The 1110535-nt window shown below is 42.1% G+C and overlaps 102 protein-coding genes, 18 long non-coding RNA genes and 1 other non-coding gene across 250 annotated transcripts in view; 68 read left to right on the top strand and 53 right to left on the bottom strand.

Annotated features, from left to right (window-relative positions):
• The window catches only part of smox (spermine oxidase), an 8487-nt gene extending 8065 nt beyond the window's left edge, over window positions 1–422 (bottom strand). For both annotated transcript variants that reach the window (XM_088372429.1, XM_088372430.1), the window contains exon 1: window positions 276–422. The gene's annotated coding sequence lies outside the window, so the exon portion shown is untranslated. The remainder of the gene's footprint in view (window positions 1–275) is intronic.
• Window positions 1–9640, top strand: part of LOC148399573 (uncharacterized) — a 17987-nt gene extending 8347 nt beyond the window's left edge. The window contains exons 4-5 of one of the 2 annotated variants that reach the window (XR_015857832.1): window positions 1–2620; window positions 5076–9640. The exon at window positions 1–2620 is cut by the window's left edge and continues 1051 nt beyond it. This is a non-coding gene — a long non-coding RNA (uncharacterized LOC148399573). The remainder of the gene's footprint in view (window positions 2621–5075) is intronic. The other variant, XR_015857833.1, reaches the window with a different exon arrangement.
• LOC148399572 (hemicentin-1-like) lies at window positions 5779–9652 on the bottom strand. The gene is made up of 5 exons (XM_088372432.1): window positions 9482–9652; window positions 7387–7671; window positions 6822–7082; window positions 6473–6727; window positions 5779–6247 (listed from the first exon to the last, which is right to left on the bottom strand). The coding sequence occupies exons 1-5, from the start codon at window positions 9537–9539 to the stop codon at window positions 6111–6113; spliced, it is 996 nt and encodes a 331-aa protein (XP_088228558.1). The 5' UTR covers window positions 9540–9652; the 3' UTR covers window positions 5779–6110.
• A 960-nt stretch (window positions 9653–10612) lies between these two features.
• LOC148399570 (uncharacterized) lies at window positions 10613–14355 on the top strand. The gene is made up of 4 exons (XR_015857831.1): window positions 10613–10755; window positions 11611–11726; window positions 11913–11972; window positions 12051–14355. It is a non-coding gene; the product is annotated as an uncharacterized LOC148399570 (long non-coding RNA).
• LOC148399571 (uncharacterized) lies at window positions 11409–13779 on the bottom strand. Its single transcript, XR_015857835.1, has 2 exons — window positions 12520–13779; window positions 11409–12410 (listed from the first exon to the last, which is right to left on the bottom strand). It is a non-coding gene; the product is annotated as an uncharacterized LOC148399571 (long non-coding RNA).
• Window positions 13783–16539, bottom strand: LOC148399569 (uncharacterized). The gene is made up of 3 exons (XR_015857834.1): window positions 16378–16539; window positions 16010–16116; window positions 13783–14086 (listed from the first exon to the last, which is right to left on the bottom strand). It is a non-coding gene; the product is annotated as an uncharacterized LOC148399569 (long non-coding RNA).
• On the top strand, window positions 14607–25545 carry rnf24 (ring finger protein 24). Of its 5 annotated transcripts, XM_088372436.1 has the most exons (8): window positions 14607–15182; window positions 15944–15990; window positions 16069–16138; window positions 20078–20227; window positions 21648–21690; window positions 22036–22077; window positions 22412–22491; window positions 23205–25545. In XM_088372436.1, exons 4-8 carry the CDS (start codon window positions 20085–20087, stop codon window positions 23344–23346), a joined length of 450 nt encoding a protein of 149 aa, XP_088228562.1. In that variant the 5' UTR covers window positions 14607–15182; window positions 15944–15990; window positions 16069–16138; window positions 20078–20084; the 3' UTR covers window positions 23347–25545. The 5 variants fall into 5 exon arrangements, with proteins under 5 accessions (XP_088228562.1, XP_088228563.1, XP_088228561.1 ...); XM_088372437.1 differs by lacking the exon at window positions 15944–15990; XM_088372435.1 differs by lacking the exons at window positions 15944–15990; window positions 16069–16138 and having other exon boundaries at window positions 14608–15182.
• Window positions 25546–25890: 345 nt separating this feature from the next.
• Window positions 25891–28173, bottom strand: LOC148399567 (uncharacterized). The gene is made up of 3 exons (XM_088372431.1): window positions 28015–28173; window positions 27381–27452; window positions 25891–27300 (listed from the first exon to the last, which is right to left on the bottom strand). The coding sequence occupies exons 2-3, from the start codon at window positions 27415–27417 to the stop codon at window positions 26198–26200; spliced, it is 1140 nt and encodes a 379-aa protein (XP_088228557.1). The 5' UTR covers window positions 27418–27452; window positions 28015–28173; the 3' UTR covers window positions 25891–26197.
• Window positions 28174–29666: 1493 nt separating this feature from the next.
• Window positions 29667–31562, bottom strand: ccdc86 (coiled-coil domain containing 86). The gene is made up of 4 exons (XM_088372884.1): window positions 30676–31562; window positions 30373–30502; window positions 30228–30302; window positions 29667–30066 (listed from the first exon to the last, which is right to left on the bottom strand). Exons 1-4 carry the CDS (start codon window positions 31419–31421, stop codon window positions 29890–29892), a joined length of 1128 nt encoding a protein of 375 aa, XP_088229010.1. The 5' UTR covers window positions 31422–31562; the 3' UTR covers window positions 29667–29889.
• A 100-nt stretch (window positions 31563–31662) lies between these two features.
• Window positions 31663–36914, top strand: glb1 (galactosidase, beta 1). The gene is made up of 16 exons (XM_088372881.1): window positions 31663–31909; window positions 32592–32761; window positions 32901–33051; window positions 33338–33398; window positions 33481–33575; window positions 33736–33916; window positions 33988–34046; window positions 34253–34374; window positions 34586–34626; window positions 34702–34814; window positions 34890–34964; window positions 35258–35347; window positions 35489–35602; window positions 35699–35830; window positions 36030–36269; window positions 36361–36914. The coding sequence occupies exons 1-16, from the start codon at window positions 31856–31858 to the stop codon at window positions 36610–36612; spliced, it is 1950 nt and encodes a 649-aa protein (XP_088229007.1). The 5' UTR covers window positions 31663–31855; the 3' UTR covers window positions 36613–36914.
• Window positions 36915–37117: 203 nt separating this feature from the next.
• LOC148399564 (claudin domain-containing protein 1-like) lies at window positions 37118–40668 on the top strand. 2 transcript variants are annotated; one of them, XM_088372889.1, is made up of 5 exons: window positions 37118–37271; window positions 37782–38099; window positions 38255–38362; window positions 38750–38887; window positions 39855–40668. In XM_088372889.1, the coding sequence occupies exons 2-5, from the start codon at window positions 37814–37816 to the stop codon at window positions 40073–40075; spliced, it is 753 nt and encodes a 250-aa protein (XP_088229015.1). In that variant the 5' UTR covers window positions 37118–37271; window positions 37782–37813; the 3' UTR covers window positions 40076–40668. The 2 variants fall into 2 exon arrangements, with proteins under 2 accessions (XP_088229015.1, XP_088229013.1); XM_088372887.1 differs by having other exon boundaries at window positions 37133–37271; window positions 37773–38099.
• A 69-nt stretch (window positions 40669–40737) lies between these two features.
• On the bottom strand, window positions 40738–44425 carry LOC148399563 (N-acyl-aromatic-L-amino acid amidohydrolase (carboxylate-forming) B-like). The gene is made up of 7 exons (XM_088372885.1): window positions 44229–44425; window positions 42937–43163; window positions 42674–42866; window positions 41975–42068; window positions 41713–41820; window positions 41272–41384; window positions 40738–41178 (listed from the first exon to the last, which is right to left on the bottom strand). Exons 2-7 carry the CDS (start codon window positions 43161–43163, stop codon window positions 40984–40986), a joined length of 930 nt encoding a protein of 309 aa, XP_088229011.1. The 5' UTR covers window positions 44229–44425; the 3' UTR covers window positions 40738–40983.
• LOC148399561 (neuromedin-K receptor-like) lies at window positions 40815–51788 on the top strand. Of its 3 annotated transcripts, XR_015857901.1 has the most exons (6): window positions 40815–46316; window positions 46855–47043; window positions 47123–47273; window positions 47954–48150; window positions 48221–50173; window positions 51305–51788. XR_015857901.1 is itself a non-coding variant. In XM_088372882.1 (5 exons), the coding sequence occupies exons 1-5, from the start codon at window positions 45898–45900 to the stop codon at window positions 48271–48273; spliced, it is 1005 nt and encodes a 334-aa protein (XP_088229008.1). In that variant the 5' UTR covers window positions 40815–45897; the 3' UTR covers window positions 48274–48412. The 3 variants fall into 3 exon arrangements, 2 of the variants coding, with proteins under 2 accessions (XP_088229008.1, XP_088229009.1); XM_088372882.1 differs by lacking the exon at window positions 51305–51788 and having other exon boundaries at window positions 47954–48146; window positions 48221–48412; XM_088372883.1 differs by lacking the exons at window positions 48221–50173; window positions 51305–51788 and having other exon boundaries at window positions 47954–48154.
• On the bottom strand, window positions 48608–51057 carry LOC148399562 (T-cell ecto-ADP-ribosyltransferase 2). Its single transcript, XM_088372886.1, has 5 exons — window positions 50912–51057; window positions 50477–50634; window positions 50272–50341; window positions 49492–50165; window positions 48608–49316 (listed from the first exon to the last, which is right to left on the bottom strand). Exons 3-5 carry the CDS (start codon window positions 50320–50322, stop codon window positions 49238–49240), a joined length of 804 nt encoding a protein of 267 aa, XP_088229012.1. The 5' UTR covers window positions 50323–50341; window positions 50477–50634; window positions 50912–51057; the 3' UTR covers window positions 48608–49237.
• Window positions 51789–60218: 8430 nt separating the features above from the next.
• Window positions 60219–64885, top strand: primpol (primase and polymerase (DNA-directed)). Of its 2 annotated transcripts, none has more exons than XM_088373537.1 (13): window positions 60219–61196; window positions 61284–61378; window positions 61552–61690; window positions 61802–61949; window positions 62029–62083; window positions 62167–62291; window positions 62362–62524; window positions 62707–62804; window positions 62885–62971; window positions 63042–63150; window positions 63231–63307; window positions 63381–63427; window positions 63719–64885. In XM_088373537.1, exons 1-13 carry the CDS (start codon window positions 61023–61025, stop codon window positions 63935–63937), a joined length of 1536 nt encoding a protein of 511 aa, XP_088229663.1. In that variant the 5' UTR covers window positions 60219–61022; the 3' UTR covers window positions 63938–64885. The 2 variants fall into 2 exon arrangements, with proteins under 2 accessions (XP_088229663.1, XP_088229661.1); XM_088373535.1 differs by having other exon boundaries at window positions 60222–61196; window positions 62164–62291.
• On the bottom strand, window positions 63962–72310 carry acsl1a (acyl-CoA synthetase long chain family member 1a). 2 transcript variants are annotated; one of them, XM_088373533.1, is made up of 22 exons: window positions 72180–72224; window positions 69628–69726; window positions 68966–69172; window positions 68732–68846; window positions 68607–68671; window positions 68434–68535; window positions 68228–68327; window positions 67986–68161; window positions 67717–67749; window positions 67591–67642; window positions 67443–67516; window positions 67093–67170; window positions 66467–66601; window positions 66233–66367; window positions 65787–65882; window positions 65644–65716; window positions 65476–65564; window positions 65238–65354; window positions 65033–65176; window positions 64855–64956; window positions 64690–64761; window positions 63962–64604 (listed from the first exon to the last, which is right to left on the bottom strand). In XM_088373533.1, exons 3-22 carry the CDS (start codon window positions 69158–69160, stop codon window positions 64464–64466), a joined length of 2094 nt encoding a protein of 697 aa, XP_088229659.1. In that variant the 5' UTR covers window positions 69161–69172; window positions 69628–69726; window positions 72180–72224; the 3' UTR covers window positions 63962–64463. The 2 variants fall into 2 exon arrangements, with proteins under 2 accessions (XP_088229659.1, XP_088229660.1); XM_088373534.1 differs by lacking the exon at window positions 69628–69726 and having other exon boundaries at window positions 72180–72310.
• Window positions 72311–72407: 97 nt separating this feature from the next.
• Window positions 72408–87295, bottom strand: LOC148399557 (uncharacterized). The gene is made up of 4 exons (XR_015858076.1): window positions 86994–87295; window positions 86624–86679; window positions 77551–77671; window positions 72408–74829 (listed from the first exon to the last, which is right to left on the bottom strand). It is a non-coding gene; the product is annotated as an uncharacterized LOC148399557 (long non-coding RNA).
• helt (helt bHLH transcription factor) lies at window positions 75369–77430 on the top strand. Its single transcript, XM_088374092.1, has 4 exons — window positions 75369–75581; window positions 75957–76061; window positions 76155–76251; window positions 76922–77430. The coding sequence occupies exons 1-4, from the start codon at window positions 75369–75371 to the stop codon at window positions 77428–77430; spliced, it is 924 nt and encodes a 307-aa protein (XP_088230218.1).
• Window positions 87296–88314: 1019 nt separating the features above from the next.
• slc25a4 (solute carrier family 25 member 4) lies at window positions 88315–90600 on the top strand. The gene is made up of 4 exons (XM_088373381.1): window positions 88315–88505; window positions 89406–89892; window positions 89954–90094; window positions 90199–90600. The coding sequence occupies exons 1-4, from the start codon at window positions 88395–88397 to the stop codon at window positions 90354–90356; spliced, it is 897 nt and encodes a 298-aa protein (XP_088229507.1). The 5' UTR covers window positions 88315–88394; the 3' UTR covers window positions 90357–90600.
• Window positions 90601–90635: 35 nt separating this feature from the next.
• cfap97 (cilia and flagella associated protein 97) lies at window positions 90636–93302 on the bottom strand. Its single transcript, XM_088373379.1, has 4 exons — window positions 92646–93302; window positions 92135–92406; window positions 91232–91376; window positions 90636–91101 (listed from the first exon to the last, which is right to left on the bottom strand). Exons 1-4 carry the CDS (start codon window positions 93151–93153, stop codon window positions 90977–90979), a joined length of 1050 nt encoding a protein of 349 aa, XP_088229505.1. The 5' UTR covers window positions 93154–93302; the 3' UTR covers window positions 90636–90976.
• Window positions 92652–97538, top strand: LOC148399554 (uncharacterized). The gene is made up of 2 exons (XR_015857968.1): window positions 92652–93758; window positions 93866–97538. It is a non-coding gene; the product is annotated as an uncharacterized LOC148399554 (long non-coding RNA).
• LOC148399553 (uncharacterized) lies at window positions 94364–98025 on the bottom strand. The gene is made up of 5 exons (XM_088373378.1): window positions 97784–98025; window positions 96119–96391; window positions 95572–95820; window positions 95081–95344; window positions 94364–94859 (listed from the first exon to the last, which is right to left on the bottom strand). Exons 1-5 carry the CDS (start codon window positions 98001–98003, stop codon window positions 94708–94710), a joined length of 1158 nt encoding a protein of 385 aa, XP_088229504.1. The 5' UTR covers window positions 98004–98025; the 3' UTR covers window positions 94364–94707.
• Window positions 98026–98943: 918 nt separating this feature from the next.
• On the bottom strand, window positions 98944–102044 carry ufsp2 (ufm1-specific peptidase 2). Of its 2 annotated transcripts, none has more exons than XM_088373376.1 (12): window positions 101924–102044; window positions 101678–101765; window positions 101394–101577; window positions 101259–101325; window positions 100873–101027; window positions 100584–100776; window positions 100312–100458; window positions 100085–100249; window positions 99628–99752; window positions 99476–99552; window positions 99227–99351; window positions 98944–99148 (listed from the first exon to the last, which is right to left on the bottom strand). In XM_088373376.1, exons 1-12 carry the CDS (start codon window positions 101924–101926, stop codon window positions 99062–99064), a joined length of 1416 nt encoding a protein of 471 aa, XP_088229502.1. In that variant the 5' UTR covers window positions 101927–102044; the 3' UTR covers window positions 98944–99061. The 2 variants fall into 2 exon arrangements, with proteins under 2 accessions (XP_088229502.1, XP_088229503.1); XM_088373377.1 differs by having other exon boundaries at window positions 101394–101594; window positions 101924–101972.
• A 1965-nt stretch (window positions 102045–104009) lies between these two features.
• gucy1a1 (guanylate cyclase 1 soluble subunit alpha 1) lies at window positions 104010–112040 on the top strand. Its single transcript, XM_088372680.1, has 8 exons — window positions 104010–104409; window positions 104539–104594; window positions 105227–105306; window positions 105861–106573; window positions 108651–109136; window positions 109930–110073; window positions 110156–110310; window positions 110466–112040. Exons 1-8 carry the CDS (start codon window positions 104179–104181, stop codon window positions 110602–110604), a joined length of 2004 nt encoding a protein of 667 aa, XP_088228806.1. The 5' UTR covers window positions 104010–104178; the 3' UTR covers window positions 110605–112040.
• Window positions 112041–112434: 394 nt separating this feature from the next.
• On the top strand, window positions 112435–120286 carry gucy1b1 (guanylate cyclase 1 soluble subunit beta 1). Its single transcript, XM_088372681.1, has 13 exons — window positions 112435–112573; window positions 112761–112834; window positions 113815–113915; window positions 114020–114138; window positions 114385–114582; window positions 115238–115468; window positions 115602–115718; window positions 116068–116201; window positions 116685–116882; window positions 117015–117252; window positions 118159–118299; window positions 119008–119162; window positions 119374–120286. The coding sequence occupies exons 1-13, from the start codon at window positions 112571–112573 to the stop codon at window positions 119495–119497; spliced, it is 1833 nt and encodes a 610-aa protein (XP_088228807.1). The 5' UTR covers window positions 112435–112570; the 3' UTR covers window positions 119498–120286.
• A 1248-nt stretch (window positions 120287–121534) lies between these two features.
• fabp2 (fatty acid binding protein 2, intestinal) lies at window positions 121535–122930 on the top strand. The gene is made up of 4 exons (XM_088372688.1): window positions 121535–121664; window positions 121965–122137; window positions 122484–122591; window positions 122653–122930. Exons 1-4 carry the CDS (start codon window positions 121598–121600, stop codon window positions 122701–122703), a joined length of 399 nt encoding a protein of 132 aa, XP_088228814.1. The 5' UTR covers window positions 121535–121597; the 3' UTR covers window positions 122704–122930.
• A 104-nt stretch (window positions 122931–123034) lies between these two features.
• Window positions 123035–136352, bottom strand: usp53b (ubiquitin specific peptidase 53b). The gene is made up of 17 exons (XM_088372677.1): window positions 136114–136352; window positions 134630–134811; window positions 134175–134338; window positions 133136–133228; window positions 132919–133053; window positions 132580–132693; window positions 132431–132513; window positions 132110–132215; window positions 131602–131748; window positions 131219–131368; window positions 130978–131146; window positions 129569–129691; window positions 128761–129436; window positions 128298–128359; window positions 127550–127628; window positions 126575–127359; window positions 123035–126051 (listed from the first exon to the last, which is right to left on the bottom strand). The coding sequence occupies exons 2-17, from the start codon at window positions 134712–134714 to the stop codon at window positions 125975–125977; spliced, it is 3048 nt and encodes a 1015-aa protein (XP_088228803.1). The 5' UTR covers window positions 134715–134811; window positions 136114–136352; the 3' UTR covers window positions 123035–125974.
• On the top strand, window positions 134040–152480 carry LOC148399545 (solute carrier family 22 member 7-like). Of its 4 annotated transcripts, XM_088372686.1 has the most exons (12): window positions 134040–134123; window positions 134213–134369; window positions 149522–149670; window positions 149829–149932; window positions 150013–150167; window positions 150237–150405; window positions 150477–150600; window positions 150669–150778; window positions 151142–151356; window positions 151439–151547; window positions 151634–151840; window positions 152336–152480. In XM_088372686.1, exons 3-12 carry the CDS (start codon window positions 149548–149550, stop codon window positions 152364–152366), a joined length of 1347 nt encoding a protein of 448 aa, XP_088228812.1. In that variant the 5' UTR covers window positions 134040–134123; window positions 134213–134369; window positions 149522–149547; the 3' UTR covers window positions 152367–152480. The 4 variants fall into 4 exon arrangements, with proteins under 4 accessions (XP_088228812.1, XP_088228810.1, XP_088228808.1 ...); XM_088372684.1 differs by lacking the exon at window positions 134040–134123 and having other exon boundaries at window positions 134146–134369; XM_088372682.1 differs by lacking the exons at window positions 134040–134123; window positions 134213–134369 and having other exon boundaries at window positions 147518–149670.
• On the bottom strand, window positions 137772–142069 carry myoz2b (myozenin 2b). 2 transcript variants are annotated; one of them, XM_088373522.1, is made up of 6 exons: window positions 141894–142069; window positions 140991–141115; window positions 139961–140127; window positions 139700–139793; window positions 138319–138481; window positions 137772–138257 (listed from the first exon to the last, which is right to left on the bottom strand). In XM_088373522.1, exons 1-6 carry the CDS (start codon window positions 142067–142069, stop codon window positions 138032–138034), a joined length of 951 nt encoding a protein of 316 aa, XP_088229648.1. In that variant the 3' UTR covers window positions 137772–138031. The 2 variants fall into 2 exon arrangements, with proteins under 2 accessions (XP_088229648.1, XP_088229649.1); XM_088373523.1 differs by lacking the exon at window positions 140991–141115 and having other exon boundaries at window positions 139961–140134; window positions 141901–142017.
• synpo2b (synaptopodin 2b) lies at window positions 142493–147660 on the bottom strand. Of its 2 annotated transcripts, XM_088372678.1 has the most exons (3): window positions 146979–147236; window positions 144537–146434; window positions 142493–143245 (listed from the first exon to the last, which is right to left on the bottom strand). In XM_088372678.1, the coding sequence occupies exons 1-3, from the start codon at window positions 147193–147195 to the stop codon at window positions 142880–142882; spliced, it is 2481 nt and encodes an 826-aa protein (XP_088228804.1). In that variant the 5' UTR covers window positions 147196–147236; the 3' UTR covers window positions 142493–142879. The 2 variants fall into 2 exon arrangements, with proteins under 2 accessions (XP_088228804.1, XP_088228805.1); XM_088372679.1 differs by lacking the exon at window positions 142493–143245 and having other exon boundaries at window positions 143619–146434; window positions 146979–147660.
• Window positions 152481–152585: 105 nt separating the features above from the next.
• Window positions 152586–155755, top strand: LOC148399544 (solute carrier family 22 member 7-like). The gene is made up of 9 exons (XM_088372687.1): window positions 152586–153343; window positions 153414–153517; window positions 153608–153762; window positions 153868–154036; window positions 154122–154245; window positions 154326–154435; window positions 154513–154727; window positions 154805–154913; window positions 155284–155755. Exons 1-9 carry the CDS (start codon window positions 152966–152968, stop codon window positions 155492–155494), a joined length of 1575 nt encoding a protein of 524 aa, XP_088228813.1. The 5' UTR covers window positions 152586–152965; the 3' UTR covers window positions 155495–155755.
• A 215-nt stretch (window positions 155756–155970) lies between these two features.
• On the top strand, window positions 155971–158536 carry LOC148399543 (solute carrier family 22 member 7-like). The gene is made up of 9 exons (XM_088373838.1): window positions 155971–156348; window positions 156430–156533; window positions 156731–156885; window positions 156964–157132; window positions 157272–157395; window positions 157468–157577; window positions 157808–158022; window positions 158091–158199; window positions 158326–158536. The coding sequence occupies exons 1-9, from the start codon at window positions 155971–155973 to the stop codon at window positions 158534–158536; spliced, it is 1575 nt and encodes a 524-aa protein (XP_088229964.1).
• A 699-nt stretch (window positions 158537–159235) lies between these two features.
• LOC148399542 (myosin-10) lies at window positions 159236–182549 on the top strand. Of its 3 annotated transcripts, none has more exons than XM_088373019.1 (44): window positions 159236–159392; window positions 161204–161589; window positions 162169–162325; window positions 165970–165997; window positions 167039–167141; window positions 167304–167333; window positions 167813–167830; window positions 169979–170071; window positions 170174–170237; window positions 170328–170426; window positions 170506–170649; window positions 170857–170952; window positions 171277–171395; window positions 171495–171647; window positions 171754–171927; window positions 172002–172175; window positions 172658–172772; window positions 174109–174302; window positions 174374–174495; window positions 174573–174642; window positions 174706–174866; window positions 174949–175057; window positions 175133–175264; window positions 175347–175553; window positions 175622–175759; window positions 175887–176010; window positions 176105–176276; window positions 176816–177028; window positions 177100–177244; window positions 177316–177522; window positions 177597–177701; window positions 177782–177934; window positions 178012–178260; window positions 178331–178543; window positions 178613–178825; window positions 178902–179063; window positions 179152–179280; window positions 179377–179465; window positions 179541–179664; window positions 179751–179840; window positions 179915–180033; window positions 180094–180202; window positions 180369–180541; window positions 180615–182549. In XM_088373019.1, the coding sequence occupies exons 2-44, from the start codon at window positions 161245–161247 to the stop codon at window positions 180754–180756; spliced, it is 5976 nt and encodes a 1991-aa protein (XP_088229145.1). In that variant the 5' UTR covers window positions 159236–159392; window positions 161204–161244; the 3' UTR covers window positions 180757–182549. The 3 variants fall into 3 exon arrangements, with proteins under 3 accessions (XP_088229145.1, XP_088229146.1, XP_088229148.1); XM_088373020.1 differs by lacking the exon at window positions 167813–167830 and adding an exon at window positions 167484–167498; XM_088373022.1 differs by lacking the exon at window positions 167813–167830.
• Window positions 182550–184448: 1899 nt separating this feature from the next.
• On the bottom strand, window positions 184449–194043 carry ubn2a (ubinuclein 2a). The gene is made up of 17 exons (XM_088373913.1): window positions 193433–194043; window positions 192481–192597; window positions 191733–191831; window positions 191401–191511; window positions 191224–191315; window positions 190072–190633; window positions 189748–189818; window positions 189395–189581; window positions 188727–188833; window positions 188482–188592; window positions 188195–188338; window positions 188061–188111; window positions 187935–187977; window positions 186436–187728; window positions 186116–186323; window positions 185934–186002; window positions 184449–185860 (listed from the first exon to the last, which is right to left on the bottom strand). The coding sequence occupies exons 1-17, from the start codon at window positions 193748–193750 to the stop codon at window positions 185814–185816; spliced, it is 3630 nt and encodes a 1209-aa protein (XP_088230039.1). The 5' UTR covers window positions 193751–194043; the 3' UTR covers window positions 184449–185813.
• Window positions 194044–195196: 1153 nt separating this feature from the next.
• Window positions 195197–199893, bottom strand: ift56 (intraflagellar transport 56). Its single transcript, XM_088373915.1, has 20 exons — window positions 199812–199893; window positions 199583–199613; window positions 199181–199218; window positions 198959–199102; window positions 198706–198798; window positions 198516–198630; window positions 198278–198327; window positions 198045–198190; window positions 197738–197909; window positions 197507–197581; window positions 197326–197428; window positions 197184–197239; window positions 197042–197095; window positions 196905–196968; window positions 196729–196817; window positions 196376–196459; window positions 196240–196309; window positions 195960–196066; window positions 195646–195779; window positions 195197–195433 (listed from the first exon to the last, which is right to left on the bottom strand). The coding sequence occupies exons 3-20, from the start codon at window positions 199181–199183 to the stop codon at window positions 195319–195321; spliced, it is 1674 nt and encodes a 557-aa protein (XP_088230041.1). The 5' UTR covers window positions 199184–199218; window positions 199583–199613; window positions 199812–199893; the 3' UTR covers window positions 195197–195318.
• Window positions 199894–200067: 174 nt separating this feature from the next.
• Window positions 200068–200140, top strand: trnar-ccu (transfer RNA arginine (anticodon CCU)). The gene has a single exon. It is a non-coding gene; the product is annotated as a tRNA-Arg (tRNA).
• A 209-nt stretch (window positions 200141–200349) lies between these two features.
• On the bottom strand, window positions 200350–204739 carry LOC148399538 (mitochondrial glycine transporter B-like). Of its 2 annotated transcripts, XM_088373000.1 has the most exons (9): window positions 204433–204739; window positions 204182–204283; window positions 203171–203245; window positions 202644–202768; window positions 202462–202546; window positions 202206–202385; window positions 201963–202131; window positions 201725–201888; window positions 200350–201433 (listed from the first exon to the last, which is right to left on the bottom strand). In XM_088373000.1, the coding sequence occupies exons 2-9, from the start codon at window positions 204194–204196 to the stop codon at window positions 201311–201313; spliced, it is 936 nt and encodes a 311-aa protein (XP_088229126.1). In that variant the 5' UTR covers window positions 204197–204283; window positions 204433–204739; the 3' UTR covers window positions 200350–201310. The 2 variants fall into 2 exon arrangements, with proteins under 2 accessions (XP_088229126.1, XP_088229127.1); XM_088373001.1 differs by lacking the exon at window positions 203171–203245 and having other exon boundaries at window positions 204433–204737.
• A 290-nt stretch (window positions 204740–205029) lies between these two features.
• Window positions 205030–217427, bottom strand: LOC148399537 (myosin-9-like). The gene is made up of 43 exons (XM_088372999.1): window positions 217222–217427; window positions 215228–215418; window positions 215027–215167; window positions 214791–214947; window positions 214699–214726; window positions 214518–214611; window positions 214398–214418; window positions 214143–214235; window positions 214001–214064; window positions 213541–213639; window positions 213325–213468; window positions 213090–213185; window positions 212929–213005; window positions 212650–212844; window positions 212411–212584; window positions 211978–212151; window positions 211789–211903; window positions 211474–211664; window positions 211279–211400; window positions 211135–211204; window positions 210909–211069; window positions 210721–210829; window positions 210505–210636; window positions 210208–210414; window positions 209997–210134; window positions 209787–209910; window positions 209491–209662; window positions 209213–209425; window positions 209010–209154; window positions 208735–208941; window positions 208557–208661; window positions 208286–208438; window positions 207964–208212; window positions 207651–207863; window positions 207360–207572; window positions 207113–207274; window positions 206894–207022; window positions 206693–206781; window positions 206485–206608; window positions 206211–206419; window positions 206025–206133; window positions 205713–205885; window positions 205030–205645 (listed from the first exon to the last, which is right to left on the bottom strand). The coding sequence occupies exons 2-43, from the start codon at window positions 215411–215413 to the stop codon at window positions 205537–205539; spliced, it is 5886 nt and encodes a 1961-aa protein (XP_088229125.1). The 5' UTR covers window positions 215414–215418; window positions 217222–217427; the 3' UTR covers window positions 205030–205536.
• A 2602-nt stretch (window positions 217428–220029) lies between these two features.
• On the bottom strand, window positions 220030–230986 carry map2k7 (mitogen-activated protein kinase kinase 7). 4 transcript variants are annotated; one of them, XM_088372421.1, is made up of 13 exons: window positions 230822–230984; window positions 229694–229741; window positions 227836–227977; window positions 227430–227496; window positions 227247–227360; window positions 226939–227058; window positions 226674–226781; window positions 226316–226495; window positions 226128–226208; window positions 225773–225915; window positions 225648–225693; window positions 225438–225580; window positions 220030–222676 (listed from the first exon to the last, which is right to left on the bottom strand). In XM_088372421.1, exons 1-13 carry the CDS (start codon window positions 230943–230945, stop codon window positions 222640–222642), a joined length of 1353 nt encoding a protein of 450 aa, XP_088228547.1. In that variant the 5' UTR covers window positions 230946–230984; the 3' UTR covers window positions 220030–222639. The 4 variants fall into 4 exon arrangements, with proteins under 4 accessions (XP_088228547.1, XP_088228545.1, XP_088228544.1 ...); XM_088372419.1 differs by lacking the exon at window positions 229694–229741 and having other exon boundaries at window positions 230822–230986; XM_088372418.1 differs by having other exon boundaries at window positions 220030–225580.
• A 152-nt stretch (window positions 230987–231138) lies between these two features.
• On the bottom strand, window positions 231139–247568 carry pkn1a (protein kinase N1a). Of its 2 annotated transcripts, XM_088372417.1 has the most exons (24): window positions 247343–247568; window positions 246823–246976; window positions 238186–238380; window positions 237789–237894; window positions 237566–237714; window positions 237325–237445; window positions 236188–236333; window positions 235886–236099; window positions 235615–235809; window positions 235288–235397; window positions 234974–235117; window positions 234827–234902; window positions 234379–234514; window positions 234096–234180; window positions 233605–233684; window positions 233447–233522; window positions 233291–233382; window positions 233030–233206; window positions 232890–232952; window positions 232747–232823; window positions 232524–232666; window positions 232285–232392; window positions 232134–232214; window positions 231139–231980 (listed from the first exon to the last, which is right to left on the bottom strand). In XM_088372417.1, the coding sequence occupies exons 2-24, from the start codon at window positions 246841–246843 to the stop codon at window positions 231777–231779; spliced, it is 2799 nt and encodes a 932-aa protein (XP_088228543.1). In that variant the 5' UTR covers window positions 246844–246976; window positions 247343–247568; the 3' UTR covers window positions 231139–231776. The 2 variants fall into 2 exon arrangements, with proteins under 2 accessions (XP_088228543.1, XP_088228542.1); XM_088372416.1 differs by lacking the exons at window positions 246823–246976; window positions 247343–247568 and adding an exon at window positions 239020–239174.
• On the top strand, window positions 247492–250769 carry LOC148399534 (UPF0575 protein C19orf67 homolog). Of its 3 annotated transcripts, none has more exons than XM_088372424.1 (8): window positions 247492–247510; window positions 248243–248351; window positions 248676–248934; window positions 249005–249128; window positions 249237–249349; window positions 249446–249619; window positions 249689–249826; window positions 250284–250769. In XM_088372424.1, the coding sequence occupies exons 2-8, from the start codon at window positions 248267–248269 to the stop codon at window positions 250510–250512; spliced, it is 1122 nt and encodes a 373-aa protein (XP_088228550.1). In that variant the 5' UTR covers window positions 247492–247510; window positions 248243–248266; the 3' UTR covers window positions 250513–250769. The 3 variants fall into 3 exon arrangements, with proteins under 3 accessions (XP_088228550.1, XP_088228549.1, XP_088228548.1); XM_088372423.1 differs by lacking the exon at window positions 247492–247510 and adding an exon at window positions 247525–247736; XM_088372422.1 differs by lacking the exon at window positions 247492–247510 and adding an exon at window positions 247754–248027.
• Window positions 250770–251120: 351 nt separating this feature from the next.
• Window positions 251121–253831, top strand: LOC148399533 (UPF0575 protein C19orf67 homolog). Of its 3 annotated transcripts, none has more exons than XM_088372428.1 (7): window positions 251121–251265; window positions 251674–251777; window positions 251904–252011; window positions 252664–252743; window positions 252926–253111; window positions 253180–253320; window positions 253433–253831. In XM_088372428.1, exons 2-7 carry the CDS (start codon window positions 251691–251693, stop codon window positions 253566–253568), a joined length of 738 nt encoding a protein of 245 aa, XP_088228554.1. In that variant the 5' UTR covers window positions 251121–251265; window positions 251674–251690; the 3' UTR covers window positions 253569–253831. The 3 variants fall into 3 exon arrangements, with proteins under 3 accessions (XP_088228554.1, XP_088228551.1, XP_088228553.1); XM_088372425.1 differs by having other exon boundaries at window positions 251122–251265; window positions 252634–252743; XM_088372427.1 differs by having other exon boundaries at window positions 251158–251244; window positions 252634–252743.
• A 137-nt stretch (window positions 253832–253968) lies between these two features.
• prr36a (proline rich 36a) lies at window positions 253969–266571 on the bottom strand. The gene is made up of 6 exons (XM_088372415.1): window positions 266329–266571; window positions 261342–261874; window positions 261178–261268; window positions 260151–260407; window positions 257718–260075; window positions 253969–255977 (listed from the first exon to the last, which is right to left on the bottom strand). The coding sequence occupies exons 2-6, from the start codon at window positions 261832–261834 to the stop codon at window positions 255037–255039; spliced, it is 4140 nt and encodes a 1379-aa protein (XP_088228541.1). The 5' UTR covers window positions 261835–261874; window positions 266329–266571; the 3' UTR covers window positions 253969–255036.
• A 1207-nt stretch (window positions 266572–267778) lies between these two features.
• Window positions 267779–275406, bottom strand: mcoln1a (mucolipin TRP cation channel 1a). 2 transcript variants are annotated; one of them, XM_088374330.1, is made up of 14 exons: window positions 275244–275406; window positions 272833–273113; window positions 272601–272768; window positions 272342–272498; window positions 272183–272264; window positions 271888–271984; window positions 271325–271424; window positions 271055–271161; window positions 270826–270975; window positions 270656–270757; window positions 270456–270578; window positions 270142–270348; window positions 269412–269542; window positions 267779–269349 (listed from the first exon to the last, which is right to left on the bottom strand). In XM_088374330.1, exons 1-14 carry the CDS (start codon window positions 275272–275274, stop codon window positions 269313–269315), a joined length of 1773 nt encoding a protein of 590 aa, XP_088230456.1. In that variant the 5' UTR covers window positions 275275–275406; the 3' UTR covers window positions 267779–269312. The 2 variants fall into 2 exon arrangements, with proteins under 2 accessions (XP_088230456.1, XP_088230457.1); XM_088374331.1 differs by having other exon boundaries at window positions 272833–273110.
• A 538-nt stretch (window positions 275407–275944) lies between these two features.
• On the top strand, window positions 275945–278897 carry pglyrp2 (peptidoglycan recognition protein 2). Its single transcript, XM_088373901.1, has 4 exons — window positions 275945–276184; window positions 276452–277312; window positions 278008–278218; window positions 278446–278897. The coding sequence occupies exons 1-4, from the start codon at window positions 276115–276117 to the stop codon at window positions 278747–278749; spliced, it is 1446 nt and encodes a 481-aa protein (XP_088230027.1). The 5' UTR covers window positions 275945–276114; the 3' UTR covers window positions 278750–278897.
• LOC148399529 (uncharacterized) lies at window positions 277680–281325 on the bottom strand. The gene is made up of 6 exons (XM_088373902.1): window positions 280886–281325; window positions 280043–280236; window positions 279802–279944; window positions 279629–279721; window positions 279336–279504; window positions 277680–279246 (listed from the first exon to the last, which is right to left on the bottom strand). Exons 1-6 carry the CDS (start codon window positions 280981–280983, stop codon window positions 279077–279079), a joined length of 867 nt encoding a protein of 288 aa, XP_088230028.1. The 5' UTR covers window positions 280984–281325; the 3' UTR covers window positions 277680–279076.
• A 989-nt stretch (window positions 281326–282314) lies between these two features.
• On the bottom strand, window positions 282315–295179 carry evi5l (ecotropic viral integration site 5 like). 4 transcript variants are annotated; one of them, XM_088373684.1, is made up of 20 exons: window positions 294820–295179; window positions 290001–290386; window positions 289727–289916; window positions 289093–289317; window positions 288643–288717; window positions 288421–288546; window positions 288176–288319; window positions 288002–288091; window positions 287806–287903; window positions 287664–287724; window positions 287468–287521; window positions 287240–287272; window positions 286266–286406; window positions 285984–286100; window positions 285738–285878; window positions 285465–285641; window positions 285173–285319; window positions 284966–285061; window positions 284746–284841; window positions 282315–283891 (listed from the first exon to the last, which is right to left on the bottom strand). In XM_088373684.1, the coding sequence occupies exons 2-20, from the start codon at window positions 290240–290242 to the stop codon at window positions 283583–283585; spliced, it is 2562 nt and encodes an 853-aa protein (XP_088229810.1). In that variant the 5' UTR covers window positions 290243–290386; window positions 294820–295179; the 3' UTR covers window positions 282315–283582. The 4 variants fall into 4 exon arrangements, with proteins under 4 accessions (XP_088229810.1, XP_088229809.1, XP_088229812.1 ...); XM_088373683.1 differs by having other exon boundaries at window positions 285465–285644; window positions 294820–295178; XM_088373686.1 differs by lacking the exon at window positions 287240–287272 and having other exon boundaries at window positions 294820–295178.
• Window positions 295180–295921: 742 nt separating this feature from the next.
• On the top strand, window positions 295922–299098 carry LOC148399527 (ATP-dependent RNA helicase DDX39A-like). Its single transcript, XM_088373687.1, has 10 exons — window positions 295922–296076; window positions 296687–296894; window positions 296974–297101; window positions 297274–297550; window positions 297656–297774; window positions 297862–297993; window positions 298059–298168; window positions 298341–298485; window positions 298570–298717; window positions 298887–299098. Exons 2-10 carry the CDS (start codon window positions 296687–296689, stop codon window positions 298901–298903), a joined length of 1284 nt encoding a protein of 427 aa, XP_088229813.1. The 5' UTR covers window positions 295922–296076; the 3' UTR covers window positions 298904–299098.
• Window positions 299099–299792: 694 nt separating this feature from the next.
• LOC148399526 (CCN family member 1-like) lies at window positions 299793–304334 on the bottom strand. The gene is made up of 6 exons (XM_088374454.1): window positions 304148–304334; window positions 303522–303735; window positions 302779–303032; window positions 302488–302617; window positions 302119–302297; window positions 299793–301299 (listed from the first exon to the last, which is right to left on the bottom strand). Exons 1-6 carry the CDS (start codon window positions 304196–304198, stop codon window positions 300985–300987), a joined length of 1143 nt encoding a protein of 380 aa, XP_088230580.1. The 5' UTR covers window positions 304199–304334; the 3' UTR covers window positions 299793–300984.
• A 1062-nt stretch (window positions 304335–305396) lies between these two features.
• Window positions 305397–314182, bottom strand: LOC148399525 (uncharacterized). The gene is made up of 4 exons (XR_015858029.1): window positions 313394–314182; window positions 310120–311948; window positions 308312–308452; window positions 305397–306508 (listed from the first exon to the last, which is right to left on the bottom strand). It is a non-coding gene; the product is annotated as an uncharacterized LOC148399525 (long non-coding RNA).
• A 2871-nt stretch (window positions 314183–317053) lies between these two features.
• LOC148399524 (alpha-1,6-mannosylglycoprotein 6-beta-N-acetylglucosaminyltransferase B-like) lies at window positions 317054–355029 on the bottom strand. 2 transcript variants are annotated; one of them, XM_088373835.1, is made up of 18 exons: window positions 354802–355029; window positions 354572–354730; window positions 351952–352064; window positions 341277–341427; window positions 336238–336347; window positions 335034–335110; window positions 334535–334717; window positions 333207–333371; window positions 331494–331663; window positions 325432–325563; window positions 323317–323450; window positions 322098–322228; window positions 320669–320824; window positions 320449–320595; window positions 320052–320168; window positions 319125–319199; window positions 318039–318313; window positions 317054–317924 (listed from the first exon to the last, which is right to left on the bottom strand). In XM_088373835.1, exons 2-18 carry the CDS (start codon window positions 354634–354636, stop codon window positions 317726–317728), a joined length of 2400 nt encoding a protein of 799 aa, XP_088229961.1. In that variant the 5' UTR covers window positions 354637–354730; window positions 354802–355029; the 3' UTR covers window positions 317054–317725. The 2 variants fall into 2 exon arrangements, with proteins under 2 accessions (XP_088229961.1, XP_088229962.1); XM_088373836.1 differs by lacking the exons at window positions 351952–352064; window positions 354802–355029 and having other exon boundaries at window positions 354572–354721.
• A 6358-nt stretch (window positions 355030–361387) lies between these two features.
• LOC148399523 (uncharacterized) lies at window positions 361388–367420 on the top strand. 2 transcript variants are annotated; one of them, XM_088374211.1, is made up of 4 exons: window positions 361388–361570; window positions 365922–365985; window positions 366334–366660; window positions 366801–367419. In XM_088374211.1, exons 2-4 carry the CDS (start codon window positions 365934–365936, stop codon window positions 367193–367195), a joined length of 774 nt encoding a protein of 257 aa, XP_088230337.1. In that variant the 5' UTR covers window positions 361388–361570; window positions 365922–365933; the 3' UTR covers window positions 367196–367419. The 2 variants fall into 2 exon arrangements, with proteins under 2 accessions (XP_088230337.1, XP_088230338.1); XM_088374212.1 differs by lacking the exon at window positions 361388–361570 and adding an exon at window positions 365741–365806 and having other exon boundaries at window positions 366801–367420.
• A 13579-nt stretch (window positions 367421–380999) lies between these two features.
• Window positions 381000–382232, top strand: rasd4 (rasd family member 4). The gene has a single exon (XM_088374214.1). It carries the CDS (start codon window positions 381113–381115, stop codon window positions 381737–381739), a length of 627 nt encoding a protein of 208 aa, XP_088230340.1. The 5' UTR covers window positions 381000–381112; the 3' UTR covers window positions 381740–382232.
• Window positions 382233–385092: 2860 nt separating this feature from the next.
• On the bottom strand, window positions 385093–389848 carry LOC148399520 (phosphoribosyl pyrophosphate synthase-associated protein 1-like). Of its 2 annotated transcripts, XM_088374580.1 has the most exons (11): window positions 389333–389848; window positions 388475–388527; window positions 388341–388407; window positions 388027–388199; window positions 387847–387962; window positions 387353–387408; window positions 387128–387273; window positions 386877–386921; window positions 386145–386215; window positions 385693–385839; window positions 385093–385399 (listed from the first exon to the last, which is right to left on the bottom strand). In XM_088374580.1, the coding sequence occupies exons 1-11, from the start codon at window positions 389494–389496 to the stop codon at window positions 385241–385243; spliced, it is 1197 nt and encodes a 398-aa protein (XP_088230706.1). In that variant the 5' UTR covers window positions 389497–389848; the 3' UTR covers window positions 385093–385240. The 2 variants fall into 2 exon arrangements, with proteins under 2 accessions (XP_088230706.1, XP_088230707.1); XM_088374581.1 differs by lacking the exon at window positions 386877–386921 and having other exon boundaries at window positions 389333–389847.
• LOC148399521 (uncharacterized) lies at window positions 387793–389029 on the top strand. The gene is made up of 3 exons (XR_015858173.1): window positions 387793–388221; window positions 388304–388595; window positions 388661–389029. It is a non-coding gene; the product is annotated as an uncharacterized LOC148399521 (long non-coding RNA).
• A 63-nt stretch (window positions 389849–389911) lies between the features above and the next one.
• LOC148399519 (uncharacterized) lies at window positions 389912–392786 on the bottom strand. Of its 3 annotated transcripts, none has more exons than XR_015858171.1 (3): window positions 391954–392786; window positions 390817–391137; window positions 389912–390746 (listed from the first exon to the last, which is right to left on the bottom strand). It is a non-coding gene; the product is annotated as an uncharacterized LOC148399519 (long non-coding RNA). The 3 variants fall into 3 exon arrangements; XR_015858172.1 differs by having other exon boundaries at window positions 390825–391137; window positions 391430–392785; XR_015858170.1 differs by having other exon boundaries at window positions 390825–391137; window positions 391954–392783.
• LOC148399518 (uncharacterized) lies at window positions 392525–396351 on the top strand. The gene is made up of 5 exons (XM_088374583.1): window positions 392525–392711; window positions 394260–394535; window positions 394834–395082; window positions 395310–395573; window positions 395808–396351. The coding sequence occupies exons 1-5, from the start codon at window positions 392654–392656 to the stop codon at window positions 396023–396025; spliced, it is 1065 nt and encodes a 354-aa protein (XP_088230709.1). The 5' UTR covers window positions 392525–392653; the 3' UTR covers window positions 396026–396351.
• Window positions 396352–398261: 1910 nt separating this feature from the next.
• pik3r6 (phosphoinositide-3-kinase regulatory subunit 6) lies at window positions 398262–409467 on the bottom strand. Of its 5 annotated transcripts, XM_088374574.1 has the most exons (23): window positions 409335–409422; window positions 408969–409016; window positions 406092–406161; window positions 405597–405674; window positions 405229–405333; window positions 404961–405052; window positions 404366–404434; window positions 404134–404266; window positions 403955–404081; window positions 403711–403891; window positions 403150–403291; window positions 402212–402298; window positions 401620–401863; window positions 401035–401298; window positions 400714–400813; window positions 400496–400615; window positions 400081–400188; window positions 399821–399923; window positions 399688–399749; window positions 399499–399589; window positions 399354–399415; window positions 399166–399275; window positions 398262–398752 (listed from the first exon to the last, which is right to left on the bottom strand). In XM_088374574.1, exons 4-23 carry the CDS (start codon window positions 405652–405654, stop codon window positions 398596–398598), a joined length of 2415 nt encoding a protein of 804 aa, XP_088230700.1. In that variant the 5' UTR covers window positions 405655–405674; window positions 406092–406161; window positions 408969–409016; window positions 409335–409422; the 3' UTR covers window positions 398262–398595. The 5 variants fall into 5 exon arrangements, with proteins under 5 accessions (XP_088230700.1, XP_088230699.1, XP_088230702.1 ...); XM_088374573.1 differs by lacking the exon at window positions 408969–409016 and having other exon boundaries at window positions 409335–409467; XM_088374576.1 differs by lacking the exon at window positions 408969–409016 and having other exon boundaries at window positions 403955–404024; window positions 409335–409467.
• A 73-nt stretch (window positions 409468–409540) lies between these two features.
• On the bottom strand, window positions 409541–418850 carry pik3r5 (phosphoinositide-3-kinase, regulatory subunit 5). 3 transcript variants are annotated; one of them, XM_088374572.1, is made up of 19 exons: window positions 418673–418850; window positions 417018–417194; window positions 415243–415355; window positions 414479–414594; window positions 414338–414406; window positions 414100–414238; window positions 413945–414014; window positions 413695–413869; window positions 413425–413593; window positions 413291–413359; window positions 412251–412933; window positions 412047–412175; window positions 411845–411976; window positions 411643–411736; window positions 411087–411163; window positions 410760–410853; window positions 410592–410674; window positions 410410–410525; window positions 409541–410302 (listed from the first exon to the last, which is right to left on the bottom strand). In XM_088374572.1, exons 3-19 carry the CDS (start codon window positions 415340–415342, stop codon window positions 410152–410154), a joined length of 2466 nt encoding a protein of 821 aa, XP_088230698.1. In that variant the 5' UTR covers window positions 415343–415355; window positions 417018–417194; window positions 418673–418850; the 3' UTR covers window positions 409541–410151. The 3 variants fall into 3 exon arrangements, with proteins under 3 accessions (XP_088230698.1, XP_088230696.1, XP_088230697.1); XM_088374570.1 differs by lacking the exon at window positions 417018–417194; XM_088374571.1 differs by lacking the exons at window positions 417018–417194; window positions 418673–418850 and adding an exon at window positions 415443–415584.
• Window positions 418851–419284: 434 nt separating this feature from the next.
• Window positions 419285–422985, bottom strand: LOC148399515 (hemicentin-1-like). Its single transcript, XM_088374582.1, has 5 exons — window positions 422788–422985; window positions 420957–421244; window positions 420395–420658; window positions 420044–420313; window positions 419285–419813 (listed from the first exon to the last, which is right to left on the bottom strand). The coding sequence occupies exons 1-5, from the start codon at window positions 422843–422845 to the stop codon at window positions 419611–419613; spliced, it is 1083 nt and encodes a 360-aa protein (XP_088230708.1). The 5' UTR covers window positions 422846–422985; the 3' UTR covers window positions 419285–419610.
• A 2061-nt stretch (window positions 422986–425046) lies between these two features.
• On the top strand, window positions 425047–445933 carry ntn1a (netrin 1a). Of its 2 annotated transcripts, XM_088374578.1 has the most exons (6): window positions 425052–426167; window positions 437343–437531; window positions 439999–440148; window positions 440889–440942; window positions 444785–444859; window positions 445556–445933. In XM_088374578.1, the coding sequence occupies exons 1-6, from the start codon at window positions 425135–425137 to the stop codon at window positions 445885–445887; spliced, it is 1833 nt and encodes a 610-aa protein (XP_088230704.1). In that variant the 5' UTR covers window positions 425052–425134; the 3' UTR covers window positions 445888–445933. The 2 variants fall into 2 exon arrangements, with proteins under 2 accessions (XP_088230705.1, XP_088230704.1); XM_088374579.1 differs by lacking the exon at window positions 439999–440148 and having other exon boundaries at window positions 425047–426167.
• On the bottom strand, window positions 439979–463734 carry stx8 (syntaxin 8). 3 transcript variants are annotated; one of them, XR_015858168.1, is made up of 10 exons: window positions 463626–463734; window positions 463107–463206; window positions 462925–463019; window positions 462525–462635; window positions 460078–460211; window positions 459234–459326; window positions 451480–451581; window positions 447981–448101; window positions 446419–446549; window positions 439979–440035 (listed from the first exon to the last, which is right to left on the bottom strand). XR_015858168.1 is itself a non-coding variant. In XM_088374584.1 (8 exons), exons 1-8 carry the CDS (start codon window positions 463640–463642, stop codon window positions 448037–448039), a joined length of 717 nt encoding a protein of 238 aa, XP_088230710.1. In that variant the 5' UTR covers window positions 463643–463694; the 3' UTR covers window positions 447514–448036. The 3 variants fall into 3 exon arrangements, 1 of the variants encoding a protein (XP_088230710.1); XR_015858169.1 differs by lacking the exons at window positions 439979–440035; window positions 446419–446549 and adding an exon at window positions 447071–447220; XM_088374584.1 differs by lacking the exons at window positions 439979–440035; window positions 446419–446549 and having other exon boundaries at window positions 447514–448101; window positions 463626–463694.
• Window positions 463735–464840: 1106 nt separating this feature from the next.
• Window positions 464841–468423, top strand: LOC148399512 (TBC1 domain family member 24-like). The gene is made up of 11 exons (XM_088374694.1): window positions 464841–465088; window positions 465239–465411; window positions 465478–465739; window positions 465840–465953; window positions 466046–466462; window positions 466531–466770; window positions 466836–466991; window positions 467203–467266; window positions 467350–467448; window positions 467524–467788; window positions 467901–468423. Exons 1-11 carry the CDS (start codon window positions 464976–464978, stop codon window positions 468083–468085), a joined length of 2088 nt encoding a protein of 695 aa, XP_088230820.1. The 5' UTR covers window positions 464841–464975; the 3' UTR covers window positions 468086–468423.
• A 413-nt stretch (window positions 468424–468836) lies between these two features.
• LOC148399511 (uncharacterized) lies at window positions 468837–472816 on the top strand. The gene is made up of 3 exons (XM_088374513.1): window positions 468837–468948; window positions 469444–469498; window positions 469639–472816. The coding sequence occupies exons 2-3, from the start codon at window positions 469453–469455 to the stop codon at window positions 470751–470753; spliced, it is 1161 nt and encodes a 386-aa protein (XP_088230639.1). The 5' UTR covers window positions 468837–468948; window positions 469444–469452; the 3' UTR covers window positions 470754–472816.
• Window positions 472817–473045: 229 nt separating this feature from the next.
• cfap52 (cilia and flagella associated protein 52) lies at window positions 473046–481414 on the top strand. 2 transcript variants are annotated; one of them, XM_088372458.1, is made up of 15 exons: window positions 473046–473196; window positions 473725–473789; window positions 474153–474352; window positions 474586–474722; window positions 474908–475036; window positions 475235–475331; window positions 475581–475697; window positions 475768–475868; window positions 475976–476146; window positions 476861–477009; window positions 477101–477246; window positions 477443–477594; window positions 478021–478126; window positions 480288–480399; window positions 481107–481414. In XM_088372458.1, exons 2-15 carry the CDS (start codon window positions 473729–473731, stop codon window positions 481289–481291), a joined length of 1863 nt encoding a protein of 620 aa, XP_088228584.1. In that variant the 5' UTR covers window positions 473046–473196; window positions 473725–473728; the 3' UTR covers window positions 481292–481414. The 2 variants fall into 2 exon arrangements, with proteins under 2 accessions (XP_088228584.1, XP_088228585.1); XM_088372459.1 differs by lacking the exon at window positions 473046–473196 and adding an exon at window positions 473294–473341.
• Window positions 481415–482887: 1473 nt separating this feature from the next.
• On the top strand, window positions 482888–512174 carry usp43a (ubiquitin specific peptidase 43a). Its single transcript, XM_088372453.1, has 16 exons — window positions 482888–483731; window positions 488757–488918; window positions 494676–494764; window positions 496756–496848; window positions 498175–498310; window positions 498409–498553; window positions 500514–500670; window positions 501304–501415; window positions 503780–503883; window positions 505480–505557; window positions 505669–505798; window positions 507397–507516; window positions 507638–507881; window positions 508701–508859; window positions 509686–509847; window positions 510156–512174. Exons 1-16 carry the CDS (start codon window positions 483138–483140, stop codon window positions 511205–511207), a joined length of 3537 nt encoding a protein of 1178 aa, XP_088228579.1. The 5' UTR covers window positions 482888–483137; the 3' UTR covers window positions 511208–512174.
• On the bottom strand, window positions 511848–528057 carry mchr1a (melanin-concentrating hormone receptor 1a). Of its 5 annotated transcripts, XM_088372461.1 has the most exons (4): window positions 527115–528057; window positions 526344–526994; window positions 514483–514580; window positions 511848–513559 (listed from the first exon to the last, which is right to left on the bottom strand). In XM_088372461.1, the coding sequence occupies exons 3-4, from the start codon at window positions 514529–514531 to the stop codon at window positions 512541–512543; spliced, it is 1068 nt and encodes a 355-aa protein (XP_088228587.1). In that variant the 5' UTR covers window positions 514532–514580; window positions 526344–526994; window positions 527115–528057; the 3' UTR covers window positions 511848–512540. The 5 variants fall into 5 exon arrangements, 4 of the variants coding, with proteins under 4 accessions (XP_088228587.1, XP_088228589.1, XP_088228588.1 ...); XM_088372463.1 differs by lacking the exon at window positions 514483–514580 and having other exon boundaries at window positions 527115–528054; XM_088372462.1 differs by lacking the exon at window positions 527115–528057 and having other exon boundaries at window positions 526344–527008.
• On the top strand, window positions 516207–522501 carry gga3a (golgi associated, gamma adaptin ear containing, ARF binding protein 3a). 3 transcript variants are annotated; one of them, XM_088372456.1, is made up of 17 exons: window positions 516207–516309; window positions 516954–517038; window positions 517145–517220; window positions 517420–517518; window positions 517583–517706; window positions 517779–517885; window positions 517955–518035; window positions 518106–518243; window positions 518326–518407; window positions 519083–519196; window positions 519561–519773; window positions 520134–520204; window positions 520282–520472; window positions 520965–521194; window positions 521417–521565; window positions 521705–521815; window positions 521908–522501. In XM_088372456.1, exons 1-17 carry the CDS (start codon window positions 516273–516275, stop codon window positions 522010–522012), a joined length of 2013 nt encoding a protein of 670 aa, XP_088228582.1. In that variant the 5' UTR covers window positions 516207–516272; the 3' UTR covers window positions 522013–522501. The 3 variants fall into 3 exon arrangements, with proteins under 3 accessions (XP_088228582.1, XP_088228581.1, XP_088228583.1); XM_088372455.1 differs by having other exon boundaries at window positions 521396–521565; XM_088372457.1 differs by lacking the exon at window positions 519561–519773 and having other exon boundaries at window positions 521396–521565.
• sumo2a (small ubiquitin like modifier 2a) lies at window positions 522665–524498 on the top strand. Its single transcript, XM_088372465.1, has 4 exons — window positions 522665–522801; window positions 523153–523281; window positions 523795–523866; window positions 524150–524498. Exons 1-4 carry the CDS (start codon window positions 522781–522783, stop codon window positions 524213–524215), a joined length of 288 nt encoding a protein of 95 aa, XP_088228591.1. The 5' UTR covers window positions 522665–522780; the 3' UTR covers window positions 524216–524498.
• Window positions 525147–528727, top strand: jpt1a (Jupiter microtubule associated homolog 1a). The gene is made up of 5 exons (XM_088372464.1): window positions 525147–525359; window positions 526370–526512; window positions 526894–526979; window positions 527490–527517; window positions 527669–528727. Exons 1-5 carry the CDS (start codon window positions 525304–525306, stop codon window positions 527800–527802), a joined length of 447 nt encoding a protein of 148 aa, XP_088228590.1. The 5' UTR covers window positions 525147–525303; the 3' UTR covers window positions 527803–528727.
• A 575-nt stretch (window positions 528728–529302) lies between these two features.
• Window positions 529303–534906, top strand: LOC148399504 (uncharacterized). The gene is made up of 8 exons (XM_088374428.1): window positions 529303–529464; window positions 530948–531027; window positions 531138–531464; window positions 531696–532007; window positions 532892–533020; window positions 533548–533586; window positions 533666–533722; window positions 533802–534906. Exons 2-7 carry the CDS (start codon window positions 530952–530954, stop codon window positions 533719–533721), a joined length of 939 nt encoding a protein of 312 aa, XP_088230554.1. The 5' UTR covers window positions 529303–529464; window positions 530948–530951; the 3' UTR covers window position 533722; window positions 533802–534906.
• A 1309-nt stretch (window positions 534907–536215) lies between these two features.
• LOC148399503 (neuronal-specific septin-3-like) lies at window positions 536216–573552 on the top strand. Of its 4 annotated transcripts, none has more exons than XM_088372845.1 (11): window positions 536216–536371; window positions 553511–554185; window positions 567256–567453; window positions 568554–568682; window positions 568785–568866; window positions 569060–569197; window positions 570162–570279; window positions 570370–570465; window positions 570538–570634; window positions 571505–571556; window positions 571635–573552. In XM_088372845.1, exons 1-11 carry the CDS (start codon window positions 536350–536352, stop codon window positions 571852–571854), a joined length of 1827 nt encoding a protein of 608 aa, XP_088228971.1. In that variant the 5' UTR covers window positions 536216–536349; the 3' UTR covers window positions 571855–573552. The 4 variants fall into 4 exon arrangements, with proteins under 4 accessions (XP_088228971.1, XP_088228972.1, XP_088228970.1 ...); XM_088372846.1 differs by lacking the exon at window positions 536216–536371 and adding an exon at window positions 539592–539678; XM_088372844.1 differs by lacking the exon at window positions 536216–536371 and adding an exon at window positions 545885–546011.
• A 2044-nt stretch (window positions 573553–575596) lies between these two features.
• LOC148399502 (uncharacterized) lies at window positions 575597–579536 on the top strand. Of its 2 annotated transcripts, none has more exons than XM_088372852.1 (5): window positions 575597–575909; window positions 577433–577711; window positions 578036–578296; window positions 578524–578784; window positions 579006–579536. In XM_088372852.1, exons 1-5 carry the CDS (start codon window positions 575852–575854, stop codon window positions 579206–579208), a joined length of 1062 nt encoding a protein of 353 aa, XP_088228978.1. In that variant the 5' UTR covers window positions 575597–575851; the 3' UTR covers window positions 579209–579536. The 2 variants fall into 2 exon arrangements, with proteins under 2 accessions (XP_088228978.1, XP_088228979.1); XM_088372853.1 differs by having other exon boundaries at window positions 575621–575909; window positions 579015–579536.
• A 1806-nt stretch (window positions 579537–581342) lies between these two features.
• Window positions 581343–583171, top strand: LOC148399501 (uncharacterized). The gene is made up of 2 exons (XR_015857900.1): window positions 581343–581522; window positions 581640–583171. It is a non-coding gene; the product is annotated as an uncharacterized LOC148399501 (long non-coding RNA).
• A 2035-nt stretch (window positions 583172–585206) lies between these two features.
• LOC148399500 (uncharacterized) lies at window positions 585207–589158 on the top strand. Of its 2 annotated transcripts, none has more exons than XM_088372849.1 (5): window positions 585207–585531; window positions 587055–587333; window positions 587658–587918; window positions 588146–588406; window positions 588628–589158. In XM_088372849.1, exons 1-5 carry the CDS (start codon window positions 585474–585476, stop codon window positions 588828–588830), a joined length of 1062 nt encoding a protein of 353 aa, XP_088228975.1. In that variant the 5' UTR covers window positions 585207–585473; the 3' UTR covers window positions 588831–589158. The 2 variants fall into 2 exon arrangements, with proteins under 2 accessions (XP_088228975.1, XP_088228977.1); XM_088372851.1 differs by having other exon boundaries at window positions 585228–585531; window positions 588637–589158.
• A 1802-nt stretch (window positions 589159–590960) lies between these two features.
• LOC148399499 (uncharacterized) lies at window positions 590961–592787 on the top strand. Its single transcript, XR_015857899.1, has 2 exons — window positions 590961–591140; window positions 591258–592787. It is a non-coding gene; the product is annotated as an uncharacterized LOC148399499 (long non-coding RNA).
• A 2106-nt stretch (window positions 592788–594893) lies between these two features.
• LOC148399498 (uncharacterized) lies at window positions 594894–598778 on the top strand. The gene is made up of 5 exons (XM_088372847.1): window positions 594894–595149; window positions 596683–596961; window positions 597259–597507; window positions 597735–597998; window positions 598233–598778. The coding sequence occupies exons 1-5, from the start codon at window positions 595092–595094 to the stop codon at window positions 598448–598450; spliced, it is 1068 nt and encodes a 355-aa protein (XP_088228973.1). The 5' UTR covers window positions 594894–595091; the 3' UTR covers window positions 598451–598778.
• A 1804-nt stretch (window positions 598779–600582) lies between these two features.
• LOC148399497 (uncharacterized) lies at window positions 600583–602409 on the top strand. Its single transcript, XR_015857898.1, has 2 exons — window positions 600583–600762; window positions 600880–602409. It is a non-coding gene; the product is annotated as an uncharacterized LOC148399497 (long non-coding RNA).
• Window positions 602410–604514: 2105 nt separating this feature from the next.
• LOC148399496 (uncharacterized) lies at window positions 604515–608400 on the top strand. Its single transcript, XM_088372848.1, has 5 exons — window positions 604515–604771; window positions 606305–606583; window positions 606881–607129; window positions 607357–607620; window positions 607855–608400. The coding sequence occupies exons 1-5, from the start codon at window positions 604714–604716 to the stop codon at window positions 608070–608072; spliced, it is 1068 nt and encodes a 355-aa protein (XP_088228974.1). The 5' UTR covers window positions 604515–604713; the 3' UTR covers window positions 608073–608400.
• A 1806-nt stretch (window positions 608401–610206) lies between these two features.
• Window positions 610207–612033, top strand: LOC148399495 (uncharacterized). The gene is made up of 2 exons (XR_015857897.1): window positions 610207–610386; window positions 610504–612033. It is a non-coding gene; the product is annotated as an uncharacterized LOC148399495 (long non-coding RNA).
• Window positions 612034–614213: 2180 nt separating this feature from the next.
• Window positions 614214–618036, top strand: LOC148399494 (uncharacterized). Its single transcript, XM_088372856.1, has 5 exons — window positions 614214–614397; window positions 615955–616218; window positions 616517–616765; window positions 616993–617256; window positions 617491–618036. The coding sequence occupies exons 1-5, from the start codon at window positions 614340–614342 to the stop codon at window positions 617706–617708; spliced, it is 1053 nt and encodes a 350-aa protein (XP_088228982.1). The 5' UTR covers window positions 614214–614339; the 3' UTR covers window positions 617709–618036.
• Window positions 618037–619842: 1806 nt separating this feature from the next.
• LOC148399489 (uncharacterized) lies at window positions 619843–718064 on the top strand. Its single transcript, XR_015857894.1, has 4 exons — window positions 619843–620022; window positions 623226–623326; window positions 713501–713586; window positions 714484–718064. It is a non-coding gene; the product is annotated as an uncharacterized LOC148399489 (long non-coding RNA).
• Window positions 623520–627653, top strand: LOC148399493 (uncharacterized). 2 transcript variants are annotated; one of them, XM_088372854.1, is made up of 5 exons: window positions 623520–624031; window positions 625555–625833; window positions 626158–626412; window positions 626640–626906; window positions 627128–627653. In XM_088372854.1, the coding sequence occupies exons 1-5, from the start codon at window positions 623974–623976 to the stop codon at window positions 627328–627330; spliced, it is 1062 nt and encodes a 353-aa protein (XP_088228980.1). In that variant the 5' UTR covers window positions 623520–623973; the 3' UTR covers window positions 627331–627653. The 2 variants fall into 2 exon arrangements, with proteins under 2 accessions (XP_088228980.1, XP_088228981.1); XM_088372855.1 differs by having other exon boundaries at window positions 623723–624031; window positions 627137–627653.
• LOC148399492 (uncharacterized) lies at window positions 627860–665744 on the top strand. 2 transcript variants are annotated; one of them, XR_015857895.1, is made up of 8 exons: window positions 627860–628429; window positions 629433–629637; window positions 631958–632174; window positions 634940–635090; window positions 636022–636097; window positions 648523–648588; window positions 657876–657980; window positions 665626–665744. It is a non-coding gene; the product is annotated as an uncharacterized LOC148399492 (long non-coding RNA). The 2 variants fall into 2 exon arrangements; XR_015857896.1 differs by lacking the exons at window positions 657876–657980; window positions 665626–665744 and adding an exon at window positions 655451–655585.
• tnrc6c2 (trinucleotide repeat containing adaptor 6C2) lies at window positions 680516–713244 on the top strand. 2 transcript variants are annotated; one of them, XM_088372842.1, is made up of 23 exons: window positions 680516–681259; window positions 688460–688560; window positions 688793–688814; window positions 694651–695028; window positions 699375–701801; window positions 702354–702557; window positions 702801–702967; window positions 703056–703133; window positions 703246–703303; window positions 703382–703524; window positions 703615–703761; window positions 703866–704012; window positions 704175–704294; window positions 704413–704496; window positions 704717–704846; window positions 704916–705002; window positions 705341–705505; window positions 705576–705767; window positions 705845–705994; window positions 706334–706549; window positions 706901–706974; window positions 707129–707268; window positions 707352–713244. In XM_088372842.1, exons 2-23 carry the CDS (start codon window positions 688498–688500, stop codon window positions 707719–707721), a joined length of 5562 nt encoding a protein of 1853 aa, XP_088228968.1. In that variant the 5' UTR covers window positions 680516–681259; window positions 688460–688497; the 3' UTR covers window positions 707722–713244. The 2 variants fall into 2 exon arrangements, with proteins under 2 accessions (XP_088228968.1, XP_088228966.1); XM_088372840.1 differs by having other exon boundaries at window positions 704717–705002.
• Window positions 713877–717093, bottom strand: cd7al (cd7 antigen-like). The gene is made up of 5 exons (XM_088372857.1): window positions 716932–717093; window positions 716142–716492; window positions 715539–715892; window positions 714844–714944; window positions 713877–714400 (listed from the first exon to the last, which is right to left on the bottom strand). The coding sequence occupies exons 1-5, from the start codon at window positions 716981–716983 to the stop codon at window positions 714221–714223; spliced, it is 1038 nt and encodes a 345-aa protein (XP_088228983.1). The 5' UTR covers window positions 716984–717093; the 3' UTR covers window positions 713877–714220.
• A 2878-nt stretch (window positions 718065–720942) lies between the features above and the next one.
• znf207b (zinc finger protein 207, b) lies at window positions 720943–732277 on the bottom strand. Of its 11 annotated transcripts, XR_015857991.1 has the most exons (14): window positions 732111–732274; window positions 731508–731634; window positions 731291–731429; window positions 731039–731215; window positions 730868–730940; window positions 730699–730760; window positions 730191–730330; window positions 728489–728740; window positions 728067–728223; window positions 727220–727669; window positions 726264–726327; window positions 725164–725305; window positions 724471–724591; window positions 720943–723592 (listed from the first exon to the last, which is right to left on the bottom strand). XR_015857991.1 is itself a non-coding variant. In XM_088373530.1 (11 exons), exons 1-11 carry the CDS (start codon window positions 732149–732151, stop codon window positions 727518–727520), a joined length of 1425 nt encoding a protein of 474 aa, XP_088229656.1. In that variant the 5' UTR covers window positions 732152–732277; the 3' UTR covers window positions 726930–727517. The 11 variants fall into 11 exon arrangements, 5 of the variants coding, with proteins under 5 accessions (XP_088229656.1, XP_088229654.1, XP_088229653.1 ...); XR_015857990.1 differs by lacking the exon at window positions 725164–725305; XR_015857989.1 differs by lacking the exons at window positions 720943–723592; window positions 724471–724591; window positions 725164–725305 and adding an exon at window positions 725755–726179.
• nuf2 (UF2 component of NDC80 kinetochore complex) lies at window positions 721827–725632 on the top strand. Its single transcript, XM_088373524.1, has 13 exons — window positions 721827–722172; window positions 722501–722575; window positions 722837–722913; window positions 723139–723200; window positions 723274–723371; window positions 723551–723624; window positions 723928–724021; window positions 724100–724162; window positions 724242–724379; window positions 724493–724633; window positions 724843–725018; window positions 725198–725333; window positions 725405–725632. The coding sequence occupies exons 1-13, from the start codon at window positions 722050–722052 to the stop codon at window positions 725513–725515; spliced, it is 1368 nt and encodes a 455-aa protein (XP_088229650.1). The 5' UTR covers window positions 721827–722049; the 3' UTR covers window positions 725516–725632.
• Window positions 732278–733208: 931 nt separating the features above from the next.
• rhbdl3 (rhomboid, veinlet-like 3 (Drosophila)) lies at window positions 733209–750827 on the bottom strand. The gene is made up of 10 exons (XM_088374403.1): window positions 750640–750827; window positions 750044–750503; window positions 749020–749043; window positions 739198–739356; window positions 737709–737933; window positions 737406–737554; window positions 736625–736737; window positions 734882–734982; window positions 734591–734651; window positions 733209–734503 (listed from the first exon to the last, which is right to left on the bottom strand). The coding sequence occupies exons 2-10, from the start codon at window positions 750161–750163 to the stop codon at window positions 734232–734234; spliced, it is 1224 nt and encodes a 407-aa protein (XP_088230529.1). The 5' UTR covers window positions 750164–750503; window positions 750640–750827; the 3' UTR covers window positions 733209–734231.
• Window positions 750828–751428: 601 nt separating this feature from the next.
• On the bottom strand, window positions 751429–760214 carry rhot1b (ras homolog family member T1). Of its 4 annotated transcripts, none has more exons than XM_088374398.1 (21): window positions 760083–760214; window positions 759027–759178; window positions 758556–758614; window positions 758362–758443; window positions 757726–757769; window positions 757587–757640; window positions 757253–757305; window positions 756902–757010; window positions 756291–756392; window positions 755873–755971; window positions 755691–755799; window positions 755473–755593; window positions 755310–755394; window positions 754943–755088; window positions 754627–754727; window positions 754349–754479; window positions 754127–754210; window positions 753901–754023; window positions 753624–753826; window positions 752644–752766; window positions 751429–752237 (listed from the first exon to the last, which is right to left on the bottom strand). In XM_088374398.1, exons 2-21 carry the CDS (start codon window positions 759061–759063, stop codon window positions 752120–752122), a joined length of 1983 nt encoding a protein of 660 aa, XP_088230524.1. In that variant the 5' UTR covers window positions 759064–759178; window positions 760083–760214; the 3' UTR covers window positions 751429–752119. The 4 variants fall into 4 exon arrangements, with proteins under 4 accessions (XP_088230524.1, XP_088230525.1, XP_088230523.1 ...); XM_088374399.1 differs by having other exon boundaries at window positions 759027–759084; window positions 760083–760142; XM_088374397.1 differs by lacking the exon at window positions 760083–760214 and having other exon boundaries at window positions 759027–759576.
• tefm (transcription elongation factor, mitochondrial) lies at window positions 759779–762600 on the top strand. 2 transcript variants are annotated; one of them, XM_088374405.1, is made up of 5 exons: window positions 759779–759935; window positions 760433–760866; window positions 761045–761194; window positions 761284–761462; window positions 761538–762600. In XM_088374405.1, the coding sequence occupies exons 1-5, from the start codon at window positions 759893–759895 to the stop codon at window positions 761803–761805; spliced, it is 1074 nt and encodes a 357-aa protein (XP_088230531.1). In that variant the 5' UTR covers window positions 759779–759892; the 3' UTR covers window positions 761806–762600. The 2 variants fall into 2 exon arrangements, with proteins under 2 accessions (XP_088230531.1, XP_088230530.1); XM_088374404.1 differs by having other exon boundaries at window positions 760433–760923.
• A 140-nt stretch (window positions 762601–762740) lies between these two features.
• On the bottom strand, window positions 762741–766577 carry igldcp (Ig-like domain-containing protein). Its single transcript, XM_088374407.1, has 5 exons — window positions 766361–766577; window positions 764525–764800; window positions 763934–764200; window positions 763443–763706; window positions 762741–763221 (listed from the first exon to the last, which is right to left on the bottom strand). Exons 1-5 carry the CDS (start codon window positions 766416–766418, stop codon window positions 763064–763066), a joined length of 1023 nt encoding a protein of 340 aa, XP_088230533.1. The 5' UTR covers window positions 766419–766577; the 3' UTR covers window positions 762741–763063.
• A 1849-nt stretch (window positions 766578–768426) lies between these two features.
• Window positions 768427–774615, bottom strand: suz12b (SUZ12 polycomb repressive complex 2 subunit b). 3 transcript variants are annotated; one of them, XM_088374396.1, is made up of 18 exons: window positions 774275–774615; window positions 773910–774054; window positions 773341–773387; window positions 773203–773267; window positions 773035–773103; window positions 772901–772950; window positions 772489–772574; window positions 772385–772418; window positions 772187–772318; window positions 771999–772104; window positions 771822–771927; window positions 771557–771734; window positions 771094–771182; window positions 770815–770958; window positions 770522–770679; window positions 770192–770390; window positions 769978–770057; window positions 768427–769863 (listed from the first exon to the last, which is right to left on the bottom strand). In XM_088374396.1, exons 1-18 carry the CDS (start codon window positions 774287–774289, stop codon window positions 769548–769550), a joined length of 2019 nt encoding a protein of 672 aa, XP_088230522.1. In that variant the 5' UTR covers window positions 774290–774615; the 3' UTR covers window positions 768427–769547. The 3 variants fall into 3 exon arrangements, with proteins under 3 accessions (XP_088230522.1, XP_088230520.1, XP_088230521.1); XM_088374394.1 differs by having other exon boundaries at window positions 772187–772418; XM_088374395.1 differs by having other exon boundaries at window positions 771094–771179; window positions 772187–772418.
• A 446-nt stretch (window positions 774616–775061) lies between these two features.
• Window positions 775062–780290, top strand: utp6 (UTP6 small subunit processome component). The gene is made up of 19 exons (XM_088374401.1): window positions 775062–775306; window positions 775536–775620; window positions 775708–775749; window positions 775847–775939; window positions 776268–776315; window positions 776388–776451; window positions 776519–776637; window positions 776719–776796; window positions 776907–776988; window positions 777072–777153; window positions 777226–777404; window positions 777474–777553; window positions 777643–777720; window positions 777779–777958; window positions 778310–778390; window positions 778479–778588; window positions 778656–778722; window positions 779184–779256; window positions 779855–780290. Exons 1-19 carry the CDS (start codon window positions 775215–775217, stop codon window positions 780043–780045), a joined length of 1824 nt encoding a protein of 607 aa, XP_088230527.1. The 5' UTR covers window positions 775062–775214; the 3' UTR covers window positions 780046–780290.
• LOC148399479 (uncharacterized) lies at window positions 778533–810133 on the bottom strand. 6 transcript variants are annotated; one of them, XM_088374411.1, is made up of 8 exons: window positions 809293–809384; window positions 809042–809095; window positions 787462–787532; window positions 785508–785700; window positions 781002–781309; window positions 780763–780828; window positions 779839–779943; window positions 778533–778558 (listed from the first exon to the last, which is right to left on the bottom strand). In XM_088374411.1, exons 3-5 carry the CDS (start codon window positions 787474–787476, stop codon window positions 781041–781043), a joined length of 477 nt encoding a protein of 158 aa, XP_088230537.1. In that variant the 5' UTR covers window positions 787477–787532; window positions 809042–809095; window positions 809293–809384; the 3' UTR covers window positions 778533–778558; window positions 779839–779943; window positions 780763–780828; window positions 781002–781040. The 6 variants fall into 6 exon arrangements, with proteins under 6 accessions (XP_088230537.1, XP_088230535.1, XP_088230538.1 ...); XM_088374409.1 differs by having other exon boundaries at window positions 781047–781309; XM_088374412.1 differs by having other exon boundaries at window positions 778536–778558; window positions 780758–780828.
• Window positions 782619–794073, top strand: LOC148399480 (uncharacterized). Its single transcript, XR_015858116.1, has 2 exons — window positions 782619–783197; window positions 791345–794073. It is a non-coding gene; the product is annotated as an uncharacterized LOC148399480 (long non-coding RNA).
• Window positions 810134–810435: 302 nt separating the features above from the next.
• On the bottom strand, window positions 810436–823022 carry rab11fip4b (RAB11 family interacting protein 4 (class II) b). Its single transcript, XM_088374402.1, has 13 exons — window positions 822653–823022; window positions 817350–817582; window positions 817090–817275; window positions 815468–815602; window positions 815090–815125; window positions 814243–814342; window positions 814068–814171; window positions 813826–813966; window positions 813658–813739; window positions 813427–813564; window positions 813194–813352; window positions 812330–812473; window positions 810436–811948 (listed from the first exon to the last, which is right to left on the bottom strand). Exons 1-13 carry the CDS (start codon window positions 822716–822718, stop codon window positions 811832–811834), a joined length of 1641 nt encoding a protein of 546 aa, XP_088230528.1. The 5' UTR covers window positions 822719–823022; the 3' UTR covers window positions 810436–811831.
• LOC148399478 (uncharacterized) lies at window positions 819858–821817 on the top strand. The gene is made up of 3 exons (XR_015858030.1): window positions 819858–820686; window positions 820829–821542; window positions 821652–821817. It is a non-coding gene; the product is annotated as an uncharacterized LOC148399478 (long non-coding RNA).
• A 4714-nt stretch (window positions 823023–827736) lies between the features above and the next one.
• Window positions 827737–831593, bottom strand: LOC148399476 (uncharacterized). 2 transcript variants are annotated; one of them, XM_088374355.1, is made up of 5 exons: window positions 831402–831593; window positions 829566–829841; window positions 828975–829241; window positions 828481–828747; window positions 827737–828259 (listed from the first exon to the last, which is right to left on the bottom strand). In XM_088374355.1, exons 1-5 carry the CDS (start codon window positions 831457–831459, stop codon window positions 828057–828059), a joined length of 1071 nt encoding a protein of 356 aa, XP_088230481.1. In that variant the 5' UTR covers window positions 831460–831593; the 3' UTR covers window positions 827737–828056. The 2 variants fall into 2 exon arrangements, with proteins under 2 accessions (XP_088230481.1, XP_088230482.1); XM_088374356.1 differs by having other exon boundaries at window positions 827737–828250; window positions 831402–831592.
• Window positions 831594–834414: 2821 nt separating this feature from the next.
• LOC148399475 (uncharacterized) lies at window positions 834415–837704 on the top strand. 3 transcript variants are annotated; one of them, XM_088374847.1, is made up of 11 exons: window positions 834416–834590; window positions 834724–834872; window positions 834954–835107; window positions 835686–836042; window positions 836116–836397; window positions 836480–836503; window positions 836564–836665; window positions 836737–836767; window positions 836840–836889; window positions 836981–837015; window positions 837406–837704. In XM_088374847.1, exons 1-11 carry the CDS (start codon window positions 834416–834418, stop codon window positions 837481–837483), a joined length of 1437 nt encoding a protein of 478 aa, XP_088230973.1. In that variant the 3' UTR covers window positions 837484–837704. The 3 variants fall into 3 exon arrangements, with proteins under 3 accessions (XP_088230972.1, XP_088230973.1, XP_088230975.1); XM_088374846.1 differs by having other exon boundaries at window positions 834415–834590; window positions 836480–836665; XM_088374849.1 differs by lacking the exon at window positions 836480–836503.
• A 1095-nt stretch (window positions 837705–838799) lies between these two features.
• On the bottom strand, window positions 838800–842854 carry misp3 (MISP family member 3). Its single transcript, XM_088374845.1, has 3 exons — window positions 841075–842854; window positions 840190–840257; window positions 838800–839386 (listed from the first exon to the last, which is right to left on the bottom strand). The coding sequence occupies exons 1-3, from the start codon at window positions 842837–842839 to the stop codon at window positions 839291–839293; spliced, it is 1929 nt and encodes a 642-aa protein (XP_088230971.1). The 5' UTR covers window positions 842840–842854; the 3' UTR covers window positions 838800–839290.
• Window positions 842855–845671: 2817 nt separating this feature from the next.
• Window positions 845672–846317, bottom strand: LOC148399473 (uncharacterized). The gene has a single exon (XM_088374872.1). The coding sequence runs from the start codon at window positions 846292–846294 to the stop codon at window positions 845689–845691; it is 606 nt and encodes a 201-aa protein (XP_088230998.1). The 5' UTR covers window positions 846295–846317; the 3' UTR covers window positions 845672–845688.
• Window positions 846318–848231: 1914 nt separating this feature from the next.
• On the bottom strand, window positions 848232–863300 carry palm3 (paralemmin 3). 3 transcript variants are annotated; one of them, XM_088374851.1, is made up of 7 exons: window positions 863222–863300; window positions 854426–854478; window positions 853843–853923; window positions 852405–852520; window positions 851821–851887; window positions 850894–850924; window positions 848232–850228 (listed from the first exon to the last, which is right to left on the bottom strand). In XM_088374851.1, exons 2-7 carry the CDS (start codon window positions 854468–854470, stop codon window positions 849396–849398), a joined length of 1173 nt encoding a protein of 390 aa, XP_088230977.1. In that variant the 5' UTR covers window positions 854471–854478; window positions 863222–863300; the 3' UTR covers window positions 848232–849395. The 3 variants fall into 3 exon arrangements, with proteins under 3 accessions (XP_088230977.1, XP_088230976.1, XP_088230978.1); XM_088374850.1 differs by lacking the exon at window positions 863222–863300 and adding an exon at window positions 862912–863207; XM_088374852.1 differs by lacking the exon at window positions 863222–863300 and adding an exon at window positions 861943–861963.
• On the top strand, window positions 854331–888134 carry plppr2b (phospholipid phosphatase related 2b). 18 transcript variants are annotated; one of them, XM_088374859.1, is made up of 12 exons: window positions 854331–863372; window positions 865110–865418; window positions 866812–866852; window positions 867106–867221; window positions 867865–867888; window positions 868308–868415; window positions 875604–875792; window positions 883961–884081; window positions 884475–884725; window positions 885044–885220; window positions 885296–885432; window positions 885682–888134. In XM_088374859.1, the coding sequence occupies exons 6-12, from the start codon at window positions 868308–868310 to the stop codon at window positions 885782–885784; spliced, it is 1086 nt and encodes a 361-aa protein (XP_088230985.1). In that variant the 5' UTR covers window positions 854331–863372; window positions 865110–865418; window positions 866812–866852; window positions 867106–867221; window positions 867865–867888; the 3' UTR covers window positions 885785–888134. The 18 variants fall into 18 exon arrangements, with proteins under 18 accessions (XP_088230985.1, XP_088230994.1, XP_088230992.1 ...); XM_088374868.1 differs by lacking the exons at window positions 866812–866852; window positions 867865–867888 and having other exon boundaries at window positions 865110–865242; window positions 865326–865418; XM_088374866.1 differs by lacking the exons at window positions 866812–866852; window positions 867865–867888 and having other exon boundaries at window positions 865110–865242; window positions 865321–865418.
• A 3854-nt stretch (window positions 888135–891988) lies between these two features.
• On the top strand, window positions 891989–896825 carry LOC148399470 (uncharacterized). The gene is made up of 3 exons (XR_015858079.1): window positions 891989–892284; window positions 895662–895861; window positions 895952–896825. It is a non-coding gene; the product is annotated as an uncharacterized LOC148399470 (long non-coding RNA).
• Window positions 896826–898246: 1421 nt separating this feature from the next.
• Window positions 898247–900351, bottom strand: LOC148399469 (transcription elongation factor 1 homolog). Of its 2 annotated transcripts, none has more exons than XM_088373446.1 (4): window positions 900192–900351; window positions 899849–899984; window positions 899706–899776; window positions 898247–898839 (listed from the first exon to the last, which is right to left on the bottom strand). In XM_088373446.1, the coding sequence occupies exons 2-4, from the start codon at window positions 899962–899964 to the stop codon at window positions 898775–898777; spliced, it is 252 nt and encodes an 83-aa protein (XP_088229572.1). In that variant the 5' UTR covers window positions 899965–899984; window positions 900192–900351; the 3' UTR covers window positions 898247–898774. The 2 variants fall into 2 exon arrangements, with proteins under 2 accessions (XP_088229572.1, XP_088229573.1); XM_088373447.1 differs by having other exon boundaries at window positions 900181–900311.
• pld6 (phospholipase D family, member 6) lies at window positions 900239–904498 on the top strand. 7 transcript variants are annotated; one of them, XM_088373438.1, is made up of 4 exons: window positions 900239–900356; window positions 900916–901099; window positions 901332–901561; window positions 903639–904498. In XM_088373438.1, exons 1-4 carry the CDS (start codon window positions 900338–900340, stop codon window positions 903878–903880), a joined length of 675 nt encoding a protein of 224 aa, XP_088229564.1. In that variant the 5' UTR covers window positions 900239–900337; the 3' UTR covers window positions 903881–904498. The 7 variants fall into 7 exon arrangements, with proteins under 7 accessions (XP_088229564.1, XP_088229565.1, XP_088229568.1 ...); XM_088373439.1 differs by having other exon boundaries at window positions 900298–900356; window positions 900919–901099; XM_088373442.1 differs by having other exon boundaries at window positions 900298–900387.
• Window positions 904499–905131: 633 nt separating this feature from the next.
• LOC148399467 (ras-related protein Rab-3D-like) lies at window positions 905132–911602 on the top strand. The gene is made up of 5 exons (XM_088373437.1): window positions 905132–905291; window positions 907250–907483; window positions 910219–910337; window positions 910410–910534; window positions 910977–911602. Exons 1-5 carry the CDS (start codon window positions 905226–905228, stop codon window positions 911162–911164), a joined length of 732 nt encoding a protein of 243 aa, XP_088229563.1. The 5' UTR covers window positions 905132–905225; the 3' UTR covers window positions 911165–911602.
• On the top strand, window positions 911268–915376 carry LOC148399466 (tetraspanin-1-like). The gene is made up of 9 exons (XM_088373436.1): window positions 911268–911417; window positions 912005–912077; window positions 913908–913983; window positions 914090–914305; window positions 914490–914564; window positions 914624–914731; window positions 914809–914961; window positions 915035–915127; window positions 915235–915376. The coding sequence occupies exons 3-9, from the start codon at window positions 913927–913929 to the stop codon at window positions 915289–915291; spliced, it is 759 nt and encodes a 252-aa protein (XP_088229562.1). The 5' UTR covers window positions 911268–911417; window positions 912005–912077; window positions 913908–913926; the 3' UTR covers window positions 915292–915376.
• Window positions 915377–917540: 2164 nt separating this feature from the next.
• Window positions 917541–919127, top strand: dand5 (DAN domain family, member 5). Its single transcript, XM_088374342.1, has 3 exons — window positions 917541–917621; window positions 917817–918266; window positions 918692–919127. The coding sequence occupies exons 2-3, from the start codon at window positions 917817–917819 to the stop codon at window positions 918971–918973; spliced, it is 732 nt and encodes a 243-aa protein (XP_088230468.1). The 5' UTR covers window positions 917541–917621; the 3' UTR covers window positions 918974–919127.
• Window positions 919128–922012: 2885 nt separating this feature from the next.
• LOC148399464 (nuclear factor 1 X-type-like) lies at window positions 922013–1042723 on the top strand. Of its 14 annotated transcripts, none has more exons than XM_088374305.1 (14): window positions 922013–922502; window positions 953346–953429; window positions 976741–977272; window positions 1019168–1019230; window positions 1019678–1019752; window positions 1020026–1020149; window positions 1021301–1021336; window positions 1021512–1021639; window positions 1022632–1022706; window positions 1026766–1026891; window positions 1030168–1030337; window positions 1031679–1031826; window positions 1033795–1033883; window positions 1037640–1042723. In XM_088374305.1, the coding sequence occupies exons 3-14, from the start codon at window positions 976855–976857 to the stop codon at window positions 1037652–1037654; spliced, it is 1467 nt and encodes a 488-aa protein (XP_088230431.1). In that variant the 5' UTR covers window positions 922013–922502; window positions 953346–953429; window positions 976741–976854; the 3' UTR covers window positions 1037655–1042723. The 14 variants fall into 14 exon arrangements, with proteins under 14 accessions (XP_088230431.1, XP_088230429.1, XP_088230432.1 ...); XM_088374296.1 differs by lacking the exon at window positions 922013–922502 and adding an exon at window positions 945403–945903; XM_088374303.1 differs by lacking the exons at window positions 922013–922502; window positions 1026766–1026891 and adding an exon at window positions 945398–945903.
• Window positions 1042724–1043092: 369 nt separating this feature from the next.
• Window positions 1043093–1045459, top strand: rnf11a (ring finger protein 11a). Of its 2 annotated transcripts, XM_088374320.1 has the most exons (4): window positions 1043093–1043193; window positions 1043519–1043701; window positions 1044402–1044574; window positions 1044711–1045459. In XM_088374320.1, the coding sequence occupies exons 2-4, from the start codon at window positions 1043603–1043605 to the stop codon at window positions 1044880–1044882; spliced, it is 444 nt and encodes a 147-aa protein (XP_088230446.1). In that variant the 5' UTR covers window positions 1043093–1043193; window positions 1043519–1043602; the 3' UTR covers window positions 1044883–1045459. The 2 variants fall into 2 exon arrangements, with proteins under 2 accessions (XP_088230446.1, XP_088230445.1); XM_088374319.1 differs by lacking the exon at window positions 1043093–1043193 and having other exon boundaries at window positions 1043332–1043701.
• Window positions 1045460–1045628: 169 nt separating this feature from the next.
• hmgxb4b (HMG box domain containing 4b) lies at window positions 1045629–1047425 on the top strand. Of its 4 annotated transcripts, none has more exons than XM_088374316.1 (5): window positions 1045629–1045819; window positions 1046119–1046192; window positions 1046605–1046910; window positions 1047078–1047200; window positions 1047270–1047425. In XM_088374316.1, the coding sequence occupies exons 3-5, from the start codon at window positions 1046623–1046625 to the stop codon at window positions 1047312–1047314; spliced, it is 456 nt and encodes a 151-aa protein (XP_088230442.1). In that variant the 5' UTR covers window positions 1045629–1045819; window positions 1046119–1046192; window positions 1046605–1046622; the 3' UTR covers window positions 1047315–1047425. The 4 variants fall into 4 exon arrangements, with proteins under 4 accessions (XP_088230442.1, XP_088230444.1, XP_088230440.1 ...); XM_088374317.1 differs by lacking the exon at window positions 1045629–1045819 and adding an exon at window positions 1045905–1045986; XM_088374318.1 differs by lacking the exon at window positions 1045629–1045819 and having other exon boundaries at window positions 1045878–1046234.
• Window positions 1047426–1047705: 280 nt separating this feature from the next.
• Window positions 1047706–1053095, top strand: LOC148399461 (uncharacterized). The gene is made up of 7 exons (XM_088374294.1): window positions 1047706–1047913; window positions 1048592–1048920; window positions 1048989–1049099; window positions 1049252–1049374; window positions 1049994–1050345; window positions 1050585–1050868; window positions 1051119–1053095. The coding sequence occupies exons 2-7, from the start codon at window positions 1048594–1048596 to the stop codon at window positions 1052613–1052615; spliced, it is 2694 nt and encodes an 897-aa protein (XP_088230420.1). The 5' UTR covers window positions 1047706–1047913; window positions 1048592–1048593; the 3' UTR covers window positions 1052616–1053095.
• lyl1 (LYL1 basic helix-loop-helix family member) lies at window positions 1050859–1059321 on the bottom strand. The gene is made up of 4 exons (XM_088374313.1): window positions 1058945–1059321; window positions 1056260–1057615; window positions 1055292–1055389; window positions 1050859–1055172 (listed from the first exon to the last, which is right to left on the bottom strand). Exons 2-4 carry the CDS (start codon window positions 1056802–1056804, stop codon window positions 1054631–1054633), a joined length of 1185 nt encoding a protein of 394 aa, XP_088230439.1. The 5' UTR covers window positions 1056805–1057615; window positions 1058945–1059321; the 3' UTR covers window positions 1050859–1054630.
• A 4557-nt stretch (window positions 1059322–1063878) lies between these two features.
• s1pr5b (sphingosine-1-phosphate receptor 5b) lies at window positions 1063879–1097782 on the top strand. The gene is made up of 5 exons (XM_088374312.1): window positions 1063879–1064027; window positions 1064237–1064305; window positions 1091407–1091535; window positions 1094224–1094309; window positions 1095260–1097782. The coding sequence occupies exon 5, from the start codon at window positions 1095455–1095457 to the stop codon at window positions 1096685–1096687; it is 1233 nt and encodes a 410-aa protein (XP_088230438.1). The 5' UTR covers window positions 1063879–1064027; window positions 1064237–1064305; window positions 1091407–1091535; window positions 1094224–1094309; window positions 1095260–1095454; the 3' UTR covers window positions 1096688–1097782.
• Window positions 1064835–1065796, bottom strand: LOC148399459 (forkhead box protein D5-B-like). Its single transcript, XM_088374073.1, has one exon. It carries the CDS (start codon window positions 1065755–1065757, stop codon window positions 1064978–1064980), a length of 780 nt encoding a protein of 259 aa, XP_088230199.1. The 5' UTR covers window positions 1065758–1065796; the 3' UTR covers window positions 1064835–1064977.
• zglp1 (zinc finger GATA like protein 1) lies at window positions 1066772–1070655 on the bottom strand. 2 transcript variants are annotated; one of them, XM_088374310.1, is made up of 5 exons: window positions 1070502–1070655; window positions 1068718–1069768; window positions 1068550–1068626; window positions 1067664–1067757; window positions 1066772–1067523 (listed from the first exon to the last, which is right to left on the bottom strand). In XM_088374310.1, the coding sequence occupies exons 2-5, from the start codon at window positions 1069764–1069766 to the stop codon at window positions 1067391–1067393; spliced, it is 1353 nt and encodes a 450-aa protein (XP_088230436.1). In that variant the 5' UTR covers window positions 1069767–1069768; window positions 1070502–1070655; the 3' UTR covers window positions 1066772–1067390. The 2 variants fall into 2 exon arrangements, with proteins under 2 accessions (XP_088230436.1, XP_088230437.1); XM_088374311.1 differs by having other exon boundaries at window positions 1067349–1067523; window positions 1068510–1068626.
• fdx2 (ferredoxin 2) lies at window positions 1071158–1073907 on the bottom strand. The gene is made up of 5 exons (XM_088374750.1): window positions 1073655–1073907; window positions 1073337–1073388; window positions 1072893–1072999; window positions 1072517–1072604; window positions 1071158–1072419 (listed from the first exon to the last, which is right to left on the bottom strand). Exons 1-5 carry the CDS (start codon window positions 1073830–1073832, stop codon window positions 1072263–1072265), a joined length of 582 nt encoding a protein of 193 aa, XP_088230876.1. The 5' UTR covers window positions 1073833–1073907; the 3' UTR covers window positions 1071158–1072262.
• A 1545-nt stretch (window positions 1097783–1099327) lies between the features above and the next one.
• keap1b (kelch-like ECH-associated protein 1b) lies at window positions 1099328–1105837 on the top strand. The gene is made up of 7 exons (XM_088373468.1): window positions 1099328–1099412; window positions 1102187–1103183; window positions 1103671–1103916; window positions 1104061–1104737; window positions 1104822–1105027; window positions 1105095–1105271; window positions 1105480–1105837. The coding sequence occupies exons 2-7, from the start codon at window positions 1102878–1102880 to the stop codon at window positions 1105686–1105688; spliced, it is 1821 nt and encodes a 606-aa protein (XP_088229594.1). The 5' UTR covers window positions 1099328–1099412; window positions 1102187–1102877; the 3' UTR covers window positions 1105689–1105837.
• Window positions 1105838–1108287: 2450 nt separating this feature from the next.
• LOC148399454 (volume-regulated anion channel subunit LRRC8C) overlaps window positions 1108288–1110535 on the top strand; it is a 4527-nt gene continuing 2279 nt past the window's right edge. The window contains exons 1-3 of the mRNA XM_088373467.1: window positions 1108288–1108435; window positions 1109158–1109316; window positions 1110116–1110535. The exon at window positions 1110116–1110535 is cut by the window's right edge and continues 2279 nt beyond it. Coding sequence (XP_088229593.1) covers window positions 1109176–1109316; window positions 1110116–1110535 — 561 coding nt within the window. The 5' untranslated portion in view covers window positions 1108288–1108435; window positions 1109158–1109175. The remainder of the gene's footprint in view (window positions 1108436–1109157; window positions 1109317–1110115) is intronic.

The raw sequence follows: 1110535 nt of genomic DNA, 5'->3' as shown, positions 1-1110535 counted from the left end.
GTTAAAAAAAAAAAAACTGACAACAAGAGAAACACTGCGCGTGCACGCCGATCCAAACAGTTAAACAACTTATTATTTTAAAGTAAAAACACGAGTGTCATCAATTTTCTACTCAAAAATCTTTTTGTGTGTGACACTGTTGTTAAAGTGCAGACGGACGATAAACAAAACGAGCGGTTTTGTTGGGTTTTTTTTTTTTCTGTCAAGTGACACGCTGGTCGCGGGGGGGGAAATATGACGAGCGCTCGTGTAGTGTTTCAAGCCGGCGGACTTACCCCGAGTGTCTCGTCGTCTTGACGCCGCTAAAACGTCGGGCTGTGGCACCGCCGGCTCGCCTTTGTGCCAATGCTTTGCCTCTTCACCGGCTCCGCTAATATATGTATGCGTGCAAACCAGAAGCAACCAGTTTTGTGCAGAGTCGCTGCTCCCTCATTGGTTGTAAACAAGTGCGCGGTGACGTCACGACCCGCCCACCGCGCGCACACTCATTTGCGTGCAGCAAACACAAACAAAACCCCTGCCTCAGGACTTTCAAATAGATGACATGGAACATATCAAGGAGAACTAATAACAATTTTACTGAAAAACAAAAATAACTGGTTTTGTTTTGCATATTAAGTTACAGCTGTAGATTACATAGAGAGGACCCCTGTGGGATACAGGTCAGGTCAGGTCAGGTCACGGATACCAGACAGAGGAGCAAATGTTTTACTGGCCTTTGGATACTGAAATCAATGTAGTGCTATATCCTTAATGCCAACCTACCATCCAAGATGACCCAATAGTGTACTATAGTTTTGTCAAAAGTTTCAACTGGACCAGAACTGCATTATAACCTCAAGGAGACCTATAGACTGTCTCAAATGCTTGACAATGTCCCAGAGTTCAATGCCAACCGTTGCTTGAAAACGACCGAAATTACCTGTGGCAATGAGAAAATTGTTGTTTTAATATAATTTTCTCAACTAGAACAAATCAAAATCTGTACAATCACTACAGGTAACAGTTCAACTTTGTTAAGGAGCAAATTGTACGGTTAAAAGTCCTCAGAATTTGTTTGAGCTCAGATGTTTGGCTGTATTTTAGTGTTAGCACATGTTAACATAGCTGTCTTTTACAACCGAAAAATTATTCATTCTAAACTCCTTGGAATTTCAGCATCACGGCAACTGGGTTTGGCCCTTGCTCAACCGTATGCAAAACATGTTCACGGACTACCAACATTTCAGCATAAACCACATTTTAACAAAGCTTTTCTGTCTAATACATCGTTTGATAATAGATCGATGATAGTTCCATGCAGTGTCATTTTGCGTGGTTAAGATAGAAACCCTCCAGGAAGTAGACCGTTGTTTTTTTTGGGTAATCCTAAATTGCTTTGGCTAAACAGGTTGAGTCATTTATCAGCAACGAGTCATGATTGCATCGTTCCACATCTAAGTTGTTACCAGACTTGATCTGGGTGTGACTATTGAGTTACTATTGAATTTTATCTCGCTTGGTTGCCTCCCATCCTGTCATGGGAATAGTTTGGTCTGGCCTTTTGTTCCAAGGACAGTCGTCCAGAATATCAAAGGCTTTGTTTGTAAACCCTTCAGGTAAAACCAATTGTCTTTTGGGATGATTGTATTAGGCTATTTATTTTTGTATCATCAGTGTGCAGACCTAATGCAAATCAGTTTAGTAAGGACAGTAAATATACAGCGCATATTATGCCCGTGTACCTCCTCGCTAGCTAGCCAGCTAGCTTGTTTGATTAGTAGCATTTTTGGCTAAAGCCAAACAGTAGCAGCGGTTTTACTTTCTGAACCTAGTTAGCGTGCTAGTTTGATTCCAACCATCGGTGACTAAAGCCAAACAGTGGCAGGGATTTTACTTTCTGGACTTGATTTTGACATTTCTGGTCAAACATCACAGAAAAAGTTGCTTAATTTTTGTTATTTTTATCTTGTATAACTGTTCACTTAATATTCATAGTTGACAGTCTGTTCCTCTGTCATTTCATATTCTCGCATGAGTGGAGTAGCACAATGTTATGTTTTGATCTTCCATACTATTAAGCAGAATACCGCTGGTGGTAAGGAGCACACTTAATGTTTACAGTTTCCCAAACCTCGAGGCTGCATTCGAAAGGTCGAGTAAGGTCATTTTACTGTTCAAGATACTCAGCGATTCTTTAAAGACAGAATTATGTAATCCCAACACTGTGTAGTCCCTGTTTTTAGGGGGATGATCACATGCTTCTTTGTTGTCTCCATTACGTCGCATCCAATGTGATGTGGGCCGGCACGTGAATTTGCATGTGTTCCCCGCATAATTGGAGTGGAGAGAAATGCAATTGCCTGATTGGTGCAAATCTTGGATCATGAGAAAGGCTTCACAGAGAGTTCACATTGTGAGTCTGCCCAGCGTTGGCTGACTGTATTGTCCACACTTTCCCCCACCTCGCTGTCGCACTACACAGCGGCGAGGGAGAAAGTAGCTTTTCATTGACGTTTTCAGAAGCGGGGAAGTCAGTCAGCTGGCTCAAAGTGCCAGTCATGACCTCCAGCTATTCCCCGGCAACCAGAAACTTGCATGGAAGGTCTAGAGCGGATCACTAACTACACCGCCATAATGGGTAAACAATTAGACATTTTTCTTCCGGTTGAGGTTTTTATTCTTGTGAGATTCTGTTTGCCGTCGTGTTAAGGTATTCGAAGACAGTGACTGTATTTTCCGAACCCTCTTAAATGTGATGCCCAACTTCCACCCATCCATTTTCTACTGCTTATTCAGTGTTTATAGACCAAGCTTTTATTTACCCTATTGAAAAAAAACAGAAGCTTTCATTTGAATCTGTAAGGCAAGACGAGTTGATTTATATGGCCATTAATGACACATTTTTAATGGCTTCCAGGATCGCGGTTCACAAAAATCAACATCCCCTATCAAGGATTTTTCTTTCCTTAAGAGAAAATGGTGGGTAGAAACCTTGAGAAGGAATCACAGGTAGAGAGCCACTTCCGGGCTGCAATAGACGACGGCCAAGTGACAATTTTGATAACATACGATACCGTAAATTAAAATAAACAGTATAGGATGTTATAATGTATCTTGAAAAATGTTCATCCACTTTTGCATTTCAAGGCAAATTGTGGTTTTATTTTGGTGTAGTTTTCTACACAATTTTCCTGTGCTGTCTCTCTCTCTCTGTGCAACCTTTAGTATACATTTTGAATATTTAATCTTGGTGTAATTTTCTACAGCAGTTTCCTGTACTGTCTGTCTCTGTCTGTGCAACCTTGAAGACAACCTCTCTAAACTAGAATGTCACTTCCCTTCCTGAGGAAAAAGAAATGAGCTCACCAGCAGCTGCAACACTGTGCCAAGGACATTACACACGCCTCAGCATATCTGGAACAAAATCAACTTCTCATTGGAGCGCAAGCATACAGTACATAATGCAGAGATGTTATCATGCATTTGTGTCGTCGCCCTATTTGACTCATTCTCCTTCTGCAAACCCAAGTCATGCTCAACGATTGCGCAACATATCTCCGAGTTCTGAGATCAGTTGTGGTTTCTCAACAAGGAATTCTATCTTATTTATCCATCTTAGATCTGTCTCTCTTTTCCCAAACACGTGCAAAAGTCTCTTTCATCTGAAATCCCATTTGACTGCGCTTTTAAAAAAAAAAAAAAAAGAAAGAGGAAAAAAAAAGGCACTCGCTGCAAAAGAGCACAAAACATGTTTATTTTGAAAGCCTGCAGTAGCTTAACGATTGAGTTGGGATGGAGCAAACGGAAGCAACATAGTGGACGTGGTGTATTCAATAGGTCGCAGGCAGACAGAGATAGACATGAAAAAGGAGGATGCAATAATAAATATAGCTTCCTGTCTTAACTTTGGCCTCAAAAGAGCAGCAACAAAATAACACAATATGTCCTGGCCCACTGTATGGTATCATCCGGTAGTGCGACAGTGGAGATGTGGGGGGGGGGACATCGGCGCCTGCTGCGTGCGTACACGTAGACTATTTTCGAAGTGCAGGAAAGGGATGAGTGGCCACCACCCTGGTGCTGTTATTGTGAGCGGCGCAGACAATGCAAGCCATGATTGAATACTCAGAATAGATGAATCTGGATCAACTGTTAACAATTTTCAAGATAATAAAAATACACAACTGACTGACAAATATATGTTACATTCAGATGTGTTAAACAAATCTGGACAGAGCACCTGTTGTTTGAAACCACCCATTTTAAAAAGGAGCATAAGTATAAAAATTAGCATGACGAAATGAACCTCAAGTGAATGATGTTTCATATTTGAAAACACTACCGAAAAAGATGTCGCAAACCCTGACAAGGGCTCAACCGATTTGAATTTTGAAAAACAATTGAAAGGGGGAAAAAAATGGTGACCGATTCATCCGCAAAAGTTTTTTTTTTTTAATTAAATACACGCACTATATTATTTATTTATTTATTTAATTTTATTTCTTGTAGGTAGATCTTTATGACTTGGTCATTTTAAAAGTAGCTCGGAAGCTGAAAAAGTTTGAGCACCCCTGGTCTAGACAATATCAATATACAGTAGCGTACTAGGCATAAGTGTTCATTAAAAACCATGACACTTTATTCCTCCAATAATACCTGTGGCACTCTGATCGGTCTTGGTACTACGACATGCAATTATAGCTGGAGAAAGTATGCTGTGCACCACATGCTAAAAGGAAATAAGAACAAAGACACACACACTTAGGCATCGACTCCACGTTTCAGTTCGCCCGCGCTTTGTCACTTTGTCCTGTCAAATGGTGCAAGTATGTACACTAAGTACTCACACTTGCGTGGGGCGGGAAAAGCCAGGCTTGCGCAGGTGCTTCAAAGACTTACAGTTCAATAAGTCAGCCATTTTGGTTTAGGGAACTGGCAATGGCATTTTGTAGCGGCACTAAAAAATACACATTTTTTTCCCCCACACAATCAATAAAAAACAATCAGGCTTGAAAATCTGATGGAAGAACAAAATCGTATTGAATCCCCACTCCAATATTGTTCTATAAAATCTGTTTTTTTTCTTTTTGCAGGATTTGCTTCCAAATGATGGCCTAGGCATTGCTTACACGATTGTGTCCAAACGATTTCGGGCTTAAGATGTCCACATCTCACGAAAGAAAAACAAGCCGTGCCGCCAATGGTACACAACTGAGGCTCAATAGAGGCTCAGAGGTATTTCAGTGATGCGCCAGTCGTTGATGGGTGTGTGTGTGTGTGCGTGTCCACAATCGTGGTCATTGTGATTTTTCTAGTCATTTTTTAATTAGGTTGGATGTCTTTTTGTTAGCATAGATTTCTCCGACAAAATATAAATATTAGATGGATTATGTAATCGTTTACCGAAACAATTAATCACTTTATCACTTTAAGCCCAGTACTACATACAAATTGTTGCCATCTATGTTATCTTGTCAGTTTTCATTCTTAAAAAGTGGTATTTGGTCTGTATGTATTTACTCCAAATATTAGCAAAAGTAAGCTCCAATAATTAGTAAGGCTCTTTATCCTTTCCATATAATTTTTCTTTTCATTTAATTTTGTTTTTTCAACTTGGGTCACTATGAAGCATGTACTTTTGGCAAAGAGAAAAACACGCGCACAATTTCATCCTTGGTGGATGCAGCAAGTTTGTTCACTCACGCAATGATTAATCAATCAAACATATTGTGTGTGTGTGTCATTCAAGCCCTAAATGTAGCCGCCGTTTGTGAATGAGCTCATTCAAAACAAAACAAAGATCGACGACTTTATTGAAGATAGGGAAAAAAACAATCGAGCAGCAAATCAAAGGAAAAGCAAATCTAACTCCATGCATGAGCTTAATCCATGACTAAATGCGCCAAAACTTACCAACTAACTAAATGCGCCTACAGTGGCAGCAAATGTAAGCTTAATCAACGACTAAATGCGCCTATGGTGGCAATTCAATGGCAAAATGTACAGTGGCAAATCAATGGTCGGAGAATGCATGCAGAGACCAATCAATGGCTGGCTGGTGGGTGGGCGGGCTGCCTGGCGCTGGCTTTTTCTGCCTCCACCTTCAGCGTGCTGTGCTGTGCTGTCTTCTAGGCGGCCAGCTGAAGCAGCAGATGCACCAGGGTGACCGTCACCAGCAGAGCAGGTGAGTAGGACAGGCCGCCGCCGCCGCTGAGCGTAGTTGGCGCCTTTTTGGTGGTGGTGCTCCTACCGGCTCCTTTCGGATCTGAATGGGAGAATGGCAATTGGAAAAGGTCAGCTGGCAACGTTTGAACTTGCCGCACACTTTTGCGCGCAGCACCGCGAGTGCGCTTTGTAAAGGAAAAAGTGCCGCTGAATGGGCTAGCTTCTTGGTTAGCTTCCACTGCCAATGAAATGCAAAATGGTTCCGGCTCAATCAAAGCTTTTCGGCTCTCGTACCACCGAGTGGATTGTGCAACATCAAACTCACCCGGAATGCTGACAGTGAAGGGCACAGTCGTCGGCCCGTATTCGGCCGTGTAGGTTCCCGCGTCGGTTGGTACCAGGTTTGGGATCCTTAGCTCCACTTCGTTTGTTCCGCTTTTGACGTATCTCTGATCGGTAAGCGGAGTGCCGTCCTTCTCCCAGGTGACCTTCGAGTCAACTGTGCCTTCGACTTTCAATACGAGGTCTCTGCTCAGCTTGCCCACGCAAGTGGTATCGGTGCTCAGGCAGACTGGCGCCACTGCCAGCACAAGAAAAGCACAAGTGATCAAATGAGAAAGAAATGGTGCACAAAAAGCTTTCGTGTGGCGAGCGGCTTTCCTGCAACATCAAACCTTGGACGGAAAAATGTTCTTCGTCGCCGTCGGCGCCGCCCGTGAACTTTGCCTCGTCGTCGTCGGCCAGGTTGTTGATCGTCAGGGTAGCCCCGGTGACTCCACCTGGGTACTTGGAGTTGTCGGCCAAAATCGTGTCCTTCCCCTTCTTCCACTTGATTGACTCGACAGTTCCTTTTTTGAGCCCCAATTTGATGCTGCCATCCTTTTTGCCCTTGCACAGCCCGGGTGTGGTGCTGGTGCCACCTAAGCAGTCCACCACTGCCAGCACAAGAAAAGCAGAATCACTCACTCTGGTCTGTGCGCAAAGTACATTGGAGCAAAGACTGTGGCGCTAAGTGGACCCTTTGAAAAGGACGCCGAGATGTATTTTGGTCAAATTTTGGACATTTTTCTCCAACTTTTCTCCTGAGCATAAGAGAGTTTCCCTGTGTGGAGTGTGTGCGTGTTGTCCCTGTGGGCGTGCCTCCCCCCCCCACACACACACACACATTCCTAAAACATGCGAAGGAAACGGTGCACAAGAAGCTTTCGTGCGGCCAGCGGCTGTCCTGCAACATCTAACCTTTGACCTGGAACTTTTCCACTGGTGTTGTGTTTTTGGCCGTGTACTCTCCCTCGTCCGGTACATCCAGGCTCAGGATCTCCAGGTTTATATTTTTAACACCATCAATCTTGTACTTAGCGTTGTCACTTTGAAGTGCGGCATCCTTCTCCCACTGGACATCCGGGTCAGCGCTAGCAATTGTCTTTTTGACTTTCAATTTGAGCGCTCCGCCCTTCTTGCCGTTGCACGGCACAGTCTTGCCATCAGTCTTGCCCTCGCATTCTGGTGTCCCCTCCACCAGCACTACAAAAGCAGAAGAGGGCAAAGTATCACCCACTCTGGTCTGGTCTGTGTGCAAAGTACACATTTGAGGAAAGAATGGCTATTTGCCATGTTCATTTCTGAATATGAATTTTGCCATTGTAAATTGTTGTCTTTGTTATTTACGTGACACCACTGGATCCGAATTGTAATCCGCCCTGCGTAAGACCAAATTGAATGTGTCGGTCTTGTCTTCTTTTCGAGGAGTGTTGTTTCAAACAAAAACAAAGGGAACATATTTGGATGACCTCTACTCCTCCCTCCCTACCAAGTTGTGTTTGTAAAAGCAAAATGTGATTCCCTTGGTTTCTGAATCTATTATTTTGTACAAAAAACGTCATGTTCTGTTTGAAAATGCAAAATGTGATTATTGGTCTTTTTTTGGTGGTAAAACAAACCAAATCTATTCGAAATAGTGTATACTGACTGCAATGAAAGCGGTTCGAAATGTTTTGTCATGAAAGCGGTTAGAAATGTTTTGTTTTATAGGTTTTCTGTGAAACCAAATTAACATTTGGATTAGAGAAAAAAAAAGCATGTGCTGTTTGAAAAATTAAAAAAAAAATCTGAATTGATTCTTTATAGTGTAGACCGTTTGCAATTAGTGGTTTTAAATATTCTTATATATTTATAAGATACTATATTGAAGTATTCTTTTAAATAGGGGTTCTTTGGTAACATTTTGATTATTGAACATGCAAAATGTGATTTCCTTTATTTGTTTAAAAAAAATCTGAATTTAGTCTTAAAGACATTTGAATGTTTTTTTTAAAGGCTTTCTTTAAAATCATGTCTTTTAATTGTTTGAAAAAAGGTCTGAATTCAGTCTTAACAGTGTTTGCAATGATAGTTTCCACGAGTGGTTTGGAATGTTTTCGTTTTTGTTTTTTGTTTTTTTAGAATTTCTTTGAAATCAAGGTAACACATTTTAATGATCTATATTCAAAAAACGCCATGTTTGGTTGGAAAATGTATAATGTGATTTTTTTTTAGAATTTCTTTGAAATCAAGGTAACACATTTTAATGATCTATATTCAAAAAACGCCATGTTTGGTTGGAAAATGTACAATGTGACTCCCTTTAAACAAAAATCGGAATTCATTCCTAATAGTTTGCTATTAAAGTTTCCACGAGTGGTTTTGATTTTTTTTTTTTTTTAAATATAGGCTTTCTTTGAAATCAAGGTAACATGTTATCTAGATTAAAAAAACGCCATGTTTGCTTGGAAAATGTATAATGTGACTCCCTTGAATTGTGTAAAACAAAAATCAGAATTCATTCCTAATAGTTTGCTTTTAAAGTTTCCATGAGTGGTTTTGATTATTTTTATTTTAAAATATAGGCTTTCTTTGAAATCAAGGGAACATGTTATCTAGATTAAAAAAAAAACGCCATGTTTGGTTGGGAAATGTAAAATGTGACTCCCTTTAATTGTTTAAAACAAAAATCAGAATTAATTCCTAATAGTTTGCTATTAAAGTTTCCACGAGTGGTTTCGATTTTTTTTTTTTAAATATAGGCTTTGTTTGAAATCAAGGGAACATGTTATCTAGATTTAAAAAAAACGCCATGTTCTGTTTGAAAATGAAAAAGTATTTCAAAAAGTATTTCAATTTGTTAACAAAAATCCGAATTTAGTCTTTATAGTGTATAAGTGATGTGGCAGAGAAAAAGCAAGGCACACACACACACACAACACAGTCCTAAGTCTCCTAAATCCAGTTTTATTCATGCGCCTAAAAGCTTGCGCAAAATGGTTAGCAACATAGGAATTGAATTCAACGCCCTTACCTTGACCAAGTTGCTGGCTGTACACGAGCACCAAGCATAGCAGCTTGGAGAAGTTCATCTTCTTTCGAGGACGACCAGGAAAGAAAGGAGGGAGCGTTCGGCGCTGGAGCTGGATCTGGATCTGGAGGTGCGAGCAGGCCAATCCACTGAATCAAACAACCCGAAAGAGCTCAGCGAGCGAGCCTCTATAAAGCGCTCAATCGCCGTCATCTTCAATGGCGCTTCGAAAGTTTGCACATTTGTTGCTCGTTGATTGGCTGCATTTGGGAACTTTATGACGAGTGCGCGCGTGCTACACGTACGCAAAAGCGGCCGCGTAACCTTATATAACCCCCTTTGTCTGACGCCATACAGCTGCTTGCTCGTCTCCTTAAAGTCTTTACGGAATGTCATAACTGTTGCGCTTCCGAGTCACGGCGAGCGGCACGTTTTGTCCTTTCAGAAGTCTTTTCGATTCTTTTCCAAATCCACTCAACGGATACAGAGCCATCTCCTCGACATTCGGGTGCCCCTTATCCCGGTGGTGCCTTTAGTGGCAGTAGTAGAAATCGTCGCGATCAGAAAGACATCCAACCTAATTAAGAAATAACTAAAAAATATATTCATATATCACAATGACGACGATTGTGGACACACGCAAAGACCATAAAGGAATGCAACGTCACTGAAATAGCCTCTATGATTTCACTTGCGTACCATTGGTGCCATGGCTTGTTTTTCTTTTGTGAGATGTGGACATCTTAAGCCCGAAATTGTTTGGACACGATTATGTAAGCAATGCACAGGGCATCATTCGGAAACAAATCCTGCAAAAAAACAACAAAAAAAATATTTTATTGTAACAATATTGGAGTGGGGATTCATTACAATTTTGTTCATCCCACTGATATTCATGCCGGATTGTTTTTTATTGTTTGTGTGTATAAAAAAACAAAAAAGTATATTTTTTTAGTGCCGCTACAGAATGCCATTGCCGGTTACCTAAAAAAAAAAAAAAAAAAAAAGACTTAACTTTTTGAACTCTTAACTATTTGTAGCACCTGCGTGAGCCTGGCTTTTACCGCCCCACGCAAGTGTGTATGTAGTCTACGTACTTGCACCGTTTGACAGAACAAAGAGACAAAGCGCAGGCGAACTCAAATGTGTAGTAGATGGGGGGGCTGAGGATGGGGTGCTTGGTGAGGTCATCGCTGCAAATGAAGAGGCGTTCACGGCACTCCTTTATTTACGCCACTTCTGGTGCATAATGACGCTCCCTTGTCCATCGTCACAAGGCAAGAGGTTTTCCCTGCATGCTTTGTTGGCTTTCAAGTAATTATATAAATGAATGTTCGTATGTTTTTTGTTTTTTTCATTAAACGTGCATTCATAAATACAGTACGTGACAAGAATGGCTTCGATCGTAATGAAATACAAACAGTAATCATTATACAATACCAAATGAAAAACAAAAAAGATTATGAAACTGCAACCAATATAGAATTAAAAATAAAATATGCTAGAGCTTTTCACGTAACATGCAACTGCCAGTTACACCGAAAAGATGAATGCAATTTGTTTTGTAAATCTACGGGTCTTCAAAAGGGAAACAAACTCTTCATGAAAATAGAAGACATTTGGTTTCAAGTTCCAAACTTTATAATTGTGAGGAAACGTTTCACTTTCAAAACTTATATAAATGAATGTAATTTCTTTTAAATTGAAGGTCCGTATCAAAAATTCAGTACATGGCTTCGACCATAATGAAATAGATACAGTAACCATTATGCAATAGAAAATAAAAAGCAATTAAAGAAATGTTCATAAAAATACAATCAAAAAAGAATCTAAGGGTCTTCAAAAAGGAAACAAACTCGTCAAGAAAATAGAAGAAATGTCGTTCATGTTCAAAACTTTATATTTGTGAGAAAATGGAAGACACCTCGTGTCACTTTCGAAACTTTATATTTTGTTTAAAAAAACAAACAAAAAAACGTTCAAGGACAACAACTGTTACCCAAAAAGTTCAAAGTTCATTCAAATCCTTCCCAAAATATACTAGATGCCGACAGGCACGGACAGATACATAGTTTTAAAATGCACTTCTTTGCAATAGGGAAGACCTGGAATAGAATGCTTTTCTTTTTCAGGACATGATGGTACGTTCTTTTGTTCTTCCGTTCTACACCAAGTCAGCCCAGGTGAACTCCACTCCAACTCCAAGCTGGGCCTCTTCACGTCTTCAGTTGTGTACCTCTGCGTCATGGTGCGTTTGACTCACAAGATAGTTAGATACCCTCGTCCATGGCATCCTCTGGAACGAGGTGCTGGTGTCCTCGTTCCCCCTCTCCTCACTGATGGAGGTTGGTGGGCAGGCTGCAGCAGGTGTTCCGGGCCAGTGGCAGTTCCTTTGGCCTGGACAGCTTTTGACACCTGGTTGTACCTCCCTTAGGAGAGACTCACTTTGCTTCCAGTGAGCCTGGGACTGAGCCTCTGCAAGATCTGGTTGCAGGTTTGTGGGTGAGGGCAGCACATCATACATGGTGGCTCAAAGTAGGAAGCTGACCCTGCCTGCCTCCATTTCCCACAGGTCTTTCCAGCTGACCTTCCTCTTTTCCAAGGTCTCATCCACTACTCTTGACACAGCTTCCTGTCGTCGGACAGCGAGGACTACCAGCTTTCGCTGCTCTTTGTTGCAGAGAGGGTCTGTCCCGACCTAGACCCAGACCTCCTCTTCCCTGCCGATTACTGGGACCTGCTGTTTTGGCGTGCTGGAGTGCTGATTTAGCTCTGCGCACTGCGTCACTTGGTGTCCATTTGCGTCCCAATGTCAATGCTGGCCTGACTCTTCTCATGGCTGCGTCCCGGGATATCAGGGAAGAAAATCGGCAGAACGCCGCCATGACGGTCAACTTAGACTGTGCGATTCAACTCGGAGGAAATAGGTGGGCTAAAGAAGAGAGCGGTGGAGTTCAAGAATGACAATATCAGTGTGCTGAACGAAAAGAAAGAATTGAAAGGCAAACTGTTTGAACAACAACAATGCTATTTATACACACCTAGCAAGCACGCGGTTGTCTCTTTGAGGTATTAAGGAAACGACTGTGCCTCAAATAGCAGGATTGGTCCGGAGCTCGTAGTGAAAATGGACCTCGCAGTAGATGTTGTTTTGATGTTGATTTGCAAATCGGAAGGCATACGTACACCTTGTTGGAGGAGCGAAAAGGACAGTGGCTGCTGGTGGAGCCAGCAAGAAGAGCTGGGGGCTACTTTGGAGGCCCCTACGCTTACACGTAGAAGGAGGCCGTGTTGGAGAAGATCAAATATGAAACTTTAATGGTGGAGGGCATTCGAGCAGTTTAAGAGTTAAGGTTAAAAGTTCTTTTTATTCCAGGTAGAAGTGAATTTCTAACTGTTTTTTTTCCCGAGAAACTCGCAGTCCAATAGAACGGGGGTATGGATACATATTTTCTCATGGTCGAATAGCAACACTGCCCTCTACTGGCCACTTTATTATTAACTTATGGACTATATGGCCTACCATAGTGTATTGCACATTTGCATTCGGATACATACACACGTGTGCGGATATGTTAACACTCTAAATTGTCCGTAAGTGTGAACAAACTGAAATGCATCCTAAAAGAAAAGCAGATACAGTTAATGGGTTCATGAACAAATCTGAACGTGTATTATTATTATTATTATTAACCACTAGATGGAAGCAAACAGACATAGGTCTGGGGCGCAAGTGGGGCCGCATTTCATTGCGACCACACTTAAGCTAATGTAAAAACAAAATTTGCCCAAAAGAATACTGCGGCAAATCCCCATAAATGGAAATAGGCATTTACGTTCATTCGACTAGAAAGATCCAACAGAGAATACACAAATTCTGGCCAGTCAGTAACTGGAATTCAAACCCAGAATCTCAGAGCCAGATGCTTTAACCACCATTTTGCACTTTGAATGGAATGGTTGAGTCTAACCAATAATTCATGTCTCCACTATATTACAATGAAATTGTTTTTGTGTTTACCAAAGGAAGTTCAAATTCACTACAGGCGTAAGTGCTGAGTGTCAATATTAGCTGTAAGTCAATTGAGGTGATAAGAAGAAAAGTTGTCATTTGACAGGCAGCATCTCAGCAAATGGAAGTGTAACATGGTGATAATAGTGATCTTCTCTCCAATTCTTTCCAAAGAATCCTTCCTTTGAGTAGGTACCAAGCAGCAGCCTCCTCCATGGAGGGGAAGGAAGACCAGAATCCGTCTGCACTCCTTCAATGGGGCTTTGTGGAGGCTGCCATCCCCCCCCCCCCCCCCCCCCCTCCCTTGGCCAACCCTTGGCAACCTATTCAAGAGTGTCACATGGGACATCTCACAAAGCGTCCCTGTCACTTGCACCCTCATTGACATGCGCTTGCAGTGACAACATTGGCCAATGGGCGTGCTCCTCCACTCGATTCAAAGGGAATGAAGTGCCGGACTGGGTGGCCAAAGTGTGGCTTCCTGGATACCGTGTTCATTTTTCTGTAGGAGGAAGTTGTGAGTTGGCAAAGGGTGCTCGACACCTTCAACTGTAGGTTCATGTGACGCACGCTCCGGAAAGACTATTGTAGTCGCACTGAAAATAAAATAAAAGCGCTAGATTAGAGCGTCTCAAAGTATGGTACACATACTTCTCATTATGGTACAGGAAAGAATTGGTTTGGACATTCATCCATTCATTATCTAACTCCTCAGTTTAGTTGTATTCAACTTTTTCAATTTTGCATAAAGTCATAGTAACTTTAAAATAATGTTGAACCTACTTTGTAAGAATAAACCCATTCTCATTTTTGATGAACACTTGGGCCTATTACACTACTGTATTTTATTTTCGGTCATGATTGCGATACTTGGAGCGCGACGATGAGCCTTCATAAACGATTGTCGCTGTCTCTTCAGGAGTTGGGTATAATGATTTTCAGATGGATTAATTGCCCTTCAGTGATTTTACATCAGTCACAGTAGACCACTAGTATAATTAGTATCATCTAACATCATCCATCTGTCACATTTAAAGCAGATTTTCTTCTTCCACAAAAATTTGAACGCAGCATTGGTTCGAAACTACTAGCGCGCCCCCTTCTGGTTGATAGTCGCCACTCTCTTTGGCTTGTTTCAACACCAGCGTTGGCATCATTACTCGCAGACACGCCGCGCTCAAAACAAGCCAGCAGCTCTACGCGCTCAGCTCTTTTCCTTGTCAGCTGGCCTGAGTGAGAGAAGGACGTGTGGATTGAGTCACTCGTGGAAGCTCTGTTTAAAAAAAAAAAACGCACACGTTTACGTGCGGAACGTGCTGCTCGTCTACCGTTCTCTTCCTCTAGCGGATTTGAGGAAAACCCCCCTTGTGAGAGGAGACAGACGTAAACCAGGACGACGCATCCTTCAATTCCACGCGTTTCTCCATCCTTTTTTTTAAATATAGAGACTAACATTCCTGACCCCAGATTTTTGCAAATTATTTTATTAGTTGTAGTAGTCACAGTTAGTAGCACCGCCACAGGCGGACGTACGTAATGAAGTCCCCCCAAGCCGCGGCATTGGGCGACGTCAATTTCAATTGAGGATTTTTTACAGTTTATTTATTTACCTCCGCGTTCTACTTGAACTTGCAGACTAAAAGAGAAACTGAAAAAGAAGACAACAGCGACGTTTTGGAACGTGCCTATTTGGTGAGTGAGTGGACATTTCTTCACGACCTCTTTCACTGACATAATTACTACTAGCTAGCTAACGTCACTTGGCAACGAGCACCGATGCTACCAAGCTGTTGAAAAAAAAAAAGGGCACTTAAACGTCATCAAAACGCTCAACGATTCATGGATGACTTGTTTTTGTTGATGTGGACTGAACCTACGCTTTTGCTTTTACAATGTGCTGATTCCCAGGGGGCTTATTGAGCTAGCAAGCGAGCCTACGCCCCTACGTCCTTTTCCACAAGATTTGGTCACACTCGGCTGCTAATTAAAAATGCCAACTTGCATTGACGGACGACCTTGCGTGTAAAATTCCTCCTTGGGCTATTTGTCCTAGCGGTCAAATGTCAAACGGTGTTGTTTCCATTCTTGTCAACGTGACTTAAGCTCATTGTCATCATCATGTCACAGTGACCCACACAATATTGGGTACACATGATGGTGAAGTAAGCATATGAGTTGTATTAACCATTATTTGCTTTCGGTGTTATTGGTGGCCGACATATTAAAGCAACACTAAGAGTGATTTAAAAATCTGCCCCACAGTTCTGATGGTTGGGGTTTCAAACGTGACTTTCATGTGGAGTTCTGAGTCTTCATCTGAACGCTTTGTGTGTGTGTGTGTGTGTGTGTGTGTGTGTGTGTGTGTGTGTGTGTGTGTGTGTGTGTGTGTGTGTGTGTGTGTGTGTGTGTGTGTGTGTGTGTGTGTGTGTGTGTGTGTGCGTGTGTGTTTCCAGGCATGCAAACTCCATTTGACATTTGAACCCGCAAAGCCTTTTATACGGTGAAGCAAACACACTAACCTCTGCTCCACTGTGTATTTTATCGATCCTTTTATTTTTATACCACTTGTCCTTATTAGGGTCGTAGGTGAGCCGGAGCCAAACCCTGCTGAGAGATCCAGACCACCCTGGACGGGTCCAAAGTCAATTGTAGGTTTCATATAGCCAAACGACAGTCTTTATCGAACATAAAATGCATGAAAATGCATATTTGTTTTTTTTTTTTAGATATATTTATTATTAGCTCGTCAGTAAAACATTACAACCAGTCAAACAAAATCACATAGATGCATTCAAATACAAGCGTGTGCTCGTGCTAAACATGAGACTCAATGTTAGCGCACCACAAATGACTTGTTAGGCAGATTTAGTACCAAGAACAAACTCACCAATTGCTGTTTTGAAGTAGCTCGAGAAGGTACGTTCAGTACCACAGTACTTTTTTTTTTTTCATTTCATATTTATGACATTTTGGATACACCCTTGACCTATAACACTGCTTCAGTTTGTCTCACTTCTGCATTTGAGTATTTGTGTTAGTACTTTAGGGCTGCTAACCCTTGTGAACTCTGCGGATGGAGGGAGACAGAAAATTACATAACCTGACATCTCACAGCTGCTGATGGGTGTAACATCGCACATAAGACATGAATTTAACAATATGAACTTACTTGCATAATATTCTAACCTTGTGTTCCTGGAGATGAATTACAGCTTTGAAACAACCATTGTATCATTTTTTTAATAAAGCAGCAGATGATTGATCATTTTTGGACTCGGATTGCTCGTCACAGGTTTAACAAATGAAGTCATTCATCTAGTACCTTTGCGGCATTGGAGCAGTTTTGGGAAGGAATCATGTAGGTGCCACTTAGTGTCTCAGTAAGGTGCCGCTGTTGTTTGAGCACGCTCCGTTTCTAGCAGACTCCTGCAAATGTTGCTCCGGTATGTTGAGGGTTCCTGTAAAGCGTCTGGTGCTACAGAAATAACATCGGCATTTTTTTTCTTCTTTTGGAACAACTCCAAAATTAATTCCTCGTCTCCATCCGTTTTCTGTGGAGCCTATTAATATAATCATCAGTCTGCTCTTGTAGAGGACCACAAGGTTGAAAGGTTGAAATTCTGAAGATTCGGCCACGGAGTTTAACAAGTTCCTCTCGGTTATGTTTATACGATCAGGTCTGCTTCTGCAATCACGCCAGTGGGAGGCTTTTATATTGTCTCTGATTCCTTAATGTTCCGGATTGATCTTAGCTTGCCGTTATTGCTGGCTCCAGTAAATGTGTCATAAGTTATACGAGACCTTCCTAGAGTGCTTTCCCAGCTTGCTATCTCATCTAAGGTCATTCTCATTCACACCATTGATTTTTAAAAGATCGGCTTTGTTACCGACATACCAGAAATGATATACTACGTAAAGCTAAGTGTTTGTTAGCCAACGTGGTTTGATCCGACATTACACAGCTCAGGAAATACAGTAAGCTATGTTGCCCAACCTTACACTTGACACGTAACCTACATGCTTGGACATATACGACATATTGTATAATCGGTTTCACCCTATTTTTGAAATAGCTGTTATGCAGGAAGGAACATGTATGCTGATCAATACTCGACCTTATCGTGACATTTGCTTACTATGTACTGTAGTTCCTTGAAAGGTTTCTTCACCAATAGTGATGATTTTTATTTTATTTTTTCCGACTACAGTTTAAAGTAGGCCCATTGCGCAATTGGCCAAATTTGTAAATTTGTTCTCCCTTCACATTAGCTGATAACCGCAGAACTGTTAGAACGGACAAATCTAACTTTGCGCAAGCGTGACCTTGCGTTCATGACTCGAGAGGGAATGTAGTACTTCGTCAGCCACGCAGCTTGCTGTAAAACATTAGTCCATCTGCATAATTGAGTAACTTGATTTGTGTAGAAGGGTGAAAAGTTTCAAAAAAAATACTGGGGGACAGCTGTGTGTGTCAGTTCCTCTTGTTTGTGGCAGCTTGTGTTACTTTCAGAGAGGCCAAGCTGGAATGGTGGGCTTTGCTTTTGAAAAGGGGGGGATGGGGGAGCAGAAGAGCAAATTTAGAAAAGGTCATGACTTCTTTTTTAGCGCTGTTCAGAGCATTATTACTTCTCATACCCAATCTCCCTAACATCTATTTAACAAACACAGATTAGGTGTCCATTGCGCAGTAGCAATGCTTCTTTATAAGCGATAAAAATAATCAATAACTGTTCCCATCGCAAACTGCGATTTACTATGAATTAACAAACGCACTTAAAACTTTTATTGGCATTCAGTCAGGCTTAACTGTTCAATTTAGCAATTGTGTTGCCTTCTGCTCCAAGCCACATCTTAATGTGGACATGTCAAATAAACATTGGGACCTGCTGCATATTTCCTTGTTCTGCCTCTGAGGCACCGGTCTTTGGTCCAACCCTTAAGCATATTGGGTTTCAGATTTGCATGCTGCTCGTGGCTGCTAGTGGAAATTTCCACTTCTCCTTGGAGCTACTACTCCTGAACGAAATGCCTTGGAGGTAGGTGGAAATGACCTGATGTGGATTTTTTTTTTTCTGCGGGGGGGGGGGGGTATCCCAACAAATCTATATTAAGGGTTTTGGAAAATGACCAATGTTTTGGTAGCTGTGAGTCACACGAGGGTTCCTCTTGAGTGACAGCCTGGCATCATTATTAAGTTTGATACAATTCAGTAATTCAATCCCGTGTTGCTATATTGAGACAGTGGAAACGACTGAGTATTTGATGACAATAAAACCTCGGCAGAGTTGCCTTAGCGTCATTGACGATGGCTGCAAAGAGTTTGTGTGCCTTAATGAATGTGATGCAAAAGTGTGTATGTTATAATATGAAACTTTTCTACCTTGGAGGGAATGTCAGAGCTTCTTTGTAAGGCATTTATAACAATTTGTTACTATATTGCCAATCTACCTACTTCAGGACCAAATAAATAAGCAAAAGGCATCCGGTGACTTCCTGTTGAGTTGCCTAGCCAAAGTTTGAACTTTGCCCTCTGAGGCGACCAACCTGGTTTTCAAGTCTTGACTCAGACTATTTATCTCGGCTTCTGATTCAAGTCATTTGACCATCGCCACGGTGTTGCATGTCTAGAATGTTGCTGATTTCTCCGTGTTTACATTTCCCGTCCGCTCGGTGGAGACGGGAATCGTCTCCATTAGTGATGGCATTTTTTTTTTTCTCCTGAGAGCAATACTGGTAAACATTAAATTATTGCTGTCAAAATTGTCTTTATACAGGGATATAATGAAGTTGCACTCAGATGGGACAGATTTAAAACCTCGTGTAAATATATCTTCTTATCCCACCGCAATGGGTGCAGTTGAAATCCGCTGCATCATTTGGAGGTCAACGCACAACGTGGGCTCACATTTCGTGGCTTTCACAAAAACTCCCTCTGTCAGGATGTTTGCAAATGGGGGGAGGATCTTTAGTCACTTTCACAAGGAGTGAATGTTTATTCCTGGGCTGTGCTCCTCCTTGCAAGGGGGAAGAGACTTGTCCAGTCATGTCCTTTTTCTTAGATTCTGGACGAGCCCCTTGACTACCTTTGTTGATACCTTCAGTCTTTATGGATTATGGCTTTGCATGTTTATTTGCGGGAAGCAGCCTCAGTTAACACCCTTGATAAAATATTTGTATAACATGTTATGTCATTTGTTAATTATTCATGTTATGTTGAAGTAATTGTATTCATTCGCTTTCCTGTCTGTTGACAGACACAGTTAGCTGTGTTGTTTCATTTTTTTATGAAGGACTTAGTTTACTGAACATATCGATTTAGTGGAATTGTGGTGAGCACGTTTGCCCTTGCGGTCAGGAATCACTGAACTCTTTATTGGATTTTAAATGGTTGTTTGTCAATAGGACTGGGGAATAATCCAACTATTAGCAATATTACATGTATTCCAATCTCAAAAGTCATATTGAAAGTGAAATTCACTTGAATAGCCTTTCAGTTTCGCGTTTTGTTTTGACTAGTTGTTTCTTTGCTGCCCAGCGTGTCCACGTATATTGGGATTTGTCTGATTGTGGACTCTTTTGCTTTACAGAACATCCATGAGCTCGGATTTTTCACACTACACTTTCAGGATGCCAAATATCGGGTTCCAGAACCTGCCCCTTAATATCTACATTGTTGTGTTTGGGACAGCCATCTTTGTCTTCATCCTCAGCCTCCTCTTCTGCTGCTACCTCATAAGGTAAACACTTTTTTAGCTTGGTCATCCGAATTGGACATTGTGGAGTGTATGCGCCATCATCTCATTCCTATGCACAATGGAATAGACAAAAACAAATATTGTAAAGCAGTCAACCTTAGCAACCCGCAAGGTCAGCTACCTTTACAAATATTGCAACATGTAGCACGGCAGTGTTGGTTTTTCTTGGAGGGATCGAGTGTGATCAAGGTTCCACTGGCCTTTAGAGTTAAATAGAAATCACACTAAGTTTAGTGCAAAATGCCGTTTTTGTTTTGTTTTTGGCGTTGTGAGCGTGAACACAGCCAAGTTGTGTCCTGGCCAATGGCAGCGGCTCCACTCATTGCTTTTAGATTTAATGCAGGAAAGTTTGATTCAATTTGTATTTCCCATTTAGTCATATATCATTGTTAGCCAATCGAGAGTAATTTCACCCTTTTGGCTAGTTCAGATGTCATTTCATATCGTATTTATTTTAAAAGCCTTATTTATCTGTGGTCGGGGTTGGTGGAAAAAAAATAACTCCAAACTGAACAAAATAGATATATTATGGTTTGTTGAAATCAATATTTTGGAAGTGGTATTATAAAATGTGCATCTAGAGAGCCGTGATAGTGTCACCCTGAAGCCTGTCTCCGACTTTTAGGATGCTGACTTCTTCTTTTTTTTTTTTTTTTTTAAATATAAATTAAGAAATGTCAGTTTTTCTCCGAGACTGTGCTGCTTGTTTTACAGATCCCTCTCACTCTGCAGCGAGAGGTTAAGGTTACTTGTAATGGAGGTAAATCTTACAAACCTACAAATTTCTCTTATACCTCTCGCTCATCCTTCCCCCTTGTCCTCCATGTTTATCGTCACTCTTGTAGCCTAGATGTTCCTTTTTAAGTGCTGTACCTATTCTCTCCTTATTCCGATGATTTTATTTAGCAGTTTTTTTGAGGATCTATGGCGAGAGTTTCAAGCAAAACCGGGCCCTGCCTCTTAGCATTCATTAGGATTTTGTTTTTAAATTTATTTCTTAGAAATGTAATTCTGCTCGTAAGGTGTTTTCTGAGCACAAACCAGTTAGGTTTTTACTCAACCTGTAATTGGTTAATCCATTGCCAGTGATTCTCATGACCGCAAATCCAATCATGTCGAACAAAAGCAACACAAACAACCTCCTCAACCGCCTTCTCGTAGTTGTGCCATCCCGAGCGAAATGTAGCACCTTTTCGATTTTGCTATCACCTGCTATCCATGTAGCATATCTTCAAATTGATGTCATGAGGCAAGTATTTGACAAGGAGAGGGCATTCAAGTTTCTATTTTTCTGTTCTTCCCCCCACCCCGCACCCCCAGGATCTTTGAATTCTCTGTGTCGAAATGACGTGGGAGGCAACTGGCTAATCGGAAGGATGTTTTTGTCTTTTCGTCTCCCCAGGTTACGGCACCAGGCGCACAAAGAGCTCTATGCATACAAACAAGTAAGCTCTTTGAGAACACTACACACTGAAATCAGTTTTTATTTATTTTTTAATTTTCTGTACACTCAACTTAACCTGGTGTAAAAGGGGAGGACAGCTGTTGTCTTTATTTACTTGCATTTTCTGACTGTGATGTCATCATAGTTACTTAAGCTCCCTTTTTAGTTGATTAATAGTGACATCAAACCTAAAAGATGAGATAAACACAGCTCCACTGTTTATATTCTAAGATGGATGGTTGAAGTTGTGACAAACCTTCACATTCAAGTTATTGCTTCCTAAAATTTCAAACATTCTCTTTTCTCACTGTGACTAATGTTTTTCTTCTGCCGATATTTCTTTCAGGTCATTCAGAAGGAAAAGGTGAAAGAGTTAAATTTGCATGAGGTGAGTTGTCATCTTTCTTATTCATGGTCAAATAATTGAATAATGACACTAGGGAAGAAACTGCAGTTATTTAAAATAGGAGGTCATTATTTGTGTGAATACAACCTTGAATGCATTTGTTGTTCATCTGCACTTGGGCATTGTGGATTTTTTTTTTTTCTGCCTTGTTGTGTCTAACTGTCAAAACAAACATTGGGAGTTTCTTGTTTATGTTTATTTCCATTTATTATTTTCATCCAACCAAATGGGAAGGTGCGAAGGTGTTAGATGTCCTCTTAAGAAATAAAAAAAAAGAAATCAATGCAAAAATAAAACCTCGCTCGCTCTCTTGCAGATATGCGCGGTGTGCTTGGAGGAGTTCAAGCAAAAAGACGAGCTGGGGATATGTCCGTGCAAACACGCGTTTCATCGGAAGTAAGTGCAAAGTTTTTTTTTTTTTCTCATGTAGACACATGAGGAGCTATCCAGTTCTGGAATAAAATTCAACGAGTCAAATTCCTCATAATTTAATGTTTATGTTAGCTTCTCCTTCAAATTGGAACTATCATAATGAATGTGAAAGGGAACACTGCAAAGCAGGTGACCACTTCAGCAAGTTAACTTTGCCCCACATACTCGCGCACAAACACACACACACACACACACACACACGCAGCCCGCGCCCTTTCACCTCGGTTGTTTATACCAGTACGACACCTCTCTTGGCCTTGAATGACTGCCACTAAATTTGAGCATGTGTGTGAGTGTGTGCGCATTCCTTGTTCATTTTCCGTCATTTTAGTTTAAGCATAACCAATAAGACATTTAATTATAATAAACCTGTAAACACAGGGGGAGGAGACTTTGAAAAATACGCGCATATTAATTTGAAATCACAATAGTGAAGGGAGAAAAACAAAAATCTCAATTGAATTGTTTTTCCAAATCATCCAGCCTTAATACAAATAATTGTTTTGTCGATACATTTCCCGGGATTGACTCCACTCACCTGCAACAGTTAGCGAAGGGCTGTTAGAAGCTCCATACACCCAAGTCAGGAATTTTTGGCATGGCTTTGTATCTTCCACTTGCTGATCCCGACAGTTGAAACCAAGTCTGCATGGCCTCCTCTTCTCCCTATGTGTCAGGTGCCTCATCAAGTGGCTGGAGGTGAGGAAAGTGTGCCCGCTGTGCAACATGCCCGTCTTACAGCTTGCCCAGCAGGCCGGCACTACGGAACCGCCCGTGCCGAGCCAACAGCCTCTGCCCGGTGTTGAAAACCTGGTCTAGTAGACCTGAAACCGACATAATGGTGACACTATTTATACACACACAAATATAACAGTCGGCTGTATAGGTCCAATTTGTTGTGACTCTGTGGACCCTTCTGGTGAAAAAAGACACTTGGACTTACTTCACGTTGACTCCTAAAAAAATATTTTTCACTTATCGCTTGGATTGCTCATCAACTGGATTAACCTTTTCTCTTTCTTCATGGACACGGAAAGAACATTGATAGGGTTCATAACCAAAGCACTTTTTTTTTTTTTTTTCTGTGGACACCAGCTGAAGAGCAGGACGACAACAAACACAGCAGCCGAGATCTACAATATATAATCTCTTTTTTGTATTTTATTTGATTATTATTTAATTTAACAAGCACTTTACAAGAAGTCAAAACTTAATTGCTTGCCATTGTGGCAGCAAGGGTATGTTTTATAGCTAACTTTAGACCATTACTTCCATGTTTAGCGTAAAGCCTCACGGGTTTTCATTTTTTAATGTTTGCACGTTTTCATTGCTCTTTTGACGGTTTTGTATTCTGTCCGGTCTAGAAGTGTGTTCCACTAAATAACCAAAATTACCATATTCCCCCCTCTTATAGTGGCTGTGCGGCGAAGGTGAGAGCACTAATTTACTAAACTCCAGAGAGTAAGATTAACGGTAAGACTTACAAGACTAAGCATGTGGCTTTTATTTTGTCATTCATCGATTAATGTGTGGTGTTAATCAGAGGCAAGGTCATTCATTATCCGAGGAAAGATGGTACATTTGGATTTTGTCGTGCAATGTCTAAATGTGAGACATTGTGAAGAAAAATCGACAAAATTCCTTCAATGCCAAAAACTCGACTTCACATGATGTGAATATTTTTAAAGCAGTATTAGCATGAATGGAGCTAATTGTCGTTTGTTCACCTAAATACGTTTCATTGTATTTCATTTATCGTTCTGAGGGAGTTACCCTCTGCCCGAGTCAGCGCTCACTGGATGTAATGAAGCAGCATTTCCATTCACTCACTCACACACACACATACACACACACACAGAGGATGCATCCTTCTCGAGCTTTCGCTTCTCGCTCCCTTTCTATACAGTTTCATTTTGTTTTGTTTGGACGACTGAGCCCTGCTTTTTTTGTGTAGGGTTTTTTGTGTCCCTGGTTGTGAGCTGCTCTCACTAAAAGTGCTGATCATAAAAAAATGTATATATAAAGGCACCATCAGTAACATCCCAAAAATTGAAACGCAATTTAAAGTTACATAGATGCAACTTTAAGTCAAATATCTAACAAAATTGGGAACAAGAACTTCTCTACATTAACCTTTCTGGGAACAAAAACGATATCCGTTGCTTCCTTCACTGTTGCTTTAGACACAGTTTTCCCATATGAACAAGATTCAAAGAGCCAAGCTCTTGTTTGCTTTTGATTTATTCTGACTCTTGGTCAACAACTTTGGTCACCGACCTACACTTTGAAATCTTGATTTGAGAGAACAAAACGGCAAGATTGAACAAACAGTTAGCAGTTTTTATTCTGTATTTTTCCATCACCACTGTAACGTTTGCATTGCTAGTGTATTGATACCACAAGATCATTTTTAAACGGGGTGCACCAACCCCCACTCACCCACTACTCGCATAACTAGAGTTTTGGACATCACTTTAAACTATCATTTCCTTCCATCAATAAGTCTTGCGTCTTATAATGTAAACATCCTGATTCTAGTCAAAGTACTAATGCAATGAAAAGGCAGGATATTTTTGCATTATTGAACAAATGTTGTGTAAGAGAGCAAAGGGAATGTTATGCTCAGAATACAAATTGAGAGTTTCATTTGAATATTTGTGGATGCTTTAAGGTCAAGCACACGTTATTTATTCCTCTGTAGCTTTGTTGTGCCCCTCCCACACACAAAAAAAACCCCACTAACAATAATAATATAAAATATAGCAACCTTGACTTACACAAATGTTCTGTTTGTGGACGTTCACAGACATTGTTTGTAAAACTAAGAATTCTGCAGCAGAATATTTTTGGAGACAATAATACCTGTACAGTATTTGTAAGCTCTATTTTTGTATCTTACTATTTTGAGAGGAAAATACTTTCCTCTTTTTATTTGGCTAATTTCATGGTTATTTGTTTTAAAAAGAAAGCAACTGCATGTGACACACTTGAACTGTAATAAACGTTTCCAAGATTTGAGTCCTTTTCAGCGTTTGACTGACAAATCTGATGTCTTTATTTAGTATTTATGAGACTGAAATTCAAAATAAACGTGCAGTTCCATCGCCATCGTGTGGCCGTATAGCGTTACTGCAACTGAAAACACGGCTGACTGAACGTCTGCGTGCATTGCAGTTTTCTGCTTGGGTAAGTACACGACTGATTGATTTCATGTTTCAGTATTAATGTTAATTTGGCCGTTCCACCTTTCCTCCTCAAGCAGGTACTTGGTTTTGCATTTGAAATTGTCAACCCATATCGTTAACTGATATAATGCAAATGATCAACTGGTTTTGACCCAAAAAAAAGTCATATAAATCAGCACACCTTTGCACAAGTTTATTATTCATTTTCCTCAATGAATACCATTTAAATAAGTTACAATAGCTGTACAATATTACATTTCCATATTTTCAGTCACACGTACATATTTATAAATGGCAGTAGAAACTACGGGGAAAAAATATTTGAACACGGTACAATAATCGACATATGTTAAATAAAGTATTGGTTAAAAATATTTTACTCTTTTCAATGACAACAATAAAACACGCCATCATCCGGATCTTTGTTTCGACCAGTCAACGTGCATTTGGTGACATTTTAAATTAAATCAACAAAACCAGTGTATTTAAATTGTGTAGAGTTTAAGGAGTGCCACGCAGAGGTGACTTAGGAGAACCCAGTTCACGCGGGTTGACATGACAGCGGCGCTTGTCGTCGTTGAGTTGTTGGCATTTGTTGTTGCTCCAGTGTTTGCACTCCCAGTTGTGGTGGTGCCAGTTGCTACGTTTCCAGCTGTGGTTGTGGCATTCCCAGCTCCAGCATTGCCAGACGTTGTTGCGGCATTGCCGGTCGCGGCGTTACCAGTTGTGGTTACAGCATTGCCGGTCGCAGCGTTACCAGCTGTGGTTGCAGCGTTACCAGCTGTGGTTGCAGCGTTACCAGTTGTGGTTGCAGCATTGCCAGTTGCAGCGTTACCAGCTGTGGTTGCAGCGTTAGCAGCTGTGGTTGCAGCGTTACCAGTTGTGGTTGCAGCATTGCCGGTCGCAGCGTTACCAACTGTGGTTGCAGCGTTAGCAGTTGTGGTTGCAGCATTGCCAGTTACTGCGTTTCCAGCTGTGGTTGCGGCATTGCCAGATGTTGTTGCGGCATTGCCGGTCGCAGCGTTACCAGCTGTGGTTGCAGCGTTACCAGCTGTGGTTGCAGCGTTACCAGCTGTAGTTGCAGCGTTAGCAGTTGTGGTTGCAGCATTGCCGGTCGCAGCGTTACCAGCTGTGGTTGCAGCGTTAGCAGTTGTGGTTGCAGCATTGCCAGTTACTGCGTTTCCAGCTGTGGTTGCGGCATTGCCAGATGTTGTTGCGGCATTGCCGGTCGCAGCGTTACCAGCTGTGGTTGCAGCGTTACCAGCTGTGGTTGCAGCGTTACCAGCTGTGGTTGCAGCGTTACCAGCTGTGGTTGCAGCGTTGCCAGTTGTGGTTGCAGCATTGCCAGTTGCAGCGTTACCAGCTGTGGTTGCAGCGTTAGCAGCTGTGGTTGCAGCGTTACCAGTTGTGGTTGCAGCATTGCCGGTCGCAGCGTTACCAGCTGTGGTTGCAGCGTTAGCAGCTGTGGTTGCAGCGTTACCAGTTGTGGTTGCAGCATTGCCAGTTGCTACGTTTCCAGCTGTGGTCACGGCATTGCTGGTCACAGCATTGGGCGTAGTGAGGGCAGGTGTCTGAGCATTTATGGATGCTGTGAAATACAACAAAATAATCAGACATGAGTTTGTTTATCATCCTCAATAGATGTGAAGTGAAGGAATAAAAGCTTACCGATGAGCAGGAGTTGGAGCAGGATTAACAAGTGCATTTTTTTTCAGCAAATGAAATCTCACAAGTATGTACCTAAAAACAAAAAAGGAAGAATGATGTTAATTTTAAAATTTGCGCAAGAAAAATTAAAAGAAAATTATCAGGGTTAAAAGCAAGTTCTGTATATAGAACGTAACTTGTAATACAAAAGTAAAGTAAATACTTTTTTTTTAGTAAAGTCCAAACATTACACACAAATACACATTTTCATGAGGAATAAAATGGTGCATGGGAGAAGTCTTTCTTCAAATGACAATGAAATTGAAATGGTAGTAGAAGAAATGAAAAACTAAACGAATGAAGCTTTAACACTACGAGGGGAAAAAAGACAAAGCTATTGGATTTAACAGGAGAGCAACTCAGAAATATGTGGCAGTATTGAGGAAAAATATGTAGTAATTAAAAAATGTCATACACTTGAAAAATAGCATTTTTACAAAAAAAACATGAGGAAAAAAATCTCAAATGTTTGCATATAAAACAAAAAAAATCTATGTCTAGTCATTAGTATCATTAATAATAATAAAACATGTCTTTCTTTTCTGCAGAAATATGAAAACATGGTAACAGTAGAAAAAAAAAGAAATATACTTACACAGTGTTGACTTGAGTTTCTGTGTCTTGGATGACTTGAAGCCTGGTGTGTCTGATTGTGTGTGACTTTTACCTCTTTATAGGCCTGGTGACAGCCACCAAAAGATGTATGGTGATCATTCCTTCCACCTTGCTCACCTTTGTCCTTTTCTTTTAGGGCTCATCGCATCATTGTGGCGTGGCCCCCTTGCAAAGCAAACAAGTGTGTACAAAGACGCACTTGTACGCCAGCACCGTGCTGACAATGCCGTCATCGCAGATCCCAGGACGTTTGTCCACAGAAGACATTTGCGGAATGAGCAAAAAAAGGTGGGGACGCCTTTGTCCGCACCTGTCATGCATGATATCACATGTCCGTCCATCCATCCATTCATTCATTCACACCTCTTGATGTGTTTACGCACGTCATTGTGTTGCTGGTCACAGGTTGGAGCGAAACTTGTCACTATGGTAACTGGCATTACAAATTATTGATAATTCCAGAGATTCTGGTGTTTAGAAATGCTGTTTGCAAGTTCTAAATGGGTTGAGTTAGATAAGATAAGATAAGGAAGGGAGTTTTCTAAATTTAAGCCCAGTTACGTATGTTAACAAGTAAAACAATAAACAATACAGTGACATTTGATCTTAATGTATCCCAGAAAAAAAAGTTAGATTCTTAAAAAAAGTTACTTTTTATAAGAAAAAATAGCACTATGTAATATTTCAGTTTTTGAAAAGAGACACAATTAAGTAATCCCAAAATACAAGTGCAAATATTTATTTTGTGACAATTTCAGCCTCTATTGAAGAAAAGTAAAGAGGAGAAAATTCACTAAAACTGAGTTTTTATTTTTTTTTTGAAAAGGGTTACAAGCAATTTGAGAGACTCATACAAAATGTTCAATATAAAACATAAATTATACTTAACCAAAATGACTGAATTTGTCAAATAGCTTGCGGATAATAAAGCCATGAAAATAAAAACAGTTTGGTAAAATTGAGAATCAGAAACTTTTAATTGTATTGGTCTGCAAATATTTTCAAGATGACTAATTGGTTCTAATGACGACAACAAACATATTTTTTATGGTACTAACCCACCAACAATATCACTGCCCAAAATTGCATTCGTGATTAGACATCAAATAACTATAATAATAAAAGGTTTAACTCTGATAAGCTGATAACAATCACATATGGTGACGCAAGAGTCTGAGTCCCGTTGAAAAGAACGTACGCAGGGTGGATTCTGACTAAGCTGAAGTTTAATGTAACATAACATGGGTTGTGCGGGCACTGAGAACTTGTGCAACTTTATCTTTAGGATCAAGTAGACAGTTCAAATAGACATAATAGGGAGAAGAAAAAACAAGTAGACATGATAAGACACTTCATTACGTTATTGTGACCATATTTTTTTCTAACCCATTGTGTTACATTTGTTAAACATAGATCAGTTATATTTGACTTCCAAGCTAAATATATAATGCACGTTTTAAAACATAATTTTACAAGTATGCTAAATGATGTTACTGTGGCTTTGTGGTAGTGACCAAGTATTGTTTGACGCGGTACAATGTTAAAAAAAAAACAACAACTTCATATTCACCTGTTATTGCTAAACTGTGAATTATGGATGTATGCTGGCAAATGGAAAAAAGAGTCATGCACTTCAGGGAATACTTTATTTAATAGAAAGGTCTGCAAGTAGAAAAATTACTGGGCGAAACCAAACTTGAGGGACCTGTACAGCAGCAATTGCATTATTTGTGCAGAATATTTTCAACGTTTTGCTTCCCACTGTTAAAAAGAAAGCTTTAAAGCTCTTGTGTACATAGGTCCTCTGTCCAAAAAAATAGCAGGGGGGAGAAAAAAAATGGAGACAAAGAAGTCTTTAAATCTGATTTTCGCTTTTGTTTTTTTTTGCTCGCTTAGTTTTGTTGTTGTTTTTTTGGTTCTGGTTCTTCTTCTCGCTGTTGTTGGACTTTTCCAGCAGTGCAAGCGTGTCGCGCTTCTCGATCTTCCTCAACTGCTTCTTCCTCATCCTCTTGAGCTTTGCCGTGTTTCGGATCTAACAACAAAAAAGCAAATTATTTGAAATATCATGCTGCAAACACTTTAGTTGTGTTTTGTAGTACTGCAAGAATTTAATGACTGTTCATATTGATTATACGAGTTGAATTCCTGTCTAAATATTGTGACATTCAGCACAGGGGTTAAGCGAGTACGTACCACTTCCACGACCTCCGCTTTGCGTTCGTTCTCCTCGCGCCGCTTCAAGTTCTCCTCTCGCCGTTTTCGCTTTTCCTGTGGAGGCAGCGGGTCACAGTGAAGTGAATAAGATTAGAAGATATTGGAGGTTTTTTTTAGTACATACCTCTTTCGCTTGGGCTTTCTGCTCTTTTAGTTGCGACGAGTACTTCTGCACCAGTTGCTTCTCTCGCTTGGCCTGCATCTTTTTCTCCCAGGAGGTGCACAGCGCCGCATCTCGTACTAACGCAGAGAACCTACACAAACACAATTAATAAAAAAAAAATACAAAATAACTGATTGGCAAAACATGTTCAGACACAAATTGACAAATGACTGGATAGCGTGCGTTATTTTGTTTTATTTTAAAGAAGCGTCCAACACAAATATGTAAATGCTAATGCATAATAATAATGTTATAAAACGTCACCTCTGTTTGTTGCGGTTCTTCCACACTCGTCCTGATTTTGGCTTCCCCAGAGGAATCACTACAGTCTCTTTCACATTAGTTCCCCGGCGAGGCTTCTTCTTAGGGGGTTGCGACTCCGTCTTAGGGGGTTGCGACTCCGTCTTAGGGGGTTGCGACTTCGTCTTTGGGGGTCGCGACTCCGTCTGAGGAGGTTGCGACTCCGTCTGAGGAGGTTGCGACTCCGTCTGTGGAGGTTGCGACTCCGTCTGAGGAGGTTGCGACTCCGTCTGAGGAGGTTGCGACTCCGTCTGTGGAGGTTGCGACTCCGTCTGAAGAGGTTGCGACTCTGTCTGAGGGCTCGCTGGTGCTCTTTCTACTGGAGCGGTTGTGGGTACTGTGTCAACCTCTGCTGCAGCGTCTATACGAGGCTCAGGCTCCGGTTCGACACCTACGGCGGGCTTTTCCACCGTCTCCGATTCACCACACACTGCGGGCTTCTCCTGTACCGTTTCTTGGACGACACTCACAGTAGGATTCTCCTCAACCGGCTTCGGTGCCTGTTCCTCCAGCTCATTCTGTTCTGTTATGACGGACTTTCTGGTCCTCCTACTGGGAGTCCTTACCGGAGTTTCAGAGCTTTGGAGTGCGTAGGGGCGACGCACCACTCGGCCGCTTCGGGTCCGCGTGGTCATGGGCGGTAGGTCCTGGCCGTCTTCCACTACGTTCCCCGGTTTAGAAGCGTTGCTCACATCATTGCTTTTCGACATGTTTTCCTACGCCGCTCTTAATTCTCTCTTTCCACGTGTGAGCCACTGAAGTTGACTCGGTAGTGGTTGCGGTGCCTACTTCCGTGTTATTGTAAACAACGTCTCTTTTCGCTACCGCCACCTTCTGGTTGGAAGACGAACTACAAAAACATATCTGCATAACAAAAAAAAACAGCTTGTGTTTCTTCGTCGCTTTCAAACGCTGCCCCATTTAAGTAGTCAATGCAATGCTGCCGTCTTTTGGCCGAAAAGCGTCATTACAACATGAAATATGGCATCACATGATTAGAACTTCCGCACCACAAGATGCCGTAGAACGACTTCGTATCTCTGCTTGCACATGTAAGAAAACCCAATTTGAGTATCGTAACAGGAAACAAACGCTTTCATGTAGTTCAAGAAGAACCTGGAAAGGTTATTGGTGAGGAATAGTCATGTCGCTGCTGGGTCTCACAAGATTCCTCCTACTGCTCCTCGTCGGACTGTCGGTAAGAATCTTTTTTTTTTTTTAATATACTCTCCACTTTTTCCTGTCAAGAATAGCACACATGCTTTTTCCAACTAAAAAGAATTTGTTTAAATTCACGCAAAAGGATCACGATTTCAAGGTGTTTTCTTTTCTGCACACAAGCGTGGCAGCGCCTCTGTTTACGACGGCTGCGGCGTAACCCGAATCTGCACGTAACCTGGAACCAGTGTAGATTATCACTAACCTGCGCTCACATCGTAATTACAAAATTGACTATAAAAAATGCTAAAAATTCAAATCCCATACCATGATTTATAATTAACAAAACCTATAATCAGTCTGTTTAGTAGATTTTCAAGATAATGTATGTAGCAATGGTGAACCGACGCCTTTCCTAGTATGCTTGTGAAAGTCCCGTTGTATATAATGGTATGATTTAAAAAAAAAAAAAAAAAAATCACAATGCCTGGCATTTAAAACGGATGGATTCCTTCTTAAAATGTCTTTTTCCCCATTTGTCACATTTGAATATAGTCATGACTACCTAACTCAGCTGACACTTTAAAAGTCTTGAGTCATATTCAAGTCAACTGACACGCTATTAAAAGAATGAACGTCAAGCAAATGAGTTATCTTTCGCTGAGGGAGCACGTGCTTGACAATAAAGAATCCATAAAAAAATGTTTTTTATGTGTTCACAGGCAGCCGCTCCTCCGTCCTTCCAAATTGACTACCAGAACGACTGCTTCCGCAAAGATGGAGAGAAGTTCCGCTACATCTCGGGCAGCATCCACTATAGCAGGATCCCAAGAGCCTACTGGAAGGACCGGCTGCTCAAGATGTACATGGCTGGCCTGAATGCCATCCAGACGTACGTGACCATGTTGTTGAATCATGTGCCGAAGTTGCCGGATTGTGTCAATAGAAATAGCTCCATGTTATTTTTAAACCACAAAAAACATTCTCTGATATTTTTTAAATGATCCAACCGCAATATTTTCCCATTACAGGTATATTCCATGGAACTTCCACGAGGACTCCCCAGGCATTTACGACTTCAGCGGCGATCGAGATTTGGAACATTTCCTTCAGCTGGCTCAGGATGTCGGCCTGCTGGTCATCCTTCGACCAGGGCCTTATATTTGCGCCGAGTGGGACATGGTGAGAGAAACTCCATCTATTCCAGCCAAACACAACAGGACATATCAACCCGCATAAAAAAAAGTCCAACTAAACGCGACAACAACAAACATATTCCACCAGATAGCGCCAAAGTAACACTTTAATTGCCCTGAAAACAAAAAATAATTACACACCTTTGACAGCAACAAATTGATTTAAAAGCAAATATATTTTTATTGAATGTATTAAGGTAATGCTCTATCTTATGCTGGATTCAGTGGCTAAAACAATAATAACATAAAAATATACAATATGTGTCCACCAGGGAGGACTACCTGCCTGGCTTCTCCAAAAGAAAGACATTGTGCTGCGCTCTTCAGATCCAGGTGAAAATCCTAGCGTAGCAGTCATGTGTATGTGTGTGTGTTTTGAAGAACACAGCATTAACCACACTATCAACTGTTTCAGATTACATAGCAGCAGTGGATCGCTGGATGGGCAGGTTGCTTCCGATGATGAAGCCGTTCCTCTATCAGAATGGCGGCCCCATCATCAGTGTGCAGGTAGTTTAGTGTCTTGTCTGTTTCCATGAAAACGTTCAGTAGGGATGGGCTTGATATTAGTAATTGAATTTATGGCACTGATTTATAATTGTGTTGAAAAACGGATTCACACTACAGTTCCACATATTGATGACAGGATTTTTAACACCTTGCTGTTCAGGTGGAGAATGAATACGGCAGCTATTTCACTTGTGACTACAACTACATGCGTCACCTCTACAAGCTGATGCGGTCCTATCTGGGCCAGGACGTGGTGCTGTTTACTACCGACGGCGCCTCCATTGGTTTTCTCAAATGCGGCGCCATCCAAGGCGTTTACGCCACAGTCGATTTTGGGCCAGGTTGGTCAGCGGCCGGATAACTTTAGGCCAGACTAAAAACTTGATTGTTTTTTTTTTTCCCTTAATTTCAGGTTCCAACGTGTCAGCAGCGTTTGCTACGCAACGATTTGCAGAACCTAGTGGACCTTTGGCAAGCATTTATTTTGTTTCTTTTTCTTAGTCTACACTTTGGTTCTTTATATTCTGCTCTAATGAAGGTATTACTGTGTGAAATATTTGTGATAAGAGTGATTTGAGTTATGAGTATGAGATCAATTAAAAGCACCAGTAATTCAAGCCCTTTTTTCTTTTCTTTTTTTTAAAGAAAGTTTTTCCCTCTTTCTTCTGCCCCTCCAGGTGAATTCTGAGTACTACACTGGCTGGCTGGATCACTGGGGGTCGCCTCACTCCACTGTCTCTGCCAAAAACGTGGCTGTGACCCTCAACGAGATCCTGGCAATGGGTGCCAACGTCAACCTGTGAGTCCTTTTTTTTTTTTTTTTAATCTAGTAGTAAATTTGTGTATATGAAGATGTATCAGGACAACTAAGTAATACATGAGTTTAAAGTAACAAGTGCAGTATCAATAGGTCAAGAAATTAATAAAGTCATCATAAAAAATAAATACTGACGTATAAATGCAGATTGTAACGTCTTTATAGTCTTGGAAATCATTTTGTCTCCTGACAGATACATGTTTATTGGCGGGACCAATTTTGGATACTGGAATGGTCAGTACATATATGTTTATAAAAGTTATTAATAACACCGCTTTGATGGCGTCTGATCACGTTCGAATCCCCCAGGTGCCAATTTGCCCTACGCCGCTCAACCGACCAGTTACGACTACAATGCTCCGCTCACTGAGGCCGGCGACCTCACCGAGAAATACTTTGCAATCCGGGAGGTGATCAAAATGGTACGTCAATGGGAATTACATTGCACTATTGTTGGTGTGACATGTAAAGCAACTCACATATTTCCTTTTAAACAGTACCGCAAAATACCCGAAGGGCTCGTCCCCCCATCAAGTCCAAAGTTTGCATATGATGCCGTTAAAATGCAGCAGGTAGGCACACAATCTCATGATAATACGTTGCAATAGCTGTTTGGCAGATAGTTAATTAATCAAAAAGAGGCTTCAAACTGTTTTAAGTCATTCTCACTTGAATCAATTTAATCTTAAAGCAAAAACGTAACAAAAAAAATCACCATAAATCGAGCCTGCTAGCTTAATGCTAACATAAATTGGAAAATGCCATCGACATGCTAATATAGTTAGGATCGATAGTCATAGATTTAGAACTGGTCGAGCAGCATATGTTTGAAAACAAGTGGTATAACTCGCTTCTATCACGACAGCTCCAGACGGTGTCTGAAGCTTTAGATACCATCTCCTTCTCTGGTCCAGTGGAGAGCATGTTCCCTCAGACGTTCATTGACCTCAACCAGGTATCTCCTCATGCATTACTAGTTGTTTAAAAAAAATCTTTCTGTATTAAAAATCTCCAAGCAAGACCAAAGGACGGCTAGATGTATGTACGGGTGGCTATTTGTCTTCTTGCTTAAAATGGCTTCTGTGCTGTCCTGTAGGTGTTTGGCTATGTGCTCTACAGGACTGAGCTGCCAATGAACTGCAGCACTCCCACGCCGCTATCATCGCCCCTGAACGGGGTCCATGATCGAGCATATGTGTCTATAGATGGAGTAAGTTAGCAGTGAACCTCCACCGTTAGCGATAGGAATCAAATCGTGGCGTAAATCTGAATGATTGACACTGATTCACACTGACTTTATTTCAAGGTTGCTTCTGGGATTCTGGAGAGGAACAAAGTTTTAAGCATTAACGTGACAGGCAAAGCTGGCAGTCAACTTGATGTTTTGGTGGAGAATATGGGCCGGATCAACTATGGAAAAGGCATCAATGATTTCAAGGTTTTTAATTGTTTATAAAAATTCCATGCATGAGCTTTTTCAATTTTATTTCATTCAATGTTTGTGAGCAACCAGAGTTTGTTAGATCTGGAGCTTTTTTTTCTTTATAGGACTGAGGAGGCATCTACAGTATTTGAGCAAATGTGGTAATCTGAAAGTAGGAAATGACACAATTATTTCATGTGCTGATTTTGCGCAGGGCCTCGTGAGCAACCTGACGTTGAACAACGTCGTGCTCAAAGGGTGGACCATGTACAGCCTCAGTATCGACCAAGCGGTCGCCCAGGGCCTCTTATGGGAAACAAAGCCCACGTCGGCCAGCCCACTTCCTCCCGCTGCCCTGTCACTTCCGGCCTTCTACGGAGGAACTTTCTTCATTCCCAGTGGCATCCCAGATCTACCTCAAGACACCTTCATCAGCATGCCCAAATGGCGAAAGGCACGCTACGCTTAAACTGCCATCTGTCATTGATTCTCAGTGTAGTATGTGGGCTCCTAACCGTCAGTCCATATTCTGTTGTTCTCCTCAGGGGCAGGTTTGGATCAACGGTTTCAATTTGGGACGCTATTGGTCGGCGCAAGGCCCCCAGTTGACTCTTTTCGTCCCGGCAAGTATCCTCAGCACTGATTTTCCCAACAATGTGACAATCCTGGAGCTGGAGGTGAGCCCGTGCCTTTTAGGACCATGCACGGTGGAGTTCACAACCATGCCCATCCTGAACGCAACGGTGCACAGCGACCACAGGCAACGCTGGCCGATGTTTAGAAAGGATTTGCTTTAACAAAAAAGGGAGAATGTGGTATCTTACTGAACCCACCATGTGATTTGTGACTGATTGTAGTCTTTTTATGATTTGTGACTGACCTTTAATGTGTCAAAGTGTCTGAAATGCTTGATCACACCTTGGTATTTTAAGGTTTTTATCGGTGTTTTGCCAAAATAAGAGTTTTTAATGCCAAAAACACAACAGTGAAAAACACTTTTACACTGGCCAATGTTTTTTTTTAAAATTAGATTTAATTTAATTTAGATTTTTTTAAATCTATGCACTGCCTCTTAATAAAAATGAAGGACATTTCACAATGCTTTTCTTTTTTCTTTTTTTTGTCAGTGTACTCAACGACTGATACTTCATCATAAACAATAACAATATTCCCAAATTATGCTTACTTTAGAATATACAATGTTCTGATGCTCTGTAGTTTATGCTCTTTAGTTTATATTCAACAGGAGAGATGTCTCTGTTTTTTAATTTTATTATCACCTTTTCCTTGCTTGTTAATAACCCGTCTCTGGCATTATCCAATTTTCTCCGTTAGGTGGCAGTGTTATCTTTCACATCTGTTGCGAATAGGCGAAGAAGAAGAAACCACAGAAGAAGAAAGGTGTGCCCGATCAACTTCCGGAACAGAAGAAACCGCCCTTTTGTTCAGAAATGAGGTAATAGATACAAATTATAAATGATGTAAATTTTTTGTCACGTCATGAAATGTCTTCTTTTTTTTAAAAAAAGATTCAAAGCAGATTGAAATGAGATAACGAATCACGTTTGGAGGATTCTTCGATAACCATTCGCTATACCTCAGGCTAAGTTGCTAACAAGCGACTTTCGAGCCTTTTTTCGTTATTCAGTTTTAAACTCAAATACCTTTGTCCTTGTTAGTAAGAGCATTTAACGCACGAGCACACGTAAGTAAGAAAACGACGAGTGAGCCAAAGCCGCAGTATTTGGCATTACCAGTACTAGTCGTGATGTTGACGTCACTAGCATTTGTTGTCACACACAAGTTCTCAGCTGGCATACAGTTTTGCCTCGCGATAATATAGTTCATTTAAATGCGGTCATAACAGACTTATCTTGCTGATAGCACATTGTTTTAAATCTGCCTTGTCATATGTGAAATTTCTTGTTTCCTTATCCCATTATGTACTTCTCTCTCGTGTTTACAGCCAGGAAGCACTTTGACTAGTGACCAGATACCATGGTGGATAACCGCTATGCCACAGCCCTGGTCATCGGCGCCGTGCTGAGCCTGCTGGCTGCTGTGTATCTCTCAGTGGCCGTGGGAACGCAGCATTGGTACCAGTACAGCAGCCCACCGGGCTCACATGACGGAAGCAACACCTCATTGTTGGGAGATGACTCTGTTGACGGCGACTTTGACGAGAAGACGTCAAGCGAGACCTTGTATCGCCTCAACGGCACCATGGGACTGTGGTGGTGGTGCATCCTGGTGCCCAGCCAGTCTCACTGGTTCAAGGAGCCAGGTAGAAGTTATTAGAAATGGGTTTTAGTATTTATACTTGGTCACCCGTGTTAGGGTTAAAATGATGTATAGGAGATTTAGCAAGAAATAGGAGATAATATCTGGTAGTGATTTTATGTCTTGACAGTTTTTTTTCTTCTTTTTTTTTTTTTTTAGATCCCAAGTTTAAAAGGCAGTGTGAGCGCTTCACTCTTCCCCAGCAGTTCTTGCCAAAATATAAACACCCTGGAAACCACAATCGTGACGAGGACCTGCTAAGGACATGTACGTACTCCATGTTCCAATGTCCAATACAAAGTTTGTTAAATATTTGTGATCCAGTTTCTACCATTAAAAGCTAACTGGTAATTAAATTATTTGACTGTAGATTCTGGAATTTGTGGAACAGAGAAATGCAAAATGCAAACCTTCTCTGCCTCTTCTTGTTAATTCTACTACATCTTTTCCAGTTGACCTCGGTGCTGCCTGGCATGTGGCAGCACAATGTCGTACTACGCTGAAGGCGTCCAGCTCAAAATTTTATTTTGCCTGTCGAGAACTGTATGACATGAAAAGGATAGCTTAAAGATCTGCAGTATAGTGGGGGCTCACTGTTATAGCCAACAATGCAATTGTCATTTAAGGGTCCTAATGTTTTAAATGTTGTTGCAGACTTGTGGAGGTGCCAGTTTCTCTTGCCTCTGGTATCACTGGCCTTGGTGTTCCTGAGCGGCCTCATCGGCGTCTGCGCTTGCCTGTGCCGCAGCTTCACGCCCACCCTGGCTGTGGGAGTGCTTCATCTTCTCGCAGGTAAGAACACCGCTGGTAGCACCTCCACAAGGGTAAGTCACTGAAAGTCGCGCAAATTGCCAAAAAGTATTTATTGATTAATTTAAATGGACTTGTCGTCCCTGCTGACATGAACTACTTACACCAAAAACGTGGCTGTGAATCGAAAGGAGCTAGTTTGCTAAGTGCCTAATGTCATTTAGACCTGGTTACCTGATGTAATGTGCCTTATTTCTCTTTGGTCTATTTGATAAACACAATACCATCCAAGTTTTAGTCAGCAGATTTGACCTTAAAGCTTTGCTTCTAGACATAAAATTACAGTTCACAATGATAATATAATAATAAAAAAACGTTTGTTGTCATATTTGTATTATTTGATAAAACCCTGGCTTCAGGTCCCAGGGATTAACGTGCCAAAATAACTAAGAGTAAGGAAAAATAACATATACTATATATAAGATAATGTGTATGTATGTATATACTACGTGTATATACGTGTATATACGCGTGTGTGTGTGTATACATATATAGACTGATTTGAGGATTATTAATAGTTATTATTAATCCTCAAATCAAGTCACTGAGTCATGAAATTATTCCACAAAGATTAAAAGTGTTGCAGTATAAAGCGTAAGGATTACAGTTCTTGACCTGCCCAATATGTGGAGTGCCTTGAGAACTTGAGAGCCCTTCACAGATGTCAACTAATGGAAGGGAGTAGCAAGGACAAAACATTACGATCGCGTTAGTAGTGCGCTAGATCGTCTTACCAGTGAATACGAAAGAGAATACGAGTGCATGCACCTTAAGATGGATCTCGTGGATCTCAAAATACCTGCTCAAACGGCTTTCCATAACACGGAACCGGGCAGCACGGCTTCACAAAAGGAAGAGCAAAGAACAGCTTTTGAGCTTTCACCTCCAAGAGATGGACAGTCAATGCGGCGGCGTCCCCACGGCTGACATCCCTCCTCTTCCCCGTCAGCTTTGTGCTCTCTGGGCAGCGTGTGCTGCTTCCTGGCCGGCGTGGATCTCCTCCACCAGTACGTCAGGCGGCCTGACGGGGTGGAGTCATCGCTGGGCTGGTCCCTCTACCTCGCCCTCATCTCCTTCCCGCTGCAGATGATGGCGTCTGCCTTGTTCCTCTGGGCAGCTCGCAGCCACCGCAAAAACTACACGCGCATGATCGCCTACAGGGTGGCCTAAAATGGCGGCTCAGAGCAATCCAAATCGTAAGGCGGACGGAGGATGTTTGTAGCCAATCATCGGAAGTGCTGACGCTTGCACAACATCCATTTGTGGTAATCGCTTCTTGACTTAATTGCATCTATGTAGCCTTTCCTCTAAGAGTGCATGCTGTATTATTTATGAAGTTGTGGTGTCGCTGTGGAGATTGCCTTCTTTTAGTTGTCATCAGTTTCACTGCTGCTCTTCACCTTGCCATTAACTTTTTGTAAACATCATCAAAGTTTCTTTCACTCCAGCCTTGCGTGTGTCGTGTTGACAAAATGTCACTCACTTGAATTGTAACCACTTTTATCGCGCTTAATGTTTATTATTGTTGTTAATCTCAGTCAAGTGATTCACGTTTGATAAGCCGCTTGAAATGTCGAGCGGTCACAACTGTCGTCAATTCTGGTGTCTTTAAGTCTTTTAAAGGAGGCTCAGATTTTGCGGATGGCAAAAAAATGTGACTTGGGGTCCAAAATAATTGTTGTTAAATAGGTCAGTGTTTTATGAAACTGTTTTCAAGCACACCACTTGTGTTCAAATAAAGTGGATTTCTGACAAATAAACAATTGTCACAGAAATCATTCACATAACTAATTTTGGAATTGTTTTAGGATAAAAGAGAAGCGCAGAAATAATAATTTTGCATCCCTGACTCTTTGGCGGACTTTAATCAGTATCAATAACGTCATACACCACGGTGTGTCTTTAAAAGCTCGTTGGTGAGTTGAACATTTTCAGACAATTGTTCAGGACGACTTGTCAATCTTAAAACCGAAAAGTAGTAGCCCTTTTGTGTGTTTGATCCACAGTTAAAAGGAAAAAAAAAAGAATGATATGGCACCTTCATGAAAATAACATTTTCTTCTGGTAATTACAATCAGTCAGTCCTTTTTCACACAGACGGACGGGAGGCAAATACTAATCTTGCGAGCTAATTGAAAGGCGATCCTCTTCTCGTAGTAGGCGCATTCGTTCACAAAGAACGGGTAGGCCTCCTCGCCCTCGTACTTAACCGTCTCACCATTGAAGGACTGGAAAATGGGATCCCCGGCATGGAGAAGCTTGAAGTCGTTGTCCTGCAAAATGACAGAGGACAGTACTTAGAAAAATTAGCATAGATCTCCAGAATTACCAAGATGGTGATCATTTGGAGGCAAGTTGTGATGTACCTGTAGCTGAGGATGAATAGCAGCGATGATCTCGTCGGTGGTGGGATCTCTTGGGTAGTCGAGGACGCCGGTTTGACAGTAGGCCTCTACTTCACCACCCTCGAACGTACTTCCTGTTGGATTGACAACAGCCTCAGCGTTTTCCACTTTTGGTTGTTTAATCTTTGCAGATTCCCATGAACGAGGTGACTGAGAATATACACAGACACACAAAATATATATTTTTAATATTCCCTTTATCACACAATTTTTAAACTTTACATTTTGGGTCAGTCCGATTTTTAACCCAAGTGTTTTATGGGTGTCATACTTTTACATCATTGAGATCTTTTTTCCTTCTGATTTTTGTGTCTTGAAAATTTCAAATTGAATTCAACTGAAAATAATTTAAATGTTTTTTTTTCATTATTATTTTTTTCCCTAATTAAATTGTGAGCTCACCAGAATTAAATTTTTCAAGCCAATCCATGATGAGATCCAGCGTTTCCGTCACCATGTTGTAAATGTCTGCTCTGACCACTCCGGTGGGTTGAGGTCCAACCTCCAAAGCTGTACATGATGAGGAACTGTTGTGTTATAAGGCAGGAATTGAAATCCATACAATCCAAATGTTCAGTTCTAGAAAAATAAGGCGATACTCAGAAATTTTCAACACCCCTAAAATTGTTAAAACAATTGAACATGTTAAAGCGTACGCACTTACTTAAACCGTGTTTAGCTACCGATTCAAGTGAGTAGGCCTCTGGAAGTGTCGTGTCAAACTGGATTGCTCTCACAGGCCCAAATGTTGTTTTACTCTGAGAGAAAACAAATATTAACTTTTTGAATAATGCAAAATGTTTGTTATTATTTGGGTTGTTGATCACATGATATTCATTGTACTAGTAAGAAAATAGCATTTGTATCAGACGACAGTATCAATAACACACAAATATTTTAATGTTATCTGGCCAAGTTAGTCATTTATTCCTCTTGCCATAATTTATTATATTAATATAATAATAAATATTATTGTGCGCCAATATTTAATTTATTATAGTAATAATAATAATTATATTTAGTAATTTATTCCACCCAGATTTTTGTTATGTCATTCCCTAAGATCAATATTAATATATATTTTTTGCCATTAATGTGGCCTATGACATGTTAAACTGATATTTTTTGTTGCACAAGTCTGCACACCCTCAGGTGGCTATGTTATAAGCAAACATTTACTCATGTATAAAGAGAATCAGCTTACCCACGGCACCATTTAAAGTGCCTCTCATTGATCCAGGATAAAGTTCAGATGTTCTCTTAGTTCTTTCCTGACATTCAGTCACATCTTGCTGCCCGAGAATGTGGCTATTAGACCGGACAAGCGTACAAAACGGCTCGCTTAGTGTGTGATTGACCTAACCTTCACGTATTTAAAAAGGTGCAGGGCGATCCGGTCGAATCCGTTAAAGATGAAGCACATGCCCATGTTGGCCGTCGTGTTGTGGATGTCGCACAGGAAGTCCATGGCCTGCGGGTTTCCTTTAGGCCCGAGCAGAGCGTTGAGCTCGTGAGCTCGCTTCATCTCGTACGGCGAGGAGGCCGATAAAGGTGCGCTGAAAGCCCCAAGTGTTTATTTTAGCTGAGTCAAAAAGTTAACATTGTTGTTTTCCTGTTAGAACGTACCTCAGCAAAGTATCCGTGAAGCAACGATTGAGATCTTTATCAATGTACCGTCTGCACACTTTAACAGCCTCCGGATTTGAAAGGACCGTCGTTACGGACACAGAGCCGACCTTGTCGTTTTTCTTTTTCCTCATCTCTTGTATCACGTATACCCCCGTCATCTCATTGCCGTGCGTACCGCCGCAAATGGCGACACGGGACATCGGTGAAAAGGAGAGGTCCTCCATCTGTGGAGAGGGAAAGTCAAACTAACATGCTTTTTTTTGGAATGTGGGTGGTAACTATATAATCTGGAGATAATCCAGAGTGCAAAAGTCTTGTCGGCACTTTAATGAGTGACACTTTAAACTCCAGACTGTGATCTTTGTCCACTATTCAATGTGAAGAAAGAGATCCTTCACTTTGGTGCACGTTTTGCTCCAAGCGAAAAAACTTTCAAGACACTTTTAAACGTGTTCTTCTAGTCCCATTATTGAGTGATTCATGGCAATGTCTTTAAAATTTACACATTTTTTGACTTCCAAAATAAACAGTGCAGCCCTCTTTTTTTAAAATTTGCACTGCCTTGCACCTTGATATATATGTGATGTTTACCAAAGTGGAGACCAGTACATCACTCTTTACATAAATTACATATGTAACGTGATTATTCCCAAAACATGAAAACTAAATATTTTCAGAAAAAAATGGGCTTTAATACTCGTGGAAGCCAACATCTATTTTTTGTGTAAATATTGAATTAATTCTTCATTCTTTAACTAATGCATTTTCAATTAGATTTAATTATAATTACATTTTGATTAAACTCGGATTTTTACTGTTAATTGCCACATAAAAAAATAAACTCCCAAAAGCTCCTGTATAAAGTTAATTTAATTTTATGAGATTTTAATAAATGAATCAAAACTTTCTATAATGGCAGAAAACAGTTTTGCTTGAAAATGAAGAACGAAAGGCATATTGAACTGCTCTTTCTCTGACAAACTGCTGTTGTGAAAGTTAAACTACTCGCTGTTCCAAAATCAACAGTGCACACCAAAAGGGGGGCAACTATACAGCTGCTCTTGCGTAATCTCAGTATAGGAAGAAATACACACCCTCTCCTCCTATACTACATCTTGCACATCAATTCAAATATTCTAATACAGCACTGCAGTCAGTCTGTCTAACTTGTTGGGAGTGTTTTGAACTGGACCACATGTAAGAGTGCCAGCTATTGTGCAGAATCCAGTACACCTTCTGCTAATGATATATTTCTTCCTGCCACAATATACTGCAGTACGTTTGCTTACCTGTCTGCCAACAACCAGCTTCGTAATCAATGGCAGTGTTTTGGTGACCCCTTAAATCTTCTGTGGAAAGTTCTCTGCCAACTCACGTCTCTCGGGAGCATTAAGAAGTATTTGGTGTTGGCTGGGTGGTAAAAAAAGCAAGCGGAGATTCAGCCCTAGTCACAGCTCTCGTCTTGTTTGTTAGTTATGAAGGCCCTCCTCTTGCAGATCACATTTCACTTTGTGATGTAACAGGAAGTACATACTCACTGTCTCCCATTAAAACTAAGGGAGCCGCGATGGGTGTTCCCTGCAGTGACTATGCAAAAGTCTTCTGATTCTAATATATGCTTCCATTAATAAATTAGAGACTTGACTTGGCAAGGGGGAAACAAAATTCTTTTCGAGCAAGCAATAAGTGCAACAAAGTTATGTTCCTCAGGCTTTGTCACTGTGAATTAGATTTAGGGAGTTGTTTCTTAAACACATTTGTCATATGGAGAGCAATATGTTAAGAACATCAGAAAGGGACAAAAAGACTGGCTCAGTTACTGCTCAGTAAATATTATATTGTAGTTATAGCTCTAAAATACCCATACAAATATTTACTGACTATGACTTTCATTCTAAATTAATAGTGGTATTTATTGACTAATGCAAAACTTCAGATAACTGGTAAACATTGCAAACGCAGCTAAGTCTGCCATCTACTGGTGAATGGTGGTAGTTCAATTTAAAATTATTAATTGGACTTGAACTTTTCGCCAGAGTATTGGGCGGTGCTGGTGAAGTTAGGATGTTTTACTTAGGGGTGGACATGAGGGGGGGCAAGGATATATAAAAACTTTTTTTTTTACAACCTCCAAAAGTTGTTCCGAAAACACTCATAATTCATTGCTAAATGGACGCGAGAATAAAAAAAAAATCTGTGTATACTTGACACCAGTTGAGATTCCAACCTACAATATGCATTTTCCTTGACACACACACTCACACACACGCACATACACACACACAATCTGACCAGGAGATGGCACCACAAACATTCTAAAAGAGTTTGCCTTTACCAAAAGATATGATTGACACCAAATAAAATGTATTTGTTCATTTTGAGGGTTGTAGAACTACTATAACTCCTAACCCCCCCCCCAAAGTATTACAAGTAGGTCTCAGCACCATTCAAATTTCCTCCCTCCGCGCCCCCTCTTGAGATTAAACGACACCTGACTTATTCATGTGACAAAGAGGAAGAATTAGGAATGTCATGAATGAACTTCAGAGACTAACCTTTTTAGCTATGGGTGCAGGGAGGGAAACGGAACAACTGACATTTGGAGTGGGGAGTGGCCCAAAAGAGGTAATGAGGTCTTGCTGCGAGGAAAGCACACTTTTTCACTTCTTTTTTTTTTTTTTTTTTGCAGTTTTTTTCCCACCCAGTGTGAACAGTGTCTAGGCTGTAGGTGTTGTGTGACGTCAACATTCAGGACATCGACGTCATCTAGTTATATATGAACGACATTACATTTTGGAGGTGACACTGCTCATGAGCAATTAAGCACAAGTATTTTTCGTGAAAATATTTACAGTAGTGATGAATTACGTCTCCCCCTGTACGACAATTTGTGCCCCCACTCCACCCCATTCCCAAGGGAGGGGTTGAAGTGTGCGTAATTTAAGTGGCCGCATCAGGATGCCATGCACCAGATGCGTATTTTTGTCTTTGGACACCGAGACGGGAATGTCTACCCCCCCTAACACCTCCGTATCCAGCCGAAGCCCGCCGGCTCACCAGTTTGTGCAGCCGGCATGGCGAGTAGTTCTGTGGGCTCTGGTTTACTGCGCCGTCCTCGGCGTGGCTCTGCTGGGCAACGCGGTGGTCATCTGGATCATTTTGGCGCACAAGCGGATGAGGACAGTCACCAACTATTTTCTGCTCAATTTGGCGGTGTGCGACGCGTCCACGGCCGCTTTCAACACGCTGGTCAACTTCATCTACGCGGCCCACGGAGAGTGGTACTTCGGGGCGCTCTACTGCACCTTCCACAACTTGATCCCGGTCACGACGGTGTTCGCCAGTATTTACACCATGACCGCGATTGCTATTGACAGGTACTGCACATAGACGGTGCCGTATTTATTTTTTTTTTTTACAGTACTATTGTTATTAGTTTATTAATTTAAACTTTTAAATATTGGGGGACTCCGCCGGTGGCTAAACTATGGCTCGCGGGCCATATACGCTCTAGTGTTTAATTAGGCCCAAACTGCACAGTCTGTCAGTATTTATATTTTCGAATTTTTCCTCTCATAATGGTTTCTTAAAATCGTTTTATTCATTAAGCTAAATAAACATTAGTTTCCGCTAAATAATTATATTAGTGTTATGTACATTATTTTTTTATTAAATAATTGATTAGTTTTGAATATTAAGATATGTTACGTTATTGTCTTAATGTAATATAACCTTTGAACAAAATGGTTGATAAACTTCTGTGCACTATTTAATGTCTGAGTTTTCCCAATTGTACCTATCAGCAGTTTCTATTTAGGAAAAAAAAATCAATTTAATTATTTTGTGTGTGAGTGAGTGTAACCTTTATGCGCAACTGTTGCTGAATGTCTTCACCCCCCCTGCTTACAAATGTAGGTACATGGCCATCATCCATCCCCTAAAGCCTCGTCTATCAGCCAAAGCCACTCTGGCCGTGATTGTGACCATCTGGAGTCTGGCCCTCGTCCTGGCTTTCCCCCTCGGCTATTTCTCCACAACTCGAGCCTTGCCTCGTAGGACTCTGTGCTACGTGGCCTGGCCCCGCATGGCTGACGACCCCTTCATGTGAGCTAAAGAACACTTCCTGCAACATTCCATCACTGACAAGACACATTTGAGATTGTATTTGTGTCTGCATCTGCAGGTACCACATCATCCTGACTGTCCTGGTGTATGTGGTGCCTTTAGTGGTGATGGCCATCACTTATTCCATCATTGGTGTGACCCTGTGGGGAGGGGAGATCCCCGGAGACTCATCGGATAACTACCATGGACAGCTACGGTCAAAAAGGAAGGTATGAATTTTAAGCCAATTTGATCAATGTAACAAAATGCAATTTATGAATTCCCATACCTATATTATTACACATTTTTCCTTAATTTAATGAATTAATGCACAAATATGAGTTGACTCATGTGTTTGACATCCTCCGTGGAAGAGCACTGAATGAGTCTGATATAAGGATTAAGGGCAATAACAGGTACCCGTGATGTAAGACTCCATCTAGACAGCAGCAGGATTAACGCCAGAACAGAACATTTTATTGATGAATAATGAAAAATGTTGCAACTTAACCCGACAAGCAGTTTAGCTGCAGAAACATTTCCTGGCAGACAAATACATTTTCTTCCGTTTATTTGAAGTCCGTTCCTTTTAGTAGGAACGTACTAAGAATCAGATGTGTTCAATCGATGCCGACAAATAGAGACGGAGACAGGTGCAATAGTTTAAAGCTCATCGCTAACAACAAACACCATCAAAAGGCGCAATTAGCTAGCGAAATTGAGCCGATGCAGATAAAAGCGTTTTGATACATGTCGGGAAAACAAAGCTGGTGTCTTGAATCACATCTGTCATCTCCATGGCTCATCCATGCCTTGTCAAGTGCTTCATTGATGACCCGTTTTCTTGTGTTAATGTGGCTATTGACAAAGAGAGACATATGCTGATGACATCATCTTCCCCCTTCTGCAGATTGTGAAGATGATGATGGTCGTGGTGGTGACCTTTGCCTTCTGCTGGCTGCCCTATCACATGTACTTCATAGTGACGGGCCTCAACAGACATCTGAGCAAGTGGAAGTCTATCCAGCAGGTCTACCTGGCAGTGCTGTGGCTGGCCATGAGCTCCACCATGTACAACCCTATCATCTACTGCTGCCTCAATAGCAAGTGAGTGCCCCCCCCCACACACACATTAGGAAAACATCTCATCCGGATTGCGGTGTGGCCTTTGGATCAGGTTTCGAGCTGGCTTCAAGCGTGTTTTCCGCTGCTGTCCATTTATCCGAGTGACCAGCTACGATGAGCTGGAGCTCCAGAACAGACGCCGCCGCCCGGGTCCCCAGAGCAGCATGTGCACTCTGTCGCGCGTCGACACTAGCATCCTCAGCAAGGACAAGAGCGTGCGCTCGCATGGTAATACACGAAGGTCCAAGTGTAAATTGCAGTCTGATAATGACTAGTTGAATGTTTGAGCCATTCTAAAAGTCAATATAAAATATACCTATTCACAAAAAAATTTTTAGGATCCAAAATAGGTGATTTGGGTAAAACTAGCCCCTTTTTGTGTTTTGATGACTTCGGTGCTTAAAAGGTACAGTCCACATGTTTCATGAAACTCGAAAAGTTGAAGTGATTAAGCCACAAATTTATTTGCATTATTGTTATAATGACACTTGTTTGGTAAAATGTTGCAAAGTTGTCGTAGTGAACATTTAACAGACTTCAGGTTGGTAAGTTAACAACTCTGAGTGAAGTAGATACTGTAAATAAAGTGTCTCTCAGATTAATGTTTTATTTGCCTTTAATTTAACATGAGCCTACCATGAAAGTAAAATAAGTATAATATTTTTTATTGTATCACAGATTTAATCATTTATTATTTGTGCTCGTTAAAATAAAATACATAGGAAGAGGAGAAAAAACATTCATCCCTTCATGAAAACCAATAAGCATTTTAGCAAATATTTCTGATCGTAGCAATCAAACCTGAACAATATTACAATTGCAAAAGTCAGTTGATGTTGCTGAAATCCTTTAAAAACAATATTAGCGATCAACACCTTTATTCTGCGCTCTTGTCAGTTGCATTTACATATACACGTCTTAAGAGCAAGCATACATTTTAGATTATGAAAATGAGGGAATTACAAACATACTAGTGCTATTCATTCTCAAATGTAAACAGCGATTCGACTATATCAACGATTGCATTTGCCAAACCTCAATAAATGCGCTGCTTTCATAAGCTAAGACGCTAATGGTTGAGTGTCTCAAATAGAACGAAGGACACAAGTGCCATCACCGGCCACTGGGAGGCGCTCTCTTCCGGGGCCCTGTAGGTACAAAAGATTGTTCACTATCATTTATTCATGGTTCCATTGGTCACTCTAGATAGAGCAACATTAAAAACATAATTAATTTACCAAACATTAATCAGGTAGCTCTTGGTGTCAAAAACATTGACGACCTCTGACCTCTGATACCATGTAGGATTTTTCCCAGCCTTACCGTGATTTGTAACAGTCGTCAGTAGCCTTCAGTTTGGAGTGTTTCAGGATGACCTCGGTGTAGTCGCCATCGTCTCCCGGCTTGACGTCCTCCACCGTGAACTCCTCAGCGGGGGAAAAAATGGCGATGTCCTCGGCGAGGCCGCAGAAGCCCTCCAGGTTGATATAGAAGCACGTGGTGATGTTGAAATAGACTCCGCCCTCCACGTCCTCCTTCATCGACAGGTCTGACTGAACCGTAGTGAATCGTCCGAATCTCACTCGGGCACCCTTTTCAACTTCGTATTGCGTTTGGGAAATTCGGTATACATTCTTACACGTCTTCTGCGTCACCAGTCTCATAGCATCCGTGAGCAGGAAGTGTAGGGACTTATAATGAAAGTGCTCCTCATAAGTGCTGGCGTTGACGCCCATGGTCTCAACCGCGTCGTTGAAGGCTTTCTTGAACGCAGGGTTGCCGTTTACGAAGGCTAAGAGAGCGGAGGTGTGTTCCTTCGTGCCTCCTGGGAGCAGCGTGGAACACTTGTTGCTCCAGGCTGCCATGAAGCCAACATCCTGGCTCAGCTCTTGTTGTAGCACATCAGAGCGGATCAATTTCTCCATGGTGTCGTCGCGACAGCCCTCGTACAATAGGTCCACGGCGTTGGGGGCCATGTCCAACTTAACTGCACTCACCTGGCAAGGTAAGGAAAAACAAGCAGGATCCACTTCACTTTTCTGAGAATGAGTATGCTGTGCAATTTGAAATGAAAGTGAATGAAGGTCCTCTTTTGTAGCTTACCGTGTACAACATCACGTAGACCACCAGGAATTTTTTTTTCATATCTCTCATCTTCTCTTCTTTTTAGTATCTGCACCAAAGAAGTATTTTTTGGAAAGTGTCATTGTCCGCTCAATTTGGTTCAAATTCTTTCAAAGTGAGCTCAGGCAACTCTTATCTCTTGAGCATCACCCATGATTGATCACCTCAGCTCGGATAGACTTACCACAGAGATGGGTAGAGATGTGCAACCTTAGTGAGAGTGCAAAATCACAAATTTAAGTCCATGTAAGTAGTACAAGAGGGCTGGGGGGGCACACAGTGTAAAAACTTTGTAGGGAGTGAAAAAAATATTATCACCCGAGGCAACTCCTATTTCCTTTCCTGTGGAAGGAAATAACATGCCATTAGGAGCCGTTTTGTCTCTTGCTGCAGCTACTGGCTTATGTGAACAATGTCAAGCTGCACTGTAGTTGAAAATAATATGTTCCACATTTCTGTCACCTTCCCAGATATATCTTACACTTCATTTTATTTTTAGCGCTGAATGATTACACTGGCCTGTCTCCCCTCTTCCAGCAGCAACATTGCACCAACTGACCATAAATGGTTAGAAGTCAACGCGAAAAAAATACATTTAAATAGTTGATTTTGCACTCACCTGATGAGATTGTACTTTTTAACCTGTCAACGAGACGATTCGTTCTTTTGAAAGCTCTCTTCTCTTGACCGCCAATAAACTTCCTCCCTTTGTGGCTACTGCAGCACAGTGCAGGCCTGCTGAGCTTCACATTTTGTGCACTTTGACGGCCAACCTTTCATTGCGTGTGGGAGGAGCGGGGTCACTGACATCCCATCTCCACATGCAAGCACACTATAGAAAATGTTCACTAATTTTGAATCAAGTTACGATTCACACAGTACAGTTTTTGCATAACGGCGCATCTCTTCATGCAATCAAGTTAGCTTGGAGAAAATGTGCATAAAAGAAATGGTGTTTCACTGACTGCTTCTTTCCTTGGCAATTCGTAAATCGACATTCTGGCTGACATAGTTCACGCCAGGAGGAAGACGCAACACCTTCACTGACTGATCCGTTGAGGCACGGGAAGGAAGGCTGTTCACCCTAGTGTTGGCTCGTGAGTGAATGATTCATTCAAAAGAACGAATCTTTTCAGTGAACGAGAGTGAATCTTGCTTTTATAAATTAAAATGATCGCGAGCAGCGGCGGAGCCCCATTTCAACCCCTTACACTGAGTGCCAAGCAGGGAAGAAATGAGTACCATTTTTAAAGTCTCCGGTATGACCCGGCCGGGGTTTGAACCCACGACCTCCCAATCTCAGGGCGGGCACTCTAACACAAGGCCACTGAGCTGGTGAACAGTGCACAATTCAATGTAACACTTATAGTAGTTTTTAAATAACGTGTATGCATATATACGCCTATTCTTATCTACTGCAATTTCACATTAGATTGATGGTTTGAAATTTGATATAAATATTATTATTAATAATAATTTATGTTAAAACTTGTCTGGTCTTTTATTCCTTGTTTTTATATTCGCCAATTAAAACATAAAAATCTGATTGATATGACAATATCTGTACGTATAGCTACTGCAATTTCACATTAGATTGCTGCTTTGAAATTTACTTGTATTATTATTATTATTGTTTTGATAAACATTTAAAACTTGTCTGGTGTTCTATTCCTTGTTTTTATTTTTTGGGGCATGAAAACAAAAATTTGACATTTGGTTAACTGACACAATGGATATGTGTTTTACGTTGTGTAATATGTGTTGGTGTCCCCCAAACTAAAGAGCAAGTAGTCAAATACACATTCTTGACAAGTACAAAAAAATGCATAAAGTTATTAGTTATATATATATATATATATATATATATCATTGAGAATTATTCTCAATCTTATCCCTACATCTTAAGCTCCCAAGAGAGCAAGGAAAAACTAAAAAAAAACAACCGACTAAAACAAAAAAATAGTCGTATGATTTTATTTCATCGTATTTATATATTTATTATGAATGTAACTGTCCGCGAAAATATTTCTGACGCGTGACCGGTCCCCGGCGCAAAAAAGGTTGGGGACCACTGATCTATTCCCTTGTGAGCTACTCCATGAAAGCATATCTATTCCACTCACTAAGAGCGATACTTCCATAGTGTTGTGGTTAGTGCTCAGAGCTCTCACCCCAGCGACATGAGTTCGAATCCCAGTGGCGCCTAAAACTTTAATCTTGGAAAATTTGCAACACAGTTGCTCGTGTGCCTATAGAACCATACACCTCCCTAAAGCTAAGGGTAAGGTTTAGAGTTTGTGCTAGGATTAGAGCTAGTTTTAGCACTAGAGTGAGGGTTAGAGCTAGGCTTAGGGTTAGAGTTAGAGCTAGGGTTAGGCTTAGAGCTAGGATAAGAGCTAGGGTTAGGGTTACAGCTGGCAATAGAGTTAGACCTAGGGTTAGGGCAGGGTTAGGGCTAGGGTTAGACTAGGGTTAGGGCTAGGCTTAGATCTAGTACTAGGATTAGGGCTAGGGTTAGAGCTGGAGCTAGGGTTAGGGTAAGAGCTAGGGTTAGCGTTACGGTTAGCTTTAGGGTTAGAACTAGGGTTAGGTTAGAGATAGAGCTAGGATTGGGGTTAGAGCTAGGGTTAGGGCTAAGGTTAAAGCTAGGGTTAGGGTTAGCATTAGGGTTGGGGTTGAGGTTAGTATTAGGGTTAGAGCTTTGGTTAGGGTTAGACTAGGGTTAAGGTTAGAGCTAGGGTTAGGGTAGGGCTAGGGTTAGAGCAGGGATAGGGCTAGGGTTAGAGCAGGGATAGGGTAAGAGCTAGGGTTAGGGTTAGCGTTAGGGTTAGAGCTAGGTTTAGAGTAGAGATAGAGCTAGGGTTAGGGTTAGAGCTATGGTTAGGGTTAGACTAAGGTTAAGGTTAGAGGTAAGGTTAGGGTAGGGCTAGGGTTACAGCTAGGGTTAGAGCTAGGGTTAGAGCAGGGTTAGGGTAAGGGTTAGAGCTAGGGTTAGAGCAGGGTTAGACTAGGGTTAGAGCTAGGGTTAGAGCTAGTACTAGGATTAGGGTTAGGTTAGCATTACGGTTGGGGTTGAGGTTAGTATTAGGGTTAGAGCTTTGGTTAGGGTTAGACTAGGGTTAAGGTTAGAGCTAGGGTTAGAGCAGGGATAGGGCTAGGGTTAGAGCAGGGATAGGGTAAGAGCTAGGGTTAGCGTTAGGGTTAGAGCTAGGTTTAGGTTAGAGATAGAGCTAGGGTTAGGGTTAGAGCTATGGTTAGGGTTAGACTAAGGTTAAGGTTAGAGCTAGGGTTAGGGTAGGGCTAGGGTTACAGCTAGGGTTAGAGCTAGGGTTAGAGCAGGGTTAGGGCAAGGGTTAGAGCTAGGGTTAGAGCAGGGTTAGACTAGGGTTAGAGCTAGTGTTAGAGCTAGTACTAGGATTAGGGCTAGGGTTAGGGTTAGCGAGCTCTAACCCTAGCGCTAACCCTAGCACTAGGGTTAGAGCTAGGGTTAAGGCAGGGTTAGGGCTGGGGTTAGACTAGGGTTAGAGCTAGGGTTAGGGTAAGAGCTAGGGTTAGCGTTAGGGTTAGAGCTAGGGTTAGATCAGAGATAGAGCAAGGATTAGGGTTAGAGCAAAGGTTAAAGATAGGGTTAGGGTTAGCATTAGGGTTGGGGTTAGGGTTAAGGTTAGTATTAGGGTTAGAGCTATGGTTAGGGTTAGACTAGGGTTAGGGTTAGCTAGCTCTAACCCTAGCCCTAATCCTAGTACTAGCTCTAACCCTAACCCTGCTAGGGTAAGTGCTAGGGTTAGAGCTAGGGTTAGCGTTAGGGTTAGAGCTAAGGTCAGAGCAGGGTTAGGGCTAGGGTTAGAGCAGGGTTAGGGCTAGGGTTAGACTAGGGTTAGACCTAGGGTTAGAGCTAGTACTGGGATTAGGGTTAGCTAGCTCTAACCCTAGCTCTAGGGTTAGCGCTAGGGTTAGAGCAGGGTTAGGGCTAGGGTTAGAGCTGGAGCTAGGGTTAGAGCTAGGGTTAGGGTAGGGCTAGGGTTACAGCTAGGGTTAGGGTTAGGTTAGGGATAGAGCAAGGATTAGGGTTAGAGCTAAGGTTAAAGCTAGGGTTAGGGTTAGCATTAGGGTTGGGGTTAGGGTTAAAGTAAGTATTAGGGTTAGACTAGGGTTAGGGTTAGCTAGCTCTAACCCTAGCCCTAATCCTAGTACTAGCTCTAACCCTAGCCCTAACCCTAGTCTAACCCTAGTCCTAACCCTGCTAGGGTAAGAGCTAGGGTTAGAGCTAGCTAGGGTTTGTGTTAGGCTTAGGCTTGCTTTTGCTGTGCTGAGGCTTAGGGTTAGGCTTGCTCTTGCTGTGGTTAGGGTTAGGGTTAGGGTTTGTGTTAGGCTTAGGCTTGCTTTTGCTGTGCTGAGGCTTAGGGTTAGGCTTGCTCTTGCTGTGGTTAGGGTTAGGGTTAGGGTTTGTGTTAGGCTTGCTTTTGCTGTGCTGAGGCTTAGGGTTAGGCTTGCTCTTGCTGTGGTTAGGGTTAGGGTTAGGGTTTGTGTTAGGCTTAGGCTTGCTTTTGCTGTGCTGAGGCTTAGGGTTAGGCTTGCTCTTGCTGTGGTTAGGGTTAGGGTTAGGGTTTGTGTTAGGCTTAGGCTTGCTTTTGCTGTGCTGAGGCTTAGGGTTAGGCTTGCTCTTGCTGTGGTTAGGGTTAGGGTTAGGGTTTGTGTTAGGCTTGCTTTTGCTGTGCTGAGGCTTAGGGTTAGGCTTGCTCTTGCTGTGGTTAGGGTTAGGGTTTGTGTTAGGCTTAGGCTTGCTTTTGCTGTGCTGAGGCTTAGGGTTAGGCTTGCTCTTGCTGTGGTTAGGGTTAGGGTTAGGGTTTGTGTTAGGCTTAGGCTTGCTTTTGCTGTGCTGAGGCTTAGGGTTAGGCTTGCTCTTGCTGTGGTTAGGGTTAGGGTTAGGGTTTGTGTTAGGCTTGCTTTTGCTGTGCTGAGGCTTAGGGTTAGGCTTGCTCTTGCTGTGGTTAGGGTTAGGGTTAGGGTTTGTGTTAGGCTTAGGCTTGCTTTTGCTGTGCTGAGGCTTAGGGTTAGGCTTGCTCTTGCTGTGGTTAGGGTTAGGGTTAGGGTTTGTGTTAGGCTTAGGCTTGCTTTTGCTGTGCTGAGGCTTAGGGTTAGGCTTGCTCTTGCTGTGGTTAGGGTTAGGGTTAGGGTTTGTGTTAGGCTTGCTTTTGCTGTGCTGAGGCTTAGGGTTAGGCTTGCTCTTGCTGTGGTTAGGGTTAGGGTTAGGGTTTGTGTTAGGCTTAGGCTTGCTTTTGCTGTGCTGAGGCTTAGGGTTAGGCTTGCTCTTGCTGTGGTTAGGGTTAGGGTTTGTGTTAGGCTTAGGCTTGCTTTTGCTGTGCTGAGGCTTAGGGTTAGGCTTGCTCTTGCTGTGGTTAGGGTTAGGGTTAGGGTTTGTGTTAGGCTTGCTTTTGCTGTGCTGAGGCTTAGGGTTAGGCTTGCTCTTGCTGTGGTTAGGGTTAGGGTTAGGGTTTGTGTTAGGCTTAGGCTTGCTTTTGCTGTGCTGAGGCTTAGGGTTAGGCAAGAGCAAGCCTAACCCTAAGCCTCAGCACAGCAAAAGCAAGCCTAACACAAACCCTAACCCTAACCCTAACCACAGCAAGAGCAAGCCTAACCCTAAGCCTCAGCACAGCAAAAGCAAGCCTAAGCCTAACACAAACCCTAACCCTAACCCTAACCACAGCAAGAGCAAGCCTAACCCTAAGCCTCAGCACAGCAAAAGCAAGCCTAACACAAACCCTAACCCTAACCCTAACCACAGCAAGAGCAAGCCTAACCCTAAGCCTCAGCACAGCAAAAGCAAGCCTAAGCCTAACACAAACCCTAACCCTAACCCTAACCACAGCAAGAGCAAGCCTAACCCTAAGCCTCAGCACAGCAAAAGCAAGCCTAACACAAACCCTAACCCTAACCCTAACCACAGCAAGAGCAAGCCTAACCCTAAGCCTCAGCACAGCAAAAGCAAGCCTAACACAAACCCTAACCCTAACCCTAACCCTAACCACAGCAAGAGCAAGCCTAACCCTAAGCCTCAGCACAGCAAAAGCAAGCCTAAGCCTAACACAAACCCTAACCCTAACCCTAACCACAGCAAGAGCAAGCCTAACCCTAAGCCTCAGCACAGCAAAAGCAAGCCTAACACAAACCCTAACCCTAACCCTAACCACAGCAAGAGCAAGCCTAACCCTAAGCCTCAGCACAGCAAAAGCAAGCCTAAGCCTAACACAAACCCTAACCCTAACCCTAACCACAGCAAGAGCAAGCCTAACCCTAAGCCTCAGCACAGCAAAAGCAAGCCTAAGCCTAACACAAACCCTAACCCTAACCCTAACCACAGCAAGAGCAAGCCTAACCCTAAGCCTCAGCACAGCAAAAGCAAGCCTAACACAAACCCTAACCCTAACCCTAACCACAGCAAGAGCAAGCCTAACCCTAAGCCTCAGCACAGCAAAAGCAAGCCTAAGCCTAACACAAACCCTAACCCTAACCCTAACCACAGCAAGAGCAAGCCTAACCCTAAGCCTCAGCACAGCAAAAGCAAGCCTAAGCCTAACACAAACCCTAGCTAGCTCTAACCCTAGCTCTTACCCTAGCAGGGTTAGGACTAGGGTTAGACTAGGGTTAGGGCTAGGGTTAGAGCTAGTACTAGGATTAGGGCTAGGGTTAGAGCTAGCTAACCCTAACCCTAGTCTAACCCTAATACTTACTTTAACCCTAACCCCAACCCTAATGCTAACCCTAACCCTAGCTTTAACCTTAGCTCTAACCCTAATCCTTGCTCTATCCCTAACCTAACCCTAACCCTAGCTGTAACCCTAGCCCTACCCTAACCCTAGCTCTAACCCTAGCTCCAGCTCTAACCCTAGCCCTAACCCTGCTCTAACCCTAGCGCTAACCCTAGAGCTAGGGTTAGAGCTAGCTAACCCTAATCCCAGTACTAGCTCTAACCCTAGGTCTAACCCTAGTCTAACCCTAGCCCTAACCCTGCTCTAACCCTAGCCCTAACCCTGCTCTGACCTTAGCTCTAACCCTAACGCTAACCCTAGCTCTAACCCTAGCACTTACCCTAGCAGGGTTAGGGTTAGAGCTAGTACTAGGATTAGGGCTAGGGTTAGAGCTAGCTAACCCTAACCCTAGTCTAACCCTAACCATAGCTCTAACCCTAATACTAACCTTAACCCTAACCCCAACCCTAATGCTAACCCTAACCCTATCTTTAACCTTTGCTCTAACCCTAATCCTTGCGCTATCTCTGATCTAACCCTAGCTCTAACCCTAACGCTAACCCTAGCTCTTACCCTAACCCTAGCTCTAACCCTAGTCTAACCCCAGCCCTAACCCTGCCTTAACCCTAGCTCTAACCCTAGTGCTAGGGTTAGCGCTAGGGTTAGAGCTCGCTAACCCTAACCCTAGCCCTAATCCTAGTACTAGCTCTAACACTAGCTCTAACCCTAGTCTAACCCTGCTCTAACCCTAGCTCTAACCCTTGCCCTAACCCTGCTCTAACCCTAGCTCTAACCCTAGCTGTAACCCTAGCCCTACCCTAACCCTAGCTCTAACCTTAACCTTAGTCTAACCCTAACCATAGCTCTAACCCTAACCCTAGCTCTATCTCTAACCTAAACCTAGCTCTAACCCTAACGCTAACCCTAGCTCTTACCCTATCCCTGCTCTAACCCTAGCCCTATCCCTGCTCTAACCCTAGCTCTAACCTTAACCCTAGTCTAACCCTAACCAAAGCTCTAACCCTAATACTAACCTCAACCCCAACCGTAATGCTAACCTAACCCTAATCCTAGTACTAGCTCTAACCCTAGCTCTAACCCTAGTCTAACCCTGCTCTAACCCTAGCTCTAACCCTTACCCTAACCCTGCTCTAACCCTAGCTCTAACCCTAGCTGTAACCCTAGCCCTACCCTAACCTTACCTCTAACCTTAACCTTAGTCTAACCCTAACCATAGCTCTAACCCTAACCCTAGCTCTATCTCTACTCTAAACCTAGCTCTAACCCTAACGCTAACCCTAACCCTAGCTCTTACCCTATCCCTGCTCTAACCCTAGCCCTATCCCTGCTCTAACCCTAGCCCTACCCTAACCCTAGCTCTAACCTTAACCCTAGTCTAACCCTAACCAAAGCTCTAACCCTAATACTAACCTCAACCCCAACCCTAATGCTAACCCTAACCCTAGCTTTAACCTTAGCCCTAACCCTAGCTCTAACCCCAATCCTAGCTCTATCTCTAACCTAACCCTAGTTCTAACCCTAAAGCTAACCGTAACGCTAACCCTAGCTCTTACCCTAACCCTAGCTCCAGCTCTAACCCTAGCCCTAATCCTAGTACTAGATCTAAGCCTAGCCCTAACCCTAGTCTAACCCTAGCCCTAACCCTGCCCTAACCCTAGGTCTAACTCTATTGCCAGCTGTAACCCTAACCCTAGCTCTTATCCTAGCTCTAAGCCTAACCCTAGCTCTAACTCTAACCCTAAGCCTAGCTCTAACCCTCACTCTAGTGCTAAAACTAGCTCTAATCCTAGCACAAACTCTAAACCTTACCCTTAGCTTTAGGGAGGTGTATGGTTCTATAGGCACACGAGCAACTGTGTTGCAAATTTTCCAAGATTAAAGTTTTAGGCGCCACTGGGATTCGAACTCATGTCGCTGGGGTGAGAGCTCTGAGCACTAACCACAACACTATGGAAGTATCGCTCTTAGTGAGTGGAATAGATATGCTTTCATGGAGTAGCTCACAAGGGAATAGATCAGTGGTCCCCAACCTTTTTTGCGTCGGGGACCGGTCACGCGTCAGAAATATTTTCGCGGACCGTTACATTTATAATAAATATATAAATACGATGAAATAAAATCATAAGACTATTTTTTTGTTTTAGTCGGTTGTTTTTTTTAGTTTTTCCTTGCTCTCTTGGGAGCTTAAGATGTAGGGATAAGATTGAGAATAATTCTCAATGATATATATATATATATATATCAATATATATATTACAATATATATATATATATATATATATATATATATATATATATATATATATATATATATATATATATATATAGTAATGCCATTGAACCTGGTGCCACCTCGCCGTAAAACAAAACGAAGAAAATGATGTCACTTCCCGTTCACGAACGAGTCCTGAAAACACTACATTAGGTACACTACCATTTTCAGGTGTACCTAATAACTTTATGCATTTTTTTGTACTTGTCAAGAATGTGTATTTGACTACTTGCTCTTTAGTTTGGGGGACACCAACACATATTACACAACGTAAAACACATATCCATTGTGTCAGTTAACCAAATGTCAAATTTTTGTTTTCATGCCCCAAAAAATAAAAACAAGGAATAAAACACCAGACAAGTTTTAACAAGTTTTTAATGTTTATTAAAACAATAATAATAATAATAATACAAGTAAATTTCAAAGCAGCAATCTAATGTGAAATTGCAGTAGCTATACATACAGATATTGTCATATAAAGCAGTTAACCAAATGTCTGATTTTTATGTTTTAATTGGCGAATATAAAAACAAGGAATAAAAGACAAGTTTTAACATAAAATATTATTAATAATAATATTAAAAGCAAATTTCAAACCATCAATCTAATGTGAAATTGCAGTAGATAAGAATATTTAGGCATATATATGCATACACGTTATTTAAAAAGTACTATAAGTGTTACATTGTATTGTATATTGTTCACCAGCTCAGTGGCCTTGTGTTAGAGTGCCCGCCCTGAGATTGGGAGGTCGTGGTTTCAAACCCCGGCCGGGTCATACCGGTGACCTTAAAATTGGTACTCATTTCTTCCCTGCTTGGCACTCAGTGTAAGGGGTTGAAATGGGGCTCCGCCGCTGCTCGCGATCATTTTAATTTATAAAAGCAAGATTACCCAAAGAAAAGCAAAATCTCCCCATTTTTGCATCACGGCGCAATGCAATCAATCCCTTCATGCAATCAAGTTAGCCGTTAGCTTGGAGAAAACGTGTTGCAGTGAGTGGTTCTCTCTTGCCATGGCAAATCGTCAATCGACATTCTGGCTTACATCGTTCACGCCAGGAAGGAGACGCCACACCTTCACTGACTGATCCGTTGATGCACGAGAAGGAAGGCAGTTCACTCGTTGACTCGTTCGCGAACGGGAAAGTCCGGATTCGTTCCCTCACTGATCTGTTCTTGCGATGAACTGTTAATGCGAATATCTCACTCACAGATTCGTTCCCTCACAGATCCATTCAGTTGTCGAACGGGAAATGCAATTCACGACTCGTTCGTGAACGGGAAGTGACGGCATTTTCTTCTTTGTTCTGTTTTACGGCGAGGTGGCACCAGCTTCAATGCGCATTACCGACACCTACTGGTTGAAGTTATATGAACTGAAAAAAGAACGAATCACTGTAGGAAGTAATTCGATCACTCTCGTTCGCTGAAAAAAAAATCGTTGTTTTTAACGAATCGTTCACTCACGAGCCAATACTATTTCCGGTTTCAGCCGCGCCAAAGTCTGAAACAAAAATGGCCGGTGTTTGTTGACATTTCTCTGACGTTAACCTTTTCTTCCCCTTTGCGCTCGAAAACTCACGTCACACCGTAAATAAGTGTCAGGATTTAGGGTTACCGCTTAAAGGCTGGGAAGAAGTGTCGCTTGTCGTCACCCAGACAGCGATATATACAACAGCGAGGATGAAAAAATGGGGCGAGCGTCTCAAGAAGGTGGAGCAGCTGGCCGAGACCTTCCATCATAATCCAGTGATTCCGCGCTACAAGCCTCGACTTTGGCCTTGCCAGCCTTCCTCCGTCTGGAAACTGTTTCATCGCCAAAGTGTGGCCATTGCTTTTGCTCAGAGCTGCAAGGAGGTAGTTTAGAATCAGCCTGTTGTTCTCCAGCAAACAGTAAGTTTCCATCTTGTCTTGTAACATCGATGTTCTTGATTTGCTCCCCAGCCTGTGCATGTCTTTGCATTGGAAAAAGAGAAGGCTTCCCGGGGTCAAAGGATATTCCTGGTGACCACTTATGGTGAACTGTGGCACTACTACAGGTAAAGATCTCTGCACTGCATGTACAGAACACGTGTACCTCAAATACGGACATAGTGTGAAGGTGTATTATTTATTATTAATAATAAATTGTATGACGTATGGGCTATTTGAATTGTGCTATTCAACTGTACTGAGACATGGTCAATTTTTTATTTTTACATTTCCTGCACAGGACTTACACACAATCCTTGATGCACTGCTACGAAGTGATCCCAGAGGGCGCTGTTTGCAAACTGTACTTTGACTTGGAGTTCCACAAGCCTTCAAACAGAGAAGCTGATGGCAAAAAGATGGTGGCCCTGTTGATCCAGGTTGGCTAGTTTTGAACATATGTTAATTTATTATTTATCTTATATGCAAAAGCGTGTATTACTAATTTATAAATTTTTATATAAATAGTGTATGTTTTTCTTTGTTGACAGTATGTTTGTCAAAAGCTGAAGGACATTTATGGGGTCGAATGTTGCTCATCAAACATCCTCAATCTGGACTCCAGCACAGATGATAAATTCAGTCGACATCTCATCTTCAATCTCCCAAATGCCGTTTTCAAGGACAACATTCATGTCGGTACGTTTGTCGCAGTACACTAGTCACGGGCTGGATGCAATATACGTACCACACAAAGTCATGTTATTGTCGCTTTTAGGTGCCTTCATTCATTCCATACTTCAACCTGTGCTGGATGAATGCAATGTGGATGGGTTTGTATTTCAGTTTGATGAAATAATTTACGTAGGTCATTGTTGTTGTTTTTTTAGAAACCACTACACTTTATTTCTAGCAGCGGAACACACGGCGAGCTGACAAGTGAAAGTACACAAACCAAAAGACTGAAAACTGACGAAACTGACCTCAGCTTCCTCCACGTGAAAAACAAAGATGGCCACCATGCTAAGTTTGTTGATCTCGGTAAGATGCACAAAATGCGTTTTTGCCTCGGTACCCCCACGTGTGACTTTCTTTCAACGACACTCAACAGGGGTCTACACCAAGAACAGAAATTTCCGTCTTTACAAGTCATCTAAGGTCGGGAAGAACGCTGCCTTCTCCTTAGCGGATGACAATAAGTTCATCTCCAAACCTACCAAGGGCATTTCAACAGAGGAAAGTGTGTTCTTGGCATCTTTAGTGTGCAACGTGAGGTATGTTGAAATGAAACCAACTCAAGCTCAACATTCGGCAGTCATTGCTATTCCTATTTAATTAAAGTTTATGAACTCGGTCATATTTTGAATCAATGTGAACTGATTTCATTTATGAACTAAACAAGTTAATTTTAAAATTTGATCAATCAACTTTCCCAACATTGCTGTTACGCAATCAGCTTTACAGGCCAGAGAATTCTAACGTGGGATGTCACAGACACCCGAGCGTGTCGGACCACGAGGCTTCACAGCCAGACGGATTTACCATGTGACCCAAGTAAGACCACAGGAGTCGAGCTATATCGTCACACCGTTTTCGTTTTATGTACTAGAAGTTGTCCACTTTTCTTTTGACAGGCTCACTCTCAGGCTACCTAATGTCGCCTCACAGAGAAGTGGACGACTTCGTTTTGACAGTGGTTAGGAGGGACAACATACAAGGAAGTAAGTGTTGTGATAGGAAAAGACAATTAAACATTTTCATTTTCCAATTTTTCTCCCTATGCATTCACAGGCATCAGACGGTGGCACTACTTTGCAGCCGAGCAGCTTCTGGTCTACGACATTGCCAAGTACCGTTGGTGTGACAACGTGGGCCGCTTTCACAAAAGCAACAACATCATGTACGTGAAGTCGGTAACATTCACGATAACTGTCCACCTGTGAGCCACCGCTTTGATTTGAGTCCGTTCTTTGTTTGCAGGATCGTGGTGGATCTCAAAGAGGAGGTTTGGTACCAGAAGTGTCACGACCCCGAGTGCAGGAACTTTAGATCCTCAAGTAGGTTATTTCATGCATCGATCACAAATATAGTAGTAATTTAGTTCAGAATAATACTTTTTTTTGGTTACAGGTTACCCACTGCCGCAGGAGATCTGCATCAGTTACATCATGATGCTGGTTGGTAAATTTGTGACTTTTGCCAGATTTGATTTTGATTGATTTTTATTATTGAGTTAGCGCAATATCGGGTCTAAACTTGACTTCCCCTTTAATTCTTTACATTCTATTAAGTTGTTACGACTTAAGTCAAATATGATCGAGGGTTTATATTCCTGATTGTTTTGAGTTACGCTCGTCAACAAGTTGACACAGAATGAATGAAACTTGTGTGTCAAGACTGTATTTTATCAAAATCTTCCGATTGCTTTTTTTCATTATTCAGATTTTGTCCTGTTTTGGTCCTGATAGGACGACGAGGATCAAGACTACATAATGGACGATGCAGGCAACATTGAAGCCACCCAGACACCAAAACAAGCGGCTGAGTATCAAGAACCCGCCGACATGTGGGGAGGAAGTGCTGAGGACGACCAGGAATTCTCTGATTGTCTCAACGACTTTGAGCTGACAAGCAGCGAAATCTCAGATGAGCTGCTGCTCAACTGCGTGCAAGGTTTCCATTCATAGAGAATGACGTTAATCCACGGCAACTTACTTTTGCACTTTATTGAACTTTGTTTTACTCACAATTCAAGCACGAACCTGCAAAAAATATATATATATTTTATACATTATTTTACAAGCACAATATGTTTTGAATTGGCAGGTTTCAATTCCAATAAGTCACCTTTTAAAACAAGTAGTGTGACAAAGACAGGTTTAAAATTGTTGCTATTCTGTGCCCCCCCAAATGAAACAATCATAAAAACAAACTGAACCCTTTGAGAAATGGGAGAATGCAAATATATTCAAAGCTCAGAATATCATTCTTTGTTAGGTATAATTCAAATATTATGTACCTGTAATGACTTCATTAAATATCCACTCACATGCCACAAACTTTAAAACCTCCTGTTTAAACTTCTGCAAGATTCATACTAGGATAAATAAAACTCACTTGATTTGGTGCTCTGTTGAGGAAAGCTTAGACCAAAAAAAAAGTGTCATTGGGAAACATGTTCCCATTGAGTTGTAACCTTCCAGTCCGATCCGCTTAGACCTTAAGGCCCGCATAAAGTTCATCTATCTGCACTCTGAAGTGATTCCGAATATCTGCTCTTTTAGCCTTGAGCGTTGGTGTCAGCAGGCCGTTTTGCACAGAGAACATCTCCGAATGTAATGCAATGTCTCTCACCTGAGGAGGAGAGGGGGGGGGGGGGGGGGGGGGGGGCAGAGATTATATATTAGAGTTGTAAACCTATTGACAATAACAAATTCACCTGTTCAAAAGACTTGAGTCCAGCTTCTTTGCCCAGCCTCTGAATGTCCTCCAAAATGGCATTCTTAACATCCTGCCAGAAAATCACAAATTGTGGAGGAATGTTTTGGGAATTTTGTTGACAAAATAAAAGTTGGCTTGAATTCTGTTGTCAAAATAAACTCACATTGTTCTTGCACAACTCCAAGTAGGAGCCAGTAATGCCTCGTTTCTTGATCCAAATGGGTAAAAAGTCAGGATCGGGCACCACGATCGCCACCAAGCATGCCTTTCCACGTAGAACGACATCAAGTCAATAAACACATCGCGTTTGGAATGTTGCGCAAGACTGACAAAGCACTCGCCTGTAAGCTGTCACCGTGCACGAATATCTGCGCCACCGGGTCGCTGCGGTTGTAAATGTTCTCGATTTTCTCCGGGGCGATGTATTCTCCTTGAGCCAGCTTGAAGATGTGCTTCTTCCTGTCGATGATCTTCAGAGTGCCGTTCTGCAAAAGATGGAGTCAGACGCTATGAAAGCCAACCAATCCTCCAAGTCAGATTCCTTACTGAAAGCCATTTGCCAACGTCCCCCGTGTGTAGCCATCCGTCTTTATCGATGGCCTCCGCCGTTTTCTCGGGGTCCCCCAAGTATCCCAGGAAGACATTTGGTCCTTTGACACAAACCTGACGAATCAGAGCAGGACGCCGTTTAACTCAAGAGTCACAACATTTTTAGCCACTTAAAAATGGATTGTATTCAACTTCTAAAAGTGATGCTAGGAAAGGATTTGGAAACCCAACAGACCTCTCCTTCGTTGTTGGCTGCAAAATAATTCATGTCTTCCACATCGACCAATTTGATGCCATTGCAGGGCAGAGGAGGCCCGACGTGACCTAAAAAAAAAAACAATATACGCCTCAATGATTTGCTTCCAGAACTGATTAGAATTATTTTGTAAAGTGCTATTATTACCAGCTGTCCAGTCACCAGGCATCGACATGGAGCATCCTGCTGTGCATTCTGTCTGACCGTAGCCTTCGTAAAACTGACAAAACGGAGCGTGCTTAGAGTGTCGCTGATGAAAAAACAAGTGGTGGTGTTGTTATGCGTCTCACCTGACATCCCAATGCAACTCTTAGGAAAGTGAGCACGGGGGGCGACACGGGCGCCGCTCCTGTAAGCATCAGCCTCACACGTCCACCCAAGCTCGCCTGTCAAAGGAATTAAAAAGAAGAAACACGACTGAAGCCATGTTGACGACATACTTGAGCCAGGCTGAAAATGTGGTTGTAGTCCATCACAGGTTCCATGTTTGTGGTTGTTTTTTTTTTCAAGTTAATATTAACACTTGCTTGTTTGGTGTAATTCTACTGTTGACCACAAGAGGGCAGCACACTTTGAGAGAATGAATTTGAAAGAGCAACAAAACAAGTATTTCAGTTTGTAAGTTTAGAAAAAAAAATGATGGGATATATTTGTATTGTTCTTTCTCTCAGCATATTGTGTTTGTAATAATAATAATAATAACAATTAAAAGAAATGACTGTATTTGGCCATTTACCTGTACTTTTTTGAAGATAAGCTTATCCCAGATACTGTCCCTCCTGACCACACCGCTATTCAGCTCCGAAAGTTTCCTTTGGAATGCCAAATCAAGCATCCATCTTTTTAGCCGCGTGTTGGCTTGGCTAAATATCTGCAGAGGGCAAGACAGTTTTGCGTAAGAGCTTCGACTGCAAGTGTCCAGTCATTCAAAAAAAAACAAAAGATGAGAGAATCGTGAATGCGGAATGACCTTATCAAACATGCGGTTTAGAAGACGTGGCACCACAGGGAAGAACGTCGGCCGCAGTTCTTTGAGGTCGTCCATCAAAAGTCGAATGTCACCTTGGAAGAATCCGATACGAGCGCCTTGGGTGAGGATGACGCCCTGGTGGAGCAAGTTTCAACCATTTCATGTTCTGTCCAGGCAGATGTTCACAGCTGCTTTTGCATAATGGGCTTTGATTAAATATAAGGAAAACAAAAGCAGCAAACAACAATTGTAAAGATTCTTGGCTTGTAATACGCATTGGCGGAACAAAGACTTTTCCAAGGGAGTCTGTAAAACATTTTTTCAACAAATCCCCCAAATTCTTTCGAATACAGCGATAATATGTTCTCGTCGAGGGATGGGTGCAAATGTGGGGGCAAAAACTCCCAGAAAAACCCTACCCCCCCTTGCTCCACCACTGGTAGTGTGAACTTCAGAAGTTCCAGTAGATGAGTTTAAAAGCTCAAAAATCCAAACCAGTGAATATTAGTGTGCATCGCAAGGAGGCTATTGTGAACCTGCCGGCATCCAGCCTCTTACGAGACCTCGAAAGCAACTTGAAATTTTGTTTTGGTGAAGAAATAAAAAAAAAAACTTCAGTGGCATACCTGAACAACTCTCTCAAACATATGAGCTAAAGGTAGATAGGATATGAGAACATCACGGCAGCTCAGCATGCAGTGCACCTGTGAAGGACACACACAAAACACATGCACACGTCGTGGTTAGTGAAGGGGCATACCTGCACAACTCTCTCTAACATATGGGCCAAAGGGAGGAAGGAGATGTGCACATCTTTGGAAGAGGCCTGCATTTTGCCCTAATGCCATATATACACAAGAGTGAAAATGAAGAGGGGGGGACATTTCTTATAGATCATGAAGGTGAAGGAAACCAGATCCCATCTTGGTCCCATTTGTAGCTTTCCACCCTTATCATAGCAATCAAACACATTTACCTCAGTTATTTTAAGAAAAGCTGCAGTGTTTGCGATGACATTTCCATGGGTGAGAATTGCGCCCTTTGGGTTGCCTGACAAAATACAGACAATATATCAATATTTAAAAAAAAAAAATAATAATGTTAGAATACTTGTCCTTAGTTACCTGTAGTTCCAGATGTGAAGCAGATAAGCGCAAGGTCGTCTGGTTTCGGTGGCTGTAATCATGTTACACAGGATAAAAACCAAAATAATCATTTTGTCGATTTTTCACTTATGTGCTTCTACTCACCATGGGGTCATGGTGGTAAGTTTTACCCAAGTCCTGCAAAAAAATAAAATTTACACAATGTCAACAACGCTAAAGATTCCCAGTTGACCAGTTTATATTGGCCAAATTGAACTAAGTGACTTCTGGTTGATTGAATTAAGGATTTGACAAACTAAGAACTCCCATTGTCTTAATAAATCAAAAGACTAATGACAAAAAAAAAATCAAATTGTAAACAAACTAATGTCCAAATGACACATTATGCACAAAAAGAGGTTAAATATTCAAACCTCAAAGTCCTTCAGGCTCATAACCTCGACTCCGAACGTTTGTCCTCGGGCCACCAGCTCGGCGTCAAACGACTCTATCACCACAATCGTCTTCACCGTTCGCTTTTTTTCGTTGAAACAGTCGAGGATCATCCGAGCTTTTTCGGTCACGTCGCAGATCACCGTGCTGATGGTGGCTGGAAAACGCGCGGCAAAGAAACCATTGTCGTCATCACTCCGAGTCACGCAGCGATATCGAGTACCTTTATCGATGATGAAGCCGATGGCCTCTGCGCCCAGAGTGTCGTACAGCGGGACGGCTACGAGGGAGTACGTGTAACAAGCCAGCTCGGAAATGGTCCACTAAAAGACGGACATGATCACAAAAAAAACAAATGTGGATCATGTTTTGCCTTTTGCTAACCAAAGCTAACTAACCAAAGCAAAAAAATAACAAGACTCGTATTACCTCTGGTCTGTTCTGTGCAAAGATCCCAATAAATTTGTCTCCCGACTGAGAGTGACCCTTGTGAAGCAAGGCAGAGCCCACGTTCTCGGCCCGGTCTGCAACCTGCGGCGCCCCAAAGCAAAGTTCTCTCATTGCTGTCGGCTGGGACTGGTTCAGACGACGGAGAAGCTCACCTCTCTGTACGACTGCCACTCGTACGGCTGGTTTGGTTTTCTCGCTCCTAAACACGGTCCGTTATCTAGGAGAAGAAGCAGCGCTTAGCTTCACGGAGCGGTGCCGAGCTGATGAGATAACTCACTTGACACTCGAAGCCCTCGTAGAAAGCCCTCGTACATCGTCTTTGTGTCGCTGTGGTAGTACGCCATGTGTTCGTCGCTGTTGTTGAGCACCGACCTTCTCGCGTTTTCCTCACTCTGACGGAAAGAAAACACACAACCGTTGCCAAATGTGTCATTTGTGTGGTGGCAAGGAAAATCATCCATTTCAGACATTTCATTTTGACACCTCGATTGCGAGTAAAGAGCCAACATACCTGCATGTTTACCGACTGCATGGTGAGGTCGCATGGCGGCAGGAGGGCTCGTGGTCTGGTGCAGAGCCAGTAGGTGGTTAAGGTGGCCACGGCGCCCATGCCCAGCAGCGTGTTGGTGGGAAGTCCACGTATGTACTGGCGCAGGTCATCCAGCTCTGGAAGCCGCAACTGTCTCAGGACTTCCTGAGCCTGCATGGCTGTTTTGTACTACGGTTACAGATAGCAAAGACCATTTGCATTTTATTTAACTACTGTTATAAAATGTAATTTCATGTGATCTTAACTGCCAAAATGCACTTTTTCTTAAAACTTAAGAACATTTCCAAATAAGCCAAACTTTTCAATGCTAACAAATGTTGTTCCAGATGCTAACACGCTAACGAACAACAGCCACAGTTGAAACAATTGACTTCTCACCTACTTCTATAATTAAGCATCAAAATTGTAAACAATGGGGAGAAGATGATTTTATCATTTTTGTTGTTGTGATCATTCTTCCACTCAGACCACAATCAGAAATAAATTACCAAATAATCTCCATTAGTCACCACTTAACTAAGTATTCTATTCAGGCGAATCCATAAACAAAAATCACAATGACAAGAGTCAGGTCACAGCTATAAGTGCTAATTGTAGCACCAAAACCAAATAGCCATACTCACAGTTCTTAGAGACTGAGAAGTAGAAACTCTTTGCAGAAGTGCACTGGTTTCTATGAGGAAGGACTCGATGACTTCTAATAGACCTCTGAGGTTCTCACACTATGAATAGCACAAATACGCCCATCAGTCCCCTCCCAAACAGAAACACACACACGCGACCAACGGCACTGCCCAACCTTCCAAAGAAGATTTTTCTTTCTAGACAGCCGGTGTATATTTCACAAGAGCAACAAAGCTAACAGAGAAGCTGAAGGGGGGTGTGCGCCGGAGTACATTTGTAAAGTGTATCCACGTGGACATTTTAAAAAAAGATACATATAATTATGTCGTTCAAAGAATTTTAGTTGAAGGTCAGTGTGACTGTGTCCTGACCTCCACTTCCCAACCTCCCCGTCATACTTGGCTGAGCGTTATTGGAGGCAAAAGGTACTTTGCAATCCGCCAACACCTCCACTCTCCATACTTGGCCCGGGAGGATGGCGAACCAATGACAGATCGTTTTGCGGGTCACCCCATACACCCCCCCTCCTTCCCCCACGCCACCCTCACCCACACAGGCTGGAGTAGAAAGTGGGAGAGAGGGCAAAGCGGATCAGCAGGGTCATCGGAAACAACGCAACATCAAGACGGGCTCAGCTCGTGTGCAAATACGCATCTCAAACACAGACGGGACGTTTCAACATATGAGAAGTGAGTGGGGGGGGGGAAAAGTGGTATCACCGTGACAGTCCTCACCAGCTCATCTTGACCTCCTATGAAATTGTACACCTCCAGTCACATGGTTAAGGGAGAAAAGAAGAGCCCGCACTTGGCAAACGGGCCGGAGGGGGAGGACGAGATTTGTTAACTGGGCCAAAGGGCGTGCACTCGTCATTTGCTACCAACACAGCATCAGTGCGGACGACCCGTGGAGGTCACAGACACAACTCTGGCGTCACATTGCAGTGGAAAATGCCTCAAAACCGCTCGAAGCATTCCTGGAAATGTTTCGTTGAGTGCAACTTGAGAGTCTGGGATATGAAGATTAGGCAAGCCCTATGTAAATGTATGAGAGAGTATGAAGAAAAGATTATATTAGTCATTATGAAAACGAAAATACACTACTAAGTCAATTCTTGGATTTCCCAGTCTTTCATTTTCCAGGTAATTTAATAGTGAAATTATACACATTTTTTTTCCTCCCAACTACAATCAAACCTTGCAAGGTCCTTTTTATTATCAAATTTGGACTTTCAAAGACTTTCATGTAAAAATTACTTCAGTCTCAAAAAATGTGCAATTTATGTTGCAAGGTCAACCGCTTTGGCGGTTTCGTTTTTTTCCTTCACTCTAATACTCCTTTGTACACACAAGAAATGTCATCTGGAAATATCCCTGTCCACATAAATCCACTTCAAACATTCATAATCCATGCAAATGACAGCCAAAACAGGCGTAAACACACAGAATGATAGACAAAGTCGGCATTCAAAATAAGAACTGAATCACTTATGTGCACTGCTAACCAAGTTAAGTTTATGCGGTTTTATTTAATAGTGTGAATAAAGGGAAACAAAATGGCCCTATAGTGTAAAACTGCTTGAGGCGAGCAGCATGACTTCTTTCTCCATGCAGCCACCACTCTTCAGTAAAACATTGTCACATGATTCCTTTAAATTCGATTCAGGGTACTTTCCTGAGTCCAGGCTGGATTCTTTCTGCCGCTAAGCCAACCCACCGTGCAACTACATTGACCTGTGATCAGAACATGTGCCACTTGAGAAAGGACCACAAAGTATCCTTCTCTTTTACTTTAATTTTAGGCAATATCTGCAATACCACAGAAAAATAATTCTATTTACTCAACTATGTTAGGCCCTCACAATGTCGCTGTAGTGGTGCTTTGCAGGGAGCCATTCATTTGGATACAATTTGAATAATTGTAACAAAACAGAATGAAGTGACAAGAGTCAGCTAGCATTAAGAATGATGACCTGTTAAAATTTGGAGAGGCATGGTATTCTCCACAATTATTTGGGTTTTATTTATTTCTGCCACCTCAAAATACTCTTTAGATAAAGAACATACTTAAGCGTTTCCATCACAAGTGACCCCGCCCACCTGACCTGCTGCCCTCTATCGGCCACATCTGGACCAGAACAAACAAAACTGCTTTTTAACATTGCACTGAATACACAAGAAGCCCAGCACGCACTATATTATTGCTAAATTTGCTTTGCACGCTCAACATCTTTCCATTACGACCATGTCCCTCCACGTTTACCAGAGGGTGGAAGGTTGTAATTCAAATTCTGCAGGCATCTAACGGTTCCTCGACGAGATAGAATTCCAGACGGTGTTTAATGAGCCGTAACGCAGACGGCACCACCAGAGTTTTTACCAAAAACAAACAGAACGCCATTTCATGTGAAGAAAGAAAACCCCCCGAAATGAAAACAGACTTTTGACTATCTCATTGAGAGTCATAAGCTTAAACAGCGTAACAGAACATTAAACTTTCGGTACAAATGGCAACGTAGAACCGAGTCATATATGTAAAACATCGCACTTACCGTGAGAAAAGTTTGTATAGACACAGTTGTAAGTGACACTTCCGTAAGAGGACAAAACGTGGTTAAAATAACACAATTGAAAACAGGCCAATCAGAAGACAGCTTACTTCATGGGTTTCCGCAAATGTTAGGAGGAGAGCTGCTATTGGTTCACTTGTTGACCCCGTCATGTGGCGTCCCATTTCATTAGTCACTTATCTAATCAACGTTTAATTAATCGGTTTTGATAAACATGCTCATAAATTGAACAAAGCATACAAACATTTTTTAATTTTTTGTGCAACTTTAACTTTATTTTAATGTATTATTAAACTCTGATTACATTGTTTCTTTAGTCTCTGTAATTTGTATGAATTTTAGTGAGAATAAAAATTGCTATTTTTTGTACACTTGGCTGCATTCTATTCATCATGAATGAGTTGTGAGGCATTTAAAATTCTTTACTCCTTGTATGGGCTGTGCTCAAAGGGGGCTGTGTGAAGTGGCTGTCTTTAGGCTGTAGGTGGCGCACTCAGCTAAATAATGGAGTGTGAGCGTGTATGTGAAGGGGGGCTTAGGGGTCACCACGGGTCACGGATCAGCGCCAGACAACACACAGACACTGCTCTGTTAGTCTGTCACACATCAGCCTGCATGAGGATTTACAATGAAATTCGCCTGTAAGCGTTTTTATCCTGTATGAATGTGATAACAGACGAACTAATTCAACACATTGCGCAATCATTTTTGTGTCTTCAATATACAAAGTACAGACAAGATGCTGCTTTATATAATCAAGCAATAAAAGTTTGAGTATGGTGCAAATGGTAGAAAAAGTGTTGCTTTGTATGCAAAATATTGTACAACATTCACATTAAATATAAAGTCTGCTTTGTTTCATAGTTCAGACATCATCATCTGCAATTGCACGTTTAAAACTGGGGGTCGAAAACAACCCAAGTTTGGTCATAAATTGGACCGACCTGGGTCAATTTGATGCAATTTTCTAGGTAGCTTTGAACAAAACAACTAAATTTCTATACCAACAGGAAGTTAAGACAATTTGACTGGTTGCTGTTTTGCACAAAACAAGCCCAAAATGACCCAACTTTAATTTTTTAACCCAGCAATTTTAAGAGTGCATCATTCGTGTGGACAGGAGTGCTGTATTTTGACTAGAACATATAGCAAAGCAAAAATAATTATTTTTTGCAATACAACTAAGTAAAGTTTTTGTCATATGTTGTTTTGCTTTTATTCCAATTTTACACTTTGAGAAATTATTTCATGCATTTATGAAAAATTAGGTCTATGGTACATTGCCATATGACAAAAACATTAAAATAATTTCAGATTAACCTAATTTACCAGTTACATTGTAAGAATTAAATATACATATATACATTTATATTTATTTTTAAATTAATTTCAATTAAAAATGATGGATAAACATTCTACATGGACTAATATTGTTTGTATGACTATGTGGTAGTCCCAAAGTTCCAAGTTGTCCTTAAAATAAAATATAGTCTGGGGAAATGACTATATTTGTATACTAATTTACTACATCTTTGTCAAAGTGTTGCCACACATTAACTTTACAGTGCGTTATTTTTGCGGAGCCCAAAGCGAGCAAGCAGTTGTGCGTCACACACACGAGTGCAACAAGTGCACATTTAAAAGTACAAATACATAAAAAGAAAAGGAAAAAAGTGTTTTAAACAAGTGCACAATCAAGTAATTGGATTTTATGCCCTCTTCGCGCTCGCTCGCGCCTTTCTCTCCATGGTGCTCCCCGAAAAGAAGCTCTCTCCAAAACTCTTCTGACGTCTGCTGAGGCTTTTCTTTCACAACCTCCCCATGCTCTTTTTCCAATCTTTTTTTATTTTAATTCTTTGACATCGCTCGCAGGATCAAATATAGGCAAGCCGCTCGGCGGGTGAATTTTTTTTTTTTTTTTTTGCATGAAAAGCTCCGTGAAAAGGCGAGACTGCATGCGAGCCGCCTTGTTTTGGCGCATGAGAGCCGTCCGGGTGCACGCACACAATAAACCTGTTGTTAACCTTACTGCTTCAAATATGTTTGAAGCAAACAGCCAATTGTTGTACGAAATGTATTCAAGTATAAAATAATGCCTTTTGTTTGGAGAGGGGAAAACTTTGAGGGCCTTCAGCAGCAGCCTTTGTGCACTTTGCGCTTTGGCGTCCCCGCGTTGGCGCATTCCCCGGGCGCCTTGAAACGCGATTGTTTCCCGCTTTCTAATGACATTTACCGGATCAAAACACGCTGTTAATTCGATCAGAAGGCCTCACCCCTCGCAACAATGGCAGTATAATTTCTCCCAAAGTTTGTTAAGTTGACCGAAATTAGGCAAATGAATAGGGGTCTCCAGGCTATCCATCTCGCAGGTGACGGCGGATAATGCGCGCTCGCACCAGCTGCATTCTTCTTTATTTCTCCCTTTCTTCGCAGAGCATTATTAAAATTTAGGCCAATGAAACTATTCATGGCACTGAATAGACATTTTCTTATAGGATAATAGGATACAAATTGAGCCCCCTCCAAAAAGGGGTCTCCAGTGGCGGCTCCTCGCGTGCGCCTTGACGCGGACCACGCTCGTGTGCCAGCAGGCCCCCGCAAGGCACGCATGCATGCACCTGCCCTCGTCGTGCTAGAAAGAAAAGAACAAGCATACAAATAAAAGAAGAACGTCTCAAAAACAAAACTAAAAAAAACAAACAAAGCACGAGAGTAAATCGTGTGACGCTAAGGGGGTGCCCAAAAAAAGGTTTCTCCTAAACTTGGCGGAACAGCCTATTAAAAGCTTACTTAATTAATCTAATGGCAGTGAGGGAGTGTGTGTGCCATGTGTGTATGTGTGTGTTTGAAAGCCACGAAAGACGACTAAACAGGGCGTCGTGTGAGGAAAAAAACGGACGACTTCTTTTCTGTCTTTCTTTTTTGTTTGGTTGTTTTGGGCCGTGCGCTCATGTGCGCCAAAAGCCACTCACTCGCGCCGTTTTCCGCGTCATTCATGATACAATACAAATATATGATCCCACGACGAATCACGTGGTTTTCAAGCAGCCACGTGGGTTAACAAAGCCAGGTTAGCCCCCCTGACAACCCACCTCTTCGCTTTATTTTTTTTTCTCCACCCCCCCTAAACTGTTTCTGATCCTATACGGACATTTAGCGCAGCGTGCACGCATGGTCCCCAGTTTAATCCCTGCGTGGAATAATTTACATTTTGGCGTGAATCCCCCCTGGATGAGCCCCTTTATAAGGGCTTGCCTTGTTTTCCACTGCTTACATTTCGTTTTACTTTCCACGGCATCGCGTCTCTCTGCAAATTGCAACATCTTGGAAGACTTGGGGGAAAAGATTTTCTCCTTTATGGCATCCAGAATGAAGGAACGAAAGGTATAAATAAGCATGCAGCTCCCGTTTGTCTTTTTTGATATGAAGTTGTAACCTAATAGAGCTTATTTGTATTTCTTGAACTTTGTCTCCACGTGTTTATGCGCATGGAACGCCATTACGTCATTATATAACAACACGCGCTTATATATTTACAGATTGAATCACTATATTCAGCTACAGTACCAAAAATTGGCTAAATGTACTTCATTAAAAGTCTCACTAGAGCATATTTCGGTTTTAATGGTGCAACTGAGGCAGAAAAGCTGGCAGAAGCTGTGCGTAACGCTGCCTGACGCGCACCGGTGCGCTGCGCTGCGCACTCCGCTTAGAAAAAGTTCAGCTTTCACTAAAGATGATGCTGTTGTCTGTTTGCAGAGAACGCCAATTTCTCACAAAGTGATCGAGAAACGAAGACGAGATCGTATCAATCGCTGCTTGAACGAGCTGGGGAAAACAGTACCGATGGCGCTGGCCAAGCAGGTATTGAAGTCTTTACACGTCATCACATCGCGATGTAAATTGATATTGTGGTTACAATCTATGCATTTTATGTCAATTCCTTCCCACTAAAAGAACTCCGGGAAGCTGGAGAAAGCTGAAATATTGGAGATGACAGTTCAGTATTTGAGAGCTCTCCACTCTGCAGATTTTCCAAGAGGCAGAGAAAAGGGTGAGTATATAGGCAACTCGACAGGGGCGTATGATATTCAAAATGAGAAAAAAAAAGTCTTTTTTTTTTAAATATTTGTGTGCATGGACACAAAAAAATAGTAGTGGCTCCATACTGAGAAGAAATCTCAACTAGAAACAATGTTAAGATACATACGCTCTAAAAATCCGATTTTTAAGATCAAATTTTCTTTCTGTATTTTCTCACATGTGCGGGTGTACCTAATGAAGTGGCCCAGGCTGGCCGACAATTAAAAAGTATAGAAATTAAGAAAATCAAGACAGGGATTTTTTTTATATTTTTTTAAATGTGCTTGACAGTCTGCACAAAAAGTAGTCAAAAAATTGCAGCGTGTACCCGATCCAAACTTGAGAAAACAGTTATAGACCTAATATCATTGGATAACAATATGTGTTTTTATGTAACGCCTTTCAATTGACAAGTATTTTTTATATTTTTTATTTTACGCATTCACCAAATTATTAGTCATCTTAGCCAATGCAGTCCACAAAAAAAATAAAATAAGACAATGGCAATAAATGTGAAGTCAAAAGTGTAAATGAAACATCAGAGTGACATTTGTCTTTTAAATTTGGGGGTTCTACGCTATCGGTCCACTTCTACAAATCAGAATATCAAACGTGATCTATTTTTTTGTGTGTCACTTCAGGCGAGTTACTGACCGAGTTTGCCAACTACTTCCACTACGGCTACCACGAGTGCATGAAGAACCTAGTCCACTATCTGACCACGGAAGACCGAGCCGAGACCAAAGACATTAAGTACGCGCGTATCCTCGCCTTCCTGCAGTCCAAATCACGCGCAATCACCGAGCCCGTGTTCGGTTCCGCCGGGCCCGATGCGTCGGACTACCTGGGCCACCAGCTGCACTCGTCTCCGGAGCATCAGAGCTTGCACAGCCCCACAGAGATGTACCAACATCACCACCAGCAGCAGCAGCAACAGCAGAGCCCGCCGCGACACTTGGCCTGGCACGGCTCGGCCCGCGGCCCGGCCATCTCGTACCCACCCGCTGTGGCTTTGAGTGCAGCGCACGCGCAGCAGCACGGTGGATACTTATCACCGGTGCAGGGACTCGAACATCATCACTACTTCAACTTGCTTGGCCACGCGCACCACAACACCTTCACTCTGCACAGTGCACAACACGCCATGTAACATAAATTGTTGTCGTTTTATTTATTTTCATGCAGAGGATGAGATGGAACTTGTACATGATGTAATTAAATGTTTCAATAAAAAATATACAGCTATTTTTGCATTTTTTATACACATTACCTTGATAGATCATGGAAATCAGGGATGAGCTTGACAGCATTTTCAAAAGGGCATTTTGCGCCGTAGTGGGTGTGAACACTGGATCTGTACGAAGCCTCCTCCTCTCCCACCATATCCACAGCTAGAAAGATGTTTCATAATAAATAATCATGATGGCAATATTGATTGACAATATTGACAAAACTAAATTCTGCAATCATTCAGGGTTATATACAAATGGTATCATATTCACTCTGAATTAAATAAATCGTGGCAAATAACAATAGCATGATTTGGGTTACAGTTATTTTAAAAATAACCCAATGCGAGTTAAAATACAATTTGGGTTGAAAATAACCAAATATTTTGAAAATATGTTAAAAATAACGCTATATGTTAGAAAAAAAATTTAAAATAAGAAATTATTTTGAACCCTTATTGGATTATTTTGCCCTCTTCAGTATTAATTGTATAAAAAGATCAAAGTGTTAAACACCAACCACTCCAAATACACTAATAAAAGAATCCAGTGAAGTCTCCAAATTAGTTGGTACGGAAACAGTCCTAAAAGGAGAAATAACACATTTCTTCTCAACTCTTCTAACAAAGTTGTATGTGTTCAAAAGGGGGATCTTAAACAGCTAAAAGAAGCCGCGTCATTGTGAGCGAAGACTGAAAGGCAAACAATCACGCTTCATCCTTGAGCGATTGCGAAGAAACGTCATCAACACCATGAAATCAAAGTTTCGCTCTTAAGGAAACCACAAGAAAATACTTTTTCTTGTACCCCCCCCTGTTTTTTTTCAAAACATGAAACAATCCACATCTCCCCATGTGGCATCTCAAGACACATTCAACATCAATAAAAGACATAAAAAGAGATCATTGTGTACACAAGCTGATATGTGTACACAAGAATGATTTCAGGGTGGCTGGCTCAGTGATGGATGCATGTGAATAAAACGGCATCATTCGCCTGGATGCTTGAATAAAACACGTTAAGCGGCATTAAGCAGGCCCCCCTTAACCCGAAAAGAAGACAGTGGCCATGCATGCGGATGAATGGTGACCGCTAACACAAAGTAAAGCCGACAGGGGGACACGAAAAAAGCCTCACACACATCGCATGAATAATAATAATATGAGCACGGCTAAAAAGAAATTGCATTTATTGTCATGTAAACCGAGCCGCTGTCTTTGGTGTTAATACTACAAACGGTTCGAGTCGTTTAAATTAGACTTTTTGAAAAGTACAGTGGTATCTTGATTAACCAATTTCAGTGGCTTGTCGCTATGTCAAATTGATATTCTCCATTCAAACTAATTCACATGTTGCTAACGAGTTTCTGTCTGTTTTTTGATAAAGATATTTGGATTTCAGATCAAAAGATAACTTTTATTCCATGTGGAATATTAAACATTATTCAGTTGAACTCATCTGTTCCAATACTTTTGCTCATTTTAAAACTAACTTTAAATAAAAGGTGCCCTGACTTATTTAACACATTATAGATGTAAATACCATGAAATACAGAAAGAAAACAGGAATATGCCGTCCCAATACTTTTGGCAGAGGGCCATATATGAAATCCCACTTCCACCCGATAATACTCGTATCCAGTGTGGTGCCAGTGAACATTCCCGCAGTACAATGATGTTTTTGTTTGGACGTATGCAAGCTGCGAGAAGACCAACAGTTAATCGGAGTGCGGCATCGGCACGGCATTGGCCGCCTTTACGCACCTCACAATCTGATCTGAGGCTTAACACGGGGGAGCTAAAGGGGTGGCTTGGGGGTTGAGGAGGGTGGGGGGATAGAGGATAGAAATCATTCCCACACTAGATAGCCCTATCTATCACACCTCCCCCGCCCGAGACCCCCCCACACCGAATGCCACCCCCCCTTCCTGGGCTATTAATGCCAAAACTTGGCAGGCACATGAGCAACAGTTTTCCCATCAGAAGAAGAGAAGCCATACTTGGCACCGTGTTCACTGTAAGTGAATGAATGAGGCCCAGTTGCAACAACACTTGTCACCTCACTGTATGTTGACAAAAACATTACAACTGGACCAAGTAGAGCATTAAAATATATATATATAAATATATACGCCAGGAGTCCACATTACATCACCTATTTTGGCAAGCGCTCGGCAATCCCACCGCCATCCCATCAGATTATGCAAATTGCTCCCAGTTGCCCCCGATTCAACACTACCTCTATTTAGGAGCAACTTATCGGAGGCAGAAGTGAATGGGGCGCTGTTTTACAGGAGTGTGTGTTGGGGGGGGGGGGGGGGGGGTCAAAGGCATCTTCTGGTATCAATGAAAACATGTTGAATACTGTACCAAATGTCCCACTGTGGACTCACGTCTCTGTCACGCCCTCGCATTTATTTCTCTTTCTTGTTTGTATGGGAACAAGGAGATGCGATTCCAAGTGGCTCTTGCCAAATTTTTTAAGCTGCGCACCCCCTACGGCATCCCCACGGAGCTGGCGCCCCCAACACACACACACTACTTAAAAAAAAGTCAAAATGTTTTGTTTGAATGTTGGGAGGGGAGAAATTTATTTACTGAAGCATCACATCATAGCTTTACTATGTTTAGAAATTTGAGAGCACTAGAATTAAATTTTTGTAGTTTTCACTTATGTTTATTACTGTACGTAAGGGAAGTTCTGTTTACGTCGATTCCCTTTAAAAAATAACATCACGCTTGAGTGGCGGGAAGAGCATATGAAGTGTGACAGCGTCAATCAGGAGAAAGCAACTTGAAAGTCTTTCGTGCATTGAATGGCCGTGCGTATTATTTGTGTGATGCCACCTGACATATTCCAAGCAGCGGCCGATTGGGCCGAAGTGAAAATAAAACCTCGGGGTCCTAATATGCTCCCCGTGCGCTTGGCTGGATTTACCAGGGGCCAAAAGTGCCACGGCCGCCTCTTTTGTGCGGCCGGTTGACGGCTGCTCCGGCGTATTTATCCGCGTCCAGAGGGCGCCCCCGGGGGCTTGGCGGGTCGCCCCCTGAGGTCACCCAGTGAGTAAGCGGTCCGGAGGGGAGACAAGTAAGATTGGCAGTCAAGTGACTGAATGAACCTCAGTGAAAGATGCAGCTTATAAATGTTTCTGTGTGACTGATGCTAGTGTGACGCTTTGATTGAGGGGGAGGATTCCAAACCATCAATGGACAGAAGCAAAAAAAAGAGCTGTCATTGAGCAGCAGAAAAATTTTAAAAATGAAAAATTACGTGCAAGGTCAAGTGTTTTGGGGCTGTGGTGGTGGAAGATGGAGGGGGGCGGTCAAAGCCCCCCGCTGACCTTAGTTGCGGCCCTCTCAGCGGGGAGCCCGTGTCGGACATGACAGCATGTTGCTGAGCGGAAGTCACACATCGCTCGGGCAATGAAAAGGGGCGGAAACCCATGTTGCGCAATAGCCATATTGGAGTTTTATTTTTATTTTTAATTATATCTTTTCCTACACAAAACGGAAGAAATGTCACTTTGCTACCATTCAAGTAGCCAGGGGAGCTAGCATTAGCTAGCAACAAAAGTATTTATCTTGTTTTTGGTGGGAATTTTTACTCGTGGGTGAGCCTCAAGAAACCTTCTCAGCTGCTCCATCCAATCCAAAGAAACAACAAATCAGGAGCAACATCAAAACAATTTAACAAATCAAAAGCGATCTTCTACTGGAGCGACGTAAACAAACAATGACATCATCCCAAGTTTCCAAATAACCTTTTCCAGGGATTTTGTAAATTGGAGAGTCCGAATTTTACAATCCAGCTGCGGCTGGGGGACCCGGAGTCGGATTATAACCCCCCCCCGTTTGTGTGGTGAAGACACCCACAGATAACTTGGTGAATGGTTGCTAACTCCTTTTCTCTCTCCATCTTCACATGGTGGAGACAAGTAAAAAAAAAAAAAAAAAGCACTAACAAGATGCACATTTTTACATTGAAAACTGTTATTGTTCGCCCTCCTAATCTGGCCCACCATCTGAGAAGAGAGCTGGGGATCCGCGAGGGGAGGTGGGGGGGGTCAAGGAGAGAGGTAGTGGGGGTGGTGGTTGGCATTAGGAAGAATGAGGGATCAGTTGGGAAGTGTCGAATGGATGTTTCTCTTTCCTCTATGGGAGGAACTTTGTATTTGAGTCTTGTTTGTGCGTGTCTTTGAGCGCCTCGCATGGACATGGAGATGACGCCGCGTCGACCGTGTGACGCCCGGCGACGGCGCCTCGCGCTTTCCTACAGCTGCGGCTCAGCGGATTAAGCGTCGTCCGCAAAGGCAACATTACACAAGTGGCCTTTGAACAAAAGTCATGGCTGCTATTAATGATATGGTAATCCCTAATGGAGCTACCTCCCAGTAGTGATTATACTGACATGGGAAGAATGTCCGAAAGTCCGGGATTGCAAGTCGCCAAACAACACTGCGGCTATTGTTGCGAGGGCTCGCACCTACTACATCCACACACTGCTTTTTGGACACCCTTGCCTCCACCCTATGAATAAAAATGAAACCAAGCTCCCACCCCCTCGAAAAATGGAAACATAGTAGGAGAGAAGGGATGGGATCACAAGGGAGGGGAAAAACCAAGTTCCTTGCCGAGGATTTCTCCCTACGTGGTTCCCACACACTGCCACGCTGAGATGCTCTCCTGGTCTCTCCCCATCCTTCCTTCCTTCCGTAGCAGGACCACACAAACACTCACTCGCTCATCCCGTGATTAATCTGCACTCGCTGCTCGCCTTTTCACCGCCACTGGGGGACACGAAGGGGGGGTGGCAAAAAGGGGTCTGATGTTTGACTGAGTAAATGTTGGAGCGACTAGGGCACAGCAGGGCCCATTTAACCCACGTTAACTCAGTTAACACACAATTATCATTTGAGTAACCCAAATTGTGTGAAATGGAGAGGGAGATGATCCAAAAAGGGTTTAAAAACCCATTTAATTGGTAGCTGTGTTTTTGGGCAACCTTGCCAAGTTTCTTCTTCTTGTGGAATTCTTGTTCATAAAACCAAATGTAGCCATCTTTCACGAAGGTTAGAGGAATGATTGAAGCTGAGGTTGTGTTTCAACAAGTCCCCTTAATGGCAAAATGCTGGCAAAGCACATTTTAATGTCACTTTTTCATCATTAGACCGTGTGTGGTTTGTCTTGCGTATTGTAGGGCGGCTTGACTGATATGTCAAAGTTGAAGACGGGGCGGAAAAAGGCGAGAAAGGAAATACCACACAGGCGCTGACACAGGGATCAACCCCATTGGCGTCATTTTAGCATTTGGAGCTTTTGAATAAAAATGAGCGCGCTAGACGGTGGAGCGGTTTGATTAGTGCCATGCAAAAGCCTCCGGGCCTCCTTTCTCTGCTCCTTCAGCGGCTCAAGAAAAGTCTTCTTTTTCTCCCCTTTCACACGTTCCTTCCTCGCTTGCCCACTGTTGGTATTACAAAATCCCCTTTCACTCGCACCCTTGTCACCTGTCAGCTAAGCCAGGCCCGTTTGCAAGGTCTTTATCCTCCCTATACACATACACACACATATACACACACACAGATACATAGACACAAATCCCAAACGCACACACGCCCACCCACTCGCCCCCTTGCTCGCACACTGAAACCGCATGTCTGAGAGCTGTTACTCTTGCAGTTTAAAATTCATTACCCCCCTTTTCACGTTAACCATCTACGCTGGCATAGGAGGGAGGAAGGGAGGCAAGGAAGGAAGGAAGGAAGGAAGGGAGGGGATGTGGACTATCTGGTGTGTGTTGACCTCACTTCTTAATGCAGGAAGGCCGTGTTGCAATTGATAAAAGTCTAAAACAGTATTTACCAGCTCAGTGACCTAGTGGTTGAGTGTCCGCCCAGCGACTGGGAGGTTGTGGGTTAAAACCCCGGCTGGGGGGTTCATACCAAAGACTACAAAAATGGTACCCATTTCTGCTCTGCTTGGCACTCGGCATAAGGATTTGAAATGGGGCCTTCGATCACCAAATGATTAACTTATTGAAACTGTAATGATATCAGTGTTATAGTTGCCATAATGTTTAATCATAGTGATGTATGCCGAACAGCTACCCGAGACGAGTAAAATGTTATACTGAGTTGAGCAAATTTTAACAAGAGAATACAATTACGGATTTATTTGGAGTCCAATTAATTTGAGAGATTTTTTATTTATTTATATATGTTGATTTTCTTCTGTAACCTTTTGGTATGGGTTAAATTTTTATGTCAATGATACGTAATATGTGAATGAATACTAAATATATTTTATTTCATTTCTGTATGTGTGTTAAATATTTTTTTTATTGATACTATAGCATCTGAACTATTTGGTATTCATCAGAGGTGCTTTAAATGGTGGACTCGCATTTAGTTGAGTGGGTGTGCACACTTACGCAATCATATTACTCCAATCACAGCAGTAGTGGAGAAGGTTTTGAAGTGACGCTCCATCTTGGTATTATTTGTTGACATCACAAAAACCTGGCATTTGAATAGGGGTGTGTAGACTTTTTCTGGGATTCTTTTTCAAGGACATTTTGGTAAAAGCTTGTGCAGCAGCTGTCCAAATGAGGACGGGCACGGCAACGTCCGTAGCGAGGCCACGGGGTCAGAGTGGAGGCCGTGTCACTTAGCCCAGGCCCGGCGCATCCCCAGCCGGCGCTTATTAACCCACCGACGGGAGCGCTGGACATAAACACACACCCGAGGTCAAGGGGTCAATCGGGGCTTCTCTCCGGCCATCAAGACAAGATGGACGCACAAATGGCGACTGATCCCTCAATCAAAGGGTCAGCGATGTATTGTCCAGGGACACAAATTGATTTATCAGGCCTCTTGGTGCTAATGGACTATGAAGGTTTTCATGGCATATTTTAATCAATACATATGAGGCTTTCCCTATGAGCTTTGGCATACATGACATTTATTGATCAGGGTCAAATTTGTCATGGCACAGAATAGCAACACAACAGATATGCGTGTTACTATTTACTATTTAATTATGTATTTAGTATTTTATATACTACTTTAAGCAACACCAAAAGTCATACATACTCTCCAGTATGTTGCTTATGTGACAGTTTTGAAACCTTCCCTTTAATCGAGTTCCTTTAATAAAATGCTTGTTGGTTGCCACTTGCAACATCGTAGAAAAGAGAAAAAAACTCCACCATGCATCTTGAGTGGTCCCAAGAATGTCTTTAATGATGGGCCCATTGCGTTAAGGGTGTTGGAAATATACGTGCACTTCACCAGATTAACCGCCGGAATTCTTCTAGTTAAGTGTGCGAGGTGCTCGAGTGAAAAGAAAATTGCTGTGGGCGCTCAAGGTGAAGAGGAGGGAAATGTCAGAGGGTGAGGATTTTGTTTGGGAGGGGGGAGGAGGTGAGCAACTTTCTAATGCAGCCGCTAATGTTGCTAATCACATGCAAATGGATACTTGGTACAAGACTTACATCATAAAAGAAGCGAGTTATTTGTCACTCATAACAATGCTTTCATTTTATTTTTCCGAAGAAAGAAATTAACGCAAGGTAGACCTTTGCAAACTCAAGAGCAGGTAGCAAGAAAAAAAAAATGGAAAAAAATAATAATGCTAGTGCAACTCATTCTGTTGTGAAAGTGTACCTAATAAAGTGTTTGGATTTACAAGGTGCTGGAGTCTTACAGGCTCCACTTTTCACTCCAGTTAGAACTAATCTTGTTATCTTGAAGATGGACTGTGAGCAACGTTGACTTTGTCTAATTGATCCAATTTGGTGACATTGTTGTGTATACGTCTGATTACACAATGTCACAGAGCTGCTGTGTAAAGAGAGACTCCCGAGTCCTGACAAACTGCTAAATTGTACCACAAAAGGAACTGGAAGACTATTTTCTTCTAATTGATGTCCCCTTTGGAAAAGTTCAACTTTTGAATTTGAACAGGGGCGTGTAGACTACTTAAAAAATATATATATATAATAGATGAGTGTGGCTCTTGACAGGCTTAATGTGTAAAATGCCTCTAAAATAATTGGCGCTATATAAATAAAATTGAAAGATGATTTGTTGGTGCTCAAGTGCAGCCTCTAGTGGCTAGAAAGTGTCAGGGTTACTACATTCTTAAATATAATATAATATTTATCCCAAAAAATATCAGTAAATTTAGGGGTGGTTTTAAGGTTACTCTGGGGTTAAGACTGGGATTATGGACCCTCACCTAAATCGTAACCGCATCCTAAACCCAAACCCATCGCCCAAATCAAAACCCTCAAATCAAGAGTTGGTCTCTCAGCTATCATTTCTAAAATAAAAAAAGATTTCCCTTGGACCAGTCTTCTTTTCATCCTGGTTTCTCATTAACTTCATATTTCACTCTCCCCCACTGTACGTGTCATCAATCTGTCCCCCACTGATTGTATGTCTCCAGCTCTTCCTGATTGGTCATGGGGATTTTTTTCCGTGTGTGTGTTGCGTGTGCATGTAGGCACCTTAGCTGCTCTGACCGTGGCACCGCCTTCAAATGGTGCAGGTTTTAAACTTGTGTCAAAGGTACACACGCCTTGCCTACGCAACGCCTTCTTTAGCATTACATGGAAAGAGGCCAAGAGAAGAGAAATGATCAAATACGTAATCTCCTTTCCACTGAGCTCCAGTTCCAGTCAGCCTCCCCGCCTGCCCTTTGGATTTAGGGCCACAGGCTGGTCTTCAAAGACCCGTGGGATTGAGCATCGGTGAGGACGAAACAAGCCCAATAGTGTTCAAAATATAATATACAATTAACTATATGAGCATCAAAGAAAAACACCAAATAAAATGATTAACTTTTAATTCTCCACATTAACCACAGGCAAATGCAAAACGTAATTTTGCAGAGTAAGTGAACGGACACTAGTGGCTGTGCAGTGAATTTTGATGAGGGTCGAACTGTCTGACACCTGCAGCTCTTCATACTCAAAATGCAAATCCCCACCATGATCCCCTCCCTCAAACTGACAGATCTTATCAAGCAACATTTTTTTTTTTTTGCCTAACCCAAAAACTTTATTACGCACACACCCTGTGACCACCGTGATACTACTGTGTGTGTATTTACATACCTGTCAAGTTCTGGGTGTATTCCTTGACCACAACTCAGTCCAAACTTGAAAACAGCCTGATGAATTCGAATTATACCAAAAAAAATTGACATCAAATACAGTTCAATGAACCTTTTTTCCGCCCACAATCTTGAAAAATATAAAGAATACTGCCAATACAATTTTACTTGATTCACAGGTTTTATAAAACAAACGTGCTAGTATTTTTACAGAAGTAATCAATATAAATTATTCTATTCTCAAACAATTTAATTAACTATTATTATTATTATTCAAATGAAAAATGTCCACAATTTAAATTAGCATGTAGTTCATATAATCAATCATAAAGACATTAGAAATATAGCAACACTCAACTTTGTTTTCCTACCTCTTGCATTTTCAGATTCATCTGAAGTTTTGTTAGTGCCTTGTTTTAAAGAGCAGTTGAGGAGATTTGTTGGGCTACTTACAAACATTTTACACTTTGCTTTTCCTAGAGGGGCACAGGTGAATGTTGTGGTCACCTTTTACGACGCTTTCTGAGCTCTTTGGTTCCGCTAGCTGTATTTGTGTGATCGCCCTCTGCAGGTTTGGAGTGGATTCTGAACGTTCTCAATTAATTGTAATTTGGTACGTGCTCGCCCTCTGCTGGTCTGGAGACTACGTGAATGCAACTTGTAGATGTTTGCTTACACATCCGTTAAGATCAGAACATTGAAAAAAGTAGAGATTTGGCAACTTTAAAAAGTTTGTATTTTGATTGGTTTGATGTGGTGAATAAATGAGGAAGAAATGGGTTAAAAAAAATTGGAGCAAAAATCAATTTAGGAATAAGCTGCAAGAAGAAGCAGGTGCAAGCAAGTCCGCTGCTAGGCCGGCTGCATGAAGAGCTCACGTGAGAGGGACGCTCAATCCCCAGCAAACCTTCTGTGTCTGCCAGCTGAGCTTCAACTCTGACCTCAAAAGGAGGGGTGAGGGGGCGACTCCACTCAGGGAGTGGGCTTCTCACTCCACGGTAATGCCGAATAAAGTGCTGTGTTATTTCTATTAATGTGTCGCCCAGTAAAAGTGGCTGTTTGAGTTGCCACTAAGCTCTTCAGTGCCATCAACTGGCTGGTGTGTGAAGTTCAAGAACTGGTAAACAGCACCGCCTTGTGGTTATCCAGTGAAATGCATTTAGGATTAATCATTGAAGTGAAGCCTCCATTTTAATCACTTGGATCATATTCTGGGAACACTTTTGTTTAATCGTGTCCATGTAAATAATGTATAGGATTATTTAGTGAATGTGCAGGTTGGGTTTTTTAAATAAAACTTTAATAATTGACTACACTGTTTAATTAGTATATTTATGAATATGGGTTATATATATATCTCATAAAAAGTCTCGAAAAAACTCACACAGAAACACACCAAATAAGGTAAATTTAAAACTGGATCATTTTTAAGAAGATAGAAAATGCAGTGTTGACTGTTTTCGAGAAAATCTTGCACGTAGAAGATTATTTGCACATATTAAGTGACCGTATCGTTTCTACTCTCTCGTGTCCTTTAAACGTCCCCTCGATGTGTGTGTGCGCACATCATTAAACTTCCTCGTGAACTTCAACCTCGGATATTAATTCAGCCTCGTGAGCGGGTTCGACGAGGAGTAGATCCATCAGCTCTTAATTCTCGCGATACACCAGCTCCCCTCATATATTAGGACACGCGTGGGTGGCGCATCGTCCACTTGGACCTGCCACATTGGGTATCCTGCAGGAGCTGCGTGTGTGTGAAGCGTGCAGCCATGTCGGACGCGGTGACCAGTTTCCTGAAAGACTTCTTGGCCGGTGGTGTGGCCGCTGCAATCTCCAAAACAGCCGTGGCACCCATCGAAAGAGTCAAACTCTTACTGCAGGTAATGAAAAATATTGAAATGAGCGCGCAATATTGAAATAAGTGCGCAACACAGTGGTGCGCAAGAGCAAAATGCGTTCGACTTGTGCGTCTAAATGTGCGTTAGTCTGGAGCAACCAACCAAATTTGGGTGCGTAATCTATGCGTAAAAGTATCGAGTAAGTACAAAGTAAGAGCAAGCGTGAGAACGCCTTATTCCCGTGCGTAAAAGTTGGTGACGTAAGCTTGTATGGGCGTCATGCGCGTCAATGAGCGTGTCGTCAAAATGATCTCCTGAAATAATGCGTAATGCGTGCGGTAACGTTAAAGAAAAAAGTGATAACTGCTGAAATGAGTCAATCTTGTCATGCGTAATAGTTAGTGGGTGGAGCAAGAACAGCTCCTGATACGGATCAACCAACGTTCGTGTGCGTAAAAGTTGGTGACTCATTATCACCGGACGAAATAAGTCAGGCAAGGTTGGTAAATCGAATCGCTGTCAGAGTCCAATCTTGATTTGTGCGTAAAACCTGATCTACGTCTAACTGTGCGTCATACGTGTAAATATGTGACTTTGTTTTTTAAATTCACAACATTGTTGGCGCTCACGGTTATGAATGCGTCACCATTGAAAGTCCGCCTTGCGCCATCAGTGAGCCAAAATTTACTACTTGAATTCAGAGTCCGACTTAAGCATAAGCAGTGAAAGTGAAGCGCTAAATTTAACTCGGGAACTGTAACTTCATACTCAGACCGTTCTCGAGTGACAGTGGGGAAGACGCTACGTGGACAAAAATATTGGGACACCCGGTTGCGTAGACAGAAGGTTACAAATAGAGGTCAGTGATGTTGTCAATCTATACTTGTTATCAATTTACTTGTCAATTTAAATATCAAGACTTGTACTACTGTTTTTGTGCAGGTCCAGCATGCCAGTAAGCAGATCACAGCTGAGATGCAGTACAAGGGCATCATGGACTGCGTGGTGCGGATCCCAAAGGAACAAGGCTTTCTGTCCTTCTGGAGGGGCAACCTGGCCAACGTGATCCGATACTTCCCCACCCAGGCCCTCAACTTCGCCTTCAAAGACAAGTACAAGAAGATCTTCCTCGGTGGCGTGGACCAGAAAACACAATTCTGGCGCTACTTTGCCGGCAACCTGGCGTCGGGCGGCGCGGCCGGCGCCACCTCGCTGTGCTTCGTCTATCCACTGGACTTCGCCAGGACGCGATTGGCCGCCGACATTGGCAAGGGCACGGCCGAGAGGGAGTTCACTGGCCTGGGGAATTGTATCACGAAGATCTTCAAGGCGGACGGCCTCAAGGGGCTCTACCTGGGCTTCAACGTGTCCGTGCAGGGCATCATCATCTACAGGGCCGCCTACTTCGGCTGCTTTGACACAGCTAAAGGCAAGGCAAAATGTAGTTAAATAAATCTCCAAGATTCACATTTATCCTCCGACGCCAACAGGAATGCTTCCCGATCCCAAGAACACACACATCGTGGTCAGCTGGATGATCGCCCAGACGGTGACGGCCGCGGCTGGCCTTGTGTCGTACCCCTTCGACACCGTCAGACGTCGTATGATGATGCAGTCCGGACGCAGAGGAGGTGAGCTTGTCACAAAACCTGTCTATTCCCATCCAAGTCTAAGAAAAACATGGCTGGAATATTTTGCTGTATCAATTTTGCCGTTTTCAAATGACTCCTTGCAGCTGACATCATGTACAAGGGCACAATCGATTGCTGGAGGAAGATCCTCAAGGATGAAGGTTCCAAAGCTTTCTTCAAGGGCGCTTGGTCCAATGTGATCAGAGGGATGGGCGGAGCTTTTGTGCTGGTGCTATACGACGAGATCAAGAAGTACACATAGGCCATCGCCGTGCGTCGCCATGGATACCCTTCAGGATGCTTGCTAGTCTTAAGTCAGCTCTTTACATGTGTGGGAGCAACTCAAAAAAAATAAAAATCTGCAACCACAACATTAGGTACACCTGCACAATGCAATGCTTGAGATTGAATTGTGGAGGTGTTCCTAATTAAGTGGCCAGGGAGTGCCAAGTTAAGGCCAAGTGTAACCAACGTCTGACATAATAAAGATTTACAGTTTCTCACCATGTGGTGCCATAACACACTGCTGTCAAACAAATAGTGTCATTTACATGTTTTTAATCACATTTTAATCACACATTTTTCAGACAATTTTAGTTTTGAAAATATGACATCACTTAACTGTCGAATGAAAAAGTGGTATTTACATTTTAAATTCAAATGTTATATTATAATTTCACATTTGATTTAATTCACCAAGCATTACAATTCGGACATGTAATTTAATTAGACTTTTAATACGGCATCATTTACGTTTAGCTTCCTATCAAATTTCAAAAGTGTTTTTTTTTTTCAATTTTAAATCTCTAATCAAAATGTCATTTGAATGTTTTATTTCTTTAAAAAAAAAATCTACTTATGCACACTGTACAGCATATAAGACTAACAACAAAAAGGTGGGCGGGCCGCGAGGAGGGCTTTAGACCTGGCTGTGTTGGAGCTTGCCGAGGTGACTCGCGTTCCAATCTGGGAGGTGCTGCCCCGTATCGAGGCCAAGCCGGCGGCCACTGTGGACGAAGACAAAATTGAATTTTTACATTCAAACATGTGTCTCCGCTTAACTATTCTGCTTGTTGCTGCTACCATACAAAAGCTTCATGAAACATTTGGCGGACATTTTGGTGTGTTAGGTCATACCGCTGGATGGAAGTATGTTGGTGGCGGCGTCGCACACTTCGCATGGAGTTGCCTGGAATCGAACTTGACGCTGGTAGTCAGACAGCAGGTTGGCACGTTTGAGTGCCGGCGTGGGTTTGACGTACTCCAACCTCTTCAGGAGAGCCTGCAGAGAAAGCAAAGCCACTGTGAGTGAACATGTGATCACATATTCAATTACTACACTCCAGGAATAGACAGTGACAAAGATGTGAAAGAGTGGGCATACTCAAAAAGACGAATCATCAAACATGGAGACACAGTATTGAGATGAAGCATAAAGCAGCTCAAAATAGTGAGAATGTATTTATAATTATTTACCGCAATACACAGTATGAACAATCAAAATGGCGGCTGGCTCATCTTTTTGATTGGAGGCTGTCAACAAAAGGCTTACCTTCATTTAACTTTTAACACTCACCCTTTATGGCCGTGGTTAGAATAAGCCAACAAAACCATTGGCCAATGGGGCAGTTATGATCGAGCCCGACAAACTCTGCCCGGCAACAAGCGATTCAGTGAGCGTTAGCTTACCACAAAAGGACACTGTTTTTTCAGCTATATGGAGCAAAGAGCAAAACATATTAAGAATATGTACGATATAGTGTGGGAAGAGGCAAAAGAACTGCAGCGGTTGGATTTTCCGATAATGTCACAGTGAGTTCTGCTGTGGTGCGCCACCACCCTCCCCAGCTGCTACCATCCGTCCACGTCTGTCCAAAGTGTCTTCTTTCAATGAACCCACTCTCCAAGAACTCAGCTGAGCAACCACCACTAAATCTTACAAGTCATCAGTGGACTTATTTGAGCATCGTACCCAGAAATATACCATTCAGCTACATCCGCAAAGCCATCACTTTCGGGGGAAAGCAAAGCTGAACTCACTTGGTTGTCCTTCTCGATGCGTTTCTGCTCACGCAGGCGGTTGACAGAGCTGTGAGGGATGAGCGGGGTGGTGTTCTTGCGGGTGAACTGGTTTACGATGGCACCGGGCGCTAAGGAGATGCGGGAGAGCACCCGCAGGAGTCGCTGATTCTCGTGGTCGATGCGTTGCACCTCGTTGTTGTTGAAGGTGAAGTTCTTCCTGCATGGCCGTCCTCTGCAGTGAAGGATGAGGTTGTCCTCTATGAGACTTCCACTGGCAAAGGAGTCCGTGTCTGAAACATAATTATACATCCTCGTCAAATGAGGTCACTCGGTTATCTTTTATATCATTTTCTTTCATTACATTTCTGTGCTTTGTCATTTACGCTGTACAGCTATTTATTTGGTGCTTTTTCAATATATTTGCTGAAGAACTTTGTCACCCTGGCCAGTGTGCACCCCACTGAAAATATTTAGCTACGCCCCTGTAACGATGTACTAGTCAGCTGTCACATCGACAGTTGCACTCCACCTGCATTCAAGGTTCCCTCTGGACGGAGGATGCTGCTGGCTCGGGTCGGCGTCACACTCTCTCGCCGCTTCCCCTTGGCGCTGCTATCCCTGAAAGGTGAGGAGGCCGGGCTGCCCCTCTGCGTGTAGTCCGACCCTTCAGCCCGGGACAACCTGTTGGACGCCCTGCTGGGGACGCCAGCGGACGGTGCTCGGCCACTCCTCCTCGAGGCTCCCGGCGAGCTGTAGCGGCTCGAGAGGTTGTAAGAACTCGGCAGTGTTCTGGCTCGGGAGGACCGCTCGCTGGTTACTTCCGATGCCGAGCGCGAGCCCACGGGTGCGCGACGGGTGCCTTCCGTGCTGCAGTCGCTGTCCCCGTCCTCTAAGGCATCGAAGGAACCACTGGGAACGCTCTCTTCCGCGCCATTGTCTTCGCTCCTGCCTCGTCTACCCCGGTCTCTGTCATCGTCGGGATCGCTGTCAAAAAAGGAGTGGTCGACGTCACCCTCCAAGTCACTTGGATTGTACATGGCCGTACGGGTGAGACTGGAGCGCGGCGTTTAAAATCAGGAAGAAGAGCGACAAAAGTACGCTGGCTGACGTCACTTCCTGGCAACGGTTGTCATGGGTCGCGGTTGCCAGATTTGTGCCTCTTGGATACACATTTCAAACTCCGAGCTAGGCCTAAGCAGCCTCGAAGGGAGCTCGATCTCTGATTTAATCATCGCGTCATCGCTCTTACGAATGTGATAAAGAAGTGACACAACTGGTTCAATCAAAGCCGCATACTGATGACAGCTCGCTATGACACCGTTCAAAGACCTTACGTGTTGATGTCCAGCGGATTTAAAGGTTTATGTCAGCCCATGACGGAGATGACGTATTTATGCAATTCAACATTTTGTCCACTAGATGTCACGAGCGACTGGCGTCATCGTTTCGCGATCGAGTTGGTACATGAACATCGTAGAAACGGGCCGTGGTCTACATTTTTTTAGGTGTAATATATCAGCTCCTTTCCGCAAAAATATCAGCCAATACATGTAAACATTCCTCAAAAATGTTCGCCTAAAGCCACCCACAAACCTTCCCCTGGAATCCTTCCATTCAAAAGAGTGGCCCAAGGAGAAGAAAGGTAACGGACCAACATGTCTCGGCTCTATCCTAATTGCCACAACAAACATTACTCCAGACTATGATGCACTAGCAATTATTATTTTTTTAATCGTCGTTTTCTACCAGGTTCAGGAGCTCCAGTGCGATGTCCTTGGCACCAGTACTTAGTGTTGTCACTAGTAAGTTTGGAAGGTCATTATCCTTATGCCGCGCGACATCCGGATCAGGGTCAGAAACTGTGCCTTGGACTTTCAATTTGACCGCTCCGCCCTTCTTGCCCCTGCATGGCACACTTGCATTCTGGTGTCGTGTCCGCCAGCAGAAGAGGGCAAAGTATCACCCAGTACACATTTGAGGAAAGACGGTTACGTGCTATTTGCCCTCTTCATTTCTGAATATTCATTCAGCCATTGTCAATTGTTTTCTTGGTTATTACGTTAGTTTTGTGAGAGAAAACTGCACTGGCCCCAAACAGTAACAGGACTTGCAAGAGAAAACCACCACCAGCACCATTTCATCGTTGGTGGATGGAGCAAGTGTGTTCAACACTCAGCTGACGCATTGATCGTCATTCAAGCCCTAAATGTAGCCGCCGTTTGTGAATGAGCTCATTCAAAACAAAACAAAGATTGACGACTTTATTGAAGATAGGGGAAAAAGAACAATCGAGCAGCAAAAAGCAGCAAATTAAAGGAAAAGCAAATCTAACTCCATGCATGAGCTTAATCCATGACTAAATGCGCCAAAACTTACCAACTAACTAAATGCGCCTACAGTGGCAGCAATTGTAAGCTTAATCAACGACTAAATGCGCCTATGGTGGCAATTCAATGGCAAAATGTACAGTGGCAAATCAATGGTCGGAGAATGCATGCAGAGACCAATCAATGGCTGGCTGGTGGGTGGGCGGGCTGCCTGGCGCTGGCTTTTTCTGCCTCCACCTTCAGCGTGCTGTGCTGTGCTGTCTTCTAGGCGGCCAGCTGAAGCAGCAGATGCACCAGGGTGACCGTCACCAGCAGAGCAGGTGAGTAGGACAGGCCGCCGCCGCCGCCGCCGCCGCCGAGAGCGCGCGTAGTTGCCACCTTTTTGGTGGTGGTGCTCCCAACGGCTCCTTTCGGATCTGAATGGGAGAATGGCAATTGGAAAAGGTCAGCTGGCAACGTTTGAACTTGCCGCACACTTTTGCGCGCAGCACCGCGAGTGCGCTTTGTAAAGGAAAAAGTGCCGCTGAATGGGCTAGCTTCTTGGTTAGCTTCCACTGCCAATGAAACGCAAAATGTTTTCGGGTCAAAGCTTTTCGGGTCTCGTACCACCGAGTGGATTGTGCAACATCAAACTCACCCGGAAAGCTGACAGTGAAGGACACAGTCTTGCTGTCGTAGGTGGCCTTGTAGGTTCCCGCATCGGCTGGTTCCAGGGTGTCGAGTATCAGACCTTCATTCTTGGTTCCTTTTTTCACGTTCCCCTCGGGGAGTGTGCCGCCCTCTTTCTCCCAGGTGACAGTACTAGTAGTAACTGATCCTGAGATTCTCAATTTGAGGGGTTTCCCCAGCTTGCCCTCGCACTTCACGGTAGATCCCGCTTCTCCTCCAAAGCAGTCGGCCACTGCCAGCACAAGAAAAGCAGATGTACATTCCGGTAACACGGGATGGATTGTGAGTGTACATTTAGCAAAATGTTTGGTAATCATTTGGCTAAGGTGCTGTCATGTGCACCTTCTAGTTTTTCTCACTCAAGCCTGCAAATGTGTGTGCGTGCGTGATTGTGCCTATATCAAGAAATGGTGCACAAAAAGCTTTCGTGTGGCGAGCGGCTTTCCTGCAACATCAAACCTTGGACGACAATCCCTTTGTCATTGTTGGTGCCTTTGTACTCTCCCTCGTCGTCGTCGTCCAGTTTCATGATCGTCAGGGCCTTCGCTTTGAGTCCACTGTACTTATCCGCAGCTTCTGTAATTGGGCCGTTGTCCTTCTTCCAGTCGTATGGGCCGGTGCCGTCATCCGACTTCAATTCGAGCTCTCCACCCGGCTTGCCCTTGCATGTCACCTTTCCAGACTGGCTGCCGGCGCAGACTGGTACCACTGCCAGCACAAGAAAAGCAGAATCACTCACTCTGAGCAAAGACGGTGGCACTAACTAAGTGGAAAAAGGCGCCGAGATGTTTTGCTATTTTGGTCAAACTTTGGACAAATCAGTTTTTTTCTCCAACTTTTCTCCTGAGCATAAGAGAATTTTGCAAACGCAGTTTCCCTGTGTGGAGTGTGTGCGTGTTGTCCCTGTGCGCGCGCACATTCTAAAAACATGTGTGTGCCCTGTGCGAAGGAAATGGTGCGCAAGAAGCTTTTTTGTGTGGCCAGCGGCTTTCCTGCAACATCTAACCTTGGACCTGGAACTTTTCCTCTGGTGTTGTGCCGGCCGTGTACTCTCCCTCGTCGCCTTCTGCCAGCTTCAGGATCGTCAGTGTTTTCACGTCAGCACTAATAATACGCTTATCAGCTTCGTTCGTAATTTTAATAGTTCCTTTCATCCATTTGGTATTAGTAGCTCCGGTTGAGATTGTCAATATGACTTTTTCGCCCGCCTTGCGCTTGCACGGCACAGTTGAGCCAGCGGTGCCCGTGCAAGTTTCCTCTGTCTGCACCGCTGTCAGCACTAGAAAAGCAGAAGAGGGCAAAGTGTATCATCACTCACTCTGGTCTGGTCTGGTCTGTGTGCAAAGTACACATTTGAGGAAAGACTGTTAAGACGCTATTTGCCGTTTTCATTTCTGAATATTCATTTAGCCATTGTCAATTGTTCTTTACTTTTTTGTTTGCGAGAGAAAAAGATGAAACTGCACTGGCCCCAAACTGTAATCCGCTATTAAGACCAAATTCAATTCGCCCTTCTTGTTTGCTTCCATGAGTGGTTTGAAATGTTTTGTTTTAAACAAGTTTTCTTTTGAAACAAAGGTTAACATTGTGATCCTCCCACCCCCCTCCGCCCGCACAACGCCATGTCCCGTTTGTAAATGCTAAATATTCCCTTTGTTATTTGAATTTGAGAACGAAAATCTGAATTTATTCTTTATAGTGTATACCGTTTGCAATGAAAGTTTCTATGAGTGGTTTTAAATGTTTTGCTTGAAATAAGCTTTCTTTGAAACAAAGGTGATGTGTTTTATTATATTGAAAAACGTCATATTCTGTTTGAAAATGCAACATGTGATGATTCCGTTTAAAAAAAATCCAAATTTATTCTTTATAATGTACACAGTTTGCAGTGAAAGTGGTTTTAAATGTTTTGTTCTACATAGGCTCTCTTTGAAACCAAGATAACATTTTGTTCATATTCAGAAAATGCCATGTTTTGTTTGAAAAGGCAAAATCTGATCCCCTTTGTTGAAAAAAATCGGAATTTTTTTCTTAACAGTGTATACGGTTGGCAATGAAAGTGGTTTTAAATGTTTTTTTTTTTTTTTTTAAATAGGCTTTCTTTGAAAACAAGCTAACATTTTAAACAACGTCATGATCGGGTTGAAAATGGAAACTGATTCCCTTTATTGTTTAAAAAATGTAGACGGCCTGTTTGCAATGAAAGTGGTTTTAAATCTTTTGTTTGAAAATGGACTTTCTTTGAAGCCAAGGCAACACTTACTGATTAGCTATAGTCCCATGTTCCGTTTGAAAATGCAAAATGTGATTCCCTTTGTTTAAAAAAAAAAATCTGAATTTATTCGTAAGAGTGGATACCGTTTGCAATGAAAGTTTCCATGAGTGGTTTTGAATTTTTTTTTTTTAAAGGCTTTCTTTGAAATCAAGGTAACGTGTTATCTCTATTCAAAAAGCGCCACGTTCTATTTAAGAATACAACATTGATTTCAATTTGTTGAAGATCCGAATTTATTCTTTAAATAAACCTAAATCAAGTGATGTGGCAGAGAAAAAGCAAGGCACACACACACACACAACAAAGTCCTAAGTCTCCTAAATCCAGTTTTATTCATGCGCCTAAAAGCTTGCGCAAAATGGTTAGCAACATAGTAATTGAATTCAACGCCCTTACCTTGCCCAAATAGCTGGCTGTACACGAGCACCAAGCACAGCAGCTTGGAGAATTTCATCTTCTTTCTAGGATGACTAGGAAAGAAAGGAGGGAGCGTTCGGACCTGCCGGAGCTGGGGCTGGAGCTGAGTGAAGAGGTGCGAGCAGGCGAATCCACCGAACCAAACGAGCCGAAAGAACTTTGCGAGCGAGCTTCCTATAAAGCGCTCAATTGGCGTCATCTTCAATGGCGCTTGGAAAGTTTGCACATTTGTTGCTTGTTCATTGGCTGCATTTGGGAACTTTATGACGAGTGCGTGCGCGCGCGCGTGCGCGATACACGTACGCAAAAGCTGCTGCGCAGCCTTACATAACCCTCTTTGTCTTACGCCATACAGCTCCTTTAAGTCTTTACGAAATGTCATAACTGTTGCCGATCCGAGTAACGACGAGCGGCACTTTTTGTCCTTTCACAAGTCTTTTCGATTCTTTTCCAAATCCACTGAACATACGGGGCCGTCTCCTCGACATTCACGTGCCCCTTTCGAAATACTTATCGCGGTGGTGCCTTTAAAGGCAGTAGGAAAAATCGCCAGCTAACAAAAAGACATCCAACCGAGTTAAGAAATGACTAGAAAAATCACAAGGACGACGACTATGGGCACACAAAGCCCACATGGAACATCACTGAAATATCTGTGAGCCCCTGTCGATAATTTCAGTGGCATACCATTGAAGCAAGCAATGCACAGGCCATCATGCGCAAGCAAATCCCGCCAAAAAACAAAAAGTTTATCGGAACAACCTTGGGGTGGGGATTCAATTTTGTTCTTCCCACTGCTTTTCAAGCATTATTATTTCATTTTATGTGTAGTAAAAAAAAAAAAAAAAAAACTTCATTTTTTTTGTACCGCTACAAAATGCCATTGCCGGTTACCTAAAAAAAAAAGACTTAACTTTTTGAACTCTTAACTATTTGAAGCACCTGCATGAGCCTGGCTTCCCACCCCGCGCAAGTGTGTACTTAGTGTACGTACTCGCACCGTTTGACAGAACAAAGTGACAAAGCGCGCAGGTTAACTGAAATGTGTAGATGGGCACTGGCGGCTCTGAGTAATTTGGTGCCCTAGGCAAGATTTTCCCTGGAGCCCCCTGGTCGTGGAGTGTCATTGCCTAACATAGTTCACCAAATGAGATGCTGATTTATTGGACAAACGTTCACACACAGACTTGTGCCTGGCGGTGGCAGTCATAGGATTTACATGACAAAGCACTGGTAGTGAGTCGACATGGCCGTACATTAGATTGCTTTGGGCCTCTGGGGGAGACACATATTATAATATGCCGTTTGATCCCAAAACTCAGGTCCTTTCCAGCCACACCAACCCTGGGGGAGAGACGAGAGAGACGAAACAAAAGTTCTGAAAGTCCGTCATGAAGACGCGGAGCCAATTTTGAGGTCCACCTTCTCTGTGATGACCTGCAAGTCCTCTGCGCCTGTATAATGAGGATCCAGGATGAGGAAGCGAATCTGCCCAGTGGTCTCGCTCCAAGCGACGCCTAGAATGGTGTGAGCCAAGACCCCCCCACCTGCAAAAGACAGAATTTTTACCATCCCGCATCTTTTTTTTCTTTTCTTTTATGCCTAACCCTACTTGAATAAGCCGGCACTATCAAAGCTCATGAAGTAGTACTTTTTAAACGTCAAACTTACCAATCATCACTGGAGTTCCCTCAGAGAGAAAATGATTTGCCAGCTCTCTGCCTTTGGAAGCCATATCAGATCCCTGGCTGAAATAACAAGTGTTCATCGTTCCATAAATCTATAAACATGAAACTATCAGACAGGGAGCAAAGCAGACAAACCTCACGAATAAAATCTTGGATGTAACCCCGAGTAGTTGGCTGAGGACAGCGTGAACCTCGAAAGATCCAATCCACTGACGAGACCCGACAAAGGACCCTTGTTTGTCACCGACATCCACCAACGCCTAAAAGTAACATGTACAGAAATGGAGGTTGATGATGGTTTGATACCATTTTAATTGCAGCTAGAGTCGTGCCGAATTTAAGCCCGTGACGAGTGTACGAGTCGTATTGCAATACAGTCCCAAAATGGCGGCAAATGATCCTGAAATTGCATCGAGCCAAACAAACCCGTGCGACTGAAACAAAAAAAAAGATAACAGCCCAAAAAGCTGCCTTGACGTAGACATGACTGCAACGATGTAGTTGCACAAGTGTACACACCCTCAAAAACTGGCGCTGTAGCTTAGCCAATAACCTGATGATAAGGAAAAATGGTCCCATTCGTGCCAACTACCTGTTGGATTTCCTTGTGAGTGGGGACAGTCCGCTCTACGTAGCCTTGCTGCTGGAACCAGGAGCAGATGGTCTGCAGAGAGCGATAAGCGCAGCCCCAGCCGTTGTCGTCCATGCGGTCCTGCATGTAGTGGTGGTAACTGTACAGGCCTTGCACCAAGTATGCCTGAAACACGCATAAATCATCAAAACTCCCATTCCAGAACGCATCGGAGCAAATAGCTTTACCTTTCCATCGTCCAAGGTGGGATGCGTGAGAGCCAGGTGAGGGTTTCGGAGGTAACCATCTTTGTAGGGTTCGTTGGGGAAGTGATAAGCGTTGGCTCTTCTAAAATAGGGTTTGTCCTCTGGCAGCTTAAAGCGCGCATGCAGCTCCTGTAAAATTGAGAACAAAAAAAAAGTTTAGACTAAAAGATGGCGTGATTGATGATACACAAAACTAAATTCCAAAAGGTAACCTGGATATCGTGGCACTGCGCCGCTGTCATTTACGTACGTACCTTACGCTGGTTCTCGAGTTGACTGTCAGGCACCCCAGCAGGATAGATTGTTGTCACCAGTCCTTTGGGTTCTGGAAGCAGAAAGTGGAAAGGCTCTGGGACCAATAGCTTTGTTCCCTTCATGTGGCGCAGCATCTCTCGCTTCATCTCATCCAGCTGATGTATTAGCGCCTCCAGCAGGCGCTCACAGGCACTGCACAATGAGATGACGGAGAGTTTCCAATCAAAGTTTCAGCCTTAGCTGGAACAAAAAAACAAATGTATATATCATTTTAATTGTGACGGTTACTCTTTGATGGTGTCGGTGGAGCATATGTGGACAACGCAGTCCATTGGAAGAGTTGTAGACAGGAAGTGGGACTTCTGGATGGTTTTGCGGAGAACAGGTGCCGGGAGGGGACCTGGCTTTGTCACTTCCATCATGAGGTTTAGGCTGATCACTCTCTAAATACCAAAGTGATTATGTGATGAAAATATACACATGTATGGGTATATTCTGTAAAGTTTTTTCTCTCTATTTAATTAGGGCTTACGCACTTCTGGTTCAATGCAATCTTTACTTTTTTTTCTTGTAATTGTGAGGTATAAAAAAGGTTGAATGTCATGTAATCTATGTATTCATCTTTCTAATATAACAGGGGGAAAAAAATGACAAAATACAAAATGTTCACATACGGCTGCCGAGCTCTTTTTGCCCTTCTTCTTTGCTGACCTTTTGCCAACCAACTCTTGTTCATCGATGCTGAAATGCAAGTCAAATCAAATGAAAACAAATGGAACAGGTGTAAAAGAAGAAGAAAAATAACTTACTGTATCCATTTATGTAGATCGTCACACGGTGTGTTTGCAGTTATTTCTTTCGGGGTCACGTGAACGTGCTTGTTTGGCCAGATTATAACTGGGCTATCCTGGACTCGAAGGATGCAAGATTCTGACTTCACCTGAGAGCGTAAGTTCTCAAATGTTCTTGAGATGCATTTATGCATGAGCGTCACTGAAAAAAGAAATGAACTTTACAGAAACTCGCGTATTAATTCAGAGGAGAATGCACCCGAAGAGATATTGACCCTATGTTTAAAAACATTTCATTATACCATCAGTGCTGTCCAGGAGACATTTGAGCTCCAGATGTCCTCTCGCACGGAGAAATTCTCCTGGCTCGACATTAATTGGATCTTCAATCTGAAATAGTACAAAATAAATGAGCAGCTGGCAGGGAAGTTTTATATTCACCATATGTGGACAACTAGCGACAACGTGGTATGCAATTGACAACGTGACAAACCTAGACTAATATTAATACAGTTACAAATGTGCTTTTAAATCGTTGTCATACCCACCATGGTGCTTTTTTATGGTAGAAAAAAAATCTGGATAGTTATTCACACGAGGCTGCCATGTCTGTTTTACAATTTTTGACGTGTATCTTTCCGCAACAGCTGATTGGCCCACAATATCCCCTCCCACTGCTGTTGCATTCAGTGTAACTCGTAATTTTGTGAAACAACATAAGACTTTTAAAAATAAATGTAAATATCGTCGACATAAATTACACGTTTTACAAAAAATACAACACCGGAACAAAACGGGATTGCATACATTTTATTTGTTACATAATGCTAAAGAGCGATACTGAAGTATGAATTTCTCCCAAGCTGTCATATATTATACAGCGTAATCAAATGTAACTAACATCTACGCATGCGTGGTTCTACTGGTGGGTCATGGAGTGAGGCGCACGATAATTATTCCAGCATCAGTGCCCATTCTGCCCTTCATATGCAACATGGGAAAACATCGTCTTTTTTTTTTTTTTGCGTTGACATTAATCAATTTGCAATGGAACACCAATGCAATGACGTTTTTCACTGTAACAAAAAAGCTTGAATGTGTTTCTTCGTGCTTTGCCTGGGGCGACAGCATGGCAATGCCTGCATGCAAGAGCTGGCAGATTGAGTGGGCACTGCATGTACAAATGGGAGCTCACAGCAAAAACTTCTCATTTCATTTACATTTATACGGAATAAACACACCATCATTAAATAGACAGACATTTTTATTTAGTACAAGTTTGTATTAAAACGTAACAAAATAAGGGCTTTTCACAAATTGCATCAAGTGTACCCACTTTGACCACCTGGGGGCAGTTTAAGACAGATATATATATGGCTCGTCTCATCTTGCAGAGTATAAGATTAAATATGACTGAAATACACCTGTATAGCTGTGATTTCTGTCATTCATTTGTTGCTGCGCCTTTTGTGTTTAAATAGCTTCTCTTTTGCTGAAACCGAGGATTATATACTTCATGTATAAGCAGACGGATATATGTGGTGTTAGCATTAGTAATTAGCTAGTGGGATAGAAGATAAACTTTGTTCTTTAAAAAAATTTAAAACTGCTATGCAGTGCGCAACATAAATTGTTGTCTTGAGGGAAAAAAATGACATATCTATTTCGAGTATTGCATTTATTTCTTCAAGTGGACATATTTCATTGATGTGAAGGCTATTATATTTAGTAATATTTAGTTTGACAACATTTGCCTCATGTCATACAAAGTCTCAAAATAACACCGAGTAGCATTTATTAAAAATATGTCTTGAGAAGCAACCCATAAGAATATCACAATCTATTTGGAACGAGTTTTCCTTGGCATTGACCCCATGCAGCTCAAGCAGTAATCTATTGCTGTTTATCTCTGGTAAAATCTCACCATGTCGACCTTGATTTGCAACAGGGCCGTTGCTATCTTTGCTGCGTTTTGTAAACAGGATCTGTGCACTGTATATGGCTCACGTTGTGTGCTGGAAACGAAAGGCACACGTACACATCTAGCGAGAAGATATGAAGTATAAGCATCGCATATATCTTTTTGCTTGTGTGTGATGACTCTTGGCCAGATGAATGTATACATTGTGAACATGTCGAGAAGTATTTGCGTCATTTTTCAGCTTGAGAATTCCTGATAGATGGATGTTAAATTAATATTTGACTAATGATACCACAGGGAGAAAAGAATGAACTAGCAACAACTTCTCAAGTCAAGCTGTGTCAAAATGTTTAAGCCCAGAAACAAACCACACAAGCATGGGGAGAACATGCAAACTCCACACATGGAGCTGAGAATTCCAACCAGGATATTAGTACAGTGAGGCGGGCATGCCACCCACTCGTCTACCATGCAGCCAAATACATATAAAGTGAAGAGAGAAAAAAAATCTATTGCATGTGAGAAGTCGTCTGGAAATAACGTCTCCTTGCTGATAGGTCGCTCAGCTCCATCAGCCGTGCTTGAGCATGGATTGGCCTGCAGCTCTCTGGCAACCCCCCCCCCCCTTCTCCTTACCCCCCCCCCCCCCCCTCCCCCCCTACCCCTCCCCTCCCAGGCGCTTATCGCTCTGTTCCACCATCAGTCCAAAGAAGCTGAGTGCAGAAGAACATCGCATCACGTCTTGGTTGAAGATTTAGCGATGAAAAGGATGCAAACACCAAAATAAGATGCGCGCACCAGAAGATGGCATTCTGGCGCGTCTGTTTGCATGCACAATGAGCTCAGTGCCTGTGTGGTGAGGACATCATAGCACCAGTGAAGATGTTCTGCGCCAGGCTGAAGGAGCTGAAGATAACCGGAGAGTGTCCTTTCTCCAAAAGCGACCAGCATCAACAGCAGGAGAAGGAAGAAGAGCAGCAGCGTGGAGATGCCGGGGAGAGCTCGGCAGCGCGCGGCAGGAGGAGCGCGCACGAACCAGCACAGAGGGGCACCAGAGCCAAAGTGAACCTGCATACCCTCGGAGAGAGCATTCGCAAACTGGCGTGTCCTCAGGTGAGTGCGAGCGTGCGCGCAATAGAAGATTTTTTTTTTTTAAGAAATAAAAAATTGGCTGCCATTTTAGGATTTTATCCGCCCCTCACCCCCTCCTAATTAAAGACGTCTCTCACTTTAACTTTGCAGTTCCAGAGGCTGCACGCTGCCCTCCAAAGTATGATGAAACAAAGAGAATCGGAAAGGTAATATTTTATATTAGGCAGAACTTCCACCAAGGTATTGGCTATAGTTGTCATTTCAATGAGAGCTACTCAGACACTTAAGGGTGGGGAACATCAGGAGCCAGTTCAGTTTCATAAAATCCATATGTAATTAATAATAATCATTAATCATCATCAACAACAAAAAACAATATTCCTTTTTTTTAAAGCATGGGTTTAATTTCTCAGTCAGCCATATTGATTTTTTTTATAGATTTAATTGATTCAAACAAGTACTTACATTATTGTGTGATTAATATGTTAAACTAAAATTCATTCATTAGGCCTATTTTTATGAACAGCCTAGTTTTTGAATTCATCCTCAAATTTGACATCTTGCTTTTTTCACCTACAAAAGAAACAGCTGTGGATTCATTTTATAATGTACTATGTCTTTGAATAATGTATACAGTAGAGATAGAAAAATTAGTTGTTTAGAAAAAGCAGGATTTGTTTACTGTCAATAAGATCCTATACTGTTCATACAATATTTTTGTCTTACCCCTCTCATGATAATATTGTCTTGAAATGCATTTGTATAACAGTTCTTAGCAGCTCTACGTGTGAACTCTGAGTTGTAGTCCTTTGTTGTAACCTAATCTTTGTGTTTGCAGCATTGCAGTTTGTTGCACGGACTGCAGAGAAGAACCGGAACATTTAATGAAGATGATGAACACTTACTCAACCAAAACAGGTAACCGCAAATTGGACACTCATAACGCACGCTACCTGTCAATTGTGAAACCGTTTCCTGGTTTGTACATGTTAGCTATGGCATTCCAATTAAATACTAACGTAATACTATATTATAGTACTGTGTGATCTGGAGAAAACCATCTATCCTGATATGGGTCATTTTTATACCCCATGCCATTTAATAAAGTTCACAAAATGAAAACAAATATGTCAAGTATGTCTGCAGTTTAATTAGTAAAAGAGACAATAAATGAATTGTTTTAGAGGAACATAGATTTGTCATCTTGTTCTAAATTCAAGCTCTGGCTCATTTGACTGTGGTGTCTCAGTCTGAACACTAGGGGCGCCTGAGTACAAGTGCTGTTTGTTGTTATTTTGAGGGAATAGTAAATCTAGATTGTGATTTGACAAGCTGTATACCCCGTACATTGAGGCAAAGTGTTGTCCTATGAAATGATATGATCATATATTTACAAAAACAAATGTGAGAGATCTACTCACTTTTGTACGGTATATTTACAACTTCTCATAGTCCCTGCTTGTATCCTGCAGCCATTCCGATTGAAGCCTTGAGAGTGTCCCTCGGCGAGGAGCTCTTCCAAATGTGCTACGAGGAGGACGGTCACATTTTACGGGTGGTGGGGGGCGCGCTTCACGACTTCCTCAACAGCTTCAACGTGCTCCTGAAGCAAAGCAGCGTGCACCGGGTTGATGGAGGGGATTGTTTAAATCAAGCATCCGTGCTGTGCATAGACAAAGATCCGGGTCTGCTTACTGTCTACTTCTTCAACCCTCACCCCACTACCGAGCTCTTCTTCCCTGGGGTCATCAAGGCAGCCGCCCGTTTGCTCTATCACACCACCGTGGATGTGCTGATGGACCCGCCCAGCGCCAAAGACAGCATCCTTCAATCCAACCCGCAGCACAGTCTTCTATACACTGTGGTGGTCAAGGGGGATAAAAACCTGAGCCCCAGTCCTCTGCGGGCGAGCTCAGCTGGGACCCTTCCTACCTCTCTGTTTTCCACTATCTTCCCCTTCCATCTTATCCTGGACCAAGACCTGGTTCTGGTTCAAATCGGACACGGGCTCAGGAAGAGACTGAGCAGGAAGGACAGTCTCAGGCGGACTTTGACTTTCCAAGAACACTTCTCCATCGTGTGCCCTCAAATCAAATGTACCTTTCAAGGCATCCTGACCATGCTCAACACCCAGTTTGTCCTTCGGATCAAGCAAGGGGTCTCCGGAGCGGACAACACAGTAAAGGTATGTCCAGGCTCAGAACTGTGTCAGTCGGTTGGTTGGTTGGTTTCAGGCGAGGTTATTAATGGCACCATTCGGCCCAAGGTGGAGATCAACATCCTCCCACCAGCCGAGATCACAAGCAAATGTCATCCTCCTTTTCTCCATCAAAGGCTCAGTGAGCCTGGTGCTATTTATGGACGGGTGCAACTGGTCGCCATGACAAGAACCAAGTCGTCAATACATTAATGCTTCACTATTCACAGAGGCTAGACTCCCCTTACAGCGAGAAAAAACAAGAACAACTGAATCCCCTCCCAATATTAATTGTCTATATTCATTTTTCAAAGTCCGGTAGAAAAGTAGTCCATTGGTCTGCGGCAAAAAAGGAAATAAAAGAACAATTGACAGCTGGTGACTTTGTTTCTATAGGTGAGGGGAGTAGTTTACAATTTTGTCATATTTGGCGCCATCTTGTGGAATCTATAGGCAGTTCTAACCCTCTTGGTATCTGAGGGTTCATTACTTGTTAATTATTTGTATTTATTTGCTAATCGGGTATATAAAAGCATGTCATTCCAAACGGTTATACTCAGGCTTGTTAACACGGTGTAAACATCACTGCTCTGATACTTTCGTGCATCCATTGACCTTTACTCCTAAATCTGTTTACATCACGGGTGATGACCAGCATTTGTACGTCTTTCCACCAGAGAGTTACGGTATGAGTCTTAATCACAGCTCTGTTTTGGCTCTAACATTTTCCCATGTATTTACGTCGAAAACAAATTATGTTGAAGATCGTCTACAAACACCTGTTTGACTTTTAAAATTATTTGATGTCATCTGTCCGCCATAAGTCAAACGGAAAAAGCTGATACTAAATATAAGTAAGAATAGCGATTTTTTTTTAACACGCCATTATTCTAACCCTTGACTTTGAGCTGCAATGAGAGGTCCATCATGTTCCATCGTATCTTACGTTGAATCTGTTCCAGCGTGAGAACTAAAGCACCCAGGCAAAGTTCAGCCTTAATCCATCGTTTGATTCCTGTCAACGTTTTACAACTTCAGTTCGGTTCAGTATGTACTTTCGTGTCCCAAAAGGACGGGAATAAAAGAAAATGAAGACAGTTTAGAAATAGTCAAAACAACAAAGTCATAACTTTTTAAGGATAGATTGATCGTAGAGACAAGACACACGAGCTAATGTGCCGATTATAGTAGAGCTATTTGTAGCATTGTGGCAAATTTAGCATTTTTATTACAGTCTTTTGGTCTTATTTGTCCCACGCGAGGGCTTTAATTTCCCCGATGAAAAGACCTCAAAGCAAGAAGAAGATGTCCTTTTCAGTCCAGTCTGGCTTTTGCCTTTTTTGAAGACTTGCTTTTTAAATTTAGCCATCAAAGGAGCCTGTAGGATATTTTTTATTGCTAGCTAGCCACCTCCACAATTCTTGGAATGACAGTAAAACTAAAAACAGACTGGATACAAGTCTCGGTTCCAAATATTAATGTCTTGGTTGAAGCAAGAGAGTTTTAAATGATTTTTGAACCAAGATGATCAAGGTGTCAGCTATCTACCAGCCACCATTTTAAACATTTTCAACAGGTAGCTAAGGTCAGTTTAGCGGATGCTAGCATTTACTTTCCCACTTGTTGAAAAGTTTCCCCTTCAATTTATATAGTAAGAACATCAGTGATTAATGAATACAATGAAAAGCAGTCTGTCCATTTCACACTGTTTAATTTGGCCTTTTTTTAAAAACGTTTTTAAGCTAACCTGTGTGTATTGCACTGACGATACGAGAAATTCAAGTCAAAGCCAAAGCGGACTTTGGTTGGATGGCATTTGTCATGTTTAGAAATAGCATTCCGCTGCAATATAAATAAATAATCTACTCTGGCATGGCTGACGCAGTTGCACACTGTAGAGTTGCCAATACTTTGTGTTCTTAGTCATACAGTGTGTCCTAATATAGTTTATTGATTTGTGAGTGATGTTGTCCAAAGGACATTGGAATGAAAAATCAGTCTTTCTTAAAGTAAACTAAATACACTACCAATCCTTACTGGAGAACTTAAAGATCTGTCTTTGCAGCTCATGGACCTCAAGGGCCAAATGATCTACGTTTCCGAGTCCAACGTGATCTTGTTCCTGGGTTCGCCGTGTGTGGATAAGCTGGAGGAGCTAACGGGGCGCGGGCTCTACCTGTCCGACATCCCCATTCACAACGCACTACGTGACGTGGTTCTGGTCGGAGAGCAAGCCAAAGCGCAGGACGGCTTGAAGAAACGTCTCGGGAAAGCCAAAGCGGCATTGGAGCAGGCCCACCGGGCGCTTGAGGAAGAGAAGAAAAAAACAGTGGACCTTCTTTTCTCCATCTTTCCTGGTACCGTAGCTCAGCAATTGTGGCAAGGCCAGACGGTCCAAGCTAAGAATTTTGAGCGGGTCACCCTGCTGTTTTCCGACTTGGTGGGCTTCACGGCTGTTTGCTCGCTGTGCACGCCGATGCAAGTGATCACCATGCTCAACGAGCTGTACACCAGGTTCGACCATCATTGCGGGGAGCTTGATGTTTACAAGGTAAGTAAACTTCAGTTCAGATTTACCTGAATACCTGAAGACTGACGCTGTGTGTGTGTTTCGGGCATCGGCGAGGCCTGGCCAAAAGCTGGTTCCTATAAACAACATGTCAACGAAGCCTTAACAGAAGATATAGCCGCATGTTTGACAAATACATCGTAAAGATGCGAGGAAGCTCCTTCAGGACTCTGTTCCATTCCACGTTCGTGTCTAAAAATAGTTCCACTTTGTCTGTGTCACATAGTTGTCGAGTGCTCTCTAGTTACATGAAAGAAGACGACGACTTTAAGACGGCAAAGGATGAAGTAGAATTGAAATTTTATGGCTGCCGGCTTTCGGTACTCAGACAGACTGCCTTCCACTTCATCGCACTTGTCGTTTTGTTGATCATTTCTTTTGGATTAATGACACTATTGCATATTATCAATTCTTTCATGACATTTACATAGAGACGCTGATGAGTAAAAGACTGAGGTGTCCAGGTGTTGCCACATTTCAGGTACTTTTAACGGCAATATTTAAAAAATATTCTAAATAAGTAAAATATAAATAAATAAATAGAAATACTTTAAATTATTTTCAAAATATTAATATTTTTTTCTTTTATTAAGAAAATGTCAAATGTCTCGCATCAAAAAAATGACTGAATATTTAGGAAAGACCTAAGGGCAGTTAATGACGAGGATGCAGAAGATAGGCGTAGATGTTTTTTTTGTTGAGAGGGGGGTTCAACCCAAGTGATAGATGGACGTGTCAGAAGACTCCTAATGCTATCTTACTGTGCTACGTCCAGGTGGAGACCATTGGGGATGCTTATTGTGTTGCTGGTGGCCTACATAAGGAGAGTGACAACCATGCGGCCCAGATTGCATTGATGGCCTTAAAGATGATGGAGCTTTCTGATGAAGTCAAGACTCCAACTGGAGAACAAATACAGGTAACAAAGCAGATGGATATAGTTCAAAAGTGGGAATAAAAATCGAGTAGACACATTTCGGATATATGTCATTGTTTTTCAGATGCGTATCGGGCTGCACACCGGATCAATGCTAGCCGGTGTAGTCGGAGTAAAAATGCCCCGTTATTGTCTTTTTGGAAATAACGTCACCCTGGCCAACAAGTTTGAATCGTGCAGCCAACCTCGCAAAATCAACATCAGTCCGACGACGCACAGGTGACAGGTTTTTATGACAATGTCCAATTTCATCCTTTCCCCAACGGAAAGAACACATGTACTAGGCAGGAAACTGAAAATTAAGAGGAGCACTGTGTTTCCTCGAATGTCCAGCCACATTGATTCATGTTTTATTTGTGTACACTTCATCCTAGGTTGCTGAAGGAGCGTCCAGAGTTTGTTTTCATTCCCAGGAGCAGGCAGGAGCTTCCGGCCAACTTCCCAGAGGACATTCCTGGTGTTTGTTACTTTTTAGAAGCTTCCTTCAAAACTTCACAAGTGACTCGGAAATGAAGTCCAGCTGCTGCAGAGAAGCTCCTGAAGCTCCACCTCAGTGCTTCTATATTAGAGTTGTCCAGATATTGATGTCGCTAAGTGTTTGTCTCGCTTGCGGTCATTTCAAAATACAGCTGATGGCTAATTCCCACAAATGATTGACGGTCCCACCGAGTACGTACATCACAGTTCCCATTTGAGAGTTATAAATCCACCCCAACCATCAATTCACTCCCAACTTCACAGAGACAATTTAAAATATTATACACTGTGGAATTCTCAATGTTTGACATCATCTGCGCCGTGACCGTGACACTGGTTTACTTCCAAGTTGTTGTCATTGGAAAACTAATTTTCCCATGGTGAATAATGTCAAGTCAACTCATTCCAGGTTCACACTGTTGACACCATAAAATTGTTATTTACTGTATTACGCAGGCAATGTTTTAATGAACATCAAAGTTAACCATTGACACATAAAACTAAAACTTATGGAGTGTAACATCACACGTGATATTTGCAACTTTAGGTTTTGGTTATCTTTCAAGGAATAGATTGTTTTTCAGTGTGTGTGTGTAATCTAGTTTAAATTGTACCAAGTTTTGGCATTTCAATTTAAGAGGTTCCACATTACAAGCGATGTTGTGTAAAGGTCATAGTAGCAATTTCACACAACCCCAACAATGCAATAAGTAGCTCGATATTGCTAGATGGTCCTATTATCCATCTGTACAAACACTCACAGCAGGATTAATCAGTTCTAAAACTGTTAATAATTATTCAAACCCAAATTTAAGGCACTTTTATTATGATTATTCCTTAAATATTTCAATACACAAATGAATGCTGCCAAATAGGATTAGTGACATCGTTTGATAACATAGATTCCAAATGCTTTTTGGGTTAGAATGATCAAATATTTTGTTAGGATGAGAAAGAAATTCTATAGATATTTTTCCAGTGAATATGTAAGCGACATTTTCCCCCTTTTGTAATTTTCTGTCTTCCTGCTTGCACCTTGAACTGGGCAGGAAAATTCAAAAAGAACACTAAACTGCAAATCTGCAAAGAGAGATTTTTACATGTTTCCACTATCTAGAATCAAGTTTCACAGAGCAGACTTAGGTGCCTTATGAAAGCAGGATAGCACATTTTGTTGTTAATAAAGTGGATCACTTTTGTTTCTTCCAATATGAATGCAAGCCACAAATTCTTCCATCAAAGTATATATTTGAAATACATTCATTATACATTCCAGTACTGCAGTTTCCTAGTAAAGTATTTTTACTGTTTTCACTGTACACATGTTTATACTCTATTTATTACATTGTTTCATAGCACAAAGAGCATACAAAAACAAAAATACAATGAATGTCCTTCGATCACTCATAAGGATGTGCTTTAATTGTTACTGTAGTGCAAACAAGAGTGCAATAAATATAAGATCAAATGAACCTGGGTGTCCAAAGCGTATATTTTGCACCATAAACACCAATACGCTTACTTGAATCATTTAAATTCTTGCAGTCTGGTTGATTTAATATCAAATTAAATTTGAACGCTTCGTTCTGAACTCAGCCAAATGATCAGTTATTAAAGGTATTTTTGAAAGCATTTTGATTGAGTTGTACAGGTTATATTTCTTGGTCTATTTTTTGTTATTTTACAAAATATGAATAGGTGTGTGGAGATTTTATATAACCACTGTATATGTTGAGAAATAGCACAGTTCAAACTGTGCTGGCGTTCATAGCATCATCAGTCGAATCAAAGCTGCGTTCTCATTGGCCTGCTGCCACGTTACGTAAGAGACGTTCTGACGCCCCATTGGATGAGCGTGTTGCCAATCACAAACTGATGGAGCGAGGAGGTTTGGACACAGCGACGACTATCAGCATCTGTAACCGAACGATGACGTTTCTGTCCGAAGCGAGGCTTTTTGTATAAAATAAAAAAAGGAACGAAAGAAAGATCAGCTGGCAGTATGGTACGTCTTTTATATGTTTCATGTTTTAATCCCGGAAAGACGTTACGTAGTGCCCGGTTGTTAGGATATTAACAGGTGAATACAATCCGATGGTTCCCTTTAACTATGTCCTCGTTGCGGGTGTTCAAAAAATCGTGCGTCAAGAAAGCGTTCGAATCTCCTGTCATTGCTTGTCATGTATTTACAGTATGGCTTTGTGAATCACGCCTTGGAGCTTCTCGTTTTGAGGAATTACGGACCGGAAGTGTGGGAAGACATCAAGTGAGTGTGTACTGTTATGCTGTATTTTATGAATGCTATGCTTATTATTTGCTCGTGTTGGCATATTCAAATGTTTGGCTGGAAGCTGGCGGTGTTTTGTATGAATAACCAACAAGATCAAACCATAGGATCACACCAGGAAAAATGATATTTATCTATTTATATTTATTTATACTTATCCTAGCTTGCTTCTAATAGTGTCAGATATTTGTTAAAAATAGACAACAGTATTATATAAATAGTCTGATAGTTTGGTGAAATAGTTTTGGACATAAGGATGTAAATTAACCCTGAGTAAAAACTCTGGATAAAAATGATTACATTACATACTGCCATTGAATAATAAAAATTAAATTTCAAACAAAAAATTGAAACTTCAGTTGAACTGGTAACTATTTCAATTTAGGGAACGTACAAGGGCATCAACTCTGAAAATCCTCAATTTTTTTTATTTTGGGTCAAGTTACTTTAAAAGAAAAAGCTGTGGGAAAACCCCGAGGGTTGCTGCTAAGAATGTGCTACAAGTGGCATTTCAATGTGTTGCTCTTGAGCGCCTCCTTTTCTGTCGCTGTATAATGTCAACATGACATTTTTTTTTTAGCACACTCCCTCCATTGCGCCCTGACCCTGCCGTGACCCTAACAGAAAAAAAAGTAAAATCAAAAGTTAAGAGCAGCAGCTGTCTTGTGTAAATGTTTCCAAAGTTGTTATTCTTCTCGGTGGAGACATCTCACCGATATCTCGAGTACAACTTATCACCTTCTTCTTCTCTTGTTTTTCAACTTGGATCAGCAATTGATAAATTAATCCAGATTTTTCCCCCAAAATCTTTTTATGGTCTGTTTTTTTTACCTACTAACTGGACAATATTTCCCATAAAGTATGTTTATTTTCTCAGCCTATAAGCAGAACTAATTAGAACATGTTTTTTTTTTTCTTCTGTTATACAACGAATGAATACATGTGGATTTCATTTCCAGGAGGGAAGCCCAACTGGACATCGAGGGCCAGTTCCTCGTTCGAATCATTTACGATGACACCAAAACATACGATCTTGTTGCCGCGGCCAGCAAAGTTCTCAGTAAGTTCTCACTTTGATGTGAATCAAATTGATCAGCCAAAATCCGACTACATCGCAGGCGACCGCTCTCCGAAGGTCTTAATCCTTTTTTTTTTGCATTCCAGAGATCGATGCAGGAGACATCCTGCAGATGTTCGGGAAGATGTTCTTTGAGTTTTGCCAGGAGTCGGGGTATGACACCATCTTGCGGGTGCTGGGCTCAAACGTTCGTGAATTCCTTCAGGTAAAAGTTTTCTGAATTGTGAGAGAGCACAATTTACAAGTAGACATTTGATTGCTGTTTGAGGCGGAAAAGAAACATTGTTACTTTGTTTTTGTTACTTTTTGGTTGCAAGAATATTTTTTTAGCTATCCCAGCAGAAGTGGGATTGACCCAAACGAGTATGCAGACAAGCAGAATAATAATTAATCGCTAAATGGCTTAAATATTTTAGTCCCATTAATTGTTTATGGGGGTTTTTTTCCTCAGAATTTGGATGCCCTCCATGACCACCTGGGCACCATCTATCCCGGCATGAGGGCTCCCTCGTTCCGTTGCACCGATGCGGAGAAGGGCAACAACCTAATCCTCCACTACTACTCAGAGCGAGAAGGCCTGCAGGACATCGTGATTGGCATCATTAAAACGGTCGCGCAGCAGATCCATGGCACGGAGATAGAGATGAAGGTCTGCCTTGCACAAATTTTCCTTTTGCTGCATCCCCGTCTAATTGACAAGTGCAGAGGAGGGAGTATGAGGACGAGATAGTTTTGGGAAAAGATCTGTGACAAGGGGAATATTTTTACATCGAAGAAACAGTCTGTCCCTGGGTATTTTCAAGATGATTTCATTTAATAGAACTATTTTCATCCATCATTTTTTTACCCATATATATGCTAATAAGCCAACAATCATGACATGATGGGAACATTCTTTGCCACCGTGCTCCTCAATTGCTACCCCTAAAGGGTTTTATACAGACGGGGATCATATATTTTTCAGTATTGTGTGCATGTGTGTAATGAAAGCACGGAAAGGAGAAAAAAAAAAAAAAACGGCAGACGCTCCTAATGTGAGACCCAATCTGGGGAAATATTAGCCATGGTTGCTGTGGAAACAGGGCGCAGAGACGGCAGCCTGACGTCAGCGTGCCTTATGCCAACACTGATTAATGTCATCGTCCACACTCCTAATTCTGTCATAATACACTCGAGACTATCGGACTCATATTGTTGTTTTTAATCAGGTGTGTCAATCTGTGGTCGGCGGGCTGAATTCGGCCCATAGTGTCATTACATTTGGCCCGCCAAGACTTTTCTTTTGAAACTTTTTCAACCTTCAGATGATCCAACCCAAAAGCGAAGAGTGCGACCACATCAAGTTCCTGATTGAGGAAAAGGACTCGGAGGAAGAGGCCTTCTACGAAGACCTGGACGGCTTCGATGAGAACGGCACGCAGGAGACGCGCATCAGCCCGTACACCTTTTGCAAGGCCTTCCCCTTCCACCTGATGTTTGACAAAGACCTGATGCTCACGCAGTGCGGCAACGCCATTTACCGAGTGCTGCCTCAGGTCCGCTCGCCGTTAAGCGACAATAATTTGTCATGAGCAGGCGTTATGAAGCTGGCCTGGAATCTATATGCTTCGTCGTTTGTAATCTGGAGTGTCTGAATTATGTATATTTTAATTTCCCCTTGCCTTTCAGCTCCAACCTGGTGCCTGCATCCTCCCGTCAGTTTTCTCCCTGGTCCGCCCACACATTGACTTCAGCTACCATGGCATTCTGTCCCACATCAACACGGTTTTCGTCCTGCGAAGCAAGGTAGAGTCATGTCTTTTATTGTTGCAATAACAATACCAGGTTAATCAAATGATTCAAATCATTCAATTACAAATAAAGGTCAAAACCTTTCCACATAGACTGATAACATGAAATAAAATGGCGGCAAGATGAAGTCTGTAGAAGTCTTGGAATGTCCAAAATTATGAATCATTTCACACTTGAGGTCCATCTTAAGAGGGACAAATAAAAAAATTGATCTCAATCTTTCCTGTGCATTGAAAAGATTTTTGAATTTAAAATTAAAGTGCGAGGTGAAATTGCGGCCCCATATTTCGGCTTGGAGGGAACATTCAATGAAATATTCATAAAGGTGGTGTAACCCTGGCAGGAGGGTCTGCTAAATGTGGAGACGGTGGAGAACGAGGACGAGCTGACTGGGGTGGAAATCAGCTGTCTGCGGTTAAAAGGACAGATGATTTATTTGCCCGAAGCCGAGAACATCCTCTTTCTTTGCTCGCCCAGGTAAGTTGACACCGTACCTCGATGTTCACCCCCCCCAATTTCTCTCTCATCTGTGTGTCATTGATTTTTTTTTTTTCCAAACAATCCAAACATGTGCAAGCACACGACCACGTACGAGCGATGAAATTACTGATCATGTTGTCACCTCCATTAGCCTCGCTGGCCCGTGTCTAAGTATTTTTTATTCGAAATATTGGAAAGAGGAGAGCAGAGTTCAAGAGACCTCGTCCTCAAAAATCGAAGACATTTTCACAGCAGAAAACAAAAACATCCTCTGGAAAACGGCCTTATTTTGAGCCTGATAAATTATACCATAGCTAAAAACCGGTTCCTAGTTCAACAAATGAACATTTAATGAGCAGTAGATTGGGTCCAGACAGGATCCGCTTATGAAGCCTAATTGAATTCCCCACTGACACAAATACAACTGGATGAAACACCAAGCTAGCAACCATCTCCACATTCTGCGCTTGCTTCAAAAAGTGTAATGAACTTGGACGACCTGACACGACGAGGCCTGTACCTGAGCGACATCCCGCTGCACGACGCCACGCGAGACCTGGTGCTGCTAGGAGAGCAGTTTCGTGAGGAGTACAAGCTGACCCAGGAGCTGGAGATACTCACCGACCGGCTGCAGCACACACTTCGGGCGCTGGAAGACGAGAAGAAGAAAACGGACAGGTTGGATAATTAATTCCTTTTGAATCGATCCACGTTAAAATGACAGATTGGACGGACTTTGGAGGCTCTGCTGTATAGATTTTTTTTTTTCTGAAAGCTTTGAAGGAGCCACCTTTTTGGTTTGTTTATCAGGTTGCTGTACTCCGTCCTCCCGCCGTCCGTCGCCAACGAACTGAGACACAAGCGGCCCGTCCCGGCTAAGCGGTACGACAACGTGACCATTCTTTTCAGCGGCATCGTGGGTTTCAACGCCTTCTGCAGCAAGCACGCCTCCGCCGAGGGAGCCATCAAGATCGTCAACCTGCTCAACGACGTTTACACCCGATTCGACATCTTGACCGACTCGCGGAAGAACCCTTACGTCTACAAGGTTGGGAATTCGCTTGTAGGAATATGGTTTTGTGTTTTTTATTATTCACTTGTTTTTAAAAAAAAATAAGACTCCAACAATCCAACAATAGTCAATATTTTATCCTTTCAGATATTGATTTTTTTTATTCTTGCACTAGTCCAATTTTACACAGGTTAAATTGAAAATTTATACTTCTTAGTGGGAATAATCATTTATTTTCTTAGTTTTTTTTTAATAAAATAAAATAAAATACAACTTCATCCTAATACATGTATGACTTGTGTGTATGACATCTTAGTGTTTTTCAAAAAACCCACATTGTTTTAATTTGATTTCAACTTCTTCAAAAAGAAATTCAAATTTGCAAAAGATTGCGACTTTTTTCTCATGGTTACATTTTTATTTTTTGTCTCTTCAGTATGGCCCTAACGTGTTTGCTCTTATTATCTTTACATGCTGCAGTGACCCCCTCGTTCAAAAACGTGACGTAACAACCCGGATTGCGTGCTGGCAAACGACTATTTATAGTGTTCGGCTTGAGTTTTTCGCCAGTGGAACAGTAGTACGTATTTCTAAACAACACGGAGCAGCTTTCGAGAGAGAGCGCAGTGCTTTATGGGCCTCTCCTGGCAGATTTACACTGCAGGCTTTCAGACAAGAATGCACTTGAAGGAGTCAAACAGACCCCAGCCACTCGCAACTAAGCCTCGATTGGCTTCAGGCACCGGGTCACCAAAAGAAGTAATATTTACTCTACGAGCTGAATGGCTCGGTGGTCCCGCCGCTTGAGCTCGCTCACCCCTATCGCATTGTTTCAAAGCTGATGTGTTTATTTTGCGTTGCGTATTTAAAAACATAACAAATCCTTCAGTGGGATCACACGATGCATTATTCAAATAAAGCAATTATTTTTTTTCTATTCAGGTGGAGACGGTGGGCGACAAGTACATGACGGTGAGCGGCTTGCCTGAGCCGTGCACGCACCACGCCAAGTCCATCTGCCACCTCGCGCTCGACATGTTGGAGATCGCCGGACAAGTCAAAGTGGACGATGAACCTGTGCAGGTAGGATTTTGGATCATTGACGTCAAAGTGGCCCTGGGTGAGAATTGCCAACATCACGCCTCACCGGCTCTCTGGCTTTAGTCGGAAGACGTCATGTGACTTTGCAGAATTATTTGCAATCTCAAAACCCGAAATGGCTACCACACCCTGGATGGGATGCAGCAGCCATTTTGGACTATTTGTATTCTTAGTGAACATAAACAGTATGTGAAAAGCCTCAGTGTGAGTAGAATGTGTGTTTTCACTCATTAGTAAGTTGTACAAAATTTATTTTGAACCATAATTCAAACTGCGTTAAAGCATGAGGCTTAAATTTTACTATAACAAAAGGAAAAACCGTTTTAGCTCTTCTTTACACAATACAAATAGATTCATTCATCATATTTGTATTGATTTGTATTTGTTCTAAACAGCACCAGGGACGTTCTGTGTTCACATGTTAACTGCGGAAGAAGCCTGCTTGAAAGAAAGCTTGTTTATTTTGGCCACACACTGAAGAGGAGTGTCGTTTCACAGCAAAAACACACTCAAATCATCTCAGTCTCCCTGAGTTAAAAATAGATTCTCATTCAGCTCACACACAAAAGTGCCTTCACGCTCTGAAGACCACCACAGTGCCAATTGCTTGACAGGGAAATAGTCTGTAGATTGCTTACAAGTGCCTCTCCTGGAGCTGTTATGGAAACACTGTTGTATTTTTTTTTGTAGATTACCATCGGGATTCATACGGGAGAGGTGGTGACCGGTGTGATTGGCCAGAGGATGCCCCGGTACTGCCTTTTTGGTAACACGGTCAACCTCACCAGCCGCACGGAAACCACCGGTGAAAAGGGAAAAATCAATGTTTCAGAATATACTTATAGGTGAGAAAAGGTCTGGTCACTTTTATTTCTATTCTGTATTGAAAAATACTTCATAACGCATCATACGATAACTGCTCAGGGTAATCTTTTAGTCATCTGACAATCGGGCCTTGCTAATTTATTCGTAAGAGAGAGTGGCGGCAAGGCACTACTTTTCTATCAATTATTTTGAAGGCACGGGTATAAGTAAAAGCCTCTGCTGTTGTTGTAGATGCTTGCAGTCCGCCGAGAACGCCGACCCTCAGTTCCACCTGGCGTACCGAGGTCCCGTCACCATGAAGGGCAAGAAGGAGCCCATGAAGGTGTGGTTCTTGTCCAGACAGGAAGTCCACTGATACGTCTTTGAGTCTTAATTCATAAAATGGAGTGAGTAGCATTAAATAACACGGTTTTGATATGACACAAAGGTTGTTTATATAAAATGGTGCCATTGTGCTTTGCCACACTATAACATACAGAACAGTATTTACGCCATCTTTATTTTAGCGTGCACAAATTGATTAGTTTGAGTCGTAGTAGCTCAGGCCAAACACACCCACAGTGGAATCTTTATGAACTATGTATTAAAAAAAAAAAAAAGTGCACTCTATTTAGGCTATATCAACAAGTTGGTGGATAATGTGTTTTTTTCCCATAGGTTATTGTGAAATATTAATATATTTCCTTTCTTCTTCATTCTAAGTGGACATTTTTTTATCCTTTTAACTGTAAAATATGATCTATTAGCACTTGTTTAAGCACTTCTACTATGGACACTATTTGAGTTGAATGTGCTCACTTGCTCAATTTTAAGCACATGTTTTCCAATTGGTTAGAATAATTATCATGTTCAATTTAGTTCATTGAAGACTCTAAAATAGCCATGGGTCTGAATGATATTGTTTGACGAGATCACAGATGGGATAAACTTCAGCTCATATGCGACAAAAAAAAAGGACAAGTATAGAAATGGAGAAATGGATAATGTCAGTGTGTTGTAAAAAATGGCACGCAACTTTACTTCTTACTACTGCAGTGTTAATTCAAACCTTTTAGAAACACATATTTCTTGTTTTTATGACTTATTTCGCTGTATTATTGTATATCCCTTCTGGAAAATTCCCCAAATAAATATTTTAACTCATCTCTCACGAGTACAAAATGTATCATTAAAAAAAAGGGATGATTAAAACCTCAGCAGTCTATCAGTAACCTAAATGCAGTATCTGTATGATTCGACTGATTCCTCCCGCGCATGCGCACATTTGTAGTCGTGAAACGTCGTATGTCGAGGCGTCTTGTTCTTCTTGTTTCTTCAGGTTAAACGGGAACAGCGACTGTAGTAATGTGTTACGAGCGCCCTCTGGTGTTTGAAAAAAGACCACAACCCTGTGGAAAATTCCTCAACTCGAGTCTCAAGGAAGACACGAATATATTTGGAGGTATCTAAGGTCAAAGGTGACATCAATAGAAAGTCACAAGTCAGCATTATTTTGATTTTTAGCTGCTCGGATGATCGTAGTGACAAGATACCATAAATCGCCTGTTATCTTAGGCCTGATAGCGTCTTCTGATTGGAGCAGTGTTTGCACTATAGACACACTTAACACTGTGATAAAAGACACTTTATTGACCGCACATAGCAATCAAAGTGAGTGAGGTGAACAATACAAACGTGATAGATACACACAAAACAAAAATTATGATGTAACTTATTTTGTTTGCGTTCATTTTGCAGGTGTACCTAATAAAGTGTCCAATGGTGTTTGTTGTTCTGAGACTAAGCTAAAGCGTAATGTAAAGCTAATACGGAGTTTATCTTTTGCAAAATGTCGTTATTATTGTGCGAGTGTGTGTGTCGGGAAGAGAGATATCAAAGGTCTCTTGTATGAGCAAATGAAGGTCAAAGGTATCAGTGGAGTGTTATCACTATGACAGAAGTTACAGGTCATCATGTCATCATATAAATATAGATTGATAAGTGGCACTGCCCCACCATTGATTATGTTCCATATAAATTTTAGAAAACGTGGTTCACATTAGGACACTTGCCTCAAATGAACTACTGAAAACTCGAGTGGGCGAACACATATGGTTATGTAGGATAGGATAAAGAATATAGGCCAATGTGTAATGTCTATATTTGTGGCTGCACAGATTGAGAATTCATTTCAAATCAGGAATTCTACCGTAATTGCAAATTCTAGCGTCAACATGAAGTTTGAACTATTTTTTTCCTGCTAAGAAATGGTGTCCAATGAGAATTGGCCGTGGGGTGGTACTTACCTGAGAAAGTGTGAGCTTTACACAGCCACATCATCGCTGAGATCGAAGAGCAGATAAGCGTGCTTGAAAAGGAGGCACGCTGACGACACTCCCTTGCTTTGCTGCAGAGTCACAACCCCCTAAGCCACTTTCGCTCACCACCTGTTTTCACCCTCATCGCCACCAGCACCATGACTTTCAACGGCAACTGGAAAGTGGACCGCAATGACAACTATGACAAGTTTATGGAACAAATGGGTAGGTAAGCACACTGAAGGATATACTGGAAATGTCCTAATTCCTTTATTATGATGAACACTTAGGCCTACTACACTACTGTATTTTAAGTTTGAATAATATGGTGGCACTTTGGAGAGCAAAATACATTTTTGAGTTGTACTTTGTGTAAAATGTTTGCTTAATCTCAAATCACATCGACGTGAATATGAATGCTAGAGTAAATATTTGTGCAAGAATGCAAAGTCAACTCACCTGCAACAGTCCGGCATGTTCAAAAAAAAAAATCACGTCACTAACACCTGGTGCACGAATTGTCAGGTATCAATATGGTGAAGAGGAAGCTGGCCTCCCACGACAATCTAAAAATAACCATCGAGCAGAATGGAGACAAGTTCCACGTGAAGGAGAGCAGCAATTTCCGTACCCTGGAACTTGACTTTACCCTGGGGGTCAACTTCGATTACAGCCTGGCTGACGGCACTGAAGTATCTGTGAGTAAACAAACGGAGCATCAAATGCTCCAGAGGACGTCTACGTTGCTGCTCCAAAGTGATCATTTCGGACTTTGAACTTTGGAGGCTGCAAGATTTAAGTTGTTTGCAGAACAATGTAAACTCCAACACAAAGCAAGGAGCTTTATTTTAAGACATAGATGCCTTAATTGTCAATCATTGACACTAGTTGAAAAAAGTTTCCAGGACATTCCCAAGAAAGATCCACAAGAACTTTGGAGGACTTTTTTTAAAAAAAATATTTTACAATAATTGGTTAATTGTAATTGATGGAATAAAAATGATAAGGAAAAAAGTTTCCGACTGTAAAAATAATTGTTTTCAGGGCTCGTGGGTACTGGAGGGTGAAACGCTGAAGGGCACCTTCACCAGGAAAGACAACGGCAAGCCGCTGATAACCACAAGAATTGTGCAAGGAGATGAGCTCATACAGGTGAGGAACTTTAAACACACACACGCACACACTATATATTATTTTTGTCTTCTGCCCACAGAGCTACAGCTATGACGGCGTTGATGCTAGAAGGATTTTCAAGAGGGCTTAGGTTTGAGCAATCTTCCGAGGAGGTTACAGACAATATTATATGACTTACTGTCAACCTGCAAAAAAAAGTGCACTGTTTGTCATCCCTCCTCCTGAAAATGTTTTAATTGCACTGAATTCTGACTTTGCTGTAATAATTACATCCTTATTTTTGGTGTTTAATTTTAAAGGTAACTCAAAATGTCTCAGACTGTTTTTTATTGAGCCATAAAAGAATTTAAGCTCTTATTTTTGCAGTCTATTCTTTATGTTAAGGTGATATGTAAAGATTTGAAAGAAAATACTTTTGGTCTTGGTTTTCCAAAATTGATCAAGAAAGACACGGAAAAAAATTTCAGAGTGATACAATAATTTATTCAACAGTAATAAATAAAAAATAAATATATATTATCTACAAAAATATAAAGTGCAGACAGATTCTGGACGTTGTTTTCCCAAAACGGCGATGCTACTCGCACAAAGATGTGATCCACATGTACTACACCCATCCATCACAAGGCAGCATCGGCCGCTACTACAAAGAACCACGACCGCACAAATATAATACACAATTTTTGTGTATAGGGATGAAAAATGAACGTGTGTAAATCACCTCCAAACGTTTTCAATAAAATCGGATGTACCGTATCTCCCCAAATAGTGGTTGTTAGAGCCGAATCGTTTGATAAATCAGAGGAATGTTGAGTAGTGATTTAGTTTTTAATTTGTTTGTATAGTTTGTTGATTAGTTATGATTTAACTACGTTGATTTGATTGGTTTGTGGATTTATATTAGAATAAAAGACGCCCCCGGAAGTGCACGGACAAAAAGTTTTTAGACCTTGTGAAATCGACGGTGTTTGATCAAGTCAATTCACCGTGAGCCTCCTCACGAGTTGTATCAAAATGACACTCGGAAAGCAAACGATTCTGAAACGCAAGAACCATAAAGTCCGTCAAACTTTAGGAGGAAAGCCAACCACGACGCGCATGAAAACCCGATCGTGGAAAGAGATTATCAGAGGCGTTCAAGAATGAAAGAAAACTCAACTGGTCTGTGAGTACTGCGAAGTCATGACGGGAATGCATTGGATAAGGATACGAGTCAGAAAATCTAAGGCTGCCCGCAAAAAGAATTGGTTTAATTAATGAAATTTTGCTACTACAGTGGTCTTTGCTCAAATAAATGGCGTGTCCCAATTTGTTGCTTCCTCAAAATAAATAATAATTTAAAAAAAAACTAGTAAAGAAGAATATCATTTTTTTCTTTATCACAATAAGGCTGGAAATATTCTTGAAAAATAGATTTCATGCAGTGGTCTTTGCTCAAATAAATGCTGTGTCCCAAGTTGTTGCTTCCTTAAAATAAATTAAAGAAAAATAAAACTAGTAAAGAAGAATATAGATTTTTTTTATCACAATAAGGCTGGAAATATTCTTGAAAAAGAGGTTTCATGCTGCTAGAACAATCAGATGGCTTCAACTGGTATGGGACAATAGATACACGCGCTAACAATTAGCATCTTTGCAATTTAGTAATGGCTCTCTGAACACAATCTGTCAAGATGCAAGAGTTTGAGTGATTTATTTTGAGTTGTTTTGAGATGCTTCCTTTAAAAAAAAAAAAAAAAGGCCACTAGTTGAGGAAATACGGTAATGATGCGGCAATGATGTCATGTGGATGCTGTGAAATAACAACGTCTTAAAATATCTCCGCTTCGCCCCGATGTGATTGGCTAGGAAGGACAAGCGCTCTAGAAAACATACGGCTGGATAAATAATTTTCACCATTATCCCAGCCGTACGTTTTTGCACTACGTAATGGGGGAAGAAAACTTCTGACATCACATCCCGCGTCACCACTTCACACCAACAAACATGGTGTCACTCGTAAAAATGTCAAGGCACTCGTGATGCAACGGAAGACACGCTTAGTGTAAAATACAAGAAAGTGTAATCCAATTCTGTACACAAAGGAGGAAAAAACGTCATGAAGGTGCTACATCATCATCGGTGTGTCTAACAATGGCTCTAATAATCCACTAAAACAGCACGAAGGGAACAATCAACCCATTAGTAGAAGCACACCAGCACAATCGGCTCGTATGTCAAGTGTCTTGCCCAAGGACACAAGCGCACACGACTTGAACAGACTTAGAATCCGACCCAAGTGTACCTAATGATTCGTTCGATGAGTGTACATATTATTTTTACATATATTCTGGGAGGCTACAGATGTAACAAAATCTTTACAAATGTCAAAATAACCTTATCAGCTTAATGCATAGTATAATTCCGGAAAAGTCCATTATTTGCTTCATACGGTCATATTTACAATAGATGCATTCGTATAAACGAGACTAAGAACATTCAAGTGATTTAAAAAAAAAATAATTGAAATTACAAACAGCAATCGGATTAGTACGTTTGAATAAATATTAGATAGTTTATGTTGTTTTGGACTATTTTCATGCGCATGCTTCTGCTGTAACAGGCAAAATAGTAAGACTTGGTAAAGGCCACATGCACATTTGGAGAATTTGGGGACACTTTGGGATTTTTATCTCCCCGCATGACATCGGATTGGCGTATGAATTTCATTGGTATTATTCAGCAAACGTCTTCACACCAAAAAAGAAGTATAATTGAGGATCAGGAGAACAATGAAAAAAAAAAAGTTGCATCGTTTGTTGGCTGCTGGCATGCAACTTATTTGTACATAGCCCCAACATGGAGGCTTTGAAATCTATTTTTAATCGCTAAAATGACACATCGGCATGATCGTCCGTCACTCATTAACGCAGGCAGGTCATTAAAAGAAGCGATAAAGTGGCGCCATTTTGGACGAAGCGATAAGGGGGAGTGACACAATGTGACCAGTCGATGTCGTAAAAACCGCGATAGTGTAGACTTTGCGATTGACCGCCGGATCCGAGATAACATTAAACCTGACAACGTATCTCACGATGGATTGATTTATTTTTAGCATTCTCAACTGTTAAATGTGAGTCCCTCCCCGTATATAACGGGGAAAAGTGTGTGCTTACTGCTCTTTGCTGACCTTGTTGTGTGTGTGTCCCACTTAAGCCAACTTGTTGCCAAGTCCAATATCGTGACACCTTCTGACGCTTTAGAGCAGCACATTTTCATTCCCTGCAGGTGTGACAACATGGTGTCCCGACACTTTTGTCCACATAGTTTATATCCACTCCTGTAAACTCTTTGGCATTCATTTTCAATCTCATATGACTGCACAGTAAAAGCATGTAAACAAAAAAAAGATATAGTTCGACTTATAAAAAGCCTCGTTCATCCAAACCTTTGGTTGACACTGGGTTCCATTTCGCGGTGGGTTTATTGCTCGTATTGCCTAAAAACAACATAAATGAAGGCACGTCAACCATCACACTCATTTGGAGGATTGCAGTGATGCCTTGAAGTTACAAAAGTTTAATCATTTGGGAGTCCACTGATTCTAGAAAATGAAATCACACAAAAGTTCCGCCGCAAAAGACTACCAGAAATTTATAATTGTGAGTACTGTGATAGTGATTGTCTAAATGTGTTGCTTCACCACTTGTGTTCTAATACAGTTTCCAGTGTGTGTTGTCATTAGCATTAAGCTAGCCGACTGAAGGCTACACTATTTGTGTGTTTTATGTTTAGTTTGAAAGTTACTTGAACTAGGAGTGGCATTAAACTGCTTTTTTGAGAGAAGACCTGTGATTGGCCAGACTGGTTCCAGTTTCCCCATGAGGACAAATGCTCTAGCAAATGGATGGAAGGGAAATTTTATTTTGAAAAGTAATGGAATGTACGTTTAGATGTCCAAAGTGGATCGCGGTGGAACTTCAAGGTACCACTGTAGGATGCGAGTGTCGGAAAGGACTTACTTGATTCAGGTTTGGCTTTGGACGCATCTTGTGTGTCAGTCGAGAGGCTGTGCGAGGCGTCCCTGCGCTCAGACGGGCCCGCGGCTCGCGGCACGGTGGCCGACAGCAGCAGAGGCCTCTGGTTGTGGTACTTGAGGCGGTACGTTTCCGTCATGCAGTTGTCCACGTTGAAGTAGGTGGTGAGAGAAACCTCCTGAGTGCTGGAGGCCCGCTCCGCTCGGCACCCCGCCATGGGTCTGTCATCGCTCTCGCACGACGACGGCGTGCTCCTCTCCGGGTCGGAGCCTGACTTGGAACTGGCGTCCGAGAAGGTCCGCAGGCCGGAGATATCGGGCTTCCTGTGACGAGGGCTTGCCTGGAAGGGTTCTTGAAGCGTCCTGGGCCGGAAAGCGGCGTCGCTCGGTTCGTCCTGATGAGGCGAGAGCCGCTGGCCGGGTCGAAGGTGAGGCGAGGCCGAACCCGGCGCTCCGAGCTGCCGCTGGGGGTCGTTGCCGGGAGAGTGGCGATACGCCGGGGGGACGTGAGGACACTGCGGGTCGGACGCGGCGGCGGCGTCGCCGGAGCGGCAAGAGTCTCTGTCCTCGGGCTCGGAGAGGGCGAGGTCGTCTGAGCTGTTCCACTCGGAGCTGCTGGTCTTGGTGATGTGCCTCGAGGCCGAGCACTCCCCCGCGTGGCCTCGACTGCTTGTCAGCTCCTGCTGCTCACTCTGCCTGTTATCTGCAGCCAGGCACTCCCGCTCGCAAGGTTTTCTGCAAGTACTGGACGACGTGTACTTGCATTTACGCCTGCACAACAGTCACAAACAATGACATCATTGTATCAATTAAGAGAGAATGGCATGAGAACTCACACACCACTGGGCCCCTTTTCAGTTCTCTTGTTTGAAAAAAGGGAATGCTAAGTTCATGCAATCTTTATAACGACCTGGATGATAAACAATATACAAAGTTTAGGAGAAATTTGCTAAAGAAATACCTTGAACCCGGGCTGCATTTAAGATGTGAATGTGAAACCTGGTCGTGATTCTTTCCCTGAGATTTAGCCTGATGTTTGCCTGGAACAGAGGAGAGACAATGCATCATATTTCCATCCATCCATAAAAAGATAGATTGGATAGATGGGGAAAGATGAATAGCTCGAAAGTCATTCCTAACACAAGACTGACACAAGGTGGCAGCATCAGCAAGGTGTCAGTCTCACGACACTGGCTGGATGCTAACGTCAGAACCGAGCATGCATGGCGGCGAATTCCAAGCCCTTTTTAAAAAAAAAAAAATACATGTGTTATTTATTTATTTTTTTCCCCCTGGCAGTTGCCCCGCAGGATAAAAGCTATTGCTCGGCGTCACCGAAAGATATTTGTGACGGAGCCAGCGGCCGCGTCCAGCTGTGCTTTCTGCATGAGCTCGGTGGGATTATCATCAGATTAAAGGATGCTGGGTGAGGAGGTTAGAGAAAGACAGTCCAAGATGAGATGCCAACCTCATTTCATTTACAGAGACTGAACGTCATTGGAAGCGCAAGATATCACCTCACCACTTTGTTGCTGCAGATAATCCATCCATTACCTGAGCATTTTATCCTAGTGAAAAAAAAATCCCTCAGACTACAAGACTGCTGACTGAACACACGTGCGCATTTATTCCAACTTTATGGGCACTAAAGAATTTTATGGTGCCAGGAAAAGATGAGGAGGCCTTGGAATGAAATACTTGGAACATACCATTGTGTGACGGTGAGGACGGCACGCTGGATTTTGCATCGCCTGCCTTTGGGTGAAGATGGCTGAAAGCAAAAAGAACAATTCATGGAGACATTGAGGCCAAATACTTCAAAAGTTCAACATGAGATTGAAACATTGTTTCCTTTTGAGTGACCTTGAATCTACGTCCTCATAAGTGAGGAAAACAATGCTATTTTTGGCTCATGCTGAGATCAATTACGCTTCTAAAAAGAAGACTTCAATGTGATATAAAAAGAAAACAGTTTTCTCCACCCAATCAAATTTCTAGTTCGGGGCTGACAAACAACAACGAAGCCAGCAAATAGAAACCGAAAGATTTTAAGTAGGCTACCAGTAACACACTAAAATATCAAATTGTATGATTTGTTTTGAATCCATCCATCATTATAAAATTATTCCATATTTGTCAATGATCAATATTTGCTTCAAACAATTTTCTTACCTTTGGAACTGTGTTTCCGTGGCCGACCTCTGCTCTTTAACCGCAAATCCGTCGACGCCCGGCGAGTCCGGATTGGTGGATCCGCTGCTGAGCCGGTCGCTGCTCTCGTATCCCGATTCGGTTCTCTGTATGGTCCAGGTGTCGCTCCGCAGCAGCGTCTTGGCGCCCCCCGTCAACCTACCGCCCCTCTGCTGCGTGGCCCTGCTGTCCGACTCCACCGAGCTGTGGCTCTCCGTCTCGTGACGCTGCTCGTCCTCGTAAATGGTCATCAGACACTTCTGCTTGCGATCCTCCCTGGTTCGCGCGTACTCCCGACTTTGTTCCGTCTTGGCACGTCGAGGGCTGTCGTGTTGCTGTTGACGACGTTGCTCCAGCTCGTTGAGTACAGTGTCCACGTTTAGCACCTCGCGGACGGGTCTCCAAATAGATTTGCACTTATTCCGGCTTCCTCCGCTCCCGCCGTTTTCCCATTGATCCCGGGAGCTGTCCTGATCGGAGCGACTGGGCGAGAGATGGCTCTTCCTGCCGGCTTGCGTGGATCGGAACTGCCCGCGAGCTTCCTGGGAGGGTCTGCCCGAATAACTGGCTGACTTGTCCATGCGGGGGTAGTAGCTTTTATATTTTTGCTCCCTCGGGCCATTCTCAGGAGGAGACGAGGATCTTGTGTGGGTCATGTCTACGGAACACATTTTAAGCATCAGTGGTATTTTTAATTAGCCCAACTTTTGATTTTCTGGGAGGTGAATAGGTTGCTCTGAGACGAAGCTAATGAAACTCTATTTTTCCATGATATGTCATCATGCTTTACCTTTAGGTTGGGAAGCATCTATTCTTGTGTGCCCTCGGTCCTTCTTTGTGGTTTCACCGACTCTCTGAAAATTTTCCATAAAAGCTTCCTGGAATCTGCTTGGACTGCCAAGGGGATTTTTCACTAAAAAGAAAAAAAGAGGCAGATGAGTGGCGGCACAACGGTCCACTTCATGATATTAATATTACTCGACCCAAAGTATATTTTTGTTACCCTACTTAGCGTGATACTTTGACTTATAAATTCAGCGTTGGTGCTTATCGAACTATGATTATGAACACATTTATTTGCTGCCAAACAATAAAGCAGGATGACATCGGTGAGCATCTGGTGCATGTGGAAATAGATCAAGCGAGTCGAAAAAAGGGCCTTAAAAAAAAAAACATCATATCTCTAAATGAGAGCAGCACACAATACAACACACTCACCTCCTTCCTTTGTGCTGCGCGGAATGATTGCATAATGCAGGAGCCTCATTAGCAAAGTGAAAAATGCAAGAGCATCATTAACTCTGCTAAATGTACTGACAAGTTCACCAACGTGCCTGTGGTGTTTTTTGTCTCCCCGGCGCAGCATGAACAACAACAGTTATATAAACTTCAAGTGCTAATGTTTTATCCCTCTCATATAGTCTGATGCTAACTAGAAAAAGATTATTGGGCAGGTATACTTCAAAATGTCCCATGCCAGTCAAAGCGTCAAAAAAGCAAAACAATCCACGGGAACTGGCACGACTCCATTGTCAAAACAAACGAGCGGTGAAATGAAGCTTGGCCGAACGTGAAATGTCCACGCAGCGGGCTAAGACTAGTGAAAGCGCATGAGGAGTCCGCCACAGGAGCAAGGATTAGGCAGGAAGGCGTGGGTGGTAATCTGCGTGCGACAGAGGCATCATCCTCATGTCAAGTTCAAACCGGCACACATTAACCCAAATCCTGAATACAGCCACAACTCCCTGTTTGGAAGGTCCCATCAGAATTTTCTTCAGTGATGCTTTCAAATCATGATATGGATTTAATTCATTAGAATTGCTCTCTCACTGTTGTCAAGATAAACAGAATATTTTTTTTTTTTTTTTTTAAATCGGCATGCATTAGGACTGGGCGATTATGGAAGGGAAAAAATAAGAATATGTGCGTTTGAATATTGTAATATTACCTCTGTGTTTGTACACTATTTATGTGTGGATATTCATTATTTGAAGGAATAAAACTCCTGGAAGCTAATGCTAATGTTTCATTAGCATATTGATAGGATTTTTTATTGCTTTAGCATTAGAACAGATTTTTTTTTAGCTAACCATGTTTGGTATTTACACAATCTTTATTTAGCTAACCTTAATTTGTATTTACACAACCTAAAATAACATTGAATAGGATAATTTGACAATTATTTATTATTTATCTTACCTGACGTCTCACCGTTGACTTGACCTTTGTATCGAGGACACATGGTGGTCTGCCTCGGCGCATCCTCATTAGATACCGGCGTCCCCTCAGGATTAGTGTAAAACAGAAGAAGTGGTTGAAAATGTCCCCTGACGCATTTAGAAGTCACATCTTTCCATTTAGAACCAATCTGGGAATAAGAACACTTGGCTTTAAGAGCAATTAACTCACTCTAGCTAAAACACACAGCACCGGCTCTCACCTCTTTTACAGTGGCGTCATCAAAAAACATCCATTTGGAAGATTTGGTGTGATAGGCAAAGGCTGAGTAGTGTTTGCTTGAGAAACAAATCATTCCCACCAAATGGAGCTCGCTCCGTTTGGCGTTTTCATCCGTGACGCGGTTGAAAAGCTAAATAAAGACAAACATTTAAAGTATTTGAAAAATACCGTAATTTCCGCACTATAAGGCGCACCCAAAAACCTCAAATTTTCTCAAAAGCCGACAGTGCGCCTTATAATCAGGTGCACCTTATAATCTGGTGCGCCTTACAGTGCGGAAAATACGGTACTTATGCTAAACATAGTAGCATCTTTCTCTTTTCCCTTCAGTCAGTTTGCCGGCATACTTTCGAAACAACTTACTCCACACAAATTCAATCGTGGGCCAAGCGAGCGGATGACATCGTCCGTCAAATCGGATTGCTCTGCGTCCCAAACGAATCCGATGGTGACAATCTCCGGACAGTTCATGAGTACCCGACGGATCTTGATGCTTTGACCGCAGTCTCTCTGAAAGTGATGGTCACAAGAAGTGTGAGAGGAATATTAAAATCCTACAAAACAAAGTCAACAGCCAGAACATTAATAGCAGTTCCAAAGGGGCGGGGCATCTTTCCCCAGTAAAACAATGCAAGACGAAAGAAGCAGCAACAAATACAGATGAGAGAGAAAACAAAGGCTAAGCCCTGACTGCTATTTATATCCTAACACCAGGACTGGCACAATTTCCTTTAACTGTACAGAGAGGAGCATTCGTTCTTAAAAGTTCACTCATTCACCATAGCGTGAAATGTGATAAAAGGAGGAAGTGAAGAAGCGGTTGTAACTGGCGCCATTTTGTTGCAGAAGAAATTGTAGTAAAATAACATACAGGGCAGCTACGTAGGTCGCCTGTGTTGTTTGCCGCCTGCAGCAATTCTCCAAACATGTCCGACCTGAGACGCTCGGTCTTCGCCATTGTGCGATCCATCTGTTGGCTGTGCAAAAAAATAAGTGTACATTACAGGTAGAAGATTAATAACAATGAAATGTGTCATAATAATAAAAACAATATGAGATTAATCTCTTCTTTTACTGGGTTTAAGAAGATAAACCACAAAAAGCGTTGGATTGATGGAGAGAAAAATTGATAATAAACATGAAAAATTTGTCAGTGTTGGGTGTCATTGGCTATAATAAATCAAGTACCCACCATAGAGCAGTCGTTGAAACGTAGTGTACCAACTCTGTGAAAGGGTGGGGGTCCGACGACGCCCCGCAGCACCGACACACAAACTGAAAAGGAAAATAAATACTTACAGTAAAACATTTTGAGAGCAATCAGGGCAATGGGTTACGTACCTGCTCGTAAAGCATCATGGCAAATTTCTGGTGGGTGATGCAAGATTTGGACGAGCAAGAGTCGGTGGCCGTGTCTGAGACGATGTGCAGATGAATTCGCTCGAGGATATTCTCCTAAAGTATCAAATTAGATCAAATTTAGCTTTTTCTTTCCTACTCATGATAGGATTCTTCAAAGGCATGGAAATGTAATCTGATAGCGACAATGTTTAATTATCATTTAAGTGCAGCGAAATAAAGCACAGAGGTTGTTATGGGATAAAATCTACTTCCTGTTAAGTGATTGGTCGCCTGTCTGTTGACTTTGTTCCATATTTGAGAATTTAATTGTCAACATACAAAGCACTCGGCAGCGTCGTCCATGAGGCCGAGTTGGAAGCGTTGCTCGTCTTTGAAGGTTTCGGCGAGGGCGTTACGCAAACTGTCTGAGGGTAGCACGCGCTCACGACTTTGCTGGAACTGGCTGAATATGCTCTGGGAAACAAAAAATAAATTCAGTCCGATTTAAAAAAAAAAAAAAAAAAAATCTTCAAAATGCAAAGTAATGGTGACGAACCTTTAATGCACAGAAAATGCAGGAATCACCCAGACAAAAGTGCCCTGAGAGGTGCCTCAGACTTCTTCTGAAAATGTCGAGCTGCCAAAGCACCTGGAAAGCGTGAACAAGTCCTCACATTCACCTTTAATTGTAAATATCACAGGAGTTTGGTTTCAAATGTTAATAAACATTGTCAGAGCCCACCAAAAAATAAAATTATTTAAGATTTACAGGCAATCTGATTCGACATCTAAGTAGCATGTTGTTGAGCTGCCACTTTGCCTATGGACATACTTTTCCAAAAGTCAAATATTATTTTTATTTTTTTATTTTAATTATTCATTTCATTCTAAGCAACAACATTTTACCATTGTCAAATCGTATGCCTTTGAATTTGTTGGCACATTCTTCTTGTCCTTAAATTTAAACAACTAATAAAAAATGTTTTAAATGTAATGTTACATTACACTTATCAGTGATAAGTAATCTAGAACACACACTCACAGCACAAACTCCCCTCCATGAAAAATGGGTCAGACAGGATGATGAATAAATTAATGTGAATGCATTATTTGGACTGATGATGTGGTGCAATGTTTACCTGAAATCAAATTAATTTTAGTCCTTATATATTTTCCTTTTCTCAGAATCTTGAATGATCATTTTATATGTATTGATTATTATACGTGACCATTATATTTGATAAATAATTGAATATATATCTATATATTCTGAATAAAAGAAAACAATTCCAAACCAATCACAGGCAAGGTGTAGAACGACAGGCATGTACACCAGCCAATCAATGAATCAGACGCTTAAACATTTGACCAATGACGATACAGTATGGTTGTACATGAAGGCAGGAGCTTTTGAAAAGTTATAAATGAGACACATGAGAAGAAAGGAAAGAAAAATTAGATGAAGTAGGAAAAAAAGAGCTCAAAATAAACAACTAGCTACAGCCAGCAAAGTAGCTAGTTTAAAACCAGCTAAGCTAAAGCCAGTAAGTTGTTGCTTTTCCTAGGAGCAAAAAATAAATAAAAAGTGAGCTTACCTGAACAGCACTGTTCAAGAAGCAGCTATTTTGCCCAGGTTCATTCAGGAGGCCTTTGGTGAGCGCCAGAGATAACATGCTGCCTGGCTGGTAGGACTTCTTTAGGCCTCCTCCGCCAGGCTTCTTAAACATCTTCACCCATGCCATAGAGTTAGATCCTGCAGCTGAAAACACACAACCAGGCCTCTTATAAAGGTAAGAAACAACAACCAAATTATTTCTCTGCTGTTTGAAACCAAGATGGCCGCCGAATGTATTTTTCACCATAGCAGTCCGTATTGTGCGAGTGAACACACATAGCACACTCAGAAGGATTATTATTATCATGACTGCACGGCACCATAAGTAGAAGTGGATATACTTTGTATTTCATGTTGGACACTGTTTACTTCATGAAATCACTAATCCAAATGACTGAATTGGACACGTGCCACGTGAATCATCACATCCGCTACCTTCTCCCGACTGCGGGGGGGACTTGCTGCCGTTGGACATGCTGGGATGTGGGAGCTGGTTGGTCTTTGGCTCCATCCATCTCATCGCCACGCTCCCGTCGAGCGTTTGCTTGAAAGCATTCTCGGCCTCAGCCGCAGGGCATCTTCATACGTGTGCCCCTTCACATTGAAAGGCCATGGGTCTGTAAGGTATGGCAACCGTTAGACCCCAAGACATAATCGGACGAATCAGTGCGGGTAGAGACGAGCCCTGCCGCAAATGAGTGAGGAAAAAAAGATGAAACAGTATTATCTTGGCAACGTGGAAGCTTTGTAGTACTTTGCAGTGGTGTACAACTGCACTGCATCACTCTGACCCCGGCAGAGTTGTTGATACAGCACTTATACGGGATCCCATTAGACTGTGTCCATTGTGCCAGTAAATGTGGCGTGTATACTTTAAACAGTAGCATGTATAGCCTGAAATAATATTATTCTTTATATTGCCAGATGTTCACAAACTAAGGGTTGGGTTTATATACAGTGTTTTACTGCAAGATGTTAATATTTTGGACCCGAGTTAGGAAAGTTGAGCATTATTGCTGTATTCTGTGGTCATGCTAATAGGTAGAAACAAGTAGTACTAAAGAGGTTGGAAATGTTTCTTTTTTTTATTATTTTAATTTTTAAGATTAAAAATTTGAACTGGATCGTTCATTTACAATCCTGTGAGAGCACCTTTAAAAAATTTCAAAAAGCTTTGCACATAATTTTCTTTTATGGACAATGAATTATCACTTAGATGGGATGAGGAATGGGAGCTCCCGTCGATAATAGAGAGCAGTTCTAAATGACACTTTTGACTTCTGACACCATGTGATAGAATGAATGCAAATATAATTAATGAATAAAATATGAATAAAAAATCTAATGAAAATAAAGAATTTAAACAATAAAAATCTAAAAGTAAAATTAAAACAAAAGATAAAATAAAGGTTAAATTTAAATATAAACAAAGACATAACCTAAATATATATTTTTTTAAAGTGTCACGATTTTAACTTTGGCATGCAAATTGAACCCATAATTAACATACTGATTCCACTCATTACTGTCCCTGCAAGTCTACAAAAAGGAATAATCACCGTCCATAATTTAAGTCACCCCGGAGCGCTAGTGGCCCCACATGTTTTTGTGCCGTGCACTCTGTGACACCATGTGATGCCGTTAAAGAAAAATAGGAAAGGGGGGTGAGGGGGGGGGGGGGGGGTAATATCTACACAAGTATGACATAACAACATTTGTATTGCCTTCTCTGTGCTGAATTTGCATCAAAAATAACATGCATCTCCATCATGTGTGTATTCAAAACAAGCTGCAGTTTTGCACGAGCGTGCACCCAGCATGGCAAAACAAACACACACACACAAAAAAAAAAAAAACGTGTCGCAACTTGCATGGCAAGCTCCTCGTAGCAAAACAAGAGACGTGCGGTGCGGACTTACCTTTGAAACAAAACCTCCAAGATGCGATACCATGCAAGAATCCAATCGGCTATTTTCTTTTTTATTTTCTATTTATTTTATTTTATTGCGCCAAATCCTGCGAATCCAACACGGGGCTAGTACGAGGGGCGCCTACTGCAGATACGCGCAGCACTATCTGTCATAGTGCACCATTGGCAATCCCTCCGACACGCAGGGCTGCAGCCTCAACCCTCTGCTTGGTGCCCGGGACACTTTAATTTCGCTTAAAATTCCCCCCCACCCATCCCTTCTCTCTCTCCCCCACCCTCAGTGTGTGAGTGATAAACGAGGCCAGTGATGGTTTGTGGCCAGAGTGTCCGACGCGGATTAGTGATGTTTGGAGACTTGGGAGGTCAAACTCCGCCCCTAGTGTAGCCTCAAGTGCACTGCTGTTATGTGCACCCCCCCCCCCCCCCCTCCTTGCGTGCGTGAGCGCGCGTGAGGAGGAGCAGGAGGAAGAGGAGGAAGGTCAGACTTGCAACTTGTCATGATGATGATGAGAGAAGACATCACATGACTGCGCCCGTTTCATAATCATGCAGCAGTGTGGGGACGGAGCCCTCTCCACATGCCTGTGCTTTGTCAAGGCGCAAATGCCAGGTAACGTGATGCTATATTTAGAATATTGCAAGTCAAATAACACGTGCGAGTCCTTTTTTTTTTACGTTCAACATCACGCAGCTGCTCTCTATACAACATCTGAATGGATCCATCCATTTTCTATATCGCTTGTTCTCATCAGGGTTTGGGGGGGCACACTTTGGAATGGTCGTCGGCTAATCGGATGGAGAATGTAATATACAATCACAAAGTATTTTAAATTCTAATTGTGCTACTAGGGTCATTTGTGGTATTCTGGCTCCCTCTAGTGGTCCTTTAAAGAATCACTGCCCAAGTACAGTTCAGTTATATTTAACTTGGAACAATCAGCCTTTAAAATTTCTATTTTGTATACATATATAAATTTATTTAGTTTGTTAGTTCGTTAGTTAGTTATTTTTATATATTTAATTTCCTGTTTTTGAACACAAGGATGGAAATTAAAACATCCGATTCATTGATTAATCTTCAAAATAATTGACTGAGTAATCATTTATTAAAATAGTCAAGTTGCAGTAACTATTAGTATTCCTACGTAGCTTTGTTAACATCTTGCAGCATCTAAAGACGTTTCAGAAAGACCACAAAAATGGACAATTTTTTGTGGGGAGTTTTTCAGTGAATAGCTGTGAATGAGCGCCACAAAAAATGTGAAAAGGTGAAGCTCTAGTCACAGTCTAGTCTTTGCGAGTAGATCAGTGTCACGTACAGTCAGTCCAATTAAAGTGGAACGTGTGTGTCTGTTTATAGCACGCTCTCTCGTCATACGTCCCCACAGATGCACAAGGCCTTCTTCCTCTGCTCTTATTAGTTTAATTGCCGCTCAGCTAGTCGGGGACGTCCTCTCTTGTGACGAGCCCGCGCCAACTTTGTAATGTCCCTCCATCTGTCCCCTCTCGGCGCTATAAAGAAATGTGACGCACATGAGCGTGCACTTGTCTATATTGTTTCCATTTATATCACCAGAATTAGAAGCATGACATCAGCACTTGCGCAAATTATTCTACTTGTTTCCGTTACTGAATCAAGTCCAAAGATAAGAGTGGGCAAACTTTCTTTTAATTCTTATTTATTATGACTTTTAAAATGCATAGATGGGTCTGATCAATTTTCTTTATTTACATCACATGTTCATAACCACTGGAAACGCTCATGGGACCATTTGCAACATTCTCTATTTACATGCCTTTTTTTTTTCCACCCCAGTGCAAACACACTAATCATCTGAGAGATAGACATTCCGTCGTCCGTTGTGTGGGGAGAACCCAAAATGGCAGCCGCGTGACCCGAGATCTCCTTACAGGTCTTCCGACTCGGGGACCAGGATGGACTCTAGGGTGATTGTGGGCAGGATGAGATGAGTGCCCTCAGATATCCATCCCTGGGCGCTTCTATTGAAAGTGGGTCTCTTCATTCCTGGCTCTTGGAGCTCCGGATACTTCGGAGGGTTCAGGTCCAACTCTGGAAGTTTAAATGTGATTCCACGCGGCGCTTTGTCAAAGCCGCCGTAAGGGGTCGCGACCCTGTAATGTAAACCACATTGATAAATCAGTTCCCACCAATTCAGATGCGAAATTTGCTTACCGGTTAAAGCTTTTGTATTCGGGAAGTTCTGGTCGAGGGTCCATTTCGGGCATGGTCAGTTTGAAAGTTTCAGCGAGGCCTGGATCACTGCTAATGGCCTCCTCCCAGGGTGAGTGGTAGGGTTTGGGCATCGAGGTGGCATTTAATTTCTCAGCGTTTGTATCTGTTAAAGAAACACAATTGTAGCTAGACTTGAGGGGCAGAAGTGGCAGTGCCCCACAATGTTGTTGGTTTTTTTTTTTATAAATTTGAAGAACACTGTGGTGTTGTTTCCAGAGTAACTCAAGTAAAATAGATATGAGGAGGGCAATGTATGACCCCGAAGGATGTAAAAAATATGGTATGAATAGCAGAAAAAATTGTTTTGTACATGTTGAGCATCATAAACAATTGGAAAAATACCTTAATAAATCCAAGTGAAGGGAAAACTGGAATTTAAAAATAGAATATTTTTGTATAAAAATGCCATTGATCAAGACGAGATTGTTTTGGATCGTAACAATCTGAACAATTCATTTTACTGTAAAACAGCGACGAGAAGAGAGCGTGCTCAGAGAGCTTTTAGCCTTGGCAGACTGACTTGTCCATCATTGTGATCTTCGGTCTTAAAATAGCGCATACTTAAAGTGCACACTCATCATGTAACATGTCCGCATGGGATGGCACCCCTTCAGGACTTATCTCGTTGGCTTTTGATGGATCACATGAGATGAAACCAGGCAATTAATCATTCTTTTTTGAAAAAGTAAAGTCGCTATTGTAGAATGGAATTCTCTAATCGCTTCGAGCCAAGCCCCTCGCTCTTCTGACTATACAGCGTGTTGTCGCTTTTTAGGTTGTTTTTTTTTTTTTTTTATGACAACATTACATAATCGCAAGCTCATGCTTGACTGTTTGGCAGTCGCTCTTATTTTTAGCGCCCGGTGGAGCGGTGGCAGTAGGGGGGAAATATGGATGACAAAAAAAAAAAGACATTCATCATAATAAATGATGAGGGAAGACATTTAAATCCTTACTAATGCTCAAAATCACATTTCTCCACACTGGACTCACATTTCAAAAGCCTGAGACGGTTGAAAAAGATTGAGTTATTTGCCGAGGACGGGAGGACTGAAACGTTGGATGTTTGAAAGCTTGTTGCTGTAGAGTTTGGACATATTTAAACATACGTAAACAATCAATTTTGATTTTGATTACTGGTTTGGTTCATTAATTATATTTTATTTATTTAGTTATTTAGTTAGTTAGTTAGTTATCCATTTATTTATTTTTATTTTTGGGGATATTTTTATTTATTGTTTGTTTGTTTGTTATGTATGTTAGCGCTCACGGCTGATGAATTGCTAAGTCAATACTTTTTATCCTGAGTAAATGTTATTACCTGGCACGGTTTCCTCAGGAAGAGGAGTATCTTCATTGGCTGGCGCATCCACTTTTATTTCAATCATGTGTGCAGCCTGGGCCAAAATATCATTCTGGAAAACACAGTTAAGGTAAAGTTGAGGTCACCCTGTAGCCTTGACCTCTATGCACTTTGACATCCCTTATCAGATGAATGTCCGAGGAGCCTCTTGCAGAAAGCTCTGATTTCACTTATCAACATGGTGTTGTTACAACACGACATTTGTTCGGGCAAACTCACGTTAAGCTGCGCGTTGGCCTCGTTTTGTATGCTTTCAAAGGTGTACTTTTCCGAGCGTCTCTGACGCATCTTGAACAGGCGAGAGCCTCTGTTGGACAGCAGCGACAGCTCCTCCAGCATGATGTCTTTGGGGGTGCTGTGCTTCTTTCCAAGATCCATCACGTCACCTGAGATCTCAAGCAAATTCCACTCAAAACATTTGTATCTCAAATGATCCTTTTCTGCTGAAGTGATTCAAAACCCCAATGACAAAAAAAATGTATCACTTCAACTTGTTTAATGAACTTATGTAGACATCATATATAATTAACTCATTCACTACCATTGATGACTATAGACGTCAAACATCTATTTTAACTGACACTGAATGAGTTCAATAAAATAAATGTACGTTCACAGGAACTGTAATTAACCTAGTCCCAGAATAAGCAACAATGCTCAATTGTTATTAAATCTATTATCTACTATTAAATCAGAATCAGTTTTTCATTACTGGAACTATTTAAAGACTCTCACAGCCACAATAAAATAGAAGTCAAGTCAAGTCAAGTCAAGTTTATTTGTATAGCCCTAAATCACAAGCAGTCTCAAATAGAACTATCCTGCAACATAATAAAAAAGCAATTTGTAAAAGGGCATGAGTCAATACCATGTTTCATCCAAATTACAGTTAAGACAGTTTAAATTTTAGATATCATGGCGACTTATTTTTAAGTCTTGGTACGTCTTAACTGTAAGCTGTCGCTGTTTCGTCATGCTTCATTCACAAAAGTTACATGTCATGGAAAATGAGTTGGGCCTTCAATGTGACAGAATGGCGGCCAGCTGTCACAGCGCTTCACGTTATTCTAACACAAGTTCCTGCCCGTGCCCCACCCTCGACCCACCTAGAAATAGAGCTCTGAAAAGGGCAAAGACAAAGCACAGGCTTCTATGGGTGCTAAATCAACCGCTTAGCTTATTTATGGCGCGATGGACATTTTGCATCCCTTGGAGAGATGTTGTATTCTTGCCACAGTGTCGCGTTTACCGTTTGTACTGTGGACCTCTCGACAAATAGCAGCCGCATGCTTTTTCTTCTCTCCAGTTGGCATTGTACAGAATTGTGACATTGTGGGGGCTGGCAAGGTTGTTGCTGAGTGCGGTGAGGCAATACTGGAAACACATACAAGACACTCAGTGAGCTTGTTTGCACTTTTGAGCGGGGGCCATTTTCATAATGAGCGAACGACGTCAAAGCCTGGGTCAAGGGTCATGATGACGACAAAGATTGGGTTACAATACTGTGATGGATTTAATTCAGTCATAAACATGTAACTTCATATATATATGTATGTTATACCATTAAAATTATTTATTTAATATATATTATTTAATATAATTATTTTTAATATATATTAACATTTGTGTATTTATTTGACTAGATATTTAATACAGTAAAAATAATATACAATACTTTTTCCTACAAAATATGGGTTATTTGCAACCTAAATCTACTCAATTGAATTTCATGCTACTCATGCTAATTTTATTTGCTTCATTAAAATCGCACCATCGTTTTTTTTTTATAGATTTCATAATCACTTACACTTCTTCATCATATGCAAGCATTTCATGTTAATGATAATTTTACTGGAAAAATATTACAATTTGTTTTTCCTCACTAATTGTTCCTATACTTTTTTTGTTGTTGTTTATAAACAGGCCACAATATTCAAATTCATGGATTTACACATAAGCCATATTGAAGCGATTAAAAATAAATAAATGCACAGATAAAACGGAAGTTGACTAAAATTAAGAACATTTACAAGTTCTGTTAAAACCTCAAACAGGAGAGACACAATGCATACTGGAAATTCAACAATTAGAGAATAACTATGTTTATAATATTAATGAATATAAAAAAAAGCCCGTCCGGTGTTTTGCGTACCTGTGACTGTGTCCCGGGAGTGCGAAGTGAATCCTTGAGGGAGAAAAAGCGGGCCAGGCTTCAGAGGTCAGCCTGCACTCGCCGGTTTGATCTTCGCTGAGCTTCACACTCGCGGACACTAAAGCCACACTGCCAGTGTGTCTGTGTGTCTGTTGTGCATGGAATGCGGCTTGCATCAATAGGCTAAATATAACCTGACAAACACTCCAAAGCACACTCAAACACCATCGGCTAACAGTAGAGGATGGAACGAGACAAGTCCTCCTTTGAGAACTTCTTCCTCCTCCAGAGATAAAACCGTCTCGTGTCGGAGCAGTTACAGTCAACATGTCTGTGTTAGTTTAAAAAAATGTATGTATATAATGATAATATTGCAAATTGCAACCACCTAAAACTAAACAGAACCACTTTGGGTGATTCTACATTAGTGACTGGTGATGATTTTCCTCTCAAATGTATTGTTAGGTGTTAGAAAGAACAATAAGTCCACTTTTTTCTCAAGTTTTTAATGCTGTGTGCAAAAGGTGCAAACAAAATGTTTCATTTTCACCAAATGGTTGAGTAGGCATGCAACACGCACACACACACACACACACACACACACACACACACACACACACACAAACACACACTTTTTAAGTTCACTTTACATGCTAACATGAATTAGTACATTTTCACACTCTGATATGAAATATACTTAAATTGTGGAAAATTATGTTTTGTGTCCCAAAAGATGCATCATTGATCAAAAATAGAATTTTGTGAAATGTGTCACAAACAACACGTGAGTGGGGGAACTATTTTTTTCATATCGAAGTGAGTGCACATGTTTTGTATGCAGAAATATCCATCCATACAGTTTACATTGCACTTGTCTTCGTTTGGGTCAAGGGTTAGCTGGCCCTTACCCTTGACTGGTTGCCAGCCATGCACGAGCAACCATTTGAATCTGTGAGAAAAATTCAGTTAACACAATATGCATGTTTTTAAAATGTGGGAGGAAAAAGTAAAGCTGTCGGTTTGCCCCCTGCACATTTCATCCTCATGGGTGCTGAGGTCAAATAAGTCGGGGTCGTGCGACAGTAACCCTCACTCGCAAGCGACACTCTGCGCTTCCATTCCTCCGGAGGCTCGGGCAGGGCCCCTCGGGTCGCCGCGATGTTGACATGTGAGGCGACCAGTGACGAGGCGCTGTGGATTGAGAAGGCGTCGTCCACTGAACCGAAAGGGCTTCTGGACGCAGCCTCCCAGGGTGTGAGTGGCTTGTAGAATGCTCGCCGAGGATGCTGTGGCATAGGCCCAGCGGAACGGGAGGGCCTCGGCAGGCTAAGGGAGCGCCTTGTGCCTTGTCCCTGACAAAAAATACACTGTCAAAATTCTGTAGTGTGTGTGTGCGTGCATATATATATTTTTTTTATTTTTTTTTTATTCATATATATATATATATTTATTTATATTTATATAATATATATATATTATATAAATATATATATTATATATATATATTTATATATATATTTATATGTATATATATATATATATATATATATGCATATATGTGTGTGTGTGTGTGTGTCATTTCTAAGATTGCAAAGTTGTGTTATTCTGACTTTGAGTTCATATGACAAATAATATTTTCGTGTATCTGATCATAGGGACAGAAAGACAGAGGGAAATGTACACGTACAAGAAAAGTAGCTGGACACAGGAAGTGCACAACACAAGAATGAGAAAAGAGAATTTTAATTGTGCTTAAAATAAGAGGTGCATGAAACAGTTCCATATCAGAAACAGAGACACAAGGAGATCGGACTTTTTTTTTTTTTGGAGTCACAAACGGTAAATTGGCGTTCATAATACATTAAACTTCTTTGGCATAAAATGCAAAATGTCTGATGACTTTGGAATGAGATTGAAGGAATTCAAAATTAGATCTAAGAAGTGCATGCAGGTGTCTTCAAAACATGCCAAAAAATGAAATATATTTTATCAAAACATCCATGTGTTACTTTTTCCTCAAAGAATTCAAAATTCATGAAAATGTACTGACACCCTTCTACTGTTTGTCATCATTTATAGGTGATATTTAAATATTTATGCTTGTTAAAATAAATAATTGGTGAGCTACAGTAAGCCATTCTTAAGAATCATTCATTATTCTCTGACTTCTGTTTGCACAACTTTCAGGAAGATGAGCTAGCAAATCTTGAGGTTTATATTCTGCAGAAGCATGCTCAAGCTCATATTTTGACAAGTCAAGCATTTTATGGGGGGGGGGGCTGCTTTATCCCCCCCAACAACTGTCATCTTAATTGCATCGCCCCGGCACGGCTATTTCTGGAGCTAATTTAGCATCGCAACAGGCCTCCACTGTTTAGTTGTCGCCACCGACTTCTTCGCCGAAAATTTGGGCCGAGGTGCCAATTGAAACGCGCCTCGAGCAATTACAAATGTCGGATTGAAAGATGAAGCTAAGCCGCTATCCCTAGATGGCCGCTGGAGAAGCGTGCTAGCAGCTTGAACGCTAGGTGCCTGCTTGGCGCTTGGCTGACGGCCAGCGTGTTTTTCATCCAAGTGAGCGTCAACTGCGAGAAGCTCAGCCCATTTGGTGTTTTGCCGAGCAGAGGAGTTTGATGAACTTACCGGTCCTGAGGACTTAGCTGAGGATTTAGCCGAGGCCTCTGACTTGCTTTCAAAATCAGGCTCGGAGATATTAGGAGAATCAGAGTGGGCAGATCTTTGTTTGAGTTTCTTGGTAATGTCAAACTTTGATGGAGGTGCTGGTTTGGCGTTGGGGCTTTTAGCAACTGGAAGTATGTGATGGTGAAAGAGTGATGGGTCCAAATGATGTGGCTGATGTTTCATGATATTGAAAGTGTTGATTTGCTTTGGGACTGATTTGGGTGACGCTGCGGAGATTTTTTTCGGATTATAAAACGGGGAGTCAAGTGGATTGTAAGATAATGGAGGTGGTGCACGGACATTGGATGAATATCTCCAGGAGTGGGGTAAGGACATCGTTGGAGAAGGGCATCGTATTTCCGTTGCTGCTGGACCGGCGATAATAAACTTCTCCATTCGGGACTGTCTTTTGGAAAATAACTCTGCGCCTTTTCCTGTCATGGCGTGATCACCATGAGGGTCACCCTGTCTGAAGACTTGACCTTTTGGAGGAGCCGGTGAGATTTTGGATGTGATTGGTTTCATCGGTTTTGGTGGACAAGAGGCAACGGAACTCGGTGCGCTGTCTTGCTTGCTCCTGGTCGTTAACTGTGGGGTGAAAGTTGGACGGTACCCTTGTATACTCACGACCGATCTTGGCAGAGGTTTGTTCCAGCGATTTGTGGTCAGCTGAAGACCAGGCTGAGAAGAGGAGCCGACCGACGCCCTGCCAACAGCAGGTGTTTGAATCGTTGCCTGGGCTCGATCCGCTTCCCAGGAGTTGGGCAACTTTTGAGCTTCAGAGATGTAATGGTGCTGTCTCTGGGGTTCTGCGAGATACTTCGTTTGGGAAACTGAACTTCTTGGAGGGATACACGGTTCACTCGGAGGACTTTTTAACCAAGGTGGACATTTTGGATTAATGACAGGCTTTGGTGCTACCGGAGGTGGATTCGGGAGTTTAATGGCTCTGGGTTGCATGAAGTTACAAGCTTCAGCACCGAGGCTGAAGCAGTCTTCCTCCGGCTCCATATAAGCTCTGCTTTCCCGACCATCTGAGACTTGTTTGGATATTTGTTGCTGTTTGTTAGAGCTTTTACGTCTCATCCCTGGAAAACTGCAGGTCTTGATTGCTGGCACAGATATTCGCTCATCTCTGGAGGCTATGATATCTCCGGTAGGAGACCAAGCTTGTTGGTTTGAGACGATAGCAACGGGCACCTTGAACTCCGGTTTTCTCATTGGAACAGGACCAGCAGGCTTGCTCTGGTCAGCCGGCCCAACTCGAACTCCTGAAAAGGGTTTTGCTGTCCTGTTTGACACCGAAGATCTTTGCTGGTCCATCTGATGAATATGTCTGTTCATGAAGTTGCCCTGTTCGGAGTGATCAGATATTTTCCTCATGTTGTACCAATTATTTGTGAATCCAGGTTCTGACGGTGCTTTGGAGTATAATCCTTTCTTATGGAGCTCTTGCGCCGCGACAACTTCATCCATACGTTTACGACGATGCGCAAACATCAAAACTCCCTTTCCTTTTGTCCCAGGAAGAACTTCCATCTCTCGAATACTTTCCCAGTTCACACTTAAATCATGCTGCCGGAGATATACGGAGTATTCTTCTCCAGACTCGGACTCGCTGGATGTGACTAACCCGCTCTCTTGGATTTCTTCCAATCGGTCTTCACTGTTAAACTTACTCTTACCAGTCCCGTAACTTACTAGTGTGTACTTCTTCACCCTCTGCCGGCGTTTTTGGAATAGGAGAGCTCCTTTATTTTGAGGGTTGGGTGCATCAGTCAGAAGGTGAGCAATTTGTTGACATTTAAACTTGGTCTCCTTAACTTGCTTTTGCGATTGGTTTTCATCTTGATCAAGTCCTTAAGCAAAGACAGAGAAAGAGGATAAACATGTCAATGGAAATGAAGTTGTGACTAACTCTTTCGTTACATTTACATTTCGTTTTTTTGTTTTCACGTTGACGCCATCCTGCTACTTTTATATGAAGTCAGCTACTGACAGCTCTTCCATTGCAAAAGCAAGCGCTCTAATAAAAGCATCATATTCACTTACAGTGAACTTAGGGAGGTGTGTCAGGCAAGCAACGGAAGGACCTCACTTTGGACGAAAGGTCGGATGACACCACTGGCCTGACACATGCTGGTGTCCGTCAAATTAGCTTCTGCTGGCCTTACCGTCATATTTTATTCTTGTCCCACCATGGCTTGTAAGGCTCTGCATTACCATATCAAAATAACCATCACTCAGATCGAAGTTACTCTTTGAAAAGCGTTTTTTACTTCGACATTTTAAATATATATTTTTTAAATGTTCTCATTTTAAAGTTGCATAAAAGCAACCAATACCTGGACAGTTTGTATTATCAATGCAACCTATTGAGTAGAAGGTCCATATTGTACTTACGTGTACACCTCGCCCCGTGGTTGTCCCGCAGATCTGTGTCAGACTCGGACTTCCACGTCTCTGCCTGCTCAGCACTCTCATCTGAGATTCCAAAGGAGACTGCAACAGGAGGTGCCTCACTGCTCCCTCCTTCTTCTAAAGATTCAACCCCCCTGTTCTCAGTCCCTTGGCCCTGCCTATAACTGGCCTCTTGGGGCTCATCAGTGGCCAGGGTCATTTGAGGATCAGATCCAAGGGAGGAGGAAGATGAACGTGGCCTTGGCAGGTGTCCACTGTGAAGTTCGTGGCACTCTGAATTTGAAAACAGTGATATTGGAGAGGTTTCAATAGTGGTTATCTTTCTCGGTTCGTACATTTCCTCTTCCTCCTCAACCCCGCTCTCGTCATAGTGTTGCTCAAGAATCGATTTTGAGTGCCGTGATTCTAAAAATCTCAGGCGCTCTTCATCAGACTCATCTTCATCAGATTCAGGGAGACCACATCCTTGGAAATCATCCAACCGAAAGGCCGAGGCATCCGTGTTTTCGGAGTCCTCAGCTTCTGGTTCCATTTCCGATTCACTTGCAAAGTCCTCAGCGTCTCCAGTGATACCTTGGTTGGAAGACAAACACCTCTTTAAATTCCCTAGATATTCAAATTCATATTGTTGCATCACACGTCTTACAGAGAGTGCCACTTTGCTTTTTGCACTTTGATTCGAGCTGTAAATGGAATGGTATGTAATATCATGAGGGAAACAGCCTTCACCTTCCAAGTGAACAAGAATTAGATGGATGCACTCCAAGTTCTCTTGTTTATAAAGGGAGGGTTGCTGTCACCTTAACAAGTGTGGCAGCAGCAACATTTCCATTTATGACTGTTTCATATATTGAGGAAATGAGCCAACAGCTTTTGAGGTTATAAAATGCCAATATATTTTTAAGTGAATAAAAAAAATGTCACCACAGACATTGGTTTATTAGAAAAGCAATTCTTCAAGACAATCTCGTCATGACGTTGTCATGCCGTCACCACAAGGTGGTATCATAGTTGTGGTTATTTTGGGTGGGGGGGCCTAATTCAACAGAAGATATACAGACTCTTCTGCAGAACTCTCATTTGGTTCCACTTCATGTTACCACCTTTGGTGCAGCAAGAATTTCTGCTTCCAAGTAAGGCATTAATTTTGCTACCATGGACTGTCTCCATGACAACAGGAAGTCCACATCTTTGAAAGAATTACTTGGTCCGAGGCATGACCCCCTTCAGGACTGACCTCGAGCTGATTAGATGTTTCCATTGTGTTGCCTCATCCAAGGAGTTGATGTGATGTATGTCTTGTATGGATTTGTTTGGAGTTGGGAGGTACTTATAGAGTAGCCTTGTCTAGGTAAACTTATTTTGTCTTCCCCTAGTTAAGCTCTTGTGTCATTGAAGCACAATTGAACACAATTAACACTGTCTTTAGATAAATAGCAGCTTGCTTTTTTTAGTAAATAAGCAGAATCTTTACTGACTATAATTACATGTATGTGTCTGTATATACAAAAGAAACCACCAGATACATGCTTACTAAAATATTTTAGGTAGACAAAATGGATTAAGTCAATGGCTACTTACATAGTTCATAATCCCTTTTTTCATCCATGAAATGAGTCCTTTTCTTCTATTCATTGAGATCCAGCTTTGTACTTTTTATTTCCTTTTTTTTTCCAGGTCCCAAGATGAAAAATTAGAATCCAAGCAGAGAAGAGACAAATTAGAGTGAATTATAGGTGTTTGGGTCGAGCACCAACTGTCTGGAATGCCGCTTTGCTCCTTCTCTACTCTATTTAAAGAAGAGGTGTCCATGCTCTCTTGGACACAGTTGACTTAGCATCTCACATGGTTGGAGTAAGGAAAGATCATGCCCTCGACAATAGCTTAGATAGATTTAAAAGATATTGACATTGATTTGAAAAGAGATTTTAACCTTTATGTAACAATGGTCCTAAATCATCAATTTGATGAAAACAATAATTGTATTGCTTCGTCTTCTGTTGTAAAGCATGCAGGAAGCCTCATTATCTTGTGGCGTTCCACAGGGGTCAACTTTGGGGCAACTGATGTTTAAGTGTATTCTGGGTTTCATCTTTAGAAGGCATATTTTCCTTTCTGGATGAGTTGAGGGTGTGTCACACATCAGTTAAGATGGCCTGCACTAACCACACATCGCTAGAATCCAGAACAGTTAAAGTAATTATTAACATCACAATGATGCATTTTACCTTGCACAGAGCAGGGCACTCTTCACTTCTGCTTTGGAAGTTCATCTCGGTGACTCTGGAAGTTATCCAAAATGAAATTCGACAATATACTTTCAGAAATAGGTGGCGTTGGAAAATTTCAAATTAAATTAATCTTGATCCAGGTCCTATCTCGAATCACGGTACCTTGTCACTTCCTGCTCAATAACTTCATGGCCGGGGTTCCCGTTCATCACTGCGATATCAGCACTCTGGATAACTTAAACATCTCCTCGAATTTAACTTTGGAACAGAAGCTGACCGTTAGTATTCCGACAGAGACAGACGGGACTCTGAGCTCCTGTATGATGTTTTCCAAGCCTCGATATCCAAACTTGTTGAACAGCAGTGAGGAGTCGTCGGTTGTTCAGTGTCAAAACGGATGGGTATACGACAAAACCTATTTTGAATCGACAATAGCAACAGAGGTAAGTTTTTTTTTTTTATTTGATCGGAAAAAGGAAAGTGAGCCTACAAATATTAGTGATTATTTTAGAATTAATTCTGCTATAGTAATTAGCTGTCTTAATGGCATTCCTCCACTAATTAAATCACAGTATAGCAAAGTATTTTTATTTCTTCACAGTGGGATCTTGTCTGCAGCAGGAAAGGTATGAACAAAGCAACAGCCACCATCTTCTTCATTGGTGTTATGTTAGGAGCGCCTTTGTTTGGATTTCTTAGTGACAGGTAGCTGGAATTAAATTCTTGTATCATAGAAACAAACCTGTTGTCTTGCAGTAAATAAAGAGGTTTTTTTTTCTAACCAGATTTGGCCGCCGCCGGCTTCTCTTGGTGTCCTACCTGACAACTATGACATTTGCCGTTCTAAGTGCCCTCTCCCCATCCTATGCAATGTTTGGAGTTATGCGTTTTTTCACTGGGATGTCCATTGCTGGAATAAGTATCATCTCGATTGTTCTAAGTATGTAAAGTCACTTTTTTTTTCCAAGGTGAAATATTGCACCACGTTGGCTGAGATGTATTTTCCCAGATTTAGAGTGGTTGGGTGTAGAACAGAGGACACTCTATGGTATCATCGTCAGCCTTGATTGGACACTTGGAAGCTGCATTTTGGTCGGAATGGCATATTTTGTAAATGAGTGGAGGTTGCTCATTCTGGCTGTGACCTCACCCTTGATATTGGCTCTGGTTGCTTGGAGGTATTCAAGGGTCAGATTGTCCTAATGTGTGCCGAGATACTTTGGAGGTGACGCCGTATTTTTATGTCCAGGTGGCTTCCAGAGTCTGGAAGGTGGCTTGTGGCTAAAGGGAAGATCGATGATGCCCATTATTACATCAATCAATGTGCAGAAATGAACAACAGATGCAAGTGCATGGCCAATATCACGCCTGGGGTTTGTTCGTTTTTGCTTCGGTTCAGTCAGGTGACCGTGATGGAATTGTTTGTGTATTTGCTTTACAGGCATTATTGGAATCGGTCGAAACCCGCACCGATGACAGGAAGTACACTTTTATTGATCTTTTCAAAACGGCGAGTTTAAGGAAACTCGGCATATGCCTTGGGATTGTATGGTAAGGTTTAAAAGAACGGGTGATGATTCTGTACTTTACTTTGTCGCTAAGTAATTCTTTGATCTTGCAGGTAAATCGAAAACTAATTACATAGCAGGAGCTCAAAGGTTGCACCTTTGTTGAAATATTAAAACTGTTAGTTTAACATTTGTAGAAGCACAAATTAAATAGTGTTAAATAGTGAGCGTTAAAGGAGAGGTTATGTAGATTTCTGAACTTTGGCCAGACTCCGGCTAATCAATGTCTGGCTTACCGCATAAATGTCATTTTGTTATTGATTGTATAAAAAAAGCTAAACTTTGGAAAGCTAAGGAACTTTAGGGTGGAGTTTCTATTTTTGAATTGGTCTGTTTCTTCTTTCAGGTTTGGCGTTGCGTTTACTTACTATGGAATAAGTCTCAACATCACTGGGTTTGGATTAAACCTGTACCTCACTCACTTGGCATTTTTATCAATTGAAGTACCATTGAAGATTGCCGTTTATTTCTTATTGGAAAAAATTGGGAGAAGCCCATCTCAGAGCGGGACACTGCTGTCAACTGGTTTCTTCCTTTTCATCAACATGTTTGTCTCAAAAGGTTTCTGCTTCTTACATTGTGGATTAACGGAGGAACTTATACACAAATGTATCTTCTGACAAAATGTTTAAACATCCTTCAGATAAGTGGATCATTCGTACGATTATTGGAGTTCTAGGAAAAGCCGTGTCGGAAGCATCGTTCACAATCGTATACTTCTACACGATTGAGCTCTATCCCACAGTTATACGGTTAGTCAGTAACAAGCTTAGTCAGCCATTTTTACTGGTCCGATCTGGTGTTGCCTGACATGAACCTTTTTTTTTCTATCATCCAGACAGAACGGTCTTGGCTATGCTTCCTTCGTAGCCCGACTAGCTGTGTCCATATCTCCACTGATCATGCTTCTTGAAGATTTGTGGCCTCTCCTACCACCTATCACTTATTGCGCAACGGCGGTTGTACCCGGTTTAGTGGCCTTATTCCTGCCTGAAACTAATAATACCAGAATGCCTGAGTTCATAGAGGACCTCGACAAACCAAGGTAAAGTGGAAAACAAGCATTGTCGCTGATTTTTCACGGTTAGCTTGGCTCAGCTTGACTCACTAGCAAAATTTTTCTTTTAGTATGGCAAGGCACTTTTATTTAGCTACTGGTCATTCTAGCATGCTAAGGTGATAACACACAGGTCTACCACGTCGTTGTAATGTTTAATAATAATAATAATAATAATAATAATAATAAATTTGATTTGTAAAGCACTTTTCATAAAAGAATCTCAAAGTGCTACAGAAATAAGACTAGCAATAAAAACACACAAGAAACCAGAATAAAGGAAAAATAATGAAAATAGACAGCTAGAAATGACGACAAAATAAACAAACATGCTCACGTTAGCATCCTTGTGTTGTTCAAGACACTGTTGTACTACCCAAGTCATGTGTTATACTGGTTTGCATTTTTTGTTCATTTGAATACTTATTTGAAAATAGTTTTTCCTGGATTAAATGACTAATCTGACATTTTTATACATTACAGGGAAAAACTAACAAGGGGGAAGACAATCTAATGAAGAAAAGAATAAACTGATGTATCCTGGCCATACTCTACTCAGCCTAAAGGAAAAGGCAAAGAATTGTGGAGCCGCAAAAGTATTTGGCAATAAAGTTTGAAGACAAAATAATTCAGCTGTTTGTATCACTGGCATTAGGGGCGTTAAGATAGACTGAAGATAAATTTGGCTGTTATATTTTTCAATTCATCGAACAAACTACAGCACAATACAAGCACATTCAATGATGACCTTCTAATGACCTCACACCAAACCTTTAGCTAATTGATAGCCATCCAAGTATACAGTATCATTTGCTGATTTTCATGTCACTCACCAAACTATGTAAATCAACTGTGACTCGTGACGGATTCAACTTCTTGGTGAATAATAACAGATGAAAGCTTCTCTCTCAAGTAAATTATTACATTTTTGGTTCAAAGCACAAGTAGGTTAACGAGAGCGCAAACTAGCGTGTTCTCGTAATGTATAATTTCAGACCGCTCTCAATATCTCACTATGCTGTCACAGATCGGTAAAATATCCATTAACTTGGGCGACAAGACTTTTCCCGTTTTCTCTGTGCCTCGCTCCGCATTACCAGTCGAACTTTCGCGATGAAGTTTGATGACGTTTTAGCAGAAGCGAAAGGCTTCGGGCCGTTTCAGTACAGACTAATGCTAGCGTTGACGATTCCTCGTCTGGTTATGCCTTTTCATTTTCTACTGAATAATTTCATTGCGTATATTCCTTTTCACCACTGCAACACCAGTGCTTTAGATGATGATGTTTTTAGAAATCTCTCCAACGAGGAAAGGCTCACAGTGAGTATTCCGGTCGAGGATGACGGAAGTTTGAGCTCTTGTCAGATGTTTGCACAGCCTCAATATCATCTGCTACTGAATTCCTCCGACACGGCAGTTTTGCCGACAGTACTTTGTCAGAATGGATGGGTGTATGATACCTCCACCATGAAGTCTACTCTGGCCACAGAGGTGAGTTGATCCTCAATATCTCTATAAATCATCAGATAAATGTTTAATTTTGAATCGATTGGATCTTCAGTGGGATCTGGTTTGTGAGCGAAAGAGAGTGAACAAATCTACAGCCAGTATTTTCTTCTTGGGCGTCATGTTTGGAGCAGCAATCTTTGGCTATCTCAGTGACAGGTCCTTATATTTATTTATATTTTTTTGCACTTTTTTTTGCTTGAGCTCTTGTTTTAGTCTCTCTTTTAATTCCATGTTTTTTTCCGGCAGATTTGGCAGGAAAAATATGCTGTTGCTCTCCTTTGTGACGACTATGATATTCGGATTTGGAAGTGCTCTATCGACTAATTTCGGCATGTTTGCAGTCATGAGATTCTTTACTGGCTTTGGAGCTTCTGGAGTCAGCATAGTTAGCGTGGTTTTGTGTGAGTTATATTTTACATGCAACTAGTAAATCCAACAAGCAACTGAACTTGATTTAACAACAACCTAGAAATTAGTCCTGAACAATTGATGATCTCTCCTCATAGGTATCGAATGGGCCGATATCAAGCATCGGTCTTTCTTGCTCATTTTATTAAGCTTGGACTGGAGTTTGGGAAGTTCGCTGCTTGGTGCCCTCGCCTATTTCGTGAATGATTGGAGGTACCTGATAGCGGCGGCAACCAGCCCGCTCCTGCCGGGCATCATTTATTGGTGGTAAGAAAAAAGTATCAATTTATTCCTGAAAGTTATGATGATGGTTGCGAATATTGTGACTGATAATTAATTTCTGTGTGTACAGGTGGCTTCCAGAGTCCGCCAGATGGCTGGTGAGCCAAGGAAAGTGTAACCCCGCCTATTTTTATCTAACCAAGTGTGCAATAGTAAACGACAGAAAGCAGTTTATAGATGACCTAAAACCTGAGGTGCCAAACTCTTATTGGTGAATTAGTCGGAACTTTTTTTTTATGTCTCGTAATCAATTGAGCTCTCCTATCTGCTGCAGGATTTGTTAAAAAGAGTTGTGCTTGAAAATGAAAAAGGGAAATATTCAATGTTGGATCTTGTGAGGACTCCAATGTTGAGGAGACTGACTCTAATTGCCGGCAGTGTGTGGTATGACTCAATTTGACAAGATCAGACAGTATTGGAAAAATTTCACATTGCAAATCAATCTCTTCTCCCATTGATAGGTTCGGAGTAGCCTGCAGTTACTACGGCATCAGTTTGAATGTCTCTGCATTCGGCATAAACATTTTCGTCACGCAGTTGATCTACGGCGTCAGTGAAATACCTGCCAAAATTTTCTGCCTCTTCTCAATTAACAAATTCGGCCGAAAGTTGAATCAGAGTGGTGGACTTCTTCTGACTGGATTGTGTTTGTTTTGCAACATACTTATCCCGCCTGGTAAGTGACGAGAGTGCGAGAAGTTGGAAGATCTGCTCACCGGGCTGAGAAACGTTTCTCGGAAATCTTTGTTTCAGATATGGCAGTGTGTCGGACAGCATTGGGGGCACTGGGCAAGATGTTTTCCGAAGGAGCTTTTACAGTTTTGTATTTGTACACAACAGAACTCTATCCGACTGTATTGAGGTCAGTAAAACACAATGAGCAAAGATTTATACGTGCCAACACTTTTTGGTACCGTATTTTCCGCACTATAAGGCGCACCGGATTATAAGGCGTACCTTCAATGAATGGCCCATTGTAAAACTTTGTCCTTATATAAGGTGCACCTTCAATGAATGGCCCATTTTAAAACTTTGTCCATATATAAGATATATACATTTGGCCCATGGGCTGGACTTTGGACACGCCTGCTGTAGTGGCTCAATATTGGTCCATATATAAGGCGCACTGTCAGCTTTTGAGAATATTGGAGGTTTTTAGGTGCGCCTTATAGTGCGGAAAATACGGTACACAAAGCAAATGACACTACGGGTTCTTATTTGTTCTGCGACAGACAAAATGGTTTCGGCTGCTGTTCTTTCCTCGCCCGTCTCGGTGTGGCAGTTTCGCCCTTGGTGGCTCTTCTTGAGGAAGTGTGGGTCAGTTTACCCAGATTGGTGTTTGCCGTGATGGCTTCAGGTGTTGGGTTGTTAACCCTCCTCCTTCCCGAGACAAATAACGCCCGGCTCCCAGAGACAATCGACGATGTGGAGCTGAGGAAGTAATTGGACATATCACTCAAGATCGTAGATGGAATTTAGTAAATGACAATACAGGGTCCTTTACGTTTCAGATCAGATTTCACAAGGATAACAAGAATATGCCAGCTTAGTTTTTACAATTGCTATGAAACACCTAACAAAACTCCTAAGCCAAGAATTCTCTTTGAGATCTGTAGATCACGCAACACAATGTATTGTATGATTTAATAAAGATTCTCAAAAAAAATCAGTTTGTACGGTTCTACATGTGGCTGAAAAATTTAACTATGTTAGCACCTAGCAGATTTTTGCTGAGCTTGAACTTTCTGACATTGTTACTGTTCTTCAGCTAAAGATGTGCATCCATAACACAGTAAGCTATGGATTCAAAGTTTAACTTGTCACTAAATATTAACTACCCAACAACCAGGACAAAAAAATTAAAAGCTCTTCCAAAGTCAGAAGGGGGATGATCATTTTTGTAGACAGGAACTTTCGAGATGAAGTTTGACGACTTGTTAAGACAACTGAACGGTTTAGGGAAATTTCAATTCCGGCTTATTTTATTAGTAGTTATTCCTCGCGCCACTTTGCCGTTTCATTTTCTGTTGAATAACTTCATCGGGTTCATTCCTTCTCATCACTGCAACATCAGCGGTTTAGATGACGGAGGTGTTTTTGGGAATCTTTCCGATGAGCAAAGACTAACTATCAGTGTTCCAGTTCAGGATGATGGGACTCCAAGTTCCTGTCTGATGTTTACTGAGCCTCAGTATCATCTTTTGATGAACTCCTCCAACACAACTGGGCTACCTGTAGTTTGTCAGAATGGATGGGTTTTCGATACGTCCGTCGTCAAGTCTACTGTGGCATCAGAGGTGAGTTGGATCTACGGATGGAGCTTTTAAAAATGTATCAACTGGCTCCACCATATTTTACTGGCTGTCTTCACACATCAGTGGAATTTGGTTTGTGAGAGACGGAGACTAAACAGAGCCACCACCACCATCTTTTTCGGGGGGGTCATGCTTGGAGCTGCAGTGCTTGGCACACTTAGTGACAGGTCGGTATGACTTCCATGATGTTCTGGTCCTAAAGTTTTAAAAATAATTACTGTACATGTGTATTTAAAACAACTACAGTTGTGCCTTTGTAATGTCTAATTTGCTTAATGCTAAGAAACTATGCAAAGTTTCATTGACATGCTCTTAGTTTACGAAGCAAATTATCTTCTGTTTCCAACAATATATCGTTTTGCAGGCTTGGCAGAAAAACAGCGCTCTTGGTGTCCTACGTGACAACGGTAGTTTTCGGATTGGCAAGTGCCCTGGCTTCTAATTTCCCCATGTTTGCAGTTATGAGGTTCTTTACCGGATTTGGGTCTTCTGGGGTTATTATGATCACCATGGTCCTGTGTAAGTGTCAAGATGGTATTATAAGCAATGTCAGTAGACTTTTGGGCTGCTCATGAGTTTTTTTTTTTTAAATTGTAGGTTTAGAATGGACGGATAATAGGCACAGATGGACAGTGGCTATTTTCTTAGGCTTGGATTGGTGTTTGAATACGATGACGTTCGCTGCCGTGGCTTATTTTGTGACTGAGTGGAGGTACCTGACCGCTGTAGGAAACATCCCAGTCTTCTTAGCAATCATTTCTTGGTGGTAAGGAAAAATGTAATCCTCAGTAAGCAAATAAGCATAAAACACAAAAGTGGAAGTACAATGAATGAAGGTACTGAAAAAAGACAATGATAAATAAATGTTCTGTGTTGTTCATAAGATCTTTTTTTTTTTGCCACAGGTGGCTCCCAGAATCAGCTCGATGGCTTTTATCCCATGGAAAGGTCAACCGCACTTATTTTTACTTAAAGAAGTGTGCTCAGGTCAACTGCAGAGAGCAATTCCTAGAACACCTCAATCCTGAGGTGCAGACCCAATATTTGCTTGGTTCCTTGCAAATAAATGAGCAGTGAATGTCGTAAATGTCTTTTTTGCAGACTTTGTCCAAAGTGATAGTGGTGGAAAATGAAAACAAGAAATATTCTGCTTTGGATTTGGTGAGGACCCCCCGGATGAGGAGAACAGCTATGCTTACTGGCATTGCGTGGTACAGTCGACAAAACTTTGTATCCTTATATAATGATAGCCAGCTGTAGCTGCGGGGAAAGTATTACCAAAAAACAATGAGCAATGTTCTCTGCGCCCCCTGCTAGTCTACACACAGTGTGTTTGTGAAATAGGAATTCATCCACCCATTTTTATCCACCTCAGGGGGCGGCCATTTTGCCATTTGCTGTTTACTGAGTTAAAGATTGTTCACCGATGCTGTCGTTACAGGTTCGGCATGTCCTGCTGTTACTACGGAATCAGCTTCAACGTGTCTGGATTTGGCGTGAACATGTACCTGACGCAATTTATCCACGGCGCCATTGAACTGCCCGCCAAATTCCTCGTCTTTTTTACTCTAAACAAAGTAGGGCGACGCTTGGGTCAAGGCGGAGCAATTTTTATCAGCGGGCTGTGTCTGTTGCTCACCCTGTTCATCCCGCTCGGTAGGCTTTGTGCAAAAGGGTTTTTCAGAACAACTGAGCTCTGAGGGACCATTCTATCTTCTTTTCAGATAAAGGCGCCTATGTGACAGCTGTGGCCGCATTGGGCAAGATGTTTGCCCAAGCAGCTTTTACTGTTGGCTTTCTGTATGTGACAGAACTCTATCCTACAGTCATGAGGTCAGTGAGGTCCACCTTGGAGTCGTTTCCAACTATTTCTAGGAAACAGCCATTCTCTCCGATGAATTAACGTGTTAAGGTAAAACTGTGTTTTTGTTTTGGTCAAATGTTTTTATGTTAACTCAGGCAAAACGGGATGGGCCTCTGCAACTTCATGGCCCGTTTGGGTGCAGGCCTAAGCCCACTAATCTATTTCCTCGAAGACGTGTGGGTCGGCTTGCCGAATGTCGTCTTTTGTGTCTCGGCTTTAACCGCCGGGTTGTCTACTTGTTTACTTAAAGAGACCGCAAATACACACCTACCGGAAACCATCGAGGACGTGGAACAATCGAGGTGATGAACTTCAAGTTTTAAATGCGTCACTCAAGGTCACCATCAGTTATTCAATGTAGACTTTGTTTGTGTTTTAGAACATGGCAAACAGAAACGGCAAACAGGGACAAACTAACAGGATAACAGGAACTAACAGGACGGATTAAAACGTGCAGCAACTAACAAAAAGCAATAGTTGCTTCACTGGAGTGCATGTTCATTTATCAAGTATAAAATTAAACAACCAAATGAAAATGTGTCTAGAAGCAAGCCCGTCTGAATTTTTACCACTGTTATGGAATAACTGCCCCTTTCCTTCCTTTCTGTCTTTCCTTCACTATCACATGCAATATCCTTGTTACCCACTAGAGAGCGCCATTTGATTTATCACTAAAACCTCTGAATGGGTTTAAGGCTGAAAAGACTATCAAGTGAAATAACATAAAAGACCAATACAGCCCGTGCATGTTCCAAAGCAGCCTATATCAAGAAGTTATATATAAAAATGCTAAAAATAAAATATACAATTAAAAAAGACTGCAGCATTGACAGCACTAGGATGCGGTAAGCTATTAACAGCAGGAGCATCCACCGCAGTGCTGCTGTTTGAGGAGATGGAAATTGCTTCCATCCAATCACAGTCCGGTTTTAGACTTCTGTGAGCCAATCACATTGTGGATTTGCCTTCTGGGCGTTCCCAATGTGCATAGCCTCCTTTGGGGCGGGCCAGTGTTCGGTTGAGAGGCGCGCGCACACCGGCTGGTGGAGTACCACGGATGAGAGAGCGGGCAATAAAGAAGGGATTCTTTTAGCTCGCATTGTACTTCCACGCGGATACTGGTAAACTCCACAGGAGGATTTTTTTTCACCTGCTGCGTGTGGTACGTGTTACACGATAAGCCCAAATGTCTTTTTTCATCGTTTTCTCGCGTGGCTAGCAACGCTCAGCGTTCACTGTGGCTAGCGGATTATTGTGCTGTGACTTTTCAATGATGGAGGACCTATCATGCTAGCCGGCGTCGCTACATTTAAACAATACGGTTTAGAGTCATCTTTCCCTCCATTAAGTTATATGGAATTAAGTCATTTGTTTGTTTGCAGCTTGAGTTTGTAGCGGTTCGGTCATTATCCGCCTTGCGTTTTATTTTATCTCCACCCATACGTCTCTTGAGCCGCCCACACCCATGATGAGATTCGTTCACAAGAGTCAAAAAAAAAAAAGAGTCACAAGTTTTTGGTCGTGACGTTGGTTCAGCTTTTGGAGCACTGCAAATGAAAGCTAGCAAGCTGTATTTTACAAATATAATCGACTACCCTGCAAGTAACGGAAATTGTTACCCTCAAATTGTAAAAAAAAAAAAAAGAGGCGTTCTGATCCAGATGATTGCTAAACAGTAGTGAAATATGTTGAGTTAGTAATTAAAATGTAGTCATTTTTTCCCCTTTGCATTCTATTCCTCTACAATGTTCTGTACATTTATTTGTGTAACCCTAAACCAATTTAAAGAAATTAACTGTCCCACTGAATCTGACTCATGATGTCACCAACTAGGCCACACCCCTTAAAGGCACACATCAACACAATCACCTCTTAATTTTATTTTTGGTGTTGCCGCGGGACATACAAAGTAGTGCTAAGGAGATGCAGTGCAGCCACACTGAGCCCCCTCCCCACTATTATTCTGTGACCTGACCCACATTCGTGTCCCACAGGCGCCAGCTGGGTTCAAGCATGGGACCTGCTTGTGGGTTCAACATCTCCCAGTGTTCGTCAGTAAATCTTGTCCCTCATGACAAGCAGCCTTGCTTGCCCGCAGAGGTTCTTTCTCATCAAAGCAGTCCGATTGCATCATATACTGAGCCCTTTTCCACAATCAATGGCGAATATATTAAGTAACTCTTCTGTTTGACTCCTTAAAGCTAACAATAGCAAGTTATTCTGCTAAATTTGGATACACCAAAAAAAACCAGGGCAAATTTGAGCAGTTTTCCTCCCAAGAAGTCAGCAAAGGTCCGATTATCTGATGTATCTAAAAGATTAACCTTAGTGATTAATTAGTGTGAGATGTGCCAACATTATAGTTATCAAATAACACTGGTTATTTTAAAAAAAGATCAGTTACTGAAACTACATTTTACATTTATAGAAAATCCTAGAAAATCACAATGTCCCGTCACTAGTAAGCTATGGTGAGCATTAGCAGGGCTGCAGGCCATTCGTATGGTCCTTGAGGACTCCTTGGCACGCAGGGGCAGTATAATGCTAGGTTAAATTATTATTAGATTTGTTTTTTAATCCGGTTAATTGAAAAAAATAATTGACAGATTAATGGGTTCTTAAAATAATTGTTACTTGCAGCCTTAATCTCCAATTATTTTTACACTGCAGTGGAGGTTTCCATGGGTGATGATTTCAAATGTGCATGTGGGCTGGTTATGTGCAGGGATGGAGGTGGAAGGTTTTCGATGTCTGTGTGGGCATCAATACGTCCACGCAGACTTAAATATGGATGAGAGATACTTGAAGTGAAGGAGAAGCAATGCATTTGTGTCATTTCTTCAGAAATAAATATGAAAACTCTTTAATGAGAGCATGTGACTTAGAACTTTCCCCCTCAGGGCTGTTGGTTCATTTTAGTAGCCCGAATAACCTCCACAAAACTTAAATAACCTATTTTGTGTTCTGCTGCAGGTGGCCAAGCGAGGGAGTTCTGCTTCTGGTAGCTGCCGGCAATGTCGCAGAGGAGCGGGCAGGATGACCCGGAGCGGTACCTTTTTGTGGACCGCGCTGTGGTCTACAACCCGGCATCGCAGGCCGACTGGACGGCCAAGAGGCTGGTATGGATCCCTTCGGAGCGCCACGGCTTTGAGGCGGCCAGCGTGCGCGAGGAGCGTGGCGACGAAGTCATCGTGGAGCTGGCGGAGAACGGGAAAAAGGCGTCGGTCAACAAAGACGACATCCAGAAGATGAACCCGCCCAAGTTCAGCAAGGTGGAAGACATGGCAGAGCTCACCTGCCTCAACGAAGCCTCCGTACTACACAACCTCAAGGATCGCTATTATTCGGGCCTCATTTACGTGAGTAATTTTGACATCTAGTTATGTTTGAATGGAGCCACGGCAGGAATGCTCATTTCACCATCATGAATAAAAAAAATGGATACTTTACTGACTAGTGTCTGGGCAGCCAAGCCTTTTGCCCTCAGGCCTGCTAATCCCACAAATACCCCCTGGGCTCCACTGTCAAGGGCAGCCAGCTGAGTCATTCCCGTCTCCCCACTGCTCGCGGCCCATGCTGGGTTGGTGGCAGTGATCCGTCTGTCTGGCTCTGTGCCCACTCTAGGGGGTCCATGAGGGGGTTAGTGTGGCACACGATATTACAAACAAGTTAGTCTATGCCAGATAGATGGGTTTGAATATTAGCATGATTTTTTTCTTTTTGGTCTGCTTATATTATGCATATCTGAACTATGGATTTAACACTTGACTTGATTTTATAGCAGCAGATGTTAACTGATTCACCGCCAGCCAACTTAAAATAGATATTTGACGTCTATAGCCATCAACGGGAGTGAATGAGTTAACATAAAAGCAATCGCCAAACTGAACTGACCTCTGCAATTGTATTCAGATTGTCTTTGTTTCTTGTTTTAATAGACATATTCTGGTCTCTTCTGCGTGGTCATAAATCCCTACAAAAACCTCCCCATCTACTCTGAGAACATCGTGGAAATGTACCGGGGCAAAAAGAGGCACGAGATGCCCCCTCACATCTACGCCATCTCAGAGTCTGCTTACAGATGCATGCTGCAAGGTAAGTCGGCTGCTCTCCTCCATTGCACGATACGTTTTGAATCCAAAACACCATCCGCTCCCGATATTTGATATCCCCCGCTTTGGATGTGATCGTAACTTCAGATGATGTCACGGTCATTGTGCGAAGATGAGTTCATTGGTTTCATGAGGAACGGATGGTTCAGCCTCGAGACTTTGTCATGATTAACGATTGCTGGTTTTCATTTTGGCGGGTGTATCGTTCACAGACAGCAAGCTTCCTTTTGTGTGTTAACCGCTCAGCCTTTGTAAATTGTTGATCATCTTGCGCGGTGCTTTCAAGTGGTTAGGGCTAATCGATCTTATTTTTCATTCTAAGCACCTTTAAAAAAAAGGCTTTATCGATTCAGCCCAAAACTCGTGACTGAAGTCCTTTGCACTGGATTGCATCTCCAAGCATCCTTGTTGGCAAAGCTCCCAACTTTCTGAGTGAACACTGACCAACTGGGCTCTGACCATCAAGAACACAGAGGGTGACCCCATTGTCCTCGACAATAAGACCTCTGTGCCATGGAGATGCCCTCCGACTGAGGGTGGTGACAAACTGGACAGCCCCTGTCACTCCTTTCAGCCTTTGCAAAACAACACAGCATCATCTATTTTCATACTTTTTGCCTCTTCTTTAAAATTACGAATGGTAAATGATTCACTGATAATCAGCAGTTGTAATGTATTGAACGAATAAGACAGCTGGGGTGTCTCCTCCGCCTCCAAAACTGTTCTCCAGCTGCTCTACAATGTCGGAAGTTGCAGCAATTGTGGTGGCATTACGTCAGCATATTGAATGTAAAACCAAACAAGCATCACAATTGTGGCATTTTTACCAATGAAGCTCGCTTTTGTGCTCCGGAAGCTTCCGGTTTCTTCATCTTACTTGTGTCTGCGGAATCTTGGATTAGGATTTTATATTAGTGATGTCACAAATGTTTCTTCCAGGCTCAGATCTTAATACCCGATTTTTCAACAAGCATGTGTCTTATCAATATTCAAACGCAAGAGACATAAATGGGAGGAACCCCTCGAACGCAGCACCATTCTAACTCTTCCCCGTTAATGGCGTCGTGCTTTGAAAAAGAGGTTTGTAGGTTGGAGATTAGCGGGTGCCAGCTGCTCGGGTCGGCGGCCCCGAGCATCTCAACAACCTGATTAATATTAGCGATCATCCAGTCGGATAGTAAAACACAAGTTGATGAAGATGGACGGAAATCTGTCGTGTCTAATTTGTTTCCATTTTTGATTGGCATCCTCGGCTTGTCAGAGAACTTACAGAAGTCGTAGAACCAAATTTGTACGATTGTTTAGATCGCAGAATGCTTGGCAACGATGCATAACATTTGGAGCTGCTAGCAAACGACGGGATCCTGTTATTGGCTAACGGGTGTCTGAGTCTCGCAGGCATCCGATAATGACCTCTGCATAGCCAAGCAACGCTCTGATGCCTTGTTTAACGGGGTGTTAGCTAACACAAATAAGCAGACTAGTAAAGTTAATGAACATCTGTTGTTGATCAGTGTCCTTGTTTACTGCTGATATGATATCACTATACTCTGAGTCATTATGCTCGCTAAAAGTGCTTTAGGAATAATAAAAAGCATGATGAGATATGTCATACCAGCACTCCCAGCACCCCATGAAGGCTCCTGAGATGGGGCAGCACCACCACCGACTCTGAACCTGAAGTTGATGTTTATCAACCTCCATCTTAGATTAGTTAGATAGCGAGCGTGAAGTGATTTACACAGCCAAGAATGTCGGATCAAACGTTTGGGAATGTTTATAATAAGAATGTACACAAAGAGAAGGCTTTGCCTCCACCTGGTAGCAATTCTAGCTCAGTCATGACCCTTTGAAGCAAGAACCTAAAACCTTCGCTACACGATGCCACACACGATTCTGAGATTCGACACATTGCTAAAAGGTACAGCAGTGGTTTTCGCTATAGTTCTGTTACTCCTGTATGGATAAATATTCTCAAATTTCATGGTAACATTGCTTGCTAGTGAAGTTATTTCTCTCAAAGGCGAAGGTGCTTCTTTATTTTTGGCCCTTTTGCTGTCAAGTCTGCTGAGAGTGGCAAGGAAGCATTGGACCAGTAGAACCAAAATACGTCTTCATGTTCAACTCATCCATCACATCTTTTTTTCCATTTTCTCTTCTCCAGTCAGTTCTTGGCTACCTTTCTGCCTGTCAAATATGATTTGTTGTAGAACTGATATATTTATAAAGTAGAGAGCCTTCTCTTGAAATTAGAAATATTACTGGAGGAGTGTCTCTAGATTTGATTCCATAGCCGGCTCAAAAATGTTCCACATCGGAAAGCAAACATTGAGGATCTTTACGGCATATGTTTCCATTTTTAAAAGTGCAGCTGAAACACATCAACCCGACCTCTACTGACACCGGTGCTCTTTGTCATTTTGCTCTTTAAATAAATTGTTATAATCGATTCACCACTCTTAACTTTCGCAACACTAGATATCCGTGGCCCGGTCAGTTCTTTCCACCAGAAAGTGTTTCCTGATATGTGGAATATGGATGGCAATAATTTGGTTCATGACATTTAAACTTTCAGTAGAACTTATTGCACACACGTATTTAATAAACATTACGAAACAAACAGCAGTTATTTTGTTAAGCTTTTTTTTTTTTTAAACACTTTTAAGTACTTATAATTCAGCAAAATTATCAAAATTATATCCTGCATTGAAATCTTTCTCTGTTTTTACTTTCTGTTACTCTTGGCTTGAAAATGGAGTAATGTCAACACTCGCAGAGTCATGTGAAACTGTCACAACCTCCTCTAGTCATGTGCAGCCACACGCTCCTCTTACGCCTATCAAGTAAGATTATAGGAAAATTCTAAATGGATGTTTGTTTTATTTCCTCTTTTGCAAGGATACCCAGATTGTCTGCGGTCTTGTGCTGGTGCAGATGTTAACATATGGAAGGGAAGAGAGAGGATTCTATTTTTTCACCGTGCCTGGATTTAGACTGATAAACAGGAGCTATGTGAGCGGTGTTGGCGTGTTGCTTCAGATAGCAACACGAATGAAGAGGCTTGTTGAAACGGTTCACTTTGCTTTTTATCAGGCTTAGACTCCATTCTCAAAATCTGTCTACTTATTTTTCCCATACGTCCTTCTCGGATTAAGTATGATACTACCTGAACCTCCATTTTCGGTCACTGCCATTTGTACTGAACAGACATTTTCTCCATTTATTTTATTTTTTAAAGAGCCACTATTTTTTTTTTTAAAGATCTACTGAGATCTATTTTCTTGCTAACTGACAATGTGGAAAAGGCCAAAGAGGTGTTTGTGTGTGGCCACGCCCCCATGTCACAGAATTTAACTGCAGGAAGTTCCCGCGGGGTCAATGCCAGGAAATCCAGATTGCCCCTGATGAATCCTCCAGCTGTGTCCTCATTCAAATACTTTTTTTTTATTTCCACTTTCCACATCGTCAGCACTTACCTGTCAGTAACTCCACTTATGTTGACATACACAAAACAGTTGCTCAAAGTGTTTTTCAAAAGATTCCCCATGAAGATAAATCAATGCCACGATTCTTTTGCTTCCAACAATCTGTGACTTATTGTTGTCTTTCTTTTTTGTTTCCCCACAGATCGAGAGGACCAGTCCATTCTGTGCACGTGAGTCTACAGACTACAATTTATATTGCGGAATTACAATTACACATTGGATGGATTTGAAAGTAACAGGCGTATAATTAAGTGGCTCTGAGTAAAGCAGCCGACGTCGCAAGGTCAAGTGTTGCTCCAAGTCCTTGTGACGCTGACCAGACTGTTGCTACTTGTAAGAAAAACATTTTTGACATTTTTGTCACATCTGGTTTTTCGACTCACAAGAGTGTGCCGATGACAGGAATGGAAAAAATTCCAAACTTATCAAGACGCCAATCGTGCCCACAGCCTTGCTCTCCGGAGGTCAGCGTCTTATTTTGTACTTCCATTTTTACATTGGCCACAAATACCAAAACTGTAGTTGCTCTTTTACCAACTGTGATTTTTTTTTTCTTGCTAACATTTGTACTGCAACATTTTCATCGGGTGATAAAGTATAATGATTTGTGTTTTTCCATTTGGGTATTTATTTGACGCAACATGTTTAAGGTTGCATGTACCTACGAATATTAAAGATTATTTTTGGAGTAAAAAGACGTGATAACGTGGAATGTCACACCCAGCACTTTAATCTTTGTGATGGATTGGTATAAATCCCTCCACCATTACCTGTGCTTTACTCATATTTACATTGAGCCACACTCACTCACCCGTAAGACTCCAACACTATTTTGTGCATTCTTGGCATGTGTAAATTTGTACTTTGGGTAAAACCCCAGACGTGCTTTAAATCGCAAGTGCTACGAGACTTTAAGGATTTTGTCTTTCGGTCTTTGGAGGTTTTTTTTTTGTTCGCAACACCACAGAGGGAGCTGCAAAAAGCAAACTCGACATTTACAAAACCACAATTTTCTAAGCTAAGCTAAGCTGCATGCCGGTCCTGAGCAGCCGTTTGTGTTTTCCTGAGAGCAGTTTAGCGTCTGCAATTGTCTACAGCTGTCTCTTCTCTACTGATGTTTTTTTTTTAATGACAGAGATAAAGATGGGATGGATTCGTAGTTCATTCCGGGGCACTTTTCGCAAAGCTTGATGTTCTTTTGTCTTTCCCAGTGGTGAGTCTGGAGCTGGCAAAACAGAGAACACAAAGAAGGTCATCCAGTACCTGGCACATGTTGCCTCCTCCCACAAAGGAAGGAAAGACCACAACATTCCTGTGAGTATTATCTCAACATTAGTTTCCGTCAAAGAAACTGATCAGTTTAACTGACGTATCCATGTCTGCATAAAAAAAAAAAATGGCCGCCGTTCTGGGGTTGGCTGACAATAACTTGCATATCGAGTAACACTTTGCAATTTGTTCCTTTGTAACAAACAGCCAGAATCTCCCAAACCCATGAAGCTCCAGGCAAGTCTATTTTTCATTCTACACTTCATCAATCATTCACAAATGTTTGGTTAACAACACTTAGTAGAAAATGACAAAATCCAAACAAACATTGAACACAATTTTTGACGACATAAAATTGACCGTGCTTGCTTTGTTTTTTATTGTCAGACACAAAATGCAGTTGTAAGTACTTTTTTTTGTAAGATGGCATGTCCTTGTAAACGTCCATGATTGTCTTTCACAAACATATACGTTGTCTATGTAAATGTGCCATTATGTAAAGTTATATACACACATAAGTAACATAAGTATTTGATTGATTCATTGTCCAAGTGTCCAAACATTTACCCAAGCGTCAAAAACAATAGTAACACTGAGTATAGAGAAGATAGACCAATAAGAAAGTATTTTATTGTTGGCGGCGTCACTAAAAATTGCATTGATGTCATGATTGACTTGTTATAATAACGCTTGAATCCCCCCCTCATGTCCTACAGAGTGGAGTCCTCTTTTATGTGAGTAGAAAGTAGCTTTTCACCTGACTGGCTTTACTTGCAATACAAAAGGGGCGGGGCTCTACTTACTTTGCTTCCATCCACACTTTGAAAGACTCTCAATGCTTTCAGACTTTCATACGGTTTTTACAGCAACACACATTCATATTACATTGGCAAATGTGTTGAAATTTTGATTTTTCCTCTGCTCAAAGCTCAACAAATTGGAGGCCTTCTTGGAATTTTCACTAAATTTTGGGAGACTTATATGCGACGCCATCTGATTTAATGGTGCCTTATTTACAAATTTATTTTTATTTTTTTCCTGACCATGCTTGTTACTCAAAACAATCTCAAATCTTCTTTGCCCATTGAAATGAATTAAAATGCCATTTTCCCCATACCTCATTCTTGTGTGATCTTTGGACACCAAGGAAAACTAAGAATAAGGAAAAAGGAAAGTAAAATTAAAACTGAGGACTCCCCCAGAACTTGAAGTCAGAAAATGGCTTAAGCGCCTTTGTTTTCAGATGACTTCCCCACATCAACTTGGCCTTGACCCGATTTAAGTACTTTGTACCGATTCCAAGGAGTGACCGTTTATGTGCTCTTTAGATAAGTCAACATTTTTTTTTGTGTGTGTGACCTACAGAGCAGATGTTTCACCACTGAGTGCACATCCTGAACTGAAAAGATTTAGTGGTGCAGTTTGACTGATCCTCTTTGACTCTTCTCAATCTGTCCAGCCTTCTACACCGCCCGCCAAAAATGCCTGTGTTGCGGGGAGACACAAACTTGTAGCTAAGGCAGCGAAATAGCCAAAACGATGGAATAATTAAAGGCCTTCAGAAAGACTCGCAGTAACAGCTGCGCAACAATCGGAGTCACTTGTGGCGGCTGGCCAGAGTCAGACACACCACTAACTCTCATTGCATCAGAAATGTGGGTCAGCTAATGTGGACCCCCTCTGGGCTTTATAATCGGCTTGTATTTTTGGGTCTTTTTCTTTGTGAGCCAAAGAAGAAGAAAAAAATATTTGTGGTTTGCAATCCACAATCCCAATTTGCTACTCAAAGACTCAATTAAAAAGCATGAACTTTCTTTCCAAGTCTGACATCACTTGCTTCAGCGCTGATCCCACTTTTGTGGAAAACATGCCCCCCCCCCTTTGAGCTTCTGTAGCTATTCTTGAATTTTGGCAAAAATATTCCCCAGAAAAAAAAAAAAAAAAGCCTTTCCCTCAGCATTTTTGGATTCTCTGGTTAGGATTTAGCTCACCGTGTGGCTTTAGATGGAAAAAGTAAATGGGCCAGATGTTTAAACAGCTGCATAAATAGTATATTTATTTATTTTGCTTCTCAAAAGTGTCCAGTTTGACTGCCTGTTCATGGAATAATTCACTTTTGTGTCCAGAAAAAACATTTCCCAAGATAGCCTCTTGCCAATTATCTCATATTTGCTGCATACGAGTTGAAATCTCATAAGAACAAAAAATTCTTTTAAAAAGGCCAAAATTCCCCCACCCAGCATTTTTATGCTCAGTGACAACAAAAATTGCATTTATGTAGAAAGCGACACAGTACAAGTAGTCACTATAAGAAGTTTTTACATTTTTAAAAATAATATACCGAGTTAAATCATCTTGACTAATTGTTAAATATTGAAGACTGTTGTTTTTTCAAGCTTTATATTTTGTAACAAAATATATTTGAGAAATAAGCACTTGCTAAGAAATATAATTTTGCCTTGAACAATATTACCCAAAATTACAATAATCATAAATCTTTTACTGTTAGTTTTATAAATATTGATTTTATTTTTTAAACGGTTATTTTAAATTGTATTCTGGGTTATTTTTATTTTTAATTCAGTCTCATTAGCTTGCATTTTTTTGTATGCAGAATTTCAAATCTGAATAGACGTGATGTGTGTGTAATTTCTGTCCCCCTTTTTTTTTTCTCTTACTGCGGTCATGATCTATCCATCCTTATTTTGTCTACTTAACACATTGTCAGTTCGTCTGTCTTGTCTTGAAACACATGACCGCCAGATGTTGCTTTCTGCGTGCATGGATCTTTTTTTTTTCTTTTTTTTTTAATTGCACAATTACTTTCTTATTTATACATGTTGTCAAAGGATGGCTGTAACACTGCTTTTTTTTCCTCACAGGGTGAACTGGAACGTCAGCTCTTACAAGCCAACCCTATCCTGGAATCATTTGGGAACGCGAAGACGGTGAAAAACGACAACTCGTCGCGTTTTGTAAGTGCAAGATGCGTTCATTCTTATCTTTTAAAACTCTAATCTAAATGTCTACAGTATGTCATCACCTCGTTTTCCTGAAGCATTTATTTTCTATTGCAGGGGAAATTCATCCGCATCAACTTTGACGTCACCGGATATATTGTTGGGGCCAACATTGAAACATGTATCTTTTTTTTTTTTTATTGACTCTTAGCGGGAAATTGAATGTCAAGTATTTAAAGAACAATTCCTTGACCTATTTATTGTCTGTCAGATTTATTGGAGAAATCCAGAGCTATCCGCCAAGCCAAAGATGAACGCACCTTCCATATTTTTTACCAGCTGTTGGCAGGAGCCGGAGAACACCTTAAATGTGTGTATGCAACATATATGCTCCTCTTTTTATGTATATATATATTTTATGGTTTATAATCGTATTCCTACCTCTGTAGCTGATCTGCTTTTGGAGGGATTCAACAACTACCGGTTCCTGTCTAATGGCAACCTCCCAATCCCGGGCCAGCAGGATAAAGACAATTTTCAGGAGACTATGGAGGCCATGCACATTATGAGCTTCTCTCACGAGGAGATTGTGGGTATGTTTCCATTGATGCGACCGATTGGGCAGCACCTCGGCCTCGCAGGTCACACGTGACCCCAATAAAGACAAGCCACATTGAAAATGGGTGGATTTTGAAATACTGTCTGAAACGCTAAGTTCTTTTAGCAACCATAGTGGCGTCATTAATGTAAAGCATATTTTCTCAGTTTTGTTTATTTCTCCTGGTTTCTCATTTTCCTAGCCATGTTGAAAGTGGTGTCCTCGGTTCTTCAATTTGGGAACATTATCTTTAAGAAAGAAAGGAACACCGACCAGGCCTCCATGCCTGATAATACAGGTAAAAATTGTAAACAAATATCGAAGGTTAAATGTAGATTTCTTACACTGGTTTCATATCTGCATTCAATCCAGTTCAGACTGTTATTGACTAGAATGTGACTATTTCTAGAAGAGGCTGGACAGCTTCTTCTTTTTTTTTTTTTTTTCCTCGAGCTCCAGACTGTTCCATTATATTTTAGGCAACTGGTGTAATCTGTCATACAATTTTAGGAAAACCTCCAAGGTCGAACTCTTAGTTTTAATCCGTTTTGGAAATGTTGTTGTATATCAGAGTAGCCAAAAGTTCTGCACTGGATTGATCCAACTGATTTCAATTTTCTAGCCGCTCAGAAGTTGTGTCACCTGTTGGGAATGAGTGTCATGGAATTTACCAGAGCCATCCTCTCTCCAAGGATCAAAGTGGGAAGAGACTATGTCCAGAAAGCCCAAACCAAAGAGCAGGTTGGTCTTCTGTAGATCTACTCCCACACTTCTAACAATACACATAATCATAATACCATATTTGAAGAATATTTGTGAACACTCTGGTTCTTGCACCAGGCTGACTTTGCTGTGGAGGCCTTGGCCAAAGCCACGTATGAGCGTCTCTTTCGCTGGCTGGTCCATCGCATTAACAAAGCTCTGGACAGGACCAAAAGACAGGGGGCCTCCTTTATCGGGATCCTGGATATTGCCGGTTTTGAGATCTTCCAGGTTTGACTCCTTCCATCGTTGCATTATTCATTTTGAGACGTTATTAAAGATATTATCCCAATAGTGCTTTTTGAAATCCTAAATTTTTCTCCCTCTTTCGTAACAGCTGAACTCCTTTGAGCAACTGTGCATCAACTACACCAATGAGAAGCTGCAGCAGCTCTTCAACCACACCATGTTCATCCTTGAGCAAGAAGAATACCAGCGGGAGGGAATCGAATGGAGCTTCATCGACTTCGGCCTCGACCTGCAGCCCTGCATCGACCTCATTGAGAGGCCGGTCGGTAGTGAAATAAAATTGTCATGTCAAGGATTTTATCGTGAGCACTTGAAGTTTTCCTTCTGTTCCTCTAGGCAAACCCTCCGGGGGTGTTAGCTCTACTGGATGAGGAGTGCTGGTTCCCCAAGGCCACAGACAAGACCTTTGTGGACAAGCTGATCCAGGAACAAGGAACACACACCAAGTTCCAGAAACCGCGCCAGCTCAAAGACAAAGCCGACTTCTGTATCATCCACTATGCTGGAAGGGTACGTTCACTACATCCATTGTGACATTTTAATCAATAATTGCTACAGACTAGCCTCGCTTAAGTGATACCGTGCAGTATTTCTCCTCCTCCGCAATCATCTACAAGTGGAAAGAAACAACTGATCCGATATCAGCTTCTCCTGTGGTAGAAATTGGGGTGGCGTTACACAACAGTGCAGAGCGAGACCTGCCGAGGAGGACATCTGCTTAGCATTATAACGACCGTCTTGCACAACTATCATTGAAAACCGCAAAGATTTGCAATTTTTGTGCGGTGGTTGGAAAGAATGTTGAAGAGCAAAGACACACCGCCAAATGTTTAATATTAGGTATGCGTACAACAAATGATCTGGTGTGAACTGAAGAGTTGATCTGTCTACGACGGCCATCTAAAATCTTTGTACATCAATTTGAATTCCCTGAAGGATTTTTTAAATAACTCGACATCTTTTATTTCATCTTTTATGGTGTCCTTCCTCAGGTGGACTACAAAGCCGACGAGTGGTTAATGAAGAACATGGACCCCCTCAATGACAACGTGGCCACACTTCTGCATCAATCCACTGACAAATTTGTGGCCGAGTTGTGGAAAGACGGTGAGTCGTTTCTCTAGCTGTCGTAACAATTCACCTAAAGAAGCTTTTGACCTAACGGCTGGCTCTGCCCGGACAACTTCTTTAACAAGCCTCCTCCCCTCTCTGTCTGTGTTTATAGAGATTCAGACAATTCAAAGGGCTTCATTCTATGACACTGTCACTAGTCTGGATGAGCCAGCAGGTGAATAGTAGCGTCATAGCAGACCTGGGCCAAAATAGTCGTGACATTTTGATCCCAACATGCTCAAATGACAAACAAAAGGGCCTGCCAGCACATTTTAGCCCAGATCTGATGGATCTATGTGTCATTGCTTCAGACAGTGTCGCCATTTGCTTCCAGGCTGCATGGCTCCATGTCTTGGCCATAAGCAAGTAGCACCAAGCCTTGAGCTAGCTGCCTTTAGTCGTACTAGTGCTCTATGTGTGCTGATATGGGTCTCGTGATTGTTATATTCTTAAACAAGCTTTCGGGTGTGGTGTTAGGATGTGTCCCCGCTTGTGTCGTGAGATAACGTGAAATGAGTTGAATCAAGGTCTGCGCTGAGGTTTAACGACATCGATTTCCCCGCCTTTCCCCTTCGTAGCGGCCAATTGAAACCAGATGCCGCTTGCGGTGTTTGTGTTGGCCATGAGCTGAGTGTTGGAGGGTTCACACAGCCGCCACTCGTTGCGTTGCTACAGTCTGCCACTCATTAAAGTCTTGTGACCGTAATTCACCCAATGTTAGGTTACTACTTGGGAAGCTTTTTTTTTTTTTTTTTTACAGTTTGTCTGCCATGTCGACTTTGCAGACTGTAAATAGACTAGACAGGTGATATCTGTTGTCATGTGTTAGAGGCAAAACACTCCTAATGCCTTCTTGGCCTGAATTTTTTGTTATTCTAAGTTTAAAGGAATGCTTTTTGGGACGAGTTCTAATACTGTACTTCACATGGACAAAAAATTATATATATATATATAGAGCCACAATATGTTTATAATTATATTTTTTTAAGCCATATGAATGTTTTTAGCCCTGAATCAATGTGTTCATTGACATGTAATTTATCACTCAATTTTTATTTATTTATTTATTTTATTTTTTAGCCCTGAATCAATGTGTTCAATTTATTATTCAATGTATAGTTTCAAGCTACAAGTGAATGTTAAGAAATAGTGCACAAGTCAGCCAGTTTGTGTGCCTGCTGCTATCTTCCGGTCATTTGCAGTGTTCCTCTCATCCGTCTCCATCGGGCCTTGCTGTAATTCCATCACCACATCAGACAATTTTGCTTCTTTCACTTTGTCAAAATGACTCGGTTCTAACCGGTTCTCCCCGTCCGTCTCCGCTCACCAGTGGATCGTATAGTGGGTCTGGACCAGGTGGCGGGCATGAACGAGACGGCGTTTGGCGCCACCTACAAAACCAAGAAAGGCATGTTTAGGACGGTGGGGCAGCTCTACAAGGAGTCACTCACCAAGCTCATGGCCACGCTGAGGAACACCAACCCCAACTTTGTCCGCTGTATCATCCCCAACCACGAAAAACGAGTAAATGCATACTTTAGATACAAATCGCCGTAAGTGCGCTTGGAGGTTGTTGATTATTTTCACTCTTCCAGGCAGGGAAACTGGAGCCTCACCTAGTTCTGGACCAGTTGAGGTGCAATGGCGTCCTTGAGGGCATCCGTATCTGCAGACAGGGCTTCCCCAACCGTATTGTCTTCCAGGAGTTCAGACAGAGGTGACATTTTTCTTATTGTTCTCACACTACCCCGGTGATGTCATCATTTGTTGACTTGTGTTCTCTTCTGCTGACAGATATGAAATCCTCACTCCCAACGCTATCCCCAAGGGCTTCATGGATGGGAAACAAGCTTGTGAGAGAATGGTAATGCGTGTTTACTAGCTGTAATGGTTAGTTATTGGACCATGACAATATTTCTTTCCCCAGATTCAAGCACTTGAGTTGGATCCCAACCTGTTTCGCATCGGGCAGAGTAAGATCTTCTTTCGAACTGGCGTATTGGCTCACTTGGAGGAGGAGCGGGATCTGAAGATCACTGACATCATCATTTACTTCCAGTCTGTGTGTCGTGGATATCTGGCACGCAAGTGAGTATAAGTGATTTCTTTTTTAAAGATTATCCTCGCTAGGTAGCAGCATGAATACATCTAACTTGACCCCGCTTCATAGGGCCTTTGCTAAGAAACAGCAACAGCTAAGTGCCTTGAAGGTTCTCCAGAGAAACTGTGCGGCTTACCTGAAGCTGCGACACTGGCAGTGGTGGAGACTTTTTACTAAGGTGAGAAAAGCCATACCCGATTCTTCTAGCTACAGCGGAACATTACATTTACACCAACTTCTTTTATCCTGTCAGGTGAAGCCGCTTTTGCAAGTCACAAGGCAGGAGGAAGAGATGCAAGCCAAAGATGAGGAGCTGGTCAAGGTGAAGGAGAGACAGCAGATGGTGGAGAATGAGCTTGTGGAGATGGAGAGGAAACACCAACAGGTTGACATGTTTGCTTTAAACAAAAGCTTTTTTCTTTTTTTTTTCTAAATAGCATTAAATTCAACAAATTTCCCCTGAGCAGCTCGCGGAGGAGAAGAGCATTTTAGCAGAGCAGCTCCAGGCCGAAACGGAGCTCTTTGCAGAGGCCGAAGAGATGAGAGCTCGTCTGGCCTCCAGGAAACAAGAGCTCGAGGAGATCCTCCATGACTTGGAGTCTCGCGTGGAGGAGGAAGAGGAGAGGAACCAAAGTCTGCAGAATGAAAAGAAAAAGATGCAGTCGCACATTCAGGTTTGTCTTTTTTTTGTGACGGATCAGCGTTGAAATCATCTCATCTCTCTGTTTGGTCTTCTACACAGGACCTCGAGGAGCAGCTTGATGAGGAGGAAGCCGCACGGCAGAAGCTTCAGCTCGACAAAGTGACAGCCGAGGCAAAGATAAAAAAATTAGAAGAAGACATTGTGCTGCTCGAGGATCAAAATACCAAGTTCCACAAGGTGAGCAGTGCTGGAGACAACTTATGAATCATCTAAACTTGCATTCTCATCAAATTTCTATTTATTTTTTCAACATAAAATAAGTCAAATTACAAAAGGCCCAGTCCAAATATTTTTTATCTGACAGGAGAAGAAGCTGCTAGAGGACCGGATCAACGAAGCTACCGCCATGCTAACAGAGGAGGAGGAGAAAGCGAAGAACCTTGGCAAGCTCAAGAACAAGCAAGAAATGATGATGGTGGATCTGGAGGGTACGAGAGGCCGCTCACATGCATGATCAGTTTGCTCAATATGTTTTTTTCCATAAAAAAACATTCCGTGTATCCCATGTATGTGTTACCACAGAGCGCCTGAAGAAGGAGGAGAAAACACGTCAAGAGCTGGAGAAGGCAAAACGCAAACTGGACGCCGAGACAACAGACCTGCAAGACCAGATTGCCGAGCTGCAGTTGCAGATTGAGGAATTGAAAATCCAGTTGGCCAAAAAAGAAGAGGAGCTTCAGGCATCTTTGGCCAGGTTAGATTGCAACTGCTCTTGTTTGGCTCTTGGCTGAACATTGCGCTTTGCTTTTTTTCTTCTTAATGTGGTCAACCAATAAGACTAACCCAAAAACACACCCCTAAATTGGATTTACAGCAGCAGGTCAAACATGTGGCACACCTCGCTGTTTGATGACTTTCCATGTTGTATGACCACACTTACCCTCTTCCCTGCCTGTGTGTAATCCATCTCCATGGCAACCACACTTGCAGAGGACTGAGCCACAAGCAATACCTCAAATAGACATGACAACAAAGACAGTGGTGAGATAACACTGCGCCTGTCAACTGAGCGCATGCTGCTCTTTATCAGCCAGGTCACACTGGATAACACACACACACAAACTCACACACTCGGGGTGCAATGGTACAGATAAGCCGAGGTGCGGTCTGTACGGTTTTTGGTACGGCTAACTCCAAGGTTTTTTTTTTTTTTTAATATTCAGTAAGGCTTTTTTTTTTTTTTTTTTAAAAAGACTGTTTATAGTAAGGCTTCTTTCCTTACGCTTCTTTCAGGACTGACGAGGAGATAGCGCAGAAGAACAATGCCCTCAAGCAGATCCGGGAGTTGCAGGCCCAACTGGCTGAGCTCCAGGAGGACCTGGAGTCTGAGAAAATGTGCAGAAGTAAAGCGGAAAAACTGAAGAGGGACCTCAGCGAGGAGCTTGAGGCACTGAAGACCGAGTTGGAAGACACGTTGGACACCACTGCCGCCCAGCAGGAACTCAGGTGTGTGGATGTAAGCAAAAAAAAAATCCCGTCTCTCTTTCTAATGTACAATTTTTTTATTGTGACACAAGGACCAAGCGAGAGCAAGAAGTAGCTGAGCTGAAGAAAGCGATTGATGAGGAGGGCAAAAACCATGAGGCCCAGATCCAAGAAATGAGGCAGAGGCACGCCATTGCGCTGGAGGAACTTTCTGAGCAACTAGATCAGGCTAAGAGGGTGAGTCTTCAACAGTGGTCAAGAAGATTCTCAGTCAGAACACGGCTCATAATTCCATCACTTTTCTGCAGTTCAAGTCCAATTTGGAAAAGAACAAGCAGTGTCTGGAAAACGACAACAAAGAGTTAGTCTGCGAGGTGAAGATTCTGCAGCAGACCAAGACAGAGTCCGAGCACAAGCGGAAGAAGCTGGAGTCCATGATGCAGGAGTTTACGGCCAGAACCACCGAGATGGAACGAGCCAAGGGGGAGATGGCCGACCGATCCCACAAACTCCAGGTAGACTTCAACAACATTCATATCCAACTGCTGCTCGACTTATTTTGTTGACGTCATTTTATGTCCTCATCTAGTTGGAATTGGACAATGTGTCAACTTTGCTGGAGGAGACGGAGAAGAAGGGCATCAAACTGACCAAGGATGTTGACAACTTGGGGAGCCAGCTGCAGGATGCACACGTATGAAATCCCGCAACGTCAAACTGCACACAAATCTTTGCTCAGTGCAATCCGCAAACGGGGTGTTTTTGTGGCTGCAGGAGTTACTACAGGAGGAGACTCGTCAGAAGCTGAACCTCGGCAGCCGGGTGCGTCAGCTGGAGGACGAGAAGAACACCTTGCAGGAGCAGCAGGAGGAGGAAGAGGAAGCCCGACGCAACTTGGAGAAACAGCTGCAGACGGTTCAAGCTCAGGTATGAGGTGGCGCTTGGATGCAAAGAGAACTCTTCCTCCATCATGTGATCATCAGAATATTTCTCACTCCCTGTAGCTGCTTGAGACCAAGAAGAAGCTGGAGGAGGATGTGGGAGCCATGGAGTGTCTGGAAGAGGTGAAAAGAAAACTCCAGAAAGATGTGGAGTTGACCAGCCAGCGTCTGGAGGAGAAAGCCATGGCCATGGACAAGATGGAGAAGACCAAAAACAGACTGCAGCAGGAGCTAGATGATCTGGTGGTGGACTTGGACCACCAAAGGCAGATAGTCTCCAACCTGGAAAAGAAGCAGAAGAAATTTGACCAGGTTAGCTTTAGAATTTTGGATTTGTCAAAGCCTCTGAATATGACGGTCATGTCTCGCTTGCATGCGACAGATGCTAGCTGAGGAGAAGACTGTTTCAGCCCGCTACGCCGAGGAGCGTGACCGCGCGGAGGCTGAGGCCAGGGAGAAAGAGACCAAGGCCTTGTCCATGGCCAGAGCTCTGGAGGAAGCTCTGGAGGCCAAGGAGGAGCTGGAGAGGTTCAACAAGCAGCTCCGTGCAGAAATGGAAGACCTGATGAGCTCAAAGGATGATGTGGGGAAGAATGTAAGTGACACCACTTATCCATAAAAGTAGGACACTGAAAAGTGCTCTGAAAAGTGCTGCTCCTCACAGGTCCACGAGCTAGAGAAGTCCAAGCGTACACTGGAGCAACAGGTGGAGGAGATGCGGACTCAGCTGGAAGAGCTGGAGGACGAGCTGCAGGCCACTGAGGATGCCAAATTGCGTCTCGAGGTCAACATGCAGGCCATGAAAGCCCAATTTGATCGAGACTTGCTGGCCAGGGATGAGCAAGGCGACGAGAAGAAGAGGGCGCTGGTCAAACAGGTTGCTCTTTATAACGTTGACATTTGTCAGAAGACCAAGATATGAGCTGAACCGAGACGTGTCGCGATGCGAGCAGGTGCGCGAAATGGAGGCAGAGTTGGAAGACGAGAGGAAGCAGAGGACGCTCGCCGTGGCCTCCAAGAAGAAGCTGGAGATGGATCTCAGCGAGCTGGAGGGACAAATAGAAGCCGCCAACAAAGCCAGGGATGAGGCCATGAAGCAACTGAAGAAACTACAGGTCCACACAAGTTCATTTCACCATCTCGGTCCTCACCGCAGAGTGTTCCTCGTTTATATATACGTATATATATATATTTTTTTATCAGACTCAGATGAAAGACTATCAGAGGGAGCTGGAGGAGGCGCGGGCCTCCAGGGACGAGATCTTCACACAGTCCAAAGAGAACGAGAAGAAACTCAAAAGCCTCGAAGCTGAAATTTTACAACTACAAGAGGTGAGTGAGCAATTGTAAAGCCAATGGTCAGCGTCATGCTCGTTACCATGACAACCAGGAACATAGTCATCATTACTTTCAAATCACGTGTCGTAGGACCACGCGGCATCCGAGAGAGCCCGCCGGCACGCCGAACAGGAGCGGGATGAACTGGCCGACGAAATCTCCAACAGCACTTCCGGAAAGTTAGTCTGCGCCCGTCCGTCTCTTTTGGAAGTGTTGACAAAAGCGGAGTTTGTTGACGTCGGTGCTTTTGTCAGGTCCTTGCTGCTGGATGAGAAGAGGAGGCTGGAAGCTCAAATTGCCCAGCTGGAGGAGGAACTCGAGGAGGAGCAGGGCAACACAGAGCTGCTTAACGAGCGCTTCAGAAAGAGCACTTTGCAGGTACACAGACATTCGCATCACTGAAAGGGTGATTAGATTTAGGCAAGTTAGCATTTATACTTAAAATAAGTATACGATTTCTCCAGGTGGAGACTCTAAGCACGGAGCTGGCCGCAGAGCGCGGCGCCTCCCAAAAGAGCGAGAACGCTCGGCAACAGATGGAGCGTCAGAACAAGGTCCTACCAATGTCCGCAGACGGCCTTGAACACGGGCAGGCCTCACGAGTAAAAACCCCATTTGTCCCACACAGGAGCTGAAGGCCAAGCTAGCAGAACTGGAAGGCTCAGTCAAGTCCAAATTCAAAGCTTCCATCACGGCATTGGAAGCAAAAATCCTCCAGCTGGAGGAGCAGCTGGAACAAGAAGCAAAGTAGGTGCTAATGTTCTCAATAGGCACCGCCTGAAGTGAACCATTTGATTTTTTCTTCAGAGAGAGAGCGGCGGCCAACAAGATAGTCCGACGCACAGAGAAGAAGCTGAAGGAGGTGATGATGCAGGTGGAGGACGAGCGGCGTCATGCTGACCAGTACAAGGAACAGGTGAGCCGCTTCACGTTTTCTCTTTGTCCTTCATTGCCACATTAATAGTGCAAAAATCGATGGCATCCGATTCCCTGGAAAAAGTCGTTTTTTTCTGTATTGAGTGTTGAATCCTTTATTTGCTCTGGTCTTCTTCTCTCTATTCAACGTGACTGTGGCGGTCTAGATGGAGAAAGGCAACTCGCGTATGAAACAACTGAAGCGTCAGCTGGAGGAGGCGGAGGAGGAGGCCACCAAGGCCAACGCGTCTCGCAGGAAGCTGCAGAGGGAGCTGGATGACGCCAGCGAGGCCAGCGAAGGTCTCAGTCGTGAGATCAGCAGCCTTAAGAGCAGACTCAGGTAAAAGGTTGAGCTCCGTGCCCACGCAATTTGTTCATCCTGGAAGTTGGGCATTTTGTTTTATTGCACTCAGGCGAGGCGGTCCCGTCAGCTTCTCGTCCTCCGGCCGCTCGGGTCACCACAACCTGAACGTGGACGGCGCCTCCGCGGACCGCTCCGACGACGACGCCGATAGTCGCACCAGCGACTTCAACGACATCGGCAATGTGGAGTGAACACATTACGCTCGCGCGCCGACCCGGACTTAAAACCATGCGGCACATGTTCTCACCAGTACCACACCACAGCGGTACCTTGACATACAAGTGACCCAAGTTTTTCCACAGTTAACAACTGAGCAAAGATCTGTAATTGACGCTCACCCATTCCAAAATAGAAGTTGTAATTGTGTATAGAGGCTGCAAGGCAGTGGCAAAGAACTTAAAATAGAGAGTATTAATAATACACACCCTTCAATAACATGCTAGCACAAACAAATACGTGCACTAGCACTTTACACTAACTGTATTAAGTTGCTAAAGTCACATGAACACAAAAAAATTGTTGCGCAACTCCAGGGCTATTAGTAGCTTTCAAGGACAGCCAACTAAAAAGAACATCTCAATTGTGTTTTATCGCTAAAAATAAAATTGATAAAAATATACTGAACGAGATAGAAATTATACCATGAAAGTTTCTTTTTTTTGTTTTAGTTTAGGTTTTTTTTTTGTGGCAGTATTCAGGCAAATTTCTTCACATTCTATTTTATAATGTTCTAACTGTACAATGCTGTATAGTGCTATTTTTTCTTAAGATATGAGCAACTTGAGTTATCGGGTGGTCAAGTAACGGTTCAAACTTTTAAGTCATGGTACCGCTGTATCTCTAATCTGCCAAGCAACACTTCCTCCCTCTTTCCTTAGAAGCGAGGCACCGAGTCCACAAGAGGCAAATGGACATGCTGCCTTTTATACTCCAGTGTCCATCACGTCCATCAAACTTCTCAAATATGTCACAACAGAAAAAGCCAATCAATGCATCTCCAAGGAACTGAATTCAAAGTGGATGACAACACTGTGATGAAAAGACACTGGACATGGCAAATGGCGACGGAACGGACTGCTGAGAGCTGCACAGTGGCGTTAAAGTGGAAGAACACGTCACGCACATTTTTCTTCTCTTTGCTACTCATACAAAAAAAGACTGGAAGAAAAAAAACATATTTAGTCTGAGGAGAGTTGGTTGAACATTTATTCCATATCCTTCATTTCCATTCCCAAGACCATTCAGTGCACTAGTTGAATGAAAAAAAAATCTCCACTTCAGTGTCAAAATTGTCCTCCTGTTGTGTTTTGTATAGTTAGTCACTAGTAACTTGTAGTTGACCTACTAGTTGCTAGTGAGGGCAAAGAGCGTACTAGTACATGGACCTTAAACCGGTGGTTTAAACTGTAAACACAAGTCAGTATGTCCCAAATATGATTGCAATAATAATGCAAACAAAACTTTATCTGATGGAGACTTCATCTCAAGGAAATTGAATAAATGTTCAACTGGCTTTCCATCATCTCATAAAGTGCACGTCATCTCCTTTGTGTACAATGACAAAGATTCAACGTATGTTTCTTTGAACGTGCCTTAGACACTAAATAAGAACATAAACGGCTGAGGATTTTTGCTCCAAAAGCTAACCAGAAATGATCCAACCACTTGTTTTTGTTTTGTTGCTGTGCTTCATATCATGGTACAAGACACGATGATGCTTTTACCATCACTCATTCTGGTTCTGAATTACATTTAGAAGTCTCAATTATTGTACTGGATCATTTTCATTTGGTTGGAAGCTTTAATAGGCTCAAGTAGTTGACACCAAGTTACTATAAATATGATGGTGATGATTGTCATTATTATTATTCAGCAGGCATTCCACTACAAATATTCCCACAGTTGTTTCTCGTATAACTGGATTTCTAGACAGTATTTTTTTTTTTTTTTTTTAAATAAGAAAAATAAAGCATATTCATTGTAACTGTCTCTCTTCTTTCATCACAAATATCGTTTGGGTAAAATATTAATGTCTAGTTCTACCAAAAATGGAGTGTCCCTGTGACGTCACAGGTCAAACAGCCAATCAGAAAGAGACCCTCGTTAACCGCACCTGCGTGAAAAGTTTTAGCCACTTTCACGTTCAAAAAGAGCTAAAACTTTTCACGCACCTGCACTTAACGAGGGAAGCACACAGACACTCCATTAGGTACGCCGCCATTTTCAAGTGTACCTAATAACAGGCCACTTTATTAGGGAAATATCATGGTCAAAGGTCACAGGTGTCAAGCTCTAGTCCTCAGGGCCGCGTTCCAATATGTTTTCCAAGTGACCCTCGTTAAGCGCACCTGCGTGAAAAGTTTTAGCCACTTTCACGTTCAAAAAGAGCTAAAACTTTTCACGCACCTGCACTTAACGAGGGAACCAAACGGACACTCCATTAGGTACGCCGCCATTTTCAAGTGTACCTAATAACAGGCCACTTTATTAGGGAAATATCATGGTCAAAGGTCACAGGTGTCAAGCTCTAGTCCTCAGGGCCGCGTTCCAATATGTTTTCCAAGTGACCCTCGTTAAGCGCACCTGCGTGAAAAGTTTTAGCCACTTTCACGTTCAAAAAGAGCTAAAACTTTTCACGCACCTGCACTTAACGAGGGAACCAAACGGACACTCCATTAGGTACACTGCCATTTTCAAGTGTACCTAATAACAGGCCACTTCAGATTTAGAATCTTCACTTTAGAATCTTGGAAAAAATGTTGGAATGCGGCCCCAAGCTTGACACTTGACCTTTGACCATGATATTTCCCTAATAAAGTGGCCTATTATTAGGTACACTTGAAAATGGCGGTGTACCTAATAGAGTGTCCGTGGGATTCCCTCGTTAAGTGCAGGTGCGTGAAAAGTTTTAGCTCCTTTTGAACGTGAAAGTGGCTAAAACTTTTCACGCAGGTGCGCTTAACGAGGGTCACTTGGAAAACATATTGGAACGCGGCCCTGAGGACTAGAGCTTCACACCTGTGACCTTTGACCATGATATTTCCCTAATAAAGTGGCCTGTTATTAGGTACACTTGAAAATGGCGGTGTACCTAATGGAGTGTCCGTTTGGTTCCCTCGTTAAGTGCAGGTGCGTGAAAAGTTTTAGCTCTTTTTGAACGTGAAAGTGGCTAAAACTTTTCACGCAGGTGCGCTTAACGAGGGTCACTTGGAAAACATATTGGAACGCGGCCCTGAGGACTAGAGCTTGACACCTGTGACCTTTGACCATGATATTTCCCTAATAAAGTGGCCTGTTTTTAGGTACACTTGAAAATGGCGGTGTACCTAATGGAGTGTCCGTTTGGTTCCCTCGTTAAGTGCAGGTGCGTGAAAAGTTTTAGCTCTTTTTGAACGTGAAAGTGGCTAAAACTTTTCACGCAGGTGCGCTTAACGAGGGTCACTTGGAAAACATATTGGAACGCGGCCCTGAGGACTGGAGCTTGACACCTGTGACCTTTGACCATGATATTTCCCTAATAAAGTGGCCTGTTATTAGGTACACTTGAAAATGGCGGCGTACCTAATGGAGTGTCCGTTTGGTTCCCTCGTTAAGTGCAGGTGCGTGAAAAGTTTTAGCTCTTTTTGAACGTGAAAGTGGCTAAAACTTTTCACGCAGGTGCGCTTAACGAGGGTCACTTGGAAAACATATTGGAACGCGGCCCCTCGAGGACTGGAGCTTGACAGCTGTGACCTTTGACCATGAAGTGGCCTGTTATTAGGTACACCTAAAAATGGACATGTGCAGTGTGCAGAAATGACATCTTTTGAATGTAAAATGAATGTCTTGCATCAAAAAGGCTGGGCAACCTTTAGCTTCTAATAAAGAAAAATCTGAGACATCATGGAAACCACTTGTTTTTAATTCCATATTTGACACACGGAAGAGAAAGAAAATCTATTTAAAATAAAATATAATCAAATGAAGCCATCGATTCACAGAGAAATGTTATTGTTCACACTTTACCACACTACCCTTCAGGCAGGAGGCCTCACCCTCACCCCCCCCTTCACCCAAACCAAGGGTCATCACCGCTGTGGGTCACATGACTAGACGACACACACACACACACGCACGCACACGCGCGCACACGCGCGCACGCGCGCACGCACGCACGCACGCACGCACACACACACACACACACACACACACACACACACACACACACACACACACACACACACACACACACACACACACACACAGTCTCAAGGAGAGCTACAATAACAATCTTTGGCTTCATGCTCGGTGCAACCATGTCAATCTAAAACACACAGAGGAAGGACAGGGTCAGGAAGAACAGTTACTGGAGGTACTCAATCAGTTGAGGGAGGGTGGGCGAGGGCAAGTGTATGTGTCTTTTGCACATTTATCCTGCATAGAACATTTTTCTACCGGCGTCCAAACTAAGGCGCGTGTTACGTTGGAGAAATGACAATACAAAACAAATTAATAGAAGACAAAATTCATTCAAGTAGGCTACAATCTTTTCTCACGTCTTCCTGCTGAATTCTCATTTCAAGTCTTTATCGCACCACACACACACAAAAAAACGTCCAGTGTGATAAAACAGCACCAAAAAAAAAAGAAAGAAATAAAACGTCCTGTGCAACGCTCACTCCGTATTGTCGAGAGAATGTGGAATTAATTAACAGTATATTATTTCTCTACACATACATATTCTTCTCCTTCCAACACACGCACGCGAACAAACAGCATCACATGTCCCTGTGTAAATTACAAATAATTTATCAATATTTATAATTTAAGCTACTACTTAACAGTCATTAGTGGGAGCGAGAAAGATGAGGAAGTGAAGCGACAATAAAAACTCTAAAAAAGGGACACAAAGGGAAAAAATAAGCATCAGATTTCTTTCATTTTCTGTTTTTTGTTTTGTCAAGAACTCTGCTCCACCGCTTAAATAGAAATCCTCATGTCCTCTCCTTCCACAGTGATCAAGGTCGCTTGATGTAAACATGTTGACAAAAAAATAAAATTAAAATAAGTCTTCTCTTCACCCACTGTCTTCTAGAAAGTTCATTTGTGTGCTAAAGTCCACCAGGTCCATTTTTAATTATTTAAAAAAACTAAACAAAATAAAACTAAACCCAAAAAAAAAAAAAAGCAAGACAAAAAGCTCTATGGCATCCCATTGGCCCAAAAGTCAGTCACTTAAACGTCCAATGCTGTTGCAATGAAGCGGATCTCAGTGGCTTGGCTTCCGCTTGTCTCCGCCCTGACTTTGGTTGGTGTCTGATGGAAAGACACCAGCAGCAAATATTCATTATTAAATTCAAATGTGACACGGGGAAAGACTCGATTTTACCTGAGAAAGCGAGCTGCAAGTGAGGAGGTAGAGCGGCCTGCGACCCGGACTGGAGACTTTTGTACAGCTCTGACGACATACAAAATGGAGGGTGAGGGAAAACATCTCCATTTATCTAATAAAGGTCAATCCCACGCCAGCCTTGACAATAATATAATTGTCAAATGTTGGCACGTACTCACCCAACAGGTCACTCTGTGCTAGGGGGTATCCTGAGTTGGAGCCAGGGGCCGAGCTCATGCCAGCAGGGCCCGGGGCTCCGGGGGGACTGAAGTTGAGCAGCGGGGGGAACTGGAAGGGCAGCGAGACGGGCACCAGGCCGCCAAGCATGCCGAAGCCCAGGGGCAACGTGGAGGGGTTGCCCAGCAGGGGCCCGCCCGCTGCAGATACCTGAAGGCACGCCAGAGGAGACGTTGAGAAACAACACAGACACTACTCGGACAAGAAGCCTACACGAAAAAAAAAAAATCAGCAAAATCTTCAAATGCATTCCTTAAGTTACCTGTGAGAGGTGTGATGTCGTGGAGGGTGTGGCCAAAGCCCCTGACGTCGCCCAGCCATTTCCCGCCTTTAAATTCTGTCCTGCCGAGCCCACCAGCCTCTGCCGCTGGGCGTGATTAGCTGAGGGCGACGGCGGCGGCGGCGTTTTGTTTGCGTGACCGGCGGACGAGGAGCTTTTGTTGCCAGCAGAGTTGTGGGTTGGGGGTTTGGGCCCCCCCGTAAAAGCGCCCGACGTCTGCTTGGCTGAAGTCCCTTGAACGCTACCCGTTATTCCAAAAGGCGGTCGGAAAGTTTTGGGAGAGTATTGATGTTTCGGCCCAGATGGGTGCGAGGGAGAGGAGGATGGTGAGGGGGATGAAGAGGACGAGGAGGAGGGCGGAGGGGTGGGTGGCGGCGGGCGAGGGGTCAGCTTGATGATGGGAGACGAGTTGGTACTGTGGGAGGGCTTGGTGAGCGTGGCCTGCATGGGCGTGATGAAGTTTGACTGGGGCTGCTGGGGGCGGGCTTTGACTTGGGAGGAGGGGGCAGTCTGGCACACCGGCGTCGGTGACGACGTGGGGCAGAAGGACGGCACGGTGGGGTGAGGCGCGGAGACGGCACGGGATTGGAGTGAGGACGACGGCGCCATGCCACCATTATTGCTGACGCCACCCAACTTGGGCCCGCCCTTGAGCACGCTTTGAGGGAGCCCCAAGCTACCCACCGTGGCGCCGGCCAAGCCTTTTTGATGATGGGGGGGCATCAGAGGGGACGCCGTGGGCGGGGGGCGCTGCTTCGGCGGTGAAGGGGCGGGGTGCGGATGCGTCTTGCCGACCATGATGGCGCTGGGCCTGTTGTTGCCGGACGCCGTGGTTACTTGTCTCTGGCTGGGGGCGACTGTCGCCTTAACCAGACTGTAGGTGGAGTCAGCGGGCCTGCAGTTCACCCTGGAAGAGGTAGAAGAAGCCGTCGCTGTGCTCACCAGCTTAGCAGGGGCGGCGCATGTGACCTGCGAGGGGTAGTGAGGGGCGACGGGGGGCGGGGAGGAAGTGGGAATCCGCGGCGGAGGAGGCGACAGAGGACTGTCGGCGCTGCCCAGGCCCTTGGAGGCGTTTGTGAGGAGGGCGAGCGCATGCGAGATGGAGTCCAAAGACGGGGCACTCAGATCCTCATCCAGAGAGTCCGACAGACAGATGAGCTCCGACGGCGACGGCAGGGGCGGCGGGCGAGTGGAGATGACGGAGGAAGCGGATGAGGTGGGCGCGCACAGAGCGTGAGGCATGGACAGCGGCGGCTTGCGGATCCACACGCCTTCCTGAACACACAAAACAAGACGACGAGTCAGATAGGCCAGTGAAGACTCGGCTTGAACATTTTCATTCCAACCTTGAATTTGTCTTCAATCATTTAATTCAGTAGTTTTGCTCCACCTTTCTAAAATACAACTGAACAAAACTGTACGAGTGCAGTTTCAAATATCCGACATTGGAGTGTACCTAATATTGTGTCTATGTTACAGACCTTAGCTTTGGCCTTGGGCCCGGGCACCACCCTCCTCTTGGCCCTGTGCGGAAGAATAATACAACACATAATTATTTTGACATGTGCTGAGTGCTCACGTTCAGTCGACAGGGGAGAACGACTCACATGGTTCCAGTCAGGTGAATGTGAACTGACACACTCTCCTTGAACAGAATCCTTGAAAGACAAAACGTACAGGTTGGTCAATCTCAAAAGAGTATCCAGCAAAGTGACGCACAAATGCGTGCATACAAACAGACCTGGCCTGCATCCAGCCTTTAGGCCAGAGTGGTTTGACCTCATTCTCCAGAAAGGCCTTGAGGTAGTCCTCCACGGACAGAGAACATTGGCTTTCCATGTCGTAGCAGCTCAGCTTCACTCGCACCAGTGTACAAAGCAGACTCCTGCGTGCACACAAAATCAGAACTAAATATTAATTGCTGTGACAGAAAGAAAAGTGACACCGTCGTGGAGAGTCATTACGTGAATACAATCTGCGTCTTGGATTGAGAAAGAAGCCAGTAGGGAAAAAAAGTCCAGTCCATACCTGAGTTTGTCATCCCAGACAAACTTTTTGCGTGGACCCATCACCCTTTTCCCGGGTTTTTCCTCATCCTCCTCCTCTGATCCGTTCCTCTCCCCCTCCTCTGATTGCTGCCTGCAAAAGGACAAGAGCAAAGCAGATGAGAAAAAAAAAAGAGCGAGAAACACAACCATGTTGTCATTCCATAAGCAGCATGAAATTTGCATCATGCCAACAAATACAAATATAAAAATGCCACCTCAACTTACTTTGCCACCTTGGCCATGCAGTCCATGTTGTACCTGGCGATCTGCTCGGGCATCACATTGCACACAGCCAGCTTCAGCTCCAGGAGCGGCATCCGCATCTTATCATCCTGAGGGAGGGAAGAAGGAGAGAGGCTGCAGTTAGATCAGTGGAAGCTTTGATTCCTGTGTTTCGTCAACAAGGTTTGACTGGTTTTCTGTGGCAGCCATTATTCCAGTCAGCCACCTACGCCGAGCACATTTGGGATTAGAAAAGGGCTGACAAGGCAGAAACAAAGTGGGCAAAGCTCCTCAATGTGACAGCTCGAGACCTTGACTGATGTCACTGCAACACTGCGGTTCAAACATTCGCAGAGCAATTCGAGTGATCAGCAGTAAATATGTGCGGTTGGTGTTAACAAAAATGGCCAAAATGAAAACAAATTAACAGTCCATCCTTCTTTCCATTTTGAATTGCGCTTGTCCTTACAAGTATGTGTTTAGGAGAGAAAAAGAAATCATCAGCAAGTGGCAAAATGGCTGCCCCCTGAGATTTTGCTACTTAATTCCACAAACGCAATATTAAACAGAACACGGGGCCACGTACAATTGTCAACTAATAAATGCGAACCATCATCTGTGCAGACAAATACACCAAAAAGACGGACACAGAAGTAAAATGTGACAAGCACCTTGCTGTGGGGGGTCGGCGTCGGCGTGGGCCCGTTGTCGCAGTGATCCGCCCTCACCTGGATCTTGAGGCTGAGCTTCTTGAGCCGCTTGAGGAGCGCCTCCTTGTTGCACGGCACAAAGGCCTCCAAGTGCGCGTAGACGCCCGAGCGCACGTCGGGAGGCTGCTTTTGCACCTGTAGCTCGATGCTAACGGGAGATACACAACTCAAGGTTAGCCTTGAACAACGCACGCACGCAGGCCTCACGGGGTCAATTAAACAGAGATGGATGGATAGCGTGAAGGGCGCCAGACAAAAAAAGCCTCGCGATGCCCGCGCCGGCAGGCCAGAGGAGCTGCACTTGTCGTACTCACTCTAGCAGGATGTTATTCATGTCCAGGGTGAAAAATTTCTTCCTGCCCTCCTGATCAAACTGACGAGAAGCCTGCAAGGGGGAAGGGAGGGGGGAGAGAGGGACAGCTGAGTCAGCAAACAGCACCCCGAAAGGAGCACGCTGCCTCACCTCCATTTGACTCAATTTGGTAATGCTTTGTTTACACATCTTCTTGAGGCATTTATCAAAACTGTAGAGCAACTTTGTTTCAATCAGTAAACTCCAAATGCAAATGGCGCAGTTTTGACGACTTATTTGCGAGCTTGGTATATGAGAAGATGGACGCTCTGTTTGCATGACTCACCGCCCGCAGGTCCTCAATGCGTTTGACGAGAGGAGGCGGCAGCCCCGCAGGCAGCGGTGGAGGAGAGAACATTCCACTGGAAGACCCTGGACCTCGCCCTTGAGAGCCCCCGCCTGTTCCTCCTTTTTGGCCCGGCGTGCCGACTCCCAGGATGCCGTTCTCCCTGACTGTGGAGGAAACTTGCTGTTCGCCGTCCAACAAGCCAAAGTCTAGGTCACCGAGGAGGTCCTGAAGCTCCTTTTCATTGGCCGAGCCTAACAGTGACATCACGGCGGGGTCGGCGCTCAGGTCCGCCAGCAAGAGGTCGCTGTTGCCGGCGGCGTTGGTGTCGAGCGACGGCTGGGCTGAGTCGGACGCCAGCAGGTGCTTGGCTGCGTCGGCGGCTCGCGGCTTGTTGGCCACGCCTCCCGCTAGGCCGGCGGGAGCCACGCTGAGGTTATTCTTGCGCATCTGCTCCTTCTCCATGCTGAAGCGGCGCAGCATGGCCGCCAAATACAACGAGTCCTTCATCAGCTTCTTACGCTTCTTCTTCTCAGGCCGATGGAGGCTGACGGCGGTCACTCTGTTGGGAAATTTATTTGATCATTTTTCTCATTTTGCATAGATCGACACATCTTCTAAATAAAACAGTTGTCGCAAAATCCAGAATCAACACAATTAATTGGCACAGCGGATTTTCGATTCAATAAGAAGTGACGGCACACTAAAAGACGTGTGCGGCGTGTGCAAAAGGTCGGCGTAACCTGCAGTGTGAAGGAGCCGTCCACCGCATCCAGCCAGCATCATCCGCCCTCGTGAAGACACAATGGCTGCCGCTGTTATTTTTAGCTCTTGTTTTCATGTTTGACTATTTGGCCTATGTGAGCGTGGATAATGGAGCGCTTTTCTCCGAGGTGGCTCCAGAAGTGACAGCCAGTCAGCATGCCCGCTGCCTCAAGATGCACGACATGGTCTTGTCGCACAGGCTTCATTAGCATGCTAAAGGTGGACCGACCTTTCATGTCATTTTATCGCATTTTATGCTTTTGTGTATTCCAAATCCAAAAGTATTATAATCCTGCAGAAAATTGTTGTAAATTGTATTAAAAAAAAAAGCTTAATATGTCTGCTTAAGTTGATGCATTCACGAGAGGCACTTATTCACCCACTCACCCTTGTTTCGGTTCATTGCTCTTCTTCTCCTCCAGGTTGGTCAGCTCCTTCATCTTCCTCATCTTGGCTTGTTCACTGTCGTCATTCGTATTCTGATAAGAGAGGACAAAGACGTCATTCGGCTCGGCAAATGTTGTAGTTAAGATGCGCAAACAGCGGCCGGCGAGGCCAGCTCACCTTGTCGTCCTCGCCCTCAGAGTCGGACGCCGCTCGGAACTGCAGCGTTCCGGTGTTGATGTAAAATCCGCCCAGCTTTGTGGTCAAAGAGGCGGGTACCAGCTCGTCATACTGACGCACAAACAGAAAAATGCCATCGTTCATCGGGTTCTCGCGGTTGAACAACATAAAACAAACTAAAAGAGTGGAGCGCAGACCTCCGACATGGCTGAACAACTCAAATCATCAGTGAATTAATTGAGTATGATCAATCAGTTGAATCGGCAACAGTAATGGGGATTTGATAAGCTCAGTATCATCAGATAGAGAATTTCTTGGTGTGTGGAACTCACAGCCTCGGAGTTGTCAATGAAGGGGTCTGTCTCGTCGTAACCAAAGCCAATATCAATCAAATCTTGCATTCTGTCCTTCCTCTTTTTTGTCACGTTTCCCTGCAACAAATGAACATCACTCATTTTTAATGAGCAAAACACAAGAATGGATCCTACTTACAGCTAAAGTGATGACATAACATTTCAAGCAAGGAAATGCAAAATATGCAATTTAGTAAGTGAAGTCTTGGCAGCCAGTTTGGTATTTGCGAGATCACTACTTTTGGGGAAATCCGCGCTCTGAAAAACTCACTTATTTGCTGTTTTTGTGCTCAGGGCAAACACCAAAATGAAAAGTTTCCCAGTAAAATTTTAATTAAGCCAATGCACAAAAGTTTAATGAAAAAAAAATACTCCAAACACGTATACAAGTATAAAAATGATTATTTAATGCATCGGCATTCAATATTTAATTTCCAATAAAACGTAGTGAGTAGTTTATTTTATAAGGCTTGATAGTCAAACCATCTAGTTGTTTGTGAATACTAGGAAAAAAAGTTTACTTTGATGAATTTTTGCACTTATTACTTTTAAAAACATTAATTCAAAATGACAATTTTTTCCTATTAGGCAAATGTATGGACATTGTATGGAACAGGTTCCTATAAAAATTAGAAATCATAGCGTCTCTTTTTTTCTTCTTTTAAATCAAAGTGTATGCAGTTGTATATTTTCAAGCAAAGATACATAAATAAATTCGAGTACTCACATATTTACTCTCAAACTTCTTCGCCAGAGCTTCCACCTGTCGTCGCTCTTTCTCGTCATCATCGAATAGGTCGTTGGGGTTGGGGGCCAGAGTCACACTTGGAGCTTTGTTCTTTGGCTGGAACAAAAGTTTAGCAATTTGACGTTAATAACTTGCAAACAGCAACATTTTGATCAACACACTATTGCACTTTTGGTAGCTTTTCAATGCAAGAGAAAATCATCAACTGATTGATCATCATTGATTGCAACAATTTGAGAAGCCCAAAATCCTTGATGGTGATCAAATTGCTGAAATCAATAACAATCAATCGATAATAACGTTCTGCCACCACATCATCCCACCCACCCAAAGTATATTTCTAAAGATTTAACTTTTGAGATGAGTCGACTAAATACTTGTAGCTTCACCTTTTTTTCCATCTTTTCCCCACCACAAGTATCAGTCCTTCTACTTAAGTAGAGTGGGGACACTTTTGCCAGCTTGAAGTGGTGTCAACAAAGCAATCCATGGTGGGGCCCCAGATGGAGTATGTGACATGCTACGTCCTGCTGCTCATCTCTCAGCTGCAGCCAGAGGGCCAGCGAGCAAGCCGGAGGAGGCTGCTGCATGTGGCATGTGGACGCCACTAATGGCTGGCTGTGTGACTGTTGCTGGGCAAGCAAGAGGCGACGGCACAGGTAGCAGCAGCATGTCATAATGAGCCCGGTCGGAACAGACAGCCACTCTAAATGGTGTTAAACGAGCGAGTTGGGAGTTGAACAAGAAGCCCCCCCCCCCCTTTGATGGCTTTCTGCTTTGGTCATCCACGGAAGGACAAGGTGCACTTCCCCCCTCCTCCTCCACCTCGTCTTGTCGTCTTATCCAAGCCATGACAAGTCCACATAAACACGACAAAGTGCAATAAAATCCCGAGTCCGGTTCAGTAAAGTGAGGGGGGCTCCCCACGTACCTGAAGGTTGTGGAGGAGTTCGCCGTAATTGAACTCGGCAGAGGCGCGGTCGTCAGGCTCGCTAAGGGGCAGGTTGAGCCGCACCGTCACCCTCTTCTCGGCTCCAGCCTTGTCCCTCTCAACGGCTTTGGCGAGGCGGCTAGCGGCGCCTCCTGCCCCGGTTTCCGTCAAGCCTTCCGCCGCCGCCGTTACAATCTCGTCGTCTTCGCTTAAGTTACAGTCGACCTCGTCCTCCAACCGGCGTTTCCTCGACTCCGAGGCGGCCCCGGCAGCGAAGGCCGACAGGGTGACAAACTGCACTTTTCTCGGTTCGGCCATTTGGTTGAGCCGCCTTCCCGCACCTCTCTCCGGACACACGGCGAAGAGGAGACCAAGATACTTGGCCAAACTATTCCAAATAGGTGCCTTGAAGACGGTTCCGCGAAGCCCCAACGGCTGCTCAGCGGCTACGCGGAGGTGGAGGCCTCCTTCGAACCATACGAAACGGACTCCAGGGGATGCGACGGTCGGGGGAAAGTTGTTTTTCCGGCAGCTACTCGCATCCTCTATTTGCTATGGGACCGACACATTCACAGGAGCCATCTTGGTTTTGGGAGTAAATAAAATATCGGAGGGGGAAGAGGGGTCACTACGCATGCGCGCAGGCACGGACCGGAAACGCCGTGACACTCATAGAGATGTCAATCTGTCCAATCAGGGGCTGCCCCGACCTTAGACCCGCCCCCTTCCACAACAGGCAATTATAACAGCATTACTACTACAGTACTTTAATGACCTTTTGAAAGAGTCTCGCGGAAGGACACACCGGTCAAAAGAAGCGCACACGTTGCACCGTGACGTCTCATACACGAATGGCAAATAATTTATTATTTAACGTATCCGGCGAAGAAAATGCTGAGTGCAGCAATTATTTCCTCAACAATGGCAGTTGAATGGCAGCAGTGATCATCTCAATGCTTGTTTTCACATGACAACGGGAACATATGTTGACTCATCAGTGTGTGCGTACATGGCACGATTTAAAACATGATAGTGATACCATAGGCTGGATTAGGATAGGATGGGTGGGGGGCTCAGAACAAAGCCAATACTGAATAGAACCCCCACTGTGGCAGGTAATACGCTGCGTCGATTACACGCACACGAACATGCAAAGGGGGGGCATAGGGGTGCTTGGACACGTGCTTTTTTTTTTTTTTGCTTTAAGTCCAAAGGGACCGTTTGACTAAAGAAAAAAATTTTTTTGCATGCTTGTTTGGGAGTGTCTGTGGCTTTATAGTGGTAACTGTTACGTAATTCAGCCCCCATAAAACGATGTGGAGAAAACTACTTTAGATTAAATTCTAAGCGTTTGAGTATTTGGATGGCAGAAAGGGCGAGAGAACTCATTTGGGGGTTGTTTTAGGCTTATTAATAGCTTGCATTGTGTTGTAAGGTTTTTGAGAAGCTTATTTCCAGCCTGAAGGAAAAATTTAACTATGTCCATTGTTTTTATCATACCATTTCCATAAAAGCTCTTGATTTGCTTACCCAGCAGTTCAATAAAAAAAAAAAAATGTATTTGTCTACTATTCCTTTACATACGTTTCATTTCTGACACACTGCAGATATGTTTTTTTGTCATTAGGTTGGTATATATTAATAAAACAGTAATGGTCAATTTAATTACTTTTCATCCCTGCAAACTTGTTATTTTTTTGCTTTTTCATTATTTGAATCTACTGATTAAAGTCACTCAGAGATGGAAAACAATACACTCAGTGCTCCTTATTAAACTGCATATATATATATTTGGTAAAAACACAAGTCTATTTGGTACAAAACTAAACAGCTTTACCAGATACAAGTTTGGTGTGCGTGGTGTTCACACACAAATTAGGAATCGGTCACGAGAGGAAGACTCTGTTGTCTTTGGCCCACTTCCTCATGGCTCGGATGATGTATTCCACCTGCGGGTTTCCGGAATTGTGCAGCAGGAGCACCACCTCCTTAAGTGTCTCCCTGGCACACCAATGACACACAAGAGGCCATCCATCACTCATTTTTATTGACCCAATTTCTATTTAATGGTGACTTGGGGGGAAGTTAATTTACTCAACATTTTGTTGGCATGCAGGAATTCTAATGACAAAAAGATATTACAATGAGTCTTGATCTGAAAATAACAGGTGGTGTAAGTTGGGAAAAATAAAAAGTATTATAAATGAACTCACTTGGACTCTTTGTTGGCTAAAATGAGCTGAAAGATGCCAACACATGCCCCTCTTTTGCCCTCCCAGTAGTTGGAGCCTGGGTCCAATTTCTCGAGTGCATCAAATGCTTTGGCTGCATAGTAGAACTGGCCCATCTAAAACATAAATACAGATGTTTACCAAACAATATATATACTCATGGAAAAGTAGTACTTTGCCGCCATCATTTGTGCCACGTGAGTTATGAATGCAAGAATTTCCATAGCCCAGTTTAATAGAAAAGCAGTGCTTTGGTGCTATTTCATCCAGTATTTACGACTATCACACATCTCTACCTTGTAGCTGTCATTGGCGATGAGCTGAAGCAGACTGAAGGAATCCGAGGAAGTGCCCATCTTCAAGTAAAGCTCCCAGGCGAGACGACCCTTCTGGTTCATGATGTCTGATAAGGGAGAGTTTACACACAAAAATGCCTCGGAGTAGATTTTCAGTCAAGTGGAGGAAAGGATTTGTAAAATCTAAGCGTATCGAAATATCAATGTGTTGAGTATACTTGACATGTATTTAGTTGCATTTTTGGATTTATTGTCATTGAGAAAACAAAAAAATACATACAGCAGCGGGCCAGCCAGCTGAGGTATACATAGTCACTCTTGATCTTCTCACTTTGAATTAGAAGAAATATCTGGAAAGAAAACATATTAATGAGTAGTGGAAAGAATATAAAGCAGTTGTGCAGGCGCAGGGGTACCTCTTCTGCTTCTTTGAAATTCCCAGTGGCTGCCTTGGCCTGAGCATAGTTGAAGTTAAATGTGTCGTCGTTATAGAAGTAAGTCTAAAATAAAAATAAAAGTTAATGTCATGAGCTGTTATCTTTAATTATGAGCTTTTTATCTATGGTATTCTATATTTTTTCATATAGCGGTCTGGGATGCTTATTTACTCAACTCAAAAAGCGCATTATGAAGAGATTAATAATGTTGTATTGGTAAATATGAGAAATTTCTACCTACGATTAAAATAAGATTCAATAGTTTTCTCGATACATCTCGTGTGAAATGCATTTTTTACAGCGTGACATAATACACTGAGTTCGAGATGTACCTTAACTGAGTTGAGGTATGTGAGCACATCATCAAACTTCCTCAAGAGGAAGAAGCAGGAAGCCATGCACTGTCTGCCGGGAATAGTGTCTGAAAGACACCAAACAAAAATAAACACACGCTCTGCTTGCCCACACAGCTCCGGCACCAAAACGTTCACATTTCTTCTCAGCGTACCGCACTCGCTGGCCGAGCCTCCGACCAACTGGAAGAACTGCTGGGCCACTTTTAAGTGATCCCTCTTAGAAAATAGACACAGAGTTAGTACAAACAAATAGAAAACGTTACACGTAGTTTCAAAAACAAACACTCACCGTTCCAAGCTGTTGTCCCAACGCAGCGTTGACCACCCCTTTTAAAACATACTCCTGGCGAAAATGATCGAGTATTAAGACTTGGCATATTTTTGCTATCTCCAATTTGTACCTTATCATAGTTATCGAGTCGGGACCTCACCTGAGGTGTCGCAGGCACTAAGTCTTGTATGAGGTTGTAAGCTTCTTGGACATCATCTAGAAATGTAATATTTGATGATAATTATGCTAAATGGAAATGACCAAATTTAGTATGTAAATTACGCCAAGAATCAAAGGGTCACCTTGTCTCAGGTAGTAAATGACAAGATTGAGTCTAGCTTCGGGGATGACGTCGATCAGCGGGGGCAGCACCTGCAACGCCCCCTCGCCACCGCGGAAGACCACCTACGGAAGGATTTTAAAAATATAATAAAGGAAGGATGCACTTAAGGCTTCTAGTTTACACTCAGGGTGAGCGCTTACCAGATTGTGTCTGATAAGCTCCTTGGCAAACTCAAAGGAGCAGGAGGAGATGTTGATAAGGTTCTTCAGCTCGGCCTGAGTGAGACGAGGGAAGTAAACAAAAGCGCACACATGTCAATTGCACAAAAAAAGCTGTTTGTGTGGCAAAGGGAGAGCAAATTAAAAAGTTTGTCTAATCCGGAATGACCAAATTCTGTCACCGGTTAGAATTCAGGAAGAAATGGCGCACACCTCGGCTGCTTTGCCGTTGTAGAGATTGAAGTGGTTGCAGGCTTTGAGGTTGAGGGCGATGGTTGAGTCGGGGATGTTCTGAAGGTACGCCGTCAGAACCTCCTGCGACACGTCATAGTAGCCAAGCTTGTAGTAACAGAGAGCCACGTACACCTTCATCGCTAGGAAGCTTCTGGAGGAGCAAAAAAAAAACATTTTGTTGGGTGAAAAATGGAATCGAATGGTCAAGGATGCTCAGTAAGCTCAAGTCACGGTTGTTCTTTTTCGCCTACATTATGAGTTAGGGAGTGTGAGAGCGAAGACTCACATGTTATGCCTGAGGAGATGTTTGTAGATTTCAATGGCCTCCTGGTAGTGCGAGCGCATGTAGTGAATGGAGGCCAAGCTCAGCTGGTCCTCTGTCACGTCTTCCAGGTTTTGGTGGAAGTCCATTAGCTTCTTCTCATCGTTGAACTGAGATAGCAAATCATTCAACTTGAACGTGGTTACAAGGCTTTGAGAAGGTAAGGAAAAAGTAGATATAGAGATTCCAAATTTTACCTTATTAGCCAAATGGAAGAGGAGTCGGTTTTGGAGGAGGGACTTGGGAGCTATAAAAACAACCAAGATGATGACAACAATAGCATGTTTTTTTACTTTTTTATTACTTAATCAAAAAGTTTTTTTTCAATTATTTTCCAAGTTTGGGTACAAGAGAGTCTGAAAATGGCTGACACGAGTTTTAAAATTTGAAGTTGATGTCTCTAAACGAAGAGCTCATTTTGAGTTATTTGCTTACCTTTCAATGCAGCCTCCTCAGCCTCTTTATAGAGGCCCAGAAAAAACATGGCACAACCCAGATAGACCCAAACATCTGGAGGACAGTCAGGCTTTGCAGTCAGTGCCTTGTACTCCTGTTACAAAGTCATCATGTGTCATAAATTAAAAATTTAAACTACACCACGGACAAAACTAATATGGAAAAGTACCTCCATAGCTCTTTTGTAATCCCCCAAGTGAAAGGCGCAGAAGCAAATCCAAAGGTCTGCATTCTCCTCTTGTTCTCCAATACTTCTCTGGAACTATGATGAGCCAAAGTAATCAGAAAGACAGAGCAGGAATATAACTTAATTTTGGAGAGCAACTTTTGAATTGTAAACACAATACCTAATCTGTAGGAGATCAAACTTTAAAGGGCAGATAAATAGATGGATAAATATGATAGTGTGGTGATGAGGGCACCTCCAAAAGAGTTAGTGCTCCAAGGTAGTCTCTTTGCTGCAGATATTCTTCCAAAGTGGGAATCTTGCTTTTGTTTTTCTTCTTCTTCTCGCTAACGCTGGTGGCCGTCTCTCCCCCCACGGCGGGCTTAAGGCGAGACAGGATCTGCAACAAAAAGTACATTTTTATTAAAAGAATACTGAATATTAAGAAGTTAGGATGATGTTTTGAATGTCCACTCACCATGTTGGCAACTTGAGACGACAGCTAGGAGACAATACCTGTAATTAAGCTAACGCTTTAGCATCATGTTAAAAACTGCATGAATACATGTTTAGCACTTTTTTTTTGAAGAACCACAACAATAGCACCTAGTGACGTCATAATAGGGTATGAGTCTTTTTTTCAGTCACCTAGCAACAAACAACGCCCTCTCTTATCAACAACTCCGTTTGAAATATATTTAAAATCCATTTAAAAAGCAAGTGCTCTTCCTTTCAAGCGTATGGGTGTTTTCTTAAGTTGCCACACAAGACAAATAAAACATGTCTCCCAAAGTACCCCGGCAAACCAAACACGTTGACATGTTTAGCAGTTAGGTGACAAAAAAAGTTAGACAATTAAATGTGGTATTAAATAACTCACCTTTGATGCCGGTCTCCCTTTTTCAGAATATCTGTAAAACAAAATTCTCATTTATTTTCCCATGACAAGAGTACGACAAAATGCTTCTCGAACATCGCCATCTTGTTTTTTGTTTAGGTCTGACGTCACATATTCTCGACACATGAGTCTTTCAGTTAGATGATTTAAGAGAATATAAAACGTTATTCGAAAAATATACACCTATTTGTCATTAAATATTTAAGTCAACCTGATGTTCGAGGGCGCGTCGGTTGCAGCATAAAAGAGAAGACACGACTCGGCTTTTGCGCCAGTGGCGCCTCATCGTTGCCTAGCAACAGTAACATTATTACTTCTGTTTTTTCCAGGTTATATTAATGGAATATGTATATCTTTTTCGTAGGTTACTGTGTGAAGAAATTCTCATACTTTAGATCTCTGCAGAATCGCTGGTAAAACTTATACGACTTTTATATATCTGATTGAGAGAGGCGCATAATACAACAGCCCCAGTGGCCTAATGGATAAGGCACTGGCCTCCTAAGCCAGGGATTGTGGGTTCGAGTCCCATCTGGGGTGAAATGCATTTTGTTGCCTGAGTCAAACGAAAGAATTGCTCATAATTTGAAAATAATATATATCAATTTACGGGCAATAGCAACATTACTTTTGGTCATTTTTCAGGTTGGCATGTGAAATGTTTCTGAAACAATATGAAACGGTAAAGGGATGAAACACTCAATGTCATCAAGGGACATTTTTACATGAATTAAAATGCTTTGAATACATTTGTTGAAAAGGTATATTTATTGACAATAAAAACTGACAATGTCCGAGGCAGCAGTGCACAGACCAAATATACAATAATGATCAAATATTCACCACACAGATTGGAGTGCAGAATGCAAGACAAAGAAAACTTAAGACACTTTTGTCAGCCTCCGTGTAGCTACCAGAGGATTTTATAATCAGTAACTATAGAAACAATGAAACATGTAACATCAACACACATTTATGGCAGTGTTGGACACGTCAAAATACCAAAATATCACCTTTCCAAAGAAATATCTACACCAAAGTGCATTCAGTTGTTTCTAACCAGTAACTGGCTACAAGTTTGTTTATGATCCGCTTCAGAAGGATTAAAACTAGAGCACTAAGTTGCTGTTAGTAAAGACGTTACCGGATATCCATGTGTGAACAATAAAGTTTTTTTTTTCTTTACCCCAGTCGTCTACTTCAACCTTGAGTGAACAAAACATGCCTTCTTAAATTAACTTCTTAGTTCATGAAACACTGTTTAGATAATACTGAACAGCTAAAATAAAAAAAAGAAATTTCAGTTTAACTCTAGTCGAATAGAAAATATTTGACTAAGGATTAGTTTTAGTAACCCTTTAATCAAGCAGAGATTTGAGCAATACAGCGATAAGCCATTGTTTCTTTGTACGTGTGAGTACTTGTGATTGTCTGAGCCTAAAACGAAACCCGTTTTCTTATTGGTGGAGATTTATGGGCGAGTAAGAAACCCTGCTTGATCGTATGCAAGAAATCGGACAAAAATCAGTGCAGCTCTCAACCTGTCCGTGTTGCTACTTCGCTCGGTTCGAAATCTCACACCCACACATAGTAAATACATTTTCACAAAATAGTTCTAATAATTTAGAATGAAAAACACACTCACTCACACTCTTTTGCTCTCACGCTACAAGCTGGATGACATTTTATAATGCCTCGCCGCCGTCGTCTTCACGATTTGAGGCCCATCCGAGCCATCAGCTGTTCGTAGACAGTCCAGGCCATGGCGGCCATCAGAGTGCGGCGGAGGGACCGAGGTACAGCACCACGGAAAAACCCGCCGAGGCCGTGTTTCTGACAAAACAACAGAAAAAGGCGCCAGGGGGTTAACGTCCATAACGGTCATACAAGTGTCCGACATTTTGTGAATATTATCAAGTTGGCACAGCAGAGCTGTTGCTAGAAGATGCTCAGTTACAGTTTAGCTTTCTGCCACTAGGTGGTGTTAAGGCGTCCATCAGTTATTTACATGTACGCCACACAATAAACTGAGGAGACCCAACTGTGGAAATTATGGATCAGCATTCAAAGAGAAAAATAGAAATATTTTAAATAAAAATAAATGAAGGCCGGCTAAACACCAACCTTGTAGATGTAGCGAATAGCGTCTGCTGTGCTCCAGTGCGACGGGCTGACTTGAATGTGCGTCTTCACCACATCTGCTGGCTGCGTGGCTAGCGACGCCATGACACCCGCTACCACACCGCAGCTGAAGTTGACCAGGGGCATATAGACTGATGACGTCACCTCTGATAATCCCCATTTAAAAAAAACAACATTAGAGACGTGATGGCATTTTCTTAGGGGGTTCTTTGGTGCAGACCTGGAGGCAATGTCTTCTTGGTCTGGCTGTAGAACATGACATAGATCCCAGAGAAGGGGGCGTCGCGTAGCAGCGTGGCGGTGAGCCCGGAGAACAACGCTCTCACTCCTTCCGTCTGGTACATGCTCCTCAGAGCCCCGGCCACGCTCACATAGTTATAGAAGCCACTCTAGGTCAAAGAAGCCATAGTTCATGACTTGTGGAACATTAGCTACTTAATCCTTCCGGCGTCTGGCTTTTTACCTCAAAACGCGTTTTGATGACGGTGAACGGCAGCATGCAGACGCCGGCCACCGCTCGGGCGCCGGCGCCCAACAGCACGGCCTCGCCGGCGTTGGGCGCCCGCTCAAGGAAGAAATGCTGCTTCAGGGAGTAGAAGGTGCTGAAGTAGATGCCCACACCGGGGATGCAACGGACAAAAGACTGCCAGGGAGAAATTGACGACATCATGATTTTTTATTTTTTTTTTGGTAATAAACGACTTCATTTAGTTACTCACAGGGGACACTCCTTTCCACAGACTGAAGACATTTTCTGTCCTTATCACGTTGATGAAAACACTCAACATCCCCACTTTTGGTGAACTGCAAGATGGAATACAAAGAGCACATCAGCTCATCTACATCAACGTTTGTGTCCTTGGTGACAAGCGTGCGTGTCCTTGCCAGCTAACAAACACACCCTGGCTTGGCGTTGTGCTGCAAGGTCTGCAGCCGTGTCTTCACCAGGTCCAAAGGCTGGAAGAGCAGAGTGGAGCATGTGCCGCTGAGGGAGCCACACATGAAGGCTTTGAGCGCTGGATGAGCCTGAGGATGCAAAAGGACGGATGGAGAGAGGAAAAGAGGGAACACAGAGGCGGGGAAAAAAAGAAACATGATGACAACAGTATTGCAAAGACATGACTGTTTGCTGACCTAATTAAATCTGTGCAAATAAATGTGAGTGAGTCACGGCTCCGTTTGGTTTAGTCCTGATGATTAAAGGGTTAGGGTTGACAAGAATGCATCAACAATAATGGTGAGATGTTCAGTATGTGCTGCACAATGATTGAAAGACAACACACAAATTTATAGAATTGAGATATTCAACAGCATTCGATGAGGAGACGAAAATGTAAAGAGGCAGAAATAAACAGGTTATTGTGCTCACGATAAAGAGCGACACATAGCCCGCAAAAAAAGTTCACGCATGATCCTTCTGCATCCTACCTTCCCCATCAAGCTGCTTGGCCCTGGGCTGGAAGGTTGGTGTTTTTCCTGCATGTTGCCCTGGTTCACCTCAGCCTATCAAGTGACGACGCCGGCGCAAAGTGCATGTCAGCGCATGAAGCGTCGCTGGCTGCCACAAACGCAGGAAAGCCTCACAAAAGAAAATGGCTCTTTTAAGGCTGGGGCTCATTGTCCGCCCTCCCCTAGTTTGGCCGCCAAAGCGGAGGTTTATAATCCGGGAGACGCTTTCCACGGGCTTCTATCTTTATCTCGTGGAGACACACTTCCACATCTGCCCAGCCCCCCTGCTGCTACGCCACATCTTTGTCAAATGGCATGAGTCATGGCATGCTGCTCTGTGTGTTGTGTGGACTTAAAATTTATGTGTGGAGCCATTCCCAGCCACTATGTCGCAGCACAAATATGCCTTAATTAATTAATTAATTTTCTACTGGGCTGGGCAGTTTTAGGCTACAAAAATACTGAATATTTTTTTACTGTATTGGTTGTTTTAAGGCCACAAAAAAAGCATTTAATAATAATAATTTTTAAAAAAGCAGCCATATTGTCCCTCCTGCCACTGCCAATTTTCTTTAATTGTGTTTATGACACACTTGGGCCCTGAACAAACGATTCCAAGGTGTCCCTGAACCACAGGAGCTTATTTTAAAGAGGGTCTAAGTTTATATTGACTCTGGTTTCTTCCTAATTAAAAGTGAACGGGACTGTATGATTGTGTGTGTGCAGTCAACCCTTGCCGATATTTGAAATTGACTGTCTTCTACAGAACATAAAATCACAAAGAACTGAAATTATTTGCTGGAAATACAGCAGATAAGTGACCGACTGATCATGCAGAATTTTCATTATTCGCGGCCGGCCAGGTCCCTTTCCTCAGCGAATAGCGGGGGTCCACTGCAATTATACGCATTTTCAGAGAGTCTACCATTCGCGTATTTACGCCATTCGCGGGGGATATTGCTAAAACCCCGCGAGTAGCAGCGCACTCACCGCAGCGAACTCCATCCTCACGCCGCTCGAGCTGGAGGCTGAGCCGGAAGGATCTTTCTCGCTGACCGCACCCGTTTTGAAGGCGCTTAGGGTCAGATGTCACTGAGAACGGGAGAAACAACGCAACCATGAACGGACGGGGGTCGCCGGTAGCGAGCTAGCACCGGCTAATGCTAGTAGCCGGTGAGGGAAGGTGAAGGACAAACTAGCGCCGTGGTCAGGCGAATTAAGTTAAAATAACCAGCACTCACCTCCAGGAGAGTTAGGGAGCCACAAAGACGGCGTTCACCCCAAATATCTTCAAAAACGCCATGTTGTTTGGGGACGTTCACACGGAAGATCACATTCGAGCGCTAAGACAACTTCCAAGTCTGGTGTCAGTTCAACCTACGACGACTTTTACAAGTTTAACCACAAGCTACATCTAACTGTGGCAAGAAGTTAAGATTTTATTTTAAATATAGAGTCGCCAAAAGTTCTTGCTTGTCTTCAAGTAGCTAGTTGACAGCGGCAGCGAGCCTATCAAATCATGCGCACGCGCTTCCGCTTTTAAGGTGTGTACAGTTCTATGCACTTCAAAATAAAAGATAATTTGAATGTGGGTTTTCAAAATAAAAGTACAACCATAACGTGCTGTTTAACTACGTATTTTTACATTTGTCAAGGTTGATTGTCGTGTAATTATTTCATATTTATGGTATTGAAATTTTTTATACTGATTGTGCATTTTAATAATATACAGAAGTTCCTAATCCCTTTGAATTTCTGATTGTTGTCTGATTTAGCAGATTTTAAATTTACAACAGGGAAAAGCTTGTTTCTTGACTGACACTCAAAAACACAGATGCTTTTATCATAGATATCCATTTATTCATTGTATTAAGGCATTTTATAAAAGGTAGAAACATCCATAAAAACGTGACAAGGTGCTCTTTTAGGCAAACTATTAGAATTTGTGCTTAACTCTACATTTAGTGACATTTAGTGATACGTCTATTGCTGTTAAATGGTAAACCCACCACCAGTCGAGTTGAGGTAACACCTTAAAGGGAAAATACACTTATTCTGATGTCCAACATGAAGCCCCAGCACCAATATTTGTGTGCAAAAAAAAACAAAACAAAAATGTGAGCCGTTCAAAAACAATGATACACAATCAAGCCCTGAATGGAAAAAAGATTCAGTCGCTGAGATGAACATTTGGCCATGTATCAATATAGCTGCAAAAGCTCAATAAGGCATAATAATAATAAAGGAATGGAACGTCGGATACTTAGAGACTAGCATGGCTTTGATTTCAGCTATCATTTCAATACAACTGTAATCATAATATTCTCCTCTGCTTGTGCCAGCACTCACTCAGCCGCCTGTTCGGGCACCTCATTGGACATTTCCAACTCCTCGTCACTATCCAATCCCGTGCGAGCTATGGTGCGGCGGATGTTGAAATGCACGTCTCCGCGCCTTGGCAACAAAACAAACATGGGTCGGTAAAATTGTGATTTAGCTAATTGTTGTAATGCGCACTTACCTGAGCTTGCTCTTCAGAGTGCTGACTTCGCGATTCATCGCATCTGCCGACTCGGTGGCGTCTTCCAGCTCCCTCTGCAGCTTCCTACGGTAGGCGTTGGATCTCGTCGCCTCTTCCTCGGCCTCCTCCAACTGGCGCTTCAACTGACGCATGCGGATGTTGGTCTTGTCGGCCTGCAGAGACAGTTTGCGGATACAAAAAGTCGCTGTAACATTACAACGCCACATTAGAAACCTCTGGTCATGTGCAATTCTAATTGGAAAGTAACAACAGTGCCCTCTGGTGGCAAGCTACAAGATCTGAGAGGTTCACCTGGTCCTTGTACTGCTCCGCTGTGCGATGCTCGTCGTCAACCTGCAACATGAGCTCCTTCACTTTCTTCTCCGTCCTCCTGACCAATCGGGACGCTTGTTGACGCTCTCTGAATTAAAATCAAAAAATAAAAACTTGAATGTGGGACATTTATGAAACAGGAGGTTTTCTTTCGACTAGACTGACTTGGACTCAATGTCAAGCTGGTCCTCCAGTTGGGCGATCTTGGCCTCCAGGGAAGCGATGGAGGACTTGTACTTGGACTTAATGGTGTTCTCAAGCTCCTGCAGCTTCAACTTCAACTCTTTGTTCTGGCGATCCAGCTGCGAACGAGCGCCCTCCAGCCGCTGGACGCTGCTGTGCTCGGTGCTCAGCTCTGTGGTCAGCTGCTCCATCTAGAAAGCGGCGTGCAAATGTTTTGCACGTATACTTTCAAAAACAAAAATAAAAAAAATCATACCTGCAGCGTGGTTCTCTTCAGACGCTCGTTGACCATCTCTGTGTTGAGTTGCTCCTCCTCCAAATCTTCCTCCAACTGAGTCATGCGAGCCTCCAGCCTCCTCTTCTCTTCAGTCAGCAGAGAACTGAATCATAAATTGAAGGGCGAGAGTCGAATAGGGTTGCAAAATTACACCTGGCTCAACTTTTTTTTTTCTTTTAAATCCCACTTTTTAGTATTGCCGTTGTTAATCTCATCCTGCAACTCATCTCTCTCTGCCTGGATTTGTCTCTTAAGTCTCTCAGCGTTGGCAAGATCCTGCGGGAAGCAGACAACAGTCCAGTTACGCAATTAAGTAAAGCTAATTCTTTCTAACACAGAAAATGTTCAAAGTGTGCTAAAGAATATATATAAAAAAAACTTTTACTACCTCCTGGAAGTGCAGGGCATCTGCCTCCAAGACCTTCAGCTTCTTCTCCGTCTCTTTGGCCGCGTTGACTGCTTCATCGCGGGACATGCGCAGGTCCTCGAGTTCCCTGACTTGCTCTTTCATTTGGACCTTTTGCGTGGGATGAGAACCTCATCAGGCCATGAAACACCTGTGGCACAACTTTGACATCATATATCTTTTTTAAAAATAACGTTTTACCTGCAGCCTCTTGAGCTGTTTGATGGCCTCATCCCGGGCCTTGTTTGCGAGATCGATCTGGGCTTCGAGCTCTCCCAAGTCCAGCTCCAACTTCTTCTTGGCGGACAGAGCCTGAGAGCGCTGCCTGCGCTCGTCCTCCAGCTCCACTTCCATGGCACAAACCTGAAAAAAATAAAACAAAAATGTACTGAAGCTCTAATGAGTTCACCCCATCATGAAGTTGTTCTTGTTTGTAAATGTTCCTCGCCTGTTTGACCAGCTGCTTCCTCCTGTCCTCGCCCTGTTCATCTCTGCCCTGCAGGTCTCGCTCAAACTGGGTCTTCATGGCCTGCATGTTGACCTCCAGACGCAGTTTGGCATCCTCGGTGGCCTGCAGCTCATCCTCCAGCTCCTCCAGCTGAACCTTCATCTCCTCCAGTTGTTGCTCCATGGCGCGCTTGGAGCGCTCCAGCTCATGAACCTGCGGAAGATGACGGATTTGGAAGTGAACGATGGAGAAGACTTTCTTCTCCAACATCTCTGTTGTGTTTTCTCTTACACTCTTGCCCACGTCATCCTTGGAGGAAACCAAGTCGTCCATCTCTGCTTTGAGCAGTTTGTTGGTCCGATCCACCTCGTCTTTCATGTCCGTCATGTTCTCAAGCTCGCGGGCCAGCATCAGCGCCCGGGTGTCCTTCTCCCTGGCGTCGGCTTCAGCCTTGTCACGCTCCTCGGCGTACCGAGTGGAGATGGTCTTCTCCTCAGCCAGCATCTAAGCAGACAGCAACCAATTAGGGATTTTGCCCATCACTTAACAATTCCAAAATGAACATCTCAATCAAACTTTGGTTTACTGTAAGTGTTTGCGATACCTGGTCGAACTTCTTCTGTTTCCTGTCCAGGCTGGAGACCACCTGCCTCAGGTTGTCCTGGTCCACCAGGAGGTCATCCAGCTCCTGCTGCAAACGGGTTTTGGTCTTTTCCAATTTGTCGTAGGCGGCCGACTTCTCTTCCAGCCGCTGCTGCAACGATTCGGCGTCGCGTTGGACGCGCTTGCGAGCCTCCTCCGCGCCCTCCAGGTTGACCGCCTCCTGATCCAACTTCTTCTTCATATCAGCCAGCTGAGGAGCGCCAAGGTCAAGAATGAAACATGGCCGAGGGACGAGACGGCGGGAAGAACAAAATGAAGCTAACCTGGGTTTGAAGCGAGGCAATTTGCTTGTCTACGTTCCTCTTGCTCTCCTCCTCTTCATCCAGCATCTCCCGCAGATTGTTCTGCTCATCCTCCTGCTGCCGCAAGCGAGTGGAGATGTTCAGCTTCTGACGAGTCTCCTCTTCGAGCAGCTCCTGCAATTGAAGAGGAAAAAAATGCTTGAGGAAACATTCTTGGAAGAATCTTCCAATTTTTATTATTTTTTTTAAAACACATTTTTGAACTGGCTAGCGATTCCAAAGCATTCAGTACCTGCGTATCCTGGAGCTGTGACTGTACTGAAGAAAGGTCCTTGCTGATCTTGATGTTTTGGCCTTCAGCGTCACTCAGAAGGCCGTTGACATTATCCAGCTCAGACTAAACACGTGGAGAGCGACAGGGTGAAAACAAATCTCTTCTTCTTAGGAGATTGTTTTCGCTTTCAACGAACCTGCATTTTGGCCATTTTGTCGGCCATCTCCTGCCTCTGCCGTTCGCTCTCTCCAAATTTGACCTGAAGCTCCTGAACTTGAGACTCTGCCTTCTTGCGGCGGTGCTCAGAGTCGGTTTTGCCTTGCGTCAGTGTCTTGAGTTCGATCTGCACCTCGTTCCATTCGCTCTCCAGGGCCTGCTTGGATTTCTCCACCGACATCTTGTTCTGCGTGCACACGGCCAAGGCTCAACACCTTTCATGGTGTCGTTTGTAAGCAAGACAACGCTCAATACCCGCTTGGCCTGCTCCAGCTGATCATTAAGCTCGTCAAAGGCCTGGTTGTGTTTCTGTCTCATGTCGGCCATTAGCTGCTCGTGGGCCTTGGCCTCGTCCTCCAGACTTTTCTTGAGATGGGCAACCTCCGTCTCGCGTTTGGACCTGCAAGGACGGAGAATGAGATTCTACGTCCATGAAATGGACCGAGCCACCACGTTACCTCAGCTCCTGTTGCGCTGCAGTCGAGTCCAAAGTGTCCTCCAACTCAGTCTTGAGAGCTTCCAGTTCCTCTCCAAGATCCCTGCGCAGCTTCTCAGCTTTGTTGCGAGCGTTTCGCTCCAGCTCCAGATCCTCCTGCAGCTCGGAGATCTGAGCCTCCAGCTCCCGGATCTTCTTCTGGGCTGTATTCTTGGCTGCGGCCTCCTCCTCAATCCTGCGGTCAACAGTGGATGAGCGTGGAGATAGACTAAAAAGGACGCAGGTGAAAACGACACCAACTTTGCCAGTGCAGCCAGGAGCTCCTCCTCTTTTTTGGCCAACTGAGCTTCCAGTTCAACGATGCGGGCCTGAAGTTCGGAAATCTGGTCACTGAGGTCTGTTGAGTCGCCCTCGAGTTTACGGCGGTTCTTCTCCAGCTCCTGACGCAGTTTCTCCTCCTTTCTTAGACGATCTGAAAATTCAGACACGTGCACGACGACGGGAATAAAATTACACTGTCTTAAATTAATAATTGTCATTATTAGTAGTAATTTACACTTTGTTAAAAAAGATTAGACAGCAACAAAAATACTCGCCCTCCAAATCTGTAATCATGGCCTCATGTTTATTCTTCAGTTTCTGCAAGCTTTTAGACTTCTCCTCCTCCTCAGCCAAGTTGGTTGTAATTTCGGAGATCCTCTCGTCTAAAAGTTTCTTCTCCTAAAGTTGAAAAAGAAAAATGTTGGCACACGTGCACGGTGGCAGCCATGGCGAGCGGAGAGAAGTGCCGTGGGGCCGCTTCTGACCTTGTTGAGCTTGTTATTCTGGTCATCCAGCACCATCATGTCCTCCTCGATTTTTTTTATTTTGGCGTCTGCGGTGACCTTCTCCAGCTGGAGCTTCTGTCTGGCTCCTTCTTCCTCATCCAGCTGCTGTTCGAGTTCCTACGAGAACAAAAAAAATAAAAATGACATCTGACAGCTTGAGTACAGTTTGTGTGCGATCCAGATTACTAACGGTAATGTTCTGGATCAGGTTTTTTCTCTCATTGTGCAACTGGCCCACGCGGTCCTCCTCTTCTTCCAGGCGAGCCTCATAGTCGTGAAGGAGGTCCTCCAGCTCTTGCTTCTTGTTAGCCAGGCGAACTCGCATCTCCTCAGCCTCGGCACACAACTCTGTCTCAGCCTGAAGCTGCTCCTGGAGGGCCAGCTTCTCTGCGTTCAGCTGGGGGAAAAAAAAAAAAAAAAAAGATTGCAAGGCTTTCTGCTGACTAAACAGTTTTCAGATTTTTTTTGTGTATAGTGACACCGGTACCTGCTGTTGCTTGCTCTCGTATTCTTTGAGCTGCTCCTGGGCCTGCAACTGCCTCTCCTTGACTTTCTGCAGCTCCTCATCCTTGGCGACCATCTCCTCCTCTTGCCGGGTCACTTGGAGGAGCGGCTTCACCTTCACCACAACAAAAGATTTTAGTCAGGCAATGTGAGGGACAGCATATTTAAAAAAGAAAAAAAAAAAAAAATCATGTCATACCTTGGTAAAAAGTCTCCACCACTGCCAGTTCCTGAGTTTGAGGTAAGCAACACAGTTCCTCTGGATAACCTTCATAGCCATCAACTGCTGCTGTCTCTTGGCAAAGGCTCTTTAGTTGGAAACAAAAGTCTGTCAGCTTTATCGGAGAAACATCTCATCTGTCAATCGTCTCCTGAGTGTTTCCTGACTTGCGTGCCACGTATCCCCGGCACCAGGCCTGGAAACTGATGATGACGTCAGTGATCTTCATGTCCCTCTCCTCCTCCAGGTGTGCCAGGACGCCGGCTCTGAAGAACACTTTACTCTGACCGATGCGGTACAGGTTGGGATCCAACTCCAGTGCCTTGATCTAAAACAGGAGCTCGATTAAGTCATTACTTTCTTTTTTTTATTTTTCTGATTTGTGCTTCATACCATGAGCACACAGGCTTGCTTGCCATCCATAAAGCCCTTTGGGATGGCATTCGGAGTGAGGATTTCATACCTGGGAAGACGGTCAAATGACATTTTATTTTACTTACTTGTCCCACAACAGACCCAAAAGTGTGTGTACTTTACCTCTGTCTGAACTCCTGGAAGACAATACGGTTGGGGAAGCCCTGTCTGCAGATACGGATCCCCTCAAGGACACCATTACACCTCAACTGGTCCAGAACCAGGTGAGGCTCCAGTTTCCCTGCCTAAAACAAATTGTAGAAGATTGGCTTTAACAAGGTGGACTCTTGAATACAAGTTAAAAAAAAGAAAAATCACCTTTTTCTCATGGTTGGGGATGATGCAGCGGACAAAGTTGGGGTTGGTGTTTCTGAGCGTGGCCATGAGGTTCCCCAGCTGCTCCTTGTAGAGTTGGCCCACGGTGCGGAACATGCCTTTACGGCTTTTGAACGCACCATGCATGGAGTCTGACATTCCCGCTACTTTATCCAGGCCCACAATACGGTCGACTGTGACGACACAGAGAAGAATGTTACGACTGTGAAATGAAGGTTTCCTTCATATGACGGGACAATTGGAGTGAACTTGAACTGCGACATATCTAGAAAAGTCCTTGATGCTAATTGCACCCACCATCTCTCCACAGGTCACATGTAAACTTGTCGGTGGACTGGTTGAGCAACGTGGCTACACACTCATTCAGAGGATCCATGTTTTTCATCAGCCATGCGTCCGCTTTGTAGTCCACCTGTAAGATTGCGCAATATCGCTCGACTCAAACCCCTCCAACATCTACTTTTATCAGTCTGAGGCATCAATTACCTTCCCAGCATAGTGAATGATGCAGAAGTCAACGTCATCCTTGAGTTTCTTAGGTTTCTGAAACTTGGGGTGTGTTCCCTGCTCCTGGACCACCTTGTCCACAAAGGTCTTGTCTGTGGCCTTGGGGAACCAGCACTCTTCATCCAGCAGAGACAAGATGCCAGGAGGTCCAGACTGCAAAGTTAAAGGGTGTTAAGACTTGAATTGCTGAAGCTTGAGTGTGAGGTGGGATGCAATTGGAAACATATAGACACACATAAAAAATGGGTTTAAAGTGTTATTTGGTCCACAGATAAGGAGACGTTTGCGGAATGTCACCAACTCGGAAAACAGGTTAGCAGATCAGCCGCATCGCGAGTATCTTTAAGGTGTCATCCGTCAGTATGTTGTCAGTGCAGCTTGACAGGTGTGAAGCGTGCCACGGCTCACATACGTGTTTCTCAATGAGGTCGATGCAAGGCTGCAGGTCCAGGCCGAAGTCGATGAAGCTCCAGTCGATGCCTTCCCTCTGGTACTCTTCCTGCTCCAGGACGAACATGGTGTGGTTGAAGAGCTGCTGCAGCTTCTCGTTGGTGTAGTTGATGCACAGCTGCTCAAAGGAGTTCAGCTGCAGGGAGAAGAAGCGCACAATGAGCGTCTCAAATCATCATGTCAATCAAGCCGACACCTCACCTCAAAGATCTCAAAGCCGGCAATGTCGAGGATGCCGATGAAGGAGGCTCCTTGCCTCTTGGTTTTGTCCAGAGCTTTGTTAATCCTCATGACCAACCAACGGAACATCCTTTCATATGATGCCTTGGCCAAGGCCTCCACGGCAAATTCGGCCTGCTCCTGGGTCTGAGCCTTCTGGACATAGTCGCGGCCCACCTAGAAAGCATCAAAACACTTTGGTAGCTGCAAATGTCCATACATTTGTCATATTTAAACATGTTAGCATGTTAATTTAGCAACCTTGATACGTGGAGATAAGATGGCTCGAGTGAAGTCCGTCACGTTGATGCCAAGCAGGTGAGACACTTTCTGGGCGGCTATGCAGTGAGCAAGACAGATATTAATAATTATATTGAGCAGGTGATTTATTAAATCTTTTTTTTTTTTTTTTTTAAATGTACCGGTGTCATCCGGCATGGATGCCTGGTCGGAGTGACGCTCTTTTTTGAAGGTCATGTTTCCCAACTGCAGCACGGCAGACACTACCTTCAACAGGCCTGAGGAGGAACACACAGATTACATATTAATTTGTGTTATAGATTACATATTTATTTACATCTTCCAGCAACGAGACAAAGTGCCTTCACTTCATCTGCTCCACTATTTTGGTGACCATTTTTGCAATGACACACATACCATTTCTTTCTTCTTCTGGGATGCTCATGATGTGGAAGGCCTCCATGGTCTCCGAGAACATGTCCTTGTCCTGCTGGCCCGGAATGGTCACGTTGCCGTTTGACAGGAAGCGATACTTGCTGTAGTCTTCCAGACACAACTCAGCTGCACAGAGAGAATGGACATTAATTTTACATGTGATTGAAGCGGACATAATTGGGGTGACTGAGTGCTCACAGCGCAGCTTGTCTCCTGCTCCACTCAGCATGTAGTAGAAAATGTGGAAGCTTCTCTCCTCTTTGGCTTGTCTGATGGCACGAGACTTCTCCAGCAGGTCTGGTAACACTTTTAGTCAAGGATGAACCACCCAAAATATACCCAAATTGCAAATCTAGATACATTTATACAGACTTCCGGGAGAAAATCTGGATTTTCAATTAAATACTATGGACAGGAACTTTCAAATTCAAGTGCCCTAGCAGAAAATGCGCGACTTCCCTACCCGAGCTATTCAGTTACGAGGTGTCTTCGAGTAGTTTTTTCCATTAAAATATTTTTTTATACAATTAATTAAATGCATTAATTAAAATACATTTAAAATATTTTTTACAATTAATTAAATTCATTAATTAAACTAAATTTAACTTTTTTTTTTTTTTTTTTAAATAACAAAAGGCAGTTTGTGGCAAAAGGATGCAAGTTTCAATGTTGGCTCCAACGATGTATCCATTCACATCAAAGTTGATCCTGATAAATTTACCCTAGAAGCAAGCAAATAAATATAGACCTAGTAAAATAAAATACATTTCAGGGAGAAGATGTACGCGAGCCATCCTTACAAATCGAGAGGAGTTGTCGTTCTTGACAGTCTTGGCGTTCCCAAAGGCCTCCAGGATAGGGTTGGCCTGCAGAAGCTGTTTCTCCAGCTCCCCCTGATGCACGTAAACAAAAATTGGAGGTGGGCTTTTCAAAATCAGTCCAGCCTTGACGCAAGTCTGTGCTCGAGTACAAAAAGAATCCTCGAGACAATGTTATTTGTATTTATAAAGGCTAGGATAAGCTCTTGACATGCATGCGGAGATTGATTAACTCACATGTGACAGGACTGTGCTACCCTGCAATGACAAGGGAAGGAGGGGAGCACTTTAAGAATAAATTCAACCATTCAAGATTGTGGACGTGCAAGTTTTTCGACAAATGAATGCAGACCGTACCTGATCCTTCTTGGACTTGAACGATGAGGCGACAAAAGCCAGATACTGAATGACCTTCTTGGTATTTTCGGTTTTTCCTGCTCCAGACTCGCCACTGGAAAAGTAAGCACGGGATTACATAGAGAAAACATCCAACCTGGTTTTGGACATTAATATTGCAAAAAAAAAAAACATGACTTACGTGCAAAGGATGGATTGATCCTCTCGATCTGGACACAAGACAAACAAAGATGAAGTTGTCTACATCCAAGATGGAGTGTGTGAAACGCATACCCTGCATCATGCTCCTGTAGGCTGTGTCGGTGATGGCGTAGATGTGGGGAGGCATCTCGTGCCTCTTCTTGCCCTTGTACATGTTGACAATTTCCTCCGAGTAGATGGGTAGAAATTTGTATGGGTTGACCACCACGCAGAAGAGTCCCGAGTAAGTCTTGATATCGCGGGGGAATATAAAAAGTCAGAATTAAACGGCCCTCATGGTGGCGCTAAGGGGAGGTGGCCAAACTCACGTAGATTAATCCGGAATAGTAGCGTTCTTTGAGGTTGTGCAGCACCGACGCTTCGTTGAGGCAGGTGAGCTCGGCCATGTCCTCCACCTTGTTAAACTTGGGCGGGTTCATCTTCTGGATGTCATCCTTGTTGACCTTCACCTAAAATTCCCCCCAATTGTGTCAGAAAAGCTTCTCCAAGAGTCTCCATTTTAATTTTACCTTTTTGCCCGAGTCGCTGAGCTCCACCATGCACTCCTCGCCCAGCTCCTCTTTGACGGAGCCGGCCTCGAAGCCCAGTTTTTCCGAGGGGACCCATACTTGCTTCTTACTGGCCCAGTCGGCCTGAGCCAGCGGGTCGGTTATCCCGCCGCGGTCCCCGTATAGGTACTTGTCTGCGTCACTCATGGTAGCTGAAAAGCAAAAATATTTCACATAAAAAAAAGGAAGCTAGTTATGATTATATTGCATCATTTGAAAAATAAAAAAAATAAAAAAGCAAGATGTGGTTCCAATAATAAGATCAGCGATAAAGTCTACCTCTGTTTCACTTCACCACAGATTTTCACAAAAAATTATGGGAGTTTTTTTTTGTTACGCAATCACATAGACGAACAGAATGACGGGAAGCGACAAGTGAGCCGTAATACGATGACTGCCATTGCCTTTGAAGGCTTGCCAAATTTGTGGTGAAGATGTCATCACCGGCCTGATGCCGAGCGCTTCAACATGTTCTGTTTATCCAAAGGCAGGAGGGCCGCTGATGTTTTTTTTTTTTAAACATTTCAACAGTAAAACAAAATTCCAAGGTAGAAAGATTTCACAAATGACCAACGCCATTACTCATTAACCCGCTTCCAGTTGTTGCCCTCATATCTTCTCTGGTAATAAAGAAGAAAAAAAAACATCTTTCCCTCATCCTGATGAAGGTGGATGGAGAGAGGCTTTGTCATCAGGAATGTCGGGAAGGAACAGGCCCGGGCAAGGAGAGAAATGTCATTACACTCTCCTGGGCCACACCTAACCTTGATGTTTTGGTTTAACTTAACACACTGTGTAATTTCAGAACATGGACATATATTAGATGTGCAGCAATCAGGAGCAAAAGTTGAGAGTGTCTGGTAGCTATGGATAAAAAGATCAGGTCAGCGGTCATCTGTCTCCCACCAAACATGAACAATCAGTGGAGGAGGCAGGGGAGGCAAAGGAGAAGAGGCGGCGGCCATGTTTTAGGCAGATCGTGCCTCACAAAGTCCAGGAATTCCTCAGAAAAATGAACAAAAAAATAGGAACTTTAACGTGGCACCTCCTCCGCTTAACTTCCACTTCTTGGCTCAAGCTCAGCTTTGCAGCCTACTGGAGTGACAACTGCAAGGGTCCATCCAATGTTATGGATCTTTACGGTGGATTTGATATACTAAAGGAGGTCTTATCTGTAACCCTTGGACTGTCAAAATGTCATCAAAACATTTGTTTAAAACAAATCACTCTTGTGTTTTGTCTCCAAGGAGATAAACTAAGCATTTTCATTTCAAAACAATTACAAAAGGAGAATGTGAGGCACATTTAACATTTATGCTGTGTTTTTATTTATTTAATTGGTTGTCACATGTTAAAACATAACCATTGCTGCTGATTTTTTTAGGTAAATTTTCTTGTGTGGACACGCGTATCCTCAAGGCACACACACATGCACGCGCACAACGGGCGTGCACGCGCGCACAAGTGGGTGTGTGCTGCTTACTTGATTAAATCAATAATACACTTTTAGAAAAAGAATAAAATCTATCCCTATAAAAAACAACTGTCAACATATCTTTAATGCAAATATACATTTTGCTACAGAAGGTCGACTTGTTTTTTTTGACAGTTTATAGTGATGATTTGAATGTTAAATAACAATTAGGCCTGCCAGCCTGACAACAAAGAGACGTTCTCACTTGTTTCCTTTTAATGACATCACAAAAAAATAAAGGGCAAACTCTTTCATGTACGGGGATGTAAGTTTTAGCATCGCAGCGCAAACTTTTTAAGAGTTTTAACGGGCAAAAATCGACCTCGTCTCCTGATGAACAACACCTGCGTCGCAATTTATGATTTTAGTTATTGTTTTACGTAACATGACTTTTTTTTATACAATATTGAGTGTGTAACGAGTGGGGAAAGTGGATTAAAGAAAGAAAAAGACACACAAAAAACAAAAAACGCAGCCATACCAGCTTTTTGAGCCACAGGAGGAGGAGGAGGCACTGGAGGTGACAGCGGCTCGGCGTTTTTGTAGTGTCCGTGTTCAAGGCAACCAAAGTTGGGCTGGTGACGGATGTGGTTCCGCTCGTTGGAAAGGTGGACTCCCTTTATCCTCTCGGTTCTCCTGCTTCGTGGAGGACCGACTCTCTACCGCTACTCAGCTGCGACACTTTTATTTTTTTCCAGCAGGTGATTTGAAAGCGACGCCCTCTTTTTTTCCACTTGTGCAACGTTGAGGAGCTGCTCGTAAAACGAGAATGTAGTGTCGCAACCTCTCAATAACACGTAGAAAGTTGTCTTTTTTGTTTTTTTAGTTTAAAAAAAAACATCAACAAATAAGATGAATATATTCTATATGTGTTTTAAAGTGTCGCAAAAGTTTTCAGGGGTTGTTTTGGCCGAGCAGTTTTATTTTTTTGCAGGTGACTTGAACGCCTTGGCCTGCATTAGGCTATACTTTGTAAAATCTGACAGGAAAGAAGCAACTGTTCAAAAGCCGAATTTTCCAAAACATATTAAAATCAAATATGCAGCAATTTGTAACTCGTGTCTCGAAATATATTGAGGATTTCTCAGCCACAGGCAAGTCACATTTTCACTGCTACCAACTCCGCTTTAGGCAGTTGCGTTCAGGAACTGTTCGTAAAATCGCAATGCTTTTGAAGCGCACAAAAACAGTCTAACAAGTTCGCCCAAATCATTGATGACAATCAACAAATTCACAGTTACATTTCTATGTAAAATGTTTCAAATAAACAAATATACACGTATGTATGTCAGATGTTGTCTACGTAGATGTTAATAGCTTTTTCCTAATTGCATTGCGGACCGCATATGGCCCGCACGCTGCAGATTTCCTGCCCCTGATCCAGGGAGGCGAAGGGATGGGGGGTGAGGTGTCGGAATGCAGACTCGTCCTTACCTGCAACTAGAGCAGGGTACGTGCAACTATGTACACAAATAGGTTAGAGAGGAACACACACTCAAGAGGTTGACATAGCAAATTGTATCAAAATTAATAGCGTGTTTTGATTTGATCCAACCGTGGGAAACGTTTGAGAGCCATATTAACACATCACTGACAATTATATGAAAAAAGTTTCTGGTCTTAATATTTTTGTTCTAATAGTTGCAATGTGCAAATAAAATGAGTTACTTTACTGATATTTCTTGTGTATAATAAGTTAATTGATCTTTTTTATTATAATAAGTAAATTATATGTGTGGTTGTGAATCTCCCCTTTATTTACAATAAATACATTTACGAATTGCCATAAGTGCATTTTAGCACCAAGTGTGAATAGCGACCTAAAAAGAAGGTGAAAATAAGGCATAGGAATTTTTGCTTGCACCTCATATTCAGTACCTATGTCAAACCAGGTGAAGCGACTACCTTCACTCCACCAATCAGCTTTGGCCTTAATTCCTAAACCATATATGGCCAGACCTGCTTTAAAATAGAGAAGAGAGTAAGTAACAGAAGGTGGGGTCTATTGTTCTTTTTTTTCCTGCTGCTTCTCGGGTGCAAAATCTTTTCATTAACTGCACCAACCAAAGAAGGTGGAAGTAGACGGAGTTGGTGGCGTGTTGCAACACGACAGGAAGACGCCAAACACATTTTTATGCACATACTGTATGTGTGTGCATAATAGCTGTACAGGCACTGTTTTAAGTACTATTTAAGTCTGCGTTAAAGGGGTAGGGGAAAGTAAAATCAAAGTTTTCTTTGGAATATGTTCTATGACATCATAAAAAATACAACAGTGTTTGAACTAGACTTGAACTTTGAATTGAAAACAAAATTTAACTTGACCTCCACTTTATGAATTTGTAAAACTCCCAATTTAATTGAATAATTTTACTTAATTGAAGGAGGTAGTCAAAATTAAATGCGGGTGCCATTTGCAAGGCGAAGCGTCAGATGGAGTGTGTCAGCCGTCATCCTGTTAGTACATTTCACGCAGCCGCAGGGCAACAGTTTTCTTGTTGCGCCACTTCGCATAGCATTTCCTGCTTTGCGGCACAATGGCATGTCGGTGCAGTGTTACAAGACGAAAATGATGCAGACAATCTGGGTTTGTATAGTGCATTAAAGCACACGGAGCAATGCAATGCCGGACACCTACAAAAGAAAACAAGTAATATAATCAGTGTTATGTAATCTTCCATTTGTGAGGAGCATGTGCAGTCATGTCCTGCAGGTCACCTTCAAGTTCCTGAGAATTACAGTCTCCTAAGATAGAAGCAGTTGGCAAATATCAACTCCATCCTCAGAAAAAAAAATAGCTTCTTCCCTCTTACCATCAAGAACTTCAACAATTGATTTACACCTTAATAAATTTATCCCGAAGTGACGTTTGTCTGCAGTGATTTACGTTTGCTTTGAAAAGTGCTCCCTCTTGTGGACAAGGTAGACAGTACAATGCGTTTAGTTTAGAATAGCAGCCATAAATATGTGGACGCCAACAAATGTTTTTTAAAACACCCAGTTCTCAGGGTAAACGTTATTATAACTTTATATTAGCCTACATACACAATTACTGTTTAAATAAATAAATAAATAAATAAAAGCAATACAATAAATATGAACGCGTTTTTTTAAACTTGGTAGATAAATAGAAAATAGGGGAAATATTAAAATGACTTTACATGCCTGAAAATAAAATGTGTACAACTTAATTTCAAAAATGAACTACTGTCATAACACAGAATTCATAATTGCATTGTCAAAAAGTTTTTAAATGTGAAGGCTAGAATAAAAAAAAACCTACAACAAATCAGATTTTTATGTTTTTATTTATTTATTTGATTTTTTGGTGTTTTATTGTTGTTTTTCTCGTCAAAAGAATCCTGAGGTATTCACAATATAATGGCATTTATTCTTTTTTTGAAATGAGACCAAGGGATATGGGGGAGGCAAAATACAGCAAGAAAATAAAAATAATGAGGGGCAGTAAAGCTGTGAGACTTGATACATGCATCTTTGTGGTGCCAATAAAAAAAAAAAAAAAAAAAAAGAGTGAGTGGGGACTCTTGTCTTTACAGTGCAAGCTGCTAAAGTCAAACTAAAGCCAAACATAAATTAAATCTGAATTTCAAACACTTGGCATAAGCAGGGAATAGCCATTAAAATAAAATGGGGAATTGGACAAAATTCCAAATATAGTGACAATTTGTTTGTTGTTGGGGTACATAGTAAATAAAACATAATTAAATGGAGGAGTCTAATGTTTATATTTCGGGACATTTCGGTATATTATTATAATAATGATATAATTTTTACTGCTCGTTTCTCAAGTCAAGTTTGAAATAAAAAAAGATAAAAATCAAGACACACATCAATAATAAATATATATGAGTGAAGAAAATAAATTGTTGAATGTTGCTCTTGCCGTGTCACAGATAAATAAAAAAAAAATGGTTGTGACACTTTAAAAAAATAAGGGTGACAGTTTGCAATGCAAGACACAAAAAATAACAATAATAATAAAAACCCATTACAAGTGCAACATCAGTCATGACAGCTTTTGGAAAACAAAAGAAAAGCTCTCGTATTTGACCAATCGGTTCACTTACTACAGCATCAAACCAGGAATACAAAAATAATCAATAAAACACAACAATAACTCAAAAAGCAGGGCAAGAGTGTGTTTGTGGAAGCGGGAAGAAAGCAACAGCACACAATTTATAACCCATATTGGGGCAATGAGTCATAAAGTCACCAAAATATCTGATCAATCCGCAACAATAAATCTTAACAATACTATTAGAGTTGAGTTTAAGTGTCGGCTACAATCAAGCGGACATCAGTTACAGCTAGAGACCAACATCCAATGAAACCTCCAAAGTTGAATCTGTGATGCTGGTTGACCTTAAAGTTGTTCCAAATTTAAAAAAAAAAAATCCTCTTATAGGATGTCAAATAAAATATCATTAACTGTACTGTACATGCATTAAATAAATCCTTAATGGTCATAAAAGTCTTAAAAACAAGTTAACCGCTGTACAATCAAACTAAAGCAAAAATACTCATATCATAAAACTTAATTTGTGTACGTCATTGATCATAATTATTGCTGTAATTGTACTGAGCAGAATAAATTCAATTTCTGGATATAGGGTTATAAACATGCACACTTCTTCAACTTGGGAGGTTCCACGGTGCATTTATGATCTATTTGTTCAATTTGGTGTCATTTTTGCCCTGAATAGTATCCATAAACTCATAATAAAATAATCTTAAAACCATAAATCATCTGAACCGTGACATAAGAATGATCATAAAAAAGCAAAACAAAATTACAATAATCATCACCATCAATACAGACTTTTGGTAGACACGCATACAGCTAGGTGAAAAGAAGAAAATAAAAGGGAGCTTAAAGTGGGATTGAGAGCTTGTCAAAAATAATACAACATTCCTGGCAAAATAAAACAACAAATAAATCATGTGCATCTCCAACTCCTAAACAATAACGGAAGAACCAGCTCTGACAATGGCGTGCACTTGGGAGACTTGGCCGGCAGGGGGAGGAACCTTTTTACATTGATGTAGTGAATAAACACATTTTTACATATTATTAGGATGAAATTACAAGTCCTGTTGATATTTTTTACAATTGCATGAAAGGCCAGCCAGATAATATACTTGCATGATCCCCTTCTAAATGTTTAAATTTGCCCACATTTTATTTCCCTGGGACAGTGTGGAACGGATTAATGGCAACTCCATTCATTTGAATGGCAAAGGAGGATTTCAATTACGAATGTGGTGACGGGATGAATCAAATTGTCACATGCAATTTATGTGTATTATTTATACTTCTTTGTGAGCAAACTTAAGATTTTATCAAGGGATCGAATCCATATCTCCCCAACTGTATATAGCCGGTCTGTAGGTTCCCCTCCCCTGCTTTACAGCAATGAGCCAACTCCACAGAAAGCGAAAAAAAAGAAAAAAAAAAAAAGCAAAATCCCTACCCACCCTGATACAATCCTTAAATGTGTAGTCTGCTCATTAAAACTCGGAGGGAGGGAGTCTCGTTATAAAGTACCGCTCGTAGCAAGCCGACATGGTTTAGCATGACTGCATAGTGACGATGATATTTGGTTTACTTACAGATGGGATTTAAAACACATAAATACAGAGAGAGAGGGAGGGAGGGAAGAGAGAGAGAGAGAGAGAGAGAGAGAGAGAGAGAGAGAAAGCTGCTGGACGCCAAGGCACAGCTCAGGTAGGCGCTAGCAGCTAGCTTCACCGTTTATATACACAGCCGGCGAGCTAATATACACATCAAGCCAGGGTGGGATCACTTTAAATATTTGGTGTCTCTACAACAGAGTTGGAGGAGCTTTCCTAGCTTTTCCAAAGTTCTCCAGGAGTCCTACTAGATCAGATGGGTCCGTACTGGGCCCACTCCTGTTCTACAATCCAAGTAGCACATAGAGCATGTGTCGGTACACATCAGCTTATAAACAAAAACAAAATTAGACAGTGGGAGACTGGGGACACACACACACACACATCCGGCCATTCATGACTGGATGCCAAGCACCGGAATGATTCTTTTTGTACATATCAGCTCTGTGGATGTAAACCGTGGCTTTAAAGTCAAGTCGATATTCTGGAGAGTCGACAAAAGGGGCGAGCCGAACGACACCGCTGGATCGCATCGTGTCATTGCATCGATGGCCTTTTTGCTTCACTCAACTTTTCCTGTACATCGTGTCGAGTCGTTCGGCTCGACCCCCTCGTCGTGTGATACTGTAAATGTGCCAGTCTCCCTCTGTACAGTAAAACAGAGCACACAAAAGGGGAGGGGGGATTGGGGGCTGCTACACCACAGCACCCCCTATAGCCACTCCAACACACAATTATATTATTTTTTATATGTATATAAATAGATATATATGTATAATAGCTGAGAGCAATTCATAACAGGTGTTACTGACAATGTTGGGTTGTGGACACCTTTGGTGTGCAGTTGTCAAGATCGCAGTGGATGGACATGACTGAAAGCATCTGGACAGACAGACAGATAGATAGACAGCCACCCTCTTAATCCGCCTATGGTGTAATGACTTGTATTAGTTGTGTGGTGTCATGGATTAGTATTTTACTCTCACTTGGTTTTCACCTTCCTCAAAACGTGCTCTTCTAATCGGTATTTGGTAAAAACAACGTGCGGTCTTTTGCATTGGAGTTCACGTATTTGGCAAAAACAGTATTTTGTCCTTTGGGGAAAAAGAAGTGACGGCAGCGTCTAAAGCAATTAACACAATTAAAATACAAAATGAAAAAAAATATATAGTAGCAGCAGGAAATAAATATGTTGAAACGGAACAATATAAATCAACTAGCTCGCTGGCTAATTCAAGAAAAATAAAAAGTTGGCGTAACGCCATGAAAGCTTTGTACAATGGCGGATATCTTCTCGTCAGTCCTTCTTTCTTTTAAGCACGTACTTCAGTTCCTTTTGTCTACTTGAACTTTTCTCAACAACTTCCATTTCCGGTCATCTCTACTACCATCATCTCATCTCTCGCTGGCTTTCTGACACTTCCTGGCTCGTTCAGTACCACTCATCACGTCTGCATCTCTCTGATTTACTTTGGTGCCTAGTCAGTCAAGTCTTCACTATACTAATTAAACTAGCCTTAAATGTGGAAAAACATTCACGTTTCCACTATTGAAGCGAAATAATTCTCACGTGAATTTAGTAGGATATCACACTTAGTTTAAGCATTAAAATAAGTAATCAATTTGGGGGTTAGAGCAAAATAAGTTTAAAAAAAACAACCAAATTGTGGTTAAAATATTACTAATTATTAGTTACTAATTATAAGGATTTAAATCTAAACGCTTGAACGATAAAATTAATGCTTTGTTTTAGATATATTGGGCTACAATTATTTTTATTTTAAAGACATTTACAACAACAGTGACTAAACTATGGTTTGATAATAATAAAAAAAACTTAGCTGTGATTTAGTGTTTTCATATCCACAAAAAAGTGGCAAATTATCTTATGGCCTATATATTCGTGAGAGAAAAGTAGCACTACTTTAATTTTTGAACATACGCCTCTTCGTTTGAACAATAAAGTAAATATTGTTAGCGCACCCGAAGGTGTCTCCTCATAACCGCAATCACCTTTGGTCTGGAAAACACTAAACAGCAGAGGCAGACAGAGAGGACGAGGTAGATAAGCAAAGTGGAGTCGGCAAGATGGTGACGACACCTATCCACCTCCTTTTCTATTTCTTTGTACAAGTCCAACGTCTGCGTCTCCTCACGGAAAAAGCAATAGCCACCAGTATGACTTTTCCAAGCCACCAGTTTCCTTCCATCTCCTCTCCATTAAAGACCAACAACTAAAAAAGGTTAGAACACGACACTAATTTTCTTTCCCATAGTTTTCGCTTCCAATTGTGTAGCCGATACAAAGATTGGAGCTCGTTCACTCGAAAACTGATCGGTATTAGAAATAAGTGTTGGACTAAAATACCTAATTAGGGTGTATAGTGTGTCAAGTAGATTTGATTTCAGTAGTTCAACTGAAAAAACAAAAGATTGAATCATTAAACACCAAATCAAGTACCAAATCAGTTCATTCCAAATATTAGGAAATATTTGATCGTTCGTAAAATTCTAATGTTTTTCTATCAACTGTACAGTAGGATGTAATAATCCAAATTGCGTATAAAAACAATAAAAATCTCATCCTTCTGTGTATAGTGAATCCGTACACGAGTATAAGTCTTTTTTAATTGAACTAGTTAAATAAATGCGGTTTTCTCCAGTGTTCAAATTTATTGTGACTACTCGTGACTGTGTTCATATGCGGATACTCGGATCGCTCGGATGACACCCGCTGCTGAGCCGCAACTAAAAAAGTGACAACACATTTACGAGTGCGATGATAACAATGGTAGCAGCGCACAAATGAAGCTAACTAACTACAGCGCACCTCCCTCCCATGTCTGCCTGTCCAGATTGAACATGCAATCCAATCCATCGAATCCACCATCCCGAAAAAATCCGCCGCCGTCGTCGTTTTGCTCGTTGAGGGCTTCTCCGGTGAACAGAGTCTAAGGCTAGGCTTAGCGTCTTGAGGCTGAGGCTAGACTACATTTGAGAGGACAGCTGAGATAACAGCGGGGCGAAAGGGGCTCTGCGGGCTACCTGCTAAAGAGCGAGCAGTGGAGCTGGTGCTGATGGCTGTAACACTGACTGCTGCGTGGAGACTCGGTGCGATCCATCACCGTCTGGAACCAACCGGCCACGTCCACCTCCAGCACCTCGTAACGTCGGATGAAGCTGTGCTCCTACAAAGATTGATTAGGCCATCATGCCATTTGCTGTTGCCAAAAATGGAGATATTTCAAGTCTTACCAGCAACTGGTGGTATTTTGGCCGTTTTCTGTGATCCTTAGTGAGGCTGTGGAAAAGCAACAAGAATTCCTGTCAATATTTTGTATGGAGTTTAGGAGTGTTTATTTTGGGTTTGCGCAGCTCACCAATCTTTGACGAAGGACTGGAAGTCGAGGGAGAATCCCATGCTGAGAGGCAGCAGAGGGGGGTCTTCCTGCAGCACTTTGGTCAGGACCTCAAAGTCTGTCTTGCAGTTCTTGTAAGGAAACTGTCCGGTAGCCAACTCCACCTAGTGCAGTATCGACAGTCAGCGAGTCATTTCACAATCAGGTGCATGACTTTCATTTTTCAAAAGTTCCATCTGTGTCAAGCTGTTTTCACAAGTAGGTACACATTCAACTCAGTTGTTCAAAAAAAAAAAAAAGCTACAGTAAATCTAGATGAAGGTGCAACTTGAGGAATTTTGTTCTATTAAAGATGAGGGTGACTTGAGAGTCTGACCAGAGAGATGCCAAGGCTCCACACGTCCGCTCGGATATCGTAGTCGGGTTTGGTGGGATCGGGAGGGTCTATTCTCTCGGGCTGCAAGGATAAATACAAACATTAAACAAAGTGTCTGGACAAACTTTCTGCTAGATAGTTTCATTATGTTAACAAATAAAAAAAAAGGGTGATTTCTGACCACTTACCGCCATGTACGCAGCACAGCCAGCGCTGCGGGTCTTTGCCTTTGAGTCGACGAGGCGTCCGCTGATGCCAAAGTCGCAGAGTTTGATCTGACCTTTTGCGTCCAGGAGGATGTTGGAGGGTTTAACGTCACGGTGGATGACGCCATGTTTCTCTTTCAAATACAGCAAAGCTTTCACTATCTGGAGCACAATCACAAAGTGGTGATGAAATCACAAAATGAAGGCAGCAATATATTTTCTTGCATCTATTGAATATTTGACTTGAGTAATCAGATAAAAAGTGATTTTGCATTATTAAACAGGCAATGATTTTTGTAATCCAGTTACTGAAGTTACTAAAATAAGATGTCTCGCTTACCGCAACAGTCATCTTTCCTAAGATTTGTTCTGGGATGGGGCCTTGGATTCTCTTCTTGAGCTTCTCAGCGCACGTTCCCATCAGCTCCATGGCAATAAATACATCGGTCTGGAATGACAAGCCCGTACAAAATTGTATTAATGTCCTCAATATTGTTGGATAATAGAGTGGAGCCTCCAAATTAAAACAGAATTATAATCTGGATTATAACAAAACCCAAAAAATCTTTGATAGTTCCACTGTTAAGTATTTAAAGGACACCCACATTGGTAACTATGGCACCGTAGCACTGAATGATATAAGGGCAGTCGTGACTTTTCAGCACCACGTCCAGGTCCATCAGGATCCTCTTGTTCTCGTCCTTGTTTCCTGTTCGGCGCATTTGCTAAAGACACATACACAAATTTGGATTTAATAATAGAAAGATGACAATTCAACTGAACTATCATAGTATAGAAGAGTGGCAATTAATATTCTAAAAAGGCCATTTTAGAAATCTGTTGTTGTGGGATGTTCCAATGCTAAAAAAAGCAGTTGGGTGGGGGGGCAGGTAGAAATACAGCGAAGTCTTACTTTAACTGCAATGACGTGACCAGTCTTCTTGAATCGCACTTTAAAGACCTGCCCACAGGTCCCGCTGCCGATCTCGCCCTCATTGATCAAATCCGTCACCTCAGCCGGATACCTCTGGAGAATAACAGATGCGAACCAGCGTTGAATTTACTGTATTGTTCAACCAAGATCAAGTCATCTCACCTGTCCATCAATTTTTAGATAACCCGTTTGTTTCATGATTTCTTGCAATTTCTGGTCAATCTCTGCACTGTGGCGACAAAAACAAAACATTTTCCGCATTAATGCAACGTAAGATTCAAAAGTGTCAATGCATTGTGCGATGATGCAAGTTGGGCCCGACCGATTAATAGGGCAGTGTTAGCAGTTGCAAAAAAAAGGCAAAATAAAATCTTCTAATTTTTCCCCAATTATTTTTGTTTTCTTATCAGCTTACACAATACAACATTAAGACAGTGATAATGAGATTCAAATCACCCAGGGGAAAAAACAAACAAACAGGTGATCTGAATTTAATACTGCCAAATATAGAAAGAAAATTGTATCGGTCGGGCCCCAGCCAAGAGTGTACATTTTCGATCTCACATACTTCTCTAGACTCTTCTGTAGGCCATATTGTGGGGTGGGGAGGGTGAGCATGTGTCTGGGGCGACAAGGGTGGTGGTGCTGAGGCGAACTCTCTGAAGATGATGAGCGGCTTCCTGCATCGTTGGCTAGAGGCAGCTGAAGGGCTGGTGCGGAAGAGAAATGATAACTAATCGTGAGTGCATTGCATACCACAGGCCTGCATGTCAAACAGCACTGAAAAACCTTTGTTAGCGATTCCAAGCCGCCATTGTGCCTCATTCCACAGGTGAGGAAATAAATATTATATAGAAATACACCTTCTGTTGCAGGACCCAAGATCACGGTCTCGTTCTTCTGTAAATTTTCATGGGGGGGTTAATAATAATTTTGTTCGAAAACGTCCGTTTATTTTTCGTGTGCTTTTACTGCGGACCACTAGATGGCAGCACAGTTTGAGAGAAATAGTTATCTATTTTTATATGATCCGGTTATGCTTTTACTCGCGTTTCTGCCAATTCTAAAATGCCATCTTCATGTCTGAGTTTTGCGGTTGTCATTTCAGGATCGCTTTATAGCTGTAATAGCAATTTTCTTTGGTAGCGATGGCTTCTTCCATGCCCAAGAAGCAGTGGGTGTTCATATCCTGGAGCCTGTTGAGGGGAAAACCGCTTAGTGAGGAGAGGGAAAAGGGGTTAGTAAAAGTGCATCTCCAATTTGGCCGGCTCCAATTTTGCTGGCATAGACTAGACAGACACACGGAGCCAGAAGAGAGAAGATGCAAACCAAGACACAAGGTTGCAGGTGCCGCCCCCTGCAGGTGAGGAGGAACATGGGGGCCATAGTGCAGCTGGAAGTTAGAGGACTTTCAGTTCCAGGCAAACAAACACGAGAGAGGAAAACGAGTGTTCACCGCACGCCAGGGATGCGGAATTAGACACTGTCAAAACACAAACACTACCCCCCCCAAAAAAAAACACAACAAAATGCGCCGTGCAGAAAAGCTGCATGCACTGTGCGATCCTCCGCCTCCAGCAAAATTTGAGGTTAATTGTCGGACAGCCGCATATCTCTCTCTCTCTCACACACACACACACGCCAACGCTGTCCTGCCACTCACTGACGCACAGACAAGAGGAGATGGGAAGGAAAGATAGAAAGAGGGTGTGATTTGAGGGGGAGGTGTCAATGGGCTGAAGGGGAATAGCAGGGATGATTTATGAATCATAGAATAAAAATATCTAGGAAATGAGTTGCCAAACCTAATAATCATTTATTGTGTCTGTCTAAAATTCAAAAATGATACATTGGAATCTCTGAAATCATCCTAATTCTGGGCCAAAATAAATATCAACAAATATTAACTTTTGATTACCTTTGTGTAACAAGAATTTGAAAAATCTCTATAAATATATGACACGATTGAAGACGATGCACATGAACTACGATTTCAAAATGGAACGTCTCCATTCAGATTGATTCTGCACGATTCATATGGTACGGCTCAGTTTGAGAGGGTATGATGCAATGAGACTTCTTAGTTTACATATTTATGAATGAACTTTTCATTACTGTGAATAGGGCATTTCCTTCAAATATATCTGCCTCAAACAAAAGACCGATCAATTCAATTACATCCCCGATAAGGATTTTTTTTCCCAAATCAGACAGGAAAAAACACACAAGTCGAAGGACCGCTGTAAACTGGCTCTATGTAGTACCAATAAATCGAAAGAGAGGAAGCGAGACTCAGATGAGGTGATGACGCAATGTGAAAAAGAATGGAAGGGAAATCGGGGTGGTCAGAAATGGCATGGCGTACAAGACGGGTGGGGTGGCAGGTTGTTGTGCGGTGGCAGAGAGAGCGATGGATTGAATGATACCTGCACGTTGGGAAGGAGCTGGAGCAGGACTGAGCTGGATCACGATGACTAGACGGAGGGAAGAAAATACAACACACACACGCACATTACTCCTCTGGAACTACTCACACACACATTCCCTCTCAAACTACACATATATTCTCACATAAGACAAATACAGCAAATAAAGAACAGTAAAACACAGCTTGTAAGGATAAACGGAGTCCTATATCTTTGAATATTTGGCAAGGAGGTAAATTCCAAATATTTCAGAACAGCTACATGGTAAGAGAACGTTTTGAATTCCATGTTCTGAAAAAATCTGAACATTGTTTTCTTTAGATATGCAAACCCTTCAGAAGCAGAAATACAATTGCAGACCATATGGAAGAAGAAGAAATCCACAAATACACTAAGAGGAGGAAGAAAATTTGAGAAAACAGTTTTGTAGAGGAAAAAGAAGACTGGAATATTTTGTATTTATGACTATAAATAAAATCACTTGCTTGTGTATTCACCAACAATTTTAAGTCTGACTTACACAACAGACAAAACTCAATGAAAGATATGTTAAAAGTAATTTATCTTTTATGGGATTACATTTATTTGGTGAGTTTAAAATCTGTTAGCCGCTGTCTCGTCAAGGATGGAAAATGGCAGTAACATTGCATTTTGCGGCAGGTTTGATCACCACGAAACACCATTATTGTGGAAAAACACAACATAGACAGGCGCAACTCCACGAAATAATACAAAAATACAACATTTGATGGTTTATGTCGGGCCTGCCGCTGACTATCGCTCAGTCTGCTAGCTCGTTAGCTTAGCATGTTTGACAGCACAGTAGCTCAACACATTCTCGAGGTGACTATCGGCTAATTACTTCATGACAGCAACTCGGACTTTCAAATATCAATTTACACACCCACCGGGACTCATTTCCAACACAAAACAAGCGCAAAAGAGTGAAACAACATTGCGTAGAACGTGCGTCGGTGTTTGTTTATGTAGCTAGCAGGTTAGCACGCAGTGGCTAACGGGAAACATAACAGCGCCTCTCCTTCACTTCCACCCTCCGTCTCTTTCGAGCTTTTTCCTCCTCAACATAGTTATTCTAGCCCTTTTACGGACAGCCCGGTGGACACTCACTTGGTCTTGCGTGGGATCTATGCGGACTCATATCAATCTTGAGGTCCATACTCCGCCGAGCCTCTTCGTTTTCCTGCTTTAGTTTCTCCTCGATCCGCGAAAGCCTCTGTTCCAGCGACGACATCTTGAAAAATTGAGCTTCCCACGAAGCCGAGCTCGATACTGCCCTCTTTGGCAGGATGGAAGAAGACTGCAAACATGCACCTGTTAATAAAATTTGAAAAACTTTTTGGCTCTGTTAAATACACAATGTGTCATTTATACATCAAGGCACCACTGTATATTTTTTAATGACAGCCACAGAAATGCTACACTGATATTTGTGGCATGTGCGTACTGCACTTGCTGTTTTATTGCAATTAACATACCCCGAACGAATCCGAATCGAAAAACAACGTATGTGCAGGGTATTTGCAATATTGCAGTTGTCCAAAGTCCATTTGCACCAAACACAGCTGTAGAGTGGTCACGTGAAAAATCCGTACAGCATAAATAAGAAAACGTCGGCGGCGTTGACGTGAAGACAGTGGTCCGTTTACCCTGTTTTCAACTTCCTGTCACATCTGAATGCGTCAATTCGTCGTCAGTGGATTCACACTTTTAACAGGTCATGTTTTCTTGAGTCTTAAAAAAAACAAAACAAAACAGTGAAAAGTATGCACGCAGATCATTGCGTCACTCTTCCCGGTGCTCTATACAAAGCCTTGACAACATAAAAACTGGTCCGCGTGTCTGATAAGAGTACAAATGTAAGGCATCGGTAACAAGAGGCAGCTGGGCGACTCCTACGTATTTCATCCCGCCAATAATTTACCCAATTTCCTTCAGCCTGAGCCTATAAAAGCCCACAGATGTGGAAAACCTAACTTCAGTGCTACCCACATTCATTCACAGTGTTTTAACGAAACAATCATACAGGAGGTCGAGCGGGCGGCAGAACGATATCCCCGCTCCACTAGCAGATGTCCGAGACGTAGTCGAAGTCCAGAAAGCTGTCCTGGTCCTTTCGCGTAAGAACGCGAGGCTCTCGGGGAGGCGTCAGGGCCGGCTGTTCTGTCGTAAACTCCTCGTCGAAGTTGCTGACATCTTCCTTGTCACCGATGGATGGGACGAAGGGAGGAGGCACTTTCCTCTGCAGCAGGGCTTCCCAGTCCATGTTCTGAAAATGAAAAGGTAAAAAAAAAAATAAAAGCGATGTGTTCGTTTATTTTTTGTTTACAGGTTTATAACACTGAGCGGTTTTTCATTAATTCTTAGTGCCTGTTTGTTAGTTTTTTTATCTCATCAAGAATTTAGAGGTGAAATTCCTCACCCTGAAGAAAGGCTGCTTCTTCACTTCCTCTGCATCTTTCTCACCGGAGCCCAGTCGCCTTTCCGGGTTCCTCCTTAGCAGCTGTTAATGTTCACAGATGCACAAAGTGGGTACATGTGTCACTAGCGTGTGTCACATTTGTCATTCTCACCCGTCTCATGATAGCGATGGCTTCGGTTGAGAGAAAGCGCGGGTAGCGGACTTCGTCGTTGACGATGCTGTCAAACACCTCTTCTTCATCATCACCTGGAAATGGCGACTACAAAAAAACCCACAATGAAGTGGAAATGAGCAGGGTCGTATTGTGACGCCATTTGCGACATCGATTTGAAATTGACATTTAATCACGACACGATGAAGTTTATTCATCTATTTGTGTGTACTTCTCACCTCTCCCACCAACATCTCATAGATGAGGACCCCCAGGCCCCACCAATCCACTGCCCTGGTGTAGGATGTATCAGTCAGGACTTCGGGGGCCAAAAACTCTGGCGTCCCGCAGAAAGTGCTGGTGCGGTCCCCGTAACCCATGCCTACGTGAGAGAAAGAAATTGTCCCCGATCGATCGCATGACCCTCATCCAACATGCCATCCAATGGTAATCAATATTTACCTTCTTTACACAGGCCAAAGTCGGCGATCTTCACATAGCCATCTGTGTCGAGCAGCAGGTTATCCAGCTTTAAGTCTCTATAACGGGACATGCGTGGTCAATTTTAATTTTTTATTTTAATATTTTCTAAGTCTTCGACTCACCTGTACACAATCTTATGGTCATGCAAAAACTGCAGTCCAAGAACCACACAGGCAGCATAAAACCTGAAATTCAACACATGAGCGCCATGAGAAATATATTTTCCATTAAGAACATCCAGCAAATCGTTTTAGTTCCATACACGGCTCGTGGCTCGGTAAAGACGTCGGTGTGGATGTGCATCATCAAGTCGCCTCCCGCCGTGTACTCCATGACAAAACACACATGTTCTGGAGTCTGGAAGCATGCAAAGAGGTTGACCAGGAAGGGATGTTGCGAAATATTGACCGTCTCGAAGATGCGCTTCTCACACATCAGACTGAAGGGGGGGAAAAAAAAAAAGGATTAAAGTCTGGCAGCACATTCTATTAATTGTCCGATACAAGGAACTACTCAAACCCACCTTTCGACTTCATCGCGTGCTATAATATCACCTTTCTTCAAAGCTTTGATGGCAAACATGGTGCCCGTCTTTTTGTACTCGGCCAACAGCACCTGCAGACGGACGTGTACGTTATTTCATTGAAGCTACACTTGAGATTAAAATCCGCTGGCATACCTTCCCAAAATGTCCTCGCCCCAACACGGCTATCAGCCTGAAGTCTTGGAGGGACAGAGGGCCTTTCTTCCGCTTACTGGAGACGCAATGGAAAGTTTGACCAGACACTTATGGCACGTGGCATATTGTGTAACGCGTTCCGGCATGCAAATGCATACCTGCTGACAGATGGGATTCGGACAGGGTGCTCAGGAGTGAGGTCTGGGAGGGTAAAGGGCTCGATGATTGGCGGGCGGTCCTGGCAGGGAAGGCGAAAGGAATGAAGGAGGGGAGAAGACACGAGCGGACATAAAAAGACAGGGAAACACAATGTTGAGATGTGCGTCACACACACTGAGGCAGTAACAAGCCTCATTATAAGAGCCTTTGTAGTATTTGTGGGTATCTGCCAACAATTATTTCATCAAATTCATATTGTGAAATAAGCAAAAATGCTAAAAAAATCCTTAAAACAGAGAAGATATTCACTACAATATTCCATATAAATAACTGCTGTTGCTAATTCTGTCCACTGGAGGTCGCATTGGTGCAAAATAATAACAGTAGAAATACTCGTCAAAGTCACTGAATATGGCAAAATGACAAACGCACTCATAGCTCCCTCTTGCCCCCCCCCCCGTCTGTCTGTCTGTCTGTCTGTCTGTCTCACCGGTGTGTGCACTTCCGCATCTCGTTTGTAGTCGCCTCTTATCGGCGAGTCGTTATCCAGACTTAGCTTCTCCACGGAGATCTCCCTGAAAGCGCCCAACGAGACAGCGGCGAGAGCGACACGGGGCACGGCGGCAGCAGAGGACGCACAAATGAACAGAGAGAAGACAAACAAGAGGAAGGTTAGACGTGGGGGGTGGAGGCTTCCAACAAAAAGGGGAAAAAAGGTTGGAGGGTTGCTGATGGGTCCATGTCGACGAGTGGCGGCCACATGTGCGTCTCACCCGGAATTGAGCGCCAGGTTGTGTGCGCTGGGACTGTACGTTCCCGAGTTGTTGGCGGTGGGAATGGCGTTTCGGAGAAGCCTCACCCACGTTCCGATGTCCACGTTCATTTGGCGAGCTCGAAGGAATGCCTTGCCTGGAATTATAAACAAACACAAGGTGATTAAATACACTGTGCGAGTGCTCGCTCCTAAGGGACGTTCTGATCTCTTTCATTAAAAAATAAAAGTATTACTTTATTATAATATAATATAATTTGCAGTGGACCTCTTTAGATCATGCAAGTGTACCTAATGAAGTGTCCACTGATTGAGTGGCACATGAAACTGTCAGTCCCTCAAATAAATACTGTAAATAAAAATTGTTGACCACTAGAGGTTGCTATTAGCTAAATTAAATTGACTGATGACTGAATCTAGTATTCAAATTAGACAAAAGATGTTCTCACCTTGCTGCTTGGAGAAGATCTTTTTCTGTCTTTGTAGGCGAGGGACTCTCTCAATAACCGGATTGAAGAATGTCACCTGGAAATCAAGCAAAATTATTAAAATCGCTGCGTGTAACTTAGTTCCGTTCCAAGGGCTTAAAGCTCTACCTCAGCTAACAGCAGGCCCTGGGGTTCCAGCTCCAGCTGAACCGTGTGCTTCTGGTTGTCCAGGAACTCTTCCAGCTTCAAGTACTTCACAGCGCACAGTGAGCGGTAGTCTTTCCAGTACACCGCAATCTCCATCTCCCTCGACTACAACATGCAGGTCGATTATATATATTTTTTTCCAAAACGTGACAACAAAAGCAGCACGATAACATCAGCAGATTGTATCTTAATTAAATACAAAGTTTTGCAAAACTGGCTGTCATTCATACTCATATTTTTTTAAGTTGGAATTAATTTAAAAAAAAGTGACTGACCCTCTCCAGCTCCACCGTGAAGGTCTGGTTCCACGCCTGCTCCCCGACAGTCTTCCAAGCTGTCTGACCCACCACTGTGTTATCCAGCTTGAGTACGGCGCTCACCTCGGCTGCACAAACACATCCAGCATACTTAGTATAAAAATATGCATTAGCACTTTTAACATAGTCAGCATTTTTTTAGATGATTTGGTGTTGAGGTATTGCGTAACCTCTGATGCAGCCCAATGTGAGGATTTCCTGTCTCACAATCAGAGAGCGGAAATGACAATTGCCCGGCTGCAACATCTGATATTAGCCTCGCATCAACGATGATGTCATCCTTACACGAGAGTTCCTCTGTCTTGCTCGGCGTCTTCCCGCTGACTGAACCGCTCCGGCCGTAGAGTGTCTTGTTGCCCCTCATGAAGGAGCGCGTATCCCCGGGGCTGTAACAAGGCAACATAACAGCAGTCCCCTTGTTGCGTCCTGGTACCAACTCCAGCAACCCCACGCAGCCCAGTAGCTGGACCTGCAAGGTACCTGAGCACACGGTGGAACCAGTTTTAGAGTAAGCTCTCGCCTCAGGTAGGATTAAGTCTCGTTTCCGGCCTCATACCAGTGAGAGGCGAGGGCTTGTTGAGGGTGCTGTACTGGTTGTGTACGTAGGGGGCGCCATGGCGAGAACTGAAGGCCGGTGAGGAGGACAGCACCATCTCTTCTTTAATCACATTGGCCTTGGGGTGGTCTTCAGGAAGCTCGGCAAGACGGTGGTCCAGAGAATCCCTTAGCAGGTCCAAGCGCTGAGAGGCTTCGCTCAGTCGAGATTGCGCCTGTGCACGGAGGAGAAGCAGCTTCAAGCTTTGTGGATGTTCACACATATTCGGGAAATGATCTTTGTCCTCAGTTACCTAAGCTTACCTCCGAAATGGCTTTCTTGTCCTGAACCTTGCTGGCCCCCAGAAGCCTAAGCACGTTTTTGGCTCCCTCAGCAACAGCATGTTCGACCCTGTAGTGATGCCTCAGCTCCTCGATGCGCAGCTCCACCCCACACATGTCGTGGTTACCTGTGAGAAGACATCGCGTCACAATCGATCGTCACTACGCAGTCTTTGGTCATCCTGGAGGACGACATCTGAGTGGCCTCACTTAGACGTGGTCTCTCAAGAAGGGCCAATGTGCTCCCATGGAGCAGATAAGGCACAAGGGGAGGAGGAGGAGGTGGAAGATGATCAAATGCACAAAGAGCAGATAAGCACAACCTTTGGCCAGCTGTTGAACGTGGTGGGTAAAAATACTACAGTATTAAAAATGTCCAAGATTTGTGAGTTGTTTAAAATTTAGTATGAGGGATAAGCTCGAGGAATTGAGGGGGGGTTAATATGAGCGGTGGGAGTGGAGGTGGATTATGGGTGCTTGTATCTCCTAATAAGGTGTTGTGCCTTGAGAGCATGGACTCCGCGAGATGACCCCTTCAGGGGGTGTGGCGCCTGGAGACCGTCTGTGTACACGAGACCCACAACCTACTCCCCTGTGTGTACTTGTGTGTGTGTGCGCGCGCTTCAAATGAACCAGAATAACTCCAGGCTGTCAATGTGGGAGCACAGCACGGAATAAAAAAAAAAAATGGGAGAGTTGACGACGTCAGTAGCTGAAGGGTCATAATTCTGGATCAAGCGAGAAAATCTGTTCGGTTTAAGAGACATGAATGGAAAAAATTCAGATTTTCTGTGTGATGGAAAGGAGAGTGTGATAAATTGAATCAAGCAATAATCGATTGAAATCATGAAATTATTTTAACGCTATGCTGACTTGTTAGAAGGCAAAAAGCATGTCTGGATTCCCTTCCTGACACGCCTATAGGGGGAGCACTGGAGCAAAAAAAAAAAAAAGAACCATAAGGACAAAATTATTGGGTCATAAAAAGTAATCTTAATATTTGGAGGCCATGGCTCGGTTATCCGGTAAGTGGAGGGTCAACTGATTGATTCCCGCTTTGCCCGAGTGTCCTTGAGCAAGACAGTGCGAATGCCCGAGCGGAAGCTAACTTGCACATACCTTGCCCGTCGTCGTTGTGCTCGGTGGCCTGCACGGCTTTGCGGATTTGCATGCGGATGATGTCGATTTTGGTTTTACTGTCCTGCAGCATTTGCTGGGCCGTCTGCAGCATTTTTTTATCCTGATGGCACAAGCAGGAAGAAGCAAACATTAGAAGACGATGTTAGATTGAAATAACGATTCCAGATTGCGAGAGTGGCGTTCATATTTGTTTGCGACTGAGTCTTGGTAAATAAAGTACCTTGGTGGAGCCATTGGCGTAGATTGGGATCATGTTCTCAACTCCTTGCTTGACCTTGAGCTCAATGTTGAGCTGTCTCTCCAGGGCAGCGATGCGCTCCTTGTGGGCTGATGTTCTGCTCTCCGTCCCAGGGGACTGAGGGCATTCATCTGGAACAGCAAGAGAAAAGGTTGGAGTTGAACCAAGATTGACATCATGCAGAGAATTGCTACGGCCAATTTACCTTTATTCTCATCTCCTCCTTTCACCACAATGTGAGCATCCAGTTCTTGGAGCTGGGCGTGAAGGTTATCTAGCTTCCGATTGGAGCACCTGAGCTGGGTTTCCACCTGAAGGATTCAACCGAGAGTTTAGAGAGCTTCGGTTGTGACTTGACAACTCTCTTGGGAGAAATGTCGGGCTTTACAGGGCGGGAATCTGTCTCGCTATCTGGACTACAACCATTTATCATTCCAGTGGTGGTAATTAACATATTTCCTCAGTGTGTGTCCCTCAAATAGACTCGGTCTCACAAATAGAATGTGAGTCATTCTCTAAATTTGTTTCCTGCTTGCACCGCCGATCTGCACATTGATTTGTGAATGAATTTTCATGGTGACAACTTTTAGGCTCAAACGGACCTGCTGAGCGTTCCTCTTGTCCGTGGTGGCTCTGCGCAGGTTCTCGGCTCCTTCTTTAATCTTCAACTCCTTGCGGATTTCCCGGCGAATCCTCTCACGCTGCTCATCCAGGATCTGCTGCACGCTTGAGTCGGAGAAATCCGAGTTCTGGTCCAGACCCAGTTGCTCTAGTAGCGACAGCCCGTCCGGGTCACTCTGGAGAGAAGAAAAGCGGAGATGTCATTGAGGAAGCGATCGTAAAATATAACAACACATCGGGGGCTCCCAGTTTGGAAAGGTGTTGATGGCGAGTATGCCGGAAGAGGAAAAAAAAAACTGGGTCAGGACTGAGCGATGTCTAATGGGAGGAAGGAGGTAGGAAGGGACAGATGGGGGATTTTTGAGGAGGAACTCAGTCTGTGTTTTAAAATCATAAAGATTAAATGTTACTCCTGGACACACCTAAAAGTGTATTTGAACTGTTGTGGTAAGATTTTTTTCCCCCCTGATAAGGACTGAGTAACATAATAAATATTTTTGCTAACCAGTTAGCCAACAATAGCAATGCTAGCTCCGACCGTACCAACAGGTACTTGGAGTTGTGTCGATAACCATAATCGGAGGAAACATGACACGGTAAAAACTAACATCATGTAGATAAAAAAAAAAAAAAATGTCTGTTGAGTTTGTTCTAGTGCGACCACAATGGTTTTGTGAAAAATGTCACAAAGCAACATTCCAACTGAACCCAAACACTCCATCAGGAACACCCCGAGCGTTAATCACAGCCGGTCCTAGCGCCACTTGCCTTTACAGGAACACACAAAGCAAACAAACAAGCCGACAAAACGTCACCTCCGAGCTGTCCTCATCCTCCTCGTCGCCATGCCAACACATAGTTTGCTCAGGTTTGATGATCCGAAAACCAAGAGGAACGCGACACCTTCCTTCGAAGCCCTCCTGAGCCCGAATGTGGACAATATGCGGTTGCTTTGGAGGTGGGGAAACCCGATAAAAGGAGATAAAGAGAGTTAAGTGAGAGGGGAGGGGTCACGGCTCCTGAAGAGGATATCCGTCCTGAGTTCCAACACCAAGCGACTCAGGCCTTTCCTGTTTCCTCTGCAAACTTCACCACCGTTGTCAGCAGAGAAAGAGAGAGCGAGCGAGAGAAAAGGGCGACAGACGCTCCATACATCAACATTTCCGTCCTGTTCAAGGTTTCATAAATCATTGTGGGGAATCCATCGCGCTCAGGTCGTGTCAAGTCAACGCTTGAGTTTGAAATCAGCGCATAACGGCATCCTTTTTTTCTTCTTGAGGGTGGAAACGAGGGAAGGATGTGTTTCGAAGTATTGGACGAAAGCCAGAGCGTAAAGTTGGGAGGAGGAAACGGTAGAAAACAATATTCAAAGAGAAAGTTCACTCCATAGTTTTGACATGTTCAAATAAAAATTCTTAATCGCTCAAATAAAAAAAAAAAGATGGAAGGGAAAGCAGCTTCCAGAAATGGAATAACGAGATTATTTGACCAAAAATATAAACAACAAGGTCCAATTTTGAACTCACACAGCAAATGGAAGAAAAGATGTCAACTCTTTCACCCTCAGGTTGGCGACCCGGCGTTACCTCACCAAAACGGCGACATCTCGCGGCACAGATGACTCAGCCTGAGCTAATTTAATTCGACAGCGCTAGCGGCACGAAGTTGGACCGAAAAGTGAAGTTAGATGTGTGTGAAATGGTATGGCACGATAAGGCCTGTTACTTATGAGTGACGATAAATATTCCGGTTAAAAGATGCTTCCGTTTTTTTATTTTATTTTAGTGCCACGTAAGACATTTCGAAGCAATCTGTGGGGGATAAACAAACCTGCAAAGAATGTCAAGCTGAATGACCGCAAGGCATAGATGCATCAAGAGAGAGTTTGAGTCCACCCAAAATAAATAAAACGAGGAGGACATGGGAATGGATGATCATTTGACTACATTTCCCGAAAAAAAAAAACCCACACGCAAATAGTTGGTTGGGTGTCGGAAGGAGAATTTTTGCGGCCACCGGGAAGCTGCAGTTCGTCCAGCTAGACGAGTACAACTAGCGAGAGAGGCAGCGTGTGTCAAACAAAGGGAGAGCATGAAGGGGACAGGAAGAGAGGGAGGAGAGATGGATGAGGCCCCGCCGAGAGGGTCATGGGGTAGAAGCACACACCAGACAAATAAGCACCAGGGGAGGAAGAGATAGAAACGGGTGTCTAGAACTGAAATCAATCACCGGTCCGGTCTTGTCGATACTAACGTAATAGCATGTTGTTGTTTTTTTTGCTTCCCTTGTAAGCTAGACAACTTGGCTACAAAATGGCAAACTTGTTGTTTTTGTGGACATAGTGTCACGGGGTGTGGCTCGTGACAGGATTATTTTTACGAAACATTGGTTTTGACTGTGCTGTAGATAAAAAACACTTTGGGGTTAGTCTTGTGACATTTGGTGTAGCGGGTCGTGAATCCGTGCAGGGTAAATGAAAACTCAAGTCAGTCGAGCATTGGTGAAGATTGCCCAGACTGTCAGAAAAATTGGAACAGTGCTTTGTGAGGTGAGCAGACATCTTGTAGCTCTGAGGACTGATTGACAGCTGTCAATCATACACCGGCGAGTGCATTGAGCTACTTTGTCGATAAGGATGACAAAAGTTCTGAAATTGTGTTTACAGCGAGTCCAGATTGGAATTTAAACACACGTCGGCCTCGGTGTGGAATGTTTTGCTCAACCAAGGCTCTATTTTCGTGAGGGCTTTGGCAAATTCTTACCTTGGATTTATGCGAAGGACACTGTGTGATTGCGGATTTCTGCTACTCGTGCATCAGGGAGAATTAAACTGCCTGATAAGACCCTAAACCAGTCGAGATAAGGAGCGAGATAGCGCTAGTTGCAATTAGCGGACTGATGAGAAATAGACGAGAGGAAAAACGATGACTAGGACGTTCTTTTTTTTCTGGTAATGTTACAAGAGGACATCAGTGAGAGCGGCTTGACTGGTGATTGCTACGACAGGTCTCGATGATTTGCCCGGAGACAAGCTAGATGGTGAGAGGCGGCATTATTAACGTAAAGAGCTGGAAACGGGTCAGCACAACTGATTAGCCTGTAGTAGCACTGATATGATGTCAGCTCAGCTTTGCGTCACTCCCCTCTGTGGAAAGAAGATTGGAGTCACCGCGAGAGACTTCTACCTTGAGCCCAAACGATTGCCGTGGTGTGCAAACGGTGACTGATCGCTTTTGCATGTTTATGCAACGTCACACCGAGGAAACATCTGCGAGCATTCCTAAGACGTTTGACCAGTGATGCTAGGTGAAGTGTTTTCTTTCAAGCAAACAATTCCCTAGCTCCTGCAGAACAGAAACGGTGAGGAGCACATGGGCGAAGAAGACCCCGTGAGAGGACAAAAGAGCAGCCTGGGAGAAAAGACAGGTGGTGGTAGAAAAGATCGAGGGGGAAGGAGAGAAGCAGGAAAGGGGGGTGTCAGCGCCAGAGGCCGCTGACTGATAAAAGGCCCCCGTGAGAGGCCGCTGGCAGTGGAGACAAACATCAGACAGGCGGGATGAGGACCAAACAGACCTCAGGAAAAGATGATTCAAGGCTATACATGACAACAATGTCAGGTTTCCCATCAGGCTGCCATTACGCCGCCGAGGAACCTTTCACGGCTAGCTTCCTTTCCATACGACTCGCCATCGTACATCACAATCGTAGCATTGTTCTATAATGGGGAAAAAAATGAACTTGTGGCCTCGGCCTTCAGATATGTCGCTCGACTTGTTGGGGTCCGCGTGACGGATGGCGGTGAGAGTGGTAAGGATGAGACCTGAGGAGCTACTCAAGCACGGAAGATGAGATATTGGAAATGAAACATAATCCCAATCTCAATTTTCAACACATGGCATAAAACAAACAAAGTGTAGAGGCGGCCATTTTGCTACTTGCCACTGAAACTCGGCTTCGGATATTTGGTGAGCTGTCCATACTCGATTTGTTATCGTCATTGAAGCCAACACTGAATCGTTCAGAAATGATCTGGGACCTTCTGGAATCAGTGAATAATTTGACACCCTTCTTTTCACTTTTTATGTGTAATATTTTTTATTCTTGATTTCAATATTAAAATATCCAAGTCATACTAAATATTCTGTGACAGTCCACCGATAAAGACATTGCTCACATTGAGTGTAGCCCGAGTTATGTAACGATTTAACAAAACCTCCTTGGCAAGCGTTTTCACTCGGGCTCGTTTCTCTTGCTAAACCGGTCATGCATGTGTGTCATAGTTAATAAAACTGTGTGACTCTTCTTCTTTTTGCCAAATACAATTCATCACTCGCACATAATCGGAACCTGCTCGAGTTTCTAAATTCTGTAACTCTAACAGAGCTGATCAAAACTGAACCCGAGGTGGGTAAGAAGATCCTCGAGGGATTCAAAACATGCCTGTGTTTGTCTATGTGGTTTTGTTTTAGGTGTGTCAACAGCTGTAAAGACCAGCGGAGCAGGCTTGTGTAGCGCATGTGTGTGTTTTACAACACAATGCCACGTTGAGGGCACCAAATAACGCCATGTCACTAACTGGTGTCAAAAAATGGCAGCAAAAATACCACGAGTGAAGGTTTATAATTTGATGGGTTGTCCTCAAGGCTGTGTAAATCATTTAGAGTTGATTGAGTACCCGCCGCTTAGCGGAAGCGACGATTTAATTTGATAAAAAGGGAGGGGGGGAGCGTTTTTAGTCTATTACCTAAAAGCCAGATATTGTTGGACAGCAAACGCTCTGTTAATTGTCCCATGAGAGTGAATACAATAGGATGGGAAATAAACTGCTCTAGCAAATTTTGGCACATTTTGTAGCATATTTGCTACGACTGTGCTAAACTAGACTTCTTAAAAACAGTGCGTAGGAATAAATTATTTCATTTTAGCCAAACACTACATCCTTTTTTCTCTTCGTGTCTTCTGTTATGGCTCAAGTGACTATTTTTGAGTAACAGAGGCTGTCATTTCTTACTTGGGATAAGAAACAATGCAATTATTTCAATGTGTCATTCCAAAGTCTTTACTCGTGTGTAATTCAATGTAACTTGATCCGCTCACACACTGTTGAGACGAGGGAATGTTTGTGGGGATTTCTCCTTCGCCCAATTATATAAGTCACACACAAACATTCACAACTCATTATTTAAATATATATTCAGAGAGATTGGAAGACAGAGATATTTTTACAATATGAGTCAAAGGTTACTTAAGCAATACCAATGATGAATTTTGTTTTTCAGGTTTTTGATACTCCCGACAAGCATTTTCCTTCTAATTATCCCCCAGCAGACGATGATAGCTCTTGAGGTTCAACTCAAATGGGAAAACAAAGCGTTGGCTTTAGCGGGAGGGAAGGCAACAGCTGTACTTTAGAGAGAAGGGAGGAGAATGAGTCAAGGAAAACAGGGTGGGGGGGTACGCTAACCCGAGAGCAACATTGTACAAAACTCAAAACGAGCCATCCGCACTCCAGTTCGGTCGAGGTTATCACTGGGAAAGACAAACTAAAATGGCTGAATATTGATTGCGAGTCTTTCAAACAAGTGTTACAATTTTTACTACTTTTAAGATGATTTTGATCGGCTCGGCATTGTGGCGTGACGAGGCTAGTTTTCGCTAAGATACACGTGCGCTCGCAGCAGCTGAGCTTTTGTGTTTGTCGAGTCAGCTCTAGGCAAGCGTGCCTCGCTTATCCTGTTAAGGCGGCCCATTGTTTTGTGCAAATTTTTTTTAACAGCAGTCCCCCTTTTGGAGGGGGGGGGGGTCAATGGTATAAGCAAGAGGATGAACGAGTTACTAAGTCAAAAGATGTTCACTGTTTCTATTCCAGCATCCTGGCAAAAAAAGAGTCAACGTTTAAACAGCACGACAGCAACGGCACTGCGAACGATGCATGTGGCCCTGGGCAGGGAAGGTCAAGGGTCAAGGTACGTCAAGGCTGCTGGTGTTGACATATCAGGCCTGGCCCTGCATGAGAATGTATGAACACTAAATGAAAGCCTTGAGCAGACATAGGGGGACATTTTCACCTGCATGGATGCCTTTAGGAGAGCACTAAAAAAATACTAGTGGATGAATGAGCTACTTCTATCAGATTAATATTGCCTCACACAATAGGGAGCATTTTGGAAAGATTAGACCTTCTTCAGCATCTGGCAGAAAAGAGTCAATCTGTTTTTTGGCCTCCATTAAATAGTTTAACTGAGAATATACTCTCTTACTGTTGGAATACGATTGACCAAGACTTTAAAGGTCACTCAGGGTCTTTGAAAAGTTATGAAATGTTTTCATTGGGTGGACAAAAGGAATGTAAATACCAACCCGGATGCACAAACCTCGTTTAACGAGAGCTTACGGTCATGACAGTGACTGACGCAGCATTGGGTTTGGTTGGTCGACTGGTGAGGGCGTGGTCGCCAACCGCCTCAGTCAAAGGATGTGGGGAAATGAACTGGCAGTGAACTGAATGCGAACTAGGTTGTGGCTGTCAGACAATAGCTGCTATTGTACTGCCATGGCGGCACAGCGCTGTCGGCATCGGCATAATGCCCTTTAGACCCTCTGCCCTCGGGGGGCCGAGGCCATGTGAGCCTCGGAGGACAACCGCATCAAACTAATACTCTACGTGTGCGTTCGTTTGAATCATTTGCATTTATTCCGAAAGGAAAATGTATGAAGGAGAATTTGAGCCGTCGTCAGGTGCTGAAGCTTTGCTGAGGATTGCGCATGCATGTCTGCCAGCAGGGCAGTGACGTCAGAGGCAAAACACGACTGTGTGCATATCTGTCTACTTATGTCATGGCATAGCCTTGTAAGGAGTACTCCAGTGCATTCCCCCAGAGGACTCTATATCTGTGAACACAGACCACGCGAAAACATTACGCGAGAGACAAAATGACCGCACATCTATCAATGTGATGTACTCGCCTCACCTTGTATATTTTACGAGCAAGTCTGACATGGGGGGGTGTTTAATAGTGCCTTCCTGTGAGGCAGACAAATAACACGTCTGGGGAAGAGTGTAGATTTTGTATTTTTTTGGGGGGAGGAAGGGAGGGACCATTATTGTGAATTTTTCGGGAATTATTTTCTTCTGATGAATTAAAATGGCCATACAATTAATGTTGTAGTTGCAATGCTATGCTAAGCTATGCTATTTATTCAAGTTTACAAACACTTTTTTGTCTTAAGAGGGATTAAAAACCCTACAAAAAGAAGTTGGGTGGTTTCCAGTATAATAGAATATAGAAACAAAGAAATATTTATTGATATTTACAAATCATACTTTACTGTGGTTATCTTCCTGGAAGTATGACCCAAAAAAAAAAAGAGGAACTTGTCTTCCATTTAAGTCCTGCAATGTTTTTAAATAATTTACCTCGGTCTTATACTGGTTAGAAGGCCAAAATGGCGAGACACATGTATCCGTTCGGCACATTTTCCAACACCGGTTGTTTTTCGTAGAGCATGCAAATGTAATGGAACAACTCCATCCATGCCGGAACTCTTCTGCCTGACCCAGAAACACCACGGTGTCAAAGCAAAGCGTTAGGACCGCTTCAAATGGAAAAGTCACCCAATGTGAAGCTTTTAAAAGCAGTCTGATAAACGCCAAGCACGTCAGCAGTATAATTAAAATCAGACCGTCTCATTTTTACTACAACCCATGTGATCCGGATGCAAATAAAAACAAAGAAAGCCTTCATTAGCTCCTTCAACAGCTCCACAACCTAAGTTGCAAACGAATCTCTCGACAAATTGTGAAATGATACAACCTGGATTTAGTTTCATAGTGCAGGATCAGTCTATTCTTTGGTCATCACAAGTGTAATCCTGCCTTAGTGACCCTAAATTGACTAGGTCCTACTACTAGAATGCAACATTGTTATTTCACCCCCTAAAAGAATAACATACAACTTCCCCTCATTGCATCAAGAACGCAAACTTGCTGAAAAAAAACAGATGAACTTGTTGCGCAGTCTGCTGTGTGACATTTTTAGCGATGCTTAATTACGTGTTGCAACCCCACTCTTAAAACATCAACACATCCATTTCTAAAATGTCATTGTGACATGGAGAGAAACTCCGTGGAATGAAAGACGATAATTCCGCATTCTAAACCCTCCTGCTAGAGGATTTGCTATAAATGTCAAGAGGTCTTTTTGTTTTTAGTCAAAACAGTAAAGTATGTATATAATTTACACTCAACACTATGTGGGCTCTGCGGCCAGGTCGCAAACACTGAGGTGTCCTACAGTCAATTATTAATCAGAAACAAACTATCCATTTCCATGACAGACAATTGAAATAGTGAACTATTATTTTCACAAAACACAAAAAGTTGAATCAAATACTGAATATATTATATGTAGTATAATATCAGCATTTCATTGCAGGGGTAGAATTGATTGATGTGTTTAGTAGAGGTGGTTTTAAGAGATCTTTAAAGCAAAAATATATTCTTTTTTTTGTCAAAATATGAAGGTTCAGAACGTGAAAAATATATATACTTGAGTTAACAGCACATAACCTGGAGGGATTTAGGCAGGGCAATTAAAAGCGAACGTTGATCAACTTACTTGGACTGAGTCGTTGGCCATCGCGGTGCCTGTCGCCGTGTCGCTGCCGGACAACCTGTGCTCATGTGGGGCTTATCCTCCCCAGCCCTCGCCAATCAGCTCCGAGACAATGGCACAACAATGATGGATGTTGTCTCAACTTTGTCCAAACAGCCTGTTGACAAAAAGGCGGTCAGGAGGTAATCCTCGCCTGGGTGTGGACCCACCCTGTTGTTTTGCCGAGCTTCTCCACTCACGTACTTTTATTTTATTTTATCAAATATAGTTATACAAACATATATACAGTTAAAAAACGTGGTCGCTGCCTTTCCGTCTCACAGTAAATCATCCAATCCGAATGGGGGGGGGTCATCCACAATGGCAGCGTACAACAATGAACCCCACGAAAAAAATTCAAAGCAGCCTACACGGCGGCGTTTCCGTTTCGCGCTGCCGCAAAAAAAAGTCACATCCACGGCTACTTGTGAGTGAAAAATAGCGACAGAAACAGGAGCTTGTTCTTCCTCGAGAGCTCGCTCACCGGTGACATCCGTGAAGCCTCACACACGCTTCGTTCGCTGCCTCGCTCGTTACCTCGCTCTCCTCTCTGGATCACGTGACACTCAGGACGCCGCCTGTCAGAACGTGCGTGCGCGCGCCCGCGAACACCCGCCGCGTTTTAAAACAAGAACAGGCGGGGCATGAACACGTAAGGCGCTTGCATCACGACGAAACACTCGTTTTGGATGGCGGGCAGCGTTTCTTTCACTTGAACAACTATAACTCTTGGTGTTGCGTGGCCGCGCGCGATCCCGACACTACCCGGTCATTCATCAAGGCGCGCGCAGCGGGAGCGCGCCCAGATGCGTCACGTGACCGGCGGGCTGCGTGGTTGTCAAGGCAACCATATATCAGTCATCTTTTAGGATAAAAACGTAATTTTATTATGCCTAAATGCATTTCTTCGTTGTACGCAGAGCTTCTACCTAGATGATAAAGTACTTTTTCACAAAAAAATTATTTTATTTTTAATATTGTCACAACTTGACAGTTATGGTTATTAGGGAAACGAATGATGCCAAAAGTTACCTGTCTGTAGGGAAGCAATTGTTTAAATTTTAACAAAAATACTTTAGTGAACACACCATACAAAGTTACGTACCTCCGTCGCTAATTGCAGCAAGAATCACCGTCTTCGTGTAGAAATAGCACCAGGGGCATTTAAGGTAATTTTAGTTTTGTTGTACGACCATGAACATAAAAAGAGGTTACGCATCTAATTGCTAATTATTAGATTAGTTTTTCCTATTTTTGTCTCGTCTTCTGACGGTAGTTTCGGCTATCACTGACCGCCATTAGTGGTTAGCTTAGCTATTACGATTAGCATCGCGAGCTGCTTCGTTGCTCATTCCTTCCGTTAATAATATTAATTTTCAATCAGGCGACTTGTAACAGCGTGACGACTATGTCAACGAACATCACAGATTCCGAAGCTAAAGAGGAGGAAACTCTGCCAGGAAAGTCGGAGCAAATACGGCAGGAGGTCTGCGGTGAGTGGGCGATCACCTCGGTTCGCAATTGTCATCCAGCGCAATCAGCAATCAACTCTTTCTTTTCTCTTCACACTTTCTGCTAGTATTGTACACAATGCATACAAAATGATGAATGTATACCATCAAAAACTTGTCATTTTAATTAGTGTAAGTGTGTGAAAGTTATGGGTATTGTTTATTCCTTGACAATCCTGTCGAGTTATGTGGTTAAATCCCACTCGCATCTTTTCAATCAAAAATAAATTTTCGATAAAAATAATATGTACAAAAGTGAACAAATAAGCTACAGGGACATACATAGTAATACAATCTTCTTTTTAGAGGCTTCACCATCCCTTAGTGGCCATCCATTGACAAGCTCCTACATGCCAGAAAGGAGGCTAAAATGGAACCTGAGGTCCATGAAGCCGCAGATCCAGGTTTCCATCAGCAAAGCAGATCCAGCGCTCCTCAGTGGCCATCCATCGTCAAGTTCCTTGACGCCACGAAAGAGGATGAAACGAAACCTGTTGTCTATACCGCCGCAGAACCAGGTTAGCGTCTCCAAAGCAGATAACCTGCACAACAAACTCGTCAAAGGGTAAGAGGTTATGTTTGGATAAAATATACAAAACATAAAGAAAATACAATCCGTCCGTGCTGTATTGCAGTGAGGCGAAAAAAGACAACGGACTTCAGGCTGCAGCTCTGAGAAGTTTCATTCACATATGTCAACCTTACTTTAACTTCCTTGAAACCACAGCCAGAACTTCGAGGTTGTCCACTGACACTAAGGTACACACACAGACTAGTTTCTAAGTTTGATGAAGGGTAGTTCCCTTCCTACAGCGAAAGATGAACTTGTCATATATTAAATATACAGTTCTGCATGTGTGTTTGTAGCATGCACAGAAGTTGTTGGAGTTCTCTCAGGAACTGTGCGATGTATTGGAAAATCTGGTGCAGACCTACGCCAGCCGCAAACTTGTCACTTTGGACGAGACAGATCCTGACAAGTACAATTCTTTTTCACATTGGTCAACTTCACTCATGTTTGGCTTCATGTGTGGTAGACAAGGTTGATCTATTGCTACTCTTCTCTTGTCCCTCAGTCTGTCTCATTTCTGCATCGGCCACATAGAGATGACTAAATTGAGACTAAGCGTGACAGCGTTCCGCTACTGTCAGCCCATGCCATACCTGGTAAAGGATAACACCGGCCTGTTCAAGCACATGCGCTGGAACGTGGAGAGACTCGATGGAGCAAATGGACAAGTGACCAAGTAGTAAGTCTTATTTTCTTATTCTTCCCTTACCCATCCACATGATTTTTTTAACATTTTTTTTTCCCCCAGCTACTACCTGTGCTATGAGGATATTCCTAATAGGCACGCAGATGGTGGCAAATTGGATTCCAAAGCGGTGCGGATGTGGTCCATTGGTCAGTGGGTTCAGGTGAAGCCTGATCCCTCCACAGAAAACATCTTTGACTGGTAAATTAGAAAGAATTTCTTTTTGTTATTGTCACTAAACTTCAGTCATGTGTGCACGGTGTTTATTCTCCCAAAGACTTAAAGATTAAGTCAACCCCATAATTTTCTTTCCTAAAAGTTGTATGTACTCCCACTAGTCTAAATATAGCATTCTGATTTGGTAAAATATGATTTAAGCAGCAAAACTTACCTGTTTTAATCCATCTGAGGGGGCAGCCATTTTGTTTTGACATCATATTTGACAGCTCATGTCACAACCAATCACGACTCAGCTTCAGAAAACCGGTGCGCCCTGATTGGTTGTGACCTAAAACAGGCACCTGTGATGTCATTTTCAGTCGACAGCAAGTGGCAAAATGGCTGCCTCCTGAGTTAAATACAAACAGGTAGATTGTGGCTGTTTAATTCATATTTCACAAGCAAAACAAACATCGGAGGAGCACTGTGTTTGCTTCAGGGTGCTGTGTGATGTTCCGGAAGGCGCCTTTGAGAAGCTGCTGTCTGTGGGCAAACAAGAGCCGTCCAGCCGCACAGCCAACGACCAGATGCTGCAGTTGATCGAGTCTCTGGAGAACATTAACTTTCTGTTAGACTTGAGAATCAGTCAAGATACTTCAGGAGAATATTACTCTGGTGTAAACTACAATAGTTTTGGACCAGGGGCATATGCAGGATGTCAGTTTTGAGGAAAGCCAAAATAGGATCTCTCCATAAGCAGAACTTGTTTAGTTAGACTGGCCGTTTTACATTGTTTGCAAAATTTATCCACAATACTTTGTCTAGAAATAATTAACACTATGCATGTTTGTGGGGCTCAGTCTTTGATATTTTGGTCATTGTGAAAATAAGAGTTTGTAAAAGTTTTGGACATTTTAAAATTTACCTTTGGTATTGTTCTTGTAAAATAATGTTGCAGAGTTCTTATTAAAACATCTTCATTATACTTTGCTTTGGAATATTATTTGTAAACAAGCATTCAGCTCAGTGCACTTCACCTGAAACATTCCTCGCACATATTTGTCGGTCATTCAGATTTCATAACAAAAGCATTACGTCATAATCAGGATTCAAATGTCGTTGTACAACTAATTTGTAAAATGACAATGAAGGGCATTCTATTCTATTATAGTATATTGCTTCTTAAAAACCAAGTGACAAAAAATCAGCCTGTTAACCTGTAACCTGAACAATCTGTAGGCTATGGGGGGAAAAGAAAATGTCGAAACGGGGTTAAATAAATCAATTTAAACCAAAACACAGAAAGGATAAAGCACATACTACAATTTGGAACTCAGGGTGGTGTCTATGATGTCATCTGTCTTTGATAATGTGTGACAAAGAATAAAATAATTTATTATCCTTCAATATCGACTGTCAAGTATAAAATAAGAATATCAGTTCCACAGAAGACTGCAAAGGTAATTTGAGAGACGCTACGGGTATGTAATAATAACATATTTGTCGGGTATATAGTAGTGATGCTGTCAAATGTGTCAAGTTCTGCTGCCCATGAAATACTTTTTAAAAAAACGGCTCCCAACATCAACCAGGACATGTGAAAAAGGATCATTGCCTGAAACTGATCAGCCAATCAGCACTTTTAAGTTAAAGCAGCCATTTTGTCAAAATTCATAATCTGTCTTTGTCCAATGTTTATGTAATAGCACTTGTAATAAAATAAACCAGAGATGCTAATAAACCGGCCTGTATATGTCCTGATCCAGATGAAGGCTCTGGGCAGAAGATGAAATTTGAATTTGTAAATAAAAATCAATTGAACTACAGCCGTGACACAAACAAGTAATATTTGCTGAGAGGCGTATATTTTAATGCATTTTAATTTATAGACACTTTCTAAAAGAGAATGTCACCAAATGACGTTGAAGCGAAGATGGTCAACAATTTGCCCAGGCATTCAGTGCAAGTGCGCCATAGGATCAGGAGGTCAACGGTGAGTGGGCGTCTTAGTTCCAAGACCACCTGCATGTCAGGATGTTTACGTTTGTCATAAAGGCTGTTTCTCCAATTGCATGGGGTTATTATTCTCTGTACTGTGTCAAAATGACTTCATTCCCAGCAATCGGGACTCGAAGCTGCCATGGTGAGGAGTTTCACCGATGCCTGCCAGCCATACTTTAATTTCCTGGAATGGGCAACCCGCACCATCCAGCTGCCCCCTGACATGGTACAAACTTTAATATTTGTACTTCAGCAATGATAAAAACTCGACAGAGGTTTTGGAAAGTTAGAGCTACTTGTTGGTTACAGATTATTGCCAAGGTGTACTAGTAATAGTTATTGAATTTACATTTAATAATAAAGATAATCATCAATGTAGTCATCAAAAAGTTTGCATTTTATGTTTTTATAAGTTCATTTCTCGCATAATAAAATACAATTCATGGGTTATGTTTAGAATAGACAAGCTGCGAAAATGGTTATTGTAAGAACAATTGGGTTAAAAAAAAAAAAAAAATCCCTAATTAGGTCCAAAAAAGGACAACCCAACTTTTGGGGTTATTCATTAAACCCAAAATGTTGACGAACCAATTAATCAACCCCAAAACTTGGGCTATATGTGACCTCACCCTCAAACAACAATAACAAAAATAGTTTGTTCATTTGATTAAACATTTTGGGTTAGCTCAAACGTTGGGTCAGTCCCTGGGTTATTTTTTACCCTACTGGAAATAAGTAACAGTACTAAATAATGATGCATTGATCACAACTGTAGGAACACTAACTTTACAAAAACGTGAAAAATAAATAAAATGTGTGAGTGTGTGTGCGTGTGAGTGTGTGTGCAGTTCGTACAGCTCAGAGAATTCTCTGAACAGATGTGTGACATATTGGAACATCTGTTGCTAACCTTGGCAAGCAGCAATCTCATCACTTTGGACGAGTCCGAGCCTGACAAGTACGCCTGTGAACACACAAACACACAATTACATTTATGTATATAAACAAATACAACTTCCTATTTTTCCAGACAGAAATTCACCTGAACTGGCTCACCTGACTAATAAACATCATACAAATAAATCAGTGTCGATTTGTGGCAAAGATTCAATTGCCAATTCTGGTTTCCTTCGTTCCCAGCATATCTCACTTCTGCATGGGCCGCATCGTGCTGGAGCAACTGAGGCTGAGCGTAACGACATTCCGCTACTGTGAGCCCACGCCGTACCTGGCCAGAGTCAACACCGGACTCTTCAAGCGCATGCGCTGGAATGTGAATCGACTCAATTGTCCAAAAGATGGCGAGAGCAAACCTGAGACAGAATAGTGAGTCTTTTCCTCTTTGCTTACTTTTTTGATTATATTTTGAAACAAAATATTTTTTTTCTGCTCAGCTACTACCTGTGCTACGAGGAGAGTATTCCCAACTTGCACGCAGATGGTGACAATCCGGATTCCAAAGTGGTGCGGATGTGGTCCATTGGTCAGTGGATTCAGGTCCAGCCTGACCCCTGCACAGAGACCATCTTTGACTGGTAAAAGAATGAAAATTAATTAATTATATTCAGTCATACTCATAGGCTGTCATACAATTTGTAATTTTGAAGTACTCAAATGTATCATGTGACAGGCATTTATTTTGTTCAGGGTGCTTTGTGAAGTCCCCGAGGGCGCCTTTGAGAAGCTCCTCTTCATGGGCAGCCAAGAACCAACAAGTTGCACAGCCACAGAACACTTGCTGCAGCTACTTATGTCATCCATGAACTCGGCAGCGCTTTTGTAAATGTGCAATAAGTTGAATCGGGGATTTTAATTCATTACAAGTAGATTTCAGGATTTTTGCCAGGATGTTTTCTAATTAACATAGAAAATTGAGTTTTTGTAGCAATTGGGATTAAATGCTGAAATTTAATTTAAAATATCAAGAGTTATTATTGGACTTTTGAATGTGGACTGGGTTGAATCAGCCAATTAATGTGGATGGAGGATGAAAACATGTCAAATGTTCTTTTGGTAAATATTAAATGTCACAAGCACGTTATGTAAGGGAAGAGTCAAATGCGTTTTAAAAATATTGGTTCAAATGATAATTTCAAGGTGGTCAAGGTGATTTTTAAAACTGAGTCACATTTTGTATCACTGTTAAACAAAAAAAAAACGACATTCTGGAATTCTTGAATATATATATTATATATAAAAAACATTTATTTACATTAAACCTCGCCTTGTAATAATTATACACAATCACAGATTTATGGCCTTGGGAAACAAAGGAATAACAAACATGCAGCTGAATTAAAACATTTCATTTAAAACTTACGACATTATCCTTGCTTCAGTCAATAAATTAAAAACACATGATGGGTTCATTATTTAGCAATTGGGTGCAAATAAAATCCAGTGGGATAAACCTCGTAATCACAAAAAAAAAGCGAATTAAATTCAGCAACAAGTGTGATGACCCTTCCTAAAAAGAAAACAGTCTGCAATATTTTATAGGTAAGATTAAAAAAAAACCTCAATGTGCCAAGAATAAAAGTCAAGAAGACCTTTTAAAAATATCTGTGTCAAAATACAACGTATTTATAGGGACACAAAAAAAAATTAATTACCTTCATTAGATTTCATTCACAATCACATAAGACACTTCTAGAAGAAAAACTACAAGGACTCTTCCCTTCATGAAAATGAGTGCAACAGCTCTGACATGATTCTAATCGTAAAATAGCTAAAACTAAGTCATTTGCACCAACGAGTGACTTCTGCGACCACATTAATTAATTAACCATTGGATGAAACTACAATTTCTTTCCTAGCGTGTTTTTTGTTTGTCAATTATTTTAGTGACTATTAAGTCCACAAGTGTTGCGAGTTGTGGACTATTTTCAAGTAAGACAGCCATTCAAATAGTGCACTGAATTGTACGTAAAACCATATGGACCTTCAGACCAAAAAAAAAAAAAGTCATTTAAGAGAGTCATTTCCAGTGTATTTGTATACTCATAACCAAAAAAAAAAAAAAGTACATCCATGGCTCAGACATTCAGCATAAAGGGATATCCAGTATAAACTTAAAATTTGTTTACGTTCAGTAGTCATGACATGAGCTACACAATCACAACATCTCCTTGATGGATGTTCAGCCAAGGCGAGAAAGGTACGCCAGAAGTCAAGTAAGCTCGCTAGCTCCAGTGATCTCCTACAAATTCCACACAAACAGTTTCGTGGAACAACTGACCCGTATTTGAATATTAGTGATGGGTCTCCAGCTCTACGACTGTCCATTCCCCCTGAGGGGAGCTTCCGGTGGGCTCCGGGGAGAAGCTGCTCACAGAGGTGACGGTGGCCGAGGGAGGGCTGATGGGAGGCAGGAGGCTAGGCCACAAGCTGCTCTCCAGGGGGCTCAAGGTGCCACCCGCCCCTCCCGGAAGAAGCAGCAGAGAGGAACAGCCGTCTCTGTTGAGTAGCAATGTCTGATTGATGAGCTGCTGCACCATGTCCACTTTGGCGCCCCAGTCCAAGTCCAAGGGAGCCGGGCGCTCAGGGGAGGCATGGTCCTCATTGGGACCCTTCAATTCCACCGGTACAGTCCTTTTGCGATCGGGACGGCGGATTCCGTCCAGCTCTTCGTCGCTGCTCTCCAGAGCTTCGTAGATGGTACACAGTCCTGACGAGGGGGACAGGACCACGGTTCGGCCGGGAGGCTGCTGCTCCTCCAGTTCTTGCTGCCACTCCAGGATCTGCTGCCTCTGCTTCAATTCCGACTGTTGCTGCAGAAGCTGCAATTGCAGCTCGTGCCTCTGAGCCTCCTCTTCGGCGGACATTTTACCTTCTCCATTGACAAGGTTGACTTCCCCAGAGAGCATTTTGCCGACCTGGTCAGCCATTTTGTCATCCTCAGCTTGTTCCCGCTCATTCCTCTTGATTTCCTCCTCCGCCTCGTCCTTCTTCTTCTTCTGTTCCTCCTCCTCTGTCCTCTTCCTCTCTTGCTCGACGCCTTCCAGGGGTCTGCTCTGCTGCTCTCGTCGCTGCTGCATCTCCATCAGCTGCTTCTGGTGCTGCTCCAGCCGTTGCAACTGGGGGCTGAGCACCTGCTGCCCGACCTTCCGGGGCGGCAGGTCGGCGCAGGTCAGACGGGGCCCCGCGCAGTGAGGGTCCCCCTGGTGGCGGCCTTGATATTGCGAGGTGAGGCCTGTGTGGGGAAAAATAATTAATGTAAGCAGAATGAACCATTGACCAGTCAAAAGAAGAAAAAAAGGAAAAAAAAAAAGCAGTGTGTCAGCCAACGCAACCAAACAAGCAAAACTGCTTCCGCTAAAATATATTTGCAATGTGGGCAGAAATAGTTGAGTTAAAAATAAGATGGTGAGTAAAATTGTGAAAACAGTGCAGAAATTCTGGAACAAGAGCAAAAAAATGTGCAAACCATTTTTTTCCCCCTCATAAACACCTAGAAAACACAAGTGGGTGTGAATAACAACAAAAAAAGAAAAAGGCAGCCAAGTTCCTGTATATGCAACCAGCCGAGATCACCCGTGAATTCAAATGACATGCAGAAGCTCCTCATGCAGTCGTGTTCATAAAAAAAGCGTCGCGACTTAATAATAGCTTGGCTTTAGACTGTCAATAGAATAAAACTGGGGAACCTTTTTAGGTTTTATTCCATCCTCTTTGGTTCCCCACCCCTGCAATAGAGCAACCTAATCGGAGAGCAACCATAAATTATTAAAAAAAAAAAAAAAAAAAAGGGACAAATCTGTGTTTATTCCACACATTAAAGTCCTACAGCCAAGCTATTCAGCAAACCTGAAAAAACATGATGGAAATCAAAGTCAGTACGCAACAGTGACATGCTAAGTTGAAAACTTAGGGTGACTTAGAAGAGTGCAGTAGATTTTTTTTTTTTTTCTTTAAGTAGTCAGTGGGCGGCAACACACCTAGAGTGATGTGGGGATGACTCCTCTTTTTTGGGGGGGCAGGGGGGGGGGGGGCAAAGAGTTCAAACGTTTACCAAGGTCTTTGCAGCTCGGAGGGCTGCTGTTGGATCCGTGGCATCCCGAGGCTGGTCGAGTCTAGGCAAACTCGGGAAAGGACTTACAAATTAAACCTAGAGCTGACTTTGTACAGAGATTTTGCAAAGTTGAGATATCGCGACGTAATTTAGATTACTATCTATATGAAATTAAACACCAAGTGGAAAATCATCATTGAGTGAAATAGAAAGAAGAAATTAAATACATTTTTTTGGTGTTATAATTGCTGCCAAAACATCACATTCAAAATAAAAAGAAAAATTGATGGCCAGAACTAATAGGACAAACGTGTGTCTTTGTTAAAGTATGAAAATGAATAAAAAATGGAATTTCTGTATTTATTAATCAATTGATCAATCCTCAAAAGTCGTTAGGTGAACTGGGGCCGTATCGTAGCTGACTATGGGGCTTAAATAGGTCGAACTCCAGTTGAGCCAATCCGGAATACCCCTTTTTAAACAAAACTATGCAATGAGTATGAAATCGTTATAAAAGGTATCTTTATTTTAAGTTTCATCGCTCAAAGACTGATAAACAAGGGTACAATAATATACTACATGTTAAAGTGCAAGACAGACACGGAATGGGGTGAGGGGGGGGCGGCGAAGGAAGAATTCCTACATTGACCCCAAAAAACAAAGAAAAAACACAAACACCAGTGCACGAATGAGTCATAAATAGGTCTCGGGATTGTTATCAATTTGATCCAATTCCATCTGAACAAAATCAATGGCGCCTGTTGAGGGCATTGATAAGCGCCAAACGGAAATTGCTATTGCACATACAGGAATGTCAGCCACATGTCGTCAATAGGAAAGCTGTCGTTGTCCCGTTTTCCGATTCGTCCCTAGACATTTGAAAGAGCGGAACACAGAGACGGACAATTTACTGTACGTTACCTCCAAAAGAGTTGTCAGTCTTTTCACAGATGGTCAAATAGTACGGCGGCTTGGCGTCTTCTGGCTTTTCTTGCGTGGTCTGCAAAGCGCTCACAGCCTGCGCTTCCGACCTTTGCCCTTCTTCCGTGCAACGGCACTCCACGTATTGCCGCTCGGCGAGGTCGCACCGGGCTTGCTGACAGAGCTCCTTGGATTCCTCGGGAAGCTCCTCCAGAGAGAAGATGCCCGGGCTCTTGACGCAGCCCTCGCCCGCCGAATGGGCGTTGGAGGCCGTGGTTGCCGAGTCGAAGCCGTAGGACGCCAGAGAGGTCGCGGAAGGCGGGGTGGCGTCGTCGGTCAAAGCCGTCGTCTCGGACTCCTCCACTTCTTCCACGGTGGAGAGGCAGCGTTGTCCGGGGGGCTGGACCTCAAAGGTCATGTTCGCCTTGCTCTCGGTCTCCAAAGACTCTTCCAGCAGAGCTTCGCCCTCCGTGTCGCTGGCTTCGTCTTCGGTCACGGAAGATGACGAAGGGTTGGAAGCGAGAGCGTTTACGACGTCTCTCAAAAGCTCGTCTGCTGACGTGGACTGGGCCTTGACCTCCTGGTCACCACCGCTGGCCATATGAAAAGCTGCATCAGGTTGGGGAGAGGTGAGCGGGACTTCTTGAATTCGGGGGCTCACGACGTCAAGTTCCTCTGGACTTAGAGGGAATGGAGTCGGACGTAGCGCCGCAGTGCACTGTTCCGTGCGCACCTTGACCCCATCCTCAAGCTTGGAAGACAAAGAAACCTCTTGGTTTTGAGGATCTGAGGTGATTTCGAGGTGGGCCTGAGCAGGGGATTGAGATGGAGTCTCTGAGTCTGCTTGCAGGGGGTCCATTAGTGGGCTCACTGGAGCTTCCACCAGCTTGAGTTGGGAGACCAGTTCAGTGAGCTGCTCCAGTTGAGAAGGTTGAGCTTGATCTTCCCAGGGCTGAGCAAACGGGTCGGGTCGGTGCCACGGAGCACCCGGCGCCGACAGGAGCCGAGGAGGCGGAGAAAGCTGGACCAACCTGTTCAAGTTGTCCAGTCTTTCATCTTCGGCAAAGTCGTCCTCGTCGGCGTTCCCGTAGCTCTCCAGTCCGCTCTCGGTTACTGCCTCGCTGGCCATCTCCACGTCGTCGTCCTCTTCGTCGTCATCGGCGGCGTTGTCGTGCCTGCGCCTCTGCAGCTCGTCCGTCTTTTCAGAGCCCACGTCCATATCGCACACTCTATCTTCATCGTCGTCATCATCATCATCTTCCTCCTCCTCGTAGTCGTTAAAGGGGATATCGGGAACCTTTTGAAAGTCCGGCGAGCCGGCCGAAGCCCCTTCCATGTCCATGGCTCCTTTGAGGCTGCCCTCTCCGAGATCGTCCATGCTCTCGGTGCCCTCCAGGACGCCGGGGGCACTCAACTCCGACGCCCCCTGCTGGCTCCCGCTAAGTGAGTCCAGCTCAGCCGGGAAGGCGCCACCAGCCCTCCAAGCGGAGCCGCCGACCGGTCCGGCCGACCCGGGACGCGACTCCTCGGTGGGTTGTGAAATCCCGCTCATTTCAGAAACTGAAACCAACTGACTTGGCTCCCTTTCCTCTTCATCTTCCTCATCATTGAGATTACTGGGTGGAGCTACCTGAGTGATGGACTTTGCAGCAGTCTGCTCTGAGGACACGTTAGCAGACTGACTGGGTATCTCCGGCAGAGAGGCCACCTTGGCCGACGGAAGCTCAGCGGAGGTTGACGCCTGCTCTTGTTGAACCGAAGGAGCATGGTTCTCACTCTCCTGCTGCGGTGGAGGTATTTTCGATGAAGCTGTCGTGACCGGGCTTCGTGGAGGAGAGGACGCCGCCGAATGGCTCTGAGCGCTCACTTGAGGTACCGCTTCTGTTGGTGGATCCTGAGTGGAGGCTTGGAGTGGGACCACTTCTGCAAGAGTAGCTGTTTCTTGGGGTACTTCTGCCACCGGGGTTGCCCTTGTTACAACAGCACCCCCTCGTGTCCCTACAGAGGGGTTGCATTTAGAAGCTTTGGTCTTCTTGACGCCGGCGCTGAAAGGTAACACCGCTTGAATAGGTTTGCTATCCTGCTTGGTCAGCGGCGTGCTGCCGTTTATGGATTTGTTAGCTGGAGATGAATGCGGGGTTCTTCGCAGGGGTGCTTTGCTTGCCGCCGGTGGCTTGGGAGAAGCCGCACTGGAAGGCTTTGCAGGACCTGGTTGTTGCGTTTTACTTTGTGCGGCCCATTTGGAGGTAGAAGGTTGCTTTCCTCCGGCTGTAGGTTTTGAAGGTTCGGGCTTTTTTGCGGCAGCTGATGGTGCTACGGTCCTTTTTGCAACTGCAGCAGAAGGTGCCCGATGGACATCTGGTGTCAACACAGAAAACAGATTGAGATCTTGGTTCAGCAGACATTGAAATATTTTAAGATCTCCCCTCTTACCTTTCCTCACTGTGACAGCAGAAGAAGGAGGCTGCATCGCTGTGATCCTGCCAGTAGAGGGCAGCGTGGTGGCTCTGGACGCAGCGGCTCTGCTACTTGCAGTGCTAGGCGGCCTGGACGAAACATTATTGCCCGCCCTGGATGTGGATGGCGCCGATCGAGATCCTGAAGTAGCAGCCGCTGCACTAGTGGGTGCTCTGGTTGCTACGCTGCTACCGGTCCCGGGCGCAGATGCCGATTGAGGAGCTGAGGTAGGCCTGGAAAATAAAAATGACATAGAAAGAGGCTTTGGTGTACAATCTAAAATAGAGAAAAAAGCCTTTGTCTAAAAAAAACTTCTGTAGTAGACCAAAAATAGCACACAAGTGTTTTTTTTATATGGACATATTTAAATATTAAGTATTTCCAGAGACATTAAGAAATCAAAAAAGTGTTTTTTGTGACCTGTTTCAGAAAAAATATGCACTGGATTTTTCATTTGTACACACCCAATCCCTCCGTACAGCTTTATGGAAATAGGTTAAGCAGTTTTTGCATAATCCTGCCAACTCTGAGAAAAAAAAAAAAAACATGAATGTGATGAGAGAAATATTTGAATCATCTAAAATGTGATCCATTTATAAATTAAACTTTTTTTTCTATATCAATTCATTTGAAATAATCTAATGGTGGCACCAAAAACCCTTTAGTAAATGTAGTTAAGATCCTTTTTTCTTCCAAACGTCCATCCACACACCATCCACTAATGGTGAAAGGGGGTGGGAGGGTGCGGGGCTGCTCTGTTGCTGGTGTATTACATTTCCTGGCAGTCGGGTTGAAATCAATACAAAAATCACAGTCCAATAGAATTTTAATGACAACACACCAAGGTCCTTTTGAGGTGAAAGTTTAGCACGGGGATGACGAGATACGTCATGTAATTGTCACCCGGATCAAAATAATCCAAGGCTTTCAAGAAAATACCTCACTAAGACAAAACTTTTTTTCTCCTTTCCCTCATCCGACAAAATGAGGTCTGTGTGCATACCTGCTGGTTTTTGGAATGGCACCGCTGTCAACTTTGGCAGCAACATACAAGTACCTCTGGCTGGTGGATGCGGTTGATCTGCTCGTAGCCACTAGCCGGAGAAATAAAATAAATAGTTGGCATAAAACGTAAAAATAAATTGCTGAAATGATGACGCCACTCACCGGAGTTTTTGGCTCGAGCTGCGTCAACATTTTCAGCAGCCGTGCTCCGATTGCGACTTCCGCCGAGGGTTACGGGCCTGGTACCATTTGTCGTTGCCGCAGCGGCACTCGAGTTGTTTCTCATGGGCCTCCGTTGAGCCCCTTTGTTTGGGGTCTTGACGGTGGGCACGACAGTTGCAACACTCACCGATTTTTTGGGTACAGCCCCCGCCGCACATGATTTTGCTGTGGTTTTATCAGTCGAGTTGGTGTGCTTGGACTGAGACTTAGATCTCGGGGAATGTTGCGTTTTGGCGGCAGCCTGCTTTTTGGAGGAATCAGCTTCTGGTTTGACTTGAGGGTCCGGTTCCCCGTTCGTCTTGGAAGCCTCTTGGGGCGAGCCATCGTTTTGGGCCTGCTCCATTCCGTGGTCCGGCGACACTGAGGACTGTTCGGCTTCCGCGGCTTCCCCGTCAGGCTCTGTGGTATCCATGGGAACCCCATCCGGTTTCATCTCCCGACGCTGAGGTTGCTGCTGTGTCCTGCTAAAGCTTCTGCAAACAAAAAGAAGAATTCATTTCAATGATCCACCCTTCGTACAGTTAAAGGAAAGCCCATTTATGGTGAAGGGCCTCTGTGGAATTTAGGAAGAGTCTGGAAAAACAGGAAGTGAATAAACGGAGAAGCCAATAAATCTCCTCACTCGACAATTAAATGATATTCCCTCAAAAAGCCAAACATTGTAAGGGATAATAAACATTAACACTGATTGCTGAAAACAAAAACTTAATTACTTTTGAAACTACTCCAACAGATTGTTTTGGGTTTTTTGCTTACAACCACGCACGAGTGCTGAGAAGGAATTTGTGTCGAGAGAACAACCAGCAAAACCACATTTGGCTGGCTCTTTTGTTTTGATAGTTGGTTAGCGCAATGTGTCGACATTCGTGCTAAGCGGTGCCAACAAGTGTGTCAGACATTCTGGAGGACACAGCAAAAAGGGGAAAACGCATCCGGCAGTGTAGGCGGCAACTGATTTTATGGATTTCACAGGTGGAAAACCTCATCTGTGATACAAATCAGATAAAAAGCCCTTTAAGGAGTTTTGTGAGCTGATCTAGACCAGGGGTGTCAAACTCATTTGTCACGGGTCGCATCGTAATCATCGTTTCCTTCGATGGGTTATTATGCCCGTCAACGCCATACATCATATGCAGTATAGGCTACACAACAAACCGATGAAGAACTAGTCTTGAAATAAGAGTAAAAACTGTTCCAATATTTTGAAAAAATGAACGGTAATAAAAAACGGCGAGCAATACTTCTATTTTGTGAAATTAATTTTAATACACACGAGGGATCGATGCACATTTTTGATGCGGGCCGCATAAAATGATGTCATGGGCCGTATCTGGGCCCCCAGGCCTCGAGTTTGACACCATGATTTAACCGTAAAACTGTATTAATATTTACATCTGGTTACTTCAATAAATCTCAAGGTGGACTTTTTTTTTTTAGGCAGTTTAATGATATTGCTCTGCCCAGACATTTCAAGCGGTGCGTGACAAAATGGGTCACTCTTAATATGGTGTCTACTACAAGCTAAAAGGGATTTTGTAGCGTTTCAGCGTAGCGGGGATTTTGGAATGCATTGTCCAGGCTGCAGCAGGAGAGGGGGGGGCGTTTATACTTTTTATCTCTTTATTTCATCCACACCACGATCACAAAAAGACCATGGCCAACGGATGATGCATTAGTTGCCATGCCGATTGTTTCCTTGTGGTGAAGAATTTGTACTGTCGAGACGCTGAAAGACTGCATGCGCTCCACAATGATTAACGGCAAAAAAGTGACAGTTGAGCTGGCAGGGTGTCAAGTGCAAACCGCACCCACTCACATTCCAACATTAGCGATTTACTCCAGCCTCCCGAGTGGCAGGTGTTGCTTTCGTGCGTCAAGAAGGTCGGAGAAGGAGTTGCAGGTCAATAGGCATATCTAAAGAATGTGCTTGTTTGATGGCAAAATATGATTTGCAAAGAGAGGAAACAAATGACACGCCGCTGACAAATACCCGCAGAGCCAAACAGTCAGGTTTACATGGAGCCTTGGATAAATCAAGCTGGCTTAGCAATATTAAACATTAACAGAATGTGATAAGAGGCCACACTAGCAGGCTGATCATTAACTTCCATCAGTGTGTCATGCAGCCATACTATAATAATACTAGTCAAAATCAAACATGTCTCATTTCCAAGAAGTAGGAAGACGTTGGTGTGTGTAATAACTTACACTAAGTGCAAATTGAGCAGAATTTACTGGAATAACAACAACAACTGTCAGGAGACACTGAGCACATGCATTCTGGAACATGCAGTTCCTTTGAGGGAATTTCAGGAAAAAAAGATTGAAAATGTCCTCTACCCAGAAGTAATGTGATATTAATGAACTCACTTTTCTTTACAAACAAAAGTATGCCCTGTGCAAACAAAAAAAAAGTTGATATTTAGTCCATGCTGCAGGCACCACAATATTTTGTTGTACTCGTGGCTAAAGAACACCAAAACGCTGACTAACTGCATCGTTGTATCATGTGGACAGATGATCAATAGTTATATTAGCAATTTTGATCATATTTACAAAAAATATTGTAACTGTTCAAAAGTAACATCAAGCTCAAAAAGCAAGATGGTTCTGGACAAACCATGTCCCTGATACCAAGTGTTAATAAAAACAACTGAAACATTTATTGTGGCTGTAAATTATTGTTAGTTTCACTTTCATTTCAGCATATCAGTGTCTGTGCAATCATCATAAATTTTGTTTAGAAAAAAACTACGTCCGGTTGAAACTAAAACAGTACCAAATTTTGCCACCCCGGGAAGATGAGGTAAGCGAGAAAACAAAAAGGCTTTGTCAGCATCAGCGTGCATTAGGCCAACATTAAGAAACTATAAGGGGGGGGGGGCTTTTTGTCTCTACACCATCAACACTAAGGCGTGGCAGTGGAGGAAGGTGGAGGGGGTGGGCTTTTGTTTTTTTTGACTGGATTAACTGGTGCAACTGGATGGAGAGGCAGCTGGCGAAGCTTGTCAGTCAAATGCCCCGAGGGATATAAAAAAATAGACTGATGAGACCGAAATCAATGCGGTTGATAATACGCACAACCCAAAAAATTAGACACTCTCGGCAAACAAGAGTACACACAAATAGTCAATATGAGCTTGGCGAGCCTGAGAGTCTGATCGGATTACGGAAAAAGGTGAACCGAGGACAATCTCTGTCCGACACACCCATAATACTGAGTGCTCAATTTTGGAAAGTATTGCAAAGTCCAGCGTTCCAAAAGAGACCACCAAATTGCTAACTTAGCTTTATCAATAATTATCTGGGCCAAGTCTTGCAGACTGAGAGCCCTTAAAAAAAAAAAAAAAGTGCAGTGTCAGCACTCACTGCTTAATTCTAACGGGCAGGGAAGTGCTCGCTCCAAAAGAAGCGTTGAGAATCTCAAGTTCTCGTTAAGACAAGCAAAGCGGGATGAAAAATGATAAACAGATGAAGCAGATCAGAGAATTGGAATATTTTCTCGCCAAAAGGAAGACGGGATGACTGTTCCTTATTATACTGCATTGTTCCAAAGAGCCTGCAGGTGTTTCCTTTGTTATGTGCTTTTTTCTTTTTTTTCCTCCAACCACAGCAGATAAATGGAAGCGTTGGCAAATTACTCTGTGTAGAGCAGATTCGGTCGCTCTCATTGCATTCGATTGTACATCGGGGAAAATTATGAACATACCATTAGATAGATTAATACCTCTGAAATAAAAAGGTCAAACAGTTGCCCAATCCAAAAATTCAAGGGCTGCTTTAGCATTCCTGAACTTTAACACACCATAATTGTTCCATCAGGCTATTATACTTTTGCATAGCTTTTAGTTCAAGGCAAACAGATTTGGGACTTTTCATGATTTTGGAGTGATCCCTTTGCAGATCTCCGTAACACCAAACTATGGCAATTCTACACACAAGTTTCATTTCATCTTGAGTGACTGGAAAAATTATAACAAAATATGGTTTGGCGACTCATTGCCAAGTACTGATGCGTCAAAATAATTTGCACGTAAAAGATTTCGCCATGGTAAGCCATCGAGGAAACATTGGCATCGACAAGGCTTAAGTGACCCTCATAATGGGACACACAAGTGTGGCCAAGCAATTGAAAATGGGCCAACGGGGGGGCGGGGGGGATTGGTGAAAGTCCTCCTGAGTCATTCACACATGGTTTCACATCCCCAGGCCAAGTCAACTCACACCTCTTGGTGAATCAGGCAGTACCAAAATACAAACAGGATGTAGCCCAAGAAGCCACATGACTTGACTCCGATTCTGACAGCCGTCAAAGGCTGCTTGTGTTTTTGTTTTTTTTTAGGCTAAGTTTGGTCATGTGTGGTTCCAGTCAATTGATCTTCCAATAAGTGAGGAAGCGACCTGCTCCATGTCTAAAGTACCTTGACAATTTTCCTGACATCCGAGAATCGGATCTAGTCAAGTCCCTTGATGCACATTATTTATCGGGATGCATTTGTTTAATCTAAATTGTTTGGCCTCAAACGGGATTTTAATACCACCATTTGTCGTTTAGTGGACCTGAAGGCCCTATTGAAGCCTTCAGAACGCAATTATTTAGAGCATCGTTATTGCCTTCTGTTGTGGTTTTAATAACGCGTATGCTAAATCATGCAACAAATCATCCGACGCCACCTGCCAAACGAAAGGATAAGAGATGAACCAAGACTTGCAACTGCAAGAAATGCCGCCCCATGACGCACGGTGACAAGCTAGCGTGTCACATCATTACACTCCAGCCTTTAAAAGCGCCCCGATGTACCGTTTTACAAGCTCTCCGCAAGCCACAAACTCGAGCAGAAGCGGCTTAACTCGTAGCCATAGTGCTTATTGAAGCTTAATTGACGAAAAGCAGGATAAGAGAGCAGACGTGGTTAATTGCGCTTACCTTTCGGCCGGCGGCTCGTGAAGAAACACGCAGTCGCTTCTTTGGCGGGCAAGACCACACAATAAATGACGAAGGAGCGGTCAGTTTATCAGCCACGGCGTAACAATAGAGACGCCGTTGGTCCCTCCACGTTTAGGCGGCGGCAGGCTAGCCCAACCTCGCTCATAAAAGATGCGGCCGGAGCGAGAGAAGGGGGGACGAGGGGGAGGAGCAGTTGTCTGAAAAGGGGAAGCGTGGTGGCCTGTACAAATTAAATCCCCCCCGCGGACCAATCAGCGAACGAAACCGGTGTTTATGCAAAGAAGCCATGACGTCAGGAGTACAGATCTCGCGGGATTTCATGTGATGTTGATCTTCTATCCACTTCCAAGGGGAACGTGATATTTTGAATATTTTTAGTAATAGTAAATTTCAACCCCAAATTATAGATGCATAACAATAATTTAATATATAATAACAAATAAAAAACAGTCAAAAAACATTTTTAATCATTTAATCAAATCCTTTCAAACTTGCCTGTTTTAAAATCATCTCTAAAAACATTACAAAAGGTTTTTTTTTTTTTTTTTTGCAAGGGTCCACTTCCCAATGGTACAAGGCCCACAAATGCTGCTGCTGGGTGAATGACTTGTTGTGTGAATGCATTTCTTCAGCTAAGCTGCAGCTGCTGCCTGCACAATGGACATCAATGAATGGCCACGCACAAAGAGCGGTGCAACAACACACTGGGATAAAAAAGAATAGAATGGTATAAGACTTAAGTTATATTGGGGAAAAACTCTTCGAGGTGGTTGGGCTGAAAGAATGCAGCCGTTTGGGAAAGTGTGTGCACCTTTTAAGAGTCTGGCAGTGGTTTCATCAGCTTCTCAACAATGGGCCGGGGTGACAGAACCAGGGGAAAACCCATAAACTCACATTTGTCCCCTCAAGATTTATAGTTGAAATGTTCCTCTTTGTCCGTGTGTGTAGAGAGAGACATACTCCGCTCTTTCGATAAAACGCAAATTCTGATTTGCAAGCCAGGCAGGAAGCGGGAAAGGATCTCCAGAGCTGTACATAATGCATGATTTTAAGTGGTGGTAAGAAAATTTTAATGCGCTACATTATCAATAAGCAGGAAATGACATCATCGTATTTGACAGCGTAATGAAATTACACTCCTCCCAAGTGCAGCACTGAAAACATTAGACGGCATCATGGCAGGCATTTGCAATGCAAACCTTTGACTGCTGCAAATGTCTCAATTGTCAGCTTTTAAAAGGTGACTCACTAGCGCTCTCTTCTGAACGTTAACAGGATTTGGTTTTGTAACTGGAGCTGATTGTGTGTTGTGATGTAATATTCCAAATGAAACACTGAAGGAATTCTTAAAATTATACAATATTTCAGTTTGCATAAGTGGTTTGGATGGATTTCATATTTCTCACAACTTAAAAATATTGAACACGCATATGATCCATGGCACTTTAATCAGCAACATGTGTACAAGACATGTTTCTAGTAGTTAACAATTTGTAGAATATTTGTACCGTATGTGTATAAAAGAACGTCTCTGTGGTTAGGGCACATATGGAAAATATCTTATAAACAGATAATATAACAATATATTATATAGACTCGTATAATATATTATTTAAGGCTAAATTTCAAACAGTGTTACACTTAAACAAGTCATTGGTTGTTTTAGTATATGATTGAATAAACGTCATGAAAACGGGAGTCTCCTTTGACAATTGTGCGTTTCATGCAATACAAAACATCATATGGTAGATAAAAATAAAAAAAAATACAAGAGAACCACATAATAAATTGGTATACATAAGTTGTTGACCTGTTTCGCTGCTTCAAGTTGGGTTTTCTAAGAGCTCCAGAATTATTTCTTTAAGAAATCTTGTATCAAAATTAAGAACAGTTTTGTTAGTTTTGTTATAACGACCGAAAAGCAAGTGCTGTATTAGACTGTGAGTACATAATGCAAAATCTATGATAGCAACCAATATCGAAAAATGATGCTGGTGCAGCATAAGGGAAGTGCTACCTGAGATTCTCAATTAACAGAGTAGAAACGTATTTAAAAACTATATATATATTTGTGGCTTTGAAATTTTTATATAGCAGCTGCATCTCAAATCTATTTTAGCAGTTCAATTAAAAAAGTTTAAAAACTCAAATACACTAAACAGAATCATCAAATAAATCAGAAAATCCTTTCAGCATCAAAAATGTCTTGAGTATTTTTTTTATAATTATCAAATGTTGGGGCTCTTCCACTTTGTGAATCCAACAAATAATATGAGTTTCACTATTGGACATTTTCAGGTGAAATTTAGAATTTTGAAACTGGATTTATTAAGTGCAACTTTGATTTGGTTTTATTTGCAACTCCATTTCTTGTTCTGAAACGTGCTTATGTATTTAAAATCGTTTTTTTTTTTTAAAAAAAGAATTACATATTCTCTAAAGCTATTTTTTCAAAAATAAATATGGCTGTAGTCTGCATTGCACTAGTGCTTATTAAAAGTGTTTTGATGATTAAATGCTTCAAATAGTAAGTGACTCCTTTTTCATTAATACAAATTTTAAAAGACTAGGGACAAAAAGTCTCAAACGAGGATTCTGGTTCCCCAAAATATAAAAACACTAAACAGGCATACCATGTCAAGTGGCCATCCCCTCCGAGGCTGCAGTCAAACTGGATCCGCCCCAAAGCTTTGTGCGTGTTGATGGGCCTGAGGCTGAAATCTGCTAAAAAACTAGCAGGTTAAAAAAAAAAAAAAAAAAAAATCAACAACACTGAGTTGGCCTGACATCGGGCCATGAAATACTACGAGTGCTTTCATCCTGCACAAAGCGGCTTGTTCCTGAAGAATTCACGACCAGTTCATTCCTCATCGGAAATGCTAGTCCAACTGATTGAATTCTCCTCCTTCAGTCAAGTGCTGGAGAGGAAAAAAAAAAAAAAAAAAAAAGGGGGGGGCTTGTCCTCAATTCACCAGCAGGACGTCCTCGTAAGTTGTCATTCTGGCGGAAATGCAACATAGTTAGTATTTTGATCATCAACAACAAGAAAAGCGTGTGCTTACCGGTCACAGCAGCAGAAAAAGGAGCACGGCGACGTTTCTATTCCCCTGAACTTGCCGGAGCTTGGCGCGTCGGTGCACTCGGCGATGAAGGCGTGCAAGTCTGTTATGTGGATGGGCTCCTGGGTTTGATGCTGTACAACAACATACAGGAAACATTTACATTTCCACTTAAAGTTCCCGGAATGTTTACTTTTTGCTAGCTCCTGATACAAACAAAGTTTGCAATCGAATCTCACGTTGTATGTGACAAAATTATCATTGAACACATAGGAAAGTACTTCCTAGCATACTTCTATATAAAAAATAATTTTTGAATGAATCAAATGTCAGAGTATTCAGTTTCTTGAGATAATAAATTTTGAGTTTGCTGGAAGACACCAAAATGATTATTATATACAAAAAAATATTTCACTCTGTTTGGTGAATCTATACAAGTTGCACCTTTTGAACTGAACTACAGAAATAAATTCAAAATAATCTAATTGATACAGAAATTATACAGTAATTCTGTGCTCCTCTTCCAAAAATAAAATGAATGATTTTCTGCTCGACTAAACTTACCCTATCTTGTAAGAATAGAAAATATTTGCAGGAATATAACTTTTATACTTCACTATTCTATAAATACAAGCCCCTACATACATATTTGTATATACGAAAGTTGTTGGAACAGAGTAGAGGCGAAATATATAACTTTAAAATAACAACAAAAATGACTTTTCTGGTCTACCTTAATGGCCTCGTAGGCGCCGGTGATGAGCGCGATGAAAAGCGACAGCACCATGTAGATGAAGAGCGAGATGAAGGTGTACAGGTACACCTGGCTGAAGAGCCACACCAGCGTGCTGCTCTCCTGCATTCCCGAGAAGGTCACGAACATGTCGTCGCCGTTGATGAGGGAGAAGAGGCATTCGGACACCATGGACAGCGAACGAAACTGCCATGCAAAACGCTCCAATAAGACGCTTGACCTTACAACCTCAGGACAGCCCTGTTTCCCCAATTAGCGAGGCAAATTAAAAAGCTGACTTGTTGGTGCGGTACCTTCACATGATACGGTCCCAGCACGATCCAGCCACAGAAGCAGTAGCCTAAATATATGACGGCCACACAGCAGCAGAAGCGGATTACGTTGGGGAAGGCTGCTCGAAGAGTCACAATCAGGATCTGAACGATGACATCATAACGTTTTTTCACTCGGTGCAAATCACGTGACAAAGCCGACTAGCGGATGCGCAGCTTACGTTGTATTTCTGGAAGAAGGTGAGGTAGCGAATGACTCCCACCCATACCAAGAGGGTGGAGGTACCCAAGAGGATCCCGCATAGATCATAAGAAGACATATTCTGTCGAGTGAGAGGAGGGAAAAATTAACTCCGTGACTCCCAACGTAACATTTGACATTTTCGCTCACCTTGGACTCGATGCCAATCTTGATGACGCTTCCAGTGATGGTGAGAATATCGCTGACGATAAGGAGGATGTACCAGCCGTTGATGAACTCCAGACGGTCTGCCCAGCACACGTTGTGATTTAGGTTCTCCTTAAAGAACTGCACAAACTCCTGATCAACACAAATAAGCAGTAAGCAAATCGTTTTTGAGGGGTATTTTCAAAAAAATTTTTTGTAACGCAGTGGCGACCTGTTGCAGAATGATGCCTCGCAGTATGGAGCGCCCGCATAAAACCAGCGACAGCGTGCACACAAGAGCCACGGCGACATCGAACGCCACACGGGTGTAGTTCTCAGCTGGGGATTCAAATATATATAAAAAAAGAAAGGTGGAGGGGTTGGTTGGATTTGAATTGGTAAACTTAAATAAAAGTTTGTGCAGAAAATAAAATGATTTGGATCTAAATATATGTTCTGAGTGGTTACAAAGTGTATTTAAAAAAAAGGATCTCGTGCTCACCCTGTCCGGACACGCTGGGGTCTTTGCACTCCTTTATGGAGGCTTGATTCTCCAATCGTATTTTCACTTTGCCGCTGTGAGCCTTGTTGTCCAGCACGATCTACTCGACACATAGCAACAGTCACGTCCACGACTAGTTCCGAAACCGAGCGGGACAAAATGAATGCCGAGTTGCTTCAGACTTGAATTTTTTTTTTTCCCCTTTCAAATTATCTACAGTAGTTAGTGGCTGTCTAAAAAAAAAGAAGCAAACATTTGTTTTAATCACGTTGCTAATTAAAGGCGCCTTAATGATAAACAAAATTTTATATATAAGTGAACTTATATGTCAAAATATATAAAAGAAAATCACTTCATTAAATTGTATGATGTCAAACATGCTTAATGTAAAAGAACAAATTACATAGTTTATAAAAATGAATTGAACTCTATTTTGTTTTATTCCTTTAAAATCAGAGTGGGGAACAAATGAAATATTTTATTCAATATATTGAACTTTATTTAGTTTTATTCTTTTAAAATCAGTGTGCAGAACGGAATCAACACACAAGTACTTTTCTCACCTTTATGTAAAACGTGTAACAGTCAGGGATCTCATTATTGATGATGGTCTGCACATTGATGGCCTTCAGCTGAAACTCGATGGTGACGTTAATAAACCTTAAGAACACAGGGACACGTTGATTCGCCCAAACAAAACAAACAAAAACAAAAAGAAACAACCCGAAAACACGCAATCCACACGAGCCGGAGCGTGCTGATAATAAACGTGTCGAACGCCGCCACGAGATACCATCTTTGCCGTGACGGAGGAGACTGACGGAATCGTCGAAAGCCATGTGAAAAATGAAGCCTTACTTGTGGAACTTGAGTGTAAAGTTCTTGTAGGAGCTGGTGAGCGGGGCGGGGGGCACAGACAGAGGGTTGACTCCGACGCAGTCTGGGCAAAGTGAAGTCAATATATTAGATCAATTGCGTGTGTGTGTGTGGGGGGGGGGGGGCGGCTTTGCGTTGTACCTGTGATGATGTGCGGGTCGATGCTGAAGGTGTCATTGGCGGGGTCGATGCGGCCCCTCTTGTAATATTGCTGACAGAGGGACAGCGCGCTGCCGTTGACGCCCACGCCGTAGACGTAAGCGTAGCGGCCTACTGTGGTCTCCGGCAGGGCCAGATACTGCGACGACATTAGCAGTGATTCAAATTCCCTGACCCAGGGTCAGACTTTTTGTCCATTGCAGGACTACACCCCCCCCGTATATTCAGTACATGGAGTTACCTGGTCCACAGCGTAGAAGATGTGCTCGTAGACGTCCTGTTGTGTGTAGACGGCAAAAGAGCTGTCCGACGACTCGTCAAAGTCTTTGAGGAAGAGATACTTGAACGTCATGGTGTTCTCCTCTTTGAAGGTCACCACCACTTGGTTGCTGAGGCCAAACAGCACCAACTGGAGTAATAAAAGGGGGACAGGTGTGATGGCGGATGACAGAAGAGAATCGATAGTTTGGTACCTGAGCGGTGACAATGATGATCTTGAGCAGCTGCAGGATCAGCTTGTAAGGTTTACGACCTTTAGCGTGGTATTTGTCACAGGGGCTCATGAAGAAGTACTTCAACTTCCTGCGAATGGCTTCCTCGTCATACTCGGCGCTCACCCAGTGGCCCGCCGTGGTGCCGGTGAAATGGTGGTTGGCGTGGTTATCGCAGCGGTTGCTATCCAGAGGCTCGTGGTGTTCCCCGCTGTCACCTGTGGAGCCGTAGCAGCTCAATGAGGCGGGGTGGCTCTCGTCTTCTGGCAAAAAAAAAAAAGAAACAAACATCTCGGTAATGCAGACCTCCACCAAGGCCTAAACAAGAAAATGTGGAAACGGAGATCCAGAATTTTTCTAAACACAGTAAGTTCTTATTACGTGAGGACAACGAGTGTTCTGGGTCACCTCCGGACAAAAGCCAGAGACGCAAATTCAGCAGTATTCTTTTTTGAGGTGCAATGACCTCTCCATTGGAGCAAGTATGCCAAACCTCCAGAAAGATAATATTTAGGTAGTTAAATGAATAATTTTGTAAATTTCTAAAAAGCAAGGTTACAAAATGAATCAAACTCAATGGCAGCATATTGTTAAAACACACACACAACAATAAAGCACAACTTTTTAAAATAGTAATGCTGCGAGTTAAACTGATTACAACTTTTGTTTGAATTCCTGCCCACAAAGAAGGCCAGTCATGTATTATCCATGTCACATGGTTTAAATCATGAGACTCACAGGGCCATCCAGCACCATCTGGCCGAGCAAAAAAAAAAAAAAAAAACCATCTGAGCCAACAACACACAATTGCACAACACACACAACGTGCATCATTTTTAATTTAGGGTGTTATAAAGACTGTTGATTCAACTTCCTGGATGAAAATGAGAAGTGTGCCATTGAGTGTGATACGCCGCAAACTGCAACTGACTTTCCTGATATACTCTAGAAGAGAAAAAAAAAAAAGTCAGAGGACAAAAAGAACTAATCCATGGCTGGTCAGTTATCACAAATGTTCAATTGAGGTTCTACAGAGTAAATAAAAATGACTCTCAATACGAGAAGTGTGCTGTGTGGAGGTAGTGACAGCCTTTGCGTGCCAGCGGCACAGACAAGAATCCAAACACTTACAATTTCCTGCAGACAAAAGAGAAGGAGGTAGAGTCGATGGATATCTGCCATCAGGGGAGCGTGCCGATCGTCACGCTCCATGAAGATTGGACAAAACAAAACCTGACCGCGCGCCATGCCTTGACACACACCGAGTGTAATCCGCAGAAATATCTGGCTCTTCGGGTTCACGACCGTCTGCGGAGCGAGGTCGGAAACAGCGACCGAGCGGCCTGCCTGTCAATCAAATGGTCTACAACCGATTATCGGTGCTTAACATCTCGTCTGGTGACGCCAGAAGCCAAACACTAGCTTGCAAAAAAAGGGAATGCACAACTAGAAAAGTGGAACATTCTCTTTCTTATGAATTCTGGGTCATGCGTACAATGATCGTTTAGAAAGTTAGAGTAAAAATCTCAATTTTAAATGCATAATGAACAAACAGCAAATTTTGTGCTCCCTCCCAATCAACAGTGTTTGAAGGTTTTGTTTTATTGGTACACATTGGAAGAATTCTCAAAGTGATGCAACGCAGTCATGAAACAAGACAACATCCATTCATTCTTTGCACCAAACAAAACTTTTGAATGACAAACTTGATGGGACAAGCCAAAAATCACATCGGGATTTACCACCATATGAGGTGAGAACTAATTAATAAAGAAAATCAATCTACAGTTGCCCACATGCTTCAGGGAAAAATCATGTTCTTTTGTTGTAGATTAAATTTAAATACGTAAAATAGCATTTGGTAATGTCAATGAAATGTAAAAAGAATAAATGATGCAATGTTAGAAAAAAATTGTCATTCTACACGATCGCATGCATCATTTCGATCTCCAAATAAATCATTGCACTCATCACTATAAAATAACGTGTCTCATTGGAAGAACTGAAGAGGTTGGAACGAATTTTAACATAAATGCATAAATCACTTTTAACACAAGCACCACGTCAGTTCAGAACAACTTTCAGCATCAACGTAAACCACTGAAACAAAAAATGTAAAAAGGAAATGAAAATAAATCCAATGTATCATCTTGGATAACGAGACGGTCTCAGTAATACCGAATCGGTTTTGCCAAAACAATTGATCCAGAACGAGAAAGCTAAATAAGAGCAGATTATATCATTGTTGATGACCGAAAAAAAAACCCACAACAAAACGTCACAATATATAATGATACAAAAAAAATCAAAAATAAAACACGAGATCGGTACAGTCATACATTGACAAAATAACGCAAAAGTATGTCACGAGGAGAAGGTCGGTATTACATTACCTGTGCCGTCATGCTGTTCCATCGCCGACATGTTTATGTTTTAAAATATAGACATAGATATATTTAAATCCGGCGACAAGTTGTTTACTCTTCGTACTGTAAAGTTGTGGAAAGAGTCTGATGATAGGCTGTCTGCATCCGGACTCGTTTCCGGTCTCGGATCACGTGGCTAGGCACCACGTGACCAAACGGAAGTTTCCGCTAAAAAAAACAAACAGACCGCATTATTAAATTAATAACCAGTGTAACATGAGCTTATTGGTTGTTTTTACTGTGTAAATTTGTATGATTTCTTTTTGTTGTTCTAATTATTTGCCTTGAATATGATTTAAATAAATACACAAAAAATTGCATTTGTATGATTTCTTTCTGTTGTTCTAATTATTTTCCTTGAATATGATTTAAATAAATACACAAATTATATTACATTTGTATGATTTCCTTTTGTTGTTCTAATTATTTGCCTTGAATAGGATTTAAATAAATACACAAATAATATTACATTGTATTGTTTGAATAGTCATTTTTTGACTGTGTTATACTTTCCTTCATTAAATTGTTATACATTATTGTAGAATATAACATGTGCATGCCCTTACGTGCTTTGGGGTCAAATGTGTAAGCGATCCCCCTCCCTTCTCTTGGAGGGATATTGTGACCTTTGTAATTTGTTTGGGGGCAGTCGCTGTTGAGCATTGATGCATCTTTCTGTTGGCCGAATCGATATTTGTAGTCACGTACTTGTCCTAAAGGGCGTAAGTGCATACACCCACACAACCAACTGTGCCTGGAAACATTATAAACTCCGAAAGCAATCGCATGCTTTTACTTTTCTCTTTTTTGGGGATATCTTTTATTCATCTAAGCCAAGATGGCGTTTTTTCAAGTCTTCCTGTTGGCGTCATTCTACTACTTCACTTTAATATCATGCAGGCCGGCAGGTATGTTTTGGCTATTTACTCTTTTATTTTGAGTTTTTCCAAATTTGAAACATATTATTAGTATCACTGCCACACAGCAAAGAGGTTGTGGGTTCAAATCACGCAAATCGACACTTAATCAGGTAGTAGGACTCCTCCAACCGAATGATTACGCAACGGCCTAATCAATAGGTTTTTGGCCATGTTTGTTTTCCTTTGCAAAAAATGTCATGTTGAAATAAAAAGAAATATTCAGACGGAATGTACGATCCGATTCTACGCCGCCAGGTGTCCACCTGCGGAGCATGGACAACTTCATCGATGCGGTGCGACAGGTGGAAGAATCCAACCCGGGTCTGTCCCCACTGGCGCTCGTAAGAGCCTTACGCAGGACCGCCGGCCATGACGACGCCATGACGATCCACTTCCTGGGGGCTTGGAATAACCTCACAGATGCGGAAGGTCTAGAGACAGCCATCCTCAACGCCTCGTCCTTTAGCTTCTTCGACAAGGCAGTCCACCACATCGTAACGGACAGCGGCGAAGAGCGAGGGGTGACGCTTACCCAGGACGGCACCACGGTCGCCCTGGCACCTTTGCTGCTGGGGATCGAATCCGGACTCAAAGCCAAGTTGGAGTCGACCTCAGCCGTTGGACTCTTTCCTCTCACCTTGGGAAGGACACTTGGGTTAACCTTTCTCAGCCTCCAGGACATCCCAGTGTCCAATCGCCTGGGGCCTGATGGGTGCTGGGACAGTGTGGAGCGCCCCAAAGTGTTCAAACTCTCTTGGCCTGCCACCCTGGCCACAGACGCAGTTATAAGTGGGGGCATGGATGGAGTAATACTGGGCACGGACATCAGCCGAGTCCCCGAATCTGAAAAGCCACGTGCGCTGAGTGAGACCCTCAAAGAATACTACAGTTTTACCCTGAACGCAAGCCAGGGTCTTGATACCTTGCCCAGCCATGTTAGTCCACGGCGTAGGGAGATCTCTCGATCCATTCTGGAGCCCCTTGACCTTCAGAAGGAGCTGATGGACACGCTTGAACTAGTCTGGAAGTTGGAGAAGACAGAGTGGGTGGCTTTGGACACAGGAGTCAACGAGGCGGTGAAGAAGGGACTAGAAGCATTTGTGCACAAGTACTGGGGTAAGTAAGAATAGCACGGTTTGATTTCCAAACTAACGCCTCACCTTTACCTTGGATCGAACATTTTCATTGTCCTCGCTAAAACACGTGTATGCCTCGTCCAAGCGAGACAGCAAGCTAAACTTTTAATTGATAACGCAAGACGTCCTTTAGTAGCTTTCATAGAAAATATTTCCGCTAATAATTTTGAGTGAAACAAAGGGAAAAAAAAAAAGTGTCAGCCATGTAGTTCCTTATTAAATTATTTTAAGCAAGTATAAACAAAAAGTTATATTAGCCGCTAATTCAATATAAACTTAGCCACACGATGTCAACTTTAAAGAAACTATGAGATGGAAAATACATACAAAACAGGATAAAGCATCGGTTTCAAAATAAGAGTGTGAATAGTGAACAAATGAACTAAAACACGGCTGAAAGTTTCAAAGTTATCTTAACCCCAACAACAATTCCTACCCTTCAAATTCCACATGTGAATAAATTAGAATGCCTTTAAGATTGGAGTTACCCAACAGTGCGAAATAAAGCAATAACTAGGAAAAAATAAAGTATAAAACAAAGTAATCCTAGGCCCCAACATAAATAAGCCCAAAGAGAACGGGTTCCGGACTTCCATTTCAGCCAAAGCCAAATGGGTGAGCATTAACGTCTGGACCTCACAGAGGAGTGGCATCCAAAATGAGCTTTTGCCGCAGATTGTCCTCAAATCATCTCTCGCTGCCAGTGGAGGGCAAAGGCTCACAAGGGAACCCCCATACCACTGTCTTTACCCCTTGGCTTTCTCTACATTCACCACACCTATGAGCCCTCGCAGCCGTGCCTGTCCTTCTCGGAGTGTTCCCGGGACATGAGAGCCATGCAGCGTTTCCACCAGGAGGTCCGAAACTGGAGTGACATTGGATACAGGTAACACCCCTTTTCACCATTGACTAAATATCTCCTTTGGCTTTCAATACAATTCACACTGGCCAATCATTTGGCTTTTAATGCAATTTACATCCAATTGTGGCTTCGAATTTGGGCAAAGACTTGGAATTTCGGACAAAATGTTTTGGGTGGGTGAGAGAGCGAGAGAGAGAGAGAGAAAAAAAAAACCCAACTGTTGTTTGCATTTCCACATTCTGTCGTGTCAGCTTCGTGGTTGGCTCGGACGGTTACGTCTACGAAGGCCGGGGCTGGAACATCCTCGGCACGCACACGCGAGGACACAACAGTCTCGGATTCGGCGTATCGATCATCGGCAACTACACGTCAACTCTTCCGTCCCGTCACTCCCTTGACCTTGTACGCCGCCGCTTGACGAGCTGTGCGGTGGGCGGGGGGAAGCTCGTGGCCAATTACACCATCCACGGCCACAGGCAGACGGTCAACTACACGTCTTGCCCCGGAGATGCGTTCTTTAATGAAATTACACAATGGGATCATTTCAGACATTGATTACCATTGGCATGTTGAAACCCGAGAAGGCGTGCTGACCATCGTTGAGAGTTTCCTGCGCTGCGTGTGAATTGGATTTTGGTATCTGTGTCAAAGTCTGCAAAGCGTGCATGTGTATATAGTTCCAAATAAAGTGATTTATAAAGTGGCTCGGTCATCGTGGGATAAAAAATCTTTTCACTTGGGCTCATATTTCTATGTATTTTTTTTCTCTCCAATCTTAGGACAAAAGGGGTTCAAATAATGTCCCCTTAATATTCACGTTTTTCCCAAATAAAAACATTCTAATTATATTAGTACAACTTGAATTTAAAAAAAATGGCTGTGTCAGCGGCGGGCACAGTGATGCTGCCACAGGTCCACAGGCTCCTGGAAGCTGAAGAGGCAGCGAGGGCAGCGGTGGGGCCAGTCGCCTCGGTGCTTGCGGCTGTGTGTGATGAGGTTGGAGCTCTGGCTGAAGCATTTGCCACATATGTGACACACGTGGGGCTTCTCACCTGACACACAAAGCATCAACATCATAAAATCCACTTATGGCTTGGTATCCAACTTAAACGAGATCTCAAGACAATTAGGAGACCCAAACCCGTGTGTATGAACGTGTGCTTCTTCATGTCCGACTTCTGGTGGAAGCGCTTGTTGCAGTACTGGCAGGCGTAGGGTCGCGTGTCAGAATGGATGAGAAGGTGCGTGGACAGCGTGGACGAGCGCTTGAACACTTTTCCACAAACGCTGCAGCCGAATGCTCTGACGTCCTGATACACCCAAACACAACATTTTATGTTGTTTGGTCACTCGACTGCTTTTAAATCCCGCGAGCACCCTCCGACAAACTCTACTCGGCATTCCCGAAGATAGTTCGACATAAAAGATTCTTACCTTGCCCTTGCACGATTCAAGATCTGTTGCGTAGGATGTGATTCCATGACAATTGTATACGTGCCTCTTAAAAGTGCACAAGTGGGTAAATAGCTGGAAAAAAACAAAAACACATTGGGATGAAAATGTTTCCCAGTGGAACGTTTTTGTAGAATAATAGAATGACATCCAACTTTTCCACATAGTGGACACTCTTGACTGGCACAAATCATCTTGGAGGAGTCACAATTGTTCCGAGGCAAGAAGTCCAGCCCTGATGATTTTTGTCTATCGGAACATCTGGGCCACTTTTCAACTTTGGGAACAGCAGGAACGTCTACGAGGACACCATTTACACACCATGTTGAGTGTAAAAAAATATATTATTTGAACATCCAGAATTTTGATAATGAACTTTGAATAGGTGCCGATTACCTTCACAGTGTTGGTCGCCACAAACAGGCTGAAGCGAATCAACGGTAACCGTATCGAGGTGCTGTGGAGCAGATGTGGTGTGCCCCAGGGATGACTCCTGGGGCCGCGTTTCTTTTTGGCCAATGCTCATTCTCTGTTCTGAGCGAAAGGGTTGGAGGCCTCCTCGCTTTACCAAGAAGGAACGAGGCATCACACTGAGGAAGGACCACCAATATTGCAGGATTATTGATTAATGAGAGGGAATTCTGCAGCAAACACAATCAGCTGCAGTCATGTTGTGATCGTAATCAATTTTCTTCACACTATGTGAAAACACCAATTGGTCTAGTTTAATATAGCATAAATACAGAAACGCGCACTACTTGACTTGGACACTAGATGGCAGCAGAAAATCCATTTGCACTAAGTCTTGTCGACACCACAGACACACATTCAGAGTAAAATTATGAGCAAACAGAAAAGGGAGCAAAATTACAGTATTGCAATAATATAGTACTGTACAGAGTCAAAGATGACAATTTGTCCATTTCAAAGCATTTGCCAATGGGGAATCTTCATCATTAATAATACTGTTAAAATTGTAACAATAAAGCAAATCCGATCAATGTCACACTAATGTTTATAGTGGGAGAAATACACATAAATATCAACCTACATGTCATTTTAAAATAATTGTGAATAAACTCGGGCAAAAAAGCGGTAATAAAGATGAACATAGTCAATATACTCTTCAATGTGGTATTAAAATGTTATTAAGAATGGAATGAATACCATCAATCATTAAAGCGCTGATAGCAGTGTGTAAAATGTCAATGTGGGCAAATAGTTGCTGTGAAAACTTACCAGAAATGAAGTTTAACGCTGAGCAATCGAGCACAAAATGATACAAGAAGCAGGTAAATGAAGCTGAAGTGAGGTGTGAAGGATTCTAAAGCCCTCATGAGAAGGAAGCGCTTTCATCTGTGACGTGACAACCACACCGCTTCCTCACACCAACACCGCATTGTGCACAATCCTGTCAAAGCAGAAATCTGCTTTTTTACAAACCACTGAGTTCAAATTCAAGGTTTACAGCGGGGTACACACATCCCAACAATCGGGACAAACTTGAGTATTTCTACCTCACTTCAAAGTCACAAAGCCCGATTAGTGTTTCAAAGATTATTCTGAGCGATTATCCTGTGATATGTCGTGTGGGTTTTGTTTTCTCTCCGATACGCTTGTATAACAATCGGGGCCGGCAATCGTAAATATTGAACCTGATCAAAACTTTTTAGACTCAGATTGTCGAGCAAAAAAAAAAAAAAACCTTAATTTATCCTCTCTCCAGGCGATCTAATTGTTCTCTTGCACCATGCTGACACCCACAGGTCAACTGTGGTATTACAAAAGACAGACCTATTGTTCAGATGAGGAGATTCAAATCATTCCCAGACAAAATAAATGTAAATGCTGTTATTGTGTTCAAGCATCTCCAAAATTAATTGGGGAAGAAATATCATTCATGCATAAAGAATGTGCTGCTCGTTCAGATACGCAAAATATGGCCGACAGAGGGCAGTATTAAACAGACATGTCAGTAAACTGTAGGAATAATACTGTTAGCTATTCTTTGCATAGGATAAATATAACCCTGTAAGTAATATTATATATACGGTATTGTCATTAAAGGTGTTTTCAGTAGACCAATTTCAAATACATTATAATCGTGAAGATTATTTTGGTTGTTCAAAAATGCTCAAGATGGTAAATTTTCTTGAACAGTAAATTATTGACCATCAAAACAAACAAATAAAAAACATCTGACGTATTTAACACATCAAATTAATTTCATTTTTTTGAACTGAACTACTGGAATAAATACATTTTTTGCTCAAACATTTTAAGGTCAAATAAGACAAAGCAAATCTTGGCAAAATTGCAATTTCAAAGTTTTATTTAGTATTGTCCTTATGATACAGGACATGACATGTCTTTCATTGTACTAGACTTTATAGAAGCTTTAGCTGTATTAAACGTCTGCGACAAGCACATTAGTTCAAATGCAAGAGGGCAAGGGAATATGGTGACAAAAATGTTTGACACTCCATGGATAACACTGTGCCGTCAGATTGTTGCCTTAATCACCAAAGTTTTGCTGGATAAGGTTCAAATGCGACAAGGTATGGAGAGTATGGCACGTGACTGATATATGATCAATATGGGGAGACCCATGGATGGCAGTAGGCGAATTGTATTGATAAAGCAATTATCGGCCAGTATTGAATTAGACTTTGCGTTTGCCCACAACAGGGCAAAAATCTCAGTCTGGTTAAGCTTTAGAAAGAGAAGGAAGTTTTGCAACATCACAGATTCCAGGGTAGAGAAAGAGGCCTTGTGACATACAAGGCGGTTACTTGCAACAGTGCACTTGGCAATACGTCCTCTTTAACCCTTTTGATGTCCATACATGAAATTACAATTCCACTTTTTTCGTGGACGGATGATCACGGGAAAGAAAAAAAAGCGAATGAATCAATCATGTCAATTTTTCAGTGCTCAAAAACCCAAACTTATGAAAGCCTGTTTCTTTTGGGTCTTGTCATTTTAAATCTTAGTGACATACCAAAGGGTTGTTTTGATATTTAATTTGATATGCAAAACATGCTAATGTCCATTATCACATAATGTAGCTAGTTGCAGCAAACGAAGAATGAGACAGATTTTAATGAGGGGCGGGTGAAATCTCATTAAACGGAAATAAAACATGATAGCAGCTCATGGAGCATCTCACCTTGCATCACAGCACACAGACAGGCAACAATTGTGGTGGCACGAGGTTGGCACACGCTCGTACAGGAAGGAAGGAGGGACCTCTGCCGTCACCCTCAGACATACGGTTCGATATTTGATAGTAAAAATCATATCAAAATAAATTACATAACATATAAGTTACTTTAAAATACAAAAAGAAAAACAATTTGGCAATGTTGAGTTTCCTCCTTTTTTTTGTGTGTGTCTTCCCTTTGCATTTTGAACATCCAGTGCATGTTGAGGATGTTGAAATGGTTAGGGATGAGTGCATGAACGTTATTTCATCACATTGCCGCTCATTGGGCCCTCTTTCGATGAAGCCAGCGAAGAACGGTTAGCCAAAAACGTATTTTCCGACATTTTAACTGGATATAGGCTGCTGGCACATCTCACATCATCAATTAATTTCAGAGCAATGGTTTTGCAGGTCCATGTCAGTCTGTTTGGGATATGTACTGGAGTAGAGGACATTTTTTTTTTTTTTATGTGCAAGGCCTCACACAGGTACAATATCTCACAAAAGAGGTGTATCTCTCCAACTTCTGAAATAATTATAGGACGAGACTGAAACTTGTAGTGTACACTTGCACAAAGTAATTAGTGGATTGCTTACAGAACACTTTGAATTTACTCTTCCTTCAAAATAAGTCTAACCTGCCGTTCTGTGAAAGGATAAAGTAGGAGGGATGCACTCACTCCGGAGAGATACTGTCCATCAGCGTTGCCATAGTAACCGACCAGTGCTCATCAGTTCTCCATGGCCTCTGCACACATCATACTACCGAACAGCTGCGGGGGGTCCGGGTGTGTCCGCTCTTCCGCCTCGCTGTCCGTGCTGCCTTCGCTGTCCAGCCGGGCCGAGGGGTGACACGGGCCCGGTATGGCCGGGTAAAGGGCGCTTGGAGGCAGCGGGCTATGGAGGATGTCCTCGTCCGAACTCAGGTAGTCGCCCTCAGCTGAGGCGGGGCTGGTCAGACACAGATCCTGGTAGTCGGCGCCCATGGCGGTGAGCCTGGAACCCGGAGCCCGAGCCTTCTGACCTCGAAGTAGCCTGATCTGGAAACGCAAACAGGAGGTCACATTTGAGAACACAACTTTTTATGTGCATTACTCCTGTAACTTCCTTGGCATCATATTTTCTTTATAGCGACACAATGGCTTTTTTTTAATTGGTAAATTTATCATTTCTTTAGTACTCGTTCCAGTTGATGAAAACCAACGATTTATTTCTCACCGCATCAGAGCTCTACATATGACTCAACTGTATAAACACTGAGATTTTTCATCTGTATGCGAGTTTCACTCGCCTTCGTAAAGCCACAGCTTTGGTGAAAAACTGGTGGTGGGGGAGTTTCAGCAGAAGAGCGAGAATCGCTAAAGTCTCATCTCACACCTTCGGTTGAGAATCAGCACGCACGCACGCACTGACTCGCTCTTATAATGTCAAAATGGAACGTTATTATTTTGATACAATAATGAATGTCACTGAATATCTTTCAATTATTATTGCAACTTTAGGAAAGTAAAGAAGAATATATATATATATATATATATATATATATATATATATATATATATAATAATTATAAATATAAATATATATAATATATAATAAATATAAATAAATATATATATGAAAAGGTATAAAAAGATATATAATATCATATACAGCAATTAAACTTAAAAAGTTACAATCTATTGTCGAGATTTTGATTGAGAGCCATTCGGAAAACAGTGACATTTGTTGCCGAATCAATTACAGACAGAAGAGACATGCAATGGCTTCCTGTTTGCCACCTACATACTCCAGAAATGACTTTAAGCTACATTTACATTGGCATTTTCAAAAGAGAATTTCTTCCCACTACAGTAAAAGTGGAAACTTGTGTCGATTCGTGTGAGTGAGTGACCTCATTTTTGAGCTCAGTGATCTGGTCCCGAAGCCGGTTGATGTACTGCCTGGAGTCGGAGTGGTTGAGCTGGCCCTGGATCAGCCCTTCTTCTTTCTGAAAGACATACGCATGGGTGTAAGGTCAAAGTCTCCAGGAGCTTTACTGGAGATGCTTGAGGACTAGAAATATTTTATGATCATTCATCAGTTCAATGTTTTCAACCCTCATCCGGCCTCACCTGTATTTCGAGCTCGGCTATCTTTTGCCTGAGCTCGGCCATGGCGGCCATACTGTCGGCTTCCCTCAGTCGTACGGCCATCACCTCCTCTTTGCTCTGTGTGGGAGGAGTTAATTCCCGGTTAGGCCCTTGTGGTTCATCCTCGCAACTACATGTCAGGTTTTTTTTTTTTTTTGTAATCGGGGCTGGTTCCTGCTCTTATCGCACCTTGCAGTCCCATTCGGCCTGCTTCCGTTTCATCTCGTTGAGTTGGGCCTGAAGAGCTTTGTTCTGATTGGATGACATCTGGAGGCGATCCTGAAGAGCGGAACGCTCCTGCTCATGGCGTCCAATCAATTTACTATGGATGGTATTCTGGAACAGAAGTGAAAGCCAGCAAATGACTTTTTAGTAGGTTGATCCTATTGATTGAACACTGGAATTTTATACTAGCTGTTGCATGAAATAATTCAAGTAAGCTTGTTAGACAAGCAGTTATATCTGGATGGACGTGTCCGACCTGGCTCTCCAGCTGCACAGCCTTCAGTTTGACCTCTCGTAGCTCAGCCTGGGCTTGCGCCTCTCTTAGACGGACAGTCATCAGCTTATCTTGCAACTCATTCATGGCGTTCTTCTTTGGTGATTCCTTCCAGTGGCTGCCGCCGCCGCCTGTGCTGCCACTGCGGGACATGTGATGCTGCTGAGACATGCATGACAAGATGGGGGGGAAAAAGAAAAAAAAAAACACACCATAAGACAAAACAATTGCGGCTTTTATGTGTTGTGGATTTACCTGCCAGCGCTGGTTGAGCTCAGTAACCGAGTCTTGCATCTCTCGGAATGATCGGAGTGTCTCCAGCTCCCTCAGCTTCATTTGCTTCACCTCCTCCTGCAGAGCTGCCATGTTGTTTTCATCAGGCAAACAGCTGCTCTTCTGGATGGAGATGGGGAGAACTCTTCGTACAATATCTCTAATCTGACTGAACTACATAATTCGGCTGCTGAAGTAAATACGGTGAAGTCCTGTCAGGTGACTCACCTTCTCCAGATCAAGCACCTTGTCTTGTAGTTCCTTCATAGCTCCCAGCAGCTCGGCCTCGCGCAGCTTAGACTGCTCCAGCTCTGTCTGCAGACTGCTCACACACTGCTCCGCGTACTGAAAGGAGCATGGTGGCGTGTTTACAGTCAATAAGTAATGCTATTGTAAAAATTATCATAAATTGGTACCTCGGCGCGATTCGAAGTAATAATAATTTAACAGAAGCAAAGAAGAATGAAATGAAATTCTCTTGGTCCTCTCCATTTTTGTTCCTGAGGTTACCTTTTGTTGCTGCAGCTCTCGTATGATGTCCTGCGCCTTCTCGAGACCCTCGCTAGCTACGTTGCACTGCTGCCTCACTACGGCGAGCTCACGTTTGATCACGTAGTTTTCCTCCGCTTCCTGCGCCCTGGTCACCTGACCCTGGAACGGCACACCAGAACAGCATTTGACATTTCTAAAATACAAATTAGTAGATCCCAATTGAGGGCAAAGGGGTTAACGATAGTGTCGTGCATTTTTTGTTAAGCTTTGCAGGAATGGTTATATTTGGGGATAAAACGTATTTGCTTTCTTTAAGAGAGCTAGCTGGGTGGTACATGTCGTTGAGAGTCAATTGCTTTTGACGTTTACTATTACGTGCGTAAATTTATGTTACACAAATGAGGTTAGTGAGTGATCGGTACTCATGACGGAAGGCGATACACATCGGTGTGGCGGTTTTACCGTCACGAAATAGAAAATAAAAATTTCATCCATTTTTTTATATTGGAATATCTTGCTTTTTCTTTAACATAATTTGTTTTTTGCTTTTAAATTATATGTATCAAAAATACTAATGTATCGGTACTTGGTATCGGTACTCTCGGACAACTCAAGAATTGATGCTGGTATGGATTAAAAAATAACGTTTTTTTTACTTTCCTCCATATAATGTACTCCTTTGCCTAAATAAGAATGCAAAGTTCTTATAAAGAAAGCAAACAAGTAATTAGTGTAAATCCAAATATTTGCATCACAAAATAGTGCTTACAAGCCACATGCAGGAGTTGCACAGTTTCATCATGGAATTGTCATTGCGTACAATTTTATAAACAATTAATCATACAATAAATGAACATGCACATAACAGAAATATTATATTCACAAAAAAAAAAAGTCTTTTACATGCGGATTTGTTAAAAGCGGCAAAAACCGAGTTTGTTGTTGAGGAGAAGTCTGAGGCGAGCAGGGAAGCGGTTCATTCAGTACTCTACCTGGATGAGTCTATCTGCCAGAGCGGCACTCTCCTACAGCGTAATGAAGGGACGCAACAAGATGTTGAAACGAGAGGCCACAACCAAAGCCCAGAGTAGAACAGGAAAGGAAGAGAAACCGAAAAGATGAGGAAAACAGAGGCAGCATGGAGATCAGTCAGAAAATAGTTTTTTTTTTGAAGAGGAGGGAAAAGAATACAGAATAAAGGCGGAAAGTTCGTCTCTGACCTTCTCTAGGGTTTCAATCCGCTGTTTTAGTAGTCGATTTTCTGTGCGGAGCCTCTGAAAACAAGAGCAGATTCATCGTTAAGAATTCTGTCGATTGTGTGTGTTAACCGGAGCCTCGCTGGGTTCCCTAATAAATTGAAAAAGAATTCTTAGATTGGAAGTGATGTCGTGAAAAACATCCAGCAAACGAACACACCTTAATCTCAATTTGCTCTTCCATTTCTTTGTTCTTGATGGTGGTATATTCTTTCTCCAGCCTGATTGAATAAGAGGAATTTTCAAATTCAGATTTAAATATTTGGTTCTTGGGGGTCACGAGGTTAACAAGGGACGCTCACTTCTTCATTCTCTTAGTGTTGTATTTGATCTGATATGCCCTGAGGATCAGCTTGTCTGGGCAGCTGTCAAACTGGTGAGGGATCACCTTCTGAAAATGCTGGAAGACAAATTTGCAGCAAAATATTCCATCGTGACACAAACTAAATCGATTCATTTCATGGTGACACCCTTGAGAACATCATTTAAGTTCAGCACCTGTGACATGCCCTCCATGTCCAGCTGAATGAGGTCCGTCTGGTTGTACTGCAGAATGGCCATGCCCACACGGAAGATGATCTCCAGGCCCTCGGGGGAAAGGTCTCACAATTTAGTTTTATAAGCCGACTCAATACAAACAAATGTTTCCATCGATGAAGTAAATCCTCCTACCTCGTACATAAAAATATCAAATATGCGCGTGGCGACGGGCAAAGGGAGAAAGGTGAGGAACAGCGTGAGGAACCAAGATGAGGCGTACATGGACGTATGAAAACTCTGGGACCGGAAATGGACGTTAAGATCTGGAAGTTGTTCCTGATACGACAATAAAATAGCATTGTTATTGAGAATCAGACAAAAAAATAATAGCTTTGCTGCCCTCTAGTGGATGTAACCTTCTCCTGCTTGCTTTTTACCTGTAGAAGATACTCAAACTGGTAGATGCAAAGTCCCAGTTCGGCCATGCTGGGTTTGAAGAGCTCTCGAAGACGGTACTCCTGCATCAGACGCACAAACACGCAAAAAGCCTCCTCTTCGGGCATCTGGCAGAAAATTGTCAGTAGAGAATTCCATCGTTAGCAATCACAGATGGCTGTTTTAATTTTTTTTTTTTTTTTTTTTTAAACAACACACATTACCTGCATGAGTAGCAGGCCAACAATGAACGCACTACCTTGGCAATAACCAACCTCCCGATCCACAAGGGAGTAAGCCTGAAAAAAAAAGTAAATATTTAAACATTTAGTAAAAACATCTGGGTGAAAAAAAAATCAAAGTTGCCGAAAATGGGCTCTCGTTTTCTGAATAGCTGACCTTGGTTCATTTTACAGCAGTTTGCAAAACCGTATGGAAGCGATTTATTTTGAACGGTGAGTATATTTAAACATAATCAAAAATGCAAAATAATCTAAATATTTTGCATTAGCTGGCAAACAAGTGTGACGTAAACATAAGTCAGGAAAACAGATAATAATAATAATAATAACAATAATAATAATAAAGCAAACAATGCTATGGCTTTATCATTTCAAATTTGAATGCTTTATGAAAAAAAAAAAGATAACGTAATTCAAAAAATGTGTTTTTACCTTCATGACATTAAAGAGGACTTCCTGGCCCAGGCTGTCTTGACCTTTAAAGAACTCATGCTCGGGGTAGGTACGAGCGATGTCTCTGCGGATCAGCTTCTCGCACGGGGATGACATCTTCAGCAGCTCCGAGTACTGATTCTTCACCGGCATGTCCGTGGCATTGCCCAGCAGCTGCCACACGATGGCCCGGAAGTGATGAGGAATGCCCTTCCGGATTAACTCCTGGAGGACACGGCCATCAATTAATCGTCAGTCATAAAACTACACAACTATTGATTTAACAACATATTTTTTAGGATCCGTGTTGTTGTGGCGCCGTTACATCACAGTTATGTTTTGTCCAAATGTCTCCTAGCTTGTTTGTTCCATCCTGACTCACTCAGCTGTCCCTCCTCTCATCCATTTTGCCGTCTTGGAGGTTTTGCAGATGCACACAAAGGCGCGTGTCTCCTCAAGATGATGCTGATTGTGTTGCCATGGTAATGCAAATCATTTCATTTTTGCGTCAATCACTGCAAGAGGCATCATTTGTCTGGCGGTATACTTGGAAACTAGATGAGATTTCCAAGAAAAATGTCTCGACTCAACGGGGAACAGGCGGTCAGCAGGAATAACATCAACATGAACTGACCTTGAGAAGCTTGTCCTTCTTGCGTCTCCATTCCTCCCATTCGTTGACGATGCGGCCCCAGAGGATCCAGGTGTCCTCCTCTAGGTGGGACAGATTGGAGGAAGCCGAGGAACTCGAAACCAGCGAAGAGCCGCTGTTGCGTCGCGAGCCCGTCATGGAGCGCAGGGACTTGGAGTCGGCCTCCAGTAATCTTGCAGGCACAGGTACGAGTCATGAAGATACAGTTTGTATATTTATATTTATAACGATAAATAATTCAAGCAATATTTCTCACCTGTTCTGTTCCTCCAGTTTGGCCAGCAGCTCCAGTTCATCTGGACTGAGGTTCTCCGAGTCCGCCGGGGAAACTGCGGGCGCTGACAGCGCGGCATCATGGGACGAGGAGTCTGGGCTGAGGACCGGACTTCCCGTCGACAGTGGATCGGGATCCAAAGCGGGAGGGGACGAAGGGCAGTCGAGGTGTGTCGGAACCTGGCCTGAGCCTTCTCGCTCGGGGCTGCCGCTAGGTATTGACATGTCGCTTATTGCGGTGTGGGGAAGCTGCGCAAGTGGAAACTCTCCTCGCCTCGCCTCGCCTCACTCTGGTCTCTCCTTTGTCAGGATGTCAGCTGACTGTCACCTGCCAGGCTGAAGAGCCAATAGGATCAGAGGTCTTCAAACCTGATGAAGAGGAAAGGAGAAACTTTCTTTCACGGACTACTTGACTTATTCATCATTTTATGAATAAGTTCATTTTACGTCTAGAACCCATGTGTCACTTTCCATTAGGCCACTGACTAATAATGATATCACAGGTGCTCACCTGTTTTCACCAATGTCAAAATGAATCGATTAAATCGACAACAAACCGATTAGCAAATTAATCGCCTTGCATTTTACAAATCAAGTCAGTGTTTAGAGTCATTTTTTAAATCTTCTCACTTCAAACTCTTCTACGAAATAATTCTCTAGTCCAAAATAAAAACGGACAAAGCTATTTTTTGTGTTTAATCAAAATAAAAAACATTTGCAAACATCTGCTTTTAATTTGGAAAAAGATGACCATTAATCCTTCTTGTATGATATTAATGAACAGTTTAGTTCTTTTTATTCACTAATTAATACCCAATAATTGGTAGAATAATCAATTCTAAAAATATTCAATAACGACTGCTGTTATTTGGTCATGTGACATTTGCAAACAGAGCCGTGATTGGCTCAACGCAAAATTAACTACGAAGCAGACACACCGGTAGAGATGCCCAACAACGACTTCTCCAAAAATGAAGTAACGCCAATGATGTCATAGTGACTCAGAACACACACGGACATTTTCTTGAGTCATTACGCCGCAGTCAAAACAACCTTGTCGGAAATTAGCCTGAATAACTCCAGAAAAGAAAAGCTGCTAAAATGGGAGATGAGAGAGTTTAAAACAGAAAACATTCGTCAAGTTACTCATGGAAACCCATTTCATAAACAAACCACTTGAAGCTCATGGAACTGTTTGATGACATCATTGTTTCCATGGGTTGTTTAATGAGTCTGTACACGCTCCGCTGTTAGTTATTCAATCATTCGGGCTATTTAAAGCACTTATGTCTTGAGCACAACCTTGCCCATGTTAAGCAAGTTTAGCACAATAAATAAATCGATTGTGTTCAATTTGAAAGAAAATTCCCCGCATTACAATGTTTGAAATAAACACCATAACTTGACTTTTCAAGGAATGGCAATTCTCGTTACTTTTTCAGCCATGATAACTCCTAGCGTACAAAGACAATTTTTATATTGGCAAATCAACACAGCATGAAAATGTTATTGAGAGCACCGCTTCAAATTAAGAGTATAAAAACCAGTTTTTGGCCACAAAACAAATGTAAACACAGAAAACAGTGCTTGGGATAAAACAAAGGATGCATTCATGTGCAGCAACCAGCCCGATCAAAAGAGCCATTAACAAGCCCAATCACTTTTGCGGAAAGAAAAGTAGTCGCTCGCTATAGCTTTATACTCAGGAGCGACAAAATGGATTCACTGAGGCAGAACTCAACGGATGTCGCCATTGACACAAACCTGATCTGAACTAGAAGCCATTCAAAAATATCTTCAAACATGACCCAAGCATTGGGAATACAGTCTGCTTTGTCTGAGAAACGACCGTGACCCTTCAGAGACGTCTCAGTGACGAGACAAGGACTGTTCAGTGTCGGGGGTCAGAGTGTGAAATGTGTAAATCACGCATGACTACCAGTAGAGCGACGGATGATGCACTTCATTATTGAAAGGATAGTGTGAAGGCCTCTGACAAGGCGAGGGAGCCTAGATGTTCTGAGCACGACTACGAATGACTGGATTATGACTCAAAAGTAAAACCCGCCCAGATGGTTTGTGTTGCTGTCGTTTTGATATGAATTAAATGGTTGAGTCATATATAATGATTGGGCGGTCCATATATTGTTAGGTGTGGCTTCGTGTGCTCATACATTTCTTTAAAATGCTGCTTCGTATTGTACGTCAAAGTTGAACGTTCTCCCTGAGCAGCAAATCATTTTCCTCAAGGGCGCTCCACCAGCCTTGCCTCCCAGGGCGACCTTCTCGGTAATGTGTGGCTGGCTGTTTGATACATGGGATGTTTAAAGTTCTTGTCAACCGTGAAACTGTCAAGATGTTCGAGACTTATTTTGTGATAAATTAACTACACAAATTGGATGGATGGATGGATGGATGGATGGATGGATGGATGGATGGATGGATGGATGGATGGATGGATGGATGGATGGATGGATCAACATGTTGACCCCCACGCAACCCATTCGCTCCCATTGATGGATATAGATGTCAAAATTCAGTTTTAACTGTGATTGAATTAACAGAATCAGATTATGTTCTTCAACGCTGCATCTGACAACTCCAGTGATTGTGTTAGCCAGTAAGACTCATGATTCCATACACTGGAATCGGCTACCGATTAACCCAGCTCGTCACAAACGTGTAAATGATTTAGGTTTAATGGCTGAACCCACTTCTCTATTTAGAGAAAAAATAAAACCTGGGAAGGGTTTCTCCATTTTAGTGCCTTACATACTGTTCATGTTTATCATGACAAAAGCTTTCCTGTGCTGAATTGAGTTAATAGCATCACTCTCCAGATAATAGGTTCCCTTGAGTGCTGCTGTGAGCGGAAATGGTCTGGAAACAGCCGTGCAAACCCATCAATTACTTTACAGTTGTTGTTTGGACTGTTTAAGTGCTAATACTGACATGTTTATTTATCAATTGAAACATTCATTGATCACACAATGACACGGGAAGCATGAAGGACTTATTGGCAGCTCCAAACTGGATGACAACACAATTAGCCAAGCTGTAATGTATACTGCACTTAATATAATATTTGTTTACATCGGTACCGGTCCAGTATTTCATACATCATCAATACACATATTAATCAATAATATTTACAGATTTAAATTGTCTCAGTCACACAAATATACAATATTCCGATTGTTTATCCCAATGCCATTCTAACATAGCTGTTGTTTGAGGTCAGAGTAGACTCTGAATAAGCTAAAGGGGTGAGTCACAAGTGCCTTTAGCTCAGCGCCCATGAGATCAGATCAAGACTTAAAATACCCAAAACAAAAAACAAACAGCATCACCAGGAAGTGAGAAAAAGATTTCTTTCCCCTTGGGACAAAAACGTGTGATTTGCCTTTTGCAAGCCGGAAGGATTTCACAGGAAGGCCTGAGAATCATTTCATTATCTTCATCTTTTCTTCTTAGGTTCGACACAAGATTACAACCAAAAAGACAATGATCAGCTTGGTCAGCAAAGCCTTGGAATTGGAATAGAGTTATTTTAAGTAGATGTGTCAGTTGGATGAATCATTACCAAAGTTTTCCTAGTTATGAAACGCACCAGTAACTCCCCTGCAGGGGGCCCTGATGTTCTAATATACATACAGAGGACATGCGTAGTACCGTATTTTCCGGACTATAAGGTGCACCTAAAAACCTAAAATTTTCACAAAAGTGCGCCTTACAGTCGGGTGCGCCTTATATATGGACCAAATTCCTAAATTTAACCTGGCCCGAAGCATTGTGTCATGAAATCAATCATAAGTGGCCTGCTGAAGACTATGAATCATGAATCAAAAAGACTATGGATCATTATTTTGTGATCATATAGTAAGTTGTTGCGTCTGAAGTTGAAATAAAGATAAAATACAGAATGATTTGGATTATAAATCTGACATGATGCATTAATGGTGCGCCTTATATAAGGACAAAGTTTTAAAATGGGCCTTATAGTCCGGTGCGGTGCAATCCGGTATAATTTTCTGAACCGCTTAATCCTCACAAGAATCGCAGGGCACATATAAACAAACAAACATCCATAAAGTTTGGGAAGGTCAATCAGCCTGCATGATTTTGGAATGTGTGAGGAAAACCGTGCAGGCACGGGGAGAACATGCAAACTCCACACAGGAAGGCCAGAGTCTAAAATGGAGTAACCACTTTTGGCTCGTATTTCAAATAGCAGCATGACCTCCACAAATGCTTCAGCATTGTCCATAATTAACAAGTCTCTGTCGCCAACATGACAGCTCATCTTCCGTACTAAGCGGGCCTGCCTTGTAACTAGGAGACCCGAACAGGCCAGCCCGCTGTGTGCAGTCAATCCACGTTTGAGGCGGAATTAACATCTGTGGTCTTAAATGACATCTCCTCCCGGGAGGGAGTGCATATACCACCGGCTTCCCACGACAGCAACATGGTTGTGTAACAGTGTAAAACGAGAGCAGGACAACACAACATGGCCATGCGACATCATTTTCCCCCCCCCCAACAAATAAGAATGCAGATACTGGGTATGCTAGTGAACATGAATGTCGGTGTCTTGGTTGACAGGACATGCGACGGAATGCAGCACGGAAAACGAGCACACGTTAAAACGAGGAGGAGAGGAACATTTAGACATTGATGTCGACATCCATCGATGGGCCTGTGTTGTAGTTTAGCTGTGCAATTTGACACGAGCAGCCAAGGTGGTCTCGCAACAACATTGTCACCGAGCTAAATGAATGCAAATAGAAAACATGAAGGCTTACCAAACGCGTTTTCCCATTCCGCGCCAGCGCAGTTAGAGTCTCCCGGAATAAATATCAACACCGATCTTGGTATCGGCTAATTAATTTAATCCTAATTTAATGGACCGTCGAAGACGACACACACCCGGGTAGCGTCCAACGCAGTGCCATCCCTCCCGGCGCTGCCAGCCCCGACTGCTATGCTCGATCCGAATTTAAGCCGACAGGAATAGGTTAACATGTATATATTTTTAGTTTGGAATCAGCTGTTATAAACATGACAACAAGAAACGTGGCGTTGCCGAAGACTCAACATTGGGATCGGCAGTATCAATCTCGACAGGGAAATCATTTAAGAATTAGGATGGCAGGCAGACTTCGGAAGAAGGAACGAGCCAATCAGCGTGGGGAGTTAGAACTGATTGACAACTCACCAGCCAATCGCCTGCTGAAACTGCAGGTCGTTGCGTGGAAGAACAACCAATCACCGTCGATATTTATTCTGATGAAAGGCGGGGTTTGCAGGTGTTGGGCAGAGGTGCTCTCATAAATAGGGGCGGCGCAGTGGAGCATAATGCAGAGGTTTCTGGTTTGACCCCGGCTCGTGGAGTCAACATGTTCTCCCTGTGTATGCGTGGGTTTTCTCCGGATACTCCAGTTTCCCCTCAAATTCCAAAAACATGCATGACAGGCCGATTGAGCGCAACAAATTGGGTGCGAATTGACAGGCGGAATGATACAGACAAACAGATAGCATGCATGCACACATAATTGGTAAATTGTAATTTCTGATGGGGTTACAGCTTCTCTCGCCCCGGTGTAGCGCCATCCCTGTTTATCATCTTCTCCGTTTTAGATGCTTTGCCACCATCTTGTGGAACCAGTAACACGCGGCTGCTCACTGAACAACAGCTGGAGGCCCACGGATGATTACTTCAGGATTATCCGTACATTTTGAAACTGCCTATATTCCGTTTTGTTATGATGGATTAATTATACCAAACAATCAATAATCAACCCTAGATTATCCAATCAAGTCGTTGCAACAAAGCTGTATTCAATAAAATGTATGTAAAAGTGAAATGTTGAATTAGTTGTAGTCCTACATTTGTTACGTTTCTTATAACGCAGTAACAAGCTCACGCGAGAATGCCGATGTCGGTGGGTACTTGAATGCAACGCGGATGTGTGCGGCTCACTGTGCCGTGAATACTTGCTAGCGTGCAGAGTCATTTCTTCGACGTCGCTGGGGCAAACAAAGAATAAAGCTTTTTGAAGGTAATTTAAGCGCGTTTAAAATGGTCACACATACAAGTTACCATATAAGCATAGACATGCGCAACATCTGCTTCCTTTTACTCGTTGCTATTGTTATTGTTGTGCAATTGTAAAGTAGGCCCCAGTTGATGCTTGCGCGCTAGCTAACAGGCTAACCTAGACAAGCTAACCGCGCTAACGCGCGGTCGATTTTCTCGACAGAAATCCTCTTTTATTTTACCGCTGACTCTGAGCTGTTTGTTAATTAAAAAAAATAAATACAAATCACGATTGCTAAGCAACGTCACTGTGTCGTTCCATGAACTATTGTTGAATTTAAATCGTGCTCCGCATTTAGGTGCTAGCTTGCTAGCGAGCCGCGATGAACGAAGGGTAAAGCGGCTCCATTGAGCACGCTGTGCGTCGTTTTACGGCTAAGTGATCACGCTTATTAAACATTTCTTATTAATAAAGAGATATGGTATTCACTTGGTTCGAAAACTTCACGTCTCTGTTTGATGCGGCCTGTCTGGATTTGGAGTATTTTGCGAATTTTCTAGGCTGTAATATATTGGCGCGAGTAATGTTAACGCAGAGAAGATCCTGACTGACATGTCAAACTCCCCCACAGATGTCTGAACATGATGTTGATCATGAACTTTTGGACTACGAAGAAGAAGAGGAGCCCCAAGGAACCCTGGAGAGTACGACCCCGGCAAACAAAAAGGCCGTGAAGGGGTCGTACGTATCCATCCACAGCTCCGGGTTCCGAGATTTCCTTCTGAAGCCTGAGCTCCTCCGTGCCATCATTGACTGTGGTTTTGAGCATCCATCTGAAGGTGAATGTCAGCGATGCATGTGATATCTGTCATGTCCTGTTGTTCCAGACTCTTACCAAGTATTATGTTGTCTTCTCAGTCCAGCACGAGTGCATCCCTCAAGCCATCCTGGGCATGGACATTCTCTGTCAAGCCAAGTCTGGTATGGGAAAGACGGCTGTGTTTGTGCTTGCCACCCTGCAGCAGATTGAACCTGTGGATGGTCAAGTAAGTTCTCCTTTGGTTGCACATCCCAACACTAAAACAGATTTAAAAGGAGCTGTTAATGTGTATCATGAAATGCTAAACAGATGATGGCAAAGTTTTGTTGAACGTAATGAGACAGCTCTTCAATACGAACTGTGACTATTTGAAGGCTAATGTGTTTCCTTCATCCCAGGTGTCCGTCCTGGTCATGTGCCACACCCGAGAGCTGGCTTTCCAGATCAGCAAAGAGTACGAGCGCTTCTCCAAGTACATGTCCAACGTCAAAGTGTCTGTCTTCTTTGGCGGCATGGCCATCAAGAAGGACGAGGATGTTCTCCGGCAGAGATGCCCGCACATCGTGGTGGGCACACCCGGACGCACCCTGGCCCTCATCCGCAACAAGACCCTCAGCGTGAAGAACATCAAGCACTTTGTGCTCGACGAGTGCGACAAGTTGCTGGAGCAGCTTGGTGGGTGATGGGGAGCGTTGGCTGAGACCACAGAGCGTATTAGTTGAAAGCCTGTGATGGAAGAGGAAAGCTATTTAAAAAATAATCTTTTTATATGTGACACAGACATGAGACATGACATCCAGGAGATCTTCCGGCTGACGCCCCACGAGAAGCAAGTCATGATGTTCAGCGCTACGCTCAGCAAGGAGATCCGCCCGGTTTGCCGCAAGTTCATGCAGGATGTAAGTTGTCTCAAGTGTGTTTGTCTCTTAGTTTGTTGTCACCAATCATGTATGTTTCGAGAGACTAATGTAATTTTTGCGGTGTAGCCAATGGAGGTGTTCGTGGACGACGAGACCAAGTTGACCCTTCACGGTCTGCAGCAGTACTACTGCAAGCTGAAAGACAGCGAGAAGAACCGAAAGCTCTTTGACCTGCTGGATGTGCTCGAGTTTAACCAGGTATGGAGAAGCCTGGACAATGAGATGGATATGATTTTTTTTACTAATCCTATTGGTCCCGCAAGGTGGTGATATTTGTGAAGTCGGTGCATCGCTGCGTGGCCCTGTCCCAGCTGCTGGTGGAGCAGAACTTCCCAGCCATCGCCATTCATGGCGGCATGGGTCAGGAACAGAGGTAAGAGCCTGTTATCTCTTTGCTTATTTTAGAAAAGGGGAATATGACGTTGGCATTAGGGCTGGGGGGGGTGTCCACTTTTGAAAATGAGCCTTTCCTGCCATCATATACAAAGGATCCAAGAACTCACCTTGAAAAGGAAATGATCTTTTCCTCGCATCCGCTATTGCAGGTTATCCCGATACCAGCAGTTTAAAGACTTTCAGCGGCGGATCCTGGTGGCCACCAACCTGTTCGGCCGAGGCATGGACATCGAGCGAGTCAACATCGTCTTCAACTACGACATGCCAGAGGATTCTGACTCGTACCTGCACAGAGTAAGTTGAGCATTAGTAACCTCTAACCGTATGACTTGGTGCCTGAAATCCCGCTTACCTTTTTCTTCATCATCTACTTTCCAGGTGGCCCGCGCCGGCAGGTTCGGTACCAAAGGCCTGGCCATCAGTTTTGTCTCCGACGAGACTGACGCCAAGACCCTGAACGAGGTCCAAGATCGCTTTGAGGTCAATGTGGCCGAGTTGCCAGAGGAGATTGATATCTCCACTTACAGTGAGTTCTCTGTTTTGATAGCATCATCCATTTTCTCTGCACCGAGGAGGTTGACTAATTCTGTACTCGTGTAACACAAATCATTTTTAGGCGCTGAAAAACTAATGATTGTTTTTTTTGTGGTGATTAATTTTTTGCTCTGCCTCTTTTTCCTTTTTTTTTTCTGCAGTTGAACAGTCCAGATGAATCTGAAGTTTCCAGTGATGTGTCCCTCAAGTGTTTTTTTTTTGGGGTTAAGGAAATCAAGAAGCAGTGTCTCACTGCCACTACATGTTGGCAAGTTTAATATTTTTTTTTAATTTTAACATGTTGTTGCTTGTTTTAGTGTTTTTCTTTTTAAGCCATGTTGCTTGGTTGAGGAAATAAACATTTTATACCTTATTTTGTTAGTGAAGTCTCATTTATTTTCAGTGTATTTGGCTGAGCACACATTTAAAAACAAACCTTAGGAAATGTTATTACCGTTCAAAACAATTAACCAACAAATGCCAATAAAATATTTGCTCAAATGTTTTTTTCCTATTAATGTAATTGTTCTTACGACTTTACAGAAACTAAAATATGGGGTCATGCAAATCCTTTTGAGTTGGGTTTCTGTAGTAATTAGTTCTCTCCAACAGAGGGCGGTGTTTCATCAAGAGCTTTGCTTCCAAAAAGCGTTCAAAAAGTTTAACCTTACTATACATGGTCATTATATTATTTCTTTCTTTACAAAAAAACTTATTATACTAGGTCATTTTATTTTTAATTATATTAGTTAGAATTATAATTGAATTTAATTAAAACATGCAGGACACAGGCCCTTTTTTATGGGGGGGACTTTACTATACATGTGCTTTTTTTTTTTTTTTTTTACTACCACAGGGCCAAGGGTTATACGTGGTCATTAAAAAAAAAAAGCAATACTACACATGCTTTTTATTCTATATATTAAAAAAATAGCCTTACATGGTCATTTTATTACTCCCAAAAAAGCCTTAGCCTTACTATACAATTTGAGATTGTAAAGAGATAGCTGTACCTGGAGACTAGTGTAAAAAAAATGGGTGAAAACAATGAGAACATGACAATATGCTGAGGGTAACAGCTCATAGCAACGTTTTTATTTTTTTGAATGGGGGAAGAAAATAACTTCATTTTTTAAACAATGTATTTAATTTATAAAATCTCAATTATGCAGAATTAACTGAACAAGTTAATTTTTAAATTTGTGTACTGAACTTTGAACTAGTTCATGTAGAAAACGAACTTTCCCAATACTGACACTAATAATTAAATAATGATGATAAAGAGTAAATAAAGTATTGCTACGTAGCCTGTCCAAACGTTGCTAAACATTTCTTTTCATTTCTGAAATGGTTAAATCACCTCAAAATAGATGTTAGCATGAAGCTCGCACTCAAAGCCTCTATTTGGAGGAATTGTTTATTAGTTCTCAAACTGCTGCTTACTTTTTTTTTACTTCCATCATAGAGCGACACTCGAATCTGTCTCTTTTGCTCTCTTATTTTTTCTTTAATGATAACTTTTCCTGTATGGCTGCTACAGGTCATGCAGGAAGGAGGATTTGTATCCATATTATTGTGGAATATTTTTTCTGTGCAACACTGTAGTTTCATATACTGCCACCAGGGCCGTTTATGAATATTGATTGAAACTTCGGCCAGAACGAGGGCCACTCACATCGCAAGTCACCGCTGTACAGCGAACTTCGACTTTTCGCTGGTCTCGGGACCGAGTCGTGCTACGACAATCCGCAAGTAGTTGACGGTGACACCCAGCAAAACTGCTTCGAGAGATCACAAGAAGGCAAAGGAGCAATTTTGTGTCAACTCCCTTCAGCAAATTTCAGTTTTTCCTGTAAATAACAAAAAAGCAAAAAAAATTTGAAAAAGCCAAATTGTGATTGAGCACAGGTACACACAGAAAACAGCTGCGTGAACCCCACTTAACACAATGTCCTTTTTTTTTTTTTTTTTTTTTTTTTAAATTGCTGCTTACATTTGAAGTCAGTTTTTCAAAGTGCCTTACAAAGCGTTTCCTCTTGCGGGCAGTCGGGAGGGTCTCAAAATATCCAAGTCGGAATAAGCAAGCTTATCCCTCGTGAGGCAGGGAGGTCCAGGGCTGCATCAGGGCTCTAATTTAGCACCCACGTCTGAACAAGGACACCCTGGGACACACACATTACAACCGGGGGGGAGAGGGAGGGGCCTCCTCCTATATAAAACCCGGCTCGTCGTCTCATTTCGAGTCAAACCTCTGAGAAATCACTGCTTGTCTAAGAAGTTATGCGTGTCTCCATGCATCCAACGCTGCGGCGGCATGGCCACGTCGTTCAGGTGGCCGCAGGCCTCCTCGCTGCATTTGCACGACTGGATGAACATGGCAGACCTCCGTAGGCGCTGGCCGTCCGGGCAGACCAGGTCGATTGGCAGGGTGCGGGTGCGTCGCGGCGAGCAGCAGCGTCCGTCCGAACAATGGCCGCAGAAGTTTGGCCGGTAGAAGCGCACGCTCAGGCATTCGCCAAAGGACAGGCGGAGCGGCGATGGGGATTTTTGCATGGCGGAGCACTTCTTGCCTCTCTGTAGTTGGAAAAATAACACAAAAAGTATGTTACACACAATACATAACACATTTGTGCCTTGGATCTCATTGAAAAGAATGAAAATCCGTTTTTTGTTTTCCTAACAAGCTTGCGCAATACAGATTTTACTATGCATTGTAATTAATAGCTATGATGTTTCAGAAAAAAAAAAAATCTGAATAAGCTGAATGCAAAATTTCAGTGCAGACACTTAAAGCTAAGCAAGCATGGCAAAGAGCTCCTGGTGTATTTCCAACACAGAGAATGAATACAGACAAGCCAACACACGGGAGCTTAGTTATGGACAGTTGCTTGGCAGGAATGGCCTGGCTGTGTGGAGGGAGGGAGGGAGCCTATATACACACTAAAATTAACTCAAACTCACTGGCAGAGCAAATAAACTCTGTGCAGTATAATAGCATGAACATGGTGAAAGCTTCTAAAACCAGAAATGCAAAACAGTAAAATTGATTTTTGTCAAAGGAAATCGTGGTGCATTCATCTCAACAGTTTTTTTTTTTTTTTTTGGAGAGGTGTAAATATATACCAGAAATATAATAGTTCTGAAATTTCATTGTAGTTTATGTACGTATGTATTTGATTGTTTTTATTTTACTTTGTAGAGAAAGTAAAACTAGAAAGTAGGTTTATGAAATCAAACAAGGTCAGATAAGAGATTGTACGATTTTCTGCGGTCAGATGTTATCTTAAGGTGTGGAGGTTATTTGATAAGCGGCAATAGGCTATAATATGGAGAGAGAGAGAGAGAGAGAGAGAGAGACTACACACATACACACAAAATATTCCTCAAAGTCACCTTGCTCGGAAAAGGTAGTACGGCGCTGCAAGGCCGCACCATACAGAGTCTGGTCTCTCTTTCCAGCTTGCACCCGGGGTTCTTGTTGGTAAGGCGGGAGGAGATGCCCGTCCCGCAGCTACGCGAACACTGGGACCAATCGGTGGTGAGGATAGGGCATTTCTCCTGGTGGCCCCACACTGAAAAGAATTACCGAAAAACACATTTACAATGGTATAGTGGTGCCTCTGCGTCATCTTCAAGTTATAATGTGATTTTCACATTTGTGTATTATACATTGAAAAGTTTTATTTGACTTTTGACACTAAAAATGAATCTTTCTTTTTTCAAAGCGTATTTACAGTAGTCAGCCAGATATTGTCATCTCACCTGGCAGGTGTTTGTAGCCACGTTCAGCCTCCCAGCCACTCGCCTTAACGGGCGCAATCTCATTGGTCAGCGGCAGATCGTTTTCATCCAGCCGAGGGGCGGGACGGCGCTCCGGTTTGTGTTGCCGTCTCTTTGGAATAAACCACAAGAACAATTTGCTGGAATCTTTTGGAATGGATATCAACGATTGGTATCATGTCGATTCAGCGGAATTGTGAGGCTAACTTTAATCCAGACGTGCTAACCATCAGGGAATTTGTGCCATTTTTGTAATCAATTTGCAAAACAAACCTTCGGATTATCTTTGTTTGGAAGGTGCCATGTGTTTTTGTGGCAGTCCACAGTGAAGCAGCACTGTCCGGGTATCCTGATCAGTTGTGGGAAGGGGCACGATGGCGAGGTCGGGGGCAGCTTGTGGTCGCAAAGTGGTGCGCAGCCCACCGCCCCATCCATGCAGGTACACTGGTGCTTACAACCCACGCGGAAGTTCTCGCCATTCTGGTAGATCCTGCCGCTGTAGTCACACGTACGTCCTTCCGATTTGGCTGGGGAAATGATGATTAGCATTTGTGTTGCGGTACTTTGACGGATACTGACTAATATTAGTGCTGTACTGATGAGCTGAATATGCAGACAATTCAAATTTGTGTTGAATAATTTAACTTTTTAAGTAATTCTTCATTCCTTTACGCATTTTGAGGAACAAATGGCATCAACGTGACTGCTGCACTTCTGAAATGTGTCTCCGGTAACACACAACACAATAACTTTCCATGGCAACAACAGTTTCGACTGAAAGGTCAATGGAACTGAGGAGACAGGAATTGTCAGACTACTTGTCTCCAATGCAAGAAGGAGCTGCTATTCATAGTTTGTACAGCAGCTCTGGCATGACGCTTATTTTTATCTCCATTACTTTTGCCCCCCCCATCAAACATCTCGGTCACAAGCTGTTGTGTGTAACGGTAGCTCAAACACACACTTTCGAAAGCCTTTTTTAGCATCACAAGAGAGGGAATGCCCCAACTTCTTACCTCGGCACACCCCCCAGGTCTCCGTGACGTCGTTGCCGTAATTGCACTCCAACCCTTTGTGATGGTCACAAGGCTTCACGGGACTGCAGTCTTGGTTGAGTTGTGCAGCACACACCTTACAGCACCCGCATCCATCTGGGATGGTGCTAACCCCCGGAGGGCACACCGGGTAGCCCGCGGGACACTCACAAGTCATCGGACAGATAGCCATTACCTGGATCAAACACATGAGCAGATAAGAGACAGAAATATCAAGAACAAGTTCATATAATATTCCTTACGTTACAATTCTAACCAGGAATGCTAACATGCTAAGAGTTGTTATGCTATGATATAATAACATAGCAACCTGAGCAAAAAAGCATTTTAGGCAAATAGGTATTATTTCTGGGGAAAAAAAGTGATGGTAAATGAAGATGAAACAATTTTTCTTTGCGGGTTACCGAAAATAATCTGGTGGGCCATATCTGGCCCCCATGCCTTACATTTAACACCAGTTATTTAGGCAGATGAGGGTTTTATATCTTGCCTTGTTGTCAGGTACCATTTTATAACCAACATTCCTCCAAGTGTGTCCAACACATGAACGATTTGATAGCCTGGAAAGTGAGGAAATAATATCCTACCTGTGAGACGAAGGCTGTCGTCAGCAAAAAAAGACACATTAAACATTCCATGTTAATTAAATAAGGTTATGCATATATTATTTCAAGCTCAGCTCCACTGAAGGATGGTCAGTTCTAAATGTCTCAGACCCTTTTCGGGTCTTGGTCCAAGTGTTCCCCACGGGGACAAGCAGCCTAAACACCTATTTATACCACCTGACAGGCTCCGCCCCTCTCCTCACTGTCAGCCAATAGGTGTGCAGGGATTGAGCCAGACATTCCAAATGGGTATGACTTTACCACAGAAGTAATTTTCTATTGGGAATGAATGGAGCCATTCATATAAAAGCAGGGCCACTCTGTGTGTTTATTTTATGGGTTAAAAATTAAAATGTAACAGGCCCTTTCAAGTCACATTCCTGCCTTTGTGGCCAGCACTCTGCAAGAGCTGTGTAAATATATTCAGCTGGTAACATTCAGGAGACCTCCACTTTTGGAAAAAAAAGTGGGGAGGGACGGAATTCCCTGTTGTTCCTGACCACGACAGAAAAAAGTCATCTGAAATGAATAAAGTATAACACGGATTGATGGATGGATGCTTTGAGATTTAACTATTCCGAAACTCCATTTACTCCAATGATGGATGTTTTATTTTATCTCCAGCTAGTCAGCCCAAAACACAGCTATTTTCAATATTTGTTCTTTTTGTCAAAACCTCTGGTTACTTTACTTTATAATATGAGGTCAATCAAAACAATGTTGATGCAAGAGCATTCCTTGGAAAAGAATGGATGAGGGCGTGTGTTCTGTGGAAGCCGGATTATTATTTTAAGGGCAGCTCCTATGAGCTTTGGCCTCAAATTGGTTGGCTTTCTTCCTCTTTCAACCACACACATGCAGCCACACCTGCTTCCACAGAACTCGATTTCCTCAAGTTGACAATTTTGGGAACTAGGGTATTTATTTATTTTAAATGACTATATTACTAATTGTCAGATACGTTATACGTGTTGTTGGCAAATGTACACAAAAAATGACATTTGTTCCCAGCAACAAATATTTTGTGTTTAAAAGCATCGTTTATTCCATTTTGGCTGCAAACTTTTTTTTAAGAAATATATAAATATATATAAATTGACAAAACAATTAAGACAAACAAAAGCAGTTTTAAAATGAAAAAAATACTCAACAGATCAGTGGATTTAAAAAATCATCAATCATTGCAAAAACTTTTTGGACATATCTTTTATTTATTACCCTGCTTTTAAGTGTTAATTCTGTTTGTGTTTTACTTCTATTTGTAGCTAATGTTGGAGCTAATGTTATTATCTGACCCCGAACACCCTATAACTAAAATCACTTTTTTGTTCAAACACATTTATTTGCTTATTGTTTTTTTTTGTTTTTTATTAAAGTTGTGTTAAGTTGAAGTGCACTGCAGAACAGGCTGGAAATATTTGGACAGTGCTAGCTTGTGTTAGCGAGGCCTAACGTGAGCTATCTGGTTTCATTTCCTCTTACCATGGAAAGCAAACCTGGTCTAAAATAAGAATGGCTCCTGAAATATATAAACGTATTCTAGGACTTTTGTATGAGGTGTACAGAAAAAGAGAGAAACGTGTCCTATTGGCAGTCAAATTGCTTTTCAAGGTTCATTCCTGTTCTTGAGCTTACTTTGCTGTGAAAAGCACTTAAGAAGTGTGAGCGAGCGGTCACAAGTCACTTGAAAAAGAAAAGCGCCTCGGGAAGCTGTCAATCACAGCTCTTAATGGTGCGACCGGGGAAACGTCTATTTTAATCCTTCCAACCTCGCACGAAAACACACAAGGGTTCTTCACCTGAGTAAAGACTCAAGTTCATTCTTCAAAAGTGTTTATCTGTTTCCTAATTATTGTGAGGACGCTAGATTGTGCAAATGGACTATTCCATCACAGGGCACGGGAAAAACAAAATGTTTTGATGGCATGGATGATATGCGTGCAAAAAGTAAAGCCAGATGTGAGATTTCAGGACCCTGACAGGTGTTTCACAGGGTGATGGTTTGTTTTTGAAAATGGAGGAGTACTGTGCTCCACTCCAATGTGATTCTGGCTTTCAAACAAAAACACAGCACTACACTTTGAAGGTCACGTCAACACAATTATACCATGTCAAGGTCACATACTGAAAAAGCTGAGAGCGGTAGAGAAATGGACGTTACATAATTTCCTTCCGATGTTATTTAAATGCGGTGAATGGAATCGTGCTGAGGGAATTGTCTACAAAATGTGGTGACCAAGTGAAAAAGTGGAAATAATTAGTATGTGTTGTGCACGAGGTGACAGAAAGGACACTTACCTTATTGCTCAATGGTCAAAGGTCACCCTCATGTGCATTCAAAAACTGTGGAGGACAATGCAGAAGTTAAAACAGTTAGTTGCAGCCATGAGGTTATGTCGCCCTCTAGCGGAAATGAAATGACTTACAACAGAAAGTGCATCAAAACTTGTACTTTATGCAAGCAAGGAGGGTTTACCAAGCTCTGGGGTTTTAGACTGGTCAAATGGGTTAAAACAAAAAGATTTTTTAAAACTCCAACACCAATTTTTAGAGGCTTGGTTGGTATAAAGAACCAGCCAAACCTTTCTTACCCACAATCCCCAAAAGGTGGCGCCACACACTAAATTATATGTGACAAAAGTACCCCCCCCCCCTTCCCCAGCATATATATGGAGTATTTGAATGATAACAGGTCCAACCATGAACATTTGAAATGTATCAAATGCCACCTCCATTGCTGACAGGTGTGTGTGTGGAGATGGTTTGTGGCATTTCCCAGTGAAGGGGAGAAAAAAGCATGAGCTGAATATTTTGCTTGCCTGAAAGGCAGAATTAGCCTTTGGCCAGTAGCAGGAACCGATTCCCCACTTGGGACTGTCGGCTTTTCGAGCACAAATACGAGAATCTGTTCTGGTGTAGCAGTAGATGTATAATGCATGTAGGATTTCTATCCCTTTTGAGCAGAGACGGATAGAGATACACTAAAAAACAAACAGCAAACTAGCCCACAAGCTACTAACGACGCTGAAATGTCCATTCAATTCCCTTAGCAACCTTAACGCTATGATTAGCAAACCTGCCTCCGGTTTGTACAGTGCATAAGCAAGCATCGATGGTTCAGTACAGGGCGGTGAGAAGAAACACGTTTAAATAAATACCCTTTTGAAAAATGTGAATTTACTTTTAGAACATATACACACATAAAAAACAGTTCTTATACAAATTCTGACCTCATCGGTTGCTGTAGCACGAGTTGTAAATTGTGTACTGCCATCTAGGGGTTAAGAGTGGAATCGCACATCAAATAGAATAGAGTCAAAAATACTGTTAGCCGCAGAAAAATAAACTAAAATTTGGAACCCGCAATGGAGGATTACGGTAATCCACCCACAACTGCCATTTTGACAATGTAGCGCCCTCTACTGTCAACTGAAATTGACATCAAAGTGCCCCACGGGCTCCTAATGCGATGGTCACAGCTCACTGGGTCATGAGAAGTTTGCAGTCTGGGCCAAAATCTGAACATTCTCCTTAAAGGCATTTTTGGAGCTCACAAAAAAATCTGCTGTAGTTTGTTGTGTCGAATATTGTCGCTATTAAGAGTGTGGAGTAAGTCTTGACAATAGCGCCATCTTACCTTGCGTAGCAGCAGCTATATCAGTCTGTATTAACAGATAACCCACATCCTTCTTTATCTGCCCCCTCCCACCTCCACGGAAAGAGGGTCTTATGAAGATAAATGACAGCGCTCTGCTTGCCGTGGCGGCTTTTTTTCATCTGCTTCCTTCACAGCGTGGCGAGGAATTCCCGCTCAATGCCTTGGAGCGCCGCCGCCGACAGCATCATTACGGCTGGCCGAGGCGACTGATAGAATTAGGAAGGCGACTCTGAAGCATGACGCTCATCAAATTCTAATCAAGGAGGAAATTAATTAGAAATCTAAAGGGGCTCTTCTTCCGTAATCAACATTATGGAATGTTGTCTTTCAGGCCCTCCGACTTGACATGATGTGTCAATCCAGCTTTAATTACCGACAATGTGGAATTCACAAATGCACATTTGTATTTTTTTTTTTTAACCCATCTAAATGATTTTTTTCCCAATTTACATGCAGATGGAGTATGTACATGTCATATCTCCACATACCTTTCTCCTATTTGGAGGAGGGAGGGGGTCCGACATCGTTAGGCACCATGTTGACAGCGTGTTGGGTCCGCAGGGAGGGTAATTACTAATCCATAAAAAAGGTCGCGCGGCGCTTGCCATTCCAAAGTCTCTCTTGAGGTTCTGGAAAAGCCAAATCTCATTAAAAGTAAATCACACACACAGCCACACACACACACACGGGACAGGGCCAACCTCACATGCAAAAGGCTTAAGGCCCAATTAAAGCAGGTGATTAACCTCTATTAATGGCCATTGATACACAGATAAACCATTGTGGCCTACGTCTTGAAATTGTGTACAATCTCAAATGCCAAACAGCCAAGAAGGAAATCTATTGAGATCAATAAATGGGAAATGGTCAACTGGAAAAATATGTACGCTGCATTGCTCCGCCCACTTTAGGCAGTTTGGGCAAAAATATAACACAATACTCATAAAAACTACATTGGACTTTTTGTGTGATATTTCAGAGTGAACCTGAAGGCAGATTTAAAGCTGGACTATGCCGTTAGAAAGATTTTACATTTACATTTTCTTTGAATAAATTGTATTAGAATAGGGAATCATCTAGTAAGATGGTCTCTTTTGACCTTTTGACACTTTCAATAAATTTCACTCAAAAGCTAAGAGAAGAAGAATTTCCAAGTGAGAGGTCAACAAGGTGTTGGTGGTAAAACCAAGCTGGAGGGATTTATTTATTTTTTTGTATAAGAAATGAAGTGAAAAATTGTTGCTAAGCAGCTGTTGCCATGAAGCCTCCATCCAACCCAGTTCTGCTCTGCTGGCCTTGATCCCACTCAATTCCCGAGTATCTGACAGCGCAGCCTCTTGATTCTTGTCTATCTCCTTGCACTTGCGAGTAACACCCACCTCCTCCGCTGGATAACGCGCCGCATTGAACATGAAGTCATATTTTTGGCTAAAGTTGTAGCACGTACTTTCTTTCTCACTCCCTAAAAGTCATAAAGTTCACTAAGGCTTGACTTTCCTGCAAGATGGATGGATGGATGAAAATTCCACCTCGTAGGCATCTTAGTATCCTTCAAATAAATCACAATCGCAATATTTTCATTCACTAGAATAGAAATGACTCGGTGAAAAGTATAGCTACCATATAAGCTAACAGTTAGCTTAGCTTCTTCTAATAATTCGTGTACTATATTGTTGCCCATGAATGGGATTGCCGTGAATCGCAAAAATCAAAAATTGACGCCATTTAAAATGTTACTTATACATAGCGCAAGAAGACAGCCAAGCACTACTTTTATCTAAAAGAATTTAAAAAAGCAAAGCACATCTGCAGCAACACAAAGAGTAAACGTCGTGAAATCAAAACAGACGACGTGAAGTCATGATAAACTGATGGACTTCATAAAAATGACACAATGTTTACGCTTCAGGCTCTTCATTTGTCCTTTTGTCACTCGAACCTACCCGCCATCCCATGGCAGCTTGACAGGGTGACCTTAGGTGTTACTTGTTCCACCCTCACCATCTCCTCCTCCTTCTTTCTCAAGGACAAGCAAATACTGCTGTCACACACACACATAACTTTGTCAGCCTCGGATGAAGAGCATAATCACGTAAAACCCATTATCGCCGGCAGATAATTATATTTATCGGCTTAATTATTGATATCTCACTGCAAAGCAACTTTGGAGAGGTGCTGGAAGTAAACAAGCTGAGGAATGTTACACTAATGCCAAAAGCAATTAGGAGTGTGCCGTTAGTCCCCGGGCTCCATCATTGCTGGTATATTTCACAAAGATGCTCGCTCGCTCGCTCACCTTCATCTTCTCTCTCCTCGATGCCCTCCATTCGTCTACTCCTGTTAATCACTACGTACAGTGAAGAGGCCAGGAAAAGGCAAGTAATGATGCTCCATCACGTCACCCCCGCAAGACGACCTTGGACGGGGCGGCCCGCTGGAGACCGAACATGAGGAGCTTGTCTGTTTTGCCTACGTGGAAGAGGAGAAAAAGTTAGAAATACACAGATACACCAAAATACAGCGCCAAGCAGATATGGAATGAAGTAGGCTGTCATGACAAGGAAATATGTGAGGGAATGTTTTTTTTTTTTTCCGAGGAGGGTGTTTTGGCAGTCAAGGTTAAAACGGAGGGCAACGGTTAATCTACCTCGGAAGAAATCCGAGATATCGTCACCGTCTTTCTGTCCAGAATGACTTTGTGAGTCGTTTAAATTCTCCCAACCTGGTTTACTGTTGGGGTTTAATGGGTCTATATTTATCGTGCTCTATCGAAAAGTGCCGGCCAAAGGCTGTGGATGTGTTTCATTTTTAAGACTGCTGTGGTCTTAATGTGGAAGGAAAAAAAAAAACATCATCAATCTCCAGCCTTCTGAAACGTCATCTAAAAGTGCCTTTGGGTGTGTCTTGTAAAGAAATACGATTCACCTTTACTATTAACAGGTCACTGAGCCTCTTCTCTAGCTTTACAATGTTGTTCTTTTTCGTGCGTACTGTATAATTTTATTTGTGTCCATTTTGTTGCTTAAATAGTTTTGTCCTCACAATACACAACAAAGATGCTATTTGGCTTCAGCATTAATCTATCTGAATTTAAGGCTAAAATATATGGTTGCTTGAAATGTTCAAGTTATAATTCTCTAGGCTTTGTTTAGTTTGACAGTATTAAACACTTTTAAGCCTCTTTATAAAGAATTTACTATTTATTGTCAAGTGAATTGAGTTTATTGTCGACTTGGCAAGTAAAAAAAACTGTCAAGGGGCCACTGTACTACTATTTATTAATAACTTAGCCAAAAAATGTGTTTTAGCCAGACCTTGGAATCGATTCATAGTATTTCAATTCATTTCAATACGAAAAATTGATTTTATTTATGAGTGGATTAATTAGCAAGCTTAAACTCAGGAGCAATGTCCACAGTCGCACATGCCTTTAAAAAGCCTACACTGGAATTTTAGAATCTGTTGAAAGACCTTGTGGTGACTAAAATGACTGCACTTGTTTTTTAAGTGGATACCAAATAACACAGTCTATATGGTTGGAAAAAAAAAAAAAGAGCTCAAATATCAAAAGCCCAAAGGTTTTAAAAATAAAAAATTTACGTTCTCCGTGTGTCCTCACAGTTTACGTTGTTGCCTTTTAAACTTTTAGGAGCATTTCTTCCGTTGTTTTTATTGATGGCCGTTTGTGGCCTCGCAGTTGGCCCATTTTAAAGCTGTGAAATTTGCAATGCAGTCATGTTTGCAAGTCATCAGAGGATCATCTTCTCCCTAACACCACCGTGGAGAGCAATAGTGGGCCTCTGCCAATCTGTGCGTGTGAGATGAAAAGTGTCCAACCCGTGTGGAGGTGCTGACTCAATCACAGGGCTGTCTGGCAGCGGGTCTCACATCAGAGTCGGTCGCCGTGGCGATCTGTCACCATGGGGACAGCTTCTCGACTCGGGGCTCCAGTAATAAAATGAATGCCTACCTCCGCCCGGCTCTGTTCCTTCTCTCGCTTCTTCCTCCTCTGGACTTCTGTAATGAAACAAATCTCTCACTCTCTTGCACATGCACTCTTACCTCCCATCGGGAGCAGGCTGCTCTATCACTGTCACGCCGGGCCCAGATTGGGTGCCAAAGCCACTAATAAAGACAAGAAGCACATTTCACCGCCTTTGAATGGCCTCTACTTTGTCTGCCATTGCTCCATGGGGTCGTGTTCTCATGCACATTCAGCTAATTGAGTGGCCGGCTTACTATATTTAGCGAGGGGCCCGTCCATCCATCCATTTTTAAAACGATGAATGGCTAAAAGAAAAAAAAAAAATAGGCGGAGGGGTGTGTTTGTGTGTGTGTGGGTTGGCCGGGGGGGAGGGGTGTGGGGCAGTCACAATGTCTTCTTGTGGTTGTTTGTCATCAATATGCAAAATTCAAACACTGCCAATCAGATGGAACAGTTGTTTTGAAGTCCTCTAATTAAAGTTTGTGAGAGTGTTTTAGATAAGTGCTGATAAGTGTGTGTGTTTGTGTGTGTGTAGGTCTTTTGTCTCCATGGCTGCAGTCTAACTTATTATCATCCATTGTTTTAGTTTCTACATTAATTTTATATTGCCTCAATGAAATCAACCAGCTGTCACAAAGCTTTTTATTTGTTTTTTTTCCCCGAACAGTTAGTAAATGCTGAAAGTGACGATAATAAAAGTGTGAAAAGTTTTCTAATACGTTTATAATTTTGCAGTGATGTCCACCTGCACTGCAGCTTTTCATTTGACAATAAATACAATACAGTAAAATTGCATCATCATGTCTTGCGGTACTATATTGACATACTGGCATGAAATATTAATATTGTGTTGCCTTTAGACAAAAATATGTGTTCTTTTGTTCGTGAGTGTAGACTTAAAATGTGAGCGTTGTTCGGCGGCAAATGACTCATTTCACAAGTAGCAGCATTTTGGCAGATGGCTGACTAAATACTCTTCAAAAAAAGGCCCTGCTATTAAATACTTGTCTGAAATCCCACTAAATTCTCATGAGAATATCTTTCTGTAAAGTTATGAAATGAAATAAGTACAACATAACAGTTGTGGGATGTTTTAAGAGGCGTTTAACCTGCTTTCCGATGCAGTAGCCCGCTTTAAAAAGACGACAATAAAAGATATCACGAGCGTGTCTTGTGTCTACATTTGCATCCTCCTACATTTTTCTTGTAAAGGCGCTGTTCCAAGAATATCTTTGTTGACTGCCGTCTGTGTGTGTGTGTGTTCCATTTTAAAATGTGGGCCACACTTGGAAAGTGCTAGAAGTGTGAATCGTTCCATTTAATGTACAATATGAAGAAGACATGTTTTAGAGATAACGTGTGTCCCCAGTTGCAGTACAAACTATAAGATGGAACGACATCTGTTGCATTATGTACCGCGTCTAATCGCTGCTTTTGTGTATGCAGCCGCAATTAGAATTTAAAATCAATCACTTAACACTTCTTACACGATATGACAGAAGGAGACAAACAAATGTAAATAACTGTGAGAAATACAAATTGCGTCGTGGTTCTGGTTAGCAGAGGAAAAAGATTTTGAACTAACAAGACAACCTGGATCCAAATCCCCCCGAGACAGTGTGCCATCCTCTTTTTTCTGTCATTCATTTGGGTTTACGGTGTCCCCGGTGGCTTTTTGTTGCCTCTGAGCCGTTTTCCTAGCATGCGCGATGTGTGCAGTCATGCAGAGCGTTTCTATTTGTGTCCCGTGCTGTCGACACGACGTTCAAAGTCCGTCAGCAGTCCCCCGAGGCCTAGGTAACGGCGCTTCTGGTTTGCAATTGAGGTTTTTTATTGTTAGAACATGTTTGTACTTTTATGTCAATCTAAAGCAATCTTTTATCCTGGCTTGGTAGAAAAGTCCTTCGTGGATATATTACATCTATATGAAAGATTTGCCGTGCTGTAGTACTACTTTCCATTTCTTCTCAAGTGTTTACAATTTTATCACTTGACTGGTCTCTACTAATTAATAGGCATACAAAGAAAGGCACTTAAGATGTAAAAGCTACATCGTTGGCTTACTTTAACCGTTATTATGTTGAACTTTTTCAATCCGAAATGTTTATTTAGCATTTAGACAAGTGAGTGTTCGTTCTCCCAATTTAGATGCCTGAGAAATGATTTGAGTGATTTGTTTCTAATTAATTTGGAATATAAGTCGTGTAACATGAGGTAAGACTAAGACGCTTGATTTTTACAAGGTCCCCATTGTATAAATTGTGACCTGGCTACTGATCCGCTTGCTATTATGCTAGCTTGCTAACCTGCCATGTTTTGTTGCTAAAACTGAGTGAGGGCAAAACAGGAAAATGAGGAACGGAGAATGAGGAACAAGCTAGCTAAAGATCACTCAATTTTGTGAGGAACAGAGAATGAGGAACAATTTAGCCCAAGCTAACAAGCTCATTGAATTTTGTGTTTACCAAACACAATGATACTTGACTATTTGAAATTTGGCACCCAGGTTAACGACACTCTTTTCTGTGGCGTGTCAAATTTATGAGACATTTTTATGTTCACATTATAGGGTTCCCTTGAAGGATGGTTGTGTTTTACAAGGTTGTGGTTCTGCTTCAAGCGTTACCTCACCAATGCTAAGTGGCACGGCACAATGAAATCTTTAAGGCTAAAATGCTATTTTTAGGGATACGATTTTATCAGACTGATCTTCAGCAACAATTGTAATAAAACAAAGACCTAGCGCATCATTAAGAGACTGGTTTACGGCACTCCCTCAACTCCCATAATTTCATTTTCCTTCAGTTATAGGTCAAACAAATATTTACCGTTGAAGCGGTTTACCGTTTAAGATTGTTGGCCCAATGATTCATTTTGGATCACAGGAGAGGACCAATCCTGAAATGTGGCTCGATTGTTGGTATGCATGTACCTCGTCTTGCTTTACAGCGATTGATGAACCGCACACTGGAGCTCCCTGAAGGATGGTTATCAGTTTCTGCAGACATTCAGTAAAGTCATGACAAGACGCACATAACACAAGAAGAAGAATTGGACAGACCGCTGCTCACCTGGGGAAATCGATCATCGATTTACTTCTTTTTAAACGTCAGATGGGTTGTTTTATTTACCCATAAACTGATTTATTCAGAGTCTTGTTGGGCTCAGGAGGAGCCGACCAATTAGACATGAATTATTAAAGAGGACCTCTCGCTATCTTTTCTCCATTCCCATCTGTTCTCATTGAACGTGGACTCCTTCCCTTCTTTGTTACTCTTGACCAGAAAACTGGGCTCAATATTTACTCTCGCCTGATGGCTTCATGCTGATTCTTCCAAGAGCCTCTTTTCTGTTTTCTCCATCTCCACTCCATTTGTTTTTGGCAAGTCTTTTCCTCAATAAAGTCTACAAATGCTTAGCAATAAGAATGAGAAGTAAGGGGGAATGAATTACTGATGTTTTTTTTTACACACTATAATAATGCTTTTGGATGAGGTTAAACTTGGGGTCCGTTTGTCTCCATCTGAACCCTACGCCCAATTTGACAATCTTGTCTTCATCAAAAGCCATGCACCAGCAAGTACATTTAAAATCTTTGTGAACACAATACCCAGAATACACACACATACACGCACACTGATAGGAAGGATGGATGCACTTGTACACAAAGAAGCTGATGGTGGCTGTCATTTTGTATTGTGTGTGCCTGAAAGTAAAAATCTGCATAAAAGTAATTAAAAAGGCATGGAGCATCTGAACTGTGCTAACAGCAAGTGTGGGTTGCCAAAGTTTGGCAGGCAAATTGGACCTCGGAGAAGAAGAAGCTATAAAGTAGAAGCACATCAACAGAAGAGCATCTAAAGGAGGTGTAGTGAACCAAATTGATGACAAACATGCACGATTATTTTCCATCCGTTGATCGGTGTACCCCCTTGCGTCTGTAAAATCAATAGCTCCCTTGTTTGAACACAATGCACAAATCCTTGAAAGTCTGCAAAAATAAACAATGAGTAGATCTTTGTTACCATGGCAATCTTGTGTTATCTTTTAAGCAACATGAATAAGGTGTGTCTGCAGCGGAGGTGTCAAGTAACAAGTGGAACACTTATGTTAGTGTTTTTCAGCCTATTTCTAGCAAGTTGGAGGTTGTGTTTACTGCTAATTGAGATGTCGCAACTCTTTTCAGCTCATCAGTACGACACTAATATTTACTGTACTGTCCGTTTTTCAGGCCAAATGTATTGAATGGACGACAAGCGGTCAATCTTGATTGAGGAGTACCCAGTGATGGTGACCAAAGAGGGTAATCAATATCCTGAAGACAGTAAGATTATTGATTGATTTCCTGGTTATTGATCCTGTGATTGTTCAGGATATCATTTTCTACCACCCACCCCTTTCTGTCTTATTGAGTATTTAACGCTGTTATTGCCTCCTCACTCGTCCTGATGTGTACACCAATTTGTTCCTGAGCTGATTAATTTTTGTTTGAACAGCATAAACATTGTGTTCAGACGTGCTTCTCATTCGCAATAGCGTAGAAGCTGTCATACCAAACGAGAGTGATAACAAGCCAATTAGGCGCTGGCACCAATAAAGTTGTCAATGCAGGCTGGAGGGGGAAAAAATGTCACCTGGGATTCTCACAATTAGCTGATTTGCATTATTTCATTATAAATATATATAATCTGTAATAAATTAGAACATAATGAATAATAATGAAAATATAATAACATTTTGACATTAGTGAATTTTAAGCCTAATGAAGAGGGAAAATTTGTCAGCCTCACGTGTCAAAGTCATCTTGATGAAGACAACTCCTTTATGTCCTCAAATTATTATCCGGTTGTGGTCGATGAAAGCCTTTCTGCTCCCTCCTGCTTGCTCGCTCACTCTGGTAGTCACACGCACTTAATATTGTGCATGGCGAGATTCAACTTATTATTCGGCAATCACATCCAAAGTCCTGCCGAAACTGAATTGTACATTTATTAGACAATTGATTACTCACCAATGTTCGAACATGATGGTTTCTCCACTTGAATACGCAGCCCCACTGAAAGCACTAGAAATGCAGTGCTACGATGCAACTCGTCCTAAATACAAGTTAGCCGGCTATAAAATTGAGGCAAAGCATGTTTGAATAAGGATGCTGCTGAAATGAGAGGGGGAAAAAAAATCATTCATTGTCAAAAGTTGAAAGTGATCGTAGAAACGAGCACAAAGACAGAAGACAGCGCGAAGCTTTGATCCATGATGATCTTTTTATTTGATGACCTCACCTCCATCAGGCAGCCCCCGAGGACTCCACTTGAACGTATTCAGTGAAAAATAATTTTGTCGCCTTTATTTGTGCTCCTCTCCGCTGCTTTTCCTGCCTTTTGTGACCACAGATGATTACACTGAGCGATGTTGCCTCCGACTCACGGCCCCGGTCTGATAAATGACTCTGCCAATCGACAACGGAAGAGGAAAGAGTGGGTACGGGAGGGGGAGATGTGTGGGGGGGGCTATAACCCCCGCTTGTCCGTCTCCCTTTTGTGCGTGCGCTGAGATTGGATATTGAACTGCGCTCGCTTTCTCGTTGGAGTCCACGCGTGCGAAGAAACGACACAGCGGCCTTCTCTGCCTCCGAAAGTGACGACTAAGTGATTCCAAAATGAACGGATGAGTTCCTCAAGTTCCCCAGGGAGAGGCAGGCTACACTCCGGTCTGCTTTCCAAACGGTCCAAATGAGTAACTCGGCCACATAGGAAGCTCCATCATATTGTAACCTGGTGCCCGTTGTCGCATTTCAAATTCATGCATAGCGCCTCCTTGCTTCCTTCCGAAGCGGAGGCCGCCTCCCTGCACTGTCAGGAAAGCGCTCATTACCTGCCTCGCCGCCAATTCTTCCAATTCCGAGCTAGTCCTACGATCAGAGGCAGTCCCTGCACAGCGCCACCTGTCCCCGCCGGAAGTCCCTGCAGGGGCACAGGCGTCTGTATTTAGGCGAGTGGCCAGCGCAGCTGAAGAGCAGAGGCTCCCGCTGAAGTCCGCACTCGCGTCGTAACACGGAGAAGGCCGGGAGGACGTGGTTCATCTCCGAGTCTAGCACCTCGCACTGCACGTCCAACCTTTGAGGGTCACACAAACAATAGGTTGGGAAAAAAATTCTGAGATTACATTGGGCTCAGCTACAACTTTATACTTTATTTGTAAAGTCAGGGTGGCTGTGCGCCCCGTGTTACCTGCGCAGAGCCTCCTTGTTGTTGATGAAGCGAAAGTGAGCGGGCTCGCAGATGAAGCCGTGGCTCCGGCAAGCCTCCACGCACGACTCCCCCTCTTGCGATACGATCAGCCGCAGGGAGCTGAGAGGAGGCCAGGCGGTGGCGGGGGAGGCCACGTCGGGCGCCCAGCCCAGGGCAGTGGAGTTGGCCAAGGCCACGAAGAGAGGCCTTGCGAGGTTGCCGCCTTGCCTGGACACGTTGGCGGGGATGAAGTCTGGCTCCGAGGCACAAAAGTCCTAAGAAGGAAAAGCACAAGAATCAGTGGCAAATAATTGACTGGCATTCCTAGCCTTGCTTTACGAGGACGGAGGTTCTTGAAATATAATTCTATATGAATTTGAACGCAAAGGCTAACAGTACGCTAACCTATGCTAATGCGGTAGTCATGCTGATGAGACTATATAGGCAGATAGAATTACTAATTACATTTTCATTTTTCAGAGTCAAATTTTAGTAAGAGGGACAAACTAAGGAGAAGAAAAAATATATATCTTCAAATTTGTGATGGTGAATTTTTCATTGGCAGCAAACTCTAATCAATAAAATGCGTGAAAAAGTATACGTGAAGTGGCTCAAAAATCGAATTGTAGCTTTAAAAAAAAAAAACAAAAAACAATCACAATGATTTGACTGCACATTTGCAGTGATATGGAGGCCGTGCTAGCCGGCCAGCGAAGCAAAGCCACTAAAACGCCTACTAAACAGTCTTTAGTCATGACTGCCACCTGTGCTGTAAATAATGAAAACGACTTTCAAAATACAAATCATGATCTGCTTGCCGTCCCGGCTTACAGATACATACATCACCCCTGGCGCATCCCTTCTTGCATGACTCGTCCTTATTTCATCAATGTCATTAGATGTACTGCTTTGGACCCGGAGGGAGGGCTAAGATTTGTGAGAGTGTTGAGAGGAACTGACACGAGGCTGGAAGATCTTCAGGAGGTGTAGTGAACTGCAGTTTTATGTACTACAGCATTTTAAACAATTTGACAAACCTCAACAAACACGAGTTCACCGATATGAATGAAGCACGTGGTGTCTCACCTGCTGCTGTATGTAGGCGTGCACTCGCTCCAACATGCCCTCGCACGTGTACTCGTAAGGCAGGTACGGTTCAACCTGCCACACGCAAACATGATTATGTTGCATATTTAATACAATGTCTGCTTGCATCATTTTAGCACGTCCCCGAGAGACTGTGTAGATGACGGATGGATGGCATGAGAGTGCCTGCTGTGTGGCGCGAGCTTCAAATTCTTTATTTTCCGGATTAGCTGCAGGAGAACTGCCAGAGTGATCTATAACTGTAGAAATAACAGAAAAAAGTAATCAGATTGTTGGCAAAAGCTGCCTTCGAATCGGGCCACGCTGCAAGATGATGACGGCAGAGGAGCGGATCGACTTCAATAAAACTTGCTTTTTTTTTTTTTTATTATAAATCCTAAAAAAACTATCAAGAGCTATGTGATGAGAAGACAGACTGAACAAAAAGATAGATTGGAGCACGATGGCTCGTCATGCAGCAAGAGATTGCTTTGCCCTGCATGACTGAACGGAATGTGTGTGTGTGTTTGTGTAGTTTGAAGATAATGGCCATAATGTGGAGGTAGAGTTTGGCGGGCTGATATGGCAGATACAAGGAATTTCATCATCTCCAGGCTATTCACAATCCTATTGTGTGTGTGTGTGCATGGCGAAGTCCCGGGAGAAAAGCATAGTGTGTATTTTGCATGAACGTTTGATGAAATGTTTGCCTGAATGACAGCTGAACGAAAGCCACAAGAAAATAGCAATGTTTATATATAGTACACATAAACATTTTTTTTTTGCCAATATAAATTATACATTCATACATATTTATACATACATATTAACATATTATATATATATAATATATAATATATATATATATCAATATATATTAATATCTATATATATAATATATAATATATATATTTTTTGGAACACTACCTTGGTTCTCATAATCTCTCTGATGGCAGTGTCAAATTCCACAGAGTTGTTGTAATCCACGGTGATGACGTGAGGCCTGCCGATGTATTGCTCCGCGTAGGGATGCTGCGACGACACCTGCACAACATTGACTTTTTATATTGGATATTTATAAAAAAATATATTGCACCATCCATGGTCAAGATTTTCTACTGCCCAGAGATTGAATTGCCTGGGTTAAAGTGGGATGGTATACTGAGGATAAATTGAGATGGTACAGATATATAAAAGGAAGTGGGTATACAATACACTCCGTGATGTAAGACCAAATCCTGAGAGACATTTTGGAATGTTTCATGAAATGGTGGCCTCGCATCAAATAGTCTCTCAATAAATCATCAGGTGGTGGAGAACTTACTTCTCTTGATGTGGGCTTTCCTTTGAAGAACTCGTGATTGAGCGAGCTGTGAGGCGGTTTAAATTTTGGCTGCAGGAAAACGCAGCCGTTGGCGATCGCTTCCAACGGGGCGGGGCCTTCATATGGGAAACCAAAGCCGATGAAGAGCTGCAAACAGACAAAGAGGCTCAGGTGCTTTTTCCTTTAATTGTACAAAACACGAGCAATGTGTGTTGTTTACTTTTGCTTTGCGCAGCAGCTGCTGCAGCTCGTGCTGGGGGAGCAGGCCGTGGTTCTTGACAAAGGCCGGAACCTCTGGAGGTCTCTGCGTCTCGTAGTACACCGTGCCGTGGACCTCCATGTATTTGTGGAGAATCTGCAGGAAACCTTCTTTGCCCTGATGGGGGAGCAGAAGGCAGACAAAAGGTGAGCTGGCTTGCGTCGCATACTGCCAGCGGATCTTGTCGTTATTGCGCAATTGTCATTTGAGTCGATGCGAGGAACGCAACTGTAATATGGCGCTATAAATTTTTCTTCAATCATCTGTAAAAGTGAGAAAAAAAAAACTGACCCCACATTTGAATTCTCGCCAGGCTGTTTTGCGCTTCCTGTTATTTTTATTTTTTTAATTGCAATTAGCGTGATGACTAGCAGCACACCACAAAGGCGATTTCACAAAATCGGGCCATAGATCTGCTCCAGTGTACTCACTATATCCCTCCACCTGCACTCTGACCCCCCTCGCCCAGTTAATCCTCCAGCTGCAACCGAAGGCAGAAGCGATCGATCAGTTTCTCCGCTGGGATTTTCCCCAGCCAGAGAGCGAGAGAGACTTGGACAACTAACAGCAACAATACAAATCATTGGAAGGTGGAACGGATGCGTCTTAAATCCTCCTTTGCTAAGCATTAAAATTTTTTTTTTTGCAAGGCAATTTAGCGGGATATGTTACAGGAGTCAAGCCCCGTATTTTGTTAGACTGGGAAAATCCGTCCATCCATCCCAAAAGAATAATTGAAATGTGAAAAATTTCAGATATTTGACATTTATAATTGCTAAGGGTGAGTTTTAAGGATTTCTAAGCTAAGGTAACACTCATTAACACTTTTCCAACCTCGAGGACTGCTTTTGACAGCTTTGCTAAGTGTGTGATTGGAAAATGCTGCCTGGAACCGCTCAGATTTCATTTGAAATCCATAAAGATAGAGCCTTCAAATGGAAGCGACGAACACATTTTAAAAACACAAATTCAAATTCAGTGTGACATATAGTATGCTAAACCACAAGTGGGTCTGCAAATGAAAGCCTTTCAAACCCAAAAAGGCTGTGAGATGGAATTTCCAGAAATATAATTCAAAAAGAACAACTTACCTGAAGCTTGTATCCCAGCAAACGGATGCAATGTGAGAAAGGAACAAAATAGCATTAGCATATCATATACGGTAAAAATATGCATTGCTAATTTGCCAACAAAATAGAATTAGCATATCATATACGGCAAATATGCATTGGTAATTTGCTAGACATCAAATATCCCAATGCATTTGAGCAGAATATTTTTAACTAAACTCGAAAAAATAGCACGAGTTATCTCCCGGGCCAACTTTAGTTTGTATTTTGCTGCCAAAGGGAAGCTTTCGTGCGGCATCAAGCCTGCCCCCCCTTTGTACCTTCCACATGCTGGCCTCCTTCCCGTACACCACCGCCATGCTGTTGACTTTATTTTCCCGGATGCTCCTCTTTTCCGTGTCGTTCAGCTCCTCCGACACGAAGCCCATAAAGGAGTTGTCTGGCGTGTGAGCTAAATTTGGGCAAAGGGGTGAACGTTGTCGCACGTTGAGACAAAAGGAGCAAAACAAAGACAATCGTGCTGCGAGTGAGATACAGAAAAAAAACCAAAGCATCCCGGCTTGTTTTTTTCCACTGCTAATTGAGGACTGCAGCTGCATGGCTAAGTATTATAAATAGTTGTTGTCCATGAGCCAGCTGCTGTTAGCCATGGATACATGCTCCACAAGCGTGTGGGTTTAGTCTCAGAAGGCCGCTAGTCAAAGTGAAACATGGGCACCAACAGAAAGACGATAATGGCGCCGCTACAGACGACTGGTTTACAAGTGAATGTGAGAAAAGCACCAAGTTATGTTGCCAATAATTCAGCCAGTCACGCTAAGGAGGCAGAGAACAATAACAAAAAAATCCCATCACGCATTTGTTTACGCTGCCGAGGAACATAGGAACTGTCACGGCGTTGAATAAAGCCAAAAGCACAAAACATCAGTCACCTGTCAGATGAATGAGTCAGTGGCCACCGTTTAAGACTGCTATAGCGCTTTCGTTTTTATGCTCTGACGTTTTTGAAAGAACAAATAAAACATGGCTTAGCAGTTAAAAGGAGAGGTGGGAGGAAAGACGGCAGTAAATTTTTGGAAGATGTAGATTTTCTTCTGGAGCCAGAAAGTAACGCTGATCTATAGCACATTAGAAAATATGCTAAATGGAATTAATTTAGACAAATTTATCAATCCAGCTTTGCTACATGTGTACACATTTGCTGAACTCACAATTTTAATTGTGACTTTTCGCATTATTCATTGCTCCCATTTTGACCAAATTATAATGAGCATATCAAGCATACAATATAGAATATATAATTTAAATAAAAAAACCTAAATATGTCAAATTGATATCCAGTGGAAGAATTCCCTGGAGTTTCGATTTCACATGTATTTAAAATATCTAAAAAAGCGAAGCATGGGGAGTCCCTGCCACCAAAATTTCTTCCCATTATTTTATCAAACAATCCATTTCTTCCTTTCAAAGTGTGCCATATTGTTTGTTGACGTTTCCTACGTGCAAACGAGGTCAACAAAAGCACAGTGAGCGTCTTACGGAACATGGTCATGTACTGCCTGGCGTTCAGGTTCCAATATCCCCAGTTGGTCCGGTATCCATGTAGAGTGGCGTACTCCTCGTGGTTGTAAGCTGGCTCCGTGCCGAACGTGTCAATCACTCGGATGTGACATCTGGAATGACACAACATATCCACTTTGGAAAACGGACTCGGGAGAACGAAAGCGGGGCTCCTTCAATATCCTCTTGATATGTGATCCAGACACGGAAAATGACTATGAGTCACAATTTGTCTCACGAGGCCAGGTGATGTATCGGCACATCGAGCACACACACCTAACACAAATCCACGTTCCGCCACGATTTGATGCTCTATTGAAGCGGTTCATATACAGACATTGGTGTCATCGCCCCCGCTTCTGTCATGGCATTTTTCGAGGATTAAATAGAGCAACACAGAGGTGGAAAAAAATTGGTATCTGGGCACTTACCTCAGCAAATGAGGGATGAAATGTACCATGCACGTCACGTGTCAGCTGTGATATTGTATGAACATCTGATGTGAAGTATTTGACATGTCTGCATTTCAAACTGTTAGTTAGACTTTTGTTTGACCACAAAAGAATAATTATGGCCAACACACAAGTTGCTGTTTTCAAATGACTCGGATGGGTTTTGCAATGCCAGATTGGGATGGGGCTTTTTTAAATATTCCAAGCTCCATCTGTGTCTCCAGTCTGGAGCTTCTACAAATTGATCAATTGGCTACGCTCATGCATGAGTTAAGAGTGGGAGTAGTTTATTTACTTTCACACCTGAAAATAAGCCACAATTTTATTTTGACTTTTTTCTTTGGATTGAAAACCTAAAAATGAGAATAAATAAACAGACCAAAAATTTTTTTTATATTTATCAATATTTGTAATTTAATTTGGTAAAAATTTGACAGAAAAAAAAAGTACTTTGCCAAAACAACCTTCTTACAAATCTGGCTTTATATAGAAAGGCAACCAGTCTACATCATCTTGTCATTCTTTTGTAATTCTATGGACCTTCTCTTCCAAACGAACTGTCAGAAGGTGTTTGAGAAAGCACAAATCAGGACTCCAAACACTAACGCGGGACTGCTGTCCTCAGCAAGCAATTAGACTCGGACTGCCGCTGTGCGCTGACATATATAGTCTAGGGGAAAATGTGCTATTTTCTTTGTGTGGCTGTGTGTGTGTACGAAACACGCGTACTCAAACGTTGCGCGTAAAACAGAAACAGCAAAATGGGTTCTGTTCTGGGGAGGGGGGAGGAAGCTTCCTCTGTAATGCTTATAATTGGATTTTAAAAATACATGTCATGGCTTTCATGGCTCTGTGTTGTTTGCTACCAGCATTGTTTTTCTGAAGGGGGGGGGGCTCTACGGGGATGTTTTTTGCTTTCTTTGCTCAACTGTCACATCCCCACCTTTACTTTGATTCGCATATTTGTTTATGTAGACATATCTCTGTTCTATTTGTGGCATTTGGCCCGTGGTCACATATCGCGCTGTCTCGTCAATGTCTTCAATTTGTCGGGCGTGCAAACCACGGAAAAAAAATAATGACAATTGCTCCGATCATCATAAAAAAACATGGTGAAGACTGTATTGCTGAAAGGATTTTGTTCCCTTAGTCTCGTGGCTGTCGTGGCCTACTTTCCAAGATGGTCCACCTCTGTGGGGATGCCAAAAGCTGTTAGGCACATTCTGAGATGCGCCAGCATTCCACACAGGCGTGCGTGCACAAACACACACACAGTACTTACAGGTCTTTGTAAATTTTTTTTTTTTTTACACATCATGTCCTCTTCAAACTTCCCTTAGAAGACTCGAAGAACATTCAAACAACCGAACTGGAGCTAAGAATAGCTAATATGACAAATGAGTCTTGATTTACGACAACCCAAATAGAGTGCTGAATTACGTGTTACATTTTTAACACGTTTTTGCAACATAAAATTTAGTTGTCAACTCACATTTTAAATTGAAAAATGACCAATGGTAGTCTCAGACAAGTGGGACAAAGGCCGTGGTTGTCGCACACTAATTTACCGCTAGTCTTTTCATGACACATAAACGACCAGTAACCAGAAAAAAAAAAAAAAAAAAAAAGGATCGGGACTAACTTGTGTCTCTTTAGCGAGAGCCCCATGTGCTGCTTCATCTGCTGCATGCCGTGGTAGTCTGTGTAGATGAGGTCAAATGGCAGCGGGCCAGTCAGTGGGCAACTGCCTCTGCCGGGGGGCACACCCAGGAAGCTGCAACACAAAATAGATTTTTTTTTTTTACTACGACTGAAGATAAAATATGAATACAGGCATGTGTAGCCTTGCCCCGAAATGCTGACACCGGCAAAAATTCCTTACACGGGGACGACTGTTTTTTGCTGTGTTCGGCAGCATTTCGGGTGGACGAAGCACAATTGCGGCATGAGAACAACTGAGCGTTAGCACGAGTGTTTTTTTTGACTGACAGTCGGGGCCGAATATCTTGCCATCAACCCAGAATTCCTGTCTTATGCAGATTTACTAAAGCAAACTGATGGAATGCTTGACAGGGTAGGTGAAAAAAGGCTAATTGCCTTCATGTTACAGGCCGGCTGATTGGCTACTGCTGAGGAGACGGCAAATGTCAAGCCGCCGTTTCGTTTGACAGCGGTCACGCTCCTTTTCCCCAAACCATTTTCCTGGGCTTTGCTTTTTTTGCTGTCTTTCATTTCGAAGCCATTTGCTGTTTAGATTTGTACCCAAGTTGACAAGCTCGATATTGCCGTTGGAAAGTTGTAAATCCAGCAAATGAATGACATTTGTCAGCTATAAATATAAAACCTTGTGTCATGACTTGCTCTTACACAATCGAGTTTCATAACCTTCCAAAACCGACGACCCCGTGTATAAAGGTCACACAGGAACGATAATTTGCTCTTCAGATATCATGCCCAACGGCTCTGTGAAATTTGCACAGTTTCAAACTCCCAAGCAGCCAGAAAAATTATAATGAACTGAAAGCGTGTTTTCCCATGAGGCAGCATCGCAAGCATTGCACTTTTTGGTTCAATCAAAGCAAAGTCGTGAGGGCGCCGGCCTTTGGCAAAACATAACACAAACAAACAAGATGAAAAGCGTATTGATGAGGACCTGGCTCGGGTGCTACCTTGCAGCGGGCAGATGGTCAACGGACGGCGGAGGAATGCTGCCCGTGCACGTGTCATGGCTGATCTGTGTGTATTTATTCATACAAACGCAACTGCTGCTGACACGTCTGTTATAAAACACGGCATCAACGCCACATCAATTCGCACTTGCTAGATCGAGTAAACAAACAGTTGCGGCTCACTCGTGTGACATCTCATTATTACGTTCGAAAAGGAAGAATACAAAAAAAACTTCTTTCTTGCTTGCTTTTTCTTGTTCCTTCTATTGTGGGCGAGCAATGAAAGACTCCGCGGCTAATGAAAGCACATTGAATACCCGTCTGAAGAGGAGTAGTGAGCAAAATAAACCACAGCTCCTTTTCCATTAGCTCTTTGGAAGAAGCTTGGCGGAGAGTAAACAAGCATCTCGCACTTTGGTTAAGGACAATGAATGATGTCAAAATATATTTCCACAAGTTGACATTTTAATGTTAGCTTTTCACATGATTACAGCCATGTAAGTGTTTTAACTATTTTTTTTTTCGTTTTAAATTGCGGAAAATTATGTCTCCTTTGAAACACCAGATCAACGGAATTGCGACCATCTTCATTTAGAGCAGTGAGTTTTTGTTTTTATGCTAGCAGCTACAATCAAATAATTCCAGATACAAAAAAATATTTTTTGTCTAAAAATGATGCTCAAAAAATAGCCTTGAGCCACAAGAAGGAATATTTTAACATGGCAGAAAAGCTTCTTGTCACTTTTGAATTTCCACACGAGAAAAAACAATAAAAAAAAACCTGCATGCAATTTTTTTCAGTTTTTACAAGTGAATGATAAAACGATAGACTGCCATTATGCATATCGGCCATCTTTAAGTGTGCAAATTTTGCCTCTCCCTGAGATTTGCCAAACACATCCACTCAGGATGGCATTTCTGGCAGGCTCAAGTCGAGCTGCATGCTGAGCCACACAGGAGGCCAATTATCGGGTTCTCCTGGTCTCCGGGCTGTCGTGGTCAACAAGCACTCAGAGAGCAGTAATTGACAGGCAAACAAACCGGTCGTCATCGTGGCTACAGGAGCGTGAACTCTTCTCGTTTTTGGCAAAAGTAGCACATCTATATGCAGAAAGATCCATTTATTGTGCTTTTACAGCATAAATATTACACGACTCACAAGAAGTTAGTAGGTAAAGTTATCGTGACCCACAACGATTAACTTCATTTGACCTTTTCTAAACCTAGGGATGCACATGTCCATCCGTTTAATGTTTCAGTACTTTTGAAGTGATGTGTGTGTGGCTGAAAAAAGGAAATGTTTAATCGACAAGCTCCTCTTACGACACTGAATCAGTGATAGTCACAAAACACACACACGAACATAATCATATACATGCGAGTAATCATCCATTCCCACATGCACCTCTGATTGCAGTGATTACAACAAAGGGATCGCAATTTGCATGCATGGCAAGGTTTCTTTTTAATTGAAACACGCACAAACACACAAGGACAGACAGACAGAGAGAGACAGACAGACAGAGCACCCCTGCTAGCAGCGAGGCTCCAGTTATGAATCGAGGCAGGTAGCCATGGACCAGGCAGCCGCGAGGCATCATAAAAAACAATTCAGAGAAGAGTGAGCGAGGGAGAGCAGCAGTGGAGGGGGATGAATCTGAGATGAAAGGTGGAAGAGCAGCGGGGGGTTGGGGGGGAAGGTAGGAAATGAAATAAAATAAACACTCCTGTCAGAGATAATAAAATTGTCAGATGGAGAGCTACGATGCAGAGGGGGTGAAGCAAATGCGAGGGCGGGATGAAAAGGGAAACTTGGAAGGTCAAGGGAGGGCAGAAGAAAATAAGAGGAGAAGAAAATGAGGACTGAATAAAATTTGTTCATGCAATACTAACAGAGCAAAAGAGGAGAGAGTGGAGTAAACAGAAATTGAATCGATGGAAAATCATCCACTGGCTAAAAGTAATGAAAGTTTACCTAGTGGCACTTCTGTATTTTTGTTTTTCCAAAGGGGGGAAATATCCAAATCAATTTATGTTAATATTTGGAGTGACGCCACCCAGAGGAGACCGTTTTGTCACCTTGGAAGCCGTCGACTGTCATCATGAGATTTGCAGGCAAACTTTTCTGGATGATACGGCGGCTGGCTCTCTCCCCAGATAATCGAGAACAGACTGTGGAAGAGTTCTAATATTCAACAACTACCTCCAGAATTTGGGATTGGAGAGGTGGCATGTATGTGAGAGCAGGAAACTTTTTTTTTTTTTTTTAAATCTAGCTTGAGGGAAAGGTAATTGGATTTGGAGCGACCTAGTTGGAATACCTGATATCCCTTCAGAGTAAAAATGATTATTTTTTTAATTTGAACGGAGGTCTTTGTGGCGCCACAATTTTCTTGAGGAAACAGTTATTTTGGGCGGAGTGTATTTATTTATTTATATCTGAGCGGAAACCATCATTTGCAAACATAGCAATAGTAAAGCTAATTATGGACACCTTTTCGAGCTATGGATTCTGGCTAGTTTAGCATATATCAGTCTGACATTAAGTACGATACGAATCCATTCTACAAGCTGCTGCAGACTCTCAAATAGATGAAATCTGTTGTATGTTTTTAATAATCTCCGAGGAACATCTCACGACAAATCAAATCCAGCTAAAACACGGAAAAGGAGGCTGATGAATGGATAATGGCGGTTTTATTGCCGCTGACTTAAATGTGTCCTTCGACCGTGAGGCCTTTCCCACACTTGTTGGCCACTGCTATTTATCCTTCAGGGAAAAAAAACAAAAAAAGACTGAAAGGGAATGATGAGAAATCTAATCTTATAGGCCTGCGGTACAGAGTCTTCTTCTCATTGTGGCGGTCTATGGGGCTTTCCTTTATATTCGCTTTTAAGTAAATCAATTTTGGCTGTGTGGCTGAGGAATGCCAATCTCTCTGAGCCGCTCATATGTGGAACGGCCAAAGGAGAAACTAAATCCGCGGCGTTCTAATTTCAGCCAATTTAATTTCTTTTCATGTACAAACTGCTATTGTTGCTTAATTGACGCATTAAAAGAGGCTGTGCACGAGATATTCCGACGACACGGCAGTTGTATGAGCTGAAATAATAACACTGCACCAGCCAAAAAAATTCTGTCATCAAATGGAGCTTGAAAGTTGAAATAAGGCGCACGCACACACAATAAACTAAATAATTTCTGTGCTCCACTGAGGTGCAAGCAGTCTAAGAAAATGTTTCAAGCAAGACTGGAGACGATGAAAAGCTTCTTAATAAGCACATTGATTTAAGAGGGGGAAAAATATGTCAAACAAGCTCCAAAGAAATGAGGAAACAAAGGAGCATGCGATCCAGAACTGTCAGACGTGGAAAAAAAAATGATTTCATCAAGTAGAGAAAATATGGCAGCTCCAAAATAATATGGTTTGATAAGCTTATTGGAATTGCACTGAATGAATGGAAAAAAAAATATTTTGTCAGCCGCAGTATGATGTAGAGCAAGGTGTAGCTTGGTCTACCCTTGCGTTTGCACTAATCCATCTAGGGTGCCTTTGAAATCTAATTTGCAGAAGCTCCATTTCCATCACGCTACTCTCTGAGAGCCCACATTGTTAGGAACGCATATTCAGCATAAAAAAGGTGACAACGCCCCTCCCCTCAAAAAAAAAATCATGTGATGTCCACGCTTGTTAAAGTGCATTCATCCCCCGGAGCATAACGAAAGAGAAAATGCATAACAGAGGTAGCAGTGATTGTCAAACACAAGGACAGAGTCTTTGCGCATTTTAGATACCAAGGGTGCCGACTCAGCACCTTGTCCCATCTAGATTTGCACGGGTGCACATTTTCTTCTCAACACCGCCACTCTTACAATAACGAGGCCGATCCGAAAACCGAAACAACCGAGTCGAGAAAAAGCCCGTAACGGAAGCAAAGGATAGTCGAGGGAAGCGTATGGCGAGATCTCACGTGGTGTGAAGCAGAGTAAAGTGTAGCAGATGTCGACGTGCGCTGTCGGTGCATAATGTATAAGATACAGCCACCTGATCGCCCTACGGGCTGGGGCACGAACTCGCTAATCACCTCCTTAGTGGCCAATTACTCGTGTACTGTATTCTGCTACACCAGTGCATCAATACTAAAAAAAAACACAAAAGTTGGTGTTACACACAAACTGGAAGTAAATATCAGCACTGCACTAAATAAAAAGATAATACTTCTGGATCTCAGGCGGGCAGTGAGACAAACTTTCACAACACGCACAAAAAGATGTGTGAATTCAAGCATTGCATCTATGTCGTGTGTGTGTTTGTGCGTTCCCCACAGATGTCGTTATATTGATCCGATGCCGTTGTGAGAATCGATAGTGGCAGGGAGACAAAGACGACGGGAGCCAAACAAAGGATGCCAAAGCACAAAGCGTGACTCGCGCTCTTTTCCGCTTGCTTGAAATTACAAATGGGGAATGGAACCGCTGCACATCCGTCAGCCGTCATCAGGATGCGAGCGGCTCGACGAGCCGGGTGATCGATGACATTTAAGGCAGGAAAAGAGATTTTGAACAAAACGTACAAAGCCAAGCCACAGGGATCCCCCCCCACCCCCCTTCCTCTCTTCAACAAGGTATATTTACATCCATCCGTCAACCTTTGTGCACGTTGGCACAAAAAGTTGTCAATGTCAGCAGAAATGCGGAAGCGTGCTGACGCAGGGGCACACAAAAAGACGCAGCGCTGGCTGTCGGCATGGCGCTGACAACACGCCGCCGACGTCTATCCGGATCAATATTGTGACAAATAAATCAACAAGAGGATAGCATTGACTAATCTTTGCCTAAAGTGGAGATGGTTGCGATTAGAGCGTGCGCAGTACACAGAGTTGAGTCTGTAAGAGAACGCCGATGACAGGAGGATTGGAGAACATCATTGATGGCCTGTCACGGCCGTCAGTTACGCAGCTCCACTAAGTGAAATCCAAGATCTTCGCTCAGATCCATCACAATAAAATGATAGTCAAACAATCCTGTACATACCTCTGGAGCTCCTTGACAGACATTGAGATCTTCAGGTTGTGTCCCAGAACGTGGAGCGTGGTGAGGATATCGGCCCATTGGACCATTTCGCCCAGAGGACCCCCTTTCAGCACCTTGGGGCTGAAAACGTCGCCAGACTCCTCGGTTAGAAACCCGACGTGGATTAGGATCTGTAAAAGGGAAACACATTAGCATGTAAATATAATATAATAATATATTATAATATATTATAATATAATAATAATATAATATATAATATTAATTCTATATAAAATAAAAACTACAATAAATAAAATAAACAAATACATTTAAAAAATATGTATTTTAAATAATATTATATTTTATATATATTTTATTTATACATATATATAACAAAAATGACAAACACTGCAAAATCACAAGTTGAAAAAAATAAAGTATGCATGTGTGTGTGTGCATAAGTAACAATTATCAAGCTCCAGCTGGTGTGAAAAAAAAAAAAATCCCCAGAATTAATAAGCCGCCTATATTAGCTCATGCTTCATAAAAAAAAAAAAAGGATAAGTGAAATTTAATTACAGTCATGGTGGCAGATGGCAAGAGTGACAACCCGTGGCAGCAGCGCCATTATTTTTCACACTCGGCCGCAATGACGGCACGAAAGTGTCAAAGTCGTTCCTCTCAAGAAAAAAACCGACATGTTACCTCTTCAACTTGCAAAGGTGTTACCCGGGGCCATGCGAGTCGTTTTAATATGCAGCATCCAAGCAGCAAATAGATTTGATAGAAAGCCCGCAGGATCAAACCTTGGAGCTACTAGCGAGCGCCGTCGCACCCCGCCGCCTCCAATCACAAACACATTTCCACTTGCGATGACTGTGACGAAACGCCTCCGACGGCACGGCGCAAACGCGGCGACATCTGCTTGCGAGATAGCGCTGGCTCATTGTGAGCCATTTAGGCTCTTTGGAGCAGCCATGATGGGGGGGGGGAGCAACAAAGCCCCTCAGTGCAGCGCCAGAAAGGCAAACATCAATCACAGTGAGAGCTGACGTTGGCTACACTTGTTGAGGAACTTTAGGAACGAGATTGCGCTGTAGGGAAATGCGAGATGTGGGCTTGTTCATTCATCTTCATTTTCTGGACCAAAACCTCATCAATCCGAAGTGAGGCATTCAATCTAATGTTTTCAAAAAGTTTTTTTTTTCCTCAACTTGACTTTTGTATCAAGTCAGCCTTCAAATGACACCGACAAAGTGTCATCATGGCTTAAGTAGTTTTTAATGAAGGCAGCAACCCCACCCCCCCCTCCCCTCTTTATTCGCTCCATTCAGTCATCCTTAATCCATTTTCTACTTTGCCTTCCCTACGACCTTCTCTTGTCCTCTTTTTTTCCCTCCTCTGGCACCACTACAGCTTGGTGCCTTCCCTCATAATCGCAATCACCATCAATATCATCGCCGTCGTCATCCTTCGTGACCTCCTTTGGTTTCATTGCTCATCTATCTTGGAGTCCTTTTTGCTCTGTCTCATCTTCACAATGGGCCTCTGGCATGTGATATGTACGAGAGCCAAAATTAGATCATTTTAACACTTGGGTGCTTTTTTTTGACTAATCCGCTTGAAAACAAAATCCGATTTTAGCCGACATGCCGATCTTGCAAGAAGTCAGAAAGGTGTGAAGTGACAACCTAATATTGTTTTTTTTTTTTAGTGATCCATCTTCCTTGCTACCTTTTTTTGGTCCCTCCAGCGATGCTCCAGCTTAGCGTTGAGGCGGTTGGCAGCCGTCGTCCACTGCGGCGCGAGACGTCGGATTCTACGCTTCATGAAGCTCAAAGACTCTTTTCCCGCGCCAATCTGGTCGAGTAACATGGACAGATCTGTGCGGAAGGCAGCCTGGTAACAAGGAAGGATGGAGGAAAAAAATATAGTGGAATCAACACGAGGTGGAAAATACATTCTGCCAAGTGGAACAAAAAACACCGAGCTCAACAAGTATCTTGACCTAATTAATTGTTATCACTGCAACACCACTATTTGCATGATGATCAAAGAATCAACTATGGTTTTATTAGCTAACTAATTGCCTGGTGTAAATTTAACAAGCTATGAATTCATTTTTTTCTCCGGTCCCACTTCATTCGTAAAGCTTTTTCAGCCAAACTGATCTGGGCACTGTATAAGTACATACTTCTGATCATTGCGCAATAAGCGGGGGAAATGACAGAGGGGGTGAACAGCGACCCCTGAGTCAGCAATAAGGAAAAATAGAGCGGATGATGGATGGATGAAGCGTGTGTAATTAGTAGGCGTTGAATAGGGTCAGATGAAAGTGAACTACTGTGAAGTAATGGGGACAGAGCGCTCAGACTCTCCTGAGCATAAGCTTCAGTATACGTTTGCCCTCTTTTTGTTTAGAGTTAGCGTGATGGATGACTTTCACTCCCTGCCGCCTGGTTAAGGAGGTGTTACGACCATAGCAAGGTTACCAAACACACGACAGGGCTATTTAACATATTTTGATGGACACGATAGCCAATACCAGTGGAAAACACAACGGCGCTATTTTTCATGATAGATAACATTTGGGCCGGCAGCTCTGGCGGGATTATCACCAAGACAAAAAAACTTGAAGGTATGCATGCAAGAGCGAATATCGAAGATAGCCAAATGTTTTATTCATGTATGGACTTTTTTTTTTTCTTCTTTCGTTATAACTTCTATACTTCACTTGCTACTTGACTGTAATTGGAATTTACAGTCAAATGGATTTCACAGATGACGTCGTCATGAACTCAAAACAGTATTTTAAGTCGTTCTTGCATAAAATTAAACGGGAGTGTGGCGAAGTGTGAGCTGAGATACAAATGCTACAATCAGATAGCGTCTAGTGCCTTTCATGCTTTTTTCCGAAGGCATTGTTGCCATGTTTAATTTAGTTAGCTGTGCCGTTCAACGAGTTTTTCAAGGCTTTAGAGCGTGTTGAACAGGCTTAAACATCTCAATTTTTTTTGGGAGCCAGAACAAAAAAAAAAAAAGGGTGTGGTTTACATACTCACAGGCCTCTTGGTGCCCTTGGGCTGCTGGACTTGCTGGGAGCTGGGCTGGCTGCTGTGGTTCCTCCAGATCAGCGGGGGGCAGAACCACTCTACTTCGCTCAGGTAGACGAGGAAGGAGCAGTCGGAGCCGTCGACACCATAGAAAGCATAGCAAGGGTCAGAGGTCCACCGTGCTCGCATCCACTGAAGACACAGACATAAAACCTCAATGGCGCATTCCGGCGTGAGTGGGGTATTACAAATTTGGTGTGTTTAATGTGTACGAAACCCGCAGGGCATGTGGATTACAGTGACCATGAATGGCAAGGACAGACGTCGGCCAGACAATGCTGAGATAATCTCCGTTAAACCTTTTAATCGTTCTATAGCCCTGGTTAAAAACTAATATCATTAAGGGAAGGGACATGGGATTCCATCTAGGAAAGCGAGAGGGATTAACAATTGATGCAATTCTTTTGACTGCAGTCAAAATAGAAATGGAATCAAAATTGAAACTTACGTCCACTTTTCCGGGACACTCTGGGTAGCGGGGGTCTTTGGGTACTTCGCACTGGCTTGATGTTCCATCTCGCAAAGCTGCAAAGACAAACATTTGGCCTTGACCTAGCATTTAGCAATACAAAATGTTTTTTTTTTTCCCGATGGAAACGCTAAAAAAAAAAATTGCTTAAAAAACCCAAAACAAAAAAAACTAAATAAAAAAAGACTAAAAAAAAAATCTCCTTTAAAAAAAAATAGATATATATATTTATTTCTATGACGGGCACTACAAAATGTCATACAGGCTCCGGCCAATAGGAAAGTAGTAGTTGTCATCAAGAAGATATATAAACAGTCTGCATGGCATTGTTCAAATGCAACCCCTCAGACACCAAGTAAATTCACTTCTCTTACATTTGCGGCTTCATTAGTTCATAAGCTCCCGATGTTAATACGGACAGATAGACGTTAATGATCCATACAGCAATCAATCATCGCCAGACTGCTCTTCGGCTCATGAAACACGCCATTTTACAACATGGCCGCAGACACGGTTAGCGTGTCGCATATTCAGTTTCCCGGGTGGACAGTGAAGATAACCTGCATGCAGTTGACCTTGACCATGTGGCAGCGGCGCCGTGCACGTTGCTCAACGGAGCTTACGCCGCAGACGTTCTCTAGTTACGCCAGCGGCGAGTGCGGCCAAACACACGGCGTTCACTGCTCCACTGATTTGGCTAAATGCCTGCTGCTGCTGATAGAAAGACAAAGAAGGGAACTGCCCTTCTATCTTTTCCTCCTCTCTCTCTCTCTAATGAAAATCAGACATTACCGCAAATAAGTCTTCCCCCAGGCTTTTCTCCATTTACAGAAATAAACATGCACAAATAAACATTCAAGCCGAGGGTATTCACAGGTCAAATCTATTTACCAAAAAAAAAAAAAAAAAGCTTGACCAACAAAACACATTTATGAGAGTTTGATTCATTAATAAAGCGGAATTTTATGCAAGTTTAGCTTTGATAAAATGCTGAAGCGCCGCGAGACAGGTTTTGTTGAGTTATCCATCAACGGAGTCATAAACTGACTGAAATCAATTCGGAACTCCCGTGCGGACATTATATTTTCCGCTACCATTTATATGCGCGTTGCGTACGGCACAGTGCTCCTTGAATGCCGACAGGTTTATATTTTTATACTTAGAAGATACTACTTTATTGTACCTTTTCCTTGCAGGATACTGGTTTGCAGTATCTGCTCCACTCTGACTGCCATGTTGGAAACATTCTGAGCAATCGTCTGGATCATCTCCATGAGGCCGGCTGGTTGAAATCTGCAGATGCGCACAAACACAAACGAAACAATTTCAATATATTAAATCCTTTCACAATATTTACCCCGAATAAATATGAATCACTTGCTAGAAGCACTTAGCATTTTTGCTTCTTTTATGAAGTGATACAAGAGACAACAATGTAAAAATTGCTGCAGCACAACTTGTATTTAGCGACAGTAGAATACAAAGTCACAGTTGCACAAACTCCGAGCACAGCAGTAGAACAGGAAGTGACATTTGCAGGTACATTTATATGCTGCTTAATGTCCTGTAGCTGAAAAGCTCATTAGAAAGTTTGTTTGGGCTGCGGCAATAACAACACACTTTCCACCCTTTAGTGTACGCAAGCGGTGGATTTTTTCCTCTTTTGGGTCTAATAGTGATTTATTGTCCACGTAAAATAGATTTGAATTTCATTTGGGTTGGACTTGCTCGTGCTTCGTCCACGTTTCTTGCCCTCTCTCTTCATTTTGAACATCTCAAACAGATGTACAAGTGTTAGTGAAGGATGCAAATTGGTAAACACTTGGTTGGAGCGTGAAATAGAAAGGACCTGGGTTGCCACTTCTTCTGCCGGATGACAGAACTCCTACATTCGCAAGATGTGTTGAATAAGTTGTCTGCGTGTGGATTCTGTGACCACGCGTTTGATTTTTTTTTTTTTTGCATGGTTGAAAAGTCAAGGCCTCATTATTGCTCATGCCTGTTTCTGCCGCAGTGGCCATTACCTCCCTCGTAATGACTTGTTTTCGCGGGTACTGTGTTGTCTCTATATACGTCGTCTAATCAGCAGATGGTTTTAATTCTCATTCTTGCGTCACAAATGCGGCGTGATCACAAATCACTCACAACGATACAATAGATTGTGTATGCATGCGTGGGCAGGACGATGGCGCCTGACCAGCAGCAGTCGCGTGAATGGAGTCGAGATAAATTCGGAACTATGCCTGCCAGGAGCCGACCTTTGTGGCTGTAAAGAAAATAAAGTTAGCCGACATCACTTATTGTGGGACGGCATCTTCCCGGTCAAACATGCAGAAATAAATGGGCTTTTATTTATTTATTTTTCTTTTGTATCGAGCAGACAAACTGTGCCCGGAGCGGTCTGAACAACGAGACATATAACTGACGTCACGCTTTGCTTCTTTAGACAGCAAAGTGTTTGGAACGGAATCAACAATGTCGCGGAGAATGGCAGCCAAGTAGAGCGTGCTCCATTTTGCCTCAACTGCTTTAAGCCGCGATTAATCAACAAGCCCATTCCACATGAATGTTTGCAATTAATTTTAGAAACACAAAAGAAGATCATTAAGGTGGTTTCGTGAGCTTGTCAAGAAAGACTTGATGTATTCATTCATTGGCCTTGCTGTTCCAATACTTTTGCACCCATCTCAAAGAAAATATTTATCGCGGCCATTAGTGTCATTGAAAGATGTTCACCTTGGGCTGAGTTCTTCTCTAGTTATGCACATTTTTAAAGCTCCATACAGTTTTAAACTATGTTCCTTTATTAACTTCTATTTTCCACCAACCCTGCTCGCCAAATTTAATCAACGATTTTGATTTTTTTTCCCCCTCAGCTGGTCCAAGTAGTGCACTGGCACAGCATTATATTATGAGTAAAAAAAAAATAATGATCTTCTGTGCTCTGTAAATGAACCGTCCAATGAAGAAATCATATTTAAAAAAAGTGTAGCAAACCTGCATAAAAGTGATACAACCTGATTAACACATTGGTGTCAAACTCAAGGTCGGGGGTCATATACGGCCCATCACATCATTTTATGTGGCCCGCAAATGCTAACATTACAAATTGTTTTCACCCTAAAAAATATATATTGATATATTGCTAATATTTTTATTACCGTTTGGCTTTTTTTAAATATTTGAACTGTTTGTACTAGTCTTTCATTAGTTGTGTAGCCTATAGTGTATATAATATAAGACGTCGATAGAAAGAAAACTAACTACCCATGATGCCAACCCATGCCGAGCGAGCATGTTGCGTGAAAGCAGTCACGAAATACGAAGCGAATCAAGCGTCAGCAAGCAAAGCACCACGGGGCACAACAATAAATTGCCCCTCTTCCTTTTCATTTAGAGGATAACAACGGGGTTGGACTCAAACGACAAATTACGCTCGTCAAAGAATGCGAGAGTATTTTTTGGAACAGCTGCACGGCGGCCAATGAAGCCAGGCGGATTTTATAACGAGAGCACAACAACAACAACAAATCAAGACGAGCCGGAGACTGAGAACGTGCGTTGGAGTAGATGAGGGAAAAGAAGATGGAGAAATAGGAAATCAATGAGCATAAGTCTCTATGGAGATAGAAGATGAAAATGCCTTCTCGTATTCGACTTAAATAAAAAAAGCCGCCCCACCCCGCATCCGCTCGTTCTCTCATCTAATGAGCTCATCCTTTTAAGGCCGAGAGGATGGTCGGTTGGGCAGTACCGCATCACTGGACGCCATCCAGCACGAGAGATTTCCTACCCGCATCACTCACGACACAACCTACTTCTTTCAAATGTGTGCAGAAGAGACGACCATTTTACATTTTATAATGTAAATACTGGGTATATATTCTGCATATTATTCTTTTCATTTTGTAAAGTCCCTACAAAGTGAAATCACAGATTTATTCCTAAATTCATTTTTAAAGACAACTGCTGAAACCGTGCATAGACTAAGAAAAGTATATTTATTTTTCTAGTTTTAACTACTGTTTAGTTTCGGGAAAATATTTTCCACTGATGATTCAACTGTTTGAACATAAAACAGATTATTTCCACTTTTAACTGAATCCGGCCCCCCAAAAATTCTTTCGAAATATTGGATGTTGTTAGTGAGCAAGTTAAAAAGAATCGGCAAAAAAAACGTCAAAGAGAGCGAATCCCGCAGGACAAACATGCCGAACTAATAATAATAAATCCAGCCATGTTATTGTGCCGCCATTGGTCATTGTTATCTCTCCTCCGCTTTTCTTCCCTTGTTCTTTCCTGCCCTAATGAGTGACTGCCCTGTGGGTAACTCGCAAGCGGGCAGCTTCAGAAATCCCGTCCAATTGGCCACGACTCTGCACCGTGTCAGCCGCCGTGAAGCTCAAGCCAAAGAAGAGACTCTCGCCCGGCCGGCACGAGCGCATCTTTCTGGGGAAACGTCTGCCTGACTGCTCCATTTTTTTTTCCTTTTCTGTGATTATTAGTAAACGTGCGCTTGAGACTTGAGTGTCCAAGTGCGGCCATTAATTCTGTAGGCTGCATACTCAATCAAGTCGCCGTCAGTGCCCTGGTCGCATGCCCGGACTGAATTCATTAACGCATTAGTTGGAGTATAACTAATGGAAGATCATTACAGTGGAACGTGGAAGTGGACCTTTTTACTATAGGATTTTTAAGTCCAAATCAAACACAGCGGAAAAATAAAAAGAGAGTAATGCATTTGGTGTGTTTAATGGCACCTTTCTATGTGTTTTAACTACTCTCGGTGAGTTCAGCAACAACAGGCCAATTCGATGCATACGAAATGAGGATGGTTGCAAAGGGACAAAGATGAGGAAAAAGTCAGCTTGGGTCAATAGAAGATAGAAATTCTAATGGACACTTTATAGTAAATGCAGCAGAAAAAAAATCATTAAATCTATTTAAAAATATTATTAAAAATACAATTTATTTGTATTTTATGATGCCGACATTTTGAACTATTGTTTAAAAATAAAAACAACATTCCAAGCAAATGATTATAGAACTTAACTCTGTCATATCCAGTTAGATGAAAACCCTGACTTAACTATTGTCAATAGAAATTCAAATGTATTTATCGGAGCTGAAACTTGATTAGGCGAGAGGCAACTTGAGGATGGACACACAATATTGATTTGGTGTGTTTGACCCCAATTTGATATCATCCACCAACCTTCTGTTTTTCTTTTTTTTTTTTTAACCCCTTCTCGTTTGCTTACTAAATATTGATTCCTTTTAACAGTTCCATGCGCACACGAGGACAATAAGCACACTTCCACATACCTGGTCGGAGAGCAACTGTGCTTCCTCCGCATTAAATAGTCCATTAGTAGACATTGATTGCAGTTAACACTGATGCCAGACTGTATTAATTGCTCCATTCTTCCGTTTGAGTGCCTCTGCGGCGATGTGAAGCTGAAAGCTTATCCATGATCACTTAACAAGGTTTTGGGGATGCGTGGGAGATTGTGTCAGCATGGAGCGCTGGTTTTAGGCTGTTTAAATGCAAACGGGCGCGTGGAATTAAAAGACGATGAGAAGGCAGAATTGGTGCACTAAAAGGTGATGGGCTCGGGTGCGCTGAGGTTTTATTGTCATTATATAGTATTTTTGTTTGAGATTATTACTTTTTAGCTGACTGACTAAAAAGATTTTATATTTTTTTTATTATAGAAAAAGATGTTATGTATTTATTTTTAATTAAAATGAAAAATCTCAGGTTGAGTTTTAACTGTTAATTTTATTTTTAGATTACTTTTCAGCTTCCTGACTAAAAAGATATTATAAAAAAATTATTATATCATAAGATTTTATGTATTTATTTTCTATTTTTTGAGAATAATTGTCAATTTTTGGCTATGTGAAGCCCTTTGAGACTGTTTGTGATTTAGGGCTATACAAATAAACTTGACTTGACTTGACTATTTTTAAGTAAAATTAGAAATCTCAGCTCGGGTTTTAACTGTTAAATTGTTTGCTCATGTCGCTGTTAGCATGTATCGCAAAAACGATTCCCTGTTTGATTTTCCAGTTATGCGTACTAGACAGAAACCTAATTTTGGAAATTTGGGGTCAGGCTGCTCTGGTTATCAAAGAAAAGAAACTGCGTGACGTCTGATTGGCTCTTTCAAAATCATTGCCACAGAACGATGGGAGAAAAAAAAAAAACGGAGTTTGTACTTGTTGATTGCAGAGCTGAGCTCGTCCAGGCGCCTCGTATCGGCGGCGGTGGCGTTGTCCAACTTGGCCAGGCTGTCCATTCGTTTCAGAATCACCTCCAGCATGTCACTGATCTTCCTCAGCACGCCACGTGACTCCACACCTCCCAGCACTGAGCAGAAACACGAACATAAAGATGCAAAAGCGGGCTCAAAGGAACAAAGAAAACGTCCACGGTCATTCTTTTGTTGTCACTAAGTTGAATTTGGGTCATTAACCAGCCAGAACCGTCATTTCCCATGCCCGCAGCATTGTCCGAACTTGTCATAAAAAGGCCACACACACTCCATCCAGTGTGAAATCTGAATATGAGCTTACCAATTTTCCCTTTGATATAGAGATGAAGCTTGTATGAAATGCCAGGAATTAATTATGCGGAGGCTTTGTGTACAAGAGCCAATTATTTCTATCATCTCACTTTGCACGGCGGGGTGCCCTATGTGAGGGAAGGGCCTCCCGTGTAGTCGTGGGTGCATACTGGGATAAACATTTCGATTGCTGGGATTGAAAAATGGAGTCTGGGCACAAGCATGGGATTAAAAAAAACAAAAAAAAAAACAAGAGTCCTCTTTAGTGAAGAGTTGAAACATTTCAAGGTCAGTGGGACTGTAATTTCAGCCTTGTTGAGTGAAAGCAAAAAAAAAAATGCCCGATATTTATATTCTTGCTAACCAATCGCCTTGAATGAAGTCTCGCGTATTTTTTTTTATTGAGTGGGTGTGATCACCCGCAGCTTGAGAGCACGTATAGAAAAATTATAATCGCATAGGCCATTCATAATGAACATTTTCAGTTAAAATTGCCGCTCTTAATGGATGCATACATTAATAAAAAAAATTGCCCGGTAGTTCCAATTTTGCTGAAATGTCACCTATAACCGGGAGAGATTGAGAAGGAGAACATTAAATTGGAAGGTAGGTTTTGAAGTCCCACTTCACACCAATTAATCAAATATTTTATTTAAGCAGTACTGCAAGGTGTTTGCATTTCATTCAGGAACCTGCTTGAGTTTAAAAGTAGAATATTGGTATGGACTAGTGGCATTCTATTTTATGTTCTTTTTTTTTTGTTGCACAGGCTAAAATAAGTCTACATGCACAGACACACACACACACATGCAGCTGTGTCGTGGCCTGTTTTCTCCATCGTATTGGATTGAATATTTAGAGCCTCTGCACATTTCATCGCTCCAGAGGCCTGTAAAGCGTGAACAGGACACTTTTAGTGTGTCGAAATGGGTGACTAAAGTGAGGGTGACTGTTTATATGCACAAGTGCTACTGTCCACATTATTCTTTGATTCTCTATTAATTTAGAATTATTATTATCAGCTCCATTAACAGATTATTATTATTATTATTATTATTGACTGCACAGCTAATTATTGCTTTTGTGCAATTGAAATGTCACAGAGACAACACAATGGGGAAAAAACAAAAACTAAAAATAAGTTTATGCCATAACCTTGAAAGTGTTTTCTTTTTTTAATCTATGACAAATAGACGAAGGGGCAACAAAAGGATTTGGTATTGAGCTATTAGTGACAGTGTGTGTGTGTTCAAGTTTGGATGGACATGACTGATTTAAATATTGATCACATTATCTCGAGGTGATTGAGATCAAATTGAGTGCACTACTATGCTGGAACACCTTTTGTGTTTCAGTACTGCTGTTTTGGTTAGCAATAGGGTTCTGTCTTTCCAAATTGAGCGGTTTCGTCTTGAAGCAAACACTCAAACATTTGCTATGCAAGGATGCTCGGAGCGTCAACCTGAGTGAATTACTCCAACAACACACACGCACACAAACGCGCACGCCACAACAAGCTGATGTTTTGATTGGCCGGGGGCGTGTTTGCATATTCATGTGACTAGAATGCCGTTTGCAAAGTGATGAATACTGACAGGACCGCCTGCTCGACAGGAGCCGACGCCTTTAAATTAACCGGCGAGCGAGGTCATTTTGTCTTTGCAACTTCAAGCTGCAAATCCGAGAAGGCGGCTGTATTTCTGCAAAAGCCCCTTTCTCCATTTCAAATATTTGTCGAGGGCTCAGAGAAAAGCCATAGGAGGTCGGTTCAACACATGGGATATGTTCCTAAAGGCCCCCCACTCCCACTACAAGTGAAAATCTGTGGTTTAGAGATATCAAAACATTGGGAGCCTTCACATACTTTAAACATGATAGCACACATTTTAATCATATTTTGAATGTATTTGAACACCAAAAATCGTTTGGGAAAAATACTTCTGAGGAAGGCAACAGGAAGTGTCCCAAACATGTTAAGCTGCCTCCGTCTTACTACAAGAAAGTATTTTTAAATAATTTTTGGCCCATTTCATATTAGAATCTCAAATGGCGAAGTTGTGATTTCTAAAGGCACGGACTTACAAGTGAACCACATTCACGTTCTCATATCTGTCAAGAAATATATAAATAAATAAATGGCTATCCTGCTAGCTAACATCAGCGCGTGGTATCCGCTTCTGTGCTAACAAAATCAAATCATTAAACAACTGACCAACGATAAATCTAGTGAGGTAACATTGTCAAGTGTTTTGCGTCAAAACACATGCTGCTCATGCGTCTTCTCAATAAATGCAATCCCGAGAAGTCTTTACATTTTAGCACACAGACTTAATGGCCCGACTAGCGCTCCAATCTCCGCAGCAACTCATCTCATGCGCGCACCAATACAATTACCCCAAATTGCATTCGCTTTAATAATTATGGCGCAGGAGTTCCGCTGTTCATTAGATAAAGAACAGCAGGAGTGGGTGAATATGTTCCTCTTTTTTTCCCTCTTTATTTGCCACGCAAATGGCTTGAGGCAAATAGAAATGTCACCATTAGGGCCTGCACTCGGTGAAAGACACATGCCGGGGTTCTAATAAAACATATAAAAGACCAAACACAAGAAGCGGATCAGTGATAATGCCAAGCGTTTGGTAGTGATTAAGTAAAGTATCCCATTTTCAGGCTTGGCTTGGCTTTTAAATTGTTTTTAATACAGATTAGCAAACTCATTTTTGCTGTGGGCTGTATTTTCCTTGGGAGGGCCTTTATGACGGTCAACCCAAATAAATGGATGAACGACTCGTATTATATACTGTATAGGCTACAGAAGAAACTGATGAATAACTAGTTTTGAAATCAGAAGCTAGTAAAATTGTTTTTTAAAAAAATGAATGATAAAACATTTATTTTTAATAGTGAAGACAATTTGAAATTTTTGTATTGACTCAAAGTTAATTCACTAATTGTCTTTGCGGGCCAAATTTGGCCCACCGGTTTGAGATCCCTCTTTTAATGGTTCACCATTTCATCCCAAATGTCCTACTGACTGTTGGCAAGCTCCTCCTATTTCCTCCAATTTGAGCCAAGCAGACAAGCCTGACGGACACCAGCCTTGACCCTCAAGTGTGATCAACGTCCGTCAACTTGGTGCCCACGCTGGCACTGCGGGGCTTCCCTTCCATCAACCACCACATAAATGCATGTTAGCATTGAGACAGACAACCAATGCTATTTCCAGAAATATTATGGAATATTTTTTTGAGGGTCAAAATAATGTTTGTCATTACCATGGCAGCCCCAAATCACTCTCAGTCTGGTGGGTAATAGCCAAGATGATTCAGCAGAATGCCTTTTATCAATCAATGAAATTTGATTAGAAGAGGAAAGAGCGGAAGGAAGAACGATGAAAGCAAAAGAAGGACAAACCATGGTTTCAAATAAACAGATTTTAAATGGAAATGTCACATCAGCCCCGGTAACCCAATGTCCTATTTATTGTCATGACATAAGAGCAGCAATGTCGGAACGAGAGGCCATCTCATGGAATACATTTTTGATTAATGTTATTTTTCTCCTTGCTGGAAATCCGACATCAACATCACAACTTTTAGCATTTGGCAACCGTTGTTTTATCAGTCACTCACCAAAATACGGACTCGCACCTGCATCCAATGCTGCTTCAGTCCCACGCTATGGTGAATTATTTATCAATTCCCTCGTGCCTTGCACGATTTTCTTGTGAAATATTGATGACTACTCAGAAGAAAAAGACGAAAAACGGTCTCATGTCCGAGGACTAGATAATGCCTGCTGGTGGTATCGGCTCATTGGTACCGGCACATTTCCTCGACAGCGCCAATTTTTTTTTCTTCTTTTCATAGCTAAGATGCAGTAACAATCGTAGACATCAACAGCTTGTTGACCTGAGCAGATGTGTGACGAGTGGCTAATCTCAAAGCTATGATTTCAATGGCGACATGATTTTGGGATGCAGTGGAGGGTGTGATGTGCAAGTAAGTGTTTACACTGGAAGATGATTGAGTAGCACGGGGGGGGACGAGAGGCTCGTAGTGATTTCAAGCGACTGGGTGGTGAAGAGCAGTGTGCATTTGCTCCCATCTCCATTTAGATTGGCAGCCTGGCCGTTTGCCCTGCTTTTAGATTGGGGAGAAAACAGCTCTGGTACTTTAAAGGCCGTTTTTTTTTTTTCTTCTCAGCAATCACGTTTGACATTGTCATTTTCTCTTGCCGCTGTCAAAACACAACCTTGGTTGTCTCGTCACAGCTTTTGTTGTTTTTTTTTTCATGGCGGGGTGATTGAAACAAAAAAAGTAACGGTAAAGCTGATTGCGGAAACTGCGGAAACATTTTGATACATTGTGGGAGGAGTCCAGAACTGAAAACGATCCATTGTTTTGTGCTGTGGTAGCCAATTTTTAATCCCCGCGAACCCGTTTATTAGCCGCTGAGGGGGCGAGTGGTTTCAAAAGTTTTTGATATTTTTCTTCTTTCTTTTGAAGCCTTATCTGCTATCACAAGATTTCTACAACAGTCGACTTGTAGCAGCTGTTTCGACTTCATGTTTCAACGCATGACTTTTGTTTTTGGGTCTTGACAGAGGCCCAGTCAGACAAACCTTTCAAGTAAAGGTTAAGAGAAACTAGAATAGGTTTAGCTAGCATGATAAAATCATGCTAGTGGCAGTGCTTTTGTTTGGTAGCAGTTATTGTATTCACTGAATTTTAAAGCGTTCCGCTGCCTATGATTCTATTTCCAGAAATGCTCCGTGGAGGAAGTGGAAATGTCTCTCAGGGCATATGTGGAGGAAACAAAGAATGAGATGGGTGAGGTGGGATGGGGGGGTAGAAATTGCTCTAATATGACTTAGCGCCGCTCACTTTGCATCTTTCACACTTGAATAGACTTGTCTTTGATTTGTGCAGCATGCTGCCGCAACAAAATTTTCACTCGTTATTTTTATCTCTTTATCATTCCTTCCCTTCATATTATTTTTCACGTCTATATTTTTTTCCCAGGTCTGTGGTAGGAGGGTTGTAAAGGAATCGCTAAAGGTAAATACAATATCATTCCGCACAGTTTGTGATTAACAATTGAATAGAAATGATTGGGGTTTTTTTTTATATCACCATCTAGCAAGATTTTGATTTTTAATCAAATCCGGTATTTATAGTTTTAAACTTTTTTTGCAGCCCTATCTTTCATTTGTCCTTGTTTTGGCAAATAATAATAAGAAAAATATTGCCCAAGCAGTCATTATGCCATCTATATAAATGTTTCCCCCCTTTATTATTATTATTTTCTTTAATAGTTTTTTTTCTTTTATTTCTTTCCCCCAGGAGAAGGTAAGGACAAGCTGCACGTATGCATCTCGATTCTTGATGGAGGAAAAAAAAAACTAGTGACACGAAAGACGATACAAGAAAAGGTCATTTGGACAGCAGATTACCGTATACTCAGTCACCTTCAGCGCTCACATAACCATAATACCGTATAATGCGCTGTGGAGAAACTTGCCATTCCCGGGTAATGGGACTTGGGTAAGAACATAATGCCGCTGACAACTTGGGGAAATTGGGTCAGCGTTCTCATGAATATGTATTGGAGTTAAGAGTTGGCGAAAGTAGTGCAAAGCTGTGAGGGACAATTAAAAATTTGGACGCTAGCGGAATAGACTGAATAACCTAATCGACACTTTTTAAGAATGGCATTGTCTGCAGCAACCGCATTGTATTCGATGACTCATTCTTATTTATGACAACCGTAATCTTTAAATGCTTTGCCTCTCCTGTAACATAAAAAAAGGTACGCTACACTACGACTGCTCCAAATCCGGATCTAAATAAAAAAGGTAGACATTTAAAGGGCAGATTTCTGACAGGCAGCGGGTGTCATCTGCAATAACGTTCGCCGTCAACAGTGCTAAGTGGCCTTTAAGCTGCTGGCAAACACACATCTGGCAGCACTGCCGCTGACATTGACAGGGGGGTCAAAGCGGGGCTTGTTTTAATCTGCGTTCATAAAAAGAAATCTGTTTCGTCATGTTTGCTCACTAAGTCGTCGCGTCGCCATATTTCATTTGCCGATCTAAATGTAGGCTACGTCGACAGCTGTTTGGTCGCCGGCCAAAGCCAACTGTTGGGAAACATCATCTCCTCTACTTCGCCGTGCTAAAACGTCAGGTCAGCAACATTTCCTCCTCCATCTTTGTCCACCGCTCTCGCCTCTTCCTAATGTGTTGGCATGCCTCGATCATTATGTCAACGTGGGCTCGGATTCCCAGAGCAATTTTTGGCAGTCATTGAGTTCCCCTTCTCCCGTCATCTTGCTTCAAAGCTGCCGTGCAAGAACAAACGTGCTCAATTAGATTTCAACTTCAAAGCGGCGGTGTATTGACCGTACGCTCGTGGCATTTTATTTATTTATTTAGCAACGGTACAATTGATTTAACAAACTTCACAAGGGCAAGATGAAAAACAATCCTGTGTTCCTACATCCAAACTATCAATTTATTTTCTAAAACGCCCCAAAATGTTTGTCACTAATGGCGTCGCACAATCTGTCAAGATGAGTGAACACGCAATTTAGCATCTTTGTAGATTCTCCTTTCCATCAATTAAAAATAACTTTCCAAATTATTGGGACACTGCAAAAGTTGTCCTCAACCTAACAAAAAGAAGAAGAAAAAATGGTGTGGGTACGTTTCAACAATCACAGCACAGCTAATTTAACCAGCCTTGCTGAAATTATGCAGATTTTTATTCATAACTCATGAACACTTTTTATTAGCCAAAACTGCATGAGGGACGAGATTCAATTACACTCACCCTCCTTTACTAGCTCAATTTAGTTGCCAAAGGTTGAAAGATGCCATTTTGTATAGAAAAACACATTCCAAGCCAACACACTACACCCATTAGCTTGTTGGCCCTCGGTGGGTGAGGTTATCCAGAATCCCGCACACAAGCAACAGCACGCACCCACCCACCCACGCAGAAGGTCCCGAGGCTACGAGCGCACTGAGAACGCCGACTCCCGGAGTGACTTGTGATGCACCTTACACCAGCAACGTGTAGAAGATTGTCATGCCACATTTGTTCTACATGAAGTGATGGGGAGGAAACATCACTGCGGGGAGTTTGTGATGGAGATGAACAAGCCAGCTTGAGAGGAAACACACACACACATATATAAAAGAAGGCTACAGATTAAGGCAGCTACGACGCGCTCGAATGATTTGCCGGGGGTGTGACCTAAACAGCAAACTCTGTTGAAAGAAGACTTAGCCAAAGTGAAAAGAAATAGTTTTTTTACAACGCAAAATGTTGTCATTAAAAAAATAAATTAAAAATATATATATAATGGCTCCAAGGTGTTGTAAATAGCAAACACACTTTGTTTAAATGCCACAAACTACTATGCTACTTATAGCACAGATGCTAATTAATAAGCATTAAGATAGCAGACGGAAAGATTATTTTCTCTGATTTATATTTAGTTTAATAATAACGTTCAAATGGGAATAATTAGATAATTAGCTTGAAGTATTTTCGAACATTCCTTTACTATTTGTCCAAGTCTTTATTGTCAAATGAGCGAAGTTAAAAGAAGAATTCCAAATCCGCCAAATGATGGCTCATATCTTGTAAAGCAGAAAATTGCCAGGTCGACTTTCTCCTTCATTCGTCGTGGGTGCTCTTTATACAGCAACCCAGAAAAATGCAGAAGTTAACGAAGGTAAATAACCAATTCGCAGCTCGTAAATGAGTCGACTGTGTCGAGGTCCTCTTGGGACAGACGAGTAAAGGCCCCAATGTAAAATGGTGGCATGAGTCTTCCTCTGACTAATCTGAAGAAAGCTAAAAGACCACAGGACTGACTTTAACGCAAGTCCGGCCCAAGCACGGCAACATTAACAAACACAACGTTCACCTCTGAGCCATCTATTGCCCATTTTGTAAATGACAGCCAGATCTTCAAGCTGTTGGCGCTCCAAAATAATAAGAAGAACAAATAAGTGAGAGGGGAGAATAAAATTAGATTCTCCATCCCATCAGGGAGGCACAAAGAGTTATCATGCCTTGAGCTAGAACAAACAGCGTCGGAAGAGTCAAGCTGAGGCTAAAAGGTTTTGTCGTGGCTTCTTGTTTATTCTAATTCAACTGAGTGCAGAGTATGAACAAAGTCCATAGGGAGAGCTTTTGATCAAGCTAACGTCTCCCTTGAGTCGGTTTCATTTTAATGTGGGGATAAAAGCGCACCTTTTATACCATCTTCTTTTCATCTGCCGGCTCGGAGAAATATAAACTGGAGGAATCTAATTCTCTTAATCACTGATGTGTACAAAAAAAAAAAGACAAGGCTTGCAATCAGGTTTTTTTTTTCGCCTATTACATGCCGCCGCCGAACCAGTGTCATCTCACAGCCCAATGATGAGTTTGAGAGTTACAGAGGAGAGACGAGGATTTGAGAAGATGGAAGCCGATAATCCGAGAAAGAGAGAGGTGGCAATGGGATTCAGCTAATACTTAAACAAGCGCCAGGCTTTACGAAGCGGCTCGTATTACGGCGGTAAGCCTTACACAAATGTAGGTTTTTATTGTGTCGAGAAGGTTCAAACCCGGCGCTAAAAATATCTCATGACATCATACGAGCTGGAAGCGTCGGAACAGAACCACTCGATTAGAACTTCAACGGTAATTTGGCTGTCAAAATGCTTAAAGGTCATTGGATTTAGAATAGGACTCAAATATCCCCTGGAAGGACTTTTTCACAATCAGGTACTTGATTTGAAAAAAAAAAATGAGCACACCGATTAAAGACAATAATGAAGATTTTACATCTCGCTTATCACATGGCCGTTCAGAGCAGAGTGCAGAGTGCGCCGACAAGCGCACACGTTTGTGGTTACCATGACTACAGAGTGTTGATGCTAGAAAAAAAGATGGCTGCCGGTGGAAGGCAAGCACGACAGCCATATATGCATATACATATTTAGGACAAAAAATGATTTTTTTTGTTGTTGTGACGATTTCAGCTAACAAAACGCTCAACCTCAAAAACAATATTGCAGATTTCGTTTTCTTAACAGCTATCAAACTTTTGAAAGGATTACCTAATCTGGAACGTACATAAAAGTAGACAGGGGGAATCAGTGGGAAAACAATGGGCTTAGTGCAAAGCTCCAAAGCAAACATAAGTCGTAAATCAGTGTAAAATGAAGGAGCTTAGCATTCAAAAGTGCCGAACGATTTGGAAAAAAGCACGTAATCTCCTTTTGTACTACACGGAAGACGTGGCAAACATGACGTGCAAACATGGAATGACCCTGCAGGCGGTGGCGAGCGAAGGCTTAATGAAAGCACCGGTTGTTTTCCAGCGGGCAGATGGATGGGCCGGCCGCCTCAATCTTGTCCCGCATTGCCCCTTTTATCAGCAGTTTCCCGCCAGCTCATCACAAACGCGGATAAGCACACGAAACCAATGGGCAAGGTGGCAAACAAGCAGCGTGTGGGTCACGCAAAGGAAAAAAAAATCTTTCCCAGGCTGCCCGACGCCAGCGGTTGATTATTAATCAGCGCATTCTTCTTTTAATTCACACAAACTTGCATTACCTGCAGTAATCCCAAACCCTCCTGTCCCATTATCTCTCAAACACAGACACAAACACAGCAGATTTTTTTTATACTCTGTCTGCACTTCCTTAAGTCCATTACAGTGGAATCTCTAAAGTGGAGCACAATTTATTCAATGACAGTGGCTGACTTCCAAGTTGGAATTCAAAAACCAATCCCATGAGGGAGGGATGGTGGGGGGTTAATTAATACAGGATTCAAAAGTGATTCAGCTTCACGAAAAAACAACTAATTCCACACGTCTGACCGCGACGCCATGTAAATTTGAACAAATAAAAAAATAGAAAATATCATTTTCAATATCATTTTCTATTTCTTGTATTTCAAACTGGGCCTCATTTTACTGAAGAGCATTGAACGTGAAATTCTTTCACCCTGCTTTTTATGCCTACACAAAGTAAAAAATTCAAATCATTTTCATAATAAACTGTAGACATTTGGGCAACAAATTAATTGCATTATAATTCATTTCCGAGGGGGGGGGGATACAAACGTGTAAATTAAACTTCAAAATTAAGCTAAAAAAAAGAACTCACCTTACAGACCAGCGAGATCGTACTGCAAGAACACACATGCCCCCTTTTTGTGTGTCACGGGGTCTCAATTAAGATCATAATCATGTACCCTTCTTTAGTCATACGACAACATCGTCGCACACATGCACACACAGAAAGCACACGTCGGTACCTTCAGTACGGATGGTGAAGGGGGAGTCCCCCAATCTCTTGGCTGAGAATTGCCCCCCTAGAGAAGTCATTAGAAAGCACAGGCTGAAGAAGCCTATTCCCACCACGAATATCCTGCAAACACACAAAAGTGCAAGCAAGGCGGGACGTGTTAAAAAGGAGTGAAGTTAGTGAACGGAGTTTTATGTAAGACAGCGGGATTTTTTTTTTGGGAGGGGGGCGGGGGTGCGAAGAATGAAGAGACAGACAAGGTGAATTGGAATTGGTTAAATGGTTATATGTAGACAAAACAGGTTGGCATGGCAACGGTTGACACAACAAGGCCAAAGCTTTTTCAAGAAGTGGAAAACACAATCACGCAAGTAGAAAAACACTCAAGTTACACCTTTGGATGTGCAAATACAAGTATTGATATTGGTGCTGTACTTCAAAAAAAAAAAAAATTCTCACTGTTTCAACAAGCATCAAAGTATGCATCCAGACAACGAATAAAAAAATGCAATGATTTTAACGTTTGGCTGCATTGACATAAAAATAAAGAATTAGTTGTTTTTCTATGATAAAGAGATTTTTTTTTTTAAATAAATTGAAGCCATTTTGGATCCGATCACTTTCATTTTAACTTGATACTATCACTATCTTGGCTCAGTTTAACGTCGCATAAAATATATTTTTTTGCTCTATTTCTATGCACTACTGAGTAATGCGATGCCTACTAGTTGAAATTAAAAAAAGTACTCAAATTATCTTATCAATAATAAGATTCATCTATGTGATGACACTGATCATGTGATTTTTTTACATTTACAATGAACAAATAAGTTGGAAAATATCAGTAATATCAGTGACGTATGCTTTTTTTATTTTCAAAAAAATCACTTTCTTCAGTATTTCTAGGAAAGCATCACTGGTGAGTTATTAGAAAAGGTCATTGGAGTTTCCTGTTTCTGACAAAAAAGTGCTAAACTTCACATCTCTGCACAAAGGTGGCATCTCGGCTGATACGTCCACTGAAGCTGTAAATGTGGAAAATATACTTTATCCTTTCTATCAGTGTTAGTGGCATTTATAAACATCACAAGAGGGAGGGGGGGAAAAAAAGGTCTCTTTAATAGGCAGTGTAAAAAAGGAGCCATCATGTCCTAAAAACGAGGCCAATAATGGGCTCTAAGCGTCTTGGCAGCATCAGCTGTTGTGCTTTTCATGGACTACATCTGTTCATGACACACAGGCTTCCATGCAACCTGATAAACAAGTCGCAGGTTCCGAATGGGACTGGTAAATATTAAGTCATTCGCTCCCAATGACATATTTAGTCGTCAAAGGTTTATTTGTACTGGGCTGGCGGTCAACGAGTGAATGTCTTGTTAGGGAGAAATTTCCAATGACAGCCGTAAGTCACAAAACTTACTGATCCAGCTCACCCAAAAGGATGCCAAATGATACGTGAGGGATAAGGCGTCGTGATTTTACGAGGATAATATTCCAAGGCGGCCCAAATCGTGAAAATCCTTAAAGCAAGTTTTTCTTTTTTGGCTAGAAATAAAAAAAGGACAGCTTGGAATTGCTGGATGGACACAGTGGTCAGCACTAATGAGCAGAGATTTTTTTCTATTCTGAGAATTGATTTAGCTCTCTCCCTCTCTTTTACACATAAAACCAGACTTTCAAAAGTGGTTTCATTGGTCTACATGAGCATCTGGAATTTAATGCATTTGCATGTTGAAAAGTGAAACACTGAGGTTAATATGAAGCGTTAAAGAGGTATAAAATGTATTTAACCGGAGTGAGGGTAGAGGCGCTGCTCCAAAGCCGTCCTCAGGCGATCGTCCTCCCCTCTGATTATTTATTCAGCTATTTTGCAAAGGGGTTGTTAGGTGGGTGACGCGAGAGGATTAGACCTTGCTCCTCCTGCACTAACGAGACGTTAATTAACAGGCTTAAAAGTAAATGCGCTCTGCTCCCTTTAACTGGATCAGGAGAGGAGATGCGCTATCGGCTAATTGGCTGCCTAAAAAAAATACGCAACTATCTGATTTGACCTCTTGGCAGATGATTTGGGAAGTAGACGAGTTATGCCAGCTATGGGGGAGGTGTTGGCGTTTTCTATAAAACATTAAATTTGGAAAGCAGTCAATTTCTTCAAATCAAACACATCAAATATTAATCAAGTCGCTGATCAGCTAATATTTCATGACAGGGAATCAACTTTATTCAGTTGTACTTAACTTTAAAGCACATTTTATTTGACATGTTTCTCCTTTTTTTTACCTGTTTAATAATAAGTTGTTCAGATAATAGATATAAATATTTTACTTTATTCATATTCTAGCCTGTATTAGAATGTTGATTTGTATATGTAAGTTTGCTATACACTGCACTAACATGAACTGTCACGGGTGATCACGACTGGGGTACAATAATAACCAATTATTAACCAAAAAGTAATTAATAAAAACACAAGTAATCATTCATTGAACACACCTGAGCAAAAAAACAACAACCTGGAAGTGCCTGTTAAACGTAGTTCTAAGTGGCTCCATCTTAAAATCCCAATTCGAACCGGACAATATGACAATAAAAAGAGAGGAAAACATAATTTGAAGTTAAGTGCTCCTTACCTGAACGGCTTGAACGTCACGAGCCATCTTCTGACCATTATTTTGCCGTCGGTGCTGACAGTCATTTCCCAAAACAAGCGACCCCTGACATGGACGTTGTGGTTTGTAGCAAGTGCTGACCAAACATGTTCCAATGAGTGGATTTTAAGACGAAATTCCCTTGGTGGAAAAGTGGAAAAGTTTTATCCAGACTCTCTTCCGTTTCTGTCGACTTTTTTCGTTTTTCTTACCGCGAAGCCTGGCGACTCCCCAGTGAAATCGCCGCAGGTTGTTGTTTTTTTTTCCCGCCTTCTTAACTTCCTTACAAAAATGGCGACGTTGAATGTAGATAGAATTGGCGAGCGTCTGCTTCAACGCAGCGGCAGCCCGGGTCGATTCCACCCAACGCTGGACGAGGTGGTTTTAACTTCTCACCGAAGCCCCGCAGAATGTGCCGACAAGCGGTGGCTCCCGGCAATTTGTTCGCGCCATGAGTCAAGCTCGTTTATGAATGCGCAGTTTATCCGAAGGCTGTTTCACAATAAATCTTCTACACACGCGTCACGTTAAATTACGCAAATTTGCGAGCTATAAATCACAGACATTAACTATTAAAAACAAAAGTACTGAACTAATACCTATATGTATTGTATACAACGCCAAAAAGGAAACTGTTAATATCACTATGCTTTTATTTTGTAAGGCTCAACGCTGGTTTTATCCGGCGTACACGTTACTTCCGGTTACCTTAACACAGGGCCGACATGCTGATGAACAGCTCCGGCTGGTCCATTTTTCAGCCACTACTTTTATCACAAACAGCAATATTAACAGTAATCACAACCAGAATCACATTATTCAAATATATGACAGTAAAAATCAACAAAATATGTTTTCATGTTATTGTCTGGTTAAATAGTCCGAATTTTACATTGCTGACAGGAATGATTTCAGGACCACGGATAGCGACGGTCGCCGTTGTGAGGATACAACAGCGGCATCTAGAGGTCGTTAGAGGCCCTGGCAGGAATACATGCAGTCAGTTTAAAAGCATCAAGACTGTAATTTCGATGGCATTGAATTGCAAATGCAAATACAACACACAAGAAAAGTAGCAGTTGTGTAAAAGTGATGGAAATGCAAATATACAAAAACCACAGGGTGACGAGGGAAAAAAAACAACTTTCGATGAAAGTGGGAGGCAAAAACATCACAATGAGGCAAAAACAAATTCTTCCAAAACGAATAAAGGAAATGGCTTGGTGGGAAGTCACGCTCGGTCACGCTCTGGGTTGATAGCGGGTCTGTTTGTACGAAGTTGGTCTGCATCGAATTATTGCCATGCTGATTGACAGCACAGGTCAACAGGAGAAGGACAATTTGCATTTTCATTACGTTCACCATTGACTCGCTTCTCCTGTGGTTTGAAACGTTCTCGCTCACGCACACAGACACACACACGCATGGATGCAAATTCATTTAGTGGGTTGGTGCGCAGTTCGGACTGAGAGCCGCACACTCGCTCTGTGCCGATTTGACTTACTACAGCAAAGAAAAGCACAATATAAAATAAACATAAACATCAGTCTAGATAAAATAGTATTTTATGTCTCCATAACGTTAATGTGAAGATCTAGCCAGGCAGATTTCACAATTTAAACTCCATTAGTGCCCTGTTTGCATTTTGTATCTCCCTTTGATTTGACATTTTCAATGCATTTGATTTTATTTGTATCAATAGGAGCGATTCTTTTGCATTCCGCAAAATGAACCATCTACAGATGCGTAAGTCTCACTTAAACCCACTTGTCTTGTGAGCAGGAACTTTTTGTCAAGCAGATTGTTTTGACAGACCACAAGCCCTCCCAGCAAAAGTCCTCTGAACGTTGAAATCACGAAGGGATGCCAAAGGCACGAGGGGCTGGGCCTGCGGGAAACACACAGCCTTGTGGAAGTGACACTGTGAGTGACAGAGCCATCGTCTCGTTGTGTGAGAAAAGCGTGCAATCGAATACTCGGGAGGTGACAAGCTCCCCCAATGTGTCTGCCCACGGGCTACAGAGCTCATCTCTGCACTGTGACTATTTTTCACACAATCGCTGCCAAAACAGACAAAAGGCGAGGCTGTCTTTTTATGTCACTCTCTTTGCTATGTTCCAAAACTCTCAATTTGACAGTCAATGGTTGAATTACACTATAAATTGCTATGCTGTGCTATGCTATGCTATGCTATGCTATGCTATGCTATGCTATGCTATGCTATGCTATGCTATGCTATGCTATGCTATGCTATGCTATGTGGGTATGCACACATTGTAAAGTTTGCAGTAAGTAACTTTTTATTTTGCTGGAAACTTCCACTGTCATTGTCACTCTCCAAAAAATTTAGATTGTAAATTTCTCTTTTGTAGTAAGATGAAGGCAATACTAGAAACTCCACTCTCATACAAGTTTCTTTGCCGCACCCTTGGCTTTTGTTTTCAAGGAGAAAATCCTCATCTCTCTCTCACTTTGGGAGTAAAACAGTCACATTCCACAGCTCCAAAATCCTCTTCTGCATGGAATGCCCTACTTGCTGCTGTGCCAACTTCCTCTAGGGGGAGAGTGGAGGAAACATACAAAGTCACTACTTCACGTTTCCCTGCCTCGTCTTTTGTTGTGGAACCAAACAGCAGGAAAGGGCAGTGCTGAAACTCGAAACAAGGAGGAAGCGGGAATATTTGAGTCGCTCCATTAGGGATGACTTCAGACAAGCTTCTCATCTCAGTACAAGTTGCCTCCCTCTGGATCACTTTCACAGCCAACAAGCATTCATCCCTACTTGCCATCCAACTGTGTTCTCACGTTCTTGCCAAGTGACACATTGCAATATGCGGAGCAAAGATTTCACCAAATTGTGTTCTCGGAGAAAATTGTGATGAAACGTTGTCATCAGCTGGATGCGGGTGGAAAATTGAAAGAACAAGAGCGACTGATTCGATCTATGTGCTACATTGTGTTACAATAAAAAAAAGGGGGGAAAAATCAATAACAGTTTGTAAAGATTGCTGCTGCACTGTGGATGTAATGGTTTCACCACTTAGTGTGACTCACTAGTGAGACATACCTTTGCGCTTTGGATATATAGTTTTTGTAGAATTATTTTGTTCAGCCTCCTGTTTATTTTTTCTGTAATTCCACTGTCCACCACTAGATGGTGGCATACTATGGACTGTGACTACATTGGAGCGAAAACCTGAAGCACTTTTAGGTCAGCCTAGTTTTTGCTGAAGATTATTGACTGTCAATTTATTGACTATAGATTGCCTTTATTATTTATTTAATTGAAGGGAAACAGTGTGGTGCACTTTTTTTACTTTTCATCTGATAATGTGTTTACTGTTTTGGCTCTTATCTTTTTATTCATCCTGCTTTTAGGTTGCGATTTTTTTTTCTTACTCGTCTCGACATTTTCCCCATGTAGTGTGAAGTAGCTCATTTGTCTCTGAAACACCTAATTGATGAAAATCTCCTTTTGCCTTCCAGTGTGAATCTTTTTAAGTACCACCAACCTCCAGTAAAGTTATCAATTTCTCTCTTGCTATTGAAAGTCGTCCTCGTCGCATTTTTATAGAGCACTATGTGTTTGTCACTGTGGGGCAAGTTGAAAACAAGCACTAAAACATGTCGTTTTATTGCAGCGTCCCCAGTTCCCTATTGTCTCCTATCGACGATTCCCTCTTAGAGCTATTTTAGACTATTTAAGGCTGTTCTTCAGCCGAGAAGACGGAGCGACGGAGCTTGGCGGAGAGCTAATTGAAATCAGCTCACAACATTAGCAAGCCGCCAGCGGCTGACAGAAGAGGAGGCAGAGGGGAAGGGGGGGGTTAGCTGATGATGAACAACACGACACATTTGACTTTTTATTACAATTCCGAGTACAACTTTGGTCACGATGGCACATTAAAGATTAATAATTGTTAACCGAAGGCTGTAATTCAGTGCCTTGTTTTGTGACACTTGACCAACAGAATAAAAATATCAAATGAGGCCTAAAAAAAAAAAAAGGCCATAAAAGTCGTCGCTAGCATCCACCTCACCGCGCTGCCGCGTATTTGATTTAGCTGCTGCCGCCGTCTTTATTTCCCTCGGGCTGCACGGCTATCACAATGAGGCAGACGGTGGGAAGGGGCGGAGGGGTGAGCCATCTTGCGGAATGGCAGCGCTCCCGTGGCTGTGCAATACGTGAGCAAGCAGCCGCTGCTGGCTAATGGCTATCTGATTGATTAAACAAAGAGAGGAAGAGAGGGGAAGGAAGTAGAGATGAGGAGGGCAAAGCGGGTCGCCGGCCTTTTTTATCTGTAAGTCTCGCGGCCACTGCGGACCAAACCAAGAAGCGCTTTTGTGCTCCCTCATCACTCCTATCTGTATACGTGTTTATAAAACATCCAGCACTCTGCCTGAGGCCCTAATGAAGGCTGCTTACAGTATAATGAGAGATGTGGTCAGATAATGGAAGAGGTAATTAGGAGTTGCTGGTTAAGAATTACATTATTGATCGTCCAAATCCAGCCAGCCGCCGAGTGGGACTGCAAAGAGAGAAAAATCAACTCTTTAAATAAACAGTTTGAAAGTCTGGCGTCAGTTTAGTGCAGAAAAAGGTACACATATGCAGACTTTCCAGTCTATACATCAATATGCTAACTTTACTCCATGTTTCTAATGGTTGGATGAAAATATCTCTATAAAATGCCAGTGATCAAAATGATCATCATTAATTAATCTATATTTAAAATAAAAAAAACGGTATAATATCTAGCATATAAAATGAATGTGAAGTTCTGGGACAAATATTAAATGATGAAAATAAAATTACACATGATTTTTGTTGTTATGTTTTTAATTACTCTGCCCTCAGTAGCCATTCACACGCAACACATGCTGTTTAACGGCTTCCCCTCAACGACTGCATTTGCTTATTAGAGCTTAAAAAAAATGATACAATAAACTGTAAGAACCACAAAAGGATACAAAAAAATTTTAATTACTTCACAGAAGCTGTAACCTAAAGCTTGTTATTTTTGCCTTTTTATATTGCAGATTGCCGCTTGAATCAAATTTCACAACGACAACAATCGCATGTAAACACGTTTCATTCCGAGCACCGATCAATACATTATATAGAGTTGACCTTGTAAGACGCTTCTCATACTTGCTGGATATCTTTCTCTCGCTTATTAGACACAAGTAGCTCGCGAAAGAAGTTCAATTAAAAAAAAAAAACATATGGCATGATGAACAAAGGTTTAACAATATGAGTCTCTTCAATAATTGCATGGCTAGCTAGGTACATGTGCGAATAGCGAGTTGCCGTGTTAAAGCATTTTATTAAAAACACAGGGCCAGGCACTCTAGTGTTGCTGTATTCATCCCCAGAGACTACCTGCTTTTATTTTTTTCCCCCTCTACAAGCTCAACACGATCAATCCAACAAGGCAGCGTAAAGAAAGATGGATGGATGTGAAGTGGGGAGACTGAAGGATGGATGGCACAGGGATGGTGGGGGTTAAGAGGAGGAGGGGGCGGCCGGGGACCGAAGCATGGCAAATGGGATTGATGACAGAGTACTGTGTAAGCATAGAAATCCCTTCATTTTGCCAGAAAGCAGGCCTCCACGAACTGAGGAAAACAGAGGCAGCCATGTTGTGAGAATGACCAGAGTCACTAACACTGCCTCACTTCCGATTAATCGTCAATCAACCCGATGTTGTGCTAATAATTTATGTAAACACAGGGGGCATGTTTTGCACATACATCCATCCATCCATCCATCCATCCATCCATCCATCCATCCATCCATCCATCCATCCATCCATCCATCCATCCATCCATCCATCCATCCATCCATCCATCCATCCATCCATCCATCCATCCATCCATCCATCCATCCATCCATCCATCCATCCATCCATCCATCCATCCCATCTAATTTAGCGAGCTAGCTACCTAGCTATCTCTGGCATAGTCTATGGCAGGGGTGTCAAATTATTTTTTTTCGCGGGCCACATTGTAGTCATAGCTTCTTTCGGAAGGCCATTATTACTGTCGACCCAAATAAATGTATGAGCACCTCATATTTTACACAGTAAAAGCTACAAAACAAACTGACAAATAACTCGTTTTTAAATCAGACGAGTAAAAACTGGTCAAATATTTAAAAAAATATCTATACATTATTAAGCGTGAAGACAATTTGCAATTCTAGTAATGACACATAAAATGATGTGGCAGGCCGTGTCTGTCCCCCCGGGCCTTGAGTTTGACACCGGTAACCTATGGTGTGTTCAGTAAGGCAAATAATTTATGTTCAAACGGATTAAAAGCAAGTGAAATACTCCAAGTTTTGCACAGCGTAGCTCTTGTGGCACATTAGTGTAACTCTCCTCATAAACACACTGACACCATGTAACCGACAGAGGCCCATTAAGAGCTCATTACGCGGCCACTCATACAGCAACAGCAGCAGCAGCACATTGTGGCGGAATAAATTGGACCCGAGCCTGCTTGGGCACCCTAATGGAAACACGCTGAGAGGAAATGAACATTTTAATGCAGATGTCTCAACCCACACAGCAGAGCTTACTAATGGGGCAGAGTGGCCTTCAGAGATAACCGCCAAGATGGATGGAATGTATGTGTATGCAGTTAGTGACCCCTCCCGAAAACAAGACAAAATTCCTGTTGGATTCAGAATTGCACAACATTGAGGACATTTAAAAAGAGATTTCCCCACATGGCGGTATTCATCATCATTTCCTGTACATGCTGTTCAGTGTGTGAACATAGAAAGTAATAACAAACTTGAAGGCAGGAAGGAAGGAAAGGTAGAAAGACGGAGAGTACGCTTCAACTATATGACGGGAAGCCAAGGTTATCTGGGAGACAATAGAGTTCTTAACTGGAAGAGACGCTGTAGAAGAAAGTGGTGGAGATAGGCACGCCGCCACTCCGACATCATCTAGCCATCAGACAAGGACGGAGGTAAGTGTCACTGGGGCTTTTCTTTAACGCACAATTTTAAAAGCACCTTTGAGCGGTGGAGGTGTCCTCGGTGCATTTTATTCCATTTAGCCGCATTCCAATTAGTTTTAGCTGACGTCATTGCTATTCTTTTATTATTCTAGTGTATCTAGTGCTCGAGTGGAAGTGAGTAAAATCTTACTTCCTTCAAAAACGCTGCTGAGGGGGTTAAAGGTGTCAAATTTAGGTCCTGAAAGTAAAATGCTAACTCTAATTTGGCATCAGCCACAGGAGTTTGCTGATAATTTTGTTTGTAGCCGGTGTGATTGTACCAAATGCAGTGTTTTGAACTTGGGTCCGTGTAATTCATTAATTCACCACTAGATGGCACAAACTAATTCTACACACTGGCTCTTTAGGATATTAAAAAAATAATTATTTTCCAAGAATATCCAAATTATGGTTGGTTGTATATGACATTTGCAGACCTTTTAGGAATATTTAAGAAAATTATAACTTTTGCATGTTAATTTGGAAAACAATGTGGTATTAGTTTGTGAGCATTTAAGAATGAAAATATGCAAATATTTTGTTAATAAATAGCAAAAGTGCAGCAGATGGTGGAAAATGACCGCTTTTTGCCACTTCCCTAAGGAAAAGTGCAAAAGATTAGTAAGTGATCCGTTTCCATCTGGACTTTCCATTCCTCGTTGTGTGACAACAGCACCTTTCACTTTTATCACAGAGGCTAGCACCTATAGCTAAAGAGCAAGTAAACGCAAATATTGTGATAACTGACTCGAAATTGGCAAAGACACTTACACCTACCTACATGTACTGCAGTTCATTTACACAAGGGAGAAACGTTAGAAGAATAGAACACAAAAACACCTCTCAGTACAGAGAACAGGAAATGTGCTTCCTTCCCATTGTGTTGAAAGTTTATTGCTGCCACTGAGCAAAACACAAGAGCCTATTTAGATAACCAGAATCCACATGTCAAGAGTATTAACTTGTTATTTCCCTCTCAACGATCGTGAAATACGCCGGCCAGTGACTGATTGCTACAATATTATAGTGTTGCGAAAGCTGTTATGGGGAATTTTGCAAAAACCTGCAAACACCTGGCGAATGAAAATATTTTATTAATGAATTTAACATGCAACAAATCTGCTGCCCAGATTGGGCTTACTGTAATTAGGACAAGCATATCTTTCATAATGAAACAAATGATTCCGTGTTAAGAGTCTGGCAATGAAAATCTACGAGCACTTGCTTAGAGTAGATGTCTGGATGGAGGCCGTTTGAATCAGTTTTAATCATCCCGTTATGAAGTAGCTTTTAGAAGCTAGAATCTCCTCTGGGAAGTCTGCCAAAAATAAAGGTTTGGGCAATGAAGCAATAAGAGACCCTACTATTAACACACGCGCATGCTTCTCTCATTGCAATAAAAAAAAATGACAGTGAAAGCCTCGAGATGAATTCTTTTGAATTGCTTTTGACATGAACTCCCACCATAATTAGCCCGATTTCTCCGTGACGACGACTTCCTATCTGATTCTTCCCTTCAAAGTCGCTGCCAGCTGCTCTCTGATCACAATTATGCCGTTACATTCTTCTAAAAAGCTCCGTCGCACGCTGCGGATAAATGCTGCGATTGATGGGTGACAAAAACCGCAGATGGCGAAACACAATGACCTCTATGTGAGGCTAATTGCCGCTACAGTGGAGCTTTGTTGCTATCGGCGTTCTTGACCACTTGGAACCCTTTCAAGTTTCTTCTTTAATTATAAGGAAGTTGGGAGAAAGTTTAACCTGCATAAAAGTGGAATTTTATTTTTCACTAATGGCCTCTAAAGGAACAGATACAGAGCAAACAAGATAGGAACCAGAATGGAACCTTGAGGGACTCCGTCTGCAAGAGTTGCTGCAAATCCCAACTGCTTGTTAGATTAATATTTCTCTGACAGGTTCATTAAAATTGAGCATTATCATCTTTTTAAAGTAAACATTTGTGTACTGGATTTTGAGAACTACTGCTGCAGTATTTATTTTTTAATTCTCTTCGAATTAAAAAGAAGATTTAGCAAGTCCTGTGGTCTTGATGTGATCCTAAAATACTATCCATCCATTTACTGAACCGCTTATCCTCACACGGGTCGTATAGGCGGTTTCTATTTGACCTAAATCTGTGATTGACTTGCGTCCAATTCCAGCTCATCCTACATTAGATGCGACGTTTTTAGGGACGGGGTGGAATTTGCTTTCGTAATGACAGTTACAAGTCATCTGGGTCTGCTTGAAATAAGATACCTGATTGTGTTAATGCTTAGCATTAGCACTGAAAACAAGCTAACGCTATCCACGTCTGCTACAACGGTAGAATGATTCATTCTGGATATAAAATTTGATTGAGTTTTTTGTAATGTACAATCAATTGAAAAAAAAAAAATTGAACTTTGACGGGCTAAATAAATAATCCCATTGCGAAATTACATCGAGTAGCACGACTGATTTTGAAGGCTCATAGTGGATTACATTGACATGGCACTACACGGACAATCATATTTGATTAAAAGAAAGAAAAGAATAACTACCGAAAACAGTGTGGTTATACGATTTTATGGAAAATAAAATTAAAACGAAGGCTACAAACGTGGGTTGGAGATTCATAGAATGCTTACTGGGTACAGGCGCATCTTCTGATGAGTCAGTCTTTTTCTTTGTCCTATAAATTTGTAATGAACATCCTTGGATGACACCTGAGTTTCCATTAGCGTCTTGCTAGGAATAGGAAGAAAGGAAAATGTTCTCAGTAATTGCGGACAACGCAGCGAATGAAGGATACAACACACTCTGTGCAAGAGAAAGTGTTGAAATTATTCGGAACATTTGCAGGTCTTATGAATACATAAAAAATATGCAAAATGTTCTGAAGAAGGATCAACAACGGAGCGGTAAAATGATTTTAATTGTCCATTATCTTTGCAATCCTGATGCCATAGTTTGGCCATTCACATAATTAGCTAGTGTGAGACCACCAGGGTCTCATCCTACATCAGCGCTAAGAGCTGGGACAGCCAACACGGAATTAATGTCAACATTTATTTAACCGGGTTCAAACAACTTCCACAGTTTAGCAGACCTGCAGTAAATCCCACTAAAGCCGCAGATAATACTAAGCATTATGGGTAATCTAGTCCCCGAAGCAATTAACGTTGACATGCCTTGTAAACTAAACTGCAACACTGCAAGCTAAGTTAGGTGTGTGATGTGACGATGCATTCGCATAGACTACTATTGTGGAAAATCTTTATGGGGGGTGAAAAAAAAACCACTTCTCCATGGTTGAGCAATTTCCCCCACAGGAAATAAAGGAAACAGGGTCAACCTGTCGCCATCATAAAATCTTTATTAAACGTACAGGCTATTTTGAGCATTCAACCATTTGTGTTGAGTAAGTGCAAATGTAATGAAACGGTTGAGAACAAGTAGCAAAAGTATTGGGGACACCATTTAAAAAGAAAAACATAACTACGTTTTTCTTTGTTTTTGTTTTTTTTACATATCCCTGCTAGTCTAAAACCAAGTTTTCTTAATAATATTGTGTTTTATGTACATAAAATAAGCATTAAACTTCCACCTGTTTTTATCAATCTCAAGGGGCGGCCATTTTGCTACTTGCCGGAAATTACATCACAGTTACTAAGGAAATACCAATCATGTCTCAGCTATTTTCTGAGTTTGGTCATGTGACATTTGCAAGCTGAACCGTGATTGGTCATCTGGTTCAATAACCCAAAATCAAACAATTAGAACATTTAAAATAAATAAAATAAATAAATATTTCAATCAGGATTCCCTCATGTTATTATAGTAGTGAATAATATTGTTGAAATTGTACTATTTTTTAGGGGGGAATTTACGATTGATTATCTAATTTAGATGAGAAAAATCAACAAATATTGTATTCATCATTTTTGGCACTAAGAAAAAAATGCTACCATGGGATTGACCCAACGAAGATGAAATTGGCCTCTGAACTCAAATGAATTTGACACTACTGCTGTAGAGGGAGCCCTTCACCGCATTTAACAATCAGCAGCCATCACTAAAGATTGGCTGAAATGGAAATCAAAGGCTTTCACACAAAGTGCCTTTTGATGGCAACTGTCAAAAGAATCTTAGAACACTCACGTCCTCCTCTACATCCGGCAATTTCTCCACTGCTTTTGTCCGGCCTTCATCTCACTTCAAGTGAGAAATTTCTTTACAATTCTTCAATCATTAACAACCAATGCACACAAGAAAATGAAAGCAAAATGCGTTTCTCCCTCTGCCATCTTCTGAATGCATTTTTCCATTTTCACAGTGCGGACTCAGGATGAAATTGACGAGCCTGCTCTTTGTCTGCTTTCTAACTGAATTGACACAAGGTAGGCATCCATTTTGGTTTATTTCAAAATTGTCTGCTTGAGTAAGCAAATGTGATGTTATTGTTCAAAATATTACGATTGGCGATGTTGCAATCGATGGGTGATAAAACTTGCTTTGCACATTCCCTTAAAGCTGACAAACAAGTCAGGTGAGAAAGTCCAATTTAGAATGAGTTATTCAAACTTTTTTTTCCCCCTGGTAATTTATATTAATCTCTACACAAATAGTATGAAGAATAAAAAAAAAGGTGATGTTTTTCAATTTATCATCAAGCTCATTTCTGGCTCAAATTTCAGGTTATCAGTAAACGTGACAATTAAGTTACAAATTGTCACATTTGTTTTCAGGATTGGTGAGCGTCAGCAACGTTACAGCCGAGTGCAACGAGCCGCTGACGATACACTGCAACGTGTCCACGTGGACGGACGGGTTCTCCGTCAAACATATGGAGTGGTCCCAAAACGGCGAGTCTTTGTGTCACGTGGACGGCATGGGGGAATTGATCCACAGCAACGAGACAAAAAGCCACATCCGATGCGAATATAATAAAGGTCGTCTGTCGCTCATCTTTGCAAAAGTGCAGCCGGAGGATAGCGGCGCGTCAAATCGCTACATGTGCAAACTGCGTTCCAATCGTGGAGTTTCACACGGGTACAGCCGGATAGAGCTGCAAGGTCAGTCGGCATCGACAGTATCAACACGTTCGATTGTGTCATATGTTTGAGGACACCCAAAGAGGCTTGGTAGTTGCCACTGTTCCTCAACTAAAGGATTGTATGGAGTTTTGATTCCAACCTGACCTTGTGCTCCTCAGAGTGCTGCGGGATGGTCAAAGGCATTTTGTCCAAGGACGGCCCCGTCTGCACGTTCAGCCACGTCTATCCAGACGGAGACGTGTCGTGGTCTTCCCAAAGGCGACAGTCGGAGGGACCTGTAAGGCAAAGTACTTTTAAAAGTGTGGAAGAAGGCGGCTGGGTAACCATTCGTAGTCAGCTGGAAGGGAATTCCGACGGGGATTTCAACTGTACTCTGATGAGCATGGAATCTGGAAGACGGATGGAATGCAGTTTGTCTGAGGGTGCTGAATTTCTGAACGGGTACGGACTGAAAGCTCAGGGGTTCGCACAGAAAGCTGGGAATGCTGCTGGATCTCGGGAACCTTTGGTGACAATTCTGCTGATATCAATCTTACTTGTCATGCAATTATGAATTAAATGATTCAAGAATATTTGATTAGACTCCCACCATGGAATACCTTTTTTCCGTCTACCATCAGTCATCTCCTTGTTTATGTTGTTGTCACACAACCACAAGATTTTTATTTTTTTTTGTGTGTGTTTGCTATTTTGGATTTTGATTTGTTAGACTCGGTTGATTGTCTATTTTGATTCATCCTGGTAGCTTGTTTGAGTTTTTTTTTTTTTTTTTGATCAAATAAATTATTTTTTGAGATTCTTTCTTCTTCCCTGGTCTTTGCTTCCTGTTTCTTGTCTTCCCATTATGCATTTGCTGATGTTTTAATTTCGACCCATTGACGCTTCTAAATAAAATGAATTATTAATCTGTTTAGTTGTTTAGTAACAAAGAGGTAATGGAACTTTACTCATAAAGACCTAGGTCCAAAGGTGGTTTATTATTGTGTTTGCCACCACCGCCTATTTAAACAAGCTCAAGTCACATGACACAATCTAGAAACTGGGTCAAATATAATTCAACGGCTAGGCATAATTGATTTTTATTGTGTTTAACATTTTAACGCATAATATACGCATATGCGTGGAAATGTAGTTTACAAAATGATAATCTACAAGCAGCTGCACGGTAAACACTATACGAAACAAAATGCATTCATTTGGGAAAAAAACATCTGTACAATAGTTAGACAAAGCAATAGATGGGTGGATAAATTCCGCATAAAGAATGTTTGGGAAATTATCAGAAGCTGAAAAGATATTCAACAAAGCTGACGCCAGTATTTTATGGGTAAATGTTGCCCTCTGTTGGACTACTTGCAAACTGCAGCCGTGCCGCCCTGTAACAGGTTTAGTTTGAGCGTTTGCATAATGCTTATAATTTCATATAAGTAATTATTACATTCAGATTTATAAATTATAAATCCGAATTTAATAATTCTATTCTCAGATTCCAATTTACTTCACCTCCAAGACTGACTATTTGAGTCTTTTCAGGAGCTCTCTCCATTTTTTGCTTCAGTGCATTTCACTCGTGAGAGGAAACAGCATTTTCAAGTCACTGCTTCGTCGAGAGCAAAGAGGAGCTTTTAGCGCAACAGTGCATTACCGGTGTCACATTGACCTGACAATACGCGCACGCGCACACACACGCACGGCCCACATTTACTAAATCACTACAAGTGGCATTGAACATTTTATTCTGTGAATAAGGTGGATGGTAAGTTATATCAGATAAATTTGTGAAGTGCCGTCAAAAAATATTCTTCTCAAATACTTATATATGTATAGTTTCCCTACTTGATTGTGAGACCCTCAAACAAATGTTAATATCAGACAAAGATAACCTATACAATTAATTCGATTTATTAATGGGTAAGAAACTATTGAAAAGTACCTGTTTATGTGTGGAAAAAGAAATTGCGTCTTAAACCTAATTAACTAGTAACTCGTTGGGCGCACCTTTGTATCTTCACCAGGTGGGGGCGCAAGCGCCAAACTAATCCACAGCCAACTGTGTCTTACAAAACTCTTGAATGTTTGGATACAGACGACGAGGTTTAAAGCAGTTTAAATTTCTAACATAACAATCACTTAATCGTTTTTTTTTCACGGATTTATAATGACATCCAGGCAAAACGTACAACACCTAAATAATATTAATATTATTAAGTTGATTATGTGAAATGCACAAAATGAGTTCTTGCACGTCCTGTTTTGTTTGCCTTTAAGCAGTTTTGTGCCATCGTTAAATATTTTTATTTTTATGCACGAGTTCTTGGCACGGGGTGGATTTATTGTTTGCTTCCAACTGCTGTTGTATAAGTGTACTGCAGTATTTAGTTATTTAATTATTTGAGTAGTTACTCATGAGTAATATGAATAATGAAAAATTATTTGCCCCACACCGATCGTCCTAATTGCTCCTTCCTGGTTTAGAGTCTGCTTGGATGAACCGAGTGAACCCAAATAATTAGTGGTAATTCCAAGAAATGTCAGGCTGACTTTCCAGCGCAAAAATTGTGTAATCCCTTCTTACATCAGTTCCACACGTTTAAACTTTCTCATCTAGTACAAAGTACACACATTCATCTAAGTCTGTGTGTGAGCGCGCGCGCGCGTAGGTGGGTGCGCGCGTGCGTGCGCCTATTTGCTTCGGGTTAAGTTGCCATGGCAACACAAGTGTCTCGCTGTGTGCCCTCGGCCTGGTGTGTTTGTGTGTCTGGACAATTATCGGTGGGGGGGTGGTGGAGGGTGGCCGTTATCTTCTCCGCGAGAGGTTTACATTATCTCCCTGGCAGCCTGGTGGTCGTCGGTCAGGTGAGCTTCCTCTCGGCCGGTTACATCACACTCACAAGAGAAAATAAGAAGAGAGGAGCTTGACCAGTCATTAAACAATAGAGGCAATGAGAAGTCCATTTAATTTCTATCTTACGAATCTAATAGAGGAAAAAGCTGCACAACTGATGTTCAAGATTTATGGTCACGGTTGGTGGGAATGATGATCAGATACTTCAACAGATTATGCGATTAAAATCAACTCAAAACACATTGAAGTTCATTTGCAACAAAGAGTGAAAATTTAAACGCGGTGATCAAGTTAATAGCTGGTTGTAATCGAGTTTTTTTTTTTTATCTCTGCAATATTGTGAGCGGTGAAATCCGATGATCGATTGTCAAGATGTAGTTTTTTTAAGCTTAAATTTGAATTTTTATATTCAAGCCTAAAATTAGTCATTCAAAAATGAGGGTTTCGAACTTGACAAACATTTTTGTGGGAATCTTTTGAGTTTTTACATTTAGTATGGTTAAAGAATTAACACAACAGCTTATAAGACTATTTTTTCATATTGGCAGTGGTATCAGGATAAATCATTGAAAATAATTTTACACGGAACTAGAGATAAAACTAGCACATCCTCATACTCATGCCAGGCGAAGTCTTGGAATTTGGCAGACCGTACTGTGACAGCAACCACCCAGCTTCACAACTTGGAAGATGAAACCTGCGCTACCAGCTCAGGAAGCACCGAGCCACAAAGAATGCCACGTTGCTTAAGAACCACATTTGAACGTAAACAAAATAAGCCTTTGCAAGCTAGGCATAATAACGGATGTCTGCGTTCTCTCCCACAACAGCGCAAACACCCCCTTCGACCTGCGAACAAAAGAAATCTCTGCTCGCTGCACTTAAATAATAATACCTAAATGGCCACAGCGATATTTTCATAATGACTCAATCCACTGAACGCAGCATGCGCTCGTGGTGGGTCACATCCATCAGTGAGTCAAAACCCGAATGCACCATCATGTCTATGTAGGCTCCATTTTGTAGACTCAATCAAAACACTCCTCCGCACCGTGTTCCATGCATGTTAGATAAGTGACGCAGCGCTTGGAAATGATCTTCTGGTGCTATACATTCAGGCATCAAGTGTTGCTGAGATCAATCATTCATGCATTCATAATCTGTCGTGGCGAGAGAGCGTCTGTCATGTTCAAAAGCAAGAAAATAGCGGGGATGGAAGCTATAAATGTGCGCAAACGTCAATTTGGGTGGCAGATCCAGAAATGCCGCCGGGGAGCGTCAACAAAGGCCAAATGACAGAAGGCAGTAGAAAAGGATCACAACAAAAGAAGCAATGAAGGTTCCGATTTTGTCTTTACATTTTGTTTTCAGCTTGAATCTTGAAGCAAAGACAATTGGTTTTATTTTATTTTTTTTTACGAGGACTTAAATGAAAATAGCAATCCTATTTGTGTGTGTTTGCATGAGTGTGTGTGTAAGTGTGTGTCGTTTCAAATGAGGAATTTCGCAAAAGTATCGGAACAAACGCTTAACGTGATTGGATTTTGTGCAGATAGGATTTTGCAAAGAAGCACAGAGATGAGCCACAAAAGTTTTGGAACAAAGTTTTACAGACCGATCAGGCAAAGATGAAAATGGAGGAATGGAGGAAGAAAAAATCTGAATGTTAAGATCCAAAATGCGTAAGCTTATCTGTCATGATGATGTCATGAGGCATTAAGGATCTTGATTGACTTTGGGCAAGAGGTGGAGTGCGTCCATTTCACGGGCAAAAAGTGTTCCAATTTTATTTTCTACGAACTTGGGAACCTTTGGCTTTAGAGGTTTCGCCAAATGAGAAAAGTTTGAGAGATGATTGAGGGCTTATGAATCCTTTTCCTGTCATCACTAGCTTGGTCAGAGGGTGGTCGGGAAAAAAGGAACATTGAGTCACGCCCACATTGACCTTCAGTACCTCATTAGCGCTTTCAATCATGTTCCGAGACTTCTCGCTGTCGTTATTTGTGTCGGTACAGTTGTGTAATGTGGATTTTGACGCGATACCTTGATATAGAATGATTCTGAAATAGATACTGAACTTTTTTTTGAAAACGGACCTGGCTTTTTGTTGGGTTGCGCACACAAAGATATTAAAAGAAAAAAACAGGAAATTTGGTCAAATTGATCCAACTCGGTCCAATTTTCAAACCGCATCTAGTGTGGTACATGAAATGGCTGAGACCAAATTGACCCAACTCGGCCCAATTTGCAACCTTAATTGGGTTGTTTTTAACCAAACATTTTAAGGGTGCATTTATTATCGTTCTTTTAGAAAATGACATTGGTTGAGGAATACAAGTAATAATAATAATAATGAAAAGGAAAGGGGGGAAATAAAAAAGGTTGTAATATTTTGAATAAAAACAAGTTGCAATTTAAGAATTTAAAAATCTATTGATGAAAAAATAATTTGGAAAAAATAAAATAATTTGATTTAAAGATTGCACAAGAATATAATCATATAATCAGGATTTTTGCCAAGCCTTAGCGTGCGTCATTTTTAAACCACTACAGGAGAAACTTAATGTAATCAAGATAAGGAGGCCGCCAACAGTGTTTAAAATGCTGATTGCGATGAGTGGACAAACACTTCCCACGCTCATCACTGCAAAAAAAAAAATAGATGTGCACATATGGAGCGCTCCACACGCAGACAAAAACATTACAGTATTTTCACACTTGATCATATTCTCGCTAAGAGCGGGAGAAAATTTGCATTTGGAAATTATATTTTCCAAAGTTATTTTATTCGTACAGCATATTTTGGGCAAATATTTGCAGTGTTGCCCACACATGAATAAATGTAACGACGTAAAATGAAAACAAATAGTTGAACAGCGTGTATGGAGCAATGAGTGTTTCCCTCATGCTGCGTCTGGAATGGAAATGAGATAAAAGTAGTCCTTTGTCTTCTTCAAAAGCGACATTTGCACATGTAGAAGTAGGTCATCATGCAGAGTAATGCACTTGGATCTCCGTCGCATCCTGCTGCCAGATCATGACTCACTGCTCTCAACATACACACACACACGCGCACACACACAAATTTCCAGATCTATTTTGTTTCAGCCATTATTTTGTGGCATGGCAAGTGTAAATCTGCACAGCTTGTCAAGCCGCATTTATGTGCCAACTGAATGTGTGCGTGTTTGATTCCACCTCCGGCCCGCCCTGTGCGGGTTTTCTCAGGGCACTCCGGTATCCGCCCACATTAAATTAAATGACATTATTAATTAAAACATGCTTGGTAGGCCGATTGAGCACTCCAAATTGCCCGAGGTGTGAGTGCTGGTGTTCGTTTCTGTGTGCCCTGCGATTGGCTGGCAACCAGTTCAAGGTGTCTCCCTGCCTACTGCCTAAAGACTGCTGTGATAGGCTCCAGCACGCCCACGACCCCCGTGGCGGTATAGAAAATGGATGGATGGATGGTAAAAAATACAATCACAGCTTTTAGTGCCGAAGAATATGTGTCCTGTGCTGTGTGTCTCATTATGCTATGACCTTGATTTATGTTGAACATAGCACATATGAATCGCCTCTGTAGTGTATTCCTCGAGGTGTGCAATCATGATAAAATCCCCGCCCCCCCCCCCTACTTTTAAATGCACTACTCACACCATGTGACACCTATAGATGAGAAGACAGAATCAAAAGCAACACTCGGAGACAGCGTGGAGTCGAGATCCTAGCAAAGAAACCAGTGAGAACATATAAATGAGGCAAAGCCAGGAAGGAAGGAAGAAAGAAGGAAAGGAAGGAAGGAAGGAAGGAAGGAAGGAAGGAAGGAAGGAAGGAAGGAAGGAAGGAAGGAAGGAAGGAAGGAAGGAAGGAAGGAAGGAAGGAAGGAAGGAAGGAAGGAAGGAAGGACGAGAGGGTTGGAGGAATTTGTCTTGGCTTTATCACATGACAAAATGTGACCAAAAAAAGTTCCCCGACATACTTAAATCCTCGTTTGACAATTTTACACAGCTCACAGAGTTAATGTAAATCCCCGCGACAAGCAAGTCGAAAGGTAAAGATGCAATTAACATGGCAGCTTTAAATAGTCCCCACCCGCTCACAGGGATGGCGTTCATTTTTATTCCACACAGGAAACAGGGATCCTCGCACCTCGGATAATGTGAAGGAGTGTTCGATCACAAAGTGAGATCAGGTGACAAGATGGAGCGAGCGTAGCGCTCCATGCTCACGGTGTTGTGTCACCTGAGTGACACCTAAGTGTTGTTCGCAAGAGGTGGGGGTTCGATGTTACTCATGCACTTGAGCATGAAGGTAATAACCTTGGAGAAGAATCCCAGTGGGCAGGGAAGAGCCGTTGAGGCCTTTGTGAGATACAGACAACAGGTGCTTGGAGATTATTGTGTGAGATCACAGAAAGTGTGGAAAGGAGAGAGAGAGAGAAAAAAAATGAAGGGATGAGGCATCAAGGGGGGGAGGGGGGGTTAAAATCGACTGATGTTTTATAAAAAAAAATTTGTGCATGTTTTGATATCGGCCTACCTAACCAATGATGAAACTGACCAGTTTGTGACATTACGGCCCGACGTCGGCCATATGTATCAGCGTCACACACTTGATATTTTAAACATAAATGTCCTGATTTTTTTTTTTTTTCTACCCGAGGACATCTACAAACAATATTAATGTAGTTGCATGTCTGGATAAACATGTCTGCCTTGGAACTTGATCCAAATGGTAATTGCGGCAGATTAAAATGCGTTAGCCACACCATGAGAACCAAACAATCACAGAAGCAACACAAAGAGTATTTGCTGACTCATTTGTGAGACTCTTTTCTTGCCAATAGCGATTCATTCCCCAATTAAATTGAATGTAGTCTCCCACAAATAGAATTAAACAATATATCCAAGCTAGCTAAAACTAGTTTTGTCTGACTTGCGACACAAGTGATGTCACAAATGAAAGAAAATACAGAAAAAAATCTTTTCACGCAACCTCATTAATGAACTGCCATATTGCTAGTATTTATATAAAGTCAAAACTAATTTGTTTTTAAAACCAAACACCAATTGGTTCATAATGCAAATTGAAGCTTCATATAGTGATTCACTTATGTTATTCGGCGACTTTCCCACATTAGATGATTTCATGCCGTTCTATTGTTATGTCAAGTGGAGGAAGCCCTCGTGAAAGGCGCTCTCCACAGCTTGCCCTATCGGATTATCATCCTATCAAAAGTGTTTATTCTTTTGCTTGGGTAAGAGACAGACGAGAGAAGGAAGGAAGCGATTCATGCACACGCCGCCGCCGCCAGCGACGAGACGACGCAAGATGTCGTGTGTCGCATACGCGCAAGTGTGTGTGTCCGTGTGTGTAGATGCTTGTTGAACATCGCAAAATCCAAGCTCTCACATGACACATTTGGGTTGTCCTGTTCTGTTCTCGGAGTATGTTCGCTTTAACTTCTCTTAAATGTAAAGCAGACCGACAGTTTGTTTTACTTCAACCTTGAGGGGGGGGGGGGGGAGAATAATTCTCATTCTTTAAGGGCAGAACTCCAGTCTGTGCTTAATGAACCGACCCCTGACCCTTATCTATAATCCCTACACCGTAAATTTAACTGAACCGTCAAAACCGGGTCATTTTCAAGAATCTACAGAATTTGCTGATCTTTTGAATCAGATGTGCTTCGGAGAGAAACCATAATAGGCAAGACAGCATCTTTCGAGAACTAGACTTGTCTATCCGTGCCCTAAAACAACACCTTAACCTAATGTCTGACCTAATCCTAAAGCCATCACAAGGATACTGAAATACAAATGTCCACAACTATATATATGTCACAACCACAAAAAAAAAAAAAAAACGTACTCGTCTGACTGGTCTTTGGTAGCAGACCATGACAGGTTGGGGAGAAAACATTCCAACTGTGACAAAACAAAAGAGCCTTAACAAAAGGAAGCCATACGCACCACCAGCTGTAAAATTAGATGGAAAACGAAATATTTTACAGAAGCAAATGAGTGCAAGAGGCCACAGGGCACAACCCTAATCTGTGACTATAACCAAATAGACACACTGTAAAAAGATTTCCTCCAGGGGATAAATGTGGCTCTGCAAGTAGGAATTTGTGAAACTCCGAAATGAAAATAAGCCAATAATGAGCCATAACAGACGCAAAAGGTTTACCATGGTGTTTCCACAACCTTGGCGCGATCAAATAAAAGTCTCGTAAGAACGTTTGGCCCAGCTCCAAAGCAGCATACCTGCCAGTGAAAGTTTGCAGTAATACTGGAAATGCATTACGGGTCTTGCCTGTCAAACTGAAGTCATTTGAAAAAGGGAGAGCTATCAGGGTGGTTTATTTTGGTTTTTTTTTTTTGTTTTTTTTAAACAAATCCACCCACCTGCTTTCATTTTGGAAACCACTCATCAGCAATTTTGCCAATTATCTGATGTCAGGGACTGACGTAAATCAATTTGCACATCTTGCGCACAACCAATTGGAAATAATCAGTGAAGCATCAGCAACCTGACCTTGATGCTTTTTCCCTTAAAGGCTAAGAATGTGCAACTTGAAGTGATCTGAAGGACTTCGAACGCTTAGAGCTGAGGACCGCAGACAGTCAAGAGGTCAGGATGTACCGCGAGACTAAACAAAAACAAAAAGAATCCATCAAATGTTCTTGTTCTCAGTGCACCCTCTTGCATGAGTAGCTCTGCGTTGAATACAGACAACCAGATCACATTCCTTGAGCCATGATGCTTGATTTTGCAACAAGAGGCAATATTTTATATTTGGCATGTGTCACATTGGAACACCATCATCTCGTGGCGACGCCTTAACATGAGTGTGTGTGTTTGTGTGTGTGTGTGTGTGTGTGTGTGTGTGTGTGTGTGTGTGTGTGTGTGTGTGTGTGTGTGTGTGTGTGTGTGTGCGTGCATGCAGATGATCCGACCAGAAGGCAAGACTCAGTTTTCAATAACAATACCAACAGACTACTACGAATTGTAACAAGTTAACAACCCATCTAATTGTCTAGAGTTACTTATTTATTTAATTAATTACTTCATTAATTATCAAAAAGACCCACTGAGACATTATTATGATTCTCGCTTAAATTCACCATATTACAGTGAGCCATGTCGTGCTTTGACTTGAGTGGTCAAATTGTTCTTTATTTATATTATATTAATAATCTATAATATAATATGTTATTATATATAACTGCCCTTCACTTTAAAGTCTTCTTAGTCGAATACACTGACACCATATAGTCTGGGTTTGCATGTCAAGGCAAAAAAAAAAAAAAAAGCGACGACACGTGCACTCACACACACGTTCGCGGATCATTGAAATGCCACAACCTGCTCAACAGGCTTTGTGAGCCAAAAAGAAGAGGAGCTACAAAGGTGTGACAAAGGGCCCAGTCTCAATTAGCTCAAATGTAACACTGATTTAGGAGGGCCTTTTAAATGTAACTGCTTTCTGTCAGCAATTAAGGATCCAATTAATGACTCTTATTCAGACTCACTTTCTAGATTCAAATCTCACTCCCAAAGGCGCAAGTATGGCAAAGAAAGCAGTTAACTAGATATTTCATGTATCAGTTCAAATCATGGTCAATAAAATGTCTACTTAATCCTCAGGTCAAACTAGTGATCTTTACTATGATTGATAGCACGCAACACATACACAGTAGAGAAGGTATCTGTAAAGCTGACATGATGTTTGAAGTATAAATTTCAGAACAAAAGAAGATTATTGTGGTACCCCATTGCTACACCCTGTTGATGTTTACTGTGAAAATACAAAACAATAAAAAAAGTGAATTGCATCATACATATTTAACCAAACCATATAACTTTGCCTTAGCAAAGTTCATTAGCTTAATGCTAACACACAATGCGAAACATCAAAAACATGCTAACAAAACTAGCATTGCAGTAGTGCAAAGCTTTTTAATAACTAGTACTCAAGCACAAATGGTAGAAACATGTGCAGACACAAAATATTAATTATCTACTGTAAAAAACAATATTACTGCAGCAATTGCAAACAAATTTACATGTATTAGTACAAGTGGGTTAAAAAAATTAATTAACGGAAGTAATATACTGGTCCTGGTGGCCAAGGAGTGTACTGAATTATTAAAGATAATTTAAATTGAATTGTGCGGGTCACAAAATGAACTAAATTCATCACTGTGTTCAAACAGCAAAATTTACTGTAAATTGGTCATGGCGGTTGCAACTTTAAATCAATGCTTATCCTAAACTGTGCAAATTAGCAGAAAGCAGTAGAAAATATATCAAACTAATCAATAAGGCTGATATGATGGGAGCATTTATACATTTCTGATGCATCATGAGTTGCATAAAGTTGCAGAAAAGCTATGCAACATCATTTTGCTGTTTGACACCGATTGTGACGTTTCAAGTCTGCACATTGCTGGCAACGTTAGTTTCAGTCCAGCACATGGAGCCATCTGGACATTATGCATGCGGGACATGATGGCCTCGTCATAAAATACACAAGATTCTGGGAAGGGAGACCAAGTGGGACATGTGGTAAATGGCCAGTAGTCAAGGAAACTCCAAAAAGTTCAGGCTGAGATCTTCCTGTCAGGAAAGTGATTTAGGGCTATATAAATAAACTTGACAGGTTTATGTTCAATCAACTGTTGGTTTTCCCCCACAATAATGTTAAATGACTAGTCTGAGCAATGTAGTTAACCACCAAGCATGACACTCTTAAGGCACTGATTGTTTTTGTTTGCACGAATCACTTTTGAAGGCACTCACCACAAACTGATCGTGCGTGGAAATCATCTCTGTGGGTCTTCTGGTATTGTCTGTAATATGCACTTTTCTTTTTGGGCATTGTGTTAAATGCTTGCAGCTCCTTTTCCTAAAGGCAAAGAAATACGTGTTTATTTAGCTGATTTTTCGAGCTCGTGGATTTAATACGGCGACTTGACATGGTCAGGTTCTATATAGACGGTTGGAACAGGAAGAATCCGGTCACTTTTCAAAATAAAATATCCCAGCTAATAAATACACCGGAAGTGCTGTTTTGTTTTTTTGTTTTTTCATTCGCGGGGCCCAGTATCGGTCCACGGGCCGGATTTTATGGACCACTACTTTAAATAACATGAGGAGTAGTGTAGGAGCTCTGTCCATTTGCTTCAGTGAGTCATTGTAAATAATGTGCTCATGAGTCATTGTGCAAAATATAGGACACTTAAAATTGAAGCACTACAATGCATTTTGGGATTATTATTTTCACCCAGTATATTTGGGTGCTTTGGATACCTTGCATGCTTGCTTTGTTTTGTGACTACCAACATGCATGACTTTGTGTATTGTATGTAAAATAGCTCTGACACACTCATTCAATTGTTCATGTATAGAATTTCGGGCTTTTGTTTGTAGTTTTAAGCAGCCACGTGTTGAAAGCTGTCTAATCTGTCAGCCAGTGTAAATCAAGGTCACCCAGTCGTTCACAGAAGAGATACAAACACTTGAGCGTTTATCACGTGGCACGTTTACCGTGCGTTTACGGGACAGGGTGGGGAGAGGGGGGAGAGGCTTACCGAGGTGTTCCTCAGGGTTCGTTGGGTTCTGTTCCCGAGGAAATCTCGAAGCGTCGCAGTGGTGCACGGAAGCAAAGTCAGTTTGTTATCGGGTCATTCAGAAGCGATACATCACAGATAATAAAGCAGCAAGGACGTAATTGAAGTGCAGCAACGCCTGTATTATATGATCCAAAATGGGCTTGTTGCTGGGTGGAGTTCCCAACTAATGATGTCCATTAACGACAATACCAAAGAAAAATTGGCAGCATCTGATGTAATTAATGAAAGTAGTAGATGTGCAACATGCAAATATAAGGAGTGTGGCCTAGTGGGTGGCATCGGGAGCTATAGCAAATATGTTTTGCATTTTGCTGTGGGAGGCTGGCAGTATATATGAGGCTCGCCCAGATCTTGAATTAAGGCTGCTAGCAACAGACAAAAAAACAAAAACAGCAAACAACATCAAATAGCATATATTGTCCAACATGGTGACTCCCCGTTAATAAAAACTGATAAATCATCCAAATTATTTTGGCATAAAGGTAATATTATTCAGCATGCCTTGTTTTGACTAGTTCTGGCAAAGAAAATATATTGTTAGAAAATCTTTGTGGAGGTTTAGTTTTTTAGGGGAAGTCAATGTCGTAAAATTTTTAACAGTAATATTTAGAGTGTAAAACTACTCTCATTGACATTGTGTTTGTAGAATACAATATTAAGCAGCAAATTCCAATGTTTATCCATCTGAGGAGGCGGCCATTTTGCCTTTTGTTGTCGACGAGACATAACATTACAGTTGTGATGTCATTGTGATGTCATTATTAGTCGACAGCAAGTGTCAAAATGGCCGCCCTCTATGTGCCACAATCAAAACACTTTGTTTCGACAAGTTGGGCTGCACAGAATATAAAATCTATTCATTCATCTATCCATTATCTGAACAACTTACACTTATTACAAAGATTTACTTACGTTTGTCAGATATACGATAAAACAGTGACTCCGAAACCAACCTTTACATAACTTTGCTGTTTGCGATGACCAGGTGTGCCACAGGAAGTTAGCCAATTAAGTTATTAACTTCCGCCTTCAATTCATCACATATTTTTGTTTGTCTATCTATGACAGCGACCTATTGTGACAGAAAGAGCAAAAATTTGCCTTTTGACTAAATGTCAGATGATTTAATTGGACCTACTTCCTTTCATTCCACAGAATAATAGTAGCTTTGTGTTCGACTACATTCAATAGGCACATTTCACATTGCCGGAGCGTATTTTGTGAGGACAGAGATGAGATTGTCATTACTTTACCACGTCTATTTTCTAATATAACACCAAGTAACACTAAAAAAAAAAAAAAAATACTGAGGGCTAAAAGTATCATGACCTACATTTTAAATCACAGCAGTGCAGTAGTATTGATATTTTTACTCATTATTTTCAGAATCCAAGGAAATAAGGGATCTTTTTGAGAGTATAAGAGTAGTATTTCGAGTTTAGCAAACTTTAAGGGTGTATTTTAGTGTATTTAAGTCACATTTATTGAATATTGCATACTTTTGTGAAGTTTTGGAGCACATTTAGAAGTATTAAGATTATCCACAAACACTCGAGTCTGTTTTACAATCGTAAACTGTAAACTCATGCTGATGTGAAATTTGTCGCCTAGAAAAGGAAGGCCGAGTCACAGGTTTTCTATTGAAACTCGATAAAGGTTGCGAAAGACAGAATTACAGAGGCATCCTCTTCTTTTTGTTGCGCTTGCCTCACTGCATGACACCTTTCACACACTCTGCTGCCGAGAATGTCCAATGTTTGCATGCCTTGTCTTCTTTGTTTGCCTTTCCGCAAGCTTCTGCGTGCCAATTGGCTGCGAGTGCGGGGAGGGCGTACTCCCTCTCTCTCCAAAACAAGCATAAAAGGAGGGCGTGCATCTTCACTGAGACTACACAACGCAGACGCCAGCATCTTATGCTGACCAAAGAGAAGTTGACTGACAGTTGGTGACATCCGTCCGTTCAGTTCTTTCCAATCAGGCGTCCAAAATGTCACTGGGAGTGAAGGAGAAGACCCAGGTGCGACTTGTCTTCCTGGGGGCGGCCGGCGTGGGCAAGACGGCCCTGATCCACCGCTTCCTGCAAGACACGTTTGAAGCCAAACACCGGCGCACGGTGGAGGAGCTCCACAGCCGGGAGTACGACATAGGCGGTGTCAAGATCACCGTGGAGATCCTGGACACCAGCGGCAGCTACTCTTTCCCGGCCATGCGCAAGCTCTCCATCCAGAACAGCGACGCTTTTGCGCTGGTCTACGCCGTGGATGACCCTGAGTCTCTGGAGGTGGTCAAGAGCCTGCGGGAGGAGATCCTGGAGATCAAGGAGGACAAGTACACGCCCATTGTGGTGGTGGGCAACAAGACTGACCGCGGGGGAGAGAGGCGGGTGTCTGAAGATGATGTGCTGTCCATCGTGGAGATGGACTGGAACAACAGCTACCTGGAGGCTTCGGCCAAGGACAACGTCAACGTGGTGGAGGTCTTCAAGGAACTCCTGCAGCAAGCCAACCTGCCGAGCCGCCTCAGTCCGGCTCTGCGTCGACGCAGGGAGACCTTCCCCAAACACGCCGGCTTCAGGCCCCCCATGAACAAGACCAACAGCTGCATCCTGTCCTAATGGCAGAGATGAAAAGAGGACATGTTCAAAAGTGGGCGGCAAGTGAAGAGCGCTCTCCTCCAGGCTTCTTAACCCTTAAGTGGAGAACACCAGCACAAGTGACTCATGGTTTAAAAAAAAAAAATGAAAATACACTTTGTTGTAGTGCTGGTTGGTGTGTACTTGTTGCCGTTGAGAACAATGTAAGACTTAAAAGGCTGTCTAACTGTTGTACTTAATATACATGATGTTGTAACCTATCTGTGAAATTTTTATTAAGGTACATCTTTTTTCTAATTGTGCATTATTTTTTGGTAATATGTTTCAAAAAGGACATTAACAGTGTAAATACACAGCTTTTTTTAAGTTTATTGATTAGTTAATGAAGTTTTTTGTGTATTTTTTTTCATCTCATTGTTCTGCTGTTGTGTTAATTTGAAACGATTGTGTATTGTAAGTTTAAATATGAATCATAAAAACAAAAAATGCAAATAAAATATGGTGTTTGACTCTACATGGATGGTAACTAAGGTTTTCATTCAAAATACAACCAAATTGTGTTTCTTTTTTGTATTTCACATTCTTTATTATGCAGACACTTGATTGTTTAAAAATTTTGAAAGACTAGTAAACAGTAGTGTTTTAGATTTTTTTACCAATAAGAATACATACTTTTTTTATTATTTATTATATACATTATTTTTTTTCAAATCACCAAAACAAGTTATGTAGTTTATTTCAGTTTTAGGTTTTTATGATAAAATGTGTTTAAAAAAAAAACTTTTTTGCTATTAGTAATTATTTTTTAGCATCCCCAAAATATTGTTTTAAAACACTTTTTGATCCATGGTTTATATAATTATTTTTCTCATACATCAAAAATAATTTAACTTGTTAATTTCTTATATCTAATCCTAAATATTGCAGATATCTTCTACAACTCTTCGATTATAAACAGCAACATAATTTCTGTTTAATTCATTTTATTTTATTACATATACAGTGAGAAAGACAAATGCTTAAAGGGACAGTGCGTATCTTTCAACGCCATCTAGAGGTGAATTAATAAAATGAAGCACACATTTTGAAGAATAGAGTGCCTCAAAGCGACCACAATAAAGAGACCACACTTGGCAAACCTACCACCAATTTCTATTCCCTCGAGTTAAAAAATAAAATAAAATAAAAACACTGTCCCTTTAGGAAAACAAATTTATTAGCGACACTAGCAAAGAATATTGCTCCCACAAAACAAAGACAAATTAGTGAAATAAAACAAATTCGTCAATGGATATTTGGAAAACAAATAGCAGGCACTGCCATTTGAGTCCATTAAAGGGGCTCATATTGCTCACGCTCAGGAAATGATTCTAAAGAGGATGTTGACACCCGCTCCCCACCCAGTTTAGACAAATGTCAGGAAATCGTGGATCATAACACTAAAACTCTTCTATCGGGCGTTCACAAATCTTGAGGATCGGGTTAAAAAGTATGCGACCGATACCACAAGCCAGCGTCGCTCCTAGTGGTACACGGGCGCCCTCTGGTGTTAGGCGAAAGAACACTGGCGCCGTACAATCCGTTTGAACTTTTTAGAATAACACATATGAATGTTGTTTTAATGTTTTTATAGCTTGTTTTGCAATATTTATGTACATTTTTATGCAACTTTTAGGTGAAATCTATTTTAATGATCCCTCCCCCACATTTTTACTTTAAATTCAGTGTTAATGTTCAAACTGTGAGTCATGTGAGTGTCTCACGTAATTAATACAATTTAAAGAAGTACATTAATAAATATTTAGCTGACTATATACCGAATTGTTCAGTTTTATTAAACAAGTCTTTCACCATGTTTTCTTTGGATGACATCTGTTGGTGAACAACACACATTACACACAATTGACAGGCCACATTATTAGGTACACGTGATGCCTTATCGACCAAAAGCCGCTTTTAAAAAAGGACAATAGGACCCATAATACAAAATTATTTCCTTTTTAACCTTTGAGTATTTTTATGTACAATTTATATAGAGGTATTTTGTGCAAGTGTTCCAGGGACGGCACTACACTAGGCCTAAGGGGGGGCTCAAGCCTCCTAAAAAAAAACCCTGTAGCTCAGTTTAGCATTTTGTTATATATTTTGAAATATATTTATACATTATTTTTCCTGCCCCTGGTATGTATCCATCAAGGCTTTAGAAAAATATGGTCTATAGTGAGGGGTCCATTTTGGCCTACGTTAGCAAAAGTTGTTCCTCGACCAAAAGATGATCTGACAGGTTTGTACGTTAAGAAAAGTATTTTCATGTGACATCCCAATTCAAGTGACAAGTTCAAACACAACCAGAGTTGAGCATTGTGTCATTTGAATAAAGAAACGATTCAGTGGTTGAACAGGTTTGAAAGTGGGACCGTTGAGTGGTTCCTGAAGCAGATGTTCCCCTTTAACCATGACCTGCTCATGTTGAACCCACTCTACCAGCTCACGCGATAGACGCAAGCGAGTTTCCTGTTTTATTTTGAGGAAACGGCCTGGTAAACGTTGGTCCGCAGTTCCTCTTTCGCTCCACTTTTAAAACGCTCTTCTGCGCTCAGCTTCACAGGTGTTTTGTCGTCTCGGAGCGGGCCAGCCTTGGACCTCTGCCTGTTTTACGCCTCAAGTAAGACGTTGCTCCGTTTGCTCTCGAGTACCCCGTAGTCAGATTGTAATTAAGTCTTCGCCCTTGGACTTGGTCAAAGCTCCTCAGCTGAGTAAAGTGGCTCTGAGGCGTTTGGAACAAGTTCAAGGTCCTGGAACAAACTCAGCTTGATCATATCGTTTGTACAGCCTGAATACGGATAAGTCTGTCCGTCAATTTTCAATTTCAATAGTCAATGAGATGCAAGTTGTAGAGACTGAATTGCTTTAAAAATCTCATTTCCGGCCTAGAAACAGATTTTTAATGAGCTGTGGAAAGTAATATCCCTTTTGATCACAAACTACGTGTCAAAAATTGAACAAATAGTAGTTTACATAATTCTGGAAACGCATATATTGAAGAAGCGATTCTCAAAGTGTGCCAGTAATAATGCGAGCGGTATCGGGGGCAAGCTGATTTCTTAACAAACATTTCCTTGCTTCAAGTGGTATTTAATTTGAACTGGATTTTAGATTTACATTATTTTAACTTTGATTTTCCTAGATACTAACCACAGGGTGAATGTTCAAATGGTTTACAGTATTCATATTAAATATACTTTTGCGGGATGAAACCTCAGCCTTGTTTTTGATCACTTTACAGACGCACCAAAACACACACACACACATCATCGGTAAAAGCTCCTTTCCCATTAACTGTTTAAATCACGATAGAAAAACATAGCACGTCATACAAACGGAATGTCTTTATTAACCAAATGGTGAAAATCCCCATGCAATAGTGTAGCTACATAAAAGCAAACATTCATCAAGTCCTGTTCCCACTATTTGGCACGGGACACGTACTTGGTGACCGAATGTCGTCAGTTGTCCGTCGCCTCAGTCGTCCAGGGCGATGTTGCGGAACAGGTAGGCCATGGACTCCCCGTTGTGGATTCGGCGGATAGCTTCGGCCAGGATCATGCTCACGTCCACCGTCTTGATCTTTGGGCACTGCAGCTTCTGTACTTCGTGGGGCACTGTGTTGGTAACCACTACCTACAGAGGTGGCAATGACAAATAGCATCTTGAAGTAAGCACGCTTTTTATATTTATTTTTTTAAAACTATGTAAGCAAGGTTACTTTTTGTTTCCTCTAAGTGATGTTTCATGACAATCTCCATTTTTTTTTTTTTTTTTAAACGTCAGAGTGCACACAGGTATTAAGAAGTGCTTGGACAAATTTGTTTAAAATGCTCCACTGAGTTTCAGGAAGTTGGAATGAATGTGTTTATTCTTATATGTTCTCTTTATAGGGCAGATTTAAGGTGAAATCTGTTTTTTTTTTTTACCTCATCAATGGCAGACTCTTCAATGAGTCTGGGTGCCTCAGCAGACAGCAGGCCGTGCGTGGCCATGATGAAGATCTTGTAAGCGCCTCGCTCCTTCAGGATCTCTGCGGCGGCCACAAACTCCTCCGCGTTGTCGATGATGTCATCCTAAGGCATAGTCACGGTTGTCTTCATTGTTTTCACAAAAGGGTCTATTTAAGATTCTCCAACCAGTACTGATTACATAAATGGGTTTCACATGAAAAAGAAAAAAAAAATTGAAAAAAAACCCTACGAAATTAATAAAAGGGGAAAAAAATGACATATTATATTAATAAATAAAATTGTACTGCAACAGGAAAAATCCATTTATGCAATGTGGACAATGTTGTAATGCGAGTCACATTTAGGCAAAGCTAAGTTGTGGGAGTACAAGACGTCGATGCAAATCCTGTAAAAGTTTACGGTCTTACCACAATGATGGCGATTCTTCCTCCCACGTCTCCGACGACAGTAATGGGTGGCTTCTCCTTAGCCATCATCACTATAAAGACACAAATAGGTCAAGTTACGCTACGGAGAAATATTAAAGTCCAATCACGGGGACTGAGATTTGCTGAGAAAAAATTGGGGTGAAACCCACAAAAGGACTTTCGCAACACAATCCATTAGCGCAGGAAAAATAACTTGCACTCATCCGTCGTCCAGAACAACATATGCTGAGTAGTTATAAAAAGGGGGTCGATGATTATTTGGAATAAAATATTTTTGTGATTTGCTATGCTGCAAAAAGAGAGCATGAAGAGTGTCTGTGCTTCAAACAACTGAAGGAATCTCAAATAATCATCGACCCAAGCGACAACGCGCCGCACCTGACTTGCAGTGCCCTCACCCGCACACACCAACCAGGCGCTTTTGCAAAGCCTCACTGCGGGTTTTATGACTTGAAGAAAAAAAAAAGTAAGCCCCCTCCCCAAAATCATGAACAATAATAAATATGATGGGCACATATTTGCACGACAGTTGCACTCCACTTCATGCCATTCGACGCCATTTTGTCCAAAGAGAGAGAAATTCTCAGATATTAGATTAAACCGGACCCCAAATTTAAGCCAAAAGGCGAAGAAGGAAGAAAATAAACCCCTCTGTAAAATTCCAGGCAAGCGAAACAAACGGGAAGGGAAAATGGAGTCATTGATTCCTACTTGGAAGCTCAATCCCAGGGAAGGCCGCACGAGACCTGCTGCCGCCTATGTTGGCGAAAAGCCCATTGCGAACGACATGCAGAATGAGGGTGGTGGGGGGTAAAAATAAGATTTTTAAATATCTATATATTTATATTTTACATATATATAAATATATAGTTTTGTAATAAGATAATACGGTACATAATGTGTAAAATGGGCCTCGGTTGCCACTGTTGACAATCACAGAACTTCCAAAGGGGGCGTCTTACAAGGCAGCTCCAAGCCAGTGTGTCCCGCGCTGGAGCGAGCAGGCGGCGGCGAACACGGCCCGTCGCCCATGTTGGACTCCAGATTGGGAGCGGCGCCGTGCAGGACGGCCAAATCGAGCCGCAGCCTCTCGGCGTAGGACTGAGCCCTGAGACACACGAGCGGCAAAGAAAGTGACGTACGAGTACAAACAGCAAAGAAGCCAAAAAACACAAAAAAAGGAGTACCTCTTGGCAGCCGACGGGGATTTTGCCACAATGACAGCGTTCCTGTAGTTTGGGATCTGTGAGGTGTGGGAATCGACCAGACAGATGAACTTACACGCTATATCACATCACATCACATCCAACGAGTACTCATATCTATCGGTCAAGTGCCGATATCAGGGTCATGGGATTTCCGCTTCAAAAATGAGAAATGAAAATCTACTCTATTTTTGGAATATAATTTTGCATGTAATTAATAGCTTTTTTCTTTTTGGAATTCTAATTTTCAGTTCCCGCTTGTAAAAATAACCGGAAGAGGGCAGCTGATTGCGAGTTGATACCGATACCCGGTATCAAGACTCACCCTTCGCTACCTTCGTGTGCTAACGTCGCTAAAAATCTGCTGTGGCTCACTCAAAAAAATGAAAGGAAGGGGAGGGGGGGGGGGGGAATGGCCTTCCGGCCAGCATACGTCACCGCGGCATTGATGGCTCGAGAGTATAAAGTAGCATCACCTCTTCTTGGATGTACTGGATGAGGAAGGGCGAAGCTCTCAAGTTGTCAACAGGGAAGCTGAAGAAACCCTGAATTTCCTTCTGATGAAGGTCCATGGTGATGATGTGCGTCAGCCCTGCGACGTCAACAGGACGGCATCAAACCGAATCCAAAACGCAGAATTATCGCAGTGCCCGTACCGGCCTTAGCCAACATGGCGGCGAGTAGCTTGCAAACGATGGAACCCCTCTTCCTCATCTTGCACTGCTTGCTGTAAGGGAAGTAAGGGATGACCCCGATGATGTTCTTGGCGCAGGATGTTTTCAGGGCGTACGCCGTGATCAGCAGCTCCATGATGGCCGTGTTGACGTCTCTGCGGAACGACACACGGCAAGGTGATCAAATTGCAACCAAAAACCCACAGGTCTTTTGTGTAGGGCTAATCAACGCTTGTGACAAGACTTCTTTACTTTCCAGAAAATTGCCCTCAGTCTGCATTAGGAGCACATCTCACCTGGGAATGGTCTGGATGATGAAGATGTCTTGTCCCCGCACCGACTCCTTCACATCCACTCGGGTCTCTGCGCACAAACAAAATCAACGTGGCGGCCGAACGGAAGCGAGCGGTTGGAAAGAGCTCGGCCGTACCTGCGTTTCCTTCTTGGTAGACCACCGACTTGCCCAACTCTACACCCAAGCGTCTAAGAAGAAGACAAAGTCTCAAGGCCACAACAGATAACAGGCTTCCACAAACGGCAACTTCTCCTTGGTGAGGTTGTTTGGCTGGTTTGGCAGCGCACGATTGCCCTTACGTACCTTTCTCCCGTTGTTTAGGTACGGCCGAATTTTAAAGCTGTTCACAAGCTCCCGCCGAAGACGCAAATGTAACAAGACCGGTTCAAGAATCCAGCCGAGCGAGTCTAAACATTGAAGGTTCGTCTTGAGATATTTTTCTAATGGCATTTGTATTCGGCACGCGGCGTTGTGAGCAAGTCTCAACTTTTGCAAAACGATGCAGAGAGGCAAAGCGTCATGTGAGATGAGTCAGGACGTTATCGCTGTAAGAGCTAAGGGACCATAAGTACATCTTCTTCATTGCGTCGACGGATACTTTTTGAATTCATTGGGTGACTCGTGGCTCATCGGAAAATGATTCTGCCAAATATGAACACCAGCCTGAAAGCAAATCTTTTCGGGCTGACCTTCCCCCCCCCCCCCCCCTCTCTGCTGTGGTTTTCATAATCAATTTAATTTGTTAAAACAAGCCCAGAATCTGTGCTCTGCAAACTTCCTGAATCATCCCTGGGCACCTTGTATGCGAGAGATTTACATTTTTTTTTAAAAAATTGAATGACAGGTCTGACAGGTAAACAGAGAAAATGGGGCACAGACCTAAACCTGCTATCCCGAGATTGGGATGGTGGATGAATGGTCATGATCCCCCATCCACCCATTTCCTATCAAACTTGTCTTCACCTGGATTACAAAACGCCGTGGCGTACTTACTCTGTTATTTTCTTGGCTAACTCGGAACAGGCGCCGCTGGAGTTGGCGGAAAAAACACGGTATCCACTTCTTGACACGTTCATGTTGGAGAAACCATACGAGAGCTTGGGCGTTTCAGAGCGTTTGACCACAGACCTGTGACCGCCGAAACGCCTTATCGGCATGTTGTTTCACACCCCAGAAGCTTCACTTTCTCTTTTCTGTTTCTTTCAAATGTCTTAGGACGACAACGATCCTACGATGGAATGTTTCCAAACAAACAAAAACACGCGAGGCAAAAGCCTGCAAACTTTTCTTCACGAGTGCCACACTTGAGCTTAAACTACATCGGGGGAGCAAGTTCAATCGCTACCACGCAAGTGAGAGATGTCTGAATGTTACAACACACCGTCGTGTGTATTGGGTGCGAAAAAACAATCCGATTTGGCTGATCGAGAACTTGTGCAGCAACGACTGCATCGCATCGCAGACGTTCCACGTCGCAGATGGCCCAAACCGCGACGGAAGGGGGCGTGCCTAAAACGTCATCGACCAATCCATGTTGAAATCTTTCATGAGGTCATCTTCAAGCGCGACCGACACTTTTCCACTTTTATTTGGTTTTACTTTTTAATATATATATATATATATATATATATATATACACACACATATACATATACATATACATATCTGTATTGAACACGCAAAGTTACATTGACAAATAATAAAGTAACAACTGCGTTATTATTACATTACACAGGAAAGACCAAAACAGCCGGGGAGTTTTAATCATAAATACCAAATCAAGAAATAAAGCATCATCCTGAACTGTTTTCTCATTTTTAGCATCTCGAATACTTTTGCTTAGTTTTGTTTAGTTTCCGCCGCCATCTGATTTCAAGTCGAAAAGATGGCCGACACGTCCTGAGAGTGGAGCCTTCACCAGTTTCGACCTCACAGTGGAGATTCGCAGCCACGTGCCTCTCCAAAATTCCCGGAGGTTGTGGGTCCAAGTGATGACTGTCACAGTGACAACATGATGGGGACAACGCTCTCCTGGCCCAAAAAGATGGAGCTTTGTTTCGAGGGAATGCAAACCAAAGGTTCTTCATGAACGGTGAACCGATTGCCACCATTTACGAGAAAGTGATCAAAAGCCCCGGAACGTGCTACGATGCCAGCCTCCATGTTTGCGGCCAGGTCAAGCAGCTCAGGGAGGACCTCAGCAAAATGCTCGGGGTGAGCGCGCTGAAACAGCGGGTCCCGGCATTCGGCAGGGAGGAGGAGGAGGAGGTCTGGGTCTAGGTCGGGACAGACCCCCTCTGCGACAAAGAGCGGCGAAAGCCGGCGGTCGTCGCCGTCCGACGACAGGACGCCGTGCCAAGAGCAGTGGAGGAGACTTTGGAAAAGAGGACGGTTCCGCTGGAAAGACCTGTGGGAAATGGGGGCAGGCAGGGTCAGCTTCCTACTTTGAGCCACCGCGTATGATGTGCTGCCCTCACCCACAAACCTGCAACCCGATCTTGCAGAGGCTCAGTCCCAGGCTCACTGGAAGCAAAGTGAGTCTCTCCCAAGGGAGGTACGACCAGGTGTCGAAAGCCATCCAGGCGAAAAGAACTGCCACTGGCCCGGAACACCCGCTGCAGCCTGCTCACCAACCTCCATCAGTGAGCGGAGGGGGAACGAGGACACCAGCACCTCGTTCCAGAGGATGCCATGGACGAGGGTATCTCTCTACCTTGTGACTCAAACACCCCATGACGCAAAGGGACACAACTGAAGACGTGAAGAGGCCCAGCCTCGACGGGTGGAGTTCACCTGGGCTGAGATGGTGTAGAACGGAAGAACAAAAGAACGTACCGTCATTCATGTCCTAAAAAAGAAAAGCATTCGATTCCAGGTTTCCCCGGAAACAAAGAAGTGCATTCTAAAACATCAAATGAGATGCTACGTATCTGGCCTTCTCTTGTCTGCCCCTATCTAGTATTTTTGGGGAAAGGTTTGAATGCTGACTTTTGAGTGAACACTCTTCTGGTCCTTGAAGGTTTTTTTGTTTCGTTTTCTCAACGCAAATATCACATTTTGAAAGTGAATCGAAATGTCTTTTTTTCTCACAAGTATAACATTTCCAACTTGAAGCGACATTTCTTCCGTTTTCTTGAAGAGTTTGTTTCGTTTTACAAGACCCTAGGATTTATGAAACATAAGTTGTATTCATCTTGTCGGTGTAACTGGCAGTTGCATGCTACGTAAAAAGCTCCAGCTAATTCTATTCTCGATTCTATTTGGAATGTATTTTTAGGAGCATTTTTATTTGCTATTGTATAACGGTTACTGGATGTTTTTCACGTATAAAGCCTCTTTCTGTGTGACGATGGACAAGGGAGCGTCATTCTGCACCCAAAGTGGCGTAAATAAACGGGTGCCGTGGACGCCTCTTCATTTGCACTGATGACGTCACCAAGCACCCCGTTCTCAGCCCCCCCATCTATCTACTCCCCATTTTAGTTAGCCTGCTCTTAGTCAACAACAATCATGCTTCAAAATCAGTGGGAAGAACAAAACCGTATTGAATCCCCACAAAATTTATTTTGTTTTGTTTTGTTTTCCAGGATTATAACGGCCTGCGCATCGCTTACGCAATCGAGTCCAAATGATGGAGGGCTTAAGATGTCCACATCTCACGAAAGAAAAACAAGCCATGCCACCAATGGTACGCAAGTGAACCAACCCATAGAGGCTATTTCAGTGACGTGCCATTCCTTTATGGTCTATGTGTGTCTCCACAATCGTCGTCATTGGGATTTTTTTTAGTTATTTCTTAATTAGGTTGGATGTCTTTTCGGGAGCGAGGATTCCTACTACTGCCACAAAAGGCGCCACCGCGATAAGGGGCACTCGAATGTCGAGGAGACGGCTGTGTATCTGTTCAGTGGAGTTGGAAAAGAATCGAAAAGACTTGTGAAAGGACATAAAGTGCCGCTCGTCGTGACTCGGATAGGCAACAGTTATGACATTTCGTAAAGACTTAAAGGAGCTGTATGGCGTAAGACAAAGGGGGTTATGTAAGGCTGCGCAGCAGCTTTTGCGTACGTGTAGCGCGCACGCACTCGTCATAAAGTTCCCAAATGCAGCCAATGAACGAGCAACAAATGTGCAAACTTTCCAAGCGCCATTGAAGATGACGCCGATTGAGCGCTTTATAGCTCGCTCGCTCGCTGAGTTCTTACGGCTCGTTTGGTTCAGTGGACTGGCCTGCTCGCACCTCTTCACGCGGCTCCAGCAGCAGCTCCAGCAGGTCCGAACGCTCCCTCGCTTCCTAGTCATCCTCGAAAGAAGATGAACTTCTCCAAGCTCCTGTGCTTGGTGCTCGTGTTCAGCCAGCAATTCGGGCAAGGTAAGGGCGTTGAATTCAATTGCTATGTTGCTAACCATTTTGCGCAAGCTTTAGGCGCATGAATAAAACTGGACTTAGGAGAGAGACGACGCTTTTGTTGTGTGTGTGTGTGCCTTGCTTTTTCTCTGCCACTTCACTTATACACGATAAAGAATACATTTGGATTTTTGTTAGTGTTGCAATGCAATCAGTGTTGCATTCTTAAACAGAATGTGGCGCTTTTTGAATAGAGATAACACGTTTCCTTAATTTCAAAGAAAGCTTATTAAAAAAAAAAAAACTTTTCTGCAAACGGTATACTCTAAAAAGAATGAATTCAGACTTGTTTTCCCCAACAGTTAAAGGAATCACATTTTGCATTTTGAAACTGAACGTGGTGGGTTTTTTAATATAGTTAATCAAAATACGTTACCTTGATTTCAAAGAAAGCCTTTAAAAAAAAAAAAACATTCAAAACCACTCATGGAAACTTTCATTGCAAACGGTATCCACTGTTAAGAATAAATTCAGATTATTTTATTTTTTTAAACAAAGGGAATCACATTTTACATTTTCAAACGGAACATGGGACTATAGCTAATCACCAAGTGTTGCCTCGGCTTCAAAGAAAGTCCATTTAAATCAAAAGATTTAAAACCACTTTCATTGCAAATCGGCCGTCTACATTTTTTAAACAATAAAGGTAATCAGTTTCCATTTTCAAACCGATCATGACTTTGTTTAAAATGTTAGCTTGGTTTCAAAGAAAGCCTATTTAAAAAAACACCACTTTGATTGCAAACCGTATACACTGTTAGAAAAAAAAATTGAGATTTTTTTCAACAAAGGGGATCACATTTTGCATTTTCAAACAAAACATGGCATTTTCTGAATATGAACAAAATGTTATCTTGGTTTCGAAGAGAGCCTATTTAAAACAAAACATTCAAAACCACTTTCACTGCAAACCGTGTACATTATAAAGAATAAATTCGGACTTTTTTTAAACAGGAAATCATCACATTTTCAAACAGAACATGACGTTTTTCAATATAATAAAACACATCAGCTTGGTTTCAGAGAAAGTTTATTTCAAACAAAACATTTAACACCACTCATAGAAACTTTAATTGCAAACGGTATAAACTATAAAGAATAAATTGAGATTTTCGTTCTCAAATTCAAATAACAAAGGGAATATTTAGCATTTACAAACGGGACATGGCGTTGCGCGGGCCGAGGGGGGTGGGAGGATCACAATGTTAACCTTTGTTTCAAAAGAAAACTTGTTTAAAACAAAACATTTCAAACCAGTCATGGAAGCAAACAAGAAGGGCGAATTGAATTTATTCTTATTAATAGCGGATTACAGTTTGGGGCCAGTGCAGTTTCATCTTTTTCTCTCGCAAACAAAAAAGTAAAGAACAATTGACAATGGCTAAATGAATATTCAGAAATGAAAAGGGCAAATAGCGTCTTAACAGTCTTTCCTCAAATGTGTACTTTGCACACAGACCAGACCAGACCAGAGTGAGTGATGATACACTTTGCCCTCTTCTGCTTTTCTAGTGCTGCTGACAGCGGTGCAGACAGAGGAAACTTGCACGGGCACCGCTGGCTCAACTGTGCCGTGCAAGCGCAAGGCGGGCGAAAAAGTCATATTGACAATCTCAACCGGAGCTACTAATACCAAATGGATGAAAGGAACTATTAAAATTACGAACGAAGCTGATAAGCGTATTATTAGTGCTGACGTGAAAACACTGACGATCCTGAAGCTGGCAGAAGGCGACGAGGGAGAGTACACGGCCGGCACAACACCAGAGGAAAAGTTCCAGGTCCAAGGTTAGATGTTGCAGGAAAGCCGCTGGCCACACAAAAAAGCTTCTTGCGCACCATTTCCTTCGCACAGGGCACACACATGTTTTTAGAATGTGCGCGCGCACAGGGACAACACGCACACACTCCACACAGGGAAACTGCGTTTGCAAAATTCTCTTATGCTCAGGAGAAAAGTTGGAGAAAAAAACTGATTTGTCCAAAGTTTGACCAAAATAGCAAAACATCTCGGCGCCTTTTTCCACTTAGTTAGTGCCACCGTCTTTGCTCAGAGTGAGTGATTCTGCTTTTCTTGTGCTGGCAGTGGTACCAGTCTGCAACGGCAAACAGTCTGAAAAGGTGACATGCAAGGGCAAGCCGGGTGGAGAGCTCGAATTGAACTCGGCAGATGCCAGCGGCCCATACGAATGGAAGAAGGACAACGGCCCAATTACAGAAGATGCGGCTAAGTACAGTGGACTCAAAGTGAAGGCCCTGACGATCATGAAACTGGACGACGACGACGAGGGAGAGTACAAAGGCACCAACAATGACAAAGAGATTGTCGTCCAAGGTTTGATGTTGCAGGAAAGCCGCTTGCCACACGAAAGCTTTTTGTGCACCATTTCTTGATATAGGCACAATCACGCACGCACACACATTTGCAGGCTTGAGTGAGAAAAACTAGAAGGTGCACATGACAGCACCTTAGCCAAATGATTACCAAACATTTTGCTAAATGTACACTCACAATCCATCCCGTGTTACCAGAATGTACATCTGCTTTTCTTGTGCTGGCAGTGGCCGACTGCTTTGGAGGAGATGCGGGATCTACCGTGACGTGCAATGGCAAGCAGGGCGAAAACCTCAAATTGAGAATCTCAGGATCAGTTACTACTGGTACTGTCACCTGGGAGAAAGTGGACGGCCAGCTCGAGAGGCACGAGAAAAAAGGAAACAAGCATGAAGGTCTGATACTCAAGACCCTGGCAGCACCCAATGCGGGAACCTACAAGGCCACCTACGACACATCCACCACTGAGTCCTTCACTGTCAGCATTCCGGGTGAGTTTGATGTTGCACAATCCACTCGGTGGTATGAGAGCCGAAAAGCTTTGATTGAGCCGGAACCATTTTGCATTTCATTGGCAGTGGAAGCTAACCAAGAAGCTAGCCCATTCAGCGGCACTTTTTCCTTTACAAAGCGCACTCGCGGTGCTGCGCGCAAAAGTGTGCGGCAAGTTCAAACGTTGCCAGCTGACCTTTTCCAATTGCCATTCTCCCATTCATATCCGAAAGGCACCAATGAGGGCGGCAGCGGCGGCGGCGGCAGCGGCGGCAGCGGCGGCGGCACCACCAAAAAGCCGACAACTACGGGCGGCGGCGGCCGCGGCAGTACCACTGACACAGTTGTTGTGCACGACAACTCCGGCGGGAGCGGCAGCGTCCTGTCCTACTCACCTGCTCTGCTGGTGACGGTCACCCTGGTGCATCTGCTGCTTCAGCTGGCCGCCTAGAAGACAGCAAGCCGAAGGTGGAGGCAGAAAAAGTGAGCGCCAGCCACTGCATGCATTCTGCCATTGATTAGCCACTATAGGCGCATTTAGTCATTGATTAAGCTTACATTTACCACTGTAGGTGCATTTAGTTGAGTTTTGCCACTAGGCGGGCGTATTTAGTCGTTGATTAAGCTTACCTTTGCCACTCGCTGGCGGCGCATTCAATCATTCATTTTCGGCTTAGGTTTGCCACTCTATGCGCATTTTGCTTTCGATTGATAATGCTTCTTTTGCTTATTGTTCTCTCCCCCCCCCCCCCAATAATCAATAAAATGATCACTCAATCCTTGTTTGTTCTGAATGAGCTCATTCATAAATGGTGAGGGGTGAAGTTGAATTTCGATTCTGCGAATCCAGATCTTCCTTCAAATTGTCTTCACTTTTATCCTGGCAAAACAAAGGTTAACATTTGTCTTGCGCCTTGACCACTGACTTTGCTGTAATTGTATTTCTAAGTGGGACCAAAGGGAAAAAAGACTGCCAATGTCATTTCAAGTTCTCCGAAGTTTTCATTCAGCATTACTTGAAACGGTGAACAAAAGCAAGCAATCAGGTAGGTGTGTGCAAGAAAGCCGTCAAGCAGATGACTCACTCACTCACTCACTCACTCACTCACTCACTCACTCACTCACTCACTGCATCCTTTCAAAATGAGTGTCAGCCTTCCTCTTTGTGCTCGCATGCACCTCGCTCGTGCAGTATGCTTCTTCCCGTTTGTGCGACGGAGCAGAGAGCGGCCGCTCGCGCCTGTTTCTTCTACTGAGCTGGAGCCCCTTCTCGGGAGCCTCCGTCTGGCTGGCACTCTTCTGAGACGCTCGCCGCGCGTGATGGATGCCGGACACTAGGCTGCAGGTAAGATCCAAAGCTTCGCTATAACTAGAACCGGCCGGGCTCAAACTTTGGAACAGTCTGAGCAAAGTCCAAATATTCACCAGTTTAAAACGTACAAAAAGATGTTGATTGGCGGGTACAAGGACTAAAAATACTACATGACTCCACAGAAGCATAAATGAAACGGAAAAATAACTTTGGAAGGATATCTGTCTACTTGTGTTCTCTTGTAGATTTATCGCTTGAATGGATAAAATGAGAAAGGGGTAGGAACCTAAAAAGCCAAGCTTCCCCCTACTCCTTTTCAAGCATTCTTTATTGATTTGTTTTTTCTTTTTATCAGTTTGTCGGTTTATTGTTTGTTCTACGGACTTATATATGGCACTTTAAAGTGTTATTTGTTTTATCTTTTAAGTAAGATGAGCTGCTCTTGCGTGCACCATCTATCCTATCTATATATCCGCGTGATTCTGCACAGGGATTTTGTGTGCGTCGGGGGGGGGGGGGACTTTTTTGGAATCAAATTTTTATTTGTCTGTCCATATAATCCAGAAAATATGTGATTTATAGTTATGGCAAAATTAAAGCGGTCTTATGTCTGAAAATTAATTACCATGTAAAGGCTACATTTCTTACTTTTTGTAGTACATTACAGGGGGGTCATAAAGACACTTTTAAATGAATTTACTGTCGTATGTTTCATGGACAGGAAAATGTATTGGCAACTTTTTAGATGATTTTTTTTTTGGGGGGGGGGGGGGGGTCATAGGTGAGCTTTTAATGAATGCATCGTGTGCAGTTTTATTTTGTCCCGAGACAATTTTGCCTTCATAAATTGGTGGATTGCAGCCTAGTAGTGACATCTAGCGATCAACTGGCCGAACGACAGAACAGCCTCTGAAACGAAGCTTCAGGCATCTCGCATCTTTTAAGTGGGAGAACTTGCGCAGTTGATGGTGGACCAAATACCTTTTTTTTTAAAGTATTAACAAAATACTTTTTTAAAAAAAAAAAATTATAGATGACAGACAGACAGACAGACAGACAGACAGACAGACAGACAGACAGACAGATGAGCAAATCGTGGACAGACAGAGCGTGCATTCCAAGTGAGAACACTGCAGCACCAGTACGGCAGCTCACCTGCTTTGTGGCTGTCTGAGCTCCATTGATCGCACTCCAACCATTCTTTGTCTCTCTCTCTTTCTCTCTCATATCAACAGGAACCGAGGGACAAAAGATGCGAGCAAGAAGAAAGACTGACGCTGTATATGGGCTCCGACGCTTTTCTGTTCCCTCCCAAAAGCTGGCCGCAACGTCCCCTGGCGGTCGTGACACATGGCTGCAAACAAGACCCTTCATCTCGAGACAATCGTGAAAACTTTGTTTATTTACACCATTTACGATAGGATTCACACAGACGTTTCTGCATAAAAGACTGCTTACACCGCATCCATATGAAGCACAGGTGACTGACTACCTGCAATCACATTTTGCCCCGGATAACAAGTGGCAGCTCTTCAACAAGCCCTCGACTAGGAAGGACGGCGATGATGACGTGCAATCGCAACACATCTCCGCACCTTAGGCCAAAACATTGGATATCAATCAACAAGACTGTGGCCACCACCAAGGAAGGACTGCATTTCCCCTGAGCTTTTTTCATATGTCACCCAAGCATCTTTACGCAGAAGAGGTCAGTCGATGAAGCCCGCAAAGGTGTTGACGGCCACACCAAGTCCTTTGCTCATGTACTTGCTCAGGCCGGCGTCCTTGTGATCGCCCAGCTTCAATTTGGACATCATGTTTTTTTGGACAAAGTATCCAGGGTCAAGGCAGGGAATGATTTCGATGCTGCAACGCACAAAAGGAAGGGGGGGTGAGGGCGGGGGGGCAGGGATACGCACATTGAGCTTACAGCAACCAAAAGAGATTGGGAGTTTGGGATGGAGAGCAGATGAAGTTGTGTGTGTGTGTGTGTGTGTGTGTGTGTGTGTGTGTGTGTGTGTGTGTGTGTGTTTCAAACCATGTAAACCAAATTGAACCAGGCTCAAGGATAGCCAGCAATTTCAATTTAACATCCGTGACCAAACCCCAAAAGGCTCCGCACATCAAAATACTACTAAGAAGACAGCGTTACGCAACCTCTTTTTATGACATGACACAAGACGGGTCTCGATAGATTGACACGAGTAAAATGCTTAAGCCTAAGAAGAATGCCGTCCGTCTACTTGTATTGCTGCTTGATTGACTTGATTGACTCTTACCTCTCCACATCATTATAGATCCTCTGACAGTCTCCGTCTAAGGTAACTTTGAGTGAGGACAGAGTCTCCAGTGAACACATCTTGATGTTATTGCTCCTGATTTTGAACTCCTGGAGAGTTTAAAGCAGTGTTAGGAGGGGGGGCTGGAAAGACATTTCTAGTGTGGGAAAACAGGGAGAAAAACATACGCCGTTGTTGTTTTTAGCTTTTGCCGACCATTCCTTCAAGGTGAGTGTCAAAGAGTTGAGATCTAAAATTATGGAGAGATACCTTTAACGTAAAGCCGGAACATTTTTTTTCGGGGGGGGGGGGGATAATGACAACGGAATGAACCTTCTTTTGCACTCGTGGGAATCGCATTGACGCGAGCGCCGGTTGTCCTCATGGGGAGGCCTCTGTCAGTGTCGCGGCCACTTAGTGTCACCTACACACACACACACACACACGTGGCGAGTAACAAAGCATCTTGTGCTACATTTGTATTTTTTTTTTCAAACAAGAAACCCCCCCCAAAAAACTCACTTTTTTGTAACTGACGCAGACAAGTGCTCCATGTAGATCAGCCACACTCTTCTTCGACTTCTCTGTTTGAGAGATAATTACGCTGTCGATAAGTATGCAGGGATAGTTCAGCATGCCTGCAAACTGAAATCACCTCTCATGGGCGCTGAAGCGTGTCGGAGATGAGGAACGGCCACCTCTAAATGTGTGAGGAAGACATCTTCCACTGGTTCCTTGGTCATGCTGCTAAATGTAAGCTGTCCATTGAAAACTTTATTGATTACAAAAGTAAACATGGTTTTCATGCATTGACTTTATAAAATGGGAATTAAAGATAGTTTTTTGGGTTTCTTAAACATGATGCATTGGAAAAAAAAAACTTACAAGACATCAAATGAATAAAAGGCAGAATACCTTGACAAAGTAGATGTTGAAGTTGACTGGCTGCTGGCCCATTCGCACGTAGTAGGAAATGACGTCGGACACAAATGGCTCTTTTGACCTCGATGGGTTCGTTTGTTGCTGGGTAATAATAATAACAATAACAATAATAATAATAAAAGTGCTTACTTGGTACAATGGTCAGGGAAACATTTATTTCTAGTCTTATTCAGTTCGGGTTCAATCTAATTAAAATGGAGTATTATCATTACTGTAAAAACATAATTGGGATCGTGGATTTGATTGCACGCTGCAAAAATATTTGCGTGACATGACGACTCTTGATCAAATTTGTCTTGATTTCCCTGTAGACATTTAAAAGTCACTAAAATGCAACTTTCTGTGTTGCCATGTAGTCCTTGTTTTTTCTTCTTTTCTTTTTGATTACCATTTTCGCCAGCTTGGCCATTATGCAGCCTAAACTGCTGATGTTGCAGTTGTACCACGGGTCCACCTCGCTCAAGTAAGATCCAAGAGTGCATGGATTGTGCTTGCGCTGAAAGTTCTCCTATATGAGAAGTGGAATCAGTCCAACTACAACTACAGTGATAGCGTTCAACAGTCCATTTACACAAAAAAATGTTTAAGGAAAGGACGGTCCCTCACCTTGCCAGAGGACGTAGTCGTTGGCGACACACAAACAGGGATGTAGTAAAACTGCAGGTTAACTTTCATGCTAAGAAAAACTCTCCGGGCTTCTCTTTTCCTGCAATGGAGGGTGAGACAGATGAGAAGCCCAATCAATGTTCAGAGGCCATTAGGCAATAATCTATCATAAAAAACACATTGCTGTCAGTACAGGTTCTAATCCTGCAAAAAGAAAAAAATCTTTTCGCTACACAATCAATCTTTCATCCTACAACTTGAGCTACTTTACTCCCCTTCTGTCGCCAACCACAATTCACTGTATGTGATCGAGTCCCTCACCTTAAGCAGTAGTAGGCTTTAGCCAGGCGGCCCATAATGGCGTCACCGCCCATGACGACAATTCTGGCGGTAAAGATCCGCTGCTGTCTGAGGAAAGCATGGCTTCCTGCTCTCCTCTGCAGTGTGACCTCTCTTCTTCCACCCTTATCGCCAAGTACTCCCGCGTCACCCTCCATGGTGACCTGCATCAGTGCCACGCTGTTCTTCACAGACGGTTTCACCTTCATGCCTCCACGTCGGGCCAACCTGACAGACTCTTGTTCGCTGTGGGAGGAGGGAATGGCCCGGTTCCCATTAAAGCATGAAATATAACTTCCGAATGAAAATGGGTTCATAATTCTGTATCGAGGATATTTAGTCAAATATAATTTCCAAACTAAAATGGCTTCATAATTCAGCATCAAGGATATTTAGTCAAATCCCCTTCCTAGTTTCCATATTTTACTCATGACAGTTCACAGAATGTGTAAGTGTCGGCTCATTTGTTCACTTTTTTTTTTCCCTCGGTAATGCATTTTTTTTAGTTACATCGCTGTGAATTTCCCTCCATCGAGTCTTGTCTTCCGAATCTTTTTTCCACGGTACCTCTTGCAGGGTTCCCATGAGGCGGCGGCGCTGCCCGATTCGATCAACGCCACCGGCGACGAGTCACCACCGTGGGGCAGGTCTCTTTCGATGCCGCTGTCGTTGGACAGGACGGAGAAGCGGGTCTTGTCGGGTGGCATCAGGTCACCCGGCGAGTCGCCCAGCTCGGGGTCCTCGTGCTCCGGATTGAGGGAAAACTGCTCGGATGACGAACTGGTTCGCAGCCACTTGGCTACCTCTCGCCCTGTCGATTAAAAGTGTGGAGAAGAGGATACGGGTTCTTTTTTTTTGGTCGTCTTTTTTCTACAGTATTTTTCTATATAAATAAAGCTGCCTTACAGTGACTTGCCAATAAATAGTTATCGAAATCATGACTATCCTTAATTTATCCTCTATGCTAAGGATTTCTTATTATTTGTTCCATAGTGCCCCAAATGTCCGTTTTTATGGATCAAAAAAATAATTGAGGGTAAGTAGAGGAAACGTTTGAATTGTTTTTGACCCCTGTTGAACTGTTGATTCTATTCAGCTGACTGGTCTGAACAACTTCCTGTAGAGCCCCAGACCGCCAACAATAAGCAGGGCCACTCACAGATATCCACTTCCTCTGTCCACAGGTGGAAGCTCATGTCAGGGTTCGGAAGTGGGCAGTCAAAAAGCGCTCCGACGGAAGCAGCATCTACACACAGAGGAAGAGGAACGGACCAAAAGTGTCACAATGACATTCAAAACAAAACAGCCACGTTTTCTCGGAGACGAGACGACGACAGTTGAATCAAATGGCTCGGCTACGTGACTGCAGTGAATTTCCGGGAAGAATTAAAAAACAAAACACACGTCAGCTGACTGCACTGTCAGGAAGTTTGATGGTGGAAACATGTCTATCACAAACTGCCTAACACAGGGAAAGATTGTTAATAAAAAAAATCTTGCTATTTTTGTGGTCACGCCAAAGCAATACATGACCTGCAAGCCATTTCATAGGATCTTGATGTTGCTATTAAGGTTAATTCACCAATCGTGTTTTCCCATCTGTATTTGAAATGCAAATGTAAAATAGTTTTTTGGCCCTCCCAATTCAGCGACTAATAACTTATCTACTGTACTGTTACAATTTAAGTAAATTGCAAAACCTCACACAAGTTATTTAGGCAAATATGCCAGCAGATAGTACGAGTCCTTTGTGAGGCCGGTTTGTTTCTTTTGATTCATTCAGAAATCTTTTCTACACAGCAAGGACTTTTTTTGGTGTGAAACATCACGCACACGACTGGCGAACGACAAGTCCTTCCGCAAACCTGTCAATTAGGGAATTGAGAAAAAGAGAATCGAGAAACAGAGAAAAAAATAATAATACTGAGATTATCCTGATGAATAAAAGAAACATCTTTTAGTGACATGATTTTACCGCCGGCCGGTTTTACATAAACCGTTGCTGTGGTCACAGCGGGTAATTTCCGTTCAAGTCATCCACGACGATCCTTTTCCGCATCTTGCAACATGGCTGGTGTGCTGTGCTGAATTTCCTACCCAGGTTTGGGCCTGTGACAATATCGCCGTGCAGCCGCTGAAGATGGCTCTTGAGCGCGCTCCCCACCCTGCCGCAATCCTCTTCCACACACCGCTCCGCTGTTGCAATCACATCCTGAAAATAAGGCTCCACGTCTATATCCTGTCCCAAAACACAGAAATACACACAGGAAGATAAATATATCCAGGCTTGGTATTAATAGCAAAGAGAGAAAAGGTCTCAGGTTGGTGTGTATGCCTAAGCGTGCGTTCTGTTACATTAGGCCCGGTGCCAACGGAGAGCAGAGCTTCATTGAGCAGGTTTCATTTGACACATATATGGGCCGAGGATTTGTTCTTTTTCCATCTGGAAGTTACACTTTTTACATCAAATCAAAATTAACACGAGTCACTAAATACATTCATTTAAAAATACTATCGCAGTAATCCCTCGTTTATCGCAGATAATTGGTTCCAAAATCAGCATTAAAAAGCCGCAATAAACGAGCCGCGACGTAGCGAGGGATTACTTCAACTGTAATCAGTAAGCGAGAATCCACAAATAAATATTGTTGCACTTACTTTCAAGAGCTTCGCCAGGTTGGATGCATGGCACTGCTCTCCTAGAGCGGCCTGGATGGAATGTTGGACCACACTGCGCTTGTGCTCTACTGAACTTGACGAAGATGCCGCCTCAATGTCAGCCAACAGCACTTGGGCCAGAGAAGCAGAAAAGACCTCGGGATCGGCCAGAACAAAAATCCTACAAGAAATCAGACACGATGATTATGTCGAGTCACAAGAAGGGTTATCGTTCATATCGTACCTCTCCTGAAAAGGGTAATGCTCATTCTTCAGTCTCTGCTCCGCTACCACCATCCTCTGATACAGAAGACCTGCAGCAGGTGCGAGCATTGGTTCAACCAGCTCACCGTAGAAACCCTGCGAGGGATCTTAAGGCTAAAAGTTTTGTCGGGTGTCTGCAACGCAAAGACGGATAAATACCTGGAACGGAGCGCTCCATTTTTATTCGCCTGGTGTAGCTGAGCCCAATGGTGCAGTAGGGCAGAGGGTAGGTCAGCAGTCGCTTACAGAAGTCATAAACACGCTTATACAACTCATCTGGGATGTAGGCTGTCTGAGATGTAGAGCAAAAAATGTTTCGTTAATTACATAGTTCTTAATGAACACATTCTGTCCTCGATAATTTATTGGAGTTTTCAATTCAGACATGTACCTGAATGATGGCATACATGAGCGTGTGGAGCAAAGGAATGATATATTCGAGGCTGTCCCACCTCTCCGCCTTAAGAGAAACACAAACACCTTCAGAATAATCTTTAATGGCCAAATTGTTCAAAACAAATGAATTAGGGCTGTCACTATTAAATATTTTTTGGGAATATATTATTTCATCGCTTCATTGAATAAAATTGGAGTTTGCATGGGAGTGCATTGCAAAAAAAAAAAAACACAAAAACATTCCCCCCCCCCCCCATTTAATGCTGTTTATTTGGTATCGTTTAGTACTACACCAAATATCACACAAGAGGGATTAAGATACAAAATATTTGAAAGTGATTCAGTTACCGGTGCAGTTATTGTAAAAGCAGATGTTTGCCAATGTCTTGTTTCGATTAAACAAAAAATATATAAAAAATAAGATAATCTGTTTATTTTTATGTATGAATAAAACAATTTAGATTGAGACCATTGTAAGGTAAAAAAATAACTCTGAACGATCACTCGATGAGTAAAATGATTGCCGACTAGTTTAATAATGACTCGATTAATTGAAGCATTTTTGACTTCTGAAAAGTAAGATCAATCACCTTCTCCAGTTCTTTTATCAGAACCCACAGTAGAGACAAGCTGTTGGCGGGATTGTTCCGAACCTTCTTGTGTAACGTCCATCTTAAAATTCCTACACAGAAGCATAGAGTTGAACACATCGACTAGCCGAACGAGTCACAATTTTGTACGACCGTGTTAAATTCAAATAGAGTGGTTGACTAGCATCTGAACACAGCCGATTCTGTGACGGCAGCATTAAAAATGGTCTGCTTTTGCATTTTACATGTTGAAAGGTCCAGTCAGTACCTTTGTTGTGACAATCCGGGGACTGGCGGACGGCCGTTTCTCGAGGCAGCACAGCCTGGATGCTGCGGTACAGCTCTCGCTCCGGAATCGTCGGGAAACAGCCAGCTGATGACGTCGTGGAGAGATTAGACGATTTGTAACTCATGAAAATACATTTTGCTCGGTGAAAGAAGGGAACGAATTGTTGAATGTGCCGTCGACATGTTTTGCTATTTGTTACCATAACACCAATGCTCGTTTAGCATTTTGAGTGAGCAGATATTTGTTGATGTAGGCTGGATAAAAACACCTTGTGTCTTTCATTTTCTTGTTTTACCACTCAATAGACCTTTATGAAGTTATTGTCAACTCCATCGACAGTCACTTACCCTTGGACTCCATGTTGAACAACCTGTCCGTGTTATCCCAAAGGGCCTGGCAGTTCATGACTCACATTCTTTACATGTCTGGAAAGAACCATTACAAAGATGACACGGACAAGAATTTCCATCCAAATTCACCGTCAAACAGAAAACGAAAATAAGACGGAAACTTCCATCCAAATTTGCCATCAAACAGAAAGTGAAAATCAAGAAACCCACAATGAATGTGTGAAGGTGTTAAAATTGTGCAAGTTATTTTTTGGTTGATGTGAGGCTTAACGGCTTAAATCTCCGGTTGATTGAAGCACTTTTATTTCTATGCTCGTTCGTCAGTAGCTGTAGTTAGTCTCAGGACTTATAAATATTCCCGGGGGGTTGACTAAAGAGACGCTATCAGTTGACTAGCAGTTGTCCAGGCATATAAGAAATGTGCAAACAGGAGAATAAGCCCCTCAGTAAATAACACAGGTTTTAAAGTAATTTTTCTTTTTAAAAACTTACCACACAAATGTCACGTGGCCATACGGAGCAACACACTCCCGTGTTGAGTTCTCCATTCAACTTGACAGAGCTGAGAAGGAGAGAGAGAGCAAGAGGTGGGTTGAGGTCATGAGGCAACATACGGTTGCCAACTCTCATGATGTCTTCATTTCATATTTTCTTTCTTTTTTTTCCCTTGGTTTCTTATCTTGTCTACTCATTTTCCCTGTCCCTTGTGTTGGCTAATCAGCTGCCATATTCATGACATATACAGATATGATTTGAAACTAGAATAATTCTAAAAAAGAAGTCAGCATATATATATATATATATATATTTGTATAATATATTATTTATTTTTAGAATTATTGTAGTTATTATATATATATATATATATATATATATATATATATATATATATATATATATATATATATATAAAATTTATTGCCAGAAATAAGACACGAACAAGGCTAGAAAATATTAGAACAAAGCAGAATAGATAAAAAGATCAAATCATTATAATAAATCTTACCGAATGAAATAATGGGAACATTGTTGAGTAAGATAAATCGGAGTAAATAAAATGTCAAAACATCCTGAAAGCTGTAAGCAATTAGTAAACCATAAGAATAGAATTGTGGAATTTGAAGAACTTTGCATGTGATCTTCATTTTTGATACTTTTCTCCCTAAATTCTAATTTATTTATTTATCTTTTTTATAATAATAAATTTAATTTCGAAGCGCCTTTCAAGTCACTCAAGGTCACTTCACAAAGAGTTTTTGAATATTTTCTTTATGCAATACATTCACAGGCAACACTTGAATAAGATGATTTCACACGTGCATTTCCGCACAGGCACAAGGCGTGCTGAGGAGTCGTTTTGTGTGCAAGGCTGCAACCTAACCGCCAACGCCACGTGTTCACTCGACAGCGTGCACTGTGCAAAAGGCTGACACGTACACAACACTTCCGCTGTCTGAATGAGTGGGCAGACGATGATGACTTGAGAAGGAGAAGGAAAAACATCTATAAATAGGTTCTTGGCTAAAAAAACATCAGCAAAAAAAAAAAAAAAAAAAAAGGATTGACGTTTTTGTCACAAGCAGCAGTGTAAATCAACAGTCCCTCAAGTAAATATTGTGTATGGGAACATACCATGAAGTTACGAGTATGTTATTGTATGATGCTCCAGTTGGCTGAGAACTAATCCAGGGTGTACACCGCAGCTGACCTTTAACCTAAACTGTATTCAGAAAGGTATACAAGACAGTACTGTAGCCCACCCAAATCATTTTAAGGCCCCGCTTATTTTTCTTCTTTCCAAGTGATTCAGTCCCTGCTCTGTCCGCAATGCCACTCGCCTGCTGCCGCCGACAGTCGCCATACGTGTGGCGACGCTCAAACAAGGTTGGGAACAATGCGTTTCCGTTCTGGCGCGCTTAAGACGCCTCGGAAAACAGGAAGGCGTTGAGAGCAATGCGTGGAAGTGCGCTCGCAGAGCTAAAGTACGTCTTTTGCTTAAGTGGAAATCCCCAAAGTTAAGATCGCCTTGGAGGTGAACTCTTACTGTACATGAATACTCGCTGAGAATTGGGTCATATCTACAGTGTGGTGACAATATAGGCTTCTACAATTTTGTTCAAAAAGGTAGAAAATGAAAATAGCTAACGCACATTTAAATACAAACTCGCCAATGCAAAGAGACATTTTTCCTCCTCCCACCTTATGAAGTGACTAAGCGGCCATGTGACTGACAGTTCGAAGAATTGTGAACACAGTCAAGGCTAAACAGAAAATGCTGTTTTGTTCGAAACATTTTTTTCCTAAGGGTGTCATAATAATTCACAATCTTGGCTTACATTTAAAGACACGTCCACTCGATGTTCTTAACGTACTACGTCGTACGTCACACAAAAACCTCACAAATTTATGCTAAATCGAGCAGCAGACTGCGTTTATGCTACTCAGCTCAAAACTGAACCAAGTAGCATTATAGTTGCCTCTTGTCTGAAGTACACTGAGTTACTTTGTCTGAGTAATGTGCTATACATAAAAAAAAGAACACCCTGGCCTTGCCTTGGGCATGTCATCCCTGCGCCGGCCGCAACCTCCAGGCATGACGAATCAGCATGGAAAGTGAAGCACAAGGATGACATAATAGACTGAAACTGTTACCGTCTTACCAAAGACAACAACAGAAAATGTCTTCCATCCCAATAAAGGCGAGGCCATTTTAGGTATATCGCAACAACAGTAGCAGGATATGAAATTGTTTGCGAAAAACCATTTACTAAGTTTGCTAACACTTATTTATCTTGAACACCAAGTACTTTCAGGGCATCTTAGGAAATCCTTCCTGGCTGGGTAGCCATTTTGGAATTGTGCTGCCCCATTTAAGAGTACCTTCATACTGATGCTTTCGCCTTTTCTTCCTTGGCGGCATTTGGTTAGTATAAGAATTTAATTGTCAGATTTTTGTCAAGGATATCTTCTAAGTTTATTTAGTCAACGGTATCAGTGAAGGATCACTGGCAAACAACACCAGTCATGCCCCTCACGGCCAACAGGAAGTCGGACAATAAAACAAGGAAGCGTGGTTTTAGAATTTAAGAGACACAACAAGCCACTTCGGGGGGTCCAATCACATCTGGCACTCTTATCAAAACGCCTTTATTATCTCAGGAGGGAAAACATTTAAACAAGCATCCCCTGGGTCTTCCTGTGTCATGTTGGTTTCTAATGCAGGATTTTACAAAGTCATTATGTTACGTTGATATACCAATAATATTAATTATTGTAATATAGTTTGGGAGAACCGGGTACTGTATACCCTTGATTTCTTACAGATTTATTTTTTCAACCTTATCTTAATCCAAAAAAAGTACAAATTACCTGTACAGTAAATCCAATGATGAGTCTAATACTCCCCACCAAGCTCCTCTAAAATAGTAAGCAGTGTAGAAATAGCACGTTATGGTCAATTTTAACGACCTGCATTGTTCATTAATAATGTAAATATCTCAGAGTCACAAATATTTTGAGATGACACGAGTGATGGAGGACATTGTTTATATAATAAGACTACGATAAACGGAGACGTGCCTAGTTAAAAGTAGAAGCACAAACACATGACACACTCAAGCAAGGAGAGCGAGCGACACCTGTTCGCCTGACTCACGTAAACGTTTCCAAAATAACAACTTGTATGTCATGTACACGTAAACATGTCAATAAATGGTAGAATTAAATGGATCTTACCCTGAATGGCGTGAAGACCGCGACCGCCGTCAACTTTAACTTGAAGGCTACATTTTCCTCAGCAGCATTAATCATGGGGAGGTTTTTAACCACGCCCATTAAGACAGCCGACCAATGGGGAGGCCGGTTAAAATGACGCCAGATCAACCAATGAGATCACTTGTCAAAGTGGCGGACGGAACTAGGGTAGAATAAATAACACACCATTTAAATTTCAATATTTTATGCGTATTAAAAAAAACAATGTATAAAGTTAACCATAAAAACAATGACAATAATTCACACACAATTATAAAATGTTATCCTATCCCCAAAGTACCTTATTAATCATTAGAACTTTTTTTTTAAATAGTTGAGTTTCTTTGCAATAAAATAATTCTAGTCTGAGGAATATCATTTGAGCATTTTCCTCTAACAGAAAGAAACGCACATATGTGGAAAGTGCAAAATGGAAAATAAGTTCAAATAAAACGTGTCAAAACACAAATATGCATTAAAGCTACCACTCAGGGGAAGTCATATTGACACAATAAATCCAAAACTGTTCATACTTAATTGTATCAATCAAACCCCTAATTTGTGCCAACATCGCCCTCTGTCGTCCAAACTGTGTATAATTTCCCAACGGCCTAGAACAGACTCTGACGTCACAAAAATATCTACTATACAACGTTTGCACTCAATTTGTACATTCGTATTTTTAGTTGTGTCATAGAAAAGTGTTTTGGAAGAGAATTGAGAAGTCAGTCTTAAGCATCCATTTTGTTTGCATATACACTCTTTTCTTCCAAAGTCCTGAAAGCAGAGATCCTAAGGGTCAGGGTAGTGCTCCGCTGAAGGTGACGATGGGCAGACAGAGGAGCGAGCAGAAGGTCGGGTGCAGGGGCTGAATTCGGGCCGACATTTGGGCCTGCCGCTGCCTCCAATCTGAAGAGCTGTCGGGTTTGGAGCACAGGGAGATGTCGCACCTAAACGGCAGAGAGACAAAAATTCAAGACGAGTGCAATCGTGCCATTTGAGTTCTGATGAGCCATATTGTGATGCCTGTATCCAATTTCACTGGTGCTGTTCTTACCTGATGACACTTTGTAGTACCTTCTTCTCATCCTGGTCTAGACAGACAGCAAAGGTGGTGTCTGCAGCACCGCAGACCTGCACCTTGTCCACCTTCACCTCAGTCAAGCTCAGGTGCTATTCATAAAAGACATGTTATTGTGTAAGCGATTAATTTGTGGGTCACTGTGATGACTCGCTCACCATGTTGTAGCTCTTCTTGCTTTTCCCACTCTGTCTCTTTAGAACCTCGGTCATGCTGAGTTGCAGGCACTCCAGCTGTGAGTCTAACAGTGGTACACATTTAGAACCATATTCTGAGGTTGAAAAGGCTCTGAAAAAAATATATACTTGTTTCTCAACACAACCCACCTAACTCTTCAGGATTCCTGCAGGCTTTAGTCAAGTTGACTGAAGTGCACATTTTCGATTCTCTTCTGCACTGACTCCTCCCACTTATCACGACCTAAGCAGCATAAAAAAAAAATCCTATTAAATCATATATTATATTCTTGATTTTTATCATTTAAAATTATCGTGTTATTTTAATCATATCTTATGGTATTATTATATCGTATTATCCTATAGTAGTATATTAGAACCTATTATTTGGGGCTAAAGTTATATTTAATGAGAGAAAATAGAGAAAAGAGTGATATTAGAAATGCAGGAAGACTTTTTAAAAGGTAAACAACGTACTTGATTGTACATGATGTCAAGCTTTAAAGGCACAGCTTCTCGGTCACCATCGATACCAAACCGTTTGCTGGCCGTGCCTGTGTGAGATGAATTATATTCAGACAGTTGTAAAGAGAAAAACAGAATACTTTCTCTACTATTATCACAAAAAGAGTAAACACGATGATGTAATGTGAAGCATTTTTCATAGCGAACAAAGAATACACACATCTGTAAGCAATGTTCTATTGTTTGTCTACACGTGCTGCTCCACCATTTGTGTTTAGATAGGCCTCCTTTTTAATACTGGGCCTTTTCATAACGATTAGCATGTCAATGGATTTTTAAATGGCGTGTTAACATTCGGCAAACATGTCACTTGATGAGGGTGACTCACGAAGCAAAATAAATCCCACTTTAACACATCAACTTCAGCTCCTTTTACTTCCGCACGCAAATGAGAAGTGTCAGCTATGGTTACAAACACAACGAGACAAATGTTGATCTGCTGAAATTTGCCACATTTGGTTGTCATAACAACCCGTCTTGTATTGAACAACATTATTCTTCCGCTCACCCATAGCCTTGATGGCTCTGGTCCCGGCAGTGTGACCCAACTCGAGGGAATAGACAAACACCTCCGTCCGTCTTTCGCCACTGGCTAACGTCAACTGCGAAACAGCAAAATGGAGTTGAGATGCAAAAGCAGACGCCTCCGATGGATACCTTTTCTCCAGTGCTTCCAGGTTCACGCAAATATTTGATATAAAGTGTCAAACCTCAGCTTGGTAGAGTTGGATCAGAGCCGGCCGTGTTGCGTAACGGCAATAGTAAAGGACCAGATCGGCGAGAATCGGGAGTCGATGTTCATATGAGCTGTCGTACGACTCTGACTCAGTCTTGGATGTTTGCTTTTGGACAGAATGGTTATTTTTAATCAGTGAAGAAGAATAGCATAGAAGCGCAAGAGGTGGTTTGTACCTGACAGACGATATTGGTGGGTAACTTAAGCAGGGTGAGAGTGTTTCTTTGGTACCAGGGATCCAGGATCCCGAGGAGATGGGCCACGTCATTAGTGCTGTCTTCTGTTCCATTAAGATTGACGACCTCCTGTTGAGTAAAAAAGTCTTCAATGACTTAATATTGTAACCAGAACTGTAGGGAGAGTTAAAGACTTCTACTTACATTGATTCCTTGAGATGTGGGAGAAGTGAGACAAGCTGCTGAGTCTCTCTTAACAGGCACAAAGTAGAACTGAATTTTGAAGACTTGGCTGAGACGAGGACGAGCGCTTTCTTTTTGTCTCAGGCTGTTGTAGGCCCGCGCCAACTTGCCGGCGACGTGGTCGGCGCCGAACACCACCACCCTCAGCGTGGCGTTCTGCTCGTCCTGGTCGCAGCTGAGGATGGGTCGCCTTCTGAAGCAAACCTGCCGGACGGTCCGAGAGAACTGAGAACTGAAAACTGACGGAACCTGAGAGGACGACGGCTCGGGACTACGAAGTTGCACGTGGTGAGGTAGCGAGTTGGAACGGATCTCCCGCACTACAGATAAGTCTTTGGATTCCGTGTATCCCAAACTTTTGGCGCGGTTCAGCGACCTCTTGGGCTTCCGGAGGAGGCGGTACAAGTGTTGGCTGAGCCGAGCCGAAGACTTGGCCGGCTTTGGTGAGCCGACGGAGTCGTCGGAATCCTCGAAAAAGTCACTGTCCGCTCCGGAGTTGAACGAGGGAGCGTAAGACTCCGACACAATGGACAAGGTGTCGTGGCCCTCGTCGTCCTCAATGTCCGCCTCGTCCTCATCCTCCTTTGGTTGTTCCCCGGTGGACAAATTTTGCCCCTCGTCCTCCAGAAGGGTGTTTAAGACGTCTGTGGGTATCAAATGAATCCCATTAGCAACCATCTTTTCATTTCCTTAGCAATTACCCTCATTAGTGACCTCTGTGAGGTGGATACAAGACGTGAGATATATACCGTATTTTCCGCACTATAAGGCGCATCTAAAAACCTCCAATTTTCTCAAAAGCTGACAGTGCATCTTATAATCAGGTGCGGCTTACATATGGACCAATATTGAGCCCTTACAGCAGGCCTGACCAAAGTCCGGCCCATATATCTTATATATGGACAAAGTTTTATGATGGGCCGTTCATTGAGGGTGCGCCTTGTAATCCGGTGTGCCTTATAGTGCGGAAAATACGGTATATATATATATATTGATTTTACCAAAGTTATCTTTTTCCCAGTGGAACACGCGACACTTGGCTGTGGGGATTGGGAACGTCTGTAGCATTCCTGTTTGAAAAACACAAATAACTTACAAATCATGACGGTACCATTTTTAAAAAAAATTTGAGTACCATCACGATTCCTTTTGCTGGATGAAGGGATGCTCAGTCTTTCCCTCAGTTCCTCCAGTTCCCGCATCACGTGGTCACGTCCGTCCAGAGGAGAACTCATGGCTGCAGCCGTCTCTAACGCACCACTGACCACGGAGAACATCTCCCTCAGTTCATCGGCTGATTTTGCCTGCACGTTCGGTAACAATATTGAATATTTTATGTCAATGAAGAACAGCGAATTCCCACTTAAAAAAAATAGTATAATAGTATTTGTGTGTGAGAACATACTTGCAAGACTGCGTGAATATCGCAGAGTGGATATTTGGTGCCAAGCGTGGACTGGAAGGCATGTTTGATGAGCGTAATGAAGGTATCTTTTTCCGGGTGCTGAACGCAACTCAGCTGCTCGGCCACTGACACAAAGTCAGCAGGCAACTCGCTCGGGTTCATCAGCAGAACCGTCCTGCGGTCATACGGAATTCGTTCAAATATTATTCACAATCGGACATCGTGTATGTTCATGACAGCAAAAACATACACGGACTTGGAGGATTGACAGCTGAGGTTCAGGTCTTGTTCTTCTCTCACCAGTCTCTGAAAGGAAATCCCTTTGAGCAAGAGAAAGGCACATCAGGACACTATTTTGATATCAACTCACGAACAGAGCCGCCATTTTAAACGCGCACAACATACCCGGCGCCTTGATCTCCAGCTCGAGCGTGGAGAGCAGATGTCGACACACGCCGCAGTACGGTTCGGGCCACGTGAGGAAAATACTGAACACCTCCATAGCGTTCTGGAGTAGCTCCATATCTGGAGGACAGTATGGCGTCTGGCAGACGTTGGAAAAGATTGAGCAAAAGTAGTGCGGACTAGCATGTGGTGAGAAGAACGTGAAGACGTGATGGGTTCTTGGCAGAAAGATTTGTACCTGCAGCAGTGTGGAGGTGAACATGATGGCAAGCGGCGCCACTAGTTGGTAATCACACCTCTCCTGGACCTGTGCACAAGGACACACACTCGCTCACTAGTTGCGAAAGAATTTGTGAGTTTTGCGTTGGACCATCCTAACCTCTTTGGTCTTCCTCAGGATCTGCTGCAAGAGGATGATGGAGTTGTCTGGGTCTCTCTTGACCACTTCCTCCAGGCTCCAGCGGTTCATTGACTGACCCACGGAGCACATCAGCACTGGAACACAACACACACAGCCCATTTGGATTTTTTTTTACGTCTAGATGGCAGTGAAGGAGTTAAGAATGACGTGTGAAACCTAAACACACACTTCTTGTCAGCACCACTTCCTCCCAGATGTTAAGCCACACAACTTCCTCTGACACCTAATTCAAGCATGTTTTTTTGCTTTAAAGAATCTCTTAATCCACAAAACAATTACTACAACGCAAAACAATCCTTCCGAAAAAAAACAAAACAATGACAATTCATTAGATGTTTCCTTCTGGGGATGGGTGGAAATGTGTAAGAATAAATAAATCATCCATTCATTCATTTTCTGTCCCGCTTGTCCCCACGGCAATCACGGGCTTGCTGGAGCCTAACCCAGCCATCATTGGGGGAATCGAACCCGGATCATCTAAACTGTGAGGCGGACGTGCGAACCAGTGCTCGACCGTGGCGGCAAAAAAGAGATAATATAAAAGCCAATTATCTCGCCTGGTACATTTCTAGCTCGGAAATGTTTCAGCTGGTTTTATCATTTTGAGATGTTTAAGATACAAAAGCCAATTGTCAAGCTGTCGATTGCATTTGATACTTCATACAAAAATCTCACAAATACGTTTGCTGGTTTAGAACAAAAGTTCCTGAGTGAGTTCTTACCATCCCAGCGGTGAGCTGCTGTGGGTCTGCATCCCAGCCCATCCAGACATTGGTCCAGAGCGTGACGGATCCTGTCCTCCGTGCAAGAGGTGTGCTGCATGTTGCCTCACGCTCTGCGCACAACAATAATCGTGATTAATTACGGAGATACGATCAAACAGACATTCATCTCTCCTCTGGTAGATGTGCTACTTCCTCACATGACACACAGCAGCACACTGTCAATGTATTGAAAGAGAGAAAAAGGGGATGTTTTTCATTTTGAATCACACGGCAATGCTTGTGCTGCTGTTTTGGTGTGATCGTTCCGGAAGAGAAGAAAAAAAAAATCACGTGAGGTGAAAAACAGCAGTAAAGTTAGCAGTGACAGAGAACGTTTGACAAAAGAAACGTATCGATATGTGTTGATTTTTTTTTTGTATTGTCAATTTTTGTCTATGTGAAGCCCTTTGAGACTGTTTGTGATTTAGGGCTATACAAATAAACTTGACTTGACTTGACTTGATTTTAAACAGCAATGCATTGAGAGACAAGTTCCAAATCATCTTTTTCTTTTGAAACGAATGAAAATGTCATTCATCTGTTCCAAAAGCCGACAGAACTGCCCCCCCCCCCCCAAAGTAGTTTTCAGAGAAAACGTCAAGCAAGCGCATAATTAAATAGAATGCCAAGAAACAATCCCTGCGTGATATGGACACTAGAGGGCAGTATAATAGCCATGCAGACAAAGGACGAAAAGTTTCACAACGCAGTTTCGAGCTCAATAAACTGCAATAAGTTATTCTTGTCGATAAGATATGCCTAAATGTTTGCTTATATGTACATGTAAACAATGACTCCATTATTTAAAAAGTGACTGATTGTTAATAACGTGTCCCTGTTTCACTCATTTAGCAAAATTAGAACAGAGAAAGAAGTACTGCAGTACAGGAAATACTTTGTGGGACGTTTCCATGGCAACACAATACATGGCGCATATGAACAATAGGTCGAAATTGAGAAGCACCAAATACTTCCTTCGGTGTAAAAGAGGATATTGCTTTTTCAAGGTTTTCCATTTTAGACCATTTAAACTTCTCAAATTTCAACACACACACACACACGCACGCACACACACACACACACACACACACACACACACACACACACAAACACACACACACACACACACACACAGTCAGAGAGCGAATGGGCAAAAACTAACACACACGAGGAAGATCAAAATCAAGGTCAAGGGGCGGAGGATAAAAAAAAAAAGATGTGAAATGACGTCAGACATTGACAACATCCAATCAGATTGCTCCGATGTCATGTTACTCAGGCCTATTTACATGGGATGCGGAGAAACAAATTATTTTCAATCACTAACACGAATTGAAAGCAAACATGGCTATACGCCCTTGTATTATTTATTTTGTAGAATGTCGCAACTGTGCGATGACTACGAGAACATTTCACAAGAGGATGCTGTCTGTCCCTTGGTGTCAACAGGGTTACTTCCCTTTTGTTGTTTTTTGGAACAAATGATGCATGGGTCATAATATTTAGAGAAATTTAGAAAGTGTATCGAATGGCGCATTTTCACGGCGATTGTTCTCCTTGAGGTGACAGCCGATCAGGCTTTTTGCTTCTTCGTGCTCACTACAAATATGAAAGCATTTCCTATGAAAATCCTCGATGGACATTCATGGTCAATGTAATCTTGTAAAGGTGGTCTTAGCCTGAGCAGAGCGGCCAATGGCGTGGAACTCTTCTTTCAAAGCTGGCACCTTCACCTGTGCTTCTTTCTCATGCCCCTCCCCTCAATGGCTTCCTCCTCCATCGCTTCACATCTGACGGTCCCATTACCAACTGCTTCCTGACGGGAAGCGCGACTTCCCATGTTCAGCTGAGGAAGCAGGTGCCTCCCCATTGTTGTGGTGTGATCCAACGCTCAGGTTTACTCCCACAGACTAAAGGAGGACAGAAGAGGGACCAACAGGGAGCTTCCTTGAGATTGAAAGACTTCAATCTTACATAGCGATACTTCAATTCACCGTATGATGGATGGCGTCCACCGAGCTGCCGATTGGAAAACGATACCTCCCGGAGGGGAAAAAAAAAAAAGGAAACCTTTTAACCCAATAGATCAATCGCAAGGTCAGGCAGTTGCTGAACGTTTGCACCCGCACCTGTGATCCAACTTGCGTATGTGTCTGTGAGGAGCCTCTCACGACATCAATTTGTTCTGACTGCACGCTTCCTGTAGGACGGTGTAATGGTCCGGCGTCCAAATACTTTTGTCTACACAATTGCATCCGTCTAAATGTCGTCCTCTACGACAATCGAGCTATGTCTCAACAACTTGTGTCGAAGATGGAGACATCATTTCTAAGAGAAATGGATGATTCCCTTCCTGAGGCTGAGTCGGAAGCATCTGTCGTCATGGGCCAACCGTTGCAGTACGCAAAGTTTTTGAAAAGGCGCCGACCGCGCAGCAATCTCCGTATGACTGCACGACGTTGAAAAGCCGTCTTACGTATGGAATGACAAAATAGTCTATATTTATTGAGCGCTGTTATATTGTTTGCCTACATGTGCTGCTCCACCCTTCGTGTTCATTGAGAACTCACCCTGGTCGAGAAGTATTTTTAGTATCTGCGGGCGTACTAAACGGGCATCAAAAAGGTTGGCATCTATCAGAATCAAACCACGACAACCCAAAACTCCATTCACAGCCCCACATAGAGCAAAAACATTTTCAGGGCCATCGAAAGTCGGTGTTCAATCTCCGCTTTGAGTATGCTTCTATCTAGAAACTTGCTTGTCTGCGTTCAGTTGTTGGAGCTTGTTGGATTGGTGCAGCCGAGTTTTACTACAAGTGCTTTCTCAAGTTGAAAACAACACACGAGTCCGCGTCGTGCCATTCCAAATAAAACACGTACGCGCGTCTCCTTGGACCCGGCCGGCCATCCTGATTGATTGATTAACTGATTGATTGATTGATTGATTGATTGATTGATTGATTGATTATACTTACATATCTAAAACATAAAAAGATTTAAAAAATTAAAAAACAATACTTTAAAGTGCCATATATAAGTCCGTAGAACAAACAATAAACCGACAAACTGAAAAAGAAAAAACAAATCAATAAAGAATGCTTGAAAAGGAGTAGGGGGAAGCTTGGCTTTTTAGGTTCCTACCCCTTTCTCATTTTATCCATTCAAGCGATAAATCTACAAGAGAACACAAGTAGACAGATATCCTTCCAAAGTTATTTTTCCGTTTCATTTATGCTTCTGTGGAGTCATGTAGTATTTTTAGTCCTTGTACCCGCCAATCAACATCTTTTTGTACGTTTTAAACTGGTGAATATTTGGACTTTGCTCAGACTGTTCCAAAGTTTGAGCCCGGCCGGTTCTAGTTATAGCGAAGCTTTGGATCTTACCTGCAGCCTAGTGTCCGGCATCCATCACGCGCGGCGAGCGTCTCAGAAGAGTGCCAGCCAGACGGAGGCTCCCGAGAAGGGGCTCCAGCTCAGTAGAAGAAACAGGCGCGAGCGGCCGCTCTCTGCTCCGTCGCACAAACGGGAAGAAGCATACTGCACGAGCGAGATGCATGCGAGCACAAAGAGGAAGGCTGACACTCATTTTGAAAGGATGCAGTGAGTGAGTGAGTGAGTGAGTGAGTGAGTGAGTGAGTGAGTGAGTGAGTGAGTGAGTGAGTGAGTGAGTGAGTGAGTGAGTGAGTGAGTGAGTCATCTGCTTGACGGCTTTCTTGCACACACCTACCTGATTGCTTGCTTTTGTTCACCGTTTCAAGTAATGCTGAATGAAAACTTCGGAGAACTTGAAATGACATTGGCAGTCTTTTTTCCCTTTGGTCCCACTTAGAAATACAATTACAGCAAAGTCAGTGGTCAAGGCGCAAGACAAATGTTAACCTTTGTTTTGCCAGGATAAAAGTGAAGACAATTTGAAGGAAGATCTGGATTCGCAGAATCGAAATTCAACTTCACCCCTCACCATTTATGAATGAGCTCATTCAGAACAAACAAGGATTGAGTGATCATTTTATTGATTATTGGGGGGGGGGGGGAGAGAACAATAAGCAAAAGAAGCATTATCAATCGAAAGCAAAATGCGCATAGAGTGGCAAACCTAAGCCGAAAATGAATGATTGAATGCGCCGCCAGCGAGTGGCAAAGGTAAGCTTAATCAACGACTAAATACGCCCGCCTAGTGGCAAAACTCAACTAAATGCACCTACAGTGGTAAATGTAAGCTTAATCAATGACTAAATGCGCCTATAGTGGCTAATCAATGGCAGAATGCATGCAGTGGCTGGCGCTCACTTTTTCTGCCTCCACCTTCGGCTTGCTGTCTTCTAGGCGGCCAGCTGAAGCAGCAGATGCACCAGGGTGACCGTCACCAGCAGAGCAGGTGAGTAGGACAGGACGCTGCCGCTCCCGCCGGAGTTGTCGTGCACAACAACTGTGTCAGTGGTACTGCCGCGGCCGCCGCCGCCCGTAGTTGTCGGCTTTTTGGTGGTGCCGCCGCCGCTGCCGCCGCTGCCGCCCTCATTGGTGCCTTTCGGATATGAATGGGAGAATGGCAATTGGAAAAGGTCAGCTGGCAACGTTTGAACTTGCCGCACACTTTTGCGCGCAGTACTGCGAGAGCAGTTTGTAAAACAAAAAGTGCTGCTGACTGGGCTTGCTTATTGGTTGGTTTCCACTGCCAATGAAACGCAAAATGTTCTCGGGTCAAAGCTTTTCGGGTCTCGTACCACCGAGTGGATTGTGCAACATCAAACTCACTCGGAAAGCTGACAGCGAAGGTCTCTTTGGTGTCGGTGTTGTCGTAGGCGGCCGTGTAGGTTCCCGCGTCGTCTGCTTCCAGGTTGGTGATCCTCAGCGCAATGTCATCTGTTCCGCTTTTGACGTATTTGCCACCGCTAACAGGAGTCCCGCTCTTATCCCAGACGACTTTTTTGGTAGCTGTGCTTCCGACTTTCAAGATGAGGTCTTTGTTCAGGGTTCCCACGCACGCCTGGGGTGAGCTGCTGCTGCCCGTGCAGATTGTCGCCACTGCCAGCACAAGAAAAAAAAGCACAAGTGACCAAAGGGGAAAGAAATGGTGCACAAGAAGTGGCAAGCGGCTTTCCAAACCTTGGACGGTGAACACTTCTGTATTTGTGAGGCCGCCCCCGGAGGCCGTATACTCTCCCTCGTCGTCGGCCTCCAGGTCCTTGATCGTCAGGGGAACATTATTGGTACCCATGGTGTACTTTGTTCCAGGATTAATGGGAATCTCTCCCTTCTTCCAGGTGACTTCGCCTGTAGCAGTGGTTGAGATCTTCAATTCGAGCTCTCCACCCGGCTTGCCCTTGCATGTCACCTTTCCAGACTGTTTGCCGTCGCAGACTGGTACCACTGCCAGCACAAGAAAAGCAGAATCACTCACTCTGAGCAAAGACGGTGGCACTAACTAAGTGGAAAAAGGCGCCGAGATGTTTTGCTATTTTGGTCAAACTTTGGACAAATCAGTTTTTTTCTCCAACTTTTCTCCTGAGCGTAAGAGAATTTTGCAAACGCAGTTTCCCTGTGTGGAGTGTGTGCGTGTTGTCCCTGTGCGCGCGCACATTCTAAAAACATGTGTGTGCCCTGTGCGAAGGAAATGGTGCGCAAGAAGCTTTTTTGTGTGGCCAGCGGCTTTCCTGCAACATCTAACCTTGGACCTGGAAGTTTTCGGCTGGTGTTACGCCGGCCGTGTAGGTTCCCTCGTCGCCTTCTGCCAGGTTCAGGATCGTCAGTATTTTGCTGTTGTCAGAATCCAACTCATACTTTCCAGTTTCTGCCGTAATTGTAGTAGTTCCTTTCTTCCATTCGACAGGAGTGCTAACTGTTCCTCCGATTGTCAATTTGACTTTTTTGTCCTTCTTAAGCTTGCACGTCACAGTTTTGCTATTGTCGCCCGTGCAATCTTCAGTTGTCTGCACCGCTGTCTCTGTCAGCAGCACTAGAAAAGCAGAAGAGGGCAAAGTGTATCATCACTCACTCTGGTCTGGTCTGGTCTGTGTGCAAAGTACACATTTGAGGAAAGACTGTTAAGACGCTATTTGCCCTTTTCATTTCTGAATATTCATTTAGCCATTGTCAATTGTTCTTTACTTTTTTGTTTGCGAGAGAAAAAGATGAAACTGCACTGGCCCCAAACTGTAATCCGCTATTAATAAGAATAAATTCAATTCGCCCTTCTTGTTTGCTTCCATGACTGGTTTGAAATGTTTTGTTTTAAACAAGTTTTCTTTTGAAACAAAGGTTAACATTGTGATCCTCCCACCCCCCTCGGCCCGCGCAACGCCATGTCCCGTTTGTAAATGCTAAATATTCCCTTTGTTATTTGAATTTGAGAACGAAAATCTCAATTTATTCTTTATAGTTTATACCGTTTGCAATTAAAGTTTCTATGAGTGGTGTTAAATGTTTTGTTTGAAATAAACTTTCTCTGAAACCAAGCTGATGTGTTTTATTATATTGAAAAACGTCATGTTCTGTTTGAAAATGTGATGATTTCCTGTTTAAAAAAAGTCCGAATTTATTCTTTATAATGTACACGGTTTGCAGTGAAAGTGGTTTTGAATGTTTTGTTTTAAATAGGCTCTCTTCGAAACCAAGATAACATTTTGTTCATATTCAGAAAATGCCATGTTTTGTTTGAAAATGCAAAATGTGATCCCCTTTGTACAAAGAAATCTCTTTTTTTTTTCCTAACAGTGTATACGGTTTGCAATCAAAGTGGTGTTTTTTTAAATAGGCTTTCTTTGAAACCAAGCTAACATTTTAAACAAAGTCATGATCGGTTTGAAAATGGAAACTGATTACCTTTATTGTTTAAAAAATGTAGACGGCCGATTTGCAATGAAAGTGCTTTTAAATCTTTTGTTTTAAATGGACTTTCTTTGAAGCCGAGGCAACACTTGGTGATTAGCTATAGTCCCATGTTCCGTTTGAAAATGCAAAATGTGATTCCCTTTGTTTAAAAAAATAAAATAATCTGAATTTATTCTTAACAGTGGATACCGTTTGCAATGAAAGTTTCCATGAGTGGTTTTGAATGTTTTTTTTTTTAAAGGCTTTCTTTGAAATCAAGGTAACGTATTTTGATTAACTATATTAAAAAACCCACCACGTTCAGTTTCAAAATGCAAAATGTGATTCCTTTAACTGTTGGGGAAAACAAGTCTGAATTCATTCTTTTTAGAGTATACCGTTTGCAGAAAAGTTTTTTTTTTTTAAATAAGCTTTCTTTGAAATTAAGGAAACGTGTTATCTCTATTCAAAAAGCGCCACATTCTGTTTAAGAATGCAACACTGATTTCAATTTGTTAACAAAAATCAAAATGTATTCTTTATCGTGTATAAGTGAAGTGGCAGAGAAAAAGCAAGGCACACACACACACAACAAAAGCGTCGTCTCTCTCCTAAGTCCAGTTTTATTCATGCGCCTAAAGCTTGCGCAAAATGGTTAGCAACATAGCAATTGAATTCAACGCCCTTACCTTGCCCGAATTGCTGGCTGAACACGAGCACCAAGCACAGGAGCTTGGAGAAGTTCATCTTCTTTCGAGGATGACTAGGAAGCGAGGGAGCGTTCGGACCTGCTGGAGCTGCTGCTGGAGCCGCGTGAAGAGGTGCGAGCAGGCCAGTCCACTGAACCAAACGAGCCGTAAGAACTCAGCGAGCGAGCGAGCTATAAAGCGCTCAATCGGCGTCATCTTCAATGGCGCTTGGAAAGTTTGCACATTTGTTGCTCGTTCATTGGCTGCATTTGGGAACTTTATGACGAGTGCGTGCGCGCTACACGTACGCAAAAGCTGCTGCGCAGCCTTACATAACCCCCTTTGTCTTACGCCATACAGCTCCTTTAAGTCTTTACGAAATGTCATAACTGTTGCCTATCCGAGTCACGACGAGCGGCACTTTATGTCCTTTCACAAGTCTTTTCGATTCTTTTCCAACTCCACTGAACAGATACACAGCCGTCTCCTCGACATTCGAGTGCCCCTTATCGCGGTGGCGCCTTTTGTGGCAGTAGTAGGAATCCTCGCTCCCGAAAAGACATCCAACCTAATTAAGAAATAACTAAAAAAAATCCCAATGACGACGATTGTGGAGACACACATAGACCATAAAGGAATGGCACGTCACTGAAATAGCCTCTATGGGTTGGTTCACTTGCGTACCATTGGTGGCATGGCTTGTTTTTCTTTCGTGAGATGTGGACCTCTTAAGCCCTCCATCATTTGGACTCGATTGCGTAAGCGATGCGCAGGCCGTTATAATCCTGGAAAACAAAACAAAACAAAATAAATTTTGTGGGGATTCAATACGGTTTTGTTCTTCCCACTGATTTTGAAGCATGATTGTTGTTGACTAAGAGCAGGCTAACTAAAATGGGGAGTAGATAGATGGGGGGGCTGAGAACGGGGTGCTTGGTGACGTCATCAGTGCAAATGAAGAGGCGTCCACGGCACCCGTTTATTTACGCCATTTTGGGTGCAGAATGACGCTCCCTTGTCCATCGTCACACAGAAAGAGGCTTTTCCTGCATGCTTTGTTGCCTTTATTTTTAATTTTTTTATTAAACGTGCCTTCAAAAATACAGTTTGTGACAAGAATGGCTAACACATAAAAAACACACAGTAACGCTGTACAATAGCAAATAAAAAGCAATAAAAATGATCATAAAAATAGCATCAACATAGAATTAAAACCAAAATAAGATAGAGCTTTTCACGTAACATATAACTGCCACTCACACCGACAAGATGAATAGAACTTATGTTTTATAAATCTTTATTTCTATCTAGCTTTCTATCTAGCTTTCTATCCATCTTTCTATCCATCTTTCTATCCATCTATCCATCCATCTTTCTATCCATCTATCCATCCATCTATCCATCCATCTATCCATCCATCTATCCATCCATCCATCCATCCATCCATCCATCCATCCATCCATCCATCCATCCATCCATCCATCCATCCATCCATCCATCCATCTATCCATCTATCCATCTATCCATCTATCTATCTATCTATCTATCTATCTATCTATCTATCTATCTATCTATCTATCTATCTATCTATCTATCTATCTATCTATCTAAAAAAAAAGGTATTTGGTCAACCATCAATTGCGCAAGTTCACTTAAAAGATGCGAGATGCCTGAAGCTTCGTTTCAGAGGCTGTTCTGTCGTTCGGCCAGTTGATCGCTAGATGTCACTACTACGCTGCAATCCACCAATATGTTATCTGCATGCAGTTGCTCTGCATGGCAATCAGGGACGCTTAAACAGGCAGCCACATGCTCCGTTCATCGTATAAAAACTAAAACAGATGATTAAGGTAAATTTGTCTCAGGACAAAATAAAACTGCACACGATGCATTCATTAAAAGCTCGCCTATGACCAAAAAAAAAAAATCTAAAAAGTTGCTAATACATTTTCCTGTCCATAAAACATACAACATATCGACAGTAAATTCATTTAAAAGTGTCTTTATGACCCCCCTGTAATGTACTACAAAAAGTAACAAAAGTAGCCTTTACATGGTAATTAATTTTCAGACATAAGACAGCTTTAATTTTGCCATGACTATAAATCACATATTTTCTGGATTATATGGACAGACAAATAGAAATGTGATTCACAAAAAGTCCCCCCCACACACACACACACAAAAATCCCTGTGGAGAATCACGCGGATATATATGGTGCATGCAAGAGCAGCTCATCAACTATCCTGCGCCCGCCCCCTCTCCTCTCCTCGATCTCTCGCTGTCCTCCTCCTCCTTCAACAGCAGCAGCAGCGCCGACACTTTCGGACCCGACACGCACCGAACATGTTCCGAACTCTGGACGCTGCGCTCGTCGTGTTGCTGGCCGCCTCTCTGCGGCGCACGTCGGGCGGCTACGGCGGCGGCGCGGGCTCAGCTCTCTCCTCGGCTCAGAGCTCGCCGCCGGACCCGTGCTACGACGAGCACGGCACCCCGCGTCGTTGCATCCCGGACTTTGTCAACTCGGCGTTCGGCAAGGAGGTGAAGGTGTCCAGCACCTGCGGCCACCGGATCGCGAGCCGCTTCTGCATGCTCAGCGCGGGGGACAAGGCGGACGAGAGGAGCCGCAGCTGCCACACGTGCGACGCGGCCGACGCCAAGCGGAACCGGCCCCCGGCCTACCTCACCGACCTCAACAACCCGCACAACCTGACGTGCTGGCAGTCGGAGAACTTCGTCCAGTACCCACAGAACGTCACGCTCACGCTCTCCCTGGGCAAGAAGTTTGAGGTGACCTATGTCAGCCTCCAGTTCTGCTCGCCGAGACCCGAGTCCATGGTGATCTCCAAGTCCATGGACTACGGCAAGACCTGGGTGCCCTTCCAGTACTATTCGAGCCAGTGCCGGAAGATGTACAACAAGGCCAACCGGGCCGCTATCACCAAGCAGAACGAGCAGGAAGCCATCTGCACGGACTCGCACACGGACATGTTCCCGCTGAGCGGAGGTCTGATCGCATTCAGTACGCTGGACGGGAGACCCTCGGCCCACGACTTTGACAACTCGCCCGTGCTGCAGGATTGGGTGACGGCCACCGACATCCGCGTCACTTTTAGCCGACTGCACACCTTCGGGGACGAGAACGAGGACGACTCGGAGCTGGCGCGGGACTCGTACTTCTATGCCGTGTCCGACCTGCAGGTGGGCGGCCGCTGCAAGTGCAATGGACACGCGTCGCGCTGCGTCAAGGACCGCGAGGGCGAGATGGTGTGCGAGTGCAAGCACAACGCGGCCGGACCGGAGTGTGACAGGTGCAAGCCCTTCCACTACGACCGGCCGTGGCAGAGGGCAACCGCACGGGAAGCCAACGAGTGCGTCGGTGAGTGCGTGCCTACGGGCGTGCGTAAAGTCATGGCGCGAGCCTGCACGCGCGCCTCTCCCGCTCTTTTCCTCTGCAAATTTGAAATTCATTGGATTCGTTTTACTATACAGACATGATGCGTAACTCATATTCATAATAATAATTAAAATCAGAGTTTAATATTGATATGCTTATATCATGATATTCAAATGTTTTATTGTTAATATCATTGCATTCAGATTTTTCCCCACAAAGTGGCTTAAAAGGAATTGATCAAGATGACAACGACTCGGTCTCACAGTTGTAGCAGTATTAATAATGATAATAACACTTTATATACTTTATATTATACAATACTTCATACTATTAACCATGGGCTTACTGTATTCATAACAATACGAGTAGTAGCAGCAATAGTACTAGTTTATGATTTAACTAAATCATCATGACTTATATGTGTTGCTGTTCTTCTCATTATTAATTATTATTATCGGTAGTAGAAATACTATCATGTCATCACTATTTAGATCAGGGGAAAAATGCCTTATCCGTCGTATACATTTACACTACTGCAGCTTTGATACTCTTGCCCTGTCCACACTATATGCTTATCCTCTTGGCTGGAGCTTCTGAATTCTGATATTATTAAATACAGAATTGAAATCCATCATGTCGTTAGGGTAGCCAGTATACTTGAGCCTAGTTATCCTAGCTGGCTCCAGGTGCACCCTGAAGTGGTCTCCAACAAATTGAAGAGCTCCTATAGATAACTAGTCACACTCACCATCCCTTCCACCACACCTTCCTCCGCCCCCCCCCCCCCAAAAAAAAAGAGGAAAAAAACATGTCAGCACCTCTTGATTCGAGTGCACTTTACTGATTGCATCCATAAGGCTAGTAAAGGATCCTCCCGCGCCACCCCCCAATTACTTTTTTTAATCCATTTAGGGTATTGAATCAGGAAAAGCTTCTAAAATTCCCTGCAAATTAAAAATGTTTTTAATAAAACCCTAAAACACATGCACGCACGCACGCACGCACGCACGCACGCTGAATTGGTCCACCTTAAAATAAAACATGTATCAAATTGGCGTTTTAATGGTGATGCATCTTTAAAGAATTGTGAAGGTAACAAAGGCAATTTATAGTCCTGACAAGTTCGTTCCGATGACAACAAGAAACTCGTCATACCCTCTCAAATTGAGCCGTACCATATCGAATCGAAATGTAATCACGCTAGATTGGACCCTACTAAACTGAAGAGAGAAAAATGCATCTTTTACAGACATTAAAAAAAAAATAGGACACAGTAAATTAAACTGCTGCCGATTGAGCATAGCAACTTATACAAAATCATTTCGCGCAAAATAAAAGTGAAGAATGTTACCAAGAGCTGCTTTTTGCGCCTCATGTGGATCTTGAAGTAATTAATGTCAGCGTGTTGGCAGACGTCTCCAGCACAAATTTTGGAGCTGCTTGCTGCTTGTCGGGATGCTCGTTCCAGAAGCAATTGGCTTTTGATTAAATGGTACTTTTGCACCAAGCATCAAAAAGCTTTGGGGTTGATCTATGTTTGGATAATACTACAACGTTTTACGACTCCCATTGCTTTTGACAAAAGTTAGGTATTGGTCCAAAAAGTAAAAAGGAAAAACCCACATTGAAATTCACAGTTGCCTTTTAGATGAAATGAGATGTATGGTGTTTTCTTCACAGTTTGAAAACTTCCCAGTGTCTTGACATTTCTAGGACATTTCTGAATTTCCCCACCCCAGGGATCAATAAATGTTCAATCAATCAATCAATCAATCAATCAATCAATCAATCAATCAATCAATCAATCAATCAATCAATCAATCAATCAATCAACTTTCATTAACCTTCCCACCCCCAAATCAACAATTGTATTACACTTAACACACCCAATCTATTAGTCCTGTTGAAATTAGCCCATTTGAGAGGGACCTGTAAACATTTGCGCTAGAGGTGACTGTAGATGTCATTACCACGACAATCAGGGGCGGAGCTAAGGGGGCAGAACCCGGAGAACATTGTTCTAACCCAAGTTGTTATTGTAAAAAAAATTAAAAACAAAAATTACAAAGCGGTCATCTCACCTCTGGAAGATGCTGATGAAAATTGTTCGCAAGAGGATCTCTGGCTTCACTTTCTGTATTCCTGACACAAAAGGGAAGAACGATTGCAAAATTCCTATTAACGCTCACATTGTCAGTGATGTTTAAAAAAAAAAAAAAGTTCTCATTTCAATATGCATCATTATCTGTCACAGGGATACAAACCTGTAAAATAAAACTAAAAATGAAACCAAATTGAAGATCCAAGACGCTCCCAGACGACACAACAGAGAGGCGGCAACAAACTGGCAAGGTTCTTCTGTCATTGTCATGCTAGCTATTAGCCGTATGCTATACTATCACCGGCTCCAAGCTATTTCCATCAGAATCGACTCGGTAAAACTAATTTGCGTATTTAATTAGCATTTATGGCGCCACCTTGAATTACAAATTGGATACAAACCGTTTCGTATCTCAAATCATCTTGAATCAAAACATTGGCAGCATTATCACCCCGAAGGTGAAATTTTACATTCGATGAAGTCCACTCCAAACAAGTAAATCGACCCAATTTCACAAACACGACAGGCACACCCCGCTGATCTTTTGACATCATATGACTAACATGTGTAAAGACCCAATTGTGTGAATGAGGTGGTTTGGCGGGTGATGCGCACATGTTGTGATTTGGCACAAAAAGCGTGTGCGAGTGGGAGTGCCAAGCATTTGCGTATAATCAACGCTCCGTGCCAGAAAACAAGTCGGTGTGGTCACACTTAACAGTCACAAAGTAATTTTCACTCATTATCTCCATGAGGTAGCCTTGCTGGGGTGAATGAACAAAATGACCACGTTTGAAGCTAAAACACGGAACTGCAATGCTAACAATTGCGCTAAGTCGCAAACACATGGGGAGTACCTAACAAGAGCCAATAAACAAAAGCAAGTAATAATTATCCCAATACTTTTTTTTTTTTTGCTTCATTTCAAGAGATATATAGCTGTCATGCCAACCGGCCACCTGAGGGCAGTATAAAGCGTAAGACATATAATAAGAATGATTTGTAGAGGAAAATGAATATCAATCTGTGTTCATTGTTAGTCTACATGTGTTGCTCCACCTTTGGTGCTCACATATCTTTCACTTAAAGGCTTATTAAATGTTGAAGTGATTTTTTTTCCCTCTCTAAATCACAGCTTATATCTTGAAAAAACAAAATCAACAATAAAAAAACAATGTACTGACTGAGCATCAGAAAGTGAGAGGCTGTCCTCAAACTCAACATGTCTCTCAAGGTAAAATTTGTCCCTCACAAACGTGGAAAGACAAACACACACACAGACACACACCGTATAAGCATGAACCTGCGACACATCTAACTTTCATTTAGCGTCAAACAAGCTGACTGGAAAAAAAACAGTCAGTGGAATTCCTTGTGTGTGATGGTGAATAGCTCAGGCTAATTTATTACCGATGGCTTTGTCTTTCCATATAAGTCACGGCTCGGGCTTGTGTGTCATCAGGTCAAGAGTGCCTTTTAAGCACCCGGTTGTCATGGATGCCTGGCAATGTTACTGGTGTTTGTGCAATATGCTTTTCCTGCACGTTTGCTTTTCATTGTTTTTCATGTCACGCTTGCACAAAGAGATCTCAGTCAGCAGAGGTCAGCAGCGGATGCCGGCCCACGTTCGGTTATCTACGCCAGCGCACGCTTGTATGATATCAAATTTTTTTGGGGACTCCATGACTTGTTGCATCAGTTTAGCTCTGAGGCGGAATGAAAACTTACTCGATTTCTTGAAGGAGGGGCGGGGGTTGGAGGCAAAAGTTTGCAAGGTCATCTCAATTTGCCAGGGGTGAGCCCGGGTTAATCCATCACTCATTAGCTTGCGCAGATAACACACATAGTAAGTTAAAGGGGCGGGAGGTCCTCGGTGTTCCTCACCCCCTCCCACTCAGTTGCTCTTTGTCGCACATTTTACAAAGTATAAATTACACATCTACGCGATACGTTGAGAGAACATCAGAAGTGAAAGGTTGGAGGGATACAAACAACGATATTGGAATGACTGAGGAGAATTTTACGATTTGTACCAGAGAGTCATGCGAGGGATAAGACTAAGAAAAAGCCAAAATTTCTCAGCCTTTGGGAATGAGAATTTAATTCAAGCCTATTCGTAGCTTCTTGGGAGTCATCGTTTTATACATAAACTTCAATAAATTTGTATGCGTAAGTGAAGAGCGAGTCAACAAATAGAATGGAAATTGCTCTCATTCAAATAAACAATGACATTTGGAAGTAGAAATCACCTCGTAGGTGAAATCTCGTTATGATCTTCCCCCTCCCGTAAAAAGACAATTAATTAAACGTAAGATGGGCATTTACAAACTGCTGGCTGATTGAGCTTCTCCATTGGGGTGTTGGGGGAGACGGGCGCGAGAAGACAAGGGAAAGTGAGGCAGGCTGGGGGAGGAATGACGACACAAGAGGCTCAGCGTGCTATCAGCAAACGCTATTTAAATGACTTTTCGCTCTGCTCCTGTGGGCGCTTGTGTGGCCTTTTACTTGATGCACAAGTCCCCGTGCTGCTTGTACTAACAGTCTAATGGGGTCCATCCACGCTGGAGGATGATAAAGCAAACAAAGGAAAGCTAATTATAGGGGGGAGCAAGGAAATTAGTATAAGGAAATTGAGTCATGAAAGATAATATTTGTTTTAGGAGAAGATAATATTATATTCCTGAATGGAGCATATCGACACAACTTGTATTTTAGGAGGTTAAAATAATAATTTAAATTGGAAGAACTTATAAATACGAATTAATGACATTGTTTGAAGTTTGGATTTACTTTTTTTTTTTTTTTTTACAACAAAACCCAAAAATTGCCTGATTTTTTTTTTGTTTTAAAAATATTAAAGAAATATTGCCAGCCCATTGTCAGTTATATTTGGCGGTTAAATTAATCATTTAAACTGGAACAACTTCAATATCTAAATTATTGACATTGATGGCAATAATGTTAGTTAGCATAACAAAGCAAGTAAAATGTTTGAAGTTTGCTTTTACTTCAATCTTTTTTTTTTTTTTTTACAACAGCAACACCTAAAAATATTTTGTTCAATTGTCCAATTTTGTTTTCTTAGTTTTAAAAAGATTAAGGAAATATTGCCAGCTCATTGTCAGATATACAGCCTGAAATGTTCCAAACTAATGTAAGTTTAAGTTCAACTGTGGCCAAAGTATGAATCATTTTGGTTGTACTTCAAGTTCATATTATGGGATTTTAGTTGAACAGTTGCGGTTTTAACCTAGGTAGGCAATATCGGGTTCCACCGAAGCGATGGGCGGGAAATGAACTGAACCCAGAGCCCCAATAATAAACAAGGTCAGTAAAAAAAATAAAATAAAATAAAAAAATAGACTGGAGCAATGGCAAAGACTGAAAGAAAGAAAAGAATAACAGTGGCCAGCAAAAAGCCAATGACCTAATTGAAAATTAAAAATGAGCGTCGATGTATAGAATTTTCATATTTTACAGAAAAAGCAGTTTAGATTTGGATAGAAACATCTTTTGCAATTTTGATGTGGAAAAATAAGATGTCAGAAAATGTTGCAGTGGTCCATTTGATAATTGCAGAAAATGTTTTTGGCTGAAAAGACAGAAGAATCATTTCAATCTGCTGCCAGAGAAAATATGCGCAATTTATTCAAAACACATGGAGGTTGATTTTCCACAGTCACGTAAAATGTCAATTTACACTGGTCGCAATAATTGAATAGACTTTTGAAAAATGTTGTCTACCCACAAACAATTTAAGACATTTGACTTTTTATTTCCTTTTTATTTTAGGGCAAATTTAATTCTAACGGGCGACCGCAATGATGAAATCACTGTTTATGATGTTAGCACCTTTAATTGTTTTGTCATCATTCGTTTGGAACAGGCTTAGAAAAAAAATTAAATCACATCTTCTGGGAAAATAATTCTCAATGGACTGCTGCTAATAAATCCCTTACTTTCTTCATTTTATTTTTTGCTTTTAAATATAGTTGGCCTTTAAATGTTGCATTTAAAATAATGTAAAGCTGTAGATTGTCAATAAAATGGACTAGATTAAAAAAATAAAATAAAAAAAAAAAAGCTGGCTTCTGCACCCATACCCAAAAAACTGCCATAGAACCAGGAGAGGTTCTGGCACTTTCTTTTCGTAAAGCGAAAGATGCTGTGGAATTCCGGCGGGATTATGAGTCAGATCCGAGACGAATACGAAGGAGCGATAAATGTGTTACTAAAGAAAATGTGCGATAAAGTTTGAGATTTAGAGCGCCTCGGCAGCTTCCTGCTCACTCCTACCCATCTCGATGTAAGCTCTGATGACATCCTCAGTTGAGGAGGCCCAGTTGGCCCATGGTGAAAAGAAAATAAAGCGATTTTGTTTAGGAGGAATAACAAACTGCCATTTCAAAAAGATCTTTATGTCTCCTCGTACCCAGGTCCTAATGAAGACCAAAGAAAGCAATTTAAGAGATTTGGGAATTTTTCAGAAGTCCGTCCTTGTCAGAATGTCTCACACGTAACGAGATGTTTGGTCCAAAGTGTATTTTATCAGGGGAGTGGAAACCTTAAACACAGCAGACAGACATCCAAGTCAACATTCCTATCCCAGACTCATCTGCTTATCGTCAAGGATGCGTCAGTTGAACATGGGAACATTTCACAAAGTAAGCTAGGGTGTGTCGTCTCCCCATAGGACTGTCTCTCACTTCTTGTAGGTAGAGAATTACACCAAAAAAATCCTACCAAGATCATCCAAGGTCTTCTCTTCCTTTTTCTAATCTAAACTCAACTTGTAGCAATTGGACTTTCTCATTCAATTCTCATTCCTCTGAGTTGTGCGAAAACTGTCCAGCTGAGAGTGATTCGATGAAAGCCAACCAGAAGACCGACGTTCATCTGTGAAGACATGGTACCAACAGAGACCAGTTGAATTGGCCGAGCTCCGGGATTAGTCGGCTAATGAAGTGTGTGAACGAGGCCATCTCCGGCGACAGCCAACCCCGTCAACCCCTCGGGGCTAAGAGACGCATTAGACGACCTGCCAGGAGATATTTGAACCCAAAACACTACGATCGGCTTGTCTGGTAGAAACCAAACCCGTAGCGTAAACAGACCGGAGGTGATTTAGAGATTTGGATCAATGTCTTGCTCGGCTCCGTTGGCTGGAGGTGGAGCGTAGAGGTGACAAGGTGAGCTAATGGCTGGATGTCAAACAATAAGAGTGGAGGAAGTGGCGGAAGTGATTTACACTATTCCACAAGGACCAAGCCTCCAGTGATCCTCATAGATCGGGCACAGCCGAGGAAAGGAGCAGTGGTTCTTGCTCTTTGCTGCCACGGGAACCGCAAATCCGCTTAGGATGGATCCTCCGTGATGCCGCGACATCCGTTTTCTCACATCGGGTTACCGAGCTTGGAGGTGTCACGGCGTCTGCCAAAGCGCTCGCGGGCTCAGCCCCGCGCGGAAACGTACACGACGCGTTTGCCGGCTGTCCTGCCCGATTATCTCGTATTATGTTATCACACAGCGGAGCGTTGTCTCCGGCTTCGGATGCTGTCAAAGCTGTCAGTCCTCACGCTATTAAGACAGCTGCACTCGGCGGGCCATTGTTTGCCGGGGGGGGAACTCGACAGGCCTAGAGGAATCTTCATTCAGCCTCGAGGGGGCCGGAGTTCTGAATGGGAGCTGCCAATGTCATCCTACAGCCATGGCATTTTTATGGCATAGCCGACATACGGGCCACGCCCTCAGGCCGAGCCCCTCCGTGAATCCCCCCCCCCCCCCTCACGTTGTAAAGTGTAAGTTTGTTAGAAAGAAAAAAAAAAAAGCTCTTGGTAGAAGTGAAAGTCATCCTGGAGAATATTGCTTTCAAGATAAGTAAATAAAGGTAAATCAACCATGCGTTAAATCAGAGATGTCTACTTATACTCGACGCTTTGCCTTGCAATTCGTTAAAAGTTGACGACCAAAACATCACAAAAAACATGTCGGTAAATCCTAAATCAGATTCCAACAATGATATTTAGCACTGAATTTATCTGGACCAAATAAATAAATAACGAATAAATGATAACTAAATAAATAATCAACCTCAAAGAGTCACATTTTTGTCCCCCTAAATAGTAATGTCAAATTTTATTTGTTTTATTATTTAGCCTTGGCCCAACAGTGACAAAGGCGGCGCTTCATCTCGGAATTTCCACCCCAAGAGATGAAAAAGCAGATGGGCAAGACTTTCCCTCTTGCTTTAACCAGTCACACCTTGGCGCTATTGAGCACCAAAGAGCCGTGATTACTCAGCAAGTGGTTGCCTCGCTGATCACAGGCAGGACTATTATGCCACAAGAGTGGGGTGGAAATGGGCCTGAGGCCTTTGTGTGAGTGTGTGTGTGTGCGCTCCCATGCAGCGCCGCCTAACGAGAGGGCAGGTCAGCCATTAAATGGGCACTAATGCGGGAAATTGGAGGCCATTAGGCCCTCCTTTGTTGTGGTGCCTATGTGTGCCTTCGGCTGAAAAAAAGAACACCTGATTAGCCCCCCACATGGTGACAGAGCGGGGGGGGGGGGGGGGGATATATGGATCACTGATGGTGCGGAGAGGGCATCAAATTTATATGTCCGCTGTTAATAGAAAAGTAAATTCAATTTATGAGGCCTTGTGATTACAGAAGGCTCACACTTGAATAATAAATTCAAAGGAGTGGTATAAATAGATGTAACAAATGTTGTGTTTAGGGCAAAGAAATTAATTTGTATTGAAATCTATTTTTAATCAATTTTTTCTATTCTTATTTATTTCATTATTTATTTTTCTATTAATGGCAAAAGATAAAGCATTTTTGTGCACTTTAAACAAATAAAAGCTAAGCGACAAATTGAATGAATGAATGAATTAAAAAAAAGAGGGTTTTTTTTGTTACACAATTTACATGAATGTCATTTTCAACCAATGATATGTAAAATACAAATATGATTGCATTTCCATCAGTGGTTGTGCTAGCACGAGTGTCTTCACTCTCTTGCAGCTCTTATAACATGCTTTTTATTTAGCATCCCAAAAAAACGACAAACGGCTTGTCTGTTTACATATTTGAGCGAAGCCAGTTTGCGGACAGGCAGTAAAAGTGTCACTTAGCAATTTTCGAACAATTTGCGGCTGCAACCAAAGTCGCTAAATTAGCAGCGTTATCACGGGTGTGATGAGCTTAACCACAACCTCCGGCTCTGCGGCTTCAACGCTCCTCTAATTACCAGAGAAGCAAAGCCGCTCCAAGGCTGAGGTCACGTTACAGAAGCTGGGAAAGACACTCATTAGCCAACATTTTGCCGGGAAAAACACGTTTCTCGAGGACTCGTAGCAAACACCCGAAAAACATAGCAGTTTCCCGTAAAACTCGTCACTTGGCAGCAAAAACTGTTCCAGGTTTTTGTTTGTTTGCAGTCCTTTCAATTAGTCGCAGTGTTGAAGAAGCCGTTGAAAATCATCCTTCAGCTAATTCAGTGTGCTAAAAGAATCTCTCTCTCTCTTAAATGTATTAATTATAAGTAAGAATTAATTGTATAATATTAAAAAATAAAGTTGCGCAGAAATCATCATGGTGGCTGACCAATCCAAGCTGTAGTCTGTCGGTAGCAAATGAACGAACGATATTTTTTGAAAGCGCGCACTCGGTTCTTCTTAACAAGAATCAACATGTCGCCTAGGCCGAGCGCGTCATCCTCACCGATGATGTGTTGGCGTGAAACAGTGTTGCAACAAAGACACGTCTGCGGGTACGGGTATGATCACCTGCAGACAGGTTCAGATTTTCGCCAGCTGCATCTTACGGAGGGAACGCGGTCGTCTTCAATTCTTTTCAACACCGTGTCACAGATTATCTCAAAGATGTCCAAACATTAGGCCCGTGTTGTCTCAGGGCCTGCGCGGATTAAGGCTGACTTGTCGGAGTCCGAGAAGTGACTGAATGACGGCTTTGTCGTTGCGTGCCGCAATGCGAACGCTCGTGTTGTGTTTATATAACAACAAAAGTTGCTCTAGAAACATTTCTCAAAATGCAGAGATGTTGTGAGAAACGCATTTTTTACGTTGGTTTATGTTGAGGGCCGAATTTTTAGCGAGCTACGTCATTGCAGCCACTCGAGTGAATTAAATAAAAATGTCCCAAATTTATTTTCAGTTGTCACAATCATTGAGGGATTTTCCATCCGGTGCTAGCCACGAGCTAGCTTGCGAGCTAACCCCGAGCTACCCAAGACCTAGCTTAGAAGCTAACCATGAGCTAGCATGCGAGCTAATCATGAGCTAGCTTGCGAGCTAACCAGGGGGCCTATTCGCCAAAAAAATCTTATTTTATTACATTATACCACATGTTTCCTACTATCCAACTCAGAAACCAGGTCACTTCTCTTTCGCATCACTTTCATGCAATTCGACGGCAAAAAACGCTGCGGCTCATTTAATGGCAAGCTGCAAGAACATGAGAAGTTCATTTAATATTTGAGAAGGTATGTTTTTTATATGATGTTTTGACCTTTGATTTCTGTCGCAAATTTTGACATAAGCAACAACATGAATATTCGGATTGTAGCTAAATGAAGGCTGTGCTCATAATGAAGCTCACATTGGAAAAAAAATGTTCCCCGGAAAGATGCACGCCGTGTGATCGTCTGGCAAGCAGTTCCGAGTTTATACCTCCTCTCGTCTGGGCTAGACTCCAGCTCAGTCGTGACCAAACTGAGAACAGGTTCTATGAAGAATATGCAGGGATGGAATGACAAAATCAATTACCATTACTTTTTTAACCATTTAAAGCAAAATAGTTGATGTAAATTTATTTGAAATTTATTTACCAATTTTTTTTCCGACTTTATGGGACCAAACAAAAAAAGTCTTTTTGTCTTTTATTGCTTTGCATGTATTGTCTAGTGAGGTATGCTGTTTAATCAATTTTTTTTTTCATAAACAACTGGACCTGTTACGTTTCTCACTGTCAAGACTTAAGGTGTTTAAAATGACAGTCACTAATTGCTTTTTTTTTTTTTTTTAATTTTCGCAGCCTGTAACTGCAACCTGCACGCCCGCCGCTGCCGCTTCAACATGGAGCTGTACAAGCTGTCGGGGAGGAAGAGCGGAGGCGTGTGCCTCAACTGCCGCCACAACACGGCCGGACGCCATTGCCACTATTGCAAGGAGGGCTACTACCGGGACATGTCCAAACCTATCTCGCACAGGAAAGCCTGCAAGGGTACGCCGTCCTACTTTATCACAAAACACGCTGGCTTGATTTCCCAGAGGGCAGTCATTCATTTGACACGCTAAAGAGGTGAACACACACAAAAAAGTATATACCAGGTAATTGTTCTTCCCACCACTATACTACAAATACTATAAATTTAATTCAACATCCTCTGCCATGGCCTGAGCTAGGATTTGTTTTTCCATTAGAGGGGGGTGGGGAGGGCCAAGAAGTACATCTCAGGGGATTTGCAAAACCCTCAGTTTTTTTATTGTGATAATTCTCATTTTTATAATAATAATTCTTATTTTTACAAACCTCCAAAATTCATCAGAAATTCAACTACGGGTGAATAAGTCACAGAAAATTTTACTTTTAATTTTAATTCAAAATCTACATGACTAATTTAAGCTATTGGGACTGTATGGTGCAATTGTACACTCAACAAACACTAGATGTATATAAATATATATTAACATTGAAACAGATAATTAAAATGGTGCAAAAAACAATAAAGTTAAGAACTAATGAATACTATCTCAATTTGAAAAAACAAAATCAAAACTATCTGTAATGAGAAATCCCAAACTACTTTAACCCTGCTCTATAGAAGCTGCGTGACGGACCAATACGGGCCCACGACCCGCTGTTTGATGACCACTGCTCTCGAGTTGTAAATTAATGACAGGAAATGGGGGAAGGAAGCGCAGCGACTCAACATTCCTTCGCCGTGTCTCGCCCCCATCTTCCTCTGTCAGCGGAGATAAGTTGGAGGTCTGCGGGGATGGCGGAGCGAGGGCGGTGGAGTGGGTGTTCCCTCTTTTGACACTGAGTTATTTGGCTTAATTCGAGGGGAGGTGAGGGGATGACAGGACAACCAAAGCAAAAAGAGGCGAGGTGTGAAACGATCGGAGCAGCAAGCGGGAGGTCATTCGCGAGGGTGAAAGATAGGAAGGAATGGAGGCCGACCGAGGTGGTGCGGACACGCCCCCCCGTGCAGGTGCGCTTGCCGCCTACTGCCATCAACTCTCGGCCGAGAGTTTTCTCACCTTTCCTGTAGCTGCAGGTAAAAATCGCAGCTGCATAATCCACGCGCAAACAAGACGAAAATTGCCGTGTCTGGAATATCGGCCGAGGTTTTCTCATATCACTCGACGGAATGAGTAAATAAACAAATCGACTGGGACAGACTTCAGGCGGGCGTCTGCGAAAAACTTCACGTCGAAAGTCGGAGACGTTTTGTGTTCTTTTGTGTTTTAATGTCACAACAAATCAATTTGGATTCTATATTTGTAAATAGAGTTGTTAGCCCCCCCCCTCGTCAATGCAAGCCATTTAAAATAAATATTACAATGTCATTTTAATTTGAAATTATGACGTTATGGTTAAAATTATGAGTTTGGACCTTCCATCCTTGCAGTCACTTGGAATCAAAGAGAGCGATACAGTCTTGGTATCTTCCTAATCCATCTGGAGTGGCCATGAGGCTGAACACACAGCCACTCAAGCGCTAAGTGGACACACACTTAAAGCAAAAAGCCTCGCTCAACACCCCCCCCCCCACCACCACAAGTCTGTCGCACGTTTGTCCAAAAAGGCGCTCGCCAAAGGGTCGTTCAATTTGTCAAGCGACCGCAGCGTGTCCATCAGGGTCAAGTTGACCGAGCCGAGGTTCTGAAAGATAGAGCCGTAACGAAACGCAAAGAGGGAATGCACTTGGCCCGGAGATTAGTCTGAATTGATAGCCGAGATAGCAGTGACAGAGAAAAAGGCTAATAGCTACAAAGTAGAAGTTGATAAGACGTGTGAAAAGAACAAGTAGCTACTGGAGATAAGATTGGAAACAGGAGCTTCATGACAGGAAACGTGGAGATAAAAGCGAGTGTTGCTGGTGTCTCTCTTTAGAGTAACGGGGTTTCTTGGCTCTGCTTGTCAAACTAGCTTTAGAAATAGCAAAGCTCTTGTTTGTTGATGTTGATGCAGAGATTGAAATTTGGAATAGAACTGTGAGAAATAAATAAGCAAATGGAAATTAAAGATGAGAAGACTTTTTTTGGGAGGAAAACATGACATTGTCCATCTAATATATGTATATATATATTATTTATAAACATTTTTGACTTTTCACACAAAAAAAATCCACCTTTTTGGTAATTATAATTAGTTTTTTTCATCATGGAAAATAATAGGACTTTATGTATCAGATTATGATATTGCACTTTTATTTTTAAAGGGGAAATCAAGTCAACATTTTTCTTTACGATAATGTGGCCCTGCAAGGGATTAATAATAATTCTCTGGGATATGAGCAATTTGTTCATTTTTTTTAAATTTTCTAGTTATTGCCGCCTTTTACAGTCTACATTTCAGTGCACCTTTCTGCTGTGCGCACACCTCCACCTGCCCCCCCCACACTTCCTTATTATGTGTGCAACCACTCACTGTGTCTCTCCTTTTCTCTCTGTGTCCCTCACAGCATGCGATTGCCATCCCGTGGGTGCGGCCGGCAAAACCTGTAACCAAACCACAGGACAATGTCCCTGTAAAGACGGCGTGACCGGTATCACGTGCAACCGCTGCGCTAAAGGTTACCAGCAGAGCCGCTCACCCATTGCTCCGTGCATAAGTACGTTCAAGCAGTCAACTGATTTGTATTCTTATGTTGGGATGTTCAACAGGAAACACACCTCAACGATTATTTTTTTTTACATTTTACAATCAGTGCAAAAATAAAGATAAGAAAACAAATTTTTAAAACATGTTTTAAATACACGTTTAAAATCCATCTGATTTCAAACATGACAAAAAGAATTTCCCCAAAAAGGTTTGAGAAGACCTCATATCTTCAAGATGAATCGTCGCACTCATGTCTGATAAAAATCGAGGTTGTGTTCACCACCTGGCTACTCTTTCTCTTCCTACGCACTTTGATGACTGCGGTTTCACAGCATCGTTTGTCTCCTTCCTGTTTCTATCTTCTGCTCCTCTGCAGATGGGAGGGATGTGTTTTTTTTTGTTTTTTTTTTAAACGCATGCTTCCCCTCACTGTCAGCGCAAAATGCAACTACAGGGGTTGGTGGGAATTTGAAAATGTAATGACTCCTAAATAAATCCTGTGTCGAGCACAGTGTGTCCCGAAGGTGAGCGCAGGCCGGCTGCGCCGCTGAGGGTGTGGTCACATGCAGTTTTAATCACGGCCAATCAAAGCGGTGGCTACTTATATTCTCTTTAAATGTGGCACGCTAGTCAAGCTAGTCACAGACGGATGTCCAACACAATGTGAGCTTTTCTGTTTTGTACTTATTAACACAGTATGAGAACACTGACTTGTCTGTGTGTGTTTGTGTGTGTGTGTTGGGGGGGCAGAGATTCCAGTTACACCGCCTACGACACCAGCCAGCAGTACAGAAGAGCCCTCAGGTAAGGCAAACAATAACTGTACACTACTGACATGCCAAGTATTGACTGGAAGATACCAGAAAATATACGTGTTTTCTTATGCAACATTAACAACATGAATGTTTTAACGGTAGCTAATTAGCAAGTAATTTATGAACATTTGATTTTTTTAAAATCAATTTTTATTCCAAAGTCATAACTATAGAAGCGTTAGCTAACTTTAAACGACGAGTGTCATTTTGTAAAAATATAACTTATGTAAGGCAAAAACAAAAGTGGACAAATAGATGTTATGTCGAAGGAAAAATTTTATGGTGATTCTATAAAACGAGTTATTCATGCAGGAGGCCCATAAGTGTGTGGTTGGTCCGGCAATCTCCTCTGGGACGGCTTTGATTGACAGCACAGTCACTGCCGAACACACCCCACACCTCCTCCACTTCTTTTCTTTCCCGCTTTCCTTTTTTCCATCTTCCATCTCTGTCTGTTTCACGCTTTGTCTTTGACGTAGGAGAATGTGTAGTGCGTGCGGGTGTGTTGTGGTGAGAGGGAATATATCTGGAGTTTCTCCAGGGCCCCCTTTGTCACGACGCCATGCACCTTTGGAATTGTTGGAAAGAATTCTCCGCACCTCAGTGAGGCGCAACCTGGTGTGAAAGCCAATTATTGGGGATCCTTTTTCCAACTTTTTTGCAGTTGATTAGTGGTAACTCTAAACAGCGTCATTTAACAGTTTGCAATCTGTTCTGAACACACTTTAAGAGGGTGTGCACATTTATGCAAACACGTCAATCTGTTTCCTTACTGAGACTCTTAAAATGATTTGGATGCAATGCCTCATTTTTTTTGACAAAATCTACCACGATGTGTTGCTTGCAGGAAAGTCCACTGTAAAATTGGACGATGAGAAGTGTGTCATAAAAATGAGTGGCCTGCCTCCGGGAGATTTTTTAATGACTTTGGATCACGTATTTAGAGATCATCTAATGATAACGGGGAATCGCAGAGCAGCACTCGTCAAAGTTTCTGTTTGATTTTGAGCAGATGGCAAAGCTGACATGTCATGACGTGCCAGCGTTGCGGACCCAACTCGCATATTGAAATTGTCACAAGAGTCAAAATGTTTGCGGTCAACTTGCTAGTTTTTGAGCAACTCTGCTATCACATGACGACGGATTAGAAACAGATGCAGTGATTTTATTGGAGTGCAGACATCACGAAGCAACTTTTTAGGATTCATACATGCAATGTTATGCGGCATTGTTGAATTATATGCATCTGCTGTCGCGCAAAAGTTATGACACCACACTGAAAATAGAAAATATAAACTATTGGAAATGTTAGCTTTTGCATGGTGTAAGGTTAAAGTATATCTATGTTTTTCTTACTTACTAAATTGTATCTGTTTTTCTTACTTTCACAGTCACAGAGAATAAAGTCTTAATTTTACGAGAAAAACGACTAAATAAGGCAACTGAAAAAATATCATCAAATATACAAGAATGACGTCATACTTGGAAAAAAATGAAAAGAAAATATTTTTCAGTCATACTCCAATCAGAAAAAAATATTCATATTATGAGTAAAAAAAATCTGACAGAACTAAAGTCAATTTCTAAAAGTCATCTTTTTTTGTGAATTAGACCAATTATTAATATTTTTTAACTAAAATGATCAATTCTATATAATCATCTATTTGCAATTTTTCACAACTAAAGTCGCAATATGATAAAAAGCACAATTTATTACTATCAACATAACCTGCTCCTTTGAATTTTCTATCTATATATACATTTTTTAAAAATGCTATCACTTATACAGTAAATTTTGTTTCACGTAACATTTATATCAGTACTTAGGTGGCAAAATCCACTCGAAGATGGCTAGCCTCCCTCCCGTGTTGTTTGGATGGCATCCAAATGCAGTGTAAACACTGCGAAGCGGAGGAGCTCGGAGCAGGGCAGCACACTGGGCTCCCTAATCTAATGACACGCTTTATTTGCCACACTTTGTTTTCCCCCACCAGTGTGCCGAGAGGAGAAAGGCCTCCTCCTGGGCTTTCCGTCACACCTCCTTCCATTCACATCTCCGAGTCAACTTAATATGCATCTCCCTACTCAATATGCACATGAGATACACTTGTGTACTCTGCTGCCGTTTGCCAAGCAGCAAGAAGGAGCAACCAAAACAAACTAAATTTATAAACAATGCCAACAAGTTATTTGCTCATTCAGGGATAGCATAATCCCAGGGGTGGCGCCATGGGGTGGCCAGGGGTGGCCTTTGCCACCCCACAGTGGGGTCAGACGAGATAATTTATTCGTTACACAATGAAATTATCAAAATAAACACGGCTCTATTTATTATAACATTCGTGACAGGGTGGCCATCGGGAATTGTATTATTTTGAAGTGTTTCCTGTGCTGTAGCAGCTTCAGTAATCAAAACGATCCACTCGAAATGATTGTACAGCAGCGTTACGGTCAGGGGCAGAGGTCCAGAACTCAATTAGGTACACGCCAGGCTGCAAACAAAGCAGCGTAGTAACTACATGACCACATTGGAGCTCAGGTCCGCTCCCACTTCCCCTCGTCTGTAACGAGCACACAAAGGCAACATTTGTCCTCCCGGTAGGGGACTGCCTGGTCCTAAACGGGGGTCTTGGGGATCGCTCGCAACCAGTGGGATGTCGCAGGGCTACACTAATAGGGTCCGAAAGGCTATCAAAGGGAAGTATCGTGATGCTTTTTAAAGGGGGGGTTGTGAAAAAACAAAGCTTCCTTGCTCCAGCTACTAATCATTTAAATGGTAATGAGACTCTGTTGAATTTGTCGCTTCTCTAGCGACCATCATTATTACTGGACTTGATCTATTCTTGTGACAAACTTCACTCTTGCTCTATCTTCTTCTTAGTCTGTCCCTCGCCTTATTCTGTTTTGCGTAGGTAAGGAGGGGTGCATTTTTTTCCTCCTTTTGGCGTTTCCTTGGCAACCTCATTGAAAATGAGCATAAAAGAGGAGAGGGGGGGGCAAAGGCACGGAGCATAGAGCCCCCCCCTTCCAACTCTTGGAACTCTGGGTTAAATTTTTAGGAGCAGAGAAAAACAAATCTGATGATTTGTTTTCAGTGCAGAACTCTCGAAGTGGATGACAGAGTAGCAAATAAATGCGAGGCAGTGGCGGTGCACTTTGGGTTACCTCATCGTTTGGGCGACGGCTATGTCTGCGTGAGGTATTTATTTGTTCGGAGTGGACACACTCCCCCTCTAAGAAAAGTGTCTTCTGCGCCTAACTCGTCTTCATGGATGGCTAATTTTTCCTTCCTGACCTCCCTTTGTGTGGCAATGACCCCTTTCATACCAACCCCAGCCTCCATGGAATAGCCGCCCCCCCAATGCTCTTTCTCCCAATGTCCACGCTGCAATGAATGCAAACGTTTGACACGGCCCTTCGGTGGGGCCTTGATCCCAGGGCGTTTTTCTTTTTTTGGGGGGGTAGGGCTGGGGGTGACAAGCGAGGTGAGATTTGGAGTGATGTGTCGGGGCGGGGTGGGAAGGTGGTCCACATTGGGTCGAGTGATTCCCAGGCTTTGACAGGGAAGAAGCGGCTATAGGCTAGGCTCGTAATTTGTAACGCTGCTGACGGTACCATTAGGCCTCGACAGTGGCCCGCACAAAATAGCTTAGGGAGGGGCTGGGGGATTCTTACACACATATATAATATATAGGTATAGATATATACTATGAAATAAAATAATAAATTCATGTTTAATTTTTTGAATGTCTACAAATCCAAGAAAAATAAAAAATTTAGTCATTCTTTGGAAAACAAACTAACTGTACTTGTTGTTGTCATGCTTTACAGACTGTGACTCTTACTGCAAAGCATCAAAAGGCAAACTGAAAATCAACATGAAGAAGTATTGCAAGAAGGATTACGGTGAGTCAACGCTGTTCGTACTGCAGATTAACGTTCATTTAAAAGGGAGGAAAAGTGGGGAAAAAAATTTGAATTTCCGATTAAAGCAATGTTGTAGGAATGGTTCGACCGCCATTTCCAATCCAATTTAAGCACATTTGGCCTTTTTTAATACAAAGCGTCAGTTTAAAATGCAAACAGTGACATTTAGCTCCACCTCCAGCGCCCTCCACATTGTTCCCTGTGCACATGCTTGATCCCCAGCCTGCAGTAAATCCTCTAGACCCGACATTTTCCATCCATGGCTTACCTTCGCGTGTAAAGATTAAACATAATAAATATGCCGCGACAAAGACGGTGGCGGAAAAACAGAAGAAAGTTCCAGTGAATGTGACACTGGGGTTTGATACTGGCTGGCTAATAAATCTGTTAGCATTGTTCACCACAAAAAAAAAAGCCTCTTGTCAAAGTCATCAGATCCACAAGAGACCAGAGACAGGATCTCGTCTGACTATTCAAACACACCACAGGACAGAAAGCGAATCGAGGATTTGTTTTGAAAGGATCGGCGGGAGAGCCGGGCAGCATGCTGCGGCACAAAATGATGCTACAAGTTTCCAAAGAATCACTTAGGGGGTGAAGGAGGGGCTTACACTAGAAATTTAACTTGGTTATAAACGTGCTGGAGTAACAACACGGTTCCTCTCGTACCCGCAGCTGTCCAGGTCCACATTCTGAAGGCGGACAAGGCCGGCGAGTGGTGGAAATTCACCGTCAACGTCATTTCCGTCTACAAGCAAGGGGAGAGTCGAATTCGTCGCGGAGACCAGTTCCTGTGGGTCCGCGCCAAAGACGTGGCCTGCAAGTGTCCCAAGATCAAGCCCGGCAAGAAATATCTGCTGCTGGGCAACGACGAGGACTCCCCCGGCCAGAGCGGCGGCGTGGTGGCGGACAAAGGCAGCCTGGTTATCCAGTGGAGGGACACGTGGGCACGCAGGCTGCGGAAGTTCCAACAGCGGGAGAAGAAAGGAAAGTGCAAGAAGCCGTAAATGGGAAAAGAGGAGGCGAGAAAAGCTCCAGAAGAAAAAAAAAGAAAGACAAAAGACTACAGCCGAAAGAGACTGTTGACGTCGCTGCTTTTTGGTTTTCTTTTGTTTTGTAGCGTTAAAAAAAAAAGAAACATTTAGGAATTCTACTCTAGTGAATTTTGGTTGAAGGAGCTGACCTTACAGATTTGGTTTGACCCTTTCTTTAACTGACACCCGTCTGTCTCTTGTGGATTTGCCCATTTTGCACCAAGTCAAGTTGATATTTGTGCACCTACCTGTTGGTTTTATATTCAGTAAAAAAACAAAACAAAACATCCTCTTCATGGTTATATTTTTGGATTTGCTTCATAAGATCAAACTCGGAAAACAATGTTTTCAATCATCCAAATTGTTTCAGGTAAACAGAAATCATTTAGATTAAAATCTTGAAGACTAAACATGGTTGTGCTTTAAGTTAGAATTGACGCGTTGGTGTAAGGTTTATTTTTCCCCGCCATTCTTTTTTCAGTGAAGAGAAAAAAAATATCTTACCTTGCTGTCAGTTTCAGATGAAAATGAAATGTATTTTCGTTTTGCCATTTCCAGGCTGAAAGATTGATTCTGAACAATTTTCCGTGTCATCAGTTGTGAATTTGGTCAAATTGTCCCAATAAATTGGGCTCCTGTGGAAAGTGGATAAATTGGGTAAAAAGGTACATATTATCACAATACTAAAACAGAATTTTGTGATTTTTCCTTCCAGAAATATGAAAAAAGGAAAGCAGTATTCTTTCACTTAAGAATTTTATAGGTCATTACTGATCATTACCTAATTATTTAGGTTGCATTTCAACATTCAGAAAGCTACATATTTATTTCAGTTCAATCAATGTAAAAAATGTCATTAATTGTTGAAAAAAATTGTCAAAGAAAAAAAAATATTTCTATTCATTGATCAAAAGTCACCATGTGGATTTTCTTCATTTCGTTCACGTCCAAGGGCGGTGCAAAATTGTGTCGCTCTCAAAAAATTTATTTAATTGCATTGCCAGTTGGATATTCCTCCCCAAAATTAATTTGTAACCATATGAGCACACCTAGAATTTTTGAAATAGTGAACAAGTATTCACGGTATAAGATCATTTCTTAGTGGTTTGAAATAGTCCAGAAATTAGCTATATACTTTGATTTCTCAGAAGGCCAGTAATTTGCTCCAAATGTTTATTTTGGGCCTCAGATATACAATTAAAAGAGTAAAACAAACATTAATAGTCAAAGTATAAATCAGAATTTTTATCTTTGATGATGATCCATTTTCCTCAATTTTCAGTGCAATCGAGTGCCGACTCGAGTACTGCAAAAAAAGAAAATGTTATTTTTTTCCAGATATTTCTTGAACTGTTTATCCTCCATCATGTTTTATGTCGGTGCTATTGTGTTAATGCTCAATGTATGTAAATTCCATTTCCAAGTGTTTCCCGTCAAAAGTGTTGCTTTGTTGTTCATACTATAAATTGTAAATGTTGTTTAGTTGTCACATTTAAAACCACTTTTCTTTTTTTTTTGCAATGTTATTTTTACAATGTGTACTAATATATTACGGTTATTCTATATATAAATATATTTAATTACACAAGCCAATGTGGATTTCCTTTATTCCAACTTTTTATTTGTATTTTTTCCCCCCCATGTGTTGTCATTGTTTAGTTTGTTGCCATTAATTGAAGAAGAAAATTATAACTACTGAACATACCAAGCCGGTAGAACTAAAAGCAAATTTTCAAATAAACTCTTGTTACACTGAAAAATGTGAGATTTGTGTGTTTTTTGTCAGATTGGAATGCATTCATTCAGATAAATAACAAATCCTTTCATTAAAGTACAATCATTCAGAAGATATGGTGTTATGTGGTAAGTATAAACGATGTTTTTTTTTTTTGTTAGTTCTAGACACTACTTAAATATCTTTCTTTACAAGACAGGTTAGCAAACCCATCCAACAAATTGAAACATTACCGATGTAAATAGTCTAGGGAAAAATAATGCAAAGCTCGAATGGAATGATTTAAAATCAGATCAAGCTGAAGGAGACAACATCTGTGTTTGACTCCTACCATTCCCTCATCCAGATTGTAAGCTTTGTCGTCTTTCCAGCAAGCGTCCGCACTCATTACACGGGCCACACGGCGACCACGACAATCGCGATAAGCAGCAAAACAATCACCACCAGCATCCCTGAGGAAAAGAAAACAAAACGGACATTTATTCATAAAACACATCACACAAAATGCGCGCAGACTAATTATCGACTAATTGGACAACCCATTAGTTAGCGATTAATCGTTGCACCCCTGCTGTCATTGGATGATCCGATAAAGTGCTCACGTGAAAATATCAGTTTCTATTATTGCCGGCTTTCATCAACAGACAACGGAATTGCGGGAAAGGAAATCGTAAGGAATCCTGATAGTCGCTTGTTTCTAAAATCGGGGTCTGCATTGCCCCCGAGAAAGCACAAGTGAGCTGTGAGTGATTCAACCTGATTGAACGAGATGTTCAATGAGTTAAAACATCATAAAACCTCTTCCAAGGACACAACCATTAACCTAAGATTCCAAACAACTGCATCTTGGGCTGGGCCAAACGCTGTCGAGAATTCCGTTACGCACTCAAGACGTCCAAAGTTATGAAGCATACGGTTGGTATTTTGCCCAGGCCTTTCACTTCAAGTTTACATTTCTCTCATTCTTTGGCTTGCTGTGCTTTCCTTCCCACCCGGCAGCCTAATTAGTCGTTTTTTCCCAAAGGGGCGAAATAAGTTTGTCGGAAGGCATTCGTGAGAAAACCACGCTTGTGGGTCAATCCAATTTGTTGTTTTTATAATAACGTCCTTTTTCACAGCACTTATTTACATGCAACCTAACTTATCTTTCGTTTGATTAGATCAGAAACGATTCTTCCAACGTCTATCAGCAACGCCCGTGACAATGATGGCCGAGGTATGCACGGTACGCACGTGTTCGATTGCAATGACTCTCACACTGTAATAGAATCCAGACATTCAGCCACATGAGACTCAGACTGTGACCCTCCTTCTTCTCCCATCATTCCCCATCTCTGACTAAATGAGCGCTTCCTGACCTTCACAGGAGACTAATGGAAAAAATAGCTTGCCAAACAGATGAGAAGTGTGCTGTGACAGTGACTATTGAAGGAGATGCTTGATGTCGATTGACGGATCGACCACCCAGGAGATCCAGAGGCAATTTTCGGACACAAATCGCAAATAAATAATTGGCGCCGACAAACCTAGAAGCTCCCGCACTGTAATAAAGTGATCCTGTCACTTGAGCACATCGAGGAATTCAACAACCCGCCCGACGACTTCTGGACACAATTTGGAATAAATAAAACAGATAAGGACAAGGTGTTAATAAATTAATTGGCATACTTGAGTATTTTCTTAATCATAATATTTGAGATCTTACAATAAATTGCTAACAGCATCAGACTACAATTACAAACGTACAAGTCGTGTTCGAATGACATTGGTGAACATATTAGAGCCATAAGAGAAGATCATTTTAGAAGTTCAATTTTTCGGCGTTGCCGAACACCCTAACACGGAGACTTCCCACATCTGTTATGGCTCTGATGCTACCAAGGTGGAACATTCCCTGTATGTTTTGAAACAAACAGAAAAATTGCAGTTTGTACAAGCAGTGCGTCAGGAGCTTCTGGTGTTTCACATTTCTGAGAGTGCGTCTTATTTCCCAAACATTTCACCGATCCAGTGATTCGCTTCCAGTCCAAATAGCACAACCCTAATTTGAATGCAAGGCACCTACGGGATTATTCGGTGAACACAAGTGCTACTTCACCAAATGTGGATTAGCGCTGTAGCGAAGGGAAGTGCTTAAGTACGACTGATGTTGCCTGGGAGTGAAGTGATGTCGAAGGACTCCCAAGGATTACCACGAATGTCTTTTTTTTTTACCCCAATTTATTTAGTGAAGAGAATACTTGCACTCTCTAAAAAAAAAAAAAATACAAATACTATTCTCGGATAAATAATTTTAATTTAATTTTATAAATATTGCAAGGTTTTTGTTTCAAACTACTTTATAGCAACGTCATCTACTTCCAAATATTCTTCTCAATTGATAAGAAAAAGAATAATAAAGATCAGGTTTTTGACATCAATTGCTCTAGAGTACTAAAAATGTTTTATCATTTAGGAATTGAGTCTCCACTAATTCATAACACCCAAATCTCAATTTAGTATCACTGAAATAAATTTTTACTTGGTAGTAAAAATTGAATTGGCAGATTTACTGATTTTAATACGAGCTGGTAAATATGCATGCGATGTACGCAACTGTATGAATCATTCGGTTGTCATTGCATGAAAATATAACAATAATAAGATAACGTTAGATATTGACACAATCAAGGTGAGTGACATTTTTGAAATGTTTCCAGCCATTAAAAAAAATGAGGGCCTCCAAAAGATATTTTAAGTATGCCATCAACTGTCAAGGCTTGACATCGCCAAGTCTACAAAAAAAAAAAAAACGCCAGCATTGGATGAGAGGTGGTAACAAAAATAAACAAAGCCTTAAATCGGAGGAATTATAAACACGCTGCCATTGAGAACGAGGGGGAAAGCCCTACAAACAATTTGCGGCATGTCGTCGTTTCAGCTCTTTCTCCGCACTCTGACACAAAGACGGGTGCCAAACAATCGTGGAGACGAGCGAGGGGATGACAGCGAGGAATTTGCTGTTGCGGAGAGAAAGCAAGAATGTTTCCACTCGAGCTGAATGCACAGCAATATATACAAACATGTATGCACAAGGACATTCAAGTATATTTGGGAATGTACACAAAATTTCGAATGACGTCCTGAAATGTGGCGATGAAGGACACGATGAGCATTGCAGGGGCGAGACCTTCATAGTGTCTGCTCTGCTTCTGTTCCGTCTCTTTGACAACATAAAACGACATTTGCCCAAGCCGCGCTGACCGAGTTCAATGGGCAAACGGAGGTCATCTCAAGCTCACGCATTCCAAAAATGGCCTTGAGCCAGCGCCACTAATTCCCCTGACCAATATTGTTGTAAAAGGCAAGAATTGAAGTGGATTTGAGGTCCACACGACACATTGAACTAATTAAGTCATCAAAAGCAATAGAAATTGAAGACGTAGGGCGACGGTAAAAAGATCAACGGACTTATTAAGAAGGTGACTCATTAGAATGCGTTACGTGCTACTCTCCGAAAAAGCTGGACTGGACTTTTGGATCTTGTGCATTGCTACATCTGTTTTGCGGTTTACTCGACCAAAAATTTCAAACTATAGTGAGTGAGACCAATAAATATTGGGAGGTTACTGATGTGGTTTAGAAAATAAATCAACTCAAAGATTTTTTTTTTTTTGGGAGGGAGGCGAGGAAATGTTGAAATGCCCTCTGCTGACTATTTAAAGGAAACTCCCATATTAGCGCCATTTTTGTACTGTCAAATGTTCAACACTGTAATTGTTCTAAAATAGACTTTTCGGATGGTTTATTGAAGCAAAGTTTTACAAAATAAAGTGAATCGGGCAACTCACCGCAGGAGGCCGACTTTTTGTCCACCAGCTGCACCCGTCGTGTCTCATTGCGAATGCGGCCGTCTGTCTTATCCACGAGATGCGTGATGTCATCAATGATATCTAAATGACAAAAGAAAGTTTGATAAAGACATCGAAAATGCCGTATGACGGAATTCACAACAGGAAAAAAAAAAACATTTTCAATTCAATTCATATTACAGTATATAACCGTTCCACAGTCCAGTACATCGCTTCACTGCAGCGCTGTTGGCAGTCAAGTTTGCAAAAAACATAATTGTCAATTTCCTATTGTAATCTACACTGCCATGTGTGTCAGCTATTGGCCCCGGTTTGGATCTGACGGCCCACAAAGGAGGCCCTGTTTCACCAGAGGTTTGTTTATTTAAAATGCTATTACAGTGGATAAACCTCCGAAGCCACAGCAAATTTGAGCGTCCGCATGTGTGTATAAACCCAAAGTTTGTAACAGTTGTACTGACAATCTAGCCCGCTGAGACACCTTATCGACCCTTGACCGGACCAGATAAACCCATGAAATCAATTCAAAACTTATCAGTACTTAAGAAGGAAAAATGGCGTACATACGTGCCGTAATTAAATTCTAAAGCTAGTACCGCCAGTTTTTATGTCTTTCTAACCACATGCGTGAAATGGGTTGCTGTGTTTCACGTTGTCACACACACACACACAAATCAGAAGTTCCAACATCTGGCCTTGTGAAGCACTTGGACACATGTGGTGAGATTAGTCTCACTGTTGGACATCAACCCCCTGCCACACTGACAGCCTCCCTGAGCCAACTGTTTTGGGGAGGGGGGGGGGGGTCTTTTAATGCATCCTTGAATTGATTCCTCTCGGGGAGTAGTTAGCTAAGTGATGACGAATGTTTTGTTTATTCGTGCTATGTTGCAAGACAATCATGCCAGCAAACAATACAATCGTGTAGTGATGGCAAAATGAAGCTTCAAATTTGCATCATGAACCAATTTGACTCTTTTCGATAGCACTGTTGGTTTAAATAAAGAAATTTAAGAAATGGCAAGTCAGTGTTCTTTTAACCTAATGTTGAACTGAGGATGCCATCTAGAGGAGTCGAAAAATACAACAACTGCTTCGTGAAGCTTCGTTTTCCCCTCAATAAAATCGTGACAGTAAATCTCAGAGTTCCACAATGGGTAACTGAAAGAATATTAGTTATTTTGGCTCAAATGTTTGTTTTGAGCTACTATACCAACACTGACACATGTTGCTGTCTAATAATTTTTCTCAAACTAAAACCGGCTGTATGTGTGTGAAGAATTTCACCTACGTTAACCCCAAGATCTGCCAATGCATGACAGACAACAACCAACAGTCCATTGATGGACGACTTCAGTGAAAGTTGAGCCTCGCTTTCACTCACAAGACACTTCAAACAACAGCTTAAAGAAATCTTGAAAATATTCACACACCTAAAGACTGTTGAGTTTGTATTTCAAAATGGAGGCCCAGGCAAGGTACAGTCATTATGTGAGATGCAAACAAAATGAGTCTCTCTTGCTGGAAAAAAAAATGATTGATTTTTTTTTTTAAAATACAATTTTTGGGATAATTAGCATTTTTTCCCCCTCCCTTGTGGCCAGATGCCACCAAAAAATAGAAGCATGAGGGTGGCAGCGGCGGGGGTGGACCACCGTGTCACTGGCACGAGCGCCAACGCCAGCTGCCTTTGCACTTCATCAATAGCAGCACACTTCATTAGCAACGACACCGAGAAGAAGGTGATGTATTGAGAAGAAACATTTAAAAAAAAAAATGTTTAGACTGGTTTATCAGCTTATCTAGCAGGCAGGATTGCTATCAGTTTGAATATGTCGCTAAAATGGGTAGCTAACAGTCATTTTAATATAGCAACTAAGCAAAATTATTTTCAAAAGATTTTGGGATCATGGTCAAAACGTTCAACAATAGTTTTTCGTTGGACTATAACTTTCCCATATGCATTTGGGAGATTTCAATCAAAGATTGTTGTCTGATCGCTGCTGAAAAATTACATTTTAAATTGTGGCCGTTGTATTATGATTTCTATTTCACACTAGTAGGAAAGGAAATTAGTTCATTGTAAAATTTAGGAGGTGTGCACACTTATGCAACCACCAGATAAACTCAACTATTTTGACAGAGCCTCTATAAAATAATTGTTTTAAGTGTGATGCAAGTTTCCAACATTTAATTTTAATATAAAAAAAGCCAATCAAACAACAAACTAGGGCGTTCGATAAAATTTGGACTAACCACAGGAAAGCCAATGAATAAAAATAATTAATACTACAACTAATATTCTGGGTACTAAACACTCACCATTTAGCGCTTGTTGAGTCATGCATATTATTTTGACCTAGCAAATATACAGTTCAAGAAAAAGTAAAAAGAAAAAAAAGTAACATTTGAACTGGATTATGCGTTTAATAAAGAAACAAGTAGGGAGCACTTAAAATTCCAGGGTGGCATATGAGGTGCATGTAATTGCTGAAAATCTCTGTGAGTTTTCGGGGATAATTGAGTTCAACCCGCAAAGGGCCAGAATAAATGTTTAGCCAACAGCACGGCTGAAAAAACTTCCCATCCAGAGTGGAAACAAAATTCTACATTTGCTTGTGGGCAGCAAAGGAGAAGGGCGAGGCTAAAAAAAAAATTGCTAATATATGATGTCATAGGACCACCACACTTCTGTAGGAGCTAGCATAGCCTAGCAAGCCAAGTTATTTCCTCCTTATAAGATATTTGGTGGTAAATGATCACAAATTTATATTTGCTGGGTGACTCACAAAATTTCCTGTCAGATCTATCAAAATAATCTGAAATATAATATCCTACAGAGGGCCTTGACGGGTTCTCGTCTGGGCATAACACGTGCAATGGTTATCAGATGGCGAATGAAAGCATCACCCACCCGCTTTTGTGTTTTTAAAAGCGTGACACATTGTAACACGTGTGTGGCGTGATGAAAGTCTCGCTATAGTGTCTGCTGGAAAACGTGTCACTTTGAAGGCTTGCTGATTTGGATCGCTTAAGTACCGACTTCACACAAATACCTCTCGGATACAAGGACAATGGCCCGCTGTATGTTATGTCTACAATTGCATGTACTAAATTTGATTACAGTCAAGCGCAATATTTGACTCAGCTTTTACACCTGTGAACTTTTCTAACCGTGACATTTCCACCCCGGATAGTAAGTTATCGTTCGGGGCTTTTTTGGTCCCTGGGGATCCTTGAATTTATTTCACAATTGCGTGACCGTCTTTTCGAGACAACATTTGGAAAAAGTCAATGGGAAAGTTCTCATCGCTTGGATATTGCTTTCGCAGGGATATTTTTAACCTGATTTCTGTGTTACACGAAAGTCACAAGAAAGTGGTAATAGAAGTCAGCAAGTATTAAAAAAAAAAATCCCTGACTAGAATATTTGAATGACAAATGAATTACTGTTTGAGGCGGAAAGCAATAAATGAAAGTTTCTAATATGTGACAGAATGATTTGACCAGAGGAGGCTGAACTAAAATGAGGTTTTTTATTTTTGTCGATGATTCTGGTTTTTATATGACAATGAAACATATTTCTAAAGTAAACTATGATTACTAATGAGCAAAGAATGGAGCACATAAACAAGCCTGTTTGCACCTGTCATTGAAGCATTGTAGGTATGCCTTATAATCTGAAAAATACGGTAATTGAGACAAAATAGTTCCTTCTGAAAAGTTCCGCGGAGTCATAAAACGAGATTCTCTCAAATATGAATAAACTGTTCAGGAAACGAATCAGTAGTTAAATCCAAGCTGTTAATGTTAAAAACAATCGAGACAAGACATAATCTTATGGGTGTGAAAATCATTCATATGTTTTTGATCAAAATGGCACGACATATGTCATCTCAGTATTAGCATTCCAGTAAAACCCATAAAGCCACTTTCAACCCTCCTTATTGTCCACTAAAACAGACAGATTACTCCAACACATGGTGCTTAGAGTAAAACCCATCAAGGAAAGTTTGTCTCCAGTCCTCTTGGCTTTAAGCATAGTGATGGGAAAGAAACTCTCCCACCCTTAAATATATAGGTACATTTGTAAGAATTTTATTTATTATTATTATTATTATTATTATATTAAGATGCTTATAATAGTAAATAATAATATTTTATGTATTATATGTTTTTTATTTATTTATTTATTAAATATTTATATAACATATTTTTCTATATTTAATTATTATTATTATTATTATTATTATTATTATTATTAATTTACAGATGTCATGATTTCAATGCCAAATTGATAGTTTGTGAAAAAAACTTTGGAGTGCCAGTCATGAGATGATGAGATGGATGGAGGCGGGAGTAGACGGGAAACGGCCTCACCCACACAACGGACATCTGGATGTGATTTTGTCGTGCAGATGAGCTGCACAGGATGGAAGACACCTTTCTTTTTCATCATATGCTGCATTTGATATGTCTATATCCAATGTGAGCGGTTATGTGGCAGGAAAAAATAAAATCCTGGCTTGTAAAATCTTGTTTGCACCAAGCGGGTCTGGTTTGATTTAGATTGGTATCATCCATTATCAGGCTGACGTGAAGATGTCAAAAATATTTGTAGAAAAATTCCAAAAATAAGTGTTTCCTTTCATTCAAACTTCGCTACGGTTACAATTTATGGGTATTTTATGATTACTTTAAACCACACTTTTACGAAACGACATATTTCAAAGGAGGTGCAAGCGTGTGATGTAAAAGTGTTGTTGGAACAGAGCCACTTTCTGACATGAGGAAACATTCAGCTCAGGTTTTTTTTTTTTTTTAAATGTCTATATTCACATAAGCAAATACGTGACTTGAAAGCATTTTTACAGACAACCTCCGCGATAATGTCTTCGTCCTCAAAATCTCACCCTGACCTGCATCTGAAACTCAGGTTGTGTTGCAAAAGCGTCAAGACCAGCACTTAAATCCACACTAATCAAGAGACAAAATAGGGGGGAGGGGGGGGGGGGGGGGGGGGGCGAAGGGTCTACAAAAGAGTAACAGAACGTGATTGATGAAATGTTTTCAGATGTTATCCTTTAGAGTCCAAAATATGTTAATTTCCTTGCTTGGCCCGGGAGCACAAACTGCTCATGTTAGCCGATTGTTAGAACGTTCTGACACTGACGGTCTTCCGACAGAGATGGATGCTGCTATGGATGGACAGATTAAAAAAGAAAAAAAAAGAGAGAGAGGAGGGGACTCATGATTGATTGTAATCCACTTAGAATGCAGTCTCGTACTCAAGCTAGTCGGTGAGCAATCTATGTTCGCCAACACTACGAGCCAGATTTCCCTTTTAATTCATTGACGACAAATAAAATAAAAGAAGCCCGCATTACAGTATTACGAAAAAAAGAAAAAGAGCTTCAGATGATTCATTTCAAATTTATGAGTAGGGAGACCACAGAAAATTACGATGCGGGTGTCTGACATTATCCGCTCGCATATTCGATGGCTTCAATAATTCATCAAGTCACGCAGTCAGCCAATCCGACGGTCACACAAGACGAGGTTCGCTGCAAGTTTGACATCCCTTCAATGAACGTCACGGCGTGTTTCGTCGGGAAAACACGACTCACTCGGGCCAGCTTTGTGACTGGGACAAACGATAAATCAACGCTCAGCTCTTTCCGTCATCTTTAATGTGCTTCGTCACATATTGGAGCGATATTACACATGGAAGACGGCATGATTCATTCCTGCGAATGGTTTATGCACATGACGTTTGTTTGAAAGTGCTGATGCGAGTCAACTCATGCCGAAAGAATAGCCGATGTCATCATTCGGGAGATTGGTCTCATCTAAATATATCGGATGAACTGAAATAGAACTGTTGAACTCACCGAGTTGAATTTAGCAGTAGCAATGAAAATGTTCGGGTATTTTTATTTTTTTTAAATACGAATATCCAAACATGCTATTGTTATGTAGAAAATCAAACTGCAAGTCGTTATGGACTAAATAACAATAAGTGGAAATTGAAAATAATGATAACTTTCTATATTTTTGGAGCCTTGGCACTAATCTGGGGGCCTTCGAGTTCATCTCTCAAAAAAGGTCATCGTCCGTGTTGACCCGAGTCGGAAATCTTTCTCCAAAAGGAAACGACTGCAACCTTCAATGCACTTGGGTCGTGGGCTAGACTCCAGCAGAAGACTACAAAGAGCTTAATCTATTTATAGAATAACATTGCATTCACAGTACAGTGGTCACGGAGGAACAAAAAAAAAAAAAAAAAATAGTTGGACGTGGCTAGTATCACGATCGAGTTGGAAGTATTTTCTTTTGTGACGTTTTATTGGCCTCGTTGATTAAATTAAACTGGAGTTTGACAAAGTCTGGCTTGACATTTATTGAAAGTTGAAGCACGGCTGCCACAAAAATGTCAAAATCAATTAGCAAGGTTTTGACAATTTCTTATATAGTAGATGAAGTTATTAATAAACATAAGCATTTAGTCGTGTAGCTTTTCAAACTATACTCTGGGGGGCATTTCCGACCTGTTGTCAATTTTTTACCATTCCGCAGCATATAGTAAAAAGAATCTTCTGATCTTCTGTCGGCTAATAATAGCATATAGATATCATTCTTTTTCTGAATAATATTGTGGAAAATAACGTGCCATACTTTCTGTTCAAATATCGTGCCATCAAGATCTGATTTCATATCACATTAATGACTCAAATGAGCGCTTAAAAATTGTCAGCTTCTTACAGATAGCTCCTCAGCTGCTGTTTAGCACAGGGGCTGATCTATTCTACCGACATAGAGGGCCGCCGGCCACCCCAAAATAAAGAATCCCTTAAAACTATATAAGCTATGACAGCGCAGTTATTCAATATATCAATATCAAATTGCTTAACTGTAGCATAAATGAGTATAGAATCAAATAATTTATGAGTGGCCCTTGCATTCTTCTATTTTTTTTGTATGCGGCCCCCCAGGAAAAAAAAGTTTGGACATGCCTGATTAGTCTCTAGCATATTAAAAGAATAGAATAAAAAGATGAGCAGGGCTTTCAAATGTTTAGTGTTGGGACTTTTCCTCATGGAAGTGATTAAAATCCTTGCAGGTGGCGCACGTTTTTGTGGTCTTTGAAAAGAAATAATAACTTTCACGCCATTAAGTTTATATTCAAGGGTAGTGTGGCCTCCATTACACGGAGCCGGCGACAAGCCATTGTTTTAGCGGCCAAAATAATTAGCCTTCGCGCATTCTTGTTTCAGAATTGGAGCAAAGGGGGCTCTCCCACCATTTGAGTTTGTGTAATTGGAAACACTGACATGGCGCTGAAAAAATGAGACGGGGGGGGGGGGGGGGGGGGAAACACGCCAGCTGAAGGAGAGAGCAGGTTAAAACAATCATCTCCCGTTTCTCACTCTCCTCGCTGCCCGTCAATGTGGGACAAAATGCGCCAAACATCTGCCATTTTTTTTCCCCCAGCTGAGAAGAAGCTTTGGTGGTTTCACTGCTTTAGTGATTCCGTTATTCAACCTCGGATGACGTATTAAAAGTTTGTCTCCGAGATGAAGGCTTTTAATAAGACGTGAGTTTTAGACAAAGATGATTCAAAATCAATAAGACAAAAAAAAGTTGACTTCAGATCTCGGTCAGGTTTTTGCTATTGAATGGCATCACCTGTGAAAGACCGACTGTTGTGTCGAATTTGAAGATTCGAACTTTACCGTTCTGTTCGTCCAGCTCGTTGCCAATCTCCTGTCCCATGACCTTCTGCCGGCTAATGACCTCTGCCAGCGCATCGAGACCTGCGTCCTGCACTGAAACCACAAAGAAGAACCAGGTGAACAATAATTGCCGTCGGACCGGCCCTCGGCGCCACGTGCGAGTCATTTAGCAGCCTCGCTTAAAACGATTACAACCGCAGCGGTTTCGAGGTGGGGTGGAAAACAATCACGCCGGAGAAGAATAGAAAAGACTCGGCCCCCGCTGATCACAAGTTTAACGCGCTGTCTATCACAGTATTTTTTTTTTTTTATGAGCACGGTTTGAGGCGCTAACCATTACCCCGCTCAGTCATAAACCCCTCACGGGACTGAAAAGCTCCAAGAGCTTTGGGTTTCACTGTCGTAAAAATGAATCTGCGATCCCAAATTGAAACGAAGCAGAGACATTGCAATGAAGTGTCGCACGGAGAATTCTAATGTCTGGCCGTTCGAGTCATGTCCAAACCTTTTATTGGTTTAGTGGGAGGGAAGGGGAAAAAAGGAGAAAACAATCTTCGAGTAGATCTTCTTGATGTGGGTAGTAATGGGCACCTTTCATGCGTCGGCGACACTAAATCCAATCTGTTTGGCGTGTGATATGGTTTCATCTATTAATTTTCCTCTTCATGCCAACTTAACTGCGTGTTTTACCATCTCTTACTGGAAATACCCTTGTGCTGGATTTGTGTTACAGCGACAAGAGTGCTTCCATATGGGTACCACATCCAAATGTGATGCGGGACGCCTGAAAATTGATCAGTGGATGAAAATGAATAAGTTGCCCGTGTTTTTTTTTTTTTTTTACCTTCGATGATTCGTTGCTGCTGTTGTTTAATCTCGCCAAAAGTCAACCCCCTGGTTTCGTCCGATTCGTTAATGAGCCACGGGTTGGTGGAGACTCCGTCGCTTGCTCCTGCGCCTCCGGCCAATAAGGTGGACCTTGAGCATAAAATTATAATCATGAAACAATAATTCTTGTTTTTATGTTGTTGCTTGAATTTCTACATTTGTGAAGAGCAAATAATAGCATTCGATATACATATGACTTACATGGCTCCTTAACAGAAAGCCATGTAGTATCGGTGCGTAGTATCGGAGACTTTGAGTGTCGAGGCCTGTCTATATAATCTGCACAAACGAACTCAATAAAAGGTTAGAAAAAGGAGAAAGATGGCAGAAAACATGACAGCATCTTTTTACTCATTTGGATGGGAAACAATAACCGCAAGTGCTGTGCGCTGGTGGTTTTAAAGCTATTCTTCCGCTGATTGGTTAAAGCTGTCGCTGGAACTCTTGTGGCGACAGGTCACCCCGTGTGAGATTGAGTCCAACCAAGTCTGCTCGAATCGAGCCACATGCGAGCAAATCCACGAGCCAGGAAATACCATGAGAAAACGGATGGTTTTACAATTTTTACTTTCAAATTTGGTCACGGGCCACACATGACGTTTATCACGTTTCGTAACGCGATAATTATTTCAAGCTGCTTCTGATGTGGTCGCCAACCCAGAGCCGGTCTAAGCTCTCTGACATGTTTGATTACTATGAGACCGAGTGCAGGCCCCGCCACTCCGTCCCTCGCAAGTGCTCGGTGTGTGAAGATCCAATTAGCCGGTCAGCGGGATGCTCAAAAGCCAGTCAGGCAGATCTCTTGGAGGAAGAGACTGCCGCCACCAAAGCCGGAGCACACACCACTTGACTGAGCGACTCGGACAGCAGAGACTTAACTAATTATAATTATTTCCAGTGCAAGCAAACATAAAGGAAAGGTGAGTGAATAATTGAGGAAAGGCCACGAGGTGAAGCCAGCCTTCAAATGTCGGCGCCACATCCTTCTTTTGCTCAGTCTGAAATGGAGATGGCCGATTGTATTGTCTCAGGGAGAGATTAAAAACACCTCAGCGACCTCCCCCATCGCCTAATACCTCAAAATCTTTGGAGAAAAGGTGTCTTAGATTAGCCAAGCGTGGCCATTCCCAGCACCCCCCCATCTAACGTTCTGACCTCAGAGACCACACAACGGGAACCACAAATTCAAATGACCTCACCACACATCACGTTAAAATTTCAATCTCACTGAGCAAACTGAAAAGCACATAACCACATGATTAGAGGGAATTTATTAGTGATTTGATTTGTCTTTCTCAAGGTCTTTTAAGTAATTGGGTGTGTGGTCTGTCAGGAGATAAAAGTCGCCGGCAAGCACGACTAAGCACCTCCATGCCAAAATTAAAGCTTGAGAGATTTCGGAGAAGTTCAACTTTAGGTTTATTACTCGCGGTATGTTTTGGCCTGACTTTTATAACTTTTGAATCAGATTCATTCACTTGCATTTATTGCTATAAAACCATTGTAAATAAGTGGACCAGCATTCCAGAATGTATTACGCCTCAACTGTATGAGAAGTTACTTTAACTAAAGAAAACCAATATTGAGTGATTAGCATGAACTGTAAACAACAAATTATAAATACACAGACATAAACAAACACTGGTCAGGAGGAAGTGAATCAAATAACGCCTCAACTGAATGATTCACATTTGCATATTCCCCATCAAAAACCTGAAAATCCATTCATAAAAATGAATTAATGGGAGACGGGGAGAGTATTTTTTTCCAGAGGATAGCACAGCAAGGGGTGCTGGGACACAGGTCAAACCCGAGTTCACATTGTGCACAGACTTGCAGAACGTTAGTGACCAGTGACAAGATCATCAAAGTCCAGCTCAGAGCCTTTGACCCTTCTGGTCAAGGACATGGGCAAGAGAATGAGGAGTCATTATTTTTAATTGGACGCCCAACACCGATGTTCATCATTGGTGCCTTCCGACGCGTTGGGCCCCAGAAGCTTCATGGACTGACATTTATTTTGATTCAATGATTGACAGTAACCAAGAGAAACATTGTGTGTAACGTCACACTACACTTGGAATACACAAGGCCTGTTTCGGGATTCATTTCTATTGTTGAAGCACAATTTAAAAGCAGCGTCTGATTTTTATTCGTTCAGGGCTCAGCTTAGGTAGATTATACATCTTATTTCATACTTCACAAATGCAATATTCACCAGACTTCAATTTTTAAATTAGTGAGTTTGTACAGAACATATAATTGTAATGATTTGTTTTACTTGACTTTCACTTTAATTCCTAAACGTTACTGCCCGCCAACTAGTATCACCCGGTATTGAAAAAAAGTCCTTGTTTGGCTTATTTGAAAGATTGATCAATTGCTTAAAACTATTTTACATACCTGGATGGAGCTGGTTCTGGGATATCGCCTTTAAAAGTGGCATTGAGCTGCTTCTCCCTAGTCAGCAGGTCGTCAATGAGATTCTGCCGCCTGTCCGCTTCTGATTGCATTCTGATGGCATCACATTAAGGTCATATAAATTTAGGGGCTTAAATTTTCTAAATCATACAATGCAAAATAGTAATCTGTCAGGTCGAAATAATTATTTGAAGATTACCAAATGAAACTATCTTTGTTAAAACCTTTTATTAAATTACTTTACCTGACTTTTTAGGTGTGTAACAAGCCAGCTTTTATTTAAAGCTATCTGCTGCCCTCTACTGCCCAACTAATGTCACTACATATTCGCAGGCTAGCCTGCCTCCTTCTCTCATTCACTTCAATTTAAAGAAAAAGATACATTCGCCGCGATGAAGAAGCCCTCAGCACACTATCTTTAAGCTGGGAAATATTTTGTTTGAGCTTTTGAAGTGATGCCCGTAGTGCCATGTTGACCTAAAAAGAAAAGAAAAGCAGAAATGACAGTGGAAAATTTGAAAACCACAGCACCATATTGATTTAACGATGGAAACATTTTCTCACCTTGGCTGGGTTGCCCCCTGTTCTTTGCTCTCTGTTACGTTCCTGTATTTTTTCCGCAATTTCTTGTGCCAGCCGACAAGTGGCATCGTAATTTTGTAACCTGGATAGAAAGGTGACAGGAAAGGAACGTCTGAGTTTGACAACTGAAGACCTCCATTTTGTTTTAATGTAGAAACGAATTGACTTGGTCAATATTCGTTTTGACCAACGTCTTCTAACGCCACTTGACGGTCATGTGACACATTGAGTTCGCGCGTTACTTTCAATCGCATTCCTATAACGTTTAAACAGTCAACCGTGTCGTTTATAGATGTAACCGAGTGGTTTTGTGTTACACCATAAGGTTTCAGACATAAAGACAAAAAAATATATACATGTAGTTGAGTTAACACGAAGTTAAAATAGGTAAGCTCCACTATAACGTGAAATCAAAAGCTTGACGACATTAGAATTGAGGTTTAAACATAGGAATACTGGAAATAACACAACCCAGTTATTATTATTAAATTTATTATTTACCAGGTATCCTGAGACATTGTTTGAGAAAGGGAAAATAGGTTTAAAGATGAAAATCCAGACTGCTGCAATTTACTGTTGCTTAAAAACGCTTCCTGTTCGAGTGTGACGTCACTACAGTCCTCAATATGGGACAATCTTTATATGAGCGCTTTGCTTAGAATATTTTTTTTAAATATTATAATATTGCTTGATTGAACAGCTAATGCAGTTGATACTTACACCAAAAAAAGCCAGTTTTCATTTAAAAAAAAAAAAAATTATAAGGCTGCCATGCAAGGTTGTTTGAACTCAAATAAACTTTTATCAAATTTTTATCTTCTTTATTTGCAGTCCGCACGCAACCCTCGGTCAGCAGAATATAACATAAATTGTCATGGAAAGGTCATATATCTTTGCATATTATGCATTTAAATGACAATTTAAATGGGGAAAGAGTTTAGTATTGGACTTTTTAATTAATTTATAGTGCAAATAAAAAATGTTATATGATTTATTCTTTTCAGTTAATTTAAGTGATTCTTGTATAAAGTATTCACCTGCGTTGTTTAATAATTTGTTGTTTTGACCATTCGTGTTGTAACCCACATGTTAGCTAAGCACTAGAATGTGTCATGACCAAACAGTGCTTGTGTTTGGATCAAAACATCCGTGTTGTGTTGAATAATAACTTTTGGGGGGATTTCTTGGAATATTCCAAGTTGGTATTTTGATCCTGGACAAATTCAGGGAAGGAGCAGTACCTGCCAGTCATTCTAACTGACCTTATTTTGGATATTTCTAAATAGGTTAAAGACGGGCAAATCGAATCTATTCAAAACAGTTTTAATATGGCTGCAAATGTACTGCGTGTAAATTGCCCCAAATCAAAAGTATGCTTGGCTGATGGACATTATAATATAATACAATATCATACAATATTTTTTCTAAATTATTATAATTAATTAATATTGTTTTAAATTCATGTAATTAATATTATTGATCGTTTTTATTAACTATTTATCCAATGATTTCAAAAAGTAATATTCGTCTGGATATAATTTGCAATTCAGTGATAATAATTTTGACTGTGGGTGCTGTTTTTATTGCTGAATACCTTCATCTGAGAAGGAGACACATGATGTTGCTCTATTCAAAGAAAGCGAGCGTAACCCTTCCCACTCAAAGCGATCAGTCACCACAAACAAGCCTCGCCTCAACGCAAGCACCCTCACCACCAAGCTAATATAAGTTCCTGCATCCCCAAACGTGAAGCACGTCCCACTCATCGGATTCAATTCCTTGGAAGACTTCTTGGATCTTCAGAACTGCGTCATTCTGCAGTTTTGGAAGGATCAATTCGACCTGAGGACAATGACGGGAGGCAGAAGCAGACAGAGGTCTCACTCCTATTACAACCCTGAGGACAGCAAGACCTATGGAGTACAGACACAGACTAAGGACACCTATCAGAGACCTCGTTCAAGGTAGGAGTTCTCTTCTGGAATCGATGGAATGCTTGTGACATGACGTTGAAAAGATTCTTCGACAACTGTTGGTGAATCGATTCATAATAAAACCAGAGGGTGTAGTCCAGAACCACGATAAATGAGCTAATGCCTGATGGTGCTTTCCAGGTCTTTTTACAGCTATGAAACATCAGAACACGAACCCGACAATGATTTGGGTCATCTAACCGTGTCCATTCCACTTAAGCAAAAGTCCAACGCTCCACCTCAGACTCCTGTGAACAAAAATGAAAAGTCCAAGTCCAAACTGAACAAGCATTCACTTCCAATAGATCTGAACGGTAAGTGCTTCTTGGATGTTTCAAAGTTCTCACCCTTTCTTTCCTCAAATAAAATGTTGTGTTCAGGCAACAGAGGCAATCCGAATTGTGTGTCCATGATGACCATATCTGAGTCGGACAACTGGGAGATCAGCTCCAGCTCTGGTATGAAATACGGGCAATTTGTGGACTGGGAGAAGATCGATCCGGAAGCTTTCGAGCGATACCAGCAGATATTGGCGAGTGAGCACCAGCGACTGAAAGCCATGGGAAGAGAAGGTTTCTGGGCTATGCCTCATACGTTGAGGGCAAAAGCTTACTCCCACATCATCCACGGCATCCATTCCAGGTCAGCACTCCTAAAGTCAAAACGGATTCGGCCGCGATCAAGAACAAAACAAACGGCTTCAATAAAAGTTTCATACTGGATATTGTCACCTGAATTGTAGGTGTGTCAATCCAGAAAGAGATGTGTACTATGAACTAAGCAGGAAGCTCTTTGGAGAACAAAACGTTAGCAGCCACCCAATTCCAGAATACATGGAAGCAGGAGAAATACCAAGGTACAATGATTAGATTTTTGGAAACAACCGTTTCGATAAACAATTCAAGAAGCATTTTTATGTAATTAAGATCCTCTCTGATCTTCATCCAGGTACTGTCTCAATAAGGCGGGACTGAATTCAGTCAAGAAGATCCTTCTATGTCTGGGAAAGTACTTCCCTGCAATGAACTTTTGTCCCATCCTCCCAGCTTTGGTGTCCCTCATTTTGCACTTCAGCCAGGACGAAGCCGAATGTTTCTGCAGCGTTTCCAGGCTGATTAGCTACAACGACCCCAATAAACGTTACATTGACCAGACCTTTCTCACATACCGAGCCTCGTGCATGACCTTCGGGGACATCGCCAACAGGTGCTGCCGAGGTATCCGCAAGTTGATAGCCAGCTCACACCAGAACCTTTTTGAGTTTTACTCCGACTGGATCATGTGGATCTTTGCTGATCTTCCATTCACGTATGCCATTAGAGTGTTGGATGTCTACCTCCTGGAGGGCTACAAAGTTCTTTACAGGTTTGCGTTGGTTTTAGCTGCATTCGGAATAAAAAAACAACAACATAACGTAAAAATTTCATTTGTAGGGTGGCGTTGGCTTTGCTGGGCCTCTACAAAGTGTCCGTGTCGTCCAGAGTAGCAGATGTGGAGGATTTCCGTACGGACATGAAAAGTTTCGTGCAGAACGTGGCTCGCCACTGCACGGCTGAGAATCTTTTGGAAAGAGCCTTCCTGGTTCCGATTGCCACGAGGAAAGAACTCAACCTCCTCTTCAAAGCCAACAAGGTTTCCCTCATGCTAAAAGGAGTCAGCATCCACCAGAAGAGGTGAGGTAACATCAACAGATGTTCCTCAATGTTGTAGTTTTACTGTCGGTATTTGAATCATGCAGGCAGTCGGTGGATACAGTGGACTTCAACAACCTTAGGTCCAGTGTTGTGACAGGAACAGAGATGAGAGTTGTCTGGGCCTGGATACCGGAGCGAGTTGCCCTTTTCAGTCCCATTAAACTTTTCGGTACAACTGAACATGGAGAAAGTCTCGCTTCGTAAGTCAGCATTATTTATGGTCAATTTCTGGATGGATGGATGGATGGATGGATGGATGGATGGATGGATGGATGGATGGATGGATGGATGGATGGATGGATGGATGGATGGATGGATGGATGGATGGATGGATGGATGGATGGATGGATGGATGGATGGATGGATGGATGCCTAGCTAGCCCTTATGCTTTTGTTCATACGTTATTTCAGATTCTATTATTATGTTGAGGGCCACGAACCTGTGGTGTTGCTCATCAAAACAGTGGATGAAGAGGTAACATAAGCTAGCAACTATAACCAGAATACAGAGAAGATGGTGACTTGGCACGTTTGATAAAATTGATTTCTATTTTAAAGGTCTTTGGTGCCTTCATTTCATCAGACATGACAGAGAGGCACAAGTACGACACGGATGAAGTCACGTTTTTCGGAACGTGCGAATGTTTTGTTTTCACGGTGAGCCACCCCGACCTGGCATCACAATCGTATTGGCATATCCACCGATGTGAAGATATAGTTTTGCTCTTTCAGCTTCGTCCCAGGATGGAGCGCTACCAGCGAGCCATGGTCAACATCATGACCAGGAAAGTCTCACCTCAGCAGGCTCACTTCAGCTTTCAGACCGACTCCAAAGCAACTCTGACGTGCCCGGCTGGGACCCCCCAAGACCCCAGCTACTTGACCATCCCTTTCACCGCTCCTTCCCCGGAACCATTTACTACCAAGGAGGCTAAGAGAACCAAGGAACAAGAGGCCTCCAAGTTTATAGCGGGCAGTGATGAACAGCTCATTATTGGTAGCTCATCTTGATGTTTTTTACAATGTTGTTATTTTTGTCTTATGCGCAAAATAAGCATTCTCTATTGGGTTGAGGTCAAGCTGTTAACATTATTCTTACATTTTTTCAGGTGGGAATGGAGGTCATGCACTCTTCTTTCAAGAAAACCTGGAGGAGGGCTACACAGAGTCTTGCGACACATTTAAGAGTCCGCCACTCTGCAAAAGACATTTCAAGATCCAGTCCATGGAAGTGTGGGGAATCCAGAATTCAATTTGCTTTTCTCAGTGTTTTTCCTCCCAGCAGAAAATATAGTTTTATAGAGTCTAACCTTTTATATTCACTATGATGTTTGGTTTACTTTGTTTTTTTTAAATATATTATGGTTAAAATGATTTTACTGCATCTTTGCAATATTACAGCACATGTCCTCAGGGTACTTGGAAACCCACACACAACAGACTGAGGTGGGGCGGTCAGCCGGTCAGCTACTGTATGTGGACAAACAAGCCAAATGGAATGTGGCTGCGTGTGTGTGTGTGTGTGTGTGTGTGTGTGTGTGTGTGTGTGTGTGTGTGTGTGTGTGTGTACGCACGTAAATGGCCTTTAACCTCATTGTTGGACATAATTAAAGTTGTTTATACCACACATAATATCTACTGGTTGTAATTATTCCACTGCAGCAACTCTCCCAGCAATACTCTTTACCTTCCATCACCATTTTTGTTTACACTCATTCCTATGACATTTATTGCAAATTCAAAATTGAGAACTTTAAAATGTTAAAAAAAAATAAATAAATCAGCTCGAGAAGTCTGAAAGGTTTGGTGAGTTTTTGTGCATTTTAGGACCTGACAAATTATGAAAACACACAATAATTATATTTTTATAATAATAATAATAATAATAATAACAATAAAGTGATAGGACCCTTGCAGCAGTCACTGTTTGGACCCTAATTATATTTATCAATGGTCAAAAACGCTGTTTTTATATTGTTTTCAAAGACTCACTTACTTACTTAAGCCTTGTGGGGGCAGCAACGCGCTAAACATACTTGGTCTGACACAAATCAAGACGAAGAAGACGTTTAGCAACGACAGCGTCGGCCTCTTCCACTTTTACCCAAGCTCCGGTTTAAAATGTGGTAATCTGTTAATTACCGCATTAAAAGAAAGGTAAGTCATCTTTTGCTTTTGTTTCTGCGGCGTTCTCAATGTATAGCAAGCGTGATGTTAGCATGCTCGTTTATTTATTTGAACGCAGCTAATGCTAACAACATTACCCGTGTGTTCCATAGCGCTTTTGCTTACAAAAGGACAGACTCCGCATATATTCTAATTTCTAATTCTCATACTAACGTCAAGTTTTAAATCCAAAATACAGGCGTTGGCATTTAGAATATGTCAACGTGCATTGCGATATCGATTCCTAAATATTTGTTGTTTCATTATTTTGGCAGTTGGCAAAAAAAAAAATGTCGACGTTTTAACTTGCATTGACGTTATATTACTAACGTGTCATTGTAATGGCTGAAGTATTAATCAAACGGCTGCATAATGTCACGAGAGACAAGCTTTGCGAGTTTATTCAACATCAAATAGTCGCCTGGGTTTATTAATATTTGGGCCCTTTTGATTTTTTTTTGTTGATGTTTTTGGGTGTATTGCAAGATCTCAGCGATGGAGAACGACAGTTCATCTGTGACAGATCACTCTTCAGACGAAAGTAAGTATCGACGCCTCTTTGTAGTTTTCAAATGAATGTGGCCTTGTAAAAGTCACATGACCAAACCCGGTAAACAGGTGACCCTGTGTCCGCTTTGTGAATTTCATTTCATTTGATCCTTTGATGCTCTTGGTCACCAGGTACCAAAGCCTTCGACATTGAGTACATCGTCGAGTCCGATCTCGGCAACGACTCTGAGTCGGAGGATGGCAAAAAAGCCAAGAAAAAGCAACGCAAGAGCCACGTTTGCACCGTTTGCAACAAAATATTTGATAGGCTTTCCAAGCTCACCAGGCACCTCTCTGTACACACCAGGCCCAGGACCTTAAAGACTCGCTATCAGTGCGTGCATTGCGAGAAGACTTTCACAGAAGAAGAGAAGCTGTTACGTCACCAAGATACCCACAACCGGACAAGGGAGCATCCGTGCCCCGACTGCGGCAAAGTCTTCAACAAGCCCTCCAGGTTAGAGCGCCATCGACGCATCCACGCCAGGAAACCAAAGGTGCCCCACCAGTGCTCCTTCTGCGCCAAGACCTTCGATAAACTCTACCGGCGCATCCGCCACGAGCGAATGCACACGGGCGAGAGGCCTTTCACCTGCTCCTTCTGCGGGAAGGGATTCTCCGAGATGGGTCACTGCAAAGCCCACGAGAAGATCCACCAGGACAATCCGGAGAAACCTCACCGCTGCCCCAACTGCGACATGTCCTTCTTCAAGGCCTCGGAACTGGGCAGGCACCAGCGCTCGCACACCGGCGAGAAGCCGTTTCAGTGCAACGTGTGCGACAGCACCTTCGCCCGCTCCGAGAGCTTGAAGAGACACACGAGGAGCCATACGGGGGAGCGGCCCTACGTCTGCTTGACTTGCGCCAAGGGGTTTTACTCTCGTCAGGATTTAAACATTCACTTGCTGATCCACTCGGGGGAGAAGCCTCACCTTTGCCCCGTGTGCGGCAAAGGCTTCTCGCAGCTGGGCAACATGAAGGAGCACGAGAAGAACGTCCACGTCCGGTCCGAGAAGTACTCCTGCAACGAGTGCGGGGCCACCTTCACCCGTTATAAATCTTTGAACCTGCACCAGCGGGTGCACACCGGGGAGAAGCCGTACCTTTGCCTTCCGTGCGGGCGTAGCTTCTCCTGGAGTCACTGCCTGAGCAGACATCGCCGAACTCAAGCTCACAAGCAGATGTTGTTGGATGCGGCCAAAGAACTTCAAGCTTTCCCAGAGCCTGCCGAGGATCAGTGCACTTGAACACCGGGCGGGTACTCACCTCGCTAAACCGCTGACTCATGCTTTTTCGTGAAGAGGCCGGTCCCTGGCGCCAACGTTCGACTGCCATGTTGGGTCAAGATGCCAACCGACTTGAGTCGCGCCTTGTTTTGTAAACAGACACAGCAGCGTGAACACATTACAACGATGACATTTTGTAGAATTGCCTCGCTCTACAAACTAGTGTTTTGAAACTGAGCACTGGACGCATTCCCTTACTAATCATTTAGTAAACAAACAATCAGCAATTGGACCACACCAGACCTTCCACCATGACGGTACCACTACCCACAGAATAACCCTCAATCACAAAAATGTGATCCTACGTATCATTTTGAAATCCGCCTTATCCAGGGTTGTCAAACTCATTTTTTTCGCGGGCCGCATTGTAGTCATAGCTTCTTTCGGAGCGCCATTATGACTGTCAACCCAAATAAATGTACGAGCACTTCATATTATATACAGTAAAAGCTACAAAACAAACAAATAACTCGTTTTCAAATCAGATGAGTAAAAACTGGTCAAATAATTAAAAAATAGATTATTAAAAGTGAAAACAATTTGCAATTCTAGTAATGACACACGAATTTGATGCACAATTTGTCTTCGCGGGCCACATAGAATGATGTGGCGGGCCGTATCTGCCCCCCGGGCCTTGAGTTTGACACCTGTGGCCTTATCCGAGCAGTAACGGGCAATCGCCTTTTGATTTTTTTTTTTTTTTTTTACACCCCACCATGCAAATCAGCAAGTCAGACATTTATAGTTGTTACGTCAGTGCCCGCAAGAGCTGGACATTCACGTTTGTTAACCATTTCATCGCATTTGCTTATAAAACTAGCATGAAGCAGATATCTCTGGTACGGGCAGCTCCCTTAAAACGTATTCATGTGTTCCTGAATAAGATAGACAGATATCTGTATGTAAGGAAAAGAAGACGAGCGAGAAGCTATGCTAAACCGCTAACACAAATCATGGACAGAAGTAACTTTTTGCTGGTGAGGCAAAAACGTGTCTAAAGAAAGACAAAAGGCACAAAGAAGAGTGAAAACCGGAAATAAGTTTACAAGAGGATGGGGCGTCTCTAAAGTATATATGTAGTACTGTGTATTAAATATTTGTGATTTCAGCAATGTTATTTATTTGCTTGGACAGCAGAGTGCTGGGTTTTGCTTTTCCTAAAATGTTTTCAATTTTACATTATGTTTTATTTCACATTTTATCGGTTTAGCTTTGTTGAAAGATCATGCATAAGACCTTTTTAGAATTATGACACTTCCGTTAGAACACTAGCACTAAGGTTGAGCCTTTGGCCATATTGCCCAGCCTTAAATTCATTCTTGGTACTATTTATAGTTTTCTTCCACTTAAATCAATCAAGCCGTATTCCCACATTGTCCACGTTGCTTCACAGCATTATGTCAATGCATCATATTGAATAAATCAAAAATAAAATACGATCATCTGTCAACATTTTATCACCTGAGACTATGAAATGAAATGAAGAAAAGGTCACCCGAGCAATATAAAAAAAATAAAAAAAAGGCTTGGAGGGCTGTCTGCATTAAGCACAACCTGGGGAGAACCATAATAATGGCATACATGACATTATTAAAAACAGCAAATTACTTTTTTTTTTTTCCTGTCTGCATCAAGATGGTGCCACAACACTACTTTTATATTAGACACTGCTTTGTCTTGTCTCGTTTAAGCGTCTGAATTTATAATACCAAGTTGGCACCAAAGCTACCAGGACTTTGACGCCATCTTCAGAAAGCACAGAAACAGCAAACTGACAAATAAGAAGATTGCAATACAGGTAAAAATGTCGGACTGAATCAATCAACAATCTATTGTACTGTGAAAGTGCCCCAATAATTTATTGCATATACTGAATGTTAAGCCAAACTATTATAAATTAGTAACAGATTGTAAATATTTTTTTTCTACTTCTTTGCATGCTCTGTTGTGGAAATGAACCAGTATCTTGCTGCCATGATTTCTCGTGAGTTGTGTCAAAATAAAAACTTTTTGTCTTCCTGCTACCACGCTCATCGTTATGACGTCACAGCAAAGCGTTTGTTTACCCGTTTGGATAATACGTGACACTATAGAAGTAAGAATAAAATAAAAGCTGTTTAACTGATTTGAAGCCATTTTCCTCACCCAAAAAATGCAGTTTTTGCCATTTGAAAATTGTAATAGAGTACCCTAATAATAATAAAAAATAAAAAAAATAAAAATGAATGGGGACGTAAGGGGCGGGGCTAGCGGGTCGCCCGTTGCTAGGCGACGTATGTTTGTTATAGTGGACAGTGGTCAACGTTAGCGACCTTTTTGTTCGAGATTCGCGAGGATGTAAAATCAAACGTTTTCAATTTTGTCGTTCTTTTTTTTAAAGTGCAGACTTTTGCTAAGTCAAAAGGTAAGTTTTGCAACAAGTTAGCACTGCAGTCGGTTGTGTTCAAATTGTAGTGCTATACTAACCCGCAATATTTGCGCATACAAAATGGAACTGGATTTTATATCGCGGCCAACGACGTTTCAACATTACTATGATCATTAAAGGGGTAGAGGATTTTTTTTATACGTTTATATCATTAATGCAACAATTTATGGTATATAAGTGTTGCATTTTAATGTCGTTAGTAGTAGTTCATGTGGTCTTCAAAGGACACATTTGACATCATCAATTAGCAGTGTCTGTATAAATATAAATTTCAATGACGTCGGTTGTATCGGCTCTTTATTTTTAGTGACGTCACACTGAGCGAGTTTACGCGTGAAAAATAATTTAAAAAACGACAATGGACTGAAGACGTTATCCACTTGGGGAAAGAATATTTTGTTTAGTCAAGACGTTTTATTTTTGTTGATTATCTTTATTATACTATACAGCTCTACATAATTTTATATGCAATTTTGCAAACTCATTGTACTGTTTACATTTTAGCAAGATGGATCTGGAACCAAAAATCTTTCCTCAACTTGAACTGGCGGCGGTTTCCGGCTTCAACGGTAAGTAATATAAACAATTTAAAAAATATAACTAAATTATATGCCACGAATGAATGTTCTCAAGCAGACACTTAGGTAAATACATAGCATATAGCTAAAAGAATAATGACAAAAAACGGTGTCTAAAACAAGGTGATAAAAATCCTTAGTTTGCCACTTGTCCAAAATTCTTCCTTCTAAGTTATTTGAATTGCATCATTCAGTATCTAATATCCCATTCAACTTTTGTGTAAATATCACTCTCATTGCAGATAATACAATATTTCAATTTACATCATTTTAAATGGGGAAACCCAATATTTTGAAATGAAAATCAATAGGAAGTCAGTCAGCATGATCTTTGACCTTCTTGTGCAATTTTAGGACAAGTGCATTTCGGCATGAGGCTTCATCCCGATAAAGAGTATCTCATCTATCCTCTGGGATGCACCGTCGTACTCACACATATCAAAGATGACAAGAGACACTTCCTGCATGGTCACACCAGTGACGTATCCTGTGTCTCCATGTCCAAAAGTGGAGTCTACATAGCTTCTGGACAAATCAATTACAATGACTTTGAGGTAACCTTCAAATGTTTCCATCCCTCAGCACTACCTAGTCATCAGTGGATTGAAAAAAAATACACATTCCTGTTCAAATTTAATTTTTCTTATGATATAAATGAAATGTCCCATTATTGTGGCTAAAAAAAAAGTAGGAAATGAAATCTCTCTCACAAGGATGTGTAGAAATCTTTCAGTATTTTCTTGAGAATTTTTTTTTTTATTTCCTTTTTTATTCGTTATTTTCCTAGGCCGATATAATCGTCTGGGACTACGCCAAGCGAAGCTTGTACACTCGCTTTTTGATCCATGAATCCAAGGTGGAAGCGTTGGCTTTCTCTCCTAATGACAAGTATCTGGTGTCCCTCGGAGGCCAAGACGATGGAAGGCAAATTTCATGTTTTTTTTACCAGTGGAAAAGTCTGTGCAGAAATTTCTAACGACCAACAATTAATTTGAGTTTGAATAAGTACTGCAAAATAAAAATAAACTAATGTTTGTACAGCTAAGTTTTGGGCAAATTTTGAAGCCCACCACAGGATATTACATCCTGACATTTTTTTTTTTTCACAGAATACTTTTATGGAACCTCGCGACCAAGCAGGCCATTAGTTCGGCTCCAGCGCTTCCTTTGAGTTTATGTCACCGCCTCGTCGTCAAGTACTCTAACACCAATGACAACATTTTTGTCTCTGCTGGCAGGTGGGTAAACCATTTTTTCTTAAATGTTCACAACTTGTCTGTCTCAAAAAAATCTAAAATATTTTGAATTTATCAATACACATATGAATCGCTTCATTATTTGCAAGAAAGTGCCACTTTACTCTGGATATTGTAGCTGTTTGGCACCTCAACTGAATATTAGTAATAAAAAAAAAAACAATATACTGAATTTTGCAGGGCAACCTTGCAGCTTTGGGAGATGGATGAAACCAACAAGATTAAACCTACAGACTGTGAACTGCGTAAGCTGAAGAGGACAGTAAAGTGCATTGAGGTATGTGACCACAATTTAAGAGGACAAAATTGAGACAAAAAAAAAAATTGCTTTCTGCCTGTAACGATATTATCCTGAAAAACAAATACAAGTCCGCCCCTAGCCAACATTAGCATGCCTGTGTTAAAAATGGCCAACCTATAATGGTTCACTGTGAAGAATTAAAACTGGCCAGGCTATATCTGGGTCTGCTGAGATGTCTGGAATTCAGAATGAGCGCTCACGCTGACATTTCTCCCCCCCGCACAGTTCGCACCCGACGATGAGTATTTTTTTTGTGGTACTTCCAGTGGAGACATCTTAAAAATTAACACCAAGACAAAGTATCTGAGCGACTATGGTCCAGTTAAAACCAAACACAGCCTGGTGAGTATCCCGACAATATGTCTAATTGGTGGAATTTCATTTTTCATGTTTCCGTTGCTCACATACACAGGGAGTCACTGTCCTAAAGGCGTTATGTACGGGTGAACTACTTGTCGGTTCTGGATTTGGCACCTTGACACTTTGCTCCACGACCACCTTGAAGGCTCTCAGGTGAATGAGTGTCCACGCTATAATTTGATAAGCGGTATAGTGGAATTTTATTGACAGGAAAATAAAAATGACGCAAAATTCACTGACTCCTCCCCACATTATATTAGACATGTGCAGATGAACAATGGAGTGACCTCCATCGCTCTCAAAGATGACGGCCAACAGTTTTTTGTCGGCACAGACGCGTCCGAGATCTACTGCCTCCATCTGCAGGATTTCAAAGCCGAACTCGTGTCCACGAATCATCATGGCGCCGTCAAGGATGTCTCAATTGCTTTGTGAGTAGCTTGGGGGTCATAAATAAAAAGCAATGAGCTCTTATTTATTTGGCATCCATTCAGATTTGCAATAAGAAGAACAACAAATGGACTTTAAATGAATTAACTGTTAGACTGCTAATGAAATTTTGTTCCTTATCAAAGTACAGAAAGTACAAGCGCAATTTGTGTGAATGAAAAAAAGGTTTTCAAAATTATTTTGTATTGAGTTCAGTACCCACTAACTCCACTAGAGGACAGTCCAAGTGCACTTTTTTTTCTTTTTTAATGATGCAATGAAATATAGTCGCACCATATTAATATATATGCGGTAATAGTATATATAATTATATAATGTGGTATGATGTGAAGGAAAATAATATTGTATCATATCATATAACAACTGTACAATTGATAAATGTATACTGGTAACAACAATTGGAATTATAATCGCAAAAAGAGTTGACTTTAATGACTAAGTTTAGTGATATAATGTTTTTTTAATTATAAATATCGATTATTTATCATCATGCAACCCTAATTTATATGCGTCAATTAAAATGATCAATTATTTTATATATATATATATATATTTATGTAATTTGTATTATAATTATTATACTTAAGACTTTTTACCGAGGTTTATTATAGTGATTTCCATAAATATAGAATGCAATACATAAATAAATACCCAATTATAGATGTTCATCTCTGCATTATTTTGCTTTTTGTCAGTGGCTCCTCTGAGTTATTTGCCACCGCCTCAGAGGAGGACATCAGGGTGTGGCACATAGACAAGTCCAAAGCGCTGCTGAGAATCCCAGAACCTTGCCTTACCTGTAACACTGTGCACCTGATGATTGACGGACACAGCATCATCACTGGTAGGACTCAAAACAAGTGTGAATGTGACATTGAATGAATCGTTATTATTCAAGTCAAGGCACATATATATATATTTTTTTATCTTCACAGGATGGAACGACGGGAAGATCCGCATATTCGCCCCGCAGAGTGGCCGCCTCATGCTCGTCATTCACAACGCGCACCGAAACGGCGTGTCAGCCCTCAAGGGGTCCAGGGACTGCAAAAGCATTGTCAGCGGGGGGCAGGATGGAACGGTCAGTCTTGCGTGAAGATGGTACGACCGAGATTAGCAGTAGAAAAAATTCACACATAACACAGGATTCTGACCAAAAATGGGAGAACCTAATTTACTCAAGACCAACAATTTAATTATCACACACCCTAATCGACGTGTTGACCCAAGGTTTACCTCAAGTGATGTAATACCCGTGTTTCCCGAATCTACTCTAGGTTTGCGTTTGGGAGCTGCTGAAGCACGGCCAACGACGGCTTGCCTTCTTGACGGAGCACAAAGCCACTGTCAGGTGTGTCCAGATCAGGAGCGATGACAAGGAATCTGTCACAGCTAGCATGGATGGAACCTGCATCATCTGGGACATTGTGTGAGTTGCCTCACAACCAAACAACACTGAGGAACGCACGTGAATATTTTCTCCAGTTTTTGTGAAAAACAACTACTGCAGTTGAATAAGCTTAGCTGTGACTGCTGCTGTGTATACTATTATACTGCCCCCTGGTGGGTATGATGATCACACCAAAGTTGTAGCACAGTGTCCATTGAAATGAAGCTTAAAATTGTTTGCATTCTATTTATTTACTACGTCGTGCAATTTAGCGTGGCATTTTTCTTCTCTACAAAAAGTTGAGCAAGTAGTTACTATTTATATTATTTATTGCTGTAATATTGTTTTTATTCTAAAGTACAAAAAAGAAATCAAGGAAGTTATAGATAAGAAAGCAGGTAAATAGTCTGCATGTATTTTTTCAATCTAGAAAACCAACAAATGTTCTTTTGAATCTTTGTGTAGGAAATTTGTGCGGATTCGCAAGATAATTACTAAAAATTCCTCGTTCAAGACCGTGTGCTACCATCCTGAAGAGCACCAGATTGTCACCAGCGGCACCGACAGAAGGGTTGGTTATTTTCCTCTCCCTCTCAATGTTTAGCGGTGGACTGCTTCATTTTGTCATTTTCCAATTTTCAGCCACAACATGTCACCTTAAGACAGAAATAAATCCGTCTTGGGGGGGGGGGGTTGATAAAGACACCGGCTAATCTAAATGTCCTGTGATTGCATCATGATATTTTCCACTCGCTGAGCCGAGCAGAAGCAAGAAGCCTGGTGCTGTGCCACGATTAGCGTGGCCTCCCACGGTGACCACTTGCACAACACACACACACACAAAACCCCAAATTAGTTTGCGAAGCCCGTTGTGTATTCTGGGTTCGTCGTAATTAGGCCGACTTCGTCCTTGTTTGCTTAATATATGTGTGTACTTCATCCTCACGTTAACCATGAACACACACTCCTCTCATCAGACATGTCAAGAGAAATAGAAGTAACCGAAATATAGAGTTTAAAATAGACAAAAGTAAAAATTGATTTTGACTATGAGAGTGTCACGTTGTTCGGGAGCTAGCTAGCGTTGCTATCAAAACTTGACTTCCCCTTTGACCAGTCACGTTTAATGTTTTATATTTGTTGTTGTTGAGGGCTAGCGGATCAATTACTCGCAGGTTTTTGCTATTCTTGGCAGTTTTTTGTCACTATCCCTCATTTATCGACTGTAAAAATAAACTCATCAGAAAAAAAAAATCCAGATCAATCAATTGAAACACAGTAACGAAATATTTCTTACTTCCCACCCCTGCCGAAAGGTGACGATAACTTGCGCTGATTAATAAGACTGTGAGGAAAGATGCATGCATAGCAGCGCTCTTGCCTTCCTGCATGCGGATGTGCCGACGCCAGCCTAGCGCCAGCCAAATCCACCATCTGCTCATCCCAAGACACAGGCACTCTGTCTGTGGCCCGCTTAGGTCAACTCTCTCGAAATCTACCAAAGAGGTGTGAGATCTGTCCTGTTGATTATTGTTATTACTAGAATTGAGCCCAGATGTTTCTCCACCACGCAGGAACTTCGGAAACGAGTTAAACGCAGAATCACAGAATCGCTTACTACTCTGATCCTGGTCATGAATAATTTGGATGGAGTTGACTAGAGGTTGACAGAAGAGGTTCTGCACCGTTGTGGGCGTGAACAGTCTTACGCAGACATATCTAATTCATCGATCGATTGAGATTGATCAGTCCCTGGGTGTAGTCTGTGGTTGTGGTCAGAAATGTATTACCACCTTTAGATATGCTCATATGCGTGGGTCGGATTTGGACTGAGGCCCGGTTTTCCCCCTGAGAACACAGATGGAGCAAGGAAAGTCACACAGGCAGCATCGCTAATAAGATGCTCAAATGAGATGAGGGAGGGAGAGGTCGTGACTGGAAAGAGCCGAGAGTCTGAGGGAAAACAAAAGACAAAATGTTTGGGGTTGACTTGAGGACTTGTTGGTACACTGTCTTTAAATCGATTATCCTATCGATTATCATATCGGATAATCAAGTAATCAGACGGATTTTATCAACATATTTTTCATGTTTCTGCTTTGTGGGTGCTGGAATGATCAAAGTAACAGACTAACATCTATTTCTTTAAATTATATAATCAGCTTTGCCCCAAATACCAAAAAGGATGCATCAATGTGCACCACCTGAATGTTTTTTGTCACCTGTGCTAAAAATAACCACAAACAACAATCGTGTTTTTTGTCAGACTTTTGTCGTACAGCTGCAAAGCCTCAGGGATGATTAACTTTGGCTTCCGTTTAGCGAGTATAATTGGAGCTTTAATTTTTTATTCAGGCTGACACGTGGTAGAAAATGACACTATAGTCACTTTTTTTTGTAGAAAATTTGACTAAATTATTGATAACGTAACAATAATAGGACAACAGCGCTAATTTGGGTCGTACATGAAATAAATAGCCGTATGTATCTGCAGTTAAATAAACAATTGCTCCCCCTCTTTCCTTAAATTATTTACATTTAATGCAGAGTAGTGTCCAAACAATTTGAATTAAAAATCATTCAAAGGCAATGCAGTTGCTAATGTGTGTTATCTGTTATCGGAAAAGCAATCGGAATTTTAAAACAATGAGACTAAGAAGGGTCTAAAAGAACATTTTTTTTTTTTTTTTTTTGCCGCTGTCAAATAAATAACTTCCAATTTACCTGTTCAGATTGTCTACTGGGACGTGCACGACGGGACAGCAATCAGAGAGCTTCAGGACAGGGAGACGTCGGCCATCAACTGCATGCACATCTCTCATGACGGCAGATACTTTGTGACAGGTAATGGTCCATTACGCAGCTGCTTCTCACTGCCTCGTCCCTTCGCTACTCTTTGAGCCGCAGTGATTGAAAATGTAGACAGTAATTGTGTTGAGTGTTTTTTTTTCCTCCCCTCTAATTTAGTTTCGAGGGTGACAACAGCTTTTTAGCTATTCACAAATTGCTTGGCTGTCACAATCAAATATTTTGAAAATGGATTATTCCATCATAGTATAGAATTTTTGTTGCGTTAAAGTGTGTTAAAAAATTGCCAATTATTTTTGTTTTGCTACAATTTAGTGATTAAAACATACTAGATTACATCACACAGGAAAGATGGATGGTCATTGTTTTCCCAAAGTAAAAGCAAATGTTCGCAATCTTATAAGAGCCTGAAGTCAGAAGATTTGGACAATATTTTGTTAAACAATGGTTCTAAATGACAACTTGATGATTCAACTGAAACGCTGAATTCGATATTCGATTCGATTAATCGTTTAATTCTTAACACTACCACTGCTTAGTGATTGTACTGTGACTAAAAAATGGCCGCCAATGGCGATACAGTCGAACTAAAACAGAAGCGTAAACCACAAACATCAAGGTTGTTCATCAAATATTTTTAATTTAGTTCCCAAAACATCCAAGTTGGAGAGTAGCCATGTCAAAAATGGAGATATTATCTTTTGTTCAAACAAAATGAATATTTGATGGATTTTATCCGGCAGGTGGTGTTGACAAGCTGGTGAGGGTGTGGGACTACATGGACGGTACGGTCACCCACGTCGGAAAAGCTCACGGAGGAACAATCACCAGCGTGGAGGTCTGCTGTAACAACAGTACCCTTATCAGCACCAGCGCGGACGGAGCCGTCATGCGCTGGAAATTTCCTCATCCACTCTTGAGTGACTGACCGCGTCGAGCTCAGACAAGTAACACTCAAATCACTTCCATTGTTGTATAAGGGTCATTTTTATACAATTTGATCAGTAATAGAGAAGATACTTATGAAATAAAATAAAAGCCACTTTTTTTATTCCCCTTGGTTTTATATGGCGATAAACATCTCCCATGCTGACACAGCAACACAGAAGTTAAGTCAAACATTTTATTTTTTATGTTCAATGCGACCCCCTTCAGCATTAGTCTAAAGAATATTCTGATTAATATTGCGTCTGTGGAATATGAAGAAAAATCTATTTTTATATCCCGAAGACGGTGGCCATTTTGCCATTTGCTGTCGACTGATTATTATGACATCACAGTTCCTCAGAGCTCAGATTTTTCTTGTTTTGGTCGAGTGCAAACTGAGTGTTGAGCAAAGGACGTGCTTAAAAAAATTCCCTATTAAATCAACCAAACTTTAATTAATCGATAAAAAAATGATGCCAAGGGATGTTTGAAATGCAACCTCAAAAACTTTTGTCAGATTTAATACTTTGGCCTTTTATTGTGTACAGCCTTTGTGCGTTTTCCAACAATAGCAGAGTAAGAGCATTAGGGAAATTACGAAAACGTCGGCTCTGACTATCTTTTGTAATAAATCAGCATATCTGGCCCACTAAATTGAATCTTGAGCGGCGGTGAGCTGTGAAATTAAGGCTCGAATGATTAGAATCGGAGTAGAACGAGGCAGATGCCGGCTCCCCGTCGACAAACCAGAAGTGCACAAAAAGCTCCATTTATGTATTTGCTGGAGTTTTTCAGCAGCGGCAGCCTTAATGTGAGCGAAGCTATTTATAGACTCCGTTGTCGAGTATGTTTTCAACAAGGTGTTTCACACTGACAATTGCGCGGATGGAGATTGTGCTTCTAAGTGGCCATCTGGGTTTAGACAGCACCGTCTGGAATCCACATCTGCTGGCCTATTTAATATCACAACTTCAAAGTTTTTGTTTTTAATATGCAGTGGGTATAAAAAGTCTACACACCCATGTAAATGCCAGTTTTCTTGTCAGTAGAAAAAAATAAACAAAATTCTCTGTCTAAACAGTTTTTAAGTCCGTAAGGTGAATTAATGTGTGAAATTAATGAACAAAGATGAAAAATTAAAGACATTGTCCCCATTTACTCTTCATTTTATTTATTTAAAAATAAATCACTTTTCATAGTTGTTTTTCAACCATTTTTAATTTCTTTATGTATTTTTTCAATTTAATTTTCATCTATTTTGTCGGCCTTCGTAAATCAATAACCATGTTCTGAACAGCAGTTCCTCAATTCACTTCCTTGACACCAACACATTCACATTCAGGAGTCAGGCAAAGCTTTGGTTTGAGAAACAAAAAAGCAAATAGGTGAGTTTCTCAACGAATAACAAAATATGGATATAAAAATTTGGGGATTTTTTAATGCAATTCCAATCGAGCGTGGTCACGTGACGAATCACACATTGGACAACAATGGCAGGTGTACCTAATGTAAAGGCCGACGCGTGTTTATTTTGTTTCCCGGGTGGGTTGTGGGGGGCGGGAATTGTTTTTACTATCAGGGCGGGAGGAAGGATAGTTAGCGTCACAAGTAGTCGTCAAGTGTGGCACGAAGAATGAGGCGGCCACTCGAAGCGACGAGCTAACCTCAGGTTTACCCGGTCCGGGTTCGGTGCCAGTCTGGCGGCGGTGATGTTTAAAGAAAGGCGGGAGGAGCTGGAGGAGGAAGAGGAGGAGGAAGACTAGACTGTCCGGCAGACAGGTGCGCCTCTTCCTCCTCCTCCATACTACAGCGAGTGTTCCTCCTGTCAGGTGCAGGCAGGCGCAGCCATGGATCCCCGCAAGGAGAAGGCGCGAAAAACCATGAAAGCCAAAACGACCAAGCGGAAAGAGAAGAAGCACCGGAGCGGCGTGTTCAGCCGTCGGAAATCTCTTCGTTCTTTCAGTCATTTCATGGGCAGGATTCTTAAAACTTTGAGCACTTTGGCGCACTTCGGCGAGGGACGGCCGCCGGAGCCCGGGGAGGAGGACGACGACGGCGGCTTCGGTCGAAGCGACACCGGCGGCTTTAAAGACGAAGCCCTTGCGGGCGTCCCGAAGGACTGCGTCGTGAAGAAGAGCGCCACGCTGTCGTCCCACGGCTCGGTCAAGGAGCGGCTGTCGTGGTGCTACGGCGACAAAACCCCCGGCGCCCTGGGGCTCAAGAACCACGGGAACACCTGCTTCATGAACGCCGTGGTGCAGTGCCTCAGCAACACCGACCTGCTGGCCGAGTACCTCGGACTGGAGCAGTACAAGCCGAACGAGTCGGCCCGGAGGGTGAACGGCGAGGCCGCCAGGGGTGAGGTGACCGAGCAGCTGGCGTCGCTGGTTCGAGCCCTATGGACGCTGGAGTACACGCCTCAGCTCTCCGTAGATTTTAAGGTGACTAGTGTCTCTAATTCTAATTTTCACACATTTGAACTTTTCACACAATCGTAGTTTGCTTTGTGTACCTTTTATTACATTATATATTATCCTCCATCTTTAGTATGCCCAGTCGGCACGAGACTCCACAGGTGCGTCGGGCTGGAAGGGGAGTGGCTAATGGGCGTGGTCAAAGCCGGAAGTCACCAGTATCACCTTAAACTTGTATTGCATTCCCGACATTTTTGAAATCGGGATTTTTCGACTCGGATTGGAACCGTGTTCAGCCCAATGTAAACAAAGATGGCTGAACACGAGAAATGATTTTTGTTTAATTCCTAAAATCTTTTTAATCGCTTGCCAATCTACTTTCATCATTTTATTATTCATGAAAATAAACATATCTTTCAGCATTTTATACAATTAGCCTAATAACTTTATTCGTTATTAATGATCCCAAGAACCTGTTAGCCATGGTTGCAAAAGCGCTTCATGGTATTTTATATCTAAAATACAGAGAAGTGTACGTACTATCCCACGAGAAACATGTCGCTTATTAGGATTTAATTTCCCATCAGTATGTGTGTTCGTTAATAGTGCTTACACTTAAATATTAATTGGAGTCAAGTTGTCAGGGCAGTCAGCGATACAGGCACAGCAGGGCCTGAGGGCCTGCGGCTGTAAAAAGCTCGCCTACGTCGTGTGTCATTAACTTGCCATTAAGTGATTAATCGGCCATTTCATGTGCACTTGTAAGCCAAGGCCAGTCAAATGGAAGCAGTGGGTCTCTAGGCAGCTAAGCAACTGTCATAATTTAATGTCAAGTTTGTGCATTAATGGCTGTTGCTCATCTTCAGGGTATTCCAAGTAAATATTATCAACAGGTAAAGCTTATTCACTCAAATGCAGGCATACTTTTCGGAAGTAATATTTTTTTAAAGGCTTACAGTATTAGGATGCTAAATATAAGATTATCATTAGAACCTAATGCATCGTATTGTGACGGGGCCACCGTAGCATCATCCCCCCCCCCAAAAAAAAACGGTTAATGTAGGATAGGTGCTGCTGTTTTTATTAGCACGAGAGTATAAAGGGGATGACAAAAGTGTCTACGCATGAAATAATTACAGCTCTTTTTTTTCTTTCATATGGGGGGTTGAGGGAGGTATTTATTTTTTATAAGTACGCAACAAAGCTAATTGGGGCTCAGTGTTTATTAGAGGGATGGTCACTACCTGAAGAAAGAGGTAAAGGGACCATTAGAGAACCCCAAAGCACTGGGCTCCCTGTAGATTATTTCCACTCTGTACAGAAAATGAGACAGTTCTAATCTTAAAGGTAGATGCATTCCGTTGTGACTCTCAAGACCATAAGTCTTCACCGAAGCAAAAAAGTACTAATTGGCTATGACCTGACAAAATTGTGCGTTTAAAGGCACCGCAGGGATACAGTGTGCTGCAAAAACATCTATCCATCCATCCATAAACACATTTTCCTGAGTCTTCAATAAATATCCATCCATCCCATCAAAGTTCTGAATTATTAATCCAATTCAAATCGAGGCAAATTTAGTTTTGTTATTGTCAACTTCCTCTGCCCTATTTACTTGTTCAGAAGCACAGTACATAGGTCATGTTACAACGGCGACGCTTGGTCACATGATGCTGTTCACGTGATGTTTTATGACGGAACTCGTTTGCATTGCTGTGAGTAATTTACACAACCGAGTGTGTCGTTTTGGCCCGACTCACCTGCGCCGCTCACCGGCACGCCGAGGTGGTTAGACAACATTCCTCGGCAGTAATGTGGCGAGAGAAGACACTCGCATTTATCAACTCCAGCCTTCTCAGTACATAACACAACGGGACTTTTTTAAGATCAAGTCCGTTTAAAAAGTAACGCAACGGAATGCTCGTCTTGTTCGGCCTCTGAAAATGCCGCCCCCTCTCCCTCTGGGATTATTGGATGACAGCAAACCAGTTCTCTCACCAAAACAGAATCGCTTAGGTGTGGGAGGAGGAATATGTCGGATATACGCTGGACACTCCATTGTACACAATTAGTTCCACGAGAGCCAGATGTTCTCTGGATTTTAAATTGAATAATCCTCAACAATGGAGGTGTTCCATGGTAAACAAATTCCACTATTGTATACATGATTTTAACATTTTCCTTAGCTTTTTTGTCCCCCCAGCACTTATATTCTCCATTAAACAGGTATTTGACAATGTACACATTTTGAATGTGTTGGACTTTGGAGGTTTTGAGGAATTGCTGTCTGATGAGCAAGTATAAAAAATCTTTATTTCTTCCTCTGTCACCTTGGTGGTGCACCTCATTTAAAGCACTGTGACAAAATGGTGCTTACTGTGACTCACTTCTATTACCTCCTGTTCTTAATGCCTGAATGGGGGCAGCCACTTGATCTTTTCATTACGCCAAGCTACAATAAAGGATGATCAAGGATGTGGAAGATTTCCCAGATGGAATTGTCGTCTTATTCCAAGAATAAAATGATTTCATTTGCGCCGGTGCATGACTCATGTCTTGCCCCACACCAAGATGGATATTTTGGCTTGATCGCTGGGGCACCCGCCGGGGTCTTTCTTCTGTATGGTTTAAGAAAACATGTCCTTCATTTCCCCTTTCTTGCCCGACCTCGCCCATTTTTACGGACACAGTGATTTTGTGTGTGTCTGCTCACACACAGAGTCAAGCTGGAGGGAGCAAGTGAAGCCTGCCTAGAAGATGAGGACGAGGCGGGGGGGGGGGCATGCTGAGATGTCTCCAGTGGTGTACACTAAGAGGAGGAGAGCTTGTAAATAAAAATGCCCGTCCTCCCTGTCCTGTCTCCATAGTAAAGAAAGTTCAGGCATCCGTGAAAGCTGCTTGTTAGCGCAACATCCCTCCCGAATTCCTCAAGTGTAAAATTTATGCGCCAAAACCGCTCTTGATTTCGAGGCGACACGGCTTGAGAATTCCTGAGTTCTCCATGTGCTGAAATATGGCATGCTGTTTCAGACTTGTATCTAAAAGTTCCTAAATGGTCAACATGGTCCATTCAGTGCCGGCGTATATTAATAGGACTTGAAAACATAGCTCGCGGCTTACCTCCGGCGGGCACAAAGATTTTTTATTTTTTTTTAACAACACAGGCACTTCTTGTGAGTGTTGCTTTGACGAGAGGGTGCGCGGATTCATCTTTTTCACGTTTGAAGGGCCGCGGCTCGTCGGGGCTCGAGGAGCTCAGGCAAGGAGATGAAGAGAGGTGTTTGAAGTGGTCTCCTTTGTTTTGGGAGGAGGGTATGGGAGGTGTGTGACAGTGACGTGGGCCAACACTGATGGATTGTTTGTCTCATCCTGCCTCCCCTCTCCTTCAAGGACCTCTCATGACTGAAGATGTTTACAATGTTTGCACACGCTAATCTTAGTGGTGGATACAAGCCACCTGCTCTGTGAAGCCTGATTGTTTTTTGTTTTTTTTCTTTTGTAATGGAACAGAACAGATGGTGTTGTGAGAATTTTTCCCAGTATAATTACTTGTTTTTTCAATTTGTTAAGCACATGTTGCAAAAGCTGGAGGGACAAGTGATGTCTGAAATCATTTGGATGGGCAGCACAATGTACGAGTGGTGAGCAAGTCTAGCCTACAGTCACAAGGTTCTGGGTTAAAATCTCCGCTTATCACTGCGTGGCTCTAATCCAAGCACGCTGGCTTCCTCCCGCATTCCCCAAAAATTTATATTAGGTCTTTTAAAGACCACTTTAATTACACCCTTTTTTTCCTATTTATTTTTATTTATTTATCCCCACATTTTTGGGCATATTTCTTTCACGGGTTAAATTAAACTACTATTATATATTAAACTATCTTGCTAGCTACTTAGCAAGCGAGCTAACAAGCTAGGTAGATAGCTACCTTGGGGTATGAATAAATTCGGGCTTGTTACACTCCAGTATACCTTATCTATATTGATATCTCTAATACTAGCCCAGAAGCCAACAAATTTGTGTACCCATTGTGTGTCAGTGTGATGTTCTACTGTATACAGTATATACGATATAACCATAAACAGCTCTGACATGGCATGGGGTGACACCTTCCAAGGTATTATTAGTCGTAACAGAGATGGATGACTACTAGTTGTGTAAATAGTCAATGTCAGAATGACATTTTGGGTAGAAGGCCCATTTTCTGTTGTTGAGACTCCAAAAAAAGGCAAATATTTCTTCATTTGTGTGCACATTGTGTTCGAGATGGCAGTGTGAACTCTCAATGAACCAAGGCCCAAATTGCAAGTGAGGAAAATGATGAGGGCACTAAAGAGAACTCCCCCCATCCCTCTCCCCACACTGGTGATGGCGCTCTCATCTCGTGTGTTCCCATCGGGTTTGTACTAATTTGACGAAAAAACGATTCCATCTTCCATCTGTTTTGCCCGTTTTCAATACGGCTAATAAAACTCACACAGTGTTCTATCACAGGCACACCAGATGGTCTCGCTTAGGCTGGAAGCAACTGCGACTCAACACCCGTGGAGTCCAGGACTTAAGTTTGTCTGACCAGCCGAAAAACAAAGATTGTACACGACCACACTGTGATTCCACCGGACATACTCTCGTTGGATCGTCGGAAATGTATTTGTGTTGGGTTAACATAATCTTAATTCATTCCCCTTTTTGAATAATTTCAATGACCACAGTAGCTTGACAAAAATGAAAATAATAATTTAGTCTCTTGGTTAATGCAATTGGATTTTAGATTTTTATTTTTTTGGGGGGTTTGTAGTACAGTGGAGACAATTTGGAGTCCCATCAAGTGTTTGGTTCCTTGTTCTCTTTCCTTACTGCATTTATCCTCTTACCTTTTTCCAAGTTCATGTCAATCCCAGGAGAATGCCAATTAATCACTGTCGCTACCTGGAGTTAGCTTTTTAACCAAAAGTCCGGAAATCACGATACTCCAAAGCATAGGTCGGTCTCGGCTTGAAACAACGATTTGCCGACATTGATTGACTTGGTCATGACGTTTTTGTTTTCCAGAGCATTGTAGCCAAATACGGCTCTCAATTTCGGGGCAACTCGCAACACGATGCCCTGGAGTTTCTTCTCTGGCTTTTGGACAGAGTTCATGAAGACGCCAAAAACCCAAACAACAACAACAGTAGCAGCAGCAGTAGCAACAACGCCAAAGCCAACGTCAAGGTGAGTCCGATTTGAAATCCGAATTTGTGTTTGTATGAAATGCTTTTGCAATAAGCTAATAGCGGAAGTGTCTTCCGTTGTTTCTATGCTGGCCATGTCTGCAGAATTTCCATCTCTTAACCTTGAACTTTAAGGCTAGCTCAACCTAATGGAGCAAATGAGTAGGCCAGACACATCTTGACATTGGGACCTTTTTACCACGATATGAGCCGATTATATATAATAATATTTATCTTTTGTAGCACCACGCTGTCGATTGGAGAGGAGGTCAATGTCGTTTTATCCTGTAAGTGGGCTTGTCGGTGGGGGGATAAAAAAAAAACAGACTCGGAGCACGCTTGAGAAGCATTGCGTCTCGTTAATACAAGCTAGTCTTTTTCCTATTCATGGCATCTATTCTGCCTGAGAGCATTCTTTGTGCCAAATAAACATCTTAAGGCCGCGGCTCTCATTGGGCTGCCAGTATAATAAATCCACCAGGCAGCGACCAGCTTTTCATAGTTGGGATCATCTCTGATCCCCCCCCCCCTCAATGTTGATCCGCTTTTAAACAGATTTTATTGTATCATACAATAGTCTCATTGTCAGATTTCTGTCGATAATCGGACAATGTTTGGACTCCAGTTTTGGACCCTCATTCTGAGTGCTATGGGTAAACATTAGCAATGTGCCTGTAACCTTTATTTGCTACACGCTAGGGCTAGCTGGGCTGTTGACTAAATATTTTCCAATATGTGCATTTGGTAGAAATGAATGAAATAAATCAAAACAGCTCGAAATGATTCTCATTTATTTTTACAGTGTGAAATTTTCAAGTAAATTGGTAGAGTTGCATGGTGCCTAGATTAAAATAGTTTTTAATAGTGCATATAAAACGTTTTTTTTTTTTTTTCCTGTAAAAGGCAAACGCTTTCACTCGGATGAGAACACCCAAAATCGATTCCATTCTTTAGGTATTTCTCTGGGGATGTGAGCCAACGATTGTTTCAAATTCCCTGGTTGATCAAAAGGCATTAAATTGTGCTGGTGACCAAGACTGGGTAACAAAAGTGTTTATCGGCTTTCTATCGATGGCTGACCGGTCCGGGTAGGCGTTCGGCGACCTCTCTGCCAAAGCGTGCCGGGATCGGTTCCAGCCGAGCCTGAATGTGATGAGCCGAAAAGATAAATGGGGCCATGGATGTAATGATTGATTTGAAACCCCACTAGGGTGACTCAGCTAGGCTGTGATTTTGTTGTGATCGATATCTATAATTTTCTCATATTGTCACTGCTCACTGTTGACATTTTAATTCACTACCCCATCACCATCCATCAAAGACACGCTATCATCACCCGATGACTGAAAGGCGGATTTAGTAAAGTGTGCCACTGATGTGTGTTGGTTCAGTGCTGGATTGCATTAGGCTGTGCACGCGGTACACGTCTTGCACCTGGCGCCACCTATTTCACAACTCGGGCAAAGCGATATTACGTAACAAACAAAGACAATTCGGTAAGGCCTTCCAATGGGATCTTGCTAAACCGGCTGGCTTTCTCTCCCTTTGTTTGCCCAGCAGCTCATTTGTGGCATTCTTCAGCAGGCTTAAGTCAGACAACAACGCAGTTACGGTTTTGTGTACACTTTGTTATTTTTGCTACTCTCTAAATTGTTAAAAGCTAAATTGGATGAATATCAAGTGATTTTTTTTTAAGTAGTTTCTCAATGATACAAATGGTTTTTTTTTCCATTGACATAAAAAAGTATGAAAGTAAAACATAAAATTGACTCCTGCGCAGACAGCTTCGGATTGATTCCTACTTCTTTGACACCGATTGCTAAAGCTAATTGCGGTTTAGTCAGAAATGTTTTTAATATTTTTCCAATAAAGGTCGCATATGGAAAAATGCTGGTTCGAGTATTCCCGTGTGCAACCACATTATTTCAGTTACTTCCCCCTCTCAAAAAGAATAAACAAATGAAGTACTGCCACCTACTGGACTGGAATGGGACTGGGAGTTGTTTTGTCAGGATGTTTTTATCAAACAAGTCAGACATGTTTGTTTGGCCTTGACTGATGTCTGCTCTGTACTTTGTGTTATTTCCGTTTTAAAAAATACATTTGGCTCAACTGCAACCTTGAAAGCCTCAAATGGTTCTTAGAAAAAAGGGAGGAAGAAAAAAAGGGGAAAAACATATCCTGATATTTGTTAGAGAAAAGAGCATAAAATGTTGGATTTTTGTTTGACAGTGAGCGCCCACAATGTGAGCACCGAAACGAGTTACATTCAGCCTCAGGTCCAGCGTGAGTTCTATTTCAAATGAGCGAATTTGAAAACTGCTTCATCTCATCCCACCGACAGCTCTGTGGTTTGCCGGTGCGACACCACACCAGCGTCCTGCCATTATGTATGCATCATTCCGTTTTAAATGTCGATAGTGCTTTGGCCCTTTTATGCCGCGGGGGGGTTAACTGTGACGGGATGAAGTGGTGACTGCGAAGACTTTGAAATCGGGTCAGTGAGAAAAAAACCCGCCGTTGAGGCAGCCAGCCAGCCAGCGAGGCCTTTTATCGACTTGGACAGAAATAGTGAGTTTGATAGCTCTCCATGAGAGTTTGCCACGTGTTCTCCGGGGGAGGGAACGGCGAGAAGGCAAATGTCGATGAATAATACAAGTCAGCTGACAAGCGCCATTGTTATGTATATCCCACCGCTAATATTTGAACTCTGTAAATGTGCCCGGTTCACAAACAAACTGTGAAATCGAGCGTATTTAATATTAACAAAATTGTATTTTTAAAAATAATGTCCTTTTTTTTTTTAGCCGCCAACGGCAGTGAACGTGTTTAAAAAGACATGTACCTTGATTTTGACTGCCGACAGCGCTCTTGCTATAAAATGCGCTCCATCCATCAAGCGAGCTAATGCCCAGTCGCCAATGTCTTGGACAGGTTAAGTCAAAGAAGCATAAACCCGCCTCACTTGGCTAGTGAATTGATTTTAACAGCTTGTGGCATTTGCTAGATGCCACACATTCCTGCAAATGGAGATTGAAAACAGTTCAGAGAGACAACCAAGACATTCCTTTTTTTTCTTTTCTTTCTGGTCACCCTCACTTTCAAAAAGTCTCTTGCCGTTATAATAAATGAACATTTTGAACCGGCGTTCATATTTACAACACGAGTGACACGGAAGAGCGATAGAAGAAAGTGATTTTATCTCCTTTTTTTTATCATGGTTGGAATGGACAGGTCACGTAATTCCCCTCCCCAGTTGCCCTCCTAGCCTCTTCTTAAGGGATTAAACCAGGACAAGTCTGAAAGAAACTTTCAAATAGCATTTGAGCTTTGTGATATTACTCCCGGCGTACATTTCTGCCCTCTGGCTTCATCCAAGATTCACTTAGCTTATTCAAGTATCTTTTTTTCCCAAGCCTCCTTTTTTTTTTTGCCGTAATGTCTTGACTTATCAGCCAGTGAGGGATGACTGACTGAGTGCTTCTCTTCAGACCATCAACTTTGCCGCTTACGGCTCTACAGGATGGAAGCAAATGTGGGCTTTGCGTTTTTGTCCTATGTGGTCAAAGGCTAACACGACTGGCAGATATGAAAAATTTAATATGTCGACTCAGATGAAAAGAGAGATGGAGCAATTTGGGTAGCAAAAATCCCCAAAATTTATATTTTTAGAGCAGATTGTTCTAGCTGTAAGATGGTATTGGCATTTTTTTCCGTCATTCCTGTAAATGTAATTACTCTTAATATGGTTAGAATAAATGACTGATTAAATTGTTCTTTTGAACATCTAAGACCAAATAAGCATCATTAAGCATCACTAACTGGTGTAACGGCCAATGGTCTGCATTATTTAATTGCTGTCTTGGGTTTTTGTTCAATTAACAAGATCATCTCTCTGGCAAAGTTTGTTGTTCAAGCGCAAAAGTCGTTTTTCAAAGTTAATTAAGTTAGACAAATTTGTCTCCCTGGGAAATGATTAAAGATGAATGAAAGAGAATGTTTAATTGGCAACATACTTCTGGTACAATAATGTGTAAAGGATATTACATTCTCTTGCCGTAATAATTATTCATCTGGTAAATTTGTTGTTTATGTGGCTGCAGGTCTATATTATTTATATTTTTTATTTTTATACAACATATTTTTTTGTGGATGATTCATCATTTCAAGGTTGTATGGTTGAATTTGGGGCTAAAGCTTTTCATGCCTTTTATTCGATTCTGATTTTAGCTTGTGTACTTTATAAGAATAGTATCTTAAACATTTGTGTTATTCCTCCACTCATTACTCAGTCATCTGCTGGTGAACCGGTCCTGCTGGTGTGCTTACTAACTGCTTCCAAGATGGAGACTGGTTTTCCCACACCCATGTTTCCAGATTTGTTTTTCCTTAAATGCTTTTCTGATGCTTGTGGACAGGTGGGACTTTCTTTTTTTGCAATTTTGTATTGTGGTGACATGTTTCTGTCTATTAAGTATTGTACTGATGGAAGTCCGGCGCAACTCCTGAAAGGTCATCCCAGTTGACCCTCTTCAGTTCCATCGGTCATCTTGAGAGGCGAATCAATCCATTCGCCCGTCAGTTTGTTTGGTCCTGAATCACTGCCACGGGCTGGCAAGGAGCCGATCCACATTGGGCCAATTCTGGCACCCGTCAGCCCTTTCGGCGACTCTTGTCTGAGGCTGCTTAATTTCTCTTGCCATTTTGTTTTTTCCCCCAGACAGACATCTCCATGGCAACAACCAGAGTGGCAGGTCTCACTGCACTCTACGCTGAAATGAAACTGGCACACATTTCACCAAAGATTGGCGCCTAATGAAGAAACATGCACCTTTTTGTCTCCGCAAGTGCAGTCTATAAATATATTTGTTGCGTGTCACACTAGTCAAGTCGAGCAAAGGTTTCAAATGCTTGTGCTTTCCATCATTATCTCAGTGGACATCTCGTTCCTCTAAGCTCGTCATGAATAGCAGCAGCCGTCCACAATGGAAAGGATTGTTGTGAGTCAGCCGCTTTGCTGCCTCGACAGCGTTTTGTTTCAATGGATCAAGAGCGACCTATCATTGCCTCTGGTTGTTTGCAAATGATTAAGGATTTCTAAACATTACATCATAGAGCTGTTTCTCCCGCTGTTCAAAACAAAGTTTTTGCTAGATGTACTACTTGCAGAAAGGGACCAACTCCCGTCCTCAAGTATCCCGATCATTTCAGCTACGTGTGTTGAAGGGACGCATCTACAGCTCAGTACCGCTTCTCATTTTTGTTGTGCCATCCCTAAATACACAAAGTGAATTCTCGCCAAACTCCCACACACTCACCAGCAGCACAGGCACGCTGAGTAGTGTCCCGCATGAACGCCCGCTACAGGGAATCAGCTGGGATTTGATAAGAGCATATGTTCTTGTGTTAGGAAGAAGAGTGTCGACATCCCCCGGGGGAAGCGATCACTGCTGGCGCTTTGCAAATCTTCAGTCAGAACAAGCTGACTTCTTTGTTGATGTCTCGGATTTGTGCGCGGATCACAGCAGAATGAAATCTGCACCGAAGTTGGTCAGAAATCAGTGGCTTTAATTAAATAATTACTGCACAAACCTCAGTCCTGCCCCCAGGCTACACTTTTCCCACCACTGTTTTAAAATGTGAACTTGAGTTAAGTTGACCGCTGACTTCACGCGTGAACGTGATTCCAAACGGTGACGTTAAATGCCCCGAATCCTGACACCTCTGAGGTTCAACTTTTTCTTCTCTGTGTCTTCAGGGACCCAGCTCACTGGAGGACCTGACCAGCACGCAGCAGCCCAGAGGCCGCCACAGCTTTGTCCAAGAACACTTTCAGGCCCAGTACAGGTGGGAACATCCGAGCATTTCTTCCGCTGCCCTCTATTGGACAAAAAGTCACCTCGCCTTGAGTGGCAAGCAACAAGATTGAGTAGAAATGCAAGAGTCACATTTGAGCCAGGGAAAGATATCCCCCTGATTGCATATCCAATACCTTGTAAACAATCAATCATCAAATGGAGCAGTGAAAGGAAAACACAAAAACACATCCAGAGTGGGTTTGTAATCACTTGTTTGATTGACAGCTCTTGTTAAGTCCACAGCGGTGGTGAGTTGGTACTCTAACAGTTGGACACTCTGTCACTGATTAGCTGGCTTAGCGTCACGGCTAACAAGCTTATCGTGTAACTGCAAGACTGGAGATATTGAGGAAGACGAAGCAAAAAGATGTTTTCCCTCCTACTTGATCGAAAAGGTTTCTTAACGACTAGCCGACAGTATTGGAATAGATTCTTCCATTGTACCTTTTAATCACAGTATAGCTGTGCGTTCGAATTAGAGTGTTCTGGAGAGAATGAGGCCACATCTGGAACATTTACATAATTCAACTAAAAAGCTGTTGTAAAACACAGTGGGATATTTTCAAAAAGCCATTACAGATTATTAATGAGCAGTTAGTTTGAAAAAAAAAAGTCCAAGCACAATAATAAACAATCTATTCCATTGTATTGCCATCGTAGGCTAACTGCTAGCTCCTTTTGTAAACTGCTTGGCTAGCTACTTGCTGGACTTGACAAAGTGTTAGATTGATAATGTTATTGGTGTCAAAAAGGCATGAATTAAAAGATCATTGGGCAAGGCAGCCTCACTAACTTTCATGTTGCCTAGCAACAGAAAACAATTCAAGGCTCCATCCTTTCATTCTATGTGCTGCTTATCCTCACCGGTGTCACTTGATTTTCATTTCAGCGCCAATCATTTGCTGTCAACATATCTCGCTGCTGTGATCGTCAGTCGGCCATTTTTGTGATTTTTATTTCCCGGGTTTTGTTTGCGTCGTATTTGTTGACCCGCAACTGTCACTCAGTCTCTTCCGTCAGTTCAGTTGGTCTCCCTTCCTCTCATCTTCCTTCTCCGGTCCTTTCATATCTTCCGTAGATGCTCCTCAGAGGGAGTCAGCCGAGTTGTCTGATCTGAATAAATGTTTGCGATTAGAGCCCGCGCTGTCTTGTGTACGGGGATGCAAACGTGGGAGTCGGCGCTCGCCCGTGTCTCCACGCTTTGTGTTTGAAAGCATCTTTGTCGGGGCCTCGCTCTTCCTTTCTGTCTGTCACTCTGACTTTGTGACTATTTTTAATGGCCTGTTGTCTCCGAGACATCATCTAGCTAGTTTATATAATGTGTACGACGGATGGGCTTATATAACGCATGTTGGACGAGAGGTGCTCATATATCTAGTATAAAAAAAAAAACGTCTCGAAGGTTGAGTTATTCATTTATTTTTTATGATTAAATAATCAGTTTCACTATGCCAGATGAAGCAGAACACAAATAAGATAAGATGAGATAGTTGCAAGTTGTACAAGTCGTTTCCTGTCCCTCGTTCCATTATCTTAATTTGTAATGAACCCATAGTAATTTATTCAGAAAGTTTCCCACCACTGATTACTGTGAATCTTACGAGTAAAAGTTGAATGATGTTAATCATTAAGTGTGTGTGTGTAGCATCCCGCGGGTGTAACGAGCTTAACTGTGTCAGTGTCCTTTTTGTGTTTTTCTCTTTGCTCAGTCGTTTGTCAACTTGGCTGTCCCATGCTCGACCCCTGTGGTCATATTTAATGTAGAACCCCCCCTCGCTGGGGCTCCCTGCACTTTGTGTTGTCGCTCCCTTTGTCTCTTTTCTCACTTGCTTTTATTTTCCTATCAATTTCAGAGGCTGCCCTCATCATCCTTTTTTTTTTGGTCTTGTTAAAGTTCCGGCATTCTTAGACTAAAAATATGAATATTTTAGTAGGTCAAAGTCAAATCCTGTTTGCCATTTCTTTTATTTGTCTCCCCAGGTCATCTCTGACTTGCCCTCATTGCCTTAAGCAGAGCAACACCTTCGACCCCTTTTTATGTATCTCCCTTCCCATCCCTCTGCGACAAACCAGGTACGAAAAAACACAACACCCGCTGTAAATCTTTACGTTGGCATGTCTATTTTTTAGTAAGCAAAATAATTCCTGATACCAATTTGTGGTCATCCAGCACTTGCATACTACATTTGATTTATAAATTTGAGTTTATGTATGCTGACTTCTGCGTTTATTCGGGATTGGGCGCTGAAGTATAAATCTAGTCTAAGACCGTTCCCTCTCTGTATAATTTTGTCCGAGAGTGACCGACCATGTTGACAAAAGATACACAGCTGACTAATAGAATGTAGCAAATCTTTTGGCATTCCGACTGCCCAATAAATACTTTGTTTCACATGTCATGCTGACAGGCCACACTGGGACCGACAGAATTGTGTTTCCTTTGACACCATGCACTCCCGTTCATGACAAAAACACAGCGAGCTTACAGCCAAGCTGCTGCAATTCCATGCTTCTGCTGCAGCAGTATTTAAGTCGAAGGCCTGCTGAGTTTGAGCTCCCAAAAGCATGAGCAGGCTAGCAGCAGGACGCTGATGCCTGTGTGCTGCCGATAATACCAATTATACAACTCCAAAAATACACGGAATTCAACTTTACCGCTTAGTGGAAATAGGAGCTTTGGATGAACTGGAAAGAAAACTTTCCAAATGTCCACAACATACTCAAGACACAAATTTGTGTGTGTGTGCAGATAGATAGGTTAGCATAAAGCTATAACAGTTTTCTTGATGGTGTCCCCATTACCACAGTCATCCCACACGCTCCCGTTTTATTTCTCATATTTCTGTCTGACCCGGCAGCATCCTACATTATTAAAACAACAACGGATTAATGTCCTCCCTCCTAACACATTCTAGAGTTCAGTCGTAAAGAGATGTGAGAATAATCCAATTAGACTTGAAGTCACACTCAGACAAATTAGATTATCCGTGTCGGAGAAATTGGATTTACTACAACAGCGCCACAAATCAACTATTTCCACTTCTCCCAAAAACGTGTTGCATATCGAAACATTTCAATCATAGAGAACTTCATCATTCCGTACATTGGATGGATGGATGGATGGATGGATGGATGGATGGATGGATGGATGGATGGATGGATGGATGGATGGATGGATGGATGGATGGATGGATGGATGGATGGATGGATGGATGGATGGATGGATGGATGGATGGATGGATGGATGGATGGATGGATGGATGGATGGATGGATGGATGGATGGATGGATGGCACTTTTTTTTCAACCCAAGGCTAACATTCTGGAACACATACTGGGATGGCGTCAACTTCTTAAACACAAGAGGCAAAGTTCTTCTCTGATGCTTCTCCGTTTGCAGGCCAATGTGTGTGACGCTGGTATTCAGTACCAAGGGTCAGCGGTATCTACGAGTGGGGCTCGCTGTGCCTCTCTTTGGCTCACTGTCGACTTTGAGAACCATGGTAGCTGAGGAAGGAGGCGTCTCTCCGGACCAGGTACGCATTTTTTTGGTGGCTGACCATTATGCTGAACTTCACAGCTTCTCGTAAGACCTTGAACAAGTTCTGCGTCCTATCCCGTTCTCCTGGTGCAGGTCATCCTGGCCGAGTTGTACTCCACGGGATTCCAACGTTCCTTCTCAGATGACGACGACCTGACAGCCATCGCTGATAGTGACGTCATCTACGCCTTTCAAGCGCCGCCTCCTCACGGTCGCCGGGGCTCCGTGCCACACTCAGGTAACCATGGTAACGGGTTACACGCGGCATCATCGCTCCAGCCCAGATTTCCCATCATCATCCAAATGCCATCCTGTTGTGCCCACTCTCCTTCCCATTTTGATTGCCGAGCATTCCCACAGACACCTCGTATGTATATTTGCGCTTTTACAAATGCAAGCGCCTCAGCGTCTATGATTTTCCTCCATTTCTCAACGCCACTCCGGTGTGTCACATCATCCAAAATTATTTTTATTTTACCTCCAGCAACATCTCACCTGAATGAGCTCCGAGGTCATTAAACGAAGTAAACATGACAATAAATTTCCATAATAATTCAATTCAGGAGCTAAAGGTGTAAAAAACAAAAATTAGTGGAAGGAGAGCCCGCCTCCAAGTCCCCAGACTTCTCCTTAAAACTTTAAATAGATGTCTGGTACTCTCTTTGCTCGAGTAGCTGTCCCTACAGGCCTTATGGAGAAATAACAAACATGTAAAACTCATCTAATGTTAGCGAGTGAAACGGCAGCCGTCACTCGAGATTAGATGGGATTAATTTGCTAAAGCCTTACAATATTGGCTGGAGGATTCCTTCACTTATTTTCAAAAAATACCAATAAATTGACCGCATTTCAAAACTTGGCTTATGAGGCTTAAATTTAACTTTATCTTATGATAAACACTTGCACCTGGCTGATGATAAAATAAGTTTCATTGTACAAATGCATGTTGTCCTCCTCATTTTACGTGACAAAAAAAAAATACCAGATATTTTTATATAAAAAAAATTGGCTAACATGTAACTGCGATGGAAAATCACCAAACAGCGAGTGGGAGACGGCTGCATCTGGCTTAGTTCCTCTACCTAATCTCTTTCTTCACAGTTAGCAGAGAGCTCAGGTGGTGTGCGGCCATTGATGCTTGTTTACAGTCGTGACCTTTGATTCACGCGGGTTTAAGCTCAAAACCCTCTGGCTATTTTTACTCGCTGTGCACAGTGTTAGTGACAGAGCTCACTCACTATATTTTTTAAGGCAGATCATGTCAGAAGTCTCCTCCATCCAATGCATGAGTTCTCACTTCTCTACAGAAAATGTTACGCTTTAGAATTCAATTGCAAGTCAAAATTTCTCAAATCATGGGCTGGATTCAGACTCTACTCAGGTCATGTGACTCCAGTCCTCCACTTATCCGCCATCATATAATACAATCAAGAGTGTGGAAACCTCAGCGTGTCGTACCTTCTTGAGCGCTAAAGTGCAACATGCTGGTTCTTGTGCTCCTGTGAGAGTGACCTCATCTTCACCTGCTACCAGCAGGAGGGTGTAAAAGGAGGAGGCGAAAATTGGCAGGTGTCTGGAAGGAGACACGGCACATGGTGCCCCCCATTATGCACCTTATATTACTTATCCATTCACATACTGTTGGCGACAAAAAAAAAAAAAAAAAAAAATCAGGGCTGGGCATACTTGGTAGAAATGTATTTAACAGTAAATAGACATAACAGTTTATTAAATAAAAAAAATCATTTGTTTAGCTGCCACTCGTTTATTGTTTGTTGTATATTTCTAAAAAAAAAAAAAATCTGGGTTGGGCATACTTGGTAGAAATGTATTTAACAGTAAATAGACATAACAGTTTATTAAATAAAAAAATATTTGTTTAGCTGCCACTGGTTTATTTTTTGTTGTATATTTCTGCTACATTTTTTTAACAATTATCATGACTTCAACTTAATGAAGGACTTAATTTGAAGTGGCATCAAATAATTAATTAGCTTCTTCTTCCTGTGATGTCAGTTTTTGGCTGAAATTGATCGGTTTAAAAAAAAAAAAAAAAAAAGCACTGTGTAATTAAATCATTCGATGAAGCCCAAGTTTGTGTATCTCAGAAAATAAAACGTTTTGCGTCACCTCAAGTGACTTGTTCTATTTCACAGTTGCATCCAAGAATAATTTCTCCTCTGCGCTTCTATTTTCAGGGTATCACCACAGCCTCCCCAATTCCCCATTCAGCTCCTCGTCCGCGAGGTTGCCATCATCCGGCGCCGTATCAACCGAGTACCTGAACCAGGGAGGCTCCTCTAAGGTTCTGCTCCTCATCTGCAACACATCTGGCTGTGGTCAGCAGGCTGTCAGGTGAGCTGTGGATTTGGAGACTTGCTCAGTCTATCATGACATCAAAACGGTAATATTGGAAGGCGTGAGCGCACCCAGCGTGTAACGGGAATGTCAGAAATGTCACTCTCCAAACGCCCAGGAATAATTTCAAAGTTAATCACCAGTCCCTCAAAAGTTAAAACGTCACGTTCTGGGAAACCATCAATTGAATGGAGCTCCATGACTTGAAATTCATATGACAAAAGAAATAATTACTGTCCAACTTTATTTCACTTCGAAGCCAAGACAGATATTAGGATGGATTGTGTACACTTTACTGTGCAATTTCCCCTTCAGGCCCATTATTGGATTTTCCTTTTCGATTGCGGATGATGGATTTAACCAGGTGTCACCTTCACTCACTCTGCTCACAGTAATTGTTTGCAGTTATGTGCTCATTGAGTCCTTCATAATGTTTACTGAATGCAGCAATGACTCTCCGAGCTGTTGACTTGACTTGTCGGGTCATGACGGCAATCTCCGTTCTGAGGTGTCGCGGGGGTTAGAAGGCCAATGTTTTATTTATTTATTTGCTTTGACATGAGCTCCAGATGCCTCGAGGCCATTTTTCATTTTTTATCTGCTCTTTTCTTTCTCTTCTGTTCTTATAAGGTTCGGGCCACCATTTCTCATGCTGGAAGACAGGAGCATCTCTTGGGAGCAGCTGCAGCAGAGCATCCTCACCAAGCTCTATTATCTGATGCTGAACAGATCTCAGGCTCAGGTAAATGCCGTCAGGTCCAGTAGCTACTCGTCCACAAGGCTCAGTGAAGCCAGAAAACAAGTGTGATGGATTTTCAATTACAGTGGACTCTGCTGGAATGGATGATTGTTGATTGGTTCGGATTAAGAAAAATAGAATCACTAGAGGGGAATGGTGCTGAGGTTGCTACAGTTGGCTGACGACAATTAAGTTACAGAAAAATTCACCTCCACTGCTCAGTACAGGACCAAGTAGGAGCACGAAAAATTAATTTTCTTTTTTACCATCATCCAAAAAACATTTTTATAAAGTAGCGTTTTACATAGTTCTCATGACTGCGTCAGCACGTTCCTTTTGGTCATACTACATAACATTAGATAAACACGAAGCCAAAACAAAAAAAATACGCTTCAGTGGTCCACTGTAGTCCACTATATTTTCACTTTTAGTGGCTCTGGTGGTTTTTCTGTACATTTTTTATTTTTTTACCTTTATAACTGAGTCAAGTTAGTCAACATATGAAACTCCCGTGTTGTAATTTACCACACACTGGGTTAATTATTGCTCTTGTGAGTCCTAATTCTTGGCATGTGGTCGCAGTGACTAAAAATTTGTAATTAAGCTCCTTTTTTATGCATTGTGTTTTTCTGAAAAGAGCACAAATGCACTTTGCATCTTAATTCGCCTCCAACCACATAGTCCAAGTAAATTGGTACCTATTGTAGGTCTTTGCGGAATTAATATTGGAATCATTAAATCTTGTTTTAGGATTGAAGATAATACTGACTTTATGCATATTGTTTCCGGATGTTTGTTTATCTTGTGTTTGCTATATCATTAATTAGGTGGTATTTATACAAATGTTTGCTTGCACTGATGAAGATGTTGAGAAACATCTTGTGGTTCCTTTAGCAGTTTGCTTTGTTTACAGTCAGGAACTGTAGCGTTTTGACACTGGCATGTCTTCTCGTTTATGGGGTGTTATGGCGCCACCCAGAGGTTTTTCGCGGTGTTACATTTTGAGTTTTTTTGGTCGTTTGCATTGACGAGTTCAAAACAGACGATTGTTTTCAATTTTTGAGCTGTTGTTTGCTTTCTCGCAGATGGGTGTTGTCAATGAAAATCATCAAGGTGCTCCAAACAGTTGTTTTGATTAAGATAACCTGAAAAGAAATCAAATTTCTCTTTCACATCAATTTTTTTCTTTTCTCCTAAGCTTTCTGGAGTTGTAAAATATTCATTATGCTTGAGCAATAATTCAAACTTTCAGTAAGTAGTCCCTTAACTAAATATTGACATAGACTTTTTTCATATTTGCTCAGCCCAATGGGCTAGTGTACAATAAATTAAAGTTACCAACAAATTTAAAATTGATTTCCAGACAACCTCATATAACTTAAAAATAATGTGCTCTGTCTGTCTGGCCCTCATCAATAAATGTTCTGCTGAATTCTTAAGTAATTGAGGTTGTTTTTTTTTTTCTTGGCACACCAGAAAGGAAAATGTTGCAGAAATCAATATGCCTGGAGAAGTGTGCAATTAGCGCCTGTGTGTTTTCTTGATAGAGCAAAAATATTTTTGTGGTCCACTGTATCCAGAACTGCACTTTGCTCAAGTAAGGTGAAGACAGAGTGTTACATGAGCACATAATATTTCTAATATTGTCTCATAGTTTGACAAATGCTGCCTTGGTACCAATTTGTCTGAAAGTACAATTGAAAGGTTTTCTACTAATCGTGGCGGCTGTGGCTCAGGCAGTAGAGTGGGTTATTTAGTAACCGGAGGGTTGGCGGTTCGATCCCAGCTCCGTCACGTCGTTGTGTCCTTGGGCAAGACACTTCACACACCTTGCCTCCAGGTCGCCATTGTAAATGAGAAAGTGTTCTCGATTGGCTTACCTGGTAAAACATTTAATAAAAAAAATTGTTGGTGGAGTGTTCAAAAATCATGTAATTAGTTGATAGCAATCCTTTTTAAAATAGTATGTAAAAAGGCAGATCGGGCCCCTAATTTGTCAACTCTGCAGTGTTTTAAAATATTTCTACAAGATGGATTTAGATTCATTTCTTCCAAGCGCAAAGGTGGCGCAGAATTTTATATGAAATTTTATTAAACATGCAAACTTAATACTCGTTTTTGTGAATTAAAGAACTGTAGTGTATGTAATGCAACAGTACATTTAAAAAAAAAAAAAATAAATACAAATAAAATTTTGTTAAATATTTTAGGCATATGGGAGTCCAGAAATGAATAATTCTGATATATTAATAACGAATAAGTCCAATTATCCGGTCAAAATTCTGTCGGCTGTGGGCAAACTAACTCAAAGGCTGCCCTAAGGAAATTCCTGAATAGGTCATCTAACGAGCGTGTCTCCAACTGCAGAACACCAGAGTGCTGTTTAAAATCCGAGTGGTGGGAGGATCATCATCGTCCAGCTACCTTTCACCTCAAGACAGCAGACCGTTGCACCACCCTGCCGTCGACAGGTAGAGGTCACACAAACAATGACACCAAAATTTATTTTTCTTCTTCTCTGTAATGGATCATTTCGAGGCATCAATGAATGTTTTGAGATTATCAATGAGCAACAATCGCATGGTCAAGCCCTTTCATCAAAATGCACCCAGTGGAAATAACTTTGCGCCTAACCTTGTTGTTGAGACTTCGCATCTCTTGAGGTGCTTATGAAAGGTGGTTCAACAGGTGAAAACATCTCGAAGGCAGAAGAGGTCGGAAGAAAATCTTGTAGTGTGGATAAAAAAAGAAAAAAAAAAGTAGGGCCAAAGGACACTTGAAATACACAGCACTTAAACGGTGGAGGAGATAGGCTGCAAGAGAAGGAGAGCGTTTGGATTAGGAAAAAAAAAAACAAATGAAAACATCCAGGCTGCTGATGGAGGATTTTGGTTCAAGGCTTTTCCACACCAAAATATTCCAAAAGGCTAGCTGGTTTCTTGAGCATTAAAATTGCAAAACGGAGCAAACAAGTTCATTTGATCGACACAAATCTAAAATAAATATTTGAAGGAAATGAGCGAGTACTTTCTAAAGAGGCTTTTTCTGCAGAAGGCCTTTAGTCCTACTTGAAAACAGGTGCTGAATATCAATATCATAAGTTGGCTCACCTTTCGGTGTCGAGCGTAATTGTACAAGTTTCACCGCAAATTATTCTATAATAATCATCGACCTCTTGAGAGCAGCCCTGAAGGATAATGAACCTTATTCAATGAGCTGCCGGAAAGATCACGCTGTTTGGTGAAGACTGAATATCAGTATTTTTTTTCCTCTTCCTGACATCGAGGCAATAAAAAAGTATTTTTAAGTGAACGTAACAGCAAAGGGACTGTTTTGAAAAGAGTCCGATGTGTCGAAAAAGAGAAAGGGGTGTTACGTGCGAACGAACACGAGGCGCACTCTAATGCTCCGGCTCTTTCATGCTCTGCCTGACAAGCCTCGTGAGTTGACATGTTAACTATCATCTTACAAAACGGTGGTGGAATTAGCCCTTTCTTGATTTGATTCTAAATGTGATTCTACGTTTTAAAAAAACTGTCATCAGCAACAAAAGCGTATCCCGACATAGCTTTAGGGGCGACATTTTTCTTGGCAGTCAAAATGCCAAAGTACTTTAGAGGAAAATGGCAACCACAAGTACTTGAGCATTAATGATGCTTATTACTCGCTTTCAATGCCAAAATCAATTGATTCATAATCTTTTTGATTAAGCAAATGTCACTTGTTTTTTTTTACACCATAGTTACACAAAGATTTTTTGAAGTTGCTAAAACTTGAGGACACACTACTTCATATTTCCCACCTGCGATTCAAACCTTCACGATTGCTTTCTTTGTCTGTAAATATCACCATGACTAATCATATGAAATAAATTAGTGTTCAAAATTTCCCTCCAAAACGTGGATCCTTCTTTCAAGCCACAAAAAGCCCAAACGTTGTTTTTGTGAGCCTTTTGTGCACCCCCCCCCCCCAATTTGCATCAAATTCTAAATAGGATATTCCTGGCATTGAAATTTGGCAGTCCCACTTTTGACTTTGATGCTATTTCTACTACATTCCCATTTTAGAGCACTGAAATTTTGTGGCCCGGGGGGACCTCCCCATGTGAAGGTTGTCATCGAGTGGGAGCACAAGCTTAAAGACTGGTAAGCAGCGTGACCGCCGCAAAGTCTAGTGGGATGCACAAACAACATCATCTAGCGAGCGTCCGCCTACGTTTGTCACTGTTTTCTGACGAAATGACCTGTCTGCTCCAGTCTGTTTGGCAGCATCCAGGAAGAAGTTGTTCAAGATGCTGAAAGCGTGAGGAACCAGCAGCAGCAGCATCTCCAGCAACATAGCTGCACTCTGGATCAGTGTTTCCAGCTGTACACCAAAGAAGAGCAGGTGACGTCACAAACATTTGAAGTATCCCAACATTCGCGTTGAATTTGATAATTAATTGACGACCAAATTTCTCCTGAACCACAGCTGTGTTTTAATTCTTTCAAATTTGACAGTAGTCATGCCAGCACAACACAGAATGAGTCATAAACACGCAATTCCATCTCCTTTAGGTCCGACATCTGTCGCGTCAGTCAGACAACCTTGCTTCTGCTCTCTCAAACGGTTTCAACTTCTCACGGTGCATAAAAAGTTGGATGACGTGTCGCCTTACAATTTCTCCTCGCGTAATATCACATTTTGCTCGTCTCGTCGCTAAACATTTAAGAGCAGTATTTCCATTAAATGGTTCATAATAGGCTTCTTTATGCAAAGCGTACAAGTGCCAGAAGCATCAACTGCGTTACCATCTGCTGCTGAAATAATATTTCATAGTTCAACAGAGCATGGCCTGTTTTTCTTTACTGAAAGGCTGAAATAACGGTAAGAGCCATAAATTGTCAAGGGCACGCCAGCAAAAGCGAGCGTTCACGTCAAAGCTTTTCTGACAGCTCCACAATGATTCTTTTGTGTGTTTGTTTCGGGCTTTTTTATTGTGAGCATGATCCAGATAAACACAGTCCACTATGGCCGTGCCACGGCTTGCACACACAAAAAAAAAAAGAGAGATTTGTTTTATCCTTGAGATGGAAATAAGAAAAGGGTCTTTATTACAACCCTCTATTTTTCCTCCACTCTGGAGCTCAGCGGCGAAAATTTGATGTAATCTTCTCAACTTGTTTTTACCAAAGAGTGGCACCTTATTGGTCTTGCGTCTACGCTATGAAACATCCGTCTTTATTCACCAACTGTTTCCGTCATTCGCAATTTGCAAACAATTGTTTGAAATTGCAGGAGGTGATTTTGTTACCCACGTCATGCTCGCGAGCATCATTACAGAAGCCTAGTCCATAACAATGGAGAGAAAGAACATCACTAATTTCTCCTTTTTTTTTTTTTTAGCCAGTGTAATATACTTAGCCTTAAAAAAAAAAAAAAAAAAAAAAAAAAAAAAAAAAAAAAAACATTTCCCGTTGAGGGTCAAATGTGACATCACTGCCAGTTGACTCACACTGGGATGAAGGAAGGTACTTCAATTCGACAATAAATATTTTGTTGAAGAGGGATTAAATCGAGCTGAGATTTTTCAACTTATTTTTCAGTCTTGAGTTTTTCAAATGACAAATTCTTCCATTTAAAGCGTTTTTGTACTGTTAGCTTTGGAAATATTTACTCAGGGGTGCATGTCATTGGGATTCAGTCTTCAAGCAGCCATGAACTGTCAAGTATTGAACACTATAGTTGTGTATTTAAAAAGTCATTTTCTCCAATTGCTTTTACGCCTGTAAATTCCTAATATAGGCTAGCAATTCCAAAATGGTAAGATTAATGTGAAACATCAAATTGAAAGTCTACAGAAAAAGGGCTTATTTTTTGGGGTTTACTCGACCATCTCCTGCAGTGCTGTGTAAAATATTAAAAACCCTGTCACTGTCCAAAAGCTTCTGAAGCCAACTGTCAATGAAAACATGTCAAATTGAAGGTCATTGAACTGATTGCAGCTGGCACCCGATGATGCCTGGAAGTGCCCCCACTGCAAGCAAATGCAACAGGGCATGGTGAAGATGAGCTTGTGGACTCTGCCTGACATACTCATCCTTCATCTCAAGCGTTTTCGACAGGTACGCACGATGAAAGCATCACATGTCCATGAGAGACATCGTGTGTATTGCACTTTTTGTCGAATTACGGATCGCTCGGGCAGTCTTGAGTCTTTAAAATGTCCCCCCCCTCCTCCAATAGGTAGGCGAGCGCAGAAACAAGCTTTCATCGCTGGTGCATTTCCCGCTGACTGCTTTGGACATGGCCCCTCACGTTGTGAAGAGGAGCCAGAGTATGCGTAACCTGAACAGTGGGCCCACATCCTGGCCAAAGTCCTCTGGGCAGCACCGCCCACCTGCAGACATGACGCTCCCACACGACTACCTGTATGATCTCTACGCCGTGTGCAATCACCACGGAGGAATGCACGGTGGACACTACACCGGTAATGAGACACTCGGCTCAAAATAGCACTTTGGTAGTCTTCAAGATACAAAAAAAGCGGTTTAGAGGAGAAGGTGTTTGAATGGCTTGTAAGTCTGTCTGTCATCCACCTATGGATGGAAGGAAAGCCCGTGTTATTTCAAGATGGAACCATGTTGGAAGCGAATTGAAAGAGAAAAGCAGTGGTCCTAAAATAGAACCCTTTGGAGCTCCAAAGACGGAGAAGCAAAGCGGAATTCAGACCTACCAAGGCTCCAACACATAATTCTGTGAGGCAGAAATACCGAAATCACTTTTCCCCAACCTTAATTAAGCCAATTTAAAGATGACACATCAGAAATAAACGTTATTGTGTAATACTTCTCCACAAAAGTCGTTTATTGATCAAAATCGCGATTCCAGACACTGCAATCAAGTGAACGCTTTTTGTTGTTGTTAGTGTTTTTTTTATTTTTTAAAGAACTCCTGACTGACTCTTAATCCATCATATCAACTCTTTCACACACATACGCCGTCTCGCTGTTCTCCCGACAAACTCACCAATCGGTAACAACATGCTTCCCGTCGCAGGTCATTACGCTCCAAGCTGTTGCTTGGGGTAAGGCAAAATTGTTAAAATAATAACAAAAACAAACTTTAGCTCTACTATGCCTCGTTTTAAAACATGACTGGAAGACATTCGTGATCATCCACTACGACTCATCCCAGAAATGTTACCTGGTCATCGGTCTAAAATTGTCTCGCATAGTAAAGCCAGCTTTCTTATACTCCCAAATGATACTTTACTAATCAACATACTCGTGTTTGTGTTCATCACCAGCCTACTGCCGGAACTCCGTGGATGGCGTGTGGTACAGCTATGACGACAGCAGCGTGGATTTAGTCCCAGAAGAGGAAATCTGCACCAGAGGAGCCTACATTCTCTTCTACCAAAGAAGGAACATCATTCCTCCATGGTCGGCCAGCAGCTCTCACAGAGGTATGCTGTGAGGGTGACATAACGAAATAATCTAATGGGAAAATTAACAGCGGTGACAAATTTGAAAGTATGAGAAAAGCTCACTGATGATGTATTGCACAAGTAATCCTCCATTCTGGAGCCTGCATATAAATGGAGATTATATTTATTTTTTAGATTGTTATGCTTGGATTGCTTTTTGTTTTTGAAATCAATTGCTTTTGCTCAATTCGAAGAGTAGTCACCAGTATACAAATTTCCCTTTGTGAGTTGCTATGATACTGCTGCCTCCCTGTCGCTGTGAGTCCAAGCAAATCAAAGCTAACGTGTCCAAAATGACAAATGATCTGGGATGTGACATACAGAGCTCTAGATACTTTCATTTACAGGTTTTAATTATGTCATTGAGCTTGTATTTTTACACACTGACTTGTGAAATGTATACTAAAGAAGAAAAAAAAAAAGGATGCATTCACATCTCAAGAAACCAAAATATTAGAATATAAATTTAAATAGGAACCAAAATGTTTTTTGTTGTAGCAAAAAATTGTATTGAAGGTAGAGCTGCAACAAGAGACCCGAGCACACAACAACAATGGAGGGCACAGAGGTTCTCTTCTATTTACTCCTCGGGCATGTTTTGTTTTCCAGTTAGTGGCAAGAATTTTTGCCTCTTGTGAAAAGTGGAGTCTCACATAGAGGCCTTGCTTGAACCTGATGTCATTAAACTTTAAGCTTCTCATCTCTTTTCCAACGCGTCATTCCAAGTGCAAAGTGTTCCAGCAAATGTTTTGCATAATGGATTGTATCACCCTTTTCCTCCCCCGCTGCCTTGTGTCCCCCTCAGGCTCTACAAGTTCTTCAGTGTCAGACCACTGGTTAATCCGCTTGACGGGAGAAAGCAAGCGAGGCAGCCTGGTGTCGCGCTCCTCCACTACCTGCCCGTCTTTCGTTCCCGACTCCCCCGACTCTCCCGTCTTCCTTGAAAATCCTTCTAAAGAGGAAGGAGGTGAGTGGCAGGTGTCAGCACGCGGAGAGTTGTTTACTAAGCGAGGCTTCTTCTCTGATGGCAATTTATACTTTGGCATGTCATGGGTTGCATCTGGAGGCGGGCAAACATCTCTGCAAAAATAAAATGAAGACGGCTATAATTACAGCTACCAATTATTTTTCCTACTCTAAATGTCTCTTTGAAATTGGCATGTCTGATGGGAGCAAAACAAATAACGGCAGAACAACTGAAGATCAACATCTGCTCCCTGTTGTTCAATATAACTGTTGTACTAAATTATCGTCCTCTCTCTTGTCACTTTTAAGGGGGCTTTGAAAGTCGGCCTATTGTGAGGGGACTGCAAGGGCGGAGTCTTAGTATGAGGGCACCCAACAAGGACAAGGAGACCCTTAACAAGGTGCTACCCTTACGTTGGTCCCTTGGCTCCAGAGAACGCAGAAAACCTCACCCGGCGCCTCCGGATGTTCAAGATGCCGCCCCGGTAGAGCTGGTTGAGTATTTGGAGTCTGGTCGACGGCCTCGCTGCACCAAGGATCCCATAGAGTCGTTAATGAATGAACCTCGAAGCGTTAAGGAGAACAATTCCGGCCGGGCGGGCAGATCCTCCAGTGCGGGGAGGATCAGTAGCATGGGTAAAGCAGGAGATGAATCCAAACAAGTGCCAGCGGGCCAGAGACGGCCATCGGATCAAACGTCCAGCTTGAGGCGCAGAAAGGAGAGCCCACCGAGAGAAGAAGGCAGTAGTAACACTCTTAGCAGGAGAAAAGACTCCAAGAGGCAAAGCTCCTCCAAAGCCCAGCAGGAGATGAAGCAAGCGTCCAGTTCTGGTGTTCACAGCAGTTCGAACACCTCCAGCATTCTTGGTGGTACTCTCAGAAAGCCGAAAGACAACCAGGCGGACGGGGAACGGCGTGTCGGAATCGAAGGAAGTGCAAAGCCCAAGAGCCATGAGGGACTCCTGTCTTTTCTTAAAGGTAACTTCATGAAGAGGGACAAGGACTCCGGGAGATCCAAGGAGGGTACGGATGAAGACGGCGGAAGGAGGACTCTTTCCAGGCTGTCCATGTCTAACGGAGCAGCCTTAAGCGAGCAGAGCAAGTCTCATGGCAAAGAACTCTCAAACGGGAAAGCTGGGCGGAGCTCATCCGACATCAAACGCTCGCAGAGCTCGTCCAGCCTCCCGGCCAGGACGGATCCGAGCGCACGTAGGACGGCCTCGCTACATCGCAACGGCACGTCCGCGGCCCAGATCCGTAGCCCGACGACAGAAAAGACGTCTTACGGGAGCTTACCGAGGCCTCGCTACAGCACCGGGTCTCTGGGACGCAAAAAGAACGTTCCAGAATCCAGCTTTTAAGGAGGGCGCCTTGACAGAGCACCAGCTTGTCGAGTCAAAGCAATAGAGCACAATTATTAACTCACTTCGACTCCAATGAAGCAGGTTCTACGCTTGGATACATTCTGTGTCCTCTCTAAACTACCGAGACTTGAAACAAGTGCCTGAGCAACTTCTATGCAGTTTAGACACAATCTGTCTTTTGAGCACTGAAAGCACACCTTACCTACCTAGCACATGCGTGTCATATTATTTTTGTAATCCTTTATCGGTGGAGTTTGCTAACAGTCACGACACACTGATTGTGTTCATTGAGGAGAATGTACAATGGCTTTAACGCTGCTAATACACATCAGCTCGTTCACTCGTCCGTTCGTTAAACACTTTAATTGGCAAGTAGTGACGGCAAATTGCTGTTTCCCAAGCAAATTAAGAATGACAAGCATATGGGCTTTATTTTAGCAACTACCATTGTGTGTTTGTGTTTGATGGCAGCAATTCTTTTTCTGAATCGCTTGTCCTTTTTTGTCTATTTGGAAAGAGACTCATGCTTTGTCTAATCACTTCATACAGAGCCCCTCCCCTTCTGCCAAAAAATTGATTTCAATCACACTGGCCAACAAATTTTTACTCGTGGTATTTTCATTTATTTTTTCCTTTATTAACATAACACAAACGATCCAATTTGGGATTTTTTTTAAATGTTGAAATTGACATTTTTTTTCCTGCTGATTGAAAAAACATTTCGTCCAACACATCAGCTTTTTCAAGAAATAATAATAATAAAACAGTCGACATAATATAGGACAAATGTTTTTATATTTATAAATTAGGGGTTGGATGCAGTAACAGAAGGATTTGGAATAAAAAAAAAATACATAATCCATGCAAAAATGACAATGTGGCAGTTACAGACAACAATGCATTTTCTCACAATCAATAACCAGTAACTGTAAAATGCTTTCATTAAAAAGCTGTAGAATTACAACACGGACTTGTTTACACACTGTAATTTATTTATTTATTAGTTTTGTCATGCAAGTAAACTTCTCTGTACCCTCACCCTGTATACAGATGGGCCAATGGTACGGTAAATCTGGATCCTTGTTACCGTGACAAATGATTGCGGAGCCTGACCTTTGAGACCGTGGAGACATTACGGGCTGCCTTTTGTCATCTTGCCAGCAAATGTGTGAGTAACAGCTGCTACCTGTCGAATGTCCCCACCACCATCACTCCAAAACTCCAAGCAGCTCAGTTACCAGCCCAGGGTGAAAATGATCAAGCATTTTCTCATGGCACTAAATCGGATTAACCAGCGCATCTGATCCAGCAAAGGTAAAGCATATTTTGATCACTGCGGAGCGACACTTGAAGGTATCTCCCGAGCTGCCGGCTCCAGGTGAGCGCCTTCGGGCACCATCCTCACGCTCACGCTGCCAGCCTCTGTGGTGCTAGAATGGACTTTGAATTTCCTGTTGGCAGGCCGCACGGCTCTGAAGAAGTGCCTCTTGAAGGTCTCGCTCAGGACAATGTAGAGGAACGGGTTGATGCAGCTGTTGGCGTAGCCCATGCTGATGGCGATGTTGTAGGCGTAGGAGAAGGCCACGCTGGGGTTTTGCACGCCCAGGTGGACCAACTGCAGGATGTAGTAGGGCGCCCAGCAGATAAAAAAAGCCAAACAGATGGCCACCGCCATTCGTGTCACATTCCTCACGCGCACCCTCAGGCTCTTCTGGGGCAGTGGAGCTACACTGGTGGACATGTGCTGCAGGATCTTGAAAAACACTCGGCAGATGATGGCCAGAGGGATGGCGAAGGCAAAGAAGAACTGGTACAGCGTGAACCAATACGTGGCGGTGACCGGGTCGGGCAGGAGTAAGGCGCAGGCTACCAGTCCGCCAGGTAGGGGCATGAGGCCGGCGTACATCCACACGGGGATGATGGTGATCAGGGAAAGAGCCCAGACGACGGCGATGACAAGGGAGGCCACGCACGGCGTGCGGATGTAATTGAAGCGGATGGGATGCACCGTGGCCACGTAGCGGTCCAGCGTCATGGCCGTGAGGATGTACGTGCTCACCATCTGACTGTTGGAGTCCAGCGCCGTGATGATCGTGCACATAGCAGCCCCAAAACGCCAGGTGCCGTTACCTAGCAACTGGTGGATCAGGAAGGGCATCCCCAGCAAGAAGAGGACGTCGACGACGGACAAGTTAAGGATGAAGACGTCGGGGACCGTTTGCTTGGTGCGACACTTGTTTTTTTTCATAATGGTGTAGATGACGATGCTGTTGCCCAGGATACCAAAGAGAAAGATGACGCCAAAGATGACAAGCAGGATGGTGCTGCAGTGAGGAGGTCTGTCCACGGCTGGAGATACAACAAAGCAGCGGACAGGACACTTGGTAAAGTTAAAGTTCGGAAAAAAAAAATCTCTATACAAAACTTTTGCACAGCAAGTGTGTGGAGATGAATTATTTACACTTAATTTGTTTTTTTTTTCTCTAACTCTCTAAACAAGAGATTAATTATTTACACTTTATTTGTTTTGTTTTTTTACGTTTATTTCTGTAATGATTACCTGAACACCTTGTACTTCATGTTTTCTATTATTTGCGACGTAATAATCTTAAATAAACTGTACAGAAGAAATGTAACTAAGCAGAATTCACTGAACTAGATTTGTTATTTCGATCATCCGTCGTGCAGTTTATGTGTTAGAAAATAATCCAACCCATCATAATTATTGAAGATATTGGTTGTATATTACTTTATATAGGATGGACACCAAAAGATGCAGTATCGCACGCCACTAAGTGAGGGACTGAATTGAGCAACAGTGCAAATGAGGTGAAAGAAAAATGAAGGAAGGCAGAAATTGTGAACAGCCAGTTACATTCATTTCCGACTGTCATTCAATCCTCCACTCAACTAGACATTGTAAGAAAAGATGAATGGGAGTGATAGAGGAAATGTGGCCGATGTCATTCTGATTTGCGACTTGGCGAGTGAGAAATAAAGCGAGACAGCACTGTGGAGTAAAGTTATGAAATTATTGTTATCTGAAATGAGAATGAACAGTTCAGCTGATATGTGGCGGATAAGCAAACGAAGCAGAGAGGAAAAGGTGGAGTTATGGAGACCAGGTTATGGACAGTATGTCAAGCAGATATTTTTTTTTTCCCCCCAGAATATATAGACAGAATATAAAACAGGGGATTGAAAACTAGACAATAGCAAGTGTGCTATTTCAGATAATGTAATAAACACAAATGGACAAAAGTTAAACTTACCAAATAAAGCAAAAAGAAAATAGCTTTGAGTAGTGTTGTAAAAAGACATTATATGGATGGTGATGTTTCTTTCTTACAGTGGGAATGCTGTGATGCAGCTGTAAGAAACAAAAACATGTTTGGTTTTAGATGGAAACCAGTATGACTTTTAAAAAAAACAAAAAAACTAACCACTTAAACCATGATATAACAGAACTGACTGATGATCACCCACCTAATGTTGCATTGATGTACCCTAGAGAGAAATTGGACTCATTGAGAAAATCCATATCTTAAGCTAGTTAGTCAAATAAAGAATTTGAAAAAAAAAAAATCCTTTCTCTTAGTTAATCCAAGAGCTCCGTTGCTCTGAGCGTTCTAACAATGAGGTGTTTGGCGTTCACACTGATGTACTCTCTCTCTCTCTCTCTCTCTCTCTTCTCTCTCTTCTCTCTCTCCCCTGAAATTGGAGGCAGCCACCGTGCTACCTGGCAACTATTATTATTGTAGTAGTAGTATTTCAAGACACATTTGATGTAGTTGTACTATGTTCATTTTGTTGTCAATTACTTTACTGGTTCTTTTATCACAAACAAGATATATTAGGTTAAACTACCTGATATCTTTCTGCTTGTACCTCTGCCTTCATCAGTGTCACCGGTGTGGTTCAAATTATATATTAGAATTTAATATTATATATTATAATTTATGATATAATTTACTTTAGTATTATTAATATAAAATATATTAATTCATATCATTATATATGATATTAAATATAAATATATAAATACATATACAATTAATATGATTACTATTAATTTATATTAATTTATAATATAATTATGTATTCAAACACATTTGATGTATTTGTAATACAAAAGAAGTAATAGATACCACAAACTAAATTGAGAAATGTCAAAGTTTTAATAAATATTAATCGTAAAAGTCCAAGGTCCATTGTCGGTACTCAAAATACAGTATTTTGCTAACCACTGCATATGTTTAATGACTTATTTTCATTCTTAAGGTGAGTGGAGACTTCCATACTTTTTAAAATCTTTATACGGATGCCATCTAGGGAGCGGATTAAACAGAGGCTTTGAAGCACCGTTTAAAATGCCTGACATGTCTCACTTTTGGTCAAGCATTCACCAACAGATTTTTTATCGTGAAGAAATATGTGACTCACTTAATATGAAACTGGATTTCAAATGATAATCATCAAACAGATCTATTATAGATGTCAACACCACGATATCAAAGTGGGAATGGTACCGATGGATGGATGGATGGATGGATGGATGGATGGATGGATGGATGGATGGATGGATGGATGGATGGATGGATGGATGGATGGATGGATGGATGGATGGATGGATGGATGGATGGATGGATGGATGGATGGATGGATGGATGGATGGATGGATGGATGGATGGATGGATGGATGGATGGATGGATGGATGGATGGATGGATGGATGGATGGATGGATGGATGATTATGGTATTAAACAATTTTTTTCGTTATCACCAACACTGCCCGGAGGCCAAATTGGAAGGTCACACATCCTGACATGTTTTATTTAGTATTAGCCACTTTGTTATAAATTAATAAATAAATTACAGTTTTATAATCAACTACTATAAATCTACTTTAAAATGAATTGAAGGGACAAAACGCGAGTAAATGGTTGCTCGCAGTGGGTCACGACTCACGGACACTCGTAATAGGTGTCAGCCATTTGTCCCACACTCCTTGAACGCATCGTCACCAAGCGTTGTTTTGCTTGCCTTGAATGGGAGCGTTAGTATGGCGGCTGGTGGCGAGACGCTCGAGTCCTTGCTAAGTAAGTACACTTTCAAAATCCATTTTATTTATTTAAAGAACCTGTACGAAAAAGGTGAAGAAGTGCCTGTTTCGAAGCTGCATCAGTAATAAACCTCTTTGTAAGTTGGGATCTTGTTGGAACATCTTGCTTCTGACACACAGCTGTTGAGTAGTCATTAACATTTATGGGTTGAAAAACTTTTTATTTTGGTTATGTGCTTTACAAGACATGCTGTTTTTACTCTGTCAATATCATCACTCGTTAACTCCTTGAGCTCCAGTTATCTGCGGGCTTTAACTAAGAGGAGCACTGAAGGGGCTGACCCCTGTGTGGACCGCGGATGAGGTCAAACTGGAATGAAAATGAAAATAAATAGTCAAAAGATGTGGGAGATCCAGAAATGCACGCTCTTGAATTCGGACGGTTGATACAAATGTAGCAAGTTGTCATATATTTGCATGATCCTGTTTACTTTCACTTAAATGAAGTTTGCTGCTATTAACATAACTGAACTCGACAAATAATGTATTACTTGCAGGGATGGTTAGCAGGACTTTTTTTTTTTTTTAATATTTACCGTCAGAAAATGGGGAAATTTTTCAGTACACAACGTGGGGAAGAAAATATTAACATCCGTCTGACCTCCTCCCACTCTCCTCCAGACAAAGCCACCAACCCTTCCAATAGACAAGAAGACTGGGAGTATATTATGGGATTCTGTGACCAAACCAATAAGGAGCTCGAGGGGTAAGATCACTTTTTCGACCAACTCATTGTGCCTCACCCGGAAAATGATCATTTCTATACGACGTGATCGTTCTGATCAATGTCTGCCGTGTCGTGTTTCGCCCAGTCCGCAAATAGCTGCAAGACTCTTGGTACGCAAGCTCCATTCACCACAGGAATGGGAGGCACATCAAGCCTTGATGGTATGTCATGTTTGTGCTTACTCTTCTCAAACAGTATGCCCATGATAATCACCCTTTGCACATCCAGCCGATGATTGGATTTCCTTCAGCGACTACGAGGAAACCTAACGATCCTAATTCCACGGCAGTTTTGAATCCTCTCGTGCTCAGCTTTATTTTTTTAGATTTGTTTGTTTTTTCCTCCTTTTTTCAATTGTAGGTTCTGGAAGCTTGCATGAAGAACTGCGGTCAGAGGTTTCACAACCAAGTGGGGAAATTCCGTTTTTTGAACGAGCTCATTAAAGTGATCTCACCCAAAGTGAGTGGTGCGAAAATTGGAGTGCATTTTTCTACTTTTCCGTCATCGAGTTTCTCCCTTTTAGTATCTAGGAGACAAAGTGTCTGACAAGCTGAAGTCAAAAGTGATTGAGATGATTTACAGTTGGACCATTAACCTACCAGAAGAAACCAAAATTTGCGAGGCTTATCGCATGTTGAAGAGCCAAGGTGAGTGTAATAAAATCAAGATGCCCGATTTAAATGAATATAAATTAGTTTGGAGTCATATGTGTTTTGCAGGCATTGTGTTAGCTGACCCCGAGATCTGCCTGGATGCGACATTAGTCCCAACGGGCTCGTCTCAGCGGCCCAAAAATTTCGTGTTTGACGATGAGCGTAAAAGCAGAGTAAGAGATCTATTCCCAAGGGGGCAACGTTTGACAGTTCCCACAATGTATTTTTTCTCACCACTGCAGAAGCTGGCAGAGCTGCTGAAGAGCAAAAGACCGGCAGATCTGCAGGCTGCAAATCTGCTCATCAAAAACATGGTCAAGGAGGTAAATCAGTCACCCTTCGGTCACTAAGAGACATGAATTAATTGGCGTTTAATGAGCACCGTGGTCACAGGACGACGTGAGGATGCAGAAGATCTCAAAGCAGAGAAGCACACTGGATGCGGTCGATTCCAGCGTCAAACTCCTTAATGAGATGCTGGCTTACTTCAGCCCTGAAGACTCCACTGATGGCGACAAGGATCTCATCAAGGTTTGTGACCTGCGTGTCCTTTGACAGACAAAGTTTAAGCACTTTTTTCCAGCCTCATTACTAGCAACGTGATGTTTTACAGGAGCTCTCCGCCGACTGCGACAAGTTGAGACAAACTATGTGTCAGCTCGCTACAGAGACGGACGATAACGACGCCAACTTGGGTGAGACGTTTGTCAAGCTGTGTGGCGTGATGTGCTTTTGCTTACTCAGATGTTTTCGGGGAGGCCAACGCAATTGTTGTATTACCGGAGTGTTCCAACAGCAAGGCAAGACAAAGACGCTTTATTTCCACAAATCTACGCTAACTCAATGATTAAAAGCATGTGAGTAAAAACCAAGAACAGAACTAAAACATGGCTGACTAAAATGATTAAAAGAACAATGGCAGATCCATTTTTTTAAAACAATGCTTTTGAAAATTCAGGGGACCCAATTTTAGACAAACGTCAGAACATACCATTAAGTTTCACGATTGCAATAATAGTCATAATGATTAATGACTTCTAGCCCATAAATATAGCTACTTGACAAATTGCCTGTTAGCCACTAGTTAGCCGTTAGCATAGACGTACAGAGTTTCACTAACCTATGCTAGCACAGTCATAAAAGTCCAAATGAATCTCTTTTTTTATTTATTTATTTATTCATTTTGTCATTTATTCATTTTTTATTTTTTATTTTATATACATTTTTTATTTTTTTTTTTGGCCATGAATCTAAAAGCACAAATCATCGTAGGTTGGAACCATTGTCCGGTACTTAAGTTACCTCCAGTGTGTCCATTGATCATTCTTCTAATGCCAATCTCATGCCAATCTCTCCTGTTTACAAACTAGGAGACATCCTGCAGGCCAATGATGACCTCAGCACTGTCATTAATTCTTGCAAGAACATTGTGGACAGCCAGTCAATAATTGGAGTGACTAAAACGGCATTTGCGGTCAAACAAGGTACAGTTAATTTGCACAATGTTTCTCTTCTCCGTGTCGGCCTTACAATTTAATCATTATAAGATAGATGAAAATATTTTGTTATTGTAGGAAGTCCAGCAAACTTGACAGCGCTTCGCCTCTTTCAATTCACACAGCCTCATAATGTGGAAAATTAAAAATCAGTTCCCTCAGGTCATTCCGCCACCCACTCCCTCTCATTGCTGTCCGAGGTCCGCCAAAAGATCTCGCGGATAATGCAAATGCCACTGCTGATCTATTCAAGAAAATGCCAATATGTGCTGTGATATTACTTTTGACCTTTAGAACATTTGGGGCGAGTAAGAACATGAACAAGTAATCAAACATTTTCACCTTTCAATAGACGGCACCCTCACAACGCAGTCGGAAAGTCTGATCGACTTGACCTCAGCGGCCGTCCCAGGGTTCTCCCGACTAGAAGAGAAAGATTCGGCACCTGACTCGGTTTCTTACGTCGATCTTCTGTGCGGAACCGCTGTTGCTGTATCATCGCCTGCGAGAACCGCAAAAACATCTGCATCGTTTTCTCTGCTGGATGAGGAGCTGCTGACTTTTGGTAGCATTCACAGCAACCCAATGTGCTTCCTAGGCTAGGCTAAGCTAGGCTCAGCCACAATGCTAATGAGGAAAGACAAATAGAAAATGAATGTGAAATATAAATAATGTAAAATATCAGTATGGTGCCCCTGGGCTTAGACTCCATTCAGCACAATGTGCACGGAGAAGAATGAGGCAGAAGGGCTCATTAAATTGTTGCGTAAAAAAAACAAAACGTATTTTTTGAAATATTAATTGAACTTGGCAGCTAACCTGTCCCCATGTGTAGATGGAATGACTCGCAGCTTTAAATTTTTTTGATGAGTCCCGGTCAAGGCAGCAGAGATTGCTCCCATTTTTTATTTACTGTTCTTCACAGGTTCTCCTGGACCTGTTGCAATTGGATCAGTTCTCCCTCCAATGAAAAGCAATTCCCTAACGCCCTTCCAAGTACTACATAACGTTCAACCCATTTCAATGATGTGTCCGAATATTTAATGACCTTATTGTTTCTTTTCTTAATTCAGGATATGGAACGCCCGGACGCCACATCCGCAGCCTCTATGTTTGCCAATCCGCTGTCGGCCTTCACGGTCCAGCAGACGCCCCTGTCAACCACCACGCATTCATCTTCACAAGCCTCTGCAGATGCGTTGCGTTCTCCATTGGCTCCATCTTCTCCGGATCACGCCTTGCTTGATTTTGGGAGTACGAAAAGGTGAGCAACAGATGTGGGTGGTGGGGGCTCATAGATATTTTTTTAATTAACTTTAACTATTTAAATATGTCTTGACTGTTTTTTTTTCATTATGGAATATTTTTCTTCATTAAAATTGACTATTTTTTTGCTTTGGGTGGGAAGCCTGCAACGAATGAACTGTATTTGGATTCGTTTTCGCGGGACAAGATGATTTGAGATAGAAGCATCTTGCGTAACGTGCGTGATCACAGAACAAATTGAACTGTTGACTTCACATATACATTTTAATATCACAAATATAAAATGATCCATTACAGGCTCCAGTGGCATTCTTAACCTAATCACACCTTGTCGCATTAAACTCAAAAGAGCTATTTTGTGCACGTGACCAAAAAAAAGTTAGAAATATTAAGCGGGGCCCAAATTATGAATTGTGCCTGCACTTTTTGAATGTTTATTTTTGCTGCCAGAGCAGCACTCAACCGATGATCTATGTGATTATACCCACAGTGTCCCTGGTGTGCAAATGGACAACACGCAAGCCAAGCGTGGCGCTATGTGTTCTCCAGCCAATCTCCAGCATCTAGATGGGGCGCCAGTTGTGCCGACCAGAAGTCCAGCCAACAGCGTTCCATTAGACTCTGCATCCCTGATGCTCACCCGCAGCCAGACCTCTTTTGGCGCGGTAGATGAGACGTCTCTGGCTGATGTTTTTGTACCTTTGGATGCTGTCAAACCAAGTGAGTTAAGTGCGTTTGTATTCCTGAGATGAACTTTATTTATTTCCCCGAAGTGCGTGTCTGCGCCTGTCTTATCCCGTTGTACGAATAGCAACGGAGGTTAATTGTGTATTTTCTGCAGTCTCAAAACCAAATTACATGGCCATGTGATTGGCATTTAATGAGCTCAATTTAAGCTAAAGTCGAGCTGCTTTATTTTAGGTCAAATGTGTCCAATCACAGCATACGACAGAGATGGCGTCCGTCTGCTGCTGCATTTTGCTAGCGATTGTCCACCCGGCAGGCCTGACGTGTTGGTGATTGTGGCTTCTGTGCTGAATACGTCGCCACATCCTGTTAAGGCCATCGTGCTCCAAGTTGCTGTCCCTAAGGTCAAACGTACTTGAGTTTTAAATTGAGCACGTAGCATGGCTTTGTTATCCTGCCAGAAAGATGCTAATGCTAAAAGCTTTTGAACACTAGTGTGAGTGGAGCTGCCTTGTTTATTCTGTGTGTTTTGCTCGCGCCCAGACTATGAAAGTGAAATTGCAGCCCCCGTCTGGGACACAGTTGGCGCCCTTCAACCCCATCCTGCCCCCTGCTGGCATCACTCAGGTCGTGCTGCTTGCGAATCCTCACAAGGTATTGTTGAGCCTGAGGCTGACACACACACTTGCACATCACTTCAGTTTAAGATTTCTACCTTGTGCACATGTGTGTGTGTGCGTGCCCAGGAAAAAATTCGGATGCGGTACAAGTTGACGTTCATGCTGGGTGAGCAGCCCTACACAGATGTCGGAGAAGTGAATGAGTTTCCGCCTGCTGACAGATGGCCATGACCCCAACATCACCCCACATGACTGTCCCTTCTGGATTTTTAAAAATAATTTGAGTGGGAGCTGAGAATGGGGAGCTTGGCAACGTCATCGCCGCAAAATTACAAGTTGTACACGGCACTCGCCACTTCTGGTGCATACCTTTTCCATCGTCACACAGCAAAAGGCTTTCTCTGTATCCTTTATTGCCTTTCAAGTGATTTTAGAAATGATTTTTTTTTATTGAACGTCAAACATAGTCTGTCATAATGATGGCTTCGATCATAATAAAATACAAACAGTAACCATTATACAATGCCAACTAAAAAGCAATAAAATAAATGATAAAAATACAAATCAAAATAGAATTTAAAAAATAAAATTATCTAAGGCTTTTCACGTAACATGCAACTGCCAGTTACACCAACAATAATAATACAAAATGTGTCAAGGACGGTCACAAAAAGAAACAGGAAGAAAATAGAGGAAATTTTGTTTCACTTCAAAAAATAAAGTTTTGTGTCGGAAAAAAAAAATAAGAATAAGAACAGTGTTGACTATAAGTCATTACTGTCTTTCAAAACAACACTAAAAGAAAGATCCACCCCATCCATGCGTCCATCCATCCATCCATCCATGTATGTATCCATGCATCCATCCATCATCCATTTTTCCAACACGCTAGAGGGCGCTAACACTTTTCCGGGCGAGCTGTGTCACGGCGAAGAAGAAGAAGAGATCTAGACCGTAGAGCCCGTTAGACAAGACAACGCAGATCTACCGGCAGCAGCCATGACAGACGAGAATCCCAAGGTAACGGCCTCCACGTGCACTTGTTTACCAGCGCCGTTACATGAACCGGCGGGGAGATTGTACGAAACAATAATACCGAGGCTGAGGTAAAAAATTCGACAATAGCCAACGGAGCCGACGCACAATCTAGCTAGCGGTAGGCTAATCCATTTGGCTGAAACGGAAGGGAATTATGGAATAATTCCGATCATGGTTTAGACCGCGACGTAAAAGTATTCGTCCGATTTTATGGTTTAAAAAGGTCATTGGCTGCTTTAAGAGTTGAACAATTTCCACGGTGAGAAACCTGTGGCTCGCGGGCCGTATCTGAGGGACACGTGTTTAACTTGGTTCGTTGATTGTGTATGCAAGGAGGGAGTGAAAACGGAGAACGAGCACATCAACCTAAAAGTGGCTGGCCAGGACGGTTCGGTGGTGCAGTTCAAAATCAAGAGGCACACTTCACTTGTCAAACTGATGAGAGCTTATTGTGAACGGCAGGTGAGACATGCTACCTGGAATACCAGCCCTTGACAGAAGTGGTCCTGTCCAAGGCCTTTTTTTTTTTTTGTCCCGCACCTAGGATCAGTTCCACCCATAGAGGAATTGCAACAACTTTTAAATGTGCATTTTTCACTCTGTAAGGCAAAGTTTAGTCTGGAAAAAAAAAAAAGATTGTTCAGCCGTTGGGTAAGTTAAAACCAAAAAAGTGATCGCATGCTTTCAGTAGAGTGATCCAAATAAGATACCACCTATCATGACATACAGGTGGATAATAGAATTAACTAAATACTAATTTTATTAAAATGTGTACTAGCACCTAAATATAACTTGTGAATTTAATGTGGATCATTTACATTAGTCTATGAGGTTTCTTGACTTAAACGAATACAATATTTGCTATTCTGTTCTGTAAGAGATTAAGGTACCAAGTTTTTTTGAAGGTATAAAATAAAAAATTGTCACAATGCACATGGTTTTCATCAGTTGCATCACTCAATCCTTTTTGCTCAGGGATTATCAATGACGCAGATAAGATTTCGATTCGATGGCCAGCCTATCAATGATACGGACACCCCTTCTCAGGTAATAACCTCCTGTCTGAATACATATTTGGTCTTAATATATGCCAAGACAAGTCATCCATTTTCCATACCTATCATAAAGTAATACTTTTAATCTTCCCACCGTCTCAATTATGATGTATTTTAGAGATCCTTTGTGGGCGATGAGCCACATCATCAGTCCAGGGTGTACCCTGCCTCTCGCCTAAAGTCATCTTTGAAAGTCTATAGAAAATGGATGAAAATTTGCCATTTAGTCTGAGTAAAGTGTGGAACTTGAACCTCTCGTCTGACTTTGTTTTCAGCTCGAAATGGAGGACGAAGATACGATCGACGTGTTCCAGCAGCAAACCGGAGGATGTTCTCCATAAAGACTGTTCCTGTGTACATTTCTACCTCACTTTACCGTGTTAGTGAGCGTCTTTGTTCGGCCCCGGTTGTTGTCCTGCATACGGAACACTTGTCATGCAGCAGTACAAAAGTTGACGCTCACTCGCTCACGTTAACTTGCTCTCTTGGCAGTATTGGGATGCGGATATTTAGACGTTTTTATACTTTCAGTATTAAGGATTCCCGGTGGTTGTTCATCCAGCAACCCTCAGTTTTGAATCTGATATGAATATATTTTGAAATAAAGTTATTCTATCTTTTTAATACCCTTGTGTTTTTAAGTAATATTACATCAGATACTAAATAAAACAATTAATACCCTTTTAAGTGATATATTAAATCAGATACTCAATTAAAAAATGGTGAAATTGAAATTTAAAGCACAAATCCTTCCCATTTCTATGTTGCCGCAGCTGAGCTGGCGCCTACCCCAAGTGACATCAGATGACACCGTGGACTGGACCGCCAGGCAATCACAGAGATAGACAAACTTGAACAGACATCAAACGCAACCACATTATTTCAAGGCTCTAGCCCACAAATAGTGAAAATTCTATTTTTAACACCCATTATAATAGAATTGGGAATTGTTCTTTTATACCCCCCAAAAAAAAATTATTGAAAGAAAAATCCTATTACACTGGGAATTCCAAGAACTCAAAAATATATGTAAAAAAAGCTGCTACAAGTCGAATCTGCGGGGACCAAACTGTATGTTGGCTCCCCAAATTCAATTGTGTCATAGAAAAGTTTTAAATCCTGTGAAACAAAAGTCTGAAGAAGAAAATTGTAGTTTTTAAAAGTTTTGACACTACTACATATATATTACTAAAAACTGTAGTGTTTAAAATAAACGGATGTGGTCCGAATGTGTGTACCTTTATTTTGTAGCAAGAACCGGAAGTGACATCTTCGCGCTTTGTATCTAACTTGTGGCCGCGCCACATTGAGGTCGGAAGCAGGTTGATCGAAGCCGCACCGCTTTAGCCAGACAAAGATGAGGCGGTGAAATACAAGATAATTCAAACTTGCGTCTATTCCGAACTGTTTTATTGCCATTTCTGCAAAAATGACGACCACGACGACATATCAAGGGATGGAGCCTGGTGCTAAAAACAGCTCCAGGTAGGCTCATTTAAATCCATCACTACATAAACCACCATTATGCCGTAAACCAGCCAGACTAGCATCGTTAAGAGACTCGTATCCCTTTGTCAGTTTCCGTTTACCATTGCATAGAAATTAGGAATGTATTGGTGCTGATGAGATAAAGGCCTTTTAAGTGAGCCACCGCATTGATTGCAGGTCGCACTACGTCTGTAATTTGGACACTTTGCAGTCCGCTAAATAATGATTAAACAAATACACCAGCCCATTTTGACCACAACTGCCTTGCATCATTCATTGAATTGACCGAGTTACTGTTTGCATGAATTTTTAGGAGAATTGAAACGAAAGATAAGCGAAAATGCTGGTTTCTTTTACCCGAATGGGATGTTTCCAATAGGGTGGGGCCACCCGTGTACGTGGGCTTCCCCAGCAATCCAGATGCAAAGCTGACATTATGAAAAATAAAACTACTAGTTAACGGAGATATTGTCATTATTGATGAATATTAAAGTCGGGAATTTTAAAACGGATGAAAATGCATATTTTCTGCCCAACGTCTTTGTAAAATAATCAAATTTCAAAGTTGCACTGGATTTTTTTTTTAATGCTACTTGGTGTCACGAGCTAGAGAACAAACAATATGCCACTCTTTTCGCAAGGTACAATTTGGCTCTTGTACTTGGAAAAGGTTAACTCCTCTTCCCAAATGTCAAATCTTGTTTCTAGTTAGCTGTCGTTCGCTGTACTACTCATTGTTGCCACAAGGTGGTACTGTTAAAGCTGCAGGATGGTGTGGAACTATGCAGAAAAAAAAACATCAAGTTGGATATTAGATGGGTGTGTATGACAGATAAAATGTGCTACACAAGTTGATTTTCTTTTTATGCCTAATTCACATTGCATTCCACAGTTCCTGATAATAAACAACCTCATTAAATATACGTAATGTCATAATTGCATGACCTGTAGCTATATGATGGGAAACATTCACCCACTGACCTGGCACTGCACATCATTCTTCTCAGGGTTTTGCGTCCTCCCGGCGGCTCCTCCAACATTTCGTTTGGCTCCGACGAGAGCAAAACTCCCGCTCGCAAAGACAAGATGGCCTCCAGCGTTTTTGCCGAGCCAGAAGACCCTTACGCTAATCGAAGGAATAATCCGCCAGGTACTCCTCTTCATTTTGTGTAAATAATGTTAGTGTCATAGCAAAATCTTCATTTACTTGAGATTAGCACACAGCCATAGCAATGAATTCAGTTGTAAAGATTCCAAAGATTAAATATTCACTAAAACCTTAGCTCTATCACCCAAACAAATCCCCATGCATCATGGCTACAAAATCCAATCCTAGAGGTTTTCAGGTTAGCTTGATTAAGTTCCAAGATCTAAAATAAATGGGAAAAGGGAAAGGGAAATTCACATTGAGTCATGTTGAAACTGATAGTGGTCAACATTTTCCGATTGCATCACAAGGACACTTTCGGTTCCCCCCCCCCTTATGGTTGCAGATCAAGATATTGCAGATCACATTGTTCTCTGCTTGCAGGTGGGAAGCCGACCGGCGTCCTGTGTGGCGAGTCGTCAGCCCCTCTTAGAAGAGGTGCAGTCAACTCAGCAGACGCCCCCTTGTTGGTAAAGATCATTTGCCTGGACATGAGAGCCACATGAGAGGAAAACGAAAGAAAACAAACACACGGGAACTTTTATCTCATCGACACGCTCTTTAGAAATATTGTCATTATTATTTACATGGGCGCAAATACCTACCTCCTGTGTACAATAATGTTTACGTCGCTTATGATTCCGCAGTAAATGGCAGGATGGAAACATTCAAACAGGAAGTGAAATCCCCAACTTCTTTTTGTTTACATTCTGTCCTCTTGCCAAGAGTACAAGGAAGGAAATTGTGGGACTGTTTGTGATCGTCACTTTATATGTACCACACGACATCATAAATTAGTTTGACGTGATTTCATTTAAGCAATAAAAGTTTGCGCTCTCTTTTTTGTGCAAAATGAGAAACCAAAACCAAGTGGAGTGGGAACCAATTAAATGGATAATGTTAGCATCTTGACTATTTATAATTCAAGGAAGATTTTCCATTCTGTGGTTTGATGATAGAACGTTCTTCCTTCTGTTCAGGAGGGAGACACGCCTGTATGTGACAATGGTGAGTGTATTTTTGGTTCATCATCTTCATCATGTTAACAAAGTGTTGCATACACCTTTTAAAATTCATGCCAAGGTGTGAGTAAAAAAAAAAAAAATCTAGCTCTGTTTTGTGACCAATCATAATCATGTGTGTTTTTTTGTGACTCCAGGCAGCGACGCTGCTGACCCGGTGGTTGCTCCCGAGCGTCAAGATGATGCCCCCCCAGCTGAGGATCCGGCAACTGAACCATCCTCCGGACGTCGGAATCCACCGGGAGGAAAGTCCAGCCTGATATTAGGTTGAATCGCTCCTAAAACAGCCTGGCGTTACTCCCTTCCTTCCTGATTCCTCTTCTCCTCGAAATATTTCAAACTGGTACTTCAGACCTGCCCTTCGGTGTCTCCTTCGTACCAGTTCTCTTCCAAATCTCAATTGCGTTGTTTTGGTACCTCCTTGTCGGAACCATTCTTTGTACTGTTCTTATTTATTTTGACAGAAGCACTTTATGTCAGCCGTTCAGGAGACTGCAAGGATCTTGAAAGAAAACTTTCACTTTCGAATTTAGTTCTGAACCGCCCCGCATGCCCGTTTGGTCCTAACCAGAATCGCAAGTTACGAGACACTCCCTGTTAATTGTTTTTAAGATCTTTTTTCTGTGATAAGAACATGTTGTTGTTGTATTGTGACTGCATGGGAAGTTGAACCTTTTTACTCGGTGTAAAGAAACAACATAAGAACATGGGAAAATTCTTAATTCTGCCTTTTTGTATTGTAGTGGCAAAGCTCGTAATGTTTTAATCGCTCATATTCACTCTGAAGCAAAGTGTGCCTCTTTTGCGTTGGAAAACTCCGTCAAATTCGGATTGTCTGCTTGCATGTAAAGCAGTGACACAGTTACATTGCGTTACTACATTGCAAAGTCAGCAGAATGTTGTTGGGCCTGATGTTAAACAACATTTCCTACATTTGACAAGTGACCTTATGACACAGCTCGGCCTATGTTTGTTATCGTTATGTGTATACTATGTTCATTATTACACTGCTTGTATGGGTTAAAAAAAAGCCAAACTGTTGTGTGATGTTCCACTGTCATCCTTCCCTGTGGCATACTGAACTGTTTTTTTTATGTTTGGTTACATTTTTTGTCCTGATGCTGGATGTTGAAGTCGCTTACAAGGGTTTGAAGAAATGGCACAAGTGGAAAATTGGCATTAAAAATTAATTCAGATCTTGGAGTCTTGTCTTTATTCGCTTGTGGGATTTTTATTTATTTTTTTAACCTTGTATTACTTTTTTTTTTTGCTAATATTACTCAACATGTTTCATGGAATAGCCCATGTTTTCTCATAATCTAACACAGTTTCTGGAACAGATCTCACTAATCTGCTTTCTGGAGGTGGACGCAACTACTCCAAATCTGGTTTTAATTAGATCATTTTAGAACGCCACCATATTGTTAATTTAGTAGCTGTTTCTTTTTCCGCTTTTTTTTTTTTACTTTCGTGCACATTTTTTTTTTTTTTGCATTTTTTAGAAACAGATGAACGTTTCCTATTTTGTTTTTATTATTTAAAGGAAAACGTTTTTATTTTGTGGTTAAAATAATGGGTCAATCATTACTATCAATCAGTCTGGGTTCGAATAATACTTTAAAGAAACATATGAAATTCAAAGTGCTTCACGTGATTCTAAAAAGGGAACGTCAATTATTTCCTTGGCATCATTCTCGCTGTGTTTGGTTTTTTTTTTGTTTGTTTTTTTCAACTCGCCCGCCCAGAGTATACTCAAACTGAAAGTGAAACAAAAGTGAAAGTAGGGGGCGGCAATATCTGCGGGCATTAGGTCAACGAGCCGCGAAAGACAAAGACAAGTTTGTCGCTGCTGTGTGTGAACAGAAAAGGAGAGTGACGTCCGACGAACATTGCCTTTTCCTCCAAGACACAAATGGCCAACGATATGCTTTAGGTGAGTCAACATGTTCACGTTTAATTTGTGTTTGACTGTTTATGTCCACGTCACGTGTTTAATATAGTAGCTTTATAGGGGGGGGGGGGGGGGGGGTTCAAGGTAAACATTCCGTGCTGAGCTCAACTCATTGGCACTTTCGCTACAAATGTGATATGCTATCAACACCCCCAAAAAATATATATATAAAAATTGTCATGATAAAAAATAGGGTTCTCGGTTGTTTTTAGTCAAACGACCCCATTAGGGAGTATATTATTTTTCCAATGATTTAACGCCATCGAAAATCAACATGTTGCAGTTCCCGTGGGGTATATTATATTTACATTTGAATTGTCTAATAGAAAATAACTTAATCACATTCAGTTAGATTAGGTGAGTATTTATTAATTTTCTAAATCTCTGAGGTTGGGGGTTCAAATCCAGGTTCAGAGTTTGTGTGGGATTTGCATGATCTTTCAGTTTACTCTTCTTACAGTCCAAAAAAATGCATGTTACAGTGCTGAGGGACAGCGACTCAAAACATAGCAAAGAGGTTTTAAAGCAAAAAAAAGTCAAATGTGTTGGCTAAGTCGGTGAAATCCAATTGAGCATGCGCATACTTGAGGTTGCAAGTTCTGATTCAATTCTGATTAATATTGCATTTTTGGAATACGAATTAAGCAGCAAAATTCCAGCATTAACCAGCCCAGTGGGCGGCCATTTTGTCACTTTCTGTTTACTGAAAATGACATCATTTGCCAGGTCCAGGTCACAAGCAATCATGGTTAAGCTTTACGAAATCAATGAGCTGCACAGAGCATACAATTACCGAGAACATTTGGGGATCGACTTTCCTTTAAGCAATGCAGGCAAGCGCTTGGCGGAAATAGATCACGCTGCACTGTTGTTTATCACCATTTACAGGCCTTGACATGAGGCATAAATTCAAAAATAGCTGCTCCTTCTCTTCAGGCAACTATAGTGTATTCCAGTATGTAAAACTGCGACAAGCTCCTTGTCGTAATAATATGCATGTTCTATTGGACGAGCAGTTAGCATGTCTTTCTCTCAGTTCTTAGTTGAGGGCTTTGAATCCGTGGAGTTATATTTTTCATAATGAGGAGAATCTCTCGAGAAGAAAGATCGATGGATGCATGGTTGGATGAATGTTTTGATGTCTTTACATTCTTGGCCATTTTTGTTTTTTACTGCCACTTGCTGGTCAAGGCTGGTTAAAATCCGGTCCACTTCCGATAAAATGACTCGTTTCGTTGTGTAGTGCAACATCAACCTTCCTTCACTGAATGAGTAAATTTAATCTGAAAAGAAAAGTGAAATAGCAACTGCAAACATCCTCCATTAAATGAGTCAATATAAACCCAAAAAGAAAAGTGAAAACATCCACTGCTCGTTCTCCGGGAGGATTGCGCAATCGTTCATTTCGGCCTGTTGGGACCGATTTACAGGCGAAAAGAAGTGACTTTTCCTTGTCCATTTGCAGATGAATGACAATGGGCTTAACGGGTTTTGTTTTGTGGCTCCTGACGGTGCTCTGCATTGGTGGGCAACATACATTGAATGGTAAGTTTTGTTCTTCGGTGTATACGTACAAAAAAATATATCAATTTGAGATAAGGGCTAATATTTTTTTCCATGTATGTGTGAAACTCTGTGATTTTTTGGGGGGACAGCTTTTATTACAGTGGACTGTAAGAATGAGAACTTGGGCCAGTACGGTCAACCATCTGTGGTGGAATGCGAGATCAGGATGGCCAAAGGTGATAACGTGCGCATCGTCGTGTGGAAAAAAGGTGGCTCGACCCTGCTGAAGTTTTTCAACAATCAAGTTGATCCCACATCGCCGGGCTATTCATTTGCCGAGCCGTCCTGGAATAGCAAGTCCTCGAACGTGTCCCTGCTAATCGCCAACACCTCTGTGAACAACCACGGCAAATATTCGTGCATGGTGATGACCGACAGCGGTTCAGGCAACGAGTCAGCCAACCTTCATGTCACGGGTGAGAGTCCTGTAATACCTGAGAATTGATTATTCTATCAATTTTTCCATCCAATCCAATTTTATATGCATTGAAGCATATTTAAAAAAAAAACGACTATTTTTTGCAATGTTGTTTCATTTGATTTAATAAAAAATATGTCTTGTTATATTCCAATTAAATTGCAACTTTTATATGTAATATTTAGATGTTTTTTGAATCTAACTTTATTGCCTTTCCTGTCACTCTTAGCCAAATACAAGACACCTAGCATCCTTACCACCTTGACAAACGTCGACCCAGCCTCGCCAGTCACCCTGACATGTCGCTCGGAAGGCGGCTACCCCAAGGGCCGGTTGGGTTGGTTTGTCGGGACGACAGGGCAGGGGGAAAATGCTGAAACTGTGGCCGAGATGATGGGAAACGGACTCTTCAGCCTGTCCAGCAAGCTGACTCTGTCGCTAGGGCGGGACGCCTCCAAGTACACCTGCATGGTGTTCAACGCCAGTGGCGGCATAGACGGCGAGGCTAGTGTGGTGCTACCTGAGCATACGCAGGTTGCAGGTAAGCCAACACAACTTCTATTGGCTTAAAGTCAGGTGATTGAAATTTGTTCCAAAACTTTTGAGTGGTTTGCATTTTGTTCCACGGCATGTATATATAGACTGGTTCTCTGACAACCAGAACGTTGTGGGTCCGATCTTCATCTCTTCTGACTATGTCGAAGTGACGAGTAAATGATTAATAAATGTATCTTTGGCTTTTATTGTAGCCAGCTCGTTTCAAATCAGCGTGAATTCAAAGAGCGTGAGAAGATGAAAGTGCTCATTGTTAGTTATGTCACGAAACAAAGTTGACGTGGAAGTGACAGACAAGTTCAAACTGGTACTGATAGAAATGAATTTTGAAAACAAAGAAAGCATAAAAAAGTTTTTTTTTTTTTTTTTTTTAATCTTTTCCACGACAAGAAGCGACTTGATTTAATCAGATTTGTCAGATTTACGCAATGGGCGTGGTTTGGATTTCACAAAAGCAAAAACATGCAAACATGTTTGGCTCCAGATAAGATGAAAACTACCTTTATTATTTTTCCAGACCTGGGTCAATGGTCACGTCTTGCAAATTAAGTTTTGGTTGCTGTTGCATGCGCTGTGTCACAAAGGTACATCATATCGCCACATCAGATTTCCATTAACCCTTGAACTTTTTTTTTATTGAAACTGAGACGAGATAAAATCTTTGAATGTCACTTTGCTAGTTGCACAATAATCTAAATTTGTTTAGTTGCTAACAGTGACACCCTCATTGCACATATTTCTTTTTTTAAGGGCAGAAAGAGAAAATTAATATTATGTTTCTGTGTGACAAAGAAAATATTTCCAATCATTTTTCACTCTAAGCTGACGCAACAGACACTTAGAGCTGTCATGTTTTGTTTCTCTTTGTAGGGATAGAACAAAAGCCGCAAGCTCAAGAATCGGATGTGGCGCGTAGAGTCGTGGCACCGTTGGTGGTCATCGGGTCGATAATTGTTGGACTGCTGCTGTTTTGGGTGCTCAGGGGGAGATGTTCTAAAAGTAAGTGTGCTTTACAATGAAACAAGTATAAACAAAATTTGAACATAAAGTTGCATAACAAAGTGAGGAGTTTAGCAGGTTAGCTCATGTTGTAACCGCGAACAGGTTCTCCCATCTCATGCTAGTTCAAGCATGCAGAATACTTGGGTTGTGCCAGATTTGAGTTTGGCCAGGGAAATCCCAAGTACAGCAATCCACAAATCCTAAATAGAAAGATTCAAAGTTAAAAGAAAATTTGATTCCACGGCTCACTGTCTATTCTTATCCAATTCAGTTTCCATCCACAGATTAGCCAAATTCATGGTTTCCTTTCTCTTGGTTTGGGTAATATTCTGTCTAATCCAATTTTCATCCTGGATTGGGGCAAATTTTGACTTTGGCGGGTTTGGTTAAGGGCGTATTGTGGATTACTTAAGCCCCAATTTCGATTCCTTGGTTAGGAAACTAATCTCACTACTATTCTAGTTTAGTCCAATTTGCATCTCACGATGATAGTAATTAGTTGCATGACATAATATTTGTTCCAGGGCAACCGGATCCTCCAGTTGAAACAGATCTAGAGCAAGGTAAGCCTGTGCAAATGTGAGCCTTTCTAAATGAAATGTTTTGCTTATTCTCACGTGTGCCTTATGTTCTCCAAAAAAGATAGCCCACAGGATCTCCTTATGGTGACTTCTGAATGTCAGGAAAGCAGCCCATGAGGTATTTACTGCAACTAAATGACGATTTTGTTACTTATTACCCAATTTTGACACTTTGGCATTTGTCCCTTTTCTGTTAGGAAATGCTCTATACGATGTCTTCACGGATTTACCGACAAAAAATCATGATTTAGCATGCCTCCCCTCTGCATTCACCTCAGCTATGATTTGCACTCAATAAGTTACTTTGCATGATTTATGATTGTTCACTTCAGCTGCAATTGATCAAATTGCTGAATAATTGTAAACTATGTTAAACTGATCTTGAATGAGTAAGAGCAATCTGTGATGTGAACCGCACATTTTAAAAAGTAACCTATTAGAATGAATTCAAACATTCCATTGCACTCAATTATTGACTAAATATTAATTCACCACACTTATCGATAATAGGAATCATTGGCTGCTCAGTAAGATAGAAATCAATACGAAAATATCAAGAGTGACTACAGAGGTTGAAAACATTTACAGAGACTGCAATGAGCCAATTACACAAATGCAGTTTCTGTTGTTTTCTTGTTCAGTATCAGGAAGTGTGTTTGCGTAGGTGTGTGTATGATTTGAAATCTCTTTCACTTTCTATATCAACCTGTCAAGGTAAATATAGCAAAAGAAATATATTCGTAACACTATACGACTAATTCTTGTGTAAATCAATGCTCAGCATTTTATGACTATATGTAGCAATACCTGGAAAACAGACAAAATAAATGACTGCATGTTTCCAGGTCTAATATGCCTTTCAAAGTTTTCACATTTTTTTTATTCTATAAACAAAAGCATCACCATCATTTGCCTATGTGCAGATAAAACAATTCAATTCTGTTTTTTTATTTTTATATTTTTAAATTTAAGTTCTCACGCTACCTTGTTTTCTGGTAGAACTCACAAAGTGACACATTTTGGAAACCAAACACACATCATTTATAGATGACATAACATTTTATTAGTATGTGCAAAAGTTCCAAGTCCAAAACAAAATGATTAATCATTAAATTGACTAACATTGCCGCTTGCCTGTATTATAGTGTTTTGATGATGTATTTTCAATGAATTCCCCTCACACTGATAGGAAAGTGGATTTGTCCATGTGTTTGTTTCTGATCTGTACAGTTTCAAAATTTAACGTTTGATTTTATATGCACAACACAATGCAGAATTTATAATAAATGGGATTTGTCTTTGTTTTCTGTTGACTATATTCAGTAACTCGACACTGCCGCCTAGTGTACAAAGACCACCACGACATGTTATGACATTAAAAACAAATGGCAAGCTCTGCCTGGTGATTTAGTAAAATATCATTTCAACAACAACGGCCAATTATTTAATTTATAATAGGAAAGGCAAGTAATGTATCAAATTGGGATGTTAATTGATTAAGTCGTTCTCTGAGATTTAAATCCAAAAGACTTTAAACCTATTGGCTAAATGCACATGCAAATATATTTTCTCATTGATTTATATCTCTGAAAAACTCTTCCCTCGTTCATGTACAATATTGAAAAGCTCTCCAAAAACTTTTTCCTTTCGCTTTGGCTTTTTAAACGTCATGAACGCTATAAAGGGTGCCAAGTGTTTGGTTTGGTCGGGCCAGCAGAGGGCAGCAAATGGACGTCATATCGTTACAGATGAAACAAACTACACTAAAACAAAACAAAAAAGGAAATTAGTTTCTTCAAAAACTTATGGAAACTAAAATCTCAACTATAAATGAAAATCCCAAACCATGACAACTGTGATTATGAAATTTCTTTCAAATAAACGCCAATTAGGAGTATTAAAAATACTGTTGTCATTATTTTATTTGCAATACTGGCAAAATGTACAAACTAGGACTTTAATTTAGGAGACTTTTCAAATTCTCATATCATGTATATTGTAATATAGTTTAATTTAAGAATTAAAAAAATGAATTTCTTCAAGGCGCACAATTTTTTAATTTATTTTTAAATTTGGATTTTAACGAAAATGTTGCAACAAGACACTTTAGAGATTAGGTATATTAACAAGAAACATTGAATTGACACACATCATTTTGCTTTTGCCGGTCACATAAAATGATGTGACGGGCCAAATCTGGCCCCCGGGCCTTGAGTTTGACACGTCCCCTACAAGTATACCTACATTTTATTTTCTTGCTTGGGAGGCATCACCAAGTTTTTGCGACATAACAAGAGCCCGAGACAAATTGTCTCAATATTTCATTAATATGACCTCTAACCCAAGTGACTGGACTGGATTTGACCAAATCTATTCCAATCCAGGAAGTTGTATCCCAACTCCAACACACCTGATTCAAACCATCAGGATTGTTTCCAGGTTTTTGCAAAGCTTGCTGAACAGGAGCTCTTGAGAACTAGATTTAGTCACGTCTCCCCAACATGGTGGCAGCTTCTCAAAACGAAAACCCTCCTACACATACGTCATGGCAGGGGGGGGGGGATTCCTCACCAACCCCCCCTCCCTTTAATAGGCGCGTGCTGTCTTGCATCTCAGCATCCTCACCACACAGCCAATCACGCCACGCATCCTGCTCTGTGTGCCGCACGGAGTCACGCTCTAATTAGACTGTAAAGTGAGCAAGATTTCTTCTTCTGCTTCTCCGTACAAGTGGAAACAGACAGCATGAAGAAAACTCCAAATCCAGGTAAGGACATTTTTAAATAGACTTGTAAATATGTGTTATTTCTGATGATTCGATTTTATCTTGTGTTTGTGTCTATAGTAAAGCTTAAATTAAAAGTTGGTTTTGGTCGGTGTATCTCTTTTGGGAGGATTTTGGAGGACAGTTGTGCATGAAGCACCCAAGGGTGCGCCACTAGGTCCCCTGGCTTTTAAAGTCAGATGTTCATCCCAGATGACCTTTTTTTCTCTCTGTGGATGCACCGGCTCCCTCAGGGACTCTGGCCTCATTGTGCTCTCACAGTATTCTGCTTTTGTGTATGGAAGTTTTTGGACTGTGCATAGGATGGACAATCACAGCCCCCAGAAATTTTTTTTACGTACCGACCTAACTGCATTGAGGGCAAATGAGTTCAAACTTTTGCTGGTCTAAAAAGCGCTACATGCATTTCATAGCATTGTGTCACATGCGATATTGGAGTACTTTTTAAAAATATATATATTTTCTGCCATATTTGGCTTCTAATATTTTGACTCTTTCAAGGTTTAAAAATTCTACAGTGAAGCCCCCAAAAATATTATAGCTGGTTTTCTTGACGATTTGCAAGTGGAATAAACAAGTGAAGATTGACGTAGTAGAGACAAATAAAAGTTCGTCGTTCTGATAAAATAGCAGAGCGTATTGACCAAATTCATATTATACAGCAGTCCCTTATGATTATATAGGAGTGGCTAAACTATTCATTTATTTATCCATTTATTAATTTAATTGTTTATTTATTTATTTATTTATTTATTTATTTATTTATTTATTTTTTTATTTATTTGTTTGTTTGTTTGTTTGTTTATTCATCTGACCTAAACATAAATTATGATTGCTAAAATGCAGATTTTTTGAGTAACTTTTCTTCTGGGCCCCATCTGCATGGACAACATTTAGGAACACACAAAACAGACTCTTGGGAAGGGGTCGCTCCAGCTGAGACAGGCAGATTCTTTGACGCAAAAAGCACCGTGAAATCCAGGCCTAGAGAATATTGCTCAGTCATTCATTGCTGTTGATCGAAAATGACATCAGAGTCCCACATATTTGCTTCCACCTATATCGCAAAGTATTTTTGGGGATGTTGATGGCGGGACCTGGTTTGACTTGATGAGCTAAATGGACTCGTGTGATTCTCCACTTTGAATTGCAGTGACCCCGAATGAACAGAGAGATTCGTCGAATGAATGCACTGCGCTTCTTTGACTCCCCCCCCCACTTCTTTCAACGCATGAGAGATCACAGTCCACTGTGTTATATCGTCTCATGGCCTGTCCTCAGCTTTCAATATACTTCTCTGTGTTGGACATTTGCCCGGGGGAGCGTGTTATGAGGATTTATTCCACTTTGTAAAAGAGTGTTCTTGATGTTGACCTGCAGGTTCAAGTGAACACTGGAGCAAAAATAATGTGGTGACAGTGGAAAAGATATTTGGAAAGAAAACGGACTCAATGTTAGCTGCATTGCTGTGTGACGAAGGCTCAGGTCATAAACTATTATTTAATTATTGTAATCAGTACTAACTTTACTATATATGAGTTTGTCTCAGTTACAGAAAGTATAGTATTAGTAGTAGTAGTAGTATTACTGCTGAACTGAGAAGCCGAGAAAGGAGCTGAGTGTTAAGTACAATATATCTCTTAAAGGGAGAAGTATGAAAAATTCAATTATGTCTTCAAAGAGCTATTTTTCTCATTAATATGCATGATAAATATTTGTTTTTGGTGGCAGAGGCTTGAATGGATTACATTTATTTCAATGGAAAAAATGAGGAGTCAGTGTTTTGAGAATCAAATTGAAAACAACTGAAACTAATGTGGAAATTCAATGAATCCTTTGTCATGCTCCCTCCATTGACTCCAATAGAGTCGTTGCAGGCGAAAGGGAGTCGAAACACTTCTTTCTTTCTCTCCCACAATGTCTGCATTTTCTTGCGCGTGACTCACACATTGACCTTAGATTGCCACCACACTGCGATTTGATTCACAATCTCGAGTAGAGCTGCCAAAACTTGGTGGGTCGTGAAATCTTTCTTATCACCTTAACCTCCCGTGCTTGAGCTCATCTATTGGGATTAAACTGCTCTTATCATTCCTCTTTAGTCAGCAGCGAATTCAAAAGGCTCTTTGTGTCTACGATTCTTATGAGGTTGGCTGGAGATACTTTGCAAAGTTGAATTCATCTCATCCGGAGTTGATAACTTTTTCGCTCAGCTATTATCTCAATCCTCCAGGAAATGACACATCGTATTTGCTCGTACTTTTTTTTTTTACCATATGATGCATCCATTTATTTTGTCATATTGCTTGTCCTACTTAACTAGATACATAATGTGACTTTCAGAGGAAGTGTCAATAAACAACTGAGATCATGTGGTTGCAGAAGTGTGCACCCCCTCCCTCTCAAGTCTCACAAATCCTTACGGATGAGCACACATGCATGCAAATGTGAGTATGACATCATGTGCTACCGTGTCTAAAAATAGAGCGAGTGGACCGTGACGTTCCGACGTGTAAATAACATAAGGATGTAAACGGGTCACGTCGTTGCTGCTTAGCGTGACGAGCAGCCAGCCAGTCGTGAAGGACTTTACTCATTAGACAAAACACCTGATGTAACACGCAAACGCCATTAAAACGAGTGTCTTTTTTTTTTCATTCTCCGGTTTTGCTTTTGCCCCAATTAACATCAACCTAAATGTGAACATCAGAACATCTCACCGTTTGCTTGTCTCGAGTTTCATCCAAATAAACGCCTCGAGGATCGGAACGCTCTGCATCATTTGTATCTTTTGCATGGATTGCAGTTGTCTGGACAGAAACTTCAGATCAGATAGTGGACTTGCAATCTGGTGCATCCCACGGGCAAATGCAAAACAGAAGCAGTAAGCAAGGATGTCAGCAGCAGCCCAAAAAACTGAGATGAGCCAAACAATTATCAAGAAGGCCAAAGAATGAGGTGTAGAATGAATTACTGTTGAAAAGAACAAGGCCATAGGTTCATCTCTGGGAAACATATGTGGGGCCTATGGTGGTTTTTGGGATATTTGAATGGACTTTCATACTCACCCGCCATGTTAATTTTTTTTTTTAAATTACTTTGAGAATACGTTTCTGAACACGTTATATGCCGTTGTATGCAAATAGTACTGCATTGTATCGAATATTTGGGAATTTCAGTAAGGCACCTGGGACAACTACGGGGGGTCCTTAGTACCCGGAAGTAATTGACAATGAGCGGGAGTTTCGTCGGGTCTTGACTTTGACTGCCGCTGTTGTGTGTGTTTCAGGTGAGTAAAGCTTTTTTTTAAAAGATATTGAGCAGGACTTGCGAAACTGAGCTAATTATTGTTTGAGAATATGATACATGCGGTTACGGTTGTATATTGTATAATTTTGCTTATAACATGGACAGTGTGTGATGTTTATAACGGCCTCTCAGTACCCGGGTGTTGACTGTAACTGAAAACGCAGAGACAAAATGCGGGAAATTAAATTCGTAATTAATGATTGAAATTAATTTTCTAGAAATCACACCACCATAATAGAAATGTGAAATAGGAAAAAAAATCTAAATTATATTCTTCAAAATTAGAAGGGGGGAGGCAAGTAAATAAATGCATCCCTCGTTTGCTAATGATTTGGTATAAGCATAAAGCCTGAGACTTTGTTTACAAACAAAGAAATATTTAGATTTACTGGTTACATTCAGGCATGGGTCATTTATGATTGGGCACAATCGATAATTAATTCTGACCATATGATAATAACTGAGTGAAAATATTGCAGTGTCACAGTTTCAGTATTACGACGCTAAAAATCACCATTTTAAAATACTTGAGAAAATAACAATTCTGTTTCCCCCATTGAACACAATAAATTAAAAAAATATCCATATTCATTTTAAAATTCTTCAAAATAAGTAACCGTGTCTTATGACCGATGAACTATTTTTAGATCAGACTCAAAAAGCTCATCTGATTAGCGCCAGGATTAGCTGTCATTAAAAATTTACTTTTTAAAACCAGGATAAACCATCAAACTGCAAGATCAATTCTTCAGGCGGGAAGAAGGAATTAGATCTGATTCAGTTGAGCTGTGACCCTCCAACTGGGAGGGGCAGGAGAAACATCTGTCCAGAAACCCATCTTTTCGGTACGTTTCCGGTACATCGGCCTATCCCCCAGTTTGCCGTTTTTGTGTTTTCCCAAAGTCTTCCTCAGGTATTGATTTGGGCTCCGACTTGGTCATTTGATTCATTTCCCCTGTCACGCTCATCAAACAATCCATTCCGGGCGTGCTCCAAAGCCAAACTCCACATGAGCAGAGATGACCGCAGAGCTTATGTGTGTGTTTGTGTGTGTGTGCGCGCACGCACTGGCACATGTGTGTGGAGATTGTCGAGGTCCAAGTGGTGGATTTGGACATCAGGGGCTTGGCATGCTGATTATAGAGTGCCGAAGCCACGAGGAACCGCAGGAACTCTCCGTTTCTTCTCTTTCTTTTTCCAACATCATCCCTCTTTCAATTTCGGGCACATACGCCGAGTTGGAGGTGAAGGCGGTGGGGCCTCGTGCTGATGTGGCGATTTTTAAAGGAGCTTTGAGGTTGGGATCACAAAATAAAGTCGAGATTGATGGGCTTTTAATTCAAATGGCTTGTGATTACATGAGCTAATTATTTCGCATCATCATCTTTGCACGAGCGGAAAAATTCATTTTGATCGCTCTTCACTGGATAGTTTGTTGTTTGATCACGCAGAAACTATGCAACTGATGTTTCAGAGACTTTTGGAATGAAGAAGAGCGAGCCACATATAAAAACAGACTTGCATTAGTGTGGACGGAAAGCAGATGACCTTTTGACCTCAATGTGTAAAACGGTTTTAATTCAAATATCCTGTCAAGTCATCAGTTTTGTTGTTTGTTGTTCTCCTAATCTGACCATGATTGTGACAATGTCCACAATGGTGTCAAAGTATTTTTTTAACCAGAAACCTCCTTAATCTTATAAGTGATGTTTGATGAACCCCTACTTTACGCAAGTTGTTCTGCCAGCTGCATTTTGCGTCTAATGGTTACCGTATGGCGCGAAGGAAATTGCAGCACGGCCATATTGTGATGAACCGACGTTGCGGCTGGCTCGACGCTCCAACTGACCTCATGATGAGATTTCAATTGTCAGCAAAGTGCAAAAAAGAGGAGCCTATAGTTGCGGCTGAAAAGGAGGCCGTATTTTCCGACTGGATTTGATTAGATACGCTGCGTGAGCGCGCACACTGTTCGTATTTTGTATATGTGTGTGTGTGTGACAAGTAACAGGGTCACGAGTTGGTTCTAATTTTGTATATTTCCCAGCGTCGGCTGGTTGGCCTTCGGCGTAGACTGGACCCGGTGCCAGCTGCTGACTCAACATGAGCAATGATGTGGCCTTTCTTCACCATGCTGACTTTATCAGTCCTGAAACGTCTACACTTTTTGGGGAATCTGTGAAAAGGCTGCTTGTGATTTATGCACATTTACATTTATTGTAAAATGTTAATCTCCTTCAGGCTTCGTCGTTGCCTTTACCTTCCACAATTTCTCTCGCTCTTCCTTCAGCCTCTTGGTATTCCTCCAGTCTTCTTTTCCGGATCGCTACTGCTGTGGTAAATGTTTATCCACCACCGCTTGCTAAGGCTGCTTGGGCTGTCCGGATCTGGTTGTGATCTTGGCCTGGCTGCTCTCAACCACTTTTGGAGGTGTCTGCCATCTTGATTCTGGAACCTCTAATTTGTATTTTGCATGGCACACTAGAGTGGAACTAACCCGCAGCTACACAGTTGCCACTCATTTTTGAAGAACTCAAGTAGTTTAGATTTGATAGAATTGCCATGTTTTTGATGTTTGGCTTTGTGCTGGGTTGGGATGATCTATAAATATATTTTTGGGCTCTTTATACTCTCCAAAATGCAGCATTGTGCAACTGTCTTCAGTCAGGTGGAAGGTCTAATTGAAAAATCACAACACATTCGGACCTTACCCTTGATGCACTTCAGAATCCTTGAAATTGATTCCAGATTTAGTATAAACTTGCCATAATGGCACCACGAGGAATTATGAAGCCACTATACAAAATGCCGGACAGCTATTTTCTTAAGGAAGCACAGTCGTGGGCGTACAGGGTGAGCTTCTAAATTTGGCTTCTTTGGTGGATGAGTGATGTGAAGAGTTTTGTCATCCTCTGTACTTGCCCCAGGTTGGATGTGGAGCAAACGAGGAGGACAGCGCCTCCCCGTGCTCCCCCCCACCCCTTCTTTCTCTTGGCAGCACGTGCATTGCAATGTATGACGAAGACGCGGGTAGTGAGGATGGGGGGGGGCACGTAGCGCTCTGGTGAGGTCATCCGACTGTGGCTGGCTGCACCGCATCACACTGCTCGTCTTGTTTTATCGCTCATCAGATCACATACAAGTGTGGTTCTTAAGGCTCCACTGTTCTCATCAAACTGTCTGTAGCAGCGTTTGAGTTTGAAAACATTGTGTCATTCTCCATCAACGTTGCTTGCTTGTTAATGAAAGAACCAATTAATTTAGATCTTTTTTTTTTTCCCCCCATCTTTTCCACTTTTTTGACTTTTTACAGACGTCCAAGACTTGCCATGCATCAATCGCTGGCAGGCATCCCTTAAGTGGACGCTGGCGTGCTGGTGACTTTTTTTTTTTTTTTTTCTCTCCCCCAGTTGTTACGCTCCACTCTTGCATAACTATATATAGCATGTTGGAGTCACGCGTTTTTGTGAGGGCTTACATTAATGTGCAGCCCAAGGCCCACCATCCATCCACTCACTCAGTCAGCGTGTGCTATGCAACCCTTTTTAGCGGGAGTGTGTGTTTTTTTTGCATGATTGAACAAGCACACGTGACTGTCTGTGCCTCATGACCATCTGCCCCAGTGACTGCAAATATAGGCTGCGTCTTTAGCGTATGTGCTGGAAAGTGAATTTCTGATCATCTGTGTGTGTGTTCAGAAGATGCGCTATCATCCATGATGAATACGTGGTCAAGTCATGTGAGTTGAATGCAGAGTATGTTCAGTGGGTGTTCATTTCATTGTTCGTAGCCATTCCTTGGAGTGGGAGGGTTAGCCTCGATCTGGTTGGAATGATGGAGTGTGCAGGTGATGAAAGGTATGTGTGAGGGAGGAGGAATTATGTTGTTTACAAGAGCGGGCAACCTGATTATAGGCTGACTGTCTGTTAAAGAGGGAGTTTGGAGGGTTCAAACTGTTTTGTGTTCGATTTGGATTCGACCTAACTCACTTCAGAGCTACGACCCTCGTTTATTTGTGCAGCAACGTAGAAAGATGAGCATTCATAATGTCATGTGGTTATGTAAGTGAGTAATTAAGATAAATAGTCACAAAAAAAACCTCCTTGCATCAGCAAAATAGGAGCACTAGCAATTCTATGCTAGCATTAGCAGTGTAAACGAGCCGACATTAGCCAAGATTGCTATGTTGATCACATGACTAACTTTGGATATGTAATGATGTGTTGCTGTAACACCAAATTTTTATCAGTTCGAAGTTTTACTTTTTGGAATCTACTACAATAATTTAAAATTGGAAAAAAAAAAAAGCTAATTCTGCATTACTTCTGACCCCTCTCATCTGCTCGAGGTGCCTCCGTTCTGTTTTCATGGCTTATGCAGTTATTAGCATTAAAAAAATTTATGGTAGTGGATATTTCACCATAGATTCAGCAAAGTTCAGGGTAACAGGTCAGTGCGAGGTCGCTGTGGTGTGCTCGCTATGTGTGCCATAAATGATTGACATTTCTGTCCCTGATTGGTGTTTTCTTTTTTGCTGAAGCACCAGATGGGACCAGACAGAGCTATTATTTTCAGATTATTTTCCTTATGTACCTTTGGCAGTTTGACTAAATATGACAGTCTTTTTTTTAATGGCAGACCCCCCTCTTTAAGATGCTCAGTAAAATTAAGCGTACAACCAGATGGAAATGATGTCATCCCTATACAGCCACTAGCCATTTTTTCCACGGGGATGGGAATCAGAAAAATGTGTCAATTGATTTTTACTTTTAAAAAAAAACACACAATTTGAACACATTCATAGCACAATAAACGCAAAATAAATTGTCCTTTTGAATAGGACATTTAGAAAATGACATGACTACATAGAGGAGCCTTTTAAGGACTTCTCTCTCTCTTTGTTCAAGTGTAACATCATCACACCATGACACAACCGGCTGATTAGCCACACGAGCAATTGTGACGACACAAACACACACACACTTGCCCAAGACAATGTCGACACTGTCGTGTCACAAGCAGACACGCGTGCTGGAATTGAACAATGGTCTTGTTGTAGCATAAACACTCAAACGAGAGTAGTATCTGCAAATGATGGCCTTCCCCCCACACGCGTCATTTGGGTTCACATACACCCAGGCTCATCCTAAAAAAAACTAATCTGCTTCCTCTGCTCTGCCTCGCATCACTGCTCCGATGTCTGAATGAGCACCAGGATTGAAGAGGGAGGGATTCATTTTGTTTCATCTTGATCTTCTCCATTTGTCTTCATGCCATTTAAAATTGAGATTCACTCTTAATCTCACTTGTTCAGATAGTTGTGCAACTAGAACACGTGTTGACTAAATGTTTCCTGAAAGAGAAGAGGAAGCAATATCCTGTCTTTTTCTTCAACAGTTTGTGTTTCCCAATGAGAGTGAGGGTCTATAGCGGCCTTTGACCTCTTCTGACTGGTAAATGGGGTCAGAGAGTGAATCTAAGCAAGACCTCAGCACTAATGTCCACTGAATATTGTCTGTACATGATTCCTCTTTTATTTTCCCTCATGCGAGGACACAGTTTTAAAAAAAACTGCTGATGCAGTCACTTTTTTTATTTGCTGTGTGTCCATAAATAGTGTCCCTGTGGCTATTTTGCAACAAGGACAACATCTGCTACATCAGAACCAACAAAAGGCAACGATAAAAATGCTCCTCTTTATCTTCAACAGAGTATTCACTCAATTCCAAATTGAATTTCCCCCTCATGCCGTACTTTACAGACTATCTTGGTGTTATTTCAATTCCCAAGCGAGGCGACAAATCTGTGTACAGGCCTGCTGTCCCACCACGAGGAACGCCAAGCTTAGCTTGCAAGCTAGTGGCTAACACCTCAAGTTGTAGCCCAATGAATACGCTGGTTTTTATTTCAGCCGTGGAGAACATGCAAGCTCCAAGCTTGAGCTGAGATTCAAACCTTAGCACTGGTTCTGACCATGTGTTTCTCAACACTGACATCAATATGAGCATGAAGCCATTTTGGTGTTGACTATCGAAAAAGCTTCAAGAAAGCAATCAAAATGCGACTCCATATGAGTCGCACATGGCCCGCCGACGTCAGTTGTTACCCTGACAGACTGAAGACATTAAAAGTTGGAGGAAGTCAGAGGGAGGAGAGAGGGGAGGGTTGAGCACAGGGGGGGGACAGGGTGACGGGGCAGCAGGAGTCAGTCGGTCGAGGCATGAAAAGGGGAAGTTGTTCATGAAGGAAGGGAGAGTCTTAGTCCAAAAAGTGGCTCTCTGAGGTGGAATTATGGAGCGAGCCAGAATAGCCAGTAAGTGCTGTCCATTTCTCAGTCCATAACGATTTGCATTTGCTTTAATGGCTTTCTTGCATTCTTAGATCTTAAAAAGCGCATGCACCACCATCTCCGAAAAACTAGCATATGTGCAGCAAACTCCAGCGATCGCCTCGCTGTCACCAGCACCACTTTTAATCTTCTCGCACGGAGCGCCGGAGATTGGATGAATTGCGGCAGATGGTTTATTTTAAGATACAAAGGAGGATAGAGAGGAGCAGATGTCAGAGGTTTTGAAGGAGGATCTTGCAAGTCTTGGGATGCTTTGGTTGTGTCATCAAACTGTAACTCTGAATGCGTGGAGCAGCGGCTCGTCTGCGTTGAGCCCTAATCCACAATTTTAGTCTGATTTAATCCGGACGTCATGCTGAGTGACAGTGCGCAAATTGGTTTATAATTCAAATATGGATAAAACACTTTAAATCACTTGAACAGACTACAATGCTTGTCGTGTGTGCGCAAATCGTCCACATGGTGTCAGTGTTGTTATCCAACATCATTTATTTCTCTGAAAGGACGCCTGAGAGTGATTCATATTTTAAAATTAAAAATCTGTGATGACTCATGACAATGACCTTTCACCAGATTTTTTTTTTTTTAAATTTCTGCGGCACTGGCTGTTTTGTAAAGTATTTAGAAGATGTTAAACATTAGCTTCAAAGTTACTTTAAAAATGAAAATTTATAGAATTATCAATAGTTAGGTGGCCACCATATCTCGATAGTTAGATAGTGGTGGGCAAAAAAAAAATGTTGTGGACTACTGGTTTAAGCAAAAAAAAAAAAAAAAGACCTCAAACGACACCGCAACACATATAGACAAACAATATGACAATGATAACGGTCATATATTCTTTGTCCTCTGCAAAGAATGATCACTATTCCACTATTTGAGTAAATCGTTTATATACATATCGCAAATTGCATTAATACGACATGATCACATGACATGTCAAAAGAGCCCCAATTAGCCACTCGACTGAAAGAGTTCAGAAACTATACCAGACTTGCAACCTCCACGTAAGCATCAGTTAAGATCTCAGAATGAAGGAAATCAAGGAAGTTCAGCATGTTCCATAAAATAGGTGTAGAGGATATCCTTTTGGAGTCAACGCCTCACATTTGCGCCTTCGCCCTCCTGCTGCGTCATATTCATTTATTTCCCAGCTCATTTTTGAAGTAGAGTGAGTAATGGGGCCTTTACATAAGTGTGTGTGACAGGTCAGGTGATATTTTCCAGCGTCGTGATGTAAGAGGAACGCCCTCAGCTGACCGCTGAAGGTGTGAGAAGAAAATAACCAAAGACATCCAATTACAGCCAATTTGGGGAAACATTTCCTCATCATTTATATTTAAAATCTTATAATTCAGTTTATGCATAAAATGTTCAAAACACCTTTGAATGAAATAAATTCGAAACAATGTACCATATAATGTGTGTGCAAATAGTATCAGTGTTATAGCAAATTTATGGTAATTAAATCTATTATAGCTAATTTAGTTTTAATTCCATTAATGCCCTAATTATTCGATACAATTTTACACAATAAGCCTGCATGCAGTTAAAATAATTTCTCCGAGAAGCTCTATTATTATTCAATTTTACAAAAATAGACGCTAAGCCCTCATTCATAAATTTTTAACTACTCAAAAAATAATGACTAATGTAACCAACTCTTGTGTCATTCCTTAGCACAAATAAATGATGCCAAATCTTTCCAGCCATCAGACACACACACACACACACGCGTCTCCAGATGTTGTTTTGGAACCTTTCCGCATTCTGTCATTCACCGCTGCCACTAGTGTGTGACCATGTTTACATAAATACACTGGCTGTGCTATCGTGTATATTTCTCACACTCTTTTTTTGGTTTAATTGTGTCCTCCCAAACATTGCGGCACAGCTTTTACAACACGACTCACTTTAAACTGGCATTGCTGCTGATGGGCCACACACTCCGATGCATCTAAGTACAGTGTGTATTTATATACTTGTATTTATAAATACTATGTTGTCGACTACGTTTTCACCACCACGTGCTTAAATGCACAAGTTATAAATGTGCATGCATGCGCAGCTGCAGGATCTGTGCTGTATGTTATGTGCACACTAATTAAAAAAAGAAAAATGTCGAAAATTTAAGGGACAGATGTTCTCCGTGATTAACTCCGTCCTTTTCCAGCACCTTTTTCTGTTCCTCATCCAGTGACACCTCCACAGCAACTGTGCCGTAAACGCACAATGTTTCCCTGTCTCGCCATTGGCCTGCTTTAGCGTTTTATTAGCCTGAAACAAGAATAGAACTATTGCCTCAAATGGAGTCTTGCAGCCTGTAAAGGTACCAGCTGTGACTGCTTGCATTTTTTTGCCATAACAAGACTGTTGTGTTGTGTAATCAATGATGATTAGATAGAACAGTCTGGGCCTGCTTCCCGTGTTGGGGTGTGTTGATTTCCTTTGAGTGTTGACTTTCCGTCTATAACCATAAACTAATATGGACCATCAATACTCTCCTTCCCTGTAAATAATAGGTCATATACAAATTAGAGTTAGGCAGTACGAATCATATTTGCCTGTGCAACCAGAAGATCAACTTTGGTAGATCATTGGTGGACCAGTCAGGTCATCGCTCATGTTGTGTTAGCGTAGCATCAAAGCAAATGATAATGTTGTATTTAGTTAATTTTGGTGCGCAGTAAAAATCATCATTGGACTGGGTTCATGAATCCTTTTAGCCAACGTGGGAAAACAATATATTAAAAATCTCCTAGCCACTTGCTATATATATATATATATATATATAGCTACGTTACGTTAGCTACGTCACATTAAGCGCCTAAACCTTTAGCCACACTTGTCGTTACTACCTGATAAAACACGGATTCCAAGAAACCTAGATTTGATTAACCCTTTGACGTTTAGCACTTTTAGTGATGTATTTAGTTGTTAACATCAACAAAAACAAAAACAATTTGACGATGTTTGTCGACAGTGTTGTACTAGCCCTGACCTGTTGGGTTGTGCCCCTCAAGCCCAACATTTCCATTCGGCCCAATAACAAAAAGTGGGTTAGGTGCTGGAATTTGACTCATTGCCTAGAGGCGCCGTCCTGGTTTAATGTCAACTTTTACCAGGATGTCAACTCTGGTTTTTACAAGAAAGTCGCAACCGCTGAAGGGAGCGCACTTTAATTAACATGCCAGCTGGCTTATGGGGGCCCCTTGGTGAAAAGTGACACTTAAATCTCTACATTACAGTACTTAAAGAGCCTTGGCAGTAAGGAAGGAGATTTGGACTGATTGTAGGTTGTAGAAGGTTTAATTTACACACCAGTACACAATTCAATGGCATAAGTCCTTAATGGATTAATGACCAACCTAATCATTTCAATGATTTGAAAAATGATTTATGATTTAAGTTACTAGTTTACATTTATTTATTATTGTTTACTTCTGCGTTATTCCTGCCTGATGGGAATAACTGTCGTTGTCCATGTACGTTTTGGACATTTGATCATGGAGGTCTCATGTGTTCCGTGAATGTAAACAAAGTTTATTAGATATACGCTACTCATAATGTTGATATACAGAACCCCCCCCCACACACACACGAAGGGAGTAGAGGGGAGTGTGTCTTCTGCAGGGAGGGGAGAAGAAGGAAGAAGGAGGAGGCATGCGTGTTTATTCTCCAAAGTTTGAAAGTAGTTCTAAGCCACAACTTCGGGGTTGTTAAAGAGTTGTGGGCGTGTGACACTTGTTGCCACCATTTGGACACGAGCAAGCAACGCTAGAAATATGTCGGAATCAGGAGTCAATTCACACCTGGAGGGAATCCTTTCAGATTTTGAAGGTTTGTGTTCTTTCAGAATTGATTTGATATGAGGAGAATGTGTGCATGTATGTGATTGTGATGTTTACTCGAATGATTAAAAGCAATGTCAGATTTGATTGTATAATCCACGTTTTTATTTTGCTGAGACTAGAAAGTTAGATTTTTTTTCTCCCCATCTATTCTCCAATGTCACCACTAAGCATCTTATACATGATGTGCCTCAGGGTGTGGTTAGCCTACCTTCAACAGATTGATTTAACAAAACAATCAAAAAAACAGGTTGACAACCGGACCCAATTTGGTCACGTTTTCATCTTAATTGAATTTAAAATTGAATCAGTTTAACTTTCGAGAGAGTAGCTCAAGATAAAGTCTGAAGCAACTCCCCCTCAAAAAAAAATATGTACTTTTACAAACTTCACGTCTCCTTTGTTTGTGGAACCGACGTAGTTTCCTTTTGTCACTGTTATTTTTTTTCTCCCTCTTTTACCTTTTTCCTTTTCCTCCTCCGGCCACACTTACTTCCTCCAGCTGGTCTTAAGCCTCAAAGTCACTCATTCATGTTTTTATCAACAGAAGGGCTCACGTATAGACTTTGGTAGCTTTTGTTATTTTTCCTGTTCATCTGTGGGGTGCCATGCTAAAAAATAAACAATACTGGAGACAAAGTAGAAAAGAAAACACAATTGGTCTTGCATTAAATGTTAGCAAATAAGCAATTTAATAAAAAGTCAAACACATAATCAAAAACACTAACATAGTATAAATCACATGATCTAAAATAAAATTACTCGTCAAAGGTTGTCGCCTGTAGCCGAGCACCATTTAACAGCTGGCCGGATTATCTTGTTAGCAAAAGTAAAAAAAAAAATCCATCAGAGATGCTATTGCCCCTTAGCGATTGAAACCTTTCGGTTAAACATCTGCTACCAGGATCTGCACGCAACCCACCTCACTGGTCGTCCATCTTCATCCAGAACATGGGCAAAATTCCATTCCGAGGGTCGACCCAACCCAACAAATCTTTTCATGTGGCTTGTCCGAATTTGTTCTTCACAACGGCATCAGTGAGTAGTTAGCACGTGATGATATGGGGTGTCAAGGATTCGTCTAACAAAGCGAAATACTTTCGATCGCCTGCCCTTGGCTTGCCGAATACAGTTTGTTTTTGCTGGTTTGCACCGCATGAGGATTCATCTTCCTGATGTCTAGAATTTCATAGGAGATTATGACAACAAGGTTGGCCTGAACCATTTTTCAACTTCTACATTGTTTCTATCTTGTGATTATTCTTATGCCAACTTTTTTTTTGTGGGCACATAGAGTGTATTTCAAAATACACTATGTAATTGCATATATAACTTAACACTTAACACATGGGGTGTATTACGACAAATAACCGTGAAGTACAGTAAAACCACACCTGCTGCCATTTTTCTGTTTTTGAAGCACTACTAAAGCCTGTCTACTTTATTCTCGCACTTGAGACATTGTACGTAAATTTGTAAAAAAGTAGTCCAACAGTGTTCTTAATGAGCTTCCTCCATGGACCGAATCGCTCCATTCTAGCTCATAGTCTGGGAATGCCGTTTCACCGGGAACAATATTCCTTCATCGGATCTGTCATCCCCTCACTTTTCGTACCGTTCTTGTAATAGTCATGCTCGCATGATTGGAAACCTATTTCCATGTTTATCTAGTTGACCACATTGAAAAGCCTTTAGGGAAAACATAGCATCGCAGTTGAGTGATCGCCTTGGAGATGCGTGCTTTTTCCATTCCCCTATATTCGTAAACATGAAAGGGAGAATGGCTCAGTCCACATCTTCTCTTAAATCATGTGCACTTCACTGCACACGCTGTAAATACAAAGTCAAGCGTTCAAGTTGTGCGCTTTATTCTCAAGCCTGAGGGTGTATAATCACAAAGTAACCAGGAACACAAATAGTCATCGGAACAGGTCAATCATTTCTGCAGCTTTTTTTTTTATTCATGACAAACCATGTGAAAATGCATATAGTACATATTTGCAAATCAGTGTAACATCAATAGATTAAGTAGAGAAACAAAGAGTACGACTAGTGTCGAAACGATCTTAAATTATTGTTGTCTTCAGAGTTTGTTAAACATTCACTCTGCTTGTATAATCGGCAGACTAATGTTGGCAGACTAACACATAATAACTTTGGCTGGATTCAAAACTAGCCACAACCTTGGAATGGATTTCTTTTCAACATTTGGGAAATGAAAGGAAAACTGGGGTGAGGAGGACACTGGCAAGTGAATTAGCACAGTTCACTCGAGTAAATATCCACTTAAAGACATTACAAGTTGTTTTATTGTGCTCGAGTGGATGTCAAAGTGTGTTCCCATGAGAGCAAAATAGAAAGAGAGGGACGTTTACCCAAGTGTTAACAATTTTGCTAACTTTGCTAGCTGTTTAGGATGATCACGTGGCATAAAAATAGATTCTAGTTACTTCATGACAAAAGTTTATAACAAAACGGCACCCACTATTGTGATCTTATTGTTGTTATTGTTTTCCATTCAAATTTAGATTTACTTTCAGACCTGTCTAGAGGTCATCCAAACTTTTTAGATATCAAAACGAAGACAAAATAACATTTAAGGTTAGCTGAATAACCGTGGAAGCATTTTGTTTGCGTTTAAATGTTAGCTAATAGCACATTAGCATAGCATTTATGCTAACTGTAAAATGTTGATCTTATTCGAATTCATCGGTGATTTCTATTCTATGCATGTTTCTGATTGATCAGCCAAAGTTTACCTCATGACACGATTTTGTTACCTCAGCTGTCAATGTACAAGTACGTTCCGCTGTACTGTACATCTGTTATTCATTTGATGGATGAGTCCTTGAGATGTCCACTTGTTTTCGTCAAACGGTGAATTGTATCAAATGTCCACCATGTTGGAATGAAGCGCAGTAAATTAGATTAGTCCATTCACGTTGTTGTAAAGGGCATACGGGAAAGCGCGAGTTCCTCTTGTTTTTGGGTATACTAGCTGAAAAAGAAACACTCATGTATTCTCGTAATGCAGAAACTCACAAAAGAAGAGTTTGTTTCATCGGTACGCTCAGAAGAACCAGAGGCCACAAACTGATAAAATAATAAACAATTTGGATAGGAGCTGCTTTTAAGGGAGATGACTAAAGCTTGTGCGTCATTATGTTAGCAGCTCCTGGGCATTGGCATGCCACGTCATTCATTCCCAGCTAGTGCATTCTCCCCAAGGGGGAGTCCCATCCCTCACTATCTTCATCTCGTACAGTACATCTCTTTTCTCCTGTCACGACTAAGCTCGAGGAAGGATGCATGCTCGTGTTGCTCATAAATTCTGGGCAAGTGAGCAATTCTTGGCTCATTGTGTGCAAACACAGAATGCCTCAAATGCTCTTGCATAAAACTCCATATTTGAATGGGTTGCAGTAGATGTAGCATTAAGGTCACAAGAAACCAACTCGTAAATTTCCTGAAACTAAAAGCTGTGGGCGATGGGAGATGTCCCATCCCTGAACTCCAGGGCATTTAAGACTTGATATGAACTTTTTAATTAGCTAGCTTCATGACCTTGTGTTGTGCCTGTTGAAATATGTCCTTTTTGTCCTTTTCTGACAGCTCTGAAGAGGTCCTTTGAGGTGGAGGACGTTGACACTTCAGCTCACTTGTCTCCCGGTTCCAGACGCACAACCAACGTCCCTCACCGTAACGCCATGTCTCCCACCAGCATCTACTACCGCGACCTGGGCACCGCCGCCTCGGTTACAAACAACAACAACCTCAACTACACCCAGCCTCGTTCCATCATGGGCGGAGGAGGCTCCAAGACTCCGGAGCCAGTATCACGCCGCTCCGAGCTGTCCATCGATATCTGCGCCGCACCCAGCAAGCAGATAGATGCCACAAGCCCCGCATCTATGCGCTTTTCAACCAACAGCGCCCTAAGGCGCCCCGAGGTCCTCGGCCACTCCAAGACTCCGGAAATGAGCCACAAGCGGGAAGTCACTTTTGCCAAGACGGATTCCCCGGGGACACGGCGTAACGAGGGCAGCGGTCACGCTAACGGCACCGGCCGTGCCCCGGAACAAAGTCATACCCGCAAGTTTGAGCCTCCCAGTCCCGGGGACATTCGCAAACCTGAAATCAGCATCACCAGAGCTCCGGCGGAGAACAACGGCCATCACCCGGCAGTGCACCACCCGCACCATCCTAATCCTCACCACAACACCATCGTCACCACCTTCCGATGCTCCTCACCGAATCACGCCGGACGTAAATCCCCCAACCCTGACCGTAAGTCCTTCTTTTATTCAAATACATTGTTTGCTTCCAATCACAACACTTCAATTGTTTACTAAATTTAAAAAAAAAACATGACCCTTTTTCCTCCTTTTTAATTTTACCGCCAGTAAAAAAGTTTGTTAAACATGATAGCTGCAGTAACACAGGCAAATGTTTCTTTTTCCTCGCTGGCCTGTCTGGCATTTATGGTAATCCATGAACTATTATGATATATTATGAAAGCGTAACCTTGGCCATCAGTATTAGTTACACTTTAAATGCTGTCGTAAGGGCTTGATAAATAGCAGTGTTGTCATGCTACTATTCGTTGTACTGCCAAGTATTTTATAATTAGCTGTTGCTTTACGGAGAGGAGTGTGATGGCGCTCTTTGCCTGTTTATTCCCATTATCCCGGAAGACGGGTCGAGTAGCAGAAATGTGGAAAAGAGTCTACGAAAACCAGAAAGCACTGGGCCCGTTGCCTTCCAACATCACTTCCAGGCTTCGGTACTGTCATTAGTAACGGTTGCTATTGACATGACAAAATGGCACATGTTGCTTATTTGAATATAATACCCACACACATCTATTTGAAGCATGTCTTGTTTTCATTTCTCAAAACTGCTCTGGTCGGTTTTAGTGGTTTTGAGCTTGTTAGAGGATGCCCAGATGCCGCTTTTCAATGTCAGATGCTGACACCGCAAACATCACCGCGTGCTGTTATTGATACCCTTTTCTTGGCCTAGATTAATTGGAGCTCAAGCCAGACAATTTAAAGAATACTGAATTTACCAAGGTTAACATTATCTATGTAAAATCAGGATTTTTACATGTCGCTTGGAAAAAAAAAAAATCTTGCAGCATAATTCTGAAAGAATTCATTCTGGAAAAATAAACGCAAAATATTTTGTAGAATTTGGAGTCCAAGCAAAAGGTTCTTAGTGAGAAAATAAAATACCTCAAAAGAAAACATTAGCAAAACAAGACCAGATTTTTCTTACACACTTTTGGTCACCTCCTCTTCTGACCATTTGACTCACTCAAGAGGAAATGACATCATGTATCCCTCACACACATGTACACGCACGCTCGCACACACACATGCACGCACGCACGCACTCTCCCTTCCTTCCGGGTTACGTCAAACCAATTGTTTCCCCGCCCGCAGGAGCACTTCCTCTAAAAAAAAAAAAAAAAAAGAGAGTACTTCCTCCTTCTCTCTCAATGGTCATGTGAACCAAGTCGGTCAGCTTCCTAATGTGATCCCATCAAACTATCTGTCAAAACTCAACACGAGACATTCCATTATGTTTCATCATATGGATTCCCAGTGCCGTGTTTTGACAACACATCTGTCATCTTCCAATCTCAAATCACAAACTGCACAGATATTGTATCATTTGGATACGTTTCAAAAGACATAAATGAGGCTGCCTTGAGACCAAGGATGAATATCGGCTCTATTTACGTGTATTGGATGTGTTATCTTGACAGACGGGCCTGCAGTTCATCAGTCCATCAAACAGCACCTTATCTTTTCTGGAGACGTCACTATTGTGCTGTAAAAAGCGCTTTCTGATAACGACGCTAATAATGTAGCAAAGTCAACAAATAGTGTCGTTGCTTCATTTTGTTTTCATCAAAGTAGATGTAGCAGTAAATCAAAGTAATATTTTCACTTTTTCACGTACATAATAAATTCAGTCTGGCTCATGTGGAGATCCGAAGTATATCTCGCGTTGCCCAAATAAATACATGATCTGATTTATTCCCCTAAATGTGACGTCATCATGACGGCAACAAGTGGAGCCATTTGTCTCGTCTTTGCGTTGACTTTTTCAAAGTGACGAGGTGATTACTTTCTACCTGACCCAAAGTTCACAAAAGAAAGTTTGCATGCAGGTTTACCAGGATTTAGAACTTAGAACAGTAATTTTCAGTGCATTAGTAGTTTGTGGGTTCCTCCTAGCGTTGTAGAACTATTAACAAGTATCTTAGTCATCAATTCTGTTGACAATCACACAGTTTATGAGACAATTGAAATATTTCTCATCACTGTCTCTAAATGTCATTGTGTGCTTGATTATACTAACAATGTTTTTATAATAACCTCAACCAGGACACTTGGAAAAAAAAACATCCATTTTTTTTTCCATACCGCTTGTCCCCATAGTCCGCAAGAAGAGCGTTAACATATGCCTTTTGACGTCATCGGTCATAAGTCAAGTGCACTTCCCAAACGCGCCACCAGGAGGCAGTATGATACAGGTGCAGCTGCCATTGTCGAGCCTTTCAGTTTTGGAGTGCAAACAAAACAACCTCGATGCATTGTAAGCGGGAATATTACGAGAAGATAGACTTGACACATAGATTTAGATCTAAGTTAAAGCATGGCTTACGTAAACAAACATAAGTTCGGGGGCGTTCTGAAGTTGACGTTTACATTGAGCATCTGGGAGAAGTCAAAGGTTAAAGAAGTTTCCCACCACTGCTGCATGACCTTTGTCCTTTTAAGACAGTTCGGTAAATCCCAGAACTGCCGCTAAACCACTCCCCCAATAATTTCCCCACTTTCTTTCACTTTCTCTTACCTCCATGTATTTCTCATTCCGATTAAACACCACATGCTAAAAGTCACATGTTGTCCAAGCAGATAAAAATGCTACAATCTGTCTCTTTTTCTTCCGACAAACACTCCAGTCAGCCTTTGTCATCTCAAGAAAGAACAAAAACTTGTGGGCTATGGCCCATCAGTGTCTCATTAAGCAACTCATGGGAGCATTTACTCTCACTTGATAGAATCTCTCTTTGTCCAGGCAGGAAAATGAAACACGATAACAAATTGGCATTTCCATGTCATAATTGAATTGGGATGTGTGGAAAGCAAAAAGTTCATACGTGGTCAGACTTGCTCTGCTAATGATGTTTGGCCTGATGTTGGAGAGACAATAATTGTCGTGTGTGTGCGTGTGTGTGTGTTGCAGACAGGAAGGCAGATGGTCAGTTGCACCCCAGTGCAGCCATCTGCTGACTTGTGCCGACATGAAGGGGGGTTTGATGTGTGTCTGCTTGTGCGTGTGTGTACATGTGAAGTGAGCATACGCTAAAACCCCCAAATGGGACAAAGAGTTTGTCTCTATTCTTTTTGTGTCGTTGTACCAGCAACTTCAGTTTTGCAACAAATCAATCGAAAAAAAAATCAAAACAACTTCAATAATCTACAAGTACAATCAATGAACATTTTTTTGTCAACAAGTCAGAGAATAGAAGCGTCTCTAGCATTTCTACATCTTTCTTTCCGTCACATAACCCCACAACTTTAGTCGTGGTGCCTTCACAACTCAAACTGAATTGTCAAACTTTTAGATGAGTCGTCCTGGGTCCGTTTCGTGAAACAAATCTGATCTTTTGAGCATCAGAACTGGGTCAGTGGTCCGAAAAAACCATACAGACTTCCGCTTCTCTGTTGTCCGTCGGAACTAACCCTCCGCTAATCCAGGAAGGGGCCACGGATTCCCCAGAAGACCGATCCCCTGGAGATGCCGTGTTTACTCTTCATCAGGGAAGGAATTCACTGCAGAACGTCACAAATAGTGAGGAGGTTAGCGTAAGCACATTGCTGTCAGTCCGTTCGTGCTGCTATAACATTCAGGGCATCAGTTAAACTGAGTTGGAGGCGCAATGGAGACACTGGAGATGGATTCATCTTGCAGCGAGACGCACTGCGACCGTGAAATCGAAACTCCGTGTGAGTACCTGTTTGTCTGTGAGAACGTGTTTTTGGATTGAGGCAAATCTTCTCTTGTGGATTCGATAAGTAGACACACGCACGCAGACACACACTCTCTCTGTGTCTTTGTATGGCCTTGGTATTTCTGCACAGTATGCAAGACAGTCCAGCTGGGAAAGCTTTGCTGGGTTTACATGGACATGAGGAAACGCAGAAGGCCAAGACGTCCTTCAAAACAAACCTCTTTATGTGATCCAGCTTTAACCCACCTTCCTGCAAAAAAAAAAAAAATTCTCTATATTGTCCAAAAGTGTGAATGTGTTGAGACACTTCACACACATGCTGTTTCCATCTGCACCACAGGGGAGCAGCGCAGCCTCAGTGCGAAAACACAACAGGAAGTCAGATTTTGTTATCATCCCTGGAGATATGTACACCGAGCCAGATGTTCTGCCTCTTTCCTCCGTTTCCATGTCTGCTTCTCACCCTTCCAACCTTTCCCAGCGGTTCCGCCTACTTTTTTTTTTCTGACCTCTGACCTTTTATGCAGGAAGTTTTACCGTGTCGCCAGGGCAGCTGAGTCACCGATGTGACTCGAGTTAATCGCCTCCATGTGCGCTGCGCTCTGATTGGTTCTCAGCAAGAGGCCAATGGCGTTGCTTCGCCTTGGGGCCTCGTGGCATCAGAAGACGCACTTCTTGCATTATGGGGTGGCAGATGACTTCATTTTCAAAATATTTGACTCCTGCTTGACATTTGTCAACGGAAAATGGAAATCCATCGCCCCTCACCATCTGCGAGTGCTTTTCCTTCTCGCAAGGTTAACCACCATGCTTTGAATTCAAATTCAATTTACTTACCATAAATTAGTTCCGAGCTGGACTTCTTCGGCTCTTACCAGAACTAATAAAATAACTCTTGACACGTTTGATCTTTAGTTCCCACAAAGAAATAGTAAGGTCAAACACCACTGGTCATAAGGTTCATACTTAATAATTGTTTCCTGAGAGCTTCAATGGAAAATTGTTGGAAGAGAGATGTACTGTGGGAATGATTCGTTCGAACGGTTCAGTCTTGCAGGAAATTCATATGGTCACTAATTGGTGGCCCTGTAGGCACATTCATTTCCAAAAGTATTTGGACACATACAGTTCTTATAGACCTCGTATATCGCCACGGATTTTAAATGATACCAAAAACAAGCGATAGACTTACACATTTTATTTGTTAAAATCTGAAATTAAATGCTAGTGCCTTGCTCAAGCAAACACAGCATGAGTCTATGAATTAAGAAATGAAATATGCGTTTAATTAGTGTGCTGAGTAGTAAACACTCAGTTACACGGAAAACCGCAGCCAAGTGTGAAGATTGAGTGAAACATTGACAGGAAGGAAACATTTGTGCTGAATGTAGTGAAAACTGCTCTCGGTTGTGGTTTGGAGAGTAAGCACCAGAACAAATAATCAAATATATAATTTATGTTGCAATAACCACAACCTGTATTTATCTTTTAGCTTCTATCCGACAAAACGTTGCCACATAGGGAGCAAATTAGACCTGTGGAGATTTACAGTTTACAAATGATATCCTAAGATGATCTTGAATGTTTTGGAATGATAAGGGCTGATATTAATGAAAAATGTGCAGTATGATGGTGATAAATGTGAAATTATATTGAATGATATTGAAGAATATGGAATGATGTGAAATGTTTTCAATTATACATGATGATATTGAGAGAGACATTGTGGAATGATCTCCATGAAAAATGTATTTTTTTGGTATGTGGGGATTTTTAGAATTCCTAATGTGAAGTGAATGAGTACATTTTGGACTAACATAAAATCAGAATGATGTAAATCATGTGATCAATGTGGACGCTTTTGGATAGGGGGCGTGGCTAAATGGTGGTCACGTGACTACGCGGGAGGGCGGGGTTAGTAGCAGCAACAGTGTAGTCTCACCAGCTGGACTTTGCGATTGAGGAGTGTGTGCACCAGAAAAGTGGAAGAAAGCAAGAGCAGGAGAAGAACAGCTTTGGGTGAGTTCAAGCTTTTTTTGTCTTTCAAGCTAATGGGAAGACATTTATTTGAATGAGAGAGAGGAAGACGGAGAAGTGCAATGTGGTTGATTGAGGTGTTCCACTGGACTTGTCAGGTGTGGTAGTGAAGATTAGTCCAACTAAGAATCTCATGTCTAGCATTGCTATCCAGTCCATTGTCTGTCTCCGTGTGTCTGTGAGAGAGATGTTAAAGGGGGGGTTGTCCCACCCCCCAATAGAGCCAGCTTCTTTATACCTCCCTCCCATTGTGTCTTGCACATGCATGAATCAATGGACTCCACTGGGAGGGATGTTGTTACTTCTTAAGTGCTTCACAGTTCTGCTGTAGTCCAAAGTTTGAGCCTTGAAATGATGGAAGCACATACAAAAGGTGGTTTTATGCTCTGGACTTTAGTGGCAAAGTTCAGGGAGAGTTTACTGGTCCAACTGTGTTGCACGGCAGGAACTCCCCACACCAGTTGTTTGATCCTAATGCAACCACATTAAGTGCCTTTGAGTATTTTTCAAGCTTGTGGGCTGCGCATATTTGTGTGTTGCCAGAATCTTCTGTGTTTTTGCACTCGTGTTCAAGCTACAAGTGCATGCAGCGAGGAAACCATTTCAACACAAAAACTTCCCTGTAGTTGTCAAGCCATGTGTATTTAGCGTCTCAATGGGTGCCAATTAAAGCCACTCCGCCATTGTTTTACATTGACTTCATCACATCAACTCACTGTTTGTAAATCACTTTACACACAATTCGGTAGAGGCGCTTGAAACCAGCATGAGTGTCAAAATATTTATGGCATGGGATGAAAGGCTGATATTATCACATGACCGTAATAAGCTAACATTAGCCTACCCTCAGACTACAGTAGTCTACTCCAAAATCTCCATTTTGCTGCAGGAGTTTGTTAACTCGCTGCATTCAACCTCCTTTTTGCAAAATTGCTACATTGTATCATTTGACTATAAATGGGAAGAAATGATCAAAGTACAAACTCATGCTAGCATTAGCTTAGGATGTTGCTTTGAAGACAAAAGTATTTTACTCCATTAGCTCACCTTTGATACCATGTTTTTAGTTTTGCTACTTTCCTCAAGAATATTTAACATCAATGTTACAAACATATCCTGATTTTAAATGTTAATATGAACGAACAGCTCTTGGTTGAACATGTACAGTATTTGATGGAAATTAGTAACGTGAGAGCATTTTTAATTGGCGTTAATTACTTTTGGTCTACTTCATATATTGCAATCATCTTCCAATTTTTCCACACACCTAACCTTATGCCCCATTGCTTATTATCCAAGCAGCCGATCAATTCAAACATCAATCCATCCATTTTTGCTAGCGCTTGTCCTCATTGCGGTCATGCGTAAGTCAAACGTTTCCAACACTGAGTGACGACCGTGAGGTGAAAGGACATCAGTTGGGACCTGCCTTTTGTTCTTCTCCTTGGGGCAGATGCGACAAAGTGGCTAAGAATGCGGCCTGAGATAATATGGCTCCGGCCGAGGTTTGATAGATCAAACAGAATCAGCACTTTTGTCACCCATGTGTTAGTAAGTCAGCTGTCCACTGGTTTGCTGTGAAATAAAAAGTACTTGATGGAAAAGAAGACAGAAAAAAAAATGGTAGTGATGGTAAAGGATTTCAAAATACTTTCAAATTGGAAACAGTAATTTAAAGAATCTGTTCCCGAGTTAATCTGCTGCGCTAATAAAGTATTGATTAACTCTTCAAGTAATGTTTTAACATCATACAAGTGAAATAATTAATCTGCTTTTCATTTGAGCCATTCAAGTCTTAAGTGTGAAAAAGTTTTATAGTTGGGATTCAGTCAGAAATTTAACCTAATGTAAAAATAAGACCATTTTCAAGGAGTTCCTTCTTAAATATGTGGTTCAAAGTTTTTTTTGAAACATATTTTGCTTGGAAAAAAAAATGTGGCAGAAGTAGCGTTCGACTACATAGGTTCCTCTATAAATTTCTTGCAGTGTTAAAAAGTGTTGCTTCCAGATGCTGGAGAAATTGATTGCACATGCCGTTGTTTTGAATCGTCATCCATTTGAAGTTCGATCATGCATAGGTTCAGTTATAACCTCCTCCAAAGCCCTGACAGCATTTTTTTTTTTTGCTTTTTACTTGGTGTTTGTGTGATTTACTATGCACTACTTGTGCGTTAGGTCTGAGCTATTTGTCATTTAATAGTTCCCCTTCTGGCTGTACCCTGTGACTTCCTTCTCCATGTGTCTCACATATGAATAGTCAGAGATCTGCATCACAACACCTCCCAACGGTGTTGGCCTTTGCTTTGTCTGTCTCCCCGGAGCTGTTTACATGATTAAAACAAAAGTTGATGAAGCCGTTTGTTTGTAGATCAATTGTGTTTTGAAGGAAATATTGAAACATTTTCTCAAAGGTTAGATGTTTGGAAATTTGTGATCTTTTTTACTCCCCCAACTCCATGAGGAAAACACAATTTCAACACCTCGTCACGCCATCTGCTTTGTAGCGCGTTACCCCCTCGGAGGTTAAAACTGTGTCGGCCAGCACAGGGTTGAAAGATGAAAAAGGCCAGGAGCATTCTCCAGAGCTTTTCTGAAGCGTTGATGTCTGTCTGTGGCAGCTGTGGCCGTCATCGACAAGGCCCCTGTTTTGCTTTTCGCCTCATCACGTGGTGGCCAGAAACGTGTCAGGATTTTTAATTGGTGTGTTTTGGTGATTTGGAAGGTTTCAGTGACATTGCGCTAAAAATCAGTCAAGGCACGATTCTCTATTTTTTATTTTACTGTACTGTGGGGTGTGGTGAGAGGAATTCAATCAATCATATGTGTTAAACCTATAATATTCCCGATTATTAATCCTGCTGGGTGTGCTACAGAGCCAGAGACACGTGGTGACATAAATGGGAACAATACCTAATTAAAAAACTAAATTAAAACTTGCCAGACATGAATAAAGGCCTAACTGGCTGTGTTGAGGTGCTTGTATAACAAATCATTTTTCGAAATATTAACTTGACAAGTATTGGTTGCCACTGTAATGTTTAGACTGCATACGCTAATGTTTCGCTAACTGTTTGGTAGCTTCTAGTTCTTCTGTTACTGCTTTTTCTTGTTTGTATCCTCATTGTGTGTGTGTGTGTGTGTCTGCGTGTGTGTGTGTGTGTGTGTTTGTGTATTTACATTTTAATAACTGCCAAGTAGAGGTTACCACTGGAATGTTTAGACCGCATAAGCTAATGTTTAGCTAACTGTTTGCTAGCTTATTCCACTTCTTTTGTTACTGCTTGTTCTTCTCATCGTGTGCCCTAGAACACGTATGTCGGGATGTATGGAAACAAAACCACCCTTTTAAAAACATTTGACAACACATTCAGTTCCAACATACAAGCCAATTAGAGCCAAATTGTGCGTGACCCAAAACTTTTCAGTCCCTTCCTGCAAGAAGTGACTCTGACTGGAAAACATGTGAAGATATTTGGATGGTTCTCAGCCGCTTTGGTGTCAGCACTTTTCCAAAGCAGCCTATTATGTTTTGTAAAAAAAAAAAAAAAAATAACGTTCATCATATTGGCCAAGGTGACTGCTGCATAAATTATCCCAGCTGTCTGAAAAATATGCAGAGTAACACTCGGAGTTTTTTTTTTTTTTTTTTTCTCCTATAAGTCCACCGATGGGCCAATTTTGCAAAAGAAAACGAGGGGAAATATGTGAGGGGAGCCCAAGACAAATACAGTACATGCACACCTACAGGAAAGTGGGAAATCCAGTCAAGGTGAACCCAGGCAAAAGTCCAGGGGTTTCCTCTCATGAGACATTTTTTTTTTCTTTCTAAATAGCAGGCGCTTATAACTACAGACAGTGTTTAAGGGCTGTCAGCAAACGTTTGAGTAGAAGAGCAGATGAGCAAGCCTGCAGGGAAACGGTAAAAAAAAGCAAAGTTCTAACCTGTACACAGAAATCACATTTGAGCACGAAAAGAGTTCATCCCTCAGGGGATCGATTTGTTATGTCTGCGATGATCTATTCGGTTTTATGCGGGTAGCCGAGAATCAAAGTTATTTATGCAATCTGATGTCATTGCAGTCGCATCATGCCACACCACAGCAGACATTGGGCTGTTATATTCGTTTATCGTCGAATACATCGACATGTTAGCAAAACGCTTCCAGGTTCACGGAGATACACGAACCATCGTGGAAAATCAAGATCAATTCTTGATTCCAATGAATATTGCGCTTATTCAGGAACCTCACTCTTAAAAGAAGCCGACATTTTGTTCATTGATATAAATGCTCCAAAATGTTTTAATGCTCAGTACCAGTCGACGACAAGAAGCAGTTACATCATTAGGGTTAACGACGTGTTGAATATTCCATGAGTCATTTTTCCTATTTTTTTTTCCTCTGCCGCTGCTTTTCCTCCCTGAAAGATTTTTATTCTTAACTCATGCGTGGGATAAAGATAAGCAGTATAATATCCAATGTGCATCCATTTTCTGATAGACCCAGTATGGATATTCCTTGCCAAAGTTCCATTTCATTAAGGATGAGAGAATGGAATTGTCTTTGATAGAATCCGTGCATTCATGCGCAAATTAAAAGCTCGACCTCGTCTCCAGCCATCAAACAGAGCTGGAGCCTCAGCTAAGCCTCTTTCCAAGTCACAAGGTGAAGACCAAAATCATCTGATCTGATGTTTTTATTGGAACTGTCCTCGTCGCTGAACATCTGCTTTCAGTTTCAGCTGTTTTCACCAAGGGAGTTAAATGGAGGAATGTTTTCAGTGGCTCAAATATGTTCATGTTTTATTGGGTGGGGGTCAGGTGTTGATCACACAGTGGGCCAGAAAGGAAATATAATTCATCTGTGCCACGCTCAAACAGAAACAGGTTTCTGGAAGACTAATCTTGTTAACAACCGAATAAAACCTCGACTTTGAGGCGTACAGGGATATAAAAAGTCTACACACCCCTCTTCAAATGTCAGGTTTTTGTTATCTGAAGAAAATAATTTCTCTTCTCACTTGTACAACCCAATTACAGAAAAAAAAACTGGAATAATGCGATTGCAAAAGTGTACACACCCTTAACAACACCCCCATCAAGGTATTTTACGCTACAAAGTGGCCTATCTGTGTGTTAGAATGCTGCGTTCCGATTTGCATGTCACGCCGTAGTGGTGATATGAGTCACACTTTACGTCCGCGCTCATTTGTCACATGCTTACTCGTCCGGAAAGGCCGCGTGTGTGGCAAAGGTCATTCACGCCGTTGCCATTGTGCCACATTAGAACGCTCTAATTAAGACGTGACGTGATACCCCTGCAGCCTTGACACTTGGGGAATCACATAATCATTTGATGATGCTAGCTGGAAAATGTCGTACATTGTTGTTCTTGTTTATGCATCTGTCCCTGTCGGGGTGTCGCTCTATTCTTAGAAGCACAAATCTACGACCGCCAATGGTGTCCAGAAATGAAGCATGTCCGTTCAGCTCATTTGCAGCCATCTCGCTCACTAACACCAACCAATCCTTGAGGACAGCGACCTGACTCGTAATCAACTTTGACTCACCGTCGGGCGCTATTCAGAGGTTTCGTGTTACAGCGTGGCTTAATCTGCATTCCTGAGTGTCAAGATTGCCTTTTGCTCATGACTCCAATGCCCTCCTTGACCTGGTCCATTTCAAGATCTTTGCCAGCACAAGAGAGTTTGTCAATCAGCGGCAGAAAAGGTTCAACTTAGCAAAATGTTAGTTCCCAGGTTTTATCCCACACAATTACATTTTCATTTTATTCGTTAAAGGCCCTTTTGTTGTCCTGGATCTCATTCCGTTACAAATATGCTCATCGTCTACGTTTAGCGAGATTTGGCCGAAGCACAGTGAGGACATTGATGCGGTCGAATCAAGTGGGAGTTGTGAGATGAAAAGCGGTGAAAGACACCACAGAGGCTGCAAGTAGGTGTGGCGCACCCTCGTGCACGGCCCAAAACTGCGGCGCTTTTGTCTTTTATTGGACGAGGAGCAAACAGAGATTGAGTGGAGGGAACATGAGAACTGCCTTGTGCTGTCAAGGTCTGCTCACAGGGATGCAGCAAGACATTTTTGGGGCCTCAGTCAAAAACGACGATAATGATAGCTGTCTCGAACTCCACTTGGAAAGCTGCTCTATTTCCATTTCCAATGATGCCCCATTTGTAAGAAGCATGGGATGGATGCTCATGTAGAATGTTCCAAGTGTTTTTTTTTTTTTTCTTTTTCTGCTGTTGTTTTTGCCTCTTGTGTGGCGTGCTTTGCTGGATTGGATGATTGGAGCTTTATAAGTAGCACTAAATTTTAATGTTTTAACCAGCGTGCTCAACTTCCTGTTTTTGTCGTTTGCTTTATGGGACTGTCGGATGGAGTTGTTGGCAAAAGGAATCAGATTTAGTAGTAGTAGAAGGACTGTCGTGACTTTGTGGCATCAATTTGAAAACACAATATATTGGTTGCTAGCTAGCTAGCTAGCTAGCTAGCAATGGCGCAACTCTTACTTTTTCAAAATAATGTGCTTTACTAATGTTCCTCACGGAGTAAGAAAAAGTGCCAAGTAAGCTATTTTATTTTAAAAATCCCACCTATGAGATATTTAGGTTGGCACAAGACACAACAATTCTCTTGAATAACGCCACGGATGAGAAATACCTCTGTCCATCGTGAACAAATAAAATACAGCAGCAAAGCATGTTTACTGAGCTTTCTTATCATGTGATGACACTTGGCATTATTAAATTGTTCAAGTCTAGTGTGGCTTTTGTAATCAAATAATTGTTTCAATTTGTCCAGTTAATTTAGATGCACCCAACTTGGTAAAATACAGCATCCAAAGTTAGTCCTATCAACTTGAAGTACAGGATACCGTATATACCATCTGCAGACAACTCTGCGGCTTTTTGACAAGTACACAGGATATGTTGGTTCCTCCCACAAAGGGCTCGGTGTGTTACAAACTTTTGCACTCTACTCAATAGAGAGGTAAGGCGTGATTTGTAGTCGGGGGCATCGGGCTGTTGAGCTGCTATAAATCTCGACGCACACCTCGAAGTCACAGGGAGCCCTTGGAACTCAAAATATTTGCTGTAGTGTCTGCTCAACTCATTCTCATTTGCTGATTTAGTTTTGGTGAAGAACAGTGAAGTCGACTCGAATGAGGTTGTCAGGTCAATGACGGTAAACTGAAATGGCTTGTTGTCGTCAATGCGAGGTAAGCATCTCTGGTTGCTCATCTCATCAATCATCTCTCCATGCTTCCTTCAGGGTCAGAAGTCAGTCTGGGCCACAGCAACATGTCGGACTACACCAAGCCACACCACGCCAACCCGCCGCACGGCAAAGGCGACAAGACTCACCACGGGGGCGGCGGCGACTTCAGCTACGTCGGCATCGACGCCATCCTCGAGCAGATGAGGAGGAAGGCCATGAAGCAAGGCTTTGAGCTCAATATCATGGTTGTCGGTGAGTCCAATGAATGTCAGAAAAGTTCCAGGACTGGCGGCACAAGCTATCCCCTCCATTCCTCTGTTCCTTTGCGTGCATTCATTTCGGTGTCGAGTCAGGAAGTTTTGCGGTGGTGGTGACTCAGTCAAAGTAAGTGTTGAAGTCACGCTGCTTTCTGTGGACCACTTGTCTGGGTCAACATTTGATGCGTTTACAGCCTCTGACCATAACTCATAGAGTTCACCAGCCTTGTTCCTCGGTCATGCTTTTGTTGGCGAGAGCCGATATTTATCGTCAGAATAATTCAAGATGACTTTAACTGCTCTCCAGACTCCTACAAAGCACATGCGGTCATCGCAAAAGCCTCGCTTGCGCTCAAATAAACGACTTACCTTTCAAGCCGTCCTGTCCTGTAACTCCACAAATGGTTACTTCATTTTTTTTTTTTCTTTTTCACTCTTTGAAACGGCCGCACATGTTTCCTATAAAACCTAAAGCTGTCATTTTTTTTTCTTACGTGTTTACAACAGTTATTGACTCAGCACGCAATTCCATAAAAACAATCACATGGTATCCATTATGAATATTTTGGGGTTTTGGCTGCCACATTCCAAAATGTGGAACAAAGAAGTTCTTTTTATGGATGAACTTTAGGGCAGAATAATGAACACGCAGTGGGGACGTTGTAATAAATCCTGCACGGAAAGAATGGAATGCCATATTTCCATTGACTTGATTTAAATTTGTTACTCCTGCTTTGATTCCAAACCCTATAAGGTGTTAACATGTCCAAAACCATAACGCTAAACAGTTGTGCATTCCTGCTGCATTATTATTATTATTTTTCGCATAACAAAGTAGAGTTGAAGGCAGCCATACTGCGATCGAATGTTGAACCTTTGTTAATCGTCGCTGTGGGCCGATTCACCGATTTGAAGCTGACATGTGTCAATTTGCTTTCTCGTGCAAATGAAACCTGAGCTTGGGTAATAAAGCACTCTGCGGTTAAGTCACACTCACGCCTCCACTGCGGTACCAAACGATGAAAGTGTGAAAGGTGAATGAATTATTACAGTGATTTAAAAAGAAAAATGTGTGTGTGCGTTTATGGCGGACAGGGCAAAGCGGCTTGGGCAAGTCCACTCTGATGAACACGCTGTTCAAATCGAAGGTGAGCCGCAAGTCTGTTGAGCCTGACGCCGGGGACAGGATTCCAAAGACGGTAGAGATCAAGTCCATCAGTCACGGTGAGTTATGGCTCATCTCCACATTTGACTCATTTCGGGGGAAAAACACACCCGAGAACAAGGCCGAGCCTTCGACTAACTCATCGGTGTTTCTGCGTGCAGACATAGAGGAGAAAGGTGTGAGGATGAAACTGACGGTCATCGACACGCCAGGCTTTGGGGATCAGATCAACAATGAGAATTGGTGAGACCTCAGTGGATATTAAAAAAAAAAAAAAAAAACTCGTCTTCGGTCTGTCACACAACTGAAACAGAAAAAAAAGGACTAGAATCCACGTGCTAATATATTTGCAACATTCCAGATCATTTATACGAGTTGTTTGGATTTCTCGGCAAAATTCTATTTGAATTGTTTCAGTTGTTTTGATTTCTCTCAGCTGGCAGCCCATCATGAAGTTCATCAATGACCAGTACGAAGCCTACCTGCAGGAAGAGATCAACATCGACCGGAAGAAAAGGATTCCAGACTCCAGGGTGCACTGCTGCATATACTTCATCCCGCCCACTGGCCACTGGTGAGCACACATTAGCCTAGCATGTTGCTAACCACACACAGCCGTGTTTCCCCACTGCTGCCAAGACGAAGCAGGCCTACTGGGGATTTTCTCCAATCCATCAGTTGTAGCGCAGTAGGTTCTCTCGCGACCACATGTGGTAGTCATTACCTCCTCAGAGACACTCGAGTAGGACTTTGGAGAATCGCAAAGAAGCCCAACTCGGTTGAGCTCACACATTTTAGAAGCGTCACGTTGACAGATGATAGTAACCATTCTATTTTTTATTTGTACAAAAAGAAAAACAAAGCCCGCGCGTGACCTCCTAGTCTTTGTCCACTGTTGCCGCATGTTTCCGACATCCAGCCACTGCGTTTTTGCGTGTTTAACAGCCTCCCTCATGGTGTGTTCATGCCACCGCAGCTGTCGCTTCTGGAATGTGCAAGCGCTCTGTAACTATACGCCTCGGATTTGCAACACGAGGCACAACTAAACCACTTCACTGTACATATTGTTTGCTTACATGCAGATGCAATAGTCACCATTCGCTGAATGTGTTTGAAGAAGAAGCATCTGTCAGTATGTTGGCGGCCGGGAAAACAGAGTTCTTGGCAAGCGCCACGCCGGCACGGCTCGAAATGTACATTTTGGACGCATGATTGAATGAAGGCTCGGAAATGCACACTTGTGAGGGAGGGCTAATTAGCAAATGCCCTTTTAGAAACCTGCTGCGTTCATTGCATAGCATGTTCCTCTAATTTTACTTGCATGTCGGCGATGTCATTTTATTTGGATCGTTGAACAGCAGCCAGCCACCGAACAACAGCAAAGCATTCCTAATAGTAGCCAAGCCAATTCAGCCAGCCCACATGTAACGGCTGCCATCTAGTGGTTGCTTCGGGTCGTTGCAGCCTACCGTGTCTGTGGACTGACGCCAACGTTGCATCGTAGCCATTCGCACAAGTTTTCCGCTGTCCTTTTGCAGTCTGAGGCCTCTGGATGTGGAGTTCATGAAGCGTCTCAGCAAGGTGGTGAACATCGTGCCCGTCATCGCCAAGGCCGACACGCTGACGCTGGAGGAGAGGGACTACTTCAAGCAGACGGTGAGCGCCGCCACGTCAGCAAATGAACGCGGTTGAGAGCCGTTCTCCTCTTTGACCCGCTCAACCTCAAGCACTTGCTTTTCCGCTCAGATAAGGGAAGGGCTGCGAGCCAACGACATCGACGTCTACCCTCAGAAAGAGTTTGACGAGGACGCAGAGGACAGGATGATTAATGATAAAATTAGGGTAAAGTTATAAATGATGATGACATGTGAGTAAAATCGCCATGAAACAGGCAAAGCATGGCCCTGTTTCCAGGAAATGATCCCGTTTGCAGTGGTGGGCAGTGACCAGGAGTACCAGGAGAACGGGAAGAGGATTCTGGGAAGGAGAACAAAATGGGGCACCATCGAGGGTAATACACACGTGACACGTGACAAACATGTGCAGCTTAAATACAACGTGTGTTGCTTGTTTAAAAAAAAAAAAAAAAAAAGAAAAAAATCCGCCCACAAACCACCCGAGGTTTTCCTATTTTGTTGATAGGAGTCAATGTTGAGGCATAGAATCTGTTTCATTTTGTATTAAGAGATTAGAAATTCATGCTGGAGATCTTCCTTCAAGTCTGCGGGATTCTATCCCTTCTTTATCTATCTGCCTCTTGTGTAAAGTGTGGGTGGTTTCCTTTCGGTTTCTCAAGAGTATTGGGCCTGACATTTATTGTTGTTTTTGGCTCGTAAACCTGCAGTTGGGAGGTGCGGGAGGGCTTTCACGCAACAAAAGAATGGAGCTGATAGCAGAAAGTATGAGATAATTGCCTCCAATAATCTAAAATATTATTTAAATAATGTTTATAGCGGCAACCAAAATATTGTATTTCTTTTTCTGAACAAATGACACCGCAATTTGCATCTAAAAAGCTTTTTTTTTTTTTTAATTCTCAATTCTTGCAGTTCAATGTAAGTGTTAGATGATATGAATTCGCTACCATACTGTCTCCTTCAGTTAAAGTCAAAGAGACTAAATGAAAGCTGAGTGACTTGTCTTAGCGCTGTGTGGGGGGAAATCGTCGCATTCGCTTTGGTGAGCAACACCGCCGCCCTGTGGTCAAGACATGACTTGCAGGCAGAGTAGCGCCGAGTGGATTTATGAGCTCATAATCATTTCTCATTATATCGTTCGAGTTAACGGCTTGCTTGATTTGAGTGTTGAGTTCCATTTGTGTGCATCAGGAGAAGAAATGATTAAATAATGGCACCACACACGTGCCTGTTTTGTTTTGCAGTCGAGAACATTGCACACTGTGAGTTCGCTTACCTGCGAGACCTTCTGATCAGGTACCTTCAAATGCAGGCCGTCACCATCACATGATTCCTTTCTACTTTGCTCAAGACCACACTTTCTCTTTTCTCCAGGACGCACATGCAGAACATCAAAGACATCACGGGCAGCATCCATTACGAGACGTATCGCGTGCGCCGACTAAACGAGTCCAACAGTCACTTGAGCGCTCACCCGTCCGAGCGTCCTCCTGCTCAGCTCAAGGCGAACGGTCAGGCCGAGCCGCTGCCGGGCAGCGGCGTGCAGGTCAACGGAGCGGCGATCCAACATCAGGTCCTCACCCATGAGATGTAGGCCCCTCGCATATACACCCGACTCGCTTTACGTGAGCGGTGTTCCGTGTGTGTGAAACTATTTTCCGAGTGGGACTTTTTTCAGTAACAAGCCACTTTACTATTACTATGATGAACATGGAGTGGGGCATTGAACCAGCCTTCTAAACGTTCACACTTTTCAGATTGTTTATGCTAATTAGGATGGTGAGGGAGAGGCAGTGGTTCGTTTACCCATCGCTGGCGGAGCTAGGATTTTTTTCCCGATGGGCAGCGTCATGGATATCTCAGCGGGTCTGCAAAACCAAAAAACGACGTCAATTATCCGGCCGGACGCCTGATGAACCTACAAACTAGAATTCAAAAACTCCTAAGATTCTCGTTTGTAAAACATGCCCATCAGAGGAGTGCAAGAACCCTATTGGAAAGAGAGAGACACAAATAATAGACCAAGATAATATAACGTACCTGGGGGAGAAAAAAATTCCGGAAAAATAGTATTTGATTTTTAAATCAAAAGTCGTGTTTGTTTAAGGCAAACGTGTAATTTCACGGGACTATATATGAAAAAATAAATAATTTATGAGATTGCGTTAAAATTCCGACATTGTCATCATACTACGCTATTATTTTTTTTCAAACAACTTAATTCTAATGGGCTATATTTTAGGGTTAAAAAATTATTCCTGTAATCTTTTTTTTTTTTTTTTTAAATCCCCCTCTAAACAAACATAAAACTCTTGAGTGTGGCCCTTTTTGCTTGTCCATTGGCCCCTGCCAAGATTCCTCACCCCTAATAAAAAGCACAGGGAAGAAGCTCCCATAGCATTTAAACATCAGCCAAACGAAAACAAAAATAACTTTTTCTATTCTAGATTAGCGCTGATTTGTGCTGACCGTCCGCTTTACTTTTGTGTTGTCATTCACGTAGTTCCGTGTCATTACTTGTCAGCATTCACTTGGAGTAGCGTGACTGTATTAAGAAGGAAGTTTTGTCCTCCACCCCCCTCCCCCACCCCACTGTGATGGTTGTTAAAAAAAAAAAAAAATCTATATATATATAACCTCACTGTCTTGTCTAAAAAGCAGTCATCTTGTATTTGTTCAATTACCTTTCTATCTTTAGTCATCTCATTCTATTGTTACTGTAAACAAATGCTGGCCATCCCTTTGTTCATTTCTTTTGGCCCCTAAATAAATATTCAAGTCACTTTTTGTTTGGTAAATATTTGTGCGTTCAGTGAAGCTATTCTTTTAGCAAATGTTAAATTGAAGGTTTGTAGCAAGTACATAGCAACATTTAAGGTGAAAGGATTTGTTTGTGAAGTGCACGTGCGTGTTTGTCCTTCATAAGTGCATTTGCAATCGTAGCATTCGTTTAGTTTCAGTTGCATGTGATGCTGTCGTTTAGAGATGAATGCCACAATACTTCCTTAACATAAGAAGCAATTTTACTCGTTTTTTTTTTTTTTTTTAATAAGTACAAACTGACTCAAGGAGCATCTTTTACATTTCCATAATTACAATTCACATACATGTCATTTCACTGCCGCTTTGTTATCGAGCAAAGGAGTACAGTTCCACATCCGACGGAAGTTGTCGGTGACTTATTGTTCATTGTTGTATAGTTCATTGACTTTTGTGACCGTATAATAGAATTATGGATTTATCTTTGATATGTTATGCTCAAAGAATAAAAATGGCTATTTTTATTGTTTAACTTGTTTGTCTGAGACGAGATTCGAACCCCCGAGCCTGCTGGCCGCGAGATAGCCATGCTGTCCACTGGCGTAGCTAGAGGAGGGGAGGTGGGTACATGGGGCATTGCACCCCCACATGTAGGGGTCAGGCCCGCATAATTGACTCCTGGGTATTTCTATTTATGTTTTTTTCCCTTCGTCCGTCTGCCATAACCCCTACAAATTCCACGCACAAAGTAAATGATTATCGAAGCCAGATAAAAGTGATGGGCTTTTGAATTCATCGTCATTTGCAAACATCACTGTGGGCTTTAGAATTTATCGTCATTTGCAAACATCACTCTGAGACTGCGTGCGGCTTCCCTGCAGGTTGCCTTGTCTCAGGGGTCAAAGGTGATCAGGCAGGCGTCTTGGTTCAGGTTTAGCATCGTGCAAAAACTTTCAACTGTTTGCTAAGTCATGTTTGGGAAGAAGCCCTCTTCTGCAGCGCTCATACAAAGTTAAAGATCTACGTGTACCCGTGCGGTCCAGTGGTGGCCCTGAGCAATTTGGTGTCCTAGGCAAGATGTTCCCTGGAGCCCCCTGGCCGTGGCCGTGGTGTGCCACAAGACAGTCAGCTCGAGGGCGTTTGGTGTGATCCCCCAAACAGAATTGTCAAAGCCTGCAAAATGGAGGGCGCCATTTATATCTAAATATGCATTTATATGGGGTAGAACAACTTGGAAAGAAAAAGTATAAAGTAAGTAATATTGGGTGGTTGAAGGTGACCCCCTCCCCAACTGGCGCCCGAGGCAACGGTCTAGTCTGCCTGGCGGTAGCTACGGACCCAGGTACGGACCTTGCAAGTCTCAACTGGATTAAAGGAAATATCTAACATCGGAACAAAGCCGGCTGATTCGGCTTTTTTAATGTGGCGCGTCTAAGCTGTAGTTCTGTTAAAATAACACCAAAAGACCAAGGGCAGATGTTTTGCAAAGAAAAATAAGAGAAGAAACCCCATCAGTGGTTGTAAACACCTTCACTGGCTCACCAGCGTCGTCGTTACCAGGCAGATTTTATGGCTGGTCAGACAGCCAAGCAAATATTGTATGCCTGAAACAGACGTTCAGTTAAAAAAAAATAATAATAATTACTTGAAGGCAACAAAGCATGCAAAGAAAGACTTTTGCTGTGTGACGATGGGCAAGCACCCCCCCCATTTTACTCCACAGCCTGCGCTTTGTCACTTTGTTCTGTCAAACGGCGCAAAGCACCCCACGTACACAAAGTACACACTTGCGTGGGGTCCCCACGTACACAAAGTACACACTTGCGTGGGGTGTGGTAAGCCAGGGTCACGCAAGTGCTTTGAAGAGTTACAGTTCAAGAAGTCAGTCAGTCAGTCAGTCATTATTACGATTATTTAGGTAATAGGCAATGGCATTTTGTAACAGTACAAAAAAAGATACTTTTTTTTTTTTTTACACACAAATGACAAAAAACATCCGTGCCTGAAAAGCAGTGGGAAGAACAAGATCATATTAAATCTCCACTCCAATATTGTTCCAATAAATTTGTTTCGTTTTTGTTTTGTTTTCCAGGATTATAACGGCCTGCGCATCGCTTACGCAATCGAGTCCGAATGATGTAGGGCTTAAGATGTCTACATCTCACGAAAGAAAAACAAGCCATGCCACCAATGGTACGCAAGTGAACCAACCCATAGAGGCTATTTCAGTGACGTGCCATTCCTTTATGGTCTATGTGTGTCTCCACAATCGTCATCATTGGGATTTTTTTTTTTTTTTTAGTTATTTCTTAATTAGGTTGGATGTCTTTTCGGTAGCGAGGATTCCCACTACTGCCACTAAAGGCGCCACCGCGATAAGGGGCACTCGAATGTCGAGGAGACGGCTGTGTATCTGTTCAGTGGAGTTGGAAAAGAATCGAAAAGACTTGTGAAAGGACATAAAGTGCCGCTCGTCGTGACTCGGATAGGCAACAGTTATGACATTTCGTAAAGACTTAAAGGAGCTGTATGGCGTAAGACAAAGGGGGTTATGTAAGGCTGCGCAGCAGCTTTTGCGTACGTGTAGCGCGCACGCACTCGTCATAAAGTTCCCAAATGCAGCCAATGAACGAGCAACAAATGTGCAAACTTTCCAAGCGCCATTGAAGATGACGCCGATTGAGCGCTTTATAGGAAGCTCGCTCGCTCGCTGAGTTCTTACGGCTCGTTTGGTTCAGTGGACTGGCCTGCTCGCACCTCTTCACGCGGCTCCAGCAGCAGCTCCAGCAGGTCCGAACGCTCCCTCGCTTCCTAGTCATCCTCGAAAGAAGATGAACTTCTCCAAGCTCCTGTGCTTGGTGCTCGTGTTCAGCCAGCAATTCGGGCAAGGTAAGGGCGTTGAATTCAATTGCTATGTTGCTAACCATTTTGCGCAAGCTTTAGGCGCATGAATAAAACGGACCTAGGAGAGAGACGACGCTTTTGTTGTGTGTGTGCCTTGCTTTTTCTCTGCCACGTCACTTATACACGATAAAGAATACATTTTGATTTTTGTTAACAAATTAAGCAAACAGAATGTGGCGCTTTTTGAATAGAGATAACACGTTTCCTTAATTTCAAAGAAAGCTTATTTAAAAAAAAAACTTTTCTGCAAACGGTATACTCTAAAAAGAATGAATTCAGACTTGTTTTCCCCAACAGTTAAAGGAATCACATTTTGCATTTTGAAACTGAACGTGGTGGGTTTTTTAATATAGTTAATCAAAATACGTTACCTTGATTTCAAAGAAAGCCTTTAAAAAAAAAACATTCAAAACCACTCATGGAAACTTTCATTGCAAACGGTATCCACTGTTAAGAATAAATTCAGATTATTTTATTTTTTTAAACAAAGGGAATCACATTTTGCATTTTCAAACGGAACATGGGACTATAGCTAATCACCAAGTGTTGCCTCGGCTTCAAAGAAAGTCCATTTAAAACAAAAGATTTAAAACCACTTTCATTGCAAATCGGCCGTCTACATTTTTTAAACAATAAAGGTAATCAGTTTCCATTTTCAAACCGATCATGACTTTGTTTAAAATGTTAGCTTGTTTTCAAAGAAAGCCTATTTAAAAAAACACCACTTTGATTGCAAACCGTATACACTGTTAGGAAAAAAAAAAGAGATTTCTTTGTACAAAGGGGATCACATTTTGCATTTTCAAACAAAACATGGCATTTTCTGAATATGAACAAAATGTTATCTTGGTTTCGAAGAGAGCCTATTTAAAACAAAACATTCAAAACCACTTTCTTTCACTGCAAACCGTGTACATTATAAAGAATAAATTCGGACTTTTTTTAAACAGGAAATCATCACATTTTCAAACAGAACATGACGTTTTTCAATATAATAAAACACATCAGCTTGGTTTCAGAGAAAGTTTATTTCAAACAAAACATTTAACACCACTCATAGAAACTTTAATTGCAAACGGTATAAACTATAAAGAATAAATTGAGATTTTCGTTCTCAAATTCAAATAACAAAGGGAATATTTAGCATTTACAAACGGGACATGGCGTTGCGCGGGCCGAGGGGGGTGGGAGGATCACAATGTTAACCTTTGTTTCAAAAGAAAACTTGTTTAAAACAAAACATTTCAAACCAGTCATGGAAGCAAACAAGAAGGGCGAATTGAATTTATTCTTATTAATAGCGGATTACAGTTTGGGGCCAGTGCAGTTTCATCTTTTTCTCTCGCAAACAAAAAAGTAAAGAACAATTGACAATGGCTAAATGAATATTCAGAAATGAAAAGGGCAAATAGCGTCTTAACAGTCTTTCCTCAAATGTGTACTTTGCACACAGACCAGACCAGACCAGAGTGAGTGATGATACACTTTGCCCTCTTCTGCTTTTCTAGTGCTGCTGACAGAGGTGCAGACAACTGAAGATTGCACGGGCGACGGTAGCAAAACTGTGACGTGCCAGCGCAAGAAGGGCCAAAAAGTCATATTGAAAATCACAGGCTCTAGTAATACCAAATGGATGAAAGGAACTATTACAATTACGGCAAGCAGCAATAAGTATGAGTTTGATGATGCTACCAACCAGAAAGAACTGACGATCCTGAACCTGAAAGAAGGCGACGAGGGAGAGTACACGGCCAGCACATCACCAGCCCAAAAGTTCCAGGTCCAAGGTTAGATGTTGCAGGAAAGCCGCTGGCCACACAAAAAAGCTTCTTGCGCACCATTTCCTTCGCACAGGGCACACACATGTTTTTAGAATGTGCGCGCGCACAGGGACAACACGCACACACTCCACACAGGGAAACTGCGTTTGCAAAATTCTCTTATGCTCAGGAGAAAAGTTGGAGAAAAAAACTGATTTGTCCAAAGTTTGACCAAAATAGCAAAACATCTCGGCGTCCTTTTCAAAGGGTCCACTTAGCGCCACAGTCTTTGCTCCAATGTACTTTGCGCACAGACCAGAGTGAGTGATTATGCTTTTCTTGTGCTGGCAGTGGTGGACTGCTTAGGTGGCCCCAGCGCCACACCCGGGCTGTGCCAGGGCAAGCCAGGTGGCAGAATCAAATTGGGGCTCGAAGACGGAACTGTCAGCTCAATCGGCTGGAAGAAGGATACGGAGAAGATTACGGCCGACAGTGACAAGTACCCAGGTGGAGTCGACAAGGCTACCCTGACGATCATGAACCTGGACGACGACGACGACGCAAAGTTCACGGGCGGCACCAACGGCGACGGAGAATATTTTTCCGTCCAAGGTTTGATGTTGCAGGAAAGCCGCTCGCCACACGAAAGCTTTTTGTGCACCATTTCTTGATATAGGCACAATCACGCACGCACACACATTTGCAGGCTTGAGTGAGAAAAACTAGAAGGTGCACATGACAGCACCTTAGCCAAATGATTACCAAACATTTTGCTAAATGTACACTCACAATCCATCCCGTGTTACCAGAATGTACATCTGCTTTTCTTGTGCTGGCAGTGGCCGACTGCTTTGGAGGAGATGCGGGATCTACCGTGACGTGCAATGGCAAGCAGGGCGAAAACCTCAAATTGAGAATCTCAGGATCAGTTACTGGTACTGTCACCTGGACGAAAATGGGCGGCGAGCTCCCCGCGGGCTACCAGAAAAAAGGACCCAAGCATGAAGGTCTGATACTCAAGACCCTGGCAGCACCCGATGCGGGAACCTACAAGGCCACCTACGACGGCAATACTGTGTCCTTCACTGTCAGCATTCCGGGTGAGTTTGATGTTGCACAATCCACTCGGTGGTACGAGACCCGAAAAGCTTTGACCCGAGAACATTTTGCGTTTCATTGGCAGTGGAAACCAACCAATAAGCAAGCCCAGTCAGCAGCACTTTTTGTTTTACAAACTGCTCTCGCAGTACTGCGCGCAAAAGTGTGCGGCAAGTTCAAACGTTGCCAGCTGACCTTTTCCAATTGCAATTCTCCCATTCATATCCGAAAGGCACCGATGGCGGCGGCAGCGGCGGCGGCACCACCAAAAAGCCGACAACTACGGGCGGCGGCGGCCGCGGCAGTACCACTGACACAGTTGTTGTGCACGACAACTCCGGCGGGAGCGGCAGCGTCCTGTCCTACTCACCTGCTCTGCTGGTGACGGTCACCCTGGTGCATCTGCTGCTTCAGCTGGCCGCCTAGAAGACAGCAAGCCGAAGGTGGAGGCAGAAAAAGTGAGCGCCAGCCACTGCATGCATTCTGCCATTGATTAGCCACTATAGGCGCATTTAGTCATTGATTAAGCTTACATTTACCACTGTAGGTGCATTTAGTTGAGTTTTGCCACTAGGCGGGCGTATTTAGTCGTTGATTAAGCTTACCTTTGCCACTCGCTGGCGGCGCATTCAATCATTCATTTTCGGCTTAGGTTTGCCACTCTATGCGCATTTTGCTTTCGATTGATAATGCTTCTTTTGCTTATTGTTCTCTCCCCCCCCCCCCCCCAATAATCAATAAAATGATCACTCAATCCTTGTTTGTTCTGAATGAGCTCATTCATAAATGGTGAGGGGTGAAGTTGAATTTCGATTCTGCGAATCCAGATCTTCCTTCAAATTGTCTTCCCTTTTATCCTGGCAAAACAAGGTTGAATTTGTCTTGACTCCTTAAATTTGTCTTGACTCTTTAAATTCCATATCTTTGCTTTATTGCTTTATTTTGTATTTGTATACATCCTATATGTGTTTACGTGGTTTATTTTTCAAGCTCTATGTAGATTTTCACTAACCTTTCCAAGCCACATTGCTTGAAGGATGCAAGAAATGAACAGGATGTACAGAGAACAGGATGCTCGTTTTGAGTTCTCCATTGCAAACATGTTCAACGTCGGGCTCCTTGACGGGTCATATGTGAATCGCTGCCGTATTTTACACCGGATTAGCACTTTAGCCGCTACCAAGAGGCCGTGCCAGCAATGACGAGGCCCAATGTGCGACGAGAATCTATCGGCTTTTGTGTGCAATCATTAATCCCGAGGTGTCCATTTTTAGTAATGTCTTTTTTTGGGGGGCAGTTTGTATGGAAGATTTTACTTTACAAGCGACTGTTCATCGAAGACCTCGTGGATTTACATGCAAACAAACACTTCATCTGGATGGTGGTGCCAAGTGGACGCCCGTCTGCACCAGGCATGCTGGACGCGGTGTCAGGCTGCTGTGCAAATAAGATTTTATAAAAGAAGTAGGCCGAGTGTGCACTTTCATCCAGCAAAGGAGGTCCCACGTTATTGTGGCAAAAGTAAACAAGGTAAGACGTCGAGATGCCTCGACTTGTTTCCTGATGCTGTTTTAAGTCTTCCACAATCATGGGCATGTTACCTTTGCTGTGCTCACAATAAACCAAAAACTCATTTTATGCATTTTAATGTACAATGGATTTTTTTTCATAGCAGGCTTTGAAAAGAAATCCCTCGCAACATCGCGGTTCGTTTATCGCGGCTTTAGTACAGTACGGATTTTTTTACCCCCCCCAAATCAAACATTCAAAATTAAACTTCTAAATTGAAGAATTTTTGCACGCAAGTTGCCCACGCGCCAGCAGATTGCAGTAAGTAAAAACATACTTGCAGTAGTTTGTTATATAAAACTTGTTATAATAATAATAATATTAATAAAGTAATGATAATTTGTAATAATGAAAAAAACATACAGTATAAAGAGCTACATGTACATATGTAACACGCACACACACACACACACACACACACACACACACACACACACACACACGTATCCCATTTATATTTATATTATTCGTACATTATTTTCTGTATGTCATTATACTATGTATTAATATAGAATTTACATGTTTAAAAGTATTATTTAATGTTCTAAGGATAACATATGCACTTATACAGTTTAATATACACTTATTGATACGCACTAAAAAATGATGATGTATGTTAAAAATGAGTGTGACACTACTTCGTGGATTTTCACATATCGCGGGTGGTTTTGGAATTAATTAGTGGCAATAAATGAGGGATTACTGTGTGTGTATATATATATATATATATATATATATATATATATATATATATGATAGGCACTGTGGTCTGATGAAACCATGCTGATGGGTCCAAGGACTATTTTACTGCCCCACAGTATATCAAGGCTTGTTTCCAATCTCCTGCCCAGTTCAAGACCAAGTCATTTACTGACACAAGGCATGATGAGGCCATGCAAATTCAGCAAGCCCCCCCACCCTAATTTGGGTTTCTGTTTTTTTTTACATGGTTCCCGCCCCTCCAAGTCCACCATCTCCAACCCTTACCCTTAATCAAACCTCTACCAGTTCCGTTGTTCCCTCCTCTGCCTTGTTTCTACCTCGGCCACGCCTCTCTGACGCCATGTGGTGAAAGGAGCAAGACGGGGTGTGGCTCGCCGCCCCCTTCCTGTCCGCATGCAAACTGGCCTTGATTAAAACTCAACGTATTTTATTGACGTGACCGGCAGAGGTGAGTAACGATGGAGACAATGTAATTCTCCGGGGACGCCGGGGGTTGTTTGTCAGAAGTGAGAGCTAGAAACAACAGAAACTAATGTTCAATCCTTGGTCTGTTTTGGAAATGCAGAGATAGCTAGGCGTCACACTAAAGGAGAGTGTGAGTGGCTGTGCATTGGCTGTTCCAATTTCCAATTTTTTTCCCGATGGGCAGCGTCATGGATATCTCAGCGGGTCTGCAAAACCAAAAAACGACGTCAATTATCCGGCCGGACGCCTGATGAACCTACAAACTAGAATTCAAAAACTCCTAAGATTCTCGTTTGTAAAACATGCCCATCAGAGGAGTGCAAGAACCCTATTGGAAAGAGAGAGACACAAATAATAGACCAAGATAATATAACGTACCTGGGGGAGAAAAAAATTCCGGAAAAATAGTATTTGATTTTTAAATCAAAAGTCGTGTTTGTTTAAGGCAAACGTGTAATTTCACGGGACTATATATGAAAAAATAAATAATTTATGAGATTGCGTTAAAATTCCGACATTGTCATCATACTACGCTATTATTTTTTTTCAAACAACTTAATTCTAATGGGCTATATTTTAGGGTTAAAAAATTATTCCTGTAATCTTTTTTTTTTTTTTTTTAAATCCCCCTCTAAACAAACATAAAACTCTTGAGTGTGGCCCTTTTTGCTTGTCCATTGGCCCCTGCCAAGATTCCTCACCCCTAATAAAAAGCACAGGGAAGAAGCTCCCATAGCATTTAAACATCAGCCAAACGAAAACAAAAATAACTTTTTCTATTCTAGATTAGCGCTGATTTGTGCTGACCGTCCGCTTTACTTTTGTGTTGTCATTCACGTAGTTCCGTGTCATTACTTGTCAGCATTCACTTGGAGTAGCGTGACTGTATTAAGAAGGAAGTTTTGTCCTCCACCCCCCTCCCCCACCCCACTGTGATGGTTGTTAAAAAAAAAAAAAAATCTATATATATATATAACCTCACTGTCTTGTCTAAAAAGCAGTCATCTTGTATTTGTTCAATTACCTTTCTATCTTTAGTCATCTCATTCTATTGTTACTGTAAACAAATGCTGGCCATCCCTTTGTTCATTTCTTTTGGCCCCTAAATAAATATTCAAGTCACTTTTTGTTTGGTAAATATTTGTGCGTTCAGTGAAGCTATTCTTTTAGCAAATGTTAAATTGAAGGTTTGTAGCAAGTACATAGCAACATTTAAGGTGAAAGGATTTGTTTGTGAAGTGCACGTGCGTGTTTGTCCTTCATAAGTGCATTTGCAATCGTAGCATTCGTTTAGTTTCAGTTGCATGTGATGCTGTCGTTTAGAGATGAATGCCACAATACTTCCTTAACATAAGAAGCAATTTTACTCGTTTTTTTTTTTTTTTTTAATAAGTACAAACTGACTCAAGGAGCATCTTTTACATTTCCATAATTACAATTCACATACATGTCATTTCACTGCCGCTTTGTTATCGAGCAAAGGAGTACAGTTCCACATCCGACGGAAGTTGTCGGTGACTTATTGTTCATTGTTGTATAGTTCATTGACTTTTGTGACCGTATAATAGAATTATGGATTTATCTTTGATATGTTATGCTCAAAGAATAAAAATGGCTATTTTTATTGTTTAACTTGTTTGTCTGAGACGAGATTCGAACCCCCGAGCCTGCTGGCCGCGAGATAGCCATGCTGTCCACTGGCGTAGCTAGAGGAGGGGAGGTGGGTACATGGGGCATTGCACCCCCACATGTAGGGGTCAGGCCCGCATAATTGACTCCTGGGTATTTCTATTTATGTTTTTTTCCCTTCGTCCGTCTGCCATAACCCCTACAAATTCCACGCACAAAGTAAATGATTATCGAAGCCAGATAAAAGTGATGGGCTTTTGAATTCATCGTCATTTGCAAACATCACTGTGGGCTTTTGAATTTATCGTCATTTGCAAACATCACTCTGAGACTGCGTGCGGCTTCCCTGCAGGTTGCCTTGTCTCAGGGGTCAAAGGTGATCAGGCAGGCGTCTTGGTTCAGGTTTAGCATCGTGCAAAAACTTTCAACTGTTTGCTAAGTCATGTTTGGGAAGAAGCCCTCTTCTGCAGCGCTCATACAAAGTTAAAGATCTACGTGTACCCGTGCGGTCCAGTGGTGGCCCTGAGCAATTTGGTGTCCTAGGCAAGATGTTCCCTGGAGCCCCCTGGCCGTGGCCGTGGTGTGCCACAAGACAGTCAGCTTGAGGGCGTTTGGTGTGATCCCCCAAACAGAATTGTCAAAGCCTGCAAAATGGAGGGCGCCATTTATATCTAAATATGCATTTATATGGGGTAGAACAACTTGGAAAGAAAAAGTATAAAGTAAGTAATATTGGGTGGTTGAAGGTGACCCCCTCCCCAACTGGCGCCCGAGGCAACGGTCTAGTCTGCCTGGCGGTAGCTACGGACCCAGGTACGGACCTTGCAAGTCTCAACTGGATTAAAGGAAATATCTAACATCGGAACAAAGCCGGCTGATTCGGCTTTTTTAATGTGGCGCGTCTAAGCTGTAGTTCTGTTAAAATAACACCAAAAGACCAAGGGCAGATGTTTTGCAAAGAAAAATAAGAGAAGAAACCCCATCAGTGGTTGTAAACACCTTCACTGGCTCACCAGCGTCGTCGTTACCAGGCAGATTTTATGGCTGGTCAGACAGCCAAGCAAATATTGTATGCCTGAAACAGACGTTCAGTTAAAAAAAAAAAATAATAATTACTTGAAGGCAACAAAGCATGCAAAGAAAGACTTTTGCTGTGTGACGATGGGCAAGCACCCCCCCATTTTACTCCACAGCCTGCGCTTTGTCACTTTGTTCTGTCAAACGGCGCAAAGCACCCCACGTACACAAAGTACACACTTGCGTGGGGTCCCCACGTACACAAAGTACACACTTGCGTGGGGTGTGGTAAGCCAGGGTCACGCAAGTGCTTTGAAGAGTTACAGTTCAAGAAGTCAGTCAGTCAGTCATTATTACGATTATTTAGGTAATAGGCAATGGCATTTTGTAACAGTACAAAAAAAGATACTTTTTTTTTTTTTACACACAAATGACAAAAAACATCCGTGCCTCAAAAGCAGTGGGAAGAACAAGATCATATTAAATCTCCACTCCAATATTGTTCCAATAAATTTGTTTCATTTTTGTTTTGTTTTCCAGGATTATAACGGCCTGCGCATCGCTTACGCAATCGAGTCCGAATGATGTAGGGCTTAAGATGTCTACATCTCACGAAAGAAAAACAAGCCATGCCACCAATGGTACGCAAGTGAACCAACCCATAGAGGCTATTTCAGTGACGTGCCATTCCTTTATGGTCTATGTGTGTCTCCACAATCGTCGTCATTGGGATTTTTTTTTTTTTTTTAGTTATTTCTTAATTAGGTTGGATGTCTTTTCGGTAGCGAGGATTCCCACTACTGCCACTAAAGGCGCCACCGCGATAAGGGGCACTCGAATGTCGAGGAGACGGCTGTGTATCTGTTCAGTGGAGTTGGAAAAGAATCGAAAAGACTTGTGAAAGGACATAAAGTGCCGCTCGTCGTGACTCGGATAGGCAACAGTTATGACATTTCGTAAAGACTTAAAGGAGCTGTATGGCGTAAGACAAAGGGGGTTATGTAAGGCTGCGCAGCAGCTTTTGCGTACGTGTAGCGCGCACGCACTCGTCATAAAGTTCCCAAATGCAGCCAATGAACGAGCAACAAATGTGCAAACTTTCCAAGCGCCATTGAAGATGACGCCGATTGAGCGCTTTATAGGAAGCTCGCTCGCTCGCTGAGTTCTTACGGCTCGTTTGGTTCAGTGGACTGGCCTGCTCGCACCTCTTCACGCGGCTCCAGCAGCAGCAGCAGCAGCTCCAGCAGGTCCGAACGCTCCCTCGCTTCCTAGTCATCCTCGAAAGAAGATGAACTTCTCCAAGCTCCTGTGCTTGGTGCTCGTGTTCAGCCAGCAATTCGGGCAAGGTAAGGGCGTTGAATTCAATTGCTATGTTGCTAACCATTTTGCGCAAGCTTTAGGCGCATGAATAAAACGGACCTAGGAGAGAGACGACGCTTTTGTTGTGTGTGTGCCTTGCTTTTTCTCTGCCACGTCACTTATACACGATAAAGAATACATTTTGATTTTTGTTAACAAATTAAGCAAACAGAATGTGGCGCTTTTTGAATAGAGATAACACGTTTCCTTAATTTCAAAGAAAGCTTATTTAAAAAAAAAACTTTTCTGCAAACGGTATACTCTAAAAAGAATGAATTCAGACTTGTTTTCCCCAACAGTTAAAGGAATCACATTTTGCATTTTGAAACTGAACGTGGTGGGTTTTTTAATATAGTTAATCAAAATACGTTACCTTGATTTCAAAGAAAGCCTTTAAAAAAAAAACATTCAAAACCACTCATGGAAACTTTCATTGCAAACGGTATCCACTGTTAAGAATAAATTCAGATTATTTTATTTTTTTAAACAAAGGGAATCACATTTTGCATTTTCAAACGGAACATGGGACTATAGCTAATCACCAAGTGTTGCCTCGGCTTCAAAGAAAGTCCATTTAAAACAAAAGATTTAAAACCACTTTCATTGCAAATCGGCCGTCTACATTTTTTAAACAATAAAGGTAATCAGTTTCCATTTTCAAACCGATCATGACTTTGTTTAAAATGTTAGCTTGTTTTCAAAGAAAGCCTATTTAAAAAAACACCACTTTGATTGCAAACCGTATACACTGTTAGGAAAAAAAAAAGAGATTTCTTTGTACAAAGGGGATCACATTTTGCATTTTCAAACAAAACATGGCATTTTCTGAATATGAACAAAATGTTATCTTGGTTTCGAAGAGAGCCTATTTAAAACAAAACATTCAAAACCACTTTCTTTCACTGCAAACCGTGTACATTATAAAGAATAAATTCGGACTTTTTTTAAACAGGAAATCATCACATTTTCAAACAGAACATGACGTTTTTCAATATAATAAAACACATCAGCTTGGTTTCAGAGAAAGTTTATTTCAAACAAAACATTTAACACCACTCATAGAAACTTTAATTGCAAACGGTATAAACTATAAAGAATAAATTGAGATTTTCGTTCTCAAATTCAAATAACAAAGGGAATATTTAGCATTTACAAACGGGACATGGCGTTGCGCGGGCCGAGGGGGGTGGGAGGATCACAATGTTAACCTTTGTTTCAAAAGAAAACTTGTTTAAAACAAAACATTTCAAACCAGTCATGGAAGCAAACAAGAAGGGCGAATTGAATTTATTCTTATTAATAGCGGATTACAGTTTGGGGCCAGTGCAGTTTCATCTTTTTCTCTCGCAAACAAAAAAGTAAAGAACAATTGACAATGGCTAAATGAATATTCAGAAATGAAAAGGGCAAATAGCGTCTTAACAGTCTTTCCTCAAATGTGTACTTTGCACACAGACCAGACCAGACCAGAGTGAGTGATGATACACTTTGCCCTCTTCTGCTTTTCTAGTGCTGCTGACAGAGGTGCAGACAACTGAAGATTGCACGGGCGACGGTAGCAAAACTGTGACGTGCCAGCGCAAGAAGGGCCAAAAAGTCATATTGAAAATCACAGGCTCTAGTAATACCAAATGGATGAAAGGAACTATTACAATTACGGCAAGCAGCAATAAGTATGAGTTTGATGATGCTACCAACCAGAAAGAACTGACGATCCTGAACCTGAAAGAAGGCGACGAGGGAGAGTACACGGCCAGCACATCACCAGCCCAAAAGTTCCAGGTCCAAGGTTAGATGTTGCAGGAAAGCCGCTGGCCACACAAAAAAGCTTCTTGCGCACCATTTCCTTCGCACAGGGCACACACATGTTTTTAGAATGTGCGCGCGCACAGGGACAACACGCACACACTCCACACAGGGAAACTGCGTTTGCAAAATTCTCTTATGCTCAGGAGAAAAGTTGGAGAAAAAAACTGATTTGTCCAAAGTTTGACCAAAATAGCAAAACATCTCGGCGTCCTTTTCAAAGGGTCCACTTAGCGCCACAGTCTTTGCTCCAATGTACTTTGCGCACAGACCAGAGTGAGTGATTATGCTTTTCTTGTGCTGGCAGTGGTGGACTGCTTAGGTGGCCCCAGCGCCACACCCGGGCTGTGCCAGGGCAAGCCAGGTGGCAGAATCAAATTGGGGCTCGAAGACGGAACTGTCAGCTCAATCGGCTGGAAGAAGGATACGGAGAAGATTACGGCCGACAGTGACAAGTACCCAGGTGGAGTCGACAAGGCTACCCTGACGATCATGAACCTGGACGACGACGACGACGCAAAGTTCACGGGCGGCACCAACGGCGACGGAGAATATTTTTCCGTCCAAGGTTTGATGTTGCAGGAAAGCCGCTCGCCACACGAAAGCTTTTTGTGCACCATTTCTTGATATAGGCACAATCACGCACGCACACACATTTGCAGGCTTGAGTGAGAAAAACTAGAAGGTGCACATGACAGCACCTTAGCCAAATGATTACCAAACATTTTGCTAAATGTACACTCACAATCCATCCCGTGTTACCAGAATGTACATCTGCTTTTCTTGTGCTGGCAGTGGCCGACTGCTTTGGAGGAGATGCGGGATCTACCGTGACGTGCAATGGCAAGCAGGGCGAAAACCTCAAATTGAGAATCTCAGGATCAGTTACTGGTACTGTCACCTGGACGAAAATGGGCGGCGAGCTCCCCGCGGGCTACCAGAAAAAAGGACCCAAGCATGAAGGTCTGATACTCAAGACCCTGGCAGCACCCGATGCGGGAACCTACAAGGCCACCTACGACGGCAATACTGTGTCCTTCACTGTCAGCATTCCGGGTGAGTTTGATGTTGCACAATCCACTCGGTGGTACGAGACCCGAAAAGCTTTGACCCGAGAACATTTTGCGTTTCATTGGCAGTGGAAACCAACCAATAAGCAAGCCCAGTCAGCAGCACTTTTTGTTTTACAAACTGCTCTCGCAGTACTGCGCGCAAAAGTGTGCGGCAAGTTCAAACGTTGCCAGCTGACCTTTTCCAATTGCAATTCTCCCATTCATATCCGAAAGGCACCGATGGCGGCGGCAGCGGCGGCGGCACCACCAAAAAGCCGACAACTACGGGCGGCGGCGGCCGCGGCAGTACCACTGACACAGTTGTTGTGCACGACAACTCCGGCGGGAGCGGCAGCGTCCTGTCCTACTCACCTGCTCTGCTGGTGACGGTCACCCTGGTGCATCTGCTGCTTCAGCTGGCCGCCTAGAAGACAGCAAGCCGAAGGTGGAGGCAGAAAAAGTGAGCGCCAGCCACTGCATGCATTCTGCCATTGATTAGCCACTATAGGCGCATTTAGTCATTGATTAAGCTTACATTTACCACTGTAGGTGCATTTAGTTGAGTTTTGCCACTAGGCGGGCGTATTTAGTCGTTGATTAAGCTTACCTTTGCCACTCGCTGGCGGCGCATTCAATCATTCATTTTCGGCTTAGGTTTGCCACTCTATGCGCATTTTGCTTTCGATTGATAATGCTTCTTTTGCTTATTGTTCTCTCCCCCCCCCCCCCCCAATAATCAATAAAATGATCACTCAATCCTTGTTTGTTCTGAATGAGCTCATTCATAAATGGTGAGGGGTGAAGTTGAATTTCGATTCTGCGAATCCAGATCTTCCTTCAAATTGTCTTCCCTTTTATCCTGGCAAAACAAGGTTGAATTTGTCTTGACTCCTTAAATTTGTCTTGACTCTTTAAATTCCATATCTTTGCTTTATTGCTTTATTTTGTATTTGTATACATCCTATATGTGTTTACGTGGTTTATTTTTCAAGCTCTATGTAGATTTTCACTAACCTTTCCAAGCCACATTGCTTGAAGGATGCAAGAAATGAACAGGATGTACAGAGAACAGGATGCTCGTTTTGAGTTCTCCATTGCAAACATGTTCAACGTCGGGCTCCTTGACGGGTCATATGTGAATCGCTGCCGTATTTTACACCGGATTAGCACTTTAGCCGCTACCAAGAGGCCGTGCCAGCAATGACGAGGCCCAATGTGCGACGAGAATCTATCGGCTTTTGTGTGCAATCATTAATCCCGAGGTGTCCATTTTTAGTAATGTCTTTTTTTGGGGGGCAGTTTGTATGGAAGATTTTACTTTACAAGCGACTGTTCATCGAAGACCTCGTGGATTTACATGCAAACAAACACTTCATCTGGATGGTGGTGCCAAGTGGACGCCCGTCTGCACCAGGCATGCTGGACGCGGTGTCAGGCTGCTGTGCAAATAAGATTTTATAAAAGAAGTAGGCCGAGTGTGCACTTTCATCCAGCAAAGGAGGTCCCACGTTATTGTGGCAAAAGTAAACAAGGTAAGACGTCGAGATGCCTCGACTTGTTTCCTGATGCTGTTTTAAGTCTTCCACAATCATGGGCATGTTACCTTTGCTGTGCTCACAATAAACCAAAAACTCATTTTATGCATTTTAATGTACAATGGATTTTTTTTCATAGCAGGCTTTGAAAAGAAATCCCTCGCAACATCGCGGTTCGTTTATCGCGGCTTTAGTACAGTACGGATTTTTTTACCCCCCCCAAATCAAACATTCAAAATTAAACTTCTAAATTGAAGAATTTTTGCACGCAAGTTGCCCACGCGCCAGCAGATTGCAGTAAGTAAAAACATACTTGCAGTAGTTTGTTATATAAAACTTGTTATAATAATAATAATATTAATAAAGTAATGATAATTTGTAATAATGAAAAAAACATACAGTATAAAGAGCTACATGTACATATGTAACACGCACACACACACACACACACACACACACACACACACACACACACGTATCCCATTTATATTTATATTATTCGTACATTATTTTCTGTATGTCATTATACTATGTATTAATATAGAATTTACATGTTTAAAAGTATTATTTAATGTTCTAAGGATAACATATGCACTTATACAGTTTAATATACACTTATTGATACGCACTAAAAAATGATGATGTATGTTAAAAATGAGTGTGACACTACTTCGTGGATTTTCACATATCGCGGGTGGTTTTGGAATTAATTAGTGGCAATAAATGAGGGATTACTGTGTGTGTATATATATATATATATATATATATATATATATATATATATATGATAGGCACTGTGGTCTGATGAAACCATGCTGATGGGTCCAAGGACTATTTTACTGCCCCACAGTATATCAAGGCTTGTTTCCAATCTCCTGCCCAGTTCAAGACCAAGTCATTTACTGACACAAGGCATGATGAGGCCATGCAAATTCAGCAAGCCCCCCCACCCTAATTTGGGTTTCTGTTTTTTTTTACATGGTTCCCGCCCCTCCAAGTCCACCATCTCCAACCCTTACCCTTAATCAAACCTCTACCAGTTCCGTTGTTCCCTCCTCTGCCTTGTTTCTACCTCGGCCACGCCTCTCTGACGCCATGTGGTGAAAGGAGCAAGACGGGGTGTGGCTCGCCGCCCCCTTCCTGTCCGCATGCAAACTGGCCTTGATTAAAACTCAACGTATTTTATTGACGTGACCGGCAGAGGTGAGTAACGATGGAGACAATGTAATTCTCCGGGGACGCCGGGGGTTGTTTGTCAGAAGTGAGAGCTAGAAACAACAGAAACTAATGTTCAATCCTTGGTCTGTTTTGGAAATGCAGAGATAGCTAGGCGTCACACTAAAGGAGAGTGTGAGTGGCTGTGCATTGGCTGTTCCAATTTCCAATTTTTTTCCCGATGGGCAGCGTCATGGATATCTCAGCGGGTCTGCAAAACCAAAAAACGACGTCAATTATCCGGCCGGACGCCTGATGAACCTACAAACTAGAATTCAAAAACTCCTAAGATTCTCGTTTGTAAAACATGCCCATCAGAGGAGTGCAAGAACCCTATTGGAAAGAGAGAGACACAAATAATAGACCAAGATAATATAACGTACCTGGGGGAGAAAAAAATTCCGGAAAAATAGTATTTGATTTTTAAATCAAAAGTCGTGTTTGTTTAAGGCAAACGTGTAATTTCACGGGACTATATATGAAAAAATAAATAATTTATGAGATTGCGTTAAAATTCCGACATTGTCATCATACTACGCTATTATTTTTTTTCAAACAACTTAATTCTAATGGGCTATATTTTAGGGTTAAAAAATTATTCCTGTAATCTTTTTTTTTTTTTTTTTAAATCCCCCTCTAAACAAACATAAAACTCTTGAGTGTGGCCCTTTTTGCTTGTCCATTGGCCCCTGCCAAGATTCCTCACCCCTAATAAAAAGCACAGGGAAGAAGCTCCCATAGCATTTAAACATCAGCCAAACGAAAACAAAAATAACTTTTTCTATTCTAGATTAGCGCTGATTTGTGCTGACCGTCCGCTTTACTTTTGTGTTGTCATTCACGTAGTTCCGTGTCATTACTTGTCAGCATTCACTTGGAGTAGCGTGACTGTATTAAGAAGGAAGTTTTGTCCTCCACCCCCCTCCCCCACCCCACTGTGATGGTTGTTAAAAAAAAAAAAAAATCTATATATATATAACCTCACTGTCTTGTCTAAAAAGCAGTCATCTTGTATTTGTTCAATTACCTTTCTATCTTTAGTCATCTCATTCTATTGTTACTGTAAACAAATGCTGGCCATCCCTTTGTTCATTTCTTTTGGCCCCTAAATAAATATTCAAGTCACTTTTTGTTTGGTAAATATTTGTGCGTTCAGTGAAGCTATTCTTTTAGCAAATGTTAAATTGAAGGTTTGTAGCAAGTACATAGCAACATTTAAGGTGAAAGGATTTGTTTGTGAAGTGCACGTGCGTGTTTGTCCTTCATAAGTGCATTTGCAATCGTAGCATTCGTTTAGTTTCAGTTGCATGTGATGCTGTCGTTTAGAGATGAATGCCACAATACTTCCTTAACATAAGAAGCAATTTTACTCGTTTTTTTTTTTTTTTTTAATAAGTACAAACTGACTCAAGGAGCATCTTTTACATTTCCATAATTACAATTCACATACATGTCATTTCACTGCCGCTTTGTTATCGAGCAAAGAAGTACAGTTCCACATCCGACGGAAGTTGTCGGTGACTTATTGTTCATTGTTGTATAGTTCATTGACTTTTGTGACCGTATAATAGAATTATGGATTTATCTTTGATATGTTATGCTCAAAGAATAAAAATGGCTATTTTTATTGTTTAACTTGTTTGTCTGAGACGAGATTCGAACCCCCGAGCCTGCTGGCCGCGAGATAGCCATGCTGTCCACTGGCGTAGCTAGAGGAGGGGAGGTGGGTACATGGGGCATTGCACCCCCACATGTCGCAAATGTAGGGGTCAGGCCCGCATAATTGACTCCTGGGTATTTCTATTTATGTTTTTTTCCCTTCGTCCGTCTGCCATAACCCCTACAAATTCCACGCACAAAGTAAATGATTATCGAAGCCAGATAAAAGTGATGGGCTTTTGAATTCATCGTCATTTGCAAACATCACTGTGGGCTTTAGAATTTATCGTCATTTGCAAACATCACTCTGAGACTGCGTGCGGCTTCCCTGCAGGTTGCCTTGTCTCAGGGGTCAAAGGTGATCAGGCAGGCGTCTTGGTTCAGGTTTAGCATCGTGCAAAAACTTTCAACTGTTTGCTAAGTCATGTTTGGGAAGAAGCCCTCTTCTGCAGCGCTCATACAAAGTTAAAGATCTACGTGTACCCGTGCGGTCCAGTGGTGGCCCTGAGCAATTTGGTGTCCTAGGCAAGATGTTCCCTGGAGCCCCCTGGCCGTGGCCGTGGTGTGCCACAAGACAGTCAGCTCGAGGGCGTTTGGTGTGATCCCCCAAACAGAATTGTCAAAGCCTGCAAAATGGAGGGCGCCATTTATATCTAAATATGCATTTATATGGGGTAGAACAACTTGGAAAGAAAAAGTATAAAGTAAGTAATATTGGGTGGTTGAAGGTGACCCCCTCCCCAACTGGCGCCCGAGGCAACGGTCTAGTCTGCCTGGCGGTAGCTACGGACCCAGGTACGGACCTTGCAAGTCTCAACTGGATTAAAGGAAATATCTAACATCGGAACAAAGCCGGCTGATTCGGCTTTTTTAATGTGGCGCGTCTAAGCTGTAGTTCTGTTAAAATAACACCAAAAGACCAAGGGCAGATGTTTTGCAAAGAAAAATAAGAGAAGAAACCCCATCAGTGGTTGTAAACACCTTCACTGGCTCACCAGCGTCGTCGTTACCAGGCAGATTTTATGGCTGGTCAGACAGCCAAGCAAATATTGTATGCCTGAAACAGACGTTCAGTTAAAAAAAAATAATAATAATTACTTGAAGGCAACAAAGCATGCAAAGAAAGACTTTTGCTGTGTGACGATGGGCAAGCACCCCCCCATTTTACTCCACAGCCTGCGCTTTGTCACTTTGTTCTGTCAAACGGCGCAAAGCACCCCACGTACACAAAGTACACACTTGCGTGGGGTCCCCACGTACACAAAGTACACACTTGCGTGGGGTGTGGTAAGCCAGGGTCACGCAAGTGCTTTGAAGAGTTACAGTTCAAGAAGTCAGTCAGTCAGTCAGTCATTATTACGATTATTTAGGTAATAGGCAATGGCATTTTGTAACAGTACAAAAAAAGATACTTTTTTTTTTTTTACACACAAATGACAAAAAACATCCGTGCCTCAAAAGCAGTGGGAAGAACAAGATCATATTAAATCTCCACTCCAATATTGTTCCAATAAATTTGTTTCATTTTTGTTTTGTTTTCCAGGATTATAACGGCCTGCGCATCGCTTACGCAATCGAGTCCGAATGATGTAGGGCTTAAGATGTCTACATTTCACGAAAGAAAAACAAGCCATGCCACCAATGGTACGCAAGTGAACCAACCCATAGAGGCTATTTCAGTGACGTGCCATTCCTTTATGGTCTATGTGTGTCTCCACAATCGTCGTCATTGGGATTTTTTTTAGTTATTTCTTAATTAGGTTGGATGTCTTTTCGGTAGCGAGGATTCCCACTACTGCCACTAAAGGCGCCACCGCGATAAGGGGCACTCGAATGTCGAGGAGACGGCTGTGTATCTGTTCAGTGGAGTTGGAAAAGAATCGAAAAGACTTGTGAAAGGACATAAAGTGCCGCTCGTCGTGACTCGGATAGGCAACAGTTATGACATTTCGTAAAGACTTAAAGGAGCTGTATGGCGTAAGACAAAGGGGGTTATGTAAGGCTGCGCAGCAGCTTTTGCGTACGTGTAGCGCGCACGCACTCGTCATAAAGTTCCCAAATGCAGCCAATGAACGAGCAACAAATGTGCAAACTTTCCAAGCGCCATTGAAGATGACGCCGATTGAGCGCTTTATAGGAAGCTCGCTCGCTCGCTGAGTTCTTACGGCTCGTTTGGTTCAGTGGACTGGCCTGCTCGCACCTCTTCACGCGGCTCCAGCAGCAGCAGCAGCTCCAGCAGGTCCGAACGCTCCCTCGCTTCCTAGTCATCCTCGAAAGAAGATGAACTTCTCCAAGCTCCTGTGCTTGGTGCTCGTGTTCAGCCAGCAATTCGGGCAAGGTAAGGGCGTTGAATTCAATTGCTATGTTGCTAACCATTTTGCGCAAGCTTTAGGCGCATGAATAAAACTGGACCTAGGAGAGAGACGACGCTTTTGTTGTGTGTGTGCCTTGCTTTTTCTCTGCCACGTCACTTATACACGATAAAGAATACATTTTGATTTTTGTTAACAAATTAAGCAAACAGAATGTGGCGCTTTTTGAATAGAGATAACACGTTTCCTTAATTTCAAAGAAAGCTTATTTAAAAAAAAAAAAACTTTTCTGCAAACGGTATACTCTAAAAAGAATGAATTCAGACTTGTTTTCCCCAACAGTTAAAGGAATCACATTTTGCATTTTGAAACTGAACGTGGTGGGTTTTTTAATATAGTTAATCAAAATACGTTACCTTGATTTCAAAGAAAGCCTTTAAAAAAAAAAACATTCAAAACCACTCATGGAAACTTTCATTGCAAACGGTATCCACTGTTAAGAATAAATTCAGATTATTTTATTTTTTTAAACAAAGGGAATCACATTTTGCATTTTCAAACGGAACATGGGACTATAGCTAATCACCAAGTGTTGCCTCGGCTTCAAAGAAAGTCCATTTAAAACAAAAGATTTAAAAGCACTTTCATTGCAAATCGGCCGTCTACATTTTTTAAACAATAAAGGTAATCAGTTTCCATTTTCAAACCGATCATGACTTTGTTTAAAATGTTAGCTTGGTTTCAAAGAAAGCCTATTTAAAAAAACACCACTTTGATTGCAAACCGTATACACTGTTAGGAAAAAAAATTGAGATTTCTTTCAACAAAGGGGATCACATTTTGCATTTTCAAACAAAACATGGCATTTTCTGAATATGAACAAAATGTTATCTTGGTTTCGAAGAGAGCCTATTTAAAACAAAACATTCAAAACCACTTTCTTTCACTGCAAACCGTGTACATTATAAAGAATAAATTCGGACTTTTTTTAAACAGGAAATCATCACATTTTCAAACAGAACATGACGTTTTTCAATATAATAAAACACATCAGCTTGGTTTCAGAGAAAGTTTATTTCAAACAAAACATTTAACACCACTCATAGAAACTTTAATTGCAAACGGTATAAACTATAAAGAATAAATTCAGATTTTCGTTCTCAAATTCAAATAACAAAGGGAATATTTAGCATTTACAAACGGGACATGGCGTTGCGCGGGCCGAGGGGGGTGGGAGGATCACAATGTTAACCTTTGTTTCAAAAGAAAACCTGTTTAAAACAAAACATTTCAAACCAGTCATGGAAGCAAACAAGAAGGGCGAATTGAATTTATTCTTATTAATAGCGGATTACAGTTTGGGGCCAGTGCAGTTTCATCTTTTTCTCTCGCAAACAAAAAAGTAAAGAACAATTGACAATGGCTAAATGAATATTCAGAAATGAAAAGGGCAAAATGCGTCTTAACAGTCTTTCCTCAAATGTGTACTTTGCACACAGACCAGACCAGACCAGACCAGAGTGAGTGATGATACACTTTGCCCTCTTCTGCTTTTCTAGTGCTGACAGCGGTGCAGACAGAGGAAACTTGCACGGGCACCGCTGGCTCAACTGTGCCGTGCAAGCGCAAGAAGGGCGAAAAAGTCAAATTGACAATCAAAGGCGCAGTTACCACTTCTGCCGTATGGAAGAAAGGAACTACTACAATTATGCCAGACGCTGAAAAGTATACGTTCGATGCTGACAACAACAAAATACTGACGATCCTGAATCTGAAAGAAGGCGACGAGGGAGAGTACACGGCCAGCACATCACCAGAGCAAAAGTTCCAGGTCCAAGGTTAGATGTTGCAGGAAAGCCGCTGGCCACACAAAAAAGCTTCTTGCGCACCATTTCCTTCGCACAGGGACACACATGTTTTTAGAATGTGCGCGCGCACAGGGACAACACGCACACACTCCACACAGGGAAACTGCGTTTGCAAAATTCTCTTATGCTCAGGAGAAAAGTTGGAGAAAAAAACTGATTTGTCCAAAGTTTGACCAAAATAGCAAAACATCTCGGCGCCTTTTTCCACTTAGTTAGTGCCACCGTCTTTGCTCAGAGTGAGTGATTCTGCTTTTCTTGTGCTGGCAGTGGTACCAGTCTGCCACGGCAAACAGTCTGAAAAGGTGACATGCAAGGGCAAGCCGGGTGGAGAGCTCGAATTGAATTCGGCAGATGCCAGCGGCCCATACGCATGGACGAAGGACAACATCGCAATTACAGCAAATGCGAATAAGTACAATGGACTCGAAGCGAAGGCCATGACGATCATGAAACTGGACGACGACGACGAGGGAGAGTACAAAGGCACCAACAATGACAAAGAGATTGTCGTCCAAGGTTTGATGTTGCAGGAAAGCCGCTTGCCACACGAAAGCTTTTTGTGCACCATTTCTTGATATAGGCACAATCACGCACGCACACACATTTGCAGGCTTGAGTGAGAAAAACTAGAAGGTGCACATGACAGCACCTTAGCCAAATGATTACCAAACATTTTGCTAAATGTACACTCACAATCCATCCCGTGTTACCAGAATGTACATCTGCTTTTCTTGTGCTGGCAGTGGCCGACTGCTTTGGAGGAGATGCGGGATCTACCGTGACGTGCAATGGCAAGCAGGGCGAAAACCTCAAATTGAGAATCTCAGGATCAGTTACTACTGGTACTGTCACCTGGGAGAAAGTGGACGGCCAGCTCGAGAGGCACGAGAAAAAAGGAAACAAGCATGAAGGTCTGATACTCAAGACCCTGGCAGCACCCAATGCGGGAACCTACAAGGCCACCTACGACACATCCACCACTGAGTCCTTCACTGTCAGCATTCCGGGTGAGTTTGATGTTGCACAATCCACTCGGTGGTATGAGAGCCGAAAAGCTTTGATTGAGCCGGAACCATTTTGCATTTCATTGGCAGTGGAAGCTAACCAAGAAGCTAGCCCATTCAGCGGCACTTTTTCCTTTACAAAGCGCACTCGCGGTGCTGCGCGCAAAAGTGTGCGGCAAGTTCAAACGTTGCCAGCTGACCTTTTCCAATTGCCATTCTCCCATTCATATCCGAAAGGCACCAATGAGGGCGGCAGCGGCGGCGGCGGCAGCGGCGGCAGCGGCGGCGGCACCACCAAAAAGCCGACAACTACGGGCGGCGGCGGCCGCGGCAGTACCACTGACACAGTTGTTGTGCACGACAACTCCGGCGGGAGCGGCAGCGTCCTGTCCTACTCACCTGCTCTGCTGGTGACGGTCACCCTGGTGCATCTGCTGCTTCAGCTGGCCGCCTAGAAGACAGCAAGCCGAAGGTGGAGGCAGAAAAAGTGAGCGCCAGCCACTGCATGCATTCTGCCATTGATTAGCCACTATAGGCGCATTTAGTCATTGATTAAGCTTACATTTACCACTGTAGGTGCATTTAGTTGAGTTTTGCCACTAGGCGGGCGTATTTAGTCGTTGATTAAGCTTACCTTTGCCACTCGCTGGCGGCGCATTCAATCATTCATTTTCGGCTTAGGTTTGCCACTCTATGCGCATTTTGCTTTCGATTGATAATGCTTCTTTTGCTTATTGTTCTCTCCCCCCCCCCCCCCCAATAATCAATAAAATGATCACTCAATCCTTGTTTGTTCTGAATGAGCTCATTCATAAATGGTGAGGGGTGAAGTTGAATTTCGATTCTGCGAATCCAGATCTTCCTTCAAATTGTCTTCCCTTTTATCCTGGCAAAACAAGGTTGAATTTGTCTTGACTCCTTAAATTTGTCTTGACTCTTTAAATTCCATATCTTTGCTTTATTGCTTTATTTTGTATTTGTATACATCCTATATGTGTTTACGTGGTTTATTTTTCAAGCTCTATGTAGATTTTCACTAACCTTTCCAAGCCACATTGCTTGAAGGATGCAAGAAATGAACAGGATGTACAGAGAACAGGATGCTCGTTTTGAGTTCTCCATTGCAAACATGTTCAACGTCGGGCTCCTTGACGGGTCATATGTGAATCGCTGCCGTATTTTACACCGGATTAGCACTTTAGCCGCTACCAAGAGGCCGTGCCAGCAATGACGAGGCCCAATGTGCGACGAGAATCTATCGGCTTTTGTGTGCAATCATTAATCCCGAGGTGTCCATTTTTAGTAATGTCTTTTTTTGGGGGGCAGTTTGTATGGAAGATTTTACTTTACAAGCGACTGTTCATCGAAGACCTCGTGGATTTACATGCAAACAAACACTTCATCTGGATGGTGGTGCCAAGTGGACGCCCGTCTGCACCAGGCATGCTGGACGCGGTGTCAGGCTGCTGTGCAAATAAGATTTTATAAAAGAAGTAGGCCGAGTGTGCACTTTCATCCAGCAAAGGAGGTCCCACGTTATTGTGGCAAAAGTAAACAAGGTAAGACGTCGAGATGCCTCGACTTGTTTCCTGATGCTGTTTTAAGTCTTCCACAATCATGGGCATGTTACCTTTGCTGTGCTCACAATAAACCAAAAACTCATTTTATGCATTTTAATGTACAATGGATTTTTTTTCATAGCAGGCTTTGAAAAGAAATCCCTCGCAACATCGCGGTTCGTTTATCGCGGCTTTAGTACAGTACGGATTTTTTTACCCCCCCCAAATCAAACATTCAAAATTAAACTTCTAAATTGAAGAATTTTTGCACGCAAGTTGCCCACGCGCCAGCAGATTGCAGTAAGTAAAAACATACTTGCAGTAGTTTGTTATATAAAACTTGTTATAATAATAATAATATTAATAAAGTAATGATAATTTGTAATAATGAAAAAAACATACAGTATAAAGAGCTACATGTACATATGTAACACGCACACACACACACACACACACACACACACACACACACACACACGTATCCCATTTATATTTATATTATTCGTACATTATTTTCTGTATGTCATTATACTATGTATTAATATAGAATTTACATGTTTAAAAGTATTATTTAATGTTCTAAGGATAACATATGCACTTATACAGTTTAATATACACTTATTGATACGCACTAAAAAATGATGATGTATGTTAAAAATGAGTGTGACACTACTTCGTGGATTTTCACATATCGCGGGTGGTTTTGGAATTAATTAGTGGCAATAAATGAGGGATTACTGTGTGTGTATATATATATATATATATATATATATATATATATATATATATATGATAGGCACTGTGGTCTGATGAAACCATGCTGATGGGTCCAAGGACTATTTTACTGCCCCACAGTATATCAAGGCTTGTTTCCAATCTCCTGCCCAGTTCAAGACCAAGTCATTTACTGACACAAGGCATGATGAGGCCATGCAAATTCAGCAAGCCCCCCCACCCTAATTTGGGTTTCTGTTTTTTTTTACATGGTTCCCGCCCCTCCAAGTCCACCATCTCCAACCCTTACCCTTAATCAAACCTCTACCAGTTCCGTTGTTCCCTCCTCTGCCTTGTTTCTACCTCGGCCACGCCTCTCTGACGCCATGTGGTGAAAGGAGCAAGACGGGGTGTGGCTCGCCGCCCCCTTCCTGTCCGCATGCAAACTGGCCTTGATTAAAACTCAACGTATTTTATTGACGTGACCGGCAGAGGTGAGTAACGATGGAGACAATGTAATTCTCCGGGGACGCCGGGGGTTGTTTGTCAGAAGTGAGAGCTAGAAACAACAGAAACTAATGTTCAATCCTTGGTCTGTTTTGGAAATGCAGAGATAGCTAGGCGTCACACTAAAGGAGAGTGTGAGTGGCTGTGCATTGGCTGTTCCAATTTCCAATTTTTTTCCCGATGGGCAGCGTCATGGATATCTCAGCGGGTCTGCAAAACCAAAAAACGACGTCAATTATCCGGCCGGACGCCTGATGAACCTACAAACTAGAATTCAAAAACTCCTAAGATTCTCGTTTGTAAAACATGCCCATCAGAGGAGTGCAAGAACCCTATTGGAAAGAGAGAGACACAAATAATAGACCAAGATAATATAACGTACCTGGGGGAGAAAAAAATTCCGGAAAAATAGTATTTGATTTTTAAATCAAAAGTCGTGTTTGTTTAAGGCAAACGTGTAATTTCACGGGACTATATATGAAAAAATAAATAATTTATGAGATTGCGTTAAAATTCCGACATTGTCATCATACTACGCTATTATTTTTTTTCAAACAACTTAATTCTAATGGGCTATATTTTAGGGTTAAAAAATTATTCCTGTAATCTTTTTTTTTTTTTTTTTAAATCCCCCTCTAAACAAACATAAAACTCTTGAGTGTGGCCCTTTTTGCTTGTCCATTGGCCCCTGCCAAGATTCCTCACCCCTAATAAAAAGCACAGGGAAGAAGCTCCCATAGCATTTAAACATCAGCCAAACGAAAACAAAAATAACTTTTTCTATTCTAGATTAGCGCTGATTTGTGCTGACCGTCCGCTTTACTTTTGTGTTGTCATTCACGTAGTTCCGTGTCATTACTTGTCAGCATTCACTTGGAGTAGCGTGACTGTATTAAGAAGGAAGTTTTGTCCTCCACCCCCCTCCCCCACCCCACTGTGATGGTTGTTAAAAAAAAAAAAAAATCTATATATATATAACCTCACTGTCTTGTCTAAAAAGCAGTCATCTTGTATTTGTTCAATTACCTTTCTATCTTTAGTCATCTCATTCTATTGTTACTGTAAACAAATGCTGGCCATCCCTTTGTTCATTTCTTTTGGCCCCTAAATAAATATTCAAGTCACTTTTTGTTTGGTAAATATTTGTGCGTTCAGTGAAGCTATTCTTTTAGCAAATGTTAAATTGAAGGTTTGTAGCAAGTACATAGCAACATTTAAGGTGAAAGGATTTGTTTGTGAAGTGCACGTGCGTGTTTGTCCTTCATAAGTGCATTTGCAATCGTAGCATTCGTTTAGTTTCAGTTGCATGTGATGCTGTCGTTTAGAGATGAATGCCACAATACTTCCTTAACATAAGAAGCAATTTTACTCGTTTTTTTTTTTTTTTTTAATAAGTACAAACTGACTCAAGGAGCATCTTTTACATTTCCATAATTACAATTCACATACATGTCATTTCACTGCCGCTTTGTTATCGAGCAAAGGAGTACAGTTCCACATCCGACGGAAGTTGTCGGTGACTTATTGTTCATTGTTGTATAGTTCATTGACTTTTGTGACCGTATAATAGAATTATGGATTTATCTTTGATATGTTATGCTCAAAGAATAAAAATGGCTATTTTTATTGTTTAACTTGTTTGTCTGAGACGAGATTCGAACCCCCGAGCCTGCTGGCCGCGAGATAGCCATGCTGTCCACTGGCGTAGCTAGAGGAGGGGAGGTGGGTACATGGGGCATTGCACCCCCACATGTCGCAAATGTAGGGGTCAGGCCCGCATAATTGACTCCTGGGTATTTCTATTTATGTTTTTTTCCCTTCGTCCGTCTGCCATAACCCCTACAAATTCCACGCACAAAGTAAATGATTATCGAAGCCAGATAAAAGTGATGGGCTTTTGAATTCATCGTCATTTGCAAACATCACTGTGGGCTTTAGAATTTATCGTCATTTGCAAACATCACTCTGAGACTGCGTGCGGCTTCCCTGCAGGTTGCCTTGTCTCAGGGGTCAAAGGTGATCAGGCAGGCGTCTTGGTTCAGGTTTAGCATCGTGCAAAAACTTTCAACTGTTTGCTAAGTCATGTTTGGGAAGAAGCCCTCTTCTGCAGCGCTCATACAAAGTTAAAGATCTACGTGTACCCGTGCGGTCCAGTGGTGGCCCTGAGCAATTTGGTGTCCTAGGCAAGATGTTCCCTGGAGCCCCCTGGCCGTGGCCGTGGTGTGCCACAAGACAGTCAGCTCGAGGGCGTTTGGTGTGATCCCCCAAACAGAATTGTCAAAGCCTGCAAAATGGAGGGCGCCATTTATATCTAAATATGCATTTATATGGGGTAGAACAACTTGGAAAGAAAAAGTATAAAGTAAGTAATATTGGGTGGTTGAAGGTGACCCCCTCCCCAACTGGCGCCCGAGGCAACGGTCTAGTCTGCCTGGCGGTAGCTACGGACCCAGGTACGGACCTTGCAAGTCTCAACTGGATTAAAGGAAATATCTAACATCGGAACAAAGCCGGCTGATTCGGCTTTTTTAATGTGGCGCGTCTAAGCTGTAGTTCTGTTAAAATAACACCAAAAGACCAAGGGCAGATGTTTTGCAAAGAAAAATAAGAGAAGAAACCCCATCAGTGGTTGTAAACACCTTCACTGGCTCACCAGCGTCGTCGTTACCAGGCAGATTTTATGGCTGGTCAGACAGCCAAGCAAATATTGTATGCCTGAAACAGACGTTCAGTTAAAAAAAAAAAATAATAATTACTTGAAGGCAACAAAGCATGCAAAGAAAGACTTTTGCTGTGTGACGATGGGCAAGCACCCCCCCATTTTACTCCACAGCCTGCGCTTTGTCACTTTGTTCTGTCAAACGGCGCAAAGCACCCCACGTACACAAAGTACACACTTGCGTGGGGTCCCCACGTACACAAAGTACACACTTGCGTGGGGTGTGGTAAGCCAGGGTCACGCAAGTGCTTTGAAGAGTTACAGTTCAAGAAGTCAGTCAGTCAGTCAGTCATTATTACGATTATTTAGGTAATAGGCAATGGCATTTTGTAACAGTACAAAAAAAGATACTTTTTTTTTTTTTACACACAAATGACAAAAAACATCCGTGCCTCAAAAGCAGTGGGAAGAACAAGATCATATTAAATCTCCACTCCAATATTGTTCCAATAAATTTGTTTCATTTTTGTTTTGTTTTCCAGGATTATAACGGCCTGCGCATCGCTTACGCAATCGAGTCCGAATGATGTAGGGCTTAAGATGTCTACATTTCACGAAAGAAAAACAAGCCATGCCACCAATGGTACGCAAGTGAACCAACCCATAGAGGCTATTTCAGTGACGTGCCATTCCTTTATGGTCTATGTGTGTCTCCACAATCGTCGTCATTGGGATTTTTTTTAGTTATTTCTTAATTAGGTTGGATGTCTTTTCGGTAGCGAGGATTCCCACTACTGCCACTAAAGGCGCCACCGCGATAAGGGGCACTCGAATGTCGAGGAGACGGCTGTGTATCTGTTCAGTGGAGTTGGAAAAGAATCGAAAAGACTTGTGAAAGGACATAAAGTGCCGCTCGTCGTGACTCGGATAGGCAACAGTTATGACATTTCGTAAAGACTTAAAGGAGCTGTATGGCGTAAGACAAAGGGGGTTATGTAAGGCTGCGCAGCAGCTTTTGCGTACGTGTAGCGCGCACGCACTCGTCATAAAGTTCCCAAATGCAGCCAATGAACGAGCAACAAATGTGCAAACTTTCCAAGCGCCATTGAAGATGACGCCGATTGAGCGCTTTATAGGAAGCTCGCTCGCTCGCTGAGTTCTTACGGCTCGTTTGGTTCAGTGGACTGGCCTGCTCGCACCTCTTCACGCGGCTCCAGCAGCAGCAGCAGCTCCAGCAGGTCCGAACGCTCCCTCGCTTCCTAGTCATCCTCGAAAGAAGATGAACTTCTCCAAGCTCCTGTGCTTGGTGCTCGTGTTCAGCCAGCAATTCGGGCAAGGTAAGGGCGTTGAATTCAATTGCTATGTTGCTAACCATTTTGCGCAAGCTTTAGGCGCATGAATAAAACTGGACCTAGGAGAGAGACGACGCTTTTGTTGTGTGTGTGCCTTGCTTTTTCTCTGCCACGTCACTTATACACGATAAAGAATACATTTTGATTTTTGTTAACAAATTAAGCAAACAGAATGTGGCGCTTTTTGAATAGAGATAACACGTTTCCTTAATTTCAAAGAAAGCTTATTTAAAAAAAAAAAAACTTTTCTGCAAACGGTATACTCTAAAAAGAATGAATTCAGACTTGTTTTCCCCAACAGTTAAAGGAATCACATTTTGCATTTTGAAACTGAACGTGGTGGGTTTTTTAATATAGTTAATCAAAATACGTTACCTTGATTTCAAAGAAAGCCTTTAAAAAAAAAAACATTCAAAACCACTCATGGAAACTTTCATTGCAAACGGTATCCACTGTTAAGAATAAATTCAGATTATTTTATTTTTTTAAACAAAGGGAATCACATTTTGCATTTTCAAACGGAACATGGGACTATAGCTAATCACCAAGTGTTGCCTCGGCTTCAAAGAAAGTCCATTTAAAACAAAAGATTTAAAAGCACTTTCATTGCAAATCGGCCGTCTACATTTTTTAAACAATAAAGGTAATCAGTTTCCATTTTCAAACCGATCATGACTTTGTTTAAAATGTTAGCTTGGTTTCAAAGAAAGCCTATTTAAAAAAACACCACTTTGATTGCAAACCGTATACACTGTTAGGAAAAAAAATTGAGATTTCTTTCAACAAAGGGGATCACATTTTGCATTTTCAAACAAAACATGGCATTTTCTGAATATGAACAAAATGTTATCTTGGTTTCGAAGAGAGCCTATTTAAAACAAAACATTCAAAACCACTTTCTTTCACTGCAAACCGTGTACATTATAAAGAATAAATTCGGACTTTTTTTAAACAGGAAATCATCACATTTTCAAACAGAACATGACGTTTTTCAATATAATAAAACACATCAGCTTGGTTTCAGAGAAAGTTTATTTCAAACAAAACATTTAACACCACTCATAGAAACTTTAATTGCAAACGGTATAAACTATAAAGAATAAATTCAGATTTTCGTTCTCAAATTCAAATAACAAAGGGAATATTTAGCATTTACAAACGGGACATGGCGTTGCGCGGGCCGAGGGGGGTGGGAGGATCACAATGTTAACCTTTGTTTCAAAAGAAAACCTGTTTAAAACAAAACATTTCAAACCAGTCATGGAAGCAAACAAGAAGGGCGAATTGAATTTATTCTTATTAATAGCGGATTACAGTTTGGGGCCAGTGCAGTTTCATCTTTTTCTCTCGCAAACAAAAAAGTAAAGAACAATTGACAATGGCTAAATGAATATTCAGAAATGAAAAGGGCAAAATGCGTCTTAACAGTCTTTCCTCAAATGTGTACTTTGCACACAGACCAGACCAGACCAGACCAGAGTGAGTGATGATACACTTTGCCCTCTTCTGCTTTTCTAGTGCTGACAGCGGTGCAGACAGAGGAAACTTGCACGGGCACCGCTGGCTCAACTGTGCCGTGCAAGCGCAAGAAGGGCGAAAAAGTCAAATTGACAATCAAAGGCGCAGTTACCACTTCTGCCGTATGGAAGAAAGGAACTACTACAATTATGCCAGACGCTGAAAAGTATACGTTCGATGCTGACAACAACAAAATACTGACGATCCTGAATCTGAAAGAAGGCGACGAGGGAGAGTACACGGCCAGCACATCACCAGAGCAAAAGTTCCAGGTCCAAGGTTAGATGTTGCAGGAAAGCCGCTGGCCACACAAAAAAGCTTCTTGCGCACCATTTCCTTCGCACAGGGACACACATGTTTTTAGAATGTGCGCGCGCACAGGGACAACACGCACACACTCCACACAGGGAAACTGCGTTTGCAAAATTCTCTTATGCTCAGGAGAAAAGTTGGAGAAAAAAACTGATTTGTCCAAAGTTTGACCAAAATAGCAAAACATCTCGGCGCCTTTTTCCACTTAGTTAGTGCCACCGTCTTTGCTCAGAGTGAGTGATTCTGCTTTTCTTGTGCTGGCAGTGGTACCAGTCTGCCACGGCAAACAGTCTGAAAAGGTGACATGCAAGGGCAAGCCGGGTGGAGAGCTCGAATTGAATTCGGCAGATGCCAGCGGCCCATACGCATGGACGAAGGACAACATCGCAATTACAGCAAATGCGAATAAGTACAATGGACTCGAAGCGAAGGCCATGACGATCATGAAACTGGACGACGACGACGAGGGAGAGTACAAAGGCACCAACAATGACAAAGAGATTGTCGTCCAAGGTTTGATGTTGCAGGAAAGCCGCTTGCCACACGAAAGCTTTTTGTGCACCATTTCTTGATATAGGCACAATCACGCACGCACACACATTTGCAGGCTTGAGTGAGAAAAACTAGAAGGTGCACATGACAGCACCTTAGCCAAATGATTACCAAACATTTTGCTAAATGTACACTCACAATCCATCCCGTGTTACCAGAATGTACATCTGCTTTTCTTGTGCTGGCAGTGGCCGACTGCTTTGGAGGAGATGCGGGATCTACCGTGACGTGCAATGGCAAGCAGGGCGAAAACCTCAAATTGAGAATCTCAGGATCAGTTACTACTGGTACTGTCACCTGGGAGAAAGTGGACGGCCAGCTCGAGAGGCACGAGAAAAAAGGAAACAAGCATGAAGGTCTGATACTCAAGACCCTGGCAGCACCCAATGCGGGAACCTACAAGGCCACCTACGACACATCCACCACTGAGTCCTTCACTGTCAGCATTCCGGGTGAGTTTGATGTTGCACAATCCACTCGGTGGTATGAGAGCCGAAAAGCTTTGATTGAGCCGGAACCATTTTGCATTTCATTGGCAGTGGAAGCTAACCAAGAAGCTAGCCCATTCAGCGGCACTTTTTCCTTTACAAAGCGCACTCGCGGTGCTGCGCGCAAAAGTGTGCGGCAAGTTCAAACGTTGCCAGCTGACCTTTTCCAATTGCCATTCTCCCATTCATATCCGAAAGGCACCAATGAGGGCGGCAGCGGCGGCGGCGGCAGCGGCGGCAGCGGCGGCGGCACCACCAAAAAGCCGACAACTACGGGCGGCGGCGGCCGCGGCAGTACCACTGACACAGTTGTTGTGCACGACAACTCCGGCGGGAGCGGCAGCGTCCTGTCCTACTCACCTGCTCTGCTGGTGACGGTCACCCTGGTGCATCTGCTGCTTCAGCTGGCCGCCTAGAAGACAGCAAGCCGAAGGTGGAGGCAGAAAAAGTGAGCGCCAGCCACTGCATGCATTCTGCCATTGATTAGCCACTATAGGCGCATTTAGTCATTGATTAAGCTTACATTTACCACTGTAGGTGCATTTAGTTGAGTTTTGCCACTAGGCGGGCGTATTTAGTCGTTGATTAAGCTTACCTTTGCCACTCGCTGGCGGCGCATTCAATCATTCATTTTCGGCTTAGGTTTGCCACTCTATGCGCATTTTGCTTTCGATTGATAATGCTTCTTTTGCTTATTGTTCTCTCCCCCCCCCCCCCCCAATAATCAATAAAATGATCACTCAATCCTTGTTTGTTCTGAATGAGCTCATTCATAAATGGTGAGGGGTGAAGTTGAATTTCGATTCTGCGAATCCAGATCTTCCTTCAAATTGTCTTCCCTTTTATCCTGGCAAAACAAGGTTGAATTTGTCTTGACTCCTTAAATTTGTCTTGACTCTTTAAATTCCATATCTTTGCTTTATTGCTTTATTTTGTATTTGTATACATCCTATATGTGTTTACGTGGTTTATTTTTCAAGCTCTATGTAGATTTTCACTAACCTTTCCAAGCCACATTGCTTGAAGGATGCAAGAAATGAACAGGATGTACAGAGAACAGGATGCTCGTTTTGAGTTCTCCATTGCAAACATGTTCAACGTCGGGCTCCTTGACGGGTCATATGTGAATCGCTGCCGTATTTTACACCGGATTAGCACTTTAGCCGCTACCAAGAGGCCGTGCCAGCAATGACGAGGCCCAATGTGCGACGAGAATCTATCGGCTTTTGTGTGCAATCATTAATCCCGAGGTGTCCATTTTTAGTAATGTCTTTTTTTGGGGGGCAGTTTGTATGGAAGATTTTACTTTACAAGCGACTGTTCATCGAAGACCTCGTGGATTTACATGCAAACAAACACTTCATCTGGATGGTGGTGCCAAGTGGACGCCCGTCTGCACCAGGCATGCTGGACGCGGTGTCAGGCTGCTGTGCAAATAAGATTTTATAAAAGAAGTAGGCCGAGTGTGCACTTTCATCCAGCAAAGGAGGTCCCACGTTATTGTGGCAAAAGTAAACAAGGTAAGACGTCGAGATGCCTCGACTTGTTTCCTGATGCTGTTTTAAGTCTTCCACAATCATGGGCATGTTACCTTTGCTGTGCTCACAATAAACCAAAAACTCATTTTATGCATTTTAATGTACAATGGATTTTTTTTCATAGCAGGCTTTGAAAAGAAATCCCTCGCAACATCGCGGTTCGTTTATCGCGGCTTTAGTACAGTACGGATTTTTTTACCCCCCCCAAATCAAACATTCAAAATTAAACTTCTAAATTGAAGAATTTTTGCACGCAAGTTGCCCACGCGCCAGCAGATTGCAGTAAGTAAAAACATACTTGCAGTAGTTTGTTATATAAAACTTGTTATAATAATAATAATATTAATAAAGTAATGATAATTTGTAATAATGAAAAAAACATACAGTATAAAGAGCTACATGTACATATGTAACACGCACACACACACACACACACACACACACACACACACACACACACGTATCCCATTTATATTTATATTATTCGTACATTATTTTCTGTATGTCATTATACTATGTATTAATATAGAATTTACATGTTTAAAAGTATTATTTAATGTTCTAAGGATAACATATGCACTTATACAGTTTAATATACACTTATTGATACGCACTAAAAAATGATGATGTATGTTAAAAATGAGTGTGACACTACTTCGTGGATTTTCACATATCGCGGGTGGTTTTGGAATTAATTAGTGGCAATAAATGAGGGATTACTGTGTGTGTATATATATATATATATATATATATATATATATATATATATATATATGATAGGCACTGTGGTCTGATGAAACCATGCTGATGGGTCCAAGGACTATTTTACTGCCCCACAGTATATCAAGGCTTGTTTCCAATCTCCTGCCCAGTTCAAGACCAAGTCATTTACTGACACAAGGCATGATGAGGCCATGCAAATTCAGCAAGCCCCCCCACCCTAATTTGGGTTTCTGTTTTTTTTTACATGGTTCCCGCCCCTCCAAGTCCACCATCTCCAACCCTTACCCTTAATCAAACCTCTACCAGTTCCGTTGTTCCCTCCTCTGCCTTGTTTCTACCTCGGCCACGCCTCTCTGACGCCATGTGGTGAAAGGAGCAAGACGGGGTGTGGCTCGCCGCCCCCTTCCTGTCCGCATGCAAACTGGCCTTGATTAAAACTCAACGTATTTTATTGACGTGACCGGCAGAGGTGAGTAACGATGGAGACAATGTAATTCTCCGGGGACGCCGGGGGTTGTTTGTCAGAAGTGAGAGCTAGAAACAACAGAAACTAATGTTCAATCCTTGGTCTGTTTTGGAAATGCAGAGATAGCTAGGCGTCACACTAAAGGAGAGTGTGAGTGGCTGTGCATTGGCTGTTCCAATTTCCAATTTTTTTCCCGATGGGCAGCGTCATGGATATCTCAGCGGGTCTGCAAAACCAAAAAACGACGTCAATTATCCGGCCGGACGCCTGATGAACCTACAAACTAGAATTCAAAAACTCCTAAGATTCTCGTTTGTAAAACATGCCCATCAGAGGAGTGCAAGAACCCTATTGGAAAGAGAGAGACACAAATAATAGACCAAGATAATATAACGTACCTGGGGGAGAAAAAAATTCCGGAAAAATAGTATTTGATTTTTAAATCAAAAGTCGTGTTTGTTTAAGGCAAACGTGTAATTTCACGGGACTATATATGAAAAAATAAATAATTTATGAGATTGCGTTAAAATTCCGACATTGTCATCATACTACGCTATTATTTTTTTTCAAACAACTTAATTCTAATGGGCTATATTTTAGGGTTAAAAAATTATTCCTGTAATCTTTTTTTTTTTTTTTTTAAATCCCCCTCTAAACAAACATAAAACTCTTGAGTGTGGCCCTTTTTGCTTGTCCATTGGCCCCTGCCAAGATTCCTCACCCCTAATAAAAAGCACAGGGAAGAAGCTCCCATAGCATTTAAACATCAGCCAAACGAAAACAAAAATAACTTTTTCTATTCTAGATTAGCGCTGATTTGTGCTGACCGTCCGCTTTACTTTTGTGTTGTCATTCACGTAGTTCCGTGTCATTACTTGTCAGCATTCACTTGGAGTAGCGTGACTGTATTAAGAAGGAAGTTTTGTCCTCCACCCCCCTCCCCCACCCCACTGTGATGGTTGTTAAAAAAAAAAAAAAATCTATATATATATAACCTCACTGTCTTGTCTAAAAAGCAGTCATCTTGTATTTGTTCAATTACCTTTCTATCTTTAGTCATCTCATTCTATTGTTACTGTAAACAAATGCTGGCCATCCCTTTGTTCATTTCTTTTGGCCCCTAAATAAATATTCAAGTCACTTTTTGTTTGGTAAATATTTGTGCGTTCAGTGAAGCTATTCTTTTAGCAAATGTTAAATTGAAGGTTTGTAGCAAGTACATAGCAACATTTAAGGTGAAAGGATTTGTTTGTGAAGTGCACGTGCGTGTTTGTCCTTCATAAGTGCATTTGCAATCGTAGCATTCGTTTAGTTTCAGTTGCATGTGATGCTGTCGTTTAGAGATGAATGCCACAATACTTCCTTAACATAAGAAGCAATTTTACTCGTTTTTTTTTTTTTTTTTAATAAGTACAAACTGACTCAAGGAGCATCTTTTACATTTCCATAATTACAATTCACATACATGTCATTTCACTGCCGCTTTGTTATCGAGCAAAGGAGTACAGTTCCACATCCGACGGAAGTTGTCGGTGACTTATTGTTCATTGTTGTATAGTTCATTGACTTTTGTGACCGTATAATAGAATTATGGATTTATCTTTGATATGTTATGCTCAAAGAATAAAAATGGCTATTTTTATTGTTTAACTTGTTTGTCTGAGACGAGATTCGAACCCCCGAGCCTGCTGGCCGCGAGATAGCCATGCTGTCCACTGGCGTAGCTAGAGGAGGGGAGGTGGGTACATGGGGCATTGCACCCCCACATGTAGGGGTCAGGCCCGCATAATTGACTCCTGGGTATTTCTATTTATGTTTTTTTCCCTTCGTCCGTCTGCCATAACCCCTACAAATTCCACGCACAAAGTAAATGATTATCGAAGCCAGATAAAAGTGATGGGCTTTTGAATTCATCGTCATTTGCAAACATCACTGTGGGCTTTAGAATTTATCGTCATTTGCAAACATCACTCTGAGACTGCGTGCGGCTTCCCTGCAGGTTGCCTTGTCTCAGGGGTCAAAGGTGATCAGGCAGGCGTCTTGGTTCAGGTTTAGCATCGTGCAAAAACTTTCAACTGTTTGCTAAGTCATGTTTGGGAAGAAGCCCTCTTCTGCAGCGCTCATACAAAGTTAAAGATCTACGTGTACCCGTGCGGTCCAGTGGTGGCCCTGAGCAATTTGGTGTCCTAGGCAAGATGTTCCCTGGAGCCCCCTGGCCGTGGCCGTGGTGTGCCACAAGACAGTCAGCTCGAGGGCGTTTGGTGTGATCCCCCAAACAGAATTGTCAAAGCCTGCAAAATGGAGGGCGCCATTTATATCTAAATATGCATTTATATGGGGTAGAACAACTTGGAAAGAAAAAGTATAAAGTAAGTAATATTGGGTGGTTGAAGGTGACCCCCTCCCCAACTGGCGCCCGAGGCAACGGTCTAGTCTGCCTGGCGGTAGCTACGGACCCAGGTACGGACCTTGCAAGTCTCAACTGGATTAAAGGAAATATCTAACATCGGAACAAAGCCGGCTGATTCGGCTTTTTTAATGTGGCGCGTCTAAGCTGTAGTTCTGTTAAAATAACACCAAAAGACCAAGGGCAGATGTTTTGCAAAGAAAAATAAGAGAAGAAACCCCATCAGTGGTTGTAAACACCTTCACTGGCTCACCAGCGTCGTCGTTACCAGGCAGATTTTATGGCTGGTCAGACAGCCAAGCAAATATTGTATGCCTGAAACAGACGTTCAGTTAAAAAAAAATAATAATAATTACTTGAAGGCAACAAAGCATGCAAAGAAAGACTTTTGCTGTGTGACGATGGGCAAGCACCCCCCCATTTTACTCCACAGCCTGCGCTTTGTCACTTTGTTCTGTCAAACGGCGCAAAGCACCCCACGTACACAAAGTACACACTTGCGTGGGGTCCCCACGTACACAAAGTACACACTTGCGTGGGGTGTGGTAAGCCAGGGTCACGCAAGTGCTTTGAAGAGTTACAGTTCAAGAAGTCAGTCAGTCAGTCAGTCATTATTACGATTATTTAGGTAATAGGCAATGGCATTTTGTAACAGTACAAAAAAAGATACTTTTTTTTTTTTTACACACAAATGACAAAAAACATCCGTGCCTCAAAAGCAGTGGGAAGAACAAGATCATATTAAATCTCCACTCCAATATTGTTCCAATAAATTTGTTTCATTTTTGTTTTGTTTTCCAGGATTATAACGGCCTGCGCATCGCTTACGCAATCGAGTCCGAATGATGTAGGGCTTAAGATGTCTACATTTCACGAAAGAAAAACAAGCCATGCCACCAATGGTACGCAAGTGAACCAACCCATAGAGGCTATTTCAGTGACGTGCCATTCCTTTATGGTCTATGTGTGTCTCCACAATCGTCGTCATTGGGATTTTTTTTTTTTTTTTTAGTTATTTCTTAATTAGGTTGGATGTCTTTTCGGTAGCGAGGATTCCCACTACTGCCACTAAAGGCGCCACCGCGATAAGGGGCACTCGAATGTCGAGGAGACGGCTGTGTATCTGTTCAGTGGAGTTGGAAAAGAATCGAAAAGACTTGTGAAAGGACATAAAGTGCCGCTCGTCGTGGCTCGGATAGGCAACACTTATGACATTTCGTAAAGACTTAAAGGAGCTGTATGGCGTAAGACAAAGGGGGTTATGTAAGGCTGCACAGCAGCTTTTGCGTACGTGTAGCACGCACGCGCGCGCGCACGCACTCGTCATAAAGTTCCCAAATGCAGCCAATGAACGAGCAACAAATGTGCAAACTTTCCAAGCGCCATTGAAGATGACGCCGATTGAGCGCTTTATAGGAAGCTCGCTCGCTGAGTTCTTACGGCTCGTTTGGTTCAGTGGACTGGCCTGCTCGCACCTCTTCACGCGGCTCCAGCAGCAGCTCCAGCAGGTCCGAACGCTCCCTCGCTTCCTAGTCATCCTCGAAAGAAGATGAACTTCTCCAAGCTCCTGTGCTTGGTGCTCGTGTTCAGCCAGCAATTTGGGCAAGGTAAGGGCGTTGAATTCAATTCCTATGTTGCTAACCATTTTGCGCAAGCTTTAGGCGCATGAATAAAACTGGACTTAGGAGAGAGACGACGCTTTTGTTGTGTGTGTGTGTGCCTTGCTTTTTCTCTGCCACTTCACTTATACACGATAAAGAATACATTTGGATTTTTGTTAACAAATTGAAATCAGTGTTGCATTCTTAAACAGAATGTGGCGCTTTTTGAATAGAGATAACACGTTTCCTTAATTTCAAAGAAAGCTTATTAAAAAAAAAAAAACTTTTCTGCAAACGGTATACTCTAAAAAGAATGAATTCAGACTTGTTTTCCCCAACAGTTAAAGGAATCACATTTTGCATTTTGAAACTGAACGTGGTGGGTTTTTTAATATAGTTAATCAAAATACGTTACCTTGATTTCAAAGAAAGCCTTTAAAAAAAAAAAAACATTCAAAACCACTCATGGAAACTTTCATTGCAAACGGTATCCACTGTTAAGAATAAATTCAGATTATTTTATTTTTTTAAACAAAGGGAATCACATTTTACATTTTCAAACGGAACATGGGACTATAGCTAATCACCAAGTGTTGCCTCGGCTTCAAAGAAAGTCCATTTAAATCAAAAGATTTAAAACCACTTTCATTGCAAATCGGCCGTCTACATTTTTTAAACAATAAAGGTAATCAGTTTCCATTTTCAAACCGATCATGACTTTGTTTAAAATGTTAGCTTGGTTTCAAAGAAAGCCTATTTAAAAAAACACCACTTTGATTGCAAACCGTATACACTGTTAGAAAAAAAAATTGAGATTTTTTTCAACAAAGGGGATCACATTTTGCATTTTCAAACAAAACATGGCATTTTCTGAATATGAACAAAATGTTATCTTGGTTTCGAAGAGAGCCTATTTAAAACAAAACATTCAAAACCACTTTCACTGCAAACCGTGTACATTATAAAGAATAAATTCGGACTTTTTTTAAACAGGAAATCATCACATTTTCAAACAGAACATGACGTTTTTCAATATAATAAAACACATCAGCTTGGTTTCAGAGAAAGTTTATTTCAAACAAAACATTTAACACCACTCATAGAAACTTTAATTGCAAACGGTATAAACTATAAAGAATAAATTCAGATTTTCGTTCTCAAATTCAAATAACAAAGGGAATATTTAGCATTTACAAACGGGACATGGCGTTGCGCGGGGGGGGGGAGGTCACAATGTTAAACTTTGTTTCAAAAGAAAACCTGTTTAAAACAAAACATTTCAAACCAGTCATGGAAGCAAACAAGAAGGGCGAATTGAATTTGGTCTTAATAGCGGATTACAGTTTGGGGCCAGTGCAGTTTCATCTTTTTCTCTCGCAAACCAAAAGTAACATAACAATTGACAATGGCTAAATGAATAGTCAGAAACATAACAATTGACAATGGCTAAATGAATAGTCAGAAATGAAAACGGCAAAATGCGTCTTAACAGTCTTTCCTCAAATGTGTACTTTGCACACAGACCAGAGTGATGATACACTTTGCCCTCTTCTGCTTTTCTAGTGCTGCTGACAGAAGATTGCACGGGCACCGGTGGCTCAACTGTGACGTGCAAGCGCAAGAAGGGCGAAAACGTCAAATTGAAAGTCACAGCCTCTAGTAATGACAAATGGATGAAAGGAACTGTTGTTATTACAGCAAACAACGATAAGTATGAGTTTGATGATGCTACCAACCAGAAAATACTGACGATCAAGACCCTGGAAGAAGACGACGAGGGAACCTACACGGCCAACGTGACACCAGCCGAAAACTTCAAGGTCCAAGGTTAGATGTTGCAGGAAAGCCGCTGGCCACACAAAAAAGCTTCTTGCGCACCATTTCCTTCGCACAGGGCACACACATGTTTTTAGAATGTGCGCGCGCACAGGGACAACACGCACACACTCCACACAGGGAAACTGCGTTTGCAAAATTCTCTTATGCTCAGGAGAAAAGTTGGAGAAAAAAACTGATTTGTCCAAAGTTTGACCAAAATAGCAAAACATCTCGGCGCCTTTTTCCACTTAGTTAGTGCCACCGTCTTTGCTCAGAGTGAGTGATTCTGCTTTTCTTGTGCTGGCAGTGGTACCAGTCTGCCACGGCAAACAGTCTGAAAAGGTGACATGCAAGGGCAAGCCGGGTGGAGAGCTCGAATTGAATTCGGCAGATGCCAGCGGCCCATACGCATGGACGAAGGGCGACACCACAATTACAGAAGATGCGGCTAAGTACAGTGGACTCAATGTGAAGGCCATGACGATCATGAAACTGGACGACGACGACGAGGGAGAGTACAAAGGCACCAACAATGACAAAGAGATTGTCGTCCAAGGTTTGATGTTGCAGGAAAGCCGCTTGCCACACGAAAGCTTTTTGTGCACCATTTCTTGATATAGGCACAATCACGCACGCACACACATTTGCAGGCTTGAGTGAGAAAAACTAGAAGGTGCACATGACAGCACCTTAGCCAAATGATTACCAAACATTTTGCTAAATGTACACTCACAATCCATCCCGTGTTACCAGAATGTACATCTGCTTTTCTTGTGCTGGCAGTGGCCGACTGCTTTGGAGGAGATGCGGGATCTACCGTGACGTGCAATGGCAAGCAGGGCGAAAACCTCAAATTGAGAATCTCAGGATCAGTTACTACTGGTACTGTCACCTGGGAGAAAGTGGACGGCCAGCTCGAGAGGCACGAGAAAAAAGGAAACAAGCATGAAGGTCTGATACTCAAGACCCTGGCAGCACCCAATGCGGGAACCTACAAGGCCACCTACGACACATCCACCACTGAGTCCTTCACTGTCAGCATTCCGGGTGAGTTTGATGTTGCACAATCCACTCGGTGGTATGAGAGCCGAAAAGCTTTGATTGAGCCGGAACCATTTTGCATTTCATTGGCAGTGGAAGCTAACCAAGAAGCTAGCCCATTCAGCGGCACTTTTTCCTTTACAAAGCGCACTCGCGGTGCTGCGCGCAAAAGTGTGCGGCAAGTTCAAACGTTGCCAGCTGACCTTTTCCAATTGCCATTCTCCCATTCATATCCGAAAGGCACCAATGAGGGCGGCAGCGGCGGCGGCGGCAGCGGCGGCAGCGGCGGCGGCACCACCAAAAAGCCGACAACTACGGGCGGCGGCGGCCGCGGCAGTACCACTGACACAGTTGTTGTGCACGACAACTCCGGCGGGAGCGGCAGCGTCCTGTCCTACTCACCTGCTCTGCTGGTGACGGTCACCCTGGTGCATCTGCTGCTTCAGCTGGCCGCCTAGAAGACAGCAAGCCGAAGGTGGAGGCAGAAAAAGTGAGCGCCAGCCACTGCATGCATTCTGCCATTGATTAGCCACTATAGGCGCATTTAGTCATTGATTAAGCTTACATTTACCACTGTAGGTGCATTTAGTTGAGTTTTGCCACTAGGCGGGCGTATTTAGTCGTTGATTAAGCTTACCTTTGCCACTCGCTGGCGGCGCATTCAATCATTCATTTTCGGCTTAGGTTTGCCACTCTATGCGCATTTTGCTTTCGATTGATAATGCTTCTTTTGCTTATTGTTCTCTCCCCCCCCCCCCCCCAATAATCAATAAAATGATCACTCAATCCTTGTTTGTTCTGAATGAGCTCATTCATAAATGGTGAGGGGTGAAGTTGAATTTCGATTCTGCGAATCCAGATCTTCCTTCAAATTGTCTTCCCTTTTATCCTGGCAAAACAAGGTTGAATTTGTCTTGACTCCTTAAATTTGTCTTGACTCTTTAAATTCCATATCTTTGCTTTATTGCTTTATTTTGTATTTGTATACATCCTATATGTGTTTACGTGGTTTATTTTTCAAGCTCTATGTAGATTTTCACTAACCTTTCCAAGCCACATTGCTTGAAGGATGCAAGAAATGAACAGGATGTACAGAGAACAGGATGCTCGTTTTGAGTTCTCCATTGCAAACATGTTCAACGTCGGGCTCCTTGACGGGTCATATGTGAATCGCTGCCGTATTTTACACCGGATTAGCACTTTAGCCGCTACCAAGAGGCCGTGCCAGCAATGACGAGGCCCAATGTGCGACGAGAATCTATCGGCTTTTGTGTGCAATCATTAATCCCGAGGTGTCCATTTTTAGTAATGTCTTTTTTTGGGGGGCAGTTTGTATGGAAGATTTTACTTTACAAGCGACTGTTCATCGAAGACCTCGTGGATTTACATGCAAACAAACACTTCATCTGGATGGTGGTGCCAAGTGGACGCCCGTCTGCACCAGGCATGCTGGACGCGGTGTCAGGCTGCTGTGCAAATAAGATTTTATAAAAGAAGTAGGCCGAGTGTGCACTTTCATCCAGCAAAGGAGGTCCCACGTTATTGTGGCAAAAGTAAACAAGGTAAGACGTCGAGATGCCTCGACTTGTTTCCTGATGCTGTTTTAAGTCTTCCACAATCATGGGCATGTTACCTTTGCTGTGCTCACAATAAACCAAAAACTCATTTTATGCATTTTAATGTACAATGGATTTTTTTTCATAGCAGGCTTTGAAAAGAAATCCCTCGCAACATCGCGGTTCGTTTATCGCGGCTTTAGTACAGTACGGATTTTTTTACCCCCCCCAAATCAAACATTCAAAATTAAACTTCTAAATTGAAGAATTTTTGCACGCAAGTTGCCCACGCGCCAGCAGATTGCAGTAAGTAAAAACATACTTGCAGTAGTTTGTTATATAAAACTTGTTATAATAATAATAATATTAATAAAGTAATGATAATTTGTAATAATGAAAAAAACATACAGTATAAAGAGCTACATGTACATATGTAACACGCACACACACACACACACACACACACACACACACACACACACACACACGTATCCCATTTATATTTATATTATTCGTACATTATTTTCTGTATGTCATTATACTATGTATTAATATAGAATTTACATGTTTAAAAGTATTATTTAATGTTCTAAGGATAACATATGCACTTATACAGTTTAATATACACTTATTGATACGCACTAAAAAATGATGATGTATGTTAAAAATGAGTGTGACACTACTTCGTGGATTTTCACATATCGCGGGTGGTTTTGGAATTAATTAGTGGCAATAAATGAGGGATTACTGTGTGTGTATATATATATATATATATATATATATATATATATATATATATGATAGGCACTGTGGTCTGATGAAACCATGCTGATGGGTCCAAGGACTATTTTACTGCCCCACAGTATATCAAGGCTTGTTTCCAATCTCCTGCCCAGTTCAAGACCAAGTCATTTACTGACACAAGGCATGATGAGGCCATGCAAATTCAGCAAGCCCCCCCACCCTAATTTGGGTTTCTGTTTTTTTTTACATGGTTCCCGCCCCTCCAAGTCCACCATCTCCAACCCTTACCCTTAATCAAACCTCTACCAGTTCCGTTGTTCCCTCCTCTGCCTTGTTTCTACCTCGGCCACGCCTCTCTGACGCCATGTGGTGAAAGGAGCAAGACGGGGTGTGGCTCGCCGCCCCCTTCCTGTCCGCATGCAAACTGGCCTTGATTAAAACTCAACGTATTTTATTGACGTGACCGGCAGAGGTGAGTAACGATGGAGACAATGTAATTCTCCGGGGACGCCGGGGGTTGTTTGTCAGAAGTGAGAGCTAGAAACAACAGAAACTAATGTTCAATCCTTGGTCTGTTTTGGAAATGCAGAGATAGCTAGGCGTCACACTAAAGGAGAGTGTGAGTGGCTGTGCATTGGCTGTTCCAATTTCCAATTTTTTTCCCGATGGGCAGCGTCATGGATATCTCAGCGGGTCTGCAAAACCAAAAAACGACGTCAATTATCCGGCCGGACGCCTGATGAACCTACAAACTAGAATTCAAAAACTCCTAAGATTCTCGTTTGTAAAACATGCCCATCAGAGGAGTGCAAGAACCCTATTGGAAAGAGAGAGACACAAATAATAGACCAAGATAATATAACGTACCTGGGGGAGAAAAAAATTCCGGAAAAATAGTATTTGATTTTTAAATCAAAAGTCGTGTTTGTTTAAGGCAAACGTGTAATTTCACGGGACTATATATGAAAAAATAAATAATTTATGAGATTGCGTTAAAATTCCGACATTGTCATCATACTACGCTATTATTTTTTTTCAAACAACTTAATTCTAATGGGCTATATTTTAGGGTTAAAAAATTATTCCTGTAATCTTTTTTTTTTTTTTTTTAAATCCCCCTCTAAACAAACATAAAACTCTTGAGTGTGGCCCTTTTTGCTTGTCCATTGGCCCCTGCCAAGATTCCTCACCCCTAATAAAAAGCACAGGGAAGAAGCTCCCATAGCATTTAAACATCAGCCAAACGAAAACAAAAATAACTTTTTCTATTCTAGATTAGCGCTGATTTGTGCTGACCGTCCGCTTTACTTTTGTGTTGTCATTCACGTAGTTCCGTGTCATTACTTGTCAGCATTCACTTGGAGTAGCGTGACTGTATTAAGAAGGAAGTTTTGTCCTCCACCCCCCTCCCCCACCCCACTGTGATGGTTGTTAAAAAAAAAAAAAAATCTATATATATATATAACCTCACTGTCTTGTCTAAAAAGCAGTCATCTTGTATTTGTTCAATTACCTTTCTATCTTTAGTCATCTCATTCTATTGTTACTGTAAACAAATGCTGGCCATCCCTTTGTTCATTTCTTTTGGCCCCTAAATAAATATTCAAGTCACTTTTTGTTTGGTAAATATTTGTGCGTTCAGTGAAGCTATTCTTTTAGCAAATGTTAAATTGAAGGTTTGTAGCAAGTACATAGCAACATTTAAGGTGAAAGGATTTGTTTGTGAAGTGCACGTGCGTGTTTGTCCTTCATAAGTGCATTTGCAATCGTAGCATTCGTTTAGTTTCAGTTGCATGTGATGCTGTCGTTTAGAGATGAATGCCACAATACTTCCTTAACATAAGAAGCAATTTTACTCGTTTTTTTTTTTTTTTTTAATAAGTACAAACTGACTCAAGGAGCATCTTTTACATTTCCATAATTACAATTCACATACATGTCATTTCACTGCCGCTTTGTTATCGAGCAAAGGAGTACAGTTCCACATCCGACGGAAGTTGTCGGTGACTTATTGTTCATTGTTGTATAGTTCATTGACTTTTGTGACCGTATAATAGAATTATGGATTTATCTTTGATATGTTATGCTCAAAGAATAAAAATGGCTATTTTTATTGTTTAACTTGTTTGTCTGAGACGAGATTCGAACCCCCGAGCCTGCTGGCCGCGAGATAGCCATGCTGTCCACTGGCGTAGCTAGAGGAGGGGAGGTGGGTACATGGGGCATTGCACCCCCACATGTAGGGGTCAGGCCCGCATAATTGACTCCTGGGTATTTCTATTTATGTTTTTTTCCCTTCGTCCGTCTGCCATAACCCCTACAAATTCCACGCACAAAGTAAATGATTATCGAAGCCAGATAAAAGTGATGGGCTTTTGAATTCATCGTCATTTGCAAACATCACTGTGGGCTTTTGAATTTATCGTCATTTGCAAACATCACTCTGAGACTGCGTGCGGCTTCCCTGCAGGTTGCCTTGTCTCAGGGGTCAAAGGTGATCAGGCAGGCGTCTTGGTTCAGGTTTAGCATCGTGCAAAAACTTTCAACTGTTTGCTAAGTCATGTTTGGGAAGAAGCCCTCTTCTGCAGCGCTCATACAAAGTTAAAGATCTACGTGTACCCGTGCGGTCCAGTGGTGGCCCTGAGCAATTTGGTGTCCTAGGCAAGATGTTCCCTGGAGCCCCCTGGCCGTGGCCGTGGTGTGCCACAAGACAGTCAGCTTGAGGGCGTTTGGTGTGATCCCCCAAACAGAATTGTCAAAGCCTGCAAAATGGAGGGCGCCATTTATATCTAAATATGCATTTATATGGGGTAGAACAACTTGGAAAGAAAAAGTATAAAGTAAGTAATATTGGGTGGTTGAAGGTGACCCCCTCCCCAACTGGCGCCCGAGGCAACGGTCTAGTCTGCCTGGCGGTAGCTACGGACCCAGGTACGGACCTTGCAAGTCTCAACTGGATTAAAGGAAATATCTAACATCGGAACAAAGCCGGCTGATTCGGCTTTTTTAATGTGGCGCGTCTAAGCTGTAGTTCTGTTAAAATAACACCAAAAGACCAAGGGCAGATGTTTTGCAAAGAAAAATAAGAGAAGAAACCCCATCAGTGGTTGTAAACACCTTCACTGGCTCACCAGCGTCGTCGTTACCAGGCAGATTTTATGGCTGGTCAGACAGCCAAGCAAATATTGTATGCCTGAAACAGACGTTCAGTTAAAAAAAAAAAATAATAATTACTTGAAGGCAACAAAGCATGCAAAGAAAGACTTTTGCTGTGTGACGATGGGCAAGCACCCCCCCATTTTACTCCACAGCCTGCGCTTTGTCACTTTGTTCTGTCAAACGGCGCAAAGCACCCCACGTACACAAAGTACACACTTGCGTGGGGTCCCCACGTACACAAAGTACACACTTGCGTGGGGTGTGGTAAGCCAGGGTCACGCAAGTGCTTTGAAGAGTTACAGTTCAAGAAGTCAGTCAGTCAGTCATTATTACGATTATTTAGGTAATAGGCAATGGCATTTTGTAACAGTACAAAAAAAGATACTTTTTTTTTTTTTACACACAAATGACAAAAAACATCCGTGCCTCAAAAGCAGTGGGAAGAACAAGATCATATTAAATCTCCACTCCAATATTGTTCCAATAAATTTGTTTCATTTTTGTTTTGTTTTCCAGGATTATAACGGCCTGCGCATCGCTTACGCAATCGAGTCCGAATGATGTAGGGCTTAAGATGTCTACATCTCACGAAAGAAAAACAAGCCATGCCACCAATGGTACGCAAGTGAACCAACCCATAGAGGCTATTTCAGTGACGTGCCATTCCTTTATGGTCTATGTGTGTCTCCACAATCGTCGTCATTGGGATTTTTTTTTTTTTTTTAGTTATTTCTTAATTAGGTTGGATGTCTTTTCGGTAGCGAGGATTCCCACTACTGCCACTAAAGGCGCCACCGCGATAAGGGGCACTCGAATGTCGAGGAGACGGCTGTGTATCTGTTCAGTGGAGTTGGAAAAGAATCGAAAAGACTTGTGAAAGGACATAAAGTGCCGCTCGTCGTGACTCGGATAGGCAACAGTTATGACATTTCGTAAAGACTTAAAGGAGCTGTATGGCGTAAGACAAAGGGGGTTATGTAAGGCTGCGCAGCAGCTTTTGCGTACGTGTAGCGCGCACGCACTCGTCATAAAGTTCCCAAATGCAGCCAATGAACGAGCAACAAATGTGCAAACTTTCCAAGCGCCATTGAAGATGACGCCGATTGAGCGCTTTATAGGAAGCTCGCTCGCTCGCTGAGTTCTTACGGCTCGTTTGGTTCAGTGGACTGGCCTGCTCGCACCTCTTCACGCGGCTCCAGCAGCAGCAGCAGCAGCTCCAGCAGGTCCGAACGCTCCCTCGCTTCCTAGTCATCCTCGAAAGAAGATGAACTTCTCCAAGCTCCTGTGCTTGGTGCTCGTGTTCAGCCAGCAATTCGGGCAAGGTAAGGGCGTTGAATTCAATTGCTATGTTGCTAACCATTTTGCGCAAGCTTTAGGCGCATGAATAAAACGGACCTAGGAGAGAGACGACGCTTTTGTTGTGTGTGTGCCTTGCTTTTTCTCTGCCACGTCACTTATACACGATAAAGAATACATTTTGATTTTTGTTAACAAATTAAGCAAACAGAATGTGGCGCTTTTTGAATAGAGATAACACGTTTCCTTAATTTCAAAGAAAGCTTATTTAAAAAAAAAACTTTTCTGCAAACGGTATACTCTAAAAAGAATGAATTCAGACTTGTTTTCCCCAACAGTTAAAGGAATCACATTTTGCATTTTGAAACTGAACGTGGTGGGTTTTTTAATATAGTTAATCAAAATACGTTACCTTGATTTCAAAGAAAGCCTTTAAAAAAAAAACATTCAAAACCACTCATGGAAACTTTCATTGCAAACGGTATCCACTGTTAAGAATAAATTCAGATTATTTTATTTTTTTAAACAAAGGGAATCACATTTTGCATTTTCAAACGGAACATGGGACTATAGCTAATCACCAAGTGTTGCCTCGGCTTCAAAGAAAGTCCATTTAAAACAAAAGATTTAAAACCACTTTCATTGCAAATCGGCCGTCTACATTTTTTAAACAATAAAGGTAATCAGTTTCCATTTTCAAACCGATCATGACTTTGTTTAAAATGTTAGCTTGTTTTCAAAGAAAGCCTATTTAAAAAAACACCACTTTGATTGCAAACCGTATACACTGTTAGGAAAAAAAAAAGAGATTTCTTTGTACAAAGGGGATCACATTTTGCATTTTCAAACAAAACATGGCATTTTCTGAATATGAACAAAATGTTATCTTGGTTTCGAAGAGAGCCTATTTAAAACAAAACATTCAAAACCACTTTCTTTCACTGCAAACCGTGTACATTATAAAGAATAAATTCGGACTTTTTTTAAACAGGAAATCATCACATTTTCAAACAGAACATGACGTTTTTCAATATAATAAAACACATCAGCTTGGTTTCAGAGAAAGTTTATTTCAAACAAAACATTTAACACCACTCATAGAAACTTTAATTGCAAACGGTATAAACTATAAAGAATAAATTGAGATTTTCGTTCTCAAATTCAAATAACAAAGGGAATATTTAGCATTTACAAACGGGACATGGCGTTGCGCGGGCCGAGGGGGGTGGGAGGATCACAATGTTAACCTTTGTTTCAAAAGAAAACTTGTTTAAAACAAAACATTTCAAACCAGTCATGGAAGCAAACAAGAAGGGCGAATTGAATTTATTCTTATTAATAGCGGATTACAGTTTGGGGCCAGTGCAGTTTCATCTTTTTCTCTCGCAAACAAAAAAGTAAAGAACAATTGACAATGGCTAAATGAATATTCAGAAATGAAAAGGGCAAATAGCGTCTTAACAGTCTTTCCTCAAATGTGTACTTTGCACACAGACCAGACCAGACCAGAGTGAGTGATGATACACTTTGCCCTCTTCTGCTTTTCTAGTGCTGCTGACAGAGGTGCAGACAACTGAAGATTGCACGGGCGACGGTAGCAAAACTGTGACGTGCCAGCGCAAGAAGGGCCAAAAAGTCATATTGAAAATCACAGGCTCTAGTAATACCAAATGGATGAAAGGAACTATTACAATTACGGCAAGCAGCAATAAGTATGAGTTTGATGATGCTACCAACCAGAAAGAACTGACGATCCTGAACCTGAAAGAAGGCGACGAGGGAGAGTACACGGCCAGCACATCACCAGCCCAAAAGTTCCAGGTCCAAGGTTAGATGTTGCAGGAAAGCCGCTGGCCACACAAAAAAGCTTCTTGCGCACCATTTCCTTCGCACAGGGCACACACATGTTTTTAGAATGTGCGCGCGCACAGGGACAACACGCACACACTCCACACAGGGAAACTGCGTTTGCAAAATTCTCTTATGCTCAGGAGAAAAGTTGGAGAAAAAAACTGATTTGTCCAAAGTTTGACCAAAATAGCAAAACATCTCGGCGTCCTTTTCAAAGGGTCCACTTAGCGCCACAGTCTTTGCTCCAATGTACTTTGCGCACAGACCAGAGTGAGTGATTATGCTTTTCTTGTGCTGGCAGTGGTGGACTGCTTAGGTGGCCCCAGCGCCACACCCGGGCTGTGCCAGGGCAAGCCAGGTGGCAGAATCAAATTGGGGCTCGAAGACGGAACTGTCAGCTCAATCGGCTGGAAGAAGGATACGGAGAAGATTACGGCCGACAGTGACAAGTACCCAGGTGGAGTCGACAAGGCTACCCTGACGATCATGAACCTGGACGACGACGCAAAGTTCACGGGCGGCACCAACGGCGACGGAGAATATTTTTCCGTCCAAGGTTTGATGTTGCAGGAAAGCCGCTCGCCACACGAAAGCTTTTTGTGCACCATTTCTTGATATAGGCACAATCACGCACGCACACACATTTGCAGGCTTGAGTGAGAAAAACTAGAAGGTGCACATGACAGCACCTTAGCCAAATGATTACCAAACATTTTGCTAAATGTACACTCACAATCCATCCCGTGTTACCAGAATGTACATCTGCTTTTCTTGTGCTGGCAGTGGCCGACTGCTTTGGAGGAAATGCGGGATCTACCGTGACGTGCAATGGCAAGCAGGGCGAAAACCTCAAATTGAGAATCTCAGGATCAGTTACTGGTGCTGATTCTGTCATCTGGGAGAAAGTGGACGGCCAGCTCGACGAGAGGCACGGGAAAAAAGGAACCAAGCATGAAGGTCTGATACTCAAGACCCTGGCAGCACCCGATGCGGGAACCTACAAGGCCACCTACGACGGCAATACTGTGTCCTTCACTGTCAGCATTCCGGGTGAGTTTGATGTTGCACAATCCACTCGGTGGTACGAGACCCGAAAAGCTTTGACCCGAGAACATTTTGCGTTTCATTGGCAGTGGAAACCAACCAATAAGCAAGCCCAGTCAGCAGCACTTTTTGTTTTACAAACTGCTCTCGCAGTACTGCGCGCAAAAGTGTGCGGCAAGTTCAAACGTTGCCAGCTGACCTTTTCCAATTGCAATTCTCCCATTCATATCCGAAAGGCACCGATGGCGGCGGCAGCGGCGGCGGCACCACCAAAAAGCCGACAACTACGGGCGGCGGCGGCCGCGGCAGTACCACTGACACAGTTGTTGTGCACGACAACTCCGGCGGGAGCGGCAGCGTCCTGTCCTACTCACCTGCTCTGCTGGTGACGGTCACCCTGGTGCATCTGCTGCTTCAGCTGGCCGCCTAGAAGACAGCAAGCCGAAGGTGGAGGCAGAAAAAGTGAGCGCCAGCCACTGCATGCATTCTGCCATTGATTAGCCACTATAGGCGCATTTAGTCATTGATTAAGCTTACATTTACCACTGTAGGTGCATTTAGTTGAGTTTTGCCACTAGGCGGGCGTATTTAGTCGTTGATTAAGCTTACCTTTGCCACTCGCTGGCGGCGCATTCAATCATTCATTTTCGGCTTAGGTTTGCCACTCTATGCGCATTTTGCTTTCGATTGATAATGCTTCTTTTGCTTATTGTTCTCCCCCCCCCCCCAATAATCAATAAAATGATCACTCAATCCTTGTTTGTTCTGAATGAGCTCATTCATAAATGGTGAGGGGTGAAGTTGAATTTCGATTCTGCAAATCCAGATCTTCCTTCAATTTGTCTTCACTTTTATCCTGGCAAAACAAGGTTGAATTTGTCTTGACTCCTTAAATTTGTCTTGACTCTTTAAATTCCATATCTTTGCTTTATTGCTTTATTTTGTATTTGTATACATCCTATATGTGTTTACGTGGTTTATTTTTCAAGCTCTATGTAGATTTTCACTAACCTTTCCAAGCCACATTGCTTGAAGGATGCAAGAAATGAACAGGATGTACAGAGAACAGGATGCTCGTTTTGAGTTCTCCATTGCAAACATGTTCAACGTCGGGCTCCTTGACGGGTCATATGTGAATCGCTGCCGTATTTTACACCGGATTAGCACTTTAGCCGCTACCAAGAGGCCGTGCCAGCAATGACGAGGCCCAATGTGCGACGAGAATCTATCGGCTTTTGTGTGCAATCATTAATCCCGAGGTGTCCATTTTTAGTAATGTCTTTTTTTGGGGGGCAGTTTGTATGGAAGATTTTACTTTACAAGCGACTGTTCATCGAAGACCTCGTGGATTTACATGCAAACAAACACTTCATCTGGATGGTGGTGCCAAGTGGACGCCCGTCTGCACCAGGCATGCTGGACGCGGTGTCAGGCTGCTGTGCAAATAAGATTTTATAAAAGAAGTAGGCCGAGTGTGCACTTTCATCCAGCAAAGGAGGTCCCACGTTATTGTGGCAAAAGTAAACAAGGTAAGACGTCGAGATGCCTCGACTTGTTTCCTGATGCTGTTTTAAGTCTTCCACAATCATGGGCATGTTACCTTTGCTGTGCTCACAATAAACCAAAAACTCATTTTATGTATTTTAATGTACAATGGATTTTTTTTCATAGCAGGCTTTGAAAAGAAATCCCTCGCAACATCGCGGTTCGTTTATCGCGGCTTTAGTACAGTACGGATTTTTTTACCCCCCCCAAATCAAACATTCAAAATTAAACTTCTAAATTGAAGAATTTTTGCACGCAAGTTGCCCACGCGCCAGCAGATTGCAGTAAGTAAAAACATACTTGCAGTAGTTTGTTATATAAAACTTGTTATAATAATAATAATATTAATAAAGTAATGATAATTTGTAATAATGAAAAAAACATACAGTATAAAGAGCTACATGTACATATGTAACACGCACACACACACACACACACACACACACACACACACACACACACACACACGTATCCCATTTATATTTATATTATTCGTACATTATTTTCTGTATGTCATTATACTATGTATTAATATAGAATTTACATGTTTAAAAGTATTATTTAATGTTCTAAGGATAACATATGCACTTATACAGTTTAATATACACTTATTGATACGCACTAAAAAATGATGATGTATGTTAAAAATGAGTGTGACACTACTTCGTGGATTTTCACATATCGCGGGTGGTTTTGGAATTAATTAGTGGCAATAAATGAGGGATTACTGTGTGTGTATATATATATATATATATATATATATATATATATATATGATAGGCACTGTGGTCTGATGAAACCATGCTGATGGGTCCAAGGACTATTTTACTGCCCCACAGTATATCAAGGCTTGTTTCCAATCTCCTGCCCAGTTCAAGACCAAGTCATTTACTGACACAAGGCATGATGAGGCCATGCAAATTCAGCAAGCCCCCCCACCCTAATTTGGGTTTCTGTTTTTTTTTACATGGTTCCCGCCCCTCCAAGTCCACCATCTCCAACCCTTACCCTTAATCAAACCTCTACCAGTTCCGTTGTTCCCTCCTCTGCCTTGTTTCTACCTCGGCCACGCCTCTCTGACGCCATGTGGTGAAAGGAGCAAGACGGGGTGTGGCTCGCCGCCCCCTTCCTGTCCGCATGCAAACTGGCCTTGATTAAAACTCAACGTATTTTATTGACGTGACCGGCAGAGGTGAGTAACGATGGAGACAATGTAATTCTCCGGGGACGCCGGGGGTTGTTTGTCAGAAGTGAGAGCTAGAAACAACAGAAACTAATGTTCAATCCTTGGTCTGTTTTGGAAATGCAGAGATAGCTAGGCGTCACACTAAAGGAGAGTGTGAGTGGCTGTGCATTGGCTGTTCCAATTTCCTGTGATGTAGCAGGCCTCAAGTTGTGTCGGTATGAGCTCTGATGACTCGTACAGCCGACCGTTGACAGTCAAAAATGTTTACCGTATTTTCCGCACTATAAAGCGCACCGGATTATAAGGCGCACCTTCAATGAATGGGCCATTTTAAAACTTTGACCATACATAAGATATATATATTTGGCCCGCGGGTTGGACTTTGAGCACGCCTGCTGTAGTGGCTCAATATTGGTCCATATATAAGGCGCACCTGATGGGGAGCTCTGTCGGCCTTTGAGAAAATTGGAAGTTTTTAGGTGCGCCTTATCGTGCGGAAAACACGAAACTCCATATTGGCAGTTCTATGCTTTTCTAATTTGGTACATCTTGTAGGTGCCTCTCCCCCCATCCCACCCTGTCAGCCAGCCCGAGTGATGTATAGATAGGTGGACACCCTCTGAGGTCAGAAGGTTACTGTATGAAGGATAAGGGGGAGGATCTGTTGCCACGCTGCCAGTTTAGGGGAATATTCAAAGACAGGCGCTCTCGCCACATTCTGCCTTCCTCGACGAGGCCTGATTGTATTTATGCAGTACTGGAAAGACATTAGATTGGCTCCTAAGATGTGGGCAGGTGGAGGACCGGTGTAATGCCGCAACCCCTTTGTCTCTACCACAAAGCCAAGGACATACATACAGCCGGAAGGAAATGATTGAATGCCATCCCAAGAAAAAGAAGTACTTTCATGCGACATTGACTGAGTTGCCATCCTCACAGTTGCTCTATGATAAAACCTCTTCCGAGGTGACTGTAATGTGAATCGCTTTACGTTCTTTAAAGTGTACCCTTGAATTATATTTCTAGTCTTGTGTGCCGAGAGACTGGCAACATCGTTTGGAGTGTTTGTTTAGGCACAAACAAAAAGATCAATTATATTTATAGCCGAGCAACAATAATCTGATTTGAGCCAGCAGTGCGCATACAGCACCAAAGATTGCGCTTTCATTGGTTCGCTAATAGAATTCTTGTGTGGTATCTTCTCAGCCAAGAACTTTCCTCTGTCATAATTACATTCATTGTCATTAGTATGTGTCAAAATATCTCCAGCTAATTTTCTCAGACATGCTGGTAAAAGCCACAATGCATAAAAGTGAAAATTGTGTCTATTTTGATTTTGTTTTCATCTGAGATTATGGACATTTTGATACTACGTAGCCATGCATCATTTGTACATGACAAAACATAACTGTTTTAAAGTCAAACTCTGGAAAGTGTAGTCTTTTTTGATCAAGTCAAAACGAAAGATATATATAAAAAAAGCAGGCACAGACTGCAAGTGTTCTGAACTCTAATGAAAGTGTACAAAGCAGGTCTAAGTGGGTCGTGTATTGCACCACTGCCCCCTGCTGTTCATCAACAGCATCACCATCTCCAACTCCTGCCAACATAAATGAATACAGAAATGGAGACATAAATAAATAAATGGATAGATGAAAAAAATAGATAGAGATAAATAGATGGATTGATAAATAAATAAATAAATAAACCTGTCAATGGTGACATTAATGCATCCATTAATACACACAATATTTATCCCACTTTATTTAAATTTCCATCATCATCATCATCATCATCATCATCATCATCATCATCATCATCATCATCATCATCATCATCATCATCATCACATTGGTCCACAAGCCCTTGTGAGACCTCCTCACTCCATCCACAGTTGCTCGCATGCATCTTCCCAAAGCCTTATCAAATCTCTGTTTTCACGAGGAAAATTTACGCTAAGCTCACCTTATTTACATTTATATGATCTGATTTTCTGTCCTATAGAAGCTATGCAAATGTGCCCTTTTCATCCGTCGTGTAGATTTGTAGCAGGTTATGGAGGAAAGTTATAAAAAAAAAAAATGCAATGTATTGCCCACTAGGAAAAAGGAAGACCTGATGTACGATTTCTGGACCTCATGGATTTTCTAATGATCACGGGGAGATAGAACACGAGATTGATATGCACCATATTTATTTCCCCAAATGTATCTACAGTTCCTCCCCTTGTGGGCTTCTGAATTTCACCATCAGGTTGTTTTGATGGCATGTGACGCGAGGCTTTTGCAGGCTCTTTCACACGTTTATGTGCTCTATGTGTGTCCAGAAGGTAGCAGAAGGAGAAAAGCATTCAACAAGTGCAGCTTGCCTTCTGTCAGCATATTGCCAAGTATTCCTCAAGTTGGAGAGGCCCACCATTCAGGCTTCCATCTCCAGCCTGGACTGGCCAACAACTCTTGCAGTCCATGAGGCCCTGTTTCAAAAATGCTGATGGATGGAATATTCAGGAGACACGCCAAGCGAGACCTAATAATATAATCTGGGTAATAAGGAATTCATTTTCTCCCCGACTGCTCTTTAACTCGAGTGTTGATACTGTGTAAGAGAGATCACGAGGCGAATGCTGGTGATGGAATGTTGAACGTAATATATGGAATTCATCATATTTCTTTACCCTCCTTCTTCCCTCTCTTTCTCTATGCATCAATATTTTTGACACAGTAGCTTCATGCACCCTTTCAACATCTTTGACTCCAGGTAATCGCGCGCACATTTTGGATGGTCTAAAAAAAGAGCAAAATATTTTGGAATACAGACACAGACGGTATTACAGGACTCACCGGCATATATTCTTTATCCTACGTAAAACAAGACAAACAGCTTTCACTTACTGTTTTTTTATTATCTGTATGACCAAATTACGGCCCGCGGGCCACATCCGGCCCTTTGTGCTATCCCTGTCCGGCCCGCACGAGGCCAATCGTAATTTAAAAAAAAAAAAAAAATCGTGTCGTGCGTACAATACAACTGTTTCGCTTTTATTTTGAAAGGCGTCGCACTTCCGTGTAGCATGCGTGCATGTGAGCTTTGCGTGTAGGTGAACGGCGCGAAGTAATGCTGCCCTCAAAATGTGTGCTAACGCGAAGAAAAGAAAAGTTGACAAGGAGCGCCGTGTTTTCAACAAGATATGGACTGCCAAGTACTTCTTCACAGAAATGAAAGGTAAAGCCATGTGCCTGATTTGTGGTACACAGGTCGCTGTGTTTAAAGAATATAATTTGAGTCGCCATTACACGACCAAGCATGAGAAAAAATACATGTCTGATAAACAGGGCGCTGATGCATTGCTAGCAAAACTGCAAGCCCAACAAGGACTTTTTATCAAACTTCACACCCAGAGATGTAGCGGCTTTGTCATTTGAGGACAAGTTAAAGAAGTTAAGAATAAATTGTACTGATTAATAATTGTTTTTTATTTCACCTTTACACCACAATTTCACATAGCTTAATATAAATATAAACATTGTATTCTTCTAATTACCAGTACCAACTATTTAAAATAAATAATTTAGTGCATTTTTCAATGGAAGAAAATTGAGCAGGTTTAAGTTATCGTAGGTGTGGCCCTCTGACACAACTCAGGTTTTTCATGTGGCCCCTTGTAAAAATTAATTGCCCACCCCTGCAATGTATTACACTGCCCTCCAGTGGTCAAGCTAGGTACGCCAAATGGCTCAGCACAATGAATTGAGTTAACCGAGATACTTGATCTGTTTAATCAATTCCTCTGTTTTTACAAAGTAAATTGTAGTAGTGTTAAGGATCCCAAGTAAAAAAAACATTTCATTTTAAGTAGAATGATGATTTCAGATACAAGGTCATAACGTTAGGCTATGACTGAAGAGAAATCATATGTTCTGTTTCCGTGCACCCCTACCCACCCCCTCCTACTCTCTGCTTGTTTTCATCCTGATGTTAATCAGGAAGTAGGAGTCCATCGCTGTCAATGCTTTGGAGTTTTATTGTTGCTCAACACCCCCTTCCCCCTCCTCCTCACCCATCCAGACTGCTCTCACTGGCCTCCAATGGGGAGACATCAATAACCCTCCCCCATACGTGTGCTCGCTGTATGTGCCACAACGTTCATGGCCTGGCTTGCTCTTGCTTGGCTTAGCCATCCATCTCTCTGCCCCCACCTGGTTCTTGCTCTCTCCTCCTCCAGCCATCACAAATGCCCCCCCCCCCTTCCTTTTCCCCACTATTGCATCTTCTACCTGAGAGCATTTGTCATCCTGACGCTCTGTGAGCTACGGCCGATGGGCAAGGGATAAAAAAAAAAAGAAAGCTCTCTGAGGCAATATGCAAACATGCAAAAAGGTAGGTTGCCCTGGCAACAGCTCGGAGGTTATTTCCAAGCTCTGATGGAAATCAATGTCATGTGCCAGGCAGGCAGGCAGGCACCTCCGTTCTTGGGTAAATTAGAAAAGGATTGGGGGGGGGGGGGGGGGGCAGCGCATGAAAGGACAAAGAAAAATGCAGAGAAAAGAAATGCGAACATTAACATTAAGCTCTCCTGACGTCTTCCAACATGCTGTGGGCGCACAGCCATGGGTTATTTTCACTTTCCGTGCTTTTTTTCCTTTTCCCACTTTGGCATTCACCGTGCACTTCGCTCCGCTCCGTGACACCCGCCTTTCCTTGCATGTTTATTCACATCAATGAAAGAAAAACAAACTCCTCAGCATGCAAGGCAGGCGATTCAGAAAGATAAATAAAGGGAGAGGAGGAAGCGACGTGTTGTTGTCGTAGGTGTTTGCCCAACGTCGTCGTTTCAATAACAACCAACAATGTCACGATATTGATTTTTTTTAATTCATGTAAAACAGGCTAGTCTAAATCTTTTGCTCATGTCATATTCTGTTTTGCAATAAAACATATTTCACCTTATTGTTAGTGTGCAAGGATCAGCTTTGATGGTGATAATATATTTATTGAAAATATTCATCATGTAGCTAAAAAGCAAAGCGTGGAGAGTCTCTGTCACGACTGTCTCTACTCTTTTTGTCATTGTCTCTTGACCAGAATACAATATGATGTGATCACATGACCACATCTGACGAGCCTGTAGCTGTGCATCCTCATTTGCATATTAACATGCTGTTCACACTCCACTTGGCACGTTGGCAGCCCACCACTTATCCCATTACACAGTGTCACTGATTGCAGCATGGTGGGCCGGTCAGCTCATCTCCCGTGGTGTCGGGATTTGGCTCTACATTCAAAGTTCCATTTTTTTTTTTTTTTACAGCAAGGGTTCTCCCGCAAGACGTCTGTGACATTTCTCTTAAGCTTCGTCATCAAGTGACTGCGGTGGCAGCTTATCCTGAGAATGAAAACTCGCTGAACTTTTATGTGGGCGAGGTTCTCTACGGATCACCACAGCAGATGAACTCACTTGGGTTCGTCCGATAAGATCACGTTTCATTTTGATGTGTCGTCGGCGTACACAAAATGTGAATATTCACGCGTGTGCCTCCATATGTATCATGATGATTTCCATCCCTGTCATCAAGTTATGCAAATCACATCCTTTACATCTCCATACGCTCACTTGCGGGGCCCCACTTTCTCCTTAATTAATAGCCTGGAGAAAATCATTTGTCTTCTGAGGAAAAATCACAAAGACAGAACTGTTGTGGATTTTAATTGGAAGCGATAACTCTTATCTATTTTCATAGAACAAAATGGAAGACGCTGATTAAAACAATGAGTCAGTAGAGGTCAAATTATGACTTCTGTGTTGATTCGCGTTTTGTTCCAATTCCATATAGTTTCATATTTTGCCTTTTTTCTGATGTCGACACAATGTTTTTGTTTTCACCTATTTTCACCAAGCCTGTTGAATCTTTCATAGCGTACCCTCAAATAACTCTTCTTCTGTGCAAATGAATTAGTAGCGCAATCACATTTGAGATAAAAAGCGTTTGCTGAGTATCATGCAATTTTAACACCCCACCCGCTCTCCGACAAGCTGATTTTAAATGAGGTGTGCACATTTTCCATGCATTTTTGATTCTACTCCTTTCAGCTGATAATTAATATCCTGTATCCAATTTCTCCGCGTATTAATATCGTCCGAAAGTCCCCGACAGACAAATCGCACTGCACAATAGTTTTTTTTTTTTTAATAAAGGAAGATTTCGACATAAATTCTGCTCTATTTGACAATGAGCCGAGCCCAAATGCTCGGGTTGTATGAACGTTGTCAAAGTACAAAGACGTCGTCCCGCGCTCTTTAAGATAAAAAAAAAAAACGATAGCAGGAAAAATGTGCGCTGATTTCATTTCGTGGGTGAAGCAGGTGATGATTTTTGCCCCTTATCTTCACAGATGAGAAGAAAAGACGAGGAGAGGCGAGGAGAAGTCACGAGGAAGAGGAGGAGAGAAAAGGGCAAGTTAAATGGAGGTGAGGCTAAATGTAAAGCTGACATTCAGGTCAAGTGCTGAGCTGGCATTCTAGTTTGAAAATGCAGCATTGAGAATATGCTCGTTGTGTCCCACCGTTGCATGATAATGAATTTTTTGGATGTTCACATCAGGATTGGTCAGATGTATAGTTGGATAGATATTTTGTAATGCTCTGATCCTCAACTCACCTGTGCCAGAAGCGTTTCAGATGAATTTGCAAGTTGGTTTCTCAGTGGCTTCCAAGGTTAGTACAGAAAATGAGAAGGAATAAAATAACCACAACTAAAATTGAAAGAGCGTTTTCATTTATGACATTTCATGACCATTTAGAAAAGACGATAAGAAACTCCCCCAAAAAATTATGCTTATCAAAGTAACTCAAAATGAATGATGACAGCAAGCGTCTGTTTTTAATTTCTCAACAACTTTCTGGTTTCATTTTAGGTGTATTTATTTTTGTTTCACTGTACGAGCGTACAGAAAGTTGAACAAAGTCATTTGGGAATTGTAGTGATTTAAATCTTGCAATTAACAGATGCAACAGATATTTCAAGAAAAAACAGCGAACACAAGTAAATTAAAGTATTTCAGAAAAAAAACAAATCTGCTCCAACAACAAATGAAGATTAATTAAATTATGACAAAAATAAATTCAAAATCATTGTAAACCTGTTCTCGTGTAGATAACATACGTTGTGTTTTTACCAAAAAGCTTGAGGTGACCCCAAACATCGTTGTTGTTCTGACGAAAAGATTCCATGTAACTAATTTCATCGGTCCGACCGATGCATCCGATGTCACTTAAATTTGAATGAATAAAAAAACAAAAACGTGAATGTATTATCCTATAATATTATAGTCCATTTGCACATTGAGAAAGAACGGCTTGTGGTGGTCTACGTAAACCCTTAAATTTGTAGTTTGAGCGGTGAGGGAGAGGAGGGGGAATCTATTCAGGATGAAGGTAGTATCTCATTGACAGAGCGCAGCGCCACGCTCACTTCATTGCTGTCATCCCTTACATCTTTTGACATTTTCAATTACGTCTTTCACACATCGATAGGCACTTGCCCCCCCCCTCCAACTCCTCATCCTCCCTCTGTGCTTTTCTCATACACTTCCTCCATCTTTTTTCCTGAACTTCCATTTATTTTTTAAGTGGCCCACTCCCTCCCTACTTTGTGCGTTGGCCTTTTTCATATGTGGGGGTCAGATAGCCCAGGGATGCTATTACTCCCCCCCCCCATCCCCAACCACCCACCTAACATGGCGGGGGTGAGCGAAGAAAAAGCCAGCTAAAGAGCAAGGCAGGATACTGTCAGATCTGTCAAAGGCTTCTGCTCAATTTACTCGATTTTCTCGAGACAAAGTGCCAACAGATCTTTGAGGGTCAAGTCATGTATCGTTATCCAAGATGCTAATAACGACGAAAAAGACTTATTGATGTCTATGCCAGTGGCCGCCCTAATTTTCAATCAACACACAGATCAGCAGATCCCACCTTCCAACCACCAATTTATTTTTATATTTTTGCATTTTGGTCCAATTTTAAATCCATCTGCTCGTGTCGTTTATGTTTTTAGCTATTTAACGTAAAGCTAACTGGTCGGCTAGCTACCGCTGCATTTAGCAAGGGGTCAAATTTTGTTTGGCGCATAAATAGCATCCTCCTCGAGACATTTCTTTGTAGGAAGCAGCTTTTTTTACCCTCAGCTGCCATTCCTGCCAAAAACGTCCGCTGACGCCACCCATCTCATCCGCAAAATTATAAATTTTGATAGGCCATGACCATAAGTGATCAAGTATATCCAGTATTTTGCCGAACCGACGGATTAACTAAATCGATCATCATAGAATCTGGCAGCTGTGATGTAATGCATAGGTTTAATGACCTCAGCATAATACCCACCATTATGAAACAGACACTCGGTTCTCAAAAGCACTTCATCATCGTCATCGGTGTGTCGCTTTCGCTTCTCTTCTGCCTCACAAAGTCAGCCAAACATAACGGCGCCAAATCACACAGCAACAAAGCTTTGTTTTGCGATCATACCGGCCGATCGCCGCCACCGTCTCGGGGTGGTGTGGCACTCAAAAAGGCACGAGGCCAAATTGCTATTTATATCCCAGGGTGAGCTTAAAAAGCTCTCTTGTCCACTTTGTCTTGTGTTGTCTCTCCAACTTGACCTTGCACTCGGGGGTTCCTCCTTTTTTTTCCAAAGAACAGCGAGCGGTCAGCGGCAAAAAGCTGAACAGGAGACATGATGGGGGAGTAGTTGCGGTCAAGGGTTGATTAATGAGCTTTTAATTTAATCAGCGATCTCGCCAAGGCCTCTGCTCCTGGCTCTGTAGCAGCTTATTATTTTTTAACAAGTGTGTGATCCCCCCCCTCCTCTTTTTTTTTTTTTTTTCTTGGCTCCTCTCCCCATGTCTGTCTTTTCCAGGTTCACAGCCAACTCTTATCTGTATCAGCGGCGGGTACATGAACAGAAAGCCAATGATTAATGGAGATTTAAGCTCGACGCGGGAAGCCTAGTAATCTTGCCCCACCTCTTATAAATGGAATTCTGTAAGACAGGGAAGATGCAGAAATGAATGTATTTTTCCCAAAACATGTCAAGTTAAAAATAATGAGAATGGAGATGGGAGGAGCTCTTTAATTCTTCGTCTGACTGCTAAGTGGTTGAGTCCATTATCTTTACACAGTGAATAGCTGAACACCATAAAGGTAAAATGTGACTCATCCATCCTGACCTGTTATCACTTTCAATGCCTTACGTGAGCTGCTCACACACCTTCCATCCATCTCCATACAGACTGACTACTTAACATAGCACTTTTACAAAGTGCTTTTAGATTGTGCACAAGCAGACTTCTCTGTTTATATGCTTTTAAAATGTGCTAGCCACGAGGTGTCCCTTTTGCGCGTCATTGTCATTCCGCATTGCTAGTTTCTTTGTCAGGTCATTTCTCATGTGCTATTCACTCAATCTGAGACAAGAGGAGAAGTACGGAGGTCCTCTCTGCTGTATCCCCTGCCCGACTCCAAGAGGTATTGCCTCTCTTATTGCTACTGAAGAGTCCCATCAGTGCCGGGGCACACTGATTTATGTCCCTGATCCCCTTCCACCTTCAGCTCCTTTCCATTAGTCTCTACAATTTTGCACCCATTGTTCAGCTCCTGGCGTTATCAGCCCAGCGCAGGCCTGTCGGCGGGACTTGCCGCTCGCACTAGCGGCGGCGGCGGCGGGAGGAGGTGAAGCAGCGAGGGTTGATAAGAGAGAGGAGGGTGGCGGCGGGAGGAGGAAGATGCGCTGCCGGGCTGTATGTGGCGCAGATTGGAGATGTCCATCCAAGCTTTTGGTTTTATTGCTTTGGAAAAGGGCAGCAAGGGTGAAGATTGAAGCTTGCGGGGTCGACCGTAATGCTGATGGGAGGAGATGCTATTTGCTTGCATGGGCTTTTCACTTATTGTGTGTCCATTACCATCGAGCTTTTATTGCTTGGGACCGGTCGGCTAGTCAATGCGGTGTTTGTCGAGATCAAGCTTGTCATTGAAGCTCCTCGTCGTCTCTTTATTGCCTTAATGGAATGCTGGGTAAAGCGTAATAATAGTCAGGTCTTTTACTGGATATAAATGAATGGCAAGCGGATGTTGGAGGTCCAAAAGTACCAAAATGAAATGAACAAATACACCATAAAATGTAATGTCATTGTAATCAATTACGGATGGAATTCAATCAAGCAAACAAATATCTTAACGTACCATTATATAATCAAATGCACTATTTTATCATGAAATTAACGAGCGTTCTAATTTGTTCAAAATAGTAACAAATAGAGGACACTTTTATCTACACAATACATTCCCAAGGCGCTTTACAAAGCCAGACTTTGACAAAATTATTAAACCAAATAGTACGCCGTTTGATCCGTCCATCAGCTAGCATACGCCAGGAAAGTTCTTCTTTCTATTTTAAAATGGCTTACGTTAGTCAAGAACCCATGAGGCATTGTGGCCAAAGGCAGAATCGGTTTTTGCTTCGATTGTTGCAAATAATATTTGTTATGGACCAGCTCCATCCTATGGCTAAACCACTAGCTAGCTAGCTGCGCTAGATTTGGCTAACGCCCTTCGTCTGTCGCCGTGCGTGATGGAACATGTTGCAGAGGTTTACTGCCCTCACTGCATTGTTACACAGATCAAGCCTGGAGGAGAAGCATTTGATGAGGACTCCTTGTCACTTTTATTGCCTCAAAGAAAGGTTGGATGAAGCGGCAGCGGGCCGGCGCTCTGGGTTAAAAGCACGTGGGCAGACATTTATCACACATACAACAGTCATTAAATGCTCCACGGCCGATGCTTGAAAGGCTGCCTGCACAAAGGGCAGACACACACTCACGAGCAGAATATGAATGTGTGAGGACGATTTAAAGAGATTCAGGATCGAAGCTCGCTTCGCTTAATGTGCCGCAAGTAATAGCGCTTTGCGAGTGCTAACTTGGCTCATGGTTTCGATCGCAACCTCCATGAAGGAAGAAGTAGAGTGAAACCTCCCAAGCTAAAATAAATTGGTTCCATATTATGATTTGAATTTAGCATGTCTTTTAGCATGTCTCGGCACAATAGACATACATTTCAAATTAAAGCTTAATAAAACCTTTTTGTAGACAAAGGCAGGTTTGACTTACTACTTTCTCACTGGAACTGAAGTCAATTGCTCGCAAATGAGACTTTTTTTTTTTTTTTTTCTGGTCCCGCGACTGCATTTGCTTACAACAGCGACTTGGGGGAATTTCGAATGAATTGCAAATCCTGGCCCATTTGCAATGCGACACGCGCTCCTCCTCCTCACTTTTAAAGCATCCTTATGAGGTATACCTTTTTAACAAGGTGAAGATGAGCAATGGGGATGAAAAGGAGGAAGGGGCGGCTGAGGAGGGTTGCAGATAAGCCCGCCTGCTTTCAACTGTGGAGAAGTTTTTAATATCTCTAAATCAGAAGCTGGATATTGAAAGTGTCATCTAATTGAAAATGATTTAGGACAGGGAGCCTGTCAGGCAATCACGTATAAATTCACTCCTGACACCGACTCCAAAGTCTCTCTATTTCCACGTTATGAGTCATTTGCATGGTGGAGGCCTGGGAGAGTATAAAGCATGCAAATGATATGGAGCGCTGCGCAAGGTGATGTACGCCCTCCTCCTCCATCTCTCTCATTCCCCCCTCTTAGCCTCAGGAGAAATTCTTTCTGCTTTGCAGCTGCCTTTTGTCCAGAAAGTCATTTATTTCTCCTGTTGTTGGCTCGCTTGCCATTTTAAAGCCTGCCGCATAGGTTAGCAAAGAGACGAAGAACTGTCATTTCCCATTTTTGGGCTCATGCTGAATGTGGAAGTCATTTTCCTTATTTTGTCAAAAGATAGCTGCAGATGAGAAATGTTGGTTTATATTCCTCCGGCGTCCATGCAAGTCTACCGGCACGTGATGGTTGCTTTTTAGGGTTCATAAAACCATGTGTATGGTCTTTTGGTGTGCCAATGAGATGAAATTTTGTTCATAAAAATGGAGCAGTATTTGTTAAAATAAAATTAATATATGCTTAAAAAAAATCTCCTACCCACTTGTATAGACGTTAAAAACAACTTCAGTCCAAAAATAGCCACCGACAACACACGAATCACTAAAAGTATATCGCCCACTATTATGTACGCTAGCCACTGGCGTAGTTAGAATTTTTTTCTTGGTGGTGCCATGGGGTGGCCAAGGATATCTCAGGGCTCTGCTAAACAACAAAAAGAATATTTACAACCCCCTCAAAAATACTTCAAAAATAAAAACTGGGGACTGGGAGAAATGTGGATTTTTTTTTTAAAATAAACACTTTCCATGAATCTTTGAATTTTCCCACAAAATTCCTCAAGAGAATGTCGCCGTAAATCATCAATTCACTATGATGTTTCCATGGACATATTTTTTGCTTTACCTACCTGTCAGATAAATAACAATGAATGGGTTCAACCATTTGCCCCCCCTCCCTCCCTCCTCATTAGAGGATGTTCGAAGAAACATCCAACCAAATTACCATCCAACACCTTATGGCTTTTCGTTGTGGAAACGAGGCTAAGTCATCCCTCAGGGTGTAATTTGCGTGTAAACATGTTCATCCTCTTAGACCCCCCCCCTCTCTTTTTGGATTTTTAGTTTTGCTCAATATACAAAGAAGCACAGCAGTGCACTATAATCATCTCTGCATGAATCTGAGCCTATTAATGCTCTGGCGGTTGACAAATACAACCACCGTGAATGTATGCGTCTTAATTGATGTCCATGTTTGGATACCGTATGTAAATATGGATGCTTGTGTTGATGAGTGAGCGACTGCAGCAGTTTCAAGCGTTACCCGGGGAGCTCACACATACGCCGGCGGTCTTGTTTGTCTACTACTGCTGCTCAAACAATGGCTCCCCGCGGACTCAGACACCATAGAGAATGACAAAGAGAGAGAAGGAGTCCGACTCGACTCAATTATACACACACACACAGGCATCAGGTCTGACGTTAGGAAATCTCTCGGCGCAGAGCGGCAAAAAACCTGCTTGTCAATACGTTGTGTCTGGAAGGTGATTCTCCGGATCAATTTGGTCGTTTTATTCAGAACTCTGTTGATGACTGTTCTAAGTTGTGAATGTTTACAAGCCTGGCTAGCTTAGACTTAATTTCGGGTTTTGGAATTTGAGCCCCACGTTGGGCACGACTAGACTTTTTAGTTGGATGGTGTATGACATGACTCAGTAGACCCAAATATACTCACTGGGAATATGTCTGGGTATTTTTCTTTCTTTTTTTCACTCTCTAAAATTGCAGCGTCTTGTCTCTGCACTAAATCATTTTTAGCGGACTTGGCAAGTGGACGCTACCTTCCTTGTGCACGCCTTCACCATTAGCAGGGGAGATGGAAAACAGTGTGGGTTTATTTAAATATATATTTTTTTGCGGATGTGTGTGTTTGGGGCCCATTACAGTCACAGTCGTGTATGACGAGTTGAATAGACCGTAGACACAAGTGGATTAGGACTAATGAGGACAGGCAATACCTCGTGATGGATGGCAGCGCTCACACTGAGCTGCTTTGCTTTATGTAGCTTGAGTGTACTCAACATGCTCGTTCCTGTTTGTCTTGCAGGTTCATTATTGCCTCCAGCCTTTGTGTTATTATTTTTTGTCAGAAAATTCAGGTGGGGCTAGTGTACATTTCACACCAAGCTGCATGAAAGCTCAAACGTCAATCCAATTGTTTATCTTGTTCTCGCTCTTTTCTCTGTCCATTGCTTTAAAAAGCTATTGAGTCATATAAAAAAAAGAGATAAATGCGATATTGTACAAGAGTGGTATAGTTAACTCAGTCACTCGGCAAACAATGGCGTTCAAAGTGAGGAGATGTGCAAGTGGCAGCTGCTTGTATAGTCAATGGGGCCTTTTTACAATCTATTTAAGGGGATGAAAGCGGGGGGCTTTCAGCATCAAAAGGGTGTCAGTGTGTTTCAAAAGGTGCTCCAGGGCCATTTAGGAGTGTCGGACGAGCTGGGCGCTTTGATTACAGCGTCGACGTGCAGATCAAGTGACTTTAAATGGCGCTGTACGTACACGTATTTCCACTTTAAAATCAAACTCAGACTGCAATATATATTTTTAGCATGGTTCAACCATATTACATTTACATTTGAATTGATTTAAACATATATTTCCCTCATTTGCATCTGACCTGGCCCATTTTGAAAAATCAAGCGTGAACACACACTTGAGACCTATTAAGCAATACGTGAAATACACATAAATTTTCTTTGCCGCTGCTTAATAAATATTTAGCTTAGGCTAATATATTCGCACAGGGTGCAAAGGCAAGCTAATTTGTGATGAATGACAAAAAAAAAATTGCCTTATGTTAAGAAAACAGAAAAATAAACACCCCCACAAAAAAAAATCGTATTTGAACATATTCTGGCCAACAGGTAAGCTCATTTGCATAGCTTCTTTGTCACCTGCCACCCGCGTGCAAATGGATTCTCGCCGCCGTCGAGAGTCCGGTAATTAACCCAACACAACAATGTCGTCATCCGGTAATTGACCTAATTGTTGGGCTTGTCAGCGCCTGTTCCACGCGTTAAGCAATAAATATGCAGGGTGCCATTAATCAAAGCATTCACAGGAGGGGAGTGGGGGGGGGGGGCAAAGGCAGTACGTCTTGTTCTTGTTGGCTGCCTGTTCCAAAGGGTCCATCAGGGCTTGTATAGGCTCACATTTCCCCTTGTCTTTTAATCTCCATAACAGTTTTTACAGCCTTTAAAAGCTTGTTAAAGTGCTTGCTTTTTACAGCTCCAACAATAGCGCATCAAATTAGGCTACGAGGTTTACTGTGCATCGTTTTGAACTTCCTACTGTAAAGCTCTCGCCTCAGCGGGCCGTGTGGCGGCGGCGGCGGCGGCGGCTCGCCATTCCTTTTGCGTTTCTATAGGCAGTCGGGGGATATGTGCGTGCATGTTGGAGCTTTTATGCACAAACAGGAATATGATTCACTGCTTTTGAGTATGTATTTAGACATAGAATGGCTCCGGGCTGTTGTAAAAAGATGTGGCACGATTGCCTTTACTGCATGTTTAAAATGAGCATTACTTTCCCGATAGCTCTTATGGTTCCCCGCACACAGATTACTCACTTATTCATCTCTGGTCAGTTTTTACATTATTATTTTTTTTTTTAGGTATCCGACTGCAAATGATGAGCTTCCGTTATCTGCCATATGCATAAACAGTCAGTGCATTAATAACAATAAAGGAGTCATCAAATGTGTAAAAACAATATGTACTTAATGTTGGCCCAGAATCAAGCGCTAAAAGCCCACCTCATCAAACTGCAAATTAGTCTCACCCATAACTTTATTACGGCCCCGCCTGCCCGGAGACGGCCGGCTATAAATAATTCAACTCGCCCCGTCTCTGAAAGTGCCCAGATTTCATTCCAGCAAATGTGTGTGCGTGTTTGTCTGCTGTGTGCCGGCGCTGGGATGCACGCTGGCCCTTGAGGCTTTCTTGTTGTTTGTATGGGTATTTATTATTTCTGAAATTACACACACACATTCACGGAGGACCGACTGCTGGTGTCGGTCGGCCTCCGCATTAAAGGAACATTCGCCTTCATGTAGCAGCCTGATAACGTACGCTACCTGATCCATCACTGAGACAGCACCCAGAACCTCCCGGCTCGTGTGAATACTCGTCAGGATATCAGACTTTATGTTCATTTTAGTCTTCTGTGGAGTAGATTGGAGAAGAAAATGAAGAACTTTGAGTCCATCCATCCATCCATATTTTAGTCTTCTGTGGAGTAGATTGGAGAAGAAAATGAAGAACTTTGAGTCCATCCATCCATCCATCCATCCATCCATCCATCCATCCATCCATCCATCCATCCATCCATCCATCCATCCATCCATCCATCCATCCATCCATCCATCCATCCATCCATCCATCCATCCATCCATCCATCCATCCATCCATCCATCCATCCATCCATCCATCCATCCATCCATCCATCCATCCATCCATCCATCCATCCATCCATCCATCCATCCATCCATCCATCCATCCATCCATCCATCCATCCAAAAAAAAAATCAACAACTAAGTACTGAATGATGCTCTGTGTATATAAGGACACTGCAATCCCATCAGGTCCAGAAAACAATAGCACAAAAACCATCATTCTATTCAAATTTCTATTTTCCAAACGAGTGACTTCCTTTCCCTTCATTCCTTCAATTCAGGTGTCCGTGTCCCAAAAGCGTGGCCATTCCAAATCACAGCGCAGACAGCCGTGTTACAGATGGAAGATGTCTGCTGCCTGTGTAAATGTCATCACTCTACCTGTACCATACATCTTCATTAGTCCCACATAAGGGAGGGGGTGAGCAACGAGGGAAATTCCCCAGGTTTGATGGAAACACTCAAGTCATGGACTCCATGTGAGGCCGAGGTAGTCGATTTGCATGCGTAGCATGTGCAGAATTAATCTATTAGTGGCATTCAGATTTCACGACCAGGTAGTCTCCCCAGAATAATTTGTCAGCTTGTCCCTGTGCATTTGTCTTTTGCAGTAAAGCAGAGAGTTTAACATCTTGTGGTTACCAAGGCTTGATTTTGTCCGATGAGAAAATCAGTGAAGGCTGGGCATTGTGTGTTTCCCTCCTCGTTAGAATTTCTTTATGGACATTGTTGGATCAGAGGAATGATTGTGTTTAGGCACCCATTTATGTGAACTGTAATATCACGAGCACCATTTGTGGATTTCGGTAGGGATTTTGTCCTGCCTCGTCTGATGACATCCCCCGGCCAGGCTCCAACCCCCTTGCCTGGTGGCTCAACGAGTCGTGGCATGGATGCAATGGCGCGGGTGATAAGGCCGATATTACTCGGGGATAAAAGCGGAATTAACTTCCTGCTGGGAAAAATGGGCACCCCAAGCTGCGATTGAAAGCTGAGGAAGAAAGAGACAGCGAGTTTTCCTAGTAAAGGCAGAATGTGTGTTTTTGTGTGTGTGTGTGTTTTGGACGGGAAAGACGGTTTTTCCATGTGATAATATTGGACTGCTGTGAGATGAATGTGCTTATAAGGTCCTTTCTATTTGACCTTTACCGTCGCAGCTGCACCCTTTTTCTGAATATATGTGCAACAATTCTCCTTAACTATTTATAAAGTCCTTTTCTGATCATCAACTCCTGGTTCAGCCAAAACCCCATTGAGGTGTGACTGAACCCGTTTAGTTAAACAAGTTGTTGCCTGAGGGGGTTGGAGGGCTGAGATGTGACGTGGCCCATCATTGAGCGGATAAAGGTAAATAGGGAGGTGCTGAAAAATTAATAAGGACTTGACATGGAGCCCTGTGGCACTGCAACCCAGCTTCATCATCATGGGCTATAATGGAGCGCTATAGCAGAGCGATGCCTTCAGGGCAGCTTGCAGGAAGCAGAAGCTGCACTTTTCAACCTCCCATGATGCCTCACGGGTTAACAACGGCGTTCAAGGGCCCCATTTGTCCTCAAAATAATCCTCAATCCAACAGCGACATGTAGTTTAATCAAATAAAATATGTTCTTCCTTTTGTGTAAACTCTGATCTATTGTCCCGATAGCAAATGCTATGTCAGGACACATCCAGTACCTCCCTCCTGTTTTTGTTTTTTTCCAGGCCCCTCCAGGCTGACACTTTTGAACCTCTCTCAATTAGCATCCGCACTCCCTGCGGAGTGGCCCTCGGAAATGCCCAGGCTGTGAAAGGCACAGCCTTTCCTCTGCCAGCCAGCCATGTGGGCACGGTTGCTCGCCAGTTGGCACGGCAACAAAGCAGGGTGTGAAAAAACTCAATCAAAGCTGTATTTGGCGACTGGGTACTTTCCAACGCCATATACTGCCCGCACTTTTTGTCACGTCTTTCCGCATTGCTCTACTACTCAAATCACTTCATAAGCACAAGCTTGATGGAGGAAGACGGCTTGGGATTCGATTTCAAACTTCCTCCAAGGACGGAATCTGGTGACTCAATCCCATTTTTCAGGAAATCTTGGCATGTGAATGAAAACATTTTCATGTTGCGTAAGCACGTATGTGTTTAGAGAGAAGACGGGGTGATTGTGAATATTCAAATGATGTGGGGGGGGAACAAGTGTGGAAGGTGTAGTGGGAAATGTGTTGTTTTGCATAATTACCTCGTAATTTCGAGCCTACCTGTCAGTAATTGCTTTGTTTATTCGAGGTTGAGGGCTAAATGAATTCAAACTGACTGTCGATACTCTCATGAGTGTAGCATGCAATGTAGCTTGTTAACGTTTTTTTTTTTTTTTTTGCACGAGTGAGGTGATGAGTCTTTAATTAGTATAGTTCTGTCTTTCGTCACCCCACGGTGTTCCTAAGTCAAACTTGCTCAAGCCGCATGAGGTACAATTGCAAGCATTTATCTGCAGTTTACATTTATCGTTTTTTTTTTAAAGCATGGCTGTTGTTGTTTTGCACAATTTCTCTCGCAGAAGTAAAAAAAAAAAACTTGTTTACTTGCAGTCTGTATATGAAGAATGATTCATTCAGTCCGCAAAGCAGTGAGCAAACAATTACAGAAGTGGAATGAAAGAAATAAGGAGTGAATAAAGACAATCAGGAGAGTGTGACCTTGTAATGAATTCTCAGCAAATCAAGTCATGAATGGATGATGTTGTTTTCCCAATTTCAGCATCAACAGACAGTCATTAACATTCCTAAGGTCAATTAAACCGCGGTAGACAATTTATTGAAATACCTTTTTCGATTTTTCCCTCATAAGAACAAAATTGAAATAGAATGAATTCATTTTTTATTTTCTATCTGTTATTGATTACAGCTGACTGGATGAGAGAACGTAGTGCTGCGAGAAATTGAGGAGGCGCAACTGAAAGAACGTGGGCACGTGAGTATTGTTGTATAAATATGTTTTTACGTTTTGCTTCCTCACTTCTTTGTAAAGTAGCACTTGTTTGAAGGAATATCATTATTGTAACATCTTTGCTCATTTCTGTTAGCTTATCTGTGCTGTTTTACATTATAGCATCAAGCTAGCAGACTTTCATTAGAAGTTAAATGGTTTGGTGTTCAAACATACAATATTTAAATGTATTTTGCTGTAGGCTTTTTTCATGTGTTGCTGCTCCATGTGTGGTAAAGTCATATTTGTTTGAGGGTTTATGCTTATCATAACTTTAATGCTAATTTCTGTTAGACCAGCGGCTATGGCTTTTTGCATTTTAAATTTATGCTAGCATCAATCTAGCAGACCGTTGTCGTGCAAAACTCAGTTGTTTTTTTTAAAATATATATTGTTTTATGTGTCAGTTTTAGAGTAAACCAGGAATAAAACAACAATAGCAAGAATTCTAGTGAAAATAAAATTTCATATGGCCTTTACGAAGCAGAAGAGGGTCTGTGATAAATGTAATTCAAGTACTCTTACAAAATTCAGATCAACTCAGAGGGTCAGTTCTGCCTTTCATTGAAAAGACACAATGGCTCACTTTTACTTTAATGCCACTATATGCATGACATTCTCTTCACTGTGCCTGTACCGCCGCTCTCTCCGTCATTCTCTCTCCACGATTTGCAATTGAGCCCAGTGAACAAAAGCCATGACCTTCAACTGTCTCTCACCGCGTCTCCGCTTCTCATCTTTGTGCTGTCTTCTAAAAATAGGAGATAGCGACGCAGCGCTTCATCTGGGCCTGTGGGCACGTGCTTTGGCGGTGGGGTGCCAGGGATGAGCCTAATTAACTCGTGGTGGGAGGGAGCGGAGGAGTGAATAACGACAGAGGGAAAGATGGAGTGGCACCACGAGGAAGAAGGGAGAAAAGAAGCGGTAATGAGAAGAAAGGGTCAGAGAGGGAGAGGAGAGGCAGAGTAAGGTCTCAGGGGCGAGGATCTTGTCGTGAGCCTGCCGAGAGGAGAATGATGGAGAGGAGCGTTAATTAGACCAAAGAGCAAATCCCCTTTTCACTTTACATGGTGGTAGAAGGGAAAGTCCCGGGATGGAGATGGATGCGTCGGGCGGCTGTAGTGTCGAGATATGAAAAGGGAATATGTCATCTTCAATAAAGAAATTGAGGGGGAGCCAAGTGCCAGTGGTGGCAAGCCGGTCAAGTCAATTAATTGAGCACAGTCAAACAAATCATCAGCTCTGTCACACGCTCAGACATGCTGGAACAGGAAATGAAAAGATGTGAAATGGACACAGCACGATGGACGAGCGGTTAGCACGTCGGATTAGTGCTTAGCACGTCTGCCTCGGAGTTCTGAGACTTGGAGTCTGAAACTTTGCCTTCCTTTGTGGAGTTTTCATGCTGTCCCTTTCCTTCTGTGCGTTTTGTTTCATTTTTTTTCTTTAAACATTTGTGCTAGGGTCATTGAAGATTCATTTAAGATTTTCTGTTCGACATAATATCCTCGCAGAATGAACTTTTGTCTTGCAATACAAATACGTTTAAAAATACCAAACGTGCTGGCACAGTTTGAGTCACAATCCGGAATACGCACAGATCCTTAAGTAGTGTTAAAATAGTTTTTCTCAAATCAAATCCCAAGTCTGTAAAATGACACTTAATCCTTGAATCTGTCATTTAAAGATTTTAAAAATGTCGTCCAACCGAGGCAAGCTTGTTAACTATTGTAATTTAGGTCATTTATGTTGCCCAATTAAAAAAATAAATAAAATAATGTTAGTTGTCATTGCTAGGTAACACACATGTTCATGATATCTTGATATCTTTATTGCTATTAACTGTGAGGGACAAAAAATAAAAACAAGTAATATCATTCATTAGATATTCTTTCAATTAATCGCTTGATTAATAATATCAGAATCGGTCTAAAGAGAATCCTTATCTGTTGCTTAGCATTTTATTTTTTTGGTAAACAGGCCAGCTGATAAACCATAGCAAGCAAAATTTTGCAGAAAGCTAATTTTTGGGGAAAAGCACAGATGACTTGATAGCTCAAATTGATCTTGTTGGTATGAAAACTTACGGAATGTTTTTCCTGATTTGTCTGAGCTCCTGCATTTAATGAGCATGTCGCTCATCCGTAGAAGACTGCTGCTTTCCTTCTTCCGTTGCCAAGACTACAGCACACACGCAGCGCTCTGCCAATGTGTCTGTTTTGTCAATTCCATTTTTTATTTGACTGTTGTTTTTTGAATTAAAATAAAGTTATCTGCAGAGTGAAGTTGGTGGCAGCAACGTAGGCGTGACTAATCGCTGGGCCACTGCGTCTGACTGATAAAATTGAGCATATGTGGCACTGTACACAGATGATTATGCAAAGAGGAACCCCTTTCCACATCCACAATATTTGGTAAAAATCTGCATACCAATTATAAAATCATAGTTTCTCTCCCATGCACTTGAAATACATTTAAACATAAAAACACAGTAAAATTATTAAAACGCCCTTAGCTAATAATGGCTCTTAATTAGGCTAGTTTATATCGGGTGTAATTCCACTTCTAACCACAAGATGGCGATACACTATATACACTATTACACCTGCTGTATTAAGTTTTTGTTTAACATTCTGTATTAAGTTTTTGTTTAACATTTTAGAATATCATCACCTGCTTGTAATGGCTGCAGGTTCATTTTATAATGTGCATGATTATTCCTGCATAATGTGAGATTTGATAGTTTAAAAAACGGGATTTGTTAAATGTAAACACACTTTGCGATTGGTACACTGTTAGAACCCTAGTCCCTTTTCAAAGGGATTACAATCTAGATGTTTTGTTGTAATGACAAAATTCAGGCACATGGAGGAGGTGCACAGTTTGGTGTTGATCCAAACTGGGATTGTTTCGCTTTTCCCGAGGCCGGCGCCTCTTGCGTCATTCCAGCCGTGTCTTTGTGTGAGTTACGCAAGGTCACCCTCCGCTTCCTATCTGATCGCTTTGATTGCCCTGCGAAAGAAATACAAAGCTCATCCCGTATCTCCTCCGCCTTCTAAAGTGTGGTGGATAATCTTTTTTACCCCCACAGCACACATCCTTCTTATTCATCAGTACGCGTATTTGCATTTTCAATTAATTGCCAGCATCAAGCGCAGCGACTGCAGAAGCAGCCCCGGCATTGTGTGTGACCTTTAATTGCAACCATTACGCCGGGAACCCGCCTTTGAGTGTTCAATTGTACACCTCCTTTAATTATAGGAACGCGGTTAGAAGCATTAGTCAACAGCCTAATCGAGCCGATACTGGAGCACTTCTCTGTGAAGCCGAATGTTTGATTGCTGCACTGTTCATTTCTCACACTTGGTCATTGAGTTGCTCCTTAGACATTGTTTAACACGTGCATATTAGAAAATGCACTAATGGTGTTTAAAGGAATATTGCAACGATTTGCCTAATGCCTGTTACTGAGCATTCAACAAGATGGATATCTGTTTAATCACTGGGCAGGGAGTCAGAGTCTGTCGCTGTGCGGAAATGCAGCACTTGACTAGATATTATGGATGGATGGATGGATGGATGGATGGATGGATGGATGGATGGATGGATGGATGGATGGATGGATGGATGGATGGATGGATGGATGGATGGATGGATGGATGGATGGATGGATGGATGGATGGATGGATGGATGGATGGATGGATGGATGGATGGATGGATGGATGGATGGATGGATGGATGGATTAATGGTGGACGGATGGACGGACTGACAGAAGAATGGATAGAATTCTATTAATTAGCATTAGCAAGTAATTGGCGGGTCCATTCTCAAGTTATATATTTCCACTTGTTTAAAACAGAGTGTAATTCTTTCTGTTTTCTGTTTAATTTGAAAGTAAAACCTAAACCTGGAGGAGCAGTAAAAAGTTTTAACCCGTTTTTGAAATGGTCACTGTGTGTATTTAAGTTTTGACTTCAGTTGATTGGCATTGAACCTTTACAAACAGTTTGAATCAGAAAATGGATGGGAGGTTATGATTTAGGAATATAATTATATTATATTATTTTATTTTATTTTATATTATATCATATTATATTATATTATTTTATATTATAATATAGACAAGTGTTGTCTAATCCAACATTATAGTGATATAAACCGACATTTCTCCTCAAAAGAAAGTCAAATTTCAATAGCAATAGGCACTGAACACACACATATCAAACATTCTGAATACATAGTCTTATTATTTAAACTAGAATGTCTTCTTACACCCATGCGGGCGCAGGCTGAAAGTCAAACAAGCGCACTTATTTGTTCATATACTTGCACTCTTCTCGCAAATAGATTTAACTTATTGCAAGTAGGAACAAAGAGAAGACGCGGTGCAAGGGGGATGCTGAAAAGAAAGGGGGAAAAAAAAAAGCAATTATTGTGTCAGGAGCTCGACGCCTGACCTCTGAAGTAAATAAGTCACCGCGTGTGGGTGCGTTTGCGTGTGTGTGTAGATCCTAGAAGCCATTACACAACACACGTGCATACTCCCATTGGCGTGTACAGCCACACAAATTCAATCGTGTATTTCAGTGTATGTAACACGCACACACGAGATGCCACAGCCTGTCACTCATCGGTAACCAATCTCGTGCTGCTGTAATGAACTGAGCCAATGACACAAAGGGCCGTACCAGAGAACTCCATTCCTGACCCCGCTCCACCTTTTTCCGCTTGCACTTCCCATTTTCTTCTTTGCTTTCACTTTGCCCTGATAAGAAGCCGTGAGACGTGCAAAAGAGGCGGCCGGCAATTTGACTTGAGAGAGACAGAATAGGAAGGAAGACAGCGAGAAGAGGGTAGCAATTGTGCACTTGTCAGTGTACAAGCGCAGCCTCCGATATAAATCTTAATATTCTATTTAAGGCTTCTCTTCATCATCACCGCGCACTGATTTATTAGCGGGGTTTCCCTTTCCAATTTATCAGAATAAACCATGAGCCGAGGAGAGCAAATTAAAGCAAACAGCCGACTGAGGCAGAGAGACAAAAGCCTCACGCTGCATGTATCATACTTCTTCGCGTGGGTTACGTTCCAAACAATAAGTGAACATTTCTGTATAAAAAGAAATTTCATACAATCATATAAAGTCCTTTTGAAGGAAACTTGATTCAGAGTTATCGCTGCAATACTTTTTCTGTCAGTTGGGAGCACCAATGAATTTCACACTCAAGACGGTTTGGTCAAGTTCTGACCTTGGGGAGGAGCATTTCTAGACTTTGGTGTTTTATGAGACGTCGTCAAACTTTGCCGGGCACGGTCTGCTTAAATTCAGCTTTGAAGGAGAAAATGAGGACTTGAAACATCAGGGTGAGACATGCTTGCTAAATTTTATGTTGCTTAAAAAAAAAAAAGCTTTGGGTTGACTCAATTTGTGGATTTCTTTCTCTTATGAATCATCAATAGAATAGAATAGATCTTTATTGTCATTGTCTCACATGTACAACGAAATTTAAAAAGCGCCAACTGATCAGTGCAAAAAAAAATAAAAAAAATAGAATAAAAAGATAAAAAAAGATAAAAAATACAAGCTAAAAAAGATGAAAAAAGCAAAAGGGCCATCTTAAAGTGTTCTCTACTCTCTAATTATACTCATAAGTCTCTCTTACCAAGCTTTTCTTCTTCTGGCCCATCTTTATCTCCATCACAGTCTCCATGACATGTAATAAATGACCAAAACACACAGAGGCATTATGAAAGCGCATATAAGAGAGACAAATTATACAAGACCGAGTTCGGTGCTAAAATATTTATTTGTAGTCACTTTATATGGATAAATAACACCCAAAAAAAAAAAAGGGGGGCTTCGGTTGAAAGCAAGAACCATTTTCTTCTGGCGGTGTCATCACTAATTCTCTTCAAATGAGTAAATGCATCATTGACCTTCGTGAAGGCAAATAATGGCAGTTGTTTGAAAAGACGCTGTGCCCCCAGTTAGTTGCTAGCTGAGTCATCCACTTGGAACAAATACAGTAAGAGCTTTCTTCAAATAGACAGCTGCTGGGAAAAAAAAAAACTTTAACAACATAAAAATATAAGAATAAAAAAATATATAAATAAATATAATATAAATCATAAATAATTGAAATAATAAAAATATTAACGACAACAAAAAAAAAAGTACAATAATGGCTGAATGTATCATAAACTTAATGGAAACTAAAAAAGGAAAATCTGACATTTCTTTTGAGGTGTGATTACACAGATTTTCTTTTAAATAAACAAACATATAATAAATACGTATTTTTATTTTTGCACGCTTGTAAGCGAGCAAAGCTAACGAACGAGGAAGTTCCAGCAGGATCGATCGACTTAACTGGCGTGAGCAGCCTACGGGCGACACGTGGCATCGACTTAACCTATTGGTCAGTCAGTTGCGCTCCCCCGATCACTAATCGTGATAGTTATAGTCTGATGGTGAAAAGGCCAGATGGTGTCATTGACCTCGTCACTCCTGACCTTGATCCTATGACCTTCGAGTGCGGTCCCAAGGGAGTCTGGCATAGTCCCGCCTGGTGAATCGATAACTTGCGGGCGGCATGTCATAAAACGAGCGCTCCCATGAGATGGCCAGACTGCACCAGTGTCCATCGTGTGAGTCGCGTTTGTTTTTATGAGCAGTGACAGATCTTAAATGCTGTTACTGGGCAGATTTATCATCACACAACATCGGCTGCCCTCTTTTCCGCCGAAGAAGCAGTTTTTTTTTGTTATCCTTGATTCAAGATGGCTTCCAACCAACCATCTCATCCCTCCCGCTCTTCCTCTGCACTTTTGTCTCGTCCATCAAGGTGGCAGTTGGCCCCTGCTGTCTGACTTCCTAATGAGCCTCAAGCACGGGTCCAGCTTGTTATGGTGATGAGGAACTCCAGGTCGGTCGAAAGGTGAAAGACCTCCCTAATAGGCGTGCCCTCACTGCCCTCGACAGGTTCCTCTCTCCCCTCTCTGTCGTTACGTTGATCACCTGCTAATGAAAGCACATGCCAGACCTTCGCCTAGCAACAAGATTCATTTAGCATGCTAACTGTGTCCTGTCTCACAAATATATTTGGATGTTCTGAAACGAGTTTAAGTCAATTGATATTTCACAACAACATGGATCAATATTTATACAGCAGCAAGCCACGCTATTGTTTCAACCTCCATTGAAGACAGATGAATTGCTTGTTTTAAATGTCACCAGTGAAAACATTACAGGGATTAATTATCCGATTATGAAAAATAGTATTATAGAATCAAATTTGTTGAACCGTAGAAATGGTCAGACTCCGCCCATCTACAAGAAATTGTAAATGAACCACATGCTGCTTCACCTAATGTAGCAACCTGCATCCATTCCACATTCTAAACTCCCTGAATAGAGAGAAGAATCTAAAACATTAAGAAAAAACTCAACTTTAATATCTGATAAAAGATTCTTTGTGTGGTGGGACACAAAAAACTAGTCTTTGGATTTCCCAGTATTTTATTCCACCCAGGGATTCTGCTGAGAATTAACCTTAGGTAAATATGCGCCTGTGACTGTCTCATATTGAGCAACGTAGCCTCGATGACTCCGTGGAGGTGCGTTCAATAAGTCACGGCGCGACCCCGTTGCTTCAGTGTCACTCTCGTTCGGTAGCAGCTCATTAAAAGAGAAAAGATGGTTCCAGAAAGACGCCTCGTTAGGACTCACTTCAACATTTGATCTTGGGAGGTTCGTTGAGGGTAGGTGGGGGGAGGATGTGGGTGGAGGGGGGTGTAATCTGTTCTGCCAGCTCGCATCTTGGCTGGATGCTTTCGATTGCACGCTCGCATAAAGTTATTAGATGAGGAAGCCATTTATTGATATGCAGACGAGATGAGCCCTGCTGTGAAAGTGCCTGGCGAGGAAAATGTTCCTGTTCCTGTAAATGTTTTCAGGTGTTTTGTCGCTAGGGGAAATCTTCACCGATGAGACAAATAGCAATGAATATCAGAACTTGACTTGAAAAATATGTGAATAATGAGTCTCTGCTGGTAATGGTAAATGGTTAACGCCATTATCAAGCTCATTATCTTAAAATAGAGCTGGCTGGTATTCAGTATGTATCGTGATACATGCTTTGAGGCGTTGCCATGACATCAATGCCACGTATATTTCGATTTCGATTATATTGTAGAACTCTGTAGAGAAAAGAAACATCTCGGCTTTGATTTGAAATCAAATCAATCGGGCGACGATGTCGCTGCTGGATATAACTGTGGCAAAAGAGCTCGTTAGCATTTAAGAGGCTATTGAAGAGCCAAATCAAAGCCATCTCGCCGCCGCTTGTTCAAATATTTGAGACAATTTATTGAACATTATTAATAAAATTCTCCACTCTCCTGTAATTGTGTGATTGCACCACTCGGGGGTTAGCACCACGCGGGATCTTTAGCGTCATAGCTGAACTCTCCGTGTGAAGTGGTCCCAGTGATTAGCCCCTGTTAGCGTCGGGTCTCATCTACCTTTGTGTGTTATTCCCGCCGCATTAGTCTAATGGCCCAGGAAACGTAGATAATGACTCGCCGCGCAGATTAGCATCTGCCATTGCAGCCTCACACTCATACGCAAACGTCACACTGTGCGTGCTGACGTTTGCGTGGAGGCCATTAGCTTGTCTTTGCACACAGACGCTAATGTACAAATTGGTTAAATCACATGCAAACAAACATTACTTGCGCTCTACGCAAATTTCATGATGTGTATTTTTATCAACTCATTCAAATTATTACTTGCTTGCTTTATTTAAAATGTGCAGCGGAGTTCACTGTTTTAAACTGACGAAACAATCACAATGAAAAACAGGAACATTTCACCTTGGTTTAAAAACTCAACATGCAAAATGGTTGGAAATTATCCAGGCGGTAGTTTTTTGAACATCACAAGCTGTGTGGGAAGCCTTATTGTCTGTTTCATAGCTTGGTTAAACCGTTTGAACATTCAACAATATCCATAAATGGTTTACAAAAAAATATGGTAATATTATATATCATGTTTTGAAGCTCACTGTGACCCATTTATTCCGTGCAATGCATCCTTGCGGTTCTCTAAATCAACAAACTGCAGTGCTGTATGTGTGTGCGGGCGTGCTTGCGTGTGTGAGTGCACGAGGGCTTGGAGGAAGCCCAAGGCATCTGCTGAGATGTTCTCAGAAGAGGAAGAGATGTGTGGGCTGCTATGCAAATGAACGCATCTTTCTGTTTCTCTGCCAGTGACGTCAAGGGTTGCATGTATGCATGATGGAGACTCCCCCCGGCCCCTGCAGGGCAGTGAAGCAGACCAGAGGGAAGTCCGTCTGAAGTCTAGCCGTCTACAAGGTTTGCCATGGATGAATGGGTGGATTTGGATGGATGGATGGATGGATGGATGGATGGATGGATGGATGGATGGATGGATGGATGGATGGATGGACGGACGGACGGATGGATGGATGGATGGTCACTTATCCTGCTGTGAGTGCCAATCTGGCGCATCAGTGATGATAAAGCCTTCACCTGTGTGTGTGTGCACGTGCAACACAATGAGCCCCTCTTCCTCAAACCCCAAAATCCCATTTTGTGTCATCAAATGAGGTTCTAGCCGTGTATGTGTGTGTGCTGTGATTGCACGTGTGCATCTGTGAGGGTGGACAGCGCAAACCTTGAATATAACTGTCATTATTCATCAAGCTCACAATGACCTTTCTCAAAAAGCTTTTGGGTTCCTTCTGCTTCTTCTTCCTCTCCTCCCTATAATGATACCAGAGTCCATTAGTGGCCCCTCTTGACTGCCTGCTCTTACTGATTCACTTTGCAGATTGAGCTTTGCACTTTCCTCAGGTCTGCTTCCTCTTTTATCCCCAAATTATACTTGTATCCAAGACGGAATTGACAAATGCAGTGGGGCTTGTAAGGATGAATGCAATCCTTTCAGGGATCGCTGCTTGACCTGTATGGAATCCCTTTGGAATTAAAAAGAAAAAAAAGGGAAAAAAGTAGAAGAAAAAGCACAACACGCTCAACACGACAGTTAATCGTGCTTAAATAAAAAAGAAGAAAGAGAAAGAAAAGAAAAAACTGAATATTGAGGACATGCGAGGATGCTCTGAAAAGCAAAACATACAAACGTGAATATTGATATTCTTTCAATGAAGATTCGAACCCAGATCTGAGTGCGAGACGGACATGCTAACCTCTATTCCACCATGCTAATAGTCTTTTGTATTTTGTGTTCCAAGAGGTCTCACTGAAGCTCATTGATGAGGCGTATAGGACGTTTTTGCCGCTTTACTCACTTATCGGCCTGTCATTTTCCGTCTCATTATCTTCCACAATCATTCTCCATCATTCTTTTTTTTTCATCTAAAATTGTTCTTCCTGCAATTTGTAGATGGCTGTTTTGCATTGTGACCTCAAGAACATTTTAGACACACAGCATAGAAAGCCTCCTGAGACAACACACACCTTGAGCCTATTTGGTATTTGCTCAATCACTCCACCAGTGTGTAACATTAACGTTTTTGGCTTATTCTGACTCATTATTTCCATTCTGAAAAGTGTTGTCAATAATAGCCGACAGGAATAATAATAGTCATTGTAAAATGAATTACAGCTATTTAAAGAGTCAACAAAGTAGGGCTTTATTTGAATGAGGCGTATAATTTTCTGAGTAAAAGACCCAACTGTTGATTGAATGATCACTATTTCAGTACAACGAAAAAATTGTGTGATTCTTTGTTTGGTTTGTTCTCTGCAAATGCCGCCGCCTGAGTAATGACGGACGGCACACCAAAATCAGACATCCTAGTCGTCAAGTTCCAACATGCATTATGCCACAAATGTAGTGTAATTGCTGATGGAAGAAACTTAAAAAAAAAAGGCTTTGAAAATACCACATCTCCATTAAAAAACATCTCTGCTTTTTGTGCATGTGATATTTTCATGCTCACCTTTATGGCGACAAAATGCCAAATATGCTATGCTGTGGACCGCATAGCAGCATGAAAAAAAGTGGGATGTTATGAAAGTTAGTTTTGACATCATTTTTGAGTGTGCTGCTTAACCGTGTCAATTGTACCAATTAAACCCACCCCCACTAGAATTATTATTTTTTTAAATAATCCATAAATGACTCTCACTTTGCAGAATTAACTAACGCCACGTCGTTTTTGCAAGTATTCTTTGAAACAAGCCTACTTTTATTTTTATCACAGTGTAATTAGTGAGATGAAATATGTGGCATTTTACTACGTGATGTTAGCGAGAGCCTGTTTTGTTTTGTCCCGGGAGTGTGATTGCTGCCGTCTTTAATTAAAGCCCGGGCGGTAATTGCTGTCACAAGTGCTGCAAATACTCTGCGTTATTGTGCTGAACCAGTGAAAACCGCATTAATACAACAAAAAAGGCTGATTTAATGGATGTATTTGTGCGAGAGGAGGGAAAACATATCCGACGGGAGGAAATCAAGCTCGATGTGACATGACTAAAGATTTTGAAACTAATTATGCATTTTGCCATCGCAGTGTCAAAAAAGAAAATTGGATTCATTTTCAGTTAAGTTCTAAAGTTGGATTTCTTGCATTTTATCCCAAAAATATAAAATACATTATGTTGAACCCAATAAGTATAAAAAACCAGCATATTAATTTGCAGCATTTAATGTTAATTTGACCTCGTTGTGCTAACTTGTCTCATTGCATTCAAAAAAAGTTGAATAAGCTCAATTTTTAAATATTAACTTGGGAGATTCAACAACATATTTTACATTTCGAAACTTTTTCCTCACATTTACAGCAGAAAAAGCCCAAAACTAGGATGCACAGCGCTAACGCTAACTGAGAGAGATTCAGTATTTGAAAAATCGCTCCTCATTGAATTCACCTCACCCTCTCACTGCCTCGTTTTTGTAAACACACACCCACATACACACACACAAATATGCTACTGATTCAGTCGCATCACACAGCAATTATCAGGCCATCATAGCGGTGATAAAAAGGCTCCCTAATGCGCCGCGCCCTCAGCGGGGTGCACCGTCTCCCCCGTCTACCTGCTCCCCACTCCTCCCCTCAGGCCCGACTAGTCGCACGCTGTAATTGGATTAGCCGTGACAGTAATGCACTGCCGGGGTCCCGCAAGCACAAACACGTACTAATAAATTGCAAGCGAGAGAATTAAGGCTTTCTCTATCATTTACGAGAGATTATGAGTGGCAGAATTAAGTAAGTGCGCGAGCTCATTGATGCTTTGCTGACCTTGGAGCTATTGGAGTAATAGCATCAGAGCCGGACGGACAGTGCCTCGCGGTAATTAGCTAGCGCGACGGCAGAAAGCCTCATAATATTGTCGTTGCTATTAATAATGAGAGTGATAAAGGCAAAGTAATTACGGTATTCATAATGATGTAAAGCAGGATCAGATTTAGCAAGTGTGTATGTGTGTGTGTGTAAATAATGTGTTTTATTATTTGGGGCAAGTGTTTATGTCATAGTGGATTTTTAAATTTTTTTTTAAATCTCTGCAAAGAACAAAAGCCAGAGGCATTGTTTTATTCCAATTCAGCAGCAAGGTGATGCAAAAGCAACACAACCGATTTCCATCAAAATTTTGGGAAGGTTGGAATGTGTGCTGAGGGAGAACCCATAATAAAATGTTTGCCAAAATGCAAAATAGTTTAAGATAGGTTAAAGGGGATTTTCATTTTTAAAACTGCTAGCAAGATTTGAGTGTAGCCTCACTTCATTACTCCGTCCCCCGCAGATTTTTTCCTTTTAGTCCGAGGAAATTGCTTGCTCCTTGAGTCATCATGGAATTTATAGCTCTGGATTGGAATCAGAAATTGTACAAGGAAGTAGCCACCAAAACACATGAGCCGTGTTTTTGATAAATTAAAGTCCAGAAAGATAATCTCAACTCGAATCATGTTCCAGTAAACCCTGACGTGATGCATTACTTTTTTGTGAATCCATATCTATGTTCTGAGAAGCTCTGGCACTACTTTGTTGCTCCTAATCGGATTTGGTAATTGTTTTTTTTTAAAATAGCTAGCTATTGCGACATGAATTGCATTAAACCTCTAATACTATTCACAATAAAACGGCCCCATTGCCTCAACATGCAGTTGGGTAAATAAATAGCCCTCGCACATGATTCTTCCAAAATTATTCCTTTCACAGGATTTCAGAGATTTAATTGTAATCAATCAACTCAGGTATTATTTCAGTCAGCTGTTTGGCCATTTTCTTTTGACAGAGGTCAGGGAACACAATGTTCCCGACAGCGTTTTTATTCACATGCAGCTCACTCCGCTCCCCCCCTCCCGTGCCGTCAGTCGACCTTTTCCAGTCTCTTCCCCTCCTAGCTTCGCCTTGACCTTTTTGCCTGTTGTCATCTCAGCTTTGGCCATTTATTTCGCCCCCAAGGTAAAATCTCACATTTGCGCTGTGGTGATTTATTTATTGCTTGTAAAACAAGTTGCAGATGAAGCACAATTTTGTTCCTTTCATTCGGGAATGTACTCTTTGTTGTTGTTCCGTCTTGTATGCAGCAATAAGCTCGACAATATACATAGAGTAAGTCAGACGTCTTCTATTTAAGTGCAATAATCCTGCAGGCTGGTGGAGGAATTTGACAATTACTCTGATTTTAAGCGGAACGACCTACTAAATAAGTGACCCTGCCAATTTCACCTCGCTCGACGGTATTTTCCGTCTAATCCGGTGATTCATGCTTGTGTTTTGACTGACTGACGGGCAGCCTAAGTGGCGTATGATTGAGGTTTATTGCGGCAGATTTGGGGAGCTCTGTTCCTATTTGCCAGAGGCTCTTTTCCTTCCGCCGCTCGCTGCCGAGTTGAATTCATTATCGTGCGCGCCGTAGGTGGCGGCAACTGGCGTGCTCCTGACGCTACTACGACCATTTCGGAAATGGAAGTTTGCCTCGGGCCACGGTTCAATCCAAGACTTCCTTTGCTTTGATACCAAAGAGTGGATTCGTTCTCCTGTTGGTCCAAGCTCAGATCTTCCACAAGCCTTAAACACTAAAACAGTTTTAGAAGTAACTGTAGATAGCTATATCGAAAATAGTAGCTTCGAAATCCTGGTGATGGTGAGAATAGCATCTGGCTGTTGCCATGGAAACCCACTTAATTGGTCTAAAATATTCACTTCCATACAAATTTTTGTCAATAACATAACCCCATGACAATTATCGCAGCATATTATATCATCGGATAAAAATAATTGTGTGCTGTTGTGTGTGCAGATTGTGTGACCAAGCGGAATGTGTGCATCGTCAGCACTACAATACCCATAAGCCCCAGGGTGTCAGCTAACCAATTAGCTCCAAATGTTCCTGTCAGCCAATTATGCTGCAATAATCATCTCACTGGAGTTCCCCCACCCTTCCAGCACACTTGTATCGACACCCCACTGTAGACCCACACAACCACCTTCACGTGTCCGCCACATGTGCGCCTGCGTATAAACCAGAGATGAAATAGCCGTCTGCCAAAGGCAAGCGTGAATCCCAAATGCGCCTATAAATTGTAACTGGATGGGAATTTGGATTGAAGGGCGGTGCGTTTGTGTCTCCGGGCTAAACCCAAGCTGCGGTATATGTACTCAAAACCTCCTCACACTTGAAGAAAAGAACCCGCACCACTATCACCTTCCAATTACTTCTTCAGTTTAATCCCTCCTTTTCTTGTATTGCTCGCTTTGAAGAGGACGCGGTGGGAAGTGGGTCAGCAGAGAGCCATGTCAGCTGTTTGCTAATATTTGCAGCGGGTGGAAATGTGTGTGTTGTGTGTGGAGATTTACATTGTGTTTGATGTGACTAAAGCACACTCTGATGTTCATTAATGTGCTCTCCCTCCCAGGGTCTTCACGATGAGATGCAAATGAAAGCCCCGGCCCTAACGATAATCGTTCAATTGAAGCACTTGTGACTGTTGGAGAGATTCAATCCAATTGAACACCTCCAATTCAAAGTCAAATTTTTGACTGCAAAGATAGTTTACTTGAGTCGTAGGTACAAAGCTTCGTGAAGTCTGTTCAAAAATCGATAAATTGCTTTAGTAGTTACATAAACGGCAGATTAACTAGAACGCATATATGTTATTAGACACACGGACGCAATAACACAATAAAAGTCGTAATTACAGACATTAATCGGACTGCTCGCTAACGTAGCATAGCAGGCTAACTGTAGTTTTATTGTGAAAGGCGGCAGTGGGATCACAGATGTTGAGCTCATAAAAAAATGGGAGCAAAACAAAAGTGTGGCCGTTTTATTTTTTTGTTCGCTATTAGCGCTCAGTTGCAAATCAAGTCATGCATCCTGTCTGCGAGCTTGTGTGTGGATGCTGAGAAGCGCCACATGAGTCCTCCCTCAGACACAAAGAGGCTAATATATGGATGTCGCAGTCTTATGGAAATACAGTCCAGCTCCTTGTCGCCATGCTCCCACCTAATGCATGCCGCTAAAGCCCCGAATAGACCATTATGCATCTGCAGGAGAGGGGAGGGAGGGTCAAGAGACCTCCGATGGAAATGGGCATAGGGGGGGGTAGGCATGAGGGAGACATTAATTCAACTTGGGTCTGGTGAGCCACTCAAATCCCATGTGCTCCTTCCATAATGCACGTACACACAAACACACACACACCTATGCATATATTTAGGCCTACCTAAAAAATATGCCCGCATACAAATAAGAGGAATATTCACCGTGAAGGATATGCACAGTACTTTTGATAGTTTGAGATTTGCAACCTTGAATTATACAGTTTGCATGAATATTTGTCATGTGTGCTGCCATGACCTATTTTTTGCCTTTATTAAGCAAAGGCACTGAATACTGAAATAATGATGATCTCATTTCGTTTTACTGTACAAGCCGGGTCTGGTGAATAGAACACAAAGCCCTTAGTTGTTTTTGTTACGCATATAGACAGTCGCCCTATCGCTGAAGGGTTAACAAAACCCACACTTGGAATTAAAGCGAGTGAATCACTACACCAGGCATGTCAAACTCATTTTTCTCGCGGGCCTCATCGTCGTCATAGTTTCCTTGGGAGGTCCATTATAACCGTCGACCCAAATAAATATACAGTATAGGCTACACAACAAACCAATGACTAGCTAGTTTTGAAATTTTGTTGACATTTTTAAAAAATACGAGTGGTAATAAAAATTGCTAGAACCATCTCTATTTTTTTTAAAAGTGAAGACAATTTATAATTTTAGTATTGACACAAAGTCGACGCGCAATTTATGATGACACTACGGACCAAATTTGGCCCACGAGGCAGAGTTTGACACCCCTGTAATAAATACACCATCGTGGTTGCATCTCAAGGTCCCCCAAAAACCTGCTTGTCATTTCAACAAACAATATAAAACACCTCTTGTGCTAACAGGCTGTTATCCTCGATTCCGAAATCCCACAAACCGAGCCCGTAATCTCCCCGGCCGCCCGCTTTAACCGATCAATGCGACCATTAGACGAGAATGTCTCTTGTCTTCTCTCTCTTTGCTCTCCGTTGCCACCTCATCGTTGTCACTTAATCAAGTTAGGGGCTGACAGTCTGCAGCTGAAGGTTGTGGGCGAGAGAGAAAGATTGGGCAGTGAGCAAGAGAGAGAACTAGTTAATGGACATGAGCATCTTCAGAAAAAAACTGTTCTAATGGATATGGAACGCTATTTTCTGTCAGCACCTCTGCGTTTTCATCTTGTGCAATCGCGTCACACCATTGCTCCTCGCAACCTCCCACCCACCTCCCCCTTCGTAATCTCCTATAACCTTGTGCTATCTTTGTCCGTCAACCTTCTCGTGTCTCAGCCCTCCCAAATATGCTTTTTATTCCATTACAAATGGCTCCTTCCTTGATTTTAAGCTCCTTCTCCGATCACATCTTCATGCAGTATCTCCAGCATGTATTAATTGACATTTTGCATCTCCCCCTCCCCTATCCGCTGGCAGCAAGCGTCACCAAGGCAACAGCGGTTGGCCCCCACGACGACGGGGGTTGGGGTGCTAGTCTGATCCTACACCGCTTCTTCTTTAAAACACACACGTGCCTAGCAATCCTTTGACCTGACGGAACCTTGAGCTGCCCGCTAAGGGAATTGCTAATGGGTAACAAATAATAATCATGAAAAGTGGTGTTCAATAAGAACGTTTAAGCTAATTTAAGGAATTAATGAGCATTTTTATGATTTCCCTACCGCCCCCAGGGCAGCAAAGACTTTTCCAGGATGTTCTCCGTGAAGATGTACGTGCAGCTCTGCACTACACCGTGTCCATATGGCTTTTTGATATCAAGAGCAATTAAATGTTGAAAGCCATGTTGGGCGGTCGTACCATTTGCCACAAAATCTTTTTCATCTTACATTGCTCTTTGCTGCTCTCATTTTACCCCCATCAATTGCTTCTCTTTCCATTTCCCTTCTGCCTCTTTCAATTTGCGAGACCCTTGCCGGGACTCTGTCCGTCTTTAAAATAGGTTTTCATTATTTGGATGTTGGATTGAGCATGAGATTCTGTTTAGTCTTCAAATAGCTTCATCATACTTGTTTTTGGAATGTGAATTTATTGGAAGGGGTTATTGGGTGCATGGAGCAGAATTATGATATTGCAGTGATTTAAAGTCATCATTTACAATCCAAGAAATCTAGTTCAATGCTACTCGGAGTTGCCACGCGACGCTTCCCTTATATATGACCGCTTGCTATAACCAGAGGGAGACTTTAATGGCGTAATCTTTTTTATTTTTTTAACAAAACATTTTTTTTTCCATATCTGTCTGTCTTCATTGTCTCCTTCACCAAGCTCAAATCACGTGAGACAGAGGCGGCGCTAACGTAATAGACAATCAAGGGCATCCGCAAAAGAACACCTTGTAAACCCAGATTCTAAATTGAAGAGCGCTGCAATTTCCGTCAGGGGTGGGAATTAATACCACAAGTGAGCGAGATCCCACTCTGTGATTATGGCGGGAATGTATGAGATATGCTTGGGCGCACACGCTACACACATGCAGCCATACCGGACTCGCGTGCACACACATATCCGATCTTATTGGCTCTTAAAAATGCATCTATTTTGTCCTTATGTACGTGTGGCAAAGGAAAACACAAGTGATAAGACCATAATATAATGTTCTCTATTTATTGTAATTGTTTTTTTCGATCTTATTTAAAAAAATAGATTGACATTCTATATTTAATGTAATTTGGATTTTTTTCCTGTTAAGTAAGTCCCTACTAAAGTTCCCAGTATTATTTAAAAAAATAAAATAATTGGTGGAAAAAAGACGATTCTCATTGTCAGCCATGTTCTTCTCTCCCTCAGGTGCCACCTCAGTTATTTCAATTAACACGTCACCGGTTAGTCGTGCAGCTTCTGTAATGTTTTATACCGTCGAGCCAACATCCGTCATGGCTGAATCCCGAGCACCAGTGGAATTCTTTTCAATCATCTCCACTGTTCTCCGATGAAGCCAGGGACCAAAACGATCCCTCAGCACTCCCTCACACGAACGAACCGAGCTTACCTCAAACACCACCCCCTCCTTCTCCCTCCCTCTCGTGTCCCCTCACTTTAATTAGCTCCAGATTAAATTAAAAGCTATATGTTGGCGTTAATTGATTTATCTTGCAGGGTCTATAATTACAGGTTCTCAATGGAGAGATCGACTCCGCACCCCCTGCCCCTCCCCCACACACCTCCCATCTCTTTGTCTGGCTACATGTTTATGTGCACGCCTGATCGCCAGCATAAGCATAATAAGCATTGTTTGAGTCACTCGGAGGTTAGCGGAGCATCGGGCGCTCGACGAGATGATGCAAATCGTCTTCCGCCGTAATGAAACACAATTACAGCTTTATTAGAAGATGTAATTATTTTGTTAGAGCGTCTCAATTTGTCCTTGTTGTGGGCCGTTTAAGTCATTACACAATGTACACGCTCATCCATACTTGACCTGTTTTGTAATATGTGACACTCGCGTTTGCTTATTATTGTGCAGCGGCGAGGAAGAGAAAGGTAGGCTGGCTGCCTGGCGAGTACAATCAGAGCAAACACAAATGGAGGCGTTGCTTTGTAGCATGCATCAAAGTGAAGACTGACTGATTCAAGTGTAACAAAATAGACTTTTGTTTTATATAACATGCTGTTTCAGACAGTCTGCCTTTAGAAATATAACTACAATGGCAACCTGCAAACATCAATATTGGATTGCTATTCTACTCCAGTCCTGTAGGTGGCGGTAATGTTATTGTAAACTGCAATACACAGAAATATATGCACACTGAAGAAGCTCTGTAAGTTGTCTGGGAACTCACCTGGCACAAACTACAATTACAATATTGTTGAAAAAGCAGAAATTGTGAGCTTTGTATCAGGAAACATTTTGAGGGTGTCTCTAATGTTGTCTCGCTTTCCTCCTGCTCTTCTTTCCACTCCACCGCATGCATCTAAGTTGTCCGTCGACTGTGACATGACAGTCTAGCCGGCCAGGTTGTGTGGAATCGCTCCATTGGGAGAAGTGAGCATGTGTCAAGCAGGGTCAGACATCGGAGTTAGTGTGATGGCAAAAAAAAAAAGAGATTTACTATTCTGTGTGAGATGAGAGAACAAAAGGATGAGACAGAAAGAAGAACTAATGTGGAGAATAAGGCTGAGGAAGATGGATGGCGACTATGAGATGAAAAGAGACATGGCTCATCTGCTTTTGCTCTTTGGCTGCTGCGAGATTGCAGGATTTCCTAGATCAGCCAAGTGTGGAAGTGAATTTTTCCATTGCTTGTCACTCCCTTCTGCCCTCCTTCCACCCCTTCACCTATATAGCGCATTTTCTCCTTTGCTGTCTTTGTTCCCCTGCTTGGCTCCCCGCCACATAGGCACGGATTAACTTTCGATTTTATATCAGATATCAGATGATGCTCCTTTATCCTCTTTGTGGAGTCTATAGTACATAACTCCCCAATACCTCTGACCTTGGAATGTTTTGGGGAAATTCCACTATGATATCCTCCTATTATCATAAACCATGGAATGCATTTACGAATTGACCACCTGTACCTCAAATCTTCAGAAAATCTATGCTTTTACATTCACGGACAAAATGGAAGAAGATCCAATCCAAAAGCTAGCTTCAAAATGTTGATGATGCCAATTAGTCCCCGCGCGAATCGACCATGACAATGTGGGAGTCTTCCAACTCGGAAGAATCAATCGAGTTAACCGCTAAGCCTATACATGCGTTTGTTGTATAGATTCGCACCACATGTGGGACAAGGTCCTCTCAGCGGCAAGCGGTTGTTACTTTCCTATTGAAGTGAACACAATTCGGCGTGAAATCCATCAGCTAAGCTCCATTAGGAGGCGAAAGCTTGGCTAATAAAAGTCTCACCGAAACACTTCAATTTTCAGCTTTAGACCAAGGTGACAAAAAGCTGATTTTTCTTTTGACTATTCTTTGATAGTAGAAAAACATTTAATCGATGTTTAACCCTTGAAGGTGATTCGTAATTTGGGTGTTGATTGGACGAGGTTTCCAAATGTGAGACTGGGATTTGTGTTTTTTACGTTTCCCGCCTGCCTCCATTCCTCGCTGTCCTTCAGAGTTCGAATCGGCAGATGATGGGCTGGCTCGCGCCAAAGCGTGTTCCACCCCATCGTTTGTTAAGTGACCTATGATTAATTGCACGTTATTAACTGAACTGAGATTGTTCTCCAGATACACGACCGTCGATAATCTCAGATTCCTTTCCTAATGACCCGCTCGTCATAATGTGCCTTTTTACCCTGATCCTTCCCTAATGTATTCCCGCTATGGGAAAATTCTTTTAATCTGGAGGTGGTGAAGGAAGTGACCCAAAAAGTGGAAAAGAAAATCTGTTCATGTGTGCAAACAAATTTTAGGTACCAGTCTTTTTACTACACACAGACAAACCTTATTTGGTAGTCGATTCGTTTTTTGTAAATTTTGTAGATATTCTGTTAATTTTACAATTTAGAAGTATTCAGTGAATTTTAATTTAGGGTTAGGTTAATTTTTTTTCTTCATTTTATTACATTTACTGTGGCTATATGGTCATATGTAGCATATATATTAGGGGTGTGCATCTCTACAATAAGACAATTTGATACAGTCCGATTCAAGGATCGTTTATTTTAAAGTGCAACGATTCAATTCAGTGGGATTGTGAATCAGTATGAAACTTCTCAGTTAGCAAGGTTATGATGCGATCATTTTCTTGCTACCATTTTACATTTCCCTCTCCCAAAAAAGCTAACTCAAAGCGAATCTCGATACATTCCAAAATGGAATGATTCGATTCAATTCGATTCAGTGCACTCTTCCAAATCAAATCTTCATCTTTCTCCACTGCAGTTAGACTCAAAAGAAAAAACGTAGCAACTATAAAGGTGATGATTCCTCACCGGATTTCTGCTTATGTGACCTCATTGCATTCGCCGATTAACACAAAGAGTCGGCTGACTGCTGCGGAGAAACACCAGCACGCTTGGTTCTCTAGCAACCGCGCTGACGCTGATGCTTTGTACCAATTTACATTAGCTCAAGTCGCAGCAGACGGCCGTGATAATAATGCTGTGTTGACATTAGCCCAGGTGGCAACATGTCAGCCTGACATCGCCACAATCTAATCGCGAGCACTATTGTTGTATAATTAATGTTTAATTAGGAAGCGTGCTTCAGTAGGGCTCGGGTCATTAAGAGCAGCACACGCGCTCTCTGGGTTTAAACAAATGTTATCTTTGCATAGGTAAATCAAGATGTCTTCTCTGGGGTTGACGCACTGCCACTGAAGAGGTGTATCATTTTCAGTGTTCTGCTCTTCTGTTCAGTAAAAAAAAATACAGTGAGCTTGTCAAGTCACAACGTACCATTTTAGTAGTACCTTATAAAAATTTGACCTACTGTTGTAAGATTCAACAAATACTAAAATGATACATTTTCTTCCCTGTAATATGTTTATTGGTGTAGGCCCCCGAGAACTTTTAGTCATTTAAAAAAAAAAGATTCTGATTAATGCATGATCTGATTTTACTCAGATGAATATCGGAATCAAAAAAATCCACATGGGTCTGTTTTTCTGAAAAGACAGACCCCATTTTCCCTTTCACTGTCAGATATCAGATGGAGGAAGGGCAGAAAGATTGGTGTGGAGGTGTGAGGCTATTGCAGCCTGTGCATGTGTGTGTGTGGCGCATATAGAGCAGTTGGGGGAAGAGATGCAGAGAGAAAAGGGGAGTCTACAGCTGGAAGAAGCAGAAATGAGCACAGGCGTGAAATTGGCACTGTACCCTCCACCACCCACAGGCCCCTTTCTCATCACAACACCCCCGCCCCCAACCACCACTTTCTTATCCCCTCCGCTCGCTTCCACACAAGAAAACGGCGCCTGGGCTCTCACTGTAGCCTTGCTTGTGTGCTCCCCTCGCCAGCAAAGTGTGTCGCTTGCACTTGCTATGCCCAAGTAATGCGTTGTTGCATTGTCACTCCACTCATACGCATCGTAAACACACACACACACACATGCACGCAGCACCCAACCATTTCTGCTTCTTGTTCGGAGTGGTCATAACTCACCTTAATTATATTTGGTAGGTGGTGCTCAGACATGGTGTGCATGATGAAATGTAGCCAGTAAGTGGAGTGAGGCCAAGACATTGGATGGGGGGGGGCAGTCCACCTATTGGCACCCGGCAAAACACACTTTATACATTTATGGTCGATTCAAACTCACCCTTGGCTCGGATAAAATACACTCATTAAAATACACGAGTAATAGGAAAGGCACTTAAAGACGGGAATGCATAATTACTTTGCATACATGTGCATGCATTATTACATCTGCACATATTGGAGGAAACATATTATCGAGATTTCTATGGCACTGCTATTTCAAAGTAGAAACTACATCAATTTAACAGATATATTTTCTTCAAGTCTTAATTTGATTGAGGTTGAAATCTTCCCCCAAGGCAGTAACTGTAGTCTCCATTGCTAACCAAAACAGCAGCACCTGTGCAACATTTAAATAACATTAAGAGCATTGTAAATATCTGGAGCCTGCCTGGTAGCTCATCTAGTCTACATTCATGTTTCATATTTTAAAATAAAAATTAAAAAGAAAGTAACTCTAGTTGCCTCCATTGCTAACCAAAACAGCAGCACCTGTGCAACAATTAAATAACATCTAGTCTGCATTCATGTTTCATCTGTATTTTTAAATAAAAATACAACAGCTATTAATATCGACTCATCATATTCACATGAAATAAACAAATTGCTATTTTTGTAAAGTCAACATTGCGCAAGAGTAACTAATGACTTAGTTGATGATTGGAGAGGTGCACAGTTAATACCACCTTTGCTCCTCACGTGCACGTGCTTTATAATAATGATTTCTGACTGCTGTACAAATCCGGTCTCACACTTGGCATATGTCTATATGCACATACACACGCGCTCTCTGGAAACCTTTAATCAGTGTCGTAGTAAATCAGGGACCTGGGGTGCAATAGTGGGTGGCATAATACGTAAGCTCCTCTGACTGCTGAGAATGTTTGCGTGCTGATGTGTTGAAGTGACTGGATGCGGATAATTCACGCTGATCGTGTCAATCCTCCTTTTTCGGTATGTGGTTCCAAAGCTAATACCGGAAAAGATCTTAACTGGTAAATCACTGCTCTAATTTATGTGTTAAAACCAGTAACAGTGATGGTAATGGTGGAAAATTTTAACTAGAACAGGAAATAATTTTTTTTTTTTTGTCAGAACAAATCAAATAAAGACGGATGGTATTCAGCGTTCTCTCTGGATAAGGTTTTATTGGGTTAATAAAAAGTCTTTGGCTCAAAAAAAAAAAACCTTTGGCTATAGCTGCTCCGGTCATGTGAATAAACATGTCTGTTAAGGGAGTTTAAAAGATAAAATTGCTTGAGGGGGGATCTATAGTGTTGAGTGCTTTTCCCACCAGAATAGTAAGTTAGAGTTTAAAAAATGAAAAGAAGTGGAAGCCAATTGACTTTCCACTGCAGCAAGAGGAAATGCAACAAACCTCGCTGCATTGTCATCTCTTGCTCCGCCTCCCTCAGTAGCAAAAAGAGGGACGGTAATTCTAATGGGGTCCTACTTCACACCTCCAATTTGTCTTCTGCCACTCCCTCCTTCCCTCCCTCTCTTCTCTTCTATCCTTACTGCCGCCCTCTCCTTTTTCCCTCTGCAACCATAGCGCAATGTGATGGAAGGGGGGGGGCAACATGCCCGAGGGATTATACAGCCCTCTCGCATGAAAGATTCATGATGCACAAAAGTGTGTGTCGCCGTGTGGTTGTGCGTGTGTGTCAGGCGTGGCTGCAAAGGGAACACAGACGGTGGGGGTAACGGGAAGAAAGTGGGGGTATAGGGACAGAGTGTGTGACAAATAGGTTGAGCGCAGTAGGGTTTGCTCTCAAGGTTGTGATTATACTGCTGAGCACACACACGTATAATGTATACACAGTCCTGTTTTTTTCCAGACAGGCGTAAAAATATATACAAAATGTACTTATATTTGTTTACCGGGTTTATAGGAGATTATTTCACGGCCAAGTAAGCGTGGAAGCACGATTGGCTACTCGTTCCAAGTTTCAAATCTGGGCTCAGTGATCATCTGTCTCTGACTTCCCCAAAATATGGAATGATCTATGAAGATTATAAATTGTGTGAGCGTGAATAATTATTTGTGTGTCTCAAATGGATGTGTGGAGAATTTGAGAATGTTATACTATGAGTCATATTTTTTAATATTGTGCTATGTGAGCGTTAATACGGAATCAGAATCCAAGACGGAGCAACTGACACAGATTTATATTTGAAAACTTTTTGGATGAAGTGATGTCGCTACTGTTGGCTGTTCTGGGTTTTATTATTTTATAAGCAAGTTAATTTGTAGAGCGCATTTATTTACTATAGTCATTTTCTCATTTTGCTTCACTTATGACTCATGTAATTGCCTTGTTGAGTGGATGAAACATTTTCAAAGACATGCTCCAAAAGTTATTTTGAATGCTCTAACTGTCATGATGGAAAATCTTGCTGTGCATTAAGGAAACCGCAAAGTGTTTCACCAGACTCTATTAACAGTTGGCATTCATAAAACAATCAGTTCTCCCTTGACCCGCCCTCGATTTGGCCACCGTGCCAAGAATGGCTGTCTGGCAAAAGGAGCAGCCAAGAGTCTGTTGGTCCAGAACAACTTAATTCGTGAGGCTGCAAACAGATGGAGAAGAGGAAGCATGGCAATGATGTGTTAAATGTGTATGTGTTTATTAAAACCTTCAGCGGGTGACCCTTGCCGCCCCCCTCCCTCGCTTTTCTCTCCAGCATTCTCAAACTCCTTTTTTATTATGGCCGCCTTTGATTGCATTTTAGATTAGAGAGGTGGACGGCAAGCCCGACAGAAAAAGATGAGAATGAGCGAGACACAACGCCGGAAGTGTGCAAGGGCAGCTCAAGGAGAGACAGACAGTTTTTAAATGAGAGATGTACAGAAAAGAGGAGGGGGGGGAGCCTCTGGGGGAGCATATTATTTGGACAAACCCCTTCCTCCCTTTGGCACAGCGGCGAATGGGAGAGGCAGAGTATCCACTATTCCGGTGACCTTGCAGGTCAGCTGCAGGAAGGCGACATTAATCAAAATGACGTCCGGCCTGAGGTGGCTGATAGCAAAACACACACACAACAACACAACATACACACATGCATACATTTATGAATGCTTGTCTGTTTCTTCCTCCTATTCCAAACTGTCGTCATCATAAAAGCTTTATTTACTATACAGGGAATGTTTATAAATCTAGTGGAATTTCTCAAAAGAGCCGCATTTAAATATTTACTGTCACACAAAGCAAACCGTTAAACTCAACATTGCCGTCATTACGATTTGTTCGGGAATGCTAACACTGTTAGAAATGGCCGTGTGCGCCGTAGTGGGAGTGAAGACAGCTGATTTATTTCTCCACCAATGGAAGCAAAGCATAACACAAAAAAATTATTTATCCTTATATTCTTTCATCGACACAACTGCTTGGAGTTCCATTCCATTTTATTCTTTCATTTCTACCGTTCTTCTTTTTTTTTTTTAATCTCTTCGCAATGCCTCAAAGTCTCTGTGGAGCACGTAGTGAATTTACCCGTCACTGCATCTTCTTAATGGACTTCTAAATATCAACTCTTGCCTCTGGGTATGCCACCAACATTTACATAGGATTGAAACAGTCGCCTTCGGGCCACGTGCAGATAGTTAGATATTGATTTGCTTGTTTCCTTGTGTGAGTCTGTGTGTCTGGTTGTGTGTGGTGGTGGTGGGGGAAATTGTGTACATAATGAATACACCTTGGGATTTAAAAACTGACATGCAGTCTTAGATAACTGATATTGGCCTTTCTGTGTTGCCTCTACTTTGCCCTTTTCCTTTAATGGAAAACATGCACATACAATATCGGGTGTGTATATGCAACTAGAGCAACAATCATTATTGTTTTATTCACTGTTATTATTGTGAGGGGGGGGCGCTAAATAATTTAACGTACATTGCCATTTAAACTCTCACACAGACCTGAATATTCGATTTTTTGTTTTTGTTTATGCATGCACAATTTGTTTTTCTTCACTGGCAATTATAAATGTTAAAAACCAAACTCTGAATTAGTCATTTGTCACTAAAGTGAAAAACTGTTTTTATTACCAGTTATCTTCTTTTTACACTATTATGACTGATAATATTAACGGTTAAACTTTTTAAATGTGATTATTTAGAGTATTTTCAAATTGTGTGTGACCTTAGACGTTCGAAAATCATAATTATGGAGATTTCCTGCTATGGCGTGATTGAAACATCAGAGCTCTTTTTCATGTTTAATCAGATTGCACTGCTCAACCTCCACAGAGGTCACAAATACAACGTATGATATGATCTTGAGTGTGATATACTGTATTAGTTGCATTTTTCTCATTTGGCATCCCAGCTGTATCTTTCACATGTAATTTCTAAGGCAGTTGCAATTCTTACTTTTATAACAGACCAGTGACAGCATGCAATCTCAGCCTGGCAGTTGGAAATAAAGACAACCAAGCAAGGGTGGAACATGGTGACGCTCGTGTGTGCACGGGTAGGTCAATACCGAGCAATCAATACGAGTAGCAGACACTCGTTGGATTGGGTGTGTGTATGTGCACGCGTGTGTGTTGCTCTAAGTGTACTTATAGGAGGCTGAGTAAATTGTGACCGCTTGTCTGTGGCGGTGATAGTATTGATCTGGTGAAGATCACCCGAAGGTCAAGATATGTTGTCTGTGTTGGGACTGGCTGTGCTTTCATGGTGGCTTCCCAAACACAATGGCAATACCAGTGTGTGTATTTTATTTGATATTTTATTTGATTTTTTATTTATTTTTTGTAAATAAGCAACTTTATTGTGAGTGATTGATTTCTCGTATGTACGCATTTCACACGTCGGTTTCGAAAAACCCAATCTCATGTGAAATGACCTTTTTTTTTGTGATTGACAGTTGCCCTACCTTCATTCTGCGAAGGTCATTAGCACACGTGAATGAAACAGAAAGTGGACTTGTTAGCTCTTAATTAGTCATTTGAATCCATAAAAGCAATCAGTTAGGTTTAAGTGTGCAATAAATCTGATTAAGCCGTCAGTTCCCAAAGCACCATCAAATCCATGCAGGTCTTTGAGCATGATAATGAGTTTGGAAATGGATGTGGAGAGGTGATGCTAACATTAAGATGCTAACATCAATGTGTGGCAATTCTAGCAATATTACATCATCAGGAAAATCCAAACTTCTAATGAATTGATAAACCCGTGACAAGAATGAGCATTTTCAGAAACGAGGCTTCTGGAATATTTTTTTTAAAAATCACAACACTATTTTTATTTTTTCTGACACGCTTTGGATTTAGCGACCGCGTTTCCCTCTTTGGCGAAGATGCTCCATGTCTCCCCCACTGAATCATTCCTCATTATTCTCTGACACCCTCCCCTCTCTCCCTCGCTGGCCTTTACCTACTTGCTTGTCTCAGGGGAAATTACCAGAGCTCCAAATCGCTGTCCTATACTGCACTGCTCACACTCGTATGGACAAGTAAACACACATACATTGACAGTAGAGGCATGCACACACACACAGTTGCTGTGTGTTACCCTACCTTGCTCTGGCTGTTTGCCCCCCCAACACACACACACATATAATGTAATATGTAGCATCCGGAGACACTACGGGATTACAAACATTTACACAGCATTTGCGTGAAGGTCATAATTTAATCGTAATGTATTGCATTTTTATGAACAGCACAACAGTTATTGCGAGCAATATGTACGTACGTCGGAGTGTAGGAGGGATTCACACTAATTGATTTTTATTGTGTGGAATTTGTTTTTTGGGTAATACTCAGCTTTACCCATCTTGAAAAAGCGATACTCTGTAGAAACCTGTTTCCCTCCTCCCCAGCTCCTTTTTTTTTTCTGCATATGTCAAGTCCAGCCTGTGGAAATGTCACTTTGAGCCAAGCGGTGGTAGCTCACCGTCTGCATTTTGATTACTCACATGCATTAAGGACAGACTCCCAAGGAAGGTTGTGTATTCATAATCAATACTGAGGCACAGACACAAGTCATCAGTCCTTGACAAACACAAACAAACACATTCTGCAAAGCTCCATCTTGGGAGGGAGGATTTCAAAGATCTGCTATCAAATGTCTGACAAACCTCAATTAGAACTTGTGGTATGATTCAAGATGAAATGTTCAACTGATTCCTTTGGAGTGAGCATTTGTACTAATTAGTGAATTTTCTTCAGGGGATTTTGGTTGCTATCGTCCCAGAAGGCTTTGACGAGAACGATGGAACTGCAATTGTTGCTTTTTGCGATGTAGCGTAGCTTAGCGGCAAAACCGCAAATGCATCTTTATCCTGGCTCCTCAATAGAAAAAGTGAAAGTTGACGATAAGTCTAAAAGTACAAGAACTGCAAAATCACCTGGAGGCTTGTTGTGAAGAGAGTCATATATATTGAGAACACAATACATATTTGTTTTGAATTCATCATTAACTTCTTTTTACACTTGCAAAAAAGATAGGAACGGTTGCATCTTGTGTGTTCTTTGTTTCCGAGCTGGCCTTTTATGAAATATACTTTGACTCACACAAAAGCCATGGCTCCCGGGATTCTTTTTGTGCAATTTTCTTGGAAATGTTTTATGAACGCGCCTGGTTATTAATGTTTTCCGGGTAGGGATACTTCCTCCTGTGGGAAATGTGTTTAAATGACAAAATGTAGCCACGGAGCACATGCATTAAATATGCATGTAACCACTGAAGACATAGCTGAGGGTGTGCATCTGCAATATGTGACCAAAATGATAGATATATAGATACTATATTCATCCACAAGGGAAAATGCATGTGGTTTGCATTTGCGGCCACACGTGCACCCATGTGAGAGTGTGTACAGACTCACTTGAATTTTTTATTTATTTTTTTTAAAAAAGGAGGGGAGGGCTGTCTGGCTAGAAAACAGAGCAAGGTCTTTGTCTGAGAGGGGAAGATGTGAAGTTCCGCGTCTAGTTCTTCAACTTGTGTCTTTTTTTTTCTTATCAGAATGTCTGGCAGATCTTTTCCCATTGTCTTGCCTTTGCCAGCAACCTGAGTAAATGTCAAAGCAATTACACACACTGGAGGACTCACGAGAAACATTAAGGAAAAGAATACCTGGGGTTAGACAGAAAGATTTATTTATTATTATTTTATTTATGATGCACTGCATATAATAAAACAGGCACACTGTCTCGAAGACGATTGAAAATACCACTTTTATTTAAGTTACTTCACGAGAAATGTTTTTGAAATTCCAAAATAATCAAAGTGTCTTCCTTCTTCATTGAGTCATAGGAAGATAATATGAATGGCTATTAATGGAGATAGCAGTGCACACAACATGGAATGCATTGCTCAATGCCTTTCAAGTGCTTCTGAGGTCACTTACATGTTTACGTGGTTTGTACAAGGCCCAGAATAAACCAAAGCACTGGCTGACTTAGTTCGCAATCCACATATATGCCTCAAGGGGTTTTTTTTTTCCTGATGACATTCCACTCTCCGCTCACCCTCCTTAACCCTGAGTGCAGAACATCTGCTTTCTCTATTGTATTGGTGCTGGTTGTCTCAAAAGCTTTGGGCATCTTGCTTAAAAATGGAGAAGAAAAAAAACTTTTGGCCAGGGCCCCTTGGCTTTCTCATTAATAGTCTCTATGAGTGATGTGGAAGAGCCCTCAGCATTTCTAAGCAAGTTCTCACTGGTCAGCCATTGCCTTTGTAATGCGCAGTCTTGACCTGTTCCCACTGCACTTTGTGTGTCTGTGTGTATAGTCTTCACGCCGGGCATTGATTTCCATGAGAAAGGAGTGTAGAGAATGGACAGAGGGGCCACGTTTTCTTTCTGCAGGATTTGTGCAGACGTGATCGTAAGGGCAGAAGGGCGACCTCATCCATCATGTCATGAATAGGCAGGAATTATGGCCCCATGTGTCTGAGCAGCACCTGGTCAAGACATTCTTGACAAAGGTCGATTTGGGTAGACAAACTATAAGAAAAAGTGCTCGAATTTGATTACTAGTTCTGGATGAAATGGCCAGACTATTATTACATTGCTATTTACGAATTATTTACAATTTTCCACTAATGTGGTTCTGCTGACATATCATTTCAAATCAAAGATAGTGAAATGGTTTTACACGTTATGCTAACACACAGCGCCATTAGCATTCAATATTAAAGGTGTCTTACAGGACATGTGACAAATTAAGCGCACTGTATTCATTTTTCTATCATTAACAGGTTCTTGTTGTGATGATAAATGTGGATTAATCAAAGACGCATGATCTAAAACCAGTGTTAGCGATAGCTACGCTACTATATGGAATTTTCTCCACATGATAAGTATCAGAAAATATTACAGTTTTGACTGTATCTGATGAAATACAGACCAATATTACATTGGTATTATTTTTATCTCCGCTATGAGATGCAAATGAAAATAAAAATGAGATCGTCTGTGCAGATGTCCTCCCCATTAGTAATACATTTGTCATAAAATACCTGCTCGCTTTAAAATGGTAAACAATAGCGCCAAATCTAATTAAAGAGTGTGTCACTTTTATCAAATTCATTTTAAAATGAATGTGTGTCAACAGTACAGTGGAAGAATGAAGTGTTATTCACACATGGACAGAAACCCAACATTCAGGCTCATATTCAGCAATGGATGTTTGCGACGTTGTGGGCGTGAACACCATCATTTGCTTTTTGTCCTGTAGTGCCTCCACTCATTCTCTTTAAATCTAATGCAGGGTAGACTAATGGTCTACATGGCGGAAGCAGAAACAGACGTTTAATTATGTAATCATATATGATATGACCTTAACCTTTGACAGATGGAATCATCCATAATTTATCACCATTGCTCATGAGCTCTTATTTTCATCTTATTCTCATTTTAAATGGGACTTTTGTTGTATGGAAAATGGATGGCTGGGGGAAAGTCTTGACTTTTTTTATGTTGCTGTTGTTTGGGATTATTAATATTGACATGGTGCTTTAAAAAAAATAAAAGAAAGAGCACATCAGACAGTCAGGGTATATTGTAGTGTTTCTGGGAGTGTGCCCAACAATTTCTTTCTTTCTTTAAATATGAACAATAAATTGGGGGCGGGGGCGGAGTTTCGTCGCGTCTCCCGATTGGTTGGCCCGTAGTGACGTTTCCTCAGCCGCTTCCTGGTCTGGCTGCTCTCCGGGGGAGGAGGAGAGAAGCGACACTGCGGTGTTTGCTAGTCTCAACAAAATGGCTGCGAGACCACTGACGCCGAGAGCTCACTGAAACGCCTGCCATGGCCGTGCTCTGCGACGTCTGGACCCTTGCAGAATGTATTTTCCGGGAGTCGCTTCTCACTTTGCATTCGCGGTAGCCGGCGCGTCACTAGTCGTCCCGCTGGTCACCTAAAAACGAAACATTTCTTTTTTTTTTTTGCACTTTAAACCAAGTTGGTCGGCTGGCTTTCGGACGGCTGTCGGCTATCCGGACAAAAAACTGCGCCATTCTTTTTTTCTTTATTATTTTTGTCTTTTTTTTGAGCGGGCTCAACTTCTACTGGCTAACGTCGTCTGTAACAATTTAGCTGCCTTTTACAAGGTCGTTCCTATTCGTATCGTTTGTTTTTGTTGTTGTTGCCTACGCTTCCTCCCCCTCCCCGCCCCTTATTCTAAATCGCATATGGCTTTTTAGCGTTTATATTTCGTGCGGCATTTTTTAAATGTTTCCCTCAAGCTTCACAATACAAAATTGTGGTTTTGTATGTGGGACTGAAGAGGGGGGCGTTGTATACCTCGCAATCCTGTCACCAAGCTGCTACGGCGGCCGCCGGCGAAGCTGCCAAGTCTTTACTGAATCTGCTCCATCGCTTTACGGGTAACTTTGGAGAGGACACCGGGGATTGATTAAAAGCTGCAAAAGCCGTGTTTCACCCAAGGTAAGTTTATATTCACCATATTTCTTTCTTTTATTAGTCCTCATACGATTATCAACTCGAAGATAGAATGTCCTTCGCTATTTTATGTTAACCCTGCAAATAAAAATTGCAATGGCTTCAATGGGGATTCCAGCAGAAATAACAATGTGATGCTGAATGTAGTAGAAGCATTACGTAGAGGTCCACATAATGTAATGAATAATGTAAAGATTACATTATAAATCTATTTACTATGAAACTCTACGTGGAACTTAAGTGTTATATCACAGCTCCTCTGTGATTGGTTGAGCGGGACTGAGAACACACTGCACATGTGAATAGTTTCTTTCACGTAGCGAAGAATGTATTACTTTCCTTTCCTTAGGTTTGTACAAAGGCTTAAATGCCTTTGGGGGGGTACCTTCTGCTGTAATGCAATGCCATGATGCCAGCTTTCATATTGAATGCAAAATGCCTTTCTGAATTTGTGTAATCTGCTTGTGGTTCATGTCATCTTGTAACTCCGTCATATATCTTGTAAAATCCCCTACATTAATTCCAAGAACATTATTAAACTATCCAGACGCCCATCTTCTGTTCCTCCACCTCAGCTCCAGATACTGATTGAACTGTCGCCTTCCATTGCATTGCATCCCCCCCATTTCCCGCATCCCCAGGCGCCTAAGTACAGCATTTAATATCTCTTCTGCGTGTCTTAATTGAAGTACATAATTTCCTGTTCAATTTCAACCCCCCCCCCTATCTTCCTCCCTCTGTCTTCTGTCAGAACTGTCTTATCTCAATCGTCACACACCAGTGCCGTGGTGAAATGAGAAAATTGTTGCGAGAAGCGACAACACGCATTCATGTGTAGAGCTGAAATGCTTTCCTGCAGCCTCAATGCTGTTTTACTGGCGTGCGCAAGCATTTTTTGGGCCAAGCTCAAGGTCCTGGCAGTTAGTTAATGCACTGCGGTTGCTAATCAGGTCATGAGGTGCCTCCCGCATGCCCTTAAACACCCAGCTGGCTCACACACACAATTTTTTTTTTTTCTTCTGGAGGGTCAAGTCCCTCCAAGCCACCCACCCATCTCTCGCAAAGGCTGACGTGTTGCAAATAAAAGGGTGGCTGTGAAAAGATTTCGCAGGGGCCCTCTGCTGCCCATAAACGATAGAATAGGGGGAGGAGATGAAGCTCACGCTTGTTAAGAAGCAGTCTGCTGTTAGTCCCCCTCTATCGGCCTTTAAAGAACACGTAACTTGGACTTGAGCGAGCCGCCCCGGTGGATAAAATCCTTTTATGATTAATGATTGCAGCTCAAATGCAGTGGCTGTGGCTGCCATAGAATTGTTACGGTTTGCCAGTCCCTGTTTTTATGACATTCTTGATGAGATTGAGCGGTGCAAAGATGTGTCATACTTGGTGTCTGTATGACACTGTTGACTGTGAAATCTCAAGTACAGTTAATGCAGTAATTTTTTTTTATTCTTCTATTTTGATTCTATACTAGTTAAGACCATTCAACAGTTAAAGATCTATTGAATCAATTAAAGATAAATTAGTAGATACTGTCTGGAGAAATTGTGCAAAAGCGAGGTCTGCAACACAGTAAGTCATCCATAGCAAGAGTTGCAGCTATCAAATATATTTTGAATCAAGTATTCTATTGATTTTATTGAATGATTATTGGAATATTTATTTTATTTATTTATTATTGGAATTTTTTTTCTTCATTGCTTCAAGATGTTATTTTAAAAATCCAAATATTCAATATCAGCTGTTTGGATTGTATTTATTTTTTGTTCGCGTCATAGGTTAAGGGGGAGTTTGAAAATGGCAGGCTGTAAATGAGTTATGAAGTTTAGAGGACCTAGTAATGAACCATGGGGCATTCCCACTGACTGTGTTCACCTCGTGCGGGTGAATCCTCTTACAAGTTGCCTTGAATTAGAAGAAAAGATCTGCATGTTGTTTGAAAGCTTTTATTGGACTTTGTCAACTATACAGACAGAAAACATTAATTCATCTCTGGCGGCGTGTTATGCCACACTTAAGAAGGTTGAGTTAAAAAGGAGATCAGTCACGGTTGTGTGTATTTGGCATTTTCTTTCTTGGAAGCTCACTGTTTTTGAAGGCTTTTCACATCCTCAAGAACAAACCCACTCCGCCTGCTGTGTCCTATTTGAAAATATTACCCAAGGTTTGTTTTCTATCGTGTGACCTTTTACTGATAATACACTTCACCCAGTTTGGTCCTCATGCTGCTGTCCTTGTGCTTATCACAATGCCAACTTGGAAGCTGTAGTACACTTAGTTTTTCTATCCCACAACTCTCACGGCAAGCATTTTTGGCAAAGACTTCAAGCAGTTTCCCAAGAGGCTCCAAGTTCCAACAAACAAAAAGTTGCTTTCAAGAATTTCTTTTGGCTCCACTAAGTCCTGCTTCAGAAGAGTGGCTTATGTCGTCTATCCCCTTTTCCCCGGTCATTGACCTTCGCCCAGGCTCGAACCGTGGTGGTTACCGAGCTCGTTATTATAAAGCTTTTCACACAACTGGCACAGAACAGATAGATAACACACTTAACACCGCCGCAGGGTGCTGCTCCAGTCTAAGGGGGCATTGACAGCGCAATCAGCTGGATTCACTTTGTGGTTGTCAAAAGCCATTAACATTATCATGTAGACTGCCAATGGTTATTTTCAAAGTGGTTGAAGGAAATGGATGCCCGTCAGTTGAATTTAATGCAGACATTGAAATAATTGAGTAGTATATGTGGATTAGATTGTTCTCAGCAGTAACGGTGAAAAAGAAAATTAATGCGAACAAAGACCAAGACACTCAACGTATTTAAAATATTCCTAAAAAGAACACTTTGTTGATTATCAATGTCATCGGATTCCCACAAAAGCTCTGTATTTTAAGATGCTGAAACCCGGATATCACTTTTGTCCTATAGGGGAGATTGAATAATTTACTTTTGTTGCCTATTCTATGCCTCCTTCTCCCCCAATGTATGTGTCAGTAGAAGGGGCAGGGTTTAAGGGGCCCAACAGGGATAAGCCAGGTTAAGAAGGGGGGGCAGCTGGAACCCGGCGAGCTGACGCTTGTGAGTCTTGGCACGGCTCCAGGGGAATGTTCAGTGTATGGAGCTTTATTTTGGGGGGCCCTGTTCCCTCCCTCGCTTTCGTGTTGGCTAATTGGAGGCACGGTGGGAAGGAGCATGGCATCACATGGAAGAAGCCTGACTGGGAATATGCAGGATATCCAATTTAAATGTTCCAGTCTTCATTGTCAAACTAACATTAGACAGACTTGCTTATTATGTAACAGGGCTCGAGTCCCACAGCACATCTAAAGCCCTCGGTTAAGGCCTTGTAAATAGCACTAGCATACGCCGCTTGCTCTTTCCTGAGATTAGAGTTAAGGCTACAGAGCCTCCCTTTTTCGAAAAGTCTTTTTTTATTTAATATCCGCACAGTTAACTGAAAATATGGCGATTGGACTTTACGCAATCAAGAGTTTGAGGGTGTCCATCACTGAATGTCGTCTGTTCATTTGTTTCGGCTTTTAATTATATGACTCAGATTGTTGTCGATTTGTAAATTGACAGATATTTGACATTTTCCTTTGTGCGGTGTCATGTTGCTGGCATCTAAAACAAGACTTCGAAACATTCAGGCATTGTCCAATCCATTTAATAAATGAACTTTAAATAAAGATAAATAAACTTAAACTCTCAAAATAATTATTTTACAACTGATTTATCGTTTGTTAGGACAATGACCATCAATCCTACTTGTGTATTGACTAACTGTTGTTTAATTGTTTTTAATCACTAAAGAACAGCAAATAAAGTAAAATAATTGGTTAATAAAAACAATTGGGATGTTTTCTTAATAAACTTTAACAGCAATAAAATTGTGTCCAATTATACAATGGAGTAATCGATTCTAAAAATAATCGATAATGGCAGCCCTAAACTTCACCATGCATTTTATAGACAATCAATCAGTCCAAAAGGATGCCTTGACACGTTTTTGAATTCTGTCAGCTTAAGCAGACATAGCAGGCCTCATTCTCGTGATGTTTTCTTTCTTAACGAGCTGCCGCCATGTTCAAGTTTCATGTCAACTTGGCTGCTTCCCCAGCGAAGCTACCCTTGTGCAAACCTCAAAGGTGTTATTTATAGCACCAACTCCCTCTGCCTCAGTGTTGGACTTTATCCGCTCCCTCAACACAACTGTCCGCCCACCTTCAGTCACGTCAACAAATCCCAGCGAGCAGCCATTGATCAAGTCCGGTCTCGTGGCAATAAAGCACGTTTTATACTTTCGTGCACCAGTGGAAGGTGAAACTGATTACAAACAACAAACTCGCTTGTTAAATTCACAGGCTTGCTTTTTCCAAGTAGAACATGCCAAAATGATACAGTAGCTACATATTTGTTATATCCATCCATCCATTATCTGAACCGCTTATCAGCTGACTTAGAGCAGGCAGGATATTAAAAAAAAAAAAAAAAACTCTGAACTAGCGCCACATTACAGTTTGTGTTCAACTTCTGACCTTGTATAATAATCCCACAGGTAAGAACAGCTCCCGTCTTTGTTCCCTCATAAAAGTCATGTGGCTTTTTTTGTAAACCACAGGAATGTCTGGCTCAGCTAACTGGCAACAGTGGTGGATCGCAGGTTTACCACAACATCTAGCAATGGCAGATGATATTGCTTCACTCCTGTCATTCAAAACATGCCACGTTTTTATGTCTTCCCTGCAGCGTCGTCTCTTTTTTGATTCGTCTTGAGGTTCCTATCGTCCTTGTATCCCTCTCGCTATTCTTTCCGCCATCCCATGGATATTAGTAATCAAGGCACACGGTTATCCCCCCCACTTCTCTCGCTCTCCCTCCTTGTCTACCAGCCTCCATTATGCATACTTCCTTTTTTTTATTTCTTTCTCTTTACTACACCCAGTGAGGATTCTCTTTTCCGCCTTTCCCCACTTTCAGCCTTAGCTCCTCATTCCGTCTCGTCTGGTTCTCCGGCGGCTGTCGTTCTTAATTGGTGTTGTTCTCTGTCTGCTTTCATCCGCCGCCTGTTTTTTTTTTCCTTCCTCTCATCCGCCCACTTGTATTTCTCCTCCATCCCCCTTTCGCTTTCCCCGGAATCTCTGACAGAAAGACAGGCACCAGACACACTGACTTTCTGCTGTCTCTCTATGTCAAGCGTTGCCTCTTTCTGGGCTTGACCGTGTGTGTGTGTCGTCATCTTTCTCTGCATACTGTTCTTCTCGCTATTCTGTGTTTCATGCAGCTGTACCAGTTACTCCCACAATGTCCGTTTATGTCATTCGGTTCTGTGGAACTACAATCAAGTCATAGTCAAAAGAAAGTGTTTAGTCATACAGGGGAACCTTTTTTTTCTCCAATTCTTATTAAATTATGAGGTAAACGTTTCATGAATGACATCACACAAATAGTCTCTGTGCCTCCAGAGAACCCCGTTTATTGTGCATGAAAGGATGTTTGCCTTTTTGGGAGGCCTTTTGACATTTTTCATGAGAGAATAATTGGCATCAACAAGGGTTGTTAAGAAAATCACATCAGAGGAGGAAAAATAAAAAAAAACACCAGCATTTCCATGAAATTCATTTCTTTTGACCCTGAAGTTGATTATTTTGATTTCTATTTTTCATTGTTTCGAAATATGAATACATCAGAGGTTGCACTTTGTTTGTTTTGAGAATACAGGGTTTGAATTATGCAGTACTGGGTCACCACTGATTAGATGCTTGTGTCAGCAGTAGAGAGAGAGAGAGAGAAAGAAATAAGGATATGCGAGGGAGCCTACCCTGCCATTTTTGTCGTCAGCAAAAAAAAAATCCAGCTGTCCTTGCTGTCACGTTTAAAAGAAAAAACACCCTCAAGAAAGTGTCAGTTTTCCCTCAAATGTGCACTGAAAATTTGTTTTGCACAAAGAGAGGATTGAAAAGCAAATCAGATTTAATTTAAAAAGTAGTCATTGGACAGATGAAGATGAGATGGTGTGAAACTGAGAGTGACATCATGAAATAAGACAACCAGGAAGTGGCGAGAATTCCTCGCAGATCCAAACGGCAATCAATATTCAACAAGCTACATCTTTGAATAAGTAAATACCAAGGATAACATTTTTATCCTTGCAATTTTTTAAAGCCCACATTGTTGACAAAACAATGTTCTTCTCATCGTTTATTATTGCAAAGATGACTGAGCTTCCAGTGTTCAGTGCCACATCTGCCAACATTAGCATTGCTAATTCACTATTGACTATGATTAGCATGACCTCTGAACTCTCCTACTTGCTATTCAGCATCTCTTGCTAGCACGAGTAAGTTGATACTACCTCTTGTGGGATTTGCCCTAGTGCCGTGCATAATTTTAAAAAGACTTGGCTGATTATGTAAATTAAGTGACAATTGTGTTGGTAATATTTAAAAGAGTGAGCCCTTGTATATCCCATCTTGAGCCACGCTTCTGCTCAAAAATCTTATTAGTTTACGCATTTTGTGATGTATTAAATTGCCCCTAGCGCATAGGATTGATTTCCAAGCACTCCCAAAGGTATCAGATTACTCTCACATGATGATGATTAATTTTTAGGTATCATCAGTTTGATATGATAAAATATTCAGTGTCCATAGCATATAAAGAACAAGTGCAAAAACATGGACGCAAGACCCAGTTTGTACTTCCAATAGTTTCCTGGCTGTCATGAAGGGATTACAACACATTCTGGCCTTCAGGAAAGTTATGCGTCAAGTTTGACTCACACAGCTAGTATTCTGTTATTCTGTCATTTCGTTAATGTCCTGCGTTGATTCCTTCCACAATGATTTTGACTTTTGCTCGTCACTGGCTTTATTTGTCTTCTTAATTAATTTCATGTTGTCACTTTTCCCACTTTCAATAGTTTCTTTTTTTTTTTTTATAGGTCTCTATTATCGTTTTTGACTAAAGGGAAAAATGTTCCTCGGACCTGTCAAGCGCAATTTACATATGAAGGGAATGTTGTTGAAAGTTTTTCTCAGCACTCTTGCCATGGCTCGAAGTAAATCAAATGGAAGGAGCTTCTAGTTTGCAAAAATATGTTTGGAAGGCTCTGATCAATGACATGTCAGTTTTGTGTACCTTGTAATATGGAGAAAGTGAATCACACAATTCTCACTCTGTTGTTTTACAGCTGAGAGAAGCAAGCTAAACTAGAACGACAACCATTTGATGGAAGAAAAGAAAAAGAAAAAACAAGAAGAGAAGATCAAGAAGGACATCGCTCAGAAAAAGGTGATTCGCACGCACTTCCATTGAATTTATAAATAAATCTCATGGTTTTGTCAAACAAATTAAGGAATAGTGATGACAATCAATCAGGGTTTTAGATTATTTTTTCACGTTTTGGAATATTTTATGCATCTGATTGTAGCTCCATGTCTGTTCAAGCCTAATGATGAATTAAAAAAAAATATATTTGTTTATTTATTCTTATTTCACGGTAGTCTATTTCTCTTTCTTGCAGGCTGCTGAACAGAAACCCAAAGGTGAGTACCAGCCATCTATTTCTAAATGTCTATAATAAGTTATAATTGTTATAAAGCTGCAAAATTAAACAGGCATAGCCTTTAGTGTCCTTGCGCAACCCCGTTGGACACATCCAGTACAGTATGCAGACGTGCGCAATTGTGTGCTCGAAATAAAAAAAAAAAAAAAACATACATACACAGAGAAGTCGAGTGAAATGCAAAGCGACGTCTGGTGTGCCTGCAGCAGCAAGCAGTGGAGCGTGAGGCCATCCTGACAGAGCACAGTGTGTTGTGCTTACAAAGGGCGCTAGGGAGAAGTCAAGGCAAAAAAGGGAGAAGCTGAAATAAAGGCGGTCAGCTATGTGTGTGTGTTCATCCCTCAGGACAGAGGTTGGAAAAAAAAAAATGTATCCTCGCTTACCCTTAGTGTTTCATGTAAAACAAGTAGATCTTTCATGTCTATAGCCGTCAATGGTACGAAATTTAGAGGAAATGTGGAGTGAGAAGGGAACACAGAATGACAAAGTAATTGGGTGTCGTTTTCAGAAGAAAAGAAAGTGTTGTGGATTCTAATCATGCAATAAGCCACCTCTGATTTTTGCTCCTAGCTGCCGTTTCTCTTCAAGGCAAGGCATTTATTGACTGGAATGAGTTGTTTTCATGCGTGGAGCTGAATAATAGCCGTGTGTGGGAAGCTAGCAATCAGTATGCAAGGGTTATTTGTGTCTTTCCATCCATATCGGTAAATTCAGATATTCATAGACACATACAGATTCACGTCACCACCCCCCTCCCCCCCCTTGTCCCATCTTTCCTGCTCACCGGTCTGCGAGGCTTTTTGGTCTCTTAAGCATTTCAATTTGTTTGTGGTAATCGATCTCGGCCCGACGCGTTCATATGTATGAAAATGAGATAAAGCCCCAGCTCGGTGGAATTAACTTCTCTGCCCCCCATTAGGCTTAGCGCTTTGCACTAGCATAGGGCTCCATCCAGCAGGCTGCCTCATACTGCCCGTTTCCAACCCCCCATACACACAAGCGCTGATACAGGGCCTCCATCCTCCTTTGTCCTACCTCCACTGATTATTCATTCCATGCACACACACATTTCTCCATCGCAATCTGCAATCACAGTCAAGTTGGTCTGTTTCACATTAGCCCCAACCTGGACAAAAGCAGGCCGGCACAGATGGAGAATAAGAATCAGGAGAACATGAGGTCTGTCAAACCTTGTGTCACATATTAAAAGATATATATATACCTTCTCCTCCCTCCTTTCCGTACGGAGCGATTTTAAAGCCAATGCTTATGTCGGCGATTTGCGAAACCAGAAATATTTGAGCTGTGGTGGCATATCGCTTGCTCGTAACCTGCTGGGAATGGCATTTATGGAAATGTTAGCGAAGCAAAAGGCTGTTTGTGAAGAAGTTGCGGTACAACCTTGATGCAATGTGTCACATTCCAATACAGCTCCAGTCATTTGTCACTTGTGACACGCCCACAATTTATTGAGTTGCTAACTTCATGATATGATGGCAGATCATAATTCATCCCTGCAGTATCTGCCACAACTTGAGCGGCTCCATTGGAATGCATGAAACAGGATTTGCTACCTTGACCCTTCCTATTCAACACGCTCGCCATTACTTCCCGTCGTTTCATTTCGTCCTGGCGGGAATAAAAATGAATGCAATGATAGCGCCATTAATGACGATCAACGTGAGAGAGTCACATAAACGCAATTGAAGTGCATGTTTCCGTTTTGGATTCATTTGCAATTTCATATGCTATTAATTGCGTCAACACAACAAGGGAATTTCATGAATCACAATCCAATTAGAAGCTCATTTATTTAAGCATCAACGGCGCTCTTCTCTTCACTTAGCCACATTTACAAACACTCAGAAGAATTAATCGTGAATAGCTCGCGAATTACGTCCCTTGGATTTATGAGTGCCAAGCATAATTGTTTTCCCCTGACCCCCCCTCCTCTCCTGTGTAGTCATCCAGCATGCATGTGGAGTGTCGGAGGAGAGCGAGAGATGAAAGGAGAGCTCGGGGTCAGTACGATAGGAAACAAGAAGGCCACACAAACCTAAACAATGCCTCGCTCTTTGTCTATTCATACGGCGCAATCACTCGCAAGCTGCTGAAGAGAGAGGCCATTTGATGCCTCTGGACCCCCCCCCTTCCTCCCCCTCCTCTTCTTCTTTTGCCTCACCCTCCTCCCTTGCAAAGTGAGCCTCTCTCCATCTCTAAAGTATGGCAGATTATTAATGAGACGTGACTTAGCTTCTATGAGTGACAGTTCTGCCCGTGCTCAGAGGCCAAGATGTTTGCGTACAAGTTTAGAGTTGAAAGGATGTCAGTGTGTTGGCATCAAGGGTGTTTCTCACTCCTCACAGGCTTGACACCACATTGAAGCAAATAGCAGTGATGCTCACGATTGTTCCTTTGCATTTTTGCTACTGGTCTGGAAAAAGGAGACTTATTTTACGCTATGTTTCATGATAATAATAATAATAAGATAAGAGATAATAACAAGCCCCCTTTTCCTTTACATGTTTTATAATATTTTTTCACCCCCAGTTATTTTCTTTTATTTCATTTGGACTTTTTGCTTTTAATAATTTCATTTTAATTTGCATTGTTTTCATTTTAGTTCATTTATTTTTTTATATACGGAGTATTTGTTGAATGCACGATAAGATGAAAAAAATCACAAAGAATCGTGTAATCACATCAAGCACAATCCCCAAATGCCAGTCTGAAGGTTATTTTGTTAGTTTTCTTTAACTCCATTAACCTTGCAAATGACCCATATTTATTCATTTATTTATTTATTTGATTTAAAGAGCTCCCTCTCCTTCGATAAAATATGCAGTGTGGCAGTCCTACACACTTTGGCTCACTCTTTAGATTAAGATGATGACATTTAGTGCTGCAAATGTACACAAACAGCATAAGCGCTTTAACACGTAGCTCGCATCCCCCATACGTCGGAGAAGTAAACGAGCGTGACCCACGAGAGAGAAGTGGGGGTGCTAGCGTGAAGATGGAGATTGGGGGTGTGGGGCACTAATTAGATGGAAAGGACGGAGGAGGCATGGCATGGGAGAAGGTCACATGAGGCCGCAAGAGGCAAACTGAGGTGCAGGAGGCAACAGTGTCAGTCTCTATGGCAACTGCCCTTTTCTTCTATAGAAAGGGTGAGGATGACAATGCTTTTGTCTTAATGCGCTGTGAATGTTTTTAGCTTATTAATACAGACAGATGGGACCTCAGAGAGACACCCCCCCCCCCCTCGTGTGTCTAAAAAGTCATTGCATTAAACATGCATATGTATAAGTTCACATAAAATAGTTAGTTCGCTTAACCTCGATTTAAAGGGCTTTCCTCGAGATTTGGAATTATCAAGAGTGCATAGACATGTACCCTAATAAATACTAAATGTTTACATTATTTTATACAATTTTACACATAGACTTCATGTCACCATTGTGCAAGGCGTATATGCCGGTGCATGGTGTCCATCCCCCACTATGACAAACATGACTGCATAATGAAGTGCTTCTGAAGACAATAGACCAGATGTAGGCAAGGTACGGCCCAGGGGCCACATCTGGCCCTCACACAATCTCTGACTGGCCCTTGTTGTGACCCTGAAGCAAAGTAAATTGCAAAAGATGTGGTGTATTCATTTTAAAATGTATAACAATATACTCTTTCTAAATTCTGTACATTGCAATTAATATAAACAAATCGTCCACAAACAATAAATGCCTTGCAATATTAGGTTAGCACAGGCACAAAAAATACAGTAACTCCCGATCCCATTTGAAATGCATTGCTCACCAAAACAGCAGCGACATACACCACGTCACGTGAACAGAATATTGTTTAATATTATTCCGAAAATATCTGTCAAAATAATGGCCTCCCATCCGCAGTTGTGTAAATAAACAGCCCAAGGCCATGGAAATCCGATATGCCGCGACGATTACAAGTCCACCTGTGTTGATAACAGTAGCTTTATCTATTTTCCACATTTTAATTTGCGTGCTAGAACGTCTATTTTGTTCTTTTGACCAAATGTGTTTATTTTTGAAGCACTTGCGAAGTGTTTGGACTGCTCATGTCTGTAATCTCTTCATATAACAAAACGTGCAATGTATGATAATAAAGGCCGATAATCGTAGTTTAGTTGCACTCCAAGACACCAGTCGAAGGCTGCTGCGCCTTCATGATTTATTAAAGTTTAATTTATGATTTGGGACTTGAGCCGCCCGTAGCGCATGAATATTCCTACAAGTCTGCTGTATTATAAACAAGACAATGACTCAAATCAACAAAAGGAGCGTACCAGAATACACAGGTCTCGTATCTCCACTGTTGTTAGCGACTCCACTAGAGGATTTTATCCCTTCAATGTGGTTCAAACGCATTACGCTTAATTTACTGTGCGGAATCTCATTCCCATTCATCGGCAGGAAGTGTAAAGTGCTTTACATTCCTCATTTAATCTTTCACTCTCATCTGAGGGATTTCCCTCATCTTCTCCATTTTTTCCCCTTTGTGGCCTTTTGTTTGATGCTATAAAACTATTACCCAGCCCTCATGAATTACGAAAAAAAATCTGTCTCCCTCCAAACTAAAGACATATCTTGGCTAATATACATCTATTTGATCAGGACAGAAGGGAGCTTTTATTCTCACAGGTACTATTTCTTATTCACTTGACATATTCCAACTTGTTAATTTCCGGGGGAAGATTATGGATTCTTAGAGATACTGATACTTGTAATCTCTAATATGGCAAAAAATTATGGGAAGAGAATCAAATTTGAGTCAAAGTTAACTCTAAGCGTGATGACAAGATTTGCACGTTTTTCAGTCCCGAAAAGGTTGCATGGTTTCTTGTTTCGTCACTGCAGTCTGCTGCACCATAGAGCAGTGGGCGGGATCAAGATGGATGAAGGCACAGAGGCAGATAGAAGGCAAAAATAATGGTGATGGAGAGAGAGCCGGAGAGCAAAAGCGGGAGAGCAGGTGGGTTATGGGGTAGCTGTGATGGAAAAACAGAAGAGCTGGCTGTAAATGCAAGGGAAGAAGAAGAGAGGAGGAAGGGGGGGGGGGTACTCTCCTGCATTCCGATTGGCCGCTGGACTGTCAGGCGGGCCGAGCAGAATTTAATCAAGTGATGTGCGTCAGCGACTGCAGTTCCGGGCCGACCGCCAGCCGGATACTGCTGGAGGCAGCTCACTCTCTCTGCATGCGCGTTTAAAATCACAGGGGGAAACGTGTGCTCGCGAAAGACGTTTGACGCAAACCAACAGAAGAGGCGTTTGTCTTTCCTCTCAACGTCTAAAGTACTTGACATTTTCCTTCGATGCATCCTGGTCATTGCTGCTCGTCTCCATTCATTTCTCCATCTTGCCTGTTCTTCTTTTTTTGCTAACAAGCACAATCGCCGCTTGAAGCTCGGCTCTCAGATGACTTTCAACTCTTGAACTTGACTGATGCGTTATACTTATCCCTCTTCTGGTTTTCAAAGGCATTCTCCCTCAGTCGAAGCACTCGCACATTCGTCCCTTGAGTGAAAGCAGTCTCAGCTGTCGTGTCAAATGCTCTTTCTGTCTGGGGACTATACAAAACACGACCCGCATTGAGTGTTTACCATCAAATCGACAAAGCGTTCTTTGCAACTGCTTGTACTGGAGGTCGCGGGTTGACCCTAGCACATTAGGCAGCGGTGAATGCTACAAACTGTTTGCTGTATGCGACCTAACGCTTCAATTAATACCTTGCTTCCTGCCTGTCTTCCATCTATGTGTTTGTGGGTGGTATCCATCCAGTGCCAGAGCCTGCTCCCACTAAGCCCAGTCCCTGCACACTCCACCCCGCCAGCCCTACGCTGCCACTCTCCTCCTCATTGTCTTGTGGAAATGACAAGCGCGCCTCCTGCGGCAGCCAGCTCCACAATCCCATCGCCGCTCAGCCGCAGTGCCCGTCGTCTTCTGCCGGCGCTCGCTACCCACCCCGAGAGGTGCCCCCTCGCTTCCGGCAGCACGAGCACAAGCAGCTACTGAAGAGAGGCCAGCCGCTGCCCGCGGGAGCCTTCGGTGCTCTCCCGGCCTCGTTGTCACCTTCGTTACCTTACTCTCAGTCCTCGACAAGTACCAGCAGCGTTAGCGCAAACTCAGCAGAGTTCACTGCAGACCAACAACTCTCAGGTTTGTGCCCTTTTTAAAAGCCCTCCATGTATTCGGATTGATTTTGTTTCTGAATTCCAACCCGGGCGGTGAATTATTCCGTTTTTGTGCATCTTGACTGTTTTGAAATTTAAAATTTCAAAGCAAACCATTTTCAGTTGTTCAATAATAAATCCAAACACCTTCAGCTGTTCTTTCGAGGCTAGCCGCTAGCTAGTCAACAAGCTGCAGTCAGCTCTTCTGTATGTGACAAACGCCCTGAGGATTTGTCTCGTGAGGATTTGTTTTATAATAACTTACATATGCGTTCATATTTCCTGTCTGAGCCTCGGGTTCAAGTAAAAGGCTTCCCTCAGCTAAATTTGGATTGTTGACACAAGAGTAGAAAGCCTAAACCTTGGCTCTGTTTTAAAACCCGTGGTCTTAAGCACTAAAGCTCATGTGGATGAATACATCAACCTCCGTGTTTCCGCACCACGTCAGGACTGGACACCGCATTTGGATGAGGTTATGGTGACGGTTTTAGGTGGCAGCAGCCTTTGTACATCGGTGCCTCATCGGTGTTGTGGGGGTGCAGCTGGAGGAAATCTAGCCTGACCTAGTTGTGTCGCCTCAGATGCGTGTCTGCCTTGCAGGCCAGCTGACACACATGTACACACACACAGCTCAGTTGATAGAAAGCTTTTGTGTTGGTTTCAGACACAATGAAAAAGGCCAACGTAGTGTGTGGATGTTCCAACTGGCGATCCAAATGCAACACAACAGCTTTAAAAGCTGAAAGGGAAGCCCGCCATAGATTCAAGGCTGTTCGTCCGCCGCCCCCCACCCTTTTGCCACTTTGACATCTTGGTCTAGCCAGCTGACTGGGGATCATTCAATAGTCCAGGCCAGACTGGCTTGCCCAGCAGCAGGTGCTGGAGTGGGGGTCTTTTAAGACTTGTGGGAACTTCAGCCCAACAGCTGTTTTGGGGTAGGCGGGGTGACGCATGTGGTGCTTTAAGGACCCTCGGCTCTATTGTTTGGGTAGCTTATGTTAGAGTGTGGATATATATATCTGGTTGAAATGAGCTTTTTTTGTAATGGGGGATTCCGGACACATTTCGTGTAATTTCCCATCTAGTTTCTTTTCTGCTTTTGAGTGTGTGAGCCTATCCCAGCTCTATTCTGCCATACTTTGTTTTAAAAAAAAAAAAAAAAAAAAAAGAAAGGAGAAATTTAGATTTTTTTGTTGGGTTTTTTTTGCTGCTTTTTTAAATCTACAAATAAACCCCAAAAGTACTCTGGTTTAAAAAAAAAAAAAAATGATGGTTTTTATTGGCCTGTTTTGCTCACACACTCAGGGCACACAAGTAAATCCCCGGGTGACTTCATTAATCCAGTCACCATCAGTGAAACCTGAGAAGACACCATTGCACTGTGCTATTTTTTTTTCTTTGCCCAGCAGCGGTAAACAGACATGACTGATGAGTTTTATATCCTCGTATGACTTTTCCCCACCACCACTGGTTCCGAAACAAAAACAAGCGTATGCCTCCTTTGGTCCAAATAGGGCTCTAAGCGCTCCTCAAAGAGTAATGGATCAGACCCATTAGAAAGACTACTAAATGTCCATTCTACTCCTGCTACACAACACACATCGCTAACCTATATTTTACTCGATACATCCTCACAGTAACTAAAGAGTTGTTCTGGCTTTGTTTTTGCTTTCTATCGCAAGTAATCGACCCCCTGCCCCCTCTGGATGTTCTCGCCGCACCACCCCGCTCTCCCGATCACTGTCACACCTCCTTCCATTTCATTTGAGTGGCATTTAATTCTTGGCAACATGCCCATTTTTATCCTGACACCTTGTCTTGTCAGAATTAATCTCTTGCTTGAATTTGCAGGCTGTTGCCATCCAGATTGCAGTGTTGCCGTTTATGTTCATTGCATGTATACGTACCGTTGTAATGCACCAACAGTCTTTTAATTATCGGAGCCCTTCAGCAACTAAGCTTAGGTCCAGATTGTTGGCAGTTGTCATGCACAGACTTGCACATTCATGCATGCAAACAAGCAGCTTTGTTACCATTTGGGAGTATGAGCAGAAGTAAAATGGGCGGTTTGTTTTCGATTATTTTTTTTTAAGTCATAATTGACGAATGAGCTGGTTTGACAATGAAACAACGCTGCATTTACTGTGTCATTACATATAATGGATAGAAATAATTTAACACTGGCAGACTTTTTGATTGGAATGTCAGGAGCGGGAGTTGCAGCAAATGAATTTGGCGGTTTGCGGTGAAGGAAAAATATGCTGCTATATGTTATCCCATAGCCTTATAACGCCATTTATTTATTATTATATTGGTAGGCACAATAGACTAAAATGCACTATTATCTTATTACTTACACAACATTAACACATTCTTGCTTTTTTAACCAAATGTTTTATTTTGCACTAATATTGTACTTTATTATAGTATATTTTCGATGTATTGTATTTTACAATGGCCTAAAAATCCACACACAAAAACCAAAGTATACGAAGTTAGTTTTAAGGGTTAAATAATCGCAGTGTAAAGATGCTAAATACAGTCATATAAATTATCATTGAAATTCAAAATAATAAAATATAAATATTTGTATATGGGGCCAATACCAGTTTTAACAGGGTCACCACAATATAGCTCAAAGTCTTAATGTCAGATCCACATAGTATCTGGCCCTTACAAATTACGATCAATTTATATGACCCAATTTTAAAAGACTACAAGAAAAAAAAAACAAACGTATACACAAAATAGCCCAAAGGTTTGGGAATGAACCCAACTAACACTCTCCTGAGGCCGGATCTTTAGTGTGTTTGCTGTATTTCAAGACTAATAAAATATGCGGCTCTAAAGATAGTGCTGACTGATCAAAGACAGTCGTAACATCAGTAGCCATTAATGATACCGTCTCTTCGTGTAAGCTTCTCCGGTCGGTAATTGAAAAGACCATCTGCGTGGTTGTCTTATTTGCTTTCAGTAAAGAAGCAGCCCGTTAAGCATCAAATCTGTAATTGAAGTTGATTCGGACATGTTGACTGCTTATGTGGTCCGTTTCTTTAAACACCTTTTATTTTCCACATAAACATGTCGTATGGTAGAGAAAACCCCTTTGGCTCACAAGCCCATATGTTTACAAATCTAATAACGGATTGCTTTTTTTCCCTTTGTGCAAGTGATTGCATGCATGCCAGCATTAGGGAATATGCAGAGACCATCAGCCTGATGACCTTGTGCGATAAAGCTGCCTGAGAAATAAAGATAAATGTTTGGAGGCGACAACTGCATTCCCAGACGCTTTCTTGTGTGTTGTACTGGAGCTTAAAAGCAAACAAACGCACACAAATAAGAGAAAAATTTGACATGTACAGTTTGATGTTCCATCCATTTTCTATACTGCTTGTCCATCAGCTTAATATAGATTTTTAAATGGTTATAATTAGCCACTGTTTATTTAATAATGCATATTCTTTGTCCTCTCCATGGTGGAATTTCCTCTTCAAATGGTTGCTTGGCCTGTGTTAGTTAGATTAATGATGGGAATTTGTATTGTTTGAAGACTATCTGACTGGCTTGTGCCTTGGGTGTGTGCATTCTGGATCAATAGCTTTTCTTTTGCTCTGCTTCTTGAATTAACAACATCATTGATTACCCGTCACGGATTGATTAATTTTCCTCTTATAGCACTGATTCGATCAATTAGTAGCTGATGGGGTGCACTTGGGGCAAATTACATTTTTTTTTTTGTGTGCAGTAGAATATAAATTAGATTAATTGTTTGGAGCGATTGTCCCTTTTTTTTTTTTAAATTTAAACCCCGCTCGTAGACTTGCTGTTCTATGCAGAGGGCGAGACGTGTATTGTAGACACTCGGGAAAAGAATTTCCTTTAGTTTATATTGTTTTGGGGGTGGAGTAGGAGTGCTAGCTGTGATGGATGATAAGCCATTTTGGCTTCATTCCGATAAATGTGCAGCGTTCCACTTGGGCTTTCCTTTCAGGCCCCAGCTAACAAAACCACGATGGAGACGGATGTGCCTCCACTGTGCTGGGTGTTTGAGGAAGGAGAAAAATTAACTGCACAAGGAAAGAGGGTGGGCACACAAAGCATGATGAAAATGGTATAGACAGAGAGAGATGGTCACTGTGTAATAACAGATTAGGGCAGCTCAAGCGTAAGGAAAGATTATGTTTTAAAAGGTAGAAAAGACGAGAGAGGGAAAAAGAAGAACTCTGGTTTGAACACGCCCTATGGGTGTTCTCATTTTTTTATGGGTGTTCTCTATCATACCATTTGTTTTAATCGACCCTAACCCCACTTTGTTTCCTTCCCCTTTAGACATATCCCCCAGGAGTGGCCCTATTGCCCAGATTTGCCATTGGGGAGCATCCTCGCATTCAGACGGCACTTCGGGTGCCAACAACTGGAATCAAGGAAAAATTGACGGAAGTGACACTGAAGCTTGGCCCTCTATTAGCCGCAGCAGTGACCCCGGCCATCCTGCAGCACCAGAATGCCCCTTGGGCTCAGCTAGCTACAGCACAGACGTCAGCGCTGTCACTACCGTCGGTAATACTTTTCTGAGTATGGCCACAGGTGCCACAGGCCAGCCGGCCCACTACACATCCCTCAAATCAAACAATAACATGATGACAGGACCTGGGTCTGCCAACACATTGTCCAGTAACAGAGGTTGGGGCTCAGATGCCAAACAGGATGGAATGAACGGAGGGCGAGGAGGCACACCTAATCATTGGGGCTCACCCGGTTTTAACTTGAATCTTAATCCCAGTGCCAACCCATCAGCGTGGCCTGTTCTCGGTCAAGAGGGCGGCGGTGGTGTTATTGGCCCAAATGGGGTCTCCCCCTCATCTCACCCACCAGGCAATGGAAACATTGGCAACGGGAGCCTTGGAGGCACAAGCACTTGTGGCGGAGGTTGGGTTAGCATGGTTGGTGCTAATGAAAATGAACAGCAGCGCCCTTCAACCAACACAGGCTTGTCCTTCAATATGGAAACTAACCTTAACACTGATGGACCAAACCACACCAAGCAACAAGCTCAGGAGCCAATGAGCCCTCTCCACGGCTTAACTGGCTGGGGAGGTCAGTCGCCAACTGAATCATCCCAACTCAATGAAGACACAACAGGCAGCTCTGTATGGGGTAGCGGTGAAACTAAGGCAGCTGACTCCCCCAAAGACTCTGGCTGGGACGCAGCTCCCCCCGCAGGCCTCTCTGCTTGGGGCCGACAAGGAAGCGGGGGTGGCGGCAGTAATGGAAGTGGTGGCTGGGGTGACTGGGGGAAATCCTCAGGAGGTGGAGATGCATCGAAAGGGTGGGACTCTGTTGATCCTACCGTTACAGGTTCTGGTCAAGAGCAACAACTTGGATCATGGGGTAAGCAGGCTGGAGCTGCCCCAGCCAGCGAAGGTAGTGGGGACAGTAGAGATGGGCATTCTCACCACAGAGATAGGTCCTCAAGCATGGATTATACCCCTGTGTTACCCCGACAAGACCTGGACCCTCGGGTGCTCAGTAACACCGGTTGGGGACAGACTCCGATCCGACAGCACACGGTGTGGGAGATGGAGGAAGCCAACTCTGATGATGGCAAAAGCAACAGCAGCTCAGACACATTTGAAAGTTCTAGTTCTAACAGTGGATCTGTGTGCACCAATGGCGGTACCGTCAACCCCAACATGGGTACCAATCCGAGGCATGGATCTGATGGAAAACATGAGAGTGAAGGATCATCAGGCTGGGGAGCCCCTCCACCTCCGCCAGTTGAGACTTCCTCGGGATGGGGCGATGCCCCGCATTCACAGAAAGAAGCCACCAACGGCACTACCAGTGGCTGGGGAGACCCCAGCGGACCTAAAAATGTAGGCATGACATCTTGGGGCTCTGAGGACAAGTCACCAAGCTGGGACAGTGACATGACAAAAAGCCAGTCCAATAATTGGGGGGAGGGCCCACTTAGCTCCCGTGGTTGGGGAAATAGTAATAGCGGTGCCAACAGTTCTAGCACGAGAGACTGGGGAGAACCAGAGCGCAAGAACAATGGCTCCCCCAGCAGCATGTGGGAAGGAGAAGGAGGCAATGGAGGTAATGGGAGATGGAAGGATAATCCGAGAGAGGCAATTCGAGGAGGTGCTAAACTTACTTCGTCTTCTGTAAGTGGCGGCACATGGGGAGAAACATCCCGTGCCAATGGTCCAGTGCAGGGCACCTGGGGCTCCTCTAAGACCACCGAAAGCAGTGGGAGCAGCACTGGTAGTGGAGGAGGGGGTAGCATTGGTTCTTGGGGAGGTCCTGGTTCTGTCAAACAGAACACCTCCGGCTGGAGCAGTGGCAGCAAACAGGACCAAGGCTTGGAATCTACAGGTTGGGAGGAGCCCTCCCCTCCCTCTATCCGTAGGAAGATGGAGATTGATGACGGAACATCCACCTGGGGAGATCCTGGCACATACAGCAAGACTGTCAATATGTGGGATCGCAATAATCCCAATAATAATCCAGGCAACAGCGGCCCACCTCCCATTAAGAACGGTGGCATGATCACGTCCAACAATAACAATCACCCCGTTGGCCCTGGCAGCAACAATCACCACCACGGCCACCCAATGCACCACCATCCTCACCATGCCAACGTTCCAAGCCATCTCCAACATCAGCATCACGGAAACAACTATGGGCCACCCAACACTTGTGCCCCACACCCTGGTGCCGGCCCCCAGAGTCGACCTCCCCTTGCTAACCCAGGTAAACAAACCATATATGGACTTTCTTGTATGGTCTCAATACATGGAGGTAGTTCAAAACTGGTTTTAAATAACTACATCTATTTCAGTCATTATCAGATGGCGTGACTAAATTCTCATTAAAACCATTATCGTCAAGAATTGTTAGGTATTCCAAGCATTATTCCTTCTAATAATTCTTTTGCGGTGATTCATAAGTGGTTAGTCTTAATGACACATATGCATAATTAAGTCTGTCCAGTTATTTTAATTTATTGCACACAGTTCAAATGTGTCAAGGCGGCATATATACGTATGCATAAAGGACGTCAGTGCTTTTACTACTTAACTGTAACTCCTCACTATTTGATTGAGTGACACCATTGCCCCCCGCTGTTAACCAGTTGGACTGCATTTATAAGTGTAAAATGAGTATTTGAGGGGAATCGTTAATATTAAATTTAATTCCAGGGACAATAAAACTGTTAGCAATTAGTGTTCTTGATTGTGATGGCATTCGAGATTGCTCTGGAATATCAATTACCTTTTCAGGAAATACCTCTCTGTTTTCCAGGATGGGGAGAGCTCCCCAGTGTTCAGCCTAAATCAGAGCCTGCTTGGGGGGAGCCTGCAGCTCCAACATCAGCTGTGGACAACGGCACGTCTGCTTGGGGCAAACCGTCAGGCGGTTTCAGCGGATGGGGAGATGGTGTTCATGAGCCGGCTGGACCTTACGGGAGGACCAACGGACCCTCCTGTGCTGCACCCTGCAAGCCTGGTAAATGAATGTCACCTTAGTGGTGACTTTTTGGGTTCTGGTCTTCTTGGAAGGTTTTTGAAACCAAGTGCTGCATTGAGTTACTACTATTCATGAGCAGTGTGTGGAAATGAAAACATTGCCATCCAGTGGTCAAGCTCAAAACTGCCCACTGTGCTCATTTGGCATACATTGCATTTTCATGGAATTCTTTTCTCGAGTATTCGTTTTCAAACCCGCACTTGTTCTTTTTTTTATCATTAGGTCCTAAACCTATGCAAGACAGCTGGGGGAACGGAGGGGACGAAATGGGCATGTCTACAGGCCAGTGGGACACTGAGGACGGGGACATGTGGAGCAGCCCCACCTCGCTAGACAGCAGCTCCTCTTGCAATTCCTGGGGCAATGGACCCAAGAAGGGCCCAAGCAAGGTCTACATTTGAAAGAAATATGCATATCTGTGCACACATTGATCATGATTTTTTTTTTTTTAAACATGTTTGACTTTTGTGTCCTCAGGGCAAGATGATCAACAAACCAGATGAGACCTGGATCATGAATCGTCTCATCAAACAGCTCACTGACATGGGTTTTCCGGTATGCGTCATTTATTCTACAAATATCTAGACTGACATGCATACTCAATAAGCCTTCTTGAAGGCTACGGTTTTGTTTACTGTTCGAGGAACTGATGGAATCCCTGTTACAGAGAGATCCTGCTGAGGAGGCATTGAAGAGCAACAACATGAATCTTGACCAGGCCATGAGTGAGTTCGCATTTTCTGAATGGTGTGCCTCCGTATGTACGTATATTCCTAATATTGTTACCGTTATCTCCCTCTCAGGTGCTCTGCTGGAAAAGAAGACTGACCTGGACAAGCGTACAATGGGCATTTCCGATTACAGCAACGGCCTGAACAAGCCACTGGTGTGTCGACCATCCCTGCTCTCTAAAGATCCCTCCGACCGCAACGCTTACCTTGACAAGGTAGCAAGCTGGAGTATTTGAAAAATGTCACTCGCTCGTCTTTACTCACTCTTATCACTATTTGTCACCTTTATCATCGCTCAATTCCAGGATGGCGTTCTTTCCGACGATGCCCCCCCATCACCATTTATGCCTTCCCCCAACCTGAAGCTCCCCCTGGCCAACAGTAGCCTTCCTGGGCAGGGTCTGGGACCGGGCAACTCGGGGCTGGCCATGCAAAACTTGAACAACAGACAGGTAATGTTTGCAACATTTCGATACAATTTTGTGTGCACAAAGTCTAAGGTTAGAGGGAATGTCTTGCTGGATCGATTCATCCATCCATCCATTGTTGTACCCAGATACCCAGTGGAATGTTTGGCAACAGTGGAGCAGCACAAAGCCGGGCCATGCAGCAGCAGCAGCAGCCTCCTCAGCCACCAGTGCCACCTCTGAGCTCCTCCATGCCTAGTCTACGTGCTCAAGTGCCTCAGTTTCTCTCCCCTCAGGTATGAAGACTCTACCATTAAGAAATGAATCCTATGAAATCTACATGTGGAAATATTTCTTCCTTGTGCATTGGAGTATGTCGTAAATGTCCATTCTGTCGTATTTTAGGCTGCTTTTAATTTTTACTCATGAATCACAACAGCTCATTGGTTTACTTGCAGGTCCAAGCACAGCTCTTGCAATTTGCAGCAAAAAACATTGGTCTGAACCCTGCACTTTTAACCTCGCCAATAAACCCTCAACAAATGACCCTGTTGTACCAACTTCAGCAACTGCAAATGGTGAGTCACTATTTTGATTGATAGATTGACTTTACATTTCTGATTCGACAAGGGAGTCATGAAACAATCAATTGAACAACTTATATTGTGTGCTTTTTGTTCCTCTTTTTTTACCCAGGCATACCAGCGTTTACAAATCCAGCAGCAGATGATGCAGGCGCAACGTAACGTTTCCGGTCCCATTCGACAACAAGAGCAGCAAGTGAGTCAATGCTGCACAAAATCCTGTGATGATCAATGTGACCCACTTGTGGAGCATGACTGCATGACCTGACTGCAAAATCAATTCAGGACAGCAACTTGAGTGGATAATGAATCATTGTTACAACAGTACTTGTGTGGGCAATGTTTATTTGCACTATTAATATTTGCCACTTTAATTTTTTTTCCCCCCCAACTGCTCTATGTCTATCCACTTGTAGGTCGCACGCACAATCACCAACATGCAGCAGCAGATCCAGCAGCACCAACGTCAGCTCTACCAGGCGCTGTTGATGAAGCAGCAGCAGCAGCTTCCCTCTCATTCCGCCTCCTCTTCCTCCTCCCAAGCTGGTCTGCATGCCCCCGGTGGCCCCACCGGAGGCCCCGGATCTGCAAAATCAACCCTGGACTCTTTCGCAGGCCCACATCACGCTCCGGGCCTGGCCGACACACTGCACACCAAAGAGCCGCTGTCTTCACCCAACGCCTACAGCACCTACCCTCTTTGTGAGTCTTTAACAGAGCGCAATTAAGATGTGTGTTTACTGAAGCGCTGTCAATTTGGCAAGAGCCTTGGTTACTATGGTAGCAACAAGTTGGGGTTTGTTAACACAGCTGTAACTTTTGGCTGCTCCCTGCCAATAAAATGGAACAATAAATAGAGATAATTGCTTTCGGTGAAGAGGTTGTTGCCTTAGCAGCTAAAACACAATCCGCATTTAGCTGACCTATTTCTTTAAATAGTAACCAGTGCAGTCTTAAATACTACAATATAAATATGCTCAATATGAAATAATCATTGAAATGCATGCATGTTTTTCTATCCTTGTTACCTGTGTGTGCAGCTGGACTGAATCCAAACATGAATGTAAACTGCATCGAGGTTGGGGGTCTGTCTCTGAAGGAGCCCCCTCAACCCCAGTCCCGCCTGTCCCAGTGGACGCACTCCAACTCCATGGACAGCCTCGGCGGCAACACCTCAAACCTGGAGAACAACCTCAACAAACACGGTGAGTCAAATATTCCTAGCTTAGTGAAACATAAAAAATATGGATTTAAGTCATTCGTGCTTTTTGCTAGGTGCCATATCTGCCGCCTCTACCCTGGGGCCCCCTGGGAAGCCCTCACAGCTGGAGGATTCCTACAGCCCATACAATCTGATGTCCAGCTCGGACTCCCCCGCCAGCTCCTTGGTACCCCCAGACAGCTGGGGCCAAGGCAAGAACCCCAATGAAAAGATCACCAACGGGACCAACATTAACTGGCCCCCAGGTGAGGACAACAATAAATGAATAGCACTGCTCTTCCTCACAATATTTGTGACAATATACTTTGCTTTGCATCTTTAGAATTCTGCCCAGGCGTGCCCTGGAAGGGCCTTCAGAATATTGACCCTGAAAATGACCCCAATATGACCCCTGGAAGTGTCCCCAGCGGTCCCACCATCAACACTAACATCCATGACGTTAACAGATACCTTCTGCGTGACAGGAATGGAGGTACGAAGGGACACTAGATAAGACTAATCTAATCAGCACCGCCAATGACACTACACCATCTTGACTGGTAAATGACATCATGGCGGTACAGAAATGATGGCGTGCCACCGTAACATTGTGTAGTTCCTGTAAGTTGCTTGCTGTCTCGACGACAACATTTTACTCACTTCCCCAACAAGCAGCTGCACCTTTGCCGACCACAAAAAGGAAATGTCAGTTAGCAGTTTCCGTATGATTTTTTTCTGTTTTTGGCTTCCAAGGAATTCACAATTCAAGAAGTGATGCTGAAATAAAACACAGCCTAAAACACTGACCTAATTTCCCTTTGCTCTGTCATAGGTAAATTGTCTGATGTAAAGTCCACCTGGTCCACGGGGTCCATAACCCAGAATCAAGCCTCCCTCACCCACGAGCTGTGGAAAGTCCCTCAAGGCCCACGTGGCTCCGCTGCCCCGTCCCGACCCCCACCGGGCCTTACCAACACCAAACCTTCCTCTACCTGGGGGGGAAACTCACTGGGTCTGGCCCAAGGCTGGAGTGGCTCTTACTCCTCTGGTGGGTATAAATATTGTCACAGGGGGAAATATCGATCAAATCCTTGATGACTTGGAAATTTTTAATCAAATAGAGTGAAGATTACATCTGCTCTCTATTGATGGCTTATCTTGTTGCGCATACCCTGCTGAACTGACATCTTGAGGTTTACCGCCTCTCAAAGAGGCCCCGTTGTTTTCTTTAAACTGCTTTGTGCGTCACCTGTGCCCTTTAGAAACAATGTTTGGGTGAGCGGCCCTTTCCGGTAACAAAATAAAAATAATCGCAATTTCATAGGAAATTTGATATTTCATTTTTAAGAACGTTTCTGAAAGTGTGAGTTTCAAATATCTTCTGCCCTTATTTTAACAGAGGGGACCACCTGGAGTACAGACAGCTCCAACAGAACCAGCAGCTGGCTGGTGCTGAGAAATCTCACACCTCAAGTAAGTGTGCTCTTTATTTGAAGACTCGGATCAAGTTGAATTGATCTGGTTTACCCAAAATGGATGCCGTGTGATTTTGAGTATCGACATCATGTGACTTCAGTGGCCACATCTTCTAACCTCCACACTTCGGCATATTTTGCTGACTCTACAGATCGACGGCTCGACTCTGCGGACCCTGTGCATGCAGCACGGCCCCTTGATCACATTCCACCTCAACCTGACCCAAGGGAACGCCGTGGTGCGCTACAGCTCCAAGGACGAGGCCGCTAAGGCTCAGAAGTCTCTGCACATGTAAGTGTTCCAAGCTGTATGGAAATATGACACCCAAAGGCGGTCGGGATGATTTGGTTGAGCCGTGCTGTGTTTTGTGTCAGGTGTGTGCTAGGTAACACCACCATCCTGGCGGAGTTTGCTGGCGAGGAGGAGGTGAACCGCTTCTTTGCACAAGGCCAGTCGCTGGCCTCAAACAACACCACCAGCTGGCAGGCCAACCCCGGAACCAATCAGAATCGAATGGGCGGGGCTGCGGCGTCACACTCCATGGGCCAGTGGAGCACCGGCGGTGGTGGTGGAGGAGGAGGCGGCGGCGGCAAGGCCAGCGGAGGCGACCTGCTTTGGGGGGCAGTGCCCCAATACTCCAGCCTGTGGGGGCCTCCGAGCGGGGAGGACGCACGTGTGATCGGGAGCCCCACCCCCATTAATACCCTGCTGCCTGGTGACCTGCTGAGTGGGGAGTCCATGTAGAAGGATGCCACAGGTACGATGGATGCAGCATCACCACGACATGGATGTTGTATCAACAGGAGCAAAACCCAAGCAAATCATGTGGCGATAATCAACACCATTTGACAACTTTCTGCAACTGTGAAATGGGAAACGGAAGGCTCGACCTGCCTTCTGTTTCTTTTATGTTACTTTTTATTCCTTTTATTTTGCAACCTAAAAAAAAAACTCAAGCACGACACAAAGAAACCTTTTTGAGTCTTTTTTTTTTTAGGAGAAGCAATCAAAGCTGCCATCTACCTTTTCCCTCCAAGAAGAATCATCCCTGACAAAAAAAAAGACTCTCAAGCGACCATTCCCAGCATGCCCTTGGCCAATGATGTGGTTGGATGACCTTAACTCGTTACTCTTTGTTTCTCAGCACTAATATTAGCCTTAAGTGCTCACCAGGTCCTTTCCAAACCGCCTTTTTTTTTTGTTGATAAACTGAAGAAGCAGATGGAACCTTGCACAGTTTTTGACCTCTTGAGCCAGCGACTGGTGTAAAACTCTTCGAAAGGCCCAGCTCCTCGGACTCTTCACTTCTCCTTGGACGCCGGACAGCTGGTTCATTGTTCTGATGTCCGTCCCCTAACATATAAGCTCTGAGCAACTGCGGCGGCGCCCAATCACTGACGAGATCCTCGCGGTCACCTCCAGTTTGCTTGCTGGTGCTTTGTGGAATCTTCTACACCGTTTCTGGAAGTGTCATCGCAGGGAAAAGGAGAGAGGACGCGGCTTTAACTCTTTTGAACGTGACGGTTTACATTGTGCAATATACACCGTAGAACTCTGTCTGTCCTGGCAGAGCTGGTCAGTTTTTTGGAACTTGAAAGACCTTTTTGTTGTTGTTGTTGTTGTCGTCGTTTTGGGGGGGGTTCCCTCCGCATCGCCATTAGAAAATCCGTGCAAGGTGGAGGAAAACAAAGAAGCAGTTTGGACTTTTGATGCACACTTCCTGTCTGCGTGCCGCACCCACAGCCAACAAGAGACTGAATCCCATTGGACGCCTCTGGGTGTCTGGCACAATACCAAATAAAAAAAAAAAAGGGTGGAGGGGGGCCTGAGGGTAAGTTCTCCCAATGCAGTAGACCTACGAGGCTTCTTATCATAGCACTTATGAGGAGCTTGTGGCTTCGACTCAATAAAGAAATCAAAACAAGACAAAAGCTCTGACGAAGGGAAAACGCAACGTCATCTTTGTGACAAACGGGAACAATTCTTCAAGTGAATATCACTGTTACTCCAAAATGTCCAAGCCTTGCTCACTCTGGAGACCGAGCGTGGGTGGTCATCGGGTTGTGGGGCGAGTAGCGTAGGGGGGCGTCCACTGAGTGCCTCTTCGCTGTGGTCCGCCGTCCCGCCCCCCGCCCAGGTGTCCGACAGCAGCACTTCCTCCCCCGGGCAAGGTCTGGCAATAAACCAGACCAACCCTTCTCAGTTGTTCAAACACAAAGATCACTTTAGCTGGAAGATCTACTAGTCATATTTCTGGATTGTCTCTCGTTGTTGTTTTGTGTCCACGATGCATACGAAAGAGCCTCTCACTGTTCATATGCAGAAACATTTTTGCTCAGAGTGTGCTCATCCTGTGTAATGAATGCAAAACAAGGAGAAATACTATTGATTGTCTATCGCTTTTTGGAGCTCATCATGCTTTGTGTTGGACAGTATTCTGTAGTACTTCCAGATCTGGGGGTGTTTTTCATTCTTTTCATCCAAGCTGCTCCACCTGCCCACAGGTTGCCCATTGTGACCCCCTCAACACCGGCCACATCCAGTAAACCCCCCCGTCCCGCCCCGCCCCGCCCTGAGGCACAGAGGGCCCCTTGTATCTGTTTCTATGCAAAAGACGAGAATCCGGGGCCCTTAACAAGCACGCCGCCACTCCAGCACTGCTCCCACCCCTACTGTGAACTTCACTACGGCCGCCATTTTCTCTAGACACTGTCCCTAAAGTGGAGTGGGAAGATTTTATCAAAGGCTTGTGTCCAGACTTGATCTCAGGGTAGGGGGGGGGGACACCGAGCACCACCATGCAGCTCGCTCTCCACGCCTGTCCTTAGTTTCCTTGTACACACACCTCACGCAATGAAAAGACGCCAATGTACTGTGCCAACTTCAATTTGCTGAATAGAGCACTTGTGTTCCCTTTTGAAAGGGGAAGCAGGGGGGGCGGCAACATCACACCCTGAAATGACAAATGTTTGGTTTGTTTTTTGTTTAACATAGCGCAGGGGGGGAGAGTATCAGTTTGCTTCAGTGCACAGTTGATGATGGGTAATCCCGGGTACATATTTTTTTAAAACCAAAAAAACGTACAAATCACATTTTAACATCATTTTTATGAAGTTTGACATAAAAATAGTAAAGAAAAAAAAAGCTTAAAAAATGTAAATGAGAAAAAAAACAAAAAAAGATCTATGATATGTTCAAGCTCTGCACTTCTAGCTGAAACGTCTCCGGTCGTCACGTTCTGCTAACACCACAAACAAGTAGACACGCGACTGGGGTGCCTTTTATTTCAATGGATTTGATTTGTTTTCATTGTGGACGCTGTATTTATCTGATTATCGTTTTGTGTCGACATCCTGCTCAAAGCAGGCCCGATGTTGAAAAGTCCATTTCCACTGTATGGGAGTGGGTGAGAGGTACACAGTCTTAAATCAAGAAGGAAAAAAAAGTGGGTGGGGACAAAGGCTACCTTTCAGGACACTGCGTCCTGCAGCACACGAGCAAAAATCACTATTGCCTGTTTCTGTAAAACTGCCTTGATCCAAAAAGCTCAGACAGACCCAATAGTCCACCAGTACCACGCCCAGAAAGTCAAAAGGGGCTTTCCCATGCTGCACCAGCATCGAGAGGCTCTCCTCTCCACAGCTCTCTACTCCATAGCAGTACATACAATGTACATATAAACAGTTGCATATATATCTATATACACACAAAATGTACTTTACGTGTATATACTTTGTATACATGTGCATCAACACCTCGGATGGTAGCCTCGAAAATGTTTTATTTGTGTCTGCAAGATTGAAATGAAGATGAGCAATATGTATTTGCCCCCCAGACACGCACGTGCACGCAAATATACGAAGGAAGCAATTTGGTTGTTAACGACTACTTGATCACCCATTCAGCACATTCTGCTTTTCAGCCACACCATGCAGTATACGTCAAAGCCAGTGTACTGTCGTGTGTGTGCACGTGCGTGTTTGTTCATTAATCTGCCCTCCAGCATTTGCTAATTTAATTTAAAAAAAAAATCACATATCAAAAAAAAATAACAAAAAATATACTATATTGAACTTGAATACTTGAACTACGGAGTACGAATGAGTATTTGGGCCAAGAACTGCGGATTTTACACTAAAACAAGAATTAGCACTTTTTTTAAAAAAACCAAATTAATTCTTGATTTTCTTTTTTTGTTTCAAAATTGTATTCTCAGTATTGTCATTAGGACTTTATTCTTGCAAGATCATGACTTCACTCTCTTTAAAAGATACCTTGAAAGAATACAAATTATGTAAAATTAGAAGTTTATTGTTGGAAAGGTGAAACATTTTCATAAGATTTTTGTAAATAGTAGATACAATGCTCTTGGGTATTGCAACTAATTTGTGAATAGGTTTTCATAAACATTTCTGGAATCAAACACAACTTTGAAGAAGCCTTTTGAATTACCATGACTTGGGTTATCCTTTTTTTCTTTTTTCCTCGAGACTGGCCCAAATACTCCTTGGTAATGGAGCGCCAATAATGTAATGTGAAGTGAAGTCAGTAAAGGTCTCTCTAACTCTCTCTCGTCTACCAGCTAACATGTAGACGATGCAAATGTTTTTGCATTAAGTGAATCTTTCAGAGAGAGAAAAAACAAAAAACTGCAAGCATCAGCTACGGTTGTGTGCGACGGATGTTTGAATGTGTGCCAGAAACTGTGTATTTTTTTTTTTTTTTTTTGCGTCTGGTTCTCTTCTAATGTTGCACTGAGTGTCTTGTGCCCCTCACTCAGCTAATGGTAGTCAAAAAGTACGGGAGGGGCGACGGTGACAATTCACGTGTACATGTTTACTCAAGGAATTTGTTTGTTTTCATTCTATCTGTACAAAAAAAGTTGATCTACCTTATAGTGGCTTTTATTGTGGAGTAATCCCGATGCGGGGTTATCATTGAGTATTGCACCATTTTGTTTCAATAAGGTAAAAAAATTTTCAAAAAAATGTAAAATATAAATGAAAAAAATAAAATAAATCAAGACAAAGAGGCAAGGCCATAGCTAGGTGTAGAAGGATTGCTTGACTAGTGTAGCATCAAGATGAATTGGGAAGAAAAGGGAGGCGGGGTCATTTCAGAGGTGCCTATCATTTGTGTTCCTGTCGTTTACAAGCATTTCATTTGTGTCACCTTCAAAGAAAGTAGGAATTACTATGACAGGAATGTTGTGTTTTAATAAGCAAATCCTCTTCCGTGGAATATGGACATGAAAACCTTGCAAAATGAGGATACGTATGCTACTTTCAGAACTCTGGGATCGATCAGTGTTGTCGTCATATTTCAAGCTCGGCCCTCGTTCCTTCGTTTGCTCGCTTTCTTGCACACTTGTTGTCGAAACATTCATGAATTTTGTCTCAGGAAGGCCAGAAATTCCAACTTCCCAACACCGCCATCATTTTTCCCCCCCTTTTTATTATTATTATTTTTTTTATAATTTTTTTTTTGCTTCTCCCAAGCAAGCACTGAAGCTTTTTTCGGGGACTCTCAAAACCATGACGACAACAACATGTTTGTATTGTAGCAAGTGACATATTTACCAAATAAGACTGAGAATCAACTTTGAATATTGAGAAGTAAAAAAAAAAAAAAAAGTGCTTTACATGTGAAATCTTACGTAGAGATTGCTTTACATTTAAAAACAAGGATCAATGGAAACTCGTTTTATTAGTTTGTGAGTGCAGGATGTTCTCAATCATCTCTCCGTGTGTCCGTGTGACACTTTTCAAGCAACAGAGAGATTTCAAGCGAAAGGATCATGATCTATGCACAAAAGTGGGAGGGTTCAGGGTTTCATGTCGGCTTCTTCTTTGACTAAATGTGCTCATGTCGTTGTCTCGTGTTAGCTAACCCTTTTGACGTCACCATGCTGTGGAACCCTTCTTAACCAATGAGCGCTTGTCCTTCTGCTTAAAGCACTGTGGGTGGGCCTGAGAAGAAGCCCGTGACTTGCTTTTTGTTTGTTTGTCTTTTGAGGGAGGGATCATATGAGGGGTTGGGGGGGACTTTGCCTTTCTCTATATACTTTAACACACACACACACACACAAATAATGGAAAAATGTCTGTAACTGAATTACAAAGTTGTGGCTTTTTAAATGTTGTTCCTTTTTCTCCTCATAGAATGTGATTGTTAAGACATGCACCGGGAAAAAAAAATACGTTTCCATTTCGACTATGGATCTTCTTTCGGATAATATGAATTAAAATGACATTTTCTTGGCTGTTATATGATGTCTTGTTGGTTTTTGTTTATCCTATCGACATACAAAGCCCATTGTACTGGTATCACTAATGATACTAGGCTCCCTCTAGTGGTATGTGTGGGAATCATTCTATGTACAACTCAATTATATTTAACTTTTTTGATTGAATTTTGTTTTGCTTTTTGAGAAGAATTTGGTTTATTTACCATATTGTGTTTTCTATATGGCCTTGTGTGTTCATTAAACAACATTCTGATCTATATTACTTTTGTGTAACAGGCATAGAGCAGCAAAATCTACCAACCATCCAAGGGCATCCATTTTGACACCTGCTGTCGAGTGAACATCACATCACAGTTCCTCAGGTAACAACCACTCACTGTTACATCTCAGCTACTGCTAAGTTTCATTTTGGAGTCAGCCAGTCGCTTAAATGTGAGGTCATTTTTCTAATTTATTTGAAGACTTGTGCATTATTTTGTGTTTTACTTTACTGAATGAAAGCCGCTGTGTTACAGTTACAGCTATTGTAAAATGTGCTGTATAAATTAAGTAGTATTGTTTCTTGGGTTTGGTCATGTGATGACATTTTCAGTTGACTTAATATTAATTGCACTTTATTGAAAATAATTATTAATGTGGAATCAAAGGTTGATTATTTCTCGGAAAAAAGTCAAGTTTATTTCTGATCAAACTTTCAAACTACAAATGTTGACAGAAGTGCGGTACACATTGAAATAAAATCAAATGCGAAATGAAATAAAACTCAAATAGACAAGACACTAAAAATGTCAAAACTATATAATTATCTTTAAAATTAACTAGACAGATGAATAAAAAGTTACCAGTGCACCCAATTTAATATTTGTACTGTAATTCCCCCAAACTAACAGCATTGGTAATGTCTAGGTAGGGTTAATAAAAAAATAAACATAAAACTACAAAGTTCATAACCAATTCAGATTCTAATTTTGTAAACTAAGAAGAAGCCAGTGATATTTAGAAAACTGACCGAATGGGAGTTTCGTAATGGTTTCCCGGGCAGCTTCTATTCACTTTGTTGTTGCGATATTCTGACACTTCAATGTCGTCCATCTTAGCGCTGAGGGTCTTCATCCCTGACATCTCTTCGTAGATGGGCGCCGCTGGGCGTGAGGCGGCACGGCTGTGTGCTCGTTTCTGAAAACCAAATCAGTGAAATGTGTAAACAATTCATTTCCTTTGCAAAAAAAAAAAAATCTGAATTCTCGCCCCTGACATAGATGCTGCATGTGTGGAAACAAGCAACGCAGTTGTGAAAGTGCCGCGGTTAGCGGCGGAAGAGGAACCGGCGCCGCCCTGACAACAAGCAGGTGTTAACGCTTCTGTTTGCGGTGAGATGTTGCCAAATGTAAACACATTGCACTCATAGAATTTTTTTCATTTTGCCATATTATTAAAAAGGGCATTATGTCCAATCAACAGTAGCAAATATTTTAGGAGGAAAATGCAAATTCCCCCTTAATGTACATTTCAGAGACTTCTTCCATTATACTTAAACAAGAGTTGAACCAGTAGTTTTTTTTCCTCTAAGACAGTTTCCCCACCTCTGCACCTCACGACATCAACAACTCTCAACTCACATAGTAGATGAGTATTAAAGCGAGGAACACTAGAAGGACCAACACGGCCGAGGACAGAGCATACAGCAGAGTCCGGTAGCTGGAGCACCCACATGACCCTCCTGGGGAAAAAGAAGGCAAAAGAAGCTTTTAGATTTTGCAACCAACCCCGATGAAGTAATCACATGCATGTTGATTGCAACAACAAAAAAGGTGGTTAGGAGCACAAAGAGTTCAGTGGAATTGCAGAAGCCGACCAGTCATTTCCTTCCTAGTTTGAAGATGATGAGGTTTCAGCTGTTGCCCGATGATTAGGGTTAGAAGATGAGTTGAATTTAAACAGATCATAGATTGAAATCACCAAGAGCCGTCCAAATGGATTGAGAGGCCCGTGAAACCTTCAACGTCAAGATACTGCGAGCTAGAATGTTCCCGAAAAACTGTTTGTATCTGTTAACTAATTTGCAGGGGCGTGCATACATTGGGGTCAACTGAGTAGGGTTGGGGGGGCCTGGACATTTACCAGATTGGGGGGTATCCTTATGGTAACAAAGATGTTTTTTAGAGCAACAGCCTGGCTGAAGCCAATATGATTGCGCAGATTTTGTTGGACGCTGGAGGTTCCACTAGATGTAAAAGTGTTATGTTGATCATCATTTAGAGGTTGTTAATTTGTCATTGTTGTGAAGCTCAGGTCCTGCTGCGCCATCACCTACCTTCCACAGAAACAAAGACAGCTTGTCTCATATGGAGCGAGGAGCTAATATCGTGGCGGCCCCGGAGGAGGAGCTGGCAGCTGTACAGGCCGCTATCCTCAGGCTGTAGATGTCGCAGGGTTAGGTTGTACGTGAAGCCCCAGGGGCCCGGGGCCGACCACAACTGGAATCGTGAGGAGGTGGCGGTGGGCCCATCGACCAGGTGCCGCTGGGAGTGGTAAAGCAGCTCCACAGGAGCTCGGCCTCTTCGCCGCATCAACCTCACGCCCTCCACCGGAAGGTCCTCGCCATTTGGGGGGAGACAGGAGACGACGGCCGAGCCCCCCGCGCATACATGAATGCGCCCGATGTCCACTGATCCACCGGGGAGGGGGTACAAACTTAGACTCAGTGGTACTCGGTAGTTGTCGGTGCTTCCAGATGTGCAACCAAAACCATTTTCACCAATGCTACCATTAATACAATTAATTCAGGTGTTTGCGATTTTCGTAAAAAGGATTTTTGGGGTCATGTTGTCAGTGAAATACTCATACATATATCAATTGTTGATTGAAAACCAACCAATCAAAACCAGATTCTGTGAAATACACAAAGGTCACTCACCGGGATTAACCAGGAGGAAAAATTCGGTGTCTCCCGGCACGAATTCGTCCTCAGACCGGTTGTCGACCACAAACTCACAATAGTAGCGGTCAGTGTCGTTGGCTCTCAGATCAGATAAAGTGACGGTCAGGGAATGGTTGTTGGGGTCACCTCTGACCGCCAGGCGATGTACGTCGGCGGGGTCTTTCACATCTGCCTCGGTGCGGGTGTATTTGAAAAGCACTTCGCCGGGATGCAGCCACGTGCGCTTCATGTAGAAGCCGAATGGAGAGGGGCTCCGGGGTTTCATGGCACATGGAAAGTCCACTGAGTCACCCTCCTGCCTCTCGAGGAATTGAATGTCCCCACATACTTGGACACAAAAAAAAATTTGTCAAGAAGATGGACTGGAGATGAAAACAAGTCAAACCAAGTCAGGCAAAATAGCACAAAATCACTCCACTAGCTCCTCTCTCATTGGAGGCTTTTGTCACAGTGGACAGTGTGATTCCCAACATCCAGCTATACAACTAATGTGATGGAAATTACAAAGCACAAGTGCAAATTTTGATTCTGCAACTACCCACTGTATCAGCCTCCGTTGAATAATATGCTAGTTGTAAAGTCTCCCGAAAAAAATCTGAAGGTTTCTTACACGTTAAAAGAAATTGAATACCATACAAATGCTGGTGTTCTTTTGTGATTGCTATTTGTTATCCCTATTCTCTCTTACACCAAATTTAATTATTGCTCCGTCTGCTCCCAAACCCTAAAAAATAAAAACATTCATTGAACACAAAATTCAACTCACCAAATACACTGTGAATTATCAGCAGAGTCCAGAGGTGACAGATGGTGGTCATCTTAACTTTACTACTTAACTTTCTTTTAAAATTGCAATAAGGAGTCAGCGAAGTGAGTCACAACAACACACTTTATAAACCTTAAAATGGCTTTAAGAACGACCCTAACCAAGACAATGAGAAGCTCCGCCTTCTAACCTCAAAGGAAACAAAAGAGGAAGATCCTTTTAGCTCACATTGTAATAACATTTTTTTCCCCATGTCACCTTCCACACAATGACAGTACAATTTAAGCACAATGCAGCGTATTGATGATGAATTATATTATATATATTAGAATTATAGATATATATATATTACGTTGACCTAACTGTTCTGTGGTCAAGGCTTTGAATCCAGGATTCAGCCTTCATGTGTGCAGTTTGGATGTTTTAATACTGCTTGCATATTTATTTGTTTATTTATTTCCCTCTGGGCTCTCTCCTAACAGGACAAATCTAAAAAAGATTGGAGATTTGAATATTGTTTTCACCCTTGTATTTGTCTCCACAAGGTCAGAGGTGGCACCTAGGAATTTGAAAAAAAAAATTGTAATTGTTCCTTGTTCACTTCCTAAAGTGATTCGTTCTTTTTTTCAGTTCATGACATCAACCACTGGGTGTCGGTAATGCGCATGGAAGCTGGTGCCACCTCGCCGTGAAACAAAACGAAGAAGAAAATGACGTAACTTCCGGTTTACGAACAAGTCGTGAATTGCATTTCCTGTTCACTTACCAAACGGATCGACGCAATGGATGAACTGCCTTCCTTCCCATGCATCAACGGATCAGTCAGTGAACGTGTTGCGTCTCCCTCCTGGCGTGAACTATGTAAGCCAGAATGTCGATTTCGATTTGCCAAGAAAAGGAAGACCCACTGACTGAAACACGACTTATTTATGCACGTTTTCTCCAAACCAACGGCTAACTTTATTGCATGTAGGGATGCACCGTTATGCAAAAACGGGGAGATTATGCTTCTCTTTGGGTAATCTTGATTTTATAACACTTATAGTAGTTTTTAAATAACGTGTATGTATGTATACGCCTAATTATTGTTATCCAATATATCTACTGATATTTCACAATGGATTGCTGGTTTGAAATGTACATTTATTATTATTATTTTAATAAACATGTTCAAACTTGTCTGGTGTTTTATTTCTTGTTTATATTTTTTGGCATGAAAACAATCTGATATTGGTTAACTGCTTTATATGACAATATGCATATGTGTTTTACAATGTCTAATATGAGTTGGTGTCCCCCACAATAAAGAGCAAGTAGTTAAATACACAAACTTGACATGTACAAAAAAATGCATAAAGGTATTAGGTATGCCTAAGAACGGCGGCGTACCTAATAGTGTCCGTGTGATGTCACAGATCATCCAGCCAATCAGAAAGTGGGGGTGAGGGTGGGTGTGGCACATTTCACTTCAACCAGGGGTGTCGACCTCCAGTCCTCAAGGGGCCGCGTTCCAATATGTTTTCCAAGTGACCCTCGTTAAGCGCACCTGCGTGAAAAGTTTTAGCCACTTTCATGTTCAAAAGGAGCTAAAACTTTTCACGCACCTGCACTTAACGAGGGAATCACTCGGACACTCCATTAGATACACCGCCATTTTCAAGTGTACCTAATAACAGGCCACTTTATTAGGGAAATATCATGGTCAAAGGTCACATTTGTCAAGCGCTAGTCCTCGAGGCCGCGTTCCAATATGTTTTCCAAGTTACCCTCGTTAAGTGCACCTGCGTGAAAAGTTTTAGCCACTTTCATGTTCAAAAGGAGCTAAAAGTTTTCACGCACCTGCAATTAACGAGGGAATCACTCGGACACTCCATTAGGTACACCGCCATTTTCAAGTGTACCTAATAACAGGCCACTTTATTAGGGAAATATCATGGTCAAAGGTCACATTTGTCAAGCGCTAGTCCTCGAGGCCGCGTTCCAATATGTTTTCCAAGTTACCCTCGTTAAGTGCACCTGCGTGAAAAGTTTTAGCCACTTTCATGTTCAAAAGGAGCTAAAAGTTTTCACGCACCTGCAATTAACGAGGGAATCACTCGGACACTCCATTAGGTACACCGCCATTTTCAAGTGTACCTAATAACAGGCCACTTTATTAGGGAAATAACATGGTCAAAGGTCACTGGTGTCAAGCTCTAGTCCTTGGGGGCCGCGTTCCAACATGTTTTCCAACATGCCCTCGTTAAGCGCACCTGCGTGAAAAGTTTTAGCCACTTTCATGTTCAAAAGGAGCTAAAAGTTTTCACGCACCTGCAATTAACGAGGGAATCACTCGGACACTCCATTAGGTACACCGCCATTTTCAAGTGTACCTAATAACAGGCCACTTTATTAGGGAAATAACATGGTCAAAGGTCACTGGTGTCAAGCTCTAGTCCTTGGGGGCCGCGTTCCAACATGTTTTCCAACATGCCCTCGTTAAGCGCACCTGCGTGAAAAGTTTTAGCCACTTTCACGTTCAAAAGAAGCTAAAACTTTTCACGCACCTGCAATTAACGAGGGAATCACTCGGACACTCCATTAGGTACACCGCCATTTTCAAGTGTACCTAATAACAGGCCACTTTATTAGGGAAATAACATGGTCAAAGGTCACTGGTGTCAAGCTCTAGTCCTTGGGGGCCGCGTTCCAACATGTTTTCCAACATGCCCTCGTTAAGCGCACCTGCGTGAAAAGTTTTAGCCACTTTCACGTTCAAAAGGAGCTAAAACTTTTCACGCACCTGCGCTTAACGAGGGACTCACTCGGACACTCCATTAGGTACACCGCCATTTTCAAGTGTACCTAATAACAGGCCACTTTATTAGGGAAATAACATGGTCAAAGGTCACTGGTGTCAAGCTCTAGTCCTTGGGGGCCGTGTTCCAACATGTTTTCCAACATGCCCTCGTTAAGCGCACCTGCGTGAAAAGTTTTAGCCACTTTCACGTTCAAAAGGAGCTAAAACTTTTCACGCACCTGCACTTAACGAGGCAATCACTCGGACACTCCATTAGGTACACCGCCATTTTCAAGTGTACCTAATAACAGGCCACTTTATTAGGGAAATAACATGGTCAAAGGTAACTGGTGTCAAGCTCTAGTCCTTGGGGGCCGCGTTCCAACATGTTTTCCAACATGCCCTCGTTAAGCGCACCTGCGTGAAAAGTTTTAGCCACTTTCACGTTCAAAAGGAGCTAAAACTTTTCACGCACCTGCACTTAACGAGGGAATCACTCGGACACTCCATTAGGTACACCGCCATTTTCAAGTGTACCTAATAACAGGCCACTTTATTAGGGAAATAACATGGTCAAAGGTCACTGGTGTCAAGCTCTAGTCCTTGGGGGCCGCGTTCCAACATGTTTTCCAACATGCCCTCGTTAAGCGCACCTGCGTGAAAAGTTTTAGCCACTTTCACGTTCAAAAGGAGCTAAAACTTTTCACGCACCTGCACTTAACGAGGGAATCAATCGGACACTCCATTAGGTACACCGCCATTTTCAAGTGTACCTAATAACAGGCCACTTTATTAGGGAAATATCATGGTCAAAGGTGTCAAGCTCTAGTCCTTGGGGGCCGCGTTCCAACATGTTTTCCAACATGCCCTCGTTAAGCGCACCTGCGTGAAAAGTTTTAGCCACTTTCACGTTCAAAAGGAGCTAAAACTTTTCACGCACCTGCACTTAACGAGGGAATCACTCGGACACTCCATTAGGTACACCGCCATTTTCAAGTGTACCTAATGGAGTGTCCAAGTGACGTCACAGATCAAACAGCCAATCAGAAAGTAGGGGTGAGGGCGGGTGTGGCACTTTTTACTTTCAGTTAAGCTTTGCCCATGTTTCTCTAATAAAGTGGCCTGTTATTAGGTCAGTGCTTCTCAATTATTTTCTGTGATGCCCCCCCTAGGGAGAAGAAAACATATCACGCCCCCCCATGGTATTACCATTAAAGAAAAACAAAGTCAACTTACAATAAAGAATAACTTTAATGACATTGTTTTTTAGTTTGCAACAGAACAGATTCAAAGTGCATCACTTCGCCTGAAATTATAAAATAATAAATAAATAAATATTCATACTACAAACATTCTTGACCAGCTGTCATTTTATGCTGCAAAAATACAATAAAATAACAATAAACATACATCATATTAAATAAAATAACAGCAATAAATAATATGAAATTCAAAGTAATCAGCAACATCAACACAGGAGCACAATACATAAAACATTTTAATCTACAAAACAAAAAATGAATAAAACAATATGTTCAGGTTTTTTTAATCAAAATGAGGCAACATGACGGAGACCATATCCACGGCTGCAGGTAGTACCAGCTCCTCTGCAATGCTGTGTTTTTTTTGTTTGTTTTTTTGCACTGTGTAATTTGGTACGCTGCTTTATTAAGCATACAGTGCTTGCAGATTGACTTAAGTAGCGTTCACAAAGTTGGATGATTCTTCACAATATTGTGCCCGTTTTCGCTGAAAAACCTTTGGCGTCTTACCGGCGTGATCGGGGTGCAATGACTTTACCTTGACGCATTAATTTATTTGGTTTCATACTGACCGCTGCCGACATTGTAAGGCACAGTAAACACACCGGTCTTTTTTCGTCTCCCATCGTAGTCTCACACTGAAGCCGAGCGCTACGTACGCTTCGTCATATTTCCTTGTCTTAGCTTTTGTGTAACTCGATTCTCTTATCTGGCTCTCTCCTCCGTTCTTTTCAACCCTGTTAAATATTTTCCCATGGTGCCCCACTGCACTTTCTATTTCCTGCTCTGTGCTATGTGTGTATGTTGAACGATTCGTTTGAAAGAGTTTTGAGAGAACTGATTCTAAAGATTCCGTTCACTTAAAATAACTGCACATCACTAAGTAACTGTGTTAAATACAGCGTTTAGCCTATCATCCGACACGCTAGGCGGAGTAAAGAAACAACAGCGAGCCGCAGCAGTAGAAGAAGAAAAAAGAAACGAAGAAGAAATTGAAATTTCAGGCGCCATTTTTGCGGGAGATTTGTGCTAGCGGTGGCCCCGTTGTTTGTTTGTTTACACGAAGGCTAAACAGCAATGGCTGAAAACGCCTTTCCCGTTCACCCCGTGGATGTGGTGGTGAGGTTTTACAAAACAGAAGTCCTTCTTGGCGAAGAAGCAAAACATTTCAACAAGAGTGATCTTGCTCCGTCTCCAAAGGTAATTTTGTGCGCTCTGATCGAACTCCTAAGTGTTAAACGAGCGTTTCAAAACATGAATAAAATGACACCTTACTTTAGGCTACTACTGCAAACGTTAAGTCGTCAAAAAATGCAGATAACGGAAAAATAATTGGGGAATTGCTAAGTTACTTTTGTAATGGCCTGAATGATGTTTTGTTTTTGACTAAAAGTGGGCGTTTACTTCCAATGCACTTTAACCTCCTTGAATTGCCTAAGTCTTATGGCAAAAGTTTGATTTGTCGTGCTCAATTTTTTTTTCGCCTGAACTTTAGACGCTTATCCCCCTTTCCTTTCTTTCTTTCCAGCCAGAAGCAGTGCAATTACTCTACATGAGAGTCCTGCATCAACTCTTTCCTTTCAGAGCTGAATACCACTCAATGGTTAAGTATTGTTTCTACAGTTAGATGGTCTCAATGTTCCTTCTTCATTTTTATCAAATTTCATCTATATTGGGAATTAATTGATTTGTTGTGGATCAAGGTCAGACTTGACAAGTGACAGCATTTCATCAGTGACACATATTCCAAACATTTTTTGTGCCTGTAATGTTACTCATGATTTTGGGGGCCCTTCCTAATCTGAATATTTAGCTCAGATTGCAGTTTTGCAGAACTGACTGTTTAATATCCATTTTCCAACAGGTTACATTTGTGGAAAACATTCAGTCCCCTGAATCTTACGAGGGGGCAACTGGCATCCTCTGCATCTGCTCACAAATGTGAGTTTTGGTTTAAATATGAAACTGCTTAATCAGTGTGCTCAAACTCAAACGTTTTTTCTTAATAATTTGCTCTTGGCAAACTAAAGTAGCCATAATATTGGTATGATGCTGTAAACACAATGCATACAATTTGGTGAGAATCAAGCATTTCTAGTAAAATTTCTTGTGTTGCTCTTGCATTTCTTCTACTTTCTTCTCATTATACATGACATCTTTTTGTAGGCAGCAGTTTCTGCCCATGTGTTTGGTGTATGACTTCTCACTGAATGACCTACTAGCACCAAGTAAGTTTTAAATAGATTTTTTTTCTATTCCTGATCAATACATTTATGAATTGTAACCGGATATCTTTTTCAGAGAAACAGCGAACGCTTTCTATTTTGAGCGCCATCATGAACTTTCTTCAATTCAGAAAGCAGAGAATCGATGTGATGTCAGCAAAGGAAGCCAAGTTTGTATGTGATATTGATCAAAATATTTTTTGCTTTGAAAGTGCAGTGACTTTTCTTGCAAGGAGTTTAGTATGCCGCAAATTATGATCCTAAAACACTGTATTCATTTTAACACTCATTTGCTGGGGTTTGTTTTACCGAGGACGTAAGCAATGGTTAGCTTATGACTGTGTTTTTCTCAGAGGGCGGCCTTAGACATGCAGCAGACTCTTGCCAAAGGAAACCTGGAAGCAGAAAAAAAAATTAAAATGCTGAGGTAAGTCTTGAAGTAAACATGCTTATGCACAGTACAGGTCACACATTTGAACCATTCTTCACTTTAGCAACATTTATTCAGTTGTTTGTAAGAATCACACTGTCGTAATTTTTTTCATACCTTGATTGGCGCATGCAATAATTCACGTTAAAGCTGAAGTTTGCAATTTTCAAGTTGATTGCAAGATTTGGACTCACTTTACTTCCACATTATGTGAACTCATCTGGCGACTCCTTGTGAACAATGAAATTGTTGAGATGTCTAGTGGTCTGAAGATGCTTTTATTCTTTTACACTTGTTCAGGACCATTCCACCAGAGCAACAAGCGGAGGCTGCTAAACTGGAAGCTGCCCTCTCGGAACTGCACGCTACCACCGCACCTTTGTTAAACGAAGTAGTAAGTGGTGACGGCGTTCACCATAGCATTTGTTTTACTGTCAGTCAAGGTAAAATGAAACTGGTCATCTACTTTCAGAAAATTAAAGACGACGCGATTACAGAGTGGAAATGTCGAATCGCTGAGCTTACAAAAAAACTGGTATGAGGGGTCTTGTAATCTACTGATGATGCTTCTATTTGAGATGATCGAGTGGTTTTTTTTTTTTTTTTTTTTTTAGGCTCACGTGAAGGTGGATATAAACACCGTGAAGGAGGACATGAACAAAATCAAGTCTCAAATTGTTGAGTCGCCGGAGGAGTTGCAGATCCAAATGGAGAGAATGAGGGAAAATATCAATGACATAAAAAGCTCTTTAGTGAGTGAACATTGAAGTTGTCTAGCAGCCAATAATAGCTGCAAGTATCAAATCAAGTTCAAATTGTTTTTGAGAACTGTTTTATACTTACATGTATGCGGTGTTCACGTTAGGCAAAAACGGATGGGGATGTCGTGGAGCTTCAAAACATGGTCCAGAGAATGAACCGCACAGACATGGAGATGCAGCAAATGTACAATTTGTTGCTAGATCTGGAAATCAGCATGAATGACAGAAAGCAGCAGGATGAGGAGGTATGAACATTTTGATGCAAAGCCGATAACTTCACCTTCGGTTGCATATAATCAAAATCTAGTCTACCGACAACTTTTTTTCTATAAATATTTTTTTAAAAAAATACAGTACATATTAAACATTTTAATCACGTGCAACCATTTTTTGATGAAACTGTTTCGTGCTTTGGAGTTCAAAAAAAGTCATTTTTCACGTGCACTTTATGCAGTACAAGCAGCTTGTTTCTCAGTGTGAGAAAAAGCAGAAGGAGCTGAAGGAGCTGTGCAAAGAGGAGGAGCTGCTTAAACGAACTCTTGACAAAAAGCTGGACCGGGAGGTCAAAAATAACATCCTCAGGCAAAAGAAGAAAGCGATCAAGGAGCAACATATCAATGATGTATTGGGGTATGCACGCAAGCTTATACTATATATCAACTTTGCAATTAGCCCACTGCATTTAGTATGAGCGGGAATGCTTGATCTGTAGACATGTCTAATGTGATGCGTGTTACAGAACTTGATACTTTTTGTGATATGTAAATTAATATACTTTTTGCGTTGTTTTTTGTCCAACTACAATCCAGAGAGTGGAACCAAATAGGTCAGAAACGTGAGGAAAAGGTAGATGAAATCCAAGGGCTTTCCAGAGAGAATCAGCAGCTAAAAGTTGAGATCCAGAGCCTGACAGGCACCTGCAGCCAACAAACCAAGAAAGCTCAGGTATGACCACAAGGATAGTTTTATTCAGTGTGACTTTGTAATTGGCTTCTGACATTCTTTTCTGTCTCCAGGCTATGTATGACACACTGGCAACTGCTATGGATGAGATGGACAGGAGAATTGAGATGATGATCTTAAATATAAAAGAAAATGCCACTAAGATGTTGGCAAGTTTCCAATAATCTTTCCATTTAAAAAATGGTTTTAAAGTGTTAATTCAAAATTTATGTTATACGTAGGTGGCGTCTTAAATAATCATGCTGATTTGTGGGTTCTGTAATAAATAACATTATATTATAGATGTGTGTATATTTTTCATTGGCAATATATTGTTTCACTGAGACTTGGTATATTAGGCAGATTCAATCTGTCTGCAAACACTGAGCATTGATTGGTTGTCCAGTTAAGCACACAAGCAGAATAATGGCATCACTTTCATAATTTATTTGTTAATGTTACAAAACAATGGGTTTGACATACACTGCTGCCAACACTCTACAGGGGATGTCAAACTTCAGTCCTTGGGGGCCACATTTTTACAAGTTTCCTTCCTACAGCTGAAATGGTTCTACACTTTTTGATGGCTGATGGTGAGGCAGTAAGAGGGTTGGCTCAGAGTCTTAAATTTCTAAGGACCCAAACTATTGTCCAGGTGGTCGTAGCAGTTTTCCACCTGGAAATCCAACTGAACAAGATTTCATGCTTGTTGTGGTATCTTATCTTGTAATACTTTTAACTCCTGCTTTAGTCTAAAGATGTTATTTTGTTTACTTACCATGCAAGTCCATTCCGTGACTGTACAATTAACTTCAATTAGCAGTTCATCGGTCTGTGCCGTCTAATAAACTTTGAACCATAGAGCATTATGAAATGAAATACAGTATAGTTGTACAGTACAGACCCACACTACACAGAATAGCGGGTACTTACTGGGGTTTAAAGGCCTGTAGCGCCAGACGAGTGGGTACAAGGCTGAAAAGTGGAGTGGGGGTTGCTACAGACGACAAACACATACAAAGCAGTTAAGTAATCGGAGGGATCCTTTTAATCCACAATAATTGTTGACAAAGTCCTTAAGAACTCAACCAACCTGATCGAATGCCTGCCCAGAAGACAGGCGGCTAACATAACAAATAGACAAGAAAGCAATTTTAGTTACCCGGAATACGCATACTGCAGTAAATAAGGCTAGTTACAGATCATTTTTGGTAAGAGGAAAAAAAAAAAACAAGGTTAGGTTAAATATGCTTCCAATTAATTAAGTTCTAGCTGGTATTTGCTGCAGTTCCTGTATTACTGGGTGTTACAGGTGTTTGGCTTAAAGCACAAAGTGTGTGTAGGTCCTCAACATCTTGGAAGTCATTTCTATGGCAATTTTTCTCAGGTTATTATGTCATGCATAGTTAGAAGCCACAAGTTGACCATCTTCATTCAAGTACAATAGCCTTTGGTTAATATCAATATTAGAGTATGATGTCATCCTGATGGATGACACCTAGAAGTAGCGATGGCCAACTTTGTGTTGCGTGTCAAAAATACAAGACTTGGTACAAACCTTTGTGACTCACCTTCACGTACGTCACAACAAACCAGCACTGCGGTTTTAAGGTGGATTTTATTACAACAGCTTGATAAAACATTACAAAGGATGCACACAAGGACCATTTTAAGCAGGAAATACTATAACAAACCTGAAATAAGAAGAAAGCTAGACTTATGAGCCACAGAAAGTACATAGTTGGAATTATCACCGAAACCCTCACCAACCAAGGTTGGGGACGCAAGTCCAACAGCATCTAAGCATGCTGTGAGGGCATCGAGTGATCTACAAAATCAACAAAAAAAAAAAAAAAAAAGCCAACATATGTTTTACAGGATAAACTTGCCTTTGTAAGGGGGTTGGTACGTTCATGTAAGTCCAGCAGCTTCAACAGAAATATGACTGAGTTTAACACACTTCACCCCTAAGAACCTGAGTGAAACCTACGAGGGGAAAGAATTTTATCTCCACAAGTGATCAAATGAGAAAAAAAGCTTGTGTGGTAACATGAAATGTCCATGTGTTGCCAAGAACAATTACATCTTCGCCACCGCAGCAGGCTTTACTGCTCTTAGGTCTGAAAATGCACAAGGATGAGAGAAAGGTATGAACCTCAAACCTAATGTTGTGGCTGCTTTGCCGCTTCAGTAGCGCCCGGCGGGAGACATGACGGGCGGCCTCATGCCCATGGGAGGGCCTCCCTGGAAAGGGGGCACCAGAGGAGGACCCTGCCCAAATGGAGGCATCCCTCCAGGCATGTAGCCTGGCATGCCCTGTGGGGGAGCACCATATTGACCTACAGAGAACACACAGGAGGGAGAGATTGGTGTTCAGCAGAATTTTTTTTTAAATGTCACATGCCATACTATTTTTTGATGTCCTTATCAGGATTATTTAGAACATAAATTAGGGTGGAAATGGCCAGGATGCAATTTTTCAACCAATTCCGTGAAGATGTGACTCAAAATTATTTACTTTTTTAATTACATGTGAGTAAAAGTTATGTTCCTTCATTGGTGATGTGGCCTGAATTTATTCTTGAGTCACATAAAAAATTTTTTTTTAAAAAATCTGCATCAAATCAATGCGGATGGCAATAAGTGAGCGTTGCTTCTTGTGCTATGTGACAGCACAGTAAAAGTACACAACCTCATAACGCCTAATCTGGGTGTGAAAAGTGGTGGTCTTCTAACCGTGCATGGGATGCCTCATGCCAGGCTGCTGTGGTGGCAAACCTTGCTGCGGGGCCATCATGCCGCCGACAGCTGCCGCCGGGGGAGCAGCCGCATGGGCCTGAGCTGTCCTGGCTAAGAGACGCTGGTAACGGGGCAACTGGGCCTTCAGTTCCTCCTGTGGGGAGGGACAGGACAGAGAGCAGCTATTTAGATTTCCAGAAACATTGCTGTGTCCCTTTACAGCAGAACCATGAATTTCCACAAAAGCAAACGAGCGAGGCCAACTAAAAAAAAGCTTTGAATTATCTGTGGATAAACGCTTCGACTAGCATGCATTTACAATACTTCACAAGTCTCCCAAAATGGATTACGTATACTGTTATATGCATCAGTCATTACTTACTGTGCAAAGGGCAAAAAAGAGAGTTCAAGCAACTTACCAGCGAGATATCCTCATCAGGGTGGATCAACTTACTAGTTGCACTCGTGGCGGACAGGGTGGCAGGTTTAGTGGGCACTGTGGCCGGGGCTTTGGCCACAGTGCTGCTAGAGGGGTTAGAAGAGGAAGTGGAAGCGGAGGAAGAGACAGAGGGTTGGGTATATGCGGGGAATGTTGCTTTGGGCGGGTCTGAGGAGGCTGCGCTGGCGCTGTGGGGGTTTGCTGCGGCGGCTCCTGAAGCACTTTGCTGGGCCTGCGCGGACAACAGGTAAATAAATGAACAATGAACAGCACAACAGCGACCCGCTACGGACGTCACAGAGGACACAAAGCCACCCTAACATTCCAGATCGAACAGCGCTGACGTGAACCCCCGCTGCATCGTGGCTCGTGCCCACTTTCAATTTTTTTTTTCCAAACTACAAAAGGCAGGATTATTTTACAGCTGGTCTGAATAAGAACATCTTCCACTTTCTCATCACCAAAAGGGAAATCCGCCAATCAAATAATGCTGCAGATAGGTTTTGCACGACGATAAGCTCTTGTCTAAACCGCAGGTTTGAACCTACTGCGGCTGGCTATGTCTAGAATGTATCCCTCACGAGAAACAGGGGTCCACTGTTTTTTTATAATGAGTAACAATTCTTGGATTGAATTTCGATTCCATTTTTGGATGTGCAACAATGAATGTAGGCATACATTTAGAATTCAATGCCAGATAATTCATGCAAGTTTAGAAAGGGCAAGATGATGCAGACATATTATCGCTGTGCATCATTGTAGGGCTGGGCGATTACGGAAAAAGTACACTAAATTATTTTGACTAGTATTGAAACAGCCATTAATTGTCAACTTCTCTATGGGGTTCAAATCTTCATGTTTGATCAACGACAAAAATTCAACAACAACAAAAAACAAGCACAAAATAAATTAGCATCAAAGTCAAATCTAGTAAAAGTAGAATGTCGCAATTTAATTAGCTGTGCCACTCCGAGTGTTTGCGTGTGAATATTCCTTATTTGAAGGAATTTCATTCTCAGAATCTGTCAAAGGGATTTTACCACTGACAGCTAGAATTAGCACTGGCGATGCTTCAAATATAAAGTACGTCTTATATTTGAATATACAATGTGTAATTCGTTAAATTGTGCGGACTTGACTTCCCCTTTAATTGTTTTTATATTGGAAATCCCAATTATTTTTTGGCGAATTGCCCAGCCCTAATTGTTAGTCCCAAAAAACTCATGCATTAGAATGAAGATGTTGTCTGGGCTTATTATGTGGCTTATTACCTTTGCAGCAAAAGTGCAATAAAAACACTGTTAGCAATCTGGCTGGGTTTCAATTAAAGTTAGTGTCTGTGTGTTTTTTGGGGGGAAGGGGGGCATGCATCTAGATGCCAGCCACAGTCTGATCTGTGAGCGTACTTGTGGGGTGTTAGGAAAGGGCGGCTGAGAGGAGGCAGACTGTTGGTCTGCAGGTGGAGAGGAAACAGCTGCTGTGCCCATCTGCAGCATGGTGAAAAGGAGATGACAGCATCGGCATATCAAGAGTTTGGAACATTACATATAGCAGCGGGTGAAGTGCAAACGAGTTGTACGCGAGTAATGGCTCAAAAGTCCCTTTACGTTGCAATCACATAAAGAGAAATACATTTCGTGGAAGCGGGGCTGAAATACAAAGATGCCCTGCAGGGTTCCCACCTGTGCCGCACTTGGGAAAAGAGGCTTGGAGACAGCGGGCTGGGCCGCCGGTACCGTTGGTCGACTGGGTATGACTCCTGCAACGGGGGCGGGGCTCATGTGGGGCATCCCTGGCCTGGGAGCCATGTGCGGAGGCATTCCTGAGACCCAAGATCAAAACTTTAGGAGATTTGAACAATGTTTATTGTGTACATTAAATACTCATTTTCATCTGAGGATCTTCTTTGCTGACACGCAATACTGGATAAATCATTTTTTGGTATTCAGAGTGTACTGTGTGTGGCTTTATGTTGTAATATCTAGCAAAATATAGATTTTCTTTTCATAGCTCCAAGCTGTAAATGCTTCAATCAAGACTTGTGTAAAAATTGTGCATTTAAGACAGAGCCTAATGATGCTGGTCTCCTGTTAAAAACTACTCAAAAATTAGAAAACCTTGTAGGAGCAGAGGCCTATAGTTGAGCAAATACAGCAAAGTAAAAACTTCCTTTGCTTCAAACAAACTAACCTGGCGGCATCCCAGGCATGCCTGGCATCATGGGAGGCATCATCCCACCCATTGGCATCATTCTGAAAAAGACATTTAATTGAGTAACTGGCATTCCCAGCGACTTTCAAGCACAGCGAAAAAGCTGATGTATTATCCAACAAAAAATCATCCAAGATTGAACTGGTACCCTGGAGGCATGCCGTGCATGGGAGGCATTCCGTGCATCATGGGCGGAACACCTGGCATCATTGGAGGCATTCCTGTAACAATGACGAAAAGAACATTTATAAAAATGATTGGAATGACAAATGGAGGCTGCGCATATTTTTATGACCACTTTTAAGTTGGTCTCCTCAACCTTGATATCCACCAGGCGGCATCCCCGGTCCCCCACCAACAGGGGGAATCCCTGGCTGTGCCATGGGAGCAGCATAGCCTGTCTGAGGTGGCACTCCAGACACCTGCGGCACCGATGGACCTGGTTCATCATCGTCGTCATCGTCATCCGAGTCATCTGGGTTTTTCTTTTTGCCATCTGAAAGAGTCAAATAACAAAACAGTGCAGGGATGTATATCGCTATGATCAATTAAGCACTTAAATAACACAAACCTTGAGATTTCTGTTCCAACGTCCGTCTCCTCTCTTGCATGTCTTTGTCAGGAATCCCCTCCATACCATAGATCTCAAGCTCAATGTCTGTTCTTCCAGGAATCGCATTTGGCACACTGTCAATAGTCTCTTTGTGTACCTGTAATGCATCCAAAACAAGCTGATGTGAATCACAAGATAAGGACAATTTATTTAAAGTGATAAAAAGCCAACCCACCTGCATGCAGTGAATGGCCAGGCCGGGGCCAGTGTATAACTTCTTGTGGCAAATGTGGCATTTAAAATGCTTTGCCTTTTGGTGCTGGATGAGGATCTTTTCATCGTCAAAATCTCGATTGCAGTACCTTAGAGAGGAGACTTAAGGAATGTTCTCATATTACGTAAAACAAACGAAACGAAACCACATTGTACAAAGCGGAAGAGACCCTCTGCTTTGTTTCGAACAGTTGTTAAACCATTACACGTTTTAGCGACAAATCTGGATTTATCTTAAAAAGTAATTTGAACGCGACGTCAAAGCGCTAACAGTCCACGACGTGTTGAATCCTCAGGCGACAATGCTAGGCTAACATATTAGCTAGCATTGGTTAGTTATGTTAATACACGAAAAGAGATTAATTTCACTTATTCACAAATGAGACAAAATTACGCAGTACTTATAGATAAAACGATTCGGCAGCACAAAATGACTTAAAAGCAGCATTAGTTATCTTACGCAGCCATAAACGTCCGAGCTAGTTTAGGCCTGTCTTTTGTCAGGCTAGGTCCGAATTATTGCGGCTTTTTCCTTCCCGATTTGCGTTTCCATTCAAATGGATACCAGCACCAAGGCTTCATCTGCTTCTTCTTCTTTCGCCCCATGCTTGTAATGAATACTGAAAAGTAAGTTGTAGTCTCTTAAATTCTTATTATCTGTTTGACAACAGCATGCTGTAATTCAACCTCAACGCCGAAAATGGCGCCTAATGCAGGAAGTAGAAGCGGTAGGTTTCGAACGTGACGTCACACACAAAAATGACGCGCCTAATTTACGCCTTAAGTACTTAAATATTTTTTGGGTAATCGTAAAAAACTCATTTTGTTCGTGTATTGTGATAACACCGGGAATAAACTGTATAATAAATAATTTCCCGTCTGTGCAAACCATACCAGTTTGGGTGCGGCTAAAAACCCGAGACAGTGCCCAGTCTCGCGAGAATACATGTAGTTGGTCAAGCGTCCGTTTGATAGCGACAATAATACTCAAATAATTCAGATTCAGTGGGGAAAAAAATACTAAACTACAAATAAAGGGCAGCATTCTTTGTCTTAACTCCACATGCCACTATTGTTGTATAGCTTGACGCAGAACAAATACATATAAAAAAGAAATAAACTCCCGAGCAGATCTACATCATAGTTCTGAAGGCCAAGGAGTTGACTTTTGACCTAATGATGACATGCACTATAGCAAATGGATGTATGGATATTTAATAATAATCAACAGTTTCGTTTCTGTATAAAACGGTTTAATTACTCCAGTATTTACATATCAAATCTACAAAATATCCACAATGTTAAAATATTAGTATCCATCACATGAGTGACATGTCACAGTCCCGATGATATATATGTAGACTATTTTCAGACTCACTTTTAAATAGGAGGCATACAAGATATTATATACAATGCAGACAGGCCACACAATGCACGCAACATATCAATATCTCAGAGTAAAAACAGCAAACATGTGAATCTGTGTTTAAATATACATTAATCAGTTTTGTGCGAAGCAGTTACCAGAGTAACACGAGGTTAAAATTACAGTACCAATGAAAGCTCAAATCAATACAACAACTCTTCGAATTTCTGCATCATAACAAACTTGAGTGTGAACTAACATCGGTTCAGTGAGTCAAAGTCACACTTGAGGGGCAGCTGTTGTCATAATACAGATCGCCATCATACCAACAACAATTAAAATCAGCAGACATTCACAATCTCTAAGCACAACAGTTTGGCATCACATCTGAAAGCTTATCATTTCTGAATGGCACTTGTGCTTATGTATTGAGCTGTATACACACATTTTGATGCAGTTGTTACAAACAAGGTCAAAGACACATGAATAAGGTTTGGAGGACATTGAATATAAAAAAGCCTTATGATGAAATAGAACCGTCTCATCTCACAATTTATGAACTGGAAATTAACCATGATGGTAACCTTATGATGACGCTGATGCACAATGAAAAACTCTCCAAATTTGTAATTTTTTTTTTGAAAAAAAAAAAAAAAGTTTGCATGTTTTATTGCAGAAAATAGTTCACAATAATCCAAAATAGCAAACCTCTCGTGATGACAAAATGATGAGTTGTGCAGATTTACTTTTCCCAAGTCATGAGTAGGCACCATCGGGTTGAGTGTAGCAAGAGACTAATGTCCACATACACATGAATTTAAAAATAAAATTCCTATCCTCATGTCAAAAATAAAGGTATCATTATCACTAATATTAGTGGTTTTGGCGCATTTGGGCTGCAAGTTCATGCCAAAGCAGGAGGTGGTGCTATAACAACTATCAGTAAACCTCTTTGACATTCAAGCATTTGGAGAAAAGAAACAAGAGACGTCAAGGGAAAGGAGTGGATTAGCTCATTTGGAAATTAAGTTAAAAAATGAATTAGCAATAAATAAAACTGCCACACTTGGCAAAAGCAAATGCAGAAATACGTAAGTGATGTTTTGGGATTGTGGGTGGAAGCAGAGCAGAGAGAGTGCTCCACACTGGAAGGCCGGAGCTCACTATGGAACCCTGAACCTTTTAAGTGCGAGGCACATGTAATAACCACTCTCCACTGTGCTGTCCTCATACAGAAGATCAAAATGGGGAACAAGCGTACACAGTTCTGCTACATCCCGCCTCTGTTACAACTGATGCTACTTCATCAGGACAATGGTGTCATGGTGGTGGAGGCAATCGCACTTCAAGCAAACTGTAGGCAAAAATGTTCCAGAACACGGCGCAGAGCACAAACAAAGTGTAGACGCAGAAGAAGATCCAAAAGAGGGATTGCTCCTGAAGCCGCTGCTCGTAGTTCTGCAGGACCACCACGCCCAAGGTGAGACCCACCATCACCCCGCCCAAGTGAGCTACAAAGCTGGGGTTGGGGCAAGGAGGAAATGCTGGCGGGTAAAAGCGGAGCCACACCGCCCGGCCAAATTCAACACTCACTGTGTTTGCAAAGAAAAAAAAAAAAAAAAAGTTCAATAAATATTGGTTAAAATATCTTACGGATTGACTAAATCAATCAGACTTACTGCACACCAGAGCCATGGCCATCCGGAATAATTTAAACTGACACTTCATGCCGGACCAGTTCTATAAAGGAAAGACAGCATGAACAGTAAGACAATCAAGATGAGGGTCCAAAATCAAGTCTTCTCCCTTCACAAAATGTTTAGGAATGTACGGCATGTTCAGATCCTGCTGCACCTGCAGCCGGGTCCCAAAAAAGAACCTGCTTTGATGATGAAGTGTCGTGAGTGATTTGATAACCATCGAACTCATCACGTTGAGTCACACACAACACACAGACACACACTTATTACCATGACTACATTGGCAAGGTGAGCGGAAACCAGAGCGTACACCCCACCAGAAGAACCGACCACGGGAGCCGTCATGTCAGTGACGGACACGGCCAGAGAGCCTGCGGAGATCAGATGCATCACATATGAGAAAACGTCACGGAGATTAATTTTAGAACCAATACGGGAAGTCTTCAAAGTGTGTCTAGATTGAACTGCCCACCGAAAAATGAGAAAGCAATCCATACAGTTTTACTTCAAGGCTTCACAGTTGTAATAAAACGAAACTATCCGTTTTCCATTCATTAAAAAGAATCTCCTAGTGATTATGTGAAGCTACCGTAATTGAATTAGTGTTGGATTAAATCAGCAATAAAGATTTTATTCTGACCCTGGAAACTAAAGTGTTTATCCTGTTAACAAAATACAATTGGCTGCATGCAAAGCACCCAAACATGAAGTTTGGTTTTTATTGTTTTCCTTTGTTTACACCCTTCATTCAGCTGTCGACATACGAGTTCATTGAGTCCCACAAAAGGACATGAGTGTGCGTCCTACCAAGAAGGCAATTGACCGCTCAATAACTCAAGACTTGACCTATGACCTCTGCCCTTGACCTCGCTGTGTATGTGCCAGCTGAGCCCCTGTCATGCTTGTTTGGATTTTCATTGCACTGGATTATTTTAGTGATAAATATAAAAACTTTTTAATAAATGACTTCAAAAATAACGCTAGACTAGCAAGGTGAAAATGCATTAAAAGAAATTAACTAAAATAGTCAAAAACTGGATTATACATACATGAATATATAATTAATCAGATTCATTATTTTCTTATTAATGTCCACTAACAAAGCCGCTCCATTCGATTTTTATAGCTGGATGTTAAATTTAGCTGTCAATAAGTGATAAAATATATACTTGCAAGTAATGACTGAACAGTGAATGTGTGAGGGTGATCAAAATGTGACGCCCCATTTACACTGATGTTTATTTGATCACATTGATGTCTGAGAGGAAATATGACTCGCAAGCCGGCACGGTCGATACAAAAACCCGCCCTCCCCCTTCTCGCCGTTGGTGGTCGATATCTAATTAAAACAGCTGACTTGCGTGTGCCTGATTTACACAACCTTTCCCTGCTCATTTCACTCTGGGCTTAATTCTGTACGGGCCGCTTCGGCTGCTACCCGCAGGGGGCTTGTCACTGACCTCTGCACTCAACCACCACACACACACACACGCGCCAGCAACCACACAGTGGGAGAGATTCAGAGACGGAGACAATTTGCATGAATAGTAATCAAAAGTCTGAATGCAGCATTTCATATTTAGCACACTCCCCTCGACAACAATAGCCTGTGAAGAATAATGAAGCGAGGAGAATGCGACGACAATAGCTTCATTAAAAGATGAAAATCCATCTTTGGTTTGTTATTGAACCAATTATTGAGTGCAATTTGATGCCTTTTATTTGATTGAGCTACCCTAGCTATGACTCTTATGGCACTGTTGTACATGTCAAGGGGGGGCTTTTGAGGGACCCTGCTCAACCCCCACAACTGGAAGGAATAAAGCAACACAGAGCCATCTGTCCAGAAGACCCTTATCACACAGACATACATACGACATAATCGGAACGAGCAAACAGATGGGGCGAGCAATTAGGTTTGAAAGGTGAGACCTTGTGTTTTTATATCAGAGAGAAGATGTACGTGTATTGTCAAATAATATGAAGTCATGCAGCGCTTGGTAGCCCACCCACCTGCCAAGACGCCACACGCGTAGACCAGTCCGATCCTCGCTGCCCCGTGGACCATCTCCAGGGGGACTCCCACCAGCAGCTGCATGGCCATATTCAGGCTCAGGTGTTCAATGCTATCGCACACACACACATGCAGATGGAATAATCAGGAGAAAAAAACAATTCATGGAGGTGTAGTAGGATTTGGAGCAAAAGCAATACTATAATAACTCATCTAAAAAGTTCTCCGTCAACCTTCAGTGTCCTTTTGTCTAACTCTCATTTAGCAGCGGACACACTCATTCATGTCCAAAATCCATAATAATCGAGCCTCTCTTCATCTGTCCCTCATTTGCTCATGTTCGCTGCCTGAATCAAAGCACCGCTTTATGTTTGTTGACAGATAAATGACAAACTCGCAAAGGAGGAAGCGGCGGTAAATAAAGCCCAGCTCAAAAAGTTTGGACTGCGTTGAGCACACAACAAAGAGCCGCAGCAGGAATGAGTGCAAACCTTCCCGACAAACAAGAACACAAACAATGTCTACCAAGTGTGCCAATAATCTATTTAGTGCATGACAAACCACCAACGCCAGATGGTTCAATGATCAGGAAGGAAACGATATTGATCAACTGGGTGAGGCCTGACCAAACACTCAGGGACATCTCCAGGGCATGTGACACGCTGAGGGATGACCTCCAATCTACAATCACCAAGTCTCATGAGTGTTAAAGTTTTTTCTTGCCTATATTGCATTGTTTTGTTTTGTTAAATGGAGGCTGTAGTTGACTGTACAACTCACCCGGTGTGCATGAAAATGTAGCTGAGGTACCTCCAGGCCTGGGCCCGGAGCTGCGGGTGGTAAGGTAGAGGACTCTTAAGGAATGATGGGCTGGATACCTGCAGAACTAGGCGGTCCAGATGACATCCATAATAAAAGAAAACGACTACCTAGGACATAAAATACAGACAGTGGCAGTGATTTACAGTGATTACAAACATGGCTTGTTACTACTATTTGTTTATTTTTTTTAGATGATACTTGAGAATAACAGTTGTGGCATTTAAGTCTCCATCTTTTCTCTTCCCATACTCGATCATTTACCTCAAGAATGGTGATGGTCAAGATCAGCCATGGTGGGGGCCAGTAGTTGTAGCTGTCAAAATACCACTTGCGATCCACTTCGCGCGGCAACGTCTCATAAGCGACGTGTCGGACCAGGCGCTGGGAAAGACCCAGGCCGACCTCATCTCGGAGACTGTTGCCTTTTAAGTGCCTGCCCCCCTGGAGGATTGCCCTCCGGAAACTATTGGAGCGCTTGTTGCTCATCTGGAAATCAGAGACATTTGAAATGAAGTTCGACACACTCATGCAGTCTAAGTGAACACGGGGTGAATAAAGGAATAGGCCTCAGTGTTCCAATACTTTTGTCAAGAACTGTACTCTGTCAAATCTACTCAACGCATGACTGAAGCGCCATAACAGCGCTTTCTGAGAACAGGCCACACAGACCGTAGAATGCCATTATCATCACCTAGCAACCAACAAAACTCCTCCCCTTAACACTGTCTGCCTCCAAGGAGTTGAACTGCAAGCAAAAATGTTCCTTGCATTGCAGCGGTCAACTTAGTCTTGCACGGTGCTTCCACAGTTTCTTTGTAAAATTATTATTATTAATCGTTTGTACAAATTAGTAGTAAAGATTATGCTGCAATGAGACTTTGCAGTGCAACTATAGTCAACGTGCCTTTGCAAAAAACTCCATGACAGCATAATGACTCTCCTGCATACTATTATTCCATTTTAAAAACAAACTGAAGAAAATAATAAAACACTCAAGGTACAAATGTTAAAAGATATAAAACGACTCGTACAAAATAAATATGTGGCATCGGAAATCCTACAGCGTGCCAAAATGATAAATCTTGTGGTTTGCAGATAAAACTAAGTATAAAATATAAGACTTATAAAGATGGGAAATCAGGAGAAAAGTAGAAGCTGAGTTTTCTTGCACTATTTCATGAGACTTTTAGCATTACACTAGGGATCAGTATCTGGAGACGTTTAGTAGAAGCCAATTATTTCCCCCTTTATGTCAGGAGGAAAAAAAGTGTGGGAAAATGATAAGTTGCCATGGCCACTTTCAGACAGCACACCAGGGGCAACGCATGCATGGAGACGCTCTCAAGCTATACTCTATCTCCAAAAGACTCCAAATATTGCCTTAAAGCAGAAAAAAATTCTATTCCAGGTTAAGAAATTAGGTAAGAGATGGCAGATTGCAGAAAAGCACGTTAGCGTGTTTAAATGCTAGCATTCATTTGGGTGCACTTTTTATTTGTCTGCCTTATATTTGGAATATTTTTTCAGTTTATTTTCCTATATTTAAAAACAGCATTAAAGGGGAATAATAATAATATGTAGTATGTGCCATCAAGAGTCAAAATTATGGAATACGAGTTATACAGCAAAATCACTGTTTCCTCAGGGGGCGGCCCTTTTGCTACTTGCTGCCAACTGACAATGACATCACAGTTGCCAGGTCTCGGGTCGCCAATTATGAAAAATAACTAAAAAGTCGTGACCGTCTCACCAGGTTGACGAAATCCTGGTAGCAGATTTTTCCATCTGCGTTACCATCTGCCAGGGCCAAGAGGACTTCGAGCTTGTGGGGGTCCAGCTCGGAGCCATGCGTCGCCAAAAGGTCCCTGAAGCGCTCGGTACTGATAAAGCCCGAATTGTCCACGTCATACTGTAGGTGAACACACATAGAAAGACAAAGCAGATTGATATATAAAAAAAAAAGATTTGGCATCTATTTTCATTAAAGATAGCTTACATATAGAATTATGCCTCTCACGGCTGTCAGAAACTGTTTGCCAAATAGTCAGCAGGACATCAGGCAACAACATGGAACTTGGCAAGCGGCCATTTTCTTTTCTCTGTGGCCCGACGAAACTAAGGAATTTCGACCAGCACACTGCCAATATTGCTTTGTTAGTATCGTATATACACAATTTATTTCGTTTTTCCAAGAAAATGTAGTTAAAAATTTGAGTGCTGGTGAATTTAATAAACACAAAAGTCGTACAATATCTTCCCCACCCACGTTGACACATTTGAACCAGTTCAGTTTGTTGTGTGACACCAGGCAGTAAACAGAATGTTGATCATGTGTGGGAGATGCACATACTGTTCTCAAAAAAAAAAAAAAAAAAGGAAATAATCACACTAGGCAAGTGCACTTGAACTAGACATGAGGACGGGCAAAAATATTTCGCATCTGCTGCAGAGGAGGCGGAATATACATATTGGCTCCCTGATGAGAAAAAAAGAAACAGGCTGACTATGATTAAACTTGCACTGCATCTCTTAACTCGCACAATATTGTCCCCAGGAAAGCACACCACACACCGCACCACAACTATTCTAGGCACACACACACGTTTTGTATAAAAGTTACGTTTTAGTTCACAAAAAGAGCCAACCAACCTTGTGTTGCAGCAAATCAGCCACTTTCTGCTGCAGGCATTTGCCCATGATGGAAAAAAAAACCACGATGCAGTGAATGTCACGACTAAGACAATGAAGGACGGGTAAGCGCGTGTGTGTGTGTGTGTCCTGATTGTCATATTGTGTCATATTGTTTGCACCAGACCAAAGAGGGTCATTTCCAACCAGGGCAAAAGGATTACAGTTCAATCCAAGACCCTCACAGAACACCTCCCCCATACACACAACAAACACACGCACACACGTTAACAAAATAATACTCCTAAAAATGCCCATCATTTGGCGTGATGTGTGCTTACTTGTCTGACAGTAACAATTGATTTCGACACAAAGTGAAAGCGAGTCCAAACACAAGTGTCTTCCTATCCATCCTAAAAACATGATTTATACTGTTCCTGTTGAAATTAAACACAATTAAATTTAAAAGCGGTTTACTTCAGAGCATTTTAATAATTTAAACAAAGTTGCTGTCTTAACTTAAGCGGCTTACAAAACAGTGAAAGCACCAAATTAAAATAAGTACACATAAAAATGTGCACAGACCTCAAATGTAAAATATTCTCTTCCATAATGAGCATTCATACTGAAAGGATCTTTGCAGTCTGGAGAATGAAATGGCAGCGAGGCGAGGCAGCGGGGCATCGGGGGTCTTTCAGAGAGCTGCAGGGTGTTTTGCATTCTCATTGTTAAAAACATAAATATCAAGGACTTGCCTAAAGCCCAAAGAAACGTCCAGCCTTGTATCAAATATGCAGAAAGGCAACAAAAACAAGAAATGCTGAAAATAGCTTGCCTTCAGGTGACTGAGTCCAAACATAAAAATAAAGCAGCTTGTGAAACTCAAAAAAAGCAAAAATATAATCTTGAAAATACTGTTTGGGAAGTGAGGGGGGGGGGGCAGCCTCTTATTGATTCTTAGTTATGTTGAAGATTGAATTTTACAGACAAGCCGGGCGAGCTCTGCAGGACCCAGGGTACAAAGTGCACAGCAGTGACGGCCATGATTTACTGTCGACATCCATCTACTGCCTCGTTCGACATGCTAGCTAGCTCCAGGTACAAACACCGTGCAAAGACTGACTTCCACTTTGCTTGTGTGACATGACAAGAGAGACGGGTATAGCATAAAAATAAAACAGCAGCCTGGAGGAGTCGCAATGTTCCAATAGTAACATCCCCCTGCAGGTTGATGCGGAATGGCAGGCATGACTGTGGCTAATCACCGTGGCAACTGGCGTGACAAGACCCACAGGGTGTGCGTGCGCTGCCAATATAGTGGGTGTGCCACATTTGGGATTTGACATCTTATTTTTTTTTTATGGGTAATGTGAATATAGGCAAATAATACTGTCAGAAAAGTGGATTCCACAAGGAAGGAAGGAAGGTAGGAAAAAAGCACAGGAAGGAAGAAAGCACAGGAAGGAAGGAAGGAAGTGCAGGAGAAGTGATCTCGTTTCCTTTACTAATTGCACCAAGGGAGAGCAGCGAGCAGGTACAATGGAAACACATCGGCCTTCTCATGTTAATCAGCTCCTTCACACTGGGGTGGGGTCGTGCTCAATGTGACACTCTTTGAGCCGCTATTTCTGTCCTTCTGTCACACACACACACACAGACACACACAGACCAGCGAAAGACACACACCCTTTTGTCACCTTATCTGCCACAGCTGAGAGAGTACATTATCAGCGCCGTTGGCCGTCGTAAGCTCAGGGACATGGTGTGGGTCTGGGGGCTTAGCGTCGGGCCCGCCAGCAGACTTGGCCCCATTTAGCCGACTAGTTCAAGTTGAATGGAGCCGACAGCTTGTCAGCGGGCGGCGGTCTGAATGGGAGGGGTGGGAGGACTCACTCTTTCTGACATTGGCTAAAAAGGAACACAGCCAAGTGTGCGAGGCCACCTGATGTTATGGATGCAAACGTGGCGATGGATGGGGGCTATTTTTCCAAATCCATCTGTGTTTCTCTTATTCATTTGGTCTGAGGAATGAAAAGAAATTGATTGTCATTGTATACAAAGTAAGGCCGGCGAGATGAGAAATGAAGCACTTGAAGCGGATAAGATGACCTCTACCACAGTGTGTGTCTGACCTGACAGCTCCTGGTTCGAAGCGGCACTGCTGCTTGTTTCATTGTTTTCCGACAGAGGGAGGATTCAGAGTAATCCAGACAAAAGAACTATTGTTTCGCCGAGAAGGTCAAGATGCAGGAATGCTGCACGGGGCGAAATTGCTATTCCGATTCAATCCTCCGAAGACGACATGAGGAATGTGACAAGCAGCTGTGACTATCACATTATTAGGTGCCCAGACATCGCTTCTCCTATTGCGGAAAACCCCTCAAGAAAAGGTCAAGCGTTTGGATTCGCCATTCACGTCACGGAATACGGCAACCATAAAATGTCAGCACTGTCCTAACCGGCCGACCCCTTTGTCATTTGTGTTCACTGGCGTCACAGAAGCACCAAATTGGGGGGAAAAAAAAGTTTCAAGAAGTTGGACTCATTCTGTCATCATGGATGGAGAAGATAATTAAGGCAGATTTAATTCAAGTGCTCTTACTACATCTCTTATAAAGAAAAAAAAATCACAGATAAAAAAAATCACTTATAAAAAAAAATCACAGAAAAAAAATCACTTGCCTTATTATTTACAGTAAATCAGCCAATCAGAGAGTAGAGCCGCCAGTCCGGGTGAAGAGATTAGGGCTCACACACGCACATACATGCAGCATGATACAGACACACTCGCCTACGCAGCCTTCTGAGGCCATCACATACATGCACCACTTTCTCACCATAATGGTCCGTAACCAAGCAACCGCCATGCCCAAAGCAGCCACGTGCGCACCTGAACACTTGACACATACTTGAAGATGAGCTAGTCTATGAAATCCCTACTTGACTATGCACGCATTAGGATTTTCTGATCCCGGCTAATGTCATTCACGTCACGGTGCCGTCTGTTCATTTTCTGATGGTATGATGGAATTTTCTGTAGGGCCGTCAGTATCGGAGTTTCCAGAAACGATTATTAATCGTCTCAATTATGATTCTAGCCATTGATTTGATAATAATCTGTTTTGCAAAAAGGGTATCGCAAAGGTATTTTGCCCGTTTCCTGTTTAGTAACCAGTTGTTCTTGTTGATTTGATATTGTTCAGTGAGTAAAAAACAGCAATAAAATAATTCAACGATGGTACGAAAGGTACTCACAATTCTTTTTTAAACCAATTTAGATGATTTAAAAACTAAAAGCAGGATAATTGCGTGTTTGCACGAATGGCTACAGAAAATAGTGAATAATTACTGCAATTAACTGTTGATTACTGAATTAATTTTTACAGCTCAAATTTTGTCATGTTAGTCAATTAGACTTAATTAAAAAAAAATTGTGATTCGAATCGAAATTGCAGATTTTGTACAAAAAAAAAGAATCCAATCTTTTCTTAATATGGTTCAGGACTAGTTAAAGGAATGAAGGAGGAGGCGTGAGAGTAAGGAACGGAGCCCCTTGGGGCGTCTGGAGTAGCGAAAAGGGGGTCGAGCCCAGCGCCTCTCAGCAGGCACTTCAGCGTGTGTTCATATAAACACTTAACCTCCTGCTGCTGCTGCTGCCGCTCACCAAAGCATTCACGCCCGAGAGACGGCTTGTGACATCAACAAGATGCGCAAAGTCCCTCCGGAAGGGGGGGGGGGGGGGGGGGGGGGCACGTTTTGCAATAAAAGACTCCGAGATAGTCAAAAGGCACACAAGCATCAACAAAACCTTGATGGAGTGGCCGTGTCAGTCAGGCAAAGGGCGCGCTGGGGTCAATCTTAAAGGCAGACGCACGTCTGTGACCTCATCTGGCAAAAATCCTCCCCTTTACAGCGAGGTGAGAGCCATTCATTACCGTCAAGCCAAAGCTTCTATCAAGCACTCTGGCTGGAACTATACAACGAGAAGAAGGGGAACAAAAAGAGGGGAGAAACATTTGTTTAACGAGCTATTCGCTGGCTGTCTTCCTCTCGCATTCAATCGCTTCTTCTCCTCCGGGCCTGCCCATGGAGGTCAACACCCGCTCCAGCGCCAATGACGGCAGCGGCTCCATCCAGAGCAGATTTATGATTGGTAATAGCTGGCAAATGGAGCTGCGACTGTCTGCTCCCCCCCCCTTCAATTCCTGCAAATGTGGAGGAGAAAGGAAAAAGTGTTGTTTTGGTGAAAGGTCTATTGATCAGCCAATCAACTTGTAATGATCAATTTAATTAATTATGGTGGCCATTTAGGGAGATAGCAGGAGTTATGAAGTTAGAATAAAGCTGCTACTTCAACACTTTGGCACTGTTGTCAAATTTCATCAGCCATGTCCTGAAAGATGATACAGGAACGGAAAACTAAAGGTCGGGCCGTTATGACTAAGCACTGTCGCTCACCTTGGATGAGCTGAGACTGCCGAAATAAAGTGTTGTAGCTATTTTGTTACATCATAGTTGATAAATGAAATGTAAAGACATGGTGAAGATGTTTTTCCATACCAGTCAAATGGCTTAGCACACTTCCTAGCGCTACTGAATGGAAAATCGTCCCCTGAAGTTTAATTTCCTGTGTTTAATGAATTTATATAATCTGGCTGTTTGGTTATTTCCACATCACGGTTGGAATTAAATTCATTATATTTTATTGAGATGCATCTTCAGAATAATTACTGTCATCATTGTCTGCAAAATCCAATTCGAACCTATCAGTGCCTGCAGCAGTCAAGGTCAATCTTTTTTTTTTTGTAGATCACAATCAAGAAGTTGGAACAAAGATATTTGTGTGTTCTATCTGAGCAATGCTTAGAAGAATTTGACAAAGGATTTGTTGACACAAGATAGAGACCAGAACCAAAACGCCTCTACCAGACGAAACAACAAGACATTGTGTAAAGGAACAAGACCAGCACACAGAACATTTACAGCCGTCATGAAAATACAAATCACAGTGACACATGTTCGTCTGATGATGATATCATTTTAAGCATCGCATATTGTGCTAACTTATTCTAACCACATGCCGGTGAGGCAGTTTGCTTCACGGACATTTGAGAGAAGCCAACAAAAAGCGATCAGAAAAGCCAACAAACGTTTTAGAGAGCGTATCTGGCATCATAAATCTAACACAGGCGTGTACACGTGGCGGATTGGAGTTGCCGTCTGCCTTTGTTGAGGATTGTTAGTGTGCCATCTGCCTTGCTAGACTAAACTTCCTCCCCGCAAATTGCACACTCGGTGAAACGTTCGCTAATGGGCCGCAAAAGAAGGCAGTTAACGGGCGTGCTCACACACAATCACATTATTATTATTATTGGTCATTCTAACCCCATGGAAGCAATAGAAGCAAAGAAGAATTTGCTGTGTCGGCGAGGAGCCCATCTCTTGTTCATTCAACCACCTTTTGAAGACATTTTTTTTTTTTTAGGTATGAATGGAGACTTACCCACCATTCTGTTCAAAATGCTTCAAAATTATCTGACAAAGATTTGTAGTGCACGATGAAAGAAGCTAATTCAGGGATATGTTTTTGTTAAAAAAAAAAAAAATTGCAGGAATAAAACGGACTGACGCTAACTAATATGTGGTGACCTGGCTGGTCAGTGTTCTTGTGTTGTCATGGCAACTGCTACTCTATCCTACAATCCACATGGTGTCAAACCAGTTATGTTCAGGTCAATTTATTGCATTTTAATATTCCAAACACACACAATTAGAATGCATTGTTGGGAAAAACAAGATAGAAATCACTCCGTTTCCTTCCCATGCTTTGACTGACCGATTAATTTTAAAGTTACACAAAAAATAAAAATCAGAAATCATCAACTATTGCAAACTGTACCTAGCACATGGAACATTTCAATTTCATATTGGCGCTGCTGTGAGTTTCAAGTGTGAAGCCAATTACGGCCAACCTTGGCACATCGTCTTTTTCCCATTTACCGATCAACAGGCGCGGCAGCTATTTGTACCTCCGCATAAAAGCGGAAACTGTTTTCACACTCCGCCAGCTGGAACGCTGCTTTTCAGGATGAAAATCTATTTAGGGCCCTGAGGTGGAGGAGCAGCAGAGCACAATAATCTAGAATGAAATCTTTTAATTAAATCGTTTGAGATGTCATGTGTTGTTTTCTTTTTAAATATGCTGACGGTAATTAGCAGCTTCTTCAAATTCTTTGGGATCCCCTGGACTCGGCTGGTGTCAGTCGTTTTGGGAATGTTGGATGAACGGGTCAGCAGAGAGGGACCTTGCCATCTGTGCACATGTCGATGGCAATTATACCGAGAAGCATATCAGCGTTCCACTGACGATATTGATTAAAAAAAAATTGAAAATTGCTAGGAAAAGGAAAAGCCCCTCACTTGACCACATTTTTAATACTGTTGCATTCCAAACTTGTAGGTGTCAATAAAGTACATTAAAAAAGATGTCGCAGCACAGGGAGGATAAAGAAGCAATACTAAGCTAACCTAAGACTGACACAGGTGATCAAGTCCACTTTGAACAACAAAATAGCAAATTATTAAGTGAGTAGATTCCAGAAAATTTACTCCGATAAAATATTCCTAATATCCATCAAGTTAAAATATATCTATTTCAAGCCTTGCTACTTGTACAATATTTGTTACGAACAAACTCCCTTGCATATCAACTCCTACTCGTACAATCGCTCAAATATCTCGACTCACACTGAGGCTTTTTTTTTCTTCTCCCAGGCATCAAGCAAGAAAAGCCATTTCACGGAAAACAGGCAGCCATGTGAAAGTGTTTAATCACTAAGCTTGTGTGGTGGGTGCATGACGGGGGCATTTCCAACACTGCGTGGTGGCTGTCAACACAAAAGGTAATTGTGTAACGCGCACACACACCACACACAAACATGTCCGACAATAACTGTAATTCCGAGGCTCCAACTGGATCTGCAGAAAACCTGCCGGGAACTTCCAGGCGAGTTTCAAGACGTCTGGAACTGCTTTTAATGATTGTGTCTGTTCGGTAGCTGCGGTTTCAACATTTTCACATTTCAAGGGAATCCATCAGAGATTCTTCCCCCCAAGGAGACACCAGAACCATTTAACGTTGTTGTGTGATCTAAACAAGCTTAATACAGTTTATCAGATAAATACAGGACGTGAGCTACGGTCCATCCTCAAATCCCCGGAAATCCCCACAAAAACGTTTGACTGCTGACAAAGTCATTTGGAGGCTTTACTCGTTTTGTTATGTCATGATGTATCAAAACGTATTTTTGGGAATAATGTTTTTAGGGAGGGTTTGCATGCGGGTCTGGATCAAATCCTCGTTCTCATTACCTTTCCTTACCCCGGTAAAAATATCGTATCCACAGTTTTTCAATAAGACGGTATTTCGACATGCAGAGGGAAGCACATATAAAGTAACAAAACTGGGAAGTAAAAAAAAAAGCCCAAAATGGAATGCAAATTGCACAACACAGCACTTAATATCCCTAAATCAGTGATTCCAAAAGCCACATATTGATAAGTAGAAACGATATCAGTATCATTAGCATCTGTAGTATCATAAGAGAGATGTTTTGCTTTTACAAAAGAAGCCGGAGCACTTGAAAACTAAATATAGCAAAAGATTCAGTCTGGCTTCTGCCGCACAAACGTTCCAGACAGGAATGTCTTCTGAATCTGACACACAAGGGGCGTTCAAATTGATGCAACGTTTTATTCTAAACATAATCGGGATCAATTGCAGCATATGTCAACAAGTTAGACTTAAAAAAAATACCCCAATCCATGTAGCATCATATCAAACTCCAATGAACTCCTTCCTGTTTGTCTTTTCTGGCATCCTTGGCTCAATAGAGAAACATGAAGCGGCAACTTGAGGAAGGCAGAAAGAATAAAAGCACATCACCTCGCCGTGTGGACACTTTTAAATCCAAAGGAAAGACTTAAGGCTTTTTGTGTACTCATGGAACATCAACACACACAAGGGAACCTCTTGCCGTTCCCGTAATCCCTTGTGACCTCACGTCTTTACAACATCAACGATAAAAAAAAAGGCAGTCTGACACGAGCCTCTGGCTCACCCCATTAACCCCCCCCATACCACACACACATACATACAAACACATACAATTTCCTCGAAGAGAAGGGGCCCCAGGGCAGGCAGGTGCTGGGGCAGCCGCCCAGACTGGACTGTGTGTGTATGTATGTGTGTGCGTGTGGTAATAGGGTCCGTCCACCGTCTGTCAGCCCGACCTGCTGCTAACATCAGCTGCTTTGAGTTCCTCTCTCTTGTGATTATTACCAAAGTGCCCTCGCCCATGTGTGCGTGTGCATGTCACCCAAACTGAATTATCAAGCTTAATGAAGATGACGCACAAATTTCCTACAGTGTGTGTCTGCAGGAGTTTGCGTTGAGAATAAGTCAAAGTCCCGGTTGCAGGCTTTACTGAAAAAAAGAAAAAAAAGGATTTAAAACGAACAGCATGGTGCACTACTTAAATCTAAAAATACATTTGCCTAATGAGGCGAAACAGAAATGCAAATGACGGAAAGTGAGAGTGTCCAATGTTCAGCAGTTGGGACCCAAACACATTGGAGAAAATCTAACTATACCGCTTGGCAAACAGAAATGTCTAGCAGCTACACTAAAACCTCTAAAGTCGGGTTTGGGGGAGGAAAAGGTTCTTCCAAACCTCAGCAAATATCAATTAAGTCACATGGAGACTGTGTACACATAACTTTTAAATTTTGTTCCACCTTCGAAGTTCCACTGAACAGTCGTAACACAAAAGTATCATTTGGAAGATCTCCAATTACGTCCAAACAGTCCAGCAAAACGCTTGCATGTAATCAATCAGATAACACCAAGATCATGTGCAGGATGAACACAAATGACACATCTTACCTTGTCAAACAGCTCCTTCCATTTCTAGGAAAAAGAGAAGGACAAGAGGGAATTTAGACGAGTACCTGTTTGGAAACGTTGATACTAAAAATAATATCCTTAACAAGCCGTGTGCGCCGAGCTGTTACCTCATCATTGTGTTCACTGAGCTGCAGCCGAAGATAATATAAAAGCTTATGACAACAAGAAGCTGCTCTTGTTCGTGTGAGTACTGCCTCAGTCCTCAAAAAACTAAATGACGTCATTAGCAGGTTCCATTGGTCTGGAATATGTTTTCGTGCTTTAAATCCACATTTAAAATCTATTTGAACTTCTCTGTATGTTGTTGACATAGAATGATGCACGGAAGTAATTGTTTGATTTGGAGCTTGACCAGAATTGCAAATCAAAACGCTCGTATGTCAAATCATCGTTTCCCACTGAAATGAATTGAAATGCCGTTAATCCATTCCAGACATCCCAAAAAAAATCTAGTTGTCATGTGTTTTTAAACTGTAAAACACCACTGTGTGGTTTTATACTTTATAAAATAAACAGCAGTAATTGCTTCATTGAATGAAATTTAAATGAATTAAACCATTTTGATCACACTTTTTCCTTCAGTTCACATGATGCTCCTTCTGGCATGCACACCTGGAGACATCAGACATACTGAACTGTATTTTCTCCATAGTTAATTTGATAGATTATTTTTAAATTCATACCTAAAAAACGGATTTTGCCACTTGCTGTCTACTGAAAATGACATCATATGTGCTCCGATTATGGCTCAGCTAGCGAACGTCGCATGAGCCGTGATTGGCTGTTACCTGAACGCTGACCACGTGAGATGTCATTTTCAGTAGACCCTCAACAGCAAGTGGCAATATGCGTTTTTAAATGTAATTATAGGACATAAAAATAATGAAGTTATCAAATGAAATTTATAGACACATTTTACTGCAACAAGAAAAAGGATAAATAAGTCGAATTCAGGAGTATGTTCCAATACTTTTGCCTACCAATAAAGTTGTCTCACACTTACGTCTTCGGGAGCCACTGGAAGGACGTCAGTGCTCTCCAACACTTCTATTTCCTCTCCCTCCGCGTTCGCCGCCACCGCCGGGGAGGAGGTGACCGTCAGCTCCCGGTTGCCTCCCGCCATCCTCTCCGGTCACCCGCGGTACCTCACCGACGACTCCGCATGGCTTTTTATTCCACCCCCTCCTCCGAGGCTCCTTCCTTGGCGTCACTTTCACTTGACCACCATCGTTGTGAGGTGAGTTCAAGTGATGGAGAAAACATCGGAGAAGAGGCTACTTCCACATCCGCTAGAGGAAAAGTTGACACATTCGTCGACTCAAATAAATAAAAATAAAAATCAATCATAAAACAAAGTCCATTTTTGAGGAGAAATCAATTCCCAGTTAGGAGAGGAGGAGGCAAGTGTCCAAGTTTGGGAAGCAGCCAGGATGCTGCGCAACAGCAGCGAGGAGTCGAGGACTCTGAAATTTAAAATAAATAAATAAAAATGACATCATCGACTAACACCAGAACATTACATTGAGCTCCATACGCCAGGTTGAGGTCAGTAAACACTGAAGCTTGCTTTTTTTTTTTTTTTAAAGTGCGTCACAATACCTTTTCCCACGTCTCCCCGTTTAGAGCGTCTGCTATTTCCACCTCATGGAAGTCCCACAGGGGGTTGTGGTGAGGGCTGTCTGCTATGTCGGTGTTGAAGTCCTCCTCCGCCGCAGGCTGGTTCAGCTCCAGAGCTCCGCACACGGAGGGAGAAGACCCAGGATCGAGATTGGGAAAAGCCCCCCACCCCCTCCCCTCTCCTCCCTTTCAGCAGCTGACTGTCACTCATACGCTTGGTTGAAGTCATGTATTTGTTCTTTTTATGTTGCTGTTGAGTGTTGTTATACTGATTGTATTGTGAACTTAATGACATAATCTGTCGTTCATATAAACGAAACTAAATTGCCCTTTCTCCCTCGAATGAGCTACAATAAATAAATAAATGCTCGGGGAAGTTCAGACAAGCACCCATATATTAACTGGAGACGTCACAATAGTGGGTGTGAGGGTGCCTGGAGGATGTGACAGAAGCTCAGCAGAATGTTGCAATCGTGATAGAATGGTGTAAAAGCAAGATTTTTTTGCTGCAAAAAACTATCTATGGTGAGTAATAGGCTTTAGTGGGAATAACCTGAAATATGGCAGGATTTAACAAATGAGTCTGTTCTAAATTGGTTTTAATTAGATTTTCTCTGCCATACTGCCATCTAGTGTTAAGAGGCAAAACACTTGTTAAATTGGACTTTAATAGACTATATTGTGGGGGTAAAACAGCTCACGTCTCTTTTGCTCCCCAAGTCTGCTGGAATAGAAAGCATTGATAAAGTGTATAGAAAAATGTAGATGATGTCAAAACAGAAAATTTGGATTTAATGTTTCCAAAAGTTGGGGGTTGGTAAACACTGTACATCCAATTGCACCGTGGGTAGTACATTACAGACCGACATGGTTGTATCTTCTGCTGCAGGGAAGTTCTTTCAATATTTCAAAATGACCACCAGGGTAACAATGTTTTTGCACTTTCAGCTACATAGCACATAATTATGGCAAGTTATGCATGGAATGTGGTCAGAAAATATGAAACATGCAAGTGTATTGCAGCATGACTGTAAATTGAACCGTTCAAATTCCTTATCCACTCGATTGGCCATAAAAGGCAAAAAATAAATACTATCAATGCTTAAGTGTCAAGCTCAGAGTTATTTACAGTATGTACACTATCACTATTTAAAATATTGCATCTCTTACACAGTTTGACAAGTTCACTCAACAGGAAACTGGTGTGGGGGGGGCTTTTTTTTATGTAACAGACCCTTATTCCCTTGTAATACACTTCCATTCGCAGCTTCTTGTTATATTCCTCGATAATAAATATATTGGGGTTTTTTTTCTCCACACATGTACAATAAGCAAAATGAAACACATTTCAAACAGAAACATTGCCCAATTGCATTTTCTTCTTCTGTTTCCTTTAAGTTGACTGTCTTAATACTTTTGTTCCTTTACGTATAGAAGAGTTTGTGGGAGGTAATGAAAAGCATCACCGCGCTTTGAGCAGAACTCTGTACATTGCGAAGCCCAACACGGCAAACATGGTGGCGCCAACGCTAGCTCGAAGCCAGAAGGTGGAGCTCTTCAGGTCCGCTTGGCTCATATGTCTGTGACAAAGACAGACAAGAGGCGAAAAAAAGATTTGCCAGTTAGGTGGGGAATAAGGGGATGCGCAAAACAGGATGACAAAAATGATGAGAAAGGATAAGAGTCCGCAGATGAGAATCTAAACAAAATGACAACAAAAAGAAGAGCGAAAATATAAATGATTTCAACGACACGCTGGACAAGGAATGTAAGCAAAAGCATTTAGTTACAAAGAGAATATGGAAGAAAAAGACAAATGAAAAAATAAATAAATTGTGAAAGTTTCCAAGGCAGCTTTTTTTTTTCCGTACAACTTCCCGCCCATACTTTTTGATACATCTCTTGCAAAGTAACTTGTTTAGAAATGTGGAAATGAAGGCAAAGAGTGATGCATGGATGAGTAAAAAGAAGAGCTTGGCTTAGAACCTGCGGAGAACCACAGCGTGGAGTTTGGCCCTGACCGTCTGCAGCAGCTCGGAGTTGAGCAGGTTCTGACACAAGCAGAAGGTGCAGCGATTACAAGTGCACATGCAGCGCAGTCGAGCGTGGCTGAGGAGAAACACGAGAAAGATGAAAGACCTGACATTACGTAGAAATCTGGGAATTAAAACGGTAATAATATGGAGACATCAAGTCCAAGAAAATGCAGTTAAACGAAAGTGCGATGCCTCCACACGGATCCAATGTGAGCATCTCCGTGTTTGAGTCTGTGTCTGTGTGTGTAGGGGGGGGGGGCAGTGCCACAGGGCTGTCGAGTGTACTGATGCGAGAAGTGAGGGAAGTCAAGTGAGGGATGCAGCAAAGTGGTGCAACATCCACCACGACAAGCCCCGGCAGATTCCTGACGCGCACACAAGGGAAAGAAGTTGAATATTAAGTCAGACCTGCAGCAGGTGATGGGGAGGAAAGACGGGGGGAAAAAAGAAAGGAAAGAGGAAGGAAATGAAGCAAGGAATGGACAAAGGTAAAGGAAGGAACAGAAGAAGTGAAGGGAGGGATGAAAAAGGTAAGTAATGGGAAAAAGAAGAAAAATAGAAAAGAAAGGAACACAATGAAGGAAGCAGGTAAACAATTCCAAAATGAATGAAAGGAAGAAAAAGAAATGAGGAAGAAAAGAAAAAGCAAGAAAGTAAGCCATGAAAGGAAAGGGCAAAAAGTGAACGGTCAGGAAGCAATGAAAGAAAGAAAGGATAGGGGGAGAGACAAGGGAAGAGAAGAAAAATATAACAAGGAAATAAAAAAAGTAAACAAAATGGAAGGAAATAAAGACTGGAAGAAAATGTGGAAAGGAGAGAAAATTGGAAAGAAATGAAAGTCAATTGCGGAAAGAAAGCGAGTAAATACAGCCCCCTAGTGGCACCACCTGTGACATACATGGAGAGAGTCGATGGCGAGAGCACACTTACGGGTACATGGCCATGGTGCTAAGTTTGGTGTAGATGTCTCTGTCGGGCGCTCCGGCAGTGTTGCAGGTGAACGACTGCGGGGGAGGCATTTTATGCTTCCGACAGAACTCAAGAGGACTGCAGCCGTACAACTGCTTGGTCTCGGGCAGGTCCGACTTGGCCGCGATCATCATGCACGGGATCTTGCAGTCCACAAAGTGTTGCTATGAAAGTAAGAGTGAACAAACCAGGATTTTATTTATTCATTTTTAAGTGCGGCCGGCATGTTGACACGTACCTTGAAGACTTTGGCGCAGTAGTCGAAGGAGTACGGGTTGCTGACGTCATAAACCAAGCAGATGATGTCACAGGCCAGGTCGGCGTCAGACAAATAGTCCAAGTCCGGGAACACTTCATGAAGCTGAGAATGAAAAGAGGGAAGGGAAAAAAAAAATGTTGACTTTAGTTTTGCTTCTGCTAAACAGTCATTCAGATGGTCACGAGTCTTATAGCAAGACACTTACTAGAAGATATTTCTCCTGACCGTAAACAAAAGTCGTGCTGATGGCGTAGTAGGATTTATGTTCCTCTTTGATTATTTGCTGGTGCTGAAACAAGAATAATCACAAAAGTGTGCAATTGAGGGAATCAATTATCTTTACGCAAAGACGAGCCACGCTGACAAATAGCTGCCTTGTTTATTTTTCACGACTGACGCATTTTATGGTTTACGGTAAACCGTTTACCATTAGGTTCCTCCCCAGAAAGGCTTGGAGAAAGCCACTCTTCCCGCTGCCAACATCTCCAAAGACGTTACAGCGGAAGACGCCGCGTTGTGTCTGCTTCTTCTGCAAGTCAATCTTTTTATCCCTGGTCACTGCATGGGGGCAGGGTAGGGGAAGCAATTATAACGCATCACAAGATGTATTAGGACCTGTCCCGTGCATGTCACATACTCGCCAGTCGCAATAATTCCAAATTAAAAAAAAAAAAAAAAAGACAAAAACGCATCGGTCCAGTTTACCTGTTATCCCGGTTGCTTGGGACTCCTGCTCAGCAATGATTGAATAACCAAGATAACCCAGATACTCCAGGCAACGCTGCACATCCAGATAAGTGGTTAACCTAGACCGCCAAAACAAAATAAAGAAAATATAGAAATACAAATAAATGAAAATAAACAAATGGCAAAAGACAAAATGGTGGACCATTTTTCTAAATAAATTTAAAAGAGCCACATTTTCACAAATGAAGATAATCACAACTCTAAATCATTGTCTTCTGCATGGGGATCAAGCCTCATGTGTGCTGCCCCATATTTTAGAAAAGAGGCCACTCACGTCCATTGTGAGAGATAACCCTGGTAGGTGATCCAGCCCTGCTCATTTGTGCACACCGTGTTGTTGACGTCAGGACCCCAGGGCATGTAGGGAAAAACATCAAACAGGTCCCGCAGCTCCTCCGGCGACAAGGCACAGTCACGATCCTGAGATAACACAGACAGAGCACAGCACGTGATACACTTTCAATGTCGGACTTTCCCCTCTAAGCTCACCGCTAATTCTCTTCTCAGCAAGGGAAATCATGCCTTAGCAGGGGGTCAGCTTCAGTAGGTGTGGGGAGGGGGGGGGCACTTAGGTTATAAACTCTAATGCAGGCTTGAGCAGCTTTTCGGACTTGAAAGAAAGACGCAGCCGAGGATTATACCTTGTCATGTTTGTCGAAGACACTCTGCAAGAAGAGGTAGGCTGTGTGGTTGAGCTCTGTGGTGCAGTTAGGGGGAACTTTCAGCCTGTAACACCGCCGTCAAAATCATCTGTCACTTGAGAAGAAGAATTTGAGAATGACGGCCAGCACGGACAAAACATACGGAGGGAAGAGGTAGTCCTGATTCAGCTCCAGGTCGTCGTCATAGCCGAACGTCCTCAGCACCGTCCACGTGGTTTCGTGGCGCCCGCGCTGGATGAAAAGCGTGTGGAGGAACAGGAAGCCTAAAGCGGGAAAAGAAAGAAGCGACATGGCCCATATTAAGACTCGAGACATAGAAATGTCCTCAAATTGAGCGCCCGGGTTTTTAAGAGTGGCAACCTTTTAGAGTGAGTCCATCGTCGCACACTCCATCACTCAAATTTTTCCTCACGACATTTTTCACATCCTCCAAGGCCTGCGGCTCCAGTGGCATGTTGAAACATGTTCTCTGTGCGGACATAAAATAACATTTGTTGAATCATTTTGGAAGCGGGTGATTTTCAATAGTATCAGCTAATTACCTGAAAGAAGTTGAGCTCACTATCGTTGAGAATACCGTCGTTGTCCAAGTCGGACACTTTGAAGATTCGCGTCAGTGCTTTTATACAGAGTGGCTTCATCTAGAAAGGAAAATACAAATTTATGATGCTTTTACATTCATATGTTTCTGTTCAAGGGCCACATTCGTTTTTTTTTGTTTTTTTCCCAAACAGACAGATGGGCCAGGTCAATTATTATTTCGCTAAATAAATGAATAAAATACTGATGAGAAATTAACAGAGAGCAGCTAAATAAAAAAAATAAGTTAAATCAAAATTTCAGTGTCTCAAACTTATAAATGTGTGGCATGAAAGAACAACACACATTATGTTGAGATCTTAAGCATTGTTATGTACTACAATTCATCAGGTATTCATGATGTATGTATTTAACACTTACATCTTTTTTCTCTGGACAGTAAAGAGGTCCCGTGGGATGGAGGACCGCCTTTTGGGCATAGTAGAACAGCTCAGAGATGTTCTTCAGATTCTTTGCGGAGCACTATAAACAAGAATGGGTGGAAGCACATGACTTTGTAGTTTAAAAAAAAAAAAGCCTTGGGACATTTTCTTGCCCAACGTGCATGTCCACGTGTGTGTGTGTCAGGGGCGGTCAGACAGGGTATTAAAACACAGGATCCGTCTGAGCACCCTGACTGCTCTGATTATCCTGTCTGCGAAAAGACAGGTGATGACCCGTATGTGGGAAGGCATTAGTATGCCACTAGATTTAACAAATTAACTCAGAAGAATAGCATTAGTTTAGTCGTCTCCAAACCCCAAAAGATGATTAAACTATCTTATATTAAAGTCTAAAATCACAAACTAAGATGGCATGGCAGGTTATTAAATTGGGGCTAAAAATATTCTGGTACTGCAACTAACAGTGGCTGCTATTCAGCATTATGATAGAAAATCCCCAAAATATTTCATGATGCGTTTTTAATGACCGCATTGAGTCGATAAGATTAATGCGCTTGCGCTGTTTTATGAGTGAGAAAACTTTCCCACCTCGACACAGGTCTCAATCTCGCTGTACTGGTTCATAATTGGCAGGATGGTGTCCATGCTACTGTGCTCCACCAGGTCAGATTTGTTTCCCACCAGGATGAGAGGAACCCTGGCCACACAGTAACACACATACAAAATTAAAGGCCACGTTGTGGAAAGTTGACTTTCTATCATCGCATTACAGTACACAAATAGTTGCGTTTCTGGAATGCTTGCCCACCCCATCAAGTGGAAAAAAAATGTATCTACCAATCACATTTCACCAAATATTCTGACACCAATTCTCAGTTTTGATTGACAACGCTACAAAACAAAACAAGTGCTGCTCTAAAATGTAGACAAAACACAAACCTGCTATCCTTGTCCGTGTTGTCAAGAATGAGGGGGATCCAATAGCTGGTCACCTAAACCAAAGAACAAAAGAAATGCTGTGGTCAAACTATTCCCAGAAATATTCTGTTTACGCCGTTATATTAAGGGTTAGTACACCCGTTGCGATTCATATTGCTGTTTTATATCATTGTCTATTGAAGCGGGGTAAACATGCAAACTCCACACCAGGCAAGGGTCGGCACTGTGACTTGAACCCAGAACCTCAGAACTGTGTGGCAGCAGTACTAGCTAGCCTTTAGAACCTAGCTATTAGCATCAGGATGGTCATTATTATTATTATTATTATTATTACCTTCTCTATCGATGTCTTATTGTTGACCGAGTACACAATGCAAATCACGTTTGCCTACAGGAAAAGAGACAGGAGGCCAGTAAGTACTTGTTGAAGTCAGTTCTTCACTTTACATGAGAGGGAAAAAAAAAATAATGACCTTTGAGATCTCTTGGAACAACTGCTCATCTGTCTGCTCAGCATCTGCGCAGGCAAGACAAAGGGTATGATAAACCAAAATAAAAATATAACAAATGAAACTTTAAAAATAAGCTTGATTACTCAGTACAATACGACAGTTCATTCAACATTAATTAAATGTCTAAATTCGTTTCAAAAGCAGACATTCAAAGTCAAAGTCAGCTTTATTGTCAATTTCTCCACATGCCAAAGACACACAAAGAAACCGAAATTTCGTTCCCCCCTATCCCACGGTGACAAGACATGGCTCACAACAGACAAACAGTAAACAAGTATAACAAAAGCGTGCTGAATAAATAATGAATAAATAACACAACAATAAATAAATAAATAAATAAATAAGAGGAGCACACTAGACAGCATGGCGGCGAATGATGAGCATTAAAAAATAAGTTTACCGACATACGGCTCATCTTCAAACAATAAGTTGTTTGGCTTTTTAATTCTGCTAGACTTTGTATTCTTTTTGTTTTTTACAAATGTGTGACAATAACAAATGTTGAAATGCTACTTAAAACACGGCATGTGTAGTTCATGAAGGTTTTTCTGACAGGTCACACAATAGAAACACCTATTCTCTGGCTTTTAATTGTACCTGAATAGTCCACAATATGCGTGGGGACTCTTTCTGGAGTGACATCTGCAGGAATAGTTATCTCTTCAGCTCGGTAAGGAACCTGAGAGAAAACATTCACGTCACTTCCAATAGTCAGACTGAGCTCTTTTCATGAGATGACTTTTACTCTCTGTGACATCTAACTAAAAAAAAAAAAAAGGGGTCATCCTTACCACAGTTGGGAATTCCTCGCTGACCAGAGACATGATGAGTGACGTCTTTCCCACCTTGGCTATTAATCCAAAAACAGAAATTGAGTGGTCAATGCATCAACCTTAGACCATCTATTAACCAATGAATAAAATAGAGATGTTTCAACAGAGTTAAATCCAAACGCATTACGGTGTATGCGGAAACCACCAGGTTACCTGTTGGGTGTTATGTTACAGTAGCGTCTTTAAGAATTGTATGTATGAAGGACATTTATTGATCAATCAAATGTGAGAACAAATAAGGAGATGCAAACTCCACACACACTATAACCAGGTGTGTAAACACGCGTTGAAGATGGCTTTGTGGTTGTTGCAATAATGAAAGGAATGCGCATTCTGTGGATAATAAATAGCATTCCTTCAGTTATATTAAAGTCATGCGGATAGTCATCACGCAGCATAGCAGTCATATAAATGAAAAGGTCCACTTACGTTCGCCAACCAGTAAGATTCTGACGTCCTTGCGCATCGTCCCTGGTGTGTTGTTCACCTACGCCACGGTCGCACAACTTGTCACACATTTATGCTCCCGTGGGCAAGGAGGACGCGCACAGCCTCCAGCTAGCAAGATAGCTAGCTAGCCGCTACGTTTGCATGTCAAGTGGATAAGCAAAAATATTTGTAAAATACGACGTTTAGGTTACCAAGTGAGTCGTAAGACATAAAGTGCAGAGCGGACCCTCGATGTAAGTGCAGTGAATTTAGCTAATCTACTCTGACGGAATTTAGCAGGAGGTAGCTAGTTTATTTGACCACGCCCCTCCAAATCAGCTGACCGAGATAGGGAAGTGACGATTGTAAAAAAAAAAATAAGAAAATAAAATAAATTAAAAAAATACATCTGAAAAAACAGAAACTAAAAGTTATTAAAACAACCTTACACTATTATTTTATTAATATTACATTACAATTTAAATTTACGGCTCTCCCACAACCCTAATGAGAACAAACGGTTTGATGTTCAAAAAGTTATGACAACAGGAAAGTTAAAAATAAAAAGTAAAAATAAAAACAGGCCGGGAGGTAACTTAACATAACTTTTCAACTTTGGCATAAATTCTGATATTGTAAATACAGATCAAGTCCCTTTTTTTTTAAACGCGGTTTGGAAAATAAAAATGACAAAACAAACGATATGAAAAAAAAAAAAAAAGATCTACGGAACGTATAGCCATGTGCTTGTTTATACCGGACATTTTTAACGCGTCGGACAGCAACTACAAGACCGGGCAACAGAATACTTAACGCAATGACCCAATTAATATAACAATTAGTTTTGAAAGACTTCAGTAGTAAACATGTGGGTCGTCAGGCGAGTGTTGTCGTCTGTTGCCCATAGCCGTAAGTAGCATTCAGGTACCTACTTCATTGCAGCGCCTGGATAGTTTGCTAGCACAAATTGGGATTTACACGTAAAATCGCCTCCAACTAACACGTTTGCTCACGCTGTTTTAAAACGATCGATCCAATGCAAAATGAAAAACTTACTAAGAACGGCAAAGGTGGTAAAAGTCTTCACTGTCGAGATCTTTCATACCGTTGTGGACGACGACAAATAATACAAATTGGTCAAGAATGACAAATGGGTGTGTGTTTGTGTGTGGGGGCGGGCACATCTTAAAGGTATACCCCCCCCCCCCCCATTCATTATATTCTAATCCACATGAATAATGAATAGGCAACTAAGCAGATAAAATAGCGTAAGAATTACAAAGTGCACCTAATAGTTGTTTAACTTCAGGAGTAAAAGTTATTTGCTTATAAAATACAGATACCTGAAAAGTTGAATCAAATGTGTACTTACCACCCGTAATAAACAACTTGTGTTCTCTGTGTAGGTCAGTATATTGGTCACCCAGGCTTGTTCCGCTACCCGCGACCAGGTTCCCCCTCCGAGATGGAGCTGCGCTACCTTCAGTGCACGTGCTGCTGGAGGAGCAGAATCCCAGTGGCGGGATTCGAGAGCCTCAACAGCACCATCTCACCACCCTGCGAAGAGGATGATGACGGCGAGGGGCCCGCCGCTCCTCTCGATGCCTGCTACTCCTCGGAGCAACGCGACGCCATCCTTACGTTGCTCAACAACGCCTCGCTCACCGAGCTGGCGGGCGTCAAGCTCCTCCGAGGGCGTAAGTCGGCCAACATCGTGGAGTACCGGAGCAAACACGGCCCCTTTAAGACACTGGAGAGCGTGGTTAACGTGCCGCTGCTGAAGCACAAGAGCGCCCTTGTGGTGTTTGAGTCCATCCTCAACCCGGGGAAGAGGAAGAGGGTGCGCATCCAGCTCGCAAAGTTTATCAGGCCTGAGGTGGACAGGTCCTGGCTGGAGGTAAACATCCTTGTGACTTTACCCCAGCAAGGATGGTTGTTTTTGCCACAGACCACAATGTCATTGGCAAGATACTGTTGCTGAATTGTTTGATGAATCTTGTTTTCATTGCGAAATCCAGGATGCCAATTCCATCGTTTCACTCGTGTGCGCCACTAATCGAATAGCGTGGGCACACGTGGGCCGAGGGATGAGCGTCATGGACTGGCAGCACCTCGATTGTCCAAACTTCCTAAAGGGCACCTACATGGCGTCGTCATACTTAAACGACGTGAGTCTCGTTCTTGATTTCTTCATTGTTCTTTAATCGATGACCTACCTCGTGGTGCGAAAATTTCGTGCGACTTTGTGAGCATCCAGGTGTCAGCGGTGGTGTCCCTCCTCCCTTCGGCGGACTTTTACATCATCGAGAAGCCCTCCATTTCTGTGCAGAACACGGCGCTGTTCCCAGTCATGGCGCACTTGAGGGCGGTGGAGGCCATGTTGTTTGCGCTCCTGGAGCCCAGAAACTTCCCACAGGACACCAACATTCCTCCCAGGTTCGACGCTTTTTCTATGAGCTTGACTTTCTGATGACGCCGACCCACATCTTAAGCAGCCTCTTCTCATGACAGAGTTCTAAACATGATGCGGACCGCCGTGGGACGCCACTTCGGACTCATGGTGGGCGAGTCACGGACTAGCGGGGCGCAGGTGGTGCGGCGGCTGATGACGGAGTCCGTGACGCAGAAGATGCCACGGATCAACTTCCCGCCAGAGCTGCTGGTCAAATACAGGAACTGGTTCCAGATGAGCAGCAGAAGAGGCGGAGGAGAAGAGCTCTGCGACGCTCTGCTGCAAGCGCTGGCTTTTTACGAGCTGCTCAGCAAATCCTCTGCTTAGCCATCTGGCAACGCACACAAACACACTTTAGCTGGTAGCCGGCAAACTGAGGCACTTTTTTTTCCTTCTTCCACGCCCCTGCTGCAAAGCATTTTAACCGGGGAGTCGAACCCTCTTCACATCATGGGTCTTTTCAGTTTTCATCATCAGGAAGTTGAATTTGGGGTGTTGTTATTTATTGTTAGGAATGCAGAACTCTTTGACAAGGCAAACTGAAATGGCAAACTGGTTGCCACCCTTGTGATTCTTTATTTCTTATACTATTACTTGGTTCTCCAGAGTGTGAAATTGTGCAACAAAAGAGCATAATTATGTGATCGGACTTGATGAAAATGTTTCTCGATTTGCTGGATTTGTGTGATTTTAAATGATTATTTCAAGTCTAAATTGGAAGATCATTGCGATCTGGAAATATGAAAGCCGTATACAATGTTCAGTTGACTAAAAACCGGGAGTATCGAACGTTTCTACATACATTGGGGGTGCTATAAAAAGAATCAATATTGGATTGGATACCTTCTCATCGCACACTCGGCGATAGTTGCTGCACGGATTTGCAGCGGCTGAAATGCCGCGTTGGCCATTTGGCGGTGAGCAACAGGAGCGTGGAAATCTGATTGAAAAAAAAGATAGGGCCGGCCGCGACTCACGGATGACCAGTCAATGCTTGCAATCGACAACTCAAAACGAGCATTCTGCTCAAGCAATGCGGCCTAAGGGAACATCTACAAAGGGCTTGAAAAATAAACCACGTAAATACTTTATGTGCATAATAAAGCAGAAATTATAGAATAACACCAAGCCTCACACAAATTCAACCTTGTTTTGCCAGGATAAATGTGAAGACAATTTGAAGGAAGATCTGGATTCGCAGAATCAAAATTCAACTTCACCCCTCACCATTTATGAATGAGCTCATTCAGAACAAACAAGGATTGAGTGATCATTTTATTGATTATTGGGGGGGGGGAGAGAACAATAAGCAAAAGAAGCATTATCAATCGAAAGCAAAATGCGCATAGAGTGGCAAACCTAAGCCGAAAATGAATGATTAAATGCGCCGCCAGCGAGTGGCAAAGGTAAGCTTAATCAACGACTAAATACGCCCGCCTAGTGGCAAAACTCAACTAAATGCACCTACAGTGGTAAATGTAAGCTTAATCAATGACTAAATGCGCCTATAGTGGCTAATCAATGGCAGAATGCATGCAGTGGCTGGCGCTCACTTTTTCTGCCTCCACCTTCGGCTTGCTGTCTTCTAGGCGGCCAGCTGAAGCAGCAGATGCACCAGGGTGACCGTCACCAGCAGAGCAGGTGAGTAGGACAGGACGCTGCCGCCGCCGCCGCCGCCGCCACCGCCGCCGCCGGGAGTGACTCCCTTGCCCTTGGTGGTGCGGTCGGTATTGGTTCCTATACCTGCATGGGAGAATGGCAATTGGAAAAGGTCAGCTGGCAACGTTTGAACTTGCCGCACACTTTTGCGCGCAGTACTGCGAGAGCAGTTTGTAAAACAAAAAGTGCTGCTGACTGGGCTTGCTTATTGGTTGGTTTCCACTGCCAATGAAACGCAAAATGTTTTCGGGTCAAAGCTTTTCGGGTCTCGTACCGCCGAGTGGATTGTGCAACATCAAACTCACCCGGAAAGCTGACAGTGAAGGACACAGTCTTGCTGTCGTAGGTGGCCTTGTAGGTTCCCGCATCGGGTGCTGCCAGGGTGTTGAGTATCAGACCTACATTGTTGGTTCCTTTTTTCACGTGGCCGTCGGGGAGCTTGCCGCCCTCTTTCTCCCAGGTGACAGTACCAGTAGTAACTGATCCTGAGATTCTCAATTTGAGGGGTTTCCCCAGCTTGCCCTCGCACGTCACGGTAGATCCCGCATCTCCTCCAAAGCAGTCGGCCACTGCCAGCACAAGAAAAGCAGATGTACATTCTGGTAACACGGGATGGATTGTGAGTGTACATTTAGCAAAATGTTTGGTAATCATTTGGCTAAGGTGCTGTCATGTGCACCTTCTAGTTTTTCTCACTCAAGCCTGCAAATGTGTGTGCGTGCGTGATTGTGCCTATATCAAGAAATGGTGCACAAAAAGCTTTCGTGTGGCGAGCGGCTTTCCTGCAACATCAAACCTTGGACGGAAAAATATTGTCCGTCGCCGTTGGTGCCGCCCGTGAACTTTGCCTCGTCCTTGTCGTCGTCCAGGTCCATGATCGTCAGGGTAGCCTTGTCGACTCCACCTGGGTACTTGTCACTGTCGGCCGTAATCTTCACCGTCGCCTTCTTCCAGGCGAGTGGGCTGACAGCTCCGTCTTTGAGCCCCAATTTGATTCTGCCACCTGGCTTGCCCTGGCACAGCCCGGATGTGGCGGCGGTAGTGCCACCGATGCAGTCCACCACTGCCAGCACAAGAAAAGCATAATCACTCACTCTGGTCTGTGCGCAAAGTACATTGGAGCAAAGACTGTGGCGCTAAGTGGACCCTTTGAAAAGGACGCCGAGATGTTTTGCTATTTTGGTCAAACTTTGGACAAATCAGTTTTTTTCTCCAACTTTTCTCCTGAGCATAAGAGAATTTTGCAAACGCAGTTTCCCTGTGTGGAGTGTGTGCGTGTTGTCCCTGTGCGCGCGCACATTCTAAAAACATGTGTGTGCCCTGTGCGAAGGAAATGGTGCGCAAGAAGCTTTTTTGTGTGGCCAGCGGCTTTCCTGCAACATCTAACCTTGGACCTTGAAGTTTTCGGCTGGTGTCACGTTGGCCGTGTAGGTTCCCTCGTCGTCTTCTTCCAGGGTCTTGATCGTCAGTATTTTCTGGTTGGTAGCATCATCAAACTCATACTTATCGCTGTTTGCTGTAATAACAACAGTTCCTTTCATCCATTTGTCATTAGAGGCTGTGACTTTCAATTTGACGGTTTCGCCCTTCTTGCGGTTGCACGTCACAGTTGAGCCACCGGTGCCCGTGCAAGTTTCAATTGTCTGCACCTCTGTCAGCAGCACTAGAAAAGCAGAAGAGGGCAAAGTGTATCATCACTCACTCTGGTCTGTGTGCAAAGTACACATTTGAGGAAAGACTGTTAAGACGCATTTTGCCGTTTTCATTTCTGACTATTCATTTAGCCATTGTCAATTGTTATGTTTCTGACTATTCATTTAGCCATTGTCAATTGTTATGTTACTTTTGGTTTGCGAGAGAAAAAGATGAAACTGCACTGGCCCCAAACTGTAATCCGCTATTAAGACCAAATTCAATTCGCCCTTCTTGTTTGCTTCCATGACTGGTTTGAAATGTTTTGTTTTAAACAGGTTTTCTTTTGAAACAAAGTTTAACATTGTGACCTCCCCCCCCCCGCGCAACGCCATGTCCCGTTTGTAAATGCTAAATATTCCCTTTGTTATTTGAATTTGAGAACGAAAATCTGAATTTATTCTTTATAGTTTATACCGTTTGCAATTAAAGTTTCTATGAGTGGTGTTAAATGTTTTGTTTGAAATAAACTTTCTCTGAAACCAAGCTGATGTGTTTTATTATATTGAAAAACGTCATGTTCTGTTTGAAAATGTGATGATTTCCTGTTTAAAAAAAGTCCGAATTTATTCTTTATAATGTACACGGTTTGCAGTGAAAGTGGTTTTGAATGTTTTGTTTTAAATAGGCTCTCTTCGAAACCAAGATAACATTTTGTTCATATTCAGAAAATGCCATGTTTTGTTTGAAAATGCAAAATGTGATCCCCTTTGTTGAAAAAAATCTCATTTTTTTTCCCTAACAGTGTATACGGTTTGCAATCAAAGTGGTGTTTTTTTAAATAGGCTTTCTTTGAAACCAAGCTAACATTTTAAACAAAGTCATGATCGGTTTGAAAATGGAAACTGATTACCTTTATTGTTTAAAAAATGTAGACGGCCGATTTGCAATGAAAGTGGTTTTAAATCTTTTGTTTTAAATGGACTTTCTTTGAAGCCGAGGCAACACTTGGTGATTAGCTATAGTCCCATGTTCCGTTTGAAAATGCAAAATGTGATTCCCTTTATTTAAAAAAATAAAATAAAATAATCTGAATTTATTCTTAACAGTGGATACCGTTTGCAATGAAAGTTTCCATGAGTGGTTTTGAATGTTTTTTTTTAAAGGCTTTCTTTGAAATCAAGGTAACGTATTTTGATTAACTATATTAAAAAACCCACCACGTTCAGTTTCAAAATGCAAAATGTGATTCCTTTAACTGTTGGGGAAAACAAGTCTGAATTCATTCTTTTTAGAGTATACCGTTTGCAGAAAAGTTTTTTTTTTAAATAAGCTTTCTTTGAAATTAAGGAAACGTGTTATCTCTATTCAAAAAGCGCCACATTCTGTTTAAGAATGCAACACTGATTTCAATTTGTTAACAAAAATCAAAATGTATTCTTTATCGTGTATAAGTGACGTGGCAGAGAAAAAGCAAGGCACACACACACACAACAAAAGCGTCGTCTCTCTCCTAAGTCCAGTTTTATTCATGCGCCTAAAGCTTGCGCAAAATGGTTAGCAACATAGGAATTGAATTCAACGCCCTTACCTTGCCCAAATTGCTGGCTGTACACGAGCACCAAGCACAGGAGCTTGGAGAAGTTCATCTTCTTTCGAGGATGACTAGGAAGCGAGGGAGCGTTCGGACCTGCTGGAGCTGCTGCTGGAGCCGCGTGAAGAGGTGCGAGCAGGCCAGTCCACTGAACCAAACGAGCCGTAAGAACTCAGCGAGCGAGCTTCCTATAAAGCGCTCAATCGGCGTCATCTTCAATGGCGCTTGGAAAGTTTGCACATTTGTTGCTCGTTCATTGGCTGCATTTGGGAACTTTATGACGAGTGCGTGCGTGCGTGCGTGCGTGCGTCATGCACGTACGCTAAAGCGGCCGCGTAACCCTTTGTCATACGCCATATAGCGGCTGGCTCGTCTTTTTTTGCGTCCATACGAAATGTAATAACGATCCCCAAAACAAACGCGCGCCACTTCAAAAAAGTCGCAAACACGAGTAACTCAGCCCGAAAAACACGATGTAACGAATATCACAATGAAAACGCACATTGAACGAGTGAAATTGTCATATTGCTATCGTTTGCAGCAAAAAAAAAAAAAAAAACGTACGTACGGGTATTTGGTCAAATTGTTCTTGTTTGATATCAAACAAGATCCTAATAAATAGATTTTATGTGAGTGTTTTTTTTCCCTATCATGCCAGTTGCGTACCATTGATGGCGCATTGCTTGTTTTAATTTCGTCTATCCTCACGAGATAACCTTGAGCCCTAAATATCCAAATTCAAGACATTGATATTTTGTTCTGGTGCACAAAATGAGCTGTGCATGAACATCACCTTGTTCGAAGAAAAAAAACAACACAATGCAGGAACTCAACGAATTACACACCTCCAAACCAGTCTGACTTTTGCTGTTGTTTTATTTTTTACAAATCAGGTTTGTTCAGACCTCCGCATTGGAGGTTCGGCCGAACCCCTGCGACGAACTCACCGAACCACTGCCCTAAATCATTTGGACACGATTGTGTAAGCGCAATGCACAGGCCATCATTTAGAAGCAAATCCTGCAACAACAACAACAAAAAAAAAGATTTTATTGGAACAATCTCGGGGTGGGGATTCAATAGGATTTTGTTCTTCCCACTGCTTTTCAGGCATTATCGTTTCATTTTGTGTGTAAAAAAAAAAAAGAGCGCGTATTTTTTTGTACCGCTACAAAATGCTATCGCCGGTGACCTAAAAAAAAAAAAAAAACGGACTTATTGAACTGTAACTCTTTGAAGCACCTGCGTGACCCTGCCTTACTACCCCACGCAAGTGTGTACTTAGTGTACGTGTGGTGCTTTGCACCGTTTGACAGAATAAAGTGTCAAAGCGCAGGTGAACTGAAAAAGATGGGGGCTTAGTGACGTCATCGGCGCAAATTGCAAGTTGTACACGCCACTCCTTTATTTCGCCACTCCTGGTGCATAACGACGATACCTTTTCCCTCGTCACGCAGCAAAGGCTTTCTTTGCATGCTTTGTTGCCTTTCAAGTAATTGTATAAATGAATCTTTTTTTTTTTTGCTCGAACGTCTGTATCAAACACACAGTACGTGACAATAATGACTTGGATCATAATCAAATACAACATACAAGTATGCATTATACAATGCCAAATAAAAGACCATCGGTACAATGCAAAATAGAATTAAAAATAAATCTTGCTAGGATTTTTCCACACAGCAATTACATACAATTTAAGTTTCATAAATTGAAGGGTCTTCAAAAAAGAAAGAAACTCATTGTGGAAATATAAGAGATTTGGTTTCACTTTCTAAACTTTATGGTGAAAAAAAATATACATACAGGATAAGAGTGAACCAAAATGTCATCATTAATATCCTTCAGACTGCCAAATATGGAAAGATTCACCCATTGATGGATAGAAGCAGACAGCAAGACAAAGTTAAGCAAATGAAAATGCCTTGAAGTGTTTTGAAAATGATGCTTTAGGGAACTCTTGCCAGCTCCAGATTTTGTCCACTTACGGCAGGTAAGAAAGAGGTGGCCATTGCAAGCACATCATCAGTAACCAAAGGCCCACCTAAACAATGCAGGCCAAATGAGGTTGAATGCGACTTTATTCAAGTGTAATTTTTCTTTTTTGTTTACATGACTCACAATTGGGTGTTTTGGAGATTAAAAAAAAAAAAAAAAAGGCTCCCTGTTTTTAATCAAGAAATGATACTTCTAAAAACGTTGGGCTGTTGGTGGACCATCGTTGACAGTTTGTCCAGTCACCCAGTAAAAAAAATGTAATCAAAATATAGATTATAACCACTTAGTGAGTTGCACGGCACTGAAACGCCAATCTAACCGATTGTTCAAATTCTATTGCTCAGGAAGAAAACTAAAATCAACTCAAATCTGCTTTCTTAGGGGTGGGAAGGCAAGCACAGTCTCTTATGGCACAAACTATTTGACATTTCTTGGACTCACAGTATCAACAGTGATACTAAAATGCAATTTCTCCCAAGTCTCCACTGATAAGAAAAACAGGAGGCTGCATGCCACGTTTTGGCGCAGCGCTGACTTACGCAAAATGAATATCTCTACATAATAAAAACATCAAGTGCTAAAAAGAATCAGCTAAGGGTTTAAGACACGGCTACCGTCATACCACGGACGTGTACAATTCATGTTACCGAGTACAATTTCAACTGTAGTTTTGATGATCCTCATCTATGAGCAGGAAACATTAAAATGGTGGAGAACCAGGATCCAGTCCTCCTCAGTGGGCCATTGTGACTTTATTAAAAAAATATGATTTTACATATATATATGAATATATATATATTCATATATATATATATACATACATGAATATATATATATATATATACATATATGGATATATATGCATATATGAACACACACACGGAATGGAGCATTTGTGGGTTATAACATTGTTTAGGCCTTGTTCAAATACTCCTAAATCGGGGCTTTCCCACCCCTAGAATGCATTCATATTCACCCAGAACCTCTTTGATGCGGGCAAGTCACTTGTGCATCATTCATATTTGGTTGAGTTCAAGTTTGACAAACTGCTTGTTTGCAGTCAGTCACTCGGCTGACCACCTCTTAGCACCAAAAGGCTGGAAATATTTATTGGAACAAGGGGGGGAACCCTTGGGGGGGAACCCTTCCCCTGTGACGACTACAAGTTCCAGGCATGGGGCCCGCATCAGTCTGTGAGAGCGCTTTTTGTCCTCTTGCCCTGCTTCCCCGCACCGGGGGACGGCGCGTTGCCGTTGCAGCTCCCCGCCGCTGCGAGGAGCGCACGTTCCTGCCGCTCTTCGGCATCCTCGGGGAGATCCTCCTGGATCTGCTTCAGGCGCGTCATGGCCCGGTCGATGGTGGCCGTGCCTACCAGGTTGAAGTCGTGCATGCTCACCAGGTGCAGGAGGAAGTTGCGGCAGAGGTTGCGGCGAACAATGTGCGCGCCGCAGTCCTCCACGAACAGCATGATAGCCTGGTTCATTTGGTTGTCGGCTATGAACCTGCCGCGCAGATCACAACATAACTTTATCGCCGCAAAATCACGAGCCCCGAGTTATGGCCTCCTGCGCAAAGTACATTCCGTTGATGATGATGATGATTTAGTGTCCACGTACCCGTTCTGCATGACATGAAGGTTCCATAGCTTCATAACCTCCTTCTCCCCTTCGTTGACATCGGTGAACTCATCCAGTTGCTGGACAAATAGCACATCGTACACAATCGGTGCTGATCGCGGCGCCGACGGTTTTTGCTTCGACCAAACACTTTTATCCGCCGTCCGTCTTCCATTACAGCAGAAAATGCCTGCTACTGGCAGTTCTTGCTCACCGTTGCCGTTTTCTCTCGGAGCCACTCGGGGTCCCGCTCATCCTCGCTGTCCACTTCCATCTCCTGGGGTCGCAGCGGCATGCAGCTGTCACTGTGGAAGTAGAGACGGTTGTGTCCGCTCACATAGGTCCGTTGCGGCTCCAACTCGCCGTCCTCCAACTCCAGGAACTCGGACAGGCTTGGCTTGGTCCTCTTGGGCCTGCAAAAGAAGAATCAAAGAATTAGGCCTTCTGACGTGACCCCCGTGACCTCATTGTTTAGCTGCTTCCACCATTTTAGCAGCCATTCAATTCAACGCAGCTTCCACAATGCGGTCGGTCAACAGAGTACCTGCAAACCAAAATGTGAGTGACAGCCGTCCTCTTGACGGGGCCGTTGCGGCTGAAAGCAAAGCCCGGTTGACTGTGGATGTCCTGAGGATTGCCAACGTATGAGCCATCGTAACACTCGTTGATGGACACGTCTATCCTCGCTCCTTTGGGGTGAGGCTGCCAAGTCAAAGAAGTTGGGGGGCAGAAACATGATCAAAGACAGCGCCACCCCACCACCACGGACTGCAATATTACTCTCGAAGGAAATTTCAAGTTTCCATTCACAAGCAGAACCTGATGGTTCTTTCTTACCACATAGTTGAAGATGAAGCGCGAGTGGGAGAGTTTGAGGTGTTTGAGGAGGCTGTAGAGCTTGCTGCAGTTCAGCGTGCACCAAGGACAGTGAAGGTCGTCCCTCGCCTCTGTCTGTTGCCGCGTATTGTTGTTGTACAGGAACTGTGACGGAAAAGGTCACAGTGACAAAGTGAGAGTCAGTCACATCATTGGTGACGCTTTACGATTGTTACGCTCACAAACAACCCCCCCAAAAACAAAGCGCGTAACCAACTTTAAAATAACCAAAGCGCCTACCTGATAAAATATCCGTAACTTTTGACGCGGCTCGCACGGGACGGGTTCGTTCCTCGCATGGATGTCTGTGCTGACTGCCTCTTTCACTGCTGGAAAAACAACACAGAGGAATTTGTTCAAGCAGTGCTTAAACGGCACGCTTTAGCAAACTGTAAACACGGCGAACTTTCTCGATCTCTATAATTGCTCATTAGTCACGATCACTGAACTAAAATTGTTGTGGTCAAAGGGTGACTGTGCAACTTGTCAGGACTGTGCAGGGTGTGAGGGTTCGACAATTATGCCGTTGAGAGCGGCGTCGGGAGGATATTTCGCTCTGACGCATACGATTCAATGAGCAGAACGGTGACTTTGAACAAAGTTGTGATCTTTGGGCTTGTTGCCAAGAAGACGTTTTTTTCTGCAGAGTATGGATGGATGGATGGATGGATGGATGGAGTAGCAGCTCCAATAAGGATCTTACCGAAGGGTGTTGCTCTGTGGTGACTAGTCCTGGTCTCCACGGGGCCATGGGTGTCAGAGTTTCGGGTAGCCAGAGGTTTTGCGACAGGGGCCGTGGACTTCCCACTGGCCTCGCCGCTCCAGCGCAGAGTGAATTGCAACGTGGGTCCCTGAGAAAATGTTTCAAACGGTGGCAGCCTCTGAAATAGGCCACGCGCGACACTTTGGTCAGTGGTCCGCTATGACAAAGCGGATTCGAAGACGCGCGTGGAGCACCAGCCTCACACCTTGCCGTCGAGAATCGTCTCCCACGTGGCTCGCTTCTTGCTCACGGGGCTGTCCTGCATTCCCTGCATGGACACCTCATACTCTCCATCCAGCAACTGCAACCGTCTGCACAGGTCATAGACAGGTTTGGTTTCAACTCGACACTCAAAGGTTTCATTAAGGATCAATAAATGTACCTGTTCTTATCAAAGACTGTCATTTGAGCAACATATGTCTCGGTTGTGTCCCCTTCGTCCTTCGGAGAGGAATTCCTCTTCTTTCTACTTTGAGCATCTCTCACATCTACACAGACACACTTGGGCCGTCATTACATTTGTTTCACAGAAGGCTCTTCTGTGGACCTTGCGAGGTTCATTTCTTTTACCTATGTTCTCGTTAGCTTCACCGTTGGGCAGGCCATTGGCGTCCCTCCGGCCCGTGCGCGACACCCTGAAGAGGAGCGAGTACGATTTGACCATGTGGATGTTGCTAGGCTCAAACTCGTTGCTGGACACCACTAAGGAGGGACAGGAAGCCAGCTTGCTGTGCTGGCTGTCAGGATTCAAAGGCACCTGCTTTTTACCTGTAGGCACTTGCTTAACCGGGCAGCTGACATCCTGCGAGGAGCCGAGGAACGAGAGAATGAACAAGATGGTGCGATTTGTGAGGCTGAATGCGACGCCTTACCTTGCGTTTTTTATGGCAGACTTTGACAAGTAGCACCTCCAAGGAGACAGAATTTTGCTCATTCTCCGAGTTCTGAGATGGCTTTTCTAGACGAAGGAAAGAGACAATGACATTCTCGGGAATAGAAGGAAAGTCAGAGTGGATCACCACCTCACGCAAGATTATATTTAATACTTTGTAGGGAACTTTAGCAACATGCACGCAGACTCAATTCACTTGACACACACACGCTCTTTAGTATTCTCACAATTAGAGATGTCAGTCAGAGGAAGAAAGAAAAAAAAAATCACTAATAATGTTTTACTGCATTACATTTCTGCCTCGTGTCATTTCCAGGCAGAGGACACCAAGGTGTGTCGATATTCATATTCCGGCAAGCCTATCAAGATTTTGCAGCCCTAGCTCTACTTACCATCCTTATGGAAGAACCCAGTGAAGGTTAACTGCAGATGTGATGACAAGCTAAAAATCACAAACGTCAAAATTAGGGTACATGTGACTATTTGGCTATTAGTAGCATTAAAAGATCGTAACATCCAACGATACCTGGGAGATTCCTGCTCTCCCTTCATCTTCTCCACAGTTTGTAACACGGTATCGACTTTGAATGCTTTCCTGGAAACAAAAATAAAAAGAGAGAGATTCGGAATTTTCCTTTCACTCATAAGATCACAATTGGGAACGGCATGATGCACAGGCTCGGCTTTTGTGTACCTTTTGGCATTTGAGCGACCATTTCTATGGGACATGAAGGTGAGAGTCCTGTGCAAAAATATCGGCTACAAGGCAGGGTGTAATTGTTTAGAAATTCGATTATTTAAAAGCATTAATGGATACAAATCTGTAACTTACTGCAATCAAGTTCCTGGTGCGAAGGAATCTGTATATCTGTGTCGGCTCTAGGAAAGAAAGAAATCTCTTTAGCCAACCATGTGCTGTATATTGCTGTACACATCATAAAAAATTCTAAACAAAAAGAAATGTCATGAGTGTAAAGCAAATGAGTCACTAACAAATTAGGAAGCCTATCTACTTTGGTTTTAATTACATTTAGGACTGACGCGAACAAGTGAGGTACCCCCCCTCTCAGTTTCGTTTTTTACTATACTATTGCAAACAAGTAATGGGCCTTGGTTGGTGACAACCAACTCCAAAAGGTTTCAAAAAATAAAATATCACACAATGTACTCAGTATGTTTTATTACAAAATTTACCACTCTGCAGTAAAATAAATGACAGTTTGATGCTACTTCTCAGTTATTGGCTGGGGGGGGGGGGGGGGAATAATCTGCTTGGCCTAGGGGAACATCCATAACACGATCAGAATCAAACACCGAACAAACTACTAAATAGACACTGTTGTTTGCAAATGCAAATAAAATGAAACTAAAAAAACAACGCATCAAGGGTTGAAGTCTCACTTTCAAAGGCCTGCAAGAAAAGCTCATGGTCGGCCTGAATCTGCTCCATCTTCGGCTTCTTCACGGAGTTCAACATCGCCGACGAGGCGGGGTACACGGCGCCGTTCGCTTTGTAACCCGCCCCGCTCATAATGTGGCCGGAATTCTATGAGCAGACATAATATTGCCATAAAAACACACAATCACAAGACAAACAATAGCTGTGCCGCAAAAGTTGCCGTCACCACTAGCACGGTGGCTAGCGAAACCACACTTGCTAACACGCTTGTTTAGCTTGGGTCGGTGCTCTTTTCGTCCGGCGTGAAACTTATGCTGACCAAATAGTTCGCTTTTGTGTGTATTTGTCCTGAATAAAGGCAGCCTACCCTGGCGGATGGCATCAATTTGTTAGCCTCGCTGCCCCCAGCACAAGCCTGGAAGAATCAACAGCGGATGCCCATGAAGATGAACAGGACGCGACGAGTAGCTGGTCGCTGGCTAGTTAGCTCGTAAGGCTAGCATAGTTTACCGGTAAATATACCGGTAGCGGTCCCGGGTTGCCGCTTACAGACACAAATATTGCTCTTATGTCGGATGTAGATTGAATAATTTTCATGTCATTAATAACCACGCATTGGTAATTTATTGCCGTGCGGCGTCCTTTCGATTTATAATGAACAACAGAGGATTGCTCATTCGTCAGCCAATGAAAGCCGGACTGTGTGAATCGTCGGCTGCGATTGGCTACTGGAATCAGGAAGTGACGCGCACCCGCTCTCGGTTTCTGCGATTTTGCGGGAAACTAGGCGAGTTTCAAGTGAATGCGTGACCCCATACGTCAGGCCTTCTTACCTGTCTATTAAATGTAAAGTATGTAAAAAAAAAAAAACTTATCGCCACACAGAATTTAAAATTTAAACTCACCCGACTGCCAAACTCGTAAAATCATAACTTAGACAACAACATTTTCATCAGCACAGTGCACAGAAAAGAAGAAATGATTTGTAATTGGTGAAATTCTATCAAAACAATGTATAACAAACAGATCTATTTGGAAATTATCGGAGAAAATGATCAAATAATGTATCACCTTTTCTTCCTCTCAAATTGCGATTACAGTGTACCCCTTTTTTTTTTTGTAGATATAGTTTTTCGGTCGGAGCGATTTGGTTATGGACCCGGAAGTGTAGAGCATCACAACTTCCGGACATGTGTGAGCGAAGTGGTTTGTCGCTAACGCTGTCTCGTGGTATGATCCTTGTTTGATTATCGGGACATTGAATTTAATCAAAAGATCGGTGAATATAATTATTTTGAGGGGCCAAGATGGCAGAGATCGTTCAGCAGCAGATCGAGGACAGAATACCGGAGTTGGAGCAATTGGAAAGAGTGGGACTATTCACTAAGAAAGAAGTCAAGTAAGAAAATACGATGATAAAAACGAAGAAAAAAAAACCCATTATGATCGTGCGGAAGTGGCTCGACAAACATCAGGCGTAATTGTAGTTTGACTTCTTAACATGTTCTTTACGTAAACTTGAAAGACAAAAAAAAAAAAACAATTAGGATACTGTATTTGAAAATGTATATGTGACTTATGAGTTATACTTTTCCTGAATTAGTCAAGCACGATTTTGTGTTTTGCAGAGCTATCATCAAAAGGGCAACATCACTGGAGTACAAACTCCACAGGCTGATAATCAATAAAGATGACTTCATAGGATACATACAGGTAGAGTGATCAAATCTCAAAATCACTCCCATTAATTTGACAAGTTTTAAAATTGCTCATTTATAGACAATGTTGTTAAAATTGCAGTATGAAATCAACGTCCTGGAGTTGATCAAGAAGAGGAGAGCGGTTGGTGGACATATTCTATTGATGACACTATCATGATATTAATATTAATCTTTGCTGTTTAACAAACTGCATTTTGTTGACACGTTTGCTTTTGCAGCATATACGCTACCAATTTAAGAGAGAAGAAATCGAGTTTCCCATCATACAAAGAATCAACAGTGTCTTCAAAAGGGCCACAAACAAGTGGAAGGTATTCCGAACCCCCCCCAAAAAAACATCCCCTTACGGATCAAGGATTAAATATTAAGGGTGTGTTGCACAACGAAAGAATAACAATCCAGTTGTAGTGCTTGATTAATTAAGTGAGCAAATCAAGAAAGCTGGAGAGTGAAGACACCAAATGTCATGTTTTTATGAGGGAAATCTTATTTTTACATTTATTTTTTTTAGGATGAGCCTTGTTTTTTTTTTTAATGTTAAAAAAAAAACACTCAAAACAAACAAAAAAAAAGCTGTGACTTTTAGCGACATGCGAAAAAACATTTAATAAATGCAAAACCAACATGTTTGCCTTGCAGGATGATGTGCAGCTTTGGCTCTCGCATGTCGCCTTTTGTAAGAAATGGGTATGTTACAAATGAATCATTCTCGATTATTTTCAAGAACAAAGGTGTAAATAGGTGACCATGTTTCCTCAGGGCACGAAGGCGCAGCTCAGCAAGGTGTTTTCAGCAATGCTGGCCATCCACCCTGATAAACCAGGTACTCTTCTCATTCGTGGCGAATAGGACCCAAACATCAGAAGCTATTTGACCGTGTGTTTTTCTAGCACTTTGGATCATGGCAGCCAAGAGCGAGCTGGAAGAGAAGAATTCCTCAGAAAATGCCCGACATTTGTTCCTCAGGGCTCTACGCTTCCACCCGGGCAACAAAAAAATCTACCAGGAGGTAGGGACGAAGCACTTCCAACACATTTTCACCCATTTTGACTCCCAAAAAGTTTCTCGCTAACTCTGTAACATTTCGCAGTACTTCCGCATGGAGCTGTTACACTGTGAGAAATTGCGGAAGCGGAAGGCTGAGCTGGAGCAAGCTCAGATCAACATTGTGAGTGATACATTTTAAGAAATCCATGCTTTTCAGATGCACCATAAAGCTGGATGATTAAGTCAATAAAGACATGTTTTTTTTGTTTGTTTTTTTAAATTGGTGAACAGGGTAAATATGAGTTTTCTCCAGAGATCCTTAGCGGGAAACTCGCGATGGTTGTGTACAATGACGCCACAGACAAAAACAAAGGTAGGTGTGGTTCTTCCTTTAAAATTCTTATATTGTTTGACAAACTATGTATTAAGTATGTATTGTATGTTTTCATCCCACAGACGCAGAGTTTGTCATCTCACTCCTCAACATCGCATCCATTTTTGACTTCACCAAAGACTTCCAAGAGGTCATCTTTCAGGAGTGAGTGGCGACCAAAACGAAACCGTCCCAAAAATCCAAAATGAAACTCACCCTGGCTTTCCTGTCATCCAGCTTGCAAACCAAATTCCTTGCTGATAGCGTGACATGGGACTTCTTAGCCAAGAGGGAGCTGGAGGCTCAGTGGGAGGGGGAGGTTCTCCGGACCGCCAAGGGCCGCGCTTCCGAGGTCGACCGAAGAGAGGCTGAATGCTGTCGGGTCTACGAGAAAGGACTCGGAATCATCAACACCGGTAAGAGGATTCGCACAAACCACGCGTGCCTCGGAATGAAATAAAACTCGAATTTCTCTTCATTGTAAGAATCCATGTGGACCACCTATGTCACCTTCTGTCTGGAGAGGGTGAAAAGGAAGACAAATGTCCAAGAGTTGAAAGACAAAGTAAGAAAGTTCTGTGAATGACAACCAGTCTTCCTTTTGCCCCCAAATGTGATTAGCAAATAGATGAAAATACTATTTGTGTTCGACAGAGACAAGAGAGGCTCCTGGGACTTCTGCAGCGTGCCCACGACTCATCACTGCTGAGGGAGGATTTCTACAAGAACTGGGTAAGACACGTGAAGAGTATTCATCCTTCGTCTTACCTAACGCAATGTCGTCGCGCAGACGCAGATCCTGCTTTTGTCGGGAGATGAAGAGGGCGCAGCCCGCATCGCCGTAGCAGCCACGCAGCGCTACAGCCAATCCGTGTCGGCGTGGAGCATGGCCTTGCAGACGCTGGTTCAGTTGGGGAAAGATGACGTCGGACAGGTGTTCCGGGATGCGCTCACGCACGTTCATCCCAAGGTATACACACCGCTGGGGTGCTGAAATAAACTATATTTAACCCTCACCACTACATGTCGCCAAGAAAAGAGTTTGTTATTGTTTTGCATGGATTTTCATAAGCAGTAGCAGCACGAGGAGGATTACTACACTTTATGTAACTTAAGAGTTGTTAAGCCCCAAGGCATCTTGAAATACTGTCAAATTAAATGCTAAACAATGGAAAAATACACATTCTGGATTTGAAACAAATTCATCTGAATTACAATAAAAAGAATGATTTATTTTCTACAAATGTCATGGCTTTTTCGGTTTCTGCTAAAATTTGTTATTAAAAAAAAACTTCTTCCTGAACTTCTTTTGGGCTGGCAGGAAAGCTTACCAATTTGGAGGCTGCAGGTCCAGTGGAGCTTAGTCAAGCAGAACCCAGAGGAGACGGAGGCCATTTTCAAGGTTCAAATTAAATCCATCCGACAACGGCGATCCGCATTGAGCAGTTCACACAATGATGATACTTTTTGTTCTTCCCGCTTGTTCTCAGAGAGGTCTGTCCTCCGCGGTGGAGGCAGTTGCCATGGAGATGAAAGAGGGCTATGTTGATTGGTCATATTCCACTGGGGGCTACAAGAAAGCGAGAAAGACTTTCAAAAGGTAAATTATGTCATCCTGGCAATAATGTCACTTGAAGGACTATGAAGGAATAACTTGTGTTTTTTAGTTTACAGGAAAACCGGCCTCTATCTAAACTTTTCTTCACCAAAATGATACACATCGAGAAAGAACAGGTGTGTGCATTCAGTGCTGTATGTTGGGAAAGTGAGCTTTCAAAATACAATTCTTTTATTTTTGTTTTTTTTTGTTTAGATTTCTAAACAAATTTGACCAGAAAATAACTAAAAAAATGTTTTTTTTGGGGGGGGGGGGACTTAAAATATCACTGGTGAACAGCAAATTTTATTCCGATATGGCTACTTAATGTACTTTGAACGCAGTTAAAAACAACAAAAAAAAGGTTTTACTTTTTTTATCTCACACATCTAAATTTTGATGGGGTTTTTGTTGGACTTACAAAACCTTGCACAATACAGCTTATACCATGATTTACAATTTATAGCTATGACGTTTCAGAAAAAAAAACCACCCACATTCTTAAATATTATTAAATGTGTTACTCTATTGCACATTATATTATCCTCGAAAAAAAAGTGTAAATAAAAAAAAAACTAACGTTGTGTTGATCATGCAGGAGACCCCAAAGATGAACAATCTGAGGGACTACTACGAGAGGGTCTTGCAAGAATTTGGATCCTTTGATGAAGGTGAGACGAGAACAGGTCAAAACATCCATTAGACGCCGTACTGTCCATAAACCATTTGTTTATAAACAAGTTTAAGTCATGAGTTCCACTAGCTGGAAAAACGACAAAAAGTCACACCCTAAAGTGTTATAATCTATTAAAATAGAAATTATGTCACTGAATAGAATTGAAAGAATTAAAATATGTCAGGATAATTCAATAGACATTGTGCATCTCCTTCTGGTGTGCACGCTTTGGCCAACAGGGGGCATTGTACTACCTTACATGCCGTACTCCACGTACTAATTTCCAACACAGAAAGGTTAGTCTCAATTAAACTACAATAAAATTGTCATTTTTTTAAGGAGGATAACGAAAATATGCCATTGAGTATATTTATGAGAGTACAAGTTGTTTACAGTTTAGAACCACAACAGTGATGCTAGTTTCGTTGGCCTGTATGAAATTTTACATTATCTAAACATTCTTAAGACTTAGTTTGCTTTGATTAAAATCACAAAATATAATTCTCCTCTTATGTTTAATTTGAGTTTAGTTTGACAGTAAATTTGAGTTTAGTTTGACAATAAACTTCAACCTGACCTGTTTGTTTGTCAAGATCTGTGGCTGGAGTACATCCAGGAGGAGATGGGGCCCCTTGGCCAGCCAGAGAACTGCAGCAAGATCCACTGGAGAGCCATGAAGTTTCTGGAAGGCGAAAGTGTGGAGAGGTTTATCTCCAAATATACGCTCCTGCAGACTGGGCATTCTGAGTACAATTTGAAAAAGCAGAGGTTGCGTGTTCTTTAATCAGGAGTTGCTCAGCCTGAGGGAGCTCGTGAAGAAGTTGGTGGGTTTTCCACAGTCGTCATTGGACACATGGCTTGGTTTCACCATGTTTTACCAAATCTGCTAACCAGATTCCAAATGTTTTCCCAAAGATTTAGAGGGAGATGTTTCCAGTTGCAATTACTCTTCGTATTAAAGTTATGTGGCAAATTTATGTCGGTGTAATTTCCTGTTTAGACACACTTCAAATAAAAATATTAAATTTGTTTTGGAATAGCATCTTTGAATTCCGATGTCAATCCAAGTCATACTTACACATTTTGGTAAATCTAATTTTAATTGATTCAATCCAGAAATTAATGTCATTAGGTGGGTGGAATCATTCTGGTATCTAAATCAATCTGACTCATTCAAAGGTAAAGCTAAAAAAAAAAAAGAAAACTGAAATGCCTCCTAATGAGGAACAGTATTCTGACTTAATGTTTTAGTTTTTTTCTAAAACTATTAAAAGACATCCTGTACATATACATAAACTTTTGAGCATCTTAAAAACCATTTACAGTGTAAACACTTTATTGCCTCTGTTAGCATCTTCAGGATGTGTCAAATTAAAGCCTTGTAAGTCAAAGTACGATTATATATATTACATATAGTATATGATTAATGAAATCGTAACAAGGATGGCTTCAATGATAGTGATTTCCTCCTCTACCGGTAAACTGATCAAAATTACCGTACATTTCCAGATCTTGACTTTTGTCACATCACGCCACATCATACAGCAGCAGCTAAGACGCAACGCTCCTTAGGACAGACAAAATGGCAACAATGTATTTCAATACCTATCCCTTTTGAAAAGATAGATTTAGCAAGTTATGTATCTGTAGCAGTAATAAAATATTTAAGCAATATCCAATGAAGAATCAATCTACTCAGCATCTTATTTGCTGCCAAACGTGAGATTATTACAATTTCACCTTTTTACACAATTTGAATCCCCTCAGTCTGCTTGACTCTCAAACCTTCTTGACGAAGATGTAAGTGAAGAGCACCAACATGGCCGCCAACAGTAGCCCGATGGCAAACTGGTGGACGCTGATGACCTTCTCCAGGGCGTGTACGCGCTCCTCCATGGCATTGGTATGGATGTAGTCATAGATGGAGGCCCCAATGCTCCACACCGCCCACACCGCATCCACCAACGCCTTGATGGTGGGAGAGACCATTGAGGGGGCTGCTTGCAGCCGGGCACCCTGCACAGCCACCTCTCCCCTGGCCTTCACCACTGTGATGAAGCACACATGACAATGAAGAACGACCTTTCGCAAAAAAAAAAAGAAAAAAAAATGCAGCAATGAACAATTGACTACTTGTGTCCTCGATTTAACTATATTGTTTGTAACTCTGGGATGCAATTATCAATTTTAAAATTATACATCTTGTCTATATATGACCAAATGTTTTATGTCTTCAACAAATTAAATAAATGCTAATGGAATATAGTAAACCCAGTAGGATTCTCACATTAGCAGATTCAGGCCAATTAGTGGAGGTCAGAGTTCAAGAACACATGGTGAAGCAGGATTTAGCTGTTATGTTGCATGCAAATGCAATAAGGTACGACTAGCGCGAAGTGCAATATTGTTAAATACACGTTAATAAGATAAATCAAGAAAATAAAAACAATATTTTTAAAAAAGAACAAAATTCACCATTATTGAACAAAAAAAATCACCAATATAATTAATGCTGTAAAAAAATCTATCGAGCTAAATCATGCCGTTTATTGAGCTGCACTGTTGATGCATCTCCAAAAGTAATGGTGCATGATGAAATGAGTAAGCTCAAATAATTGGAGAATTCACTTTTCGAGCTAAAGCTGATGAACATGAGTGCGCCTATATGTGTCGAAGGAATAAAAAAAACAAAAAACCTCACCGACACAGAACAAATCTGAACGCGGTGGTCGATACGTTGAAGAACATGCGTCCAATTGGTTCCAGAACTTGCGAATAATGTCATTTCATTTACTAAATACCACCCGATTGTTTGTTTCTGTCGTTAACACTTGTTGCTTCGCGTCAAGCTCGTTTATGAGCGTGCGCATCACTTCCGGTCACTATTTCAATCCAAGAGCGCCTAATAAACTAAAGTAAAATAATGGCACCGCTGGACCTATTTTTTGGCCCGTCCTGAATGACAGCATAGCAGCGAGAATAAAGTTGCTAACATTTAAACATTATAATCGTTAAAAACAAAAACAATCAAAAACGCATCTTTGTTGCTAACTTTAGGCTGAGTGACAGCAAACTACACGTGACCACTCAAAACGTCCAGCTTTTTTGACAGCTGTGCAATGACAACACTTGGCCACAAGAGGTCGCCCTGCATCCGCCACAATTTGGTACAGGGGAGGGAACGAGGGCGAGATGAACCCGACAGGGATGAAACCTTTACTGGTGCCTTGACAGTCACAACGCGGTGGAAGGAACACCTTGCCGAGAGCTACGCAGCAACTGAACGCATAGACATTTCCTTCTCTTGCTGATTGATTTGGAATAGTCCCCCCCCCCCCCCCCCCCTCAAAAGACGCACAACTGGAGAGGAGAAAGGTTGACACTCTTTTTGGGGAGGGCCGGGCAGCTCCTCCTTTTCCAGCTGTTTGGGAATATCCCGCTCACTCCCAGTCTTCAAGCCACACGGGGAGGAGGGGCTTCCTCCGTCTGCCTCCTGCCGGCTTGGCTCCCCCTGACACGGTGCTTTGGCTGGCGTGCGCACCCACCCGGGATCTCTCCCTGAGGGAGGGGGGGGGGCTTTCTCGTTTTTTTGGGAGGACACTGTTGCATGTGTTTGAGGAGACGATCATGCGCAAGGAGGGGTGGTTGTGCTGCCGCTGAAGGCAGGGGCGGTTGTGGGTGGGTGGGGGGGTCGGGGGTGGACTGTCCGGGGCTGTTGCACAAGAAGATTCGCCCACCCACCCTTCTTAAAGGATAATGTGGACGAACGGGGAAGTTTGAACTCTCCTGCAGAGAGCCAGGCTACCAGACAGACAGTGGCTGCTGCAGCCCCCCCCCCCCCCCCCCCCCTTTCCTCTATGAGCCTAATGTGGATGCTGCTGCATGGACGTGACACCAACCTACCTGCAGACCGACCGACAGCATCACCTTGACTCGGTAGGTATCACTAAGCCTAGCTCAAAGTGTGGCTCGTGGTCCAAAAATGGGTTCTGGGTCATTTTAATGGGTCAGCAAAAGCAGCTTTAGTTATTTCAGTAATAATCAAGCATCCAGTGTATTTTTGTGTGTGTGTGTGTGATGTTTTTAAAAAAAAATGTTTTTTTACAGTATATCATTATATATTTTAGTACATTTTGGTCCCAAGATGAAAACATTTGAGAAATTGTGTTTGAAGATTATGGGGAGTCCTAATTTTATTTGTGCGAGTACTAATAGGAATAAGTAAGCAGGACAGTCTCCTCTGTGAAGTTGCTGATGGTGTGTGTCTATGTGTGTGTTAGAAGCTGGGTCTTTGCGGGCAAGGTGAGTCTTCCATTTATTCAACTGGCCTACAAAGTCCCAGTTTCTGGCTCACTTGAGCAACAAGTTTAAGACCGCATAAGAAACATGCCAGCTGGAAAAGTAAAAGAGTTTAGAAAGATAAGTGTGCAATTGGAAAGAAAACTAAATGTAATTTCGCTTTTCAATTAAGACAATTAATGAACTTTTTTCATATAGTCTTGTGAAAGGTTAAAAAAAAAAAAGTTAGAGGTTGCACAACTCCTAGTTGTAATTCAGTTCTGAAATTAAACCATCAAGAACGAATCATCCCGAGAAAAGTAGCCGCCTATCATTTACCTTCCGCTATATTATCTTAACATCATACGCACGTTTCATCGACAAACTGCGGGTGCTCGCTTTCCATCCCCAAAGTTGTGAAAATTGTGCCAAACAGACCCAATCTAGCAAAGCTCCGTTACATTGAACAGGTGGAGAACAAGTTGTTATGGAGGCCTGCTTCTATATCCGTCCTGACCCTGACGTGCCGTACATATTTCCCTAATGAATTTAGCATCCTGACACTAGATGCTTTATGCAATTAATAGAGGAGGGAGAAGGGTCGCGGTGGCATCTCTGTGCTGCAAGTGACACGTAGGTAAGGCATTCGCTGAAGTCGAATTTGTTTACATACTGTAAATAAAAAGTGGGGAAAAAATTATATATTTAGTTTAGACGACCTCTATAATATCAGTATAACCATAAAAAATAACCATTAAGTTGAAAGTTTAAAATAAAAATGTGTCATCTTTGATGCGGTTTCAACATCTTTCAATGAGTGCCTTATAAAGATTTAATTTGCTTTTCAAAAAGAATAATAAGTGATCTGTCATCACAGTTTATGGGACAAGAGGAACCCTATTTGATTTCCAAAATGGATAACACATGCCTCACTGTAGAATCATGTGACTTTTCCCAGCAGACTAAGGAAAAGTCATGAAAAAGTCTTCATTCATTCATTCTCAACAACATCAAATATATTTATCATAACTGCTTCATCATCATTATATAAAGATAAACCAGATTTCGACTTTTCTGACGTATGACAACAATTGCATACACTTAAAATTGATATCATTTCAACGAGTGCACTGAAACCTTTCATTTTTAAATACCAACTTCTAATTTGGACTGCCACCAGCAAGATAGAGGATCATACGGAAAACTTAAAAAGATTAATATTTCAAATCATCTTAGCAGGAACGAGTCTCCAATAAAATCTTTGGGAGCTGCTAAGCGTTCTCCTTATAAGCTGCAGCAGAGCGGCGCAGGTCGCTAAAGGAATGAGAGCCAGGTCTCAAGATGTAACAGGACCACCGGGTGACTGATTAATATCATAAAGATATAAAATGATATGAAACAGTGTCAGCTGCTCCCCCCTTGCCAATGGCCCTTCAACGATCAGAGTGGCCTCATCACTGGCTAGTCTGCTAACATCTTCATTTTCCTTCCCTGTCTCATATTCTCACACTATTTGTAAGCAGGCGAGTCGACTTACTTAAAATAGCCCCCCCTGCTTGTTTTCTACCTCGAGTTTTGCTCGCCGATCGCATCTCTGCGTTTAGACAACGACGGTGATAGAAGCTTTGTTGAACTTTTCTCTGGAATGAACTCAGTCAACCCCCGTCCCTCATAAAAATACATCGCTGGAGATGCTAATAAACCCCCGAGAAGATGTTACGTTAGGGAGGGAGGGAGTGAAAAGGCAGCAAGAAAAGTGAGGGACTTTTAGGGGCAGCTGTGTTTTATTAACCCAGTCATAATGCCCCTAAAAATCCTTATTGCTCTTGCAATGCTCCACAAAAACCGCCGTCAACAACCTGATCCGGACGTTTGTTTGCTGAAGCTGATGAGCGAGCTGCAAATGTTAACAAGTCCATGGGAGTGTGTTGGTGGTTTTGCACGTAAAAAAAAAAAAAAGCATCTCACCTTCAAACAATTGCAATGTTCGCTTAGCGGGAAGCATGACGGAGGACGCCTGATGATTTAGGCAGGTAGAGCGAAACGGTACAAGTGGGTTGCGACGGGAGGGAGACCGATGGGAGTGCTCGGAGTCATAAACATGGAGACGGCTTGACAGGCAGCAGATGAACGTGCTGGCAGCGCGCTGGCAGGACAGCAGCTGTATACAGACACAAAATGGCAACCGAGATGGAAAGACGTCAGACGCTGTTTGATTTCGAAAAATCTTGGGTTGAACGCCAACGACTCAGTCGATGGACAATCGAAACCAACAATTTGGGTTACGTTGAGGTGTTTTTATTTATTATTTTAATCAGGTAGTTTGGGATTACATTGTTGTATATGGGACAAGAACCATTTTTATGCTTAAGACTCAATATCCAGGTGCTCACCTGTATTCTTTTCAGTATCAGTCTGTGAACTTTATTGAGAATAGCAGGATCAATAACCCCCCCCCCCCCTTTGCATGTGTCGGCTTCGTTTTAGAGGGAACAGGACAGGCCCATGGAGCATTTGGGATCCATGCCTGGGTGTGGTTTGGGTTGCTGTGGTGGTTTGTCAATGTTGGCCAATGAGTCATTAGAAACTATTCTGTTGAGTCTCCTTCACTGGAATGACCTTTGCTTGGGCTTGGGGAACAAACTGCTCAGTGTTCACCATTTTGCATTAATATTTATAATTTGATTTATGATCTATTGACTTCTGCTCATGCCACAGTTGTTTAATGGCATTTTGTTAAGTTGTCTTTATGAACACTTAAAAGACTGCAAGTCCAAGTGCTCAGCAATTTAACAACTTAACATTTAAAATAAATAATGGTTATTTTGCCTTTATTTTAGCCTGTATTTGACCATTGATTAATATATTTATTGTTCCAACTCAAATTTTTGTTAAAAGATGACCTTAAAAAAAGAATTTCATATCAAATCACAATTTGAATTTTTTTTTTTAAATCTTTCTGCTTCAGAGTATAGAGGATTTGCGAGCAAGACAGTTGGACAGACAGACACATGGAGGGGGGGGGTGAGTGAAGGAAAGTGTGGACGATGACTCAAGGCCATGAACCACATGGCGATGGAGAAGGGAGGAAGGAATAACTCATCGTAGCATGTGGGATCTCATACGGCTATCACAGGACTGACTGCGTGTTTCCCCCACGGGCATCAAGCACACCCCCTCCATTGACATCACTCCCCCAAAACTAGGAAGTGACTAAAAGTATCAATTGTGGTGCCCTCCCCGTCACACAGGCATCATTCTAACTCTCTTCTTTGAGGTTCCTCGAGGCGTCACGCTTCTAATCATCGGAACATAAAAGCGTTTCTATCCTCCTTTTTCAAAACGACTGTCACATGACTCTCCCCCTCGTTCTCCTCAGGAAACAGAAAACAAACTTATTATTTCTTAAAATCCGAGAGAGAGCTGCTTGCTCGGGTACCGCTAACATTTCCCTACCTGAGTGCGGTCGCGGAGACAGTCAGACTAAATAAAAAAAAAAGTTATTTGCAGTGTAAATGCCTCGTTGGAACTCAAATTTAACTCTCGAGCGTACTTATAAAACAGCTGTAATACTGAACAAAAACTGAAATAATAATAATAATGATAATAATAATAATAACAACAAAAATAATAATAACAGCAATAATAATAATGATAATAATGTCTCGATAGAAAATGATCATCATTATGTTCTTTTGCTGTATTAATTTTTTCAAAAGTCTGCATCAGCAAAATAAGTCCAGAATGGCCGAGTGAACAGGTGAACAAGACACACCCACGAGCCTCTGTTTAACCAAGCTTCACATTGTTATCGGCCGTACGTTGACAGCCATGCAACACTGGAGGTAGAGCTTGAATGCAGCGCAAATAATGTAGACAAAGGCGAGAAGGTGAGGGAAAAAAAAAGTGGATAGCGCCTTACCTTGAGAACCGGCATGAACTCTCTGACCTACTCTTGCCCCATCCGCCTCTTCGATTTGCCTTTATGATAATCTGTGATAGAGATATTAAAATTTTATTCATGACAAGCAAACCTGGTGCTGGTTAGCACGATTCATTTTTTTCAATTCTAAATAAAGAAATATATGCTTAAATGTGCTACATGACCCGTTTCGACGGGATAATATATTATGGAAATTTGATTAGTATGTCTGGACAGATTTGAAATCCCACCCTCACCAAAAAAGATTGTGCTAATCTTGGTGCTCAGGAATTATGCTATAAAGTAGCTTCGATAAGACAAATACTTTGCCATCATCTTCTGGTATTTTAGTGCCTTGCAATTATGTTGTGGAGTGTCATTTATACAAAAGTAGTGCTTTGCTGCCAGTTTGCGGCTTCTTAGTTGTTTCCAAGGAACCACGTTGAAGTGAATTGAGAAGCTTCTCTTGAAACAAACGTATAGTGCTTTGCCGCCATCGTATGGCCCTCATAAACAATTAAAAATATTTCAGCAGGCTGCAAATAAGATTTCTGCAAGCTCGGAACAAACAACTGCCTTGAGATATGAGTTCAATTAGTACCGTGGTGATGCTCGTAACTCGAAAGACTCATGGCAAACATTTTTTTTTGTATTGAATTGAACTGCCCTAACCCAAAAACAGCAATGTGTATTTTAACAAGGACTGCGTAAATTATAATCGTAAAGCGTCAAATCTATACAACAATTTAAATGGAAGGCAGCCAGTTGCATGCATGTGACCTTTGAAAAAGTGCTGTTGACACGTTGTTGCTAGTGTAAACAGCCTCGTAACGGGCCCCGCGGCAAACTGAAAGTCCCCGCACACACACGTCACATGACTCTCGACATCAATTCCAGGATCTTTCCACCGGACCCTGTTTACACATCGACCTATATGGAATGCTATTGCGTCTTTCTGCACTAGTTGAGGTTCCATCGGCTGCTCTTTGCTTCATATGATCCGTATTTGCATTGTGTGAACGTATTCCAGCAAAGTTCTGCCAAGCATCCGCTGAGCCACTTTAGTTTCTCGCTGTTTTCCGCCCGTTCGGGGTCAAGCGTGCGCGTTGGCACAGCGTGGCCAAACGCTGTCGAAAGGATCAACTGCACACTTGTGTGTTGTGTAACGCCACGGGGAGTGTGTGCGCGCCTCTATGTATGTGTGTGTGTGTAGTGAGAGAGAAAAAAAAAAAAAGAAAGTGGGTGTTTGCTTTGGCAGCGAGCGGATTTGCCAAAGAGGCTGCCAAAGCTCACCAAACAAACCCAAAGCAAGCTCCGAGTCTTTTATTCTTCCCACCTCTTTGCTGTCATGAAAAGGTGGCCATTTTGCTCCACATGCAAACTCAGGGGCGGCTTTGGTTTGTGTTAGGAAGGAAAAAAAAAAAAAAAAGAAGAGGCAGGAGCATGGTGCGGTTGAGAATAAGAAGAACTGGTGAGGATTTGCAGCTAATCAGGGATGGAGCAGAGCCTCATGGCCACCGCCGGGGCTCAATGTTTGGCTCTGGAGTTCAGGGTTGGAACTTCTCGTTCTTTAACTGATTGAAAGTGAATGGTTTCAAAATAAGTTATCCATGACGTGCTTTGGAAGTGAAATGATGCAACGTTCGGCCATGCGTGTGTCTTTTGCAGCCGGCTGTGTATCCGTTACATCCAGCGTTGGTAACCGTACACCTTGAACGCAAGCGGCAGCCACTCACAATGCCAAAATAAGCGCTTGATTTACGGAGACGCTCGAGTTTGCACTTGGCTGCTGGAAGTTCAGATTTAATTTTGGTACAGAACGAGTAAGGGACAGCCAGTAAAAATTACTTGTTTTTTTAAAAGAGACTTTTGCAGATATATTTGCAAGATTAAATGTGATATGTGACATTTTATATCGTACCTAAAAGTTGTAATCAGGTGTCTTTTGCCAAATAGAGGATTGTTTTCACATTAATCAAATGAAGTGTGCTAACAGAAGAACGATGTCCTCGTTGGTCTAACATTGTAAGCGACCGCAAAAGTAGGCAATTTAGGGTTGCCGTGGCAACAAGAATAATTGCAATTCTTCATTTTCAGACCACCATTTGTGACAAGGCTGTTATTTAAAAAAAAAAAAAAACGTTAGTTGGTGTTAGTTTAAATTGGTTAATCTGGCACTGTTTATGGCAGCACGATGAGATAAATCTTAAACACCTGCCTCATTGGTTGCAATCTGACCTGTGCAAAACTACCCTCTAAAGAATATAATATTGTGCAAAAGTATTGGGCCATCATCATTTTTTTTTCTGATTAAATGACTTTTTCCAGGGCAGTACACGGGGATAGTTATTAGTGTAAGTACATAAAAGCTGCTAAATCATAAAAATGCTAAAGCTCAACCAATTTGTATTACCTTGATATGTTTTCATTTTTTTATGATTTAACAGTGAAATAAATTGATTATTAGGTCAGAATTTATTTGTGAGTACAAAATTCGATCAATGTTTGGATCTATTTTCTTAAATAAAAAACATGCACTGAGATTTCTTTGTCATTTTAAGTCAGTTAAACTAAAAACTACCCACTTGCTGGTTTTGTCTGGATTATACATTACGGCCATTAATTGTAATTCACAGTCATCTGTCTCGTAGTGTTGCTTTTTTGCTGTGGCTTCGAAGTGGGTGTGAATATGAGGCAAGCTTAATGAGTAGGAGTGCAAAAATAAAAAAAAAATGGACTTGTTTTTTGCAAAGCAAATGTACAGCCAAGGTTTTTGTTTCAGCGTAGCTTCACAATAGTTAGACAGCCACAACTTGCCAGCCACGATCTGAACGAGTCCTTATTAAATAGTGACTTCACTCTAAGGCTCTTCAAATGTGAGATTTACACCGGCGGGGTCACCAGTGGAAGCGGAGCTGGAGCCGAGTGGTGCCGAGACCCCCCCGCTCCCCCCTCCCGCACGTTCTCCTTTCTTTTACTGTATATGGCTCACAAAAGCGTTGTGAGCGTGTGCCGGTCCAAGTGAGGGAAAGACGTAGCTGAAAGTCACTCGCAAGTAAAAGTAGGGACACTGTGCTTCATCCAAAAGTACCCCCATTTAACCTCATACTTTATTTGGTATCATGTTTTATTTTTAAATCATATCTTGGCTTAAGTTTGAGTAGCTACCGTATTTCCTCATATATAAGCGCATTTTAATAATCGTAAGACTATTGGAATTATTTTAGTTGCTCTATTCAAAAAGGGAAGCTCGGAGGGGTGTTTTGAGATACGAGTGCCCTGACTTGAGATTTTTTTTTTTAAGTCAGTCAGACAATATTTTGCTGAACTTTGCAAATGTAAACTTGAGTGCTGTTTAATGCCACTGATAAGGCTTAATTATTTACAATCAGTTTAGTGATGTTATTGCCATCGACTACTTTGCCCCATCTGCTCGGTGGAATAAAATAAATGTAAATTACTGCACGTCATTAATTTCCTTGTCAAGCTTCCTCCGCATGCATGCCCACCGCACGCTTGACCCCTGACCTCGTCGCCATACGACTGTTACACTAAACCAACTCTGCTCGTCAGGCAGCTCAGATGGACAACACGGCATGCTGAGGTGTTCAAGCCCCCACACGAATGCTAAAGGCTCGCTGAGAGGAATTATTAATAACAAAAAATGTATTTGAAGTCAAAGTGAACATATGACAGTAAGTGTGCAAAGATTGCGCTAACAAGTTTAGACTAAGTTCAAATGAATTACCCTTATACAATTTAGGTTCATCTTGAATATTCAGCAAAAAGCAATAATGAGCAATGTGTTGATTAACTATGCAAAGTCCATAATGCTCTTCTAACTCCATCTTCTCTCATGCTAATTTTTGTCTCCAATCCAAAGCTGCTAATGAAGCGGAATGGAGTGTGTGTGTTTGTGTGTCAACAATCAGACCGTGATGGCACAATGCTGAAACTTCCAACTATGAGGACGCCTCCAGCTGACCTGCCAAGCAACACTCCGCTGAGACCTTTGGAGATCTCCAGTTCCCTCTCTCCCTAGCCGGAGGGAGATTTGTGTGTGAGTTACAAGCCAGGCTTCCAATACTAAAACAGACACACTTACTACATCGGCGCAGTTTTGCAGGCATGCCGGGACACGATTAGATTGTGTGTAACAGAATGCACCGTCACACTCTTGAATTGTTGAGTAAAAAAAAAGTGGAGCTGGGTGACCACTCGGTGAGACCTGAACATTTCTATACATGTGATGATGAGTGCTGGAGTTCAGTTTCTCGGAGCTAGTTTAAGGTCAGAGACCCGGCAGCTGCTCCCTCGGCAGTCTGAAGGTTTGATGTGACATTTTAACGTTCTTAATGGTCACACAAGAGTGTATCCTGGTGTCCATTAAAAGAATAAGATAGTGGACCAGCAGTGGTAATTATCCCACGAACTCCATATTTTTGTTCCTCGTGGCGTGATAACCCACAGTCCCAAAATTGATTTGTATCCAGACTGTCAGACTTCTAAATGTGTCATCATGTCTGTGTGGTTTCGATGCTTCTCAAGCCTGCTCTCTCTATTAGAACAGTCGAACAAAATAATGGGATTTTTCCAGGAGTGATGTTTGACGAGACACGAGGGCTGTTTTTCCTTTCGGAGGTCCAAAACTGTTGTTTTGGAGACTGCCTGACACTCCGATGGAGCTGATGCATAAATTTTCACACATTGCATTTAATTCCTTCTAAATTTCACTGACCTATGCTGATTTGAATGAAAAATTGGGGATGACCTATTGGGATTTTTCACGACGTGGCAATTTTCAATGAGGCTGTCGGCGATATCGAAAGTGGTGCGCGTCTTCAAGTTTGAGATCTTGACGGAATATTTGCTGTCGTTTTCATTTATCGTGTGAGTGCAGCTTCGTCCGTTTCCATGATCTCACGCGGACAAGATACATCGAAGCATCCGGCGTTCGAGTCGAGGCGGGATAATGGAGGATTCTTGAAATATTTAATCAAATTTTGATCATCATTGACATCTGTTCATGAGCGATAACGACACTCAAATGGGCCATCCAAATGTTTTCATGTGTTTGGGCATGTATCTATATTAATCTCAGATCTGGCGATGGCGTCCAGAGAATACATGAGAATGTGGCGTGGGTGTGGAGGAAGTGTCCCCGGGAGGCGGCAAAAAGTTTCCCTCCTTGCAGTAAAACGCCTCGACCCGGGAATGGACACACCCACTCAACATGCATAGCACATCTACGTAGCGGCGCGTGGCGGCCGCTTGGATGCACATTAGAGGCAGGAGGAGACAAACGTGAAATAGCATTTCTGGGAAATAAAGGATCAGCTCGCAGAAAAAAAAAAAAGCCAGACACATCCTGGCTGTCTTGTGTGGCCGTGCAATGAGAAGCACATGACTTAAATCGGGCGTGGTGCGTGACTCCTTATCAGACAAAAGCGTCCCACAACGAGGCCGAACGGGCCCCTCCCGCCATGTCCGTGGGCAGTCATGAGGTTTTTCGCCACGCTGCGTCTCGTGGCTTCTTCAAAAAAAATCCCCCGCTTCTAAAACATCCAACCGCTGTGGCATGTTGTCAATAAATAGGTTGCGTAGCCTGAGGACAGACACCGCAGGTTAGGGCGGAGGAAGCGCTTATAGATCATTACAGAGACGAGATTGATGACTTGTAATTTTTTTTTTTTGCTAATGTTATCATAATCAAATTATCGAATCGCATAAAGAGACGGAACCATCTGAGCAGCGCTAAATGCAAATATGTACATATAGTACAATGAATGAATGAATGGAAAAAATAAAACAAATAAAAAAAATAATTAATCAATCAATCAATCAATGGCTCTGTAATTGGCTCACCGATCTTTATTTATTTATTAAAAAAATTGAAGTTCATACAAATTCATCCAAAACTGAATTCTGCTTAACTTTAGCTTGTGTGTCTCATTTTAAATATGCTACAAAAAATTCCTCTAATTTGATGTCTCATTAAAGCACACATAGGTAGGCTAATAAATCAAAGCGCTCTGAGAGGTAAGGGCAAGGTCATTTAGAAAAAAAAAAAAGGCAGTTAAATGAAAAGCAGGCCAGCAGGAAGCAAAAAAATTTGGATTTGAGGGTTATAAAAGTTCATATTTCCTCTGAACCCTCTTTGAATTTGATTACTAAGCTAGAACAAGCTAGGAAAATTTATGATCTGTTTATGCGTGCGTCCGCGTCCGACCATGCCGACATCACATGGTGCCATCACAGAGTGGCGATGGCCTGAGGCGGCGTGGATGAGTCCCAAACGGATCATTTGAAATTAGACTGACCTAAGGTCGGCGGGTTCATGAGCAGTTAACTTCAAAAGGGTTGATTGTCTTGATGAGCGCTGCTCGTGGCTGTGTACAAAAGCAACTAGAAAAAGCTTTCAATGGCCGCCCTATACTGTATGTGACTGTGGCTAATGATGGACTCAATCAATGAGAGAATGAAAAAAATGGGAGAGAGTGAGAGAGCGAGAGAGAAAAGTGCTAACGTGAAAAGGCTTGTAAAATGTCCTACACGTGTTCGTTGAATTCTTCATGTGTCGCAATCTTTAAATAAAGAAATCGGTAAACGAGACCTCTAATGTCTATTTGTGGTTATTTTTGATTTATTTGTATTATTTTACTGCCAACTCGAGAATAACATACCAGCACAAATGAAAATTATAAGGATGTTTTTGCTATGCTGTTGTTTGTGGTTTTCTATTTCTGTTACACAATTCAGGACAAAAAAGTTTTTGCTTGGACAAAAGTGATTTGCTAATTCCCACATGAATTGAATCGCAAGAGCCAACGAGAAAGTATAACTTTGAAATGGATCTGCACCATAGAACAAATACAGAGAGGATATAAAAAGTATCCGGTTTTAATGGCTGGTATTAAAAAAAAAAGATAAATTCTCTTTACAACTGAAAAAGTAAAAACAAGTGCCAAATGGTTCAAAACAGTACCCCGTATTAGATTGTCTTCAAAACCAAACAATAAAGGAGAGAAAAAAAAAAGGATTTTGACTCAATTTGAACATTAAGTGCTTAAAGCAAATTTTTCCCTCGGATTTCTACACTGGGGACAATCCACACACCCTCTTTTTTCCACAGCTGTGCCTTCTTGCAATGTTTTCCCAATGTGCTTCCGCGTTGTCCTGTCAAAATCATCTCCATAAAATAAGCAGTATTTCCGCATTAATAAGTTACCGCCAAAGCATAAAGTTACTTTGGGTAATAGCGCGTCAGACGTGATGTTATTCTAACAATCATTGATGGACAACACATGGCATTCATTTGTTATGAAAAGAAGCCAAGGCCGATTATTCTGGCAACTAGAAACGATTCAATGGTGTGAAGGGCCATCCCGCATATCTTAAAATTTGCAGTGTTTAATATATCCATCATTTTCTCAAGCATCTGTTGGAAATTTGGCTCTTGAGTTGAGAAAATCAGCATAAATCACCAACTTTGCCACTTTAAGTGTAATTCACTAATTTGTTTCCTTGATTTATTATCTATTCTATGAAAGCTATTTTTTAGGAAAAGTTGTTATTTTTTGACACTCCAAAAAGAAGGTGCAACCTCATTAAGGGCTGTCAAGTGAAGAAGAAAGCGAGAAGAACAACAACAAATACTGGACGTTGTGCAAAGTACTATAAGTAGACTCACATGATACCACCGATAAATATGCCAATAAAAAAAAAAAATCTAAAAATAGATTTCTCCAATTCGTGAAACTCAGTCACGCATTTTACCTCCTCCAGTTCTCCAAGAAAATGTTCTCAATTGCCATGTAGAACAGTGTTTTGAAAATTTGTCACGATGCAAAGTGATGATTGAGACGGTTGGCGGTGTGAGGGAACACTAGTGTACCAAAAAAAAAAAAGAGGCCATCTTTTAATTGCATCTGTTCTCTGCTATGTGCTGCGAATACTCTTCGTCATGTCTCAAGAATCTGTGGTGAGTGTTTTTGCTCCTGAAGCAGTTTTGGCGAACCACAACATTCCTCGGAATCCCACTCCCACCAAGTGATTAACTGCACCTAACAAAGACAATGTACCTGTTTGAAAATGGCTCAACAAGTTGGAATTCAATCATGCAGCACAGGCTCAAGTGTCCTTTCCTGACGAATAAGATTGGCAGCGCTTATTTTGAGATTTTGCAATCATCTGGAGCGTCCAGTGACGGGGGGGACGACTACAAATACCGTCCCAGCCTCGGAGATGTGACGTCACACCCCTGCCTACAATGAACACGTATGATAAAAGTTGAGCCCGGCTAAAAGGTCACGCGAGTCACCGCGTGAGCTGCTGGTGTTTCCGTTCGTTTGGCTCGATCTGAATCATCGTGCACCTCGGGCGAACGCGGGCGTTGTTTCAGTCAAACAGTCGACTCACTCGCTGTGTGTGGCATGCGGGATCGCTCAACCTGTTTGGCAGCCCCCCCCGTCCAACTCCCCTGGGCCAAAACACATAATTCACCCATCGAGAGTTCATCTTCAAAAAGGTATGCCTGCTCACTGCTCCAGTACATTGGAAACAGCTTGCCGACTTCAATGTGTCTTTGCATGATCTAAAAAAAAAAAAAAATTCTCAAAAGAACTTTTAATGTAACTCTCCCTCCCCCCTCCCAATGGTCATTGCGTGGAGCAGACGGTTTTGCCATCCTTGTCCCAAAATAGGCAGCCGCTAGCACATCCAGGTCAGATGGTTTTGAAACATCCATGACAAGTGGAGGAGTGAAGGGGGCACTTGGCAGAAGGTCATTTGGGAGCGGAGGCTTCGTTCACACCCGAGTGACAGTCAAGTGCGAGGTCGCGGCTATTTGCTTCGACACGCAACAGGTGGCGGGCGGGTCGGGTCTTTCCTTCGCTGCATTTTCACACACGCCGAGCAGTTTAGTGTTTTTACTCGCCGCTATTTGCAAGGTCGTAATAATTCGCGTCGACGTGATGTGAGAGGAACTTTTTATGGAACATCATTTTATGTGGCCAGATAAAACAAATCATGTGCGTCGACTTCATATTTCTTCCTGCAATCATCACTAAAAGGAGGGAAAAATATCTGGACTTTTAATAACTGAGATATTTTTTTCGTTACCAAGATCTAGACTTCTCAAATCAAAACTAGACATCCGTCAATTCTATTTGTAATTATATGAGGCGTGTCAGAAAAGTTCCAGGACTGGCGTCACAAATGCTTTATTGTCAGTTTTCCAACTAACTTCTAATCTTTACACATTTTAAAATGTGTGTTTAAACCATACCAAGAGAACCATAAATCACGTTTAAACAAAAAACTCCATTCCAAAAATATTTACTATCAAAAACTACATTTACTCATCAGCAGGAAGCACACAGAAGTCACCAAACGGAAGAACCGTCATCAAGTTTTCACACCATGGCCAAGACGTGCGAGAATAAGCATATTAAAAAGAAAAAAAAAAGAAAAAAAATCCACTTATGCCTAATAAGACATCCTTCCTTATACAAAGCACCACTTGCCATCCTTTTTTCATCCCACATAACACATGGTTACAATCCCCGCCTGGCCTTCTTCCCAGCATCCTCACGACAGGAATTTATGCATTTGACTGACTTGTTTTCACGAGCAACATCAGTCATTGGGTTTAAGTGCCAGAAAAGGCAACCATACGGCGGATCTATTCCCAAAGTCATTTTATGGCGTGTGGATTTGTTTCCTCTCTTATAGTTTATAGTGTGTATCATTATGACAAACGGTTCATGAGGCGAGAAAAATCAGCATTCAAGTAGCAATGCGCAATGAAGGTTTGTCGCATGGGAAAGTTGAAATGATAGTAATAAACGTCAATCTTGTTGTTAGACGAATCCTTTTTTTTCCCGGGGAGGGGGGGCTTCATTTCATTTGTACAATAAAAAGCCTCAATTCAAATACGACCAGAGCTCAATAAACTGGACAATTATAGACTGTATTGTATTTCCAGGTAGTAATTATAAACTTGGGAATTTAGCAGGCTTTTTCACAGATACGAGTGGACTTGATTTGAATTTTGGCGGTTAGTGATGAATATTATGGAAATAATCCCTCTGTTGCTCTACCAAATATGGAGCAGATTTGATTGGAAAAGTAGCCTGTTGTGCAAATCTATTATTCAGAATATTTGCTTTAGAAAAGGCAAAAATGAGAGCTCGAGGAGGTAGGAAACACGCCTCAGGAGGGAAACTGTCAGAAAAAAAGTAAAAAAAACTCTGTCAACTGTGGCCAACACACAAATGTACCTCGATCTTTTCATATGTGACGCTGGAGGTTGTAAAAATTCAAATTTCATCTTGACCAGGCCAATAGTAACTTCACAATAATAATTTGATGGCACTTTTTTGAAGATTATTCTCTTGCTGTGCATGTAAAAACTCATTTCCACTGTAATGCGAGCAACAAGATGGCTGTTTGAGTCACATAGGAAATCCCCTGATACATTTTTAGCTTTGGCATCTTCCGTACTTCCTATCAGAGCCGCAGTAAGTGTCATCATATAATCTCCAGGACCTCGCTGGTGACTCTCCGGTCCATCTAAATCCACAATTTATTTATTTTTCACCAGTAGCCACCATGCAGTGCAAAAACACTTGTCTCCCTGCCAACCTGTTTAAAGAACTTAAAACTGGCGTATTTAAGGTTCCATAAAGATTATAAAAAAAAAATTATTGTGTGCTATGGCTTTGTGTGTGTGCATGTGTGTGTCTGTGTGAGTCAGGGCTAAGAGGCAAAGCGTTGCGGCAGTGTTTGATATCAGTCTCTGTGGCAAGCTTCAAACAAGATGTCGCTCTACTTTTGTAAGAAGCCTACACACACATGCACACAGACCCACACACAGACACAAGCACACACACAAGCCTGCCCACGTATATGACACACACTTACACCACTTAGTCTGCTTCTGAGCTAACTCTGGGATTTCGAGCTGCGACAGGACCAACATGGTTGTGTTAACTCATGATGATAATGAGGAGAAGTGGTTGAGCCCCTTGCTGCTAACCAAAACAGCAGCACCTAAACAGTCTCACAGTTATTTCCTGTATGGAGATTTACTGCATGGTGTGAACAGGTTATCCATCCCTCAACAGTTGGCTAAATAATGACAGCAAACATGGTTTATAATTAAATTCCACTCTTCCATTCTTCAAATAATGTTTGTACTTAATTACACTACAAGTTTTTAATACAACATACTCCTTCAACTGTAGTGCCACAAGTAGTCGGCTCACTCTTGTGTGCAAGAGTACATTCAATCCCTGAGAAAAATAAATAGATAAGTGATAATATTGTCTTTGTCATGAACACACATTTCAACTGTGCCAAGAGTGGCTTGCTCTTTCTTTTCTAGTGCATCACTTCCCCAAACAAATTTATCACAAGTATTTCACAAGACATTTGATCAGCTCTGTGTTGTGTGTGTGTGTGTGTGTGTGTGTTGGCTGCACGCTCCGACTCTTAACACGAGTATGGCGATGAGCGATTTGATCAGGACAAAGATATTTGAGAGCGCAGAACAAAGTAAAAGAAGAAACTATGCGGGGCCAAACTAAGAGCCCTGAGGGACACTCACTTTTGAGATGCTATTGTACGTAGCCAACTTGAAAATTGAATACATAGCAAAATTGTGCCAAGAAAAACAGCTGCTCTGTGACGGCCACATCTTTACATCTGTGTGCAGTGTGTTCGAACGCGATATTGTTTTTTTCGGGTTGTGTTTTGGAGGGTTGGGGTGAGGCCGTATTTCTTATTCACAAAGATAAATATGATGCGTTCAGAGGGTGTGTTGTTGTGAGATTTCTGGCAAGCAGATGTTAGTGATGAATAAAGAAAGAAAGAGAATATTCAAGTGGATTATGATGGAAAGCTAAAGAGAGACCAAACACAAGATCACACACACACATTCGGGAAGAAAGATCAAATAATGATTTTTGGGGGTGGTGAGAAAGCAAGCTCCTCGAGCTCATCATTTGGGAAGTACCGAGCGAGAGAGAGGACGATTCCAGGTCAAGGAAGGCAGTCAGAGGTCACTCAAGGTCATTTGAACTTCCATGACAAACAAGAAAAAACACTCTAAAAGCCAAAATATTTGTACAAGCAAAATGTTATGGGAAAATATTCCTGAAAAGACAAAGAAGAAAAATGGAATGAAGTAATATTGACAGTGTAGGAACCAATTTTTACAAGAGAGTTAAGAAAAATGTCCCAGGTATTGAGCAACATCTGAAATGAGTCTATTATTTTGCAAAAATAAAATATTCGCCCTGGCATCAATCCAAACTTATCACCGAATTGAGTTCTGGCCTTACAATAAATATGAAGTCATTTTGGATTTTTCACCTTAACATCCTTCACTCTTTTTCACCTTTTAAACACATGAGAGTGCTTAAAAGTCTCATGCCAGCCGTTCTTGAGAAGGAATCTACTGTCGATTTCACTCTGTTTTCATCAGACAGCGCTTTGTGTTTTGGCAGCGGGAGAGAAGCCAAGCACATTTCTCTGAGTCATCAGAAGGGGGGGGGGGTGAAGAGGAGGAGAAGAAGGAGGAGAAGCATTAGGTGGCAAGTCAGGAGTTTCCCTCAAGTTATTTGCAGGCAAAAGCCTTCGCAGCGCACCAACCAGAAAATCATCCACTATTGTTTCAGCGCTGCTGGCAAAGTGAGCCTTCCTGAAACTTAGTAAACACACACCAGGGGGGAGGGGGGGGGGGGGGGGGGTTGTGCCAGAACACGAAAACAAGAGAGCGCTGTAGAGTGAAAGGTTTTGAAGGACTTTTGCAGAGTCTGCGTATACCAGACTTTTTATCGTCGGCCATTTTGGCTTCCCTCAGAGGGCCGTTATGACAGTGACACTAAATAAATGTTTAATCCTCTCATATTAATATATACACACAACAATGGATGGATTACTAGTTTTGAAATCAGAAATGATATTTTCTTCAATTATTGTTCGAAACAAAATATTTTTTGCAAAATCTCTACATCATTTTTATTGCACATGTAAATTTTAGCAAGGATCATGCGAGTAACATGACTTGTTTTCGCGGGCCATATAAAATGACATGGTGACCCAGATCTGACCCCCGGGCCTTCAGTTTGACACCATTGTGGCCGATAAATAAAAATGACATCATCATTATGTAAAAAACAAATACACTCTGTTTTTCTGACAATCTTGTTAGCTGGTGGTCTGTGAGATCTTTCTAATGTAAAACTTGTGTCTTGGCTCAAAAAAAAAAAAGGGTCAGGAAGCAGTCAGCTGATTGTTAGACAAACAGGGATTTGGTCGTAAGAAGACAAAGCGTCTTTTTGTGATTGAATCACATGGGAAGAGGATAATTCTGAAGATCCTCTTGTACTTCTTAATGTGTGACATTCTTGCACTGCAATCCATGTTGCATGTTATAATTCCCCGCTACAGAAAAGACAACATGAGACTCGAGCGTTCAAATTCATCTCAACTGACCGGAAGTGACATTTTTTACAACAGCAAAGATCATCTGAGCGGAACCAAAGTGTGAGCCTACCTCAAGTCATGTGACATTTTAGCATCAGCACAGAAGCAAAAAAAAAATAATTAAGCCACTACTTGCAACTTGAACTGATGCAGCCTATAATTTGCTACAATGAACACCAATTATACCCTCAAAGTGCCGAACAAGCTGCTTAATCGTATTCAAAAGCGTTTTTTCTTCTTGCCACCTCCCATGATTGACAACAATCTCTCTGATATGCCTACTCTCCTTTTTACGAGTCTGTGCAGCCCAATTTAGAAAAAATTTCCACGTGAGCGGCACGAGCGGAATATTAAGTATACACGGTAAAACAATCTGACAGCTCGGAGTCTTCGCACCAGCTGAGCGAAAGCGGATGAGTGTTTATGTGTTGGGGGGGGGGTAGTGCTGAAAAGCATAACGCCGATTCAGTCGCTGCCTTGTTTGGCTCCCAAACTGATAAATGACACCTTTACCTACTAGCCTGAATCTTTCAGTTTCTATGCAGAGGTTCTCGTGTCCTCGTGACCTGCTATTTGTTTTTCTCTGAAGAGCGTGGAGACATTTGGACCAGGGTGGCGGATAGCGTGGTGTATTTTTTTTTTCCACCTGACAGCTTCAAAGCCAGGCAGGGGGAAACTCAAGATTGGTTTTAGCCACTTCCTGGATGCAAGAGGGAGGCCCACGGGGGGGAAGGGGACTGTGTGCCAGGGTGAACCTTCTGCTCAACTGATAAGAACGATGTGTGAATGGCTTGGGAGTGTTTGTGTGTGCTTGAGAGAAACATGAAGGAATAGTCAAGAGCGTACGCTCAAGCTGGGGGATTTGCTAATGCCCAAGAAGATCTGTTTACACCGAGCGCCCCCGATGACCCTCCCCCTCTTCGCCCCAGAGGATGCAGTGGGCCCTGCCAAAACACACTCACGCACACACCTCACTCCTCACATAGGCACATTTCTCAGCAGACATAGATATAAGGGCACCACAACTAGCAGGCAAAATTCCAAACCCAAGCATGTATCCTGAGCGGAGCATTAAATAGCCTGCCTGGAGCCGAGTTTTAGGAAAAGAAGCAAAAGCCTGTCTTCGAATTTCGACACTCCGATCCCGACACTGGATTTCCGAGCGAGGTTTGCGGCGAAGGTCATGAGTGTGGGAGTTTAAGAAGACTTTTTGCAAAGGTAGGAAGAGTAGAGGGAGGATGTGCAAAGGAATAAAAAAGGTTCCTGAAGGAATGATAACAAAATAAGGAGTATGGCCTATTTGTGCTGAAATGCTTGATTGGTTTTAATTGAAGTATGATCCAGGGCTCCCTCTACAGTTCGGAGGTGGAAGTGACTAGCAGGGGTTCACAATTTTTTGTTAACCATTTGGCATTGGCTGACTTTTTGCAAACATTTCACTTGTTCTGAGCAAGGATCATTTTGACAATGCAGCAATTTCCCCCCCAAATTTTGCTTTTGGCACAACCCTAAATGTGCTAAAAGTAGCCCTACGGGTTTTCCCCATTCACACTTTGTCTTTGGCCTCTAGATTAGCACCGCTGTGATTTTCACATTTGCACGCCGTCGTCAGGTTCGGAGCCTGTCTGTTACATTTCGCTCGGAGGAGCCCCTTTGACTCACATGGACGGTCACGCCAACTGACTCACCAACCTTGTCTGTCATCGTGATTAATACTGTGTGGAAACCATGGCTGTGCTAATGGACAATAATAAGAGCAGCGAAAAAAAAAAAAAAAAAACCGATTTACAGTAGTTGAGACAAAACAAATTTACAGATTAACTCCATATAGACTCTTAAACTCACTGGCTGTCACTTTGGTGTTGAAGTCCAAGTTGGTTTATAGAAGCATTCAAGTCCATCTCACTTTATCTTCTTGGCTAGAAAATCGGACAAGATGCAAGACGAATGTGGAACAGAATCCCGCCTCTCTTCCTCCTTCCTCTCTCTTTTATCAAACGAGGTCACCCGTACCTACAAGCATTCAATCAACCTGCAGACGACCTTGCTCGTCCTGGATACGGTGTCCTCAGCCATCGCTATGCTAGCAGCACTGGGTTACATAGCTTTGAGCGTACATAGACAAATAACTACGGACAATTTGGAGCAGCTAACCGGCCTACTGTGCAACGCAGGCATGGAGAGAACATGCTAGCACTACACAGGATCAAACCCTGCAACTCAGAAATGTGAGCCGGATATGCTAACCAGTGCACCAACTGATTTAGATAAAATAAAAATACAGCATAATATAGTTGTGAGGCAAGTGTAAAAAAAAAAAAACACACAGCAGCTGCCGCAAAGGTGTAAATTAAAGCACGAGTGCGCCGATATCAGCTATGACAGTCAAGTCAAATTCCTTTCTTATATGCGGCCTGATCCTCCCCTCTCTGGAACGCTACTTTGAAATGTGGACGTAGTTGGAGCCGCACACGGGCTAATTGGTAATGTTTGGGTATCAAGTGGGTCTTTGTGTGCATTTGACATTGAACGAGAAAGTGGGAGAGGCAAACAGATAGGAAAGTTCATGTAATCTGTAAAAGGCCAGATTCCTGGGTGATGTATGGTGCACAGAGTGCATGTGTGTATGATAGAAACGAGCGTAGGAGGCGTTTAAGTAAGCTAGCTACAAGTCCTTATCGCTGCACAGAGCAATGTGGGGAATGAGGATGCTGGGTTGAGCACTGCTGATCAAGGCAAAGAAGAAAGGCTGCTACTAATTTGCTCACTTTCCATTGTGCTTTCTCAAGCGAAAATTCTTTCACACAGCAACACAAACAGATCAACAGATGACAAGCTAATGCTACGAACAACGGTGGTGTGCTGAATGAGTCGTCTGGCCAAGCATCTTTGTATTTTTTTGGGGGGGGGGATTTTTGTGTCCAAGTCTGACCTCCGACAAGGCCGCCTGAAGTCGGAATTCCTACTTGGCTTGATGTCATAACTTTGTGGAAACCCCAGAATTGAAGCATCGCTGTCAAATATGTCACCCCTAAGAACAATAAAACCTGGTTTACACGGGGTGTAGCTCTTAAAGAGACCACAAATGACAGTTATCAGATTTACCACGTGAACTATTCCCAGCCATCGGTGAACGTTTTTTGATATTTCAAAGTATACGCGATCATAATTTTTATTTACTAGTGTCTCTATATTCTGTAGTAAATTTAAAGAGGTACAGCAGATTAAAAAGCAAGTTCCCCTTTAAATATTTATCTTTACTCCTGTCTATGAATTGCAAATTATTCATTTGAGATAGAGGTCAGACGGGCAAACGTCTTTCCAGCCATTCAGTAAGTCACCACATCGTGTGTGTGTGTGTGTGTATACAGTGAGAGAGAAACAGTGTGACTGTCACGGTCTGTTTGTTTCTGTGCATGTTAAGTCCCAGTAGAGTCATCGCTTGACTCCGTAGACTGTAGGTGTATTAATCTAATAAGAGGAACAGAAGAAGAATGTAAGCCTGAAGATAATCAAAATGCATCATCTTCCATCTTGCCATTGCAAGTTTCCCTCTTGACAATAACTTCAGTTCCCTACTCACGTATGTGAGTGGTCTGCAGGGCGCTTGTTATCCTGACATCCCTTGGCAGGGGAGCCAGACAGCAGCAGCAAACTGGCAAGCGTGCATGGAGACAAAAGACACGTGAAGAGAGAATGAAGCGTTTGGAAGCTGCTGCAGTAAAACTAATAAGGAGGAAAGTGGGTGTCCGGAGAGGAGTGGCTAAAAGCCATCTTGTCAGAGGCAGACAGGTGGGCAAAGCAGCCAGACAAGCAGGTCATTACAGGCTGGCGTGGAGCTACGAGCTCAGCATCTCAACACGCTATTTAATAGCGGCTAGGCTGATTAATACCGCCCCCATCTGGGCCGGGACGGGTACTGCAGGAACTTCAATATACCGATTGGCTTCGTTCAATCAAATTGAATATATTTGGCTAGAGTTAACGGCTTCGTCTAACAACAAGGCTGTGGACAGAAAGAAATGGTTATGGACCCCAGAGTTACATCTCTAGGAACCCGGGAGAAAAAAGTAACACCAAAAATGACATCTGTAGAAAATCTGTGCCCTTGCAAACTCGATCCCACATCAAGTACTTGAGCGATCAGTGTTAGCACTTTACTGATGAAATTCTTTCGAGTATTGTCATTGCCCAAACTATTTTTTCATTTCAAGAGGTTTTATTCATATGCTTTGTTTGAGTGACAGGGAGCCTGAGAGCTAAAACAAATACAAAAGCAATTGGATTTCTTGACAACATAAAATTATTAAACTTGAGAAAGCTCAGACAACTGCCAATGTCAAATTAAAACTATCACTCAAAGGTTGGCGCGAGATGTGTTACGAGGTGCGGTTGAAAATATGGTAGCCATAGATTTGTTTTTCCAAGTTGGAACTGATTTTGAAACAAACTCTGCAAACATTCTTGGATCAATAGCAATGTTGTAATGCTGTCAGCTGAATGAGCAGATGGAGGTCACGCTGGCCCGTCTCAGATGTCACTATATAAGTCGCTTTAAGACGAGTCTACTTCACAGTTCATAAATGACTGGTCAAAGTAAGCCAACCAAAGACAAGAACGACAAAAGAATCTTCTCAAAATGTAGTTGAGCAACCCGTCAGGAACTTCACAGCGTTTTTACAAGACCACGTGCTAACAATTTGAACAGCAATCACATTACAGCAAAACTGTTCTGCATTAACACAGCACAAAGTGACACACACACACACGGACACACACAGTTTCATTACCAGCAGCAGTAACACTGTGCTCCGCTTTCACAATACTATGGTGAAAAAAGTCCTGACTCACCCACTTGGCTAAAAGAGCTGCCTTTCTTGTGTTCACCACATGTGGCAAGACCTTATTTCAGAACAATTCTCCCGAGAGGACTAAAATGATTACAGATAGAAGCAACAAAAAAATCAGGCGAAGGGTTTTGCGGCCAAGAGGGACTGTCGAGAGTATGCAAGGTTGATTTATTAGAGTGAGGAAACGTTGTGTATTGTCATGAGGGCTTGCACCATTTCTGGGTCCGGACTGCAACCCTTCAATGACCGACCATGACATTCTGGCTACCTCCCATCTGGGTCGGGTCACAATGGAAAAGGATCCTTCACAAGAATTAAAGGCACACCAGAAAGTTCACTTCCTCCGAGGATGGAGCAATCCATCAAATCCCTAACACTGATTCAATAAGGTCAAGGTCATATTGCGAAACTAAATCCTAAAGTTGCCGTACAACTTGCCGGATTGAGGCTTTCCATCTTTTACCAATCTACACAAGATGACTGGAGAATGCTGGCTTCTCATCTAAATGGTCAAATGTGAACCAGTTTTTCTACTGTTTGAGCCTGGTTGTGGTTAGCTAACTGCCGCCATCTTTGTTTACGTGCCAGCATACTGTACTGGACAGGATCAATGAGGAAGATGATGAGCAGACATACCAAGGGCAAGATGAGAAAGACTTGATTGGTTGTGAGTCACACACATGCACAGATACACACAACACAAAAGTGGTGCATGCTGTTTGTATGAGCAAAGAGGAATTCATCTTTTGCCGCTGCCAACTGATGGTGGCCAAATGTCATCTTGCAGCTGGATAGATGAGAGGATCTACGCTCAATTGGCAAAGCAACCAACATTTTCTTTCTTTAGCATGCATTAATTACCACATCGTGGTAGAAACTTGAAGACTCCCAATCAATTAAAACACGACTTGACAGCTCACACACAGGAACCAGATGACTGAATTAAATTTTGTGGCGCTCAAATGCTGCACTTTGCCTGTACGTACTGACATTATGAGCAAAACACACAGACAAGTGTTATTAAAAACGAAAGTGTGTATTGTTGACAGATGGATATGTCCATTGGGACTGCAGAAAAAACAAGAGAACTATTCGGATTACGGTGTTTACTTAAGGAAGCATCTATTTCTAAAAAGTCAATAAATGCAACACCCTAAATAATATACGACACAATATAATAAAAATGCACACATTTTGATTGACCATTTGTTGAAGGATTTTCATATTGTAAAAACACTGAATTGGCACGATAACAGTTGCCTTATCGGCATTCGGTGCTTGGTGGATAAAACTCCGGGGAGAAATGCAGTCAGCAAGCAAGGGGCCTTGGAAATGAACTCATTCAACTCCCGTTGCTGCTGAAAAATGACATAAAAGTGCAACAATTGCACCACCCAGTGGCCAGAAAGCGTTATTGCTTTAACAAGCCCAATTTGGTGATTAGAAAAACTGGTGAATAAAATCAAGCGAGGTTTAAGCTTCGGAACATTTGATTTATTTTAGTTATGCAAGTGTACAGCAAGTCAGAGTCAATAAATGACAATATACTAGTTGGATTTTACATGCAGCGTAAAACTGATTGTACACGGCACAGGATTGAAAACTCCAATTATTTATCTAATAAAACTCAATGATCAACTGCAATGATTAGTAATGGAAATTAAAAGCACTTAGACTAAAACGTTACTAAAACTGAATAAAAAAAGTCGTATTCATTTGGCAAAAACATGCAAAACGACAAACAATTGTAAAATCGGAATGTAACAATATGAAATAAAAGCTACAATATAATCTCATACTTTTAAAAACAAATTACAAGTAGGTTAATATTTTTCAACTTATATTTTCAATGAGGAAAACAAGCCTCAGAATTATTCAACCTTGATCTTCAAAACTGCCATTAAGGGCTAACAAGTTGGACTATAACAAATCATGACGGTCAGTAGAAAGCGGACCTACGCATCGGCAAACTGTCCAGGCTCAGGAGCGATTCTGGAGCGGAACAACCAGAGTGGGCCTGGGTGGTGGATGGCTGGATTGTAACTGGCTGTGTTTGGCATATCCTCCCATTGTTTCACTGTTAAATCCTGAAAAGCCATCACAAATGCATCTTCTGGACCTACAAAGAAGGAGCATAAGATGGTTGTCAGTTTTCACCCTCATAACAGCCGTGACTAAAATGACAATGACGCCAATATGCATTCCACGCCTGCATCGAGGGAGAATTAAGAGCCTTTGTGTCAACTCAGCAGTTAGAACATACAACTTCAAAACTGGAAGGCTCATCAATAATTCACTTCTACTTTGTCCATGTTAGCATAGTAGTGGAAGATATAAATAGGAGAATAAATAAATAAATAGGACATAAAAAGGAGAGGGAGGCATGCATTAAAAAGACAAAACATTTCTTACCATAAGGTTGAAGGGCAAGTGTCTTTTGCAAGTGAGCTTCACATTCTTTTTCCCAGTCTTCCTCCTTCTCCTCCGGCGGCGGCAATGTTAACTTCTTTCGATCCGCAAGTTTAGTGCCTCTATAAAAGGCCAACTGATTACTGAGATAAGGCTAGCTGATGACATCACAGACACAAAGGGATGCCAAACCAAAATGTTCTGTACAGCCAAACTAGTTAAAACACTGTTCGGAATAATGTTTCACTTGAGAGATATGAATTAAACAGGAAAAATCCACCTGTTTTTGTCCATATCAGGCGGCGGCCATTTTGCCACTTGTTCTCCACTGAAAATGACATCACAGTTATTGATTGTGACCTGAGACCTGGCAACTGTGATGTCAAGTTGGGCGTATAAAAATGCTCATTACTAAATGGTTCAAAATGTTCCAACTAAACCATGACATTTTATATATGTGTTTTTTATGTTGTAGTATTTTCTCAAACAGTGGGTAAATACTGAGAACACAATGCATTTACTTCAAGAGCGGAAACTCCATGATATAAAATGATTTTGCAAGGCTTTGCATCGGGCTGCCTCGGGTTAGTTTAGCTTTAAGTTGTAAAAGTAATGTTGGGTTATGCTAGTTAGTCTAACTGGTGCTGTTTTATGTTTGAAGTCAGTATAGAGTACAGTAAACAGAGGCACAGCAAACATATACAACCATATGTCTGTTACTTTGAGCAACTGATTATCCAACTTGCCTTATTAAAAACAAAATACTCTATTATTAATTCAAATAGAGTGGCCATAATGCCATACATGTGACAACTGACAAAGAAGCTTACCTTAAAATACATTGTGTGCCTTCAATGCAGACCTTCCTCCTTTTTTTACTCCTCCTAGAGCAGAAACATTTGAATATTTTAAAGAAATATAGAAACAGTGATAATTCAGCAGATACTGCAATTTCAATTCAAAACCAGATATTACACCACTGCAAAGATGTACAGGTAAAGTATAATACCAAATGTTGAATCTTATTACCCATTTGAGATTGCATTTTATTTAACTTGTTTGACAGAACATTCAGCCCTACCTCTTGTTTTTCACCTTTGCTGTCACAGGTGGGCCAGGTTTTGTTGCTGCTTGCTCAGAGGTGGCCAACACATGGGGCTCACCGGTGGTCCCGTTTACCACATTGCCTCCTGCAGCTAAAAATGTTTCTTTCCTTTTCGCCCTTGCAGGAGCTCCATTGCTTGCCTTCTCCTTCTCATGGTTCAAGTACCCATTAACCACGTGTTGTGGCTTGGTAACATTTGACTGGTCTGTTTTTGTGCTTAGACTGGTTCTAGTAGGAGCAGATGGGCAACTGAAGGACAAAGTCCGTTCTTTAAATAAAGACGAAATATTTGCTCCATTGGTGCTACAGTTGTTCTTGCGAGATTCTTTCCGCCCATAGCCAAAATCTGTAGAATATCCGGACATCATGAAACCTGCGTGATAGTCGAAAAAAAAAAACATTTTAACAAGTACCACGGTTAACACCAAACTTTATGAACCTAATTTCAAATTTAATAGCGTTTGGTGAACCTTTGTGCACATTTTCTTTAATCTAATAGCTGTCTGGCTAAAGGCTAAGCTAATTGTAGCCGATTGATTGACATACATACATACATTTGCGATTAATCTGAAAAAATACCTCAGCGTGACCCATTAGGGGGTTATATAGTTAATGTCAATGTTATTTTGACGTTACATTAATATATTTCTTATTATATTGTGCCTCACCTGTGCTGTAGGCTGAGAAGTACACCTTTGCTCATAGATCGATTGTTAATCGATCAGTCACCACCTGGAAGGGGAAGTTGGACACTCGCTGGCGCCAAATCTCTCTGAACGCCATGTTTGTAGTTTCAGAGCGTCAGACTACAACCGTGCTTGCTCTTTTCATAGGACAAGTGTATTTTCTTACATTATACAATAATTGGATTTTTCTGAAACTATATGAAAATAAATAGTTTTTTATTTCAGTTGTTCGTTTGAATAACCATTAAAATACACAATGTACAGCTTTGTGTACACCTGTGCAAAGTAGTTAAAACCATTAAATCCAAGAGCTGTAACCTATCAACAACCTTGTTTTAAAATATAACTGTCCAGTGAAATCTTTATCGCGAGTTGTAGTTAAAAGTATTATTATATACATATATACGTAAAACAGAAGAAAAAATAGAAACGATTATAATGTGGTATATTTTAATAGCTCCATCTGCTCCTTTAATTTCAATTCTAGAATGGTACAAACAGCCAAAGTGAAACCAAGACACACAAAAAATATAGGTACCTGTGGATAAGTTAAAAATGCTGACAACACGCATCACTGACCTCAGATTAGGAAGACAGTTTACTAACCATAAATCAAATTTAAACTAATATGGGCTTTTTCTGCGAGCAATGATGTAGACATACAACAAATCCTTCTTTTGCATCGTTATAAAATTTTTAGACTGACAAAAAATCTAAACCTTCGCTAAGGTACCACACAATGCATTGCGCTATGCACCTACTTGAGCCATTGCGTCTTTCCTGATAATATCTGTAGAAAATAGATTCCTGAAAAAAACTAGCCAGTGGCATGTTTACAAATGTTCACTATATAATTCTAACATTTACAAGTTGGGAGAATGGTTAAGACAGAACGTAGCCTTCTTAAAATGGTCCTCCCAAGGCACAGATTGAATGTATAAACCATGCAGAGGGAAAACAGAGCATTTTTTTTGTGCAAGGAAGCAAAACTCAAGTTTCAGTTATTTACATAGTACAGCGTATTGTTGTCCCTTCTTACACATCAACATATTTACACTATAATAAAGTTTCACACAACTATTTGGGTTGTGTAGTCATATTTTCTTTAGTACCACTTTGCATTACCAACACAGAAGTAGCAACATTCATTTTACCTTGTCACATTTTGTTGAGCTTATTATTGCCAACAGCGACGTACCTTTCATGCATTGGGGAGACGCTAGCTAATAGCACTGATCTAAATTCCATTTTAAAGACACTCCTCGGGCGGATGAGCTTTCATCTCCCTAAAGTGACGACAAGTGATTAAAAAGTGCGACACGGCAAATGTCACTGCCATATTTCTGGAAGACGTTCTTAAGAGGAAACCAGTATTACCTTCATTTGACTTCACCAAAAACCCTCATCTGTTGAGGTACATGACCCATTTTACTCAAAAGTCCTCCCTGACCACATTTCACAACCTTCTATGAAGACATGCCAGAATCAAACACAACATCAATCTCTGGTCTAATTTCTCACAGTGCTAATCTACTGGCCGGCACGGATCGAACTGTCCCTTTCCAAATATGAAAACAGACGACGGCTACATGCTGTTCCAGTTTTCATACCAGTGTGCACATAGTCCTGTATACAGTAGCTTTAGTCCAGTCCCAAAACACAGACGCAGTACAAAAAGATAACGCTCAAAAATCTCAGCAGCATAACCGTCAAGTCACTCCCTTTAAATGCCTGTTTTTCAATCCATAAACAGCAGAGGGCGACATTCCGGTTGTTTATGTTCCATAAGAGGAATGTTCTGTACAGTCTCTTCACACACAGAGTGACTGCTAGTTCTTTATCTCCAGGATGGACGGGTTGTGATCAAGTATGGCCAGAATGATTTTGTCCATGTACTGCCGCAGCCGCATGTTGATTTCCTCCTGCTCCTTCAGGGCTTCCATTAACTGGGGAAATATAAGTAGCACAGGGCATACGTTTAAAAAGAACTCCTTGACAAGTCAATGCCGTAATTACTGGTAATTTAAATTCAGGTTTAGGCGTGACGAGTCAGGGGTGAGCTACAAATAGACCGAGTCATGATCTCTATATTGCGTAATAGCTGCACTCAGATGAGGCAAGCAGTCCTGTGCTGACTCATCTAATGCTGCTCTGCACTGCACAATAATAGATTGGCTCGACCCGCCTCAGTTTTTGGGGCAGTCCGTTTTCCAAAATGGTACAAACGCACGACACTGAATGTGGAATGAGTCACTCTACTGTAAAAAAGAACAACAATGAAGACCCTCAAATGTTTGCAAATGCTTTACACTGGTTCCGAACGTTACCTGGTCTCTGGAGGCGTTATCTATCTCAGCAGCCAGAGACTGGGCTTTGGTCTGCGTGGCGAACAAATTCTTGGCTTCGTAAAGGCTCAGGCTGAGAATCTGACCATTCAGCTCGTCGTTCTGCTCCTTCAGTCTCTGGTTCTCCTGGGAAGCGGATAAATAGAGAAAAGTAAGTGGTAAGTATTTGGGTCAGAGCGATGGAGTTGAAGCGTAAAGCAAGGTGATGAGTGTTACCCTGCATTACCTGGCGTGTTATAAAAGCGCCATGCTGACCTTGAGAGGACCATTGATCAGTAAGTGAGCATACTCCCCCCCCCCCCCCATGTATTCTTGACTTAATCATTAGTAAGGGGACTGCAGCTCTGAGCCCGGCCGGGTCAGCTGGGTCAGGTTCACGCTACTCCACTGAGATTAGTGGTTAATGTCAAACGGAGGGGTCAAGAAGCAATTTTACCATCGAACCGAGACGGAGCGGTACCCCCGACAACCTCAGCTGCTGGAATTCAGGGGGAAGAAATTCCTGGGACATAAATCGCTACACACAGACACAAAGTATAGACATTGACTTTACTGCCGAGCATGGGATAGTGACCTATTCCTTCCTATGGAACACTTCAGTGGGAGGTTTTTCTTTTTCCGGATCGCCCTTGTTTGTCTAAAATGTAAATAAGGAGTAATTGAGTCGGCCAAAATACGAAAATAGAAAATGCGTGTGGCAGAGGAAAAGAATTAAAAAAGTCACCAGTGTAACAACTGTACAAAGATAATCATCCTGGAGACATGTAAAAACACAGACAGACGTTCTGTCATTGTTTACCTAACAGCAGGTTTGTACACTCACAACAAATTAGTGTCAAAGAATACCTGCTTGAGTCTCTTGACTTCATACTCCAGTTCCACCTCCCTGGTCCGACTGTTGTACTCAGACAGACTAGAAGTTGAGCTACGCCCTCGTCCAGGCTTCTCCACCTCCAGTTTGAAGAGCTGCAAGTGCTCCAGCTCTCGCCGCAAGTCTTCGATTAGCTGCACAAAAGGCGTGGCTATATGGTAAGTCACGCTCGATGATGTGAGTAGCACTGTAGATGATTGATTTGCACCTCCTGCATGGCTTCTTTCTCTTGCTGGAATTGTTGCCTGCTCTGCCGCAGTTTGTCCATCATCTTCTTGTACAGGTCCATCTCATCCTTCAGCCGCAAACTGGTGTCCTCCAGTTTATCTGTCATCCTTTGCTTCTCCTGAAATGCAATTTCAATCGTTTATGTATTTTTGCAGGTATTGAAAAAAAAATAGAACTGAGCTGATGTGAGAAAAAAAATATTCCCATGTACCTCGTCCAATTTCTCCGTCTGTGTCTTGAGTCTGCACATGCCGACATGCATTTCATTTTTCTCATCCTCCAGCTGCTTCACGCTAAAAGTAGAAAAACACACACAATCGTCAATCCAGGAAAGTATATAAAATAAAATGATTAAAAATAGCTTGTGTAAATTTCTCACCGGCTGTTCAGCAGCTCAATCTGCGTGGTTTTGTCTTTCTCCATCTTGTTGAAGGCCTCTCTGTGTCGTTTCAACTCCCCTTGTAGATTTTGGTTCTCACGAGTCTCCTGGTCTTTTAGCTGCTCCTCCAGCTCATTAACTCTTTGATTTTTGAAACAAAACAAAACAAAAAAAACCCAATATTATTCCTTCATTCTGTCAAAAGCTTTGAGAACTTGCGGGCACATGTTTTTGCGCGTTACCTGTGAACTAAATGAGTGTTATCCTGCTTCAATTTGGACTTGAGATCACCATTCAACAAAATTTCATTTTCCAGTTCTGCAACTTTCTTCTCCAAAGAGTTCACCTGGCAAAAGACAGAGATCTTGATAAATGCAATGAGAAAAAAATAAATAAATAAAAAAAAAAAGACCATACCTTCTCATTGATGTCGACGTCACAAGAGTCGATGCTATCTCGGAAAAGGTCCTCGGTGCTGCCGTTGCTGCTACTCAAGTTGCTGTTGTGGAGCAGCTGCCTGCTCAAACACACAGTAGATCTCTTTAATGTGTTTGCATGGCTGAGACACGAGAAAGTCCAAGGCATGACAAATATCTCTCCGAGGAAAGCAGAATGACAGAGAGCTGCACCCGAGAGCCAATGTCAACAAGAGAAAGTGGTGCAAACAGAATTAAAATAGCACAGGTTGCTTTAGCGTCACAGTTTTATGTCCGGATTGACATTTCAATTGCGTTATTCGTGCCTTTAAAAGAGCAACGGCGGCCACTCATTCTCGGGGAAACAAAAGAGGAAACTAAAAAGAGGAACGGATAACGAGGGTAATAAAAATGGAAAAGGGAACCAAAAGAGACAAAGAGAGGACAGTGCGGGCGTCAAGTGCTATATTGAATACATAGATCAGCTCTGACAGGCCATTTTCACTCTGTCACTATAACTCAATTGGTGCGGTTGGAAGAAGGCATACAAAACATCTCAGACCAACAGACAGTCTGGAGCAACGATTTTACGGCACGTTCTGTTAGCCATGTCAATGCTTTTCTTGGAATGAGCGGTTTACTAATTAACGCACTGTTTAAGTACAAGACTGCACGTGGTGGACGAGAGATAGGAGAGTAGTAAATACTTCAATGTGGTGAAGTTAACCAAACATTTTTCTGCCTTTACTATTTGTTGGGGTAAAGAATCTGTACCATCGGTCCCCTCAAAAAGCCTCCAAAGAAATATGAGTCCCCATAAAGACAGAAAGATGTAAACGGTTTCTTACCTCCCAAATGCTGTGCTGGAGATTTTCCTGCTGGGGCTGCACCAAAACAAAAAAAAAAAAAAAAAAAAAGTGAGAGAGAGTTTTACTGTGAATTGCCATGGAGATGTCTATCAGTTGAACGAGGCAGTAGAAAAACAAAACAGCAGCTGGCTCTTTAAATGGGCTGCGATAAGAGCGACACAAAAGACCAAATGTAATATAACCTTTATTTGTTCATGAGGTGGATATAACCCAGAAAAATGAATGTTTACCTCATTTGAGTCTTTTCAAACTTAAACATCAAACGTTAAAAAATATGCCAGCTTACTTTAAAGCCCAATGATTCCAATTGACCTCCATCATTGTACACATGTTAAACATGACAGAGTGACCTTCTACCTGTTGGCCTTGAGATTCTTGAGACGTGCTTCCAGGTCATTGAGCAGGTTGACTTTTTTGCTGCAATGAGTACAGTAGATGTCCACCATCTCACTCTGGAATTGTTGACGCAGCTTGCGAGGCGTCTGGCCCGCACTGTTGACACACACACACACACACACACACACACGAGTGAATTTCACGATGGAGGCTTGCTGATCTCGCACAGGACTGTCATGTAACCTTTACGCGAAAATGACATGTCAACGCGGACTTATCAATGTTCCTTTATACTTCCGAGTAACGTTACGAGAATAAAGCTCTGCGAAGCCACTTAAGGTTCTAATTGTTTTTATGCCATACCTTGCTTATAATTACTCTTCCTTGACATTAGGGTGTATCTCTGAAAACGGTTCAAAATATGACAGGCGTATTGTCTACGCTGCGGTCTAAAGTCTTCATGCCAAGACGCAATCATAAAATGAAGACCTAATGGATTGCGGGAAAACAAAGGCTGCTACAATGTAAAACCACTTACATTCAATGGAGAGTACTTTTCACTTTTAATTTATAGCTTAAACTCACACTGGTTGTAAACGCTTAATTGTTTGGGTCAAAGTGCGCCGCAAATGTATTTACAGAGCAGTTGGTTTGCTTAGCTGACAATAGAGGGAGGAGTCTATTAAAAGGAGAGGCCTTTCTTTGTCAGTAGTATCACAGATTAGGTCAGGTGAAACTGGAGTTTGAAAACCAAAACAAGGAAAAAGACTTTAAAACACTCGGAAGACTACTTAATGTAGCTCCCGGGCGGATCTTAAACATGGACGTCACGACATCAATAGCACGTCAATGTGAACTAGAATGATAATTGTCCCCCCGAAAAAAAAGATGCAGTTGTCACAGGAGGTCATGATTAAAATCGTGCAGGGAACCTGTTTAAAATAGGCGTTAGCGACATAGTTTCCCTGTACTCAAAAGTTAATGTAGGTACGTGGAAAACTATGTACATGAAAGGAAGTCATTAGTACAGCGACTACATTTTTTTTCTCCCCAATTAGTGAAAGCGTGATCTTCATTCAAGGTAGCCATTTAGCTTACGGGGTAGGCGCAACCTGCTACAAAATGTGGCAGTTTTTAATCAACAGGGCTTAATCCATTTGATTAAATTGCATCACTTTTGTTCACTTTTGTTTTCAATTGTCCAGCCTTGCACGTTTAACCCACTTTTAAGTGCTTTCCACAATATTGCATTCCATAGCCTCTCCCAATGTGTAATCCAAGACTTCTCCTAAATCTGAACCTCATTTAGAATATAAAGCTCTCCAAGCCAGTTCACTTTATAACTTTGGTCTGCTTGGTATGCGTGGAAAAATCTCAGAGTGGCTTTCTCGGCTTTAGTCTTAATCGCATTAAACAAAAGCCTCTGGTGAATATTAATGCCGTCCTGAGGGCGAAAGACACGACAGCTGCTTTTACAGTTATAAAGATAAGGTTGGCAATACTGTCCGCCTCGTTCAGACTCTGAGAAATGCTCCGATACTACACACCGATACCATCTTTATTATTTGCGTATCAAGGCAACATTTTTGATACTACGAGTCTCTAAAATATTGTTTAGCATCCTGTCTACGAGTCTTTCTCACCTTGATGACACGGACGAGCCGAGATCAGAGTACCCGTTGACGCGGGTGTCGTCGTCCGGACAGGGACTGCTGGCAGCGTAGTCAGGCTCCTCTCCTTCGCCGTAGTCCTCAAACTGCTCCTCGTTCGAGGAAGCCGAGGAGCGCGTGGACAGGTCGGAAATCACGGAGTTGCTCGTGCCGCTTGTCCTGATGGCAACACAATGAAAGAATGTCGCTGAAATAAAACATCTTTCTTCACGCAAAAATGAGACGCGGCTTACTTCTCAGCAGAGAAGAAGAGATCGCCCAAGATGTCTTCTTTATTGCCGAGTCGGTCGGGCCCCTCCGAGGTGTCAGAGCCTTGGGTGCTTTCCACTGCACTGTCTCTGTCGGAATCTCGCTCCTTGCCCTCGTCATCTTCTGCATCTCCGGAGAACAGCGGGCTGCTTGGCAAGGCGTCGGGATAAGCCCGCGTACACATGATGACCGGAAAGTGCTGCTCGTCTTCGCTGGACTGAGAGGAACATGATAGGAAAGGGTGAGAACATTTCATAAGATGACTTGAACCATCAAGTTAGAATACAGCCCATTCTTGGCGAATGAGTATTATTGTTTTGGGTGGGCCATTTTAATAAATCACATTGTAGGAAGGATTAGCTGTTCATTTGGTAAATTCTACTGGAATGTGCTCGAGGCCACCATGGGGTCTGGAGACAAGGAAAGGTGAAAAAGTTCACAGGTCATAGGCCACAGGTCCTGCCACGTTCCATTCAAATGTTTCAATCTTGTGTGATACAACAAGTCTTAAGCTGAGCTGAAAGAAAAAACCCACAGAGATTTTTTTTTTTTTGAAAAGGTTAGGGAAGGTGAGCCTTTTTCATTCCTGTTCTGCAATAATCGGTCGCATTTCGCTAGCATTTCCCCTGGCAGGTTTTCTGACAGTTCCTGTTTCACACGAGCGCTGCCAATACTGTTTACAACACAACATGTGACGCAGCGGGTGTGTCGCCATCAAACAAAGTGAACACGGTGTACACTTAGTCCAAATATTACAAGTGTGGTTTGCTTTCGATAAGTATCCAACCAGCCGGTCCAATAGTTTAGTCACGGCCATGAGATGTTAAACAATGTTACTAGTTTTATTTTGATAGCTTTCTACGAACGCCTTAAATTCATGATGCATTATTGTGTAAACTAAGAACTGTCATATCATTTGTGACGTTTGACAAGAAAGTGAAACATGTAGACTGCTACATTAGCCCAATATTTGAGCATTCACAAAGGTTTGAAATTTCTTTTGAAATGTGACATGTCATTACAGTTGGGACATCCCAATTTCAGTGTAATTAAAAAGAAAGTGTTTATGCAAAAGTTGTTGTCGCTTGATACTTGTTCCATCGAAATTTGCCAACACTGGTGCGTTTCCAACTCGACAGTGTCGAATAAAATAAAATAGGCCTGAATGAACTCCCGTACAAATTAAATTGATCGGCTGGATGCAAAAGGCTTTGAATCAGTGTGAGTCAGCACAGCAAAACGGAATAATGAATGAGCTGCCTGAACAATGCAGTGAGATAGAGGATGGACAGATGGATGGGTGGTGGAGAGGGAAACAAAGATGATAACAAGGAGAGAATATGCAGCAGAATTTTAATGTGCACCGGCTTTTTCTACATTTGTAACTCTCTTCCCCTGCATTCGTTCTTTTTTGCCGCCGGGCGACCTAAATGTTGGCGACACCAAAATATTCACAAGTGCATTTAATGCCTCGCCTCTGATGTTCTGGCCGAGCTGTCGCCACTGGGTACTTCTGTCATCTCCAATCCATTCAAAGTGTCCGAGGGGAGGCAACAACATTTTGAAAGTGGACTTGCCCTTCTTTAGGGATTTGCAAACAGACAAACTATCCGTCACGTTTTTCTATTAATTTCTGAAAGAAGTGTTTCTACATTTTTAATGTCCCCACCTCATTTGAATAATTTTTAGAATAGAATAGATCTTTATTGTCATTGAAGATTTCTCAGCAAAATGAAAATATATTAATACCAAAACCACAGTTGATAGTAAACAGAAACGCAATTAAAGTTCATATCCTCATTATAAGCACTTCCCGAAAATAACTGATAGCATCAATGGCGAGTGACACTCAAATCACATTACTGTGATGAATGTGGAATCATTTTATTTAATCATTGCCCGTGTTGTCTTCCGCCATAAAACTCAAAAAAGTCGCCGACCGTGTGTGAGACACAAAATACAGTAAAGGGCAAAGTCCATGCTCCTGCCAAATTCCAGGAGAACATTATGGTTGATTGTTAAACACAGCATGCGAAGTTGGAGATCAACGACTGACCCCCCCCCTCCAAAAAAAATTACTTTGTCTACTACTTTGTACAATTAAATATTTTACTCGTTCCACGCAGAGGAAGTCATGACTCATATTTTCTCATCAGTTTGTTCAAACTGACAGAACTCAATATGGTAAACCTAGTGACTCATAATTCTTAGAATTTAAATGACCTTCTTTTCCTCCTTCAACTGTAAATATTTACTTTCCAATCTGGTGAGTAATATAGCCACGTGGAAATATTTTGACATATGGCGAATGTCAGAAGTAGTCTAGGACAGATGTCACACAAGAGATATTTTCAAATCGGAAAATTTGTGAGAACCCAGTCTGGGTTTGAAAAAGAACGTTTGTGACCTCAGTCCCGGAACCTTTCTGACACACCTCAGCTGCATGCAGGTATACAAAGAGCTTTGTTGTGTCCGCACAGTTGTCAGACACACACAGGCATTTGCTTGTGTCCAACAGACACACACAAGGTAGTGTGTCTTGGATTACCAGGAATGTTGGATACAGCAAAATGGAGGGAGGACACAGATTTTTTTCTGCAGGATTGGCGTAGCAGCGCCTAAACTCACAAAGCAAGATATTTCCGCGTATGTTGGCAGGAAGCCACTGTTTGATGACAACAGGAAAATTTGATGAATGGTAACGTCGATGCCAGCGTCTGGTGTGACATGGCAGATACTTGCGGTACAATGACAATTGCTTTCTACACAACAGGGTGTGTGTCTCGGGTGTCAACACTTGTCATCCCATTCATGCCTTTCCGCTATTCTTGGTCAAACTGCCACCATTGCACCTTTGTTAGGAAGCTGGGAAAGGTGCAGGTTTAATTCGACCCCGAGCAACCTTTTGTGTTCAGCGGATGACGCACCAAACGATTTATTGAAAGGCCCGGCGATTATTAGTGGGATGGCCACTATTTGACACAAACCGAGCGCAACCGAGGGCGAGGGTGCGGAGCGGCCGTTAAACAAGGAAAACCTGATCCTGATCCATAGACCGAAAGTGAGAACTCGTCCTGACAACTTTGTGACTGATCAAAAGGAAGTTCGAAGTCACATTTTGGAATTCAAATTATAAAGATACATTCCAAGCCTTCCTTCAACTTTTGGTAAATGTTTCAACATGCAACTGATTTTCAAACACGACTTTGGTCAATCTGACCAAACCTTCTGGGTTGCTGTCATATACAAAACAAGGACCCACGATTCAAGGACGGTTCGATTTGTCTAACGATTCGTTATGATGCGGCTCAGTTCTCTCGGGTGAGTAAATGACTGCTTTGCTCTTTCTTAACGAAGTGACGTTAAAGTGTGACTCAACAAAGCATACGGGATTGGTGTGCGTGTGTTAAGTCCATTTGTTCCCAGGGTGACGCCGACCTGTTGAACTCTTTATTGTTTACAGACTCACAACATGGACGATTGAAATCAACGCGGACAAGGCACAATGAAATTTCACACTAAACAGACAAGTTTGGTGTTGGCCTGGAAATAGCACAAAGATGGTTTTTTTTGGTGGTGAGGGGCTGTTTTCACATCAACCTTACAACTAACATTTTTTTCTGGCATCACCCAACGGTGAGGAATCCAAAGTTCAGCTCGAGATGATGACGGATTCTAAAAGCGATGACCAAATTAAACATTCAAATACAAAAGAGCAAACAGATGCCACTCAGCTCTACATCCAGGAAAGTTTGAAAGAGATAGCGGCCCAAATAGCTGAGGTTCTATCATCGTATCAATTGTTCAAGGCTGCCGTCTTGATAACCGAAGCATTTGGCGTCCTCGTTGAGAGGTCACAGTGACAAGAAGCGAAGGGGAAACCGATCTTTTTCTTCTTCATTATACATTTTATGGCTGCTGTCCGAAGCGATTTATAATCCGGAAAATACGGTACACATTCTTCTTGGAATAAATGATATGCACAGAACAATACTTGACTTTTTGGAGATATGATGACTGAATGTTTTTGTATTGAAGTCTCATTTGTTTCGTGTGAAGAATATTCTTCTCTCACAGTTTTATTTCGCCAGGTGACATAAAAGGAGATTGTGAGAAAGGAAGGACCGTTTTAACTCCAGATTAGCCCCATTCATCCACTACAGCTCAGTAGAGTGAGGTAATCTAGTTATTCAATTGCGTGTACGGTCGGGTCATTTGTGGCTTGAATATCTTGTTTCGGGGGACTATCAAAATACAATATTGAGGGTAGTAATCTCATTTGACAGGGGAATACACCCAAACAAGATGACTGGAAGAGAAGAACAAAAAGAACTAACAAGAGTATTTTGTATGACGCGGCGTAAATCTCATTATGTAACAGCCAGTCCGGCACCTTGAGTATTCCACACGTCACATGTTGCTATTGACAATCACACGGCAACTAACTTATGTCACTATTCTACTTATGGACTAATTTGTGATTATCACTTGCACAGCCATGTGAGAAGTCCAACATTTACGTGATCTGGTACGGTCTACGGGATTTCATGGGATGTAGTGATAAAAATAAATGAATAAATAATGGACCATTAACCTTTTCCTTTTAGTTGTTTGTTATGTCAGACAGTCTTTAGACCCATAAAGATTACCAGGGATGTCTGATATAACGGGAGTAATAAAATTAAGCATAGAACATCAATTAAAATGATACGGGCAACGTTTGAGTGATGAAATAGTCCGGAAAAGATGTGTTTCGAGCCTGGAGGACAAACACAAATGAAAGTTGAGGTCAGATAATCCTAGTATCAGATATTAAGGATGGGCCGCTAAATGAATGACAAATACGTCCCTCATTTGGCTCATAAATGTGATAATGCAACTCCCACCTCAACCGTTACTGATACACCATGAGTATTTGTTCAGTGAAATGTGTTTGGCATTTGGGGCTACAATCCTACGGCCCAGAAAAATGCTTTTACGTGGTCTGTATGAGGCCCACGGGCCATAGGTTTCCCACCTGTACGCGTTTTCAAGTACGACTTTTGTTTGGTTAGTTTTGATCTGTTACTATCTTGATTTCTTTTTTACTTTCGTCCGGGGAAAAGACAACAAAGTGCAGCGTGATGTTTTGGACACCATTTACAGAGAGAACCGTTAAAATACTAATAATGCGACGAATTCAAGTAAAACGAGAGCAACCCGCTGAGAATTTGACAAACCACTCTAATACAACAATAATAGAAAGAAAGAAGAACCCATTCTTTGGAAGAAAAGAAAATGGCCTCACCTCGCTTCCACCACCATCCACGGCCCCCCTTCTGGTGCCAGACAGACCTTCATCCGCCGAAGTCATCCACTCGCTGCGGGTGTCAAGTGTGGGTACGTCGCTCCTCCGTCTCCGTTCAGCGGCTGTCACAAGAACAGGTGCTTCCGTCGTCTACTCGCCTCAGAACCTTCGCCAAAAGTCCAAAGGCCGCGTCGCTGCAAGTTGAAGTATTCCGGTCGGGGCTAAATTAAACTCCCTCTTCTTTAATCGCACACACAAGGGCCGAGAAAGAAGCTCACGCGGCGGCGGTGGTGTCCCCTGAGTGAGTCGCTTACACGGGTTATTTGGTTCTATACACGGCCCCTCCCTCCTCTCCTCCTCTGTGTGGGAAGTTGAGCGAGAGCAGCGGTCGTGTTTCGTTGCTAGGTAACTGTCTATGTAGGCGGGGCTTATAGGTCCCGCCTACTCGGGCCAGGTTTGCATATAAAACCCCGCCCCCCTTGGCCTGTGTGGCCGGTGAGAGAGAAGCGATTGTTCAAGGGAGCACAGGGAGTCTGCTGTGATGCAGAATTTTGAACAAAAGTTGGATCACAGTGAGAAAGAAGTCAGTGGGGATCCCGAGACAATTTATATTATGCTTCAGGAATTCCATTAGTCGTTTATAAAGAGTTTGCAGGCAAAAACAGTCGGAATGAATCACAATCCGAAATTTTCCTTGATGAATCTTCCGCACATTTTTTGCATGTTATATTTGAATAAGTATGCTACTAATAGTGGCTTTTACATCATGTCTTCAAGACTTTCAAAAATCTCCAGGCCACTTTCGCCATTGTTTACATACACGAATGACTTGCTGGTCTGAAATGGCCACGTTTCAAAAGTTTAGGTCTGTCTGGAAAATGTTGAGTCGTTCAAATCAAAACTTAATTCAATATGACAACTGATTTTGAACAAGTGCTTTCATTTGAGTTTGGCTGCGATACATCTGCTCATGCAGCATCTGAGTTGACCTGATTTCGGCGGCGCCGCATAACAACACAACAGGCAGAAGAATTGGTCTCATTCCTGCAACCAGGTCAGTGATGATAACAATTACAAACCAGCGGTGAGTCGTTGTTCGTTTATGTGCTGTTTAATGGATGTACTATGGATTAATGGCTGACCTGCTCCTTTGCCTTTGCAACGCATTTGCAATTCTAATCGTGTCCGTGTGACACACGCAGTGACTCTGTTGAAGGTGGCTCAAGCTACAATCCAAAGAAGTCAGCTATTCCTACTTGTAGATCAATTAAGACTGAGATCAAGAGAGTGAACCAAGTTCAGCTGAGACAGCACGAAGGGGATTCTCCAGCCACCGCTGCTGCGGCAAGATGAATGACGTAGCAACCCGAGAGGGTGGGGGAGATGGAACCAAAAGGGATGCACTTTAAACAGCAGTGAATTTGTAGGCCACTTATTTGGGCCAACATTCTGGTGCAGACGTACGTGTAGCACAAGCCATTACGACTACGACTTGCGAGGATCTTGATGTTGCTGGATATTGTGAATTAAAAAACACTTTTCTTCCTGTGATGTGGTCACTCTAGGTGGGACGTGAGCCCAATTCAAACAATGCATGCCTTAGGAGGGGATTTGGGAGGGGTTGACACACTATTGTGAAAGTTGAGGTATCTTGCACGAGTGACTTGGTTTCGTAAGATTCCTGCAAAGCAGCATGGTTCAATTTAGCACCAGATGCCCATTTTTGGCCCATGACTGTCTATGCCTGCCTTTTATGTCATATTGTAACAACTGCATAATAGATGTTCACTACTGTGCTCACTTGCAACAAACTTGAACCTTTTATTAGTGGAAAAATAAGATAACATTTTTATAAGGGAATTATTGTATGTTCTTGCACGGCTGGGTGGGGGTGTTGTGGGCGGTCTAAGGGTGAATGGTTGATGTTTGCGTTCATTAGCAGTCCTTCCGTATAGCTCAATAGTTACAGGACAATTGTGCCAGCTCGGCGGCGTTGTCCTTGATTGTCATTGGTGGGGCTCCGCAGGGCCTTGCCTACAGTTCAGCCTGTGTGTGTGTGTGTGTGTGTGTGTGTGTGTGTGTGTATGTATAAGTGTGACTCACCCATTAATCCACTAAATGTACATTAACTTTGATCAAATTGTCTCTTCTGTTCTTTCCCTTTATCCAATGTTTATCTTTTTAAACTTTGGTCTCTTTTCAAACGCGTCGCATTCCATCAGGCAGCCTTATCGCGTTCACTCACATTATTGAGAAAAGCTAGACCCAAAGTGGCAGGCAGCAAGAAACATTTCAGGGATATATATTGGAATTGCATTGGAACACTTTACAATTCAGACAGCTGTACGACAGACGAGTGTTCTCCTGAATTAAATTCCAAAGCGACATTGCTACGAAAGGCCCACCGTTAGCGGATTTGACAGAAGGCCGCAGTGCCAACGCTGCCGCGTGACGACAAGAAAACGAAGCAATCGAAAAGACAGATCATCATGTGCTATCACATCCCATCGCTCCAGATGCTTCACAGCCTGACACGGCATCACGGAACATTTCCACTCATGTCGATGGTGCTATCGGTCAAACGGCGGCTAGTCGTTGCATTGGAAAGCTTCTCATGAGGCTTTTCTGTAAGCCTAATTTGCAAAATCCGTTTTTGGGGGGGGAAATGAATGCGTCGAATCTTTTGAATGAATCACCTCAAATAACTGACTGGTGGGGGTGGGGGGTGGCCAAGCCCTCCCCTCCCAACCTCCCCTCCCTCCCTGACTCCCCACGCAGTTCGTTTCCCCTCCCAATTGTTTGGGTGGGGGTGGGTGGGTTGGGTTGGGGGGGGGGGGGGGGGGGGGGCGATTGCTGGGGTCAAATCCAATTCCCTTCCCATCTGATTTGGACACACACGGCAAGTTCTCCCTGAAAAAAAGGTTTATTTTCAAAGCTGTGGCCTTAAATGAAGTGAAATGATAATTTACAGTTGTTGTTTCGTGTTCCTTGTTGCAATTCAAGAGACAAAGCAGCTAGTGACGGTGTTGCATTTCAACCACAGTGAATATTTCAAGAGCACTGAAAGTTATACCAGTCGGTAGTAAAGTAAAAAAAAAGCCCCTTTGGCTCACTAAACCTCTCTCGCTCCAACATTTGACACCCAAATGACGCAAAGTTTTATGGCAACTAAAGAGATTTTGTCGTCTATATTGGATTACTCCATAGACCCAATATAGACGTCAAAATTAAGTATGCGCATAGACGAGAGGTCTAATAGACATCTATGATGGCTCAGTGGGTAAAATAATCCATATTTGTTACGGGGTCGACTTGATAGTCACAGAGGATGAAAATACTCGAGAGTAAAATATTTGAGTCAGGATACCTTCAGTTCTGTCTGCTTTTATCATTGATTGAACATAGCAATAAAATTCAGACTTTGCAGAAACTCATTTCATCATACTACGCTACGCCGTGTGCATGAGGCCGTAAATAATTAACAACTAATAAACAAGCGTATTTCCATTTATTTATTCCAAATTATTGATTTAATTTCGTGATTGATGCAGAAATTGAAAACGCGACCCTCGTGAGCGATTCAGAAATCGGATGGATGGATGGATGGATGGATGGATGGATGGATGGATGGATGGATGGATGGATGGATGGATGGATGGATGGATGGATGGATGGATGGATGGATGGATGGATGGATGGATGGAAGGATGGATTGATGGATGGACGGACGGACGGATGGATGAATGGATGGATGAATTTAAACCGATATATGTACTATTTAAAAGTTAATAGAGCCGCGCCCACGGACAAATCAAGATTGCTTTTCGAACAAAGCAAAACGTAAATGGATCGTCTCACACGGACTGGCTGTAGAGGGAACGTTTGCAGTAACACTGCCACCTTGTGGGCAGTAGTTTTAGTGCAGTAATTCAATGCATTGGAATGAGCTGCGCTCAGGTTTTGAAACGGTTTTCTTGAGCTCATTTCCCCCCTCTCCTAAGGCTAATCTGGCACTCGAACAGGGGTGTGTTGACTTTTTATATCCACTGTATGCCGCTTGGCGGGAGAGAAAAAAGAGACCGTTGTAACTCTCAAATTCTCATGAGGTATTTGATAGTCGGCCCTCAGAGGATTACTTCAAACACTAAAAAGGGAAAAGGGTTCTCCACTTGTGCTCTAAATGAATCTCAAGATAATAACTAAACGCACCATCCACTTAAGAGATGCTTTGGCAAGGCAAACAATACTGTGAGGATGCGCTCTGAGCGGCATACTCAAAATGAATGAAAAAAAAAATGCAGGATGAAATACTTTTTCGAGCAAAAATGCGGACATTGATCTCATCGGGACCTAAACATTAATTCCGAACACGCTCAACTGTTTCTTGCATCCTTCCAAAGTTCTCTATGAGCTCGAAAGGTTCATCGTGCATGTGAAGTGAAAATCTACAAAGAGCTTGAAAGGTAAACCATTTAAATCGGGTTCGATTCCACCTCCGGCCCTCGCTGTGTGGAGTTTGCATGTTCTCCCCGTGTCCGCGTGGGTTTTCAACGGGCACCCCGGTTTCCTCCCACATCCCAAAAACATGCTTGGTAGGCCAATTGAGCGGTCCAAATTGCCCATGAGTGTGAATGCGAGCGCGGATGGTTGTTCATATCTCTGCGATTGGCTGGCAGCCAGTTCAGGGTGTCCCCCGCCTACTGCCCGATGACGGCTGGGATAGGCTCCGGGGAGAGAGCGGTACACAAAATGGATGGATGGATGGACGGATGGAAATTCCAACAAACTCAATTTCGCTCCTCGCCATGTGTGAGCTCAGACCAAACAAGGATTGATTGGTTGATTATGGGGAAAATAAAAAAAGCAAAATGCGCCAACAGTGGCTAATCTAAGCTTAATCAATGACTAAACGCACCTATAGTGGCAAATCTAAGGCAAATATTAATGACTACACGCGCCTGCAGTGGCAAATCTCTCTAAATGTGCCTATAGTGGCAAAGGTTAAATGATTTTAAATTTGCAGAATCGAAATTCAACTTCACCCTTTGCCATTTATGAATGAGCTCATTCAGAACAAACAAGGATTGATTGATCATTTTATTGATTATGGGGGGGGAGAGAACAATAAGCAAAAGAAGCATTATCAATCGAAAGCAAAATGCGCATACAGTGGCAAACCTAAGCCAAAAATGAATGATTAAATGCGCCGCCATCAAGTGGCAAAGGTAAGCTTAATCAACGACTAAATACGCCCGCCTAGTGGCAAAACTCAACTAAATGCACCTACAGTGGTAAATGTAAGCTTAATCAATGACTAAATGCGCCTATAGTGGCTAATCAATGGCAGAATGCATGCAGTGGCTGGCGCTCACTTTTTCTGCCTCCACCTTCGGCTTGCTGTCTTCTAGGCGGCCAGCTGAAGCAGCAGATGCACCAGGGTGACCGTCACCAGCAGAGCAGGTGAGTAGGACAGGACGCTGCCGCTCCCGCCGGAGTTGTCGTGCACAACAACTGTGTCAGTGGTACTGCCGCGGCCGCCGCCGCCCGTAGTTGTCGGCTTTTTGGTGGTGCCGCCGCCGCTGCCGCCGCCATCGGTGCCTTTCGGATATGAATGGGAGAATTGCAATTGGAAAAGGTCAGCTGGCAACGTTTGAACTTGCCGCACACTTTTGCGCGCAGTACTGCGAGAGCAGTTTGTAAAACAAAAAGTGCTGCTGACTGGGCTTGCTTATTGGTTGGTTTCCACTGCCAATGAAACGCAAAATGTTCTCGGGTCAAAGCTTTTCGGGTCTCGTACCACCGAGTGGATTGTGCAACATCAAACTCACCCGGAATGCTGACAGTGAAGGACACAGTATTGCCGTCGTAGGTGGCCTTGTAGGTTCCCGCATCGGGTGCTGCCAGGGTCTTGAGTATCAGACCTTCATGCTTGGTTCCTTTTTTCCCGTGCCTCTCGTCGAGCTGGCCGTCCACTTTCTCCCAGATGACAGAATCAGCACCAGTAACTGATCCTGAGATTCTCAATTTGAGGTTTTCGCCCTGCTTGCCATTGCACGTCACGGTAGATCCCGCATCTCCTCCAAAGCAGTCGGCCACTGCCAGCACAAGAAAAGCAGATGTACATTCTGGTAACACGGGATGGATTGTGAGTGTACATTTAGCAAAATGTTTGGTAATCATTTGGCTAAGGTGCTGTCATGTGCACCTTCTAGTTTTTCTCACTCAAGCCTGCAAATGTGTGTGCGTGCGTGATTGTGCCTATATCAAGAAATGGTGCACAAAAAGCTTTCGTGTGGCGAGCGGCTTTCCTGCAACATCAAACCTTGGACGGAAAAATATGCTCCGTCGCCGTTGGTGCCGCCCGTGAACTTTGCCTCGTCCTTGTCGTCGTCCAGGTCCATGATCGTCAGGGTAGCCTTGTCGACTCCACCTGGGTACTTGTCATTGTCGGCCGTAATCTTCACCGTCGCCTTCTTCCAGGCGAGTGGGCTGACAGCTCCGTCTTTGAGCCCCAATTTGATTCTGCCACCTGGCTTGCCCTGGCACAGCCCGGGTGTGGCGGCGGTATCGCCACCGATGCAGTCCACCACTGCCAGCACAAGAAAAGCATAATCACTCACTCTGGTCTGTGCGCAAAGTACATTGGAGCAAAGACTGTGGCGCTAAGTGGACCCTTTGAAAAGGACGCCGAGATGTTTTGCTATTTTGGTCAAACTTTGGACAAATCAGTTTTTTTCTCCAACTTTTCTCCTGAGCATAAGAGAATTTTGCAAACGCAGTTTCCCTGTGTGGAGTGTGTGCGTGTTGTCCCTGTGCGCGCGCACATTCTAAAAACATGTGTGTGCCCTGTGCGAAGGAAATGGTGCGCAAGAAGCTTTTTTGTGTGGCCAGCGGCTTTCCTGCAACATCTAACCTTGGACCTTGAAGTTTTCGGCTGGTGTCACGTTGGCCGTGTAGGTTCCCTCGTCGTCTTCTTCCAGGGTCTTGATCGTCAGTATTTTCTGGTTGGTAGCATCATCAAACTCATACTTATCGCTGTTTGCTGTAATAACAACAGTTCCTTTCATCCATTTGTCATTAGAGGCTGTGACTTTCAATTTGACGGTTTCGCCCTTCTTGCGGTTGCACGTCACAGTTGAGCCACCGGTGCCCGTGCAAGTTTCAATTGTCTGCACCTCTGTCAGCAGCACTAGAAAAGCAGAAGAGGGCAAAGTGTATCATCACTCACTCTGGTCTGTGTGCAAAGTACACATTTGAGGAAAGACTGTTAAGACGCATTTTGCCGTTTTCATTTCTGACTATTCATTTAGCCATTGTCAATTGTTATGTTTCTGACTATTCATTTAGCCATTGTCAATTGTTATGTTACTTTTGGTTTGCGAGAGAAAAAGATGAAACTGCACTGGCCCCAAACTGTAATCCGCTATTAAGACCAAATTCAATTCGCCCTTCTTGTTTGCTTCCATGACTGGTTTGAAATGTTTTGTTTTAAACAGGTTTTCTTTTGAAACAAAGTTTAACATTGTGACCTCCCCCCCCCCGCGCAACGCCATGTCCCGTTTGTAAATGCTAAATATTCCCTTTGTTATTTGAATTTGAGAACGAAAATCTGAATTTATTCTTTATAGTTTATACCGTTTGCAATTAAAGTTTCTATGAGTGGTGTTAAATGTTTTGTTTGAAATAAACTTTCTCTGAAACCAAGCTGATGTGTTTTATTATATTGAAAAACGTCATGTTCTGTTTGAAAATGTGATGATTTCCTGTTTAAAAAAAGTCCGAATTTATTCTTTATAATGTACACGGTTTGCAGTGAAAGTGGTTTTGAATGTTTTGTTTTAAATAGGCTCTCTTCGAAACCAAGATAACATTTTGTTCATATTCAGAAAATGCCATGTTTTGTTTGAAAATGCAAAATGTGATCCCCTTTGTTGAAAAAAATCTCAATTTTTTTTCCTAACAGTGTATACGGTTTGCAATCAAAGTGGTGTTTTTTTTAATAGGCTTTCTTTGAAACCAAGCTAACATTTTAAACAAAGTCATGATCGGTTTGAAAATGGAAACTGATTACCTTTATTGTTTAAAAAATGTAGACGGCCGATTTGCAATGAAAGTGGTTTTAAATCTTTTGTTTTAAATGGACTTTCTTTGAAGCCGAGGCAACACTTGGTGATTAGCTATAGTCCCATGTTCCGTTTGAAAATGCAAAATGTGATTCCCTTTATTTCAAAAAATAAAATAAAATAATCTGAATTTATTCTTAACAGTGGATACCGTTTGCAATGAAAGTTTCCATGAGTGGTTTTGAATGTTTTTTTTTAAAGGCTTTCTTTGAAATCAAGGTAACGTATTTTGATTAACTATATTAAAAAACCCACCACGTTCAGTTTCAAAATGCAAAATGTGATTCCTTTAACTGTTGGGGAAAACAAGTCTGAATTCATTCTTTTTAGAGTATACCGTTTGCAGAAAAGTTTTTTTTTTAAATAAGCTTTCTTTGAAATTAAGGAAACGTGTTATCTCTATTCAAAAAGCGCCACATTCTGTTTAAGAATGCAACACTGATTTCAATTTGTTAACAAAAATCAAAATGTATTCTTTATCGTGTATAAGTGACGTGGCAGAGAAAAAGCAAGGCACACACACACACAACAAAAGCGTCGTCTCTCTCCTAAGTCCAGTTTTATTCATGCGCCTAAAGCTTGCGCAAAATGGTTAGCAACATAGGAATTGAATTCAACGCCCTTACCTTGCCCAAATTGCTGGCTGTACACGAGCACCAAGCACAGGAGCTTGGAGAAGTTCATCTTCTTTCGAGGATGACTAGGAAGCGAGGGAGCGTTCGGACCTGCTGGAGCTGCTGCTGCTGCTGGAGCCGCGTGAAGAGGTGCGAGCAGGCCAGTCCACTGAACCAAACGAGCCGTAAGAACTCAGCGAGCGAGCTTCCTATAAAGCGCTCAATCGGCGTCATCTTCAATGGCGCTTGGAAAGTTTGCACATTTGTTGCTCGTTCATTGGCTGCATTTGGGAACTTTATGACGAGTGCGTGCGTGCGTTCGTGCGCGATACACGTACGCAAAAGCTTCTGCGCAGCCTTACATAACCCCCTTTGTCTTACGCCATACAGCTCCTTTAAGTCTTTACGAAATGTCATAACTGTTGCATATCCGAGTCACGACGAGCGGCACTTTTTGTCCTTTCACAAGTCTTTTCGATTCTTTTCCAACTCCACTGAACAGATACACAGCCGTCTCCTCGACATTCGAGTGCCCCTTATCGCGGTGGCGCCTTTAGTGGCAGTAGTGGGAATCCTCGCTACCGAAAAGACATCCAACCTAATTAAGAAATAACTAAAAAAAAAAAATCCCAATGACGACGATTGTGGAGACACACATAGACCATAAAGGAATGGAACGTCACTGAAATAGCCTCTATGGGTTGGTTCACTTGCGTACCATTGGTGTCATGGCTTGTTTTTCTTTCGTGAGATGTGGACATCTTAAGCCCTCCATCATTTGGACTCGATTGCGTAAGCAATGCACAGGGCATCATTTGGGAGCAAATCCTGCAAAAAACAACAAAGATTTTATTGGCACAGTCTTGGGGTGGGGGATTCAATACGATTTTGTCCCTTCTCACATCTTTTGAGGAATTATTATTTTATTAATCATTTGTATGTAGAACTTGTGCAATTATCTTCTTTTTTTGGGGGGGGGGGGGGGGGCGACCGTGAGGCATTTTGTTCCCTAAAAAAAATAAAATAAATAAAAACACTTGACTCTTAGACTCATTGAACTGTAACTCTTTGAAGCACACGCGTGACCCTGGCTTACCACCCCACGCAAAATGTTGTGTATTCGTGTTGCTTTGTGCCGTTTGACAGAACAAAGCGCAGGATAACTCGAACGTTGAAGTCAGTCGGTGGGGGCAGAGAATGACGTCATCAGCTCAAACGACAATTTTTAATATGGACCGGGGCGATTCAGTTCACAGCGCTTTCATGAATATAATGTGCTTAACACGGGATAAAACACTTGACAGATTTCTCCAAATACTGTCAAGGCAGCCAGCACCTTTAAACAGCTAACACGGCACCTCTTTATTTACGCCACTTGTGGCGCGTGACTGAGCAGAAAGACGCAAACCTTTCCATCGTCACACAGCAAAAAGGCTTTCCCAACACGCTCTGTTGCCTTTACGCAATGATATAAATGAATACTTTTCTTTAAATGCAACGTATGTAGCCAACCGTACAGTACGTGACAACGTGAAGAGAGAAAAAAAAACAGTAACCCCAGCCAATGCTTCGTCGAGGCCTCATGGACAAATTGCATGCAAGTTTGCCCATTTCGGGCTTCAAGTGATTTCTGTGGCGTCGGTGTAGCAACGTGCTGGGACGACGGCAATGCCGGGTGACAGAAGACTTGAATTTGCAAAATACAAGGGTGCATGAAAACAAATGTGAGAAATGACAAAAATGTACACGAGGTTAGACAGAGTTGTCACAAGATAAACGACTCAAAAGAGTCACAGGTACGTACAATGGCAAGACGAAGAAAAACCAAATAGCAAGCATTCAGGGAAACCACATGCAACTAATAAGACGGTCAAGCACTACACGATTTGTGGATCGGGATTTTCTTTCAATACCCGTTGACACGTCCTGGCCACTAGAGGGTAGTATAACACAGACGATCATAATGCACATCAAAAATGACCCCCCTCCTTGGATGCTGAGCCCGATGGTGGTGATCGATAGGTCTGCGATTTTGCAAATGCTCCTCGGTTGTTCGCACAGTGCAGAAAGCGCTCCCTGCTTCTGAGCCTTCAAAATCGGAATAATGCGTCATTCTCTTTGCAGCCTACTTCACATTTAACAATGCTAATTTTAGAGAAGTGACTAAAATGCAAAGAGCCTTTTCCCAGGTAAGAAACCTTCCGACTGGGATTTCCGCCTGCACTCGAAATGGGTCACTCCTCTCCCCTGGAACTTGGAAACGGCTCACGTAGTCATGTGCGCCAGAGGAGAGTTCGACTATTTCGAGACTGTAAAAGGTCCTGGTGAAGGTGACAAAAAGCAGAGCGGATTGAGCCCGTGCTCTTTCATCCAAGACAATGAAAGATTTTGAAATAGAGCCACATTCGTATCACGGGAATCATTAGGATTCAATGTCCTCATGCGGACATTAGTAGAAACCTTAGTTTTAATTGTTTGCGAACAAATCACTGCCTTGGGTCCTTAAAGAATGAGATCAAACAACATTAGGAAGTGAATTTGGCCAGTGGCGATTTACAGTCACACCAGGGCTGAACAATTTTTGAAAAAGAATCCACTGTATCTTAAGGACTCATTCAAACTTTTTTGAATTCTTCCAAAATGTGATGATGCCCCCGGGAGGAAAAAAAAAAAAAAACCCAAACAAGCTCATCAGCGAATCAGTGGCCTCGCAGCGGTCCTGCTACTGCTGCGCACAACACCGTGAAGCCGAGCGGCCACGAAGACCCGCAAGGAGACAGCTCGAGCCTTCTGGGATGCAGGAAAAAAAAAACACAAAACAAACATCCCCATGCCAGCAGTTATTGAGGTCGCTTGAAGGTTATAAGATCGTTTTGAAACAACATGAATGGACAAAAGAAAAGACAATGGCGGGCCTGCTTTTGATTCGGATTACGTCATACATCCGATCGGTGGACACCACGCAAAAAGGAAGTGTCTGCAGGTTCAGCCCCCTCCATCACAACACACCGCGTGACTTAAGAAGGATGTCATATGTGTTAAGAAAGTCGAGAGAGGAAGAGAGACAGGGAGGTGTTGGGGGAGCTCTCTTTTGTCGAGGCAGCTTTAAGCAGTCGCTCTTTTTCTCGTCTGCATCAAAGATGCAAAGTGGACGATCACTTTGGAGACAAAAGCTGCTGCTAACTTCTTTCGCGCTATGGAGTAAGAAACGCCGTCCGATCCAATATTGTCGTCCACTTAGCCGTGTGTTGTTGCCATGTCGTTTGGCTGCACTGTTGCTTCATCTGGAAGGGGAACCGATTCCACTTGTGTAACGTCCGCTTCTTTTGACTAGCAACACTTTGGGTTTCCACGTCTGCTCGCAGCCCGCCCGCCCCTGAACTTGGGATTCGTTCGTGGTCCGGAGCCTCGGTGGCCCTGTTCTGCCGGGCCTCAGAAGGTCACCGAGGAATTCTCTTCAAATTGTTCAGATTCACCGTGGAGGTCATTATTTTTTAGGCTTTTGGGTTTTCCAGGATGTTTGAGTCTGTCCACTTGATTTTGTGTGTTTCCCCTTTCCTTCAGGTGGACGCAGTGGAGCTGTCTCCCACCGAGGAGGTCCTTTTTAATGTCCACCCATCCGTGACAGGGGAACCTGAACTTTTTTGCTGCATGTATAAGAACCAGCAAGGCCTCTACAGTCCTTTCAGTCCTTATTTATCCATTAAACCTCCAACAAGTAAGTAAATCACTCAGCACTGATTTCACCGTGACATGTGGCACAAAATAACAAACCCTCCCATCCGCTGCAGGTGCTCCCCGCTTAGTTGTTGTCTCATTGTCCTCCGCTCTGTGCATGTGCGGTGTGTGTCGCGGTTGTCACATCCTGCGTTTGATTTGGAACGCTCCCACCCACTCACAACATCACACACAATGCACATTGCAGATAGTCACAACTGGGGCTTTGGTGAGCAAGAGCGGTAAACCGCACGATAAGTACTCTGGAAGGAAATCGATTCTTCTTTGGGTGTGTCGTTTTTATGCCGACCGAATACTCAACAATGAGTTCTTCAAAATGTTTCCACGTGCGTAGGTTAGACGGCAAATTGCCCATATGTGATGATTTTGCTCATCAGGAAAACAAAGTCAGGTACGGGTTCATTTTGGAGGACTACCTCAAGACTGGATCTTGTGTCCCCACAGCTTAGGACAGGAGGACCGGGCCAAACGACCGATGCTGCTGCTGAAATGAAAAAAGCAAATTGAGAGAACGTGCATATACAGCCATTGTGTCATTAATGTTTCTTGCCTCCCTAGATGTCTCCCCCACTCTGGCTGTACCCACCCTACCACCTCCAGCCTTGTCAGTGGATCCCCCCGGTGGCACGGTTGAACGTGGCGACATGCTGTCCTTCAGCTGTTCCATCCCGGCTCTTCCGTCCGCCTACAGCCCGACCTCCTTTCTTTTGCTGTGGTCATCCTCAAACGGGGATTCCGTGAACAGTCAGCATCATGACGCTGGGGTGTCAAAGCTGGAATCCCAAGCAGGAGTGTTCAGTGTGGGGCCGGTGAAACGGGGAGAAGGCGGCGAGTACGCCTGCATCTACCGCACCGCCACGGCAGGGGACATTTTCAATTCAACTCTCAGCAACAAGATTCGAATCACTGTGAGAGGTGATTGCACTTTGCGCCCGAGTTTCATTCCTGATTCTTTGTAACTGTCTTTTTTTGGGATACATCCATGCAGATGATCTGCCCGTACCCACCCTTGTCCTCCAACGAGACAAACAAGTGTGGCACATGCTCTGCGCGGGTTCTCCCGCGTACCCCGGCCCAGTGTTCACCCTCTACTTGTTGGACAGACAACTTCCCGTAGTCAGTCAACAAGCACACCTCACCAGCCACAAAATTACCTTTCCAGTGCCCGTGCAGGACACTTTGGTGGCTTTGTACGAGTGCCAGTACAGCGTTCTCTTGGGAGGGAAGTGGATTCACTCGGAACGTAGCCGCCCTCTGGCCATTTCCAAAGGTACTCAGTTTGGCCGTTTCTCCTCATTAGAGTTGCTCGTGAGTCTTACATGCAACATGTTTTTTTTTTTTTTTAATTTCAGGTTTTCCTTCTCCATCGCCAGCAGGTAGCCAGTGTTACGTGAGTCCAATGACATTTTTATGCCATACGTCTCCCTTGTGTGCAGATGTGTCAAGTGTGGATTGGCCTCTGATCCTTGGCTGCTTATCTACTGTGGTGCTCTTCCTCTGCTCACTGGCCCTGCTGGTGGTGGTGGTGCTTAAAAAAGGTACAGTTGCTCTCTGCGTATTTTGCTTTTGTGCAGCTATAAATGTGCTTTTTATTTATTTTTTTTTTTAGTGAAAGCAGCAGCTGATGAAAAGAAGAAAAGGTATTGAGTTAAAAGCACGGCATTGATTTTTTCATTTTTCACGTGTGAGTGTTTTTCTTTTTTTTGGGGGAGACTGGAAGCAAAGTTTTGGACTCAAGTTCACGCCAAGGATCCCGTTGTTGGTGAGATAGATGGAAACAAAGGAAACTGATTTGTTTTTTTCTTGATAATGTCATGAAATCATGTGGGGGGGTTTTCTTTTCCTTTGTGCAGACCTAACTCTCAGGTGTGGCAGTGTCACCTCCCAGGTAATTATTACTCATCAACTATAAACCAATTTGTTAACATCATCAAAAGTCATCCAGTCATTCATCTGCTGTTGTTGAGTTTGCAATCATTTATTTCAACCTTTGTACAAATACAGATAAGACTTTTATCTCACTCACGTGTCAGCGCTAATTCTCAGTTGTCTGACTCCAAGGTCAGTCAATACATTCGAAATTAAGGGCCTTCTCCTTGTTCAGTCGAATCAATGATTGCTAGCCCTAAAAAGTGACACCGCTCCCTTCCAAACTGTGCGAGAGGTTACCAAAAACTAAACTAGAAGCTATGCTGCAGGAAACGCTTTCATGCTGGGTTGCTCGCAGCTTGTGTTATGATTGTGTTGATGTTGTTTGTGTGTATATGTGTGTGTACAGGAATGGGCCAGCGGGGACACCACCGCCAGATCCCCATTATGGAACTCCCACACCACATTCACAAATCCCATCCATTAGAATCTCCTCCCCCCCCCCCCCCCCCCCTCTGTATTTATACTTCATTATTGTGTGTTTGTGTAGCATAAACTGGTTTTAAACACAGCAAGACAGGAAAAGCAATTTCCTTACTTCCTATTTCACGCGGAGAGCCACGCTTCTACAATTAGACAGGATGTGATGTTTGCTTTATGTAGCTACCTGCCAGTAGTGCTTAATAAAATCTGCCAAGTTGTGATGAATGTATTGTGACATGACAACACGTCTTACACAAGCCCTGGAAAAAAAAAATATGACACGTAATTTGAATTCTTCTCGTAAAGAAATTTATTTCATGTGATTTTCTATAGAAGCATCACTAACTTGTTTTCAGAAGCAAGGACAAAAATAATATTGGATTCGAAGTTGAGTATTGGTTGCCCACTGTAAGTGTCGCTAAATATCCTGTAGAGGGCGCTGCTAATGTATAGTATTGTTCAAGCAGACTGTCATGAATTTTGCTTTATGTTCCTCTTGAGTGCGACAAAAGCAAACTAAAAAGAAGCTGTCATGCCTGCGTGAGGTGTGCAAACAAAATACCACAAAGGTCTTTTTTTTTTTTTTTTTTGCTGCATGGAAGAAACACGCCGGGGGTCGATGCACCTTCCAATTCTTTTGTTGGCTGCTGGGCAATAATAACTCACTGAAAATCACTGAACTTTACAAAGTAGCACACCTTGTACTGATGGATTTTGTCACCAAAAAGAGCAGCTATTTTGTTTTTTTAACTTTCACAGCCACTCAGACTAATTACCATCGGTTAAATGAACTCATGTCAAAATCCATCAAATTAAAAATCCATCCACAGTAAAACTGCGTGGAAAATATCAAAAGTCATTCCAACCTGCTGCCTATTAACAAGTTTCATTCCAAAGTTCAACATTTACTACTTCACTCAAAAAGGTGTGGTACAATCGTTACTTTTATTCACGTGTACTCTGGACTCATAATTCACTTGCAAAATCCCGACCGATTTTATTGCACCATAATCCAGGTTTTGGGATTAACTCCTGGTTTGTTTGTTCCACTATGACAAACTGAATTTTGTGATCACATGAAAAAAATAGTAATAAATCACTTTTTTTTTTTTAATCAGAGTCAACAATAGGGCCTTCTCCATTAGCTCAAGATTTGCGGTAAAAGTTCAGAATATTAGAAACCCGTATTGCAAATTCTCGTTAATGCTAGCTCGATTACGTTAAAAACTAGCTTGCATAAGCACTAAAAGGTGGCTTTTATGGGATGGATGTTGTACTGGATGACATTTGATTGCACAGATTATAAAGTGAGATGGCATAAAAAGATAAACAGTTTGATTGTTTTTAATGAGGATTTTTGGATTTTTCGATTCTGATTTGACACAAAATTCCAACAACTGATTAACTGACTGAAAAAATACATATATTTAAATATTTTTTTACAATAATGAAGAGAACAGAAATGTTTACTTTAAACAATTTTGTCTTTCAACATTTGCTTGACTATACAACAGAGTGGGAAATGTTGCTAAATTGATTGTCGTAATCATTTTCATATGTGAATAAAAAGCAAACACTTTGGCAGAATTATTTTTGGATTTAAAAGACCTAATATTGACCAAATAGATTATCTGTCTGATTAGTCGATCAGGATCTAGTTTTTATTTTCATGATTTCAGATAAATACTAGAGAATATTCTAATAAATTTGTCGAGATTACCGCGTATACAAGTGCAATTTGTTTCAAGTCATTTTTTCACCCCGTTTGATGACAATCTTGACCCTTTCCTCATTTTCACAACCTCTCCTCATCATTGCTCGTGCGGATTGTGTCCGTTGACTTGTCCCGTCTCCCACAAATGCACCAAGGGGGTCTTGTGTCTGGAGCTGTGGGAGCCCCGCACCACCTAAACGGCAACGAAAATGCACAAAGACATCAAGACTCCTTGAACAAGCTTTACAATTGTGAGTTGGGTAAAATAACACCACAAGTACAATCATCCAAGATTATCTTTCAGACATCTGACAAAAAGGACATGGACGAGAGAAGAACAAAAAATCTCCAATTTGGCCCGATTATTACGCTTTTTATTTACCCTGCCTGAAACATGAATGTCAAAATCTGATAAACTAATCTCCATGTCATCTTTTTGAATGACTTTCTTGGGCTTCCCCAGAGATGAGATTATTACGGCATAATCATCCACAGATAATGAAAGAGTGGAAAGAGACAACACTTTAAAATAGATGCAAGAAGCCACAAGGCAGGTAACAAAACTCAACACACGCACATGGTCCCCAGACTATCCCCTGTCTCCTTATCTCTGAAGATACGTAAGCTGCTCGCTGTGTGTTCCGAGAGCTATCAGATGTTTTGCGGCCCACATTTGGTGCCTCCGAGATGCTTCTTTCCTGTCTGCATTGAAGCCTGTGAACCTTTTCAACAAGCATACATTCATATTCACCCCCAACGGAGTGCCTCGTTGTTGTTTCGCTGCAGGTAGTTCCAGAGCTAACTCCATTGACTGCGTTTCAAAGACAGGTGATTTTCTCCCATTTTTTTTTATTAACTATATATCAGGGCTTTGAAATTTTGAGAGTGTGTGTGAGCATCAGTCATCACGTTTGTATGATTGAATACACAGGATAGAAATTAAGCTAGTAGCTCATTTAAATCAAATTAATGAGGTGCCGAAGCGCTTTTGCTTACTTTTTGCTGGTTCACTTTGTGGTCCTGGTCCGGGGACCACGTACCGGGTTTCCCAGCAGATTGATGATCTGGTGGAGGCAGATTTAAATTAGGGAGCAAGCAAAACACACAAAAAGTCCGTATTTTTCACAATCTATTCAATTATTTGTCAAGTGTTATCATAGACACACCCAATTCACTTTGTCATCGACTTGTTAGGTTTTTCATACAAATGAGACCCGCCCAAAGATTGAAGGGAACCCACCCTGACAGCAAACAGACAAAGTTCTATTTACAAATGACACATTTCTAACAAGGTGAAAGCGCGACTACAACGTGTCATAGAATGGAATGGAGCAGGTCGACCAAATGCAGCTTGGATCAGAGTTTATAGAAGGAAAAGTGGAGTTGGAAAGGAGGGGAAGAGACAGACGGACAAACTAACAACGACCTGGCAAAACAATTTGTGACTGACCGACACAGTGGCTAACAGAAATGGCATTGACAGACAAAGACGAGAGACAAGAAGACGTGAGACAAGAACAATCCAAGAGGGAGCGAGGGGCAGACGGGACTTAAATACACAAGAGGTAACGAGAGGTAGGTGAGGATGATCACACTGATCATGGGCAGACACAGGAAGGGAGGGGCGAGCACGCGAATAGAAACTATGACAACTTACACAACTTTGATACACGTCCATATCTACAAAAAACAGGACTAATTCTGAATTGAAATGATGACTAATTATGCAAAAATATTCATCTTAATTATTAGAATATTACACTTGGATGATCAATACGCACACGCATTTTGCATATGATATCTGCCGTATCATGATACGTAATGCAACTGTGGGATTTGGAAGCCCTTTTCCATTCATCCTTTATATTTTGCTGGACTGACCTGCGGTGTGTCTGCTGTACCCATCAGACCCCGAAGAATCCAGAGCAGATGCTCGGAGGCTCCTATCCATGCCGACTGGCCTCCCATCACTTCCTCCTCCCCCATAAAGGTTGATCCTCTGCTTGCGGAGTTCTTTCTCCCTCTCTTGAGCTTCCCGGATATCCCGCTCCACTTTAATATCATTAGTGAGGGATCGCAACTTGAAGAAAGGGTTCTCCTTGGGCAACATCTCATCTGTGTCCACCTCTAAATTGTACCCTCCAGAACAGGATGGGATGTAGGCAGCTTCTGTATCTTGATCATGTCCCTCTGCATTGGTGAGGAGGTGCTTCAATGCTGGGCCATTCGACTTGTTCTCCATGATGATGACCTGGCAAGACATTCCCTCGGATAAACCGGGTCCTTTGGGAGTTGAAGACGCGTAAGGACCTCCCGGAGGTTCTATACTCTGTCTCCTCTCTGATCGTTTCACAGTTGACGCCTGTGATGAGGTCTCATCCTGACTGTCTGAACTGGAACTGGTTCTTCTTCCAACAGACATACTCAGGGATGACTCCCTGCGGTTTTGAAAGGCTTCAAAAAGCTGTTTCTTCTCTTTCAGTTGTCGAACCGTCCCCTTATCGTAAAAACCGAGAACCTTCCCCAGCTTGACCAGATCTTGCTCGCGGCCGACGTCCTCGTGGATCTCATGTTGCATGATTTTTCCTGCCAGTTCCCTGTCCACGCCATGGAATTTCTCCGACGTGGCGACGACGGTCTGGTTGAGAATGGTTTTCATCAGGGGGATCTCAACGTACTCTGCGGAGGCATTCGGAAGACCCCGAGATCTTCTTAAACTATGTTCTCGCTCAATGGCCCGTTTGATCTCCCTCTCGATGGGGGTCTCTTTGGGTTGAGTTTCTTGGATGTTCGAAGCGCTACGTGGGGAGAAGTCTGCAGATAATCCACTATCGTCACTTGAGTCGCTCTCCATTTTGATACGACACTCAGCAATGTCCTTATTGTTTCTCTTCCCGTCCTGTGTTTGAACGAGTTCTTCAGATGGCACCAGTAGTTTGCCTTGCTCCTGTCCAAGCAACTTGTGGTACTGCTCTCCTGTTTGGCTTTCCCCTTCTGCCCTTTCCCCTGCCCCGTCTGCTTGCCTTTCTCTCACTGTGACAACGCAGACGGAGCCTTTGGAAGCCACCTCGCCCTGATTGGGTGTCTCCATGGCAACGCCAGACAAAGGTGCAGAGTTCTGGCCGAGCACCTGTTGAGCAGCTTCCTGGTTCCCTCCCTTGCGGGTGAGCTCATTTTGCTCTTGAGACACTAGCACCTCCTTCTGGCTGTCTAAGGAAATAACATTTGAGGTTGAGTCGGTGCAGTGTGAACACACCGAAGCCTTGGAACTGCACGTGTTGGTTTCTTCTTCTTCTTCATCAGCCAAAGTAGCTGAAGATGAGGATTGTTGAACATTTTGATCACAATCTGGCTTGATATCTTCATCACTGGGCAACCCTAGCTCCTTTCCTTCCAAGCTGGAGAAAGCACCTTGTCTGATCATCATCTTAAACTCATCCGGTTCTTCATGAGACTCGGCCTGCTGGGGAGCTTGTACCCATTCTGTCACGGTCTCTCTAATTTGGCCTTGATCCTTGCATCCCTGGAACACTTCAGTGCCATCTTCTGGCTCTCTCCTGGGGGCTTTTTGGTCAAGGCAGGCGTCAACCACAGACTCCTGCGAGTCTAAGGGACCTTCTTGCTTTTGCAGGGACACTGTTGCCATGGTGACAACAGACAGGCTCTTTTGATCTCTAGACAATCAGTAAGCACTATAAGGACATAAAGCAGAGGGTTGAGCACCACAGGGATTTTTTATTTTTTTTTTTTTACAGCAGGACCACAAAGCAACAGTATAACAAATATCGAAAACAACTGCAGGATTCTGAAGTACGACATAAACTCAGAATTGTGAGGCAGCACCAAATCTTGCAGCCAAGGCCCTCCAATAAAACAATATACGATAACCAACCCTCGGAACACCTTTAATCCTTAATGACTGTCACTTTATTTTCACTTTTATGATCGTCAATGTGTTCATGTTAGTCGGCGTTAATGCGCTGGTGGCCATTGTGCAGCTCATAAACCCACATTATATTTAATCAGCTTAAATACACACTTACGCACGCACGCACACTCACAATTTTTGAGTTTTTGTTAGCTATAAACTAATAAACAAAATGATTAAATAACAGTGATAATAAAACAATCTGCTGTAATATGTGTAATTATGAGTTTCACTTTTTAAATTAATCTAAAATAAAGTAGCTCTTTCACAAAAAAAAAAAAACATTTGAAGACATTCCCATTTTACTGATATGACACGCACGTCATAGTACGTACGGGTATCTTAGATACAGAACAGGCCATGAGAGACTCCGGATTAAAACCATCATTACATAACAAGTTTGTGTTTGCCTCATTATCCAAAGGAGCTATTTCTTTTGCTATCAAAAGAAAGTCAAAATTTTAACATCATTAAAAATACATCGAGCGCAGGCGGCAATTTGAAATGAGGTTATTGTAACATTAAAAAAACAAATGAATGGAAATATATCCATACTGATTTACAGGAGATATTTCAACACATAAAAACTCAATCGACCACATCATTTTTGAACAATTCCACTTACCGATTAAACAGCAAAGAGGCCCTCAAAATGTCACACATCTTCAACGCTCTTCCCACCATTCTCAGTGTGCACATCTGCAGTGCACAATGCTGACCAGCAATCAGTCTCTAAATGCATAAACCATAATGACAACACACATACAAGAGGCTTACTTCATTGCCGCTGCGGATTAAGAAATACTAATCCTATTTTGGAGCGACCCGTGTTTGTTTCACAATGCTCGCACACTCACTTCCATTGGGAAAAACAGATGCAAAGTTGAATTAAGGGCGGTTATATCATTAGAAAAACCCAAGTGCTACATTTTTTCTGCATAGTTTAAGCACAATAAATGACAGACACAAAATTGTGTTATAAGTACTTTACTCTCAATAGGAGACAGATGGACTGAATGTATGTACTGTATTTTCTGCTATAAAGTGCACCGGATGATAAGGTGCACCTTCGATGAATGGCCGATTTTAAAATTTTGTCCATATATAAATCCATATATTCGGACACGCCTGCTGTAGTGGCTCAATATTGGTCCATATATAAGGCGCACTGGATTATAAGGCTTTGGAGAAAATTTGCGGTTTTTAGGTGCGCCTTATAGTGCGGAAAATACGGTATTAGGACGGTGGGACGCAATCTTCTTGTGCTCCTGTGGTCTCATTGGGACAAAGCTCCTTGGTGGGATCCAGCCAAAAGGGCGGAAGCATGTGCAGACACGCCGCCTGAGCCGTGAACTCCTCCTTCTCCTCCTGGCTCACCTCTCTGGTCTTGCTGAACAGGTAAGCGCGCATCACCGTGTCGTTCTTGTCGAAGCGCAACAACAGACAGTCCGCGCACGACGTGTAGAGCAAAGTCACGGTGATGTTGCCCTCGTCACGGAAGCGAAGAGCGCTGCCCTCTAGTGTCACGTTGTGGGTACTGGAGAGGCATTTCCCCTCCATGTGAACTCTGGGTGTGTAGGAAATGTCATGGCCTGGACTCACACGGACGTCTATGCTGGCGCTGTCTCTGCGCTTAAAGTAGGAAAGTTGACCCGGGTCGATTAAACCGCCCGAAACTAGAGCCCAGCGCCCGGCCAGGTCGTCGGGGTTCATTCCTTCCCGAGGCCGGACCAGGTCTTCGCAGGCAAACGGGGCCGAGCCGACAAAGCACCACCAGACGGAGGCCAACACCACCCACCGAGCAAACGCTCCTGCTGGATACATGTTCTCAGATTGCGTTCCAATTTTCAGAGCGGATCTGCTTTTATAGTTGATTTTAATTGTGCAATACTAAATTCCACAGACGCATGTTGGACTGTGACCCTTGGGTACACTTGATTTACCAAAAGTCCTTTTCGCAATAAAATAAATCAAACAATCTAATATGTTGTGGAGTGACAGGTGAGCTGGTTTAGGGCTGAGCAAACTTTGAGACTTTCAATCTTGAGGCGGATGAAAACTTGGTGTTTTCTAATTCAAGCGTTGTTGTCTTAATTATTAACGCCTCCCAACTCCCCCATCCGTCCTAAAAACGTAACTCATTCACATTTATGCTTGTTTTGGCTGACCGCCTGTAGTTTCACAATACAGAGCACTAAAAGAACAGAAGTCCTAATTCCACTGGCCTGTTTTTGGAAATGACACAAAGCAACACATCACAATCTGTTCTGGGGGTGTTGTTATACTGTTTTAATCTGATTGTGAATTTGGATGCTGTGATAACTTAATTTCACTCACGGAATAAATCCATTCAGCCATCCCTTATTTTTAAATCAAATTAACTAAATAAAATGTGTTATTTGAATTCTATTGTGCTGAGACAAAGTACATGTACATAACTGCATGTACACATTATTTTTCAAAATGGAATATTTCATGTATGGAGCATTTTCCATTTCATCACACAACACAAGTCTGTCATGTTTTGAAAGAAAACAAAGAGCCGCTGCATGGATGAATGAACTTTTTTATTCAGTTATCATGAAGTCGGGGCCGTAGACTGTGACCTCCTCAGCAGGCTTCTTTTCACAAAGTGGCTTGGTAGGATCCATCCAGATGGGCTCCCGCAAGCCCAGACACTTGGCCTGGGCCGCAAATTCTTCTTTCTCGCTCTGCGCCAACTCTCGCCTCTTGCTCACCAGATAGAGATCGGTGCTCTCCAGTGCATCCACTTTGAAGGTAAACACCAAGCAGTCCGGGCAGGAAGTGAAGTAGAAGGTCCCAGACATGCCGATTCCCGCGGTCTGCAGGGTCATGACGTTTTCTTTCAAGGTGACGTTGAGGCGGTAGTACTTGCACTCGTCTCCAAAGCGGTTGGCTTGGACGCAGGTGAAGTCGTACGCGTGGAAGGTGATGCTGTCTCTCAGTCGGAGGAGATCTTCGTCCGCTGTATTTGTCATGCTGGCGGCTAGCACGGCCCAGCTTCCTTCCACTTGGCCGGGGGTCATGCCGACCAGCGGCCTGAACAGCTCATCGCATGTCGGGGGAGCGCTAAGGCTACCGGGGAGCAAGCAGAGCAACGCGATGGAGCACACCAACAAAATCATTCTGGGATCCTTTGTCACGCTGCGCATGCTCACTTGGAAATAGTTCCCGGTCGTTTTTATAGATCAGTTCCACCACCCGGCAGTTCAATGATTTACAAAAATCCAATGGAGCGGTGCTTGTCAATTTTTTGGGGTCCAGGGATCACTTAGACTTTTGCAAGTAGACTGATTATTGAATACCATAAGACTTTGAAAACGATAGTGGTGCCCTGAGATTTGAGTGACACGAGCTGTCATTCGGCCATTGCAAAACAAGTACCAGTGATCTTAACTGACTTCATAAGCATGAAGAAGCAATTAAATGAACAAATCTTTTAGCTGTTCATTGCCACTCTCACTTGAAAGTGACAGTCAAACTGTAAAAAACAACAACTATATATGCACTGTATTTAACACGAGCACTTATACATTGAGTTAGCTTCATGCTAACGCTTTAGCATCTATGTTACAACGCTTTTAACCATTATTCAACTTTTAGGGAGAATTGATTTTTTACTCTTTACAATTCCTGATGTAAATATATTCTCGGAAAGTAAACTGCATGTTAAAAGTGTGCATTTTATTTTATAACACGTGATGTCCAGGGGGCGGGACTAGGGTTATGGTAGGGGCCATTTTGGAAGGTTTCATTGTGCAATGTGGAAAGTTGGAGGTTCTAAAGGTCAACAAATGAAAAAGACCGCCCCACCCGCCTGTTGCGCGAATTATTTGTATTTTGTTATTACATCCCGCAACTTCGCTTCTTTATAGGTTAGGGTTTCAAACTCCAGTCCTCGGGGGCCGCATTCCTGCATGTTTTCTTAGTTTACCTTGTTAAACAAACCTAATTCAATTGATCAGGACCATTATCAGGCTCCCGCAGAATGTGAGGATGAATTGATCATCATTTTGAGGACTGGAGTTTAATCATTAGTCTAGTTTAATCATGTATCTGTTTGCAGTAACACAGAAGCAGAGTTTGAACAGCTTTATTGAGACAATCAGGCCAGACAAAGATCCTTGGTGGGATCCATCCAGATGGGTTCCCGCAAGCCCAGACAGTTTGCCTGTGCCATAAACTCCGCCTTCTCGCTGGCGTCCAACTCTCGCTTGGTTTTGCTCGCGACGTAAAGGTCGGTGGTGGTGTGGCTCGCCGCCTTCACATCGAAGCGGAACAGCACGCAGGTCGGGCAGGAGGTGTGGAGGAAGGTGGCGGTGAAAACATAGTTGGGCCCCTTCAGGGTCATGACGTTGCCTTGCCTGGTGGCGTTGAGCATGAATGACTCGCACTTGTCCGCAAAGCGATTACGTTGGATGTAGTTGGTGTTGGACGCGATGAAAGTGACACTGTCTCTGGTCTTGAGCGTGTCTTCGTCCACCGATCGGTTCAAACTGCCGCCGATCAAGGCCCATTGTCCTTCCAGGTGGTCAGAAGACATGTCCACCAGAGGCCGAATCTGATTTTCGCAGGCCAGAGGGGCGCATGTGGTGCCGGACAGCAAGCAGGCCACGACGACGGCGCACGCCAGGAGAATCATTGCAAAGGAGCGAGGAGGCCGAACTTTCGAGATGTGAACACGGGTCTGTCACAATGACGATGTGTGCACGGAGGTAGCCCATGGCATCTTTTATACGCACAGCAGCCAGTTCAAACAGAACACAGACAAAGTTTTATACACACAGCAGCCAGTTCAAACAGAACACAGACAAAGTCCCACTCGCCAAATGATTCACAGAAATCAAACAACGAGGACATTCGCTGGTATGACAAATATGAAAGGTCGCTTGCTACTTGTGGAGAAAATAAAAAGCCAGACGGACAAGATGTACGAATTGTGTATGACGGAGACATGAAACCAAAAATGTTAAGTCTGCTCACAAGATGACATCGAAGCAAACTCGTCCGGTGATTTCAAGAGGTAGTCTCTGCATATGGATTGTGTGCTCGTCCTAAAACAATTCGATCAATGCGGGGAAAGTCCAAATTTTACTCAGTGGCGCTGTTTAATAGTGAATGCAGTCATTTCAAAACTTTTGACAATGAAATCAAATCCCAACATGGTTTCTGCAGTATTGTTATGCATGTACAGAGATCTGGTTAAATACAAAATTCATACTTTGGTAAAAATGTGATGGCTCAACAGGAATGACACGTTGGTTTTCATAATTAGGAAGAAGGAATAAATGCAACTTGCGTGACAAAACCCAAATATGTGGGCGCTGAAAAAAAAAACACCTCGCCATTCCCAAGTCTGTTCAATAATTCATCCACAAAGATCCTAATTAGAAAAATATTCTCTATGAACCACTCGTATCATTTTAAGAAAACACTTGTATTTACATTCAAATGTTTACACATTACAAAGAATTCTACACATTACAAAGAATTCATTTGTGATAAAGCATTTTTCATTTCACTGCATTCAAATGTTGTGGGTGGAGTTTATTGTTACTAAAACAGAGGTGTTTTTTTTTTTTATTCAAAGAAAAAATCCATTGTGGCATGTAGTGTAAAAAATTAGAATAGGAAGGTTTCAGAAAATAAAGACAACCAAAATAAAAACGCAACACTTTTTTTGCTCTCATTTTGCATGAAGTGAAGTTGCTTCACAAATTTTGATAACATCTTTAAATAATTATTTGGAATGCAATACAATTAGATTGGGCCTCCAATGTGTCAAATGTCATTGCTTAGTCATCATCTCTTACAATGTCTACACAAACACTAATTGAAATTGATGAACTTACATTTACATATTACATTTAATGTTTTTTAGAGGGACCTTCATTGAACCCACAGCTACTTTAAAGCGGTAGAAATATTTTATTAATAAACACTACAGTGCCATAAGATATTTTATTGATATGTCCTCTTTAAAATGCGACAGCTTAAATTACAAAAACACATTTATTTGGCAGTGAATTAAAACTTCAGCTTTTTCAAAAGGACCAGGGACTTAATTGAGTTCAACAGAGTTTAATAACGGCCGTGATTGTAAAACATGAAGTGCACCTCTTTGAGTGGACTTCAGGGCTGCTGTCTGATCAGCAGAATCATCATAAAATAAAATAAAGGAAGCATTAATACTTGATGAGAGCAAACTTTAAAAAAAAAAAAAAAAAGTGTTGCGTGGGTATTTTTGTTGCCTTTACATGAGCGAGCAGCACAAGCAGACTTTCTTATTTGGCGCCGGCATGGCCTCGGCCCGCATCTCTATGGGACGCGAGTGGTTATCGCTGGCGATGTCATCCTGGATTTCCAGGCCTTTAGCCTGCTCCAGGAGGGGCTCCTGCTCGCTCGTGCGTGCCTCAGTCCTGTGGTTGTCCATGGAGTCGCTCAGGGAAACATCTTGGAACCGAGGGGGTGCGATCGGGGCGTCGCCTTGGGCTTTTGGGGACACGTCGGGCGTCGCCGATGCCGGGGTGATCGCGTCTTCCTCGCTGGTATGTGGCGTCTCCGCCGAAGGAGGAGAGAAGGGTTGTGATTGGGAGTAGACCGGCACGGGAGCCACCGATAGAGGATCGGTTGGTGACGGCAGCAGCACGGAGGGTGAAGTTTCCGCTTCGATGTCCTCCTCTTTGGTCTCCTCGTGTGTTTTTCCTGCTTGCTCCGCCGCACCAGTTTCATCCTTTGCCAACTCAGTGGAAGCTTCTGGAGCTACATGCTCCTCCTCTACAGCACCTCCTTCCTTCTTTTGATAGTCTTGTGGTTCAACTTCCTCCTCCTCCTCATCATCATCTTCCGTGATGACGACTCGTTCGGCCCGCATGACCACGATCCCTTCGTCCACCTCAGTGGAGCTTAAGTGGGTAACGTGTTGGCTATGATTCTCGATGACGACGACACTTCCACTCGGGCCATTTGTGGTGGACTTTTCCAAAGCACTTTGGTGGTTTTGTTTAAGACCAGCTTTCAAGTCCCCTTCGCCGTTCATCAGAACAGGGGCGTCGTCATCCCGTAATATTTGCATCGCGGTTGTCCCTGAAGACAAGACTTTGATTAATTTCCATCCCATTGGACCATTTCATATTAGGGTGGGAAAAGCTCGGCAGTTAATGAGCAAAACAGTCGAGCTGCAACGTTTCCTGATTGCAATTAAAAGGCAGTTTTTGCCAACAGCAGCAATCACAACGATTCATTTCTGTATTAACAACACTAAAAACATGTACAGTGAATGATCTCCATATTCATTAAGTAGATGCGGTTAGTAATGCAGATTGTTCAAGCTCTACCCCCACTTTTTTTTATTTATTAATAATTTACCCACAAGCTGCCAATGTACAGTACAGAAATGTTAATAAAATGTTGATTTTTTTTAGCACATGGTGAACATTAGCAATGTGACTATGATAAAAAAACAACTACCTTATGTTTCCATCGCCAATAATAAAAGATAAAATGCGATGCAAATGCCACTAAAAACATTAGCTCCATAATAAGGAAAGACTATCATGGAAGTTTATCATGGTTATGGAGAAGAAAAAAAAAAAAACACGATATGATTGTATTGTCATCTCCACATTCGATTGTCAACGCTTATAATAGTCACCAAAGGTGCTTAAATCTAAACAGTACACGATTTGTTTTTCTGATAGCACAGTAAACTTTCATCTTAATTAAACAATTGAATTAACACTCCATCTTACCCATATCTCCTGCGTCCATGTTGGTGGCTTCCTGTTGAGTAAAAGGCATACAGTGTTGCTTCACCAAGCTCTAACTTAGAAATACGCACCCCAAAGCTCAAAATCAGAACAATTTGCCCTTTGTTCTTTCACCTATATGATTTCATAAAGCATCATCATAAAGCTTAAAGTTCTAAGAGGAACAGTTGCGCTTATGAAACCAAAGAGCAGCCTGCTTTAAAGACTATGAACATTTTTTTTTTTTTGGCATCTTTAAGGTTTTATGACAGGGAAGAAATGAATCGTGGTTGACATTTGCTATCAATTACACTCAATGTGCCCAAGAACAGATTTGTCACTGTCAAATTGATGTAAAGGTCACATATCATAGATGCTTTCATCACAGTGAAATCAAAATAATAGCTTCATGTGATTCTTTTTTTTTTTTAAAGAGAGTCAAAATGTGGCAGTACATTTAAAGAAACAAACAATCTATATTCAATTGTGGTTTTGCTGGAGTCGAAATGTTTACGCAACTGCTATGCTAACTGCTAGCATTGGTATTACTGTAGTTATAAACAACCGTACTTTAACACAAACACAAAAATACAAGTATTCTTTCTGCTTCTACAACTACTGGAGATAATCTTCGACTCTTTCTTTAATTCATGGGGTATTAATATAGTTTTGTAGGGCTTTTGCCATTTTAGAGTAATTTGAGTGTTGTCCGAAGAACAACATGACCGACTCTCGGTTTAAAATGCCGACATTACTGCATAAGGAGCACGTAGGCCAAAAATGTATTATTCAAGTGACAACGGCGTGTACGCGAATGTGAGAAAAAGCTTCCTAATGGAAGATGATAGCGAACGCTTGTTTGACACACATTCTAACAGCTTTTGTTCTCAATGTGGGCGTGTTGTGCATGTGTGTGCGTGCGAGTCTCACTGTTTGGTCCTCTGCGATTTGTTCTTGCACATCCTCCACCGCTAACTCCACGTTCCGTGATGGCGTCCTACAACGAGAGCGTACATTGTAAACACTATAGCGTTGTTAGTTGACCATAAAAATACCATTTTCAAATCATCTTAATGGCACGCTGGCTTGGAGAAAATCATCTCTTTCGTTACTATGGCAACCACAAGTCTACAACAGTGATTCCCAACCGGTTTACCAAAAGCATCTGCCGTGAGAGATCATCACAGGCGTTTCGGGGAATGATCCAGTTTCACTAAATTTCTTTATTAAGTCAAACTATATCTAGGTTTATAAATCTCTCCCAGTAATTTATTGTGACAGGCAGAACAATTAGATGTTCCTCCATGGCAGAAAAGTGCAGCATTTGCACAAAATATTGAAAATGATGATACGGAAATTAATGACTGCCTTCAACACAATTTTGTTACACTTTGACGTGTCATTCCCCAAACATGGCAAACATTACAATTACACATAGGTGGCGCTACTGTGCAAAAAAAAAATACAGTTACAGCTAATTTCAGGGTCTTTTCTGAAACAGTGTGAGGTTGTACCTGTGCTTTTCCATTTCCTGAGCGGCCCACGGAGGAGAGTGCGGGCTTTGGGAATCTCGTGAGGATGGGGACAAGGGAGCTCCCTCCATCAGCCACTGATCCCTCAAAGACTTCCTCTGGAGGAACACAGAGAAGAACGTATATTAGAAGAGTACGCAGATCATGATTGAACTTGGAGCTACCACTTAATTAGCCTCAATGTAAGCTTGCACTTTGTTCTCTCATCTAATTATCGCTGCCACATTCATCTTCATTATTGTTTCCTCACGTGCTGTTCGGCTTCTCTCCTGCTGATCTCCTATCGTCTTTTTTTAAAAAGATCACTGCCTAACTCTGCATGGCGTCTGCATAATGAAAAAAAAAAAAAAGGATTTCTCTTCCAAGGCTGTATTGCTTCCTTGGAAAATGATGATACTCCTTATAACACGCCTGCAAATGAGGATTCATCCCCCAACTGACTTCAGCCACCAAGCAAAGACAACGTGGAATGAAAGATTGGTGTATACTAGTTTTTCACACAGCCTCATTTTGTTCTCCATCCGCTTCTTCTCACTCCAAGGGCTAAAACAAGATTGGTTAAAATGGGTCCAATTAACTGCTTTGGATAATGAAATCAAATAAGACTGCTTTCATTTCAATTAAACTACAATTGTGTCTGCAAAATTGTCCTGTTTTATCTCACTGCAACTCATCTTGATTGCACTCTCACCTGAAATCTCAAAATCTCCATAGTGGCCAACATTGGCATGTTTCCAAAAAGTCTGCCCCACTGTTATTGGCAACCTCCCTTTAACTATGATGGTCACAAACCCTTCTCTGTCTTCTCCTGCCGGAGAGGACAAGCTCCTCTGTGTTACCTCGCCTGCCCTCTTCAGCAAGCTGCATGCAGACTAACCTCGGAACATTCCAAGAATGCCGCTGACATCGCTGCATTTTTTTTTTTTTTATGGCAATCAGCTGAGTGACAGATTTAACAAAAGGTAAAATACAAGTTGTCGATAAATCCGGCCTCTTTTGACTGCGGCTCTGTTGTTGACACAAACGCTGTCTCAAAGATAAGACGAATTCGCTCATTAAAAATTAAAGCGTCCTTCAACTTAGTTTTATTGCGACAATAAAGAAGGGATGGACATAAATAATGGTAAGCGACCCGCTCCATCTGCATGCACAGAGCAAACTTTGAGGAATGCGCCCAAGGCAGCGTAACACGGTGGAGTAGGAAACGAGAACGTCGAAGTGGAAATGTAGTGAAAACAATGGAGGTGCTCTGTGAATTGCACAGAGTGGAAACACGGCCATGAGAGCTGAGAGCTTGAAAGTGTGCGAAAAAGGAAACAGACAGGGAAGGCTATCGGCTCTCAAACAAGCCACAATGAGTCTAGTGAGAAAAGTGTGAGTCAGGCGAGACATCTGAAAAGATCCCGCGACGGTGTCAGACCTTGAGCTGCTGCAGTCGGAGTTTTTCATCTTCCATCTCTCTCTTGGCTCGTTCCTGCTCCTCCTGCAGCCGCCGTTTCTCCTGGAGACGGCACGTAAGAAAGAAATTAAACTGAAGCCATAATTGAGAGATTAATCGATTCATTTCTCTTTTGCCTTCCCCGTTGATTGGAATTAATTAATCAGGTTTTCAAGCAATGAGTGCAAAAATTGGCCAGCAGGAAATAGCCGTGCTGTTGCAGTGAGTATTGACGAATACATTTTATTTACATTGGACAATTGTAAAAAGTCGTATGAGAGTTAACAATGTTAAATGTTACATAAAATATTAATAAAGCTTTTAGGATACTTCTAATTTGCTAGCACATTTATTATTTATTTAAAAAGATTTATTTGGGGCAACTTAACCAGTCCAGAACAGAATGTATTGGACTTTGGATGTTCCACTGTGTTTCTCAACAAGGCCACTGTCGATCCCAATATCAACAACGCTTCAGTTTGAGAAGCTCGGTGCAGCCTGGTGTTGTTTTCCACCTCTTTTGAATTATGGATGAGCAACAAACAGCTCTTCTCTGTGGACTCACAGCGATGGCCTCCAGTCGCTGTTGGTACTTCTCCGCCTCGTCCATTCTGGCACCTGTGACACAGACAACGACAGGTGAAAAGGTTAAAGACCACCGCCGTGTGTGATTTGGTTCACTGGGTCAGGAGATTGGAATGTGGTTATTTTTTGTTGTTGTCCTGGATGGTTGTCTGTAAAGTCTTTACAACGATGCTGAAAATATTCTTGGCATATCAATTCATTTCATAAAAATGTCATCCTACGGGGTTTGTTAAAGCTTTGTACAAAACAAAAATATAAGAGAATTTTTTTTTAAAAGACTTATTTCTACTAAATACCTTGGAAAGTGTCGAAGAACAAACTGCACGCATCGATGTAGCTAACAGTGACAGTGCCTAATTTGCATATAACCTTTTAAACAAGCTTGCACTTAACCAAAGGAAAGATCTAACCCGTCCCTAGTTTTGTTCCATTATTACATTCAGTACTTGCAGAAAGGCCAAACTCATCCCTCATTTTCACATTACTTGTCTCACGACGGAAATAAGTTACTCACGTAAAAGGCTAAAACAACAAAACAAAAACACATGTATGGTCAAGCTGGAGTCTCAATGGTTTGAATTCGAGACGAACAAAGTGATCAATTAGTTGATTGGTATGAATTCGGTCTTAAATTGAATGTTGATTATGTAGCGACAAAGCAGAGTGCACGACTGGCTACAACCAGCAGAGGCGCTGTTGTGTCTTAATTAGTTTCAACTCGACATTAGCGATGAGTCATTCAGCTATTGGCAACTCCAACATCCAGATTTTCTTCTTACTTTTTGAGTTATGTTGTTTTAAAATTGATCATTTAACCAAAATAAGAATTAATGATTGTCACTGTACTCACATAATTCCTAAAATGAGTCTGCTTACTTCCTCTCTGCTATTTCTTTTGTAATAAGTATTACACATTCCTAGCGTGAGCTCTTCCTTCTTTTATGTCTTGGGGCAAATGTATTATTTCATCAAAGTGATAAATCTTTGGGCCTCTGGGATCGTTGATTATCATGGTGAGAAGTACATCCAGGAAAGCACCTGAAGGAATCCTACAGTCCCCTACGGCAACAAGAAGGAAAAGCTACTACATTGGGCAAGTGTGAGATGAAGAATTGTAGATCTACTTTATATAGTCTATAAACAACACACAACAAAAGGAAGGCAAAATCATATCTTCTATTACTGACTGGACGAGAATCTCACACCTCATAAGGTTCCAAATAGCAGGCAGATTCAAGCAAGCTGAGCCAATTGGCAGCTTTGATGAAGAAATCTTGAGGGAGATCCCTGAAGACCACCACACCAAGGCTGATAATTAGATGAAATACAGGAAGGATAGAGCTGACATGGTCAAAAGTTGGGAACGGTGAGATGGTTAGAGAGAGAAGATGAAGGGAAGAAGGAGATGATAACTAAAGTCTGCTTCTATTAGGATCCTCATCACGAGGAGGTAAATTGCGGTCAATCAGCTGATCAACTTTAAGGAGAGTTCAAAAAACTTTTGAAAGAGCGAGGTGATGACATAAGCCCGTTGTTAGTGGGTCACAAAGGTAAAAATATCAGACTGCAGGAAGAACATGATACCGCTTATCTGGTGCAGGGTCAGGTAAAGTACAAATATTAGTCAGTGGGAATAAACACTGATTAAAAAAAAAAAAAAAGTGGCTGCCTTTTCAAAATAAAAGAGGAGATCGAGGTCATTGGGGCTGGAGATGTGCTTTTCCTCAACTTGCAAAAAGACAATTCTTCAGGTTATCTTCTGAAGCCCGGAAGGAAGACTTTTTAAGACCTTTTAAGAAGATTTTCATTTGTGACCCAGATTATGACTTTATTGAAAGGTCTGGGACTAACTAATTTATTGACGCTTTCCTTTTTCTCTTAGCCTCATGAAATCTTAAAGGTATGCAACGTGAAAAGGGGGACGAAAAAAAAAACGACCAAGTGCTTCTGTCATTTGCCATCATGGCTTCATTGCACACATTCCTCTTGCTCCCCAACCCAAAATGTATATTTTTGCCTCCAGTGTATGCATGCTTGCTTATTTAAGAAAGTATATTTGCATAGTTGGAGGAGGGTGGGGGGGGTGTCTATATCCTGGGTGTGGTGACATTGACTCAGTGAAAACAGATGGAAGAACAGCAGGGCATCAAGAACAAAAGACTTCAAAGATTTTAGTTAATATCAACTTTCCATTTGAGGAGCTAACATAAACCCAATTTTTGCATTAGAATATTTCTTTTTTAATCAAAATACAGAAACATCATTGCCACAAGAAAAGCCATTTATATAATTTTTTTCAATCACTAAAATGTCATTCATTGATCGCCAAAAGGTGCCATAACTCCAGGGCCTTGTTGTTGCTAAAGAAGCGTACGTTTAAGAGATGACATCAGCTTAGTGTCGAGGAAAGGTCCGAGATTTTGGAATGAGAGACAGAGTGCTGTGCTCCAAGTCAGGACACAGTTGCATATCTTTCTGGTGAGGTTTAGGTCACGGGGCAGCTTTTACATGATTGGGAGGTGCGGAGCATGAAAACTGCTGCTCGGGCCATTTTGGAGTCCAGGCTTTACTGAGCTGGCTTGACAAAGCCTGGTTGATACCGAAGCGACTTCTGCCAAGTCCTGCAAAGAACTGATCGACACCAGCATTGATGATCAAATTCTGGTTTTCAAAATCGAGAGCCGTTGTTTACCTTACTATTTTCCAAACATTCTGACTTTAGTCTCTCAAGAGTCATTCTCTGAACTCTTACATACATTCTTGCATATTCATTTGGATTTAATAAGATGTGCAAACATTACCCGTCGCTTGGAGAGACGAGCTTCCCTGAATAATATTGCTTTTTGGTGGTCTATCTTTATACATCTCAACTTTTATTAATATTACATCAAAGCCATTATCAGCAACACCGCAAACTATTTTATCAGCAAATGATCAAAATACAAGTTGATGAGGTTTAATCAGATAATTGAGGCAGATTTAAATCACTAAAACAGATTTACAGGAATTGCTAATCTGTCACGATATCACATTTCTCTGTAGTTTTAAACGGCAATTTTGTTATGCGCCAAAAAAAGGTCCTCAAGGCTTTGCGACTTGCGTAAACAAAATGGAAACGTCTCGCACTACAGCAATGACAAAATAACAACTCAGGAATAGAATGAAAACAATCGGGCTATCAAAAAAAAAAAAAATTAAAGTTCATCTAAAGTCCTTCCAAGTTGTTTTATAAATAAATAAAGAGACAGGGTCTTTCAAGGCCACTGTAAACGCTACATATCCTTCCACCCTTGTGCTTGGGAAGAGGAAGTGCACAAACACCAACGTCCTTCAGACACTTGGCAACAACGTGCAATCGCAGTGACCCCGATCCTTGAACCTGCACATCCTCTGATTTCGATTTTGTCAAAGGGAAATCCAGACTCGGATGGCCATACGACAACATGGATTCCTTGAGAGAGGCATGGGAAAAAAAATCAAAATCAAAGAGGTTCTCACTTGCTATGGCTCATAGGAGCACGAGAATTGTTTATGAGAACCCGGAGAAGATTTGGAAGAAAATTTGTGGATTTGTCAATCCAACCCAAAGATGATTGACACGGCATTTCATTTTTTTTTTTTTTTTTAAGTGCCTCTATGTTGGCCACTAAATAGCAGCCGGTCTGGATGCGCTTCTGATCACGAACCATGTCAAAATGTCCAGCTGCCGCCCCCGTTCAAAAAGATGAAGTGTGGAAGGATTTGGCTGAGGAAAATCAATTTCACAGCATCTGAGCTGAGGAGTCGATGTGAAGCGACAGCACGGCGATGCTTTTGTACAGAAGCTTGTCAGCCGCCCATCAAATCAGCCAACATATTAATACGCTCATCTTGGATGTACAGTATATAGTCATGTTGGAAACAATTTACGAAAAATAATCCTCTGCGTATTTCAACTGGGGCTAGCGACAATAATTGTGATTAACACGCTGTAAAATCCCTTCCGCGTTGTTGCGTCAGTTTAAGCGAATGTTATTTCTAAGGAAGCTTCTATTTTGAACGTAGCCGTCAGGTAGTTTCTACAGAGACGCCATTTCAGGCCATCTTTTGAAATAGATTTTTGTAAAAGATGTCAAATACATTAAAGGCTTTATATGTGGACACTAACGAGTAAAATATTGACGATTCATTAACATGCTTGTAAACAAGTCCAAACAGATTGATTGGAGCCATATACCTTATGTGCGCATGCAAAAAAAAAAAAAAAAAACATTTGGGCTTGTGCAAAATTGAAGCTGTGTTTCCTGTTTACTGAATTAAAAGTCCTTACTTGTGCTTTCCAATGTTTTGGAATTCATGAATTCTGGTGTTACGGCTTTATCTCCTAAACTTGGTGTACAGACAGTTGAGGCTTGTATGATAAGCGGGTGAACAGCGGATTTTAAATGCGAGGAGGAACTGTGTGTGTTTGTGTGTGTGTTGGTTGTTCCGCTTTGCCAACGAATGCGGATTACAAGCTCGTCGTATTTTCACGGGCACACAGACAGCGTGACTGAAGGAAAATCTGTCTGGAAATGCTGACTGAAGGTCATGATGATAGTTCACCTCCCATCCATGATTGTTACAAACCATGAAAGACAGAAGGGAGGAAAGACATGGGGATAGAAGAAAAAAAAAAAAGATGTATTCACGGGGGCTTGGCGGCAACTGTTCTGACAAGTCCCGACAAGGTAGGCGAAGATGTGACACAAACATGGCGTCAACTATTTTCGCAAAATGCGCTTGCCCGCACATGTACGCACAACCATGAGAGAAACGTGACAATGACAGGACCAGAATTTCTCTCCAAAAAATTGCTTTAAACTGAAATACCCAGACACAGAGAAATCACATCTATTGTTTAATGATTAATCAGGATTTATATTAGGGAATTCTGTCAACATCATAGAAATGATCATTGAACATTTGTTTAAATCCAACAAATGTGATTTTTATTTTTTAATTTTTTTTCTGTCCCCACCGTGCTTTGTAGCTCATTCATCATCACTTAAGGAATTCAAATAATTCTAATTGTAGACTAAACAGGTGTATAATGCGGGCCATTATTTTGGGAGGTAGTCGTTTGACTTGCGTTTGCTTGCTTTGTATGTGCAGGATTAGTGTGTGTGTGTCTGTCAAACAGGTTTAGAGAGGAATGCAGTGCTAGTGTAATCTGCCCTGGGCTCACTTTCACTATTGTCATTACATCAAAAGCCCGTAGCCCTGTACGCCAAAGGCAACAACCCATTACAGACACAAAAATATAAAAGGAGAATTTTTTCCCCCAATTCATTGTCAATCAATTCCACACAATCCAGTTGTCTCGTGATTACAGTTGGAGGATGTCCGTCGGGGTCCGATAAGGACATCCAAAAGCAGTACTTTCTACATTTCTTTCATAGTCAGGTCACCTTGCTACCGAGACAGTCAAATATTTAACTTTCCTCCTTCCCAATTATCAGTGAGGATAAACAAAGGGACATTTGAACAATTTGAAGACTCCAAACAAGTTCTCACCTTCACAACCATCCAACATGTCCTTACAATCTAATATTTGTCTGCTTGATCAATACATTACTGATGGTAGTGAAGGAAGGTCAAGAGGATCGGGGATTGGGATTGTTTTTTTTTTTTCTGTCCTCTACTTGGACAGAACTTGTGAGACTTTAAATCAACAGATCATTGCAATTAAAGTGCTGTGTCCTCACAGAGTACGGCTGAAAGGATTGCTCACATTTGAATGTGACGTACAAATAGAATGTCAGAAACACATTACAGTGCTCCATTTTCTCTCATTTTATAGGCAAGTACAATCTTGCTATTTTTAAATGAAATCCACACTGAAAAACCATTAGTGATTCCTGGAAATCAAGCTCCGGCATTGTTCGTTCTGTCATCTGTACACAATTGGGGGCATTGACCCTGTGCTTAGTAACAGTGTTTCCAGGTAAACCAACTTTGTGTGAGACACGAGTATGACAATGAAGAATGTAAAAATGTCAGATGCGTGAAATTAAATTGCCTGCAAGGTTCCCCCAATACTTCACTTCCATTTTTTTTCATTTGCATTTGGATGATGGGTAAGAACAATGAAATCTTACGAATTTAACATTAAACATTTGTTCTACTATCATGACTTATTCTTCATATAAGGTTGACTATTGGGTGTAAACACAACAAATGCTTACAGCTTGGTTTTCAGGTTACACTTTTAGAGCTGGTAATGGGGAAAGGAATGAGAAAGTCCAATACGACATTAACTTTGGATGGAGTGCAGGGATAGATGCGCCAGGAGCAATGCTGCAATGAAACTGTGAAAATCTATTTGTCAACCAAGTTGACAAGCCAGAGGAAAGATTTCATCTCTCCTGGTAAATTCTTCATTGCAACTTTGTTTCCTGATTTTTCTTTTCAGACTCAAAACATATAGCCAAATTATTTTTGGCTATATGTTTTTTTTTTCTCAAACAAAACACAATGGACTGCCATACATTTAAATATATTATAAAGGAACTAATGATAAAGAACACTGCATAAATGAATTCTAACATGAACAAAAGAAATCTTTTCCAAGAAATTATTGATGCGCTTGATGCTAATTAAACTAGCATAAACCGTTTGACACAGGCAACCACACAAAATGGCTGACATAGGAGAGTATAAAATGGACTCAGACAAAAATATGCTTCACATGTACATTTCTAAAGGGAATAGAGTGAACCACACCAGGTAAAATTTGCGTGAAATAGGTCAAAATACACAGAGGACAAAGTTGACCTAGTTTGAGAACCGCAGAGACAAACGAATACCTATTTTCAATAATAATAGTTTCAACAGAAAACTTTTCAGAAAATGGGAACGTTAGCAAACAAGTATCCGAGCGTAAACCAAAACTAATCCCTAAGGTCGAAATAAAACCAGTTTGCGCTCACATAATGGTTATGAATCACAAATATTTCCTGTCTGGGCAGCGGGTGAGTATTGATTTGTATGAAGTGAGACAACATTTGTCAGTTTGCCTTATTGAAAAAAGACCAAAAGTCTGCAATAAAAAAAAGAGCGCTGACTGCAACTATAATAAATGCAAGTATTTAACTCCTCCTGTCTAACAAGAGATTTAATCAATACGACATCTGCAGATATCCATCAGCATTAATATAAAACCTATAACCTGATGGAGCGCTCCCTCAGGATAGCGCCAAGGCTAATAGCAAACAAACAACCTTTAGTTTCTAGTACAAATCCTGGAACTGTCTTAGCATTTCTGTCCAAAAAGCAGAAAAAAAGCAGTGACTTGTGGACAACAAGCAGTGCAAAGTCCCTCCGAAGCCACGTGATAAATTTGGGTATCACAAATCATTTACAGCACCTCAGCCATGGTCGTTTCACTTTAGTAAAAACCTTGAACGGTCCGTGTCAGCAGCTGTAGTTCAATTTGTGTTTTTGTTAGAACTCGAACAGGCTGAGTGGTAAACTTACAGGGTTGCAAATCATCTGAAGATTGTGTTCTTTGGATCCAGTGGTATTATTTCCCATGCACAACGTGGAGATGACTACTTGATAATTCACTGTCGCAAAAAGTATGCTTGTTAACAAGGCTTCAAAAGGAAAGTCTTTCCTGTGAGTCAAATTATACCAGCAGTGAGCTGCACCGCCTTTCGGAAAAGGCCTGGAGACCCTTCCGTCTTGAGCCTGACAGAAGAAGCGGCATTTGAAGAACTCCTGCTGGGATCTTTGTTTGTGAATCAGCATGCAAAGTAGTGTTTGTTTGATGGATTGCTCAAATGAAGTTCCTTACAAAGAAACCTCCAAACTAAGAATAGCTGTGGTTGCAAGGATGTTGCCATTAAGTAGGCCTCTGTGAGTCATAAAAACATCCAAACCAATATGTGGTTAATATGAACAATTTTACATGCAAGTGTGGTGTGTTTAATACAAAAGTGACACAATTGTCATATTTTTTCCCCATTGTTGACCTCAAGTGGCACAATTCATATATGCTCATATAGAAAAATATGCATCAGCCTTCACTACTTCATTAGTGACCCAGAAGTACATTTAAAGACAAAATAAAACGGTCAGAGGCAACTTGAAAGTGCAAAAAGACAGCCCGGCTAATTAAACTACTACATCATGACACATAGCCTGTAGACCTGAACTTTATTACTTGTAAAAATGTTCAAAGGTAAACTTAAACGGTTCCTGATGGTTCCAGAAAAAAAAAAAAAAATCAGGCTACTGTAAAACTCTTCTGAATCACGTGAGTGCAACTCACGTTAGAAAACAAAAGTTACATTCAAATCCCTGTTCAGGTCCAACAAGTTAATTTAAGAACTGTTGAGCTTGTCCAACTAAACTGGGCTCGCTTCCAGCAGCATGGACCGCTTTCAAAACACAGCACTGACAAAAACATTCGGGAAATAAATACAGCAAAGTACGTAGACTCACCTGGAGCTGGCTTGATAAAGTCCAACTGCGAGTGGAGTTTAAAAAAAAATCAAGAAATACGCGGAAATAACTAAATAAATGATCGCTGCAGTAGTTCGAGTTTAAAAAAAAAGTTTCCCGAGCACCTGAGCGAGTTGCGCTCTTAATACATTTCGCGCACTCGACCACCAACTTAAAGATGGCGAGCGAAAGTTGCGTCTTACATCAGTAAAAACGAGAAAGGCACTCCCGCCAAACTAACCCGCAGTTGCCGCGTCTCTTCGCTAGTGAGAGGAGGAAGAGGAGGAGGAGGAGGAAGCCTGGTGGTTACCTGACTCCGGTGGCGGTGTGTTTAAGCTAGGTCGGCCCCTCCTCACTCGGGCAGGCGGCTTCGCGTGTCCAAATGTCGGCTGTGGGCACCGACAGCAGGTTGGGATGCTTGAAGTTGAACCGGCGCCATGACCCGCCTTGTGGCTTCGAATGTGAGTGAGTACTTACCAAGTGAAAGTGATGAATGCTACAATGGCCGACTTCTCCATTAGCTAATCCCAATTAAAGTTCTTAACTCAGTTTACTGTCATATCTTAATCAATATTCCCCAGTGAAATGAATTGAAATTATTTTTGTATTTTATTTTCTTTTGCCTTGCTTTTGAATATCGTTAACTGTCTTTGATTGTGTAAAACACAATGAGTAATCTGGTCCAGCTCCAAAAGCCAAGTCAACTTTTATTTTATCACATTTTTAAAGAGAAAAACATGAAATGTCTTTGAAGCCGGAAAGTCCTTGGCTGAGATTCGCTGTGACAGTGTGTGAAACGAGCACTTGGCCTACTTCTGATTTCCCAAGATGACATGAGATGGTCTTCCTTGTGAACACATTCCGACGTTCTTGTATCACATAACTTTAACCACACACAGAAAAAAAAGCAAGGTTTTTCTCTTTTGTGCAAGCCTGTGTCAGCTTGTGGAGTTTTGCGCTTTTTCATTAACAATACAACGAGCTCGTGCTTTTGTATCTGTGTGTGCATGCGGACGAGAACCAGAAGCTTCTAAATGCTGCTGTGCTTTTGTGTCTGCCTTTGTAGAAAGAGACCCAACGTGTACAGGGCACGTGTGTGTTCTATATTGTTCTTTGTATTCAAGAAAGGACAAATACAATGAATGAAAAATGAGCTTTGAAGGGAGTGAGCTTTTTTTTTTTAAAGAGCGTTGATTCAGTCATTAGCTGACATTTAATTTGAGGGCCCGGGCATTTTAGTTGAATTTCACCACCCCCTCTCAGTTCACTCAACTTTGCTCTTTTTTTTTCGCTCTCTTGTGTGCAAGGCCATTTTCAAGTGGTACTCGTTTCATCTACAGTGCTCTTTAAATGCGTCTGCCTTCGCTCAGGTCTCCATGGGAACCGCAGCTTGTCATCTTTGACAATGCAAGATTTTGATCGTTCTTAGTAGCGTAAAAAAAGAAAATGCTAATTTGCCATGAGTGGTTAGTTGCATGCAGTAATTTGAAAATCAACCACGTTATTACATAATGGTCTTTGTGAACGATAATAAAAAAAGGAACCCTGAATAGCCATCTCGCAAATAAGCGGTGGTGGGGAAAGCTGTCGGCCATTTTCAGGGCTGATTTGCTCACCAAGTTCAGTCTTGTGTGGCAAGTCCCCCAGGGTAGCTACACGGTCACACTTGACCAGCTGTCCACTGCAGCATTCTTGAACATGCGGATCCTAAAATAAATATCTAAAAAAATTTTGCCATGACATCAGAAGGCTGAAGAGTTTGGGCGGTGTTCACAATTCCTGCCAATTGTGGCAACACAAATTTAATCAAACCTCTTTGCCTTCAGATGAAACTTGAACCTTAGCTAAGGTCAAAGTTCCGATATGATTTTTTTAACCGAGTAGCACATTTTATGACCTAAACACAAAGTTTTGAAATGATTTATCATGGTCTCATTTTTATTTTACATCATAATATCCTGGCATTGGTGTGTAAACCTTTTTGATCTGCTGTGCCCTCTCCCGCTGTCATATTTTCTTCTTCTATATTGCCCCCCTCTCTTCTTCCCCCCTCTTCTTCTCCGCCTCTCTGCTCCCACACATCCATGCAGATGCGCACACACTTTCTCTCCATCCCCCCCGTCTCTCTCTTTTCCGCTCTCCATCCTCTCGTATTCACCAGCGACGACACCCACCAGCCTTTCTCTCTCTTCCTCTAGCTCAGCTTGTGGATCCACTGTACTTGACTAATTAGCCTTGAAGTGCTGTTGAAGATCATCATGTTCATCTCGACGAGCTAGCGGCGGACTGCAGACGTAGGCTGGGAAAGACGCTGCGGGTTATCGCACGCAGGCAAGAACCTCACCGTTCACTCTGAGCCTCTCGGACTTTTCAGCGATCAAGTGAGAAGAGGTTGTGCTTTTTGGAAAGACCAGAGACGGAACCGCAGAATGGACCCCAGGCTCAAATCCTACTAGAAAGACTCCAAGGTGGCCCTTGTGACAGCTTGAACCGGCGAGAGCTTTAAGGTGAGTTCTAAGAGTTATGTAACACCACTTGTTGGATCGATGGAAAAAGATGTGTTGATATTAAAATCTGGAAGAGCGCAGGCACGTGCGTGTGCATGTGTGCGCACTGGCGATATAGTGAACTGGTTCTTTTGTGGCCGAGGGAAACTGATGGATGCGCATCAATGTGAAAGACACCAGAGACAATCAGTCACGCTAGCTTTATGTCTGATGGCATCTCTTTGCTTGAGGTGACGGGTGCATCAAAAGCCACGTTGTGGATTCCCAGCGGAACTTTCATGAATGCGTGTGCCAGAACACCTACTGTACAGTGATGGCTGATGTCTTCTCCAACTATTTGCGACACACGGTGGCATGGGCCATCTTCATCGACCACCTTTTAATTGGAGAATTAATTGGGGCCATTACTACCCTGGGCTACTATTTGAGGAAATATAATTACCACTGATTACAACCGCCAATCACCCCCCCCCCCTTTCCTAATTGTGAGTCTCATTATTTACTGGCGGTCAAATTGCAATATGTCGTTTTGTTTCTTGGGCGTTCCTGTAAAGTGGCAAGCGAGTGTAATCTCCGCACACTCTTTTGTCATTGCAAGTTTTTTTCCTCACAGGTTCAGTGAATGCTATTAAACTCATTAAAATCTTAATGAGGCTCAGCTCGGATAATAGTGAATAAAGTCACAGGCATAAAAATAAATTAGTATCTCCCGTGAGGCAGAATGAAATACTGTAAAGGGGAAATCGGGGCGCCTAAGTTTAAGATCCGAGAGCTTGACTAATGAGCCCCGTAACTCTTGTCTGCTGTGAGTGCAATATACGTCATTTAATTTGTGCACAGAGCATCATTAGAAACTTTGCTACTCAGCCAAGGTGAAAGCTGGAGGTCTATGTGACCTCTTTTCCAACAGCTGGAAAAATGAGCTCTGTTGTGGTTCACATATCAAATTACAAACCATTCACGGGCTTTAAATTGGTTTCCTTACCTGAAAGGAGCGTTCTCTGCTGGAACGGTAAGATAGCTGATTCTTCCAATGCGAAATGTGATTCACACCAGTAAGTGGTTCACCTCTCTTTGTGAAACAACCTTGATTCAATCGCTTCGAAGCCAACCCAAAGCCTCGGCGATGGCTTGCCTTAATAAAACAGCCAGTAAGTCTTTTACTTGACACAAACGAGGCCTTCGACTGAGAGGAAACCTTCGAAGGACTTTTGTAGCCCAACAGGAACATTCGAGTGAGAACAGATCTCTTCATCTAGCTCCTGCAAAATCAACAAATGAACCGCTACGACCTTGAATGTTGATAGCGGAAACGATGTGTTATTATATCCACTCGGCTTTGGATAAATGAGTTGTCACAAGACATTTATTTTTTATTTTTCTCAATTTTTAGTTCCTCATCGTGAAAGTTGGCGTCGCAGATACCAATATCTGGTAAGGCTGATATCGGTACCGATAATCGGTAGTGGTACTTACCCACCACTAATCGTGATTTGATTAGATGCCGCACAATGGGAAAATTGGCACAAAAGCACTACCCAATTTCCATTACAAAGACCAGAACCTGAAGAAAAGAAATCCACAATCTACATTCGGTGATATACAGTACATGAGTTTACTGAAAAGACTGCGACAGACCAAGGAACTTAAATTGCAACATTCATTCACTCCTATCTTTGGTGTTCAGGTGCGCCGTCCTTTGTAATTCTTCTCAACGGCAACGAAAATCGATCGGCGTGAGGGCTGGCATGGCGGCAAAAGATATATCCTCTAAAGTTGTCGTCATTGTGGAGCTAAGCAAATGTGAGGAGGCAAAATATAAATGAGACGATTGAATTTTTGCTGGTGGCCTGATTTTGAAGTTCTATCATCTTTGAGGTGTTCTCGTTTTTTACAAAGCTGAGACTGTCCCTTTTCATGTGAGGAACTCCTCCATTTTTCAAAGATGGCCTTCTTCTTGTCACCTCCAATTCATTCTTTTGTCCCACGTAGGGGGACTTCTTGGAAGTGGCACAGTTTCCCCTCAAGTGTTACCGTTTTATCTCGCTATTTTTTTTCCCTGCTGCTGCGCCTCTTTCTCTCTTTCTCTCTCTCAATGTCTGCAGCATGACTTTTTTGTCCCTCTCATCTTTTTTTAAACCAGGCTTTTGTTTTTTAACATCACACCGCACCTGATTAGGTATATGCAAAAAAAAAAAAAAAAGTCTTTCATGTGGTTCATGATCTACCACTGTGTATCAATCAATTTATTGGCCAACACTTAAGCACAGTGGAGGATCAATTATACTGTGGCGCTTTTGTTTCCTAGGCAGTGGAAACCTTAAATCAATCGATTAGTTGCAAAATTAGAGATGGCCAATGTGTTTCTTTTATTTATATATCTGAATCTCCAACAGTTTGTGGTTTTTTTTGTTTTTTCTCGCTTCCGACTCACCTAATTGTGCAGTCTGGCAGATCTCCAAATGAGAAGGTACATGTTCTTGCCGACCACCACAAAGTGGCAATCTATTTAGTTTAAATCACAGAGCTTTGCTGCCATAATCATTAACAGAACTTTGTCTGCTAGCTTCATGCTAACATATAATGGGAATTGCAATTAATAATATAAAATAGCACTTCTATTTCAGCAACAATCAAATAGTTATATTTATGAAATATTAATAGTAAATTAAGCAAATATTTTTTCATTTTAGTTATGAGACACTCGTATTTTTAGAATTGCGAATCCATTTCATATAATCACTATAATTCAATTGCCAAATTTGCACCATTTTATTTGTGGTAGTGGTTCAGATTTGGGATTCTTGATTGATTCCCCTAATTCGCTGACTCATTTGACTCCCGCTGTACTAATCAAGTGAACTGAAGCTTTTCCATCCATCTTTCCAGATGATTGACACGAGGCTGGCAAGCCAAAGGCGGGAGATGAAACTTCTCGGTGACAGCAGCTATCAAAAGACCAGCACCTATATTGTGCCATGCTTCCTCTTTGTAGAGGTAAGACTCGTGGCCTTCACTCAGATGAAGCTTTTGGGGTTATTTTAACTTTAAACTTCTATGCCGTATGCATGAGGAGCTCTGCAAAACAGTTTGAGGCTGTCTTCTTAAAGGTAACTCTTGATATGTCGCAAGAGCATGCCAGATGCTCCTAATTAGGTATGCGCCATGTAGGAGGGATGATACAACACGGTTTTCGCCAAGATGTTTTTTAATGCCGTCAGACCTTGCCTTGAAAAATTACGAGTCATCATTATGATGAGAGTGTACTTGAAGCTTATAATTTATCCAATTTGAGCATAACTGCATCCAAATTACAAACAAACTATTTCTAATATAACTCACATAGAAAGAAAAGCATTTCAAGAAAATAATTCATCCGTATCTGATGGACCAATGAATCGTTTGCATATATTTGCATTTGCATATTCATCTCCTGTTCCTTCCACTTGGTTTCATATTTCTTTCTTCTGACACTTCACAAGCGTTTTAAGGCGGATTAAAAATAACAATGGGCATCAGCTGGGAAAGTGGTCGAATTAGCTGAATTTGTATTCAGTCCACTGGCTCCCATAAAATGTGATTGATTTGATTAAATTAGCCAAGGCACTTACAAGTTGGCTCCGTCGCATCCTGTAGAATCTTTTACGTCTGTCAAATGCAGTTTTTTTTAAATGTTATAAATGCAGTGTGTTTGTCATTTTTAGTTTTCTAAAGTTTTGCCATAGTGTTAAGCTATTTGAAAAGATGCATTGTCATTAGGCTTTTAAGGTCTTGATGATCTCGTGATGACATTTTGGTGTGACTTTTGAGACATTTTTTTTAAAGAATGTTCTGGTTGCTAATTAAGAAAACACAAAAACATTTTTTTATTTTAAAGCTTGTACAATGACACCAAGGAATCTTGGCTGTCATGGCAATGGTTTGCTTTTCAGCTGGAAGCATCGCCATGGTAACTGATGCTGCCGTACTCCTAACGTGTTACTGAACGGCCTTTTTTTTTTCCCCTCAAATAACAAAACCGAAGCTGTCCTAGTTGTCATGGATATCTGGCAGTAGGGATGGTGAGGAAGTTTTCAGGCATTCACTTTGATATCATCACAGACATCATCACAGATTCTCAGCAGATGATTGGTGATGTTGGGAAATTGACAATTCATATGTATTCAAATGAAAAAGAAAAAAGAGAAGAATCACTTTTTTGAGGAGGGGAAACCCTATCTGTGTCAGAATTACCTTCACTGAAGTCATCCTCCGCTCTTCCCACGACTTTCTTCCCACCTCCTCTTTGCCTAATCCTCAAATGACCTGATGGAGCGCTCGCGGTATCGGCTGCATTCCCTAATTAATTGACCTAATTAGAAATGAAACCCAATTAGCCCGTGCCGCTCCAAACATAATACACACCCGCCGGTCCTTGGAGCCTATGCCACAATCAGCTGGATGAGCTTTGTTCTCGACTCCTTCAATTTGGGACCAGCAATATAAGGTTAAATTATTCAAAGTGTTACGATTCAAGAATTGAGAAGAAAAGTTTGGGTCTTCAGATAAATAAATAAATTTAAACGATGATAGAATTTAACTGATGAGCAAATGAAATACAGTTTTGGGATACTGCAAAATTTTAGATTAATTTGATTTAGACTAAGCAAATAATGAAACATGATTTATTAATTCTGCAGGTGTTGAATTATTGTTTTATTTTAAAATTATTAAAAGCAGGTTGTCATGAGAACGCTAGCAATGAAAAAAAACAAATTTAAATGTTTTTTTTTTGCACCCCCCACGTGTTTTCATTGTACAAGCTGCGTGTTTTTTTGTGCCGCACACCCATTAATAGCTTCATTGTGCAACCCGGCACACCTTCGTTAAAGCCGCACAAATATCTCACAATCCCCGCAGGTTCAGCCAGCATCTTCCGATTGCTTTTATTTCCCTCCTTATTTTCTCACATTGGCTTCTTTTTGACATCCTTTGGAGATAAAAGGATTTTTTTTTTTTTTTAACACTTCACTGATACGCCTCTCATCGCCTGTTATTCTCTCTGACAGCCTCTCAACCTCTCCCCAGTCGGTCTCTCCCGACAGATCCGAGATCCATCAAGTGTCATTGCTCTCCAGCACTCATTGCCCTGAGTAATAATGTAAACCCTTTCGGAGCTCTCCATTTCCCCTTCCCCCACGCTTGCCTTCCCTAGTCACGAAAAGCTTGTCAATGTGCCCACCTCATGCCACATGTCGCAGTTTGTTAGGAGCGTTCTGCTTTGGTCAACACAATGAAAGTGATTTTTTTTTTTGTCATAGTTCTTTTTGAAGCAACATTGTGTAACATGGCTCCCCCCGCAGGGCGCTCACTCCTTAGTTGTTACATTATCATCTCATTACCTATTTGCTATTTCTTTTTCTGTAGTACAGTGTTGCTCTGCTGACTCTGACGCTTTTCACCAGTTTCTGAATCTTTCTAAAATCCACTGTCGGCCGCTCTCCATTTCGTTATCGCTTCTTGTCTCGAGGCTGGTCTGCCACTATCTTAGATAGCACATTTTATCTTGCGCTCAAACTTTTGGTTTTGAAGCTGCTTCTTTATTCTCACTGAGTCGTCATTTTTCTTCCCCCATTTGCTCAATCTTTTAAAATTGAATGTGAAAGCCTGCCTTTGACACTTTCAAAAAAATAGGAATACTTTCAGACCTCACAAAAAGTGAGAAATCTTTTTGAAATCTGATGGAGTCCAATCCCTATTTTTGATAAAAATGTCAAGTAGAATTGATTGCATGCACAACTATTCTGATTTACACCATTTAGAATCCCAGCATCTAACAAAATGTCGATTCAGCATCATTGTGAGTTGTATTTTTAATGAGCTTCGTTTCTATGCCACTCTGTCAAAATACATCTTTACACAAAATCAAGCTATGGTGCCAAAAAAAAAAAAAACGTTAGAGATGACTGCCTTCAAGTCCGTCAATTGTTTTTTTAATTTTTTTATCTGTGCCTTTTTTACTGACATCATCCGTTAGGCTCCCACTGAGCCCTCACCCAAGGTGTGCTGGTGTCTTGAGCATCTTTCTCGATCACGGTCGTGAATTCAGCAGAGCACTGACTGCAGCAATTATAAATAGCATCCCAGTTATCAAGCTACATCGGGCACACAGCTCGCGACAACAAAACAGCTTCCTTTCCTTTTACATTTGCACATTTCATCCTCATTCCATTGCCAGATTGACTCTGCCTCCGTACATCTTTTACCTCTAGGCGAGACTTTGGTGGAGTGTGTTTGCTTCTTTTTTCCCGCTCCCCGCCTCCCTCCAAAAAAATGGTCTGTTTCTTGCCAAGCATCCGCCCTCAACAAATTTCAACTCACAGTTTTTCCAGATACACTCACTAACAAAGCTCCTTCTTGCATATTCTGTTTACCAAACTAGAAAGAAAAAAAACTAAACGTTGCAGCTCTAACCTCCCCCAAGTAGAATTCATACCAACGAGATGAAAGAGGCATGAGTGGAAGCTGCACGCTTGTGTATTAAAATATACCCATGATTAATCTCTGGAGCTCATTTTCCTGCTCATTTAATCGAACATTTCACACCATAATCAAGCTGCCTTTTCATTTTGTGCATTCACATGGATGAAAGGAAACGTGCATAAAGATACATTCGGTGCTCATTCCCGCATTATATGACATTCTGCTGCGCTACCATTTCTTGGTTGCCGTGAGGATCTCGAGAGTTTTAGCTAACAAGCGAACACTCGTTAGCTGCCATCTTTCCACTTGTTACCACTTTGGATGGATGGTCTTGTCATATCTGATACGTACCTTCTTATCACCGTTGAATACACAATAAACTCTGTAAGGGCTATTCTAGAGTGATTTATTAATAGATTAGAATGTAAACATTGATTGTTTATCAGTGTAATTGATAAACATGAAACAAAACAGGAAAATGGTGGACATGCAATATTTTTTTCCACTTTGTTTATTGTGTTGTAATACAGTTTCTGGACGCTAGAGGGCGTGCTAACCACTAAGATGTGCTCCTTTTGAGTAGCCGTGTGCTTTCATCATCCACCTGCATAATATTTTAAAAGCTAAAATCTCACAAAATAGTGCTTTTGATTTAAGGGTTGTCACGTGGTGAATTTCCTTTCAGCAGGGTTCTGTCGTCTTCACATGGGCACCCATGAACGTCTCCTCACCCTCTGTCAGCTTGTTGACTCCTTTACCATCTGGCTCCAGGGAGGAACCTTGTAAAAGCTCGCACGTTTTGGTCTCAAGAGACATTGCTCCCATAGCACGCTATTATTGCCATATTTTATTTTACACTTGTACAGTGAAAAGGCTTTAAAAGGGGGATTTGCCTCTTTTTTTCCTGTCACAACCGTCACTTTGATTTCTTTGCTTTTCGCTGCTTTTGAAGTTGAGAGGTATGCTCATTAAATCTTAATTGCGTGGTAGAATAATCCTTTCAGTTTACTAGGCCAGTCAAAGGAGGGTCATCCTCCAAAATCAGCTGACTGAAGCTACCTTAAGAGCTGACAAATTTGAATATTTTACTCTCGTTCTGTTCAGTTCCTTTTAAACTAACCGAACATGTTCATACGTTGTATTTTGCGATATTTTATTAGTTCCCTTGGTAAACATTTTTTCCAAACATTGCAGCCAGCTCGTAATACATTACCCTTCCAGAAACATTTTGAGTTTTCCACAATAATAATAATAATAATAATAATAATAATAATAATAATAATAATAAACATTTGAACATTTGTTCTTTCTCTTGAGGTCACAACTTTTTACAGACCAGATTGAACTAATAAATGCAGCAAAGGATTCTGACAGCCCACCTTGACCCACTTTGACCTGGCCTGAGTTTGTGAGCAGTTGTCATTTGTTCTTACACCTTTGAGAATGACTTTTATGCAAATCCAAGTCGTAGGTGACTCGACGTCAATTAGAAATCATCAGCATGACCTTTATGAATATTCAAATGAATCTGCATAGCAGAAGACTTTTTTTTTTGTCCAAGTGGAGGTGAAACGGTTCGACTGACAGCATAGTCAATTAGATCAGACATCTATTATGCTTATGAAATGTAAAACCAGATGCTAAACGACGTGACATACCTCCGCTGGGAACGCCATCCTGGTTTAACAATGTAAATCTTTCTCTCAGCCATCCTACACTTTGCTCTCTCGCCATCCCTCCCTCGCGCCTTCTGTAGTTCCTCCTCAGACTGCACCCACATGCCCACAGACTCTGAAAACACACACGGGCGATCCCACGCAGTCGGAACTCATGTCCAAGGCGACAAGCATGGGAGAAGGCCACGGAAAGAGCCGCTTGATAATGTTGGCCTATATATAAACGAGAAGCCGGGGGTGTTTGTGAGATTTGCTAGCACGTTCAGACAAGCGCTCGCGTCCTTTGCGATTGCACGTTTTAAAGCAAAGATGTATCATCGTATTTTATTTGAATTTCTTGAAAATCTTGTTTATGGTGCGCTTGCTCGAATGATGAAAGGATTCCTGACATTGCCATAGCAACCATGAATCTCCTGCTTTGGTGCTCTAGATCGGTGGTCACCTTTCATGCTGTGTTTGTGCTCCAGTGGTGATGTTGGTGAACAGGCAATGTCTGCATGATATTTGTTTTTAACCACAAACTTGTTAGAAAAAAAGTAATTATATTTACTGCTAAGTTTTGGGGCTGCTGGAACAGATTAATTACATTTCTATGTATTATAATGGGAAATGTGACCTCGATTTATGAACGTTTCAGGTTAGGAGTGGGTTGCCAGTTGGGTTTATTGTCTGAAGGCTGATGGCCTTCACACGTTATTCGACTCCATTAACTTTCTCCTTCCATTTTATTCCTCTTTTTGGCGTCTAATTTATGCAATATTTTTTAACCGATTTTTACAGTTCCACCTTCAACGTATTCCAAAAATTTTTCGTTTTTTCCACAAATTCACAATTTTACAGCCAAAATTTCACCATTCATTCTTAATGACACATTCAATATTTACTCGACTTGTAGGCGAGTGCCTCTTCTGTAAAAAAAAAAAAAAAAAAAATGCACATACAGGAAGGAGTGAATCAGACCACCGTTGCACTTCCATATTAAGGCTGAGTGAGTGTTAAGTAAAGCGGGTCCCTTCATCTCCATAATGAATGAGGCGGTCGCTTTGATGGAGGCTTGAAATCTCCGAATGAATAAATAAGTACAAAATCAGCATACATGTGTGTCCTCTATTATCTTAAATGCCAATTATGTTGCCAGGTTATTATGGTAATTATATTCCAAATTTGTAACGGCAAACACGAAGCTGTGGTTATAAGGTCACTGTTTTTAAAGTTCTTGCTTTTGTAGGGGGACGGGAGCTTACTTTTCAAATTCTTCCTCGCTGGCAGACAAATCTTCTCGTATCGAATTAGAACACTTGAGCAGGAAGGTGGGGGGGTGTTATATGAGTATAGGAATTAGCGTTTTGTTAATAATTGGAGTGCAAATGAATATTCAGCGCATCTGCCTCGCTTGCGCCGAATTGCGACTTTTTTTTTTTTTTTTGCATCCACTTACGTCAGTGTTGATTTTATGCTTTGTGACCGTTTGCTAAAAAGGTCATATTTCACGCTTGACGGCTTCTCGTGCATAATGTGCGGCTGGTGTTTTCTAAAAGCAGCTCACCAGTGCGCTAGAATAAGTTGGGCTACGCAGAAAGGTCACGCAAGCGTGTAATCCCGCCGACCCCTTTACTCAGATCCAAGACGCTTTTCCGTCCACGTCCTGCTTCGTCTTCTCCGAACCTCTCTGCTCCTATTTGTGCCATCTGTGCTTCATCCCCCTCTTCCTCCTCCTCCTCTTTCAAAAAGTATTTTTTCCCTCCTCATTAATGTGTTTCTCTACCCGCTCACGCTCGCTGAAGGCATCTATCTCTTGCTCTCCGGCTCTTATCAGCGCTCGTCGATACGTATTTCTCCTGATTTGTCTCCTGCCGACTTCATCGCTTACTCCCGCCCTCCCCCTCCTCCTCTTCCCTCGCTATCTCTCCACGCATACTTGATTCATTTGACACATTACGGAGGGATCCATCATTTTTGCGCCGTGAAGGATTTTAAAGGTTTCACTTTTTTTTTTTTTGGAGCAGATCCGAGCCCTAAAGCTGGAACCAATATGTTTTATTTCCAGCTGGTCATCATGGCGGGGACTGTGCTGCTGGCGTACTACTTTGAGTACACGGACACCTTCCCCGTGCACGTTCAGGGCTTCTTCTGCTTCGACAAAGCCTACTCCAAGCCGTACCCGGGACCGGAGGACTACAGCAAGGCGCCTCCTGTGCTCGTCTACTCCCTGGTTACGGCCATCCCGACTGTGACGGTGAGTCAGTATCCATCATTGAAGATGCCACGCTTCCACAGGTGTCAAAAATGTGTGACGCGCACACACACAGCGATTCATAGTTCCCCTCATGCACATGGCGCTTGTGGTTTTTTAGCGAGGAGCGATGTGTGTAGGTGTGCGTCCTCGTGGTCTCGCTTCTCAGTGTGTGCATGCGTGCCGTGTCATAACCATGGCAACCGGCAACTGAAATCATCCTCCGCGGTGCAGTTCGAGAGCCACAGTGCGCAGAGTGTGTCCGTTCGCAGCTTTAGAACAGAATCGAACGCGGCTTTATTTGTTTTGTAACTTGAATACTGAAAGTCACACGCTTTCCGTGACACTGCATGGCCTCCCTTCAATTTGTCTGGACAAATTTTTTAAGATGTCCACCCTCAGGAAATGTTCACGGTTATCTATTGATTTTTACACAATATTAATTTATCCTGCCATAAACATGTTAAACACTGATGACTCAGCCATAAACTGTCATACAAGTCGCCATCTATCCATTTAGCTAGTGGCTAAATAGCAGCTAGCTTGGGAAGTTAACTTGTCTGTTCACATTTTCTCTCAGTGCTGTATTTCGTCAAACATGGCGAATAAAAAACTCTTGAATCTTGAATCTTGAAATGGCGTACATGGAGAATTAACCTAACATTTCTTGCTCATAATTTTAATCCCCTTTTGAGTTTCGCGTTGTCTTTTATGTTTTACTTGTAAGGATTGAACCACTCCAAAACATAAACGCTCCGTCAACGAGAAATAAATCCAAAGTGTAGTTACACTTCCCCGGCTACACGCAGGCTTATTATTAATAATGAAACATCTGCACATCCTCATCAAAGCTGTGTCTCCATGTCTGCCTTGTCCCCTCGGGCTTGTTGTCTCTTTGATGTCCTACAGTAAAGTGGCGTTACGACACGGTTGCCTCGCTGCGACATTACGGAACATTACGCACGCTCCCGCCTGTGTGTGTGTGCGTGTGTGCTTTCATGTACACACACTCTCAAATAGATTATAAACAAGTGCTAATTAAGTCATTTTGTTTGCTGCTGCACTTGGTAAAGTAAATCATTGGAATCAAAGCTTTATGAGCAAAAGTCTTGGGACACGGTATGTGCTCAGTGCGAGAAAGGAGATGTACCCTGGACAAATAGTTTTTCACATTCATACCTATGAACAATTTAGAGTTAACCTAGTTGAGTTAACCTAACATGCACATTTTTGGATCTGGAAGGAAGTCAGAAACCACAATCTTTTTTCACCATGTTGCTTGGTTTTGTCCCACAGTTGACAATTTAGTTATGCCTAAAAGCAAGAGGTCAGATGTGACACCAAATTGTTTCACACAGTTGATTAATTAATAACAAAAATTGTCCAACGTTTGGTTTATGATCGTCACTTACAGATTGAGCTGATCGTGCCCTCGTCAGTCCGTTTATTTATCAATCGAGTTTGGCTAAAGCCTCTTAACTTTCAAAATCCAAAAACGAATAGTTGGTAGTGTTGAATGTGGAAAATCAACAATTTTGGGCTTCAGCTTTATTTCATCCATAGTCTTTCTGTAGGAGTAACAACCACACGTCCTAATACTTTTGTCGATTCCTTTCTTCAGTTGATGGGGACTATAATTATTCAGTCACTTAGCACAATGAGTGTTAAAATGCCTTGTCACAAACTCGGAGGAGTTGACAGTCAGCATAAAGCCTGCCTGTCGTGTCTCTTAAATGTTTTGTTTACATTTAAGATTGAAGTTTAGGCTCCACTGAAAATGTTCTAAATGATTTGCTAGCGCACAGATGGCACTTTTGACAGTGTATTTATGTTAGCCGAGCTTGCAGTCGATTAGTGAGGGGCTATGTGAGCTTCTCCGAGTGGGAGCGGATTGCCTGGAGTGTGAAGGTTTATTTTTTTTAAAGTAAGAGCATCTGCGTTCACTCTTGCTTCAGGAAAAAAAACGCATCATCCCACAAGCCTGTGTGTTCAAACATGGGCAGGAAAAGAAAAAAAAAACCAACAGCGAGATTTCACTTCTCTCTCAAATCTGACTCAGTGTTTTATGTGATGGATACCAAAAGGACATTCCTCCACTAACATCAACCAACTTCATCTTTGAAAATGCTTTTTGGTACTCACTGCTGAGGTTTACGTGCAGGGTGTTTGCAGATAGATGCGAGTGCCAATCATTTATGTGCTGCGGTCACGAATATCAAATTACTTCAATCATTTGACTAGAGAAAACTCACGCAAGTCGGGCTGGCACTATCGAATATTTTTAGAATTTACATAAAAGTGTATTAAAAATATATTTTTAATTATTTTTGCTTATTTGGTATTATTTAGTGATTAGAAATATCACACAAGAAATCTTCGTGGCTGTTATTTTCCCCCAATAATCGAATGTTTTCAAATGTCTTCTTTTTATTAAACACAAATAATAAATCAGTCTGCTTTCATGAAGGATTATAGAATTCAAAGAATTATGAAAATCTGGACAATTTTTAGTTAAAAAAATAGCTCTAAACAATTGCTCAGTTATTAAAATACAAGGAAATTAATTTGATTATCGATTTGTTGCCGATTAACATTGACTATTCATAAAACAGCGTCGATCGTAGCAGCCCGAGATGCGTGAATAAATGATTCAAAAGATTTGATATCGACAAAGATGACCACCGATGAGCACGGACGTGGTGAGGGAAGGGAAATAAGAGGCAGTTCATGATGCAGAATGAGAGTGAGGAAGTCAGCGAGAGGCAAATAGAGGCACTTGTGTGCTACTTGGATATAATGCTGCAAATTTTCAGTGGCTCGGTAAAGGTGAGTGGGTGGTAGGTTGTCGCTGCACATCCCCTCTGCTATGCTCCTTCTGTTTCTCTGTTAGCTAGCTGTATTTTAAGACATCAGAATCTCATCGCAGTTGACGAGTTCCGATCATACCGTTTGCACAAATCATGCTGCTCTTTGAACTATTTAGCTCGTTGCTATAGTTCGCCTGCCAAATCTTGTGACTAACCTTTGGCCAATCATGGATCAAATGGTAATTACGTGCTTCAGATGCATGTGGCAAAGCATTCATACTGTGCAACACTCGAGGAGAATGAGGCTGTGACTGTTTGAAATGGTGTGTGTGTTGTTACTTCTGAATGTTTTCCATACACAAAATGCTAAATGCTTTTACCCTAGAAAAACTAAGCGGCTATATATAGACCTCTTGAACCTCGCGGAAACGTAGAAGGGCAGTTTTGAAGGAACACGCAAAACAGACCGACTTTACGATGAGGAAAACAATATGCGAAAAAAACAAAATAAAGCTACAACAGGACAGAGTTCTCCTCTGTTTATGCGTTGCCGTCTGATAAAGCCGCCGAAGAGCCCTCATGCATAATGCATCTCCATGGCGGCGGAGATTGTAGAGAATCATGGCGGCAAACCATATCATCCAGAAATGCCAAGTTTTATTTAGCGAGAGCTGCGGATGCATGAAAATTGCGCTGTCATATCTTGGAGACCAAGCAGGACGTAAACAATGCTTCATTGTGCTCGGATGCCTCGGTATTTTCTGCCTGAGCCGACTGACCGTAGTGTGGAGTTAAAGAGGGCCTCTTGAGGGCTTTGGAGAGCAAATTTGTTTTGGGGTGCAGCCTCCAAGGTCAAACAAACACCAGCACTTTCTTAGATTTTGAGAATAAAATTTTTTTTTAAATAAAATTCTTGCAGTCTGCCATGGATTAGGAACAAGCCTTGACACAAAAAGCAGCATTTAGCAAATAGCATTTAGTGACTAAACTAAAAAGATTTGAAACTACCTATAGTTACCACTAGATGGCGGGAAAGCACTCGATACATTGAAATGAAATTCTTCAACTCACCTCAAATGCAAGCCACAAAATTTTAATCTATTCCGCCACACAGTTGACGCTTAGTTAGCATGTCAGCCTCACAATTCTCAGTTTCAGGGTTTGAATTTCGGATCTGTCGTGAGTTGAGCTGCCCAAATATTTCTGGCCAATGTCAAAATTGTTTTGGAATTTCTGTTAGTTAGACTTCATTTTGGAAATATTATTATCATGTGGACTTTTTGCTAGTGGTGATTGTTTGTTTTGACTGAGACATAACTGTCAAAATCTTTCAGACAAAATAGTAGTCGCATCTGTTGATATTATTAAGACAATTTTTTTGTTTTCAAAACATGATCTCGCAAAGCAGGCAACGTTTTGTGTTATCATGGTCAATCATTGGCTTCCGACAAATCATTTAGTATTTAATGAGTATGGCTTAGAAATAAAACAAGCTTTCACGTCGGCTCACAGTGCCAATTAGGGAAAAACCCATTTTATTTGCCGTTTAACATCTTCCTACTCGTATAACTATGTGAGGCCGAGCTCCTGCGGATACACAAAACGATTCCAATTATGAGGTGTGTCGATGCTACAATGCATCTTCCCTTGCGTGATTATAGCTCCCGTCATTTTCCCCCCAAGTCTGCTTTGTTGTTATGCTAAATTTAGCTTATTCAGAAACTCATGCCTTTTCCTGTCATTTTTGGAATCCCGCCGTGCGTTCGCCAAGTTTGCATCCTCAATAGAAAGTCAGGTCGTGGCAATCATCCTCGTCTGTGGCATTCTTCAGTTGATCGCACAGCTTTGCAACACACATTATGCAAATTTATCCAGAAGTTTGCATGTTACTAAGTCTCGGGACAATCGTCGATGAATAACGGAGCCCCCATGTCGACGGACAGATAGAAGAGGCTTGGATGTACTACAGAGTGGAAGACGAGATTTGCGCCTCGTACTGAAATGTCTTCTTATTCTCGCCAGCGGATTGTTTAGAAGATCACTTCCCATGATGTTCCTCTCCTCGGGAAAGTTTAGAAGTGAGGATGAGGTCATGTCTTTGTCAAACAATGGAAATGTGGACTTTTTCCAGCAAATGCGAGACTGTAATTTCAACTTGTTAGGAAATGACGATAAATAAAATCAGGATGATTTTACCACTTGATGAAAATGAAAAATACTTACAAAGTAGTTTGATTGACATTGTAAGAGAGGTATTAATTTGACAAAATGTTTTTTTCTCACGCTTTGACCTCTACTAGATAAAGTGGTTGATTAACCATTCGAAGAAGATAAAAAAAAAATGTTCTGAGTCAGGCCGTGTTGTCAGCAGGTTTGTCTTAGCTGTGGATAATCACAGCTTTATCCCGTCACTGACAATCGACAGAAGCCGAAGAGGGGCAACCATGTTACCTTCCGACCGGCCGGCCGGCTCTTTGCTCTATCAGAACCACTTCACCCTCTCCACGAGAGCCCTCTAATCCGCCAATTCTCTCACAGCAGCGCAAGATTAGCTCTTCTCGCAAGGGTCCAACATAAAACCCTTGATGAAAACACAACCATTTTATAGGAAGTGAAGGATAATTCCAGGAGGAGCAAGAGAAGATGCAAGGCGAACAGGAAAAGGAATGAGGTCATACCTCATACTAAACTAATCTTCCTCTGAGAGTTGGAATCGAGAGTAAGAAAAATAAAAAAAATCAAGCGACTGGGAAATAAACACCGAAATAATTACAATCTTTCCAGTAGCCTACTTTCTCTTCCACAAAGAGTCGGGCAAAGCTGCCCTGGCAAAGTGACTAAAAGCGGGGCGAGACAGATAGAAGAGGATGTGGGTGATGATAATGGAGCTGTAGCTCAATTGTCATGGTTACCAGCCCGAGTGTGCATGTGTGCCTTTTAAAGACTAGCGCTGAACTTGCAATGTCAATTTACAGAGGCTTTGCACACTCCTCTCTTTTCTGCCACTTTCGCTCAGCTTTTCCAACATTCGTCAAGCATGCAAACACGCGACGAGCTTCCAAAGAAACCGGCATTATACAGCCTAAAGCCGTCCATAATGAATTTAACACCGCCACGGATATAATTCACCCTCTGTGGTGTAAATTGGCATCTAATTTTAGTACCGTCACACAACAAGCCCGAGGTGTAAATGATGATGAGAACGATCCAAACACATCTGCAGATGGTCGCGCCGACTTCCACGCTCCACCCGTTGCCCGTCTGGATTTGACTTAAAAAATATTGTCAATCGCTCCTGTGGCTCTAGTGGACAAATTTTTTGCAAGTACAGTGAAAAGAAAATTACTTAGAGGTCGATTTTTGAATTGATAATAATTTATGATAATCGATTAATCATTTAGACACATTTTTATTCCATTTAAAATAGTCAATTTTCTCAGAATTTCAGCTTGTCAACAATAAATATTCTCCATTCCCTATTATCCTCCATGAAAGAAGATTAACTTGAATCAAAATGAGAAAATGAGAATTGCCACATGCTGCTTCACCAAGTCCTAAAAATAGAAGAGATCACTATCCTTTGAATCCTTGCTGTTTGTTTTTTTTTTTTAGATAGTACTTGCAAACCACATGTTGTGTATTAAAGACAACCGACACAATGGAGTCACTTTTCGCAAAGTTACATTTCACAAAAGCTACAAAAATGAAAGCAACCCAATTAGGAGCAACTCAGCCTTTGGAGTTTCTTTTCTCTCTTTGCGTTGCATATTCCCACAGACATCCTCACATCTTCACTTCATTCTTTAGAGGTGTCACATTCTCAAATGTTGCTGATACTTAATTGAAAAAAGAAAAAAAAACTAAAAAAGCCAGCACTACTTTTTTTTAGTCTTACTTTCACAGTGTGGTAGACCTTCTGATCTCTTTGGGAGAAGACGACAACATGTCAGTCATTCTTCATACATTGTTTTCTGTACTTGTTTTCCAATTTTATCTTAATATTTTCATAGTCTCGTTTCTATGAGTCCATACGAGATTGTGCTGCATAAAAATAAAACATAAAAGTTAATGCAGAGTTTTTTTTTTTGACATGCTGATAGTGGTTCATTAGTTTAAGTGGTTCTTTTTGTCAAGTTGTGGTTAGGGTTGTTTAGCTCTTGCTAATCTTTGAATCTGTTAAAAGGCCAATTCATACTTACCTCACACTATGACCATGAGAGTTATATTGTCTGTCTACATGTGTTGCTGCACCGTTTGTGTTTAAATATCCAGAGTGGCAATAAACAGTTTGAAGCATTTTTGGTTTTAAATATAGGCAATTCTATCTGACACTACCCCCAAAAATGCACCTGGAAGGTGACAGCTAGCATATTACTTCCCATTCTATTTGTGAAATGTGCCACAAGTGGGCTACCAGAAAGTGGAAATTGGAGGAGGCAGAAACAACCTTCTTGCAAGACTCTGCGAAATGGCGTCATTTAAACCAAAGAGATTGGTTTTGAAGAGAGACATTACAAAAGCAGAAGAAATCCAGCCTCAAATTCAAAGGTCTTAATCTTTTATCGAGACAGCATCTGAACTTTCTTCTTTCTTTCATTCAAGGGCTGTCAATACATCTACTTTTTTCATTGTAATGGAAGTGGTTGCTCGCCGTGTCAGATACAAGTGACCTTCTGAGTTAGATGCCTATAAGAAAGGATGAGTATTGACACAGTTACTTTTGAATACATGGCGGAGTGGGGGGCGGGAAAGTGGTGACTCGACGGGGGCCTCGCAATCGAACGCCGCAAGCCTTGGTGGTGGACTTGTGATTGAGTAGTTGCGAAGTGAGAAGATAGGCCAAGCAGCTTATTAGTTTCCATCAATGCGAGGCAGACTATTAAGTGTCCACTTGTATTATTTTAATATGATGCTTTGCACAAACAATACACTCTCCTAATGAACACAAAGCCTGGAAGAGAATAATTTATAGCATCCCAGTCTCCAATCCATTTCCCCGCTTCTCTCCCAAAATCTGTGACCTTAATGAGGACAGGCGCTATAGAAAATGTTTTTGACTGCGGTGCCATATTTTTCTGTAAAAGTTTTGCTTGTGATAAAGTCTGAGAAGTTTGCGAAATGAAAGTGTACAAGGAGATGAGTGGTCATGTTACTAAATCTGCCAAATAGCGAGGCAAAGTAAACTCAGGCAGGCCAATTGCTGCCAGGCAGAGAGGGGAGGAACACTCATGAATAATTTCGCTGTGCGCTACATTAAAGTGACAGAAAAGTACGTGAGGGTCATCAGTGTTTAAACACACAATTGTATCTCCATTTGATTGACTTTCTCTCTTTATCTATTTTCTTCTTGCTTTTCTGTCCCAGATTCTGATTGGAGAAGTGACCAGTTTCTTTGTCAAGTCAGAGGGAGCTCAGGAGAAGACCATTGTGACCGCAGACTGCTGCTATTTCAACCCGCTCCTCCGCAGAATCGTACGCTTTCTGGGTCAGTCCTCATTTTTGCAGATAAGAACCGCCTCGTTTGTTGAACACGGGAGGGGCTTTCGTTTCTTGGCACCGAAGCTAAAAGTCATGCAGGACTAGGCAGAAAAAGCCTTTGGTTGTTACTTTAAATTAATTCATTCAGTGAACGCGATTATAAGGCAAAACATTTGCATCACAAATCATCTTTAATTCATTTATTCAGTGACCATGATTGTAACTCAAAACATTTGCGTCATCTTTCCCCATTGAAATTCAATTTTGGCCCGCTGTAAGAAGTTGAAATTTAAAGACTGTACGCCTTATAGTTTTATTGTCTGTTTACAAGTGATGCTGCACTATTTTTGTTCAACTATCCATCGCTAAATAGGTCTTTAATATCTCTGTGGCATCGCAGGCGTCTACTCCTTCGGCCTCTTCACGACCACCATCTTCGCCAACGCGGGTCAAGTGGTGACCGGGAACCAGACGCCTCATTTCCTGAGCGCCTGCAAGCCCAACTACACGGCGCTGGGCTGCCAGTCCTCGCTGCAGTACATCACAGAACAACGTGCCTGCACGGGGAACCCTTTCTTGGTGGCATCCGCCCGTAAATCGTTCCCCTCCAAAGATGCGGCGCTCAGCTTTTACTCAGCCATCTACACGGTGGTAACTAAAGATTTCTTCATCGTTCCTTTTTCTGATTAGAGTTCCTGAAAACGGTCCATTGTTTTGCTTCATGAATAGCCAACAAACTTCTTAATTACCCTTTTGTGCATGGATAGCTCCTAACAAACATCAAGTATTTTCCTTTCAAATACATTCACAATAGCAAATGATTAAGTGAGAACTGAAATAGTAAATCTGCCCTAGTTGTCTTTATTTATGAGAGGAAAGGTCCGTTTTGTGTTAACCATTGCCAAGTGCGCCCTCTTGTGGTGATAAATGTACCTCACGTCTGCATCCTTCCATGTCTTTTTATTCCAGATGTATGTGACCCTGGTTTTCCGCACTAAGGGGACCCGTCTGACCAAGCCGACCTTGTGCCTGGTGCTGTTGTCGCTGGCCGTGCTGGTGGGCGTGGTGAGGGTGACGGAGCACAGAAACCACTGGAGCGACGTCCTGGCCGGGTTCATCACTGGAGGAGCCATCGCTGCCTTCTTGGTGAGAGGAGGGATGGCTGAGTGTTCCTCTATTTCATTTCTGATGTCTTCTTCCCTTTTCACGTTTCTCCATTAGGTGTCTTGTGTGATCAACAATTTCCAGCCAGCCCAAAAGGCAGTGCCCAACCCTCCGCCTCCAGCGCCTCAACCTTTAGAAACACCGGCCGGGATACCTCTGCTCACTCTTCCCCGCGTGGAGAGTCCACTTGAAAAGTTAAGTGACCCTCAGGTAAGGGGTGGGTGAAGAGGATCTAAATTTAGAATCCCTGTTCCCGTGTAGCTGTTTCAGCATGGTGGCTCACTCCTCCAATATTTTAAAAACATCTTTGTTTATGTTTGAGGTGAGGCCTTTATTTATTTAAGCGGTGGGCTATTCTTGGAATTACAGCAGCGGGTACGATTTGAGTAAATAAGTTCCTACTTTTACTCTGTTGCTGCCTCCCCCATCTTTTTCTGCCTTAGGCTCCAGGGCTACCATATTCTGAGATCACATGACCATCAGCCAATCCCGCACCCCACCCCCGTGCACCACCCCTTGCGGAGGTGCCTCACCAGCTCAGTCTAGACCGGCCCGACGAAGACGACGCCACCCAGCCCTGTCCCGCTCACCACGGGGGGCGGCTTCCTCTCCGCCGGGTGAAGTCCACGCAGGTGTGAAAGCCCAAGGGCAGAACGGCGGCGTGAGCCAGCCTGCCGAGCCGTCACAAGACAGCGGCCACTTCTGTTACTCCTTTTTTCCCCCCTCCGTCTCCTCTCTCGAGGAGCAAAAGAGCCAAGGTAAGGCTCACTAAAGCCAGTTGTGTTGAAGCAATACATCACCCCCATGTCCCGGAGACTCCAAAACAAGTCTGATCAAAACTTATTGGAGCAAACACTTTGAGGACCGGGAGCGAAGCCTAATAAGACCAGTGGATGGTCCACTTCAGATGTTTTTCTACCACTCAGGACAATACAGTGTGGAAAGAGATATTTATATGTCAACAAATACATCTGAAGTGGATGGTCCACTTCAGATGTTTTTCTACCACTCAGGACAATACAGTGTGGAAAGAGATATTTATATGTCAACAAATTACACAATACAAACATTTTTCTATCCTCAAAAACAGTGTTTCCCAACCTTTACCGAGTCTGTTTTACATGAGAATAACCTAACAGCACACCACTAAACAAAAATACCACAAAAAGAATACCGGAATAATGATGATGTCGTCTCAATGTGAAATCTGGGTCAGTCTAGCTGCTCCGATTCTGTTTTATTCATGACAACAGGTGTACCTTCTGACATCGAGCGGAAGAGTGTTTAATTGTAATGCGTCACCGGTGTAGAGACAGAGAAAATGTTTTGAGTGGATTAATGATCATTTTTAGGCCAGGTCACTAAAACTGGGTCATTTTCCACTGCACATCTGATAAAGAAAGCAGTAAAAAATATTTTAAAAAATAATTTACATTAAATTATGTCTCTATCTTAAAGGCTGAGCGTGCCAATAAAACAAACATACTCAACCCATTCCTGTGCTGCTCCCCATCTTAGAATTAGTCCAGTAAAAAGGTTTGAGGTGACTGTGACATACTTCATGTAGTATCTAATAATTATATTGAAATAATTTTCACATGTATTTTCATTTGTAATACATTTGTTAAACTGTAAAAAGACTTTAAAGACCAGGTGCATCCATGATTTCTTGTCAACTTCATGAACACCCTGTTGTAAAGCTTATTTCACACAGAGATTCTGCAAAATTTGCCGCATGGGAGCCGTAACAGCCGTAACATCTGGCATTAGCCGCCGTTGCCTTTAATGCAAACCAAGGAATGGCGGAATATTGTTGAGCCCCTGCAATCAATTCAAATGCAACGTTGCCGGGGGAGGTAAGAGTGAATTCAATTCTGGCAGAAAACACTTTTGTCAATCATAGTACACATTAAGCATTTGACAAGCTGTCATCTGATTGTGTCGTGAACTGAGTGATGTGATAGAAGGGACATTTATACACCACAATAACATAGCTGTTTAAGGAATATTTGAACTTTTTTGGAAAACACAAATCGGGATAATCATAAGTATGACTGAGGAAAAAAAAACATTTTTAGCAAGCGCAGTGGTCATTTTTTAGTTAAAAATGACAGAATTATGCTATTAGGCTAACAAGATATTTTCCTGTGTGTTTACTGATGTTTCTCTTTTGATACTGTGACCATCATGCGCTACTTTTTGTTGTTGCTGATGTCTTCTTGAAGATCTCTTCATTTTGTTCCGGATTCATTCCAGCATATAGAAACCAGACTCGGAATATAGAAATAATGCCAACAAGCTGTTTTGTACAATCAATGAAAGGTTTTCTTACACTTATATGATTACATCTAAATGTGGAGGAATGTGTTTTGCGTCTGCTCACAATCAAAAGGACTAGCTGTGTTTGTCTAAATGTGCTCTGGTGACCAGTCCGGGGTGTGCTTGGCCTCCGTCAAATTCAACTGGGATAGGCTCCAGTTTCCTGTGACCCCAATGAAGAAAATGATACAGAAAAAGAACGGAGGTACTACATCACTACTATGTCTTTTAACTGTGTGTGTGTGTTACTGAGCACACTGAACGACAGCACAACTGTTAATTGCGCAACCTGTTTCATTTAAGTTGAACCCCATTCTTTCTTTGAACGATCCTTGCCAAGACCGCTTCCGTCCACCACTAATAGAAAAAAAGAAAAGAAAATAGAAACAACCTCTGCCCTATCATATCAGAGGGTGCTCACTATACAGTATTATACCTCACAGATTACCTACATTAAACTGTTGGAATTTCTTTGACATAAAAAATAGTGTCAACATACAGTCCAAATTATGGTATTTTCATGTTAAATGTATGTTTTGTACTTAGCAAAATAAACCACAGTTACCACAAAATGGAACATTGTCGTTTAGAATGATGTCTATTATGCACAATATATCAAATACAAGAATGATAGAAATATATTATTTTGTTTGTACCATGCAGTAACCAAAATATTTTTAAAATGCTTTTTGTAGATTGTGTGATATACGTTGTGTGGCAGTTTATTGCAAGTGATGAATTACTGCCTCCTAGCGGCCAACATGAAAATGCTCAACCACGTTATCCGTCAATGTGTAGGGAGTATCTGTAACCAGCAGGTGACGCTGTTACACATCTTACAAACAACTTGTCCGACTCAGTGACACTGCGAATTGTAAAAATAAACAGAACATTCGGATTTATTCCTCCCAGCTGCGTAAAAAGCAGAAAAGAGCATTAAAAATGTTCCACCAGTGACCTTCACTTACCGACTTGCAGCATTAGTCACCAAGCTAATAAATGCAACATGATGGCACAATTGTAGGCATAAATGTAGACAGCCAATCTCTCTGCCCCCCCAACACAGACCGCCATCTCTCTTTGTGTTGTGTTTGTCACTCTTGTTAACAACAACACACACACTCACTCACGCAGAACACCGTGCACTCTCTCGACATTATCTTTTCCGGAAATTGCTTCTCGAGCACAGCCGGAGCCCCATTAGAAAAGAAGAGCTCTGCGCTGTAACCTTTTTAAAAAGCCATTAGTGATGCACCTGCTTTGCGCTCTCTCTTCTCTCTCTCTGTGTGTTCCTATTTGTGCGTCCTATTTGTCTCTCTTGTTAACATTGACACAACACACAATTTCTCCATCCTGATTGCTAGTTGCCCACTTCTCAATCCAGCGAGCAGCAACAAAAAGGCCCTTTCTTTGCCAATTAGACCATGACTCACTCACATTTGACGTGGAGCATCCGTTGTCATTGTAGTGACTTTTAAATCTCAGCTAAGTAACATTTCCCCTTCCTCAGCAGCCCCATATAGTTTTAAAATGTTGGGCTGTTAAAAGCTAGCATAAATAAATTGGGGTGGACAAGCCCACCCCCAATTTACAATTGCTTTTGTGATTTTTAAAGTTGTTTTTGGCTGTATGGTGGCAGTGAACTCCACTTACGTCACAACAAGACTAAACAAATCTTCACTACCACCGGCGGTGTTAGGGGGGGGCGTGCAGGGACACTGCCATCCCCTGAAATATGCTTAGATGCACCAGGGGCTCGGCCAGATAATTCACTTTTTGTTATTTTCAGATTTATTTCCTTCATGCTCCATAAGGAGCACATAATGGATCTTTATCAGCATTTCTTGAAAATGTTCTTGGATTGTAAAAAAAATTCCCCAAGAATGAAACCAATGGATTTGTGACATTGTTCAACATTTTCCTTCCCAACATGTTGCAAATTGTGTTACTTTTAAAGCAATAGTAATAAACACATCCACTTTTCTCTACTCCCCTACATTTTAACAATTTATCATTTAAAGTAACAATAAGTAAGATAGTGGTACATAATGACAAAATGTGCCATCAACAGATGACAATCAGATTTTTTTTTTTTTTTTACATAAATTAGCCATTGTAAACATTGTTGGTCTGCATTTATAGTTATACCGCCGGCAAATGCAAAATTATGAAGGCAGTATGTTGAAGTGAGTGCTTGAGTAGTGTTTTGTTGCATACGTCACAGCCGATGACTAATATTGTGTTCACCGCGCTGCACTCTGCTGATTATTCTCAGTGGTCTGCCTCTCACAATTAGGAAACCATTAACGCTGTACTTATGTGTGCATGTGTGTGTGTGCATGTGTGTGACTCGGAAACTACGACTGCTCACTCGAGGAAATAAGCTCTTTTTTTATTAGCAACTCGGCCCCGCAAATGTCACATTTAAACTTGATTGTCTGCTTTTTGTCTTTTGAGACAAACGAGACAAATGACAAACATTGTGTTGTTGTGCTTTAGCCGAAAACATCATGATAGAAGCCAGTTCTGCTTTTGTACGGGTCATTTCTGGCCATCACACACATACACACACACACACACGGAAGTGGACTATATTATCACCTCCAAAAGTATTAGGACAGCAAAGTCAATTAATTCCGACTTTTATTTCTAGAAATTCAATTCCCAAAAATAACAATTAAGATAGTTTACGATTTTATAAGGGCTTGACACATGGAATATTTTTGCCCCCTTTTGGAGTTGCTTGTGGTAGAAGAGATGACGAGTGGGGCTTAATGACGGAAATATAAGTTACTCTTATCGTAAGCATGAAAAGGAAAAGGTCAAAGCCATCAAGTGCAACATTTCTTAAGGAAAGAAGATGAGTAAAAATGAGTCAGGGATGAAGGGTTGTTTATGAATCAATATATTTGAAAGAAAGGCGGATCTTACACAGGATGCCATTTAAGCTAGGATTGTCACCACGCACACACACACGCGCACACACACTTGCTTTGGAGCGGGCCTCTCTTTTGCAGGCCACCAGATGAGTGGAGGATTATGAAGAAGCCTCAGCAGCAATCGCATCCAGCATGTCTGCTCAGGAAGACCATCAAGCGGATACAGACGTCCCAGGAGAATGGATTAGGAATAGGGATGCACACACACATACACAAAACACACACACACACGTATACCCTGCAGGGCGCATCAGTCATGAGACAGACAACTCCCACTGCACGCTTTTATGGGTTTAGGCCTAATGGCTGACAGTGGCAGGACACCACATAGGTTTCTCTGTCAAAGGCTTTGCAAAAAGACCTCATCATTTTTTTTCTCTTTTTAGGAATGTATTTGTACATGAATGCTGTCATACACCAAACAAGAGCGATGTGAGACACTAGACCAGCGTGATTTCAGGTACAAAAAAATTTGATTTTGAAAATGATTTTGTGATTTAAAATCAGAAAAGATCAAATTAAGTATACCATTTAAAAGTACAGTGATGTATTCAAGGTAAAATGGCAAATTATTCCAAAATTTAACTTTAACATTGTACACATTAAATATAAAAAATGATTAATTTATGAAAATGATTTTATCTTATTTCAGCTGTACACTTTTCCTAGGTTAAATTACTGTATAATTGAAATAATATATTCATAATGCATATAATATATATATTTTTGCACATGTTGCTCACAATGTTCTGTCCAACGTTTAAGTGTTCTTTCATCCTAACCAATAAGTGACAATAATGCCACATTAATAAATCATGTAGTGGTGGTGACAACTTTGCAGGGAAAAAGAAAATGGAAAATAGTTAAGCACTCGTTTAAAGGTTCGGAACCCATTAAGTTCTCAATACTTTGCAATGTCATCAAAATTGACAAGTCAGTGCTTTGCTTTCATACTAACAATCAGCGGTTATAAAAAATGACCCCAACCCCCTGATACCAACCCTAAAGCCTTACTCTCATGTTGAATGGCAAAAACTAGCTCACAGCCAGCAATCCTTATGATTTACACCAAATGAAGTTCAGATGTTCTAGTAGACTTTCCCCATCATGTGTTTTGTTTTCACTAGAAATGAAAAACATTGAGAAATTCCTGAGCTAGAGAACTCAAACTCACTTATACGTGTCCTTTAATGTTGTAAAGTGAGTTTGAAATGATAATAAAGCCTTTAGCAATCATAGATTGTGATATATTTATCGGCAATCGTACATTTTTACGGGAAGAGGTGTCAGGTTCTTTCTGTTTTTGCGACAGGACTCTGTCCCTACCCCCACCCCTGTAATTAACTGTATTTATTTCATAATCAATAAAAACACGAGAGAGATTCTGATCATACATTTGAAGATCCTATTTCTTTGGGGTTTTTCCTCCTGGTTAAACCAAGCAGAGGAGGAGAAAGAGGAGGAGCAGAGAGCAAAAAGAGGAGGAGGATGACGACTGGACTGGTTTGTATAGCTGACTTGCATGGGATGCTGATGCTGTTGCATGCTGCCTCCATCCCTCACTCTCCCTCCGATGTGGCGGGGGGAGCAAAAAAAAAAAAAAACAAGGAGTGGTTGTGTGATTCCCGCTTAGCGCACGAGACAGAGAAACGGCATGAGGGTGGAGGAAGAGGAGGAGGAAGAGGTGGGTGGGGTGGGGGGGATGCCCCCCCAACACACACGCGCACTCCGGCATGGATCCAATGTGGAACAAACGGAGCGGCTTCTTCTCCGAAGCAGTCGGGAGCGGTAAGTTGAATCTCTTCTTATTTCTACTACTGATACAAGGCGAGGGTTCCCATAGCAACGGCTAATGAATGACAAGCCCATCAGCATCCTTCAAGTGGATTCAACATGACTGAGAGGGTCCACGGGAGGTTCTGGGTGTGTGTTCTGATTGGACGGGAAGCAAACAGTAGTGCTCCTCAGTAGCGGACCGAGATGGGAAGAATGCAGTAATAGCAAGGGAGGAACAAAAAAGATATTCATTGAGAGGGAAAAACAAGAAATAAATATTTCAAAAATATTCATTAATATTTACAAATGTATTATTAATAAATAGATGTGTTTTTTAATATTTAATAATAAACTGATAGACAAGGGAAGTTCATTAGCAGGATTAATTCATGTTTTACAGAATAAATGATTGTAAAAAAGATGATAATTCAAATAAAATCCCAACATAAAAGCAGAACCAGTGATAGAAAGAAATGGTGTGTGTGTGAAGAAGCAGCAAATAAAGTTTTCTAGGCTAGACTTAAATTGACCCAACTGGGGCCAGGTTAGGCCGTGTTAAGTTTGCTACCAAAAAGTTGCCTGACACCAATAACCACGTTTAAATCATAAATTTGGTGCGTGATTATGGTGCCTATTGGGGCCATTTTAGTCCAGCTCATTAATAGACACAATAATGTACTATATTATCACATTATCATCATGTTTTGGGCTTTTTATTACAGTTCTGCTTTTTGTTTGATTTTCTACCTTGTGGGCCGGTTCAAATAATCAACTGAGCCCTTAACGGCCCATGCGCCATATGTTGCGTACCCAAATGCAGCCATGCCACGTCACCGTCATAATCATCATCATTATAGCAGGCGCCTTTAGTTCCAAGCAATTAAGCAGCAATGCAGCATGCGCTCCCGTCTTGTATGCATGTGAGATGTCAGGTGTCCAGACCAAGTTAATAGATGCAATGGGCGTGTGGCAGAAGACAGCAATTGTGCTTTACGAAAAAGAAGAAGAAAAAAAAATGGCCCCTCCAGCTGGAGCCATTTCACTTCCAATCATGTCAATTCAGGAAACTGATTCCCTCCCACTGTCACCCCCTAAAACCAGATGTCGTCCACCCGCTGCAAAACAAAGTTAGCGCAGCAATAAATGAAAGGCTAATCATGAGGATGTGGGATGAGGTCATGTGACGTCAGCGTAGGATTGCACAACCCCCCCCTCCCCCTCCCACCCCTTGCCGACCCAACCCTTCTTCCTACACTCCCACAGGAAGCAAGGCAGATGATGCTGTCATATACTGGACTCAAGCTAGATGAATTAAGAGGCATCTTTTTACACTTCCAAACTTTATCGAGAAAACAAGATATTCTTAATTTGATGAAAGAGTAAACACGAAAAGTTTGGATGATTGATTTTTACACAAAGACAGATCGTTCAAAATACATCTGGTATATTACTGCCGTACTGTGAAACCAAGAAAGAAGCTGAATCTTCAGTACAGTATATCTGCCACCAGGTGGCCAAGATGCTCATACCAGACTGTCTAAAAAAAAAAGGAAACTGTCTAAATGTGTTGCTCTACCATTTGTAATCAAATATGTGTTGCTTCTGAAACAGCAACTCCTGATGCTAACCGTTAGCAGGCCATAACTATTTGTTAGCATTGGACTTTTGCATAAGGCAAAGCTACTTTGTAGAAGTATGACAATTCACATTCTAGCAGATTCTTTTGTAAGAACATGTCACTGTATTGTATGCATATATATGGCTATGTACATACATTACAATATGCATTTTTTTTCTTTGACAATGGTGACGCCAGAACACCTTTTCAGCTCTCTAACTCCATACGTACATTTCTTAGTCTACATAAGACTAATTGTTCCAGACATTGAAAATAGAAAAGTCACATTTCTCAAATAGGTGATGATGTCATCAAAGTCATTATAGATAAAATATTAGCATTTTACAGGTGAAATGGCTAAATGAGTAAAGATTTTTTTTTTATTCTGTGGTTTAACCATTACTTACAATAGCTGCAGCAAACTTGTGTCTAAGACTTTCCACTTATCCTTTGTTGTGCGAACAGCGTGTTTTGGGTCATTATCTTGTTGAAGCTTTACTTCCGATCAATTTGGATGCATTTATCTCTAAATCGCCAGAAAAAAATGATTTTGTAGACTTCAGAATTCATGGCCTTTCCACCACTTTAGTTGACGTCAATCTTGGTCTTATCAGTCCATAAAACTTTGTTCCAAAACTCCAATCTGGCCTTCTGATTCTTTTTTTCTGAGGAGTGGAATGCATTTTGTGGTATGGCATGTATATTTATTCTTTGAGATTGTTTTTTATTGATGATGCGGAATTAATTCTGAAGTCTACAATATAGAGAAATTGCATCAAAACTAACTAATCAAGCTTTTACTGTACTATCTCAATGCTAAATAGCAATTATGATGCGGTGCAATAACCCTTCAAGCAATGGATTGAACACAAACGGTGGAGCAACACAAGTAGACAGACATCTATATAGCAACATTCAATTATGTATTTTTCATCCTTTCATAAAGAATGATTAATAGTGATAGCTGATGGACTGCGAGGAGTTGTGATATCTCTCTAATCTGTTTTATACTGTCTCTAGTGGCCAAGTTGGGCAGACACAAAAGAGCAGGTCATTCAGGTGACAAACACTGTTTAATGCTTTTTAATTCTATGTCATTACTGTATATTTTTCACATATGTTATGATGGAATATTCTCCTAAATAGACATTACGGCATTTTTTTCCCTTCGGGAAAGCATAAACTGAGAAGTGTCATTTCCATTTCTTCCATTTCTATTTGAATCTTAAAGCAGCACTGTAGCTGGCAAGAAACGTAAACTGCGGCAAGGTTAAAGAGGTGGAAGAACGAAAGAAAAAAAGTCGGTAATGTTTGTAAACCTGTTTTCCGCGGGGAGTTCTCCTTGGTGCTGACGCAACAGCCCGTCAACTCCCCCCCCTCCTTCCACCACCACAACCCCCACCTCAATCTCCCCCTCCCCCTTTACATCCATCCACCGTGTGCCGCTTGATTGACACGTCCTGCTCTCTAATTGGCAAGTGTGTACCGACATTATTCTCCACGGGACGGGCCTGTGGCGGGAAAGCCGATGATGGGGGGGAGGTAAGAACATGTTTGGGGTGTGGCGTGTAACACGCAACGACATCTATTTGATAATGGGCCTCTTTGCCCTCCTTAACTAAAAGCTTTTGTCACTTGAATGTGTTTATGTCAGGGTGAAAAAATATAAATAAACATACAACCCTCACATTATCCTGGGCTCATTATAACAAGATGGTGCATTGTTATTCAAGGGTGAACATACTTTTTTTTTTCCTGTCCGTTCCCATAGGTGCTGTCTCCTTACAACAACACGAAAGAGGATGAGGACGATGATGAAGAGCGGGAGGGCCTCTCGGCTCCACTCTCGACCACGGGTATTCTTGGGTTGATAATACAGATGTGGATGTTATTGCTTGAGAATACGCGTAGTCGAGTGGAGCCTTTGTCTTCCCGAGGACATTCGAAATAAATTTGAAAAACTCGTGCAAGGTAAGTTTTGAACACGACGCAATTCCGATGGCCGTCAAAGCCGCTCACTCAAATGTTTTTTTTTTTTTTTGTGTCGGTTCACTATTCCAGGTTTATGAAGCGTGTCCTTCTTAGCACCTGTAGAGGAAATGAGTTTACGCGCATCTCCTGCGAAAGGCGCTGACGGCGACGACCTCCTAACACTAAGCTCAACTCCCCACAGGCATTATTAGTTCAGGGAGATGAACGCTCCAGTCACACGTTCATTACAAACCTTCGACTACTCAGTCACTTGTGCCCTCCAGGAGAAACACACAGAGAGAGAGACTATAATCGTATTACTGGTGAGCAGCTCAAATAGCCTGAAATAAGAAGGAATTTGCACAAAAACGACAGCGTATTTAGCTACTTCAAAAAAGAGGAACATTTTGTAAATTTTAATTCCATTTTAATAGCATGGCTCAAGGGGATCTTTTGGAAAATCCCGTGAATCACAATTATTAAAAAAAAAAGAAGCGGATCCTAAATTGATATGAAAAAGTATCTAAAATATAAGAATATATATATATATAAACACTTTGGGAAAGGGTAAATGGGCAAACACCACTTGGCTGCTTGTGTGGCAGTTAATAACGTTAAAATGTTACTTCACATCGACTGAATAGGTAATAAAGGTTTTTATGACGGTGACAGTTTGATCCTGGATTATATCAACCTCCATTATTTCCCATGGGATTTTTTTCCCTTTTTTTTTAATGAATCCAAATAAATCAGAAGTTAGAGAGAGCAAGATGCTGAAAGAAAAGCTATATAATATTGTTATTGGTGAGCCGGTCCCAATTGGATGAATTTAGTCGAAGTTTGTACCAACATTGTAATTAGTGGAAGATTTAATTTTTTGAGGTTACTTGTAACATTATGAATTCTTAAAAACAATCTCAAGCATTCCCATAGAACAGTTAATAAATGTTTTACGATGGCAACAGTTAAATCTTGGCTTATTCCCATTATTTCCTGTAGGGCCGTGTTTATAAATCCCAATAAATAAGAGCTTGACCATTCCCAAAGAGACTGTTGAATTTTATCGGCTCGACTGTAGAAATATTTGTTCACTCTATTGTAAGATGTGTTTGAGATTTGATGGGTTGGTTGCAGATCTTAATAGTGGACAAGCGGAATTTATTGACAAAATCTGTTCCGTGAGATTTGAATTGCAGGATTCTGGGTTTATTGTATATGTGGATGAAGGCCACACATTAGCAAAATCCAAAGGGCTCCTCATGCCAATAGGGAAATAAAGCATCGATTTTGCGTCGCTGTTACTATTTTTAGCCGGAATGATGGATGTTTATGTCTTTTATTGATCAAGTCGAGCTGCGGGTCGCCGGGCATGCTGATTAATCAGGAGGCCGCCACCCTATTGGAAGAAGACATTTGAGCCCCATTAGCATTGTTGCTAAGAGATATAAACGAGCGGGCGTTTTTCGCTGCACATTCAGCAATATATTAGCATCTGTGCGTGTGATGAATGGCGCTCATATCACTTAATGTTGCATGATGTTTAACCACTGCGTGAGCACTGCGCACATTTCGTCGCAGCGGAATGCAATTAAGGATTTTAATGAGAATTTCCACTCTGGCGTCGTGTAAACTTGTTGATTGGGCAGAGCTGTGGGCGCACTTTTGTTTGGATTTGTCTATGTGTGTGCGTGTGTGTGTGTGTGTGTACTAAGCAACAAAATGACTATTGTGAGCACAGCTCCAGGTGCCTAGCAACCACATCGCTGTTTCCTTGGCAACAGTTGCCTCGCAGTCACTGTGTGGGTGATTGGCAGACTTGACAGTGTACACGGTGTGACCCTTGACCCCACGTGCTGAATGAGAGAGGATAAAGAGCAACGGGGCCACAGGGCGGGCGCATGCATGCACACACACACTCACACACACACACACACACGGTGGTGGGGGGGGGGCTAAGTGATAATCATTCTCCATTGTAATCGTCCTCCAGCATGTTTCATAAGGTGTCGTCAATAGTGCTCCAGCTGGGCTCAGTCATCAAACACAACACACACACACAAATATACACTACTCCACATCTCATTTATTGTCCCCAGCCTACTTGTGTTACCGTCTGTGTACTGCGGCCATGAATGGAAAATGTGATGGTAGTACAAACTGTTTTGTATTTTGAACTACCAGGTGCATTTTATAACATCCTTCAGGCTCTGTGACTGAATTCTGTTTTCTCCATTAAATTAGCAGTTTGAACTGGAAGCATATACATACATACACACACACACACACACTATATACACATACATAGATGTTGTTTATACATATATATAGATTTATTTGCATCCCATGGTCCTCAATTTTATATACAATAAAAAAATAGCCAACACATAACACTTATTTGTAACATTTATTATTGCTTCTGTTGACAATCATCCAGGTCACAGCAACAACAGAGCGAGCAGTTGTTCCACACGCTGTGTCCCAGTTGCAGGGAAAACAAACATAAACTTGTCCATATTTAGTGATTACGTGTGCGTCATTTAAGCAACAAAAAGAACATGATACAATTCTGAACCGTGATGATCGAATGCTGTGTCACTCACTACTCTGAGGATGATGAGAGCTGTGGCTCAATTTTTATTACTGGACATGATGCTTGACCAAGGGTTAGAGGATGAATAATGTCACCCAGATAGTAAAATTGAATTTCCAATCAGTTCCCTGATTGTACAGGTGTCCCTAATAAAATGGTCAGCGTGTGCAGATTCACACGACTGCAAACAGCCACATCTCTCAGCATTTGAAACTTGCGAGCATTTTTAATAAATGTGCATAGTTCTAGTAAAGCCCCAAAAAAGTTAGGGGGAAATAAAAGTTTAAAAAAAAAAAGAGATTTTTGCTCCTCCTCTTCCAGGGCTACTGATTGGCGGATTCACAAGCATCTATCCAATCACTGTAAACATCTACTGGCTCTGACAGATCTGAAGAGGAAAGGGTTAAGGAGAAAAACTGTTGCAGGATATAACTTGCAGTAGAATTGAACTTTGGACATCAATAGGTGAAAAGTAATAGTGGCGCCAAAAAGCGCATTGGAGTGTTTTTAAAAAGGCGATCAATAATCACGTCATGAACAGATGGTCATAAAGATCCATTACTTCTGAAAGGGTTTGGCCAAACTGTGTTATTTTACTGGACATTTAAATAAAATACAACCTGATTACATTTATCAGTCTAAAATATGATGGCTTCAATCACACAACTTTAATTTAGAAAATGCTTATTTTATTACCCGCACATTTGCAACCTCACTCTGGTAAAAGTCCAACTTTTCTTCCTGCAATATATACATTACAAAACTTGCATTCTGTCAGCCGCTAAACTCCACGTCTCTCCCGACGTTGACCACGCCATAGCGTCAATAACCTCCGAAACTACTTTGGCTGTCTGAGCACGTAGGAGAAAGGCGCCAAATGCTCAATTAGGAGCGATACAAAGACCAAAAAGCGCAGGGAGTTATGATGTGCCAATAAATCAGCGGTTAAACATCAGGGCCAGAAGATTATGCTGAAAGCTTCCAGTAAATGGACACTGTGGTAAAGCTAATGGAAATGTTCCAAATGTTCATTAAGAAACATAACAGGACAAGGTGTTTGTATCATATGGATATCTTTACATCATTCATTATAATTCTTTACATGAAGACAATAGATGCAACGTGATGTGTTGGTGACTCGAACTACTGTATCTGACAAGATGTGTAAATGACAAAACTTAGATAGATGGAAGAACACTGAATAATAGTAATGTAGATCTTTATGAGACAAATGCATAGATTGGCAAAGGATACAAGTAATCGGCGTCTGAAACTCTTCCAAACAGACTGTACACGATATTATTCCAGTATTTCTGGTTCTCTCCCTGTCATGGTGGGGAAGAGAAGATGTTAGCAAGAAATGCATTTTAATAAATGTAAAAGAAGCCAATAGTTACATTTTGACGTCACATGACTTCTCGTGGTTGCAGAAAGGGCAGGTAAATTGAGTGTCCAGATCCCCGGTCATCTTCTTCTTAGTTGGGGGTTTTCGCTTGGACTTGCGGCGACCCATCGTTCGAAAATGTTTTGCTGCTGTTGTATAACGCACGGGATCGATCACAGCTCAAAGGAATACTTTGCGATTACACTAGCAATTCACGAAACTTTATGGTACATTAGCAAGCTAAAATCGGTGTATTTGTTACAACAATTACGTCAAATAAGGAACACTTAAGTATCTATTGTGAAGTAATTGTCGATTAGGAGTTAGAAGAGACAAAACAACCACCTCTTGTTTACCTTAGAGAGACACGTTGCGGTGAATTCACTTCCGCAAGACCCCGGAAATGGCAGCATTTTCGCTTACATGATTGGATGACGTTGAATCAGCTCACGGCCATTCATTGGCTCACACATACGTCCGTCTCGTCAGTTAGCCCCGCGTGATGACATCAGCGACTACAGGTTTGCCAAACTACATCATCGCTTGGATTTGGTAAACACGGACGTTTTATCGTGTGAATTTACGTAGAACAAAGAATAAATAATATATAACTTTGATTCGAGTAAATTTACAAAGAATAAATAATATATTGCTTTGATATTTCTGTGGCAAAAGTCATGAGCAAAGGTGAGCCGAAGTAAACACGATACCTAGCTAAAACACGTTGGTCATCTCTAAATGTCCAATTCATTTAATCAGAAAATATCTTTGCTAACTTTTTCCAAACATGGCTTGTATCAAATACTGGTATGATTTGATGAGGAGACACCAATTTCCTCCCCAAAATATTGATCTCAAATTGAAAAAAAATAAAATCAATTACAAAACCAAGAGTGGGCACATGGTTGTGCTTCACGGTCACATTTTGCTGGGCCAGGTCATCAATTGAGCAGGTAAAAAAATAGAAATGTGAAAAAATTAGTACATTTTATGCATTCTGTATTCATGTATGGCAACAACACACGCACACACACGAATAATTCAAAACAACAATTTTGAACAGGCATTGTGTTGTCACAGCAGGGATGTCAGTGATGTGGACTGTGAAGGTGGTGGGTCTGGGAATTGTGGCCATCTCCCTCAGTGTGGAACTGCTGCTGAAGCTCCTGCGGCGCCTCAAGGCACCACCGACTCTGAACGAGGTCCTCTTCTTTCCCTCAAAAATGGTCTGCATGGAGCACATCTTCTCTCCCGCTTCCCCCAAGTGAGTGACTTTGCGTCGAGCGTAACGAAGCCGCTGTGACTCACAACACAACAGTGCCAGAGCGATCTTTGTGTTTTGCGTACTTTTTGTATTAATAAACACATTTGCAGGCACAAGAACATCTTTTCAGCCAGCACAACGTCCTTGAGGAATAGAAGTGCCGATAGTCAAATGTTTGAAAGAAATCTGTCCTCAACTGAGTATTGTAATAGTTTATTTTATGTCCTTTCAGCCCCTGTAGCTGCCCGTTGCCTCATGGTGTAGAGACGTCCTTCACCCGTCTTCTCCGCATCATCCTGTCAGCGTCCTCCTCTCTGGACTTGTGTTTGTTTTCTTTTTCCAACATGGAATTAAGCAGGGCCGTTCTGTACCTGTACAAACAAAAGATCACTATCAGAGTCCTTGTGGACAAGACCTACTCCATCATGACTGGCTCCCAGGTTGGAGCCCTCCGCAGGGGAGGTGAGTGTTTTTTAATTGAACATTTGCATTTTGTCCTTATTACAAACTAATGTTTTCTATCGGAAAAAAAAAATTAAAATTTACAAATAATTTTGACTGTTTAATTAACTCCATTGTTGTCTTGTCCGTAAATAGATTCTTTTATATTGTTATTATAAATTGTATATATTTTTTTCTTCAATCCATTTATTTTAAGCAGTTTGAATCGATTTTAAATCAATTTTCAATCAATCATGACTTTTGTAATCTGTTTGCTTAGTTAAAAAAAAATGCAGTTTATGTTTAAGCTCAAGATGTCTTGTGACATTTGCTGTCGTTTCGCATGAATTATGATATTCCTCCAAATTTTATGATTTTTTTCTTGTGGCGCGGGGGTCATTCAAGTTGAAATAACTGAATTAAAATGAAACACACTAGGGGGTGATTTTGTGGAGCTCCTGGCAGAGTCTGCCGGAAATGACTCAGGAAGATGCTCACTCTGTTCTTGGACGAGCGGCATCGATGCCAAGAAGTCTCTCCCGTGTAGTTGTTGGGCGTTGAATGGAGGGATGACAGCAGCTGTCTGACCTAATGGACTCTGGCTCCGTGAAAGGCTTTGTGTTCTCCGTCTCCCTCTCGCTAGCTCCCTTTCTCTTTCAGCCTTCCGCATTTGCTAAATTGCCGCTGCTGTGTATTGTTAAGTAAGGATTAAGTAAGTAAGAAATTGGCAACGTGGATGGCAGATTTCATTAGGCCAAGTGTTTGCGAGTGTGCGTGCTTGTGAGGATGTCGAGCACTTCAATTCAGCCATTGTGTCTTGTCTTTGTCTTGCATGCTATTTTCATGCTTTAAGTTGCTGAATCAGTGGCAGGAGAGCATACGGTGCGAAGCCATCAATACGTTTCTGCTCTTCTGAGAACCTCTAGGAACTAAGTAGAGCATTCTTTTTTCATTTTAGATTTAAGTAACAATACGGTTGACTTTAATGCAAATAAAATTGATCTGATTATTCGATCAATAAGAAATACCGATTCTACAAAAATCAACGGCGCTCAATTTCAGGGTAAAGTCAAATGACTGATTCAAGTGGGGGAAAAATGAAATTTTTTCTGATATCTCGACTGCAGTTTTGTGAAGGTTTCGTCACGGCACAAATAAGAGTGAATATTTAAAGCGCCTCTTCAGGGTCAAGTAGCAGCTTGTCGAGACAAGAGCCTGCTTTCCGATGTTATCTTAATTTTTTTCGGATGAATCACAGAGAATTAAATTCAACATTTAGAGAAGGGAAATCATTCAGGGTAGTTCCGAAAAAATCATGAACGCATTTTTACACAAGGAAATCAGTCATTGGCGCCGGCCATATGTAATAGTCACATGCCAATATATACATTGAAGTGAATGCAATATAATCACAATGACACTCTATAAACCCCACGCACACGCATCGTCATGCCTTTTACTGAATCGGCCTGATCTGAGCAGAGCTGCCGTTGGCCTTCATCCAGCCAACGTAATAAATAGTTGCATTTCAGCCCCTCTCAAGCCAGACAAGTGAGCCAGCCACATGCACCGTCTGGCAACGCGGCCAGACTCGTTGGAGACGTCCCGCGAGCCGGCATTTTACCTGATTGCTTTTCCCGCAATGCACTCTCGCGGCGGGCGGTATTTTGCTTTTCGTTTTGTGAGGTCAGAGGTTGCGTTTGACATTTTCATAGACATGTCGAGCATTATACGACGTGTTTAATTCCTTAATCACCGAGCCAAGTTGTGAAGTCCTTTTTGCCTCCCTCTCTAATTCATCATGTTCCAACTACACATTTTACATTGAGTTGGCATTCCAAATGCTGCACAGAACAAGACTTCACTTTTTATTCTCATGCCAAGTGAAAAATATGTTTATTCAGACGGGCCCTCAAACCGCACCTTTGTACTCCTGGATGCGAAGTCCCGGCCAAATTTATTCTGTATGTTGTCGGATCAATACGACCATTTCACTTTCTTTTTCCGACTTTGTTCTACCTGATTGTTTCTCGAGCACACCAGTTCATCCATAATGCATTGAAATGCTGTCATTCCTCACTCTCCTCCTCCTCCTCAGGGATCTGCGTGCGCAACGTGGGCCGCTATGTGCACATGCATCACAAGTTTGCTGTGGTGGACGGCCGACGCCTCATCACAGGCTCCCTCAACTGGACGCTGGCGGCGGTGCAGCGCAACGCAGAGAACGTCCTGGTCACCGAGGAGCCGCGTCTGGTCCAACCCTTCGTCGGAGAGTTTTGTAGGTTGTGGGCGGACAGCGACCCAGCTCGGAATAAACCTCTAATGATTAGCGCTGTGTGATAGTCAGAAAAAAAAAGGCAGTTTTGAAACACTTGTGTTGAATTTCCTATTAAGAGTTAAATGGGACACATATTGACATAGCATCACAAAGCGTGAAAAGCATTTACATTCACAACATTTCAATTTTTTCTTCATATTCTTAGTAATAAGCGAGTTTTCAAAGTTTTGTACTTTTGTAATTTGTGATTACATTTTTAAAAGATACGTGGATGACAACAAAAGTTAAGTAAAGTCAAAGCTTCACTTTTTCATTGGAAAAAATTGTTACTTTGCCTCAGGGTAGTTACAAAGATATTCTTTCTCGTGTGGCCAAAGGGTGTTGGAAATGAATGGACCCTCACTTTTTGTTTTCTTTGATAAAATGTTGTTTTAGGTACCACGTCTTTTTGGATCTTAGTCCCCATTTTATTTGTTTTAAACATTTTAGCTTTGTGGCAGTTCACGTTATTTTTGTGTATCACCAAAGCTCGGGTTGATTTTGTGTTGTAACAGCTGCTTTTTCAGAGAATTGTTGCTGGAAGAATTTCAAAATGACTTATTAAGACTGTGTTTATGTTTACTGTGTTTTATGGGCAGTCTCAGTGCCAATTAAATCCAAATTGTTTTTCAGCATGTCAACTATTCTGCTCCACAGCTGTCGTTTTTGTTTTCCTCTTCTTGCTCAATTTGGATTCCCAAGAAGCAGCAATAGCGGATCATGGAAGTGTTATCAGCACTCAACAATATAATCCATTGAACATCATCTTCTTTGGAAATACTTCAAATGCATGCATGACTGCTTGTTGCAGTCATTTAAGATCTTTGCTCGGGTTATGTGTGCTAAATGACAATGTCAAACATAAGGAATCAGCTGCCCCCTTACGTAAGGGACCGATTTAACAAAGCAGGTCATGAGTTGATATGCGCAACTCCTGCGCAATTTACGCACAAACCGGTTTGGGTGCACTAAGGAGACCGATGCCGGAAACTTATTTGAGTTCAGTTTCAAAATAAAGACGTGACAATTTATATGTTGGCGGAGCCGTTTTAAGGAGAATAGATGTAAATTAGCATTAATAAAAAGATACATTCATCAATTTTATGAAGACTTTAACTTTAGTATGAAAATACAGGTTGTCGCTGTCTCTTTCTTGAAACTATTGTAATACTTTAAGGTTTCAATTCATCACAATAAAAGACCGAGTGGTGTTTCATATCACTTTAATATATCGCTCTCGTTTTACAACCATTTCATCCAACATCAGTTTTGGTCTTACTTCGACAGACAAAACCGGAAGTACTCTGTTTTTACGATCGCGGACTTGACCAAGTCGCAAAGTGGACGTCCTGGCCAGGAGCGGCATACATGCTGATCCCCCCGGCTGGAGGTAGAGAACGATCGCGTGGGACGGAGGGAGCAAACTCAGCCAAGGTACCGACGGCGTGCTCAATAAAATGAAAAAATAAACACAACAAAAAATAATAACTTAAACATAAAAACTGCTGTTGCATGTGAATTTACCAACTCAAAATGCGCGTAATTGCAACAATCGTCAACAAGTGTCATGTCCCCCATGTGTCCTGCAGGCTTGTCACCTTGCACACACGAACGCACACACTTATCATGTCAACATTGCAGTATCTTAATCTTTACAAAATCAAGGCCTGCAGGCCCGATCCAGCCCATCACGTCATTATATGGGGCCCGTAAAAACCTTGAAATTTCCTCGCAAAACTAGTCATTGCCAACAACTCACACAAAGCATACGGTAATTTGGTACAAGCAGTGGACGCCTTGTCCGTAAACAAACACAGAGCAGCGCAGCTTCTGGCTGACTGGGAGTTTAAAAAAGCTAGCGTGGTACAAATACAACTTCCTGTCAACATTTACACCAGGCACTTAAATCAGATAGAGCCAAATCAATTAAAAAGGCTGTAATTAGTGTTTTTAAAGCATAAGCATTCCAAGATCTGCTTAATTTTAAATGTCATTATATCTCGTTTAAACAAAATAAGATCTTTTTTTGTTTTGTTTTTTGACTGTGCCCAATGTAAACCTAACCATGAACTAAAAGCGAGTTACAGACAGAATATAAGTTCGACACCCCGGATCTTAATCCTTAACATGTATGTGTTGCTGAGCAAGACCTTCTTTATATTGGTGGGAGTGGTAATGCTGATCATGTCTCCAGAGAGAACGAGAGAGGGAGGGAGGAAGGTGGGTGGACGTGAGGACGAATGCACGCTTCAGCATCCTGATGATGCTGGAAGACGTTGAATGGCTGAAGATGAATGAGTGGGTGATGATGGATGAGACGCGCAGGGCTCAGAATCGACCGGCGCCATAAGCTTGGAGGCCGCGTTGAGAAATGACCTGCAAGAGTCTCGGGTGACGGATAAAGAGGGATGGAGGGAGTAGCGGGTGGGCGGGGCACGGACCAGGCCGTGATTCATGGTCGTGCTGTGACAAGGCAAGATGGAGTGTCTTTAAAGCAACACTTCCATTTACCATTTACTCAGCTATTACCCGGGGGATGGCTTTCTGACGGTTGAGCGTTAACTTGAATTGCCGAGCAGCTGAGATCCTTTACTGTGACATGGCGGGCCTTTTCACACTCTCTTGGCCGGGATCACAGCTTCCAAGCACAAGGAGATGCCAGTCAACCGCCATATTTATTCAGTTTAAGTTATTTGTTCCAACAGACAAGTTATCAGCTGGAGGAAATTGTATATTAATTTTATTTGTATAGTGTCAAAGTTGAGATATCAGAACTTTTGATATGGAGCAAGTTAAGCACACTATCAAATATTAGGACTAAGCAAATTTGTAAGTAAGTAAGTAAGTAAGTAAGTAAGTAAGTGACCGAACGAACGAACGAACGAACGAACTAAACTAACTAACTAACTAACTAACTAACTAACTAACTAACTAACTAACTAACTAACTAACTAACTAACTAACTAACTAACTAACTAACTAACTAACTAGCCATAAATAAATAAATAGCTAGATGAATAGATAAATAAATAAATACGTAAATAAATAAATACGTAAGTAAATAAATAAATAAATAAATAAATAAATAAACATGGATATATAGAGAAAAAAACCCAAAGTTTACAGACTAACTAAAAATATTTTTTTCTCCAAAATTGCAGCCTCTGCGATTTAAAAAGTACAAACCACTACATGTTGATTTCAATTTGAATTTGATTCATTGTATAAATATTCCTGCAACAATGCACCAGAACTAGACAAGGTCGAGTGATTCATGAACAGTCGATTTTGTACCAAACCAAACGTCTGCTTAAATCTGAAGCCGACTTTCAAAATGACAAGGAGCCCAACTCAAGCAAAAGAATGACTGCATAACTCTCCCGCTTTTACAGATGGCGTCAGCCAGAGATTCAGGGCCGGGCCACGAGGAGAGGGACGCGGCCGACCAGAACTTTGACTACATGTTCAAGCTGCTAATCATCGGCAACAGCAGCGTTGGAAAGACGTCCTTCCTGTTCCGTTACACGGACGACTCGTTCACGTCAGCCTTTGTCAGCACGGTGGGCATCGACTTTAAAGTCAAGACTATCTACAGGAATGACAAGCGCATCAAGCTGCAAATCTGGGTGAGCCGTAACAGCGTATGACGATGTTCATGTGATGTAAAAACTGTATTATGGAGCTTTTCTTCTAAAACACAGCAAAAAAAAAAAAAACATTCTTGAAAAGTCTTATCGCTTCCAGCGCTAAAATGTTGCTTCTCTTTTTGGCTGACAGAAAGAATTTTGATCTGTGCTGAAGCCAAAAACTAAAAAGTGGCAGACAGTGTCTCCTTGCACATTCCATTCTGATACATTTGCTCTCACAAGGTGCTAAGTGTGAAAACTCAATGTCTACCCTGAACACCAAAAAGACAGTTGTGCAAAAAAAAAAAAAATCACCAAACCTTAGCGCCTACGAGGCAGGTGGCTAACCACTTGATCTCCATACCGTATGTACACGTTTATGATATAAATAAGTTGTAAATCAAAACCGCACTTTTTATTTCACGTTCATGAATTATTTTAAGAATGAATTTAATGTTGTTTTTGCGGTTCTGGAAAGATACTTAAGTTGCTAAAATGGCTGCACACAGAACACTTAGTGTTATTTATGTATGTTTATTGGTCTTTACACTTGCTAATCTTTGTGTTCACACCCCTGGAGCTTGACTCAAGTTATGATCTCTGTATGAATATTTAAAAAAAACCTGAAGCAACATCGTGTAGACTCAACGCCGCACTCCCAAATGAACTGTGAAGACGAGCAGCGGCAATTCACGCTGTTGGCAATGAAATGCAATAAAAATATATTACTAAAGACAAAATATGATTCATTTAGGGATATAAAAGCAAAATAAAAACTGCATGCATAATGTAGATTTTTCTTAAAACTAGTTTTTCTTTCATAACGAGATTTTGATCAACTTTTACCACAAATTGTGGGCTAGATTTAAAAATAAACTCCTTGCACGGCCGTTGAGAAATCTCAAGTTAGATTGATAAAAAAATAGGTCTCCTCAACAGTGAGCAAACATTCTGTTATTGTCCCACTTGTCGTTATTTGTGCAACAGATGAAAAATGGTACAACTTTAAAAGAACATTTTTATTTTTTTAGTTTTGTTTTTTCAAGAAACAAAGTATTTTGACTAGTAAATATTTGAATTTCCACACAAACCTAAATGTCAGTTTCTCACCATTTTTTTGATTTTAATATTAACCCATTCCTAAACTTTTTCTTTTCATTCATTAAAAAAAATCCATCAGTATTTTTTTATGAATAAAGGAAAAGATAATTTATAAGACTCCAAAAAAGGTGTCATTTTGAAAATAAAATAAAAAAAGACAATCCAAGCCAATAATATGCAGCGTCGAGTTCACATTGTTTGAACTGTGTCGAGGATAAAATAAATAACACCGCAGGGAAAACAGGTTGGATGGATAATAAATCAACAAAATTGCTCGAAAAAAAAAAGTATAGCCTTTTAAATGCCAGTGCTGTAAATTGACTTAAGCCAATAAAAGGCGAGGTTAAAAGGTTCTCGCGTGCAGCCTGGAGGCTTGGAGACCATTGTGGCGCTCTTTCCCCCCTCCTCTCCTCACCCCAATTTGGCCTCGGCCCGGCCACCGTGCATGTAGCATCAAGTCATTTCTCACGTGGCGCCGTTAATGCTAGTTGATGTTTAACACGCTCCCCAGACAGTACACTTGATGAAATATGCATGCGTTTGAGCGGGTGGGGGCCAAGTGTGCTTACGATGCAGCCCGACACCCACTAGGACAAGACTCTGCTCACTCACGGCACTCCTGCGAGATGAAAGCAATACATCCTAACACACACACACACCTAAACCTCCTTCCCTCCCTCATTGGAATGTATTCTGCGAGTAAGCACTCTGCACACATCAGGAGCAATGATCAAATTCCGTTCCAATGGCTTCCACGGGACCGCTGAAAGCTCTCGTTTTTGTTACATTCGGCGCGGCAACATTAGCATTAGTTTTCATAATGGAAGCGCATATTAAATTCATCTGTTTAAGTCTGCTGTGCCGCCACGTGAAGTGTTAGATGATGATTCAAGTTCCCCAGTAGACTACACATAAAGAAGACAAACAGTGCACCTTCACGACTTATTGTTGGGCTTTAAAAAAAAAGCAACAGACTATATCCTCGTGGTGCAACGCTCGTGTCGCGTTTGGAGGGATTTACTTTTGTCCAAAAGTCAATCATTCACTTTTCTTTCTGGGGCTCGCCCAGGTTAGCATGTCGGTTTTTCCTTTTTGCCTGCCGACATCCTTTTTGAAATTTATTTAGATACTTGAGATAGTCAAACTATTGCTGCAGCTAACAATTACATGAATGATCTGTCAGTTATTTTTCGGGTTCATTTATGAATCAGATTTAAAAAAAGAATCATGGTTTAATTTCCCCTTTATTAGGCAGAAAACGCACAAATATGAATGCATGTCAAATTTCAGGAAATCAGCAAAAACCTTGCTTACTGTTTTCCAAAGTAAAAGCAAATCTTTTATTTTGATTCAACACAAACATAAAACATTATTTACCATTTATAAGTTGAAATTCTGAGCATGTGTACAATTTTAAATTGAAAAAGGCCTCTAAATGATTCATCAACGTTAAAAAATAATTATCGATTAATTTGATAATCACTGTTGATTAATCGAAAAATCTTTACTGTAGCCTACTGTGTACATATATTTTCAATTGAACCACAAAAACATGGTGCGATTGTCAAGGAAAATAGAAATGGTCACAATCCGCATCAGATGAGCTTTGCTTTCTCGCTTCTTTGTGTTTCCAGGACACAGCGGGTCAAGAGCGCTACCGCACTATCACCACAGCTTACTACAGAGGAGCCATGGGCTTTCTTCTCATCTACGACATCACAAGCCAGGAGTCTTTTGTGGCAGTACAAGACTGGTAATCTCTTCCTGGTTCAGGTCATCAGTCTTTTTGGTGCAGCATTACATTATCAACATTCTTTTTTCCCAGGGGAACGCAAATCAAAACATATTCGTGGGAAAACGCCCAGGTGGTGCTGGTTGGCAATAAGTTGGACTTGGAGGAAGACAGGGAGGTGCCAACCCAAGATGCTCAGAAACTCGCTACAGAACTAGGTCAGTTCAGGAAAACATGTACACACGTCCTAAATTCTCCGAGGACAGCTTAATAACTGTCATTCTGTGGTCGATGTATAGTTGCACATTCTGTTTGTATGTCTAGCAATCGGCTAGATGTGTCAAAACAGAAATTCTAACAATGCTATATTTTTTGTCTATGTGAAGCCCTTTGAGACTGTTTGTGATTTAGGGCTATACAAATAAACTTGACTTGACTTGACTTGACTTGACTTGACTTGACTTGGCTAATGAATGACATCAAGATCACTTTTTTTTTTTCACAGTTTGTAAATCAGGGACAATAACTTTCCTACTCTCCAAAAAAAATAATGATTTTGCAACTTATGTACAAAAGTAGTAGAAGGGTACTATTTCTAAATCCTAACTAGCTAAAATGCTAACAAGCGGCCATTTTGTATATACCTTTCCCCCCCGGTAGGCTTTGAGTTCTTTGAGGCCAGCGCCAAAGAATGCATCAACGTGAAGCAAGTTTTTGACAAGCTTGTGGACGTCATCTGCGACAAGATGAACGACAACGTCAACAATGACGCTTCTTCGTCGCCCGCTCACAAGGGAGCCGGCCTGAAGGACACGCCCCGCAGCATCCAGGGGGGCTGTGCATGCTGATCACCAAAACACACTATACTTCTTCAATCGGGCCTTATGTGACTGTTACACGAGAATACCAAAGAATTGCTTTGCAAACACGTGCCTTTTACCTTGCCACTTTATTATTTATCACTTTTGTGTGTGTGGAAACAGGCACCTGTTGTCGCAGGCAAACACATGGACCAAACCTGAGAGCAGTGAGGATCGCAGTAGTTGTGTCATGCTACCCCCTTGTGGCTGCGTTAGGAAGTTGCATGACTGTGACGTCAAGGTACAAGGGTGGTGGGGGCTCATTACTGTTAGAATTTAGTAATTTTTTTTTTTTTTTTACTGTAAATGGCAAAACAATATTTCTTTAGCCATGTTTTTTTTCCTCTGCCTTCAAATTGGAGAATTTAAAGGGTGCTTTGCAGCATGTTTGTTGTCATGTTTTGGAATAAAATACTTAATATCTTATTTAATTTGTATTTGTTCCTCATTGTTGTAGTTTTTATTACCAAAATGAGGGTTTTTAGATTTTGTGTTCTCAAAAAAGTTGGCCCATCAGGGATAGATAGATCTGTTATGGAGCATTTAGTTTACTGTGTTCATTTTATTGGCCTCCAATTTGAAGTGACCCAGTTGACGTACTCCAGATAAGAAATCTTTTATAGGTAAGTCAATATTTCTAATTTCACCGGGAATCAGCTGTAAATGCTTGTGATCGTGTCGTAAATGTTGCCATGTCTGAAGGGACTTTGACCACCAGGAAATGTTACTTATCTGCCAAGCCAAAAAAAAAAAAAAAAAGTCAGTGACGTACAGGCCATGACCTCCTTTCTCCTCCCCTATCCACATTATATGTGTGTGTTAAACCAGAGAGAAGATAAAACAAGTCACGGAAACTTTTTGCTGCACACACTCCTGATTGATCGACACAACTGCGGCACCGGTATGAACTCTGTTGTATTTTTTTGATGTCGCTGTATTGCGGAATAGTTGTCAGAAAGAGCTCAAACGGTATTTTCTCTTAAAAATTCAGATATAACATGCTTTAATTGTTTAAACAGAAACATGCCACTTTGAGTTGGTATTATATTGGCAAACTGTTAAATGAACTATGACAACTTCAAATGAAAAAAAAAGTAGCCCATTCATTACAAACCTTAAACTTTCTTTTAATTTATTTTAAACTTTCCTTTCTTTTACTTTTTTATAATTGAACCACTGAAATAAAGAATAGTAATTAGAAATAATGCTGGTTGATGCGTCAGGAAATTTCATGGCCACCCATAAAACCCATATAAATCCTCCTAAGCAATTATGTTATTTTTAACATCATAGTTGACTTAATTTTGTAGCATTGCATTTATAAACAAATTCCGCTTTGTTATATTATTCCAACTTTATTCTTGTAATATTGCAATCTAATTCTAAAAAAAAAAATCCTTTATTCACCTACTTTTACAATTATAACATTTTATGATTATTATGTATGACTTAATCTCATAATATTTCAACTTTATTCTTCTCACAATATTCTTTTCCTTTATTTTATAACTTTACTCTTTTCTAATATCATAATGCTTTTTTGGTAACTGTCTAGTTTAAAAAAATCTATCTTTAAATTTCACTATAAAATACAAATTTGCATCATATTTATTAAAAATATTGCCCCACAATAAAAAAAGTCCAAATATTAAGAATAAGGTATGCTCATAATTCAGAGCAGTTCTTTTCCCAGTTCCGCTACCTTCAAACGATTTAGGATGCTGACGACATGGAAAATATTTTACTGTTTCTTTGGGAACAAATTTGCCAAGTAGGTGGCTGACGTCATTGCTAGTTAGAGCAGCCATAAAGACGGAAAAAAAAGATAACTATAAAATTCTTTATGCCGAGATCAGAGGCTAACAAAGTTGTGTAAGTTCAGGAACAAGGTGTGTTTTATAGCATCACTGTGCTGCTTGCGACATGACCAATCCCTCTCATTTGTCATTAATGATTATTTTATTGGATTTGTTATCGAAGGCCACTTGAATAAGTGGCGCCAGATCACAAGGGCTTTAATTTTTTATCAACTTTGATGACAGCCTCCTTTATCTGGAAAGGAGTGGAAAAAAGACACGTAACGCCACGATCTTAATTATTACAGGGGGAACAAAGTTAAATATAACTAAACTGTGGTTGGACCAGAGTGAGCCCAATTATCATTAATGGTAATAACAGCACACATTGAGAATTACTCCTATAAAGCCCCAAACTGTGTGGGGGTCCAAATTAGGTCCAATTCTTTTTTTTTTTTTTTTAGTTGCGAATTATTTCAGTCAAACACTGCCATAAGTTGACATTTTGATCCCATGTCTTCTCTCTTCTTCATCGTTGATTTATGTACAGTTTAAAATACGCACTGCATGATGAGGTAAAACAAATATTCACAACAACTTGAAACTGGAATTTAAGATCAGCCTGCAAAAGTTGCCAGGAGTGGAAGGGGAAGCCCGTGTTTGCTAATTCGTCTAGTTAATGTCTAACTAAAGGAAACGTGAGCAATGTCGATCGAGTTTTGTTCACTTCCTGTTGGAACCACAAACTTGTATGAAGGCAAAAAAATGTTATATTATTAACTGTTTTTATCTTTAAAAATACCTAAAAAAATATCCTGGTGACATTTGACTTATTTTAAGGATAGTCACTCCATAGATTTAAAACTAACAACCTGTGAATCACCACTCCCGGCTTTTATTTATGTGCTTGGTTTTTTTTTCTTCTTCTCTCACAGTGTGAAAATATCCGCCAAGATGTGTTGCTCAGGTTTTCTCAAAATGATGATGTTCATCTTCAATGGCGCCATCTTTGTAAGTTGGTTCTCAGATCAATTTTAGGCCTTAGCTTGCAAACATCACATGACCAAACTTGCTAATGCGTCACGAGTGCCTCATGCTGCTTCTGCTGGATTTTCAGGTAGCAGGTGCTGCCATCCTTGGAGTGGGCATTTGGGTAAAGGTGGACAGCAACTCCTTCATGGGACTCGTGGATGGCGTGGAGGAACTTCCGCCGGAGATTTCGCAGCTGACCAACGTGGGCTACGTACTGATCGGCGTGGGTTCCGTGCTGGCGATTATTGGCTTCCTGGGTTGCTGCGGTGCCGTCAAGGAGAGCAGGTGCATGCTGCTCACGGTGAGTATCCGCAATTCAATTTTATTAATTAGGAATTGCTAAAAAGAAAAGTGATTCTCTACCAAATGTTCAAAACTTTAGGCGAGCATATTATTTTTGTTTTTGCTACTTCCTGGTTCATGGACGATAAAATTAAGATATAAAATTGTACCATTTTCACTTCGTTTCCATTCTCCTCTTTCAGTTCTTCAGTATCGTGCTGATCATTTTCCTCGTTGAGGTCGCCGTTGTGGTGGTGGTGCTTGTTTTCAAGGACTTGGTAAGTAACAAGCTTAAGGTGCTTGGAACATGTTCTGAGAATTTGTTCACAATCTCCAGGCAGAAGATCTCTTTGACAGTCTCGAAACTGAAATCCACAAGAGCCTCGCTACCAAGTATGGAGAAGACGAGACCTTGACGTCACTGTGGAATTCCACTATGGCGGCGGTAGGACCACTATTTTGACCAAAAAAATATTTAGACGTCATTATATGACATGACTAATATTAATGCTGTCTTCACAGTTCCAGTGCTGTGGATACAAGAACTACACGGATTTCAACGGCTCCCCCTTCCAAGACATGAATGGAAACTTTTATCCATCACAGTGTTGCAACGGGACGTCAATCGGCGAAGCGTGCAGCCAGTTGTCGGCGCAAATCGCCGAAAGCCTGCAGGTGCTTTGGCGACCACTCATTTGGTGAATTTTCTTCTCATTGGGTTGCTTGAACATTGTCATCTCTCCGTTAGTTGGTGGATGGCTGCCTCAACAAGCTGCTGCAGTTCATTGAGGCAAACACGCCCATCGTTGCAGGCGTGGGGCTCGGAGTCGCCGCTCTTGAGGTATAAAAACACAAATACATATTCAAAATTATTTTGAAGAAGAATTAAATCTTTTTTTTGTAAAAAAAAAAAAAAAATTCTCAGACCATTGTTGATCTTATTTGCAGATTGCAGCCATGGTGGTTTCAATGGTTCTCTACAAGGATATTGGCACTAAAGCATGATGATCACTTTTTATTTGATAATTATTTAGCCTGTGTGTTGTTTCCAATGAGTAAAGCTGGTTAGGCCAAAACTGACAAAAAAAAACCCAGTCAACCCTGCGTGATCAAAATCAGGAGCCAGGGATTTATTTATGTTTCAGTGACTGTCAGGAACTGCCATTGTGCACATAATATTAAAATAATCAAAAACAAGAAAAAAAAAAGTCATACATTGCCAATGTGCTAAGTGTATTTTTTTAATATTTAATCACTTTAAGAAATAAAAGAGAACTTTCTTGTTCAGTTTGCACATCGACAACGTTGACATGTCAGTATTTGGGCTAAGGACAGAATTTAGGTTTTTGAAAGGATCGGAATAACCCATTCAAATGCCTTAACGGACATCTTGAATAAAACGGCGACGCACTTTTGAAGATGCACAGCTTGAAATGACAACAATACTCGCATATTATTCTTTTTTTTTACCTTGTTACATTGTTGATAATTATTTTGAGCAATCTTTAATGTGCTCTTTAATCGTCAATAATTATCATTACTACACGCCTACAATATGTAAAATCATTAAAGCACTTTAAAACATGTAGTATACGAGTCATGGGGTGTGTGCTCATTTTATTGTCCTGATAAATCTTGTGGGTTTGAACGTTTCACAGTTTATCACATAAGCTCTTTCAATCAATGCACTTTTGTGGTTTTTGTAGCTCCTGTATTTCTTTTAAATCTCCTGACAGCTTGCAGCTTTTGGGAATGGTAGCATCAGCTGCTGGACATTTAAATCAAAACAGACAAACAACATTATGACTCCAAACACATTTTGGAGGAAAAAGAAATTAGTTTCACGAGCCATCCGTCACAGTGATATCATTTTCAGTTGACAGCAAGTGGCAAAATGGCCGTCAATTGAGATGGATAAAAAATAGGTGGATTTTGCTACTTAATTCATATTCCACAAAATGCATTTACAAATATATGGAACTCTGATACTAAAAGAAGAAATACAATTAACAATACCTCTGAAGTAAATGTAAAAAACAAGTATAGCAATATGTATTAAAAAAATATTGCGCTGTATAAAAGAACAAAAAATTCCAGTTGGGTCAATTACAGTTTATGAATTATTATGTTTCTAAAATTTCAGTTTAGAGGAAAAAGAGGGCCAAAATATGCTTCTCCTGACTCAATTGAATTGTTAAAGATATTTTTCAATTAATACCTCCTTAAACTGCACATTATTATCTTTGTAGAGCCATAATTTGATTGAACTCATTCATTGAGGCAAGACGGTAATTGGAATCATGTGTTTGCAGTGCCCTCTAGTGGACACAGTTTTGTTAGCATTCTGACCTTCTTTCTTGCATGGATCACATTGATGTATGGCAGGTTCTGGGAGGCCTGCAATGTCTCCTAACACCTGTAGACCTTCATGAGAAAGTTAAACAGTGCCACTGTTGGATCTTTGACGGTCCGGTGTGTGATCAGGTCACGGTGTGTGGACCACACTGAAGTGTAATGAAGTAATAATGATGGGAGCTCATGTCAGCACTTGTTCTTGCTGTTGTGGGAATCACTGAGCAGGAGGTGACTTGACTGTCACATAAAGTCATTATGGCTTTACAGCCTTCAGCGCGTGAGAACGCCAGACGAGGCGTGACGCCGCACGTTAAAGACTCTGATAGCTTAGTACAATCAGCCTTCTCAGCTTTTACATTTACCTTTTGTACACTACGCTTAAAAATAATATATATATATATATATATATATATGACTGGAAAAAATAAAGGAAAACCACAGATTTGTAAGTTTTTTCTCACTATGAAAAACAAAAAAATAATGAAACACTATGTTTGTGTAATAAAATCCAAATGGTATAATATTAAAATACTACATTTTTATCAAAGAAAACACAGTTCAGTTGTATTGAACTTTTAATCACAGTACAGTTACTCATTCTTTTTTAACTGATGTATTTTCTATTTTTTATTTCTGTCTTCATTAATTATAGCCTTGTTTTCCTTCATCTAGGTGTAATGTTAATGTTCACACTGTGTATATAATGTTAGAGTGGCTTACCATAGTATTGCATAATACTTTATGGAATAAATCTGCCTTATTTCTTGAATGAACACTTATGCCTACTATGTCACTGTAATCTAATGTTGGCTGTAACAGAGGTACTTGCACAGGTAAGGAACTCATTTGTCTTGCTATTTGCCATATATATGTTTTTCTTTTTTGTTTGTTATCCTGAAATTGCTGCCTGCCTTTTGAAGCTCGCTGTGACGTCTGCTGCTGTGTGGGAAATGTGACACCTTCTTTCCTTTCAAGTGCAGGTAAGAGCCACCATTGTGTATAAAAGCACTCCTTCCTTCACTTTACCGTAGCACTGACAGCAAGGTCACCATTTGGGTACCTTGGACCAAACCACCTCCCTAGAATTTTTTATCTCCACCATTTTGCATTTAGTTTTATTCAAATTGAATATATATTTTTTGTGAATTAATTATTTTATCATCATGATGTTGCAGATGATCATCGTGGTATTTTTCTCTACTTGGGCAGCGTCTTTCCCATTCCCTCGCAACACTTTGGAGCACACCCGAAAAGTGTCAAAAATTGACTTTGAGTCATCCGGTGCTGGACCCAGCGAGCCTGTCCGTGGCCTAGTGAGGGTGGTCCAGCTGGACCCACGCACTCTGACCCGATCCAGGCTTTTTGGACGGACAGGCCAGACCCGGAGCGCCAGACCGCCCTTCCCCGCCTTCCTGTCCCACGGGCGGCCCGGACCGGCCCTGAAGGCTGCTGAGAGCCCGCTGCGCCACCTGCAGCCTGAAAGACCAGTTGAGACGGAGCACAAGAAGAAACAAGGCCTGCACATGTGGCAGAGGGCCGTCGATAAAGGAGACAAGATGCCCGTGTCTTTGCCCGCCAATCTTAAGGATGCCAAACAGACGTGCGCTGCTGTTCATTTCATCCAGGTAACATCCACCACACACAATTGGATCTTCTTTCTCACAGGAAATAATGAAAGTAGAAATTGTTTAGTGGATAGGACAGCTGCCTCACACTTCTTGAATTCTGGGTTTGAATCTCTATATACTGCCTGTCACTTTAAATGAACATAAAAGGTAACCATAGAGTTCAAACGTCAAAACTAGAATCCTTATTGTTTCCAGAGAGTGAGTCTTTCCACACAATTCAACTTTTTTTTTTCTGTAGCATCAAAAAATCTGGAAAAAAGAGCACCACTGCCCCCTACTGTAGCCAATGTGCAATTACACCACATGAATTACAAGGATATTATTTTTTTCCATTTGTTTTATTCTTGGCTTATTGTTTTGACTTGGTGTAGCTATATTGCCAAATATTAATACTGCCTTAAATCTCTGTGCCTGCCAACCAGCGAGTGACAGCAGAGGGCTGCAGCACAATGAGCATCCACAACAAGCTGTGTTTCGGCCAGTGCAGCTCCCTATTCGTCCCAGTCGAGGTGGACCCGGCCAGCAAGGGGTTCCGTCAGCGCGCTCCCTGCTCCCGATGTGGCCCTTCCAAGGCCCGCGCCGTCACTGTGCCCCTGCAGTGCGGCGCTGAGGTCCGCCAGCGGCGAGTGATGCTGGTGGAGGAGTGCAAGTGCGAGACGGGCCGTGAGGAGAAGAACCCAGAGGAGCCTTCACCACATTTGTGAGTGCTTTACAGCAGAATTGAGGAGATGGTGCAATTTGGAGTCATCATTATTCTCAATGTCATCTCACCTCCATTATACGGAAAAAAATATTCTAATTGGGATACTATTAATTATGCAACATCTGCACCATCAAATGAAATGTTTTTTGAAACTCCCCCACCAGGTAGGGTTGTTTTGTACAAAATCCAGATAATTATTTATATCCCCCCCAAATTTATTTTGGAGGAAAAAATACCCCAAAAAGTTTAAATATGTTTTTCTAATTGACTGTGTAAAGTCTGAACGTGTTGTTCAGAAGGCTAACGATGCTTATTCAAGCTAAGCACTTTCCAGACAGTCCACAACGGACATGTGTCTACGTTTAGACGACCTTTGACGTTTCCAGAGGGAAATATTGTGATCCATTAAAAACAAAAAAGAGATTGTTCCACCCGCTCTCTGCCTCTTCTTTTCCTGCCAACTCTGAATTAAAAATGCAATTTAGTTTGTATGCAAAGCTCTAGTGAGAACATAAAGAGGGCTTGTTGTTGTAACTCCCCCCTCCCCTCTCCTTCCCTCTTTCAACATCTCCACTCCTGCAAGTTCTCAGCTCCTATGTTTTATTAAAAAGCCTCATTCTGCACACTTTTAGCACATCGCACTTCCAAGTGAGAGCAAGGCCTGGGTACTTAGCAGTAAGCAAACATAATTGTTTCAGCATGCTCCCCTTGAATTATGTATAGGAAGCACCTCTTCTCATGGCCAATCCTCCTTTCAATGGAGTTGTGGGAATTTGAGCATCATTCACCACAGATGCGCTCCAAACCGGAGGGTGCGCTTGATTATGTGCTCCCATAAAACCTATTATTCATTTATAGCCTGGCACCTGGGCTTGGTAAAGTGAACTCATCCCGCACATGCCGACATGGACTCCCAGAGGAGCGTCGAAAGAAGGGGGCTCTTTACGTCGCCTTGGCACACCGTCCCAATGCCTGCTTAGGCGGCCATTTGCATTCACGCGGGGCTCTCGGCAAAAGTGAAAGCGCTCATTTGCGCTGCGGGTGGTGAGGGCGGGGGGGCATTGAGTTACCCCAGATTGCATTAGCATGTGATTAGCATTTTGGGTTGATGGCTATATTTTTCAAGATTGATGGGACAAATATTTGCTCAGGTCTTAAAGAGGAGGAATTAGGTGCCACTTGTTTTGAACTCACGGCTCGTTTTTTTTTTAAATTCCCCGCAGTCAAGTTTACACAGAAAAATCATCTCGTCGTTCCTTTTGTCGTCTCGATCCAAAAAAAGAGAGAGAGAGGGAGCTTGTTGGTGGAACAAACAAGGTGCAAACAAGAAAGCGCACCACTTAGCGCGACAGATGTCAGGCCTTTTTTCGCCGAGCACTCCTGCGTCATTAAGGACGGCCTGGTTCCCATGGCGAAGGGGAACGCAAGGAACGAAAAAATGAGGAGGGGGGCCCGGTGCCAAGTCCGCCGCCTCGGGGATCAGATCAGCGTCACAGGGTGCTAAGTGGCCTAGTTAGCGCTTTAAAACAGCACAATGAAGCTGCCTGCTCTGAGCGCCTTTTAACTGTCACACATGCAACTTGCTGGGAGGAGTGTGTTGTGTGTGTGTGTGTGTGTGGGGGGGGGGGGGCACTGCATCAAGGTGGAGCGAGGTCACACCATGATGAAGATAGTGAGGCCTATAACTTCGATTAGTCAGTTTTAGATTTGGAGCCGATTAGGTTACCTTGATTCAAAGTTTTTTTTTTTTTTTAATATAAACAGTATTATTTGAGATATTTGACTTGATCACACGACTAAATAAACTTATAAGACATCAATGTACTCAGTCATATATTCTTTATCATCTGCGAGGAGCACATTTGTTTATCCGACCTATACTGCCCCCAAGTGGCCACGTTTGGCACACCAGAGGGAACAGCAAAATGGCTATTCAACTAATGCAGTTAATGATTTGTGATTTCATTCTTTTTTATTTGATATCATAAACTCCTGTGCTTATAAAGCACATAAAGTTTTTTTTCAACAAAACATTTTTGTGGTGTGCTGGGGGAATTTAGAATACATTTGAAATATATTTCACTAAGGCGTATGTCGCTGATGGAGAAGTGGAAGACTTCTTTCATCCACTAGGGGACTCTATTGCTTCTATTTCGGCCTAGTAGTCTGGACCAGATTTAGGAGATTAACCCTTGGATATGGCACGAGGAAGTGAAAGTAAACAGGGGTCCAGCTTGCACTCAGTCAAGGAATTGTAACGATGGAGCAGCAATAATATTAACGTCATGTTCAGCCATTCGCCACTCGCCAGACGCCATCTTGTCACCTACATTCCCCCAGTGGTGCTTTAGTGCTGGAGGTGTCAGGTTCTGGCCGTCAGGGTGTCTGGACCACGGCTAAGTTCTGCCTCCCCACTGATGCGGCGCTACATGCCCAGTGTGTGGTGCGAGTCTGGACCAGCTGGCCAGAGTTGGCTTTGCTGGCGAAGGTACCCCGGATGAAGCCTGCCAGCCTTTCTGTCTGGATGCCAGCCAGCCCGCCAGCCCACCAGGCTGCCTGTTGGCTACGGAGCATGACGCAGTTAGGTGAGACCTGGTGATCTGGACCACATCAAAGTTTGTCATTGGTGATGTCCTTCTTTGCTTTGACCACAACTACCAGGTTAAAAAAAATGGTGTGGTTCTTTTGCCACATATTAGGAAAAAAGTTTTAAGTGAAGTGTCATATGTAAAATTTACAAGCTGAGGGCATTTTTTTTTTATAGCACCATTCAGGCCTCATTTCTCCAGTTGCTCTTTAACTGTTATTTGCTAAAGCATTCCACTTTTTATTAAAAAAAACAATATATACTAATGCAGCTGTGACAATACCGCATTTGATCACATTTGCTACTAGTTTTAAAATCAATATTGTTTTTTAATATTAGTTTGCTCACAACTTCTCATAAGAAAAGGCACTTGTGACACATGCCCCGCCCACTGTTAATGCTCACTTCCTGTTTTTTTTTTTTTTTCCCCTCTTAACCTGTATATATCAGGCAGGCAAGCATTGCAGGCCTCATGCCTGGCTTGATTGTTTGTCAGGTTGTGTTCTCACCCAGCGTCTAAAATGGTAACCAATTGATTCAAAGCACCTGTAGCTTAAGCCAAATTGCAGAGCTTCACTTTCTGGAACTGGATTTCCCGTCTCTGCACAAGCTTCTTTGTCTTGCTGAGGCAGAATTAGCTTTTCGTAGACAATGAGCTGAATGATATCAGCTTCATACTAGCCAGATATGGGCTTGTGTTTTGCAGACACCCGCTGTCAATCAGCAGCCCAAAAGCTACACGCAGACGCCCATGCATCAATTTCAGATATATAATGGCCGAGATAACCCCCAGAGGTCGCCTTGTGGACATTTAAAGTTGGAAATGGAAAGATCGGGAGCACCGAACTTCTAGCGAGGAGGCCGACCCTTCAGCCGAGTGGGGCACCTCCTTTTCGGAATAGGCGGCGGAGGGAGTACCCCATAAGTGGACTTCAGGAGAAATGTAAGTTAAAATAACTCTACAGATTTCAATTGTGTTTGTATGTTTTAGTGACTGATGCAAGAAAACAGATAGATGTGACAGAAATGGCATTTTAGCTGCAGGGGTTGCTCATTTTTTGCTCCTTTAAGTCAGCCATGGAAAGGCGAGTTGTTTAATGATGTTTGCAGAAGTTGAGATATTCACATTGTGAGGTTGGTTGCTGCATTATTTTTGACAAGCATCTGTACAATGATTTTTATGGACAAAAACTCAAGTGACTCTCACCAAGACATAAAGAGAGGGGAAGCCAAATTCCTCATCAAAAGTGGGCCTTTGAGATTCCATTAGTTATTTCAATATTTCTCCAAAATGACTGGATAAAAAAAAAAAGTTTTCATATCCATGATCAAAAATACCTAAAATCATCTTGTTTTATCTTATTTTCCCGTTAAAGCAATTTTCAGCAATAAAAAGTTCATATAGTATATCTTCATTATTTTTCATGGACTATTAATACTTTTAAAACCGCATTTGATTATATTTTTTCCCATCACTTTTCATTAATTTTTTTGTTTCATGGCTTGTTGCTGCTTTGCGGCAGCAGGCGGAGGGGGATGATGATGATGATACCGGATGATGATGATGATGATGATGATGATGATGATGATGAGAATATGTTGCTATGACAGGTGTGTTCACATGCCTTGCAGGTGATGTCTCTCATGCTCACTTAGCTAATGAGTCCAATTAAAGTAATTAAGAGCTGGCACGGGGAAACCAACCCCCCCCTACCATCACCTCCATTCTCCCCCTGCTTGGTCACATCAACATAACAACACGCATCCTGCGCCGTTACATGCTCATCAACTCTTTCTCTCCTATCTATTGTCTCACCGTCTTCCTTTTCGTCTTCGTCCTGCGGGTGCATCGCATTCCGTGACTCTTTAAAAGAATCATGAAGACTAAAATGAGCATACACTTCATATGCACTTAGGAGACCCTTCTTTTCACAGCGGTGGGCAAAGAAGAGGGCCTGTAGGAGAAAGAGCGAGGTTCAAGAGGGTGAGGGGAGGATGCCAAGCTCGGCCCTAATGAGGGGAGAGATAATTGTTTTGTTTTGTTAGGCAGGAGGGGCTGGGGGGTTAAAATGACATGCCACACATGGTTTTGAGATGACGTGCAAATGGAGGGGCGGGGGGATGTGGGCTTCATACAAAGGTGGCGTAAGTGGGGACTAGAATAAGTCTTGTTTCATAACCCAGCGGGCAAGGCCTATGAATCGGAGGATCAAAAAATAATTTAAAAAAAGTGTTTCCCCACTATACTATAATTCACTTACTGTAATTCATGCAGGAGCTGGTGTGGGCCTCAGCTCGCATCCAGACGCTCACACACACCTCCCGTAAACTAAAAACATTGAGACAAAATAACTATGAAACACAAGTTTTTAATTACTGGAACTGATCAACTCTAAATAGATTAAATTGATTAATGTTTAATAATTTACTACTAATCACTTTGATAACGGCATTGAGCCTGTGACCCATTCTTTCCAACTGTTAACCACATTCTCTCAATTTTTGGGATGTTACACCTTTAAGTCTCATCAGGTATCATGAATCATGTGGAAATTAAAAAAGAATAAACAAAAAAATATATATACTTATTTATGTTCATCATTAATAACAATAATAATAATAATAATAATAGTAGACATATTTTTCCATTGAATTAATATGGTCCTCTGAGGAGTTTATATAAAAAAACGTATGCTCCCCTTCTACCAGTATTCTGGATAAAAAAGTCTGCCATATGGATGACATTAAAAATAACTGCACAATACAATTCACCCAACCTTAAAAAAAAAAAATCCATGTCCCTCTCATAAAAGAACCTCACTGTCAAAATAAACATTCACATATTAATCACTCAGTCCATAAATTATGACAGTGAGAAAGGGCTCGCATCTGGTGGACATAACTTGTCCTGCCACATCTGCTCACATTTATAAAAGTGTATAAAAATTTGCTTTTATTTCTCGGAATGTGACAGGCGCACGAAAAACACCTTTTTGGAGTCGAACCGAGAATACGACTTTGATGTGAACCCTGAATTTTCTTCCTGAGTCTGCAATTTTATTTATTTTTGACAAAAATGAAACAGGACAACTTGGCTTTGACTTTTTATTATCACATCGGGGAAATATAGACACAACTTTAGTGACCTTGCTTGCATAGGGAGGAAAAAAAGAAAACACCATCACCAAAATGACATCTGAGCACACATTGGTAATCTGGCGACTCGCAGCAAATGATGCGGGTGGGCTGTGCTTTGCGAGCCAGGGTGGAGGGCGAATCAGCTCCAGACGCCTGTCACCGCTCCCAAGAAGATAGACGGCGTCGTTACACAGCCGCCATCATGCTGTAGCTCATCTGGAATCATCCAATCATCATGACTTGAAGCTGAATTTGACACCGCTCTCACTTTCTATTATTTATTTTGCAATTCATCAACAGCCATACAAATAATGGGCCGCCGTTAGTCAAATGGCCAATTTTCATCTGTGGTCATTTTGTCTGATGTTACTAGGCAACCTGGAATGAATAGATAACAGTGACGGAGATTTGCCAAATTATTCAGCATGGCAATAACGCATCATAATGTAACACTGTGCTGATTTACTCTTTACGGGTTATTGCAGGATACATACGAGTTAGCTACTCTGCATTTAGGGCAGATGGAGTAGACGCCCCTCCAGACCACCAGATGCTGATGTTTTTCCCTTTATTTGCCCTGTGGAATTATTATTGGCCAATCTAACGCCAAGGGGTTCGGTTTATAGTTGTTAAATTTGCCGTAGTATCTCACTAACCTAGTCAGTAGAGTCAATAATTGAAAAGTATGTCATGGTTATGAAAAAATAATTAATTTTAAGAATATAGGAAGACCCCTAATGTAATGGTAGCAATATCTCATATTTCAATGTTGTTAGAGGTGAAAACAATTTGCAAGAAACAAAAAAGTGACAAACATGATTTGCCTTTGTAGGCCGCATAAATTAATTTTGCAGGTTGTGGCACCCTTTCAAAAAAAAAAAAAAAACCCACATAAATCCCCAATATGCCTTTTTCACAAAAAAAAAAAGAAGTTCACCTCTGCAAAAAATATTGTAACACATCTGAAAAAAAATCACTAATTATTTAATTTGCTTTAGTATGCCAGGGTCCAATGTAATAGAGGAACCATGTCTATAATTTCATCCATGTTCTTGGAAAATCATTCAAGGGGTGTGGATATCTGTTGCCTATTTCTGTCCTACATTGCGCTCCGTTTCTAATTTGCGATGGTTAACTCCATTTTACACTTGTGCAACATTTAACAATGTTAAAAATGAGGTGCTTTACATTATGCGCTTGTCAGTAAATTCAATGAGTTTTATTGCTTTTACATCTTCTTGATAGCACTTATATGAATGTTACTGCAAACATTTATTTATCCTTGATAAAGAGCATATGATGGCCACAGTTTGAACCTGGACTAGCTTTATTTTCTGTTGCTTCCTATGGGAAAAATGTGAGCATATTGGAAGTTAACCAGGATAGTCCAACATACCTAATGAAGAGCTGTGAGAGCTTTAATAGCAAAAATAAAATGGCTGCAAAGTCAAACTATTGTACGTTGTCTCATAATCTTTTAACCGTTGTTTTTGGAGGCGTTTTCCGCCATTGGTGTTTTGTCAACCAAACAACCAGACGTGTGTGTGACTGCTAATATTTTGCAAGGATTACATTGCATAAATTCTGCCTAGCAACAAGTGAGCATGTGAAGTGACCGGGAATTATAATCTGCTGGCTAAAAATGGTGTTTTATCATATAGACTGCTTGCTGTCCTGATAGTCTTGTTGGAGGTAATATTGGAAGTAATAAAAATAAATCTGGCAGTAAGGGAGAGTACTGGCTCTTTTTCATATAAAACAGCAGAGATACATAGCAATAGATATGTCACACCTTGCCAGCCTCTCAAACTCAAGAAGAGTGTGCCAGTGTGAGTAAAAGAAGATTGAGAGAAGGGGCCAGTGATGCTGCAATGAGATTGTGTGTGTGCGTGTGTGTCGTTTTTCGGGGTACAGAGGAGGGGTGCAGGTGGCACGGAGCTGGCGTGGGCCCGGGCTCTCTGTCCCCTGGCTGTGCCAGCCTCCATCTGTCATCAGCAGGAACATCTGCAGCCCAAGGTGCCCTTGTCGCCCAGCGTTAGAGTAACGAGTTTGGCGTTTCCATTAGTTCGCCGCCGTCGCCTGCTTTGGCGTCGGCCAAGAGCGTGGCATTTTTTGGGTGCGAGCTTGTGGGTGTCTAGATAGCAGGACGAGGATGAGAGAGCAAGCTGGAGATTTGTTTGTTGGTTTGTGCGCCTGTGTGTGTGTGTGTGTGTGTGTGCGTGTGTGCCAGAACAACATGGCAGCGCGGCACATTGACCCAGCTGGGATGAGCCGGCATGTCGAGTCATGTCCCCTCCTGATGAGAGCCGGTGCCCAATGCGCTCATGCCACTGCCAGACCTCGGCTCTCTTCTCCTCACCCAACCTCACATCTTCCCGTGCCCCATCTGTCCTCCCCCTCCCGCCCTCTCTGGTCCCTCACTCACCTCTTTGCCATCCTTCCTTTCCTCCCCCCGTGCTCCTCACACTCGCTCTCCTCCGCATCTGAGCCATTCTCACTTTTTTTTTAATCTTCCTGTTCCCAGAAAACAGATGGTACTTCTTTCCCGCTTCTTTTCATCCTCGTCTCTGTGCATCTCCCCCAAACCTCCCCCCCTCCCCTCCCCATCCCATTCCTAACCTCCATCCCTCCTGCCGCCTTGTTCCTTGTTTCATCAGCATCACTCCATTGCGGCCTTTCACTGATGTTTTCTTGAAAATATTTTTGGGAAATTTTGTGATTTCTTTAACAGCCTTATCAGTATGTAAACAGAAAAAAAAGAGGCAATAAAGGAATTGGCAGCTAAACAAAAGAAAACATCAGTCATGTGTGGAAAATGAAAGAAAGAAATTGTCCACCCAAATAAGATTGAAATCAATTAAGTGGTGTGCTTTGAATGAATCTATTTGAGTGACTATTTGAAACAATAATCACAAAATGAATTCATAAAATATTAAAAAGAATTTTTAATAGGATTTGATCATCTAAATTATATTATCAACTTCTGTTCCCTTGTTTTGACCAGATTAATGTTGCCTGGATTTGTTCCATTGTAGCAGATTCCACATTCAACAACTTATTCAAATATTTTTCCATATTTAATTTTGACAGCTGCCATCATGATGCATTGCTTTGGACAGCAAACTAGTTGAGTATCAACAGATTGTGCTTTGCGCTAGACTGGGCACGAAAATAGGTCCCAGAGTAGTTGATTGACTCAACAGCACCTCTGCTGGTTGCAACCTGGTAATTAACTCTCAACTCACTTGCCATTACATGCCAGCACGGTGGTGTTGTGCTTGGCACCATCGCCTCACAGTTGAGAGGTCGCAGGTTCAAATCTCAGGACCTCCTGTGTGGACTTGGCATGTTCTCCCCATCCACACGTGGGTTTTCCTCATCCTATCACATTCCAAAAACATTCATTGGGGATTCTAAATTGTCCGTAGGTGTGAACGTGAGCGTGCATGATTATTGTGTGTATTGGCTTGAGAGCTAATGTGGTTCACTAATGTGGACAAGCCCTATGGAAAACTCATGTATAGATGCCCAAATATGTAATTCAGAACATAATTGATCAACGTGCAGAAATTTGCTAAAGGTTCCTGAAATTAGAGGATGGAACGAATTAAGAAATAACTATTAAAATAAAACTGCGTGATTTATGGGATATATACATTATGTAGTTTTTATCTGACTTTTGATTTCTCAATGTGCTGGTCAGGCTTCCACAGTGCGCGACGTGGCTGCTGTTTGTGTTTGCAAACACATGGTGGCTCTAACGAGCAGCAATCTGTCTGCACATTAATGAAGCGGAGCCTTGGCTGCAATTGTGTCAATTACCCGCAGAATACTAATCAGAGCAGCACCCAATGAGACAAGATGGCAATATTCTATTTTTTTTTTTTATTTACGGCTTTATGAATCAGTTTAGAGAAAATTTCAGTTTGGGACACAAAAACATTTTAGTCAAGAAAGGGAGCTTTTCATTCTCACTTTTGAATCCAGTCACCTCGAAAACAAGAAGTTTGGGGGAAAAAAACACTTTTATAGTTTTTGTTTTGTTTTTAAAAACAAAATTCCACTCTTGGCACGTCCCTCTCAGGGCCCTATCAACACTTATAGTGTCGTTGAGAGCGAGCGAGATGAAGCGACAACTGCTAATCAATAAGATTTCTGCAACCTCTTCTTTTTCTACACCTCTTCTCCCCCCCAAGAGGCCCGTGGCATTCAAGACGAGCCAAGACGAGCTTGGCATTGTAGAGCATGCCTTAAAAAGAAACACCTGCGAGGTGGAAGACTTAAAAAAAGTAGAAAAAGAAGTAGAAAGAGAGAGAGAGTGAGAGAGAGAAAAAATCCTGCTTTTCGCAGCTCTTAAAAAATGTTGGCAAATGTTCCATGGCTTTTTCTGGGAACAAAACAGTAAAGAGAAAGCTCTCCCATGCAAGTAAAGACAAAAGGGGGATGCTTTTCCATAGAGACGGGAGGTGTCATTACACTTGAGACGCTTGCCAGATTTGGACTTTATCTCCCCCCCCCCCTTTTTTTTCCTACTATCTATACCGTCTTCATTTATTAGACAAACAAATAATAAAGAGTGTTTTTTGTTTTTTTTTCCAAGGGGGATTTTGGAAGGGGAGACAAAGATGTAGAGGGACGTGGCGAGGGATGGAAGTGGCGAGCGAGCGAGGGCGAACGCAAACAGATGGCACTCTTGGCATGCGGCGCTCTCTTAAATCTGTTTCTGCTGTTTTTCCTCGTGTGTACGAGGCTTTAACCTCGTGCTAACCTGTGTCCTGGCCTGACCCGCAACCCCAACTGCTGTTTGTAAGTGTGTACTGCACCGTGGGTCCGAGTGTGCGCGCGTGTGTATGTCCTGGTTGCTTATTTAGCAAATTGAGTCCTCTAATTAAATCATGCAGAATTATTCTAATTAAGAATATATGATTCAAAAAACAGTAGAAGAAAAAGTAGAACTCTGAATTGTCATTGTAGCATTTTTAACTCAAATTAATTGCTTAAAATAACAATTAAAAAAAAAGTCAATGTAACAAAAAAAAGGAAACTTTAAATGCTCTTTTAAAGTAGACTTATTCAAAGGGCATTTAAATTTTAAATATCAGGAACAAAAGACAACAAGAATATTATTCAGATGGTCCAATTTTTAATCCAAATTGGGTTGTTTTTAACCCAATATTTTTAAGGGTGTATTTGGACATCAGTGGCAAACTCGTCATTAAACTTTACAGTCTTATATCCACAAAAGACAAATACATCACTGCTCAATGATAAGATTAGATTCATTCAAAGCATACAAAGCTCTTTCAGTGTGGTAAAAAACAAGTCATCAAGGCAAGCAATGTAAACCAAAGATGTCAAAGGTTAGCCACTATCATATCTCGTATTATCAGTAGTATGTCATTAGAACAGTAGAACAGTGTACACCAAAGCACTGAGATTTATTTTTGTTTCCAGAGTCTCTACAAGTTGAAAAGGAGGCAGAACCTTTTTTGGCTATCAGCCTCCTCTTCTCATGGGACGATTATCTGTTTTAAGTCCAAAAGACAGAAGACAGATATCCTCTCGAAAAAGGAGGCGTCCTGTCTGATAGCGGGAAAATTATTGCTGTGTTTGCCTTGAACCATGCATGCACTGTAAGGCTTATTTTCCAGCACCTCTATTAAATTATTTTTATTTTTATTATGGAGTCAATACAGATCATTTTGTTTCCTGCTTCTGGACTTTTATGACGTTGGCACCACATTTGATCAGAAAATTCTGCTTTATATCATCACGATAGTGATTGCAAGAATTCCTAAAATCTCTCAAGCCTATTGAGAATAAAACGGAATAAAAGTCCTAAATGCATTTACTGATGGTGGGAGCAACATCCAACACCTGGTGTGCCCACCGCCTATTAAGGACACTTCCGTCTCTGTGTGAACATTCACGCGCTGACTCCCATAGACGCTCTATAGATTTCACTCAATGCACGTCACTTATATGTGTGTCTGTTTGGTGGGGGAACGGCGGTAGTGTGAGCTCATTTGCATAATCTCCCATTTAAAGGAGGGATGTGCTGGAAGCTGTGTTTTTTTTTTTTTTTTTTTTTTTTACTGGGGGGGGTGATGGTAAAGGGCTGGCGAGGCGGGAGGGTGTACAAAGTGTTCATTGTGTACTCACAGGATAGCAAGAATACCCCGTAGGGCCTAGTGTGTGTGTAACGTGTGTGTTTTCAATGTTTATCTATGTGTGTGTGTGTGTGTGTGGGAGCCACACCTGTCAGGAGAGCCTGAGGGAAGCAATGAGACCATGATAATGTGTGTGTGTGAGGCAGATAGTCAATGGGATTTCATTAACATCGACAAGAGCATTAAAATCTTTGGGCCAAATCAAGGTTTTTATGTCCTAATTGTTTCCCTTTATTAACTTGGCTTGTTATCACGCCATTTTCTTCTCTTCCGCAGTATAACGCCGCCACCGCAGCCGCACACACACGCTCGTATGTCGTCCTCCCGGTCTGAGCAGCAAGCATCCTTGCAGTAGCAGCATGATTTAATTACTTCTCTTCCTCATGCCAAATCATAATCTACGCAAGCAGGCTGATAGGATCAGAGTGGAAAAAAAAATAATGGTGAAATTTGATTTTTTTTTTTTTTTTTTATGGAGGCGAGGGGGGCGGGGGACTTAGGAGAGCCCAGAAGTGCTGAAGTAGCTCGTGGCTGTCTCCTCCGGTAGACCATAAATGCTCCACAATCTGCTTAATATCCCCGCTGCTCTCATTAGATTAGAAAACATTAAGGAGATTGGGAGATTTGCACGCCATTGTTTCACAAAGACAACATGGGGCAAAGAGGCCACAAATTAACAATGGTGACAAAGGGGAGAGTTGTCAGGGGTTAAATAAAGAAGATAGTCAGAAATAAGGATGCCCAATAAGCTACACTATCACCATTTGAATTACTACTTGCCTAATAGAAACAGTAACACTCTCACAACATTCCTTAATAATGACAAATTTAGGGGGGTCAGTGTGTGACCAATGTCCACTAAATCAATGTTAGGCTTCAGGAACGTTATCAGTACTCAAAGTCCTAATTCCACATTGGCAATGCTGCCTCATTAACATAAGTCTACTTTGGCTGTAAAGGGGCTAGAAAGGAAAAGTTGCCCCCCACCCCCTCGCACTTTTGGCAGGCATAGTGGTAAAGTTCCTCAGGCAAGTATAAACAAATGAACACAAAAAGAGCCATTTTGATTGTGCAGGTCCCAGCAGTCAGATTGGGGTTTAATAAGAACCATTAAACTTACTGTATGTGCTCTCAAGCTCAGGGAGGCAAATGATATGGCCTCATCTTATATGTACGAGAAGATTGTTTCTGCAGTTTAGGGACCAATCACTTAATGCATAACACTTCACATTGTTGAGGGAATAAAGTGCAAAAAGTCCATCTAAATTTTGGCAAGATGGTTAATTTACTTGGTTCCCTGGGTGACTAATACGAGAGATGATTTTTTGTGTGTGTGAGTTGTGCTGGCTGATTGTGGAAAAGCCACACTGGACGGTGGTTTGTGTTTTGACCGTTGAGGCACATTTTGGCAAGGCCGAGATGATCTGCATTCTTGCTTTCTTGCTAACTGAAGGGTCACGTGGCCTCGGAATGGCTTGGCTTTTTTTTTTTCTACCTTCAATTTATGGCGGATTGTAAATTATTATAAATTACACTTTTTTTCTTTTGTTTTACAAAAGGATGACTTCGATTCTAAATTGCCCAATATACATGAAAAATATTAAAATAACTTGCATTCAAATTGCATTTTATTCATTCAGATCAGTCTTGAGACTGTCTCCAATATCACATACTACCGCTAGAGGCCGCTAGAAGCTGCATTCATCGCATTGGCGGACTGCATGATCAGAAGATAGCAGCTATTTCTTGTTCTTTCCTCAAAATCTCGTTCTAAACATCATGTAGTGATGCTTAGTTATTAGAATTTGTGGGATGATTGAAAGTATTAAAGTAAATGTTTGACTTTTGGTGAAAAGTCAACTAATGAGTCTGATATTTAGATTCACGGACTAAGTAGTTTAACAAGACTTTTTCTCCTTGCATGTATAATATAACAAATCTTCATGCATTATTAATTAAGACAAGACAAATGTCATTCATAAATTACAGAAGATATTTTAAAATGTATGATAATTATAAATCCTCAAGGGGAAAGCAATTTGCATTCTGCTGCCTATATTTTGTGTTGCACACAGGGAACAACTTATAGTAAAAGAAAAATCATTCATACATTATTAAATAAATAAATTGCAAAACAAAAGAGGTCATCGTTATGAAAGCATTTTTATGTGATCAAAAATACCAAAGAGTAGTTGTCACATTCTCCACACAACAAAACAGCATTGTCCTTTGTAGTTACATAAAAGTCTTATTATAGCACCATGATTTATCCTTAAAATGATTCCACCTCTTTTGTAAGCCTGAGTGATTGACGTAACACACCAAAAGGTGCCAACCACACAAACATTAAGTGAAAATGTTGATCCAAATTTAAAGCTGCAGCACTTTGGATTTGAGGTGCGTTCAAGCCAAACAAAACACAACGTTATTGCACAAAAGGCACGCCATGCTGTTTATTTGCGCACTGGCGTAGAATCCTTTTTAATTGCTTGAATCGGTCTTTCTATTTGCATCGTTTTAAGTTATCGGGAGCCATATCATTGCCAATATTGCATCGTATTGACAGCAAGCAAATCTCGCTGAGTGTGTTGTTGTTTGGACGACATAATGGAACTCACTGCTCCTAATGTCTTAAGTGTTTAGCTAGCTGTGGTTTGCTCAAGACACACACACACACAGTGTATGCTTTATGGGATGCCCAGTGATGTCATGGCAACCCCATATCCTCAGCAAGGCGGAAGATATCCCGTGCCAAAAAGATGCCATGGTAACTTTTTTTTTTTTTTTTGTTGCCCAGAAACCTTTGAAGCTTATTAAGTGAAACCGATGGGGAGACAAGTGGACAAGGAGAGAGGGAAACTGGGGAAAGACAGAGCGATTGGGAGCGCGTTCTGTCTCGCCGCCAAAATTGCGTCTTTGTTTCAAGGAACATTGTGAACCAGCTTGCTAATGGTGCCTTCAGTGAATAAATAAAAAAAAAAAAAACTTGCACAAACACATTGCGCCTAGCACTGTGCATCTGAAAGTGTTGTGCCAACATCTCCTTACTTTTCGGGCAGCTTGCACAAGCCTGCAAGTTAAAATACTTCCCCGATATATTTGCGGTACCTATTTGTGTTGTTCAATCATAAGTGAGCGTATACCCTTCACCGCGTAATAAAATTACTCTTTCTCCTTGAGTTAGCTTACGGCGCCAGTGGTGCTGCCCAGTGAGACAGTGTCAGGCTCTGCCAGTTTCATTAGTGCTGATGGATGACCTCATGACAGCCATTCCGCTCACTTCCACTTCAAAGCGAGCCACGCAGCAACTTTGGATGAGCCCGGAGCTTACAGGAAAATGCTCTATGCTGATTACAGACGTACAGTACGATAAAGTCTTCAACTGCTGTTAAATAACAGTTGTCAAACTCTTTTTTGTTGCGGTCCACATCGTCATTATGGTTTTCCTCGTGAGTGGATATTATCACTTATGCAGAATACAGTACAAAAAAAAGTTAAGCAATTTTCTAATTTATTTTGAAAGTGGGGAAATGTTGTAATGTCTTACTGTTATTATAAAGGAAGACAGTTTTAGTATTTTAAATAGATTTGCATTAGTGGGCCATAATAAATGAAGTGCTGGGCCGGATCTGGCCCTCGGACCTTATGTTTGACACAGTGCTAGAATTCGATGAATGGATTTATCGTTTAGTTCACTATCTCAAGCAACCAAAATTGTATTAACCAGATACAGATATAGCCATCAGTCTTGCAAAAAAATATTTTCCCATGTGTTTAATAAATCAATTGTGTATCTATCTACACAAGGAGGAGTAGTTTCCTTCATGTTCCACTTTGTCTGGTACCGTGACGGCGCCGTTGTGCCTACGTCCACGTTGGCTATGCACACCGTGCGCCGACGACAGGGCTCGCCTCGATGCTTAGTTAGGACTTTTGGTGGCAATTTCCATATTGCCTGGGGTCATGTGGGCACGGTGCCCACTCCTGGTGTTGTGGGTGCCTACCGAGGCGTGGGGAGATTAAAGCGGGCGCACTGTGCCACAAAAGGGCCTGTCTAGTGCTTTTTAATTCGCCTATATTAGGGCACCGTGCCAAGCTAGCTCCCTGCTATGTCAAACACTCCATAACTGGCACGGCAAGTACTCGCAGCAAGAAAGAGAGGCAGAGAGAGCATGAGAAGACTTTCATTCTCTTTTTCACACACTTGGACACATGCTTGCTTGCTTGTAATTAGCAGTCTGTTGCCTTTGCAGGTTTTGGGGGGGGGGGACTCCCGGCATTATCATTCACGTCCTAGCGATTACCTCCGCCAAGCCCCCGGGAAGGAATTAATGTTTTTATCATTGTGGTTTGTTTTATTTATTTATTCACTCAGCCAACTCATCTATCCGCCCGCCCGCCTGATTGAATGTATGCTTCGTACAAGCCTGACTGAAAAACTAATACGCCACAACTCGGTGTAGAGTGAAGAACTTAACGCCGATCCAGAAATCAGATCCAGGAATTTTGAACGTGTCATTTATCAGAGGAGAAACTCCACCTGCCGGACACAGGTGTTTGGCCTCGGCAGAGGTCGACGCTCTGCTGAGTGCTCCTGTTTATTTGGCTTGTTTGATTGAATGATCGCGGATAAAATATTCAACCTATTTCCAATTAAATGCTTTCTGGACTGAAACGGTCATTTCTCAAAATGAAATAATAGGTGGATAAATGGGAATAAAATCATTGTTTTATTGTGTGCGGCAGGTGACCAAATGCTCCTTGGCCTGGTGACTTGGAGACCTTGCCCGACAACACACAGGTGTTTGGCCTTGGGGGAGGTCTGTGTTGTATTGATTGCTGTTGTTTGTGCAGAAGATTATGAAAACTACTTGCTCACTACTAACTAAAGGAAAACAACTTTTGAAAAGTGGATCTGGATTCATGTGCAGCTCCAGGACTTGAGCTCTATCAAATGCTAATAGCGAAGTTATTCAAATCTTTGTTTCAGACTTTTGCAAACAACCAAGGTAGAAAAGTGTGATTAAAAAAAAAAAAAAAAAATGTTTGAAACATTTTGATGGAGGTATGTAGTCTTGTGAGACGTGAGGCACAAAACAAGGATGAATGAAATTGAATTAAACAATCTTGCCGATCTCGAGTGCTCGTTAGAGCGCAATAGAACCTTTTTCTGTTTGTTTTTGCTCAAATTGGCCTTCGTGGAGGTCTGTGCTCAAACACTAATGAGTTTTCTTTTGTAATGCTGAAAGTACGTAAGAAAAAAACTAGAAAAATAAATGACCGAATGCAAACTTTTAAAAGTCCACCCCCCATTTTTATTTATTTTTTTGGGTCGAATGAAGTCTGTACAGTGTGTGTCCTTTGGTCACTGTGTAATCAGTCTGTGTGTGTGTGTGCGTGTGTGTGTGTATATATTTCTGGATATCCATGCCCCCTCATGCCCTCAGGGTGGTGGCATGCAGCTAAAGGGCTTGTGCGTGACCACTGGAGTGTGTGCATGCATGTGTGTGTGCGTGTGTGTGTGTCATGTCTCTGTGGTCCCCTTCCTTGTAGTTGTATTCCAAATTCACCCTCCAAGGCAGCTAACTGGCATGGCTGCCGTTGAATCCGTGACAACCTTTGTTCAATCCCTTCTATTTCTGATCCAGAATTGTGATAATGTCACGACATGGACGGCAAATGCAAAGTTCTTCTCAGTCCTTCGCGCCTATCTTCACCCTCTGTTTCACACTTTCACACGGGACACATGACATGGGACGACAACACGAGGCACATTATACGGAAGCGTGTGTGTTTGCGCATGTGTGTCTGCATACAAACGGCCGTGTTAATCCAAGTCTCTCCGAGCATCTGGAGCCTCGACACAGTTTAAAGGGCTGGCTTGGTTTGCTCCGAGCTGGACTAGCGTCTGCAAACACACACGTGCATGCACACAAATGCGCACACACACGCACTGTCACAGCTATCTGGGACACCAGAAGGCCTCAGCAGAGCCAAGGCAGAGGCTGCCCACCTTGGCACCACGAGGTGGGGCTGTGCTGGCGCTTTGAGGGGAACAGAAATGGCAAGGGATGGAGAGGCGGAGATGGATGGGAGCGGGGGGCTGGGGCACCTGGCGCGGGATAATAACCCTGGGAAAATGCCCGAAAATGCAGAGGGTGGAGGAGTGTGTGAATGAATTAAGGTGTGTACGCAAGTGTTTGGCTGTTGAAGGCGCCGGCCGATTGGAGCGCTTTGGCCTTATGTTGTTGTTGTTGTTGTTATGGCGTCATAGCTTGGCGGGGTGGGGGCTGCTTTTTACTCATGGGGGAACACTGTAGAAATTCCCTTTTAGCCTCTGTAGCACTTTTCCTCTGAACAAATTAAAAAAAAAAAAAAAAAACTCTCCAAATATAAAAAATCAATAGGCCTTTTTATTCCTACAACAACTTTCCAGCCTATTTGAAAATCCACGAAAAAATATGTTGGTAGGCTAAAGAATAAGCATTCAGAATCCAAACAAAGACAGCTGCTTTTTATTATCTTATATTTGTGTTTAATTCTAATAGATCAAAAGGAAATGATAATTGTGATAATGGAGAAATGATCACAAAAGGCAACTGAACGTTAGCTGCATGTTTTACTTTTTTCGAAGTAGTCATCAATTTTTTTGTGTTCTAAATATATTTTTGGCACTGATTTAAAAAAAATAACATTTCAGAAAAAAATTCCACCTGTTGCTGAACCCAACTCTTAAATAATAAATATTACTAAATGCATTACTATATTACATATCATAGCTATTATAGTATCATTATAAAAATCTGATATGCTAGAGAAACAAAACAAGTCCAATTTGTAATCAACAAAAAAAAAATCTGGGATTTTTAACTTGCATCTCATTTTAAAAAAAATTGTAAAAACAAATGTGACCAATGTTATTTTCAACTGATCAAAATCGGCTAAAAAACGTCAGTTTTGACAAAATAATTTAGGTTTCTACATGGACGTTAAGTAAATAAACCCTGTGGGTAATTACGCTGACCGTAAACTATATTTTGCTAACGTCAAACACGAACTTTTCTGCTTTGAGCTGTGCTATATTCAAACGTTCACACTAGTGCCTCAAATAGAAACCCCTCCGTTGCTTTCCGACTATAAATCCAACTATTTCAGACTGTCGAGGATCCACTCAGAGGTCAAATGAGGTAGAAGGTAGCAAAGCCATTGATGTAGTTTGAACCCCCCCTCCACCCCATCACACACATGCACCCACATGATGTCGTCTTCTCTGCTTAGCACCGCAGATGCCCAAGTTGCCCTGCAACAGCTGTCTCACCATGTGCCCGACCAAGTGTTGCCACCCAATGGAGGGGAGAGGAAGTGAGGAGCAGCAGGAGGAGAAGGCGGGTGCAGGAAGGGAGGGGACAATGTCATGAATATTCATTTGGGCCATTTTGTTTCACTCTTTCTTTCCCCTTCCCATTAGGAGTAATAGCATTTTTTATCTTCGGGCAAGAATTTGGTGGTTGTGAGCAAAGCGTTAATCTCGATGTTTGTTTCATTGTTTGTCTGTGGTTTGGTGCTGGATTTGGTGGCACAGCCAGCACCCATGCAATATCCCCCCCATCCTGCACCCCGCCCCCTCCTCCTGCTCCCCATTTCCCCATCGCAGGATGCCCCCCTGGTAGTAAAACGAAAAGGGAGGGATTGGAAATTGATGGGCCGACCTCCGATTGGCGACCGACACTGTGGGCGACCAATAAGATGGTGAGGGAAGCATGGTAACAGCGGGTGGGGTATTTTCAAATGCAGACGCCGGTCCAAAAAGTCAGATGCCGTATCCAAACTCCATTCCAGCGATGGAACAAAATGGACGCCAGGCATGGTGCGCCGCCATTTTGGGAGCGCTGCTTGGCGTACGCGAGCTGTGTTTCCTAATAACGATGACAAGAACAGTTTGAAATGGTGAGGTGACGACTCACACTGGCCTTAAGCCTCGCCAGCACCTCCCAAATAATGAATGACAATATATTATAAACAGTGGGCCGCAGTAACTCAGAGGCTTATCGTTAACATACACCAAACAGCCATTACGAGATAAAAAAGCTCAGTGGTATTCATTTAGCAAGAAGTTTATTATTCGAGTGCTTATTTGCCATTTAGCTACATGGAAGTCAAAATATCAGACAAGTCCTCAGTCTCTGGACTGTGTTTTTGGAAAATAATCTTCCTGCCCCCCCTTCCAATATTGCAATTATGATCTAATATGCAATTTCTTTTCAAGGTCCAATACATCTAAATTATTAATACAATTACTAAATTGGAATAATTCTTAAACAGCACCTAAAAATGAGTTAATAATGTGCTTATCTGCTTTTATCTTAAATTTAATGTTGATGTACTGGAAAAAGTACAACAAGGAGGTGTGCAAAACTCAAGGACAGATGGATGCAAATGTCGAGAACGGTGCCAGAAAAACGATGGCGCTATCTGCTGTCATACGCCATGCTAAATAAACGAGGATGAAGATCTCAAGTCAGATCCCAATAAAAGAAAATAAACTTTGGGGGTGGGAAAAAAAAGTGGCGAGAAGCGCGTGTTGTGTTTGCTCGTTTAATTTTGAAAGGATGAAAGCAGACAGGCATAAAGAGGGGCAGACGCGGGGAGATCACAGCGTCGTGTCGCGTATTGGCGAGTAGCGTGCCGCACAGTCTGCCACCTAAAGCAATAAATCTGAAACAGCATAATAGATAAACGCAACTCGGAACACAAAATACCCTGCGAGGAAAATCTAATAAAAAACGGAGTGATTAAGTGGAATCAGAGCTCTTAGGCTCTATCTGGAGATGAGGAGGGACTTAGGGGGGTGTTCGCCACACAAAGACCTGAACGGGCCAACACAACAGATGAGAGAGCATAGGGACGGGGGCCCGGGAGAAGCAGAGAAGCGAACGACAGATAGACAGACAGACAAACAGACAGAGGAAAGGAGCGATGGAGAAGAGAGACAAAGTGAGGGATGGATGGGGCAGTGGATCAGAGAGAGCCTCTAGTGTGTCTTGCTCTCCCTTTAAACCACAGCCAGGAAAACAGATTAGGACTCCGCTTTTCTCCTGGGGCAACACACACACACACACATTCTCATTTTCCTCCACAACCATTCAAATAACTCCTCCCAACTTTGACACTGACCCGCCCCGCCCAAAGTGGTGCTGATGCTGCCTCCACACTTTAAGGATGCTGCCAGCGTTTAGGCCCGTTTAGGTGGCCCACGCAGCGGTGGGTGATGTTTGCTCACCATTTAGCACACAAAGATGCACAAACACACTTTGGAAAAGCAAGTGGGACAGTGTGTCCTTGATAGATAGAGTTTGAACTCCGTTGGGCATGCAAGTGGATTTGGCAATTGATACAAGTGTGCGTGTGTGCGTGATAACATACACACAACACAGAAGGAAGTGGAACAGGTTGAACGAGACATCGTTTCATAAGAGCAATAATCAAAATTAAAATGTTTAGTTAAACATGAAAGTGTCCGCTTAATTATGAAGAAGAGTGCTTCCTGGTGTTACGTCATTTAATTATTCATGATTACAGGGCGAAACTATTTTCACCAAAAGTATGTGGAACATTCTCAAATTCTTGCCAACCTTTTCTTAATGTCAAATTGCTTTAGGCCTCTCGCATAAACCTGAACAGGAGGCCAAAAGATTTCATTTGCTTTATTTTACAGCAGTTATTCTCATTGTCAAAACATTAGCGGGATAATATTAAAACAATTGCCATGGAATATGAGTCATGGACGAACCTATTACCGTTCGATGAGGATCTGGATAAAGTTGTTGTACTGTGGGAAAAAAAAGTAGTTGTGTAGTTGTGCCCATTTTACTCTTTGCCTTCAAATTGTTTCAGGTAGAGAAGCTAAAACTTTGATCATTTGGAGGATTTTAAATAAAGTTATGTAAACGATTCATCGGCGATCAAAAATAACTCAATTAATTGTTGCGCCTCGATTAGAGTCTTGGGGAAATGACTCAGAATAGAGACTGCAAAATGTTATACAGTGGTCCAAAAAAAATATGAATCCAAGTTCTTCTAAGCTTGTTTTAGAAGCATCCTGATTCGGGACATTCCCAGTTTGTGTGTAAGTGCGTGTGTGTGTGTGAACAACCTCCTGCAGGAAACCGCTGCTGCATGGCTTCCGAGTGTTAACCTCTCCAAGAGTGTGGAGTGGGAATGTGATGGGCTGGCAGCAATGTGCTTTGGAAAAAAAAAGAAAAGAGGGCACCCTCCATCCTATTCCCCTGTGCCAGGGTTGAGCATTCCTCACCCCTCCAGAGGCAGCGAGCAGCCCCCTCCTCTCTCTCTCTCCCTCTTTTTTTCTCTCTTTCCCTCCTTCTATCACTCCCCTTTAATAATTCCCCTTCCGGCCGCACTTGCTTCAATTCTCAATCATTTCCTCGCTTGACTTCCTTCCTGCAACGATTCCCCCGCGCCTTTGTGGCCGATCTATTAGCATGGCTGCGGGTGAGCGTGCGGAGGTCCAACCGGGCCAACGTTTGGACATTTGTGATGCTAGACAACACTTGCGCACTGTGCCCAACTGGCTCACCCGCTAAAACAAAAAGGGCCTTGTTTGTTTCCTCCTCTCGTTCGCCTTGCTGCACTCCGCAAATGGAGGCACAAATATCTCAGGACTGTTTTTTTGCCTTGTTTCATCTGAGAGTTACGATTTTGTAGTGGAAGAAATAGATGTTTATTGAATTGGACTGTTGACTAATAGGAGGCACTACATGTCGGGGAAAAATAGTCCAATGCTAAGATGTTTCCCCTCAGGAATTATTAGCATAAATGTAGCTGTAGAAAGATTTAAGAAAAGAAAAGAAAGTGAGTTGTAGGTACTACTTTCCTTTTCTCATCTCATTTGAGCTTTTACTAAGCTTGAAGGCCACATTGAATGATTTTTTTTACCATTCTGACAACATTTTGAAATTTTAAAAAGGATTATCCTCACATTCCTCTTGTACTTTTCCATAGTTTCATGATTGACTAAAAAAAGAAAATGTGTTTTTTTTGGCTGGTTGTGCATTTTGAATGTTTACATATGTGTTGTTTAGCATACTAATGAGAATGCCCATAATGCGAAAAAACGATTTTGAAAGATTTCTAGTAGTTTATTCTTTTTCTAGATGAGTTGTGCTGTTTTGGTATGATAATATATCTTTTTAGCACTGAAGATTTGATTTGAAATGACTGTTTTCCAGATATCCCACAAATGGCCTTGATTGCGGTTTTTGTGGGGTAATAGTCAATCGCAAAAAGACATTGTAAATATGTTAATATTGGTAATATAGTTTTTGAACTTTTTCCACCAGGTTCAAAAAATGACATAAATTGTAAAAATACAGTAAAGTAGTAGGCCTAAGTGTATTCCCAAAAAGTAGCCTCTAATATCGCTAATTATAAGCCACTGTACATGATGCATTATTATGCTTGAATATGGAAAATAAAAAACAGCATTAAATAAAAACATACGGCACTAAAGTTAATGCTTAATTTTGATATATTTAATTGTTTATTGTTTAATTTGATGTTAAGAGAGCATGCCGCTGCCTTTTGAAATTCCTCCAGCATCAGTTGTCACTTAATTCTTGTACCCTTTCAACTTAAATCCCGCTTATTTGATTTTATTATTTGTATCATTGTGCAACAAATAGGGTTTTGTCAAAATTTCTTGGTGGTTTCATTTTATGAGCTCCCCATATGAAGCACATTAAATTACCTGTCGCTGGTTATCTATAGCGTTCTTGGCTCGATACTTGAACACATATTAAATTCAATATGTGCAAAAGTGTTGATAATAAGTGTTTTGAGGTTAGAGAAGTTGTGCTGGTATGTAGTGACCAAGTGCTTCAAGGATGTATGCATGGGCTTGGACTTTCTGAAGCTGATTGGGCCTCTGCGTGCATTTCAGGTCATTGCAGGACTTAATTTTTCTTATATTGCATGAGAGAGGCACTTTTTAAATATTATTTTTATTTTTTTCGTTTGTCAAGAAAGCATTGCTGCTGCACAAAGCCCAGCAACAGCATGTATGAAATAAGCAAAACGAGGTCAATAACAAACAACATATGGCGTCATGGCGAGGCACCATACATTATTATTTAAGCCACATTAATTGTGCGTGTGTGCCCCCAATTTTGCATTATTGATTAAAGTCTTATGTTTTAATCAACAAAAGAATTTTTTTGATGAAAGCATTTATATATTCCACCTCTTCCATCTTTAAATTTGAATTGGATTAAATATCCTGTAAGGATTTGGTTGCGACAGGAAATTGATTTTAACATGTGTATTTGATCTTACTTATTGATTATATCTGATATCAGTGAGTATTACCTGCAATGTTTAATACTGACTCTAAAGAAAACAGATTTTTTTTTTTTTAATGAAAAAAGAGCTTGGGCCTTCAGTGACACAGACTGCCAAAGGACCTCGTATCACAAAAGATATGAATGGAGATGGCCATTTGATTATATTTAATTCATAATTACATATAGGCCTATATTTATTTAAAATTAATCTTGAGAGATGCAGTTTGGTACCCCCCCCACAGCTCCTCAAGCCATTAAACTGGAATTTCTCCAAACAGGCCAATTTCCTTTACCGCAGCTCCCATTCACTAAGCGTCTACGTCAAGAATGGCATAATAATAATAATAATAATAATAATGATAATAATAATAATGATAATAATAATAATAATAATGATAATTAATTATCGTGCACTTTTAATTGGCAGGTTTTTGTTTATCTTCACAATGTTTATTTGGGGAGAACAGGCAAAATTAATTGACATTAAAGACCAGTAAATAAATTTACAGATTCAAATGAATTAAGTCAGTTGCACTCCTCAGCAATGTTAATCTTTAAAATAACAGTAAATAAATACAATGGAAAAAAATCCCCAAATTAATTTTGAAGGGAAAAAGTCTCACATCATAGACACAATGTAAAATGAATAAAACAACGTATAATTGTTTCTCTTATTGTAAAATAAAATAGCCTAAATAATGTTTTATTAATTTTTGTCAACAAATTAGAAAAAAATCTGAAGTGTGTAAAAAACATTTTTTATAAACATTATAAAAGATTCTTTTGTGTCTGTGTGCGTGTGTGTAGGTTTGTGTGTGTGTGTGTGTGTGTGTGTGTGTGTGTGTGTGTGTGTGCGTGTGTGTGTGTGCGTGTGTGTGTGTGTGTGTGTCACGAGGCCTCCTCGCACATCATCCTGCTGCACTTCTACACTCCTGAGGTTAAATAATACAAATGAGGCCATATAACCCCCCCAAAAATTACAAATTCGATTGGATAATAAATAATTGACGTGACCAAATGTGAGAGGAGGTCATCTGTAAATTATTGAGGAGCCGTCATATTGCAGGAATGTCTGCATGAAACACAGATAACGACACATGCACAATTTGTGCAAATCAGAATTTAAGTGCACATTTTGCATAAATCAGAATTCAAGTAAGGATTGGTGAGGTGTTAAAATATATGACAAGACAGAGCACAAATGTAAAGCTTTTTTAAATCACAATTTGGGGATATTTATTAAATGTAGTGTTCATCAATATAATCAACTTAATCTATTTGTTTGTATGACACACTGACCAAAATTGTCCTTTTCCTGTATTATTATTATCATTATTATTATTATTATTATTATTATTATTATCCTGGTACTGAAGTGTGGAGAGGAAGGGCTTTGCATTCTATGCAAGAACACAGCTTTTGGTCAAACCCAAGTTTGTAGTCTTTCATGCATTTATAAGAATTGCAAAAAAACAACAACCTTTGACTGGTAGTGTGCACATATATTGTTGATATAAATTGATTTATAGCAAAATATTAAAATGAAAGATTCCTCACTGGGACTCAAGGCTAACTAAAATTGACCATGCCAGACTCTTATGACAAAAAAAAAAAAAAAACAATGGAAGAGCCAACATTTCACTGTGAACCAAAATATCAGTTTCACCCAAAGCCTTAATTTTGGGGACCTCCTGCTGTAGAAGGGAAAACTTTTCTTGGCGCACTTTGCCTCCTGATTGCGCCACATCTGAGCCGTGCGACTCGCGCACAGACTCACACACGGGGCGGGAGGAAGCCTAATCCCCGCCGGTGCTCCTAATGCTCCTAAAGCCGGCAGCTGCTCGCCGTGCCCGCTCCGCAAACTCCGCACGGCGTTTATTAATAATTCACCCCTCCTCCTTACCTTCACAGTAAATAACCACTTTGTGGTGCGCGCAAACTGTGCGTGTGTGTGTTTGCGGTGCGCTATTTTGTGGATGCTCGTTGTTGTTAACAATATTACGCATCAATCTTTTTGAATGCATCGATTCCGCAGCAGCTCTTTCATCTTTAAGGGGGGAGGCGGTGAGGAAACAAGGGTGCCCCCCCACCCCAGTCGACGTGCAACTGCGCGTTGGGATCCACGCACATACACACGCGGGGAGAGAGAAAGAGAGAGAGAGACAGAGTGGGAAAGAGAAAGAGAAGGAGAGAGAGCGAGGTGCGAGTCTAAACAGATCGGGCGCACTACGCGCGAAGCGGCCAACACTTCACTTAATAATATTTTTTCTAAGTAGCCAGACAGAGCACAAAGGCACACCGACTTACTGCGCATCCCGTTCCATTTGTATTTTCCACTTTTTTTGCGTGCGAGGAGCAGAAGCGGAGCAGTCTGCACAACTTTGGCCGCACGTACGACGACACTTTTGGCGCGGACGTCTCGCAGCATGGCCGAGCGGCGTTGAAAACCCTCGAAAAGATTTTTTTTTTCTCCCGGTCGTCTTTTTTTTGCTGCATTCTCGCGGAGTGGACTCACTTTTTGCGAGTCTCTGATTATTGTGTGTGTGTGTCTATGTGTGGAGGCTTCCGGCAACATCCAAGAGAGCAAGTCTAAGTCCCTCTCTCACTTTTTTTTGGAAGCTGAACTTTTTAAGGAAAATGGGGCATTGAGAGTGTTGGCAGATCTCCCTGCGCTATAATGGTACGTGCTGTGTAACTCAATAGTTTGCCTTTGTTGGCGACGTGGACACGAGTGTGTGTGAGTGTGTGTGAGTGAGAGAGAGAGAGTGAACGTTCAACTAAACGTTGTTTGGCTGCGTTTGAGCTTTTGAGCAATTTGGATGCAGGCCTGTGCACACACCTGAGTGTGTATCTGTGTGTGTTTAGATCAAGCAGTGGCGCTATTCATTTCATTTTTGAGAAATTATCCAAGTGCCTAAATTGGAGGAAAAGATACAACAATTAGATTAATGCTTATTTTTAATTCTATAATAGAATTTTTCCCAAGAGTTTTCTATGAGGTGGGTTAAAAGAAGAGCAAGCCAGATGAACTGATTTAACAGACTGTTTGTGGCCCGCGGGCCGCAGGTTTCTCACCCTGTCTAAACTGTTAAGGCAGTGATGATTGAAAATGAGATTAACATTTTTTGATATAGCTGATCTGTTTAAAGAGAGCTGTGAAAAGGATGCAGATTGAAGATCTTAGGTATCTTTATCGAGTTATCAGGTTGTTTTTTTTATCTGTACTACTGAGCACTTCATTTGTGTACTTGACGACACGCTGCAGACTAGCATGCAGGGGGCGGGGAGGTGAGGCACACAGAGAGTCTTTGTAACCCCCCTGAACAAGTGTTTTAATAGCCCCAAAGAGGATGTGAAAGCACCAATGTCGAACTATGGAAATTAGGCAAACCTTGTCCCGAATGAAGTTTTTTTTTTTATCCTGCAGCAACCCGCAAATGCCAGAAGATTAAACTTGAGAAAATAAGATAATGAAAATTTGATAATTGCAAATTTCTCCGTTTGTCATCAGATAGGGGTCATTGCATTCAAAAGCATGCCACTAAAATATTTTTTGGCTTATGAAAGAATAAAAATAAATTAGAAAAATAAAAATAAAAAAGCATCCATATTTTGGATATGTCTAATTTGCATTGGGCAGTTCAATATGATACCACTTATGCGATTCATAGGATAATTTAATACCAATATGATCCAATGAATGACAGTAATGACTTGTGTTCGTAATTGTCATGTTCAACAGAGCGAAACACAAAAAATAGCTGTTGAGATTACGTATATAAAGGACCTTTATTAAATATTTCCCAAGAGGCCTCATCTCAAATTCATTTGAGTTCAACCTGCAATTTCTTCACATTCCAACCAGGGTGCCATGGAAAAAAAAAATGTTCTTTCGAATTTACCAGCAATCTCTCTATGACAGCGACATATAATGACAAGCAGGACAATTAAATGCCCCACCACTAGATGGCAGATGGTCAAATTAACTCATGAATCCACCTGTTGCTATATACATATAGATTATTTGAGATTTTTCATCTTTGAGCTATGAACTGAAGTCAAGCGTAGCGTCATACAAGTATTTAAAGATTTAAACAGTCAGAGCAATCAAAACCTTTCCAGAGGCAAGATAGGATGATAACTAACTCCCATATTTAATTTCACTACCAAATCCATTTTATGCCAAGATGGTGTTGCATAGCAGAACATCATCATCATCATGTTAAAGGGGGCGGGGCTGGCACGCCACCTTCATTATTTCATGGGATTAAAAGGATTGTTATTTCAGATAAGATATAACCGAGTGAGCTATTTCATACAGTATGATTTCTTCAGTCATGCTATGTGTGCTGTAATACAACTCCTTGTTTCCTGCCCTTTTCTGTTAACGTGGCAAAAAAAGGATAACACCTTTAACGACACAAAAGGAGGATTGTACTAGTCCAGACCTCTTTGTTAAAAGCGTTTGCAGACCAGGAGTGAAGAGTTGTAAAATGCCTTGATGTCGTCACGTTGGGAAAGTTAGGAGAGTGAAGATTAGGTGGTTGCGGGTTCGATTCTGTCTGGAGTTTGCATGTTCCCCCCGTGCCTGCGTGGGTATTTTCTGAGTATTCTGGTTTCCTCCTACATTGCAGAAACATTTATGGTGGGTGAATTAAGTGCCCTAAATTTTCCAGTGTGAATGGTTGTCAGTCTATTTGTGCCCTGTGATTGGCTGGCAACCAGTTCAGGGTGACCCTAAAATGTTTTGCATGGTTGTACAATTGCGTCACTTATGTTGCTTATATTTTACATACATACATTTCATATTTGGAGTTTATATCATTGTTGCTGGGTGAAGGGGTCAAAAATCAAATGGTTTCATTCATTCTTTGTTTTTCAATGAGTCAACCAAACAATGGGTTATCCAAAATATTTTCTGCCAGGTACGGAATTGACATCGCCCGCCCTTGAAATGCGCCACATTTTGCAATAAAACACTTTTTCGGAAAACAAATGTAAAAATGATCCATTTTGATCTATATTGTCTATTAAAAATAAAACAAACACATTTTATTGAGGACGCTATGGTTCAAAAATGTGATATTTTGTCACGTCAACGTTACATTTTGGCATAACAATCCAACTTTTTCCATGACCGTGCTACATTTTGCCTCAAAAATGTGTGGTTTGGCCCGTGTGAAGTTCCTGGCTAAGGCCACACTGGGAAGTAAGGCCAGTGGAACTCGGGTTTATCTGGTGTACAGAGGTGGTGTGGAGTGCAAGCAGCGTGGCAGCAAAAAATGTTGTGGCCTGGAACCTTCCGTGTTACAATTGGCACGCCATTATCTAAAGGCAGCAGTTACGGACGAGCCTGTCGAGCAAGATCATGATAGTTTACAGGCAGCGTGCCAGTCTGAGCTGATGTTCAGGTGTGTCACAATGTGTGCAAACTTGTTTCCCTCGTAGAATGTTATCTGCTTGACTTTCACGATCAGCTCAGGTACCTGTGCCCCCACCTACTTAATAGCACACTAGAATTTAACTTTGTTGTGTTGCCAGTGTTCTCGTTTAGCACTCCTGCGGGGAAAGTACAGATGCAGGCCAGATAGGAAAGCACTAAGTAGGGATTATCGATATCACTTTTTTTTTTTTTCCAGACAGCTACCAGTACGAGAACTCTACTGACAAATAGTCACAGACACCGATACTAAGTAACCGATACCAGGTGTACTTTTAATTTGTATTAAACCAATGTCGTCTAACGTTGAAGACCTTTTATTTTTTTTCTGACAAAAGGCAGAACAGTCACGTTGCGATAGTTCAAAATAAAATACAAAAAAATCACTCTGATTTAGGATTCATTTGTAATTATTGATTGTATTTTTAATTAAATAAAAATTGTGTCCCAAAACGTCATGTTTATGAAAATGCTGTGTTATGCCTGGAAAGTGATAAAAAATATATATTTAGCCACAAAAAAAATTACAAAAAATTACACTAAGGAATGAAAATTCCCACTTATTTTATTTGCCAACCATAGGTTAAGTTTTGGTAAGCAAATTTGTCATTTTATTATTTTAATTTTGGAATGTCCTTGTTTTTTTCTCAAAGCAATTATATTCATCCATAAAGATTCATATATTTGTGCATTTTCTGCACTGTAGATTTAAAATCTGTTTTGGAGTAAAGAGAAAGAAATTAATATGGATTCATCGATTAATGGGCTAAATAATTTACGGATTAATCGACTATTAAAATAATCGTTTGTTGCACCCCGAAATATAATTGGGTTAGCTCAAAGTATGTTTACTACTAATTTCAGTAACTATGCTGTAAGACCGGACTTGGCCGTACTTGTGACCTCCATCACCCTCAAGTGGAGTGAAATCATTAAGGCCCACTCATTCATCTACTCACCCTCATTTTTTAAAGGAACCCCATCCGATTCTCATCTTCTTTCTCACCCCCGCTCATCCTCCTCTTGAGACGTCGGTGTGAAAAATAGCATTTTTCCAACATATCTCCCCGAGGTAGCTTTGGCAGGCGCTCACACGGCGGCCGCGTCTGCCTTTCAAACATCCCCCTCGCACTCGGCGGAACAGATCGCCGGTGACGCCCGCCTACCTGTCCGTCCGGTGTCTTTTGAAGAGGTAGCCATCTTTTGCAGCTTAGCTGGACTTGCTTTGTGTGTGCATGCGACCAATCTTCCATTGTCCCCTTCTTTTTTTTTCAACCTGACCTTCAACATGGACAATTTATGCTCATGGCTAACAAATCAGGCTAATAAAAACTCACTTGCCTCACCTCCAAAGAATTTGCCCATACAGTGCGGAATAATACTGTACAGGAGTGACAAAGAGGACGTTAAATACAAAGCTCTTCTTTTGTTATACTTTTACAAAACGATCCATCAGATGGCTGAGACAAACAAAAAGTTGAAAACAAAATCCAAATCGCATCCTCATGCATATTTCTTGAGTGGGGGAAATGTGTCTCAATTAACACATTTGCATGGGGTGATGATGGCGGACTCCAAATAGGTCACTGACTCAATCTCCCGCCTCCGAATCTTCCCTCTAAAATGTTAATTAAGGAGGGCTTTGAGATTTTTCTGCTCAGGGCTGGCCATATGGGCCGGGCATATGTTATATGTATATATAGTACAATTTATAATTCATACAGCACTGCAGGAGGGAGCGTTTGAGGCACTGCTTTTTTTTTTTTTTTTTTTTTTTACTACAAAGGGGAGTCAGTATGTTCGGGCCTCCCAAGTGGCAGGTAGCGGAGCTTAGCCCATTTATTAGTTTCATGTTATTCACTGTTCCACAATGGGATCAACACCTGTTTCTCTAGCGAATGACTTAAAAGAGCATTAGAATGGCTGAGTGCCTCTTGCTTAATAGGAAATGAATGCAAGACATCCATTGTGTTTTCACTCAGATTACATGATGTTCCATTCAAATGTAGTCTGTATCAGGCGTGTGGAATCTCTTCTGTCAGGGGTCAGTTTAGTCCTCCAAGGGCCTGCTGGCTTCAATTCTGTTCCCAATATTTTGCCTTGTCATTGTGATAATGTATGCAATCAATGAGAGGGATGTTGGTTGTATTTGCACAATATAGATACAACCTGATGTAGGTCTTCGTTATATTGTTCCTGTAAATATGTCATGTTCTGCTGCTCTATCACACTTCATGGTTTATTTGTAAACAGCGGGGATTTCCAAGTTTTATTGGTCCCGTGACCACACTCAAAAAAAAAAAAAGAATGTGGTTTTCCCAATAGCCCTCTTCTGTATTGCATATTATAAAACAGAGTAACAGAATTGACTAAAATGTGAAAATTCTCATGGTTTGTGCAGCATGATTAATGTATCGCACTGCTCTATTTGATGTGTGCACCTTGGCCGCTAGGAGGCAGTATAATGTATAAGTGCAGATACATAACAGTAAAAACAGCTTAGAAAGTGACGGAATAATTAGTATTCTTTTTCACAGTGGATTAATAATTTATGGCTGGAACGAGGCTGATCGGTTTTGAAAAATAATCACATTTGAAAATTGCTTTCTACCACATTGTGATGTTGATTTGAATTTCATTAATTGTGAGTATTGTTATATTGTCTGTCCACATGTGTTGCTCCTCCATTTGTATTGAAATCATCCATTGCTTAAAGGGTTTTAGTTTCATTAGCTCATCTAAGGTGTTTTTTTGCATTTTGGGTTCTGAGCAGACTTTCATTTAAGACAAAGTCATTTGGTCGGTTTAAATACACAATCCTTAAGTCAGTTTATATGTCGTTTTGCAGTAAACTTAAACTGGCTGTGGCAATATAGAGCTAAAAACCTACATTTTGAAGACTCGTTCAATATCTGCCAAATTGCTTGTTGCTGTAAAAGTGAGTTGAGTTGACTTGTTTAGGAAGGGGAGTAAAACTGTAAGGTTATTTTTTAGGATGGTCTCAGCTGTTACGAAGCAAATCCACCCTTCCCTTATGATTTGCTGTAAAAATGTTTAAAGATTAAAAAAAAATAAGATTCAGGGGGGACTAAGGAAAGCACCCCCTGATTGATTATTTGATTGTCATAGCAATGGAGTCCAATAACATTTGTCCTTATATTGCCTTTGGAAATGGATGTTGCCTTGCACATCCCCAACTGAGCCAGTTGTCCCACTGCCACCCTCCTACCACACGTATTAATCATCAAAATGGGCCGCGGCAGCCAATGGCAACGACTCCATCGACGTCACTTTTAGGCTCCGTGTCGGCCAATCGGGTGAGGCTTGACGCCGCACCTGACCTTGTCTCCGACCAAGACGAGCCAATCGCAGAACCCGCATCGCACACCTGATTTGCCGTTCTCCGGTTGGCTGGCGACCGCTCCTGCACAGGTGCCACAAATCTGGGCGTCCAATCGAAAGCAATGTGGCCTGGCAGAGGACGACGTCGTATAATACGGTGCGACGCAGTCGCTTCTTATCAGCAGGCCTCGATCCCGCCATCCAGTCGAAACAATGGCCAGTGTGTTTCCCCTGTAAGCAATGTTTATGCACTAATAAAGATGATTAGAAAATCACACAATTGCCAAAAAATGGAAGGTTTGTGAGTGCAGATTATCTGTAATAAAACAGCAAGGGTGGAGGGGGGGGGGGGCGCAAAGGCCTCTCATTGCGAAGGATATGAATAGCCTTTGTTTTCGCCACAACTCGCGGCTGTGCGGTCTGCCAGCGTCTGGCTCTTATTATGGGGTTTGTGTCTGTGCGTCTGCTTAAGTGGCACGCACGTGGACGCCCGTGTGCATGCGTGCCGGCATGTGTATGTAAATATGTGCAGGTGATTATAGTTTTTTTTTTTTTGTATGTAGCCATTTAAACAATGTCCTGGTGTCGTCGCTGAATAAATGTGTCACGGGGTCCCGGCTGGCACAAGAGCGCCTGTTTGCTTTTTTATCCGTTAAAGTTGTGAAATGAAATAGGATTTCGCAGAACGCCGCGGCGGCTGTGGGATTTGGGCTCCCTTCGGCTAAGCGGAGCCGGGATAGCTTGATCCAATCAGCGGCACCGACTGCGAGGAGAGCCCATTTCACAGCGCCCGGCTCTGCCAGAAGTCTGTCTTGCTGGCCTGCTTGAATTAGAATACAAATGAAGCTCGCTGAATGCATACATGTATGTATACAGAGCTGTACTTACACACCGGGGTGGATTGAGATGACGCTCAAGCTTTGCTCTGTGTCGAGAAAATAAACATTTGCAAAGACGTAGTTTTCAAATGACAATGTAAATTTGAAGTGACGTTTCCACACTTGTTTTTTTTTAAAGCGATTGACACAAAGGAGATATTTTGCTTCCTCCCAAGGTTAGATTGACAGCATACTCGTTAATAGCATACTGGCAACAACAACAATACAGAAAATATCAATGAAGTAACGTCATGCCTGCGTGAGCATGAATTCAATTCAAAAATTTCCAACCTCAACTTTAAAGGTTAGCAGGATTATTAACTGCCTAACCAGATTTCTCAAAACAAAAAGATCCGCATTTTTCCCATTTGTCAATTATTTTGGGCTATTTTTCTGCAACTCAATGATGCACATAACCAATTTTGATAATGACAATTTCATTTTTTTCCCTCTGTTTTGCAGGCTACCGATGCTTACCTGGTGAACGACGATCCTGTCAGAGGCCCAGGCGTGCCTGAATGTTTCCTTGTGTCTGATACATACAGGGTATATATACACAAACACACTCACACACACACATAAACGCACACGCACAAAATCGAATGAACCGTACACAAGGGATTCATTTTCTGGCCATACAAACAAGCCGAGTGGATAAAAATGATCTACCTTGACTCACTGTAGTTGCATTTTTTTTTTTTTTTCGACAACCTCATCCCACCCCAACAACATATTTAACACAGTCAGCACTATGCATGTTCTCACAGAAATTTAGATGAATTTTCTGTAACTGATTGGGACAATTTCACATTACCACTGGCTTCAAACAATTTCAAATGTTAGTATGAATTTCTTTTGCATGAAAATTGGAACCAAGCGTTCCAACCGAGTTCTCTAACGTTGTGTTGCATGTTGCATACCGCCGGTGTCATTTTGGTCCAAAAGTCTCATCCCGTAAGCCATAAAATGATGCATTACGAATTCCTTGGCATGCATGAATGCACCTTAAAATTGCGACTTTTCTGCTGTACATTTCATTTTTTTCCCCATGTATCAACTATGCTCTGTAATGCGGATTTGTTAAGCCGTATTTTCATTTTTAATGGGACTAGACGTGTTCCCAGCTAAAGCACAATAAAGTATTGTGAAAGAATTTTACAAGTGTTTTAAACACATTTTAAGTATATCCCACAATATAAATCAGTGGCTTTACCCTCAAATTGTTATAATTACCTTTTGTAGGATTTTTGACATTTGCTTATTAAATTCCTTATAATAGTAATTTCCCCCCGTCATAATTCATTTTTCATTTTGGCCTTGATACGACTTCATACAATTATTGACATAACTGCAGAACGTGCTTCATGAAGATGTACACATCCTGTTTTATATAAACAAAAAACGTGATATAATCCAAAGCAGCCGGACTGAAAACGTGAGCTGCCATTACACACGGTACACACTTAAAAAGCAGCAGGCCCGCCACATTGCACACAGACACACACACACATGCACACACAGTGAGATTGCAAACAGACCCATAACGTCTCCTGCGTACGAGATGCTTGTTAGCCGTAATAGCCAGTCTGAGTACATATGTAGTGTACGTCCATGACTGGTACGCTGACATAAACAGCATTTGAAATGGAGCCACAACAAGCCGTCTCACACGTTTGGCCCGCTAATGGCGATATCAGCCTTGGCTTTTAACGTACAGCGTAACCACAGGAGATGGTAAACATAAAATGCGCGGCCAGCGGCGCGTGTCAACGGGAGACCACAACACGCTCGAGTGTTGTCACACCATGTGGTTTTTCCTCGTGTGGCAAACACAGTCTCGGAAAAACCGCCAGAGCTCCAGGGAGGGGGCTTTTCTTCAGTGTGGCGGTCAAGATGGAAAACATGGAGTTTTTAGATGCAAACCTGAGTTCTGGTGTTTGGTAACTCCGCCTGCGGTTGCTATAGTTTGTGATTTGGCTGCCGGAGCGCCTGCGTCGTGTTGAATACTGAGATGGGCGTCTAGGCTCGACTCCAGCTACACACAAAGAGGCCTGCTGAAGTCAGACACAGTAGAAGAGCCATGTAGAATCGAGCGCGTCATGGTTGGGAACTGGACCGTGACACCTTTCCAAACTGACCTAATCCACATCAGTATTAAATCATTTTGAAGGCCAAATTTTTTCTGGTCATTGATTAGTCGTAAAGTGCACACAATGAAGGGACTGCCCACCAACCGTGGGCACTGTAACCCCCCCATGTGATGTTACTCAGCCAATCAAATCGTTCAGTCGGGGGCAGCTTTATGCGGATTGGGTGTGTGTAAGGCAATCGGCGGTTAAGAAGGTTCAGAGTACGAAGAATTGTACTTTATATACAGCGTAGGAAAATAATGTTACATGTTGCTGATATTAGTGCACACGATAATATGTGAATTATTCTATTTAGTAGTCCTGCACTTAAGACCTTTGACCTGCACCATCTCAAATCCAAAGGGGTCAAAGACAAAATGGCTCCCCCAAATATTAGCATCAGAATATTTTTACAGGTCTTGTAGTTGAAACACACAAAGATTTTGCAAAAAAAGGCACCATAGCAAAATATAGATTACGATGTTAATATAAAAAATACAAAATTAAGATCAAATTCCAAACAAAAATGCTTCTCTTTTGCATTAGCCAAAATAAACAGTTCTTGTCATCGTCTCAGTTCATTGTATACTGCTGAGACCATTTAAAACTGTTGTTGCTAACCAAAACAGCAGCACAAAAGCAGTCTAGACAATAAATATAGTTGCTGTTGATCCTAATAGAATTTTAGAATTATACCGATTTTACCTCATACAATTTTAGTGTTTTTCAAATGTATATCTATTGAAAGTTTATACAACTGCTTACTCGAACAAAATATTTGAATTTAAATCGTTAAGCATACTATACCTTACGATGTTCCGGACCTGGGCTCAAAGACATTTTACTCTGGGCTGAACCTTTAACTAAATACCGCCGATGAAGAGTGAAAAGCCGAATAGTAGGAGAGAAAAGGAAAAAGAGAAAGAGAAGAGGGTGTGCGACAGCTTTGGGGTTTGGAGCTGTGCCTTGCTGGGGTGTGGTTTGGAATGAGGAGCGACTAATGGAAAGAAATACACTCGGCCCCCTTCACCTTTTTCACTCTTTCCCCCATTTTTCTTTCCACTCTTACTTGCCTATGTAGTATCTTTGAGCGCAAGACGAAAGAATGTGTGTGTTCATGCGTGTGTGTTTGTGTGTGCGCACACGCTGCGGTAAGTATCCCACATAGGCTGAGGTCTCGTAAAGCTCCATACCCCCCCCCACTTTAAAAACTTGGCATTGAAGCACCGGGGTTACTTCAACCTCCAAGACCGCACCCTATAGCCTGCATTTACACACATACACACACGCTACACAATGTTCCCGCGCACACACTCGGGAGGCAGGGGCTTATGTGTAATTGCAGGCACTCTGCCTGCATATATGAGTTTGATTAGTCCGAGGAGCAGGGAGCGGGTGAGGATAAAGCCGAGGCTGATTAGAACCAGAGAGTATCACTTGCATACAATGGGAGTCACATTGAAGCAGCTTTGGACCGCTCGGTCCAAGTTCAGGTATCAACTGTCCGCATATGTAGTGGCTATTATGCACAGCACGCTGCAAAAGGAGCTAGACATTGTTACGCTTTGGAAAAAAGAAAAAAAAAAAGGAGGCGGTTATAAATTACAAGTATCCAGAAAGCAAATGTGCATTTTGCAGTAAAACGTTGTTGGTTTCTTCAAAGCATGCCAGGAGGTCCGTAGAAATAGATTTTTTTTTTTTTTTTAACATTCTAAATATGATGTGGTGTCATTTATAACTAACAGGCGACGTTAGCGTGGCCCCTCAAATCCGCATTGTAAAAGTTAATTCAACGCAAATTTTGGTTAGTGTTGGAGCCAGCCGTTTCCCGCTACTGTAAATTCAAAACTGGTTGCTGTCGTCTCATTGCAGTTACACGTTAAGCGAGTCAACATTGTCTAGAATTAAGTTTGCCAGGGTCCAGTGCTAAACGATGGTTTACTTTGCTAAGACACATCCACCAAGAAGAAATTCGAACATTGAAGAAAACAAAGTATAATTCATATTAAAACCAACTGTATTAACTTCAATAACAAATGTCAAAGGAGTACCTCAAGGATGCGCCTTATGCCCCCTTGCCCTCATTTTACACTCAATTTTTTGGCATCAGAAAATTGACATTTATCTTATTCATGTAGATTCTACTTTGGCTGAAATCTTAGAATACATGGAAATGGGACCTTGAAAAAAAATCATATATTAAATCACGATTGCAATAGTGAGGTGTAATTTTTTTTAAACTACTACATACTCCTATTTAGTTGGAATTTTTGGAGTAGCAAAGTGGTCTAGTGGTTGCCTCACAGTTCACAGGCTCATGATTTTATCTCCTCTGTGGAGTTTGTGGCAACTCCAACTTCCTCTCACATTCTCAAAACATGCACGTTAAGGTCAGTGGACACTAAATTGGCCATAAGTGTGAATGTAAACGTGTGAAGATACATGTGTGTACCCCGTTTCTCAGAATGGATGCACTAGCCCACCCTATTGAGGGTAAGTAAGGACGGAAGAGAAATTGCAGTCGCTTTACATATTTGTTCTTGTCTAGTCGTGCTTTTGAATGTCAAATGTAGTACAGACTGACACAAAAAAAGTCAAGCTTTTCCTTTAACACGTGATGTTTGTCGAACGAGATGCACTTCAACAACCTTTGCACGGACAAACTCAACATTAGCTTACAAACAATCCACAAATATGGCCAACATTCAGTATCGAGAACGTAACACACGAAAAAGGTTTGTCACAGAAATGTTTTAGTGCATATATTGAAATCATTATAATGTCGGAAATGTTTTTTTTTTTTTCGTGGTGGCACTTTGCATAAAAAGTGGAAGACCTGCTGCAATTCTGGAATAGTGACTTACCTGCCAACAGATGGGGACTGTTGAAAATGATAAATGGACAGTTTAAGAGAGCTTGTTAAGTTAAATACAACTCAGTTGTTTGTTAAATTGTTATTGGGACATTTAGAAGTCATCAAGGGGTGTCTGACAGGATGATAACATGCATGGAAACGAGGAAAAGAAATGACATGTTTGGGCATGGGTCTTATTGAATGCATTGGAAAGGGAGCAAAAAAATTAGATGGCTTGTAATTGCTATAATTATTCATTTTTCTTCATCTTCTTTTTATTTGTGCAGAACATGCACCGTAATGGAAGCTTACGTGTTTCATTAACCACAGCCTTTTCATTCTGTTCAGTTCTGCAGAAGAAAAGGTCGGGAGTTTTCGAAGTTCTAATAAAAAACAGTCGACGTACAGTAGAGTACAGTTTTGCATGGGGAGGGGAGGGGTGGGGAGTGAGAGTGAGGGGGGAGGGCATGAGCGAGGGAGGGAGGGAGGCAGAGCAGAGAAAAAAGTTTCCCCTAAAAGTTGGTGCGGAGCTCGGCGGCACAGTGAGCGAGGCGGGGTTAGAGCCTGCACCGAGCCACAGCACCGAGCCTCGGCCAGCCTTTGCAATGCGGCACCGCAGCGAACCTCCTCCATCCACGTTGACTCGCGACCGCTCCGACCGCCACCTGTAGACTCTCAGCCATGTACTCCCCTTACTGCTTGACACAGGTACGCACTTTTATGTTGTCCTTTAGCAAAAACGGAAAAAAAAAATTTTTTAATCGCTTTGTGGCTTGTCCCGTTTTCCGGTCTTGTGTGCCTGCCCGAGGCTGTACGCCGGTTGCAGAGTACGTGCGAGCTGCCGCTTTTTCGCCTTCCTCCCCTCGGAATTTCCTCCACTTTTGCCGTGCCACTTTTCAACCTAAGATTCAGCACTCCTTTTTTTTTTGTTTTTTTTAACAGCGCTATTGCATTTGACGTTCCAGTGCGGCGCTACGCTATCGAGAGAAAATGGCGCTTCTCCCACTTTATCTTTTATAAACCTATCACGAAGTACAGTGCAGTACAGTAGATTAGTGTGCAAGTGTTCTGGTTTGACCCTAATTAAAGTGAACGCAAGTTGACTTGAAACCCTACCGACAGGTTTAACCGACTTGTTGCGTTCACGGACCGAGGAAGTGGGAGATGAGCCGTACGCACGCTCTCGTTCACGGCCAAGGGCGAGTTGGCGCTGTCGTGGTGCTTTCACGGTCACGGTGGACGCCCTCATAAGCGCCCCCCCACTCACGACGTATTCACGGTCATGTCATTATTAGTCGTGAGAATGCGTTTTGCGTGCACGCGTGGGTATGTGGTGCGTTTAGGGCGCGAGCGGAGGGATTAATAACATTTTGGAAGCACGGCGTTTTCTTTAGTGATTTTAAAAACCTTTTATTTTAATTATGTTAAATGAATAGCAGGTATTACATTAACTGCATGAATATAATTCATTAATTGCATGACAGTATGCATGTGGTGATAATTTTGTCTTTTTTTAAAAATTTTCATAACTACAGTAATGTTGCTTCAACCTATTGCTGAAGTTAATAAATATGTATGTGTGTGAGTGATAGGACACATTTACTGTTTTAAAGGCCTTGTAACGCATATATTGTATGTTATGCTAAAATATAAATCAAGTTGATTTTCAAAAATGACATTATAGATAAATTCTGTAATAAGTACGCACAATGAAAAAAAAAGACGAAAGTCCAGGATCTGGTTCACCTTCACTTTCAAAGCATGTTGCCATAATAATCATTATAATTTCCAAATGCTGAGATTTTTTTAGTAAGTAATAGGTCAATGATTGTTTTGATGTGATGAATCACACATATTAGTATTGTTTGAATTATAAAACATAAATTTAATAAAGGATCACAATAAAGGTCATGTTAAATGACCTTTTATTTTTTTTCCAGCTCTTTATGTTTTATATAATGCAGATTTGAAAAAATGTAGATTGTGCCTTTTAAAATGAGATTGTACAACAGGCAAAAGCATTTTTTTCCCTACAGTTTTAGGAAATGTTCCATATTAGGTGGAACATTTATACCTTAGCTTCACACACCAGTTATTTTTTTCCAACAACCTTTTCCATGCCTGATGTTGGATTTTCATTACTCACTAATCAGGTGCTACCATCACGCATATTGCGGCAGTCATTACTGAAGTACTTTATCATTTCTACACTTTTTAATAATTTTTCAATAATAGCAATTTTCACCTGCCGGTTACCTTTTTACTGACCCAAAACGTGCTATCCACATTTTTTCCCCCCAATTAATTTTGAAAGCTCTATTCCATAAATCAGACGAACCGTGTCCTTAAACACAGCAGTGTGTTGCGTGCGTGTGTTCCCGCGAGTGCGCGCACGAGAGCTCCACATGGAAAACATGTGGATTCCCTCTCAGTGTTACTTGAAGAAACACATTTCCTCTGCCCGTTTGCACAAGTGAATCACACAATTTTTAATCACTCTTGTATATGTTGAATTAATCACACCACTTGTGTCCTTTAAACGACTCCTTACACGTCCCTTGACCTTTCTGCCGTCTGCCTCTCTGGCATAAGGCACTGCGCGTGCATGTGTGTGTGCGGCACATTTCCTAATCAATATTCTATTTGATTTCTGCATATTTAGTAGAGACCATTTGCAAGCCTGCTGCTATGAGTGTCCGAGTTCCCGCCGTCTTTCCGTTAATTAAAATGAATTGGCAGATATGGGCCACGCAGTGCATGATGGGCATGTTTCAGAAGATGAATATCAAATTTGAAAAAAAAAACCGTTGTTGGTCATTTCTATTCGCTTTTAATTTGGAAGCCACACTTTTTCTGTTGAAGCTGCGCACGTGAAGATACGCGCGCACCGTGGTTTTGCGTCGTACGTCGTTCCCTGATCATACCTCGTTAAATAATTAAGATTTATATTTAGAAAAAAAAAGTGGTGAAGACAACCTTTGAGTGCATTATTAATAGTGCTAAAGAGCTTTGTTGGAAATGACCGTGCCCGAAAAAGGTGCAGCCAAAAATATGGAACTTTGGCAGCGGTTCACAGTCCTCGTGACGGAGAAAACGTATTTGCATAAAGTTTTGATGCGATGTGAAGGTTGCGGGGGCGTCTTTAATTAAAACTTTTATGTGCGGTGTTTTCAAATCAATTATCTCAGCCTCCAGTTAAGTCGCCGCCAACGCTGCCAACTTTCGAGTCTGCGTGCAAACTAATGAGATGCACAACTTGGTGCAGGAGATTGTGCAGCGCACTTTAGGAGGGAAATAAAGAACTTTTATTCTCTTTTATTCTCACTCATTAGGGTTTGATGTCAAATTATGTATGCTTGTGATTATTTTTTCATTTCTTATTTTAATGGGGCTTTCCATATTGTTGGTGAAAACTTGCTCAGCCTGGAATGCATACCCCCCCACACACTGACGCTGCAGTTATATATTTATTTATTAATTAATTGGGAATGCAATATAGAAAATTGATGAAAAAAATATTCAATTCTGAATTTTAACCTGTTATTGCTCCCAACATAAAAATTATTGAAAGATGTTGTGAGATGCTATTGAACAGTGGTCAATAGCAGCATATCATACCAGTTTGCAAATATCTTGCCATTATATCTCCGCGACCTTCCTGAAATGTTTTTCTGTCCGTAATTTTTATTGGCTTTATGATATCTCAGTGGATTTTTTTAATACTTTATGAAATATGTTGGGTTGCTTTTCTCTGAACATTTGCACATTTTTGGAAGGAATATGAAAAGCATTGTTGAGATGCTTGGTTGATTTTTTGTTTTTGACAAGAATTTTTTATGAAGAATATGTAAAAGTAATTTCCAGCTTGAGGTGTTTCTAATTCTTAACGCGTCTTCCTCCACATTCACATAATTTTTTTCTTATGATTTTTGGCACACTGTTGCATTAATGTGAAAGATTGATTCAAGGAAAATATTTTCTGTGATCGTTGACGGCACTCGTGAATGCTTGTCTCAGCATTCACATACCCGCATTTTTTTTTTTTCCCTTTCCGCACAAAAGCACCAGTGTGAATGTCTGTCACTCATCATCCCCTCCCAAAAGTATTTTATATCCACAAAAGCATTAGTGTGAGGTGACGTGCGAATGCTCGTCTCTCAGCATCCACACAATCATGTTAAGGTACACAACAGGAAAGTGACAGAATGATGTAGAAAAAATTTGATTTGGGACACAAAAGTGCAAATCTGCGCATCTTTTCCGTCATAGCATTATTTCCAAATGCTTGACTCTTAGCAGCCTGTGGCATAATTGAGCAAAAGCTTCACAGTTTGTATTGTTTTCATGGCGCCCTAAGTATAAAGTAAGGTAGACTTTTGTTATTTCGTAACATGTTGCGGTCGCTCACTAGCTCAGGGCAGGCCGAGTAAATGCATTGAAGAATAGGTTTGCTGTAGTGGAAGGAAGGCCGGCTGAAAAGTGGGCAGACTTCGGTGCCAGGACGTCAGGCAGGCGGTGGGATGCAAGCCGGCAGGCGGGCAGGCGCAACCCAGGGGTACATTGTGTTCTTTTTATTTATTCATCCTTCCCTCTGGTTGCAGACCAGGCCCACCTTACGCTGCTTGGCCACTAAAGTGAGAGCTGGTGGGCTGCGATGGGTGGATGAATAGATGCTGGAGAATGGCACACTTTAGAAGATTCATTAAGATGGCAAAGGAGCAAGGAAGCATGATTTGTAGACGGGTTGTTTGGTTAAAAAAAAAAATGGGAGTCTTGGAGGTACGCTCAATTCAGCAGTGTGCTCATCCCTTATCTGCACAGTCTCCCTCACTGCCCATTGAAAATGGATTTATCAAGCTTAACCGAGGCACTTGGCACGGGAGAGTAATAGGTGGCTGTCCCCGCCATGCATGGAAGTTATTGTGTATGCAGATATATGTGCACGCGTGAGAATATAGCCTCCCTCTTGCCTCCCAGTGCGGATTAGCTTTACGCTGATCTGCGGCCAGTGGAAGCGGGCGGCCCCTATAGCGGTCTTGTGTTGTTTTGCGATATAGTTGTATCGAGCGGTCATGCACGCGTACTCTCGGCAGAATCTGAAATTAGACGCTTGCCACATGTGTTGCACGCAGATAGATACAAAAGAAAAGTCAATCGCTTTGTGCGACCGCCTTCTTTTGTTTGAACCTTATAGCCTTGCTCAGGAGAATGGGAAGTACCATCGCTCGTCACGTGCAATCGTTTAATCTTTATATAATGGTGTACCTTGTCACATAAAAGTGCAGGAACTGATTTTACCTTTGTCCCACGTGTGTCATCCGGCGAGGCTCAAACTCAAGAGTGTGGGAAAGCGAAGTCAAATTCTTTCAAATAATAATATTCGATTTGTCCAAACATATTATTCCGATTAATATTGCGGGATGTGAATTAATCAGCTAAATCCACCTATTTTGTTTCTACCTCAGGCGGCGGCCATTTTGCCAATTTCCGTCAACTAAAAAAGCAAAATGCACCTGTGGAGTGATTCATTTTTAAATACCTACGAATCTGTCGGAGACATTTTGAATTTTTACCCCAAATTTGATCTTTCTGTTGTTGCTACTTGGAGCTTTCACCAAACTGTGCCACTTTCTACATTTGAGACTCACAGGCGGGACAGCAAAAACTTTCATCCATGAATTAAACATAGCAGCAGCTGATAAGATGATCAGATGGTGGAAACGTGAGTCGCCCGCTCCGGCGCATCCCTCCTTTCGCAGCTGCCGGGGGCTGACTCCCCCCTTCACCTTAGTCCTGCTTGTCAATTAGCTCTCTGTTAAAAGAGGAGTGACGGTTAGAGCGAGATCGGCATTGTTGGGGGGGGGTGAGCCGGCCTTGTTGTTGTGTTGTTGTTTGTCTCAGGCGGGCTCCTTTTTCTCCCCCCCCCCCCCCCCTCCTTCCCTTCGTCACCTATTGGTGTGTTTTGCGTTCGTTTTGATTTTCTCACAGGGTCTTTTGTGGGGGTACCCCCCACTCAATGGGACAATGCAGCCTAGCGTGAAATTAAAGCTCTTAGTTAGTTTGGAGTTGCTCAAAAGAGGATTTTACACATGCATGCATTCATCGAGCCTCCCATACGCTATAGATATTGCTAATTAGAGGAAGTACGCCCTATGTCGAGCATCAAGGGCCCAATTAAAAGAGTACCTCTGTGTGCAAGATCTAGGCCAGAGAAGCTATGAAAGCATTTCTATGCGTGCGTGTCTGTGAACCGTATGCATGCCTTCTTAATCCAGGCGGGAAGAATGTGAACCAGACTGATACGAGAAGTTTCATTAACATATGCAACGAGTAAATCAAGGGAAGACTTGCGTCGCGGCAGACGAGTGTCTGATTGGAAACAGACTCGGGGCCGCTCCTGCTGACTCGTCCAAGTCTTGTTTTGGATGTAGTCCACACCCAAGATGTCTGTCACGCACGCACATTCGATTTAGTCCGTTTGATTCTACGGCCGCTTTATTTCATCGCTCGGATTTGTCGGAAAAGTCTACTCGCTCTGTGATGTTCGAGAATTTTCGCAAATTATACATCAAGAAGGTTGCGCAACCGGGAAATTTAGATCCCAATGAACTTTACATTGACGGATTAACCACACGACCTACATAATTTGTCACGACTTTTTCGATTATTCTGCCGTCGTTAAATGTGTGTGTGTAGCACGGAGGCCACACAGCCTGAGGGAGGCGGTGGCTGAAATATCAAACAGACCTCATAAATGTAAATGATAAAAGTAGTTTACCAGCATGAGATACTCCCCAGTATTATGGAGTCATTTGGAAGAACGCACAATTTCCTCGCTGTTACCGGCGAGGGCCAGTTGGTGAATTGGACATTGTAGAACAAAGTGTGCTACTCTCTGATCCCACAGCTCCCCACTCGCTCTCACTCTGTCTCACTCTCTCTCCTGTCGAGAGTGCTGGCAGCTGGCCAGGGGTGGAAAAATCTATAACCCGTTGCGTAATATCATATCTTTACCTCAACTGAACTGTAAGATCCACAGTTGTGGCGACAGACAAACGTAGCTTAAGTGTGCACTCATGCTTGTGCGATTGTGTATGTCTCACACAAACGCACACACACACGGCAGAGAGCTTTGTGTGGCTAGTTAGCAGCACACATCCTCACATTAACAGTATCACACCACTTTGATCAAATGTTGCTGACAAATGTTTTTCGGCATGGAGTGGCGCTCACTGAGTGCCTCGCTGCCAGTAATTAGAGACACTGTGAATGTTGTCTATGTTTGAAAGGGTGAAGAAAAATGAGGTTTTTTAAATGTAAGTAACATTTCAACACAATGCAATTGGCAGCCGTAAATTATATTCCTCACCTAATTAATTTACTTTACATGTTCAAAATTCAATTGTTTTTTGAATTGTATTATTAGGTGCAATATTTATTTCACTATTTATTCGATTGTTACATTATTTTATTCTAATGTGCCGTGCGTTTATTTCTGATCATGAAATGTTTTTGCGATTAAAAGCTATATAAATAAATTTGACTGGCTATATGAATAAATTTGACCAGACCGATAGAAAATGAAGTATTCGAGAGTGTCTGTCGCATAAGAATAAAAAAAACAAAATAAAAAAACCAAACAAATAACACAGTACGATGTAATGTAAGTAGAGCCTTAAAACAAGATACGGGGGCATGTTTTTTTTTTTTTTTTTTTTTTATCGCAGCGAGCCAGTACATGCAGTGCTCAAATCTCTCGCTCTGTGCCGAAGAATCTCCAAGTCCTAATTTTTCCGCCATGGTCCAATGTGCTTTTAACTTGTCACTTGTTATTAAAGTTAACATTGTATTTTTGTTGTTGTTTTTATATTTTACTACTAGGCAAAGGGCACATGTGCAACATGACTCACTTTCGATTTGCACTCTCGTTAATAAAAATTAGGACAAAGTGTTTTATTGTTTTCACATTAAACTTTTACACTTTTTTAAATACAAATTTTTTTATGTCAAAAAGTATTAAAGATTACCAACTGCGTTGTGAAACGGATTGCGTTTGACTTTGGGGGTTTCACTTGATTTTTTTTCTCAATACAAAGCAGTGATTCACAAAAATGTGTATCAATAAACCTCTATCAATATCCGTATGGTTCTGTTTGGAGCCAGCCCCGAGTCTAGTGGGCATGACAGTTCTATTTATTTCCATTGGACATGGTCGCACTCACCGAGAATACTTGACTTGTATCAGCTGCGTGGTTGCTCTTATCTCCCACAGACACACAAACTCGACCTGCTGCGTAACCACGTTTTGCCCTGAAAGGTAAATAGAGACTTGCAGCAATACTTGCAGCCATGCCGCCAAACAAAGTCTAGTCATCTCTCGTAATACGATCCACACAGTTACCCCAATACAATATCACATGCTCGGGTTGATTCATTTTTGATGGTTGTGATTATGATTATTAAATGCTCTGCAATGGTAATCCTCATGTGCAGCCAAGCATCATGCCTTTGCTGGGAGGCAATTGTTTGTTAATGCGCCAGTGAAACCCAAAACACATACAGATGTGTGTGGGACCCGACCGCAAAGTCTTTGCCATCGCATGCTCCCGCTTGATTTTTACCAGCCGGCTTATGGAAACTTTACAACCGCCTTTTTAGCGCCCATGCTAAACTCATTTAGCCGCCTCATGCTAAGCCGCACAGTAAAGTGTGTTAGTGCGGTCGGAGTGGTTTTGGGGCCAGTTGTTGGGGAACAGCTGCACGAGTGAGACTAAGCAGGGTGGGAAAAGGGACCCGGCATCTTTTTTAACCCTTGTGTTGTGTTTTGCATGTGTGTGTTTGCATGTGTGTGCGTCCAACTGACTGCTGAAATGTTTGTGTTTATTGACTCAAAGAGACGGGCCGTGGATGCATACACAGCGGTGTATGGGTGGCAGGGGTCCAGGCTTGGGGGAAATGTGTGTTTAAAGTACACACCGGGCTAATTATGCTGATTTAAGCATTCTTGTGGTCCTCCCAACGGCTTGCGGTGAGTTAACTGGCGCAGGGGGGCGGGGCGTCCAGCGGGGAGAAACGGGAGGTAGGAGATAAAGAAGTTCCCGATAGCCATAGAAGGCGGCCTTAAACGTCGGGAGAAGAGGTGGCAGTCGGTTTTAACATAAAAAAATGTTGCCCCAGACACTGATACAAGGAAAAACATACACTGCCTTGATATTTCGTCGCCCCCCTTGCTCCTTTCACTTGAGGGTAAAGCCCGTTCTGCGTATTTATTTTTATATTCAGATGTTACGGATAGCTCCGGGAAAAGGCTGTCCCTTTTCCCAGCAAGGGGAATTAATACTGTTTGAATGTTCTCTCCGGAGTCTAAAAGGGATGAATTTTGCAATGGAGTTTGGGAGGTTTGAAAGTGAAAACCTAACCACTGCTAAATAAACAAACCAGGCTTGATTAAATGCGACCCTTGTTTGTTGACTCTGTGTCCTGGCCTGCGTGTGGACACCTGTCTCCTCTTTTTTTTTTGTTTAAAATGCACATGCATACGCCTTGGTGGTAACGTTCGCATGCTGTGCGCAAAATGAAAGAAAATATACACAGTTGGTGGTAGGGGCAACAAAATTACATGGCCACAGTGTAACCCACCAAGCACCCTCCAAATGGGATACGCTACATATACAGTATATGTATCGTAAAGGCTTCCAAGAATAGCATCAACTCTGGTTCCCCAACCCGAAATAGTTATAGGCTAGCACAACGTGTCCTCCAGTTTGTAGCTCTATAAAACAGTTTAAAAGGATTAGTACTTCTTTTTGTCCCATCTCAAGTACTTAAGTATTGCTTAATATTCAAAATAAAAAATGGCGGCTAGACAACTAAATCCCAAAGTGTTATTTCCCATAAATGCAAATCTTGTCATAAATTTGATGGCTTGAATTAAAAACTGTTTTGAATATTAATAGAATTGGTAAAAACTCCCCCCCCCACATGTAATTGAGAGCTTGCTTTATTATTTGCTGATTAATTTGGCTCCAAGTGGGAGCCCCAGTGGTGCCTCATAATTTCTGTCAAATCAGATCGCAACTTAATTAGTGAGCGGTATCATTGTGCATCGGTAGTTACTTGTATCGTAAATATGTCCAAATATTGGCCGTCGATCAAGATTTGTATCGCGCTTTGATTCACGTTGCGGTGTGTCAGTTGCAATGAATTGTTTGTGACCTTAGTAGCCGAGGACAATTCCTCTCATATTGTCTCTCGAAATCATCGCAAAGGAAGAAAAATGGTTTTAAGGTTCCCGGTGATGAAATCTCACAGGATCAACCGACACCGGAATTCATATGCGTTTTTCTCTTGAAACAACATTCTTTGCTTTCCTAACACCTTTCCCGGCTTTCCTCCTCCTTTTTATTGCGTGTTGTCTTACATTTGCTTGCACAATCTCATCTCATTTTGTCTTTTAAATCAGCCCAGTTTCTGTCAGCCTCCTCTTGATTTGATTTCCAGAGGAAGCCGAAGAATTATCTGGGTTTAGTTGAAGGCTTAAAAGCGACTTCCTACCTGCTTGTCATCTAAAAACGATTAATCCGTTCAGTTATTTTATTTCCCCGACATTCTCGTTGTCGTCCTTAAGTGAAAATGTTTGCTATCCACACTTTGGGTTTCTTTGGGGATGTGAAGGAATGCTAATGTGTCTCATAACCACATTAAAACCCTCGGAGGAAATAAAGGCTATCAGGAGAAACAAATCTCTGGGTTTTCTCCACCCCTTAAATTTAAAAAGTGTGTAATTTGAATTTTCCTCTCAAACAATAGTCTAGTTGTATTTAGAAATATATTTTTTTTCCCCGCCAGGCAAAACTACCAACAATAAAACTACCAACAAGGAAAAAGAGGCCATATTTTTTACTTAATATATTTTTACAGGTACGTTAAATAAAAAAATTCAAATGCATTAGTAGTGCAAATCCTGAAAGAATTCTAACAGGATACAATCAGGGCCGGGCCGTGCCCTCTCTGACATGTGGCAGTGGAAAAAGGGAGCGAGGGATTTGCTGGCTTTATTATTAGGGCCTGTGAGTGTTGTTGATGGAGCGGCTCCATGCGAGTTGACACACACACAGACACACACACAACCAGACAGCGGTGAATGCTACACTGAGCAGAGGTGTCAGCCTTGGCTGCTGACTCTATGAAAGGCAAACTCTTAGAAGTGTACGTTCGTGCGAGTGTGCGCGCGCAAGTGAGCGAGCGAGCCCAGCACTGAATTGCACGTGTGTGTTTGTGTGTGTGGGTTTAGTGCTGACGGCCAAGAAGCCTCGGCAGCATCTGACGTGGCAGCTCTTGCTGCTTTCAGTCCAGCCAGCACGCTCCTTCTGGCGCACTTTCCTGTGATACTATCTTTTCATACAATCACATATTTATAAATGGAGACTGACTGGTGTTTTGGCATTGAGAATTGATAAACACAACGCCATTCATGGGGGCGGCAACAGCGCGTCCAGAAAATGCATTCTTGTTTTTTAGTTAGTTAAAATGGAGATTGGAACATGATCAACTGATTTGAACTTTGGCATGAGAAAAAAAAAATATTGCTACCTGTTTTTTATTTCCTCTGTCGATTAAAAAAAAAAAAATTCCTTGGCAGAGGTAATAAAGTGTAAGAAATGAAATAATCCGGTTTTATTTATTATTGCATAGTCACAAAATGTTTAAAAAAATTCTTCAATGTAACCTTTTGTTCATTAAAAACATTTTAAAATTGGATTTTCGAAATTATGAAGATCCCTAAAAGTCACCACAAATGTCATTATTTAATTATAAGAATTGGTTCCTTTGTGCAAAGTTGGCAAAAGTATTACTGCATTACTCACTTGCAACCAGCAGGGGCGCTGTTGACTCAATCTCCACTCATTTGCGGCCTAGGAACGATACATTGTCAGCTAGCTTTACTCACTATGATTACTGTATATCTTACATTAGCATTGAAGGCGAAAATTATGACAATTCCGACTTTTGTCGCCCACCTATGCTTATTTTCTCACTCTTCTTTTATCGAGGTGGGTTTTACTATGTCCCCTCAGAGGACATGTACTTATGACTGTCTCCCTGCGGTTCTGCGGTGTTCCTGAAGTCTGCGCGAGGTGGTGGTTTGGCCCGGGGAAGTCAGCCAGCGCGGTCGCTGAGGAGATAACCTTCCGTCAATGTTTTGTGCGTGTGTGTCAGGCCTCGCTCTTGTTTTGCTTCTCCATGGAAGGCTAAAATGGGAAAGCGGTGGTTTGAGGACAAAAGTTTCAAAAGGAGCTGCTCTTTATACATGCGCGGTGGTGAAGGCTCTTTTGTTTCTCACCCTGCATGCATTTGTCTGCATCCTCGGCCGCCTTCCGCCCCGGCATGCCGCTCGCTCGGCAGGGAATGCCACTCAAAATGGGCAAAGCGACCTTTAACCCCCGAGCTGCCAGCTCAAGACGCGCTGTCCGTCTCCCTTTGACCTAAACGCGGTCGAGCTTAGCGGAGATTAAGAGCCAACTCCGGGAGCGCCATTTGAAACGGACACCTCCTAACCCTAATGGGATCAATGTCGGCCGAGAGGCCACTTGGAGCGGGCGCAAAGCCTCCGAGTCAACACGGAGAGACAGACAGACAGACAGGCAAGGCAGAATGAGCAGGCAAAGACCCAGCTCATATCATGCCACAGGGAGTGGGCACCGGTTAACCCTGGTGGCGCCAACCCCCAGCAGGCAAGGCTCCAGCTCACATGATAAGCAGAATTAAATCTGCAGGCTTCAGTGTCCCCGATAGGACACGCTCACCAACGTGGCCTCTCATGCTTGGCATGGCTTCCTTCTCATCTGCAAAGTTGATTTTCATTCTTTCCTTTGTGGAAAGTCACATATTGTAACCTACAGCAACCATCTTCTGCAGATATTTCATCTGATGCCAAGTTGGATCACAAAAATCGCATGGATGCAACTCTGATTTGTTTGGCTCTGGAAATTCATTTTCTCAAAGGAAATAACTGAAAAGAATTCATCCAAACTATAAAATCTCATTTTGAATATTTAGTTTTTTTCAATGCAACTATAGTTTACTGAGACGTTACAGTATTGCAGTATAATTTTCAGTGGGTATGGAAGTTCCAAACAAAAGTTGTAAATATTTTTACCCAAACTCCAAAATGCCTTTGTTTTGTAAATGATGGGCAAAAGTGACACTCTTTCATTACATCTGAGTCACAATTTTGCAAAACCACATTGACTAAAAAGTGAAGCGTACTTGAAGCGCTAATGCTAACAAGCTCAAGCGGGCCATCGCGAGAAGTGCCGATGTTGAGCAGCAAGGCCCCGAGGGAAAACTGTAGCAACAAAATAATGAAGGCAAAAAGTAGTGTTAGCCCGAGACACTGTCTAGTTCGGGCTGAAAGAAAGAAAAAGTCGAAGGCGGGGTTGCACAGACTGAACGTGCGAGCGAGGCGGGCACATTGGCAAAGCGTTTTTTTTTTTTTGAATAAAGGGCGAGGGCACTCTGCCCGGATTTTGGAGAGAGGTTGGCATCCCGCCCCGCCCGCAGACACGAGGAATAAAAGAATGAAGGGGAGAGAAAGTCTCTCAATAGTGCATCTCTTGTGTGAGGAGACGGCGGGTCCTCGCCGGCTGCTGCCGCCGCTGCTGCTTGTTAGGAAGGGGGGCCTTTTGGGTTTCATTATCTGCTCCATTCTCTGTGTATTAGCTAACTATGAGGTCCAAGACCTCCAGGCCCCCCTGCGCTCCATGTGTGCTGCCCGCGGCGTACGCCTGTCGGAGGTGTTTGCGCTGTGCACCCCTCAGCTATATTCAAGGCAAAATTAATTCAGATTTTATTAAAAATAAACATTTCCAAGGGGTAAGAGAACCTTTAAGTAGGACGTCAAATTCTCCCCCCCCCCCCAACCTACTGGCTACTCTTTGTGTGTGTTGCAAGACGGGACATCGTTTGAAGGCTCCCAAAAATATAATAACGTTATATTTTCCCACGCAACACGACAGAAATGAAATATAACGTAAACACTCATACGGCGCCTTCACTTATAACGTATATGCTTCACGTAATGCGACACCAGCCCGTCTTTAGTTCCTCACTTCAAATGTTTGTAACCTTCCCGATGTCTTCATAAGGCATAATGTTGCCCAGTTGTGTTTAAAAGAACTGATAACATCGACTTTTGCAGAAAGGCGTCTCTCGAATCCAGCGCGCCGCCGCTATCTAGATGAAACGTCAGTTTTGCATTACCGGGCGGTAAGTGTGTAGCATTTCGCTGTAGTCGGCTTTTCCCTCGCCACAAAATATTTTGGGTGTATGGAGTTTTGAGTTTCCATCCACCAAAACCAAAGTCAGAAAATCCCCCATTTATTTAACGGTGGTTGCAGATAAATACAATCAAAATATGTTTCTAATTAAGTGTATGCGGTGATATTTATGCACAGAAAAACCACACGAGCCTCATGAAAATACGAGCGGAATAAATCTGGAAGTATGAAAAATGATGAACGTCTTTGATGTGCGTTTGTCTTCTTGCACAAACGTGGAATATTCCATAGCTCAGGCGTGCAGCGGGCAGAAGCCGCGGCCCGCTAGCGGCGCGCTAGTGGCGCGTTAGCGGCGCTCGCGTCTCTGGAGCTGTTTAAAGTCTTCCCGCCTGCCGCCTCATGCCATAAATGACTTCCAGACTTTCACACGTACTAAGGCTTCAGTGTTTAAACGCGCGTAATTACAAACGATGCGCAGACACACACTTAACATCAATCTGCAGTGATGAGATGGGAGGAAAACGAGGCGCGATGCTTTTCGCTTACTTCCGTGCACCAGAGCGGCAGTGGGAAGGAGAGGGAGACAACTATTGTGTGTGGGCTTGGATTCAAAAACTATTTCCAAAGAGCGTCATGTCAACTGGTGTGTGATGATTTCATAACCGTGAAGCTTTTGAGGTTGCAAAGCTTCCGAGGTTGGAGTCGCCATTTCATTCACTGGCCTGCTCCAAGCACACCTTCCTTTCCCTGCTCTCCTCTCGGGAAGACAACATGGAAACCGGGAAAGGCTGGAATAGGACTAGATTTGTGACAATTGATCTCAAGTGCCTGGTTTAGGTGACCTTAAGAGCTTTGAGAGTTTTAACTTTGCATAAAAAAATAAATAAATAATAATACGGGGAAAGCCTTATAGCGCTTCCTTGATATTGCTAGCACACTTGTCAATACTGGACGTGATTTTGCACAGCAGATGTCAGGGATGAATTCCACTCATCACATGTCCTGACATGCTGAAACCTTCATCAGCTCTCTTTGTGTACGTGTGTGTGTGTGTGTTTACGTGCATGCACGTACGTGTATGTTTATCATACTTTGATCTCAATCAGAGGTCTATTAAAAAAAGTGCGCGTGCGTATGCCAATATATATAAACGTATATAAAACTGCATGCAGATAAAAATACATACATATATCTAATATATATAATTATGGTTGTTTATAAAATAACTACTCCTCCACAGTACAATAATGATATTTAGAATTTTGGTTACTGATATTAAGAAACATAGTTGAAGTTTTTTAAACCGCAAATAATTTTTTTTAAAGTAAATTACATGAATTAGTTCTTTGAAATTATACAAACATATTGTGTTGATTTTGCAATTAGAATGAAGTCAGCTTTTGGAATAGTCACACTATGATTCAAAATGATTTTTTATTATTTTATTATTAATTTATTTCAATCATCATTTTCTCTTCTACGCATGTTTACCAAATTAACTTTCCACGGCATCACTGACGTGATAACTTGTCTGCGTTTTGACATATTTTGTCATTCAGTTCATGAAGAGCTGAACGTCTCAGTGCAAACAGCGCAAGTGCCACTTCACCTTCGGTTAATTGAACAGCAAACGAGAGGCAATTATGTGTGTTTTATTTATTTATTTTACATCGGTTCTATTAGAAACTGTTATCAGTGAATGAGAGAGAAAAAAAAAACTTTGCAGTGAATATACAATTAAGGTTTGGGGCGTAGCCTCTGCTTGGGAGATGAACCCTGTCGGGATGGGGGTTTTCTTGGCCGGCCAACGGAACAAAGGTCGACATTTAGTGAAACACAGAGCGTGGCATGCATAGATAAGAGGAGCCCTCGCGTTAATGCCAAGCTACTGATCCACACACACACACACACATTGCGGCCGTCTCGGGCCCAGACAACTACCACCTGGGCAAACACAGGAAACCCTAATGGGTGGTGGAATTTGAAAGTGTTCAAATATTAACGCTTGCGGTTCTCCTTTATTTTTCATTACATGAAAACCTGGCATTTAACCAGGGGTGTGTAGACTTTTTATATCCATCGTACGTATGTTAGCCCGAATAAACGACGCCCGGTTCGGTCCAGATGGGGTCGGCGCCTTCCCCAGTCAGCTGCCAGATCGCTACCGAACCAGTTAGCCAAGCAGTCATCCGCCCAGCCGGCCAATCAGCGGATTGGACCCCTTTCGTCGTCCAGACATTCGCTGAGCGAGCGGGCCAGGCTAGCGCCAATGGTGGCGAGCGCCAAGTAGACGACTTTGGCCTTTTGTAAGGTGTTCGCACACAAACACACGGGCGGTCGCTCCCATTGCTCGGCAGGCGGCTTGGCCCCGCTACGAAATGTCTGGGCCCTCAAGTTTACCGCATGACAAGTTAGCTGTTCCTCTTGCCGAGATCCCGAGTCATGGCGCTCTAATCCCTCGTTGAGTAATAATATTGGAGGAAGAAAAATTACAAAATGCTTCAGGCTCGGCGAGGACATTTGTACAATGGAGACCATATTAAAATGAAAAAGTTGGCAAAGTCGGGTTATGAGAAATAAGAATTTGAAGAGTAACAATCCTAATTACCTTTTTTAATTTTGCAACTTCACTAATTATTTTTGCTTTTTATTGAGACTTTATTCTTGTTCAATGACAACCTTTTTTCCTTAACATTTTTATTCTTAACTTCCTTTTTTCTCATTGCATTATGAATTTTCTCATGTAATATTCCAACTTTATTCAGTTTGCGCCTTTTGACTTTTATAGTAAAGTGACAAATTAATACAATCAATTTTCTGCTGTATTGTAAAAATATGCTATATATGTGCATATTTTTTTTTTTAGTTGAGAGGCATGTTGGTGGGTGGTTGGGGGTGACAAGCATTCCCCCCCCCCCCCACACACACACCTCCTCCTCTCCTTGTTTGTGTGGCAAATCCGGGAGCAGCTGCTGGTCCCAGGGTCTAGTGGGATTTTTGGGCCTGTGTTTTCTCATGCCATCCAATGCCAAGGTGCTGTAATGCGAGCGGTTAGTGTGGCAGGAGTGGGGGTGGGTGTTTGTGGAGAGGCGGGGGTACAGTTGAGGGGGTCGCGATGGTGGGGGTCAGTCGGCAGGTGGTGTCTGGATTGGACGCATGTGAAGTTGTTATATCCTCTGGACTTTGCCTTTTTGCACTAGATTGGAACCCGACTATTTGGCTTATGACGCACCCTCACTCTCTTTCGCTCTCTCTCCCAGCCAGCCAGCGAGTGTACAATCCCCCCGCCAGCCCCGTGCCTCGTTGCCTCTGCCCCTGCCGTCGCTCTTCCCTCCCTCCTCGGCGCTACGAGCGTGCGTATTGGCTGCGCCGCCCGCGACTGGGTGCCAAATAGGTGGTCCCTGCGCACGTTGGCACACTCTCAGTCAATGGGCGCAGGAGCAACGTGAGGAGGAAGAGAGAGAAGGCAGAGTTGGAGGCAAAGAGGGCGAAAAAAGAAGCGGCACTCGGGTTTGCCAGCGCTCGCGCGCACTCTTCCAACATTGATTCCGTCCTCTTGTTTTGCTTTTTTTTTTTTTTTTTTTTGAACCTCCATCTCTGTCCTGTCCAGCTCTCTCGCGGCCTATCTCTTGCTCTCACGCTGAACTCTACCCTCTTTGCCAAGAATTGGTTCTCTATCCCATCAAGATATTTTTCTCCGTTTTTGACCATTTGATCAACTTGATTTTCTTAATGCATTTATCCTTGTAGTCTTTTTTGGGGAACAGTGAAGTTGCTGAAGTTATTTACATTCTTCTTCTGTTGTGTTCTTGAACAACAACTCTCCTGCTCCTGCTACACTACCTCCTGTGTTCCTTTGCTGGTATTACATCGTGCCCCTTGGCTTTTTTTTTTTTCCCTCCAAGCTTTTGGCTGCCTTCACTGGACAGCTAAGCATTTTTTTTGTATCTTGTTTTTTTCCCCCAAATATTTGACCATTTCTCCTGTGCAAATTGACTCAACTAAACAGTTTTTTTTTTTTTTAAATATATTTTTTGCAATCTGCTGGGTCATTTTATGATGAAAGAGCAAAATGGTAACTACCATTTTATTTTTGTGTATATATATATATATATATATATATATATATACACACATATATATTCTGTTCATTTGATCATTTTATAATAATTGTGAAAATATTGATATTTTAAAATAATTCTTATTGTTTTGATGCATGCAGTAATATGAGTTGAGATGAGTTACATGTCACCTGTCTAAGTGCTGTATTGAAAGTGTTTGCTTCAGTGTGATGTGCGCCGGGGAGAGTGTCAGGCACTCTCTCTCTTTCTCTCTCTCACTTTCACACACACTCTCTCGGTCTCTCTCTCTCTTTTTCGGCGCCTCTCGTTCATTCCCTCGCTCCGCTCGCACGGAGCAGGCGCCGCTCCTCCATGCTGCGCGCCGGTGCTAACTGCCTCACCTCTCTCTTCCCGTCCTCCCCCCCGCTCCCCCTCTCCCCGTCCTTCTCTCCCCCGTTCTCCCCCTCTTCGTCCTGCTTCCCCCCGTCCTCCCTCTCCTCCTCCGCCCTCCCCCCGTCCTCCTCCCTCATCCAGGATGAATTCCACCCCTTCATCGAGGCCCTGCTGCCCCACGTCCGCGCCTTCGCCTACACCTGGTTCAACCTGCAGGCCCGCAAGCGCAAGTACTTCAAGAAGCACGAGAAGCGCATGTCCAAGGAGGAAGAGCGCGCCGTGAAGGACGAGCTCCTGGGGGAGAAGCCCGAGATCAAACAGAAGTGGGCCTCGCGCCTGCTGGCCAAGCTCCGCAAGGACATCCGGCCCGAGTTCCGCGAGGACTTTGTGCTCACCATCACGGGCAAGAAGCCCCCATGCTGTGTGCTGTCCAACCCCGACCAGAAGGGCAAGATCCGTCGCATCGACTGCCTGCGCCAGGCCGACAAGGTGTGGCGGCTGGACCTGGTCATGGTCATCCTGTTCAAAGGCAGCCCACTGGAGAGCACGGACGGCGAGCGCCTGGTCAAGTCTCCGCAGTGCACCAACCCGGGCCTGTGCGTCCAGCCGCATCACATCGGGGTGTCCGTCAAGGAGCTGGACCTCTACCTGGCCTACTTCGTCCACACGCCAGGTATGTGAGCAACTCGTTCCTCGTGGGAGGGCAGAGGGCTTGAACACTGAAAACAGGAACAGGGGCAGCTAAACACTGTTTAATATTTACCGATTACATTGACACATCTCTCTCGAAAATCACGCACAACATGCCAGTGAAAGTGAGCTTTAAAAAATAAAAACCTTCCGCTGAGGTTTTTCCAAAATTAAGGCCTTGGGCAGTCTTAATAAAAGACACTTCCGTCATTCAAATATCTGACAAATGCCACAAATACAAGACACAACATCATCATATTGTCTTTGCAATTGTTTTACTTTAAAAAATTATTATAATTTTTTCAAACAGGTACCTACACTAACCAAAATGTAACAAAAAGGTTTTAAACGATAAATAGGCCCTTTTTATGTTAATGGATAATATTATATGTACAAACAGCCATGAAATGATTAATAATAGAAATGTCATAGAATTTCTTGTTTTTATTATTTCCTTACGCTTGCTATGTTGTTTAGTATTTGGTGTGTGTGTGTGTGTTTGTGTGTGTGTGTGTTGAGGGCATTGGTCCAACATGCCCTGGCAAGTCCATGCTGCTTTTTCCAAGCGAAGCATTTGCCCCTTTATATAAACACGTAGTTTATTTTGTAGAAGCGTGTGTATTTGTTTGTGTATTTTTACACGATTATCGCCACAGTCAAATTAAATGTTTGCGAGACAAGGGAGCGTCGCTGTTTAGAACATTTTTTTTTTCTTCCAATTCTGATGAAAGTGCATGTGCCCCGATAAGGCCATTGTAGCCAGGGATTGTCATTTGGCCAGAACCCAGAAGTGTGCGAGTGTGTGTGTGTGTTGGTGTGTGTGCGAGCGTTGCGAGTCTCCTGGTCTCAGGCTGCTGCCGCCTTCACAGTCTGCCTGAACGCCTGCGCTGCCTTGGAACCTGCCTGCCAAACAAACACACACACACACACACACACACACACACACACACAGAGCCACGTTCACACCCATACACAAACACGCAGCTAAAAAAAAAAAGAGAGAAAAAGAATAGACAAACAACTCATCTTTGTACCGTACTTTCACACGTCGAGCCAAACATGGTTTTAGTCCCATACACACACCCACACAGCACACACACGCAGCCAAAGACCATCCTAGATAGGTTTTGATATAGCCAAAGTGTGTTGTATCACAGCCATCACGATGGATACACACTCACACACACACACATATTCAGCCAAACATTGCTCGCTCCCATGCAGCCATTTTACACCAAGCCAAAATACTGTTTTGTGTTGGAGTGTTTTTTCTCAACACACACACACACGAAACACATTGCAAAGCCAAATCCTCTAAAAACACACTTCACCATGCTACACGCAAACACCGGCTCGTGACCTAATATTATTTCAGCTGGATTTTTTTTTTTTTTTTTGGGGGGGGGGGGCATTTGGAATGAATGTCGACTAGCTCTCTCACAAACACAACACACAAAAATGACTATTTATGCTATCACAGCCTCCCGTCCGTATCCTCTTGTCTTCCATGCACACACACACACGGGAACACACACTCGCATGAAGCCACAATCTCAATCCAGGCCAAACAGCTCACAACTCTGGCAGCTTTGCTCTGTGTTGGTCGATTTGGGGCGCATGAGGAAATCTCTTTTTAATGTTTTTCCAAATGTGCTATTTTAATGAGGATGAATTTATTTTCCTTTTTTTTTGGTTTTACAATATTGAGCAAATATACACTCTTGACTCCAGCTGGCTGCATGTGTTTCTCCCTTTTAAAAAAAAAAAAAATCTTACAATATATATATATAATACTAAAACAATATTTTCCATTTAAAATATTCAACTTGTAATTTTTGAATCACTCAAATCAATTTCTTTCAAACATAAAAGTGGAATGCTTGCTGTTAAAATAAAAATCACAACATACTCCTTAGAATTGTAATTATATTTATATAGATATATGAATGCAATTTTGAGTACACGAGTTCAGCACATGTCTGCCTAGCGGGGGACGTTCACAGTGCACGGCTCATTCGTAATGTCCGCTGGCTGTGTGCTCTCTCCTGTTTGCTTAGCGGCGGTGTGCCTCAGCACTTTTCCTTCCTCCAGACAGAGCAGCCTAAGTTGGAGAGAACATTTGGGGCCTTGCAGAGGCGGGAGGGATGAAAGCAAAGACAAGGGGCAAACCGCTGTCTTCGAACCTGCCCAAAGGTCAACCGTTTTATCACGCTTGGCTCCGAATAAGTGTGAGGTCGCCAAAGCGTAGTCATCAGCCAGCAGTCATGAAGGTTTTTTTTTTTTTCCCTCTCATGGTTTTTTTTTTTTGCCTCAGTCGCGCAATGAATGACACGACGTGCCCATTGTTTGTTTTTGTTTGCTTTGCATTTTGTCAGGCTTTGGCATCGCCGCCTTTCCCGCTCCTGTTTGATCCCGTACACACTGTTGTTTTGTCTCCTTAAACATGGCCCTCATTGTTGCTCGCGCAGAGGTAAAGTCTCCGCTCATCTCTTTTGTTTATATTGTGGAAGACGAAGAGAACGCGTTGGAAAAGGAGAGAGGAGGCTGCGATCGCGATTGTTCTGTTTGGCACTGCCCGAGCTCGCTTGGTGTGGGAAGAAGAGAAAGACGTCTTGTGTTTTGTTTATGACAGAGTGGCAAAAAGCTGCCACGGGGAAGCTCTGGGCTCTCTGTCAGGCTTTCTCAGGCTGTTCCTCAGCCAGCCTTGGAGATCCCTCTCTGTTTTATGGGAGCGCCACAGTCGTGACAGAACAAACCACGCCGGCATCGTCCTTGTGTTTTCAGACACCTCCGATAAAGAGCGACATGTCGGAACTATAATGCCGAGTGGCGGGAGACATACCAGATCAGTAGAGAGTCTTCAGTTTTTTTTTTTTTTTAAGCTTAAGCAGTCCGTCAATCGAGTACCTGTTTATGACGCCAGCGATCAAATAGTCTGACTTGATTTTTTTCTTTTTTTAATCAAAATTATAATAGAATAAAAATAAATAAAAATGAGTGCTAGACAATATTATAATAATGCTTTATTTTGTCACTTGGTAGACGTTACCTCTATTTTATTTCTTTGTAGAATATCTGGAGTCGATAGCGTCAGTGTGTACGAAGTGCAGTGCACGTATTTTTTTCGTGAAAACTTTTGGCTGCGTTATTGTCATTTGACTTGTGACTGTTTACGCCACACTTAGAATAGAATGTTGGGAAGTTGTCACAGTGAGTAAGTTAATAACTCTAGCTGAAAAAGATAAACTGTCTTTTGTATTCATTCATGCTTCATTTGCTTTTCTCTTAGTGTTAGCCTCACCCAGAAGATCAAAACATTGATAAATATATTGTTTACACATTCATTTATTCTTGTTTTTGTCTAAAAATACAATAGAAGAGGGCTTCAAAACATAATCACATTAAATCGCAACAGCAATATCCAAGGGAAAAAAAAAACATAATTAGATTAGTTTTCAAAAATGTTTTCCCCTAGTTGGAATTCCAGATTAATATAATTCACTGTAATTGAAAGTATTTATTTATGTTTCTCATAGGGGTTTCGTGACCCAGCTGCTCCAGGTTAACTTTTGTCTCATTAGCCTAATAGCATAATTAGCTCGGCCAATTTGAACTTCCTGTTCCCAAATCAATAACTAGTCCCATGTGCTTGCTCTAACTCATATTAGTATACCGAACCAACCCGCCCCTTTCCCAGCTCCACCTTTTTGCATTTTTTAGTTTATTATTTATATCACAAGCAACTGTCCATTGCCAAATCCTTTCCACCACTTCTCAGTTTGTTCTGTAGAATATCACAGCAGCAGCTAAACAAGTACGGAAGAATCTACTTGTGTTGTTATTGTTCGGGCTTGGCGGAAGTCTGCTCCTGAGCGCCCTCGTTAAGACTCAGACTGTTATTATAACAATGACGATAGTGATCTCTTGGCCTACAAGTGCCAACGTTTTGCATGATAACCACAAACTGGCAAGCTCCTTGCGAATGAATGACTGAATGAATGAATGAGTGTTGCTTCAGCTAGTGGGCGAGCATCCATTTACTGCTCGGCCGAAAGTGTTTGATTTCCTTCATAAAACAAAATGCATATTGTGCTGTTTTCCATTAAAACGCAGCACATTTATCATTTGTCCGAGCATGGAAAGAGAGATTAAAAAAGCATTTGTCAGGCCCAAAGTTAGCTCATTGTACTTACTCATACTTTGGAACTCGGTCCGCCTTTTTTATTCCTTCCGCGAGCCGCAAGTGTGATTATGAAAAGATGTTTCAAATGTGTTTCCAATCAAAGAAAAAAAAAAAAAGTGCAGCACAGGAAATTTGCCGTCACTCCGAGGGAGGTGTGAAATGTGCGCACTGTGCCATTTGTGCCGTGACCGCTCCACACTGCGCGCTCCGCCGTGCCAGATCCCGCCTCCCTCGCGCCGGAGTCCCGCGTGGACGGTGAAACCCCCCGGCACTGAAGCCAGACCCCTGACTCATTGACCGCAGGAAGGATTCACAAATATAGAGCCCGCCAAAAACACACCATAAATACAAATAGATCATAAAAACACCATTCAAAATAAGAAAAGAGAATATAACAAAATAATGATTGTGGAATTTGTGTGCTGGATGTGTGACATTTAGGGGCGGGGCCTAGTAAGTGACCCCAGGAGCTGGTTAATGCTCGACCAGTTAGTGTGAGCATCTAGTTTGTGTTACCATTTAGTTTTTTTAGCATTCTCCTTCCTTACAGTACTTCAATGCAATTTTGGCTCGCGACAAAAAGGAAAAAACTCCAGCGAGCGGCGGCTTCAAACTGGCGAACAATGATGAATGGCTCACAGCATGGTGGAAGTTTTCGAACGGATTCCACAGTTCTCAACTTTTGTGTTTGTTTTCCTCTGTGAAAATAATCTGTTGTTAATTACTTCCTGATCCCTTCTCTGCCTCCCATGACATCACGAGAGTGTCTTGTGCCTAAATGTAGGTATGTGTGGGCACCGCTCAGGATGACCCTCAGCGGTGAAGTGTGCACTAAATGAAGTGGAAGTCAGGCAGGTCAGAGGCTTTTGTTTTACGTGCTGTGGGAACCAGCCCCCCCACCCCCCCATCACCCCCCCAAATGCAGAGTGGCTCTGGCATCTTTCCCCAAGGCCCACCCATCTTTTTACACACTGTCGGGAGGCGAAAATAGAAGGGGGAAGCTTGTCGCGTTAGAAAAGGGAGCGTCTTCGCTCGCTACTCTTGGCCGTGCAAGAGAAAGTCTGCTATTTGGATTGCTCCCGCAGATCGGTCCAAGCCAAAGCCATGCTGTGTGCTTTTGCGATCCAACACACACAAGCGGAATTGAGGCTTGCGTAGATGACGTGCTTTCATCAGTCCAAAAACCGCAGGATCTTCATTCATCTCATGAGGCTGCGATGACTCAAATGGAAGGGGAGGGGGGGGGGGGAATCAGATCACGTCGTTAGTTTTTGGATTAATTGACAAGTTATGGAACGCTCCGGTGAATTTGTTTTAGTTTCTGAAAAGTGCAAAGCAAGAGAGAGATTAAAAGCTCGTACCTGTGTTTCTGTGTGTTTGCTGATATGCAGAAGATTATTCTAGAGGGATTTCAAGTTGGTCATATCGCTATTTCTCTCTCTCTCTCTTTTTTTTTTTAATCCATTTTGCTCTAATCTTCTTGTCAGTTTGAATAAACTCAGTTGTCACATCCATATTTGTCCTCAGGCCAGGCTCACAGTGCAGGCTTGGATTTTTTAAACTTTTTTTTTTTCCTTTCATGGAAGATTGCTATTTTAGCGAATGCTACTAAGTTTTTTCATCAAATGTTCTTCACCTTTTGTGATATTAAATGCAACGGCCTCATTAACCATTGGAAAAAAACATTTGAGTTCCCAAATGCATTTTCGTATTTATTGCATGAAAGATTCATTGTGTTCAATTAAATGAATAATAATGAAGAAAAGAATTAATGCAATACAATTCAATTGGGGTGGGAATTATCTGTATTGTTAATTGCCTGAGTGTGTTTTAATTTTATGTTGCGTAAAGATGTTTCAACCCAATTTAATATGTACTGATTACATTTAATTACACGTTAAAGCAATTGTCAAATTAAAAATGCGTGTAGGCAAAGCTAAACGTGAAAAAAAAAAAAACCCGACCTGAACCGAGTTGGCTTTTTTCAGCTTTTAATTTTGTGACAAAAAGCCAAGCGAGAGCAAGAAAAAATGAGGGGAGAAAAGGGAGTCAAAAGCAACGAGGGGGTCGTATTGTCTGTATTAATACGGTGTCTTCCCAGCGCCGGCTCTCTTTTCAGCCTTTTGTTGCCGTTCCAACCGTGTAATGTGTCCGTCCCCAAAATCCACATCGCCACTCAGGAGTGTTAGCCGGCCTCAGTTGAGGCAGACAGAAGGAGAAAAAGCGGGAGAGCGGAAAAAAAATGTGCAGCGGGTAATGCTCACTATCAGGCTGGCCTGCCAGGATTCGCAGTTATTTTTATGATGTACTTTTTGTTTTGAACAGATTGAATCTAAAATCAGAAGTCATAGAAAATAGCGGCAAGCAAATATTTGAGCTATTTTACAATTTAGAGAAGATATGGGGAAAAAAATGCAAAGTTGATAAAAATGAGAAGAAAACAATATTTAGCAAGAAAGTACATTTGGGGAGGAGGGGGCACATAAAATGATGTGGTGGGCCTGATCTGACCCCTGGGCCTTCGGTTTGACACCATTATTTTAAATCCATGAGATCAATTGTTGCAATAATAAATAATATTTATTCACTTAATTGACTGCCTGCAATACACTCGACCACCAGTAGGGACACCATGTCTTTTTCTTTTTGTATCTATATATTTTTTATATAAATAAGACAGACATTGCTTTTTACACATCTGTGTGACGAGTCAAAAAAAAAATTACCACCGCAGAGGACTCTGATGTTCGAGAAAGTGAGAGGCAGAGTTGTCGGCTGTCTTTGGCACGGCGCTATCACTCGTACGCGAGATGCCAAATTTTCATCGACACTCCCTGCCAACCTCCTCCCTCTGATCCTGGCTTTCTTCTCCTCTCTTTTTCACGTTGCTCTTTCACACGTTCCTCTTTTCTTTTATTCCTCTTTAGGGTTCAAATGAAGGCCCTCCCCTATCCTCATTAGCACCGAGGATTCCTGTTTGCCGCTTCAGAAAAATGTTAAATAATTTGTAAGTGCAAACATTTTAGTGCTCAATAGGACCATTATCTGTGTTTTTCTTGAACGTCGGCCATCACGAGGTTGTGAGGCTTGACTGTCGGACGTTCTTTCCCCTCCTTTCAGCTACGATGCCTTGCTGTTTTTTTTTCTTTTATATATATGACTCACAAAAATCTGTTTCAAAATTTAATAGTGGGACAGCATGTCTTTAGGACTTTTGGCGCAGAGTTTAGGGGGTATAGATTTGAATCGTCCTCCCACATTTTAAAAACATGCATGTTAAGTTAATTAAAGACTATAAATTGTTTATTAGTGCGAAGGTCTTTGTCTACATGACTTTTGGGCATATTTAAAACAATAAATTTGGATGATCTCCATCTTCAACTCATTCAACTGTATGACTTGAGTTATTCAATTTTCCACATTATGTATATTTATCATGGCTTGTTTTGTGGTTTTTGCTTGTCAGTAAAGTTAAAATTAGTTTGTGGAGCGTCACCAGGGCGCCGTTTGATGTCGGTGACACCGCGAGACGGCGAGCAGTTTATAGAAGATAGACGGCCGTGTTGGGGTGGGGTGAGGGGGGGGGGTTTGTTTGCGGCGAATGAGCGAGCTCGCTGAGAAGCACAGCAGAATGCAGAGAATCAAATTTGGCATGCATCCGTGTAAGCGAGTAAGCTTCAAATCAGTTTGGACACAGATCTAGGACACTAGACGGCGAGAAGAAAGCGGGATGAAACGGGATAGGGAGAGACATGTGATGGGGCGGGGGTGGAGATGGGTGAGACTGTTTAGGAGGGGGCGAGGAGGTAAGGAGAGTCCCCTCAATGACGACTTGAAAAACGGTAAATAAATGGAGTGGCGGTAAACAAGGCCTCGGCGCTCCATCAAAAGACGCCATTCATGTGCGGACAGGAGAGTCTCTCTTGAGGAGACACTAAGAGGAAGCCAGTGAGGATGACGAGAGCATGGCGCTTGTTTAGATAACAGGATGAGCTTGGAGGGGAATGGCAATAGTGTGTGTGTGTTGTGTTTTATTTTGGAGGGAGGGGCAGAGCAGATGGAAGGTGGACGCAGACTTAACGAGTGGGGTAAGATGGGGGGAGTGTGTTTTTGTTTGTTCTTTATCACTAGTGTGGATGGAGGGAGGGGGGGCACTGACGACGTGCTAAGCAGCGCAGGGTTTTGTGTTCTTTTGGCAAAGCACAAGCACAAGTGTGCGTGTGAAAGCATATGTTCACATGTCTCATCGACTTATTTTTTTTTCTGGACCATGCATGATGTTATAATCTGCCGGTAAAGTGTAATGTTTTGAGTCGGGTTCCCAGGGACACCCCGGTGAACCGGCTGCAGCAAGCCGCTGTGTACAGCTCTCCAGTGCAGCTGGTAGTCATTCAAAAACATCCTCCTGTCATGCTAAGAAGTCTTTTTGTGCATTTTCTCCTTGCAAACTTTTCAATTAATTGGTGTACACGAGGATCAAGCTGAAGTTACTTGAAAGCACTTAGTGTGCCGTGAATGAAAGAGCAGGGCACAGAAGCCAAGGAAGTGGCACTTTTTAAAAGCTTTAATTCACTCGCTGCATTCATTCAAGCCTCGTTTTGAATGCGAACGTTAACAATTTTTCGTCTTTTTAACTAGCTAACCTTTAAGAGCACATCATAGTTTAGCGGCGTGGCCTTGTCGGGCGTACTATGAGATCTACACGCCGTCACTTGAAATTCCACTGATCTGAAAGTGGGAGAGTAGTGTGAGTTTATGGCTTTTTGTGGGTAATGCAAAGACAGCGCCCTTTGTGTGTTATCAGCGTTATCCAGTTCCATCGACTTCTGCCTTTTGTCGATTATTTAAAAACGAAAAAATGTCAGTTGTTTGTGGTTTCATTCAAGGCTGGCTATCAAAACAGCTTCTTTATGCGACTTGCAGTTGATTTTAGGGTTGCCATGCCAGTCGGCAACCCCCCCCTTCTCTCTGTCCTCTGTCTTGCCACCCCAAAGTGCCCCCCCCCCCCCCTCCCAACCCCACTGCCGCCTGTTCCCCTCACATTTATTGGACCCAAATTTGGCTGGCACCATGGCAACCGTGGCTCCCAGGGATCCTTTGCCTGGGTAGAATCCAAGGTGCCTCCAGGGTGGCACTGGCTGGTTCTGTCTGCATCCACGGTCTGTCGCCGTGGTTGCTAGGGGCGAGGCCATCGGTGCCCCTAACCCTGACTATTGAGTGACGAGCACCCGACGTGACCCGCTGTAGCCGGTCGAATCAGCCACGGACTCCCAGCGCTTCGGGCCCGGGCTATTGCTGCAGAGCATTTTACCAGTACGCATATTGATGTGGTATGGCTTGGTGCCCAGTCCTGCCTCCCACATGAGAGGCAGACAAGAGAATGAGAGGAAGGAAGGAAGGCAGCATACATGGGGGTGCATTTGAAATGTATAATATATGAGCAAACACCATATATACACTATATTGGGTGCGTATGCAAATATCCAACGGCACACTTTTATCTTTTTGTGTGATGTCAAAGCTTTCATACACTCGTGCATGTGTTAAGGAAATATGCTTCCTGGACAAATTTGGTGAGTCACTGTGTAAAATCCAAATTCATCATTTGTATTGTATGCAGCATTGACTGCACAGCTTTGGGGAATGTTTGGAGTTTTTCAGGTAATACCTCCAGAGGTCTGAATCAGCCAGATCAGGATAGAGAATCTTTCTTCTGCCAATTTTTTGATTTGACAGTATCCTCCCAAATAACATTCTTGCCTTGTGTTTTTAAGATTTGCCTGCGCTGAAAATATTTTTCAACAAATACTTTGGAGAATCTGCTTTGCCAGTTTTGGGTCCAAACACATCAAACATTTTTCTCTCTCCAAATTAATGTTAATTTTGTTATTGCTCACTTTCCTTAATAACAGACATCGTTATTTTAGTCATTCTTTAAACTGCGGTTGATTGTGGATTTAGTAGTTGGAACAATTGACTATTACTGTCTGTTTCGTAAGTGCTATAAAGTGTCCGAGTCTCCAGAAAAGCGTCGTCAAAATTCTTATGATAGTCAAATTAGTGGGCACTACTCGTCTACAACCAGCAGAGGTGCTGTTGAGTCTATCAACGATTTTACGTTGGTATTCGCAGGATTAATTTTCCCCATCGTCAACCAAGATGATTCATAAAAATGCTCGCTTCTTGCATTCAAAGTTCGTCACTCCCGCTTTTGCGGAGAGCAACACGACGACTCCCAGAAAGGAATGGGAATCTCATCACCCTGTTTGTTCCCTGGGAGTCAGAGTCAGTATCCGTGATAGGTCAAAGGCCAATCGCTGCAGCAGTAGGTCTTCCCATATGATGAGAGAAGCAGTTCAGCCTTGAACTGAGCTGGGATTCAGATCAACCAGCCCGTGTGCCGAAGGATTTACGGGCAGTTTAATCGCGCCCGTGTTTTGATTGTCTCCCACGTCGTCCACTTTGTTAACTATTGCAATGCCCGTTTCCACTCCTCAAAGTCGGCGTGTCTTCCACACTCCGGAGTGAGCGGAGCTCGTGGCAGGCAAACAGTGTATTCGTCATGCGAGGTGTGCAAGGAGATATGGTGTGTGATGTATGACTGTTGCTGGCGGCGGTGTGTGCGTGCGCTCAGCGCTGCCAGCTTTTGTAAATCGGCCCAAGGTAGAAAGTTGAAGGCAAAAGTATAAAACTGCTCTTTTTTTTCTTTCGACTGAGGACACTAGACTGTAGAGAATTGTTAAGTTTTCGCATGTTTTTGCAGTCTCTTTGTATTCACCCTGACCTGAAATTGGGGGTTAGATTGAGGATCGTGACAGACTAATGAGCCGCCTTTCCTGCAATTACCCTCCTCTCCTCTATTTGCTCTTTCCGTCTGTGTGGGGCTTTTTCTCCTCGTTCTCTTTGAGCAGAGTCATTCTTTCACTCCTTTCTTGATTTTTTTTTTTTTTTAACGTCACCTTCTTTAGGAGTAGTACTAAATCATTGTTGCACAAGTACCAGGATGGTCAAATTGGAGAAATGTGCTTCTAATTTGGGGTTGATCGTTATCTTGGAAGTAGCTTCCAAGTGCTGCCGGTTTTGGCTTTCAACATTTTTTTATGATAATATAGTATACAATGAGCTACAGTCTGACATTCTGTGTTTAATGCCGATAATACATCTCAGTGAATCTGCAACAGTAAATATTCTTATTTCTAAAAATTAAACGAGTCTGGGCTGCTAGTTGAGAGTTTTTTTTTTCCTGTGCTAAATACTGGACAGTGTCTTAATATAGCATATAAAAGGTTCTATAACCTAGATTTAATTGTCAATTTGTGTCCACAGCTGTTGGTCCAGAAGCATGTTGTAAAATTCCAAAACTGAGCATTAATAACACTACACCAGAAGCTTAACCTAAGAAGATTACAACAATCCTGTTAAACAATTTACTTCAAAAAGGCACATATGTGTCTCTGTGTTTTTGTGTATTTATTTTTTATTAGCATTTCAGGGTGAATTTTTAGGGTTTAATTCTTACTATTTTTTTTCCCAATACATTAACATTGCATCATTTATATGCAAATTTTGGCCATTTGAGAGAGACTGGTCCCAGTACAGTAAAAAAATAGATTGTTAGATATCTTCTGATCAGATTGGGATCTATTACTTTACATCTTTGATCGGCAATTGGCCCAAATACCCCGATCAGCCTATGAATTTAAGAATGACTTTCACTTTTCGGGAGATTTCCTGACCCAACTGAGTGGTCACACAGTTTAAGTCAGTTGCACCCCTTCATCAGGCCTCCACCTTTGACCTTTACAGAGAAAAAAGCCCTCTAGAGTAGAACTGTTTTTACGGGGGGGGGGATCAGTTAAGCTTGACATAATGAGTAAAGCCGTACAGAGCTCTTTGGATAGTAAACGCTTCGCACGGGTGTTAATAGGATGCTACCTCTAAGCTCGATGCCAACTGCCGTACGACTTATCTCTTGCAACTCGTGCCAAGTAAAAGTCAGTCTCCATGCTAAATCCTTATCTTGCGCGCAAGGCTAGCAATATCACCATACAGACTCAGAAGGTTTATTATCAGCCTCCAGACGCCACCGTACAGCCGCCCTTCCTGCGGCCTTAACATTGTCTCTCTGGAGGACGAGGCAAGTGCGGTACTGTACGTGACAATTGCGCGTCTGTTGTTGATTAAAAGTTGTTGTTGTAATGGTGCGGCTTAAAATGCCAGGTGGTGGATGTGTAATGCTAATCTCCTATCTAATTTTGAGGTCCAGGGGTGAAGCTCTTAATCCGTAACAAACACATACACTCCCACATAGTCTTGCACACATATGGGTGCAGATCAAGACCCCCCCACCACCACCACCATACCACACCCGACCCCCCCACCCTCCTTACACACACACATATGAATGTAGAATGGAACCTCCAATGTCAAACACAAAAAAAAAATTCCAGTCGGGCTTTCCCGGCGGGTGAGTGGTTTTACTTGATTTGAGTTTCATTTACCTGTGGTTAACTCCTCTAAATGTTTATATGACAGTTAAGAATGTTTAAAGGTTACTTACAACAGCTCTTCACTTAGTAAAGATTTTACAATCACGATAATAAGAGCCTGAAGCAGATTATTTAACGTAGCGTGAAATAAGTAAGTAAAGGCTATGTGGTGTTAGAGCAAACCAACAAGCCTTAGAAGTCAAATAGTGTCACGGAAGGTTTGTTTGATGTGTGTGTGTGTTTGCTTACGTGTGAATAATAATTGCGCTCAGTAGTTGAGCCACGCCCTGTGGATTGGAGTCTTTTGTTATGTTTGATGGATCAAGGTGTGCTGTCAACTGTCGCAGTGGAGATGAGGGTTGATTGTTGTGCCAGTTGTCACAGCATGAAACTCTCTCAGACTTGCAAATGACCATAACTTTAAAAAAATATATATCATTTGTATCGTCCTCACATGCTTTAACCACATTTACAAAAATGGTTTAAAATACACTTTATTTGCCTTTTTTCTTATTTGCACACTTTCTCAGATAAGAGGCTGAGTGTGCTTGCTTCAAGCTGTTTAATTGCCACACCCACCTGACATTTACTGTAAAACTGACAAACAAAACAAGAGAAATTAACTTTGTCATATAAACACCGACCAAACCATATCATTTTATCAAAGGGAATTATCTTGCTTAGTATTGTAATAATAATAATAATAATAATAATGCTATAATTTGAAAGACAGAAATGAGAAATTTCAAACAACTGCTGCTTCAACTCACAGGAAAATAAAAGAAAATTAAAATATAGAATTATAAACTATTGCTCTAAAGTTTTTTATTGGATGAACCAAGATATTGTTTGAAACTGTATGCCAGTGCACCACTTTTAGGTGTCCCCTCATTGTCCTGAATAAATGCAAGTGGCCAGGCTTTTAAAAGCTTGAAGCTATTTTTCTTTGTTTTCCCTTGTTTACTATTTAGCACAATTTGAGTAAATTGTGTCGTCTATTTCCCCTGGGTTGCCCTTTGTTGTTTTGTTTTCCTCTTGTGGTGGCAGGTGTGGTGGCCATGTGTTTTAATTTAACCGTGGGTTGCCGATCAAGCTAAGAGGAGACGTGTGGGGAAGGGAAGGAGGGAGGGACGGAGGGAGGGAGAAACGTGTCGCCCGGGGCGTAGGGTCAACTGAGGTGAAACGTCTCTGCAGGCTTGTGGGCGGGGCTCAACTAAAGGAGGAGGGAGGAGCTACGTGGAAAGTGCCATTATGTTATCTTGAAACTTGTGTGAGGCGAGTGGCTTGCAGTAAAAAGCTTCAAGTATGAAAGAAGGAAGGAAGGAAGGAAGGAGGGAGGTGGGCTGCACTGTACTTTTGTGAGGAGGTCCTAATAAAGGAGAAAAATGCATCTTGAATCAAACATACATCCACGGAAAAATGTGGGGATTTTTGCTGGACACCAGGAAGGGAGGTGAGATAGATAATGTCAACTCTCAAGGTGAAACGTAAGAAGGGTGAGGCGGAGGAGGAAAAGATGAGAAGCGGGGAGAGGAAAGAAAGCCAGCAATCTACTCCGCTGGGCGGGTTTCTTGAGGTCGCCGCGCTGAATATCACATCGGAATGTGGAATGCTGTCACGCTGCCAACGCAAACACACCGACTGTACCGCCGACGTGCCCAATGGCTGTCAAGGGCCGCTTTATATCGTACAGTATACACACACAGACGCTCATTATGAATACCTTACGTATCGCGTACCATCGCACAAAATATCCAAAGCGACCAAACGATAATCAATTACTAAATAACACTTTGACTCGTAGAAACATCTGCACCGTCGCCATGTTTTCTAGCGCTCACGCTGATCCAAGGCCTCTTTTAGCTGCTCAACTGGGAAATTCTTCCTCTCCCGTGTGCCATCGACCCAAAATGTCTGGACGTTTTGTGTGTGTAGGAAGAGCGCTTTAATGGAGCGTGGCAGCATAGCTCAAATGCAGAGAGCTGTGAGTTATTACAGCTGTGACGCGCATAATTATTCATGTATGGACACGTACGAAGAAGTGATTCATTTACAAACTTGTTAAAACACACTCGCATGTGTCGAGTTCTACTGAGGGACTTGAATCAGTTTGCAAAGAAAATATTCTGTATTAATAGACACCATGCCCCTGTTGATCGCCAGGTGTGTCGTCCACATGAATAAATAAATGACTCGCGTGGAATAAACGTCTTCTTTTTGCCCCTTTGCCATAGTTTCAATTACCTTGACTATGACTGTAAAGCTGAAGTTAGAAGATAGGTCGAATACTTGGGACAGAGGAACTGTGTACCATGCCAAGTTAAAATAAATACAAAATAAAAGATAAGAAAATAAAACTATATAAATAAATGTTAATTTTTGTTTTAATTCTTTGTAAGTCAGTATCCTGTCACTGTTGAGCTATTTTTAGAACAGACTCATGGGTGACTTAGGTTCTCCTTGGGGCTGATTTGTATCCGCTGGCACCATTTTGTATATTTTTTTAAGGACAATGCCCAAAAAAGGGGGTAAAAAAAAAAAAGGAATGCATGCTCATTCTCGTTCTGTCCCCTTCTCGTCCTCGGTACATAACTAGTCACCAAGAAGGAAGAGTAAAAAAAAAAAAAAAAAAGTTAATTGGAGCAATTAACGTCAAGAAAGCGGCTCATTTACTCAAGGCTGCAACAAGCCAATTGATTTGCTCTTTGTTTTGACGACGACTCAAAATATAAAGAGAGCTTCAGTTCACTATTAAAATCAAATTAATATGCTGAAAATCGGTCGCATTTCAGACCGAAGCAAGTTCCGAAGGATGAAAGATAGCTTTTCAATACAAAAAGAAGTGTGTGACTCATTTAAAGCGTGTATGCATTTACGTGCCCCGATGATTCACTCGTGCGGCCCTATTCACGCTCCCTATAAAAGTTAATGAGACCAAACGCCACGTCTTTCTTCTGTCTAGTATTCGCCGTTGTAAATTCAGACGCTCTGATGTGTGTACCGCTGTGTTCCCGTGCACGCTTGTTGGAGCATGCCGGGTTCAGAGGTCAGAACAACTGAGCAGCTCAGTCGCTCTTTGATGTGGTTTGCCGCACAGATGCGCGCACGCACCCCACGCGCCCCCAAGGTCAAGTCCAGGCAAACAAAATCCCCACTTAAGGCCCCGTGCCTCTGTTTGCTCTGATGTGCAAAAAAGATCCAACAGGCCATGTTGCCATCACGCCCACGTCTTATGTTGGCAATAATAATTTTTTGGCGTCTACATAAAGTGAATTAAAAAAATATTTATATACTAATATATCATTTTTTCCCCAAATATAACCTGTTTTGTTAAATGAAACTTATTTTCCCCTAATTTTATTTTAGTAAAAAAAATCTCTTCTTTTAATATCAAGACTTTATTCTGACTTTTTATCATAAGGTTTATTCTTTTTCTGGCATAAATTGTGATGTGATTTCTCTCTTATCTTTTTGCAATATTTTCATAGTTTGTGGAAATCTCATATTGCTTATTTTCTATCAAAACTTTATACGCTGTACACTAGTTGTTTATTTTTTTCCAGTTTTGTCAGATTTAATCATCATACAGTGTCCACCTCTTCATATTCCTCTTATTATTATTACATAATTACTCTTCAATTTTCAAATAAAATAGTCCCCCCACCCCTTAATTGTACGCAAGACTTATTTATTCTTACTATGTGTAATTTTTTTTCCCTCCTCAGTATTACATAACATTCTCTTAATATTCTGACTTTTCATGGTAAATTGTCACATTTCTGTTTTTCTCTTCAGCATGGCCCCCCATGCTCGTCTCGGCACCGCAGCAGTACAAATGAGCTCATTTAATTGCCCCGAGTGTTTGTGCGGTGCGCACACATGTATTTGTTTATGTGGTCACTCGCACTCATGTGCAGCCAACAGGCATGTGTGTGTTTTTCATTTTGTCCACACCCTGTCATCTCCCACCTTCTCGCTGTGGCCGAGCACTTGGGCGGCTCAGAGAGAAACTAGTTGAGTTGAAAGTGCAAGTGCGCCGCTCGGCTAATGAGTCATCACGAGCCCCCCCCCCCCCCCCCCTCCCACCACTGTTTGTAAATTTGCGGTTGGCTTAATTGAACACGGCTCTACTTCCCAACAACTTTCATTTCTTAACCCGCTTTATGTGTGTTATTTGTGTGCAAGGCCACCGTTGAGACGTGTCACTTCCTCTGGGACAAGTAGCCAGACACACCTTGGTTCTAGTTAATGTGATGATGAGGAGGAGGACACACACACATACACACACTCACACACAAAGAGTGACTTCAACATGTCTTGGTAATTACAGGCAGCGAGATCCCAGTCTGGAGGTTGCGGTTTGGCTGGCCCTCCTCTCTCGCTGTTAAGAAACTGAGCAGCGTGTGTCACTCAGCGCTTCATCGGCTCCTCCCCAGAGGTGGCAGCAGGGGGGCCGATAAACACGCACACTGTCACACACATACACACACATAGCGCCGCACACGTAGAGGCGTTGGCAAGGGGTCAGTAAATGTTTTGCCTCAGAGCCCGCGTGGGTGGCATCGGGCTTGACGGCTGCCAACAACCGCAACTCATCTCTGACCGTTTGATCTCATCTCTGATACATTTGACTTCTTTTTTTTTTTTTTTTTTTTCTCGATCTACATATATTTCACTCGCTTCAAAAAGAATGGAGCAAATCAATTTAATTGCATGTGTTTGTGACTGAAATAACCGTGGTTCAACAAAATACAAACTCAACTGCCAGCACTCTGGAGATGTTTATTTCATATTTTCCCTCCAACTTATGATTTAGTTTTCGTCGTCTACTGCAGCGGTGGAAAAACTTGTCATAGGCGTTTTATCACTTTGAATATTTGAAATACGACCTCATCTGTTTTGCTCTTTTTACCGTTGCACCGCAACTAGGGATGGGCCTCATAATTAATTTAATTTATTGTTAAGAATTCATTCGATAATGTGGAATTAATTGTTAAACAATCACATCTTGAAGTGATTTAGGCAAATAGAGTGCAGTACTTGGTGGGATCCAGCAGAGGCGCTGTTGAGTCTCAACCCAGCCTGAAGAAGAGTCGCAATGGCCTTAGTGGTTAGCTGGTTTGCTTCACAGTTTAGAGGTTCTGGGTTTGAATGTGACGTTTGATTGTTCTCCTACTGTGTGTGAGTATTTTAGGTTCATTGAAGATTAAATTGTGCGTAGGTGTGAGTGGTTTTGAATTTATAGGTACCCTGGGATAGGCCCCAGCCTAAATGGGAGGATGGAAAAAAAACAATGAATCGGATATTTGTTAACGTCTCTCGTAATTCATACAGTGGCTTAAATATACATTTATGTCGATAAATACAGAAGCTTCTGTAAATTTTGTTTCGTGCCTTTTTGAAATGAAAGATTCCACCACAGACCGAAGCCTATTGACGTCAATTGACTTATTGGTTTGCGGTAGAAAATCTTAGGCACATTTTGTTTTTCGCAGTAATACCTTGATCCTAAAATGCTGGTTTCCCTGACAGCTCATCCTTCATGGAACTTTTCCAGTTCCGTTTTTTCCAGGGGTGGTCTGAAATGACACCCTTAGCCGAGCTTACAGCGTTAGCCACATACAGTAATTAAGACAAGTTAGTAAGTTGTCCTGTTTTGATGTCGTCTGACGTAAGCACTCAGATGTTATGTATTTTCTCGATCGCCAAAATAAATCCAGACTAATTTCTGCTAACAACCCAAGCTAACTTAGCTTCTTTCTGACATATAAAGAACTTAGCTTCTCAGTCAAAACAAATCACTTCTATACATTGCCTTAAATGAATTACTACTTTCCCATTAGGTACCGTAGAGCTTTGACGCCATTTTGTAGCACATGATGTTTATTCATTCATTTGAATTTGATATTTTTGTAATCATAAAAGCTCATTACAAAACATGTGGTGGTTGCCCGTACTTAACTTTACCAATGCACTAATCTAGTTGACCTATTTTGACTGCTCAAAGCAGTGAGAGTCTCACCTGCAGCTCCATCTGTATCCTTCCGTGAACTCTAGTGCACCCGTATCTAAGTCCAAATTGATTTGATTTACCTCGGTTGACTCGCGTCTCAGCCAAACGTTCCAGGGTCACGCCGCTTTGAGCTTTAGCCGTCGTCTGATCTGGCTGTAACCCTACAAACCCCGCGTGCATGCGGCAGAGCCATATTAGCGCCAGAGTCTGGCCCGACCTGCGTCGGTAATGGCCGATTAATCGACTGGTGACAGTATCAAAGCTCCCCTCTGTCCCAAAGCGGCTTAGCTTCTCCAGAGCTGGGCCAGAGCACCCTGTTTTTGTACGTTGTAAAGCCGACGATGTGTTTGGCTAGCGCTACCGCCTGCGCTGTCACAGACCTGCCTATTAAAAAAAGAAGGTACAAGCCCAAAATAACTGTTACCACTGCATGACACCAATAATTCCATCACTTTCAGAAAAGGAAACTGCGCCGAAGCCCGCCGTGTAATTAGTGGCATGTGATCGAAAAGCAATATGGACAGCAGCGTTAGTGACAGAGGGAAACAGAAGCAGCTGTGCCGGCCGACTCAAATAAGCACACACAACGGCCATGAGAGTAAACACAGTTTAAATCCACTCGGGATTACAAATCCACTTATAGTGGGTCAACTTGACTGTGTCAGCTGCAGATCCCACACTGATCCCGCTGCCTCGCCACACCGCTTCATGTTACATATTTGAAAGAAGGCATACGAACACGATGAATTCCCACTTGAATAGTCTCCACGTATTTTTTTTTCTCGCAGAAAGACACTTTACCTTCCAGTAACGACCCAGGTTTAACGTAACCACCAAAAAAACATTCGAATGACGACTTATTTTGAAGAACTTGTAAGTCGGGTCTCTCAGGGCACTCGTTTATAAAAGCTAGGATTACACTAAAGATTTATCAAATGTATTCCTTGTCAACAATTACTACTTTCCTATTCGCCAGGGCTTTACAGAAAAAGCACAAAAACTGCCAATAGGTGAGTTTTTTTGCCACTCGAAAAATAATTGTACACTGACAGGGAAAAATAGGGAATAATTAAATTAAGAAGAAAAACAAAACTCATTTTTATACATCTTGACTATAAAATCTGTGTATCTTTGGGAGGAATAAGATCAGCCAGGCTTGTTAAGAGTTAGATTCTTCACTCAGTGTATTGGATCTTAAACTTTTATTCTCAAGATCAACTACACAAGATAGGTCTTAATGATAATCTCATATATATTTACAATTTACAACTAGTATGAACATTTTTCAATAACTCTTTTGTGGCCTGGTATAGCGGGACTTTACCGTCATGCATTTCAGCCACGAGCGTTTAGACGTCGCCGTCTGTCGGGCCTCTCCGAGTTTAATTATCTCGCACATTGAATCTAACTGGCAATAAATAGATTTAAGTGGAAGAGCAAATGAGAGCACGGCAGCCAAGCAGCAGAGTGCATGTTTTCTGCCGATGAGCGAAGGAGCGCATCGTCTGAATGAGTAATGGCACATATGATATTGACTTTAATCACATCTGTTTATGTGATTTCATCTCGCTACATTCCCAGCGGACCTTCGCTAGTTCTTGGAATGGACGACAGGCCTGCCAGTCTGCCAAAAATAATCGCTTGTTTGCTGCTATTTACTTAAATCTGTCAAAGAGGCACCAACGCTGTTCCGCTTTGCGTAATGGCGTCGACGCAAGGTCGTGCCAAGGCGTGCGATGTTCTTTACTGTTTTGGCACTTGGGTGAGAGAGTCCTGCGTTTCCAGGCGGACTGAGCCAGAGGCTCGCTGACACGCTCACAGCCAGCTCCAGAGTATGAGACGCCTTGGTATCTCCTGACCGGGTTCATCTCTGTGTGAAACCGGAAAAAGTGTTTCACGCGTTGCATTTGTCAGAAGAGCAGTGTCATTTTTTTTTTTTTAGGGTTGGGGGTCTAAAGTGCATGCAAGGTGAGCGGATGCCAGGCAGATGTCAGCTCGCACATCCCCTCCCTTATTTCTTCTCTCCATCCGTCCTCCCGCTCTTCATCATTTCTCCCAACTTCTGTCTCCCGTCTTTTTTTTTTTTTTTCCTTTTCACATTGGGTCGGGAGGCATGACAGACCGCTCCCAGCTGGAACGAACTCTGAAAGCATCCAGGGATATATCGGTTATTATTAAACCTGCTCTCAGATTGCCAAATACCTCATCACTCATGTATGCACGAAGACTCATATGGACACATTCAGGCACCACCTGGAAGAGAGAGGCAAGCAAAGACAAAAGATAGACTCTCACAAAGAGGAATAGAAAATAAGTTTCTGATGAGAAGTTTGGAGAAATATCATAAATCTTCCCCTCTGTGATGGCTAAATGGCAAACACATGTCAAAGCTGTCTCCGTGGACGTTAGGTTTGCAGCTTTACTGCAATTCTTGCACCTCACTGAGTGAAGCCACCATGGGAAACTCTCATCATGTGATGTGATTAAAACATGGCACACAAGAATGGCACTGAGTCACATGAGAACTTCAGCCAGGTTGAACTCATTTGGGAAGAACAAAATGTGCCCTCAAAATAAAAAAGACCATCCATCATCATGGGCAACATTTAAATACAGTAGTGTAGTAGGCTCAAGTGTTCATCAAATAAAGATTTTGTTCCTAAATTGTATAGCGCAGGTTGAACATCAACAATATAACAAAATATAGTCAAATTAAAAGTGTGCTAAAATGCTAATAAAAAAATTAAATAATATATCATCAAATAATAAAAATATGAAAAAGTATTCTTAAATCCAGTAGATTTGTATTAAAAACTTAAAATGCAAAATTGGAAATAAAATAATAAAATATACATAAATTAGCTAAATATTTTCAAAATATTCTTAAATCCAGTAGACATGTTTTAAAATGTTAAATACTAAATTGTACTAAAATAATGACCTGCATATTCCACTGATGCAGTAGTTTTAGTGTAAATAAAAATGGCACACAATTGAGTGGAAATATCTGCCACATGTTCAACTGAGCCAGTTCGGTTCACTTTACATTAGGTTTCCATAACAATCAGGATTGGCACCAAATATCTTTCTGCCATGCGTTTGCCTAAATTCACAATTCATCCAAGTTTCTTAAAAGTTTCTCATTTTGATCAAATTAAATCGGATCCGGGCCAATGCTTAATGCCTTCTTCGTCTTTGCTTTTAGCATAACGAACAATCCAACAGTGATTTAAACACACAACCTCCTTGGCATGGGAGGTTAATATAATCTAAGACTAAAATCAAAGAGCATAAGCAGACCTTGATTACGACATCAATTTTTGGCTTGCGATGTCATACGGGGGAATTCAGCTTTCAAACATGATCTCAAAAGCGAGTCAAAACATCTGAATTAAGTACAGATGTCTTCGAGGCCTCATGTCTAAACACTATCTACAAATTGAGTGCCTTTTTTCTTGTTTTCTTTGCACGCTACCATGTTTTAAATTAAAATGAATCAATCTTACGAGTGTTCCCTGAACGTTTCATTCTGGTCTGGCTTCCTTTGCATAATTACTCGACCCCCCCTTTGGGATAAAAGACTTTTCATTCCTATCCTACACCTAAGTATGTTTTGACTTCTTCTCTTGTACTCTCGGACTATAAAACTGTAATTCGAGCTTCTATTATCCCTTTTCTCGCGGCCTTGCATTGAGCCACGTTTTCATGGGACTCAAAGAGCTTTGGTAAAACATTGAACTTGAACTTGACTGGGTCAAAGCCAGTTGGAAGCCATCCCCCGCCCCCCCCCTCGTCACTACTAGTTGCGCCCTCCTCGCCCTTTCTCTCACTGTCGGATTAAGGAGCAATGGCGGCATCAAAAGACCCTGTCACCACTGGAATTAATAGAACGCCACACGTGCGTGAAGGCAACGTTGTGCAACTTGAGCCCGGCCCGGGTGTTTGGAGATTGGACAAAGAGGTATTAACAGCATTGAAAGGGGGCGAGGTTGTCCCAGTCAAGGTTAGAGGGCAAGCAAAGGAAAGCAAGTGTGAAAATGAAATATAGTGTGGGTTTTTCCCAAGAATGTACATGTGTTGAAAAGCCGGGGCAGGGGGGGGAAGGTTATGTTTAAAGGTGAAATCCTCAGAGGCTACACGGGGGGAAGTGTTCAATCAGCGGAGAGGCACTTAACACAACTTAAGGCCTAATGTCACGCTTGCTTACACTTCACATGGTCCCTCATGGTTTCTTATCGGCTATTTTCATCGAGGCGAAGCTGCGAGCGGCCTGGCTTTACCGCGACTCGGTAAATGTAAACAACAGTGTGGCCTTTTGCGAAGGATTGGAAGGCGTGTCAGAAAAGTTCCAGGATTGGCGTCCCAATTCTAATGTAAAATGAACTAAACCACATGTTTACGAAAAGATTAGTTACGGCAGGAATGCTCGTGGTTGAGCAAAATGATCTGAGCATCTGTCAGTTCCCTTCATTACTTTCACCTGACCAGATGGATCCAAAGGCATTGTGACAGAGCTGACTTTTCGGAGTAATGTTCCCCATCAAACAATAGCTATATTACCACAAAAGATTGAAAAAAAAAATAGGGTTGGACAGAAAAGAATGAGCGCGATCTTTTTACATACAAGACGTACCTGCAAGTGCTCCGGGGTGTCTCAGTAGAATAAACTGTATTTCATTACCTGACACCTGATCGGGGATAAACAAAGCTACTTTTGGAACTTAGTAGCCGAGATGAATGTACAGCATGTCAGTTTTGACACCGGTGCTGTACAGAGCCCCAGTAAGGACACAACCTCTGCTAGGAACAAGCCACCCCTGTGTTTCCCCTCCTCCTGCATATCCTGCCTGCCCCGTCTCTTCAGGAAACGCTCCTCCTCCCTTCCTTCCTCCCTCCCTCCCTTTTCACCCCCTTGACTGTTGTCTGGGGCCTTTATCACCGCTCGGCCCCCTTTCCTCTTTCTGTCTATCTGCGAGGATGAAAGAGTCAGTGAGAGTCTTGTGTCTCCCCCGTGTACATATATATCGTTGTCAGCGCAAGTGTTTCTTTGTAGCCCGAGGGGGGGCTGCTGTGTGAGGGGCTCCCATTTAGTCTGAGCAGGTGGGCTCCCGCTCCTACAGTTCTGTTAATCACTTCTTTCTCTATGCGCCCGACTGGGTCAGGCTGAGGGCAGTTGACATACAGACAGCCCACTGTTAATTCCTGCCCGAGCGAGGAGACGTCAATGGATGACGAGGCGCACGGTGTGCTTATTAGCCCATGTAGGAATGTGTCGGGTCGTGGTTGAGAAATGTAGCTGGAGTGTCCTTACTGTCGTCTTTTTTTTTTTTTTTAATATTCCACGTGGCTATTTTAACTAAAAATAATGCTCCATTGTGATAATTTGTCCAAAAATAATTACCGTAATTTTCTGACTATAAGCCGCACCAGGTAAAACCCGTGATTCCAGGTTCAAAATCTGCAAAAAAAAAGTTTGCGGTTTATAGTCCGAAATTTACGGTAATTCCTTTTGTGGGACTTGTTTTTTTTTTTTTATTAAGTGTAAATGTTTTTTTTGTTGGCATTGATAGCAGCCTTGTGATAGGAAAGATGATTTAAGAAACTGTGGATTCTCTGAAACATATGACTGCCGGTCAAATTGCTTGCCAGACAGTTGATCAACCCTGCAAGTCAACAAACTGTCTGCATCTGATAGGAAGTCACTGAAAGGGTTTGTGATAAACTTGTTCATTTGTCCAAATGCCATTTGGAAAAGATTCCATTTTGTGATGGAGGGAAAAGTACAAATCTGGCTGCAATAAAAATAAAATAATATCCAGGTGCTTGTAAATTAACCGGCTACAACATGTGATGTCCAGTTTGGGATCTTTGTTGTTGACGTTTCCTCACTGCTCAGATCTAAGTATATCTACGAGCAAAAGTATCGGGCTACTGTATATATTTTCACCACTGACTGTTGCAGCTCATAGCTCATTTCCTGGCCCGCGTCCAGTTTAAACGACAGACACTCCTAGCGGACCGGTCAGAGTATTAACAGTGAAAGGGGATCACCTTTAATCTCAGATTAAAAAAAAAAAAAAAGTTACATGTATTGTGAGCTGTTGGGTATTATTTCAAATACTTTGGCCGGCAACCAAGACATTTCTAAATCTGGAAAGGATTGCTGCATGTGTGTGAAGAAAAGTACAGCGGGTTCATTGTGTCTTTTTCTGTCTGAGTGAGGACGGGGAACTATTGTATGCATACCTTCCCTAAAATCCCCGCTTAGGTATGTTGCAAAGAAAATGGAAAAGTCGTCGAATTAAGTCGGAAACCACCTCCCGTTCCTTCCCTCCCTCTCGCCAGCATTGATGTTTCTTTTTTAATGTTGCTTTTCTCCCCATCAGGCTTAATGCCTACTTACAGCTCCATTTAGGCTGCATGCGTGGAAATTGGGTAGGGGATCTTGTGGGTTTTGTGTCCTTGGAGATAACCAGTGAGTGGGAGGTGACAAAGGTAGCATAAGCTGTTTGAGTGCATGTGCGTGTCTCCTGTTTTAAGTGCAGGAATAGATCTCTGACAAACCCAAAGTGCGGAGGGGTGCGCATTTGTCAGCGTTGTTTGAAAAGCCAGAGGAGAGCTAATCTGCGCCAGCCACTCCACCTTGCATTTCAGCAGCCCGTCAACTCTGCCTGGCCTCACTCGATTGAATATCGCCGGCGCGTCACTAAATCCGAAATGTTGGGAAAGTCCTGAATAACATTTTCTCAATCGCGAGCAACCTGAGAGTCCGATTCACGACGTAGGTGTCAAACTCAAGGCCCGGGGGTTAGATACAACCCGCCACATCATTGTCCCGCGAAGACAAACTATCAACACTAAAGTTACAATTTATCTTCACGGACATTGCTAACCATTTTTATTACCATTTTAAATCTGCACATCACAGTCATGATCAGCTTGGCATCTCCTCGATCATCATCCTTGTTCCGGGTACTCAGTATGGTAATCCTCTCTAAACAATCCCTCATATCCCAGATTCACCATCAGTCTATCAATAATCCAGAATAATCACTCTCAGCTCCCAAGCAGAAGAAGGAAAGTGGTTTTTGCCAGCACAATAGATCATAAAGACCTCAACAGAGCAGGACGGGCTTGTTGATCACGCTCTTCGATGTTGTCAAATGATTAATGGGATGCATTTTTGTCTTGCACCTTTTTACCCTAATGGTATTTAATGGCGCTTAAGCACTTTACAATACGGCCCGCGTTCATCCAGTCACGCTGATGGCTCATCAGGATCCTATTAGGTGTGTCCACGATGGATCTACGCTGTTTGACGAAGTTCCGAGACACTCCGAGTGAGCTCTATAGCAGTCGTGACATGAGCGTTTTATTTCTTTCTGCCTCTCGTCTCCGGAGACAGACAATCAACGAAGGCCTCAGTAGTTTTGCCGCAAAGCCCCTGAGTGGATGACATCACTACCTCCGTTAATGATGCCGTAGGTCACGAGCTATCCGCATGTTGTGACTTCATACGCTCCTTCGTTGAACTTTATGGTAAGATTAGAAACAGTTGTTACCAGCCAGCCTTTTTATGAACAGCTCGTTGTGATGATTTTTTTTTTCTTCCGTCCCTCTTTTTCTATGTTGGACTTATACAAGCAGATCAATTCTTCTACTTTAGGCGAAGAAGAATTCGTATTAGCTGAGTAAGGGGCAGACACAGCTGGGCAGTGATTGAGGAGGAAAGAAAATAATTAGAAGCGAGGCAATGATGGAGAGAATGGGGGAGGAAGATAATTGCAGGAAAGGGGATTATTAGTTTGTCACTATCCGCAGTTTAAAAGCTCTCAGAGCAAGGCCGTGGATAAGTGAAATCATATGGCTCTCTCGTCGCGGAGTGTGTGCTGACGATTGCGGGCCGCTTCAATGTAGCGGCAAACGCTTGTACAACTTGGCTCATTAAAAGTCGTTGATGATACGCTCCATATGGGGCTGGGTTCAGTGTGTCATCTTATTGCTAGTGTCGTGTTTTTTCATGCATATATCATGTTTTTTATTTCATGTCTTTTGAAATAGTTTTCTGAGCCGACGTATGTTCTTCTGAACGTAGAGATTTTTTTTTTAATTCGTTTGATGCTCAATTTTCCCTCAAGATGGATTTAATCAAATGCCCATGCCTACTAAAAAATTATTTATTTAAAGTCCCTTTTAAATGACACACACAGTTAACTGTCTTGTAAATTTCACACACCACAGACAACTCAAATGGTTTAAAAAGTTGCACAATGAGGTACACTATGTAAAACTGAACATAAAATAAGATTCAAAATTATAAACTATGACACTTCCGCTGTGATAAGGGTCGCTAGCTCCCAGCTAGGCCTTGTAGGAACAACCGTCGGCATTGATCGTGAATAACCGCGTAAACTGGAAAGGCTCAAACTACAAAAGAAAGAATAACTCATCCCGGCTTGGAACACTATCAGGTTGGTCTCGGCTGATGCATGTAAAAAAAAAAAACGTCTGTTCAGTGTCTAACCTCCAGGTGTGAGCTCTTGTGAAGTCGCCTCTTGATCGCCATCTGCATGCCTCCTCTACTCGCCGTGAAGGTCCTTGGCTTTACAACATTGCATGAGCTGCACAATCAAATGTAACACTTATAAGCTCAAACCCAAACACTTAACCGCGCTATTTGTCGAAAAAACCTCGCCGGCGGGGAGACACTTGAAAAAGACAAAGAGCTGAATGCAACAGCTTAATGATGCGTTTGACGGAGATAGCGTCGGGAACCTTTCAGGTGATGAATACTCTAACACTGACTCTGTTGTACGCAATTTGTTATTAGAAAGCGAAGGTGACATGAAATAAGCTGCCCAGACACTAACCACTGATTTATATTTTTTTGTAATCGTAAGCAAATACCATTTAAAAGCTAAAAGCAACAACGGAATGTCTCCATCTTATTTTCTGTCATAATCCTCTTAAGCCTCATGTTTGCTCTGTGTGACATGACAATTAATCACCGTGAACTTGGGCAACGTAGTTTGTTTGCTTTTAATCCAGTTGAATTCATATGAAAGAATAACCATTTGAGGATATATCTGAACACGATAACACTAGAATAAAACTGAAACTTAATATTTTAGCATTAGAAGTCATTTTAGCTACTATACATTAATAATAATAAATGATTATTTACATGTCCTTAGGGAATTTGGCTTAAATATTTTTTGGGCCATAATTTATTGGTTGCACTCTAATCTTTATATATAATTGATACATAAAGACGAGAATTAAGCCATGATCTGCAAATTAAGCCTGCTAGTTTACAGCCAAACCTCAGAACAAACAATAGAGGGGAAAAAAAAAAAATTAGTCCATCACAAGACTTTTTGAAAGCCTCCGGTCACCTCCTATCTCACCACAACAATCTCCCCCTGTTTTTGTCCTTATCTAGTACGCCCTCGTTCAACTCTTACCAGCTTTACCTCGGGGTTTTTGGCAGTTTTTGCAGCCGCTTTGCTCAACATCAATCCAGGTCGAACGAGTGAAAGGCCTTAATGAGCAAAATCCCTGCAAAGCTGCAAATACGGGGATGGTTAGAGGCTTATATCGCCCTGCGTTGACGACAGAATATGTTCAATGGGAAATCTTCACGTAGGAATTAATAGAGCGTAAACCCTCAAGTCGCTTTCACTTTGTGAATTTTTCGGAGTATACAACCAAAACACAAAGCGATTCAGCTTAACTAATAAAAGAAATCATAATTGTGTATAATGCAAGATGTTACAAAACACATATCAACCCATCTGAAAAGCTCTTTTCTAAAATGTGATGGAAAAAAATGATAACATAAAAATCATAACATTCAGTTGTGTACAAAATCTTATCTTTGTTTTGTTTGTCCCCATTTCTAATCTACTTAACGGTGACAAGACTTGATCTGATAATAACGTCAATAAATCACATTACACTTAAAGATTAAAAAGTTCAAAAGGATGTTATGCTTGGGGTTTGGTTTAAGAAAGGTTTAGTTCACTACTTGTCATTGTATTTAATGTCATTTCATAAGATTAGCGGTATCGGTTCTTGGTATCGGTGAGTGTTATATGGGTCTGGAAAAAAGAAGTCTTGAACATTCCCACTTGTGACCATTCCAGGATTTAGTCTGTCTTTCTACTGAGCTTAGAAAGACTCCAGCTCCCCACGACCCTCAACGGATAAGTACTTTAAAAAATGGAGGGGTGAACAGGTTCAAAACAATGAAAAGTCTACTTTACTATGATTGGAAGGATGAACTTTCGCCCACGTGAGTGACATTTTGTGCCAATAATGAAGTTTCATCGCCCAAAGGTCATTTTTAGTATGACGTTGGAAAATTACAGTACTTGTCTGTTCTCTTCTTCATCCTCATGTTGCATTCTTTTTCACGTGGACGCTGAGATGACGTGCCATCTGACTTTCGGCAAGCAACACTTCCACGTGTACGGGACGGCTGCTCATCGCGTAGATGTGGCTGGAACCCGTAGAACGATAAACGTGGAGTTATATAGGGACAGAGTAGGCGTTTGTGGCGGCGTATTAAGAAATGAAAAGCACATTTTCATGATTTCATTCCGTCACACCGCTCTCCCTTTCACTCTCGCTGTTACACTCCCCCCTGTGTGTTTATTTTCTTCCATTCCCGCTTCCCTCGCTCACTCCTCCATCCATCTCCTCTTTCTCCCTGTCAGTTAGCTCATGTAAACTTTGCCTTCGCTCATTGTTTTGCCAAAAGAAATGTGCCTCTGCTTTTGATTAAGCCTCGCGCGTCCCACTTTTATTCCTTCTCAATCGTGGGATTTGGGATTTTATGTAGCAATAAGTACAGGCCAGGAGGAAAGAGTGTGGAAAAGAATAGAGAGAAGAAAATGACCAAAGTTTGGAATTATTTCACTCAAAAAAGATAAAACGCAACGGAGAACTGTCTTACACAACCAGGCTCTAACTTAAAGTAAACATCCTCAGCTAATTTAATATGGCCGACCTCTGCTAGCTAGAAGGAATTGTATTTCCTCCAGTGACCAAGGCTTGAAACAGCTGCCAGTGCATGTTCAGTCATTTCATTGAACAAATGCTAACAAAATATCTATTTATCTATTTAAAATAAATGCAGAACAAGCGTTTTTATACAAAAAGGTGCTCAGACTAGCTAGCAGTTAGCCACTACGTTGTCTTCCCGCTGTGGTTAGCTAGCAGTTAGCCAGTATGTTGTCTTCCCGCCGTGGTTAGCTAGCAGTTAGCCAGTATGGTGTCTCCCCGCTGTGCTTACATTATTAACCTGTGTATCAACTTTTTAAGACATTTAATTAACTTTATGTCGTCCCATCAGATTTTTTTTTCCAACCTACATCATGCAAACCTTCGGATGTTTATCGGTGGACGTTCACGTCATATGCATGCGGCGAAGACAGACAAAGCAGTTTGCACGAGTGTGCATCTCCATGTGAACATTGCGCAGATGTTGCTCAGAGCTGTGGATGGCAGCAGCACCTGTCTACCAGCTGTTTGTTGTCCCTTGAGGGTGTCAGCTGCTTGACTGGCAGGTGAGGAGGCCCTGGGCTCTTAGCCACAACACAGCTGGCCGTGCCCAGATGCCCAGTTAGGACAGAATGTGTGTTTTCTGGGCTTGCCTCAGTAACCTTAGCTTTTTTTCCCCCTCTCCAACATCAAACTACAGTAAGCTACGTTGTTGTTGGGTGGCAAACAGGTGAAATGGACTTTTTACTGGTTCGCTTTTGTCACTTGCCAACTTCAACACAATCCGGCGCTTCGTCATTCTTCTTACTCACTCACTCCACTTTCCCCCTCTATGCTCCGAGGGGTTGGGCCCCATGGAAACGCATAAAAAATGGGGGCCCATTAAGCATTTAATGTAATGCACTAATATGTTTTGAAACTCCTTGTAAGTTACGGGCCCAAAGAATCGTTAACTATTTCCTGGCATTTACGGCACCCCTGCCTGCTGGTGTCACCCCCCTTCCCCGCCGCCCCCCCTCTTCCTCCACACCCTCCTCCTCTCCTTCCTTCCCTTGTTGCCGCTCTTTCTCCGGTTCCCTCCATCTCCCCTTTTCCACATAAAGCTGTTTTTCATAGAAGCCCATGCAGCCTGGAATAGCATTCCCCCGGGCGCTGCAGGGTGAAACATTAGACTTTTCTGAGCTGCAGCCAAACAGATGCTGGCTCTTGGAGTCCCACCAGAAACAGGCCTTCATGCTTTTTTTTTCCCCCCTCGTTTTTATCGCTCTCTTTTTCATTCGCCCTCTGTCTAGTTCCTCCTCTCTCTTTCTTTCATGCTTTTTGTCGCTCCCATTTCTGTACCTGTCTCATCTTGACACTCCCGTCCGTCCCTCCTCTCTCCCGGGGACCGTAGCTCAGCGTCGTTAGACTTGTCCACGCTGACTTGAAATGTGGCAACAGTCTGCCTCCATTAAACCGCTTACAATAACCCCTTTTACACCGCCTGTAAAAGTTTTTTGGGGAGTCAAAATGGAATCGAGCCGACAGTTTCCCACCTTCAGAGATAGACTCGCTGACTGCGTGTAAGGGAATGCCCGAGAGGCCGAGTGAAGTTTCGAAGTTCGTTCCTCCCAGCTTGTTCAAAGCAAATGTCGCCGACCGACAACTGTTTTATGGGTCATATCGTTCAGTTATCTGATTATCTGAGACAAGTCCCACTTTGCTGGCTCTTGTGTCTCTCATGCAACTATTTAGATACATGCAAACTTTATCCCTAACGTCCTTTGTCCACGCTCTTAAATTTTCCCTTTTAGCCGTCTTCTCTCCCAAATCTCGTCCTACCTCTTCTAGTTCCTGGAAGCTGGCTTGCCTCGCCTCTTTCATTCACGCTCCCCCTATAGCTCACTCCTCGACTTGTCTCCCCCCCCTTCTTGCTTCGTCTTTAAATTTTCCTGAACCCAAGGACCCGTCTGTTACGTAAATGGGTTAAACACAGACACACATGTGCACACATACAGTATGAACTCACTCATGGCTGCACGTACAAACCCTCTTTTCACTACACACACACACACATACACACACGTGCACACATGAGTGCTATAGGGCCAAACTTGGCTTTGCAGCTTTTGGCAGCAGTTCAAATCTCTCCCAGTCTCCGCTATCGCTCACTGGCTGATGCAGTGTTTACACGAGCTGCCAGTCACAACCAAATCAAAAGCTTTCCCTCTCAGCTAAGAACAGTCGGGGGCCGAGGAGGTATGTTGCTGTGTGTGGGGGGTGGATGTTAATACTCATTTGACTACAGTCATTTTCTGAGACTATAGTAAATGCAGCCATTTTGGAAGTGCCTCATGTGATTCTTATACTCCTTCTGTGGTGCTTATAAAAATCTGAAGTCATTGAACTTTTTTAAAAACAACTAAACCATGCAAAGAATAAATTGCAGATTAGCATTAATTTAAACTAAGGCTGCAACAAAAAAATATTAATCAATTAATTTGCTGATGATTTTGTGGATTAATCAATGAATCAAATTATAAAAATCATGTTTCAATTTCCATTATTTTATTTAAACATATTTCAAATTGACACTGCAGAATATGCATAAGCATAAATTCATTCCTATATAATTTTTTGTTTGACTGAAACATGTCAGAAAAAGGGTAAAAACAAATTATCATTATTTTCAAAAGTAAAAGTTTTCTTTTCTCCACTTTTATGGAAATCTACAGAAATCTGATAATACAGTATTTACTGTTGAGAAGATAAATTCTGAGCTTTGGGACAATTTTAAAAATACAGGAGTTATCAAAAGATTCACGTTTTATTTTAATCCGTTTTTATTCTTAAATTTAAAATTTGCTTACATGTACCATCTCTGATTACTGACATTTGCATCCTCTGGCATTTAGCCTATTTTACATTTGAGCGCTTTGACAAAGTAGCCATTCATGTCTCAAATGAACCCTGTCAACCCAAGGGTACTTAAGCCGTTTATAAAGTTATGTAACATATTATGGCGGCTGCATCGGGCATTACATCATCGCTTAGATTACAGGGGATTGGTCGGGTCTGCTCATACACAACCGCTGCCGCTACATACGTGTAGCGTGCTCCGTTTCATGACTCCGTATAGTGCGGTTAAGCGCCCATATGTCTGTTTAATAGCTATGGCTCGTTCTGTAACGAGGATAGTAAAGTCCCATAGGTATTTTTGTTTATGATTAGGCATCGGGAGGACAATTAATGTAATTGATAAGGGTCATATGTCAAAGCTCCGGCGATCACGTGTCTAATATCGAAGCTGTCGAGCCGCGGGGATGATGTGTTCAGGGTGATTTTGGTAAGGAGGTGATTTAGAATTAGCGTGGAGACGTTAAGCAGGATGAGCTTACTAGTTAAGCGCAGGGATGTGATGGGGCCAATGTGTTCTTGATATAAACACCCGTGCATTCACGTGAATCGCAATTGATGAATGCCTTCTCAAGTCGAGATGGAAAACCAGCTATGGCACTCATGTCAAAACTGGCTTGCTTCATTTATTATTGTTTTTTTGTGTCTTTATTATGTCAAGCACTTTGCAAGAACTGCGCTTGCTTGTGTTTTGGAAATCAAGTTGCGTGTTGGAGGATTTGAATGTCACCCAAACTTCCCAAAAAAGACTGCTGCTGTTTGGCAAGAACCCAGGAGTCACCCGCTGCCCTCTAATCAAACTTGCATTGCTCACAGTGTGAATAACGGTTGTGATGAGGAAATGTGCATGTTTAGTAGTAATAATAATAATAATAAATTATAGTAAAATAATAATAATAATAATAAAGAAGTATAAGTAAAATTGCATCAATAAAGTAATTTATTAAAAAGCTAATGATGGATAATATGTGCAGTTCGTAGATATTCACAAACATTATCCACCAATCCCCGGCAAGCTTCATCTGTCCATCTTTTTTTTTTTTCTCATTCACATCCCCATACTGATTGACCTTATGCATCAGAAATGCAGCTTCCTAACGAGTGCCTATGCCAGCAGACAGATGGTGGTTTGCTCTGCTTTACTGTACATCTATATCCTGATTGGTTGATCTGTTTGTCTGTGGAGGTGATATATCTTGTTTGTGAGCAGGCCAAGCTGTTCAGAGCAATCCAGGCTGGCAACATTTGTTGGAAAAGCTTGTTGATGTGCACGAGAACATAATGTGTAATCTTACTAACTATTAGTTTTAATTGTGGATTAACCATACCTGGCCCTGTGACTTCTTCTTATTTTATTCGCCGTAATGAGGTCATGTTGTTCTTCAGACCACAAGTGAATGAATGAACAGCGCCTCTGCTGGTTGGATACAAGTACTTCATTGTATTTGGGTAGTTACTTTTTTTAACCATATATTTTTAATCAGCCAGAAGATTTGCTAGCATCATTATTAGTTGTAGAAATGTCTAAATGCATTGCTGCTTTGTGTTCAAATTAAAAGGTTAGGGCTAAAAAACTTTTTTCCAGCAATGTTGTTTTTTAAACTGCTCTGTCAATAAATATGAGTTGTCAGAACCTCCATGCAGGGCTTTCCTATCCTGTACCTGTTTATATCTCCAGGATGTATTGCATGTAAAGAGCCAAGAAGCGGTCTGACCCTGTTAGCGGGTTGACCTCAGGCTGGCTGTTGCACCAGGCTCCAGCTCCCTCACATGACCTCACCCTTCACAAGCCCCTCCATCTGTCCTCGCCATGCCGTACAATGGACAAAGAGTGTCTCTTCACTCTGCTTGTGTGTGTGTGTTTGTTTGAACATTAGCAATGTCTTTTGAGCAGCCTTTGGAGTGTGTTATTTTTTTGTGGTCGAACTGTTTACTTCACGAGCCAGACGCTCTCTTTAATCGCCAGTCTGCGTAGCAACCCTAAACCGCACTTTAAAGACACGCTGACAAAATAAGTCCACATCAACCCTCGTCAAGCTTCTTCTAACACAGCTTCCGTTGGTCCATACAATTTGATTTCATGGCTGCGGGTGTGTGTTCTAGGATTCTCCTTTCGCGCGCTCTCACACTCATTCAGTTCAGCCTCTCGACTTGGCCTGCTGGCATCATCCTCCACTTGCGGATGTTGCCAAAAGGTCAAAGTTGAGGTTTCTTCCGGGCGTCGCCTCAACCTTCTCATCCTCATTGTGTGATTGTCAGAGTGACAGCGTGATGGCGTTGATGAAGTTTGCTCTCCTGGAGCTTCCCTTCACTTTTATGATGCTTTGCGTCTCCTTTATTGCTTTCCCTGCGAGTATCCTCCTTTTTTTTCCTTTTGATTAACAACAGCCAAGCAGTCCTCCCTCTGTCCTCTTGGCATCGTTTGATAGGATTGAGTCACTTGGGGTGTTCGTACTTCTCAATAGAACGCGCACATATTGTGTCCGCTCAGCCCAGCAGGGAGCAACAATCTCCAATTTTAATTTTGTCACCATGGAAACCAGCTAAACTACACAGGATGTTAAATCTGCATATTGGAATTACACTGTTCTATTTATTTAAAAAAAAAAATCCAAGATAGACTTTATGACTCGCCGCATTCCCTACAGAATGATCATTATTTCTCTCGCATTTCTCCAGAGATAATAGTTAACGAGTTCCGCTGTAATTGGGTCTCTTGCTTTACAGTTCGACGCATTCACCCGACTGACTTATTGATGTATTGTTGTGTTCGTAAAGTGGCACATTTGCTACGAGTTTTCATTGAAGTGATCCTCGTGAGGGACAGAATTGGCTGCGGCAGGAATGTTTGTTATCGCCGTTATCTCAGCGGAGCTTTTGGAGGAGCTGGCAACCTTCATCGGTATCGCTTTGCGGATACGAGTTGTGCGTTGAGGATGTTTTCTCATTCTTATCCACGTGTCCTTGGCTGGCGACTGTAGTTCACTTTCTTTTATGTGTCTTGCGAGGGAAATGCGCGTGGGTTGAAGACAACTGCGAAGATTACAAAAATCGTTAACCGACCACGGATCATGAATGAAAAGCAAGCAGGTGGTCAATATTGTTGAAAGTGACCTTAAGCTATTGCACATATGGAGACAAAGATGGTAGCTTACCTTAAAGAACCTCTTCGCTTCTGGCCAACAAAAGACATCTCAATCTGGGCCAAAAAAAAAAAAAAAATCCAAATCCCAACAGAGGCTCTCTCCCCACATCTTCGTCTGTTTTTGCAACATTTGACACTGATTCACAACTTTGTACACAGTTACTCCACTTGTCAGGTTCTCCCGCCGTGCACACTCCCGATCCTCCCCACTACTGTCTCGTACTCATCTCATGGTCGCACGTGTTAGATAGAGATCTGATTTACACCGGCCGAGTCATTTTGCAATTTCTTGTCTCATTCTTTAGTAGCTGTTATAGTGGAGCGTAAAAGGTCAAAGACGCAATCTATTACGAGATGCTGGTTAGCAATTTTCTCCTTGTGATGTGTTCCAGTCAAACAGATAGCATGTAGCGCTAAACACAATTAGTGAAATTTTTTTGTTTTGCATTGCAAGCACCTGGCTCGGTCTTGCGTGTGAACGTGCAGCCTTTGGATGTTTTCCTTCTCGTCTGACTGTGTTAGTGTTGGATCTTGCTCTCGGAAAGCAAAATGCAAGCGTGGGTAAACTTCACGTCTCCTTCCCTTTTCATGTCTTTTGTCTCTTTGTAGCAGCCCTGCTTCTCTCTGCAGTCTAGAGAGTGAGGTCTGCGCTAGCCCAGGAGCTTGGCCCAAGGCCTTGCTGCTTTATTTGCATTTCACCATGGACTTTCCTGTGCCAGGAAATCGCCACCTGGTGGAGATAATCACTCACTGCAGCCACACCTTCACAGTTTGCATCCAGTGAGCACTGTGGAGGTAGCAAGCGAAAGTACCCCCCCTCCCCATGTTCCTCTTACTCTTTCCCTTTCCGGCCTTTGTGCAGCTGTATTTATTTGGGCCGAAGTGGGACGGTACGGACACACTGGCCCTTAACATGCTCGGGCCCCTGCCCCAGTTGACTCCTTTAAGCTGAGTAGATATGGAGGTTGACAGGGTAATAATGCCGGTGTCAACACCACTTAGGGGACAGTTATATCAGTATCAAGTCGGCGGGGGGACTTTCACACTCTGTTAGGTTGGGTCATGCACTGCGCTGGGGCCCCCAGCCATAGACACACACACACACGCACACGCATCTAACGCGGTCTGAAGACATTTGTGAATAGAAATGACCCCAGTCACTCATGCAGGAACCAATGTTGTCATCAATCAGTATTTACAGTTAGTCAAATCACATCAGCGGTTTGAGATGTAATATAATACCGGTGAGATGTTAACAGAACAAAAAGTACTGCCTGGCCCAAAGATGAACCCGTCAACTTTGCGGCCAGATGTGGTTAACATAGCAAAAAAAATTACATTTTCTACCGGAGAGCTTTGGTTTCATATAGTCCATGCGTGGAAAGCTGGGCCATGTTGATAGGACGTTTTTAACAAAGCATTGTTTCAATGTTTGTGTATATTTTTTTTCTCTTGATGAGAATCTATACTCGTCTGCTTCCCGACTGGAATGATAATTGGCGTTAAATGCTGTGGCGTACAAAAATTTTGCGAATGTCACACACATGCACCTGGGTGACACGCCTAATGTCAATTAGCATTACTTTGTTTGTTATGAAGAACGGTGAGCGATACTTGGTGGGTTTTTTTTTTTTGTGTGTGTTTGAGCTGTAAAAACACAAAGTGTGGTCTTTCATAAAGCTTTTTTTTTTTTTTTTGGATAGTGGCCATCTTGGGTCTCTTGTTATGGTATCCCGGATGGATCTGGCCCCGGGTTAGGGTCGAAATTAGAAATGATAATTCTACATTTTGGAGTCCTGCTCTTAATTTGTATTACCAGATATTAGACTCTAATCTTCAATGTCTCCGGTCAAAAGTGACTGATTCCAGAGTACAGTCTCTCAGAGGTCCACTGATGAAGACAAGTCATTTTGGTCGGCTGATGAATCAAGAGAAGGAGGGCCGGACAGGAAGGAGTGAAGCGCGATAAAGAAATGGGAGGGGGGGTATGTATGGGCATCCAGCCAGCCACGATCCGCCCTCAAGGCCTTAAAACCTCCACTCAGCAACCCGGCATCATATGCCGCCCATTCCCTACGACTTCATGTCTACTCTCCGGACCCCCACCCCATTCCCTCTCCCACTTTTTTTCCCTTTCCTAACCCTCCTTGTAATCCCCCTTCCTCTTTCCTCCTCCTGCCTCTGCTCCTCCTTCCATCCCTCCCCCCCTTCCTCCCTCCCTCATCGCTCAGCATCCCTCTCTCCTGGGTCTTCTTGCTGTGGTGCGGCGCTGTTGGCAAAGCGTGGGCGCAGGCGGCACACAGACGGGAGCACAGATGGGCAGCAAGCTGCGCAAGGCAGCCTGGCACACCTGCTACACACACACACACACACACACACACACATGCAGAGCCCACCTCGCCAAACAGTTTGCCTGGCTGTGAGTGGCACAGTCACACAAATGCATACATCCATACGCTAATAGATTCACATGAATATCCATATGTACGCACAGCACTTAGAAAAACTGAGCTGTTAATAGTGTCCTTAATATTATTCATTCAAATCTTTTTTTGTTTTTTCCCCCCCCCCCAAATAAGTCACACATCTGGCTTAGCTCAATGTGAAATTTATGCAGAACAGCAACTGGAATATTCCCTTCTGTATTAGATATGTTTGAATAAAATGTGTATAGGCAAGAAAATACATATGTCGAAAAGAAAAATAATGAAATAATATCCAATAAAAGAGCGGAGTGAACATCTGTGTGGGATAGCCAGGGGGATTAGGAGGTTTTGGAACATTTTAAGCGCATTAAGGATTAAAAAAAGGTCAGAATGTTTAGCAACATACCGATAAACCTCTTAAGCGAAACCCAATTGGGAGGCTGTACGGCGTGATCCTGTGTTTTGGGGAGGAGAAGAGCAGAGTGGAGGAGGAGGAGGTGGTGGTGGTGGAGGAGAAGTCGGGAGTTGCGATTGTTCCAAACGACGAAGAAAGTCACATAGAAAGAAGCAACGTACACTAATGCTTAAATGGAAAGACTTGGTTTCAGAGCTATTATTTGAGTCTCGTAAAACGACAGGAATGGAAGCGCTTAGAGAAGACCGTATGTCACACATGGCAAAACGGGATGGGAAGGAAAATGCACTACAGATGGAACTGATAAAAGCAAAAGCCACAGAAATATGTGAGCGTTGACAGTGGGAGGTACAGTAGTCTGTAGAACCTTCTACACCAGCCAGTCCAGCAATGTTGAGCTGCTATTGAGCCTGCAAAGTAATTGCACTCATCAGTGACATGATAATAATTATAAAAAGTATAGATAGTAAACAAACAAGGTACGAGTTATGTATGGTGACAATAAACTCAAGTCAAGCGGCAGTTTGATCAAACTAAACACAAAAGTTACAAAATTACACGGTGTATTTAAAACAATTACTTAGGCTTTGCTAGCTAATAATTAGCACATTTGTATTTTTGTCCTATAAGCAATTGATACATGAAGCGATGCATGTAAAGGAATAGATATTCACAGGCATATATTCTTTTTCCTCTGCAAAGAATGATTACTGCCGTACTGAGAAGCTTAGAGGAGCTCACCTTCAGTACAAAATATGACTGTTTGAAATGTCTTGTGCTGCCCCCAAGTGGCCAAGTTACATATAACAGAATGAGCAGCACAATGTGCATTACAGAACGTGTAAGCAAAAAAAGAAATACTTCCTGTAGATCCTTACAAAGTCTTAAAAGTTGTCAAATCATGAATTTAACAACAAGGCCTTAATTTTCGGAAAAAAAGTCTGTCTTTCAAAAGTCTCGTCAGATTATCAAATGTTGCACACTACACTACACTACCAAGAGACTGTGGCAGTTTACGTATGTAATATACGTCATGGCTTATCTCACTGAGTCCAGTCCATATCTGGCTCCTAAGTGACCTCAGGCGAGACTGCATTGACGGAGTTACTCTGTCTTAATTAGACTGTGTTGGCTGAGAGGGACTACGCGTGTTGTTGAAAGGTTTGATGTCAACCGTGAGGGATGACGTGAGGTCGAGGGTTGTCCGAGAGGCCTGCAGAGCTCTGATTGGAGGTGCCGGAAGAGCTTCGGGGTCTGGGCGACGAGATAAAGGGCTTGCTGCGACGGGTTGCGGCTGTCGTACAGTAGACTAACTGGCCGAGTCGTGATAAACAGTCAGGCGGACCTCCTGAGTTTCATTTTCTCAACCCAACAATATGATCACTGTGTCGCTTTGCAGTGAAACTGATAACCTCTCGTAGCGATGGAGAGCTACAGCTTTATCGCAGCCGGCTAATTCTAGACGCTAATTGCGGTCTTGGGATTGTGCACACACGCAGACATGCCTCGGGGCTCGCTGCACTCATACAGTTGGTCTTCCAAGCAGTGCTTCGAAGGTGCGAGAAATGGAGTGTTTACAATATTCTCTCGCCCTGTGGCGAAATACTACACGCCGGTAAAAGTCCAGTGAAGTCGGGTTGTTTTCCCAACAGCTTTCATTGGCACCCGTATGTTTACTCCTGAGTGTTTGTCCGTCCGTCTATGAGGAGCTCAATGTATCTGGGGTGCGTGCGCAGCCTGGTGCGATGGGAGCCTGTGCCGTCAGTTACCTGGAATGCGGAGCTACCGCCAATGCTAAGATGGCTGCCAAGCTCTAAGATGGCTGCCAGGATTACACGCGATGGGGCGACGGCGACGAGTGAGGGATTCTGCATGAGAGGAGCGAGCAGAAAGGGAGGTCTTTTTGCTTTTCTGCGGATGGCTTCGTAGGCAGCGAGACAGGCCTGTTATTTTTTCTGCTCACTAGGCTAATCTGTGGCTTAGAGCGGCTGCAAGGCAAGTGCTGCTGGCAGGGGTCTGTGTGCTCTGTTATCACCTACAGCCTGTGGATAAACACCTCCTTTCCATTAGCTTGCTTGCTAGCAACTTTGGTCTGAATTGACCACCACTATTCACACACACTCATGTGTATTTACTTTTGTTCCTCAGTACTTTTCATCTCATTTTTACTTTAATTCAAGCGGACATGGCCCCACTCATCAAAATATGATATTCTGGGTAATCTTGCATTTGTGAAATATTAAATCGCAAAATCATACATCTCTGAAGGCGGCCATTTTGCCACTTGCTGTCAACTAAAAATGACATCACTGTCGCTCAGGTAATGACCAATCACGACTCAGCTTGTAAACATCAGGTGAGCCGTGTTTGGTTATTTGCTGAACCCTGATCAACTGTGATGTCATCATCAGTCGACAGCAAGTGGTAAAATGGCTGCCCCCTGAATTGGATTAATTCATATTTTACAAATGTAACATTAATCAGGATAGCATGTTTAGACTAGGGCCACTTCCCTTTTTGCCACCACTGCATCGCCATTAACATGAATGTGGTCACAATGGACAATGTTGACACTCCCTTTTGACACTCGCGTTACAAAAAGCTTTTTTCCGCCTGGAGCTTCTCCGTTCCTAATTTCGTCCTCGAGTTGCCAAGGCCTGCCGTGTGCGGCTAACCGCTCGTGTGAGTGAAGCCGATTGCATTCATAGGCCAGTCATAACAGGTGTGTGCAAACGTGCTTGTGTACACAGATTAGTGTTGCTTGTCTGCCCTCATGGGGAAAAGTTTTCCTGCGACTAAAACGCGCTCTCCCTCAAATCCTCAGGCGCAAGCAGACTCCCGTGGTCAGCTGTTTTCCTGAGTCTGTTTTTGCGGCGATGAAACAGAAATTAGAGGAAGAAACAGATTGCAAGTGCACATGCTCGTGTGGGTGTTCATATGCGAAAATGTGTGTGCGTGTGTTTGTGTGTGCACGTGAGGTGCTCTGTTTATGCAGACTAAATCCCTACCAGCAAGAAAGTATTAAATCAGATTAGGGCACGGGATATGATTGCGTCGTTAGATACTTATTGGCATAACGGCACTCTGTAAATCATTGCACCTTCACTCAGCGGGGAGACGACAGCGAGATTTCCGGGATGTAAAGAAACGTCACACTGCAAGAAATTGTGTGATTTCATTAACACTTGTAGAACTTAGCACATATTGCAAATTCACACAGCGCAGTTCCTAAACAGACCTAAACAATAAAGTATTGATTAAAGAACATTTGTACAAATAGTCATCATTTCTCTTCATGTTTTGTGCAGAATCCGGACAATCAGACAGCTCCAGCCAACAGGGGGACACGGACATTAAACCACCGCCCAATGGTAAGGAACATGATTAGTCTCATCTGGAAGCAGTTGGGACAAAGTCAAGTGCACTGCTTAGAACTAGGCGTAAGATGTAGGCAACTATGAACAATATACCAATCAATGTCCACACAAAAAAGGAGGGTGTGCACACTTTTGCAACATTATTATCTCAGTTGTTTATGTTTCTTAATGTATTTTTACATCCATCTAAAATAGATTAAAGCAAATATTTCAATTGAGTTGTCGTGATTTGAGGTCAAAAGAATGATTTAAAAAGTTTTGGTCATCATTTTTGGGGGAGTCTTTTTTTGCATGACTTTCAGCTTGGGTGGGTAAACGTTGTACATCCACTGTACATTAGATTCCAAATTGCAAACACGCTTGTTCCTCCACACGTTCAGGAGTTCTTTCCTTTCTTATCTGACTGTTTTTAATCATTGTATATTTATTTCCCCACCTCAGGACACCTGAGTTTCCAAGACTGCTTTGTCACCTCAGGGGTTTGGAACGTGGCTGAGCTCGTCAGAGTGTCCCAGAGTAAGTCTGAAATACTTTTGAAAACAAATACATAAATAGATAAAAAGAAGAAGGAAAACATAAATTAGTACTTAGCAGATTGCTGCCAAATTCCAATTTGGAACAACCCCAACATACACCTACATAGCCACCCTCATGCTCATGCCTGAATTATCCCATTAATATTCATTCTTTACTCACTTAGGAAAATGTCAAAATATCTCTTTATATCTTGAAAAAAAGATCACATTTTTGTTGTCAAAATGAAATGTTCTTTTTCCCCTTACCCATTAGCCCCTGTTGCCACGGCATCAGGTCCGAACTTCTCCTTGGCCGACCTGGACAGCAGTCCCAGTTACTACAACATCAACCAGGTGGCCGTGGGGCGACGTTCCCTCACCTCCCCTCCCTCCACCAGGTACGTAATGGATTCACAAATGTAAATGATGAAAAAAAAAATGCTATCATTCTGTCATTGCGTGTGAAATTATTGTACAGTGGTGCCTTGATTTATAAGCTTAATTTCTTCCTTGACCAGGCTTCAACACTTCTACTCATATATAGAATTTCCAACCTTCCCAAACAAACCAATGATAAAAAGATGTTCACAAAAGAGAAATGAAGCACTCTGTAACATACTTAAAAATAATAGTCGTTAAATAATATATGATTAAATAGAATTAGAAAGAAAAAAACAGTTTTGTCACACTTTCTTTATCAGTTCTGGCGCGCCTTGGCCACCTGAGGGCAGCATAAGTCAGACACCCCAATATACTCAACTGGAGACTCAGCTCCTTTCTCAGCTCCTCAGTACGATAGTAATATTAGTTTTTGTTCACAGAGGTAAAAATATATATAACTCTGAAAAGTGTTATAGTATCTATCTACATGTGTTGCTGCACTGCTAGTGTTCAATTGGTGTCAATTGCTTAAAGGATAACTATGCTAATTGTTAGTCATTGTGTCTAACATTTTGAAGAATGTGTTTTTTTCGAATTATATTAGCCAAAAATCAGCTGGTATCTCAAGGCACCACCGCATAATAATCACATCATTGACTTGCTAGGGACAATCAACCATTTGCTCCTCTTCTTCACCTCTCTATCCTGAACACCTTTTCTGTATGAATGTGTTTCACTTTCTGTTTACTCCTTTGCTCCTTTTCTACTGCAAACTATCTGCTCTCGGGGTTTTCAGACTTTTTGGTTTCAGGCAGGGTGACCCCTGACAGGATTGCTATTTTTTCCAAGGATGATTATCAATTAAATGGAAATGCTAATGTTGATTTTCTATGTTGCTGTTTCTTGGATCCACTTTGTTACGGTTTCATGCTGCCTCCTCTTGGCTAAAAATGGTCTTTTTACTTAGAATAAATACAAGAGAGGCTACTTTTGCTCTTAATGTTCTCACTGCTGCAAGTTTTTCTTTCCGTATCCTCGTCAATATTGTGCATTGTAAAAGTGTTTTTTTTAATTCAATCATGCAATTACTTTCTCTGCTTTTCCTCTTTGTCTTCCTTTAACTTATCCTTCCTTTCTTCTCGCCTCTTGTCATCCGCCATCACTTTAGGTCTGAGGTGGAACTGTACGCGAACCTTCCGCGGAGGTAGTTAAAAACACAAACTAAAATAAATGCAAACACACTCATCCAGAAAGCTAATGCCACCACTTTCTAGCTCTTCCTTCTTTTAAGTCCTGTGTAGTTTTTATACCTTGGTTGTGATTTGTCAGGACCTCGATCTGAGCGTTCACATGAGTACCGTATTTTTCTCTCATGCCAGCTCCACCAAGAGGAAGTCGTTAGACGACAGTGAGATGGAGAGCCCTACAGATGATGTTTTCTATCCCGGACGCTCACCCGCAGCCAGCTCATCCCAATCCAGCGCGTGGCCCAACGAAATGGATGCAGGTACCACCTCGCCGCACCTCACACATCCCTCTCCCACGAAGCAAAGCATCGCCAGTCTTCCTCACGCTGTCCCAACCATCGCCCTACTAATTGATCCCTCTATCTAACCCTTGCCTATACTCTGAAAATATACACCCGCCGCTCCTAAACATTGCAAATGACAAAATAGAAGCGGCAAACAACTTTGATCATCCCCTAGGGCTGTTCGATACAACCGCTGGAAGCGAGCCAATTCTATATTGTCATTCGCTGACACCCACGTCACTCACCAGGCCTTGCCTTTTAAAGCCATACACACTCAAAGTCACAAAGTGGACTCAAATATGAGGATGGCAACTCTGATGATGAAAAAATATTGCCTGCATGTTACTGTTTAAAAAAATGCAACACCTATTTTTGTCCAGTTACTTGATTAACCAATAATCGATGGAATACTCAATTCTAAAAATATTTGATAGCAGGAGCCCTCAGAGATTATTTGATCACATAATCCATAATTGACTCAATATCCCAAATGTCAGTATCGCTATCAAATTTACTTTTCAATTCCCAACCTTAATGACAAGCAAGCCGCCTTGAACCGAGTAAATTTAACACTTTGTCCAAAAAATTAATAAATGCATGAGTGGTGATAAATTCCATAATAGATAGCAATGACCTCAGGAAGATTTTCCAATCCATTTGAATAAAAGGCCTTATTTAAGCCTCTGTATTAATTTGACCTCTTATATTGATAGTAATCTCGACCAGTACTGTGATCTGCTTTCTTCATCGACCTACTCATTAGCTCCACCCCTCCCGGCCAACAATCCTGTAAAGCTGCTCGTCCTCTTGATAACTTCTAATGACATAAATTCATGATCACAAGCCATAAAACGTAATGCTCACCCTTAACCCTCTCCACTTCCCCACCTCATCTTCTGCTCTCTCTCCCTCTCTCTCTCCCTCTCTCTCTCTCTCTCATTGTTAACAATACCCTTCTCCACTTTCAGTGCAGCACCATTTGGCCAGTGTGCAGGAGAGGAAGATAAAACATGAAAACGAAGGCGTGCAGTTTCCTTACCATGGTTAGACCAATATTGATTACATATTTGATATTTATTAGCCCACCCTGCTCTTTATATATACATTATAATGTATGTGTGTTTGAATGTAAGGTAATGAAATGTAGAATATTATATTATATGGATATTAGAATTTGATCTTGCTGATGATGTTTTTTTTGCCCCTCCCATTTCTGTGTGGTTAAGTGGCGGGATTTTCCAGGATTATCCGCTTAAATTTTGACATTCTTTGTCACACGTGCACAGCTCATTTCAATTCCCTGGCTTTCTCTCCGAGGCCTTGCTTGCCCTCCCGGTGTCGTTTTAACCAACAGATGTCACCATGCAATAAAAAAAAAAAAAAAAAAAAAACACCAGTAAAGACACAAACACACACACAAGCATAGAGTGAGTCAGTCATGTATAAAGAGACCTCCACAGGTTCGGCGGCGTGGCGCACACACGCGTGCATAATAATGTGTGCCTGCACAGATGCCCCTCTGCCGCTCGCCCACTTGACACCCCTTCCATAGGCAGACGTTCACACGTCGAAACGCCCATGCTTACCGTGCTCCCCGCCCCTGCAGGTGTTCAGGTGGCCACCTTGCCTCCACCTCTCCATCTCGCCATCCCTCCCCTGGCTTGAAATCCCTCATTAAGACGTTTTCCCGTCTGCGGATCAGAGGTGTAAAAGCCTTCCTCCTGCTTCCTTACACTCCATCGCAGTCTCCCTTCTGTCTAATTGAAAATGTGTACAGCAGGGGAGGACTCTGGGGAGGGACGTAGCCAAAAGCGATGGTTAGGTTCATCACTAGCTGCTCCGATGCTCCTGCTCCACTTAGCTGTAGATGTAATTAAGAGAGCGCTGCTCATCGGGGGCTCCGCTGCATGTCTTTGCGCTGCAGAGCTTCACCTCCCATCAATTTCCTATTTCTCGCTCGCTATGGTCTGTCTCTCCCTTGTCTGTGTGTGGCCTCCTGGTCTCCATAGTGCAGCACGCTGCGTTGCGCACTTCCTAATGAGTCTGCAGAATAGAGATGTGCAAATTGCTTTTTGTAGTTCCTCAAATTCACCCCCATTCTCGTCTCCTCCTCAGGAGGTAGCTGTTTAGATGTGGCACATGTAAAGAAAGTACATTCAGCAAACTAAAAATCGGATCAATTTTAGGAATCAGCGATACTAGTGCAAAACTATACAAGATTACAAAAATATTTAAAAGTGTACTATGTTGATAGCTCCACACGTTTTGCTCTGACTAACCAATCAGACAACAGAAAAATGTTGACTTCATTGAGAGCCACCTAAGCTCGTGAGCGCAAATCGCAAATCTAATTGGCTAAAAAAAAAAACATCCTCATTGGTAATATCGTTTAAGATACATAAAGGCCGCAGGGTAGATTAGATTAACATGGCAGCAAGAAGAAGCTGAAATCTGATTGGATGAAAAAATACTGGAAGCGCTGCAGCTAAGAATGAATTAGTCAAATTTTATAGAGCAAATATATAAAAGAGCAGACAGACAATTAGGAAAATTTTTAGGGGTGTGGTGTATCTGATTTTCCCAACTAGCCGAACCTGCCAAATACAATCTCACCTGGGAATTCTCAGCTAGGTGCGAGGATTCAAACACGAATCAAAAGCAGCTCATCACACAGACAGGTGTGCCTGAGTGTGTGTCCACTTGCAGCGCTTTCCTTCCTCTCAATACATCCGCACACTGTCACATTCAGATACACACCATCGATTTCCACGCACAGACACGCATTTGCGCAGCTGAAGCACGGTCCCAGATGGTGAATGACTGTGTGGATAGCCTTGGGATCCGTGAGGATGCCGGAGACATCTGCTCCACATAGGCTCATGGAGGGGAGGGGGGAGGGGGGTGTAAGGCTGGCAAAACAACCATGATTTCATATTAGCTCCAAATGATTGTTCAATAAATCAAACAGCGGGTGGGCTTCCCCCGCTGCTTCAGTGATATAATCACAGATACGTGGCTAGAGTCCTGGAAGTTACAATTCCCCAGCTTTTCCATGACTTGTTCAAACCAAGTGTCAATTTTATTTTTTTAACCCGCTTCAAAATTATGTGAGTGTGCTTCAGAGGCGCATCTGGTGGCAGGCCTGTTAGTGCAAAGAGACAGAAGGGTCATCAGGGGAGCGCTTGATTGGTTGCCAGTGGAACGCCGGAGCGTGCCAGGAGAGAACGAGTGCAGTTGCGGCACATGTGAACCAGATTGGCAGACGGTTTCGTCTCTGAAGTGCTGAGACATTTTCTTTTACATCCTCCTGATGGTAACGTTGGCGTTTTTAAGGGCCCAGATGTCTGCCGTCAGCGGATTCCCCCATCTTCCTTGTGATGATTCGCGAAGTTCATTCAACGCTAAGCGCATACATCCGCAGAAAGATTCTTTCAAATCTCACCTTGGCCTTTTTTTTCTCGGGTCACGACAATCACCAATCGGAGTCGTTAGCTTCATCGACATACGTGCGTACTGCTAATGTTCTTTGAAATTTCAGTCATCACAGTAATTTGCTCTTCAGAATAAATAAATTCACATTTTTCCCTTTTTCTTCTCCTCCGTGAAGCCTAACTTGGCAGAGAAACTAGCATAGTTAGCTAAATGCTTTGTCAAATCTCAGTTATTCCCAGGCTTTTTTTTTTTTTTAGTTTACACTCGAGTGTCACAGAAATCACTACTGACTGTTGGTGTCAGAAGCTGGATCCAAGGTCCTCTTCATGCTTGGAATGTATCTGACAGCACAATACTCCCACATACTCCTGCTACAGTTGGGTTCGGAGAAGGGGGAGGATTGTGGCGGAAGAAAAAGAAATATATGTCTGCCGGAGACATAAATGGTTCACACATATTCACTCCCACCTGCTTGAGATTTAACTCTTTCACACCAGGAGGGAATTTTTTTTTTTTTTTTGCACGCCCCCACGCTTACCATCCACTTTCACACGTCTCCAGCTGGAGGAGGAATCATATTGAATGCCCTGTTTGATGCGGAGCAGCCACAAAAATAGACTACAAAACCAAAGCCTGCAAAAAAAAAAGTTTTGAAGCGCAAATATTATCATATCACTCAGTCGTCAGGAAGATTAGAAGAAACCCCACAATACAACGAACGTTTATTTTTTTGCTCTGTTTGATGCTGTTACATGTGTGCGCGCCAGATAATAAGCATACGCAAACATCTTCTGACATCCCGATTTCATACATGTCGTCAGAGCAACGCATGAAAGAAAAAAAAAACACTGCTGCATTTCTCACAGGTTCTGCTTTGCTCTCTCACTGGCTTTGCTCTCTCGCATATTTTCATGTCTCCCACGTGCTTGTCGCCGCCTCCCGCCGTCTCCTCTGTCCGTCTGCTTGTCTTTCGCACTCAGCAGCTGCCGCGTCCATACTGTACAGTTTGTGCTATTTCTGAATGAGGCCGTCTTCTCGTGCAGCCAGCCCGTGGGCCTGGCAGTGGCCGTAACCGCAACTCGCTGACTGTGGCTGTAACGGTGGCCGCGTTTGGCGCCGGCACCTGAAAAAGACAGAGAAAAGCCAAAGAAAAAGAAACGAGACAGAGAAAACATACAGTGGCACAGTTAGTTGTTATTATTGCTACAGATGTGCCTTGGCTCTCAAACAAAGGCTAGTTTGATATTGCCTTCAGCTATTGTCCCCCCCATTTTTTTTTTTTTTCCTTTTGAAGACATGCTTGTAAAATACTGCCCGGTCCATTCCTTCAAAGTTGGGAGCTGGGAATCCTCCATCAGAATGAGTTACTGCAGCGGCGAGAAAAACAAAGAACTTTAATCTTTTTTATTTTTTATTCCCCCCATGTATTTGTGAATGAGGCAATCAGGCAAGATTGAGTCTTCTGATTGGCTCTTTAAAATCAATGGGTGACAAAATCACCCCAAATCAAGTCCCCTTTAATAAGAATAAAAGCAATGTGATATAGTCCAAAAAAAAAAAAGAAATTGATGATTAAAACCACCTCTCTTTTCCCCACTCTCCTCCCTACTTTTTTTTTTTGTTGATCCCATTTTTTTCTTTTTTTTTTTTTCTTTTTTTTTTATTACCAGGACTGTCCTCGCCTGGTTCACTTAAGAAGCCGGGGAAGTTTGATTTCAACGCCCTGTCTTCCCAGAGGTCCCCCCGCATGGCGTTCACACACCACCCGCTGCCCGTGCTGGCAGGAGTGAGACCAGGTGAGAGAGCCCTGCCACCAAGTTGCAACCCCCCCCCCCCCCTCATAATCCAGTCTGAAAAAGAGAGAGAAGGAAAGGGAAATTATACCCCATAAGCAAAAGAATTGCGTTCCAATCCCTCAGTTGCAACTGCTGAGTTTTCGTATGTTCAGTGTTACTGCTATATCATGGCTGGCTGGCTGGCCAAAGTTTTTCTCTCTCTCTCTCTTTCAGTCTATCTTTACCCATACATTTGTTTATTTAACATCACCATAGTGCTTGTTTGTTTGTTTTAATACTGTCATTGCATGGTACCATTGCTGCATCCATGCCTTTGCCTTTGTGCTTATTAATCCAATTATCACCATTGAATTTCATGTTTGGATTGTGATTTCCAGTGGTTTGTATGGCTTATGAGTTTTTATATTTTGGTACAATGAACGTGGTGTGTGCACAGTACTGGGCCTACTGCCATCGATTATTAATGCCACAATGAGTAGAGCTACAATGGCACTCGGTCGAGACTGCTAACAAACATTCATTAGTTCACAAAAAAAAAAAAGGTGATGGATTTTGGATAGATAATATTCCATTGATAATATAGTGATGCGTGAATAAATTTCTTATCTAGTACAGTTGTGCGGAAAAAAGGTTTTGTGAATTTTGTGTTGTCGTGCCAACCGGGTGTGTTCCAGTTAGGGCTGAACAACTTAATCAAATTCAAATTGACATCGCTATGAAGTGGAATTTAATTTTCAAATCACGTAGGCTGTGAAAAAATAAATAAATAAAAATAATACTTCTTATGGGTTAGTTGGTAGGCATTTTTGTACATGTAGTTATATTTTATTTATCTAGCGTCTACATAATTTTTGGGGACAAAGAAGTGCTTACAAGTCAAAATGTTTCCTAAGTAAACAACTCTAGTTGAAATCTAGTTGAATCTCTCCTTTTTTTTTTTTTTAAACTCGCTCAACATGTTCAGTTTTGTCCTTGTTTGTAGTTTTAATGAGAGCATATTTTCACAGAACGCCACAGATTCCTTTCGTGTGTTTCCAGTGACGTTTTTTTGATTGAGGCACAAAGGGCAAATTGTCCTCGGAGCATTTTGCTCCAATAGCATATCCTACAAGGTTTCTCCATCTCCGCTCTGAGAATTCCCAACGTCCCTCCAATGTGAACTTTGCCAACAAGTCCCTGAAGGCTGGCGGGCTCACTTTTCAAAGGCATAAATACGTCCTCCGCTCTCATTCCATTTGACTCTCAAAGGGAACGGCTTGGTCGGCGGCCAAACCGCACCTACCATGTAAAGGTCATTTGCACTCAATGCCCTCGTGCTGAAGCGTATTGAATTTTACTTTCAGCTCTCCCAGAGGTATATTTAGAATATATACTCAAGGACGTGCCTTCAACCACTAGGCACGTTTCGCGAATGATTCCAAGAAATTAAACGTTGCATTTTAATCGAGTTCCAAATGAGTGAGAGCGACTCTGACTGTTAGCTGAGTGCTTTTGGCGTATTAGTGCGGCTGTAATGAGGTAGTGTTTTGAGCTTCCGTCCGTTTGCAGACACACACACACTCGCGCGCGCGTGCACATGTGTAAATTTACACTCTTGTCTGCGCTACAATGGCTGCAGTCCAAATGGAATGTCCCTTAGAGGCCTCGCTTCAATAAAGTGCCTGGAGGAAGACAGGAGAGTGGAGTGAAAAGAAAGATGTGAATGCGCCGAGAGATGCTTCTCGTAACCAAGGCCCACCTTGGGCGCGCCGAAACGCTTCGCTCCTCTTGTGTAGGTCGAGTGTGAGAGCGTTCGCGGCTAAGTGCTGGATTGTTTATGTCCCGCTGTTGGCTCTGGATGCACATGGAGAGATGCCAGGCAGACTGCTGTCTGATTACGCTCGCCTGGAGAGACCGCCATTGTGGCTACCGTTGCGCACACGCAACCAATGCATGTATGTTGGGAATACAAAATTTAGGCCCTGTGCGAACTCAAACTGAGAAAAAAGCAGAGGTACTCACTTTCTGTTTGAAGAAGTACAAATAGTAGCTCTTAATTTAATCTTAAACATATTTAAAAATAGCAATGAGTAACCCCAAAAAGTTTTACCTCTGTTTAGAGTGAACAATCCTGTTTTTTTTTGCCAAACTAACAAACATATCTCATAATCCACATCAATAAAATAAATAGTCATCACTTTCCGTCACTTTCTGTAGACATAAAAAGCAAGATTACAGAGGACGTATATTAATAATTTTGAAAAAAAAATAGGCTGAAATGTTTTTGTTCTTTCAAATTTACATAGGTAATGTGCTGCCATCTACTGGTTGACAGTGGATTTACACCCGAACAAGTAAAAAAAAAATCTGCGAAATAGTGGGACCTCAAACCTTCCATGGTTGAAAAAGTCAAGCCGATTCGGACAAAGAATAGAAAACAAAGCTATGTTTTAAAATGTCGGGGGTAAAATTAACAAAGTGAAAAATAAGTTCAAAGTACCATCTAAATTTCAGTCACATGGTGTTTGTACTTTGTTTCTTCCGACCACTGAGAAAATCAACAAAGTTTAACCAACTTGCGCTGTTGCCCTTTGTGAGTTACAACACACACACGAGACAGTAGGTGACAGACACAATCACAGATGCTTGTTTGCCAGGCTCCCCTCACCTAGCAGCTTGTCTCTCTTGTTCGCCATGCCAAATTACAAACGCCAAAGATTTGCGGCCGACTAGACAGACAGTGGAGGCTAGTGTGTTTGCGTGTGTGGCTGACTAGTTGACGAATGTCTCCTGGAGGTGTTTTGTGGCCATTTGGGAGCGAAGGGGAGATCCTCTGACAAGCTACTAAGGAGAACCGCCGCTGATTGATTACACCTCACTGACAAGCAATCAAAAAAATCACAGTGTCTGTTTGTTTGCGGCTCTCTCCTACCTCGGCTCGGTTTTGCGTGGCAGCAGAAGGTGCAAAAATATACAAACGTACTGTGACTGACAAAAGTGTGTTTGCTTAGTTGGCTGATGTCGAAAGTGAACGGGGCCAGATGTTGCACAATAGCCTACCGCAGTAGAACGTCACAGCTATTTTCTGTGTCAGGACAATTATAGGCCTGAGCGGCAAAATTATACATAATGGCCGCCGCTTAGTTCAAGCATATGTCTTATTATAGGACAGCGTGGAATATAATATATGTCGCTCTGTGCCGTGTACTGTATGTTCATTATCTCTGCTCAAACAATAGAATGACTCATTGTAGGCTAGATTCTACTTTTGCTGATATTTCCCGGTCATCTCCGCAGGGAGCCCCCGTGCCTCAGCTTCAGCCCTGCACTTCCCCTCTTCCTCAATCATCCAGCAGTCCAGCCCTTATTTCACCCACCCCACCATACGCTACCACCACCACCAGGACCCGCTTAAGGAGTTTGTCCAGTTTGTGTGCACCGACGGCACAGGACAGCCGAGCGCACAGGTAAGTGAAATAAGCAAGAAGGCGGATGGGCGAGCAAAAACAAAGCGCAAATGGAAAATTATGCTATAACTAGTTTTTTTTAATATATTTTGAGGATGAAAGATGTGAAAATGGGTGTTTTTTTAAAACAGCATTAATCTTTCTATGAAACCATTGTGAATTGAAGACGTACACATTTAAAAGTGTGTGGGGGGGCGCTATGGAATGTTGCACAACCTCCACAGCAGCAATGTTCAACAAAGCTAGCATGAAAAAAAAAAAATCACTCACAATATTTTATAACAGAACAATCAGTTGAAAGACAGTATGACAAAATTCGCAGCCCACTGTTTTATTTTCCCAGCAACTACTGCATATTAGAGTTTTTGGTTGCAGGTTAGTGTGATATGTTTTTAGCCCCCACGCCACAAATAAAAATCTAGCTGCACGAAAAATACATATGACGAGTTGTTGCAAGGGGGAGATAAAAGAAGGCTTACTTTTTATTTCAACATCGGCCGTGTCCTTAAAGCGGGTGCCAAGGCCGGTGTTGTGGTCAGAGCCACTGTGACCCCGCTGTGTCATGGGAGGATGCAGTAAATGTAGCTCATGCAAAAGAAAAAGATCAGGCTGAGTTAGCAGCAAACCCACAGAGGGTCAAATTTAACTTTGTTTAGAAGCGCTCCATAAAGAACCATGGAAACACTTGGAAAATTACAGTCGCATTCCAGCTGTCATTCTTCGTGAGGCGGCTGGGCTCCGAACAATGAGACTAAATCTCCCACAGGGAACGTCCTATTTTTTTTTTCTTTTGTACTAAACTCGCTGCAGGGGTTTCTGAGATTTTTTTCAAGGACCCCATCATAATAATGATCAATGTAAAGCAGATATCATCTGCACCCCTAAACACACAGACACACACACACTTATATAAAATGCTTGGACTGTAGACTGTATACCACTACTGTAAACTTGGCCTTCATGTTTTGACCCCAAATGTGGTAACAAACAGGCACTTTCACATTTTGTGCACTTTTTGCACACATTTTGCACTAATGGATAAAATTGTACCACTACACTATGACAACACCTTGTCTTCTTCCTCCCTTGTGAAAAAATGTTCTACACTCTTTTCCTTTTCTTACCATTCTTTTTGGTCGGACTGTTTGATCATTTTATTGTCAGGTTGTGTGTGCGTGTGTATCTTGTGCGTACTTGTGTGTGTGCGCTGTTGCCGTCTATGGGTCGGCAGGTGCGTGTCGGTTGTCGCTTTGTGCCCGGCCGGCTCCCCTGTGTGATGTCGGTGGGGTGGGGGTGGGTGCGTCCCGTCCTGCTCACCCTGTCTATATGGTCCATCTGCAGCCTAACGGAGGTGGCCAGAGCAAAATGCCGGGCTCCTTCCTGCTGCCCCCGCCACCCCCGGTGGCACGCCCCGTGCCCCTCCCCATGCCCGACTCTAAAAGCATCAGCACGCCCACCGACGGTGGACTCAGCTCACCCGCATCTCCGTGTAAGTCACTCCCGCTCCCCTCCACAAATTCCCCCCTTTCGGCCCCAGACTCCCCGCAGAAATAACCTAGACCAAATTGTAGCTTCTTTGAGCGAGGCTAGTTCATTTCACCTCATTTCCCTAAATCGGTAGGTTTCACGTGCCATTAAGACACGACTGGATTTCGACATCAAATATCACGTGAATACGTACAAAATCACGACTCGTCTTCCTTGAGCTGCTTCCATTAAGATGGGAAACTGCTCCAACTCTCAGCAGCCCCTGGAGTTAAAGCATTTGAGGGAACCACAGAAGGTCCAAAAACTATTAGACGCCACGCCTTCGCCATACCAGAGGTCCTCTTTCCATCACTTCTGTATCCCCTTCCTCTTTCCCCCTGCCTCTGAGCTTCAGCTTCTCTTTCTCTCTGCTCGTGTCTTTGCGTTCATTCCCTCCCCGTCTTGTATTTGAGCTTCTCTCGCTCTCTAGTGTTGTTTTTCATGCTAGCACCGCAAGAGGCAGTGTGGTCTTCCCCCCCCCCCCCTTTTCTCGTCAGCTTTATTGGGTTGCGTGGTTTGTGGGAGGGAGGGGGGCGAGCAGATCAGTCCTGGGCCCCTCTTGCACGTCGCTTCTGTAGCTCAAAAGCTTTTGATTGACACAGTCCTTGCATGTCTGGCTCACGGAGGCAATACGTCCCTTTCTCTCATTGATTTTTTTTTTTTGCTTCATTTGATATATTCTCAGTTCTTTCCCCCTTTGTTTCTCTCTTTTTTTCCTTTGTAGGGGAACAAAATTAGGGCAGTTGGCGTGGACTCCAAAAAAAAAAAAAAAAAAGCAACATAAAAAGAAAACTAAAGACCATCGTGCCCCAATTTAGCACACCCAATCAATCCCCCTCTCACAGATCTCACAATAAGTCAGAACAAGATGGAAATCAAACTGTATGGAGAACAACCCAAACACGATTGGTGAGGCTTAGTCGCACAAAGGGGGGAGCAAAGGGGAGAGGAGTGTCGAGGTGTTGCTTGGTTGCGCCCACACAGGTGCGCTGAAAGAGTCGGGCCATGGGAGAGGCACTCCAGGAGGGGGCGCCGGACGGAGCAGCCGGGGCACCTTCTCATCCTTTTTTGTTTGGACTTTCTCTCTCCTCCTGTCCTGTCATCCTCTCCCCCACCTTCCTCTCGTTCCCTGCTCTCTCTTTCTCTCCAATCGACACGTCACTCGATTATTTATTTATATTGACATATAAATAAATAGCACCCTTTTTCACCATTTTATTTCTCACTCCGGTGGCTGTTGTCACATTTGGGTTTTCCTTCCACCTCTAACTCTCAAAGATATTGCAACTGCCGTTCCAAACACACGCCCATCTATTTTTTTTTTTTTTTTCAATGGCGCACTCACTGTCTGTCATTCCCTGTCACCGTTTTACCACCCCACCCGGCCATCCGCAGCCCCCACAACCTCCCTCAAGTCAGTTCCGCTGGAGTCCAGTGAACACAACTGCCCTAAATTTGATCCTGTGACATCAGCAATACCGGGTTGCTCCTGTCGGATTGCCCAAATGTAAACGGAGCATCGGTTGGCACCGGTGATTAATCCGATTCTTCTGCCGCCCGCCCTATTATTATGCCGACAGTGGGTCCTCAGTGGGCTTGTATGATTACGGGCCCAGGGGCTGCTGAGGATCATTAGTGACTTATTTGAAATAGCTTCCTCATGTTAGCACTCTTCATTACAGACTCGACATCCCCTGCGTAACCACAGATTACATGGCTAAGTGAAGGGAAATAACAATTAAGTTGCCCGCAACACGAACAAATCATCCGTATGACTAAGGAGAGCGAGCTTCGTCTTTTCCCAATCGACAGCGATCCACCGCCTTGCACCGAACTGACTAAAATCCTTACGACGAGAGCGTCAAGCGTGAGCTCGGTGTGTATGTGTTTGTGTCAAAGCATGTACACACTTGTCTCTCTCTGTTTGTAGCATACTCCACGCCAGGCTCCGCAGCTCCCAACCGGTTTGTCGGCATCGGAACACGGGACAACTTTCTGAATATCCCCCAGCAGACTCAGGTACCCTTGCCAGCCTCCCTCATTCAACTAACACCCGGCCGTCCACCTCTGTCGCCTGCGTCTCGTCCATCACTCGCTTTGAGCATGCTCGCTGTGACCTTCGAAGGGACAAGCGGCCCATTCACGATGATGAGGATGTCATTAGTTGTGACCCCATTCAAAGTCAATTGGATTGCTCTTTTCTTCTTTTTACTCTACACATTACTAACATCCTTCAAGGGAAGCCCAAGATGCTGAAAAAGTATCTTGCGCAAAATAGGGAAAGCATCTTTCGCCAATGAAATTAATGGAAATGCCATTTATTCATTGCTGCCCCTCAAAACCGCCCGCCCAAATTTTGTAATGTACTTTCTAAATCAGCATTCCATACTGTTGTACTTTACAAATATAATATAATTGAATGTAAACACCGTCGCAATTTCTTGCGTCAATTCCCATGTGTTCCTACTGATAGGCACCCCTTGGCCACCAGGAGGCAGTATAATACAGCCCAATATAAGTTACAACAGGAAAATACTTGGGGGGCAGAATTTTCAGAAGCACCCGATGATCACAATCGACTGCTCAAGGGTGCAGAGTTAGGGAATAGCTCCACCGCACCTTCACAAATCAGCATAACCCTCGTTTTTGAGTCAGCTACCTCTGCAGCATGCGGCGTGGCTGTTTTGAATTGGATCAAATTCTGTGTGATCCGTTCAAAGATCTGACTGAATGTTCTCATTTCACGAGCCTTTCATTGGCGTCTGCTTTGATGTTTATGCGTTCATGGCACTTTTGTGGACCGGAGTGATTAGCTCAGACACGGTTGCTTGTTTGAATTGACATCATAGCTTTCCACATCCAAGACAGACGCCCGGCCGGCCGCCCGCCCGCAGGGGTGTATTATAACATACTCGATATTGGTCATCGCCCACCTACATTGATTCGTGTTGAAGGCCTAAAGTTTCAGTACTGGTTTGCAGTTTCTGTTCCTTCGGTAGCTCCCCTGCCGTGAACGTAAGCAGCACCAGTTAGTTAGAGCCCAAGCAGTGTTGATTTATCTCCACAAGGCCCGGCAGTGTGTATTAGAGCAGCGTGTGAGGCCACTGGTGCACTACATTGTGGTTTTCGCCTTGGCAGCGCTCTACCGCTGGCTGCAGTGTCTTGGGCCTCCTCCATCACCAACACAACTTTTCTCATTAGGGGCTAACCGCACCTGCCTGCAGCCAACTCGACTATGCCGTCCTCCCTATGCACACATGGAAGCAATCTGCCCCCCATCCCCGGCTCCGCTCACCCCGCCCCTCCTTCTACTTTCCCCTCCTGCTGCTCCCTCCTGTGTTTTCAGGCTCCCCACCTGCACCGCTCTTCCACAGATGTAGGCCTGGCACAGAGGGGACATTCAAACCCCGTCCAAATGTGTCTGAGCATGCATCGAACACACGCATGAACACGTAACCCCGTGCCAAAACCCTCGCCCCGCCCCCTCCTGACGACAGCTTACATCTGTTCGAGAGATCTTATTATCCTCTACAATCACTTATCAAATAATAAATATATATATAAATATATAAATAAATAAATAAATAAATAAATAAATAAATAAATAAATAAATAAATAAATAGACCATGGTGGGGTTACATGATGGAAGGTCAAGATTGCCTTGATTTATCTTTGTGCCACATGATTATGGTCACGATGGTTAATCGCAGAAATTCAAAATTTGTCATGCAGGGGAAAAACATCTGTAGGCTAGTTTTGTCGCACTAGTTTTTAAACAAAGTATGTGTAAATAATTTACAGTACAACCTAAAATAATAATAGTAATCGTTTTAGAATTAATGACAAATTTAAAATAAATAGCCTAAAAATGAATAATTTCTCAAGGGCGAACTAAATAAATCTGCGTATATCCGAATCTTGTTATTCAGGCACTTTAATGAAGTCTTAGCCAACCGACTGCTAGCTGGTGATTGGCTGACCACTGGTTGACAAAATGCTTCATTTGCAGAGCTGACATTTTATTGAATGTTTTTTCCACGACCTTTTCCGAGGACATCCGCTTATGACTTTCTGTCACTCTTCCGATCTCTGTGTATCTCTTTTGCAACATGCTGTCTGAAACCTGGCTAAATGTCACTGTAGTGTCACCATTAGGACTGCAGCAAATCAAGTTACACTGGACCATTCATGAATCGAACATCTGTTGTGAATTTTGCCAAAAGGCTTCTCGATAAAGAACAGCAGAATAGTTTAACATTTGCATTCAAAAGATTAAAGGTCATTGAAATAAGATTTACCTATAAAATCTCAAATGCATTTTAGTCTCATTCTGCAATTTTGCTCAAGCCACCTTTTTTGGAGTACTGTCATCCACCAACCCCTGAGTCGGCAAGGGAGGAAAAAAAGCGGTCTATAGAGCTCTCTAGTGGCGAGACGTGAGCGGTGCAGGCGGAGCAATGTGAAGAGGAGGGTGGCCAAAAAACAACCCAGGGACACAGAGCACGAGTGACGGGCGGGGGTTGGGGGGCAAGGGAGAGTTACTTGAAGCTCAGTGCACTCCACAGTCACGTCCGAGCTGTCTGGTTGCCGCTGGCAACCAGACATGATGTCATAGGCTGTTGGGCCTGGGGTCACTCTCCTCTGCCAAGGATTACATGGGGAGGGTGATTACATGGAGAGGAAGAGAGTCGAGGGTTAATGCAAGTGGAAGCCAGGAGGAGGAATGGACTATAAAGAATCACAACTAGGAAAGAAGAGCGTGGATTGGTGAAACCTTGGAGGGGTTTAAACTCAACCATGCGGCAACGCTGTGCTTTTCGAGTCGAGGCCTGTGGAATGTGAGCACAAGCCAGAGCGCATCGGTCTGCGCCAAAACTTTCTCTCTGAGAAGAGTCGTCACCCCAGTGCTGTTTAATAACACCACTGAGACTTTTTATCAGTAGTCTGAAACTGGATCCACTTTTTATTACAAAACAAGAATTGCCGGCTTGCTATTTATAGCTATGGAGCGACCTAAGATGTTTTTAATAGGAAAAAATTTTGAGTCAGCACTCTTGAAAACAGCTCATGATTAAATTGACATTATAACTTGTAGTAGTATAGCTGAGCTCTGCAAATATTATAAATAGGCATCAGACAGTGCCACCTGGTGGTCAGATTTTTGTGGTTTACAATTTCTTCAGTGCAGATAGAAAAGATTTTTTCAAATGAGCAATCAGAAAAAGTCCATATTTGGGATAATGGAAATAATGTTCAATTGAAGCATTCTTTTGCCAAACTGGCGCTGAGGGGAAAACAAAAAAAGTTGTGTATAAATGAAATTAAAATTGACCCGATTTTCTGGTTTGCATTATGTTTTTTCATTCACTTTTAAGTCTATGTTGTACTGTGCAGCCACACACACACACACACATTTCTGCTGTCTTGAAAGGCGTTATTTAGTTCTAAACTAATATTCTTAGCATATTTCTTCTTTCACTCGTCTGTGGCAGCATCACAGCAAAGCATAACACTACTAGTCACTCCTTTATGTGCTCCCTGAGTTAAATGATTCCATGTTTGATGGCATTTCTGTCGACTTTCTGGACATATTTGAAAGTAGGATTTTTGATCAAATTTCAAATTGTAAAACCTTTTAGCCTGTTCCAATTTGGAGACTTCACTGCAAATACTTGCTCTCCCATCTTATTTACTTTTTAGATTTTCAACACAGTCTAGGGATTTTTATCGTGTAACAGCTTATCTCTAAATTGTTGTCTTTTTCTCCTCCACAGTCCTGGTTCCTCTGACATGGTCTCGACGAATCAACAACTAAAATGGTGTCATGTAAATTGGGCGCGGGGGGGGGTGTAGATGATCAAGAGCAGACTGCGACACTAAAAAAAGGTTTCTCTTTGCCCACATTGTACAAAGTACGACTTCGTGGCCCGCCAACTTGGCCCGCTCCCCATCCTACCCCACGTGGCCATTCCCATCCAGCCCAATTTGAACTGGAACGTTCAATGCCCCCCATCCCCGTCGGAAATGCAAGAGGCCTCCATGAGATGGAATGGACAGACTCGCAATGCCAGGCAGAAGACGAGGAACTGTCGCATGCTCATCAAGGAAACGATGGACAGGAAACACAATTATGGCAACCTGGCAATTGACCAATTTTTTCATTTGTGATTTTTTTTTTTTTGTTAATCACCTTTATTATTATTTTTAATCATTTTTTGTCATCTCCACCATGAAACTCCATGCAATGGAGGTTAAAAAAAAAAAACAGTCAATGATCACCACCTAAATTACGCATTCTGATTTCAAAAATCCCAGCGACTCCCACTTTGATGACCCCCACTTGGCTTCAAGACCAGACACGCAGCCACATCACTGCATGCTGACCCAGCACCCCCCACCCGCTCCCCCCTCCCGCTCTCTCACGCTCCTCATTCGCTCAGCCCTGAAGATCCATTGATTTGCGATTGGCCAATCCCGGTAACGCCATCTAATGGTGTGACATATATGCACTAAGTGGCTGGTCTTTTTTTGTTTACCTGTCCAAGTATCGGGGCACTTTTTTTTTTTTTTTTTTTTTGGCGGGGAGGATAAGAAGCGTTAGCCAGTTGAAAGCATTTGAAAACACTAAAGGCTGCATGTGCTCTTTCATCCCCCTCACCTATGCACTATTAATTCTCATTCGGGATGAACAGAATTGCACACGGACGGCGGCCATGAGGGTGATGAGGGAGGCCAAGGAGGCACTACAGAGATGTGGCTGTGCATCCAGGTTTAGTTTAACCCCTCAAGTACACCACACACACACATACAGTCACACACACATATTTACAACTATCTTCCCTAAAATAGTCTGTCACACAGCCACTCATCTTTTTATCAGAATAAGGGATGGGCACAATAAATCAATTTATTGTTTATTAAAGGCATGGGGCAGAATGGAGTGAACTACGCACTGCAGTGACCAACCCACTCCTCACCATTAATTGTCGTGGAACAAAATAAGAGCATAGAATTTTTTTTTTTATTATAGTTTTTCTCCTATTACCACACTTTGGACTCATTTAAACTTATGACCCCCCCCCCTTAAACACACACGTGTTCCTGACTGCATGTTCTCGCTTAGGCAACATTTAAAAGCAATTGAAAATAACAAAAGAGTTCAAAACAAAGCAAAGAAATACAAAGAGGTCAAGTGTGCTTGCTTCAAGCTGTTGGTGACTCTTGAGTAGGTGTTTTTCTGTGAAACTGTCTCACAATTAAAAAAAAATGTTTATTGAAACACCACAATTTTTAACCGAATCTTATAATTTCATCTAAAAAAAATTTAAAATGTGTGAGGGGTGGTCAATTCACAGAAAAGTAGTCATATGCCCATCTCTGTTCAAAATCAATTTTATTTTACAGGAAGACGCAAACACACAGCATGAGCTTCATATTATTAGCTTTCATTTAGCTTGTAGGTTTTTTTTCTTATCTCCTCTTTTATTGGCAGATTTTGTTTTCTTTTTGGTTTTGTTCAACTTGGCTTGTTTTGCATGTCATAACACTTTCCGCTGTAGTTACGCTCTAGCACGCTTCGGACCAGGCCCAAATTTCACTGAGTAGATGTCAACTAAACGGCTTCTCAAAATCTCTTGTGCGTAAGGACAGCACGGTAACACCAGCTCATCACACACGATCGCCTGCGTTGCTTCACATTATAGCCCAATCAAAGGAATACACACACACACACATTTAACATTTGTCATAAATAATAAAGGGAAACCTTTACATTTGATTCTCCAAAATATCTTTGTTAATTTTCATTCATTTAAGATTTGTCCAAATTTGTTGCATGTAAATTGTCCCCATTACGAATTTGCATCATGATACGTTTCACCATCAAAAGCCAATATCAAAAAATAACTGGACTGCCTTGAACTCGGTTCTGTTTTGCAGGGATAGTAAAAACCGAGACTTGGGTCTTGGCCTCTCGTGTAACATTAGTTCTTACTGCAGTATGTACTGAAACATCTATCAAAACTATTAACAGTTATATAAAAGTGCCTCTGCATTCCCTTCATGCAATTAGTATTCAACTTCATGTTCTTTGCTCATAGATTAAAAAAAAAAATTGGCCTTGACCAGGGTTTCCCAATTCAGCACAAGCCATCATGTTTTGCATTCAAAGTAATCACTGTCGAATAGTTTTAGAATCGGTTATTCCATCGATTAATCCAATATGAGTTTAGTTTGCATTGCACAGTTTTTAACTAATTGTTTTTGTTATTGTTTAGTGATTAAAATAACATTAATTTTGACACCTAATTGTAATCAAGTGACTCATATTAAAGAACAAAGCAACAAACATCAATCAAGAAATTGTATCCATTTGACGATCATTAGCAGCAGCCTTTTAGTCTGACAATCTTTCTTAATTAAAAAAGAAAAAAAAAAAAAGTCCCATCCCATAATTTGGGAAACCCTGGCCTGGACACATCTTTATAGAGGGCCGCAAATGTGTTTTGTAAAGACAGAAAGAGAGAGAGAGAGAACTTATATATTTATGATATACGTATGCTCCTTTTGAAATTTTTGCTACGCAAGCTGGTGGGCAGTCTAGTTATTTTCTGAAGCCTCCCTTCCCACAATGCCCTTTTGGGTGACACCACCTGACCAACCCCAAAACGACACCATACACACGTGCGGCAGCGCAGCGTTCTAATACCTTAGCTCAACATGTCAACAAATTTTGACTGTAGGATTGAAGAAGAATAAGAAAAAAAAAGTGTTTTTTTTTTTTTGATGGAAAGTATTATTATTGAGAAATATGTGTCGATTGAGCCACGTGCAATGCATTGGGTAGATCATTGTGTTTGTCTGTTAGAGATTTTTAAGAAAGCTACAAGAAAAGAGAAAAAAAATGTATTTGTCTCAAGTCCATAAGCTCCGGGACTCTAAACTTAGAGGGCCATGATTAAAAAAAAAAAAAAAAAAAATAGTCTTTTAAGTCGGGGTTTTGTTTTTATTTCCTTTGTCTCTTTTATTTTTTTAAATGTTTCTGTGTAATCATTTGTTTATAAAAAAAAAAATGTGGGAGGGCTGAAGGAAAACAAATCGACACAACTTCTTTATCATTAAATGAAAACCGGTGCTCCTTAAACAATTCCATTTACAACTATTATAAACAAATGGTCATGAACAAAAAAAAAAATAGAAATTACTTCTCTTCTATCTCTCTCGCACTATTTGTACTCTTCTTCTATTGAGCGGGGGGTGGGGGGGGTTCCTGATCCATAAAGCAAAAGTCATGTCAAGAAACTCACCAGCAGAAAACCCCAAACATTGGCCTGGACCCAAAAACGAGAAGTGCTCCCGAGGACGTGGCTAAAAGTAGAACGCGGTCAAATGCCACAAGACCCTTTTTTTATCCTCGGGCAGCAATGTGAGCCGCTAACCCTGGAGGACCCCCCCCCCCCCCCCCCCCCCCTTCTGTAAATGACTCTTCTAGTGCTTGTGCTGTAGTGTATAGTTTCCCAGCAGTTAAAGGTTGTCCCTTAAAAGTGCCTTTTGTTCACAGACTCCATTTTGTAATCCAATATTTTTGTTTTGTTTCATTAGCTGGTAATGCCCCGAGTGTCGCGCTCGAGCACAGCTGTAACTGTTATCGTTCCTCCCTTCCTTCTCTTCTTTATATCTACATGCTGAAATTTACATACGGATATCAAACACGTCAATTAGTTAATTCTCGATTAATGATGGCAAAGAAAGCCATTGTTCTGCTGTTGCTTTTTTTTTCCCCCCCTCCCTCGACCCCTCACGCCACCCCACTTTGTTTCTACTGTCTATTTTCTCTTGGGCACTCGAGTAGTATGTAACTGTGTCTGTCACTCTTGCTCACTGGCTCGCTTTCTTCCCGCTGATGGGCGGGGCCCAAAAACAAATATTACTGAGAAACTTTTTTTTTTGTCTGAGCAGAATGCAGTTAGCTCACATGTTATTCTTGTCTGTATGCTTCACATTGTATCTCGCCATACCCATCACTTCTGCTTCTCCATTCAACAGCTAATGTACGTGAACAAATGACGCTGACGGGCTTTTGGGGGTGTCCTTGTGTGGGTTTTTAGGAAGGGGTGAGCGAGTTCTGGGGATGGAGAAAGCTGATTGAATCGCTTCGGGATGTTGGAACAGGGGATGCGCGGACTAGGTTAAGAGGTTACGCTTTTGTTTTGGTTATTTATTGTTTGGCTTTGTTTTACTTCCCCCTTTTTTTGTTTTCATAATTTGGATGATTATTTTTTATAATATTTGCTTATCAGGGTATGCTGTGTTTAAAAGCTCTTTGAGGACAGGAAGCCTTGGACTTAAAATGAAAGCTACAAGCACCTTATTGCCGGACTTATCCTGCATGAGGTTGAAGGAAAGGGGGTGGACTTACATTTTCACAACTATTTTTCCACAAATGGAATCTCTGCTAAGTATTATCGGTAATGGCGGGTTTTACGCAGTAAAACTCTCGGCAGTATTAACTACTTCAAACACACCGCACGAGAGGTTGTGACCTCTCGTGGGGGTTCCCCGCTATTTGTCCCCTCTGCCTCACCTCATGTTGGACAGCTCCAGGTCTGTGTTCTCTTGTTTAGTTTGTTTTCTTAAGCGTGTATGGTTACTGGTGTACTAGGCAGTAGCCCCCTCGCCGCCTTGACCCCCCCCCCCTTTTAGTCCCTGCGCCTCTGTCTACGCACCACTTCTTTGTGAGAACACCCCCAGAGCTCTAGGTGAAATGCATGTGTTAATTACAGTTTCTTTTCCATAAGATGAAAAACACAGTTTGAGAAGAGCAGCACCTGATTGAATAAAAAGGATGTTCTTGACTGTATTGGTCAGCGTCACGTGTCTTTATTTAAAGTAAAGCAGTACACTAACCTTGAAATATTCAGTTAGGTTTTTTTTCTTCAATTTTCTATTATTTAAAGGGTGTCCCACACCAACTGCCTACTTCAGAGTTAAACCTCTTCCTTAATTTTGATGATTTTTTTTGTTTGTAAAAGTTTGTATTTAAAAAATTTAAAATAATGCATAAAAGTTTGACAATTAATACTTTCAACATTTACGACGTTATGAGAGACTGCATGCTTCACAATGTGCTGGCATCTTTTGTTTTCGGTTTCTATCTAGTATTATCATGTGAGCCACCGTCTTTGCCCCTCCTAGCTTAGCGTCCTGAAGACACACAGCGCACAAGGGAGGTGTGTTACTTTCGCTCGTCGAAAGGTGCCTTCACGAACCGCAGGAATTTATTTTTTTGTTAATGTTCTGGAACGGTAACGGTGGACAACTAGATATACAGTACGTTACTTCTAACACTCGTTGTATATTTTTATATTTATATTTGTGTGTGTGCACCCTCGTGCGTTTCATTGCGGGAATTAAATTGCAAAAGGTGTTTTTTAGTCGGACGAGTTGCCCCTCCACTTGCGGAAGTAGCCAAAATCTCACCGACTGGACTTCCGGTCTACAATTTGTAAACACAACAATTTAAGACCTTAAAACAACTCAACCGAACGCTTCGAATTTGCGACACAAACTACATTTTTGTTCGTCGGAAAAGGGCACGGAGAGCTCTTTTTGTAACGTGACGTCAAATTTTAACCAGACTTTTTTTTTTGTACAGACGCCGAAGAAAGAAGAAATCAAGCTAGCGGTGTCGTCGAGTGTGTGTCCGTGTGTGCTTGTCGCTCATGCCGCTGTCACTTCAATGGGGAACTGCCTGTTTTCTCAAGGAGCGGATGATCTGTCTCTGCTGAACGAGTCGGAGGCGGCCAGCCTACCTGGAGAGCCACCGCCGCCTTATCAGGTGACCCGGGCCAGCACCACAACACTGACCTACTTATCCGACCCGATAGGCCGTTAGAAGTTGGAGCATCGTCAACCTAGTGTGTGTCTATTCGTGTGTGATCCCATAGCCGGTTTCCCTTCACTTTATTCAAACGTAAAGTTCGATCAAAACTTTCAGAGGGGGTTTATGGTTCGTAGCAGTAGTGCGCTTCATTATACTTGAGGAACACTACCTGCAAAGTACAATTGTAATAATCAACACACTGTTCAATTAATACTTTTTTTGACAGTGAGAATAATTGTCTTTATATTTGATTCCCAGAAGAAGAAGTGCAGGTGAAAATAAATGTCTCAAGCAGGGTACACACAGGGTCTCTGTTCATCCTTAAAAAGTCTTAAAAGGCACAAATAAGTTGACAGATCATAAATAAAGCAAGGCAGCTTTAGTTGCATACTGCAGTTCATATACAAGATAACGCAATGTACTTTGCATATCTAAAAGCACATAGCACAAAAGAGTTGAGACAATTCAAAGCGAAGGAATAAAAGTAGCTAACGAAAATAACAACCTGTGCAATATCATTTCAATCAGGGGGCAAAAAAGTATAGATTCTAAACTGGACTTAAATAGCATCTTAGTAGCTGCCATCTTTGTAGAAACAGTGGACAGTCGTTTTAAATCAGTGGCAAACTCTTTAAATTTTTGTGTGACTTTCCAGGAGCGCCAGCAGCCCGTGCCCGCGTACCATCCCACCCTGGGAGAGAGGCGCTTAGCCAGTCAGCTGAGTGAGGAGGAGCAGGTGCGCATCGCCCAGCGCATCGGACTCATCCATCACCTGCCGCGAGGCATCTTTGACCCAGGCTCTGATCCCTCTGACCGCAAAGTTAAAGAGTGAGTCGGGGAACTCGTTCACAAACAGCGGCGTTAGTTTCCATGACTTGTATCTGCAACACTTGTCTTCATAGAGCAGCGGTCAGCAACCCATCATGTTTAAAGAGCCACATATCATATACTTATCTTTTTGCAGGTGTGTGATCTGCATGGTAGACTTTGAGTACGGCGACCCGATCCGGTTCCTTCCGTGCCTGCACATCTACCACTTGGACTGCATCGACGCCTGGCTCATGCGCTCCTTTACCTGTCCGTCCTGCATGGAGCCCGTCGACGCTGCGCTGCTCGCGACCTATGAAGCCAACTAAGCCCCCCCCCCCCTCCTCCTCCTTGCTCACAAGTACCCCTTTCCATGCTGACCACGTAATGACCGCACCTTATTTGCCCAAACTGCTCGCTGCTGTTCGCAGGCTATATTCTCTCTTTTTCTAGTGGGACAGTGTGCCAAATGGAACTAGAAGAAATACGTACATGTGCATTTCCCATAATTGGTTTCACTCGCCTCAAAAACTCTTTAAAAGTTAGCTTTGATGGCACTGAAGTGTCACAACTGAAAAGTGCAATACGTAATAGATTTTAGAATTTAGGATAAACTTTACGATTAAATACTCAACAGGAATATCAATTTTTGTTTTTCATTTCCCAGTTGAGATTAATTATGAGTGTGATATTAGACAAACTAATTATGATCACTTATACCAAGTGTGTTGCGTTTCTTTTGATTTGTAAACAATGCCGTTTTGTCAAGAGCACAATAAAATAATAATACGGCACCTTTGAAATATAGGAAAGAGTAATTGGACCAGTCAAAGCAATGATACTTTTATTTTTGTAATGTTTTGACACTTTCCCTTTTGACAATAACGAGTTACCTTTTCTCCTTGCCTTCGTAATTTGTTTTCACATAACTTTTTTCTACCACAACTTTAATCCCATGATATTTTGATTTGTAACTTTACAACCTTGTTTTCACAACACGACAACTTTCTTTCTACCACAACTTTTCAGTAGCATTGAACAGCGGTTTCCATCGGCGGATGACAAGTGTGGGAGGCCTTTACGTTTCCGCCCAATTGCTGCGCCTTGTAAGGTTGGAGGACGTGAGGCGCGGAGTACGTATCTATGGAGTCCGTACTAGAATCAAGTCGAGCGTGTTCTTCCAAGTCGTCGTCGTCCACTAGAGGGAGCCAGACACCAGCACATGCGTGTCAGTTTTCCCGACTGAAGTCTCTTCACACCCTCAAGGCATGCATATATATTCCGCACAGATTTAAGGCATTTAAAAAAAAAAAAAAACTTTGCAGGATGACTCAGTCTGAACAGTCACACTTGACCGTAGAGCAGCCCTCGAGTCTCCCGAGAGTGAGCGTCTAATCTGACTTTCGTTGACCTGTTGCGGTCTTTTACCCCAGGTTAAAGGCCTTTACATTTCAATAGCTGGCACCAAAAAAAAAAATACAAATTTGCAAAACAATTACGTACTTACAAGTTGCTTCTTTCTAACCGCTACTTCCGCCCCCATGCTCTATTTTCTTTTTATTCAGGCACAACGGCGGACGACCGTGAACTTGACCCAGAGCTTCAAGACCAGTTCCAGGAGAAGAGAATTGCCATTCTGGTAAAAACCAAATAAGTTATTGTGATGTGATGATTGATTGAGGTTAGTGATCTGATTACCGATCACACATTTTTTCTCATGGCTTCAGTCACACCTGTGATTTGTTTTTGTTAGATGTAATATCCATATTTCTTGGGGGAAATAAAATAGACTAAATTGGTGCAACACTTAAGGGCAAACTGTTTTCATGCATGGTGTCGCGAATGGCTAAAGGGGTACCTGTGACATTTTTTTTCTTTATGCAAATGATGATGGCAATCAAAAAGAAAAACAATTTAAACATCTCAAAATGAACCGTCATAAGGTTCAGGCTGAGTTGATGCAGTCATGATTGTGAACACTAGAGGTCAGTAAAGTTCCCCTCATTCTATGGTCGGTTTTTTTTTTTCCTTTCGTCAAACTTTCTGCTCAGGAACTTGTAAATTCTGCTATGGAGTTTCTCAATGACAAGCCCAACGAGGTAGACTGCAGGCCTCACCCCTTCATGACTGCTCCTAGTTCAGCGACATCCATCACCACCGAGCCCGCGTTGAGTCTGGCTGTGGCCGGGCCCTCGAGTGACAGACCTGCTGCGTCAATGCGCAGACCTGTGGGATCGGTATGGGGCGAGATGGAATCTCAGAACCCTACCTGCTGTGATCCAGCCAATGCCGCTGCACACCTACACCTGCTCGGAGAAGCCTTGGGCCTGATTGGTCACCTTCTTAAGGGGACAAAGGTGAGTACAGTACATCCCTCCTGAGCAGACACAATTTGACTGAGCTGCGACCAGTCCAGGGTGGAGTCAGCCTTTCATCCACCGTGAGCTAGCATAACCTGCAGCCTCCCAAAAGTCGTACAGAAAAAAAACAGATGCATAGTCACTTGCATGTTGCATGTTCCCAGAAATCAGTGTGTGTGTCCACAAGCTTGTTTCTACTCTTGGATTCTCTGCTGTGTGGGCTTGCTCCATTGATGTGCCTCACCTCACATATACCAGAGCTGCATCAGTGCACAGACAACGTGCTGGTAAACAATGTGGAACATATACACGAGTACACTATGCATGCTTTGCTGATTATTTGTTTTCTTTCAAAGGATTCCACTCTGGAAAACATTGCCTACATCATGCCAGGTTTTTGAACGAATCCACCGGCAGAACTTTATGTTTGGATAATGAATGGTGACAAGATTATTATATTTATTGGAAGAACATGTGTTAAATACCTTAAATAAATTCACCTTATAATTGGCGCTTCAATAGTTTGAATGCTTTATTGCATAACCTTGCATGTAGGATTTATCGATGATTCCAAATTGGCAAAGTCATGGTGTCCCATTTCCAAACGCTCGCAGCAGTTCTGTTGTACAAATCGAAACATTCCAATGAAAAGAATATTCAGACATTTATTGAAGTGGGGCAATTATAAAACAGCAATGCAGGTGGTTTTGCTGTTTTCTGGGTGTGGTGAAAGTGCCCCGGGATACACCTCCGCCTTGTTGAGGAATGTCAAGCAGACTGTGGAACCTGTTATACACACACACACACACGACAATCGTAATGTCTTCAACTTGGGAGTGGTGAAACAACAAATGTGCGATTCCTCTGTTATGCAAGCCGTTACCTGGGAGTTGACACACACCGGACTGGTGTGGACGAGACACAAGCTTATGTACCTGCAGGTTCGAACCACAAGACGATAGCGCCGAAAGCTGACTTTACAATCTCGCATTTGAGTGAGGTAACTTTGATTTTGTGCTTGTTGTGTCACGTCTAAAAGTTATTTGTAAAGCTTTCTGGTCCGGTTGGTTTGAGATTCTTGAACATGTGGATTGGGACGAGAATGAAAAGTTAGTTTCTTTAAATTATGACAATCAAGTCCAATTATGATTTATGTAGAAATATGTAAAAATGTACTATACTGGATATTCCATAGCTGGACAAGTTTGTCATTGCGCAATATGCTTGACCTTGGAAAAGCTGGATTGAAGCCCGTACTACTTTTGCTTTCGTTGCGATTCGATTTGTAACTTTCCGTGAGTCTGTATGAATAAAGTTGTGGTAGAATGCAGTCGAGCAGGCCTGGCAAGTTGTTGCACATTTTAACCAAATTAAAAAAAGAAAGAAAGAATGCAAATGGGGGGACTGTTTGTCCAAACTCATGCGTGAAGAAGGACTTTAACTATGTAGAAGTTCTGATGATTTGATTTAGACGTAGCCGTTCATAACGTGGAATGATTCAATGGTCATAAATGACCTCACCTCTACTGTCGATCACTGAATTGCTTGAAAAAGTTACACTGTCCAGTTTTTCAATTTTTTTTTTTTTTTTAGTTGCTCTTTCCAGCCACTCATAATACAAAAACCAGAAAGCATCACAGAGCGTTTCAACTCAACACCGTGTGTTTTCATCCTCCAGCTATGAGCAGCCAAGCACAGCACTACGGCTCGATGCCACCGGAGCTGAGGTTGGTGCTGCTGGGCAACATCGGATGCGGAAAGACGTCGTCGGCCGACACCATCCTGAGCCAGCTGACGGACTTGTCCACGGCGAGTCCCCGCAGCATCCAGCTGCGCAAGGACTTTGCCGAGGGCAGGATGGTGACCCTGGTTGAGGCCCCCAGGTGGTACTGGAACGGCATGGAAATGGACGAGGGCGTCAAGAAGGAGACGGTGCGAGCCATGACCCTGCTGGAGCCTGGTCCTCATGCCGTTCTATTGCTGGTGCCTATCAGCCAGTTCACTGAGGTTGGTTCCATGATGAAGCTCACACTTTTTGGGAGTGGCAACTCAATTCTTTTGTTTCTTCAAACTAGATGGACGGCCAAGTGCCTACACAGTTGCAGGAAGTGTTTGGAAAAGAAGTTCTGGAGCACACCATGGTGCTACTGACCTGCGGCGATTATCTCATAGGAAGAACCGTGGAAGTGAGTGCCAATGCGGACTTTGAAGATTTTCTCTTGAGTTTAGTAAGAGCTCATTGACATGAAGCAGTCAGACACATGACTCGGTTGCTTATCATATTTCAAAACACATCTGAGGTTATTTTCTTTCCCACAAATATGTATTTAATCTGCAGGAATACCTTGTCAAGGAGAATCCTGGTCTGAGGCAAATGATCGGGCTATGCGGGGGGCGCTACCATGTCATCAATAACCGTCAGCGGCAGGACCGGACACAAGTTTGGGAGCTTCTGAACAAGGTAGAAGGAGACTGGGTGAGGGTGGGACATAGAGAGGGATTGTCAACCGGTGGTCCGTGGTCCTCTAGTGGTCTGTGGCGGTATAGCAGGTGGTCCGCAAAATTGGAAATAGAAAGAGCAAATAACAGAGACCACGCTGCAGTTACACCTACTGTACACTAGAGGGCACACACATAATGCGTATCGCTTGGGCCTGTTCTAAAAATAGCTCACCAACAAGTACATTGCATTTTTCTAGGAAATGTTTTATATGATCTTTTGAAAATGTAATATAATCCAAAGTAAATTGCTCTATATTGACACTTAGCATGAGCTACCTTGTTAAATCTCTATATATTGTGCTAAATCGATTTCATGATCCGTGTTTTCACACAGATGAGTATTAGTGATGATTAAGAATAACAAAATACACATGAGTAGATAATCAAACTGAGAGCTACTTGTCATACATCACTCGACCGGTTTCAGGTTGCTTCATAATTGAATGTATTATTTTGAGTGTAAGCAAGTCTGACACTTGGAATCCTGTCTAGAGTGAATGTGACATTTAACTGTGTCTGCCAGTATGTGTTTGATTGACAAAAATGAGATATGATCGCCTCTGTCTTTTATGTAACAGGTGGAGGACATGGTGAGCAAAAGCGGGGTGTTCTCCCCAAAAACAAAAGAGGAGAGGGAAATGGAGGAGCGCGTGCAGCAGAGGAAGAGAGAGCTGATGGAAAAATTCCAGATGCAAAAGGAAGAGAAAAGGGAAGCTTTGGCGTCCAGCTACACACCAAACGTTGACACGGCGAGGAGTGTCGAGAGAGTCGAGTCATACAGAGATACTTGGGAGAGGCGGAGAGAAGACGAGATGGACAACGTCAACGGAGGAGTGTCTGAGGTGATTCCGTCTCGTCCGGCACCAGGAGGCTGGCACTCGGGCCGGATTGATGATCAGGAGGAGAGACTTTCATCCAGACTCAATGCAGGTAGGCCGCTAATAAAATGAAAAAACACAACAACAAACGTAATAACTTGACAAGTTGACGAGTTTGTGAGATGCCTGTTGAGAAATTATTCTGGTACGCCTTTAGATGGAGCTAGACTCTTACAAATGATGAATGAAAAAAACGGACCAAAAGTCATTTCCACTCATAAGACGCAGTCACGCACGCATGGCTGATGTTTACATTGGCTGATGAGTTGCCTATTAAGCCATTTGTCTCAGTCCATCACAGAATCAACAGCTTTGAGGAGACTTCCCCTGAGGCCTATCCCACCTCCTTCTCTGATACCCCGGCCTCCGTCTATGACCCCGTCCTTGCCACAACCCACGTGTCCTCGCCATCCTCTCCGGAGCTGCGTTTAGTATTGATCGGACGATCCGGAGCGGGGAAAAGTGCGGCAGGCAACGCTATCCTGGGCCACGATGTGTTTGAGTCCAGGCCTGACAGTCTGATCGCCATCACTGAGGAGTGCATCAAGAAGAAAGCAGTCGTTGCTGGAAGAAGGGCCAGTATTATTTTTATTTGAATTTTGTGATTATTTCTGCAAATTCATGGGCTCTGACCACACCAAAAATGTCAAGCTTTTCTGTTTACGATAGTTATGTTCCAGTCTACACCAGCAAAAATCAGAATGCTGGGACAATGAATTAATTTCCAAAATAAAGAAAAAAAATCAATTTGGAAGCCACCCCAAGAAATCCAGGAAATAGTAAGACCATAAAACATAACTTGCTTCATCTCCTCCTCTCCCATAGGTGGCAGTAGTGGACACCCCAGACTGGTTCCACTCGGAACGTACCCCCGATGAGGTGCGATCTCAGATCTCCTCTTGCGTGGCCCTGTCCAGTCCGGGTCCCCACGCCTTCCTCCTGTGCGTCCCAACGGACCAGCCGGCCAAGATGGAGCTGCAGGCCCTCTGCGCCCTGGAGACCGTCTTTGGGCCAGATGTCGTCGGGAAACACACACTGGTCCTTTTCACGCACGCCGATCTTCTGAGGAAGAGCGGGAAGGCCGGCAGAGACGACATCGAGACGTATATCGGGGCTCGACGTGATGATTTATTGAAATTGGTGGAGAAATGCGGGGACAGGTTCCATGTGCTGGAGAGAGGCGGTCACGGGGGAAATGTGGAGGAGCTCCTGGAGAAGGTGGAGCAGATAGTGACCGAGGCCGGGGGGGAGTGTTACTCCAGCCCCGCTTTCCAAGAGGCAGAGAGCCGAGTGAGGGAGATGCAGGCCGAGATCGCGAGGGAAAGGAGACGGCAGAAGCAAGAGGAAGAATGCCTCGGCGAGCAGTTTCGGGGGGAGAGGCGCTCCCTCTATCCATACATGCAGACCGTGGCCGAGGCTGAAGAGGAAGTGAGAGAGGAAGAGGTTGAGAAAACACGAGCCGAGGCCGAGAGGAGTGTTAGCACCATGAATATTGAGAGCCTTCCGCCGATTACCATGGCAAACTTGTCCCCTTCAATGTTCCAGTCCATGATGGAAAGAGTGCAGTCGAACGCAAAGATGTTGCCCAAGCTTTTTTCTAACAGCTCGGTGTGGGTCAGCGACGGTGCCAAGAAGGTGATGGGCAGTTCGGTGTGGGGCTCAGTGGGCAGCGGCGCACAGAACGTACAGAAGACGGTGGCCCAAAGTCCCGTGTGGGGGAAGGTGGGCGCTCAAGCCGGGCATGTCTCCAAGCTAGTGGGAGACAGACTCCCCAAGGTGGTGGTAGATGGCTCCAACTGGGTCGGCTCCGGAGCCAAAGTCGTGGCGGACGGCTCCATGCGTGTCGGATCCGGGATTGGAAGCGGAGCGAAGGTTGTGGCTAAGAGTCCCGTGTGGGGAAAGGTTGGCTCCGGCGCCAAACTGGTGGCTGACGGTTCAGTGCGACTTGGAGCCGGACTAGGTGCCGGAGCAAAGAAGGTGGCCCAGAGTCCAGTGTGGGGCAAGATGGGCTCCGGGGCCAAAGCGGGTGCCAAAATAGTCAGCGAGAGCTCATTGTGGCAGAAAGCGGTGGCCAACGCCAAAAAGGTGCCGAAGCTCGTCATCGTGGGCGCATTGCTGGGGCTGGCGCTGGGAGTGTTTTTGGCGGGGGCCATCGGCGGAGCTGTGGGGGCCATCGGCGGTTCTGCGGTCACTGAGTTGGGCAGGCGAAGGTTTGCCAAGAAAAGCACGCCGGAAAAGGCTGTGAGTAACATTGATAGGCGAGTGAACGACACAGTCGAGTCACTGGTCAGACAAGGAGACAAAGTCATGAAAACGGAATGACCAGAATAAATTTTGCTCTGGTGAGAATTTTGCCCTGGGTGGAAGAATTCCAAATCGGTCCGGTTTAAAAAAACAAATGCCAGCACTTATGATTGCGAAGGCTTCGATTGAAGGTTTAGATTGACGCGGCAACAGGAGTTGAAATCTGATTGGACGAAAAACAGGTAGCATGTACTGGAAGCAGTTCAGGGAAGGAAAATGCCAGACATGGGAATAAATTAGGCCAGTTTCGTGGAATTGAGATTGCGATTACAGGTCGGTGCGTTCGATAGTCTTTAGCAGAAAAGACATTTCTGGTACTGACCGCTCACCACACTGCATTCATAATTCACATTGCATTTTAAAAATAATTTTCATGTCTGAGTTTTACGACGCAATTGATGTCTAGATGTGTGCAATAGGTTTGAGTGAAATTGAAATGTTTGACATATTATTGACTTGAGTGCACGATTAGAATAGAAATAAAAACATTTGATATTATGCTCTTGTTTTTTGTCACTATAAATACAAATATAGCAAAGTCATAAATTGCCTGCCAATTAGTTCATTACAGGAGTAGGCTGCTTAAAAGTTATGTAAACACAGTTTGGTCTGTTTGTATTTTGTTTTGTAGTTTGTTCTGGAGGCAGAAGGGTGGAGGTGCTGACCTTTTATCTTCAAGAGTCAGATTGGCCAACTTCACCCCTCTTGGCCTCCTGTAGATGAGGTAAACACACCACCGGCCCACAACTCAACAGACTTTTTTTTTTTTTTTTAATGGACCGATGGACCGGCTCAAAATTTTTTTACTTGAACAAAATTATGTTATGATATAGGGTTACTATTTTTAATGAAATATATGAAAGACTTCTTTTCATTCATTTTGTTATTTATGTTTATAAATAATTACATAAACAATGATTTGATCCAATTAAATATTTCACTAGTTTTATTATAATTTAAAGTGAACAAATAAACTGAACAATTATTTGATCACATTAAATATTTCACTAATTGTATTAGAATTTTATTTCATTAAATTTATTAAATATTTTAACACATTTAAAAACAAACATCGGTCCTATTGTAGTCACTATTATATTATTTACAATAAATTAATTCACCAAATATTTCTTGCGATTATCTTTACCAATCAATTAGATCAATTATAAATGGCCCACTCGCATTTAGTATCCCACTCCCGTTTTGATGGTTAATTTTTTTTTTCCTCAATACATGAATTTTTTTTTTTTTCTGGTCTCCTTTTTTTGGTTTGGTGACCCCACCCCAGTCAATGTGGTTTCGTGGTTGTGCAAACTTCCTGTTCTGTGGTCCAGAACATGGGTGCATAAGGCTTCCCAGAAAGACCTTGGGACCGTTTTCTGTCCACACCTCGCAGCTTCCATGCAGTTGCCACATTAACGCCTAAACATATCCGATATGTATCAAACCACCCCCACAAGGAAGCTAATGAACAGCCCTGCCCAAGACATTAAATCCCATCTTGAACCACATCCTACATCTTGACACATTACCACACATTTACAGTTGCTGTGGTTACATAAATCCTTGCTGGTTGTCAAACAACACAATGACACACATGCACACACACAAAAAAAGTACCCCTGAAAAACATGATGGGATTATGATAAAGATATTTTTCCCATGACTGCCATTGTCACAATATAATGTCAGCAAATGGTAACATCCGGCTTTAGGGTGTCACGGCACTTTTTTTTTTTACCTTCTATTTATAACTCATGGCATTAATCTGTTATCATCAACACATAATCTGAAAAAAAAAAAACCATTATTGTGTGAACCAAGCCAGCAACACAAGCTCTAAACTCCCCTTAGTGCGTTTCAAAACAAGCCTACTTTCTTAGGATCAAATGTAACGCATTGCAAGAAAAATGAATTGTGCAAACCGTAAAAAGTTTGCACTTTACTAAAAGATACACAACATACAACATGACTTTCATTTCTAATATAAGAGCGCGGTTGCAGAACAAGCGGTGGCTCGCTTCCTTTTGTTCTCACCGCTCTTCATTTGTAGCTGCCACCATTCTTATTTGACCTTTGACCTTGGCCAGAGTGCCACGTGTCACCACAGAGGTTTTTGTCCCAAAGCTGTCCTCGCTGTTCACGTCGCTGTCGCTACAGGAGCTCGTCGCCGAGCCCGCCAGCCGAATGGCCGAATCGGTGGAGTCTCGATTACGGCGGCAGGTTCTCGTTACCGCGGGACTGGTTGAAGGCGGGGAGGCGCCTTGGGATGGAGGAGGCGTGTCACACTGATAAAGAGGCTCCAGTTTGTTGTCCGAGTCCATCTTCCGTGGCTCATCCTCGTCCTCCTCAGGGTCCCTTCTCTCATCCTGTGCTTGGTCGTCCAGCAGGGTGACCAGGAAGTTGATGTACTTGACTGCCAGACGCAGGATCTCATTCTTGCTTAGCTTCTTGTCAGGCGGATGCGTGGGGATGAGCTTCCTCAGTTCTGAGAAGGCGCCGTTCACGTTCTGCTGCCGCCAGCGCTCGCGGCTGTTGGTGAAAACGCGGCGGGCGATTTTTTGAGGAGGACCGGCTGAACGCACACAAAAAAAAAGCCATCAGAAGATTAGAATTAAAGCAAGGCAGCTTTATTTATATTGTGCATTTAGTAAACGTACAGCATTTTTTTTTTTTTTTTTGGTATATACTCACAATCATTAATCTCCATCTCAAAGTGCGAGGAAGGTCTTCTCTTAACCCGGCCGTTGGAAATGACACTGTAGCTTCCGCCAGAGGTGCCCAAGAAAGAACTGAAGGAAGAAAATAATCATTAAAAAAAAAAAACACCAAACACGAGAAAGGTGGATGTTGTTAGTTGAGCTGGAAGCTGTTTGATTGGAGGCGTCATTGATTGCGAGCGCATCGTGGAGAATTTGAGGCCAGTCTAATAAAGGTCACTTAGTGGATGATTGAATGGATGACTCAACTGCCCCCTGGTGCAAGGACACAAGAGAGGGACGGACGAGCTTCCAGGATAGACCAAGCAGTTGTACAGGGAGCAAATGTGCACAATTCTACCTCTGCGTGACAGAAAATCCTTTTTTGGAATCAGGAAGAGTTGCACAGTTGGTCAAGAGGAGCTGCCAGTTTTTTCTTGTCGCATTTAATTGTGCACATTTTTTATGATGTGAGTCTTCAAGTGTGATCAAATATAAAACATGGTTAAACATGGAATGTAAAATTAAAAAAAATGTTTGGTTGATAGCTTGATGGGTGAGTTGGTTTGCCTGGCTTACAGTTCTCAGAAAGTATGTATGTACCGTATTTTCCGGACTATAAGGCGCACCTAAAAGCCTAAAAATTTCTCATAAGCCGACAGTGCGCCTTATAGTCCGATACGCCTTATATATGGACCAAATTCCTAAATTTAAACTGGCCCGAAGCATTGTGTCATGAAATCAATCATAAGTGGCCCACTGAAGATTGTGAATCATGAATCAAAAAGACGATGAATCATTATTTTTGATTATAAAGTAATTTGTTGCCTCTGAAGTTGAAATAAAAAAGATAAAATGGAGAATGATTTGGATTAAAAATCTGACATGATGCATTAATGGTGCGCCTTATAGTCCGGTGCGCCTAATAGTTCGGAAAATACGGTATGTATGTATGTATGTCACCTGGAGTAGAATGGATGAGCAGAATGCAGGTACGTCTGAGGCAGCATGGATGGACCACCTCCACCACCGGACCCCGGCAAGGCTCCCGAACCGTTGCCGGGCAGACAGGCCAGCTGAGTCCGACGCAGCTCCAAGTGAGGAGGCTTATTGGGAATGGGGTGCAGGGCGGTCAGCGGTGGGTTGGGGATGGCGAGAGGGGGCTTGCTATGGGCCAGGCTGATGACAGGGATGTGCGAAGGAAGTGACGATGATGAGGAGGTACTTGAAGAAGGTCGAGGTGAGAGGGGACCCGGGTTGGTCTTTACCGGGAGCAGTGGCGGCGGGGATGCAATTGTTGGCGACTTGGTGGGGGAACCACTTGTTACCGGTCCTCCTTGATGCCCTTCGGTCTCCATGACAACGGGCTCAATGCGTTCAGCGATCAATACGGCCATCTCTGTGTTTTCGGGGACCTCTTTGTCCTCTGAAGCGCACGACGGGGGCGAGGGACAGGGAAGGGGTTGAGGGGAAGTGTGCGGCTCTTTGGGGTTCATCCTCCCCATCATGGTGCAAACTCAGTGTGTGTTGTCTTCACGACTTTGAAAGATGATGTCGTCTAACATGCTAATGTGCAACACTTAATATAGTGCATGTTTGCTTTTTGCAGTTTCCTTTTTGCTTTTTACGTGACCTACATTTTTCATAATGGCAACTCAAAGTGTCACATAGTTAGCCTTCCACACCAGTGCCTTGGTCCACCTTTATTGGTCCAAGGCACATCTCTTGAAATACAAAAATTCCACTGCACACAGCCAAAGCAAAGAATTCACAAAATGTATATGTACTGAAAAAAAAAAGATGATAAATCAAAAGTTATTATTTAGTTGGACAAATGGCATCAGGTGGATACACAGGTTCATCGTCCCATCTGCCATCTAGTGGCAGGGCATTTAATTGTTTGGCCTATCACCATACGTCGCTAGCATATCTAGACATTTTTTGTTGTGAGTAAACAATCATATTTGGACCATTTAAATAAAATCCACAGTGGTTGGGAATCACTGCACCACACAAAAATGAGAATCATAAACCTCATGTGCTCTAATCCTCCATTTGCACCGCCACTTTAATTTGGGCATAACTTTTGAGAGTAACTTTCAAACATTGCACTCAAGTAACCCTCAAAGGAGATTTGAATGCAACGTGACCCAAAGTGGATTTTTGTATTTGTTCTTAACACACATGTTGCATTGAGGATTCTCTGACGTGTCAAATGAATTTGTCCATGTGTGTTTGTGTTGGGAGGATGTGAGTCAAAATCCGTTAAAGCGTTGAAAACGTTCCCGGCTGGCGAAGATTGGATGCATATCAAAGCGTCTGGGAAACAAAAGAAACACACGTGGGATTTAGGGTATAGTTGGCGTATATATTTAGGGAAGGATCTACAGTCAAGTTTTGCATGCCACGAGGGGACACAAGAATGTGGTGGAGGGAAATGCTGATCACTAATGAAGACATTTCATTGAATTGCTGCAGTGCAAAGGCTTTTGGTGAAGATTGTGAGTCACCATCATCGTGTAGGTTTTGCAATCGAGCTTGTTCCTGTTTTGTTGCTACTTAATGGTCATGACTTTTTATTTTGGACAGTTCCCTCTTTCACAATGAGGCACTGTTGCCAAGCTTGTTGTTTTAGATCAACATTGCAAATGAATGAATTGGACATTTTGTGCCTTTTGAAATGAGCAAATTGATTTTTATCACAGATTGTATTTCATTTATAAATAGTGTTTAGTAATTAGCAGTTTGAAAACGGAAACATTCCCTTGAATAATAATTACTCTCAACTTATTTTCTCTTTATATATGTGGAACGATACATACAACAATATAACTCATGAGTTTAAATTAATTGTTTTTGTTTATGATTATTAATTGTAAAGCAAATAATTGTGTGTGTATCTAGTAATTGTAGGTAGTGTTTTTATTCATCAATATATAATGATACATATTGCTTGCCATGAAATATTTATGGATTTTTAAATCTAAGAAAATAAACAAAATACAAAATATAGGTTTTAAAATAATAATTATTATTTAGGTGTTCACGTAAAATAAAAATGCTATGTAACTGACAGCTATACAGATATGTGATGATTACATGTTAATATTATAAAAAAATGAATGGCTGCAAATTCAGTTTAAACTGCTAAATACATTTATTAGACTATCACTCAAATATATTTTAGGCCACAGCTGCCCGAAACAAACAGCATTGGCAGGTAACAAATAATTACTTTGGATTATTATAGAAACATTATTGTTATTTTTTTTAAATTGACATCAAATGAAAACCTCTCTTTTATTTTTTTCAATCGACATTCAAATAAAATACAACTCTAATAAAAATTGTAATGTATTGTAATTTCTAAAGATGTCCAAATTATATTATTTCACTATACTTGTATTTCAGAACAAAAAAAATGCTTTAGTGGCTGACTGTTAGGCTTGAATAATTTAATTTGTGACTTTCCAGTCTAACCTATATATGCATATATATTCAATTTAGTGTGAAATTTCCAACTCCCTCTTAAAACGATAAACCGCTAAGAATTCTGAAATTAAAAAGGTAGCATTGAAGCATCTCTTCATGACAGGCTGTCTAATAAATCTGCAAAGAAATATGTATATCAACAAAAACAATACTCACACAAACATGATGAGGCTTGCGAGTCCAGAATTGTGTCATAAAAGCGTTGAGTCTCATGTAATGCCTCATCATCAACGTTTCGTTCCGTATTCTAAACCAAAATTATCTGACACGCGACTCACGAATTCTTTCTTTTGGAAAAGTAAAAAAAAAAAGCATGTAGATCCAGAAGTGGAGAAACACAATGCTTTTGTGCTGTCCAATGAGAGCAAAAGAAGAGTGGAGGCACATTTGGGGATGATATTGACATTGCTGTCATCCCTCAAGCGCTCGCTCACTCACTGTCTGTCTGTCTGTCTGTCTGTCTGTCTGTTAGTCGCCAAGACAACACAATGCTGTAACTGGCTGCCAGTCGGAATGCTGGGACGAGAGAGAGAGAGAGAAAGAGAGAGAGAGAGAGAAGCTGGTAGGTATGAAGGTGAGATGTGTGTGTGTGTGGGGGGGGGGTTGTATGTGTGTCTGTGTGTGTGTGTTCCCAGTTGCAGGGAGAGTTTTCCGCTCCCTGCTGGACAAGAGGATGTGCTGCTACAATGTGGTGGCTGCTGATAAGAGCCTCAAAGCTGCCTGTGGCCTACAGATAAGAGACCTCCACTGCCCCCCACCCACAATACCAACACCAAGTCCCCACCACCACAACAATCACACACACTTTTCATAACACACAGACAGCTTGAGGTATGCACACGCGTGCGCAGACACACACACACACGCACACGCTTCTCATGGTCAGTAGTCGACTGATTGGATTGCAATCAGCCTACTGCACGCACCTCGTTCATACATGATTATGCTCGTGCTAAAAATATGAAAATATGGGAGTATATTGAAAAAAACAGCAACTTGATTATTGCTTTGACACCCACGTGAAAACAGGAACATGTATGTGATTATACAACACAATACAGATCTGTTCTAAAAATAAGCAATAGACGTCAATGCTAATGCGACTGTCTTGTTTTAATGTTAGCTATAGCATAGAAGCAATAAAAAGAGCGGGACTCACGTATTGTACAAATACGTGGCAAACTTGTTTGTGCAATTGAGACAGTTCGGAGAGAGGTCAGTACTATTAATATCTGCAAACAGAAAGCTAGCGCAGTAACATTTAGGAGGTTTTTAAGAGGTTTCGCTTAACCTAATTCTATGCTATTGTTGTTGTTTTCAAAGTTTGTAATTACCGTATTTTCCGCACTATAAGGCGCACCGGATTATAAGGCGCACATTCAGTGAATGGCCCATTTTAAAACTTTGTCCATATATAAAGCGCACCGGATTATAAGGCGCATAGAATAAATAACTCAACGTTGCTCAAATGTTAATGCAATCACAATATCGTAACACTCGAAATAGTGAAAACAATAACAATATATCAATAACTCAATGTTGCTCAAATGTTAATATCACACACCACGCAAAATAAACACGTAAAGCTTACTTTAATAAATTAGTCCTCACCCACGAATCCATATTGGTCCATATATAAGTCGCATTGGATTATAAGACGCACTTTTGAGAAAATTGGAAGTTTTTAGGTGCGCCTAATAGTACAGAAAATACGGTATTCCATACATACACACTGGTAAAAAAAAATTCCATCCTATAGCTCCAAAAAAAAGAGAGCATGATAGAGAAAAACAGTTTTGGATTCTTCACCCTAAGACAGCTGTCAGAAAAGAAAAATGGCGTTCCCCAGTGTAATCTGCCTATGTTCGTCAGGGAGCTCAAGTGTGTCTGTATGTGTTTGTGTGTGTCTTACAGGATGGAACATTTTTCATTCATGGAACTTGAGTGGGAATTTGGGATGTGTTGGCATTGAGCACCTGTGTCGCTGATGGCCAATAAGCGTCGTCATCATGGCCACTTTCCTCTCCAACTTCCTTCCTAAATGTGCCTCATCATAGCTGCTCTTTGTTCTCAGGCGAGCGATGGCCGTCTGCTAATGTCCCAACCTGGAGGTCAGCACCTCTTTTCCATTCCCTCGGTGGTTTCCTCCTCAGACGCTCACCCGCACACACTCATGATGTCCACTCCACTGTAATGTGACCTTGGAGGTCCTGGGAAAGACAAGGCTTTGCTGAGTAACTCCGTGACAAATCTGTCATCAGCACCATACTGTACCCTGTGCTCGTCATCATCATCATCATCATCATCATCATGGCTGCACATGAGAGTGCATATGCAGGTGACTATTGAATGGCGGAGCTAGTGTTTTTTTCTTTGGGGGGGCCATGGGGGGATCAAGTATATCTTAGGTGGCCTGTAAAATATTTTTTTGTCAACCCATTTTTGCTGATTAATTGATGGATAGAAATGTGGAAAAAAAACCATGAAAATATCCAAAAGTCAGGTCAGGCGAGACCACTGCCCCCACGAACCTAACCCCCCCCCCCCTCGAGCTCCGCCAATGTTAAATTTTGCTAATTTGCATCCAACAGCTGCAGTTCATCTTGATCAACCCATCAACACACAAAAATACATTTGGGACTGAAACAAAATCTAGAGAGAATTGACAAGGGGGCGTTTGGAATGAAAAAAGATATATATTTGTTTAAAAAGAAAAATTGTGAAAAATAAACCACATGAGTAAAATCTAAAAGCATTGCAATTGATTAAAAAAAAATATTAATCTATTTTAGATTAAATTTAAAAAACACACACACGCACACACGAACAGAGCGAAACGAGACACACTCCACCAAGTGGCCATGTTTCCTTTGCAGCATGTAAACACGATTGTGTGCACGGTGATAGTGATCATAGGAGCTAATTGTTTGGAGCAATATTAACGGTGCAATTGATGGAGAAAGTGGCAAACAATGGTGCAAGCACTTGCCAGGACACACGCGCTCATTGTCTTTTATTATCTTCATTGTCCTGAACTATTCATAATATGAGTAAAATAAGTAATATTATGGCTTAAACCCTTCTGCGCATTATTGTGGTCAGGTTCTAGTTAATCCTAATTCTCCGAGTAGCAAAGAAAATAAAAAATTTTGACTTTCATGTAATATTTTAAAAAAATCAGTTAAAATGATAGCTTTATTATATAAATAATTGGCTTTATGATTAAATAAAATAAATAAATTGTCAATATTATGACCAATTTTTTTTCTTTTTTAAACTTGATGAATATTTTCTCTCAATTACTTGAATCCTCCAGAACTGTGACAGCTTCAATCGCATGTCGATGGTCACACATGGCTCAGTTTCCCAGGATGCACCTGGCATGGGGCGAGTGAGCGGATGCAGGCTCCAGCTGTTTCCTGTGCACACTTCCTGGTTCGCTTTTACGAGGCCTGATGGTTGGGCTATATAGTGGAGCTGAAAAGGGCACTTGGATTACAGACTTTTCCACATAGGATATGTCTGCCATGGCCACAGGTGGAGGATAGCATCACTAACTTTCACATAAACTGTGGGTTGAAAACAAAAGATGCAGGCACAGGGACATTGACTGGACGAGTCAAGGATAAACAGTCTATCTCTCTTTAGACTTCCTTTGGGGGATTTCAGGCAGGAGGCTAATGAGAACATAATGGGCCCAATCAATTGTTTCCTCGATTGAACACACCCTCTACTTTCCTCATCAACACTTGGACACAAGCCAGGGACGCTGCGCTGAGAAGAACACAGAGAAATGCACTCACTGGCCACTTCATTAGGTACACCTGATTATGGTACCTGCAGGGGTCAAATGAGCTCTCAACTTTGTTTAATATGGCTCCTTTTTTTATGTGATTGCTAGTAAAAGTGTAGATTCATAAATACGTGTCACTTTTTTTGCAAACGATGCCATACGGATAAAAATTGATTCTAATCTAGTGTAAGATCCATTGTTGGTGTGTTGTGAGAGTATCCTCCGGTCACGGTGACACAGTCTTCCTTGTGTCATATTTCTCATCATCAGCACTTGCACGGCCCAAATTCCACCGTTGCATTCGAGTGTGGCTTGTTGTCGACCTCCATCCTGTAATAATAGGAAACGCTGCATCGCTTTCCAACTTTCTCTCACACGCTTCTCTCATTGTCCTTCTGCTCCTTGCTAGCGTGAACTGAAATGTTGTTATATGAAGTATCCGTCCGGCCTTAAGGTTTGATTTTATTACCATATGTGAGACCTAACTCCATTGTAACCACACAAAAGCGCTTGAATGCCAATTGCGTGACTACATTTTCAGTAGGCAGATTTCTGCATCATTTCTTATTTGAAAATAAATACAAGCTTCATGTGGTGTATTATTATTATTATTATTATTATTATTATTATTATTATTATTATTATTATTATTATTATCATTATTTGGGTCATGGGTGAGCTGCCACCCTGGAATCCATGAGGACTGAAAAGTAGCAAAAAAAAAAGAGTCGCCCTTAACTGCTTTCACTTTTGAGTGAAAGGTTTTTTTGGGGTACAAGGTCTTCCACGCAAAATTTAGTTGACTGAGTCAAACCATTGACGTGAGTACAGTGCCCTCTCGTGGTCGGAGAAAATTTCTACAGTTTTATTCTTTTGCCACTAGAGGGCAACAAACGTTTACCGTTCAACGTTTTGTGTACTTCATTGTACCTCAACGCGTTCATAAAATGATGTACTTCGGAACAGAAATTGGATTGAAAATTAAAAGTAATTTGTATGTGTACACATGTGTTCATTAAATCAAGGTCAAGCCAAAAATGCTGATTGTGATTATAACTTCAATAAATCAGACTTGGTGGGCCTAATGAATTGTCTGGTGAATTTGGCTTGTTATTTTCACTTTGCTTATTTTCTGCCCACCTGACATCCGCAGTTGTGCACACAGGTCCACCGTCTGTCTCCTGGTGGGCCGCTTGTGCGCGGGTGGTCCGGTCCAGATGGAGGAGGGACGGATTAACACCACGCGTGCCCTGAAGGAGAGGTGGGCGGGGCGTAATCGACAAATGGAGGTGAGATGAACATCTGACAGACACATGTGCTCCGAGTCATGCAGACCTGGTTCCTCCTCACTCGCTATCTTCTATGAGTAGTCAAACCAACTGTACATTTTTCTTTAATGAATAAAACGTATATTTTTTTGCAGAGATGCAAGATGATTATTCAACGGTGAGAAATTTATAAAGTAATCATTCTTGCAGAGTTCTGCGTCTGGCTTGTGTCTGTTAACAGGACTAAGTGAGGGCAATCTTTTGAACAATTCTTCTGTGTCTCCATGAAGGCTGCATACAAGCTTCAACCAAAAATTTAACGTGATCAAGATGTGTTGTGCTGCCTGACTTCAAATTATATTTATGTGTTTCTGTTTGTATTTGAAGACTTCCTGGTTTGGCCTTCACCTGACGCTGCGTGTTTGGACACCGCCAGTGTGGAAAAACAACATTCGTGTGAGTTACCTGCAACTGTGAAATGTTATTTTGGTTTATGCTGTGCTTGTTAGATTTATTAGAGTTCATCTCACCGTGTGTGTGTTTGTGTGTGAGTGTAACAACGTTGCTCTTGTGTAGCAGAACGAGTGAATGTTGTTGCAGCAGGTTATTTGGGGTAGTAAACACTGTGAATTTGAGTGTTTGCACCATTTCACAAAGGATTAGTTGTCATTTATTGTAAATAGGAAATTGACATTGGCCAAAATATTTTCTTGAGCAAAACTTCCATTTTTCAATGATGTAACTTTTGCTCTGAATATTTCCACATCTGAAATTGCAATGAGTTAGTTCTATTAATGTTACATTGTGAAATACAAGAAAAGTGGAATAAATAGAAATCATAGTTTGATTTGTTTTGTAATGTTCACTTGTTTTTTAATGAAATATATTCATATAAACGCACACAATCGGCATGTCATACATTTCAGTCTGATTAGTATCGATTAAACGTGTTACAAAGAGCTAAAAAAAAAAAAGCCAGATACATTTGAAGAGGAAGCACATTCTCTGTCCACTGAATTATTTTCAAATACACTTTCATTATGTGATAAGTGTTATATGATTATTCTGAATTTGGAAGAAAAATAAAAAAAGAAGATATGCAATTTTAAAAAGCACTATAAATGGCCATCAAGCAATTGCAGAACTAAAGCAAAAGGATTGTTTTGGATCCTTAAAGATGTTATTAGGTGTCCTCCCATGAAGTGATACAGCATAGGTCAAGGGAAAGTTCCTGTCCAAAGGCTGGATGGACGTGCAGATGTCCAAAGCAGACGGCAATCTCTTGGAAAGAAGTGAAGGAATCAAAGTTCTTATAGAGGGACTCCCGGGCCGAGCCTGGGTGTTTAAAAAACCTCCAAGGCTCAGTTGGCGGTATGGCTCAGGTTGAAGCAGAGGGATTCTGGTGGGTCCAGGTTGAAGAGCGCCCGGCAGGACAGAGTCGCTGACTGTCTTCCAAGGTCGCTGTTGTCTCGTGAAGCGTTTCCTCCGCCGAAGAAAGCTCCCGTTTGCAAACATATCGACCGACATGGGGTCCAAAGTCCAGAAATTCCCCTTTCCGGGAACGCCGGGCTCCCGGGGGATCTTGATGAAGCAGTCGTTCAAAGACAGGTTGTGTCGGATTGAGTTGTGCCAAGCGGGGAACTTGTTTCGATAGTAGGCAAAGTTCTGGCTGATGAAATCACAGATCTGACTGAGGGTGAGTCTCTTCTTGGGGCTCTGGAGGATCGCCATGGTGATGAGAGCAATGTAAGAGTAAGGGGGCTTCACTGGAGAAGTAGAAATGCCGTAGAGTCGGGCCATTACATCGCTCTGGTCCTCCCGTGCTGAGAGATCCACGTCTTCTTGTTGTTCACCACCAGTCCACATGCCGAGGTGCACGTGCTCAGTAGATTTGCACTCCAAAGTCATGGTCCTCGCTGTGAGTAGGTCCAAAAAGGGTGAAGACAAAGCACAAGTCTTCGCTTTGCTTTGCTGACTAAATCTTGGACTTTTAACATCCTCTGCCTCCTCCTCCTCCTCCTGACCTAAACAGCACCACCTCTTTCAAACATCCCCTGAGGAGTCCAATCGTAATGAGGTTCAACACAGAAAATGGATTTTAAAAAAAAAAATGCCTTCACTATTTTCATTATACTGAGTATTTAAATGGTGTATTTCCTGATTTTTTTTTTTTAATCAACTGCAGAATACTAATTCGGCATAAATGATTTGCTGCACTTGAGTAATATATTGATTTAAATACAATGCATATATTAAATATAAAATTAATTAAATTTTATTAGATAATTTGTACAAATGCCAACTATTGGCGAATCAATGATTTGTGGAGTTTTGCTATTTATAGGCCAGCTCTGCCTGTACAGTACAATAATACCATCTGTTATTTGTTTCAGGGGAGGGGGGGGTAATAGAGGCGTTTATTTGCGTTGGTATTTGTCCCGTAACCTTATTTTGCATTTGATGTTAGAAATGAGCACAGCGGGTGAGACTTGTGGCTAATGATGCTTGATTTGGAAAATCAAACCTTCATTTTAGCAGGCCTGATTTTATGTGCTTGGCTCATTCAGCTCATTTCCTTTGGCGCTCATTGGTGCATGTTTTGGCAAAGTTAAGAGAGGAAACACTCTTTGGCTGTTTGGAATTAGAGAAAGACGTCATGTGTTTATTAAAACAATTGTTTGTACAGTATCCCGTCCGTCCATGCGAGGCCACCCACCGCGGAGAGCGGTCCACACTGCATGTGGGCTCACAGAACAAAGACACGCCACTTTCCTCCCATTAGTTTGTTTATAGTTTTTTTATATAAAATGCATTATCCTTCTTCTTACATGAATGTAATTAATATACCTAAAATGAGTCATCTCTGCTCAAATGAGGCAACTCAGCATGCTATTCACACAGAAATTAATCTAGACCAGCACATGTTCACACAAAAAACGTTTTATTTCCTCACAAACATGCAAGCCAAGAAAACCAAAACACCCAAAAGCACAATCAAGCACAGTAAACAAAACAAATTAAACACCCCAAGGCACACACTGACAAAAATAAAAAGAACATCAATTACTGAGCGCAACAAAACGCGTCACTTTTAACACAGCACACAATATGACCGTCACACTTTAAGATTGACACTCCGCATTACATTTCACCCCAAAGCAGGCAAAGATCCGTTCAAACGTGTATTTATATATTTTTGGACTGAACAGCAACAAACAAATATTTAAACTTGTTTTTATAGTGTTTTTATAACATCTCCCTTCGGCAAATATATTAAATTTAAGAGGCGTTTAAAAGTTTTGCCACCAGTGTTTGTTGACTGATGCACCTTTGAGTGATCATGGATTAAGCAGTCGAGCAACTTTGTCATCGTGAAAGTCAAAAGGGATAGTGAGACACTTAACCATGAATGGTCAAATGCAGATTTCTGTTGAATGGTGAATTTAAGAGGTGTGCGTTGAAATCTGGTGTCTAAGAGTTTGCATAGCTCGGTGTGGAGGGAGGGGGGGGGGGGGGGGGGGGGGGAGTCGTACTTGTCCTCCTAGGTGGTATGTTTGCGTTGAGCAGAAGTAAGCCTCACACGATTTCCACATTTGAGGCAGATCGAGCTGGAGTTGCCTGTTTTTTTCGGGACATGCCAGCAATAGACACAGCGTACCCTGTACTTCTTGTACCTTTAAAAAAAACCAAGAAAATAATAGTTAGAATGTATGAGGGTAAAAAAAAAACACAAATGCATGCAGAGGTGCAAAATGGAGGTGAAAAAAAATACAAGCTTAACTAATCTGTGTGAATGTTGAAAAGAATGAAATACCTTATGCCACATGCGTTACAAAGAGGTGTCCCGTCTTCTGCATCTCTCCACAATGGGGTCTTTCTGGTGAGGCACGATGCGCAAATCTTGCCCCCTAGTGGCAGGCAACACACCTTAATTAGTACTTTAATCAATTAGTAATTAGATATCAGATATTTTGTATTGAATTAAGCAGACCCAACAATTACATTTAGGAGTAAATTAAATTACTTTAGTATTCTTTTTTTTTTTAACATTTGTGTGGTGCTCTGTGCGATTATTCTCATATAGAATGTTTAAGCAAAGATTTAAATTTTTTAGATTGCATGCATTCTTATGTAACATATGACAACACAACTCTAATGTTCTGCATGTTTGTTACTGTTGATAGAGGGCGAGGTGACAGCCCGTTCCCAAATAAGGTGTGTAGCAGCGCCTCCCAGTGGGCAAAATATAGCATTAAATAATTTGTTGAATGAACAGAATAAAAACTCAGATAAACCAAATATGCTCTTAATAGTAAAAATATCAATTGTTCCCCTTTGGTTGCAACATGTAAATGTTTTAGTGCCCGTCACATTTCAAAGTTCCTGTTGGGTAAAATCATAAAATAAAAATAGAATACACATTTTTAGAGTTTGCAGTTGGCTAGATATTGATGCCTTATGTGATTTTTGATTGAGTGGGACGTCATTTCTGTGTATTTTGCAGACACGCCCCCAAACACTTGCGAGCATTGGTGACTACTTGATTTCTTAGTTTTGCAGCCTTATTTCTATGTTAACTTTGACAGGATTGTTAAAACTATTTTGCGTGGTTTAGACATTTATTTTTATTTTACAGGTTCTTTTAAATACTGGAGCGCACTGTTGTAAAATTGAGAGTGGCTTGACGACAGTGCAGGTACTTGAGGCAGTGGGTTCGCTTTCCCCATCCGAGTTGCTCAGCGTCCTCCTCCTCCTCCTCTGTTTGCGGAGCTTCTTGCTGAGATGGAAAAGGAGGACCCAAAATAAGACCAATTAGAGATACACAATATACACCGCAGATTGTATTATTTTATTAGGCCAGTCCTCACCTGTACTTGCATGTTACGCAGAGCCGACACTGTTCCCCGCTGTCATTCATCTTTGCGTGCATCCGAAACGTCACTCCTTGGAAGTGCGGGTCATGGATGTCGCCACTGCGGCTGGGATTGGGTTGCTTTCTAGCTCTTTTGGTTCCCCGCAAGTGCTGAGTGGCTGGTGTTTCATTTACCTCCTTTGACCTCAAATGTGAGGTCACTGTGCTGGTGGGAGAGTGCTGCAGTTTCTTCTCAAATGATTTGGATGGCATCACGCCGTCAGCTGGTTTGACGGGCGAATGACAGCCCAACACTAGGTTTGCATTGTGGTCGAGGGGGAGAGCTGGACAAAATCGCTTCACGTTGTCAGAACCTTTTGGACTAGTCGGGCTTGTACCAGACACGTGCACAGAGGACAAAGTACTTTCATGGCCATGTTCAGCGGAAGAGCTGCCATCACTCCCCTCCAACATGTCAGCATTCAACTCTGGCTGTGTTTTAGATTGCTGAGAAGATGCCAAAGCTTCTTCCTCCGCCGCGTCTTTGTCAGCCATCTGTGGTGGTTCATGACAAGTCAAGTCTGTCTTGGGTTTAGATGAAAAGCAGTTGTCTTGCTCATTTCCTACTGGCACGACACAAGTGGAGACCCCTGCATTGTTCCCAGTTCCTGATTTGCAGGCAGAAGGGACATCGTAGACAATGGGAAATAGTCTTGAGTCCGCCTTGTCTTCTCCGTGATCCATGAGCCTCTTACAATGTAGATTGATCAGATTCAACGCTGTCCAAGGGCCTCCAGGTGGGTTCTCCACGGCAATTTCCACCTTGCCGCTCACCACACTGTCTTCGTGTTCATAAGAGTTGTTGGAGGTTTGAGGCCTTTCAACATTTTCAGTTTGACTGTCTTTCAGCCAGTCAGACAGTGATTTGGTGCCCAGTAACCCACTTTGTAAGGAGGTCTCAAGTTTAGAAACCTCCTGGAAAAGGTAGCCGAGTGAAGTTTCGGAGGAGTCTTGTTCCGCCACCCTCTGAAAGATGGCCAACTCTGACCTTTGACCTTTGCTCATATCTGCATGATGAACAAACAATTTTTAAGATAAGAATAACATATACCAAGAGAGTTGTTATGGAAATCCACTAAATCGCCTCTATTCAAATTGATGAATTCTCATTCCAACATGCATTGAGTTTCAAAACAAGAATCACAGTTGTCACATTTTATTCTCTTGTAGACTTGAAGTGAATTTCCAAGATTTAATTCTATGATTTGAAATTATTTCTCTCAACATGTTCTTTGCAGTGGGGTCGCACAAGTGACGTGTCGCGTTTCAAACTTTTTCAGTATCAAACAATGCTGTCAATAAAATCGATGAGCGTCTTAACATTTTATCAAGTCCCGCACGCTATTAGTCAAAACTGTTCGAACTTTAAAACATTATGAAAAAAAAATGACAGTACGTTTTACATTGAGTGAAACCGGTCGTGTTCTTATGGCGTCTTCTCAGTGTTCAGAATGACTTTACGTATATCGACTTTAATTTACGGAGTGACCGTACAATTTACAAGTCACCAAAAAATATCTATCTAGGGTAATTATTTAGTTGTTAAAAATTGCATTTATCGTGCACTAATGGCAAATTCTGTGGCAATATTTATTGACAGGACTGCGCACGCAGCGGCACAGAGCAGTCGAGTAGTTTCTCGCCATTGTTGCGGCCACTTTAAGTCCTTAACTACTCGACAAATTTGTCAAGGGGTTTAAAAACAATTTTGGAGCAAATAAAAACAATGTTGTCACTTACCTTAAATTAAACAATCTAACGGATTTTGCACACGGATGTGGCGGCTTTTGGCTGACATCAAAAGAGTAAGTTTGGCGCAGCTGACGCTATCTTAAACTTAATTGTTGCAGCTGGACAAGTTCGCGCGATTGTTCCCAAAAACTATTCGACACAAAACAATAAAGTTATTTAAAAGTCGATTTTTTTTGTAGACGGATTAAAATTACGGGCTTTACCCTCTTAAATGAATGGCCTAAGAATCCCATTTCATATTATAATCAGTATTTCATTCAGGTTTTTGTTTTTTGGGGAAAATATATAGTGGAGTGTTAATAAATTTATTTTGGGGCATTGCATTGCTCTAACTTACTGCAGACTCCAATACACCCGATTAAAACAATCATTCCAGGAGACCAATAATAATACTAATCATTTTAAATCAGGTATGTTGGAGGAGGGAGATATCTAAAACATGCAAAATTTCAGCCCTCCAGGGCCAAACAACAAAAAATGAAGTTAAACTGAATTGCACTTTTCCCAGAGAGGACTTCACGTAAAAGTGACTTAGGGTAATATTTACTTACTACTACTGCTACCGCCACTAATTTAATGTCGCTTAAAAATTCAGAGCACTTTAGCATTCATCATAGACTGGTCGAGAAAAAGTGCACACAATACAGCTTTAAAATAGTACTTTATTGCACAATTTTAAATACTTGATATATACCGTACGTTTGAGACTTAAATGTGTGCGTATAAGTTGGACATGTACAGTAGTACGTTGCAAATAGAACAAGAGGTTAACCTGGCAGACTCCTTCATTGGCATTTGGCAGCGTGTTGCAATTTTGTTTCATAAAAGTTGAGAACAATTCCCTCAAGGTAAACCCATTTTTTTTAGACATTTGAAATGTTTATCAGGATTTCATAGCAGTACATTGACTGAAGAGTAGTCATACTCCCTACAAATGTGAAAGAAATGCATGATAGTGTATGAGAAGTCATAAAAAAGATTGTCTAAGTGAAATGATGAGCATTTTACAGCGACACTGTGCGTGTAAGACACCAAATGTTGAATTCAACACTGTACAGTCGTATGAAGGAGTATTAGCGGTACACTGGGGGGAAAAAAGTACTTATGAGAATTAAGATGAGCAAGAACATTTGCAATTAAATCATGTATGTAATTAAATATAAAAAAAGTCAGAGTAGCAATTTTACATGACAAAAAAAATTCTAGAATAAAGTCATTGTGTACTGAGAAAACACTACGTAAAATTGTGAAATCTATATTTTGGAAGATTAAGACGACTGTCAACATGTTCAGTCTGTGATTGTGAAATTTTTGATCAAATATTTATTTATCTGTGGGGTGATTTTGAGAAATATTTCAAAATACCAGAATAATATTTGGCTACAAATCATCTCCTCAGTGTGGCCCTAAAACTCCTTTGTGAAGGTGAACGTTTTGTGACAAACTTAAATGTAGATGCCGTTTGTTGTCGTTAACAAAGAACACTGTGAAATTGTCTCAATGCTAAAGACATTCCACGTGAATAAAAAGATGTTAAATGCTCCATTTTCAAAATAACCATAACCGAGTTCAGCAATTTCTGCCCAAGTCCACAGGCCCACCACAGTAAACTGTTATTTGGTCAGTCAAGATCTTCAGGGCGGTTGCAACGGACTTCCCAAGCCCTAAATTTCTTTAAAAGTAACCCGCTCCCGTCCTAGCATGCCCTCATTTTCTGGGTTGGCCCCTCTCAATCCTCAGTGCCTTTTCTCAATGAGGTTTGGGAACATGTCCGTCCACGTAGAAATTCCTCGTGACTTTGGGTAAAGTCAACTCCATGCCCTCTAGCTCTGGGGTAAGAATAATCTGGCACCCGAGCCGGGAGTTCTCCTGAAGCATGGGCGCCATGTCCAGCATGTCATCCTCCCTTAAAACATGAGTGTATTAGCGTTCACGTCATCTTCAAACGTTTGCTAGCACTGAATTGAACATTCGAAAAACACAATTTAAAAAGCACACCTTACCTCTCATGTGGTTCAGGCAGTTTGTCTAAATGGTCGCTGGTTACATACACGTGGCATGTTGAACAGGCCAATGATGCCTCACATGCCCCTGAATGGAAAAAAATATCATATGCATATCACGATTAAGTACACTTGCACAATTTAATTTGAGACAATCTAGAAGTTATATGCAAAATATAGCACTTACAAAGCTTTTATCAGGTCGTCATTCAACTATGGTATGTTCATTATTTACAAAAGTAAATGAACAGCTAGAATTGTGGAAATTATAATGAGGATTATTAGTTCCCAAGAATTCCCAAACTGTTAAAAAGGAAGTAATTTGTGTGGTGGATACCCTGTGATATGAAAGTCATTTAACAGCTTAAACACCCACCTTCTAGTTCAATTCCATGCTTGTGGGCTAAGTACAAAATATTGTCTCCAACTTTGGCTCTAACTGGGATCCTCTGGCCCGACCGGTCTACATACACCACATTGACCCTGAAAGGCAGTAAGCAAAGTTCAAGGAAATCTGCAAGGGCTCCTTGGTGGATGATGGAGTTGTTTCTACGGTGATTTGAACCCAAGTCAGGATGTGCCTTTAACCTAATTTAAGCCACATATCTCTTGAATCAGAATCATTTGTTTTCTCCAGCCTGACTTGACAATGCATTCATTGAAGTGAAGCAAAAAAAAACTATGACATTGAATGTGGCAAATCATTGAAAAGCCAGAGATGAAAAATATTAACCGAAACTGTTTTGTTCTGTTTGAGTTATTTCGCTAGTTTATGATAACCACGATAAACTTGGCTTACATACATGATTTATAGACTTACACATTCTCCTGGGTCTCTTCTTCAGCGCTAGCGTCCTCGTTGTGGTGCGAACCTTAAGAGACAGAAGGCCAATAAGTAAAATACGTCATGAGAATAGTTAACTTGTTGCACAAGATTTCATAACGCCATGCAAGTGAGGTTACACAAACATTACTCAGCTCGACTAAGAGCTGACATATGCAAAAAAAATATTAACATTTCGTCCTGAGCATTTGCTAATTAGACGTTAAATCATCATCATCATCATACTTTCGTAGCCATAAAGGGAGAGACGTTAAATTTGGAAACCTTCTCGAACTAGCGAGGTGAAGCACTCACCTGTATTCGTTTGCATGTATCGGTTAATGCTACGAAAAGCGTCCACTGAGTCTTTCCTCTGTAAATGAGTCGTGCACGTCTTTATCCTGGAAAAAGGACATGTGCTACAGTCCGGTAAAACTCGCGAAAGTCTGAAAGTCATCCCCATGCTGGAGCGGACCGCTGCGGAGGTAGCCATGATCGTGTTATGATCACGTGCACAATGTCGTCCAATAGGAAAAGAGTAGTGTCATCATATTGTTTCGACGACAGAGGCCGCTGCAACTTTACGTTGGATTTTCTGACATCCGGGGATTTCAATGGCCAAAGCTTGAATTAAAGGCTGAGAAAACGTAAATTAAATTGATTATGGTTATGACGTAAATGGAAACGAATTTACGTATTGAATTATTACGGAGAAAATAACTCCTTCAAACCCACAAAATATTTTTTGGCCAACGAAAATAGATGCAAAAAGTTAATCCTGCTCATTTTCAGCCAATATTATCTTACAAAGCCAATAAATGGACATGGCTCCAATCCATGCTGGAGTTGTCTACTCGGTGAACTGATATTTAAAAATAACACAAGAAGTGCATCGCTGCATAGCTCCAAATTATGAACATAAAAATAATTCCCATTCAAACAAAATCTACGGTCTTGCGTTTCTTTAGTTGATATTCACTTAAAATAAAACAAGATACCCTCTATGAAGAAAATGAAAAACTATTAGTACTTAACTTTTGAGTAAAACTCACGGTACTGTTGACATTTCCACGTGATTTATACCCTCGTAAGAATGATGAGCATCCTTGCTGGGATTGCACTATAATTTTTCTTTCTTTTCTTATCGTGCTTTTTTTAAACATATATGAAGACTTACACAAGTTGGTTTTGAGACATATACTTATACATCCCATGGGTGCAGCTTCCTCCCATATGGAGAGTTAGCCGATGTTAACTGGGCCCTAGCGTGTTGACTTTTAAATTTAATAGCAAGGAGAACACACGGCAATATAAATCGTCACACTTTATGTGCACCTGCACATGGTAAATGTCCTGGGACAGTTTACCTTTCTATGAATTGAAAGCATCTGTTTTTCACTGGACGTCCTGTTTTGCAGGTGCATGCATGCATGTGACTATGTTTGGTGTGGTGGGTGGAGGTCATAACACAATAAAAGTCCATCCTTACTGTTCCTTTCAAATTTATAGGGGAACCTCCAAAGTCAAACATAGTTGACTTCAAAACAAACTTGAGATATGGAACTCTATCATGCAACTTAATTGTTTTTTTTCCTGCTAATTCAGTCAAATTCGATCATCTCCCTCCACAATAATGCAGTGTAGCGTTTGTGAATCATACGGCATGTAAAAAGGGTGCGTGTAGCTTACATCTACTTGTATTTATGTTCTAAAAATGAGCATCAAACATCTGTTGTGGCATCTTCTTTATCCTCACTGAGCTGAAGACATATTGACCAATTTTTGTTCTTTCACAAACTTTTGATTGAACACCCACACTGGGCCACTTTGGGGGACTGTTCCACATGGCCACATACAAGACTGTGTTCCTGTGGTCTCCTTCTGCATGAAAGACATGCAGCTTGATGAACAATGTGTGGATGGAAAAGATCAAGATAAAGCGATCTGTTGAATGCCCCCCCTGAGAACACAACTGTGTATATCAGTTTGTTTCTGGTGATGGATGAAGTAGAAGATTTTCCAGTCATCCTTTCAGTTCCATCAATCAATCCCATCAAAGCTGTTGTTTGACTAATACATTCAAAATAACTGTTGGATTCCTGACACTTGATTTTCTTCTCATTACCTTGTGTATGCTAATGAATAATAATTTATTCTAAACGCGGTACATTCATAATAGTGTGAGACGAGAAAGAACCTATGAGAAGTCTAAATTAGCTGCGGACTTTTTTAATTGATGTTTGATGGTAAGAGCCATTGCAAGCGTGTTGCATACGATAATCCTTTATAGTATGTTTTTTTTTCCCCTCCTATTTAACACTCACTTTACTCTAAGTACATTATCAGGTGTGATCATCTATCACACAGATTGACAGCGACTATTTAATTCATCTCATTCACTTTTACATCTCCTTTGGGCCCAATCTGTCTCGCGCTCAATGGAACTCAGATGGAAAACTTTAAAGAAAAGCAGCCATGAGCAGGAAGCACAGGGCCAAGGGTATTTCTAAAGACTAAGGGTATATTTTTGAGACTTCCCTTTTGGACTTTTTGCAACTTTTTAAGATAAGCATTTAAAAGTTAAATTGAGTTGAGTCTCTCAGATGACTCACATATCTCTGATCGGAAGAAAATGCAATAAAAGTTTGTTCTCCAGCAGACAAAAGGGAAACTTTCGGTCAGTGTGACTAACCAAAGCATCATGGGAGCAGGGTGAAACTTGTTGTGATGCTTGTGTCAGCTGTGGGACACTTTCGCTATTGTGTGTCAAGCTACCCTTTTTCTTCTCAGGGTTGTTTGTAATTAATGACCCTTTACTCCCCACGCACATACGGACAGCGGCGAGAGGTTTGTTTATCTTGAGAGCTGAAGTGGCGTCTCTATCGTCTTGCCTTTCACAGACAGCGTTGACTGCTTACTGTTGACCTTTTTAGTGGAGGCAAAGCTGCAAAGGTTAAAGCCTGTAGGTCACAGAGGTGCACCATCAACGTACACAGGAAGTCATAAATCATCTAGGGTGGGGGTTTTTGTACAGTATTTTCATTGGTTTCATAGTTTTGCAATATTACACAAATGTTGCAGTCAATATTTGTGTGGAATTGCATTTAAGTCATAATTCAATGAGAAATTGTGACACCTACTGGCCAATTTAAATTAAAGCATTAAAGCGCATGCGCGAGTCAGTTGATTGATAGGTGTCTATGTTGATTAGACGTGAGAGTTTGGTGAGAAATGTCAAGTGCGCCCATAGTTTGCTTGATATATCACAATAGTTGGTTTTGATTAATTATATGTTTATATTTACAAACTTGTGCATGCACCAAACGTGCACGACTCATAATTATAAATTGCGTAAATGCACGCAATCACGAAACACGGAACGAAAGTGGCACGGAAACCAAAGTCATCAAAAAAGTAAGTCAAGTAAATATTTTATGTCTATTTGCAATTGTTCTTTAATTTCAATTTGGATCTTGTCGACTTTAAAAGTGTAGAAAACAAATTAAGGCAACACAGTATATTTAGTTTAGGAATAATTTTACACTTTGAAATAAGAATATTATTTAATCAAAAATACATTGATGAGCTTTTGGAGTGATTGTCAATATGCTCAAAGGAAACTATAAGACACAATCTGAGAAACTAAAGCCACTTCAGGTACTATTGAGCGTAAATGTGTGGCTCTTGGCACCTTTCTATAATTTTTGGACAACTATGAGAATATGACAGCTGGTTTTTATAGTGATATTTGTTTTGTTGGAAATATTTGAATATTGGATTTCCTACACGGTATGAATGATCCGTTGCCATGTCCACCACTTCCTGAGGCTTTCAAATTGTCCATAGATAACAAACTTCTTGGCAGGTCTTTCCACTCAGCAGCTATCTTGGCAACACATCTGGGCAGGTCTTTTAAAATAACACAAGATTTTTTTTTTCTAAATTTCTGCATTTTTAAAAGTCAAGGGTCATTAAATAAAATAGGCTCTACGGAGTAAAATCTATGTCCACTTTGGTAACTTTATCGCAGCATCAGACATAAAATGTTTTTGTGTGCAAGCATTCGTCCAGAGTGCCGTGCTGACGCACAGTTCATTAATCTCACTTACATACTTGTCCGGCATTTGCTTACATAATATATTTACATGAAAGTATGAGCTGGATGCAATCATGTGGCTGAGACTTTTTTTTGTGGTTTAACTTCAATTAACGTGTTTATTTGGTTTAGTAACCACCTTACAGACCTCGCCCCCCTCTAATCCATCTGAGCAAAAAATGGCCTACAAAAAAGAGGGAAGGCAAAAAGTCACACATTGGCCAGTTTAATTGAAGCTAATTGAATCAATGTTGAAAAAAATGCTTGATGAGTAAACTTCGAAACCCAACAACGCTATCCCACCTGCCAACCCTAACGCAGATGTTCCACAGCTCATGTTTCCATTCAAGATTTCTTAAGAGCAGTTTATCCCTTTTTAAATTCAGTTTGGCACCGTCTGTCAGTCACTTGTGGTTATTGGTTTGGGCCGGGGGGACATGAATCTGCGAGTCGGGCCTTCTTGACGTGTCACGTCAGAATGATTGATAGATTTACGAGCTTGCGGATCGCTTGCTCTTTGGAAGCAGGTAAAGAACATGAGTCAGAGATTACATAATAACCACCAACCCATAATCGAGTACGGTAATTCCATGTATGGTATATAATCTCCGCCATGTTTGATTTTCAGCCTGTTCACATCTTATCTCCTTGTTGTTGCTACAACAATGACGTGTGGCTCGTTTCTACGTGTCTTGACGCACTCTATTCTCGTCCCAAAAAAAAATGGACCAACTAACACCCGTTGCTCTGTTTTGTGACCAAAACACAACACAGGCGTTTTTTTGTTTTAGCCAGTCTAAACAGTTTTATCAGTGCTGCTGGCAGTCTGAGGAGATATGAGGCAGGAACTGGAGTATGGCGAGTTTACAGATTTTTAAAATGATGCAAACGCAATGGAAAATCGAGGTGTACGAGACGTGTGCATAATCATGCGCTATGTCGCTAACGTTCCAGGAGGATTTACTTTTGTAATTGTATGTTTTTGCTGCAGTGTCATTTTACTATATTCCGGAAATTCCACACGCAAGTATAAACTCGGGGTGGCACTCGGTTGAGTGCAGAGCACACACAGACGTCAAGTTTGGATTTATTTATTGTCTGGAGTGGTTTGACAAGTCACAATCAAAAGTTATGCAATCTGTCCGCGGATCATACCCAAGCCACATGTCACATTCCAGATGGGATCCATTTACAAGGTTTGGAGTTTAGTCTCGCCATCGATCCTCCATCTTTGCATTCCAATAAAAAATCTGAATGTTACAGATCTAAAAGTTATTACATTTATTTTTAGGTTGTATAAAACCAATAATCATTTCAAGACGGAGATGATGGCTGAAAGGCATCGTTTAGTTTTTCAGTCATACCGAAGCTGCAAACAAAATCCACTTGCATGAGCTTTTCCAATGTTGATTCAGATTGATCACAAATAAATTATTTCCATATAAATATAAATCTTATACCACTCAATCATGCATTTGTGTGTGTGTGTTTGGTAGTTTAGTTTTAAGTCATAAAAAAATCCACATTTGTGTGAACTTGTAGGCATGGCTTTTTTTTTTTTTAGAATATAATTTCCATGTTTGTGATTTTTATCTCCCGTCTAGCCAGTGTTGTTGTTTGGTTTGCAGCGCAGGGTTTTATCTTTCTCCAGTCTTGTTGATAAGACAAAAAAAAGATATGAAATGTTTTGGCCTTGTCTGGGATGTTTCTATGACACACCTTTGGAGCAGTGCCCTTAAAGAGCAGCGTGTAGAATTGTTTTTATTCATTTCAATAATATGCACTTGATTGACAGCAAGTGTACACTTGGTAAATGAGACCCTACTGTGGACACTTGACAGGAAGCACTTTGATAACGGTTTTTATAGAAAAAAAAAAGTCCACTTCCTTCTAAAATGAGAAAATTTTCTATCAGTTGAAAATGTGTCATGTATATCTGGCCTCAACTTGTGACTGCATCCTTGAATTTATCTTTTACCACTGACATACGTGACCACATGGACACACATGCACTAGACCAGGCGGATGGAGATAAAGACCCAACAAGGTGGCAGTTGAACGGTCCTGCTGTAGCTGTGAGCGGCACCTCGCTCCAGAATGGCGTTTTTGCCGTGGCCATCACTGGAGCTGTGAGTTATTACTTCTTTGGGGTTTCCTGTTGGCACAGACACACATGCTTGCAAGTACATACAGTGCATGTAAAGTTATCACTGATTTTTGAGATATAAAAATCAAGATAAGCAGTCCGGAAGGTGAATGAATAAATTGAACCTATCTGCCACGATGATGACATTTTTAAAAATCGATTTGGCTCATATCACAAAAAAACTCAAATGTTTTTAAATGAAAATCTTTGCGTTAGTCTTAATGTGTCTATAGTGTGCCGTATTTAGATTCTCTTCAGAATGTAAAACCAGACAGTTGTCCAGGTGAGGTGGTGTGTCACGCTTTTTATGTCTGTCTGAGTTACTCATACGAGATGTGAACACTCACAGCGCACGCATCCCAATAAGTTGTAAACACACACTGACAGACTGAAAATGCACAAGTCTATTTTCTATTTTCTAGTACACTCTGCTACACAAACACATGTATTTTTTTTTTATGTGGACATATCTAAATTAATATGGCTTTGACTCTATCCTTAGTTTATAAAACGTACAGGTGTCTTTCTAAACTTGACAAGCACCTCCAGCAGAAACAAAATAACTATGATTATCGAGTCTTTATAGAGTTACCTCAACACTTGTCTACAACACCTGGGCACATGACTTCATAATGCCCTAAATAAGGGCACGTTGTGCACGTGTCCAAACAAGTAGTCAGACATTTGGCTTCAGTGGATTAACAGTCATTCGTCTAAAGTAATGTTTTAAAAAAAAAAAATCAATTGTGGGACACTGTCATGCTTACGTGTTCATTAATCATTTATCTCAAGATTAAAAACCCAATCCCGTCTGGGACGCAGTTGTACATCTCAGAAAGTTAAAAAAAAAATACTTGTACAAATAGCTAGTTTAAAATGAATTTTAACATTCTGTATTTTCTTACTTGCTAATAGTGACAATTCTTGCCCAAGGCTTCCCCTAATTGACAAATGAGACACCCTGAAGACCTCCAAAAAAATAAAATGTTTTTTTTTTCTCCATGCACATTTCAAGTAACACTGATTGTTGATCTTTCAGTCTCACACATGTTGGCTTCTTCCGTGAGTTTAAATTAAATAATTCAAACCCTGAATATTAGAACTGTAAAGTAGACACGCTAAGCACTGAGTCAGTATGTTGCCACACACAGACAAGTGAAATTGAAAAACCAAAACCAGTTGTGTTCTCAGCAGGTTCCTTCTGTGTGTTTATGCAACAGCTCCAACAAAGAGTGAGAAATTCCTCCTTTTAATGATTCATAGCCAACCGCAGAAACATTGTCTTGCTCTCTCTCCAACTCCCATTCCCAGCGACTGTGATTCACGTCTAAGAGGCACTGGAAAACCCCGTAAACATCCCGCGTTCCTCTCCATCCAACGAGTCTAACTCCTCTGTCCCGTCCATAACTTCAAAAGCATCATCCATCGCTGTTATCAACAAAGACCTCCTCCCACACACGGACGGAGTGGTCATAAATGTTCCCTTTCAACAGTACGTTTGTTCCTTATCTGTCACGCAAAACTTCTTTCATGAACTATCTGGTCATCTGTAAGGAACAAGAACTTTCTCTACCATTCATGTTGAGTCATGACATGTAAGGAAATAGACTTTCATTGTTCTAGTATGGCGAGCCTTTGTGTTTAAGTTAATTGTGTGTGTTAGGAAAACTGGACTTCGACCATTCCTACAAACCACACTGGTTTCTAGAACTGGGTCAGGTTCTTCTGCTCTGCAGGGGTCCATCCATTTGGGCTTCCCATATTTAACCTTCCTTTGCTAACCTTCAGCAACCGCTTTGGGATAGCTTTTGCTTATACAAATGTGAAAAGTGGTTCCTGACAAAGGAAGTGAGGGGGAAGAAGGCTGGGCGAGCCAAAAGAGTGGGCCTCAACGAACGCCTTGTGAGCACTCTCCAACCCCAAAACCACAAAGAAAGATCTCCTAGGAGAAAGCCAGAGAATCACGGTGGAAGGCTTTTTCCTTAAATTATGCTGGATGAAGGCGATATTTAATGAACAGAGGCCTTGCGTCATTGTGGTGGCCAGTAATGGCTTTGGTTGTCTTGGAGGAGAACCAAACACTAGCGTTTGTTTACACCGAATAGCGTGACTCGCTAACTATGCTAGCTTGCCGCAATCACATCTATGACGACATTCGAGATTGACTTAGTGGGTTCTTCGGGTTTTTTTCTTCACTTTTTAACAAACATACTCACTTGCAGGCTACCACATATAGCCAACTTTTATTTTCAGGGTTGAAGAGAAGTTAGCAAAAATGTGAAAATATTAGCCAAGTCTAAATTATTACCATACTTGTAATTTGACCCCTGTACATAAAATTTTAGTTTTTATAATATTAAATTGATAAAATCTTGTGCAAAGAGCATTTTAGAGAATATTTTATGAGTTTGGCTGGAATTGACCTCTTGGGTAAAAACTTTGAACCACAGGAATGTTGTTTGTCAAGGGTGGCTAACAGGGCAAACAACAGCAGTAATTCAGTTTGATGAACCAGCGAGGTGTCAGAAGTCCTTTTAACGTTGTCAGTGAAAAGACGCAATGGCGTGTAACTAAGGCTAACAAGAATGAGCGGAATCTTCTTCTTTGTCACTCGTGTCACCGCTAAAAGGTTCATTCGGACATACCTCACGCTTGTCTGCTTTGTTGGTGTGTTACTCTTAACGTGAACCCCGTGACATAACACTTTGGGATTATTTGAGAGTACTGTTTTACGTAAACCGAGTATCCTGTAACACCATTACGATGTCGTTCCGCTCGCTTAATTTCAGATGCTGTCAAAGGTCGTTAATGACCGGCGTCGCTCGTCACTAACACGCTGCTTTCACAATGAGAAGGGAGTGAAAAGAAAGAAACACTCCCGGGAGTTGAAGTTGGGAAGCGCTGTCTTACTTTACTGAATATTGTAGAGTGCCAAAGAAGTTTTTTGGGTTTTCCGTAAGTTACGATTTACACTTATTTTACTTTTGGGTGTTTTTGATAGAACCATTCTTTGATTGCACGGTTGGCTCTTGCGTAATAGTAGCATTTTTCTGATCATGTCAAGTATACACAACAGTTCAGTCGCCTCTAAAAACACAAAAGCACTGATTTTTAAAGACTACAAAATCCCATTTAAAGTTCCTCTCGGCCACTTTAAGACTTTCGTTGCGCCGTGCATTAGCCGACTTTTACTGTGTTTACTTTCCAGCTGGAAAAAGAGTCTTAGTCTGATTGGCCGACTATTCAGATCAAAGTGTGTGCTGGAACATAAGATGGCATGGGACAAAAACCAGGTGACAGCAAAATGGTTAACTGCCTTTCGGTTTCTCTTATGTGATCTAAATGTTTGCGTAAAGCATCTCGTTCATTTCTCGTGTACTGTAAGCAAGCAGACACACCAGATGACTTCATGCTTATATACAAAAATGTTCAGTATTACTTAAGTGATTTAGTACTTTCGTTGTCATGCTGCAACCACTTTGTTAGAATAAACCTCTGAATTCATTGTTGCGATGACTCCTTATGGGGCAGTTGGCCGTGGAGATCAGAGTCATCTTTAGGAATACCACAGGAGAACATCACCAGCTTTAACCAAGCCCAGATGACATGATAGTTCTAAAGAAACCACATTGCCTGACTTAGGAGAAACCTCGGCATTGGCAGTCGATAGAACAATCTCAATGTTAGATGAGAAATAGTTATTTGACATTTTTAGGGCCTTTCTGGGACTGAAGAGTGACTTTCCATTGACTCGAAATGGTGGTGAGGGTATTCATTTTCTCACTTGCATTCAGAATGTAAAGTAAAATTACACATACTGATAATGTTCATGGTCAGCTCTTGATATGGGTCGTGATATCAATTTATAGTTAGGAGCATGAGTTTGGTAAAAATGGATCTAGATTCCATGGCAGTATATCATCAGCCCATGAAAAAAAAAACTGTTGGCTGATCAAGTAAGGTAAAAGTTTTCCCTTTGGCAACATTTATTTGTTAAAGCTTTGAGTAGGACATTAAGAAAATGTGCTTGGAAAGAGCGAGGAGTGCAAAAATCTGACAAGCTTCAGCTTCCTCTGAAGCAGAAAGCAACTCGGCACCAATGACAGAAGCTTTTCTCTCTGGAGAGCACAGCTGCTTTGACAAACAGTCTTAAGAGCAATTTGTATTGGGAGTCAAATTTTGCTGCACAAATAATGGAAATATTCACATTTGCCAACACAGATTAATTCATCTGAGACAAACACATGTCCAGTCTTTAACAGTTACAAGCTCTTTGCATCCGTCCGTTTCAAATATGATGTATGACCCAACACATAACTTCATCAACAAAGTGTTTCCGTTTGGAAACGCTCTGAAGAACATTACCCTTGAGGATTTGGCAACGAAGAAGTGTCTGATTAGATCGGATGCGAGAAGACTTGCTCTTTGAAAGCACCAGAGAAGACACTCGTACTCCTCCCGAGACACAAAACACATCTCGGACTTTTCCACGGCCACGCCACACATCTGGAGCCGGTCAATCCGCCACCGGCTCCTAATGGAACATGTGAATGTGTTCTGAGAAGCGGCTTAAACAGCTGCTATTAGCTCACTTACATGGCTTTGGCAGGAGAACACCAACGTGCCAACACTTCACGCATTCTGAATTCATCGTGTAAATTGACGTTAATGGGGCTACTTCAGAGACGAGGCAGCAGAACAACTTGGTCACATGCAAAAATAAGAAAAGCTGACCGTAACTTCACTGGAGGAGAGTACTAAAGTGTTTTTTGTGGGGGGTATCTGAAGAATGAAAGCAAACTCTCAGCATTAGAGCAGAAGGTCAAAGCTTAACAGATACCTCGCTTCCTGGGAATATTACTTCTGTAGCCCGAGGCAGAAAGCATAGCTCAACTTATGCAAATAGACATGCTTGTATGTGTGCCAAAGGTAAGAAACAAAAAAAAAACCTTGGCAGTTTCCTGTTGGAACATGAAGGGTCAACCTTGGTGAACACAAACCTTTTCATATGGGAAAATCGCATGTTCCAATTAGGGAGAAGTAGTATCAATAAGCAACTCCAATGAATACACAAGCATGGACTGGATAAAATCAGGATGTTATTTTCTTAATTAGACTTTCATATCCTGTTGAGATGGCGCTTGGAGTAAGGACCATATGGTTGAATTTTTATTTTTTACTACATTGCACTGAAACATTTGAAAATTTGTTGCCGAGACAGAGAATACTTTTTTCCAAACATCTTCTGTATGTTCCTTTACTTTTCAAAATGGCAACCCAATGTAGGATTTGAGCATAGAGAGGATCATTTGGGGAAAGTATCTCCTTCACCTCCCATACCGGGAAAGTATGGGTGAGGAAAAGTCTGACCCTATCCTAAAATATTATTTGTACTTTTCACTCAAGATAAATGAGATGCAAGCCTCATATTTCCTTTCATCGTCTTTGCGGTCGCAGCTCCTGAAGCCTCTTTTTGTGTGTTCTCTGTTGATGTTGGCCCTGGTATCCAGCTATCATCAACAAAAAGAAAATGTTGGCCTACCAGAAGAAGAATACTTGGCTGGTTCGAATAAAGTGAAACAAAAACTGTTCTCAAGATTGTCGACCTGAATGCTGTACCACCATTTGAGCGTTGTTTGTTTACAAGACACGGTATTTGTGTAATTGATCGTGTAGTCGTGATTAACTTCACTTCACTGACTGCTAATAAATGATTAATCGTTCATGCATGAGAATTTTGCTGTCCAGCTTCTTGTTAGAGAACTGCAAGTTGCTACTGCAAAAAATTACTGAAACCCTAAAATATTTTTTTTCAATGGAAAAAAAAATTAAATTAGATTTTTTAGTGACATTTTTTTGTGATTTTTTTTCAATTTCTTTTGTTTTACTGGGTAATACATTTAATGTGTGACTGAAGAAACGAATCATAAAAAAAATCAGTTTAAGGGTTTTTGCATGACTATAGCACTGTCAAAAAAATAAAACCACAATCTTAGTGAGGAACACTTAAGCAAAACACTTCATTTGTCAAACACTTCCCGCTCGATTCCCTCCGCACTCCTTGAAAGCCTCTCGGCCCCCTCAGCCGATAAGCATCGACAAGACGTACATACCCAACCAGCTGCGAAAGCGTCTTCAACCATCTGATTTATCACCGCGCCTCACGCTCCTCAACCTTCTTACCGTGAATGTCTTTCCAAGGCCATTAAACACATTGTTCCCAAAGATGCACCATCTCTCTTTTCACACAATTTCATGCTCTCCTGTCCAAAAGGCGGCAGCAGATGCGCAAGAGCAGATGTTTCGTGTCTCAAGTCCACAAGGGGAGTCAAAGGCGAGAGAGAGGATTTACAGAGTGAGGACAGTCGGGAGAGAGGAAGGAAAAAAGATGAGATGAAAGTGTGATGAACGACAGAATCTTAATCTCTGCCCTCTAAACATCTTTGAGGAGGGAGTTAGTCCTCTTTAGGAAATGCTTTAGCAGACATCAAAGCAAATACTTGAGATGAAAAGCCATTTAATGACTTGAATATACACAAATAAAGCAAATTGAACTCTTCAGAATAAAAAAAATCCGAAATGTATCTTGAGGCTCTGGGAACTTTTTCCTCAGCCAGGTAAGATCCTTTGTAACATTTTCCAAAGTGCCCCCTGATCTTTATTACCTCTACCAAAGTAATCGTGTTTTTGGTCATTTGTATGACTCTGATTTATTATGGGCAAGATTGCGCAATCACTAATTAAAGGGTTTTGTGGTTAAACCAATAAATATATGATTAATTTTGGCAGAAAAGTGTAGGGTTTTTTTAGACACAATTAGCCCTCATAGCCACAATGGTTGTTTTTTTTAAACTACTATGCTAATTAGGGATGTATTGTAGATAATAAACAGCATTCAACTGTTGTGTCTCCATGGAGGCCCACTGAGCTCTTCTGTGTGCAGCTGTCTCCTTTTTTCCCTCCGTTTTCTTCTCCTTGTCCAACAACTTTTCCCCCAATGTCCCTCCAAATTGCTTCTGGCAAGGCCTCCATTTAGAGAGGGGAATGGTCCTGGATGACATGTCCCAGTGGGATAGTCAGGGGGACATCAGGAAGCTTGTGAAAGCCACTGCCAACGGCTCGTTTCAGTCTCTCCATCACATGTAGAAATTCCTCTGCCGCAGTCTGCTCGCCTTGTCATTGGCTAGTGTTAGCAAACAATACAATAGCCGAGGGCCTTCAGAGGTTATGCCCATTAGGTGGCCTATCGGGACACATTTGGCAGCAATTCACAGCTCGGTCACTCATATAATTGAGCTTCCGGAAACGGGAATCTGAAAGATGAAATAGGCCTTCTTGTAGAATGGGATCCAAAAACAACATGGAGATCAAATTAACAACCTTGCAATGTACGTAGCGGGATTGCAAAAGAATACAACAATGGAGGCAAATGTACACTGATACGGTCTAGACACCTGCAAAAGGCAAAAAAAAAAATACTTAAAACTATCACTGTGTGGGTGTGGCTGGCGTGAGCTGTGGCCAACAGCAGCAGCTTCCTAAGTGCATGTACTGGGAGTTTAGACCATACTGAAACAAGTGGTTGAAAAAAATGTATTCTGATGAAGTCGATCAATGAATGACGGAATTTGTAACTTTGTACCAACATTGCCTATTTTTGGGTCCTTCACTCTGTGGTTTCCAGCAACTTATGTCAGACCAGGCAAAGCGTTTGTGGGAAATGACGTGTAATCTCATCAGTGTCGGTATGTTTTGTTAACCCCGGCAAGCCTCTGGGCAGCAACTTGCTTGATTGGAGGCGTCTCGACATCTGAGTTCCGACGACATCTTCGCTCGCAGCTGCATTTTACCGCTGGAAAAAAAAAAAAAGAACAACTGTGAGATTTATTGGTTAGGACAGATAAGTCCAAGTAATGTGAACTCTCTGGCAGTTGTGGATCGCAGTAAATTACAAAGCGTATGATCAGAGCTGAAAGATGCCATTAGGGAAATCATTTTATTCATGTAAAAAAAGGTGTAGATTTTAGAAAAAAATATCAACATTAAGTTCCTGTTATGTTGCATGGCACAAAATAGAGCCTAATGTCTTTTCTTCTTCATAAATAAACAAAAACTGATAACTATCATACTGGTAAAAATTATTTTTCTTCTATTTAGTTCTTGATGGTTTCATGCACAGCAACTATTTTCTAGAGAAATGCGAAACAAACCGTTTTTTTAACATAAATAAGTTCTCTGGGAACTTTGTTGGAGATTTCTCTGGAGGTCTGAGGTTATTTCTGATCTCCCAAAAAAAAAAAAAAAAAAAAAGGCTGATGAAGTGAATGCCGGAAAATTGAGAAGTCAAGTACGCCTATGGAGGAATGTGTGTGTTGCATGTCTCAACATGTAAAAATGTTCCGCTAATATCATCACTGTCAGTTCAATCTCTCACTGTGTGTGTTGATGTGCAAATTAAAATTACCTTTGGAATGTATACAGTACAGCGAAGGTAAAAGAACAGCTGGTTTGTATCTGCATGTGAATTTATTTAATGCTGCACAGATAAACTGGACCCAGCTGCTGGAGTGTGTGTACGCATGAATGTTCCTGATCTGATATTGCATTGATTGCAAGAGCCATGGAAATACCATTTGTGATATAAAATTGCAGTGGCGCACAAATATGTGAAACTGAAAAGAACAAAATTCCCATTGACTTAATTGTTAACAGAGGCACAGCATTGCCCTATTTTCATACCTAATGCAAATTTAGCTTTGTGCTGTGGCAAAAAAACTCAAATGGGGCATTATAATGCAAAATAAATCAAACATTCTTATAATCGGTAGTTAATCACCTTTTTGTATTTATAGGTTGTCCCTATAATAGACTTGAAAAGAAGAGCAGCCGCAATCATTTACGCTGCAGAGACAAACAGATCCGATGGCAGACAAGCAAATGCGCTAACACGGCTCAGATGTACGCCACATGCTAGTCTGCTTGACCCTGCAATGTTTTAATGCCTCCAGGAAATGCGTGTGTGTGTGTGGTGGGGGGGCTGCTTTTGGGTATGTGCATGTGTGTGTGTGTAAGGGTGTCCATTTAACAATTACGCAGAGGAAATCTGCTTGTCAGCAACTTGACTGTCTTCTCGGCGTATATATATCCAAGATGTACCTCCAAGGCTAGATTTTCTAGGAATGATCGTTTTTTTTCTTTTAATGATTACTTTTGCTCACATAAAAGCAGCCTAGTCATTCTTTTATAATACAGCTGAAAATCCAAATTGTTTTAAATCTTGCCAACTGCTGGTGTGGTGTGCTATTTACAGTAGCGGTGTGAGTTTCTTTTCCAGGTCAGTGTAAACGAGGATTGTTTTGGCAATGTTGTCTGTACGTTTTTTTTTTTTAAACGCAAGAAAAAATTTTTACTCTTTATTAGGTCGTCATGGAAACACACAGACAAGAATGTTGAAAATTCTCCCAAAAAAAATGAGAGCTAGTGAATGTTAGGTTAGCGTACAATTTTAAATGCACAGGATTAAAATTATATATTTTTGAGTGGTTAAAATAAAAAAAAGTACAAGGTAAAACTAAAGGGCTTCCAATAGTAAGGAATGAGAACGAAAAAAGAAAAAATGCCGTTTGGCTCACGCTTTCATTGTGGCCTTATCCTCACTCGCACCTTATCGTTGGCTTGACTTTGCAAATCATTTTGGGATGCTGAGCGGAGATCTGGCATTCATTTACATTCTTACTGCCTTTTTTTTTTTTCTCTTTAGGAACAGAGATGGAATTTCAAGTGGCCACAAAGAAAGAAAAAAAAGGCACGGTAGGGTGAGGCGGGGGTTTGGATTGGACGTTCCCACAGGGACTACTATGGCTGCCTTGTGGTTAAAATATCTTTTGTGTGTCCATCTCCTCTGATTACCCTCAGGACTCCAGTGAGTTCCATACGGGCATGTGTTGTCTCTATGTGTGTGTTTGTAAAAATACGTAAGTCTGATTCGACCATTGTTGAAAATTCTTTTGTAACCTTTTTGGTTGTTCCAATCATCACTGACTGGAAAAACATTCACATGATCCTTAACGTTTGCTATGACGAATGAATGTACATGTTTTGTGAGTCCCGGTCGTGATGATGTCATGCGTTTTACGCCACATTGTATAACAAAGGCAAAATTGTGCTGACACTACTTTTTAAGTCACGCATAGTTGCAGTTTATTTTTTTCGTTGTACTAATGTTATCCTGAAATATGTTTTTAAAGGCAAACCTGCACGGGTTTACATTCATGTTCATTCATATAGAATATATTTTCACAAAATATTTTTATGTGATTTATTCAAGCTTCAAAACGTAACATCTATCCAAATACAATTTAGCGGATTAATTTATAAATATGGGCTCATTTTTACACACCATCATATTTACCAGTACAAAAAAAAAATATTACAAGAATGTATGTTGTAAATGCCCAAAAAAATTCTTAACCAAGATTATCCTGGAATGTGCACCCCCCTCCCTTCAAAAAAATATCTTCAATATAATGTTACAGGCTAACCTCCACTTTGATTCCCTTATAATCCACAAAATTCACATTCAGTACTTTCCCATGGAAAGTTCCCGATCATAAATATCTCCAGTATTTTGCAATGCCAGTGAACACCATTCTGTTGCACATCATTTAGTTTAAAAATAAAAACAACATTGCGAGCCACAACTTTGTTTTTCCATTGTTTCCAGTCGAATTGGGCACTTACTTTCAGGCGAAAAAAAAATTACGAAATCACTCCAAAAAACAACAAAGGGGGGAACTCCAGCATTGAGCAGCTCAGTTATAATTTTGAAATATTTCTTAATAGTCTGGCATTGTGTGTTGATTGTGGCATGTTAGGAATGAACTCATCATTCCAAGGCTGAAAGAATCTGGTGTCAGTATCACACTCTCCAACCATTTCGTGTGAAATCTGGATCTAGTTAGGCCCCTTGTCCGTCAGTGGTGGATGAACACATCCAGACTTCATGCATACACACACACATACACACCCCATCAAGCCACCCATGATTGAAACTCAGCCAAGCCAAGAGACCACATCACCAATAGCGTGTTGGCTGACCTGAACCACAGTCTCCAGCAGCGAATGGAAACCTCAGCGAGCCGATCAAATGTCTTCTGTCTGGATTTTGTGAAATAACACACAAAAGCCAGATGTGGGGCGCACCCACATACAGGGTAACGGGTGCTTTGTTGTTTTTTTTATATGAAAGGTGTGATTGGCTGTTATCAGCCTAGTTGCAGCAATCAGGGGTCATTTCCTTTGAGAAAAGAATCTTAATTGAGATGAGATGATGAGTCATTGCTCCTTTATCGCTGCAGGGCCCCGAAAGATAGCCTCAATCTCTTTCCCACATCCTCCCACAGCTTTCTGTTTCAGGTCCATTCAAAGCCACCAGCCATGCAAAATAAGAAGCTATCGGAAGGAAAAATTCCCATATTTAATTTTGAGTATTTGAATTGATATTTTAATCTCTATTCATATGTTAAGAATTACGAGAATATTTCAAATTGACAGTATAAACATAAATTATCAGATTATGTTTACTGGCTTTATTTATGTCGGAAAATGGGCAAAAAGGTTTATCATAGTTTTTCCAAAGGCAGACGTTTTCTTTCCATTCAACATAGGATAATAAATCTAATTTCAAATCTAATCTGGAGCGGACGAAAGGCAGCCTCGGCACCTGAACTGGCTGCCAGTCAATTGGAACAACCTTTCGCATTCACATTTACACCATCACTCAGTGGAACCGCACAGGGCCAATTTTTAAACGTGTGTATTTTCAGACTGATTCATCATTCAGCCACGGAGTAATCCAATAGTGGAAAGTTCACACTGTGGCAATGTGACGAAAATGTGTGTGACAGCAGAGAGGAAAAATGGACCAAAAGACGAAGCCGGAGCAAGTGCAAACGGTAAGGAATGTTTTCTTATCATCACAGACGTTAGTGTGGGCTGACGCGTCTTATCGGCCGCTTTGGACAGACAATTGAGTGGTGATAGATTACATGGGGGTGGGTGGGAAGAGTGTGATAAACTGGGAGAGATTGTTTTAGTTATGAGCACTGGCGGAGCTAGAAAAAAAATTTTCCCCATGGGGGGGCCAAAAATATTTCTAGCTGTCTGCAAAACAATTTATATATTTTTTTTAATTAAACTAGTGAAGATTCAATATATGTACTGTATGTTCCTTTTGGGGGGGAGTGGTGAAAATTCCAGAAAAAATCAATCCACTTAATTCACACTATAGAAAATGGATGGCGTGTTAGTGCCATAACAGCTACAAATATTCTTCTGTTTATACTTCCTGTCGGTGTAATGGCCCCATGTCCAATTTCTTTTGGAATATTAAAAATATTTTGGCTTCTTCGGGCATGTCTGACAAATACCAGACAAAGACTGCGACATATCCCGCCTTTCCTCAGTAGGTGGTCTTCATATACCTTCTCCTGGAATCCGTTCCTTACCGCACACCCGGATGAATATCGTGGAAAAGCTTGCATACATAAGCTAGTATAACATAAGTGCCTTGGTGGAATCACTTACTGTGATGTAGAGTGAAAATATACACTCTTAGTTCCATAAACGGTTCGTGTTGCTAGTCCGTCAAGGTCAACGTTATTTCCACACCTAGTATAAGCTTGTTCGGTCGGTGGTGTGACTAAGTGAACGTGTGTGTGGTCAAAAATAAGAACACTAGTGCTATTAAATCGTAGAGCGGGAAATTACAAATATGAGGTTTAATGAAGTGTGAGGGACAAAAAAAGTTGACTACTGGCTAACAATAATTCATTTTTGGAACTGCTGCTGTGATAACACTCACGTTGAGCAATACTGCCCCTGGTGGTGATGCACTGACAACTCTTAAATATGGCAAACTTTTCGACAGGAAAAAAACAAAAGCTCATTCGTCACAGCAAGTATACCTCACTTAGCAAAACGAATGCGATGAAAGAGGGTAACATGTCCTTCCTGTCCGGTTCCCGTCTGTCGGACTACTTCTACCGGTGCGTCAGACGGCCTTCTATGTATTTGAGGCTTTCATATGAGACCTCTGCATGCCCCAACAGGATATTACTCTCTAATGACCTCCTGACAGGCATCATGCACCATATCGTGCAGACAGCAATGAGTGTTGGGAGACATTTAACATTACAAAAACATCAACTGGACCTGGAGGAAGTTCTGCCCAGAAACCTCAAATCCTTCACTGCCCTTTGATGCACAAGCCTGCCAATACAGGTCGTAAATTGTAGAGCTCCACCGACGTTATGAGAGAAAATTTTGCACAAAATGTCTTCCAAAAGTATCAAGAGTAGTTACGAAAATTCTTTTTTTTTTCTCTCTCTGTCATAGATCTTAAGTTTATATTTGTAGGGGCTAGCTGTCCCAATACTTTTGCATATTCTCAACTAACTCCAATGCAGAAGCCTGCTGGCTTTTCCATTAGTTTTATTTCAACCAAAGTCATTGAAGTCTTTCCAATATGTGTCACGAGACTTTTTCATTACTCGTCTGGCTGCCGAACGCCTTTTCTGCCTGTTGATTGGTTGGACTCAAATATGAGACCCGCTCATCGACACTATCAAACGCTTGAAAGGGCGACACTTGACCCCGTCAGATGGACCACACGTGAGAGTAAAATTAGATGCAATGACAAACGATAAAGGAAAGGCTATCACTATTGTTTACAGTTTGAGAGATAATCCTTAAATGCAGGTAGTGGTTTATTGGCAGGAATCGTCTGTTTGATGAGTCTCAAGGAGGAGCAGCCGGATAAAGGGCAGGATTTCCCACTGTCAAAACACAGAGGGTGGGAATGGAGATCATCTTTTCTACAAGTGCTTGATTTCACGTGTGTGCATGTTCTCAGAATGCGTACATAATGTACCACAAAAGTTTCTTTGAAACTAATAAAAGCTTCCTCTGGTTTTGTCTTCGTAAACATTCCGACAGGCCCTGCAGGGGACAAATCCACAAGCGAGTACGTTGAAGCGTGTTAGGGCATGATGATATCCTGCCGAGAGTCTGGGAAAAAGGGTCGCGTTCAAGACCATGGGGGTCCCGGTCCTGTGTACGGAGGACTTTTTATCACTGATAATCGTGGCAGGGGTTAATTTAACTTGGACAGTGCACATTTGCTCTTTGTCCATGTTTGCATGGAAGTGCTTCCAAGCAATTCTCTTGACGACAAAAAATGCCGACAAAGGTTTACGACAAAGAAAAGAACATGCAGTTGTGCACCAAGGGTTCGAATCTTGGCTCGAGTCTGCGCTTGCATTAACTGTAGACTATAATTCAGGGGTGTCAAACTCTGGCCCGCGGGCCAAATTGTCAATGTTAATGCTAGTTTGTTAGCATGTGCCCTCTGATTGACTAGCAAACCAGTGTGTGGCAACTTAACGAGAACTTTGACACACAAATTGAGCTGCTGCGTTCAAGAAATGTTGTCCATCAATAGTTTTCTCGCTCTCTCGCTCTCTCTCTCTTTCTCTCTCTCTCTCTCTTTCTCTCTAGTGAGAGAGAGGGAGGGAGAGCGAGACAATTTGGGCTAGACCAGCCCCTTCAGCTGTTGCATGTTTGAATTGAGGTCTCACTTGCAGTCACACAGCAAACTTGTCAGTTCGACTCCCTCAAAGGGTGCTCGTTTGGATTCTATACCTCTGAAAAGCATCTGAAAGTTTTCAAGGTAATGTTTCTTTAAGGTTACTTTTCTTATTTAGAGCTTGGTAAATATGTATATAACTTAATTTATTCATACTTATAGACAGCTCACTACAGAAATAGTATTACAGTAAATGCCATTAAAAAAAAACAATTAATGGAATTTCTTCATATTGCCCTAAAATGTATACAGGACTTAATTTACAGTTTTTAATACAATACAATACAATACAATACATCTTTAAATAAAATAATGCAACAGATAAAAAACATGTGACTTGCTCTTTATAGATGAAAGAGGAGAGATTCAAAGTCTCCTTTCACCAAATTATAAAAGATAACATGACATGAAAGCAAAAAAAACTCAAAGAAACCTGTGGAATGCAAGTCTAATTACCACTGATTGACTTTAATTTCATCGCTTATAATAATTTAAGGTCAAATGTGAGATAAATTCATGATAATAGTTTGCGTATGTGCTTCAGCACTGATGGGTCAAACACACCTCATCGCTAAACTAAAAGTTGGATTCCGTTGCAGCTGCATTCCTTCAAATCGGGTGCACATGTCGGAAACGATGTAGCTGACATGTTCTTTAAGTTACACTGAGACGATTTAGTTGACGTCAACGTTTTGACAGTAATTGCATTTCCCAAACTTACCTGAGGCTCATTTTAGTTTCGAACACACCAGACAAAAATGTCTCAAAAATTGTAATTGTTCACATTGTCGCTATAAGTCAATTGTGAAAGTAAGTGAACACATTATTTGTAATAAATTAATAATATCTATTGGTTAAAAGAATATTTATGTTTTATTTTTTTCACATTATGCTTCACTGTATGCCAGGGCAAGATTGTTAAATAATGTTTTGCATAATTCTTTTGTTTCGCAACATATTTGGAGAATTTTTGTAACAATTTTTCAACATTTCTCACATAATCCATTTTTGAAAATATATTTTTTCCCTTGCAGTGACCTGGACAAAACAGAGCTCAGTAGCCCCCTCTTGTGGTAATCCTGAAAACGTCTTGGACTTGGAGGAAAAAAGATATGAACATCATTTCATCCCCTTGTGTGTTGAAGAACCTTTTTCCATAATGCTAGCCAAAATCCTGTCAACTAAAATGACTTTATAGCTGCTCAGCTTAAGCAAAAGCGCCAGAAACTATGGAGGCCTCGAGTCCCGCCCACGCTGGGACTTCCCCAACCGTGTCTGGCTTGCACCCATCCTCCACTCCAATCTCCACTTATGGCTATCTTCAGTTCTTCTGGCATTACCAGGACAAGTCTGTCATTCTGGAACATTACAACTACACAGGCAAGCTGAAGGGCGACCGTTACCGTGACGGCCTCCAACCCGAGGGCATCGCCTTCCTGGTGGTGTGTCTGCTCATCGTGCTGGAGAACGCCGTGGTTCTTCTGGCTATCTGGAGGAACAAGAAGTTCCATTTACCCATGTATTACCTCCTGGGTAACCTGACTCTGTCGGACCTCTTGGCCGGGATTACCTACATGGCCAACATCATCATGTCCGGGCCAAAGACTTTGCAGCTGACGCCTCTGCTGTGGTTCCTCAGGGAGGGAGGAGTTTTCATCACGCTGGCCGCTTCTGTCATCAGTCTGCTGGCCATCGCGATTGAGCGTCATGTAACCATGGTGACCATGAGGCCGTACCACGGGGCGAAGCGGGGGAGGATGTTGGCGCTGATTTGTGCGAGTTGGGCCTTAGCGACCTTCTTGGGCGTCCTGCCCATCCTGGGATGGAACTGCATCCACAGACTGGACCAATGCTCCACCGTGCTTCCTCTTTACTCCAAGAGCTACATCCTTTTCTGCGTGTCAGTCTTTAGTGCGATTCTTCTCGCCATCGTGGTGCTGTACGCCCGAGTTTTCCGCATCGTCCGCACCAACACGCAACGTCAGAGGTTAGGCTTGTCGAGTAGCATGAGAAAGGGCCTGGCCAGGAAGTCACAAAAGTACATCGCCCTCCTCAAGACGGTCACCATCGTGTTGGGTGTCTTCATCGCTTGCTGGCTTCCGCTCTTCCTCCTCCTCCTCCTGGATTTCTTCTGCCCAATAGGCAGTTGTCGACTCCTCTACAAGGCCGACTACTTTTTGGGGGTGGCGATGGTCAACTCGCTCCTCAACCCCATCATCTACACCCTAACCAGTAAGGACATGAGGAGAGCCATTTTGAGGCTGCTTTGTCGCCCGTGTCTCATGACCAGGGACGGCCAGGTGAAGAAGATTGGCATGCCCTTCCTGGAGTGCAGCTTCAGTAAGACCGAGGTCCCCTCCCAGAAGCTGGAGCCGGGGATGGAGACAACAATCTCCTCCGGGAACGTGGTCACCAATCCATCTCCTATCAAGACACTCTATCCGAAACTCTTCAAGCCTTAAAGACTTGACGGCTTGGCTCGCACTTAACAGAAGACATGTAGCAAGCCTTTCGGAGGACATGCATGGAACCTACTCGGCTCTCCCACTGTACTGATGTTTGAGGTACTATGTTGATACCATGATGACCTTGGTCTCCTCTTGGATAAAAGTGGTTCTCCTCACTATGAACCTGAGAAGAAGTTTGGACTGTATAGTGAAAAATGATGACGATGGGCTCGAACCAACAAAAAAAATTGAAGCGTCCAACAAACAAAGCCAGTGAATATAAAATTATTCCTGATGAAGATGACTCATCGCTGGTTGACTTGTTGACAACCATGACATGTATTTAGACACTGAGAAAACAAGGCCACTCAAATGTGAACAAGGCAACTCTTGTCAACTAATTTGCACTGAGATATCATTAAAATGGAAAAATTGGCTTGCACTCCTGTGGTTCTGTGGTTTGAATCCAAGCCTGGGAGAACTGTTTGATAAAACCAATGTAAATATTACATTCAGACTTTCTTTTGTGGGAGCTCCCTTCAAACGTTTGGTGTGGTTTCTCATTAAATTAGCACAGATGCACACGATGATGAATTTTGGTAAGCACATGGATTTCGCTGGATCGAAGGCCCGAGGTGTGATGTATAGTTTACGTAATAGACGATATGGTTGACTGTGGTAGGAAAATGAACAACACATCCAATCAAACCACAGAAAAGCTTCAATGCATCATGTGCGAGAGAGACGCAGAGAGATTTTTTTGAAATGACATCAAATGTCATCGGGTGTCCGGTGGAAAGTATGTCGGTTTTGGTTTCAAACTGTCTGCGAGGCTCAGCTACTAAAGCACAACGCTGGTTTTGGATACACTGACAGAAACCAATACGTCATTTGTATTATCTCATGTTTGGCATTATGCTTTTTTGTATAAATGTTTTTGGGTTTTTTGTCTTCTGCCAGGACCTTCATTGACAAATGTTTTTTGTACAGTAATTCATCTTGTGAAAGTTTTTCTTTGAAAACATTTGGTAACTGTTGTATAGTAAATTATATACATTTTGTACTGGTGTCTGTTATTGTTTTTTTTTTTAATAAATGACTGACAATGTTTCTGGAGTTGAGTTTATTTTGACTCTATCTTAAATTTTGCATGATGCCTTTTTGGAGAACCACAAGAAGCACGACAGGAAGTGAGCCCCCTCGCCCACATCTGGTAAGGGCATTGACCTATATTTTTTATATATTATACATACACCATTTACACATATGGTTCCTTTTTCCTCTTCATCTACCAAAGTCAAGGTTAACAGCCCTTCGCCATAGTGAAACAAATGGATCTCGTGTGTTTTATCACACAGATGGACCAGTTATGGCCCACAGGCTGTATGTTTGAGACCCATGCTATACAATCTGCATTATCCATACAGTAGGTAAAAATGTGAATGTGACAAATGATCTGCTCCAGCACACTCACAATCCTCATGAGGGCAACTGCTGTCGAAAATAGATGGATAAAGTCTGCGGTCTGCTTTAAAGTTCATTTTTTGTATCCTTTGGTGATCTCACCACCCTCGAAAAGATAGACTTTAATAAATGAGCCACCATGTTGTTGTTTTTTTAATCATTTTTTATTTTTTTTATTTGTACACGTAGTTCCAGATGCTGGAGGTGTCTACTGACAAGAGCCATCATTTAACAAACCCCATACTTCTCTTCTTCATGAATTCATGCAACAAACTGATGGAAGTCATATTTCCCAAAGACTTAGAAGCTCTCTGGAGAAATTATTAAGCAAGATAACCAAATATATCTCAGAACAGCCTTAGAATAATAATTGTTTGAAATATGTCTGCAAGGACCCGTTTAGGGAACTGAGGTCAATTGAGTGGAACCAAAGACAGACTTGGACAGTCAACCGAATGAACTCAAGACTTGACAAGTTTGCTTTTCTTCAGTTCAAATTACGTTTTGGAAGTTATGTGTTTAATCATTAGTGAGTCCTGTCAAAGAGGATAATGCAATGGTTTGGAAAGCTTAAAAATAGATTTGAAAGATAAATGTTGAATCTCCCTGTATGCATCTCCAGTGTGGCCCTTTATTGCCATCTTGTGGTTGTAAGTAGAAAGGACAGTTTTCCGTATAACCTTTGGAAGTTTAGAGGCATTTGTTTAAGACAGCCAGATTACTAATAAAACTAAACAATCATTTATTACATGAAGTGACATACAGCTGCACTGTAAATATTAGTCTAAACTGATCAAAATTACATCAAAACATTCATTTTTGCTGATTAACATTTTGCCATGGCACTGAATGTTTTTGAGGGGGAGTAATATTTGGAAAAGTACTATAAATTTCAACATTATTATAAATAAATAAAACCATTATTCAACTGTATTCAAACCGCGTTTATTTGCTGAATTTGTCAATGCTGTCATGTTGAACATTCGTGAGTTTTGACTAGCTGAGCTGGCAGTCATCCAGTACAACACTTTCACTCGGACGCAATCCTTTCTCAATAAAAGCACATATTGACTTAAGCCTATTGTCCTTCGTTACGTGTCAACTGAGGCCACGTCGGGACACTCTTATTGTGAAGGGGAGGGGAGGCCCTCGCACAATGCTTAGTCATGGTGAGTTACCGCTCCCCCCCCTCCAACACCCTCCTCCCCCGCCTCCCACCTCCCTCCCCCTTCTTATGTAGCGCACAGTTTATCATGGAAGAACTCGACTGCGCGACGTGAGTATCTCTTTTTTGACAGATTTAAGATCAAGTTTGACCTGTATGTGGATCAAAAACGTGTTATTGTTTATACTATCACGACACGGCTCGTTGAACCCGATTTAGCGTGCTTGTTTTCGAAGCGGTTTAAATGCCGCTAGCTACCGTCTGTTGTTATAATCTGAAGGTAGGTAGCTCGTTCACTTTGATTAGATTGAGTAGCAACCTCTTTTGTTAGAGTTGGAATTTTTCTTAACCGAAAGGTTTACATGAATGTAGTACATCTTTATTTTTAGCGCTGGTGTTTCTGAGTAAAAACAAGCGCCAAATGCAGCGTGCAGACGTGGATGACGATTGGGTGATTTAAAAAATCAAGAAGACGCTATGAATGGTGCGTGTGTGTGTTGAGTGCACGGCAGTCCCGTTCTGTGTAAATTCATTATGTAAGATTCGACTTCTCTTATGGGTCATGTTTTGGTACATTCAGTTCCACCGTGAAGAGTTCAGGATGAGTCACCGAGTAGGCTAAGTCGGTGCCAACATACCAGTGATCAAACGTACTCCAGTTTAGTGGCTTGTCCTCATTTGGCCATTTGCAGTCAGCACCGAGCACACTGCATGGAAAGAGAAAAGCTGCAGAAGCAATTGTGTAAGCTGGACTGAGGGACAGAAAGTGGGAGTCTCAAACTGGAATGAACTTGTGGAGTAAACCAAATGTATTGGAAATAGAAGTCGATCTTGTAGTTTCGTGTCAAACCAGTTGTTATGATCATCACTAGTCGCTTAGTCGTTATGGTTTCCTCCAGAGGGTTGCAAAAATCATAAATGTATCATTAAATCATATTTTGTTTTACATTTACTTGTACAGTACATTGCTCCCACTTGTCTTATAATATTTATTTTAAAAAATGTGCAGATTTTCTGCCAAATTGAAAAGAGCAAATCCATTTAGCAAGACCCATAAAGTAGACACACTATATTTGCTTTAGCCGGCCGTAACAAATGATGTGGCCAGCTGGATCTAGCCCCCAGGCCTTGTGTTTCACACCTGTGCTTCTGTGCAAAAGCCTTTTCACACTGTATTTAGCAGAGCGCAGTGTGTCGTTGATCAACTTATTTGTTGTGTATCTGCTGCCATGGTGTGACAACAAAACGCCCAAGGTTGCTGTATGCGGTCTTTGAAAACTTGCCAAAATATAGGTAATAAACATAATAAATACCTTGTCGGGTTGGTTGAAAGTGCTAGAAGGAAGTGTAGCAATTTCAACAGCAGAACTGTTAGCTTAAAAAAAAATACAACACATGCTTCTGCTGCCCTGTACGTCCTCCATTTAATGCTAAAATCTTAATAATATTTTTTGAAGGGATCCCTCCTATTCAGTGTTTAGAATACCACTTGTGCTGAATGTTTATCTTTGCTTTTAAATCATCTGTCATTTAGGAAAATGACCCAATTAGATTGAGCAACAACATTCATAATAATAGCAAGCCAGTAATTGCCCCCACGTGAAACTATTAAATTTTCTGCCTGACATATCAAGATGTTCGCCTCCAAGTTTCCTTTGAACAATGATCACATTTTTTACATGTGTTCAGCTCACTTTGAGAAGTGTTAGCTGGTACCAGGAACTTGTTCTGTATGCAGAAAAAAAATAAAACCAAGCCAAACTGCTCCGTGCCAAGTGTACAGTGACTGTCAGTGTGCGAGTTAAGCAACGCACTACATTGAAGTGACACTAACTATTTGATTAAGACTGCATTTTGACCTTAGCTCTTTCGCCATTTGTCAAATACTGGAGCAGCTTTCCAATGAAGAGTTTTCTGATCGGAAGTGTAAATGTAGGTAGGAGAATCATACCTGAGACAGTTTGGCTCCTGTGGGCAACCTCGGTGACTGGTGCCTGAATTTAAAAAAAAAAGTATTATAATATCAATTTTTTGCAGTATTTTATTTATTTGCAGATTGAAGGCCAGATGTGACCAAAAAAAAAATCGCCTCCCTCCACCAACTGCTAACCAAGCATATAAAATAATCAGTAAATGTAATTGTGGCATTTTACATTTATTACTTGTTTTTTTTTCCACACAAGGAAACATAAAAGACTGTGTCATGCTGAATGAGACTTTTTGTGAGTCACACCCAATCGTAAAACTTCAAAAGCACGCTCTGAAAAATAAACAAACATGTATTTTTGTTCACCCCGTGAAATCCGGGTTTAGTTAATCAAGTATCCATGAAGTCTCAACACAACCATTGGAATGGATTGATTTCATAGTTATTATGTTCTAACCAGGTAAGACAAAAAAAAAAATTATTGTCCATACATATTGTTTTTTTCATATTTGTGATTTGTGCCGTAAACCAGCCCTCTTACATCAAATATTTCCATGTTACCACCTGGAACCATGTTACGTATTAGTTTCACTTTAGTATCTATTTTTTGTCCTCGTTCCTGAAAAGGGACTGTACAAACTCGTTTAGCTTGGTCTGAGTGATTAGTTTCCATTCCTGTCTCATACGCGTCATTTTGCACTAGAAGAAACCATCTCTGCAATGTTGGAGACGTTTGGAGGAGGTTTAGAACTGTGCTGACTTGAAATGGGTGTCATGACAAAGAAGGAAGTGTCACGCACACCAATGTGTACTCGGAATACATTTGTGCCGTGTCATGGGATACAACATACGTGTGTGTGTGTGTGTGTGTATATTAACGTTTAGGCACGGAGATGTATTTTGACACCTTTTTAAGCGGATTAGGTATCTGATGTCACTTTCTCCCCTCTCGTTACAGGTGGGAGTTGAGCTGATGCAAATGCTGGAAGGATTTAAAAAAGGGAAACAAAACAAATTGCTTCGCCGGGACTTACAATTACAGAAGGACCACTAATTTCTTACGACAACACCTTTTTGGGCTATTTGGTCACACATTTTTTTTTTAGCTTCTGACAAGTGGTGAGTTTTTTTCTCCTTTTTTTCAGATTTTTTTCTCTGTTTTTCGGCGCACCGATTGACAACATTCCAAGAAACCGGTTAAATGGGCTGTCAAGAACGACAAGAGCTTTATTTTGCAAGCATTGGACTACATTCACTATTACCATCCGAGTTAAAGAACATGTTTGCAAAGATGTTTTGAAGGCCAAAATAGTTCTCATTGAAACTGTTGAATTTTGCTTTTTTTTTTCCTGCCACTTTTTTCTCCATAGTCAATGGAATTCTCAAGTTTGAGTACTGGTATGATGGAACGGAGTCACGTAGGAGTGCAAGTAATTACGAGATCTCCAATAACTCCGCAATGAGTCACAAGGCTTGACAAAGGTACTGAACTCGACAAAGGAGTCATTGTGTTTGCATCAATTTGACTCAGTCAGTTAAAGCAGAAGAGCCCACCCAATTTTTTTCCCCCCACGCTTGCCCAGTGGTGCCATGATACCGCCAAACGTTTCTTGCGCGAGAGACTAAGGAGGAGGAGACGAAGGAAGGAAATGTCAGAGTGCCTGACAGAATGCAAAGCGCTGGTGACTCCGTCCACGCGCAACGGCCACCGCGTCTTCAGCTACACGCTCGAGAGCCACACGGCCGCCGCCTTCGCCATCATGAACGAGCTGCGTATGGAGCGCCAGCTCTGCGACGTGACTCTGCGTGTGCGCTACCAGGACCTGGAGGCTGTGGACTTTGTGGCTCACAAGGTGGTGCTGGCGTCCTCCTCGCCCGTCTTCAGGGCCATGTTCACCAACGGCCTGAAAGAGTGCGGCATGGAGCTGGTGTCCATCGAAGGCGTCCACCCCAAGGTGAGACAAACTGATTTGAATTTTTTGATTTGACGTGAGATGTTTTGGATGGTGAGATTGATGATTCTTCTTCTTTTTGTTTTTTGTGTTCTCTTCCTATTTTTTTTACTTTTGTGCAAATTATCCATCAACTTGTCATCAGCAAACCTTTATCTCCACCATTTCCAACAATAGTTAACTGTGTGACAGCTAACGGTGTTAAAATATTACTGCAAACAAGGCCTGGAGAGTTAATAAAAGTTTTATGGCGGCAACTCTGTGGTTATCGCTGGTACAGTACTCTGCGGTGACACACAGCAGAAAAGCACACACATTGTGTAACCACGGTTAATCATCGAGATGCTCACGCTTATGGGATTTGCCATTGTGGTTTAGAATCCACATATTTTTTGACTATTTTTGAACATTTTGATTGATCTCCAAACTGTATGAAACAAACATCACTCCGAGATGATAACCTTGTAACTCTACGCGACTTACTCTGCAGGTGATGAATCGACTGATCGAGTTTGCCTACACAGCCAGTATCTCCGTCGGAGAGAAGTGTGTGATCCACGTGATGAACGGTGCCGTCATGTACCAGATAGATAGCGTCGTCAAGGCCTGCTGTGACTTTCTGGTCCAGCAACTGGACCCCAGCAACGCCATCGGCATCGCCAGTTTCGCCGAGCAGATCGGTTGCACGGAGCTTCATCAAAAGGCTCGGGAATACATCTACATGAACTTCAGCCAGGTACTCTCAAGCCACAGATGTCGGATGTCAATTTGTATTTGAGTGACTCCTGATAAAATGGAGGATTGACGTCTATAGTCCACAATGGGAGTGAAAGTGTTAAGTAGTTCAAAGTTGCTGACCTTGTAGTATTCTCTTTTCCAGGTGGCGACCCAGGAGGAGTTTTTTAACTTGTCTCACTGCCAGTTGGTGAATCTCATCAGCCGCGACGAGCTCAACGTGCGCTGCGAGTCCGAAGTCTTCCGGGCGTGCGAGGCCTGGGTGCGCTACGACCGAGAGAACCGGCGGCCGTACGTCCAGGCCTTACTCCACGCGGTCCGCTGCCATTCCCTCACCCCCAACTTCCTGAAAGCGCAGCTCCAGTCTCTTGACTGGGACCCGCAGTGTAAAGACTACCTTGCACAAATCTTCCAGGACCTCACCTTGCACAAGCCCACCAAAGTCAATTCTTGCCGCACCCCCAAGGTGCCGCAGCTCATCTACACAGCCGGGGGCTACTTCCAGCAATCCCTCAGCTACCTGGAGGCGTTTAATCCCTGCACGGGGTCCTGGCTACGGCTTGCGGACCTGCAGGTACCTCGCAGTGGTCTGGCAGCTTGTGTCATCAGTGGGCTTTTCTACGCCGTGGGCGGGCGAAACAACGCCCCCGATGGCAACATGGACTCAAATTCATTGGATTGCTACAACCCGATGAACAACTGCTGGTTGCCCTGTGCACCTATGAGCGTGCCCAGAAACCGAATAGGAGTGGGAGTCATCGATTGCATGGTATACGCCGTGGGTGGATCTCACGGGTGCATTCACCACAACAGCGTGGAAAGGTAAGTCGCTCAGAATAACGTTAATGCCGGAGGAAATTGTGTAACGTGGCGACCATAAGTCTTAAGTCTGAGCTTTCTTTGTAGGTACGACCCAGAAAAGGACCAGTGGCAGCTGGTCGCCCCCATGTTGACTCGGCGTATCGGGGTGGGCGTGGCCGTCATCAACAGGCTCCTTTACGCCGTGGGCGGTTTTGACGGCGCCGGCCGGCTCAGCTCGTGCGAGTGCTACAACCCGGAGAGGGACGAGTGGAAGACGGTGGCCTCGATGAACACCATGCGCTCTGGAGCTGGTGAGCACCAAGCATGAGGTTGGCTCTCTTTTGAAAAAGACCCGGTAAAGATTTGTCCTCCTTTCAGGTGTTTGCGCTCTGGGCAATCACCTCTTTGTGATGGGCGGCTACGATGGCACAAACCAACTGAACACGGTCGAGCGCTACAATGTGGAAACGGATACGTGGAGCTTTGCTGCCTCCATGAGGCACCGACGCAGTGCTCTGGGAGTCACCGCTTTAAACGGACGCATCTACGTTTTGGGTGAGGACGTTTTACAGCTGTTGTTTTTATACCTGAACGTGCTACATACATCTAGTGTTGCTCTAAATTGCAGATTTTCACATTTATTGGGTCTCCGACGTATCCCCCATGTGATTGAGGTGTCTCTCAAATGAATTTCACAAATGTCTCCCCAAAAAAGCAAACGAAAACCTAGGAATTGATGGTTGAAACCATTTTGCCTTGACAGGAGGTTATGATGGCAGCACGTTCCTTGACAGCGTGGAGTGTTACGACCCCGAGAAGGACACCTGGTCGGAGGTAACGCACATGACGTCGGGGCGTAGCGGCGTCGGCGTGGCCGTGACCATGGAGCCGTGCCAGAAAGACCCGCCTCTGTGTCCCACACCCGAACGGGACGAGCTTTCACAACACACTCGGCAGCACAGCGCACTGTAAACCCACAAGTTACACATTGATTCTGGAGCGAACACCAAATCAGTATTATAACTTGAAAGGTCTGAAGTTCACTGTCAGCGGCAGTATAATCAATGGCGACCTTCTTTGGAACCTGTCTTGTGTTCTGCCAAACCCAGCAAGACCTCAGTCCTGTCTTTGTGCTCACTTTGGGCTTATTGAGGTCCTCAAGCAAAGCCTCAACTACTAAATTGGACTGGAAAGGGCTGCACGCATGCACTGGTTTCATCAGGGGGCTCTTTAGTTCTAGCTAAAAGGGGGTCAAGAGGGCCTGTGTTCAAGAGTCATTTGAGGGAGGAAAAATGGTTTTATCATCTCATCCAATTCAAACTCACTCTTGTTTGTCACTTTAGGGCTGTTTAAGTGCCAACGGCGTGTGTGTGTGTGCGTGTGTGTGTATTTTTAACTTAAATCAGTGTACTTAGGGGCAAGATGAAACGGTCCCCATGACAACGGGATTCACACTTGAAAGACACTAGAAGCAACAAATACAGACTGATTTGAATTTGTTAATCAGCACCAATCCTCGTGTAAAAAAAGGTTAAAATGTACCTGTTCAAATTGTAGCAGCACATCTAAATCGCGAGTGGGAACATTTATTGGGAGCCAATTCGGTTTTTCTCCAAGTCCTCAGAATTTGTCGGTTAAATGTTTGGGCTTTTTTATTTTCATTTTATTTTCATTTACAAAATAATAATGTTTTAAAACGTACATATGGTGACCAGGGCACGAAACCAATCATTAAAAAAAAAAGTACCTTATACAATATGACCTTGTAAAGTGAATTCTACATACTGTACATATAAAGTGTTTCTGAATGCTTTATACATGTTAAGATAATTGCTGAAAATTCTGGACTACTGAAAGTTGGCCATACGGCGTTAAATTGTTTTCCACTATTCCAGTATTCCTGATTTGTTCGGCGTGGCTAAAATGGCACCGCCCCGTGTGTCATAAATTGTCCCACCCCAACTTTTTTAAAAACTTGAGTGCCTTTTTTTACATCTGTGGTTTGCCAGAGGAATTTTGAGGTAGTTATTTATTAACAGGCCCATTTCTACCACAAAATAACTCAGTTCGCTAGTTAACTAAGTAGCTATGTCTACCCAAAAATGGACGCTACATTTGCTGACCAGCTCAGTGTCGTAATTTAAATTCCCTAGTGAGGAGGTGTCTCACAAGAACAAAAGGCTTGTCAAATCTTTAAGTATTTGAATTTCTTGTTGAAACATTACATCTTTTTTTTTTATTTCTATGGCATTATGGAGTTTGCATTGGTCGCTATATGGGATTATAAGCGGGACGTTGCAAAAAAAAAAAAGATGACCTCCATTAGATTTCAAATTGTGTAGCAGGTCTGCTGAGTAGCTCACTTCATCCACACACACACACACACACAATATTTGCAGCATTCCGCATTGTGTATTCAACGTATGTGCAGTCTACAGGAAAATTTGGGGACTTAAAGACAAAATCAGCCAGATGACATTTTGGTGCAAGATGAACACGTCAAACAGGTCGAACCTGGTCCATAATCAAAGTGCCAAGACTGGGATTATGACAGCCCGAGGATATTGGATACTGTAGCTGTTCAAACTTTAACTGATTAATCTTCCTCAATGTTTGATTTGTTTATAATGTAAAAACACCAATTTCTCTTCTGGAAAGTTGACTTTTCTTCTTCTTCTTCTTCCACCAGACCTCAAAAACAAAAGTGACCATATTTGTCCAAAGCGTTCCAACAATTGAACACTAGGACAAATTAAAAAAAAAAAAAAAAATGTTTGTAACAGCCGTTTAAGCTACAAAGGTTTCTACATGATGTTTTGTACATTGATATTCAAATAATTATTGTACAGAATTGAAGAGCTCACCTTTTTATTTATTAGAGAATTTGCTTTTCTCGTTCCTCTGAGCTGACGACACTTTTGTAATGAAACAGGCTGGTGTTGTGTTTCTTTAAGCAACAAGCATGTATTGTTGAGTCAAAGTTCCTGTTGTGTATGGGAGGGGTTGTTTGTAAAGAATTTAGTTCACTTTGAAAGGGATTTTGTTGTTCATCTATAGCTGGGTTGGAAAATAGAGTATTTAAAATGTGCTTTGTACATTTTTCCAACTGAAACCTGTACAATACTTGTATAATAAAAAGTTTATTGTATTTTAAGTTTCATGTTTTTATATTGCAAAGCAACAAAATTCGTTTTACCAGGTTCAACCCGTCAATTTAAAAAGAAAACTAACACCAACAGAGGGCGACAAACTGCACTATATTGAACATATTATATATTGTGAAAATATGTATATCTTATGTTAATAACAACACTGAAAGAAAACTAAGGAACTTATAATATGCCACAAACACTCATGTTAACTTAAATATTTTTGTCAGCATTTTAATGTGACATTTAGCCTAAATCCAGAAAATTTAAGGTGCTTTCTCCCTAAAACTATCACTTGACAACAAATGCAAAAGTAGAAATTGCAACTTGGCGGTTGTACAGATCTTTAAGCTTTTTTTTGAGAATCCTATTTGACGTCTATCTAAACCCGTTTTATTTTGAAACGTTTGATTCCGGTTATGTTCGTCTCGATTGCTTTATTTTGAAGTGTCAGTCTGGATGTGCAGGTTTGTCGTGCAACTTGACACCGGTGCGCTCCTCCTTATGGCTCCATGAAGACGGCCCCTGAGACTTACCTGATACCACTGCGTGTCCTGTCGGCCGCAAAAGGTAAGTCCAATATAATTAAATAAACTCTATATATTAAAGTTTGTGCATAGTTGTCAAAAAAAAAAAAAAACAATCGTTACAGTTTTTCAGGTTGTACGACTTGAAGATGGTGATTTCGCAATCTTTTTTTTTGTAGTCGTGCACCTTAGATGATTGTCTACTCAACATATCAACAGTTGAATTGCATCTAAATGCTGCTTAAACTGTAACTTCTCTCGCAACATGTCAAGGATAGCACATGTTATCTCGACATGTTTCGTATGTGTGTGAAAGCCAAGTGAGAAAACTGGTGTCTGGCTGACACATTGTTGTCAAACTGGTTGATCGACTAAATATACACCTGACCCGATACCGCAGCTCCCGGAATTGTGTTGCACCAAACACGTGCTATCGGTTCCGGGGCTATAATAATCATTATCTTAATACTTGGGTCATAATTTTTTTTTTTATCTTTACTAGCAATGTTTTGAATCACATTTGAACGACGTTTATTATAGCTAAATAAATAAATGATGAAACGTGATGTGTACCCATACATACACACTGGAATTTTTTTTTTTTCCAAATTTATACAAATATTATGTTATATTTTGTTTTCCAAGAGGGAGTTCCTTCCTTACTGTCCAGTATTTAGCATCCAAATTCAAGCAACAGATGCCTAATTATGCAACGTGAGCCACGTGACATTGAAACATGACATTTCTCGCTCTTGTCTTCTTCAGTGTGGACCAGCAGCCAGAATGATCCCAGTGGGAGAATTCCGAAACATCGGCATCGAGCAGAACTCCAAGTACCGTGTGCTCAAGCCGTGGTGGGATGTTTTCTCCGAGTACCTGTGTGTGGCCATGCTCATGATTGGAGTCTTTGGATGCACCTTACAGGTGAGCACAACTCAAAGATTAGTGAGCCGAATAATAACAACACAATAGAACATAAATGGATGGATTCCTTCCACTGTAGTCTGACACACACACACACACCCATTCAAGGGAAACACAACACTTGTCTCAACTTGTCAGGTCGTACAAAATTTCAGAGAGGTCCAACTGACTCTTCACAACTGTAATGCTGTAATGTATAAGAATATCACACAGAAGTTATATTTCTTGTTCATATTAGATTTTTTTTGTTTGCTCTTAATGTAGCGGTACAAACTGATAACAAGCTGTGTTCTTTTCTTACAAACAATTGTTTACTTTGGCGTACTTTCAGAAAGATTAACAAAATCAACATTTCTGTCAAGAAGAATTATACCTGGAATAGACAAAAATAAAGCTTCCACTTCAGTTTTTTTAGGACTGGTACTAATTATGTAGTCTTGCGAAAGCTCGAGCTTTTCCAGTCGTTAGATGGAAAGTCTTTATTGTAGTGAGGTTGGGCCGCTGTTGTGGAAATAAATCATGTACTTCCCCATTCTTTTACTTTAGAGTCAATACGTTATTGCCAATATAAAGATTAGCAAAAGTTTTCGAGATGAAGGCAATATTCACACATGCTCAAGTTGTTTTGGTAAACCTTTAGCTACCATCGGCTAATTAAACCACTGTGATGTCACAATTGGGGTAAATAACAAAAGATTTCATTGGCTCTTTGTTTTCACTCAGTGCAATTGACGGGCAAAGACTTTGAGTATCACGTTGTTGGTCTTCATCCACTAATCCTTCTGTCGGTTCTCTCCAGCTCACCCAAGACAAGATCGCTTGCCTTCCGAGTCCATTCACCAGTCCGACGCCAAGCGCCATCGACTGCAGCTACATCCGCAACTACGGCGAGAACCACACGTGGGAAAGCCTCAATTTAACACCGAGCCATCCCGTCGTACGGGAGGTGCTCGGCCGCAAGAATAACCTGGACATCCACCAGTATGTCTTCATCAACCACTACTGCTACGAGCGATTTGTGCACTGGTATGCAAAGTACTTCCCATACCTGGTGGTGATCCACACCATGATCTTCATGGTGACCAGCAGTTTTTGGTTCAAGTTCCCCGGAACATCCTCCAAACTTGACCTTTTTGTCACCATCCTGGGAAAATGCTTTGACTCCCCCTGGACCACCAGAGCCTTGAGTGAGGTTTCTGAGGAAAGAGGTGAAGAAAAA

This window comes from Syngnathus floridae, chromosome 4 (assembly GCF_059516105.1).
Source record: "Syngnathus floridae isolate MCC-2025c chromosome 4, RoL_Sflo_1.0, whole genome shotgun sequence".
NCBI lineage: Eukaryota > Metazoa > Chordata > Actinopteri > Syngnathiformes > Syngnathidae > Syngnathus > Syngnathus floridae.
The sequence above is the reverse complement of the archived record's forward strand: the minus strand, read 5'-3'. Positions and strand labels throughout refer to the sequence as shown.

What these genes read in the sequence shown, in the direction of transcription:
- usp53b (XM_088372677.1), bottom strand. Translation starts at nt 134,714, where the DNA reads ATGAGATGGATGGAGCCAAAGACCAACCAGCTCCCACATCCCAGCATG. An exon ending in CCATGATGCTTTACGAGCAG is followed by an intron (nt 132,514 to 132,579) that starts GTACGTAACCCA and finishes TTTCCTTTTCAG; the next exon opens with TTTGTGTGTCGGTGCTGCGG. An exon ending in AGTCAACGGTGAGACGTCAG is followed by an intron (nt 129,692 to 130,977) that starts GTAAGATAAATA and finishes TTTTCTTTTTAG; the next exon opens with TGAAAAATCCCCTTGGCAGT.
- LOC148399512 (XM_088374694.1), top strand. Translation starts at nt 464,976, where the DNA reads ATGACGGGAGGCAGAAGCAGACAGAGGTCTCACTCCTATTACAACCCT. An exon ending in ACTTCCAATAGATCTGAACG is followed by an intron (nt 465,412 to 465,477) that starts GTAAGTGCTTCT and finishes TGTTGTGTTCAG; the next exon opens with GCAACAGAGGCAATCCGAAT. An exon ending in ATCCACGGCATCCATTCCAG is followed by an intron (nt 465,740 to 465,839) that starts GTCAGCACTCCT and finishes CCTGAATTGTAG; the next exon opens with GTGTGTCAATCCAGAAAGAG.
- rab11fip4b (XM_088374402.1), bottom strand. Translation starts at nt 822,718, where the DNA reads ATGACTTCGGCGGATGAAGGTCTGTCTGGCACCAGAAGGGGGGCCGTG. An exon ending in ATTGAGCTGCTGAACAGCCG is followed by an intron (nt 813,740 to 813,825) that starts GTGAGAAATTTA and finishes TTCTACTTTTAG; the next exon opens with CGTGAAGCAGCTGGAGGATG. An exon ending in AGAAAGAAGCCATGCAGGAG is followed by an intron (nt 813,353 to 813,426) that starts GTGCAAATCAAT and finishes CCTTTTGTGCAG; the next exon opens with CTAATCGAAGACTTGCGGCG.
- LOC148399563 (XM_088372885.1), bottom strand. Translation starts at nt 43,163, where the DNA reads ATGGAGGACCTCTCCTTTTCACCGATGTCCCGTGTCGCCATTTGCGGC. An exon ending in ACCTTTTTAAATACGTGAAG is followed by an intron (nt 42,069 to 42,673) that starts GTTAGGTCAATC and finishes GTTTTCTCTCAG; the next exon opens with AGTAAAACAACATTTGGGCC. An exon ending in GCTTGAAAAATTTAATTCTG is followed by an intron (nt 41,385 to 41,712) that starts GTGAGCTCACAA and finishes TCAATCCAACAG; the next exon opens with GAAGTACGTTCGAGGGTGGT.
- rhot1b (XM_088374398.1), bottom strand. Translation starts at nt 759,063, where the DNA reads ATGCGCAAGGACGTCAGAATCTTACTGGTTGGCGAAC. An exon ending in ATAAGACATCGATAGAGAAG is followed by an intron (nt 757,306 to 757,586) that starts GTAATAATAATA and finishes TCTTTGGTTTAG; the next exon opens with GTGACCAGCTATTGGATCCC. An exon ending in TTCTGGGGAGGAACCTAATG is followed by an intron (nt 754,211 to 754,348) that starts GTAAACGGTTTA and finishes TTCTTGTTTCAG; the next exon opens with CACCAGCAAATAATCAAAGA.
- LOC148399545 (XM_088372682.1), top strand. Translation starts at nt 149,296, where the DNA reads ATGAAATTCGACAATATACTTTCAGAAATAGGTGGCGTTGGAAAATTT. An exon ending in TATCATCTCGATTGTTCTAA is followed by an intron (nt 150,168 to 150,236) that starts GTATGTAAAGTC and finishes GTATTTTCCCAG; the next exon opens with ATTTAGAGTGGTTGGGTGTA. An exon ending in CAACATGTTTGTCTCAAAAG is followed by an intron (nt 151,357 to 151,438) that starts GTTTCTGCTTCT and finishes AACATCCTTCAG; the next exon opens with ATAAGTGGATCATTCGTACG.
- LOC148399494 (XM_088372856.1), top strand. Translation starts at nt 614,340, where the DNA reads ATGAACTTCTCCAAGCTCCTGTGCTTGGTGCTCGTGTTCAGCCAGCAA. An exon ending in CAAAGAGATTGTCGTCCAAG is followed by an intron (nt 616,766 to 616,992) that starts GTTTGATGTTGC and finishes TTGTGCTGGCAG; the next exon opens with TGGCCGACTGCTTTGGAGGA. An exon ending in CTTCACTGTCAGCATTCCGG is followed by an intron (nt 617,257 to 617,490) that starts GTGAGTTTGATG and finishes CATATCCGAAAG; the next exon opens with GCACCAATGAGGGCGGCAGC.
- LOC148399572 (XM_088372432.1), bottom strand. Translation starts at nt 9,539, where the DNA reads ATGAACTTCTCCAAGCTGCTATGCTTGGTGCTCGTGTACAGCCAGCAA. An exon ending in CAGCCAGCAACTTGGTCAAG is followed by an intron (nt 7,672 to 9,481) that starts GTAAGGGCGTTG and finishes CTGCTTTTGTAG; the next exon opens with TGCTGGTGGAGGGGACACCA. An exon ending in CTTCACTGTCAGCATTCCGG is followed by an intron (nt 6,248 to 6,472) that starts GTGAGTTTGATG and finishes TCTCCCATTCAG; the next exon opens with ATCCGAAAGGAGCCGGTAGG.
- cfap97 (XM_088373379.1), bottom strand. Translation starts at nt 93,153, where the DNA reads ATGTACAATCCAAGTGACTTGGAGGGTGACGTCGACCACTCCTTTTTT. An exon ending in GCATCGAGAAGGACAACCAA is followed by an intron (nt 91,377 to 92,134) that starts GTGAGTTCAGCT and finishes CTTTCTCTGCAG; the next exon opens with GCTCTCCTGAAGAGGTTGGA. An exon ending in CAACATACTTCCATCCAGCG is followed by an intron (nt 91,102 to 91,231) that starts GTATGACCTAAC and finishes CTTCGTCCACAG; the next exon opens with TGGCCGCCGGCTTGGCCTCG.
- suz12b (XM_088374394.1), bottom strand. An exon ending in TGAAGCTAACGAGAACATAG is followed by an intron (nt 772,105 to 772,186) that starts GTAAAAGAAATG and finishes GTGTCTGTGTAG; the next exon opens with ATGTGAGAGATGCTCAAAGT. An exon ending in CTTCATGTCATGCAGAACGG is followed by an intron (nt 769,864 to 769,977) that starts GTACGTGGACAC and finishes TCTGCGCGGCAG; the next exon opens with GTTCATAGCCGACAACCAAA.
- map2k7 (XM_088372421.1), bottom strand. Translation starts at nt 230,945, where the DNA reads ATGTCGTCGCTGGAACAGAGGCTTTCGCGGATCGAGGAGAAACTAAAG. An exon ending in AGCTCCTTCCCAACGTGCAG is followed by an intron (nt 227,978 to 229,693) that starts GTATCATTCAAT and finishes CTTCCGCACCAG; the next exon opens with CCCTTCAGCTGCCTCTAGCC. An exon ending in CTACAGAAGAGTCTAGAGAA is followed by an intron (nt 227,497 to 227,835) that starts GTATGTGAGATC and finishes TTGTCGCCACAG; the next exon opens with TGCAGAGATTGACCAGAAAT.
- LOC148399544 (XM_088372687.1), top strand. Translation starts at nt 152,966, where the DNA reads ATGAAGTTTGATGACGTTTTAGCAGAAGCGAAAGGCTTCGGGCCGTTT. An exon ending in CTAATTGCCGGCAGTGTGTG is followed by an intron (nt 154,436 to 154,512) that starts GTATGACTCAAT and finishes TCCCATTGATAG; the next exon opens with GTTCGGAGTAGCCTGCAGTT. An exon ending in CAACATACTTATCCCGCCTG is followed by an intron (nt 154,728 to 154,804) that starts GTAAGTGACGAG and finishes TCTTTGTTTCAG; the next exon opens with ATATGGCAGTGTGTCGGACA.
- igldcp (XM_088374407.1), bottom strand. Translation starts at nt 766,418, where the DNA reads ATGAACTTCTCCAAGCTCCTGTGCTTGGTGCTCGTGTACAGCCAGCAA. An exon ending in CGAAAACTTCAAGGTCCAAG is followed by an intron (nt 764,201 to 764,524) that starts GTTAGATGTTGC and finishes TTGTGCTGGCAG; the next exon opens with TGGTGGACTGCATCGGTGGC. An exon ending in CTTCACTGTCAGCTTTCCGG is followed by an intron (nt 763,222 to 763,442) that starts GTGAGTTTGATG and finishes TCTCCCATGCAG; the next exon opens with GTATAGGAACCAATACCGAC.
- LOC148399473 (XM_088374872.1), bottom strand. Translation starts at nt 846,294, where the DNA reads ATGCGCAGCGTGACAAAGGATCCCAGAATGATTTTGTTGGTGTGCTCC.
- keap1b (XM_088373468.1), top strand. Translation starts at nt 1,102,878, where the DNA reads ATGTCAGAGTGCCTGACAGAATGCAAAGCGCTGGTGACTCCGTCCACG. An exon ending in TCTACATGAACTTCAGCCAG is followed by an intron (nt 1,103,917 to 1,104,060) that starts GTACTCTCAAGC and finishes TCTCTTTTCCAG; the next exon opens with GTGGCGACCCAGGAGGAGTT. An exon ending in CACCATGCGCTCTGGAGCTG is followed by an intron (nt 1,105,028 to 1,105,094) that starts GTGAGCACCAAG and finishes TCCTCCTTTCAG; the next exon opens with GTGTTTGCGCTCTGGGCAAT.
- pik3r6 (XM_088374573.1), bottom strand. Translation starts at nt 405,654, where the DNA reads ATGAACTGCCAGGCCCTTTGGGATAACACGGACAGGTTGTTCAACATG. An exon ending in TGGCCAAGCTGGCGAAAATG is followed by an intron (nt 400,189 to 400,495) that starts GTAATCAAAAAG and finishes ATTATTACCCAG; the next exon opens with CAACAAACGAACCCATCGAG. An exon ending in CGCTTCAGCGCCCATGAGAG is followed by an intron (nt 399,750 to 399,820) that starts GTGATTTCAGTT and finishes TCTCTCAAACAG; the next exon opens with AGAAGTCGAAGAAGAGTGTG.
- LOC148399561 (XM_088372882.1), top strand. Translation starts at nt 45,898, where the DNA reads ATGCCATGCACCAGATGCGTATTTTTGTCTTTGGACACCGAGACGGGA. An exon ending in ATGGCTGACGACCCCTTCAT is followed by an intron (nt 47,044 to 47,122) that starts GTGAGCTAAAGA and finishes CTGCATCTGCAG; the next exon opens with GTACCACATCATCCTGACTG. An exon ending in CATCTACTGCTGCCTCAATA is followed by an intron (nt 48,147 to 48,220) that starts GCAAGTGAGTGC and finishes CCTTTGGATCAG; the next exon opens with GTTTCGAGCTGGCTTCAAGC.
- LOC148399527 (XM_088373687.1), top strand. Translation starts at nt 296,687, where the DNA reads ATGTCTGAACATGATGTTGATCATGAACTTTTGGACTACGAAGAAGAA. An exon ending in TTTTGAGCATCCATCTGAAG is followed by an intron (nt 296,895 to 296,973) that starts GTGAATGTCAGC and finishes TTGTCTTCTCAG; the next exon opens with TCCAGCACGAGTGCATCCCT. An exon ending in GGCATGGGTCAGGAACAGAG is followed by an intron (nt 298,169 to 298,340) that starts GTAAGAGCCTGT and finishes CCGCTATTGCAG; the next exon opens with GTTATCCCGATACCAGCAGT.
- LOC148399476 (XM_088374355.1), bottom strand. Translation starts at nt 831,459, where the DNA reads ATGAACTTCTCCAAGCTCCTGTGCTTGGTGCTCGTGTACAGCCAGCAA. An exon ending in CGAAAACTTCAAGGTCCAAG is followed by an intron (nt 829,242 to 829,565) that starts GTTAGATGTTGC and finishes TTGTGCTGGCAG; the next exon opens with TGGTGGACTGCATCGGTGGC. An exon ending in CTTCACTGTCAGCATTCCGG is followed by an intron (nt 828,260 to 828,480) that starts GTGAGTTTGATG and finishes TCTCCCATTCAT; the next exon opens with ATCCGAAAGGCACCGATGGC.
- LOC148399564 (XM_088372889.1), top strand. Translation starts at nt 37,814, where the DNA reads ATGGTGGATAACCGCTATGCCACAGCCCTGGTCATCGGCGCCGTGCTG. An exon ending in TCACTGGTTCAAGGAGCCAG is followed by an intron (nt 38,100 to 38,254) that starts GTAGAAGTTATT and finishes TTTTTTTTTTAG; the next exon opens with ATCCCAAGTTTAAAAGGCAG. An exon ending in AGTGCTTCATCTTCTCGCAG is followed by an intron (nt 38,888 to 39,854) that starts GTAAGAACACCG and finishes CTTCCCCGTCAG; the next exon opens with CTTTGTGCTCTCTGGGCAGC.
- LOC148399567 (XM_088372431.1), bottom strand. Translation starts at nt 27,417, where the DNA reads ATGCACTTGTTAATCCTGCTCCAACTCCTGCTCATCG. An exon ending in GCTCCAACTCCTGCTCATCG is followed by an intron (nt 27,301 to 27,380) that starts GTAAGCTTTTAT and finishes TGTATTTCACAG; the next exon opens with CATCCATAAATGCTCAGACA.
- ift56 (XM_088373915.1), bottom strand. An exon ending in TCTTCCATTTGGCTAATAAG is followed by an intron (nt 198,191 to 198,277) that starts GTAAAATTTGGA and finishes TTGCTATCTCAG; the next exon opens with TTCAACGATGAGAAGAAGCT. An exon ending in ACAACGGCAAAGCAGCCGAG is followed by an intron (nt 197,582 to 197,737) that starts GTGTGCGCCATT and finishes CGTCTCACTCAG; the next exon opens with GCCGAGCTGAAGAACCTTAT.
- LOC148399469 (XM_088373446.1), bottom strand. Translation starts at nt 899,964, where the DNA reads ATGGGTCGCCGCAAGTCCAAGCGAAAACCCCCAACTAAGAAGAAGATG. An exon ending in AAGTCATGTGACGTCAAAAT is followed by an intron (nt 899,777 to 899,848) that starts GTAACTATTGGC and finishes CCACCATGACAG; the next exon opens with GGAGAGAACCAGAAATACTG. An exon ending in GTTTCAGACGCCGATTACTT is followed by an intron (nt 898,840 to 899,705) that starts GTATCCTTTGCC and finishes TTTCCTCTTCAG; the next exon opens with ATCTGTCAGAGCCAGTAGAT.
- cfap52 (XM_088372458.1), top strand. Translation starts at nt 473,729, where the DNA reads ATGGATCTGGAACCAAAAATCTTTCCTCAACTTGAACTGGCGGCGGTT. An exon ending in GGCGGTTTCCGGCTTCAACG is followed by an intron (nt 473,790 to 474,152) that starts GTAAGTAATATA and finishes GTGCAATTTTAG; the next exon opens with GACAAGTGCATTTCGGCATG. An exon ending in ATTTTTGTCTCTGCTGGCAG is followed by an intron (nt 475,037 to 475,234) that starts GTGGGTAAACCA and finishes TGAATTTTGCAG; the next exon opens with GGCAACCTTGCAGCTTTGGG.
- pkn1a (XM_088372416.1), bottom strand. Translation starts at nt 239,061, where the DNA reads ATGTGTTGGCATGGCGACGAGGAGGATGAGGACAGCTCGGAG. An exon ending in CAAGACAGAGGAACTCTCGT is followed by an intron (nt 235,398 to 235,614) that starts GTAAGGATGACA and finishes GTGTTTGTGCAG; the next exon opens with CCGAGGTGAGCGCCGTACTC. An exon ending in CGAATCCCATCTGTCAGCAG is followed by an intron (nt 233,523 to 233,604) that starts GTATGCATTTGC and finishes TTGCGTCTCCAG; the next exon opens with TAAGCGGAAGAAAGGCCCTC.
- utp6 (XM_088374401.1), top strand. Translation starts at nt 775,215, where the DNA reads ATGGCAGAGATCGTTCAGCAGCAGATCGAGGACAGAATACCGGAGTTG. An exon ending in ACAAAAAAATCTACCAGGAG is followed by an intron (nt 776,638 to 776,718) that starts GTAGGGACGAAG and finishes AACATTTCGCAG; the next exon opens with TACTTCCGCATGGAGCTGTT. An exon ending in AGGATTTCTACAAGAACTGG is followed by an intron (nt 777,721 to 777,778) that starts GTAAGACACGTG and finishes GTCGTCGCGCAG; the next exon opens with ACGCAGATCCTGCTTTTGTC.
- pik3r5 (XM_088374572.1), bottom strand. Translation starts at nt 415,342, where the DNA reads ATGCAGCACACCTCTTGCACGGAGGACAGGATCCGTCACGCTCTGGAC. An exon ending in AGCAGCTCACCGCTGGGATG is followed by an intron (nt 414,595 to 415,242) that starts GTAAGAACTCAC and finishes GTTGTGTTCCAG; the next exon opens with TGCTGATGTGCTCCGTGGGT. An exon ending in CAGAGCCATCAAGGCTATGG is followed by an intron (nt 411,164 to 411,642) that starts GTGAGCGGAAGA and finishes CATCTCACACAG; the next exon opens with GCACGGCCAGCAAACGGTTT.
- znf207b (XM_088373530.1), bottom strand. Translation starts at nt 732,151, where the DNA reads ATGGGGCGAAAGAAGAAGAAGCAGATGAAGCCTTGGTGCTG. An exon ending in GTTGGAACAGAAATCTCAAG is followed by an intron (nt 731,216 to 731,290) that starts GTTTGTGTTATT and finishes TGACTCTTTCAG; the next exon opens with ATGGCAAAAAGAAAAACCCA. An exon ending in CCTTTCCTAACACCCCACAA is followed by an intron (nt 728,741 to 729,914) that starts GTACGCTCACAG and finishes TTGTCCGCGCAG; the next exon opens with GCCCAGCAAAGTGCTTCAGG.
- rnf24 (XM_088372433.1), top strand. Translation starts at nt 18,345, where the DNA reads ATGTGGACATGTCAAATAAACATTGGGACCTGCTGCATATTTCCTTGT. An exon ending in AGCTCTATGCATACAAACAA is followed by an intron (nt 21,691 to 22,035) that starts GTAAGCTCTTTG and finishes TATTTCTTTCAG; the next exon opens with GTCATTCAGAAGGAAAAGGT. An exon ending in AAACACGCGTTTCATCGGAA is followed by an intron (nt 22,492 to 23,204) that starts GTAAGTGCAAAG and finishes CCTATGTGTCAG; the next exon opens with GTGCCTCATCAAGTGGCTGG.
- LOC148399502 (XM_088372852.1), top strand. Translation starts at nt 575,852, where the DNA reads ATGAACTTCTCCAAGCTCCTGTGCTTGGTGCTCGTGTTCAGCCAGCAA. An exon ending in AGAATATTTTTCCGTCCAAG is followed by an intron (nt 578,297 to 578,523) that starts GTTTGATGTTGC and finishes TTGTGCTGGCAG; the next exon opens with TGGCCGACTGCTTTGGAGGA. An exon ending in CTTCACTGTCAGCATTCCGG is followed by an intron (nt 578,785 to 579,005) that starts GTGAGTTTGATG and finishes TCTCCCATTCAT; the next exon opens with ATCCGAAAGGCACCGATGGC.
- LOC148399515 (XM_088374582.1), bottom strand. Translation starts at nt 422,845, where the DNA reads ATGAACTTCTCCAAGCTCCTGTGCTTGGTGCTCGTGTTCAGCCAGCAA. An exon ending in CAGCCAGCAATTCGGGCAAG is followed by an intron (nt 421,245 to 422,787) that starts GTAAGGGCGTTG and finishes CTGCTTTTCTAG; the next exon opens with TGCTGCTGACAGAGACAGCG. An exon ending in CGAAAACTTCCAGGTCCAAG is followed by an intron (nt 420,659 to 420,956) that starts GTTAGATGTTGC and finishes TTGTGCTGGCAG; the next exon opens with TGGTACCAGTCTGCGACGGC.
- ubn2a (XM_088373913.1), bottom strand. Translation starts at nt 193,750, where the DNA reads ATGGCCGAACCGAGAAAAGTGCAGTTTGTCACCCTGTCGGCCTTCGCT. An exon ending in ATTCACCTGACTGGAACCAT is followed by an intron (nt 187,978 to 188,060) that starts GTGAGTCGTTCT and finishes TCTTCCGCACAG; the next exon opens with GGCCAAGAGGAGGGTGGTGC. An exon ending in AGCACAGAGTGACCTGTTGG is followed by an intron (nt 186,003 to 186,115) that starts GTGAGTACGTGC and finishes GTATGTCGTCAG; the next exon opens with AGCTGTACAAAAGTCTCCAG.
- plppr2b (XM_088374870.1), top strand. Translation starts at nt 868,308, where the DNA reads ATGATTGACACGAGGCTGGCAAGCCAAAGGCGGGAGATGAAACTTCTC. An exon ending in CGGCCATCCCGACTGTGACG is followed by an intron (nt 875,793 to 883,960) that starts GTGAGTCAGTAT and finishes TTTCTGTCCCAG; the next exon opens with ATTCTGATTGGAGAAGTGAC. An exon ending in GTGGAGAGTCCACTTGAAAA is followed by an intron (nt 885,433 to 885,681) that starts GTTAAGTGACCC and finishes TTTCTGCCTTAG; the next exon opens with GCTCCAGGGCTACCATATTC.
- LOC148399500 (XM_088372849.1), top strand. Translation starts at nt 585,474, where the DNA reads ATGAACTTCTCCAAGCTCCTGTGCTTGGTGCTCGTGTTCAGCCAGCAA. An exon ending in CAGCCAGCAATTCGGGCAAG is followed by an intron (nt 585,532 to 587,054) that starts GTAAGGGCGTTG and finishes CTGCTTTTCTAG; the next exon opens with TGCTGCTGACAGAGGTGCAG. An exon ending in CTTCACTGTCAGCATTCCGG is followed by an intron (nt 588,407 to 588,627) that starts GTGAGTTTGATG and finishes TCTCCCATTCAT; the next exon opens with ATCCGAAAGGCACCGATGGC.
- LOC148399511 (XM_088374513.1), top strand. Translation starts at nt 469,453, where the DNA reads ATGGAGAACGACAGTTCATCTGTGACAGATCACTCTTCAGACGAAA. An exon ending in AGATCACTCTTCAGACGAAA is followed by an intron (nt 469,499 to 469,638) that starts GTAAGTATCGAC and finishes CTTGGTCACCAG; the next exon opens with GTACCAAAGCCTTCGACATT.
- ufsp2 (XM_088373376.1), bottom strand. An exon ending in CCACCTTGGACGATGGAAAG is followed by an intron (nt 100,250 to 100,311) that starts GTAAAGCTATTT and finishes TGCGTGTTTCAG; the next exon opens with GCATACTTGGTGCAAGGCCT. An exon ending in TCCAAGATTTTATTCGTGAG is followed by an intron (nt 99,553 to 99,627) that starts GTTTGTCTGCTT and finishes TTGTTATTTCAG; the next exon opens with CCAGGGATCTGATATGGCTT.
- fabp2 (XM_088372688.1), top strand. Translation starts at nt 121,598, where the DNA reads ATGACTTTCAACGGCAACTGGAAAGTGGACCGCAATGACAACTATGAC. An exon ending in CAAGTTTATGGAACAAATGG is followed by an intron (nt 121,665 to 121,964) that starts GTAGGTAAGCAC and finishes ACGAATTGTCAG; the next exon opens with GTATCAATATGGTGAAGAGG. An exon ending in AAGGAGATGAGCTCATACAG is followed by an intron (nt 122,592 to 122,652) that starts GTGAGGAACTTT and finishes TTCTGCCCACAG; the next exon opens with AGCTACAGCTATGACGGCGT.
- gucy1a1 (XM_088372680.1), top strand. Translation starts at nt 104,179, where the DNA reads ATGTTCTGCGCCAGGCTGAAGGAGCTGAAGATAACCGGAGAGTGTCCT. An exon ending in CACTTACTCAACCAAAACAG is followed by an intron (nt 105,307 to 105,860) that starts GTAACCGCAAAT and finishes TGTATCCTGCAG; the next exon opens with CCATTCCGATTGAAGCCTTG. An exon ending in ATCAGTCCGACGACGCACAG is followed by an intron (nt 110,311 to 110,465) that starts GTGACAGGTTTT and finishes ACTTCATCCTAG; the next exon opens with GTTGCTGAAGGAGCGTCCAG.
- nuf2 (XM_088373524.1), top strand. Translation starts at nt 722,050, where the DNA reads ATGGCTGAAAACGCCTTTCCCGTTCACCCCGTGGATGTGGTGGTGAGG. An exon ending in ATCTTGCTCCGTCTCCAAAG is followed by an intron (nt 722,173 to 722,500) that starts GTAATTTTGTGC and finishes CTTTCTTTCCAG; the next exon opens with CCAGAAGCAGTGCAATTACT. An exon ending in CACCTTTGTTAAACGAAGTA is followed by an intron (nt 724,022 to 724,099) that starts GTAAGTGGTGAC and finishes ATCTACTTTCAG; the next exon opens with AAAATTAAAGACGACGCGAT.
- LOC148399475 (XM_088374846.1), top strand. Translation starts at nt 834,416, where the DNA reads ATGTCATATGTGTTAAGAAAGTCGAGAGAGGAAGAGAGACAGGGAGGT. An exon ending in GGTGGTGGTGCTTAAAAAAG is followed by an intron (nt 836,666 to 836,736) that starts GTACAGTTGCTC and finishes TTTTTTTTTTAG; the next exon opens with TGAAAGCAGCAGCTGATGAA. An exon ending in GTGGCAGTGTCACCTCCCAG is followed by an intron (nt 837,016 to 837,405) that starts GTAATTATTACT and finishes GTGTGTGTACAG; the next exon opens with GAATGGGCCAGCGGGGACAC.
- LOC148399526 (XM_088374454.1), bottom strand. Translation starts at nt 304,198, where the DNA reads ATGGAATGTTTAATGTGTCTTTTTTTGCTGACGACAGCCTTCGTCTCA. An exon ending in TGGCTACAAACACCTGCCAG is followed by an intron (nt 302,298 to 302,487) that starts GTGAGATGACAA and finishes AATTCTTTTCAG; the next exon opens with TGTGGGGCCACCAGGAGAAA. An exon ending in TACTACCTTTTCCGAGCAAG is followed by an intron (nt 301,300 to 302,118) that starts GTGACTTTGAGG and finishes TTCCAACTACAG; the next exon opens with AGAGGCAAGAAGTGCTCCGC.
- LOC148399562 (XM_088372886.1), bottom strand. Translation starts at nt 50,322, where the DNA reads ATGAGAGATATGAAAAAAAAATTCCTGGTGGTCTACGTGATGTTGTAC. An exon ending in TCTACGTGATGTTGTACACG is followed by an intron (nt 50,166 to 50,271) that starts GTAAGCTACAAA and finishes TTACCTTGCCAG; the next exon opens with GTGAGTGCAGTTAAGTTGGA. An exon ending in GACGACTGTTACAAATCACG is followed by an intron (nt 49,317 to 49,491) that starts GTAAGGCTGGGA and finishes TTGTACCTACAG; the next exon opens with GGCCCCGGAAGAGAGCGCCT.
- LOC148399461 (XM_088374294.1), top strand. Translation starts at nt 1,048,594, where the DNA reads ATGAGCAGCCAAGCACAGCACTACGGCTCGATGCCACCGGAGCTGAGG. An exon ending in CTATCAGCCAGTTCACTGAG is followed by an intron (nt 1,048,921 to 1,048,988) that starts GTTGGTTCCATG and finishes TCTTCAAACTAG; the next exon opens with ATGGACGGCCAAGTGCCTAC. An exon ending in TCATAGGAAGAACCGTGGAA is followed by an intron (nt 1,049,100 to 1,049,251) that starts GTGAGTGCCAAT and finishes TTTAATCTGCAG; the next exon opens with GAATACCTTGTCAAGGAGAA.
- LOC148399493 (XM_088372854.1), top strand. Translation starts at nt 623,974, where the DNA reads ATGAACTTCTCCAAGCTCCTGTGCTTGGTGCTCGTGTTCAGCCAGCAA. An exon ending in CAGCCAGCAATTCGGGCAAG is followed by an intron (nt 624,032 to 625,554) that starts GTAAGGGCGTTG and finishes CTGCTTTTCTAG; the next exon opens with TGCTGCTGACAGAGGTGCAG. An exon ending in AGAATATTTTTCCGTCCAAG is followed by an intron (nt 626,413 to 626,639) that starts GTTTGATGTTGC and finishes TTGTGCTGGCAG; the next exon opens with TGGCCGACTGCTTTGGAGGA.
- LOC148399459 (XM_088374073.1), bottom strand. Translation starts at nt 1,065,757, where the DNA reads ATGACTTTGGAGTGCAAATCTACTGAGCACGTGCACCTCGGCATGTGG.
- LOC148399464 (XM_088374295.1), top strand. Translation starts at nt 976,579, where the DNA reads ATGCTGCGCGCCGGTGCTAACTGCCTCACCTCTCTCTTCCCGTCCTCC. An exon ending in CTACTTCGTCCACACGCCAG is followed by an intron (nt 977,273 to 1,019,167) that starts GTATGTGAGCAA and finishes TGTTTTGTGCAG; the next exon opens with AATCCGGACAATCAGACAGC. An exon ending in CGTGCAGTTTCCTTACCATG is followed by an intron (nt 1,022,707 to 1,026,765) that starts GTTAGACCAATA and finishes TTTTATTACCAG; the next exon opens with GACTGTCCTCGCCTGGTTCA.
- mcoln1a (XM_088374330.1), bottom strand. Translation starts at nt 275,274, where the DNA reads ATGTCGGCGATGGAACAGCATGACGGCACAG. An exon ending in TTTACACTCAAGTTCCACAA is followed by an intron (nt 271,985 to 272,182) that starts GTAAGGCTTCAT and finishes TGTGTTCTTAAG; the next exon opens with GTTTATTAACGTCACCATCG. An exon ending in AGATTGGCATCGAGTCCAAG is followed by an intron (nt 270,758 to 270,825) that starts GTGAGCGAAAAT and finishes CTCACTCGACAG; the next exon opens with AATATGTCTTCTTATGATCT.
- evi5l (XM_088373683.1), bottom strand. Translation starts at nt 290,242, where the DNA reads ATGTCAATACCTAGCGGCAGCCCCGAGCGAGAAGGCTCAGGCCAGGTT. An exon ending in TTGATATTTTTATGTACGAG is followed by an intron (nt 288,092 to 288,175) that starts GTAGGAGGATTT and finishes CTTTCCCCCGAG; the next exon opens with GGCCTGGAGATCATCTTCCG. An exon ending in TGGCAGATAGACTCATCCAG is followed by an intron (nt 286,407 to 287,239) that starts GTAGAGTACTGA and finishes GTGCCGTTCCAG; the next exon opens with GGTCAGGTGACCAGGGCGCA.
- cd7al (XM_088372857.1), bottom strand. Translation starts at nt 716,983, where the DNA reads ATGACCACCATCTGTCACCTCTGGACTCTGCTGATAATTCACAGTGTA. An exon ending in GATAATTCACAGTGTATTTG is followed by an intron (nt 716,493 to 716,931) that starts GTGAGTTGAATT and finishes TTTGTGTCCAAG; the next exon opens with TATGTGGGGACATTCAATTC. An exon ending in TTTCCTCCTGGTTAATCCCG is followed by an intron (nt 715,893 to 716,141) that starts GTGAGTGACCTT and finishes CCGGTGGATCAG; the next exon opens with TGGACATCGGGCGCATTCAT.
- dand5 (XM_088374342.1), top strand. Translation starts at nt 917,817, where the DNA reads ATGATCATCGTGGTATTTTTCTCTACTTGGGCAGCGTCTTTCCCATTC. An exon ending in CTGCTGTTCATTTCATCCAG is followed by an intron (nt 918,267 to 918,691) that starts GTAACATCCACC and finishes CCTGCCAACCAG; the next exon opens with CGAGTGACAGCAGAGGGCTG.
- LOC148399553 (XM_088373378.1), bottom strand. Translation starts at nt 98,003, where the DNA reads ATGACGCCAATTGAGCGCTTTATAGGAAGCTCGCTCGCAAAGTTCTTT. An exon ending in GGAAAAGTTCCAGGTCCAAG is followed by an intron (nt 95,821 to 96,118) that starts GTTAGATGTTGC and finishes TTGTGCTGGCAG; the next exon opens with TGGTACCAGTCTGCGCCGGC. An exon ending in CAAAGGGATTGTCGTCCAAG is followed by an intron (nt 95,345 to 95,571) that starts GTTTGATGTTGC and finishes TTGTGCTGGCAG; the next exon opens with TGGCCGACTGCTTTGGAGGA.
- LOC148399466 (XM_088373436.1), top strand. Translation starts at nt 913,927, where the DNA reads ATGTGTTGCTCAGGTTTTCTCAAAATGATGATGTTCATCTTCAATGGC. An exon ending in TCTTCAATGGCGCCATCTTT is followed by an intron (nt 913,984 to 914,089) that starts GTAAGTTGGTTC and finishes CTGGATTTTCAG; the next exon opens with GTAGCAGGTGCTGCCATCCT. An exon ending in AAATCGCCGAAAGCCTGCAG is followed by an intron (nt 914,962 to 915,034) that starts GTGCTTTGGCGA and finishes TCTCTCCGTTAG; the next exon opens with TTGGTGGATGGCTGCCTCAA.
- gucy1b1 (XM_088372681.1), top strand. An exon ending in GAGAAGAAGAAAACGGACAG is followed by an intron (nt 116,883 to 117,014) that starts GTTGGATAATTA and finishes TTTGTTTATCAG; the next exon opens with GTTGCTGTACTCCGTCCTCC. An exon ending in TGGACGATGAACCTGTGCAG is followed by an intron (nt 118,300 to 119,007) that starts GTAGGATTTTGG and finishes TTTTTTTTGTAG; the next exon opens with ATTACCATCGGGATTCATAC.
- LOC148399503 (XM_088372843.1), top strand. Translation starts at nt 549,833, where the DNA reads ATGTCGGAATCAGGAGTCAATTCACACCTGGAGGGAATCCTTTCAGAT. An exon ending in GCTCAATATCATGGTTGTCG is followed by an intron (nt 567,454 to 568,553) that starts GTGAGTCCAATG and finishes TATGGCGGACAG; the next exon opens with GGCAAAGCGGCTTGGGCAAG. An exon ending in GGGACTACTTCAAGCAGACG is followed by an intron (nt 570,280 to 570,369) that starts GTGAGCGCCGCC and finishes TTTTCCGCTCAG; the next exon opens with ATAAGGGAAGGGCTGCGAGC.
- LOC148399533 (XM_088372425.1), top strand. Translation starts at nt 251,691, where the DNA reads ATGTCACCAAATGACGTTGAAGCGAAGATGGTCAACAATTTGCCCAGG. An exon ending in TCCAGCTGCCCCCTGACATG is followed by an intron (nt 252,012 to 252,633) that starts GTACAAACTTTA and finishes GTGTGTGTGCAG; the next exon opens with TTCGTACAGCTCAGAGAATT. An exon ending in GACGAGTCCGAGCCTGACAA is followed by an intron (nt 252,744 to 252,925) that starts GTACGCCTGTGA and finishes CTTCGTTCCCAG; the next exon opens with CATATCTCACTTCTGCATGG.
- prr36a (XM_088372415.1), bottom strand. Translation starts at nt 261,834, where the DNA reads ATGAAACCGGATGGGGTTCCCATGGATACCACAGAGCCTGACGGGGAA. An exon ending in AGCTCGAGCCAAAAACTCCG is followed by an intron (nt 261,269 to 261,341) that starts GTGAGTGGCGTC and finishes TTCTCCGGCTAG; the next exon opens with TGGCTACGAGCAGATCAACC. An exon ending in GCCATTCCAAAAACCAGCAG is followed by an intron (nt 260,408 to 261,177) that starts GTATGCACACAG and finishes TTTATTTTCCAG; the next exon opens with GCCTACCTCAGCTCCTCAAT.
- LOC148399529 (XM_088373902.1), bottom strand. Translation starts at nt 280,983, where the DNA reads ATGAGGGCTTTAGAATCCTTCACACCTCACTTCAGCTTCATTTACCTG. An exon ending in TTGAATCGTGCAAGGGCAAG is followed by an intron (nt 279,505 to 279,628) that starts GTAAGAATCTTT and finishes TGGGTGTATCAG; the next exon opens with GACGTCAGAGCATTCGGCTG. An exon ending in GCACACGTTCATACACACGG is followed by an intron (nt 279,247 to 279,335) that starts GTTTGGGTCTCC and finishes TTTGTGTGTCAG; the next exon opens with GTGAGAAGCCCCACGTGTGT.
- pglyrp2 (XM_088373901.1), top strand. Translation starts at nt 276,115, where the DNA reads ATGGCGTTTTTTCAAGTCTTCCTGTTGGCGTCATTCTACTACTTCACT. An exon ending in AATATCATGCAGGCCGGCAG is followed by an intron (nt 276,185 to 276,451) that starts GTATGTTTTGGC and finishes CTACGCCGCCAG; the next exon opens with GTGTCCACCTGCGGAGCATG. An exon ending in TGGAGTGACATTGGATACAG is followed by an intron (nt 278,219 to 278,445) that starts GTAACACCCCTT and finishes CTGTCGTGTCAG; the next exon opens with CTTCGTGGTTGGCTCGGACG.
- glb1 (XM_088372881.1), top strand. Translation starts at nt 31,856, where the DNA reads ATGTCGCTGCTGGGTCTCACAAGATTCCTCCTACTGCTCCTCGTCGGA. An exon ending in ATGCCGTTAAAATGCAGCAG is followed by an intron (nt 34,965 to 35,257) that starts GTAGGCACACAA and finishes CTATCACGACAG; the next exon opens with CTCCAGACGGTGTCTGAAGC. An exon ending in AAGGCATCAATGATTTCAAG is followed by an intron (nt 35,831 to 36,029) that starts GTTTTTAATTGT and finishes GATTTTGCGCAG; the next exon opens with GGCCTCGTGAGCAACCTGAC.
- LOC148399542 (XM_088373019.1), top strand. Translation starts at nt 161,245, where the DNA reads ATGTCGCAGAGGAGCGGGCAGGATGACCCGGAGCGGTACCTTTTTGTG. An exon ending in TTACAGATGCATGCTGCAAG is followed by an intron (nt 162,326 to 165,969) that starts GTAAGTCGGCTG and finishes GTTTCCCCACAG; the next exon opens with ATCGAGAGGACCAGTCCATT. An exon ending in CTCTCACGAGGAGATTGTGG is followed by an intron (nt 170,650 to 170,856) that starts GTATGTTTCCAT and finishes TCATTTTCCTAG; the next exon opens with CCATGTTGAAAGTGGTGTCC.
- synpo2b (XM_088372679.1), bottom strand. Translation starts at nt 147,630, where the DNA reads ATGCAACAATATGAATTTGAATATCTAGGGAATTTAAAGAGGTGTTTG. An exon ending in CCACGGGGCGAGGTGTACAC is followed by an intron (nt 146,435 to 146,978) that starts GTAAGTACAATA and finishes TCTTTGCTTAAG; the next exon opens with GACTTGATCAAGATGAAAAC.
- rnf11a (XM_088374320.1), top strand. Translation starts at nt 1,043,603, where the DNA reads ATGGGGAACTGCCTGTTTTCTCAAGGAGCGGATGATCTGTCTCTGCTG. An exon ending in AGCCACCGCCGCCTTATCAG is followed by an intron (nt 1,043,702 to 1,044,401) that starts GTGACCCGGGCC and finishes GTGACTTTCCAG; the next exon opens with GAGCGCCAGCAGCCCGTGCC. An exon ending in TCTGACCGCAAAGTTAAAGA is followed by an intron (nt 1,044,575 to 1,044,710) that starts GTGAGTCGGGGA and finishes ATCTTTTTGCAG; the next exon opens with GTGTGTGATCTGCATGGTAG.
- ntn1a (XM_088374578.1), top strand. Translation starts at nt 425,135, where the DNA reads ATGTTCCGAACTCTGGACGCTGCGCTCGTCGTGTTGCTGGCCGCCTCT. An exon ending in GGAAGCCAACGAGTGCGTCG is followed by an intron (nt 426,168 to 437,342) that starts GTGAGTGCGTGC and finishes TAATTTTCGCAG; the next exon opens with CCTGTAACTGCAACCTGCAC. An exon ending in GCACAGGAAAGCCTGCAAGG is followed by an intron (nt 437,532 to 439,998) that starts GTACGCCGTCCT and finishes TGTCCCTCACAG; the next exon opens with CATGCGATTGCCATCCCGTG.
- myoz2b (XM_088373522.1), bottom strand. Translation starts at nt 142,069, where the DNA reads ATGCAAGCCGCATTCCATGCACAACAGACACACAGACACACTGGCAGT. An exon ending in CTCCCGGGACACAGTCACAG is followed by an intron (nt 141,116 to 141,893) that starts GTACGCAAAACA and finishes ATGTGTTTCCAG; the next exon opens with TATTGCCTCACCGCACTCAG. An exon ending in GAATACAAAAGCTTTAACCG is followed by an intron (nt 138,258 to 138,318) that starts GTAAGCAAATTT and finishes TTTACATTACAG; the next exon opens with GGTCGCGACCCCTTACGGCG.
- rhbdl3 (XM_088374403.1), bottom strand. Translation starts at nt 750,163, where the DNA reads ATGGCGGGAGGCAACCGGGAGCTGACGGTCACCTCCTCCCCGGCGGTG. An exon ending in ACCAGGATTTCGTCAACCTG is followed by an intron (nt 737,934 to 739,197) that starts GTGAGACGGTCA and finishes TCTGATTTCCAG; the next exon opens with ATGAGCAACAAGCGCTCCAA. An exon ending in GGCCATGGCTCTGGTGTGCA is followed by an intron (nt 734,504 to 734,590) that starts GTAAGTCTGATT and finishes TTGCAAACACAG; the next exon opens with TGAGTGTTGAATTTGGCCGG.
- slc25a4 (XM_088373381.1), top strand. Translation starts at nt 88,395, where the DNA reads ATGTCGGACGCGGTGACCAGTTTCCTGAAAGACTTCTTGGCCGGTGGT. An exon ending in GAGTCAAACTCTTACTGCAG is followed by an intron (nt 88,506 to 89,405) that starts GTAATGAAAAAT and finishes GTTTTTGTGCAG; the next exon opens with GTCCAGCATGCCAGTAAGCA. An exon ending in CTGCTTTGACACAGCTAAAG is followed by an intron (nt 89,893 to 89,953) that starts GCAAGGCAAAAT and finishes CGACGCCAACAG; the next exon opens with GAATGCTTCCCGATCCCAAG.
- sumo2a (XM_088372465.1), top strand. Translation starts at nt 522,781, where the DNA reads ATGACAGACGAGAATCCCAAG. An exon ending in GAGCTTATTGTGAACGGCAG is followed by an intron (nt 523,282 to 523,794) that starts GTGAGACATGCT and finishes CTTTTTGCTCAG; the next exon opens with GGATTATCAATGACGCAGAT. An exon ending in ATACGGACACCCCTTCTCAG is followed by an intron (nt 523,867 to 524,149) that starts GTAATAACCTCC and finishes CTTTGTTTTCAG; the next exon opens with CTCGAAATGGAGGACGAAGA.
- LOC148399537 (XM_088372999.1), bottom strand. Translation starts at nt 215,413, where the DNA reads ATGAGTGACGCAGACAAGTACCTATACGGGGACCGCGGCGGGATAACC. An exon ending in CTCCTGGCTGCACTGGCAAA is followed by an intron (nt 209,426 to 209,490) that starts GTTGGTGTCGTT and finishes TGTTGACCGCAG; the next exon opens with GATTGAGGAGGAGGCCGCAG. An exon ending in TGAAGAGAACCACGCTGCAG is followed by an intron (nt 206,420 to 206,484) that starts GTATGATTTTTT and finishes GCCGCTTTCTAG; the next exon opens with ATGGAGCAGCTGACCACAGA.
- hmgxb4b (XM_088374316.1), top strand. Translation starts at nt 1,046,623, where the DNA reads ATGGAGTTTCTCAATGACAAGCCCAACGAGGTAGACTGCAGGCCTCAC. An exon ending in ACCTTCTTAAGGGGACAAAG is followed by an intron (nt 1,046,911 to 1,047,077) that starts GTGAGTACAGTA and finishes GCATGTTCCCAG; the next exon opens with AAATCAGTGTGTGTGTCCAC. An exon ending in AGTGCACAGACAACGTGCTG is followed by an intron (nt 1,047,201 to 1,047,269) that starts GTAAACAATGTG and finishes TTTCTTTCAAAG; the next exon opens with GATTCCACTCTGGAAAACAT.
- LOC148399523 (XM_088374212.1), top strand. Translation starts at nt 365,934, where the DNA reads ATGAAATTGACGAGCCTGCTCTTTGTCTGCTTTCTAACTGAATTGACA. An exon ending in TCTAACTGAATTGACACAAG is followed by an intron (nt 365,986 to 366,333) that starts GTAGGCATCCAT and finishes ATTTGTTTTCAG; the next exon opens with GATTGGTGAGCGTCAGCAAC. An exon ending in CAGCCGGATAGAGCTGCAAG is followed by an intron (nt 366,661 to 366,800) that starts GTCAGTCGGCAT and finishes TGTGCTCCTCAG; the next exon opens with AGTGCTGCGGGATGGTCAAA.
- LOC148399479 (XM_088374408.1), bottom strand. Translation starts at nt 809,684, where the DNA reads ATGATGTCCGGATATTCTACAGATTTTGGCTATGGGCGGAAAGAATCT. An exon ending in GGCACACAATGTATTTTAAG is followed by an intron (nt 808,334 to 809,041) that starts GTAAGCTTCTTT and finishes GGCCTTTTATAG; the next exon opens with AGGCACTAAACTTGCGGATC. An exon ending in ACTTGCCCTTCAACCTTATG is followed by an intron (nt 807,922 to 808,214) that starts GTAAGAAATGTT and finishes CCTTCTTTGTAG; the next exon opens with GTCCAGAAGATGCATTTGTG.
- gga3a (XM_088372455.1), top strand. Translation starts at nt 516,273, where the DNA reads ATGGCGGCTGGTGGCGAGACGCTCGAGTCCTTGCTAA. An exon ending in CGATAACGACGCCAACTTGG is followed by an intron (nt 518,408 to 519,082) that starts GTGAGACGTTTG and finishes TTTACAAACTAG; the next exon opens with GAGACATCCTGCAGGCCAAT. An exon ending in TGAGGAGCTGCTGACTTTTG is followed by an intron (nt 519,774 to 520,133) that starts GTAGCATTCACA and finishes TGTTCTTCACAG; the next exon opens with GTTCTCCTGGACCTGTTGCA.
- LOC148399538 (XM_088373000.1), bottom strand. An exon ending in CAAGCAGCTTGATGGGGAAG is followed by an intron (nt 202,769 to 203,170) that starts GTAGGATGCAGA and finishes TTGCATCCTCAG; the next exon opens with GCTCATCCAGCGCTCAAAGC. An exon ending in TCATCAAAACGCGTTTTGAG is followed by an intron (nt 202,132 to 202,205) that starts GTAAAAAGCCAG and finishes TCTTTGACCTAG; the next exon opens with AGTGGCTTCTATAACTATGT.
- ccdc86 (XM_088372884.1), bottom strand. Translation starts at nt 31,421, where the DNA reads ATGTCGAAAAGCAATGATGTGAGCAACGCTTCTAAACCGGGGAACGTA. An exon ending in AAGAACCGCAACAAACAGAG is followed by an intron (nt 30,503 to 30,675) that starts GTGACGTTTTAT and finishes GTGTTTGTGTAG; the next exon opens with GTTCTCTGCGTTAGTACGAG. An exon ending in AGAAAGCCCAAGCGAAAGAG is followed by an intron (nt 30,303 to 30,372) that starts GTATGTACTAAA and finishes CTGCCTCCACAG; the next exon opens with GAAAAGCGAAAACGGCGAGA.
- fdx2 (XM_088374750.1), bottom strand. Translation starts at nt 1,073,832, where the DNA reads ATGGCTACCTCCGCAGCGGTCCGCTCCAGCATGGGGATGACTTTCAGA. An exon ending in GCATGGAATTGAACTAGAAG is followed by an intron (nt 1,072,605 to 1,072,892) that starts GTGGGTGTTTAA and finishes TTTTCCATTCAG; the next exon opens with GGGCATGTGAGGCATCATTG. An exon ending in CTGCCTGAACCACATGAGAG is followed by an intron (nt 1,072,420 to 1,072,516) that starts GTAAGGTGTGCT and finishes TCATGTTTTAAG; the next exon opens with GGAGGATGACATGCTGGACA.
- rasd4 (XM_088374214.1), top strand. Translation starts at nt 381,113, where the DNA reads ATGTCACTGGGAGTGAAGGAGAAGACCCAGGTGCGACTTGTCTTCCTG.
- LOC148399467 (XM_088373437.1), top strand. Translation starts at nt 905,226, where the DNA reads ATGCTGATCCCCCCGGCTGGAGGTAGAGAACGATCGCGTGGGACGGAG. An exon ending in AGGGAGCAAACTCAGCCAAG is followed by an intron (nt 905,292 to 907,249) that starts GTACCGACGGCG and finishes CCGCTTTTACAG; the next exon opens with ATGGCGTCAGCCAGAGATTC. An exon ending in GCATCAAGCTGCAAATCTGG is followed by an intron (nt 907,484 to 910,218) that starts GTGAGCCGTAAC and finishes TTGTGTTTCCAG; the next exon opens with GACACAGCGGGTCAAGAGCG.
- LOC148399504 (XM_088374428.1), top strand. Translation starts at nt 530,952, where the DNA reads ATGACAATGGGCTTAACGGGTTTTGTTTTGTGGCTCCTGACGGTGCTC. An exon ending in TGGGCAACATACATTGAATG is followed by an intron (nt 531,028 to 531,137) that starts GTAAGTTTTGTT and finishes TTGGGGGGACAG; the next exon opens with CTTTTATTACAGTGGACTGT. An exon ending in AGCCAACCTTCATGTCACGG is followed by an intron (nt 531,465 to 531,695) that starts GTGAGAGTCCTG and finishes TGTCACTCTTAG; the next exon opens with CCAAATACAAGACACCTAGC.
- acsl1a (XM_088373534.1), bottom strand. Translation starts at nt 69,160, where the DNA reads ATGCAGGCTCAGGAAGTCCTGAGACAGTTGCGGCTTCCAGAGCTGGAT. An exon ending in GAGTTGCATTGGGATGTCAG is followed by an intron (nt 65,717 to 65,786) that starts GTGAGACGCATA and finishes CCGTTTTGTCAG; the next exon opens with TTTTACGAAGGCTACGGTCA. An exon ending in GACTCAAGTCTTTTGAACAG is followed by an intron (nt 64,605 to 64,689) that starts GTGAATTTGTTA and finishes TCTCCTCCTCAG; the next exon opens with GTGAGAGACATTGCATTACA.
- LOC148399524 (XM_088373835.1), bottom strand. Translation starts at nt 354,636, where the DNA reads ATGACTGTCAGCACCGACGGCAAAATAATGGTCAGAAGATGGCTCGTG. An exon ending in GTGACGTTCAAGCCGTTCAG is followed by an intron (nt 352,065 to 354,571) that starts GTAAGGAGCACT and finishes GTGTGTTTGCAG; the next exon opens with GATATTCGTGGTGGGAATAG. An exon ending in AGTGTCCCGGAAAAGTGGAC is followed by an intron (nt 334,718 to 335,033) that starts GTAAGTTTCAAT and finishes CTGTGTCTTCAG; the next exon opens with TGGATGCGAGCACGGTGGAC.
- tefm (XM_088374404.1), top strand. Translation starts at nt 759,893, where the DNA reads ATGTGGGTCGTCAGGCGAGTGTTGTCGTCTGTTGCCCATAGCC. An exon ending in GTCGTCTGTTGCCCATAGCC is followed by an intron (nt 759,936 to 760,432) that starts GTAAGTAGCATT and finishes TTCTCTGTGTAG; the next exon opens with GTCAGTATATTGGTCACCCA. An exon ending in TGGACAGGTCCTGGCTGGAG is followed by an intron (nt 760,924 to 761,044) that starts GTAAACATCCTT and finishes TGCGAAATCCAG; the next exon opens with GATGCCAATTCCATCGTTTC.
- s1pr5b (XM_088374312.1), top strand. Translation starts at nt 1,095,455, where the DNA reads ATGGAGGCCTCGAGTCCCGCCCACGCTGGGACTTCCCCAACCGTGTCT.
- lyl1 (XM_088374313.1), bottom strand. Translation starts at nt 1,056,804, where the DNA reads ATGATGGGGAGGATGAACCCCAAAGAGCCGCACACTTCCCCTCAACCC. An exon ending in GCTCATCCATTCTACTCCAG is followed by an intron (nt 1,055,390 to 1,056,259) that starts GTGACATACATA and finishes TTCTTCCTTCAG; the next exon opens with TTCTTTCTTGGGCACCTCTG. An exon ending in TGAGATGGAGATTAATGATT is followed by an intron (nt 1,055,173 to 1,055,291) that starts GTGAGTATATAC and finishes GTGTGCGTTCAG; the next exon opens with CCGGTCCTCCTCAAAAAATC.
- LOC148399543 (XM_088373838.1), top strand. Translation starts at nt 155,971, where the DNA reads ATGAAGTTTGACGACTTGTTAAGACAACTGAACGGTTTAGGGAAATTT. An exon ending in AGTCTACTGTGGCATCAGAG is followed by an intron (nt 156,349 to 156,429) that starts GTGAGTTGGATC and finishes TTCACACATCAG; the next exon opens with TGGAATTTGGTTTGTGAGAG. An exon ending in CACCCTGTTCATCCCGCTCG is followed by an intron (nt 158,023 to 158,090) that starts GTAGGCTTTGTG and finishes TCTTCTTTTCAG; the next exon opens with ATAAAGGCGCCTATGTGACA.
- pld6 (XM_088373438.1), top strand. An exon ending in TTCTCTCCCGCTTCCCCCAA is followed by an intron (nt 901,100 to 901,331) that starts GTGAGTGACTTT and finishes ATGTCCTTTCAG; the next exon opens with CCCCTGTAGCTGCCCGTTGC. An exon ending in TGGAGCCCTCCGCAGGGGAG is followed by an intron (nt 901,562 to 903,638) that starts GTGAGTGTTTTT and finishes CCTCCTCCTCAG; the next exon opens with GGATCTGCGTGCGCAACGTG.
- LOC148399520 (XM_088374580.1), bottom strand. Translation starts at nt 389,496, where the DNA reads ATGCCGATAAGGCGTTTCGGCGGTCACAGGTCTGTGGTCAAACGCTCT. An exon ending in CTACCAAGAAGGAAACGCAG is followed by an intron (nt 388,408 to 388,474) that starts GTACGGCCGAGC and finishes GTTTGTGCGCAG; the next exon opens with AGACCCGAGTGGATGTGAAG. An exon ending in TCCCCGTCGGCTGCCAAGAG is followed by an intron (nt 387,274 to 387,352) that starts GTACTCCTTTTT and finishes CGTGTGTCTCAG; the next exon opens with GGCTCAGTCCTACGCCGAGA.
- primpol (XM_088373535.1), top strand. Translation starts at nt 61,023, where the DNA reads ATGAAAAAATGGGGCGAGCGTCTCAAGAAGGTGGAGCAGCTGGCCGAG. An exon ending in TCTTTAGTGTGCAACGTGAG is followed by an intron (nt 62,525 to 62,706) that starts GTATGTTGAAAT and finishes TTACGCAATCAG; the next exon opens with CTTTACAGGCCAGAGAATTC. An exon ending in GAGGGACAACATACAAGGAA is followed by an intron (nt 62,972 to 63,041) that starts GTAAGTGTTGTG and finishes ATGCATTCACAG; the next exon opens with GCATCAGACGGTGGCACTAC.
- palm3 (XM_088374851.1), bottom strand. Translation starts at nt 854,470, where the DNA reads ATGGACGAGGCGGAGAAGTACCAACAGCGACTGGAGGCCATCGCT. An exon ending in TCCGACTGCAGCAGCTCAAG is followed by an intron (nt 852,521 to 853,842) that starts GTCTGACACCGT and finishes GTGTTCCTCCAG; the next exon opens with AGGAAGTCTTTGAGGGATCA. An exon ending in AAATCGCAGAGGACCAAACA is followed by an intron (nt 850,925 to 851,820) that starts GTGAGACTCGCA and finishes TTTACTCAACAG; the next exon opens with GAAGCCACCAACATGGACGC.
- LOC148399496 (XM_088372848.1), top strand. Translation starts at nt 604,714, where the DNA reads ATGAACTTCTCCAAGCTCCTGTGCTTGGTGCTCGTGTTCAGCCAGCAA. An exon ending in CAAAGAGATTGTCGTCCAAG is followed by an intron (nt 607,130 to 607,356) that starts GTTTGATGTTGC and finishes TTGTGCTGGCAG; the next exon opens with TGGCCGACTGCTTTGGAGGA. An exon ending in CTTCACTGTCAGCATTCCGG is followed by an intron (nt 607,621 to 607,854) that starts GTGAGTTTGATG and finishes CATATCCGAAAG; the next exon opens with GCACCAATGAGGGCGGCAGC.
- stx8 (XM_088374584.1), bottom strand. An exon ending in GCTTCTTCATCGCGGCGAAT is followed by an intron (nt 462,636 to 462,924) that starts GTATCTTTTTCT and finishes TGATGCCATCAG; the next exon opens with AATGCAATCAGAAGCGGACA. An exon ending in GCAGCAACGAATCATCGAAG is followed by an intron (nt 459,327 to 460,077) that starts GTAAAAAAAAAA and finishes TTGTGGTTTCAG; the next exon opens with TGCAGGACGCAGGTCTCGAT.
- usp43a (XM_088372453.1), top strand. Translation starts at nt 483,138, where the DNA reads ATGGATCCCCGCAAGGAGAAGGCGCGAAAAACCATGAAAGCCAAAACG. An exon ending in CACTTTCAGGCCCAGTACAG is followed by an intron (nt 494,765 to 496,755) that starts GTGGGAACATCC and finishes TTGTCTCCCCAG; the next exon opens with GTCATCTCTGACTTGCCCTC. An exon ending in GGCCAGCAGCTCTCACAGAG is followed by an intron (nt 508,860 to 509,685) that starts GTATGCTGTGAG and finishes TGTCCCCCTCAG; the next exon opens with GCTCTACAAGTTCTTCAGTG.
- LOC148399498 (XM_088372847.1), top strand. Translation starts at nt 595,092, where the DNA reads ATGAACTTCTCCAAGCTCCTGTGCTTGGTGCTCGTGTTCAGCCAGCAA. An exon ending in GCAAAAGTTCCAGGTCCAAG is followed by an intron (nt 596,962 to 597,258) that starts GTTAGATGTTGC and finishes TTGTGCTGGCAG; the next exon opens with TGGTACCAGTCTGCCACGGC. An exon ending in CTTCACTGTCAGCATTCCGG is followed by an intron (nt 597,999 to 598,232) that starts GTGAGTTTGATG and finishes CATATCCGAAAG; the next exon opens with GCACCAATGAGGGCGGCAGC.
- LOC148399518 (XM_088374583.1), top strand. Translation starts at nt 392,654, where the DNA reads ATGAACTTCTCCAAGCTCCTGTGCTTGGTGCTCGTGTTCAGCCAGCAA. An exon ending in CAGCCAGCAATTCGGGCAAG is followed by an intron (nt 392,712 to 394,259) that starts GTAAGGGCGTTG and finishes CTGCTTTTCTAG; the next exon opens with TGCTGCTGACAGCGGTGCAG. An exon ending in GGAAAAGTTCCAGGTCCAAG is followed by an intron (nt 394,536 to 394,833) that starts GTTAGATGTTGC and finishes TTGTGCTGGCAG; the next exon opens with TGGTACCAGTCTGCAACGGC.
- jpt1a (XM_088372464.1), top strand. Translation starts at nt 525,304, where the DNA reads ATGACGACCACGACGACATATCAAGGGATGGAGCCTGGTGCTAAAAAC. An exon ending in GGTGCTAAAAACAGCTCCAG is followed by an intron (nt 525,360 to 526,369) that starts GTAGGCTCATTT and finishes CATTCTTCTCAG; the next exon opens with GGTTTTGCGTCCTCCCGGCG. An exon ending in CACGCCTGTATGTGACAATG is followed by an intron (nt 527,518 to 527,668) that starts GTGAGTGTATTT and finishes TTGTGACTCCAG; the next exon opens with GCAGCGACGCTGCTGACCCG.
- zglp1 (XM_088374310.1), bottom strand. Translation starts at nt 1,069,766, where the DNA reads ATGAGCAAAGGTCAAAGGTCAGAGTTGGCCATCTTTCAGAGGGTGGCG. An exon ending in TGCGTAACATGCAAGTACAG is followed by an intron (nt 1,068,627 to 1,068,717) that starts GTGAGGACTGGC and finishes TTTCCATCTCAG; the next exon opens with CAAGAAGCTCCGCAAACAGA. An exon ending in TGTAACGCATGTGGCATAAG is followed by an intron (nt 1,067,524 to 1,067,663) that starts GTATTTCATTCT and finishes TTTTTTTTAAAG; the next exon opens with GTACAAGAAGTACAGGGTAC.
- LOC148399534 (XM_088372424.1), top strand. Translation starts at nt 248,267, where the DNA reads ATGTCAACGAACATCACAGATTCCGAAGCTAAAGAGGAGGAAACTCTG. An exon ending in AATACGGCAGGAGGTCTGCG is followed by an intron (nt 248,352 to 248,675) that starts GTGAGTGGGCGA and finishes TCTTCTTTTTAG; the next exon opens with AGGCTTCACCATCCCTTAGT. An exon ending in AATGGACAAGTGACCAAGTA is followed by an intron (nt 249,620 to 249,688) that starts GTAAGTCTTATT and finishes TTTTTCCCCCAG; the next exon opens with CTACTACCTGTGCTATGAGG.
- misp3 (XM_088374845.1), bottom strand. Translation starts at nt 842,839, where the DNA reads ATGGCAACAGTGTCCCTGCAAAAGCAAGAAGGTCCCTTAGACTCGCAG. An exon ending in GTACAGCAGACACACCGCAG is followed by an intron (nt 840,258 to 841,074) that starts GTCAGTCCAGCA and finishes TGCCTCCACCAG; the next exon opens with ATCATCAATCTGCTGGGAAA. An exon ending in ACAAAGTGAACCAGCAAAAA is followed by an intron (nt 839,387 to 840,189) that starts GTAAGCAAAAGC and finishes GTTGCCGTTTAG; the next exon opens with GTGGTGCGGGGCTCCCACAG.
- mchr1a (XM_088372460.1), bottom strand. Translation starts at nt 514,751, where the DNA reads ATGGATTTTCTCAATGAGTCCAATTTCTCTCTAGGGTACATCAATGCA. An exon ending in GTACATCAATGCAACATTAG is followed by an intron (nt 513,560 to 514,696) that starts GTGGGTGATCAT and finishes TTGTATCTCCAG; the next exon opens with CCGTGGACAGACCTCCTCAC.
- tnrc6c2 (XM_088372840.1), top strand. Translation starts at nt 688,498, where the DNA reads ATGGAAGAAAAGAAAAAGAAAAAACAAGAAGAGAAGATCAAGAAGGAC. An exon ending in CCAAGAAGGGCCCAAGCAAG is followed by an intron (nt 702,968 to 703,055) that starts GTCTACATTTGA and finishes TTGTGTCCTCAG; the next exon opens with GGCAAGATGATCAACAAACC. An exon ending in TTCGACAACAAGAGCAGCAA is followed by an intron (nt 704,497 to 704,716) that starts GTGAGTCAATGC and finishes ATCCACTTGTAG; the next exon opens with GTCGCACGCACAATCACCAA.
- helt (XM_088374092.1), top strand. Translation starts at nt 75,369, where the DNA reads ATGGTCCCCAGTTTAATCCCTGCGTGGAATAATTTACATTTTGGCGTG. An exon ending in CCAGAATGAAGGAACGAAAG is followed by an intron (nt 75,582 to 75,956) that starts GTATAAATAAGC and finishes GTCTGTTTGCAG; the next exon opens with AGAACGCCAATTTCTCACAA. An exon ending in TCCAAGAGGCAGAGAAAAGG is followed by an intron (nt 76,252 to 76,921) that starts GTGAGTATATAG and finishes GTGTCACTTCAG; the next exon opens with GCGAGTTACTGACCGAGTTT.